At 51.1% G+C, this 1,093,236-nt stretch overlaps 57 protein-coding genes and 8 long non-coding RNA genes across 149 annotated transcripts; 37 read left to right on the top strand and 28 right to left on the bottom strand.

Annotated features, from left to right (window-relative positions):
• The first annotated feature begins 1,137 nt into the window (after nt 1-1,137).
• GAL3ST4 (galactose-3-O-sulfotransferase 4) lies at nt 1,138-10,075 on the top strand. The gene is made up of 4 exons (XM_083472415.1): nt 1,138-1,398; nt 3,936-4,105; nt 4,298-4,619; nt 7,258-10,075. The coding sequence occupies exons 2-4, from the start codon at nt 3,993-3,995 to the stop codon at nt 8,074-8,076; spliced, it is 1,254 nt and encodes a 417-aa protein (XP_083328541.1). The 5' UTR covers nt 1,138-1,398; nt 3,936-3,992; the 3' UTR covers nt 8,077-10,075.
• A 3,071-nt stretch (nt 10,076-13,146) lies between these two features.
• Nucleotides 13,147-26,724, top strand: TRAPPC14 (trafficking protein particle complex subunit 14). Its single transcript, XM_083471696.1, has 11 exons — nt 13,147-13,581; nt 13,688-13,783; nt 13,881-14,010; nt 14,174-14,260; nt 15,161-15,281; nt 16,284-16,434; nt 18,365-18,447; nt 23,348-23,511; nt 24,128-24,282; nt 25,224-25,417; nt 25,640-26,724. Exons 1-11 carry the CDS (start codon nt 13,186-13,188, stop codon nt 25,791-25,793), a joined length of 1,731 nt encoding a protein of 576 aa, XP_083327822.1. The 5' UTR covers nt 13,147-13,185; the 3' UTR covers nt 25,794-26,724.
• Nucleotides 26,725-36,617: 9,893 nt separating this feature from the next.
• On the top strand, nt 36,618-49,194 carry LOC310692006 (uncharacterized protein). The gene is made up of 6 exons (XM_083472356.1): nt 36,618-36,707; nt 42,527-43,018; nt 43,217-43,292; nt 43,529-43,611; nt 45,156-45,282; nt 46,699-49,194. Exons 2-6 carry the CDS (start codon nt 42,566-42,568, stop codon nt 48,948-48,950), a joined length of 2,991 nt encoding a protein of 996 aa, XP_083328482.1. The 5' UTR covers nt 36,618-36,707; nt 42,527-42,565; the 3' UTR covers nt 48,951-49,194.
• Nucleotides 49,195-54,783: 5,589 nt separating this feature from the next.
• Nucleotides 54,784-60,760, top strand: LOC310692036 (uncharacterized protein). Of its 2 annotated transcripts, XM_083472423.1 has the most exons (5): nt 54,802-55,201; nt 55,798-55,875; nt 57,971-58,097; nt 58,667-59,833; nt 59,884-60,760. In XM_083472423.1, exons 3-4 carry the CDS (start codon nt 58,064-58,066, stop codon nt 59,257-59,259), a joined length of 627 nt encoding a protein of 208 aa, XP_083328549.1. In that variant the 5' UTR covers nt 54,802-55,201; nt 55,798-55,875; nt 57,971-58,063; the 3' UTR covers nt 59,260-59,833; nt 59,884-60,760. The 2 variants fall into 2 exon arrangements, with proteins under 2 accessions (XP_083328548.1, XP_083328549.1); XM_083472422.1 differs by lacking the exon at nt 55,798-55,875 and having other exon boundaries at nt 54,784-55,201.
• A 6,212-nt stretch (nt 60,761-66,972) lies between these two features.
• On the top strand, nt 66,973-74,579 carry LOC310692012 (uncharacterized protein). The gene is made up of 6 exons (XM_083472371.1): nt 66,973-67,073; nt 68,836-69,248; nt 69,402-69,483; nt 69,690-69,772; nt 71,292-71,418; nt 72,489-74,579. The coding sequence occupies exons 1-6, from the start codon at nt 67,043-67,045 to the stop codon at nt 73,892-73,894; spliced, it is 2,142 nt and encodes a 713-aa protein (XP_083328497.1). The 5' UTR covers nt 66,973-67,042; the 3' UTR covers nt 73,895-74,579.
• Nucleotides 74,580-76,945: 2,366 nt separating this feature from the next.
• LOC310692007 (uncharacterized protein) lies at nt 76,946-86,548 on the top strand. Of its 3 annotated transcripts, none has more exons than XM_083472357.1 (7): nt 76,946-77,064; nt 80,114-80,547; nt 80,688-80,769; nt 80,973-81,055; nt 82,236-82,362; nt 83,249-84,824; nt 84,909-86,548. In XM_083472357.1, the coding sequence occupies exons 1-7, from the start codon at nt 77,034-77,036 to the stop codon at nt 84,979-84,981; spliced, it is 2,406 nt and encodes an 801-aa protein (XP_083328483.1). In that variant the 5' UTR covers nt 76,946-77,033; the 3' UTR covers nt 84,982-86,548. The 3 variants fall into 3 exon arrangements, with proteins under 3 accessions (XP_083328483.1, XP_083328485.1, XP_083328484.1); XM_083472359.1 differs by having other exon boundaries at nt 80,114-80,532; XM_083472358.1 differs by having other exon boundaries at nt 76,948-77,064; nt 80,114-80,541; nt 80,685-80,769.
• LOC310692011 (uncharacterized protein) lies at nt 77,552-113,576 on the top strand. 9 transcript variants are annotated; one of them, XR_014518640.1, is made up of 7 exons: nt 89,639-89,703; nt 99,406-99,839; nt 100,042-100,123; nt 100,334-100,416; nt 102,234-102,360; nt 109,623-113,074; nt 113,287-113,576. XR_014518640.1 is itself a non-coding variant. In XM_083472368.1 (6 exons), exons 2-6 carry the CDS (start codon nt 99,423-99,425, stop codon nt 111,014-111,016), a joined length of 2,103 nt encoding a protein of 700 aa, XP_083328494.1. In that variant the 5' UTR covers nt 77,552-77,668; nt 99,406-99,422; the 3' UTR covers nt 111,017-113,576. The 9 variants fall into 9 exon arrangements, 6 of the variants coding, with proteins under 6 accessions (XP_083328494.1, XP_083328492.1, XP_083328496.1 ...); XR_014518641.1 differs by lacking the exon at nt 89,639-89,703 and adding an exon at nt 97,091-97,722; XR_014518642.1 differs by lacking the exon at nt 89,639-89,703 and adding an exon at nt 98,197-98,462.
• LOC310692016 (uncharacterized protein) lies at nt 89,636-95,650 on the top strand. The gene is made up of 6 exons (XM_083472375.1): nt 89,636-90,231; nt 91,004-91,430; nt 91,634-91,715; nt 91,924-92,006; nt 93,527-93,653; nt 93,738-95,650. Exons 1-6 carry the CDS (start codon nt 90,161-90,163, stop codon nt 94,850-94,852), a joined length of 1,905 nt encoding a protein of 634 aa, XP_083328501.1. The 5' UTR covers nt 89,636-90,160; the 3' UTR covers nt 94,853-95,650.
• A 10,463-nt stretch (nt 113,577-124,039) lies between the features above and the next one.
• LOC310691914 (ceramide-1-phosphate transfer protein-like) lies at nt 124,040-130,216 on the bottom strand. 2 transcript variants are annotated; one of them, XM_083472182.1, is made up of 4 exons: nt 129,580-130,216; nt 128,146-128,237; nt 127,039-127,229; nt 124,040-125,106 (listed from the first exon to the last, which is right to left on the bottom strand). In XM_083472182.1, the coding sequence occupies exons 1-4, from the start codon at nt 129,680-129,682 to the stop codon at nt 124,575-124,577; spliced, it is 918 nt and encodes a 305-aa protein (XP_083328308.1). In that variant the 5' UTR covers nt 129,683-130,216; the 3' UTR covers nt 124,040-124,574. The 2 variants fall into 2 exon arrangements, with proteins under 2 accessions (XP_083328308.1, XP_083328309.1); XM_083472183.1 differs by having other exon boundaries at nt 128,146-128,234; nt 129,580-129,865.
• A 3,862-nt stretch (nt 130,217-134,078) lies between these two features.
• LOC310692034 (transmembrane protein 176B-like) lies at nt 134,079-146,032 on the bottom strand. 2 transcript variants are annotated; one of them, XM_083472419.1, is made up of 7 exons: nt 144,642-146,032; nt 142,854-143,134; nt 139,345-139,452; nt 138,506-138,559; nt 137,945-138,154; nt 137,682-137,792; nt 134,079-134,375 (listed from the first exon to the last, which is right to left on the bottom strand). In XM_083472419.1, exons 2-7 carry the CDS (start codon nt 143,091-143,093, stop codon nt 134,289-134,291), a joined length of 810 nt encoding a protein of 269 aa, XP_083328545.1. In that variant the 5' UTR covers nt 143,094-143,134; nt 144,642-146,032; the 3' UTR covers nt 134,079-134,288. The 2 variants fall into 2 exon arrangements, with proteins under 2 accessions (XP_083328545.1, XP_083328546.1); XM_083472420.1 differs by lacking the exon at nt 139,345-139,452 and having other exon boundaries at nt 144,642-144,805.
• Nucleotides 146,033-150,897: 4,865 nt separating this feature from the next.
• On the top strand, nt 150,898-154,973 carry VMO1 (vitelline membrane outer layer 1 homolog). Its single transcript, XM_083472424.1, has 3 exons — nt 150,898-151,889; nt 153,481-153,602; nt 154,261-154,973. Exons 1-3 carry the CDS (start codon nt 151,707-151,709, stop codon nt 154,562-154,564), a joined length of 609 nt encoding a protein of 202 aa, XP_083328550.1. The 5' UTR covers nt 150,898-151,706; the 3' UTR covers nt 154,565-154,973.
• A 1,012-nt stretch (nt 154,974-155,985) lies between these two features.
• Nucleotides 155,986-162,066, bottom strand: LOC310692038 (transmembrane 4 L6 family member 5-like). The gene is made up of 5 exons (XM_083472425.1): nt 161,787-162,066; nt 159,292-159,372; nt 157,666-157,805; nt 156,334-156,526; nt 155,986-156,135 (listed from the first exon to the last, which is right to left on the bottom strand). The coding sequence occupies exons 1-5, from the start codon at nt 161,958-161,960 to the stop codon at nt 156,118-156,120; spliced, it is 606 nt and encodes a 201-aa protein (XP_083328551.1). The 5' UTR covers nt 161,961-162,066; the 3' UTR covers nt 155,986-156,117.
• Nucleotides 162,067-164,980: 2,914 nt separating this feature from the next.
• LOC310692018 (uncharacterized protein) lies at nt 164,981-176,405 on the top strand. The gene is made up of 6 exons (XM_083472379.1): nt 164,981-165,052; nt 166,666-167,172; nt 167,340-167,421; nt 169,532-169,614; nt 170,335-170,461; nt 173,322-176,405. The coding sequence occupies exons 2-6, from the start codon at nt 166,759-166,761 to the stop codon at nt 174,398-174,400; spliced, it is 1,785 nt and encodes a 594-aa protein (XP_083328505.1). The 5' UTR covers nt 164,981-165,052; nt 166,666-166,758; the 3' UTR covers nt 174,401-176,405.
• A 4,010-nt stretch (nt 176,406-180,415) lies between these two features.
• Nucleotides 180,416-192,153, top strand: LOC310692024 (uncharacterized protein). Of its 3 annotated transcripts, XM_083472391.1 has the most exons (6): nt 182,460-182,491; nt 183,881-184,364; nt 184,571-184,652; nt 189,102-189,184; nt 189,610-189,736; nt 190,395-192,153. In XM_083472391.1, exons 2-6 carry the CDS (start codon nt 183,948-183,950, stop codon nt 191,315-191,317), a joined length of 1,632 nt encoding a protein of 543 aa, XP_083328517.1. In that variant the 5' UTR covers nt 182,460-182,491; nt 183,881-183,947; the 3' UTR covers nt 191,318-192,153. The 3 variants fall into 3 exon arrangements, with proteins under 3 accessions (XP_083328518.1, XP_083328517.1, XP_083328516.1); XM_083472392.1 differs by lacking the exons at nt 182,460-182,491; nt 183,881-184,364 and adding an exon at nt 180,416-180,874; XM_083472390.1 differs by having other exon boundaries at nt 182,466-184,364.
• Nucleotides 192,154-192,353: 200 nt separating this feature from the next.
• On the bottom strand, nt 192,354-207,073 carry ZMYND15 (zinc finger MYND-type containing 15). 2 transcript variants are annotated; one of them, XR_014518643.1, is made up of 14 exons: nt 206,983-207,073; nt 205,414-205,752; nt 203,609-203,837; nt 202,936-203,091; nt 201,889-202,049; nt 201,599-201,754; nt 200,701-200,787; nt 200,132-200,248; nt 197,699-197,787; nt 196,994-197,095; nt 195,632-195,761; nt 195,375-195,433; nt 193,181-194,207; nt 192,354-193,051 (listed from the first exon to the last, which is right to left on the bottom strand). XR_014518643.1 is itself a non-coding variant. In XM_083472373.1 (14 exons), exons 2-14 carry the CDS (start codon nt 205,748-205,750, stop codon nt 192,418-192,420), a joined length of 1,968 nt encoding a protein of 655 aa, XP_083328499.1. In that variant the 5' UTR covers nt 205,751-205,752; nt 206,983-207,071; the 3' UTR covers nt 192,354-192,417. The 2 variants fall into 2 exon arrangements, 1 of the variants encoding a protein (XP_083328499.1); XM_083472373.1 differs by having other exon boundaries at nt 192,354-192,601; nt 194,047-194,207; nt 206,983-207,071.
• Nucleotides 207,074-212,751: 5,678 nt separating this feature from the next.
• On the bottom strand, nt 212,752-216,542 carry LOC310692032 (serine protease 55-like). Its single transcript, XM_083472417.1, has 5 exons — nt 216,360-216,542; nt 215,485-215,683; nt 214,578-214,831; nt 213,374-213,513; nt 212,752-213,159 (listed from the first exon to the last, which is right to left on the bottom strand). Exons 1-5 carry the CDS (start codon nt 216,421-216,423, stop codon nt 212,773-212,775), a joined length of 1,044 nt encoding a protein of 347 aa, XP_083328543.1. The 5' UTR covers nt 216,424-216,542; the 3' UTR covers nt 212,752-212,772.
• A 9,650-nt stretch (nt 216,543-226,192) lies between these two features.
• LOC310692035 (uncharacterized protein) lies at nt 226,193-234,064 on the bottom strand. Its single transcript, XM_083472421.1, has 6 exons — nt 233,921-234,064; nt 228,591-228,717; nt 228,355-228,440; nt 227,355-227,582; nt 227,073-227,252; nt 226,193-226,935 (listed from the first exon to the last, which is right to left on the bottom strand). The coding sequence occupies exons 1-6, from the start codon at nt 233,967-233,969 to the stop codon at nt 226,895-226,897; spliced, it is 711 nt and encodes a 236-aa protein (XP_083328547.1). The 5' UTR covers nt 233,970-234,064; the 3' UTR covers nt 226,193-226,894.
• Nucleotides 234,065-236,473: 2,409 nt separating this feature from the next.
• LOC310692008 (uncharacterized protein) lies at nt 236,474-243,660 on the bottom strand. The gene is made up of 6 exons (XM_083472360.1): nt 243,604-243,660; nt 242,163-242,647; nt 241,940-242,021; nt 241,628-241,713; nt 240,209-240,335; nt 236,474-239,056 (listed from the first exon to the last, which is right to left on the bottom strand). Exons 2-6 carry the CDS (start codon nt 242,595-242,597, stop codon nt 237,390-237,392), a joined length of 2,397 nt encoding a protein of 798 aa, XP_083328486.1. The 5' UTR covers nt 242,598-242,647; nt 243,604-243,660; the 3' UTR covers nt 236,474-237,389.
• A 14,111-nt stretch (nt 243,661-257,771) lies between these two features.
• Nucleotides 257,772-264,071, bottom strand: LOC310692005 (uncharacterized protein). 3 transcript variants are annotated; one of them, XM_083472354.1, is made up of 6 exons: nt 263,849-264,071; nt 262,180-262,646; nt 261,923-262,004; nt 261,616-261,698; nt 261,036-261,162; nt 257,772-259,973 (listed from the first exon to the last, which is right to left on the bottom strand). In XM_083472354.1, the coding sequence occupies exons 2-6, from the start codon at nt 262,594-262,596 to the stop codon at nt 258,139-258,141; spliced, it is 2,544 nt and encodes an 847-aa protein (XP_083328480.1). In that variant the 5' UTR covers nt 262,597-262,646; nt 263,849-264,071; the 3' UTR covers nt 257,772-258,138. The 3 variants fall into 3 exon arrangements, with proteins under 3 accessions (XP_083328480.1, XP_083328481.1, XP_083328479.1); XM_083472355.1 differs by lacking the exon at nt 263,849-264,071 and having other exon boundaries at nt 262,195-263,791; XM_083472353.1 differs by lacking the exon at nt 263,849-264,071 and having other exon boundaries at nt 262,180-263,791.
• Nucleotides 264,072-268,132: 4,061 nt separating this feature from the next.
• On the bottom strand, nt 268,133-280,204 carry LOC310692015 (uncharacterized protein). Its single transcript, XM_083472374.1, has 6 exons — nt 280,159-280,204; nt 274,188-274,657; nt 273,915-273,996; nt 273,622-273,704; nt 273,047-273,173; nt 268,133-271,974 (listed from the first exon to the last, which is right to left on the bottom strand). Exons 2-6 carry the CDS (start codon nt 274,608-274,610, stop codon nt 270,728-270,730), a joined length of 1,962 nt encoding a protein of 653 aa, XP_083328500.1. The 5' UTR covers nt 274,611-274,657; nt 280,159-280,204; the 3' UTR covers nt 268,133-270,727.
• A 3,761-nt stretch (nt 280,205-283,965) lies between these two features.
• On the bottom strand, nt 283,966-291,016 carry LOC310692023 (uncharacterized protein). Its single transcript, XM_083472389.1, has 5 exons — nt 289,761-291,016; nt 287,783-288,268; nt 287,439-287,594; nt 287,090-287,216; nt 283,966-286,523 (listed from the first exon to the last, which is right to left on the bottom strand). The coding sequence occupies exons 2-5, from the start codon at nt 288,182-288,184 to the stop codon at nt 285,538-285,540; spliced, it is 1,671 nt and encodes a 556-aa protein (XP_083328515.1). The 5' UTR covers nt 288,185-288,268; nt 289,761-291,016; the 3' UTR covers nt 283,966-285,537.
• Nucleotides 291,017-292,315: 1,299 nt separating this feature from the next.
• On the bottom strand, nt 292,316-447,480 carry LOC310692010 (uncharacterized protein). 3 transcript variants are annotated; one of them, XM_083472363.1, is made up of 6 exons: nt 447,215-447,480; nt 298,562-299,024; nt 298,292-298,373; nt 298,013-298,095; nt 297,299-297,425; nt 292,316-295,519 (listed from the first exon to the last, which is right to left on the bottom strand). In XM_083472363.1, exons 2-6 carry the CDS (start codon nt 298,931-298,933, stop codon nt 293,856-293,858), a joined length of 2,328 nt encoding a protein of 775 aa, XP_083328489.1. In that variant the 5' UTR covers nt 298,934-299,024; nt 447,215-447,480; the 3' UTR covers nt 292,316-293,855. The 3 variants fall into 3 exon arrangements, with proteins under 3 accessions (XP_083328489.1, XP_083328488.1, XP_083328490.1); XM_083472362.1 differs by lacking the exon at nt 447,215-447,480 and adding an exon at nt 300,605-300,691; XM_083472364.1 differs by lacking the exon at nt 447,215-447,480 and adding an exon at nt 299,938-299,959.
• MED11 (mediator complex subunit 11) lies at nt 303,867-306,217 on the bottom strand. Its single transcript, XM_083472242.1, has 3 exons — nt 306,040-306,217; nt 305,692-305,822; nt 303,867-304,305 (listed from the first exon to the last, which is right to left on the bottom strand). Exons 1-3 carry the CDS (start codon nt 306,185-306,187, stop codon nt 304,168-304,170), a joined length of 417 nt encoding a protein of 138 aa, XP_083328368.1. The 5' UTR covers nt 306,188-306,217; the 3' UTR covers nt 303,867-304,167.
• LOC310691294 (uncharacterized protein) lies at nt 306,306-313,938 on the top strand. 5 transcript variants are annotated; one of them, XM_083471019.1, is made up of 9 exons: nt 306,306-306,437; nt 308,161-308,254; nt 308,664-308,803; nt 309,001-309,074; nt 309,332-309,562; nt 310,680-310,742; nt 312,115-312,270; nt 313,260-313,332; nt 313,420-313,938. In XM_083471019.1, the coding sequence occupies exons 2-9, from the start codon at nt 308,161-308,163 to the stop codon at nt 313,912-313,914; spliced, it is 1,326 nt and encodes a 441-aa protein (XP_083327145.1). In that variant the 5' UTR covers nt 306,306-306,437; the 3' UTR covers nt 313,915-313,938. The 5 variants fall into 5 exon arrangements, with proteins under 5 accessions (XP_083327145.1, XP_083327144.1, XP_083327146.1 ...); XM_083471018.1 differs by having other exon boundaries at nt 306,312-306,437; nt 308,728-308,803; XM_083471020.1 differs by lacking the exon at nt 306,306-306,437 and adding an exon at nt 306,957-307,261.
• On the bottom strand, nt 313,931-332,016 carry ARRB2 (arrestin beta 2). Of its 2 annotated transcripts, none has more exons than XM_083471022.1 (15): nt 331,862-332,016; nt 329,383-329,413; nt 327,047-327,107; nt 326,219-326,263; nt 322,193-322,389; nt 321,710-321,769; nt 321,455-321,522; nt 320,651-320,786; nt 319,269-319,353; nt 319,009-319,081; nt 318,176-318,313; nt 316,984-317,067; nt 316,133-316,215; nt 315,946-316,000; nt 313,931-314,936 (listed from the first exon to the last, which is right to left on the bottom strand). In XM_083471022.1, exons 1-15 carry the CDS (start codon nt 331,882-331,884, stop codon nt 314,840-314,842), a joined length of 1,236 nt encoding a protein of 411 aa, XP_083327148.1. In that variant the 5' UTR covers nt 331,885-332,016; the 3' UTR covers nt 313,931-314,839. The 2 variants fall into 2 exon arrangements, with proteins under 2 accessions (XP_083327148.1, XP_083327149.1); XM_083471023.1 differs by lacking the exon at nt 331,862-332,016 and adding an exon at nt 329,558-329,642.
• Nucleotides 332,397-349,985, top strand: PELP1 (proline, glutamate and leucine rich protein 1). The gene is made up of 18 exons (XM_083472352.1): nt 332,397-332,528; nt 332,757-332,821; nt 333,307-333,412; nt 333,618-333,767; nt 334,698-334,769; nt 334,865-334,924; nt 335,227-335,377; nt 338,086-338,215; nt 338,316-338,403; nt 340,084-340,172; nt 340,279-340,395; nt 340,860-341,010; nt 341,570-341,711; nt 341,835-341,890; nt 342,596-342,802; nt 344,928-345,728; nt 346,849-347,553; nt 349,668-349,985. Exons 4-18 carry the CDS (start codon nt 333,639-333,641, stop codon nt 349,758-349,760), a joined length of 2,991 nt encoding a protein of 996 aa, XP_083328478.1. The 5' UTR covers nt 332,397-332,528; nt 332,757-332,821; nt 333,307-333,412; nt 333,618-333,638; the 3' UTR covers nt 349,761-349,985.
• On the top strand, nt 351,457-402,809 carry LOC310692013 (uncharacterized protein). The gene is made up of 10 exons (XM_083472372.1): nt 351,457-351,525; nt 356,510-356,979; nt 357,163-357,244; nt 357,488-357,579; nt 358,142-358,268; nt 363,203-363,390; nt 380,067-380,148; nt 399,191-399,273; nt 399,622-399,748; nt 400,693-402,809. The coding sequence occupies exons 2-10, from the start codon at nt 356,560-356,562 to the stop codon at nt 401,595-401,597; spliced, it is 2,106 nt and encodes a 701-aa protein (XP_083328498.1). The 5' UTR covers nt 351,457-351,525; nt 356,510-356,559; the 3' UTR covers nt 401,598-402,809.
• On the top strand, nt 369,192-376,060 carry LOC310692019 (zinc finger protein 213-like). Of its 2 annotated transcripts, none has more exons than XM_083472380.1 (6): nt 369,192-369,316; nt 370,619-371,126; nt 371,300-371,381; nt 371,608-371,690; nt 372,046-372,172; nt 374,561-376,060. In XM_083472380.1, the coding sequence occupies exons 2-6, from the start codon at nt 370,710-370,712 to the stop codon at nt 375,598-375,600; spliced, it is 1,749 nt and encodes a 582-aa protein (XP_083328506.1). In that variant the 5' UTR covers nt 369,192-369,316; nt 370,619-370,709; the 3' UTR covers nt 375,601-376,060. The 2 variants fall into 2 exon arrangements, with proteins under 2 accessions (XP_083328506.1, XP_083328507.1); XM_083472381.1 differs by having other exon boundaries at nt 370,619-371,111.
• Nucleotides 384,794-399,184, top strand: LOC310692039 (zinc finger protein 165-like). The gene is made up of 3 exons (XM_083472426.1): nt 384,794-384,892; nt 398,208-398,700; nt 398,883-399,184. Exons 2-3 carry the CDS (start codon nt 398,299-398,301, stop codon nt 399,018-399,020), a joined length of 540 nt encoding a protein of 179 aa, XP_083328552.1. The 5' UTR covers nt 384,794-384,892; nt 398,208-398,298; the 3' UTR covers nt 399,021-399,184.
• LOC310692026 (zinc finger protein with KRAB and SCAN domains 3-like) lies at nt 425,213-432,673 on the top strand. Of its 2 annotated transcripts, XM_083472395.1 has the most exons (6): nt 425,213-425,585; nt 426,585-427,082; nt 427,253-427,334; nt 427,561-427,643; nt 427,944-428,070; nt 431,208-432,673. In XM_083472395.1, the coding sequence occupies exons 2-6, from the start codon at nt 426,666-426,668 to the stop codon at nt 431,933-431,935; spliced, it is 1,437 nt and encodes a 478-aa protein (XP_083328521.1). In that variant the 5' UTR covers nt 425,213-425,585; nt 426,585-426,665; the 3' UTR covers nt 431,936-432,673. The 2 variants fall into 2 exon arrangements, with proteins under 2 accessions (XP_083328521.1, XP_083328520.1); XM_083472394.1 differs by lacking the exon at nt 425,213-425,585 and having other exon boundaries at nt 426,256-427,082.
• Nucleotides 434,671-439,894, top strand: LOC310692020 (uncharacterized protein). 4 transcript variants are annotated; one of them, XM_083472382.1, is made up of 6 exons: nt 434,671-434,808; nt 435,682-436,166; nt 436,350-436,431; nt 436,653-436,735; nt 437,640-437,766; nt 438,423-439,894. In XM_083472382.1, exons 2-6 carry the CDS (start codon nt 435,750-435,752, stop codon nt 439,460-439,462), a joined length of 1,749 nt encoding a protein of 582 aa, XP_083328508.1. In that variant the 5' UTR covers nt 434,671-434,808; nt 435,682-435,749; the 3' UTR covers nt 439,463-439,894. The 4 variants fall into 4 exon arrangements, with proteins under 4 accessions (XP_083328508.1, XP_083328509.1, XP_083328510.1 ...); XM_083472383.1 differs by lacking the exon at nt 434,671-434,808 and adding an exon at nt 434,816-434,834; XM_083472384.1 differs by lacking the exon at nt 434,671-434,808 and having other exon boundaries at nt 435,277-436,160; nt 436,347-436,431.
• Nucleotides 440,973-490,288, top strand: LOC310692028 (uncharacterized protein). 7 transcript variants are annotated; one of them, XR_014518647.1, is made up of 5 exons: nt 440,973-441,257; nt 442,364-442,446; nt 442,968-443,094; nt 444,303-445,621; nt 489,365-490,288. XR_014518647.1 is itself a non-coding variant. In XM_083472410.1 (4 exons), the coding sequence occupies exons 1-4, from the start codon at nt 440,981-440,983 to the stop codon at nt 471,738-471,740; spliced, it is 1,323 nt and encodes a 440-aa protein (XP_083328536.1). In that variant the 5' UTR covers nt 440,973-440,980; the 3' UTR covers nt 471,741-473,127. The 7 variants fall into 7 exon arrangements, 3 of the variants coding, with proteins under 3 accessions (XP_083328536.1, XP_083328538.1, XP_083328537.1); XR_014518648.1 differs by lacking the exon at nt 489,365-490,288 and adding an exon at nt 482,389-482,629 and having other exon boundaries at nt 444,303-445,564; XR_014518649.1 differs by lacking the exon at nt 489,365-490,288 and adding an exon at nt 472,197-473,127.
• LOC310692027 (uncharacterized protein) lies at nt 441,255-546,860 on the top strand. Of its 17 annotated transcripts, XM_083472409.1 has the most exons (5): nt 441,255-441,399; nt 465,862-465,879; nt 501,465-501,541; nt 517,457-517,581; nt 528,382-530,000. In XM_083472409.1, exons 4-5 carry the CDS (start codon nt 517,569-517,571, stop codon nt 529,713-529,715), a joined length of 1,347 nt encoding a protein of 448 aa, XP_083328535.1. In that variant the 5' UTR covers nt 441,255-441,399; nt 465,862-465,879; nt 501,465-501,541; nt 517,457-517,568; the 3' UTR covers nt 529,716-530,000. The 17 variants fall into 17 exon arrangements, 14 of the variants coding, with proteins under 14 accessions (XP_083328535.1, XP_083328526.1, XP_083328533.1 ...); XM_083472400.1 differs by lacking the exons at nt 441,255-441,399; nt 465,862-465,879; nt 517,457-517,581; nt 528,382-530,000 and adding exons at nt 465,670-465,720; nt 502,386-502,512; nt 510,948-513,717; XR_014518644.1 differs by lacking the exons at nt 441,255-441,399; nt 465,862-465,879; nt 501,465-501,541; nt 517,457-517,581; nt 528,382-530,000 and adding exons at nt 467,859-468,702; nt 502,386-502,512; nt 510,948-512,913; nt 545,616-546,860.
• On the top strand, nt 455,193-462,561 carry LOC310692021 (uncharacterized protein). Its single transcript, XM_083472386.1, has 6 exons — nt 455,193-455,230; nt 456,242-456,702; nt 456,873-456,954; nt 457,210-457,292; nt 457,817-457,943; nt 461,284-462,561. Exons 2-6 carry the CDS (start codon nt 456,271-456,273, stop codon nt 462,267-462,269), a joined length of 1,710 nt encoding a protein of 569 aa, XP_083328512.1. The 5' UTR covers nt 455,193-455,230; nt 456,242-456,270; the 3' UTR covers nt 462,270-462,561.
• On the top strand, nt 470,766-488,927 carry LOC310692033 (uncharacterized protein). The gene is made up of 2 exons (XM_083472418.1): nt 470,766-470,784; nt 488,076-488,927. Exon 2 carries the CDS (start codon nt 488,093-488,095, stop codon nt 488,909-488,911), a length of 819 nt encoding a protein of 272 aa, XP_083328544.1. The 5' UTR covers nt 470,766-470,784; nt 488,076-488,092; the 3' UTR covers nt 488,912-488,927.
• LOC310692022 (uncharacterized protein) lies at nt 474,310-481,702 on the top strand. 2 transcript variants are annotated; one of them, XM_083472387.1, is made up of 6 exons: nt 474,310-474,369; nt 475,362-475,844; nt 476,015-476,096; nt 476,352-476,434; nt 476,959-477,085; nt 480,426-481,702. In XM_083472387.1, the coding sequence occupies exons 2-6, from the start codon at nt 475,443-475,445 to the stop codon at nt 481,409-481,411; spliced, it is 1,680 nt and encodes a 559-aa protein (XP_083328513.1). In that variant the 5' UTR covers nt 474,310-474,369; nt 475,362-475,442; the 3' UTR covers nt 481,412-481,702. The 2 variants fall into 2 exon arrangements, with proteins under 2 accessions (XP_083328513.1, XP_083328514.1); XM_083472388.1 differs by lacking the exon at nt 474,310-474,369 and adding an exon at nt 474,725-474,882.
• Nucleotides 491,492-499,237, top strand: LOC310692025 (zinc finger protein 213-like). Its single transcript, XM_083472393.1, has 6 exons — nt 491,492-491,509; nt 493,966-494,457; nt 494,630-494,711; nt 494,938-495,020; nt 496,786-496,912; nt 498,194-499,237. The coding sequence occupies exons 2-6, from the start codon at nt 494,047-494,049 to the stop codon at nt 499,000-499,002; spliced, it is 1,512 nt and encodes a 503-aa protein (XP_083328519.1). The 5' UTR covers nt 491,492-491,509; nt 493,966-494,046; the 3' UTR covers nt 499,003-499,237.
• Nucleotides 499,730-501,540, bottom strand: LOC310692040. Its single transcript, XR_014518651.1, has 2 exons — nt 501,450-501,540; nt 499,730-500,438 (listed from the first exon to the last, which is right to left on the bottom strand). It is a non-coding gene; the product is annotated as an uncharacterized lncRNA (long non-coding RNA).
• On the top strand, nt 534,148-546,860 carry LOC310692031 (uncharacterized protein). The gene is made up of 5 exons (XM_083472416.1): nt 534,148-534,459; nt 535,601-535,683; nt 541,622-541,739; nt 542,407-544,371; nt 545,576-546,860. The coding sequence occupies exons 3-4, from the start codon at nt 541,727-541,729 to the stop codon at nt 543,567-543,569; spliced, it is 1,176 nt and encodes a 391-aa protein (XP_083328542.1). The 5' UTR covers nt 534,148-534,459; nt 535,601-535,683; nt 541,622-541,726; the 3' UTR covers nt 543,570-544,371; nt 545,576-546,860.
• A 1,444-nt stretch (nt 546,861-548,304) lies between these two features.
• Nucleotides 548,305-557,402, top strand: LOC310692009 (uncharacterized protein). The gene is made up of 6 exons (XM_083472361.1): nt 548,305-548,577; nt 551,680-552,172; nt 552,334-552,415; nt 553,026-553,108; nt 553,710-553,836; nt 555,486-557,402. The coding sequence occupies exons 2-6, from the start codon at nt 551,771-551,773 to the stop codon at nt 557,126-557,128; spliced, it is 2,337 nt and encodes a 778-aa protein (XP_083328487.1). The 5' UTR covers nt 548,305-548,577; nt 551,680-551,770; the 3' UTR covers nt 557,129-557,402.
• Nucleotides 557,403-565,744: 8,342 nt separating this feature from the next.
• Nucleotides 565,745-569,272, top strand: RNASEK (ribonuclease K). Its single transcript, XM_083472427.1, has 3 exons — nt 565,745-565,929; nt 567,711-567,787; nt 568,084-569,272. The coding sequence occupies exons 1-3, from the start codon at nt 565,852-565,854 to the stop codon at nt 568,223-568,225; spliced, it is 297 nt and encodes a 98-aa protein (XP_083328553.1). The 5' UTR covers nt 565,745-565,851; the 3' UTR covers nt 568,226-569,272.
• A 1,716-nt stretch (nt 569,273-570,988) lies between these two features.
• Nucleotides 570,989-574,989, top strand: BACC1 (BPTF associated chromatin complex component 1). Of its 3 annotated transcripts, none has more exons than XM_083471297.1 (6): nt 570,989-571,103; nt 572,249-572,343; nt 573,426-573,527; nt 573,799-573,977; nt 574,107-574,211; nt 574,465-574,989. In XM_083471297.1, the coding sequence occupies exons 1-6, from the start codon at nt 571,083-571,085 to the stop codon at nt 574,530-574,532; spliced, it is 570 nt and encodes a 189-aa protein (XP_083327423.1). In that variant the 5' UTR covers nt 570,989-571,082; the 3' UTR covers nt 574,533-574,989. The 3 variants fall into 3 exon arrangements, with proteins under 3 accessions (XP_083327423.1, XP_083327424.1, XP_083327425.1); XM_083471298.1 differs by having other exon boundaries at nt 571,021-571,103; nt 574,469-574,989; XM_083471299.1 differs by lacking the exon at nt 573,426-573,527 and having other exon boundaries at nt 571,021-571,103.
• A 4,899-nt stretch (nt 574,990-579,888) lies between these two features.
• Nucleotides 579,889-581,679, bottom strand: LOC310691494 (uncharacterized protein). 2 transcript variants are annotated; one of them, XM_083471289.1, is made up of 7 exons: nt 581,537-581,679; nt 581,360-581,438; nt 581,195-581,247; nt 581,060-581,114; nt 580,922-580,971; nt 580,751-580,803; nt 579,889-580,565 (listed from the first exon to the last, which is right to left on the bottom strand). In XM_083471289.1, exons 1-7 carry the CDS (start codon nt 581,623-581,625, stop codon nt 580,492-580,494), a joined length of 453 nt encoding a protein of 150 aa, XP_083327415.1. In that variant the 5' UTR covers nt 581,626-581,679; the 3' UTR covers nt 579,889-580,491. The 2 variants fall into 2 exon arrangements, with proteins under 2 accessions (XP_083327415.1, XP_083327414.1); XM_083471288.1 differs by lacking the exons at nt 580,751-580,803; nt 580,922-580,971; nt 581,060-581,114.
• Nucleotides 581,680-586,774: 5,095 nt separating this feature from the next.
• Nucleotides 586,775-733,732, bottom strand: ACHE (acetylcholinesterase (Yt blood group)). 9 transcript variants are annotated; one of them, XM_083472664.1, is made up of 5 exons: nt 607,272-607,390; nt 596,039-596,148; nt 594,146-595,668; nt 592,326-592,492; nt 590,756-591,852 (listed from the first exon to the last, which is right to left on the bottom strand). In XM_083472664.1, the coding sequence occupies exons 3-5, from the start codon at nt 595,642-595,644 to the stop codon at nt 591,740-591,742; spliced, it is 1,779 nt and encodes a 592-aa protein (XP_083328790.1). In that variant the 5' UTR covers nt 595,645-595,668; nt 596,039-596,148; nt 607,272-607,390; the 3' UTR covers nt 590,756-591,739. The 9 variants fall into 9 exon arrangements, with proteins under 9 accessions (XP_083328784.1, XP_083328785.1, XP_083328782.1 ...); XM_083472658.1 differs by lacking the exons at nt 590,756-591,852; nt 596,039-596,148; nt 607,272-607,390 and adding exons at nt 586,775-588,064; nt 733,703-733,732; XM_083472659.1 differs by lacking the exons at nt 590,756-591,852; nt 596,039-596,148; nt 607,272-607,390 and adding exons at nt 586,775-588,064; nt 615,993-616,121.
• On the top strand, nt 647,306-656,194 carry LOC310692131 (mucin-12-like). Its single transcript, XM_083472729.1, has 11 exons — nt 647,306-647,894; nt 648,512-648,637; nt 649,135-649,253; nt 650,071-650,129; nt 650,335-650,465; nt 651,437-651,496; nt 652,062-652,239; nt 652,939-653,112; nt 653,592-653,683; nt 654,604-654,674; nt 655,421-656,194. Exons 1-11 carry the CDS (start codon nt 647,549-647,551, stop codon nt 655,454-655,456), a joined length of 1,392 nt encoding a protein of 463 aa, XP_083328855.1. The 5' UTR covers nt 647,306-647,548; the 3' UTR covers nt 655,457-656,194.
• LOC310692253 lies at nt 669,047-674,875 on the bottom strand. 2 transcript variants are annotated; one of them, XR_014518681.1, is made up of 2 exons: nt 670,916-674,875; nt 669,047-669,363 (listed from the first exon to the last, which is right to left on the bottom strand). It is a non-coding gene; the product is annotated as an uncharacterized lncRNA (long non-coding RNA). The 2 variants fall into 2 exon arrangements; XR_014518682.1 differs by having other exon boundaries at nt 669,047-669,622.
• LOC310692059 (uncharacterized protein) lies at nt 693,248-731,336 on the top strand (the record flags this gene model as incomplete). The annotated part of the gene is made up of 25 exons (XM_083472499.1): nt 693,248-693,617; nt 694,184-694,309; nt 704,819-704,937; nt 705,794-705,852; nt 706,069-706,199; nt 706,975-707,034; nt 707,498-707,675; nt 707,824-708,167; nt 718,597-718,722; nt 719,326-719,444; nt 720,300-720,358; nt 720,831-720,961; nt 721,738-721,797; nt 721,984-722,161; nt 722,313-722,524; nt 723,065-723,190; nt 725,558-725,676; nt 726,215-726,273; nt 726,490-726,620; nt 727,522-727,578; nt 727,917-728,094; nt 728,456-728,629; nt 728,792-728,913; nt 729,577-729,674; nt 730,292-731,336. 25 exons carry the CDS (start codon nt 693,248-693,250, stop codon nt 730,325-730,327), a joined length of 3,372 nt encoding a protein of 1,123 aa, XP_083328625.1. The 3' UTR covers nt 730,328-731,336.
• Nucleotides 733,733-741,541: 7,809 nt separating the features above from the next.
• On the top strand, nt 741,542-761,997 carry LOC310692091 (E3 ubiquitin-protein ligase TRIM56-like). Of its 4 annotated transcripts, none has more exons than XR_014518658.1 (3): nt 741,564-741,672; nt 743,118-746,047; nt 746,112-746,707. XR_014518658.1 is itself a non-coding variant. In XM_083472615.1 (2 exons), the coding sequence occupies exon 2, from the start codon at nt 743,149-743,151 to the stop codon at nt 745,258-745,260; it is 2,112 nt and encodes a 703-aa protein (XP_083328741.1). In that variant the 5' UTR covers nt 741,542-741,672; nt 743,118-743,148; the 3' UTR covers nt 745,261-746,707. The 4 variants fall into 4 exon arrangements, 1 of the variants encoding a protein (XP_083328741.1); XR_014518659.1 differs by lacking the exon at nt 746,112-746,707 and adding an exon at nt 761,850-761,997 and having other exon boundaries at nt 741,569-741,672; nt 743,118-745,358; XR_014518660.1 differs by having other exon boundaries at nt 741,569-741,672; nt 743,118-745,773; nt 746,588-746,707.
• On the top strand, nt 757,934-761,997 carry LOC310692087 (E3 ubiquitin-protein ligase TRIM56-like). Of its 2 annotated transcripts, XM_083472609.1 has the most exons (3): nt 757,934-758,060; nt 759,510-760,761; nt 760,816-761,997. In XM_083472609.1, the coding sequence occupies exons 2-3, from the start codon at nt 759,541-759,543 to the stop codon at nt 761,758-761,760; spliced, it is 2,166 nt and encodes a 721-aa protein (XP_083328735.1). In that variant the 5' UTR covers nt 757,934-758,060; nt 759,510-759,540; the 3' UTR covers nt 761,761-761,997. The 2 variants fall into 2 exon arrangements, with proteins under 2 accessions (XP_083328735.1, XP_083328734.1); XM_083472608.1 differs by having other exon boundaries at nt 759,510-761,997.
• A 4,350-nt stretch (nt 761,998-766,347) lies between these two features.
• LOC310692088 (E3 ubiquitin-protein ligase TRIM56-like) lies at nt 766,348-771,615 on the bottom strand. Of its 2 annotated transcripts, XR_014518657.1 has the most exons (3): nt 771,487-771,615; nt 766,552-770,132; nt 766,348-766,487 (listed from the first exon to the last, which is right to left on the bottom strand). XR_014518657.1 is itself a non-coding variant. In XM_083472610.1 (2 exons), exon 2 carries the CDS (start codon nt 770,099-770,101, stop codon nt 767,885-767,887), a length of 2,217 nt encoding a protein of 738 aa, XP_083328736.1. In that variant the 5' UTR covers nt 770,102-770,132; nt 771,487-771,615; the 3' UTR covers nt 766,348-767,884. The 2 variants fall into 2 exon arrangements, 1 of the variants encoding a protein (XP_083328736.1); XM_083472610.1 differs by having other exon boundaries at nt 766,348-770,132.
• A 26,322-nt stretch (nt 771,616-797,937) lies between these two features.
• On the top strand, nt 797,938-811,418 carry SERPINE1 (serpin family E member 1). The gene is made up of 9 exons (XM_083472857.1): nt 797,938-798,093; nt 798,452-798,759; nt 802,622-802,855; nt 803,662-803,856; nt 804,726-804,924; nt 805,756-805,856; nt 806,680-806,766; nt 807,679-807,762; nt 809,406-811,418. The coding sequence occupies exons 2-9, from the start codon at nt 798,453-798,455 to the stop codon at nt 809,441-809,443; spliced, it is 1,245 nt and encodes a 414-aa protein (XP_083328983.1). The 5' UTR covers nt 797,938-798,093; nt 798,452; the 3' UTR covers nt 809,444-811,418.
• Nucleotides 811,419-813,036: 1,618 nt separating this feature from the next.
• AP1S1 (adaptor related protein complex 1 subunit sigma 1) lies at nt 813,037-820,878 on the top strand. Of its 2 annotated transcripts, none has more exons than XM_083472184.1 (5): nt 813,037-813,157; nt 815,417-815,595; nt 817,085-817,193; nt 819,268-819,411; nt 820,080-820,878. In XM_083472184.1, the coding sequence occupies exons 1-5, from the start codon at nt 813,155-813,157 to the stop codon at nt 820,125-820,127; spliced, it is 483 nt and encodes a 160-aa protein (XP_083328310.1). In that variant the 5' UTR covers nt 813,037-813,154; the 3' UTR covers nt 820,128-820,878. The 2 variants fall into 2 exon arrangements, with proteins under 2 accessions (XP_083328310.1, XP_083328311.1); XM_083472185.1 differs by having other exon boundaries at nt 819,268-819,405.
• A 4,680-nt stretch (nt 820,879-825,558) lies between these two features.
• Nucleotides 825,559-828,500, top strand: LOC310692262. Its single transcript, XR_014518692.1, has 3 exons — nt 825,559-825,675; nt 826,176-826,435; nt 828,396-828,500. It is a non-coding gene; the product is annotated as an uncharacterized lncRNA (long non-coding RNA).
• Nucleotides 828,252-835,019, bottom strand: VGF (VGF nerve growth factor inducible). Of its 2 annotated transcripts, none has more exons than XM_083472695.1 (2): nt 834,929-835,019; nt 828,252-832,387 (listed from the first exon to the last, which is right to left on the bottom strand). In XM_083472695.1, the coding sequence occupies exon 2, from the start codon at nt 832,364-832,366 to the stop codon at nt 830,660-830,662; it is 1,707 nt and encodes a 568-aa protein (XP_083328821.1). In that variant the 5' UTR covers nt 832,367-832,387; nt 834,929-835,019; the 3' UTR covers nt 828,252-830,659. The 2 variants fall into 2 exon arrangements, with proteins under 2 accessions (XP_083328821.1, XP_083328822.1); XM_083472696.1 differs by lacking the exon at nt 834,929-835,019 and adding an exon at nt 833,996-834,127.
• A 48,400-nt stretch (nt 835,020-883,419) lies between these two features.
• NAT16 (N-acetyltransferase 16 (putative)) lies at nt 883,420-900,117 on the bottom strand. 3 transcript variants are annotated; one of them, XM_083472817.1, is made up of 5 exons: nt 899,967-900,116; nt 894,627-894,766; nt 890,622-890,840; nt 887,451-887,675; nt 884,466-885,091 (listed from the first exon to the last, which is right to left on the bottom strand). In XM_083472817.1, the coding sequence occupies exons 3-5, from the start codon at nt 890,808-890,810 to the stop codon at nt 884,534-884,536; spliced, it is 972 nt and encodes a 323-aa protein (XP_083328943.1). In that variant the 5' UTR covers nt 890,811-890,840; nt 894,627-894,766; nt 899,967-900,116; the 3' UTR covers nt 884,466-884,533. The 3 variants fall into 3 exon arrangements, with proteins under 3 accessions (XP_083328945.1, XP_083328944.1, XP_083328943.1); XM_083472819.1 differs by lacking the exons at nt 894,627-894,766; nt 899,967-900,116 and adding an exon at nt 888,100-888,294 and having other exon boundaries at nt 883,420-885,091; nt 890,622-890,758; XM_083472818.1 differs by lacking the exon at nt 894,627-894,766 and having other exon boundaries at nt 884,465-885,091; nt 899,967-900,117.
• An 11,839-nt stretch (nt 900,118-911,956) lies between these two features.
• LOC310692171 (2-acylglycerol O-acyltransferase 3-like) lies at nt 911,957-916,985 on the bottom strand. Its single transcript, XM_083472815.1, has 7 exons — nt 916,911-916,985; nt 916,494-916,601; nt 915,335-915,405; nt 914,850-915,054; nt 914,022-914,193; nt 912,814-913,016; nt 911,957-912,240 (listed from the first exon to the last, which is right to left on the bottom strand). Exons 1-7 carry the CDS (start codon nt 916,975-916,977, stop codon nt 912,086-912,088), a joined length of 981 nt encoding a protein of 326 aa, XP_083328941.1. The 5' UTR covers nt 916,978-916,985; the 3' UTR covers nt 911,957-912,085.
• Nucleotides 916,986-922,466: 5,481 nt separating this feature from the next.
• LOC310692147 (2-acylglycerol O-acyltransferase 3-like) lies at nt 922,467-976,266 on the bottom strand. 5 transcript variants are annotated; one of them, XM_083472759.1, is made up of 9 exons: nt 976,020-976,236; nt 975,730-975,825; nt 942,546-942,653; nt 933,565-933,635; nt 932,993-933,197; nt 931,337-931,508; nt 927,537-927,739; nt 926,808-927,007; nt 922,467-922,635 (listed from the first exon to the last, which is right to left on the bottom strand). In XM_083472759.1, the coding sequence occupies exons 1-8, from the start codon at nt 976,183-976,185 to the stop codon at nt 926,853-926,855; spliced, it is 1,176 nt and encodes a 391-aa protein (XP_083328885.1). In that variant the 5' UTR covers nt 976,186-976,236; the 3' UTR covers nt 922,467-922,635; nt 926,808-926,852. The 5 variants fall into 5 exon arrangements, with proteins under 5 accessions (XP_083328885.1, XP_083328887.1, XP_083328886.1 ...); XM_083472761.1 differs by lacking the exons at nt 922,467-922,635; nt 927,537-927,739; nt 931,337-931,508; ... (1 more) ...; nt 933,565-933,635; nt 942,546-942,653 and adding exons at nt 966,293-966,493; nt 967,028-967,230; nt 970,086-970,257; ... (1 more) ...; nt 972,148-972,218; nt 974,334-974,441 and having other exon boundaries at nt 926,311-926,810; nt 976,020-976,266; XM_083472760.1 differs by lacking the exons at nt 922,467-922,635; nt 942,546-942,653 and adding an exon at nt 974,334-974,441 and having other exon boundaries at nt 926,311-927,007; nt 976,020-976,239.
• On the bottom strand, nt 965,744-966,277 carry LOC310692261. The gene is made up of 2 exons (XR_014518691.1): nt 966,157-966,277; nt 965,744-965,814 (listed from the first exon to the last, which is right to left on the bottom strand). It is a non-coding gene; the product is annotated as an uncharacterized lncRNA (long non-coding RNA).
• Nucleotides 976,267-979,281: 3,015 nt separating the features above from the next.
• Nucleotides 979,282-983,122, bottom strand: LOC310692259. Its single transcript, XR_014518689.1, has 3 exons — nt 982,254-983,122; nt 979,562-980,610; nt 979,282-979,320 (listed from the first exon to the last, which is right to left on the bottom strand). It is a non-coding gene; the product is annotated as an uncharacterized lncRNA (long non-coding RNA).
• A 19,735-nt stretch (nt 983,123-1,002,857) lies between these two features.
• LOC310692148 (2-acylglycerol O-acyltransferase 3-like) lies at nt 1,002,858-1,012,825 on the bottom strand. Of its 2 annotated transcripts, none has more exons than XM_083472763.1 (8): nt 1,012,610-1,012,825; nt 1,012,320-1,012,415; nt 1,010,965-1,011,072; nt 1,008,793-1,008,863; nt 1,008,398-1,008,602; nt 1,006,733-1,006,904; nt 1,003,679-1,003,881; nt 1,002,858-1,003,148 (listed from the first exon to the last, which is right to left on the bottom strand). In XM_083472763.1, the coding sequence occupies exons 1-8, from the start codon at nt 1,012,770-1,012,772 to the stop codon at nt 1,002,994-1,002,996; spliced, it is 1,173 nt and encodes a 390-aa protein (XP_083328889.1). In that variant the 5' UTR covers nt 1,012,773-1,012,825; the 3' UTR covers nt 1,002,858-1,002,993. The 2 variants fall into 2 exon arrangements, with proteins under 2 accessions (XP_083328889.1, XP_083328890.1); XM_083472764.1 differs by having other exon boundaries at nt 1,012,524-1,012,748.
• LOC310692264 lies at nt 1,009,440-1,011,073 on the top strand. The gene is made up of 3 exons (XR_014518694.1): nt 1,009,440-1,009,540; nt 1,009,638-1,009,752; nt 1,010,119-1,011,073. It is a non-coding gene; the product is annotated as an uncharacterized lncRNA (long non-coding RNA).
• A 27,235-nt stretch (nt 1,012,826-1,040,060) lies between the features above and the next one.
• On the top strand, nt 1,040,061-1,044,711 carry LOC310692255. Of its 2 annotated transcripts, none has more exons than XR_014518684.1 (2): nt 1,040,061-1,040,756; nt 1,042,265-1,044,711. It is a non-coding gene; the product is annotated as an uncharacterized lncRNA (long non-coding RNA). The 2 variants fall into 2 exon arrangements; XR_014518685.1 differs by having other exon boundaries at nt 1,040,061-1,040,445.
• On the bottom strand, nt 1,040,867-1,046,445 carry LOC310692260. Its single transcript, XR_014518690.1, has 2 exons — nt 1,045,040-1,046,445; nt 1,040,867-1,045,003 (listed from the first exon to the last, which is right to left on the bottom strand). It is a non-coding gene; the product is annotated as an uncharacterized lncRNA (long non-coding RNA).
• Nucleotides 1,046,446-1,051,200: 4,755 nt separating this feature from the next.
• On the bottom strand, nt 1,051,201-1,060,727 carry LOC310692166 (2-acylglycerol O-acyltransferase 2-like). The gene is made up of 6 exons (XM_083472800.1): nt 1,060,560-1,060,727; nt 1,059,206-1,059,384; nt 1,055,992-1,056,196; nt 1,054,861-1,055,035; nt 1,053,027-1,053,226; nt 1,051,201-1,051,779 (listed from the first exon to the last, which is right to left on the bottom strand). The coding sequence occupies exons 1-6, from the start codon at nt 1,060,651-1,060,653 to the stop codon at nt 1,051,625-1,051,627; spliced, it is 1,008 nt and encodes a 335-aa protein (XP_083328926.1). The 5' UTR covers nt 1,060,654-1,060,727; the 3' UTR covers nt 1,051,201-1,051,624.
• A 1,037-nt stretch (nt 1,060,728-1,061,764) lies between these two features.
• LOC310692126 (uncharacterized protein) lies at nt 1,061,765-1,089,005 on the bottom strand. 5 transcript variants are annotated; one of them, XM_083472717.1, is made up of 8 exons: nt 1,084,936-1,085,529; nt 1,083,101-1,083,487; nt 1,070,734-1,070,850; nt 1,067,234-1,067,620; nt 1,065,384-1,065,497; nt 1,065,090-1,065,117; nt 1,063,757-1,063,821; nt 1,061,765-1,062,864 (listed from the first exon to the last, which is right to left on the bottom strand). In XM_083472717.1, exons 1-8 carry the CDS (start codon nt 1,085,147-1,085,149, stop codon nt 1,062,683-1,062,685), a joined length of 1,494 nt encoding a protein of 497 aa, XP_083328843.1. In that variant the 5' UTR covers nt 1,085,150-1,085,529; the 3' UTR covers nt 1,061,765-1,062,682. The 5 variants fall into 5 exon arrangements, with proteins under 5 accessions (XP_083328843.1, XP_083328847.1, XP_083328846.1 ...); XM_083472721.1 differs by lacking the exons at nt 1,083,101-1,083,487; nt 1,084,936-1,085,529 and adding an exon at nt 1,088,815-1,089,005; XM_083472720.1 differs by lacking the exons at nt 1,067,234-1,067,620; nt 1,070,734-1,070,850; nt 1,083,101-1,083,487; nt 1,084,936-1,085,529 and adding exons at nt 1,086,111-1,086,497; nt 1,087,943-1,088,059; nt 1,088,815-1,089,005.
• Nucleotides 1,089,006-1,093,236: the final 4,231 nt, after the last annotated feature.

The following is a 1,093,236-nucleotide window of genomic DNA, read 5'->3' on the forward strand; positions in this document are numbered from 1 at the left end:
TGGGGGAGTGGAGAGGGGGTGGGGGTAAAAGAGAGGCCTGGGGCAGGCAGTGGGTGGGGGTGGCCTTGCCTCTTGAGCTCAGGCCCAGCTGCCTGAGGGGGGAGGCCAAGAGGGTGCTCCCTCCAGACTTCCCCTGGGGTCCATCCCACTTGCCCTGACTGGCAACAGCAGCTCCTCAGGGTTTATGAGGCCACAGGGGAGGGTGCTGCTCTTGCACCCAGGTCCTGCCTGTGGACCCCCCACTGAGGCACCTGGGTGGCAGCTGGACTCAAGGGGCCACGGCCATGAGGCAGCTGCAGGCTCTTCTGACTTGCTGTGTTAACCCTGACATGAGATGCTGGGGGGGGGGTGGACTTGAGACCTCCGGTTGCAAGACGGAAGCCCAACCTCTTCCCTCGGAGTGGGTCTCCCTCTGTGTGCCCCTCCCCAGAGCAGGCCCTATGGAGGGGAAAGAAAGACAGTTGCAGGATCGTAGTGTTGGAAGGGGTACCCAAGGGTCCTCTAGTCTGACCCCTCCGCCATGCAGGAATCTTCTGCCTCTGGGGTGGGGACACTTTTGCCCCTCACCTTGCAGGCCATGGAGCCTCCAAACATTGAGGGCCCAAAGAGCAGCTGATAGAATCATAGAAGGGACCCCGAGGGTCACCTGCCCAAGCCCCTGCAATCCAGGAATCTTTTTGCCCCACGTGGGGCTGGAACCCATGACCATGAGATTAAAAATCCTAAAATATCCTGGGGGGAGGTCAGGGAGGGGGCGTCTGGGCTGCTGAAGTTGGAGGAGAAGGCACTGAGCCGGGAAGAACGCGAACCCACGCACCGCAGGATTCAGCCCCGAAATCCAGCAAGAGAGAGAGAGACTCCAGAGCATGTGCAGAGTGCGCTTCCTGCCCCCTGAGGATCCGCAGGAGACTGGCTCTGGGAGCAGCGTGCCCAAGGAAGAGGAGGAGACGCGGGACGGCGGCGGCGTTTCGCTGCTCTTTTCGAAGCGGCGGGGGAGAATCGTGCGCAGCTCCGTCTCCCCCCGCCATTCGGCCGCCGGCCGGGGAGAGGGGCCGGAAAGGGGCTGGGGCGGCGCAGACAAAAGACGGCCGGCGGGGCGGCGGCGGCGGGGGAGGGGAGAGAAAAGTTGGGAAGGCAGAAGGGGGCGGAGAGAAGGAGGGAAGGAAAAAGTTCGGGAGGAGAAAGAGGAGAAGGACAGCGCAGGGAGGGAAGGAGAGAGGTGGCGGAGCTCCGCCACGCCAGTCTGCCCCCCACCCTCGGAACGAGGGGTTCCCCCGAAGAGGCTCAGATCGGGCTCTCTTCTCCCCAGCCCCCCCCCCCAGGATGGAATTGAGGCGCCCGGGCAGCCGCGGGGGGCGGCTCTGAGCGACACCCCCAAACACACACTGCCCTTCCCAGGTGAGGCGGGGGCAGCTGCACTTCGGGAGGGGGTGGATGGGTCTGATTCATTGCAGGGGAGGGCAAGGCGGAGGAAGGAGGGACCCCCCCCCCACGCATCTCCGGTGGTTGGAACTCCCCTCCCGGCTGGTTACCCTCCCCGCAATAATCTCATGCATTTTCCGCTAGTCTGCATGGACAGATGATGCCCCCACCGGAAAAAAAAGTCCGGGGCAGCAGAAGCGAAGCCGGAGCTGGGGGGGGGGGCTGGTGAGCAGAGCCAACTTCTGCAGCTGGGTCCAGACCCAGGGGCGGGGGCAGTTTACAGCGCAGAGAGGGAGAAGGCGCTCTGCACGTGCCCAGAAGCCGCTGTGTTTCGCCTTCTTCCGGAGGGAAGCCTCGGCTCGGAGTTACTGGTGGACGCGGGAGGGCGGGGCGCCAGGCCCCCGGGCAGGGCGTGTGTCCCCGGGACAGCTGGCCGGCAGCTGCTCCGCTGCGGGTGCCAAGGGAGCCACGTGGGGGAAGCCGGCCCTCGCCCCCGGGGCGCTCCGGGAGGGGTTGCGGGGGGAGAGGGAGGGCGCAGGGCGAGGAGGCGACAGCGCAGAGTCACACAACTGTGGCACTGGGCGGGACCCCCAGGGGTCTTCTCCGGCAGCGCAGGAGTCACCGCTAAGGCATCCCTGAACGCGGGCCAGTCGACCTCTGCTCAAAAACCACCCGAGAAGGCGAGTCCGCAACCTCCCGAGGGATCTTACCGTCGGGTGTTGAGTCGGAATCCCCTTTCTTGTCGTTTGAATCCGTTGCTTTGGGTCCTCTCCTCCGGAGCAGGAGAAAAAGAAGCTTGCTGCCTCTTCCATGTGGCAGCCCTTGGGATGTTTGAAGATGGCTATCTCGTATCTCCTCTCAGTCTCCTCTTCTCCGGGCCAAACACCCCCAACTCCCTCAAGCCTTCCTCGCTCTGCTCGGTTTCTAGATCTCCTGGACACTTTATCAGTCTCCCCACAAGCAGACCCTCCTTTACCCCACTGGAGACCCGGACAGGGGGCAGACAATTGCTCCAGACAGGGCTGGTTTGGGGAGCCCTGGAAGGACTGAAGACATTCAGAAGGGCCTTTCAGGAAACCTGCAAGCAGGATCTGAGCCAAACCACCCTGGCTACTAGCCCTCCCTTGGAAAGCCAGGCAGGTCGTGGCTATTGTTTCCTCCTGCAGGAGGGAGTTCCCCAGTTTAACTAAGAAGGGTTTTCTCTTGCCTGCCCTGAATCTTCCCACATGGGGCTTCGCTGGCTGCCCGCCAGGGAGGAAACTGCTTCTCTGCCCATTCTTTCCATGCCAGGGCCCTCAAAGACACTCAGGTGCCACAAGGACCAAGGAGCAGCCTTGGGAGGGGAGGGTGGAGGATGCGATCCCCTCTCACTTTCCTTGCAGCAGCAGGGCCCATTGGGCTGCCCCAGTCCCAACCCACAGAGGCCCCTTCCTCCCCTGGTGCCGCCTAAGCCTCCTCCGCAGGGCTGCTGCCATCTGCCAGGCTGCTCCAGGCCTTCTAATCCTCCTAGTCCTTAATGAGGAGTGGCAGGCGGAAGGCACAGGGCAAGCGCCAAAGAGGAGGCAGCAGCAGCAGCAATGGGGTGGCTGAGGGGCCGGGAGGCTCTCCCAGGCGCCCTTCCCCAGGGACATGGAGCCCCTGACCCAGTGGAGCCTCTCCTGCCCAGTGGAATGCCAGCCTACCCATCTACCTGGTTTGTCTGGGGCTGGGACGTTTGTTCTTTTGAGGGAGGGGCTTCCTTCCTGCCGCAAGCACAGCCTGGCTGCTTCCTCGTCCTTCCAGACAGCGCAGCAGCAGCAGCTGGGTTGGGCCGAGATGTGTACAGAGTGGGGGGGGGGAGGCCAGGTGTGGGGCGGGGAGGGCCAGGACCAGTGTTGGCACTGACCAGGTGTTGCTCCTGCACACCCCAGAGATGGCTGCCTCTTCTGTGCTGGGCTCCAGGATGCAATGGGGAGTGTGACACAGGTGTGGGGTGAGGAAGGCCAGAAGCAGCTCTGGGGAGGAGCCCCATGACCCTCCTCTGACTGCCCCCCACAGGACAGGCACCTCCAGGAACTGAGCGCAGAATCTGCCTCTTGCAGCCCTGGGTGGTCCTCAGGCGAGCTCTCCCTGTGGGTGAGGCTGAGCAGAGGTTGCTGCCCATGCCTGGGAGGGAGGGAGCAAGCTTCTTTTCCAATGCTCTGAACCAATGGATTTGTAGCATGATAGAGTTGGAAGGGATCCTGAGGGTCATCTAGTCCAACCCTCTGCACTGCAGGATTCAGATGACAAGGAAGAAAGGGACAAATGGCAGAGGAACAAGCTCCCTCAGAAGGTGGTGGACTCTCCTTCCTTGGGTTTTTTTTAAAGCAGAGACCACTTGCTTGAGCTGAGATTCCTGCATTGCAGAGGGCTGGGCTGGATGACCCCCAGGGGTCCCTTTCAGCTCTCCAGTTCTATGAACTTGAGACAAATGAGGGGCATGATTTGAGGGTCTGTTTTCTTCCATTTACAAACCTCCTCCTCCCCTCCAGGGTTGTGGCGTCCTGGCCTGCCCCTCTCTCGCCCTGCCCCCCAGAGGCCAGAGGACCATGAGGGTTCTCTATGGGCACTGCTGCCGCTTCCAGGTGCTGTGGGCCGCCCTGGCTGTCTCCATGACCATCGGCTTCACCATCCAGCTCTTCGGGGTCTCCTTTCAGAAGAGGTAACTGTTCCACCTTCCTGGCCTTCAGGACCACCCAATGCTCAGCAGTGCCCCCGGTGGCCACTCAAAGCAATGCCATAGAATCCTAGAATTGGAAAGTCAGACGAGAGACCCAGAGGTCATCCAGCCCAACCCCCTGTGACACTGAGGCTGGCCAGTGAGGGCTTCTCTGATCTCCTCTTCCTCCTCCAGGGCTTCCTTGTCCCAGCTGCCTCCAACCCCCTGGGCTCCCCCTCTGCCCAAAGCGGAGCAGGAGGAGGCGGAGGGGCGGCCAGGACACCGCTGCCAGCCGAGACGCCACCTGGTCTTCCTGAAGAGCCACAAGACGGGCAGCAGCACCATCATCAACCTCCTGCACCGCTTTGGGGACGCCCGGGGTCTGCGCTTTGCCCTCCCCGCCCGCTACCAGTTCAGCTACCCTAACCTCTTCCAGGCACGGCGGGTCAAAGGGTGGCATCCCGGAGGGCGCCCCTTCGACATCCTCTGCCACCACATGCGCTTCAACTTGCCAGAGGTGAGACTAGGTGGGGCTCAAAGAGTGGGGCTGGGGGGCATGTGGAACACTCTGTCACAAGAGGCTAGGGCCCTGCGGGACTTGACATCTTTCCACAGGGCCTGCAAGATGGAGCTGTTCCGCCAGGCCTCTGGCCAAGGCACAGTCTGACCCCTTCTCTCCTTCTGTAATCCTCATAGAACTCTAGCCCAATGGTTAACATTAATTTGATTCTGAATTGATTTTGGAATGTATTTTAATTAATTGACTGTGTGGTTTTATGTACACTGTACTATTTTTACTTATTGTTAGCTGCTCTGAGCCCAGCTTTGGCCAGGGCGGGCGGGATACAAATAACATTTGATGATGATGATGTGGAGGCTGGTGTCTGAACCAGTGCCTCTGTAATGCACCCTCTCAAACTTGTGGGCATCTAAGGAGAGTGAATGCTGGGAGATTCGGGGCAGATGAAAGGCAAGGCCTTCTTTGTTAAACTGTGGAACTCCCTCCCACAGGAGGCAGCAGTGGCCACCAATTTGGGCGGCTTTAAAGGAGGATCAGACACACCCATTGGGGAGGAGAAGGGCTATTGATGGCTACTAGTCAGTCGGAGTTGAGGCTCCAAGACTTTGGCCACCTCCTGAGAAGAGAAGACTCCCTGGAAAAGACCCTGATGTTAGGAAAGATGGAGGGCACAAGGAGAAGGGGACGACAGAGGACGAGATGGTGGGACAGTGTTCTCGAAGCTACAAACATGAGCCTGACCAAACTGCGGGAGGCAGTGGAAGACAGGAGTGCCTGGCGTGCTCTGGTCCAGGGGGTCACGAAGAGTCGGACACGACTAAACGACTAAACAGCAACAACAGTCAGTCGGAGGCAGTCATGCTTCTGAATCCCACTCTTCTGCTCAGACCTGGCTTGCAGCTTTCCCATAATGGACATCTGGTTGGCCACTGTGAGAAAAGGAGGCTGGACTAGATGGGCTTCCATTGCTCTGATCCAGCTGGATCCCCCAGGGCCAGATAGTCCAGCCCCTGCAAGGCAGGATTCCCCAGAAAACTGGTGGCTATCCATGAGTAGGTGCAGGCGAAGAGGGTTCCCAGCCTTAGCCCCGTGCAGGAGTGGAAACTTGGGTTTCAGATTTGGGGGACTGCATGAGTAATGGCTTGACATCCACCTAGAAGTGGGCTGTTCCAATGGCAGTTTTAAAAGTCTTTCAGACCCTGTGATGCAGCAGCAAAAGAAATAAAGGCGTTTCTAGGCTGCCTCACCAGAAATCGAGCGTCCAAGGGAGTCCATTGCACTGTTGAATGGCTCTTCCTGTTCAGCTCCCTCTACCATTCCGCATAGGGCTTGGTTCCCAGACTCTTCGTCATCTTGGTCACCCTCCTCTGCACACCTTCCAGCTTGTCAACATCCTTCTTAAATTGCGGTGCCCAGAATTGGACACAGTATTCCAGGCATGGTCTCACCAAGGCAGAATACAGGAGTACTATGACTTCCCTCGATCAGGACACTAGACTTCTGCTGGTACAGCATTGGTTTATTTCTTTTCTAGATCCTTTTCACATACACAGTCATACCTCGGAAGTACGAACAGAATCCTTTCCAGAAGTCTGTTCTACTTCCAAAACATTCAGAAACCAAGTGCCGCTTCCAATGGGCTGCAGGAAGCTCCCCCATCAGGCATTCAGGTTCCAAAGAATGTTTGCAAACCAGAACACTCACTTCCGGGTTTGCAGCATTCATGAGCAAAAACGTTCAACTTACAAGGCGTTCGGGATCCATGTGTTAGTTTCTGTTTGCCACTGAGCAGCTGCTTAGAGTCACAGGACTCTGTTTACATTCCAGAGACCTTCCAGACTGTTGGAAGTCTCACGGGAGACAGATGTGACATTACTGGTTTCCTGTTCCTTTGTTCCTTTGTTTCAGTTGCTCTCATAGAGAGAGAGTTGTGCTCATAGAGAGAGGATGTATATTTCTTTGCTGTCTGCGTAGTAAGAAATTAAGCATAGCGATGTAGCCATAAATCTCATCACTTCCGCGTGCTGCTTTGATTCTCTGCTGAATCAGAACGTGCCTGGAAGCCTCATCAAAGGCTCAGGTCGTTAATTATTCGTTGGAGGGCGATTCCGAAGGACTCAGCCAGAAGATGAGCTTTATCAGCTTGGCAGAGTGGAAATTCTGACACCAAGGTACAACTGTAGTGGTACCTCAGTTTAAGAACAGTTCAGTTTAAGAATAATTTGGTTTACAAACTCTGCAAAACTGGAAATAGTGTATTGGTTTGAGAACTTTACCTCTCTCTAAGAATGGAATCTGGATGGTGGAAGGGCACCGGCGGTGGGAGGCCTCATTAGAGAAAGCACACCTCGGTTTAAGAATTGTTTTGGTTTAAGAATGGACTTCCGGAACGGATTAAGTTCGTAAACCGAGGTACCACTATATTGGCAAATGCAGCTTGTCTTTCTACCCAAGTGCAAAACTGGACATTTCAAAGACTCATAGAACTGCAGACATGTGTCTCTGAGCAAGTGCCGAGAGCCTGTCCGTTGCCAAAGGGCAAATTGGGCCTCAGACACACATGAGGCTGGGGGATTTGGAGGACCGGACTCTGCCCCACATACTCCCTCCAACATGTCTCCTTCTCCTTCCTCAGGTCCAGAAAGTCATGCCCCCGGACAGCTTCTACTTCTCCATCGTGAGGCACCCCGTCTCCCTGGCCGAGTCGGCCTTCTCCTACTACCGGAGCGTTGTCCCTGCCTTCCGCCGCGCCGGCACCTTGCCCCAGTTCCTGGCCTCGCCACAGCGCTTCTACCGCCCCAGCGAGAGGGGCAACCACTACGCCCGCAACCTGCTGTGGTTCGACTTTGGCCTGGACCCACCAGCAGCCCCAGGCCTGGCCCCAATCCAGGCTGCCCTGGCCACGCTGGAGCGCACCTTCCACCTGGTCCTGCTGACGGAGCACATGGACGAGTCGCTGGTGCTCCTGCGCGATGCCCTCTGCTGGGGAGAGGAGGACATCCTGGCCTTCCGCCACAACTTCCGCAGCCCTGAGTCCGTCCGCCCACTGGCGCCCGCGGAGGCTGCCCGACTCCAGGCCTGGAACAACCTGGACTGGCACCTCTACACTCACTTTAACCGCAGCTTCTGGGAGCGTGCAGAGCGCTTTGGCCGTGGGCGCCTGGCCCGGGAGGTGGATGCCCTGCGGCAGCGGCGAGCAGAGCGGATGCAGCAGTGCCTGTGGGGAGGGGGGCCTCTGGAGGCGGGGAAGATTGCGGACGAGCGCATCCGCCCCTTCCAGTTTGGGCAGGCCCCCATCCTGGGCTATGTCCTGAGGCCCAGCCTGGACCCCGAATGGCAGGCGCTGTGCCAGCGCATGGTGACTCCCGAGCTCCAGTACAAGGACCTTCTGGATGCCAAACAGTTTCCTCCGCCCCCCCAGGGCAACGGCTCTCAAGCCGGCGGGGTGAGGTAGCAGTGGCAAGCGGAAGGGGGTGCAAGAAGGCCAACTGGCCCCCAACAGGCTTGGCATGGGCTGGGTGCTGAAGGCACAGAGGACCTGAGCTGCCACCCAAAATCTCATTCTGCCCACATTTCTGGGATTCCCAGAAGAAGCTCCCTCTGGATGTTGGGAGATTCAGGTGGAAGGAAGGGCTTCTTTGTAGAACTATAGTGTTGGAAGGGTCATCCAGTCCAACCCCTGCAATGCAGGAATCACCACTAAAGCATCCGTGGCAGATGACCATCCGACCTCTACGCAGAAACCGCCAAAGGAGAGGAGGGACTTTATGCAGCCCATCAATGGCAGAAAATAAAATAAATAAAATAAAATAATTCCTTCCAGTAGCACCTTAGAGACCAACTAAGTTAGTTATTGATATGAGCTTTCGTGTGTATGCACACTTCTTCAGATACGAAAGCTCATACCAATAACTAACTTAGTTGGTCTCTAAGGTGCTACTGGAAGGAAGTGTTTTATTATTTTATTTTATTATTTTATTTTGTTTTGTTTTGTTTTGACTATGGCAGACCAACACAGCTCCCTACCTGTAACTACATCAATGGCATAGCATGGGTTGCCAGCGCCCAGGGCAAGGCAAGTATTTTGCACCTGGGGCAGTTGCCCCGGTAGCACCCCCACATGCTATGCCACTACAGCCCATAGTTAAATGTGGCCACTGCTGGGTCATCAGCTTCAAGAGGCCTTTCTGTCAGTGAGGACGGAATGAAAAGTGGACCCGACAATGTCTTTTCAGGCACAACTCAAGAGCAGCCGCTGGATCCTGCCGTGTGAATCAGCTCGGCCTCCTCAGGCAGGCCTGACTTTGCACAAGAGAGTGGGGTCCTGCATCGGGGGGGGGACCCCACACCTCTTGACCTGGGACTCAGCCACAGCGGGCCTGAGTCACTCTTGGCAGGGGCAGCCTGCTGGCATGGGAGCCTCAAAGTCCCGGGTTCATTTTGTTGCTTTGGCCGCAGACTCGTGATGGGGAAGGAGATGGGGTCTCTCTCTCCCCCCTCCCCACCCACAATCTGCAATGGAAGACTAATGGTACTGCCCCACCCACCTTGTAGGGCTGTTGTGTGGAGCACTGAAGCAACTCACATGGAGGGCTTTAAACCCTTGTGGGGTGTGTGGAGGGAAGCAGCTTAAACTGGTGCTGGTTAGAGGGCAGAGCCAGGCATGCTCTGGCCATGGGGGCTGAGGCTGGTCCTGCAGGTGGGGTGGGGGAGGGCAGAAGTGTTCATGGGCCCCAGCATGCCCCAAGGGGCTGGTGACAGATGCCCACCTGGTCCTATATGCCAAGGCAGGAGTGCCAACCTGGCCCTGCGACCGTGGGTGCCATGCAGCATGCAGGGCCCTGGCACCAAAATTGGTGGGTGCCCAGCCCCTTCGTGGGGAATTTTGTGGGTGCTTGGGCACCCAGGCCCCAGGGAGTTGGCACCTATGTCCCAAGACATCCTTTGGAGGCGAGAGGCTGCACATCAGCAGGTATTCTTTTGGCCTTTTAGGCTCCAGCTGCCATCAGCCCCAGCCTTCCTCCAGGCAGTGACCTCAAGACACGTTGGACTACAGCTCCCATGATGAGAGTTATAGTTCACAATGTCTGGAAGGCACCAGACTGGCCAAGGCTGCTCCCTTCTCTCCATGGCCAAGGAGGCCACATACAAAGAGCTGCTAGCTGGGCTGGAGGGAGAGGAAGACCCCCAGTCCAACCTCCCCTCCCCCACCCAGCCACCATTGATCAGTTTCCATTGGGGACTGTGGAGCTTCTTCCCACCAGCGGTGGGCGCTGTTGGGCTCTTATGACACGGCTGGGTCCACAGATCCCACCACAAGGCAGTTTAGGGCTTGGTGTTTTTTGTTTTCTTTTTCAATGATGTTACTCTTAACCATTTTTTTTAAAAGGGGGAAATCCTTTTTTGTTTCTTTTTGGTCCTTTTTCAATAGATTGAAATGCTATTGGCTACTTGGTGTGCTCCACGTTTCATCTTCTTTCCGTCCTTCCCGCCTCCATTTCTGGAGTTGCTCAGCAGGGACCTGGAGTTTGTTTGCTTATTATTACTTACTGCACCTGTATTCCTAGAATCAGAGTTGGAAGGGACCCCAAGGGTCATCTAGCCCCACCCTTTGCAATGCAGGAATCTCATCTCAGGCATCCCTGACAGGTGGCCACTCCAAGGAGCCCAAGGGGATGGACAGCCCCCCTGGGAGGGAGGCTAGGCCGAAAGGCCGGGACACACAGGGAGCGGCATCATGGCTAGGCTGGCCCATTCCTGACAGGTCGTCCTGGTTTCCGGGTGCAAAAATGGTGTTGGGGGGAATTTTGCTGAATTGGCAAAATGTCAGGGAAAACACAGGTGTGTGGGCAGGTGATGGTAAAAGCAGCAGAAGCTCTAAAAGTTAAATCCAGACAAGTGGGACTATGGGGTGCGGTGCTCATCTCACTTCAGGCCGAGGGACGAGACTGGTGGTTGTTGTTCTTTAGTCCTTTAGTCGTGTCCGACTCTTCGTGACCCCCTGGACCAGAGCGCGCCAGGCACTTCTGTCCTCCACTGCCTCCCGCAACTCATGCTGGTAGCTTCAAGAACACCACCCAACCATCTCGTCCTCCGTCGTCCCCTTCTCCTTGTGCCCTCCATCTTTCCCAACATCAGGGTCTGCTCATGAGGTGGCCAAAGTATTGGAGCCTCAGCTTCACGATCTGTCCTTCCAGTGAGCGGGACGAGACTGGCACTGGTCTAAACCACTGAGCCTCTAGGGCTTGCCGATCGGAAGGTCCGAAAAGTCCGCAGTTCGAATCCACATGACAGGGTGCGCTCCCGTCGCTTTGTCCCAGCAGCTCATGCACTGTATGTATTGCATCAGGAGCGCATTTGCACACTTAAAGCCAGCGGGGCACCTGCCCCGGGTCCTTGAGATGCCCGACTGGGCCACAGCAGCACTTGCCTTAGTTGCCTCAGACACGTCAGCTGCAGCCAGACTGCTGACCAGGGCTGGTTACTGGGCTGCCACAGTCCCAATGGCCACTGGTCTACAGTTTTTCCAGGCACTAGTCAAAGTGCTGCTTTTGACCTAAATAGACCCTATTCCCCATGGGAAGCTGCCCTGGTTTTGAGATCTTCCAGGAAGACCCTTTTCCTGCTCCTGCCACCCTCAAGGTACCCTTGGTGGGGACGTGGCAGGTGGCTTTGTGGTGGTGGCTGCTGCCAGACAACTTTGGGACTCCCTCCCTAGAGAAGCCAGACTGGCTCCCTCCTTGTCCTTCTGCTGGCAGGTGAAGACCTTGTTCCAACAGGCTTTGGGGAAATGGCTGCTTTTAATGAAACAGCTGGTGCTATGCAGTTCTCATTGAGATTGTATGTTGTTAATAAACGTGTGTGTGTGGTACAGACATGCACAGACACGCACATGAAAAGGCGGGGCACAAATATTTTATCCTTTACCTTTATTTCATCCTCATCATAAGGGATAAGTTTATTCTGACTTTAGAAGACATCCGCAGAAGCCCTTTGACCTCTAATTGAGGATGACAAAGTGTCCATTCCTTGGACTTTTTGTGGCTGCTCTGCACACTCATATATTTTTGTTCCCTCGCAAGTGAATGTGCATCTATGAATCTGTAAGCAACCCTAGAAAGACGAAGAGCGTTAAGACGCAGAGCAGCTCAGGTCATGAGAGCAGCAGCGCTTGAATGTAGGAGAGATGCAGTTTCCCTGCAAAGGCCTGGGACTATCCAAAAGGCCTTTGGTGGATCCTGGAAAGATGCCTGAGTGGGTGCCGGGTGGAGCACCCTGGGAAGAGCACCCCACAATTTGGGTGGGGGTCACCCCAGAATGCCAACCCCACATGAGTGAGGGCTGGATAAGGACACCTGAGGAAGCCCCATTGGACTAGGGCAACAGGAGAAGAGCCCTACAACACCTGGATGCGACCCCCAGGATGCATTGAAGCCCACCAGCAGGCCATGAGTGCGAAAGCTGCCTCCAGGCAGGTGTCTTGCCAGCTCAAGTCAGGAAGAGCCTCTAGGCTCACTATTGCACCCCCAGGATCTCTGCCTCTGAAAGTTGCCCCTCTGGGACCCCCCCAACGCCCCGCTCAAATCCTGGAGTTTTTATGCGGCAAATATTCTGGCATTCTGCCCCACCCCCCACCCCGCAGATGACCCTCCAGGGGGCAGAAGGGGTCCAGGAGCCTATGGAAGCGGAAGGAGGCCTGGACCGCCCGCTAGGAATCCACCGCGAAGGCGAGATCTCCTTTCTTGCCTTGCTTGCCGTTGTTTTGACCTTCACGATCATATCAACCGCAGAGGAACGCAATTATTAATACCTGCGTGGATGCGACGTTGAGGCCAAATGCGTCTCTCCATTAAAATGCACCAGAAGAATACAGGAATGAGCTACGGTCGCAAAAAAGGGGATGTTGCAGAGACACCCGGGAAACCAGTCGCACCCGGGGCCGCGCTCGCCCTCCCGCCTCCGGGGAGTCCCTGGCACCTGCTCAGAGACTCCAGCCCCGAGGCCGAGGGTCCCCGGAGGGAGCTGCATTGTCGTGGGGCAGGGGCCGACAGAGCCAACGAGGAGGAGGAGGGGAGCGCATCCCCTCTCCCCCTCCCTCCTCCTCCTTCCTCTTTCTTTCATTCTCTCCCTTCCTCCTTCCTTCTTTCCTGGCTCGCTCCGCCCCGCCGCGCCGCACAGCCCGGCCTGGCCCGGCCTCCCCCCGCCCCCCCACACCGCACCGCACCGGCGCCTCCCTCCCTCCCTCCCTCTCTCGCTCTTCCTTCTTGATCTTTGCCCCCCCCCCCGCGCGCCGCCGGGAATCTGCCCCCTTTTCCTCATCTCTGCTCCGCATCTCTTCCACCTCCCTCGGAGGCGGATCCCCCCGCCCCTCCGAGCGCAACCCCCCTCCCTTCCTTCTCTCTCCCTCCCTCCCTCCCTCTTGCTTGCTGATCTCTCCCCCACCCCCCGCCGCCGGGAATCCGCCCCCCGCCCCGCATCTGTGGGGCTCCCTCTCCTCCGCCCCCCTCGAATGTGGACGCCCCCGCTACTCCGAGAGTGAAGCACACCCCCCCCCGCACCTGCTATGGAGTCCCAGTGCGACTACTTCATGTATTTCCCGGCCGTGCCCTTCCCGGCGCGGGAGGTGCTGCTGGGCGAGCCCGGGCGCTACCGGGCGCTGCCGCGGCGCAACCACCTTTACCTGGGCGAGACGGTCCGCTTCCTGCTGGTGCTTCGCTGCCGGCCGGGGGGCGCCGGTGGGGAGGGCGGCGGGAGGGCGCCCTGGGGGGAGCTGGCCGGGTCCCTCTCTGCCCTGGCCAGCGTTAGCCCCGGGGCCAGCCTGGGCGGCGAGGCGACGCTGGGCGGAGAGCCCGAGCCGACCCGCGAAGACGACGAGGACACGGCCCCCGGGAGCCTCTTCCGCGACTGCCGGGCGCTGCTGACCCACGGCCAGGGGACCCCCGGGAGACCCGCCGCAGGAGTAAGGCCCGGAGCGGACGCGGGTGGCGGGGCGGTGAGGCGGAGTGCCTTGCGGGAGGGAGGAATCTGGATCCGGCCCGCTGACGCTTCCCTCCCGGCCCGCGCAGGTGCCCATGGAAGAGCCCATCGTGTCCACGGACGAGGTCATCTTCCCCCTGACCATCTGCCTGGACAAGCTGCCCCCCACCACCGTCAAGGCCAAGGTGAGACCCGGGCAGGTACGGTGGGGAGGAGGCTCACCTGGGTGGACACCCCACCCCCACCCCACGAAACACCCACGGATCGTTTTTGCGCCCCCAGATCGTGGTGACGGTTTGGAAGCGGGACCAGGAGAAGGCGGAGGTGCGGGAGCGCGGCTACCTCAGCATCCTGCAGGATCGGGCCCCCTCGCAGACATTCCGGGAAGAGCAGGGGGCTTTCAAGGCGCAAGGTGGGCGCTCAAGACCCAGAGCCCACTCCCCGCAGCACCTCGGAATTGAGAGGAGCGTGGGGGTCTCCGCCAAACACCCCCTCGCTCCACCCGCCTTCCCAAAAATTCCTCTTAGGTGCCTGGGGCGGGTGCCACCCTCTGACCTTTGACCCCCTCCCTGCAGTGAGCACCATGCTGACCGTCCTGCCCCCTCCGGAGCTGAAGTGCCAACCCCTGAATGTGTCGGGGAAACACCTGACGGTACTAAAAGGTGCGTGGATGGAGGGAGCAGGGGGAGAGCCAACATGGGGGCATTTGGGGGAAATGTGGGGAGCAGCTGGGGCAGGGGCATGAGGGGGGCAGGGGGCCTCGCCATCTTCCAGGGACCTGCCAATGGCCATGCTCTGCCATTTCCTGTGGGTGGTGCCCCCCCCCACATGTGTAAGCAGGGCTGGGGGACCGACATCCTCTCCCCCCACCAACTGGAGGGTCTCTAAGTGAAGGCTGGGTGCAGAAGAACCTCAGGAGAGCGGAGCACCTGCAGGCTCAGGCGCAAGGTCTGGCACCCCACCTGGAGTCCAGCCTCCTTTTCTCAACCAGGCGTCTAATATGGGGAAGAGTGAAAGGAGGGCCCCATTCTAGGTTCCTCCTCACAAGATCATAATGAGAGCCATGCTGAATCGGGTCCAGGGGGGCTCACCTAGGCCAGCACCCTGTCCTCACAGTGGCCAAATGCCCCTTGGAACCAGGAAATCCAGATAGACTGTCTCTGGACCTGCCTGGAGGTTCCATTGGATCATCGGAAGAAGCTGCTTGATCAAGCACACAGGTGTCCTGGAAAGTCCAGCGGATCACGGTCTCTCTCTCTCTCTCCACCCCCAACATTCCTGCTGTGATGATGGGGGCGGCCAGGCTGATGATCCAGGGACTCCCTTGGAGGAGTTGAACTCCTGATTAGAAGCCACCAGTAGCCCTCTCCTCCTCCATGAATGTGTCCAGTCCTTGTCTAAAGCCATCCAGGTGGGCGGCCATTGCTGCCTCCTGTGGAAGGCAGTTCCATAGATTAATGACGCACGCCATCCTTTGCAAGAGCCCCTGTCTCTTTGGATCCCAGGACCTTTCCCCTGCCTTTAATCTTTTGCACACCCACCCTCTTTCCCCCCACCTCCAGTTTTGAACGCAGCCTCGCAGGAGGAGCTCTCTGTGTGGGATGTGCGGATCCTGCCCAATTTCAACACCAGTTACCTTCCTATGATGCCAGATGGGTCCGTCTTGCTCGTTGATGATGTCTGGTAAGAGAACAGTTTATGGGTGGGCAGTCAGCTGGAGCTGGTGACCCCCAATCTGCCATTGTGGCCTGGAAAGGCCTCCACTTCATTCTGGGGCTTTTGACCTTTGGTCCCCACCCTGCACTCAGAGTGTCTTCGACTGGCCAGCTAAGACAGCTGAGGTTGCTAATGGGTCTCAAACCCCCAGAGAGTTAGGGGCTTCCCCTGTGTGTGGTCAGGCTCTGGTGGATTGAGCAGATGGGATCAAGAAGGGGTTCAGCAGTCAAGAAGACAGTTTCTGCTCCTGCTGTGGATGAAGAAAGTGAGGGGCAGGTGGGGCTTCTCCGTCTGGGAAGGGAGCCCCTCTAAGGGAAGGAAAACTCTGATCCTAAACCTCTGCTGCCTTGCAGGATCTTTGAGGGGGAAGAAATGGCTAAGGAGTAAACCCTATGCAAATCCAGAGTAGAGTCCCTAAGATGCTTGGGTGGCGCCTTGCACTGGCGGAGGAAAAGGGGTGCAGGGGGATCGAACCGACCCTGGCGGCACGATCCCCGTGGAGTGCCATCGTGGCTGCCCCTCCCTCCACGCGCTGGGTGCCACGTCCCCGCAGGCAGCACACCACATCCCTGGGACGCACGCCATGTCCCTGCAGGCAGCGTTCCCCACCCCCAGGACCACTGGCGCTTTGCAGGCCTCCTTCTGGCAACTCCTGCAGCCCAGCTGGTGGCAAACATCTTGCGCTGCTTTCCTTTGGAGCCCATCAGCCAGGCCAAGAAGGGGGTCTTGTTGTCTGGGAAGCCCAGGACCTCCAGACACACAGCCTTGGGGAGGTCACTTCAGTGCTGCTGACGCAGCTTACTCAGGATTGCAGGGGGTTGGGCTGGATGACCCTTGGGGACCCCTCCAAATTCTTCAGTCCTACGATTCTACAGGGACGGGGCAGTCGGAGGGATGGAGGCAGGAGTCTTGGGAGGTGGGGGCCTCTTTCCTCCCCATTTACCCCTCTTTCTCCCCCTTTCTCTCCAGCCACCAGTCGGGTGAGGTGTCCATGGCCTCCTTCTCCCGGGTGCCCTCGGCCACAGCTTCCTGCCCCTGCTCCCTGAGGGCCCTGGAGGAGCAGAACTTCCTCTTCCAGCTGCAGGCCCCCGAGCAGCCCCCGCCAGACAGCGCCAAGGAGGTGAGGGTCTGCCCACCCGGCTGGGACCCACCCCACTGGCACCCGGTGGAGGGGGGGTCGGGGGGGTCCGCCTTGCTGCTAGGATTGCTGCCACCTCCTCAAGGCAGACACGGGGGGTGGGGCTAGAGCAGGGCTTCTCCAAGAAGCACTTCACATTTCAGGGCAGGATAGGATAGTCTTGTATGAAGAAAAGACGGGGCTCTTTGGTCCAGTGCTACCTTCTTATTAAGCTTTGTAGGCATTACACAAGCAATATGTTTACTGATGCCTTATCTATTCAGCTCTCCTCTCCACAAGTTCTGGTGTTGGGGGTGGAATAAAAGTATCTTCTGTCTCATTTATAAAGGAAAAGAAAGGAAGCAAAGTTTGCCGAAAGCAGGTCTCCCTGCAGCGCGTTTTGTTCCCCTTCTGGGATGAGTGAGGCATTCTGATACAGCCCCATTCCAAATATTATTTAGCCAGACTTCAAGGGGGAATTCCATAAATTGTTACCAGTATCAGGCTAGTGTTAATTGCACTGCTGATTTAAAAAAACAACCAATTTCTGCATTGACAGTTATTGTTTAAATTTGAGCCTAATGATAACAAGGCAAGGCCTGAATTGGAAAACATTTATTTATTTATTTATTTATTTATTTATTTATTTATTTGCAGAATATAGATAGGTATATTTTCAAAACGAGAGCAAGAGTAAGGCTTCTTTGTGTTGAGGAGATGAAAGTTTGTCCACCTTAAATTAGACCTCATATAAATGAGAAACATGGACAGCTTCTCTGTTGCCAAAACATGAGAAATGCAACACAGGAGCGTGCCTCTGGGCTCTGGGGATATACGACCAGAAACAGTATCCCAGCCTCTCTTCCAGAGCACGGGCTGTTCTTCAACTCTGACAAATATGAAAGATCCGAGAAGAGAAAGGCTTCTTTGTGTCAAGGAGGAGAGGAGGGCTTCTTTGTCTCAAATTAGGCCTAATATAAATGAGATTGCCCGGCAAAGGCTGGCTCACGCCTCTCACTGACTGTGTAGACCTCCTGGAGGTACAGATGGAGGAGACTCATTTATAAATATATTTTGGGAAGGATGCATGTATTTTCTCTAGCTCCGTTGCTTTATGCTTTCTGGGTGTCCCGTGATCATACTATAAAGTAGTTGCCTGGAGTTGCTTCTTTTTGCATTTCTTATCCATAAAAAAATCAGTGCAGTGCAAGAACATTTTTGTTCTGAACGTCTGACCCAGAGAAAGAAGTCTGAGAGCCATTGGACTAGATGTCCCTTGGGGATCCCTTCCTTCTGGGATTCTATGAGGGAGGGGCCATGGGGGGAAGAGGCGGGATATACTGCATGGGGTGGGTGGGGCCAGCATGTCTGCCAATCATTTCCTGCCTGCAATAATTTTAAGGGGTGAAACTTAATTTTTGCAGCGAGGGGTCTTAAATATATATTTAGGTGCGAGGAATCCATATCTGCTATTATTTTTGTGATTGGGCAACAGTTAGCTTGGTAAGTCTATATTTGACTAAGAAGCACATAAACTGTTCTCAGAAAACCAAATAATTTTAATTTTGCCTTCTGAAAGGTAGGCAACAGGTAATATAAAATATGCAATGCATATTATATAAATAAAAGTAATAATTTTAGTATATAATATAACTGCAAGTACTTGACACTCATTTTTAATTATCTCTAGGGCATTTTACATGTTTTACTAACCAAGCAGAACTAAATTGCTTTAATTTAACCCAAATATCTCTTGAATTCCTAAGTCCTGTCACAACTTTTTAGCGCCCCTCAATTTTTGGAAGTTGCAAGTTGAAAAATGCAGCGTGCCATCCTGATTTGGTTGAGATTCCTGCCTTGCAGGGGTTGGACTGGATGACCCTTGGGGTCCCTTCCAACCTGACCATCCTATGGCTCTCTGGTTTAATCGCAGGGCCTGGAAGTCCCTCTCATCGCCGTGGTCCAGTGGTCAACCCCAAAGCTGCCTTTCACCGCCAGCATCTACACCCACTACAGGTAAGGGAACTGGGAAAGAGGATCAGACATGATATCAAAGCAGAAAAGAAAGTCAAATATTTGGGAGTGTGGTTCGACCCAGAAACTTGAAGCTATTTCAAGTTAAGTATGTAGAGACTGGGGTTGAAATTTTAAAAAGACCTCGAAAAGTTTTCCTCACCGCTCCCTGATTTATTAAATAATAATAAATAAATAAAAAGACCTTGAGAAATGGAACCGAATGAAGCTTTCGTTTCTAGGGAGAATATCTGCGATCAAAATGAACTTTCTCTCCAAGATGCTTTTTCTGTTTCAAGCCTTCTAGTATTTAGTGGCACTCACTGCTTAAAGAAACGGAAAAAGGACGTAGCTAATTTAATCTGGCAGGGGGGGAAGCCCTGGACTAAATATGAAATTTTAATTGACATAAAGAATAAGGGGTGTGGATTTGGGCTGCCTGACATTGAAAATGTATTATGAAGAGGCTTGTTTATGTTGGATGAAAGAGTGGGTAGAGTTGAAAAACACAAATGTTCTGGACCTAGAAGGATTTGACTGATGTATGGATGGCACACGTGCCTGTGCTATGACAAAGCCAAAGTTCATAAGAGAATTCATATTTGTGTGACAAGGAATAATCTATATAAAATGTGGGTGAGATATAAAGACCTCCTAGAAAGGAAGACCCCCCCCCCTCGGTGGATCTCCCCTATCGAGATAGTTGCTGTTAAGAAACTAAAGCTGAGTAAGAATTGGGGTACATACAGGGACCTCCTTGAAATCAAAGAGGACTCTATAGGACTTTAAAAAAAAGAAGAGGAGCAAAGCTGGATTCCAAACTGGTTTCAGTACTTTCAAATGCACTAGGTCTTTAGGAAAGATAAAGACAAAGGTTTTTTTGGAAGGGAAAGAATTCGGGAAAGCGGGATTGGGAAATAATAAAAAAACTAATATCTAGACTTTATCAAATTTTACTGGAATGGGAGATCAAAGACGAGATGGTCAAGGAAGTAATGATACACTGGGCTATTGATATTGGACACAACATTGAAATTTCAGCCTGGGAGAAGCTGTGGAACAAAACTATTAATATTTCGGCCTGATAAAAGAAAATATACAAAGAATGCTGTACAGGTGGTACCTGACCCCCAATAATCTTGCTAAGAATTACAGATGAGGGTCCAACCTCTGCTGGAAATACTCAGAGGTTGAGGGATCCTTTGTCCATATATGAGGGCAGTGTAAACTTGCCCCAAAGTTCTGAGGAATGGTCTATGACCAGCTTAGAAAACTTTTCCGGATCACATTTCCAAAAAACCCGGAAGCTTTTCTACTAGTGATGATTGAAGATGAGATCCCTACAAAGATTCATAACCTATTCCTCTATGTGACGGCTGCAGCCAGACTAGAATATGCCAGAAGTTGGAAAGGAAAAGAAATTCCAGCTAAAGAACAATGGCTGCAGAAACTAATAGAATTTGCGGAACTCGCAAATCTCACAGCCAAAATAAAAAACCGAGATGGGGGGAAACAAAGGGATGGGACAGCTTTGGGAAATATTTTAAAAAATATGATGCTAAAATCATTCTACAAGTAGGGGTGTATAAACAATATAACGAAGGACTACAAGGAGAAAACTAGAGTGCAGCAAAAACTAGGTTTATTAAGAATGCCACGGAAGGGAAGGTTGGGAAGTCTGCACAAAACCTCCATATGATGGTTAAAAAAAGAGGATCAGGCATAGCCCTGCAAGAAGAGAGGGAAATACAGGGCTACTGGACTTGGTCAAGTCACAGAGTGACCACAGCAAAGGGGAGCTAGGCCCACCCGCAACTGGCTGGACCTCCACCCACTTCGTCCAAAAGGTGTTTCTCTCAGTCATGAAGAAATCTTGAGCTGCAATTCCTGCCCTGCCGGGGGTGGGTGGGCTAGATGGCCCTTGGCGGTCCCTCTCAACTCCATGAGGACGATGGACGCTGCCTCCCCGCTGCTGGGTGCCCATCTTGCTGCCACATCTTTACTTTCCCACTCACGTTCCCAGGGACGAAGGGGTCAACCCCCCCCCCCGTGGGCTGCGGTGGGGCAGGACCCTGACTGCCCCCTTCCTGGGCCTCCCTGCCCTGACACTCAGCACAGCTTCCCTTCCTCCCCTAAGCTGCTAAATGCTTTGAATGTTTGACGCTTTCTTATGTTTTTATATGTGCTGGAAGCCCAGCCAGATGGGGCGGTATTCTTCTTCTTCTTCTTCTTCTTCTTCTTCTTCTTCTTCTTCTTCTTCTTCTATAAGATATTTATTAAAGTTTCAAAAAAAAGTTACAATAATAAAAAGAAAAAAGAACAAAAAAAGAAAAAAGAGAATACAAAATACAAAGAAGTAAAAACAATTAAAAACAAATCAATCTTTCCATATCTTGTCTTTCATTCACTTGTTTCCCTGACCTCCTCACACCTCCCCTTTTTGTATTCCAGTTCAGTAAGTTAATTCAGCAAATCCTTTCCCTCTTTGTTTTTATCTTAGTCCTTTGTCTTAATATGTAATAACTGTATATTCTCATCTGTTAGCAGTCCATTTTTACATACTCCTTATAACATTGCTACTAAAAACCCCTTAGCTTCATTCCGACGTCATTCTAACATTCATTAATTTTACAGTATTTCTGTAAATAGTCTTTAAATTTCTTCCAATCTTCTTCCACTGACTCTTCTCCCTGGTCTCGGATTCTGCCAGTCATTTCCACCAGTTCCATATAGTCCATCACCTTCATCTGCCACTCTTCCAGGGTGGGTAGATCTTGTGTCTTCCAGTACTTTGCAATAAGTATTCTTGCTGCTGTTGTAGCATACATAAAGAAAGTTCTATCCTTCTTTGGCACCAATTGGCCGACTATGCCCAGGAGAAAGGCCTCTGGCTTCTTCAGGAAGGTATATTTGAATACCTTTTTCATTTCATTATAGATCATCTCCCAGAAAGCCTTAATCCTTGGGCACGTCCACCAAAGGTGAAAGAATGTACCTTCAGTTTCTTTACATTTCCAACATTTATTATCGGGCAAATGATAGATTTTGGCAAGCTTGACTGGTGTCATGTACCACCTGTATATCATTTTCATAATATTCTCTCTTAAGAAGAGTAGAAGAAGAGTTTGGATTTGATATCCCGCCTTTCACTCCCTTTAAGGAGTCTCAAAGCGGCTAACCTTCTCCTTTCCCTTCCTCCCCCACAACAAACACTCTGTGAGGTGAGTGGGGCTGCATTACATGCCTTGAACTTCATACCTGTGGTCCATAACTGTTCCCAGTCAGCCATCATAATGTTATGTCCAACATCTTTTTTCTTTTTTTTGCAAATATTTTTTATTACATTTTCTATAAAAACTTCCATCTTTCCATTTTCCACATCACGTATTTTAGTTTGTTGAACCTCCCTCCACTCCTCTGACAGTCATCCATAATAATTCTCCTATTTACACATTTCTTAATATATAGTATCACCTTTAAGTAATTTCTTTATATCCTTATTTACATTTTTGCGATGTTCCTCACTTTTCACAAAGCCTCTTTAAAACACACTAGCGTTGTATTCTCCTCACATATAGTTTTCAAATACTCTCTAAATTTTCCCCAATCCTCCAAAAACTTATGGTCTCTTTGAAGTCTAATTTTCCCCGTTAGTTTGTCTAATTCCGCATAATCAATTAGTTTATTTCTCCATTCGTCCAGAGTCGGTACTTGTTCTTGTTTCCACCTTTGAGCTGTCAGCGTCCTCACGGCAGTTATTGCATATTGGAAAAGTTTGAAATCCTTCCTTTTAATTTCCCTTCTGGTTATCCCTAGTAGAAAGGTCTCTGGTTTCTTAACAAAGCTAAATTGTAGCATTTTCCTTACTTCATCATATATTTTTCCCCAGAAACCCTTCATTTTCTCGCATTCCCACCACATATGCATAAACGTGCCCTCTTTCTCTCTACACCTCCAGCATTTATTACAGATCTTATACATTTTGGCCAATTTAACCGGTGTTAAGTACCATCTATATACCATCTTCATGGCATTTTCTTTTAGTGTTATGCATGCTGTGAATTTCAGATTTTGATTCCATATCTTTTGCCACTCTTCCAGCTCTATACTGTACCCTAGATCTCTGGCCCAGTGGATCATTACCTCTTTCACCTCCTCATCATTCGTATGCCATTCTAGTAGGATTTTATACATTTTTGATATGGTTTTACGATCATTATTAACAATTTCTGTTTGGAACTTCGAATCCTTTTCCTCATACCCTTTTTCTTTCACCTCCTTTTTAAACATATTACTTATCTGCCAATAGTGCAACCAGTCCCGTACATGTTCTTTCACTTGTTCATATGGTTTAACTGTCCATTTGTCCCCTTCTTTGAATACCAGGTCTCCATATGTGACCCAGTTACTTCTCATATTGAGTTGCTTAATTCCCATCATCTCTAAAGGGGATAACCAATGTGGTACCCCCCTTTCTAATATATTTTTATATCTGATCCATACTTCGATTAGCGATTTCCGGAATATATGATTTCCAAAAGATTGATGACCTTTTTTACCCTCCTGCCATAAATAAGCGTGCCACCCAAACCTATTGTCGAATCCCTCGTTATGTCCAACATCTTGTGCCCATTTAATCATAACAGATTTCACTGTTTCATCTTGAGTATTCCATTTCAACAGCAAGTTATACATTCTGGACAAATTCTTAACTTTAGAATCTAACAGTTCTGTTTCCAGTTTTGATTTTTCCACCTGGAAGCCAATTTTCTTGTCCAAATTGTATGCCTCCATTATTTGATAATAATGAAGCCAATCTCGCACTTTGTTTTTTAGTTTTTCAAAGCTCTGCAATTTCAATTTATCTCCTTCTTCTTCTTCTTCTTCTTCTTCTTCTTCTCAGGCTCCCCAGCATCCGCCTTGCCCGCCCCCGATTCGTCATGACAGCCGAGTGCGAGTCTCCGGTCGCCCTTCACCGCCGCTTCACCGTCACCTACACCCTCATCAACAACCTGCAGGACTTCCTGGCCGTGCGCCTGGTGTGGACTCCGGAGAGTGCGGCTGCTGGTGAGAGCATGGTGGGCTGGGCTGGATGACCTTTGGTGGCCCCTGCCCAGCCCAGCCATTCCATAATTCTGTGGCGGTCTCTTCTTCCTTGGAGGATCGCCATCTGTCAGGCATTCTTTTGTGACCCTTGGGGTCTATGGTTCCATGATTCTTCCCTCCTGTTTTGGGGAGCAGGGAAGGAGGGCAATGGAGGAGGCAGGCTGACGGGGTGGGTGAGAGAGGCAGGGCTTCTCTGCCATCCCTAGGTGACCCTGGGTTTCCATGATTCTATGAGTCCTGCCTGGAAATACTGTCTGGGAAGGTCTTTAGGGAGATGCTGGGGGCCATTTCTCAGGGATTCTTGAGCTTTGGACTAGATGACCAGTGGGGATCCCTTCCAACTCTACGATTCTGTGGGGGGAGCCTTGCCGCTCTTGGTCTGGGGGGTGGGGGGGCTGGAGCATGAGGAAGTGAGTGACAAAGAGCTCCTGGGTCCGGCTCACAGGGAGCAGAGCCTCCAAGCTCAGGGGCAGTCTCCCCGCAAAAGCCGGAGCTGGTGGTTCTCGCTCGTGGGCTTCTCTGGGGCACCTCAGGTGGGACAAGGCTGCTGCCCTTTCCTTTTCCTGACACCCCCCAGGCAAGAAGCTGTCCTGCGAGGAACGGCGCGCCATCCAGGACGCCCAGGACGCCATCGTCTGCCACACGCCGCTCAACAACTTGGGGTTCTCCCGGAAGGGCAGCGCCCGGACTTTCTGCGTCACCTTTCAGGCGCTGCGCGCCGGGTTGTACGAGGTAAGACGCTCCTGTGTGCCAGCACATGCTTCCCTCCGGGCTCTGGGGCTCCTTTCTGCCGGGGGGGGGCTGGGCTGCATGGCCCTTGGGGAATTCTTGACAATGCTGTGGTTGAATGTGGGCAGATTTGGGAAAGGTAAAAGAAAGACTTTCTCCGCACAGCACAGTTAACCTGTGGAACTCCCTCCCACAAGAGGGATGGCATTAAGAGAGGATCGGACCCTGCAGGAAGATGGATTTTCCTTCATCTGTCCCAAATCTTCCCAGGGGCTGGTAGCTGTCACAGCCCCCTCCATGAACCTGCCCAATCCTCTTTTAAAGCCATCCAAGTGGATGGCCAGCTCTGCTTCCCGTGGCAGTGAGTTCCAGAGTTCAACTCTTGCAAGGTGGCCCCAGTTGCTGGAAACCACAGGCGGGGAGGGAGTGGCTATTGCGCTTGGATTTTGCTTGCAGGAATCTCACAGTGGGCATCAGGTTGGCCACTGGGAGAAGACGCTGCCTGGTCATCTCTCATGGCTGCTTGAGCTGAGATTCCTGCATTGCAGGGGGTTGGACTAGATGACCCCAGGGTCCCTTTCAGCCCTAGAACACTATGGTTCTAAGGGTCTGTGACTGGATGGGCCCCTCTGGCCCAGGAGGCCCTTCTGGCAGAGGGGAGATGGGATTGTGGGGCTCTGCAGAGGACCTTGCTGGTGTCTGTGCTCAGGGTGGTGCTGATGGGCAGCCAAGCCCTTCCTTCTGGACCTGCTGAGTTGCAGGGGGCTGGACTGGATGACCCTCAGAGCTCCCTCCCAACTCTACAGTCCACTGCTATTTGGAAGCAGCAGCAGCTGCTGCCCTCCTGGGCTCCCGCTCTGTTTGGCACTGCCCAGCTGCAGAAGGCATGGACCTCTTTCTCTTTCTCTTTCTCTTTCTCTTCCTCCTTCTTTGCTCCCTGGAAGCTCTCCCAGCACATGAAGCTGAAGCTGCAGTTCACCGCCAGCGTCTCGAACCCGCCTCCCGAGGCCCGGCCCGTCTCCCGCAAGAGCAGCCCAGGCAGCCCGGCTGTCCGGGAGCTGGTGGAGCGTCACCAGGCCAGCCTGGGCCGCTCGCAGAGCTTCTCCCACCAGCAGCCGGCCAGGGGCCACCTCATGAGGTGGGTGCAGGGGGTCCGGCTAGATGGCCCTGTGGGGTCCCTTCCAAGTCTACAATCCATGATTCTCACTCTTTCAGGGAACAGGAAGGGAGGGAATGGAGGACGAGGGTGGGCTGAAGGGGGCAGACAAGAGAGGCAGGGCTCCTGGGTTCTCCTGGGGGTCAGCCAAGGCCCCCCACTTGCCCCCCACTGAGGCCTCTCTTTCTCTCCCCCCCCCCACAGGTCAGGCAGTGTCATGGAGCGCCGAGCAATCACTCCCCCCGTGGGCTCCCCCGTGGGGCGCCCCCTCTACCTGCCCCCCGACAAGGCTGCTCTTTCCCTGGACAAGATTGCCAAGCGGGAGTGCAAGGTGCTGGTGGTGGCCCCCGTCACGTGAGGTGGGGGGCAGAGACCCCACCCCCTTTCCCTGCCCTCCTCCAAAAGGGAGATGCTGCCTCCTGCCTTGCAAGGGAACAAACCTCCTGCCTCCCCTGCCCCCAAACCTGCAAACGCCCCAGTGCTGCCCCCCATGGAATAAAAGCCGCGCATGTGATCCCACCCCAGGAAAAATCTCAGCACACCCAATAAATGTGGGGGAGCCTTCCAATTCTCTCTGCTGTTCCCTTTCCCTTGCGGGGGCTCAGAGCTCCAGCCCCCCCCCAATGAGACACCCCCCTCACTGTGCCATCTCCCACTCTCCTTCTGGGGGTTTTGGCTGCTCCCCCTCCCCACATTTGCTCCTTCAAAATGGGGGGCACATACCCCCAACCTCATTGACGTCGTCCTCCATGGTGTGTGCAAATGAGGCCAAGAATCTTGGGGGGCAGCTCCCCCAATTGCCCCAGGCTGAGGATCAGGAATCAGCTGCTGCTGCTGCTGCTGCTAAACCTTGGAGCTTGACGGTACACCCACTGGACAGCTGCATTGCAGAGGGTTGGACTAGATGACCCTCGGGGTCCCTCCCAACGCTACAGGTCTATGGTTATGGGACGAATCTGTGCTGCCCCCTGCTGGTGGAGGGGTACCTTTGCTGCTGCGGATCTTCTGGATCACACTGGATTGTGCCACTTCTGAGGACTGGGAAGGGGGCAGATTTCTCTTACCCCCCCCCCCGCCCCATTTCACACTGGCAGCTGCTACACCCGCGGGAGAGGGGTGGGCAGGCCTCCACCCCAGCCCCTCCTGCCATCTCAGGCCAAAGGGCCCCATTCCATTGCACTTTATTTAATTTTTATGTTATTTATATATTTTGTATTATTATTTGCCTCCAAAGCATCTCCGACTCCACGTTGTGTGTTTTGCAAATAAACTGCGCTGGCTGGGGGAAAGTGTTGGTGTGTTTTTGGGGGTGTTCCAGGAGGGGGGGGAGACATTCCTCCAAGGATGAGTCAGGACAGATTAGAAAAAGCCCTTCTTCACGCCGCAGAGCCAAACTGCGGAACTCCCTCCTGCAGGAGGCCATGACCACCTCCAGCTTGGACGGCTTTAAAAGAGGAGGAAAGAAATTTGGGCAGGAGGAGGGAGCCAGCGGGGGGTCCTGGCCAGGGTGCTCGGCCTCCACAGGCTGCCGAAGGGCCGTTGCGGGAGAGGCCTCTTGGGCGCCGGGCTGGAAGCTGCCAGCTCCGCCCACTGAGGCGCGCTGCCCTTCCCCTCTGTTACGGAAAAATCTGGGTGCAGTGTTACTCTGCCACCCAGCTCATCGGACTAAGTCCGTGGGTCCCTGCGGAAGAAAATGAGCTCAGCCGGACGCAGGAGCAAACTGCAGAAGATCCAAGTTTATTGCGCAACAGGTTCAAGGCGAGATTGAACCCCGAGAAAGGGGTGACATGAACTTTTGAAATTTCCCTCCATATCCCAGAATACAGTGCATGAAACGTCATGAATACATTATGGGAAGGTTGGGTTTCACAAGTTACATCATGAATATACTTTACACGTCATGAATACATTATGAAAAGGTGGGATTGCATTAATTAGCATTTTCGGATGAGGGAGGGGGGATATGCGGAGCGGGAAATATACATAGATACACATTTATTGAGTACCGGTGGTGGCAAGACAATGGGTCAGAGATATGCATCGTCTGCCACCTAATATTGCCTAGAGGGAAGGTTTGGCAAATTAAGAAGTTCCTGCGTACGTGACCTGCCGCTTCGGGGATTATGGAAGTAGGGATAGCATCATGGAGTCCACGGGGAACTGAGTTGAATGACACTGAGAGCGAAGAAATTGGAGTTACGGTTGATTTTATATCAATTTTTAAAGATTTCAATGATTTCAAACCCATTCTGTACTATAGGGAATGGATACATTGTAACAGGAGGTCTGTGATTGGCTAAAGCGGGGCCATAGGAATAAGCGGGGCCTCGGATGTTCCTAGAAGGAAGGGGGAAAGGAGCCCCCCCCTTCCGTTCCGTATCAGTCCCCCATTCGGAGATAGATTTGCATTAAAGTTCTGTAAGAACTTGCAAATCTTTTCTCCGCACCCTAAATCTCGGTGAATGGGATGTGTGGCTTTATGCAAACCTGAAAGGGACTTGCAAGCCATGCCTCTTACGGTCATTTGCAAGTATAGCAGTGCAGGTAGCTGCATATAGGGTATTATATAAAGAACACCTCTTGTATTTTGTTGCTAAATTAGTTGTGGCATTCTCAATAGTGTTTTATGCTTTACACCTAGCAGGAAGGTCTAATTGACTGAAAAATGCAGTTGGCTTCCCCCCCGCCATTTGTGTGTTCTCAGGTGTCAAGGTAGCTCTTCTGTGGTCTCACACTGACATAGTGCTACAGCAACACATCCTGTCTGTTGAATCCCCTCAGGGCTTTCATTTAACCATGTCGCCTGGCATTCACCATAGCTGGCACAGGTTTGGGCATCTCGTGAGGGAGAGGTCTTCGCCTTGGCCTTTAGCTATGGGATTCTATTATAGGCTGTGGTTTTGCACGCATGGGGGTTGCTCACTTGCACTTAAAGGACCAAAAGGCTAATTGCAGCCTGGATACACTTGCCCAATTCAAACTGAGTCCAATTTGAATTTATCTTGCCCCATGGTTCTCAACTCTTCAAACCAATCTGTTAAAAGAAAACCATTCTTAACAAGGGCAGTTGTCCAAATAAGTCAATTTAACTCTATAAGGGATCATTCCTGCTAAACCAAAGCATACGCACCTTCATGTACCTGGTGTTTTATGGATCCAGAAGCTTGTCCTTGGCAAAACGAGGTTTAACACATTTTAAAATGGATAGGGAAAGTTGGCGGTGGAACAATTAAATGTGGTTACAAGTTGATCTAAACATTGGACTACACAATAGTGTGAGCTATTAGAAAGTATAAAATGCATGAGAATTCTCCATTGGTGTGTAAGCAATAAGACATTAAACATAAAAACAATTACACACAAAAATTGCCCCCCTTTGTGGAAATCATACTGTCAGACACATTTCAACATTCTTACATAATAACACATAATACAAAACAAACTAATTAAATATCAGTTACATATCTTGACACAATTGTGATCTTTTATGCATGTATCTTTTGAATCCTGGAGCACAGTCTTAAGGTTCAAAAGTGAGAAAATGTCCTTGCAATTCAACTCCTCCCCTTAGCCATGAGGGGTTGTTGCTGCTTTTCATCATTGCACATCTGTAGAAGTGATATCCTGTAAGGGGCAGGGTTTTGGGGCTTAAAGACAGTTAGAAAAGGGAGGGGGCAAAAGGCGAAAAGGATGTGATGTCCTTCGGTTTCTGTTGGAAGTTGCAAATAATAAAATCTTAGCGAATTAAGCGTTTCATTCATTCCAATATTATTATCACATTTTCCTATAACTACTGTTATTATCTGCTAAGTTTGTTTGCTTTTCTTCACTTAGTTTTTGTTGTTGTTGTTCTTTTCATATTATAAAATAAAAAATTACTCCACATGTATAGAAAGAGAACTGTAAAAATACAAAGGTTAAAAAATAAAAAGGAAGCAAAAAAAATTAGATTACCAGTTAGATGAAAATGGACTTGACACAAAGACATCAGATTCAGAAAATAACTATTATTAAATAGTACAAAGATATTATCAAAATCACACATATTACTACTGGACTGAAAAAAAGGGAAAACAATGGGGAAAACTTAAAATTCACCATGTGCTATCCAATAAAAGAACTTCATGAGACTGGCTTTCAACATGTGATGAACATGTCCCCAAAGTAAAACACAAACACACAAAATGAGCTATGAGGAACCAAAAATAAATAAATGCTAAGACACACAATTAATAAGTAATCTGTTTTGGCATTCTAACATCCCAAATGAAAATAAAAATGTTTCTTGATGTGACATCATCAGCTGTGATGTTAATACTGGGAAATGAGTTAATACCAAGAAAAAATGAATGGCAATTTAAAGTTGTGTAAGTACCTTGCACTAGCCAAAATGACAGAATTAATAAGAGATGCTCAGGCCGAAGGTAAACAAGTACCATTCCACAAACAATGTTTGGTTGTGCTTCGATTAACTTCATAGACATCATGGAGAAACGGATTAAATAAATGAAAACAGATTATTTGTAAGTTAAAAAAAAAAGTGTCAAGGCCACAAAGAGATTGGAGTTACTAATATAGCAGGGATTCAGACTTGTTTCACAGAACAGAAAGAAAGTTGCTGTGGGAGGAAAAAGGGACAAACACTTTGTTATCGGGGTTCACATATCCTGTTAAAAGGGAAAATTATTTCATGTGAGAAGCTTGTCAGGAAATGCTGTTCCTAAAATTCCCATTGAGGGGGGGAATGCTTTGATATTTACCTGTGAAAAGAATTTGGCATGTTAAGATTTGGAACCTGGAAAGCTCTTGACTTTCGATGGGCTAGTTTTTTTTTTGGTGTTTTTTTTTTCTATTGTGGTTTTTTTTTGTTTTTTTTTTTTGTTTTTTTGTTTTTTTTGTTTTTAGCCTTTTGTCTTGTAGCCCCTGGAGCAAAGACAGATTAAGGGTGATTTCCCTCAATGGTTCCTCAATGGTTTCAAGTTTTCTTTTCTTCCTTTTTTTTTTTTTTTTTTTTGGAAGAAACCTCCTCTCCCCCCTTACAGTTCCCCCCTTCCTCTCTCTCTCTTCTTTAGCTGATCTAGCCTCTGTGCATGTGCAGAGTTCATGTCTCAGCAAACCTTTTATACTATTGAAAATGTTGCATCCTTTGGCTAAATTACCATTTGAATAAGGGAAAGGAAGGGTAAGGAGTAGATTTTGAAAACAGGGTTTGATTTTAAACAAAAAAAAAGAAACTCAGCAATTTAAGTATTCACCAAAGCTAGCAATTTCAGCCCAAGCAAACTGAGACTGCTTCCTTTATGTACAGGAAAGGGCTAATATCCCTCTGGCCATTCGCGGAACAATCAACCGCTCTCTTATTTATGAGTAAAAAATGGCCAGAGTTAGAATTCATAGGATTTTTTTTTTTTTTTTAACTTCTCAGCCATTTCAGCCTTACCATTTGCAGACAAAAAAATATTATTATTATTATTAATATTATTATTATTTCCTGCCCTTTATTTACAGGAATGGTCAAGGCTAATTCTACTTGATTATTCATTTGTATGTGCTTAAACTTTGAGTAGACTTTTAAGTCTGATTTTTAAATAGTAGACAAAATGATAAACACAGTAATCACTCAAATGCTTGGTATTACCAGTTGGGCTTCACCTCTCACCTTTTAAAACTAAAGAGCAAAGCTAGGCTGAATTTCAACTCCATTACCACACCAGAATTTAAGAATTACCCTCCAATGCTTGCAGACACATGGTCTTCCACACAGCCACAAATTGGGAGAGTTGAAAGGGACCCTGGGGTCATCTAGTCCAACCCTCCAAAATATAGGGTTCACAGCAAGATTTCACAGCAAGATTTGTACTACCAAAGAGGCATACACATTTAAGTACAGATTTACAGCTGGGAAAGGAAACATCTATACTCCTGAGAGGATCTCTTATAAAGCACAGTTAAAGCAGCCCTAGATTTGATTTTTTTAAAGGGAATACACAAGTGTTGCCCCCTCCCCTCTTTGCAGTTTCCTTTAAAGGAAGCTTACTCGGGAGTAAATTTACCTAGCACAGAAGTAAGAAGGGAGAAACCAACTGAAAGAGGCAGAGTGAAACAAGGGGGAGGGGGGGGCATTTTCTAACAAAAGAGGCCATGAAGTCTTATAGAGACTGATATCAGGAGCCTTACAATAACTCTTCTGTCCAACCAAATCAAAGTTGAAACTGGACTCAAATATTTTTTCTTAGAATGAACACCATACTTTTATAGGCATACGCTTAATGAAATACATACACTGCATTTTAGCTTGAGCGAGCAGTTGTGCTCAACTAGGCTTTTGCAGCAGAAACATTAGGTTATCATCACCTTCCAAAATAAGACTGTAGACTCACAATCTCAAAAGTTGGGGCAAAGCAAGAGGTGGGGTAAACATTTGCACACTTCATTCTCATCTTGTCTTATTTAGGACTGCTAAGATCCAGCATGGCTTCCTTAGATTTAAATTTTGAAGCAAGCTTGCAGTTTAAACTATGCACACTTAAGAAAAGCAGTCTGCCAGAGACAGAAGGAACAGACAACACACATAACAGACAACATGTAAACATACATATTCTCATATATGTATTAACAGACAACACACATAACAGACAACATGTAACATATAAACAGATATATTCTCATCCTTTAGTTGGTTATTGCAAGGAGTTGGGCCACTACCTCTGGCTTCATTAAGTGAAATTAGTAGGAAGGTCCCACATGGTTTTATGAGCCTCCTTGCCTCTTCAAACACACCACCAGTTAATCAAACTGGTAGGGCTCATAACGCTTGGTCGACTGGGTACCCCTTTATAGATGCATGCGTTGCTGTTGTTGCTTTTTTGCTTTTTGCTTTTTTTGGGGGGGGTGTGTGTCTGGGATAGAGAAGGGGGAAAGAGAGGGGTTGATTAGGATTGGTATGTCTAGGGGTTTGGTATGCTTAGTACAGGGACGTATAGTAAAGAGGAGAAGGGGCTTCTAGTTGCCTGGCAACTTCCTTAGTGGGTTTTAGAGAGCTCTAGCTATCCGGTTCCTTGCGTTCCCTTTCCTATTTCCTTATTTCCTATTTCCTTATTTCCTATAACCTGGGGTCTCTTTCCACTCTGCCGGTCCTGCCCAATTCCTCATGGGCTATCCCTCCTGGCAACCTCCTACCTATCGTCACATCTCAGGAAAAGGGGCCCTACTGGACGCCCGCGCCATGCGGTGCCAGATCGGGTGATCCCTGGATAGAATTTCGAACTGAAAATCCCCCTTGCTTTTGGAAGCGGGCTCACGCACGATACACATGTTACCGACCAGTGCGGCTGGGATTGGGATAGAAAGCAAGACCACTTCCTGCCCCCTAGCAAGGACGCTCGGGAAGTTCGGAAAGAGAACTCCAACCCCTTGCTTTCAACTGAGATGCCCGTTGCGGAGAGTCGGCTGTCTTTCCAAGCCGGGTCTCACCGTCTTACTTTCGGGCTCCCAATTGGTGCGGCTGGCTGGAGATTTTAAGGAAAAGAGATAGAGCTCAGAACCCCCCTTCGGGTTGAGCAGCGGTCCACGGTCTCTCTCACTAACCGGACCAAGAGAAAGGCAAGAAGGAGCGATAGAGAGGAGGGCAGAGAATTCAGTTGCCAGGAGATTCCACCCCCTTCCCACCAGTGCACTGGATTTTCCTTTTTCCTTATACTCACGCGTCTTCTATGATGATCCCGGGATCGATGAATAAGCCGGCTGGATCCCTCTTTTGCTCCCCGGCTGAACTCCTAGGGCTTTCGATTACCGCCCAGAAGATGGCTGGGGGTCCAAAAGGATCTTCCCAGGCAAAATGGCCCGGAGCCGGCTGAAGATTTCGGGGCCCCCAGTCAGCAGCTTGGGAGAACCGCAAGCCCCACGTTGGGCGCCAACTGTTACGGAAAAATCTGGGTGCAGTGTTACTCTGCCACCCAGCTCATCGGACTAAGTCCGTGGGTCCCTGCGGAAGAAAATGAGCTCAGCCGGACGCAGGAGCAAACTGCAGAAGATCCAAGTTTATTGCGCAACAGGTTCAAGGCGAGATTGAACCCCGAGAAAGGGGTGACATGAACTTTTGAAATTTCCCTCCATATCCCAGAATACAGTGCATGAAACGTCATGAATACATTATGGGAAGGTTGGGTTTCACAAGTTACATCATGAATATACTTTACACGTCATGAATACATTATGAAAAGGTGGGATTACATTAATTAGCATTTTCGGATGAGGGAGGGGGGATATGCGGAGCGGGAAATATACATAGATACACATTTATTGAGTACCGGTGGTGGCAAGACAATGGGTCAGAGATATGCATCGTCTGCCACCTAATATTGCCTAGAGGGAAGGTTTGGCAAATTAAGAAGTTCCTGCGTACGTGACCTGCCGCTTCGGGGATTATGGAAGTAGGGATAGCATCATGGAGTCCACGGGGAACTGAGTTGAATGACACTGAGAGCGAAGAAATTGGAGTTACGGTTGATTTTATATCAATTTTTAAAGATTTCAATGATTTCAAACCCATTCTGTACTATAGGGAATGGATACATTGTAACAGGAGGTCTGTGATTGGCTAAAGCGGGGCCATAGGAATAAGCGGGGCCTCGGATGTTCCTAGAAGGAAGGGGGAAAGGAGCCCCCCCCCTTCCGTTCCGTATCACCTCGGACTGAGCGAGAAAGCGGGCCCTTGGGGGGGGGGCCTGGAAAGACCTCCTGCCCCTCGCAGCTCAGCGTCGCCGGGAGGGCGAGGGGGGTCCGGGGGGGTTGGGGGCCAGCTCCCCAGGAGGGAGCCCCCCCCCCGGCGTCCGCTTCCCCCAGCAAAGCCTCTTCCGCCCAAACGCGGAAGCGACCTGCCAGTCGTGCTCTGTCCCTTAGCTAGCGGGCGAGAGGGAAGTGCCACTCCGTCCTCCGAGGCGTCTCTATGGCCGGGGGCGGGGCTCCGCAGCGCGCCTTTCCCCTTGAGTGGGCGGGGCGCCCGAGGGAGAGGAAAGGCGGGCGGGGCCGGGAAGGGAAGGAAGAGAGAGAAATGGCCTCTGGAGCCACAACGAGGAAGAATTCAGTCCCTTTATGTGCCGCGGAAGAAGAAGCAGGCGAGGGAGCGAGCGAGGCGAAGGTGGAGGAGCGGAGGGGCTTCTCGTCTTCCAGATGGAGAGGCCGGGCAGGAAGGGAGCCGCCCCGTTGTCCTCGGTGCGAAGGCCGAGGGAGAGGAGTTGGGGGCCGGGAGGGGAGGCAGCCCTGGGGGAAGAGGCGGGAGGCGGGCGAGGCAAGGGGCCCGAGTCTGCCGCCCCACCAAGTGCAGCAAAGCTGTGGAAGCCCGGAGTCTTCCACTCGGGACCTCCAAGCCAGACTGAAGACATGGGTGGTGCCTGCCTGGAGCAGATGGAAAAGCATTTCAGAGAGAGAGAAAGTTCTTCCAGATGAATCTCCTGTCACACAATCCTAGTGTTGGAAGGGATCCCAAGGGTCATCTAGTCTAAGCTGAATCCACTGGTTTGGTTCCTGAGCCCTTGAGATCCTTGAAGAGGGCTCTCCTCTCTCCTCTCCGTCTCCTCTTTCCCAGGCTAAACTCCCCCAGCTCCTTCAGCCATTCCTCATCAGGCCTGCTTTCCATCTGGGCTGCCCTGCTCTGCACATGTTTCGGCTTGTCAACATCCTTGAGCTTGATCTGGACACTAGACTCTGATGATGCAGCCTGAAAGAGCAGTAGCTTTTTTAATGCTCCTGCATCGCACTGCCAAGAGCAGGGGTCAGCAAACTTTTCCAGCAGGGGGCCGGTCCACTGTCCCTCAGGCCCTGTGGGGGGCCAGACTATATTTTATTGGGGGGGGTGAACAAATTCCTATGCCCCACAAATAACCCAGAGAGGCATTTTAAATAAAAGCACACATTCTACTCATGTAAAAACACACTGATTCCCAGAATGTCCACGGGCCAGATTTAGAAGGCAACTGGGCCGGATCCGGCCCACGGGCCTTAGTTTGCCTACCCATGGCCAAGAGAGTCCCCCCAAATAAAGCACCTCTGAGTGTGTGCAGAGTGCCTGAGGTTCCTCCTTGACTCCTGCTTTGGAGAGAAGATGCCGAGTGGGAAGAGAGGGTGAGCTTTTTGTAAAAAGAAGACAGCTGCATGCCTAGAGAGGATAGGAAATGAAGGCAGTGGGGTGGAACAAGGTCCTCCGGAGCAAAAGTCCCTTCCTCGCCCTGTTCAAGTGCTGTATCAGTGATGCCTCCAGGGACCTGGGGAGTCTATCTTCTTCTGACCCAGTGCTGAAGGGGAGGGTGCAGGGGACCTGTTCAGCTAATCCATGGAGGGACCCCCTACAACCCCCAAATCAGGGAGCAGAGGTTCCTCCCTGTCTGCTGTTCCTTTGGATCCATGTACGGCTTGCCACTTTATGGAGGGGTCTTTGGGTTGGGAAGAAGAGGGCATGCAAACAAACCCCCATTTAGATGTCACATTTATTAACAGAGCCAGGCAGAAATATTTGGACATAAAATATACACGTAATATAAAAACGTCAATCTGACCTCTGCAGGAAATCAAGAAAGACTGTTGGAAGATTGAGGGCGGGGGGGGGTGTCCTTCTGCATGCGGTGCACTGTGGAGACTATGGAACTCCTTCCCACAGGAGGCAGGGATGGTCACCAACCGAGATGGCTTTCAAAAGGGGATGAGGCCAATTCATGCAGGAGACAGAGGTCGGCCTAGGCTCCTTTGTCCCCTTGTCAGCCCTGACAGCGGCGCCTGGATGTCTGTCTGCCCAGAAGGGAAAGGGGCCTCCGGCCACAGAAGCTCCTGCCCTCCGCCCTAGTCCCACACCAGCCTCCCCTCCCCCCACCTGACGCTGACCAGGAGCTTGGACTACGACTCTCGCCTGCCCACTGCATTTTGGACCAGTTCCCCAGTCATCATAGGATCATAATATTATTGCATAGAATAAATCATTATTGTTATTATTTTCAATTACCCACCTAAAGTTCACAGGGCAGATGACAACAGAGAAGCACAAGATTAAAGAACAGTTCAAAACAGCCTACAATCGTGGGGAAATGGTGGGGAGAAGGGTGAATGGGGTGTGCTCGGCTAGCCAAGGGTTAAAAGAAATGGGCGCTGCCTTCCTAGAGAGGACAGGTATTAAAAGGGGGGGGGTGTCAGGTCCTCCAGAGAAAAAGCCCCTCCCTCCCAAGTCTTTTCGTGCAAGTGGAGGGAGGCGCTGCTGTCTCGGCTCGGCATCTTCGGGGATCTGGTGAGTCCCAAGGCTGCCGGGGAGGGGGCGGGGGGGGGACACCCTCAAATCCAGCGCCGGGTTAAACCTCCAGGGTCCCTCGCAAATCATGTCGAAGCTCCTGCCTGGGGTTGATGGTCATGTTCTTTCAAGATCAAACCAATGTTCTTTGGATCCATTGTCGTGGGGCCCCTAAAAGGCGTGGGGCCCCGAGACCGGGGCCTGCGCTGCCTGGTTGGCAAATTCGGCGCTCCTGCCCCATCCCTCTCTGCAAGCCGCGGAGGGGCAGCTCCCAGGAGGCTGCAACTGTATCCTTTGGGGAGAGGAAAAGAGCAGGTCTAAAAACCCCGCTCAGGCTGAGGATCGACAGAGGTTGAAGCCGGACACAAATATACGCCCGAGATAAAAACAAAAGCCTGACGTAAGGAATAAAGAAAGAGTGACCTTCCCTCTGTCCTTGGTTGAGCTGGGGAACTCCCTCCTGCAGGAGGAAGGCTGGGCCGCCTGCCCGGGTGGCTTTAAAGGAGGGAGAGGCCAACCCGAGGACTGCTGGGAGGTCCACCTACGTTTCCTGCTCCCTTTTTTCTTGCCATTCTGCAGTAGCTGTTAATAATAATAGTAATAATTTATTATTTGTACCCCGGCCATCTGGCTGGGTTTCCCCAGCCACTCTGGGCGGCTTCCAACAAAGATGAAAAATACACTAAAATGTCACATATTAAAAACTTCCCTGAACAGGGCTGCCTTCAGATGTCTTCTGAATGTCAGGTAGTTGTTTTTCTCTTTGACATGTGATGGGAGGGTGTTCCACAGGGCGGGCGCCACCACCGAGAAGGCCCTCTGCCTGGTTCCCTGTAGCTTTGCTTCTCGCAATGAGGGAACCGCCAGAAGGCCCTCGGAGCTGGACCTCAGTGTCCGGGCAGAACGATAGGGGTGGAGACGCTCCTTCAGATATACTGGACCGAGGCCGTTTAGGGCTCACAGCACCAACACTTTGAATTGTGCTCGGAAACGTACTGGGAGCCAATGTAGGTCTTTCAAGACCAGTGTTATATGGTCTCGGCGGCCGCCCCCAGTCACCAGTCTAGCTGCCGCATTCTGGATTAGTTGTAGTTTCCAAATCACCTTCAAAGGTAGCCCCACGTAGAGTGCATTGCAGTAGTCCAAGCGGGAGATAACCAGAGCATGCACCACTCTGGCCAGACAGTCCGCAGGCAGATAGGGTCTCAGCCTACGTACCAGATGGAGCTGGTAAACAGCTGCCCTGGACACAGATTTGACCTGTGCCTCCATGGACAGCTGTGAGTCCAAAATGACTCCCAGGCGGCACACCTGGTCCTTCAGGGGCACAGTTACCCCATTCAGGACCAGGGAATCCTCCACACCTGCCCGCCTCCTGTCCCCCAAAAACAGTACTTCTGTCTTGTCAGGATTCAACCTCAATCTGTTAGCCGCCATCCATCCTCCAACCACCTCCAGACACTCACACAGGACCTTCACTGCCTTCACTGGTTCTGATTTAAAAGAGAGGTAGAGCTGGGTATCATCCGCATACTGATGAACACCCAGCCCAAACCTCCTGATGATCTCTCCCAGCGGCCGCATGTAGATGTTGAAAAGCATGGGGGAGAGGACAGAACCCTGAGGCACCCCACAAGTGAGAGCCCAGGGGTCTGAATACTCATCCCCCCCCCACCACTTTCTGAACACGGCCCAGGAGGAAGGAGCGGAACCACTGTATAACAGTGCCCCCAGCTCCCAGCCCCTCAAGACGCTCCTTCAGAAGGATGTTATGGTTGATGGTATCAAACGCCGCTGAGAGATCCAGCAGAACTAGGAAACAGCTCTCACCTTTGTCCCTAGCCCGCCAGAGATCATCAACCAGTGCGACTAAGGCAGTTTCAGTCCCATGATGAGGCCTGAATCCCGACTGGAAGGGATCCAAATGGTCCGCTTCTTCCAGGCGTGCCTGGAGCTGTTCAGCAACCACTCGCTCAATCACCTTGCCCAAGAATGGAAGATTTGAGACTGGGCGATAATTGGCCATCGTGGCCGCATCTAAAGATGGTTTTTTATGAAGCGGTTTAATAGCCGCCTCTTTCAGCAGGTCTGGGAAGGCTCCCTCACGGAGGGAAGCATTCACCACCCCATGAAGCCCATCGCCCAGCCCTTCCCGGCTAGCTTTTATAAGCCAGGATGGGCAAGGATCCAGGAGACAGGTGGTTGGCTTCACTCGTCCAAGCAGCCTGTCCACATCCTCGGAGGTAACAGATTGGAATTGATCCCATGCAACTTGACTAGACAGGACTCTAACACTCTCCCGCCCTGGTCCTGCTCCCACGGTGGAGTCTACTTCTTCCCGAATCTGAGCGATTTTATCTGCAAAAAACTTTGCAAAGTCATTGCAGGAGATCATGTGGCCCGTACTGGGCCCTGATGTCGCAGGTGGTTCCGCTAAATTGTGAACCACCTGAAAAAGTCTCCTGCTGCTGTTTTCTGCAGATGCAATAGAGGCGGCGAAGAAAGTCTTCTTCGCCGTCGCTATCGCCACTTGGTAGGCTCGACGTTGAGCTCTAACCTGTGTCCGGTCAGATTCGGAATGAGTTATCCGCCACCGGCGCTCTAGCCGTCTCAACGATTGTTTCATTGCCCTCAGATCCATGGAAAACCACGGGGCTGTCCGGGCTCCATGCAATCGGAGAGGGCGCTTCGGAGCCAAACAGTCAATAGCCCTGGTTAACTCCACATTCCAGCGGGCCACCAGGGAATCGGCTGAAAGGCCATCAACATGGGATAAAGCATCCCCTACCACTCTCTGGAAACCATTTGGATCCATTAAGTGGCGGGGGCGGACCATCCGAATTGGTCCCACCTCCCTGCAGAGGGGATGGGTCACAGAGAAGTCCAGTTGCACCAGGAAGTGATCTGACCATGGCACTTCTTTCGTTTCGCTTTTACTTAGTGTCAGATCACCAACATCCATAGAGGTAAACACCAGGTCCAAGGCATGTCCACGGCTATGGGTTGGGCCAGACTTATTCAGGGACAGCCCCATGGAGGCCATGCTTTCCACGAAGTCCCGAGCGGCCCCTTGTAAGGTCGTGTCGGCATGGATGTTAAAATCCCCTAGGACGACCAAGCTAGGTGTCTCCAGGAGAACATCCGCCACGACCTGAAGCAGCTCGGGCAGGGAATCCTTGGTGCAGCGGGGAGGTCAGTACACCAAAAGGAATCCTGTACTGCCCCTATTGCCCAACTTCCAGAACATGCACTCGGAAAACTGGGTCTTCCCAATAGGACGCCTGGTGCAAACTAATGACTTCCTAAAAATCGCTGCAACCCCCCCCCTCCCCGCCCACATGACCTGGGTTGCTGTGCATAAGAGAAACCTGGTGGACAAGCAGCGGCAAGGACAGGCCCATCTGCTTCAGCCAACCAAGTCTCTTGTCACACATGCCAGGTCAAGTCCTCCATCCATGATCAAGTCATGGATGGCAGTGGTCTTATGAATCATTGACCTGGCATTGCACAGCAGCACCTTCAGGTCATGTGGGTATCCCTTGCTGATTCTAGTATCCATCCGGTCAGGACCAGACCCGGAGGCAGGAATAGTCCTCAGACAACGACTAAACCTGCCTCCTCTGTAATGACATGGTCTAGCCTTAGCGTAACTCCTCCTCCTACCCGTGATCACTGAGATCGGTTGTCCCAGTGCATCCCCCCCTGTGGAACATGCCCCAGCCATTTTGTGGGCTGGGACCCACTCCCCGGCAGCCCTGACCCCTCCCCCTAAGAACAAAAGAACACTTCCATGTCCACTGGGATATTCGGATATGGAGATAGGAGAGCAGACACTCTGCACATGCTCAGAGGCACAGTGGAGGTGAATTGGGGGGGGAGGACCACTCGTGCGCTTCCTTTACATCCTCCTTCCATCCGGTTTTGGGAGAGAACAAAGCACATTCCAAACAGACATAAGCATAAGGTCTGTCTCTTGCTACAGCCTCCATTTTCTCTGGAGCCGTTTTCTCTCACTTCAGGAGAGTCAGAGAAAACAAAAGACTCAGTCACCACCCTGCCAAGATGGCGAATTTGCTATTCAGTAGCCTCCCATGGGATCTAAGGTCACTCCCTGGCTGCTAGAGAACAACAACCAGTTAATTATCAACTAGTTCAAGCTCAAGAGACCGCTCTTCTTGCTTGTCTGAAGTCAATGGAATCTTCCAGTTAAACCCTTTCACCAATATATTATTATTATTATTATTATTATTATTATTATTATTATTATTATTATTTCTTTTATCAAAAGATCTCAGGGTGCTGTACAACATTAAAAAATCATGACAGAACATCAATGATAAAAACATAATAAGAACTTAGTAAAAAGCATACTGACAAATAGCCTAATAATAAAATAGTCATCATCGTAAGAGTTCTCTCCCCCATACTTTTATAGGCCATAGATTATTTAATAGCCAAAGGTCTGGGTAAAGAGGAATGTTTTTGCCTGGCACCTGAAGATATGTAATGAGGGTGCCAGACAAACCTCTCTGGGGAGAGCATTCCACAGTTGGGAGCCACCACAGAAAAGGCTTGTTCTCTTCTTGGCAGTGCACAGACATTCCCATTTCAGTGTGAATTAAACCAGTTATGCTTAACATCACCCTCCAAGGCAGGAGAGGCCCTGCTAGAAAGGAAGCCCACGTGGGGGTGTGGAAAGCAGTGGCGCAGTGGAGGGGGCCGGGGGGCCATGGTCCCAATCTGGAGAGGGGGGGGAACCAGGCCTTCCCCAACCAAGGAATTGGCATTGGGATGCCCTCTTGGCCCCACGTGGAGCCCCCAGAGGGAAGCCATTAAGGCTCCCAGCCTGTCTCTCTGTGTGTTCAAATGCACGTGGGGTGTGTGGCAAACTGGCTGTTTGACCTGGGTGAAATAAAACCTAGTTTTGCTCCTGTCTTGAAGAAAAAGCAGGCATGGGAATGCTATGAATAGAGAGCGAAGCAAGCCCATTATCTGGCTGCTGCATTTTGAACCAGTTTCCAAGTTGTCCAAGAGCAGCTCCACCCAGAGGGCATTGCAACGATCCCTTAGCATAGGAGTATCCCAAGCATATATGGTTGGGGGGGGGTTAAAGTCTGTTGTTGTTGTTGTTGTTGTTGTTGTTGTTGTTGTTGTTGTTGTTGTTAGCCTGCCTTTCACTCTAAGTTCCCAGGGCAGGTAACAACATTAAAACACAACATTAAAAACAGGTTTAAAACAGCTTAACAATCACAGAAAGAAGGTGAGTCCTGCTCTGCTTGCTTTTAAATGCTGTGCTTTGGCTTCACCCACTTGGCCCTCAAGGAGTTGGGCAGATCAGGACCTGGCCCTCAGAATAAAGGAAGGGGGACCCCATCCCAGGAGTCTTTCTTGAGAAGGTTGGAGGTTCCAAGTGCTAGAAAATGAGACGCAAGCAGGGAAACACATGCCCTGAAGTCAGAGTGGGAGGGAGAGCAACTCTTGAAAATCCCTGGGTTAGCACCCCCACAAATGGCTTGCTCATCACTCATAGTTCTGACTTCCTTCCTTGAGTGAAAACATGGCAAGGTAGAAGCAATCAGGCCGTTTCAACTCCCAGAAATCCATTCTATTGCCTGCACATTTTTTATGGTCATTTCCCTTACAGGAGGGCTAGAGGATTACTTTTCCTTCCTTTCTTTATTAAAGAAAGCTCAGAGCCTGGACTGTGGTGCAATCCAGTCCTGGTTCCTAGCAAAACTCATCCACGCTTGCTCAGGAAACCTTTCTCTTCTCCTAACTGTGTGACAATTTTATAATGGAACAATATATTTGCTTTTTAGAAGTTGCTGGCAGCTCTAATTCAGACCGTCAGACAGAACATGACGAAAGGAAAAACAGATTCCTTGAGATCTCTGGAGGACTTCCTGGGAGCAGATAAGCAAAATTCAGCTGGTCCTGAAGCAGGAGGAGCCCATGCCATTGGCACGGAGAGAAGTGGGGGATTCTGGGAAAACTCTGTGCAGCAGATCCTGAGAGAAGAGGACACCCTCCGCTCAGATGTGCAGAGCCAGCAGTTCAGGCAGTTCTGCTACCAGGAGGCTGAAGGACCACGAGAGGTTTGCAGCTGGTTCTACCACCTTGACCATCAATGGCTGGAGCCAGAAAGGCACACGAAAGCTGAGATGCTGGACCTGGTGATCTTGGAGCAGTTCCTGGCTGTCCTTCCATCAGAGATAGAAAGCTGGGTGAGGGAATGCGGAGCAGAAACCAGTTCCCAGGCAGTGGCCCTGGCCGAAGGTTTCCTCCTGAGTCAGGCAGAGGAGAGGAAGCAGGTGAGAGAGACTTTCCTCTGGATGCTCCCAAGGGGCTCCAGACAGGAGGGAGAGTCTCCTAAAATCATCTACTAATGGCCCATCCTTTTTTGGAAAGCATCCAAGGAAGAATATATGATACCCCCAGATTTTATCTCTGCCATTCGCTTTCTGATCTTTCTCCCCATTCTCTGTTTGGAATCCCTGTTTTTCTTTCAGGGAAAAGATCTGTTTGCAGAAATGGGCCCTGATTTGGCAGAGATGACTCCGTTGGACACCAGAGAGAGGCTGCTGGGTAAGGAGGAAGGAGTCACATGCTGTGGATTTAGAAACTAATCTGTAAATTCTTTTCATATTTTGGGGTAAGACACTTGGAGGTCAGATGTTTCTTTGCACAATGAAAATATGAGATGGGTACAAACATCAGCAGGGGATAATTTCTCTAAGGCCGATCTGTAGGTAGATAAGCACTGCTTCACCCCTGAGAGCATTGTGCACTCATGGATTCTGACTTAACTTTGTCTCTTGCAGGTGACAAAATGATGCCGGCAAGACCTCCTCATCCATCCTTTCATGATGGTGGAGGGGAATCAGTGGCTGTGGAACCAGATCAGGTAGGGGGTAGGAGGCTGAGGAGTGGGGTAGCCAGGGTGTCTCTGGTTCCAAACAAGTGTCTCTCCTCTAGGCTTGTGTCAACAAAGTTGCATTACTGGGAAATGAGGGAGGAAGTGATCATGTCCTCCTGGATTTCATGATTCAGAGGCAACTGAAAATGGAGTATATTCAGACATGCACTCTGGCCAATTTCAAAAAGCTTAAGGAGCTTCTGGGTGAGATCCCATGGTCACAAATAGTCAAAGAAAAGGGTTTCCCAGGTTGCTGGGAGTTTCTTAAAGGTGAGGTGTTGAAGGCACAAATACAGGCAAGTCCAACAACAAAAAAGTGGGAGGCATCTAGATAAATTGATGTGGTTACATAAGGAGCTTACAGGTGAGCTGAAAAGTAAGAAGGGCACAAAGGAGGAGTAGACAAGAGGAGGCAACAGTTGTGGGGAGAAGGTCTGGTGGGGCAAAGATCAGAATGAAGCTCAGGTTTTCAAGAGAGGTTCAAAATAATTTTTAAAAGTTTTATTTGGCTATGTTTGAAGCAAGGGGAAGAAAAAGAAAATAGTAGTTCCCATGCATAGAGAATAGGGAAAAATGCTTTTGGATGACAGACAAAAGGCAGAACTGCAGCAAAATCAGCTAATGCTATTCTAGGCTGTGTTAACAAAAGTTTAGTGTCCTGATCATGAGAAGTAATAGTCCCACTCTATTCTGCCTTGCTCAGACCACACCTGGAATACTGTCTGCAGTTTGGGGCACCAAAGTTTAAGAGAGATGTTGACAAGCTGGAATGTGTACAGAGGAGGGCAACCAAGATGATCAGGGGCCTGGAAACCAAGCCTTATGAGGAATGGTTGAAGGAGCTGGGTATGTTTAGCCTCAAGGAGACTGAGAGGAGATAACATAGTAAAAAAGGCTTCTACAAAGGAGATTCCAACTAAACATCAGGAGGAAGTTTCTGACAGTAAGATGTTTGACAGTTGAACTGACCCCCCTTGGAAGTTGTGAACTCTCCTTCATTGCAGCTCTTTAAGCAGAGGTTGGATGGTCCTTTGTCAGGGATACTTTAGTTGAGATTCCTGCATTGCAGGATTTGGATTATCTGACTCTCAGGGTCTCTTCCAATTCTTCCAGTTCAAGAATTCTATTATTTTATCAGTCATTTCTTCGGTGATCAGGATTAACCTAACCAGCCCCATCAGCTGTGCAATAGGGCTTTCTCCCACTGTTTCTACCCCCTGAAAGTCTCCCCTAACCTCATTCCCAATAGCAGACAGAGAGAGAAGGGAATGGACTCTTCCATCTGGCAAATGGAAAGCTTGAGCAGACAATAGTGGAGTTCCATCCATTTGCACAAAGATTGATAACTAGCATTAAAATACACAATAAAAGAATTCCATTAAGATGTTAAGATAAGTATCCATAATTAAAATGCAAACAATCCCATTAAACAATCCCATGAAAACAACAGGGCAATTAACAGGCAGAAAACAACAGCACAATGTGTAGTACTTCGTTTTATACTGTCTAAGAGGAGGACCTTTTCCTTTCAGGGTTCATTGTGCTTTGAAGATGTCGCTATTCATTTCACAGACGAGGAATGGGCATTGCTAGACCCTGACCAGAGAGCTCTGCATCAGGAAGTCATGGAGGAGAATCGTGGGATCATGGCCTCTCTCGGTAAGGTTCTCTGTTGGATCATCATAATAATAATTTATTATTTATACCCTGCCCATCTGGCTGGGTTTCCCCAGCCACTCTGGGCGGCTTCCAACAAAACACTAAAATACAATAACCTATTCCAACATTAAAAGCTTCCCTAAACAGGGCTGCCTTCAGATGTCTTCTAAAAGTTTGGTAGTTATTTTTCTCTTTGACATCTGGTGGGAGGGCATTCCACAGGACGGGTGCCACCACCGAGAAGGCCCTCTGCCTGGTTCCCTGTAACTTGGCTTCTTGCAGGGAGGGAACTGCCAGAAGGCCCTCGGAGCTGGACCTCAGTGTCTGGGCAGAATGAAAGGGGTGGAGGCGCTCCTTCAGGTGTACTGGGCCGAGGCCATTTAGGGCTTTAAAGGTCAGCACCAACACTTTGAATTGTGCTCAGAAATGGGCTGGGTGCTCAAGACCGGTGTTATGTGGTCTCAGTGGCCGCCCCCAGTCACCAGTCCAGCTGCTACATTCTGGATTAGTTGTAGTTTCTGGGTCACCTTCCAAGGTAGCCCCACATAGAGCGCATTGCAGTAGTCCAAGCGAGAGATAACTAGAGCATGCACCACTCTGGTGAGACAGTCCGTGGGCAGGGAGGGTCTCAGCCTGCGTACCAAATAGAGGAGATAGACAGCTGCCCGGGACACAGACTTGACCTGCGCCTCCATGGACAGCTGTGAGTCCAGAATGACTCCCAGGCTGCGCACCCGGTCCTTCAGGGGCACAGTTACCCCATTCAGGACCAGGGAATCCTCCACATCCGCCCGCCTTCTGTCCCCCAGAAACAGTACTTCTGTCTTGTCAGAATTCAACCTCAATCTGTTAGCTGCCATCCATCCTGTTTTGAAATTCCATATGTAATGAACTCCCAAGATTTTGATTAACTGCACTACCTACAGCATCTAAAGTCTTACACCCCCACAAGCCACCTTGAATGTAGGATTATTGACTGTTTTGTCTGTGAAGATTCTTTGACCAGTTATGCCTTTCTTAAGAATGATCTGGCTGTCCTGAACTGCCCTGGCCCTTTTAAATGCTGACTTCAGAGTGGTTAGGGAAGTTGAGGGAGCTTCTGTCAGGCATTGTGCTTGTCCTTCTGCTGTGGTCAATTTTTCGTCGACCAAAGAGACAACTGACCTTGGAGATGGAGGGGATTCCATGACTGGGCCAAACAAAATCCATTCCAGAGGAAAGCCAGGCTCTTCAAATCTCAGGTTCCCATAAATACATCCATGAATGCACATCAACAAAGGATATGAATCCTGTAGTAGGATCTCCCATGTAAGATCTTTTAGTTCTTCCTCTGTCACAAGCATTAATCAACATTGTTCAATAATTTGGAGCTACATTTCTTCCCGATGCTCTAATCTGTTTCTCTTTTCATTGCAGGTGGTGATGAATTGGAAATGAAGAACAAGGGAGACCACAACAAAATCCGCAGAGTGGAGAAACCACAGAAATATTTGGAGTGTGGTGAGAGCTTCAATCAGAACAGCAATCTCACTTCTTATCAAGGAATTCACACAAATAAGAAACCTTATCAGTGCTTGGAATGTGGGAAGAGCTTCAATCAAAAGGGCAATCTCACTTTCCATCAAAGAATTCATACAGGGGGGAAACCCTACAAGTGCTTGGAATGTGGAAAGAGCTTCAAACATAGCTCCCATCTCACTTCCCATCAGAGAATTCATGCAATGGAGAAACCCTATCAATGCTTAGAATGTGGAAAGAGCTTCAATCAAAAAGGCAATCTCACATCCCATCAAAGAATCCATACAGGGGAGAAACCCTATCAATGCTTGGAATGTGGAAACAGCTTCCGTCAGAGAACTGATCTCACTTCCCATCAAAGGATTCATACAGGGGAGAAACCCTATCAATGCTTAGAATGTGGGAAGAGCTTCAGGCACAGGGTTAATCTCACTTCCCATCAAAGAATTCATACAAGGGAGAAACCATATCAATGCTTGGAATGTGGGAAGAGCTTCAGTCAAAAGGGCAGTCTCAATCTCCATCAAAAAACTCATACAGGTGAGAAACTACATCAGTGCTTGGAATGTGGAAAGAGCTTCATTCGGAAGGAAACACTCACTTTCCATCAAAGAATTCATACAGGGGAGAAACCATATCAGTGTACGGAATGTGGAAAGAGATTCAGTCAGAGTGGTCTTCTGACTTCTCATCGAAGGGTTCATACTGGGGAGAAACCTTATAAATGCTTAGAATGTGGAAAGAGATTCAGTCAAAAAGTCAATCTCACTTCCCATCATAGAATTCATACAGGGGAGAAACCGTATCAGTGTACGGAATGTGGAAAGAGCTTTAGTCAGAGTGGTCTTCTGACTTCCCATCAAAGAATTCATACAGGGGAGAAGCCCTATCAATGCTTGGAATGTGGAAAGAGCTTCAGTCAGAAAGGAAATCTCACTTTCCATCAAAGAATCCATACAGGGGAGAAACCATACCAATGCTTGGAATGTGGAAAGAGTTTCAGTCAGAGTGGCCTTCTTGATTCCCATCAAAGAAGTCATACAGGGGAGAAACCCTATCAGTGCTTGGAATGTGGAAAGAGCTTCAGTCAGAAAGGAAATCTCACTTTCCATCAAAGAATTCATACAGGGGAGAAACTCCACCAATGCTTGGAATGTGGGAAGAGCTTCATTCGGAAGGAAAATCTCACTTCCCATCAAAGAATTCATACAGGGGAGAAACCATATCAGTGCCTGGAATGTGGGAAAAGCTTCACACAGAAGGTCAATCTTACCTTCCATGAAATAATTCATACCGGGGAGAAACCATATCAGTGTTTAGAATGTGGGAAGAGTTTCAGTCAGAGGAACAGTCTTATTTATCATCAAAGAGTTCATGGAAGCGGAAAACTCTATCAGTGCTTGAAATGTGGGAAGAGCTTCAGTCAGAGGAACAGTCTCACTTCCCATCAAAGAGTTCATACAGGAGAAAAACCCTACCAATGCTTAGAATGTGGGAAGAGCTTCAGTCACAGCGCCACTCTCACGTCACATCACAGAATTCATACAGGGGAGAAACCATATCAGTGTATGGAATGCGGGAAGAGCTTCACTCAGAGGGGCCACCTCACTTTCCATCAAAGAATTCATACAGGGGAGAAACCATATCAGTGTACGGAATGTGGGAAGAGCTTTAGGGACAGCCGCGCTCTTACTTCCCATCACAGAATTCATACAGGGGAGAAACCATATCCGTGCTTGGAATGTGGAAAGAGCTTTAACGAGAGTGCCATTCTCATCTCTCATCAAACAATTCATACAGGAGAAAAAGCATTTCAGTGCTTTGAATGTGGAAAGAACTTCAGTAAGAAGAGTAATCTTACTACTCATCAAAGAATTCATACAGGGGAGAAACCATATCAGTGCTTGGAATGTGGAAAGAGCTTCAGTCAGAATGGATCTCTCACTTCCCATCAAAGAATTCATAAAGGGGAGAAACCATATCAGTGCTTGGAATGTGGAAAGAGCTTCAGTCAAAAGGGAAGTCTCACTTCCCATCAAAGAATTCACACAAGAGAGAAACCATATCTGTGCTTGGAATTTGGAAAGGACTTAAGACAGAGTTCCCATTTCAATTCCCATCAAAGCGCTGACAGTGGGGAGAAACCATAGAGTCACAGAATCATAGTGTTGGAATGGACCTATGACAGATGGCCATCCAACCTCTGCTTTAAATGTCTTGAGCAGTTCATGCTGCTGTCAAACAACTCTTATCATCAGAAAGTTATTCCTGACGTTTTGTCAAAATCTCCCAAAATCTTGTTTCTTAAAACTTGTAGCCACTGGTTTGAGTTCTACCTGTTGTAGCTGCAAACAAACAAATAAAGAGTGGTCTCTGGCCACTATTCTCCATTCATTGTGAGGTGGAATTAATGTTAGAACCATTCTTAGTGAAGCCAATGGTCACATATGCAAGAATAAAACCTGACCACAAGACTGGCAAGAACCAGTTGAAGAGGAACCTTGTGGTGAATTGCCCAGTGAAAAACACTAAGGAGGGTTCTGCCACATACAGCGTAAGCTGTTTATCATGGACTGAGGTTAAATAAGGGCTGGGGAAGGGTTGTTTTGCCAGAAGGTGCTTGGGTGGAGGATGAATAGCTAATAAGACATCCATTTGCTAATAATAATAATTATTATTATTATTTATTTATACCCCACCCATCTGGCTGGGTTTCCCCAGCCACTCTGGGCGGCTTCCAACAGAACACTAAAATACAATAACCTATTAAACATTAAAATCCCCAGTGGAAATGCTCTTGCATTTTTGAATAAAGTCTGGCTGGTGGAGAATCTGGTGTGAGCTTCTCTACTTGAACCTCCCAAGGGGAATCTCCCCCCCCCATGGAAAAATGCCCCATTGTTCGTTAGAACATGAGAAGAGTTCTGCAGCTGGATCAGGCCAAAGGCCCACCTAGTGCATCATCCTGTCTTTGGATCCAGATGCCCATTGAGGAAGCCCAGAAACACACCTGAGAGCAACAACACTCCCCCCGCCACCTGTGATTCCAGGCAACAGATATAATAATTAACTTTAATGTAAACATTTTAATTGATTGGTTGGTTAATTAATTAATTAATTAATTATACTTACTGTTTTGTACCCTACCCATATGACTGGGTTACCCTAGTTACTCTGGGCAGCTTCCAACATAATATATACAAACACAACAACACAACAGAACAGAACATCACACATGAAAAGTGTCCCGATACAGGATTGCCTTCAGATGTCTACAAAAGATGGCATACAGTAATTATTTATCTCTTTGGCATCTGATAGGAGGGTGTTCCACAGGATGGGCATGACTAGCAAGAAGGCCTCTGGTTCCCTGTAACCTCATGTCTGGCAATGAGGGACAGCTGTGAGTCCAAAATGACTCCCAGGCCACACACACACCTGGTCCTTCAAGGGCACTGTTACCCCGTTCAGGACCAGGGAGCCCCCACACTCAGACGTCCCATTTCCAAGAAACAGTACTTATATCTTGTTGGGATTCAACCTTAATCTGTTGACCACTATCCATCCTCCAGACACTCACACAGGACATTACTGCCTTCTCTAGTTCTCATTTAAATGAGAGGTAGAGCTGGGTGTCGTCTACATACTGGTGAACACCCAGTTCAATTCCCCTGATGATCTCTTCCAGTGGCTTCATATACTGTAGATGTTAAAAAGTGTCAGGGAGAGGACAGAATCCTGAGGCACCCCACAAGTGAGTGCCCAGGGGTCCAAACACTCATCCTCCCACACCACTTTCTGGACAGTTCAGGAGGAAGGAGCAGAGCCACTGCATAACAGTGCCCCCAACTCCCAACCCCCTTAAGTGGTCCCAAAGGATACAATGGTTGATGGTATCAAAAGCCGCCAAGAGATCCAGCAGAACCAGGAAACTGCTTTCACCTTTGTCCCTAGCCTGTTTGAGAACATTGACGAGTGCAACCAAAGCAGTTTCTGTTCCATGATATGGCCTGAATCCCGACTGGAGGGGATCAAAATGGTCCACATCCTCCAGACATGCCTGGAGTTGTTCAGCAATCACCTGCTCAATCACCTTGCCTAGAGGTATGGAAGACTTGAGATTGGGTGATAGTTGGTCATAATGGCCAGGTCCAAATATATATTTTTAAGACGCTTCTTTAAGTGAGTCCATGAAGACCTTCCTCACAGAGGGAAGCATTCACCACCACACAGAGCCCATTGCCCAGCCCTGTCTAGCTTCCTTTCATGAGCCGGAATGGCTAAGGATCAAGGAGATTGGTCAGTTTCACTCATCCAAGCAGTCTGTCCACATCCTTGGATATAACAGGTTGAAACTGATCCCATACAACCTGACTAGACAGAGCTCTGGCACTTTCTCACCCTAGCCCTGCTGCCATGGTGGAGTCTCCCTCTTTCCAAATGTGAGCACTTCTATCTGGAAAAAGCTTTGCAAAGTCATTGCAGGAGATCTTGGAGTCCTTACCCTGATAGCAAAGGTGTGTATCAACTTGTAAAGGCATTGGAGATTTGCCAAAGACCACCCCAAAAACATCATACAGGTGTGGTCTACAACAGAAGTTTGACAGTATGACTTGTCTCCTGTCTGTCAAGATACCTGATAATAGCTTCAAACTGGGGGTCATAGGTATCCCCCCAGAAACCCAGCATTGTCTGATTCACTCCCAACCTGTGCCCATTTTTTTTGTCCTTTTGTGCAGCAAAAGCCCCATGTTTGGCAGTGCTACCCAAAAGGCACAGTAACTGATACGTCAAGGAAGGGGCAAAGCGCAGTGCAAGGCACTCTTTTCCTTTTTGTCCCGCTTCTGAAGGCATTTGGGGCGCAGGGTTGCCCCCTTCCTTGCATCAGGAGGTTTGCCTTGTGCAAAGGGAGGGGGCGAAGTGCTGAGAGCCGCTAGGCCATACAGTGAAATGGAGGAGCAACTGAGGCACACCGCTCCCCACTGCGGGGAAAAGGTTCCTGCACCTTTTTCCTTAGAAAAAAAGCACTGGTCCTAGAACAGATAATTCGGCAGTCAGTCTGTGAGCACTCAGAAAAAGATGCTGTGATTAATAAGCGCCTGCATGGGTTTCTTAAAAACAAGCCATGCCAGAAGGATCTCATTTCTTTTTCTGGAAGGAATTACTAGCTTGGTGGAGTGGGAATGCTGTGGACACAGTGTATCTTGATTCCTGTAAGACTTTTGACCAAGTCCCTCATGATATTCTTGCAAGGAAGCTGGTGAATTTGATTTGAATGAGGTAACCGTTAGGTGGATCTGTAGCTGGTTGACTCACCGAGCCCAGAGAGTACTGCTCAATGGTTCCTCGTCATCCTGGGGGAAAGTAACAAGTGGGGTGCTGCAGGGTTCTGTCCTGGGCCCATTGCTCGATAACTTTATAAAGTACTTGGATGAAGGAATTGAGGGGATGCTCATCAAATCTGCAGATGACTGCAAATGCCACAGAAGATTGAATCAGGATTCAAGATGACCTTAACAGTTTGGAGAACTGGGTGCAAGCGAACGAAATGAATTTCAATAGGAAAAATGTCAGGTTCTGCACTTAGGCAGGAGGAACCAGATGCCCAAAAAAGGATGGGGGACACCTGGCTGAAAGGTAAAGGTCCAGCCGTGGACGACTCTGGGGTTGCGGAGCGCATCTCACTTTACTGGCCGAGGGAGCCTGCATACTCTAGCAGGTAAAATATAGTAGTTAAACTGATACAGTACATACTTGCAGATACATGGATACAATGTAAAGATTGGACACTTTGGACACAGTATAAAGTAAAAGATACAGGAATGTAATAAAAGATACAAGAATACAGTGATACAGTATAAGAACACAGATACAATGATACGAAATGATACAATGGAAACAAGAGGACCTAGAGACTTTATAAATCATATAACGGTCATTTAAATTTCTTGTAGCAATGGCCTCGCCCATCCAATGCAATTCTACTTATCAGCAGGTGCCTGAGGTTTCTGCCGGGACTCTTCGGGCGCTGAGTGTCGGGCGCGCCCGCGAGGGGAGCCGCGGCTGGGTGGGCTGCCTGCCTCCCTGCCATCTTCTGGCCCGGGGAGGAGGGGGGAGGATGTGTGTGGGTGCACGGGCGCTCTGCGTGCGCTCAGAGAGCCTGGGGAATATTAGCTCAGGAGACTCGTGGCCCCCCGCCCCCCGGTCAGACTGTGTGGCGGGGCTTGGAGCGATGAAGAAGCCCACCACCTGCCCCCGTCGCCGCCTCCTCCTCCTCCTCCCGGGGGCTCCCGGGGTGCCTGCCCTTCGCGTCTCCTCTTTGGAGAGCGCCAGCTCCCGCTTCGCGCACGCACTCGGCGGCAGTGGCAACCTGGGGCGGGGGCCGCTCCGCCTGCCTGTCTCTCTCCTGGCCAAAATAAAAAATTCCTTCCAGTAGCACCTTAAAGACCAACTAAGTTAGTTCTTGGTATGAGCTTTCGTGTGCATGCACACTTCTTCAGATACACACTTCAGATACACACTTTTCGTGTGCATGCACACTTCTTCAGATCTCTCCTGGCCGTCACTCCCTTGGGGGGGGGGCGAGATATTGAGGTCTGTCTGGGGCAGTCTTTTAATTTCGTGACTGCTGTCACCATCTGCCGTGATCATGGAGCCCAAGAAGGTAAAATCTGTCACTGCCTCCATTTCTTCCCCTTCTGTTTGCCAGGAGGTGATGGGACCAGTGGCCATGATTTTAATTATTATTATTTTTTTATGTTGAGCTTCAGACCATATTTTGCCAAGGATTGCCAAGGTTTAAAAGGAGATGAGCTGGATTCCTGGAGAGGACCAGAGGTTCAGCTTCCAAAAGAACGTTCGAAAACCAGAACACTCACGTCCAGTTTTTGGATGTTTGGGAGCCAAAATGTACGATTCCCAAGGTGTTCGGGAGCCGAGGTGTGACTGTGCTAAAAAACAGACTGGGCTGAGTGATATCTGGTTTTCAGCATTGTGGTGTATCAGCAGCTAAACATCATGGTATTCCAATATATCAGAATGTCTGAAACTGGACCCCGGAACTGGTCTGTGACCGTAATAATAAAATTCTGATTCTGAAGCTGGAGATCAGGCGTGGGGCTGAGAGAATGGAGCTGCCAACAATCGGGGTTTGACTGTAGTAATAATTTTATCTTTTACAGTTCCAATTTCAGTTTTGCAATTTTTGCCATTATTATGAGGTGCTTTGTAGCACAAATCCTGTTTTCGAAACATTTGGCAGCGCCGCAAAAACTGACCTCCACAAATTCCAGGAGTGTAGAGGTGCGATGAGTGAATGAAAACAGAATAGACGGGGGATGGAAGCTTTATTTCCACAGATTCCATATTTTAAAAGCCCAGGGGACTTTTTGGGGTTTCCATTGCATGACATCAATTTTAGGGAGTGCTGCCAAATATGGGATTTTCACTGGAAACCCCCACAATATGACGACAGAGTGAAAGGGACTATGTTGGGCCTTGAGAGGATTCCTAGGACCTGTTTGAGGACCCATTATTCATGGGGGGGGGGGCTACAAAACGAATACAAAGGACTTGGAAAGGACTTGTTCTGTGCAGGTGTTACTGGCAAAAGTGATATTTCACCAAGAAGGTGTTTTTCATCGGGATAACGGAGCTAAGTGAAAGCATCCTCTGTAAATAGGTGCCTCTGGATACTTCGTTTCCATTTAACGGAGTCCCGTGATGCAGTCCCACTCCGGATTAACCTGTTGGGCTGCTCTTCGGCTTCCATGGAAATCTCTGGCCATGCTTCCCCGGTACAATACAGGAATAGTGTAGAATAACTTCCATAGCAGAGTACCTTAAGCCCTTGTGCTTAAAAGCGCGTGCCTGGGGCTATTGCCGGGGCTCGTCGGGAGGGTGAGTGGCTGGGAAAGGAGCCGGGGGAGGGGGGGGCTGCCTGCCTTCCTCCTCCTCTCCTCGCGATCCTCTGGACTAAGAGGAGGAGGAGGATGGGCGCGGGTGCAGGCGCGCTCTGGGTATGCTCGCAAATCGTGGAGGATTCTCGTATTCTGCGATGGGCTTTCCTGCTTCCTGCAGAGCCTTCACCCCCCCCCCAAGCTGCTCCTCCTGTTTCTGTTTCCAAGGTAGGGAGAAGCTCAGCACGTCTGCCAAGAGCCCCCCCCCCTTAAACCCTCTCTGGGGGTGCGGAATGCACACGGCTCCTGCCGGGCTCCTGTTTGGAAAGGGAGAGAGGCGTGAGCTGGGTGCAATCGGCTTGCCAAGGGTTAAACGGAACAGAGCTGGGTTCCTAGAGAGGACAGGCAATAAAAGAGCGGGGGGGGGGATCAGGTCCTCCAGAACCAAAGCTCCCCCCTGCGTCCCTTCCTGCCAGAGGAGAGAGGCTGCATTCTGGGATGCGGTGAGTCTCGTCTCTTCAGTCTTAGGGCGCGCTGGGGAGAAGGGGGGGGGTCCCGGGGCTGCATGGGAGGATGCAGGGGGTCCTGCTCAGCTCGTGCATGGGGGCGACCCCCAAGAGAGGGAGCAAAGGGACCTCCCCCTTCCTCTCTGCTAAGCCACGTAGGTTCGTGGGTGGTCTGCAATTGTGTCCTCTTTTGGACGCTCCCTTTCGGGAGAGAAAAAAGAGGAATGCCAATAAACCCCATTCAGACTGAGGAACGAGTCCCATTTATTAACAGAGATCGTAGCCGTACAAAGCAATTGGACCTAAAATAAAAACGAAACCCTGGCTTACGCAGGAAATGCAGAGTGCGTTGAAAGGGGGGGCAGAGAAAAAAGCGTGCTTTTTCCTGCAGTGCAGAGAGAAAACTCCGGAACTCCCTCCCGCAGGAGGCAAGCAGGCCGCCAGCCTTTAACGGGAGAATGAGGCCAAAGCACAGAGGAGGAGAGGGTGATGCGTGGATCCTGTGCTCTGACCCCACCGTTGGAGGAGTAAGACGGTTTAAGCATTTAACACCAATCCTGGCCTGACTTCACCGGCTGCCAGTTACTTTCCAGGCCCAGTTCAAAGTGCTGGTTTCATCTTCCCGTGAAGGACGGCGCTGTATACAAATTTAACTTGTTTCCCATCTTCTGGTAAGTGCAGGTGCAGAGAGGGGCTCTTGCGCCCCAGTCCTGCTGGGGGGCTTCCCGTTGATGCCCCTGTGAGAACGGGAGAGGGGGGAGAGACTCCAGAGGAGGCCCCACTGGCCTGATCCTGCAGGGCTCTTCTCCTGCTCTGGTGCTGAGCTCCTCCAGATGCACAGACTCCTCAGCTGTCTTTCACTTGGAAGTAAAGCACCCCCCCCCCCGCCGCCGCCCCATATGAATCAGACAAGGTTGCTATTCAGACTCCTGGCTGATAAACCTGCTCCAATTCAGGCATGCAAGCCTTCAGACAGGAGTCAGCAAACTTTTTCAGCAGAGGGCCGGTCCACAGTCCCTCAGACCTTGTGGGGGGCCAAACTATGTTTTTTTGGGGGGGAATGAACGAATTCCTATGCCCCACAAATAACCCAGAGATGCATTTTAAATAAATGTTATCTGGGGAACCGGGTTTGCGTCTCCGCTCCTCCACATGCAGCTGCTGGGTGACCTTGGGCCAGTCACACTTCTGTGAAGTCTCTCAGCCCCACTCACCTTTTTGGTCCATGAATTGGTTTAAAGAGAAAAGGGGGGAGCAGGATAGAGCAGAGTAAACAGAGAACAGCCAACACCGCAGAGCCGAGTCAGCAGCCCTTGTGGTTGTGCAATGGTTATTTTTCCTCTTATGTCACCTATGAAACCATATAAAGTATTGGTCTATTGATGACCGTGGGAGTCAGCAAATTTAGATCAACCAGACTGAGCCAAATGCTGACGGTGTGTGTGTGTTCTGGGCGCTTCATTTCTTCAACAGCCCCCCCCCCCCAGCTTTCCTCAGGTTCTTTTGTTGGGGGACCTAAGTGAAGACTTCCTTGAACTGGGCCCAGAAATGAAGAGACAACCAATGCAGCTGTTTTGAAACAGGAATTAAATTTGTTCTCAAGGGTCGTTGTGGGGATTCAGTGAGGAGGGGTAGACCCACGGATGCCACCTTGAGCTCCCTGGAGAAAGGGGGGGGGGTAGAAATGCCATAAGTAAAGAGAGAGAATCCAGCCCATAACATGGCCGTTGCATTTTGCACCACTTTCTAAGTCAAATTCAAGGGTAGCTCCACACAGAGGGCATTGCAATAATCCCATAGGAGTAGCCGCAAGGAGATATGGCTGTGTGAGGGTTAAACAATGTCACATTATTATTGCTATTGTTATTGTTATTTACCTGCCTTCACCCTAAGTTCCCAGGACAGATGACATAAAAACACAACATTAAAAACATCTTTTAAAAACTAACAATCACAAAAGAAGGTGAGTCCTGCTTACTTTTGACAGCTGTCTTTTGAGCCTACCCACATGAACTTTGGCCCCTCCCACTTGGCCCTACAGCTGGGGAGGGGGGTTGGGATCAGGATCTGGCCCTCAGAACAAATAAAAAGTGTCCCACCTCAGGGGTATGGATTGAGAGCGCTGGAGATTCCAAGTGCTAGAAAATGAGGCAAACGTGCCCTGAAGTTGGGTTGGCAGGAGAGCAGCTCTTGAAGACCCAGGAGGAGGAACCCAGCTGTAGCCAAGAGCCACTGTCTAAAGCGCTTACACATGGAGGACGAAGCGGGCTTGTTTTCTCTTGCTTTCAGTGGGAGGATCCAGACTAATGGCTTCAAGTTCTTGGCTGCAAGAAGGGAGAGTCTGAATCGTGGAGATTGTTCTGATGCTAAGAACTGATTGACAGTGGAAGGGACTCCCTCAGAATGTGGTGGACTTTCCTTCATTGGTGGTTCCTAAGCAGAGGCTGGGTGGCCATCTGTCACAGATGAGACTCCTATATTGCAGGGACTTGGGCCAGATGACACTCAGGGCCCCTTCCAACTCGACAATTCTATGATTCTTTAAATCAGTCATTGCATTTTTATTTCTATGTTTATTGTTGAAGACTAAAATAGGCTTCATTAAAATACACAGTAAAAGAATTCCATTAAGATGTTAAGCATCCATAATTAAAATGTCCAGCAAAACAGCCCATTAAAGGGACACAGCAATTAATAGGTAGAAAAGAAAAGAACAATGTGTTTTCAGTAATATTATCTAAGAGGACCTTTCCCATTTTCTTTCAGGGTAAAGTGTGCTTTGAAGCTGTAGCTGTGCGTTTCATAGATTAGGAGTGAGCGTTGCTGGATCCTGACCAGAGAGCTCTGCATAAAGACGTCATGGAGGAGAATCATGCGATCATGGACTCTCTTGGTAAGGCTCCCTGTGGGATCATAATATACGTATTGAAATTCCATAATACTGTATCTCTATGTGACAAATGTCCCAGATTTCGATGGTGCTCAACAGCGCCACCTAGAGCACCTGGGATTCTAACACCCCTAAAGCTCACCTTGAATCAAGCGGTATTGACTCTTTGGTCTGTGAAGATTCTTCCTCCAGTTATGCCTTTGTAAACCATGATCAGGCTGGTCTGAAGTTCCCAGGCCTTCTTAAATGTAGTCTTCAGAGTTGTTAGGGAAGCGGATGTAGATTCTGTCAGGTTTTGTGTTTTTGTTTCTGCTTCTGTCTGTTTTTGGTTGACCAAGGAGGTGACTGACCAAGGTGGAGCAGATACAATGATTGGCCCAAACAATATTCATCCCAGAACAGAGCCAGTTTTTTTGGATCTCATGTTCCCATAAATATGTCTGTGAAGGTGGGAAGTGCTCACATTTAACTCCCCTTAGTTCATCCTCTATCACAAGTGGTCTTTAGCATTGTTCAATAATTGGTGGTCCATTTCTTCCTGAGGTGCTAATCTGCTTCGGTCTTTGTTTCAGGTGGTGATGAATTAGAAGAACAAGGGAGACCACAGCAAAATCCACACATTGAAGAAGCCATATCAGTTCATACAGGGGACAAACCATATCAGTGCCTTGAATGTGGCAAGAGCTTCAGTGAGAGAGCCCATCTCCGGGCCCATCAAAGAATTCACACAGAGGATAAACCATATAAGTGCCTGGAATGTGGCAAGAGCTTTAGACAGAGCATCCATCTCACGTCCCACCAAAGAATTCATACAGGGGAGAAACCATATCTGTGCTTGGAATGTGGGAAGAGCTTCCGTCACAGTGCCAACCTCACTTCCCACCAAAGAATTCACACAGGGGAGAAACCCTATCAATGCTTGGAATGTGGAAAGAACTTCAGTCAGAGGGCCAGTCTCATTTCCCATCAAATAATTCACACAGGGGATAAACCATATCAGTGCCTCGAATGTGGCAAAAACTTCAGTTGGAAAAAAAGTCTCACTTACCATCAAAGAATTCATAGAGGGGAGAAACCCTTTCAGTGCTTGGAGTGTGGAAAGAGCTTCAGATGGAGCGCCCATCTCACTTCCCATCAAAGAATTCATACAGGGGAGAAACCATAGAAGCATAAAATTGTAGAGTTGAAAGGGGCACTGAGGGGCATCTAGCTGAACCCTGTGCAGTGCAGGAATCGTAGCTAAAGCATCCATGACAGATGACTATCCAACCTCTGCTTAAAACCTCCAATGAAGCAAAGTCCCACCATCTTCTGATGGAGTCCATCCCACTGTTGAACAGCTCGTTCCACCAGAAAGTTCTGCCTGATGTTTGAATTTCCTTTCTTTCTCTGTGCCTCTGGAATACAGTGGGAAGGTGGTGCCAGGATGGTGCCAGAGCACCTCTCAGAGAAGGCGGTGGCGGCAGAACATTGGGAAACAAACTAGACCTCTGCATAGGGCATTCTGAAGCATTCAAAGCTCTTCATAAAGACATTCTTACAGTATCCCTATAAGGTGGACCAGCAGCATTTCCCCAGTATTGCAGGAAGTTGAGAGAAGGGATGGAGAGTGGAGAGGGATTCGACTCACAGACTCTGTTCTCTGCAAGTTGCACACACAAAATCCACTCTGAATTGTGTTGCTTATTGACATCTGTATTGGGCACACACACACAACCAGCACTGGCGGAACCAGTTTTGTTGTTGTTATTTAGTCGTGTCCGATTCTTCTTGACTCCCTGGACCAGAGCGGGTTTCATAATTATTGCTTTCTTAAATTGTGATTTCAAAGTGGGGGTGTTTTGGAAGGGGCATTGAGCTATGTATGCTGCCTTGAGCTGGAATGTGGCTGTGACTTTGCTCTAAGTCTGGAGCAGAGGAAAGGGAGTTGCCATGAAGAATGGGCAGGCAGACCTCTCCCAGCACACAGCCTAGGGCCCAAGTCTGTAGCCCTGAATATCCCGGGTGTGTCCCAGGTTCTTTTCGTTTGGTTTTTAGGGAGGGCTTTTCATGAGTCCATTCTTGGCCCCCCCCACACACACACTTCAAAATCAGGGATGTGGGCTGGAGACACATTTCTTATATTTTTATGGTTCTTTAGCTGCATTGCAGTTATACCTATTCCACTTCTCCTGCAAGGTGCTCAAAGAAGTATTCATGGGTCTCCTTTTACCAGTGTTGATCTCAAGCCTTGGGTGTCATGGACCAGTCCTGTGGAACCCCCTGCCACTAGAGATTCAGGGGGCGCCTTCTGTGCCAGCTTTTAAACGCCTGCAGGCCATTAAGACAACATCCCTCACAAGGGTCTATTGATGCTTGTGTTTTAGATATTTCCTTTTGCTTTTAACCTGTTGTTAAGTTTTAATGATGTTTTTGTTTGGTTTTATGTTTTTATATTGCTGTAAACCACTGGCATATTTTTCTGATGCAGATGTCCATAAATATTAACATACAAACAAGCAATCCTGTGAGGTACTTTAGGCTGAGAGACAAGGACTTTCTGCTCCAAGATCGCACAGTGAGCTTTGTGGCTGAGTGGTGACACACTCTTTCCCCCCTCTCAGCTCCCTCTCTGCTTAATATGACCCATAATCACATAATCTTTAAAATAAATGCATCAATACAAATGATGGTTTATGCCGCAAAACTAACAATCGCAAGGATTCCTTTTTGCAATGGCCACGGTTGCATTTGAATGCAAGACCAAACTAGAGCACAGACTTCAAAACAACCACATGAAATCAAAATGAAATGTTTCAGAATTTCCTGCAAGGATGGAGCATTGCTCCAAAGACAGTGGCGAGGGGGCCGGGTTCTCCTGCTTCCAGAGAGGAGTCCCTGAACCTGAACTAAGACACCCAGCTTCGAAACTGCAATGAAACAACTGGTCACAGAAATCCTGTCCTGCTTAGATATGGGCATTCCAGTTCTTTAGCTCAAGAAATCTGAGGCTGGGGAACCTGGAGAGGCCATGAGGCTTTGTCCACCATACATTTAAAGCACCTTTCTTCCCCTCCCCCCCACCCCGTACTTGAATTTACTTTGAAGTTGTTGACATTAAAAAAATGTTCCATTGCAGCAACATGAGTTTTGGGGTTTTCTATATAAGTACTTAGGTATCAGGACATAATACGTACATTTTGAGGTGTCATGTTAGTGTTAGGGATTGTTTGTGTTCAAGGGGAAAATAAACAACAAAACTTGTGAGCCCCAGCGAGAGGGGTTCCCCAACTTCAAGAGGTCTGGCTCTGCGGGTCCCAAACCAGTCGTGTTCAGGCAAGGGACCACAGCCGAGAAGAACAGCGGCAGCCACGCCAAATCGTTGATTTTGTTGCCACAAAGTTTCTAACTTTAAGCAAAGCAAAGAAGAACCAAGATCAAAGGTTACCTCCGTTTTTTTTAATTTTAATTTACCTCCGGCCCTTGGAGGGCGAGCGAGGTGCAGAGTCTTGAGGGCGGCTCCTGGCAGACTTTGACGGAGGCGACTCAGCCTTTTCTTCGGCCTGCCTCCCATTTCTCCCTATAGGGGCTGCGGATTCGCAAGCGGGATGAAGGTTCCGAGGTCTGTTCTGCAGGCGGTGATTGGTCAGCTGTTCAACAGGGCGGCTCCTGGTCGGCCAGATCAAGAAAAGGCGCTCTTTCCCTCCTGCTCCCCAAAGTTGACGCTGGCTCTTGTGCCTGCGCAAGTCTTGTTCTGTGCCTTTTCGCCTCGGCCTTTGCGCGCTGCCGGTCAGGCTGATCCGATCAGGGGGCGGACGAGCCCCCTCCGCTTTGCCCCCCGTAACAGTAGGAAAGGAACTGAGCATCACATTTCCAGCACCAGAATGGCCTTCTACGGATCGAGGGGGCGACCACGCCGGGAATCCTCGGTCCACTTCTGGCCCCCTCGCCTCGGAGCAGAAAGGGCCGCCCGAATGATCCAGGCCGGGGGGGGGGGGGAGAGACTTCCCTCTGAAGAAAGGCTGCCTCTTTCTCGTTTAGAGGAAAGCCAAGGGAGACGCACCTTGAGCCGGGGGCGTCGCCTTGCAAAGGTGAAAGGGAACAGAGCGGCATTCCGAGAGAGGCCAGGGGAGGGGGAGTCCTTCCTCCGAAGCTCCTTCCCGCAAAGGCAAGGGGGGCTTTCGTCTCCCTTCTCTCTTCTCTGCACCAGCTGCCTTGCGGGCGCCTTCTGGAATCCGGTGGGCCTCCTTTCTCTGATAGCGCATTGGGGAGAAGGCAGGGCGTCCCAAGGCTGCAGGGAAGGGTGCATGCGCGGGGGGGGGGCGGGGGCGAGGTGCATGCGGGGACCCCCAAGTCAGGCAATCCCCGCCCTTTGCCTGCGCAGGAGATCTGCAACTTCATTTGGATCCATTCGCTGCTTGACACTTTGGGGAGGGGTCTTTGGCTTAGAGGGGGGATTATGTACAGTATTGGTATAGTATTAAATTAATATATTATATTATATTATATTAATTTATATAATAATATATTATTATATACTTAATATATTATAAATATAAACGGTGCACAGGAAATGGCAGCAACAACAATGTAAACAAATACACATTTCAAAAAGACACAGTTGCGTATAAAAATGTTACATTGATACAAAGTTCTCTCTCTCAGTAGATACATTTATTAACAGGGGCTGTAGCCCAACAGAAACATTTGGACTTAAAATAAATGCAAGAAATAAAAAGGAAAACCTGACCTATGCAAGAAAGAAAGAAAGTCTGTGGGAAGAGGGGAGGGGGCAGAGAAAAGAAAGCGTTTCTTGGTGCGGTGCAGAGTCCAGCCTGCGGAACTCCCCGCCCCAGGAGGCCAGGCTGGGACCAGGGCAGGGAGGAGGAGAAGAGGCTCCTGGTGGCTTCATCCTCGAGGACTGAGCTCTTGTCTCCCCAGAGATGCTGCTGAATCCCAGTTGCTGGAAGGGAGCGCAGGGGGGGGAGGGGGGCTCTTGCACCCCAGTCCTGCTGGGGGGCTTCCCATTGAGGCCCCAGTGGGAACGGAGGTGGGGAGACTCCAGAGGGGCCCAATGGCCTCATCCTGCAGGGCTCCTCTCCTGCTCTGATGCTGAGCTCCTCCAGATGCAAGTCCTCTGTTGCCCTTCAGTTAGAAGTAAAGCTTTCCCAGTTCCCTGGATTCTTTGGAGGAAGCCATGGCTCTTTAAAGTGGTCTGATCCTGCACTGAAGATGCTCGGCTTCCTTGAGGCTCTGTGTGTATCTTGAGGCTTAATTTTCCACCCTCAGGCTTGAGGCTTTATGTTGTTGTTGTTCTGGTTGTTATTCTCTTTACTCTTATTACTGCTACCCGTTTATGGAATGCCCTCCCCAGGGAGCCCCACCTGGCGCCTTTGTTACAAATCTTCAGGCAACATTTGCCTGATCCACATCAAATGGCCTTTTAGATGTGTCTGTGGGAAGGCGGGTTATTGGTTTGGTTTTGCTTTTGTTTTGCATTTTATGTTTTCATTCTGTTTTTTATGTTGTGAACTACCCTGTGATCTTCGGATGAAGGGCGGAATACAAATTAAATAAATAATAACATTAATGACAATACATTTATTACCCAGAGCAGGTTACAAGCATTTTAACATTCCATATTAAAAGGAGTTAGAACGAAGGACAGCCATAGGAAGGTGGGTCCTGAAAAGGCAAGAGTCAGAGGCCTTGGACAAGAGGGGAAGGGGCCAGGCGCCCCTCTGTGGGGAGGGAATGCCCCAACTGAAGGACTGGCCCCAGGATAGCCCCTCTAGGGCCACCCCAAACTGCCAAGAGTGCCCCTTCTGTCAACCTTAACCCCCAAGAGGGTCTGTGGGGAAGGAGGCGGTTGTTCAGATATTGGGAGGCCTAAGTGGACGTCTCCTGTGAGCCCCTTGAATTGGGCCCAGAAATGAATGGACACCCGTGGCAGCTGTTTTAAGAGAGGAATTAGATATGTTCTCGAGGGTTTGGGGAATTCAATGAGGAGGGAGAGACACATGGATGCCACCGGGAGCTCTTTGGAGAAAAGGGGGAGATAGAAATGCCATGAATCAAGAGAGGGAACCCAACCCATGATCTGGCTGCTGCATTTTGGGACGGTTCCTGAGTTGTCTTCAAGGGCAGCTCCATGCAGAGGGCATTGCAATGGTCCCATCCGATCCAGAGCATGGAATGCCATGGTCAAGTACTCTCTGTCCCAAATGGACTGTGTCAGGGACTGGACATCAGAGGAGGAATGGTGGTGACCACCCTCCCCCTTCTCCTGAACCTTCCCGAGAAGAGGAGGACAGAATAGATGTACAACAGTGGTTTGCAGAAGGTCATGACTCTGAGACAGAAGAGGGACAAAGCTGGGAGATAATGGGAGAAGGGGGGGAGCAGCAGAGCCAGAGCAGCTGGCTGGCATGTTATCATTAGAAAGCATTCCAGACCCCCCTTCCCCTAGGACCCAGAGAGCAGTGAAAGTGGGAGAGCAGAACGGGAATAGGCAAGGGGCCTTATGCAGCCACTGTGAAAGGGTGGCGCTGCTGACAACTGAGAGGAAAGTGGGGGAGGGAGGAGATTACGCAGAGCAACGCCATTCTCCAAGAAACGGCATCCTGCATCTCTCTCTGTGAGCATTGCATAAAAGACTTTGGTAAGAGCTTCTTGTTTTTCCATTACTGGCAGCCTGCTGTGAGGGAGGGGGATTCCCTGAAGCCTGACAAACTGGCTGGCAAACTACCTGAGCTGGAAATGGGCACTCCTAGTCACTGAGGCCACCTGAGCCTCAAATGACCATGAAATGAGATTCGTCCGGCATGACTTGTTCTTCGGAAACCCATGCTGGGTCTTAGTAGTCCCACCATCCTTTTCTAACTCCTCACAGACCGACTGTTGAATTATCTGTTCTAGGATCTTCCCTGGTATCAATGTCAAGCTCACCAGTTGGTACATATCTGGGTCTTATTCCCCTCCCCCCCTTCTTGAGAACGCTGGTCTGCAGGATGTCGTCACCTGTTCTCCAAGATTTCTCAGAGATCATAGAAAGAAACTCTGAAGTTACATAAGCAAGCTCCTTTACTACCCTTGGATGCAGCTCCTCAGGGCCTGGAGATTTGAATTCATTTAAAATAGCTAGGAGTTCCCTTACTCAGAGGTGTAGCAAGGCCATGTGGTACCCAGGTGCGGTATCTCACACACACACACACACACACCCCAAGTTGGGAGTCACGGACATCTTGCAGTCCATGGGACTTTTTGCTTTTCTCCTATTTTCATTGGAGAAATGTTGTTGGGTATGGAGTTATCTGACCCCCGAGCTGTCTGAAGGCAATCAGATGGCACAACGAAGTATTTTTTAATGTTTAATGTTTTATTATGTTTTTATATATGTTGGAAGCAACCCAGAGTGGTTGGGACAACTCAGTAAGATGTATAGGTTATAAACACTAAAATTTATCGGCGAAATTTTGGAGAGTATGAGTCACTGGTCTGATGAACCTTTCCCCCTGCAAGCTGCTCCTCTTTCTGTTTCCAATGGAAGGAGCAGCTTGGCACGTCAGCCAAGATTTCAGCAAGGCATTTGACAAGGTGCCCCATGATATTCTTGTAAAGAAGCTGGTAAAATGCGGTCTTGACTATGCTACCCCTCAGTGGATTTGTAACTGGCTGACTGACCGAACCCAAAGGGTGCTCATCAATGGTTCCTCTTCATCCTGGAGAAGAGTGACTAGTGGGGTGCCACAGGGTTCTGTCTTGGGCCCGGTCTTATTCAACATCTTTATCAACGACTTGGATGATGGACTCAAGGGCATCCTGATCAAATTTGCAGATGACACCAAACTGGGAGGGGTGGCTAACACCCCAGAGGACAGGATCACACTTCAAAATGACCTTGACAGATTAGAGAACTGGGCCAAAACAAACAAGATGAATTTTAACAGGGAGAAATGTAAAGTATTGCACTTGGGCAAAAAAAATGAGAGGCACAAATACAAGATGGGTGACACCTGGCTTGAGAGCAGTACATGTGAAAAGGATCTAGGAGTCTTGGTTGACCACAAACTTGACATGAGCCAACAGTGTGACGCGGCAGCTAAAAAAGCCAATGCAATTCTGGGCCTCATCAATAGGAGTATAGCATCTAGATCAAGGGAAGTAATAGTGCCACTGTATTCTGCTCTGGTCAGACCTCACCTGGAGTACTGTGTCCAGTTCTGGGCACCACAGTTCAAGAAGGACACTGACAAACTGGAACGTGTCCAGAGGAGGGCAACCAAAATGGTCAAAGGCCTGGAAAAGATGCCTTATGAGGAACGGCTAAGGGAGCTGGGCATGTTTAGCCTGGAGAAGAGGAGGTTAAGGGGTGATATGACAGCCATGTTCAAATATATAAAAGGATGTCACATAGAGGAGGGAGAAAGGTTGTTTTCTGCTGCTCCAGAGAAGCGGACACGGAGCAATGGATCCAAACTACAAGAAAGAAGATTCCACCTAAACATTAGGAAGAACTTCCTGACAGTAAGAGCTGTTTGACAGTGGAATTTGCTGCCAAGGAGTGTGGTGGAGTCTCCTACTTTGGAGGTCTTTAAGCAGAGGCTTGACAACCATATGTCAGGAGTGCTCTGGTGGTGTTTCCTGCTTGGCAGGGGGTTGGACTCGATGGCCCTTGTGGTCTCTTCCAACTCTAGGATTCTGTGATTCTATGAAGAGGGTCCCCACCCGTCGCCCAAGATAACTTCTCTGACTGCGCAACGCACACGGCGTCTCCTGGTCTCCTGCTCTGGAGGCGAAAACGCAGAGAGGGAGAGAAGTGTGAGCTGGGTGCACACGGCTTGCGAAGGGTTAAAAGGAGCTGGATTCCTAGAGAGGACAGGAAATAAAAGTGTCGCGGGGGGGGGGCAGGTCCTCCCTTCCCCCTCCCTTCCTGCAAGAGGGGGAGGGGGCTCTCGTCTCCTTTGCAAATGCTGCCTCGGCGGTGCCTTCTGCGCGCTGGTGAGTCTCCTCTCTCTTCCTCCTCTCTCTTCATTGGGGAGAAGAGGGATCCCTTGCCCACCCCCACCGAACCCCAAATCAGGGAGCCCAGGGTCCTCCCCCTCCATCTCTGCAAAGCCAGGGCGGGGGCTCCTTCCCAGGAGGTGTGCAGCCATAGACCCATGGATGCCCCCTTGAGCTCATTGGAGAAATAAAGGGGGAGTATAACTATGCCATAAAGGGATCCCAGCCCATAATGTGGCCGCGGGATTGTGGGCCCGTTTCCAGCTCGTCTTCAAGGGCATCTCCACAGAGGGGGCAATGCAAGGATCCCCTCGGGTGCAGAGCCGGGGAGCTGAGCCCCCCCCCCCCCCGGAGGACGCCGTCTTCAGCTGATCCATCTGGGCAACCCCTCCCCCCACGGAGCGGACTTTCTTTCCTCTACCTGCTGCAAAATCAAGCGCAGCTTGGCCTGGATGTTGGCAGCAGCAGTGCTGGTTTATTGGGGGGGGGGGCGCTTCCCGAAATGGATTCAGGGCACTCACCAGATGAAAAGATCATAGCCGAGTTTCTGAAGCAGGAACAGAATCTTGGAAGGTAGCTGAAAGTAGAAATTGTGAGTTTTTCCTGAACTGTTTGGTCCCTGAATGTGCTGCTTGTAAATACTCCTAGGTTGCTTTACATAAGGAATAGAGGTCTAGAAATTCAAGTTGTTGTTCTTATAGGCCCAGGGTCTTTTGCCTTGCCATCCCCACTACCGACTCCCTGTTGCTACTCTGCTTCAAATAATAATAATAATAATAATAATGGTCCCCGGATTCATTGAAAAAATCTGGTGAACATAGTGTAGGGTGGTATACAGATATAATAAATAATAATAATAATTGAAATATTTCTAAATGAAATGAATAAAAAAAGAAAGAAAAACTGGTGAAATACTGAAACAAGGAGCTCACAAATGTGTGGTATGGACCCTCCTCCGTATATAGAAATAGTCTACCAGACATCAGATGCCACAAATAAAAGTTACTTTGTTTTAAATTACATTATTAAATTATGCTTAAATAAGGAAAAAGATGTTTTCATCAGAAACCCAGGATATATGCACATATGCACTCAGTATATTATAAAACAATCCAGTATATTATGAAAACAATGCTGTTGTGGTGGTTATAATATTTGTACCGCACCCACCTGACTGAGTGGCCCCAACCACTCTGGGCGCCTCCCAACACAATAGTATCAACACAATAAAACAGCAGCCATTGAAAACTTCCCGATACAGGGCTGCCTTCAGATATCTTCTAAAAGTTGTGTAGTTCTTTATCTCCTTGACATCTGCTGGGAAGGAAGTTCCCCAGGCAGGGTGCCACTACCAAGAAGGCCCTCCGCCTGCTTCCGGGGGCATTTTGGGGCATCTCAGCCTCCCACCCATGCGAGCAGAGTTGCCTTTGCGGCAGAGTCCAAAAACAAAACAAAACTCCACAACCAGGTCGAGCACAGGCAATCTGGATCCCATCCTGACTGAAAGCAAGGTCAGAAAATAATGCAAGCGTAATTCCACTGGGGGTTCACACTAAGTACAACACAGCAAGACGGGGGGAGTAATATCAGGAACATGGAGCCAGAAAGCTCTGCTATTTCCATATAATCTCATACATTATGGCCTTCCAGACCACAAACTAGCCTTAGTCGTCGTCATCAGAGGAGTTTCAAGGACTGCATACTCATGTGTAGACCCCTTGCTCCTGAGCTGTAGAAGCTGTCTTCTGATCTCTTGCAGGCTTCCTGAGAGCACAGACGGATGAGCAAGACCCAGCTGGCCCTGAAGCAGGAAGAGGCCAGGCCATGGAAACTGGAAGCCGTGGGGGATTCTGGGAAAACTCAGTGCAGTTGGGTGAGGTGGACACTCTTTGCTCAGATGTGCAGAGCCAGCAGTTGAGACAGTTCTGCTACCAGGAGGCCAAAGGACCCCGAGAGGTTTGCAGCCGGTTCTACCACTTTGACCATCAGTGGCTGAAGCCAGAAAGGCACACGAAAGCTGAGATGCTGGACCTGGTGATCTTGGAGCAGTTCCTGGCTGTCCTTCCAGTGGAGATGGAGAGCTGGGTGAGGGAATGCGGAGCGGAGACCAGCTCCCAGGCAGTGGCCCTGGCCGAAGGTTTCCTCCTGAGTCAGGCGGAGGAGAGGAAGCAGGTGAGAGATACTTTCCTCTTAATTCTCCCAGGGAACTCTGAACAGGAGGGAGAAGATCCTAAAATACTCTACTAATTGCTCATCCTTTTTAGGAAGCATCCAAGGCAGGACCCATAAAATATTTGCCTCTACCATTCTTTGTTGCTCTTTCAGGAAAAGGATCTGGTTGCGGAAATGGACTCCAATTACTCTGAGGCAGAGAGGACTCCATTGGACACCAGAGAGAGTTCACTAGGTAAGGAGGAAAGGAGTTTCTTCCCCGTTTGGTCATTCTGTTACTTTTGAAAGTAGTCTCTGAGTTCTTTCAATTGGGGGGGGGGGAGAGATTTGGGACCAAGGGCACAGAAGAACACAACAAAGCTATGAAATTTGTATGACCACCGAAATGTACATTTCAGAGAAGCATGCACTCCTGGCTTCCAACTAACCTTTGTCTCTCAGGTGAAAGAAGAATGTCAACAAGACCTCCTCAGCCCTCTTTTCCTGGTGGTGGAGAGGAATCAGCAGCTCCAGAAGCAGATCAGGTAGGAGGAAGGAGCCTTGTGGGGAAAGAGGCTCAGGAGTGGGGCAGCCAGGGCTCCTCTGGGAATGAAGAAATCCCTCTCTTCCTCTTTGCTTTCATCAAAGCTGTTCCAAACAAAGGCTGAAAGTGCCATTCAAGGAGGTCTATCTGCTGAAAATCAGGAACAGCCTTCCCTCCTTAACTAGCCTTCTGTATGTCCGTAGTGTTATTTATCAGCATTTGCAGTTATATTAATAAATTTATGATTGAGTGCTCTGCTGGGCTTCTAAGCAGTTGACCTAATACAATGCAGCATCCCCAAAAATGAAGCAGGCGCAGCAGATTCATCCAGTATTATTTGCTGAAGGCCATGAGCATAACAGTTCACAAATCCAACTTTCTGTCAGGGACCATGCTGAGATGGGCTGCCCTGAGGAGGAATGGTGGGAGCCTCCCCCTCCCCCTCTCCCTGCTCCTGATCAGGATCCTGAATCTTCCCAGGAGCAGAGGGACAGTACAGATTTGGAACAGTGGTTTGCAGAGGGACATAGTTCAGAAGAGCAGATAAAGTGGCAGCGCAGAGAGCACAGTGGTTAGGAGATCAGGTTAGAAGATGTGGTAGTGACGTGGGTGACTAGGGCGGATGTGGGTGAAACCCTGAATTGGGAGCACCTTCATTCCTAGGAAATGGATTTTTTGTTCTAACTGGTAGGAAGTCTCCTTTCCATGTATTCTGCTTATCTGCTGCCAAAGGGGGGAGGAAGCTGATTTCCTGAAGCCCGACACTCTTCAGGACTGGCATAGTTCTTAAGAATCCAGCTGCAGTAAAAAAACAAAAATAAAAAACTTGAAGACTAAGAACTAAACAATTTGACATACTATGTACAGATCACCCCACCAGAAATGGAGAGCGAGAGAAAGTGAAAATCAGGTTTCCTCTGGCCTCTGTTTATAGGCAGCATGGCCTTGGGATAGAAAAATAACAGGGCCAGCTTCAACCAGCTGTACTCAGCTTCTCTGAAGGAATAACCCAAACATCAGGAACCTTCTGCTCATTTCCAGGCAGAATGGAAAAATTGATGAACAGCTAGTCACTTGCCGCTTGCAGCTTGTAGTAGCTTCTAGCCTGTGAGACCCAGACAAGTTTCCAGAACCTTCTTAAATCAATAGAATAGGAAAGATCTCTGCATATTAGACAAATACTTTCTATACCAAAAATGGCAAGCCATGTCAGAAATACCACCTCCCTCTTACCTATCCACAAGCCTTGAATTCTACCCCAGATCCTTTTTGGCTGGTCCAAGATTTCAGACTTGTCTACCAGTTTGTGGTCCAAAAACACTTAGTGGTGCCCAACCCTCAGAGCGCCATCCCTGCCGGGACCAAGTGGTACAGCCTAGTGGACCTTTGCTGAGCATTTTTTAGTATCCCCATTGCAATTAACACAACACAGCAATGAACAGGCAGGAAACCACACCGCAAAGTTTAGTAGATAATCTTTAGGCTGCCTTAGAGGAGGATCCTTGTCTTTTTCCTTTTAGGGTCCTCTGTGCTTTGAAGATGTAGCTGTGCATTTCACGGAGGAGGAGTGGGCGTTGTTGGATCCTGACCAGAGATCTTTGCATAAGGAAGTCATGGAGGAGAATCGTGGGATCATGGCCTCCCTCGGTAAGGCTCCCAGTTGGATGATAATATCTGCTTTGAAATTCCATAGATAGATGATATATAGATAGATAGATATAGACATATATCGTATTTTTCGCTTTATAAGACGCACCAGACCACAAGACGCACCTAGTTTTTGGAGGAGGAAAACAAGAAGAAAAAAATCTGAATCTCAGAAGCCAGAACAGCAAGCGGGATCGCTACGCAGCGAAAGCAGCAACCCCTTTTGCTGTTCTGGCTTCTGGGATAGCTGCACAGCCTGCATTCACTCCATAAAACGCACAAACATTTCCCCTTACTTTTTAGAAGGGAAAAGGTGAGTCTTATAGAGCAAAAAATACAGTGTGTGTGTATATATATGTGTGTGTGTGTGTGTGTGTGTGTGTGTGTGTGTGTGTGTGTATATATATATATATATATATATATATATATATATATATATATATTTTTTGGTGTCCTCGGGTGTCTTCCCGTGTAAAAGTTGGGGTGTCTAGGCGACGTTTCGACGAGGTCTCACTCGTCATCTTCAGGCTGGTGCTTTCGGCTAAAAAAGCACCAGCCGAAAGCACCAGCCTGAAGATGACGAGTGAGACCTCGTCGAAACGTCGCCTAGACACCCCAACTTTTACACGGGAAGACACCCGAGGACACCAAAACCTGCATTCCTGTACCCGTGAAAATCTACGAAAACAAATATATATATATATATATATATATATATATATATATATATATATATGATAAACCTGCCATATGTGGATGGAGCTCAACAGAACCACCTACTGCACCTGGTATCCGAACAGGGCACAAGGAACCTTAAATGGAGGGGTATGGAAAATTCCATGATTCGGCCAAACAAAATCCATTCAAGAAAAGAGCCAGGCTTTGCATATCTCAGGTTCCCACAAATCAGTCCATGAATACCAGTCAACACAGGCAGTGAACCCTGTAGTAAGACCTCATGCCTAACCCTCTTTCGTTCTTCCACTATCACAAGAGTTAATTTTCATTGTCCAATCATTTGGGGCTCAATTTATTTCGGAGGTTCTAATCCATTTCTCTCCCCATTGCAGGTGAGGTTGAATTGGCAATGAAGAACAAGGGAGACCATGACAAAATCCACACAGTAGAGAAACCACATGAATATTTGGAGTGTGGAGAGAGCTCCATCTCCCTTTCCACTTCCTATCAAATAAATACTATTGGGATGAAACCATATCAGTGTTTGGAATGTGGAAAGTGTTTCACCCGGAAGGAAAGTCTCACTGCCCATCAGAGAATTCATACACTGGAGAAACCATTTCACTGTCAAGAGTGTGGAAAGAGCTTCAGATGGAAGTCAAATCTCACTTCCCATCAAAGAATTCATATGGGGGAGAAACCATTTCAATGTTTGGATTGTAGAAAGAGCTTTACCCACAAGAAAATTCTCATTTCCCATCTAAGAGTACATACAGGGGAGAAACCCTATCAGTGTTTGGAATGTGGAAATAGCTTTAGTCACAGCGCCTCTCTCAATTTACATCGAAGAATTCATACAGGGCAGAAGCCATATCAGTGCTTAAAATGTGGAAAGAGATTCGGTCGGAGTTCCACACTCGCCAACCATCAAATAACTCATACAGGGGAGAAACCTTATCAGTGCTTGAAATGTGGAAAGAGCTTCACCCAGAAGGAAAGTCTCACTGCTCATCAGAGAATTCATACACTGGAGAAACCATTTCAATGTAAAGAGTGTGGAAGGAACTTCAGTTGGAAGGCAAGTCTCACTGCCCATGAAAGAATTCATACAGGGGAGAAACCATATCAATGTTTGGAATGTGGAAAGAACTTCAGTCATAGCTCCCATCTCGCTTCCCACCAAAGAATTCATACAGGGGAGAAACCATATCAATGTTTGGAATGTGGAAAGAGCTTCAGTCAGAGCTCCCAACTAACTTCCCATCAAAGAATCCATGCAGCGGAGAAACCATATCAGTGCTTGGAATGTGGAAAGAGCTTCAGTCGAAAGGACAATCTCACTTCCCATCAAAGAATCCATACTGGGGAGAAAATGTATCAGTGCTTGGAATGTGGAAAGAGCTTCAGTCACAGCAACCATCTCACTTCCCATCAAAGAATTCATACAGGGGAGAAACCCTATCAATGTCTTGAATGTGGAAAGAGCTTCAGAAAAAGCGTTCATCTCACTTTCCATCAAAGAATTCATACAGGACAGAAACCATATCAGTGCATGGAATGTGGAAAGAGCTTCAGTAGAAAGGACCATCTCACTTGCCATCAAAAAATTCATACAACGGAGAAACCATATCAATGCTTGGAATGTGGAAAGAGCTTCATTAGAAAGGACCATCTCATTTTCCATGAAAGAATTCATACAGGGCAAAAATCCTATCAGTGCTTAGATTGTGGAAAGAGCTTCAGTAGAAAGGACCATCTCACTTCCCATCAAAGAACTCATACAGGGGAGAAACCATAACAGCGCTTGGAATGTGGAAAGAGCTTCAGACACAGCAAGACTCTCACTTCCCATCCAAGAACTCACAGCAGGGAGAATAGTTGAATTGTAGAATCATAGTGTTGGAAGGGACTCTGAGGATACGTTCACATCTATGCGGGTGCAGAAGGACCCACACGCACGCACATGCCAATCCCAGACAGCACTGACAGCGATCCAGCCAGACCTTTCCCCTCCAGGGGGGGACTTGTGAGTGCCTTCAATGCTGTATGGGGGGATCCTGTGCCCTGTGGGTGGGTGTGTCAGCTTGCATTTTTTAGTGCAGAAAGTATTGATCTGATATGCAGAGATCTCTCCTTTTCTTTCCTATTCTACTTAATTTTAGAGGGTTCTGGAAGCTTCTAGAAGGTTCGTGATGTTTGAGTTATACCTTCTGAGAAGCTGAGTACAGCTGGTTTAAACCATTTCTCTTATCTCTTTCTGTCAAGGTCATGCTGACTAAAAAAGGAAGGCCAGAAGGAGCCTGAGTTTCACTTTCTCTTTCTCTCCCTTCTGGTGTGGTGTTCTGTATATTGTGTTAAAGTATAGTCTTCTTGTTTTATTGAAGCTTAAGTTAAGTGTGCTGTAACTGGATTTCTGAATGTATTGGATTTGTGACCATTATGCTCATTTGCCTTCAGTAGCAGTAAAGCTCTGTTGAATGAAATATTAATTGCCTCTGGTCAATTTTTTGGAATTTTGCAACATTTAAGTTTTTACTCTGCTACCTATACATTGGAATCTACTCTGGATCACTATTGTTTAGCATTTCAATGGCAGGTTGTAGCTGCACTACCTTTTTGCAAGAAGCGTTGGACCAGGCAGAGGGAACCCAGAGGGGCTCCTGCTCACCTGAGCCCAAGGCTGCCACGTGTGTGTGGAGGGTGTTGCAGGGGAACCTTTGATCTAGGGCATCCTTCAGGAAGGGCAGGAAGTCCAGTACCTGTCCTGCTAGGGGATCTGCCTTCTTTCTACCTGCCCACCTGAGGGAGGCTCGCCAGGTGAATTTGTGGATGCTCTGGGTGGGCTGTCTGTGGGAATATCGGGGGGCAGGTGGACGGTCAGTCAGTCCTAATTCCCTTAGGACCCAGGAGTCTGGAGGTTGGAACTCTCCCTGTGGCAGCAGGTCCCTCTCGTAGGGCAGAGGTCAAGGGTCTGCCCCAGATAGGGCCATGAGTTTTGCAGACCCTCCTTGGCCAGAGTGGAGCTGCTACAATGATCTCTCCCCAGAGTGAATCTCCTTGCAGTTCCCAGAAGATTATGCTTCGCCTATAGAGTTCATTGCTTTTCTCCTATCCTTCTGCTTTAGCTATTTCACGCATTAATCGTTTCATATATGTGTCTCTTCACTTTCATTCTCTTGTTTTCCGCTCATGCCAGAGCCAGGCTGCTGGATTCGGCCCATTGCCCATGTAGTCCAGCATCCTCTTCTCACATGGACTGACCACATGCCTGTGGGGAAGAACACTAGGAGGACCCAAGCGCAAGAGTCCTCTCTTCTCCCGCAGCTTCCGTAAACTCATTCAGAAGCATCACTGCCTTCAACCGAGGAGGTTGAGGATTGCGTGTAGAGCATTTTTCTGGATTTGTTTGCACAAAGCTTGCAAGGGAGTCACCAGACCCTCCAAGTGCCCCTCTTTTCCAGGGACGTCCCCGATTTAGAGAAGCCATCATGGTTTCTGATTTGATTCTGGAATATCCCGCTTTCCCTTAGGGTGTCCCTATTTTCATTGGATAAATGTTGGAGGGTATGGAGTTATCCTACCCCTGAGCCACGTGAAGGCAATCAGACGGCATAGGGAAGTGGTTTTTTATGTTTAACATTTTATTATGTTTTAAGCAGCCCGTAGTGGCAGGGGCAACCCACTTAGATGTGTGGGGTATAAATAGCAAAATTATCATTATGGAATGTGACGTCCCTATTTTCACCGGATAAATGTTGGCGGGTATGAGTCACTGGTCTTTCCCCCTGCAAGCTGCTCCTCCTGTTTCTGTTTCCAAACGGGTGTGAGGATACTCAGCAGCCCAGCTTGTCGGGGTGCAAGTCCCCCGCAGGTCTCTGCGGTCAGCAAAAGAAGGAAGTTCCAGCCAAGGAATGGAGCAAAACAGCGATCAGTAGACCACGGCCTTCATTGTTGCTCAACAGGTCCCCACAAGGAGTAAGAACCCCAAACATAGGTTACACGCTCTTATAAGACCTTTCCTGCCTACCCAGAATACATTTCCAGAAGCATTGTTGAGTTGTGTATGTGACCTCTCACTTAGCGGATTATGGAGGAAGGTGATATCAAAGTCCGCCTGCCCTTTTGGAGCAAAATGTAATTGAAATGGGGAGAATTGGTTAAGGCATGGATTTTATATGCTTTTTCAAAGCACTGTTAAATACAAAGAGATACAATTTGACACTTTCTAGCAACAATGTAAGAGGTTTTGGCAATCGAAAACAGAAGAGATACAATTTACCAGCTTTCTCCATTATCTACACAGAAGACCCTGCAAAGGCCGAGCTGTTGAGCTGAAGGTTTTGCCGCCTTCCCCGCTGCTGACCTTCTTTCCACCCTAGGGGTGACTGTTTGATAATACCCGATTGGCTAGCTTTCAGATTTTAGAGCTCCTCACTGTTTGATCTTCGGTAATTCACAAATATGCAGTTCATTCATATAACGCAGGGTTCATTCATAAAGCAGTAACATAATTTCAATATTATATATTGAGCGTATATTTGATCGCTTGAACGTACAGGTTTATGGCCAAGGTGTAATGTGGTGCTTCTGCGACTATGGACAAAGGTGGGCTCATCGTCCAGGGGTTTGGAAAGGAAAACTGATATCTAAGATGTGCCCCTCTTTCATTTCCGTAACACAAGGGAGGGAGCAGCTTAGCACGTCAGCCAAGAGCCCCCCCCGAAAACTTCTCTGACTGTGCGCAACGCACGTGCCTCCTGCTGGGCTCCTGCTCTGGAGAGAAGGGTGAGCTGGGTGCGCACGGCTTGCCAAGGGTTAAAAGGAGCTGAGCTGGATTCCTAGAGAGGACAGGATATAAATGTGTCGCGGGGGGGGCAGGTCCTCCCTTCCCCCTCCCTTCCTGCAAGAGGGGGAGGGGGCTCTCGTCTCCTTTGCAAATGCTGCCTCGGCGGCGCCTTCTGCGCTCTGGTGAGTCTCCTCTCTCTTCCTCCTCTCTCTTCATTGGGGAGAAGAGGGGTCCCCTGCCCACCCCCACCGACCCCCAAATCAGGGAGCCCAGGGTCCTCCCCCTCCATCTCTGCAAAGCCAGGGCGGGGGCTCCTTCCCAGGAGGTGTGCAGCTACAGACCCATGGATGCCCCCTTGAGCTCATTGGAGAAATAAAGGGGGAGTATAACTATGCCATGGCTCAAGAGAGGCATCCCAGCCCATAATGTGGCCGCGGGAAGGTGGGCCCGTTTCTAGCCCGTCTTCCAGGGCTTCTCCGCAGAGAGGGCATTGCAAGGATCCCCTCGGGTCCAGAGCCGGGGAGCTGAGACCCCCCCACCCCACGGGAGGGCGCCGTGTTCAGCTGATCCATCTGGGCGCCCCCCCCCCCCGGAGCAGACTTTCTTTCCTCTACCTGTTCCCAAAATCAAGCGCAGCTGCGTTTCTTGGCTGGACTTTGGCATCCGCAGTGCTGGTTTATTGGGGGGGGGGGGCTTCCCGAAATGGATTAACTGAATGGATTCTAGGCCCCGACCGGATGAAAAAATCATAGCCGAGTTTCTGACACAGGAACAGAATTTTGGAAGGTAGCTGAATGTAGAAAGTGTCCGTTTTTCTCTTGTGGGAAAATGTTTGTAATAAGAAAGGAAAATATTATTATTATTACTGTAGCAGGAACCCCCCCACCCCAATCATTCTGTTTGCACAAACTTCACACACACTCACACTCACACACTACATACGTCCCATTTCTGTTATAAATTCATAGAAAATCAACCATACATCGGATTTGCACTGTTCCATTTTTATTTTACTCCATATGACAAAGACTATCAAAGGGGGGGGTGGCTTTGTTCTGGTCGGCCATAATCCCTTCACCATCCCAGCACATCCACAGGAGCCCTGCCCAGTTGCTATGTCAACCCTGATAATCCCAGACAGAAGACAATCAAAATCACAAAGAACAGTGGATTCACCACAGACTGAAACAAAGGACAATGATCAGATCTTCCCTCTGGGGGCAGGAAACTGCAAACTCCCCATTGTCACCTGGAAGGTACTCATGGGGAGGGGGAAAGGAGGAACCAGCTGGGTGACAGGACACTCAGGTTACCACCACAACTCCTCCCTCAACCCCTCCTTTCTGTAATGTATGCATGATGTCAACCCTTTCTGTAACGTATGCATGATGTCAACCCCTCCTTTCTGTAATGTATGCATGATGTTTCTGGGGGTGGGCTTGAGCTAGAGGAGGGGAATTTCAAAAGTTTTTATAAGGTCTTGCAGCCCATTGTTCTGGGTCTTTCCTCTCTCTTGCTAGTGAGGGGAACACCCTGTTGCAACAGTTCAATAAAGGCCAAGCCTACAGGCTGCTGTTTTGCTCCATGTTATCCTGGTTGGTGTCTTTGTTTTGTCCAAGAGAGCCCTCAGATTTTTCCGTTAACATTACTGCTGCTGCTGCTGCTGCTGCTGCTGCTGCTACTACTCCTACTCCTGATCCAGGCGTCTGCCTGAACTGTTTGGTCCCTGAATGTGTTGCTTGTGACTACACATGGTTGTAGTCCACTCCTAGGTTGCTTTACATAATGAATATAGGTATAGAAATTCAAGATGTTGTTATAGCGGTGATGAATGTTTTAACTTGGGAGGGTTCTGTTTTATTTGGGGGTGGGTTTGTTTTCAATTGTTTTTGAATGTTGGGTGTTAATTTGGATTCTTAGATTTCTTTTCTATTAGTGGCTTTTGTTGGGGAGTGTATTTTCCCCCCAGTTTGTATACATTAGTTTTTAAAATTATTTTTAATTTGTATTTTGTGCCTTCTATATTGTAACTGTGTGTTGTGAACCGCCCTAAGACCTACAGGTGTAGGGTGGTATACAGATATAATAAATAATAATAATAGAAATATTTCTAAATGAAATGAAGAAAAAGAAAAACTGGTGAAAAATTGGAACAAGGAGATCACAAATGTGTGGTATGGACCCTCCTCCGTATATAGAAATAGTCTACCAGACATCAGATGCCACAAATAAATGTTACTTTGTTTTAAATTACATTATTAAATTATGCTTAAATAAGGGAAAAGATGTTTTCATCAGAAACCCAGGATATATGCACATATGCACTCAGTATATTAATAAAACAATCCAGTATATTATTAAAACAATGCGGTTGTGGTGGTTATAATATTTGTACCGCACCCACCTGACTGAGCTGCCCCAACCACTCTGGGTGCCTCCCAACACAATATTATAAACACAATAAAACAGCAGCCATTGAAAACTTCCCGATACAGGGCTGCCTTCAGATATCTTCTAAAAGTTGTGTAGTTCTTTATCTCCTTGACATCTGCTGGGAAGGAAGTTCCCCAGGCAGGGTGCCACTACCAAGAAGGCCCTCCGCCTGCTTCCGTGGGCATTTGGGGGCATCTCAGCCTCCCACCCATGCGAGCAGAGTTGCCTTTGCAGCAGAGTCCAAAACAAAACAAAACTCCACAACCAGGTCAAGCACAGGCAATCTGGATCCCATCCTGACTGAAAGCAAGGTCAGAACATAATGCCAGTGTAATTCCACTGGGGGTTCACGCTAAGTACAACACAGCAAGACGGGGGGAGTAATATCAGGAACATGGAGCCAGAAAGCTCTGCTATTTCCATATAATGTCATACATTATGGCCTTCCAGACCACAAACTAGCCAAAGTCGTCATCATCAGAGGAGTTTCAAGAACTGCATACACATGAGTAGACCCCTTGCTCCTGATCTGCTGAAGGACTCTGGAGCCTGTAGCCAAGGGCTATGTTGTCATTCTGGGACCTGGAGATTGTGGTGCTGACAACCTGGGCTGTGGTACAGTCCAGCCCTGGTTCCTAACAAGACTCATCCACACTTGCTCAGAGAACATTTCTCTTCTCCTTACAATGTGTCAATTTTATAGCGATAAAGTGTGTTTGCTTTGTAGGATTTGCTAGCACCTTTAATTCGAACCTACAGAAAATGGCAGAAAAAAAGGTTCCTTCCGATCTCTTGCAGGATTCCTGAGAGCACAGATGGATGAGCAAGACTCAACAGGCCCTGAAGCAGGAAGAGGCCATGCTATGGAAACTGGAAGCCGTGGGGGATTCTGGGGAAACTCTGTGCAGAAGCTCTTGCATGAGGTGGACACTCTTCGCTCAGATGGGCAGAGCCGGCAGTTCAGACATCTCTGCAACCTGGAGGTGAAAGGACCCCGAGAGGTTTGCAGCCTGTTCTACCACTTTGACCATCAGTGGCTGAAGCCAGAAAGGCACACGAAAACTGAGATGCTGGACCTGGTGATCTTGGAGCAGTTCCTGGCTGTCCTTCCACTGGAGATGGAGAGCTGGGTGAGGGAATGCGGAGCAGAGACCAGTTCCCAGGCAGTGGCCCTGGCCGAAGGTTTCCTCCTGAGTCAGGCAGAGGAGAGGAAGCAGGTGGAGAAGAAGCAGGTGAGAGAGACTTTCCTCTTAATTCTCCCAGGGAACTCTGAACAGGAGGGAGAAGATCCTAAAATACTGTACGAATTGATCATCCTTTTTTAGGAAGTATCCAAGGCATTTTGCCTCTACCATTTTTGTTGTTCTTTCAGGAAAAGGATCTGGTTGCAGAAATGGGCTCCAATTACTCTGAGGCAGAGAGGACTCCGTTGGACACCAGAGAGAGTTCACTAGGTAAGGAGGAAAGGAGTTTCTTCCCCGTTTGGTCATTTGGTTACTTTTGAAAGTAATCTGTGAGTTCTTTCAATTTGGGGGAGGAAAACATTTGGGCCCAAGGGCACAGAAGAGCACAATAAAACAATGATTGGTACAACCATCAAAATGTACATCTCAGAGAAGCATGCACTCCTGGCTTCCAACTAACCTTTGTCTCTCAGGTGAAAGAAGAATGTCAACAAGACCTCCTCACCCGTCTTTTCCTGGTGGTGGAGAGGAAGCAGCAGCTCCAGAAGCAGATCAGGTAGGAGGAAGGAGCCTTGTGGGGAAAGAGGCTCAGGAGTGGGGCAGCCAGGGTGTCTCTGGGAATGAAGAAATATCTCTCTTCCTCTTTGCTTTTGTCAAAGCTGTCCCAAACAAAGGCTGAAAGTGCCATTTGATGAGGTCTATCTGCTGAAAATAAGGAAACAGCCTCCTTACCTTAAGTAATCTTCTCAATGTTGCTTTTATTATTTATCAGTATTTGCAGTTTTATTGATATATTTATAATTAAGTGCAACAATGGGCTTCTAAGCAATTGACATACCATAAAAACAGTGCCCAAGATTCCCCAATGCACCCCCCAAAAAAAAGCAGACGGGGTGCGGAGAGAGGAGATCCTTCCATTTGTGACCCTTCCATACCGATCCAGACTAGACTTCAACGAATTGTTGGCAGATTAAACACAATGCAGGATCCCCAAAAATAGACCAGGCGCAGGAGCTTCATCCAGTATTATTTACTGAAGGGAAATGAGCATAACTATTCACGAATTCACCTCTTTGGGATTTGCATTGTACTTAACAATCCACTTGCAAAATATATAAAAAAAACTCACATCCATGATGGAGGAATTATGGCCTCTGTTTATAGGCAGCATGGCCTTGGGATAGAAAAATAACAGGGCTGGCTTCAACCAGCTGTACTCAGCTTCTCTGAAGGAGTAACCCAAACATCAGGAACCTTCTGCTCATTTTCAGGCAGAATGGAAAAATTGCTGACCAGCTAGTCACTTGCCTCTTGCAGCTTTTAGTAGCTTCTAGCCTGTGAGACCCAGACAAGTTTCCAGAACCTTCTTGAATCAATAGAATAGGAAAGATCTCGGCATATTAGACCGATACTTTCTATACCAAAAACTGCAAGCCATGTCAGTAATACCTATTCACAAGCCTTGAATTCTACCCCAGATCCTTTTTGGCTGGTCCAAGATTTCAGACTTGTCTACCAGTTTGTGGTCCAAAAACACTTAGTGGTGCTCAACCCTCAGAGCGCCATCCCTGCCGGGACCAAGTGGTACAGCCTAGTGGACCTTTGCTCAGCATTTTTGAGTATCCCCATTGCAATTAACACAACACAGCAATGAACAGGCAGGAAACAACACCGCAAAGTGTAGTAGATACTCTTTAGACTGCCTTAGAGAAGAACCCTTGTCTTTTTCCTTTCAGGGTCCTCTGTGCTTTGAAGATGTAGCTGTGCATTTCACGGAGGAGGAGTGGGCGTTGTTGGATCCTGACCAGAGAGCTTTGCATAAGGAAGTCATGGAGGAGAATTGTGGGATCATGGCCTCTCTCGGTAAGGCTCCAAGTTGGATGATAATATCTGCTTTGAAATTCCAGAGAGAGAGAGAGAGAGAGAGATAGCAAACTGAAAAGTCTGCCAGATTTGGATGATGCTCAACAGAACCACCTACTGCACCTGGTATCCTACCAGAGCACAGGTCACCTTAAATGGAAGGGTATGGATTGTTTCATCTGTGAAAATTCCTCTTCCAATTATGCTTTTTAAAACAATGATCAGGCTGCATTAAAACCAACTGCCCAGGCCTTTATAAATGTATGGTACCTTGGGTTACAGACACTTCAGGTTACATACGCTTCAGGTTACAGACTCCGCTAACCCAGAAATAGTATCTCGGGTTAAGAACTTTCCTTCAGGATGAGAACAGAAATCGTTCTTCGGCGGCGCGGCGGCAGCGGGAGGCCCATTAGCTAAAGTGGTGCTTCAGGTTAAGAACAGTTTCAGGTTAAGAACGGACCTCCGGAACGAGTTAGGTACTTAACCCGAGGTACCACTGTAGTTTCAGAATTTTTAGGAAAGTGAAAGTAGATTCTGTCAGGATTTGAGTTTTTGCTTTTGCTTCTGTCTGTTTTTGGTTGACCAAAGAGACTATGGGCCTTGGAAATGGAGCAACAAACAGGTGACTGACAATAGAGATGCAGAAAATTCCATGACTGGGCCCAACAAAATCCATTCAAGAAAAGAGCCAGGTTTTGCACATCTCAGGTTCCCACAAATACGTCCATGAATACCAGTCAAGAAAGGCAGTGAACCCTGTAGTAAGACCTCATGCCTAACCCTCTTCCGTTCTTCCACTATCACAAGAGTAAATTAGCATTGTCCAATCATTTGGGGTTCCAATTATTTCTGAAGTTCTAACCCATTTCTCCCTTCATCGCAGGTGGTGATCAATTGGAAATGAAGAACTGGGGAGACCACGACAAAATCCACACAGTGGAGAAACCATATAATAATTTGGAGTATGGAGACAGCTCCATCTCCCGTTCCACTTCCTATCAAACAAATCTTATTGGGATGAAACCATATCAGTGTTTAGAATGTAGAAAGAGATTCACCCGGAAGGAAAGTCTCACTGTCCATCAGAGAATTCATACATTAGAGAAACCGTATCAGTGCTTGGAATGTGGAAAGTGCTTCAACAGGAAGTATAGTCTCACTTCCCACCAAAGAATTCATACTGGGGAGAAACGATATCAGTGCTTGGAATGCGGAAAGAGGTTCACCCAGAAGGAAAGCCTCACAACCCATCAGAGTATTCACACAGGGGAGAAACCATTTCAGTGTCAAGAGTGTGGAAAGAGCTTCAGTTGGAAGGAAAGTCTCACTTCCCATCAAAGAATTCATACAGGGGAGAAACCATATCAGTGCTTGGAATGTGGAAGGAGGTTTAGTGAAAAGGACACACTTAGAGCCCATCAAAGAATTCATACAGGGGAGAAACCACATCAGTGCTTAGAATGTGGAAAAAGCTTCACTCAGAGGGGCCATCTCACTTCCCATCAAAGAATCCATACAGGAGAGAAACCATATCAGTGCTTGAAATGTGGAAAGAGCTTCAACCGGAAGGGAAGTCTCACTGCCCATCAGAGAATTCATACACTGGAGAAACCATTTCAATGTCAAGAGTGTGGAAAGAGCTTCAGTTGGAAGACAAATCTCACTTCCCATCAAAGAATACATACAGGGGAGAAACCACATCAGTGCTTGGAATGTGGAAAGAACTTCTCCCGCAAGGAAAGTCTCATTTTCCATCTAATAATTCATACGGGGGAGAAACCCTATCCATGTTTGGAATGTGGAAAGAGCTTCAGTCAAAGGGGCAATCTCATGTTCCATCAAAGAATCCATACAGTGGAGAAACCCTATGAATGTTTGGAATGTGGCAAGAGCTTCACCCACAAGCAAAGTCTCAATTCCCATCAAAGTATTCATACAGGGCACAAGCCGTATCAGTGCCTAGAATGTGGAAAGAGATTCGGTCGGAGATCCTACCTTGCTTCCCATCAAATAATTCATACAGGGGACAAACCATATCAGTGCCTGGAATGTGGAAAGAGCTTCATTCACAAAGCCAGTCTCACTTCCCATCAAAGAATTCATACAGGGGAGAAACCTTTTCAATGCTTCAAATGTGGAAAGAGCTTCATCCACAAGGCCAGTCTCACTTCCCATCAAATAATCCATACAGGGGAGAAACCATATCAATGCTTGGAATGTGGAAAGAGCTTCAATCAGAGCTCTGGACTCACATCCCATCAAAGAAGTCATACAGGGAATAAACCATATCAATGTGTGGATTGTGGAAAGAGCTTTAATCAGAGCTCCGGTCTCACTTCCCATCAAAGAATTCATACAGGGGAGAAATCCTATCAATGCTCCAAATGTGGAAAGAGCTTCAGTAGAAAGGACCATCTCATTTCCCATCAAAGAATTCATACAGGGGAGAAACCCTATCAGTGCTTCAAATGTGGAAAAAGCTTCAGACACAGCAAGACTCTCACTTCCCATCAAAGAATCCATATGGGGAGAAACCATAACAGCGCTTGGAATGTGGAAAGCGCTTCAGAGGACCAAGCCCACTTTCCATCCAAGAACTCACAGCAGGGAGAATAGTTGAATTGCAGAATCATAGTGTTGGAAGGGACTCTGAGGGTCATCTAACTCCCTGCAATGCAGGAAGCTCAATTAAGAGTTTTTTTGAACTGGAGCTCACCAGAGCAAGGGAGAAGTTCATGCTGTGTTCTGGCACTTTTTTTCTAGAAAAATAGCACTGTGTATGACAGGTGGCCATTCAGCCTCTGCTGAAAAACCTCCAACCAATAACAGTCCAGCACTTTCTGGTGGAGTATGTGCTACAGTGATATCGCTCTTACTGATAGAAAGTTATGCCTATTGTTTAGCTGGAATCTCCTTTCCTGTAACTTGAAGTCAATTGCTTCAGTCCTTGTTAGGGAGGGGGCCTTTCTTCTGGTGGCAGACAACCACGAGACCATGAGACCAGTGTAAAACACTCAAACAAAGGTTTTATTACAGCTATACAAAAACGAACAAACACAAAGCATGTGGCTGTTCTCTCTCCGCAGGTAAAATTCAAACTGTGACTCCTTTTTTTATATACACATCACCAGCTGTGTCTAATCAGCCTAAAAACCCAAACCCAGAACTCACAGAAAAGGTTCTTAAAGCTACAATCATCTTTTCTGTTTCTTTCGAGAATGACTTCAAACAGTCCTAACATCTGCGGCAGGAAAAAATCATCTTGCTCCATCTTCCATGGCATAGCCCTTTAGCTATTAGAAGATGGCTCTCGTATCTCCTCTTAGTCTCCTTTTCCATGATAAATGCCTCCAACTCCTTCAACTTTTCCTCATAAGGCTTGGCTTCAAGACCCTTGATCGTCTTGCTCACCCTTCTCTGCACGCCTTCCAGCTTCTCAATATCCTCCTTAAATTGTGGTGCCCATGAATGAACACAGAACTCCAGGTGTGGTCTGATGAAGGCAGAATAGAGGGGTAATGTGACTTTACCCGGACACCATACTTCTGTTCATGTCCCCCAGCTTTTACTGGTGCATTTGTTTCTTCCTGCCTAAGTGCAGAACCTCACATTTGTCCCTATTGCAATTCATTTTTGGTTTGGGACCAGTTCTCCAGTCTGTTACGGTCATTTTGAATTCTGATTCTGTCTTCTGCGGCATTAACTACCCATCCCATTTGGTCAGCATCCCCCCTCAATTCCTCTGCCCAAGTCATGTATAAAGATGCTGAACAACAGCAGACCCCGGACAGTACACGGTGCCCCCCCCATGTGTCCCTTTTTGCAGGATGACAGGGAACCAGGAATGAATACTCTTCGGGTTGTTCAGTCCATCCACCTGAGAGTTTCCTTGTTCAGACTCCATTTTACCAGCTTTTCTGCAAGAATATCACATTGGACATGGCCAAAGGCCTTACTGAAGTCTGGGTACATAGCATTCCCCTGATCCACCAAACTTGTAACTCCATTAAAAAAAAAGAAATGAATTTTGTCTAGCATGACTTGTTCTTCAGAAACCCATGCTGGGTCTTAATAGTCACACCATCCTTTTCTAACAGCTCACAAACCGACTGTTGAATTATCTGCTCTAGGACCTTCCCTGGTATCGATGTCAAGCTCACTGGCTGGTAGTTCCCAGGGTCTTCTTTTTGAGAACGGGGACATTAGCCCACCTCTGGTCTGCAGGACCTCACCTGTTCTCCAAGAATTCTCAAAGATCATAGACAGAAACTCTGACATTATATCAGGAAGCTCCTTTACTATTCTTGGATGCAGCCCCTCAGGCCCTGGAATTCATTTAAAATAGCTAGGAGTTCCCTTCCCCCCTCTTTTCCTCTCTTGGGCTGCAGCTCCTCCTTGCATTGTTTACTCTGTCATCACCAGGCTGGGAATCACTTTCCTTTTGGGTGAAGACAGAGGCAAAGTAGGTGTTGAGTCGTTCTGCCTTTTCTCTGTCACCCAAGAGCTTTTCTCTGTTTTCTCCACCCAGAGGACCTACTACTTGCTTGTTCTTCCTCTTACTTTGGACATTTTTTTAACTTCTCTTGCAAGCTGAGCTCATCCTGAGCTTTAGTCCACCTGACATTCACCCTGCTAGCTACCTGTACGTCCTTTCTTCCATTTCTTATAAATGCCCTTCTTCAATCTGAGCTCATCTGTCAGCTTCTTCTGCAGCCACACTGGTTTCCTTCGATGCCTCCCTCCTTTCTTTCTTTCTTGCTGGAATTGTCTGCATTTGGGCCTTCAATTTGGGCCCAAATGCAGACAATTCCAGCAAGAAAGAAAGAAAAGAGGGAGGCAGAAGAAGCTTCAATAAACTCCCCTCCATCTTGGACTTCCTTCTTTTTCAGCATTCCTGACCATGGGATCTCTCCCGTACTTATTCCTCTTTGAAATTGGCCTCCTTAAAGTCCAGACTACACTCAGATTTCTCTTTCCTCTGAATCATGAAACCCAGGAGAACATGCTCACTTCCTCCCAAGTGTCCGAATACTTCCACTTTGTTGATCAATTCCTCCCTGTTGGTGAGAGCCGGGTCAAGACAGAGTATACGTCTTTAGGTGCCAGGCAAAAACATTCCTTTTTAACCAGGCCTTTGGTTGATCTTATTGACATCCTATACCCTTTTAGAATGTGGCTCTTTTGGGGTTTTTTTGTTTGTTTGTTGGGTTGTGGTTTTTTGTTGTTGTTTAGTTGTTTAGTCGTGTCTGACTCTTCATGACCCCCTGGACCAGAGCATGCCAGGCACTCCTGTCTTCCACTGCCTCCCGCAGTTTGGTCAAACTCATGCTGGTTCCTTCGAGACGCTGTGGTTTTTAATTTGATTTTATATATTGTGATCTTGTTTATGAACTGCCCTGAGACCTCTGAACGTAGGGTGCTATTTAAATTCAATAAACAAGAAATATTAATAAATAATAGATGGTCCCCTTGTTGCTTCTTCCACCTTCTGGGAACTGAAATCATCAGCAAGACATGGAGGAAAATGTCGCACATTACATTCTTGGCAGAGTTTGTTTTCCAACGGATATTAGGGTAGCCGAAGTCTGTTCATGGGTCCATCTTCACCCGTGTATGTGTGAATGCATTTATCTTTGATCATTTATTCATCACACACTTGAGGTGGATCCTGAGGGCTTGCGCCCTTCTAGAGTGAGCCCTTCATCCTCCATCTCTGATTTGGCTTAGAGAAAAGGAGGGAGGACCACCACCTGAGCCCTGTGGAAGATGTGGTGAAGGTGTTACGATATTGAAGCAATGCAGCTGCGAGCTGCTGGTAGCTTGAAAACATCACATGGTGGAATGTTGGGACTGTTCTGTGGGAAACAGAGGGACAGTCAATTCACAGTGCGAAGCACCGGAATTAGCTCAGAGTGTAATATGAGCTCTTCCTTTTGCTCTTGTACAGGAAGTACATGAAGTGTTTGTCTCTCGACTGCTGGAGTTTGAAGAGAGCAGTCATGTTTTTTGTAACGCTGCAAAGACAGAAATAAAAGCATGTAGATACATTTCTGTCTATCTCTTTCCCCTGCCGGGGGGGGGGCAGGAAAGAGGGGGGATGTTCTTCTCACGCTGAGAAGGATCGCCTATCGCGATCTTGCTGGGAAAGCAGACAGGGAGGTCACCAGGAGACCCAGCCGGGTGCCTGGGAGAGTTGCCAGTTTCTCCTGATAAAGGCTTGATTTCTGACAGAAGGTGGTGTCTCATCACAGCATGACAGGATCCCTCTGAATGATACCCAACTCCTTGCAGGTTAATGGTCACCCATGAAAGAGCCTTCCAGCTCAGAAGCTTCAGGGGTCCTTCTGGAGGGGCTCCAAGGGGGGACCTGTGGGCACCTTCAGTACTGTGCCGAGGGAAACCTGTGCCCTGTGGGCGGTTTAGTTGTGCTGCCTCCTTGCAAGAAGCGTTGGACCAGGCAGTGGGAACCCAGAGGGACTCCTGCTCACCTGAGCCCAAGGCTGCCACGTGTGTGTGGAGGGTGTTGCAGGGGAGCCTTTGATCCAGGGCATCCTTCAGGAAGGGCAGGAAGTCCAGTACCTGTCCTGCTAGGGGATCTGCCTTCTTTCTACCTGCCCACCTGAGGGAGGCTCACCAGGTGAATTTGTGGGTGCTCTGGGTGGGCTGTCTGTGGGAATATCGGGGGGGGGGCAGGTGGACGGTCAGTCAGTTCTAATTCCCTTAGGACCCAGGAGTCTGGAGGTTGGAACTCTCCCTGTGGCAGCAGGTCCCTCCCGTAGGGCAGAGGTTGAGGGTCTGCCCACTAGTCGATATTTGGTAATTCCCAAAATATGGATCCATTCATAAAACACAGGGTTCATACATAACCAGTAACATAATTTCAAAGTTATATATTGAGCGTATATTTGATCGCTTGAACGTACGGGTTTATGGCCAAGGTGTAATGTGGTGCTTCTGCGACTATGGACAAAGGTGGGCTCATCGTCCAGGGGTTTGGAAAGGAAAACTGATATCTAAGATGTGCCCCTCTTTCATTTCCGTAACACAAGGGAGGGAGCAGCTTAGCACGTCAGCCAAGAGCCCCCCCCCCCCGAAAACTTCTCTGACTGTGCGCAACGCACGTGCCTTCTGCTGGGCTCCTGCGCTGGAGAGAAGGGTGAGCTGGGTGGCACGGCTTGCCAAGGGTTAAAAGGAGCTGAGCTGTATTCCTAGAGAGGACAGGATATAAAAGTGTCGCGGGGGGGGCAGGTCCTCCCTTCCCCCTCCCTTCCTGCAAGAGGGGGAGGGGGCTGTCGTCTCCTTTGCAAATGCTGCCTCGGCGGCGCCTTCTGCGCTCTGGTGAGTCTCCTCTCTCTTCCCCCGGAGGGGGCATTGGGGAGAAGAGGGGTCCCCTGCCCACCCCCACCGACCCCCAAATGAGGGAGCCCAGGGTCCTCCCCCTCCATCTCTGCAAAGCCAGGGCGGGGGCTCCTTCCCAGGAGGTGTGCAGCCATAGACCCATGGATGCCCCCTTGAGCTCACTGGAGAAATAAAGGGGGAGTATAACTATGCCGTGACTCAAGAGAGGGATCCCAGCCCATAATGTGGTCGCGGGGTGGTGGGCCCGTTTCCAGGGCATCTTCACAGAGGGGGCATTGCAAGGTTCCCCTCGTTTTCCAGAGTCGGGAAGCTGAGCCCCCCCCCCCCTCCACGAAGCCGACTTTCTTTCCTCTACCTGCTCCTTAAATCAAGCGCAGCTTGGCCTGGACGTTGGCAGCAGCAGTGCTGGTTTATTGGGGGGGGGGCGCTTCCCGAAATGGATTCAGGGCACTCACCAGATGAAAAGATCATAGCCGAGTTTCTGAAGCAGGAACAGAATCTTGGAAGGTAGCTGAAAGTAGAAATTGTGTGGTTTTTCTCTGGTAGGAAAATACATTGGTACCTCAGGTTACATACGCTTCAGGTTACAGACTCCGCTAACCCAGAAATAATACCTCAGGCTAAGAACTTTGCTTCAGGGTGAGAACAGAAATCGTGCTCCAGTGGCGCAACAGCAGCCCCCATTTGCTAAAGTGGTGCTTCAGGTTAAGAACAGTTTCAGGTTAAGAAAGGACCTCCAGAATGAAATGGGAAAGAAGTTTAACAGGGAGGGTGGCACTATCGAGAAGGCCCTCTGTCTGGTTCCCTCTGATTTCACTACTTGCAGGTGGGGGGGGGAGCCAAAAAAGGCCCTCCTGTGTTTCCATAGGGAATATCAGGAACATGGAGCCAGAGACCTGTGCTATTTCCAAATAATCTCATACAATACGGCCTTCCAGACCATAAACTAGCCATAGCTGCCATCATCAGAGGAGTATCAAGGACTGCATACTCATGAGTAAACCCCTTGCTCCTGAGCTGTAGAAGGAGCCTGGAGCCAAGCGCTATGTTGTCATTCTGGAACCTGGACCTTGTGGTACTCACAGCCTGGGTTCTGGTACAGTCCAGCCCCGGTTCCTAGCAAGACTCATCCACAATTGCTCAGAGAACATTTCTCTTCTCCTGACAGTGTGTCAGTTTTATAGCAAAAAAATGTATTTGCTTTGTATTTGCCAGCACCTCTAATTTGGATGGATAGAAAATGGCAGAAAAAAGAGAATTTTCTTCTGATCTCTTGCAGACTTCCTGAGATGGCTGAGCAAGGCTCAGCTGGCCCTGAAGCAGGAAGAGGCCAGGCCATGGAAATTGGGAGTACTGGGGTATTCTGGGAAAACTCAGTGCAGAAGATCCTGGGTGAGGAGGACACCCCTTGCTCAGAGGTGCAGAGCCAGCAGTTCAGGCAGTTCTGCTCCCAGGAGGCCAAAGAACCCCGAGAACTTTGCAGCCAACTCTACCACTTTTGCCACCAGTGGCTGAAGCCAGAAAGGCACACGAAAGCTGAGATGCTGGACCTGGTGATCTTGGAGCAGTTCCTGGCTGTCCTTCCAGCGGAGATGGAGAGCTGGGTGAGGGAATGCGGAGCGGAGACCAGTTCCCAGGCAGTGGCCCTGGCCGAAGGTTTCCTCCTGAGTCAGGCGGAGGAGAGGAAGCAGGCAGAGAAGAAGCAGGTGAGAGAGACTTTCCTCTTAATTCTCCCAAAGAGCTCCAAACAGGACGGAGAACATCCCCAGATGCTCTACTAATGGCCCATCCTTTTTTGGAAAGTATCCAAGGAAAGATATCTGATACCCCTAAAGATTTTGCCTCTCCCGTTCCTTCTCCAGCCTTTCTCTCCATTCTCTCCAGTTTTGAATTCTTGTTGCTCTTTCAGGAAAAGGATCTGGCTGCAGAAATGGGCTCCAATTACTCTGAGGCAGAGAGGACTCGGTTGGACACCAGAGAGAATTCACTAGGTAAGGAGGAAGGAGTTTCTTCTCCGTTTGGTCTTTCTGTTGCTTTTGAAAGTAATCTCTGAGTTCTTTCAATTTTTTTTGGGGGGGACGGGACATTTGGGCCCAAAAAACCAGAAGAGCACAATAAAACAATGATTGGTACAACCGTCAAAATGTACATCTCAGAGAAGCATGCACTCCTGGCTTCCAACTAACCTTTGTCTCTCAGGTGAAAGAAGAATGCCAACAAGATCTCCTCACCCATCTTTTCCTGGTGGTGGAGAGGAAGCAGCAGCTCCAGAAGCAGATCAGGTAGGAGGAAGGAGCCTAGTGGGGAAAGAGGCTCAGGAGTGGGGCAGCCAGGGTTCCCCTGGGAATGAAGAAATCCCTCTCTTCCTCTTTGCTTTTGTCAAAGCTGTTCCCAACAAAGGCTGAAAATGCCATTTAAGGCGGTCTATCTGCTGAAAATAAGGAAACAGCCTCCTTACCTTAAGTGATCTTCTGCATGAATTGGCCTTAGTAAACATCTTCCAAGACAATAATGCCCACTTACACCACAAAGAACTTATAACCCACCCCTCCCCCCAAAAAACATAGCAGATGGGGTGAGGAGAGAGGAGATCCTTCCATTTGTGACCCTTCCAGTCACCTTGTAATTGTCTAGGATGTGCCCCATCAAGATCCAGACTAGACTTCAACAAATTGTTGGCAGAGTAAACACAATGCAGGGTCCCAAAAAACAGACCAGGCGCAGGAGCTTCATCTAGTATTAATTACTGAAGGGAAATGAGCATAACTATTCACGAATTCAACTCTTTGGGATTTGCATAGTACTTAAGAATCCAGACGCAATATAAAAAAAATATATCTTAAATTTAAAATAAGACTAAGAACTTAGCACTCAGACATACTATGTACAGATCACCCCACCAGGAAGAAAGATAGAGAAAAATGAAGCCTAGGTTTCTTCTGGGCTCTGTTTATAGGCAGCATGGCCTTGGGATAGAAAAATAACAGGGCCACCTTCAACCAGCTGTACTCAGCTTCTCTGAAGGAGTAACCCAAACATCAGGAACCTTCTGCTTGTTTCCAGGGAGAATGGAAAAATTGCAGGCAAGCTAGTCACTTGAAGTTGAGGCTCCAATACTTTGGCCACCTCATGAGAAGAGAAGACTCCCTGGAAAAGACCCTGATGTTGGGAAAGATGGAGGGCACAAGGAGAAGGGGACGACAGAGGACGAGATGGCTGGATAGTGTTTGCGAAGCTACAAACATGAGCCTGACCAAACTGCGGGTGGCAGTGGAAGACAGGAGTGCCTGGCGTGCTCTGGTCCAGGGGATCACGAAGAGGCGGACACGACTAAATGACTAAACAACAACAGTCACTTGCCACTTGCAGCTTTTAGTAGCTTCTAGCCTGTGAGACCCAGACAAGTTTCCAGAACCTTCTTGAATCAATAGAATAGGAAAGATCTCTGCATATTAGACCGATACTTTCTATACCAAAAATTGCAAGCCATGCCAGTAATACCACCTCCCTCTTACCTATTTACAAGCCTTGAATTGTACCCCAGCTCCTTTTTGTCTGGTCCAAGATTTAAGACTTGTTTACCAGTTCGTCATTCAAAAACACTTAGTGGTGCCCAACCCTCAGAGCACCATCCCTGCAGGGACCAAGTGGTACAGCATAGTGGACCTTTGCTCAGCATATTTTAGTATCTCCATTGCAATTAACACAACACAGCAATGAACAGGCAGGAAACACCACCGCAAAGTGTAGTAGATACTCTTTAGGCTGCCTTAGAGGAGGACCCTTGTCTTTTTCCTTTCAGGGTCCTCTGTGCTTTGAAGATGTAGCTGTGCATTTCACGGAGGAGGAGTGGGCGTTGCTGGATCCTGACCAGAGAGCTTTGCATAAGGAAGTCATGGAGGAGAATCGTGGAATCATGGCCTCCCTCAGTAAGGCTCCAAGTTGGATGATAATATCTGCTTTGAAATTCTATTTATTTCTGAGGTTCTAATCCATTTGTCTCTTCATCGCAGGTGGTGATGAATTGGGAATGAATAACAGGGGAGACCACGAAAAAATCAACACAGTGCAGAAACCACATAAATATGCGGAGTGTGGAGAGAGCTCTCACACGCTTTCCACTCCTCATCAAATAATGCATATAGGGGAGAAGCCTTATCAGTGCTTGAAATGTGGAAAGAGCTTCAACCAGAAGGGAAGTCTCAATGCCCATCAGAGAATTCATACACAGGAGAAACCATTTCAATGTCAAGAGTGTGGAAAGAGCTTCAGTTGGAAGACAAATCTCACTTCCCATCAAAGAATACATACAGGGGAGAAACCACATCAGTGCTTGGAATGTGGAAAGAACTTCTCCCGCAAGGAAAGTCTCATTTTCCATCTAATAATTCATACAGGGGAGAAACCCTATCCATGTTTGGAATGTGGAAAGAGCTTCAGTCAAAAAGGCAATCTCATGTTCCATCAAAGAATCCATACAGGGGAGAAACCCTATGAATGTTTGGAATGTGGCAAGAGCTTCACCCACAAGCAAAATCTCAATTCCCATCAAAGTATTCATACAGGGCACAAGCCGTATCAGTGCCTAGAATGTGGAAAGCGATTCGGTCGGAGATCCTACCTCACTTCCCATCAAAGACTTCATACAGGGGAGAAACCATATCAATGCTTGGAATGTGGAAAGAGCTTCAATCAGAGCTCTGGTCTCACATCCCATCAAAGAATTCATACAGGGGAGAAATGTTTTCAATGCTTCAAATGTGGAAAGAGCTTCATTCACAAGGCCAGTCTCACTTCCCATCAAAGAATTCATACAGGGGAGAAACCATATCAATGCTTCGAATGTGGAAAGAACTTCAGAAAAGGTGTCCATCTGACTTTCCATAAAAGAATTCATACAGGGGAAAAACCATATCACTGTTTGGATTGTGGAAAGAGCTTCAGCAGAAAGGACCATCTCACTTCCCATCAAAGAATCCATCCAGGGGAGAAATTGTATCAGTGCTTGGATTGTGGAAAGAGCTTCAGAGGACCAAGCCCACTTTCCATCCAAGAACTCTCAGCAGGGAGAATAGTTGAATTGCAGAATCATAGTGTTGGAAGGGACTCTGAGGGCCATCTAGATTAACTCCCTGCAATGCAGGAAGCTCAACTAAAGGTGTTTGGGTTTTTTCAACTGGAGTTTGCTCTGGCACCTCTCAGGTGGGTTGCCATTGCCGTTCTCAAAGAACAAGGGACAGTTCGTGGTGTGTTCTGGCACCATTTTTCTAGAAAAATAGCACTGTCTGTGACAGATGGCCATTCAGCCTCTGCTGAAAAACCTCCAATCAAGAACAGTCCAGCAACTTCTGGTGAAGTCTGTTCTGTAGTGAATTAGCTCTTACTGATAGAAAGTTATGCCTACTGTTTAGCTGAAATCTCCTTTCCTGTTACTTGAATCAATGGCCTCAGTCCTAACCTCTGCAGCAGGAGAAATCCAGCTTGCTCCATTTCCCATGGCACAACCCTTTTCTCCTACAAGCTGCTCCTCCTGTTTCTGTTTACAAATGTTAGGGGAAATTCCGGGGTGCGAGGATACTCAGCAGACCAGCTTGTTGGGGTGCAAGTCCCCCACAGGTCTCTGCGGTCAGCAAAAGAAGGAAGTTCTAGCCAAGTAACAAAGAAATACAGCAGTCCGTAGACCACGACCTTTATTGTTGCGCAATAGGTCCCCACAAGGAGTAAGAACCCCGAACATAGGTTACACACTACCCAGAATGCATTTCCAGAAGCATCATTCATACATCACTGATACAACAACATCATCATCATAATTTATTTATACCCCCCCCAAAAAAAATCTGGCTGGTTTTCCCCAGCCACTCTGGGCAGCTTCCAACAAAAGATTAAAAATACATTAAACATCATCATTAAAAACTTCCCTAAACAGGGCTGCCTCTATATGTCTTCTAAAGGTCAGATGGTTGTTTATTTCTTTAACATCTGGTGGGAGGGCGTTCCACAGGGCGGGTGCCACTACCGAGAAGGCCCTCTGCCTGGTTCCCTGTAACCTGGCTTCTTGCAGGGAGGGAACTGCCAGAAGGCCCTCGGAGCTGGACCTCAGTGTCCGGGCTGAACGATGGGGGTGGCGATGCTCCTTCAGGTATACATGGCTCCTTAAGGTATCCTTCAGGTATACTGGTATACAAGGAGGGAGGAGAGTTGTGAGGATACCCAAGTTTGTTAAGTTGGCCCGCTTATCAGATTAAGTTCCAGACACCAGATTAAGTTCCAGACACCTTAAGTAAAGGTAAAGGGACCCCTGACCATTAGGTCCAGTTGTGACCGACTCTGGGGTTGCGGCGCTCATCTCATTTTATTGGCCGAGGGAGCCAGGGTACAGCTTCCGGGTCATGTGGCCAGCATGACTAAGCCGCTTCTGGCGAACCAGAGCAGCGCACGGAAACACCGTTTACCTTCCCGCCAGAGCGGTACCTGTTCATCTACTTGCACTTTGATGTGCTTTCAAACTGCTAGGTTGGCAGGAGCAGGGACCAAACAACAGGAGCTCAACCCACCGTGGGAATTCGAACCTCTGACCTTCTGATCAGCAAGTCCTAGGCTCTGTGGTTTAACCCACAGCGCCACCCACGTCCCTACTGACACCTTAAGTAGCCGCCGCCTAAAGAACAATAAAACTATCATTGCATATCCTTGTCTTCTGGCCTTCTCAAGGATTGGAGGATGGGCTTTGGGAACACATGGCTTGAACAAACCCATCAGAAGATGTCCATTGTTTCCCTCAAGGGAGGGGTGCTGTGTACATGACTGTTTGCCTCAGGGATTAGGGGGTGTCCAAATCTGCCTTCCCTTTTGAAGCAAAATGTCATTGAAATGGGGAGAATTGGTTAAGGCATTGATTTTATATGCTTTTTCAAAGGTTAGTACTCCATCAGCACTGTCAAAGACAAAGGAATACCGTATTTTTCGCCCCTAGGACGCATCAAGTTTTTTGGGGGGAAATAAAGGAAAAACATTTTATTTCCCCCCCCCCAGGCGCTTGTGGGGCTGGCAGCGGGGAGAAACGCTCTTCTCCCTGCCGCCCGCCTTCAGATCAGGTCCGGGGACAGCAGGGAGACGCGCTGTGCCTCCCAGCTGTCCCCGGAGCTTGCGGGGCTGGCGGCAGGGTCTCCTCGCCGTCAGCCTCCAAACCACTTCGGGAGACAGCGGGATGGCGGCGTTCCACCTCCCTCTGTCCCCCGACCTTGTGGGGCTGGCGCTGGGGCTCTCCTGAAGCCTGCATTCGCCCCATAGGATGCACACACATTTCCCCTTCATTTTTGGAGGGGGAAAGGTGCGTCCTATAGGGCAAAAAATACGGTACAATTTGACGCTTTCTTGCAACAATGTAAGAGGTTCTGGCAATCGAAACCCGAAGAGATACAATTTACCAGCTTTCTCCATTATCTGCACAGAAGCTGGTGCTCAGTCAACCGCGCAAAGGCTGATCTGCTGGGCTGAAGGGTTCGCGCCATTCCCTGCTGCTCACCTACTTCGCACAATAGGGGGCGCTGTTTGGTAATACCCGATTGGTTAGCTGTCAGAATTCAGAGCTCCCCGCTGGTCGATCTTTGGTAATCCTCAAAATACAGAGTCCCTTCATAAAACACAGGGTTCATTCATCAAGCAGTAACATAAGTTCAGTGTTATATATTTGTGGGATGTGAAAGACATAGCAGTCAAGCACAACATTCCTAGAGTGGACATGCAAGGGGATGTTTTGTACAAACTTCTTCTGCATGTGACTAGAGATGGGCGTGGCCTTACCTGGCCAGGTAACAAAAGAGCAAGGCAGGGAACACACTTCCTCTCTTGGACTGTCTTCTCCATCTTGCTTTTATCGAAGAAGCAACAGCTCTTCAGCTATTTCCTTCCAGCCCACAGAGCACCCCGTATGGGATAGATCCTCTTGTATATATATGTCTGCCTTAAGGGATGGGATTGTGCACTGATGATACTGTGAGTAAACTTGTTTTTGCTGACTTTAAATAAGATTGTCGTGTCTATAAAGAGGGACAAAAGCGAATTACGAGAAATCCTATATTTAGAAGCTCAAACGAGCTGGCAACAAGTTAACCGCTGTGCCTTTAAAGGGGGAATGTTTAAACTCTGCTAAGTTATTGAACTTGCTAAGGCAAGTTAGGAAGGATATTATTAAACAATATATCCTCTCCTGCCTCCCGGAACATTCCGACAATATTGATCGATTGAACGTGCTGGTTACCGCCATGGTTAATGCAGTGCTTCTGCGACTAGGAAGGAAGGTGGGATGTTGGCAGGGGGGTGGACTCGATGGCCCCTGTGGTCTCTTCCAACTCTAGGATTCCATGAAGGTGGCTGGGCTCATCGTCCAGGGGTTTGGGAAGGAGGCGGAAAACTGCTCTCTAAAATGCCCCCCCCCTCATTTCCGTAACACAAGGGAGGGAGCAGATTAGAACCGCCCCCCAGAAAACTTCTCTGACTGGCTTCTCCTGGTCTCCTGCTCCGGAGGCGAAAAGGCAGAGAGGGAGAGAAGGGTGAGCTGGGTGCACACGGGTTGCCAAGGGTTAAAAGGAGCTGAGCTGTATTCCTAGAGAGGACAGGATATAAATGTGTCGCGGGGGGGGCAGGTCCTCCCTTCCCCCTCCCTTCCTGCAAGAGGAGGAGGGGGCTGTCGTCTCCTTTGCAAATGCTGCCTCGGCGGCGCCTTCTGCGCTCTGGTGAGTCTCCTCTCTCTTCCCCCGGAGGGGGCATTGGGGAGAAGAGGGGGCCCCTGCCCACCCCCACCGAACCCCAAATGAGGGAGCCCAGGGTCCTCCCCCTCCATCTCTGCAAAGCCAGGGCGGGGGCTCCTTCCCAGGAGGTGTGCAGCCATAGACCCATGGATGCCCCCTTGAGCTCACTGGAGAAATAAAGGGGGAGTATAACTATGCCATGACTCAAGAGAGGCATCCCAGCCCATAATGTGGCCGCGGTGTGGGGGCCCGTTTCCAGCCCGTCTCCCAGGGCTTCTCCGCAGAGAGGGCATTGCAAGGATCCCCTCAGGTCCAGAGCCGGGGAGCTGAGCCCCCCCCCCCACGGGAGGGCACCGTGTTCAGCTGATCCATCTGGGCGCGCACCCCCCCCCCAGCAGACTTTCTTTCCTCTACCTGTTCCCAAAATCAAGCGCAGCTGCGTTTCTTGGCCTGGACGTTGGCAGCAGCAGTGCTGGTTTATTGGGGGGGGGGGCTTCCCGAAATGGAATAACTGAATGGATTCTAGGCCCCGACCGGATGAAAAGATCATAGCCGAGTTTCTGACGCAGGAACAGAATATTGGAAGGTAGCTGAAAGTAGAAAGTGTCCGTTTTTCTCTGGTGGGAAAATATTTGTAATGGGAAATGATAATATTATTGTTATTATGATGATTCCTACTCCTGCTTCAGGCATCTGGCTGAACTGTTTGGCCCCTGAATGTGTATTTTGTAAATGCACATGGTTTTAGTCCACTCATACGTTGCTTTATATAATGAATAGGTGCCTAGAAATTCCAGTTATTGTTGTAGCAGTGATGGAGTTTTAACTCGGGTGGGTGCTGTTTTATTTGGGAGAGGGTTTATTTTAAATTGCTTTTGAATGTTGGATGTTAATTTGGATTTTTGGTTTTCTTTTGTCTCTCTTGCAGGCTTCCTGAGAGGTCAGATGGATGAGAGAGACTCAACTGGCCCTGAAGGAGGAAGAGGCCAGGCCATGGAAACTGGGAGCAGTGGGGGATTATGGGAAAACTCAGTGCAGAAGATCCTGGGAGAGGAGGACACCCTCCGCTCAGAGGTGCAGAGCCAGCAGTTCAAGCAGTTCTGCTCCCAGGAGGCCAAAGGACCCCGAGAGGTTTGCAGCCGACTCCATCACCTTTGCCGTCAATGGCTGAAGCCAGAAAGGCACACGAAAGCTGAGATGCTGGACCTGGTGATCTTGGAGCAGTTCCTGGCTGTCCTTCCAGCGGAGATGGAGAGCTGGGTGAGGGAATGCGGAGCAGAGACCAGTTCCCAGGCAGTGGCCCTGGCCGAAGGTTTCCTCCTGAGTCAGGCAGAGGAGAGGAAGCAGGTGGAGAAGAAGCAGGTGAGAGAGACTTTCCTCTGGATGCTCCCAAGGGGCTCCAAACAGGAGGGAGCACATCCTAAAAACCTATACTAATTGCTCATCCTTTGGGGGGGGCATCCAATAAATGACATGAGATACCCCTAAAGATGTTGCTTCTCCCGTTCCTTCTCTAGCCTTTCTCTCCATTCTCTCCAGTTTTGAATTCTTGTTGCTCTTTCAGGAAAAGGATCTGGCTGCAGAAACGGGCTCCAATTACTCTGAGGCAGAGAGGACTCCGTTGGACACCAGAGAGAGTTCACTAGGTAAGGAGGAAGGAGTTTCTTCTCCGTTTGGTCTTTCTGTTGCTTTTGAAAGTAATCTGTGAGTTCTTTCAAAAAAAATTAGGGGGGGGGAGACATTTGGGCCCAAGAGCCCAGAAGAGCACAACAAAGCTATGAAATTGGTACAACCGTCAAAATGTACATCTCAGAGAAGCATGCACTCCTGGCTTCCAACTAATCTTTGTCTCTCAGGTGAAAGAAGAATGCCAACAAGATCTCCTCACCCATCTTTTCCTGGTGGTGGAGAGGAAGCAGCAGCTGTAGAAGCAGATCAGGTAGGAGGAAGGAGCCTAGTGGGGAAAGAGGCTCAGGAGTGGGGCAGCCAGGGTGTCTCTGGGAATGAAGAAATCCCTCTCTTCCTCTTTGGTTTCGTCAAAGCTGTTCCAAACAAAGGCTGAAAGTGCCATTCAGTAAGGTCTATCTGCTGAAAATCAGGAACAGCCTCCCCTCCTTAACTAGCCTTCTGTATGTTGCTAGTATTATTTATCAATACTTGCAGTTTTATTTATATATTTATGACTGAGTGCTCCGATGGGCTTCTAAGCAGTTGACATATCATAGAAACAGTGGCCAAGATTCCCCAACACCCCGTCCCCCCAAAAAAACAGACCATGGGGTGAAGAGAGAGGACGTCCTTTCATTTTTGCCTCCATATGACCCGTTAAGTTGACTTTTGGTCATTGTGAGGTTCCCCCACCCCAAAACAGAGCATGGGGAAAGTACAGAGTGGATCCTCATCCCCAGCCTTTCCCCACCTTTAAACCAGGCCAAAACAGGGTCCCAGTGCCATTTCGGAGACAGGGACCTTGACTTACCTCCATTTTGTCAATGGGGAACCCCATAGCCAACAAGCCCAACTGGGGCCATAACACTGATCATGGATCCTAGTGCCTGAAGATTTTTAAGGCAACCATCCTAGATGCCATCACACCTGCCAGTCAGCAAACAGTGTAATGTCGTAAACCGTCATACAAGGACTACACAGATGAACATCCATCTGAATGCTACGTCCGTCTGGTAGCCGCCATAAAACATAGGCAGGGATTTATCTGGAAAACCTCCCAACATGAAGGGTGTTATAAATGGGTTCTTTAAGGACAAATCCATGTTTGACATCAGGAATGCCCTAACCCTGCATATTGGTTATGATGGGGAAAGCATTAGCAAGTTATTTTCAATAGCCAAATCAGTGTTCAACGCCTTAGATGAGAGAAGTCAAAGGAGACCCCAGGCAGATCCAGGCAAGTATTAGCCCATAATTATTAAATGCTTAAGTTTGAAGGGATAGTGCAGGAGGCTAAGCAGGAAAGAGAGTTTAGAGGCCTCCCCCTTGAGCTGAAGAACGATACACCCCCTTGGTTGTGGGGGCTGGAATCTAACCCTGTGCAACTCTTGAATCTGCCACAGCAGTCAAATTAAAATAGTGCAAAGACCTGCCCTTTCCTTGTACCAAACAGTATCCTCTTCCAAAGGAAGCCATAATTGGACTCACATCCACGACAGAGGAATTATGGCCTATGTTTATAGGCAGCATGGCCTTGGGATAGAAAATTAACAGGGCCAGCTTCAACCAGCTGTACTCCGCTTCTCTGAAGGAGTAACCCAAACAGCAGGAACCTTCGGCTTGTTTCCAGGCAGAATGGAAAAAATTGCTGATCATCTAGAGACTAGACGCTTGCAGCTTGTAGCAGCTTGTAGCTTGTGAGACCCAGACAAGTTTCCAGAACCTTCTTGAATCAATATAATAGGAAAGATCTCTGCATATTAGACAAATACTTTCTAGAACAAAAACTACAAGCCATGTCAGTAATACCTATCCACAAGCCTTGAATTCTACCCCAGATCCTTTTTCCTGCCTGTTCATCCAGTATTTAAGACTTGTTTACCATTTTGTGGTCCAAAAACACTTAGTGGTGCCCAACCCTCAGAGCGCCATCCCTGCCGGGACCTAGTGGACCTTTGCTCAGCATTTTTAGTCTTCTCATTGCAATAAACACAACACAGCAATGAACAGGCAGGAAACACCACCGCAAAGTGTAGTAGATACTCTTTAGACTGCCTTAGAGAAGAACCCTTGTCTTTTTCCTTTCAGGGTCCTCTGTGCTTTGAAGATGTAGCTGTGCATTTCACGGAGGAGGAGTGGGCGTTGCTGGATCCTGACCAGAGAGCTTTGCATAAGGAAGTCATGGAGGAGAATCATGGGATCATGGCCTCCCTTGGTAAGCTCCCAGTTGGATGATGTCAGGGCTGCCGCCCAGTCCCAGCTCACATAGGACCAAGTCAGCCAGCGTTCAGTTTCAAAGAGTCTTTATTGGATTACAGGTTCCATTTCCAAACTGCAACGTGCAGCCCTACTTCTTCTAGGTCAGAACGACGAAGACCCGTCTGAGTCTCCGCCTCTAGCGCACCAGCTTAATACCCTAGCCTTGCTCCACCTCCTGCGCCTTTCCTTCCGTCTCTGGGTCCTCCTGCCCCCCTGGGTCTCTCCCTTCCTACTCTCTTCTGACGCGGACCCCCCTGACCCTTCCGCCTCCTTGCGGCGGGCTTTGGGACCCGGTTCACTCTCTGGGCTGCTGACTGCGCCAGCTTCCGTTACATTTGAACTTGGCGCGCGCGCCCAACTCTCCACTTTCCTCTTGATTGTTTCCTCGCTCCCCGAGGTGGGCGTGACTACTCCTGACTCATGCCCTCCCTCCTTCTGAAAGTCTCCGGAGCCCGATATCTGGTCCCCTTTCTCCCCGCTGCTCCCGGCTGGGAACGTGGGTCCCGATCTCCAACTGCTGCTTTCTGATCCCTCTCTGGACCCTTCTTCCTGGGGTGTCCCCCTGCTCTCCCCCCTTGCTCTGGCTGCTGGCGCTCCCTTCTGGGAATCCTCGGACTCGCTAGACAGGCTCGGTGATCTCGGGTCGTCATCCCCACTCATCCTTCCTTCGTATTCCTCCCCCTCGCTCTCTGTCTCCTCCCTTCTCTGCGTCTCTGCTCCTGAACCCCTGACATCCATCCCCCCCTCGAAGCCCCCCCTTCCCCCCTCCCCGCTTTCAAGGGTGGTTGGTGGGTGCTCCGTCATCACGGGAGTGAATGTCGGATACAGTTCGCTCCCCGTTGCTGGCCGCCAACTGAAGACCTCCGAGTCTTCCTCCCCGCGTTCGTCAACGGTGGTCTCCTCCGCCTCCATTTCGGTGCCGCCGTGCTCGAAACCAAGGTCCTCCCCGCAAACGTCCATGTCTGTCTCTGCGTCTGTCGCTGGACCTGGTGTCTCCTGCCACTTCCGGCGCCACTGCTCCTCTGGCCGATCGTCCCACCAATACGAGTTGTCGGACGCCGAACCCTCCGGTGACCCCTCTGGGGAACGTGTGCGCGGTGCGGGTTCCCCTTCCGAGTCGAAGCCATGGAACGTGCTGGAGGAAAGCGTGGGCGTGAACAACCAGTCGTCGAAGAAGCCCGCTGGCATAGGTCTGTGTGGGAAAAGGGCATGAAACTCATCCTTGAGCAGGGGTTCCTCCAAGGCGTAGTCCGGCACCCAGCTATTAGTACTGGCCCGGGTGCCCTCCCTTGCTAGTAGATATTCTACTCCGTCTTCCCCCCATCTGGAGTCCAAAATCTCCGTGACTTCGTTGATGGGGTCCTGCTGTGGCAATCTCCCCACCTCCGTCCGCTCCGGAGACTGACTCGGTGCCGTTCCTGGTTCCTGGAACCTGTGCGGTGCCCTGTAGGGAGTGAGCACCGACCTGTGGAACACCGGATGCATCCTGGAACCCTCTGGTAGCACCAGCCGGAAAGCCACCGGGTTGATCTGCGCTTCGACTCGGTATGGACCGAGTTGCTTGTGCCCTAGCTTCCTCTTGGCTAACGATCGGGTCGGCACCGCGTGGGCTGCCAACCAGACCCAGTCTCCCACTCGGATCTCCTCGCCAACTCGCCTGTGCTTGTCAGCTTGGACCTTGTATGCGTGCTTCGCCAGCTCCAGCTGCCGTCTGAGTTGATCGTGGACCTCTTGCAACTCAGATGCAAAAGCGTCCGCCGTCTGTGGTTCCCCTTCCCCCACTCTGTCCAGTCCCGGGAAGGTTCTGGGATTCCTCCCATTGTTGGCGAAGAACGGCGTCACCCCTGTGGATACGTGTTTCGTGTTGTTGTAGGCGAATTCGGCGAGCGGCAGGTAATCCACCCACGTCGCAGGCTGTTGATTGGCATAGCATCTCAGGTACTGCTGCATGATGGCATTGACCCTCTCCGCTTGCCCGTTGGTCTGCGGGTGCCTTGCCGATGTCAGGTTGATCTTGACGTTCAGGAAGCCCATAAGCTTTTGCCAGAAATTCGAGATGAACTGGCGTCCGCGGTCGGACAGTATAGACCGCGGCAGCCCGTGCACTTTGAACACGTGATCTATGAACAATTTGGCTGTTTGCTCTGCCGTGGCCACCTTCGCACACGGTATGAAATGTGCCATCTTGGTGAACAAGTCCACCACCACTAGTACAGCTGTCTTGCCTCTCGAGCTGGGGAGATCCGTGACAAAGTCCAGGGCCACTCTCTCCCATGGTTCAAACGGCGTTTGCAGCGGTTCCAGCAGTCCCGCCGGTGGTTTGTGCACCGGCTTGGCCCTCTGGCAGGTGTCGCACCTCGCGACGTAGTTCGCGACTTCCCCCCTCAGTCTGGGCCACCAAAAGTCTCTTGCGACCAATTCCACCGTTTTTTCTGTGCCAAAGTGCCCGGCCGTGGGTGCGTCGTGCAGCTGCTGCAGTACCCGGGCGCGAAGTTCGTCTCCCGGCACGTAGACGGCCCCTTTACGTAAGAGCAAGCCGTCTCGTATCTGGAACTCGTCGCCCTTCGCCGTGCCCTTGTGCACCTCTGCCATCTTCGCCTGCGCGAATGAGTCGTCCGTCAACGCCCGTCGCACCGCATCCAGGTCTACTGTGGCTGAAGCGCACGCCCACGCTGTTGGCGCGAAGATGGGCATGGCCGCCGCTGGCGTCGCCTCTTCGAGGTACTGCGGTTTTCGGGACAGGGCATCCGCCATGATGTTGGTGTCGCCCGGGACGTACTCAATTCGGAAATTGAAGTCAGCAAAGAACTCCGCCCAACGGATCTGCCTCTGGTTCAGGAACCGAGCCGTGCGCCAGTGCTCCAGATTCTTGTGGTCCGTGCAGACCTGCACCGTGTGCTTGGCGCCGATCAGGAAGTGCCTCCACGCCTTGAAAGCTGCATGAATGGCAAGCAGCTCCCTATCCCAGATGGTGTAGTTCTGCTCCGACTTGCTGAGCTTTCTGGAGTAGAACGCCCCCGGCCTCCAGACCCCCTGCGGGTCCTTCTGCAGCAGTACCGCTCCCACTGCTCTATCGGACGCGTCTGTCTCCACCCTCAGCGGTCTGCCGGGGTCGATATGCAGCAGTTGCTCTTCCGACGCGAAGAGACGCTTGAGTGTCTGAAAGGACCGCTCCGCCTGCTCTGTCCAGATGAATTTCTTTTTCTTGGAGCTTAGCGTGTCCGTAATAGCTGCCGTCTGCATCGCGAACCCCTTGATAAACTTGCGATAGAAATTGGCGAATCCGACAAACCTCTGGACCTCTTTCCGGTTGCGCGGGCTCTTCCAATCCAACACCGCACGAACCTTGGCGCTGTCCATGGCTAGCCCCTTGTCCGACAGCTTGTAACCCAAGAAATCCACCTCCGTCGTGTCGAACTGGCACTTCTCCAGTTTGGCGTACAGTCTATGCTGCTGCAGCCTCTTCAGCACCTCCCGAACGTCCTGGTCGTGTGCTTGCTGCGAGTCAGAGAATATCAGGATGTCATCCAGAAAGCAGACGCACTTCTTGTAGAGGAGTCCCACCAACACGTGATGCATAAAAGCTTGAAAACAGTGAGAACCGTTTTGCAAACCAAACGGCATCACTCTGTATTCGTAGGTGCCCAGAGGCGTGAACATGGCTGTCTTCCACTCATCGCCCTCCCTCATGCGGATGAGATTGTACGCTCCTCGCAGGTCCAACTTGGTGAACACGCGTCCCTTGCGCACCGTCGCCAGCAGGTCGTCAATCCTGGGCATAGGGAAATCGGAGGGCTTGGTCATTCTGTTTAAGAGGCGGTAATCCACGACCAATCTTTTTTGGGGCGTGTCCTTTTTCTTCACGAAGAAAACAGGACTGCCCCCTACTGCGCTGGACTCCCGGATGAAACCGCGCTGCAAATTGTGATCGATGAACTGTTTGAGTTCCTGTAGTTCGTCCTCAGACATGGAATATAGCTTCCCCTTCGGCAGCGTCGCCCCTGGCAGGAGGTCAATCTTGCAGTCATATTGCCTGTGCGGTGGTAGCTTGTCTGCCTCTTTCTCGCAGAAGACCTCCAGAAAGTCCGCGTATTTGTGGGGAACTGCTTGCAACGTTCCCAACTGCAGTTGTGAGTCCTCCTCCTCCCCCTCCTGCCTGGGCAGGATGCAGTGTTCTGCGCAGTAAGAGGAGCCGAAGATCAGCTGTCTCTGGTACCAAGCCAGCGTTGGACTGTGCCTGTCCAGCCAACTCATGCCCAACACAATGGGCGTGTCCGACAGTCGGGTGACATTAAAACTGATGACTTCCCTGTGGTTACCAAGTTGCATCACCATTGGTGGCGTCTGCTTCACCACCTGCCCCCCTAGCAACTCTCTGCCATCCACTGTGACGACTTGCAGGGGCAGAGTGGCAGGCAGCAGCTTTATAGCGTGCTGCTCCACAAAATCCTGTGCTATAAAGTCTGCGTTGCTTCCAGAATCCACAGAAAGCGGCACTTCGATGGTGACTCCATTGGGTAGCTGGAGAGACGCTGTGAGTTGCACTACTGGTTTGGGTGGGAGGGGGTCCGTGGGTTGCAATATCGCTGGGGACTGCTTCACTGATGCGTCTGGCTGGGCCCCAGTGCCTCTGTCTCCAGCCAGACATCGTCGTTTCCCTGCTGAGCTTCGCTGCATTGCGTGGCCACTTTCACCGTTGCGGAGGCTGCAGTGTGCTTGGAGCTCCTCTGGGGACACTCTTTCGCCAAGTGTTGAGGGCTCTCGCATAAGTAACACTTCCTGGTCCCTCTAGGAGGTTTAGTCTTGACTGCTGTCGGTGCAGAGGCTCTGCTAGCTGACTGAGCCCTGGCGCCTCCCACTTCCATAGGTTCCACTCCCCCTCCTGGCGGAGGTGTGGATTGCGCACGCGCTGCTTCCCTTGGAACGAAAGAGAAACTTCTCGCTGCTTCGCGCCCTCCACGTCCTTCATCTCTGCACCATGGACGTTCTTCCAGCCTCACCCCCACAGTCAGCGCCCTTTGGACCACCTCCTGCGTGCTTCGGGGCCTCTCCCCCCTCGCAATTTCATCCTTCACAGCAGAGCTGAGACCCTCCCAGAACAGGTCCCTGACTGGGGGCGAGTCCCGGTCCCATTCCAATGCACTGACCAGCGCAAAAAAGCGGGCGTGGTACTGCCGGACGCTCGCCCTCCCTTGTTTCAGTCCATGAATCTCCCGTCGGGCAAGATCCACATCAATGGTAGACAAAAAACATGCATCCATCGCTTTGATAAAGGCATCTGCACTCTGAAGCGCCGGATCTTTATCCCTCCACAAATTGCGCAGCCACGCTTTCGCATCCCCATGCAAATGGGACAGTATAAACCCCACTTTCTCTTGCTCATCTCTAAAGTCTTTTGCCAGCAGTTGCAGTGCGCACATCACATCTGCTCGAAAGTTGGGGTACTGTTGTAAATTCCCATTGAAGTGAGCCACCAGCCCTCCTGCTCTCCGTGCCAACCCAACCCCCTCCGGTCTGGGTCCTGGCTGCCCATGCTTAACCCATGCTTCAAACCTGGCGTGGAGATCTCGGTAGGCGGCTGCCGCATCCTCCTCCCTTTTCTTGGATGCCAGTACCTCCGCATTCAATTGGGTAACTGCCTGTTGCAGCGCTGAAACTTTCTCTGCTTCCGTCATCTTTGCCAACCGTCGTGAGCTTGCTCCCACACACCGATCCCCTCCTCCAGCTGCTTCTGTCTCCGCTGCGAGGTATCAGGTGTCAGAAGCTTGAGAGACGGGTCTTACTGTCAGGGCTGCCGCCCAGTCCCAGCTCACATAGGACCAAGTCAGCCAGCGTTCAGTTTCAAAGAGTCTTTATTGGATTACAGGTTCCATTTCCAAACTGCAACGTGCAGCCCTACTTCTTCTAGGTCAGAACGACGAAGACCCGTCTGAGTCTCCGCCTCTAGCGCACCAGCTTAATACCCTAGCCTTGCTCCACCTCCTGCGCCTTTCCTTCCGTCTCTGGGTCCTCCTGCCCCCCTGGGTCTCTCCCTTCCTACTCTCTTCTGACGCGGACCCCCCTGACCCTTCCGCCTCCTTGCGGCGGGCTTTGGGACCCGGTTCACTCTCTGGGCTGCTGACTGCGCCAGCTTCCGTTACATTTGAACTTGGCGCGCGCGCCCAACTCTCCACTTTCCTCTTGATCGTTTCCTCGCTCCCCGAGGTGGGCGTGACTACTCCTGACTCATGCCCTCCCTCCTTCTGAAAGTCTCCGGAGCCCGATATCTGGTCCCCTTTCTCCCCGCTGCTCCCGGCTGGGAACGTGGGTCCCGATCTCCAACTGCTGCTTTCTGATCCCTCTCTGGACCCTTCTTCCTGGGGTGTCCCCCTGCTCTCCCCCCTTGCTCTGGCTGCTGGCGCTCCCTTCTGGGAATCCTCGGACTCGCTAGACAGGCTCGGTGATCTCGGGTCGTCATCCCCACTCATCCTTCCTTCGTATTCCTCCCCCTCGCTCTCTGTCTCCTCCCTTCTCTGCGTCTCTGCTCCTGAACCCCTGACAGATGATAATATCTGCTTTGAAATTCCATAGATCTATGTATCATCTATCTATTTATATCTGTCTGTCTATCTATCTATCTATCTATCTATCTGTCTATCTATCTCAAAATGAGAAACCTGCCAGATGTTTTTGGAGCTCAACAGCACCACCTAGAGTACCTGGGATTCTAACACTTCACAGGTCACCATAACTGGAGGGGTATGGGTTGTTTCATCTGTGAAAATTCCTCCTCCAGTTACGACTTTTAAAAATCCTGATCAGCCTGCTTTGAAGTGCCCAGGCCATCATAAATTTAGTTTTCAGAATTTTTAGGAAAGTGAAAGTAGATTCTGTCAGGATTTGAGTTTTTGTTTTTGCTTCTGTCTGTTTTTGGTTGACCAAAGAGACTATGGACCTTGGAAATGGAGCAACAAACAGGTGAGTGACAATAGAGATGCAGAAAATTCCATGATTCGGCCAAACAAAATCCATTCAAGAAAAGAGCCAGGTTTTGCACATCTCAGGTTCCCACAAATACGTCCATGAATACCAGTCAGCACAGGCAGTGAACCCTGTAGTAACACTTCATGTCTAACCCTCTTCCGTTCTTCCACTATCACAAGAGTTAGGTTTCATTGTGCAGTCATTTGGGGGTCCATTTATTTCTGAGGTTCTAATCCATTTCTTTCTTCATCACAGGTGGTGTTGAATTGGAAATGAAGAACAAGGGAGAACATGACAAAATCCACACAGTGGAGAAGCCATATGAATATTTGGAGTGTGGAGAGAACTCCATGTCCCTTTCCACTCCCTATCAAATAAATCCTATTGGGATGAAACCATATCAGTGTTTGGAATGTGGAAAGAAATTCAGTCAGAGCTCCAATCTCACTTCCCACCAAAGAATTCATACCGGGGAGAAACCATATCAGTGTTTGGAATGTGGAAAGAGATTCAGTCAGAGCTCCAATCTCACTTCCCACCAAAGAATTCATACCGGGGACAAACCCTATCAATGTTTGGAATGTGGAAAGAGATTCAGTCAGAGCTCCAATCTCACTTCCCATCAAAGAATTCATACCGGGGAGAAGCCCTATCAGTGTCTGGAATGTGGAAAGAGCTTCAGTCAAAGCTCCAGTCTCACTTCCCACCAAAGAATTCATACAGGGGAGAAACCCTATCAGTGCTTCGAATGTGGAAAGAGCTTTAGTCACATGGCCATACTCACTTCCCATCAAAGAATTCATACAGGGGAGAAACCTTATCAATGCTTCGAATGTGGAAATAGCTTCAGAAAAAGCATCCATCTCACGGTCCATCTAAGAATTCATTCAGGGCAGAAACCATATCAGTGCTTGGAATGTGGAAAGAGCTTCGGTACAAAGAATCATCTGACTATCCATCAAAGAATTCATACAGGGGAGAAACCCTATCAATGCTTTGAATGTGGAAAGAGCTTCATTCACAAGGTCAGTCTCACTTCCCATCAAAGAATCCATACAGGGGAGAAACCCTATCAGTGTCTGGAATGTGGAAAGATCTTCAGTCACAGTGGCTCTCTCAGTTTACATCAAAGAATTCATACAGGGCAAAAGCCATATCTGTGCTTAAAATGTGGAAAGAGATTCGATCGGAGCTCCACTCTCACCAACCATCAAATAACTCATACAGGGGAGAAATCATATCAGTGCTTGGAATGTGGAAAGAGCTTCACCCAGAAGCAAAGTCTCACTGCCCATCAGAGAATTCATACACTGGAGAAACCATTTCAATGTCAAGAGTGTGGAAAGAGCTTCAGTTGGAAGGAAAGTCTCAATTCCCATCAAAGAATTCATACAGGGGAGAAACCATATCAATGTTTGGAATGTGGAAAGAACTTCAATCATAGCTCCAATCTCACCTCCCATCAAAGAATCCATGCAGGGGAGAAACCCTATAAGTGTCTGGAATGTGGAAAGTGCTTCAGTCGGAAGGACAATCTCATTTCCCATCAAAGAATCCATATGGGGAGAAACCATAACAGCGCTTGGAATGCAGAAAGAGCTTCAGAGGACCAAGCCCACTTTCCATCCAAGAACTCACCAGGAGAATAGTTGAATTGTAGGATCATAGTGTTGGAAGACGGAGACAGCATCTTAAAAAGCAGAGACATCACCTTACCGACAAAGGTCCGTAAAGTTAAAGCTATGGTTTTCCCAGTAGTGATGTATAGAAGTGAGAGCTGGACCATCAAGAAGGTTGATCGCCAAAGAATGGATGCTTTTGAATTCTGGTGCTGGAGGAGACTCTTGAGAGTCCCATGGACTGCAAGAAGATCAAACGTATCCATTCTTAAGGAAATCAGCCCTGGGTGCTCACTGGAAGGACAGATCCTGAAGCTGAGACTCCAAGACTTTGGCCACCTCATGAGAAGAGAAGACTCCCTGGAAAAGACATGTTGGGAAAGATGGAGGGCACAAGGAGAAGGGGACGACAGAGGACGAGATGGTGGGACAGTGTTCTCGAAGCTACCAGCATGAGTTTGAGCAAACTATGGGAGGCAGTGGAAGACAGGAGGGCCTGGCGTGCTCTGGTCCATGGGGTTACATAGAGGCGGACACCACTAAACAACCAAAACAGTGTTGGAAGGGACTCTGAGGGTCATCTAATCTAACCCCATGCATTGCAGGAAGCTCAACTAAAGCATCCATGACCAGGGCTGATATTTTTCAGCTGGAGCTCACCAGAGCTCTGCTCTGGCTCCTCTCAGGTGGGTGCCATTGCCATTCTAGGAAAACAAGGGAGAAGTTCATGGTGTGTTCTGGCACCTCTTTTTCTAGAAAAATAGCATTGTCTGTGACAGATCGTCATTCAGCCTCTCCAATCAAGGACAGTCCAGCACTTTCTGCTGAAGTCTGTTCTACAGTGATATCACTCTTTCTGTTAGAAAGTTATGCCTGCTATTTAGCTGGAATCTCCTTTCCTGTAACTTGAAGTCAATGGCCTCAGTCCTAACCTCTGTGGCAGGAGAAAACCATTTTGCTCCATCTTCCATGGCACAGCCCTTTAGTTATTAGAAGATGCCTCTCAAGGCTTCCTGTTTCTGGCGGTGGGAAATGGCGGACTCCCACAAGATCGGACCCCAGCCGTTCCAATAATTCAGGGCTGATATGGGGGTAATTAGCCCTGGCAGCCTCCGCAGGGTAGGGGAGGACTGTCTCAAAGACCCGCGGATTGTCCGAGATTGCCTGCGTGCACTAAAGTGCAGCTGGCAGGACACTGGGTCAACGAGCACAGAACGAATGGCACTCCTTCGATGTCATTCTCATAGCCGGGAGCACCTGTTTGGGACTATTAATAGATTTTGACGATGAACAGACACAGCTGGATTGAAAGAGTGTGAGGAAAAACCCTGCAGAAGTGTACAGTTCCTGGGGGTTAAGTTCTGACTTCAAAGAGATTCTCATCAAGGTGTTTGGATCACGTTTGGTATGTTTTTTTCCTCTCTACACTCTATACTCAACAATTATAATTGGTCTTTTATGCCAAGCCTCATTAAGAATTTAAACTTTAAAAAAATGAGTACAGATGGACTTTTATTGATAATTAGGCATTTAACCGCTCAGCTTCATTTCGGATTTGAGAGATCTGACAGAGATGCAGGAAGAGATACGATGGTTTCCACTAGTTTCTACTAGCGACACAGCATGAAATTCTATATCTCTTCCTTTCTTTGAGACAAGAGGAGCTGTGTGCTGACTGACTTTGTGATGAATCAAGATAACTACTTGGAACAATATACAGCGCAGCTGTTTGCAGAAGCTTTTTATATTCATTATGAGTGAAAGAAAAGGCTAAGGGATGTCTAGCAGCCCACCCCCCAGGCCCAGAGTGGGGAGAGTGCGGTTTCCAAAGGCCGATCGATCGCCAAATGACTGATACTGTGGAACACAGTTTAATATTGCAAACAGTTTTGCCTAATAACTTAATTTGGAAGGTACTGGTTTAACAAAGTTCAAAAGGAAGGTTGGACAATTAAGGAGTTGCTGCCCCATCAAAGATAACAGACTTGGACAACATCCTGGAATTGGAACGGAATCAGACGAAGCTGAGCTGAGAAAAAGGCAGTTGGAAAAATTTTATATTAACAAAGTTTTATTTGGATGATGAAAGTACAGTGGTACCTCGGGTTAAGTACTTAATTCATTCCGGAGGTCCGTACTTAACCTGAAACTGTTCTTAACCTGAAGCACCACTTTAGCTAATGGGGCCTCCTGCTGCTGCCAGGGCACGATTTCTGTTCTCATCCTGAAGCAAAGTTCTTAACCCGAGGTACTATTTCTGGGTTAGCAAAGTCTGTAACCTGAAGCGTATGTAACCCGAGGTACCACTGTATATGGTGTTTGACATGAATGAGAATCCTGGGCCCAGGAACAAAAAAATACCAAGCGTTAATATCGAGATGTGGAAAATATGGAAACAAGAAGGAGAAGCAGGACAAAGATCTGCTCCAGAGATCCAGACCACGGGGAGCCCCAAGAAATTAATAAATACAGTTTGGACTATAATTTGATCTTTTTATTTTAGTTTTTTAGTTTTTAATTGAAGTATTATGATCAGATGTTTATTTGGATGTTTTCTATTGGAAAATAAATAAAAAATGATTTAAAAAAAGAATAAGATGGCTCTCGTAGCTCCTCTTAGTCTCCTTTTCCATGATAAACACCCCATCTGGCTGGGTTTCCCAGCCACTCTGGGCGGCTTCCAACAAAATATTAAAATACAATAATACAATAATTCCAGACCCTTGATCCCCTTGGTCGCCCTCCTCTGCACAGCCTTCAGATTCTCAATATCCTCCTTAAACTGTGGTGCCCATCAATGAACACAGAACTTGAGATGTGGTCTGATGAAGGCAGAATAGAGGGGTATTGTGACTTCCCTTGACCTGGACACTACACTTCTGTTGATTAAGCCTAGGATAGCATTAGCTTGATTTTTTGCTGCTGCTGTATCACACTGTTGACTAATATTAAGCTTTTGGTCTACTAAAGACCCCTAGATCCTTTTCACATGTGCTACTAATAAGCAAGGTGCCCCCCATCTCATACTGATGCATCTGGTTCTTCCTGCCTAAGTGCAGAACCTCACATTTGTCCCTACTGCAATTCATTTGCTTAGTTTGGGTCCAGTTCTCGGATCTGTTAAGGTTATCGTGAATTCTGACCCTGAGGGTGTGCACCCCTCTAGAGAGTGCCCTTCTTCCTCCATCTCTGACTTTGGCTTAGAGAAAAGGAGGGAGGAGCACCTCCTGAGCCCTGTGGAAGATGGAATTATCCTTCAGGGTGAAGATGGGGTCTCATCACAGCATGGCAGGATCCCTCTGAATGATACCCAACTCCTTGCAGGTTAATGGTCACCCATGAAAGAGCCTTCCAGCTCAGAAGCTTCAGGAGTCCTTCTGGAGGGGCTCCAAGGGGGGACCTGTGGGCACCTTCACTACTGTGTGGAGGGAAACCTGTGCCCTGTGGGTGGTTTTAGTTGTGCTGCCTCCTTGCAAGAAGCGTTGGACCAGGCAGTGGGAACCCAGAGGGGCTCCTGCTCACCTGAGCCCAAGGCTGCCACGTGTGTGTGGAGGGTGTTGCAGGGGAGCCTTTGATCCAGGGCATCCTTCAGGAAGTCCAGTACCTGTCCTGCTAGGGGATCTGCCTTCTTTCTACCTGCCCACCTGAGGGAGGCTCGCCAGGTGAATTTGTGGGTGCTCTGGGTGGGCTGTCTGTGGGAATATCGGGGGGGGCAGGTGGATGGTCAGTCAGTCCTAATTCCCTTAGGACCCAGAAGTTTGAAGGTTGGAACTCTCCCTGTGGGGTAGAGGTTGAGGGTCTGCCCTGATATGGCCATGAGTTCTGTAGACCCTCTTTGGCCAGAGTGGAGTTGATACAATGATCTCTCCCCAGAGTAGATCTCCTTGCAGTTCACAGAAGATTATGTTTCGCCCATAGAATTCATTGCTTCTCTCCTATCACCTTCCGCTTTAGCTATTTCATGCATCAGTCATTTTATATATGTGTCTCTTTGTTTTAATTCTCTTCTCTTTTGCTCATGCAAGAGCTTGGCTGCTGGATCCGACCAGAGGCCCATCTAGTCCACCATTGTCTTCTCACAGGGACAGAACAGATGCCTGTGGGAAGCTGTTACAGAAACATTCTGGGTGCTGGTTTACTTCATTGCCCAGCTCATTGGATTGCCACTTCCTGTGGGTCTCCTGGTCAGCAAAAATAGGAATTTCCAGCCAAGTAAGGAAGCAAATCAGCAGTCACTAGAGCTGATCTTTATTGTTGCAACAAGGTTCAAATACACATGGAGTAGGAACCATGAGCATGGGGTTACATGGACTTTAAAGACACCCCCCCCCCAATCCTCATGCTACATTTCCAGATACATCACCAATGTTTCACCAGGAAGGAGGGGATCGTGCACAGTAACATGAGTCAATCATTCATCCCTGTTATATTGAGTTCCAGTTACAGGTAGGTAGCCGTGTTGGTCTGCCGTAGTCGAAACAAAATAAAAAAAATCCTTCCAGTAGCACCTTAGAGACCAACTCAGTTAGTTATTGGTATGAGCTTCCGTATCTGAAGAAGTGTGCATGCGCATGAAGCTCATACCATTAACTAACTGAGTTGGTCTCTAAGGTGCTACTGGAAGGAAATTTTTTATATTCAGTTCCAGACACCTTCTAAGTACGCACCACCAAGAGAACAATAAAACTATTTACACCTATCCTTGCCCTCTGGGCTTTCCTGAAGATGGGCTTTGTGAACACCTGGCTTCTGCAAACTCCATCAAGGGATATCTGTCTGGTCCATTGTTATCTTTTCCCTTGGGAGGTGTAAGTGACTTGATGCCTTATGCAGCCTGGGGGATTCCTGAATCCTCCTCTTCCAGAGGAGTCATTTGCCATTGGAACCAAGGAAATGGGACAAACCGTTGAATTTTGGTGATTATTTGATTCCATACTGGATAGTCAGGATACTCAACAGCCCAGGTGGTTGGGGTGCAAGTCCCCCGCAGGTCTCTGCTGTCAGCAAAAGAAGGAAGTTCCAGCCAAGGAATGGAGCAAAACAGCAATCAGTAGACCACGACCTTCATTGTTGCGCAAGAGATCCCCACAAGGAGTAAGAACCCTGAACATAGGCTACACGCTACCCAGAATACATTTCCAGCAGCATTATGGATACATTACTGATACATCATCCACATGTCACAGAGAGGGAGGGGGGGTCATGAGGTTACCCAAGTTTGTCAAGTTCCTCCGCTTCTCAGATTAAAGATTCAGGTGGGTAGCCGTATTGGTCTGACGCACTCGAAATAAATAAATAAAAATTGTGCAGTAGCACCTTAGAGACCAACTAAGTTTTGTTCTGGGTATAAGCTTTCTTATCTGAAGAAGTGTGCATGCACACGAAAGCTTATACAGTGATACCTCGGGTTAAGTACTTAATTCTTTCCAGAGGTCTGTTCTTAACCTGAAACTGTTCTTAACCTGAAGCACCACTTTAGCTAATGGGGCCTCCTGCTGCCCCTGCACCACGGGAGCACGATTTCTGTTCTCATCCTGAAGCAAAGTTCCTAACCCAAGGTAGTATTTCTGGGTTAGTGGAGTCTGTAACCTGAAGCATCTGTAACCCAAGGTACCACTTGTACCCAGAACAAACTTAGTTGGTCTCTAAGGTGCTACTGGACATTTTTTTAATTTTTTAATTTTATTTTATCAGATTAAGTTCCAGACACCTTAAGTACCCACCACCTAGAACAATCAAACTATCTATGCATATCCTTGCCTTCTGGCCTTCCTGGGGCTGTATGTTCATCTGGCCTCATCAAACCCATCAACAGATGTTGAACGTACGGGTTTATGGCAATGGTGTAATACAGACAAACTAATACCAGTGTACTGGATGAAGCAAAGATCACCAGTCTTGAATCAATGATTCTTCAACATCAACTTCGTTGGAATGGTCATGTTGTGCGGATGCCTAATGATTGTCTTCCAAAGCAACAATATTCCTAACAAAAATGGAAAGCGTAATGTTGGTGGTCAGCAAAAGAGGTTTAAAGACTGTCTCAAGGCAAATCTTTAAAAATGTAGTATAAACACTGACAACTGGGGAACACTGGCCTGCGAGCGCTCCAGTTGGAGAACAGCCTTGACCAAAGGTGTCCTGGGCTTGGAAGACACTCAAATTCAGCACGCAAGGGAGAAACGCGCTAAGAGGAAGGCACGCTTGGCAAATCCACACTGTGATCAACTCCCACCCAGAAACCAATGTCCCCACTGTGGAAGGACGTGTGGATCCAGAACTGGCCTCCACAGTCACATATGGACTTACTGTTAAAACCGATTACAGATAGGTAGCCATGTTGGTCTGCCATAGTCAAAATAAAAAAGTTCCTTCCAGAAGCACCTTAAAGACCAACTAAGTTAGTTCTTGGTATGAGCTTTCGTGTGCATGCACACTTCTTCAGATACACTGAAACAGAAGTTGCCAGATCCTTCTATATAGTGAGAAGGTGGGGAGGGGTATTACTCAGAAGGGTGGTGGGAGTGGGTGATTGGCAGATAGCTGAGATGAGCCTGTTGACGACTCTTAACGACTGCAATGGGTCTTGCAGGAAAAGGCAAGGGGTGAGAAGGTGAAAAATGGCTTAGTCATGTATAATGAGATAAGAATCCAATGTCTTTGTTCAGACCAGGTCTCTCCGTGGTTTTAAGTTTGGTAATGAGTTGCAATTCAGCAGCTTCTCTTTCCAGTCTATTTCTGAAATTCCTTTGTAGTAAAGCAGCTACTTTGAGATCTTGTATAGAATGTCCTGGGAGACTGAAGTGTTCTCCTACTGGTTTCTCTGTTTTGTGATTCTTGATGTCAGATTTATGTCCGTTTATTCTTTGGCGTAAGGTTTGGCCTGTTTGTCCAATATAGAGAGCTGAAGGACACTGTTGGCATTTGATGGCATACACAATGTTAGACGATGAGCAATTAAATAGTCCCGAGATGGTATGTGTGATGTTGTTGGGGCCAGTAATGGTGTTGTCCGGGTGTATGTGGCAGCAAAGTTGGCATCTGGGTTTATTGCAGGCTCTGGTGCCAGTGTCCGTGTTCAGTCTGGTTGTAGTATTATTGTGGGTTAGGAGTTGTTTAAGATTGGGTGGCTGTCTGTAGGCAATGAAAGGTCTTCCTCCCAGAGCTTGAGAAAGAGAACTGTCATTGTCCAGGAGAGGTTGTAGATCTCTGATGATGCGTTGTACTGTTTTAACTTGGGAGCTGTATGTGATCACTAGAGGTGTTCTGTTATTTTCTTTTTTGGGTCTGTCTTGCAGCAAGTTCTCTCTGGGTATCAGTCTGGCTTTGTTGATCTGTTGTCTAACTTCATCTGCTGGGTATTTTAGTTCTAAAAAGGTTTGCTGTAGATCTCTTAGGTGAGAGTCTCTGTCTGTAGAATTGGAACAGATGCGGCTGTAACGTAGTGCCTGGCTATATACAATGGACTGTTTGGTATGTTTGGGATGGTAGCTAGAGGCATGTAGATATGTTTGTCGGTCAGTTGGTTTACGGTATAAGGTGGTGTCTATGCGCCCATCCTGTATTTTTATAGTAGTGTCCAAAAAATGTATTTCTTGCATAGACTGATTCATTGTTAGGTTGATTGTGGGGTGAAAATCATTAAATTAAAAATACAGGATGGGCGCAGCCTCATCTGTTCCAATTCTACTGATACCCAGAGAGAACTTGCCAGACTGAAACCTTTGGTGGACGTGCCCAAAGGTTAAGGCTTTCTGGGAAATGATCTATAATGAGCTAAAAAAGGTATTCAAATATACCTTCCCTAAGAAACCAGAGGCCTTCCTTTTGGGCATTGTCGGCCAAATGGTGCCAAAGAAGGACCGAACTTTTTTTATGTATGTGACAACAGCAGTAAGAATACTCATCGCAAAGTACTGGAAGACTCAAGATTTGCCCACTCTGGAAGAATGGCAGATGCAACTGATAGACTACATGGAACTGGCAGAAATGACTGGCAGAATCCAAGACCTGGGAGAAGAGACAGTGGAAGAGGACTGGAAGAAATTCAAGGACTATTTGCAAAAGTATTGTAAATTGTATGAATGCTAGAATGATGCAGGATATAAAGACAACATGGCATTAGTAACCTAGTGGAAAGGAGTATGAAAATAACTGAACTATAAGAACAAAGATGAAATTTGAAATAATATTATGTCAAGCTTAAATATTTAAATACTTGATAACAAAGGGTAAAATTGGAGACATAATAGTTGAAATGTACAATTTAAAACAAATTTTGAGAGAAGGTGAAGTATTGCTGAACATGATTTTGTAAACAGGAACACAGAAAAGGGAGGTGCGAGGGAGTCATGAAAGAGGGTTATGGAAATAATATTTAAGAAATTGAACCATTTTCTTTTTTATGTCTTTTTATGTCTTTTTTGTTTGTTTTTTCTGTATGCTTTGTATGTCTTTCTTGTCTTTTTTTGGCTTATGGTGTTTTTCTTTTTTTTGGATTGTGAATGGGAAGTTTGTTGTATTGTTTAAATTGTTTAAAACCCTTAATAAATATTTTATTTAAAAAAAAGGAAAGACTCATTTCCCATCAAAGAATTCATACAGGGAAGAAAGCATATCAGTGTTTGGAATGTGGAAAGAAATTCAGTTGGAGCTAGAGTCTCACTTCCCATCATAGAATTCATACAGGGGAGAAACCATATCAGTGCTTGGAGTGTGGAAAGAGCTTCAGTCAAAAGGACAATCTCACTTCCCATCAAAGAATCCATACAGGGGAGAAACCATAACCATTTTCTCTCACATCCGTGGAGCGCACCCTCAATGCCCAGTATTTATTTAAACGACATACCCACCTCTGGAGATGCAAGTCTTTGGCCAAGGTGTTGAATCACCTTCCTCACCTCACATCTGGGGAGAGTTAACAAGGATTTGGGCAACACTGAGGACCTTGCCATCAACGCTGAGCTTTCTTTTGAAGATGTTGACAAGCTTGTCACATACTTCCACTTCAAGTGCATCGAAGCTGCAAATCTGTGGTGCTCCTGAACACTACTGCCATTCTCAGGATAGTGCACACGCACTGGATATCTGCCAGAAAAGCCACAAGTTTCAGTCCTTCCTCTGGGAGAAGGTGAGGCGGAGGAGTCCCTGGCTTCTGTCCTCCCTCGATCACAAGCACATTCCAGAGCAAAGAACGGTATTCACGAGGGTTCTCTGCTCATCCTACCTCAAAGTTGGTTGGGATCCTGACCCAGCACAGTTTGTCTACTTCAGCCAACTCCAGTTCTCATTGTCAGACATCCAAAACATGGAAGAAGGCTTAGATTGAGCTGAGACTCCAAACAACACAGCTCACCCCGCGGCGGCAGCTGAGACTCTTTTCCACGCCAGGTGGACAGAGCGCCAGATCTTGACCAGTGGGACATTTTTGTCAGTGCCTTGCATATATTCCTCAAGCAGGTGACCCTGCTCTACTTCCTCCCCAGTGTTAACTGAGACTCTGCTGGATGAGGGATTTTTGAGACCACGCTGGGTGCCCATGTCTCCAGCCCAGGCCTTGCAACCCTCTTCACACGAGGCCTTGTGCCCCACAGGTTGTCAGGTATCACGTCCCCAATAAGTCTTGCTCTTCTTTTCAGGATTTGGAAACCATTTTGTCCAGAGTGTGACACTTGTTTATGTGTATCCTGCAGCCCTTCCCCTCAGCTATTACTGAATACAAATGTCTCTGTATTAAAACATATTGCAAAATCCATTGAAGGTTCTGGTTCTATATCATGTTTGTGTATTAAGGTGGGAAGCTGTCCAGCCACCCCACCTCTCCCAAGCATCCTCCAAAGGATGAGGCCTCCAGAGACACTGGCTGAGCCTGATCTCAGAGTTCCCCTTCTTGTCAGGATAGGACCATGTCTGAACCAATATCCCTCTCCACCTCATGACTTGAGACAGGCCCCTTGGCTTCATTCGTTTTGGTGCCTGCTTAAAATACGGTTGTTCAGGTAAGCCTTTTCAGATGCAGAGATATTGATGTGCTTTAATCTTATGCTGTTATTCTTTCAATCTCTTTACTGTTTAATTTTTGATTTTGCTGCTCGATTGTGGTGTTTTAAATGGTTTGCTACTGTTTTTAATTGACCATATTAACATTTCTAGTAAACGGCTTAGATGTTTTGTTACCATCAAGTGACATTTTACTCAGTGGAAATAAATATATTCCACACCCACCCACCCTTGTGGGGCTTTTGAAACCTACGGGACTTTTTTGCAGAATGCTTGCAATTGTGACTTTTTGCCAAGCCAAAGTATGTTAAAAAATAAGGGCTGCTTTCTATGCCTGTGTGTGCCTGTCCCCTGCCATAAGCACAGCAACTCATTGCAACCTCTTCCTTGGATCCTGTCTTGTTTGGGGGTTGCCCTAAGCAGTGAAGCATGCTGGGATCAGCCTCTTCTTTTCACCCTGCCTCTTGTTTCTGGACATGAATTCAAAGGCCAAACTTCCTGACTCCCAAGTTGAAATGAAGCAAGAATGGATCATCACTGGCAGTACAGAGGCTGACCACGTGAAGATCCCTGAGCCCATAACTGCCCCTCTTTTTTTACATGCATTTCAGATTTGTTCAATAGCCAACTTCTGTTGCAATGCCAGGCCAACCCCCTGCAATGCATTACTCTCAACTAAAGCATCCATGATAGATGGCCGCCCAACCTCTGCTTTAAAACCCCCAAGGAAGGAGAGTCCACCACCTTTCATGGGAGCCATTTCCTTTGCCAAACAACTCCTACTGTCAGAATCTTCTTCCTGATGTTTAGTCAGAACCTCATTTCTTGTCATTTGAAGACCTTGGTCCAAGTCCTACCCTCTGGAGCAGGAGAAAACAAGCTTTCTCCATCCTCCATGTGGCAGCTCTTGAGATATTTGGAAATGGCCTTATCTCCTCTCAGTCTCCTCTTTTCCAGGCTTAACATACCCAGCTCCCTTCCAGATGTTTTGGACCACAACTCCTCCCAGCCCCCCAAGCATCATCTGGCCATATTAGCTGGAGCTGGTGAGGCTGGCAGTCATAGAATCGTAGATTTGGGAGGGACCACAAGGACCATCTAGCCTGACCCCCTGCAAAGCAGGAAGCTCTTTGTCCAGTGTGGGGCTCAAACCCAGGACCCTGAGATTAAGAGTCTTGCACACTACCAAAATACCCAGAGGGCAGCTGCTTGGGGAAAGCAGTTCATTCCCAGAGTGATGCTCCCTTTCTTGGCTCTCCACCTGCAGCTGCTGGGTGACCTTGGGCTAGTCACACTTCTCTGAAGTCTCTCAGCCCCACTTACCTCACAGAGTGTTTTTTTGTGGGGAGGAAGGGAAAGGAGAATGTTAGCCGCTTTGAGACTCCTGAAGGGGAGTGGAAGGTGGGATATCAAATCCAAACACCACCACCACCTCCTCCTCCTCCTCCTCTTCTTCTTCTTCTTCTCTTCATGGGGCAGGGATTCCCAAAGTGATCCATACTGAGTCCCAAATCCCAGAAGACCCTTAATATGGATTGCTGGTAAATCAGTTGGTACAGCATGAGACCAGGGCCAGACTGAGGTTTGATGCGGCCCTCAGCTCCTGAAGGTCAAGGGGTCCTTTATATGTCCAGCTGTCCTTAACAACAAATTGTCGTTGCTTTTTGTGTTGAATATATGCTACTGTATATGGACCTAATAGGTATCTAAAGCCATTTGCACGTAACAAAATATGTACTGGTATTTCATCAAAGTAATTGTTGAACTGAAATACAATTAAGAAGTTTATCTTATATTTTGGAAATGTACATCCAGGTTTTTTTCCTTTAATTTTTTTGCTCCCCCCCCCCCCCCGAGAGTGGTGCCCTAAGCTATAACTTGTTTAGCTTATAAGTAAATCTGGCACTGCATGAGACTCTTAATCTCAGGATTGTGGGTTTGAGCCTCACATTGAGCAAAAGATTCCTGCATTGCAGGGGGCTGGACTAGATGACCCTGGGGGGGTCCAATCCGACTCTATGATATCCAAGGGTTTGGGAAACTCTTGAAAAGATATCCCATAAATTAAATATATATAAAGGGCAGAGCTTGAATGACATATATCTATCTAGCAATATATATAGCATTATTTTATTTCTTATGCAAATATCAAGGCAGAGTCACACAGTGGCACCAGTCTCACCGTGTGTGTGTGTGTGTGTGTGTGTGTGCACGCGCGCACACGCGCACACACACACACAGTATGTCTAGCTCATTTGAGGCTATTTAGCACCTTTATGAATTATGAATTAACCTTTTTGAGTTCTGGTGCTGGAGGAGACTCTTGAGAGTCCCATGGACTGCAAGAAGATCAAACGTATCCATTCTTAAGGAAATCAGCCCTGAGTGCTCCCTGGAAGGACAGATCCTGAAGCTGAGGCTCCAAGACTTTGGCCACCTCATGAGAAGAGAAGACTCCCTGGAAAAGACCCTGATGTTGGGAAAGATGGAGGGCACAAGGAGAAGGGGATGGCAGAGGACGAGATGGTTGGACAGTGTTCTTGAAGCTACCAGCATGAGTTTGACCAAACTGCGGGAGGCAGTGGAAGACAGGAGGGCCTGGCGTGCTCTGGTCCAGAGGGTCACAAAGAGTCGGACACGACTAAACGACTAAACAACAGCAACTTTATGAAGTGATGCGGGTGGCACTGTGGTCTAAACCACTGAGCCTCTGGGGCTTGCTGATCGGAAGGTCAGCAGTTCGAATCTCCCATTGCTCTGTCCCAGCTCCTGCCAAACTAGCAGTTCAAAATCACACCAGTGCAAGTAGATAAATAGGTACTGCTCCGGCGGGAAGGTAAACGACGTTTTCGTGCGCTGCTCTGGTTTCACCAGAAGCGGCTTAGTCCTGCTGGCCACATGACCCGGAAAAACTGTCTGCAGACAAACGCCGGCTCCCCTGGCCAGTAAAGCGAGATGAGTGCCGCAACCCCAGAGTCGTTTGCGCCTGGACTTAACTGTCAGGGGTCCTTTACCTTTTTAGCACCTTTATATTCAGCAACGATGGAGCCCACAGGTGAGGAATACTTTTATTTTTTATCAGTCTTCCGTATTTGCCCCTAAAACCTGGGCTTCTAGGCGGCGGAAGCGGAGCTTGCAGGTACCGAGCTCCGAGCAGCCAGCAGAGGGAGCCACGAGCCCCTCATTCCCCCTCTAAGATCGCTTCCTTCGGCTCCCTGGTCAACAGCTGCATTGGGGGACCGAGCAGGGGCTGCGATGCTGGCGCTTCCCGCCAACCCCTCTCCCCCAGGCGTCCACCGAATAATCCTGGCACCGCAGAGTCGGGAGGGACCCCCAGGGGCCATCTAGTCCCACCCCCTGCAGTGCAGGCATCGCAGCTGAAGCATTCCTGGCCGGTGGCCCCCCAAGCTCTGCTCGAAACCTCCCAAGGAACCCCCGGGGTCAGCCTGGCAACGCAGCGCCGCCTCGCCTGGCGCCACCAGCCTTGGTGCCCCTGGGACTGGGCGCAGAGGCGCTGCCAGGGAAGGGACCCGCTGCTGCTGCCCCCCCCCTTTGGGCCCCTCCTCTGGCGGCGCCGTCCGCCGAGGCCTCAGGGCAGCGCCAGCATCCCGTGCGCGGCATACAGCTGCTGGGTGGCGTTGTAGACGCGGGCGATGCTGCGGACGGTGTCCAGGAGCCTGCGGGTGCCCCTGCCCTCCTCGCCCCCTCCGGCGCTGAGGATGCGGTAGAGCTCGCGGCGGGAGGGCATGGCCAGGAAAGCCAGGGCGGCCGCCTGGCGCACCCACCAGCTGTGGTAGGGCGCCAGGGCTTCCTGGTAGGCGTCGGCGCACAGGCGGGAAGGGTCCGCGTCCTCCGGGCTGGTCCCCAGCTTGCGCAGAAAGAGCTCCAGCCACTTCAAGGCCCGGTGGAGGCGCAGGAAGGTCCGGCAGCCGGAGGGGGGCCGGCCGGCCGGCAGGGACTGGAAGCCCACCAGCCCCCGCGCCAGCTCGAAGCGCACCATGGACTGGAGGGAGCGGTAGTGGGCTCCGTGGGGGCCGCGCTGGCTCTCCTGCAGGATGGCGATCTTGGTGCGCGTCTCGCCGGAGATCAGGCCGAAGGCGGCGCCCAGCGAGTCCATGAGCCTGCGAGGAAGGAGAGAGCGGGCCGGAGTCTCACAGGAAAGAGGCGGCGGAAATTGGGGGCTCCCACCCGCTTGTCTCAGGAGACAGCGGAGGACTGAGCCTTGGGGAGGGGGGGCTCGCAGCGCCTGCCGTGGAGATGCTGCTGCCTCTGGCGTTGTTGCACCAAAGTGACCTCCCCGGGGGCGCAAGTCTGGGCAGAGTTTGGAGGTTCTTGCTGCATTTGCAGCCCAAAGTGACCTCCCCGGGGGCGCAAGTCGGGGCAGAGTTTGGAGGTCCTGGGAGCTCCAGAGGACAAGATCCTCCTCTCCTCCGCCTCGCTCAAGTGGTCCGAAGGAAAACAGAGTAAGATGTTGGGCATCAGCTGGGCTGCAGGAGTTGCAGGAAAGAGGCGGACGAGGCGCCACCCAACCGCCTCAGGGACTCCGCTTCGGATTTGTGGAGGGTTCGCTCTGTAGCCTTTTCTACTCCCGAAAATATCCTGCCTGCCAATACCATAACGCCTTAATACCAAACCAGGGTGCCAGGGGGCCTTAGGAACTGAGGAACTGAGTTTTAACCACTCAGTGGTTTAAAATGAAAACTATTTTTTTAAAAATTGGCAAAAAAAGAAAACAGGAAAGGGGCTGAGAATAAAACAGCCAATGTCATAATGCCATTGTACAAATCTGTGGTGCGACCACATTTGGAGTACTGCGGGTGGCACTGTGGGTTAAACCACAGAGCCTAGGGCTTGCTGATCAGAAGGTCGACGGTTCGAATCCCCGCGACGGGGTGAGCTCCCGTTGCTCAGTCCCTGCTCCTGCCAACCTAGCAGTTCGAAAGCATGTCAAAGTGCAAGTAGATAAATAGGTACCACTCCGTCAGGAAGGTAAACGGCGTTTCCGTGCGCTGCTCTGGTTCGCCAGAAGCGGCTTAGTCCTGCTGGCCACATGACCCGGAAGCTGTACGCCGGCTCCCTCGGCCAGTAAAGCAAGATGAGCGCCACAACCCCAGAGTCGGTCACAACTGGACCTAATGATCAGGGGTCCCTTTACCTTAACCTGTGTCTAGTTCTGGTCGACTCATCTCAAAAGGGATATTGCAGTTTTGGAAAAGGTTCAGAAACGAGCAACTGAAATGCTCAAGGGGTTCCTCTATGAAGAAAGGTTGTGAAACTTGGGAGTTTTTAGTTTAGAGAGAAAAAGCAAGTAAATACTCAGGCTTCCCTTTCCCCCATGACTTCTAGTCAGGGGTCCAATAGGGGTTGGTTGGTTGGTGTGTTTGTCCTGCTGCTTTTCCTGGGGAAACGCTCTGTTTATTACTGAGGGCTCCACACACAGAGAGAGGGAAAACTCAGTAGGTGCAAATAGCAATTCTGTTTTTTTCCCCTGTGGATTGCTGTTTGTTCTGATTTAGCACTAAAGAGCAGCCTTTCCCTGGGAAAGGAGCAGGGCAAGGGGGAAACTACTTGAACCCATACTGGTGGCTCCTAGCCACAATGGCCACGCTCTGCCCTGTGCAGTTGGAGGCAGGCAATGCTTCTGAATAGTATTTGCCGGAGAGGGCTGCTCTTTTCTTCACGTCCTGCTTGTAGGTTTCCCATTTGGAACACCTGGCTGCCCCCTATGAGAAGAGGATGCTGGGCTAGACGGGCCCCTTTTGGCCTCATCCAGCAGCCAGGCTCTTCTGGTGCTCTTAAGGAACCTCCAGGCCCAGGCCCAGTCTATCTGGATTCCTCGCTTCCTGACTCCCTTCCAGCTCTAGGATTCTGTGCTGCTGCTGCTTCATCGGTTTCTGTTTCCTGTGGGACCTGGAAACCTCCTCGCTGCCTTTGCCAAGCCTCTCCCAGGAGCTTAGTATCTGGGCCAGAACCTCTCACCTGGGAAATGTGGCTCCTGCGTCTACGGAGCCCCCCCTGGCTTTTTTTTGGGGGGGGACGCAGCTCTTACTCACTTGATCAGCTCTTTCCAGCCGCTGAGGTATTCCCGGATGAGGATTTGCCCACTGGGCGTGAGGCTGGCAGCGAAGGCCCTCTGCAGACGCACGATTCGGAAGCCCTCCCCCAGGTCCTGGGGCTCGGACGGGGTCTGCAGGAGGAGGGCGGCCCCAGTGGCAGCGGAAGGGGGCGAGGCGGAAGGAGGGGGCTGTGAGCAGAGCAGAAGGGCGGAGTCACTGGGGTGGGTGAACTGGTGGGACTGGGGTGCCTTGGGGGCAGAAAAAGAAACCCTCAGACTCTCATGCTTCTCCCACCCCCCAAATCATCACTCCAAATGTAACAAAGAAGTGTTCACTTTGGGGGGGGCACAGCTGCATAATTTAGCCTCTGGCAACTTAGAATCTAGAAAGGGCCCCCAGGGGCCATCTAGTCCAACCCCATGCAATGCAGGGATTGCAGCTAAAGCATCGCTTACAGGTGGCCACCCAGGGCTTGCTTAAAAACCTCCAATAGCAAGCAGGGAGGCTTAATTGCTTCCGTTAAGATCCCTGCATTACAACTCTGCCACCTACAGTTCTAGGATTCTCTCCAGCTGGATCCTGGTGTGGGAATGTTGTGGGTAACAGGAGAGGAAATACGGATTAATATTATCCTTCCAAACTTGCGTTAGCAAGTTGCTTCACTTAGCAGAGTGTATTCCCCTATCACACAGCAGGAAGCTGGTTGCAGACTCCTTAGAATCTCTTAAGACAACAAGCAATTCAGTCTGGCTTGCCCAGATAGAGACATGTTCTATTATTCCTGATAAGACCCCTTGAGTCCCTCCTACAAGAATAAAGACACCACAGTCCTATTCATAAGTAACAAAAAGTAGTTTTGCTCACAATCAGGGAGAGCACAGTGTGATCCCTGAAGGCAGGTTTTAGGGTTAAAGTTACAAACATGTACAAATAGGTTTACCCCATATGGGAGATTCGCCAGGGACTGGTGGCTGAGAGCCAGCAGTGCAGTCCAGGGGAATCCAAAAGCAGGCAGGGTGGAAAAGAAGGGAGGTGGCTCAGGGATTTGACCTTCTACCAGGTCTGGAAAGGTCTCCCTGAGTTGGGGGCGTTCCGGGGTCTCACCTTCCTCTCTGCATCCTCCTTGCTGGGCGGCGTCCCCCCAAACCAGCGGCACGGACGGACCCCCCAAACGCAGGGGGAGTTCGGCAGCTCTGCTGCGGCACCGAGAGCAGGCAATGCGAGACCCACAAGGGCAGGGAGGCAGAGAAAAGACACGGATTTGTTAGGTGAAGATTCAAACCCAGAACAAAGCAATTGCAGGGGGACAGCGGAAGGTCAGAAATGAGACCCCTGTTAGGGTGGGGGGCTCCCCAGAGGCCTGTTTGCAATATTGACCTTCCTCACCCCTGGCAGCCTGGAAGAGCCCCAGTTTTATAGAATCCTAGAATCCTAGAGTTGGAAGAGACCACAAGGGCCATCGAGTCCAACCCCCTGCCAAGCAGTAAACACCATCAGAGCACTCCTGACATATGGTTGTCAAGCCTCTGCTTAAAGACCTCCAAAGTAGGAGACTCCACCACACTCCTTGGCAGCAAATTCCACTGTCAAACAGCTCTTACTGTCAGGAAGTTCTTCCTAAGGTTTAGGTGGAATCTTCTTTCTTGTAGTTTGGATCCATTGCTCCGTGTCCGCTTCTCTGGAGCAGCAGAAAACAACCTCCCTCCTCTATGTGACATCCTTTTCTATATTTGAACATGGCTATCATATCACCCTTTAACCTCCTCTTCTCCAGGCTAAACATGCCCAGCTCCCTTAGCCGTTCCTCATAAGGCATCGTTTCCAGGCCTTTGACCATTTTGGTTGCCCTCCTCTGGACACGTTCCAGTTTGTCAGTGTCCTTCTTGAATTGTGGTGCCCAGAACTGGACACAGTACTCCAGGTGAGGTCTGACCAGAGCAGAATACAGTGGCACGATTACTTCCCTTGATCTAGATGCTATACTCCTATTGATGCAGCCCAGAATTGCATTGGCTTTTTTAGCTGCCGCGTCACACTGTTGGCTCATGTCAAGTTTGTGGTCAACCAAGACTCCTAGATCCTTTTCACATGTACTGCTCTCAAGCCAGGTGTCACCCATCTTGTATTTGTGCCTCTCATTTTTTTTGCCCAAGTGCAATACTTTACATTTCTCCCTGTTAAAATTCATCTTGTTTGTTTTTGCCCAGTTCTCTAATCTGTCAAGGTCGTTTTGAAGTGTGATCCTGTCCTCTGGGGTGTTAGCCACCCCTCCCAGTTTGGTGTCATCTGCAAATTTGATCAGGATGCCCTTGAGTCCATCATCCAAGTCATTGATAAAGATGTTGAATAAGACCGGGCCCAAGACAGAACCCTGTGGCACCCCACTAGTCACTCTTTTCGTAGGAAAGCTTTTGTCTGCGCCCCCTTTAAATAACAATTGCAAATGGCTGCAAAACGAATCTGAGAATTGGAAAAGGAGATTCCAGGAGAAGCGAAAGGCCACAGCACGCCCCCCCCGACCCCCGACCCTCGACTTACGGAGGCGGAGGCTGGAGAAGCAGAGGAGGAGGAGGAGAAAGAAGACCCCCACGGTGCAGGCCAGGCGGCAGAGACGGGTGCGAGTCCACCCCGTGGCCCCCATGCCCGGCACCCTGGCGCTCCTGCCGCGGCCGCGTCCTTCCCCGGCCTCCCTTTGCACCCTGACCGGGGCTGTCTGCTCAGGTGGGGAGATAAGACTTCCTTATCAGTCGGGGACGAGAGGAGGGTGGAGGCCGCGGGTGGGGAGGGGGCGGCGACCTCTGCCCGGCCCCCGTCTCCAGGGACACCCGGCAGCACCCTGCCTTGGGGCTGACTCTGAGCTTTGGCAAGGGCGCTTTGACATCTCCGCCGGGATGGGACTGGGCTGCCAAGCTCAGGATGTGGCGCGGATCCGTCTCGGGAGACACGTGGCAGCCGCCCCCGGAATGGAGCCAGGAGGGTACGATCCGGCGTTCCTGAATACAGCGGAAGAAGCACCGCTTTCAGGGCCAGCCTGGCGAACCTTGAACGGGACCCGATCATCATCAGATCCCGCTGATATCCTTTGTTGGACTTTTGCCCACGTGCAGCCGGGCTCATCCTACGGGACTTGTTTCAAAGTGTTCGTTTCTCGCCTTTAGATCTGTTGCTTTCTCTGTTCTCTCTACAGATAGGTAGCCGTGTTGGTCTGCCATAGTCAAAATAAAAAAATTCCTTCCAGTAGCACCTTAAAGACCAACTAAGTTAGTTCTTGGTAAGAAGTGTGCATGCACACGAAAGCTCATACCAAGAACTAACATAGTTGGTCTTTAAGGTGCTACTGGAAGGAATTTTTTTATTCTGTTCTCTCTGTTTTATATACGTTACAAAAGGAAGTCTTTGCACACGCGCCGCCACCACCGAAACAAAGGACACAGGCAGCAATAATTGGGAAGGTTTAATATTTTGCTATGTTTTTTTATATGCTGGAAGCCGCTTAGAATGGTTGGGGCAACCCAGTCAATGGGCAGAGTACAAATAATAAAGTAGTAGTATTATTATTCTTGTTGCTGTTGTTGCTCCTGAGCATGTCCGGAGTGCTTTTCCTTCCACACTGAGCAATAGCCACCAGCTTCTGCATTTGTCAGGGTTAGTGGAAGAAGATGCAAGGTTTGTGTCATTCCCTGACGTCACTCCCTCCGGCTGGCTGCATTCTGTCTTCTCGCTTTCCATTTCCCGTCGCATGTGTTTGATTTTTACTCGTTAGCCACCCACACAATCTTCGCCATTAGGTGGCATATAAATATTGGAAATGAAGCGACCTGAAATCAATTTGCCGTGTGCCTCCCTCCCTCCACAGGTGCGCCTCGTTCCCTTTGGGGTTTACCTTGCAAACAGGCAGCCTGTGGGGTTGGGGTTAATGATTGACGTGCTTGGAGACCTTTGCTCCAGCGGAAAGCAAACAGGTCCCGGACCGAGTATGGTCTCCCTGAATGGGGCAACTGTGCCCCTGAAGGACCAGGTGTTCAGGAGTCATTTTGGACTCGCAGCTCTCCATGGAGGCGCAGGTCAATTCTGTGTCCAGGGCAGCTGTCTCCCAGCTCCACCTGGTACGCAGGATGAGACCCTCCCTGCCCACAGACTGTCTCACCAGAGTGGTGCATGCTCTGGTTATCTCCAATGTGCTCTACCTGGGGCTACCTTTGAAGGTGACCAGGAAACTACAACTAATCCAGAATGAGGCAGCTAGACTGGGGACTGGGAGCGGCTGCTGAGACCACATCATAGCTGTCAATGTTTTCCCTTTTTAAAGGGAAATTCCCTTATTCCAAATAGGATTCCTTGCAAGAAAAGGGAAAAGTTGACAGCTATGGACCACATAACACCGGTTTTGAAAGATCTACATTGGCTCCCAGTATGTTTCCTAGCACAATTCAAAGTGTTGGTGCTGACCTTTAAAGCCCTAAACAGCCTCGGCCCTGTATACCTGAAGGAGCGTCTCCACCCCCATCGTTCTGCCCGGACACTGAGGTCCAGCGCCGAGGGCCTTCTGGTGGTTCCCTCATTGCGAGAAGCCAAGTTACAGGGAACCAGGCAGAGGGCCTTCTCGGTAGTGGCACCCGCCCTGTGGAATGCCCGCCTACCAGGGGGGGCCACTAGGGGGCGCATCGGAAGATGGCTGACAATAACATCTCTCCGACCCACACGAGGTAATTTGGAGGCTATGATGGGGGTAATTAGCCTCCTTACCCCCCCGGATGGTGGGGGGGGACTGCCCTTGCCTGCTGTGCCCTACACCACCCCCGAATTTGTGGGGTTGGGGGCACTAGGCACAAAGCCCTCCTGTGGGATTCCGGCACTCCTGGACGCCGTCCCTGATCCGCGCCACTAGCTGCAAGAACTTCAAAAGAAACAATTTGGATGAAGCTAATTGCACATATTTCAAGGAAGAAGGGGGAGTAAAAGACTGCTAACAGAAGAGATCTCTGATAAAAGAATACAAGAATAAATCATGAGAAGATACGCCAAGATACGGTATGGCAAATGACTGATGGGGGAGGGGGAAAAAACCTTCCTTTCTTTCCTTATGTGATTAAACAAGAATCCCCTCCCCTCACGAGTCAGAAACGTTGTTTTAAGGACTTAAGCTGTGGATTTAGGACTGTGTGGAGATAAACTTTCGAACCAAAGCATGTTTTAAGAAGAGCGTGGAATGTATAAGAGCTCTGGAATGACGCAGTTAAAATTGCCATCACCATATTGGGAAGTTCTGTCGGAGGTCTTGAGTCTGGGAGGAGAAATAGAGCTGCTTTTATATTGTGGGTGAAACTCCTCAGAGGGACTTAAGAGCGACAGTTTTGCGAGATAATGATGGAAAGAGCGATGTTATCTATGAAGGTGATGATATATGAAAACCATCTCAATTTGAGGATTGGAAGAACGGAAAAATTCACACAGGATTAATATTGGTGTTTATCAGCTTAAGGAGACTATCAGAAAAGATCATAAAGAAAAAAGAGAAAATATATGAACAAGATGTGATGTGGAAACAGGCAGATAAGACTGGATAGAATTATGAACTCTGTTTGGACTGATTTGGTCTGATTTGGACATTAATGCAGTAGCAAGAAGATGATCAGAATCCCCCTTCGGATCTTGAAATATGGGTCCCCCCAACAAAATTTAAAATTCGGCTTTGTAATTCAGAACTTATGTGATGTGATTTAATTTGATTTGATTGGCCGGTTAATAATTTTTATTTTTTTTTAAAAGCAATGCCCGCCTACCAAATGTCAAAGAGAAGAACAACTACCAGACTTTTAGAAGATATCTGAAGGCAGCCCTGTTTAGGGAAGCTTTTAATGTTTAACAGAACACTGTATTTTAATATTTTGCTGGAAGCTGCCCAGAGTGGCTGAGGAAGAAATAAATTATTATTATTATTATTATTATTATTATTATTATTATATATTGGGACTATGGTTGCCCTTGTTGCCCATGTGTCTGGCATGGATCCCGTCTTATCCAACCCTTTGCTGATTAGCCAGAGAGGGTTTAATTTGAGTTCTTTGGAACCTATCGCATCTGGGCCAGGTGCTTTCCCTTGATTTGGCTGGCCTATAAGTCCTTTTATTTCATCAGGTGACACTCAGTATAGGAGACCATGCCTTGCTTGAGGATTTCAACGCTTTTTTTTACTCTGTTGTTTATGAGGCCACATGGTCTGTGCCTTTCCTGGCTGTGTTGGAGACTGTGGCATGTAGGGAGGGTGCTGTGGGGGGCAGCCTCTCCCCTCCCCACTGCACTGAAATTGCGCTTCCTTATCCTGTTAGCAATTGGGAAAGGTGGCCAAGCCTCTTCCTCACCATGACCACGAGGACCCAGGTTTTCCATGTCCCCAGGAAGTGTGGGATGTGCTACATAAATAGCAGTCAAGTACAACATTCCCTGTTTTCCTAGACTGGGCATGCAAGAGAATGTTTGGTTCAGCCACTAGAAAACTTCCTGTTTCCTCCTGGCTGGGGCTTATTTCCTTTTGCATGTGACTAGAGGTGTGTGTGACCTTACCTGTCCAGGTAACAAAAGGGACAGGGCATGAAGCCCCCCCCCTTTTGACTTCCTCCGTCGTTGGAGCAGCTTTTAGCTAGAAATGCTCTGTTGGCTTTTAGCCAACAGAGGACACGGGAACTGTCTCCATATGGGATAGATCTACAGGTATATCCTATGTAACTAAGTCTGCCTTCAGGGATCCAACTGTGAACTGAATGAGTGAGTAAACTACTTTTATATACTTTACACAAGATTGGGGTGTGTTTGTTCTTTTAAGAGGAATATAAGGGAACTTACCAGGAACCTAATAGTGAGAGGCTGACACGAGCCTGCAACCAGCTATCCGCTATGCATTTAAAAGGGGAATGTAAAAGTTATAGAACTTGCTATCGGAAGTTAGGAAGCATATTAATAAACAAGATTTCCTCTCCTGCCTCCCTGAACATTCCAACAGGAAGTCGATGGAGAAAACCAACCACCCTCAAACAGAATTACAACTTCGCTGCTTTAATAGGTTGAGATGCAGGAGGAGCTTTTAACACACACCCCCCCCACACACTCCCCAGGAGAAAGGTCTTAGCAAGCACTGGGTCACAATCCGCTGGGCTAAGTCGGGTGAAGCAGAAGGCAAGCATAGTGTGACATTCCCCTTGAAGGCTGCAGCACAGCTCCTTGGCCCTGAAGGGCCAGCACCACCCCACTCAGGCTATGTTCTCAATAATGGCCTCATCCTGATCAAGAGGGGCCACATCCAGGTCCCCGACCGCACCAGAGTCTGCACTGCTTGCCTGCAACGCAAGGGGGAGAGGAGAAAGAAGTGTGAGGGGGCAGTTTGGGGAAAGGAGAGAAAAGTCCCGTGGCTGAGAGAATGAAACTCCCAACTCTCCAAATCCACCTCCCTCCTCCATTCCACAGCAACAGGTGAGGCACCACTAGCAGGAAGGCTGCCCCCTCCCTAACAGGTCTGTCCCCCCTTCTCCTTTCGCTTTCCTGGGGCGTTTGAAGGTGCCAGGAGCCCAAACCCCCAGAGGCGTCTTTGCCCATGAGTCACATCCCAGGCATCAAAGCTCTGCCCCCTCTGCAGGTGGGCCCAGGCCCAGGCCAGAAGGGAATCCCAGAAGGGACCACCAGGGGTCATCTAGTCTGAGGGAATCCATTCAAGTGTTGAGCAGCTCTTCCCGTCAGAAAGTTCTTCCCGATGCTTCATCAGAATCTCCTTCTTTGCCATTTGAATCCGTTGGGCAGAAAACAAGCCTGCCCCATCTCTCATGCGACGGCTCTTTCAACCAAGCATTCAAGGTTGGAGCTCACTCTTCGTTATTGTTCCACAAGATGTGAATTTTTTTAAGGGCCAGAGCAAGTAACCTGACCTAGTTTTACAGCTGTGAATCAGTATAGCAGGTGCTGTTAAGTTGTGGTAATTAAGCTGTTGGGTATAGTATATAAAGAGCAGCACCTGGCTCTCTCGGGACCCTGGTGGATGGGTCGTGCTTATGGATATATTGTAAAAGGAGTTTTTCTTTTTGTTATTAAAACCTAGCAAAAGTTATTTTTGCATTCCTTGTAATGTGTGGTCTCCCCAGCGTGCCTTCGGAAGCGCAACTAATCTGAAAATGCCCAGCAGGTCTTGCCCCAAGAATCAGTTGCTGAGAATGAACGCTCCCAGCTCCCCACAGCCCCCCCCCTTTCCTCCTCTCCAGGGCTTTCTCAAAGCAATCCGAGACTGCACTTGGCCTGCCGCTGCTTTGCCCATTTCAGCTCTCTTCTCACTCCCCCCAATTACCCAAGGTTATAAAACAACAATAGGCAAGGTTATTCCCTAGCTCTACTGAACATCACAGGTGATGCTAAATTCTGGAAGGAAGTGTGAGGTGCTTTTTGCAGACTATTTCATTTAGGTTTCTGAGAGTGCAAACTGTTCTGCTTCTTTTTAAAAGGTAGCTATGCTATTGGCATCTCCCAGTCTCTATTCCTATTCCGCCCCCTTTCCTGCATCAAATCTGGTCTTTGCTAGCACCCATTTTTGCCCTTGTTATGGAGTAGGGAGAGAGATGGATTCAGAACTCGGGGTTTGGGACTTCGTTTGCTCGAAGGAGGAGACATGAGAGTCTTCTTCAGATATCTGAAGGGCTCTTCTGTGGAAGATGGAGCAAGATAGTTTTCGGCTGCTCCCAGAGGTTTGGACCTCAATCAGTGGATTCAAGTACAGTGGTGCCCCGCAAGACGAACGCCTCACGAGACGAAAAACTCGCAAGACGAAAGGTTTTTTCGTTTTCGAGTTGCTTCGCAAGACGAATTTCCCTATGGGCTTGCTTCGCAAAACGAAGCTTGCCCCCGCACCCCGGACCTCTTTTGAAGCAAGGGGTGGCGGGGAGAAGATCGCTTCTCCCCGTTGCCAGCCCCGCAATCTCCGGGGGCAGAGGGGAAGGCACGCACGTGCCTTCCCCTCTGTCCCCGGACCCCTTTTGAACCAAGGGGCGGCAACGGGGAGAAGCGATTCTCCCCGCTGCCCCTTCCCTTGCTTTAAAACAGGTCCGGGGACAGAGGGGAAGGCGTGCGGCGCTTCCCCTCTGTCTTCGGACGGTCTCCCTAGGAACGCATTGATTGATTTTCAATGCATTCCTATGGAAAACCGTGCTTTGCAAGACGAAAATCTTGCAAGACGAAAAAACTTGTGGAACGAATTAATTTCGTCTTGCGAGGCACCACTGTAACAAGAAAGGAGATTCCAGCTAAACATCAGGAAGAACTTTGTGACAGTTGTGGGATGTGAAACACAAGAGCAGTCAAGTACAACATTCCTAGAGTGAACATGCTTACACATAGGGAGGAATGTTTGTCCAGCCAGCAGGTAAACTTCCTGTTTCCTTCTGGGCTGGGACAGACTTCCTCTGCATGTGGGCGTGGCCTCACCTGTGCAGGTAACAACAAAAGCACAGGGCAGGGCAGCCATCTCTCTCTCTTAGACCAGTGTTTCCCAACCGGTGTTCCGCGGCACACTAGTGTGCCGTGAGATGTTGCCTGGTGTGCCGCGAGATGTTGCCTGGAGGGAGGCGGGCGAGGGCGTTTGCTTCCCGGAGGACTTGTGGGAAGCCGCCCCTTCCCTGGGCGACGCGCCGCCTCGCGACTCCGGAGTCAGTCCGGAGCGACGGCGCGGCGGCTCCGGGGCGCGCTCAGCCGGGCCGCCGCGCGCCCCCGCTGCAGCTGCCCGGCGTGGAGCGCGACGCGGAGCCGGCCGGGCTTGGAGGCGCCCAGGTAGGGCCGAGCCAGGTGGGGGCGGGGAGGTCTCGGTCTGCTGCGGGCGCAGGAGGGCGAGCGGGAGAGGGGGAGCCGTCGGGTCTCCTGGAAGGAAGCGAGGCGGCGGCTGAGGGGGATGCAGCCCCGTCCCCAGCAACAGGCGCTCCTCGAAGTGAGGCCACAAGTCGGGGCTCGGACAGGGCCTGGAAGCAGCGGCTCCGGCTCTTGGGAGCGGAGAAGGGGACTTCGAAAGCGGCCTGGAGGAGAAAAGCCCCGATGCAGCGAGAGCGGGGAGCGTGCTGCCTTGTCCAGGCCTCCTCGCTTTGTGCCGTCCGCTGCCGGGAGCAGGACACGGGGGCTCCTCGTTCGCATGCTTTCCCGGGTGATCGGTGAGGGTTAGGGTTAGGGTCCCTCAGTCCCTTGCTTTGCTGCCTCCTCCCCCCCCCACCCCCAAAGCTTGGAGGTTCCCCGGCAAGGGGGAGGGAAAAAAAGTGAAAACTTTCACTTTCGTGCGTCCCTTCCGGCGTGACGCTGCGCGCTGACGTCACGGGGCTGTAATGGTGGTGTGCCGCGAGATTTTTTTCATCAAACAAGTGTGCCTTTGCCCAAAAAAGGTTGGGAAACACTGTCTTAGACTACATGCATCGAAGAAGCAACATCTGCTTTGCCAAATATGCTCTCTTGGCTGGAGGACAAAGGGACTGTCTTTTTATGAGATAGTTGGAAAGGCTATAATCAGACAACATATCCTCTCCTGCATCCTTGAACATTCCCACAACAATAAGAGCTGTTCAACAGTGGAATGGACTCCCTTGGGGTGGGGGACACCCTCCAGCCCCCCAGTCCCTTCCAGCTACCTTCCGGGTGCAGCAGAGAATGCGGAGGCTGTATGCAAGGCAGAAGAGAGCAATCGCCAGGGCAGCAACGGAGAAAATGAGCAGCAAGACCCTCACAGCAAAGGCGACGCCCTGGGGAGGAAAGGAGAAACAGAGGAAAATACCACATTCAGGCCGTTGTTCCAAACTGTGGGAGGGCGCAGCAAGTTTAGGGAAGGCTGCTGCTCTGGCCCCCCAATCTTGTAACAGGGCAAGCGCCTGATCCACAATGGGACTCTGCTCACCATGAGATCCCATAAGACTCGCTCGCAGTCTCTCTGTCTCCAGTCATAGCCTGGGCTGGGCCTGGTTGTAGAAGGTCCCCATCTGGTCTGGCACACACCCTTTCTCCAGGAGAAGGTCTGGTCAAGGTTTGGAATCCAGGCGATGCCTTTCGTCAGAGCCACAATTCCGGCCACAACACTGGCCAAATGGAAGATGGTGGCCACATGGACCTGGTTCCAGAAAATGTCAGGTGAGCTGCCTGGAGTCCAGCCGACAACCTTGGGTAGGGCTGGGGCAGGGGGCAAAGCTGCTCAGGCGTTCAGCTTTTGGGGGACTGGAGGTGGGGGAGAGGCTGAGCCTCCATTTCTCAGCATAGGTCTACCAGTCACTTCCCTTTTTCCCTTACACGTAAGCTGAAACCTCGTATAATCACAGAACTGTAGAGTTGGAAGGGGTTCCAAGGGTCATCTAGTCCAACCCCCTGAAATGCAGGAATCACGCAGCTAAAGAATGCCTGACCCAGGGATCTTTGAGATCAAAAGCAGGCAACGCAGGTTTTTCCTGGAACCTGCCACACTTACCCAGAAGCCAGCACGTCTCTCGCCCATGATGGACAAGGCGCCAGAGAGCATAACCTGTGAAGGAGAAAAGGTCAGAGTGAATGAAGGGGCAGAGGGTAGGGAGATGCCCAACTCCTGCTGCTCCTGGAACCACCAGAAGTGGCCTGCCCCACTTCTGAGTGGATCTTCCTCAGCTGCTTCAGTGGCCAGGGCACTGAGTCACAGAACTGTAGAGCTGGAAGGGACCTCAAGGGTCATCTAGCTCCACCCCCTGCAATGCTGGAATCTCAGCTCAAGGATCCTTGAAGGACAGCCACCTGTGGAGGACTGGGAGGTGTCTGGGGCTGCTGCAGGTGCCACTGGACTCCTAACTCCCAGCAGCCAGCATGCCCAGTGGTCAAGAATCCAGGCTTATTTCTGCTCCTGCCCACCCACCACCTGCCATATCATAATGGCCCCTGCTCTTCTGAGCTTCCCAGTAGATGGTGACCTTCTGTCGTCAGGGGAGGCATAACTGCATGTGCTCAGATCGGTCATTTCTCCCTCCCTCCTTCCTGTCGATTTCTCTTTCTCACCCCCCCCCTCGCCTTACGCTGTTTTCACTATTGGATGTTTTAGACTGTAATCTCCTTGGGGCAGGGACCTGCCTGTTTGGTGCCTATATAGCTGACTTGTGCCCTGCTTGCTCATGGCAAGGCGTTGGTTCTCATCAGCCACAATCCTCAGGGAGCCAGCTGCAGTACAGGAAGAAGAATCCTGACCTGATGAATCCCTAAAGTGTGCAAAGTACCCCTGAACATGTATGAAGTGCTTCATAAACTGAAATTCACTTCCAAGCATGGCAGCTGCCCAGGACTCACCAGACCTCCCATCCAGTAAGGTGCTCCTGACCGAATGTAGAATAAATGTCCATAGTCATTCACCAGCCCAAGACTGATGACCACAATTCCCAGCAGGATCTGGGCCCCCTGAAAGGCAAATCCACCAAGGTTAAGGTTTTCTCACAAAGGAAGCAAGATGCATGTTTCATAGAACTGCGGCATGGCAGAGTTGGAAGGGACTCCCAGGGGTCATCTAGCCCACCCCTGCAATGCTGGAATCTCAAGCATCCATGACAAATAGCCACCTAACCTCTGCTTAGAAACCTCCAATGAAAGAGAGCTCACATCCTCCAGCTCTTACTGTCAGGAAGGACTTTCTGATGTTTAGTCAGGATCTCTTTTTTTTGCAAACTGAAGCCGTTGGGTTGAGTCCTTCCCCCCCCCCGGCCCCCCGAGCAGCAGAAAACAACCTTGTTCCATCTTGCATGTGACAACCCGTGAGATATCCGGAGATGGCCATCATGTCATCTCTCAGTGACACATACAAGACACAGTAAGTGGCTCTGTCGACTTGGACTACTGCCATGCGCTCTATGTGGGGCTACCTTTGAAGGTGACCCGGAAACTGCAATTAATCCAGAACACGGCAGCTAGACTGGGGACTGTGAGTGGCCGCCGGGACCGCATAACACCGGTCCAGAGAGATCTGCATTGGCTCCCAGTACGTTTCTGAACACAATTCAAAGTGTTGGTGTTGACCTTGAAAGCCCTAAACAGCCTCGGCCCAGTAGACCTGAAGAAGCGTCTCCACCTCCATCATTCTATACGGACACTGAGGTCCAGCTCCGAGGGCCTTCTGGTGGTTCCCTCCCTGCGAGAAGCCAAGTTACAGAGAACCAGGCAGAGGGCCTTCTCGGTGGTGGCACCCGCCCTGTGGAACGCCCTCCCACCAGATATCAAAGAGATAAACAACTATCTGACATTTAGAAGACATTTGAAGGCAGCCCTGTTTAGGGAAGTTTTTAATGTCTGACATTTTGGTGTATTTTTAATCCTTGTTGGAAGCCGCCCAGAGTGGCTAGTGTGGTTAGTATAAATCACATGAGATGTCTGAGAAGAGTGTGGGAACGAAAGACTGTTCTATCTCTTCAGTCTGAGAGTGTTATTAGACTATACTTTCGCTTTTGCTGTATGCTTTCTGTTTTCTGCCAGAGTTTGGAGGGCAGACGTGATTATGGATTCTCTGTATATATGGTGAATAAAACGTAGTTTAAAGCTACGGATGTCTCTATCTTCTTGCTGCGTGATGCCAGAAGACTGGTGTGCACTTTTCGTATGAGAAGTGTTGCAGAGGGGCACTCGGGAGTGAAGGGACATGCCATTCCAGAGACGTGCCCACTGGGAGACGCTGGGAGGTACTGGGGGTCTGCCATGCCCCCCAGGAGCGTTTGCCAGGCTTTAGTTTGGTTTTCCGTGTGTGTGTGTTAGTTCCATAGTTTAACTCAGTGGTTTTCAATCAGTGTGCCATGGCACCCTGGGGTGCCTTGAAGGATGGTCCGGAGTGCCGCGGGCAACACTGGCCTCTGGCCTCCTTCCCTTCCTCTGATGTCTCTGCCTCCCAAAAGTTTGCACAGCTGTTTGCTGCAGCAGAGGCTGCCAGAAGGAGTCCCAAGAAGACCTGAGAGGAGGCTGAGGAATGTTCAAAAGGCAGGGTGTTCAAAAATGGTGAGAGGCTGCAGGCAAGGGGGGACACAACCCCTGAGCCCCATAGGGGTGCCACAGAAAGAATGTACTTGGTCAAGGGAGGTGTGGACTCAAAAAAGTTGAACTATATTCTGCATGTTCTGAAAGAAAAGACTTCTGTCGTGTCACCTCTTGCTCTTTGTGAGCCTGTACAATTTATAGGCCTGGGGACTCCACTTTTGGGAGTTCCTCAGCGACCAACTACTGCTGTTCAACAAAGTAAAGCTGTCTCAAACATTACAATGTTGTTGTTACAGATAGGTAGCCGTGTTGGTCTGCCATAGTCAAAACAAAAAAATTCCTTCCAGTAGCACCTTAAAGATGTGTGCTTGCACACGAAAGCTCATACCAAGAACTAACTTAGTTGGTCTTTAAGGTGCTACTGGAAGGAATTTTTTTTTTATTACAATGTTGTGTTGATGGAAGAAATCCACCACACACACACCCCCATGGCTCCACCCCTATCTCAGCACACCTGGGATGAAGGAAAAGGGGGGAAACTGCAGTGCTCAAGATGTCATTGGTAGGTTTTTTTTCACTCCCACCTCCTCCTGCAAACCCACTTATGTAGGAGAATCTCCCCATTTTATTCCATCTCTGAATCCATTTTGCACAGTTAGAGCTTTGCAGTCTGAAATCTGTGTATACACTTTCCTGATAGAAGAGGCAGAAGTGTGTGCAAGCCTTGCTCTCTTACAGTTCTTAGAGCAATGAAAAGCGAGTAGATGTGGAGATGGAGAGCGAAGCACTGGGCAATCAGCCAAGCATCGTGATTGCACTAAGTCTCAGGTCAAGAAGGGAACAAAAGTATGGACAGAGAGAACTGAAAGCAAACATTGGGAGATGACTAATATGAGGAGCAATTGCTCAGAAGACAATGAGGAAAGACACTCGAAGGTGGCTGTGTCTTTGTAGATGTTATTACAGTGAGGAGGTTGGGGTGGGCCAGTCAGAAGAAACAAAGGGTCTCTGAGTGGTTTAAGAATGACAACATGTTGTAACTGTGCAGCCGCGATGGGAAGGCATTGCTGCAGTTGTCTGGTCAGGTCTTCATTGACTGTGTAGTTGGACAGGCATCATCAAAGGTAGCCTCTCTGATATTCTGGGAAGCTGATCCTACATAGGTAAAGGTAAAGGGACCCCTGACCATTAGGTCCAGTTGTGACCGACTCTGGGGTTGCGTTGCTCATCTCACTTTATTGGCCGAGGGAGCTGGCGTACAGCTTCCAGGTCATGTGGCCAGCATGACTAAGCTGCTTCTGGCGAACCAGAGCAGCACACGGAAATGCCGTTTACCTTCCCACTAGAGTGGTACCTATTTATCTACTTGCACTTTGACGTGCTTTCGAACTGCTAGGTTGGCAGGAGCAGGGACCAAGCAATGGGGAGCTCACCCCGTCGTGGGGATTCGAACCGCCGACCTTCTGATCGGCAAGTCCTAGGCTCTGTGGTTTAACCCACAGTGCCACCTGCGTCCCTTAAAAGCCTAATTCCTCACTTAAAGCCTGTGTCTATTGGCGCTCCTTCAGGGAACTCAGCTTAAGGCAAACCCTTTAAACTTTCTCCAACCTTTACATTCTGCAAACACAATTGCTTGTTCTGAATTCTGTTCTTGTGGGATTGGCCTTCAGGGCATGTGGCCCAATCCTGCACATGCTTCCTTGGAAGTGAGCCCCTTCATTTAATGGCCCTGCTCCCTAGTGAGTGTCCATCAGATTGTGTAGCCAGTTAGTACACACACAGACACACACACAGACACAGACACACACACACACACACACACACACACACACACACACACTTACCCCCAAAACTTTCTGCTCCCCACTGCAATGGAGCGAGAAATGGCGGGCTGTTGTGGGGGCAGAGGCTGGAGACTGCTGGGTCTTCTGTGTGGGCTCTTGCTGCCTTGCCCAGCACTGCCCCACAGCCTTGAACAGGTAAGAGAGAGAAGACTCCTGGTTGATGGTGATGTTGATGACATTCTTGTCTGAGATCTCCGCAGGGACCTTTTGCTCGTTCAGCGTGAGCAAGCCAGTCGACATCTTGGCCTCTTCCAGTCAGTACAGGTGACAGCAAGATGCACCTGGAGGGACACGCAGAGCAATGTGTTACTTTGTATATTGCAACATTTATTGGTAACTCTGGCTGCACGCCACTCCAATCTCCGTGTGCTGTGAGACTCCATGGGTTCTGGTGCTTAGCCAGGGTTCATGTTTCCTTTGGAAATGAGGCGCAGCGGAGACTGTGGTGTCTTTATGATATATGGTTTACTTACACATATATACAGCCTGAAGGGGCAGATGGGGCTTAACCACCTGGTTAGGTGTGCCATCTGGGAGAAGGAAAACTGATCTTAAACCTCTGCTGCCTTGAGGGATATCTCTGGGAGAAGACAGGGCTAAGGAGCAAATCCTCCACAAATCCCGATGGAGTCCCCAAGATGGTTGGATAGTGCCCCAAATGCCTCCTTCTGGCAACTCCTGCAGCCAAGCTGGTGCCAAACGTCTTGCTCTGCTTTCCTTTGGAGCCCATCGGTGAGGCTGAGAGGGGGGTCTTGACATCTGGGCAGCCCAGGAGCTCCAGACACGCTGCCCAGGCTTGTGCCCCGGGGAGGTCCCTTCAGGGCTGCTAATGCACTGGTTGTATTTCGCCCCCAGAGGTGCACTCTGTTGTCTCTTGAGACAGACAGATGTCAACAACAAACAACCTGAGCCTATGATGGAGGGGCTCATAGCACCCCCCCCTTTTAAAAAAGGTCTTTTCCTCCAAAGCCACAGCTGTGGATTCCAACAGAAATCCAACATTTCTCTCAATTGTTGCTTGCTGCTTGACCTCTAGGTCACATCACTTCCACCTTCAACCCTGATCGATCCTTCTTACTACCTTGTGAGTGGAGGGAGGGGCCTTATATTTCAACACTTGCTGGATCCAAAGGGTAGAAGGAGCTCACAAACAGCCTACTTCTGTCCCAAACGCATAACACTATTTTAAGACTGTTTCCACAAACATTTGAAACTCGTGGTGAGGTATGTGAGGCTGATGGGCAATAACTGGCCTAAGATTACACCCAGTGAGCTTCACGGCTGAGAGAGAATTCGAACCAAAGTCTCACCCGGGTCCTATGCCAAAGCTTTAACCACTGCAGCCCACTGGCTCTGGGAAGTGAGCTTATGAGAATTCAGCCGAATGATTCCCTGCAAGATACATCAGGCTGGCACTGCCTAAACTGCCTTGCTCTCCATCACACACAAGGGATTTGCTTGCTGGCTCAGTGCTCACAATGGCAAACACAAGCTAAAACCTCAGCTTTAAAAAAAATGCCCTGAAGAAGCCACCGCTTCTTATCAGCCCAATATGTATGGTGTGACTCTGCCCTATAGGCAGGGTCAAGAGGATAATATTGTGGGAGCCAAGAATTGTGGACTTGCAAGGAACCCCAAGACCCACCTAGCCCTTAGCCAGGGCTATGGCTCCATGGCATTCTGTGGGCACCGTTGTGATGCCTGAGGTACGATGAGCCACATTTCCTGTTTGGATCCACCGTCATTCTGGTGGGATTCTCAGAGAACCAAACCCCAGGGGACACTCACCCTCAGCAGAAATGCGGACACACGCTGGGCTGGCTGCAGGCGGTGGCCCAGAGAGACTCCTGGGTGTTGGCGATGCCAGCGGCTGAGGCTGCGCTGCTCCGAGGTGCTCCTCTTCTGCGCAGATGCTGTGGGAGGAAGCAGCCAGCAAAACCAGTAAATAAGCCTCTTCCTGTAACAATTGCCTCAGAGGGAATTTCCAGCCTTGAAAGCGCTGGAGCTGAGCGTGCGAGGAAAGCGTTTGTCCTCCTGCTGAACCCAAGAGAACAAGGCCTGCCAGACCCCTCCTTGGGGCCCTGGGAGGGTGTCAACAAGCCACTACTCTGGACATTGAAATGGAGAAGGGCATTTGTAACAGCAAGAGTCAGGCCTCTGGAGACCAGCTGCTGGTGGGGAAAGCGGTGCTCCTGCACCCGGGTCCGGCTTGTGGGCTCTCTCCCATTGGGGCACCAGAAGGAGAAGATGCTGGACCACTTGGCCTGATCCAGCTGCTGCAGAGCTCTGCTTAGCTTCTTATGGCTCCTAAACGGTCCCTCAAGACCTCGTTGGGCTGCTGCTCCCACTGTCCCCAGTCACCGTATCTGCAGTGTCCACAGAGCACCAGGTGGGCTTCCTCCACAGGATCAAGGAGTCATTCCTCTGACTTACTGCGTTCCCAGTTCGTCTCCTTGCTCAGAAAGCTTGCCACCCTTGGGCTCCCTAGCAGCAGATAGAGTTTGGAAAATGTGGCGGAGAAGAGGTCTGTCCACTAGCAGAATCCCAGAGAGCAGAGCTGAGCCTCCAAGTCCAGAGGTTTTCTACCTGTGAGCAAAGCAGCTGTCCAGAAAGAGCCCCCGGAAAGTTCCCGCCAGGGGGATCCGATCGGCCAGCAGGGAGCTTCCCTGGGATCAAGGAGGCATTGAGGGGACGGGGGATGTTTCGTTTTGAAAGCTCCTGAGCCCCAGCGCTGCTCAGCTCCACCTGAACCCCCCCCTCTCTCTCCCCCACCCCAATACCTCAGAAAGGTGTACTGGTCACTTACACCTCTGATCCTAAACTCCCAGTAGCCCAAATGTCATGCATGGGCCCTAAAACCCAGAGACTGGCAACCAAACACACTTCAGCAGTCAAATTAAGGAGTTTTATTGGGAATAAAAGGGGAAGCAGGCAGAAGCAGGCAAAAGCTGCGTGGGAAACAAGCCTGAGTGCTGTGGCTCCACAACTAAGGACATCAGGAGAACCTGCTGGATCAGGCCAGCATCCTGTTCCCACAGGGGCCAAACAACTCTAACAATGATGACGGTTTTATTCTTTATAAGCTGCCCATCTGACCAGGTTTCCCCAGCCCTTCTGGGCGCCTCCCAACGAAATATCAAAGACACAATGAAACATCAACCATTAAAAGCTCCCCTGTACAGGGCTGCCTCAGTGACGTAGCGTGGGGGGTGTAGGGGGGCCCGGCCGCACCGGGTGCAACTTCTGGGGGTTAGGGTTAGGGGGTGCAAATTACTTGCCTTGCCCCGGGTGCTGACAACCCACGCTACGCCACTGGGCTGCCTTCAGATGTCTTCCTAAAGTCAGGTACAGTGGTACCTCGGGTTACATGCGCTTCAGGTTACATGCGCTTCAGGTTACAGACTCTGCTAACCCAGAAATAGTACCTCAGGTTAAGAACTTTGCTTCAGGATGAGAACAGAAATCGTGCAGCAGTGGGGTGGCAACAGTGGGAGGCCCCATTAGCTAAAGTGGGGCTTCAGGTTAAGATCAGTTTCAGCTTGAGAAAGGACCTCCGGAACGAAGTAAGTACTTAACCCGAGGTACCACTGTAGTTATCTCTCTGTCTTATGGTGGGGCATTCCACAGGAGCAGAGGTAGAGTGGTCTGCCCCAAGGAGGTTCCATAAGAAGACCCTGATGGGCCAGGCCAGTGGCCCACCTAGTCCCGCCTCCTGGCCTGGCAGTGGCCAACCAGATGCCCCTTATGGGAAACCAGCAAGCTGCACCTGAGCACAAGAACAACTCTCCCTTCCTGCAGCTTCCAGGAACTGGGATTCAGGAGCATTTGCTGCCTCCAGCTGCGCAGAGCAGGGCTCATAGCTTTCTCCTCCATGAATATGACTTCTTGTGGGCAGAAGTCTTTTGTCTGGCAGCCTAAAGGGAGGCCATTGGGAGGTGTGTGTTTTAAAGTCCAGGGTCTCGGGTTTCCATCCATCCCCAGTTGCCGTCCTCTTTGTGGTCAGGATAGGTGCCGGGGGAGTCACAAAGCAGGATTCACAAAAGACCCGGGACCCAGCAGGCCCAGACTCCGGGAGCAGGCGGTGCAAAGACGCTGGGCGGTGCAGCAAGAATTGTGTCTGCCAAATTCTGGGCAAAACAACAAACTCCAGCCCTGGAAGAGACGGGAACAGGCTGTTAGGCAGACGACTTCACCTTATGAGAAAACAATGAGGGGGAACATGAGACAAGCAAAAAGGCTGCCTTAAAACCCTGCAAGTTTCGCATACAGACTCCTGGTGTCTGAACGGAAGCAGCTGCTGACCCAGTGTTTGGGGGAGGGGCGAGAAAGGCACCTCCCATTCTAAAGGGTCATTGGGAAAATCAAACTGCTGTGATACAAATCTGTGGTGTGACTGTACTTGGGATGCTGTGGACATCTCTGGTCACCTCACCTAAAAAGGACACTTGTATAGCTGGGGAAGGTTCCCTTAGGCTGCCTGGCGGCATTTTCCAGCTCTCTTCCTCCCTCTTATCCCTGCCACCAAAATGACCCAGGAGGTGGAGCGACTCCTGTCAGGAACAGCTGAAGGGTTTGGGAAAAGCGAGTGAGAGGCGCCACGATGGAAGTTTGTAAAATGATGCCTGGCAGGACACAAGTGGTTAGCAAATATGCGCAGCTTGCAGACTTGACATATAGAATTAGAGAACAAGAAGAACATACGTTTAGAGAAAATTGGAAAATGTTTATTGAATATACGGGGGGAATTGCGTGCACTTGAAAATGTTGGCAGCATTAAGATAAATTCATCAGTGTAAAGAAGTTTTGATGGATGTAATAATAGAACACAGAATGGTTTAGTTTACCTAAAATATGCAGGCATTTACAATATGCAAAATGAACCATGGAAAGAGAGGAAGGGAAGACTTTAATATTTTAAAGGTAAAGGTAAAGGGACCCCTAACTGTTAAGTCCAGTCGCGGTTGACTCTGGGGTTGCGGTCATAATCTCACTTTATTGGCCAAGGGAGCCAGCGTTTGTCCGCAGACAGCTTCCAGGTCATGCGGCCAGCAAGATTAAGAAGCTGCTTCTGGCAAAACCAGAGCAGCGCACAGAAACGCCGTTTACCTTCCTGCCACAATGGTACCTATTTATCTACTTGCACTTTGACCTGGTTTCGAACTGCTACGATGGCAGGAGCAGGTACCGAACAACGGGAACTCATCCCGTCGCAGGGATTCGAACCGCCAACCTTCTCTTCTGATCGGCAAGCCCTAGGCTCTGTGGTTTAGACCACAGCGCCACCCGCGTCCCATATATATATGTGTGTGTGTGTGTGTGTGTGTTTGTTTGTTTTTTAAATATATTTTAAGGATGTTTAAACGAGTATTGTAAATTGTAAAACAGATAGATGATAGCTAGCTCTAGAGATGATAGATAGATAGATAGATAGATAGATAGATAGATAGATAGATGATAGATAGATGATAGAGATGACAGATAGATAGATAGATAGATAGATAGATAGATAGATGATAGAGATAGAGATAGATGATAGAGATAGATAGATGATAGATAGATGATAGATAGATAGATAGATAGATAGATAGATAGATAGATAGATAGATGATAGAGATGATAGATAGATAGATAGATATGAGAAATTAGTTAGCGAAAAGTTTTCCTCCCTCTCTCATAACACCAGAACTTATGAACAGCCCATGAAGCTGAAGGTTAGAAGATTCAGGACAGATGAAAGAAAGTGCTTCATAGTTAAACTGTGGAACTCCCTCCCACAGGACCTGCCTGGCTTTTTAAGAAGGATTGGACAAATTCGTGGAGGAGGAGGAGGGTATCAATGGCTACTAGCCAGGATGGCTCTGTTCTGCCCTCCCCAGTCGGAGGCAGGAAATGCTTCTGAATCCCAGTTGCCGGAAACCAAGGAGTGGAGAGTTCCTCCTGTGCTCAGATCCTGCATTATACCTCATCCGGAATGAAGGCTGAAAGAGCCCAGCAAGGGCCTTCCCCACCGGGCTGGGATAAGAGGGAGGAAGTGAGCTGAAAAATGCCGCCAGGCAGCCTAAGGATTATCCCTTGATAAGGGGAAATGTGCAGGCTGTTGACTCAGGGAGCCCAGAGGAAGTAAAGGGCTGGGGGATTTCAGCAGCTGAGATGGCCAGGCTACCCAGAAAAGGCAATTGATAAGGCATGGTCAGGTATCCTGGCAGACAGGAGAGCAGCAACACGCTCAAATTTCTGCTGGGGACCACCTCTTTCTGTGATGTATGGATGATGTTTTGGGGGGTGGTCTTGAGCTACAGGGGAGGCAATCTCCAAAGTCTATATAAGAGCTTGCACACCATTGTTCGGGGTCCCTCCTGCGTGTGGCTGTGAGGGCCCTGTGGCAACAGTTTAATAAAGATCAGGCTTACTAGCTGCTTTGCTTCTCAATATTCTCTGCTTGGCCTCTGTTATTTTCTCCTACCGATAGAGAACCTACATAAGGACTCTGTACGGGCTCTTGGATAAGGGGGAAAGGAGCTGCTTTTCCTTACAACAGAATGAAGCTGAATGTTGGAAGATTCAGGACAGATAAAAGGAGGCGGGTCATAGTTAAGCTGTGGAACTCCCTCCCACAGGAAGCAGCAATGGTTGCCCACCTGTGGGGCCTTTAAAGGGGGTTGTGCATGTTCCTGGCGGAGGAGAGGGCTGTGGGTTTCCGTTTGGATCGTTTGCCTGTTTTACGTGCACAGAAAACAGCAGATCTAGCCGAGATCTGTGCTGAACGTTGCAGCGCGTCCCTGGCGATTATTTCTGTGCAATTATAAGATTACTGGGTAATCTTAGACGGTTGCATAACACTGGAAGGGGCATGGCTGTGCCTCTCTCGCCAAGGGATCCTGCCCTTCGAAGTCTCCCCCCTTCACCTCCATGCTGGGTAACTGAATACATTGGTTTGGGAGGTGAGACAAAGCTCTCAGGGTGAAGAGTTCAATTTCAGGGCCCTTCTTTCGTGGCATGGTCCCAATCCAGCTCAGCTAAGAGCCAGGCTGGGTAGCCTACCATGCTGGGACAAATCTCCGCTCAGCCAGTTGCGATCTATTAACTTCCCCTCCCTTGCAGGGCTGTTGTTGCAAGGATTGGATGAAAAGTGGGAAGAGCGTAAGATAGACAAAACTTCATTTGCATTAGCCTATGGCCCTGGCAACATAAAACATGCAATATATGCAAATAAAAAGACAGCAATGGGTGAAAAGGGCAGTCAAATGACCAAGATTAACGTTCAGATAGTGGCTCTTAATCTCACTGAACCCTTGATACACCCAGCAACCTTTTCTGTTGTCTGATCATTTTGATCTAATAAAAGAAAGACCAATGTGGCCTCAAATGGGCGGCCTGGGATGGTAAGTAAGAGTGGGGTGATGAGCTCATTCCTCAGGTCTTTATAAAGGGGAGAGGACAGGAGAACGTGAGAGCGTAAGAACATCAGAACAGCTTGCTGGATGAGGCCTGGCCAGGACATGAGAAGAGCTCTGCAGGATCAGTCCAGCATCGTGTTCTCACGGTGGCCAACCAGAGGCCCCTTATGCGAAGCCTGCAAGAAGGATCCGAGAACAAGAGCAACGCTCTCCCCTCCAGTGGCTGCTTGTGAAGCCCTGCAGCTTCTGACTGGGGAGGCAGAGCAGAGCCGTCCTGGCCAGCAGCCACCAAAGGCCCTCTCCTCCTCCATGAAATGGGCTGGCCCTCTTCTGAAGCCATCCAAGTTGGTGGCCATGATTGCCTCCTGTGGGAGGGAGTTCCACAGATTAACTCTGCCGCATGAAGGAGGACAGTAAGAGCTGTTCGACAGTGGAATTTGCTGCCAAGGAGTGTGGTGGAGTCTTCTTCTTTGGAGGTCTTTAAGCAGAGGCTTGACAACCATATGTCAGGAGTGCTCTGATGGTGTTTCCTGCTTGGCAGGGGGTTGGACTCGATGGCCCTTGGGGTCTCTTCCAACTCTAGGATTCTATGATTCTATGACTTTAGTTTATCTGCCCTGAATCTTCCAGCATTCAGCTTCGCTCCTGAGTTCTAGTGTCAGGAGAAAGGGAGGAAAACTTCTCTCCATCCACTTTCTCCATGCCAAGCGCAATCTTACAGTATTCTATCATCCTCTCACCATTCTTCCTCTAAACTAAAAAGTCCTAAATGCTGCATGACTTTCCTCCTGGGTGACCCCCCCCCCATTCCCTGGATCATTGCACTGGCTCTTTTCTGAACCTTCTCCAGCTCTGCAATATCCTTTTCCAGATGAGGCGACCAGAATGTCACACAGTATTCAAAGCGTGGTTGTGCCACAGATTTGTATAATGGCATTACGATATGGACAGTTTTGTTTCCAACGCCTTCCCTCACGATCACTGGCACGAAATCCGCATTTCTTTGCCGCCGCCACATCCCAGCTCAGCCAGTTAGTTGCACTTCCTTCCCCTCCCTCACAGGGTTGTTGTTGCGAGGATAAAATGGAAGGAATTTGGTGGCCACTTTGAGCCTCTCAGAGGACGAAACCGGAATCAAAGGCCAACAGTAAAAACGGAGGAGGAGAGAGGGGCTCAGAAAGGAGGCCGCAGATTGCCCTTTCTCAGGTGGCTTCCTTCCGGGCAGAGTTCTGGTTTCCCCTTTTGTCCTGAGATAATCCGAACTGGATGGACCGGTCCTCCTGCTGCGGCAGCACCCGTGGGTGCCTCGGAACAAGCTGTCGCCACCCGGCCTGCGCCCTCCACCCCCCGGAGGGAGCCAATCCCTGGGCAAGGAGGAGGCCCACCCCACCGCCACATCCCAGGGGATAAAATCCCAAGGGGCACATCCACCCACAGGCACCTCCTGAGCTTTGCGATGTGGCCAGTGGGGCACACAGGCCTGGTGGCCGTCTTGCTGGCCGCAGCCGTGGCGACGGAGGCCAAAGAGGTCCTGGAATTCAAGCCTGAAATTGGGGTGTCCAACGGAGGCCTCTGGGGCGCCTGGGCCTGGCAGGAGATGTGCCCGGAGGAGACCTACGCCACGGGGTTCAGCCTCAAGGTAATACCCCCTCCCCACCCAAAGTAAAAGCCCCACCCCTCCTTTGTGCCTGGTCTGGCTCTCCCAAACAGGGGGCCATCCCAGCTGAGCCCAGAGGTGCATGAAGGAGCAGGGGGGGACCTACATTGGGGGCCCCTGAAGCCTGAACTGCCATGAGGGCCCCTTCACAACCAGCAACGAGGTCTGGGTCCCCCCGCCATCATCTTGAAGGGGGCTGTTTACAGCCTTCACAGCATCTGGGCTACTGACTCTCAGACTTGGAGATTGTTGAAATATATGAACAAACAGTAATCAATTTGAGTCACGCAGCTCCAATTGGGTCTACTAGACCCATTTCTTTTCAGCAATGTGAAATGAGGTCACTTCTGGGGCTCCTCTGGGATTGGGGCCCTGAAGATGGAGCTTTGTTAGTTTCATAGTAGATCCACCCCTATGGAGGAGTGGAATTTGGGCAGTGCTCCTGAACATGTGCAAAGTGCCTTTCTTCTTGACAGCCTCCCGTGCTCCCCTGGTGACCAAACAGCAAAAATGGAATGAATTCATTTCCCCCCTCCATTTATTAACACTTTTATACAGCTTGATAAGGGGGGAAGAACCCCCCTCCATTTCCAAGATGTTTTGTGATGATGCTCCTTGGAGAGGGAGCGATGACTCTCCCAGTGGGAAGCCAGCAAGCAGGATTCGCACACAAGACTCCCTCCCCTCCTTCAGCTTGCAGCTGCTGCTTCTTCTTTGGAGATTAGTGGAGTAAGATTGTCCTGCATATCAAAGAGTGGCTTCCAGCATCTGGTGTTCAGAGAGGCAGAGAATGACTGTCGTCATGGCTAGTTGCCATCGATATCCCCCTCTTCCTCTGTGAATTTGTCCCCTCTAGGTTGGTGGCCCTCACTGTCTCCTGTGGCAGGGAGTTCCACAGTTTAACTGCGACGCCCTTCCTTTCACCTGCCCTGAATCTCCCAACATTCGTGTTTCCCTGGATGCCCTCCAGTTCCCCTGTGTCCTGAGAGAGGGGGTGACTTTTCTCTAGATGTTTTCTCCAGGTCATAATGATTTTATACATTCATAATAATATAATAATAATTTATTACTTATACCCCGCCCACCTGTCTGGGTTTCCCCAGGCACTCTGGGCGGCTCCCAGGAGAATATCAGAAGCACGAGAAAACATCAGATGTTAATAACTTCCCTAAGCACCACGTTTGTTACAGCACGTTGCGCTGCCTGCGTAATTCCAGAGTGGAGTCCCGGAGATGCGTGGATGGCGCCTCGTCCGCCTCCTTCCGGCAGCTCCTGCAGCCAAGCCGGTGCCAAACGTCTTGCTCTGCTTTCCTTCAGCGAGGCTGGGAGGGGGGTCTGGTCGTCTGGGAAGCCCCGGACCTCCAGGCACACGGCCTAGACTTGCGCCCTGGCGAGGTCCGAGGTGCGCTCCCTTGTCTCTCTCCGGACAGAGGCGGGTGCCCGTCGCTCCTTCGCCTTTTCTCTAACTTGAAAAGCCCCGCACGCCGAAACCTTGCCCCCCATTGTGTGTGTGTGTGTGGGGGGGTCCTCCATCTCCTTTGGCCGACCACCCTTCTTCCTCCCCCCGCCCCAGGTGGAAGCCTACCGGGGCCCGATGGAGGACGACACGGCGCTGAACGGGATCCGGCTCTTCTGCACTCGGGGCGGCCGGGGCGACAAGCACGAGGCGCACACCGTGGAGTCCCAGAGCGGCCCGTGAGTGGCTCCCTCTCCTTCTGCCTGGCCCCTGCGCCCCACACCCCCGCCCCCAAGCTCGACCCAGAGGATTGCGCAGCTGCCCCGGTCCTCAGGGCGCTTTGCTGGGCTAGGATCTGGGTTCGAATCCCCGCACTCGGTCTTGAAGCTCTTCCTGGGCGACCGGGGGGCAGTCGCTGCCTTCTCTCATCCTGGCCTGCCTCGCAGGGGTGTGGTGGCGGCCCTTGGTGAGCTTCGTGACCGAGGGGGGATTCGAACTCTGGCCTCGCCAAGGTCCTAGTCCTCATTTAATCCCTGCGACATGAAAGGGGCGGACTCTCCTTCCTTGGATGGCCACCGGCCGGAGAGGCTTCAGCCGAGATTCCTGCGTTGCCGAGGGTTGGGCTGGATGACCCCTGGGGGTCCCTCCCAACTCTGACCTGCATCTCCCACCCGCCCCAGAGAGCACAACCATTTGTGACCTCACGGCGTGCCTTGCGGGGGCTGGACTAGATGGCCCTCGAGGGCCCTCCCAAGGCCGCAATTCTAGGATCTAACACCCCTGCGAGGCATTCACGCGGCGAGAGGGGATTCGAAGCCTGGTCTCCGCCCGGTCCTGGTCCGGCGCTCCACCCACTGCGCCGCCCTGCCTGGCCTGACTCTCTCTCTCTCTCCCCAGGTGGGGCCAGTGGTCGCCGCCCAGCTGGTGCCCCGAGGGCACTTACCTGACGAGGTTCTCGCTGCGGGTGGAGCAGACCCGGCGCGGGATCCGCGACGACATGGGCGCCACCAACGCGCGCTTCGCCTGCTCCGGGGGCGCCCACCTGGAGGGGCGCGGCCTGAGCTGGGGGGAGTACGGCGAGTGGAGCCCGCCCTGCCGGAAGGGCCTGTGCGGCATCCAGACCAAGCAGGACCCGGTGCGCGGAGCCCTCCGGGACGACACCGCCCTCAACGACGTGCGCTTCCTCTGCTGCGGCCGCTGAGCAGGGGCCACAAAACCTGCCCCCCGCCCCGCCGCCCCACACATCCCGGAGGGGCCTGGGGCAAAAGACCCCGGGGGAGTCTTCAAGGGGGCTTTCTGGGGGGCAGGGGGTCGGGCTCGAGGGCCCGGCCGGGGGTGCCTTGTTTTTTTATCTGTGGTTCCTGATTTGCAGGGAGTTGGAATGGGTGACCTCGAGGTGGTCCTCTGTCCTGGATGCTTTAGTCGAGATTCCGGCATTGGAGGGGGCTGGACTAGATGGCCCCGGGGGTCCCTTCCAACTCTACAAGTCTATGATACTTCCCTCTCCCGCACCTGTCCCGCCAGGTCTCCAGCAGCAACTGACACGCCCCCTCCTTCTGAACCCAGGCTTTCTCCCAGAATGCATTAGCAATAAAGATTGCCTCTGAGTACGTGCAAAGTGCTTGCTTGTTTGCTTTGACAGTCCACCTTCTTCTCCCCAAGGAGCTCAAGGGGGCGCAAATGGTTCACTCTTCCTCATTCCATTCCTGCGAGGTAGGATAGGCAGCGAGAGGCAGCCACCAGCCCCTCAAGGGAGCCCAGGGGGGTGGGATTTGTACCCTGGTCTCCCAGGTCATGGTCTGACCCTACCCACTACTCCACATGGCTCACTCATCTCCTGCCCCCTCCCCGCTGGCTGTTCACCAGGTATATGAGCAGAGTGCCTCTGAGCCTACAAGGAGTGCCTTTTGAAGGCGCTGTCCATCCTTTGCCACCACCTCCAGTCCACCCTGACCACTGCTCCTCTTCCTCCCCCTCTTATGACCGCAGAATTTGGAGATGCCAAGCGATGCTCCGGCCCTTGTGGCTGAATGGAACCTCCCTTCTCAGAGGCACTCTATCCCCAAAGGCCACTTGCTGAGGATCTCATAAGGACGCAAGACGAGCCCCGCCGGATGAGGGCAAAGCGAGACCACCGAGTCCTCAAGGGAGCCAGATACCCCGATGGACCTGGGACTCTAAATGGACTGCCTCTGCACCTGGAGGCTCCACAAGGACACCAGCAGAGTCTGCTGAGCCGCCCAGAGCCCTTGCCTTCTCCGTAGGTCTGTCTAGCCCTCTTTCGAAGCCACCGCTCTTTCCTGTGGGAGGGAGTTCCGCAGTTTAACGGGCGCTGCAGCCCCAAAGTGTAGGAGAATCTTCTCCCCTTGCAGCCCCCCCCCAGCGCAGCAGATCCCAATCCCTCTCTCCAGGGTCCCCCGCCCAGTGGCGTAGCGTGGGGGGTGCAGGGGGGGTCGGCTGCACCGGGCGCAACATCTGGGGATTAGGGTTAGGGGGTGCAAATTACTTGCCTTGCCCCGGGTGCTGACAACCCACGCTACGTCACTGCCCCCGCCCAGCCCCTCCCTCCCAAAATATATCCCCCCCCCCGCACAGCAGCCCTGCAGAGCCGGACTCAACAACGGGGGGAGAGCTGGTTTATTCCAACTTTTGCAAACCGTAGAGATGAGAAGTGGGTGGGGGTGGGCTGCGGTTGGGGGGGCGCTTGGACGGAGTGTGCGCGTTGTGGGTGGGGGTCCAGCCAAGCCGGGTCCCTCAAAGGCCCCCGTCGCCCTGCGAGAAAAAGAGAGAGAGAAATTGGCCAGTGAAGCGGCGGGCTCGCAGCGGCCTGGACTTGGCGCCCGATCGGGGGGGGGGCCAAGAGAGGCTGCGACCCCCGGGGGTGAGCCTGCTTTGCCGGGCGGGGGGCACTGACCCTCCTTCCCGCCGCCCCCCCTCCCCACGCTCCCCCCATTTCTCAGGCCCCCTTACCGCCCGGTCCTCGGCTTTGCGGCAGTCTCCGCACACGGTGCCCACCAGCCCGTTGACCACCTGAAGTCCGCACAGCGCCAGCTCCACCAGCCCCAGGCCCAGCAGGATGGCGAAGAGGACCACGTGCCACATCACCACATTGGGGGGGTTCAGGCACTCCTCCCACAGCGTCCGGTTGCCCAGGTAGCTCTCACTGCGGGGGAGACAGGTGCCATCAGTGGGGGGGGGCGCTGGGGGGGGTCCTTGGTGGGGGAGGGGGCGCTACTTATTTCATGTCATTGACCGCCCTCTTCTCCAAGGAGCTCGGGGAAGATGGCCAGCCTGGGTCTCTTCCAACTTCTTCGGAGGTTTTTAAGCAGAGGTTGGGTGGTCCTCTGCCAGGGACGCTTCAGTTGTGGTTCCTGCGTTGCAGGGGGTTGGGCTGGATGACCCCAGGGGGCCCCTCCAAAGCCCAGCGAGGTATCCTAGGCTGAGAGACGGTCATACCCACAGACAGGGCCGGATTGAGGTTTGATGAGGCCCTCAGCTCCTGAAGGTCATGGGACCCTTTCTATGTCCAGCTGTCCTTTGCCAACAAGAAATTGCCGCTGCTTTTTGTGTTGAATATATGCTATATGGCAATTTACAGACCTAATAGGTATTTAAAGCCCTTTGCACATAACATAATGTGTATTTTATCAAAGTAACTGTTGAACTGAAATACAGTGGTACCTCGGGTTAAGTACTTAATTTGTTCCGGAGGTCCATTCTTAACCTGAAACTGTTCTTAACCTGAGGTACCACTTTAGCTAATGGGGCCTCCCGCTGCCGCCACACGATTTCTGTTCTCATCCTGAAGCAAAGTTCTTCACCCGAGGTACTACTTCCGGGTTAGCGGAGTCTGTAACCTGAAGTGTATGTAACCTGAAGCATCTGTAACCCAAGGTACCACTGTATTATTAAGAAGTATGTTAATAGTGAAATACAATTAAGAAGAAGTATATTAATAGTGAAATACAATTAAGAAGAAGTATATTAATAGTGAAATACAATTGAGAAGAAGTATATTCATAATGAAATACAATTAAGAAGAAGTATATTTGGGGGGGGCGCCCAAGAGAGTGGGGCCCTAAGCTATAGCTTGTTTAGCTTATACGTAAATCCGACCGACCACAGAGCTTCCTGGCCAAGGCAGGTCTCTCCAACCCTGGATCTGTCCCACCCACGGCCAGGATCCGAGCGCAGGAGTGCTTCCTGAGGTTTCCAGCAACTGGGATTCAGAAGCATTTGTCTCCCAGGGGGTGGGGGGGCTGTCCCTCCCTCTCTACTGCAGCCCCCCCCCCGGCTCCTCACCTGAGGTCCTTGAAGGGCGACCCCCACGTCCCGTCCTTCACCTCGCACCAGGGTCCCTCGGCCAGCGCAGTGGACGACACCACCAGGCAGTAGAAGCCCCCCAGCCCCCCAAAGATGGAGCAGAAGACGGAGCGCAGCATCTGTGGGGGAGGAGAAGGTGAGGGGGGGCTGGTGCCGCCCAACACACGCCCCACTTGCTCAGCCCCTCTTCCGATCTCAGGACTCCAGCCCACAGCCCTCTTGGCACAGACTCCATAGGAACCCCCCCCCCTTCTCTCCCCTCGGTGGGACAAGGTGGGAGCTCCCAGTCTCCCTCCCTAGAAACAGGACTCTGCGCCCCCAAACCTCTGCCAAACCCCCAGGCTCTGTCTGCGAAAACATCAAGGGGGGCACGTGCAGAGGGTCTCCGTGTTGCTGCTTCCGGGCCGGGCAACGCATATGCCTCTGTGCCTGGGCAGAGTGCCTTTGCCTCACTCCTGGGCCGGGGGGGGGAGAGGAACCCGAAAGTGTGGGGGGGGGGGAGTCCTCCAGGGCAGACAAAATAAGCAACAGTTTGTGACCTGCTAGATTCCCCCTCCTTTGCCAGAGCTGAAAATAGGAATAAAGGGTTCAGGGTGCAAGGTGCCCATTTTCACAAAGGAGCAGCTCGTTGGTCCTAGGCCTGGATCAGATTACTAGGGTTTTTTTAAAAGGGGGGAATGTTTGGGACTGAGGGCCAAGAATGAAAACACTCTCCAGCCCCCAGCCTCAGCTGGGCATGTCTAGCCTGGAGAAGAGGAGGTTAAGGGGTGATATGATAGCCATGTTCAAATATATAAAAGGATGTCACATAGAGGAGGGAGAAAGGTTGTTTTCTGCTGCTCCAGAGAAGCGGACACGGAGCAATGGATCCAAACTACAAGAAAGAAGATTCCACCTAAACATTAGGAAGAACTTCCTGACAGTAAGAGCTGTTTGACAGTGGAATTTGCTGCCAAGGAGTGTGGTGGAGTCTCCTCCTTTGGAGGTCTTTAAGCAGAGGCTTGACAGCCATATGTCAGGAGTGCTCTGATGGTGTTTCCTGCTTGGCAGGGGGTTGGACTCGATGGCCCTGGTGGTCTCTTCCAATTCTAGGATTCTAGGATTCTATTCTATCATTCTCACTTTCACACACACACACACACACACACAGAGAGAGAGAGAGAGAGAGAGAGAGAGAGAGCAGAGAAACATGCCCCTGTTTAGAATATGAGAACTGCAGAGTTGGAAGGGATTCCTTCCACACACACCCTGCCAACCTGGAGTCCTCCAGAGTTTTCCATAGAATCACAGGAATGTTGAGTTGGAAGGGACCCCCAGGGGTCATCCATCCCAACCTGCTTCAATGCAGGAATCTTTTGCTCAAACCCACAATCCTGTCTCATGCTCTACCGACTGAGTGATCACCAATTATTATTGGGGGGGGGCACTACAGTTCCCACTAGCCCCTAGCAGGATGTGCTGGCTGTCTGGGAATTGTAGTTCCAGAGACCTGGCTGCCTCTAGCAGGCGCCTTGCAGGTGGCGGCTCAAGGGGCCGAGAGAGTGCTGGGCCCCCTGGCAGACGAGGCAGAGGAAGAGACGGGGAGGAGGGCCCAAGGATCCGTACCTGGCACCTGTTCCCGCAGCATCCGTATCCGCAGCAGCCTTTCCCTCCGGCCCTCACGGCAGAGCACCCGGTGCAGAGGACCTGGGGGAGGTGGAAAGGGAGAAGGGGGAGGTCAGAGAGTTGCTGGATCAGACCCAAGGAAGACCCCCCACACACACACACAGACTCCCGGATTCAGCCTCCTGTCCTCACAGCAGCCAAGTGCCCCAGAGAACCTAGGAAGACAGATAGACTGCCTCTGGCTCAGGAAGCTCCACAAGGACGTAAGAAGAGTCCAGATGCTGGATGAGGCCGCCTTGCCCAGAATCCTGCTCCCGCCGTGGCTGAAAGGGGAAACCCAGCAAACAGGAACTTGCCCAACCCTCTTTTCAAGAGATCCAAGCGGGTGGCGGCCACTCATTCCTGCGGCAGTGAGTTCCAGAGGTTAACTCCTCCACGGTGGCCCCTGGATTGGCCTGACTGCCCACACCATTAATAACAACGACAAGAATTTGATGGCTTATATGCTGCTCCTCTGGATGGGTTTCCCCAGCAGATCTGGGTGGCTTCCAACAGATATAAAAACAGAATGGAACATCAGACATTTAAAACTTCCCTAAACAGGGCTGCCTTCTGTTGTCTTCTAAAAGTCAGATACAGTGGTACCTCGGGTTAAGAACTGAATTTGTTCCGGAGGTCCGTTTTTAACCTGAAACTGTTCTTAACCTGAAGCACCACTTTAGCTATTGGGGCCTCCTGCTGCCGGAGCACAATTTCTGTTCTCATCCTGAAGCAAAGTTCTTAACCCGAGGTACTATTTCTGGGTTAGCAGAGTCTGAAGTGTATGTAACCTGAAGTGTCTGTAACCCGAGGTACCACTGTAGTTGTTTATTTCCTTGACATCTGATGGGAGGGCGTTCCACAGGGCGGGGGCCACCACCGAGTAGGCCCTCTGCCTGGTTCCCTGTAACCTCACTTCTTGTCACTGCCCCCCCCGGCCCTCCCCACCTGATGCCACTGGGCTGGGCTTCTCGAACTCAGGACCTGCCTTTACCTGAGCAGCTCTCAGGCTGCAGGATGGCAGAAGCGCACACCTGTCATTTGACAGAAAAGGCAGGTGGATCTGAAGGTGCCCCCCCCCTGAAACATGGGCAGTGGCACACACCCCCGGCAAGAGCGGTGACCCCCCCCATCAGGTCCCTCCAGCAAACCTTTGCCACTCCTGCCTTCTCCCCTGATGCGCCTCATTTCCCCTTTCGGGGGGCAGAGATCACCTTGTTTTATTGACCCCCCCCCCCATGCCAAGCCAGCTGTCTCCCTTGCAGATAAGGCCCTGTTATCTCCCACAGAGTGTGCGTCAGGGGGAACTTTGCACAAAGTTCACCATGAGAGAAACTGAGGCTGCCTGTGGGAAGAAAGTGCTATGGTGGGGGGCCAGACCGGGCGATGGGGTTCCTCTGGGTTCTCCAATGGCACCCCCAGTCCCTTGGGGAATGTGCTTGGCACCCCGTTGCCAGGAGAGACAGCCGGGGTCCTGCTGTGGGTCAGGGCTGTCAACCTCCCCAGACCAGTCCCGGATTTACATATAAGCTAAACATGCAATAGCTTAGGGCCCCATTTTCTTGGGGGCCCCCAAAAAAATTAAAGGAAAAAGAAACTGGATGTACATTTCTCAAATATAACATAAAAAACAAATAAAATACAGTGGTACTTTGGGTTAAGAACTTAATTCGTTCTGGAGGTCTGTTCTTAACCTGAAATTGTTCTTAACCTGAAGCACCACTTTAGCTGATGGGGCCTCCTGCTGCCGCTGCGCCGCCAGAGCATAATTTCTGTTCTCATCCTGAAGCAAAGTTCTTAACCCGAGGTACTATTTCTGGGTTAGCGGAGTCTGTAACCTGAAGCGTATGTAACCCGAGGTACCACTGTAAAACCTACATACAGCAGCAGTGTTTTAGATACGTAATTAGGTCTATAAATTGCCCTATAGCATATATTCAACACAAAAAGCAGCGGCAATTTGTTGTTGACAAAGGACAGCTGGACATATAAAGGGCCCCATGACCTTCAGCAGCTGAGGGCCTCATCAAACCTCAATCCGGCCCTGCCAGAGTCGCTCTGCTCCTGAGCATCCAATGCAATCAGGCCATGCTGGGGGGGGGGGGGACTGTGGTTGGTACCAGAGATGTCCCTGGGCAGACAACTCGAGGAAGTGAGTCAGGCTGCAGAAGGCAGGGGGAAGCAGCGTCTCTCTCACCACTGACATGTCCCCAAGCCATGAAGGGGGGGCTCTTCCCGGCTGCAAGTCCTGGGAATCACAGGGATGGAGGGCACCCTCAGGGTCATCTAGCCCAACCCCCGGCAATGCAGGAATCTCAGCTAATGAACCCCTGGCAGGCAGCCACCCAAGCCCTGCTTAAACGCCTCCAGTGGAGGAGAACCCACCCCTCCCTTGGAATCACAGAACTGGGCCCCCGAGGGTCATCCAGCCCCACCCACCAGCCCTGGGCACTCACCATCAGCCCCCCGCCGACGAGGCCCCCCATGAGCCACACTTGGGTGGTGATGTTCTGGGGGGTCCAGTCCCGCTGCATGTTGGGGAACATCAGGAGGATGTTGGCCACCATGCAGGCCAGGCCGGCGGTCACCAGGCTGAGGCCCACCAGGCGGGCGCACTTGCCGGTGCACATGGTGGGAGACGAGGCCCCGGGGGGAGACGGGCGCAGGTGCGGCCGGACGGCGGAAGCGGAGGAGGAGGCTGCTGCTGCTGCTGCCGTGCGGAGCAGCCAGAGCAGGAAACTGTTTGCTCGCAGATAAGGAGGGCAAAGGGCTGGCCAGAGGAGAGGGAAAACATCTCCCAGCCTGGCATCCCTGCCTCCTCCTCCTCCTCCTCTTCTCTGCTGCACAGAAACTCCCTCCTTGGGGGGGGGGCATCTATCATGGATTGCAGGGGGTTGGACTAGATGACCCTTGGGGTCGCTCCCAGCTCTGCAGTTCTAGAATTCGATTGATTGATTGATTGATTGAATTCATAAACTTCCCCATCCCTGGAGGCCTCAAGCCGGTTCACAGAACAAAATCAGAATATGAAACCACAAAATATATCATCAAAATAGAAACAACAACCCCTCCCCCAAAAAGAACCACATTTTAAAAAGGCAAAGGATGACAACCAAAGCAACCAATGTTTTTGTCTGGCGCTTCAAGGTGCATAATGAAGGTGCTAGGCGAATTTCCTTGGGGAGAGCAGATGGGGAGCCACTGCAGAGAAGGCCCGTTTCTTTTTTGGACGCCAAATGTCCAGGCATAAATCCCATGTAGATTTTGCCAAAAAAAAAAAGCAGCTCAACAACAACTTTGGGCAAAAAAATAATAATAATTAAGCTCAACAACTGTGCCCCCCCAAAAAAAGCTCAACAATCCTAGTTTCAGAGACATATAATCATATTCTGGACATATAATCATATTCTGTAGTTGGAAGGAGCTCCCAAGAGTAATCTAGACTGCAGCGAAGGAATCCCAGCTCAAGAATTCCCAGGAGACGGCCAGCCAACCTCTGCTTGAAAACCTTTGGCGAAGGAGAGTCCACTACCTTACAAGGGATTGCAGAGTTGGAAGGGACCCCGGGAGTAATCTAGTCCAACCCCCTGCAATGCAGGAATCTCAGCCCGAGCATCCCTGGCAGGTGGCCAGCCAGCCTCTGCAAGAAGGGGAGTCTAGTACCTCCACTGCCAAACTGCTGGGAGGAGCCCAGAGAGAAGAAACGCCCTGGTGCACCTGTAGCAGCCCAACCAAACGCCTTCCTCTGCCCCGGCTGCAACAAAACATGTCTCTCCTGCATCGGTCTCTGCAGCCACAGCAGGCGCTGCAACCTCCCCACTGCTTGGCCTCACCCCCAAAGGGATGCTCCTCCAGGGTCTCCCGAGGCTAAAAGGGGCTGAAATGGCGGAGGTGGAGGCAGGGGTCAAGGAGATGCTAAAAGAAGGGGGGAAAGAAGGAAATCCCAGGAGCGAGAGGGAAAGTGAGGTGGAAAGTGGGGGTCCCTGAAGTGGAGGGTCACTGAAGGCAAAGAGTTGCACACACTTCAGTTTATGATATGGAAAATTCAGGGCATGTGGCACCTGTGGCCCAGCTGGACTGAGAGCTTGGACCGCCCTGAGACACATAGATGGATACAAAACGGCTACCTACCTGTAAATAGATGGATACAGGTTGTTTTTTTTTCTAGGGGGTACGCAGGGGTACATATACATACCCCTAAAGATTTTGTGAATTTTTGTACTTTTGTCAACTTACTGTACTTATTTTCCCCAATTTGAACTATAAAATGGTGGTTTTCTTGAGTCGAAATGAGAGTACCCCTAAACATTTTTTTATATAAAAATGCACTGGATAGAGATTGATTGATTGATTGATAGATAGATAGATAGATAGATAGATAGATAGATAGATATGAGAGAGAGAGAGAGAGAGAGAGAGAGAGAGAGAGAGAGAGAGAGCGCTTTTTTTGTACTATGCTTTCCCCATTCTCACACATTTTTTTCCTGTGTTTATCAGCTGCCACCATTTGTAGGCAGTGATGCCCATAAGTATCTTGCATTTATTTTACTTGTGACATTGAATCATTTTCTGGTTTTGCACTCCTTCTTTTCCAGGACTGAACCCAGAAACGAGTCTTTCAGAACTTATCGCCTTTGTCATGTTCTCTGCTAATTGTATTTTTATAGCTTGTTTTATATCTTACACCTCGTATTATATCATACTCCACAGGATACAAACTGTAATGCAATACAGTAGGGGAAAGAAGGGCAGGAACTCAAATGCCATTAAAAATCACTAGGAATATTTCCTGGGATGGATCTGCCGTCTCCTCTCTTCAGTCCCAGAAAAGGCAGGAACCAGGCGCCTCCTCACTCATCCCTCATCTCTCAGATGGGGGAAGTTGGTTTTCTCCTGCTCAGGAGGGGAGAACGGGAACCAAAGGATTAGATTCCAGGCAAACACCAGGGAGAAAAACATTAGGATGGGAAGAAGGTGGTGGACTCTCCTTCCCTGGAGGTTTTTAAGCCGAGGTTGGACGGCCGTCCCTCGTGGATGCTTGAGTGGAGAATCCTGAATTGCAGCGGGTTGGACTGGATGACCCTTAGGAGCCCCTTCCAAACCTACAATTCTAGGATTCCAGGATGGGGTTTCCTGCTTCTTGCAGGGCCTTTTCTCCTGCTTGCTGCTCCTCCTCCAGTTTCTGGCTAAGGGAGGAAACAGCTCAGAAACCTGCCAGCCAAGAGGCCACCCCGATGGAGGGAGGTGGGGCAGCTGCCCCTCCCACAAATAAATAATAATAATAATACTCACCCAAAACTACAAATCGTAGAAAAAAATTTCTGAGCACTTGGGGTCAAAAGAAAGTAATTTGAAGCAACTGTTGCTGACCCACGTCATTCCGAATCTGCTGGACAGAGCCAGACAGAGGATGGGGACAGGTGGGAGACCTGCCCCCCCCTAAAAAACCATAAATCCTGGTTACTCTCATGGCTCCCCCAAATGAAGCAGCTCTGGGTGCTCAACACACGTGTCTCCTGCTCTGCAGGGGGGGGGGGCTGAGTGTGCCTGGCTTTGCCAGGGTTAAAAGGAGCAGAGCTGGATTCCTAGAGAGAAAAGGCTATGAAGGTGGGGGGGGCAGTCCTCCAGATGAGAAGCCCCTCCTCCCTGCCACTGACGTCCCTTCCTGCAAGAGAGGGGGAGGGAAGTTGCTGTCTTTCTGCTTTGCAGCTCCTGCAACCTGGTGAGTCTCCCTTGTTTTCCGCCATGGGGTGCATTGGGGAGAAGCGGGGGGGGGGGGGATGCATCAGGGAGTCCTGTCCAGCTCATGCAGGCGGGGAGCCCCCAACCAGCCCCATCCACACCCCAAGACACAACCACCCAATTGGCTCTGCAAAGGAACTGACAGGCAATGCAGCTGCTTTAAAAGAGGAATTAATGGTGTTCTCAAGGGCTGCTGTGGGGATCAAAGGACAGCAGGGAGACCCCTGGATGCCCCCTTGAGCCCCTGGGAGAGAAGGGTGGGTGGAAATGCCATGAATGAGGAGAGGGAGCCCAGCCCATCATCTGGCTGCGGGATTTGGGAGCTGATTCTGATTCATCGTCAAGGTCAGCTCCACATACGTAGCAGGCATTGCAATAATCCCGGAGCATGGAGTGCCCTGTCCACGTCATCTCCATCCCAAAGGGACTGGGGCTAGCAGCCTAGGCGAGATGGAAATGGGGTGGTAGAGAAGGGGCAGTATCTGCGGTGGGGAAATGACGGGCTCCTTCTGGCTAGTTCCTCCACCTTTGTTCTCACATGTGGTTCCTAAAAGCTGGCAGTATGGGTCAGTGGCTGCACCCTGGGAGCAGAACCAGATGAAGGTGGCCAATGGGTCTCAAGCCCTCAGTGAGTTAGGGACTCCCTCTGCATGCAAAGACAGGCTCTGGTGGATTGAGAGGACGAGACCCACAGTGGGTTCAACAGTTAAGAAGGGAATTTCTGCAGGTCTTGTCATCTGGTCAGTCCAGGACTTCCAGACACACAGACACACTGCCCCGGCTTGCGCCCCAGGGCAGTGACTTTGGGGCTGCAAATGCAGCCAAAACTATGTGAGAGGCAGCAGTTATTAGTCACTGACACGACCTGAGCCTCCAGTGACCATGTTGGATCCAGGAGTATTCCCAACATTTTTGATCCGTGTGGGAGTAGTTGTTGCTGTTGCTGCTCCTGCTGTTAATTACCTGCCCTTTCCCCTAAGTTCCCACAGTAGATGGCAGCAGTAAAGTACAATATTAAAGATGTTTAAAACCAGTACAAGCATAGAAAGATTTACTTGCTTTTTTGCACTGTCCTTTGAACCCACCCAAATCAACTTTGGTCTTGCCCATTTGACCCTCGGGGGGGGTGGCGGCCAGATAACGATTTGGGCCCTCAGAAAAAAGAAAAAAGTGCCCTACCCCGGTAATTTGCCTTGAGAAGCTTGGAGCTTCCAAGTGCTAGAAAACAAGACAGAAGCAGGGAAGAAATTTGTCCTGAAGTGGGGGTGGGGGAGAGCAACTCTTGAGAACCCTGGAATTAGGACCCCCACTGTTAGCCTAGTGTGTACATTACATTTGGTATAACTGACACACTTGTCAGTCACAGGTCTGACTTAGTTCCTTGTCTGCAAACACTGAAAGACAGGCTCAACCAGGCTGATTCATCTCACAGTTTGGTATGGTTACTTTCCTTCTAGGAGGGCTGGAGGCTTACCTTTTCTTAAAGAAAGCTGAAAATCTGGCTTGTGGTGCAGTCCAATCCTGCTTCCTAGCAGGACTCATCCAACAAATTGACTGTCAGTTTAATAACGGAACAATGCATTTGCTTTGTAGATTTTGCTAGCACCTCTTTTTGGACACACAGAACTGGACAAGAGGGAGGAAAAGGATTCCTTCCGATCTCTAAGAGGCTTCCTGAGAGCACAGATGGATGAACAAGACTCAGCTGACCCTGAAGCAGGAAGAGGCCATGGCATTGACACAGGGAGCAGTGGGGGATTCTGGGAAAACTCCATACAAAAGATCCTGGGTGAGGAGGACACCCTTTGCTCAAATGTGCAGAGCCAGCAGTTCAGGCAGTTCTGCTCCCAGGAGGCCAAAGAACCCCGAGAAGTTTGCAGCCGGTTCTACTGCCTTGACCTTCAATGGCTGAAGCCAGAAAGGCACACGAAAGCTGAGATGCTGGACCTGGTGATCTTGGAGCAGTTCCTGGCTGTCCTTCCGCCGGAGATGGAGAGCTGGGTGAGGGAATGCGGAGCAGAGACCAGTTCCCAGGCAGTGGCCCTGGCCGAAGGTTTCCTCCTGAGTCAGGCGGAGGAGAGGAAGCAGGTGGAGAAACAGGTGAGAGAGAGACTTTCCTCTGGATGCTCCCAAGGGGCTCCAACAGGAGGGTGAACAAACCCAAATGCTCTACTTATGGCCTATTAGTGGAGCATTTTCGGATATTATAAAATTGTTGCCTCTCATTCCTTTTTCTACAATTCTGTGAATTCTTTTCGTTCTTTCAGGGAGAGGATCTGTTTGCAGCAATTGGCCCAGATTACTCTGAGGAAGAGAGGACTCCGCTGGACACAAAAGAGAGGTCACTGGGTCAGGAGGAAGGAGTCTTTTGTCCCTTTGATCCCATTCTGTTGGTTTTGAAACTAATCTTTTCATCTTTTTGTGGAAGACATTTGGGACCAAGAGCCTCAAGGAGGGGAGATGCATTTTTGCGCTGCTGAAATAGGCAACGGGTACAAATGCTAAAATGCACTCAGCATGTGAGGCTTGTTATAAGTAGATTCATTTCAATCAGGGTTTAGGCCCGGTTTTGGCTCAGAAACTGATTTGATCACCCTGTGTAATGACCTTTGCCGAGAGAGAGATGGGGAAAGATGCCCCTGTTGATTCTGCTCGACCTCTCAGCGGCTTTTGGTACCATCCATCACGCTCTCCTTCTGGAGCAGCTGGCTGAGTTGGGAGTAGGTGGCACAGCTTTGCAGTGGTTCTGGTCCTCCTTGGGTGGTGGTTCCCAGAGGGTGATGCTTGGGGGGTGCTTTTTAGCCCCGTAGAGCCTTAAGCGAGGAATTCCTCAGGGCTCTGTTTTATCCCATATGCTACTTAACATCTACATCAGTGTTTCCCAACCACTGTTCCGCGGCACACTAGTGTGCCGTGAGATGTTGCCTGGTGTGCCGCGGGAAAAATTAAAAAATTCGAAAGATTTTTTTTTTTAAAAGTCAAATTTTCGATTGGGGCGCCGTCACTAGATGACCCCTGGGGTTCCCTCCCTCCCTCCCGCTCTGCGCCTCCCTCCTCCTCCTCCTCCTCCGGGGAGGCCCTTCCTGGCTCTCGGCCAAGGCTTGGCGGCTGCCACTCACTCACTCGCTCGTCCACCCGTCCCTCCATCCCTGCACCCGGCCTCTCCCCCTCCGTCCCCGGTGCGGGGGCTGCCGGGATCCGTAGTCCCCTCGCCCTTGGGCTCCGCGAACTACGTTTCCCAGCGTGGCCTGGCGGGCCGGGCGTTTTGTTTGAAGCGCTCTTCTCCCGGCCATGGAATGAGCGCAGCGGCGGCGGCCGGGCGGGCAGGGGCTCTTCCCCGCAGACCCTGCGCAGCCTGCCTGCGCCCTCGCGGAGATCGGGCGGCAGGATGGAGCCCGGGGATCCCCGCGGAGGCGGAGGCTGCCCCCCAGGTAGGGCTGCGTCGGCGGGGTGTTATTTTTGCAATGCTGCATCTGCGCCGGAGGGGACGCATCGGACCACGGGGAGACCCCTTGGCGGGCGTGCAAGGCAATGCATGCGTGCAGGCGTGGCATGGAGTGCAGTGCAATGCAATGGCAACGCGGCGCCCTGCATGCATGCATGCAACTTCCACCGACGCTCCGGACTTGGCAGGTGAGGGGGGTCCCCAGTGGGCGGCAGAGAGAGCCGGGAGGGCAAAGGGGAGCCGGGGGGGAGCAGCGCTGCTCCCCGAGCTGAGCCCGGGGGGAAACTTCGGCGTCGTTGCGCCGGGTGTTGGAAGCGGAGGCTGGCGGGGGCCCCTCACCTGCAAAACCTGGTCGCCTCTCATATATTTCGTGCATTGCATTCATCACCCGCTTTCTCCTCCAAGGAGCTCCCGGGGGCGCGCGTGGTTCTCCCCGTGTAATCCTTGCAACAACAGCCCTGCGAGGTGGGTCAGGCGAGTGGCCCAAGGGAGCACCCAGGGATTGTCCTGGCCAGGTGGGGTGATTTGAACCCTGCTCTCTGCCCGGTCTTCGTCCTCATTTAGCCCCCACATGTGCATGACTGTGCATGACTGAGGTTTCCCCCCCTCGTCTTGGCTATGGTGTGAGTCTGTGCTGTTAATTAATGGGGTTCTGCCTTCGGAGAAGATGAGCCAGTCCTCAAGGAGGTGATTATGTAATTTGCTAGCAATTCATGTCCCTCCCGGCGTGACGCTGCGCGCTGACGTCACGGGGCTGTAATGGTGGTGTGCCTCGAGATTTTTTTCATGAAACAAGTGTGCCTTTGCCCAAAAAATTTTGGGAAACACTGATCTACATGAAACCGCAGAGTAGGAACATCCAGAGTTTGGGAGGACATTGCCAGCAATATACTGATGACACACAATTCTACTTCTCTGTTATATCCGCAGGTGAAGCAGTGGATGTGGAGGCACTGCTTCACCTCTGAGAGAGGCAGGCACTCCTGTCTCCCCACTTACCTTTGTCTCTTGCAGGTGACAGAATGATGCCAGCAAAACCTCCCAATCCCTCTTTTCTTGGTGGCGGAGGGGAAACAATGGCTGTGGAATCAGATCAGGTAGGGGGAAGGAGCCTTGTGGGGAAAGAGGCGGAGGGGTGGGGCAGCCAGGGCGTCTCTGGGCGCAAATGAATCTCTCTCCTGTTCCTCTTTGCTTCTGTCAAAGCTGCCCTTTATGAACACTGAAAATGCCATTGGAGAAGGCTTGTCTGCTGAGAGTAATGAACAACCACCTCACCTTAACTCTCCTCCTGAATGTTGCTAGTGTTATTTAGCAGTTGTTTCAGCCAGTTTCTACAGTATGTTTATTGGTCAATGCTAAAATATAAGGAACTTTTAAAAAACCAGTGGTGAGAATTTGCCTGCCCAGCCCCTCCAGTTGAGGGCTCCCCCCTCTTCGCCACCTCCCCAAGCCCCCATGCAGCCCTTGGAGTTGGCTTTAGGAAATGAGGAGAGTTGTCTCTCTGCACCCTCCCAAAATACCACATAGGGAGAGGAGAGAGGGGAGCCTTCCATTTCACAAGCTAAAATGCTTGTGCAGACATACGGATTTGAAGAGCACCATGTGGAGTTTCACCCCTTTGTACAAAGATTAGTTACCCAGTTTTAAAAATACAGAATAAAATAATTCCATTAAGATGCTTAGATATGCATCCATCATTAAAATGTGCAGTGAAACATTCCCCTGAAAACCACTCAGCAACTAACAGACAGGAAACAACAGAACAATGTGTGCTAGATAATCTTTATGCTTTCTGAAAGGAAGACCTTTTCTTTCAGAGCCTAGTGTGCTTTGAAGATGTAGCTGTGCATTTCACGGAGGAGGAGTGGGCGTTGCTGGATCCTGACCAGAGAGCTCTGCATCAGGAAGTCATGGAGGAGAATCGTGCGATCATGGCCTCTCTCGGTAAGGCTCCCTGTTGGATCATATCTGTCCTGAAATTCTTTACATTAATCTATGTGACGAACCTCTCAGATTTTGATGGAGCTCAGCAGCGCCACCTACAGCGTCTGGGATTCTAACACACACACCCTCAGCTCACCTTGAATAGAGGGCTATCAACTGTTTTGTTTGTGTGAACATTTCTTTCTCTGGTTATGCCTTTTGATTAGGCTGTCAGTTTTTTGTTCTTGATTCTGTCAGATTCTGGTTGACCAAAAAGATGACTGACATTAGAGATGGAGCAGATTCTATGATTGGGCCAAACAAAACCGCAGAAACGGCTGAAACACAGCAGGAGGGGCCCCTTCTCAGGAGGAGAGTCCTTTTTCTGGGAAATAGATCTCTTGGCTGACTCCTCAGAGGAATCTGTGGGAACCCAAGGGGCCTTCTTGAATTTAGCAGCAGTCCAGGCCAAGAAGGTTTTGGTTGACTTGCAAAGGCCTGATCCAGCACGTCCAGAAGGTCTGGAAAGCCAGGAAAGGGGGGTAGGGGGACCACCCTTGCCTCCCCCACCCTCTGAGAGGCCTCCATTTGCCCTTGAGTGGGTCACCTGGCTAGGACAGGCTCTAGGCCTTCCCACAGCCCTGTTCAGCCAGGGGCAGCAGCAGGGAGGGGGCCTTAGGAAAGCACCCATGGTTCTGGTTCAAGCAGGGCTAGGAACCAGCACGATGGCCAGGATGCCAGGGAGGATGAGAAGGAGAGCTGATCCCTTCCTTCCCCCTCAGAGCATTCCTCATCTTGGAGCAGCCTCTTGTCCCCTCACAGGGGACGGGCTCAGAGGCAGGGGACCCAGCACAGGAGGCGCCGGGTGCTGCTGAGCAGGGGAGGAAGGGGCTCTGGCAGAAGGGCTTCCAGAAGAGCTGAGCCTTCCCTTTCCCCATGGGCAGCCAGCTCAGAGGATGCCTCAGGCTCTCACACCCCCTTCCTCAACATCCAGGCCTGCCCCACCTCCTCAGACTGGGAGGACGGTGAGCTTTTTCCAGGTGAGGAGGAACGGCAGGAGGACAAGGGGGAGCTTTCCCCAGACTCTTTATGAGCCTAGACATCGAGCAGCTCCTGGGAAAGGCTGTGAGGACAGTCCATGTCCCTGAGCAGGCCCAGGCAGCAGGCAATGCCTCCATGGCCTTTCCCAAGAGCAAGGCCTGCAAGAGGGTTTCCCGTTATCCAGAAGAGTTTAAGGAGACCACCTTGCAGAAATGGTGGATTCCTGGGGCTGCTAAGGCAGCTACCTTCCCCATAAGGCAGCTAAATCCATTTGATAAGCCTGCAATGGGATTTCTTAGTGTTCCTCCCGTAGATGCCCCCATATGTTCCCTCACTCATGGATCCATGGTTTCCAGAGATGGGCAGGATCACCCCAGGAACCATGAAGACAAAAGGGCCGAGGTTTTGTTGCTCAGATCACATGAAGCTTGTGCACAAGCCATTGAGGTCTCGGCTGCAGCTTCTTTCATGGCCAGGGCAACCTACATCTGAGCCCAGGCCCTTCTGGCAGAGGTTGGACCAGGGTTTGTCCACATCCAGCAAGGAATAGCAAAGCAAGCTAGGCCTCTGCCCATGTGGCTGATGCCTCGTTGGATGCTTGTTCAATTCGCAGCTGGAGCCAGGGCAGCAGATGTGGCAGTGCGCAGGCAGCTCTGGCTTAAACAGTGGCAGGTGGACACCAAAGCCAAGACCAGCCTGGCCAGCGACCCCTTCAAGGGGGGCCAGCTATTTGCAGAGGGGCCGGAAGATGCCCTGGTAGAGACCAGAGACAAGAAGACGGCTCTGCCTCATAAGAAGACAGAGAGAAAGAGTCAGAAAGGAAATGATTCTTCCTTTCATCTCCACAGGGGCTCATTCATGGAGACCTTAAGGCAACAAACCCTCCAGGGGAGGAGGGCAGAAGGAATGGATGTGCGCAGGGCCATCAGGGTTTACCTCAGGATCACAGAGGAGTTCCGCATTACAGGGGCTCTGTTTGCTTCTTTCCAGTCTAGAACCAAGGGGCACAAGGTTTCTCCAGCATCATTGGCAGGCTGGATCCGGGGGTGGGGTGGGGTGCCCTTGGGAATCACTTCCCATTCCACCAGGAGCACCGTCACCTCGGCATCCTTTGGGACGTGAGCTCCCCTGGGTGATATACACTTGGTCCTCTCCCTCCACCTTCATGAAACACTATAAGTTAGACACCTTCGTCTCAACAGAGGCCTCCTTTGAGAGAAGAGTGCTTCAACAGGTGGTTAACAATGAGGAGCTAGGGCCTACAACAGCTGCCATCCGATCTGGACACTGCTGAGATACTTCCCACATCATGGATCCCAGTTTTCCCCTACAGTGAACATTGATACTTACCGTGATAGGTTTCTTCTCTGTACAGAGAATTGGGATCCAGCCCTCTCAGGTACCTCTGTGTGCGTGGGGGAGGCTATCAAACAATGGATTTCGGAGGGTGGCCTAGAAGGACATGGGACACCTTCCCCCAAGGTCCAGGGGGCTCTCCTATCTTTCCATCCCAGCCTTCTTGCTCTTCAGCACATATCAGAGTTCCCCCTCCTTCACCTGTGCTAGTTACTGGGGTCAGTAGGAATTGTCATTCAGTGAAGAGAGCAGCATGCCCCACTGAAATCACTGTTCTGTTCCTATTCTTTAGTTGTTATGTTGTGACTATACAGTTACTTGCTTAAGCATGAGTTGAATTGGAGATAGGGGGTTGTCCTGTCCCTGATGTATTCCTCAAAGCTTTAACTTCTTTTCAATGGTGAGATGGGCAGAGTCCAATTTTCCCTAGAGAGAAGGAACTTATCTCATTAAGTACCAACGTTTGCTTCTCTCTTCATTGCAGGTGATGAATTGGAAATGAAGAAAATGGGAGACCACGACAAAGTCAAAACAGAGGAGAAGCCATATCAATATTCGGAATGCAGAGAGAGCTTGAGCCAGAGCTCCAGTTCCACTTCCTATCAAAGAAATTCCACTGGAAAGAAACGCTATCAGTGCTTTGAATGCGGAAAGAGTTTCGCTTGGCACGACTCTCTCAATTTCCATCAAAGAATTCATACAGGCAAGAAACCATATCAGTGCTTGGAATGTGGAAAGATCTTCAGTTACAAGAACAATCTCGTTTCCCATCAAAGAATTCATACAGGGGAGAAGCCATATCACTGCTTGGAATGTGGGAAGAGTTTCAGTTACAGAGCCAGTCTCACTTCCCATCAAAGAATTCATACAGGGGAGAAACCATACAATTGCTTGGCATGTGGGAAGACCTTCCGTCATAGCTGTCATCTCAAGTCCCATCTCAGAATTCATACAGGGGAGAAACCCTATCAGTGCATGGAATGTGGAAAAAGCTTCAGTAAGAGTTCTGTTCTCACTTCCCATCAAAGAATTCATACAGGGGAGAAACCATATCAGTGCTTGGAATGTGGAAAGATCTTCAGTTATAAGAACAATCTTACTTCTCATCAACGAATTCATACAGGGGAGAAGCCATATCAGTGTTTGGAATGTGGAGAGAATTTCAGTTACAGAGCCAGTCTCACTTTCCATCAAAGAATTCATACAGGGGAGAAACCATATAATTGCCTGGCATGTGGGAAGAGCTTCCGTCACAGTTGCCATCTCAAGTCCCATCTTAGAATTCATACAGGGGAGAAACCATATGAGTGCATGGAATGTGGAAAGAGCTTCAGTCAGAGGTCCAATCTCACTTCCCATCAAAGAATTCATACAGGGGAGAAACCATTTCAGTGTCTGGAATGTGGAAAGAGCTTCAGTCAGAGTTCTGCTCTCACTTCCCATCAACGAATTCATACAGGGGAGAAGCCATATGAATGCTTGGAATGTGGGAAGAGCTTCAGTCAGAAGGGCAATCTCACTTTCCATCAAAAAATCCACAGTGAGGAGAATGGGAGAATCTAGTCCAACCCACTGCAGTGCAGAAATCTCAACTGAAACATGCATGACAGATGGCCACCAAGCCCATGCTTGAGGTCTTCCAAGAAAGGACAGTCCACCACCTTCCAAGGGACTTGATTCCACTGTTGTACAGCTGTGAACATTAGAAAGGTCTTCCTGATGTTTAATTGGAATCATCTTTCTTGTAACTTGAAGCCATTGGTTCAGACCAGGAAGAAACCAGCTTGCTCCCTCCCCCATGGGACAGCCTTTAGAGGTCACTATCCTATCTCCTCTAAGTCTACAAACACCCCCAGTTTCCTCAGCTGTTCCTCCTAAGTCTTGATTTCCAGAGCCTTGATCATTTTGGTCACCCGCCTCTGCACACGTTCCAACTTGTCAATATCCTTCTTGAAATGTGGTGCCTAGAACTGGACACAAGACTCCAGGTGTGCTCTGACCAAGGAAGAATAGAGCAGTGGTATGACTTCCCTTGATCTGGACTGTGTGGAGATTCATTTGCCCCTTTTGAGATTACTTTGCAGCCTTGAGATTCCTTTTGCCCTACCCACAGCCACAGTTTGCTTGGCCCCTCACCCAGCTCACAGTTGTGCCAGTGAGGAAACTGAGGCACATTTTGCCCATTCCTGTTAATTATTCCACGTTGCCCTCTCTCTCCTGTGCTCCCACCTCCCGTCACTTGCACCGCCGCCACTGCCTGGATCTGCCTCTTCTCCTTGCACCAGCTCCAGACTGCTTCCAGGGGGTCAGCATTCCTAGTGAGCAGCAGGGGCTACGGCGGAGGGGAGGGGTCTGCTGGTGGTTTCTGGCCAGGGACGCTTTGTAGATGGGGTGGAAGATGAAGGCGTTGGGAGCTCCAGATGGGGAGAGGGGGGCAGGTGGGTAAGTGGGAGAACTCCTAATATTCCCCCTGCCCCTAAAATCTGTGTGTCTTGAGCCAGCATGATTACTTGTTAATACTGTGGTACCTTGGTTCTCAAGCGCCTTGGTACTCAAACAGCTTGGAACCCAAACACTGCAAACCCAGAAGTAAGTGTTCTGGTTTGCGAACTTTTTTCATAAGCCGAATGTGCTCCATTTTGAGTGCCGCACTCCCTTTTTAAGTGTTACGCTGAGGTCTGTCTGTTTTTGCTATTTATTTTGCGTTTTTGTTTCTGCAGCTTTTTTGTTTTGTTTTGGTAACTGTGTGGAACCCAGTTCAGCTACTGATTGACTGATTGCGTGACTGCAGTATATTGTTTATTGCTTTCATTTTATGGATCAATGGTCTCGTTAGATAGCAAAATTCATGTTAAATTGCTGTTTTAGGGGTTTTTTTAAATGTCTAGAACGGAGTAATCCATTTTGCATTACTTTCTATGGGAAAGCGTACCTTGGTTTTGGAACGCTTTGGTTTTGGAACGGACTTCCAGAATGGATTAAGTCTGAGAACCAAGGTAAAAGGTAAAGGTACCCCTGCCCGTACGGGCCAGTCTTGCCAGACTCTAGGGTTGTGCGCTCATCTCATCTTAGAGGCTGGGAGCCAGCGCTGTCTGCAGACACTTCCGGGTCACGTGGCCAACGTGACGAAGCTGCTCTGGCGAACCAGCGCAGCACACGGAACGCCATATACCTTCCCGCTGGTAAGCGGTCCCTATTTATCTACTTGCACTTTGATGTGCTTTCAAACTGCTAGGTTGGCAGGCGCTGGGACCGAACGACGGGAGCGCACCCCACCGCAGGGATTCGAACCACCGACCATGCGATCGGCAAGTCCTAGGCGCTGAGGTTTAACCCACAGCGCCACCCGCATTAGCACTAAGAATAAAAAGCTTCAAAGGCTTCCAATCAACACGCTATGCTGATTGTAAATAATGTGCTAACAGAAAAATGTAATATAACAAAGGGGACAAGACAGGGTTGTCCCTTGTCACCATTATTGTTTATACTAGTATTAGAGGTTTTGGCTAGCAGAATCAGATTGGATGTCAAGATTGAAGGGATAACAGTGGGACACAGGACATATAAACGTAAGGCATTTGCTGATGATGTGGTGATATTGGTAGAGGAGCCTCTGATCAGGGTTCCAAAGGCTCTGGAACAGATTCATAAATTTGGAGAGGTAGCAGGCTTCAAACTTAATCGGTGAAAAAAAATAATATGAGAAACGACTGGGTAACTTACAAAGAACTATTCAAAGAGGTAGATCAAGGCTTAAAATTAAAGGGTTATGAAGAAGTAAGATGACTAATAACCAATTGGTTGCAATATCACCAGCTTAATGAAGTTGGATAAAAAGAAAGGTTTTTCTCATAAAACCTCCCAATTTGAAAGAGTTGCTGGAAAATAAAAACTAAATGTACAGTGGTGCCTCGCAAGACGAAAATAATCCATTCCGCGAGTCTCTTCGTCTAGCGGTTTTTTCGTCTTGCGAAGCAACCCTATTAGCGGATTAGCGCTATTAGCGGATTAGCGGGATTAGCGGCTATTAAAGGCTTAGCGGATTAGCGGCTAAAAGGCTATTAGCGTCTTAGCGTCTTAGAAAAAGGGGGGGGAGCGGAAAAAAATCGGAACACTTGCAAGACGTTTTCGTCTTGCGAAGCAAGCCCATAGGGAAATTTGTCTTGCGAAGCAGCTCAAAAACGGAAAACCCTTTCGTCTAGCGGGTTTTCCGTCTTGCGAGGCATTCGTCTTGCGGGGCACCACTGTATAAACTTTTATCAGATTGGTAAACAAAAGATGGAACAGTTCAAAGCAGTGGTGATACACTGAGCAAGGGATTTTGGTTATAATATTGAGTTAGCAGCATGGGAGAAATTATTGATTACCGATCTGAAATTTACAGTATGTTATACTTTGAAAGAAAACTATATGAAAATGATGTCCCATTGGTACTTAATTAGCTAAAATGTATAAATCAATTTCTAACCTGCTGGAAATGTAAAGAGAAAGAGTGCATCTTTTATCATATGTGGTAGTTGTGTAAAAAAAAAGGCTTTATGGGAAATGATATATAATGAGTTTTTTAAAATGGTGAAAATAATGTTTACTAAGCAACCAGAAACTTTTCTTTTAGGAATTTTAGGTGCAGAGATCCTGAAGGACCAGAAGAAATTGTTCATGTATGCAACCACAGTTGCCCGTACGTTGCTGGCCCAGGGATGGCAAGAAAATACCGTTCCAAACAAGGAAGAGCGGCTGTTAAAATTAATGAACTGTGCTGGATTGGCAAAACTTACAGGAAGAATCAGGAGGCAGAAAGAATCAAATTTTAATAAAGAATGGGGGAAGTACCTGTATTTGAAAAATTACTGTAAACAATTACATTCATTAGTAGACATTCATTGACAGAAAACTTGTAAAAATCTGAACCATGGATTGATTAAGGATTTACAATAATTGGAGTTGGCGATGAGATGCAGAATGAAAATGAAAATATAAGGATCCACAAAGGGGGGGGGGGAGAGTTAAATGGGATATGATGTCTGAACTTTGTTTCGTTTTTGTTGTTATGGTTTGTAAAATGGAAAATGCAAAAATACAATGGAAAAGCTTCAAAGGCTTCCTATCTGGACTTGCCTGTCTTTCTTGGGCTACAGCTCAGTCGGAGAGCACACAACTCTCAATCTCGGGGTCATGGCTTTGAGCCCCACGCTGGGGAGAAGATTCCTGCAGTGCAGGGGGCTGGACTAGATGACCCTCATGGTCCCTCCCAACTCTACAATTCCATGATCCTTTGAGTCTAGGAATCAGTGCTAGGCTGCTATGATTGCTGCCTATTGAGAAGAGGGTCCATTGAGCTTTTGATGAGCAGATGCCCGGGGGGAAAGGTTGTGGATTCGGGGGGTGCAGAAACAGGGGGTGCAGTCTTTGGAAAGGAGGAGGAGGAACCCCAAGGGTCCTCTAGCCCAATGCCTGGCAATGCAGGAAGGGTGAGGCAGAAAGACAAAGGTGGTTGGGAAACCTTTCCCATGATGGAGAAAAACTGACCAGGCTGGGGGTCAGCTGGACACTGGTCAGAAGTCAACAGGTCATCCCCTCAGGGATGTCATAAGACAGTGATGGCCAAACGTGGCCCTCCAACTGTTTGGGGAATACAACTCCCATCATCCCTAGCTAACAGGACCAGTGGTCAGGGATGATGGGAATTGTAGTTCCAAAACAGCTGGAGGGCTGAGTTTGGCCATCACTGCCATAAGAGTCCTCTATAGTCTGTGGGTGGGGGCCATCCAAAGTTAGCTATTGGGGGGCAGAGTGGAGGTTTCTGAGAGTGGGGGAGGTCACCCTATAATGGTCCATGACAGGGGTCAGCAAACGTTTTCAGCAGGGGGCCGGTCCACTGTTCCTCAGACCTTGGGGGGGGGGGCTGGACTATATTTGGGGGGGGAGGACAATGAATGAATTCCTATGCCCCACAAATAACCCAGAGATGCATTTTAAATGAAAGGATACATTCTACTCATGTAAAAACACGCTTATTCCCGGACTGTCCACGGGCCGGATTGAGAAGGCGATTGGGCCGGATCTGGCCCCCCGGCCTTAGATTGCCTACCCATGGTCTATGATTAAGCCTTTCTGCTAATTTTTCTGCTCATTTCTTGGCAGGGGGTAATGTTCTGAATCTCAGGATGCCAGAAACCCAGAGATCCTGGGACCAAGAGGTGCTAGAATTTAGTTAACGTTTGGGGCATCAGAGTCATGAGTCTCTATGATAGAACCAAGTAAGACGTTCCCAAACCCTCTGAAATTAGTGTGATCAGGGCTGATTAGGGCAGGCTGGTGCTAATTAACATGGACTCATTTCCTTTGAGGTATTAAGCACCAGGTCAGGCTGCCATGCATCCGGGGTTTCCTGGACGTATCCGGGATTCGTCTGATGCTAATAGCATCCAAGGGGAAGTTTGGGCAAGAGTGGAAATGTCCAGGATAACGTGGCAACCCATTCCAGAAGTGCTGATTTTTCATTTTTTTAAAAAAAGCTGGAAAACATCAGATTTCTTGGCAATTGTGCAAAAAAAAAAAAAAGTTCAACAACAGCAAAGACAACAAAGAAAGACAAACAACTAAACAACTCTTATTTTTTCCTTTTTGAAATATGGCAGCCCTGGCACCAGGCAAAACCATTCCTCATATGCAGCCCTTTGGCCATTAAATAATCTTTGCAGTGTTAAAGGGGGGGAGGGGGGGCAATTGTTATTAGGATTGTCTTTATTCTTATGCTGTCAATCACTATGCTCTGTTTTATGCTTTCATTGTCATGCCCTGTAAAATATGTTATTAGTGTGACACACTGCTCTTTGGATAATGGGTGGTGCGTAAGTCAAAGAAGTACCGGTAAGAATAACCAAAATGCCCCGAGAGTTCATTGCTGCTTTGCTTATCAGCTTTCCCTTTATCTATTCCACACATATATTTTTTTACCTTTACCTTTATATTTTTTTACCTTTACCTTTATTCCATGTATCCATCCTTTTATATGTGTTGCAGTTTCTCTTCCGTTCTCTTCATATTCCACCTTTATACAGACAGAGAGAGACGCACTCAGCATCCGGCCCTCGTGGCCCCTTCCAGCGGCCCTCCGGAGCCCTATTCCCGGAGACAGGGCTCGGCGGGGGCAAAACCCCCCATTGAAAAATGTCCCGTCAAGTTAACTGAAATGAACACGGTTGCCGCCTGAGATTTGGCGGGAAGGAAGATGCTGAGGTAAAAAGTGGAGGAGAGAGAGAGGAAGGAAGGAAGGAAGGAAGGAAGGAAGGAAGGAAGGAAGGAAGGAGAGGAAGACGCCTGAGATTTGGCAGGAAAGGAGAAGCCGAGGTTAGGAAGGCCCAGCAGAGACTCCATTTCCTCAGGGTCTTGCAAAAGAACAAGGTTCAAAGACCAATTGGTGACCTCCTTCTCCCAGTCCCGTGTGGTGTGTTGGCTTGTCAGCCATGGACGGAAAGTCTCTACGGAGGGTGGGGAACACAGCACCGGATATCATGGCTGCCCCTGAGCCCCCAGATGTTGCCTTAGGAGAGCGAGAAGAATTCTCAGGCCAGCGCCTCTTTCGTCTTCCAGCCTCAGGCAGGAGATGGAGAGGGAGCATCAGTCATACCAACAGGCCCAAAAAACAGCTTCTATCCATGGGCTCTTAGGCTGCTGAAGGGAAAAGAATACAGTGGTACCTCAGGTTAAGAACTTAATTCGTTCCAGAGGTCCGTTCTTAACCTGGAACTGTTCTTAACCTGAGGTACCACTTTAGCTAATAGGCCTTCTGCTGCCACCGGAGCCCAATTTCTGTTCTCATCCTGAAGCAAAGTTCTTAACCTGAAGCACTGTATCTGGGTTAGTGGAGTCTGTAACCTGAAGCGTCTGTAACCAGAGGTACTACTGTATCGTGTGACTGACTTTCAGGGTTGGTGTGTTGTGCGAAAAGCACAGAGTGCAGTGAGACTGAGTGTTTTGGGGGGGGAGGCTCGGTTAATTTCATTGTACACAGGTTGTACATTGACAATAAAGGTATTATTAATATTATTATTATTAAAAAGTGGAGGAAAGAAAGAAAGAAGGAGGGTGGGAGAGGGAGACGCCTGAGATTTGGTAGGAAAGGAGAGGCTGAGGTAAAAAGTGGAGGAGAGAGAGAGAGAGAGAGAGAGGAAGGCAAGAAGAAAGGGAGCGAGAGCGAGAGATGCCTGAGATTTGGCGGGAAAGGAGGAGCTGAGGAGAAAGAGAGCGGGAAATAGAACTATGAACGGGGCCCATCAACAAGGGCGAAGGCTGAGGAGAAAGAAGAGGAGGGAGGAGGGAGCCCAGAGATGAGGAAAAGGGGCTGAAATGGCGGAGTCTGAGGGAAAGAGAAGCGCCTGAAGAAGAGAAGAAATGGCGGGGGGGGGGGCTAAAAGAAAGGGAAAAGAGACAGAAATCCCCGGAGCGAGAGGGCGAGGGAGGTGGGAAGGGGAGGCGAAGCCCAGAGGCGTCTCTTGTCCTCACAGGAAAAGGCGTCGGCCATGAAACAGGCTCTCGCCATCCCAGCTTCTTACTTCCTTTTAAATCCGAGGTGTCCCTTGATAGTTTTGCGCTTTCTCTCTGGAAGCAGTTCATACTCATTCCTTCGTTGCGTGTTTGATTATATGTACTGCACACCCAATTAAATGTATTCTTTGTGTACATTAGGTAGTCTCAGCTCTACTACTGCGGCCCACACTTCAATGTACTTCGGGTTCAAGGGCAGCTTCTGTGTCCCGGGGCTCCTGTGGCCCCACATGGACCGCCCTGGGGGGGAGAGGGGCTTTGCTTCGATGCTTCCCCTTCCTCGCCCCTTTTTGTGGGGCATCAGGGGCAAGTGCCAGGTGAGGATGCTGGCCCAGGTGGGCCACTGGACTCTTTAGGGAAGTTTTCCCTCTTTGAGGTTTTATTGTATTTTAATATTTTGCTGGAAGCCACCCAGAGTGGCTGGGGGAACCCAGCCAGATGGGTGGGGTATTATTATTATTATTATTATTATTATTATTATTATCCAGCAGCTGGGCTCTCCCAAGGCTTTAGGTCTGGCTAAGATTCCCGTCCTCAAGGTGCTGCAGAGGGCTGGTTTCAGCAAAAAGAGGCCTTCTTCCAGACTGGGGCACAGGAGGGGGGCAACGACCCCACCCTCAGTCAAGGAGGTAAATAAAAGCACTTAACTAAAAGTAGAAATTGTAGAAAGATTTCGAAATATTTTTCTGAGCACTTGGGGTCAAACGAAAGGAATTTAAAACAATGGTTGCTGTCACATTTCATTTTGAATCTGCTAGACAGAGCTAGAGAGAGGACTTCAGAGCATGGGAAGTCGCCCAAAGATAGATAATTCAGCATTGAATATTTGGCTTTTTTGATTGCATCATCATTTGGAGTGTTTTAATGTCTTTATAGGACGGTTAAAATGGAAAATGTAATAAATATTAATTTTTTTAAAAACAGAGAGAGGATGGGGACAGGTGGGTGTCCTGCCCCCCCCCCGAAAACCATAAATCCAGGGTTAAAAGGAGCTGAGCTGGATTCCTAGAGAGGAAAGACAATGAAGGTGGGGGGGGCAGTCCTCCAGATGAGAAGCCCCTCCTCCCTGCCACTGTCTTTCTGCTTTGCACCTCCTGCAACCTGGTGAGTCTCCCTTGTCTTCCGCCATGGGGTGCATTGGGGAGAAGCGGGGGGGGGATGCATCAGGGGGTCCTGTTCAGCTCATGCAGGCGGGGAGCCCCCAACCAGCCCCATCCACACCCCAAGACACAACCACCCAATTGGCTCTGGAAAGGAACTGACAGGCAATGCAGCTGCTTTAAAACAGGAATGAATGGTGTTCTCAAGGGCTGCTGTGGGAATCAAAGGACAGCAGGGAGACCCCTGGATGCCCCCTTGAGCCCCTGGGAGAGAAGGGTGGGTGGAAATGCCATGAATGAGGAGAGGGAGCCCAGCCCATCATCTGGCTGCGGGATTTGGGAGCTGATTCTGATTCATCGTCAAGGTCAGCTCCACATACGTAGCAGGCATTGCAATAATCCCGGAGCATGGAGTGCCCTGTCCACGTCATCTCCATCCCAAAGGGTCTAGGGCTAGCAGCCTAGGCGAGATGGAAATGGGGTGGTAGAGAAGGGGCAGTATCTGCGGTGGGGAAATGACGGGCTCCTTCTGGCTAGTTCCTCCACCTTTGTTCTCAGATGTGGTTCCTAAAAGCTGTCAGCATTTGGCAGTGGCCGCACCCCGAGAATGGCTTTCTCTAGCCAGCTACACCAGGTGATGATAGCCCTAGGTGAGTTCTGTTGCATGTGAAGACTGCCTCTAGTGGATTGAGTGAATGAGACCCATCCGTGGCTTCAACAGTTAAGAAGGCAATTTCTTCAGATACTGTAGAGGGAGACCAGCAGCAGATTGGGCTCATCCATTGGGCAAGGTAGCCTGTCAAAGGAAAACTCTGAATCCAAACCTCTGTTGCCTTGAGGGACATTTTCTGGAGAGTAAAAGGCTAAGGAGTAAACCCTACAAAAATCTGGAGTGGATCTGGCCCCTCAGAACAAAGAAAAAGGGACCTCACCCCCGTAATCTACCTTGAGAACATTGGAGCTTCCAAGTGCTAGAAAACGGGACAGAAGCAGGAAAGTAATGTGTCCTGACGGAGGGGTGGGAAGGAGAGCAAGCCCTGAGGATCACTCTAGCCTGGCATCCATATTAAACTTGGTACAAATGACTCACTTATATTTCCTGTTCTGAATTCATTCCTTGACTGAAAGGCAGGGTCAGCCAGGCTGATTCATGTCACAGAAACCCCTTCAGTTGCCTCCACTTTTGGCCTGGTCACTTTCCTTCTAAGACAGCAAGAGGCTTACTTCTCCTTTTTTTTTTTCTTAGAGAAAGCTCTGTGGTCCAGTCCAATCCTGGTTCCTACCAAGACTCATATACGTTTACTCAGAAAACCTTTTTCTTCTCCTGATACTGTGTCAGATTTATGGGGGGCGGAATGCATTTGCTTTAGGATTTCCTAGTACCTCTTTTCAGACACACAGAACATGGCAGAAGAAAAAAAGATCCCTTCCAATCTCTTGGAGGCTTCCTGAGAACACAGATGGATGAGCAAGGCTCAGCTGACCCTGAATCAGGAAGAGGCCATGCTATGGAAACTGGGAGCAGTGGGGGATTCTGGGAAAGCTCTGGGCAGAAGATCCTGGGAGAGGAGGACACCCTTTGCTCAGAGGCGCAGAGCCAGCAGTTCAGGCAGTCCTGTCACCAGGAGGCTGAAGGACCACGGAAGGTTTGCAGCCAACTCTACCGCTTTGACCATCAATGGCTGAAGCCAGAAAGGCACACGAAAGCTGAGATGCTGGACCTGGTGATCTTGGAGCAGTTCCTGGCTGTCCTTCCAGCGGAGATGGAGAGCTGGGTGAGGGAATGCGGAGCAGAGACCAGTTCCCAGGCAGTGGCCCTGGCCGAAGGTTTCCTCCTGAGTCAGGCGGAGGAGAGGAAGCAGGCGGAGAAGAAGCAGGTGAGAGAGACTTTCCTCTGGATGCTCCCAAGGGGCTCCAACAGGAGGGAGAACAAACCCAAATGCTCTAGTAATGGCCCCTCTTTTTTGGAAAACATCCAGATAATGATATGGGCTACTTCTAAAGTTTTTGCCTCTGTCATTCCTTTTCTATGACTCTAACACTTCTCCCCATTCTCTGTTTGGAATCATTTTTGTTCTTTAAGAGAAAGAATCTGCTTGCAGGAATGGGCCCAGATTACCCTGAGGAAGAAAGGACTCCGCTCAGCGCAAGAGAGAGGCCATTGGGTAAGGAGAAAGGAGTGCTTTGTCCGTTTGGTCCCATTGTGTTGGTTTTCAAATTAATCCATGGTTTCTTTTCATCCTTTTGTGGAAGACATTTGGGACCAAGAGCCCCAAGGAGGGGAGATGTCTTTTTGCACTAGTAAAATAATCATTGGGTTAAAATGCCAAAATGCACCCAGCATGTGATGCTTATTATAGGTCCATCTGTAGATTCATTTCAATCAGGGTTTAGGCCTGGTTTAGGCACAGAAAATGATTTGGTTGCCCTGTGTGATGACCTTTGCCGAGAGGCAGACAGGGGGAATGTGCCCCCGTTAATTCTCTTTGACCTCCCTGCAGCTTTCGATACCATCGACCAAGAGCCCCAAGGAGGGAAGATGTACTTTTCCATTATTAAAATATGCATTAGCTACAAATGACAAAATGCACTCGGCTCGTGAGGTAATGGCCTGGATGAGAGCCAACAAACTGAAGCTCAGTCCAGATAAGACTAAGGCACTGTTGGGGGGGGGTCCTCAGACTGGCTTGGGGTTGCCTGCTCTCTATGGGGTAACATTCCCTCTGAAGAAGCAGGTATGTAGTTTGGGAATACTTCTGGATCCGCTGCTGTCACTTGAGGCTCAGGTGGCCTCTGTGTCTTGGAGCATCAGCTTCGGCTGGTGGCCTGGCTGTGCCTCTGTCTGGACAGGGACAGCTAACTTATTTTGTCTAACTGTAGTTTAGATTACTGCAACACATTCTACGTAGGGCTGCCTCTGAAATCGGTTTGGAAGCTTCAGCTGGTGCAACATTCGGCACCCAGCTCACTCACTGGGACAAGACTGATTGGGCATAAGAACTGATCCTGGCCTGACAGCACTAACTCCAAATTAGCTTCTGGGCCCAATCCAAAGTGCTGGTGCTGACCTAAAATGCCTTAAACGGCTCTTGACTTCAATATTTCAAGGACCACTTTTCCCCATATAAGCCACCCCAGACCTGAGCCATGCTTCATGTGCTCCCGCCATGTGAGGTCTGGAGCACGGCAACACGAGAACGGGCCTTTTCTGTACTGGTTCCCCATTTTATGGAATGCGCTTCCCAGGGAGGTTTCCCTGGTAGCTTCATGATACATATTTAGGCATTAGGCGAAAACGTTCCTCTTCAACCAGGCCTTGGGCTGATTAATATTCTATGTAGAGCCTTTTAGATTGCTCTTTCAGAGCTCTGCCATCACCGGCAATCTCCGGCATTGAATGTGTTGGTCTCGTGTGGGGCACCAAGGAGAGCTTGGCTGTCTGGCTGGTGTACCGACCACCCAGCACACCTGCAGCCACCCTGTCAGATCTGCTGGAGGTGGTGGCGGGCTGGGCCTTGGAGTTCCCAAACCTACTGGTTTTGGGAGACTTCAACGTCCATGCCGATACCACTCCCTCCTCACAGGCTCTGGACCTAGTGACTTCCATGGCAACACTAGGGCTCTCCCAGTTTGTTTTGGGCCCCACTCATCAAGCAGGCCACACGCTGGATCTGATCTTTGGGGCTGGCATAGATGTGATCATGCTCCCCGCTGTGAAAGTGCCATGGTCTGATCACTACGCTTTAAAAGCCAAGATTGACTTCCCGCTACTCCCCGGCTCAGGTGGCGAACCTATTTGGGCTCGTCCGCGAAAACTGATGGATCCTGTTAGATTCCGACAAGCCTTGCGGAACCCTGCTCCTCCTGGCGACTCATTAGATGACCTTGTTGAGGACTGGAATAACCGGCTCTTGGCAGCCATTGATGAGATTGCGCCTAAGCGCCCTCTGCGACCCCGTCGAAACCGGGCCCCTTGGTTTACTGAGGAGCTCCGGAAAATGAAGCGGGATCTCAGACGGCTAGAGCGAGTATGGCGACGGACTCGTGACGGAGCCTCAAGAACATCTTATAGGACGCTTATGAAAGCCTATGAGATGGCTATGAAAGCTGCTAAGAAATCTTACTTTGCAGCTTCCATTGCATCCGCTAGCTCTCGCCCGGCACAACTTTTTAGAATAATTAGGTCAATAACGTCCTTAGGAGGACAACCAAATTTAAGCACAAATTCGACCCACAGCTGTGAGGCATTCGCGAGCTTTTTTGCGGAGAAAGTCCTGTTGCTCCGCTGTGACCTCCCTGCCAATTTAGATACAGTGACTGAACTGGAGGCCCCTCGACTGACTTCAGGTCCAGTGTTGGACCATTTCGATCGGATACTCCCTACTGATGTGGATAGATTCCTCCAAGTTGGTAGGCCCACCACCTGCCTCCTTGATCCGTGCCCGTCTTGGCTGATTAGGGAGTGTCCAGATGTTGCGCGGACCCCCCTGGTTGAAATTATCAATTTGTCCCTTGACACGGGGACATTCCCAGGGGAACTGAAGGAAGCAGTGGTGCGTCCACTCTTAAAGAAAACTTCATTAGATCCCTTAGACCTATCCAATTACCGCCCAGTTTCAAATCTTCCATACCTGGGTAAGGTAATTGAGAGAGCGGTTGCTGAACAGCTTGGTAGGTTTCTGGAGGAAACATCGGCATTAGATCCATTTCAGTCCGGTTTCCGTCCTGGTTTTGGGACGGAGACGGCTCTGGTTGCCCTAACAGATGATATCCGTAGACAACTGGATCGAGGCGGGTCAGGACTGCTGATCCTTTTAGATTTGTCAGCAGCCTTTGACATGGTCGATCATGATCTTCTGGACCATCGCCTTGCAGACGTGGGGATACAGGGCATAGCCCGTAACTGGTTGTGCTCTTTTATCTCTGGTCGGGGACAGAGGGTGGCACTGGGGAGGGAAATGTCGTCACGCCACTCCTTGGTGTGTGGAGTGCCGCAGGGCGCAATTCTCTCCCCAATGCTTTTTAACATCTTTATGCGCCCCCTTGCCCAGATTATCCGGAGCTTTGGGCTGGGCTGTCATCAATATGCTGATGACACTCAGCTCTATCTGCTGATGGATGGCCACACCAACTCGGCCCCTTACACACTGACCAGATGCTTGGAAGCTGTGGCTGGATGGTTTCGTGGGAGCCGATTGAAACTAAATCCTTCGAAGACAGAGGTACTATGGCTGGGTCGGGATGGCATGGGGATGAGGGACCAACTCCCTTCTCTTGCGGGGGCCCAATTAGTGCCATTGCCTTCCGTTAAGAGTTTGGGTGTAATCCTTGACGCCTCCCTTTCCATGGAGGCCCAAGTCACAGCAACAGCCAAGGCGACATTTTTCCACCTTCGCCGCATCAAGCAGTTGGTCCCTTACCTTTCCCGCCCCGACCTGGCCACAGTGATCCATGCGACAGTCATTTCCAGGCTTGACTACTGTAATTCGCTCTACGCGGGGCTGCCCTTGAAGCTGTCCCAGAAACTCCAGCGGGTACAGAATGCTGCAGCGAGGCTCCTCACAGGGTCTCTGCCATGGGAGCATATTCATCCAGTGCTTTTCAAGCTGCACTGGCTCCCGGTGGAGTACAGGGTCAGATTTAAGGTGCTGCTTTTGACCTTTAAAGCCCTTCACGGCCTAGGACCCTCGTACCTACGGGACCGCCTCGCTTGGTATGCCCCACGTAGAGCCTCAAGGTCCATAAATAACAACACCCTAGTGGTCCCAGGCCCTAAGGAAGTTAGATTGGCTTCAACCAGAGCCAGGGCCTTTTCAGTACTGGCCCCAACTTGGTGGAACGCTCTGTCTCATGAGACCAGGGCCCTGCAGGATCTGATTTCTTTCCGCAGGGCCTGTAAGACAGAGTTGTTCCGCCTGGCCTTTGGATTGGAGCCAATTTGATTCCCTCCCCCCCTTTTTTCTTTTTTCTTTTCCTTCTCCTGCAATGAGGCTTCATTTTAATATTTTAATGTTCCATTATTTTAATGTTGTATTTTATTTTTGTTTTTAAGTTGTAATCACTCATCTTGTTTTTATTATTGCTTGTAAGCCGCTCTGAGCCCGGCCTTGGCTGGGGAGGGCGGGGTATAAATAAAAAATTATTATTATTATTATTATTATTATTATTTTAATTTGTGACTGCAGGAAGAGGGGGTATTGCTTCACTCTTTGGTTTTACAGTGGTACCTCAGGTTACAGACGCTTCAGGTTACAGACTCCGCTAACCCAGAAATAGTGCTTCAGGTTAAGAACTTTGCTTCAGGATGAGAACAGAAATCATGCGGCAGCAGCGGGAGGCCCCATTAGCTAAAGTGATACTTCAGGTTAAGAACAGTTTCAGGTTAAGAACGGACCTCCGGAACAAATTTAGTTCTTAGCCTGAGGTACCACAGTAATTATTTATTGTATTTTTATCTTGTGTTTTATTCTGTGAACTGCCCTAAGACCTTATGATGAAGAGCTGAATATAAATTTAATAAATAAATAATAATAAGTCTGGTGCTGGAGAAGCAGTGCTTCACCTCTGAGAGAGGCAGGCACTCCTGTCTCCCCACTTACCTTTGTCTCTTGCAGGTGACAGAATGATGCCAGAAAAACCTCCCAATCCATCTTTTCTTGGTGGCAGAGGGGAAACAATGGCTGTGGAATCAGATCAGGTAGGGGGAAGGAGCCTTGTGGGGAAAGAGGCGGAGGGGTGGGGCAGCCAGGGCATCTCTGGGCGCAAATGAATCTCTTCCTCTTTGCTTCCGTCAAATCTGCCCTTAAGAAAGGCTGAAAATGCCTTTCCATCATGTTTATCTGCTGAGAGTAATGAACAGCCACCTCACCTTAACTCTCCTCCTGAATGTCGCTAGCGTTATTTATCAGTTGTTGCAGTTCTATTTCTATGGTTATTGGTCAATGCTAAAATAGGCTTTAAATCAGCTAAGAAACTTTAAAAACTAGTGGTGAGAATTTGCCTGCCCAGCCCCTCCAATTGAGGGCTCCCCCCCTCTTCTCCACCTCCCCAAGCCCCCGTGCAACAGAACAAGGTGTGATAGATAATCTTTATGCTTTCTGAAAGGAAGACCTTTTCTTTCAGAGCCTAGTATGCTTTGAAGATGTAGCTGTGCATTTCACGGCGGAGGAGTGGGCGTTGCTGGATCCTGACCAGAGAGCTCTGCATCAGGAAGTCATGGAGGAGAATCGTGCAATCATGGCCTCTCTCGGTAAGGCTCCCTGTTGGATCATAATATCTGTTTGAAATTCTTTACATTAATCTGTGTGCCAAATCTCCCAGATTCTGATGGAGCTTAACAGCGCCACCTACAGCATCTGGGATTCTAACAGCCCCACAGCTCACATTGAATCAGGTGCTCTGCCTTGCGCCTGCAATTGCACTTTGCGGGTTGTGCTGATGTGTCATATGGGGCCATCGCAGAACTTTGGAGGGGCCCAGACCCTTCATTGAAAATTGAGGGAAGCCTTGACCACCATGGCCCCACATAGATGGCACACCTGCCTTGAGTGGAGGGCTATCTACTGTTTTGTCTGCAGACATTTTTCTCTGGTTATACCTTTTTAAACTATGATCAGGCTGTCAGCATTTTTCTTCTTGATTCTGTTGCAATTTCATTGAGCAGAAATATGACTGGCATTTGAGGTGGAGTGGATTCTGTGATTGGGCCAAACAAAATCACAGGTTCTCATAAATATGTTTGTGAACACTAGTCAACAAAGGCAGTGTACACTGTAGGAAGACTTCACACTTAACTCCCTTCCATTCTTCCACTATCAATGTTACTATCAGTGTTGATTAGAATTGTTCAATCATTTGGGTCTCCCATTTCTTCCTGAGGCTCTAATCCAATTCTCTCTCCATTGTAGGAGATGAATTTGAAATGAAGAACGAGGGAGCCCATGACAATATCCACATACTGGAGAAGTCATATAGATATTCAGAGTCCAGAGAGGACCTGAGCCAGAGCTCCCATTCCACTTTCCATCAAAGGAATAATTCCATTGGGAAGAAAGCATATCAGTGCTTGAAATGTGGAACAAGTTTCAGTAAGAAGGCTCATTTCACTTACCATCAAATAATTCATACAGGGGCGAAACCCTATCAGTGCTTGGAATGCGGAAAGAGCTTCAATCGTAAAGATCATCTCACTTCCCATCAAAGAATTCATAAAAGGGAGAAACCACACCATTGCTGGGAATGTGGAAAGAGCTTCAGTCATAGCTCCGATCTCACTTCCCATCAAAGAATTCACAAAGGCGAGAAACCCTACCAGTGCTTGGAATGCGGAAAGAGTTTCAATCGGAAAGATTATCTCACTTCCCATCAAAGAATTCACACAGGCGAGAAACCCTATCAGTGCTTGGAATGTGGAAAGAGCTTCATTTACAGGGCAAGTCTCATTCACCATCAAAGAACTCATAGTGGGGAGAAGCTATATCAGTGCTTGGAATGTGGAAAGAGCTTCATTCACAGGACAAGTCTCACTCCCCATAAAAGAATTCATACAGGGGAGAAGCCATATCAGTGTTTGGAATGTGGAAAGAGTTTCAGCTACAGAGTCAGTCTCACTTCACATCAAAGAACTCATAGTGGGGAGAAACCATATAATTGCTTGGTGTGCGGGAAGACCTTCCGTGACAGCTGCCATCTCACGTCCCATCATAGAATTCATACAGGGGAGAAACCATATCAGTGCCTGGAATGTGGAAAGAGCTTCAGGCAGAGGTCCAGTCTCATTTCCCATCAAAGAACTCATAGCTGGGAGAAACCATATCAGTGCTTGAAATGAGGAAAGGGCTTCAGTCCGAACTCCCCGAACTCCCTTTCAAAGAGCTAGCTGGGAGAATTGTAGAATCTAGTCCAGCCACTTGCATTGCAAAAATCTCAGCTGAAACCCATGACACATGACCACCTGCTTCAGATCTTCCAAGGAAGGGGAGTCCACTACCTTTCTAGGCAGTCCTTTCCGCAGCTGAACTGTTCCTACCATTAGAAAGTTCTTCCAGATGCTCAATTGGAATCAACTTTCTTCTAACTTTCTTCTAACTTGAAGCTTGCTCCATGCTCCATGTGAACATACTCGAAGATCACTATCCTATCTCCTCTAAGTCAAAGATTTTGCAGTCTAAACATTTCCAACTCCCCCCACTGCTGCTCCTAAGTCTTGCTTTCCAGACCTTTGATCATCTTGGTCACCTCCTCTGCTCACATTCCACCTTGTCAACATCCTTCTCGATTGATGGTGCCCAGAACTAGACACAAGACTCCAGACAATGTCTGGCCAAGGCAGAATAATGTGGGACTATTACTTATACTTATTTGGATGCTATACTTTTGTTGATGCAACCTAGCTAGCAGCAACTATCTCTTTTTTTTTTTGCTGCTGCTGCATCACACTGTGGACTCACGTTAAGCATGTGTTCACGAGACCCCTAAATCCTTTTCACATGTACTGCTAGTAAGCCAGGTGTCCCCACCCTACATTGGTGCATCTGGTTCATCCTGCCTAAGTGCAAAATTTCACATCTGCCCCTATTGAAATTCATTTCTCCCTTCTGAAATTCCTTTGCCCGTTTGAGAATCATTTGCCTCTATTCTTAGCCACATTAAAGGAACCGGAAGGAGCTCGGGGGCTCTTGCAAAACTGATTCAAAACCTTGGAAGACGCAGCACGTGCAGGGATCATGGCCTCCCCCCCCCCCAATGGCAGCCGTGCTGCTTTTGAAGCACAGAGGGAGGTGACCCACAGATCTCTCAAAGGCGCCACCCTTTCTGCGGGCCCCTCACCCAGAGGGCAGTTGTGCCAGAGAAGAAACGGAAGCCCGTTTGCCCATTCCTGTTTATTATTTTGCCCGCCTTGCCCTCTCCCTTCTCTGCTCCACACCCCTATCACTTGCGCCGCCGCCCTGCTGCCCGGATCTGCCTCTTCTCCTTGCGCCTACTCCGGGCTGCCTCGGGGGGGTCAGCATTCCCGCTGGGTGGCAGGGCCTGGGGCAGAGGGGCGGGGGTCTGCCGGTGGTTGCTGGCTGAGGATGCCTTGTAGATCAGGTGGAAGATGAAGGCGTTGGAGTACCTGGCGGCGAGAGGCGGCAGAGGGGGTGAATGGGAGAGCAGGGCCCTCTTGGTGGCGGCCACACATTTCTTGGAGCAGGACTTGCACTGCTTTGGGAGAGGATTAGGCAATTTCATGGACTGGAGGAAGCGGCTATCAACCATTATGAGCCACACTGGTCTCTGCCAGAGGTTAACATAGAATTTATCACCCAGTTGGGATGGACTCTGAAGATCACCCAGTCCAGCCCCCTGCAGTGCAGGAATAGGCAGCTGTCCCTTGTGGGAATTGAACCGGCAACCCTTGGCATTATCAGCCCTACGCTCAAGAATGAGCTAGCCAGTTTTGTTGGGAACTGTCAGGAAAGCAGAGAGCTGTTGCGCTCAAATCCCGCTTGTGGGCTTCTTCCCTTTGGGGCGCCTTCTTGGCCACTATGGGGACAGAATGCTGGGCAGGGCAGGTCCCCTGGGCCTGAGGCCAGTGGCGTAGCGTGGGGGGTGCAGGGGGGGCGGTCACACTGGGCGCAACATATGGGGGTTAGGGTTAGGGGGCGCAAATTACTTGCCTTGCCCCGGGTCCTGACAACCCACGCTACGCCACTGCCTGAGGCAACAGTCCTCCTGGAACCTCCAGGCACAGAGACAGTCTATCTGGATTCCTCAGTTCCTGAGGGTATTTGGCCACTGCAAGGACAGGCTGGCCTGGCCCAGGTGGGCCCCCTTGGGCCTGATCCTGACCTTCTTCCTCCCCCTTGAAATCTGTGTGGCTTGAGCCAGCATGATTACTTGTTAATACTAATATGAATTAGCACTAAGCATAAAAAAGCTTCAGAGGCTTCCTTATCGGGAACTGCGTGTCTTTCTTGGGTTACAGCTCAGTCAGAAACCAGGGTCAGGGGCTTGGGGCCCACGTTGGGAAAAGATTCCTACATTGCAGGGGGCTGGACTAGATGACCCTCCCGGCCCCTTCCAACTCTACGGTTCCAGGATTCTGTGAGTCTAGGAATCCCTGCTGTTCATTTCAAAAGGTGCTGTTGGACCGGGGATTTCTAGTCTGCTACCCTAGAGGGTCCGGGGAACTTTCGATGAATGGATGGATGTCGGCAAAGGGTGCAAATTTAGGGGAGTTGCAGAACCAGAGAGTGCAGTTCCTGGAAAGGAGGAGAGAGAACCATAGTTGGAAGGGTCCCCCAAGGGTCATCTAGCCCAACCCCCAGCATTGCTGGAGGTGGGGGGGGGTGCCATAAAGATGGAGGCAGAAAGACAAAGGTGGTTGGGAAGCTTTTCCCATGATGGAGAAAAACTGACCAGGCCAGGAGTCAGCGGGACATTGGTCAGAGGTTAAGAGGTTGCCCCTTTTCATCGCTTTATGGACTGGGGTCAGGGGCATCCAAAATTACTTTCTGGGGCAGAGGGGGGGAGGTCAGAAGTGACGGGCTTTGCCAGAACTGCAGCTGGGATACCCACCAGGGCATGGCGTTGTCGATTCCGGCCTGGCGGAAAGGCGAGCGGAAAGGGTTGATCTGGGCAGGGCTGGCGCTGCCCCCCGTCGCCATGGAGACAGCGGCCTCATCCATGGCACAACTGTACTCGCTGCATTCAGTGAAGTAGGCCGGCACCCGAAGGGACTGCAAGGTGGAAGAAGAAGAAGAGTTTGGATTTGATATCCCGCTTTATCACTACCCGAAGGAGTCTCAAAGCGGCTGACATTCTCCTTTCCCTTCCTCCCCCACAACAAACCCTCTGTGAGGTGAGTGGGGCTGAGAGACTTCAGAGAAGTGTGACTGGCCCAAGGTCACCCAGCAGCTGCAGGTGGAGGAGCAGAGACGCGAACCCGGCTCACCAGATTACGAGTCTATCGCTCTTCACCACTACACAACCACTGGAGAGAGGGAGGAAGAGAGAAGTGAGGGGACGGGGACCCAGCAGCTCCATCGCTCCAGAGGGGGGTCTCCCTTGCCTATATAATGGCCTGTACTTGGTGCATTTATGTACTTGCTGCATTTACAGCCTGGCTCTCCCTCCGAGGGGCTGAGGGTGGCATGGTTCTCCTGCCCTGTGAGGTCGGCTAGGCTAACAGGTGGCGCCTCGAGGTCACACCCAGGGAGCTTCATGGGGGGATTTGAACGCTGGTTTCCGCCTGCAGTCTAACCAGTACACCCTGCTGCCTCTGCCATGGCTTCTGCTGCCCCAGGAGCTATTTTGTACAGAGCTGTTATGTCCCAGAAACCATGAATGTTCTATTCTGAGACCAGGAGCTCTCAGACTTCAGTTTTGAAAAGGAATAGGGTGTTTTTGTATGTGTGTCTTCCGTTTCCCAAATAACTCTGCTAATAATCAGCCAGAGCTGACCATTTACTACTCTTTTCTCTGAATCTTCTAAATTCAGCTGTATTCCTAATTTGGAATTCTGCAAGATTTTCAATGCCTACATTTCTAGAATCAAAATTCAGCCTGGAAGACAAATGCCTGTGAATTGCCGCCAACCCCGGGGCAGTTATTTCACCAGCTCTGAGGCGGTTACTTGGTGTCAGTTGGTCACAGCATCATAGCAAAGGCCTGATGACATCACAACTGGAGAATTGGGCTCGGGAGACAGGAGACGCTGTCACTTCAGAAGCAGAGCAAAGGCATGTCTGACGTCACAACGCTGTACGCTGAGCCAAAGTACTGTATCCAGCAGCCGTGATGTCAAGAGATGATGTCACAGCGATGTCATTCCACAGGATGGAGGGAGGAGTTTTGAGGGGGAGACCCCTTTTCTAAGTACTGCGTGATGAGTGGGCTTGGCTTACCTGAAGTCGCGGCAGAGAACTCCGCCAAGTCTCCTTGAGGGCAAATCCAGAGTTGAACCCTGGACAAAAGGGGTGTGTTAACATGGGGAACTCTCCGCATCAGATAGAGACAGCCTCCTCACCCCATTCTTCAGCTGGATTCTTTCTCCCCCCCCCCCCCGCCATTGCTTCATTCTCTGGCCCAGCGGCCCAGCCCATCCCTGCACCCCCTTCCCACTTTCCCGTCCTCTCCTGGCCCCTTCCCCCTTTACTCTCACCAATGACCAAGTCCGGCTTGGGCGCCTGCAGGAGGTGGTAGGGGCGGGCGCTGAACCCAAACTGCAGTTCACGCCGCCCCCCTTTGCATCTGGGGGCCAGGCCAGGCCGGACAGAGACGCCTTGCTCCTCCTGGAAGGGGGGAAGAGAAGGAGGGGATTCACAAAGTGCTTCTGTCAGATTGAGGGAGCCCCTAATTCAGTGCAGAGTTAGCCATGGGAACCACAGGAGGCAGCGGTGGCCACCAACTGGGATGGTTTTCATTAGGAAAAGGGATGCTAACAACAACCAGGAGGAGAAGTTTCCTGCCCTCTCTGGTGACATGGGAATCTGTGGACACCCAATGAAGCTGCATGTTGGAAGATTTAGAGAAGATTAAAGAAAGACCTTATCTATTGGAGCTTTTGATACGGGATGGCAAATATGACACCTAGCTACTTTAAATGAATTCAAATCTCCAGGACCTGAAGAGCTGCATTTAAGGGTAATAAAGGAGCTCAAGGGTGTAATTTCAGAGCCTTTGTCTATGATCTTTGAGAATTCTTGGAGAACAGGTGAGGTTCCTACAGACTGGAGGTGGGCAAATGTTGCCCCCATCTTCTAAAGGGGGGGATAAGTCCCAGGTAACTACCAACCAGTGAACTTGACATAGAACAGATAATTCAACAGTGTGTGAACACTTAGGAAACAATGCTGTGATTACTAAGGCCCAGCATGGGTTTCTCAAAAACAAGTCAGGCCTGTGAGAAGCGAAGTTACAGGGAACCAGGCAGAGGGCCTTCTCGGTAGTGGCGCCTGCCCACCAGATGTCAAAGGAAAAAACAACTACCAGACTTTTAGAAGACGTCTGAAGGCAGCCCTGTTTAGGGAAGCTTTTAATATCTGAAAGACTATTGTATTTTAATATTTTGTTGGAAGCTGCCCAGAGTGGCTGGGGAAACCCAGCCAGATGGGCAGGGTATAAATAATAATAATAAATTATTTTTATTTTATTTATTTGTTTGTTTGTTTGTTTTTAATGGAGTTACAAGCCTGTTTGATCAGGGGAATACTGTGGGGATGTTCCATGACAGATCCTCACATAAAATAAACTACTACACCTACGATTTGGATTAAAATTGCTGTAATGGATTATCTCACATGTCCAAAGTCCCTGGTGTGAATAAAAAATTCCTCTGCCTTACCGTTTTTGATTTGTGCGACTCAAATATGGACTACTAGACCTAAAAAATTTAAGCAATGTGGTCTAAAGTTACTTTGGGAGGGGATCAGGGTCCCTGAAGCTGAAGCCTCATTGGTTGCATAGTAGATCTGCCCCTGGCTGTTCCTCCCTCCCTCCCTCCCTCTCCCTGAGGCAGACTCACATCCCTCTGAAGAAGAAACTGCTGGCCGTCCAACTGGGGGGGCAGGGCGTCCCCCACAAACAGAAGCTCCAGAGAGACATGGGGCAGCAGCACTGACAACTCCTGCAGGGGGGAAGGGGGGTCAGAAGTGAAAAAATGAATGGATGTTAGCAACTTTCCTGTAATTCCTGTTACATATAATTGGTTTAATTCACACTGAAATGGGAATGTCTGTGTATTGAGGAAATAGGAATGTCTGTGGATCTTCCATGAAGCTTTAGAAAAGCAGGAAGAGCTCTCTGAGCTTTTTGCTGGCTGATTGTTCTTTACTCTAAACCAGTGATGGCCAAACTTGCAGAAAGTCTATGAGAGGCTTCCAATATTTAGTAAATGTTGGCAATGATTTTTCTCAGATTAAACTTGCCAATTTTGCCCTCTCGGCTAAGTTAATAACCGTTCCTCCAGTCTTGGCAACGGTGAGTCTTTCCACCTTTGTGCATATTAAAAGTCTTGATGCCGTAATCATATATTAGAACAAAGATGCATGATGTTTTTTTTCCAATTGTGTATCCGTAAGTTTCAATAAGAAATAGATAGAAAGGAATTCCTGCCCAGAGAACCCTTGGTCTTCAAAACCAGTGGTACCCGTTTGCCCAGCTCTCCCTCGACACCCCCTCCCTCACACCCAGTTGCACCTCTGCCCCACTGGGGAGACCCTCCACGTACCCAGAAGACCATCAGAACCCCAAATTCTTTGCCTGCCTCCACCACGTGGATCTTGAGAGACTGCTTGTTCAGGATGTTCAGCTCAGGAACTGGAGGGAGAAGAAAAGGCGGGGAGAGACCAGGAGTCATAAAGGACCTTTGGAAAGTGTTTCTTGACTCGAAGAACATCAGGAGAACCTGCTCCATAAGGCCTGTGGCCCATCACCCTCCTCTCACAGGGACCAAACGCCCCTGAGAAATAGAGGACTCTCAACAGGGCCCATTATGGGAAGACCAGGAGCAGGATCTGAACTCGAGAGCAGCTCCCCCTTACAACTGGGATTCAGAAGCATCGCTGCCTCTGACCTTGTAGGCAGGCCAGAGCCATCCTGGCTAGGAGCCACCGACAACCCTCTCTTCCTCCATGAATTTGCCCCGCCCTCTTTTACAGCCATCCCTGCCTCCTGTGGGAGGGAGTTCCACAGGTTAACTCTGAGCTGCACAAAGAAGGTTAGGCTGAGAGAGGCAGTGGCTGGCCCCCAGGTTCACCCAGTGAAATTCATGGCCAGGTGGGGATTTTGACCACGAGGATAAGTATTACGAAAGAAACGATGGTTTGCTGTCCAAAATTAATGCTACTGAACATTTTTGATGATGTCGATGTTGGTATAAAGTCAAAAGAATTGGCCTTATCTACAGTCTTGGCAGAACAAATAGCAATTGCAAGTCAATGGGGAACAGCGTGCGAATCTTACAGCTTAGTCGCCGGAACAGAGGTACCATGGAGAGAATCAAACGTACCGTATTTTTTGCACCATAACACTCGCTTTTTTTCTCCCAGAAAGAAAGGGGAAATGTCTGTGCGTGTTATGGAGGGAATGCCTACAGGTGGCGGGGGGGATCTGCTGCAGTCGTGAGCAGAGGATCCATGGTTCCCCTTCCTTCCCTCCTCCGTGGCTCGCTTTGAAACAGTAAAGCGGGAGAAGAGCCGCTGAGTGGGGAGGAGAGAGGGACAGAGAGCCTGCTTCTTTAAAGGAGCAAAGCGGGAGAGGAGAGGAGCCGCTTACACAAGTGTAAGCAGCTCCTGTCCGGTTGATTCCTTTAAAGCAAGCAGGCTCTCTGTCCCTCTCTCCTCCCCACTCAGCTCGCTACATAGCAGCAAAGTTTTTCAGCTCGCTAAGCCGGGGATGAGCGGGGAGGAGGAAGAAAAGCAGAGCCGGCTTCAGGGACGCGGACTTGTAAAAAATATTGGGGGGGCCCGGGAAAGCTCATGAATAATAAATAAGCTCATGAATATTCAAATAAAGTGGCTCCGGCCCTAAATAGGGCAAGCCACGCCCCCCCGCCAGCCGATTGGCTGGCTGGGAGGTGTGGCCAGTCGGGATTCCCCTGTTCTCGCGGGATTTCCGGCAGTGCCTTGGCAGTCGAAGCAGCGAGGCAGAAGCCCCCGCCATTAGGGCGCGCGGCTGGCTGGCTGGCTGGCTGGCGAAGGAGGAGGCGGGGGACGGCGGCGGCGCTCTGTTGGAAGGGCGCCCGAGATTATTGGGGGGGCTGAGCCCCCCAAAAAATTTTTTTGAAGGGGCTCCAGCCCCCTCAAGCCCCATGGAGTCGGCGCCTATGGCCGGCTTGCTTTAAAGGAGCAAAGTGGGAGAGGAGAGGAGCCTTCTCCCCTTATACCCCTCTTCTTCATTATTAGCAGCATCCTTCTCCACCCACCCCACGCGTGCTCCTGGTCCCTTGAGTGCTTTTCCTCCCCCCCCCCCACTTAAAATGTGGTTACAAAGCACAGATCCACATGGATCCTCAGGATTTTTGCACTGGGTCACCCCAAATTCACCATCAGATCACATAGCATGTCCATGGCTACATCTTGCACCAAAAAAATCACGCACCCACTGTTGCCTGGGGCCGCAGTGGTGCAAAAACATGGTTACAAAGCACGGATCCACATGGATCCTCAGGATTTTTCCAGTGGGCTACTCCAAACTCACTGTCAGATCACATGTCTGTGGCCACAGCATGAACCACAAAAATCATACATCCACTGTTTCGTTTAGAATATTTTTTTTCTTGTTTTCCTCCTCTAAAAACTATGTGCGTGTTATGGTCGGGTGCATGTTATAGAGCGAAAAATACAGTAATTTGGGATATCGATGAGGAGTAGAACCGGCAGACCCCTTTTGTATGACCTGGAATTCCCTTTACAGCATATATGACAGAACTGCCCTTTTCAAGACAAGCCTGGAAGACCTGGAAACAGACCTGATAACGCTGATAATTCTCTTTACTTGTTCCTTTGACTCCTGTGCAGACGCGCTTATTCCATGCGCCCATTTTACAGCTTTACTTTTCGTCTTTTAATTCCTGCCTCTTCTTAGGCCCATTCTCTCTCTGTTTCATGTATGTTACAAACCCTGCAGGGGGCTGGGGGCCTCCCCCCCCCCCGATACTCACAGTGCTGAGGGGCCAGCTGGGTGATGATGTAGTAGGCAGTGAGGGGGTAGCTGAGGAGGACGGCCAGAGGGGCTCCGAGGGGCAGCCCCCGCCACTGGTAATACTCCTTCCAGGACCCTGTGGGGAGGGGAGGCAGCAGCGAGTCAGAGAAGTGGGCCCGTCCCCTTTCCCCGGGTAGTAGGATGGCTATTAATCAGATTTAGCCATTGCTTCTTTGTCAGGGCGATTCAAAGCAAGTTGCATTATTTTAAGCAAAAAACAGGCACATTTGGATGTTAAGAGTGGCATATAAATCTAAAAGACAATCTTCTTCTTTTAGAAAACCTAGCTTCAATCATTTCACCCAGGCAAAAAGGCCATTGGTGATTAAAAGCTGAATGCCTGATTTAAAAGGATTCCCCCCCCCCACACACACACCCCAGTGCCTATAGATGTGTAATTATGGCATCTGGCAAGCCTCCCCGGAGAAAGCTTGCCGCAAGTGGGGAGCCACCATCGAAAAGGCCTTGTTGTAAATCAGTTGCAAGATGCAAGCTCTGACTCCCCCCCCCCCCAGCCCCCTGTCTCACCAAAGAATGTCCGGGGCATGGGAGGCTCTGGGGGGGCTGGCGGAAGAGCCGTCCCTCCTTCCGGCCGTAGCGCCTCAAAGGGGTTCCCTAGGGGGGTGAGAAAAAGGCTGGTCAGGGAGGGGAATGTCAAGGTTGTAGGGCAATGGAGCTGCCCCAGCCTTAGGCAGAGGGAGCCGGGAGATGGCAGAGAAGAGATGGGGGCAGTAGTGGCACCCCCCAATCATTTGCCTCTGTTCGAGAGAACTGTGGGTGCCATACAGCTGGTTGTGCACCCCACAAGCATGTGGAAACCCCTCAGCCCCACTCCAGGGGGACAGGAGCTGCTGCCCCATTGCCCCGCAGAAGGGAGTTTCGACTGCCAGTCCAGGCAGCTTCTGTGCAAGGAACTGGGAGGAGGAGGAGGGGGACAAGGAGAGGCGCCATCTTCTCCTCTGCCCCAGACGGCCCAGACATCTTGGACTGATCCTGAAGAGCCATTGGCCCACCTAGTTCAGCCTCCAGTTCTTGCAGTGGATAAATACCCCCTATGAATCTAGGAACACAGATAGACTGCTTCTGGGCATGGAAGCTCCACGGGGCCAAAAGAAGCACCCTGCTGGATCAGGCCAATGGCCCACCTAGTGCAATGGGGAAACCACAAGCAGGATCCAAGCACAAGAGACGCTCCCCCTCCCTGCGGTTTCCAGCAGCAGGCATCTGGAAGCAAGACTGCCTCCGGTGGGAGGGAGTCCCACAGTTTCCCTCGCAAGGATTTCACCCAGCTGCTTCGATGCCCCCCAGTCCTGCTGTGAAGGAGGTGGGGCAGAGGCTCCGGGCCCCCCTTCTGTCCACACCCCCTGGACTCCGTGGGTCTGCACCACACACACACACACACCCAACAGGCCCGCTGCCCCCTCACCGCTTTGCAGGAAGGGCACGGGCTTCTCGGGACCCCCCTGGAGCCCCACGCCGTAGTCGGGCGCTCTGACCAGCATGCTCTCTCCAGCCCAGTAGCCGCGGGTCAGACCCCTGGCAGAGAGGAAGCCCTCTTTGTTGAAGTTCTCGCTGGTCACCTCTGCAAGGGAAACAAGCGGGGAAGATGAGGTGGGGGGCTCAGCCTCTCAGGACCCCAGACTCTGCCTCCCCCCAGCGCCCGACCCCCTGACCCCAGGCTGTGCCATGAAGGGGCCGCTCGCCCCAGCTGCCCACCTGCTGTGAAGGTGAAAGGAAGGTTGGCTAGCTCCCGGGCGCGACTCATGTACCCAGCCATGCGCTGGCACCAGAACTGGTGCCCGATGTCCTCGGGGCTGTGGTTCCAGTCCAGTTTGCGGCAGCGCTCGGAGCAATACAGGACGGCCTTGCAGTGCTGGCTGTGGGGACAGAGAGGGGCTGCTCAGGCCGGGAAGGGGCTGGGGGAGCAGAGAGAGAGAGTCGGAAGGGACGCCCCAGGGTCATGCAGACCAACCCCCGGAGGAGGATATATTGTCTGATTATAGCCTTTCCAACTTGTGTTAACAAGTTCCACAATTTAGCAGAGTAACATTCCCCCTTTTAAACTCACAGTGGATGCGTTTGCTCAGGCTCGCTAAAGCCTCTAGAATAACTGCTCTGGTATTTTCCCCTTATTCCCTCATAAAAGATAAGACATGGCACAGTCTTCTATAAAAGTATAAAAAGGTTTACTCACACACCATTCTGTTCACAATCGGATCCCAGGAGGCAGACTTAGCTTAGAAAAGTAACACATACCTAGAAATAATCTCATAAGAAGACAGTCCCTTTGTCCTCTCTTGGATACAAGCCAAGAGGGCATCTTAGGCTAAGCTTCTTCAATGCATGTAGTCAAAGAGAGAGAGATGGCTGCCCTGCCCTCTGCTTTTGTCGTTACCTGCACAGGTGAGGCCACACCCACCTCTAGTCACATGCAGAGGAAATCTGTCCCAGCCCAGAAGGAAACAGGAAGTTTACCTGCTGGCTGGACAGACGCTCCTCCCCATGTGTAAGCATGTTCACTCTAGGAATGTTGTACTTGACTGCTCTTGTGTTTCACATCCCACACCCCGGCCATGCTGGAATTCCAGCAAAGGGCAACTCGGTACCAACTTCTGCCATGCACCCGCTGGGCTCCCTCTGCTTTGCAAAGGTGTGGCAGAGCAAGGGTTGGGGTTTTGCACAAGCGTCTTTGGTGTGTGGCGACGGGCGTGCCTGGATGGAGAGCGGGGGTGGGCAGGGAACCTTCTCTGGGGTGCTGCTCACCACGCCGTGACTTGTCCCTCGAAGCTGTACCTCTTGCAGACGTGGCAGGCCCGCACACGGGTGGTGGGGAACGTGAAGGCCGGCTTGGGGCCCCAGCCGCGCATCGGGCCCTTGCTCATCTTCACCCCCAGCCTCGAGAGCAGCGGCTCCAGGGACCTAGACAGGAGGACACCGGCTGGATCAGGCCCAAGGGGGACCAGCGCCCAGTGGCCAAATGCCCCATGGGACCCAGGGCCTGGAGGTTCCACAAGAGCACCTCTTCTCCCAGATGCCCCCATTGGAAGCCTGGGGGCAGGAGGACCTGTGGGCAACAGCAGCAGAACCAGCTGCCCTCCCCCAGCTATGGGTCACCCCCTTCCCTCTCCGGGGTGGATCTGGCTAACTCTAGCTGGCCCAGGTGCCTCAAGGAGGTTCCAAGGCAGGGCGAAGCGCAGGTAGCCCCATGTTGGCAGGCTATTTGGGCCTTGGAGGTACACTGCCCCTGAACATGGGGTCTCTGTTGTCAGCTCCTCTCTTGCTGCTTCTTTTAAAAAGGGTGGGGGCAAATGTACTGCACAACCTCTTTTAAAATGTGCTTTTTCTCCTCTTTGTGCCCCCCCCCCGCCCTGCCACCAAAGGAGGAGCCCCTGGGAAGCTGCGTCATGCGCTGCAACCAAGTGGCGCAGCCTCTCACTTGTGCAAGGCCGCGTCTCCCACGGTGAGCAGCTTGGGCCTGCGGGGCTCCCCTGCGCCCAGAGGGCAGATCATGCTGTGGCACAGGAGGGCGACGGCGCGGGGCTCCAGCGGCTGCTCGGCCCCCATGGCCCCTGCCCAGGACCCCCCCAGCTGGAAGTCAAAGCCCAGGATGCTGCCGTGCTCGTCCGTCACCAGCAGGAGGTGGTCTATGCGCCAGAGCGGCTGGCCTGCAGGAGAACGAAAGGATTATAATCATTATAATAATCATTATAATTAATACCCCACCCATCTGGCTGAGGTTCCCCAGCCACTCTGGGCAGCTCCCAACAGAATATTAAAAAAAAGAATAAAACATCAAACATTTTTTTAAAAAAATTCCCCAAACAGGGCTACCTTCAGATGTCTTCTAAAAGTCAGGTAGTTCTTTATTTCCTTGACATCTGATGGGAGGGAGTTCCACAGGGTGGGCGCCACCACCGAGAAGGCCCTCTGCCTGGTTCCCTGTAGCCTCACTTCTTGCAGGGAGGGAACTGCCAGAAGGCCCTCGGAGCTGGACCTCTGTGTGAGGAGAGCCATTGGCTGGATCCAGCCAACGACCCGCAGAGTCCAACCTCCTGTCCTCCCAGTAGCCAAATGCCCCTAAGGACCGAGGGTTCGGGATAGACTGTTCCTGGGCCTGGAGGCTCCATGGGAATGTGAGAAGAGCCCTGGATCAGGCCAGTGGCCCGCCTGGTCCAACCTCCTGATCTCCCCGTTGCCTGTAGGAAACAGGCAAGCAGGATCCACCCACGAGAGCAGCCCCCCCCCCTCATGTGGCTTCCGGCCACGGGCATTCAGAAGCGCTGATTCCCCCTCCCTCTGCGGAGGCAAGTGTGGGAATGTTCCGGGTGGCAGGAGAGGATATCTTGCTTGTTAATATCCTTCCTAACTTGTGCTAGCAAGTCCCTTTCCTTAGCAGAGTGAATTCCCCTTTACAGAGCTGCTTGCAGGCTTGCTTAAGCCTCTCATTATCACACAATTCGGTATTGAATTGTATGTTCCTGGTATGGGAAAGGTTGTGGAATGAAAGGATAAAATTTACAGCTTGTAATGCTTTGAAAGAGAATATTATGAAAATGATGTATAAATTGATATATTACACCAGTGAAATTAGCTAAAATGTATAAGACAAATAATAAATGTTGGAAATGTAAAGAAAAAGAAGGAACATTTTATCACATGTGGTAGGAATGTAAGAAAGTAAAGAACTTCTGGGAAATGATATATAATGAGATGGAAAAGATGTTGAAATATACATTCTTTAAAAAACCAGAAACATTTTTACTTGGTATCATAGGCCAAGACATTAATAGACAAGATGTCAAGCTGTTCTTATATGCACCAACAGCGACAAGAGTATTGTTGGCCCAGAAATGGAAACAAGAAGAAATTCCGATGAAGGAAGAATGGCAGGCGAAATTAATGGACTATGCAGAATTGGACAAAATGACAGGAAGGATTCGAAACCTCCGTTAGCTAAAAGCTGCTCCAACGATGGAGGAAGTCGAAGAGAGAGAGAGTGCTGCATGCCCTGTCCTTTTGTGTTACCTGGACAGGTAAGGTCACGCCCACCTCTAGTCACACGCAAAGGAAGGATAGCCCAGCGAGGAGGAAACAGGAAGCTTTGACTGGCTGGACCAAACATCCCCTTGCATGTCCACTCTAGGAAAACAAGGAATGTTGTACTTGACTGCTACTTAGGTATCACATCCCACACAGAGCAGACTACCTGCCCCAAGCCCTGCCGCCTCCAGCGCCCCTCACCTGTCTCAGGTGTGGCCTCCTCGTCATCCTCCTCGCCGGCGCCCACAAAGGTGATGAAGCGCTCCAGGTCCCCCAGGGCCAGCGCCTCCTCGCTGTAGAAACGGCCGGCCACCTGCTGCCCCGGGTCGGCCACGGTGAAGGCCAGCGCCCGGTTGGGCAAGGCGTGCAGCACCCAGAGGGCCGGATCCGGGGGCAGGCGCCGGATGGAGCCCTCCTGGCGCTTGCGGCGCTCGCTGCCTCGCCGGCAGGCCGAGTCCAACAGGAAGCGCCGGTACCAGCTGAAGAGCAGCTCGGCAAAGTCCAGGATCTCGGCCCGGTAGCCAGTGACAAACTCCATGCCTGTGAGGAGAGCAGTGGGGCCAGGCCTCCATCAGCCACGCAGGGAAAACCCCCAAAGCCCCCCCCCCAGGACACCGAGGGAGCCTCTGAGCATGTGCAGAGTGTGTCTCCCTCAACCCCTGACAAATTCCCATGCATCTACCTGCCTTGCAGCAGGTTGGGATGGATGGCCTTTTGGAGTCCCACCCAAATCGACAGTTCTAGGTTTCTATGAAACAGGTGGTTCCTGGGTGTCTGGGGGTTGGACTAGATGACCCACGGACCCCTTCCAACTCTCAATACTATGATTCCTTGGAGATTTCTAAGGAGAGGTTAATTCCTGCAGGGTGTGTCATTTTAGGGGTGAAACTTAATTTTTGCACTTTTCCTTAAAAACGTTTTGGGGTGTGAGGAATTTAAATCTACTATTTTTGTGACTGGACAACATTTAGCTTGGTAGGTTTGATAAAGAAGCAAATAAACTACTCTCAGAAAACCAAAGAAAATTAATTTGAAATTGACTGGTCATATAAGATATGTATAATATATTAATATGAATACATAGTATATAACTGCAAGTATCTGCCAGTCATTTCCCGTGATTTCTACACAGATTTACACACATTTTATTTACCAAGCAAAACTAAAGTATATTATAGTATTCTAACCAAAATATCTTTGGGCTTCCCTCATTTTTGGAATTTGAAAGGTGAAAATCCGACAGGTTGGGCCTGCGAATACTCGAAATAAGATAAAAGTGTAATGAAATTTGGATCCCATTTATACAAAATATAATGGGGGTTTTGTGTGTGCGTATTTGGGTAATAATCATATCTATATATTAGATAACTTTATATGGAATTGTAATTCTTAATTTTTGTATTCATATATTATACCTTCCTTTCTGTGTTCTCACTTGTAATGTTTATTCTATATTGTTTATTTTCAGCGGTTTAAAATTATTATTATTATTATTAAATAAATACATGCAATGAAAGTGCTTCCCCCGCCTCCCTCTGTCCCCCGTTTCCCTCACCCACAAAGGGGGTCGTCTTTGGGGGGAAAGTGGCCTCCATTCAGTGGCCTCCATTCAGGTGAGTCCCAACTGCCACCAACAGTCAGGTGAGTCCTGCCCCCCCCGGTCATAGAGAGGGGCTCCCTAGAGGGCAGCTGTGCCCCCATCAGCCCTGCCCACCCCCTGGCATGGGGTCCTGCCCCCCACCTAGGGCCCACCTAGGCCTCCCCACCTACCTGACCGCTTTGGAGGTCAGTCGTTGGATGGGGGTCCCTCTGTTCCGCTGCGACATCAGAGGAATCTGGAATCCTGGCCAGGCCAACGGACGGAGGGGCGGCCAGAGCCTCCTCCTCTGATGCCCCCTCGGACACCTGGGTCCCATCGCCGCCGTGGGCAGCGGAAAGGGAGCTCCCTGCAGAAGGCCATCGCTGTGGTCCAGACCCTGAAGGTCACGAAAAGATGTCAGGCTGTAAAAAGAGGCAGCGGCGGTGTAGTGGTTAGAGTGCCAGGCCAGGACCCAGGAGAGACCAGGGTTCAAATGCCCCCAGCCAGCCATGAAGGTTGCTGGGTGGGAGCTCAAGGCAGGGTCTGCCTCCTTCTGTCGGCTGTTGTGGGGATTCCATGAGGACTAGGAGCAAGACCAGGGTTTGAATCCCCACTTGGACAAAAGGGCACGGGGTGACTTTGTGGGGCAGGCACTGCCACTCCGCCTAACCGACCTCACAGGGTTGTTGTGGGGCTTCAATGAGGACTGGGATCTGGGAGAGACGGGGATTCGAATCCCCCACCCAGTGGCTGCAAAGCTTGCTGAAGATGACCTGGGGGGGGGGGCGGTCACTGCCTTCTCTTGGCCTGACCTTCCTCACAAGGTGGTTGTTGTGGGGATTCCATGAGGAGGAGGGAGGAGAACCATGTGCCCCACCTTGAGGTTCCTGGAGGGAAAGCTGGGCTGCAAATGCAGAAAATAAATAAATTACATTCCAAGTGGGCCAAATCCCACTTTTTGAACTCTCGGGCCGGGGGGAGCCTACATGCTTCCTCTGCAGACCCCTTTGTCTCCCCTCCCCAAATAATCAGCCATTTTTAGTCACATCCCCCCCCCTCTGGTTAGCCCCTCCTCCAGTCTCTCTTATTTCAGTTGTTTTTTCCCTCTTTCAAAAAGGGGGAGGGAGCAATAAGGATCCAGGGTGGTTTATGAAAACAAAAAAGATGTGACAAAGCTTAGGGAGAAACGCACAAAATAAATCCTAAATAAACCCCATATTGTCGAGCCTTCACTACTAGAGCATGTGGGGCAAGAACCCAACGCGCTGGCATGGAGGGGGCACCTCATTCTGCCTGCCCCCCCAAAGGCCACCCGGGTGCAGAGGGGTCTTCAAAGGGCCTTCAAAGGGGTCTTCAAAGGGCCAAGGGAGGAGTGTCGGTGGTTGCCCACCTTGCTTTGAGCAAAGAAGCAAATCCATTGGAGCAGTCAAGTACAATATTCCTGGTTTCCCTAGAGTGGACACAGGCAGGGAGATGTCACTCCAACCAGTATAACTGTGGGAATGTTCAGGGTGGCAGGAGAGGATATATTGTTTATTAATATCCTTCCTAATTGTGCTAGCAAGTTCCTTTATGTAGCAGAGTTCCATTCCCCCTTCTTGCATGCATAGCAGATAGCTGGTTGCAGGCTCGTGTGAGCCTCTCACTATTATACAGTTCAGTCTGTCTCAGATTGAATTGTATGTTCCTGGTAAGTTCCCTTGAATCCCTCTTAAAAGAATCAAAATGCGACAATCTTATTCAAAGTCAGTAAAAGAAGTTTACTCACATCAGTTCACAGTTGACAGCTGGATTCCTGAAGGCAGACTTAGTTACAAATATGTACATGTGGATCTATCCCATATGGGGGAATAACCCGGTGCAGTCCTAGCTAAAAGCTGGTCAAATGGAGAAGGAAGTCAAAAAGAGGGAGAGTGCTGCGTGACTCGTCCTTTTGTTACCTGGACAGGTGAGGTCACGCCCACCTCTAGTCACATGCAAAGGAAGGATGCTCCAGCCAGGAGGAACAGGAGGTTTTGACTGGCTGGACCAAACATTCCCCCACATGTCTTCTCCTTCTACAAGGAATGTTGTACTTGACTGCCTCTCATGGATCACATCCCACAATAACTTCCTGTTCCACCTGGTCTGGAGCATCCTCCCCCTCCATGTGACCAGATAGGTGGGCATGAAGCTTGCAGACCCAACAAAAGGTCCAGTCACACAGCCATCTTTTTCATCTTCTGTTTTTCTTCTCTTGGACTGCACTGCTGGCTCTCAGCCAGCAGCACATGGGATGAATCCCAACCTCTCTCTGTAACTGCAACTACAAGCCAAAGCCTGCCTTCAGGGATCGTACTGTGAACTGAATGTAAGTAAAATTCTTGTTACTTTTAAGGAAAGACTGCTGTGTCTTTATTCTTTTGAGAGGGATCAAAGGGGACTTACCAGGAATAAATCCAATCTGGGCAAGCCAGACTGGATTGCTTAACGAAAGAGATTCACACAAATCTGCAAACTGGTTTCCTTCTAAGGGGGACGTGTTCTGCTACTTGGCTCACTAGCGAGAGTGAGGAAGGATCAAGATATCAAGATATCCTCTCCTACTATTCACAACATTCTCTTTTTAAAAAAAAAAAAAATTATTAAGTTTCCATTTACCAAATCAAACATATCATACCAATTAATCCAAATGATTACAATACAAATAATAAAATCCAAATATTTTCCAAATTATAAATTTTTGTGGGGGGTACCCATGCTTCAAGATCGGTAGGAGTCCAATCATCTATATTTCTGCTGCTTTGGCCTTTACAATGATATTCTCAGTCCCATCTTCTCATCTCCTTCTCGTTACTCATTTTCCTTTTCGGTCACCTCTGAGTTGTCTCCGCAAGTGGATTGAAAGAAACAGTCTTGTTTCTATTTCTGCGTGGACTTTGTACTGCTCTCTCGTAAATCACTCCATAAATCCAATAGTTCAGGAATTCCGTTCGAGCAGCCATCACCATCTTGTTCCATTCCGATGAAATACAGTCTAAATGTCCGCTCATTAAGTTTTCCCAGACCCGCTGCATTGTAAATTAAAACGGCCTCGGTCCTGTATACCTGAAGGAGCATCTCCACCCCCATCATTCAGCCCGGACACTGAGATCCAGCGCCGAGGGCCTTCTGGTGGTTCCCTCATTGCGAGAAGTGAGGCTACAGGGAACCAGACAGAGGGCCTTCTTGGTAGTGGTGCCCGTCCTGTGGAATGCCCTCCCATCAGATGTCAAAAAGATAAATAATTACCTGACATTCAGAAGACATCTTAAGGCAGCCCTGTTCAGGGAAGTTTTTAATATGTAACGCTGTACTGTTTTTAACACTGATTGGAAGCTGCCCAGAGTGGCTGGGGAAACAGCCAGATGGGCAGGGTATAAATAATAAATTATTATTATTATTATTATTATTATTATTATTATTATTATTATTTAGTCTCTCCAGGAGGGTTATTTATTGCCCTTTCCAATTTACGATCTCATCCTGATAACACCCTCCCTAAGACCATATATCATGCAACAAAGGTCTGCCTGTCCATGTCAGATCACATTTCTAACTGCGTCACAGAGAGAGCCTCTCTTCTTTCCAAATCTTTCACAGAATAAAACCTTTAATTCATATTATTTTTCCCCACACAGTTTATTTTTAGTCCCACTTGCAATTGGTCCTTGTGACGGTTCTTCTAAGGGGGAGGGTTGTTAGGTAAATCATGTTAAAAAAGTAGAAAGTTCTCCCCCCTTTCCGTTCCGTTGCACATACCAACATGTCTGCGATTCTTTGATGTTATCTCTGTTCCTTCCGTCCTTCATCATCTCAGTGGTAAAATTATTAGCAGATAAAACACTCCTGACCTCTCTTGAAGCATGTGCGTTTACTTCTCCCAATTTTTTCCTTCTTTTTAAGCAATGCAACCAGTTTCGCTCATGGAAGTAAGTAGCTTCCGGGAGTTCCAAAGCCTGCCCGAGGGCTATGCGCCCAGTGCCTCCCACCCCCTCCTTCATCCAAACTCGGGGGTGATTTATGGCAACCGCGGGTGAGGACAGCATCTTCCCCCCCTGGGAAGACGAGGGAGACTGATTTACTCCCCATCATCAGCCTCTAACTGCCTCGTGCGAGCTGGAGAGATGGTATTGTCGGCCATCTGCCAAGGCGCCCCTAGCGGCCCCCATTCACAACCAGAGGGAACAGGATCCCACAGAGGGGAGGAAGGAGCCGATATGGTAAAATGTTTAAATGCTGCGATTGAAGCTTAAAAGAAATGAAACGATGTAATCTTTTCTGTTTATAGCAGCTGCAGCTTTTCACCCCTTTCTATGCATTTGAGCGATCTTTTTTCCATTAATATGCAAAGAATGTATTTTTTATAATTTTTAAAAAGGTGAAAATAAGGAGATCTGCCCATGTTGACAGGCCTTCAATGTTGTTAACATCCCCCAAGACCTTCAGGTTCAGCTGATATTTTTCCAGGTTGTGGGGACAGTCTGGATGGCCCCTGGGGGACCCCTTCCTAGCCTGTAATCCTGCGTATGGATGGAATCTGGAAGCTGCTGAACTAGTCTAAGAAAAATGGAAATGACTTAATGGATCTCTTTTGTGGTGGCTGCTGCCTTTCATCCCCTTTGATGGGAAACCCGATCAGATGGGCGGGATACAAATAATAAAATTATTATTATTATTATTATTATTATTATTATTATTATTATTATTATTATTATTTGATGTATCTGATCCATGCAGTGATCCAAGGCTTGGTTATGGGAGTAGAAAGCCCCTCTTGAGGTGCTGATGCTGTGAGCCCCTCCGTAATAGGCTCAGGTTGTATATATGGGCAAATAAACCCATATCACCCAAAGACCCCCGTCTCCTGTGAGCCTCAAAGGAAACACGAATGCTGCCTTCAGTGCTTGGGACCCCTGGAAAGTCACCCCCCCTTTTATCTGCATTTTTATCCGTAAGCCGTCCCAAATCCCTGTCCGGCTAAGAGGCGGGATATAAACGAACATAAAATAACAATTTTAGCACCACTAAAAAGAAAACACAAACATACGGAAAGTTAAAAGGGCGATAAAAGAGACTCGTTGTTTTGTTTATTTCCTCCCCTGCCTTTTTCCGACGCAGCTTACAGATAAAAAGGAGAACAGGCAAAAAATAAAATAAAATAAAATATGGGCAGGGGGTGTGGAAAAGGTAAGGACTCCTCCTCTGTTGCCGAGGGTTGGACTCAAGTCCCTCAGGTTCCCTTCCAACTATGCTGTGCTAGGATTCCACCACCCAGAAGCATTTCCACGCCGTCGGAAGCCAGCAGAACTGCTCGCGAGTAGAAGACGGAGGCCGACTCCCGCCGATCTCCTGCGCATCCCGAGGAAGCGAGCCAAGCCTCCTCCACGCGCACAGGCGCCGGGAGAAAACTTTCCTCTAAAGCAGGGGCAGGCAAACTAAGGCCCGGGGCCGGATCCGGCCCAATCGCCTTCTAAATCCGGCCCGCGGACGGTCCCGGAATCAGCGTGTTTTTACATGCATCTCTGGGCTATTTCTGGGGCCAGCCTGGTGTTTTTACATGAGTAGAATGTGCCCTTTTATTTAAAATGCATCTCTGGGTTATTTGTGGGGCATAGGAATCCGTTCATCCCCCCCCCCCTTCAAAACCTTCACAGGTAGCTCAGTTGGTTAGAGCACTGTGGTGATAACACCAAGGTTGCAGGTTCAAATAAAACATATAGTCCGCGCCCCCCCCCCACAAGGTCTGAGGGACAGTGGACCGGCCCCCTGCTGAAAAAGTTTGCTGACCCCTAAAGCCTTCGGCCGGTGAGCATCCCATGACCTTGAAAATGTTTGTGGGGTCTTTGGGTTCGCTTTTGTTTCATCTTGCATTTTGCGCCCTCCCTGTGCTCGCCCTGCGACCTTCGGGAGAAAGGCGGCGTACAGATTTCATAAGTAAATACAAATAAATAAATTAGCATTTATTCCATCTCTTCTGCCCAGCGCAGGGCCCAGCAGGCGGCCCCCAGGAGCCACGCGAGGGCCGGGCGATGCCCGGGGACGGCTCTGGCGGCGATGGCCGCCTCCACTCCGGCCCACATGTCCAGCTCCTGCCTGGTCACATGCGCCGCCTCGGCGTTGGGGGAGGCGGTGTGGCCCTCCGCGGTCTGCGGCACGTGGAAAGGGTGGCTTTCGTGGGCCGAGGTCATCTCCAGCCACGCGTGGAAGTTGGCCACCCTGGTGTAGACGCCGGGGCTGTGGCGGGCCGCGCAGCTGCGCCCCCAGCTCACCACGCCGACCGCGTACCAGCGCTGGTGGGGTCCTCCGCGGCCCGGGGGGCGGCACATGAGGGGTCCTCCGCTGTCCCCCTGGAAAGGCGGGAGGGTGGGAGTTGTAGTCCGAAGCCCCCGGGGAGCCCCAGCTGGGTGCTGAGGCTGAGGCTGAGCCGACGTCTGCAAGCCTTCCCCTCCCTCCTCTTCACCGCCCCACCCTGCGCCCTCCTCGCCCACCCGGAGCGCCCTGCGCCCCCTTCCACGCCCAGAAGGAAGACGGGGGGCAGGAGGCGAGGGGGGGGTCTCCCACCTGGCAGGCGTCGCGGCCGCCCTCCTCAAAGCCGGCGCAGATCATGTTTTTGGTGAGGGAGCGCAGCCAGCGGAGGCACAGCATCCAGTCGACCATTCCCACCTGCACGTCCAGCAAACTGTAGGATCCCTGGCCGCTTCCTGGGCGGAGAGACGAGGAGGAAGGGAGACAAGCCGCGCGGGCTGGCTGGAGGCGCGCAAGCCCCAAGACCCATTTCCCCATGGAAACGCTCCCCAGAGCACCCCACGAGGTGCCCCAAGACCCCCTGGAATTGGGCCAGGTCCACCAGCAGGTCCATTCCGTTCCACTACCTCTTTCCCGCAGAGGTAGACTGCGCCTGACCTGCGCCGCCTCTTCTCCCTGCATCTGCCCCGTCCCATTTCTCTGCCCTGGGGCCACGTCTTGAGGCAGAGGGGGCTCCTGCCTGTAGGACGTGGGCTTCTTTCCTCCCCCCGCCCCCAATCCATCCCACACCGCTGCCCAATTACGCAGGCATGGTTCGAGTCGGGCATCCGTAACTATCTTCCCATTTTACAGGGAAACACAGTTGGAGAGCAGCCTTGTCCAAAGGTGTCAGGGGCTGTGAAGACACTCGAACTCAGGACGGAAGGGAGAAACGTGCTAAGAGGAAGGCACGCTTGGCAAAGCCACTCAGTGATCAACTCCCGCCCGGAAACCAATGTCCCAACTGTGGAAGAACATGTGGATCCAGAATTGGCCTCCACAGTCACTTACGGACTCACTGTTAAAACCGTGTTCATGGAAGACACTCTTACTCGGATACAAGTGATGCCAAAGAGAAGAGAGATTTTACAGGTGGAAGAACTGAGGAAGGGAGGTAGGGGGGGGCAAACCCTGAGTTAGCATGGGGCCTGTCCCCCCCCCCCTCTTTCTTGCCACCCAGGTAAACCCCCTCTGTTCAAACCGGGGTCCACATGCGCAAGGGCCCGGCTCATGGGTGCCAACTCCCTGGGGCCCTGGGTGCCCAGGCACCCACAAAATTCCCCAGGAAGGGTCCGGCCACCCACAGATTTCGGTGCCAGGGTCATGCACGCTGCGTGGCACCCACAGTCGCGAGCCCAAGCCGGCACTCCTGGTCTCCGCTCTCCCAGTCCCTAAGCCCCGGGTCTCTTTTTGGGAGGGACGGGGGATTTCGCCAAGGGAAAGGAGGCGCAGAGGACGCAGCGACGCCTTGGGGGCTCACCGGCCTTCGTGAGCCCCCACCCAGCCACGGTGCAGCTCTCCCACATGTTGTCGTCGGGGACGATGCTGTGGTCGGGGAGGCAGAGGGGGCTGTGGTAGAAGCTGTAGGGAATGGGCTTGTCCAGCAGCAGGAGCGCCAGGTCGTTGTCGTAGGTGCGGGTGCTGTACTCGGGGTGCAGGTGGATCTTGCGCACCCAGCGGGTGACGTTGTGCCTCCCCAGGAGGTTGCTCCCCGCGGCCACCCTGACCTTGTCGCTGAAGGAGAGAGAGAGAGGGGGGGGACTCTGGGTTCAGGTAGAATCCACACACAATTCCCCCTCCAAACAGCGTCTCCCTGAAATCACAGAGCTGTAGAGTTGGGCGGGGGTCCCCCAAAGGCCATCTAGTCCAACCCGCTGCGATGCAGGAATCCAGGCTCGGATTATTTACTTATTCAATTTCATTATTTGAATTTATATTTCGCCCTTCGCCACAAGCTCTCAGGGCGGCTCACAAGATAAAAATACAGCATAAAAGCACAAAATAGGAAACAATAACCCCCTTCCCACAAACACATTTGAAAGGCTGTAGAGCATTTATTCGAAGTTTCCGCCTGGTGCCTAAACAGACATAATGAAGGCGCCAGGCGAGACTCCCCGGGGATAGAAGTCCACAAACGGGGCGCCACCACAGAGAAGGCTGGTTCTCCAGGTCACATTAAGCAGCCGAATCAAAATCAGGGAAGCAGAGATCAAGAAAGCAGTCTTTGTTTGCAAGAGAAGAGTCTGGTTGTAAACGGGCGCTTAACCCGTGTCCGCATGCCGGTTCAGACACCCGCGGCTGCACCCAGAGCCAGCCTCCCCCGGAGGAGGTTCCTGGCAGCCAGGCAGGACCCCCGCCTGAAGAAGGTCCCCCCCTCCCCTCCTCACCTTCTCTCTGCGAAGCAGTGGGCGGCGGAGAGCACCCACCACGGGTGCACGATGGACCCCCCGCAGAAGTGGTAGGTGCTGGTCTGTATGCTGACCACCCAGGGCCACTTCCCGGGGAGGGACTTCGAGCCCCCCACGATGCGCGCGCCGGCCACGGGGGAGGCGTGGGGCCCGTCGAACTCTGGCCGGAAGCCGCAGCCTGGAGGAGAGGGGCGGGCGGGCGGAGGCAAGCGCACGTCAGAAGGGCCCCGGGCCCCTGCCCTAGTGCCCCCAAGAACCCAGGAGCCGGGCCATGGAGGCTCCCCAAGGACATAAAAAGAGTCTGGGTGCAGGATCAGGCCCACTGGGAAACCTGCAGCCAGGGCCAGACTGCAAGAGCACTCTCGGGTTGTCCTTCCCCAAACCTCTGATATTCAGGGGTAGACTGCCCCCAGCCATGGCACAAGAGCCCTGCTGGATCAGGCCCGTTGCTCCCCCAGTCCTGTGTCCTCTTCTCACAGCGGCCAAAGGGAAACCTGGGGGCAGGATTCGAGCCCAAGAGCCACTCTCCCCTTCTGTGGTTTCCAGAAACTGCTGCCTCCAGCCATGGAGACACAGCATGGGCATTGGGGCTGGTCACCAGGAGGAGATGAGGCCCCAAACCACCTCGGCCTCATCACTCTTCCCACTCCAAGAGGTGATGATGTCACATCATTCCTGTGATGTCACAGGAAACGGAGCAGCCGGGGGGAGGGGTTCTCGGAAGATTGGCCATCCGAAGGTGGGGTGGTTATTTTTTGAGTCTGCCAAGGGCACCCGACTGAAGGAGCCATAGCGCCTCCAGCTCTGCCTTCGCCCCATGGCAGCACCCACTCCCCTTTCCTTGCACCCGGTACCTTGTCCCCAAATGGCCCGTCCCTGAAGCATCAACAGCAAGCCCCACGCCAACAGATGGTCCATAGGTTCTTCCCAGAAGTCACTGGCTTCCAGTCTTGAGTGGGGGAGGGGGTCTCAGGCTGCGCCCTGTGATGTCATAGAAGGCCAGCTAATGATGTCACAGGTGCAGAACCGAGGCCCCTCCTCCTGGTCCTTAGCTCCACCTCCCCCAGCCTGGCCCTGAACTGGAGCAGGCATGGCTCTCTTGGAGCGACCAGTGTTCTGTGAGGCGCTGAGGTCACTTGGGAGTCATTTTGGACTCACAGCTGTCCATGGAGGCACAGGTCAAATCTGTGTCCAGGGCAGCTGTTTGCCAGCTCCATCTGGTACGCAGGCTGAGACCCTATCTGCCTGCGGACTGTCTTGGCAGAGTGGTGCATGCTCTGGTTATCTCCCGCTTGGACTACTGCAATGCGCTCTACGTGGGGCTACCTTTGAAGGTGACCCAGAAACTACAACTAATCCAGAATGCGGCAGCCAGACTGGTGACTGGGAGCAACTGCCGAGACCATATAACACTGGTCTTGAAAGACCTACATTGGCTCCCAGTACGTTTCCGAGCACAATTCAAAGTGTTGGTGCTGACCTTTAAAGCCCTAAACAGCCTTGGTCCATGAAATATACTCAGAGTCGCAAAGTGATTTCATGCTCTTTATTCAGCTCATAGTGGTGAGGAGGAATGAATGAAAGTCCCCTCAAAGTATCTGCTTTATATACATTATTTACACAATGGGCTGCACATGATTGGCTAATTCTGGAATTCTACTGTAAGCCAATCAGGATGTGGATTCACTTATATCTGGAGCATGATTGGGTGGTTCCTGCCAACCAATCATACTGCTGCATTGTTCTAGGACCAATCAGACTGCTGCATTCTGAATCCTATTGTTCTAGGACCAATCAGACTGCTGCAATTTGGATCCTATTGTTCTAGGACCAATCAGACTGCTTCAGTTTGGATCCTATTCAACTCAGTACATAACACCCCTCCCCTCTAAGTTCCAGTCCTGCCCGGGAGGTCGCATTCATAGTCCTCAAGGTATGCCGGCGGCCTACGTGTGCGTTGCGGCCTGGGGTGTTCCCTGGTCTGGGCTCCAGGTTCTGGCTCGTGTTCCAAGGATGCTGGCTGTGATGGGCCTGTTTGGTCTGGCGCAACCGGCTCGCTCAATCGTGGTTCTGGTTCCGGTGTCCTTTCGGCCTCACGGGTCCTCTCTGTATTTACTGATTCTGCCTCTCCTGCTGGCCCCTGCTGCTCTATGGGCCTCACTGCCCCGCTGTTCCCTTGGGACTCCTCTGACCTGTCCTCCTCCTGGTTTTCTCCTGGGAATCGTCGCCGTATCTGGTCACAGTGGCGGCGCCAGCATTGCCCCCCATCCGTTAGCACCTCGTACGACACGGGGCCAGTGACCCTGGTGACTGTGGCGGGTACCCATGCTGGGCCTGCCCCAAAATTCTTTGCGTACACTGGGTCCTGGGCCTTGAAGGTCCGGGGGTTCCTGCCTTCCCCCACCACTACCTCATCCTGAGCTCTATCGGGGTGAAGGCGGTCCAATCTGATTGCAAGGCGCCGACCCATTAGTAGTTCAGCGGGGCTCCGGCCAGTCATTGAGCTGGGGGTGCTGTGCTGTGCTAGAAGGAATGTGGCAAGGCGGTACTCCTAGTCCCCTTGCGTCATGCGACGAAGGGTGTCCTTGGTGGTCCGCACCATGCGTTCTGCTTGGCCATTGGTGGCAGGGTGGAACGGCGCCGAACGGAGGTGGCGGATGGCGTTCTGCGCTGTGAAGGTTTGGAATTCTCCTGACGTAAATGCAGTCCCATTGCCTGAGACGAGAGTGTCAGGGAGCCCGTGGGTTGCAAACAGCCTGCGTAGTACCCGGATGGCTGCGGATGTGGAAGTGGACGGTACCAGTGCGACTTCCAGCCATTTGGTGTAGGAGTCCACCACTATGAAGAATGTTTTCCCCTGAAAGGGGCCAGTGAAATCCACATGCAGGCGTGACCATGGTGCTCGGGCAGACTCCCAGGACTGGACTGGGGCCCTTGGGGGATCTGGGCGGGATTCTTGGCAGGCCTGGCAGTGTTTGACCCAGGCCTCTATCTCTCCATCGATCCCCGGCCACCACACATAACTCCTGGCAAGGGCCTTCATTCTTACTACCCCTGGATGTGTCTCGTGTAGGGCTGTGAGGACCCTTTTGCGGAGGGGCTGGGGAACAACGACTCTGCTTCCCCATAACAGGCACCCCTTGTGGGCCGACAGTTCATGTTCAGTGTGAGCACCCATCTCACTTCCCATCCATACAGGGGAGAAACCATATAAATGCTTAGAATGTGGAAAGAGCTTCAGTAAGAGTGCCTATCTCACAACTCATCAAAGAATTCATACAGGGGAGAAACCCTATCAGTGCTTAGAATGTGGTAAGAGCTTCAGTCAAAAGGGGAGTCTCACTTCCCATAAAAAAATCCATAGCAGGAAGAATAATGGAATCAGAGATCAGGAAGGAATCTTGAGGGTCACCTAATGCCATGCCCTGCGATACAAAACAGGAATCTCAGCTAAAGCTTCTATTATACATGTCCACACAACCTTTGCTTAAAAACCTCCAATGAAGAAGAGTCCACAACATACCAAGGGAGTCCATTACACTGTCAAACAGCCTTTTCCATCAGCAAGTTATTCCAGATGTTTAAGCAGAATCTCATTTATTGTAACTTGAATCCAATGGTTTGGGTCCTTCCCTCCAGAGCAGGAGAAAACAAGTTTTCTTCATCTTGCAAATGACAGCCCTTGAGATATTTGGACAGCTCTTCATATACACCCTTGTGCAAATTAATTGAAACAAAACATGTTTTCTATGCAACATTGATCAGTCTGTCAAGCACCCAGAAAAGTAGATGTTTTGGGGATGCTTCAGTTATTATGGTGTCGGAAGCCTGCAACCAATAGAAAGAATGATGCGCTCGCCACAATACATTGAGGTTCTATGAAAGAGAGTTATTCAAGGACTGGAAAAGAAGTATCCTGACAGTACTGGGATATTGCAGCAGGACCTAGCTCCCTCTCACACACTGAAAGTGGTGAGGAAATTCATGACAGAGCAGCCAATACACATACTTGATTGGCCAGGGAATTCCTCGGATGTAAATCCCACTGAGAATTTGTGGGCTAGAAATACACCACCGAGAGATGACATTGTGTTTTAGGGGTCTCCCGGAACATCAGGATGAGATCATCAAAGAAAATATTGTAAAAGAACTGGCAAATTGGCTAGGACTACAAGAGGATGACATTGCACTAGACATTGATAAAGCATTTAGGCTTAAATCAATGAGAGCCAAGGCCAACAAATGGACAGGAGATTGCTTGGTATTCTTCAATTCCAGACTACTTAAGGGCAAGATTCTGCAAAAAAAAAAAGTAACCAAGAAAAATTGAGAATAGAAGAAAAGAATATAATTATCCTCAAGGAAATACCAGCAAGATTGTTGTTAAAGAAAAGAAATAATTCTAAAGTCCTAGCAAACGCATTGAGAAACAACTCCAAAGCATATAGATGGGAATTCCCCGAGGAGCTATCTTTCACATATAAAGAAAGAAGAAAGAGGATTAGAGGAGCTGGATAAGCTGGATAAACAAGCTCCTCTGATGTTCATAGGCACCGAAAAGGCGTTTGACAACGTCTCGTGGAAATTTATGGAAAGAACAATGGAAACACTGGGAGTAGGGAAAATACAGTGGTACCTCGGGTTAAGGACTGAATTCGTTCTGGTGGTCCATTCTTACATGAAACTGTTCTTAACCTGAAGCACAACTTTAGCTAATAGGGCCTCCCGCTGCCACCGCCATGCGATTTCTGTTCTCATCCTGAAGCAAAGTTCTTAACCCAAGGTACTATTTCTGGGTTAGCAGAGTCTGTAACCTGAAGCGTCTGTAACCCGAGGTACCAGTGTAACAGGAAACTAAAATATTATCTTAAAGATTTCAAAATAAAACATTACAACTACAGAATACATATTAAACACAGAGTTATTTACATGGTTGAATTTATCTTAAGGCTACCAGCGTTTTCAAATGTACACAATTTTCACCCATATATTCAATAAACATTTTCTAATCTTCTTTAAACGTGTGTTCTTCTTGTTCTCTTATTCCATATGTTAAATCTGCAAGCTGTATATATATTCCATCTGCTTCAGTTGCCACTCTTCTTTGGTTGGGACCTCGCTCATTTTCCATTTTGGGGCTAACAAAACATTAGCTGCAGTAGTGGAATACATAAATAACCCTTTTTGACACCTGGAAATTTCCACCTGATGGCCAAAATCTTAAGCGTTTGTTCCCAGGTCTCCTTTGTATTCAGATCAGGCCTCAGCACAATAATGTAGCACTTGGGGAGGAAGATGCAGCCCAGGAGCCCAGCACTGGAGGCCAACATAGAGAAGATCTGCACGGCCACCATGTACTTGCCCTTGGTGCTCAGGTAGGTGGGCACAAAGGACACCCAAACACTGCAGAAGACCAGCATGCTGAAGGTGATCAGCTTGGCTTCGTTGAAGGAGCCAGGCAGCTTCCTGGCTAGGAAAGCCACCGTGAAGCAGATGGCAGCCAGGAAGCCCAGGTAGCCGAGGGCAACATAAAACATGGCCACAGAGCCTTCGTTGCATTGCAAGATGATCTCTTCCGCCTGGGAGTGCATGTCGGACTCTGGGAATGGGGGAGAAGAGCCCAGCCAGATGGTGCAGATGAGAACTTGCACACCAGAACAGGAGATGACAATGGAGGTGGCCAGACTCTTGCCCAGCCATCTCCTCACCCTGTTCCCTGGCTTTGGGGCCAGGAAGGCCAGCACCACAACAATGGTCTTTGCCAAGAGAGAAGAAATGGCCACTGAGAAGATGATGCTGAAGGCCATTTGTCGGAGAAGGCAAGTCGCTATTCTTAGCCGCCCAATGAAGAGGACAAGAAGGAGAGCAGAAGGGAGGCGAGGAGGATGTAGGAGAGGTCCCGGTTGTTGGCTTTGACTAGTGGGGTGTCTTTGTATTTAATGAAGATTCCCAACACAACTCCTGCTGTTATGAACAAGAGCAGAGCAATGGAAGCTAATAGGAACCCCCAAAGTTCTTCATAAGACAGAAAGGTGGTCATCGTGGGGACACACTGATCTCTGTCCTCATTTGCATGCTCATCGTCCGGGTATTTGGTGAACTTCTTGGCATCTGAGGAAGAGAAAAGTGTGGCTTCAGCATCACCTACATGACCTTCTGTGCTCTGCGCCATTTTGAAAATCTCAGCTGTTGTGGGGGAGGTTACAAAAGGAGAATGTGTAAATAGGTCACGAGAGGCAAAAAATAGTGTATTTGTTTTTTTAAAAAATGTTCACACTTGTAGCCTGCCTTTCCATTGTGGAGTTAGAGGAGTCCCCGCCCCCCCAAAAAAAGTTTAATCATCCAAGCAGCCTTGTGATCTAGGATTCGGTCAGAGGAAATGACAGCTCCACATCTGTAAACTGCATTGTAACCTTTTTGCCTAATTAATATTTCCTTTGACCTGTGCCAATTCCTTTATTCTTCTATTATTATTTATTGGCTGCATTTGCATAGCCCTCGTCACCAGGGAGGCTCAGGCTTTTGTGTGTGTGTGTGTGTGTGTGTGTGTGTGTGTGTGTGTGTGTGTGGTTTCCCCTTTTGTTCCCACACCAACCTCCTGGCTTCCTGCAAGTAACAATGTGCTGAAAACAGAGAAGCGAATAAAGGACCCACGTTAAAAATGTCTTTATACCCTTCTCAAAGAGTGTATCTGGGGCAGTCTATACCTTATTTCTATTCCCCCCCCCCCCGCAGAAATGCCCTCTTCCTTGGAGTCACCCGCCTTTCTGGGTGAAGATGGTCCCTTCCACACATGGAACAGAAGCATAGCAGCAAGCGGGATTTCCTGGTATCACCTTCTGGACATATCCAGGTCAACATCTTTCATTACACTGGAGAGCCAGTGTGGTGTAGTGGTTAAGAGTGGTAGTCTCGTAATCTGGGGAACCGGGTTCGCTTCCCCGCTCCTCCACATGCAGCTGCTGGGTGACCTTGGGCCAGTCACACTTCTCTGAAGTCTCTCAGCCCCACTCACCTCACAGAGTGTTTGTTGGGGGGGGGAGGAAGGGAGAGGAGAATGTTAGCCGCTTTGAGACTCCTTAAAGGGAGTGAAAGGCGGGATATCAAATCCAAACTCTTCTTCTTCTTCTTCTACACCTGGAACGAGGGACGGCCTAAGCATACAGGGGGAAATGTTAGGAGTATTGTTGACTATGGACTTCACTCATAGAGTTTGGAAATGACCCAATGGGGGAGTCTCTCGTCGCACTGTCCCTGTCTGCTTTGGCAGAGAAACCTCCTTTGTGGGTCTGTTAGCTAGTCTCCCCTTCATTCTTTCATCTTTCCTTATAAAGATGTGCTCATGGCAGAGGACAAGACATACACAAATGATATAGGACACAGGAAGAAGAAAACAGCAGAGATAGAAAAAAGTGGTGAAGATTATGCTTGAGCATCCTGTCACCTGAAGACTAATGGAAAAAAGGAGGTTATTATTGGAAGGAGTTTTGGGTGCTGGGAAAGAAGGGGAGAGATTAATCTCTTTTGGGAGAGTCTGCTCTATAGTGGGATGCGGGTGGTGCTGTGGGTTAAACCACAGAGCCTAGGACTTGCCGATCAGAAGGTTGGAGGTTCGAATCCCCGCGACGGGATGAGCTCCCATTGCTCAGTCCCTGCTCCTGCCAACCTGGCAGTTCGAAAGCACGTCAAAGTGCAAGTAGATAAATAGGTACCGCTCTGGCGGGAAGGAGGGGGACGCGGGTGGCGCTGTGGGTAAAACCTCAGCGCCTAGGACTTGCCGATCGCATGGTCGGCGGTTCGAATCCCCGCGGCGGGGTGAGCTCCCATCGTTCGGTCCCAGCTCCTGCCCACCTAGCAGTTTAAAAGCACCCCTAAGTGCAAGTAGATAAATAGGTACCGCTTTATAGCGGGAAGGTAAACAGTGTTTCCGTGAGCTGCTCTGGTGCCGGTTCGCCAGAGCAGCTTCGTCACGCTGGCCACGCGACCCGGAAGTGTCTGCGGACAGCGCTGGCTCCCGGCCTCTTAAGTGAGATGGGCACACAACCCTAGAGTCGGACACGACTGGCCCGTACGGGCAGGGGTACCTTTACCGGCGGGAAGGTAAACGGCGTTTCTGTGCACTGCTCTGGTTTGCCAGACATGGCTTAGTCCTGCTGGCCACATGACCCGGAAGCTGTATGCCGGCTCCCTCGGCCAATAAAGCGAGATGAGCGCCGCAACCCGAGTCGGCCACGACTGGACCTAATGGTCAGGGGTCCCTTTACCTTACCTGCTCTCTAGTAGAGAAGTCTCCCCTCTGGCAGCCATCCCCCTCATCATCCTCACCCCCTGACCCATCTCAAGGTGGCTTCCCTGGCATTCCTTCCTCCCTTTTGTTGCTGCCACAACCCTGCTGGGTTTGCAAAGCAGAGGATGGTCAAGGCCATATTAGCGGGTTCCGGGAGTGAGGAGGCCTCCTGAGCTGCTGGGGCCAACCCTTCACTCAGGACCTGCTGTGAACCAAAATCTCCCGCCGTCCATTGCGCGAGGGGACCCTCCAGGGAGCTATGATGTATCCCACTTTATGCAATTACTATACCAAGGGGAAATCCCGGGGGCTTCCAGGCCCAGCCCCAAACTCTACTCGGTCGCAGCCCTTCCTCCCCCGTATCTGGGCACAGGATCGCAGCCAAAGTCCCGAAGGAAAAGGGCGGGTGAGCTCCACCTGCCTCACAAAGGGGTGCAAAGCAAGAAAAGGGGGAAAGAGAGCCCGCCCCCAATTAGGTGGGCATCAGGTGAGAAGTGACAGCGGCAGCTGGATCCGGCCCATCAGTGGCGTACGGAGGCGGGGACGGCACGCTCCGGGTGCCATCCTGACGGGGGTGACATCGCCGTGCCACCCCCGGATGCTCGCCGCGGGCAGCTAGCCCCGTCCCTGGGGGCTGCGGGATGTGGGACTGGCTGGCTGGCTGCGCCTGGACCGACTGCCGGCTCCCTCGCCGCTTGCTTCCCGGCGCCTGCTAAAACCGTTTCCGTTTAGGCGAAGCCTGTCCAAAGCTGACGCAAGCTGTAATCCATTTTTAGCCTCTTGCTTGCTTAAACTTTTGCACAGTCTAAAATCCACCTTGTACTTTTTTCATCCTCGTTTGGGGATTGTTTTGTTTTGCTTTTTCAGAGTTGGCCGGTGGCATAAAGTTTACGGGGTCTCTCTCCTCTCGAGGCGTCCAGAAAGGTTTCCTGCCTCCGACTGCGGAGGACAGAGCTGAGCCCTCCTGGCTAGGAGCCCCCCATAGCCCCCCTCCCAGAATCTGCCCGACCCTCATTTAAAGCCCCCCGGCTGCCTCTCCTGGGAGGGAGCTCCGCACTTTAACCCTGCGCTTTCTGCTTCGCCCTCTCAGTTTGGGCAGCTGGAGTTGGCGGGTCTCCTGCAGCTGCAGGCGGCGCCACCGCGAGTGAGGCTGGACGCCACGGCTGCCAACAACCTCCGGGTGGAGAGGGAGTCTGGCGAGGGGCTGCAGGTGCCCTGGGGGGCTGGGGGGGCTCGTGGAGCAGCCCCTGCCCCACCTGCGGCCTCCAGACGAGAGCGCAGCCCCCGGCCGGCCTGAAGGAGGACACGGCCCTCAAGGACGTCCACCTCTGCTGCTGCTGCTGCTGCTTGGGGGCCTGCGGGGGTGGGGGGCACGCGGGGAGGTGGAAATGGGACTGCAACTCTTGCGTTAAAAAGTTGCTTCTCTGTTTCATCTCACAGAGTTTATTGAAAGGTCTGGGGGGGACACCCCACAATTAAACAGCTGATGATTCCTTCCTTGCTGGGAGCTGGACTGGATGACCTCTGGAGTGCCCTTTCCATATCTCTACATTTCTTGGATTCTGTGACGTGGGAAGGTGGTGGCCTCACCTTCACTGGAGGTTTGTGAATAGGTTGGATGGCCCTCTGTCAGGGATTCTCCAGCTGTGATTTCTGCATTGCAGGGGGTTGGACTAGATGACCCTCGGGGGGCCCTTCCAACTCTACTGTTCTGTGATGCATTGGGGATTTTAAAACAGTGCCTGGGTGGCCGCCTGTCACGCTGACTGGAGATTCCTGCACTGCGGGGGGGGGGGCTAGACACCCCCAGGGTCCTTTCCCCACCTCTACAAGTCTAAAGGTCCTAAATTTCCTCAAGGTCATGTCGCAACCTGCACGGCCCCCACAGAACCGCAGTCCCAGCCCAGATTGCGCAAGCCAGGCGCCTGAAATGCCAAACCCGGTTCCTATTTACTTTCCCCTTATCTCTGCACGGAGAGTTTGGCTTCCGCCCAGCAGCCCTTTCTTTCCCTGGGCAGAAATTTCATTGGTGCGGCCCCTTCAAAAGGCATTGTGGTGTGTTTAGGGACAGATATAGCTGCTGGGAAATGTGGGGGCGGCCTGGGGGGCACCATCCTTCCCCCTGGGTGAGGCAGTGCAGCACCTGTGGGCGACACGACACCCTCGCCCATCCTTGAAAATTTCCTTCTTGAGAAAACAGTGGGCGGAAAGCCCCATGAGGTCATGGAGGAGGAAGCGAGAGGAGGAGGAGGGGGGGGGCAGCTGGATTCCCCAGACCTGACTCACGAGGAAGCTTTGCAAACCGAGAAGTGAAAGCAGACCGTGGCCTTCCGGGTTCTGCTTTCGACTTCAAAGTGAGGACGCAGAGAGCAAGCAAAGATCATGAGGGCAGAATCCTCCTTTGTGCAAAATTATTTATTTTTTTAACCATTTCTATTTACATATTCTTATGACATATCATTTGGTCTTCTGGCCCTCGGAAGGTCGAGGCTGAGAGGAGACAGGGAAGGTGGAGCAAGCTGGTTTTCTCCTGCTCTGGATGGTAGGACTCGAACTCATGGTTTCAAGTTGCAAGAAAGGAGATTCCCACTAAACCTCAGGAAGAACTTTCTGACAGCAAGAGCTGTTCAACAGAGGAACGGTCGCCCTCGGGAGATGGTGAAGACTCCCTCCTCAGAGGCTTCTAGCCAGAGGTCGGGTGGACATCTGTCATGGATACTGTAGCGAAGATTCTTGAATTGCAGGGGGTTGGACTAGATGACCCCCAGGGTCCCTCCCAACTCTACAGTTTCTGTGCTTCTGTACAAAAATAAGGGGGCAGAGGGAAAGGCACACGGGTAAAGTGCAAACGAGGGGGGGGGGCTTTGGGGGTTTGGCTGCCAGACACGCCCCCTCAAAAGCCTTTTGAGAACAGGGGGTATATTTTCAAGGGACCCCTTTTGCATACAACGGGATTCCAGTATCTACATTTCCCACTCTCCCCCCTTGGCTCAAAGTCCTTTCATGCCCCCCCCAACTCTTGGAACAAAGTGATGCAGCAGACTTGCTGGAAATTCTGGCAAAATCTGGCCCCTGTTTACTCCAGCGGCCACCAGGCTGGCTTCAGGTCTTCTCGCGATGACGCGGCAGGTGTATTTGCTCCTCTGCGGAAAGGGGAAAGAGGGATTCGTTAGGACAATTCGAGTTGCAGTCCACAACCTCTGGAGAGCGCCAGGTTGCCAAAGGCTGTTCTGTGGGGGGGGAGCAGAGGAGACTTCCCACCGCCCCCCTCCTTGCCCACCTGGGTCTCCGAGAGGAATGAGGGTCGCCTGCCGCTGCCGGCGTCTCCTCCGGCACACCACAGTGGTGGCAATGGCCACGGCAACCAGGGTGACAGCCAGCAAAGAAAGCACGACTGCTGGTGAGACCCCCCTTTCTGCCGTCTGGGGGGCCTGGCTGGCGGGCCCGGCTGCCAGGGGATCTGCAAGGCAAACAAAGAATTTCGAAGCACAGTCGAGGGGCTTTAAAGAGGGTGGGAAGTCCCTTTCCAGGGGCCCCAGTCCTCCCAGCCCCACACACTCACCGTGGCCGAGTGGCCTAGGGCTTCCAGTTGACGTGGGGGGCTGTGTTGCGTCCTTGGGGACCTCTGGAGCTGGGTGCACGGCAGGGGTCTCGTTGAGGACCCTCAGCGAGACCGTGGGGGGCTGAGCTGAGGAGGAGGCTCGGGAGGTGGAGGTGGAGGGCTTGGGTGCAGAGGTGAGACCTGGCTTGGCAGGTGCATGGCTTGGACTCAGCATCACAGCACCCTTTTCTGTGGGAGAGAGAAATGCACACTGAGACTGCTGGGGGGGCAGGAAAACAGGCCATTCACAGGCTCATAGGACTGAGGGTCCTCTACCCCAGCCTCCTGCAATAAGAAGACAGTTGTACCCTGGAATTTGAACGGAATCCGTTCCGGAAGTCCATTTGACTCCCAAAATGTTCCAAAACCAAAGCACGGCTTCTGATTGGCTGCAGGAAGGTCCTGCAGCCAATCGGAAGTCCCGTCGGACGTTTGGCTTCCAAAAGAATGTTCATAAACCAGAACAGTCACTTCCGGGGGTGCAGCGTTCGGGAGCCAAAGCGTTCGAGAACTAAGCTGTTCCAAAACCAAGGTACGACTGTAATGGTAATTTTATTATTTATGTGTCGCTCATCTGAGCGGGTTTCCCCAGCCACTCTGGGCGGCTCCCAACAAAATATTAAAGCATGAAAGCCTTGAAACATTAAAAACCTCCCATTAGAGGAACAGGTTTTTAATGCTTCCAGGTGTCTTCTAGTGGAGGGATTGTGGCCGAAGGTTCCCTGATGGGGGGCTGTGCAAATTCTGTCTGAAAGCCTCCAGAGTCCAGTTGGCTGTTGCCCTCAGAAAGCTCAGCCAGAATCCCTGTGAGGGAGGCTGGGCTGAGAGAGGCAGGGACCGGGCACCACCCTGCGAGCTTCGTGGCTGCTCTCCCAGGTCCCCGCCTGACCACTAGGCCCCTTCACTTCTCACCAGCCAGAGCACCCCCAAACCTTTTCCCCCCCCCCTCTTTTTCACTCACCTTTTTCAGGGAATTCTTTCATCAGCGCTTGGACCCAGTCGCTGCTCTTTAGGCCGAGGTAACAGTCTCCTTGGGGGAACGTGAACCTGCCAAGGAAAAGGACGGAATGGAGCGGAGGGATGGAGGTGGAGAGCCAGGGGGCTGGCAGAGACGTAACGGAGCCGCCGAAGGATGGCAGGCAGGGAAAAGTCCCTTGTTCCAGGCTGGCGAGGGTGTTGGGAGGGTGGCCTACTTACTTGACTAAGTCCATGCAGGTTTCCCAGTTTTTCATCCGCCCAGGGTATTTGCTTAATTTCCCCTGCTTTCTGGAGTGTTTCTGGCAAGAGCCACAAGTCCCAGCAGCTGCTCCCTCGTTCCCTAGAGCTGTGGAAAGAGAAGAGCAGAGCTTCAGGAAAGAGTGGAGAGCGGAGAGGGCCGTTTTGGCCCACAATGAATGAGGAAGAGGAGGAGGAGAAGCAGGCAAGGGCCGAGTTCTCTTTGCCCTGGGCCCAGCAAAGGGGGCTTGCTTTTGGGGTGGGGTTAGGCTTAATTCCTAAAGGGAACGAGGTTTGGTCAGCGTAGAACACCTTTGCAGTGGCTGACCATTTGCAACCGGGCCGTTCAAGGTGTTGCTGTTAGCATAAAGGTAAAGGGACCCCTGACTGTTAGGTCCAGTTGTGGCCGACTCTGGGGTTGCGGTGCTCATCTCGCTTTAGTGGCCGAGGGAGCCGGCGTACAGCTTCCGGGTCATGTGGCCAGCAGGACTAAGCCGCTTCTGGTGAACCAGAGCAGCTCACAGAAACGCCCTTTAAAATTTGGGACCAGTTTACCCATGAGAACACTTTGCCCCTTCAATTAGAGGAACTGGCACTGCTGCAGATGCCACACAAGGCCTGTTCCACATTTACAAGAACCTGATATTTTAGTATAGCCTGCCCTTTGGAACTCCCAGCCACTTGATATAAAACAGGCGCCTTCCCTGTGTTCTTTTTGGCACCTGCTGAAAGTATTCTTGTTTATGCAAGCCTAACCCAGATGCTCAGAAAGCTGATGTAATTTTGACGATGGTTATGTTAAAACGTCTGCAGGATTTGAAGTGCAGCAACAGAGGAGAAATTGTAGTTTAATAATTTAGAATTAATGCATATAATGGATAAAATATAAGTAATATAGCAGCTTTATAAGTTAACAAAAGGATCCCATGGGTGACCAGTCAAAGGATATGAGAGATTTGTTCAGATTGTACTGTAAAGGAATCGGTAAAATTTGAAATAATAATAATAATAATAAATATTATTAAAAGAAGAAAGTCGAGGTAATTCTGATTTGTTTTAGTATTTTAACTTTTGTATGCATTAAAGGTGATGACAAATCTAGACAAGCAGAGACATCACCTTGCTGACAAAGGTCCGTATAGTTCAAGCCATGGTTTTCCCAGTAGGGATGTATGGAAGTGAGAGCTGGACCATCAAGAAGGCTGATCGCCGAAGAATGGATGCTTTTGAATTCTGGTGCTGGAGGAGACTCTTGAGAGTCCCATGGACTGCAAGAAGATCAAACCTCTCCGTTCTGAAGGAAATCAGCCCTGAGTGCTCCCTGGAAGGACAGATCCTGAAGCTGAGGCTCCAGTACTTTGGCCACCTCCTGAGAAGAGAAGACTCCCTGGAAAAGACCCTGATGTTGGGAAAGATGGAGGGTACAAGGAGAAGGGGACGACAGAGGACGAGATGGTGGGACAGTCTTCTCGAAGCTACAAACATGAGCCTGACCAAACTGCGGGAGGCAGTGGAAGACAGGAGTGCCTGGCGTGCTCTGGTCCAGGGGGTCACGAAGAGGCAAACACGACTAAACAACTCAACAACAACATGTTTTAAAGGAGGGTTGTGATCTTTTTTTGTTAACCACTTTGAGGTTTTCCATAATCATTTCATACATTGTATGAAATAATAATAATAATAACGCTGCACAATCCTGTGTTCAGTATCAGTTGTCCCTGCAAAAGCTTCAGGGCAAATAGATGCAGGGCTTTTTTCCACCCAGAACTCTCTGGAACTCAGTTTCAGGCCCTCTCAGATGGCGCCATTATCCATTATAAGAGAACAAGGGAGGTGTTAATGGTGAGTTTTGGCACCTCTTTTCCTACAAAAACAGCACTGGATAGATTGCTCCATTTCCACTTTCAAAAGACTGTAATTTGTCATTCCAAAACTGGGGAGAACTTTCCTCCCTGTTTTTGCGCAGGAGCACAAGGGGCCCCCCCACCCCAAGATGGCACTAAAGCAGGAACATTGAGGGAGGGGCACACAATGGCCCACAAAGTGAAATGACTCGTGTGAACCCACCACCAATACACTGAGATGGCATTGATGGTGTGTTGCCTAGTTAACCGGTGGAACTCCCTTCCACAAGAGGCAGCAACGACCGCCAACCCAGATGACTTTGAAAGAGGATTAGACAAATTCATGGCCCCAAAGGGGACCCATCTCACCGAGCATCCTGTCCCCTGAGTATCCAATTGCCCCCCCCAAAAAAAACACCTTAGGAATCTAGATAGACTGCTTCTGGGCCTGGAGGTTCCTTAAGTACACGAGAAGAGCCTGACGGCTGGATCCAGCCCAGCCTCCTCTTCCTCCAGTGGCCAACCAACCATACCTAAATCATTTTAGTTCTCTGTCTCCTTTCCACAGTTCAATCCACGCTCAAGGCGGCTTCCAACATGAAAGAAACCGTCACAAATGGAGCCATGAATGAGAAATCAAACGTTTAAAAAATGCAAAACCAAACTGAGCAACTTCCACATAAATCACAGCAAAGTCTCACACAAAGACACAACACAAAGAGAGTCCTTCTGACTATCAGTAACAGCAACGATCGCTGCCCCCACAGAAACCTCCAAAGCAAGACCCCGGCCTCAGCTTTTGTAGCTGGAGTCAGTCCATTAAGGACGGGAAAGCCCAGAAACTGGCAGGCCTCCTCTTTCGCTCTCTTTGGATTCTGTTGCAGCAAAAGTAGCAAAGGCTTGAGGAATGTGGAAGCGTTGATGTTTCCCCAGAGGCAGGAGAATACAGTAAAGCAGAAACGCTGGCATGGGTTTTAATTTGTTGACTTTCTGTGTGCCTTAAGGCGCTGTATTTTTCTCTCTCGATTTTATTGTTTCATTTCCCCCCCCCCCCTTTTTCAACAATCAAGCTGTGCACACATTTTATGAAACAAAAATAAACAGAAGAACGCCGTTTCCGCATGCCTTGAAATCACTGAGTGGAAAGTATAGGTTTTTAATTCTAGACTCTAAGTTTTTAATTCTAGACTCTGTTTTTAGACTCTTTTGACTTGGCTTTTGTTTTCAGTTTTTAAGGGTGAGGCTTGCGGGACGGCATGAAAAGAACCCGCTGGATCAATGGCCACGAGCCTAGATGGATTCAGAATATTAGACAAATTCATGGGGGAACGGGCCTGATCCACCAAACTCTTATTATGTTCTTATGAGAGGGGGGAGGGGGGGCCAGCCTGGAGAAGCCCAGAGAACATGAAAAGCAGCGTTAGAAACTCAGGTGTATAAGCTAATCACCAGGTGGCACCTTAAACCGAGGTTACAGTCGCCGCACCAAAGTATGCCTAGGTGCCAGTATTATTATTATTATTAATATTATTATTATTATTATTATTATTATTATTATTATTATTATTATTAATTTTATTTCTATACTGCTTTATATTTCATTGAAAAAATCTCAAAGTGATTTCCAACACATTAAATCATTAAATTAAACAAATTAGAATAAAATTTGGCCAAGGCACAGCCTGACCCCCTCCTTTGGTAATCCTCTAGCCCAATGGTTGCCATTAATTTTTTAATTGATTTTAAAATGAATTGATTTTAGAATGCTGCTTTACTTTTTTTGTTGCTAGCTGCTCTGAGCCCGGCTTTGGCTGGGGAGGGTGGGATATAAATAAAATTAGTAGTAGTAGTAGTAGTAGTAGTAGTAGTAGTAAAATAAATTCAAGCTTCCAGGAAAATATTTCAGATCCTTCTCTAAAGGGCATTTTACTTTCCCCATATTTATTTACCTATTCAGTTTTTAGAGCTGCCTCCTAGCCAAAGGACCCTAGGAAGCCAGTGTGGGGGGGCGGTGAGAGTGGCAGGTGAGGACCTGGGAGATCAAGGTTCAAACCCGCACTCAGCCCTGGGTGGAGTCAGGCACAGCCTCCTCACCTCCCTCGCAGGGTCGTTGTAGAGATTAACTGGGGGGGGGGGGAGTGAACTGTCTCTTCCTTGGAGGAAAAGGAGGGGTATAAATGCAGTGGATGAGCTCTTTTGCTGACCTGCTTAAGACAGCTGGAGGGGCCAGCCAGGCGGAGATGTCCACTGCCCACCTGGCGTCCAGAGATCTGTCTCCATGTGGTCACAGATGGACCCACAACAGTCGCAAGATGTGCCTGGCGCCTGGCTGATTCCTAACACAGGTGAGAAGAGTCTGGCTGCTGGATCAGGCCAAAGGTCCACTCAGCCCAACATCATCCTGGACTGACCAGACACCCCAAAGCGGAGCCCACAGGAAGGCTCCAAGCACGACAGGAACATTATACAGTACTTGGGCAATTTTGAATTTGCCTTTAGTAACCCTTTGCGTATTTTGCATTTGTAGTGTCACTGTTTTGTATTTTGCAATTGCACCAGACATTAACCAAAAAGGGTCACTCTCCCCACCGGTGGGCCCCAGAAACTGGTCTGAGGAAGCCTCTGTCCGTGGGGGCAGAGCAGGGCCACCACTGACCACGCGGGTCCAGACGCCTGATGCTACGGACGCCGCCGTGCAGAGGGAGGGAAGCAGGATAGAAACCTGGTAAGTAACTAAACACATCACAGCCTTTTCTGGTGTGAAGTTGTGATCCAAAACATCTGGTGGGTTGTGTTTTTCTTTTTTGGGGGTGGGCAGGAGGCTGCCCTAAACGAGCAACAGATTTATTGTAGCCGAAACCCCCATGGGGCTGAGAGCCTGGCAAAGTGGGGGGGGGGTCTTGCCCCAAGGACCATCCCTCAGATCACGTGGTGGGCCAGACCATATTTTTTTTGGGGGGGGGAATGAACAAATTCCTCTGCCCCACAAATAACCCAGAGATGCATTTTAAATAAAAGCACACATTCTGCTCATGTAAAAACACACTGGTTCTCGGACCACCCACGGGCCGGATTGAGAAGGCCATTGGGCCACATCCGGCCCCCGGGCCTTAGGTTGCCTACCCCTGCCTTAGAACCAAGGAATCCAGGTAGACTGCCCCTGGACACGAAGGCTCCGTCAGAAGAGCCGGCTGGATGCGGCAAATGGTTCCTGCAGTCCAGCCCGCTCTTCTCCCAGGGGCCACTTCTCTCCCCCCCCCCCAGCTCCGGTTTCCAGAGACTGGCATTCAGACGCAGGAGGCAGAGCAGCCCTCGGTAGCCCCCCCCCTCCTCCCTGGATTTGCCCAGCCCTGCCTCCCGCGGCAGGGAGTTCCGCAGTTCAGCTCGGCGCTGCCTGAATCCGGGGTTCCTCTTCCCGCCCCCCGGCTCCCCCCTCCAGTCCTCCTTCCCCGGCTCCAGCCCCCTTACCTGGCCCCGCCAGGAGCAGCGCCAGCAAGACGGGCAGCCGCCGCCCCATGCTTCTCCTTCTGCCGCCGAAAACGAAAGGGGCCCGGCGGTGGGGCGGCGCACTGGGACTTCCCGGTGCCAGGGGGCGGAGGCGGCAGCGGGAAACTCCCCGGGAAGAGGGAGCGGGACGCCGCCGGTAGACCGCCCCCGATGCTGGCGGGGCCGGGGGGTGGGGGGTTCATCTCCCACATTTGGGATCCCTTTGAGTGCCCCTCGATTTACCCCCCCCCCCGTCTAGGATGAGGAGAGAAGCGGGGAGAGGTGCTCTCCATCCCCACCGGGCGAACATGGATAAGCGTCCATCTCTGTCATGTGCCCCCCCGCGCCCCCCTTCCTTCCTATTCATCTTGCAGCGACAGATACGTAGCCGTGTTGGTCTGCCATAGTCAAAATAAAAAAATTCCTTCCAGTAGCACCTTAAAGACCAACTAAGTTAGTTCTTGGTATGAGCTTTCGTGTGCATGCACGAAATCTGAAGAAGTGTATCTGAAGAAGTGTGCATGCACACGAAAGCTCATACCAAGAACTAACTTAGTTGGTCTTTAAGGTGCTACTGGAAGGAATTTTTTTATTTTGATCTTGCAGCGAGAGACTCGAGGATCTCCAAACCCAGTCCTCTCGCCTCTCGGAAGATGCTTCAGTGCTGCCATCGCCGGGCTGACATCCGACGAGAACATCGGGAGAGTCCTGCAGCCGCTGGATCGGGCCCCCCAGGGGTCATCCCTCACTCCCCTCCTCCACGAATGTCTCTCATCCTCTTTTATGGCTATCACGGCCTCCTGCGCAGCAGCCAACTCCTAGGGGCCACGGTCCCTCTGCGCCACCCAGAAAATATTTGGGGGGCCAGGCTGGATTGAGCTCCCCTTTGTTGGGTCTGGAAGATTTGCTCCCTGCCTTGCAGGCCTTTCCCACAGGGAGGGCAGGGAGGGCAGGGCCCAGACTGACTCCGGGGAGGTTTGGAGCTGCTGCTGCTGCTGCTGTTGTTCTGCATCTTTTTTTAAGTTGTTGCAATTTAAGTCAACATTGTTTTGTTTGCTTGAGTATTTTTAAATGTTTCATTTATTGGTTATGACTACCATCCAACATTTAGTTTATTAAATCTGTATACTGCTTTAATCTGAAAACCTCAGGACGGTTCCCCCCATTAAAATGCAAAAGAAAAACACAAAATACATAAAAGGAAAAAGGAATCAAACCAGTGATCTGCCTCCCACAAACACATTTAAAAGGTTAGGGAAAGTTTAGTAAGCCAAAGGCCTGATGGTTATGTTGTACTTACTCAAACACCCTTCCGAATTCACAGCCAATCACCCCTCACCCCCAGAATTTGAAACTTCCCCCTCCCCCAGCTAACATTGCCTTAAATCTATTATAATACTGTACTTACTATTATTACATAAATGACTTTGCTAGAGGAATACACAGCTTTAAATACAAACACCAGAATATGGCACCCAAATTTTAAGCAAACATGCATGGACAATTTCTAAGAGTCTCATGGGAGAGCCAGTGTAGTACATTGCCAGAGTATTTGACTACACCCTGGGAGACCTGGGTTCAAATCCCTCCTTGGCCAAGAAGCTCACTGGGCGGCCTTGGGGAGCCTAACCTAACTCACAGTTGTTATGAATGGCATGTTTTGAATGAGCCGCAAGATGGCTGAAGACCACCACACATTTTAGGCTGAAGAACACCTCACAAAATGGATGCTGTTATGAATGAAGTGTGTTATTAATGAACTGCGCTGATCAAAAGAAGCGAATGGAATGTTCATGTTCTGGCAAAAAGTCCTGTGCCTACAATGAAGCATAAAGACTACGCCATGCAATGCTAGCCCCAAACAGTGAGTGTTGTACCGTGCCAGAAGACCGGGTACAAACATTAAGAGTTGTGATATGCCTAGAACATGCTAAAGATGAAGGACTGCCAAGAACATGCTAAGAACTGCCAGGAACATGTCACTCAGGAACATGAGACTTAGATGCACAATGAGAAGAGCGTATAAGATTACAGTGGTGCCCCGCAAGACGAACGCCTCGCAAGACGGAAAACCCGCTAGACGAAAGGGTTTTCCGTTTTGGAGGCGCTTCGCAAAACGAATTTCCCTATGGGCTTCCTTCGCAAGACGAAAGCCCATAGGGAAATCTCCGGGACAGCGGGGAAGCGCAGCGCGTCTTCCCCACTGTCCTCGGACCTCCTCCGAAGGCTGGCGGCGGGAGGAGGGCTCTCCGCCCCACCGCCAGGCTTCGGAGCAGCCTTCCGAAGGCTGGCGGTGGGGCAGAGAGCCCTCCTCCCGCCGCCAGCCTTCGGGGCAGCCTTCCGAAGGCTGGCGGTGGGGCAGAGAGCCCTCCTCCCGCCGCCAGCCTTCGGGGCAGCCTTCCGAAGGCTGGCGGTGGGGCAGAGAGCCCTCCTCCCGCCGCCAGCCTTCGGAGCAGCCTTCCGAAGGCTGGCGGTGGGGCGGAGAGCTCTCTGCCCCACTGCCAGCCTTCGGAAGGCTGCTCCGAAGGCTGGCGGTGGGGCGGAGAGAGCTTCTCCCCGCGCCAGCCTTCAGATGGCTGTGCTGAAGACTTGCGGTGGGAGGAGGGTTTTCCTTCCCACCGCCAACATTCAGAATGCTGTTCTGAATGTTGGCGGTGGGGAGGAAAAACCCTCCTCCCACCGCAAGCCCCGGGAACAGAGGAGAAGCGCTGCGCCCCTTCCCCTCTGTTCCCGTACCTGTCCTGAAGGCTTGCAGTGGGGAGAAAAGCCCTTCTCCGCACCACCAGCCTGGCAAGCGGTTTCCATAGGAACGCATTAATTGATTTTCAATGCATTCCTATGGGAAACCGTGCTTCGCAAGACGAAAAACTCGCAAGAAGAAAAAACTTGCGGAACGAATTAATTTCGTCTTGCGAGGCACCACTGTAGTCTCTTTCGGACTGGGGTGTGAGTCAGACACAGTTGAGATCCAGCTGCCTGCCAGCCACCCTCTAGGTCTGGCCAACCCAGAGAAGGTGTGTGTGTGTGACTGCGTGTGTGTCTGAGTGCATGTTCCCTTGTCTTGTTATGTGTTAAGTTTGTTAATCAATAAAGCAATGTTGTATAGAAATTCCAATGCGCATTGGTTGTCTGATTGCTTATTTGTGTTCTCTCTCTGGGGTGCACTATGTCTCATTCAAGCTAAACATCTAAACAGATAAGGACCCTGATTATTCTGTACAGGGTTATTCTCACGATTGTAAAGGAGGTGAAGAACCATGTAACCCCACAAGAACATAACAAGAAAGAAGATTCTGACTAATCATCAAGATGCATTGCACTGGTTAGACTAGATGACCCTCAAGATTCCTCCTAAAGCTACTATTCTATAATTCCAGGATTTTCCCCACTGTGAGTTTTTCATGGGAAGTGAGATTTCCTTCCAGCTGAAGCTCTTTCCGCATTCCAAGCCCTATTCAGGTTTATCCGTCGTATGCATTCTTTGGTGGGAAGTAAGGTGGTCTCTCCGACCAAAGCTCTTCCCACATTCCAAGCACTCATATGGCTTCTCCCCTGTATGAATTCTTTGGTGGGAAGTGAAATGGGCGCTCCATCTGAAGCTCTTTCCACACTCTTGGCATTCAAATGGTTTCTCCCCAGTGTGAATTCTCTGATGTCGATGGAACCCATGTCGTGTAGTAAAGCAATTTGTGCACTCCAAACAGTGATATAGTTTCTCCCCTGTATGAATTTTTTGGTGGGAAGTAAGACTGTCCGTCCTGGAGAAGCTCTTTCCACATTCAACACACTGGTATGGTTTCTCACCTGTATGAATTCTTTGGTGGGAAGTGAGATGGTACCTGTCACTAAAGCTCTTTCCACACTCTTGGCATTCAAATGGTTTCTCTCCCTTATGAATTCTCTTATGTCGATGGAACCCATATCGTGTAGTAAAGCACTTATCACATTCCAGGCACTGAAATGGTTTCTCCCCTGTATGAATTCTTTGGTGAGAAGTGAGACTCTCCTTCCTGAAGAAAGTCTTCCCACATTCCACACACTGGTATGGTTTCTCTCCGCTGTGAATACTCTGGTGTCGACGGAAGTATTTGCTTGTAGGAAAGGACTCCCCACATTCCAAGCACTTATATGGTTTCTCCCCAGTATGAATTCTTTGATGGGAAGTGAGACATGAGCTCCGCCTGAAGCTCTTCCCACACTCTAAGCACTGATATGGTTTCTCTCCAGTGTGAATTCTTTTGTGTTGATGCAAGTCTCTTCTTGTAGTAAAGAACTTCTCGCATTCCACACACTGAAATGGTTTCTCCCCTGTATGAATTCTTTGATGGGAAGTTAGATAGGTCCACTTCCTAAAGCTTTTCCCACATTCCAAGCACTGGTATGGTTTCTCCCCACTGTGAATTCTCTTATGTTGATGTAAGTTTCTTCTTGTACTAAATAACTTCTCACATTCCGGGCACTGAAATGGTTTCTCCCCTGTATGAATTCTTTGATGGGAAGTGAGACTTCCCTTTTGACTGAAGCTCTTCCCACATTCCAAGCACAGAAATGGCTTCTCCCCACTATGAATTCTCTTATGTTGATGCAAATCTCTTCTTGTACTAAAGAACTTCTCACATTCAAGACACTGAAATGGTTTCTCCCCTGTATGAATTCTTTGATGGGAAGTGAGATAGGTCCTCTTCCTGAAGCTCTTCCCACAATCCAAGCACAGAAATGGTTTCTCCCCTGTATGAATTATTTGATGGGAAGTAAGCCTATGCTTCCAACTGAAGCTTTTTCCACATTCCAGGCACTGATATGGTTTCTCCCCAGTGTGAATTCTCTTATGTTTCCATAGCTTTTTTCTTGCAGCAAAGCACTTTGTGCATTCCAAGCACTGATATGGTTTCTCCCCTGTATGAATATTTAGATGGGAAGTAAGACTATTCTTCCGACTGAAGCCCTTTCCACATTCCAGGCACTGAAAGGGTTTCTTCCCAATAGTATTTCTTTGATGGGAAGTGGAATGGGAGCTCTGACTGAAGTTCTCTCCATGTTCCAAATCTTGATATGGCTTCTCCACTGTGTGGATTTTGTCCTGTTGTCCCTTGTTCTTAATTTCTAATTCATCACCATCTGCAATGAAGAGAGGAACAGGTCAGAGCCTAAGAAAGAAATGGAGTTCCCAGTTTTTGAATAATGCTAATGAACATTTGTGATCAAGGAAGATCTGAAGGGAGTTACGTAGATGGGAAGTCTTACTGGAGAGTTCACTGCCTTTGCTGACTGACATTCACTGTCATATTTATGGGAAATTCAGATTCAAAAAGCCTGTTCTTGTTTGGGATGAAATTTCTTTGGCTCAGTCATGGAACCAACTCCATCTGCAAGGTCAGAACTCTATTTGAATATGAATTGGAATCTCTGTCTACCAATTACCTAGCGCCCAGGGGAGAAATAAAATACTGAGTAATGACAGAATTCTAAATGTGTCTTGAAAATATATCAAAAAGCTCAAAACTAACTACTGGTGATTTCAAAATATTAACATGAACATATAGTTCTGAAACTTTGCCTTCATTAACTTCTAAGCTACACTGTTTGTAAATGTCCCATCTGTGTTTTTCCTATGCAGAATGGACTGAAAACCATTTTCAGTAGCCTTTTATAAGTGCAGAGACGCAGAGAAGATCAAAGAAGGAGAACTAAATAATCATAATTAGTAAATCATAGAAAAGATAACAATGAATGCATTTTGATTTTTGATACAGCAGTAGATGAAGAAAAGTCCACAGCTTTGCAACTGTATGGAGCGAAGAAAGAAAGAAAGAAAGAAAGAAAGAAAGAAAGAAAGAAAGAAAGAAAGAAAGAAAGAAAGAAACTGTTCTGAAGCCAGAAGAGATTTATGGACGATTAGAGGTAGCAAAGACTGATCTGTAAATTAAACAGAGGCAGAAAAAGCCTCTCATCCATTGGAAATCAATTTGGAGAAAGACTTTTTGCTCCACCAAAAAATCCACAAAAATCAAAAGCTGGCAGAACCAACTTCCCTGAACACTCAGAAGGCCTATCCACATCCTGATCCTTGGGCAAAAAGACAGAAGCGGAGGAACAATATTCACAGACAAAACAGTCCCCAGCCCTCCATGCCAGGTGAGCTGTGGGGGTGTGAGAATCCCAGGTGCTCTAGGTGGCAACGTTGGGATCCATCCAAATATGGGAGGTTTGTCCCAGAGAAATATCTATTGAATTCCAAAACAGATATGATGACCCAAGAGGGAACTTTACCCAGAGAGATCATGGTCCTACAAGTCTCCTCCATGACTTCCTTATGCAGAGCTCTCTGGGCAGGATCCAGCAACGCCCACTCCTCAGCCGTGAAACAAACAGCTACATCTTCAAAAGAAACTGAGCTCTGAAAGAAAAATATCCTTCTCTTAGGCAGCATAAAGATTATCTCCTGCATGTTGCTCTTTTGCTTCCTGCCTGGGTTGTTCTAATCGGATTGGTCTGCTGTGCATTTTGATTATTGATGCTTATTTTAATGCTTTAATGGAATTCTTTAATAGTGTATTTTAATGATGGGTATGACTTGGTGAAAATGGGTGGAACTCCACGTTGTTTTATTCAGATCAATATGTCTACGCAAGTGTCAGAGCTGCTCCCAGATCCTAGCTCACAGAGGATCACGCTAGCCAGCGTTCACTTTATAAAAGTCTTTATTGAGTTACAGTTTCCATTTCCAAGCTGCCGCGTGCAGCTCTACGTCTTATAAGCTAGACCGGCGAAGCTCCGTCTGAGTCTCCGCCCCTTGTACACCAACTTAATACCCTAGCCTTACTCCACCTTTTCCGCCTGACCGTTCTTCTCTGGGTCCCTCTGCCCCCCGTGGTCTCTTCCTTCCTGGACTCTTCTGACGCTGACCCCCCGGACCCTTCTGTCTCCTTGCGTCGGGCTTTAGGACCTGGCTCCCTTTCCGGGCTGCTTACTGCGCCGCCTTCCTGTGCATTTGAACTTGGCGCGCGCGCCCAACCTTCCACTTTCCGCTTGACCGTTTCTTCGCTCCCCGATGGAGGTGTGGCCACTCCTGACTCATGCCCTCCCCCCTGCGGCGAGCTGCCGGAGCTCGATACCTGGCGCCCTTCCTCTCCACTGCGCTCTGTTGGGGATGCTGGCCCCGATTTCCAACTGCTGCCCTCTGAACCCCCTCTGGACCCTTCTTCCTGGGGTGTCCCCCTAGGCTCCCCCCTTGCTCTGGCCACTGGCGCTCCTTTCTGTGAATCTTCTGATTCACTGGAAAGACTCGGAGATCTCGGGTCGTCGTCATCACTCATCTTTTCTTCGGACTCCTCCCCCTCGCTCTCTGTTTCCTCCCTTGCCCTCGCCTCTGCTCCTGAACCCCTGACAGCAAGCATTCCAGTTTGCCAAATGGAAGAATCCCTCTCTCCTCTCCCTGCGTGTTGTTCTGGGATGGAAAGACTCCCCAGATGTTCCAAAGACAATTTATCATGAATAATACTAGCGACATTCAGAGTTAAGGTGAAGGGGTTGCTCTTTATCCTCAGTGCCTAAACCTTCATTAATGGCATTTTCAGCCTTTGTTAAGGGCAGCTTTGACAGAAGTCAAGAGGGGATTCATTTGTCCCCAGAAACACCCTGTCTCCCCCCCCCCCTCAGCCTCTTTCCCCCCAGGCTCCTTCCCCCTACCTGATCCGGTTCCTCAGCCGCTGCTTCCCCTCCACCAGGATGAAGAGATGGAGGAGGAGGAGGTCTTGCCGGCATCCTTCTTTCACCTGCGAGAGACAAAGGGAAGTGGGGAGACCGGAGTGCAGGATGCTTCTCTCAGAGGTACTTTCTGGCCTTTGTACCCATTTCATATTTTAGTTTTGTTTAAATACATCTTCTCTCCTTGGGGCTCTTGGCCCCGAGTGACTTTCCCAAAACACTGAAAGAACCCACAGATGAGTTTGAGAATCGCCAGAATGTGACCACACGGAGGAAAAACTCCTTCCTACTTACCCAGCGGCCTCTCTCTGGTGTCTAATGGAGTCCTCCCTGCCCCAAAGGAATCAGGACCCATTTCTGCAGACAGATCCTTTTCCTGAAAGAGAAACAAGGATTCAAAAAAGAGAATGGGGAGAAGGGTTAGAAAAGGAAAAAGGATGAGCAATTTGGAGAGTTTTTTAGGATCTTCTCCCTCCGTGGAGCCCCTTGGGAGCATCCAGAGAAATGTCTCTCTCACCTGCTTCTTCTCCACCTGCTTCCACTCCTCCGCCTGACTCAGGAGGAAACCTTCGGCCAGGGCCACTGCCTGGGAACTGGTCTCTGCTCCGCATTCCCTCACCCAGCTCTCCATCTCCGCTGGAAGGACAGCCAGGAACTGCTCCAAGATCACCAGGTCCAGCATCTCAGCTTTCGTGTGCCTTTCTGGCTTCAGCCATTGATGGTCAAAGCGGTAGAGTTGGCTGCAAACCTCTCGGGGTCCTTCAGCCTCCTGGTGACAGGACTGCCTCAACTGCCGGCTCTGCGCCTCTGAGCGAAGGGTGTCCTCCTCTCCCAGGATCTTCTGCATGGAGCTTTCCCAGAATCCCTCACTGCTCCCAGTTTCCATAGCATGGCCTCTTCCTGCTCCAGGGCCATCTGAGTCTTCCTCATCCATCTTTAGGAAGGAATCCATCTTTTCTTTGACCAAGTTCTGCCTGTCTGATTTAGAGGTGCTGGCAAATGCTGCAAAGGAAATATGTTGTTCTGTTATGAAATTGACACACGGTCAGCAGAAGAAAAAGGTCCCCTGAGCAAGTGTGGATGAGTCTTGCTAGGAACCAGGGCTGGACTGCACCACACGCCAGACTCTGAGCTTTCTGTAAGAAAAAAAGGAAGGAGGAAGAAGAAGAAATCCTCTTGCCAGGCCAAAAGTGGAGGCAATGGAAGCGGTTTCTGTGAGATGAATCAGCCTCGTGGCTCCTGCCTTTCAGTGCTTTCAGTCGAGGAATGAAATCAGCACTTTGCATCTCTACATCTCCAGACAGACTGATGGGGTGGGATCCCTTTTTCTCTGCTCTGCGGGCCAAATCCTGATCTGGCCAAGCCCCTGAGGGCCAAATGGGCGAGGCCAAAGTTATTATTGTGTTTTAAAGTTATCGGCTGCTCTGGGAGCTTACGGTGAAGAGTGGGTAATGAATAATAATAAAAATAAAAATATTGTGTTGTAGCTTAGCCCCCCCCCCAGCTTGCTTTGTCTGGGGATTCTCCTGGATCCAACATACTCACTGGGGGGCTCAGGTGGCCTCAGGGACTAGCAGGATCCCTTTCCAGCTCAGACAGAGAGGACGAGGCCAGGGTCCTCCACGCTCTGGACCCCAGGAGGCCAAGGCAGTGTCCTCTAGGCGGAGCTGCCCAAATGCAAAAGTGGCCGGGATCCCTCTCTTGATTCATTATATTTCCATCTCCCCCTTTTCTCCAAGAAGCTCCAGGTGGCATCCATGGGCCCCCCCTCCTCACTGAAGCCCCACAACCTAGCTTTCCTGGCCCAATTCAAGGGGCTCACATTTGGTACCCCAAATATCAGAACATCTGCAGGACTGGGGCGCAAGAGCCCCTCTCTCCCCTGCTCCCCCTTGCAGCAACTGGACCCCCCATGCATCCTAGGGACCCCCCCTCTTCTCCCCAGTGCAGAGACTCACCGGCTCCCCGGAGGCGGCATGGATGCAGCACGTGCAGAAGAGAGAGAGAAAGGCCCCTCCTCCCTTTTAGGGAGGGCGGGAGAGGGAGGGGCTTGGGCTCGGGAGTTTTGTTTCCCCCCCAACCCCCCCCCCCACCGCCTTGACTTCCTCTCCTCTCTAGGAATCCCACTCAATCCCCTTTAACCCTTGGCAAGCCAGCTCCCCCTCTCTCCCCCTCTCTCCGGTGTCCAGTGCCGGGGAGTTCCACAGGTGAACTCTGCCTTGCGTTTAATTTTATCTGTCCCGAATCTTCCAACATCCCGACTCCTTGGATGTCCCTGAGTTCCACTGTCAGGAGATGCAACTCTCCTTCCACTTTCTCTAGGCCAGGCTTGGCTTTTGAAAATTGGGGGGGGGGGCTCAGTAATTAGCTAATTGGGAACCCCGCTCTAAAGTCTAAAGACCCCCAAAGGCTGGAACCTTTCTTCATAGCCAAGTCTGCCTTGATCATTTTGGCAGCCCTTTTGTGAACCTTTTCCAACTCCCCAAACATCCTTCATGAGGAGAGGCGACTGCGCCCCCCATGAGGTTACGCCATAGATTTGGGATCAGGGGGGCTGCAGGGCTCTGTCCGGGGCCTGTTTTGCTCCATCTGTCGATCTTGGATGGAGGAGTTGAGGGGATGCTCGTCCAGTTTGCAGATGACACCAAACTGGGAGGGAAGGCACAAAGGACAGAATCGGGAATCAAGATTACCATTTACAGATGAATTTCCATAGGGACAAAGGTCAGATTCTGCACTTAGGCAGGAAGAACCAGATGCACAAATATAGAAGGGGGGACATAGCAGTGCATGCGAAAAAGATCGAGGGGTCTTGGTGGTCCCCAAGCTCCACCTGAGTTCACAGTGTGATGCAGCTGGCGGGGGGGGGGAGGCGGCGGTTCTGGGGCGTCCAGTTCCGCGCTGCGCCCCCCTCGGGCTCCGCCTGTCTCTCCCGCGAGGCTGCCTGCCTTTATTTCGCCCCCTTCTTCCCCACGGACCGGGACCCCATCTTCCCTCCCGAAGGCGCGCCGGCGGAGGGAAAGGCGAGGCGGGATGGCGAGCAAGGAAGGGGCCTGCCAGGCGCGCGCCCAGAGAAGCAGCCAGGGCCGGAGCCGGGGGGCGAAATCGGCTAGAAATATATCCACCAATCTCTCTCTAAACAAAAGTATCCATTATTGCCGGAGCGGCTGGTCCAGCTTCGAGGTGGGCGCGGCAGCAGCAGCAGCAGCAGCATCAATCTGGCTGGACGGAAAGGGAACTGGAGGAGGATGCGGGAAGAGCGCGCCCCCCCCCCCCGACACGTGAAAATGGGTTTGTGCGGAGAGGGAGGCTTCGCCAGAAAAGAAGCGGCTCTGGCCAGCAGAAGCCCGCCGGTCCTGCCCCCTCGGCAGAGGGCGCGCCTGTGTGTGCCCAGTGGACGGGTGGCGGAGGGAGCCAGCCCAGCCCCGGGCTCCAGCCCTCGGGGGTCACCTCCCACATCTGGGGGTCCCTTTGAGTGCCCTTCGATTTAGGACTCTCCCCCTCCCCGCACACCTCCTAGGATGAGGAGAGAAGCGGGGAGAGGTTCTCTCCATCCCCCCACCCCGCCCCTCCTTCCTTTATATTTATCCTGAGGCAAGAGAGGAGGAGCTTCAAATCCACACTAAACTCCAATGTGGCTGACATCTGAGGAGAACATCGGAAGAGTCCCACAGCCGCTGGATCCGCCCCACAGGCCCCACCTCCTGTCCTCACAGTGGCCAAGCAGATGCCCATTATGGCAAACCCACAAGAGAGGTCCCAAGACAAGAGCCCTCTTCTCCCCTCCTGGGGATTCCAGCAACTGAGGCTCAGAAGCGGGGCTGCCTCCAGCTGGGAAGGCAGAGTCCCCCCTGGCTAGAAGGGGCATCCATATCCCTCCCCTCCATGAATGTGTCTCATCCTCTTTGAAAGCCATCCTAGTTGACGGCTATCACGGTCTCCTGCACAGCAGCAAACTCCTAGAGGCCAAGGTCTGAAAAGCACTTGCCAAGCATCCCCTCTGGGAATGACCATCCAAGTAGGACCAGTTCGGACAGCCACTCCAGAAGGAGACAATGGTCAGTTGTATCGAAAGCCGCTGAGAGGTTGAGGGGAATTAACAGGGACATGTTCCCCTGTGTCTCTCTCTTGAGAGAAGTCATCATTCAGGGCCACCAAAGCAGTTTCTGTGCCAAAACTGGACCTAAACCCTGATTGAAATGGATGTAGAAAATCAGTTTCCTTCAAGAGCCCCTGGATCTGGTCCACAACCACCCGCTCCAGAACCTTGCCCAGGAAAGGGAGATGAGCAACCGGCCGGTAGCTAGTGTGGGAATGTTCAGGGATGCAGGAGAGGATATATTGTCTGATTATAGCCTTTCCAACTTGTGTTAACAAGTTCCACAATTTAGCAGAGTAACATTCCCCCTTTTTAAACTCACAGCACATGCGTTTGCTCAGGCTCGCTAAAGCCTCTATAATAAGTTTCATTTGTAATGTCCCCTTTAGTCCCTCATAAAAGATAAGACACAACACAGTCTTCTATAAAAGTATAAAAGAATTTACTCACTCACATTCTGTTCACAATTGGATCCCAGAAGGCAGACTTAGCTTAGAAAAGTAATGTACACCTGGAAACTATCCCATAAGGAGACAGTCCCTTCGTCCTCTCTTGGATACAAGCCAAGAAGGCATCTTAGGCTAAGCAGATGTTGCTTCTTTGATGAAAGTAGTCAGAGAGAGAGAGAGGTGGCTGACCAGTCCTGCTCTATGTTACCTGGGCAGGTGAGGTCACGCCCACCTCTAGTCACATGCAAACTGGGTGGGTGGGGATGCTTTGAGAGTGCAGGTGGAGGCCTTGAGATGGATGAAATGGCCCCAGCCCCACCAGATGCTTCATGGGACGTGAAATATTTATTCCAGGTGAAGCTCTTTCCACATTCCAAGCACTATTCGGGATTCTCCGTTGTATGAATTCTTTGGTGGAAAGTGAGATGAGACCTGCGACTGAAGCTCTTTCCACACTCTTGGCATTGAAATGATTTCTCCCCAGTGTGAATTTTCTCATGTCGACGGAATTGTGTGCTTGTAGTAAACCTCTTCTTGCATTCTAAGCACTGATATGGTTTCTCCCCACTGTGAATTCTTTGATGGGAGGTGAGACTTGAGCTCCGATTGAAGTTCTTCCCACATTCCAGACACTGAAATGGTTTCTCCCCTGTATGAGTCATTTGATGGGAAGTGAGATGGTTGTTCCGCCTGAAGCTCTTCCCACATTCCACACACTGATATGGTTTCTCCCCCGTATGAACCCTTTGATGGGAACGGAGATTGGGCCTCTGACTGAAGCTCTTCCCACACTCTAAGCACTGATATGGTTTCTCCCCAGTGTGAATTCTTTTGTGTTGATGCAAGTCTCCTCCTGTAGTAAAGCACTTCTCACATTCCAAGCACTGATACGGCTTCTCCCCTGTATGAATTCTGAGGTGAGAAGTGAGACTGTGCTTCCAGAAGAAAGTCTTCCCACATTCCATGCACTGGTATGGTTTCTCTCCACTGTGAATACTCTGATGTCGACGGAAGTATTTGCTTGTAGGAAAAGACTTCCCACATTCCAAGCACTTATATGGTTTCTCCCCTGTATGAATTCTTTGATGGGAAGTGAGACATGACCTCCGACTGAAGTTCTTCCCACATTCCAGACACTGAAACGGTTTCTCCCCTGTATGAGTCATTTGATGGGAAGTGAGATGGTCGTTCCGCCTGAAGCTCTTTCCACATTCCAAGCACTGATAGGGTTTCTCGCCACTGTGAATTCTCTTATGTTGTTGCAAGTCTCTTCTTGTAGTAAAGAACTTCTCACATTCCAGGCACTGAAATAGTTTCTCCCCTGTATGAATTCTTTGGTGGGAAGTGAAATGGGCTCTCCATCTGAAGCTCTTTCCACACTCTTGGCATTGAAATGGTTTCTCCCCAGTGTGAATTCTCTGATGTTGATGAAATAAATTTTGTGTAGTAAAGCACTTTGTGCATTCCAAGCACTGAAATGGTTTCTCCCCTGTATGAATTCTCTGATGGGAAGTGAGACTGTCCTTCCTGGAAAAGCTCTTCCCACATTCCATGCACTGGTATGGTTTCTCTTCGCTGTGAATCCTCTGATGTCGATGGAAGCATTTGCTTGTAGGAAAAGACTTCCCACACTTCAAGCACTGATATGGTTTCTCCCCGGAATGAATTCTTTGATGGTCTTTGAAATGTGAGCTGTGATTGAAGCTCTTTCCACATTCCAAACACTGAAACGGTTTCTTCCCAATAGGATTTATTTGATGGGAAGTGGCATGGGAGCCCTGACTGAAGTTCTCCCCACACTCCAAATCTTGATATGGCTTCTCCACTGTGAGGATTTTGTCCTGTTGTCCCTTGTTCTTAATTTCTGATTCATCATCAACTGCAATGAAGAGAGGAACAAATCAGAGCCTAAGAAAGAAATGGAGTTCCCAGTTTTTGAATAATGCTAATGAACATTTGTGATAAAGGAAGATCTGAAGGGAGTTAGATGGGAAGTCTTACTGCAGAATTCACTGCCTTTGCTGACTAACATTCACTGATATATTTATGGGAAATACAGATTCAAAAAGCCTGTTCTTTTCAGGGATGAAATTTATTTGGCTCAATCATTGAACCAACTCCATCTGCAAGGTCAGAACTCTATTTGAATATGAATTGGAATCTCTGTCTACCAATTACCTAGCGTCCAGGGGAGAATTAAACTGCTGGGTAATGACATAATTCTAAATGGGTCTGGAAAATATATCAAAAAAAGCTCAAAACTAAGTACTGGTGATTTCAAAATATTAAAATGAATATATAGTTCTGAGACTTTGCCTTTAACTTCAAAGCTTCACAATTGGTAAATCTCCTTTCTCTGTTTTTCCTATGCGGAACGGACTGAAAACCGACGGGAACTTTTTATAAGTGCAGAGATGCGGAGACGATCAAGGGAGAAAAACTAATAAATCATAGTTAGTAAATCATAGCAAAAATAACACGGGATGCCTTTTGATTTTGGATATGCCATAACCTACAGCTAAGAGATGAAAGGTGCAGAATGGCTGGAGAGGTTTGAGAGAGACTGCAGGTGAGAGAATGGACAGAATCTGTTGGGGGAAAAACCTGAGACAGCAGTAGATGAAGAAAAGTGCACAGCTTTACAAATGTAAAAAGAGAAGAAAGAAAGAAAGAAAGAAAGAAAGAAAGAAAGAAAGAAAGAAAGAAAGAAAGAAAGAAGGAAGGAAGGAAGGAAGGAAGGAAGGAAGGAAGGAAGGAAGGAAGCTGTTCCTAAGCCAGAAGCTACAGTTTAGAACTGGATATGGAACAACTGATTGGTTCAAAACACTCAGAAAGCCTCTCCACATCCTGATCTTTGTGCAAAAAGGCAGAAGCGGAGGAGCAATATCCACAGACAAAACAGTCCCCAGCCCTCCATTCAAGGTGAGCTGTGGGGGTGTGAGAATCCCTGGCACTCTCGGTGGCAACGTTGGGATCCATCCAAATATGGGAGGTTTGTCCCAGAGAAATATCTATTGAATTCCAAAGCAGATATGATGACCCAAGAGGGAACTTTACCCAGAGAGATCATGGTCCTACAAGTCTCCTCCATGACTTCCTTATGCAGAGCTCTCTGGGCAGGATCCAGCAACGCCCACTCCTCAGCCGTGAACCGAACAGCGACATCTTCAAAAGAAACTGAGCTCTGAAAGAAAAACATCCTTCTCTTAGGCAGCATAAAGATTATCTCCTGCATGTTGCTCTTTTGCTTCCTGCCTGGATTGTTCTAATCGGATTGGTCTGCCGCACATTGTGATTATTGGTGCTTATTTTAATGAACTCCATGTTGTTTTATTCAGATCAATATGTCTGTGCAAGCGTTCCAGTTTGCCAAATGGAAGAATCCCTCTCTCCTCTCACCTAAGTTTTGTTCCGGAATGAAAAGACTATCCAGATGTCCTAAAAACAATTTATAATAATACTAGTGACATTTAGAGTTAAGGTGAAGGGGTTACTCTTTATCCTCAGTGCATAAATCTTCATTAATGGCATTTTCAGCCTTTGTTAAGGGCAGCTTTGACAGAAGCAATGAGGAGGGGAGAGATTTGTTCTGTCTCAGAAATGTCCTCTCCCCCTCCCCCCTCAGCCTCTTCCCCCCCAAGGCTCCTTCACCCTACGTGGGGCAGGGGCGCCAACTTATAAAAAATATTGGGGGGGCCCATACCGGGGTCCTGCCGCTGGTTCGCTCGGGTAGCCGGGAGAACGCAGTTCGAGGTGGCGGTGTTGGGGAGAGACCCTCGCTCAGGGCATCACTAGACTTGGCGGCCGGCGGCCTATCTGGGGGGTTCTGGAGCGTATTTCGGCGGAGCGATTGGGGAGGAGGGGGCTTGTTGCCGGATTCTTCAGCTGAGCCGGAGATCCGCTGCTGGGGGTCCCTGGGCCGAGTTGTGAGCACGGCCTGCTGAAGGGAGATCCAGCCGATTGCGCGACGGGGACGGCCGGGGCTCTCCGGCTAGGGCGCGCGGCTGGCTGGCGAGGGAGCAGGTGGGGAGGAGGCGGGGGTCCTCACTCTCTTAGGAAACGCACCCGCGCGCCCGATTGCCACGAAGTCCGAAGGGTGCGTGTGTGGAATTAAAAAGCAAAAACGAGATACGGGCAGGGTAGGCAAAGAGTTTTCTGCAAGAGGATGGAGGGCAGGTTGAAGAGAAAATCACTCAGGATGAGACAGTCAAATCAGCCATGATAAAATGGGCTCAGGATATTGGGTATAACATCATGTTTGAGGATTGGGAAAGGTTATGGACCACCGGAATGAAATTCACGGCATGTAATGCCTTGAAGGAAAATATTATGAAAATGATTTATAGGTGGTACATGACCCCAGTCAAGCTTGCAAAAATATATCACCTGTCTGATAATAAATGTTGGAAATGTAAGGAGGCTGAAGGGACATTCTTTCACCTCTGGTGGACTTGTCCAAAAGTGAAGGCCTTCTGGGAAATGATCTATAATGAGTTAAAAAAGGTATTTAAGTATACCTTTCCCAAGAAACCAGAGGCCTTCCTCTTGGGCATTGTTGGCCAGAAAGTGTTAAAGAAGGATAGAACTTTCTTTATGTATGCAACTACAGCAGCAAGAATACTTATCGCAAAATATTGGAAGACACAAGATTTGCCCACACTGGAAGAGTGGCAGACGCAATTCATGGACTACATGGAACTTGCTGAAATGACGGGCAGAATCCGAGATTTGGGAGAAGAAACAACGGAAGAGGACTGGAAAAAATTTAAGGACTATTTACAAAAACAATATAAGTTGTATGAATGTTAAAAATTTACACGATTCGGAAACTATAGCTTCAGCAATTAGATTTGGGAAACAGGAAATTATATTTTAAGTAAGAAAAGGTCAAAATCTAAGGTAATACTATGTTTAATTTAAGATATAAGTAACTGATGAAAAGTATGTTAAATTTAGAGGTATAGTATTTGAAAAGTACAAAATAAGGTACGAAACAAGGTAATAATTTGCTGATATCTTTATTATAAAGAATGCAGGGTAAGGGAGATGCGAGGAAGTCCAGTTAGTTATATAAAAAATGTGTTGAATGGTTGGTTTTCTTTTCTTCTTTTTCTTTTTTTCCTTTTTCTTGTTCTTTTACTTTTTTCTTCAGTGTATGTTTCTAACTTTGTATTTGAAAACTTAATAAAATATTTATTAAAAAAAAAGAAGAGAAAATCCTTTCGCTTTTCTGGGGCGCAGGGAAGTCTCAGAGCCGGAGGTTGGGGAAGGGACCCCCTTTGCTCTGCCCTCTTCTCCCGTCTTAGATTTGCATGGGGGTCCCCGCCCGAGCTTGCCTGGCCACCGGGCCACACAAGGGCCGCGCTCTACGCGGCGCACCTTGCTAGCCGCGCAGCTGTCCTCCGCGGCCGCGGAGCGGCCCTGCGCCGGTGCCCAGCCCCTCTGGGCGCCCGCTGCGCTGCCAATGACAAGCGGGCGACGTCGCGGGCGGGGAAGGCGTCGCTTTCTTTCCCGATCCTTCATCCTCCCAGTCTTCCAGCCCTTTTTTGGGTTGGAAGCTCGTCTCGTTCGCCCTTCTCCTTTCTTCACCCTGCGCGCAATTTTCCTCCCTCGTCTCCCTCCCCATTTCTCCTTCCTTCCTTCCTGACTGACTGACTGACTGACTGACGGGCTCTGGCTCGGGCTTTGGCTCGGGCTCGGGCTCGGGCTCGGGCAGCCACAGCGTCGGCGGTGTTGGCGATCGGCGGCGCGGGGGGATGGCCCTCCCGGGGGAGCCGGCGCTGCTCAATGGGGTTGCCAAGGAGACAGGCCGGCCGCCCCCCTCCCCCGGCCCGGCGCCCCCCGCCGCGCCGGTGCCCGTTATCGAGCTGGTGCGCGCCGGGCGTCCTATGAAAGCCGCGGACGCGCCCACCGCCGCCCGAGATTATTGGGGGGGCTGAGCCCCCCCAAACGAATTTTTGAGGGGGCTCGAGCCCCCTCAGGCCCCATGGAGTCGGCGCCTATGACGTGGGGCTACCTTTGAAGGTGACCTGGAAACTACAACTAATCCAGAATGCAGCAGCTAGACTGGTGACTGGGAGCGGCCGCTGATCTTGAAAGACCAACATTGGCTCCCAGTACGTTTCCGAGCACAATTCAAAGGGTTGGTGCTGACCTTTAAAGCCTTAAACGCCCTCGGCCCAGTAGACCTGAAGGAGCATCTCCACCCCCATCATTCTACCCGGACACTGAAGTCCAGCGCCGAGGGCCTTCTGGCGGTTCCCTCACTGCGAGAAGCCAACTTACAGGGAACCAGGCAGAGGGCCTTCTCGGTAGTGGCGCCCTCCCTGTGGAACGCCCTCCCACCAGATGTCAAAGAGAAAAATAGCTACCAGACTTTTAGAAGAAGGGAAGCTTTTAATGTTTGATGTATTACAGTATTTTGATATTTTTTGGAAGCCGCCCAGAGTGGCTGGGGAAGCCCAGCCAGATGGGCGGGGTATAAATAAAAAATTATTATTATTATACCTGATCCGGTTCCTCAGCCGCTGCTTCCCCTCCACCAGGATGAAGAGATGGAGGAGGAGGTCTTGCCGGCATCCTTCTTTCACCTGCAAGAGACAAAGGGAAGTGGGGAGACAGGAGTGCAGGATGCTTCTCTCAGAGGTGCATTTGGGAGTTTGCCCCCATTTCATAATTTAGTTGTGTTAAAGTAGGTACATCTCTCCTTTGGGTTCTTGGCCCAAGTGTCTTCCTCAAAACACTAAAAGAACAGAGGAAGATGGAATGGAATTGCTGAAATAATTAACAGAAGTGGAATACAAAAAGGGAGATGTGAGGAGGTCATGGAAATAAGTGAATGAAAGATGGGATAATGAAATTGTTTGATTTATTTTATTGTTTTTGTTTCGTTTTGTTAGTTTAATGTATTGTATTGTATTGTATTGTATTGTATTGTATTGTATTGTATTGTATTGTATTGTATTGTATTGTATTGTATTGTCTTTTTAGTGTTTACATTTTTGGAAAAGTAATAAATATTATAAAACAAAAACAAAAACAAAACACTAAAAGAACCCACAGAGTAGTTTGAGAATCTCCAGAATGTGACCCAACTGAGAAGAAAGTCCTTCCTCCTTACCCAGCGGCCTCTCTCTGGTGTCCAACGGAGTCCTCTCTCCCTCAGAGGAATCAGGACTCGTTTCTGCAGAAAGATCCTTTTCCTGAAACAGCAACAAGAATTTGTAATAGAGAATGTGGAGAATGGTTAAAAAAGGAATGGCTGGGGCAAAAACTTGAGGGGTGTCCAAAGTCATTCCAAAAAAAGGATGGGATTTAGGGATCTTCTCCCTCCTTGGAGCCCCTTGGGAGAATTAAGAGGAAAGTCTCTCTCACCTGCTTCCTCTCCTCCGCCTGACTCAGGAGGAAACCTTCGGCCAGGGCCACTGCCTGGGAACTGGTCTCTGCTCCGCATTCCCTCACCCAGCTCTCCATCTCCGCTGGAAGGACAGCCAGGAACTGCTCCAAGATCACCAGGTCCAGCATCTCAGCTTTCGTGTGCCTTTCTGGCTTCAGCCACTGGTGGCAAAGGTGGTAGAGTTGGCTGCAAACCTCACGGGGTCCTTTGGCCTCCTGGGAGCAGAATTGCCTCAACTGCGCCTCTGAGCGAAGGGTGTCCACCTCACCCAACTGCACTGAGTTTTCCCAGAATCCCCCACGGCTTCCAGTTTCCATGGCAGGGCCTCTTCCTGCTCCAGGGTCAGCTAAGTCTTGTTCATCCATCTTTAGGAAGGAATCCATCATTTCTTTGGCCAAGTTCTGTCTGTCTGAATTAGAGGTGCTGGCAAACTCTACAAAGGAAATATATTGTTCTGTTATAAAATTGACCCGCTGTCAGGAGAATGGAAAGGTTCTTTGAGCAAGTGTGGATGAGTCTTGCTAGGAACCAGAGTATGATTACATTACAGGCCAGACTCTGAGCTTTATTTAAGAAGGAAAGGAAGAAGAAAGGAGAAGAAATAATCCTCTCGCCCTCCTGGAAGGAAAGTGACCAGGCCAGAAGTGGAGGCAAACAAAGCGGTTTCTGTGAGATGAATAAGCCTGGTGGCTCCTGCCTCTCAGTGTTTTCAGCCCAGGAATGAAGTCAGAACAATGATTCCTTTGTTCCGAGTGTAATGTGGGCACTAGGCCAGAGTGGGGCTCCTCAAGAGTTGCTCTCCCTCCCACCCCCATTTCAGGACACTCTCCTTTTCTGCTTCTGACTCGTTTTCTAGCACTCTGCATCTCCAACGTCCTCCAGACACACTGCTGGGGTGGGATCCCTTTTTATCTGTTCTGAGGGTCAGATCCTGATCTGGCCAAGCCCTTGAGGGCCAAATGGGTGAGGCCAAAGTTCATGTGGGACAGCACTAAGAAGCAAGTGCAATATTGTGTTTCAATCTTGTGTTTTAATGTTGGCAGCTTAAGGAGAAAGGCAGGTAATGATTAATCATAAAAATAAAAATACTGTGACGTAGCTTAGCCCCCCCCCCCACAGCCAGCATGTCTGGGGCTTCTCCTGGATCCAACGCACTCACTGGGGGCTCAGGCGGCCTCAGTGACTAGCAGGATCCCTTTCCAGCTCAGACAGAGAGGACGAGGCCAGGGTCCTCCACGCTCTGGACCCCAGGAGGCCGTGGCAGTGCCTCTAGGCGGAGCTGCCCAAATGCAAAAGTGGCCGGGATCCCTCTCTTGATTCATTATATTTCCATCTCCCCCTTTTCTCCAAGGAGCTCCAGGTGGCATCCATGGGCCCCCCCTCCTCACTGAAGCCCCACAACCTAGCTTTCCTGGCCCAATTCAAGGGGCTCACATTTGGTACCCCAAATATCAGAACACCTGCAGGACTGGGGCGCAAGAGCCCCTCTCTCCCCCTGCGCTTCCTTCCAGCAGCTGGACCCCCCTGCATCCTAGGGACCCCCCTCTTCTCCCCATTGCACCCTTTGCAAGAAGAGCAAAGACTCACCGGCTCCCCGGAGGCGGCATGGATGCAGCACCTGCAGAAGAGAGAGACAAAGGCAGGCGGGAGAGGGTGGGGCTTGGGCTCGGGAGTTTTGTTTTCCCCCCAACCCCCCCACCGCCTTGACTTCCTCTCCTCTATAGGAATCCCGCTCAATCCCTTTTAACCCTTGGCAAGCCAGTTCTCCCTCTCCCTCCTGTGGCGGGGAGTTCCACAGGTGAACTCTGCTTTGCGTTTAATTTTATCTGTCCTGAATCTTCCAACATCCCAACTCCTTGGATGTCCCTGAGTTCCACTGTCAGGAGATGCAACTCTCCTTCCACTTTCTCTAGGCCAGGCTTGGCTTTTGAAAATTAGCGGGGGGGGGGCTCAGTAATTAGCTAATTGGGAACCCCTGCTCTAAAGTCTAAAGAGCCCCAGAGGCTGGAACCTTTCTTCATAGCCAAGTCTGCCTTGATCATTTTGGCAGCACTTTTGTGAACCTTTTCCAACTCCCCAAACATCCTTCATGAGAAGAGGCGACTGTGCCCCCCATGAGGTTACACCATAGATTGGTGACCAGGGGGGGCTCCAGGGCTCTGTCCGGGGCCTGTTGTTGCTCAATCTGTCGATCTTGGATGGAGGAATTGAGGGGATGCTCGTCCAGTTTGCAGATGACACCAAACTGGGAGGGAAGGCACAAAGGACAGAATCGGGAATCAAGATTACCATTTACAGATGAATTTCCATAGGGACAAAGGTCAGATTCTGCACTTAGGCAGGAAGAACCAGATGCACAAATATAGAAGGGGGGACATAGCAGTGCATGTGAAAAAGATCGAGGGGGTCTTTGTGGACCCCAAGCTCCCCCTGACTTCACAGTGTGATGCAGCTGGCGGGGGGGGGGAGGCGGCGGTTCTGGGGCGTCCAGTTCCGCGCTGCTGGGACTCAGGCCAGTGTCCCCTGGGGCTCCGCCTGTCTCTTCTTCCCAGGAAGGCTCCTCCCGCCCGCCTTTCTTTCGCCCTCCGTCCTTTCCCCTCTTCCCCATCTTCCCTCCCTCCCGCCCTCCATTCGCCTCCCGCCCGGGCGAAGGCGCGCCGGAGGATTAGCGAGGGCAAGGCGCCCCCTGGAGAAGCAGGCAGGGCCGCAGCTGGGGGGTGGCGAGGTGGGTCCCTGCCAGGGGTCCATAGATATCTCTCTAAACAAAAGGATCCATTATTGCCGGAGCGGCTGGTCCAGCTTCGAGGTGGGCGCGGCGGCGGCGGCAGCAGCATCAATAGAGCCGCCCGGAGCCTGGCTGGACGGAAAAGGAACCGGAGGAGGATGCGCCCCCCCCCCCGACACGTGAAAATGGGTTTGTGGGGAGACGGAGGCTCCGCCAGAAAAGAAGCGGCTCTGGCCAGCAGAAGCCCGCCGGTCCTGCCCCCTCGGCAGAGGGCGCGCCTGTGTGCGCCAAGTGGACGGATGGCGGAGGGAGCCAGCCCAGCCCCGGGCTCCAGCCCTCGGGGGTCACCTCCCACATCTGGGGGTCCCTTTGAGTGCCCTTCGATTGAGGACTCTCCCCCTCCCCGCACACCTCCTAGGATGAGGAGAGAAGCGGGGGAAAGGTTCTCTCCATCCCCCCACCCCGCCCCTCTTTCCTTTATATTTATCCTGAGGCAAGAGAGGAGGAGCTTCAAATCCACATTAAACTCCAATGTGGCTGACATCTGAGGAGAACATCGGAAGAGTCCCACAGCCGCTGGATCCGCCCCACAGGCCCCACCTCCTGTCCTCACAGTGGCCAAGCAGATGCCCATTATGGCAAACCCACAAGAGAGGTCCCAAGACAAGAGCCCTCTTCTCCCCTCCTGGGGATTCCAGCAACTGAGGCTCAGAAGCGGGGCTGCCTCCAGCTGGGAAGGCAGAGTCCCCCCTGGCTAGAAGGGGCCTCCATATCCCTCCCCTCCATGAATGTGTCTCATCCTCTTTGAAAGCCATCCTAGTTGAGGGCTATCACGGTCTCCTGCACAGCAGCAAACTCCTAGAGGCCAAGGTCTGAAAAGCACTTGCCAAGCATCCCCTCTGGGAATGACCATCCAAGTAGGACCAGTTCGGACAGCCACTCCAGAAGGAGACAATGGTCAGTTGTATCGAAAGCCGCTGAGAGGTTGAGGGGAATTAACAGGGACATGTTCCCCTGTGTCTCTCTCTTGAGAGAAGTCATCATTCAGGGCCACCAAAGCAGTTTCTGTGCCAAAACTGGACCTAAACCCTGATTGAAATGGATGTAGAAAATCAGTTTCCTCCAAGAGCCCCTGGATCTGGTCCACAACCACCCGCTCCAGAACCTTGCCCAGGAAAGGGAGATGAGCAACCGGCCGGTAGTTAGTGTGGGAATGTTCAGGGATGCAGGAGAGGATATATTGTCTGATTATAGCCTTTCCAACTTGTGTTAACAAGTTCCACAATTTAGCAGAGTAACATTCCCCCTTTTTAAACTCACAGCAGATGCGTTTGCTCAGGCTCGCTAAAGCCTCTATAATAAGTTTCATTTGTAATGTCCCCTTTAGTCCCTCATAAAAGATAAGACACAACACAGTCTTCTGTAAAAGTATAAAGAGTTTACTCATTCACATTCTGTTCACAATTGGATCCCAGAAGGCAGACTTAGCTTAGAAAAGTAATGTACACCTGGAAACTATCCCATAAGGAGACAGTCCCTTTGTCCTCTCTTGGATACAAGCCAAGAGGGCATCTTAGGCTAAGCAGATGTTGCTTCTTTGATGAAAGTAGTCAGAGAGAGAGACTGGCTGACCAGTCCTGCTCTTTGTTACCTGGGCAGGTGAGGTCACGCCCACCTCTAGTCACATGCAAACTGGGTGGGTGGGGATGCTTTGAGAGTGCAGGTGGAGGCCTTGAGATGGATGAAATGGCCCCAACCCCCACCAGATGCTTCATGGGACGTGAAATATTTATTCCAGGTGAAGCTCTTTCCACATTCCAAGCACTATTCGGGATTCTCCGTTGTATGAATTCTTTGGTGGAAAGTGAGATGAGATCTGCGACTGAAGCTCTTTCCACACTCTTGGCATTGAAATGGTTTCTCCCCAGTGTGAATTTTCTGATGTCGACGGACGTGTGTGCTTGTAGTAAACCTCTTCTTGCATTCCAAGCACTGATATGGTTTCTCCCCACTGTGAATTCTTTGATGGGAGGTGAGACCTGAGCTCCGACTGAAGCTCTTCCCACATTCCACGCACTGATATGGTTTCTCCCCCGTATGAACCCTTTGATGGGAACGGAGATTGGCCCTCTGACTGAAGCTCTTCCCACACTCTAAGCACTGATATGGTTTCTCCCCAGTGTGAATTCTCTTATGTTGATGAAAGTCACTCCTTGCAGCAAAGCACTTTGTGCATTCCAAGCACTGATACGGCTTCTCCCCTGTATGAATTCTGAGGTGAGAAGTGAGACTGTCCTTCCTGAAGAAAGTCTTCCCACATTCCACACACTGGTACGGTTTCTCTCCACTGTGAATACTCTGATGTCGACGGAAGTATTTGCATGTAGGAAAGGACTCCCCACATTCCAAGCACTTATATGGTTTCTCCCCAGTATGAATTCTTTGATGGGAAGTGAGACATGACCTCCGATTGAAGCTCTTTCCACATTCCAGACACTGAAATGGTTTCTCCCCTGTATGAATTATTTGATGGGAAGTGAGATGGTCGTTCCGCCTGAAGCTTCTCCCACACTCTAAGCACTGATATGGTTTCTCCCCACTGTGAATTCTCTTATGTTGTTGCAAGTCTCTTCTTGTAGTAAAGAACTTCTCACATTCCAGGCACTGAAATAGTTTCTCCCCCGTATGAATTCTTTGGTGGGAAGTGAAATGGGATCTCCATCTATAGCTCTTTCCACACTCTTGGCATTGAAATGGTTTCTCCCCAGTGTGAATTCTCTGATGTTGATGAAATAAATTTCGTGTAGTAAAGCATTTTGTGCATTCCAAGCACTGAAATGGTTTCTCCCCTGTATGAATTCTGAGGTGATAAGTGAGATTGTCCCTCCTGGAGAAGCTCTTCCCACATTCCACACACTGGTATGGTTTCTCTCTGCTGTGAATAATCTGATGTCGATGGAAGTATTTGCTTGTAGGAAAAGACTCCCCACATTCCAAGCACTTATATCGTTTCTCCCCTCTATGAATTATTTCATGGGAAGAGAGATAGGACCTCCGACCGAAGCTCTTTCCACATTGCAAGCACTTATATGGCTTCTCCCCTTTATGAATTGTTTGATGAGAAATGAGACTTGCCCTCTGACTGAAGCTCTTTCCACATTCCAAGCACTGATATGTTTTCTCCCTACTGTGAATTCTCTTGTGTTTATGTAAGTTTCCTCTTGTAGTAAAGAACTTCTCACATTCCAGGCACTGATACGGCTTCTCCCCTGTATGAATTCTTTGATGGGAAGTGAGACTCTCCTTCCTGGAGAAGCTCTTCCCACATTCCAAACACTGAAAGGGTTTCTCCCCGCTGTGAATCCTCTGATGTCGAAGGAAGCATTTGCTTGTAGGAAAAGACTTCCCACACTTCAAGCACTGATATGGTTTCTCCCCGGAATGAATTCTTTGATGGTCTTTGAGATGTGAGCTGTGATTGAAGCTCTTTCCACATTCCAAACACTGAAAGGGTTTCTTCCCAATAGGATTTATTTGATAGGAAGTGGCATGGGAGCTCTGACTGAAGTTCTCTCCATGTTCCAAATCTGGATGTGGCTTCTCCACTGTGAGGATTTTGTCGTGTTGTCCCTTGTTCTTAACTTCTAATTCATCACCATCTGCAATGAAGAGAGGAACAGATCAGAGCCCAAGAAAGAAACGAGTTCCCAGTTTTTGAATAATGCAAATGAACATTTGTGATAAGGGAAGATCTGAAGGGAGTTAGATGGGAAGTCTTACTGCAGAGTTCACTGCCTTTGCTGACTGACATTCACTGACATTTTTATGGGAAATTCAGATTCAAAAAGCCTGTTCTTTTCAGGGATGAAATTTCTTTGGTTCAATCATTGAACCAACTCCATCTGCAAGGTCAGAAATCTATTTGAATATGAATTGGATTCTCTGTCTACCAATTACCTAGCGTCCAGGGGAGAATTAAATTGCTGTGTAATGACAGAATTCTAAATGGGTTTGGAAAATAGATCAAAAAAGTTCAAAACTAACAATTGGTGATTTCAAAAGATTAAAATGAATATATAGTTCTGAGACTCTGCCTTTAACTTCAAAGCTACACTGTTGATAAATATCCTTTCTCCGTTTGTTTTTCCTATGCAGAACAGACTGAAAACTGACGGTAACTTTTTATAAGTGCAGAGAAGCGGAGATGGTCAAGGGAGAAAAACTAATAAATCATAATTAGTAAATCATAGCAAAAATAACAATGAATGCCTTTTGATTTTTGATGTGCCATAACCAGCAGCTAAGAGATGAAATGTGCAGAATGGCTGGAGAGGTTTGAGAGAGACTGCAGATTAGAGAATGGACAGAATCTGTTGGGGGGAAAACCTGAGACAGCAATAGATGAAGAAAAGTCCACAGATTTACAAATGTAAATAGGGAAGAAAGAAAGAAAGAAAGAAGCTGTTCCTAAGCCAGAAGCTACAGTTTAGAACTGGATAGGGAACAACTGATTGGTTCAAAGGTTCAAAACACTCAGAAAGCCTATCCACATCCTGATCTTTGTGCAAAAAGGCAGAAGCAGAGGAACAATATCCACAGACAAAACAGTCCCCAGCCCTCCATGCCAGGTGAGCTGTGGGGGTGTGAGAATCCCAGGTTTGTCCCAGAGAAATATCTATTGAATTCCAAAACAGATATGATGACTCAAGAGGGAACTTTACCCAGAGAGATCATGGTCCTACAAGTCTCTTCCATGACTTCCTTATGCAGAGCTCTCTGGGCAGGATCCAGCAACGCCCACTCCTCAGCCATGAAACAAACAGCAACATCTTCAAAAGAAACTGAGCTCTGAAAGAAAAATATCCTTCTCTTAGGCAGCATAAAGATTATTTCCTGCACGTTGCTCTTTTGCCTCCTGCCTGGATTGTTTTAATTGGATTGGTCTGCCGCACATTCTGATTATTGGTGCTTATTTTAATGAACTCCACGTTGTTTTATTCAGATCAATTTGTCTGTTTGCCAAATGGAAGAATCCCTCTCTCCTCTCCCTGTGTGTTGTTCTGGGATGGAAAGACTCCCCAGATGTTCCAAAGACAATTTATAATGAATAATATTAGCGACATTCAGAGTTAAGGTGAAGGGGTTGCTCTTTATCCTCAGTGCCTAAACCTTCATTAATGGCATTTTCAGCCTTTGCTAAGGGCAGCTCTGACAGAAGTCAAGAGGGGATTCATTTGACCCCAGAAACTCCCTGTCTCCCCCCCCCTCAGCCTCTTTCCCCTCAAGGCTCCTTCCTCCTACCTGATCCGGTTCCTCAGCCGCTGCTTCCCCTCCACCAGGAGGAAGAGATGGGGGAGGAGGTCTTGCCGGAATCCTTCTTTCACCTGCAAGAGACAAAGGGAAGTGGGGAGACAGGAGTGCAGGATGCTTCTCTCAGAGGTGCATTTGGGAGTTTGCCCCCATTTCATATTTTAGTTATGCTGAAATATATCTGATCTTCTTTGGCCTCTTGGCCCAAGTGTCATCCCCAAAACACTGACAGAACCCACAGATTAGTTTCAGAATCAACCGAATGGAATCAAAAGAAGAAAGCTTCCTTCCTCCTTACCCAGCGGCCCCTTTCTGGTATCCAGCAAAGTCCTCTCTGCCTCAGAGGAATCTGGTCCCGTTTCTGCCAACAGATCCTTTCCCTGAAATAGGAACAAGAATTTGTAATAGAGAATGTGGAGATGGGTGAGAAAAGGAATGGCTGGGACAAAAACCTGAGCAGTATCCAATGTCATTCCCAAAAAAGGATGGGATTTAGTGATCTTCTCCCTCCTGTTTGGATCCCCTTGGGAGCATCCAGAGGAAAGTCTCTCTCACCTGCTTCTTCTCCACCTGCTTCCTCTCCTCTGCCTGACTCAGGAGGAAACCTTCGGCCAGGGCCACTGCCTGGGAACTGGTCTCTGCTCCGCATTCCCTGACCCAGCTCTCCATCTCCGCTGGAAGGACAGCCAGGAACTGCTCCAAGATCACCAGGTCCAGCATCTCAGCTTTCGTGTGCCTTTCTGGCTTCAGCCATTGATGGTCAAAGCGGTAGAGTTGGCTGCAAACCTTCCGTGGTCCTTCAGCCTCCTGGTGACAGGACTGCCTCAACTGCTGGCTCTGCGCCTCTGAGCAAAGGGTGTCCTCCTCTCCCAGGATCTTCTGCCCAGAGCTTTCCCAGAATCCCCCACTGCTCCCAGTTTCCATAGCATGGCCTCTTCCTACTCCAGAGCCAGCTGAGTCTTCCTCATCCATCTTTTCTTTGACCAAGTTCTGTCTGTCTGATTTAGAGGTGCTGCTAAATACTGCAAAGCAAACACATTGCTTTTAGGAAATTGGTACACGGTCAGAAGAAGAAGGTCTCCTGAGCTATTGTGGATAAGTCTTGCTAGGAACCAGGGCTGGACTGCACCCCAGGCCAGACTCTGAGCTTTCTTGAAGAAGGAGAGGAAGAAGTAAGAAGAAGAAATCATCTTGCCCTCCTGGAAGGAAAGTGACCAGGCCAGAAGTGGAGGCAAATGAAGGGGCTTCTGTGAGATGAATCAGCCTGGTGGCTCCTGCCTCTCAGTGTTTTCAGCCCAGGAATGAAGTCACAACCATGATTCCTTTGTTCCGAGTGTAATGTGGGCACTAGGCCAGAGTGGGGCTCCTCAAGAGTTGCTCTCCCTCCCACCCCCATTTCAGGGCACTCTCCTTTTCTGCTTCTGACTCGTTTTCTAGCACTGTGCATCTCCAACGTCCTCCAGACAGACTCCTGGGGTGGGATCCCTTTTTATCAGTTCTGAGGGTCAGATCCTGATCTGGCCAAGCCCATGAGGATGAAATGGGCGAAGCCAAAGTTCATGTGGGATGGACCAAAGGACAGCACTAAGAAGCAAGTGCAATATTGAATTTTATTACTGAATTTTAATTAGCATTTTAATGTTGTCAACTGCTGTGGGGGCTTACGGTGAAGGGCGGGTAATGAATAATGATAATGATAATGATAATCATAACCATAATAATAATAATACTGTGATGTAGTTAAGCTCCCCACAGCCAGCTTTGTCTGGGGATTCTCCTGGATCCAACACACTCACTGTGTGGCCTCAGTGACTAGCAGGATCCCTTTCCAGCCAGGGTCCTCCACGCTCTGGACCCCAGGAGGCCATGGCAGGGCACTCTAGGCAGAGCTGCCCAAATGCAGCGGGCAGGACCCCTCTCTTGATTCCTTGTCTTTCTCTCTCCCCCTTTTCTTCAAGGAGCTCCAGGGGGCATCCATGGGGGGGGGCTCCACACTGAAGCCCCACCACCTTGAGAACACATCTAATTCCCCTCTCAAACAGCAGCTTTGGTGGCCAGTTCATTTCCTGGCCCAATTCAAGGGGCTCACATTTGGTACCCCAAATATCAGAACATCTGCAGGACTGGGGCGCAAGAGCCCCTCTCTCCCCCTGCGCTTCCTTCCAGCAACTGGACCCCCCTGCATCCCAGGGACCCCCCTCTTCTCCCCAATGCAGAGACTCACCGGCTCCCCGGAGACGCCATGGATGCAGCACGTGCAGAAGAGAGAGACAAAGGCCCCTCCTCCTTTTTTGGCTAGGCGGAGAGGGAGGGGCTTGGGCTCCGGAGTTTATCCCCCCCAACCCCCCCAACGCCTTTATTTTCTCTCCTCTCTAGGAATCCAGCTCAATCCCTTTTAACACTTGGCAAGCCAGCTCCCCCCTCTCCCTCTCCCTCCTGTGCCGGGGAGTTCCACAGGTGAACTCTGCCTTGCGTTTAATTTTATCTGTCCCGAATCTTCCAGCATCCCGACTCCTTGGGTGTCCCTGAGTTCCACTGTCAGGAGATGCAACTCTCCCTCCACTTTCTCTAGGCCAGGCTTGGCTTTTGAAAATTAGGGGGGGGGTCAGTAATTAGCTAATTGGGAACCCCTGCTCTAAAGTCTAAAGAGCCCCAAAGGCTGCAACCTTTCTTCATAGCCAAGTCTGCCTTGATCATTTTGGCAGCCCTTTTCTGAACCTTTTCCAACTCCCCAAACATCCTTCATGAGGAGAGGCGACTGCATCCCCCATGAGGTTACGCCAGTGGCGTAGCCTGGGGGGGTGCAGGGGGGGCCGGCCACACCGGGGTGCGGAGAGAGAGCGAGGGACTATCTGGGGGAGGGACAGTGCAGCGGCCGCCCAGCGCAGTGCTGAGCACGGGAGAGAACCACACCAGACCAGACCAGGCAGCAGCAAGAAGAAGCTGGCAGCGGCGGCAGGTTAGGGGTTAGGGGGCGCAAATTACTTGCCTTGCCCCGAGTGCTGACAACCCATGCTACGCCGCTGGGTTACGCCATGGATTTGTGACGGGGGGGCTGCATGGCTCTGTCCGGGGCCTGTTGTGGATCCATCTGTCGATCTTGAATGGAGGAGTTGAGGGGATGCTAATCCAGTTTACAGATGACACCAAACTGAGAGGGGCAGCTAATGGCACAGAAGACAGAATCGGGATTCAGGATGACCATTACAGATTGGAGAACTGGGGGCAAGCTAACAAAATGAATTTCCATAGGCATGAACCAGATGCACAAATATAGGATGGGGGACACCTGCCTTACTAGTAGTGCATGTGAAAAAGATCGAGGGGTCTTGGTGGACCCCAAGCTCCACCTGAGTTCACAGTGTGATGCAGCTGAGAAGAAGCGAATGCTATTCTAGGCAGCGTCCACAGAAGTCCAGTGTCCAGATCAAGGGAAGACATAGTACTGCACCATTATGACTTGGTCAGACTACACCTGGAATACTGTGTCCAATTCTGGGCAAAACAATTTAAGAAAGATGTTGACCAGCTGGAAATTGGTCAAATTTTAAGCAGACACAACTTCCCAGAGTCTCGTTGAGGGCAAGACCTGGATGATGCTGGTCAACACCGTGTCCAGGGCAGCTGTCTACCAGCTCCATCTGGTACACAGGCTGAGACCCTCCCTGTCCGCAGACTGTCTCACCAGAGAGGTGCATGCTCTAGTTATCTCCTGCTTGGACTACTGCCATGTGCTCTATAGCTAGACTGATGACTGGGAGTGGGCATCGGGACCATATAACTCTGGTCCTAAAGGATCTTCATTGGCTCCCAGTATGTTCCCGAGCACCATTCAAAATGTTGGTGCTGACCTTTAAAGCCCTAAACAATCTTGGCCCAGTATACCTGAAGGAGCGTCTCCACCCCCATCATCCAGCCCAGACACTGAGGTCCAGCTCCAAAGGTCTTCTGCTGCTTCCCTCACTGCGAGAAGTGAGGTTATAGGGAACCAGGCAGAGGGCCTTCTCAGCAGTGGCATCTGCCCTGTGGAACACCCTCCCTTCAGATGTCAAGGAGATAAAGATCTACACAGTTTTTAGAAGAAATCTGAAGGCAGTCCTGTATCAGGAAGTTTTTAGTTTTTGATGTTTTATAATTTTTTATATGTACTGTACTGTATATGTACTGTAAGGGACGCGGGTGGCGCTGTGGGTAAAACCTCAGCGCCTAGGGCTTGCCGATCGCATGGTCGGCGGTTCGAATCCCCACAGCGGGGTGAGCTCCCGTCTTTCGGGATCTACTTGCACGTCCAAGTGCAAGTAGATCAATAGGGACCGCTTCATAGCGGGAAGGTAAATGGCGTTTCCGTGTGTTGCGCTGGTGCTGGCTCGCCAGATGCCGCTTAGTCACGCTGGCCACGTGACCTGGAAGTGTCTCCGGAGAGCGCTGGCTCCCGGCCTCTAGAGTGAGATGAGCGCACAACCCTAGAGTCGGACACGACTGGCCCATACGGGCAGGGGTACCTTTACCTTTACCTTTAAGGCTCCCAGAGTGGCTCAGGAAACCCAGACAGATGGGTGGGGTATAAATTTAACAACAACAACACAATTATTATTAGTAGTAGTAGTAGGTGGCGGGTGGCGCTGTGGTCTAAACCACTGAGCATCTTGCACTTGCTGATCAGAAGGTCAGCAGTTCAAATCCCTGCAATGGGGTGAGCTCCCTTCACTCTGTCCCAGCTCCTGCCAACCTAGCAGTTTGAAAGCATGCCAGTGCAAGTAGATAAATAGGTACCGTTGTGGCGGGAAGTTAAATGGCATTTCCGTGCACTCTGGTTTCCGCCACGGTGTTCCATTGTGCCAGAAGCAGTTTAGTCATCCTGGCTATCTGTGGACAAACGCCGGCTCCCTCAGCCTGAAAGCGAGATGAGCGCCACAAGCCCATAGTCAACTGACTTAACTGCCATGGGGTTCTTTACCTTTACCTTAGTAGTAGTATTAAAATCCATTCTCTTTTTTATAAGTATTTTTTATTAGGTTTTACAAATAAAATGTCTTTGGTCTTCTCATATAAATATGCATGCAATCCAAATCTATTCCAAATCTATTATTGTGACCTTCCAGGTCTAAAATATCTGTACTTTTCAATGTTATCCATTCCTTTAGCCAGCAGAGATAGTACGCCTCATAATATAATTTTAAATCTGGCTTCCCTTCTCAGCCATGAAGATCACTGGGCAACCTTGAGGACCAGGCACTACATCACAACATTGCCAGGGATTGGATTAGATGATCCTCAGCATCCCTTCCAATACTACAATCTTATAATTCTATTACATTCCCTGCTGCAAGTTATTTGATGGGAAGTGAAACTTTCATTCCAGGTGAAGCTTTTTCCACATTTCAAGCACTATTAGGGTTTCTCCGTCATATGAATTCTTTGATAGGAAGTGAGTGTTTGCTTCAAGGTGAAGCTCTTTCTGCACTCTTGGCATTGAAATGGTTTTCCCCCATTGTGAATTCTCTGATGTCACAGAAGCACTCTTCTTGCAGTAAAGCCCATCGTGCATTCTAAGGATAGTTTCTGCCCTTTATTAATTATTTGGTGGGAAGTGAGACTTTCCTTGTGGGTGAAGCTCTTTCCACATTCCAGGCACTTAAATGGTTTCATCCCAAAGGGATTTCTTTTATCAGAAGTAGAATGGGAGCTCTGAGTGAAGTTCGCTCCACTCTCTGAATATTCATATGGCTTCCTCATGTAGATTTTTTCATGGTTTCCTTTGCTCTCAATTTCCAATTTATCACCAGCTGCAATGAAATGAGAGATGAATCAGAGCGTCAGGAAGATATGAAGCTGCCAATTATTGAAAAATGCTCATTAACGCTTGTGAGAGGAAGAACTGAGAGGAGTTAGATCAGAGGGTGTTACTTCAGGGTTCATTGCCTTTGTTGACAGGCATTCAGGGACATCTTTATGGCAACCTGAGATTTGAAAAACCTATTTTCTGGGATGGATTTTGTTTGGCCCAGCTATGAAATTTGCTCCACCTCTTATGCCAGCCATCTTTTTGGGTCAACCAGAAACACACAGCCAAAATAAAAAAATCTGCCAGAAGCTACTTCCATTTCCCTAACCACTCTGAAGCCCACATCTTAAAAAGGACTGGGCAGTTTGGACCAGCCTGATCCTTGTTTAAAAAGGCATAACTGGAGGAAGCATATTCACAACAAATCAGTAGATGGCCCTCCATGCAAAGTGAGTCCGTTTGGTTTATTGTGTTTAGCAAACAGCCTTTACAAACATCCATGCAAAGTGTGCTGTGGGGGGATTTGAATCCCTGGGGCCGAAGGTGTGCTGTTGAGCTCTATCAAAATCTGGGAGCTTCATCACATAGAGATTTATGTATGGAATTTCAAAATGTATATTATGATCGAACAGGGTATTAGAGGTTACTGACTATAACTGCTTCCCAAAGCTCTAGCAGAGTTTCCCTGGCGGCAGACGACAGAACTGCAGGCACACTCAAATGCACAGTGAAGAATTACTTTATGCAAACATTTTCAGCTACTACAAACATGTTAGTTGCTACTATTTACAAAACTATTTACAGTTCTTCTCCTTCATTGGCATGGTATACTTTTAATCTTATGATAAACAATCCTGCCTCAAATTGCAAACTCACAGCTTCTCCTTTTAACTGCATCTCCAGCTGACTCCAGTGAAGCTGGCACTGCCACACATTGAAGAAACTGCTGTAATGCTTTTTTAACTTAAAGGAACCTTATCTGTTTCTTTAAAGAATGTATTCCTAACACCCCTTCTCATTCGAACAGAAACAGATACAGGATTATGAAACATATACAAACATATTCACATATCATGTAATACAATTCCCAGCATTGTGACCAGTTCTGCGTGTTTTTCGGACGTGACAGGTTTTGTAAAAAATGTCTGCAGTGTTTTGCTTACTTGCACAATACTTCAACATTATCAGGTTTTCTTTCACATTTTATTTTACATTCTGATATTTAATTTCAATATGTTTTGTTTTGCCTTTAAACTGCTCAGAACCCACCAATGAGATTACTACTTAATTACCCTCCCCCACGTGTACTGGATAATTATATTTCACACCTAAGTCATTGAGGATCTGTACATAATATTTCATTTTGTTACATAGTTCTACTAATGCACAGTACTCAGCTTCTGTTGAGGACGTAACCACAATTCCCTGTTTTCTGGCAAAGTGGGAAGGGAGCTGCTTACACCCGTAAAGCATGTAAGCAGGTGGAAGCAGCTCCTCTCCAACTTTCCTGCTTCAAAGCAACCACGGAGGAGGGAAGTGGCTGCAGCGGATTCCCTCCTCCCGGGCTCCCGTGGTGGCCTCAGACAATCCTTTGGCTGCAAGGGGAATCCCTCCCTCCCTTAATTCAGGATGCTACAGTCTACAGATGCTGTGGCTGCCTGCCCTTTTCCCTGAGCTGTAAAAGCACCTTCAAGAGGGTGGTGGGAGGTGACACAGTTGTCTTCCAGATGGGCAAAGAACCATCCTCCCCACACTAAACATGACAGCAAGCCTCACACTCAGATTTGAAGCAAAAATGGGAACCTAGGAAGCTGCCTTATAAGGAGTCGGACCCACTACTCCATCTAGCTTAGTAATGGCAACACTGACTGGCAGACGTTTGCCAGGGTTTCAGGCCTGGAGAAGCCGGGGATTGAACGTGTGGTGTTCTGTATGCAAAGCCACTGAGGTTACAGCTGTTCCCTTTTTTAAAAAACTAAGATTGTAGTCCTCATGGTTCTGAAGAAAAGGCTAATTTAAACAGGAACAGAGGGACCTTCCCTGTACCACGTCAGGACCCCTGAGCCCACTGAGCTCAGTTTTGTCTTCACTGATGGGCAGAGGCTCACCTGGGCTTCAGGATACCCACCCTCAGCCCTACCCAGAGAAGCTTTCAAGGACTGAACTTGGGATCTTCTCCATGCTCTCCCCATTGAGCTATGATGGCTCCCTCCCCTGCTCCTCTGCAGGAGGCCTATCTCGGCCTGTCATTATAATGTATATATGTCAAGGGCTTTGAGATGCATATAAAGTCAGGCTCAGCATTATTAACTGGACTTAGATAAGCCATGGTTCCCCTTCCTTCCCTCCTCTGAGGCTCGCTTTAAAGGAGCAAAGCGGACAGGAGCCGCCCGCTTTGCTGCTTTAAATAGTTTAGTACAACATTTGATTCAAAATATTTTTTTTCGTGTTTTCCTCCTCTAAAAACTAGGTGCGCCTTATGGAGCGAAAAATATGGTACATAATAAAAACAAAAACGAAACATACCAATATTCTCCTCCCACAAAGAGACTTAAAAGGATAACATTTAATTGGCCAAAGGCCTGATTGTTAAGTTGTACTTACTTAAACACACTTCCAAACTCTCAGCCAATCAACTGCCCCTCCCCCCAGCTAATATTACCTTAAATCTATTATAATATATTAGTTGATTTACTTTTATTACATAAATTACTTTGCTAGAGGAGTATACAACTTTAAATACAAACACCAGACATGCACAAACAATTTCTAAGAGTCTCATGGGAGAGCCAGTGTAGTATATTGCCTAGAGCAGGGATGTCCAACAGGTCGATCGCGAGGTTTTGGTAGATCGTTGTTGATCGCTACCTTGCCCTGCCCCGATGTCATCCTTCGGTGAGCTACTGTTCCTCTTTGACCCCAAAATAATGTAAAAATGTTGCACCCCCTCCCCCAAAAAAGCTAACCAACCCCCCTAAAAATGGGGCTTTGACCTGAACCCCTAAAAATGGGGGTAGATCACTGCCAGTTTTTAAATCTGTGAGTAGATCGCAGTCTCTTGGAAGTTGGCCACCCCTGGCCTACAGGATTCGACTACACCCTGGGAGACCTGGGTTCAAATCCCTCCTTGGCCATGAAGCTCACTGGGAGACCTTGGGGAGCCTAACCTAACTCTCAGTTATTCTCATGATTGAAAAGGAGGTGAAGAACCATGTGACCCCACAAGAACAGAACAAGAAAGGAGATTCTGACTAAACATCAAGAAGATGTGTTGCAGTTGGTTAGACTAGATGACCCTCAAGATTCCTCCCAAAGCTACTATTCTATAATTCCAGGATTTCCCCCGCTGTGAGTTCTTTCATGGGAAGTGAGATTTCCTTCCAGCTCTTTCCACATTCCAAGCACTGATATGGTTTCTCCCTGTGTGAATTCTTTGATGGGAAGTGAGAGTTCGCTTGAAGGTGAATCTCTTTCCGCACTCTTGGCATTGAAATGGTTTCCCCCAGTGTGAATTCTCTTATGTCGCCATAACTCTTTTCTTGCAGCAAAGCACTTTGTGCATTCCAAGCACTGATACGGCTTCTCCCCTGTATGAATTCTTTGATGAGAAGTGAGACTGTCCTTCCTGGAAAAGCTCTTTCCACATTCCACACACTGGTATGGTTTCTCTCCGCTGTGAATACTCCGATGTCGATGGAAGTATCTGCTTGTAGTGAAGAACTTTCCACATTCCAAGCACTGATATGGTTTTTCACCACTGTGAATCCTCTGATGTAGACGGAAGTATCTGCTTGTAGTGAAATATTTTCCACATTCCAAGCACTGATATGGTTTCTCCCATCTATGAATTATTCGATGGGAAGTGAGATAAGAGCTGCGACTGAAGCTCTTCCCACATTCCAAACAATGGTATGGTTTCTCCCCTGTATGAATTCTTTGATGGGACGTAAGATTGGCCCTCTGACTGAAGCTCTTCCCACATTCCAAGCACTGATATGGTTTCTCCCCACTGTGAATTCTCTTATGTTGATGAAAGTCACTTCTTGTAGTAAAGCACTTCTCACATTCCAAGCACTGATATGGTTTCTCTCCTGTATGAGTTCTTTGATGGGAAGTAAGACTATTCTTCCTACTGAAACTCTTTCCACACTCCAAACATTGATATGGTTTCTCCCCTGTATGAATTCTTAAATGAGAAGTGAGAGGGCTGCTCTGACTGAAGCTCTTCCCACATTCCAAGCACTGATATGGCTTCTCTCCCGTATGAATTCTTTTATGGGCTTTGAGATGTGAGCTGTGATTGAAGCTCTTTCCACATAACAAGCACTGAAATGGTTTCTCCCCTGTATGAATTCTTTGATGGGAAGCGAGATTGCTGCTGTCACTGAAGCTTTTTCCACACTCCAAACACGGATAGGGTTTCTTCCCAATAGGATTTCTTTGATGGGAAGTGGCATGGGAGCTCTGACTGAAGTTTTCCCCACACTCCAAATCTTGATATGGCTTCTCCACTGTGTGGATTTTGTTGTGTTGTCCCTTGTTCTTAATTTCTGATTCATCATCAACTGCAATGAAGAGAGGAACAAATCAGAGCCTAAGAAAGAAATATTTATGGGAAATTCAGATTCAAAAAGCTTGTTCTTGTTTGGGATGAAATTTCTTTGACTCAATCATCAAACCAACTCCATCTGCAAGGTCAGAAGTCTTTTTGAATATGAATTGGATTCTCTACCAATTACCTAGGGTGCAGGGGAGAATTAAACTACTGGGTAATGACAGAATTCTAAATGGGTCTGGAAAATATCTCAAAAAAGCTCAAAACTAAGTACTGCTGATTTCAAAAGATTAAAATGAATATATAGTTCTGAAACTTTGCCTTTAGCTTCAAAGCTACACTGTTTGTAAATCTCTGTTCTCGGTTTGTTTTTTCTATGTGAAATAAAGTGCAGAGAAGCAGAGACAGTCAAGGGAGGAGAACTAATAGATCATAATTAGTAAATCATAGCAAAAATAACAATGAATGCCTTTTGATTTTTTATATGTCATAACCAACAGCTAAGAGACGAAATGTGCAGAATGGTTGGAGAGGTTTGAGAGACTGCAGATGAGAGAATGGACAGAATCTGTTGGGGAAAAACCTGAGTCAGCAGTAGATGAAGAAAAGTCCATAGCTTTACAACTGTATGAAGGGAAGAAAGAAAGAAAGAAAGAAAGAAAGAAAGAAAGAAAGGAAGGAAGGAAGGAAGGAAGGAAGGAAGGAAGGAAGGAAGGAAGGAAGGAAGGAAGGAAGGAAAGAAAGAAAGAAAGAAAGAAAGAAAGAAAGAAAGAAAGAAAGAAAGAAAGCTGTTCCTAAGCCAGAAGCTACAGTTTAGAACTGGATATGGAACAACTGATTGTTTCAAAACAATCAGAAAGCCTGTCCACATCCTGATCCTTGTGCAAAAAGAGAGAAGCAGAGGAACAATATCCACAGACAAAACAGTCCCCAGGCCTCCATTCAAGGTGAGCTGTGGGGGTGTGAGAATCCCAGGTGCTCTAGGTGGCAACGTTGGGATCCATCCAAATATGGGAGGTTTGTCCCAGAGAAATATCTATTGAATTCCAAAGCAGATATGATGACCCAAGAGGGAACTTTACCCAGAGAGATCATGGTCCTACAAGTCTCCTCCATGACTTCCTTATGCAGAGCTCTCTGGGCAGGATCCAGCAACGCCCACTCCTCAGCCGTGAAACAAACAGCAACATCTTCAAAAGAAACTGAGCTCTGAAAGAAAAATATCCTTCTCTTAGGCAGCATAAAAATCATTTCCTGCACGTTGCTCTTTTGCTTCCTGCCTGGGTTGTTCTAATCGGATTGGTCTGCCGCACATTCTGATTATTGGTGCTTATTTTATTGAACTCCATGTTGTTTTATTCAGATCAATATGTCTGTGTTCCAGTTTGCCAAATGGAAGAATCCCTCTCTCCTCTCCCTAAGTTTTGTTCTGGAATGAAAAGACTATCCAGATGTCCTAAAAACAATTTGTAAGAAATAATACTAACGACATTCAGCGTTAAGGTGAATTGGCAACTCATTATCCTCAGAGCATAACCCTTCATTAATGGCATTTTCAGCCTTTGTTAAGGGCAGCTTTGACAGAAGCAATGCGGAGGGGAGAGATTTGTTCTGTCTCACCCCTCATCCTTCCTCCCCCCCGGCTCCTTCCCCGCACCTGATCCGGTTCCTCAGCCGCTGCTTCCCCTCCACCAGGAGGAAGAGATGGAGGAGGAGGTCTTGCCGGCATCCTTCTTTCACCTGCGAGAGACAAAGGGAAGTGGGGAGACCGGAGTGCAGGATGCTTCTCTCAGAGGTGCATTTGGGAGTTTGTCCCCATTTCATATTTTAGTTATGTTCAAATAGATCTCATCTCCTTTGGGTTCTTGGCCCCAAGTGGCTTCTCCCAAAAGATTAGTTTCAGAATCAACAGAATGGAATCAAAAGAAGAAAAACTTCCTTTCTCCTTACCCAGCGGCTTCTCTCTGGTGTCCAACGAAGTCCTCTCTGCCTCAGAGGAATCTGGTCCCGTTTCTGCCAAGAGATCCCTTTCCTGAAAGAGCAACAAGAATTTGTAATAGAGAATGTAGAGAATGGTTAAAAAAGGGAAAAGGATGAGCAATTAGAGAATCTGGAGATGGGTTTGAGAAGGAATGGCTGGGGCAAAAAAAAAGGATGGGATTTAGGGATCTTCTCCCTCCTGTTGGAGCCCCTTGGGAGCATCCAGAGGAACGTCTCTCTCACCTGCTTCCTCTCCTCCGCCTGACTCAGGAGGAAACCTTCGGCCAGGGCCACTGCCTGGGAACTGGTCTCTGCTCCGCATTCCCTCACCCAGCTCCCCATCTCCGGCGGAAGGACAGCCAGGAACTGCTCCAAGATCACCAGGTCCAGCATCTCAGCTTTCGTGTGCCTTTCTGGCTTCAGCCACAGGTGGCAAAGGTGGTAGAGTTGGCTGCAAAGTTCTCGGGGTCCTTTGGCCTCCTGGGAGCAGAACTGCCTGAACTGCTGGCTCTGCACCTCTGAGCGAAGGGTGTCCTCCTCTCCCAGGATCTTCTGCCCAGAGCTTTCCCAGAATCCCCCACTGCTCCCAGTTTCCATAGCATGGCCTCTTCCTGCTCCAGAGCCAGCTGAGTCTTGTTCATCCATCTTTAGGAAGGAATCCATCATTTCTTTGGCCAAGTTCTGCCTGTCTCAATTAGAGGTGCTGGCAAACTCTACAAAGGAAATATATTGTTCTGTTATAAAATTGACGCGCTGTCAGGAGAATAGAAAGGTTCTCTGAGCAAGTGTGGATGAGTCTTGCTAGGAACCAGAGTATGACTACATCACAGGCCAGACTCTGAGCTTTATTTAAGAAGGAAAGGAAGAAGAAAGGAGAAGAAGAAGAAATCCTCTTGCCCTCCTGGAAGGAAAGTGACCAGGCCAAATGTGGAGGCAACGGAAGAGATTTTTGGCAGACGAATGAGCCTGGTGGCTCCTGCCTCTCGGTGTTTTCAGCCCAGGGATAGAAGCAGAACAGTGATGGAGAAGGGAATCATTTGTTCCAAGTGTGGACACTCGTCTCTCTTGAGGGTCCTCATCCTGGGCTCCTCAAGAGTTGCTCTCCCTCCCAGGGCACATTTCTGCTTCTAGCACTTTGCATCTCCAACATCTCCAGACAGACTCCTGGGGTGGGATCCCTTTTTCTTGTTCTGAGGGCCAGATCCTGATCTGGCCAAGCCCCTGAGGGCCACATGCATGAGACTAGGGTCCTGTGGGCGGGAAAGTGCTAAAAAGCAAATAAAGCACAACTCAGTTTCTTTCTGTCACTGCAACTTGTTTTAAATGGCTTTTAAAATTGTATTTTAATGGTGTCCTCTTCCCTGGGAACTTAAGGGAAAGCATGGGTTATAAATTATTATTATTACTATTAATAGTAGTAGTAGTAGTTACACAGCTTAACCTTTGCAGAGCCAGATATGCGCTGCTATTTGGACACCCCTGAGGAGTGGGATTGCCAAGAGAGAGGAGAAGTGAGGGAAAGGGAGCCCCCGTTTTCCGCAGAGAAGGAAGCTGTGCTGCGTCCAAAGGATTTCCCTCATAACTGAGGAAAGGAATGAGAGGGAGGAAAGAGGAACCGAGGGAAGCATTTCACCTCCTCTTCTAGGAACCTGAAAAGAAAAGCTGTGCATTTACTTCTTTGTTTTAAGGCCTGCAAGCTCTTTAGGTTTCGTGTCATGAAGAAGTTCACTGTTTCCTGAAAGGACACAACTCCTGACCCTTCTTTGTTTTACCAACTTGGTTTTGTAAATCAAACCTTTCTTATCCATTCAACGTCTCCCTGAGTCTCCAAGCATCTAAGCTTTCCCTCACACAAAACCCAAGAGAGAACCTGTGGTGGTTAAATATATATCTATATCTCTAGGAGTCATAGAGAGTTGGAGGGTTTGCCTCAACTGGTGGAAGAGTCGTGACAGGAAGTCTAACTCAGGAGGAGAATGAATTACTGCAGAAAGTGGTCTCTTTTTCACCTCTGGTGGACCTGCCCTAGGGTTAAGGCCTTCTGGGAAATGATATATAATGAATTGAAAAAGGTATTTAAGTATACCTTCTCTAAGAAACCAGAGGCCTTCCTTTTGGGTATTGTTGGTCAGAGGGTGTTAAAGAAGGATCGAACATTTTTTATGTATGCGACAACAGCAGCAAGAATACTCATCGCAAAACACTGGAAGACCCAAGATTTGCCCACCGTGGAAGAATGGCAGACGCAACTGATAGACTACATGGAACTGGCTGAAATGACTGACAGAGTCCGAGACCTGGGAGAAGAGGCAGTGGAAGAGGACTGGAAGAAGTTTAAAGACTATTTACAAAAACATTGTAAATTGTATGAATGCTAAGAAGGATGCAGGACTGAAATCAACATGGCACCAGCAACTTAGTTGAAAGAAATATGAGAATAAGTAAGATCTGAGATATAAGATAAACTTTGGAATAACATTATGTCTAAATTAAGTATTTAACTATTTGATAATAATGCTTAAAGTCGGGGACATAATATTTGAAAACTACAAAATAAGTGTTGAAATAAGGTGATAAATTGCTGTTCATAATTCTACAATTGGGAACACAGAAATGGGAGATGTGAGGAAGTCCAAAAGCTTAAGAAAAGATGGATGTAGAACATTTGATTTTGTGGTGTGTTTGTTTTCATATGTTACCTTTGTTGTTTCTTTTCTGTTGTTTTTTTGTGTTTTGTATTGTGTTATATGTGAATTTAATGTTTAAAATCCTTAATAAATATTAAAAAAAGAAAGAAAGTGGTCTCTTTTTTTGTGAGGGAAAGAGAGTTCTGTGAGGAGAAGGCCCCGCCGTGAGCCAGGACTCCTGAAGGGAAGCAGAAACGGAGGGAGAAACCTCTGAGGGAATTTCAGTCAGGAGACAAAATGGAGGAAAGCCAAACCTGACAGAGAAGCTCAGGCTTGGAAGGAAAGAGATTCAGTTGGCGGGAAAAAGGGGGACCAGGAAAAAGAGAAGAGAAAACGTCCAAGATTGTGAGGCAACACTCCTGCGGAAGATGCAGAAAGTGAGACCTAAAAAGAAATGTCCCTCCGCCCGGAGATGAAGGCAGAGAAGGGAGAAATGGATTCCCTCAGGGGGGAAAAGGGGGAATTCCCAGAGACCAGGCGGGAAAAGGCAGGCAAGAAGAAGAAGAAGAAGAAGAAGAAGAAGAAGAAGAAGAAGAAGCCTTTCTCTTTGGTCTTGAAAGGACTTGGAAAGGGGAGAAAAGGGAAATCACTTCAGAGACGCTGGTCAAGCGGAGCAGAGCCGGCCGGGGAGAGAGAGAGTTATGGGGAGGACTATAAATGCAATTAATAATAATAATAATAATAATAAATAATAATAATGGCAGCCCAGGAGGGGCTGAGGGGATTGAGGGATCTGAGGGGACTTGAATCCAGGCCAAGATGGTGCAAAGAGAGGCCAGAATCTGGCAGGGAAATGGCGGCCTGGAGGCTGAGGCGAAGGAGGCAGGAACTATTATTATTATTTAATTATTCATTTAATTGATTTTCATTTTATGAAATGACAGGAATTAGGGTGCCTTTGGGCTGTTTATCTATTCCCACTTGTGTCTGCCTGAACCCACATTCACACAAGTGAATACAGATGCCTTTAATCTGATAATTCTTACATTTGGAAGCTGCCTAGCAGAGATCAGAAACTCTGGTGCGGTTTTTTTAAATGTCGGCGCAGATTTTGTTTAAGAGGACAGTTCCATCAAGGATGCAAAGACAAGTTATACTTAATTTTTCTATCTGCCACCAGAGAAACCAGTTTCTTAGCTGGTGAACTTCGGATTTTAAAATAATAATAATACTATGCAGATTAGTCCTCTAGTGCCTTTATTTGTTTTCATTCATAGCTGCAGGGACAACTTACAAACACATAAATAAAAATATGTAGGATTATGATGAGGCTCAATTCAACACTTTGCTGATCAAATTAATTTGTTTAATTTGTATACCATCCTATACCCACAGGTCTCAGGGTGCTCACAACATAAAATCACAATATTAAAAACACAAAATATATAATAAAAACAACAAAAACCAATAACCCCCCAAGAGGAGTCTGGGAAGAGATAGATGGGCAAATACTTTTAGGTAATGACTTAGCCCAGCAGAAGAAGTCGCCCAGAGTGGCTGGGGAAACCGACTCAGACAGGTGGGGTATAATTATTATTATTATTATTATTATTATTATTATTATTATTATTATTATTAAATGCAGGAACCAGGAGTAGGCCTTAAATTCCCCAGCCACAGGCATGAGTATCTGAGCCACAGGCCCCTCAGCCGAGCACAGAGAACATAATGCGGAGGGGGAGGGGGAAGTCCAGGGGTCAAGAACCTCCAAAATATATTGTTTTGTTATATTGGTATGAATGCAAACAAAAAATCTTTAAAAGAAAATATTAAAAAAGAAAAAATGATGCAGTGGAATTATTATTATTATTATTATTATTATTATTATTGAAGAATTATCATCACCACCACCATTTCCAGGCTGCAAAGTACTGTATTTTTCGCTCTATAAGACGCACCAGACCACAAGATGCACCAAGTTTTTGGAGGAGGAAAACAAGAAAAAAATAATTCTGAATCTCAGAAGCCAGAACAGCAAGAGGGATCACTGCACAGTGAAAGCAGCAATCCCTCTTGCTGTTCTGGCTTCTGGGATAGCCGCGCAGCCTGCATTCGCTCCATAAGACGCACACACATTTCCCCTTACTTTTTAGGAGGGAAAAAGTGAGTCTTGTAGAGCAAAAAATACGGTACTTAGCAGAGCAAAGGCAGGATGACTTTTAATAACGCGAAAAGATTGTTCAAAGTCCAGATGTTTCAAAAGAAGATTGACTGCCTACCCTCCAACATTTCTCTAATGAATATAGGACCCTCCTATTCCATTATTATGATTATTCTACTATTTATACCCCACCCATTTGAGTGGGTTCCCCCAGCCACTCTGGGAGACTTCCAACATATAAATAAACATCTCAAAACTTCCATCCTCCAATGGCTCTGGGGTCAGAGAGCTGTAGGTTTGGAAGGGGCTCCTGAGGGTCATCCAGCCCAACCCGCTGCGATGCAGGGATCTCAACTCAAGCATCCCTGAGAGAGTCTTCCCAGGGGATCCTGCTCCTCTTTCCAGCAGGGCCTCTCCTGCCGCAGTTTCCTTGGCTGGGGAGACCTCCAGGGCTTCTCAGCAGGGCTCTCTGTTCAGTCCTAAAGATCCCCTGAACACCTGAGCGGCTGCATGTCTGAATGGGCACATGAGTGTCAGCCTGGAGTCCCGATGACTCCCTTGTCTGATTCACAAGTGGTGGTAAGGAAGCTTCACTCCAACTGAGGAGCTCAGCATCGGAGCAGGAGAGGAGGCCTGCAGGATGAGGCCATTGGGCCCCTCTGGACTCCCCCCCCCTTCCCACTGGGGCCTGAATGGGAAGCCCCCCCCAGCAACTGGGACTCAGCAGCATCTCTGGGGAGACAAGAGCTCAGCCCTCGAGGATGAAGCCCCCAGGAGCCTCTCCTCCTCCTCCTCCCTGCCCTGGTCCCAGCCTCGCCTCCTGGGGCGGGGAGTTCCGCAGGCTCGACTCTGCACCGCACCAAGAAGCGCTTGCTCTTCTCTGCCCTCCATCTTCCCACAAACTTTCTTTCTTTCTTGCATAGGTCAGGTTTTCCTATATATTTTTTGCGTACATTGTAATGTTTCTGCTGGGCGACAACCCCCCCCAGATGATCCATGCTTTGAACTGGGTTTCTTTGCAGCCCCCCCCCCCCCGCCAAAGGGCCAAGGAAGAAGAGCCGCAGGCGTCCAGCGAGCTCGCCCCCCCGGGCTTTGCAGAGAGGAAGGGGCAGGAGCCTCCTTGCCCCCCCCCGGACTTGGGGACCCCCCTGCTGCATGAACTGAGCGGCCCTCCCTCTGCCCCCCTTCTCCCCATTGCACCCTTTGCAAGAAGAGAGGAGAGACTCACCAGAGGCCAGAAGGGGCAGGGAGACAGCTGCCCCCCCCTTGCAGAAGGAGCCCCCCAGGAGAGAAGGAAGGGGGCAGGACCCTCTGCTCCCTGCCCCCCCCGTGCATGGGCTGAGAAGGCCCTCCCTGCCCCCCTGCAGCCCTGGGACCCGCCCCCCTTCCCCCCATTGCACCCTAGGCAAGAAGAGCAGAGACCCACCGGAGTCCCAAGAGACCCCCGATGCACGTGCGGAGAAGCACAGTGGCGTAGCGTGGGGGGTGCAGGGGGGGCGGCCGGACCGGGCGCAACACCTGGGGGTTAGGGTTAGGGGGCGCAAATCCACGGGTTAGGGGGCGCAAATTACTTGCCTTGCCCCGGGTGCTGATAACCCACGCTACGCCACGGGAGAAGCCCTTGGCCGGGAGGGGCTTCGGCTCAGGAGCCCACCCCCCCCCCGCCTGGATCTCCTCTCTCCTTTCTAGGAATCCAGCTTAGTGCCTTTTAACCCTTTGCAAGCCAGCGCAGCCCCGCTAGGCGACAGGGAGAAAAGCTGCTCTCTCTCTCTCTCTCTCTCTCTCTCTCTCTCTCTCTCTCTCTCTCTCTGCGCCGTCTCCAGGCCAGGCGGAATTCTGTCAATCAAGTTGCCTCTCACCCGCCTTTCCTCCAAACCAGACATCCCCAAACGCCACATAGGAAAGCCGGCCACCCCCTTGGTCATTTCGGCGGCCCTTTGCTGAAACTTTTCCCAACTCTACAAATATCCTTTTTGAGGAGAGGCGACCAAAACTGGAGACTGTGCCCCAAATGCAGTCGCACCATAGATTTCTATTTGCAGTTTTATTTTCCACTCCTTTCCTAACGATCCCTGGTGTGAAGTTTGTCTTTTTTCACAGCCCCCCCACACTGGGTCTACGGCTTCACTGAGCTGCCTGCTACAGCCCCCAAGGTCTCACTCCTGGTCCATCTCCACCAGTCCAGATTCCAGGAGTGAGTATGTGAAGTTAAGAGTTTTGCATAATGGGTCCTTGTCATCCTAGAAAAAGTGACAAGTGGGGTGCCGCAGGACCCGTTGTTGTTCAAAGTGTTTATAAATGACATGGATGAAAGAATTTAGGGATGCTCAACAAATTTGCAGATGACACCAAACTGGGAGGGACAGCTCATGCCATAGAAAACAGAATCAGAATTCAAAACGATCATAGCAGACTGGAGAACTGGGCCCAATCTAACAAAATGAATCTCAATAGGGACAAATGTCTGGTTCTTCACTTAAGCAGGATGGAGGGCTTAATATAGGATGGAGGACCCTTGGCTTTACATGTGAAAGGGATTTATGGGTCTCAGTGAACCACAAGCTGAACAGGAGTCAGCAAGGGAAGTCATAGTCCCACTCTATTCTGCCCTGGTCAGGCCACACCTGGAATACTGGGCACCACAATTTAAGAAGGATGCTGACAAGCTGGAACATGGGCCGAGGAGGGCAACCAAGATGATCAAGGGTCTGGAAATAAAGGCTTCTGGAAAAGAGGAGACGGAGAGAAGCCATCTTCAAGTATCTCAAGGGATGTCCAGGGGAACAGTCTCCCTCAGGAGGTTGTGGACTCTCTTTCACTGGAGGCTTTTAAACAAAGGTTGGATGACCATCTGCCAGGGATTCTTTAGTTGAGATTCCTGCATTGCAGGGGATTGGACTAGATGGCCCCTTAGGTCCCTTCCAACTCTTAGATCTTAGATCCAGAGTGAATGCAACAGCCAAGATCTTGACTATTGTCAGTCATCATGTTATTATTTCCGAAAGCAACTTGCTGACAGAAAGGCATTCAGTTTGCCATGTTTCTCCCCTGCAAGTCCCAATTAAGAGAGAATCATGCCCTGTACGCCCCACAATTGAATTGCAACATTCCCAGTGTGTCCACCTTGGATAGGAAAGGTTTCCCTATACAATTCTGAATGGGGAAATGGCAAGCGGCCAACGATGGCCAGGTGTATGCAGCAGCACATTGGATTAACAGTCTACGAGGCAAATCTTTCAGAGCCCCAGACTGGGAACGTGGCACACACAAGCGCACAAACCCTTTGTCGTCTTGGTCGCCCTGCTCTGCAAACGTTTCAGCTTGTCAAGGATGAAGCAGATCCAGAACTCTGGCACAGAAGGTTTGGCCACAGAGACATCAAAGTCACTGCGGAGTTGCAATGCAAGCAGCTTGCTGCAGGGACGAAGGCAAGCCAAAAGGCACCAGCCACAACCAGTGGCGTCAGTTGCATCACTGAGAAGAGTTGTTAAAGCTTCTTTTGCTTCATGTATAACAGAAAAGCACCAGAGTGTAGTGTACGCAGATATGTGTGGCACACTTAGGGAAGAATAAAGATAGTCTAATTTTTCTGGATGTTTTCTCAAGGTGCTTCTAAAAGAGAAAAGTGAAGCAGTGGAGACGTTCAGAAAATACCTTGCCATGCTGAGCAGCAAGTTTCAGAGGAAACTCACAACTCTGGTCAGCGACAGTGGAGGTGAGTTTACCTGGAGCCACATGAGAACCCTCCTGGAAGAGGAAGGGGAGGTGCGAGAGCCACACCATGCAACAAAACTCAATCATGAAGGAATGTTTCAGTCTCTTATGGAGATGACTAGGTGCATGCTGAGGGGCTCTGGACTCAGCAGGACATCTAATGGTGTTTGTCTTATCCATTGTCTCTAGACACACGCCTTCAACATTCAAACATATTACTCAACCAGTGTGCCGTGGCACTTTGGGGTGCCTTGAGTGATGGTCAGGGGTGCCGCGGGCATCTCCGGCCTCTGTCCTTCTTTCCTTCCCTCCCTTCCTCCTCTGATGCCCTCTCAGGTCTCTGCCTCCCAAAGGCTGGCATGGCTGTTTGCTGCAGAAGCCTTGGTCACAAGCTCCCCTGGTGAATGGTGCCTCTGGGGCAGACCAGGGGGTGCTGGTTAGCAGGAGCTGAAGCAGCTTCGGAGGAAGCAAGCAAGCGGGTGAGGGAGCCCAGCCAGCCCTTGCTGGTAGGAATGGACAGACAAGTCCCAGGCCCTGTGGGGCAGTGTGGGGAGGCACCTCTCTTTGGGGCAGCTCAGAGACCAGGGCAGCAGCAAAGGCTGTCCAGAGGACTCCCAAGGAGGAGAGGAGGCTGAGGGGACACTGCACAAGGGAGGGTGTTCGAAAAAGGGCGAGGGGCTGCCAGCTCTGCAGGCAAGAGGGGTGACTTAACGGGGCTCCTGAGCCCCACAGGGGTGCCACAGAAAGAAGGGAGCCGTGGACTCAAAAAGGCTGGAAACTTCTGGCTTAGCGTAACCACTAAGAATATTGAGCGGTTGATACAACAAAGTCTTGATTTTGGTCATTAACATAGTTAAAGAAAGAGATCCATGCGTCTTGGAAGGTGTCTCTATTCGTTATGCCTTTAATTGCCTTCCTGTGTCTGGCAAGACGCTCAGACATTGCTGTCTAGCTAGGTTTGCTTTTATGAAGAGCTCTAGATGAGCTCTGCTCATGCAGAGGTCTAGTTCGTCTCCCTGTGTTGGGCTGCCACCGCCTTCGCTCAGAGGGGCTCTGGCAGCGCCCACCCCCTCCTGCGCCCCCTCCCCACTGCATTCAAGGGGCACAGCTGGGAGCTGGGTCTTCCACCAAACGCCCCAGAGAACTCTTCCCTGAACACTTCACCCCTAAAGGAGTGAAGAATGAAGTGCGTGTTGGAACACAACTGATTTATTAAAAATTAGGTTTCAAGATAACTTTGTATACATAAGCGCATGATTTCGAATGTTTCATAGGGAGTTGTACCTGTGTGGCTAGTTTGCGGCTTCTTCTTTTTTTAGCTCTTGCGATTTATGTGGAAATTGTTCAGTTTGGTTTTGCATTTTTAAATGTTTTATTTATTGCTTATGATTACTTTTTGTATTTAATTCATTAAATTTGTATACTGCCTTCATCCAGAGACCTCAGGATGCTTCACAGCATAAAATGAAACAAACCAATCACCGCCCTCCCACAAACACATTTAAGACAATATGCAAAGTTTAATAAGCCACAGGCCTGATTGTATGTTTTATTCAAAATCCTTTTCAAACTCTCAGCCAATCACCTCTTACCCCCTAAACATCCCAAACTCACACTTTCCCCCTCACTAGCTAACAGTACCTTAAATCTACTATTATACTGTGCTTATTATATGAATTACTTTGTTACACATGCGTACAAACACCAGAGCACCACAAGTGAACTTTAAGCGCACACAGATGCATGCACAATTTCTAAGAGTCTCATTAGAGAGTCAGGGTAGTATACTGGATCTTGAAAGCCCTAAACGGCCTCAGCCCAGTAGACCTGAAGGAGTGTCTCCACCCCCACTGTTCTGCCCGGACACTGAGGTCCAGCTCTGAGGGCCTTCTGGCGGTTCCCTCCCTGTGAGAAGCCAAGTTACAGGGAACCAGGTAGTGGCACCCGCCCTGTGGAACGCCCTCCCATCACATGTCAAAGAGAACAACAACTACCAGACTTTAGAAGACATCTGAAGGCAGCCCTGTTTAGGGAAGCTTTTAATGTTTGACCGACTACTGTATTTTAATATTTTGTTGGAAGCCACCCAGAGTGGCTGGGGAAACCCAGTGAGATGGGCGGGGTATAAATAATAAATTATTATTATTATTATTATTATTATTATTATTAAGCGGAAAGCTACTAGTTTTATTGGGATGCGGGTGGTGCTGTGGGTTAAACCACAGAGCCTAGGACTTGCCGATCAGAAGGTTGGCGGTTCGAATCCCCGCGATGGGGTGAGCTCCCGTTGCTCGGTCCCTGCTCCTGCCAACCTAGCAGTTTGAAAGCACGTCAAAGTGCAAGTAGATTAATAGGTACCGCTCCGGCGGGAAGGTAAACGGCATTTCTGTGCACTGCTCTGGTTTGCCAGAGGCGGCTTAGTCATGCTGGCCACATGACCCAGAAGCTGTACGCCGGCTCCCTCGGCCAGTAAAGCGAGATGAGCGCCGCAACCCCAGAGTCGGACACGACTGGACCTAATGGTCAGGGGTCCCTTTACCTTACTAGCTTTATTGAATTGGAATATAATTGTTGATTAACAAATGTAACTTTCTATATGGAAAATAATATCACAAAAAGGGAAGTCTTGAATACTGAGACTTATGAGGAATGCTTGAGGGAGCTGAGGATGTTTATCACAGAGAAGAGTGCATGGAGATATGATAGGCATCTTCAAATATCTAAAGGGATGTCACATGGAAGATGTGATTTCTCCTGCTCCACAGGATAGAACTCCAACCAATGGCTCCAAAGTTACAAGAAAGGAGATTCTGACTAAACATCAGGCAGAACTTCTGAAGGTAAGATCTATCTGACTGAGGAACAGATTCCATCAGGTGGTGGTGAAAAGTGGAAAGTTTAAGCAGAGGTTGGATGCTCATCTGTCATGGATGTTTAGTTGAGATTCCTGCTTTGCACAGGGTTCAGCTAGATAACCATCAGAATCCCTTCCAATTCTATGACTCCATGATCCTATGATTCTTCCCGCTGTGACTTCTTAGATGGGGAGTGAACTTGATCCTTCAAAGGTCTTTCCACATTCCAAGGACAGCTAGAGTTTCTCCCTTGTGAATTCTTTGTGGGAAGTGAGAGAGATTCTGTGACTGAAGCTCTTTCCATATTCCAAGCACTGATATGGTTTCTCACCTGCATGAGTTCTCCGATGTGAAGTGAGGTGGGCCTTCTGACTGAACTTCTTCCCGCATTCCAGACACTGATATGGTTTCTCCCCCGTATGGATTCTTTGATGGGAAGTGAGAAAAGTACTCTTACGGAAGCTCTTCCCACATTCCACACACTGATACGGTTTCTCCCCTGTATGGAGTCTTTCATGGGAAATTAGATTCGTTTTCTCATTGAACCTCTTCCCACATTCCAAACAATGATATGGTTTCTCCCCCGTATGGAGTCTTTGATGGTTAGTGAGAACGGAACTCTTACGGAAGCTCTTCCCACATTCCGTACACTGATATGGTTTCTCCCCTGTATGAATTCTTTCATGGATAGTGAGGTGGGCCCTTTGACTGAAGCCCTTTCCACATTCCAAGCACTGGTATGGTTTCTCCCCTGTATGGATTCTTCGATGCGAACTGAGGTGGGTCCTTTGGCTGAACTTCTTCCCACATTCTAGGCACTCATACGGTTTCTCCCCTGTATGAATTTTTTGATGGGAAGTGAGATGGGCTCTCTGGTTGAACCTCTTCCCACATTCCAAGCACGGATATGGTTTCTCCCCTCTATGAATTCTTTGATGGGAAGTCAAACTTATCTTCCAGACAAAGCCCTTTCCACATTCCAAGCACTGATATGGTTTCTCCCCACTGTGAATTCTCTGATGTCGACAGACGCTTGTGCTTATATGAAAGCCCTTAACAGACTCCAAGCACTGACGGGGTTCGTTCCCACTGGGATTTCTTTCATGGGAAACTGAATGGGAGCTCTGACTGAAGTTCTCTCCAGACTCCGAATATTGATATGGCTTCTCCATGGGGATTTTGTCGTGGTCTCCCTTGTTCTTAATTTCCAGTCCATCTCCACCTGCAATGAAGAGAGAAATGGGTTAAAGCCTCAGAAAGAACAAAGCTCATTGATGCTTCTGAGAGAGGAGGAACTGAAGGGAGTTAGATGGGAGGACGTACTTCAGGGTTCACTGCCTTTGTTGACTGGCATTCAGGGACATATTTAGGGAAACTTAAGATTTGACAAGACTGGCTCTCTTCTGGGACAGATTTTGTTTGACTCAAACATGGAATCTGGGCCATCTCTAGTCTGTCATCTCTTTGGTCAACAAAAAACAGACCAGAGCAAAAGCAAAGGGTTGGGCTAGATGACTCTATGATTCCCTAACCACTCTGAAGTCTATATTTAAAAAGTCCATGGTAGTTCAAACCAGCCAGATCATGGTTTAAAAAGGAATCAATGGAGAAATAATATTCACAGACAAAAGAGTCCATAGCCACCCATTCAAGGTGAGCTGTGAGGGTGTTATAATCACAGGTGCTCTAGGTGGTGCTGTTGAGCTCAGTCAAAATCTGGGAGGCTTCACACATAGATATATTTATGGAATTTCCAAACAAATATTATGATTCAAGAGGGAACCTTACCTAGAGAAGCCAAGATCCTATGATTCTCCTCCATGACTTCCTGATGCAGAGCTCTCTGGGCAGGATCCAGCAACGCCCACTCCTCAGCCATGAAACAAACAGTGACATCTTCCAAACACACTGGACCCTGAAAGAAGAAAAAGGTCATCCCTTTAGACAGCATAAATATTATCTACTACACATTGTTCTATTGTTTTCTGCTGTTTGTTGTTGTGCTGTTTTAATGGCTTTGTTTCACTGCACATTTTAACTATGGGTGCTTATTTTAATGTCTAAACTGAATTTTTAAAATTGTGCATTCCAATGCCCCCCACCTCAGCCTCTTTCCCCCCAGGCTCCTTCCCCCTACCTGATCCGGTTCCTCAGCCGCTGCTTCCCCTCCACCAGGATGAAGAGATGGAGGAGGAGGTCTTGCCGGCATCCTTTTTTCACCTGCGAGAGACAAAGGGAAAGTCCTCTCTGCCTCAGAGGAATCAGGACCCGTTTCTCCCAACAGATCCTTTTCCTGAAAGAGCAACAAGAATTTGTAATAGAGAATGTGGAGATGGGTTAGAAAAGGAATGGCTGGGACAAAAACTGGAGGGGTATCCAATGTCATTCCCCAAAAAAGGATGGGATTTAGGGATCTTCTCCCTCCTTGGAGCCCCTTGGGAGTATCCGGAGGAAAGTCTCTCTCACCTGCTTCTTCTCCACCTGCTTCGTCTCCTCTGCCTGACTCAGGAGGAAACCTTCGGCCAGGGCCACTGCCTGGGAACTGGTCTCTGCTCCGCATTCCCTCACCCAGCTCTCCATCTCCGCTGGAAGGACAGCCAGGAACTGCTCCAAGACCACCAGGTCCAGCATCTCCGCTTTCGTGTGCCTTTCTGGCTTCAGCCATTGACGGCAAAGGTGGTAGAGTTGGCTGCAAAGTTCTCGGGGTTCTTTGGCCTCCTGGGAGCAGAACTGCCTGAACTGCTGGCTCTGCGCCTCTGAGTGAAGGGTGTCCTCCTCTCCCAGGATCTTCTGCCCAGAGCCTTCCCAGAATCCCCCACTGCTCCCATTGTCAATGCCATGACCTCTTCCTGCTCCAGGGCCAGCTGAGTCTTGCTCATCCATCTGTGCTCTCGGGAAGCCTCCAAGAAAATGTAAGGGATCCCCCTTTTCACCTGTCAAATTCTGAATGAGAGGTGCTGGCAAATTCTACAAAGCAAATACATTGTTCTGTTATTAAATTTGCACACTGTCAGGAGAAGAAAAAGGTTCTGTATTAAGTGAGGATGTGGATGTGTCTCTGCCCTCCATACTCTAACAGTGTTTATTCATTTTTTGCATAGGTCAGGTTTTCTTTTTTTTAGTGTGTTTATATTTTAAGTCCCAGCGTTTCCACCTGGTTAATAAATGGGGTTTATTAATTTCACTGATTTACATTATTTATCTATCTATATGAATAACTTTGTATCAATGTAACATTTTTATCTGCAACTGTGTATTTTTGCAATATTTTTGTTTACGTAGTCTGTGCTGGCTTTTGTTTTTTGTGCACTGCTTAGAGATATTTCTAATATATGAAAAGGTATAGAAATTAAATAATCCATAAACTCATCACTTTCCCCCCTGATCCAGAGACCCCCTCCCTAAAGTGGCAATAAGTGTATGGGTCCAAGTAAATAATACAGTTGCAGACCTCCTGAGAACTTGCCTCCCGCTCTGGCTTTACTGAGCCTCTTGAGCTTTCTGATCATAAGGTTGGCAGTTAAAATCTCCATAATGGAGTGAGCTCCCGTTGCTGTGTCCCAGCTCCTGCCAACCTAGCAGTTTGAAAGGACACCAGTGCAAGTAGATAAATAGGTACTGCTGCAGCGGGAAGGTAAACAGCATTTCTGGGCGCTCTGGATTCCATCATGGTGTCCCATTGTGCCAGAAGCCCCAGAAGAAGCGTCTCCATCCCCATCGTTCAGCCTGGACACTGCGATCCTCCTCCGAGGGCCTTTTGGCGGTTCCCTCCCTGTGAGAAGTGAGGTTACAGAGAACCAGGCAGAGGGCCTTCTCGGTGGTGGCGCCTGCCCTGTGGAACACCCTCCCACCAGATGTCAATGAGATACAGAACTATCTGACTTTCAAAAGACATCTGAAGGCAGGCCTGTTTAGGGAAGTTTTTAATGTTTGATGTTTGATTGTGTTTTTAATATTCTGTTGGGAATCGCCCAGAATGTCTGGGGAGGCCCAGCCAGATGGGCGGGGTCTAAGTAATAAATTAGTATTATTATCAATGCCTTTTTTCCTTAAAAAATGTTTAGGGGTACTCTCATTTTCCTACTCATATTGAAATACTGCCCTCAGTGAGGCCAAACTTAGATTCAGAAAATGTTTAGGGGTATGCGTCCCCCTGTGTCCCCCCAGAAAAAAGCACTCTTTATTATTATTTAGTCCTGCTGGCCACATGACCCAGAAACTCTGTGGACAAACGCCTGCTCCCTTGGCCTGAAAAGCGAGGTGAGCGCTGCACCCCAGTTGTCTTTGACTGGACTTCACCTTCCAGGGGTCCTTGACCTCTTAGCAAGAGGAGGACCCTCTGCTCCCTGACTTGGGGATCTGCCCCTGCATGAGCCGAACAGCCCCCCAGCCCCCCATGCACCCTCCCCTGCAGCTCCTGCCCCAATGCGCCCCATGCAAGAAGAGAGAAGAGGCTCACCAAATCCCAGAAGAGGCAGAGCAGAGGCAACAGCCCCCTTCTCCTTGCAGAGGAGACCAAAACCACCCGGTTGCAGGAAAGGGCATGGAGGCTTCTGCTTGGGAGGACCTGCTCCCCCCTGCATTTATTTCTGGTCCTCTCTAGGAATGTAACACGCACTTCATTTTAACCCTTGGAAGGAGGTACCTTTGCTCTGGAGAACTGGATTCTATTATAACAGCATTCTAATGGCACTATCCTAATAACAGGAATAATGAGAACCACAAAAGCATAAAGCCCATAAATTCCCATTTATTAAGCAGATGAAAGCATTTGGACATAAAATATGAACAAAGAATAGAAGTGAAAACCTGACCTACGCTATAAAGAGACACAGATTGTTGGAAGATGGGGAGCCAAGAGGGTGAGGGCAACGCATGGAGGAAGAGAGGTCCAGGGGTGGTTTGTGGTTTGTCTCCAGTCGAAGGCAGCCTTGCTTCTGAATCCCAGTTTTTGGGAAGGAGGAAGCGCAGGTGGAGAGAGGGGCTCCCCCCCCACCCCACCCCCAGTCCTGCTGGTGGGCTTTCCAGAAGAACAGGAGGCTGGACTCAATATGGGGACCCCACTGGCCTGATCCTGCAGGGCTCCTCAGATGCTGAGATCAAGATGCAAGCAAGTCCTCTATTGTCCTTCCGTTGGAAGTAAAGCTCTCCCCACCACCCACCCATCAGACTCCCGATGGACATGTGATTGCCCATTCAGACGTGAGGCCGCTCAGGTGTTCAGGGGATCTTTAGAGACGGAACAGAAGCCCTGGAGGTCTCCCCATCCAAGGAATCCGAGGCAGGAGAGGCCCTGCTGGAAAGAGGAAGGGACTCTCCTTCCTTGGAAGGTTCTAAGAAGAGGTCGGGCAGCCACCTGCCAGGGATGCTGTAGATGAGACTCTGGCATTGCAGTGGGCTGGACTAGATGATCCTCGAGGGCCCTTCCAAATCTACAATTCAAGGATTATAGGAGACAAGTCTAGGGTGGGGCTGAAAGAGACAGCCCCCCCAAGTGGTTAGAGTTGTGGGGAGACCCTCCCCCACCAGCGCCTTCCACTTGCGCTACAATTCCCAGAGCTCCCTGGCCAGAAGGACAGATCATTAGACTACTCTTGTCCCCTCTGATTCCTGGGCAGAAACTCCTGGCTTTGATCCAGCTTTGAATATGTTCTAACCGCTACAAATGCCAACAGGCTCCCCCACCCCCCAAAAAATGTTTTTTGGGGGCGCCATGTGTATCTTGAGGGGGGAGCCTGTTATGTATTCACTGGTCTGTGTTTGCCCGAGTCTGGACTAAGGATTCTGAGCTCCTGTGTTCTGATTCGATACATGATGTCCAATCACAGAACATTTCAGGACTTGGGCCTCTGCCATTGGCCCTTGAACTCAGAGTCGTGATTCGCAGCTTGGAAGTTTAGACAGCCAATCACGTTGGGACTGGGAGTGGCCCAGGCTTTCAGGAATGTATATAAGCAGCTGCCTTTGCCGCTGTTTCCCAGTTATGTAGCTCAATAAAGGGACTGGGGAGGGAGGGCCTTTTGCTCTGGAGGACCTGCCCCTCCCCCACTGTTATTTCCTGTCCTCTCTAGGAATCCAGCTCAGTTCCTTTTAACCCTTGGTAAGCCAAGCACACCATGTAACCCTTCTTTCCCTCTCCAAAGCAGAAGCCCAGCAGGAGCCTCATGCGTCAACCCCCCTGCCCCACCCCACCCCCGTTTATTTGGGGAGCTTCTTGGCCAATGTGCTGAGCTGCCTTTTCATTCCAAGGTTCATTTCTTCACTGGGCAAGGACCAGCAGCCTAGCAGCAAACTCTTACCACAGCTGGGAGTCCAGGAAGACCAGCTCCATGCCTTGCAACCTCCCCCCCCCCCGGAGTGATTGACTGATGGGCCCATGGACTCCAGCTAGAAAGGCTGAGGCTGCTGAACAAACTATAGGTTTTAACAGGTTTTTCGGGGGTTGTGGCTGTTGTGGTGACCCAATGCAAAAATCCTGAGGATCCATGGGCTTTTACCTCCCCCCTCCCAGGCAGCCTCCACTAGCTTCCCTAATCTCTCTTCCGATCCCACCGATCAGCTGCTTCCTTTCAACACTCCCTTCCCTCTTCTTTGCCTTAATGTCTTTTCCTTAGCTGGAGCAGTTTTTTGCTCCTCCTTTTCTTCTAATTTCTCTCCTTATAGCTTTAGTCTTCCTGTTTCCCCCCTTTGCAAGTTTGCTGTCTTTACCTCCCCCTCCCAGGCAGCCTCCTTTATCTCTAGCCTCCCTTATCTCTCTCCCCGATCCGGCAAACGATCAGCTGCTTTGTTTCAACACCCACTTCCCTCTTTCAAAATAAAGAAAAGATCTGCTTTTTGCCCCTGGGCAATTCGGCTCCAGGGACCATGTATTCACTCCATAAGACGCACAGACAGTTCCCCTTACTTTTTAGGAAGAAAAAAGTGTCTTATGGAGCAAAAAAATACGGTATATACCATGTTAATGGAGAAATTGGAGGGCTATCTTGGACAAAAAACAAGGACACCAGCCAGGAATACCAGAGCAAAACAGCAGCCAGTCGGCTTGGTCTTTATTGAAGACTGTCGCGACAGGACTCCCACCTGCCACCAGGTGGAACAAGATGGAAGCCCTAAACAAAAAAGCCCCCAAACTTACAATCCCCATGTTACATCCCCCCCAAACTACATCACTAATACATCACGGTTACATTATGAAAGGGGAGGTCTGGTGGCAGTAAGCTGAGCATCCTGGACCCTGCCCCATGGTTCCCATTATCTGTCCCATGGGATGGGGACGGGCTGATGGGGTGGTAATTATGTGGCAAAGATCTGTCTCCTTTCTTGAAAATTGGAACAATTATGTTCATCTTCCAGCTGGGAGGAATTTGGGCTGTGTTATCTATCTGTGTAAATAGCCTGGCCAAAATAGGTAACCACCATTCCCAGTGAGTCTTGATGAGCTCTGGAGGCATCGTGTCTTCCTGGGGTTTTGTTTGGTTTTAAGCCTTCAGTGAGATGTTTTGTGTCATTTGGGGACACCTCTCACCATTTAAGTAAATTTGACGGGTTGGTGTTCATACCGGCCTTATTTGGGAGCCTTGAATGATCACTAAAAAGCTTGCTGTAGTATTCAACCCTTTCCAGGCTGGGATGATGGTATCATGTGTTAATTTCACATATTTCATTCCACAGGACACCAATTCCCAAAATTTGTCCTCCCTCCAGTCAGCTGCTTCTTGAGCCAAGTCTTGCCACAGCTGTCTTCCCAAGCCTATGCTTTGCTTTTTTAAAATGTTCTTATATGCTATCCTGTCTTTATTGAGTGTCCCAAAAGTTAAGAGTATTTTGAAAGAACCCCGGTGCTCTAATAGATCCAGGCAGCCTTTTCCTTGCATTTCTGCACTCTTGTGTCAAACCAGTATCACTGTTCTACAAGATAATTTTTAGGTTCTTTGGTGTTGATCAAGAAGGGTTTGATTTCTGCTGTTATTTGTTGGTAAATCTCCAGCGGGTTGGACGAGTTTCTTTCAAGGAATTTGCATAGACACATCCGATATTCAGAGACCAGGGTCTTTAGGATGCTGTCACTTAAGTCTCAATGACCATTTCAGCTTTTTTGCACCCACAAGCTCTCCGGAAATATCTGTTGGCTGGGGGGGGGGGGGAGAGAGAGAGATTCTAACAGGGGGTAGATTTTAACTAATAATGGGAAATGGTTGCTTTCTGCTCTCTTGAGCACCTCAAAAGAATTCACTGAGTGGAAAAGAGATGGTGACACTATGATGTAGTCAATCACACTTCCCCTCCTTTTATGTAACAATCTGATCTGTCCATATAAAACATTGACAGGACTCCCATGCAGGATATAAAGATCATGTGAGTAAACCCACTCTAGCCGTTTCTTCCCTTGTGGGTTGATTTTCTTGTCCATGGAATAGTGAGGAAAGAGAAGACATCTTCCAAATCTATTCCCGCAGGGAATAAGATTCCGTCTGTTTGATAGCCAATATGTTGTCATCCATCTGATTGGAAGCTAGCTTGGCCCTCCTAAGTTATTTCCACACTCCAAGCATAGCTATAGTTTCTTCCCTGAATGTACTCTTTGATGGGTGGTGAGAGCAGAACTCTGACTGAAGCTCTTTCCACATTGCAAGCATTTATATGGTTTCTCCCCTGTATGAATTCTTTGGTGGGATGTGAGAGCAGAACTCTGACTGAAGCTCTTTCCACATTCCAAGCACTTATATGGTTTCTCCCCTGTATGAATTCTTTGGTGGGAAGTGACATGGGCCCTCTGATTGAATCTCTTTCCACATTCCAAGCACTGATAGGGTTTCTCCCCCGTATGAAGTCTTTGATGGATAGTGAGCTTGTCCCTCTCACTAAATCTCTTTCCACATTCCGCACACTGATGTGGTTTCTCCCCTGTATGAGTTCTTCGATGGGAAGAGAGATGGGAACTGTCACTGAATCTCTTCCCGCATTGCAAGCACTGATATGGTTTCTCCCCTGTATGAATTCTTTGATGGCAGGAGAGACTTTTCTTACGAGTGAAGCTCTCTCCACATTCCACACATTGATATGGTTTCTCTTTTCCATGAATTACTCTATGGGAAGTGAGACTTTCCTTCCAGGTGAAGCTCTTCCCACAGTCTAAGCACTGATGTGGTTTCTCCCCTGTATGAATTCTGTGGTGAGAAGTGAGGTAGGCCCTATTACTGAATCTCTTCCCACATTCCATGCACTGATACGGTTTCTCCCCTGTATGAGTTCTTTGATGGGAAGTGAATATGTCCCTCAAGGCAAAGCTCTTCCCACATTCCAAGCACTTATATGGTTTCTCCCCCGTATGAATTCTTTGATGGGCTATGAGCTTGCCCCTCTGACTGAATCTCTTCCCACATTCCAAGCACAAATATTTCTTCTCCGCTGTATGAATTACTTGATGGGAAGTGAGACCTCCCTTCTGAGTGAAACTCTTTCCACATTCCAAGCACTGAAAAGGTTTCTCACCTGTGTGAATACTTTGATGGGAAATGAGAGTAGAACTCTTAAAGAAGCTCTCCCCACATTGCAAGCACCGATATGGTCTATGCCCCGTATGAATTCTTTGATGAGCCATGAGCTTGTCTCTTTGACTGAAGTTCTTCCCACATTCCATACACGGATATGGTTTCTCGTCCGTATGAATTGCCTGGTGGGATGAGAGATGGGCCTTCCTCCGGAAGCTCTTTCCACATTCTAAGCACTGATATGGTTTCTCCCCTGTATGAATTCTTTGATGTGAGATGAGTGTGGAATTCTGACTGAAGCTCTTTCCACATTCAAAGCACTGATAGGGTTTCTGCCTTGTATGGATTTTTTGATGAGAACTGAGACCAGAGCTCTGACTGAAGCATTTTCCACATTCCAAGCACTGATATGGTTTCTCCCCTGTATGAATTCTTTCATGAGAACTGAGACTGGAGCTCTGGCTGAAGCGCTTTCCACATTCCAAGCACCGATATGGTTTCTCCCCTGTATGAATTCTTTGATGGTAAGTGAGAAGGGACCTGTGACTGAAGCTCTTCCCACATTCCAGGCACTGATAGGGTTTCATCCCAAAGGGATTTCTTTGATGGGAAGTGGAATGGGAGGTCTGATTTAAGTTCTCTCCACATTCCAAATATTGATATGGCTTCTCCACTGTGCAGATTTTGTCAAGGCTTCCCTTGTTCTTCATTTCCAATTTAACACCATCTGCAGGAAATAGAGAAATGGATTATGTCCCTTTAATTTCAGGAAGAAATGGGGTTCCTGTAGTAGCAAAGAAATGGGGACTACGAAGTGCTACTGCTTTTCATGTAGCTTCTAATAGATATATCTGCTGCAGCATTAGATTTGGCTCTGACTGAAGAATCTGCACAATACAAACACAACATGTAGGCTAATAGTAGAAAATATATAATAGAATAATGATATCATTCAAATTATAGGAGTAAGCCAATCAAAGTTCATATATATAACAGAGTAGTAGCGAGGACTGTCAAGCTGTGTGTTCCAAACAGATGTCTAAGGACAGTCTCACAATAGTCTTTCAAAAGTTTCAACAGAAGACATCTCAAAAGTTTCAAAAGTCAAGTCTCTCAATAGTGCTCTGCTGATCCTTAGCGTGAATCTTACTTACATATTCTGTTGAAAAATATCGACTGATAAAGACTATTACAAAAAAGTAGTATCATTCCGGAGACACTGTCCTTTTGAGACGTCTTCCGTTGAAACTTTTGAAAAACCATTGAGGGACTTTACTTAGCAGGAGGGAGCCAGGAGGCTTCAAGGCTCTCCTATGCTGAAGCAGAGCCCCAGCACCGCACAGGGAGCTCAGGGACAGACGGAGAGCCTATGCCTGTGCCTTTGGCACAGGAAAGGAGAGGGTTAAAGCACAGGGATGAGAGACGTCCCATGAGGCTTCCCCGCCTCTTCTGTTGGAGGAGAAGCAGGTGAAGACCACTCCTCGAATCTGAACTGGACGATTCGGATGCATAAGTTGTACAGTGCCGCTTGTACATATGTAAAATAAAGAACTGTAAATATCTCTCTGAGTGAGCAGAGGGTGCTTATTGCAAAGAGCATACACAAACCTTCACAGTGTTTGTATTGCAATAAATCTTCAAGCTAATTACCACTTGTGTGCTGTGTTATCAAGACAGCAGCTTGGCTCCTGACAGGCAGAGTATAAAAATAACAACAACCACCTCTTTCTGATATTTTAACTGTTTGGTGTGGCCTCTTTCTGGTATTTTAACCCATGTGTGCTATGTTATTTTGTATGCTATTCACTTTAGATTGTACAGCAGTTATTGTTTTGTAGTGAGTGTGGGATGTGGATGTTATTTTGCTTGCTTCATCCATCAGTTGAATAAAGCTTGCTTCTGACACCCAATAGTCTGTCTGCTCTCCATTCATTGAGACCCAAAGAACCACCCCTGGCCAAAAGAGTACCCGTTACTGAACAATGTTCATTAACGCTTCTGATAGAGGAAGAACTGAAGGGAGTCACATGGGAAATCTTAATACAGGGTTCACTGCCTTTGGGGATTTGCAATCACAGACATCTTTATGGGAACCTGAGATTCGAAAAGCCTGGCTTTTTTCTGGGGTGGATGTTATTTGACTCAATCGTGAAATCTGCTCCATCTTTAATGTCAGTTGTCTCTTTGGTCAGCCTAAAATGGACAGAAGCAAAAACAAAAAACCTGACAGAGGCTTCTTCAACTTCCCACCACACCCTGAAGCATACATTCAGAAATGTGTGAATAGTTCAGATCAGCATAATCCTTGTTTAAAAAGAAATAGCTAGAGGAAGAATGTTCACAGACAAAACAGTCCATTCAAGGTGAGCTGTGGGTTAGAATCCCAGATGCTGTAGGTGGCATTGCTGAGCCACATCCAAACCTGGGAGGTGCGTCACATAGATATGTATATATACATATGTACGGCATTTCAAAACAGATATTGTGATCCAATGGGGAGCCTTACCAAGAGAGTCTATGAGCCTACGATTCTCCTTCATGATTTCCTTATGCAGAGCTCTCTGGTCAGGATCCAGCAACGCCCACTCCTCCTCCGTGAAACGAACAGCTACATCTTCAAAGCACACTTGACCCTAAAAGGAAAAGGAACAGTTCCTCCTCTTAGACAGCATGAATATTATACACATTGCATTGCTCTTTTGTTTCCCGCCAGTTAATTGCTGTGTTGCTTTTATGGGATAATCTTGCCGCATATTTTAAGCACAGATGCTCCTTTAGCGTCTTGATGGGATTTTTTATTGTGTCTTTTATTGTATGCATTGTTCTGTGTAGGAAGGAAACCCTCCCAAGGCCCTATGGCACTGGGGGCACAAGGAGGAGAGTGTGGGGAAAGCCCTGGGCTACAGATGGGACTGGTTAGATGAATCCTGGCTACAATTTTTTATGGTACGTTAATTCCTTAGGAGCCTATTCCAGCATTTCACAATAAATAGGCAAATAAAAAAGCAACTACTCATAGATACTAGCAACATACAGAAGGCTAGTTAAGGTGAGGTGTCTGTTCCTTATTCGCAGCACAGAAACCTTATTGAGTAGCATTGTCAGTCTTTGTTAAAGGCAGTTCTGACAGAGACCAAGAGGAGAGATTCATTCTGACTCCAGAGGAACCATGGCTGCCCCACCCTTCAGCCTCTTTCTTCACAAGGCTCCTTCCCGTTACCTGATCTGGTTCCACAGCCACTGCTTCCTCTTCACTCCCACGAAAAGACGGATGAGGAGGTCTTGCTGGCATCCTTCTGCCACCTGCAAGAGACAAGGGCGAGTAGGGAGCCAGGAGTGCAGGATGCTTCTCTCAGAGGTGAAGCAGTGCATCTCTCGCTCCAGGTGGGCCTTAGAAGAAGTCTCCCCTACTGAGTGCATTTTTGCATTTGTACCCCATGGGTTAATTTCCAAGTCTACAGAATGTGACCCAAATGAGAAGAAATTCCTTCCTCCTTACCCAGCGGCTTCTCTCTGGTGTCCAACGAAGTCCTCTCTGCCTCAGAGGAATCTGGTCCCGTTTCTGCCAACAGATCCTTTTCCTGAAAGAGAAACAAGAATTTGGAATAGAGAATGTAGAGAATGGTTAAAAAAGGGAAAAGGATGAGCAATTAGAGAATGTGGAGATGGGTTTGAAAAGGAATGGCTGAGACAAAAAAAAGGATGAGATTTAGGGTCCTGCTGCCTCCTTGGAGCCCCTTGGGAGCATCCAGAGGAAAGTCTCTCTCACCTGCTTCCTCTCCTCTGCCTGACTCAGGAGGAAACCTTCGGCCAGGGCCACTGCCTGGGAACTGCTCTCTGCTCCGCATTCCCTCACCCAGCTCTCCATCTCCGCTGGAAGGACAGCCAGGAACTGCTCCAAGATCACCAGGTCCAGCATCTCAGCTTTCGTGTGCCTTTCTGGCTTCAGCCACTGACAGTCAAGGTGGAGGAACCGGTGGCAAACCTCACGGGGTCCTTTGGCCTCCTGGGAGCAGAACTGCCCGAACTTCTGGCTCTGCACATCTGAGTGAAGGGTGTCCTCCTCTCCCAGGAGCTTCTGCACAGAGCTTTCCCAGAATCCCCCACTGCTCTCATTGCCAGCTGAGTCTTGCTCATCCATCTGGGCTCCTAGGAAGCTTCCACGAGATCAGAAGGAATCCCTTGGTCCTCTGCCAAGTGCCGTCTGTCCTAATTAGAGATGGTGGCAAATCCTGCAAAGCAAATACATTGTTCTGTTATTAGATTGGAACACAATCAGAAGGAGAAAAATGTTCCCTGGGCAAGTGTGGATGGGTCTTGCTAGGAAGCAGGATTGGACTTCACCACAGGCCAAACTCTGAGCTTTATATTAAGAGGTATGGAAATTAAACAATCCATCACTTCTCCCTTCAGAGGTCAAGGAGAATTTTTTCCCCACAACTTTTAAAAGACATCTGAAGGCAGCCCTGGGGAGACTTTTAATGCTTGATGTTTTTATATCTGCTGTAAGCTGCCCAGAGTGGCTGGGGAGGCCCAGCCAGATGGGCGGGCATTAATGATAATAATAATGATGATGATGATAATGATAATAATCATATCCATCCCTTTTTCCTGTAACCCAAAAACCCCTCCGGAAAGTGGCAAGCAGTGTGTGGGTCCAAATGAAAAAATACACTTGCAGACTCCCTGTGACGCCTCCTGGGCTTTGCAGAGAGATGATGGGAGGACCCTCTGCTCCCTGACTTGGGGGTCCCCTGCGGCATGAGCAGAGAAGACCCACCCCTGCATTTCCCCCCCCCACTCCCCACATCCCAGGAGGCGCCACCTAGGCAGCGCCTGCAGGAGAGACAAAGCCCCCACCCCCTTGCAGAAGGGCACGAGAGGGAGGGGCTTTTGCTCAGGAGCACATCTCAACTGCTTGATTTTCTCTCTCTCTCTCTCCTTCGCTAGAAACCCTTTTCCTTATCCCCTTTTTCCAGGCCAGGATTGAAATTCCGTCCAGGTGCCTCTCGCTCGGCTCTCCTCCGCCTTTGCAGAGAGGAAGAGGGAGGACCCTCTGCTCCCTGACTTGGGGGTCCCCCTTCATGAGATGAGCACCCCCAGCACCATGCATCTTTCTCTGCAACCCCCTTCTCCCCAATGCACCTTCTGCAAGAAGAGAGGCGCCTCACCAGATCCCAGGGGAGAGCCCTGCTCCGCTTGCAGGGGGGACAAAAGCCACGCCCCTTTGCAGGAAAGGATGTGCAGGGCGGGGCTGCGACTTGGGAGGAACTCCCTCCCCCGCGCGCCTTTCTTTCCGGTCCTCTCTAGGAATCCGCCCCCAGTTCATTTTAACCCTTGGCAAGCCCAGCTCAGGAGAAGATTTTGTATCCTTCATTACTCCCCTGCAGTGGCGTAGCGTGGGGGGTGCAGGGGGGGCCGGCCGGACCGGGCGCAACACCTGGGGGTTAGGGTTAGGGGGCGCAAATCCACGGGTTAGGGGGCGCAAATTACTTGCCTTGCCCTGGGTGCTGTTAACCCACGCTACGCCACTGCTCCCCTGATCCTTGTTTCTAACCCGCCCGGCCTTGGCTGGGGAGAGCCGGGTATAAATTATTATTATTATTATTATTATCATCATCATCATCAAAAGAAGTTGCGAAAAGAGAAGGAAAAGACAGCACACACGCAGGTACCATATGCACTGCAAGATCGGAGCACTTTAAAGTACTGGAAGGGTTCCCCCCCCCCGGGGGTCATCTAGTCCCGCCCCCCGCAAGGCAGCAGGAATCTCAGCTTCTCCCGCCCCCTTTCCCTCTGTTTCGCTTCCTACCTTTCTTTCCCCTGGGCGGCAGGGCGGTTGCACAGGAACAAAGGACTAAACTGCCCAGGAGAAGGCGCGCGCGGGGGGGGGGGGTCTGGACTCCCCGGGGGCGGCCGCAGTTCGCGCCTGCGCTGTGGATGAGTGAGCGCCGGATCCCGCTTCGCGCATGCGCCGGGGGGCTCAGCTGCAGGGGCGCCAGTTTGAAGAGAATAACAGAATGGCTGCAGGCAGACTAATTGGATGGGGGGGTCTCGGCCCCCTCGAATATTCTATTGGGGGCGCTGAAGCCCCCTTGGCCGCCCCCAGGAGTTGCCCCTATGACTTGGGGGGGGGCAGGACCCAAGGCCAGAGCTGCCATATTTCCCAAAGTTCCCATGTTGGTTTCGCCCCTTCCCTCCCTCAGGCGCTTCTCCCTCAGTTTGGTCCCAGCCAAGGAAGAGCAGATGAAGGCCAAACGGGAAGGAGGAGGAATCCAGAAAAAAGATTTCCATAAAGAACAGGGGAATTATGGGGCTTCCCTTAAAAATGAATGTAAACTACTAAATGCAACAGCAGGATTAATTTAAATACAAGCAAGGTTAAAAGGTTAATTTATAAGAAAATTAAGAGAGTAATTTAAGGAAAAGGTGTAAAGTGGGAGTAGAGTTTTGGAAGCAATTTTATAAGAAACCACGGAAGGGTGGAGGGAGGTCAAAATGGATGTTTTATGTGTGATTATAGTTAAACTGAAAATAAAAAATGGAAAAAATATTTTTTAAAAAGAAAAACCAGAAGTCTTTCCCTCAGTTTGTGCTTCCTCTCGCTTCTCCTCACATGAAATTCCTCCTCACAAAATATAGAAATTACTGTGGTCATTTGTTCTCCTTGTGGGTTTTATTTTGGATCATGACACAACCATCAACGATGGAGCAGATCCCACCACTAACCAAATTCATTTGTAGGGGACTCATCCCACTAACTACCCCTGGGAAATATAGGGCACCCAGCAAACGTTATGGCAATTAAATGAATCTCTACCATTTGCCCCAGGCAGTCTTGTGTGAGGGAAACTGATTCAGGGAGTCTCGGGCAAGAATTAATCAAACGAGAAAAGTTTTATTTTCAAAAAGAAGAGGTTTGTGAAACAAAATTGGGTTGGGAGATGAGTTCTTTCAGGTAGAAGTTAGCTTATTAAACTAAATATGGGGATGTCACAGGCTTAAACACAGCAGCATAGGCACAGCTTTCCTTAAACTTCACTTGCTCAAATGAGCTGTTGCACTTCAGGTAAATAGATGTTCCGGTTTCTAGACAAGGTGGGAAAATGATCAGTTTCTGGTACTTTGCTCTTGCTCCTTTCCTAGTTATGGAGGTGCAGCAGTTCAATCCTTTTCACCAGCCCAGGTTGCTTTTCCTCAGCCTCCCTCTCTCCTCTCAGCAATGCCCCTCCTGAGGCGCACAGACCCAGGGGATCCCTCGGCCCCCTTCTTCCTCTCAGACCCCCAGAGACTCCGCCTGGCTTTCCCCCCTCTTCCCCTCCAGCCCCTCTTCCTCGCTCAGCTGCCAGGCTCCTTCTTCTGGCCCCAGAGATTCTCCTCAGGGAGGATCTTCCCCCCAGACCAGAGCCACTGCTCCACTGCTCCCTCAGACTCAGCCTCTCAGTCGTCATCATCATCATAATAATAATAATAATAAATTTTATTTATATCCCGCCCTCCCCAGCCGAAGCCGGGCTCAGGGCGGCTAACAACACTAAAATAGTGCAACATTATAAAACATCATAAGAATTAATTAAAATCAAAATTAATTAAAATCAAAATTGATGGCAACCATAAACTAAAGTATTGTAAAGATTGCCAAAGGAGGGAGTCAGGCTGTGCCCTAACCAAAGGCCTGGTGGAACAGCTCTGTCTTGCAGGCCCTGCGGAAAGATGTCAAGTCCCGCAGGGCCCTGGTCTCTTGTGACAGAGTGTTCCACCAGATCGGAGCCACAGCCAAAAAAGCCCCGGCTCTAGTTGAGGCCAGCCTAACCTCTCTGTGGCCTGGGACCTTCAAGATGTTTTTATTTGAGGACCGTAAGTTCCTCTGTGGGGCATACCAGGAGAGGCGGTCCCGTAGGTACGAGGGTCCTAGGCCGTGTAGGGCTTTGAAGGTTAAAACCAGCACCTTAAACCTGATCCTGTACTCCACCGGGAGCCAGTGCAGCTGGAAAAGCACCGGATGAATGTGATCCCGCAGCGAAGACCCCGCTTATTATTATTATTATTCCTTCCTCCCGCCTCAGCTCCAGCCTCCAAACTGCCTCCGAAAAGGCGCCTCTCATCTTCCCGCCCAAAGGGCTGGCTCCGCCCCCGCCTCTCTGGGGAGCCAATCAGAGAGAGAAGTTCCAGCCCCCTGGTGGCGTCTCTGAGGGACTGCAGCTCCATCACAGCAGGGCTTCCTGTTCAGTCTCTAAGGATCCTCTGGACATCGAAGTGGTTGCCTGTCTTCCCTATAGCCTCTTGTCTGAATTACACCTGGAAGAAACGACTCACTTGTCAATCACCATTCTGACTTCCTTCCTGGGCTGCAACCAGGCTGCTACATTGCACATAAACCCCTCCAGTTGCCTGCACATTTTGTATGGTCGCTTTCCTCCTAGGAGGGCTGGAGGCTTCCTTCTCCTTTCCTGAAAGAAAGCTCAGTCTGGACTAGGGTGGAGTCCAGCCCTGACTCCTAGCCAGACTTATCTACGCTTGCTCAGTGAACCTTTCTGTTCTCCTGACGGCGGATCAATTCCTGCCTCAAGTCTCCCATCAAAGCCATCCGTTGAGGTGGTGCTGATGGCCTGGAAAAACCAGGGGAAGTTCCTGGTCTAGTTGATCCTTGGGGTCCCAACTCTGCTATGACTCCATTATTCTTGGGGTCTAGCCCTCCTAGAGGTATAGTTTGAATATTCCACACACTTCCCCCCAATTTTCCTGGGGAAAAACAGCTTTGGATAAAAACAGAAAAAAAATCTGGTTTCCCTCCCCATTTTTTCTCCAGGTCTTCCGGTCTCTAAGCCCTCCCCAAGTCTTCAACTTTGGAGTTGGATCAGTGTCTGGGCTGAAAGACAGGAGGGGAGAATCAGAGAATTGGAGAGTCGGAAGGGACCCCAAGGGTCATCCAAACCAACCCTCTGCAACGCAGGAATCACAACGAAAGAAACCCAGGCAGACGGCCACTCAACCTCTGCTTACAAACCTCCCAAAGGGAGGAGAGTCCAGAGGCTGCATGCGGGATGCCAACACTGAACTGAGCCCACACCGAATGCCCTTCTGGCCGATCTCATTTAATGGAAATGTGCATACCGCGAATCTGTCGAAAAATTAACAAACGTTTTGTAAAAACAAATTGTGGAAATATCACAGGTTTGTTCCAGGAAAGAAGCCAAAGAGGAGGAAGTAAAGCTATGGAAAAGGCGACTGAGACGTTGCTGTTCCTCTTCTGCCCCGCAGGGCTGCTCCAGTCTGCTCCGCAGGCAGGCTGCTCAGAGCCCTTTGTCCACAAAGAGCAGCCTGGCGAGTGCTGGCGGCCAGGAGGGGCCACCCAGGAGAGGCCTCCCCTCGGCCTCACTGCTCCAGCATCTGCTCGCAGGTCCGGGAGACTTCTCCCAGCTTGACCCGGGCGTAGTCGATCCTCTTGAGGGCCATCTGGCAGTCCTTGCGGGCCGAGTAGCTGGAGCCTTCGTGGGGCTGCCCTGTGGCCACCTGGAGGGAAGAGGAGAGCAGGCCAGGTGAGAGGGCAGCCGGCGGCTCAGAGGAAGGGCCTGCCCCCTTGCCGCTGCGGCGTAATGGGCAGAGTGTCGGACTAGGAAGTGGGAGGCGCGGGTTCAAATCCCCCCCCATGGGGAGCTGGCACCAGGCCCATCGACAGAGCAACTCTGCGCTACAAAGACGTCTGCAAACGTGGCACGACAGCTGGCAACACCAGCCATGTGGGAATGCCTTGCAGAGGACGGCCGTGCCTGGAGACAGGCAGGTTGCGCATCCCTAGCAGTGACCAGGGGAGGAAGGGCCGCTTTGGGGAGCGCAGAGAGAAGGAACGCCAGGGGGCAGCGGCAGCAGCAGCACAACCAGGCGCCTTCCTGGCCCCGGCTGCAGCCAGGATTCAAAATTAGCCAGGCACTTTTTGCTACTGTCCAGACTGCGTGGAGATTTCTGGGAAGCCCAGTTGAAAAGCCTCTGCCTTAGTCCAGAGTGAACACCATTTCCGTTTCCACTGTGTGTGTTGGAAGAGCAAGCGAAGGTCAGACAAAACAATGGAGATAATACAATAAAAGAATCATAGCACCGGGAGGGACCCCGAGGGTCATCTAGTCCATCCTCAGGCCAACAGACATTCCCTTGTGGTGACTGAACTCAGGCTGAAGGGAGCATTTGGTCCCCTGCAAACCTGTTTCCCTCAAACTGTGCACAATGTCTCCTTTACAAAGAACCGTAGAGCGAGAAGGGATCTCAAGGGCCATCTAGTCCTGCCCCCTGCAAGGCAGGAATCTTAAAATGCCGTCCCCCATCATCCCATCTGAAACCACACGGGGTCTGGCTTAGCTTTGCAAGTCAGTTTTAGATCATCAGAATAGTCTTGCAGCCGCCGCCGCCCCTGGAGGAGAGCAAAGGGGGACCTTCCAGCCCAGTCTCAAGTTCTCACACTGGCCCACAAGGTCAGGATCCGAGCCCAAGAGCAGCAATTCCCTCCTGCGGTGAGTTCCCAGCCACTGCTGCCTCTGGCTGTGGAAGCAGAGCATGGCCGGCAGCCACAGACAGCCTTTCTCGCCCCCATGAATTGGCTTCCTCCCCTTTTAGAGCCACCCCACTTGGTGGCCACGGCAGCCGCCAGCCCAGGAGCCTCAAGCAAGTCCTGCGTGTGACAGAGCTCTGAGCATCCCTCTCCAGATGTGGCAGGCGGCCATGATCTGCACCTTCCAGAAAGAACGGGGGACTTTTTCCCAGCCGGGTAGGCGGACGGCTGGACCGCCCATTTCGACATCTTGCCGCCTCTGCCTCCTAGTCTTGTTCCTGCGGCTTCTGGGGTGCTGGATGGGGGTGGGCTCCCTGACAGGCGCCCCCCCCCCAGTGCCAGCCCCGCCCACCCACCTGCGTCAGGTAGCGGATCTGGGCGGAGAGCTCCGACTCCACCTTCTGGACGGAGCCCATGAACTGGGAGGTCTGGCGCTCCAGCAGGCTCCAGTTGGGCTTCTCCTTCGACAGCTCCAGGATCACCGTGCCTGCGGGGGGGGGGGAGAGAGAAGGGGGTGACGTCAGTGGTGGGCGGGGCAAGCAGGTGGCACCCTCAGGCCAGGGGGGGCTTTGCACCCAGCTCCGCCCATGGGCCCGCCTGGCCCCGCCTGCTCCCCGTAGCCCCGCCCACCTGCGTCCCAAATGGAAGCTGAAGCCCCGCCCCCGAGGCCTCTAAGCCCCGCCCCTTTCCCCGGCCCCGCCCACCCGCGCTCTGCATGGCGGCGCCGATCTCTCGCTCCAGCTCCTCCAGCAGCCGCAGCCGCTCGTTGGCCAAGCCCAGCCCGTAGGCGCCCGAGCCCGACGCGGAGCCCCCCGCCGCCGCCGCCGCCGCCGCCGAGGAGCCCGCCGCCATCGCGCTCCTGCCCGCCTCCCGCCCTCGCCTGCGCATGCGCCCGGCAATCCAGAACTACGTCTCCCGGCGTGCGCGGCGCTCTCTGGGGCGGGCGGGGCCGCGCAGCCCTTTCTTCCGTCTCCCGTCGTCCTCTTCGTGACGCGGCGAGGGGGCGGGGCCATGCCGGGCGCGGGCTGGCGGCGGCACGTGCGCGCGGAGCTGCAGCGGCGGGAGCGGCGCGCGCGGGGCCTGCGGCTGCTCCTGGAGCGACGTGAGGGGGCCCGGGGAACTCCCCGCCACCGGGCTGGCTTCTTCCCTGCGGGGAGGGGGGGCTCGGCTGGGGTGGCCCTGGGCAGCGGGCGGGGGCCACCTTCCCCTCCGGGCAGCCTTCCGGGGGCCACCAGGCCAGCTGGGAGCTCCGCCCAGCCCTCTCCTCCATTTCTTATTATTACAGTATTATTAGTATTATTTATACCCCGCCCATCCCCAGCCACTCTGGGCAGCTCCCAACCGAGTGTTAAAAGCAAGACAGCGTTAAATGTTAAAAACTGCCTCCAGGTGTTTTTAAAGATAGGATAGCTACTTATTTCCTTCCCATCTGGTGGGAGGGAGTTCCACAGGGCGGGCGCCACCACCGAGAAGGCCCTCTGCCGCCTTTGAATTGTGCTCGGAAACGTCCTGGGAGCCACTGCAGATCTCTCAGGACCGGTGTTATGTGGTCCCGGCGGCTGCTCCCAGTCCCCAGTCTGGCTGCCGCATTCTGGATAATCCATCTCAGCCCTCGCCGCCTCTTGTGGCCGCACCCTTTTAGACGCTGCAGGAGAGCGCATCTCCCGCCCTTCAGCCTCCTTGGCTGCCCCCGAGTTCTGCCAGGACCAAAGGGGGAGAAAAGCTTTCCTCTCTCCACTTTCTCCATGACAGTAATAGTTTTATCAGCTTCCACCATCATGCTGCCTCTGCCTCACCTTTTCTCTTGACAAATAAGTCCGTCCCCCCCCCCCCCGTGACCCTCACATGAAGGGCAGCATAGAACGCTAGTAAATAATAAGAGTAACTTTGGTGGCCCTTTTCCAACTTGGCAATATCCTTTTTCAGGTGAGATAACCAGAACTGCACAGAGTTATTCCAAATACAGACACATTGATTTGCATAACGTCCATAATTATGCCAAGGATCCCTGGTGTGGGGGTTGGCCTTTTTCGCGGCTGCCACCCCCTGGGTCCACACCTTTCGGAGTCTGAAGATGTTTTCTGGTTAGAGAGAAACTCCGGGAGGCTATAAAGCCTGGCAGGAGTTTCAAGGGCCAGGGAGAAAGGGCTGGAGGGCCGCTTCCCTGCCATAGAGTCAGAATAGGATCTTCTTGGCTCTCTGCCTGGTGCAGAATCCTGCCACTGCTACAGCAGCCCTCGCCTCCCTGGCGCCTTCCAGAGGTTGTGGGACTACAACTCCCAGCAGCCACCAAGTGGGTGGAGGCCGAACCACAGCACCCACTGGCTTGCATGTTTCCTTTGCTGTGATTCCTCCACCGCAGTGGGTTGGGCTGGATGACCCCTAGGGCCCCTTCTGCTGGCAACCATTGCCTTGAACATCAGAACCAAAGCGGGGCCCCCAGCCCAGCGTCCTGATCTCACAGCAGCCAGCCAGACGCCTCTGATGGGAAGCCACCTGGCAGGATACGAAGACAAGTGTAGCTCTCCCCACCATTTCCAGCAAAGGGCCTTCATCCTCACTGATAGGCCTGTCCTCCGCTGTGAAACTGCCCAATTCTCTTTTAAAGCTGTTCAAGTTGGTGGCCATTTGCTACCTCCTGTGGGAGGGAGTTCCGCAGGTTAACGGCATGCTGGATGAAGAAGTTGCTTTCTCTCCCCAGCCTTTTGAGAGGCAAGCGAGGCAGTGGAGGCCTAGGGTGGGGCTGCCCTTTCTAAAAGCCCCTTTCCCCAGAGACCCCCTTCCTTCCCAGCCCCCTCCTGAGACGCTCCTTCTTGCTCTTCCAGATGAAAAGCTGTACGGCCGCCTGGAAGCTCTGCAGACCCTGCTGGCAGCGGCGGAGGAGGAGGGGCAGTGGCCAGGGCCAGTGGGGTCCTGCCGGTGAGTGCAGAGGGTGGGGTGCTGGTGTGGAGGGGGGGGAGGATGGGCATTTGCTGAACGGGGGGGGGGGCAGTCCTCTTCTGGCTTTTTCCTTTTTTATACATTTTTATTGATTTCTTAACATATCCATTCTTAACATATCCATCCAACATATCTTTTCATCTTACACAATTCTTTAGACTTCCGTTAACACCTCTGATGATTTTCCATTCTTTATCACTTATTCTGCATTTCTTAATTCCTATATTGCATTTAGTTATCCTTAACTAATAACTCTTTTCATAGTCTTTCTTGTAATATTTCAAATAATCCACTTTACAAAACTACTAGCGCAATCTGTTTATCACAATTACGTTTCAAATAGTTCATATAATTTACTCCAGTCCTCTGAGAATCTCTGATCCCGCAGGTTTCGAATCCTTCCTGTTAGTTTATCTAATTCTGCCTAGTCCCCCTCTTCTGGCTTTTTCCAGCCCCCCCCAGGAAGTGGCCTCCATCCGGGTGCAGCAGGAGATGGAGCTGATCGAACTCCGGAAAGAGAGAGAGGAGGTGAGTGGAGGCTCCGCGAGGGCCTGGATTGGGGCCAGCTCCTGTGGCTCCGTCGGATTATGGAATTGTTTGAGTGGGAGGGGCTCCCCAGGGGTCATCTAGTCCAACCCCCTGCAGGGCTGGAATCTCAAGGCTGGCATCTCTGATCGGGGTGCAATTCAGGAGAGAAATAAATAAGTGCTGCGCTTGCTTTGCAGTTGTGCCAGCGTGTCGCTCTCTTGACGGACATCCTGAGGGAGGCGGAGGCAGAGAACAAGGAACAGCGGGCAAAGTAGGAGTCTTGGTCTCTCTGGCCCCCCAGGTGGGGGAGGGGGGGCTCGGCCTTTTAAAGAAGTTGGGTGCAGCTGGTTCGCCGGCGTTGCGCCCCGGCAGCTTTCCTTCCTCCGTTCCCCCTGTCTTTGCTGCAAAATTCACCAGGAGGCCCACAAAACGTTAGAAAATGAAATCTTGCATTGCCGGGGGTTGGTCTGGATGACCCTGGGGTGTCCCTGCCGGCTCTGGAATCCGGTGCTTTCTGCCCCTCCGCAGGACGAGGTGCCTGGCCCAGGATCTGGCTGCCCTGACCCGCCGGCACGAGGAGGCGCAGTGCCAGGCCTGGGCGCTTTCCCAGGAGGCCGAGGGGCTGCGCCGGGAGCTGGCCGAGGCGCAGGGACTCATGCAGGAGGCGCAGCGGAAAAGGGAGGAGCTGGAGGCGCGCTGGGTGCGCGAGAAGGCGCTGGAGGCCGGCCGGCTGAACCAGGCCAACGAGCAGCATGACCGGTGAGCAGAGGGGCTCTGTCTGGAAAGATGCTCAGGCGGGGGGTTGGGGAGCTGCAGTCGCACCACGGAAGCCAAACGGAAGTCCATTCGACTTCCAAAACATTTGGGAACCAAGGCCCGGCTTCCGATTGGCTGCAGCAAGCTCAATATGATACGATGATCTTTATTGTCATTGTCCCATACAGAACAACGAAATTGAAAAATCTACATAAGACATTCCAAACCCAACAAGCCTGCTATCCCAACCTGGCTAGCCCCCCAAAAACTCTGGTACAGTGGTGCCTCGCAAGACGAAAATAATCCGTTCCGCGAGACTCTTCGTCTAGCGGTTTTTTCGTCTTGCGAAGCAAGCCCGTTAGCAGATTAGCGCTATTAGCAGTTTAGCGGCTATTAAAGGCTTAGCAGCTTAGAAAAGGGGGGGGGGAGCGAAAAAAATCGCAAGACGTTTTCGTCTTGCAAAGCAAGCCCATAGGGAAATTCGTCTTGCGAAGCGCATTGAAAAACGGAAAACCCTTTTGTCTAGCGGGTTTTCCGTCTTGCGAGGCATTCGTCTTGTGGGGCACCACTGTACCCCATTTTAAAATACAATATACTCCCATACAGACTCCTTCCAATGCGTTTGGAGCCCCGTCGGATGTCCGGGTTCCTTTGAACATTTGCAAACCAGAACACTCACTTCTGGGTTTGCGGCTTTCAGGAGCCAAAACGTTTGAGTGCCAAGACATTTGGGTGAGAATTCATATCCTGCCCTTTGAATTCAGGTGTTTGGGCAGATCACAGACTAAAACACAAGATAATAACACAAAACGAAACTGCAAGGCAATAGACACAGGGTGCTAGTTAGCCAAGGGCCGGGGGGAAGAGGAAAGCTTCTGGCTGGTGCCTAAAAATGTGTACTGGGGGGAGGCTTTTTTTGGAAACATCTCCCCCCCCCCACAAAAATGAATACATTTTTAGGCCCAAATTGGAAATAGGCCAGGCGCCATTCAGAGAGCCCAATTTCCGGATGTGTCCCACCCACTCCCGTTGACATTGCACTCTGTTTGCACGAGGCTTTTCTTCCCTGAAATCCACTGCAGCCCCGACCCCTTCTCTCTCTCTCTCCCCCCCCCCCCAGGTATCAGCGGAGAGTCCGGCGCCTCCAAGAGAAGCTGCAGGCGGCCAGGGAAGCAGCCGGCATGTGAGTCCGTCTCCTTTTCCTGAGGGAGGGCAAGGGGGTGTCCCTCTCTAGGGGGGCTGCCATCCCCGCTCGGCCTTGAAGCTCCCTGGGCCACTCTGACACACAGCGCGGAGTTGAACTGCGGAACTCCCTCCCACAGGAGGCAGCCGTGAAAGGGGGAGACGAGGCAGATTCATGGGCCATCGGTGGGTCTGCTCCGTCTCCACAATTGCAGGCGGCTCTGCTTCTGAATCCCAGTTGCCGAAGCCACAGGAGGGGAGAGTTGCTCTTGGCGCGGATCCTGCTTGCAGGTTCCCATGATAGGCGCCTGGTTGGCCACTGCAAGGCCAGGAGGCGGAACTAGGTGCCCCCCCCCGTTGCCCTGATGTCCCTGGGGAACCTCCAGCTCCAGAGGCAGTCTACCTCCATTCCTCACTTCTTGGGGGCATTGGGCCCCTGGGAGAACAGGAGGAGGGGCTCCCCTTGGGGCCTTCCATGGGGGTTATCAGTCCTGGCACAAGGTGTTGGGGTGCCTTGCTCTCCCCTTTCTTTGTGGTGAAGGGGGCAGCTGCTTCAAGGCCTGCCTTAGAGGGAGGGGCCATTCCCAGCCCCAGGAAGGTTTGGGGTTGGGGTGCTTTGAGAAGGGAGGGGGGCATTCTGCACCTCGCCCTTCATCATGGCACCTGGGGGGTCCTGGGGGGCACCCGGCTTTCCCCCAACCATCTCTGGGCCCTGAGCACCTGTGATTTTCAGTGGGGAAACCAATGGCGGCCCCTGAAGCTTCCCGGCCCTTCTCTATGGACCAGGCCCTTAAAATTAGTAGTAGTAGTAGTAGTAATAATAATAGAATTATTCTGTGTCAGTCACACTGGGATCCTGCATCTTGGCTGACCACTGTGTGTGTTGACCCCGGGTCTGGTCCTTATGTCTTAAAAAATAAAAGAGAGCAGCAGGATAAAAATGCAATTAATAAATCACAGAATTGAAAGGCTGGAAGGACGGCGAGGGTCTTCTGCTGCAGCCCCTTCAGTGCAGGAATTGCAGCTGAAACATTCATGGCAGACGGCCGCCAAACCTTTGAAGTATTGTAAAAAAAATTAAACTTATTAGTGTTTTTTGCAACACTTTTAAGTTTCCTGGTTTTTGTAGACTGCTTAGAGATGTTTTTAAAATATTAAGCGGTATTGAAATCACTCAATTGACTCCGCTTAAAAACCTCCAAGGGAGGAGAGTCCTAGATGGAACGTTTTGTTTTTCACGGTTTTAAATGTTTTTAATTTCCCTCTGGGGGAAAGCAGGGTGTCGTTTTCTAAGAAGAGCCACTTTGCAGAGGCTGGCCCTGCCTTCTGAGCAGCAGCTGCCTTTGCTCTGAAAGACCCCCACTTTTTCTTAGGAAAGTGGGGCACCCCACTGCCTGCCCCCAACACGGTCTGCCCCTCTCTCTTGACGCAGGATTCCCAGGCCGGCAGCTGCAGAATCGTCCCCCAGCGACAGCACCTTCAGCACGTCTTGCGAGGAAACCAGCGCAGAAGGTGGGAGCAGCCCAAAGGTGGGTGTGGCGGGGGGCATATTTAGTCAAGTAATGTGCACCCCACCTCTCAGGCGAGAGATTCTTCCAGGGCGGAAGGTTTCTAGGAAAGCATCAAACTGCATTCTCGTGCCATTTGATAACAGTTTGTTGCGATCTTGGAAACAACCAAGGGGACTTGGTAGATCATGAGCCAATGGTGTGACGCAGCAGCAAAAACGGTGAATACTATCCCAGCTGCACCAACAGGAGTGTCCAGATCAAGGGAAGGAATAATACTGCTTTATTCTGCCTTGGTCAGGCCCTCCCTGGAGCCCTGTGTCTGGGCATCACAATTTAAGAAGGATGTTGCAGAGCAGGGCAGCCAAGATGGAAACCAGGCCTGATGAGGAATGGTTGAAGGAGCTGGGGGAGTTTAGCCTGGGAAAGAGAAGACTGAGAGGAGAAAGGAGAGCCCTCTTCAAATATCTGGAGGGCTGCCCCATGGAAGAGGGAGCAAGCTGGTTTTCTCCTGCTCCATAATAATTATTATTATTATTATTATTATTATTTATACCCCGCCCATCTGGCTGGGCTTCCCCAGCCACTCTGGGCAGCTTCCAACAAAATATTAAAATACAGTAATGCATCAAACATTAAAAGCTTCCCTTCAAATGTCTTCTAAAAGTCTGGTAGTTGTTCTTCTCTTTGACATCTGATGGGAGGGCGTTCCACAGGGCGGGAGCCACCACTGAGAAGGCCCTCTGCCTGGTTCCCTGTAACTTGGCTTCTCGCAGGGAGGGAACCGCCAGAAGGCCCTCGGAGCTGGACCTCCAGAGGACTTGAGGCAATGGCTTCAAGTTACAAGGAGATTCCAACTCATATCAGGAAGATACTTACTTTCAAGCAGTTTGGGTGGCCGCCTTTCAGGCTGTGATCCCTGCATTGCGGGAGGTTAGACTAGAGGACCTCGGGGGTCCCTCCCCACTCCTCAGTCCCGCGGTTCCTAGCGCTCCTTCCCCTCCTTCTAGGTTTCAGAAGCAGGACCAGCAGAGCCCAGCCCCCCTCGGGCCTCATCCCCTCTGGGTCAGCGCGCAGCTGCAGGTAGCCTTGTCCCTCCTTCCCGGGGAGTCTGGGGGGCAGTGAACTTCCTCCAGGTCCTTAACGTGGCCCCTCTCTTTCTCGCCACAGGTCCGATTCCCGAGGCTGCCCCCGCCCCGTGAATGCAGCCTGGCCCTTTCCAAGAACATCTGCACGGCCAGCGGTGGGCTTGCTCAGTGGTCACAGCAGGCTTGCAATGGCACCCTGGTTCTTTATCTGGACCTCATGTCACTGAGAGTGTGCTGGTTGTGTGAATTGCTCAGGAAAAGGGGGCTAAGCCACACCCCACAACCCTGGGGTCTACAAGTTGTTGGGGGTCAGGGGCAGCGTGGCCCCAAGGCTCCCCCCCCCCCAGGGTTGGGCGGCTACCGCAAGCCCCACATGGCTCTTCTTCTGTGGGTGAGGGTCTTACTTCTTGCAAAACCTGGGGGTCAGGGAGCGTCTGGCCCCCCAGCGGTGCAGCAAAAGTGGGGAGTCCTTGCTGCAGATCTGAGAATCTCTGGCAGGGGGGCTGCTATTTTCACAGGAGCCCCCGTTCCACTTCTCCCACACCCCCTCCCTGTTTTTAATGCTCAAACCACTTAATAAAAACTTCCAGACATCTGTTAACCGTTTTTTAATTTTCATTTGTTGCTCTCTGCTCAGACAATGTAGGAAACAATAATGGCCTTTTTAAAATTTCTTTTTACACGCATTGCCTGCCCTGCACCTGTTTGTACAGGGGGGGCAGGCCTGCAAAGTGAGGGGGGGCAGGACTGGGCACAAAGCACAGAGACGTTGGCACACACCTGCCCCCTTCGGCATTTGGGGGCAGGCGGAGGGGTCCCCAATCCCAGGCAGACGGACTCAGCTCACACCCCCACGGACAGCAGAGGCACATCTCGGGGGGGGGGGGGCTTTGTTGAAAAAGAGAAGGGGGGGGAGACAGACAGAAGAGGCCTCCCAGCCCCCACTGATTTTTTTAAAAGGGAAAGAGGAGAGAGTTCAACTGACCAATTGTTTTCCCTAACCAGTTAAAACAGCATTTAAAAATAAGACATTTATATAAAGAGCAGGTGGGGAGAGGGGGGGGTCGCCCAGAGAGATTAGACACACACAACGTGGTGCTTTGGGGGGGGGGGGGGAATACGACAGTCAGACGATAATGCCCAATAAATGTTCCAGTGCGTTAGACAAAAATTTGGGAGGGGGGGGCGGACGAAGACGGTGGCGTTAAAATCCATCTGTGGAGAAGATACGCAGCAGCAGATAAAGATTAAAAGCTGGGGGGGGCAGAGGAGGTGGCGGCCCTCCCCCCTCCATTTTTAGTCACATTAAAAGCCCCCCCCCCCAATACAGCATGAAGACACAAGGCGGGGGTGGTGATGGCTCCTATAAGGAAGGAGGGGGGAGTAGAGGATGAGGCGACATTCGTATGGGGTGGGGGCCATTTCTCGGCTCTTTCCCCTCTCTCCGCCCCCCCCAACTTGGCTGGACCTGTGGTGGCGAGGGGGGGGGTGTTCCTCCCTTCCTAGCAAAAATGGTCGTCGTCTTCCTTGTCGTCCTTCAGCCCCTTCAGGCGCAGGCGGGCAAAGTCTTCAAACACAATGTCGTCGTCCTGCCCGTAGCTGTTGGGGGGGGAGAAAAAGGAAAGGAGAAAACGGGGGGGGGGGCAGAGTCAGGCTGCTTTGGATATGCACAAAAACGGTGGCTTTTCTTTCCCCTTTGCACCCGTAAAAGATCTGCTTGTTTCCCTGCATTCCTACATCCCATAATTTCCTCGCTCCGCTTTTCTGCAGCAACAACCCTGGCAGGTGGGCTGGGGCTGAAAGGGAGAAACCAGACCCCCAGCCAAGCAGAGATTTGAACCCAGGGGCTCTGACCACTGCACCACACTGCCACTGGCAGCTCTCTGCGCAAGACCCAAAGGTCCAGTTCCTTTCCTGGGGGCCTGGACACAGGGGGCTGAATTGGAGGGGGCCCTTGCAGCTGTCCCCTCCTCCTTGTGGGTTCTCCTTTCCGTTCCTCAAATGCTGACCCAGATTCTCCACTTTTAAACCCCCCACCCCTAAAGTGTTAGATGGGCAATGCAGACACCCCGTAGAAGTCCTCAAAGGGGGTTTGTGGGCTCCCCCCATATTATCCCTGCCCTATATTAAAAAAACCCCCAAAAACAACCATTCCAACTTGCAGAATAGAAAATAGAAATGTTAGGGTGTTTTAAGTTCTAGACTAGGACCGGGGAGCCCACTGGGTGACTGGGGCCCCCAAACCTCCCTCGCAGGGTAGTCGTTGGGGGGGGGATAAAAAGGGGAGGGAGAGAACAAGTCACATCTCCTTGAACAACTTGGGAGGAAAGGCGGGGTAGAAATGCAATAATAAATTATATTATTTGCTTTGTTTTTATTGCGCGTTTTGGGTTTCCATCTTGTGTTCTTATGCTGGGAACTGCCCTGAGTTCTACAGATGAAGAGCAGTATGAAAATAAGTAATAACTGGGTCAATATATGGGAAATAACTAGGCAGAGAGAGAGAGACACTCTGGGCCCAGCCTGGCTCCGCCCCCCCCTCCCCGAGAGCGGGGCCTTGTGGGTGCTGGCCTCTGAGCCCCCAGGGAAAGGGCCAGACTTGTCTTACTTGGTTTCGAACTCGATGAGGTTGGTGTCGACGGGGGCGTCCGTCTCGGGGGCGGCTGGAAGGGAAACGGGAGGCGTGAGGCTCCTCTTCCCACCCTGTGAAACTTCTCCCGCCCCCCCCCCTTCCATCAAGCGCAGCTGCCTCTGGGGTGGGAGGAGAGGGCCTGCACCCCGACTCAGAGACTTACCTGGCTGAGGCTGCAAGGTGGGCGAGGGCTGGTCGGGCGGCTTGGGGTGCATGAGGACGAACGGCAGCTCCACGGAAACATCCCTGGGGGGCAAGAGAAGATCAGGAGAAGAGCCTGCGGCTGGATCAGGCCCAAGGGGGCCCAGCTGGCCCGGCAGCCTGGCCTCAAAGGGCCAAATGCCCCATAGAACCCGGGAATGGAGGTAGACTGCCTCTGGACCTGGAAGCTCCATACGGACATACGAAATGGATGAGGCTGGTCCAGCGTCCTGCCCTCGCAGGGGCTGAACAGGTGCTATATATATATATGTATATGTATTCATATTTAGTTATTTAATCATTTTGCATTTTGCTCATTGCATCTATACAACTCTTGATCTTACACAGACTTCCCGACTTATCTTCCACTGGCATCCTCCTCCAAATCCTTGGTCTGCTATAACTCCTTGGGGAGATTTTGCAGCCTGCATCTTTGCGAACCCCAAATATTGCACAATCCTTTTCGTTCTCTTCTTTTTAGGTTGATTGGAAACACACACACACCATTTATTTTTTACTGTTGCGACTTGTCGACTGTAACTTCTGAAAGAACCCCAAAATATCCACTTATCTGCAATGCCAAGTGCCTGTGATTTATTCTAGCCTTGGTATTTGTTTGAAAGTGGGCAAGAGCCAATGCAAAATGTAACCAAATTTAAAATGTGCTTGGAGTGATCGCCCTTGTGCTTAACTCTGCTACTAGAGAGCAGGAATCTCTCTCCCAAACATATCTTTGGAACAGAGTTGGGGTTTGGGGGGTGGGGCGTGGGACAATGAGAGCAGAAGAGCAACCAACCCGATCTTCATACTTACCCTCCCCGGGACACCACCAGCTTGACCTTGACCCGGTAGGAGACCAGGATGCCCAGGACCTCCTTGTTGGCACCCTCCTTCACACTGCAATGCCAAGGGAAAAGAAACAGGGGGGTCGCTCTGGCCTGGAAAGGCCTCCCCTTTTCCCCACACTCACATTTCTTACCCCTTCTCACCATCCATGCATTCCTCCTGTGCCACGTAACAAACCAGTGTTCTCCAAACTGTTGGGGGTCCCTTCGGCCCCCTCAGTGCCATGAACTCACCCCCAGTGGCCCCTCCCCTCCCAAAAGCATTGTTCAGAACAGCAGTTTTTTGCATGAGCCCCTAAAGGAGATTCGGAGCAGGTAATGGCCAAATGTTCAAAATCCAACTGAAACTTAACTCTGTATTTTACTTCATAAAACTTATATACCGCTTGCTTGTAAGAGGAAATGCCACAGAGAGGTTTACAAAAAGGATCAAACAATATGTCACTAAAATTACAAAACCACACCACAAGCACAATTTAAAACCACAGCGGAATAGATTGAAACTTGTGCAAACGCGTCTCAACAGGCGCCAAAAAGAAGACAGTGAAGGCAACTGTGCGAGAGGATATCAGCTGGTGCTGCCACTATTTATTATTAACAAAAATTATTAATATTATTTATTTATGCCCCACCTTTTCCCCTGAAAGGACTTAAGGGCGGTCAAGCAATCTCGCAGAGAAGCTGGTCCCAAGCTGTTAGAATCACAGCCTCGTCAAACTGGCAGGGACGCCAGCGGTCATCTAGTCCAACCCCCTTTTAAGGGCTTTATATACTAAGAGTAACTCCTGGAACTCGGCCCGGGAGCAAATGGGCAGCCAGCGCAAATCTCCGAGAAGCACAGGTGTTGTGTGCCGACTGGGTCTCCCCTCCTGTCAGCAACCGTGCTGCAGCATCCTGCCCCCTGGGCAGCCCCACGGAGAGCCCCTTGCAGTAGTGAGCGCAAGCAACCCAGGGTGAGCAGCTCTGCAATTTCCGATATTCCCCGCCCCCTTGCCTCTTAACACGCCCCCCAGGACCCTCCTGCCCTCTCCCCCCCCCCGGGGGGCTGCAACCCGTTTGGTCCCTCTGCAGTCCTAAGATCCTTTAGCCGTGATTCCTGCACAGCGGGGGGTTGGACTGGATGACCCCTGGGGGTCCCGGCGTTGAATTGCTGGACTCACATGGTGGAGGAGGCCAGGTTGGTGTCTTCGTGCTTGAGCTTCCCGTCCAGCGCCAGGCCCCGCTTCTCCCGGTTGTTGCTCAGCAGCGGCGTCAGGGTATAGACCTTGCAGAAGGTGGAGCTGGGCGCCACTTGGTCGCTGGCGGAGGAAGCCAGAGAGAGAGGCGTCAAGGTCCCTGCCGGCCCAGCGCGGCCCGCCTGGCAGGAACGGCGCAAGCTGCTTTCTACTGAGTCAGGCTGTTCGCCAGCCCACGTCATGCAGGATTCTCTGTGCTGTCCAGCAGGACCCTCTTGGGGCTCGAACCTGGGAACAGCCTGCAAAGCAGCTGCTCTAACCACTGAGCGCCCATTGCAAGCAGGGCTGCAGGGGACAGCGTCAGGCCAGGGCCAAAATAATCATTATTATTTATTATTTATACCCTGCCCATCTGGCTGAGCCCCCCAGCCACTCTGGGCGGCTCCCAATCGAGTGTTAAAAACAAGACAGCATTAAATATTAAAAACTTCCCTAAACAGGGCCGCCTTCAGATGTCTCTTAAAGATAAGATAGCTGCTTATTTCCTTCACATCTGGTGGGAGGGCGTTCCACAGGGTGGGCACCACCACCGAGAAGGCTCCGGCATTGCAGAGGGTTGGGCTGGATGACCCTTGGGGATCCAACCCAGTTGTGGGATCCGATCTGCAGGAGTCTCCTCCACTGGAGTCTTTAAGGAGAGAAGGGCGTCCCCGAACATTTCGACGCTTGGGGAGACGACGAATGCAAGGCTGAGTTTTCCGAAATCACCCACCCCGCGTCCCCCCGCCCCAATCCCGGTTCCGAGGCTGGAGACTTACTCCTGTTCGATTTGGGCCACGGGGCACTTGTACTGGGCTGTGCTGAAGAGGCAGATGTCCGCATATTGCCGCACTGCAGGGTCGGGAGGAAGGAAAAGCGTCAGGGGACGTCCGGAGGAAGCCAGCTCCAGGGAGTGCCAAATGGGGGGGTCAGGGGGTGGCCCTCAGCTGGCTGCTGGTCCCCCATACACCCCCTTTTTTCCAAACCAGCAGAACCCCCCAAAGCGCTCCCCCCGGCTCCACAGACCCCCCTTTCCTACCGGACACCTTGACTTTCTTGACACTTTTGCTGGAGTTGTTTGTGACGTGAACGTTGACGCTGATGGGCTCCCCGTGATAATAAAGCTGGAGGGGGAGAGAGAGAAGGGGGGGTCAGGCTACAGGGCCAAGGGCGGGCCCCCAAAGGGAAGACCCTCTGGGACCTGGTGCCTCTCTCTTGCAACCCCCCCCCAGGGGCACCGTCCCCCCAAATCATAGTGGGGAGCATCCACCGTGAAGCTGGTGACCCCAGAAGGACAGGGAACCTGCAACCATTGCTGCCAAGAGTCCCACATTCGCAAAAGATCCGTCTTTGGAACTCACTGCCTCTTGACGCCTTTTTTCAGAGCCCCCTAAAAGCTAAAATGCTCAGGGGAAAATATTCTCTTGAACTGCTAGACAGCTATTGTATGGAACTTGACAGTCGGACAACAGATACTTTGTTTGGATACGTATAGTGATATTTGGAATGAGTTTGCAAAGAATGTCTTACTAGGTTTTGAACAGCTACACTTGTACAGTGAGGGGGGGGGAATATTTGATCCCCTGCTAAATTTGCTCGTTTGCCCCCTGACGAAGAATTGACCAGCCCATAATTTTAATGGTAGGTTTAATGGGAGGGTGTTCATCAATCTCTGACTTTTGTCTTCTGGGTTTCTGGGGGTTTTCCTGTTGTCATTCTGTCTCTCACAGCTACAATAAACCTACCATTACAACTATGAACTGGTCATTTCTTTGTTGGAGGGCAAACGGTCAAATTTAGCAGGGGGATCAAATACTCCCCCCCCCCACCGTATCAGGGATACAACATCATTTATTTCAATGTATGGAAATGTACTGATTTCATTTCCGCATCTTCTTTCTCACGTATTTCATTTTTCTCTGCATCTTCTTTCTCACATATTTTCTTTTTCTTTTATAAATAAAATTGCTCTAAAATAATAGTAATAATAATATATTATTTCTATGCCGCTCTGGGTGGCTTCCAGCAAATTTAAATAATCAAAATTATCAACTATGTTGAAAAGCAGTGATTTGCTCTGACCAGCCTGACGATACTGCTGTGTGTTTTAATCTGCCTTAAGGGCCTTTCCCCTCATTGCAGCAACTTGCAGGTGGGGCACGGGGGGGGGGGGGCAGATATTGCTCGGGGCAGGGGGGAGATTGGGACTAGACAGGGGGCTGCTTTTAAGAAGGCCGGGCGCCAAGGGATTCTTGAGCTACGGTTCACACCTTGCAGGGCGTTGAGCTACGACTCCCGGATTCCTGACTGGTGACGGGGGTCTGCGGGGGTCTGCGGGGGTCTGAGTCAGAAGCACGTTTCACACCCGCCCACCCCTCAAATGCACCTATGTGCATCACAACGCCCCCCCCCAATAAATACCTCCTTGTCGAGCGAAGCCTCGAGGTGCAAGGAGCGGTCGGACATCAGGAAGTGGCGGGTGGTCTCGGCCATGGGCTGGGGGCCGGGCTTCTCCGGGGCATATTGCACTTTCCGGATGACCAGGCGGACGGAATTCCTGTGGGTCGGGGGGGGGGCAGGAAGGGAGAACGGTTGAAAGAGGAGGGGGCTGCGGCCCAGGACGCCTGGGTTCTCCTCAAGGCAAGTGAGGAGGGGGCAGTTCAAAGCCCGATTAATCCGTTGCATGAACAGAAGCCCCCCTTTAGGAATCTCAAGGTGGCTCTCTTCCCCACTGCAACCCCACAACAACCCTGTGAGGTGGGCAAGTCTGAGAAAAGGGGGCCAGGATAATGGGCAGTATATATATCGAGCAAAGAAATAAATAGCAAAGAATTAAATACAGGGTCGGGCCAAACGCTTCTCCCTAAAGAAAGGTATTTTCTGGCCTGAACTGGACGTGCTGCCAGGGATCCAAACCCAGAGCCCGCCATGGGCAAAGCAGGCGGAAAAGGGGGCAAGGGGCTTCACAGGAAATGACACAGCCTTGGCCTCCTGCCCCACAGCCTCCCCTGATCAACCGCAGTTCCTGCATAGCGGGGGTTAGGCTGGATGACCCCTGGGGGTCCCCTTGAAAGTCTTCCATACTAGGAAACTCCCAGAGGTTGGGCAGGGAAGACTGAGCTACGTAACACCCAAAATAACAATAAATCTGTGGGGGTTTTTTTGCAGTTTCTCAGCCAAAGGACTTGTCTGCCCGTGAAGAGCAGCCCTGCAAAGCTGGCTCACCTTTTGTGAATCTTCTCATCTTGAATTTTGGCACAAAAAGCCCGGATCTCAAAATCGACGCCGCAAGCCTGGAGGAGGGGGGAAACGGGGGGGTCCCTTAGTAACACTGCCGGTCCTGTCCTGCCCCCCCCCAGCTGCCCCATAAGCAGCCTCCGCCCCATATGCTGCTTCCAGGGCAGAAGCCACACAGTCCCATCCTTTTCTTTCCCCCGAACCCCCAAAATCTGCCCCCCACCCCTTCAGAAACCCCCCTACCTTTCCTGTGTCCTCTGGACCCGGCTGCAGCGTCACAGAGCAGGGCAGGTTCTGTGGGATCTGTGGGGCGCAGAAAGAAAAAGAGCAGTGCCAAAGTTCCCCCCCTCGACTCCAGCTTTGGGGTCACCCACATGGCCCCCACCCCAAGGACTTCTCCTCTGAGTCCCTGCCCCCCTCCCCCGCTTTCCTCCCTTGCCACTTTCTCCACCCCATGCGCAGAGACCAGAAACCGAGGTAACAGCCCTGCGGAACTCCCTGCCACTGGAAATGCAGCAGGCGCCTTCCACGCCAACTTTCCAAGCCGGGGGTTGGGCTAGATGTCCTTTGGGTTCCCCTCTAACCTGACAGCCCTTTGATTCTGTGACAGGGGAGGGAAAGGAAACCATAGAGCCACGGAACTGCAGAGAGTTGGAAGGGGGGACCCCCCAAAGGGCATCTAGCCCACCCCCCTGCAATGCTGAGTGGGCTTGGTCCCTCTCTTACTATGAAGCTGAAGGGGTGGGCGTTGGCCCCCAGTTTCCGCAGCAGCCGCTCCTGCAGGCGGGTGAGGGGCTCGGCGGTCTCCTCGGGGGGCGGGAAGGCCTGCCAGGAGGCCAGGAAGAGGTCCTTGCGGAAGGAGAGGCCCAGGACGTCCAGGTCCTCGCGGCCGTAGCGGAAGGCGCAGGTCAGCGTCACAAAGACTGCGGGGGAAGAAGGGGGACAGGGTCAGGCCCCCCAAGTCCCACAGCGCAGGAGCCAAAGGGAAGGGCAAGCGCAGAAAAGGGGAACGGGAAACAGGAAACTGTTCTCTCCCCCCCCCCCCCAAGATGCAACCCTGGCATTTAGGATTTTGCGGTTCTGCAGAAAGCAAGGGCTTCGCCACTTCTGCTCGGTGACGGAAATCGGGGAGCGATTCCGCCGTGACCAACATAACATCTGCAAGCTCCCCGACACGTAATGTTTTGGTTTCTTCCAAGCTCGTGTTTTTTTGAACTCCAGCGGACCTCTTTGCGTGCAGACGGACTTCTCTGCAAAGATTACTAAGAAGCTGTCGTTTAATTGCTTTTCTTGCAATTAAAAGGTGTGTTTGACAAGGTGTGACTGTGACAAAGGTTCTGCAACCTCAAGAATTGACCTGTGACTTGGATAATGGTTTTCTCTAAGAGATTGATTGATTGATTGATTGATTTTTGCCACCATATGTTCCAAACTTCCTGAGAGGTATCAGATGCCTGACGCTGATAGCATGGTCCAGATTGCAGGTCTAACGCTTATTAAATTCTCAGGGAAGGAATTATGACGGTCCTAAAAGGAGGTTTCAATTGACACACCCTCTTCTGAGTTGTCTGCTGTGATGTTACGTTGGTCACAAGAAATGCTGAAGGTACGAAACCTTTCAGGTAACATCTCACCCCGTTACCTTAATGCTAAGAACCTCAAAGAAGAGGGGGAAACCATACCTTTTCCTTTGCTATGGGGAGGGGGAGGTGTGCGTGACCAATGTAACATGCTCAAGGAACGCAATGTTCCTTGCCCTCCAGTCATCTGATCTCTGCCCCTAACATGGCACTTCTTCTTTTTTTTTTAAGTAATGTTTATTAAGATTTTGGAAGATTACAGAATTGGCACTTCTTATCAGTTCCCCCGAGGAGGAAGCAAAACTATCAGTACAGTCCAGGGTCATTAACCTACTGTCTGTTTTCTCTGGCGAAGTCTTGAGTGGAAATTAGAGAATTAGAGAAATTCTGAGTCATCTTCCTTTCACACTCCCGGCTGCTCTAATCTTGCGCAGAATGACTGATAATCAAACTGTGAACTGAATTATCTTCCTGACGGTGTAGAGAACGTGTTGACCACTTGTGAACAGGAAAAATGGGTTTGTAGGTTGACCGTTTTTTCACAGAATTACCCAGATAAGTTTCCTCTGCTCCCCCCCCCCCCCCGCTCTTCAAATGATCAGACAATGAGCAATTTGGAGCATCTTAAGGACTGGAGGCCTTCTCGGTAGTGGCACCCTTCAAATGTCAAGGAAATAAACAACTGTCTGACTTTTAGAAGACATCTGAAGGCAGCCCTGTTTAGGGAAGTTTTTAATGTCTGATGTTTTATTGCATTATTATTATTATTATTATTATTATTATTATTATTACTATCACTAATTCTGTTGGGAGCCACCTGGAGTGGCTGGGGAAACCCAGCCAGATGGGCGGGTATAAATAATAAATTATTATTATATATTATTATTATAAAAAGAGAGAGAGAGAGAGAGAGAGACACTCGTTTCCAGGCATAAATGTAAAGTTTACACCTGCTTTTCCTTCCTGGATTAGCCCTGCTGGGCTCCCATCAAGCCCTAAACAGCTGCCAACTTCACTGGCGTCAGGAGCAGGGAAAATCTCTTTTCTGAGAGCGGGAGAACAATACTTCTGTTCTCCAGGCTGCGGGTTTTAATTTTTTCTCTCTGAAAAGGCTTCCCTGAGCTTGGCGGGGAGTGTGGGAATTAGACAGAACAAATCTTCACCCATTTGAATACCATCTTCAGACGGCACAATTGGGATTTTGGGAATTCAAAGGGCTTTGCTTGCACAAATGACTTAAAATGGCACAGAGATGGGTCTCCCGCAACTCTCTCTCTGTAGAAATTAATGTGGCAGAACTCTGGAACTGCCTGCCTATTGATATTGGCCTCAGCTGAACACTTTTTGTTTAGAAAGTCGACGCAAGTTTTAACCTGCATCCAGACTTTTGCCATTTCAACCTTTCGAACGTTTTAAATTATTGCTGTTAATTTTTCCCATCGATAATTTCTATTCAGAGAATAATATTCTCCTGAACAACATACCTACTATATGAGATTTGGCAACGCGATTAGATTTTCTGTGCCCTTACTAGGGCCGAAAGACGGATCTTGATGCATTGCGAAAATGTAAGCCGGCCAGATGGGCAAGGTATGAATAATAAAATTATGATCATTATCATTAATGTATGGCTCCAATTAATCAATAGATTGAAGATCTGACCGTCCCTGCCGTCAATGAGCAGATTGCTTAGAGATGAGATTTGGAACTCTTTTGTAAAAATACAGTAGGTTAAAAAGTGTATTAGAAATAACTTTTTGGATAACATCTCTATTAGGTAAGTATATACGTAAAAGTTAACTGACAGAGTGATCTACCGCACCCTGAAATAAATAATAACAAGTTATTTTCCACATTTATTTTTGTAAACCGCTTTGAGTTTCTTTTTCCTCACACAAGCAGGTCCCAGAGTGCAGCAGTTAGAGCGTTGGGACCGGGAGCTGGGAGAGAGGTGGGTTCAAATCCTCCTGCTTGGTCACGAAGGAGGCTCCCTGGGCGTGAGCTGGGAGAGGCGGCAGGGGCTGCCTCGGAGCCTGGCCTCCCTCGCGGGGCTGGTGTAGGACCTGGGAGGAACCAGGCTTCAAATCCCCACTCGGCTTGCTGGCTGTGACTTTCATAAATAATAATAGCTTTTTATTTGTATCCCTCCCTCCCTCCCTGGCCAAAGCTGGGCTCAGAGCGGCTAACAAGTAAAAATGAGGATTGGTTTGAGAAGATATTGAATTCTTTGGGTAGGTCTGAACAATTTGGGCCATTTAAAATGTTGAAAGTTAAATAGACCTTGTGGAGGAAGGAGTGTTAAGGTACATATGGCTGATTTGAATATGTTATTATTGAATATTACTGAATATGTATATTATTGAATATGTATATTATTGAATATTGTATACCCAATGTATCAGCTGCCTGGGGGGTTTCACTGCGTTTTGGTGGTTGGTAAAAAATAAAATATTTTTAAAAAACAAGTAAAAACAGCACAGTGTACATAAAACCACACAGTCAATTAATTACAATACATTCTAAAATCAGTTCAGAATCAAATGAATGTTAACCATTGGGCTAGAGTTCTATGAGGATTATCGAAGGAGAGAGGGGGTCAGACTGTGCCTTGGCCAAAGGCCAGGCGGAACAGCTCTGTCTTGCAGGCCCTGCGGAAAGATGTCAAGTCCCACAGGGCCCTGGTCTCTTGGGACAGAGCGTTCCACCAAGTCGGGGCCAGTGCTGAAAAGGCCCTGGCCCTAGCTGAGACCAATCTAACCACCTTGCGACCTGGGACCTCCAAAGTGTTGAGGCTCTCCGTGGGGCAGACCAAGAGAGGCGGTCCCGTAGGTACGAGGGTCCTAAGCTGCATAGGGCTTTAAAGGTCAAAACCAGCCCCTTGCACCTGACCCTGTCCTCCACCGGGAGCCAGTGGAGACCTAGCCTCCCTTTCAAGGTTGTTGTGAGGACTGGATGGGGGGGGGGGAGAGACAGAACTACGCAAGTCACCTTGAGCTCCTTGGAGGAAAAGGTGAGATTCCTGCCCTGAAGGGGGTTGGAGTAGATGACCCCTGGGGGGCCCTTCCAATTCTATGACTCTACAAAATGCACAATAAATAAATAAAGGCAAACAAGTAGAAATCAGTGTCCCCCAAATTCAAGCACCGGCCCCCCTCCTTGCCCCCCTGCTTACCCTTCCGGTCCTTGAGGTATTCAGGGTCCACCAGAACGACACCATCTAAGGGGGGGGCAGAAAAGAAACGGGGGGGGTGAGGGGGGAGTGCAAACCTCCATGCGCAGAGTATTAAGTCGTTCCTGTTATTCTTCTTCCTTATTGATAAGTTTATTGTTTATATTGGGGGGGTGTTTTAAAAATAAATAAAAATAAAGCAGTGTATAAATTTCATGGAATAAACAAAACGAAACCAATAAGTTAAGATACAAAAAGCTAAAAGCTGATTAAGACCCTGGGGGGGCATAGTTTTGTTTCTGTATTCGTTTCAATGCGCATTTGGGGTTTTGGTCTTGTAATTTTGTGCTGTGAACTGCGCTAAGATCTACAGCTGAAGGGCGGCATCCGAATTTATTAAGGTGTACCTCTATAATCGACTACCACTGTCGAAAAATCTAATCAAACTCTAACAGAACTGCAAGAATATTTGAAAGCCATGCCTATTAAAATATGGTTACGTGTAATTAGAAACAACTGCAGCACAGCGCTATTAAAGCCCTTTGCTTTAAAAAAGACCCGGGTTCAAATGCTCCGACTTGGAAGCCGTGAACCCCCCCCCGGGGGGGGGGTGACCTCAGGGACCAGGCGCTGCCTTCCTGCAGTCTTAGCCACCTTGAGCTCCTGGCAGGAAAATGAGGTGGTCTAAAGGTGCAGTTTTTAAAATGGCAATTTCCCCTGAATGGAGCCGGGGGGGGGGACTTTGATGCACCCCAGATAAATTGGAAGGGCCCACCCCATAACTCACTTTCCTCTTCTCCCCCCTTGCACCCCCAGCTGCCCCCCACTCACCTACGGGGTCCACTCTGTCCAGGTGGTCCACAAAGTCCCTCTTGCCCAGGTAGACGGTGAGCTGGGGGGAGGAGAGGCAGACCCTTGTGAGGTGGAGATGAGAGGGGACACCCCCTCCAGGGGGGCATCTCTAGGGAAACAACCCTCCCCCCAATCCAACATGGCAGGGGGTGGGCTAGATGGCCCTCGGGAGACCCTCTGACTCTACAATTCTGGATTCCCTGGGGATTTGTAGGCAGACGTCGGGGGGGGGGGCGTCTGTCAGGGATTCTTAGTTGCGGCTCCTGCACACCAGGGCGTTGCGTCGTCACTCCTGGGGGGCCCTTCCAAAGCTACGGCTCTCCGATTCTGTATCGGTGGCACAGACAAGGGTAATAAAACACTGGAAATACCCCAAATCTTGTGAAATCAAGTGTCTGCCCCCCCCCCACACAGCCAAGGCCCCCCCGTCTTCTCCTCACTGCCCCCCAGACCTGGAACTGCCCCCCTTAAGCTCACTTCCAGCCCCACCCTCCTCCCCCCAGACCAAAATCCATAACCTGCAAGTGCCTTTTGGGGGGAGGAAGCTGCAAGGAAGGACGCCCCCCCCATCGCCATCCGCCAAAGACCCCCACCTGGCTGCTGAGCTGCTTCCGATAAACCCGCACCCCCCGAGGTGGCACCTCGCACCGGATCCAGTCCAGCTCCAGGGGCTCCATCCTGCCCTCCCCACGTCCTCCGTTGGTCCCACTTAGCCCCCCCCCAGCCCCAAACGCTGTTTGGCCTGCAGCGCTTTCTGGCTGCCCTACCCTGTCTGCGTTGTGGGTTGCCCCCCAGGGAGGGAGGGAGGGGGGGAGGCAGCATCACCACGGAGACGCCGGGAGTCCACAAAGCGCGTTGGAGGCTTGGGAGGGACCCCAGGGGACATCTAGCCCAACCCCCTGAAACGCTGCAAGAACAGCCAGAGGATCCCTGGCAGAGGGGCAGCCGGGCCTCTGCTTAAGAACCTCCAAGGAAGGGACCCCCAGCGGTCATCTAGCCCAACCCCCTAATAAACCAGGAGAGAGAAGGGGGGCAATAAGGGGGGGGAGTGGGAGAGAGAGAGAGAGAGAGAGAGAGAGAGAGAACACATGTGGTTGCCTGCCTCCATCCTTGCCTCTCAGCTGCCTTGCCCAAGATGAGGATTCCAGCCAGGTGTTTAGAAAGCAGGGCTGGCAGCCCCACACACCAGGTTCCTCGCTGCCCCCACCCCAAACAAAAGCCTCCCCCTGCACCCAACAGTGGTTTTCTCAACCCCTCAAGACCACACACCCCCCCCCCCCCCGCAACCAGCTCAAAAATTGAATTTTCCAGTTCATCACCTCCGCACCCTCCCTGCAAAGTGCGGGGAGCCCAACTCTCCTCCTGTAAAGCCAGCCCCCCCATTTGCACCTCTCCCCCCCATCCTAAACCCCATCAGCAAAAAGAGAGATCTTTGAGGTGGGGGGATGTTCTTGTGCAACTAAGTTTGTAAAATCAATTTATAAAGAAAGGAATGAAGAAACTGGGCAGAGAAAAGTTCCCGCTTATGACCTGCAAGGAAGCTGAATCTTGGAAGACGCAGGAGAGAGAAAAGTCCTTCTTCATTCAGAGTTGAACTGCGGAACTCCCTGCCACAGGAGGCAGCAATGACCCACCAGCCTGGATGAATTTTAAAAATCATGGAGGAGGGTAGCGGATGGACATTAAACACGATGGAATAGGCAAAAGCTCTGCCTCCGGAGGCAGCAAACTGGAAACTCCCTGAGGGGAGAAGCTGCTCCTGAGTTCGAATCCTGGATGTGTGTGTGTTTTGCATCTGGTTGGCCACTGCGAGAAGAGGCTGCTGGGCTGGGTGGGCCTGATCCACCAGCCAGACCCTAACGCAAGAGATCCTTTTTGCTGGATGTGGTGGGGAGAGGGGGAGCGCCACCCGCAAAGAACGGGGGGGGGGGGTGTTTATCGGGCGACTGAGAGGTGGGGGGGGGGGAGAAGCGCAGAGCAAGGAGAAAGAGAGAGGCAGGCAGGACTCAGTTCCTGGTTTGAGAGACGCGCTTGCCTGTTGGGGAGGAAGGAAGCTGGGAGGGGGAGGGCGGCTGACAGGAAACCCACAAAGAGAGAGATGGCGAGGGGGGGGGAGAGAGGAGGCCACATGAATAAACCGTTAAACGTGCCTTTTTGGCCCAGGCACCAAGCTCAGAGCAGAGGATTTGGGCTTGGCTGGATTTTGCAGGAAGTACTACTGCTGACGTTATTATTATTATTATTATTTGTACAGCACCCATCCGACTGGGAAGGGGGTGTTTGAAGGAGAAGCCGGGTGAAAGGGGGTCACTTACTTTGCAGTTGGGGCTGGACTTCTTGAAAACCCTGTTTTCAACAGCAGAGAGGGAGAAAGAGGACAAGGCAGTTAGAATAAGTGGGGCCCGTGCAGCATCTCCCCCCCCACACAAGTGGGACACCCCCCCCCAAATAAACACCGTCCCTCCCACCACCCCCTTATCCTCTCCCCACCGTTAAATTATCCAATGCTCCAATGCTCAGGCCGGCTCCCTCTCTCCCCCAGGAACAGAAATCCACCACCAGCAGGGCTTAGTACAATGTGTTGCCGTGGGAACCGCATCAGGACCAGGTGCCTGAGGGTTGCCGCAGCAACGGGAGCAGCTGTCACCCTGTTGTCAAGGGGTTGGGTGGGGAGGGCAAAGTACGCTGGGGAACCTCTTTTCCAGCCTGGGCATGGCGGGGGGCGGGGGGGGCCAGCCCAGCAGAGACAGAGGCTGTCGCTGGGGGTCCTGCCAGCTCTGTGGTGCCCACACGGGCTGGCAGCTGCTGCTCTCTGGACGGACCCGGGCCAGGAGTCTCCCCCAGCCTGGAAATGCCATCTGCAGGATTTGAACCTGGAGCAGGTGCCACTGAGCTCACAAATCGCAGCCCCCATGAGCCCCATCTGAAAAAGTAATAATAATAAACCAGCCATCTCTTTCCTTGCCCCCCCCCCCATCCAAACTTTTGGCACAAGCGCTCTGAGACCTTAAAAGGAACTGGATGGGGATGCAGGAGAATTTCAGAACACGCTGCACTTCTTCCAAATATCCTGTTCTCCTGGGGGGGGCTCTTGCCCCAAAGGGGGAGAGGAAAGGGGTGGGGGACAGGCTCTCAGGACCCCTCCCCAGAACCGTCTCCTCAGAAAAGGCCCGTGTTTCTACCTGGGAATCTAGACTTGGAAGGGACCCTGTGGGGTCATCCAGCCTCACCCCGTGCAACCCCTTGCCCAACGAGAGACTCAAACTCGTAACCCGGAGAACAAGAGCTCTACTGCCTGGGCTCTCCTTCACTGGAGGGTTGTAAGCAGAGGTGGGGGCCAGCTGCCTGCCACAGATCCCTGCACTGCAAGGCGTCGGGGGGCCTTCCAGCTCTGCAGCTACAGGGCTCCCCCGCATAAAGCCCCCCCCCCTCACGCCTCCCTGCCTGCACGATGGAAGCCCAAGGGAGGATTCATCAGGGCAGGAAAAGCGGGGAGGCAGAGAGACCCTCCTTTCTCAGAAGTTCAAGGGGGGCTGGCCATCACCGCAGGGAGCGGCGTTGCATCCTATTGCATGTTGGTGCAGAAACCTCTGGGGGGGGGGCCTGGCAGAGCGGAAGAAGAGCTGTCCAGAGGGACGGCGGGGGCAGAGCAGAAAAAGTTATTTACACCCTCTTCCAAATGTCACCCTGCTGATGACTTCCTGTTTTTGTGCCGAGATGGGGAGGCCAGAAACCGCTTCCTTATAAATGGGCCTTTTTCGTTCCCCCCCCCCCAGTGCAAAGCGCTCTCTCCCTCAGCGCAGCGCTGGATAATCATCCCCTGGGGGGCTTTGTGTCTAGAAGAGAGTTGAGGAAAGCAGGCCTAGTGGGTAGAGTTCAGACTTGGGTTCGATTACCGCCCACCCCCCCAAGGAGCCTGGGGTGCTGCCCCCGCCTTGCAGGGCTGCCGTGGGGGTGGAATGGGGGTGAGGGCCCTGGAGGGAGAAGGGTTCGAGTCCTCCCACTTGGCCATCACAAAGGGGGCAGCCAGTGTCTGCCTCTGGGCCTCGCAGGGCTGTTGTGAGCGTTGAAGAAGCACCTTCAGCTCCCAGCGCAGGGTAGAGATGCACCTAATCAACGGGAATAACCGCCCTGGCCGGGTCCGGCCCCCTCTCAGCTCCGGGTCCAGAGGCCAGAGCGTGTGTGTGTGTGTGTGTGTTGTGTGTGTACACACAGGCGGACGTGGCCGGCCCTCCCTCTCCCCCCACAACATCTGGGGCTCCGGTGCCAACTCCCGCCTGGCTCCGGGAAGAGGTTAATAGCCAACTAATAAAAGTAAATAACGGAGAGGAGAGAGAGAGAGAAGGAACTTCTCTTTTCTGCCCCACCCAAGGCAAAGAGGGGGGGGGAGGAAGGACACCCCCTCAAGAAGCATTGGGAAGAGACATGCCAGCTGGCAGGAGTCGGGGGGGGGAGGGGGTTCCCCCCCAGGGGAAAGGGCAGGAAAGCCTTTGGGGGCTGGGGGGCTGCCAACCCCCCCCCGCCTGGCTCAGGCACGGCAGCCCCCCAGGAGGACCGCGGGGTCAGGGGCCCCCTCTTTGCAGCCACCCAAAAAAGGACCCCCCCCCGCCCTCCTGCGCAATCGGGGACCCGGACGCCTGGGTCCTCGGGGGGAGCAGGGGCTCCAGCCAGCGGCCAGGACACCTGGGTCCCCCAGAGGGGGGGCGCTTTGGTCAGGGGAGGGAGGGGGGAGTCCGGGACCAGGGGCTCCTCCTCCTCCTCGGGGGGCGCCCGGACGCCTGGGTCCCTTCCTACCTGGTGCCCGCCTTCTCCCCCATCCCGCCGCCGCTCGCCTTCCTCCTCCTCCTCCTCCTCCTCCTCTAGCGCTCCGGCCCCGAGTCCGGGCTGCAGGGCGGAGCGGACCCCAGTGAAGCCATGGCTGGCCTCCGGGCCGCGGTCACGTGGGCGCCCCGGCAGCCAATCCCAGGGCCGGGCCGGGAGGCGGGGTGGGGGGCGACGTCAGCGGGGGGGGGAGGCGGGGCGGGAGCGCGCCCCGAGCATGTGCAGAGCGCCGCCCGCCCCCCCTCCGCCCCCCCGCCCCGCCCTCTGCACGCGCCCCGAGGCCCGGGCGGCGGTTTCGCGGAGCCCCTCCCTCCCTCCCGCGGGCGTTTCCAGGCCCCCCCCCCGGCGCTTCTTCCCGGCATGCCTCGCGCTCCCGCCCGCGCCTGCGCCCTGGGCCCGAGGGGGGAGCGCGATGGCGGCGGCGGCGGCGGCCTTGTCGGCGGCGTTGGGGTCCTGCTCGTCCTCCTGCCCCTCGCCGGGGGGTCCCGGGGGGGCGGCGCCGGGGGGGCGGCTGGTGCTGGAGACCCTGGCCGGGCTGCTGCGGGGGGGCGCGCAGGCGGGGACCCCCCCGGAGACGCCGCCAGGGCTGGCCGGGCTGCTGCGCTGCGCCAGGGAGGCCGGCGGGGGCGGGGGCGCCCAGGTGAGAGAGAGAGAGAGAGACCCCCCCGGACGGGTCCCAGAAGGGCCTCTTCCCCCGGGGGGGCCCTGCGCCCTCCAATACTGCCTTGGACCTGGTTCCCAGGGACCCCAAGGGGTGGTTGGGGGGGGAGCCGCCCCTTCTCAGGGTGGGGGTCCTGAGCATGAGCAGAGTGCCCCCCCTGCCCTGCCCGGCGCTGCTCTCTGAGCGGGTCCCTTTGTCTCCCTCCAGGCGTCGCCCACCCTGGGGGGGCTGGTGTCCCTCAGCAACGCCCGCCTGGCCTCCATCAAAACCCGGTGAGTAGCTGCCTCACTCCCCCCCCCAATGCCCCCCCACAGGCCTCTGGACTACAACTCCCAGCATCCCCTCCTCGGAGGTTTCTGGGCAGTCCTGGGTCCTGGATTCCAGAGCTGCCATTCCTGCCTGGCAAGGGGTTGGGATAGATGACCCTGGGGGTCTCTTCTCACTCTACCAATTTCCCAGCACCCGCCTTTCCCAATTTCTTGCGGCACCACTCCAAAACCAGCGCAGCGCTGTCACCCATGGGCCACACTCCCTGTGGGTGGGGGGCTTGGAGGCCAGCGCCCTCGGGGGGACCCACAGGTGTCTCAGAATGGGGACCCAAGGGGGCATCTAGTCCAACCCCACCCCCCGCAGGCTACCGGGACTTTTTCTCTTGACACATCATCGTCTGGCCGGGGGTTCGTTTGGATGACCCTTGGGGGACCCTTCTAGCCCTCCAGTGCTCTGATTCTGCCCTGCTGCTTCTTCCCCCTCAAAGGTTTGAGGGCCTCTGCCTCCTCTCCCTGCTGGTGACAGAGAGCTCCACCGAAGCCTTCAGCCAGAACTGCCTGGGATGGCTGCGCAGCCTGCAGCACCTCATTCAGGTGAGGGGGGGCCAGTGCCCCCCACCCACTTTGCCTCCCCCCCCCCAAGAGCTCCACCCACCAGTAGAAGCTCCCCTTTCTGGGCCCAGGAAGGCTGGGTGGGCCAGATGTTTTGAGTGCCTTAACGCTCCTTTTGGGTGGGAGGTGTTAGATGAGGACGGCTGCCCCCCCCCACTAACCTCATTTCTTCTCCCCCCCCCCCAAGTCTCAGGATCCGCCCCCCACGATGGAGCTGGCCGTCCTCATCCTCCGTGACCTGCTGGAGTATTCCTGCCAGATCCCTGAGCTGGCACGAGACATCGGCACCAACCACATCCCAGGGCTGCTCACCTCCTTGCTGGCTCTCAAACCCGAGGTGAGACCCCCAACCCGCCCTAGTTGGGGAGCTGGGGGGGGCCTGCATCCCCCCCCCCCATGTACATGTCTGAAGGCATAAAGCAAAACCCACAAATTGAATGGATGAATATTTTTTAGTATGGCAAAACAGCCAGCTTGGTAAAACCAGAAATTCAGCATAATTTTTGCATAAATATTAAAACAGTTAAAATGGAAGTTAACAATCAATGAGCTAATTAAATAGATGCAACCCCCATAATGTGACCCCCCCCTTACGTAAGAAGGTCAGAGCCTGGCCTCTTTGCACCGAGGGGTCGAAGTAGACTGCCTCTGCAACTGGAGGCTCCATGAGGACAGAAGAGCCCGGCTGCTGGGTCAAGCATAGGCCACAACCAAGTGCTCATTATGGGAAACCCGGACTCAGCTGAATTAACAATTTGAACTGGAATACAGTAAAGGAAGGCGTGAGGAGGTCCGGGAAATAAGCAAATGAAAAATATGTGATGGAAAGACTGAATTGTTTTTTAACTGTTTTTATTTTTTATTTTTATTTTTGTAATTTCTTGAAAATCTCAATAAATATCTTATTAAAAAAAAAAAAAAAGGAAACCCGGACTCAGGATTCGAGTGCGAGAGCAGCTCCCCTTCCTGTGTGTTCCAGTATCTGGTGTTTAGAAGCATTTATTGGCCGTGGAGGCAGAGCACAGCCACCAGCAGCCCTGTTCTCCTCCATAAATTTGACCAGTTCTCTTCTATTGGGGGGGGCCATCTCTGCCTCTTGTGGCAGGGAGTTCCGCAGTTCAACGAAGAAGGCCTTCATCCCTCCTGGATCTCCCTGCATCTGGCTTCTCTGGCTGTCTCCCACTGGCTCTGGTGTTACAAGAGAGGAAACTTTTATCTGACCCTTTTTTCTGACCCCCCCCTTGCCTCCCCCCGGGACTCTTCCTAGTGCCAGATTTCCACCCTGGAAGGAAGCAAGGCCTGCATGATGTTTTACCCCAGGGCATGTGGCTCTTTGCGGGTAAGTCTTCTGTTTTGGGGGGCAGAGGAGCAGCACTGGGTTGCAGAATCCCCACTGACCTCTCCCCCCATCCTTTTTTTCCTGCCCCCCCCCAGGGCAAACTGGCGGCCTATTTCCTGGCCCGCGTGGATGCAGAGACTCCCCACCTGCAACAGGTAAAAACCAACCTCTCTTGCCTTCCCTTCCGCTGCGCAGGGACCCCTGCCTTGTGTTTTAAACTGGGAAAGTCCCCTGGGGGCAGAGGGGTGTTTGTGGGACCTAGAAAGAGCCCCAGAGCAGTTGGATCAGGCCAGAGGGGCCCACCTGGCCAACCAGGTGTGTGTGGGGGGGTGTTGAACCCGGGTCTCCCAGGCCCTAGACCTCATTGAATCCCCAGAAGAACTCTTGTGAGGTGGGGATTTGAACCCAGGACTCTTTTTGGTCTGGCCCACTGACGCTCTGCCTCCTCCTCCCCCAGCTGGCCTGCGACTGCTACGCCCTCCTGCCCTCCCTGGGCGCCGGCTTCACGCAGGGGCTCAAGTACACCGAGTGCTGGGGGCAGCAGGCCCACTGCCTCCTGGCCACGCTCCACAGCCTGCTGGGGACGCTCTACGAGGGCGCAGAGACAGGTGCGTCTCCTCATGCTTTTAACGTTGATATTGCTCTTACTTTGGGGGGGGGGTGTTAGCAGGGCTCGGAATTTGCCAGCGCATTTTGCACCTGGCTGTCGGCTACTTGCGACGATGCTGCCCTGACATCTCCACCCTTGGGGGATCCTTGGAGCCGGGCTGTTTTCACACACTATGACACACGCCCAGCCTGTAGAATTCTCTCCATTCGGAACAGATTTCAGGAACCAAAGTGCTTTTTCTGTGCAGCCTGAGCAGGAGCCGCAAACAACTAGTTAATTGTTAATTGTTGTCATAGTTGTCATAGTTAATTGTTGTCGATGGTGTTTAGCGGTTCTTATTTTTATCTGTAAAATAAGGGAGGAAGGTGGGATATAAATATTACTATTATTATTTTATTACGTTTATGTACCACTCTTCATCGTAAGATCTCAGGGCAGTTCATAGAATAAAATGCAGGATAAAAACTAGTCAATAAGTAAAACAAAACAGCAAACAGTAACCTCCCCCTTCCCACAGACTCATTTAAAAAGCTGTAGAATATTAATCTGCCAAAGGCCTGGCTTAAGAGGAATGTTTTCGCCTGGCGAATAAAAATTAATAATTATGATTATAGGAGTGCTCTGATGGTGTTTCCTGCTTGGCAGGGGGTTGGACTCGATGGCCCTTGTGGTCTCTTCCAACTCTATGATTCTATGTACCCCGCCCATCCGGCTGGGTTTCCCCGGCCACTCTGGGTAGCTTCCAACAAAGATTAAAAATACATTAAAATGTCACACATTTAAAACTTCCCTGAATTTATTTAGTTATTAATAAAACAAAACAAAAAATGCAGGTCAACTGGTCCCAGATTTCTAAGGCTTTCCTGTACCAAGAGCAACACCTTGAACTCGGTTCAGTTGCAAATTTGCAGGCAGTGCAGTTGTTCTCTGCCGATCAGACCTCCCTCCCGTCAGCAATCGTGCTGCAGCACCCTGCACCGACAGCAGCTTCCGGATCAAGTGCGAGGGAAGCCCCACATGGGGGGGGCACAAACCAAGCCCCAGCCCCAGCCAGGAGGCTCTTGTTTTGCAGCGGCCATATTCCCAGCAGACCTGCTCACGTCATGCTCCCCGCCGGCTAATTTGAGGCTGGGGCGTCTCCTGCCCTTGGGGGAGCAATTAAGATAAGTGCTTTGTTGACGAGCCGATTGGACGTGTTGTGCGGAGCCCACGTGACGGAAACAGGACCAGTGATGGATGTTGACAGCAGAGGAGACGGGCAAAATCCCAGACCGCCGTCCTGTTGCGTGATCATTGCTTTTCAGCCCCCAAATTCCCTTTTCCTGGCCGCCTGGCTGCAGCCGGAAGCAGTGGCCTCCCCTGGGAAGCCCAAAGGAACTCCTTCCCCAGAGGAAGAGCGAGCAAAAGTCTGGGCGTAGCCCTGCCTTCCTGCGTTGCGGGGGTTGGACTAGATGACCCCTGGCATCCCTTCCAAGTCCTCCATTCTGTGATTCTATATAAACAAGAGTCCTTAAGTTTCCACTCAGCGTGGTATAAGTTTTTCTCCCATGAACAGCCCACTAAACCCGCTACTCCACAGATAAATATGTGGACAGATTTTATTGAGAACTGAATTGACTCCCCCTCCCTCTTTTTTCCTTTTCTTTTCATTTTTGATAGTTGAGTGCAGTATTGTATTCTCAGTTGATTTCTGGGTCTCCCTCCCCTTTGTGTCTCCATTTTATTTAATTTATTTCTATTTGCTTTTTTTTATCTGCTGCCCTTATGACTTTTACTGTATTATCTATGAGCTTGTATTAATAAAATTAAAAAATTAAAATACTGTCCTTGTGGTCCAGTATTTTAAAAGAGCTTGCAGTGGCTCTCTGTATTTTGCCTACCGTATTTTGTGGGGGGGGGGCATCTTTTAATTGCAAGAAGCACCCTCTTACCTCAGTCTAATAGGGCCGAGCAATATATCCATATATCATCCAAAACTGGTTTGAAGCCTATATCGAAATATAGGTTTCGTAATTTTTGACCTGGTAATATATCACAAATCATGGTGTGTGTTATTCAAAAATCACAACGAAGGAGAAACCGTGAAGCCATGTAAGTGTCAAAGATCGTGGTGCATCAGTATATTGCAATGTTTAGCTGGGGGTGTCCTGCGATGTTGAAAACCAGATATCGCCCAGCCCTCAAGCTCTTACTTGAGATCAAAGATTTTTTGTGCAACATGTTCTTAATTTTTGTTCCTTATCCGCACTTTAAATGAGCATCTTAGACCAAGGCAGTCCGTCCTGTCAGATCACAGAACCCGCGAGCCACACGCTGAATTAAATTTCCGTACTGTGAATGGAAAGGCCTGCCATATATTTAACATATGCGATTCATATACTTAATTAAATATATATCACTAAATAGAGTTCGAAGATTTAATGTATTTAATTATTAAACTGAACTAATACACAGATGTGTTTGGCTATAGGTCGGAATACAGATTTAATAAGTAAATATGCACAAAAAACAACTGTTTAAGTGCTTTAATATGTTTCTTCTTGAATGCTGCCAAGTGCTGCACACTGGACCACCTCGCAGGCCACTCTAGAGCTGTCCTTTGTTCTGCAGGTTGGGATAGATGACCTTTGGGGGTTCCTCTTCCAGCTCTGCAATGACCTGATGGGTTCTCTCCCCCCCCCCCCGTTCCCCCTGCTTCTCCTCCAGATCCCCTGCACTACGAAGGGCCTGGCGTGGAGATCCTGCTCCCGACCCCCGAAGATGGAGAGGTGAACTTCATCCTCCACCTGAAGCACCGCTTCTCCGGACTGGCCAAATGCCTCTGCCAGATGCTCAGGTCGGGAGCCACTCCTCCCCCCCCCCCCCGCCTTTCCAGCCTTGCCACTGTGCTTGCGACCCCCCCCCCTTTAAACCCAGCGCTTCGTTTGCCGTTCCAGTAACGACTTTGTGGCTCCCGTCTCCGTCCCAGTTCAAGACATCCTGGACCTCGTTTGCCGCGCCCTCAACATCTCCACGAAGAACATCGTGAGTAGCCATGGCGTCAGGGTGGGGCAGGTTCCCGAGCCGAGGGGGCACACAGCGGAGAAGATTCACTCATCTGGGGGCGCCCAGTGTTGGCCTCACTCAGGGCACCATCGTACCAAAGATGACCAGAGTCAGTCCCTGCAAGAGACTGGCAGTGCCTTTCTCAGCAAAGCCCCTCTCGGCTGCTCCTGTGCTTCTTTTGGCCCCAGAATCATCAGGATAATTATTATTATTTAGACCCCGCCCATCTGGCTGGGCCTCCCCAGCCACTCTGGGCGGCCTCCAACGGAATATTAAAATACAATAACCTATTAAAGATTAAAAGCTTCCCTAAACAGGGCTGCCTTCAGATGTCTTCTAAATGTTAGATAGTTGTTTATTTCCTTGACATCTGATGGGAGGGCGTCCCACAAGGCAGGCGCCACCACCGAGAAGGCCCTCTGCCTGGTTCCCTGTAACCTCCCTTCTCACAGGGAGGGAACCACCAGAAGGCCCTCAGGAGGGGGACCGCAGTGTCCGGGGTGGAGACGCTCCTTCAGGTCTACTGGGCCTTTGAGGCCATTTAGGGCTTTCAAGGTCAGCACCAACACTTGGAATTGTGTTCAGAAGAGTTTTGCAGCTGGGAGGGCCCCCCAGGGCTCATCTACCCCAACCCCCGCAGTGCAGGAACCTCAGCTAAAGCATCCAAGACAATGGGCCTCCCGCCTCTTCTGGGGGAGCCCCCCCTCCCCTCTCAAACTGCTCCTTCCGTCAGGAAGTGCTTAGTAGGGACCTCCTTCCTTGCAACCTGGGCCAAAGAGGTGCTGGAGGAGAGGGCATCGGGATGAAAAGTGGGGCTTGCTTGGTATTGGAAGGTGGAATTCCAGGGCAAGGGGAACTGTAGTTTTAATTCCTCTAATGTGACCTCCTGTGGCCAGTGCAGTAGCAAACGGGTGTGATACTTAATTTGCCGTTTTGTGCATGGATTCACACTTTATTTATTTATGCCAAAAAAAGGTAAATGACTTACAAGCTTACATTTAAGGATAACAAAGTATAGCAGAATTATAATTATATGTTGCTGTAATACGTTAATGTCATAATGCATATGTGAACGTAAAACCTACATATATACATGTTACATCGTCAAAATTATTACTATGAGAATTGTTTCTTTTGTAATGGCTTTATTTTTTGCAATGGGTTTTATATATATATATTTGTGTGTGTGTGCGCATATATATATGTGTGTGTGTGTATATATATATATATATATATGTGTGTGTATATATATATATGTGTGTGTGTGTGTGTGTGTATATATATATATCACTTGAAACCTTATCCCTTAAGGCAGTGATGGCCAAACTTGGCCCTCCAGCTGTTTTGGGACAACAGTTCCCATCATCCCTGACCACTGGTCCTGTTAGCTAGGGATGACGTAGGCCAAAAGCAGCTGGAGGGCCAGGTTTGGCCAGCACTGCCTTAAAGAATAATGAAGCTTAGTAGAATTGTTGTTTACTGCTATGCCTATGGCTGTTGCTATTATTATTACTGCGTACAATAATGCTAGAAATAGTAATGCACCCTGGTAGACAGATTCATCCAGTGACCTTGGCCACTTCATAATGGGGGGTGGGAATTGGGGGCTTTGCTTGCAGGGCTCCCTTCCGCCCCTGACCCCCCTCCCCTCCCTTCCAGAGCTGGTTTGGCGACGGCCCCCTGCGGATGCTCCTCCTGCCCTCCGTCCACCTGGAGGCGCTGGACCTCCTTTCGGCGCTCATCTTGGCGTAAGTCCCGGGGAGGGCAGAGGGCGTTGGGAACCCCCTCCCGGCCTCCACACTCCCCCGACTGCCCCTTCTCTGACGCCCCCCTCCTCTCGCTTTCCCTTTGCAGGTGCGGCCCCCGCCTGGTGCGCTTTGGGGCCACCTTCTGCCGCCTCTTCCCCCAAGTCCTGACCACCTGGAGCAGCGGCCGAGACCTCTTCCCCCCCGGGCAGGAGCGCCCCTACAGGTGCGTGGGGAGCCGAGGAAGGGGGGGCCTTGCTGCTCTGGGCGGGGACCTAGAGAAGTCGGGAGCAAGGCGGCGGGTTCATGGTTCTCCCCACAACAGCCCTTGAGGTCTCCCAGTGCGCTTCACAGCCAAGTTGGGGGACATTCCTCATGGCGACGCCACCCTGTCTCTCCAGAAAGCTGCCTCCCCCCAGCATCACCAGCTGCCGCCTCCCCTGCTTAGTCCAGCCTTAGCGACGCCCCTGCAGGGTTGCCCCTCTCTCTTTCTCTCTGGGAGGTTTTCAAGCAGAGGTCGAGTGCCCTCCTGTCTGGGTTTCTCTAGCTGCGATTCCCGCGTTCCAGGGGGTTGGGCTGGATGACCTCTGGGGGCCCCTTCTAATTCTGCATTGCCATGAAACCAGCCCCGGGTGAGGTGTGGGGCCTGCAAGGTGCCCCCTCCTCCAGCTCCTCTTCCTTCCTCCTCAGTGCGGTGCGGACTCGGCTCTACGAAGTCCTGGATCTGTGGGTCCAGACGGCTGGGGCAGCCTGTGGGATCCTGCAGGGACCCAGGACCCAGAGCGAGGCCCTGCTGGGTCACCTGATCAGCGACATCAGCCCCCCGGCCGACACCCTCAAGGTGAGCCCCCCCCCCCATGAAGAAAGAAGTAGTGGAAAGGGAAAAGAAAATGAAGGACCACGAGACACTGCAGGAAATATTGTTGAACAGAGAGTGGAGCTGATAGTTTGTTGTACTGACTTGACTGGTGTTTTTAAATAATTATATTTTCATCTAGTGCAGAGGGAAAATATTCCCTCTTTTGTAATTTTTGCTAATATTTCTCCCTTTCTTTCTTTCTTTCTTTCTTTCTTTCTTTTTTCTTTCCTCTCTCTTTCTCTTTTCCTCTCCCTTTATCTCTTATTTTCTTCTGTTTCTTTTCCTAGTCTTTCATCTTAGGTAGCTGCAATCTGGTTGTATTAGGGGAAAATCTTGAATTGAAATTTGATGCGAATGAAGTATTGAAGCTGCTCTGATGAATTCTCCCCCCTCCTGGCCTCCGGTTTAAGGCCTCTCGCCCTCTTTTTAAAAGAATAACAACAATAATTACTATTTTGTCATTCGCGGCCTCCAGCAACTATAAAAGCATAATCAACCACCCCAAACTTCCCCCTCCCCTTCTCTCTCTGCCCCCGTCCAGATGCGGGACAGCCGGCCGGCCTCGGACCTGAAGCCCAGCGCCCCCAAAAAGCCCAAGTTGTCTGACCTGGGCCCTCTGGGGTCCCTGCACCCCAAACACGACTCCCAGGCCAACAGCAGCACCTGCCTGGCCGCCTTGCGAGGTAAGGAGACCTGTAGCTGAGCAGCGGGGTGGAGAGGGGGCGGGGCCTGGGGCTCTGCTTCCTCCAGTCCCACTCACCCCAAACTCAACACCCCCCAGACTCAACTCTTCTCCCCCCCCCCAGGCCTGAGCCGCGCCGTCCTCCTGACGGGAAGCCTGATGAAGGAGCAGGTCCACAAGGTATGGGGCGGGGTGGGCTTCCTCCGAGGGGGAGGGGGCTGTGGGGCAGCCAGGCAAGGGGGCAGGGTGGAGTGCCAGTCCTGGCGGCCGAGCCCAGCTCTTGGTTTCCGGAGAGAGCCTTCCCCTTGCAGCCCTGTGGTGGTTGGCCGGTGGCGTCTCTGCCCCAAGGAGCTTTCAGTGCGGAAAATGAGACAGAGAAGTTTGATGGAAGACGAGGGGAAGGAGGAGGAGAACTTCAAAGGAGATCTGGGAGCATTATTACCACGTTCGAATCTGATTGTTGTTGCAAATAGTTCCTTAAATCAATGGCTATTTTATTCTCTTTGTGAAGCTGCTTCAAGGTTGACTTGTTTACAGTCAGGGGGGTGTAAATTTTATGAAATGAAATAAATAAGCTGACCAGCCGCTTTGTTGTGGGGGGGGCAGGGTCACAACAACCTGAAGCGGCTTTTTTATTTGTTAAATTTATATCCCTCCCTCTGTTGGAGAGGCGAGAGGGCAGCTTCCAACATAAAACACAAGATACAGGATAGAACAATAGTTCAAGCAGGGCAGGGAGTCTGTCAGTTGACCGTCTGCCTCCTCTTCCTCATGGTGGGGGCTAGGGAATCCCCATTCCGCCACGAGGGTCAGGAGGATCCCCCAAACCGTCTTGCGTGTCCCCCCCCCAAAAGCAACTTCTCTTGACCTTCTTCCTCCCCACAGAGGCTGCAGGAGCTGGTGGTCCCTCTTCTCATCCGCCTGGGTCAGGCCGAGACCCCCCCGGGCTCCCCCTACGCCAGCGCCCCCTGCCGCAGGGAGCTGCACCGCCTCCTGCTGGCGCTGGTCCTGGCCCCCCCGCCCTCCTGGCCGCCCCCTTTCCACTGCGCCCTCCGCTTGTTCAGCCAGGGGCGCGCCGACCCCAACCTCCAGGTGAGTCTCTCTCTCTTTCCCCCAACTCCCACGTGGGGTTTGGCCCAAAGGGGAGCAGGGCAGGAAGGGAAGAGACCCCTCCCCACATTGGGCATCTCTCCCCCCCCCCCCCCCGGAGGGCCTAGGCTCTGCACAGCAGGTAGACTGCCTCTCAGCCTGGAGGTTCCTCCTTCGCCGTCCATCCTCCTTTCCTCCTTTGCCAGTCCTGGAGGCGGGAAGTCAACCCCCTGGCTGGGCCCTGTTCAATGTTTCCTAAAAGAATTGCTTTACTTTCTTCATAAATAATATGGTTTTGAGTTTTTAACGTGTTAATATTTTGTTGAAAGCCGCCCAGGAGTGGCTGGGGCTACGCAGTCAAATGGGCTGCATATACGTAATACAGGTGAAACTCAGAAAATTAGAGTATATTAGAAAAGTTCATTTATTTCAGTAAGTCAACTTAAAAGGTGAAAGTAACTAATACAGTGGTGCCTCGCAAGACAAAATTAATTCGTTCCGCGAGTTTTGTCATCTTGCGATTTTTTTTGTCTTGCGAAGCACGGTGTCGGGAAAGTTTTGGAAAAGCTTCAAAAATCACCAAAGTCTTCAAAAACCTCAAAAAAGGCTACTATGTACACTGCGTTCTATGAGTTGCTCCTCGAAGTCAAGTCGCAACTGTATTAACGGTTTTAAGAAAAAGGAAACAAACTTGCAAGACGTTTCCGTCTTTCGAAGCAAGCCCATAGGGAAAATCGTCTTGCGAAGCAGCTCAAAAAACAAAAAACCCTTTCGTCTAGCGAGTTTTCCGTCTTGCGAGGCACCACTGTATATGAGATCGACTCACGACATGCGAAGCAAGATGTGCTTCTACCTCTCTGGGGTCCAGCCTTCCTCGATTTGCAATCCTTGTTTTGCTGAAGTCCTTGAATATTCTAGTTTTCTGCGATTGTTAATTTGGGGTTTTCATCAGCTGTACGCCATGATCATCACAATGATAACAAATCAAGGCTTGACATGTCTCGCTTTGCATGTCACAAGTCTATCTCATATATTAGTTTCACCTTTCAAGTTGAATTACAGAAATCAAGGAACTTTTCCACGGTATTCTGATTTTTCGAGTTTCACCTGTAATAATATAATTATTGGAAAATTCAGCTAGGGTAGGAAATGGCCTTTTCTCCCATTTGGAACCATTTATATGTTAGCTGCAGCAGTGAGGTTGAGCATTATTTCTCGTTCCTTTTCTGGAATAATAATAATAATAATTTATTATTTATACCTCGCCCATCTGGCTGGGCTTCCCCAGCCACTCTGGGCGGCTTCCAAAAAAATACTAAAATACCGTAATACATCAAACATATTTTGGATAGCAAGGTGGAAACATCACAGGTCCTGAGGGTGTAAGATACCCCGGCATGTCAGATATATTGGCCTGCAGTGATTTCTGGAATATTTCTCTTTGGGAACAATTCCGAAAGACGTGTGCGTCCTCTGCTTTATTTAATCTGGGACTCCAGCATTTGTCTGCTCTTGAGTTCAGGCATATTGAGTTCAGTCTATACAGTGCTCAAATACCATTCGTAGGCAGTTTTGAAATAGTTCTCCTTTAGCCCCAGCTCCCGGAATTTCCAGGTTGTCCTCTGACCAGAATCTCACCCCCCCCCCATTTTCTCCTCTCTGTGTCCTGGTTCTGATCTAGGCTCAACCCAAAGCTCATCCTTTTATGCAGATGGGAGATAGATTTCCCCTTTGTCCTCTCCCTCCATTTCCCCATATTTGTGCATCATAAAGGAGGAGGCGGCACCGCTAATTGTGCTGTAATTATTTGCATGGTTTTAATGGGTGGGCGTATAGTTTTAATTCTGTGGATGTTTAATCATTTTTTAATTATTGTTTCTCCCCCGCCCCCTTAAGTTTTCAGCCTGCTCTTACCTTACATAATATAAATAACTGTATCATGTATAAATAAGGACATAACGTAATCTGTGTTTTGTGCTTTTGTCTTGTATTTTTATGTTGTGGACGGCCCTGAGATCAATGGATGAAAGGCAGTTTCCAAATTAAAAATTATTACAGTAATAAGAAAAATGTAAGAATGAAAATAATGAAAAACAACTTGGCATTTATTTTCCTCCTCCCTCCGCAGGTCTCTTCCTTCTGCACAGAGGCCCTGGCTGTCTGCAACGCCCTCCTGCACCCCCGGGTGCCCTCCCTGCAGCTCCCTCTGGCCACCCCCCCGGGGGGCCCCCAGGCCCCCCCTCCGGGCCCCTCGGAGCTCTCCCCCGCCCTGGCCTCGCCCTTCCGCCCGGCCCCCCCGGCCCCCTTCTCGGCCCCCCGCCTCCTCCTCCCTCCCCCCGCCTCCTCGGCAGCCAACCCCCTGGGGCTGCCCCCCCCAGGCCTGGCGTCCCCCGCCCAGCTGCCCCCCCGCCTTGCCCCCGAGGAGCCCTCCCTGCCCACGTCCCCCGGGGCGGCCGAGGCGGCTCTGGGCGCCAAGCTGCGCCGCTCGGTCTTCGTCCACTACGACAAGGAGGAGGAGGAGGATGTGGAGATCTCCCTGGAGAGCGACTCGGACGACTCCGTGGTCATTGTGCCCAAGGGGCAGCTGGGCAAGGGCCCGGGGAGCGCCATGGTAGTGGCAGCCGCCGTAGCCCAGGTCCCCACCCCACCCGCTGCCCCGCCAGCCCCCCCTTCCCCCCCGCCAGCCTCTGAGGAGACCCCTCCGGAGCCGCCGGCCCCGCCCCTCTCCCTGGGTGTCCCTCTGCCCCCTGCCCCCACCGCTGTCCTGGCGCTGCCCGCCTCCCTTTCCCCCGCAGCCATGGACCCCCCGTTCCCCGCTTTGGTGGAGGAAGACCCCACCGTCATCAACATCAACAGCAGCGAGGAGGAAGAGGACGATGAAGACGACTACCCGGAGGACGAGGAATACTTTGAAGAGGACGAGGAAGAGGTGCGCTGGGAAGGAAGGGGCCGGTCAGACGGGCAGCATGTTAATTCTTATTTTTTATTGTCATTGCCAGGCAGCGAAGAGGCAGGGCTTGTGGGGCGGGAGGTGCTGTGACCCTGTGGGTCAAATTCATCTCTGCTTCCCCCCCTGGGGTAAGAACTTCACTACCACCAGGACATTACCCAGGTGAAGGGAACACCTTTACGTAAAACATGGAACCAAGGAAAGAAGTCCAGCAGCCCCGTTAGGGACCCAGTTTATTATCTACTCTTGCAGTAGGACAGAGCTCAACTTAACATGGCTTAAATAGTAGCTGCAAACAGATCGCATGCAAAGAGCTATAAAACATCAGACATTTTTCTGCGTACGTTGAGAAGGGTTACAGGTCATGGGGTGTATAACACGCATGGCTCCATACCGGTCTCTGCTTCCCCCAAGTGCTCAGGCCGTTGGGGTCTCAGTTGTCGCCCTTAGCAGGCCTTGGCCAGCCCCACTCTCACTTCTCTCGTCCCTGGGAAACTCTCCCTGGGAAGCTTCAAGAAGATGCTTGATTGCCAGCTTGAAACAGACTTAGGGAAACATCACCATTGGCTGTTTCTGCCACTTTGGGGGTTAAATAGCAATTTTGCTTTATGGCCTAGAGAGCACAAGGGTTGTAAAATGCCAGCACACAGGAGCCTCACAGAAGTCATTCCCTGATGGATTTCATCTTGAGGTTAAACGGCGTTCATATTGAAATATTGTTTTCAAAATCAAAAACAGACACCTTTGGTCTCTAATGTTGACATCACCCCCAAGCCTCAGATGTCAGCCCCACACCTGGCAGGTGAAGACGGGGCTTGCTCTGGGCCCCGATTAGGGGTTGCGGGATTAGGGGCGAGCGGTCGCAAGGGGCCTCTTGGCAGCCATGCTTCTTTTCGCCCTGGGTGGCAAGGGGTTGGGCTGCACGACCTCACAAGGTAGCAGGCTGCCCTTTGCTGGCGTTGGGTTGCTCCCCTTGGCTGGGTGCCTCTCAGGCTGTGGTTCCTGCGCAGCGGGGTCAGGCTGGGTGGCCTTTGGGTGGCCCTCTCCCAACGCTGCAGTCCTGATTCTCTCCCACCCACCCTTTTCTTTTGCTGGCCAGGAGGAAGAGTACGATGAGGAGGACGAGGAGTTTGGGGAGGATCTGGAGGAGGAGGAGGACGAGGAGTTTGACGAGGAGGAAGGCCTGACGGAGGAGGAAGAGGACGAGGAGGAAGGCCTGACAGAAGAGGAGGAGGAGGAGGAAGAAGGGGAGGAGGAGGAGCGGAGGGTGCTGCCCTCACTGCCGCCCCCACTGCCGCCCCACCGGAGTGACGAGGAGCCGCCGGAGCTCTTGCCCATCAAGGACGAGCCCCCCAAGTTGGAGGAGGAGGAAGAGGAAGACAACGAAGATGAAGAGGCGGCTGCCGGACTCCTGATGGAGGTGGACGAGGAAGCCTTCCACCCCCCAGAGGAAATGGCAGAGGAGGAAGAGGAAGGAGGCCGGCTGGAGCAGGACCTGGGGAAGGCAGAAGGCCAGGCGTCTCCTCTGCGGACGGCCGAAGGGCAGGCCCCCCTCCCCAGCACGGCCGCCCTGCCCTCCGTGAAGCTGGAGGAGGAGCAGGGCGAGAAGCAGCCCCCCCAGGAGGAGCAGGAGGGCCCCGCGGCTGCCCCACGGACCACGACTCCGCAGGGGCAGGAGGACGAAGAGGAGGAGGAGGAAGTGGTGGTGCACGAAGGGGGCCGGAGAGAGCCAGGAGGGGCGGCCCCTGAGGCTGCAGCGCTGCGGGGAGAGGCGGAGAAGCAGGAGCCGCTGCCTGGCGAGGAGGTGGGCATGAGGGGCAGGGCAGGGAGAGGGGGCAGGGCTGCTTCCCCCCTACACATGTGGGGAAGAATATTCCCTCGTTATCTGAACTCTGCACGGTGCATCTTCCACTCTGGGGCAATAGTGGAGCTCAGGGGGTGGCGTTGAAGTTCCAGGCGGAAAGGAACCTGGGACGGCTCAGTCGGTAGAGCAGGAAGGGTCGTGGGTTCGAGCCCCACGTCAGGCCAAAGATTCCTGCGCTGCAGGGGGTGGGACTTGGTGCCCCCCCCCAGTTCTGTGACTCGATCCTTCCAAGTAGGAAGGCATTACAAGCGGAGGGTTTTCTTTTGTTTGGTAAATTTGTAGACCCATAGATCCCAGGGCTTTTGCGGTGTAAAATTACAATCTAATAAATGCAAAAAGCATAATAAAATAAGAACAGTGATCCCTTGGGATCCCCTTCCAGATACTCACAGTTCTCTGGTTCTGTCCTCTGTCCCGGGTCTGACCTCTCTCCCCCCCCCTCCAAGAAAGGGCAAAAGAGGGAGTGAAATTATATCAGTTTAAAGTTGGCTCTTCTCCTTCCAAATTAAGCTCTTTGATTGACTTCTACACAGTGCTGCTTTCTATTTATTCGTTTGTTTTGCTTCACAAAATCTCTTCGCTGATCGATTGTAGAGGGAAAAGCCTCGAAGCCGGAAAGGTTTTCTCAGTGAAACCACATAAAGATTTTATGAAGCAAATAAGTAAACCTCAAAGTGGTTTGCAAAAGGATGATGATGATGATGATGATGATGATGATGAATTGTCAATCAGAAAAGTTTGCCGCAACAACATTTAGGCTTCTGAACAGTTAACACAGCAAAAACCCGAAAACAGATCAGGAACACGCATGCACTTCGTAATGTGGGCTGTTGTCTGATAGCAGTTTACCTGTGAGATCGCTTTGCCCCACGTGCTCCCACTTGGCCGGTTCAGCTGGCGGATCTGGCCCTGCTGCAGGCGCCGCACGGCACCCGTTCCGCTTTTGTAAGAACTCTGGCAGCCCCTGCCCTTTGGAACTCCCCGCCTCTGGAGATCAGGCAGGCGCCTTTGCTGTACTCTTCATCAGCAACCACTAAAACCATTCTGGTTGGGGAAGCCCACCCACAGAAGCCTTAAGCAGGAGGAGGATGCAACCAGGCCGCCGTGCCGTCGAATATTTTGACAGCGTCTTGTTTTTTAAGAGCACAAATTGTCATTAAGAACAATCCAAATAATCCTGACTACACTTTGGGTGGCAGGAAAAGTCTTCTCTGGGGCGGCGGAGAGTCTGGAGGGAGAGCGAGTCTAGGGCAGGTTCCTGAGTCTGGAGCTGGGATGGTTTATTGCGTGGGGGGGGAGGCGTTGGGTGTTCTGCAGTCTCTCCAGCTTTGGAGGGAGCAGCGAGGGGACTTCCAGTGGTAGCTGGGAACAATGGTCAGACCCCACCTGGGTCCAGTTTTGGGCACCCCACTCCCAGAAGGATATTGGTGAGAAGCTGGAAGGTGCGCAGAAGAGGGTGAGCAGGATTTTGAAGGCTCTGGAAACCAAGCCTTATTTAAGAGGAGCAGCTGGGGGGAGATGGAGATGTTTAACCTGGAAAAGAGGAGACGTGAGAGCAGACTTCCAGTATCTGAAGGGTTGTTGCAAGGAGCAAGCTTGTTATCTCCTGCTCTGGAGGGCAGCATCCGAACCCATGGTTTCAAATTCCAATAAAGGAGATACTCAACGTTTAAGCTTTCCTGAGGGTAAGAGCCCATCAGCGGCAGAGTGACTCCCACGGAAGGTTTTTGGATAGGTTGGACGGCCGTCTGTCAGCGATGCTTCAGCTGTGATTCCTGCATTTTGGGGGGTTGGACTAGATGGCCCTTGGGAAGGCTACGATTCTGTGATTCCCTAAGGCATTCTGCATTCTGGGTTTGCTGTGTGTGTGTACGTCTTTTTTTAGATTGAGTGCCGAAATGCTGTCTTTTCCACCAGTCTTCAAAACTTTGTTCGGCTGAGCACCCTAATATATTGGCGCTTTTGGGGGAGATACTTCCGGTGGGTGGTGGGGTGAGTTGTCATGCCAACTGCAATGAAGTAACACCCCCCCCCCGAATTCTCTTCCCCTGCAGGGCACAGAAGTGGATGAAACGGAAGCCATGTTGGCGGACTTTGTGGACTGTCCCCCAGATGAGGAGAAGCTGCCGTCCGAACCCAGTTCCTGAGGGGGCGCTGGAACCGCCGTGGTCAACGGTGGTGGGCGAAGTGGGGGCTGAGAAGAGGGGCGCTGTGATCCCTGAAACAGACGTTCCCCGCTGGCGCATCACTGCCTTCTGGACTTAGGAGCCTCCATATTCTATTTTTTATGTGTTTGTGTTTTGAGGGGAGGAAGGTTTTGGGTTTGTTTTTTTTAATACAAAAGACATTCAATAAAATTTCTTTATACTGCATGTTCACTTTGGTTTGTGGTGCAACGGAGGCAAAGGCAGCAGGGCGAATCGGGCCCCTGGGGGGGCTCAAGGTGGAAGATTTATGCTTCTCCGGAGGGCAGCATCTGAACAAACGAGAAAGGAGAGTCCAACTGAACCTTGGGAAGAACTTTCTTGACAGGAAGAGACTCCCTTGGAAGGTGATGGACTCTCCTTCCGTGGAGGTTTTTAAGCAGAGGTTGGCTGGATGGCTGTCTGTCATGGATGCTTCCGTTGAGATTCCTGCATTGCAGGGGGTTGGACTAGATGACCTTTGGGAGTCAGGCTTTCCTGTGTGATCCAACACCTGCACACGTGATCAGAAGGCAGAGCCTTTTTGATATTGTCGCTCTGTGAGGTAAGAGCAGTTGAGCTTGCTGAATGAAGGAGCAGTTTCAGGTTCGGCAGCCAGCCGTCTCTCGCAGCCTGCCAGACAACCTCCCATTAAATGCTGCATTCGGGTTGTTTGTCAGTGTGAAGGGCACAAACCAACCAGATCAGTTTCGGACCAAGCTTGACCTCTGCCCAATGCATGGCACACACACCCATAACAGCAGTGGAATCGCCTCCAGTGACCTAGAGGGGCTTGTCAATGTGTGTGTGTGTGATTGTAATACAAAATTGAATGTAAAATATGTCTAGCTCATACCTAATAATATAGATAACTGAATACTTGGCAGTCATTTTTATTTGCACTTACACATTCTTTAGGCAATTCTACACACATTTCCCCCACCCAAAAAAATGTCAAGTGTCCCTATTGAGATTAATTTTGTCAACTTGCCCCCAGTTCTCCAATCTGTAATGGTAATTCTGTGCCATTAGCTGCCCCTCCCAGTTTGGCGTCATCTGCAAACTGGATGAGCATCCCCTCAACTCCTCCATCCAAGATCGACAGATGGAGGAACAACAGGCCCCGGACAGAGCCCTGCAGCCCCCCCCCCTGTCACCAATCTATGGCGTAACCTCATGGGGGGCACAGTCGCCTCTCCTCACGAAGGATGTTTGGGGAGTTGGAAAAGGTTCAGAAAAGGGCTGCCAAAATGATCACGAGGGTGGCAGACTTGGCTATGAAGAAAGGTTCCAGCCTTTGGGGCTTTTAGTTTAGACTTTAGGGCAGTGGTTCCCAATTAGCTAATTACTGAGCCCCCCCCCCCGCTAATTTTCAAAAGCCAAGCCTGGCCTAGAGAAAGTGGAAGGAGAGTTGCATCTCCTGACAGTGGAACTCAAAGACATCCAAGGAGTCGGGATGTTGGAAGATTCAGGACAGATAAAATTAAACGCAAGGCAGAGTTCACCTGTGGAACTCCCCGGCACTGGAGGGAGAGGGAGAGAGGGGGAGCTGGCTTGCCAAGGGTTAAAAGGGATTGAGTGGGATTCCTAGAGAGGGGAGAAAATAAAGGCGTTGGGGGGAGAATTTCCCGAGCCCAAGCCCCTCCCTCTCCCGCCTGCCTAAAAAGGAGGAGGGGCCTTTGTCTCTCTCTTCTGCACGTGCTGCATCCAGGGCGCCTCCGGGGAGCCGGTGAGTCTCTGCATTGGGGAGAAGAGGGGGGTCCCCGGGATGCAGGGGGGAGCGGGGGGACCCCCAAGTCAAGGGGCAGGGGCTCCTGCCCCCGCTCTCTGCAAAGCCGTTTGGGGAGGGAAGAAAAGGGCCTGGAAATAAACCCCCCTCAAAATGAGGAATCAGTCCCATTTATCAGCAGAGGTTGTAGGGGGACGGAAATATTAGGACATAAAATGCACCGGAGAAATCAAAAGGAAAGCCTGAGTGTTGGAAGAGGGGAGGGGGCAGAGAAGAGCAAGCGCTTCTTGGTGCGGTGCAGAGTCCAGCCTGCGGAACTCCCTGCCACTTTAGGCCAGGCTGGGACCAGGGCAGGGAGGAGGAAGAGGAGAGGCTCTGCTTGGCTTCATCCTCGAGGGCTGAGCTCTTGTCTCCCCAGAGATGCTGCTGAATCCCAGTTGCTGGAAGGAAGCGCAGGGGGGGAGAGGGGGGGCTCTTGCGCCCCAGTCCTGCTGGGGGGCTTCCCATTCAGGCCCCTGTGGGAACGGGGGGGGGGGAGACTCCAGAGGGGCCCAATGGCCTCATCCTGCAGGGCTCCTCTCCTGCTCTGATGCTGAGCTCCTCAGTTGGAGCTCTCCTTTGAAGGGAAACCTGTTTTAATTACTCTGCCAACATTTTTAAAAATCAATTTAATAATAATAATAATAATAATAATAATAATAATAATAATAATTCCTGCTGTTGCAGGAACCCCCCCCCAATCATTCAGTTTGTACAAACGTCACACACACTACATAGCTACGCTTCTGTTATAAATTCATAGAAAATCAACCATACATCGGATTTGCACTGTTCCACTTTCGTTTTACTCCATGAAGGAAGGACTACAAAATGGGGAAGGTTTGATACAGGGCAGCCATAATCCCTTCACCATCCCAGCACATCCACAGGAGCCCTGCCCAGTTGCTATGCCAACCCTGATGGTCCTAGACAGAAGACCATCAGGATCACAAAGAACTTGCCTATGGGAGTGAATTCACCACAGGCTGAAACAAAGGACAATGATCAGATCTTCCCTCTGGGGGCAGGAAACTGCCAACTCCCCTTTGTCTCCTGGAAGTGACTCATGGGGAGGGGGAAAGGGGGAAGCAGCCAGGTGACAGGACACTCAGGTTACCACCACCACCCCTCCCTCAACCCCTCCTCTCTGTGATGTATGCATGATGTTTCTGGGGGTGGGCTTGACCTAGAGGAGGGGAATTTCAAAAGTCTTTATAAGGTCTTGCACACCATCTTTCTGGGTCTTTCCTCTCTCCTGCAAGTGAGGGGAGCACCCTGTTGCAACAGTTCAATAAAGGCCAAGCCTACAGGCTGCTGTTTTGCTCCAAGTTATCCTGGTTGGTCATAGAATCATAGAGTTGGAAGAGACCCCAAGGGCCATCGAGTCCAACCCCCTGCCAAGCAGGAAACACCATCAGAGCACTCCTGACATATGGTTGTCAAGCCTCTGCTTAAAGACCTCCAAAGTAGGAGACTCCACCACACTCCTTGGCAGCAAATTCCACTGTCAAACAGCTCTTACTGTCAGGAAGTTCTTCCTAATGTTTAGGTGGAATCTTCTTTCTTGTAGTTTGGATCCATTGCTCCGTGTCCGCTTCTCTGGAGCAGCAGAAAACAACCTTTCTCCCTCCTCTATGTGACATCCTTTTATATATTTGAACATGGCTATCATATCACCCCTTAACCTCCTCTTCTCCAGGCTAAACATGCCCAGCTCCCTTAGCCGTTCCTCATAAGGCATCGTTTCCAGGCCTTTGACCATTTTGGTTGCCCTCCTCTGGACACGTTCCAGTTTGTCAGTGTCCTTCTTGAACTGTGGTGCCCAGAACTGGACACAGTACTCCAGGTGAGGTCTGACCAGAGCAGAATACAGTGGCACTATTACTTCCCTTGATCTAGATGCTATACTCCTATTGATGAGGCCCAGAATTGCATTGGCTTTTTTAGCTGCCGCGTCACACTGTTGGCTCATGTCAAGTTTGTGGTCAACCAAGACTCCTAGATCCTTTTCACATGTACTGCTCTCAAGCCAGGTGTCACCCATCTTGTATTTGTGCCTCTCATTTTTTTTTTGCCCAAGTGCAATACTTTACATTTCTCCCTGTTAAAATTCATCTTGTTTGTTTTGGCCCAGTTCTCTAATCTGTCAAGGTCATTTTGAAGTGTGATCCTGTCCTCTGGGGTGTTAGCCACCCCTCCCAGTTTGGTGTCATCTGCAAATTTGATCAGGATGCCCTTGGTGTCTTTGTTTTTGTCCAAGGGAGCCCTCGGATTTTCCCATTAACAATATAAATGCATAGCCAACTGAGGTTCTGCCCCCCCCCCCGAATCAGACAAGGGAGATATCGGGACTCCAGGCTTCGCATCCTTGGCAGAAGGGAAATCTCTCTTAATTACTCCGCCAACATTTTTAAGAAACCGCACCAGAGTTTCTGAGCTCCTCTAGGCAGCTTCCAAATGCAAGAATTATCAGATTTAAGGCGTCTCTATTCATGTCTGTGAATGTGGGTTCCGGCTGACACAAGAGGGAATAGTTCCTGGCATTTCAAAAAATGAAATTCAATTAAATGAATAAAATAATAATAATAGTTCCTGCCTCCTTTGCCTCAACCTCCGGGCCGCCATTTCCCTGCCAGATTCTGGCCTCTCTTTGCACCATCTTGGCCCTCAGATCCCTCAATCCCCTCAGCTCCTCCTCCTGGGCTGCCATTATTATTATTATTATTATTATTATTATTATTATTATTAATTGCATTTATAGTCCTCCCCATAACTCTCTCTCTGGACGGCTCTGCTCCGCTTGACCAGCGTCTCTGAAGCGATTTCCCTTTTCTCCCCTTTCTAAGTCCTTTCAAGACCAAAGAGAAAGGCCTCTTCTTCTTCTTCTTCTTCTTCTTCTTCTTCTTCTTCTTCTTCTTCTTCTTCTTCTTCTTGCCTGCCTTTTCCCGCCTGGTCTCTGGGAATTCCCCCTTTTCCCCCTGAGGGAATCCATTTCTCCCTTCTCTGCCTTCATCTCCAGGCGGAGGGACATTTCTTTTGGGGCCTCTTTCTGCATCTTCCGCCTGAGTTTTGGCTCACAATATTTGACGTTTTCTCTTCTCTTTTTCCTGGTCCCCCTTTTTCCCGCCAACTGAATCTCTTTCCTTCCAAGCCTGAGCTTCTCTGTCAGGTTTGGCTTTCCTCCATTTTGTCTCCTGACTGAAATTCCCTCAGAGGTTTCTCCCTCCGTTTCTGCTTCCCTTCAGGAGTCCTGGGTCACGGCGGGGCCTTCTCCTCACAGAACTCTCTTTCCCTCACAAAAAAGAGACCACTTTCTGCAGTAATTCATTCTCCTCCTGAGTTAGACTTCCTGTCATGACTCTTCCACCAGTTGAGGCAAACCCTCCAACTCTCAATGGCTCCTAGAGATATAGATATATATTTAACCACCACAGGTTCTCTCTTGGGTTTTGTGTGAGGGAAAGCTTAGATGCTTGGAGACTCAGGGAGACGTTGAACGCATAAGAAAGGTTTGATTTACAAAACCAAGTTGGTAAAACAAAGAAGGGTCAGGAGTTGTGTCCTTTCAGGAAACAGTGAACTTCTTCATGACACGAAACCTAAAGAGCTTGCAGGCCTTAAAACAAAGAAGTACCGGTAAATGCACAGCTTCTCTTTTCAGGTTCCTCGAAGAGGAGGTGAAATGCTTCCCTCGGTTTCTCTTTCCTCCCTCTCATTCCTTTCCTCAGTTATGAGGGAAATCCTTTGGACGCAGCACAGCTTCCTTCTCTGCGGAAAACTGGGGCTCCCTTTCCGTCTCTTCCCCTCTCTCTTGGCAATCCCACTCCTCAGGGGTTCCCAAATAGCAAGGCGTATACGGCTCCGCGGGGGTTAAGCTGTGTAACACTATTATTATTATTATTATTATTATTATTATTATTATTATTATTAAATGATATTTATTAGAAGTTTACAAACATCAAAACATCAAAAGGCCACAAAGTTATAAATAGAAAATAAAAAAGAATAACAATAATAAAAAAGATACAAAAATACAAAGACAAAATACATAAAAAGTAAAAAGAAAGTTGAGGAAAAAAAGAATCAATATTTTCATGTTTTATATTTCAGTTACTTGTTTCCTGACCTCCTCACACACCCCTTTTTGTATTCCAGTTCAAATAGTTAATTTAACACTTATTATTATTATTATTATTAATATTATTAATTTATAACCCATGCTTTCCCTTAAGTTCCCTGGGGAAGAGGACACCATTAAAACACAATTTTAAAAACCATTTAAAACAAGTTACAATGACAGAAAGAAACTGAGTTGTTCTTTTCCTGGCTTTTTAGCACTTTCCTACCCACAGGAACTTTGGCCCTCAGGGGCTTGGCCAGAAGAAGAAAAAGGGACGTTGCAAAGGGGTAGAAAACGAGACAGAAGCAGAAAGGAAATGTGCCCTGAAGTGGGGTTGGGACGGAGAGCAACTCTTGAGGAGCCCAGGATGAGGACCCTCAATAGAGACGAGTGTCTCTATATTATTTATACCCCACCCATCTGGCTGCGCATCCCCAGCCACTCTGGGCGGCTTCCAGCAAAATATTACAATACAATAATTCATCAAATATTCCACACTTGGAACAAATGATTCACTTCTCCATCACTGTTCTGCTTCTATCCCTGGGCTGAAAACACTGAGAGGCAGGAGCCACCAGGCTGATTCATCTCACAGAAACCGCTTCATTTGCCTCCACTTTTGGCCTGGTCACTTTCCCCCTAGGAGGGCGAGAGGGTTTCTTCTTCTTCATTCTTCCTTTTTTTCTTAGAGAAAGTTCGGAGTCTGGCATGTGGTGCAGTCCAGCCCTGGTTCCTAGCAAGACTCATCCACACTTGCTCAGGGGACCTCCTTCTTCTGCTGACCGTGTGCCAATTTCATAACAGAACAATATATTTCCTTTGCAGTATTTGCCAGCACCTCTAAATCAGACAGGCAGAACTTGGTCAAAGAAAAGATGGATTCCTTCCTAAAGATGGATGAGGAAGACTCAGATGGCCCTGGAGCAGGAAGAGGCCATGCTATGGAAACTGGGAGCAGTGGGGGATTCTGGGAAAGCTCCAGGCAGAAGATCCTGGGAGAGGAGGACACCCTTCGCTCAGAGGCGCAGAGCCAGCAGTTCAGGTGGTTCTTCTCCCAGGAGGCTGAAGGACCCCGTGAGGTTTGCAGCCAACTCTACCGCTTTGACCATCAATGGCTGAAGCCAGAAAGGCACACGAAAGCTGAGATGCTGGACCTGGTGATCTTGGAGCAGTTCCTGGCTGTCCTTCCAGCGGAGATGGAGAGCTGGGTGAGGGAATGCGGAGCAGAGACCAGTTCCCAGGCGGTGGCCCTGGCCGAAGGTTTCCTCCTGAGTCAGGCGGAGGAGAGGAAGCAGGTGAGAGAGACTTTCCTCGGGATGCTCCCAAGGGGATCCAAACAGGAGGGAGAAGATTCCTAAATCCCATCCTTTTTGGAAAGTATCAAAGGCGCTATATTGGACATCCCTAAAGATTTTGCCCCTGCCATTCCTTTTCTAATAGTTCTCATTATTTGTTTGGAATCCTTGTTTCTCTTTCAGGAAAATGATCTGTTTGCGGAAGTGAGTCCTGATTCCTCTGAGGGAGAGAGGACTCCGTTGGACACCAGAGAGAGTTCACTAGGTAAGGAGGAAGGAGTTTCTTCTCAGTTGGGTCACATTCTGTGGGTTTTGAAGTGATTCCATGGGTTCTTTTCATCATTTTGGGGGAAGACACTTAGGTCCAGGAGTCGAGAGGAGGGGAGGTGTAATTTTGCACAACTAAACTATGAAATGGGTACAAACACTGAAATGCACTCATCAGGTGAGGCTTTTTCTCCAAGAGAAGCATGCTCTCATGGTTCCCACTTACCTTTGTCTCTCACAGGTGACGGAATTATACTGGCAGAACTGGCAAGACCTCCTCTTCCATCTTTTCTGGGTGATGGAGGGGAAGCAGCGACTGTGGAACCAGATCAGGTAGGGGGAAGGAGCCTTTGGGGGAAAGGGGCTGAGGGGGGGGGCAACTGGGTGTCTCTGGGGGCTAAACAAATCTGTCCTCTTCTTTGCTCCAGTTGTAGCTGCCCTTAAGAAAGAGAACGCTTATCTGCTGAGTATAATGAACCACCAGCTCACCTTAACTCGCCTTCTGAATGTCACTAGTATTTATCAGTAGCTGCTATTTTATTTGTCAATTTATTGTGAAATGCTAAAATTTGATTCTATGGAATCAAGAAACAATAAAAAACTGCAGCCAGGATTCACCTAATGAGCCCCATCCACTGCAGAAAGGGGCTTTCTCCTCACTGTGGCCCCCATGCACCCCTTGAAGTTGGCGTCAGGAGGGGCCCCCCCAATCACAGTGAAATACACAATAAAACAATTCCATTAAGACATTAAAAGGAGCATCTCTACTTAAAATCTGCAGCAAAATATTCCCATGAAATCAACAGAGCAATTAACAGGCAGGAAACAACAGAGCAATGTGTAGTAGATAATCTTTATGCAGTCTAAGAGGAGGAACTTTCCCTTTTGCTTTCAGGGTCCAGTGTGCTTTGAAGATGTCTCTATTTGTTTCAAAGAGGAGGAGTGGGCGTTGCTGGATCCTGCCCAGAGAGCTCTGCATAAGGAAGTCATGGAGGAGAATCGTGGGACCATAGATTCTCTTGGTATAGCTCATATTATTCCAACATCTGTTTCAAAATTCCATGCATATATCTCTGTGTGATGAAGCTCCCAGATTTTGATGGAGCTGAACAGCGCCACCTACAGCATCTGGGATTCTCGCACCCACACAATTTACCTTGAATGGAAGCTATTGTCTGTTTTGCCTGTGCATATTCTTCCACCACCTAAGCCTTTTAAAACAAGGATCAGGCTGGTCTGAGCTGCCCAGGCCTTTTAAAATTGTAGGCTTCCTGAATATTTAGGAAAGTGGAAGTAGCTTCTGTCAGGTTTTGTGTTTTTCTTTTTACTTCTGTCAGTTCTTGGTTTTGCAAAAATTCTTCTGACGCTGGAGATGGAGCAGATTCCATGATTGAGCCAAAGAGAATTCATTGCAGAAAGTAACAGGCTTTTTGAATTTCAGTTTCCCATAAGTACCGTATTTTTCCCACCATAACACTCAGTTTTCCCCCCCTAAAAGGTAAAGGGAAATGTGTGTGCGCGTTATGGAGCGAATGCAGGCGGGAAGAGCTGCTCTTGCTGGCTTTTTGGCGAGGTGGGAGAAGGGAGGCGGGAGGCAGCCTCTTTTCCTCCGGCTCAGAAGCCGGCAAGAGCTGCGCGCAGCGTGTAAAAGCCAAGGTGGGAGAAGGGAGGCAGCCTCTCTTCCTCCGTGTCTGCCTGCTCTATGGCTTTTTGGCAAGGTGACTTTATAGTCTGATGGGCTGACTGTAATGTAAGCGGCTCTTACTCTGCTTTCTTTACAATGAGCCGGAAGGAGGGACAAAGAGGGCATCCCCTTCCGTCCCTCCCCCAGCACCTCACCGGTAAATTCAAACAAAGCGGCTTACAAGGCTCGTGTCCCTGAGTCTCCTCCTCCTCTTTTTGCTCCGGTTCGAGGCAAGGCAGCTGCACAAATGTGACCTCCCCCTCTCTCTTCCTTCCCTCCTTCCCTCTTCCAACTTCAAAAAATATTGGGGGGCGGCCAGGTAAGCCCCACCTCACATACCACAATGGGGGGTGGGGGATGACTCCCTCAAATATTTAATGGGGGGGTGAAGGGACCTAGGCCTATAGGAGTTGGCTGCTTTGCCTGGGACAAATGTGAGCTCCCCCCCTTCCTTCATCACTGTATTGGAGATACCATACATTACTGACAGTTCCTTCATCATTTTCTTGCAGAAAACTGTATTTTCTTGCAGAAAACCTCCCCCGTCCTGATAAGGATGCTAAAGCAGAGAAGAGTAGCATATAAGATTCCTTTTAAACTAAAGGTAGTAAAATATGCTAAGGAGCATGGAAACAGAGCAGCAGAGAGACATTTTGGACCACCTCCAACTGAAAAAATGATAAGAGGTTGGAGGAAACAGGAGGATCAGCTGCAAAAAGCAGATAAAAGCAAGCACACTTTTCGTGGACATGCTGCAAAGTGGCCACAGATGGACATTGCCATGAAAGAATGGATCACACATCACCGGAATAAGGGCTTTACAGTCTCTACAAAAATGATAATATATGAAGCCAAACGCATTGCTTTAGAGAAAGGCATTCACGATTTTACTGGCTCACCATCATGGTGCTACAGATTTATGAAGCGATGTGGCCTTGCTATGCGCACCAAAACTAGAATTGCATAAAAAATGCCAGAAGAATATGAATCTAAGATTCTGTCTTTTCATAAATTTGTAATTGATGCTAGGAAGAGAAATGGATTTAAAATTGGCCAGATTGCGAATATGGATGAAGTCCCGCTAACCTTTGATGTGCCATCTAATAGGACTGTTGATCTGAAAGGTGCCAAAACTATTGCTGTGAAAACCTCCGGACATGAGAAAACCCATTACACGGTTGTGTTGTCTTGCTGTGCAGACGGCACCAAATTGCCACCCATGTTAATTTTCAAAAGGGAAACATTTCCAAAAGAAGTGATTCCATGAGGAATTGTTGTACATGTTCATGAGAAAGGATGGATGGACGAAAATGGAATGAGAGTATGGGTTGAAAAAGTGTGGTCCAAACGTCCTGGAGGGCTTTTGAAAAAACCTGCCTTATTAGTACTGGACCAGTTTAGAGCACATATTAGCGAAACTACAAAAAAGTGCTTTAAAGAAGCGAAGACTCATCTAGCTGTAATTCCTGGAGGTCTTACCAGCCAGTTGCAACCTCAACGTTTCCATCAACAAGCCATTTAAGGTCTTTATGCGAGAAGAGTGGAACAAATGGATGGCTGCTGGTAATCATGATCTGAAACCTACTGGACGAATGAAGAGGCCCACTATCACTCAGGTTTGTGAATGGGTGAAAACATCATGGCACTTGGTGAAGGAGGAAATTGTTGTCCAGTCATTCAAAAAATGTGGCATTAGCAATGCTTTGGATGGAAGTGAAGGTGGTATTTTATATGAAGATAGTGAAGAAAGTGATGTCAGTGATTGTGAGCAACTGAGCTCTACAAATTCTGACTCTAGCAGTGATGAGTTCTTGGGGGTTCACAGAAGACTAGAAGAGTACTCAAACCTTAAAGTCTCTCTTCATTTGTTAATGACAGTGATGATGGTTCTTAATGCCACTGTTGACTGCTGTTCACTTTACATGGTTGTAATATGATTCTGATATACCGGTTGTTTATTAAATAGTTTAGTACAACATTTGATTCAGAATATTTTTTTTTCTTGTTTTCCTCCTCTAAAAACTATGTGTGTGTTATGGTCAGGTACGTGTTATAAAGCGAAAAATACGGTGTGTCAGTCAACAAAGGCAGTGAATTCTGTAGTAAGAAATCTAACTTCAGTTCTTCCTTTCTCACAGGTGTTCATTAGCGTTATTCAATAATTGGCAACTCCATTTTTTCCTCTTTGCATAATAATTTTTATTCAGTTTAGAAAACTTTAACAAATTAACTTCAAATTCAATATATGCTTCTTTTACCAAAAAACAACAACAGTGAGGTGACATCTTCCCTCATTTCTGTGGTGCTTTCATTCCCATTTTTTCCTGCTGCTGATATATATCAAACTATATCTAATACATATTTCATCCATTACATTTATTATCATTTCCAATCCGCTGCTCATAATTCCAATCCTGCCCATCATTTCATTTGACTAAAATTCTTTCTCAGATATTCCAAAAAGGGTTTCTACTCTTCAGTAAAAAGTTTGGTCTCTCACTCTTGCTCTCAACTTTGCCAATTTTGCATACTCCAGTGTTTTTACAAGCCATTCCTCTTTGTTACTTCTTTCCAGCTCTGTGCATATAAAGTGTTGCTGCGTACAAAAATAGTTTAATCATATTCTTCAGGACATTTGTCCCCAATATCCCTAAAAGAAAAGCTTCAGGTTTTTGAAAATTGCCAATTCTTACATCTTCTTCATTTCATGATACATCATTACAGTGGTACCTCGGGTTAAGAACTTAATTCGTTCCAGAGGTCCGTTCTTAACCTGAAACTGTTCTTAACCTGAAGCACCACTTTCGCTAATGGGGCCTCCCACTGCCGCTGCTCGATTTCTGTTCTCATCCCGAAGCCAAGTTCTTAACCCAAGGTACTATTTCTGGGTTAGCAGAGTCTGTAACCTGAAGCATCTGTAACCTGAGGTTCCACTATATAATCCTTTGTCCATCTATTGGAAGTGGGTTTGAAGAATTCTATCCTTGATTTTTCTTGAGCAGAACTGAACCAAACAAACTCCTGGTAGTTTCTTTGTGCTTGCAAAGGCTGACTTTATATAGAAAACTTAGATTATCTCCTCCGCTTCCATCTCAAGGAATTCCACCAACTGCTTCACCAGTTTCTCTTGGATTTAATCACCTAGTTCCAGGATCCCATGGAATATCAAAAAGGACTCCTTTTGTCGCATTTCCAAAACTTCCACTTGATCTGACAGCAGCTCTCCTTGTTGCTTTATTTCTGTCACTTCCCCTACATTGTCTCTGCTTGCTTCTTGGTTTCACGATTCCCATAAGAAAGCTTATTAACAGTCTCTCCCACTGAATCAGTTCTTTTAGTTAAATCCTGGATGTTACAAGAAAGTTGGGATATTGCATTGGAATTTGCCTCCAGTGCCAACTTGATTGCTATCCATGTTTCATTTAAATCCATTGCTGCCTTGTCAATTCTGCTGTTACAGATGTTGCCCTCTGTGAGGCTGGCTGGTTCAGGGTTTTTTCTTTGGTTCTGGTCGTCATAGTACTGTAATTCACTTCTATAATCCATGCTTAAACAACAGTCCTTCTGGGGCAAGTTTTGTTCTGCAGATCTCTCTCATTCAGACATGACATTTCAGCCTGCTCCATCCCACCGTGCACCTCCACTCTGCTGGCAATATTCCAAGCGCTCTCTCTCTTAGCTCTCTCTTTATATGGCAAAGTCAAATTGTACCCAGTCCCCTTTTGGATTCTAGTGCTCTTTATTCCATTAGGCACGAGGATTGGGTAGTATTCTCCCAAGGAATTTGTAGCTTTGTATCAACATTCTCCCTTCCCTCTCCTCTCCCTTCTCCTTTGTGGCAGCAATGTTTGTTTGTTTTTACTTTCACTCTTTTCTTCACACACCAGCAGCCAGAATTTTCCCCTGCAGCTGCTGCCCACCCTTTATGGTAAAGTGTCTTTAAATTTAAGTCAAGTCCAATTTATAAGGAAGTCAGCCACTTACATGATTGCCTCTGAGCCTTCTCAGTAATTGAGTCAGAAATATTTTTGCCAGTGCCTTGCCTCTCAACCAGCCTGGAACAGGGTCCTCCAACTTCCTCCAAGCAGGGAGCGGCAGAGAAACGGGCTTGTCACCCTGCTACACTCAGGGTCTTAAGGAATGTTTGCCTTCGCTACCCCAATTTCTGCATCTGAGACTTCCCCAAGCTCAGAGAAGCTGCTCTTGTGATCATGGCTGACCTGGAAGTACAATTCTTCCTGAGGCTCTAATCCATTTCTCTGTTCATTGCAGGTGGTGATGAATTAGAAATTCAGAACAAGGGAGACCAAGACAAAGTTCACACAGTGGAGAAACCCTATACATATCTGGAGTCTGGCAAGAGCTTCAGTCAGAGTTCCTATTCCACTTCCCATCAAAGAACTCATACAGGGGAGAGACCACATCAGTGCTTGGAGTGTGGAAAGAGCTTTAGTAAGCAGGTGAGTCTCACCACCCATCTACAAATTCATACAGGGAAGAAATCATATCAGTGCTTGGACTGTGCAAGGAACTTCAGAACAAAGCAAAATTTCACTTCCCATCAAAGAACTCATAGTGGGGAGAAACCACATCAGTGCTTGGAGTGTGGAAAGAGCTTCAATAGAAAGGACCATCTCACTTCCCATCTAAGAATTTATATGGGCCAGAAACCATATCAATGCTTGGAATGTGGAAAGAGCTTCAGCTGGAAAAAGAGTCTTACTTCCCATCAAAGAATTCATACAGGTGAGGAACCATATCAGTGCTTAGACTGTGGAAGAAACTTCAAAACAAAGCAACATCTCACTTACCATCAAAGAACTCATAGTGGGGAGAAGCCATATCAGTGTGTGGAATGTGGAAAGAGCTTCAGTCAGCACTCCAGTCTCAGTTCTCATGAAAGAATTCATACAGGGGAGAAACCATATCAGTGCCTGGAATGCGGAAAGAGCTTCATTTGGAAAGATAGTCTCACTTCTCATGAAAGAATTCATGCAGGGGAGAAGCCATATCAATGCATAGAATGTGGAAAGAGCTTCAGTCACAGATCTCATCTCACTTCCCATCAAAGAATTCATACAGGGGAGAAACCACATCAGTGCTTGGAGTGTGGAAAGAGCTTCAGTCACAGATCTCATCTCACTATCCATCAAAGAATTCATACAGGGGAGAAACCACACCAGTGCTTAGTGTGTGGAAAGAGCTTCAGTCAGAAGGTGAGTCTCACCACCCATCTAAATATTCATACAGGGGAGAAGCCATATCAGTGCTCAGACTGTGGAAGGAACTTCAGAACAAAGCAAGAGCTCGCTTACCATCAAATAACTCATAGTGGGGAGAAGCCATATCAGTGCGCGGAATGTGGAAAGAGCTTCATTCGGAAGTACCGTCTCACTTCCCATCAAAGAATTCATGCAGGGGAGAAACCATATCAGTGCTTGGAATGTGCAAGGAACTTCACCTCAAAGGCAGGTTTCACTTCCCATCAAAGAATTCATACAGGGGAGAAACCATATCAGTGCTTGGACTGTGCAAGGAACTTCACCTCAAAAGCAAGTCTCTCTTACCATCGAATAACTCACAGTGAGGACAAACCACATCAGTGCTCAGACTGTGGAAGGAACTTCAGAACAAAGCAACATCTCACTTACCATCAAAGAACTCATAGTGGGGAGAAGCCATATCAGTGCGTGGAATGTGGAAAGAGCTTCCCTCGGCGGGATACTCTCACTTCTCATGAAAGAATTCATACAGGGGAGAAGCCACATCAGTGCTTGGAATGTGGAAAAAGCTTCATACAAAAGACCAGTCTCACTTCCCATCGAAGAATTCATACAGGGGAGAAACCACATCAGTGCTTGGAATGTGGAAAGAGCTTCAGGCAGAGAGTCAGTCTTATTGCCCATCAAAGAATTCATACAGGGGAGAAAGCACATTAGTGCTTGGAATGTGGAAAGAGCTTCACCTGTAAGGAAAGTCTCATTTCCCATCAAAGATCACACAGCAGGGAAAATAGCAGAATAATAGCGTTGTAGTGTTGGAAGGGGCTGTGTTAGTCATCTAGTACAGGAATCTCAGCTAAAGCATCCACGACATATAACCATCTAATCTCTTATTAAGAACCTCCAAGGAAGGAGATGACACCTCTCATAGGAATCTGTTCCACTGCTGAGCAGCTTATACCACCAGAAGCTTCCTCCTGATATTGAGTCGGAATCTCATTTTTGGTAACTTGAATGCATTGGTTCAGGTCTTACCCTCCAGAACAGGAGAAAACAAGCTTGCTGCATCTTGCCTGGGACAGTCCTCTAGATATTTGAAGACTGCTATTCTGTTTTCTCCCAGTCTCCTCTTTTCCAGGCTAAACATATCCATTCCCTCAACTGTTCCACTTAAGGCTTTGTTTCCAGGCCCTTGGTCATGCTTCCAGCTTGTCAGTATCCTACTCAAATTGTGACACCCAAAACAAGACACAGCACTCCAGACGTGGTCTGACCAAGGAAGAAGATAACAGTACTGTGGCTTCCCTTTATCTGGACACTCGACTTCTGTTGATGCGCCCTTGGATAGCATTTGCTTTCTTTGCTGCTACGTCACACTTTTGACTCCTGGACCGTTTTCACATGTACTACTGGGAAGCCAGATGTCCCCCATCTTATATATTTGCTGATGATACCTGCCTGTATGCAGAACCTGACATTTGTCCTTACTGGAATTCCTTTATGGCGTTTAAAGGCCACCTTTTTCTCCAGAGAGCTCCCAGTGGTGTCACCTGGCTCTTGCCCTCCTGATTTAACACGGACAATAATCCTGTGAGGTTGGTTAGGCTGTGCTGCAGTGCCTGGTCCCCAGGGTCACCCAGCTAAGTAGGGATTTGAATCCAGGCCTCCCAGATCTGAGCCTTTAACCACTATGCCACACTTGTTCTCTAGTGAGACTCTCAGAAACTGCATGTGCATGTGTGTTTCCTTAAAGCTCAGTTGTGATGTTCTGGTGTTTGAATTCAAAGTTGTATACACCTATAGCAAAATAATTAACGTAACAGAAGTAAGTACAGTATACTAGAAGATTTATGGTAAAGTTGGCTAGGGAGGGGGAGTTTGGAATGCTGGGGGTGAGAAGTGATTGGCTGGGAGTTTGAAAGGGGTTTGAATGACGACAACAGAACAATCATGACTTTGGCTAATTAAACATTCTGTGTCCTTTTAAATGTGCTTGTGGGAAGCGGGGATTTTGTTTTGTTTTTATTCTTGTTTTTATTTTGTTCTTGTTTTTATTCTGTATTTTCTGTTTTTGTTCTGTAGTTTTGTGCTGTGAACGGCCCGATATCTTCAGATGAAGGGTCATATACAAATTTATTAAATAAATACTAAAAAGTAGTCATAAGCAATAAAACATAAAAAAGACCAACCATGCTGAACCATTTCCACATAGATCCCAAGGAGCTAAAAAACAGAGATGCAAAAAACCCAACAGCTACGAACCCCTATGGCACATTCACCCCTGGGTGGGCCACACACATCCCCGGAGATTAAATCTAGCACCCTGGTACTTCTCTTTTCAGTGCGTGGCGGGAAAAGAGGTTTACTCAGTAATGCAACTTACACACTTGGTTGTCCCCAAGCGCAGAGTTCTGGGTCTGCTTCGTCCTTCTGGCTTTTGTGTGCCACATCTGCAGTCTGGCTTTCTGAGAGATTAGAATCATAGAATCCTAGAGTTGGAAGAGACCACAAGGGCCATCGAGTCCAACCCCCTGCCAAGCAGGAAACACCATCAGAGCACCCCTGACATATGGATGTCAAGCCTCTGCTTAAAGACCTCCAAAGGAGGAGACTCCACCACACTCCTTGGCAGCAAATTCCACTGCCGAACAGCTCTTACTGTCAGGAAGTTCTTCCTAATGTTTAGGTGGAATCTTCTTTCTTGTAGTTTGGATCCATTGCTCCGTGTCCGCTTCTCTAGAGCAGCAGAAAACAACCTTTCTCCCTCCTCTATGTGACATCCTTTTATATATTTGAACATGGCTATCATATCACCCCTTAACCTCCTATTCTCCAGGCTAAACATGCCCAGCTCCCTTAGCCGTTCCTCATAAGGCATCGTTTCCAGGCCTTTGACCATTTTGGTTGCCCTCCTCTGGACACGTTCCAGTTTGTCAGTGTCCTTCTTGAACTGTGGTGCCCAGAACTGGACACAGTACTCCAGGTGAGGTCTGACTAGAGCAGAATACAGTGGCGCTATTACTTCCCTTGATCTAGATGCTATACTCCTATTGATGCTATACTCCTATTAGTCCCATAGGCCGTCTTCATCAAATCACTTCTGCACACACCTGGCCATCTTTGGTCACTGGCCAGGTTGCAATTCAATCTTCAGTTCAGACAATTAGTACATAGTCTAAGAGGTGCCAGTGGTTTGATAGAGGGTGCCTCCAAGATGTTTTGAATTTATTTTGTCGAAAGAGTGTGTTGGTAATAACAAGGTAGTGTGCTGCACATATCGTCAAAAGTAAGATTCCGTTCTGGTTGCTGTTGCCAATTCCTCCTTTCCCAATATTCCCAGGCCCCAGATCAAAATCTCACCCAACTCTTGCATTAAAATCACCCAGGAGGATAATTTGATCCTCCTCAGGCGTCTGTGATAGGATGGTATCCAGCTGAGAATAAAAATGTTCTTTAATGTCTTCATCAGCACCCAGTGTTGGTGCATAAGTGCTTAGAATAGTAGCCTGTTGGTTTCTGGTGAGTTTTATTCAAAGTGTGAGACATACACATGACACTCTCCACATGGTTATCTCTTCATTGACTGTTTGGCTTTCAGTTTTGGGTCCCTGAACATGTACTGTATCTCTTTATGGCTTCTCCATTTGCAATTGGAATATGGCCATCCCCACTGACAGCTTAAGATTGTCCAGGCTGCCAAGTAAATCTTCATCCTAACACATATATGAAGAACATCCATAATCGAGCAACCATTGGTTTGAGTTCTTTCTTTTTCTTTCGCATCTGTTTACAGCTAGACGCTTCTGTTGCAAAAGAAGATTGCTTTCTTGATCTCTGCTTCTCTGATTTTGATTTGGTTGCTAAAATGAAGGGGATTTTGTTGGTTTGGAGCTTCACAAAATCGGGATATGTGTCCCTCTTTGTTATACCTGAAGCAAATGACTCTTTGGGATGGAGCCATGGCTCTCTTCTGAGACTGTGACATGTATTTTGAATCACTGGAATTTCCATTCCTGGCTGGAGTGATTGCTCTTTTCTCCACAAACTTTTCTCAGATGGCCAATGACATCAGCGAGCCTGAACTTTGGTTTGCCATCTATGAGAGTGGCAAATGTCATTCTTAACAAAATCCATCAGTGTGGACCATTTGACTGTCTGAAATACTATTCAGAATAATAGACACTGCTGTTCCCATCTCCTTATTAAAGCTGCACCTCCTCTGGCTTTTTCTTCCCGGATAGAATTCCTGGTGTTATGTCTTGAAGTTCTCAGCCTGGCCACCAGGGGTATCATAATGTGTACATAGTTTTCACTCAGGTCCACCTCAGTTAATTTAGGCAGGAAACCCTGGGTTGTTGTTAGCTGGTTGACAGCTGGCTGCCTATAAAACTGTTTTCAGTTTAGTCCAGTTCCGGCTTACTTATAAAGAACTACAGTGGTACCTCGGGTTACATACGCTTCAGGTTACAGACTCCGCTAACCCAGAAATAGTACCTTGGGTTAAGAACTTTGCTTCAGGATGAGAACAGAAACCGCACGGCAGTGGCAGCGGGAGGCCCCATTAGCTAAAGTGGTGCTTCAGGTTAAGAACAGTTCCAGGTTAAGTACAGACCTCCGGAACGAATTAAGTACTTAACCCGAGGTACCACTGTACTTGGAGAAATCCCTGTGTCGTCTGCTATATCCACCCACTCTTCCATTCCTCCCTCTCTCAGCCTGGATTCCATTCCTCTCTACAGAATTGAACTACTCTGGGTGAGGCAATGGGCTTCTGGCTACCCATAGGAATAAGGTATTCCTAAACCATAAAAGCTTCTCGAAGCCACGACGTGAGTCCGAGGCAGCGGAAGACAGGAGGGCCTGGCCTGCTCTGCTCCAGGGAGGCACCAAGAGGCGGACACGCCTCAACAACAACAGTCCCTAAAAGAAAGTCTTCCCCGTCCCAAGGGTTAAAAGCAAGTGACCTGCCTTCCTAGAGCGGACGGAAATCCTGCGGGAGGGGCGGGTCCTCCAGAGCAAGGAGGGAGAACTGGGGTGCTCGGCATTCCAAGGGTTAAGAGGAACTGAGCCGGGTTCCTAGAGGGGACAGGAAGCAGTGGGCGAGGGGGCGGGACCTCCGGAGCCAAAGAGGGGCCTCTGGTCGCCTGTGCAGCTTCTGCCTGGGGTGAGTCTCCTCTGTCTCCCCCCCAGAGGGCGCAGTGGGGAGAAGGGGGTCCCCAAGTCGGGAGCAGGGGACCAGGGCATGTCCTCGGCATCCCTGGCTTGGGGGAGGGAAGGCAAAGAAGCCCCTTCAGACCCCGGAATCCAGGCGCCGCAGTGGGAAAGAAAGATTTGTACGCCAAATAGATGCAAATAATAATAATAAGAGGGAAGCGTGAGCCATGCAATCAATTGAGACTGTTGGAAGAGGGGAGGGGGCAGAGAAGAGCAAGCGCTTCTTGGTGCGGTGCAGAGTCCAGCCTGCGGAACTCCCCGCCCCAGGAGGCGAGGCTGGGACCAGGGCAGGGAGGAGGAGGAGAGGCTCCTGGGGGCTTCATCCTCGAGGGCTGAGCTCTTGTCTCCCCAGAGATGCTGCTGGATCCCAGTTGCTGGAAGGAAGCGCAGGGGGGGAGAGGGGGGGGAATCTTGGGCCCCAGTCCGGCTGGGGGGCTTCCCCAGGAGGAACCGCCACCAGGCTGCCCTCTCTTTGGCCACCCAAAGCTCTTGAGTGCGGGGAAACCACCAAGAGGGCCCCTTTGCCCCCCCAAGCCCCCAAGGGGGGGGTGTAGCGAAGGAGGCCTTTCTTCAGATATTTGGATCCTGTGAGGACCTTGAACTGAGCCCAGAAGTGAATGAAATTAATAAAGAGAAGGAGCCCAGCCCAGAATCCGAGGACTGCATTTTGCAGCTGTTTCTGAGTTGTCTTCAAGGGCAGCTGCACATGGGGGGGGGGGCATTGCAATGATCCCATTGGATCCAGAGCATGGAATACCATGGCCTCCTCCTCTCGTCCCAAAGAGACTGGGGCTGGCAAACTAGCCAGGGGCAATGCTAGTTACTGAGAACCTCTAGCAGATGTGGTAGGGGGGCTTATGCTATGCCACATTATTGTTACTTTAATTATTATAATAATTAATTACCCATCCTTATGATTTTAGGGCAGATTTCAACATTACAACAGTATAACAAAAACAGTTTAAAACCACTTACAATCAGAGAAATAAGGTGAATCCTACTGTACTTTCTTTTTGGCCCTGCCCACATGAACTTTGGGCTCACCCACTTGACCCTCAAGGTGTTGCCAGATAAATCACGTTCCTTGTAGGGGGACTAGATTATTTCTTCTTCTTCCTTCTTCCTTTTTTTCTTAAAGAAAGCTCAGAGTCAGGGTCTTGGTTCCTTCCAAGACTCATCTACGCTTACTCAGGGAACCACCTTCTCCTTCCCGTCTATCAGTTTTATAACAGAACAATGTCTTTCTTTGTAGAATTTGCCAGCACCTCACTTTCGGACGGACAGAACTTGGCAGAGGACCAAGGGGTTCCTTCTGATCTTTTGGAGATTTCCTGAGAGCGAAGATGGATGAGCAAGACTCAGCTGGCCCTGGAGCCAGGAGAGGTCATGGCATTGACAATGGGAGCAGTGGGGGATTCTGGGAAAGCTCTGTGCAGAGGATCCTGGGTGAGGAACACACCCTTCGCTCAGAGGCACAGAGCCGGCAGTTCAGCTGGTTCTGCTATCTGCAAGTCAAAGGACCCCGTGAGGTTTGCAGCCGACTCCACCACTTCTGCCACCAGTGGCTGAAGCCAGAAAGGCACACGAAAGCTGAGATGCTGGACCTGGTGATCTTGGAGCAGTTCCTGGCTGTCCTTCCAGCGGAGATGGAGAGCTGGGTGAGGGAATGCGGAGCAGAGACCAGTTCCCAGGCAGTGGCCCTGGCCGAAGGTTTCCTCCTGAGTCAGGCGGAGGAGAGGAAGCAGGCAGAGAAGAAGCAGGTGAGAGAGACTTTCCTCCGGATGCTCCCAAGGGGTTTTTAGGAGGGAGAAGATCCCTAAATCCCATCAATTTTTTTGGAGTGACATTGGATACCCCTCCAGTTTTTGTCCCAGCCATTCCTTTTCTAACCCATCTCCACATTCTCTATTACAAATTCTTGTTGCTCTTTCAGGAAAGGGATCTGTCTTCAGAAACGGGTCCTGATTCCTCTGAGGCAGAGAGGACTTCGTTGGACACCAGAAAGGGGCCACTGGGTAAGTAGGAAGGAGTTTTTCCTCCGTGTGGTCACATTCTGGCGATTCTCAAAATAATCTGTGGGTTCTTTCAGTGTTTTGGATATGACACTTGGGGCCAAGAGGCCAAAGGAGAGGAGATATATTTGAACATAAGTAAAGTATGAAATGGGGACAAAGGCCAGAAAGTACCCCTGAGAGAAGCATCCTGCACTCCTGTCTCCCCACTTCCCTTTGTCTCTCGCAGGTGAAAGAAGGATGCCGGCAAGACCTCCTCCTCCATCTCTTCCTCCTGGTGGAGGGGAAGCAGCGGCTGAGGAACCGGATCAGGTGCGGGGAAGGAGCCGGGGGGGGGGGGAGGATGGGGGGGGCAGCCAGGGCATTTCTGGGAGCAAATGAATCTCTCTTTTGCTCTTTTTTCTTCTGTCAAATCTGGAAAACTAGCGTGCTTGCACAGACAGAATGATTTGAAGAAATAAATATACAGTTCCATCTATTTTCACTAAGATTCATACCCATCATTAAAAATAGTATGAAAAGTATGGAAAATCCCCCAAACATTGAATTATGCACCCACAGTCAAAATGTGCAGCAAACAAATCTGATTAATGCAATGCAGGCAGAAAGAGGAATGTGCAGTAAATAATCTTTATGTTGTGTAAGAGAAGGACCTTTTTTCTTTTAGGGTCCAGTTTGTTTTGAAGATGTCGCTGTTTGTTTCACGGCTGAGGAGTGGGCGTTGCTGGATCCTGCCCAGAGAGCTCTGCATAAGGAAGTCATGGAGGAGACTTGGAGGATCATGAACTCTCCCGGTAAGGTTCCCTGTTTGGTTATAATAGTTGTTTTGAAATTCAGTCAATATTTTTAGATCACAAACCTCCCAGATTTTGACGGATCTCAACTTTGCCGCCTAGAGTGTCAGGAGATGTGTGTTAATCTGAATTCATGATATGGTTTATCTCTGTATGAGATTGACAGAACTCTAATACGACACGAAAGCCCCCATGGTGTCTGCATCCTGAAAGGCATTCAGGAATATCCTGAGTTCACACACATCAGGCATTATCAATACATGCAAATATAGGGTTGCTCATTGCAGGATTCTCAGCTCCCCAGTGGGATCCACCCACCCCATGGCAAGGGGGTGCAAAGGCAGGTTGGAGACAGAGATGTCTAGGTTGGACTCGATGGCCCTTGTGGTCTCTTCCAACTGTATGATTCTATGATTCTAGGTTCAGATCATTGCTCACGATCGCAAGTCTTTCACCTTGTTGTTAAACGGAAACAGGATGACCAAAGATGGGCAAGGTGAGAAAGAGGCAGGAAGATCTTGATGGAATTATAGAAATTGTAGGAATCACTGCCCCCTCTTCCTATTGTCAGGGGCTGGACTGAGGAGGAATGGTGGGGGCTGCCCCCCTGCTCCTGAACCTTCCCGTGGGCAAGAGGGCAGTATAGATTTAGCACCGTGGTTTGCAGACGGTCATAGTTCAGAGGCTGCAGAGGGAAGGAGCGGGGAAATATTGGAAGAGGAACAGCAGGAAGAAGAAACACTAGGGAGGGACAGCTGACAGACTCTGTGTCTTTGGAAAGCATTCTTGACCCCCTTGTCCCGGGACCAGGCGAGCATTGAGGGCAGGAGAACAAGCATTGGTTTGCAAGCATTGAGTATTGTATCGGTAATGTCTTTATCTCTTGTAGTATGTCTTTATTTCCCACTTTTGTAAAGAAATCTTTCTCTTTCTTTATTAGCTTGTTAGATGTATCCAGTTTCTTCCCTTCCCTTACTTTCCTCTGATACACACTTTGCTGAATAAAATAGCCTCTTAAACCTATAAAAAGTGGAGGGTGGCGGGTTGGCTCTGTATTGCCAGCATAGTCCAGTCAAACACTAGAGCTTCCCCGCTTTCCCCTTCCTTTCAAATCACACACAATCTCTGTTGCTGTTTGTTAATCTTAATGTTGCTCCAACTTATTCCATCCTCACTTGTATATATTTCTTAAACCTGCATTCTGAGAGGGTTGCCATATCATAAAAGTAAAGCGAAAAACTCAAAATAAACAACCATGGGATTCTCTCCCCCAACCATCTCTCGCACACAATGATATCTTATCTCAGTTCAAACCTTAAATCCATGCAGCTGAATATACCGCAGAGTGTAGTTGCATCTCCTCCAGTCCATGCCTTTACTTTAATTGCCAATTAACATCCAATTCGTAGGATGACCTCTGCTTCCAGAAACGGGGTGTTGGGGGGGGGTTTGCAGCAGACAAAGTGCTCCTGCCCCCAGTGCCTGCCTTCCATGGGGAAGCGAATGCCAGGCCACAGGTCCCGCTCCTCCCCTGCCCTGAGAGGAATCCAGAGAATGCTTTAACCCCCACCATCCTCTTTATCTGCATTTCCCTGTGATGTCGAAGGAGTCATCCATTCCTGGCGCAGACCCGAAACAGAAGCCCAATGCAGTTAAAGATGTTTACTGGGGTGGATGTACCGTCTCCCATCTTGAATCTGTCACCTTCTTGACATTAGACATCACTTATCTGGGATGTGGCAGAATGGGAGGTAACATTGGGAGATTTCCCAGTATTGAGGGGGCTCTCCCATGGAAGGTGGAGCAACCTTGTTTTCTGCTGCTGCTCTGGAGGACCCAAGCCCAGTGGCTTCATGTTACAAGAAACGAGATTCTCAGTCCTTGGAAGATGCAGGACTCTCCTTCATTGGAGGACTTCAAGCAGAGCTTGGATAACTCTTCTGCCTCTGCAGAAGGAATCAATGGAGTTTTGCAAGCAGAGGTTGGGTGTGTAAGCTGAGATTCCTGCATTTCAGAGGATAGGACTAGATCACCCCGGGAGTTCGCTTGCAACTCTCTCCTTCTCAGAAAGGGTTTCCTGCTTCCAGAGCCTTTTTCACACGAAGCTGTTCCTCCTGCTTCTGTATCTAAGGGAAGAAGCAGCTCAGCATGTCAGCCAAAAGGTTTTCCCAAAGAAAGCCCCTCTGGGGTGCCTGACACACGCAGCTGGTCTGGGGCTCCTGCTCTGGAGAAAGAAAACTCAGAGAGGGAGGGAAGGGTGCGCTGCTTACGCTCATCATCTAAATCCTTTCAGTTCTTCCTTGATCACAAGCGCTAAAGAGCATTGTTCAATAATTGGGTGTCCTCATATCATCCTGACGCTCTAATTCATCTCTCTCTTCATTTCAGGTGTTGAGGAATTAGAAATGAAGAGCAAGGGAAACCATGAGAAAATTCACACAGTGCAGAAGCCATGTCAGTCTTTGGAATGTGGAGATAACCTCACTAACAGCTCTGATTCAATGTCTCATCAAAATCCCATTTGGAATAAACCGTATCAGTGCTCAGACTGTGGAAGGAACTTCAGAACAAAGCAACATCTCACTGACCATCAAAGAACTCATAGTGGGGAGAAACCCTATCAGTGCTTGGAATGTGGAAAGAGCTTCAATAATAGCCGCTCCCTAGGGTCCCATCAAGGTATTCATACAGGTGAGAAACCCTATCAGTGCTTGGAATGTGGAAAGAGCTTCAATAATAGCCGCTCCCTTGGGTCCCATCAAAGAATTCATATAGGGGAGAAACCCTATCAGTGCTTGGAATGTGGAAAGAGATTCAGTGAAAGCATCAAACTCAGTGCCCATCAAATAACTCATAAAGGGGAGAAACCATTTCAGTGCTTGGAATGTGGAAAGAGCTTTAGTCGACGCGACTCTTTCACTTTCCATCAAAGAACTCATACAGGGGAGAAACCCTATCAGTGCTTGGAATGTGGGAAGAGCTTCATTCACAGAGTCAGTCTCACTTCCCATCAAAGAATCCATACAGGGGAGAAACCCTATCAGTGCTTGGAATGTGGAAAGAGCTTCAGTATGAAGACCTATCTCACTTCCCATCAAAGAATTCATATAGGGGAGAAGCCATATCAATGCTTGGAATGTGGAAAGAGCTTCAGTATGAAGGCCTATCTCACTTCCCATCAAAGAGTTCATACAGGGGAGAAACCATATCAGTGTGTGAAATGTGGAAAGAGCTTCAATCACCGCTCCACTCTCAGTTCTCATGAAAGAACTCATACAGGGGAGAAACCCTATCAGTGCTTAGAATGTGGAAAGAGCTTCAGCAGGAAAGACCATCTCACTTCCCACGAAATAATTCATGCAGCGAAGAAACTGTATCAGTCCTTAGAATGCACATTGGGCCTTCCTGCAAGAAGAGCGCTTCTGTGACATCAGAGAATTCACAGTGGGGAGAAACCATTTCAATGCCAAGAGTGCGGAAAGAGCTTCACCTTGAAGCAAACACTCACTTCCCATCAGAGAATTCATGTGACGGAGAAACCCTAATAGTGCTTGAAATGTGGAAAAAGCTTCACCTGGAATGAAAGTTTCACTTCCCATCAAATAACTTATAAGATTGTAGTGTTTGAAGGGACGCTGAGGGTCATCTAGTCCAACCCCCTGGCAATGTTGTGATGTAGTGCCTGCTCCTCAAGGTCAGCCAGTGATATTCATGGCTGAGAGGGATTTTAGTAGTAGTAGTAGTAGTAGTATTAGTAGTAGTAATTGTTGTAGTTGCTATATTTATACCCCACCCATCTGGCTGGGTTTCCTGAGCCACTATGGGCGGCTTCCAACAAATATATATATAAATAATAATAATAAATCAAACATTAAAAACCTCCCTAAACAGGGCTGCCTTCAGTTTTCTTCTAAAAGTTGTGTAGTTCTTCATCTCCTTGACATCTAATGGGAGGGGCGTTCCACAGGGCGGGCACCACTACCGAGAAGGCCCTCTGCCTGGTTCCCTGTAACTATGCTTCTCGCAGTGAGGGAACTTCTAGAAAGCCCTCGGAGCCGGACCTCAGTGTCCAGACTGAATGATGGGGGTGGAGACGCTCCTTCAGGTCTACTGGGCCGAGGCCATTTAGGGCTTTCAAGGTCAGCACCAACACTTTGAATTGTGCTCGGAAATGTACCAGGAGCCAATGTAGGTCATTCAGGTCTGGTGTTATGTGGTCTCGGCAGTTGCTCCCAGTCACCCGTCTAGCTGCTGCATTCTGGATTAGTTGTAATTTCTGGGTCACCTTCAAAGGTAGCGCCACATAGAGCGCATTTCAGTAGTCCAAGCGGGAGATAACCAGAGCATGCACCACTCTGGCCAGACAGTCTGCGGGCAGGGAGGGTCTCAGCCTGTGTACTAGCTGGAGCTGCCCTGGACACAGACTTGACCTGCACCTCCATGGACAAAATGACTCCCAGGCTGCGCACCTGGTCCTTCAGGGGCACAGTTGCCCCATTCAGGACCAGGGAATCCTCCACACCATCCTGCCCTGTCTCCCAAAAACAGTACTTCTGTCTTGTCAGGGTTCAACCTCAATCCGTTAGCCGTCACCTGTCCTCCAACTGCCTCCACTCACACAGGACCTTCACCGCCTTCACTGGTTCTGATTTAAAAGAGAGGTAGAGCTGGGTATCATCCGCATACTGATGAACACCCAGCCCAACCCCTGGATGATGTCTCCCAGTGGCTTCATGTAGATATTACAAAGCATGCGGGGAGGACAGAGCCCTGGGGTAGCCCACAAGTGAGAGCCCAGGAGTCTGAACACTTATCCCCCACCACCACTTTCCTGACACGGCCCAGGAGGAAGGAGCGGAACTCCTGCTGGGATTTATGATGCTCTGGGGTTGACCCCTAAGTCTCCCTGACCTTTCCGGGCATCCTCCCAGTAAGCACAACTTTGGAATGGCGCGTCCCCTCATTCCAGTGTGCCCTTCAGCGACAAAAACCAGCTTGATTTATGCACACCAATCTTCTGTCATTGCACAGCAAGAAGAATGAACCATCTGTAGATCTAAACTACGTATTAATTTACACTGTATTACACTGGACTTCTGTGGACGCTGCCTAGAGTAGCATTCGCTTCTTCTCAGCTGCATCACACTGTGAACTCAGGTGGAGCTTGGGGTCCACCAAGACCCCTCGATCTTTTTCACATGCACTGCTATGTCCCCCCTTCTATATTTGTGCATCTGGTTCTTCCTGCCTAAGTGCAGCACCTGACCTTTGTCCCTATGGAAATTCATTTTGTCAACTTGCCCCCAGTTCTCCAATCTGTAATGGTAATTCTGTGCCATTAGCTGCCCCTCCCAGTTTGGCGTCATCTGCAAACTGGATGAGCATCCCCTCAATTCCTCCATCCAAGTCGTTTATCGACAGATTGAGCAACAACAGGCCCCGGACAGAGCCCTGCAGCCCCCCTGATCCCAAATCCATGGCGTAACCTCATGGGGGGCACAGTCGCCTCTCCTCATGATGTTTGGGGAGTTGGAAAAGGTTCAGAAAAGGGCTGCCAAAATGATCAAGGCAGACTTGGCTATGAAGAAAGGTTGCAGCCTTTGGGGCTCTTTAGTTTAGACTTTAGAGCAGGGGTTCCCAATTAGCTAATTACTGAGCCCCCGCTAATTTTCAAAAGCCAAGCCTGGCCTAGAGAAAGTGGAAGGAGAGTTGCATCTCCTGACAGTGGAACTCAAAGACATCCAAGGAGTCGGGATGCTGGAAGATTCAGGACAGGTAAAATTACACGCAAGGCAGAGTTCACCTGTGGAACTCCCCGGCACAGGAGGGAGAGGGGGAGAGGGGGAGCTGGCTTGCCAAGGGCTAACAGGGACTAAGCGGGATTCCTAGAGAGGGGAGAAAATAAAGGTGTTGGGGGGGGTTGGGGGGAGAATTTCCCGAGCCCAAGCCCCTCCCTCTCCACCCTGCCTAAAAAGGAGGCGGGGCCTTTGTCTCTCTCTTCTGCACGTGCTGCATCCATGCCGCCTCCGGGGAGCCGGTGAGTCTCTGCATTGGGGAGAAGAGGGGGGGTCCCCGGGATGCAGTGGGAGCGGGGGGACCCCCAAGTCAAGGGGCAGAGGCTCCTGCCCCCCTCTCTGCAAAGCCGTTTGGGAAGGGAAGGGCCTGAAAATAAACCCCCCTCAAAATGAGGAATCAGTCCCATTTATTAGCAGAGGTTGTAGGGGGACGGAAATATTAGGACATAAAATGCACCGGAGAAATAAAAAGGAAGCCTGAGTGATGGAAGAGGGGAGGGGGCAGAGAAGAGAAAGCGCTTCTTGGTGCGGGGCAGAGTCGAGCCTGCGGAACTCCCCGCCCCAGGAGGCCAGGCTGGGACCAGGGCAGGGAGGAGGAGGAGGAGAGGCTCCTGGGGGCTTCATCCTCGAGGGCTGAGCTCTTCTCTCCCCAGAGATGCTGCTGAGTCCCAGTTGCTGGAAGGAGCGCAGGGGGAGAGAGGGGGGGGCTCTTGCACCCCAGTCCGGCTGGTGTTCTGATATTTGGGGTACCAAATGTGAGCCCCTTGAATTGGGCCAGGAAATGAACTGGCCACCAAAGCAGCTGTTTGAGAGGGGAATTAGATGTGTTCTCAAGGTGGTGGGGCTTCAGTAAGGGGGGGGGCATGGGTGCAGTATTGCACTTGCTTCTTAGTGCTGTCCTTTGGTCCGGCCCACATGAACTTTGGCCTCGCCCATTTGGCCCTCAAGGGCTTGGCCAGATCAGGATCTGACCCTCAGAACAGATAAAAAGGGATCCCACCCCAGGAGTCTGCCTGGAGGACGTTGGAGATGCACAGCGCTAGAAAACGAGGCAGAAGCAGAAAAGGAGAGTGCCCTGAAATGGGGGTGGGAGGGAGAGCAACTCTTGAGGAGCCCCACTCTGGCCTAGTGCCCACATTACACTCGGAACAAAGGAATCATTGTTCTAACTTCATTCCTGGGCTGAAAACACCGAGAGGCAGGAGCCACCAGGTTTATTCATCTCACAAAAACCGCTTGATTTGCCTCCACTTCTGGCCTGGTCACTTTCCTTCCAGGAGGGCAAGAGGATTTCTTCTTCTCCTTTCTTCTTCCTTTCCTTCTTCCAGAAAGCTCAGAGTCTGGCCTGTGATGTAGTCATACTCTGGTTCCTAGCAAGACTCATCCACACTTGCTCAGGAGACCTTCTTCTTCTGACCGTGTACCAATTTCCTAAAAGCAATGTGTTTGCTTTGCAGTATGTAGCAGCACCTCTAAATTAGACAGACAGAACTTGGTCAAAGAAAAGATGGACTTCTTCCTCAAGATGGATGAGGAAGACTCAGCTGGCTCTGGAGTAGGAAGAGGCCATGCTATGGAAACTGGGAGCAGTGGGGGATTCTGGGAAAGCTCCATGCAGAAGATCCTGGGAGAGGAGGACACCCTTCGCTCAGAGGCGCAGAGCCAGCAGTTCAGGTGGTTCTTCTCCCAGGAGGCTGAAGGACCCCGAGAGGTTTGCAGCCAACTCTACCGCTTTGACCATCAATGGCTGAAGCCAGAAAGGCACACGAAAGCTGAGATGCTGGACCTGGTGATCTTGGAGCAGTTCCTGGCTGTCCTTCCAGCAGAGATGGAGAGCTGGGTCAGGGAATGCGGAGCAGAGACCAGTTCCCAGGCAGTGGCCCTGGCCGAAGGTTTCCTCCTGAGTCAGGCGGAGGACAGGAAGCAGGTGAGAGAGACTTTCCTCTGGATGCTCCCAAGGGACTCCAAGGAGGGAGCAGGACCCTAAATCTCATCCTTTTTTGGGAATGACATTGGATACCCCTCCAGTTTTTGTCCCAGCCATTCCTTTTCTCACCCATCTCCACATTTTCTATTACAAATTCTTGTTCCTATTTCAGGGAAAGGATCTGTTGGCAGAAACGGGACCAGATTCCTCTGAGGCAGAGAGGACTTTGCTGGACACCAGAGAGAAGCCGCTGGGTAAGGAGGAAGGAAGTTTTCTTCTTTTGATTCCATTTGGTTGATTCTGAAACTAATCTGTGGGTTCTGTCAGTGTTTTGGGGAAGACACTTGGGGCCAAGAGGCCAAAGAAGATCAGATATATTTCAGCATAACTAAATTATGAAATGGGGGCAAACTCCCAAATGCACCTCTGAGAGAAGCATCCTGCACTCCGGTCTCCCCACTTCCCTTTGTCTCTCGCAGGTGAAAGAAGGATGCCAGCAAGACCTCCTCCTCCATCTCTTCCTCCTGGTGGAGGGGAAGCAGCGGCTGAGGAACCGGATCAGGTAGGGGGAAGGAGCCTTGGGGGGAAAGAGGCTGAGGGGTGGGGGAGACAGGGGATTCTGAGACTTGCATAGACATATTGATCTGAATAAAACAAGGTGGAGTTCCACCCATTTTCACTAAGAGTCATACCCATCATTAAAATACACGATGAAATAACTCCATTAAAGCATTAAAATAAGCGCCAATAATCAGAATGTGCAGCAGAACAATCCAATTAAAACAACCCAGGCAGGAAGCAAAAGAGCAACGTGCAGGAAATGATTTTTATGGTGCCTAAGAGAAGGATATTTTTCTTTCAGAGCTCAGTTTCTTTTGAAGATGTCGCTGTTTGTTTCATGGCTGAGGAGTAGGCGTTGCTGGATCCTGCCCAGAGAGCTCTGCATAAGGAAGTCATGGAGGAGACTTGTAGGACCATGATCTCTCTGGGTAAAGTTCCCGCTTGGGTCATAATATCTGTTTTGTAATTCAGTAGATATTTCACCGTGACAAACCTCCCATATTTGGATGGATCCCAACGTTGCCACCGAGAGTGCCAGGGATTCTCACACCCACAGCTCACCTTGCATGGAGGGCTGGGGACTGTTTTGTCTGTGGATATTGTTCCTCTGCTTCTCTCTTTTTGCACAAGGATCAGGATGTGGATAGGCTTTCTGAGTGTTGCTTCTGTCAGGTTTTTGTTTCTGTCCATTTTTGGTTGAGCAAAGGGACTTTTTATTTTAAGAAATTGATTTTTATTGAAAGTTTTCCAATTAAAATAGAATAGAAATTAGAGTATGTTAAGCCCAAGCTCTTTGTATCCTTATTCCAGACACAGAAGAGCGAACCCTCCCAGCTCCCACCTGGGAGCCTTGTCCCCTTTCCTCAGCCCTTCATCTGCTCTCCATCACCTTCCTGTGTGTATCCTCCCTTATCCAAGATAGGAAAATTCAAAAAAGACTTCCCATCTTCAGATCACAAATGTTCATTAGCATTATTCAAAAACTGGGAACTCCATTTCTTTCTTAGGCTCTGATCTGTTCCTCTCTTCGTTGCAGGTGGTGATGAATTAGAAATTAAGAACAAGGGACAACAGGACAAAATCCACACAGTGGAGAAGCCATATCAAGGTTTGGAGTGTGGAGAGAACTTCAGTCAGAGCTCCCATGCCACTTCCCATCAAAGAAATCCTATTGGGAAGAAACCCTTTCAGTGCCTGGAATGTGGAAAGAGCTTCAGTTGGAAGGATAGTCTTACTTCCCATCAAAGAATTCATTCAGGGGAGAAACTATATCAGTGTTTAGAATGTGATAAGTTATTTACTACAAGAAGAGACTTCCATCGACATAAGAGAATTCAGTGGGGAGAAACCATATCAGTGCCTGGAATGTGGGAAGAGCTTCAATCACAGCTCACATTTCAAAACCCATCAAAGAATTCATACGGGAGAGAAGCCCTATCACTGCTTGGAGTGTGGAAAGAGCTTCAGTCAGAGCTCCGGTCTCACTTCTCATCGAAGAATTCATACACGGGAGAAACCATGTCAATGCTGGGAGTGTGGAAAGAGTTTCAATTGGAATAATAGTCTTACTTACCATCAAATAATTCATATAGGTGGAAAACCATTTCAGTCCCTGGAATGTGAGAAGTGCTTTACTACAAGAAGAGACTTCCATCAACATAAGAGAATTCACAGTGGGGAGAAACCATATCAGTGCTTAGAGTGTGGGAAGAGCTTCAGTTGGAAGGATAGTCTTACTTCCCATCAAAGAATTCATACAAGGGAGAAACTATATCAGTGCTTAGAATGTGATAAGTTTTTTACTATAAGAAGAGACTTCCATTGACATAAAAGAATTCACAGTGGGGAGAAACCATATCAGTGCCTGGAATGTGGGAAGAGCTTCAATCACAGCTCACATTTCAAAACCCATCAAAGAATTCATACAAGGGAGAAACCATTTAATTGCTTGGAGTGTCGAAAGAGCTTCAGTCGGAAGGCTAGTCTCACTTCCCACCAAAGAATTCATACGACGGAGAAACCCGAATAGTGCTTAAAATATGGAAAGAGCTTCAGCTGGAAGGAAATCTCACTTCCCATGAAAGAACTCACAGCGGGGGAAATCCTGGAATTATACAATAGTAGCTTTGGGAGGAATCTTGAGGGTCATCTAGTCTAACCAACTGCAACGCATCTTCTTGATGTTTAGTCAGAATCTCCTTTCTTGTTCTGTTCTTGTGGGGTCACATGGTTCTTCACCTCCTTTTCAATCATGAGAATAACTGAGTATTAGGTTAGGCTCCCCAAGGTCTCCCAGTGAGCTTCATGGCCAAGGAGGGATTTGAACCCAGGTCTCCCAGGGTGTAGTCAAATACTCTAGGGAATATACTACACTGGCTCTCCCATGAGACTCTTAGAAATTGTTCATGCATTTGTGTCTGCTTAAAATTTGGGTGCCATATTCTGGTGTTTGTATTTAAAGCTGTGTATTCCTCTAGCAAAGTCATTTATGTAATAAAAGTAAGTCAGGTTCAGTATTATAATAGATTTAAGGCAATGTCATCTGGGGGAGGGGCTGTTGATTGGCTGAGAGTTTGGAAGGGTGTTTAAGAAAGTACAACATAACCATCAGGCCTTTGGCTAATGAAACTTTATCATTTTCAGCGTCTTTGTGGGAGACGGAAATATTGGTGTGTTTCACTTTTGTTTTTATTATGTAATTGATGTTTTTATTTTGAATGTTAATGCTGCGTAATGCCCTGATATCTTCCAATGAAGGCAGTATACAAATTTTAATAAATGAAAAATAAGGTCATAAATCATAAAGGAAAATATAAAAATACTCTGGAATGAAGGGGCTGTTTGGTGAAAGACCCAGGCAAGACCCAGCTCACAGCTCTGCCCCTTGAGTCCCCTGGGAAGGGCCCCCCTAGCTCAGGGCCTGGGGACAGCTGCTGGGCATGCAGAAGGGCCCTGGCCGCGTCTCTGAGAAGGAACGAGAGCATCCCTTGCGGAAAGAGACCTGCCAAGGAGGCTGGGCTGCAGCTCCCATCATCCCTCACCATGGACCCCGCTGGCTGGGGCTGATGGGAGTTGTAGTCCAGCCACCCCTGGAGGTTGGCCAAGGGCAGTGCAGACGGCGTGGAGCTGCTGGGGTTAGAAGGGCAGGAGCAGGAGACCTGCTTGGCCTGCAGAAGGGCCCAGGCTCCACACTCTCAGCAGCATCTCTATCAGCCAGGGACCCTCCCCCTGGTCCTCCCCGTCGCAAGGGTTAAAAGCAGCCGAGCCTCCTTCCTAGAGGGGACGGGGAATCCTGGCGGGGGGCGCGGGTCCTCCAGAGCGAGGGTCCCTCTAGGAAATCTCTCGGGATTGGAGGGAGAGATGGGGCGCCCGGCATTCCAAGGGTCAAGAGGAGCGGAGCTGGGTTCCTAGAGGGGACAGGAAATAGTGGAAGGGGCAGGTCCTTCGGCGCCCAAGCCCCTCCCTCCCTCCCCCGGAAGTGGGGCTCTGGTCGCTCTTGCCCAGGCTGCCTCGCTGGGTGAGTCTCCTCTCTCTTCCGTCAGGGGGCGCCCCCCAGGCAAGGCCCCCCCCCCGGCTCTGGAAGCCCCTTCCTTCCTTCCCTCCTCTCTCAGCATCCCTCATGCAGGGGGTTGGAGGGAAAGTCTCTCGCCCCCCAGGAACTTCCGCGGGGGGAGGGAGGGGGAGGAGATCCAGGTTTGCTGAGGGTCCAGAGGCGAGGAATTGGGGGCAAGGGGGGCAGGCTGCCCCCCTCTGGAAACACCAAGGCCTCAGAGCAGCTCCTTGTTCTTGGTCCGGGGGGAGGAGGGGAAAGGGGACACCTCTTTCTCTCTCCCCCCCCCCGTTTCCTTGGGCAGGAGATCCAGCGAGGGGAAGGAAACCCCGCCCCCAACCGAGACCCCCGGAAACTCTTATTCTTAGGGAGGGGGCAAAGGAGGAGCAGGATCGCTCCCCAAAGATCTCTTCCCAAGGCCCGCCTTGTGCCTCGTCATTCTGACTCTTTGCCACTCCATTTGTCTAACTTAAACATTCCGAAATAGAGGCACGCTTTTACTCTCGCGAGGTCGAATATACTGCCTTTGGCAGAAGACATATGAAGCCAGCCCTGCTTAGGGAAGCTTCTAGTGCTTGATGTATTACAGTACTTTAATATTTGTTTTGGAAGCCGCCCAGAGTGGCTGGGGAAGCCCAGCCAGGCGGACGGGGTATAAATAATAAATTATTATTATTATTATTATTGCCTGCCCTCTAGGGGCGATTCTCAAAAATCCCACTGGAAACACGGTGATGTCCCAGTGGAGATGGCAGTATGGAATCAGTGGCTCATGTCTCTCTTTACAAGGTTTGAGGAGGGAGGTTGTTACCCCTCTATTATTGTCTATTCCGGGTCGCCCAACCATTGTTGCAGTCTCCATTCTCTTGGCAGATCAAGAGGTACAGGTGACAGCAAAAGGTGCAAGGGTTTTAACCGGGTCAGTCAGAATAAGAACCATCATTTGACTATTGATCCTCACCCCCAAAATGTATTTTATGTAATCAACTTTTTACCTTTATCCTCTGTAAGCTGCATTTTATGTTATTGCTATGGCTGGCGGCTGATGCACGTATTTATTCATTCGCTCAACACCCACCTTGCCCCACTCTCTTGTGGCCCCACTTCTCAACCCCTTCCTTGCCACCCTGTACCTCACTGACTGCCCAAGCGCAGCCCTCGGGGACATATCATGGACATACAGCCCCTTCAGGGGGCCTTACCTGAAGCTATGACCCTGGTGTGTGTGCTCAGCTCATGCATGGAGGGACCCCCAAGTCCAGGGAGACAGAGGCTCCTGCCCCCTTACTCTCTACAATGCATGGAAGAGGGGGACCAGGGCACAGGATGTCTGCGACTCTTTCCTTCCTTTGCATCCATAGCTTTGGGGAGGGAAGGAAAGCGAGACCCATGCAATCAGTTGAGACTGTTGGAAGAGGGGAGGGGGCAGAGAAGAGAAAGCACTTCTTCCTGCGGGGCAGAAACAAGCCTGCGGAACTCCCCGCCCCAGGAGGCAAGGCTGGGACCAGGGCAGGGAGGAGGAGGAGGAGAGGCTCCTGGGGGCTTCATCCTCGAGGGCTGGGCTCTTGTCTCCCCAGAGATGCTGCTGAGTCCCAGTTGCTGGAAGGAGCTGTTACGGAAAAAATCCCGGGCGTGGAGTTCCAAGCCACCCGGTGCGTCGGACTGAGTCCGCGGGTCCTAGCGGAGAAAATAAGCTCAGCCGGAAAAGGAGCAAGATGCGGAGATCCGAGTTTATTGCGCAACAGGTTCAAGACGAGATTGAACCCCGAGAATGGGGTGACATAAACTTTTAAAAGTTCCCTCCAAGTCCCAGAATACAGTGCACGAAACGTCATGAATACATTATGGGAAGGTTGGGTTTCATGGATTACATCATGAATATTTTACACACGTCATGAATATATTTACAGAGAGGTGGGGTTACACTGATTAGCATTTGAGACAAGGGAGGGGGGAATGTGCAGAGTGAGGGATATACATAAGTAAACATTTCTTGAGTACCGGTGGTGGCTAGACAAAGGGACAGTGATATGCATCGTCTGCCACCTGGTATTGCCCGGAGGAAGGGTTAGGCAGGACGATCTGACAGGATTAAGAAGTTCCTGTGTACGTGCCCTGCCGCTTGAGGGATTATGGAGGTCAGGGTGTCATCATGGAGTCCAAAGGGAGCTGGGTTGAATGACGCTGAAAGCAAGGAATTCGGAGCTATGGTTGATTTTATATGATTTTCGGAAGGTTCTGAAGGTTCCCAACCTGTTCCGTAGCCTCGGTCAAAGTTGGATACATTGTAACAAGGTTTTGACAGGTTTACGAGCAAAACGGATACATTGTAGCAAGGTCCTGATTGGATTAGGAGGTCGGAAGTTTCGGTTCGATTGTTCTCGCTGTGGGGGGCCGTCAGTAGCTTGTCAGCAGCTTTAATGAGGCGTGCAAGAGCTCGCTGAGCTGCCTGAGCCAGTTCTTGCAGGATGGATGCATGGCTGTGATTGGCTAAGGCGCAGCTCAGTATTTTGAATGGGGACGTAGTATGATACGGTCAACTCGCTTTTGGAATAGGGCAAGAGGGAGGCATAGGAAGGGATTGAGACAGGAAAGAGCCTTTTATTTGTAAGGCAGGGGTATAGTGTGGTGCTTGTGCAACGATGTGGGGGCTGAGGGTACCAGGAAGGATTGGGCACTGTAGAGGTCATCGCCTCGGGCCCGTTCAGGTAGCGATGGAGGGAAATGGTTGGCCCCCCCCCTTCCTCCTTCCGTATCAGTCCCCCATTCGGAGATAGATTTGCATTAAAGTTCTGTTAGAACTTGCAAATCCTTTCTCCGCACCCTATACCCCTGTGATCTCATACTCGCCTTCCCCCAGGTGTCTCATTTGTACGTATTCGGGGAAGACCGGAGCGTTATGGGAGCGGGAATAGGCTCGAAAGGGAAGAGGAGCAGATTGAGTCGGGAGGCGGAGGAGAGAGCAGCAAGGGGAGACACAATGTATGGCACAGCAAAGGACAGAAATGCAAAAGGCAACCGTAAGAGTTGTGAGTAATATGACCTTAATCAATTGTCGGAGCCACCCCAGCTTTGGTAGCCATCCCCACAAGTCAACGTCAGACAGTCCCTCGTGTTGTATGTCATGTAACCTCCCTGCTAACTCATGGATGTTATTCAAGTGTCCTGTAATGTTTAGAGACTGGTCAGTTACGTAGGTGCAACACTCGGTACCTATTAAAGCGCAGGTTCCTCCTTGACTGGACAGTAGAAAGTCCGTAGCGATCCTCGTCTGTAAGCTGAGCTGTCTCACCTCAGACAGTTCCGACATCAGGGAGTCCGTGATCTCGGTTGCCTCCTGCATGAACTTGAGGAGGATATCGGTGAGCCGGAGGATGTCGACATGGTTGGATCCTGCCCCGTAGGCAGGAAAGAGTGCTCGACCCACGGTCTCTCCGTTGGCAGCAACATCGGATAAGTCAGACAGTTGTTTTTCCTCCCGTTTATTCCTCTGCCTCCCAGGGGGCAGGTGTGGTACTATCCTTATGCCGGGAATGATGTACCCGACGAAACAGGACCCGGACATATGGGGGCTCACCCAGGTATATGCACGATGACCGCATACCCAGAACAAACCACTGAGGTATGACTCCATTCTTCCTGAGGCGAAGGCTTGCAGTAACATGGCGTCGGTGGGTTGGGGCTGCCAGGTTGGAGGGTGGTCGATGACCGTGGCCCAAGCAAGGGTAAGGTTTGGAAAGGTCCGGGATCCCGTCATGTCCGTGATGGTGACATGGCCGGTGGACAAAAGCTCTAAATTGGACGTACAGGTGCTGGAGCCGATGAAGGTGCCTTCCCCGGTGAAGGTGCGGCAAAGCGGACCCTTTGTCGGGCCGGTGAGGTAAAGGTATTGGTGGGTCAAGTTCAACGCAGTTAGATTCCAGGAGGCGACGTCCCCTGACCGGAACTGTTGTATGGTGACCGGGACCGGAACAAGGGGAAGGCTCTGTTGGAGGTGGCTGGGAGCATGGGCGCAGATCCAGCATTCAGGGTAGGGTGCCTCCTTGGCCACCTGGCCGAGGAGTTTAATGTAAGAGTTCTGTTCCCAGGAGGAAAGGAGATCCTCTCCTGGGGAGGAAGGGTCCGCGCCGAGTTTTCGTGGTGCTGTGCCGAGGGGATGAAGGGGGTCGGTGGTATTTAAGAGGCGCCTGTCTTTGGCTATGCCCCCACATCGTAAAGGTCCCACGTTATCCCACGTGGGGGAGCGTGAGGGATGTGCTGGATGGTACCAGCCCTCAAGGTATTCTGCTCCTCTCCAATCGTGGGTAATTCCGAGGTTCCAAAGGCAGCAGAAATTCCTTAGACAAAGTCCTTGTAGTTGCGGCTTTCGGAGCTCCGGGGTCATGAGGAGACATTGGAACCCGAAAATCAGGTTGTCGGAGGGGCTCGTTGCGTCAGTGTAGGCTGGTGCGGCCCCCCCTTTCTCGATTTCGGTCCAATTTGGGCTCCTCAAGAGTTCCCCGTTGCCGAATAGGAAATGGGTCCCGTTCTTGCAGGTGAGGCGGTAGTAGGAGTGGTCGAGGGTGACTGCGGCTGACCCAATTCGGTGTAGGGTTTGGTCTCGGATGAAAAGTTCCCAATACTCGTTGTCAGTCAGCTGGGGTACGAGGGAATGTCGTAGTAATGTCCGGGACTCGGGGAGGCAAAAGTCAAAGTCCCCCATTCGGTTGGGGTTCGACTTCCCACCCGTCTCAAGTCGGTGATAGTCCAGGAAGTGGTAATCCGTGGGTAAGCCGGTGCAGTGATCAGTTGGCATGGCTGAGGAGTAGGTCAAAGTCTGGTAGGCAAGGAAAATGAAGAAGTTCATGGTTAGGGTCCGGGAAAGGCAAAGCATTGGAGAATGAGGAGGTCGGAAGGCTGTGGGAATGAGCTGTTAGAAGAACTGTCAAAGAAGCTGTCAAAGCGCGCTGTCAGTGGAGCTGTCAAAGAAGCTGTCAAAGCGCGCTGTCAGTGGAGCTGTTAGAGGAGCTGTCAAAGCGCGCTGTCAGTGGAGCTGTCAAAGAAGCTGTCAAAGCGCGCTCAGAGGAGCTGTCAAAGCGCGCTGTCAGTGGAGCTGTCAAAGAAGCTGTCAAAGCGCGCTGTCAGTGGAGCTGTCAGAGGAGCTGTCAAAGCGCGCTGTCAGTGGAGCTGTCAAAGAAGCTGTCAAAGCGCGCTGTCAGTGCGTTTCAAGCGTATTCGGATGGTATTGGGATCGGGGACGATCTCGGATGTCCAATTGGTTGAGGTGGGCTCCGGTCCGGTCTGTTGGGCCCGATTCTGACCCCGATCTGGTCCGGTCTGTTGGGCCCGATTCTGACCCCGATCTGGTCCGGTCTGTTGGGCCCGATTCTGACCCCGATCTGGTCCGGTCTGTTGGGCCCGATTCTGACCCCGATCTGGTCCGGTCTGTTGGGCCCGATTCTGACCCCGATCTGGTCCGGTCTGTTGGTCGTCGTCGTCGTCAATGTACGAAGTTGGTGGGGTGGGTGGAGTTGAAAAAGTGAAGTCCTCCCCGATGTTTTCCTCGGCTTCTTGAGGGGGGGGTGAGGACTTACACCTCGTGTGATGGATCCACGAATTCTTCTCACCCAACTTTACGGCGGTTGGTGACGTCAGGAGTATCTGGTAGGGGCCTTCCCACGCGGGTTGGAGGGGTTCCTTCTGATAGACTTTGACGAGGATCCAGTCGCCTGGGTTGAAGGAGTGGGCTTGCACGTCGATGGGTAGACTTTGTCCTTCGACGGCCGCGTACTGGTGGAGTCGTTGTAGCTGTGTCTGGAGCTGAATGACATAGTTAGTAAGTTCCGCTTCTCCCAGTTCAAGTTCTGAGAGTGGGAACTGAGTGTTATAGACGGGGGGAGGTCTCCCAAATAAAAGTTCGTAGGGGGACAACTTCAATGGTCCAGTCGGTGCGCTCCGTATATTATGAAGGACCAACGGGAGTGCATTCACCCATTTCAGTCCAGTGAGTCTACAGAGTTTTCCTAATTGGGTTTTAATTTCTTGATTCATTCGTTCTACCTGGCCTGAAGATTGTGGGTGGTAGGGAGTATGGAGATCCCATTTTATTCGTAAGGCTTTGGCCACTAATTGTACTATTTGAGCTGTGAAGTGTGTTCCTCTGTCGCTATCTAGGCGACGGGGCACTCCGAACCGAGGGATAATGTCCTGTAGGAGGGCTCTGGCCACTACAGAGGCAGTGGGTTTTCTACAAGGGAATCCTTCTACCCAGGAGGAGAGTTTATCCACTATGATCAGCGCATGTTTAAACCCTTGGCAGAGCGGTAGGTCGATAAAGTCCAGCTGTAGGCTCTCGAATGGAACAAATGCCCACAGTCTAGCCCCTGGTGGCGTTCTGGGTTGTCGTTTGGGGTTATAAGAGTTGCAGGTAACGCAGTTCTTCGATGCTGTTGTGGCTGCGACCGCAAGTCCAGGAGCGTACCAGGATCTTTTTACGTGTTCTATCAGTCTCCCTTTTCCCCAGTGTGTTTGTTGATGAAGGACCCTCACCAATTTTGGAACCCATGCCTTTGGAAGGACGGTTCTGCCATCTGGGAGAACCCAAACGTTATTGTGTTGGACTGCGCCCACAGATCGCCAGAGGGTCTTTTCTTCCTCGGGTGCTTCCTCGTAAATTTGTGTAGTGTCTATGTTAAGCGGGATTTGTGGAGCTTGAAATTCCGAATCGTTGTTTGGGGGGCGGAGTGCGGCTGACTGGGCTGCTTTATCTGCTCGTCTATTCCCCTTTGAAATTGGATCTCTACCGCGAGTGTGAGCCTTACAGTGGACGACTGCGATCGCGGTAGGTAGGTGAATGGCCGTCAAGAGTCTCTCTACTAAGGCAGCGTGTGAAATTTTTGAACCAGCCGCTGTTAGGAAGCCTCTTTGTAACCAAATTTGGCCGGTGGTATGCACCAATCCAAAACAGTACTTGCTATCCGTGTAGATTGTAACTCGTTTGTTTTCACATATCTCACAGGCACGTATAAGCGCTATTAACTCTGCAGCCTGGGCGCTGTATTGCGGGTTTATTGGATTGGCTTCTACGACTTCAAAATCAGTGACCACAGCGTACCCTGTTTTCCTTTCCCCTTCGACAACCTTAGAGCTGCCGTCTGTGTAGAGTATTATATCTGGGTTGTCTAAAGGTAGGTGGTCCAGGTCTTCCCTGGGCTTTTCGGCTTGCCGGACTATGGTGGCGCAGTCATGGTGCGGGGTCCCGTCATTAGGGAGGGGAAGAAGGGTGGCTGGGTTGAGGGAGTTAACTCGCTTGATGGTGACATTTGAAGGTGTTAGCAGGACGGCCTCGTACCTATTTAGTCTGGAGTTGGAAAAGTGATGGCACCCCTTTAATGTTAATAGGGTAGAGACGGAATGGGGCACATGGATAGTGATTTCGTGCCCCAGAACTGTCTCTTGAGCCTTCTCCAGGAGGATTGCTGCGGCGGCTATAGCTCGTAGACAGCTTACCGCCCCCTTTGCGGTTGTGTCTAGTTGAAGACTGTAGTATGCCACAGGTCTCTCCTGGTCTCGGAAAGGCTGAGTTAACACCCCCGAAGCCACCCCCATTTGCTCATGGACGAACAAGTTGAAAGGAATTCTGTAGTCAGGTAAGCCTAGGGCGGGGGCAGATCTCAGTTCTTGTTTCAGTCGTTCAAAGGACTTGTATGCCTCTTCCTCCCAAACTAGAGTGTCTGGGTGGTCTTGGCGGGTCATAGCCGACAGGGGCTTAGTGATCTCGCTGTAACCCGCAATCCATGCTCTGCAGAAGCCAGCCATTCCTAAGAATCCCCGTAATTGTCTCTTAGTCTTGGGGAGGGGGATTTTAGTGACTGCCTCTATCCTGTCTGTTGCCAAACTTCGGGTGCCTATTCCTAGGATGTGCCCGAGGTATTTAACTTCTTGTTTGCAATACTGTAGTTTCTTTGGCGACACCTTATGTCCCTTTCTAGCCAGTTCTGTTAAGAGATGCTTAGTGTCCGTTTTACATGCTTCCTCGCTAATGGAGCAGAGGAGAAGGTCATCTACGTAGAGTAAAAGGGCGGAGCCAGCTGGGAGATTTATGTCTTGTAAATCTTGGTGTAGGATGGCCGAAAAGATGGCGGGCGATTCTACGTAACCCTGGGGCAATCTAGTCCAGGTGAGCTGACTAGGTCCCCAGGTGAAGGCGAAGAGAAATTGGCTGTCCGGGTCTAGGGGTATGCTAAAGAAGGCGGAACAGAGGTCCGCCGCGGTGTACCACTTAGTCTCTGCGGGTATGGCGTTCAGTAAAGAATTCGGGTTGCCCACTACTGGATGTCGAGGTATGACAAATTGGTTCACGAGTCTCAAGTCTTGCACAAAACGATATCTAACTGGTGCCCCCTCTGCCGATGGCTTCTTTACTGGGAGCACTGGGGTGTTGCATGGGGATGCGCAAGGGACTAGGATTCCCTTCTCGAGGAAGTCTTCGATCATAGGAGTTAACCCCTCGATAGCTTCTTTGGGTAAGGGATATTGTTTTGTGCAGGGAAAGGGTAAGTCAGTCCTGTAGGTAATTTTCACTGGGGTCGCTGATAATAAGAGACCCACTGAGGTCGATTCGGTGCCCCATAAAGAGGAGGGCAAATCTCGTTCCAATTCCGGGGGTAGGTTTGGGAATTGTCTGTCTGTCTTTTCCTCCTCAACTATTCCTTGGAAGGATGGGATGGATTCTTCGGGCATGTGTAGGTAGATGCCTTCCTTGGTGCACTTAATGGTAGCGTTCAGTTTGCAAAGTAGGTCCCTTCCCAAAAGGTTTACCGGGCTGCTAGTTAGAAGGAAGGTATGCTCGGCCAGTAGCGGTCCGAGGGTAACCTTGGAAGGACGTGATAGTGGGCAAGTGCGGGGTATCCCATCCAGACCCATAACTTTTCTGGTCTCCGGACCCGGTTTCAGGTGGCTATCGGTTAAAGTAGAGTATGTGGCTCCTGTGTCCAGTAGGCATTGATACGGATGGCCATCGATCTCTATCGTGCAAAATGGGTCTTCAGAGGATAACGTAAGGACTGGACAGATGGTCAGGGTTTGGTTGGGATCCCCTCCTAATTGTCAATAGGTTTCTTGGTCATCAGGAAAGGGTTGGTTAGGTGGGTGCAAGGGAGGTGCCGTGGCGTTAGTCCACGGGTGGGTGGACGGCGTTATAGCGGGCATCTGGGTCCTTGGTCCTGGTGGAGGTCTTTGGTTTTGGGTAGATGCACTCGGAGGCGGTTGGGGTTGATATGTGGCCGTGGCTGGTGGAGGGTTATGAAGGATGGGTGGTTGGTTCCCGTATCCGTAAGTTGGATTTGGATGCGGCGCTGCATAAGTTATATTATTGAGGTAGGGGCAGAATCTTCTTATGTGTCCCTCTTCCTGACAGTAATAACAGGCTCCGGTGGCTGGTCCCCATGGTCTAAGGGAATGGGGAGGTCCTCCTCCTCGAATTCCCTTTCCTCGGCTAAAACCCCTGCCCCTTCCGGAGTTTAAGTCCATACTCAGGGCAAGGATCTGTTCGGTTTCGGGTTTGGGGTCCCTTTTCTTCCTCTCATCCCGTGAATTATATACAGATTTGGCGATTGAGAGAATTTCACTGATACTTTTGCCATCATACCCTATTTGTAAGTTCAGGGCCTTCCTTATATCGGGGCAGGCTTGGTCTTTAAAGAAGCCTTTGACTATGACTTCGTGTTGGGGTTTTTCGGGGTCGATTCCCCCCCATGTTTTGATGGCTGAGACTAGCCGGGTATAGTAATCAGATGGGTGTTCGTTTGCCCCTTGCAAAACGGACTGGACCTTCGTCCAGTTGACAGTACGTTGTCCAGCGGCCTTAATGCCGTCTAGGATTGCCCGTTTGAATAAGTCCAGATACCAGATGCCGTCGGCAGTATTGTAATCCCACGTCGGCTCGGTGCGTAAGCATTGAGCTGTGAGCGGCTCTAAGCCTTCTCGGCGACCTGCCTGGTAGTTGGGGAGTTCGATTGCCTCTCCTGCCTTTGCCAGAATATCTGCCTTCTCGGCCTCGTTGAAGAGGGTGTTTAAGAGAACGTGAATGTCTGGCCAGGTCGGTTTATGGGTCGAAAAAATGGCGCTGACCTGACGGTGGCATTTATCCGGATCGTCTCTTAATGATGGCATTTGATTTGACCAATTTACCAGGTCAGCCGTATAGAAAGGCTGGTGGGTATACACCATTCGAGGGGGTCCATCTGGTCGTAGGGGTGGGATCGGCAGGGCCCTTAAGGGCATCTGGACTGCTGCGGAGTCTGCCTGATTTGAATCCGCTTGCTTGGATGTTTCTGGGACCTCTTGAGATTTTTCGGGGTTCTCTTTAGATTTTTCAAGGAGGCTAGGGTGTCCTGAAGTGGCCTCTAGTATTTCTTTGGCTCGCTGCCTCAAGGACAGGAGATTAGAGCTCTCTAAGGTGGCGCTTTGTATTACTCTGGCTCGCTGCCTCGTTAACCGCGGGCTCGCAACCCCACGCGCCCCTTGGTCTTCTACATTCTCATCGCTGTCTGAGTCCTCTCTAGGGGTGGGTTGAATAGTTGGCCCATAGTAGAATGGAATGAGCGTTTGTTCCATGGAGTCATCCCCTGGGTGTCCTTCGTATGGAGGGGGCGGAGGCGACCTTCCATGATTTAAGATAGGTAGTTGGTAGGTCGTGGCTCTTTTAGTGGCTTGGAGCAGTCCTCTGACCGTCTCAAATGTGGCTAGGTATTCTAATTGGCGGGGTTTTTCTTCCATCAGGTACTTCTTAAGGTATTGTAGGCGCTCTTCGTTAAAGGAGCCCCCCTTTGGCCACTGTAACTCTGGTTTTGCGGAGGCAGTTCCAGTGGGCCAGGTGCGTGTACAGAGATCTTCTAATTTTTGTCTCGATAACAATTTGTGCCCGGGAACTGATTTCCAGTAAGAGATGACGAACTCAAGAGGGGAGTCGGGGTCTCTCTGGGACTCGGATGGCTTCCTAGAAGCCTTCCTCCCGGAGCGAGCCCTCTCGTGTTTGGAGGCTTGGGTACCCATTTTATTCACGCGTGTCTAGGTAAAGAGAGGGGAAAAGGGGTCGTTAGGGGTGTGGGCTTAGGGAAGGTTTTGCTGCTTAGCAACTTCTTAGCGGGTTTTTAGAGAGCTCTTCTTGCCTATTCTCTATTCCTTCTTTTCCTACTCTTCAACTTCTCAGGGGTTCCTCTCCACTCTGCCAAGTTCCACCCAACTCTTCTCGGGTTCCCCTCCTGGCAACCTCCTACCTATCGTTAAATCTCGGAAGAGGGACCCTACTGAACGCCCGCGCCGTGCGGTGCCAGATCGGGTGATCCCTTGATAGAGTTTCGGACGGAAAATCCCCCTTGCTATCGGAAGCGGGTTCACGCACGATACACGTGTTACGTGGCCCGACCGGTGCGGCTGGGATTAATTGATAGGAAAGCAAGACCCCTTCCTGCCCCCTCCGTAAGGGCGCTCGGGAAGTTCGGAAGAAGAACTCCAATCCCTTGCTTTCAACCGAGATGCCCGTTGCAGGGAGTCGGCTGTCCTTTCAAGCCGGGTCTCTCCGTCTTATTTTCGGACTCTCGATTGGTGCGGCTGACTGGAGAATTTGAGAGAAAGAGATAGAGCTCAGAGCCCCCCTTTCGGGCCGAGCGGCAGTCCACGGTCTCTCTCAGCACTTGGACCAAGGGACAGGCGAGAAAGAGCGATAGAGAGGAAGGCAGAGAATTCAGTTGCCAGGAGACTTCCACCCCCCTTTCCACCAGTGCACTGGGTTTCCTATACTCACGCGTCTTCCTTGTAGATCCCGGGATCGTAGAAGCCGGCTGGATGTCCCTTTGCTCCCCGGCTGAACTCCTGGGACGTTCGATTACCGCCCGGAGGATGGCCGGAGGTCCAGAGGGTCTTCTCGGGCAAACTGGCCCGGAGCCGGCAGAAGATTCGGGGCCCCCGGTCAGCAACACGGGAGAACCGCTCGTCCCTGCTCGGGCGCCAAATGTTACGGAAAAAATCCCGGGCGTGGAGTTCCAAGCCACCCGGTGCGTCGGACTGAGTCCGCGGGTCCTAGCGGAGAAAATAAGCTCAGCCGGAAAAGGAGCAAGATGCGGAGATCCGAGTTTATTGCGCAACAGGTTCAAGACGAGATTGAACCCCGAGAATGGGGTGACATAAACTTTTAAAAGTTCCCTCCAAGTCCCAGAATACAGTGCACGAAACGTCATGAATACATTATGGGAAGGTTGGGTTTCATGGATTACATCATGAATATTTTACACACGTCATGAATATATTTACAGAGAGGTGGGGTTACACTGATTAGCATTTGAGACAAGGGAGGGGGGAATGTGCAGAGTGAGGGATATACATAAGTAAACATTTCTTGAGTACCGGTGGTGGCTAGACAAAGGGACAGTGATATGCATCGTCTGCCACCTGGTATTGCCCGGAGGAAGGGTTAGGCAGGACGATCTGACAGGATTAAGAAGTTCCTGTGTACGTGCCCTGCCGCTTGAGGGATTATGGAGGTCAGGGTGTCATCATGGAGTCCAAAGGGAGCTGGGTTGAATGACGCTGAAAGCAAGGAATTCGGAGCTATGGTTGATTTTATATGATTTTCGGAAGGTTCTGAAGGTTCCCAACCTGTTCCGTAGCCTCGGTCAAAGTTGGATACATTGTAACAAGGTTTTGACAGGTTTACGAGCAAAACGGATACATTGTAGCAAGGTCCTGATTGGATTAGGAGGTCGGAAGTTTCGGTTCGATTGTTCTCGCTGTGGGGGGCCGTCAGTAGCTTGTCAGCAGCTTTAATGAGGCGTGCAAGAGCTCGCTGAGCTGCCTGAGCCAGTTCTTGCAGGATGGATGCATGGCTGTGATTGGCTAAGGCGCAGCTCAGTATTTTGAATGGGGACGTAGTATGATACGGTCAACTCGCTTTTGGAATAGGGCAAGAGGGAGGCATAGGAAGGGATTGAGACAGGAAAGAGCCTTTTATTTGTAAGGCAGGGGTATAGTGTGGTGCTTGTGCAACGATGTGGGGGCTGAGGGTACCAGGAAGGATTGGGCACTGTAGAGGTCATCGCCTCGGGCCCGTTCAGGTAGCGATGGAGGGAAATGGTTGGCCCCCCCCCTTCCTCCTTCCGTATCAGAGCGCAGGGGGAGAGAGGGGCTTTTGCGCCCCAGCCCTACTGGGGGGCTTCCCATTCAGGCCCCTGTGAGAATTATAGGAACATGGAATGGTAGAGCTGGAAGGGAGCCGGAGGGTCATCTAATCCAACCCCCTGCAAAGCAGGAATCTCTGCTTCCCTGAAGGTTTCTAAGCAGAGTTTGGATGTCCATCTCTCAAGGATGTGTGAGTTGAGATTCCTCCATTGCGGGGAGTTGGGTCACATGACCCCCAGGGCCCCTTCCAGCTCTGCAGTTCTGGGGTTCAGTGAAAGAAGCTTGGGGTGTGGGGCAGGCATCCGAGAGCTCAGTCAAGAGGGGAAGGGGCCAGGAAATTCCCCAGGAGGAACCGCCACCAGGCTGCCCTCTCTTTGGCCACCCAAAGCTCTGGAGTGGGGAAACCACCAAGAGGGCCCCCCTGAGCCCCCAAGGGGGGGGTATAGCGAAGGAGGCCTTTCTTCAGATATTTGGATCCTGTGAGTCCCACGAACTGGGCCCAGAAGTGAATGAAATTAATAAAGAGAAGGAGCCCAGCCCATAATCTGAGGACTGCATTTTGCAGCTGTTTCTGAGTTGTCTTCAAGGGCAGCTGCACATGGGGGGCATTGCAATGATCCCATTGGATCCAGAGCATGGAATACCATGGCCTCCTCCTCTCGTCCCAAAGAGACTGGGGCTGGCAAACTAGCCAGAGGCACTGCTAGTCACTGAGGCCACCTGGGAACCTCTAAGCAGATGTGGTGGGGGGGGTTATGCTATGCTACATTATTGTTATTTTAATTATTATAATAATTAATTAGGCATCCTATTATTTAAATGCGCTTCACCTCATGATTCCAGGGCAGATTTCAACATTAAAACACTATAAGAAAAATAGTTTAAAACTAGGACTAGTAGATTTCTCCTTCTTCCTTTTTTTCCTTAAAGAAAGCTCAGAGTCTGGGCTGGGGTGCAGTCCAGTCTTGGTTCCTTCCAAGACTCATCTACGCTTACGCAGGGAACAACCTTCTTCCCGTTATAACAGACCAAGGTCTTTGTTTGTAGAATTTGCCAGCATCTCTCGTTCAGACGGACAGAACTTTGCAGAGGCCCAAGGGGCTCCTTCTGATCTTTTGGGGACTTCCTGGGAGTGAAGATGCATAAGCAAGACTCAGCTGGCCCTGGAGCAGGAAGAGGTCATGCTATGGAAACTGGGAGCAGTGGGGGATTCTGGGAAAGCTCTGGGCAGAAGATCCTGGGAGAGGAGGACACCCTTCGCTCAGAGATGCAGAGCCAGCAGTTCAGGCAGTTCTGCTCCCAGGAGGCCAAAGGACCCCAAGAGGTTTGCAGCCAATTCTACCACTTTTGCCACCAGTGGCTGAAGCCAGAAAGGCACACAAAAGCTGAGATGCTGGACCTGGTGATCTTGGAGCAGTTCCTGGCTGTCCTTCCAGCGGAGATGGAGAGCTGGGTGAGGGAATGCGGAGCAGAGACCAGTTCCCAGGCAGTGGCCCTGGCCGAAGGTTTCCTCCTGAGTCAGGCGGAGGAGAGGAAGCAGGTGAGAGAGACTTTCCTCTTAATTCTCCCAAGGGGCTCCAAACAGGAGGGAGAAGATCCCCAAATCCCATCCTTTTTTGAAAGTATCCAAGGTGCTATATTGGACATCCCTAAATATTTTGCTCCTGCCATTCCTTTTTTAATAGTTCTCATTCTTTGTTTGAATCCTTGTTGCTCTTACAGGGAAAGGATCTTTTTGCAAAAATGGGTCCTGATTCCTCTGAGGCAGAGAGGACTTCGTTGGACACCAGAGAGGGGCCGCTGGGTAAGGAGGAAGGAATTTCTTCTCAGTCTGGCCACAACCTGTTATTCTCAAAATAATCTGTGGTTTCTGTCAGTATTTTTTGGTATGACACTTGGGTCCAAGAAGCCAAAGGAGATGAGATATATTTGAACATAAGTGAAATATGAAATGGGGGCAAACTCCCAAATGCACCTCTGAGAGAAGCATCCTGCACTCCTGTCTCCCCACTTCCCTTTGTCTCTCACAGGTGAAAGAAGGATGCCGGCAAGACCTCCTCCTCCATCTCTTCCTCCTGGTGGAGGGGAAGCAGCGGCTGAGGAACCGGATCAGGTGCGGGGAAGGAGCCGGGGGGGGGGAGGAAGGATGGGGGGGGCAGCCAGTGCGTTTCTGGGGGCAAATGAATCTCTCTCCTGCTCTTTTTTCTTCTGTCAAATCTGGAAAACTCTCATTCTTGCACAGACAGAATGATTTGAAGAAATAAACATACAGTTCCATCCATTTTCACTAAGATTCATACCCATCATTAAAAACAGCATGAAAGATTCCCAAAACATTAAATTATGCAACCACAGTCAAAATGTGCAGCAAACAAATCTGATTAATGCAATGCAGGCAGAAAGAGGAATGTGCAGGAAATAATCTTTATGTTGTGTAAGAAATGGACCTTTTTTCTTTCAGGGTTCAGTTTCTTTTGAAGATGTCGCTGTTTGTTTCACGGCTGAGGAGTGGGCGTTGCTGGATCCTGCCCAGAGAGCTCTGCATAAGGAAGTCATGGAGGAGACTTGGAGGATCATGAACTCTCCCGGTAAGGTTCCCTGTTTGGTCATAATACTTGTTTAGAAATTCAGTCAATATTTTTAGATCAAAAACCTCCCAGATTTTGATGGATCTCAACTTTGCCGCCTAGAGTGTCAGGAGATATGTGTTAATCTGAATTCATGATATGGTTTATCTCTGTATGAGATTGACATAACTCTAATACGACACGAAAGCCCCCATGGTGTCTGCATCCTGAAAGGCATTCAGGAATATCCTGAGTTCACACACATCAGGCATTATCAATACATGCAAATATAGGGTTGCTCATTGCAGGATTCTCAGCTCCCCAGTGGGATCCACCCACCCCATGGCAAGGGGGTGTAAAGGCAGGTTGGAGACAGAGATGTCTAGATTCAGATCATTGCTCACGATCACAAGTCTTTCGCCTTGTTGTTAAACGGAAACAGGATGACCAAAGATGGGCAAGGTGAGAAAGAGGCAGGAAGATCCTGACAGAATTATGCAAATTGTAGGAATCACTGCCCCCTCTCCTCTTGTCAGGGGCTGGACTGAGGAGGAATGGTGGGGGCTGCCCCCCTGCTCCTGAACCTTCCCGTGGGCAAGAGGACAGTATAGATTTAGAACCGTGGTTTGCAGACGGTCATAGTTCAGAGGCGGCAGAGGGGAGAGCCTTTTTCACGCGAAGCTGTTCCTCCTGCTTCTGTATCTAAGGGAAGAAGCAGCTCAGCATGTCGGCCAAGAAGGTTCCCCAAGGAAAGCACCTCTGGGGTGCCTGACACGCGCAGCTGGTCCTGGGCTCCTGCTCTGGAGAAAGAAAACTCAAGAGAGGGAGGGAAGGGTGCGCTGCTTACGCTCATCATCTAAATCCTTTCAGTTCTTCCTCGATCACAAGTGCTAATGAGCATTATTCAATAATTGGGTGTCCTCATATCATCCTGACACTCTAATTCATCTCTCTCTTCGTTTTAGGTGCTGAGGAATTAGAAATGAATAACAAGGGAAACCATGAGAAAATCCACACAGTGCATAAGCCATGTCAGTCTTTGGAATGTGGAGATAACTTCACTAACAGCTCCGATTCCATGTCTCATCAAAATCCCATTGGGAAGAAACCATATCACTGCTTGGATTGTGGAAAGAGCTTCAGTAGAAAGGACAATCTCACTTGCCATCAAAGAATCCATACAGGGCAGAAACCGTATCAGTGCTTGGATTGTGGAAAGAGCTTCAGGAGAAAGGACAATCTCACTTGCCATCAAAGAATCCATACAGGGCAGAAACCGTATCAGTGCTTAGATTGTGGAAAGAGCTTCAGTCAGGGCTCCTCTCTCACTTCCCATCAAACAATTCATACAGGGCAGAAACCCTATCAGTGCTTGCATTGTGGAAAGAGCTTTGACAGGAAGGACCGTCTCACTTCCCATCAAAGAATTCATAAAGGAGAGAAACCCTATCAGTGCTTGGAATGTGGAAAGGGCTTCAGTTGCAGTTCCTATCTCACTTCCCATCAAACCATTCATACAGGGCAGAAACCCTATCAGTGCTTGCATTGTGGAAAGAGCTTCGACAGGAAGGACCGTCTTACTTCCCATCAAAGAATTCATACAGGAGAAAAGCCCTATCAGTGCTTGGAATGTGGAAAGAGTTTCAGTTGCAGCTCCAGTCTCACTTGCCATCTAATAATTCATACAAAGCAGAAACCCTATCAGTGTTTGGAATGTGGAAACAGCTTCGATCGGAATATTGATCTCATTTCCCATCAAAGAATTCATACAGGAGAGAAACCATATCAGTGTTTGGAATGTGGAAAGAGCTTCAGTTGGAAGATATATTTGTCTTACCATCAAAGAATTCATAGAGGGAAGAAACCCTAATAATGCTTGGAATGTGGAAAGATCTTCACCCTCAAGAAATGTCTCACTTCCCACCAAATAAGTCATACAGGACAGAAACTACATCAGTCCTTAGAATGCACATTGGGCCTTCCTGCAAGAAGAGCGCTTCTGTGACATCAGAGAATTCACAGTAGGGGAAAACCATTTCAATGCCAAGAGTGCGGAAAGAGCTTCACCTTGAAGCAAACACTCTCTTCCCATCAAAGAATTCATATGACAGAGAAACCCTAATAGTGCTTGAAATGTGGAAAAAGCTTCATCTTGATTGAAATCTTCACTTCCCATCAAATAACTTGCAGAGGGAATATAATAGAATTATAAGACTATAGTGTTGGAAGGGACGCCGAGGGTCATTGCTAGGGAGGGGGGGCAGTTTGGAATGCTGGGGGTGAGAGGTGATTGGCGGGGAATTTGAAAGGATGGCCTTAGACTGATTTAATATTCAATGTCCTTTTAAATGCAATTGTTGTTGTTGTTGAGTTGTTTGGTGGTGTCTGCCTCTTCGTGACCCCCTGGACCAGAGCACGCCAGGCACTCCTGTCTTCCACTGCCTTCCATAGTTTGGTCAGACTCAAGTTTGTAGCTTTGAGAACACTGTCCCACCATCTTGTCCTCCTTCGTTCCCTTCTCCTTGCGCCCTCCATCTTTCCCAACATCAGGGTCTTTTCCAGGGAGTCTTCTCTTCTCATGAGGCGGCCAAAGTATTGGAGCCTCAGCTTCAGGATCTGTCCTTCCAGTGAGCACTCAGGGCTGATTTCCTTCAGAATGGAGAGGTTGGATCTTCTTGCAGTCCATGGGACTCTCAAAAGTCTCCTCCAGCACCAGAATTCAAAAGCATCCATTCTTTGGCGATAAGCCTTCTTTATGGTCCAGCTCTCACTTCCATACATCACTACTGGGAAAACTATGGCTTTAACTATACGGATCTTTGTTGGCAAGGTGATGTCTCTGCTTTTCAAGATGCTGTCTAGGTTTGTCATTGCTTTTCTCCCAAGGAGCAGGCGTCTTTTAATTTCGTGACTGCTGTTACAATCTGCAGTGATCATGGAGCCCAAGAAAATAAAATCTCTCACTGCCTCCAGAAAGGGTGAGTTTGGGGTGCTGCAGCTGAGAACTGGGAAGCACGGTTGTGTAACAACAACATCAAAACCAGAGCTTTGCTTAATTAAACCCATGTCCTTTCTAATTAAATCTATGTCCTTGTAAATGTGTTTGTGGGAAGGGGTTATTCTTTCTTTTATTATGTATTTTGTGTTTTTATTTTGCATCTTTATGTTGTGAAACACTCAGATCTTCGGCTTAAAGGTAAAGGTACCCCTGCCCGTACGGGCCAGTCGTGTCCGACTCTAGGGTTGTGCGCTCATCTCACTCTAGAGGCTGGGGGCCAGCGCTGTCCGGAGACACTTCTGGGTCACGTGGCCAGCGTGACAAGCTGCATCTGGCGAGCCAGCGCAGCAAACGGAACGCCATTTACCTTCCCGCTGGTAAGCGGTCCCTATTTATCTACTTGCACCGGGGGTGCTTTTGAACTGCAAGGTTGGCAGGAGCTGGGACCGAGCAATGGGGGCGCACCCCGCCGTGGGGATTCGAACCGCCGACCTGACGATCAGCAAGTCCTAGGCGCTGAGGTTTTTACCCACAGCGTCTTACAAATGTAATAAATAAATAGCAGAGTAGTCATAAGCAATAAATAAAATATTAAATACACAACCACACTGAAGAATAGCCACATAAATCATGAGAAGATCGAAAATAAAGAAAGAAAAACCTGTAGCAACACCAAACCTGCTAAGCCCAAGAGTTTATTCAGCGGCCCCAGCTTTTGTAGCTGGAGTCAGTCTGGACTTTCCTAGGCCACATGGGAAAAGGCCTGCAAGGCAGGAGAAGGTCTTAGAGGACTCACAGCCAGGATGGTCTCTGTCCTCTTCCACGGTCTCAGCTTTTGTAGCTGGAGTCCATCTGCTCATCACCTTGGACCGGCCCCCTCAGGCCGGTGGAAAATGCCTGCAAGGAAACAGTTGGAGGTTGAACTCACTAGTAGAGGAATAGCCTTGTAATGCCCATTGTTACAGTAGTAATAAAGTGACAAAAGAAAGAAAAGAAAAAACTGGAAGATTTGAAACCATACACTTAATGTTAGGATTGCCTTATTTCAAATAGTAAAAAACCAGGACACCCCGAAAGCTGTTGAGCATTTTTTTTAGGAAGACCCCAACACTATTGTGCTTTTTTAGGACCGCCCCCCCCCATTATATGACAATGCCAAGATCCAGGAAAATCTGGACTTCTGGCAGCCCTAACTTATCTACACCAAGTTATCTTGAAATGAGTGTTTGTTTTTAATAAATCAGTTGTGCTCCACCTCAGACCTCATTCTTCGCTAGGTTGGGGGTGAAGTGTTCAGGTCAGAGTTCTGGGGTGGCAGTGGGAATAAGGGGGTGTTTGCTGAAAAGCCCATCTGTGCCCCCTGAATGCAGAGGGAAGGTGGAGCAGGAGGGGGTGGGCGCAACGTGGGGAGAGAAACAACCTCCGTGTGGTACATTCTGAAGCATTTATGAAAGTGCTTCATATAAAAAAACTTTTAAAACATTCCTATAAGGTAGACCAGTAGCATAGGCACACCTTTCCTTAATCTTCACTTGCTCAAATGAGCTGTTCCACTTCAGATACATTGATGTTCCGGTTTCTAGACTGGGTGGGGAAAAGCTCAAATCGGTCTCTCGCTCCTTTCCTTAGTTATGGAGGTGGAGCAGTTCAATCCTTTTCACCAGCCCAGGTTCCTTTCCCTCAGCCTCCCTCTCTCCTCTCAGCAATGCCCCTCCTGAGGCCAGACCCAGGGGATCCCTCGGCCCCCTTCTTTCTCTCAGACCCCCAGAGCCTGTCTCTCTCTCCCCTCCCCGACTCAGCCTCCCTTTCCCCCCTCTTCCCCTCCAGCCCCTCTTCCTCGCTCAGCTGCCAGGCTCCTTCTTCTGGCCCCAGAGCTTCTCCTCAGGGAGGATCTTCCACCCAGACCAGAGCCACTTCCCCACTTCTCCCCCCGACTCAGCCCCTCTTCCCCTCTCCTTCTTCTGGCCCCCGAGATTCTCCTCAGGCCAGAGCCCCTTCTACCTCAGACTCAGCCCCTCTTCCCCTCTCCTTCTTCTGGCCCCTGAGATTCTCCTCAGGCCAGAGCCACTTCCCCCCCCCCCGACTCAGCCCCTCTTCCCCTCTCCTTCTTCTGGCCCCCAAGATTCTCCTCAGGCCAGAGCCACTTCTTCCTCAGACTCAGCCCCTCTTCCCCTCTCCTTCTTCTGGCCCCCAAGATTCTCCTCAGGCCAGAGCCACTTCTCCCCCCGGCTCTGCTCCTCTTCCCCTCTCCTTCTTCTGGCCCCCGAGATTCTCCTCAGGCCAGAGCCACTTCTTCCTCAGACTCAGCCCCTCTTCCCCTCTCCTTCTTCTGGCCCCCGAGATTCTCCTCAGGCCAGAGCCACTTCTCCCTCAGACTCAGCCCCTCTTCCCCTCTCCTTCTTCTGGCCCCCGAGATTCTCCTCAGGCCAGAGCCACTTCTCCCCCCGACTCAGCCCCTCTTCCCCTCTCCTTCTTCTGGCCCCCGAGATTCTCCTCAGGCCAGAGCCACTTCTCCCTCAGACTCAGCCCCTCTTCCCCTCTCCTCCTTCTTCTGGCCCCCGAGATTCTCCTCAGGCCAGAGCCACTTCTCCCTCAGACTCAGCCCCTCTTCCCCTCTCCTTCTTCTGTCCCCCAAGATTCTCCTCAGGCCAGAACCACTTCTCCCCCCGACTCAGCCCCTCTTCCCCTCTCCTTCTTCTGGCCCCCGAGATTCTCCTTAGGCCAGAGCCACTTCTCCCCCCGACTCAGCCCCTCTCCCCCTCTCCTTCCTCTGGCCCCCGAGATTCTCCTCAGGCCAGAGCCACTTCTCCCTCAGACTCAGCCCCTCTCCCCCTCCTGGCCCCCGAGATTCTCCTCAGGCCAGAGCCACTTCTCCCTCAGACTCAGCCCCTCTTCCCCTCTCCTTCTTCTGGCCCCCGAGATTCTCCTTAGGCCAGAGCCACTTCTCCCCCCGACTCAGCCCCTCTCCCCCTCTCCTTCCTCTGGCCCCCGAGATTCTCCTCAGGCCAGAGCCACTTCTCCCTCAGACTCAGCCCCTCTCCCCCTCCTGGCCCCCGAGATTCTCCTCAGGCCAGAGCCACTTCTCCCTCAGACTCAGCCCCTCTTCCCCTCTCCTTCTTCTGGCCCCCGAGATTCTCCTCAGGCCAGAGCCACTTCTCCCTCAGACTCAGCCCCTCTTCCCCTCTCCTCCTTCTGGCCCCCGAGATTCTCCTCAGGCCAGAGCCACTTCTCCCTCAGACTCAGCCCCTCTTCCCCTCTCCTTCTTCTGGCCCCCGAGATTCTCCTCAGGCCAGAGCCACTTCTCCCTCAGACTCAGCCCCTCTCCCCCTCTCCTTCTTCTCCTCAGGCCAGAGCCACTTCTCCCCCCGACCCAGCCCCTCTTCCCCTCTCCTTCTTCTGGCCCCCGAGATTCTCCTCAGGCCAGAGCCACTTCTCCCTCAGACTCAGCCCCTCTTCCCCTCTCCTTCTTCTGGCCCCCGAGATTCTCCTCAGGCCAGAGCCACTTCTCCCTCAGACTCAGCCCCTCTTCCCCTCTCCTTCTTCTGGCCCCGAGATTCTCCTCAGGCCAGAGCCACTTCTCCCTCAGACTCAGCCCCTCTTCCCCTCTCCTTCTTCTGGCCCCCGAGATTCTCCTCAGGCCAGAGCCACTTCTCCCTCAGACTCAGCCCCTCTTCCCCTCTCCTTCTTCTGGCCCCCGAGATTCTCCTCAGGCCAGAGCCACTTCTCCCCCCGACTCAGCCCCTCTTCCCCTCTCCTTCTTCTGGCCCCCGAGATTCTCCTCAGGCCAGAGCCACTTCTCCCTCAGACTCAGCCCCTCTTCCCCTCTCCTTCTTCTGGCCCCCGAGATTCTCCTCAGGCCAGAGCCACTTCTCCCCCCGACTCAGCCCCTTTTCCCCTCTCCTCCTCCTGGCCCCCGAGATTCTCCTCAGGCCAGAGCCACTTCTCCCTCAGACTCAGCCCCTCTCCCCCTCTCCTTCCTCTGGCCCCCGAGATTCTCCTCAGGCCAGAGCCACTTCTCCCTCAGACTCAGCCCCTCTTCCCCTCTCCTTCCTCTGGCCCCCGAGATTCTCCTCAGGCCAGAGCCACTTCTCCCTCAGACTCAGCCCCTCTTCCCCTCTCCTTCTTCTGGCCCCCGAGATTCTCCTCAGGCCAGAGCCACTTCTCCCCCCAACTCAGCCCCTTTTCCCCTCTCCTCCTCCTGGCCCCCGAGATTCTCCTCAGGCCAGAGCCACTTCTCCCTCAGACTCAGCCCCTCTCCCCCTCTCCTTCCTCTGGCCCCCGAGATTCTCCTCAGGCCAGAGCCACTTCTCCCTCAGACTCAGCCCCTCTTCCCCTCTCCTTCTTCTGGCCCCCGAGATTCTCCTCAGGCCAGGGCCACTTCTCCCCCCGACTCAGCCCCTCTTCCCCTCTCCTTCTTCTAGCCCCCGAGATTCTCCTCAGGCCAGAGCCACTTCTCCCTCAGACTCAGCCCCTCTTCCCCTCTCCTTCTTCTGGCCCCCGAGATTCTCCTCAGGCCAGAGCCACTTCTCCCTCAGACTCAGCCCCTCTTCCCCTCTCCTTCCTCTGGCCCCCGAGATTCTCCTCAGGCCAGAGCCACTTCTCCCTCAGACTCAGCCCCTCTTCCCCTCTCCTTCTTCTGGCCCCCGAGATTCTCCTCAGGCCAGAGCCACTTCTCCCCCCGACTCAGCCCCTCTTCCCCTCTCCTTCTTCTGGCCCCCGAGATTCTCCTCAGGCCAGAGCCACTTCTCCCCCCGACTCAGCCCCTCTTCCCCTCTCCTTCTTCTGGCCCCCGAGATTCTCCTCAGGCCAGAGCCACGTCTCCCCCCGACTCAGCCCCTCTCCCCCTCTCCTTCCTCTGCCCCCCGAGATTCTCCTCAGGCCAGAGCCACTTCTCCCTCAGACTCAGCCCCTCTTCCCCTCTCCTTCTTCTGGCCCCCGAGATTCTCCTCAGGCCAGAGCCACTTCTCCCTCAGACTCAGCCCCTCTCCCCCTCTCCTTCTTCTGGCCCCCGAGATTCTCCTCAGGCCAGAGCCACTTCTCCCTCAGACTCAGCCCCTCTTCCCCTCTCCTTCTTCTGGCCCCCGAGATTCTCCTCAGGCCAGAGCCACTTCTCCCTCAGACTCAGCCCCTCTTCCCCTCTCCTTCTTCTGGCCCCCGAGATTCTCCTCAGGCCAGAGCCACTTCTCCCTCAGACTCAGCCCCTCTTCCCCTCTCCTTCTTCTGGCCCCCGAGATTCTCCTCAGGCCAGAGCCACTTCTCCCTCAGACTCAGCCCCTCTTCCCCTCTCCTTCCTCTGGCCCCCGAGATTCTCCTCAGGCCAGAGCCACTTCTCCCTCAGACTCAGCCCCTCTTCCCCTCTCCTTCTTCTGTCCCCCAAGATTCTCCTCAGGCCAGAACCACTTCTCCCCCCGACTCAGCCCCTCTTCCCCTCTCCTTCTTCTGGCCCCCGAGATTCTCCTCAGGCCAGAGCCACTTCTCCCTCAGACTCGGCCCCTCTTCCCCTCTCCTTCTTCTGGCCCCCGAGATTCTCCTCAGCCCAGAGCCACTTCTCCCTCAGACTCAGCCCCTCTCCCCCTCTCCTTCTTCTGGCCCCGAGATTCTCCTCCGGCCAGAGCCACTTCTCCCCCCGACTCAGCCCCTCTTCCCCTCTCCTTCTTCTGGCCCCCGAGATTCTCCTCAGGCCAGAGCCACTTCTCCCTCAGATTCAGCCCCTCTTCCCCTCTCCTTCTTCTGGCCCCCGAGATTCTCCTCAGGCCAGAGCCACTTCTCCCCCCGACTCAGCCCCTCTTCTCCTTCTTCTGCCCCCCGAGATTCTCCTCAGGCCAGAGCCACTTCTCCCCCCGACTCAGCCCCTCTTCCCCTCTCCTTCTTCTGGCCCCCAAGATTCTCCTCAGGCCAGAGCCACTTCTCCCCCCGGCTCTGCTCCTCTTCCCCTCTCCTTCTTCTGGCCCCCGAGATTCTCCTCAGGCCAGAGCCACTTCTCCCTCAGACTCAGCCCCTCTTCCCCTCTCCTTCTTCTGGCCCCCGAGATTCTCCTCAGGCCAGAGCCACTTCTCCCTCAGACTCAGCCCCACTTCCCCTCTCCTTCTTCTGGCCCCCGAGATTCTCCTCAGGCCAGAGCCACTTCTCCCTCAGACTCAGCCCCACTTCCCCTCTCCTTCTTCTGGCCCCCGAGATTCTCCTCAGGCCAGAGCCACTTCTCCCTCAGACTCAGCCCCTCTTCCCCTCTCCTTCTTCTGGCCCCCGAGATTCTCCTCAGGCCAGAGCCACGTCTCCCCCCGACTCAGCCCCTCTTCCCCTCTCCTTCTTCTGGCCCCCGAGATTCTCCTCAGGCCAGAGCCACTTCTCCCCCCGACTCAGCCCCTCTTCCCCTCTCCTTCTTCTGGCCCCCGAGATTCTCCTCAGGCCAGAGCCACGTCTCCCCCCGACTCAGCCCCTCTTCCCCTCTCCTTCTTCTGGCCCCCGAGATTCTCCTCAGGCCAGAGCCACTTCTTCCTCAGACTCAGCCCCTCTTCCCCTCTCCTTCTTCTGGCCCCCGAGATTCTCCTCAGGCCAGAGCCACTTCTCCCTCAGACTCAGCCCCACTTCCCCTCTCCTTCTTCTGGCCCCCGAGATTCTCCTCAGGCCAGAGCCACTTCTCCCTCAGACTCAGCCCCTCTTCCCCTCTCCTCCTCCTGGCCCCCGAGATTCTCCTCAGGCCAGAGCCACTTCTCCCCCCGACTCAGCCCCTCTCCCCCTCTCCTTCTTCTAGCCCCCGAGATTCTCCTCAGGCCAGAGCCACTTCTCCCTCAGACTCAGCCCCTCTTCCCCTCTCCTTCTTCTGGCCCCCGAGATTCTCCTCAGGCCAGAGCCACTTCTCCCTCAGACTCAGCCCCTCTTCCCCTCTCCTTCTTCTGGCCCCCGAGATTCTCCTCAGGCCAGAGCCACTTCTCCCTCAGACTCAGCCCCTCTTCCCCTCTCCTTCTTCTGGCCCCCGAGATTCTCCTCAGGCCAGAGCCACTTCTCCCTCAGACTCAGCCCCTCTTCCCCTCTCCTTCTTCTGGCCCCCGAGATTCTCCTCAGGCCAGGGCCACTTCTCCCCCCGACTCAGCCCCTCTTCCCCTCTCCTTCTTCTAGCCCCCGAGATTCTCCTCAGGCCAGAGCCACTTCTCCCTCCGACTCAGCCCCTCTTCCCCTCTCCTTCTTCTGGCCCCCGAGATTCTCCTCAGGCCAGAGCCACTTCTCCCCCCGACTCAGCCCCTCTTCCCCTCTCCTTCTTCTGGCCCCCGAGATTCTCCTCAGGCCAGACCCACTTCTCCCTCAGACTCAGCCCCTCTTCCCCTCTCCTTCTTCTGGCCCCCGAGATTCTCCTCAGGCCAGAGCCACTTCTCCCTCAGACTCAGCCCCACTTCCCCTCTCCTTCTTCTGGCCCCCGAGATTCTCCTCAGGCCAGAGCCACTTCTCCCTCAGACTCAGCCCCTCTCCCCCTCTCCTTCTTCTAGCCCCCGAGATTCTCCTCAGGCCAGAGCCACTTCTCCCTCAGACTCAGCCCCTCTTCCCCTCTCCTTCTTCTGGCCCCCGAGATTCTCCTCAGGCCAGAGCCACTTCTCCCCCCGACTCAGCCCCTCTTCCCCTCTCCTTCCTCTGGCCCCTGAGATTCTCCTCAGGCCAGAGCCACTTCTCCCTCAGACTCAGCCCCTCTTCCCCTCTCCTTCTTCTGGCCCCCGAGATTCTCCTCAGGCCAGAGCCACTTCTCCCCCCGACTCAGCCCCTCTTCCCCTCTCCTTCTTCTGGCCCCCGAGATTCTCCTCAGGCCAGAGCCACTTCTCCCTCAGACTCAGCCCCTCTTCCCCTCTCCTTCTTCTGGCCCCCGAGATTCTCCTCAGGCCAGAGCCACTTCTCCCTCAGACTCAGCCCCTCTTCCCCTCTCCTCCTTCTTCTGGCCCCCGAGATTCTCCTCAGGCCAGAGCCACTTCTCCCTCAGACTCAGCCCCTCTTCCCCTCTCCTTCCTCTGGCCCCCGAGATTCTCCTCAGGCCAGGGCCACTTCTCCCCCCGACTCAGCCCCTCTTCCCCTCTCCTTCTTCTAGCCCCCGAGATTCTCCTCAGGCCAGAGCCACTTCTCCCTCAGACTCAGCCCCTCTTCCCCTCTCCTTCTTCTGGCCCCCGAGATTCTCCTCAGGCCAGAGCCACTTCTCCCCCCGACTCAGCCCCTCTTCCCCTCTCCTTCTTCTGGCCCCCGAGATTCTCCTCAGGCCAGAGCCACTTCTCCCCCCGACTCAGCCCCTCTTCCCCTCTCCCCCTTCTGGCCCCCGAGATTCTCCTCAGGCCAGAGCCACTTCTCCCTCAGACTCAGCCCCTCTTCCCCTCTCCTTCTTCTGGCCCCCGAGATTCTCCTCAGGCCAGAGCCACTTCTCCCCCCGACTCAGCCCCTCTTCCCCTCTCCTTCTTCTGGCCCCCGAGATTCTCCTCAGGCCAGAGCCACTTCTCCCTCAGACTCAGCCCCTCTTCCCCTCTCCTTCTTCTGGCCCCCGAGATTCTCCTCAGGCCAGAGCCACTTCTCCCTCAGACTCAGCCCCTCTTCCCCTCTCCTTCTTCTGGCCCCGATTTTCTCCTCAGGCCAGAGCCACTTCTCCCTCAGACTCAGCCCCTCTTCCCCTCTCCTTCTTCTGGCCCCCGAGATTCTCCTCAGGCCAGAGCCACTTCTCCCTCAGACTCAGCCCCTCTTCCCCTCTCCTCCTTCTGGCCCCCGAGATTCTCCTCAGGCCAGAGCCACTTCTCCCCCCGACTCAGCCCCTCTTCCCCTCTCCTTCTTCTGGCCCCCGAGATTCTCCTCAGGCCAGAGCCACTTCTCCCCCCGACTCAGCCCCTCTTCCCCTCTCCTTCTTCTAGCCCCCGAGATTCTCCTCAGGCCAGAGCCACTTATCCCCCCGACTCAGCCCCTCTCCCCCTCTTCTGGCCCCCGAGATTCTCCTCAGGCCAGAGCCACTTCTCCCCCCGACTCAGCCCCTCTTCCCCTCTCCTTCCTCTGGCCCCTGAGATTCTCCTCAGGCCAGAGCCACTTCTCCCTCAGACTCAGCCCCTCTTCCCCTCTCCTTCTTCTGGCCCCCGAGATTCTCCTCAGGCCAGAGCCACTTCTCCCCCCGACTCAGCCCCTCTTCCCCTCTCCTTCTTCTGGCCCCCGAGATTCTCCTCAGGCCAGAGCCACTTCTCCCCCCGACTCAGCCCCTCTTCCCCTCTCCTTCTTCTGGCCCCCGAGATTCTCCTCAGGCCAGAGCCACTTCTCCCTCAGACTCAGCCCCTCTTCCCCTCTCCTTCTTCTGGCCCCCGAGATTCTCCTCAGGCCAGAGCCACTTCTCCCTCAGACTCAGCCCCTCTCCCCCTCTCCTTCTTCTGGCCCCCGAGATTCTCCTCAGGCCAGAGCCACTTCTCCCCCCGACCCAGCCCCTCTTCCCCTCTCCTTCTTCTGGCCCCCGAGATTCTCCTCAGGCCAGAGCCACTTCTCCCTCAGACTCAGCCCCTCTTCCCCTCTCCTTCTTCTGGCCCCCGAGATTCTCCTCAGGCCAGAGCCACTTCTCCCCCTGACCCAGCCCCTCTTCCCCTCTCCTTCTTCTGGCCCCCGAGATTCTCCTCAGGCCAGAGCCACTTCTCCCTCAGACTCAGCCCCTCTCCCCCTCTCCTTCTTCTGGCCCCCGAGATTCTCCTCAGGCCAGAGCCACTTCTCCCTCAGACTCAGCCCCTCTTCCCCTCTCCTTCTTCTGGCCCCGAGATTCTCCTCAGGCCAGAGCCACTTCTCCCTCAGACTCAGCCCCTCTTCCCCTCTCCTTCTTCTGGCCCCCGAGATTCTCCTCAGGCCAGAGCCACTTCTCCCTCAGACTCAGCCCCTCTTCCCCTCTCCTTCTTCTGGCCCCCGAGATTCTCCTCAGGCCAGAGCCACTTCTCCCCCTGACTCAGCCCCTCTTCCCCTCTCCTTCTTCTGGCCCCCGAGATTCTCCTCAGGCCAGAGCCACTTCTCCCTCAGACTCAGCCCCTCTTCCCCTCTCCTTCTTCTGGCCCCTGAGATTCTCCTCAGGCCAGAGCCGCTTCTCCCTCAGACTCAGCCCCTCTTCCCCTCTCCTTCTTCTGGCCCCCGAGATTCTCCTCAGGCCAGAGCCACTTCTCCCTCACTCAGCCCCTCTTCCCCTCTCCTTCTTCTGGCCCCCGAGATTCTCCTCAGGCCAGAGCCACTTCTCCCCCCGACTCAGCCCCTCTTCTCCTTCTTCTGCCCCCCGAGATTCTCCTCAGGCCAGAGCCACTTCTCCCTCAGACTCAGCCCCTCTCCCCCTCTCCTTCTTCTGGCCCCCGAGATTCTCCTCAGGCCAGAGCCACTTCTCCCTCAGACTCAGCCCCTCTTCCCCTCTCCTTCTTCTGGCCCCGAGATTCTCCTCAGGCCAGAGCCACTTCTCCCTCAGACTCAGCCCCTCTTCCCCTCTCCTTCTTCTGGCCCCCGAGATTCTCCTCAGGCCAGAGCCACTTCTCCCCCCGACTCAGCCCCTCTTCCCCTCTCCTTCCTCTGGCCCCCGAGATTCTCCTCAGGCCAGAGCCACTTCTCCCTCAGACTCAGCCCCTCTTCCCCTCTCCTTCTTCTGGCCCCCGAGATTCTCCTCAGGCCAGAGCCACTTCTCCCTCAGACTCAGCCCCTCTTCCCCTCTCCTTCTTCTGGCCCCCGAGATTCTCCTCAGGCCAGAGCCACTTCTACCTCAGACTCAGCCCCTCTTCCCCTCTCCTTCCTCTGGCCCCCGAGATTCTCCTCAGGCCAGAGCCACTTCTCCCTCAGACTCAGCCCCTCTTCCCCTCTCCTTCTTCTGGCCCCCGAGATTCTCCTCAGGCCAGAGCCACTTCTCCCTCAGACTCAGCCCCTCTTCCCCTCTCCTTCTTCTGGCCCCCGAGATTCTCCTCAGGCCAGAGCCACTTCTCCCTCAGACTCAGCCCCTCTCCCCCTCTCCTTCCTCTGGCCCCCGAGATTCTCCTCAGGCCAGAGCCACTTCTCCCTCAGACTCAGCCCCTCTCCCCCTCTCCTTCCTCTGGCCCCCGAGATTCTCCTCAGGCCAGAGCCACTTCTCCCTCAGACTCAGCCCCTCTTCCCCTCTCCTTCTTCTGGCCCCCGAGATTCTCCTCAGGCCAGAGCCACTTCTCCCCCCAACTCAGCCCCTTTTCCCCTCTCCTCCTCCTGGCCCCCGAGATTCTCCTCAGGCCAGAGCCACTTCTCCCTCAGACTCAGCCCCTCTCCCCCTCTCCTTCCTCTGGCCCCCGAGATTCTCCTCAGGCCAGAGCCACTTCTCCCTCAGACTCAGCCCCTCTTCCCCTCTCCTTCTTCTGGCCCCCGAGATTCTCCTCAGGCCAGGGCCACTTCTCCCCCCGACTCAGCCCCTCTTCCCCTCTCCTTCTTCTAGCCCCCGAGATTCTCCTCAGGCCAGAGCCACTTCTTCCTCAGACTCAGCCCCTCTTCCCCTCTCCTTCTTCTGGCCCCCAAGATTCTCCTCAGGCCAGAGCCACTTCTCCCCCCGGCTCTGCCCCTCTTCCCCTCTCCTTCTTCTGGCCCCCGAGATTCTCCTCAGGCCAGAGCCACTTCTCCCCCCGACTCAGCCCCTCTTCCCCTCTCCTTCTTCTGGCCCCTGAGATTCTCCTCAGGCCAGAGCCACTTCTCCCTCAGACTCAGCCCCTCTTCCCCTCTCCTTCTTCTGGCCCCCGAGATTCTCCTCAGGCCAGAGCCACTTCTCCCCCCGACTCAGCCCCTCTTCCCCTCTCCTTCCTCTGGCCCCCGAGATTCTCCTCAGGCCAGAGCCACTTCTCCCTCAGACTCAGCCCCTCTTCCCCTCTCCTTCTTCTGGCCCCCGAGATTCTCCTCAGGCCAGGGCCACTTCTCCCCCCGACTCAGCCCCTCTTCCCCTCTCCTTCTTCTAGCCCCCGAGATTCTCCTCAGGCCAGAGCCACTTCTCCCTCAGACTCAGCCCCTCTTCCCCTCTCCTTCTTCTGGCCCCCGAGATTCTCCTCAGGCCAGAGCCACTTCTCCCCCCGACTCAGCCCCTCTTCCCCTCTCCTTCCTCTGGCCCCTGAGATTCTCCTCAGGCCAGAGCCACTTCTCCCTCAGACTCAGCCCCTCTTCCCCTCTCCTTCTTCTGGCCCCCGAGATTCTCCTCAGGCCAGAGCCACTTCTCCCCCCGACTCAGCCCCTCTTCCCCTCTCCTTCTTCTGGCCCCCGAGATTCTCCTCAGGCCAGAGCCACTTCTCCCTCAGACTCAGCCCCTCTTCCCCTCTCCTCCTTCTTCTGGCCCCCGAGATTCTCCTCAGGCCAGAGCCACTTCTCCCTCAGACTCGGCCCCTCTTCCCCTCTCCTTCTTCTGGCCCCCGAGATTCTCCTCAGGCCAGAGCCACTTCTCCCTCAGACTCAGCCCCTCTTCCCCTCTCCTTCTTCTGGCCCCCGAGATTCTCCTCAGGCCAGAGCCACTTCTCCCTCAGACTCAGCCCCTCTCCCCCTCTCCTTCTTCTGGCCCCGAGATTCTCCTCCGGCCAGAGCCACTTCTCCCCCCGACTCAGCCCCTCTTCCCCTCTCCTCCTTCTGGCCCCCGAGATTCTCCTCAGGCCAGAGCCACTTCTCCCTCAGACTCAGCCCCTCTTCCCCTCTCCTTCTTCTGGCCCCCGAGATTCTCCTCAGGCCAGAGCCACTTCTCCCTCAGACTCAGCCCCTCTTCCCCTCTCCTTCTTCTGGCCCCCGAGATTCTCCTCAGGCCAGAGCCACGTCTCCCCCCGACTCAGCCCCTCTTCCCCTCTCCTTCTTCTGGCCCCCAAGATTCTCCTCAGGCCAGAGCCACTTCTCCCCCCGGCTCTGCCCCTCTTCCCCTCTCCTTCTTCTGGCCCCCGAGATTCTCCTCAGGCCAGAGCCACTTCTCCCTCAGACTCAGCCCCTCTTCCCCTCTCCTTCTTCTGGCCCCCGAGATTCTCCTCAGGCCAGAGCCACTTCTCCCCCCGACTCAGCCCCTCTTCCCCTCTCCTTCTTCTGGCCCCCGAGATTCTCCTCAGGCCAGAGCCACTTCTCCCCCCGACTCAGCCCCTCTTCCCCTCTCCTTCTTCTGGCCCCCAAGATTCTCCTCAGGCCAGAGCCACTTCTCCCTCAGACTCAGCCCCTCTTCCCCTCTCCTTCTTCTGGCCCCCGAGATTCTCCTCAGGCCAGAGCCACTTCTCCCCCCGACTCAGCCCCTCTTCCCCTCTCCTTCTTCTGGCCCCCGAGATTCTCCTCAGGCCAGAGCCACTTCTCCCCCCGACTCAGCCCCTCTTCCCCTCTCCTTCTTCTGGCCCCCGAGATTCTCCTCAGGCCAGAGCCACGTCTCCCCCCGACTCAGCCCCTCTTCCCCTCTCCTTCTTCTGGCCCCCGAGATTCTCCTCAGGCCAGAGCCACGTCTCCCCCCGACTCAGCCCCTCTTCCCCTCTCCTTCTTCTGGCCCCCGAGATTCTCCTCAGGCCAGAGCCACGTCTCCCCCCGACTCAGCCCCTCTCCCCCTCTCCTTCTTCTGGCCCCCGAGATTCTCCTCAGGCCAGAGCCACTTCTCCCTCAGACTCAGCCCCTCTTCCCCTCTCCTTCTTCTGGCCCCCGAGATTCTCCTCAGGCCAGAGCCACTTCTCCCCCCGACTCAGCCCTTCTTCCCCTCTCCTTCTTCTGGCCCCCAAGATTCTCCTCAGGCCAGAGCCACGTCTCCCCCCGACTCAGCCCCTCTTCCCCTCTCCTTCTTCTGCCCCCGAGATTCTCCTCAGGCCAGAGCCACGTCTCCCCCCGACTCAGCCCCTCTTCCCCTCTCCTTCTTCTGGCCCCCGAGATTCTCCTCAGGCCAGAGCCACGTCTCCCCCCGACTCAGCCCCTCTCCCCCTCTCCTTCTTCTGGCCCCCGAGATTCTCCTCAGGCCAGAGCCACTTCTCCCTCAGACTCAGCCCCTCTTCCCCTCTCCTTCTTCTGGCCCCCAAGATTCTCCTCAGGCCAGAGCCACTTCTCCCTCAGACTCAGCCCCTCTTCCCCTCTCCTTCTTCTGGCCCCCGAGATTCTCCTCAGGCCAGAGCCACTTCTCCCCCCGACTCAGCCCCTCTTCCCCTCTCCTTCTTCTGGCCCCCGAGATTCTCCTCAGGCCAGAGCCACTTCTCCCTCAGACTCAGCCCCTCTCCCCCTCTCCTTCCTCTGGCCCCCGAGATTCTCCTCAGGCCAGAGCCACTTCTCCCTCAGACTCAGCCCCTCTTCCCCTCTCCTTCTTCTGGCCCCCGAGATTCTCCTCAGGCCAGGGCCACTTCTCCCCCCGACTCAGCCCCTCTTCCCCTCTCCTTCTTCTAGCCCCCGAGATTCTCCTCAGGCCAGAGCCACTTCTCCCCCCGACTCAGCCCCTCTCCCCCTCTCCTTCTTCTGGCCCCCGAGATTCTCCTCAGGCCAGAGCCACTTCTCCCCCCGACTCAGCCCCTCTTCCCCTCTCCTTCCTCTGGCCCCTGAGATTCTCCTCAGGCCAGAGCCACTTCTCCCTCAGACTCAGCCCCTCTTCCCCTCTCCTTCTTCTGGCCCCCGAGATTCTCCTCAGGCCAGAGCCACTTCTCCCCCCGACTCAGCCCCTCTTCCCCTCTCCTTCTTCTGGCCCCCGAGATTCTCCTCAGGCCAGAGCCACTTCTCCCCCCGACTCAGCCCCTCTTCCCCTCTCCTTCTTCTGGCCCCCGAGATTCTCCTCAGGCCAGAGCCACTTCTCCCTCAGACTCAGCCCCTCTTCCCCTCTCCTTCTTCTGGCCCCCGAGATTCTCCTCAGGCCAGAGCCACTTCTCCCTCAGACTCAGCCCCTCTCCCCCTCCTGGCCCCCGAGATTCTCCTCAGGCCAGAGCCACTTCTCCCTCAGACTCAGCCCCTCTTCCCCTCTCCTTCTTCTGGCCCCCGAGATTCTCCTCAGGCCAGAGCCACTTCTCCCCCCGACTCAGCCCTTCTTCCCCTCTCCTTCTTCTGGCCCCCAAGATTCTCCTCAGGCCAGAGCCACGTCTCCCCCCGACTCAGCCCCTCTTCCCCTCTCCTTCTTCTGCCCCCGAGATTCTCCTCAGGCCAGAGCCACGTCTCCCCCCGACTCAGCCCCTCTTCCCCTCTCCTTCTTCTGGCCCCCGAGATTCTCCTCAGGCCAGAGCCACGTCTCCCCCCGACTCAGCCCCTCTCCCCCTCTCCTTCTTCTGGCCCCCGAGATTCTCCTCAGGCCAGAGCCACTTCTCCCTCAGACTCAGCCCCTCTTCCCCTCTCTTCCTCTGGCCCCCGAGATTCTCCTCAGGCCAGAGCCACTTCTCCCTCAGACTCAGCCCCTCTTCCCCTCTCCTTCTTCTGGCCCCCAAGATTCTCCTCAGGCCAGAGCCACTTCTCCCTCAGACTCAGCCCCTCTTCCCCTCTCCTTCTTCTGGCCCCCGAGATTCTCCTCAGGCCAGAGCCACTTCTCCCCCCGACTCAGCCCCTCTTCCCCTCTCCTTCTTCTGGCCCCCGAGATTCTCCTCAGGCCAGAGCCACTTCTCCCTCAGACTCAGCCCCTCTCCCCCTCTCCTTCCTCTGGCCCCCGAGATTCTCCTCAGGCCAGAGCCACTTCTCCCCCCGACTCAGCCCCTCTTCCCCTCTCCTTCTTCTAGCCCCCGAGATTCTCCTCAGGCCAGAGCCACTTCTCCCCCCGACTCAGCCCCTCTCCCCCTCTCCTTCTTCTGGCCCCCGAGATTCTCCTCAGGCCAGAGCCACTTCTCCCCCCGACTCAGCCCCTCTTCCCCTCTCCTTCCTCTGGCCCCTGAGATTCTCCTCAGGCCAGAGCCACTTCTCCCTCAGACTCAGCCCCTCTTCCCCTCTCCTTCTTCTGGCCCCCGAGATTCTCCTCAGGCCAGAGCCACTTCTCCCCCCGACTCAGCCCCTCTTCCCCTCTCCTTCTTCTGGCCCCCGAGATTCTCCTCAGGCCAGAGCCACTTCTCCCCCCGACTCAGCCCCTCTTCCCCTCTCCTTCTTCTGGCCCCCGAGATTCTCCTCAGGCCAGAGCCACTTCTCCCTCAGACTCAGCCCCTCTTCCCCTCTCCTTCTTCTGGCCCCCGAGATTCTCCTCAGGCCAGAGCCACTTCTCCCCCCGACTCAGCCCCTCTTCCCCTCTCCTTCTTCTGGCCCCCGAGATTCTCCTCAGGCCAGAGCCACTTCTCCCCCCGACTCAGCCCCTCTCCCCCTCTGGCCCCCGAGATTCTCCTCAGGCCAGAGCCACTTCTCCCTCAGACTCAGCCCCTCTTCCCCTCTCCTTCTTCTGGCCCCCGAGATTCTCCTCAGGCCAGAGCCACTTCTCCCCCCGACTCAGCCCTTCTTCCCCTCTCCTTCTTCTGGCCCCCAAGATTCTCCTCAGGCCAGAGCCACGTCTCCCCCCGACTCAGCCCCTCTTCCCCTCTCCTTCTTCTGGCCCCCGAGATTCTCCTCAGGCCAGAGCCACGTCTCCCCCCGGCTCTGCCCCTCTTCCCCTCTCCTTCTTCTGGCCCCCGAGATTCTCCTCAGGCCAGAGCCACTTCTCCCCCCGGCTCTGCCCCTCTTCCCCTCTCCTTCTTCTGGCCCCCGAGATTCTCCTCAGGCCAGAGCCACTTCTCCCTCAGACACAGCCCCTCTTCCCCTATCCTTCTTCTGGCCCCTGAGATTCTCCTCAGGCCAGAGCCACTTCTCCCTCAGACTCAGCTCCTCTTCCCCTCTCCTTCTTCTGGCCCCCGAGATTCTCCTCAGGCCAGAGCCACGTCTCCCCCCGACTCAGCCCCTCTTCCCCTCTCCTTCTTCTGGCCCCCGAGATTCTCCTCAGGCCAGAGCCACTTCTCCCTCAGACTCAGCCCCTCTTCCCCTCTCCTTCCTCTGGCCCCCGAGATTCTCCTCAGGCCAGAGCCACTTCTCCCTCAGACTCAGCCCCTCTTCCCCTATCCTTCTTCTGGCCCCCGAGATTCTCCTCAGGCCAGAGCCACTTCTCCCTCAGACTCAGCCCCTCTTCCCCTCTCCTTCCTCTGGCCCCCGAGATTCTCCTCAGGCCAGAGCCACTTCTCCCCCCGACTCAGCCCCTCTTCCCCTCTCCTTCTTCTGGCCCCCGAGATTCTCCTCAGGCCAGAGCCACTTCTCCCCCCGGCTCTGCCCCTCTTCCCCTCTCCTTCTTCTGGCCCACGAGATTCTCCTCAGGCCAGAACCACTTCTCCCCCCGACTCAGCCCCTCTTCCCCTCTCCTTCTTCTGGCCCCCGAGATTCTCCTCAGGCCAGAGCCACTTCTCCCCCCGACTCAGCCCCTCTTCCCCTCTCCTTCTTCTGGCCCCCGAGATTCTCCTCAGGCCAGAGCCACTTCTCCCCCCGACTCAGCCCCTCTCCCCCTCTGGCCCCCGAGATTCTCCTCAGGCCAGAGCCACTTCTCCCTCAGACTCAGCCCCTCTTCCCCTCTCCTTCTTCTGGCCCCCGAGATTCTCCTCAGGCCAGAGCCACTTCTCCCCCCGACTCAGCCCTTCTTCCCCTCTCCTTCTTCTGGCCCCCGAGATTCTCCTCAGGCCAGAGCCACGTCTCCCCCCGACTCAGCCCCTCTCCCCCTCTCCTTCCTCTGGCCCCCGAGATTCTCCTCAGGCCAGAGCCACTTCTCCCTCAGACTCAGCCCCTCTTCCCCTCTCCTTCTTCTGGCCCCGATTTTCTCCTCAGGCCAGAGCCACTTCTCCCTCAGACTCAGCCCCTCTTCCCCTCTCCTTCTTCTGGCCCCCAAGATTCTCCTCAGGCCAGAGCCACTTCTCCCTCAGACTCAGCCCCTCTTCCCCTCTCCTTCTTCTGGCCCCCGAGATTCTCCTCAGGCCAGAGCCACTTCTCCCCCCGACTCAGCCCCTCTTCCCCTCTCCTTCTTCTGGCCCCCGAGATTCTCCTCAGGCCAGAGCCACTTCTCCCTCAGACTCAGCCCCTCTCCCCCTCTCCTTCCTCTGGCCCCCGAGATTCTCCTCAGGCCAGAGCCACTTCTCCCTCAGACTCAGCCCCTCTTCCCCTCTCCTTCTTCTGGCCCCCGAGATTCTCCTCAGGCCAGGGCCACTTCTCCCCCCGACTCAGCCCCTCTTCCCCTCTCCTTCTTCTAGCCCCCGAGATTCTCCTCAGGCCAGAGCCACTTCTCCCCCCGACTCAGCCCCTCTCCCCCTCTCCTTCTTCTGGCCCCCGAGATTCTCCTCAGGCCAGAGCCACTTCTCCCCCCGACTCAGCCCCTCTTCCCCTCTCCTTCCTCTGGCCCCTGAGATTCTCCTCAGGCCAGAGCCACTTCTCCCTCAGACTCAGCCCCTCTTCCCCTCTCCTTCTTCTGGCCCCCGAGATTCTCCTCAGGCCAGAGCCACTTCTCCCCCCGACTCAGCCCCTCTTCCCCTCTCCTTCTTCTGGCCCCCGAGATTCTCCTCAGGCCAGAGCCACTTCTCCCCCCGACTCAGCCCCTCTTCCCCTCTCCTTCTTCTGGCCCCCGAGATTCTCCTCAGGCCAGAGCCACTTCTCCCTCAGACTCAGCCCCTCTTCCCCTCTCCTTCTTCTGGCCCCCGAGATTCTCCTCAGGCCAGAGCCACTTCTCCCTCAGACTCAGCCCCTCTCCCCCTCCTGGCCCCCGAGATTCTCCTCAGGCCAGAGCCACTTCTCCCTCAGACTCAGCCCCTCTTCCCCTCTCCTTCTTCTGGCCCCCGAGATTCTCCTCAGGCCAGAGCCACTTCTCCCCCCGACTCAGCCCCTCTTCCCCTCTCCTTCCTCTGGCCCCCGAGATTCTCCTCAGGCCAGAGCCACTTCTCCCTCAGACTCAGCCCCTCTTCCCCTCTCCTTCTTCTGGCCCCCAAGATTCTCCTCAGGCCAGAGCCACTTCTCCCCCCGGCTCTGCCCCTCTTCCCCTATCCTTCTTCTGGCCCCCGAGATTCTCCTCAGGCCAGAGCCACTTCTCCCCCCGGCTCTGCCCCTCTTCCCCTCTCCTTCTTCTGGCCCCCGAGATTCTCCTCAGGCCAGAGCCACTTCTCCCTCAGACACAGCCCCTCTTCCCCTATCCTTCTTCTGGCCCCCGAGATTCTCCTCAGGCCAGAGCCACTTCTCCCTCAGACTCAGCTCCTCTTCCCCTCTCCTTCTTCTGGCCCCCGAGATTCTCCTCAGGCCAGAGCCACGTCTCCCCCCGACTCAGCCCCTCTTCCCCTCTCCTTCTTCTGGCCCCCGAGATTCTCCTCAGGCCAGAGCCACTTCTCCCTCAGACTCAGCCCCTCTTCCCCTCTCCTTCCTCTGGCCCCCGAGATTCTCCTCAGGCCAGAGCCACTTCTCCCTCAGACTCAGCCCCTCTTCCCCTATCCTTCTTCTGGCCCCCGAGATTCTCCTCAGGCCAGAACCACTTCTCCCCCCGACTCAGCCCCTCTTCCCCTCTCCTTCTTCTGGCCCCCGAGATTCTCCTCAGGCCAGAGCCACTTCTCCCTCAGACTCAGCCCCTCTTCCCCTCTCCTTCTTCTGGCCCCCGAGATTCTCCTCAGGCCAGAGCCACTTCTCCCCCCGACTCAGCCCCTCTTCCCCTCTCCTTCTTCTGGCCCCCGAGATTCTCCTCAGGCCAGAGCCACTTCTCCCCCCGACTCAGCCCCTCTCCCCCTCTGGCCCCCGAGATTCTCCTCAGGCCAGAGCCACTTCTCCCTCAGACTCAGCCCCTCTTCCCCTCTCCTTCTTCTGGCCCCCGAGATTCTCCTCAGGCCAGAGCCACTTCTCCCTCAGACTCAGCCCCTCTTCCCCTCTCCCCCTCTGGCCCCCGAGATTCTCCTCAGGCCAGAGCCACTTCTCCCCCCGACTCAGCCCCTCTCCCCCTCTCCTTCCTCTGGCCCCCGAGATTCTCCTCAGGCCAGAGCCACTTCTCCCTCAGACTCAGCCCCTCTTCCCCTCTCCTTCTTCTGGCCCCGATTTTCTCCTCAGGCCAGAGCCACTTCTCCCTCAGACTCAGCCCCTCTTCCCCTCTCCTTCTTCTGGCCCCGATTTTCTCCTCAGGCCAGAGCCACTTCTCCCCCCGACTCAGCCCCTCTCCCCCTCTCCTTCCTCTGGCCCCCGAGATTCTCCTCAGGCCAGAGCCACTTCTCCCTCAGACTCAGCCCCTCTTCCCCTCTCCTTCTTCTGGCCCCGATTTTCTCCTCAGGCCAGAGCCACTTCTCCCTCAGACTCAGCCCCTCTTCCCCTCTCCTTCTTCTGGCCCCGATTTTCTCCTCAGGCCAGAGCCACTTCTCCCTCAGACTCAGCCCCTCTTCCCCTCTCCTTCTTCTGGCCCCCGAGATTCTCCTCAGGCCAGAGCCACTTCTCCCTCAGACTCAGCCCCTCTTCCCCTATCCTTCTTCTGGCCCCCGAGATTCTCCTCAGGCCAGAGCCACTTCTCCCTCAGACTCAGCCCCTCTTCCCCTCTCCTTCTTCTGGCCCCCGAGATTCTCCTCAGGCCAGAGCCACTTCTCCCTCAGACTCAGCCCCTCTTCCCCTCTCCTTCTTCTGGCCCCCGAGATTCTCCTCAGGCCAGAGCCACTTCTCCCTCAGACTCAGCCCCTCTTCCCCTCTCCTTCTTCTGGCCCCCGAGATTCTCCTCAGGCCAGAGCCACTTCTCCCTCAGACTCAGCCCCTCTTCCCCTCTCCTTCTTCTGGCCCCCGAGATTCTCCTCAGGCCAGAGCCACTTCTCCCTCAGACTCAGCCCCTCTTCCCCTCTCCTTCTTCTGGCCCCCGAGATTCTCCTCAGGCCAGAGCCACTTCTCCCCCCGACTCAGCCCCTCTTCCCCTCTCCTTCCTCTGGCCCCCGAGATTCTCCTCAGGCCAGAGCCACTTCTCCCTCAGACTCAGCCCCTCTTCCCCTCTCCTTCTTCTGGCCCCCGAGATTCTCCTCAGGCCAGAGCCACTTCTCCCTCAGACTCAGCCCCTCTTCCCCTCTCCTTCTTCTGGCCCCCGAGATTCTCCTCAGGCCAGAGCCACTTCTCCCTCAGACTCAGCCCCTCTTCCCCTCTCCTTCTTCTGGCCCCCGAGATTCTCCTCAGGCCAGAGCCACTTCTCCCCCCGACTCAGCCCCTCTTCCCCTCTCCTTCTTCTGGCCCCCGAGATTCTCCTCAGGCCAGAGCCACTTCTCCCTCAGACTCAGCCCCTCTTCCCCTCTCCTTCTTCTGGCCCCCGAGATTCTCCTCAGGCCAGAGCCACTTCTCCCTCAGACTCAGCCCCTCTTCCCCTCTCCCCCTCTGGCCCCCGAGATTCTCCTCAGGCCAGAGCCACTTCTCCCCCCGACTCAGCCCCTCTCCCCCTCTCCTTCCTCTGGCCCCCGAGATTCTCCTCAGGCCAGAGCCACTTCTCCCTCAGACTCAGCCCCTCTTCCCCTCTCCTTCTTCTGGCCCCGATTTTCTCCTCAGGCCAGAGCCACTTCTCCCTCAGACTCAGCCCCTCTTCCCCTCTCCTTCTTCTGGCCCCGATTTTCTCCTCAGGCCAGAGCCACTTCTCCCCCCGACTCAGCCCCTCTCCCCCTCTCCTTCCTCTGGCCCCCGAGATTCTCCTCAGGCCAGAGCCACTTCTCCCTCAGACTCAGCCCCTCTTCCCCTCTCCTTCTTCTGGCCCCGATTTTCTCCTCAGGCCAGAGCCACTTCTCCCTCAGACTCAGCCCCTCTTCCCCTCTCCTTCTTCTGGCCCCGATTTTCTCCTCAGGCCAGAGCCACTTCTCCCTCAGACTCAGCCCCTCTTCCCCTCTCCTTCTTCTGGCCCCCGAGATTCTCCTCAGGCCAGAGCCACTTCTCCCTCAGACTCAGCCCCTCTTCCCCTATCCTTCTTCTGGCCCCCGAGATTCTCCTCAGGCCAGAGCCACTTCTCCCTCAGACTCAGCCCCTCTTCCCCTCTCCTTCTTCTGGCCCCCGAGATTCTCCTCAGGCCAGAGCCACTTCTCCCTCAGACTCAGCCCCTCTTCCCCTCTCCTTCTTCTGGCCCCCGAGATTCTCCTCAGGCCAGAGCCACTTCTCCCTCAGACTCAGCCCCTCTTCCCCTCTCCTTCTTCTGGCCCCCGAGATTCTCCTCAGGCCAGAGCCACTTCTCCCTCAGACTCAGCCCCTCTTCCCCTCTCCTTCTTCTGGCCCCCGAGATTCTCCTCAGGCCAGAGCCACTTCTCCCTCAGACTCAGCCCCTCTTCCCCTCTCCTTCTTCTGGCCCCCGAGATTCTCCTCAGGCCAGAGCCACTTCTCCCCCCGACTCAGCCCCTCTTCCCCTCTCCTTCTTCTGGCCCCAGAGATTCTCCTCAGGGAGGATCTTCCACCCAGACCAGAGCCGCTTCTCCACTGCTCCCTCAGACTCAGCCTCTCAGTCATCATCATCATCATCTTATTATTATTATTATTATTATTATTATTATTATTATTATTACTCCTTCCTCCCGCCTCAGCTCCAGCCTCCAAACTGCCTCCGAAAAGGCGCCTCTCATCTTCCCGCCCAAAGGGCTGGCTCCGCCCCCTCTCTCTGGGGAGCCAATCAGAGAGAGAGCTCCAGTCTCGGCCCGGGCTCGGCTGTCCATCTCTTTCTCTCCCGCCCCCCTTAGTCTTGCCTCCTTTCTGGAACTGCGCCTTGCAAGTGGGGCTGCTCTCAGGGGGGCTGAGCTCTGTCTCCCCTCATTGCTGGGGCAGAAGGAGGGGGCAGGCAGAGAGGAGAGGAGAGGAACGAGGAAACGGCCCCCTAAAATGCTGCCGCGAGATTGGTTCCCGCGAGATCTGGTCCTCTGGTTCTTTCAGCCGGGTTAAGAGGCACTGAGCTGGATTCCTAGAGAGGACCAGAAATGCAGGCGGGGGCGGGTCCTCCAGAGCCCAAGCCCCGCCCCCCCAGCCCCTTCCTGTCAGAGGAGGCGCCTCCTGCGTCGAGTGAGTCTCCCTCTCTTCTCGCTTGGGGGGGGGAAGGGGGAAGGGGGACCCCCCCAAAAAAATCAGGGAGCAGAGGGTCCAGGGGGTGGGGAGGGAACCACGAGAGTCCTCTAGGCCAAAGAGGAGCAGTGCAGGAATCTCCCCTCCAATGCTGGCCAGACCCATGGCTGCTGCCTTTGGGAGCCCAGGGGGGGAAAGGCCATGAGGGAAGCCAGCCCGCCACTTGCTCCCTGCTTTCCATCGCTTTCCGAGTCATCTTCAAGCGCAGCTCCGCATGGAGGGCAGGGCAAATATCCCCCCAGAAGCAGAGCATGGAGTCCCCTGGCCAGAAAGGGACTGAGGCTGGCACACGAGTGGGATGTTGAGGCGGACACTCAAGGGGGTGGGATCCAGAAGTACCCCACGCAGGTGTGGGGGGTCGGCTGTGTCACATTCTTAATTACACAGCCACCCTCCTGAATTCCCAGGGCAAATTCCCGGATTAAAACACAACCTTGAAAACAGTTGCAATCACAGAAAGGTAGGTCCTACTTTACCTGCTTTTGAGTTCTGTCCTTTGGCCTCACCCACTTGGCCCTCAGGGCGTTTCCCAGATGAGGATCTGGCCCTCAGAACAAGGGGAAAAGGACCCCATCTCAGTAGTTTGTCTTGAGGAGGTGGGAACTCCTCACTATAGCCTGGTTTCCACGTTACACTTGGTATGAATGACTCACTTGTCACTCACTGTTCTGACTTTATTCCTTGACTGCAAACACGGAAAGGCAGGATCAACCAGGCTGATTCATTTCACAGAAATCCCTTCACTTTCCTGCACATCTGGGACGGTCACTTTCCTTCTCCTTTCTCTTCTTAAGCAAAGCTCAAAGTCCGGCCAGTGCTGCAGCCCAGCCTTGGTTCCTAGCGAGACTCATCCTCGCTTGCTCAGAGAACATTTTTCTCCTCTTCTCCGTGTTGTGATTTTATAACAGAACAATGGTTTTTCTTTGTTGGATTTTCTAGCGCCTCTAATTTGGACGAACAGAACTTGGCAGAGGGCCAAGGGGATCCTTCCTGTCTCTTGGAGGCTTCCTTCGAACACACATGGAAGAGCAAGACTCAGCTGGCCCTGAAGCAGGAAGAGGCCCGGCCATGGAAACGGGAAGCAGTGCAGGATTCTGGGAAAGCTCTGGGCAGAAGATCCTGGGAGAGGAGGACACCCTCCGCTCAGAGGTGCAGAGCCAGCCGTTCAGCTGGTTCCGTTACCAGGAGGCTGAAGGACCCAGAGAGGTTTGCAGCCGACTCCACCACCTTTGCCACCAGTGGCTGAAGCCAGAAAGGCACACGAAAGCTGAGATGCTGGACCTGGTGATCTTGGAGCAGTTCCTGGCTGTCCTTCCAGCGGAGATGGAGAGCTGGGTGAGGGAATGCGGAGCGGAGACCAGTTCCCAGGCAGTGGCCCTGGCCGAAGGTTTCCTCCTGAGTCAGGCAGAGGAGAGGAAGCAGGTGGAGAAGAAGCAGGTGAGAGAGACTTTCCTCTGGATGCTCCCAAGGGGCTCCAAGGAGGGAGCAGGACCCTAAATCTCATCCTTTTTCGGAAGGCTACCAGATGCTGCTAAAATTTTTGTCTCTGTCATTCCTATTCTGATTCTTTTCCCCGTCTCTGTTTTGAATCCTTGTTGCTGCTTCAGGGAAAGGATCCGTTTGCTGAATTGTGTCCTGATTCCTCTGAAGTAGAGAAGTCTCTGTTGGACACCAGAGAGAGGCCGTTGGGTAAGGAGGAAGGAGTTTTTCCTCTGTGTGGTCACATTTTGGTGATTCTCAAACTAATCTGCTGGTTCATTCAATATTTTGGGGATGACACTTGGGGCCAAGAGGCCAAAGGAGATCAGATATATTTCAGCATAACTAAAATATGAAATGGGGGCAAACTCCCAAATGCACCTCTGAGAGAAGCATCCTGCACTCCGGTCTCCCCACTTCCCTTTGTCTCTCGCAGGTGAAAGAAGGATGCCGGCAAGACCTCCTCCTCCATCTCTTCATCCTGGTGGAGGGGAAGCAGCGGCTGAGGAACCGGATCAGGTAGGGGGAAGGAGCCTGGGGGGGAAAGAGGCTGAGGGGGGGGGGAGAGAGGGGATTCTGAGACTTGCATAGAAATATTGATCTGAATAAAACAAGGTGGAGTTAAACCCATTTTCACTAAGATTCCTACCCATCATTAAAATACACGATGAAATAACTCCATAAAAGCATTAAAATAAGCATCAATAATCAAAATGCGCAGCAGACCAATGCAATTAAAACAATCCAGGCAGGAAGCAAAAGAGCAACGTGCAGGAAATAATCTTTATGCTGCCTAAGAGAAGGATATTTTTCTTTCAGAGCTCAGTTTCTTTTGAAGATGTCACTGTTTGTTTCACGGTTGAGGAGTGGGCGTTGCTGGATCCTGCCCAGAGAGCTCTGCATAAGGAGGTTACAGAGGAGAATCGTGGTATCCTGGCCTCTCTCAGTAAGGCTCCTAGTTGGATCATGAGATCTGTTCTGAAATTCCATACATGTATCTCTATTGTGATGGAGCTCAATAGCGCTGCCTTCAGCAGCTGGGCTTCCAACACCTCCACAAGTCACCTTGAATGGAGGACTGTTTGGTCTGGGAATGTACTTCCTCCAATTATGCCTTTCGAAACAGAGATCTTAATTGTCAGGGGTCCCTTTACCCTAAACAGAGATCAGGCTGGTCTGAACTGCCCAAACCTTTTGAAATGAGGCTTCATTCTTATAAAAGGTAAATGAAGCCTTTTTTACTTGCAGTTGTCTTTTGTTGGTACTGCTTTTTCTTTCCGTCTTTGGGCGTATACCAGTCAGGCAGCTGTGGTAGCATACATATACAGGTTTTTCCCCTCATCTTTGGGTACCTTTCCCCTCATTATACCTGAAAGGGAAGCTTCCGGTTTTTTAACAAAGATTATTTTCAGCATTTTTTTCAACTCATTATAAATCATTTCCCCGAAGACCTTTACTATCTTACACGAACACAACATGTGAAAAATGTACCTTCCTTCACTTGACATTCCCAGCAGGCATTTGATTTGGTCTTGTACATTTTAGCTAAGTTATAGGAGTCAAATGCCATCTATACATCATTTTCCTATAGTGTTCTTTTAACTCATAACATGCTGTAAATTTCAATTTTCCATTCCACAATCTTTCCCAAGCTGCCATTTCAATGTTATATCATATATCTTTTTTTTTAATAAATTTTTTATTAGGATTTTCTCAATTTTTTTTAAACAAACACAAAAAACATAGACATACAAATAACACATATAATTTTTAAAACCTTATTTTCTTAACCACTGTCCCGGACTTCCCCCACCTCCCCTTCTTGCATCCCAATTTCAAAATTTAGCTCAGCAAGTTCTTTGTACCCCAATTATCCCTTATTAATATTTTACTTAATTCATCTTAATTGGCTAATTTTAAACTTCTAAACCTCCTTTTAGAATTCACCCTTTTTCTCAGGTCGACCCAAATTCCCTTTCACGAAGTTCCCAATTATTAAAATAATTACAAGACAACCTATCAAGTAAAACATATAATTATACCCCTTTGGATTCCACAGCTTTCCCCCCCTCCCCCAGTTTCGATCCCCAAAAATTGTCCATTAGTCTATCAGCTCTCAGCCTGGATCTACCATGTCCAAGGCTCTTAAATCTCTCTCAGTCCCTTTCAGCCAGTTTTGTTGACAGTCCTTTGTGTTGAACATCAGGTCTCGGAGCATCTTTGACCCACTAGGGTCTATATTTTTTCCAACCAGCCCACCATATTCGAAAAAAGAGTCCAGGTCCTGCTTCTTACTCTTTCTAAGTCCAAGTGTCCCAAATGTCCCAAACATTCCAGTTTTCACCTTAATCAAATTTGTAATCCATAGATCTTCCGGACTCCCTATAGGGAAAAATCCCCAGTCCTCATCCTCCATTTCAAACCAGATTTTCTTCATCCAAACCTTGCTTTCCTTACATTCCAATTCAACAGGCCTCTGGTTGTTCTTTTCCACTTGTAGCGTTTCAGCTCCTCCTTCGCCTTCTTCCAAAACAGCACATGTATTTTCCTTTCCAGCTGCAGATTTTTCTTGCGTCAAATCCTTTTCAACAGAATTGTTTACTTTAAGATTCAAGGTTATGAGATTTACCGCCATAACATCACTCTGCTCTTGCAGCTTTCCCAGGAAATCAAACACCCTATCCAGTTCTGCCTGTAATTTTCCATCTGTAGCCATTGTAATATCTCAGAACCCCCTCTAGAGGGATTCTGGTTACTAAGTATTCTTTCTCCAACAATCAGGTTATTTTGTTCTTATTTTCTCTCCTTTTGCAAAAGCTCACAGTCCAATGTAGCAAAAATAACCAGCCAAAGTAGCAACAAATAGAATTTCCTGACTTTGACAGCTCATTTGACAGCTGTCAAACTCTATAGGTATCTTCTGCAGGCTCTCTCGTGGATCGCTCCCGGTTCCGGGGGGCGGTTACACTTCAACTCTGTCTTTCAGTTCTGATCCTCCAGTAATAAATTGTATATCCAAGTCGTGAAAGTAAAGATTTTTATCTCGAAGAGAGGAAAACAGTCTCTCAACCTTAGTTATCTAATTCTTGCTTTGAATTGTCTGCAAAGGGGGGGGAGACGGACTTCCTCCCCCTGTCGTTCCGAATTCAATTAAAAAAGATTTTTAATTACAATTTCCGTATTACTCACGGGTTGTTACTTTTTGTAGTCCAAAAGATCAAGGAAAGAAGTCAGCGCTCTCCAGCCATGGCTTGCGGCTTCACTCCGTGGAAGAAGCGGTCTACTCACAGCACCACGCTGCTCTCTGCCACCCGCTCCGAAGCCTTTAAAAAGGCTTCTTTGCAAGTCGGAGGGGGCGCAAATGGTGCCCGCCGAGTCACCAGGTCCACAGGCATCCGCGCCTGTGGTTTCTGAGGGTCCCCGTGTCGCCGCTGCGGCAGGACCCCTCTTCCACTGAGCCGATTCCCTCCGGAGCTCGGAGGGAATCCGCCATTAGCTGATCGCGCCAACCCGGAAGTATATCCATTGCTGAATGTATCATCAGAGATTTGACCTGTTTGTCTTTCTGGGTCACCTTCAATGGTAGCCCCACATAGAGCGCATGGCAGTAGTCTAAGCGAGAGATAACTAGAGCATGAACCGCTTTGGTGAGAATATCAGCGGGCAGGTAGGGTCTCAGCCTGCATACCAGATGGAGCTGATAAACAGCTGCCTTGGAAACAGAACTGACCTGCACCTCCATGGAAAGCTGAGAGTCCAAAATGACTCCCAGGCTGTGCACCTGGTCCTTCAGGGGCACAGTTAGCCCATTCAGGACCAGAGAGTCCTCCACACCCTCCCTGTCCCCCCAAAACAGTACTTCTGTCTTGTTAGGATTCAACCTCAATCAGTTAGCCGCCATCCATCCTCCAACAGCCTCCAGACACTCATACAGGACCTTCACCACCTTCACTGGTTCTGATTTGAAAGAGAGGTAGAGCTGGGTATCATCTGCATACTGATGAACACCCAGCCCAACCCCTGGATGATGTCTCCCAGTGGCTGCTTGTAGATGTTGAAAATCCATATCTCTCTTTGTTGCAGGTGGTGATGAATTAGAAGTTAAGAACCAGCGAATCCATGACAAAATCCACACAGTGGAGAAGCCCTATCAATATGTGGAGTATGGAGAGAGCTCTCATTCCTTATCCCACCCAAGAATTCCCACTGGGAAGAAAAAGCATCAGTGCTTGGAATGTGGGAAGAGCTTCAGTTGCAGGTCTTATCTCACGGTCCATCAAAGATTTCATAAAGGAGAGAAACCTTATCAGTGCTTGGAATGTGGGAAGAGCTTCAGTACAAAGGCCAATGCCACTTCCCATCAAATAATTCATACAAGGGAGAAACCCTACCAGTGCTTGCAGTGTGGGAAGAGCTTCAATCAGAAGTCCCATCTCACTACCCATGAGAGAATTCATACAAGAGAGAAACCATATCAGTGCTTGGAATGTGGAAAGCGCTTCAGTCAGAGGTCCCATCTCACTACCCATCAAATAATTCATACAGGGGAGAAACCGTTTCAGTGCTTGGAATGTGGAAAGAGCTTCAGTTCAAAGGCCTATCTCACTTCCCATAAAAAAATCCATACAAAGCAGAAACCCTATCAGTGTTTGGAATGTGGAAAGAGCTTCGATCGGAATATTGATCTCACTTCCCATCAAAGAATTCATACAGGGGAGAAACCATATCAGTGTTTGGAATGTGGACAGAGCTTCAGTTGGAAGATATATTTGTCTTACCATCAAAGAATTCATAGAGGAAAGAAACCCTAATAGTACTTGAAATGTGGGAATATCTTCATCTTGATTGAAAGTTTCACTTCCCATCAAATAACTTGCAGCGGGGAATATAATAGAATTATAAGACTGTAGTGTTGGAAGGGACGCTAGGGAGGGGGGCAGTTTGGAATGCTGGGGGTGAGAGGTGATTGGCGGGGAATTCGAAAGGATGGCCTTACACTGATTTAATATTCAATGTCCTTTTAAATGCAATTATGGGAGTGAATTATTGGTTTGCTTCATTTTTTCTGGTTTCTATTCTTTATTCTGTGTTTTATTTTGTATTTTAATGCTGGAAACCGTCCTGAGATTTCCGGTTTAATAGATCATATAATAGATCATATATAAGAAAGTGGTTGTATACAAGAAATGAAACATCAAAAAATACACCACCAAACCCAGCAATTTCCACACAAATCACAGCAGCAACTTAAAACAGATCCAAACAACCCCAGCTGCCCATCCCTGTGGTCAGATGGGAAAAGCCCTGCAAGGCAGGGAGCAGGTCTTCCGGGACTCAAAGCAGCCAAGGTGGTCTCTGCCTCTTCAGGAGAGACCCTGGAGGTGGAGAGCGAGAGGGAATTGTCAGCCAAGGAGGAGAGGAGCAGCCTAAGAATGCCCATTGTTACAGTAGTAATAAAGGAATGGGAAAAGGAACAGGAACACTTGAAATGATATGTGCACAAACTTAGCCTGAACTTGTTTATTTTCTAATAAATTGATTGCATTCCACCAAACGCCTCATTCTTTGCTACGTTTTGTCTTTTTTTTAATCGAAGTTCTGTTAAGCAATTGGTGAATCTGCAAAGTAACTGCTAGGCTAAGCTGACTATTCTCTGGACAAAGGCCAGCTCCCCCGGCCTGAAAGCGAGATGAGCGCCACTCCCCAAAGTCGCCTTTGGACTTAACCGCCCAGGGGTCCGTTACTTAAAAAAAATAGTGTTAGAAATTAGCCAGGTGCCAGGCGCATTTTGCTGCTGGCACAGGTCCAACTGTGACTACATGGAGATTTCTGGGCTCTGCCTTGGTCCATAGTTAATACAATTTCCATTTCCACTGTGTGTGTTTCTCCTTCTTGCATACTGGGAGAAGTGAACTGTTGTAAGAGCAAACTAAAATCCAGCAACGCAGCTGAGATAATAGAATCGTAGAATTGAAGCGTTGGAAGGGACCCCGTTATGGTGACCAACTTAGGCTGAAAGTGCCCCTTGGCACCTAGCTGATATCTCTGAGTTTCTTACGCTGCATTAAAAGCGCTTCATGAAAACTAACCCGGCTGTCCTTAACACCCCATAATCTGAACAAGGCTACAAAGATCACTGGAAGGGCACCTGCTTGGCATGTGGAAGGGTCCAGGCTTAACCCCCCCCCCCCGCCTGGCCCCCTGGAGGGTCAAGGCTGCCAGTCAGTGCTGGCAACCCATAGCAGCAGCTTCTTCCTCTTGTCTCCTGCGTCCTTCCTGAGCATAAATGAGCGCCCTCTCGCTCAGCAGCAACACCCCATCCTCCATCTCTTGCTGCAGGTTGCATGCCCCCTCCCACTTGCATGCCCCCCCCTCAAATATTCACGTATTCCTGCACTTGTAACTTGAATCCATTGGTTCTGGTCCTCCCCTCCAGAGCAGGAAAACAACAAGATTGCTCCATCTTTCATGGAACAGCCCTTAAGATATCTGAAGATGGCTCTCCTCTCTCCTCTCAGTCTCCTCTTTTCCAGGATAAAGATACCCTGGTCCTTCAACCGTTCCTCATCAGGCTTGGTTTCCAGACCCTTGATCATCTTGGCTGCCCTCCTCTGCACAGCTGCCAGCAGGTCAACATCCTTTTTAAATTGTTTTGCCCAGAATTGGACACAGTATTCCAGGTGTGGCTTGACCAAGGTGGGACTATGACGTCCCTTGATCTGGACACTGGACTTCTGTGGACGCTGCCTAGAGTAGCATTCGCTTCTTCTCAGCTGCATCACACTGTGAACTCAGGTGGAGCTTGGGGTCCACCAAGACCCCTCAATCTATTTCACATGCACTGCTATGTCCCCCATCCTATATTTGTGCATCTGGTTCTTCCTGCCTAAGTGCAGAATCTGACCTTTGTCCCTATGGAAATTCATTTTGTCAGCTTGCCCCCAGTTCTCCAATCTGTAAATGGTAATTCTGTGCCATTAGCTGCCCCTCCCAGTTTGGCGTCATCTGCAAACTGGACGAGCATCCCCTCAACTCCTCCATCCAAGATCGACAGATTGAGCAACAACAGGCCCCGGACAGAGCCCTGCAGCCCCCCTGATCCCAAATCCATGGCGTAACCTCATGGGGGGCACAGTCGCCTCTCCTCACGAAGGATGTTTGGGGAGTTGGAAAAGGTTCAGAAAAGGGCTGCCAAAATGATCAAGGCAGACTTGGCTATGAAGAAAGGTTGCAGCCTTTGGGGCTCTTTAGTTTAGACTTTAGAGCAGGGGTTCCCAATTAGCTAATTACTGAGCCCCCGCTAATTTTCTAAAGCCAAGCCTGGCCTAGAGAAAGTGGAGGGAGAGTTGCATCTCCTGACAGTGGAACTCAAAGACATCCAAGGAGTCGGGATGTTGGAAGATTCAGGACAGATAAAATTAAACGCAAGGCAGAGTTCACCTGTGGAACTCCCCGGCACTGGACACCAGAGGGAGAGGGAGAGAGGGGGAACTGGCTTGCCAAGGGTTAAAGGGGATTGATCTGGATTCCTAGAGAGGAGAGGAAGTCAAGGCGGTGGGGGGGAGTTGGGGGGGGTGAAACTCCCGAGCCCAAGCCCCTCCCTCTCCGCCCTGCCTAAAAAGGAGGAGGGGCCTTTGTCTCTCTCTTCTGCACGTGCTGCATCCATGCCGCCTCCGGGGAGCCGGTGAGTCTCTTCTCATCTTGCAAAGGGTGCAATGGGGAGAAGGGGGGGGTCCCGGGATGCAGGGGGGAGCGGGGGGACCCCCAAGTCAAGGAGAAGAGGCTCCTGCCCCCGCTCTCTGCAAAGCCGTTTGGGGAGGGAAGAAAAGGGCCTGCAAAGAAGCCCCCTTCGGACCGAGGAATCCAGACGTTGTTGTGGGAAACAAAGATTTGTACGCAAAATAGATGCAAAATAAAAAAGGAGAGCGTGAGCCATGCAATCAATTGAGACTTTGGGAAGAGGGGAGAGGGCAAAGAAAAGAAAGCGCTTCTTCCTGCGGGGCAGAAACAAGCCTGTGGAACTCCCTGCCCCAGGAGGCGAGGCTGGGACCAGGGCAGGGAGGAGGAGGAGAGGCTCCTGGTGGCTTCATCCTCGAGGGCTGAGCTCTTGTCTCCCAGAGATGCTGCTGAGTCGCAGTTGCTGGAAGGGGAGAGAGGGGCTCTTGCGCCCCAGTCCAGCTGGGGGGCTTCCCATTCAGGCCCCTGGGTGGCCCTTGTGAGAATCGTAGGAACATGGAATCGTAGAATTGGAAGGGAGCCTGAGGGTCATCTAGTCCAATGCAGGGAGGAGAAGCTCCTCGTGCCCACTAGGCTGATTCATCTCACAGAAACCGCTTCCACTGCCTCCACTTTTGGCCTGGTCACTTTCCCCCTAGGAGGGCGAGAGGGTTTCTTCTTCTTCATTCTTCCTTTTTTTCTTACAGAAAGCTCAGAGTCTGGCGTGTGGTGCAGTCCAGCCCTGGTTCCTAGCAAGACTCATCCACACTTGCTCAGGAGACCTCCTTCTTCTGCTGACCGTGTGCCAATTTCATAACAGAACAATATATTTCCTTTGCAGTATTTGCCAGCACCTCTAAATGAGACAAGCAGAACTTGGTCAAAGAAAAAGGGGATTCCCTCCTAAAGATGGATGAGGAAGACTCAGATGGCCCTGGAGCAGGAAGAGGCCATGCTATGGAAACTGGGAGCAGTGGGGGATTCTGGGAAAGCTCTGGGCAGAAGATCCTGGGAGAGGAGGACACCCTTCGCTCAGAGGCGCAGAGCCAGCAGTTCAGCTGGTTCCGTTACCAGGAGGCTGAAGGACCCCGTGAGGTTTGCAGCCGACTCCACCACCTTTGCCACCAGTGGCTGAAGCCAGAAAGGCACACGAAAGCTGAGATGCTGGACCTGGTGATCTTGGAGCAGTTCCTGGCTGTCCTTCCAGCGGAGATGGAGAGCTGGGTCAGGGAATGCGGAGCAGAGACCAGTTCCCAGGCAGTGGCCCTGGCCGAAGGTTTCCTCCTGAGTCAGGCAGAGGAGAGGAAGCAGGTGGAGAAGAAGCAGGTGAGAGAGACTTTCCTCTGGATGCTCCCAAGGGGCTCCAAACAGGAGGGAGAAGATCCCTAAATCCCATCCTTTTTGGAAAGTATCAAAGGCGCTATATTGGACATCCCTAAAGATTTTGCCCCTGCCATTCCTTTTCTAATAGTTCTCATTATTTGTTTTGAATCCTTGTTTCTTTTTCAGGAAAATGATCTGTCTGCAGAAATGGTTCCTGATTCCTCTGAGGCAGAGAGGACTTTGTTGGACACCAGAGAGAGGCCGTTGGGTAAGGAGGAAGGAATTTTTCCTCTGTGTGGTCACATTTTGGTGATTCTCAAACTAATCTGCTGGTTCATTCAATATTTTGGGGATGACACTTGGGGCCAAGAGGCCAAAGGAGATCAGATATATTTCAGCATAACTAAAATATGAAATGGGAACAAATTTCACACCCCTGAGAGAAGCATCCTGCACTCCTGTCTCCCCACTTCCCTTTGTCTCTCACAGGTGAAAGAAGGATTCCGGCAAGACCTCCTCCCCCATCTCTTCCTCCTGGTGGAGGGGAAGCAGCGGCTGAGGAACCGGATCAGGTAGGGGGAAGGAGCCTGGGGGGAAAGAGGCTGGGGGGGGGGGAGAGACAGGGCGTTTCTGGGGACAAATGAATCCCCTCTTGCTCTCTGTCAAAGCTGCCCTTAACAAAGGCTGAAAATGCCATTAATGAAGGTTTTTGTGCTGAGGATAACGAGTAGCCACTTCATCTTAACTCTGAATGTCACTAGTATTCAGTTACAGATAGGTAGCCGTGTTGGTCTGCCATAGTCAAAATAAAAAAATTCCTTCCAGTAGCACCTTAAAGACCAACTAAGTTAGTTCTTGGTATGAGCTTTCGTGTGCATGCACACTTCTTCAGATACACTGATGGACTTCCATTTCATGCGGCTCAATGTGGTGCCTTCCATGGTTCCAGTTACAGATAGGTAGCCGTGTTGGTCTGCCATAGTCAAAATAAAAAAAATCCTTCCAGTAGCACCTTAAAGACCAACTCTGAAGGGGTGTATCTGAAGAAGTGTGCATGCACACGAAAGCTCATACCAAGAACTAACTTAGTTGGTCTTTAAGGTGCTACTGGAAGGAATTTTTTTATTGTCACTAGTATTATTCATTATAAATTGTCTTTAGGACATCTGGGGAGTCTTTCCATCCCAGAACAACACACAGGGAGAGGAGAGAGGGATTCTTCCATTTGGCAAACTGGAATGCTTGCGCAGATGTATTAATCTGAATAAAACAAGGTGGAGTTCCACCCATTTTCACCGAGTCATACCTATCATTAAAATACACTATTAAAGAATTCCATTAAAGCATTAAAATAAGCACCAACAATCAGAATGTGCAGCAGACCAATCCGATTAAAACAACCCAGGCAGGAAGCAAAAGAGCAACATGCAGGAGATAATCTTTATGCTGCCTAAGAGAAGGATCTTTTTCTTTCAGAGCTCAGTTTCTTTTGAAGATGTCGCTGTTTGTTTCACGGCTGAGGAGTGGGCATTGCTGGATCCTGCCCAGAGAGCTCTGCATAAGGAAGTCATGGAGGAGACTTGTAGGACCATGATCTCTCTGGGTAAAGTTCCCTCTTGGGTCATCATATCTGCTTTGGAATTCAATAGATATTTCTCTGGGACAAACCTCCCATATTTGGATGGATCCCAACGTTGCCACCTAGAGCAATTGGGATTCTCACACCCCCACAGCTCACCTGGCATGGAGGGCTGGGGACTGTTTTGTCTGTGGATATTGTTCCTTGCCTTCTGTCTTTTTCCACAGGGATCAGGATGTGGATAGGCTTTCTGAGTGTCTAAGGAAGTGGACGTCACTTAATCTTTTGAAATCACCAATAGTTAGTTTAGAGCTTTTTGATCTATTTTCCAAACCCATTTAGAATTCTGTCATTACACAGCGATTTAATTCTCCCCTGGACGCTAGGTATTTGGTAGACAGAGAATCCAATTCATATTCAAATAGAGTTCTGACCTTGCAGATGGAGTTGGTTCAATGATTGAGCCAAATAAATTTCACCCCTGAAAAGAAAAGGCTTTTTGGATATGAATTTCCCATAAATATGTCAGTGAAGGTCAGTCAGGCAGTGAACTCTGCAGTAAGACTTCCCATCTAACACCCTTCAGATCTTCCTTTATCACAAATGTTCATGAGCATTATTCAAAAAATGGGAACTCCATTTCTTTCTTAGGCTCTGGTCTGCTCCTCTCTTCATTGCAGATGGTGATGAATTAGAAATTAAGAACAAGGGACAACAGGACAAAATCCACACAGTGGAGAAGCCATATCAAGATTTGGAGTGTGGAGAGAACTTCAGTCAGGGCTCCCATGCCACTTCCCATCAAAGAAATCCTATTGGGAAGAAACCCTTTCAGTGTTTGGAATGTGGAAAGAGCTTCAGTCACAGCTCACATCTCAAACACCATCAAAGAATTCATTCAGGGGAGAAACCATATCAGTGTTTGCAATGTGGAAAGTTCTTTACTACAAGCAGATACTTACGTCGACATCAGAGGATTCACAGTGGGGAGAAACCATATCAGTGCTTGGAATGTGGGAAGAGCTTCTCCAGGAAGGACAATCTCACTTCCCATCAGAGAATCCATACAGGGGAGAAACCATATCAGTGCCTCAAATGTGAGAAGTGCTTTACTACAAGAATAGACTTTGATCAACATAAGCGAATTCACAGTGGGGAGAAACCATATCAGTGCTTGGAATGTGGGAAGAGCTTCAGTCGGAAGAATAGTCTTACTTCCCATCTAAGAATTCATACAGGGGAGAAGCCCTATCAGTGTTTGGAGTGTGGAAAGAGCTTCACTCGGAAAAATAGTCTTACGTTCCATCAAAGAATTCATACAGGGGAGAAGCCATATCAGTGCTTGGAATGCACAAAGTATTTTGCTTCAACAAAAAAGTTATGGCAACATAAGAGAATTCACACTGGGGAGAAACCATTTCAATGCCAAGAGTGTGGAAAGAGATTCACCTTCAAGGAAAATCTCACTTCCCATCAAAAAATTCATACAGGGAAGAAACCATTTCAGTGCTTGGAATGTGGGAAGAGCTTCATTTGGAATAATAGACTTACTTCCCATCAAAGAATTCACACTGGGGAGAAACCATTTCAATGCCAAGAGTGCGGAAAGAGATTCACATTCAAGCAAAATCTCACTTCCCATCAAAGAATTCACACAGGGAGAAACCATATCAGTGCTTGGAATGTGGAAAGAGCTGGAAGGAAATCTCACTTCCCATGAAAGAACTCACAGCGGGGGAAATCCTGGAATTATAGAATAGTAGCTTTGGGAGGAATCTTGAGGGTCATCTAGTCTGACCAACTGCAACGCATCTTCTTGATGTTTAGTCAGAATCTTCTTTCTTCTTCTGTTCTTGTGGGGTCACGTGGTTCTTCACCTCCTTTTCAATCATGAGAATAACTGAGAGTTAGGTTAGGCTCCCCAAGGTCTCCCAGTGAGCTTCATGGCCAAGGAGGGATTTGAACCCAGGTCTCCCAGGGTCTTGTTGAATACTCTAGGGAATATACTACACTGGCTCTCCCATGAGACTCTTAGAAATTGTTCATGCATTTGTGTCTGCTTAAAATTTGGGTGCCATATTCTGGTGTTTGTATTTAAAGCTGTGTATTCCTCTAGCAAAGTCATTTATGTAATAAAAGTAAGTCAAGTTCAGTATTATAATAGGTTTAAGGCAATGTCATCTGGGGAGGGGCTGTTGATTGGCTGAGAGTTTGGAAGGGTGTTTAAGAAAGTACAACATAACCATCAGGCCTTTGGCTAATGAAACTTTATCATTTTCAGCGTCTTTGTGGGAGACGGAAATATTGGTGCGTTTCACTTTTGTTTTTATTATGTAACTGGTGTTTTTATTTTGAATGTTAATGCCGCGTAATGCCCTGATATCTTCCAATGAAGGCAGAATACGAATTTTAATAAATGAAAAATAAGGTCATAAATCATAAAGGAAAATATAAAAATACTCTGGGGTGGCAGCTGGAATGAAGGGGCTGTTTGGTGAAAGACCCAGGCAAGACCCAGCTCACAGCTCTGCCCCTTGAGTCCTCTGGGAAGGGCCTGGGGACACCGGCTTGGCATGCGGAAGGGAACAGGCTCCATCTCCCCTGCAAGCATCTCAAGGTCAGGCTCCATCTCCCTTGCAAGCATCTCTTGAATCCTGGAGGGTCACGGCTGCCAGTCAGGGCTGGGAACCTGGAGCAGCTGGAGGGACCCCAGGATCTGTCCTGGCAGAAGGCACCAACTTCTTCCTGTCCCCCTTCCGAGGAGGCAGCAGCACCTGGGGGTCTTCTGGGGAGCAGGTGCATTCACCCTGCTGGGGGTGGGCATGCAGAGGGGCCCCCTGTCGCCTGGGGACCATGACCCCATTAAAGCCTGTGGAGGCCCCCAGCCGTTGAAATCTCTGGGTCCCCTCACAAATGATCTCTGAACCCCTTTCTGATTTTACCAACCAGCAATTGCAATAAACCCAATCAATATTCTGTTGATCCGTTGTCGTGGGGCCCCTAGGAGGCGCAGGGCCCAGAGTCTGGTGCCAGCTCTGCCTGCTTGGCCCTCCTGCCCTGCTGGGGCGACTCCTCAGAGGAGAGGGCAGGGCTGAAGGCAGCATCCTCTGGGCTGGGAGAGGAGTTGGAGCCCCTGGTGTCTCCCAGCCCCACCCTCTTTGCCCCCATCTCCAGGGTCTCCCGGCTCTTGCCCCCCATTTCCTGGGTGGGGGAGACGGACGGGTCCCCCAACCCCCCGATGGGGTTTCCTCCTTCCAGCTGCCCCTCCTGCTGCTGTTTCCAAGGGAGGGAGCAGCTCAGCTCACCAGCCAAGAGGGGCCCCCAAATCCTCCTGCTTTGGAGAGGGAGAGAAGGGGTGCACGGCAGGCCAAGGGTTAAGAGGAGCGGAGCTGCATTCCTAGAGCGGACAGGAAAAGAAGGGGAAGCCGGCTGGTCCTCCCAAGCCCAAGCCCCTCCCTCCGCAGCGCCTGCCTTCCTCGAGAGGAAGGGATCTGCCCGCTCTCTTCTGGGATCTGGTGAGCCTCCTCTCCCTTCCCCAGAGGGTGCATTGGGGCGAAGGGGAGGGGGCAGAGGGGGTCTTCCAAATCCATGCAGCGTGGGACCCCCAAGTGAGGGAGCAGAGGGTCCTGGCCCCTTCTTTTCTGCAAACCAGAGCGGGTGGCGAGTTCGCCGCAGGTATGAAACTGTGTTCCTTATTGTGCCAACTCCCTGGGGCACCCACAAAATTCCGCATGAAGGAGCCAGACAAGGTGAGGTACAGGTGGGTAAAGGACCCCTGGACGGTTAGGTCCAGTCGAATTCAGCTTTGAGGTGTGGCTCTCATCGCTGATTTCAGCCTGAGGGAGCCGGCGTTGGTCCAGTCAGGATTCAGGGTCAGGTGGCCAGCAGGACTAGACCGCTTCTGGCGCCACAGGACACTGCGATGAGTGCCAGAGCGCATGGAAACACCATTTCCTTTCCTGCTGCAGTGGTACCTATTTATCTACTTGCTTTCAACCCTGCTAGGTTGGCAGGAGCTGGGACGGAGCAATGGGAGCTCAGCCTGTCTCCCAGATTCGAACCTCTGAGCTTACAATCAGCACGCTCAAGAGGCTCTGTGGTTTAGACTAAAGCGCCACCCCATCCACGACAGCCCAAAACCCCCCCAAATCAGAGAGCACTCAGCAAATGAGACTTTCATAGAATTATAGTGAGAAGGGACCCTGGCAGTCATCTAGTCCAACTCCCTGCATTACAAGAATCGCCACTAAAGCATCCATGTCGCTTTTAAAATCTCCATGGAAGGAGAGTCCACCAGCCTTTGCAGGGAGGCTGTTCTATTGTTGAACATCCCTTACCCTCAGAGACAGAAGCTCCTTGAAGCCACGAGCCAATTCCCCTCCTGTCAGGTTCCTCTTTCCCCATCTCAACCATTCCTCATACGGCTTGGCTTCCAGACCCTTGATCATCTTGCCTACCACCCTCTGCACATGTTCCAGCTGGTCAACATCCTTCCTAAATTGTTGTCCATGTGTGGCTAAAGTATTCCATCTGTGGTCTGACCAAGCAGTATAGAATGCTGCTATTACTTCCCTGAATCTGGACACTAGACTGGCTTCCCACTTACCTTTGTCTCTTGCAGGTGATATAAGGTTGCTGGCAAGACCTTCTCATCCATCTTTTCTTGGTGGCGGAGGGGAAGCAGGGACTGTGGAACCAGCTCAGGTAGGGGAAGGCGGCCTTGTGGGGGAAGAGGTGGAGGGGTGGGGCAGGCAGGGGTCCTCTGGAATTTCTCGCCTCTTCCTCTTGGCTTCTGTCAAAACTGCCCCTTGAAGTTGTTTTTAGGGCATTGGGTGAGTCCTCCACCTACACAGAACAATGCACAGAACAAAACACAAAATGAAATACCGTATTTTTTGCACCATAACACTCACTTTTTTCCTCCTAGAAAGTAAGGGGAAATGTCTGTGCGTGTTATGGAGGAAATGCCTACGGGTGGCATGCCTACGGATTTTCCTCCTCTAAAAACTACGTGCGTGTTATGGTCGGGTGCGTGTTATAGAGCGAAAAATACGGTAATTCCATTAAGACGTTAAAAGAAGCATCCATACTTAGAATGTATGGGAAACAAAACAATCCCATTAAAAAAGGCACAGCACTTAACGGGCAGGAAACAGCAAAACAATTTGTGGTAATATAATCATTATACTGGCTAAGAGGAGGACCTTTCTCTCTCTCTTTTAAAGAGTTCACTGTCCTTTGAAGACGTCGCTGTTCCTTTCCCAGGTGAAGAGTGGGTGTGGCTGGATCCTGACCAGAGAGCTCTGCATACGGAAGTCATAAAGGAGAATTGTGGGATCATGGCCGCCCTTGGTAAGGCTCCCTGTTGGATCTTAATATCTTTTTTGAAATTCCGTACTAATCTGTCTATGTCAGAAGCATCCCAGATTTCCATGGTTCTGAACAACGCCACCTACAGCATCTGGGATTCTCACACCCCACACCTCACCTTGAATGGAGGGTTATCCAGCTGTATTGCAAGAAGATACCCAGCTATTCCTCATTCTGCTAGGTGGTGTTTTCAAGTTCATTCATTTTCCTTTGCATCCAGAAACTCCAATTCTTATTCTCACTCACTATCAAGAAAATTGTTCCTCTGGTCCAGTACAATGAGTGTTCTTTATTAGGATAATAATCTATAATTCTTTATTTATTATATGTTCATTAATTTGCACCCTATCCCATCTCCTGTTGGGCATGATGTCCCACCTTAATTTAGGAAGAAAAGTCCTTCCAATTACTCTCCTCCCCCCCCCCCCAGATGAGTCACTAGCTGCTTGTTGGCTCCACCCCCCCCCCGAGTTTACTTCAGCTTGAACGAAAGATCCTTTTTCTCCCAGCTCTCTCTCTGCCATCACAGAATGTTTCTTACTGTTTCAGTCCATGGCTCCTCCATTCCTCTGCTCCAGAATAATAGTGAAGATACAGCCTCGTTAGAGGGCTTTGTGTTTTTCTTTTCTTTTTCTTCTTCAACATCTTCTATTTATCCAATTTACTTTCTTTTCCTACTTAGCCACTCTGTTTTATTTTTATCTAGTTTGACTTTCATTGTATTCTATGCTGATATCCCCTGAAAACAGAGCATGCGAGGTTCACCCCAGTTCATCTCCCTGTCTTCAAAGACAGAGTGTGATACTGGTGTCTTTGCCCTGGCTATCATAAATCATCACATAAAAATCTCTGCTGGCAGAGCGGCAACAGCCAAGAACTAGCCAGCCTCCCCCACCTTGGAAGTCACCGCTTCTGTCCCTTTTGCTTGACCAAAGAGATGACTGACATTAGAGATGGAACGGATTTGGTGATCGCCCAGACAAAATCCATTCCAGAAAAGAGCCAGGCTTTTGGAATCTCAGCTTCCCATATCCCTGAATGCCAGTAAACAAAGCCAGTGAACCCTGAAGTAAGATCTCATCTATCTCCTTTCTGTTCTTCCTCTCTCACAAGCATTAATGAGCATTTATCAATAATTAGGGTTCTCCATTTCTTGCTGAGGCTCTAATCCATTTCACTTTTCTCTGCAGGTGATGATGATTTGGAAATGAAGAATATGGAAGACCATGATGAAATTGACACAGAGGAGAAACCATATAAAAATTTGGAGTGTGCAAAGAGCTTCAGTCAAAGCTCCCATTCAACTTCCCATCAGAAGAATCCCATTGGGAAGAAACCTCATCGGTGCGTGGAGTGTGGAAAGAGCTTTGGTTGGAGGGCTCACCTCACTGTCCATGAAAGAATTCACACAGGAGAGAAACCATATCAGTGCTTGGAATGTGGCAAGAGCTTCAATCAGCAGGCCAATCTCACTACCCATCAGAGAATTCACACAGGGGAGAAACCTTACCAGTGCTTGGAATGTGGAAAGAGCTTCAAGGAAAGGGCCAAGCTCACTTCCCATCAAGTAATTCACACAGGGGAGAATCCTTATCATTGCTTGGAGTGTGGAAAGAGCTTCAACTGGAAATATAATCTCATTTCCCATCAAAGAACCCATACAGGGGAGAAACCGTTTCAGTGCTCGGAGTGTGGAATGAGATTCAGTCACAAGGGAAGTCTCACTTCCCATGAAAGAACTCATACCTGGGAGAGTCCACACAAATGCTTGGAATGTGGAAGGAGTTTTAGTCAGGACTCCCATCTCATTTCCCATCAAATAATTCATACAATGGAGAGACCATATAAATGCTTGGAATGCGGAGAGTGTTTTAGTCAGGAGTCCTTTCTCACTTCCCATCAAAGAACTCACAGTGGGGAAAATCACAGTCTCCCAGAATCATTGAATTGTTGCATTGGATTGGATGGTGAGAGTCATCTTCTCCAACCCCCTGCAATGAAGGATATTCAACAAAAGAATTCATGACAGATGGCCACCCAACCTTTGCTTGAAAACCTTCCAATTCAGGAGTGTCCCACACCACCTGAACTACTTTCTTCCACAGTCGAACAGTTCTTGCTGCTAGGAAGTTCTTCCTGATGTTTAGTCAGAATCTCCTTCCTTCTATCTGAAATCCATTGGTTTGGGTCCTCCTTCCACCAGAGTAGGAGAAACCAAGTTTGCTCCATCTTCCATGGCACGGCCCTTCGCATATTGAAAGATGTGAAGCAGTGCCTGGTCCCCCAGTGAGCATCATGGCTAAGTAGGGACTTGAACCCAGGTCTGCCAAGTTGAATTCTGACACTCTAACCACTATACCACACTAGCTCTGTCAGGAGACTCTTGGAAAGTGTGCATGCATGTGCGTCTCTTTAAGTTTAGGCACAGTGTTCTGGTGCTTGTATTTAAATTGTGTACACATGGGATCAAAATAATAATAGTGCATTTAAATTACTGTTAGCTAAGGAGGCAGATTCGAATCCCCACGGCGGGGTGAGCTCCCGTTGCTCTGTCCCTGCTCCTGCCAACCTAGCAGCTTGAAAGCACGTCAAAGTGCAAGTAGATAAATAGGTACCGCTCTGGCGGGAAGGTAAACGGCGTTTCCGTGCGCTGCTCTGGTTCGCCAGAAGCCGCTTACTCCTGCTGGCCACATGACCCAGAAGCTGTACACCGGCTCCCTTGGCCAATAAAGTGGGATGAGCGCCGCAAGCCCAGAGTCAGTCACGACTGGACCTAATGGTCAGGGGTCCCTTGACCTTTAAGGAGGCAGAAAGGGTGAGTTTGGGGTGCTGCAGCTGAGAATTGGGAAGCACGCTTGTGTAACAACACCATCAAAACCAGAGCTTTGCTTAATTAAACCTATGTCCTTTCTAATTAAATCTATGTCCTTGCAAATGTGTTTGGGGGGAGGGGTTATTCTTTCTTTTATTACATATTTTGTGTTTTTACTTTGCATCTTTATTTTGCGAAACACACTGAGATCTTCGGATGAAAGACGTCATACAAATGTAATAGATTAAATAAATAAATAGCAAAATGGTCATAAGCAATAAATAAAACATTAAAATACACAATCACACTGAAAAATAGCCACATAAATCATGAGAAGATCTAAAATAAAGATAGAAAAACCTGTAGCAACAACAAACCTGCTAAGCCCAAGAGTTTATTCAGCGGCCCCAGCTTTTGTAGCTGGAGTCAGTCTGGACTTTCCTAGGCCACATGGGAAAAGGCCTGCACGGCAGGAGAAGGTCTTAGAGGACTCACAGCCAGGATGGTCTCTGTCCTCTTCCACGGTCTTAGCTTTTGTAGCTGGAGTCCATCTGCTCATCACCTTGGACCCGGCCCCCCCAGGCCGGTGGAGAAAGCCTGCAAGGAAACAGTTGGAGGTTGAACTCAGTACTAGAGGAATAGCCTTGTAATACCCATTGTTACAGTAGTAATAAAGTAATGAAGAGTGAACAGAAAAAACTGGAAGACTTGAAACCATACACTTATTAGTGTATTTTTGGTCTTTGTTGGGATCCGCCCAGAGTGGCTGGGGAAACCCACCCGGATGTGTGGGGTACAAATAATAAATTATTATTATTATTATTATTCAAAAAGTAAAAACCAGGACACCCCAAAAGCTGCTGAGCATTTTTTAGGGAGACCCCAACATTGTTGTGCTTTTTTAGGACCCCCCCATTATATGACAATGCCAAGATCCAGGAAAATCTGGACTTATGGCAGCCCTAACTTATCCACACCAAGTTATCTTGAAATTAGTGTTTGTTTTTAATAAATCAGTTGTACTCCACCTCACACCTCATTCTTTGCTAGGTTGGGGGTGAAGTGTTCAGGTCAGAGTTCTGGGGTGGCAGTGGGAATAAGGGGGGGGGGTTGGTGAAAAGCCCATCTGTGCCCCCTGAATGCAGAGGGAAGGTGGAGCAGGAGGGGGTGGGCGCAACGTGGGGAGAGAAACAGCCTCCGTGTGGTACATTCTGAAGCGTTTATCAAAGTGCTCCATAAAAACAAACTTTTATAACATTCCTATAAGGTAGACCAGTAGCATAGGCACACCTTTCCTTAAACTTCAGTTGCTCAAATGAGCTGTTACACTTCAGATACATTGATGATCCGGTTTCTAGACAAGGTGGGAAAATGCTCAGATCAGTTTCTGTTACTTCCCTCTCGCTCCTTTCCTAGTTATGGAGGTGTAGCAGTTCAATCCTTTTAACCAGACCAGGTTCCTTTTCCTCAGCCTCCCTCTCTCCTCTCAGCAATGCCCCTCCTGAGGGGTTTTCTTTTGAGCGCCAGACCCAGGGAATCCTTCGGCCCCCTTCTTTCTCTCCCCCCGACTCAGCCCCTCTCCCCCTCTCCTTCCTCTGGCCCCCGAGATTCTCCTCAGGCCAGAGCCACTTCTCTCCCCGACTCAGCCCCTCTTCCCCTCTCCTTCTTCTGGCCCCCGAGATTCTCCTCAGGCCACAGCCACTTCTCCCTCAGCCTCAGCCCCTCTTCCCCTCTCCTTCTTCTGGCCCCCGAGATTCTCCTCAGGCCACAGCCACTTCTCCCTCAGCCTCAGCCCCTCTTCCCCTCTCCTTCTTCTGGCCCCCGAGATTCTCCTCAGGCCAGAGCCACTTCTCCCTCAGGCTCAGCCCCTCTCCCCCTCTCCTTCTTCTGGCCCCGAGATTCTCCTCAGGCCAGAGCCACTTCTCCCTCAGACTCAGCCCCTCTTCCCCTCTCCTTCTTCTGGCCCCCGAGATTCTCCTCAGGCCAGAGCCACTTCTCCCTCAGCCTCAGCCCCTCTTCCCCTCTCCTTCTTCTGGCCCCCGAGATTCTCCTCAGGCCAGAGCCACTTCTCCCTCAGACTCAGCCCCTCTTCCCCTCTCCTTCTTCTGGCCCCCGAGATTCTCCTCAGGCCAGAGCCACTTCTCCCTCAGACTCAGCCCCTCTTCCCCTCTCCTTCTTCTGGCCCCCGAGATTCTCCTCAGGCCAGAGCCACTTCTCCCTCAGACTCAGCCCCTCTTCCCCTCTCCTTCTTCTGGCCCCCGAGATTCTCCTCAGGCCAGAGCCACTTCTCCCTCAGACTCAGCCCCTCTTCCCCTCTCCTTCTTCTGGCCCCCGAGATTCTCCTCAGGCCAGAGCCACTTCTCCCCCCGACTCAGCCCCTCTCCTCCTTCTGGCCCCCGAGATTCTCCTCAGGCCAGAGCCACTTCTCCCCCCGACTCAGCCCCTCTCCTCCTTCTGGCCCCCGAGATTCTCCTCAGGCCAGAGCCACTTCTCCCTCAGACTCAGCCCCTCTTCCCCTCTCCTTCCTCTGGCCCCCGAGATTCTCCTCAGGCCAGAGCCACTTCTCTCCCCGACTCAGCCCCTCTTCCCCTCTCCTTCTTCTGGCCCCCGAGATTCTCCTCAGGCCAGAGCCACTTCTCCCTCAGACTCAGCCCCTCTTCCCCTCTCCTTCTTCTGGCCCCCGAGATTCTCCTCAGGCCAGAGCCACTTCTCCCTCCGACTCAGCCCCTCTTCCCCTCTCCTTCTTCTGGCCCCCGAGATTCTCCTCAGGCCAGAGCCACTTCTCCCCCCGACTCAGCCCTTCTTCCCCTCTCCTTCTTCTGGCCCCCGAGATTCTCCTCAGCCCAGAGCCACTTCTCCCTCAGACTCAGCCCCTCTTCCCCTCTCCTTCTTCTGGCCCCCGAGATTCTCCTCAGGCCAGAGCCACTTCTCCCTCAGACTCAGCCCCTCTTCCCCTCTCCTTCTTCTGGCCCCCGAGATTCTCCTCAGGCCAGAGCCACTTCTCCCTCAGACTCAGCCCCTCTTCCCCTCTCCTTCTTCTGGCCCCCGAGATTCTCCTCAGGCCAGAGCCACTTCTCCCCCCGACTCAGCCCCTCTTCCCTTCTCCTTCTTCTGGCCCCCGAGATTCTCCTCAGGCCAGAGCCACTTCTCCCCCCGACTCAGCCCCTCTTCCCTTCTCCTTCTTCTGGCCCCCGAGATTCTCCTCAGGCCAGCGCCCCTCTTCCCCTCTCCTTCTTCTGGCCCCCGAGATTCTCCTCAGGCCAGCGCCCCTCTTCCCCTCTCCTTCTTCTGGCCCCCGAGATTCTCCTCAGGCCAGAGCCACTTCTCCCTCAGACTCAGCCCCTCTCCCCCTCTCCTTCCTCTGGCCCCCGAGATTCTCCTCAGGCCAGAGCCACTTCTCCCTCAGACTCAGCCCCTCTTCCCCTCTCCTTCTTCTGGCCCCCGAGATTCTCCTCAGGCCAGAGCCACTTCTCCCTCAGACTCAGCCCCTCTTCCCCTCTCTTCCTCTGGCCCCCGAGATTCTCCTCAGGCCAGAGCCACTTCTCCCTCAGACTCAGCCCCTCTTCCCCTCTCCTTCTTCTAGCCCCCGAGATTCTCCTCAGGCCAGAGCCACTTCTCCCTCAGACTCAGCCCCTCTTCCCCTCTCCTTCTTCTGGCCCCCGAGATTCTCCTCAGGCCAGAGCCACTTCTCCACCCGACTCAGCCCCTCTTCCCCTCTCCTTCTTCTGGCCCCCGAGATTCTCCTCAGGCCAGAGCCACTTCTCCCTCAGACTCAGCCCCTCTTCCCCTCTCCTTCTTCTGGCCCCCGAGATTCTCCTCAGGCCAGAGCCACTTCTCCCCCCCCCCACTCAGCCCCTCTTCCCCTCTCCTTCTTCTGGCCCCCGAGATTCTCCTCAGGCCAGAGCCACTTCTCCCCCCGACTCAGCCCCTCTTCCCTTCTCCTTCTTCTGGCCCCTGAGATTCTCCTCAGGCCAGAGCCACTTCTCCCCCCCACTCAGCCCCTCTTCCCCTCTCCTTCTTCTGGCCCCCGAGATTCTCCTCAGGCCAGAGCCACTTCTCCCCCCCACTCAGCCCTTCTTCCCCTCTCCTTCTTCTGGCCCCCGAGATTCTCCTCAGGCCAGAGCCACTTCTCCCTCAGACTCAGCCCCTCTTCCCCTCTCCTTCTGGCCCCAGAGATTCTCCTCAGGCCAGAGCCACTTCTCCCCCCCACTCAGCCCCTCTTCCCCTCTCCTTCTTCTGGCCCCCGAGATTCTCCTCAGGCCAGAGCCACTTCTCCCTCAGCCTCAGCCCCTCTTCCCCTCTCCTTCTTCTGGCCCCCGAGATTCTCCTCAGGCCAGAGCCACTTCTCCCTCAGACTCAGCCCCTCTTCCCCTCTCCTTCTTCTGGCCCCCGAGATTCTCCTCAGGCCAGAGCCACTTCTCCCTCAGACTCAGCCCCTCTTCCCCTCTCCTTCTTCTGGCCCCCGAGATTCTCCTCAGGCCAGAGCCACTTCTCCCTCAGACTCAGCCCCTCTTCCCCTCTCCTTCTTCTGGCCCCCGAGATTCTCCTCAGGCCAGAGCCACTTCTCCCTCAGACTCAGCCCCTCTTCCCCTCTCCTTCTTCTGGCCCCCGAGATTCTCCTCAGGCCAGAGCCACTTCTCCCCCCGACTCAGCCCCTCTCCTCCTTCTGGCCCCCGAGATTCTCCTCAGGCCAGAGCCACTTCTCCCCCCGACTCAGCCCCTCTCCTCCTTCTGGCCCCCGAGATTCTCCTCAGGCCAGAGCCACTTCTCCCTCAGACTCAGCCCCTCTTCCCCTCTCCTTCCTCTGGCCCCCGAGATTCTCCTCAGGCCAGAGCCACTTCTCTCCCCGACTCAGCCCCTCTTCCCCTCTCCTTCTTCTGGCCCCCGAGATTCTCCTCAGGCCAGAGCCACTTCTCCCTCAGACTCAGCCCCTCTTCCCCTCTCCTTCTTCTGGCCCCCGAGATTCTCCTCAGGCCAGAGCCACTTCTCCCTCAGACTCAGCCCCTCTTCCCCTCTCCTTCTTCTGGCCCCCGAGATTCTCCTCAGGCCAGAGCCACTTCTCCCCCCGACTCAGCCCCTCTTCCCCTCTCCTTCTTCTGGCCCCCGAGATTCTCCTCAGCCCAGAGCCACTTCTCCCTCAGACTCAGCCCCTCTTCCCCTCTCCTTCTTCTGGCCCCCGAGATTCTCCTCAGGCCAGAGCCACTTCTCCCTCAGACTCAGCCCCTCTTCCCCTCTCCTTCTTCTGGCCCCCGAGATTCTCCTCAGGCCAGAGCCACTTCTCCCCCCGACTCAGCCCCTCTTCCCTTCTCCTTCTTCTGGCCCCCGAGATTCTCCTCAGGCCAGAGCCACTTCTCCCCCCGACTCAGCCCCTCTTCCCTTCTCCTTCTTCTGGCCCCCGAGATTCTCCTCAGGCCAGCGCCCCTCTTCCCCTCTCCTTCTTCTGGCCCCCGAGATTCTCCTCAGGCCAGCGCCCCTCTTCCCCTCTCCTTCTTCTGGCCCCCGAGATTCTCCTCAGGCCAGAGCCACTTCTCCCTCAGACTCAGCCCCTCTCCCCCTCTCCTTCCTCTGGCCCCCGAGATTCTCCTCAGGCCAGAGCCACTTCTCCCTCAGACTCAGCCCCTCTTCCCCTCTCCTTCTTCTGGCCCCCGAGATTCTCCTCAGGCCAGAGCCACTTCTCCCTCAGACTCAGCCCCTCTTCCCCTCTCTTCCTCTGGCCCCCGAGATTCTCCTCAGGCCAGAGCCACTTCTCCCTCAGACTCAGCCCCTCTTCCCCTCTCCTTCTTCTAGCCCCCGAGATTCTCCTCAGGCCAGAGCCACTTCTCCCTCAGACTCAGCCCCTCTTCCCCTCTCCTTCTTCTGGCCCCCGAGATTCTCCTCAGGCCAGAGCCACTTCTCCACCCGACTCAGCCCCTCTTCCCCTCTCCTTCTTCTGGCCCCCGAGATTCTCCTCAGGCCAGAGCCACTTCTCCCTCAGACTCAGCCCCTCTTCCCCTCTCCTTCTTCTGGCCCCCGAGATTCTCCTCAGGCCAGAGCCACTTCTCCCCCCCCCCCACTCAGCCCCTCTTCCCCTCTCCTTCTTCTGGCCCCCGAGATTCTCCTCAGGCCAGAGCCACTTCTCCCCCCGACTCAGCCCCTCTTCCCTTCTCCTTCTTCTGGCCCCTGAGATTCTCCTCAGGCCAGAGCCACTTCTCCCCCCCACTCAGCCCCTCTTCCCCTCTCCTTCTTCTGGCCCCCGAGATTCTCCTCAGGCCAGAGCCACTTCTCCCCCCCACTCAGCCCTTCTTCCCCTCTCCTTCTTCTGGCCCCCGAGATTCTCCTCAGGCCAGAGCCACTTCTCCCTCAGACTCAGCCCCTCTTCCCCTCTCCTTCTGGCCCCAGAGATTCTCCTCAGGCCAGAGCCACTTCTCCCCCCCACTCAGCCCCTCTTCCCCTCTCCTTCTTCTGGCCCCCGAGATTCTCCTCAGGCCAGAGCCACTTCTCCCTCAGACTCAGCCCCTCTTCCCCTCTCCTTCTTCTGGCCCCCGAGATTCTCCTCAGGCCAGAGCCACTTCTCCCCCCGACTCAGCCCCTCTTCCCCTCTCCTTCTTCTGGCCCCCGAGATTCTCCTCAGGCCAGAGCCACTTCTCCCCCCGACTCAGCCCCTCTCCCCCTTCTGGCCCCCGAGATTCTCCTCAGGCCAGAGCCACTTCTCCCCCCGACTCAGCCCCTCTTCCCCTCTCCTTCTTCTGGCCCCCGAGATTCTCCTCAGGCCAGAGCCACTTCTCCCTCAGACTCAGCCCCTCTTCCCCTCTCCTTCTTCTGGCCCCCGAGATTCTCCTCAGGCCAGAGCCACTTCTCCCTCAGACTCAGCCCCTCTTCCCCTCTCCTTCTTCTGGCCCCCGAGATTCTCCTCAGGCCAGAGCCACTTCTCCCCCCGACTCAGCCCCTCTTCCCCTCTCCTTCTTCTGGCCCCCGAGATTCTCCTCAGGCCAGAGCCACTTCTCCCTCAGACTCAGCCCCTCTTCCCCTCTCCTTCTTCTGGCCCCCGAGATTCTCCTCAGGCCAGAGCCACTTCTCCCTCAGACTCAGCCCCTCTTCCCCTCTCCTTCTTTTGGCCCCCGAGATTCTCCTCAGGCCAGAGCCACTTCTCCCCCCGACTCAGCCCCTCTTCCCCTCTCCTTCTTCTGGCCCCCGAGATTCTCCTCAGGCCAGAGCCACTTCTCCCTCAGACTCAGCCCCTCTTCCCCTCTCCTTCTTCTGGCCCCCGAGATTCTCCTCAGGCCAGCGCCCCTCTTCCCCTCTCCTTCTTCTGCCCCCGAGATTCTCCTCAGCCCAGAGCCACTTCTCCCTCAGACTCAGCCCCTCTTCCCCTCTCCTTCTTCTGGCCCCCGAGATTCTCCTCAGGCCAGAGCCACTTCTCCCCCCGACTCAGCCCCTCTTCCCCTCTCCTTCTTCTGGCCCCCGAGATTCTCCTCAGGCCAGAGCCACTTCTCCCTCAGACTCAGCCCCTCTTCCCCTCTCCTTCTTCTGGCCCCCGAGATTCTCCTCAGGCCAGAGCCACTTCTCCCTCAGACTCAGCCCCTCTTCCCCTCTCCTTCTTCTGGCCCCCGAGATTCTCCTCAGGCCAGAGCCACTTCTCCCTCAGACTCAGCCCCTCTTCCCCTCTCCTTCTTCTGGCCCCCGAGATTCTCCTCAGGCCAGAGCCACTTCTCCCTCAGACTCAGCCCCTCTTCCCCTCTCCTTCTTCTGGCCCCCGAGATTCTCCTCAGGCCAGAGCCACTTCTCCCCCCCCCGACTCAGCCCCTCTTCCCCTCTCCTTCTTCTGGCCCCCGAGATTCTCCTCAGGCCAGAGCCACTTCTCCCCCCGACTCAGCCCCTCTTCCCCTCTCCTTCTTCTGGCCCCCGAGATTCTCCTCAGGCCAGAGCCACTTCTCCCCCCGACTCAGCCCCTCTTCCCCTCTCCTTCTTCTGGCCCCCGAGATTCTCCTCAGGCCAGCGCCCCTCTTCCCCTCTCCTTCTTCTGGCCCCCGAGATTCTCCTCAGGCCAGCGCCCCTCTTCCCCTCTCCTTCTTCTGCCCCCAAGATTCTCCTCAGCCCAGAGCCACTTCTCCCCCCGACTCAGCCCCTCTTCCCCTCTCCTTCTTCTGGCCCCCGAGATTCTCCTCAGGCCAGCGCCCCTCTTCCCCTCTCCTTCTTCTGCCCCCGAGATTCTCCTCAGCCCAGAGCCACTTCTCCCTCAGACTCAGCCCCTCTTCCCCTCTCCTTCTTCTGGCCCCCGAGATTCTCCTCAGGCCAGAGCCACTTCTCCCCCCGACTCAGCCCCTCTCCCCCTTCTGGCCCCCGAGATTCTCCTCAGGCCAGAGCCACTTCTCCCCCCGACTCAGCCCCTCTTCCCCTCTCCTTCTTCTGCCCCCGAGATTCTCCTCAGCCCAGAGCCACTTCTCCCTCAGACTCAGCCCCTCTTCCCCTCTCCTTCCTCTGGCCCCCGAGATTCTCCTCAGGCCAGAGCCACTTCTCCCCCCGACTCAGCCCCTCTTCCCTTCTCCTTCTTCTGGCCCCCGAGATTCTCCTCAGGCCAGAGCCACTTCTCCCCCCGACTCAGCCCCTCTTCCCCTCTCCTTCTTCTGGCCCCCGAGATTCTCCTCAGGCCAGAGCCACTTCTCCCCCCGACTCAGCCCCTCTTCCCCTCTCCTTCTTCTGGCCCCCGAGATTCTCCTCAGGCCAGAGCCACTTCTCCCCCCGACTCAGCCCCTCTTCCCCTCTCCTTCTTCTGGCCCCCGAGATTCTCCTCAGGCCAGAGCCACTTCTCCCTCAGACTCAGCCTCTCCTCCTCCTCCCTTCCTCCCGCCTCAGCTCCAGCCTCCAAACTGCCTCCGAAAAGGCGCCTCTCCTCTTCCCGCCCAAAGGGCTGGCTCCGCCCCCGCCTCTCTGGGGAGCCAATCAGAGAGAGAGGCTCCAGCCCCCTGCAGCTCCAGACTCGGCCCGGGCTCCGCTGTCCATCTCTTTCTCTCCCTCCCCCCCCCCTTAGTCTTGCCTCCTTGCTCCTTTCTGGAGCTGCCTTGCAAGTGGGGCTGCTCTGAGGGGGCCTGAGCTCTCCTTGCTGGGGCAGAAGGAGGGGGCAGGCAGAGAGGAGGGGAAATGGCTCGTCAAATGCTGCCGCGAGATTGGTTCCAGCGAGATGTCATCTGGTTCTTTCAACTGAGCTGGATTCCTAGAGAGGACCAGAAATGCAGGCGGGGGCGGGTCCTCCAGAGCCCAAGCCCCGCCCCCCAGCCCCTTCCTGTCAAGAGGCAGCTGTTCTCTCCTCGGAGGCGCCTCCTGCATCGAGTGAGTCTCCCTCTCTTCTCGCTTAGGGGAGGGGGAAGGGGGACCCCCCAAATGTGGGAGCAGAGGGTCCAGGAGGGGGGGAAGGAACCACGAGAGTCCTCTAGGCCAAACAGGAGCAGTGCAGGAATCTCCCCTCCAATGCTGGCCAGACCCATGGCTGCTGCCTTTGGGAGCCCAGGGGGGGAAAGGCCATGAGGGAAGCCAGCCCGTCACTTGCTCCCTGCTTTCCATCGCTTTCCGAGTCATCTTCAAGCGCAGCTCCGCATGGAGGGCATGGCAAATATCCCCCCAGAAGCAGAGCATGGAGTCCCCTGGCCACAAAGGGACTGAGGCTGGCACACGAGTGGGATGTGGAGGCGGACACTCAAGGGGGTGGGATCCAGAAGTACCCCACGCAGATGTGGGGGGTCGGCTGTGTCACATTCTTAATTACACAGCCACCCTCCTGACTTCCCAGGGCATATTTCAGGATTAAAACACAACCTTGAAAACTGTTGCAATCACAGAAAGGTAGGTCCTACTTTACCTGCTTTTGAGTTCTGTCCTTTGGCCTCACCCACTTGGCCCTCAGGGCGTTTCCCAGATGAGGATCTGGCCCTCAGAACAAGGGGAAAAGGACCCCATCTCAGTAGTTTGTCTTGAGGAGGTGGGAACTCCTCGCTATAGCCTGGTTTCCACGTTACACTTGGTATGAATGACTCACTTGTCACTCACTGTTCTGACTTTATTCCTTGACTGCAAACACGGAAAGGCAGGATCAACCAGGCTGATTCATTTCACAGAAATCCCTTCACTTTCCTGCACATCTGGGACGGTCACTTTCCTTTTCCTTTCTCTTCTTAAGCAAAGCTCAAAGTCCGGCCAGTGCTGCAGTCCAGCCTTGGTTCCTAGCGAGACTCATCCTCACTTGCTCAGAGAACATTTTTTCCCTCTTCTCCGTGTTGTGATTTTATAACAGAACAATGGTTTTTCTTTGTTGGATTTTCTAGTGCCTCTAATCTGGACGAACAGAACTTGGCAGAAGGCCAAGGGGATCCTTCATGTCTCTTGGAGGCTTCCTTAGAACACACATGGAAGAGCAAGACTCAGCTGGCCTTGAAGCAGGAAGAGGCCCGGCCATGGAAACGGGAAGCAGTGCAGGATTCTGGGAAGGCTCTGGGCAGAAGATCCTGGGAGAGGAGGACACCCTCCGCTCAGAGGTGCAGAGCCAGCAGTTCAGCTGGTTCCGTTACCAGGAGGCTGAAGGACCCCGAGAAGTTTGCAGCCGACTCCACCACCTTTGCCACCAGTGGCTGAAGCCAGAAAGGCACACGAAAGCTGAGATGCTGGACCTGGTGATCTTGGAGCAGTTCCTGGCTGTCCTTCCAGCGGAGATGGAGAGCTGGGTGAGGGAATGCGGAGCAGAGACCAGTTCCCAGGCAGTGGCCCTGGCCGAAGGTTTCCTCCTGAGTCAGGCACAGGAGAGGAAGCAGGTGAGAGAGACTTTCCTCTGGATGCTCCCAAGGGGCTCCAAGGAGGGAGGAAGACCCTAAATCTCATCCTTTTTCGGAAGGCTACCAGATGCTACTAAAATTTTTGCCTCTGCCATTCCTATTCTGATTCTTTTCCCCGTCTCTGTTTTGAATCCTTGTTGCTGTTTCAGGGAAAGGATCCGTTTGCTGAATTGTGTCCTGATTCCTCTGAAGTAGAGAAGTCTCTGTTGGACACCAGAGATAAAGCACTGGGTAAGAAGGAAGGAAAATTTTCTCAGTTTGGTCCCATTCTGTTGGTGTTGAAAGTAATCTAGTGGTTCTTTTGATCTTTTTGGGGAAGACACTTGAGGCCCAGAGCCCAGAGGAGCCTGATATATAATTTTGCACAATTAAATCTGAAATAGGTATAGGGGAGTATTTCTTAATCTGTAGTTAGAGACGCACTGCTTCACCTCTGAGAGAAGCATCCTGCACTCCGGTCTCCCCACTTCCCTTTGTCTCTCGCAGGTGAAAGAAGGATGCCGGCAAGACCTCCTCCTCCATCTCTTCATCCTGGTGGAGGGGAAGCAGCGGCTGAGGAACCGGATCAGGTGGGGGGAAGGAGCCTTGGGGGGAAAGAGGCTGAGTAGACAGGGCGTTTCTGGGGACAAATGAATCCCTTCTTGACTTCTATCAAAGCTGCCCTTAGCAAAGGCTGAAAATGCCATTAATGAAGGTTTATGCACTGAGGATAAAGAGTAACCCCTTCACCTTAACTCTGAATGTCACTAGTATTATTCATTATAAATTGTCTTTGGGACATCTGGGGAGTCTTTCCATCCCAGAACAACACACAGGGAGAGGAGAGAGGGATTCTTCCATTTGGCAAACTGGAATGCTTGCATAGACATATTGATCTGAATAAAACAAGGTGGAGTTCCACCCATTTTCACTAAGATTCCTACCCATCATTAAAATACACTATGAAAGAACTCCATTAAAGCATTAAAATAAGCATCAATAATCCAAATGCGCAGCAGACCAATGCAATTAAAACAATCCAGGCAGGAAGCAAAAGAGCAACGTGCAGGAAATAATCTTTATGCTGCCTAAGAGAAGGATATTTTTCTTTCAGAGCTCAGTTTCTTTTGAAGATGTCACTGTTTGTTTCACGGCTGAGGAGTGGGCGTTGCTGGATCCTGCCCAGAGAGCTCTGCATAAGGAGGTTACAGAGGAGAATCGTGGTATCCTGGCCTCTCTCAGTAAGGATCCTAGTTGGATCATGAGATCTGTTCTGAAATTCCATACATGTATCTCTATTTTGATGGAGCTCAATAGCGCTGCCTTCAGCAGCTGGGCTTCCAACACCTCCACAAGTCACCTTGAATGGAGGACTGTTTGGTCTGGGAATGTACTTCCTCCAATTATGCCTTTCTAAACAGAGATCTTAATTGTCAGGGGTCCCTTTAGAATCAAAGAATCATAGAGTTGGAAGAGACCACAAGGGCCATCAAGTCCAACCCCCTGCCAAGCAGGAAACACCATCAGAGCACTCCTGACATATGGTTGTCAAGCCTCTGCTTAAAGACCTCCAAAGAAGGAGACTCCACCACACTCCTTGGCAGCAAATTCCACTGTCAAACAGCTCTTACTGTCAGGAAGTTCTTCCTAATGTTTAGGTGGAATCTTCTTTCTTGTAGTTTGGATCCATTGCTCCGTGTCCGCTTCTCTGGAGCAGCAGAAAACAACCTTTCTCCCTCCTCTATGTGACATCCTTTTATATACCTTTACCTTAAACAGAGATCAGGCTGCTCTGAACTGCCCGAACCTTTTAAAATGAGGCTTCCTTTTTAAAAGGTAAAGGACCCCTGACCCTTAAGTCCAGTCGCAGATGACTCTGGGGTTGCAGCGCTCATCTCGCTTTACTGGCCAAGGGAGCTGGTGTTTGTCCGCAGACAGCTTCCAGGTCATGTGGCCAGCATGACTAAGCCGCTTCTGGCGAAACCAGAGCAGCGCACGGAAATGCCGTTTACCTTCCCACCAGAGCAGTACCTATTTATCTACTTGCACTTTGACATGCTTTCGAACTGGTAGGTTGGCAGGAGCAGGGACCGAGCAACGGGAGCTCACCCTGTCGCGGGGATTCGAACCGCCGACCTTCTGATCGGCAAGCCCTGGGCTCAGTGGTTTAGACCAGTGTTTTTCAACCTTTTTTGGGCAAAGGCACACTTGTTTCATGAAAAAAATCACGAGGCACACCACCATTAGAAAATGTTAAAAAATTTAACTCTGTGCCTATATTGACTATATATAAAGTAATTCTCTTGAATAGGAATCAAATAAACACAAAGAAAGTATTTTATAATTACTTAATTATGAAATAGTAAGTAAACAGAAATTTGAAAAATTATAAAATACTTTATTCAGTGCGCAACCTGGGCCTGTTTGGCTGAACACAAAGCTGATATTCTGGCTGGAATCGAAGAAAGACACACACGTAGCTCTTCGTCAACAGCTCTCAGTCTCTCTCTGTATTTAGTTTTTATAGCACTCATGCTTGAAAAGCTCATCTCACACAGATATGTAGTGGAAAATGGGAGCAATGTCAAAATAGCTTTGTTTGCCAGAAGGGGGAACTCCTTGGCACTATCCAACCAAAAACTGTCCAAAGGTAGATCAGCAAATCTTAGCTTGAAACCACAATTTTGTCTCAGTTCAGTTAGTTCCTCCTGCTCCTGTGAAGTCATGTCCTTTCCACCAACTGATGCTGAGCTATAAGGGTCCCTAACCCAGTCAAGGCATTCAGTGGAGACTGAAGAGAAATAAAATGACAACTTCTCCAGTTCTCCTGGTAACTCGAGTCGCGACGTCTTCTTCTCTCCGCTGCTGCGCATACTGTGCTCGGGCGGGAAGGAAGTCGGAAGATGATGTCCTACTGTGATAGGTCCAGGCTGGAGTCTGGACCAATCACAGCCCGGACATCAGAAAAGTGGAGGGTGTCCCCCTGAGGAGTGCCAATCGGCGCCCCTGCTGGCCGAGGGTGGGGTCAAAAACCCCACCCCCCCATACCCAGGACACAGTCCGGCGCCCGCCTAGTGGGCGAAAATTTGAAATTTTTTTTAAAAAAATCTTTCGAATTTTTCAATTTTTCCCACGGCACACCAGGCAACATCTCGCGGCACACTAGTGTGCCGCGGAACAGTGGTTGAAAAACACTGGTTTAGACCACAGCACCACCCGCATCCCTTCATTCATATGTGTGTGTGTGTGTGTGTGTGTGTGTGTGTGTATTCATTTTTACATTCTACAATGTTTCAACAACATTTAAATCTAAACAAATTTAGCCTACATTTTCTGCCACTTCCCTCCCACCCCCAACTCTGGGGTTCCTTATTTGATATTCTATCCTTACTGCATAATCAATTCAAATCTATTTGCAAATGTATCCTTATACTTCCTTTAACTTACTTCTAATTGCTCATATTTATGTCAATCCTGCTAACATTTTCAATTGTTTTCAATTTGTCTTTATATATTCAGCAAAATTTCCCCATTCTGTTAAAAATAAGTATCTCACGTTGATCTCTTAATCTTCTGGCAAGTTTGGCAATCTCAGCATGTTACGGCAGTTTTACTTGCCAGTCGTCTTTTGCCAGTCGTCTTTTGCCAGTCGTCTTTTGTTGGTACTTTTTCTTTCCATCTTTGGGCGTATACCATTCAGGCAGCTGTGGTAGCATACATATACAGGTTTTTTCCTGATATTTGGGTACCTTCCTCCCATTACACCTGAAAGGGAAGTTTCCGGTTTTTAAACAAAGATTATTTTCAGCATTTTTTTCAACTCGTTATAAATCATTTCCCCGAAGACTTTTACTATCTTACAGGAACACAATATGTGAAAAAGGTACCTTCCTTCACTTGACATTCCCAGCAGGCATTTGATTTGGTCTTGTACATTTTAGCTAAGTTACTAGGAGTCAAATACCATCTATACATCATTTTCTTTTAACTCATAGCATGCTGTAAATTTCAAATCTCCATTCCACAATCTTTCCCATGCTGCCATTTCAATGTTATATCATCTATCCACTGCTCAATGTATCATCAGTGATTTGACCTGTTCATGTTTTGTCTACCATTCTAATAATATTTTGCCATTATGGTTTCTATTTCCCAGCAAGTTTTTACATTTATCCCAAACTATATATAAGTTTTTCCTAATAACATGATTCATGAAAGCTTTATGCCTTTCAGTTTTTCCATACCACAAATATGCGTACCAGCCCAATTTATGATCATGCCCTTCTAACTACAAAATCTGAAGAGTTCTCAATGTTAACCACTACTTTAACCAGTAAAGGCATAATAAACAGTGGTAACTTGGTTTTCAAATGGCTTAGTTGCCAAACAAATCAGCTACCAAACGCTGCAAACCCGGAAGTGTTCCAGTTTGCGAACATTTTTCAGAAGCCAAACGTCCGACGTGGCTTCCGCTTGAGTGCAGAAAGCTCCTGCAGCCAATCGGAAGCTGAACCTTGGTTTTCGAACACTGGGAACTCCATTTCTTTCTTAGGCTCTGATCTGTTCCTCTCTTTGTTGCAGGTGGTGATGAATTAGAAACTAAGAACCAGCGAATCCGTGACAAAATCCACACAGTGGAGAACCCATGTCAAAATGAGGAGTGTGGAGAGAGCTCTCATTCCTCATCCCATCCAAGAAATCCCATTGGGAAGAAAACGTATCAGTGCTTGGAATGTGGGAAGAGCTTCCATCAGAGGTCCCATCTCACGGCCCATCAAAGAATTCACACAGGGGAGAAACCCTATCAGTGCTTGGAATGTGGAAAGAGCTTCAACATGAAGCAAAATCTCACTACCCATCAAAGAATTCATAAAGGAGAGAAACCTTATCAGTGCTTGGAATGTGGGAAGAGCTTCAGTACAAAGGCCTATGTCACTTCCCATCAAAAAATCCATACAAGGGAGAAACCATATAAGTGCTGGGAATGTGGAAAAAGCTTTGACTGGAAATATAATCTCACCTCCCATCAAAGAATTCATACAAAACCTTTTCAGTGCTTGGAATGTGGAAAGAGCTTCAGTGAAAGCATCAAACTCACTGCCCATCAGATAATTCATACAGGGGAGAAACCATTCCAGTGCTTGGAATGTGGAAAGAGGTTCTCTCGGAGTGACTCTTTCACTTTCCACCAAAGAACTCATACAGGGGAGAAACCCTATCAGTGTTTGGAGTGTGGAATGAGATTCACTCAGAAAGGAAGTCTCACTTCCCATCAAAGAACTCATACCTGGGTGAGCCCACATAAATGCTTGGAATGTGGAAGGACTTTTAGTCAGGACTCCTATCTCATTTCCCATCAAATAATTCATACAATGGAGAGACCATATAAATGCTTGGAATGTGGAGAGTGTTTTAGTCAGGAGTCCTTTCTCACTTCTCATCAAAGATCTCACAGCAGGGAGAATCAGATTCCCCAAGAATCATTGAATTGTTGCATTGGATTGGACGGTGAGAGTCATCTTCTCCAAGCCCCTGCAATGAAGGATATTCAACAAAAGAATTCATAACAGATGGCCATCAAACCTTTGCTTAAAATCCTTCAATTCAAGAAGAGTCCACCACCACCTGAACTTCTTTGTTCTACAGTCAAACAGTTCTTGCTGTCAGAAAGTTCTTCCTGATGTTTCATCAGATTCCCTTACTTGTATCTTGAATGCATTGGTGTGTCCTTCCACCGGAAGAGAAAAAAGCAAGTTTCCTCACTCTTCCATGGCACAGCCCTTTCGATGTTGGAAGATGTCTATCACATCTCCTTCTCCATCTCCTCCATCTCCATAATAAACATCCCAGCTCCCTCAACCGTTTCTCCGAAGTCTTGGTTTCCAGAGCCTTGATCCCCCTGGTCTCCCTCCTCTGCACCATTCCAGCTTGTCAGGGATGAAGCCGATCCAGAACTCTGGTGCAAAAGGTTTGGCCCCAGAAGCATCAAAGCCATTGTGGAGACAGAATGTGTGCAACACAACATTCCTGCATTGCAGGGCTTGGACTGGAAGACCCTTGGGGTTCCTGCAAACTGCATGATTCTATGTTGATGCAGCCTAGAATAGCATTAGCTGCTGCACCTCACTGTGGAGTCACAACAAGCTTGTGGCCTACGAAGAGCCCTTGATCCTTTTCCAATACAGTGGTACCTCGGGTTAAGAACTTAATTCGTTCTAGAGGTCTGTTCTTAACCTGAAACTGTTCTTAACCTGAGGTACCACTTTAGCTAATGGGGCCTCCCGCTGCTGCCGCTGCACGATTTCTGTTCTCATCCTGAAGCAAAGTTCTTAACTCAAGGTACTATTTCTGGGTAAGCGGAGTCTGTAACCTGAAGCGTCTGTAACTCAAGGTACCACTGTATATGCATGTTATTCCTGCCTGTGTGCAGAACCTGATATTTGTCCCTACTGAAATTCATTTCTTGCATTCAAATACCCCCTTTCTCCCCAAGGTTCTCCCCCTCTTCTTTTAATCCTGACAATAACCCTGTGAGGTTGGTCAGGATGTGAAGCAGTGCCTGGCCCCCAAGGACACCTGGTGAGCCTCAGGGCTGAGTAGGAATTTGAACCCAGGTCTGCCAAGTCATACTCTGACACTAACCACTATACCACACTAGCTCTGTCATGAGACTCTCAGAAATTGTGCCTTTGTGCGCTTCTGCTTCACGTTTAGGCGCAGTGTTCCGGTCCTTGTTTTTAAAGTTGTGTACACATGTATCAAAACAATAATATAATAGTGCATTTAAGGTACTGCTAGCTAGGGGGGCAGAAAGGGTGAGTAACCATCTACCTTGGTTCTCGAACTTTATCCGCTCTGGAAGTCCATTCCCAAACCAAAGCGTTCCAAAACCAAGATGCGCTTTCCCATAGAAAGTAATGCAAAATGGATTAATCCATTTCAGACTTTTAAAAACAACCCCTAAAACACACACAAAAAAAGAGCCGCAAAAATAAATAGCAAAAAAAAAGACAGACCTCAGCATGACACTCAAAACAAAAGTGGGGCACTCAAAATGGAAGTGGGGCACTCGAAACAGAGCATGTTTGGCTTCCGAAAAATGTTCACAAACCGGAACACTTCCTTTCTTGTGGGTTTCAAGTTGTTTGAAGACCAAGGCGTTTGAGAACCAAGGTACTACTGTATGTCTTTACAAATGTGTTTGTGGGAAGATTGTTATTCTTTTGTATTGATTCTTGCTTTTATTATGTATCTTGTCTTTTTATTTTGTATTTTTATGCTGTGAAGCACTCTGAGATCTTCTGGTGAAAGTCATTATACAAATGTAATAAATGGCAAAGTAAAAGGGTAAAGGTACCCCTGCCCGTACGGGCCAGTCTTGCCAGACTCTAGGGTTGTGCGCACATCTCACTCTATAGGCCGGGAGCCAGCGCTGTCCGCAGACACTTCCGGGTCACGTGGCCAGCGTGACAAGCTGCATCTGGCAAGCCAGCGCAGCACACGGAACGCCGTTTACCTCCCCGCTGGTAAGCGGTCCCTATTTATCTACTTGCACCCGGAGGTGCTTTCGAACTGCTAGGTTGGCAGGCGCTGGGACTGAACGACGGGAGCGCACCCCGCCGCAGGAATTCGAACCGCCGACCTGACGATCGGCAAGTAGTCATAAACAATAAATAAAACTTTAGAATACAAAACCAGACTGAAGAATACCGCATAAATCATGAGAAGTTCTCAAATATACAAAAACCTACAGCTACAACTCCCCCCCAACCTGCTAAACCCAAGTCTCTGTTCAGCAGCCTCAGCTCTTGTAGCTGGAGTCAGTCTGGACTCTTTTAGGCTACATGAGAAAAGGCCTGCAAGGATGGAGGTTTTGGAGACTTACAGCCAGGGTGGTCTCTGTCCTCTTCATCAGCCTCAGCCTTTGTAGCACTGGGTCCTTCTGTCCTAGGCCATGTGGAAAAAGACCTGCAGAGAGACGGACTTCTAGGCTTGCAGCCAAGGTGGTTTCTGGCCTCTTCAGGAGAGACAGTTGGAGGTCGGAGTGGGGTGGGAGAGTGGTGGGAGTTGTGAAGGAGGGTTGGTTAGATCAGTAGAAGAGGAACAGCATAATAAAGCCTCTTTTTACAGTTTTAATAAAATAAAAGTAACAGGCATATCTGAAAGCACATGATGTACACAAAGTTACCTTGAACTTCCTGTTTATGTTTTAATAAAATGGTTATACTGCGCCAGAGACGTCATTCCTTGCTATGTTGGGGGAGAAGTGTTCAGATAGGAGTTCTGTGGGGTGGCACCAGGAATCAAGGGGGTGTTTGGTGAAAGGCCCCTTGAATAAAAGTGGGAAGGTGGCGCAGGGAGGTGTGGGCACTGCCAGAGTACCTCTGAGTGATGGCAAAGGGGGCATAACATGGGGAGATAAACTAGACCTCTTCATGGGACATTCCGAAGTGTTCAAAGCGCTTCATGAAAACAAACATCCATATAAAGTGGACCAGTAAAATTTCTCCAATGCAGGCGGTTTGAGAAAATGGATGGAGAATCTTCCTTGCCCACCCAAAAATCCCAGTCTGATTTTAGCTGCCTATTACACCTGTTTGGTGTCAATCCCAGGCATTTGCTGAACTGTCTTATGTGCTGGTTTTTTAGTATTGGATAGTTGTGGTTTTTTAAAAATGTGATTTTAAAGTGGGGGTGTCTTTGGAGGAGCGTTGAGCTATGTCTGCCAGCTTGAGCTGGAAAAGTGCCTGTGACTCACAGCCAGGATGGTCACTGTCCTCACCCACAGCCTCAGCTTTTGTAGCTGGAGTCCATCTGTACATCCATCACCCTGGACCAAAGGATTAAAAGAACAAAAAAGATTGGCTGGCCAAGGGTTAAGAGGAGCGGAGCTGCATTCCTAGACTGGACAGGAAAAGGAAGGTGAAGCTGGCAGATCCTACAGAACCAAAGCCCCTCCCTCCGCTACGCCTTCCTTCCTAGAGAGGAAGGGATCTGCCCGCTCTCTTCTGGGATCTGGTGAGCCTCCTCTCCCTTCCCCAGAGGGTGCATTGGGGCGAAGGGGAGGGGCAGAGGGTGTCTTCCAAATCCATGCAGCGTGGGACCCCCAAGTGAGGGAGCAGAGGGTCCTGACCCTTTCTTTTCTGCAAACCAGAGTAGGAGGCGAGTTCGCCGCAGGTATAGATAGATAGATAGATAGATAGATTCTTTATTGTCATTACACTAGTGCAACATTGCACCAGTGCAACGAAATTGGATGCCATCCCTTAAAAACAAAAGCAAAACAACAGCAACAACCAAACAAACCACCTTCCAACCACACCCACACCCACACCCATCAAACTCCCAGGTCTCACTATCGAGTTACAGCATTCAACAAGGCCACAGCTCTTGGATAGAAACTATTTTTCAGTCTATTTGTCCTTGACTTGATGTTTCTATACCTCCTGCCAGAAGGCAGTAGTGCAAACAGACTGTATCCCGGGTGAGATGGATCCTGCAGGATGTTGTTTGCTTTCCTAAGGCAACGGGAACCGTACAGTTCTTCCAAAGGTGGAAGAGGGTGCCCAATAATCCTTTGGGCTGTGGTTATGACCTTCTGGAGCACCTTCCTCTCCCTAGCTGTACAACTGGAGAACCAAGCACAAATACAGTATGTAAGTATGCTCTCTATGGAGCCTCGGTAGAAGGACACCAGCAGTCTCTCACTCAGATTGTTCTTTTTTAAAAGTCTGAGGAAATAAATTCTCTGCTGGGCCTTCTTCACCAGAGCAGTGGTATTTGCGCTCCAAGTCATGCCCTGATCCATAATCACTCCCAAAAACCTGAATTCCGCCACCCTCTCCACCCGTTCCCCGTTGATATACAAGGGCTGAATGTCCGCCTTTTTTTTCCTGTAATCCACCACCAATTCCTTGGTCTTAGCCGTATTAAGAACCAGATTGTTCTCTCCACACCAAACACAGAGCCGCTCCACCTCGTCCCGATAGGCGGACTCATCCCCTCCTGAAATGAGCCCCACCACCGTAGTATCATCAGCAAACTTGATGATTTTGTTGCTGGAGTAGATGGCTGAACAGTCATACGTATAGAGAGCATAGAGCAGGGGACTCAACACGCAACCCTGTGGTGAGCCGGTGCTAAGGCTAAGGGCTGTGGACACATGTGACCCTACTCTAACCCTCTGAGAACGTTCTGACAAAAAATCCAAAACCCAGAGACAGGTGGAGTTGGGGAGTCCAATCGTCTCTAGCTTGGACACCAGTCTATGGGGGAGGATAGTGTTAAAAGCAGAGCTAAAATCCACAAACAGCAGCCTCACATAATTCCCCGGCTGCTCCAGATGGGACAGAGCAGCATGGAGAGTGGTGGTGATAGCGTCTTCTGTGGATCTATTTGCCCTGTATGCAAACTGGTAGTTGTCAAAAGTTGATGGAAGACAGGAAATAATATGACGACGCACCAGTTTCTCAAAACACTTCATGATGATTGGAGTCAGTGCAACTGGTCTGTAGTCATTCAAACTACTGATTGTGGATTTTTTAGGCAGAGGGACAATAGTTGACGACTTCAGGCAGGGTGGGACAATAGACTGGTGTAAGGACTTGTTGAAGATCTTAGTAAAGACCCTCGCCAGCTGATCCGCACAGCCCTTCAACACCTTTCCGGTGATGCCATCAGGTCCAGCCGCCTTCCTCGGATTCACCATCCTCAATACTTGTCTCACCTCATGCTCCTCTACAGTGAATGAGGGGCCCCTATGGGCTGGTGGCTGTAATACCGGCGTCTCAGGTGGCTCCTTCTCGAAGCGAGCAAAGAAGAGGTTAAGCTCCTCCGCCAGCAAAGGGTCACCGTCGACAGCGCCAAGGTTAGGTTTGTAGTTGGTAATATGCTGAATCCCCTGCCACATCTGTCTTATGTTGTTGCTCCTTAAATTATCCTCAATCCTCTGCCTATGAAACTGTGTTCCTTATTGTGCCAACTCCCTGGGGCACCCACAAAATTCCGCATGAAGGAGCCAGACAAGGTGAGGTACAGGTGGGTAAAGGATCCCTGGACGGTTAGGTCCAGTCGAATTCAGCTTTGAAGTGTGGCTCTCATCGCTGACTTCAGCCTGAGGGAGCTGGTGTTAGTCCACAGACAGGATTCAGGGTCAGGTGGCCAGCAGAACTAGACCGCTTCTGGCGCCACAGGACACCGTGATGAGTGCCAGAGCGCATGGAAACGCCATTTCCCTTCCTGCTGCAGTGGTACCTATTTATCTACTCGCTTTCAACCCTGCTAGGTTGGCAGGAGCTGGGATAGAGCAATGGGAGCTCAGCCTGTCTCCCAGATTCGAACCTCCGACCTTACAATCAGCAAGCTCAAGAGGCTCTGTGGTTTAGACTACAGCGCCACCCCATCCACGACAGCCCAACACCCCCCCAAATCAGAGGGCACTCAGCAAATGAGACTTTCATAGAATCACAGAATTGTAGAGTGGGAAGGGACCCTGGCAGTCATCTAGTCCACCTCCCTGCATTACGAGAATCGCCACTAAAGCATCCATGACGCTTTTAAAATCTCCATGGAAGGAGAGTCCACCAGCCTTTGGAGGGAGGCTGTTCCATTGTTGAACACCCCTTACCCTCAGAGACTTAGACAGAAGCTCCTTGAAGCCACTGAGTCAATTCCCCTCCTGTCAGGTTCCTCTTTCTCCATCTCAACCATTCCTCATACGGCTTGGCTTCCAGACCCTTGATCATCTTGGCTACCCTCCTCTGCACATGTTCCAGCTGGTCAACATCCTTCCTAAATTGTTGTCCATGTGTGGCTAAAGTATTCCATCTGTGGTCTGACCAAGCAGTATAGAATGCTGCTATTACTTCCCTGAATCCGGACACTAGACTGGCTTCCCACTTACCTTTGTCTCTTGCAGGTGATATAAGGTTGCTGGCAAGACCTTCTCATCCATCTTTTCTTGGTGGTGGAGAGGAAGCAGGGACTGTGGAACCAGCTCAGGTAGGGGAAGGCGGCCTTGTGGGGGAAGAGGTGGAGGGGTGGGGCAGGCAGGGGTCCTCTGGAATTTCTCGCCTCCTCCTCTTGTCTTCTGTCGAAACTGCCCCTTGAAGTTGTTTTTAGGGCATTGGGTGAGTCCTCCACCTACACAGAACAATGCACAGAACAAAAGACAAAATAAAATACCGTATTTTTCGCTCTATAACACGCACCCGACCATAACATGCACGTAGTTTTTAGAGGAGGAAAATCCATAGGCATGCCACCCATAGGCATTTCCTCCATAACACGCACAGACATTTCCCCTTACTTTCTAGGAGGAAAAAAGTGAGTGTTATGGTGCAAAAAATACGGTAATTCCATTAAGACGTTAAAAGAAGCATCCATACTTAGAATGTATGGGAAACAAAACAATCCCATTAAAAAAGGCACAGCACTTAACAGGCAGGAAACAGCAAAACAATTTGTGGTAATATAATCATTATACTGGCTAAGAGGAGGACCTTTCTCTCTCTCTTTTAAAGAGTTCACTGTCCTTTGAAGACGTCGCTGTTCCTGAGGAATGGGTGTTGCTGGATCCTGACCGGAGAGCTCTGCATACGGAAGTCATAAAGGAGAATTGTGGGATCATGGCCGCTCTTGGTAAGGCTCCCTGTTGGATCTTAATATCTTTTTTGAAATTCCGTACTAATCTGTCTATGTAAGAAACATCCCAGATTTTGATGGTTCTGAACAGCGCCACCTACAGCATCTGGGATTCTCACACCCCACAGCTCACCTTGAATGGAGGGTTATCCAGCTGTATTGCAAGACGATACCCAGCTATTCCTCATTCTGCTAGGTGGTGTTTTCAAGTTCATTCATTTTCCTTTGCATCCAGAAACTCCAATTCTTATTCTCACTCACTATCAAGAAAATTCTTCCTCCGGTCCAGTACAATGAGTGTTCCTTATTAGGATAATAATCTATAATCCTTTATTTATTGTATGTTCATTAATTTGTACCCAATCCCATTTCCTGTTGGTCATGATGTCCCACCTTAATTTAGGAAGGAAAGTCCTTCCAATTACTTTCCTTCCATCTTTCCCCCAGATGAGTCACCAGTTGCTTGGTGGTTTCCCCCCGGAGTTTACTTCAGCCATCACAGAATGTTTCTTACTGTTTCAGTCCATGGCTCCTCCATTCCTCCAGAATAATAGTTAAGAAACAGCCTCGTTAGAGGGCTTTGTGTTTTTCTTTTCTTTTTCTTCTTCAACATCTTCTATTTATCCAATTTACTTTCTTTTCCTACTTATCCACTCTGTTTTATTTTTATTTAGTTTGACTTTCATTGTATTCTATGCTGAAATCCCCTGAAAACAGAGCAAGTGAGGTTCATCTCCCTATCTTCAAAGGGAGAGTGTGATACTGCTATCTTTGCCCTGTGTCAGGGAACTGCCATCGGAGGAACAGGTGGTGGAGGGGCTCAGGGAGGCTGGGAGAGACTCAACAGCTGAAGCAGGAACCAGCAGGGGGAGGAGTGGATCTCTGAGGGAATGCGAGCAGGAGGGAGGGCTCAGAGACACTTCCAGCGAGAACAGTGGGGAGGTATCTGAAGCTCCCATAGGGAGACCCACGCCTCGCCGGAAACTGTCACGCCGTGAGTCCAGAAGACGTGTTTCCGTTAAGGAGCTTTTATGCTGGAAACGATTCCGAAAACAGCCACTGTCGGAATCTGCAAGTGACTAGAGCAGCCATGCCTGAGGGGCTCCGTCACAGACAGAGGTTTGTGAACGTGCACAGACTCTGAGGGACTACGCTTTTACGCACAAGCAGCTCATCATCCCATCACACCCTGGCTATCATAAATCATCACATAAGAATCTCTGCTGGCAGAGCGGCAACAGCCAAGAACTAGCCAGCCTCCCCCACCTTGGAAGTCACCGCTTCTGTCCATTATGCTTGACCAAAGAGATGAGTGACATTAGAGATGGAACGGATTTGGTGATTGCCCAGACAAAATCCATTCCAGAAAAGAGCCAGGCTTTTGGAATCTCAGGTTCCCATATCCCTGAATGCCAGTAAACAAAGCCAGTGAACCCTGAAGTAAGATCTCATCTATCTCCTTTCTGTTCTTCCTCTCCCACAAGCATTAATGAGCATTGTTCAATAATTGCAGGCTCCATTTCTTGCTGAGGCTCTAACCCATTTCTCTTTTCTCTGCAGGTGGTGATGAATTGGAAATGAAGAATATGGAAGACCATGATGAAATTGACACAGAGGAGAAACCATATAAAAATTTGGAGTGTGCAAAGAGCTTCAGTCAAAGCTCCCATTCAACTTCCCATCAGAAGAATTCCATTGGGAAGAAACCTTATCAGTGCTTGGAGTGTGGAAAGAGCTTTGGTTGGAGGGCTCATCTCACTGTCCATGAAAGAATTCACACAGGAGAGAAACCATATCAGTGCTTGGAATGTGGCAAGAGCTTCAATCAGCAGGCCAATCTCACTACCCATCAGAGAATTCATACAGGGGAGAAACCTTACCAGTGCTTGGAATGTGGAAAGAGCTTCAAGGAAAGGGCCAAGCTCACTTCCCATCAAGTAATTCACACAGGGGAGAATCCTTATCATTGCTTGGAGTGTGGAAAGAGCTTCAACTGGAAATATAATCTCATTTCCCATCAAAGAACCCATACAGGGGAGAAACCGTTTCAGTGCTTGGAGTGTGGAATAAGATTCAGTCACAAGGGAAGTCTCACTTCCCATGAAAGAACTCATACGTGGGAGAGTCCACACAAATGCTTGGAATGTGGAAGGACTTTTAGTCAGGACTCCCATCTCATTTCCCATCAAATAATCCATACAATGGAGAGACCATATAAATGCTTGGAATGTGGAGAGTGTTTTAGTCAGGAGTCCTTTCTCACTTCCCATCAAAGAACTCACAGTGGGGAGAATCACAGTCTCCCAGAATCATTGAATTGTTGCATTGGATTGGATGGTGAGAGTCATCTTCTCCAACCCCCTGCAATGAAGGATATTCAACAAAAGAATTCATGACAGATGGCCGCCCAACCTTTGCTTGAAAACTTTCCAATTCAGGAGTGTCCCACACCACCTGAACTACTTTCTTTCACAATCAAACAGTTCTTGCTGCTAGAAAGTTCTTCCCAATGTTTAGTCAGAATCTCCTTCCTTCTATCTGAAATCCATTGGTTTGGGTCCTCCTTCCACCAGAGTAGGAGAGACCAAGTTTGCTCCATCTTCCATGGCACGGCCCTTCGCATATTGAAAGATGTGAAGCAGTGCCTGGTCCCCCAGTGAGCATCATGGCTAAGGAGGGACTTGAACCCAGGACTGCCAAGTCGTATTCTGACACTCTAACCACTATACCACACTAGCTCTGTCAGGCGACTCTTGGAAAGTGTGCATGCAAGTGTTCTGGTGCTTGTATTTAACGTGTACACGTTGGCTCAAAATAATAATAGTGCATTTAAATTACTGTTAGCTAAGGAGGCAGAAAAGGCGAGTTTCGGGGTGATGTAGCTGAGAACTGGGAATCATGCTTGTGTAACAACAACATCAAAACCAGAGCTTTGCTTAATTAAACCTATGTCCTTTCTAATTAAAATCTATGTCCTTTCAAATGTGTTTGTGGAAAGGGGTTATTCTTTCTTTTATTGCATATTTTGTGTTTTTATTTTGCATCTTTATGTTGTGAAACACACTGAGATCTTTGGATGAAAGACGTCATACAAATGTAATAGATTAAATAAATAAATAGCAAAATTGTCATAAGCAATAAATAAAACATTAAAATACACAATCATACTGAAAAATAGCCACATAAATCATGAGAAGATCTAAAATAAAGATAGAAAAACCTGTAGCAACAACAAACCTGCTAAGCCCAAGAGTTTATTCAGCGGCCCCAGCTTTTTTAGACGGAGTCAGTCTGGACTTTGCTAGGCCGCATGGGAAAAGGCCTGCAAGGCAGGAGAAGGTCTTAAGAGGACTCACAGCCAGGATGAGGGGGCCGGGCCTCAGGCCGGTGGAGAAAGCCTGCAAGGAAACAGTTGGAGGTTGAAATCAGTACTATAGGAATAGCCTTGTAATACCCATTGTTACAATAGTAATAAAGTAAGAAAAGAAAGAAAAGAAAAACTGGAAGATTTGAAACCATACACTTATGTTGGAGTTGCCATATTTCAAAAAGTAAAAACCAGGACACTCTGAAAGCTGTTGAGCATTTTTTAGGAAGACCCTAATATAGTTGTACTTTTTATAGGGACCCCCCCCCCCCATTTTATGAGAATGCCAAAATAACAAGATTTTTTTATTGATTTATCTAAGATCCAGGAAAATCTGGACTTATGGCAGCCCTAACTTATCTACACCAAGTTATCTTGAAATGAGTGTTTGTTTTTAATAAATCAGTTGTGCTCCACCTCAGACCTCATTCTTCGCTAGGTTGGGGGTGAAGTGTTCAGGTCAGAGTTCTGGGGTGGCAGTGGGAATAAGGGGGTGTTTGGTGAAAGGCCCATCTGTGCCCCCTGAATGCAGAGGGAAGGTGGAGCAGGAGGGGTGGGCGCAACGTGGGGAGAGAAACAACCTCAGTGTGGTGCATTCAGAAGCGTTTATCCAAGTGCTTCATATAAAAAAACTTTTAAAACATTCCTATAAGGTAGACCAGTAGCATAGGCACAGCTTTTCTTAAACTTCAGTTGGTAAAATGAGCTGTTACACTTCAGGCAAATAGATGTTCCGGTTTCTAGACTGGGTGGGGAAAGCTCAAATCCGTCTCTCGCTCCTTTCCTTAGTTATGGCAGGTGTAGCAGTTCAATCCTTTTGACCCAGCCCAGGTTCCTTTCCCTCAGCCTCCCTCTCTCCTCCCCTCCTGAGGCGTTTTATTTTGTGCGCCAGACCCCGGGGATCCCTCGGCCCCCTTCTTTCTCTCAGACCCCCAGAGACTCAGCCTGGCTTCCCCCCCCCCAGCCCCTCCAGCCCCTCTTCCTCGCTCAGCTGCCAGGCTCCTTCTTCTGGCCCCAGAGATTCTCCTCAGGGAGGATCTTCCACCCAGACCAGAGCCACTGCTCCACTGCTCCCTCAGACTCAGCCTCTCAGTCATCATCATCATCATCTTATTATTATTATTATTATTATTATTATTATTCCTTCCTCCCGCCTCAGCTCCAGCCTCCAAACTCCCTCCGAAAAGGCGCCTCTCATCTTCCCGCCCAAAGGGCTGGCTCCGCCCCCGCCTCTCTGGGGAGCCAATCAGAGAGAGAGGTTCCCGCCCCCTGGTGGCGTCTCTGAGGGACTGCAGCTCCAGACTCGGCCCGGGCTCAGCTGCCCCCCCCTTAGTCTTGCCTCCTTGCTCCTTTCTGGAACTGCCTTGCAAGTGGGGCTGCTCTGAGGGGGCTGAGCTCTCCTTGCTGGGCCAGAAGGAAGGGGCAGGCAGAGAGGAGAGGAGAGAAACGAGGAAATGGCTCGTCAAATGCTGCCGCGAGATTTGCTCCAGCGAGACGTCATCGTGTTCTCTCAGCCGGGTTAAGAGGCACTGAGCTGGATTCCTAGAGAGGACCAGAAATGCAGGCGGGGGCGGGTCCTCCAGAGCCCAAGCCCCGCCCCCCAGCCCCTTCCTGTCAAGAGGCAGCTGTTCTCCCCTCGGAGGCGCCTCCTGCGTCGAGTGAGTCTCCCTCTCTTCTCGCTTAGGGGAGGGGGAAGGGGGACCCCCCAAATCTGGGAGCAGAGGGTCCAGGGGGTGGGGAGGGAACCACGAGAGTCCTCTAGGCCGAACAGGAGCAGTGCAGGAATCTCCCCTCCAATGCTGGCCAGACCCATGGCTGCTGCCTTTGGGAGCCCAGGGGGGGAAAGGCCATGAGGGAAGCCAGCCCGCCACTTGCTCCCTGCTTTCCATCGCTTTCCGAGTCATCTTCAAGCGCAGCTCCGCATGGAGGGCAGGGCAAATATCCCCCCAGAAGCAGAGCATGGAGTCCCCTGGCCACAAAGGGACTGAGGCTGGCACACGAGTGGGATGTGGAGGCGGACACTCAAGGGGGTGGGATCCAGAAGTACCCCACGCAGGTGTGGGGGTTCGGCTGTGTCACATTCTTAATTACACAGCCACCCTCCTGAATTCCCAGGGCAAATTCCCGGATTAAAACACAACCTTGAAAACAGTTGCAATCACAGAAAGAAGGTAGGTCCTACTTTACCTGCTTTTGAGTTCTGTCCTTTGGCCTCACCCACTTGGCCCTCAGGGCGTTTCCCAGATGAGGATCTGGCCCTCAGAACAAGGGGAAAAGGACCCCATCTCAGTAGTTTGTCTTGAGGAGGTGGGAACTCCTCACTATAGCCTGGTTTCCACGTTACACTTGGTATGAATGACTCACTTGTCACTCACTGTTCTGACTTTATTCCTTGACTGCAAACACGGAAAGGCAGGATCAACCAGGCTGATTCATTTCACAGAAATCCCTTCACTTTCCTGCACATCTGGGACGGTCACTTTCCTTCTCCTTTCTCTTCTTAAGCAAAGCTCAAAGTCCGGCCAGTGCTGCAGCCCAGCCTTTGTTCCTAGCGAGACTCATCCTCGCTTGCTCAGAGAACATTTCTCTCCTCTTCTCCGTGTTGTGATTTTATAACAGAACAATGGTTTGTCTTTGTTGGATTTTCTAGCGCCTCTAATCTGGACGAACAGAACTTGGCAGAGGGCCAAGGGGATCCTTCCTGTCTCTTGGAGGCTTCCTTAGAACACACATGGATGTGCAAGACTCAGCTGGCCCTGAAGCAGGAAGAGGCCCGGCCATGGAAACGGGAAGCAGTGCAGGATTCTGGGAAGGCTCTGGGCAGAAGATCCTGGGAGAGGAGGGCACCCTCCGCTCAGAGGTGCAGAGCCAGAAGTTCAGCTGGCTCCGTTACCAGGAGGCTGAAGGACCCCGAGAGGTTTGCAGCCAACTCTACCACCTTTGCCACCAGTGGCTGAAGCCAGAAAGGCACACGAAAGCTGAGATGCTGGACCTGGTGATCTTGGAGCAGTTCCTGGCTGTCCTTCCTCTGGAGATGGAGAGCTGGGTGAGGGAATGCGGAGCAGAGACCAGTTCCCAGGCAGTGGCCCTGGCCGAAGGTTTCCTCCTGAGTCAGGCACAGGAGAGGAAGCAGGTGAGAGAGACTTTCCTCTGGATGCTCCCAAGGGGCTCCAAGGAGGGAGCAAGACCCTAAATCTCATCCTTTTTCGGAAGGCTACCAGATGCTACTAAAATTTTTGCCTCTGCCATTCCTATTCTGATTCTTTTCCCCGTCTCTGTTTTGAATCCTTGTTGCTGTTTCAGGGAAAGGATCCGTTTGCTGAATTGTGTCCTGATTCCTCTGAAGTAGAGAAGTCTCTGTTGGACACCAGAGATAAAGCACTGGGTAAGAAGGAAGGAAAATTTTCTCAGTTTGGTCCCATTCTGTTGGTGTTGAAAGTAATCTAGTGGTTCTTTTGATCTTTTTGGGGAAGACACTTGAGGCCCAGAGCCCAGAGGAGCCTGATATATAATTTTGCACAATTAAATCTGAAATAGGTATAGGGGAGTATTTCTTAATCTGTAGTTAGAGACGCACTGCTTCACCTCTGAGAGAAGCATCCTGCACTCCGGTCTCCCCACTTCCCTTTGTCTCTCGCAGGTGAAAGAAGGATGCCGGCAAGACCTCCTCCTCCATCTCTTCATCCTGGTGGAGGGGAAGCAGCGGCTGAGGAACCGGATCAGGTGGGGGGAAGGAGCCTTGGGGGGAAAGAGGCTGAGTAGACAGGGCGTTTCTGGGGACAAATGAATCCCTTCTTGACTTCTATCAAAGCTGCCCTTAGCAAAGGCTGAAAATGCCATTAATGAAGGTTTATGCACTGAGGATAAAGAGTAACCCCTTCACCTTAACTCTGAATGTCACTAGTATTATTCATTATAAATTGTCTTTGGGACATCTGGGGAGTCTTTCCATCCCAGAACAACACACAGGGAGAGGAGAGAGGGATTCTTCCATTTGGCAAACTGGAATGCTTGCATAGACATATTGATCTGAATAAAACAAGGTGGAGTTCCACCCATTTTCACTAAGATTCCTACCCATCATTAAAATACACTATGAAAGAACTCCATTAAAGCATTAAAATAAGCATCAATAATCCAAATGCGCAGCAGACCAATGCAATTAAAACAATCCAGGCAGGAAGCAAAAGAGCAACGTGCAGGAAATAATCTTTATGCTGCCTAAGAGAAGGATATTTTTCTTTCAGAGCTCAGTTTCTTTTGAAGATGTCACTGTTTGTTTCACGGCTGAGGAGTGGGCGTTGCTGGATCCTGCCCAGAGAGCTCTGCATAAGGAGGTTACAGAGGAGAATCGTGGTATCCTGGCCTCTCTCAGTAAGGATCCTAGTTGGATCATGAGATCTGTTCTGAAATTCCATACATGTATCTCTATTTTGATGGAGCTCAATAGCGCTGCCTTCAGCAGCTGGGCTTCCAACACCTCCACAAGTCACCTTGAATGGAGGACTGTTTGGTCTGGGAATGTACTTCCTCCAATTATGCCTTTCTAAACAGAGATCTTAATTGTCAGGGGTCCCTTTAGAATCAAAGAATCATAGAGTTGGAAGAGACCACAAGGGCCATCAAGTCCAACCCCCTGCCAAGCAGGAAACACCATCAGAGCACTCCTGACATATGGTTGTCAAGCCTCTGCTTAAAGACCTCCAAAGAAGGAGACTCCACCACACTCCTTGGCAGCAAATTCCACTGTCAAACAGCTCTTACTGTCAGGAAGTTCTTCCTAATGTTTAGGTGGAATCTTCTTTCTTGTAGTTTGGATCCATTGCTCCGTGTCCGCTTCTCTGGAGCAGCAGAAAACAACCTTTCTCCCTCCTCTATGTGACATCCTTTTATATACCTTTACCTTAAACAGAGATCAGGCTGCTCTGAACTGCCCGAACCTTTTAAAATGAGGCTTCCTTTTTAAAAGGTAAAGGACCCCTGACCCTTAAGTCCAGTCGCAGATGACTCTGGGGTTGCAGCGCTCATCTCGCTTTACTGGCCAAGGGAGCTGGTGTTTGTCCGCAGACAGCTTCCAGGTCATGTGGCCAGCATGACTAAGCCGCTTCTGGCGAAACCAGAGCAGCGCACGGAAATGCCGTTTACCTTCCCACCAGAGCAGTACCTATTTATCTACTTGCACTTTGACATGCTTTCGAACTGGTAGGTTGGCAGGAGCAGGGACCGAGCAACGGGAGCTCACCCTGTCGCGGGGATTCGAACCGCCGACCTTCTGATCGGCAAGCCCTGGGCTCAGTGGTTTAGACCAGTGTTTTTCAACCTTTTTTGGGCAAAGGCACACTTGTTTCATGAAAAAAATCACGAGGCACACCACCATTAGAAAATGTTAAAAAATTTAACTCTGTGCCTATATTGACTATATATAAAGTAATTCTCTTGAATAGGAATCAAATAAACACAAAGAAAGTATTTTATAATTACTTAATTATGAAATAGTAAGTAAACAGAAATTTGAAAAATTATAAAATACTTTATTCAGTGCGCAACCTGGGCCTGTTTGGCTGAACACAAAGCTGATATTCTGGCTGGAATCGAAGAAAGACACACACGTAGCTCTTCGTCAACAGCTCTCAGTCTCTCTCTGTATTTAGTTTTTATAGCACTCATGCTTGAAAAGCTCATCTCACACAGATATGTAGTGGAAAATGGGAGCAATGTCAAAATAGCTTTGTTTGCCAGAAGGGGGAACTCCTTGGCACTATCCAACCAAAAACTGTCCAAAGGTAGATCAGCAAATCTTAGCTTGAAACCACAATTTTGTCTCAGTTCAGTTAGTTCCTCCTGCTCCTGTGAAGTCATGTCCTTTCCACCAACTGATGCTGAGCTATAAGGGTCCCTAACCCAGTCAAGGCATTCAGTGGAGACTGAAGAGAAATAAAATGACAACTTCTCCAGTTCTCCTGGTAACTCGAGTCGCGACGTCTTCTTCTCTCCGCTGCTGCGCATACTGTGCTCGGGCGGGAAGGAAGTCGGAAGATGATGTCCTACTGTGATAGGTCCAGGCTGGAGTCTGGACCAATCACAGCCCGGACATCAGAAAAGTGGAGGGTGTCCCCCTGAGGAGTGCCAATCGGCGCCCCTGCTGGCCGAGGGTGGGGTCAAAAACCCCACCCCCCCATACCCAGGACACAGTCCGGCGCCCGCCTAGTGGGCGAAAATTTGAAATTTTTTTTTAAAAAATCTTTCGAATTTTTCAATTTTTCCCACGGCACACCAGGCAACATCTCGCGGCACACTAGTGTGCCGCGGAACAGTGGTTGAAAAACACTGGTTTAGACCACAGCACCACCCGCATCCCTTCATTCATATGTGTGTGTGTGTGTGTGTGTGTGTGTGTGTGTATTCATTTTTACATTCTACAATGTTTCAACAACATTTAAATCTAAACAAATTTAGCCTACATTTTCTGCCACTTCCCTCCCACCCCCAACTCTGGGGTTCCTTATTTGATATTCTATCCTTACTGCATAATCAATTCAAATCTATTTGCAAATGTATCCTTATACTTCCTTTAACTTACTTCTAATTGCTCATATTTATGTCAATCCTGCTAACATTTTCAATTGTTTTCAATTTGTCTTTATATATTCAGCAAAATTTCCCCATTCTGTTAAAAATAAGTATCTCACGTTGATCTCTTAATCTTCTGGCAAGTTTGGCAATCTCAGCATGTTACGGCAGTTTTACTTGCCAGTCGTCTTTTGCCAGTCGTCTTTTGCCAGTCGTCTTTTGTTGGTACTTTTTCTTTCCATCTTTGGGCGTATACCATTCAGGCAGCTGTGGTAGCATACATATACAGGTTTTTTCCTGATATTTGGGTACCTTCCTCCCATTACACCTGAAAGGGAAGTTTCCGGTTTTTAAACAAAGATTATTTTCAGCATTTTTTTCAACTCGTTATAAATCATTTCCCCGAAGACTTTTACTATCTTACAGGAACACAATATGTGAAAAAGGTACCTTCCTTCACTTGACATTCCCAGCAGGCATTTGATTTGGTCTTGTACATTTTAGCTAAGTTACTAGGAGTCAAATACCATCTATACATCATTTTCTTTTAACTCATAGCATGCTGTAAATTTCAAATCTCCATTCCACAATCTTTCCCATGCTGCCATTTCAATGTTATATCATCTATCCACTGCTCAATGTATCATCAGTGATTTGACCTGTTCATGTTTTGTCTACCATTCTAATAATATTTTGCCATTATGGTTTCTATTTCCCAGCAAGTTTTTACATTTATCCCAAACTATATATAAGTTTTTCCTAATAACATGATTCATGAAAGCTTTATGCCTTTCAGTTTTTCCATACCACAAATATGCGTACCAGCCCAATTTATGATCATGCCCTTCTAACTACAAAATCTGAAGAGTTCTCAATGTTAACCACTACTTTAACCAGTAAAGGCATAATAAACAGTGGTAACTTGGTTTTCAAATGGCTTAGTTGCCAAACAAATCAGCTACCAAACGCTGCAAACCCGGAAGTGTTCCAGTTTGCGAACATTTTTCAGAAGCCAAACGTCCGACGTGGCTTCCGCTTGAGTGCAGAAAGCTCCTGCAGCCAATCGGAAGCTGAACCTTGGTTTTCGAACACTGGGAACTCCATTTCTTTCTTAGGCTCTGATCTGTTCCTCTCTTTGTTGCAGGTGGTGATGAATTAGAAACTAAGAACCAGCGAATCCGTGACAAAATCCACACAGTGGAGAACCCATGTCAAAATGAGGAGTGTGGAGAGAGCTCTCATTCCTCATCCCATCCAAGAAATCCCATTGGGAAGAAAACGTATCAGTGCTTGGAATGTGGGAAGAGCTTCCATCAGAGGTCCCATCTCACGGCCCATCAAAGAATTCACACAGGGGAGAAACCCTATCAGTGCTTGGAATGTGGAAAGAGCTTCAACATGAAGCAAAATCTCACTACCCATCAAAGAATTCATAAAGGAGAGAAACCTTATCAGTGCTTGGAATGTGGGAAGAGCTTCAGTACAAAGGCCTATGTCACTTCCCATCAAAAAATCCATACAAGGGAGAAACCATATAAGTGCTGGGAATGTGGAAAAAGCTTTGACTGGAAATATAATCTCACCTCCCATCAAAGAATTCATACAAAACCTTTTCAGTGCTTGGAATGTGGAAAGAGCTTCAGTGAAAGCATCAAACTCACTGCCCATCAGATAATTCATACAGGGGAGAAACCATTCCAGTGCTTGGAATGTGGAAAGAGGTTCTCTCGGAGTGACTCTTTCACTTTCCACCAAAGAACTCATACAGGGGAGAAACCCTATCAGTGTTTGGAGTGTGGAATGAGATTCACTCAGAAAGGAAGTCTCACTTCCCATCAAAGAACTCATACCTGGGTGAGCCCACATAAATGCTTGGAATGTGGAAGGACTTTTAGTCAGGACTCCTATCTCATTTCCCATCAAATAATTCATACAATGGAGAGACCATATAAATGCTTGGAATGTGGAGAGTGTTTTAGTCAGGAGTCCTTTCTCACTTCTCATCAAAGATCTCACAGCAGGGAGAATCAGATTCCCCAAGAATCATTGAATTGTTGCATTGGATTGGACGGTGAGAGTCATCTTCTCCAAGCCCCTGCAATGAAGGATATTCAACAAAAGAATTCATAACAGATGGCCATCAAACCTTTGCTTAAAATCCTTCAATTCAAGAAGAGTCCACCACCACCTGAACTTCTTTGTTCTACAGTCAAACAGTTCTTGCTGTCAGAAAGTTCTTCCTGATGTTTCATCAGATTCCCTTACTTGTATCTTGAATGCATTGGTGTGTCCTTCCACCGGAAGAGAAAAAAGCAAGTTTCCTCACTCTTCCATGGCACAGAACTTTCGATGTTGGAAGACGTCTATCACATCTCCTTCTCCGTCTCCTTTTCTCCATAATAAACATCCCAGCTCCCTCAACCGTTTCTCCAAAGTCTTGGTTTCCAGAGCCATGATCCCCTTGGTCTCCCTCCTCTGCACCATCCCAGCTTGTCAGGGATGAAGCCGATCCAGAACTCTGGTTCAAAAGGTTTGGCCCCAGAAGCATCAAAGCCATTGTAGAGACAGAATGTGTGCAACACAACATTCCTGCATCGCAGGGCTTGGAGTGGAAGACCCTTGGGGTTCCTTCCAACTGCATGATTCTATGATTCTATGTTGATGCAGCCTAGAATAGCATTAGCTGGGGTTTTTTTGCAGCTGCACCTCACTGTTGACTCACTACAAGCTTGTGGTCTACTAAGAGGCCTTGATCCTTTTCCAATATATGCATGTTATTCCTGCCTATGTGCAGAACCTGATATTTGTCCCTACTGAAATTCATTTCTTGCATTCAAATACCCCCTTTCCCCCCAAGGTTCTCCCCCTCTTCTTTTAATCCTGACAATAACCCTGTGAGGTTGGTCAGGATGTGAAGCAGTGCCTGGCCCCCAAGGACACCTGGTGAGCCTCATGGCCGAGTAGGAATTTGAACCCAGGTCTGCCAAGTCATACTCTGACACTAACCACTATACCACACTAGCTCTGTCATGAGACTCTCAGAAATTGTGCCTTTGTGCGCTTCTGCTTCACGTTTAGGCGCAGTATTCTGGTCCTTGTTTTTAAAGTTGTGTACACATGTATCAAAACAATAATATAATAGTGCATTTAAGGTACTGTTAGCTAGGGGGGCAGAAAGGGTGAGTAACCATCTACCTTGGTTCTCGAACTTTATCCGCTCTGGAAGTCCATTCCCAAACCAAAGCGTTCCAAAACCAAGATGCGCTTTCCCATAGAAAGTAATGCAAAATGGATTAATCCACTTCAGACTTTTAAAAACAACCCCTAAAACACACACAAAAAAAGAGCCGCAAAAATAAATAGCAAAAAAAAAGACAGACCTCAGCATGACACTCAAAACAAAAGTGGGGCACTCAAAATGGAAGTGGGGCACTCGAAACAGAGCATGTTTGGCTTCCGAAAAATGTTCACAAACCGGAACACTTCCTTTCTTGTGGGTTTCAAGTTGTTTGAAGACCAAGGCGTTTGAGAACCAAGGTACTACTGTATGTCTTTACAAATGTGTTTGTAGGAAGATTGTTATTCTTTTGTATTAATTCTTGCTTTTATTATGTCTTTTGTGTTTTTATTTTGTATTTTTATGCTGTGAAGCACTCTGAGATCTTCTGGTGAAAGTCATTATACAAATGTAATAAATGGCAAAGTAAAAAGGTAAAGGTACCCCTGCCCGTACGGGCCAGTCTTGCCAGACTCTAGGGTTGTGCGCTCATCTCACCCTATAGGCCGGGAGCCAGCGCTGTCCGCAGACACTTCCGGGTCACGTGGCCAGCGTGACAAGCTGCATCTGGCGAGCCAGCGCAGCACACGGAATGCCGTTTACCTTCCCGCTGGTAAGCGGTCCCTATTTATCTACTTGCACCCGGGGGTGCTTTCGAACTGCTAGGTTGGCAGGCGCTGGGACTGAACGACGGGAGCGCACCCCGCCACAGGAATTCGAACCGCCGACCTGACAATCGGCAAGTAGTCATAAACAATAAATAAAACTTTAGAATACACAACCAGACTGAAGAATACCACATAAATCATGAGAAGTTCTCAAATATACAAAAACCTACAGCTACAACTCCCCCCCCAACCTGCTAAACCCAAGAGTCTGTTTAGCAGCCTCAGCTCTTGTAGCTGGAGTCAGTCTGGACTCTTTTAGGCTACATGAGAAAAGGCCTGCAAGGATGGAGGTTTTGGAGACTTACAGCCAGGGTGGTCTCTGTCCTCTTCATCAGCCTCAGCCTTTGTAGCACTGGGTCCTTCTGTCCTAGGCCATGTGGAAAAAGACCTGCAGAGAGACAGACTTCTAGGCTTGCAGCCAAGGTGGTTTCTGGCCTCTTCAGGAGAGACCGTTGGAGGTCGGAGTGGGGTGGGAGAGTGGTGGGAGTTGTGAAGGAGGGTTGGTTAGATCAGTAGAAGAGGAACAGCATAATAAAGCCTCCTTTTACAGTTTTAATAAAATAAAAGTAACAGGCATATCTGAAAGCACATGATGTACACAAAGTTACCTTGAACTTCCTGTTTATGTTTTAATAAAACGGTTATACTGCACAAGACATGTCATTCCTTGCTATGTTGGGGGAGAAGTGTTCAGATAGGAGTTCTGTGGGGTGGCACCAGGAATCAAGGGGGTGTTTGGTGAAAGGCCCCTTGAATAAAAGTGGGAAGGTGGCACAGGGAGGTGTGGGCACTGCCAGAGCACCTCTGAGTGATGGCTAAGGGGGCATAACATGGGGAGATAAACTAGACCTCTTCATGGGACATTCCGAAGTGTTCAAAGTGCTTCATGAAAACAAACATCCATATAAAGGGGACCAGTAAAATTTCTCCAATGCAGGTGGTTTGAGAAAATGGATGGAGAACCTTCCTTGCCCACCCAAAAATCCCAGTCTGATTTTAGCTGCCTATTGACACCTGTTTGGTGTCAATCCCAGGCATTTGCTGAACTGTCTTATGTGCTGGTTTATTAGTATTGGATAGTTGTGGTTTTTAAAAAATGTGATTTTAAAGTGGGGGTGTCTTTGGAGGAGCGTTGAGCTATGTCTGCCAGCTTGAGCTGGAAAAGTGCCTGTGACTCACAGCCAGGATGGTCACTGTCCTCATCCGCAGCCTCAGCTTTTGTAGCTGGAGTCCATCTGTACATCCATCACCCTGCACCAAAGGATTAAAAGAACAAAAAAGATTGGCTGGCCAAGGGTTAAGAGGAGCGGAGCTGTATTCCTAGACTGGACAGGAAAAGGAAGGTGAAGCTGGCAGGTCCTCCAGAACCAAAGCCCCTCCCTCCGCAGCGCCTACCTCCCTCGAGAGGAAGGGATCTGCCGAGCCTCCTCTCCCTTCCCCAGAGGGTGCATTGGGGTGAAGGGGAGGGGCAGAGGGGGTCTTCTAAATCCATGCAGCGTGGGACCCCCAAGTGAGGGAGCAGAGGGTCCTGACCCTTTCTTTTCTGCAAACCAGAGTAGGAGGCGAGTTCGCTGCAGGTATGAAACTGTGTTCCTTATTGTGCCAACTCCCTGGGGCACCCACAAAATTCTGCATGAAGGAGCCAGACAAGGTGAGGTACAGGTGGGTAAAGGACCCCTGGACGGTTAGGTCCAGTCGAATTCAACTTTGAGGTGTGGCTCTCATCGCTGATTTCAGCCTGAGTGAGCCAGCGTTTGACCAGGCAGGATTCAGGGTCAGGTGGCCAGCAGGACTAGACCGCTTCTGGTGCAAGAGGACACTGTGATGAGTGCCAGAGCGCATGGAAACGCCATTTCCCTTCCTGCTGCAGTGGTACCTATTTATCTACTTGCTTTCAACCCTGCTAGGTTGGCAGGAGCTGGGATAGAGCAATGGGAGCTCAGCCTGTCTCCCAGATTCGAACCTCCGACCTTACAATCAGCAATCTCAAGAGGCTCTGTGGTTTAGACTACACCCCCCCCCCCAAATCAGAGAGCACTCAGCAAATGAGACTTTCATAGAATTGTAGAGTGAGAAGGGACCCTGGCAGTCATCTAGTCCACCTCCCTGCATTACAGGAATCAGCACTAAAGCATCCATGACGCTTTTAAAATCTCCATGGAAGGAGAGTCCACCAGCCTTTGCAGGGAGGCTGTTCCATTCTTGAACACCCCTTACCCTCAGAGACTTAGAAGCTCCTTGTATCCACTGAGTCAATTCCCCTCCTGTCAGGTTCCTCTTTCTCCATCTCAACCATTCCTCATACGGCTTGGCTTCCAGACCCTTGATCATCTTGGCTACCCTCCTCTGCACATGTTCCAGCTGGTCAACATCCTTCCTAAATTGTTGTCCATGTGTGGCTAAAGTATTCCATCTGTGGTCTGATCAAGCAGTATAAAGGCAAAGGGACCCCTGACCATTAGGTCCCGTCGTGGCTGACTCTGGGGTTGCGGCGCTCATCTCGCTTTACTGGCCGAGGGAGCCGGCGCACAGCTTCCGGGTCATGTGGCCACCATGACAAGCCGCTTCTGGTGAACCAGAGCAGCACACGGAAACGCCGTTTACCTTCCCGCCGGAGCGGTACCTATTTACCTACTTTCACTTGACGTGCTTTCGAACTGCTAGGTTGGCAGGAGCAGGGACCGAACAACGGGAGCTCACCCTGTCGTGGGGATTCGAACCGCCGACCTTCTGATCGGCAAGCCCTAGGCTCTGTGGTTTAACCCAGAGTGCCACCTGCATCCCAAGCAGTATAGAATGCTATTACTTCCCTGAATCCGGACACTAGACTGGCTTCCCACTTACCTTTGTCTCTTGCAGGTGATATAAGGTTGCTGGCAAGACCTTCTCATCCATCTTTTCTTGGTGGCGGAGGGGAAGCAGGGACTGTGGAACCAGCTCAGGTAGGGGAAGGCGGCTTTGTGGGGGAAGAGGCGGAGGGGTGGGGCAGCCAGGGGTCCTCTGGAGTCCCAGGAATTTCTCAACTCTTCCTCTTGGCTTCTGTCAAATCAGCCCTTAACAAAGACTGACAATGTTATTGAAGAAGGTTTATGTGCTGAGAATAAGGAACTTATTCACCTTAATTCTTCTTCTGAATGTTGTTACCATCATTTATTTATTGTTGCTGTTTTATTTGTCTGCTTATCATGAAATACTAAAATATGCTCCTCACTAGTTTACAAACCATTAAAAAATGTAACCAGGATTCACCTAACCAGCCCCATCTGTTGCACAACTGGGCTTTCCTCCTTCTGCACCCATGTGCCCCTTGAACTTGTTTTTAGGGCATTGGGTTAGTCCTCCACCTACACAGAACAATGCACAGAACAAAACACAAAATAAAATAATTCCATTAAGACGTTAAAAGAAGCATCCATACTTAGAATGTATGGGAAACAAAACAATCCCATTAAAAAAGGCACAGCACTTAACAGGCTGGAAACAGCAAAACAATTTGTGGTAATGTAATCATAATACTGGCTAAGAGGAGGACCTTTCACTGTCCTTTGAAGACGTCGCTGTTCCTTTCCCAGGTGAAGAGTGGGTGTGGTTGGATCCTGACCGGAGAGCTCTGCATACGGAAGTCATAACGGAGAATTGTGGGATCATGGCTGCTCTTGGTAAGGCTTCCTGTTGGATCTTAATATCTTTTTTGAAATTCCGTACTAATCTGTCTATGTGAGAAACATCCCAGATTTTGATGGTTCTGAACAGCGCCACCTACAGCATCTGGGATTCTCACACCTCACAGCTCACCTTGAATGGAGGGTTATCCAGCTGTATTGCAAGACAATACCCAGCTATTCCTCATTCTGCTAGGTGGTGTTTTCCCAGACAACTCAAGTTCGTTCATTTTCCTTTGCATGCAAAAACTCCAATTCTTATTCTCACTCGCTATCAGGAAAATTCTTCCTCCGGTCCAGTACAATGAGTGTTCCTTATTAGGATAATAATCTATAATCCTTTATTTATTGTATGTTCATTAATTTGTACCCAATCCCATTTCCTGTTGGTCATGATGTCCCACCTTAATTTAGGAAGGAAAGTCCTTCCAATTACATTCCTTCCATCTTTCCCCCAGATGAGTCACCAGTTGCTTGGTGGTTCCCCCCGGAGTTTACTTCAGCCATCACAGAATGTTTCTTACTGTTTCAGTCCATGGCTCCTCCATTCCTCCAGAATAATAGTTAAGAAACAGCCTTGTTAGAGGGCTTTGTGTTTTTCTTTTCTTTTTCTTCTTCAACATCTTCTATTTATCCAATTTACTTTCTTTTCCTACTTATCCACTCTGTTTTATTTTTATTTAGTTTGACTTTCATTGTATTCTATGCTGATATCCCCTGAAAGCAGAGCATGCGAGGTTCACCCCAGTTCATCTCCCTGTCTTCAAAGACAGAGTGTGATACTGGTGTCTTTGCCCTGGCTATCATAAATCATCACATAAGAATCTCTGCTGGCAGAGCGGCAACTGCCAAGAACTAGCCAGCCTCCCCCACCTTGGAAGTCACCGCTTCTGTCCCTTTTGCTTCACCAAAGAGATGAGTGACATTAGAGATGCAACAGATTCCATGATTGGACGAAACAAAATCCATCCCAAAATCCATGCCAGAAAAGAGCCAGGCTTTTGGAATCTCAGCTTCCCATAAAGATGTCCCTGAATGCCAGTCAACCAATTCCATGAACCCTAAAGTAAGTCCTCTCATCTATCTCCCTTCTGTTCTTCCTCTCTTACAAGCGTTAATAAGCGTTGTTCAATAATTGCGGGCTCCATTTCTTGCTGACCCTCTATTCATCTCTCTCTTTGTTGCAGGTGGTGATGAACTGGAAATGGAGAACAAGGGAGACCATGATGAAATTGACACAGAGGAGAAACCATATCAAAATTTGGAGTGTGCAAAGAGCTTCAGTCAAAGCTCCCATTCAACTTCCCATCAGAAGAATCCCATTGGGAAGAAAGCTTATCAGTGCTTGGAGTGTGGAAAGAGCTTTGGTTGGAGGGCTCATCTCACTGTCCATGAAAGAATTCACACAGGAGAGAAACCATATCAGTGCTTGGAATGTGGCAAGAGCTTCAATCAGCAGGCCAATCTCACTACCCATCAGAGAATTCATACAGGGGAGAAACCTTACCAGTGCTTGGAATGTGGAAAGAGCTTCAAGGAAAGGGCCAAGCTCACTTCCCATCAAGTAATTCACACAGGGGAGAATCCTTATCATTGCTCGGAATGTGGAAAGAGCTTCAACTGGAAATATAATCTCATTTCCCATCAAAGAACCCATACAGGGGAGAGACCGTTTCAGTGCTTGGAGTGTGGAATGAGATTCAGTCACAAGGGAAGTCTCACTTCCCATGAAAGAACTCATTCCTGGGAGAGTCCACATAAATGCTTGGAATGTGGAAGGAGTTTTAGTCAGGACTCCCATCTCATTTCCCATCAAATAATTCATACAATGGAGAGACCATATAAATGCTTGGAATGCGGAGAGTGTTTTAGTCAGGAGTCCTTTCTCACTTCCCATCAAAGAACTCACAGCGGGGAGAATCACAGTCTCCCAGAATCATTGAATTGTTGCATTGGATTGGATGGTGAGAGTCATCTTCTCCAAGCCCCTGCAATGAAGGATATTCAACAAAAGAATTCATGACAGATGGCCGCCCAACCTTTGCTTGAAAACCTTCCAATTCAGGAGTGTCCCACACCACCTGTACTTTCTTCCACAGTCGAACAGTTCTTGCTGCTAGAAAGTTCTTCCCGATGTTTAGTCAGAATCTCCTTCCTTCTATCTGAAATCCATTGGTTTGGGTCCTCCTTCCACCAGAGTAGGAGAAACCAAGTTTGCTCCATCTTCCATGGCACGGCCCTTCGCATATTGAAAGATGTGAAGCAGTGCCTGGTCCCCCAGTGAGCATCATGGCTAAGGAGGGACTTGAACCCAGGACTGCCGAGTCGTATTCTGACACTCTAACCACTATACCACACTAGCTCTGTCAGGAGACTCTTGGAAAGTGTGCATGCAAGTGTTCTGGTGCTTGTATTTAACGTGTACACATTGGCTCAAAATAATAATAGTGCATTTAAATTACTGTTAGATAAGGAGGCAGAAAAGGTGAGTTTTGGGGTGATGTAGCTGAGAACTGGGAAGCACGCTTGTGTAACAACATCATCAAAACCAGAGCTTTGCTTAATTAAACCTATTTCCTTTCTAATTAAATCTATGTCCTTTCAAATGTGTTTGTGGGAAGGGGTTATTCTTTCTTTTATTGCATATTTTGTGTTTTTATTTTGCATCTTTATGTTGTGAAACACACTGAGATCTTTGGATGAAAGACGTCATACAAATGTAATAGATTAAATAAATAAATAGCAAAATGGTCATAAGCAATAAATAAAACATTAAAGTACACAATCACACTGAAAAATAGCCACATAAATCATGAGAAGATCTAAAATAAAGATAGAAAAACCTGTAGCAACAACAAACCTGCTAAGCCCAAGAGTTTATTCAGCGGCCCCAGCTTTTGTAGCTGGAGTCAGTCTGGACTTTCCTAGGCCACATGGGAAAAGGCCTGCAAGGCAGGAGAAGCTCTTAGAGGACTCACAGCCAGGATGAGGGGGCCGGGCCTCAGGCCGGTGGAGAAAGCCTGCAAGGAAACAGTTGGAGGTTGAAATCAGTACTATGGGAATAGCCTTGTAACACCCATTGTTACAATAGTAATAAAGTAAGAAAAGAAAGAAAAGAAAAACTGGAAGATTTGAAACCATACACTTATGTTAGAGTTGCCATATTTCAAAAAGTAAAAACCAGGACACTCTGAAAGCTGTTGAGCAGTTTTAGGAAGACCCTAACATAGTTGTGCTTTTTATAGGACCCCCCCCCATTTTATGACAATGCCAAAATAACAAGATTTTTTTATTGATTTATCTAAGATCCAGGAAAATCTGGACTTATGGCAGCCCTAACTTATCTACACCAAGTTATCTTGAAATTAGTGTTTGTTTTTAATAAATCAGTTGTACTCCACCTCACACCTCATTCTTTGCTAGGTTGGGGGTGAGGTGTTCAGGTCAGAGTTCTGGGGTGGCAGTGGGAATAAGGGGGGGGGGTTGGTGAAAGGCCCATCTTTGCCCCCTGAATGCAGAGGGAAGGTGGAGCAGGAGGGGTGGGCGCAACGTGGGAGAGAAACAACCCCCGTGTGGTACATTCTGAAGCGTTTATCAAAGTGCTCCATAAAAACAAACTTTTATAACATTCCTATAAGGTAGACCAGTAGCATAGGCACACCTTTCCTTAATCTTCAGTTGCTCAAATGAGCTGTTACACTTCAGGTAAATAGATGTTCCGGTTTCTAGACTGGGGGGGGGGGGGAGCTCAAATCCGTCTCTCGTTCCTTTCCTTAGTTATGGCAGGTGTAGCAGTTCAATCCTTTTAACCAGCCCAGGTTCCTTTCCCTCAGCCTCCCTCTCTCCTCTCAGCAATGCCCCTCCTGAGGCCAGACCCCGGGGATCCCTCGGCCCCCTTCTTTCTCTCAGACCCCCAGAGACTCAGCCTGGCTTCCCCCCCCCCAGCCCCTCCAGCCCCTCTTCCTCGCTCAGCTGCCAGGCTCCTTCTTCTGGCCCCAGAGATTCTCCTCAGGGAGGATCTTCCACCCAGACCAGAGCCACTGCTCCACTGCTCCCTCAGACTCAGCCTCTCAGTCATCATCATCATCATCTTATTATTATTATTATTATTATTATTATTATTCCTTCCTCCCGCCTCAGCTCCAGCCTCCAAACTCCCTCCGAAAAGGCGCCTCTCATCTTCCCGCCCAAAGGGCTGGCTCCGCCCCCGCCTCTCTGGGGAGCCAATCAGAGAGAGAGGTTCCCGCCCCCTGGTGGCGTCTCTGAGGGACTGCAGCTCCAGACTCGGCCCGGGCTCAGCTGCCCCCCCCTTAGTCTTGCCTCCTTGCTCCTTTCTGGAACTGCCTTGCAAGTGGGGCTGCTCTGAGGGGGCTGAGCTCTCCTTGCTGGGCCAGAAGGAAGGGGCAGGCAGAGAGGAGAGGAGAGAAACGAGGAAATGGCTCGTCAAATGCTGCCGCGAGATTTGCTCCAGCGAGACGTCATCGTGTTCTCTCAGCCGGGTTAAGAGGCACTGAGCTGGATTCCTAGAGAGGACCAGAAATGCAGGCGGGGGCGGGTCCTCCAGAGCCCAAGCCCCGCCCCCCCAGCCCCTTCCTGTCAGAGGAGGCGCCTCCTGCGTCGAGTGAGTCTCCCTCTCTTCTCGCTTGGGGGGGGGAAGGGGGAAGGGGGACCCCCCCAAAAAAATCAGGGAGCAGAGGGTCCAGGGGGTGGGGAGGGAACCACGAGAGTCCTCTAGGCCAAAGAGGAGCAGTGCAGGAATCTCCCCTCCAATGCTGGCCAGACCCATGGCTGCTGCCTTTGGGAGCCCAGGGGGGGAAATGCCATGAGGGAAGCCAGCCCGCCACTTGCTCCCTGCTTTCCATCGCTTTCCGAGTCATCTTCAAGCGCAGCTCCGCATGGAGGGCAGGGCAAATATCCCCCCAGAAGCAGAGCATGGAGTCCCCTGGCCAGAAAGGGACTGAGGCTGGCACACGAGTGGGATGTTGAGGCGGACACTCAAGGGGGTGGGATCCAGAAGTACCCCACGCAGGTGTGGGGGGTCGGCTGTGTCACATTCTTAATTACACAGCCACCCTCCTGAATTCCCAGGGCAAATTCCCGGATTAAAACACAACCTTTGCAATCACAGAAAGAAGGTTGTTGTTTAATCATTTAGTCGTGTCCGACTCTTCGTGACCCCCTGGACTAGAGCACGCCAGGCCCTCCTGTCTTCCACTGCCTCCCGCAGTTTGATCAAACTCATGCTGGTCGCTTCAAGAACACTGTCCCACCATCTCGTCCTCTGTCGTCCCCTTCTCCTTGTGCCCTCCATCTTTCCCAACATCAGGGTCTTTTCCAGGGAGTCTTCTCTTCTCATGAGGGGGCCAAAGTCTTGGAGCCTCAGCTTCAGTATCTGTCCTTCCAGTGAGCACTCAGGGCTGATTTCCTTCAGAATGGAGAGGTTTGATCTTCTTGCAGTCCATGGGACTCTCAAGAGTCTCCTCCAGCACCAGAATTCAAAAGCATCCATTCTTCGGCCATCAGCCTTCTTTATAGTCCAGCTTTCACTTCCATACATCACTCCTGGGAAAACCATGGCTTTTACTATACGGACCTTTGTTGGCAAGGTGATGTCTCTGCTTTTTAAGATGCTGTCTAGGTTTGTCATTGCTTTTCTCCCAAGGAGCAGGCGTCTTTTAATTTCGTGGCTGCTGTCACCATCTGCAGTGATCATGGAGCCCAGGAAAGTAAAATCTCTCACTGCCTCCATTTGTTTCCCTTCTATTTGCCAGGAGGTGATGGGACCAGTGGCCATGATCTTCGTTTTTTTTGATGTTGAGCTTCAACCCATATTTTGCGCTCTCCTCTTTCACCCTCAATAAAATGTTCTTTAATTCCGGCCTGGGATTCATCCAGCCCAGCCTTTCACATGATGAATTCTGCATAGAAGTTAAATAAGCAGGGAGACAATATACAGCCTTGCCGTACTGCTTTCCCAATTTTGAACCAATCAGTTGTTCCATATCCAGTTCTAACTGTAGCTTCTTGTCCCACATAGAGATTTCTCAGGAGACAGATGAGGTGATCAGGCACTCCCATTTCTTTAAGAACTTGCCATAGTTTGCTGTGGTTGACACAGTCAAAGGCTTTTGCATAGTCAATGAAGCAGAAGTAGATGTCTTTCTGGAACTCTCTAGCTTTCTCCATAATCCAGCGCATGTTTGCAATTTGGTCTCTGGTTCCTCTGCCTCTTCTAAATCCAGCTTGCACTTCTGGGAGTTCTCGGTCCACATACTGCTTAAGCCTACCTTGTAGAATTGTAAGCATAACCTTGCTAGCATGTGAAATGAGTGCAATTGTGCGGTAGTTGGAGCATTCTTTGGCACTGCCCTTCTTTGGGATTGGGATGTAGACTGATCTTCTCCAATCCTCTGGCTGCTGCTGAGTTTTCCAAATTTGCTGGCATATTGAGTGTAGCACCTTAACAGCATCATCTTTTAAAATTTTAAATAAAGAAGGTAAGTCCTACTTTACCTGCTTCTGAATTCTGTCCTTTGGCCTCACCCACTCAAGGGACTATGTTGGATCCAGAAGTACCCCACGCAGGTGTGGGGGTTCTGCTGTGTCACATTATTAATTACACAGCCACCCTCCTGAATTCCCAGGGCATATTTCAGGATTAAAACACAACATTTAAAACAGTTTAAAACAACTTACAATCACAGAAAGAAGGTAGGTCCTACTTTACCTGCTTTTGAGTTCTGTCCTTTGGCCTCACCCACCTGGCCCTCAGGGCGTTTCCCAGATGAGGATCTGGCCCTCAGAACAAGGGAAAAAGCACCCCATCTCAGTAGTTTGTCTTGAGGAGGTGGGAACTCCTCACTATAGCCTGGTTTCCACGTTACACTTGGTATGAATGACTCACTTGTCACTCACCGTTCTGACTTTATTCCTTGACTGCAAACACGGAAAGGCAGGATCAACCAGGCTGATTCATTTCTCAGAAATCCCTTCACTGGCCTGCACATCTGGGATGGTCATTCTTCTTCTAGGAGGGCAAGAGCATTACTTCTCTTTTTTCTTTGTTGGATTTTCTAGCGCCTCTAATTTGGACAAACAGAACTTGGCAGAGGGCCAAGGGGATCCTTCCTGTCTCTTGGAGGCTTCCTTCGAACACACATGGATGAGCAAGACTCAGCTGGTCCTGAAGCAGGAAGAGGCCCGGAAATGGGGAGCAGTGGGGGATTCTGGGAAAGCTCTGTGCAGAAGATCCTGGGTGAGGAACACACCCTTCGCTCAGAGGCGCAGAGCCGGCAGTTCAGCTGGTTCTGCTATCTGCAAGTCAAAGGACCCCGTGAGGTTTGCAGCCGACTCCACCACTTCTGCCACCAGTGGCTGAAGCCAGAAAGGCACACGAAAGCTCAGATGCTGGACCTGGTGATCTTGGAGCAGTTCCTGGCTGTCCTTCCAGCGGAGATGGAGAGCTGGGTGAGGGAATGCGGAGCAGAGACCAGTTCCCAGGCAGTGGCCCTGGCCGAAGGTTTCCTCCTGAGTCAGGCAGAGGAGAGGAAGCAGGCGGAGAAGAAGCAGGTGAGAGAGACTTTGCTCTTAATTCTCCCAAGGGGCTCCAAGGAGGGAGAAGATCCCTAAATCCCATCTTTTTTAAGGAATGACATTGGATACCGCTCAGGTTTTTGTCCCAGCCATTCCTTTTCTCACCCATCTCCACATTCTCTATTACAAATTCTTGTTGCTCTTTCAGGAAAGGGATCTGTCTTCAGAAACGGGTCCTGATTCCTCTGAGGCAGAGAGGACTTTGTTGGACACCAGAGAGAGGCCACTGGGTAAGGAGGAAGGAGTTTTTCCTCTGTGTGGTCACATTCTGGCAATTCTCAAACTACTCTGTGGGTTCTTTCAGTGTTTTGGGGATGACACTTGGGGCCAAGAATCCAAAGGAGAGGAGATATATTTTAACACAACTAAAATATGAAATGAGGACAAACTCCCAAATGCACCTCTGAGAGAAGCATCCTGCACTCCTGTCTCCCCACTTCCCTTTGTCTCTCGCAGGTGAAAGAAGGATGCCGGCAAGACCTCCTCCTCCATCTCTTCATCCTGGTGGAGGGGAAGCAGCGGCTGAGGAACCGGATCAGGTCGGGGGAAGGAGCCTGGGGGGAAAGAGGTTGAGGGGGGGAGGGACAGGGCATTTCTGAGACAGAACAAGTCTCTCCCCTCCTCATTGCTTCTGTCACAGCAGCTCTTCAGAAAATGCCATCCCATAATGTTTTATCTGCCGAGAATAAGGAACAGTTACCTCACCTTGGCTAACCTTCTGAATGACACTCATGTTATTTCTCAGTTCTTGCAGTTTTATTTCTATATTTACCACTGGACACTAAAACTGGCTTCTCAGCAGTTAGCAAGCCATCTAATACGGTGGCGCTGATCCACTGCTTAAAGGCCTGACTGCGTCTGTTCTGAATGCAGGGCAGCAGGGAACCAAGGACCTGAGGCAAGTCAGGACCCTTGGGAACAACAACAACAATGCGAGGGATAACGCATCAAAGAACTCGGACTTATCCGATGTTTTGCATGGGATCCCCTCCAACCCTGGGCTGAAGTCAGTGGACAAGTGAGGGGAGCCCAGCTGTGAACTTGGGTGGCCAGACAGAACATGACTCCCTCGCTCCAATAAGGAGAGGTGCTGCTGTGGCAGCGGGGGGGATGGATCTCAGCGTCCACAGGTTGACACAGAAATAATTTTTGAGGCCTCAAATTTCAAAGTTCATCATGCACAATTGGCCAAATGCTTGCTCTGACCTTGAGGGACTCTAATAACAAACACTTCAAGCAGCGTGATTGTGCCCTGGTTTTACAACGGGACCCAAGTTGTGATGGATGTGTCTCCATTTAGCTCCTTAAGGGAGCTCTATCTGTAGGGCTATGTAGGCTCTTAGCCACGAGATTAAGCAAGAATAGAAATATAGCAATTATAACTGGTATTAAAAGCAAAGCAGGAGAAAGCTGTACCCCCAATAAACAAATCAAATACTTTTCCTCTTGTTTGTACAAAATCCTCCCCTTCAGAAATAAGAATAAAAAATTAAGCACAGCCAGAATACCAACTGTATAAGAAACCGGGGCAAAATTTATGAAAGGGGCAATTACAGAGCAAAAAAGAAGAATAAATAATTGAAAAAATGGACAAAAGTGCCATATAAACCTAGATCAGCAACAACCAGCGAAAGAGCCCTTAAAATTGGGCACGGTTGGTACTTCACACCTAGATGCCGAGCCTATATAAACCCAAAAAGTTTTCCCATGTGTTGGAGAGGGGGTACCAGTATAACATACTGACACCCTTTTTTGAGTGGGAGCTTGCTGGAACTGAGTTATGGAACCTTTCAGGTGGGCACCTCTGCCATTATAAGAGCGCGCTCTGGCACTCGTCACGATGTTCCGTTGCGCCAGAAGCGGTTTAGTCATGCTGGCCACATGTCCCGGAAAGCTGTCTGGGGACAAACACCAGCTCCCTCGGCCTGAAAAGTGAGATGAGTGCTACAACCCCACAATCGCCTTTGCCTGGACTTAAACGTCCAGGGGTCATTTGCCTTTTTTACCTTTATAAGATAACAAAGGAGATGTTCCTGTTAAGTTCTGACACCTCCTTTCCTGAAAAATAGCACTGCCGACACATATGGTGGGTGTGTCCAGAAATAGATGAGTTCTGGGGAAAGGTTTTTGCAAAGATCTCTTTGATCACAAGACAGACAGAACCTGTGACCCCAGGACTGGCTCTGCCTAACCTGTACAGTCCGGAAACAAAGAATTTATAACTCATCTGGTAACCATGGCAAGAATGACCATTGCCTGAACATGGAATACACTGCAAATATGGACCTTTTTATTTCCTTTTAGGGTCTAGTGTGCTTCGAAGATGTCACTGTTTGTTTCACGGAGGAGGAGTGGTCGTTGCTGGATCCTGCCCAGAGAGCTCTGCATAAGGAGGTTACAGAGGAGAATCGTGGTATCCTGGCCTCTCTCAGTAAGGCTCCTAGTTGGATCATGAGATCTGTTCTGATATTCCATACCTGTATCTCTATTTTGATGGAGCTCAATAGCGCTGCCTTCAGCAGCTGGGCTTCCAACACCTCCACAAGTCACCTTGAATGGAGGACTGTTTGGTCTGGGAATGTACTTCCTCCAATTATGCCTTTCTAAACAGAGATTTTAATTGTCAGGCGTCACTTTACCCTAAACAGAGATCAGGCTGGTCTGAACTGCCCAAACCTTTTGAAATGAGGCTTCATTCTTATAAAAGGTAAAGGGAGCCTTTTTTACTTGCCAGTCGTCTTTTGTTGGTACTGCTTTTTCTTTCCGTCTTTGGGCGTATACCATTCAGGCAGCTGTGGTAGCATACATATACAGGTTTTCCCCCTCATCTTTGGGTACCTTTCCCCCCATTATACCTGAAAGGGAAGCTTCCGGTTTTTTAACAAAGATTATCTTCAGCATTTTTTTCAACTCATTATAAATCATTTCCCCGAAGACCTTTACTATCTTGCAGGAACACAACATGTGAAAAATGTACCTTCCTTCACCTGACATTCCCAGCAGGCATTTGATTTGGTCTTCTACATTTTAGCTAAGTTACTAAGAATCAAATGCCATCTATACATCATTTTCCTATAGTGTTCTTTTAACTCATAACATGCTGTAAATTTCAATTTTCCATTCCACAATCTTTCCCAAGCTGCCATATATCCATTGCTGAATGTATCATCAGAGATTTGACCTGTTTGTCTTTCTGGGTCACCTTCAATGGTAGCCCCACATAGAGCGCATGGCAGTAGTCTAAGCGAGAGATAACTAGAGCATGAACCGCTTTGGTGAGAATATCAGCGGGCAGGTAGGGTCTCAGTCTGTGTGCCAGATGGAGCTGATAAACAGCTGCCCTGGAAACAGAACTGACCTGCACCTCCATGGAAAGCTGAGAGTCCAAAATGACTCCCAGGCTGTGCACCTGGTCCTTCAGGGGCACAGTTGGCCCATTCAGGACCAGAGAGTCCTCCACACCCTCCCTGTCCCCCCAAAACAGTACTTCTGTCTTGTCAGAATTCAACCTCAATCAGTTAGCCGCCATCCATCCTCCAACAGCCTCCAGACACTCATACAGGACCTTCACCACCTTCACTGGTTCTGATTTGAAAGAGAGGTAGAGCTGGGTATCATCTGCATACTGATGAACACCCAGCCCAAACCCCCTGGTGATCTCTCCCAGTGGCTGCTTGTAGATGTTGAAAATCCATCTCTCTCTTTGTTGCAGGTGGTGATAAATTAGAAATTAAGAACCAGCGAGTCCATGACAAAATCCACACAGTGGAGAACCCCTATCAATATGTGGAGTATGGAGAGAGCTCTCATTCCTTATCCCACCCAAGAATTCCCACTGGGAAGAAAAAGCATCAGTGCTTGGAATGTGGGAAGAGCTTCCGTCAGAGGGCCCATCTCACTGCCCATCAAATGAGTCATAAAGGAGAGAAACCTTATCAGTGCTTGGAATGTGGGAAGAGCTTCAGTAAGAAGGCCTATGTCACTTCCCATCAAAGAATTCATACAAGGGAGAAACCTTACCAGTGCTTGCAGTGTGGGAAGAGCTTCAATCAGAGGTCCCATCTCACTATCCATGAGAGAATTCATACAAGGGAGAAACCATATCAGTGTTTGGAATGTGGAAAGCGCTTCAGTCAGAGGTCCCATCTCACTACCCATCAAATAATTCATACAGGGGAGAAACCTTATCAGTGCTTGGAATGTGGGAAGAGCTTCAGTTCAAAGGCCTATGTCACGTCCCATCAAAAAATCCATGCAAGGGAGAAACCCTATCAGTGCTTGCATTGTGGAAAGATTCACTCAGAAAGGAAGTCTCACTTCCCATCAAAGAACTCATACCTGGGAGAGAGTCCACATAAATGCTTGGAATGCGGAGAGAGTTTTAGTCAGGAGTCACTTCTCACTTACCATCAAAGAACTCACAGCAGGGAGAATCAGAATCCCCAAGAATCATTGAATTGTATGGTGAGTCATCTTCTCCAAGCCCCTGCAATGAAGGATATTCAACAAAAGAATTCATAACAGATGGCCATCAAACCTTTGCTTAAAATCCTTCAATTCAAGAAGAGTCCACCACAACCTGAACTTCTTTGTTCTACAGTCAAACAGTTCTTGCTGTCAGAAAGTTCTTCCTGATGTTTCATCAGATTCCCTTACTTGTATCTTGAATGCATTGGTGTGTCCTTCCACCGGAAGAGAAAAAAGCAAGTTTCCTCACTCTTCCATGGCACAGAACTTTCGATGTTGGAAGATGTCTATCACATCTCCTTCTCCATCTCCCCAAGGTTCTCCCCCTCTTCTTTTAATCCTGACAATAACCCTGTGAGGTTGGTCAGGATGTGAAGCAGTGCCTGACCCCTAAGGACACCTGGTGAGCCTCATGGCCGAGTAGGAATTTGAACCCAGGTCTGCCAAGTCATACTCTGACACTAACCACTATACCACACTAGCTCTGTCATGAGACTCTCAGAAATTGTGCCTTTGTGAGCTTCTGCTTCACGTTTAGGCGCAGTATTCCGGTCCTTGTTTTTAAGGTTGTGTACACATGTATCAAAACAATAATATAATAGTGCATTTAAGGTACTGTTAGCTAGGGGGGCAGAAAGGGTGAGTAACCATCTACAGTGGTACCTTGGTTCTCAAACTTTATCCATTCTGGAAGTCCGTTCCCAAACCAAAGCGTTCCAAAACCAAGATGTGCTTTCCCATAGAAAGTAATGCAAAGTGGATTAATCTGTTGCAGACTTAAAAAACAACAACCCCAAAACAGCAATTTAACATGAATTTTCCTACTAGCGAGACCATTGATCCATAAAATGAAAGCAATAAATCATGTACTGCAGCCACACAATCAATCAGTAACTGAACTGGGTTCCACACAGTCACACACACACAAAAGAGCTGCAAAAAAAAGACAGACCTCAGCATAACACTCAAAATGAAACTGGGGAACTCAAAATGGAAGTGGGGCACTCAAATCAGAAGCGTAATGCTCGAAACAGAGCATGTTTGGCTTCCAAAAAATGTTCACAAACCGGAACACTTCCTTTCTTGTGGGTTTCAAGTTGTTTGAAGACCAAGGCGTTTGAGAACCAAGGTACTACTGTATGTCTTTACAAATGTTTTTGTGGGAAGGTGGTTATTCTTTTGTATTGATTCTTGCTTTTATTATGTATTTTGTGTTTTTATTTTGTGTTTTTATGCTATGAGGCACTGAAATCTTCTGGTGAAAGTCATTATACGAATGGAATAAATTAAATGGCAAAGTAGTCATAAGCAATAAATAAAACTTTAGAATACACAACCAGACTGAAGAATACCCACATAAATCATGAGAAGCTCTCAAATACTGTATACAAAAACATACAGCTTCAACCCCACCCCCAACCTGCTAAACCCAAGTCTCTGTTCAGCAGCCTCAGCTTTTGTAGCTGGAGTCCGTCTCTACATCCATCACCCTGGACCAAAGGATTAAAAGGACAGAAAAGGAGATTCCACGAAATACTGGGACTCCCTGGGAAGCTGGCGGACTCTCCTTCCTTGCAGGTCTTGAAACAGATGGCCATCCCTCGTGGATGCTGCAGCTGAGATTCCTGCATCGCAGGAGGAGGTGCGACTAGATGACCCTGGGGGTCCCCCCAACCCCACCCCCCCGATTCCCCGCTGGGGTTTCCCCCTTCCAGCTCCCCTCCTGCTGCTGTTTCCAAGGGAGGGAGCAGCTCAGCTCGCCAGCCAAGAGGGCCCCCCAAACCCTCCTGCTTGGGAGAGGGAGAGAAGGCGGCAGGCCAAGGGTTAAGAGGAGCAGAGGAGCGGAGCTGCATTCCTAGAGCAGACAGGAAAAGAAGGGGAAGCAGGCCGGTCCTCCAGAGCCCAAGCCCCTCCCTCACCTGCGCCTGCCTTGCTCGAGAGGAAGGGATCTGCCCGCTCTCCTCGGGGATCTGGTGAGCCTCCTCTCCCTTCCCCAGAGGGTGCATTGGGGGTCTTCCAGATCCATGCAGCGTGGGACCCCCGCCCCCGTAAAAGGTGGGACCCTTCAGGGCGGGGGAAGGTTCCTCCTCCATCTTGTCTTGGGGGGGAGGAGAAGCAGCTCAGGTTGGGGGCAGGAGCCTTGTGGGGGAAGAGGCGGAGGGGTGGGGCAGCCAGATCACCCGGGCCGCCCTCCTCTGCCCACCTCCCAGCTTGCCAACATCCTTCCTCAATTGTGGTGCCCCCAACTCCAGGAGGGGCAGAAGAGAGTGGTGCTGCCAATTCCCATGATCTGGACTCTAGACCTCTGGGGATGCAGCCTACGAACACCCCTAGGCTCTCCATCTGACACTTGGGTAGCTGGTTCTCCCTTCCTAAGTGAAGAGCCTTACATTTGTCCCTCTGGAAATTCCTGAGTGACACCTGTACTTTCTCTAAGGTCCATCAATAGTTAGAAAGGCAATGAATCACGTCTTGAGAGAAGCGTCATGCACTCCACTTACCTTTCTCTCTTGCAGGTGATATAAGGTTGCTGGCAAGACCTTCTCATCCATCTTTTCTTGGTGGCGGAGCAGCGACTGTGGAACCAGCTCAGGTAGGGGAAGGCGGCCTTGTGGGGGAAGAGGTGGAGGGGTGGGGCAGGCAGGGGTCCTCTGGAGTCCCAGGAATTTCTCGCCTCTTCCTCTTGGCTTCTGTCAAAACAGCCCTTAACAAAGACTGACAATGTTATTGAAGAAGGTTTACGTGCTAAGAATAAGAACCCTCCACCTCACCTTAATTCTCCTTCTGAATGTTGTTACCGTTATTTATCAATCGTTGCAGCCTTATTTGTCTATTTATTGTGAAATCCTAAAATACGCTTCTCAACAGTTTACCAACCATTAAAAAACCCCACAGTAACCAGGACTAAGGCTGGGCAATAACTGCTTTTCAACATCTCAGGTATCGCCAGCTAAACACCACACTAGGGCGATATATCACAATATTGGAAAGGAGCCCATTTCAAAGCAGCAATGGGTGAGGCAGGCGGGCGAACTCTCACCCACTGCCTTAAGACAGGCAAGGGGGACTGGTGAGGCTCAGCTGGGGGGCAGGAGGGCTTCTTTGGGTCTTCTCCCTCCCCAGATGAGCAAGCCCCATGTCCCACTGGTGCGCGTCCAGGCCGAACCAGGATTCGCCTAACCAGCCCCATCTGTTTCCCCATGTGCTCCTTGAAGTTCACCTTGGGGCATTGGGAGAACAATGCACACAACAAAACAAACAATAAAATAATTCCATTAAGATGTTAAAAGAAGCGTCCATACTTAAAATGTGCGGCAAAACAATCCCATTAAAACAGTGCGGTACTTAACAGGCAGGAAACGAAAAACCCCCACAATTCATAGAGGATAATCTTCATACTGGCTAAGAGGAAGACCTTTCTCTCTCTCTTTTTTAAGAGTTCACTGTCCTTTGAAGACATAGCTGTTCGTTTCCGGCGTGAGCAGTGGGCGTTGCTGGATCCTGACTAGAGAGCTCTGCAAAGGGAAGCTATCGTCGAGAATTGTGGGATCATGGCCTCTCTGGGTAAGGCTGCCTGATGAAGCAATATCTATTCTGAAATTCCATACATATATGTGGTGAACCTCCCAGATTTTGATGGAGCTGAACAGCGCCACCTACAGCATCTGGGATTCTTGCATCCACACAATTTACCTTGAATGGAGGCTACTGAATGTTTTGCCTGCCAATATTCTTCCACCACTTATGCCTTTTTAAACAAGGATCAGGCTGGTGTGAACTGCCCAGGCCTTTTTTTAAAGCAGGCTTCAGAGTGGTTATGGAAGTGGATGTAGCTTCAGTCCTTTTTATTATTATTATTATTATTGAAAGTTTTCAACATACAATGCAACAAAAACCAAGCTAATGTAAATATAGAGAAGAAAACAACAGAATTGAAAAAGAGGAAAAAGTTAAGTATTATAAAAACGGAGAAGGAAAAGATGGAACCAGGTAATGCCTTCTTAAGAGGCATTAACGCTTTATATGAGGAACAATGGACAAAGATTATAATAAACAATGTTGTCTCAGCGAAATGTAACATTAGGAAAGGAAAAAACCAGTGGTGCCCACTCTCTCTGTTATTATTTATCCTTACCTTAGAAATTTTGCTGTAAATATTAGGAATAATGACAAAAATAGGGGAATAAAAGTCGGCAAACAAAATTATAAAACAAAAGATGATATTGTCTTAACCCTGGAAGAACCTCTAGAAGGTATATTAGAGTTATTAAAGGAGATAATTAAATTTGGAAAATTGGCGGGTTTTAAAATAAATAAAGATAAAACCAAAATGTTACTTAAAAACATGGATAACCAAGCTAAAATGAATTTAGGGGAAATTATTGGCTGGGAAATAGAGAAAAAAGAGAAGTGTTTAGGAATGTGGGTGTCAGAGCTGCTTGAAGATCCTAGCTCACAGAGGATCACGCTAGCCAGCGATCATTAAGTAAAGGTCTTTATTGAATTACAGTTTCCATTCTCACGCTGCTGCGCGCAACTCTACGTCTAGTAGCTAGATCGGCGAAGCTCCGTCTGAGTCTCCGCCCCGTGTGCACCAACTTAATATCCTAGCCTTGCTCCACCTTTTCCTCCTGACTGTCCTCCTCTGGGTCCCTCTACCCCCCGGGGCTTCTTCCTTCCGGGATTCTTCTGACGCTGACCCGGACCCTCCTGCCTCCTTGCGCCGGGCTTTAGGACCTGGTTCCCTTTCGGGGCTGCTTACTGCGCCGCCTTCCTCTGCATTTGAACTTGGCGCGCGCACCCAACCTTCCACTTTCCGCTTAACCGTTTCTTCGCTCCCCGATGGAGGTGTGGCCACTCCTGACTCATGCCCTCCCTCCTGTGGTGAGCTGCCAGCGCTTCCCCCCTGGCTCCCTTCCTCTTCCCTGCTTCCTGGCGGTGACGCTGGTCCCGATTTCCAGCTGCTCCCCCCTGAGTCCCCTCTGGCTCTATCTTCCTGGGGTGCCCCCCTAGACTCCCCCCTTGCCCTGGCCACTGGTGCTCCTTTCTGTGAATCCTCTGATTCACTGGAAAGACTAGGAGATCTCGGGTCGTCGTCATCACTCATCTTTTCTTCTGCCTCCTCCCCTTCGCTCTCTGTTTCCTCCCTTGCCCGTGCCTCTGCTCCTAAACCCCTGACATCCATCCCCCCCCCGAAGCCCCCCATTCCCCCCTCCCCTCCTTCCGGTGCTGGAGCTGGGGGCTGCTGTTGCAAAGGGACGAACGTCGGATATCGGTCGCTTCCCGTGGCGGGCCTCCATCTGAAGTCTCGCGGGTCTTCCTCCCTGCTCTCGTCGACAACAGTCACCTCCGCTTCCATCTCTGTGCCGCCGTGCTCGAAACCAGGGTCGTCCCCGAAAACGTCCATGTCCGTCTCTCCCTCACTTCCTCCTGGCGGTGTTGCTCGTCCTGGGCCTTCCAGCCACCGTCTGCGGAACTGCTCCTCTGGTCTATCGTCCCACCAATACGAGGGTTCTGATGCAGATCCCGAGGGTGACCCCTCCGGGGAACGGACGTCTTGTGTCGGGTCCTCGTCCGAGTCGAAGCCCCGGAAAGTGCTGGCCGAAAGCGTGGGCGTGAAAAGCCAGTCGTCGAAAAAGTCTGCTGGCATAGGTCTATGGGGGAAGAGGGCATGAAACTCGTCTTTGAGGAGAGGTTCGTCCAAGGCGTAGCCCGGCACCCAGCTGTTCGCACTGGCCGGGGTGCCCTCCTTGGCGAGAAAGTATTCTACCCCCTCTTCCCCCCATCTGGAGTCCAAAATCTCCGTGACTTCGTTGATGCGCTCCTTCTGTGCCACTCCCGCGTGCCCTGTTCTGTCTCTGACCGGACTCGGCGCCGTTCCGGGTTCCTGGAACCTGTGCGGTGCCTTGTAGGGAGTGAGCACCGATCTGTGGAATACCGGATGCATTCTGGAACCCTCCGGAAGTGCCAGTCTGAAAGCTACCGGGTTGACCTGCTCTTCGACTTGGTAGGGCCCCAGTTGTTTATGCCCTAGTTTCTTCTTGGCCAACGACCTGGCTGGCACTGCGTGGGCTGCTAACCAAACCCAGTCTCCCACGTGGAGCTCTTCGCCAACCCTTCTGTGCTTGTCCGCTTGTACCTTGTATGCGTGCTTGGCCAGCTCCAGGTGGCGCCTCAGCTGATCGTGGACTTCCTGCAGCTCCGACGCGAACGCATCTGCTTTCTGCGGCTCCCCCTCCCCCATTCTTTCCAGTCCCGGGAAGGTTCTGGGGTGCCTCCCGTTGTTGGCGAAGAACGGCGTGACCCCCGTGGACACGTGCTTCGTGGTGTTGTAGGCGAACTCGGCAAGCGGCAGGTAATCCACCCACGTCGCAGGCTGTTGATTTGCATAACATCTCAGGTACTGCTGCATGATGGCATTGACCCGCTCCGCTTGCCCGTTGGTCTGCGGGTGTCTCGCCGACGCCAGGTTGATCTTGACGTTCAGGAAGCCCATCAGCTTCTGCCAGAAATTCGAGATGAACTGCCGCCCCCGGTCGGACAGAATAGACCGTGGCAGACCGTGAACCTTGAACACGTGGTCTATGAACAGTTTGGCGGTTTGCTCCGCCGTGGCCACCTTAGCACACGGAATGAAATGCGCCATCTTGGAAAACAGGTCCACCACCACCAGCACTGCCGTCTTGCCCCTCGAGCTGGGCAGATCCGTGACAAAGTCCAGGGCCACCCTTTCCCAAGGTTCGACCGGAGTTTGCAGCGGTTCCAACAGTCCGGCCGGTGGTCTGTGCACTGGCTTGGCCCTCTGGCAGGTGTCACACCTCGCCACGTAGTCTGCGACCTCCCCTCTCATTCCAGGCCACCAGAAATCCCTGGCTACTAATTCCACCGTCTTCTCCTTGCCAAAGTGCCCGGCCGTGGGCGCGTCGTGCAGCTGCTGCAGCACCTTGGCGCGAAGGTCGTCTCCCGGCACGTAGATGGCCCCTTTACGGATGAGCAATCCATCTCGTAGCTGGAAACCGTCGGCCGCAGCCGTGCCCCTTTGCACCTCTGCCATCTTTGCTTGCGCGAAGGAGTCATCCTGCAACGCTCGTCGCACCGCCTCCAGGTCCACGGTGGCCGCGGCGCACGCCCATACTGTTGGTGCGAAGATGTGCATGGCGGCCGCTGGCGTTGCGTCCTCCAGATACTGTGGCTTACGGGAGAGGGCGTCCGCCATGATGTTAGTGTCCCCCGGGACATACTCTATGCGGAAGTCGAAGTTCGCAAAAAACTCAGCCCAACGTATCTGCCTCTGGTTTAGGAACTGTGCCGTGCGCCAGTGCTCCAGATTCTTGTGGTCCGTGCAAACCTGCACCGTGTGCTTGGCGCCGATCAGGAAGTGCCTCCACGCTTTGAACGCTGCATGAATGGCCAGCAACTCCCTGTCCCAGATGGTGTAGTTCTGCTCGGACTTGCTGAGCTTCCTGGAGTAAAACGCTGCCGGTCGCCACACCCCCTGCTGGTCCTTTTGCAGCAGGACCGCCCCCACGGCTCTGTCCGAGGCGTCTGTCTCCACCCTCATCGGCCTGCTGGGGTTGACGTGAAGCAGCTGCTCTTCCGACGCGAAGAGACGCTTGAGTGCCTGAAAGGACTGCTCCGCCTCCTCTGTCCAAACGAACTTCTTTTTCTTGGAGCTAAGCGTGTCTGTGATGGCCGCTGTCTGCATAGCGAAGCCCTTGATAAACTTGCGATAGAAGTTCGCAAAGCCGACAAACCTCTGGACCTCCTTCCGGTTGCGTGGACTCTTCCAATCCAATACCGCGCGAACCTTGGCGCTGTCCATGGCGAGCCCCTTGTCAGACAACTTGTAGCCCAGAAAATCCACCTCCGTCACGTCAAATTGGCACTTCTCCAGCTTGGCGTAGAGCCTATGTTGCTTTAGTCTGGTCAGCACTTCCTTGACGTGTCTGTCATGCTCCTGCTGCGATTCCGAAAAGATCAGGATGTCATCTAAGAAACAGACGCACGTCTTGTAGAGAAGTCCCGCCAACACGTGATGCATGAAAGCTTGAAAAACGTGGGAGCCATTTTGCAATCCAAAGGGCATAACTCTGTATTCGTAGGTACCCAGTGGCGTGAACATGGCCGTCTTCCACTCATCTCCCTCCCGCATACGAATGAGGTTGTACGCCCCTCGCAGGTCTAACTTGGTGAACACTTTCCCCTTCCGCACCTTCGCCAGGAGGTCGTCGATTCGGGGCATGGGGAAGTCCGACGGCTTGGTCCCATTGTTTAAAATGCGATAGTCCACGACCAGTCTTTTTTGGGGCGTGTCTCGCTTTTTAACAAAGAATACTGGACTGCCCCCCGCTGCCTTGGACTCTCGGATGAAACCGCGCTCCAAATTATGATCTATGAACTGTTTGAGTTCCTGCAGCTCGTCCTCTGACATGGAATACAGTTTCCCCTTAGGCAGCGCCACCCCCGGCAGCAGGTCAATCTTGCAGTCATATGGTCTGTGAGGGGGTAGCCTGTCTGCCTCCTTCTCGCAGAAAACTTCCAAAAATTCTGCGTACTTGTGGGGAATCGCTTGCAGCGTGCCTAGCAGCAGCTGTGACTCCTCTTCCTCTCCTTCCTGCCGGGGCACGATGCAGTGTTCAGCACAAAAGGAAGAGCCGAAGATCAGCTGCCTCTGGTACCAAGCCAGCGTTGGGCTGTGCTTGTCTAGCCAACTCATTCCCAATACAATGGGCGTATCCGATAGTTGAGTGACATTGAAGCTGATGATTTCTTTGTGATTTCCAAGTCGCATCGCCATGGGCGGCGTCTGCTTCACCACTTGCCCCCCTAGCAACTCCCTGCCATCCACCGTGACAACCTGCAGGGGCAGTGTGGCCGGCAGCAACTGTATAGCGTGCTTGTCGACAAAGTCCTGCCCTATAAAGTCCGCGTTGCTGCCCGAGTCAACTGTGATGGGCACGTCAGTGGTGATTCCATTGGGCAGCTGGAGAGATGCGGTGAGCCTCACCACTGGTTTGGGCGGGAGGGGGTTCACGGGCTGTAAAACCTCTGGGGACTGCGTCACTAACACGTCTGGCTGGGCCCCAGGGCCTCTTCCTCCAGCCAGACTGCGTCGTTTCCCTGCTGTGGTCCCCCTTGCTGCGTTGCTGCAGTCACCATTGCCGAGGCTGCAGTAAGCTTGTGGAGCCTCTGGGGACACTCTTTTGCCATATGCCCTGGCTCCTCACAGACGTAACACTTCCTGTTCCCTCTAGGAGGCTTCGCTTTCACTGCTGCCGGTGCTAGGGCTCTGGTTGCTGACTGAGCCCTTGCACCTCCAACCTCCATAGGTTCGGCTCCTCCTCCTGGCGGAGGCGTGGATTGCGCCCGCGCTGCTTCTCTGGGAAGGAAGGAGGGGCCCCTGGCTGGTTCGCGCCCTCCACGCCCTTCGTCCCTGCTCCACGGACGTTCTTCCAGCCTCACCCCCACTGCCAGTGCCCTCTGAACGACCTCCTGGGTAGTTCGGGGTCTCTCCCCCCTCGCGATCTCATCTTTAATCGAGTTATGCAGCCCCTCCCAAAAGAGGTCTCTTACAGGAGCCGAATCTCTGTCCCATTCCAGGGCACTGACCAAGGCGAAAAAGCGGGCATGATACTGCCTGACGCTGGCCCTCCCTTGTCTCAGCCCATGCACCTCCTTCCGTGCAAGATCCACGTCGATACTTGATAAAAAACACCCATCCATCGCTTTAATAAAGGCATCTGCATTCTGGAGCGCCGGATCCTTATCTCTCCATAAATTGCGTAGCCATGCTCTAGCATCCCCATGCAAATGGGACATAATGAATCCCACTCTCTCTTGCTCATCTCTAAAGTCTTTATGCAGCAGTTGCAGTGCGCACAGTACGTCGGCTCTAAAGTTGGGATACTGTTGCAGGTTCCCATCGAAGTGAGAGACCAGCCCGCCTGTCCGTCTCGCCAACCCAATTCCCTCCTGCCTGGGTGTCTGCTTTGTCAGCACGTCTAACCTGACCTGGAGATCCCTGCAGGCGGCAGCTGCCTCCTCCTCTCTCTTCCTGGATGCGAGAGCCTCGGCATTCAGTTGTGCCACTGCTTTTCTGAGTTCCTCTATCTGCTGCTCAGCCGTCATGTCGTCTGCCGTTCGTGAGCTCGCTAGTAGGCACCTGTTTCTCTCCCCTCCTCGAGGCTGTAGATGCCCACAATCGTGAGACGGAGCTTACTGTCAGAGCTGCTTGAAGATCCTAGCTCACAGAGGATCACGCTAGCCAGCGATCATTAAGTAAAGGTCTTTATTGAATTACAGTTTCCATTCTCACGCTGCTGCGCGCAACTCTACGTCTAGTAGCTAGATCGGCGAAGCTCCGTCTGAGTCTCCGCCCCGTGTGCACCAACTTAATATCCTAGCCTTGCTCCACCTTTTCCGCCTGACTGTCCTCCTCTGGGTCCCTCTACCCCCCGGGGCTTCTTCCTTCCGGGATTCTTCTGACGCTGACCCGGACCCTCCTGCCTCCTTGCGCCGGGCTTTAGGACCTGGTTCCCTTTCGGGGCTGCTTACTGCGCCGCCTTCCTCTGCATTTGAACTTGGCGCGCGCGCCCAACCTTCCACTTTCCTCTTAACCGTTTCTTCGCTCCCCGATGGAGGTGTGGCCACTCCTGACTCATGCCCTCCCTCCTGTGGTGAGCTGCCAGCGCTTCCCCCCTGGCTCCCTTCCTCTTCCCTGCTTCCTGGCGGTGACGCTGGTCCCGATTTCCAGCTGCTCCCCCCTGAGTCCCCTCTGGCTCTATCTTCCTGGGGTGCCCCCCTAGACTCCCCCCTTGCCCTGGCCACTGGTGCTCCTTTCTGTGAATCCTCTGATTCACTGGAAAGACTAGGAGATCTCGGGTCGTCGTCATCACTCATCTTTTCTTCTGCCTCCTCCCCTTCGCTCTCTGTTTCCTCCCTTGCCCGTGCCTCTGCTCCTAAACCCCTGACAGTGGGTATCGACAAAAGATCATAATGTCTATAATGATAACTATGTGAAAACTGTTAGGAGCGTCCTACTCTTGTGTAGGACTCTGGCAGAGACACATGCCTGACTGGCATGTTCTCTCCCTCCTGGTCGATCACTCGGGAGCTTCAAAAGCTTTCTTCGGCCCGAACATCACAGCAACTAGTGCCAAAAGGCATCAGCACACTTAGGGATCCGCAGAGTATTCGCAGTTTGCGTAACAGAACCAGTAGCACAGCGTTTTGCCCAATCTACTTTATTGACATATAATACACTCGGAGCATTCTGACTTAGCTCCATCCTCTTTCTCATCACACAGCAGAGAGAGAAAACAAAGGACAATAGTCCCACTTCACGGAACACAGTAGCACAAATATCCTGTCTCCGTCACTTCCCACATTGTGGAATGCAAAACATACACCGTCATGTGATAGACAACAATCCCATGACTGCAGACACGGGAAATGAATCTCCAACAAAAACTTGGGGAAATTTTTAAAAAAGATTTAGATACACGGGACAGAATGCAATGGGGAGAATTGTGGCAATAAAAATGAATATTCTCCCAAAAATTCTATTTTTATTCCAAACAATCCCAATACTTAATGACACACGATGCCTAAAAGATTGACAAAAAAGACCTGTTTAAGTTTATTCAGAGGGGCAATAAACCTAGGATAAAACATAAGATTCTCATTGATATAAAAGACAGAGGAGGGTCTGCACTCCCATATTTGGAATTGTATTTTGAAGCTGCCTGCCTGTGTTGGATAAAAGACTGGATACTGCTGGAAAACACACAGCTCCTAGACTTGGAGGGTCATGATGTCCAACACAGCTGGCATGCTTGAATCTGGTATGGCAAAGTGGGAAGACGAAAAAGCTTCACCAACCATGTTATTAGAAAAAACTTAATTTAGGGCGTGGAAAAAATACAAAAAAGAAAACACTTTAAGGAATTGGGGGCTCCATTTCTTGCTGAGGCTCTAATCCATTTCTCTCTTTGCTGCAGATGGTGATGAAATAGAAATGAAGAACAAGGGAGACCATGATGAAATTCCCACAGAGGAGAAACCAAGTAAATATCTGGAATGTGGAAAGAGCTTTAGTCAAAGCCCCCATTCAGGTTCCCAAAAAAGGACTCCCACTGGGAAGAAACCCTACCAGTGCTTGGACTGTGGGAAGAGCTTCAATCAGAGGGGTCACCTCACTATCCATGAAAGAATTCATACAGGGGAGAAACCGTATAAGTGCTTGGAATGTGGGAAGAGCTTTAGTTACAGGTGCAGCCTCAGTTCCCATCAAAGAATTCACACAGGGGAGAAACCTTATCAGTGCATGGAATGTGGGAAGAGGTTTATTCGGGGGGAACAACTCATGGTCCACCAAAGAATTCACACAGGGGAGAAACCTTTTCAGTGCCTGGAATGTGGAAAGAGCTTTAGTCAAAGTGCCACTCTGACTTCCCATCAAAGAATTCATACAAGAGAAAAACCTTATCAGTGTTTGGAATGTGGGCAGAGCTTCAACTGGAAATATAATCTCACTTCCCATCAAAGAATTCATAGAAGAGAAAAACCTTATCAGTGCTTAGAATGTGGGCAGAGCTTCAGGGAAAGCGCCAAGCTCACTTCCCATGAAAGAATTCATACAGAGGAGAAACCCTATCAGTGCTTGGAGTGTGGGAAGAGCTTTAAACAGAAGGGAGGTCTAACTTCCCATCAAATAATTCATACAGGGGAGAAACCATTTCAGTGCAGGGAATGTGGGAGGAGATTCACTCATAGTGGCAATCTCACTTCCCATGAAAGAACTCATACCTGGGAGAGCCCATATAAGTGCTTGGAATGTGGAAGAAGTTTCAGTCAGGACTCCTATCTCATTTCCCATCAAATTATTCATACAGGAGCAAGACCATATAAATGCTTGGAATGTGGAAAGAGTTTTAGTCAGGAGTCCTATCTCACCTCCCATAAAAGAACTCATAGTGGGGAGAATCACAGTCTCCCAGAATCTTTGAGCTGTTGCATTGGATTGGATGGTGAGGGTCGTCTTCTCCAACCCCCTGCAATGCAGGATATTCAACAAAAGCAGTCATGACAGATGGCCATCCAACCTTTGCTTGAAAACCTTCAATTCAAGAAGAGTCCACCACGTGAACTAGTTTGTTCCAAAGTCAAACACTTCTTACTGTCAAAAAATTCTGCCTGATGTTTAATCAGACTCTCCTTACTTGTATCTTGAACGCATTGGTGTGGATCCTTCCCACGAAAAAGCAAGTTTGCTTGGTTTGGGTCCTTCCACCGGAGTAGGAGAAAGCAAGCTTGCTCCCTCTTCCATGGCCCAGCTCTTTAGATATTGGAAGACGGCTTTCACATCTCCTTCTCAGTCTTCTCTTCTCCATGATAAACATCCCCATCTCCCTCAACTGTTCCTCATTAGGCTTTGTCTCCAGACCCTTGATCACCTTGGTCTCCCTCCTCTGCACCCATTCCAGCTCCTCAGGGATGAAGCTCATTCAGAATCTGGCACAAAAGGTTTGGTCCCATCAAAGCCATTGTGGAGATACAAAGGAAGCAGCTTGCAAAAGGGATGGAGGTAACCCAAAATGCCTCATCCGTAGTGAAGTGCATAAACTGCGTTACTGAGAGGAAGCTGAAACCTCCTTTCCCGCCATGTTGGCAAGATATCTTTCCTGCATTTCAAGGGGTTTGACTAAAGGACCCTCAGTGCTCCTTCCAACTCTACAGTGCTAGGATTCTCTTCTCCTGTCTTGATGCAGCTTAGAATAGCATTAGCCTTTCTTTCTTGGTGCTTCACTCTGTTGACATAAGAGCCCTGGATGCTTTTTAGATGTACTACTGGCTAGCTAGTTGTCCCTCATCTTATATTTGTGCAGCTGGTTGTGCCTGCCTAAATGCACATCCTGACATATTGAAATTCATTAATTGCATTCCTATAACACCCTATCCTTGAAGGTGGTGTTACAGGGTTCTTCCCTATCTCATTTAATGCTGACTATATAATCCTGTGAGGTAAGTTTGGCTGTGAAGCAGTTCCTGGCCTCCAAGTTCACACAGCGAGCTTCATGGCTTAGTGGGGATTTGAACCCAGGTCTGCCAGGTCATAGTCCAGCACTCTAACCACTATATCACACTAGCTCTATAATGAAACTCTCAGAAAGTGTGCATGCATTTTTTATTTTTATATTGTATTTTTACACCATGAATCGCCCTGAGAACTTTGAATGAAGGGTGGTATAATATTCTACAAACAGACAAATAAATAGATAAAATTAAAGTCGTTAGAAATAATTCATAAAAAATACACAACCAAACTGAAGAATAGCCACATAAATCACAAGAAGATGTAAAATAAAGATACAAATACCAAGCTCAGAACGCCCGACCATACCTCCTAAGTCCAAGGGTTTATTCAGCAGCTTCAGCTTTCGTAGCTGGAGTCAGTCCGTCCACCAGTCACTCTAGGGCCTACTCTTCCAGGCCGCTTGTGAAAAGGCCTACTAGGCAGGGAGCAGGTCTTCCAGGACTCACGGCCAAGATGGTATCTGGCCTTTTCAGTAGAGACAGTTGGAGTGGGGAGTGAGGGGGTAGGAGCAGGGTTGGTTAGAGCAGTAGAATAGGAACAGCATAATAATGCCCCTTGTTTCAGTTTTAATAAAGTAAAAAAAAAAGGAACAGGAACATCTGAAAGCACATGCTTATGTACACAAAGTTACCTTGAACTTCTTTTTGATTATTTAATAAATCAGTTATACTCCAGACGCATCATTCCTTGGTATGCTGGTTGTGAGTGTTCAGATAAGAGTCATCGGGGTGGCAGTGGGAAGAAAGGGGGTTATTGGTGAAAGACCCAGTAAAGACTGAGCTCACAGCTGGGCCCCTTGAATACAGTGGGAAGGTGGCGCAGGAGGGTGTGGGCACTGGCAGAGGCACAACATGGGGAGATAAACTCAGCCTCTACCTGGTACATTCTGAAGTGTTCAAAATGCTTCATAAAAAGAAACTCTTACAACATACCGTATTTTTCGCCCTATAGGATGCACTTTCCCCCCTACAAAAATGAAGGGGAAATGTGTGTGCGACCTATGGGGCAAATGCAGGCTTCAGGAAGCTATCCGCAAGCCGTGGGAGGAAGCTCTACCACGGCTTGTGGGGAGCTGCCTGCACCCCGAAGCCTGGGGGTGCTGAGCTCAGTGCCCCCCAGGCTTCGCGCAGCTCTCTGCAAGCCTTGTGGATAGCAGCCTGTTCTAGGGGCTGGGGTTGGGGGAAGATCGGGCTTCCCCCACCCCAGCCCCGCGCCTGGGGGTGAAATAATGTTTTTTCTTTATTTCCCCCCCCAAAAAAACTAGGTGCGCCCTATGGGCCGGTGTGCCCTATGGGGCGAAAAATACGGTACCTGTGAGGTGAACCAGTAGCATTACCCCAATAATGCTACTGTGGCTTCACTGTCTTTCTCCTAGTTATGACAGGTGTTGCAGTTAAATACTTTTGAAAAAGCCCCACTCTTAGAGGAAGGGGGGTGCGGTGGGGGTGGGCTGCCCCGAGTGTCATCCCTGGGGGGTGACATAGCCCCCCTGGACACTTGCCGCAGGTAGCGCCCCTGTGGGTGGCCATCCCTGCCCCCAGGTGCACAGCTTGTGTGCTGCTCCAGGTGCCAGAGCAGCGAGCTCTGCCTCTGCATGGCCCAGGTTCCTTCACTGCCTAATACTTTCCCTCAGCCTCCCTCTCTCCTCTCAGCAAGGCCCCTCCTGAGGCGCACAGACCCAGGGGATCCCTCGGCCCCCTTCTTCCTCTCAGACCCCCAGAGACTCAGCCTGGCTTTCCCCCCTCTTCCCCTCCAGCCCCTCTTCCTCCCTCAGCTGCCAGGCTCCTTCTTCTGGCCCCCGAGATTCTCCTCAGGGAGGATCTTCCACCCAGACCAGAGCCGCTTCTCCACTGCTCCCTCAGACACAGCCTCTCAGTCGTCGTCGTCATCATCATCATCATCATATTCTTCTTCTTCTTCTTCTTCTTCTTCTTCTTCTTCTTCTTCTTATTATTATTATTATTATTATTATTATTATTATTATTATTATTATTCCTTCCTCCCGCCTCAGCTCCAGCCTCAAAACTCCCTCCGAAAAGGCGCCTCTCCTCTTCCCGCCCAAAGGGCTGGCTCCGCCCCCGCCTCTCTGGGGAGCCAATCAGAGAGAAGTTCCAGCCCCCTGGTGGCGTCTCTATACACACACACACACACACACAAAACTGTTGCCTTGAAAGTGGGGCTGCTCAGTCTGGGACTTGGCCCTCATTGCTGGGGCAGAAGGAAGGGGCAGCCAACCCCCCGATTCCCCGCTGGGGTTTCCCCCTTCCAGCTGCTGCTGTTTCCAAGGGAGGGAGCAGCTCAGCTCGCCAGCCAAGAGGAGCCTCCAAACCCTCCTGCTTTGGAGAGGGAGAGAAGGGGTGCACGGCAGGCCAAGGGTTAAGAGGAGCGGAGCTGCCTTCCTAGAGCGGACAGGAAAAGAAGGTGAAGCCGGCTGGTCCTCCCAAGCCCAAGCCCCTCCCTCCGCAGCGCCTGCCTTGCTCGAGAGGAAGGGATCTGCCCGCTCTCTTCCGGGATCTGGTGAGCCTCCTCTCCCTTCGCCAGAGGGTGCATCGGGGGTCTTCCAGATCCATGCAGCCTGGGACCCCGCCCCCCGCCCCCTCCCCGGGAAAAGGGGAAGGACCCAGCGAAGTCCCGTCCCAGGGGATTCTGGGGTGCGGCTCCCATCCTGATTTGGGGGAGCCGGCCTTGGTCAGGTGAGCAGCAGGACTAGCCCGCTTCGGGCGCAGCGGGACACCGGGATGAGTCACAGCAGCACCTATTTATCTACTCGCTTTCAACCCTGCTAGGTTGGCGGGAGCTCCCCCCGGCTTGCAAATTTGAACTCCTAACCTCCTGATCAACAAGCTCAAGAGACCCCAGGACAGTCCTCTAGTCCCACCCTGTGCAGTGCAGGCATCTCCAATAAAATGCCACCTGGATGTCCTTGGAGAAAAAGAGGGGATAGAAATGTCATAAATACAGAGTGGGACCTCAGCCAGTAATTAGTTTATAATTTGGCTACTGCATTTGGCTCCAGTTTCCAAGGCAGCTCCATGCACTCAGCAAATGAGACTTCAGTAGAATCTTAGAATTGTAGAGTTGGAAGGGACCCTGATGGTCATCTAGTCCAACCCCCTGCAATGCAAGAATGTCAAAGCATCCATGACACTTAAAAACTATCCATGGAAGGAGAGTCCACCACCTTACAAGGGCACCTGTTCCACTGTCAAACACCTCTTACCCTCAGATGTTTAGACAGAAGCTCCTTGGATACATTGAGTCAATTCCCCTCCTCTCAGGTTCCTCTTTCCCCATCTCCTTCAACCATTCCCCATAAGGCATGGCTTCCAGACCTTTGATCATCCTAGTTGACCTCCTCTGCACACCTTTCAGCTTGCCAATATACTTCTTGAATTGCAGTGTCCAGAACCAGACATGGAGCTCCAGGTGGGGTCTGCCCAAGGCAGAATAGAGTGGCGCTGTAACTTCCCTTTATCTGAAAACTAGACTTCTGTGGGTGCAGCTTAGAACTGCATTAGCCTTTTTTGCTGCTGAATCAGACTGTTGACTCATGTTCAGCTTTTGGTCTATGAAAACCCCTATGTTCTCCATCTTATACTTGTGTAGCTGGTTCTTCCTGCCTAAGTGAAGAACCTTACATTTGTCCCTCTGGAAATTCCTGAGTGACACCTGTACTTTCTCTAAGGTCCACCTTTAGTTAGAAAGGCAATGAATCACGTCTTGAGAGAAGCGTCATGCACTCCTGGCTTCCCACTTACCTTTGTCTCTTGCAGGTGACAGGAGATTGCCAGCAAGACCTCTTCATCCATCTTTTCTTGGTGGCGGAGAGGAAGCAGTGACTGTGGAACCAGATCAGGTAGGGGAAAGCAGCCTTGTGGGGAAAGAGGCGGAGGGGGTGGGGCAGCCAGGGGTCCTCTGAAGGAATCTCTCACCTCTTCCTCTTGGCTTCTGTCAAAACAGCCCTTAACAAAGACTGACAATGTTATTGAAGAAGATTTATGTACTGAGATTAAGGAACATCCACCTCACCTTAATTCTTCTTCTGAATGTTGTTACCATTATTTAGTGATCATTGCAGTTTTATTTGTCTACTTATTGTGAAATACTAAAATACATTTCTCATCAGTTTGCCAACCATAAAAAACAGTAACTGTGATTCACCTAACCAGCCCCATCTATTGCACAGTGGGGCTTTCGCACCCCCTCTACGTTGGCCTAATGCACACAATGAAACACACAAAAATAATTCCATTAAGACGGTAAAAGCAGCATCCATACTTAAACAGTGTGGTAAAAGAATCCCATTAAAACTGTGCAGTACTTTACAGGCAGGAAACAACAAAACAATTCATAGCAGATAATCGTTATTCTGGCTAAGAGGAGGACCTCTCTCTCTCTCTCTCTTTTTAACAGTTCACTGTTCTCTGAAGACGTCGCTGTTTGTTTCACGGGTGAGCAGTGGGCATTACTGGATCCTGACCAGAGAGCTCTGCATACAGAAGTTATAAAGGAGAATTGTGGGATCATGGCCTTTCTCGGTAAGGTTCCCTGTTGGAACTTTGTTTTGATATTCCGTATATATACCTATGTGGTGAACCTCCTAGACTTAGATGGAGCTGAACCGCACCACCTACAGCATCTGGGATTCTCAAACCCACACAATTTACCTTGAATGGTGCACTGTTGACTGTTTTGCCTGTGAATATTCTTACTCCATTTATGCCTTTTTAAACAAGGATCAGGCTGGTGTGAACTGCCCAGACCTTTTTAAATGTAGACTTCAGAGTGGTTAGTGAAACGGATATGGCTTCTGTCAGGTTTTATTTTTTAATTGAAAGTATTCAACATAGAATAAATACCAAGCTAATCTAAATAAACATAGAGAAGAAAATAAAAACAAAAAAAGAGAGAAACCAATATCTCTGCTATTCTTTGAAACTTCCTGCATTGCCAGTCACTGGAGCTGGTTGGAATAATTCGGGATTCAATGTGGTTAGCTGGACTGTCAGATTTTCTGTTTCTGCTTGTCAGTTTTGGATGACCAAAGAAACTACTGACCTTGGAGATGGTGCGGTTTCCATGATAAGGCCAAAAAAACCCATCGTCCCAGAAAACAGCCAGGCCTTTTGAGTCAGGTTGCCATCAATATCTCAGTGAATGCCAGTCCAGAAAGGCAGTGATTCCTTTGCTAAGACCTCACATCTAATTCCCCATAGGGCTTCCTACAATAGAAGCAGTGATGTACTTTATTCAATAATTGTGGACTCTCCTTCCTCCTGATGCTCAAATCCATATCTCTCTTTCTTGCAGGTGGTGATGAATCAGAAACTAAGAACCAGCGAATCCGTGACAAAATCCACACAGTGGAGAACCCACGTCAAAATGAGGAGTGTGGAGAGAGCTCTCATTCCTCATCTCATCCAAGAAATCCCATTGGGAAGAAAACATATCAGTGCTTGGAATGTGGGAAGAGCTTCCATCAGAGGTTCCATCTCACGGCCCATCAAAGAATTCATACAGGGGAGAAACCCTATCAGTGCTTGGAATGTGGAAAGAGCTTCAACATGAAGCAAAATCTCACTACCCATCAAAGAATTCATAAAGGAGAGAAACCTTATCAATGCTTGGAATGCGGGAAGAGCTTCAGTACAAAGGCCTATGTCACTTCCCATCAAAAAATCCATACAAGGGAGAAACCATATAAGTGCTGGGAATGTGGAAAAAGCTTTGACTGGAAATATAATCTCACCTCCCATCAAAGAATTCATACAAAACCTTTTCAGTGCTTGGAATGTGGAAAGAGCTTCAGGGAAAGCATCAAACTCACTGCCCATCAGATAATTCATACAGGGGAGAAACCATTCCAGTGCTTGGAATGTGGAAAGAGCTTCTCTCGGAGTGACTCTTTCACTTTCCACCAAAGAACTCACACAGGGGAGAAACCCTATCAGTGCTTGGAGTGTGGAATGAGATTCACTCAGAAAGGAAGTCTCACTTCCCATCAAAGAACTCATACCTGGGTGAGCCCACATAAATGCTTGGAATGTGGAAGGACTTTTAGTCAGGACTCCTATCTCATTTCCCATCAAATAATTCATACAATGGAGAGACCATATAAATGCTTGGAATGTGGAGAGTGTTTTAGTCAGGAGTCCTTTCTCACGTCTCATCAAAGAACTCACAGCAGGGAGAATCAGATTCCCCAAGAATCATTGAATTGTTGCATTGGATTGGATGGTGAGAGTCATCTTCTCCAAGCCCCTGCAATGAAGGATATTCAACAAAAGAATTCATGACAGATGGCCACCCAACCTTTGAGACCTTTGGGTGAAAGCCATCATACAAATGTAATAAATCAAATAAAAAGCAAAGCAGTCGTAAACAATAAAACAGTAGAATACACAACCGAATTGAAGAATAACCACACAAATCACAACAAGATCTAAAATAAATATTCAAAACCCTACAACAACCCCCCCCCCAATATCCTAAGCCAAAGAGTCTGTTCAGCAGCCCAGCTTTTGTAGCTGGAGTCTCTCCTTCCATCCATCTCACTGGGCCCTTCTCTCCCAATCTAGGTGGGAAAATGCCTGCGAGGCAGGGAGGTGGTATTCCAGGACTCGCAACCAAGATGGTTTTGGGCCTCTTCAGGATAGACTGATGGAGGATGGAGTGAAGAGAGAGAGGGGGTGGTAGTTGTGAAGGAGGGCTGGTTAGATCAGTAGTAGAGGAGTAGAGGAACAGCATAAAGATGCACATTGTTACCATTGTAATTAAGTAAAAAAGAAACAGGAACATTTGAAACCACATGCTTATGTACACAAACATGAATTTATTTTTCATTTTTCAATAAAACGGGTATACTACACCAGATTTGTAATTCCTTTCTACATTAGGGGTGAAGTTTTCAGATAGGAGTTCTTTGGGGTGGCAGTGTGAATAAGAGTGTGTTTGGTGAAAGGTAGGGACGCGGTTGGCGCTGTGAGTAAAACCTCAGCGCCTAGGACTTGCCAATCGCATGGTCGGCAGTTCGAATCCCCGCGATGGGGTGAGCTCCCGCCATTCGGTCCCAGCTCCTGCCCATGTAGCAGTTTGAAAGCACCCCTAAGTGCAAGTAGATAAATAGGTACTGCTTTATAGCGGGAAGGTAAACGGCGTTTCCGTGTGCTGCGCTGGTTCGCCAGAGCAGCTTCGTCACACTGGCCACGTGACCCGGAAGTATATCTTCCTCTTAAGTGAGATGGGCGCACAACCCTAGAGTCGGACATGACTTGCCCGTACGGGCAGGGGTACCTTTACCTTTAGGGTTGCCAGTCAAGTAGGATTCCTGACACCCGCAAAGTTGTTGAAGAAACCCAAATTGTTGACTTTCTTGTGGAAATCTCTCCCCCCCAATAGTGATGTTTAACTTTTTGAGCTGTTTCCACTGCTTTTTCCACCACATTGCCATACATCTGGTTTTTCCCTGACATTGTGCCAATTTGGCAAAAACCCCAACACCAATTTTACACCCGGAAACTAAGACGTCAGGAATTTTCCTGATGTATAGCAAGCCTAGAAAGGCCCAATAAAGTTCCACCTTCTAGCTGTGCTCCCTGAATGCTTTGGGAATGTGGCACAGGAGTGTGTGGGCACTGCCAGAACAAAGGGGGTGGTGGCACAACACAAAGAGAAAAACTTTGCATTCTGAAATGTTTAAATGTGCTTCAGAAAAACAAAGTCTTGCAACATCCCTAAAAGATGGGCCAGTAGTGTTACCCAAATAATGCAGGAGGTTGAAGAGAAGGAGAGGGGTGTGAATCAGATACTGTTCCCTGCAAGTTGCACACTGTAGCGGATTCACTCTGCTAAGTGCCCCCAGTGAAATTTAGCACACCCGCCGCATGGTACGCCAATTAAATGAATTTCTGCAATTTTTGTGGGGGTCTTGTGTGGGGGAAACTTCAACTAAGGGAGTCTCTGACAGAATAAGAAAAGTTTGATTTACAAAACAGAGGTTGGTGAAACAGTTGGGTAAGGAGGTGCATACTTTCAGGTATGGCGTCACGAAGAGTCGGACACGACTAAACAACAACAACTTTCAGGTAGAAGTTAGCTTATTACTTAAATATAAGGATGTCACAGGCTTAAACACAGTAGCATATGAACAACTTTTCTTAAACTTCAGTTGCTAAAGATCAGTTTGTACCCTTCAAGTAGATGTTCCTGTTTCTAGACGAGGTGGGAAAATGCTCAAATGCGTTTCTGTTACTTCCCTCTCGCTCCTTGCCTTAGTTATGACAGGTGTGGCAGTTCAATCCTTTTGACCAGCCCAGGTTCCTTCACAGCCTAATACTTTGGCTCACTTTCCCTCAGCCTCCCTCTCTCCTCTCAGGCGCCTTCTTTTGCGCGCCAGACCCAGGGGATCCCTCGGCCCCTTGACTGGCTGGGGATCCTTCTTTCCGCCAGACTCGGCTCTCGGTCACACACACAATCCATTCTGGTATTTGCTGCCTCCTGACGCCTCTTTGGGGCCCTCAGGCGCCTCCTGAACCTGTTGAGGTGCTGATCTCCTAGTATTGTCTAGTTGTGGCTTTTTCAAACTGTGCTTTTAAAGTGGAGGAGCGTCGCGCCCTGTCTGCCTCCTTGAGCTGGAAAAGTGCCTGTGACTTTGCCCTATGACTGGGGCAGAAGGAAGGGAATTGCTAGGCAGGATGGGGGGGAGAGAAGAGAAAAGAACCCGCGGAGGAAGGGGGTCCCCCCAACCCCCCCCCCCGATTCCCCGCTGGGGTTTCCCCCTTCCAGCTGCTGCTGTTTCCAAGGGAGGGAGCAGCTCAGCTCGCCAGCCAAGAGGGCCCCCCAAATCCTCCTGCTTTGGAGAGGGAGAGAAGGGGGGGCACGGCAGGCCAAGGGTTAAGAGGAGCGGAGCTGCCTTCCTAGAGCGGACAGGAAAAGAAGGGGAAGCCGGCTGGTCCTCCCGCGCCCAAGCCCCTCCCTCCGCTACGCCTTCCTTCCTAGAGAGGAAGGGATCTGCCCGCTCTCTTCCGGGATCTGGTGAGCCTCCTCTCCCTTCCCCAGAGGGGGCATTGGGGCGAAGGGGAGGGGGCAGAGGGGGTCTTCCAGATCCATGCAGCCTGGGACCCCGCCCCCCGCCCCCTCCCCGGGAAAAGAGGAAGGACCCCGTTAAGTCCCGTCCCAGGGGATTCTGGGGTGCGGCTCCCAGCCTGATTTGGGGGAGCCGGCCTTGGTCAGGTGACCAGCAGGACTAGCCCGCTTCGGGCGCAGCGGGACACCGTGCAGAGGGCCGGAGCGCACGCTGTTTCCCTTCCCGCCGGAGCGGTACCTCTGGATCTATTGCGCTGGCCTGCTTTCGAGCTGCTAGCTTGGCAGGAGCAGGGAGCTCACTCCCTTGTGCCGTTTCAAACCACCGACCTCACGATCAGCAACCAGAAGAGGCTCAGTGGCTTAGACCACAAGGGTCTTCCAGTCCAACCCTGTGCAAGGCCGAAATTTCCACTAAAATGTTGGGCGAAATGGGTAGGGGGGTAGACCCAGGGCCGCCTGAAGCATATCTGGCGCAGGGGTGCAAAGATCCCTCCGGCACCCCCCAGACCTTTTATAAGGGGGGGACCCCAAAGTTGTTGACATTTTTTAGGAAAGGCTGCTCCCACCCTCGCACACAGCCGGACGCCGGCTGCCGTGGTGAGGTCGTGGTGTGGGGCTGGGCAGCCAGGCGCAATGGGGGCGGCACGGGAGGCAGGCAGGGGTCTCGTTCGGGCAGGGACAGGCGAAGCAAGCCAGGCCGCAGTCTCACCATCCTCGCTCGCTCAGCCACAGTCTCACCATCCTTGCTTGGGGAGGAACGGGGGGGGGGGAGCATGACACAGTTCATGTGAAGGAGTGCCAAGGTGGTGGGGGCAGCGGGAGGAGGGAGGGGTGCTAGGGGCAACAGTTGCCGCATGTAGCCTTGAGCCCAGGGGTCTCTGTCGGAGTGGACGGGGAAATGGTGGCAGAGTCAAGTTTATTATGTGCAGAGCTTGGGATGTAAGCAGCCGAGGAGGTGGCGTGTTGCGGAGCCAGCAGAGAGAGCTCTGGCCTGTGCAAAGGCATCCGGAGCCTTCCTGCCTCCGACAGGTGCTGGAGGCGCGCAAGCACTAAGCCCCCGCTCCGCCTCGCATACCTCCCCGCTCTCCCCTCCCCGGACACTCTGCCTGGCGCCCTCCACTGCTTGGTGCCCTGGCTCGCCCCACCACTACGCCCAGTAGAAAAGACATCCCTGGATAGACCCATGGATGCCCCCTGGATCTCCTTGGAGAAAAGGGGGGGGGATAGAGATGCCATAAATAAAGTGCGGGAGCTCAGCCCGTAATCGGACTGCTACATTTTGGACCGGTCTCCCAGTCCTCTTCAAAGGCAGCTCCACGTAGAGTTAAGGTTACCAGATTTTTTTCAATTACTCCAGGAACACTTTTCAACTTCAATGGATTTTGTATGGGGACTGATTTGTAAATCTGGGGACTGTCCCCGGGAAACAGGGACGTCTGGTAACCTGGCAACGCACTCAGCAAAGGAGACTTTAATAGAATTGTGGGGTTGGAAGGGACCCTGAGGGACATCTAGTCAAAACCACGGTAATATAGCCATTTCAATTATAGCATCCATGACGCTTTAAAAACCTCCATGGCAGGAGAGTCCACCACCTTCTGAGGGAGGGTGTTCCATTGCTGAGAATAAGGAACAGCCCCCTCCCCTTATTGTTCCTTCTGAACATCGCTAGCATTATTTAACAGTAGTTTCTGTTTTATTTTTCTAAATAGTAGAAATGCTAAAATATGCTTCCCACCAGTTTCCAGTTCATGAAAAACCGTGGCCAGGATACACCTAACCACATGGGTAGGCAAACTGAGGCCGGGGGCCGGATCCGGCCCAATTGCCTTCTCAGTCCAGCCCATGGACAGTCTGGGAATCAGCGTGTTTTTACATGAGTAGAATGTGTGCTTTTATTTAAAATGCATCTCTGGGTTATTTGTGGGGCTTAGGAATTTGTTCATATTTCCCCTTCAAAATATAGTCCAGCCCCCCACAAGGTCTGAGGGACAGTGGACCGGCCCACGGCTGAAAAAGGTTGCTGACCTCTCCTAACCAGCTCCATCTGTTGCAATACTGGGCTTTCCCCACCCTCTCCACCTTGGGTCCCCATATGCCTCTTGAAGTTGGCCTAATGTACACAACAAAACACAAAATAATTCCAGTAAGATGTTAAAAGGAGCATCCATACTTACAATGTGCAGCAAGACAATCCCATTAAAACAGCACAGGTGGGAAACAACAAATCAGTTCATAGTAGATAATCTTTATACTGGCTATGAGGAGCACCTTTCTCTCTCTTTTTCTTCTTAGAGTTCACTGGGCTTTGAAGGCGTCATTGTTCGATTCCTGGGTGAGGAGTGGGCGTTGCTGGACCCTGACCAGAAAGCTCTGCATACAGAAGCCATAGAGGAGAATAATAGCTGATAATTGTGGAATCATGGCCTCTCTTGGTAAGGCTCCCCGCTGGATCAATATGTTTTGAAATTCCATACATATATATGTGACGAACCTCCCAGATTTGGTGGATTTTGACAGCCCCACTTACAGCCTTTTTAAACAAGGATCAGGCTGGTCTGAACTGCCCAGTCCCTTTTAAATGTAGGTTTCAGAGTGGTTAGGGAAAGTGAAGTAGCTTGTTGTTGTTGTTGTAAGTTTTCAATAGAATTAAAAACCAACTAATCTATATAAACATAGAGAAGAAAAGAACAGTAACAAAGAGAGAAAGAAAAAACAGAAAACGGGAAAGAGAGTGAGCGAGAAGAAAAATAAAATACAGTGCCCTCTACCAGTGGTAGATCTTAACCCTTATCGACGCTTCCAGCTCTCACCAGGGAACTTCCCTTTCTTCTCCCAACCTCTTTCCCTGGGAGATGACCCCTTCCCTGCCTCTCCCGCAGAGTCCTTCATCAGCAATACAGCAGCTTTCTGTGAATATCCTCATCAGACCAGCGTAGAGAACTTCAAAATACGAAATAAAACAAGGACAAAAAGAGAACTAACAAAAAAAAAAGGAGTAAAGCTACAGTAAGTATCATTGAAAAAGGAAAACAGAAATAAAGGAAATAAATAGAGAAGACTTCCCATTCTCCCTCTGCCCATTATGTAATGTATATTCGGATGGTTCAAAGTATTCAAAGCATTCACTCCAGGATAATATCCAGCTGCATTGCAAGACAGTGCCCAGCTGTTCCTCCATCTGCTAGGCGGTCTTTTCTCAATCATCAATCCCAGGCACCTCAAGTTCGTTCATTTTGCTTTCCACGCAAAAAGTCCAGTTGTTATTATCACTAGCTATCAAGAAAATTCTTCCTCCAGTCCAGTATAACAAATGTTTCTTATCTGGATAATAATCAATAATCCTTTACTTATTATATGTTCATTAATTTGTACCCAATCCTATCTCCTGTTGGCCATGATGTCCCACCTTGATTTAAGAAGAAAACTCCTTCCATTTCCACTTCTTTCATTTATTTTTTCTTGTTCTTCCAAATTGCTGCAAATCAATTGCAAACCAATTAATTCAGTTTCATATAATTTTCCCAAACCGGCTTTCCATTCCACGTATAAGATATGTCCAAGATGAACCCCTATTGCTGTTTATTGTTCTCAGTTAATATCTAGATAACATCCTCTAAAGGTAAAGGGACCCCTGACCATTAGGTCCAGTTGCAGACGACTCTGTGGTTGCGGCACTCATCTAGCTTTATTGGCTGAGGGAGCTGGCGTACAGCTTCTGGGTCATGTGGCCAGCATGACGAAGCCGCTTCTGGCAAACCAGAGCAGCGCACGGAAACGCCGTTCACCTTCCCGCCAGAGCGGGACCTATTTATCTACTTGCACTTTGACGTGCTTTCGAACTGCTAGGTTGGCAGCAGCAGGGACTGAGCAACGGGAGCTCACTCCGTCGCGGGGATTCGAACCGCCGACCTTCTGATCGGCAAGTCCTGGGCTCTGTGGTTTAGACCACAATGCCACCCGCGTCCCTAGTATTAACCAAAATCATTATACATCAGCTGCTCCTTTACATCCCTGCATACAGAAAAAGTGAACCTTAATAAGACTCAGCCTGTATATATATTCAATGACAACAGGTGTGGTTATTATTCCCTTTAAACATTGGCTTGAATTTTAATAAGTTCCATTTTTCAGAGTTCATTCTTGTCTTCCAACTTGTACCTCCGCATTTTCCTTGTTCAGATCCAGTTTTTTTGCTGCTTAACTGCAGCTCTTATGTTCCTTCTCATGCTGCCCAAGGTCACTTCAGATATTCCTCCACAGAGATTACAACCGCAGATAAATCTGGCTCTCAAACAGGATAATTTATTGAACAGCCCAGCCATTAGAGTCTCTGTCCCTCTCCAACACACAGCAGGCACATCCAGTCCAGTACCTCCAGGTCACCTGTTTCACCTCTATGCCAAGCCGCGCCACACTCCTCTCAACCTCTTCATGGCCTGAGTTCCTTCCATATTAACAGAGTAGACTGCATTCTTGCTAGTCTGAAGAGTCGTAAATTGCAATTCCTGCGTTTCTCCCTCCAGAAACAGCAAACAATGCACAGAGATGATTGTAAACACAAATCGAATGACCAATCAGTCAGTCCTTAGTCAGAGGAGGGCAGGCATAGTAAGACTTTTTCAAATTCCCAGTAAAACATAAAAACATCTGCCCTCCTCTTTCCTCAGCCAAAAGTCCCACATTCTCGACACTTGCTTCTTCTTTTCATTAATCAGGAGAGGGCAGGGAAAGCACAGGGGGAAATAGTGTAACATAAAACAGTCTGCCCCCCTCCTTCTCTGTTCAAGTCTGTTGCAGGGGTTTTCCCATGTTAAAATTCCATTTAAATATCTTCAGAAATTCCAGTTCCTACACGACAGCTGGTTAAGTCGCAGCCTGCGTTGCATATCTTGTCCAGAGAGGGCTCTTAGTTTCATCCAATTAGCCAAATTGAAGGAGGACTCTTTCCACGCTTCATAAAAAGGCTCTGGAGGCTGGTTCTTTGGCAGAGAACTCACTCCCAGCGTCCCCTTCATTTCTTCTTCCATGGAGGCAGTCATGGGGTCAACCAACATCTAGATGCACCTTAGTCTCTGATTCTTCCCAGAGACGTCCGGGAGAGGACATGCCTTGTTCTCTCCCTCCCTCTGCCTGAACTTATTCACAATCCCCAGAGGGGTTCTAAAGAACTGCCACCCTTGAATGTGGGTGTTGACCAGAAGCGTAAAAGTCCTTCCATTCCACTTCTTCCATTTTTTTCTCTCCAGACAAGTTTACCAGCTGCTTGGTGGCTTTCCCCCCTGAGTTTACCTCAGTTTGAACAAAAGATCATTTCTCTCCCAGTTCTTTCTCTGCCATCACAGAATGTTTCTTAGTGTTTCTGTCCATGGCTCCATTCCTCTGCTCCAGAATAACGGTTAAGATACAACCTTGATAGAGGGCTTCTTTCTTTTTCTCTTCTTCTGTTATTTGTTTGTTTCTTTTTCCATTTATTCTCTCTGTTTTATTTTTATTTAGTTTGGCTTTCATTGTGTTTAATGTTGAAAATCCCTGAAAAGAAACTTCTTATCTCAGTGTGAAAAGTGGTGCCTTCAGAGCATGTTAGGTTCATCCCAGTTCATCTCCCAATCTTCAAAGGGAGAGCGTGATACTGGTATCTTCACCCTGGCTGTCATAAATCATCACATAATCTCTACCAGTGTGGTGTAGTGGTTAAGAGCGGTAGTCACGTAATCTGGGAAACCGGGTTCGTGTCTCCGCTCCTCCACATGCAGCTGCTGGGTGACCTTGGGCCAGTCACACTTCTGTGAAGTCTCTCAGCCCCACTCATCTCACAGAGTGTTTGTTGTGGGGGAGGAAGGGAAAGGAGAATGTTAGCCGCTTTGAGACTCCTGAAGGGGAGTGAAAGGTGGGGTATCAAATCCAAACTCTTCTTCTTCTTCTACTGGCAGGGTATTGACAGCCCAAAACTAGCCAGCCTCCCCCAGCCTGGAGTCATCACTTCTGTCAAAGACAACTGATATTAGAGATGGAACAGATTCCATGATTGGGCCAAGCAAAATCCATCCCAGAAAAGAGCCAGGGTTTTGGGATCTCAGGTTCCCATAAAGATGTCTCTGAATGCCAGTCAACAAAGGCAGTGAACCCTAAAATAAGTCCTCCATCTATCTCGCTCCAGTTCTTCCTCTCTCACAAGCATTAAAGAGCAATGTTCAATCATTGCGGGCTCCATTTCTTGCTGAGCCTCTAATTCATCTCTCTCTTTGTTGCAGGGGATGATGAATTGGAAATGGAGGACAAGGGAGATCATGACGAAATCCACACAGAGGAGAAACCAAGAAAATATTTGGAATGTGGAAAGAGCTTCAGTCAAAGCTCCCATTCAACTTCCCCTCGAAGAAATCCCACTGGGAAGAAACACTACCAGTGCTTGGAATGTGGAAAGAGCTTCTGTCGGAGGGGTCATCTCATTATTCATGAAAGAATTCATACTGGGGAGAAACCATATCAGTGTGAGGAATGTCAAAAGTTCTTTAGTCACAGGTCCAGCCTCACTACCCATCAAAGACTTCATACAGGGGAGAAGCCTTATCAGTGCTTGGAATGTGGAAAGAGCTTCAGTCAAAAGTTCCAGCTCATTTCCCATCAACGAATTCATACACGGGAGAAACCTTTTCAGTGCCTGGAATGTGGAAAGAGCTTCAGTCACAGGTCCAGCCTCATTTTCCACCAAAGAATTCATACAGGGGAGAAACCTTTTCCATACTTGGATTGTGGAAAGAGCTTCAATCAAAGCTCCCATTCAACTTCCCATCAAAGAAATCCCATTGGGAAGAAACCCTATCAGTGCTTGGAATGTGGAAAGAGTTTCACTCGGAGTGGTCATCTCATTATTCATGAAAGAATTCATACAGGGGAGAAACCATATCAGTGTGAGGAATGTCAAAAGTGCTTCAGTCACAGGTGCAGCTTCATTTCACATCAAAGAATTCATACAGGAGAAAAACCTTATCGGTGCTTGGAATGTGGAAAGAGTTTCAGTCGGAGTGACCTACTCACGGTCCATCAAAGAATTCATACAGGGGAAAAACCTTTTCAGTGCTCGGAATGCGGAAAGAGTTTCAATCAGAGTGCCACCCTTGCTGCCCATCAAAGAATTCATAAAAAACCTTATCAGTGCTCAGAATGTGGAAAGAGCTTCAATGAGAGCACTAAACTCACTTCCCATCAGATTATTCATAGAGGGGAGAGACCATTTCAGTGCTTGGAATGTGGAAAGAGATTCACACAGAAGGCAGGTCTCACTTCCCATCAAAGAACTCATACCTGGGTGAGCCCATATAAATGCTTGGAATGTGGAAGGAGTTTTAGTCAGGACTCCCATCTCATTTCCCATCAAATAATTCATACAATGGAGAGACCGTATAAATGCTTGGAATGTGGAGAGTGTTTTAGTCAGGAGTCCTTTCTCACTTCCCATCAAAGAACTCACAGCAGGGAGAATCAGATTCCCCAAGAATCATTGAATTGTTGCATTGGATTGGACGGTGAGTCCCATCTGCTTGAACCCCCTGCAATGCAGGATTTTCAACAAAAGCATTCATGACAGATGGTCATCCAACCTTTGCTTTAAAACGTTCAATTCAAGAAGAGTCCACCCCCACCTGTACTTGTTTGTTCCAGAGTCAAACAGTTCTTGCTGTCAGAAAGTTCTGCCTGATGTTTCATCAGATTTTCCTTACTTTTATCTTGAATACATTGGTTTGGGTCCTCCTTCCACCAGAGTAGGAGAAACCAAGTTTACTCACTCTTCATGGCACAACCCTTTAGATATGTCTATCACATCTTCTCCATCTCCTTTTCTCCATAATAAACATCCCGGCTCCCTCAACCGTTTCTCCGAAGTCTTGGTTTCCAGAGCCATGTTCCCCTTGGTCTCCCTCCTCTGCACCATTCCAGCTTGTCAGGGGTGAAGCCGATCCAGAACTCTGGTTCAAAAGGTTTGGCCCCAGAAGCATCAAAGGCATTGTGGAGACAGAATGTGTGCAACACAACATTCCTGCATTGCAGGGCTTGGAGTGGAAGACCCTTGGGGTTCCTGCAAACTGCATGATTCTATGATGATGCAGCCTAGAATGGCAGCAGCTTTTTATCTTGCTGCTGCACCTCACTGTTGACTCACAACAAGCTTGTGGTCTACTAAGAGGCCTTGATCCTTTTCACATAGATGTGTTGCTGATTATTCCTGCCTACTTGCAGAACCTGATATTTGTCCCTGCTGAAATTCATTTCTTGCATTCAAATACCCCCTTTTCCTCCAAGCTGCTGCTTCATGGTTCTCCCCCTCCTCTTTTAATCCTTTGTTTCTGTTTTCTGTTGTTACTGTATGTCAGGGGTTTAGGAGCAGAAGCACGGGCAAGGGAGGAAACAGAGAGCGAAGGGGAGGAGGCAGAAGAAAAGATGAGTGACGACGACGACCCGAGATCTCCTAGTCTTTCCAGTGAATCAGAGGATTCACAGAAAGGAGCACCAGTGGCGAGGGCAAGGGGGGAGTCTAGGGGGGCACCCCAGGAAGACAGAGCCAGAGAGGACTCAGGGGGGAGCAGCTGGAAATCGGGACCAGCGTCACCGCCAGGAAGCAGGGAAGAGGAAGGGAGCCAGGGGGGAAGCGCTGGTAGCTCACCACAGGAGGGAGGACATGAGTCAGGAGTGGCCACACCTCCACAGGAGGGAGGACATGAGTCGGGGATGGCCACACCTCCATCGGGGAGCGAAGAAACGGTTGAGAGGAAAGTGGAAGGTTGGGCGCGCGCGCCAAGTTCAAATGCAGAGGAAGGCGGCGCAGTAAGCAGCCCCGAAAGAGAGCCAGGTCCTAAAGCCCGGCGCAAGGAGGCAGGAGGGTCTGGGTCAGCGTCAGAAGAATCCCGGAAGGAAGAAGCCCCGGGGGGTAGAGGGACCCAGAGGAGGACAGTCAGGAGGAAAAGGTGGAGCAAGGCTAGGATATTAAGTTGGTGCACACAGGGCGGAGACTCAGACGGAGCTTCGCCGACCTAGCTACTAGGCGTAGAGTTGCGCGCAGCAGCGTGAGAATGGAAACTGTAATTCAATAAAGACTTTTACTTAATGACCGCTGGCTAGCGTGATCCTCTGTGAGCTAGGATCTTCAAGCAGCTCTGACACTATTTCACCAGATCTTAACCTGTTACAATATTTGTAAGAATGGAATCCCGTCCTCTTTTAATCCTGACAATAACCCTGTGAGTTTGGTCAGGATGTGAAGCAGTGCCTGGCCCCCAAGGACACCTGGTGAGCATCAGGGCCAAGTAGGAATTTGAACCCAGGTCTGCCAAGTCATACTCTGACACTAACCACTATACCACTCTAGCTCTGTCATGAGACTCTCAGAAATCGTGCCTTTGTGTGCTTCTGCTTCACGTTTAGGCGCAGTGTTCCGGTCCTTGTTTTTAAAGTTGTGTACACCTGTATCAAAAGAATAGTATAATAGTGCATTTCAGTGCTTTGGGGGGGGGGCGCAGGGTACACATACCCCTAAACATTTTGTGAATCCTTGTACTTTTGTCCATTTACTGTATTTATTTTTCCTGATTTGAACTATAAAATTTCCTTGAGTCAAAATGATTTTCTTGAGTCAACATGAGAGCACACCTAAACCTTCTTTTAAGTAAAAAAAACACTGGTGCATTTAAGGTACTGTTAGCTAGAGAGGCAGAAAGGGAAAGTTTGGGCTGCTGCGTCTGAGTGTTGATTGACTGAGAGTCAGAAAGGGGGGTTGAGTTACTACAGCATAATAACCAGGGCTTTGTTTAATTAAACCATCTATGTCCTTTCAGATGTGTTTGTGGGGAGATGGTTATTCTTGTCTTTTGATTCATGTTTTTGTTATGTCTTTTGTGTTTTTATTTTGTATTTTTATGCTGTGAAGCACTCTGAGATCTTCAGGTGAAAGTCATCATACAAATGTAAAAAATTAAATAAATAAATTGCAAAGTAGTAGTAAACAATAAACAGAACATTAAAATACACAACCACACTGAAAAATAGCCACATAAATCACGACAAGATCTAAAATACAGATAGAAAAACCTATAGCAACAACAAACTTGCTAAGCCCAAGAATTTGTTCAGCAGCCCCAGCTTTTGTAGCTGGAGTCCATCTGCTCATCACCTTGGACCCGGCCCCCCCAGGCCGGTGGAGAAAGCCTGCAAGGAAACAGTTGGAGGTTGAACTCACTAGTAGAGGAACATCCTTGTAATACTCATTGTTACAGTAGTAATAAAGTAATGAAGAATGAACAGAAAAAACTGGAAGATTTGAAACCATACACTTAATGTTAGGGTTGCCTTATTTCAAAAAGTAAAAACCAGGACATCCCGAAAGCTGTTGAGCATTTTTTAAGGAACCCCCCTCAAAAAGTTTTATGAAAATGCCAAATTTCCAATTGATTGGCCTAAGAGCTAGGACAAAGCGCTGCATTCCAGAAATTCCCCCCAGACGTCAGTTCCACTTTTAAAATCCTGGTAATGTCTGGGAAAATCTGGACCTACGGAAGCCCTAACTTATCTTTAAATTAGTGTTTATTTTTAATAAATCAGTTGTGCTCCACCTCACACCTCATTCTTTGCTAGGTTGGGGGTGAAATGTTCAGGTCAGAGTTCTGGGGTGGCAGTGGGAATAAGGGGGGGTTTGGTGAAAAGCCCATCTGTGCCCCCTGAATGCAGAGGGAAGGTGGAGCAGGAGGGGGTGGGCGCAACGTGGGGAGAGAAACAACCTCCGTGTGGTACATTCTGAAGCGTTTATCAAAGTGCTTCATGAAAACAAACTTTTAAAACATTCCTATAAGGTAGACCAGTAGCATAGGCACACCTTTCCTTAAACTTCACTTGCTCAAATGAGCTGTTACACTTCAGATACATTGATGTTCCGGTTTCTAGACTGGGTGGGAAAATGATCAGTTTCTGGTACTTTGCTCTCGTTCCTTTCCCTAGTTCTGGAGGTGTAGCTGTTCAATCCTTTTGACCAGCCCAGGTTAAATACTGCCTAATACTTTTCCTCAGCCTCCCTCTCTCCTCTCAGCAATGCCCCTCCTGAGGCGTTTTAGTTTGAGCGCCAGACCCAGGGGATTCCTCGGCCCCCTTCTTTCTCTCAGACCCCCAGAGACTCCGCCTGGCTTTCCCCCCTCTTCCCCTCCAGCCCCTCTTCCTCGCTCAGCTGCCAGGCTCCTTCTTCTGGCCCCCGAGATTCTCCTCAGGGAGGATCTTCCCCCCAGACCAGAGCCACTGCTCCACTGCTCCCTCAGACACAGCCTCTCAGTCGTCGTCGTCATCATCATCATCATCATATTCTTCTTCTTCTTCTTCTTCTTCTTCTTCTTCTTCTTCTTCTTCTTCTTCTTCTTCTTCTTCTTCCTTCCTCCCGCCTCCTCAGCTCCCGCCTCCAAACTCCCTCCGAAAAGGCGCCTCTCATCTTCCCGCCCAAAGGGCTGGCTCCGCCCCCTCCTCTCTGGGGAGCCAATCAGAGAGAGAGGTTCCCGCCCCCTGCAGCTCCGGACTCGGCCCGGGCTCGGCTGTCCATCTCTCTCTCTCCCTCGCCCCCCCCTTAGTCTTGCCCCCTTTCTGGAGCTGCCTTGCAAGTGGGGCTGCTCTCAGGGGGGCTGAGCTCTCCTTGCTGGGCCAGAAGGAAGGGGCAAGGAAAAGAGGAGAGGAGAGAAAGGAGGAAAGGGCTCGTCAAATGCTGCCGCCAGATTTGTTCCCGCGAGATGTCATCTGGTTCTTTCAGCAGGAACTTTTCATGTTTCAAAAGATTTTATCAGGAGCTTATTATCTTGTAAAAACTATGATCCCTGTCTCAAGCACAGAAGAGAAAAAAGAGAAAACAACCCATTGAGGAAATGCCTTACGAATGAATACAATGAAATGTGTTCCAACGAAAATTTGTATAGTTCTGTAAACAGTACATGCTACAAAACCCCCTTCCCTTTTAATATAACTTTTTCACGGGAACGTATTATCATGCAAAACTATGATCCATGTCTCAAGAGCAGAATAGATTTAGGTTTCATCTGGAACACAAAATAATGGATCCAAACTAAAGGATTAAAAGGAGAAGAAAGGAGATTGCAAGGAAATACTGGGGGTCCCTCCATGGGCGGGGCAAAGAGGAGGGCCCCCAAATGAGGGCGCGCTCGGCAGGCCAAGAGTTAAGAGGAGCGGAGCTGGATTCCCAGAGAGGACCGGAAATAGACTCGAAGGAGGGAGGGACCTCCGGAGGCAAAGCCCCTCCCTCCCCGGAAGAGGGGGCTCTGGTGGCCTTTGCCGAGCTTCTCCGCTGGGTGAGTCTCCTCTCTCTTCCCCAGAGGGGGCCGTGGGGAGAAGGGGGGGTCCCAGGGCTGGGGCAGGGCAGGGTGCATGGGGGGCTCCCCCCACAACCCGCAAAGGGGGGAGCAGAGGGTCCTCCCCCGCAGCTGCCCCCCTTTGCTACGCCCATGCCCCCTCCCTCTCTGCAAACCCAGGGAGGGGCCAGATCGCAGGAACTTGGCAGCTCTGGAATCTCAGAATCGGAGACTTGGAAGGGACCCACGAGGGTCCAACCCTGTGCAATGCAGGAATCTCCACTCAAATGCTGGGCAATGGGGAGAAAAAGCGGGGGGGGGGCGCGTGCGTAGAAATGCCATAAATCAAGGGAGGGGGCTCAGTCCATAATCTGGGTGCCGCATTTGGCACCAGTTTCCGATTCCTCCTCAAAGGCAGCTCCATGTAGAGGGAAATGCACTCAGCGCAGGAGACTCCTAGAATCGTAGAGTTGGAAGGGATCCTGACGGTCATCTAGCTGAACCCCGTAAAATGCAAGAAGGTCAACTAAAGCATCCAGGACAGTTTTAAAACCTTCATGGAAGGAGAGTCCACCAGCCTTTGGAGGGAGGCTGTTCCATTGTTGAACACCCCTTACCCTCAGAGACTTAGACAGAAGCTCCTTGAAGCCATTGAGTCAATTCCCGTCCTCTCAGGTTCCTCTTTTCTCATCTCCCTCAACCATTCCTCATAAGGCTTGGCTTCCAGACCCTCAATCACCCTGGTCGCCCTCCTCTGCCCACCTCCCAGCTTCCCACTATCCTTCCAAAATGTTGGTGCCCATAACTCCAGGAGGGGTCTGCTCAAGGCAGTATAGAGTGGTGCTATTACTTCATTAATCTGGACTCTAGACCTCTGTGGATACAATCACATTAGCCTTTTTTGCTGCTGAATCAGACTGTTGGCTCATGTTCAGCTTTTGGTCTATGAAAACCCCTACGTTCTCCATCTTACACTTGTGTAGCTGGTTCTTCCTGCCTAAGTGAAGAACCTTACATTTGTCCCTCTGGAAATTCTTGAGTGACATCTGTACTTTCTCTAAGGTCCACCTTTAGTTAGAAAGGCAATGAATCACGTCTTGAGAGAAGCGTCATGCACTCCACTTACCTTGGTCTCTTGCAGGTGATATAAGGTTGCTGGCAAGACCTCCTCATCCATCTTTTCTTGGTGGCGGAGGGGAAGCAGGGACTGTGGAACCAGCTCAGGTAGGGGAAGGCAGCCTTGTGGGGGAAGAGGCGGAGGGGTGGGGCAGCCAGGGGGCCTCTGAAGGAATCTCTCACCTCTTCCTCTTGGCTTCTGTCAAAACAGCCCTTAACAAAGACTGAAAATGTTATTGAAGAAAGTTTATGTGCTGAGAATGAGGAACATCCACCTCACCTTAATTCTCCTTCTGAATGTCCCTATCGCTAGTTGCAGTTTTATTTGTCTATTTATCATGAATACTAAAACATGCTTCTCATCAGTTTTGTTGCTGTTGTTTAGTCGTGGCCGACTCTTCGTGACTCCATGGACCAGAACACATCAGAGGCACTCCTGTCTTCCGCTGCCTCTCATCAGTTTACAAACCATAAAGAGCAGTAGCCATGATTCACCTAACCAGCCCCATCTGCTGCAGAATGGGACTTTCCCCACCCTCCCTACCTTGTGCCCCATGTGCCCTTGGAGTTTTCTTAATGCACACTGCAAAACACACATAAAAATAATTCCATTAAAATGTTAAAATAAGCATCCATACTTAAATTGTGCAGCAAAACAATCCCATGAAGACAATGCAGAAAACAACAAAACAATTCGTAGTAGATCATTGTTATACTCTCTCTCTCATTTAAAGAGTTCACTGTCCTCTGAAGACATCGGGTGAGCAGTGGGAATTGCTGGATCCTGACCAGAGAACAGAAGTCATAGAGGAGAATTGTGGAATCATGGCCTCTCCTGGTAACCTTGACACAGGGCTTTATTTTTTCCTTTTCTTGTGCTTCTTCTTCAACTTTTATTTATCCAATTTACTTTCTTTTTCTATTTATTCTCTGTGTTTCATTTTTATTTAGTTTGCCTTTCATTGTATCCTAAGTGGAAAACCTTTAGTAAAAATTGATATTGAAACCCCTGAAAACAAACTTCTTATTTCAGTATGAAAAGCAGCTCCTTCAGGGCATGTGAGGTTCACCCCAATTCATCTCCCTATCTTCAAAGGAAGAGTGTGATACTGGTGTCTTTGCCCTGGCTATCATAAATCATCACATAAGAATCTCTGCTGGCAGAGCGGCAACAGCCAAGAACTAGCCAGCCTCCCCCACCTTGGAAGTCACCGCTTCTGTCCCTTTTGCTTCACCAAAGAGATGACTGACATTAGAGATGGAACCGAGTTGGGCCAGACAAAATCCATTCCATAAAAGAGCTAGGTTTTTGGAATCTTAGGTTCCCATAAAGATTTCCCTGAATGCCAGTCAACCAATTCAATGAAACCTCAAGTAAGACGTCCCATCTATCTCCCTTCAGTTCTTTTCCTGTCACAAGCGTTAATGAGCATTGTTGAATAATTAGGGTTCTCCATTTCTTGCTGAGGCTCTAATCCATTTCTCTTTTCTCTGCAGGTGATGATGAATTGGAAATGAAGAGCAAGGGAGACCATGATGAAATTCACACGGGGGAGAAACCATATAAAAATTTGGAGTGTGCAAACAGCTTCAGTCAAAGCTCCCATTCAACTTCCCATCAAAGAAATCCCAATGGGAAGAAACCTTATCAGTGCTTGGAATGTGGAAAGAGCTTTGGTTGGCGGGCTCACCTCACTGTCCATGAAAGAATTCACACAGGAGAGAAACCATATAAGTGTGTGCAATGTGGAAAGAGCTTCAGTCAGCGGGCCAATCTCACTACCCATCAAAGACTTCATACAGGGGAGAAACCTTACCAGTGCTTGGAATGTGGAAAGAGCTTCAATGAAAAGGCCAAGCTCACTTCCCACCAAATAATTCATACAGGAGACAATCCTTATCATTGCTTGGAATGTGGAAAGAGCTTCTCTCGGAGTGACTCTTTCACTTTCCATCAAAGAATTCATACAGGGGAGAAACCCTATCAGTGCTTGGAATGTGGAAGGAGATTCAGTCAGAAGGGAAGTCTCAATTCCCATGAAAGAACTCATTCCTGGGAGAGTCCACACAAATGCTTGGAATGTGGAAGGAGTTTTAGTCAGGACTCCCATCTCATTTCCCATCAAATAATCCATACAATGGAGAGACCATATAAATGCTTGGAATGTGGAGAGTGTTTTAGTCAGGAGTCCTTTCTCACTTCTCATCAAAGATCTCACAGCAGGGAGAATCAGATTCCCCAAGAATCATTGAATTGTTGCATTGGATTGGATGGTGAGAGTCGTCTTCTCCAACCCCCTGCAATGAAGGATATTCAGCAAAAGAATTCATGACAGATGGCCACCCAACCTTTGATTAAAATCCTTCAATTCAAGAAGAGTCCACCACCACCTGAACTTACTATTTCCACAAGCAAACAGTTCTTACTGTCGGAAATTATTCCCCATGTTTACTCAGAATCTCCTTTCTTCAATACACCAGAGCAGGAGAAAGCAAGCTTGCTCCCTCTTCCATGGCACAGCTCTTTAGATATTGGAAGATGTCTATAACATCTCCTTCTCCATCTCCTTTTCTCCATAATAAACATCCCCCACTCCAATCAACCGTTCCTCATAAGGCTTGGTTTCGAGACCCTTGATCACCTTGGCTGCTCTCTGCAGCCTTAACTTGTAGCTGGAGTCTCTCTTTCCATCCATCTCACTTGGCCCTTCTGTCCCAGGCCATGTGGAAATAGGTCTGCATGGCAGAGAGACGGACTTCTAGGCTTGCAGCCAAGGTGGTTTCTGGCCTCTTCAGGAGAGACAGTTGGAGGTCGGAGTGGGGTGGGAGAGCGGTGGGAGTTGTGAAGGAGGGTTGGTTAGATCAGTAGAAGAGGAACAGCATAATAAAGCCTCCTTTTGCAGTTTTAATAAAATAAAAGCAACAGGCACATCTGAAAGCACATGATGTACACAAAGTTACCTTGAACTTCCTGTTTATGTTTTAATAAAACGGTTATACTGCACAAGACATGTCATTCCTTGCTATGTTGGGGGAGAAGTGTTCAGATAGGAGTTCTGTGGGGTGGCACCAGGAATCAAGGGGGTGTTTGGTGAAAGGCCCCTTGAATAAAAGTGGGAAGGTGGCGCAGGGAGGTGTGGGCACTGCCAGAGCACCTCTGAGTGATGGCTAAGGGGGCATAACGTGGGGAGATAAACTAGACCTCTTCATGGGACATTCCAGTGTCCAAAGCGCTTCATGAAAACAAACATCCATATAAAGCATATAAAGTGGACCAGTAAAATTTCTCCAGTACTGCAGTATGCTAAAGAAAATGGATGGAGAAGGGTGTGAACTGGGACACTCTTCCTTGCCTCCGCCCAAAGAGTCTGATTTTTTCTATCTATTGACACCTGTTTGGTGCTGAACTGTGTTAGGTGCTGATTTTTTAGCCTTTGTTCATTGTTGCTTTCTTAAGCAGGCTTTAAAGTGGGGCTGTTCTGGAGGGGGCACTGAGCTATGTCTGCTGCCTTCAGCTGGAAAGGTGCCTGTGACTTTGCCCTCACTGCTGGGGCAGAAGGAAGGGCATTGCTGTGAGGGATGGGTAGTCAGAAGAGAAGAAGAGAGAAAACAACCCACGGAGGAAATGGCTTATAAATTGCTGCAATGAGATTTGCTCCAACAGAATTTCATCTTGTTCTTTCAGCAGGAGCTTTTCCTGTTGTTCCCTTGTCCATTAATTTAACTTTCCCCCAAGAGCTTATTATCATGCAAAACTATAGACCAAGTCTCAAAAATAGAAGGGATTGAGGTTTCATCTGGGACTCTCTTGATGATCCAAAATAATGGATACAGGTTAATAATAATAATTTATTATTTATACCCCGCCCATCTCGCTGGGTTCCCCCAGCCACTCTGGGCGGCTTCCATCAAAATACTAAAATACTGTGGTCTGTTAAACATTAAAAGCTTCCCTAAACAGGGCTGACTCCAGATGTCTTCTAAAAGTCTGGTAGTTGTGTTTCTCTTTGACATCTGGTGGGAGGGCGTTCCACAGGGCGGGAGCCACCACTGAGAAGGCCCTCTGCCTGGTTCCCTGTAACCTCCCTTCTCACAGGGAGGGAACCGCCAGAAGGCCCTCGGAGCTGGACCTCAGTGTCCGGGCAGAACGATGGGGGTGGAGATGCTCCTTCAGGTCTACTGGACTGAGGCCGTTTAGGGCTTTCAAGGTCAGCACTAACAGGAGAAGAAAGGAGATTGCAAGGAAATACTGGGGGTCCCTCCATGGGCGTAGCAAAGAGGGGGCAGGGAGGGGCTACTGCCCCCCAAATCAATAACAATCCATCTAAATGCATAGCTAACTGAGGTCCCTCCCCCACAAAAATCCTGGCCCCGCCCTTGGCTCCTTCAGAAGATGAGGTTTCCAAGCTTGGCGAGCCCCTGTCGTGGCTGCTTCTGCTGAGATGCCCCAGGCTGGGGCTCCCTGCTTCGGGCAGAGCCCACAGGGTCCCCCAAATGCCCTCTCTGGGGGGCGGAAGGCACGCGCCTCCTGCTCGGAAGAGGGAGGAAGGGGTGCTATGGGTGCGCTCGGCAGGCCAAGAGTTAAGAGGAGCGGAGCTGGATTCCCAGAGAGGACCGGAAATAGAATCGAAGGAGGGAGGGACCTCCGGAGGCAAAGCCCCTCCTTCCCCGGAAGAGTGGGGGTCTTGTCGCCTTTGCAGAGCTTCTCCGCTGGGTAAGTCTCCTCTCTCTTCCCCCAGAGGGGGCCGTGGGGAGAAGGGGGGGGGTCTCAGGGCTGCAGGGCAGGGTGCATGGGGGGCTCCCCCCACAACCCGCAAAGGGGGGAAGCAGAGGGTCCTCCCCTGCAGCTGCCCCCCCCCCTTTGCTACGCCCCTGCCCCCTCCCCCTCTGCAAACCCAGGGAGGGGCGAGATCGCGGGAGCTTGGCAGCTCTGGAATCTCGGAATCAGAGACTTGGAAGGGACCCACGAGGGTCCAACCCTGTGCGATGCAGAAATCTCCGCTCAAATGCTGGGCAATGTGGAGAAAAAGGGGGGGGGGCGCGTAGAAATGCCATAAATAAAGGGAGGGAGCTCAGTCCATAATCTGGGTGCCGCATTTGGCACCAGTTTCCGATTCCTCCTGAAAGGCAGCTCCATGTAGAGGGCAATGCACTAGAATCGTAGAGTTGGAAGGGATCCTTACGGTCATCTAGCTGAACCCCGTAAAATGCAAGAATGTCAACTAAAGCATCCAGGACAGTTTTAAAGCCTTCATGGAAGGAGAGTCCACCAGCCTTCACAGGGAGGCTGTTCCATTGTTGAACACCCCTTACCCTCAGAGACTTAGACAGAAGCTCCTTGAAGCCATTGAGTCAATTCCCGTCCTCTCAGGTTCCTCTTTTCTCATCGCCCTCAACCATTCCTCATAAGACTTGGCTTCCAGACCCTCAATCACCCTGGTCGCCCTCCTCTGCCCACCTCCCAGCTTCCCACTATCCTTCCAAAATTGTGGTGCCCATAACTCCAGGAGGGGTCTTTTGGCTTCTGTCAAAATGGGCCTTAACAAAGACTGACAATGTTATGGAAGAAAGTTTTTGTGCTGAGAATAAGGAACATCCACCACCTTAATTCTCCTTCTGAATGTCCCTATAACTAGTTGTCCCTATAACTAGTTTATCATGAATACTAAAACATGCTTCTCATCAGTTTTGTTGCTGTTGTTTAGTCGTGTCTGACTCTTCGTGACACCATGGACCAGAACACAACAGAGGCACTCCTGTCTTCCACTGCCGCTCATCAGTTTACAAACTATAAAGAGCGGTAGCCATGATTCACCTAACCAGCCCCATCTGTTGCACAATGGGACTTTCCTCACTCTCCCTTCTTTGTGCCCCATGTCCCTTGGAGCTTCCTTAATGCAAACAGCAAAACACACATAAAAATAATTCCATTAAGATGTTAAAAGAAACATGGGATTGTGCAGCAAAACAATCCCATGAAGACAATGCAGAAAACAACAAAACAAATCGTAGTAGATAATTGTTATACTCTCTCTCTCATTTAAAGAGTTCACTGTCCTCTGAGGACATCACTGTTCGTTTCACGGGTGAGCAGTGGGCATTGCTGGATCCTGACCAGAGAACAGAAGTCATAGAGGAGAATTGTGGAATCATGGCCTCTCCTGGTAACCTTGACACAGGGCTTTATTTTTTCCTTTTCTTTTGCTTCATCATCATCTTTTATTTATCCAATTTACTTTCTTTTTCTATTTATCCTCTGTGTTTCACTTTTATTTAGTTTGCCTTTCATTGTATCCTAAGTGGAAAACCTTTAGTAAAAATTGATATTGAAACCCCTGAAAACAAACTTCTTATCTCAGTATAAAAAGCGGCTCCTTAAGAGCATGTGAGGTTCACCCCCAATTCATCTCCATAACTTCAAAGGGAGAGTGTGATACTGGTGTCTTTGCCCTGGCTATCATAAATCATCACATAAGAATCTCTGCTGGCAGAGCGGCAACAGCCAAGAACTAGCTAGCCTCCCCCACCTTGGAAGTCACCGCTTCTGTCCATTTTGCTTCACCAAAGAGATGACTGACATTAGAGATGGAACCGAGTTGGTGATTGGGCCAGACAAAATCCATTCCAGAAAAGAGCTAGGTTTTTGGAATCTTAGGTTCCCATAAAGATGTCCCTGAATGCCAGTCAACCAATTCAATGAAACCTCAAGTAAGACCTCCCATCTGTCTCCCTTCAGTTCTTTTCCTGTCACAAGCATTAATGAGCATTTTTCAATAATTAGGGTTCTCCATTTCTTGCTGAGGCTCTAACCCATTTCTCTTTTCTCTGCAGGTGGTGATGAATTGGAAATGAAGATCAAGGGAGACCATGATGAGATTCACACAGGGGAAGAACCAAATGAATATTTGGAATGTGGGAAGAACTTTAGTCAGAGTTCCCATTCGACTTCCCATCAAAGAAATCCAACTGAGAAGAAAAACTACCAGTGCTGGGAATGTGGAAAGAGCTTCAGTCGGAGGGGTCACCTCATTATCCATGAAAGGATCCATACAGGGGAGAAACCATATCAGTGTCTGGAATGTGGAAAGAGCTTCAGTCACAGGTCCAGCCTGACTTCCCATCAACGAATTCATACAGGGGAGAAACCTTTTCCGTGCTTCGAATGTGGAAAGAGCTTCACTCGCAGCGACTCTTTCATTTCCCATCAACGAATTCATACAGGGGAAAAGCCTTTTCGGTGCTTGGAATGTGGGAAGAGCTTCAGTGAGAAGTCCAATCTCATTTCCCATCAAAGAATTCATTCAAAAGAGAAATCATTTCAGTGCTCGGAGTGTGGAAAGAGTTTCAATGTAAGAGCCAGTCTCACTTTTCATCAAAGAAATCATACAGGGGAGAAACCTTATCAGTGTGTTGAATGTGGAAAGAGATTCACTCAGAAAAAATGTCTCACTTCCCATGAAAGAATTCATACAGGGGAGAAACCATATCAGTGCTTAGATTGTGGAAAGAGATTCACATGGAGCAACTCTCTCACTTCCCATCAAAGAATTCATACAGGGGAGAAACCATTTCAGTGTGAGGAATGTGGGAAAAGCTTCGGTAAGAAGGGTGATCTCACTTCCCATCAAAGAATTCATACGGGAGAGAAACCATTTCAGTGTGAGGAATGTGGCAAGTGCTTTGCTCGTAAGGAATGTCTCACTTCCCATGAAAGAACTCATTCCTGGGAGAGCCCATATAAATGCTTGGAATGTGGAAGGAGTTTTAGTCAGGACTCCTATCTCATTTCCCATCAAATAATTCATACAATGGAGAGACCATATAAATGCTTGGAATGTGGAAAGAATTTTAGTCAGTATTCCTATCTCACTTCCCATCAAAGAACTCATAGCTCGGAGAATCACAGTGTCCCAGAATCATTGAATTCTTGCATTGGATTGGATGGTGAGAGTCATCTTCTCCAACCCCCTGATATTCAACAAAAGAATTCATGACAGGCGGCCATCCAACCTTTGCTTAGAATCCTTCAATTCAAGAAGAGTCCACCACCACCTGAACTTCTTTGTTCTACAGTCAAACAGTTCTTACTGTCTGAAAGTTCTGCCTGATGTTTAGTCAGATTCTCCTTTCTTGTAACTTGAATGGATTTGTTTGGGTCCTTTCACCGGAGCAGGAGAAAGCAAGCTTGCTCCCTCTTCCATGGCCCAGCTCTTTAGATACTGGAAGACGGCTTTCACATCTCCTTCTCAATCTTCTCTTCTCCATGATAAACGTCCCCATCTCCCTCAACTGTTCCTCATTAGGCTTCGTTTCCAGACCCTTGATCACCTTGGTCTCCCTCCTCTGCACCCATTCCAGCTCATCAGGGATGAAGCTCATTCAGAATCTGGCACAAAAGGTTTGGTCCCATCAAAGCCATTGTGGAGATACAAAGGAAGCAGCTTGCAAAAGGGATGGAGGTAACCCAAAATGCCTCATCCGTAGTGAAGTGCATAAGCTGCGTTACTGAGAGGAAGCTGAAACCTCCTTTCCCGCCATGTTGGCAACATATCTTTCCTGCATTTCAAGGGGTTTGACTAAAGGACCCTCTGTGCTCCTTCCAACTCTACAGTGCTATGATTCTCTTCTCCTGTCTTGCTGCAGCTTAGAATAGCATTAGCCTTTCTTTGTTGGTGCTTCACTCTGTTGACATAAGAGCCCTGGGTGCTTTTTATATGTACTACTGGCTAGCTAGTTGTCCCTCATCTTATATTTGTGCAGCTGGTTGTGCCTGCCTAAATGCACATCCTGACATTTGTCCTTATTGGAATTCATAGAATCATAGAGTTGGAAGAGACCACAAGGGCCATCGAGTCCAACCCCCTGCCAAGCAGGAAACATCATCAGAGCACTCCTGACATATGGTTGTCAAGCCTCTGCTTAAAGACCTCCAAAAAAGGAGACTCCACCACACTCCTTGGCAGCAAATTCCACTGTCGAACAGCTCTTACTGTCAGGAAGTTCTTCCTAATGTTTAGGTGGAATCTTCTTTCTTGTAGTTTGGCTCCATTGCTCCGTGTCCGCTTCTCTGGAGCAGCAGAAAACAACCTTTCTCCCTCCTCTATGTGACATCCTTTTATATATTTGAACATGGCTATCATATCACCCCTTAACCTCCTCTTCTCCAGGCTAAACATGCCCAGCTCCCTTAGCCGTTCCTCATAAGGCATCGTTTCCAGGCCTTTGACCATTTTGGTTGCCCTCCTCTGGACACGTTCCAGTTTGTCAGTGTCCTTCTTGAACTGTGGTGCCCAGAACTGGACACAGTACTCCAGGTGAGGTCTGACCAGAGCAGAATACAGTGGCACTATTACTTCCCTTGATCTAGATGCTATACTCCTATTGATGAGGCCCAGAATTGCATTGGCTTTTTTAGCTGCCGCGTCACACTGTTGGCTCATGTCAAGTTTGTGGTCAACCAAGACTCCTAGATCCTTTTCACATGTACTGCTCTCAAGCCAGGTGTCCCCCATCTTGTATTTGTGCCTCTCATCTTTTTTGCCCAAGTGCAATACTTTACATTTCTCCCTGTTAAAATTCATCTTGTTTGTTTTTGCTCAGTTCTCTAATCTGTCAAGGTCGTTTTGAAGTGTGATCCTGTACTCTGGGGTGTTAGCCACCCCTCCCAATTTGGTGTCATCTGCAAATTTGATCAGGATGCCCTTGAGTCCATCATCCAAGTCGTTGATAAAGATGTTGAATAAGACCGGGCCCAAGAGAGAACCCTGTGGCACCCCACTAGTCACTCTTCTCCAGGATGAAGAGGAACCATTGATGAGCACCCTTTGGGTTCGGTCAGTCAGCCAGTTACAAATCCACTGAGTGGTAGCATAGTCAAGACCGCATTTTACCAGCTTCTTTACAAGAATATCATGGGGCACCTTGTCAAATGCCTTGCTGAAATCAAGGTAGGCTACATCCACTGCGTTCCCTTCATCTACCAGGCTTGTAATTCTGTCAGAATTCATTTTCTGCATTCCTATAACTCCCTTTCCTTGAAGGTGGTGTTACAGTTCTCCCCCTACTCATCTAATGCTGACAATAATTATACCACGTTTTCCTCCAAGGTGGTGTTACAGGGTTCTCCACATTTTCATTTAAGGCTGACAATAACCCTATGAAGTAAACTAGGCTCTGAAGCAGCGCCTGGCCTCCAAGGTCACCCAATTAGCTTCATGGCCGAGTGGTGATTTGAACCCAGGTCTCTCAGGTCATAGTCTGGCACATAACCACTATATCACACTAGCTCCGTTTTGAAACTCAGAAGGTGTGCATGCATGTGCCTCTGCTTAACATTAAGTGCAATATTCTGGTCTTTATATTCAAAGTTTTATGCACATGTACCAAAACAATTGTGGTGAGGATAGTATAATCGTAGATTTAGGGTAATGTTAGCTAGGGAGTGGGAGAGAGGTGAGTGTTGATTGGCTGAGAGTTGGAAACGGGTTGGAGTAATTCAACAATATATGTGATTGTAAATTGTTTTGGCAAGGGGGAGTTATTGGTTTGCTTTGTTCTTGTTCCAATTTTTAATATGCATTTTGTATTTCTATTTTGTGTTTTTATGCCATGAATTGCCCTGAGATCTTTGGATGAAACGTGGTATAAAATATAATTAACAAAGAAACAGATACAATTAAAATAGTCATATTCAAAGTTAGTACCTTCTGGACTTCCTGGTTTTCCTGTCATTATAGTCCCTGTACTCTTCAGCAGCCTCAGCTTTTGTAGCTGGAGTCAGTCTGGACTCTCCTAGGCCACATGGGAAAAGGCCGGCAAAGCAGAAGGTCTTCCAGGACTCACAGCCAAGATGGCCTCTGGCCTCTTCAGTAAAAGTTAGAAGTTGAACTCAGAACTATAGGAACAGCCTTCCAATACCCATTGTTACAGTACAAATAAAGTGACAAAAGAAAAGCAAACTGAAGATTTGAAACCACACAGCTATTAAGAAGAGTTTGGATTTGATATCCCGCCTTTCACTCCCCTTCAGGAGCCTCAAAGCGGCTCACAATCTCCTTTCCCTTCCTCCCCCACAACAAACACTCTGTGAGGTGAGTGGGGCTGAGAGACTTCAGAGAAGTGTGACTGGCCCAAGGTCACCCAGCAGCTGTATGTGGAGGAGCGGAGATACGAACCCGGTTCCCCAGATTACAAGACTACCGCTCTTAACCACTACACCACACTGGCTCCCTATTGCACACTGTTACCTTGAACTTCTCGTTTTTAAATAAATCAGTTGTACTCCACCTCACACTTCATTCTTTGCTACGTTGGGGGTGAAGTGTTCAGGTCAGAGTTCTGGGGTGGCAGTGGGAATAAAGGGGGGTTTGGTGAAAGGCCCATCTGTGCCCCCTGAATGCAGAGGGAAGGTGGAGCAGGAGGGGGTGGGCGCAACATGGGGAGAGAAACAACCTCCGTGTGGTACATTCTGAAGCGTTTGTCAAAGTGCTTCATATAAAAAAACTTTTATAACATTCCTATAAGGTAGACCAGTAGCATAGGCACACCTTTCCTTAAACTTCACTTGCTCAAATGAGCTGTAACACTTCAGGTAAATAGATGTTCCTCTTTTTTAGACGAGGTGGGAAAATGCTCAAATTGGTTTCTGTTACTTCCCTCTTGCTCCACTGTTAACGGGAAAATCCGAGAGCTCCCTTGGACAAAAACAAAGACACCAACCAGGATAGCTTGGAGCCAAACAGCAGCCTGTAGGCTTGGCCTTTATTGAACTCTTGCAACAGGGTATTCCCCTCACTTGCAAGAGAGAGGAAAGACCCAGAAAGATGGTCTGCAAGACCTTATAAAAACTTTTGAAATTCCCATCCTCCAGGTCAAGCCCACCCCCAGAAACATCATGCATACATTACAGAAAGGAGGGGTTGAGGGAGGGGTGGTGGAGGTAACCTGAGTGTCCTGTCACCTGGCTGGTTCCTCCTTTCCCCCTCCCCATGAGTCACTTCCAGGAGACAAAGGGGAGTTTGCAGTTTCCTGCCCCCAGAGGGGAGATCTGATTATTGTCCTTTGTTCCAGTCCGGGCTGAATCCACTCCCATAGGCAAGTTCTTTGTGATCTTGATGGTCTTCTGTCTAGGACCATCAGGGTTGGCATAGCAACTGGGCAGGGCTCCTGTGGATGTGCTGGGATGCTGAAGGGATTATGGCTGCCCTGTATCAAACCTTCCCCATTTTGTAGTCCTTCCTTTAGGGAGTCAAAGAAAAGTGGAACAGTGCAAATCCAATGTATGGTTGATTTTCCATGTATTTATAACAGAAGTGCAGCGTATGTAGTGTGTGTGAAGTTTGTACAAACTGAATGATGGGGGGGGGTGGGTTTCCTGCTACAAGCCCCTGGTGTCTCCCAGCCCCACCCTCTTCGCCCCCATCTCCTGGGTCTCCCGGTTCTTGCCCTGGAGCCACCACGACCAAGACCCTGCGAGCCTCCCATTTCCTCAGGAAGGGGAGGATGACGGGACCCCCCATGTCTCACGAAAGCAACAACAGGGGACGCAGAGGGAGCGGAGCTTTTCCCGTCTCTCCGGGATGCTTGGGATGCCAGCCTTGCAGGGGGCTGGACTGGATGGCCCCTGGGGGTCCCCTTGCAACTCTCTCCTCCGACAGGGTTCCCTGCTTCTGTCTCCAAGGGGAGAAGCACCTGAGCATGTCTGCCAAGAGGGTCCCCCAAAGAAATCCTCTCTGGTGCGGGTGCACAAGGCGCGAGCCCCCCCCCCGGGCTCGTGCGGCTGAGCTGGGTGCGCTCGGCTTGCCAAGGGTTAAAGGAACTGAGCTGCATTCCTAGAGGGAAGGAGAGATGGAAGGGGGGAGCCGGGTCCTCCAGAGCCAGAGCCCCTCCCTCCCTCGCTGCCCGGTCCTTCCTGCAAGGCTTTTGTCTCCTCTGCAAGCCCAGCCTGGGGGGCTCCTTCTGCAAGGGGGGGGGCAGCTGTCTCCCTGCCCCTTCTGGGCTCGGGTGAGTCTCTCCTCTCTTCTTGCAAAGGGTGCAGTGGGGAGAAGGGGGGTGCCAGGGATGAAGGGGGCCTGGGGAGACCCCCAAATCACACCCGAGGTTCCTGCCACCCTCCTCTTTGCAGAGACCGAGTTGGGGCCGAGGTCACAGGCTTGCAACCCGAGTCTTCCTTGGATTTCTGCGCGGATTTCCTCTCGGGGGACTATCAGGTCCATTGGCTAGCAGAGGTGGTAGCCGGACGGAAATAATTTTACGTAAAATGTAAGCAAAAAATAAAAAGCAAAACCTGACCTATGCAAGAAAGAAAGAAAGTCTGTGGAAAGATGGGGGGCAGAGAAGAGCAAGCGCTTCTTGGTGCGGTGCAGAGTCGAGCCTGCGGAACTCCCCGCCCCAGGAGGCCAGGCTGGGACCAGGGCAGGGAGGAGGAGGAGAGGCTCTGCTTGGCTTCATCCTCGGGGGCTGAGCTCTTGTCTCCCCAGAGATGCTGCTGGATCCCAGTTGCTGGAAGGAAGCGCAGGGGGGGGAGAGGGGGGGCTCTTGCGCCCCAGTCCTGCTGGGGGGCTTCCCATTCAGGCCCCAGGGGGAACAGGAGGGGGGAGTCCAGAAGGGCCCAATGGCCTCATCCTGCAGGGCTCCTCTCCTGCTCTGATGCTGAGCTCCTCAGGTGTCCTGGAAGTAAAGCTTTCCCCCAACACAACCCATGAATCAGACAGGGGTGTTATCCGGAATCCATGGTGACACTCGTGTCCCCATTCAGACATGCAACCACTTCGATGTCCAGAGGATCCTTAGAGACTGAACAGAAAGCCCTGCTGTGATGGACAGCGGAGCCCGGGCCGAGTCTGGAGCTGCAGTCCCTCAGAGGCGCCACCAGGGGGCTGGAACTTCTCTCTCTGATTGGCTCCCCAGAGAGGCGGGGGCGGAGCCAGCCCTTTGGGCGGGAAGATGAGAGGCGCCTTTTCGGAGGCAGTTTGGAGGCTGGAGCTGAGGCGGGAGGAAGGGAGGAGGAGGAGAGGCTGAGTCTGAGGGAGAAGTGGAGCAGTGGCTCTGGTCTGGGGGGAAGATCCTCCCTGAGGAGAATCTCTGGGGCCAGAAGAAGGAGCCTGGCAGCTGAGCGAGGAAGAGGGGCTGGAGGGGAAGAGGGGGGAAAGCCAGGCGGAGTCTCTGGGGGTCTGAGAGGAAGAAGGGGGCCGAGGGATCCCCGGGGTCTGTGCGCCTCAGGAGGGGCATTGCTGAGAGGAGAGAGGGAGGCTGAGGGAAAGGAACCTGGGCTGGTCAAAAGGATTGAACTGCTCCACCTCCATAACTAAGGAAAGGAGTGAGAGACGGATTTGAGCTTTTTCCCACCCAGTCTAGAAACCGGAACATCTATTTGCCTGAAGTGTAACAGCTCATTTGAGCAGGTGAAGTTTAAGGAAAGGTGTGCCTATGCTGCTGTGTTTAAGCCTCTGACATTCCCATATTTAGTTTAATAAGCTAACTTCTACCTGAAAAAACTCATCTCCCAACCCAATTTTGTTTCATAAACCTCTTTTTTGTAAATAAAACTTGTTTGTTCCGCTTCTGCCTAAGACTTAAGTTTTCCCTCACGAAGACACCCCCCCCACACACACAAGATAGCTTGTGGTAAATTGTAGGAATTTCTGTAACTGGGTCCACTATATTCAATTGGGGTTACTTGGGGGGTGAGTCCACCACATTTTAATTGGGGTCTGCTACACCTGCTGAGAGGTACGGGAGGTCTCACCGTCCAAGGCAGGAAAGGTCCCTGTGGAAAGAGGAAAGGACTCCCTCAGAAAGAGGCGGATTCTCCTGCCTTGGAGGTTTCTAAACAGAACTTGCATGGCCGCCTGTCAAGGGTGATTGAGTTGTGATTTCTGCATTGCAGGGGGTTGGGCTAGATGACCCTTGGGGTCCCATCTAACTCCACAATGCTCTGTTTCTACTGAAAGGAAACAAACCCGTGGTGTGGGGAGGGGTGAAATAGGCCACCCCCAAGTGCTGAGAGCGCTTGGGAGACCCTCTCCCACCAGCCCAAAAGAGCATCTTTAGCAAACTACACATCCCAGGATGCTTTGGAGGAAGCCATGGCTCTTTAAAGTGGACTGATCCTGCTTCGAAGATGCCCTCTTTGCTTTCTTGAGGTTCCATATGTATGCTGAAGCTTAATTTTCCACCCCCAGACTTGAGGCTTTATGGTCCTGTTCTTCTGGTTGTTAGTCTTATTGCTCTTACCGCTGCTACCAAGGAGCTACTGCTGCTACCCCAAGGAGATTCGCCGGGCGCCTTCATTGCAAATCTTTAGGAAACAGGAGAAACCTTTTCCACCAGGCATTTGGCTGATCAACATTATATGGCGGTTTAAATGTGTCAGTGGAAAGGGCGGGGGTTATTGGTTTGCTTTGATTTTGTTTGGCCTTTATTATGTATTTTGCATTTTCATTCTGTATTTTTATGTTGTGAACTGCCCTATGGCCTTCAGATGAAGGGCAGTAAACAAAAAAAATAAGATGATGATAATAATAATAATAATAATAATAATAATAATAATAATAATAATAATACATTTATTACCCAGGGCAGGTTACAACCATTTTAAAATTCATTCTTAAAAAGTTAGAACAAATGACAGTCACAAGAATAGGGTGGGTCCTGAAAACAAGTTTTGAATGGTGCCTCTGTGGGGAGGGAATTCCCCAACCAAGGAACTGCCCCCAGGATGCCCCCTCTTGAGCCATTTTTCACCCAAACCATGGAGGGTGGTGAAACTAGCAAGGGGGCTCCCTCCGCCAACATCAGCCTGAGAACCCAGGAGGGCCTGTAGGGAAGGAAGCGGTTCTCCAGATATTTGGAGGCCAAAGTAAACTCCTCATGTGAACATCTTGATTTGGGCCCAGAAAGGAACTGACCAACAAGGCAGCTGTTTTGAAATAGGAATTAAATGTGTTCTCAAGAGTTGTTGTGGGGATTTGGTGGGGAGGGGTAGACCCATGGATGCCACCTGGATCTCCTTGGAGAAAAAAGCAGGATAGAAATGCCATTAATAAATTTAATTCTCCTGACAGTGTTTAAATTTTACAACAGAATAATGTATTTGCTTTGTAGGATTTGCCAGCACTTCTCGTTTGGATGGACAGAACTTGACAGAGGACCAAGCAATTCCTTCTGATCTTTTGGAGACTTCCCGAGAGCACAGATGGATGAGCAAGACTCAGCTGGCCCTGGAGCAGAAAGAGGCCGTGGCACTGGCACTGGGAGCAGTGGGGGATTCTGGGAAAGCTCCATGCAGAAGATCCTGGGAGAGGAGGACACCCTTCGCTCAGAGGCGCAGAGCCAGCAGTTGAGGCAGTCCTGTCACCAGGAGGCCGAAGGACCCCGAGAAGTTTGCAGCCGGTTCTACCACCTTGACCATCAGTGGCTGAAGCCAGAAAGGCACACGAAAGCTGAGATGCTGGACCTGGTGATCTTGGAGCAGTTCCTGGCTGTCCTTCCTCTGGAGATGGAGAGCTGGGTGAGGGAATGTGGAGCGGTAACCAGTTCCCAGGCAGTGGCTCTGGCTGAAGGTTTCCTCCTGAGTCAGGCAGAGGAGAGGAAGGAGGTGAGAGAGACTTTCCTCTGGATGCTCCCAAGGGGCTCCAAGGAGGGAGAAGATCCCTAAATCCCATCCTTTTTGGAAAGTATCCAAGGAAAGATATCTGATACCCCTAAAGATTTTGCCTCTGCAAAACTCTCTGTTTGAAATCTTTGTTGCTCTTTCAGGGAAAGGATCTGTTTGCAGAAATGGGTCCTGATTCATCTGAGGCAGAGAGGATTCCATTGGTCGCCAGGAAGTGGCCGCTGGGTAAGGAAGGGCCTTTGATTCTGTTTGCTGCATTCTATGGATTTTGAATCTAACCTGCGGATTCTTTTCAACTTTTAGTGGAAGGCACTTGGGGCCCAGAGAAGGGGAGATGTATTTTTTACACAACTAGAATAGGAAATAGGTTGGGACATTGAAGTGGACTCAGCTGGCGAGACATTCATAGAACCCTAAAATTGTAGAGTTGGAAGAGTGACCCCAAGGGACATCTAGTCCAACCATCTGCAATGCCATCGTTCTCAACTAAAGTATCCACAACCAATGAAAACCCTTTGTTGAAAACCTCCGAGAAAGGAGAGTCCACCACCTTCCAAGCGATAAATGAGTTTTTTCTCGGTTTTTTCACATTCTGTGGATTTTGAAACTAATCTGTGGGTTCTTTTCATCTTTGCCAGAAAGATATCTCAGGCCAAGACCCCAGAGGAGGGAACATGTATTCTTGCACTACTAAAATATGAATTGGATAGAAATGCTAAAATGCACTCAGCAGGGGAGACTTTTCTAAGGCCCACCTGCAGTGAGAGATGCTCTGCTTCACCTCTGAGAGAAGCATCCTGCACTCCTGGCTCCCACTTACCTTTGTCTCTTGCAGGTGACAGAAGGGTGCCAGCAAGACCTTCTCATCCTTCTTTCCATGGTGGCAAAGTGCAAGTAGCGGCTGTGGAGCCAGATCAGGTAGGGGGAAATAGTCTTGTGGGCAAAGAGGCTGAGAGGTGGGGCAGCCAGGGGGCCTCTGGACCCAAACGAATCTCTCTCCTCCTCTTTGCTTCTGTCACAACTGCCCTTAAAAAGTCCGAAAATGCCATTTGAGGTTTATCTGCTGAAACTAATGAACGGCCACCTCACTTTAACTTTCCTTTTGAATGTTGCTAATTTATCAGTTGTTGCAGTTTTAGTTGTCTATTTTTTTGTGAAATACTAAAATACACTTATCACCAGTTTACAGACCGTCAAGAACAGGAACCAGGATTAACCTTTACCAGCCCCATCTGTTGCAAAATAGGGCTTTCCCCACCCTCTCCTCCTTGTGACCCTATGTACCTCTTGAAGTTGGCCTTAGGGCATTGGGAGGGTCCCCCCCAAACAATGCACACAATAAAATACACAATAAGACAATTCCATTAAGATATTCAAAGGAGCATCTATACTTAAAATATGTGGGGAAACAATTCCATGAAAACAACAGAGCAATTAATACGCAGGAAACAAAAGTGCAATGTGAAGTAGATGATCTTTATGCTGTCTAAGTGGAGGAACTTTTTTTTCTTTCTTTTAGGGTTCATTGTGCTTTGAAGATGTCGCTGTTCATTTCACGGAGGAGGAGTGGGCATTGCTGGATCCTGACCAGAGAGCTCTGCATAAGGACGTCATGGGGGAGAATCGTGGGATTATAGACTCTCTTGGTAAGGCTCCCTGTTGGATCATAATTTCTGTTTTGAAATTCTCCATGAGATGAACCTCCAATATTTTGATATTCAAGAGTGCTACCGGCCACATCTGGGATTCTAACACCCCTACAGCACACCTTGAATGGAGGGCTATCAAGTGTTTTGTCTGTGAATACTCTTCCTCGGGTGGTGCTGTGGGTTAAAACCACAGAGCCTAGGACTTGCCGATCAGAAGGTCGGTGGTTCGAATTCCCGCGACGGGATGAGCTCCCATTGCTCAGTCCCTGCTCCTGCCAACCTGGCAGTTCGAAAGCACGTCCAAGTGCAAGTAGATAAATAGGTACCGCTCCGGCGGGAAAGTAAACGGTGTTTCCGTGCGCTGCTCTGGTTCACCAGAAGCGGCTTAGTCATGCTGGCCACATGACCTGGAAGCTGTACGCCGGCTCCCTTGGCCAATAAAGTGAGATGAGCGCCGCAACCCCAGAGTCGGCCACGACTGGACCTAATGGTCAGGGGTCCCTTTCCCTTTTACCTTTACTCTTCCTCCAATTCTGCCTTTTTAAGCATGCTTCAGGCTGGTCTGAACTGGCCAGGCCTTTTAAATGTAGGCTTCAGGGTGGTTAGGGAAACTGAAGTAGCTTCTGTCAGGTATTTTTATTTAATAAAATCCTAGAACTGTTAGTTTGCTTCTGTCCGTTTTTGGTTGACCAAACAGATGACTGACATTGGAGATGGAGTGGATTCCATGACTGAGCCAAACAAAGTTTGTCCCAGAAAACAGCCAGGCTTTTCAAATCTCAGCTTCCCATAAATATGTCTGTGAATCTAACCCTCTTCCTGTATCACCACTGTGTCCAACCAGTCCATGGCAAACCACCTACAGCGCATCCATGACAGTTGGCTATCCTACCTCTGCTTGAAAACCACCCATGAAGGAGAGCCTACCACTTCCCACTGAAGACGTTCCACAGTCGAAAAGCTCTTAATGTCAGAAAGTTCTTCCTAATGTTTAGTCGGAGTCTCCTTTCTTTAATTCATTGGCTTGGATTCTACTCTCTGGAGCAGGAGAAAACAAGCTTGCTTCATCTTTCATATGACAACCCTTTAGATATTTGAAGATGGCTATCATATCTTCTTTCAGTTTTCTCTTTTCCAGGCTAAACATACCTAATCCCCTCAACCATTCCTCACAAAGCTTGGTTTCCAGACTGATCACCTTCTACACACGTTCCAGCTTGTCAACATCCTTCTTAAATTGTGGTGCCAAGAACTGGTGTGGTCTGACCAAGGCAGAATAGAGTGGGTCCATTCCTTCCCTTGATCTGAACACTTGATGCAGCCTAGAATAGCATTAGCATTTTTTGCTACTGCATCACACTTATGCCACGTGGTAAGCTTGTGGTCTGCTAAGAGCCCTAGCACCTTTTCCCATGTACCACTTGCGAGCCAGGTGTTCCCCATCTTGTTTCTGCAGCTCTTATTCCTGCCTAACCAAAGGCACAAATATAAGCTGGCAGTCAAAAAAAGGCACTGAACCCTGTAGTAAGTCTTCACTTCTAACTCTCTTCAGTTCTCCCTCTACTACAAGTGTTGATTAGCCTTGTTCTGTAATTTGGGATTCTACCTCTTCCTGAGGATCTAATCTGTTCCTATCTTTCTTGTAGGTGGTGATAATTTGGAGATTAAGAACAAAGGGGACAACGCCAAAATCCAGAAAGTGGAAAAGCCACATACATATTTGGAGTTGGCTGAGAGCTCCCATTCCACTTCCCGTAAAAGAAACCCAGTGGGGAAGAAGCCATTTCAGTGCTTGGAATGTGCAAAGAGTTTCAGTCAGAAGGCCAAGCTCACTTCCCATCAAAGAATTCACACAGGGGAGAAACCCTATCAGTGCTTGGAATGTGGAAAGAGGTTCAGCCGGAAGGATAGTCTCACTTCCCATCAAAGGATTCATACAGGGGAAGAACCGTATCAGTGCTTGGAATGTGGGAAGAGCTTCAGTCAGAGAGCCCATCTCACCGCCCATCAAAGAATTCATACAGGGGAGAAACCCTATCAGTGTCTGGAATGTGGAAAGAGCTTCACCTGGAAGGTAAATCTCACAGCCCATCAAATAATTCATACAGGGGAGAAACCATATCAGTGCTCAGAATGTGGAAAAAGCTTCAGTGGGAGGACCAATTTTGTTGCTCATCAAAGAATTCATACAGGAGAGAAACCATATCAGTGCTTGGAATGTGGAAAGAGCTTCATCTGGAAGAAAAATTTCACTTACCATCAGAGAATTCATACAGGAGAGAAACCATATCAGTGCTCTGAATGTGGAAAGAGCTTCAGTGTGGGGGCCAATCTCATAGCCCATCAAAGAATTCATACAGGAGAGAAACCATATCAGTGCTTAGAATGTGGAAAGAGGTTCAGTGCAAGGACTAATCTCATGGCCCATCAAAGAATTCATACGGGAGAGAATCCATACCAGTGCTTGGAATGTGGAAAGAAGTTCAGTCGGAAGGAAAGTCTCAGTTCCCATGAAATAATTCATACAGGGAAGAAACCATATCAGTGCTCTGAATGTGGAAAGAGCTTCACTCAGAAGAAAAGTTTCACTTCCCATCAAAGAATTCATACAGGGGAGAAAGTAAATCAGTGCTTGGAATGTGGAAAGAGCTTCACTGAGAAGCAAAGTCTCACCTTACACCTAAGAATTCATATTGGTGAGAAACCATATCAATGCTTGGAATGTGGAAAGAGGTTCACTCAGAAGGGAAGTCTAACTTTACATCAAAGAATTCATACAGGGGAGAAACCATATAAATGCTTGGAATGTGGAAAGAGTTTCACTCAGAAAGGAGGTCTCACTTCCCATCAAAGAATTCATACAGGGGAGAAACCATATCAGTGCTTGGAATGTGGAGAGGGCTTCACTTACAAGGAAAGTCTTACTTCCCATCAAAGAATTCACACAGGGAAGAAACCATATCAGTGTTTGGAATGTAGAAAGAGCTTCAGTCAAATCTCCTCTCTCAATTCCCATCAAAGAATTCATACGGGGAAGAAACCATATCAGTGCTTTGAATGTGGAAAGAACTTCAATACGAGGGGCCACCTCAGTTCCCATCAAAGAATTCATACAGGGGAGAAACCGTATCAGTGCTTGGACTGTGGAAAGAGCTTTACTTGGAAGAGTAATCTCACTTCCCATCAAAGAATTCATACAGGAGAGAAACCGTATCAGTGCTTGGACTGTGGAAAGAGCTTTACCCACAAGGAAAGTCTCACCTCCCATCAAAGAATTCATACAGGGTAGAAACCATATCTGTGCATCAAATGTGGAAAGAAATTCAGCGGTAGCTGTCATCTCACGTCCCATCAGATGACTCATACAGGGAAGAAACCGTATCAGTGCTTCGAAAGTGGAAAGGAATTACCTGGAAGAAAAGTTTCATTTCCTATCAAAGAATTCATATAGAAAGTTTTGATGGAGAAAATAGTGTTTCAAATTGAATGAAAAGTTAAATACTTGGGTATTACTATGACAAAGAGATTCATCAAAGCTTTTATGTCAAGGGAAAAAACCATGAGTCACTGGGAGCCAGTGTGGTGTAGTGGTTAAGAGCAGTAGTCTCGTAATCTGGGGAACGGGGTTCGCGTCTCCGCTCCTCCACATGCAGCTGCTGGGTGACCTTGGGCCAGTCACACTTCTCTGAAGTCTCTCAGCCCCACTCACCCCACAGAGTGTTTGTTGTGGGGGAGGAAGGAAAAGGAGAATGTGAGCCGCTTTGAGACTCCTTAAAGGGAGTGAAAGGCGGGATATCAAATCCAAACTCTTCTTCTTCTTCAAAATGAAAATATTGCAAGATGAGAATGAAAGGGGAGGATTGGGTTTAGCTGATATGAAATTGGCCTTTGCAGCCCGTTGTTTAGTGTGGATGAAGAAGAGAGTGACATTGAGAAATAAGAGACTTCTGGAATTAGAAGGTCATGATTTAAAAGCATGGATATTTGTGGTATGATAAGGTCAAAGTTAATGTGGATTTCAAAAACTATTTATTGAGACATACCATATTGAGAATTTGCAATAGATATAAACCTAAGTTATATGTGAAGATACCTTTATGGATTTCAGTGCAAGAAGTGTTCATAGAAAAAAGGCAATAGGCAAAGAGAAATGGTTAACTTACCAGGAGTTCAATAACCACTCTAAGAGTCAAGAAGACTGTAAAATTAAAACAAGGGAACAACAAACAAGGGAAGTTTATAGATTCTAGTGGTTTTCTTATTACAACGAACAAAGATTTAAGTTGGATAAAAAGACTTTGGGTACAGAAAAAAGACAGGTTTTGAAATATAGTTGTGTACAGACAAATATGTTATTGTGAAAACATTTGTTGTGGTTTAGTCGTGTCCGCCACTTCGTGACCCCCTGGACCAGAGCACGCCAGGCACTCCTGTCTTCCACTGCCTCCCGCAGTTTGGTCAAACTCATGTTCGTAGCTTCGAGAACACTGTCCCACCATCTTGTCCTCCATCGTCCCCTTCGCCTTGTGCCCTCCATCTTTCCCAATATCATGGAGTCTTCTCTTCTCATGAGGTGGCCAAAGTATTGGAGCCTCAGTTTCAGGATCTGTCCCTCCAGTGAGCACTCAGGGCTGAGATCCTTCAGAATGGATAGGTTTGATCTTCTTGCAGTCCATGGGACTCTCAAGAGTGTTCTCCAGCACCATAAGCTTTTATTTAAATTTGAAATGCAAGAAGAACAAATTAAAGAATATATCTGAAATAAATAAATAAAAAGTTCAGTAGCACCTTAGAGACCAACTAAGATTGTTCTGGGTATAAGCTTTTGTGTGCATGCACACTTCTTCAGATACACTGAAACAGAAGTCACCAGACCCTGATATATAGTGGGAGCGTGGGGTGGGGATTTTCCTCAGAAGGGTAGTAGGAGATGGGTGATTGACTGATTGATGGGTATGGTAAACCGGTTGATGACTGCAATTAGTCCTACAGCAGAAGAATTTCAGAAATAGACTTGGAAGAGAAGTTGCTGAATTACCTCCTTGCCAATTTGGATACAATAAAGGAACTGGAGGCCCCTCGACTGTCCTCGGGTCCAGTATTGGACCACTTTGACCGGATATCTCCAGCCGATGTGGACAGATTCCTCCAAGCTGGAAAGCCCACCACCTGTCCTCTTGACCCGTGCCCGTCATGGCTGATTAGAGCGTGTCCAGACGAGGTGCGGGCCCCCCTGGGGGATATCATCAATTTGTCCCTTGGCACCGGGATATTCCCAGGGGAACTGAAGGAGGCGGTGGTGCGTCCGCTCTTAAAGAAAACATCGTTAGATCCCTTAGATCTATCCAATTACCGCCCGGTCTCGAATCTTCCATTCCTGGGTAAGGTGATTGAGAGAGCGGTTGCTGAACAGCTTGGTAGGTTTCTGGATGAAACATCTGTTTTGGATCCATTCCAGTCCGGCTTCCGTGCTGGTCATGGGACCGAGACGGCTCTGGTCGCCCTAACAGATGATCTCCGCAGGCAGCTGGATCGAGGCGGGTCGGGGCTGCTGATTCTTCTAGATCTGTCAGCAGCCTTTGACATGGTGGATCACGAACTCCTGGACCACCGCCTTGCCGACGTGGGGATCCAGGGCACAGTCCTTCAATGGCTGCGCTCGTTTCTCTCTGATCGGGGACAGAGGGTGGCGCTTGGGGGGGAATTGTCATCGCGTCACTCCTTGGTGTGTGGAGTGCCTCAGGGTGCGATTCTCTCCCCGATGCTTTTTAACATCTTTATGCGCCCCCTCGCCCAGCTTGTCCGGAGTTTTGGGCTGGGTTGCCATCAGTATGCTGATGACACCCAACTCTATCTGTTGATGGATGGCCATCCTAACTCGGCCCCAGACACACTGACCAGATGTCTGGAAGCTGTGGCTGGATGGTTTCGTGGGAGCCGGTTGAAGTTAAATCCTTCGAAGACAGAGGTCCTCTGGCTGGGGCGGGACGATATGGGATCGAGGGGGCAACTCCCATCTCTTGCGGGGGTGCAATTAGTGCCAGCACCGTCCGTTAAGAGTTTGGGTGTAATCTTCGATACCTCCCTTTCTATGGAGGCGCAGATTACAGCTATAACAAAGGCGGCATTTTTCCATCTCCGCCAAGCTAAGCAGTTGGCCCCTTATCTCTCTCGCCCTGACCTAGCCACTGTGATCCATGCGACGGTCACCTCCAGACTGGATTATTGTAACTCGCTTTACGTGGGGCTGCCCTTGAGACTGACCCAGAAACTCCAGCGGGTGCAGAATGCCGCAGCGAGACTCCTTACGGGGTCTTCACTGCGGGATCACATTCATCCGGTGCTATACCAGCTGCACTGGCTCCCGGTGGAGTACAGGATCAGGTTTAAGGTGCTGGTTTTAACCTTTAAAGCCCTATACGGCCTAGGACCCTCGTACCTACGGGACCGCCTCTCCTGGTATGCCCCACAGAGAAACCTACGGTCTACAAATAATAACACCCTCAAGGTCCCAGGCCTCAGAGAGGTTAGGCTGGCCTCAACTAGAGCCAGGGCCTTCTCAGCTGCAGCTCCAACCTGGTGGAATGCTCTGTCACAAGAGACTAGGGCCCTGCGGGATCTGACATCTTTCCGCAGGGCCTGCAAGACAGAGTTGTTCCGCCAAGCTTTTGGTCAGGGCGCAGCCTGACTCCCTCCTCTGGCAACCTGCACAGAATTTTGTTTAATCGGTTGCCATCAATTTGATTTTAACTAATCTTTATAATGAAATATTTTTAGAATGTGTTATTATTTGATTGTTATTTGACTGTTGTTAGCCGCCCTGAGCCCAGCTCGGCTGGGGAGGGCGGGATATAAATAAAATTTATTATTATTATTATTATTATTATTACTAAACTGTAGGGACGTTGGTGGCGCTGTGGGTTAAACCACTGAGCCTAGGGCTTGCCGATCAGAAGGTCGGCGGTTCGAATCCCTGCAACGGGGTGAGGTCCCGTTGCTTGGTCCCAGCTCCTGCCAACCTAGCGGTTCAAAAGCACGTCAAAGTGCATGTAGATAAATACCGTGTTTTTCACTCTATAGGACGCACTGGACCATAGGAGGGGGAGAACAGGGGGGGGGGGGGAAATCTCCCCCAATAAAGCAAGATGAGCACCGCAACTCCAGAGTCATCAGCGACTGGACCTAATGTTCAGGGGGTTCCTTTACCCTTTACATTTTACTAAACTGAAAACTATGGAGAGACCTGGTCTGAATAGAGATATTGGATTCTTGTCTCATTACACGTGCTAAAGCTATTTTGGGTCATCTGCATACTATCCCTTGCTTTTTCCTATACCCATTGAATCAATCACCCAACTCCTACTACCCTTCTGAGAAATACCCCACCCCACCCTCCCACTATATATAAGGGTCTGGTGACTTCTGTTTCAGTGTATATGAAGAAGTGTGCATGCACACGAAAGCTCATACCAAGAACAAAGGTGGTCTCTAAGGTGCTACTGGACAATTTTTTTATTTATTTCGACTGCGTTAGACCAACACAGCTACCGACCTGAATCTTAAAGAATACATGATTACATTTGTGGGGGAAATTGGGTTATATACAGAGGGAACAGTGGGAACATATGTGGACCAAAGAATTACAATATACATTTTCGTGTGCATGCACACTTCTTCAGATAGTGTGTATCTGAAGAAGTGTGCATGCACACGAAAGCTCATACCAAGAACTAACTTAGTTGGTCTTTAAGGTGCTACTGGAAGAATTTTTTTTATTTTGACTATTGCAGACCAACACGGCTACCTATCTGTAATATACATTTTGTTATGATTTAAAAGAGAATGTGTACAAAATGATGTATCCTTGGCACTTAACACCTTTGAGGTTATTTAAAATGTAAAAAAAATGTTCCAAATAATTGTTGCAGGTGTAAAGAACATGAAGGGACATTTCATCATGCTTGGTGGACATGTATAAAAAGCTTTAAAATGATTCAGAGAATTCTGAAGATATTTTCAACTGAAACCAGACTTTCACTATATGATTACTGCTGTGAGACTTTTATATGTAAAAAGATGGGAAGACTCATTACCTACAACGGAGGAGTGGTTGTTAAAATTACTGGATTTAGCTGAGATGTCAAAAGTTGACATGTTTAATCAGAGAAAAGTCATTGTCAACGTTTACTAAATATTGGAAACTGCAGACTTCTTGCATGATAAAGAAAATGAACTCGTGATATTTTGGTTTGAGGAATCACCCTTCTTGTAACTTGAAGCCATGAGTTTGGGTCCTAGCCTCCAGAGCAGAAGAAAACAAGTTTACATGGGACAACCCTTGAGATTTTTGAAGTTGGCTATCCTATCTCCTCTCCGTCTCCTCTTTCCCAGGCTAAACATTCCCAGCTCCTTCAACTGTTCCTCATCAGGCTTGGTTTCCAGATCCTTGATGATCTTGGTCACCCTCTTCTGGATACATTCCAGCGTGTCAATATTCTTCTTAAATTGTGGAGCCCAGAACTGGAGACAGTACTTCAGGTGTGGTCCGACAAAGGCAAAACAGAAAGAACTTATTTCCTTTAATCTGGAAATTCTATTTCTGTTGATGCAGCCTAGGATAGCATCACACTGTTGACTCATATTAAGCTTGTGGTCTACCAAGATCCTTTTCCCATGTACTACTGGCAAGCCAGGTGCTCTTCATCTAATATTTGTGCATCTTTTCTTTGGTTATTCATATGCCAGGAAACCCCTGACATGCCTTTCATTTGTCCTTTTGGAAATTCATCTTGTAAGTTTTGGCCCAGTTCTCCAATCTGTTAAGGTCAACTTGAATCCTGATTCTGTTTTCTGCGGCATTAGCTGCCCTCCCACTTTGGTATCATCTGCACATTGGATGAGCATCCCCTCAATCTCTTCATGCAAGTCATTTATAAAGACATTGAACAACAACAATTCTTAGCAGAGTTGGGAGTCCCAACAGATATGGTGGTAGTCAAAGTCACCCATGACTCTCTCCTGTTTGAAGCTCTGGTAGTCTGCTCTAGGAAGGCATCACCCAAGTCTTCAGTCTGGCTTGGAGATCCCTGTGTTGAACCAAAGTGAAATGTCCTGGAAGGGCCTGCAAGCACCATCTTGATAGTCAGTATGGTGTAGTGGTTAAGAGCGGTAGTCTCGTTATCTGGGGAACCTGGTTCGCGTCTCCGCTCCTTCACATGCAGCTGCTGGGTGACCTTGGGCCAGTCACACTTCTCTGAAGTCTCTCAGCCCCACTCACCTCACAGAGTGTTTGTTGTGGGGGAGGAAGGGAAAGGAGAATGTTAGCCGCTTTGAGACTCCTTAAAGGGAGTGAAAGGCGGGGTATCAAATCCAAACTCTTCTTCAAGATAACCCTAAAAATATTTGGTAATTGTGAGAATGAGCTCATATGTTTTCTTGCTTGTATACATGCTAATTGGCTTGCTTTGATGCTGCCTTTATTGGTAGGCCTTGGGGTGCTGGGCTCTCAGCCCGGAGAGGGGAAATCCTTTGGACAGCTGCCACCAGATGTGACAGGAGGTGCTGGGCAAACTGACCTGTGCTGCTTAGTGCATAAAGTGTGCATAAACATTTGATTGAGAGCAGACATGTTATGGCGACCTCTCACTGACGTGGTGTCCGTTCTGCGTCTGTAGTGGCAGTGAGACCTAGCAGGCTGATTTACTGTAAGCTTACCCTGTCTTACAATAAAGCACTAGAACCAAGCACTCTGGTGTTTTTGACATCCTCCTTTGGCATACCTGCAGCAAACCACTCCCATGAACCCACCTTTGGGCCAGTCGACAAGGAGACACCCACAGTAAGGCCACTGTTGTTTCCCTCTCCTACAATTTTTACCCAGATACTGTCAGTCTGCCTTCCATGCTCCGTGTCACAGATCTCTTCACAAGTATACACATCCTTTACGTATAATGCCCCTACTCCTCCCTCCCCATTTGGTCTATTCCTTTTGAACAGGTTATACCCCCCCCCCCAGTTGATACATTCCAGTCATTCATGAGTCTCATCCCGCCAGGTTTCAGAAGGAAGGGGTTGTGGTCCGTGGCTTTTAGAAGACTTGGCAATTTCTCTGTCACGTCGTGATGTTTTGCTCCTGGAAGACAGCACACCTCCCAGGACATCCTGTTACCTCTGCACCCTGTGGCCTCTGTGCCCCTCAGTAGGGAGTCGCCTATCACCACCATACATCCCTTCCTCCTCTGGGGAGTGGCAGGAATCGTTCTGTACGCTGTCTCTTTCACAGCCACCTTGGGGTGAGGTTGGCAGCTGCTGTACTAGCTTCTCTGGCCCAGAATCGGTGTCTGAGGTGAGGGCATGGAATCGATTTTGCCGCTTCAGTGACGGAGCCTGGCTCCTGACAGTTCTACTTCTGTGTTTCACATTTCTCCAGGGGTTCGTCCCATTTGCAATAGGCGACCTTCCTCTTCCCTAGGGGCACCCCACCTGTGGTGCTGTTCCAGCACAGTCCACTCTGCTCCATTGAGAAATTCCTCATCTTGCCAGGTAGATGAAATGTGGATAGGAAGGCCTCACGTTCCTGTGCCTCCTCTTCCAGCGAGGCAACCGGCTTGCACTTGGCTGCAGCTGCAGTTTTGAACATTCTTGGGCAGGAAGACAAACATGGCACAGGTGTTGTGGGTCACTTATCAGCCCCCTTGCCATCGGTGTTTCTTGGTCTCCTAAGGACACAGCCTGTCCCTCAAACTCCCCTGGACATGAGCTCCTGGTCACAAGCTCCCAGAGGCTGCAGTCAGCCAAGTAGGACTTCTGCTAGCTACCAACTTTCTCCTTCAGCCTGGCTTCCTCTTGGCAGTAGCTCCTCTTCCTCTGATCATGTGCTGTAGCAGAACACACAGCCACACCTGCAAACAGAGAAACAATAATAGAATTGTGGAACTGTACTCCACAGAGGAAGCCTGCCTACAGCGACTCCTCAACCGTCTTGCCCAAGCCTGCAGGGAGTTTGGCTTGAAGAAGACCAACATCTCTGATCAGGACATCGCCATCAGCATTGGTGACCACACGCCGGTTCCACCATAACCAGCAGCCTCTTCCATCCATGCTGAGCTGGACAAGCGCATTGGCAAGGCAGCCACAGCTACGACTCACCTCTCCGAAAGGGTACGGGAGAATGTGATGCTAAAGTCCAACACCAAGACGAAGGTCTACCAGGCTTGCGTGCTGAGCATTTATGGAAGTGAGTCGTGTGCAACTTACACCTGCCAGGAGTGACGTCTCCACACACCTCCATATGTGCTGCGTCAGGAGGATTTTGGGTCTCACATGGCAAGACGGAGTCTCCAAGATGTGCTCTCCCAAGCAGCCGACATTCCCAGCATGTTCACCGCTGGGAGGAGCGCAGATTGAAGAAACACCCTGGCGCATCTGCCGCAGCACAACCGGCCGCCTTCCTCTGTCCCGGCTGCAACAAAACATGTCTCTCCTGCATCAGTCTCTGCAGCCACGGCAGGCGCTGCGACTCTCCAAGGGTTTGACTTCACCCCCCAAATGCGCCCTCTCCCATTGTCTCCCTAGACGGAATTGTAGAAATGGAAGGGGTTCCCCAGGTTCATCTAGCCCAGCCTCCCTCCAAAAGAGCTGCTTCTATTTTTATTTCAGTATAGAAAGCTTTTGCTTGGTCGGAAGGGTCCTCCTCTTCTTGGCTGCGTCCAGAACCCCCCCCCCCCGCTCTTGCAATGGGACGCGCCAAGCCCAGCCAAGGCGCGCCTGCGCCGAGCGCCGGCCCCGCCCCCGGCCTCTTCCACTGCTCGGCTCAGCGGGAGGGGGAGGCGGCAGCAAGCCCCTCCTCCTCTGGCGCGATTGGTGGCGCCCGGCAGCTGACCCGCCAAGGGCGTCGGGAGGGGCGGGCTCAGTCTGCTGCGTCGGCTCGGCCAGGCAGCAGCTCCAAGCCGGGGGCTCCTCGCTCGCTCGCTCTCTCGCTCTCCGTCCCTCCGCCGGGCTTTTCACGGGGCCATGGTCTCCCTCCTCTGCTGCGGGCCGAAGATGGCCGCCTGCGGGATCGTGCTCAGCGCCTGGGGCGTCATCATGCTGGTGAGGAGCGAGGCGTGTGTGTGCGAACGCCCAGATGCGTGTCGGGGCCGGGGGGGGGCTGGCAGCCTTGGTGCTTCTTCTCCCCTCCATTAACCCATCCGAGTCTGGGCCCCGTCCCTTGATCCGGGGCTGCTGCACCCAGAGCGGCTGATTCAGACGTGCAACAGGAGCAGCAAGCGGAACTGCTTTCGGGGAGGGTGCAATGAAGGGAAGATGGATTTGGGGGGCAAATTTTTGGGAGCAAGGGCAGAATGTGGGGGGAAGTGATGGGGAGAGGTGCCCCCTCCCACGAATGTAGTAATTCAGCTTATTTTCGGGCGGGGGTGTCTCCCTTGGCCACTGACAGTCTCCCCCCCCCCCACTTCCTCCTCCAGCTTCCCCATGAGAGGCTTGGAAAGGGTGACTGTGGCTCAGGCGGGTGTCAGTCACTGGGCGAGGGGGGCCACCAGGGCGAATCCAGGGAAAAACCAGGCCTGTCTAAATAGAGGCATGTTGGGTAAACAGCAGAGGAGGAGGAGGGGTGGCGGAGCATGTGCAGAGAGCAGCAGGTAACTGGCCAGAGGGCAGGAATACCTTCAGGGGACACACCTGAGTGGCTTTTTAGGGGTGGGACTCCTCTCAGGTAGGGTTCCTTCTGGGGGTTCAGAGTTTCCTTCATGTGCAGTTGGAAGAACTGGGCGATCTTTTTGGGGGGATGGCAGGTGGCAAAGGAGACCCGAGCAAGCAGCTGGCATGTAGTTTGGGGTCTGTTTTTGGAGGGGCTTGCCACCCCACTGCAGAGAGTTCTGGGTTCCTCAGGCTTAGATTGTGCCTGCTGCAAAAGGAGATCTGGGCTGGTTTCTCCTCTCAATTCTGTGGCTTGCTCTTTGTCCCCCTTTTGGGGGACGGTGGGTCTGGGGCGCTCCCTCGTCCTGAATGGGGCAGCTGTGCCCCTGAAAGACCAGGTGCGCAGCCTGGGAGTCGTTTTGGACTCACAGCTGTCCATGGAGGTGCAGGTCCATTCTGTGTCCAGGGCAGCTGTTTATCAGCTCCACCTGGTACGCAGGATGAGACCCTCCCTGCCTGCCTGTGTACTGTCTGGCCAGAGTGGTGCATGCTCTAGCTGTCTCCCGCTTGGACTACTGCAATGTGCTCTACCTGGGGCTACCTTTGAAGGTGACCCAGAAACTACAACTAATCCAGAATATGGCAGCTGGACTGGGGACTGGGAGCGGCCGCCCAGACCATATAACCCCGGTCTTGAAAGACCTGCATTGGCTCCCAGTCCATTTCCAAGCACAATTCGAAGGATTGGTGTTGACCTTGAAAGCCCCAAATGGCCTCAAAGGCCCAGTAGACCTGAAGGAGTGTCTCCACCCCCATCCTTCAGCCTGGATGCTGAGGTCCAGCTCCAAGGGCCTTCTGGCGGTTCCCTCCCTGCGAGAAGCGAGGTTACAGCGAACCAGGCAGAGGGCCTTCTTGGTGGTGGCGCCCGTCCTGTGGAACGCCCTCCCATCAGATGTCAAGGAAATAAAGAACTACCTGACTTCTAGGAGACATCTGAAGGCAGCCCTGTTTAGGGAAGTTTTTAATGTTTGAAGTTTTATCGTGTTTTTAATATTCTGTTGGGAGCTGCCCAGAGTGGCTGGGGGAACCCAGCCAGATGAGTGGGGCATAAATGAATGAATGTATGTAATAAGAATTACTAGTACTACAACTACTGTAGGGGGGGTGGCCACTGCGGCTCCCCCTGCCCTCCACTCCCCGGAGAGACCACCCCTGTTTCTCCTCTGCTTTTTTAGGTGTTGCTGGGCATCTTCTTCAATGTCCACTCAGCGGTCCTTATTGAGGACGTTCCCACCACCGAAGATGACTTCACGTGAGTAGGGCAGGGTGGGGTCCTTCTTTTCCTGTGGGGTGGTGGGCTGGCAAGGGGGGAGGATCAGCCAGGAAGGAGGGAAGGAGAACTTGTTCCCATCTCCCACCCACCTACCCACACCTGGTGGGTGCCAAACATTCCCCCCCCCCCGCCACTGCCTTGGGTTAGCTGCTGCTCCAGGAGGGAAAGGGGGTTGTGAAGTGGGCTTCTGGAGGAACTGTGGGGCAGGGCTGGGTGTGTGTGTCCTGTGAGAGCTGGGAACCTGACCACGCTCTTCCTCTCTCTCTGCCCCCCAGAGGTGGTCCAGACAAGATTTACGCCCTGTATGAGCAAGTCAGCTACAACTGCTTCATCGCGGCCGGCCTCTACGTCCTCCTGGGGGGCTTCTCCTTCTGCCAAGTGCGCCTCAACAAACGGAAGGAGTACATGGTCCGCTAATGGCGCCCCCCACGCCCAGCCCCCAGGCTCCAGCCTCCTGCCGGTGGGGACGGCCCACCCTCTCCTTCTGCCTCTGATATTTATTCCCTCTTTGGACATTGGGGCCCTGCTTTGGGGTTCCTCAGCCCTCGTTCTCCACGCAACGGATCCTCTGGTCGCCCCAAGTCCAGGGTCTGGCGGCTGGGGAAGGGGGCTGGTGGGTGGGGAGAGAGGGGGGAATATTTCCTTTTAAATCATATATATATCCATGTGTGTTTGTGCGGGTAAAGTGCAGTTTCCCAACTTGGTCTGGAGCACCTAGTTTACGAAAGGGACATATCCAGGGCTGCTCTTGGCTGCTGCACCTTCTCTCTTCCCCCCCTGCCCCCCCCCAGTGCATCACATGGCCCAGTTCTGCCTGCCAACGCCCTCCCTGCGATGGCCTCTGCTCGCCATCAAAGACCAGCAAGGGCTGGTTTCGGCTGGCAGAACCTCTGTGCTGGGGTTGTTGTGTAAATAGCACAAGGCGCACCCCCCCCCCGCAGTATGTGTACAGTGAAAGCAGCCCCCACCTCTTCTTTTCCAAGTCTCTGTTGTCTCTTTAACCGGGGAGGTTAGCTTGAAAGAGCCAGCCCATTCCAGTCCCAGTCCCGTTTGTGTCTCGATCCTAGAACTTGGGTGTTTGTTGTGCAGACGTTGACTCTCTTCTTGTAGGACCAAGGCGTGGCCAGGCAACTTGCCCTAGTCTCTACCCCTGTTGCCAACAGCCCCCCCCCCCAGCTGGCGCATGGGGCTGCAAGCTCAGTTGCCCCATCACACTTGACTTGCAGACTTGGCCTGGAAGTGGCTGCTCAGAGCTGCAGATTTGAGAGTGGAATGCTTGTTGCTATACGACGGGGTGTCCCCTGAGCAACTCCCTCGATCAGGATGTGGTGTTGGGAGGGAGGGGCTCTGAGTTGGGGGTGCAGTGGGGGGGTCTGGTTGTGCACCCAGGGGACTAACGTGTTGAAAGCTGTCCTCCTCTCTCTCCGTTTGGTCACCTGTGCAATAAACAGCATTTGATCTGTGTGGGCTGCTTTGCTTTTCTGTTCCTCTTCCTCGACTCCCTCCCTCGCCCCGCCCCATTCTCTGCACTTGGCTTTCAGGGAGAGAGGGAAGCCTGGGATGGTCCTGGCTGCTGGGTCAGGCCAACGGGGACCTATTGACCTCACAGTGGCCCAATACCCCAAAGGTCTTGGGAATGAAGATAGACTGTCTCTGGACCTGGAGGTTCCATAAGGACACCAGAAGATCCTGGCTCCCGGATGAGGCCGAAGGGGCCCGTCTGGTCCAGCATCTTGTCCTCACAGTGGACAGCCAGGTGCCCCAGAGGCAATAAGCCCACAGGGAGGCATCTGAGTGCAACAGCAACTCACCCCACACGTTCCCCAGGAACTTGTACTCAGAGGCATTCACTGCCCACATAGTGGAGGCAGAACATGGCTATCGTGGATGTTCACCATGTATTGCCGCCTTCTGCCTCAGTTTGTTTGACGTTGCTGGTTGCTTCCACACAGAAGCAAGTTTGTGCTTTGTTGTGAATCTAGCAAAATGTTGGGGCAGGAAAGGCTCACAGGAGGCTCCAGCTAATAAGAAGCTGTCAAAAATACAATGACCCATCAATCCCAATTTAAACCATTCATGTGGGGCCCTCTAGGTCCACGCAAGGCAGGAGGATGCCAAGGCTCAAATGCAGAAAGGGCAGGAAGCTCTCTGGACCCCACTGAGTCATGGGGGGGGGGAAGAGTTTGTGCCCACCACACACCTCACAGTCTCCAATCTCCGTTGGTGCTGCCCACCTGTAAATGTTTCTGGCAGCCTTCTGTCCCGGGAGGCGATGGAGGAGTGGGCCTCTGGGGTGGTGAAGTGAAGGAAGCCCTGCCTTCTGGGACACATGTGCAGCCTGTATTTTCCCTTCCTGTCACACTCTGGGATTGGTCCAGCAGTAGAGCATGAGACTCATTTGTATATAGATATAATTTTTCATTGAAACTTTTCAGTGTAGGATACAATAAAAACCAATCTAACATAAAAACAAAACATAGAGGGGGGAAAAGAAAAAGAAAGTGGGAAGAAAGAAGAAACCGCAGAGGCCTTAACCCTCTGTGGATCTTCGCCCTTCTCTCGCTCGCACCAAAGGGGCTGCACCCTCGCAGCTCTCACCGGGCAGCCTCCCCTTCTTCTCCCCCCGGAAGATGTTCCCTTCCCTGCCTCCGGCGAAGGCTCCTTCCTCAGCCTCCCATCGCCTTCCTCGCCAGCATCGAAAGAGGAAATAAAACACGACACTCGGTCTCAGACTTGGGGGCTCCAACCCCGTGTGGGGCTAGGAGACCCTGGGGGTCCCGTCCCCCCGCCAACTCTGCGCCTCTGGCTCCCGGGGCTGGACCTCGCAGCTGGACTGCCTCTGGGCCTGGAGGCTCGGCGGAGCCCAGGCGACCCCCTCCCCTCCTGAAGGCCTGTCTCGGGGCAGGGAGTTCCGCAGGCGGGGGAGAAACAGTCACAAGGGCTTTTCTGGGGGCGGGTGTCACGTGCCTCCATGACCAGGGAGAGGCCGGGCAGCGGCGCCCATAGAGCCTCGGGTCCTCCTCGGGCTAGAGGGGCCTATGTTTCCCGCCAGAACGAGGCCGAAGTCCCGCCCCTTCCTCCGAGGCCTTGCTCCCCATTGGCAGCGCCAGGAGGGGGGAGGAGCGTCCGCGGCATAGAGGAGCGCGAGGGCTAGAAGGGCGGAGAGGAAGCGCGGTCGCCATGGAGACGGGCGAGGGCGGGACCATAGAGGGGAGGCAGCAGAGCGGCCGGGTCTCCTTCCCGGAGCAGCGGAGGCGGCGGCGGCGGGGGCGCCATGACGTCCGCCTCCACCAAGGTACCGGCGGAGGGGGGGGGGAGCGCCGCCGCCAAGGATTCTGGGAGGGGGGAGGGTGCCTCTGAGCATGGGCCGAGTGCCGCGCGGCGGGAGGAGGAGGAGGAGGAGGGCAGAGCTCGCTCCCTCCCTCCCGGGGCTGCTTCGCCCTCCTTCGGCTTGGGGCCTTTTCCGCCGCCCCCTGTAGCCCAACGGGGACCGAGACCCCGAGGGAGACGGGGGGGGAGCGACGGGGGGCCACGTCCCCCGCACCTTCGGCTCAAGGGATGGGGAGCCCCACTTCCCGCACTGCGGCGGGTTGGGCTGGATGACCCCTGGGGGTCCCACGCAGCTCCGTGCGGTTCGGGAAGAGGGCAGAATTCAGGGCCCAGGTCGCAGGAGGGTCGGCCTGGGACCCCCATCCTGGCTCCCCATTCAAAGTGCTGGGTTTGAGCTAGGAAGCCTTAAACAGGTCGGGACCCCCAAGGGCCGCCTCTCTCCCTCCCCGGACCCTGAGACCCTCCTCCTCCTCGCCTTCCTCTCCCCTGAGAGAGCCAGAACGGGGCCTTTTCTGCAGTGGCTCCCCGTTGGCGGAAGACTTGCCTGCCTGCCGCCTCCTTGATCTACCTTTCAGCACCAGGAAGAAAGCCTTCCTCTTCTCACAGGCCTTTGGCCTTCTGAAAGGGTTTGGGGTTATCTGCAGTTTTTGTAGAAAAAGAGGCCCCAGAGCTCACGGCAAGCTTCTCCCTTGTTCTCTTAGCAGGACAATGGAGAGGGGCCTGATCTGAGATCCAGCCAGAAAAAAGTCCTTGGTTATTGTTTTGTTTTCCCTAAAGCTATTTATTTTGTGTTTTGATGTTGCAAACAGCCCTGCGATCTACAGACAAAGGGCAGTATACAAATTAAATAAATGAATGAACAAACAAACAAATAAATAAATAACATACTCTGTGCATGCTCAGAGGCACCCAAAGAAGCAGGTGTGGTGGGTTGTGTGGGGGGTGTTGTGCATGCCTCCCCCTCTCTCCTCCCCCCCCTTATTTCCACAAGCAAAAATACCTTTGGTGGAGGGCAAGAGGGCCCTCAGCAAGGGGGCTTGGCAGCTGCCCACCCCCTGCCCACCCTTCCTCCCCTCTGCCTTCTTCAACCAACTTCTCTCCCCTCCACAGGTGGGCGAGATCTTCTCTGCCGCTGGCGCCGCCTTCACCAAGCTGGGCGAGCTGACCATGCAGTTGCACCCCGTGGCCGACTCCTCGCCAGCCGGGTGAGCCCCAAGGAGGGAGGGAGGGAGGGAGGGAGGTCCCCCCACCTAGGCTTCAGTCCGGGGGCTGCCCATCTCTTCCAAGGGGCGGGGGCAAGATGGGATGCATGCTCCACCAGGCTGCGCCCAGAGGTGTCCCTCGGCTCCCTTGCACCTTGGCAAGGAAATGCGCCCTCACCATGGACTGGAAACTCAGAAAGGCTGTGTTTTGTCAGCTTTTGTGCTCTTCATAGCGGGCAGGTGAGCTGGTGGGTTCCTAGCCACTCTGAGCCACAGCGGAGAGCAGTGGTTTTTAATAATAATAAATAGGGCGGCTAACACCAGTAAAATTACAGTAAAAACATAATAGGGGGAAAAAACCAATTTAAAATACAGGTTAAAATGCAATTTAAAATGCAGTCTCATTTAAAAAGTAGCCCATAGATCAAGACCATAAGGGTCAGACTGAGTCCAAACCAAAGGCCAGGCAGAACAGCTCCATCTTGCAGGCCTTGCGGAAAGATGTCAAGTCCCACAGGGCCCTGGTCTCTTGGGAAAGAGCGGGGCCAGTACTGAAAAGGCCCTGGCCCTAGTTTTTGCACTAACCCCTAGGTGTGCCCCCCTCTGAGCACTAAAATCATCACATAGCTGGGGACGACCTTTTTCCATGTGCCCAACTGACGTGCTTCTGCACGGGCCTGCAATTCTATCTATACTATATGCATAAATTGCAAGTTGCCATATAAAGGGCTCTGGAGATAGATCGAGGTGTGTGTAGTATAGAACAGTATTAAATATATCTTATATATTGTATTAAGAACATGCAGATAACTGCATGGCCCAGCACCAGTTCAGAGGTCCCAAGTGCCATGGAAACGCAGTTGGGCCCCTCTGCGGACCCCGCCCAGCACCCAAACCCTCCCACCCCTAGGCTCTCCCGCTGCGGGGGGGGGGGGGTCAAGAGAGTGCATGCCCTTTTTTGCATTTTGGGGGTGGGAATGTTGCTTGAAGGGCATCCCTGGCAGCAGAAGGGGCGGGAGGAGGAGGAGGAGCAGGTAGCAGCAGTGCAAGAATCCTGACCCCCCCACTCCCCACTGTCCCCCCAGGGCCAAATGGACCGATGCGGAGATCTCCCTGCTCCGGGCCTCCGTCCAGCGCTTTGGAGACGACCTTAACCGCATCAGTGCTCTCATCAAAGACCGGACTGTGTAAGGGCCGTTGGGGGGCGGGGTGGGGGGGTCCTTGCACAGCTCTAGAGAGGCCGCTCCACAGGGCAGCGTAGGAAGCAGGTGCTGGACGCATCAAGCTTCTTTCTTTCCGTTCTGCATCCTGCTCCTGCTCTCCTCACAGCAGCCCTGTGAGGTGGGCCAGGCCCAGAAGCCCAGGCTTTGGAACGGGGGTGTCTGGCTCTCTAACCACTGCACCGCGCTCCTGTTGAGGGAATCTGACCTCTTCTCCCTCCTCTCCCCCGACTCCCAGGGCCCAGCTGAAAGGGGCGGCCAAGCGGAAGGTCTATGAGGACAGCGGGCTGCCCCTCCCCTCGGAGTCCCCCAAGAAGGGGGCCCGCAAGGGGCAGCCACAAGGCCCCCCCTCCACCCAGGGGGCGGGCAGCCACCCCGACCCTTCGGCTCCCCCTGCGAAGAAGCAGAAGGCGTCTGGTGAGTGGGACTCGGGGAGGGGGCTTTCTCTCTCTCTCTGTCTTGGGGGGGGGGTCTCTCTCTGTACCAGGAGCAGGGGTCTGCATGCTCACCCCCCCATTAAGCAGGGTCTCCCCCCCCTTCCGACAGACGTGACCCTCAGCGCTTTGAACGACTCTGACGCCCACAGCGACCTGGTGGACATTGAAGGCTTGGGAGACGCCCCCCCTGCCAAGAAGCTGAACTTCGACCAGGGTAAAGACTCGGGGGTCCCGAGTGGGTGCTGGGGGGCCCTTCCCTCCCTCTCTTTCTCTTTCTCTCCCCCCCCCACTTTGTGGGGTTTGGTTGGTGGGCTGGGTGAGACGGGCTGGGTGCGAAATGTCCCTGGGTTAGGGGGCTGGGCTCCCCCCGCTGGGTGGGGCAGGGGCCTTATGGGTGGATTGGACTGTGGCACCCCCCCGTTCCCCCCTCCCTCCAGCTCCCTGGTCCTTTCTCTCTCTCTTTCTAGACAGCCTGAATCTGGACTCTGGACTCCTCATGACCCCTGGCACAGACTTGCCCCTCCTCTCCCGCTGACGGACCGCTTGCCCCTGCCCTCCGGTGGGGGGCTCTCTCCCCCCCCCCGATCTCGTGGCCCCCCATGCAAGCACTGCCACTCCAGGCCAAGGACTGGTCCTCCTCCTCTGGTCCTGCCTCTGGGAAGGGGGGGTATCAATCTCAGCTGCTCAACCTCCTCCTGGATCTTTGCCCCCCCCCCCAGTGGGGAGAGGAGAGGTTGAGGAGTTGGGGGGCTGCCCCCTTCTTCCCCACCTGGGCGTTCTCACGCTCCACTCCTCACCTGTCTGCCATGATGGATGCGGCTGCCCTCATTCCCTGCTGACCCACGGAGGCCCCCTTGACTCCCTCGCTGCGCCCCATGGGGCAGGACTCCTCTGCAAACGGGGGGGGGGGCTCTCCTTAGCTTCACCCCCCCAGTGTGGTTTTGTCCTTTTGTATGATGATGATGGTAGCAATAAAAGCCTCCTGCCTCCCTCCTGGGTCTCCTGTCTCTTTGAGCATCCCGTCTTGCGCCCGAGGCCTCTGGAGACAGCAGCACCAGGGATTGGGGGGGCACTGATGACACACAGACCTCCCCCCCCCCCAGCAATTTGGGACCCAGGGGCTGAGAGGGGGCGGCCTGGCAGGTGGAGGGAGAGTCCTCTGGTGGGAGAATGTCATTGTTCTGTATGGGACAATAAAGATACTGTATTGTATTGAGAAGGTGAGCAGAGCAGGACGTCTCCGCCCCCCCTCGCCATTTCCTCTCCCCAGCCTCTTTTTTACGTGCCCCCCATCTCCTCACCCCACATTTCCAGCCCCCCCCAGTGTGTGTGCCAGGCCCACGGGAGCAGCGCAAGCAATACTGGCTGGACAAGGCAGTGCCAATATTTCTGTGCTGCTACGGCGGGACGAGCCTCAGTGTGGAGGGGGGGGGCGCGGTCCGCTGCGGGTGTGTCCAGAGGGGGCATCTGCTTTCCATCATGTGGGGGGGCTGGAGAGCCCCCCCACTCTCTTCCCCCCTCGAAGCCCTGTCTGCACTCGCGTCAACACCACAAGACGGTTTGTGGATTCCCAGACCACCAAACAAACCATGTTGTGCTGCTTGGGCGGAAGCAGGATCCGGTCCAGAACTGTTGGGGGGGCGGGGGGGGGGAGTCAGTGCTGGGGGCTCCGGAGCATTGCTTGTTCTGCCCCCCCCCGACACGCTCACCATGCAAGTTCAGTCCTGCCGACCTCAGCGCCTTCGGTTTCGCTTGTGCCATTTCCCACTCCTGGGGGGTGGAGAGAAAAGGGGTGGGAAGAAGGGGGCCTGTATCTTGGGGGGGGGGGGTCAGGAAGGAGCTTGTGAAACTGGGATAAAATCACAGTGTGTGTGTTTGTTGGTAGGTAGGGGGGCTCTCTTATCTTCATCATCATAACGAATAATAATTTTATTATTTGAACCCCTGCCACCTGGCCAGTCTTGAACCCGTGCTTGCACTGCGGAGGGTTGGACTAGATGACCCCCGGGACCCGGCCTGGCTCGGCAGTTCTGTGCAAGGTCTGCATTTCGGGAAACGCGTCCCTGTGTCCCCCCACCCCAAACCCCTTCCCGAAGTAGCTGGTGGGCTCGCCACCCACCACCCCACGAGGAACACGGAGCAGCCAGGGTGCCCCCCCAAGGAGGAGGCCTTGCAGCCCCCCAAGGGCAGTGGCATAGCAGGAGGAAATGGACCGGGCGGAGGGCAAGGCCCAGCACCCCCTTCCTGGCTGCTCAAGGGGCAGCACACCCCCCCACCCCGCCACAATTTGCACACAAGCAATTCATGCCAGGGGACTGGGTGGCGGTGGGGGGTCATGCAATTGTGCACACATCCGGCTGCACCCTCAAAAGGCCCTGGGTCCGGGGGGGGGGCAATTGTCCTCTGCAAAAGAGCCCGTCCCACACTATGGGGGGGGGTAGGAAACATATTTGATAGATGGGGCAGGCCGACGCCTAAGAACTTGGGACCCCCCCCCCTTTGTGGAGAGCCGGTGGGTCTGTGTGCAGTTGGGACAAAGCCCTGCCTTCCCCATTATTCCCGAAATCTCTTTTGCAGACCTTATTTCAATAAATAAAATAGCATTTTTGTCCTGTAAAACTACCACCACCCTCCCAACATGCTGGGCAGCCCAGTTTAGGGAAGTTTTTAATGCTTGATGTATTTTTTTTTTTTTTAATATTCTGTTGGGAGCTGCCCAGAGTGGCTGGGGAGGCCTGGCCAGATGGGTGAGGTATAAGTAATAAATTAGTATAAATAATAATAATAATAATAATAATAATAATAATAAAATAAAAATAATATATATATATATATAAACTGCTCTCCCCCCCCCCCTGTTTCGCCATGTTCCATTTTAACTGGAAAGGCAGTGTTCACTTTGATTCCATTTTCTTTGTTTTTTTGCAGGGGTATCTAATTCTCCCACTCCCTCAAAAAAGTGACCCCCAAACTCTTTTTAAGTGAATTCACCGCGTCCATTTTCCGTCTCTCCACCCTCCCCACCTATTTTCTCCAACGTTGCAAATGGCCGAAGAGGAGTTTTGAGGCGCCTGGAGCCTTCGCCTGGCTGGCCGCCTCCTTAAGAGCCAAAGGGTGTGATTTGCTCAAAAGGAAAACCGGGGAAATGAGAGGAATTGGAGAGGGGTGTCCCTGGAGGGCTGGCGGTGTGGGGTTTTGTGGTTTTTTTCAGAGTGGGGGGTGCTCATTTGTGGGCGATGAGTTGAAAGGACACCCACAAAATGCTGTTTTTGGGGTATAGGGGCTGGCAGTGGGGCGGATGGCAGTCAAATCATTGATGGGCCCAAGCCTTGCTCTCAATATTTCCCTGTTTTTAGGGTTAGAGGCTCTGAGAGCTTATAGACATATTTTGTGGGGTGGGGGATCAAAATATTTTTTGGGGGGCTTGATTTATTTATTTTATTGTGGAGGAGGGAGAGTAAAAAGGAACCTGTTTTGCTTCAGAGTGTCCAGCTGCTGTTTTTTTTGTGGTGGGTGCCCTTAAATTTCAGGATTCTCGGGTGGGGGGTGGCGTGATCCCCCCCACCACTGGAAAACAACAACCCCACCCCTTTGTTTTGCAGTGAGACACCCAAGAGGTGTCCGGGGCCCGATCCTTCCTCTGGGAGGAAGAGGCGACGCCTTTGAGGGCAGGATGTGGTGTGTTCTGTAAATGACGGGTTTCTTCTTCAAGGAGGGGGTCCGCAGGGGGGGGCGGGCTCCTCTCTTTTAATGGTGGGGTGTCTTGCGGTCTAATTCTGGGGTTCCCGGGGGCTTCACCCCCGCAAGATCCGAGCCTTTGTTGTCCTGGGAGCCTCTTTTTGCTGTTTTCCAGCCACACAGGGTGTGCTTTGGGGCTATTTTGGTGAGGTGAGGTTTCACCCTTCTCTGTTGCAGGATCGGACCCCCACCCCCCTTTTTTGGCCTACGAAGCCAATTTCGGGGTGTCCTCTGGGGGCTGCCCCCCTCCTGGATTTTCTGGATCCTGCCTGGGGCCTGCCAGGCCTCTCAGCTGCCTGCACCACACTCTGCCCAGCTTGCAGCCGTGGAAAGGAACACACCCTGCTCCTCCCGGGGCAAGGACAGCCCTGAGCCGGCCCCGATCCCCACGCCACCTCCCTGGGCACCTCCAACTTACCTCCTCTGCTGCCCCATGGCCCCCATCCGGGCGCTGGGGGGGCGAGTTTTCCAGAAGCCCTTAAAAAGCACTTTTACACCCACGGAGAGATAGCAAGAGGGGGCCCTGATGCCTTTGCCACCCAGTCCTGGCACGATGCCCGCTCTGGATCCGCGTGGGGTTTGTGTGCGTGTGGCCCCCCTCCTGCAAAAGGGAGGAAAAACTGGCCCCCCGCTTTTTGTTCAGGTCCCAGAATCGGGGGACCCCCTTCCAGCTCGCCCCACTCTTAGATTTTTCCAGGGAGTCCAGATTCGGAGGGTGTGGGGGGCAAAAGGAAATAAAAGAAAATAAGAGGGGCCCCCTCCCAAAGCAGGCCCCCCCAGGAGCTGCCAGCCCTTTTCCGTGCGATTGTGGAGGCAACGAGAGAGGGAGAGAGAGAAAAAAAGAGCAGGGGTGAACGGAGAAAAGCCTGGTCCTTTTTCCCCCTACGCAAGTTTCTACACTTGAAAAAGCCCCTTTGGGGCGCTTGGAAAAATCTGCAAAAAATTCAGGGGGGAGCCTTGGTGCCCCACTGGCGGCGTGCGGAGTTTGGGGCGGATCCGGGCAGGCGCTCCCCGGGGGAAAAATAGCTTTTGAGCGGCTCCGTCTCCCGCCAGCTTCAACGTCCCCAGCTGACTTTGACACGGTGCCAACTTGCAAGGCTGGCTTGGCAGCCGCTCAGCTTTTCAAACGGCCACTCTGGCTCCCTCCACCCCCCCCCCGGACGGAGGGTGCCCCACGGCACGGGGCCAGGCTTCGGCCTTGCAGCCCCCCCAGATCCCCCCCCGTGTGAGTGTGCTTTTCTCCACAAGCCAGGCCAGTGTGTTTCTGTGTGTGTGTGTTGTGTGCCTCTCGCTTTCCTGCCACCGAGGCTGTTGAATCTGCCGATGCAAAACGCCAGCCGGCTTTACCGGGCAGCGCCAAAGCCCCCCCCCTGCCCAAAACGGGGCCTTGGCAAGGCAGGCCGGCCTCCCCTGGCACAGGGCATGTGCCCCCTCCCAGGCAGGGGCTGGGGGGCACCCCTTGACCCCCCTCCCCCTGCAGGCCCCCTCCCCATGTGCAAGCAGCCTCCCTCCCCGCCTTCATCTCAGAGCGGCCCCCCCCAAAAGCTGCTTGGCCGCCCCTAGCAGGAGAGGTCAAAGGGGCAACGGCCTCCGTTTGACCTCTGCAGAAGCCAGGCCTGGCCCAGGGCGGGGGAGGGGCAGCAGGTTCCCGGGAGGAAGTGTCAATCAACCTGCGGGCAGCAAAGGTCAAAGGGCGGCGGGGGGCTTGTTTCCTCCAAGGCAGGGAGCCCCAATAGTCGTAGGAATTGATCGCTGGGGGTCCTGCCTTTCATGGAATTGTAGCGTGGGGACCCCAAGGGACATCTAGTCCAGCCCCCTTTTGCTTGTGGATCTGGGCCCACCAATTGCATATGATTTCTTTGCTGGGGGGGGGGACAGCTGGTTGGTTGCTAGGGCAGCAGTGGCATTCTTCATTTTTTTTGAGGGGGGCAGCTGTATGTGTTGGGAGACGATTCTTTTCCAGGAAAGGAATTTTTTTGCGAGATGGCACACCCCCCCCCCAAGCTGGCAGGGCCTCTTCCTCCTCTTCCGCTGGGCTTTCATTTCCTGTAATTCGCCCCCCCACCAAACCACCTTGTGGGGCACATTCTTCTTGCCTGCAGGCATTTTTAATCTCCCCCCCCCCCTCCAAAAATGCAAAGCCAAGAAGGAGCCAGTGGGGTCCTTGCTTCAAGGTCCTTTTATTACAGAATTGCAAAATGCACAGCAGATCCACCAGGAGTGGCAAGGGGGGGGGTGCCCTGTTTCAAGCAATGCCCCCCCAACCCCAGGGCAACCCCCTCCCTGATTCCCTAACAGAAAAATATATATTATATATTTATAGAAGATATGTACAAATTATATATATATATACATAGAATAGAAAAATAATCCTGCAAATGCCCCCCCCCAAAACATGGTTTATACAGTACATGATTCGGTAGCAGAAGGGTGGGGGTGTGATAAGAGACCCCTTTCAGTCCATCTTGGTACACAGTTCTTGCTGGGGGGGGGCATCCTTGTCCCAGTGAAGTCAGGGAATAACACTTTTGGGCCCCCCCAATGCAAAGTCACTCCTGGGCTTCCCCAAGGGTGCCCCCCCACTTTGTGTGGGGATGTTGGGGGGAAGTTTAAAGAAGACGACTCCCTTATTTCCTGCTGGAGGGTATTTCCCCCCCCCCCAACGAAGACCAGCTCCGAGCACAGCCTGATGTGAACCCCCCCAACACAAGGAATGGAGCTGGAGTGCCCTTTGCCGTCGCCTGGGGGGGGGTCAGCTATGGGGCTGGGGGCGTGAGGGGGACCCCCGCCACAAAGAGCTTTTTCGGGGGGGAGTCGATGTCCAGTCCTCCTGCAATGAGAAGCAGAGATGGGGGTGAGGGGTAGAGAATCAGTATTGTGCCCCCCTAACAGCCCCCTCCCAGGAACCCCCCCATTTTGCTCACGCTCTTGGAGCCCCCCACAAATGAGACTGGGCCCCCCCACCGACAATTCTCATGTTCTTCCAAATAATTACACCCCCCTTTCTTTTTCTACCTTTCCTCTTCAGGGTTTCCAGCGTTGGGGGGGTCCTTGGGGAGGAGGGGAGCCTGGAAGAGGGGAGCAGATGGGGGGGGGGTGAGGTCATGTCAGTTCACCTGCTATAGCAGAGGTGGGACCCCCAGGGTCATCCATCCCACCCCCTGCAATCCTCCCCCTCCGACCCACCTCTGGAGATGCCAGGAGTGGGGGGTCACAGCACTGGGGGGGCTGGAAAACTGGGGGGAGAGAGAGGGAAACAATTAGGGGGGGCCTGCCCCTGAGACCCCCCTCCCTCCCCGGCTCTCCTCTGCGCCCCACACTCACCCCATAGCTGGTCCCCGGGCCGGGGCTGCCGCCGTGGAGGCCGCCGGGGGGCGCCCTGCAAAAGCAGGACAAGCTGAAGCTGGAGCTGCGGGGCCAGGCCCCCCCCATTTTGCACCCCTAAAAGAAAAGCCTCACCTGCTGCTGGGCCCCCCCCATGCTCTGGGGGGCGTCTCGCTCATGGCCTCAACCTGGCAAGAGAAAAAGGGGAAAGGGCAATGAGCGTGTAGAGCGGGGGCTTTCATTTTGGGGGGGGGCACATGCAGAGCCCCCCTTGCAATGCGGCTATGGGGGGGCGCTCACCCCCAGCCCGCTGTCCAGGCAGACGCTGCTGCGGCGGCTCCGGGGGGGCCCGGCCGGCTCCTCCTTCCGCGGGGGGGTCCTGCAAGGAAGGAAGGAAAGGCGGGGGGGGTGAGTTGCGTCACGGGCTGCCCCGGGACCCCCCTCCTGCCCCCCCGGCCGCGGACCCCCCTCTCCTACCCGCAGGACCCCGGCAGGAGGGGGGCGCTGTTGGATCTCCGCAGGGCCCCCCCCGCCCCCCCGCTGGGCTCCACTTCCATGCGCTCCATGGGGGGCCCCCCAGCCCGACGCCTCGCATCCCAGCCCCCCCCGCAGGAAGAGGCGGCGAGGGGGGGGCTCTTCTGGCGGCTCCGTGCAAATACTTCCTCGCGGGGGGGGGCAGGCCGGGAGGGGGAGCCGCCCCTAGGGGAGCCCCGCCCCCGAGAAGACTCCGCCCCCTCCTCCCCCCGTGGTCGCGGGAAGGAAGTGCACGGGAGGAGGGGGCAGAATACACGCGCGCACGCATGCACACCTGCACGTGAAAAGGAGCCCGGGCGGGGCGGGGGTCGGGCGCCCCCTGCTGGCGCGCGGGAGAAAGGTCCCTCGGCAAAGACAGCCCCCCCCCCGCGTGGGACCCCCAACCCTGCGAGACCCCCCCCGGGAGGCATCCTCTGAAGGCCGCCCTTCCTGCCTTGCAAGGAGAGCTGCAGGGGCGCCCTTGGCACTTGCCCAACACGGGGAACGGGCACAGACCCTGTGGAACTCCCTGCCACTGGAGATGGCCTCCACTTCCAAACACCTGCGGGTTAGGTTTCTATTCCGACAAGCCCAGGCGGGCAAGACTTCGCTCCACAAAGCTTAGCTGATTTCTGAGTTTAGCTTTTTATATGGTTTTTATTGTTTGCATGTATTATTATAAAGAGCAGCACCCCACACATATAATTGCACAGCAGCATACAACTAAAGAAAAAAGGATAAAATGGATACTGTAGAGTTGGAAAAGCTTCAGAAACAGATGACAGAGGCAATGGAGGGAATGGAGAAATCCTGCTAGGAGGAAAGGCTGCAAAATTGGGGTTCCACACAGTCACAAGAACAAATTAAACTAAAAAGACTTAAAAAAAAAAAAGAAAAATAAATAGGAAAAACAAAAGCGCCAAACTTAATCTGTTCTGGAAGTCCATTTGACTTCCAAAAGGTTCAAAAACCAAGGTTTAGCTTCTGATTGGTGCAGGTGCCCTGGAAACAATAGCTGACAGCCGCATCGGATGTTCGGCTTCCGAAAAATGTTCAAAAACCGGAACACTTACTTTGGAGTTTGAGAACCAAAGCGTTTGAGAACCAAGGTACCACTGTACTTTGCTGGAAATTCCTTCTTTTGCTGACAAGACCTGTGGGAAGTGGCAGCCCAGCGAACGGAGCAGCGGAGTAAACCGGCACCCAGAATTTTTCCGTAACAGACTTCCTTGGGGTGTTACCAATGTGGAGAGAAACGACACATCCAATGGAATTGGCCCCAGTTATCTCCTGACACGGGTGGCGCTGCGGGTTAAACCACAGAGCCTAGGACTTGCTGATCAGAAGGTCGGTGGTTCGAATCTCCCGACGGAGTGAGCTCCCGTTGCTCGGTCCCTGCTCCTGCCAACCTAGCAGTTTAAAAGCAGGTCAAAGTGCAAGTAGATTAATAGGTACCACTCTGGCGGGAAGGTAAACGGCGCTTCCGTGCGCTGCTCTGGTTCGCCAGAAGCGGCTTAGTCCTGCTGGCCACATGACCCGGAAGCTGTACGCCGGCTCCCTCGGCCAATAAAGCGAGATGAGCGCCGCAACCCCAGAGTCGGCCACGACTGGACCTAATGGCCAGGGGTCCCTTTCCCTTTACCTCATGAGTAGGGCCAGGTGAGACCAGCTTTCCAACGTCGCGATGTGTCAGCAGCTAAATATTCTGAAAGAACGATACATTGCAATGTTGAAAAGGAAGGCACAAACCATTGAGTTTTGGCAATTATTTGATTCTCTATTGGATAGTCAGGGGGAAGAGTACAATACATGGTATTCACTTATTGCTACGGTTTTCTTTTCTGAGCTTTTTTCCTCTTATGTGTGTCTGGTGCCTGTGTCAATGGTCCTTGTCCTGGCCTTAGTTAGAGGCTGTGGTGGGGACTTGGGACTTTGGGGGAGTCGTTTAACTGCCCACCCCCTGTTCCTGGTTTCAACAAGTCCATGACCAGCGGAGGCTGCTGTTGCCACTCCTCCTCCTCTTGTGAAAACTGCGGCTGCTGCCTCCTCCTCCTCCCCGTCCTCCTTAATCTCCTCCTTTTCCCTCACATCTCTGCTGTTGAAGATGGACTTTGCTTTGGAAAGATCAGCTTCCTCTCATAGCCTGGCTGGATACTCCCAACCTTTTCAGTGTCAGGGGCTGATTGATCTTTAAAGAAAACTTTATGGGTGAGCTGGCTGTCTGCCTTCTCAGGGTCTTGTCCTCCCCAAATCTTTATCGCTGAGCACAAACGGGTATAATATTTGGACGGACGCTTGTTGGGTTTTCATATGACTGCTTGAATGTTAGTCTGATTGATGGATTGCTGCCCTGCAGGCAGGGGTGTATGAAGTGGGGGGGCGGAGGGGGTGGGCCGCCCTGGGTGCCACTCTGGGGGGGGGTGTCACAAGATGGCCCCTGCTCCCCCCAGCTGCAGAGCGGCTGAGGGTGCATGCAGTCTGTACGGACGCCGCGCTGCCGCTCTCAGGTGCCGTCCGTAAGGGCTGCCACTCGCACAGTGACCGTACAGGCTGCCACTCTCGCGTGCCATCCATATGGGCGTCCGTACGGGCTGCCTCTTGCACGGCAACTGTACGGGCTGCTGCGTGGGCATACTCTGTACAGGATGCCGCAGATGCGCAGCCTGTACGGACATTGTGCGTGTGTCACCGGGCAGTTTGCCCCGCACTGGATGCCGGGGAGGATTCCTCCATCGCTGCCTGCAGGTTTAATTCGGTCTCATACTTCTTTTTAAAACTCCAGCACCCTTCAAGGGTGTTATAGGAAAATCCTTGGGCTCACTTGGATTACCAAAGACACCGGCCAGGAATAGAGGAGCAAAGCGGCAGCCAGTAGGCCTGGTCTTTATTCAAACGACTGTTGCAACAGGGCTTCCACCTAACACATTGGAGAAGCAGGAAGAAGGGAGCTGGGCATGTTTAGCCTGGAGAAGAGGAGGTTAAGGGGTGATATGATAGCCATGTTCAAATATATAAAAGGATGTCACATAGAGGAGGGAGAAAGGTTGTTTTCTGCTGCTCCAGAGAAGCGGACACGGAGCAATGGATCCAAACTACAAGAAAGAAGATTCCACCTAAACATTAGGAAGAACTTCCTGACAGTAAGAGCTGTTTGACAGTGGAATTTGCTGCCAAGGAGTGTGGTGGAGTCTCCTACTTTGGAGGTCTTTAAGCAGAGGCTTGACAACCATATGTCAGGAGTGCTCTGATGGTGTTTCCTGCTTGGCAGGGGGTTGGACTCGATGGCCCTTGGGGTCTCTTCCAACTCTAGGATTCTATGATTCTATGATTCTATGTTGCAACAGGGCTTCCACATTGGAGAAGCAGGAAGAAGCCCAGAACAAAGGATGGCTCCCACTTTTATCAGTTTTACAAAGATACCCACAACACCCCTAAAATTACATCACAAATTGGGAGGGTCTGGTAACAGAAACCTGAGCATGAGGGTTGTCCCCACCCTCCTCTTGACCTCCACGTCACACCCATCAAGGAAGACAAAAGAAATATTTACAAGTTCCTGGTCCCCCCCCCCCAGTTAATCCCACCTCTTTGTCCCGACCAAGAACCTAACCCATTCCTGGATGGTTTGCTGTTGTCCACAGGGTGGCTACCTGCCTGGCACCCATTTGCCAGGATGCCAGGGATTGTCTCTTGTGCAAGAGGCTGCTGTGTACCCGATCTCAAGTTTCAGGATTACGGCTGCCCCACATCCCAGGCTCCCCCCCCCCCTTGGTAGCCATTCCTTTCCTGAACAGAACAAAGTTGGAAAGATGCAAATCCAATACTGGAGCGATTTTTAATGACTTTCTAAAAATCAGGATGTAAATACATTTATCAGTGCATTGTTACATTTGGTAATGTGCAGCTGAGGCCCTTTTGAATAGAGAGAGGAAAAAATGATGAAGTGTTTTGTGGGGACATTTGCAGGAGTGATTGTGTTGCATTTGGTAGTTGGTGTGTGTATGATATCTGCTGGAAGGGCAACCCCCCCTTTACATAAATTCCTGCAACAAGGGTCTTGTGATTCGACTGTGGTTCGTCCTGAGATTTGCCTGGTGGGCATTTTGGCTGCCTTTGAGCCTCTCCTGCTGTAGTCATAATTTCGCCTCTTTCTGCTTTGTTAAGTCGGGCGCTGAGGAGCATCCGTACATCTGCCCACCACAGGTGGGGAAGGTGGGGTACTTATTTGTCTGAGGCACCTATCTTGGTCGTCATGCAGGGATGGCATTTTATCCGCGTTCCTCTTGCGTCAGCTGGGGGAGAGGGGGCAGCCTCTCCAAAGGCGCAAGCTGGGCACCTCCAAAACAGGTGGACCGAAAGTCCTTTCGTGGTCGCCAAAGCAGTTATAAAAAAAACAGGGATCACCGTTTCAGCTCAAACCCAATCAAAATGATCTAGTACTTTGTAGTGGTCATGTGGGATTGCTATGAGGAATTATGAAAAACGAAGCGAGCCATTGTGTCAGCGGTGAAAGCGTCACTTTGACTGGGTTTGGGTCATTGACATGATTTCTGACCGATCCCACAAGCCTCTGCATCTCTGCCCCATTTTCTCTCTGCCTGACGGTCACGTGTAAAGCATTCTGACACAGACCAGTTGCTTACCAGGCATCCTGGGTGCATAAAGATAAGGAGGAAGCTTTGATTCAGCTTTTGTTAATCTTTAGGTAGATCTCAGGGCCAGGAACAGGGTTCACATGGAGGTGGTAAAATGCCTGTCTTTCCTATGGGTTTACTAAATGCATTCCTTCTTGGTTCTTGTTTATTTAGCCTGAACATGTGTGCATGCTCAAATGGCAAATAGTTCTTTGTGGTTAAGAGGCTTCCTCTGATCTGACTTTGCCTCCACATGGGGATTTTTTGAAATGCTCAGAGGAAATCTGATTCGTTCTTACAAACGCTGTGTTAAACGACCTGGGCCAGGGAGTGGGATGCGCACTTTCTCCCAGAGTCTTGCTGGTCAAGCCTCGTGCCCATTGTATGAATCAGGGTCCAGTCCTTCCTTTGCCTTCAGAACGCAACAGTACTTTCTCGAAGTCAAACAGAGGTTGGCTGGTTTCCCGCTTGCTGAGCATTGCTGCCTCATGTTGCCTGCCCCCCCCAGCGCCCCCGGCCCACTTTGCCCTCCCCTCCCCGCCCATCACAGACACACACAAACGCCGCACCAGGTTAACTCTTTTTATTGGGTTTTGCAGGAGTTCACACACAGGTCGGATTTCCACAGGTGCTGGCCGTGCAGGCGGAAGAGGTGGGAGGCTGGGGGCGGGGAGGGGGGGCAAACTGACTTGGCGGGGGACCCAGCTCTCCAGGGGTCTGCGAGTGGGTCTGTCTCTCTCTCTGTTTCCGAAGGGGCCCTTGAGTCACGGGGCTTGACCAGAGGTCGGGGCTGGTAACAGGGACAGCAGGTCAGCGGGGCTTTTGGGGTGTCAGGGGGGGTGTGGATTTGGGAGAGCAGTTGCTTTGAGGGGAGGGGGCTAGGCCCTGGAGCTGGCCAAGACTCTACGGTAATAAGTATTTGGGGGTGGGCTCTGAGGATGGCTTGGGGGGTGGATTCCCTTGGGGTCCCTCGTGACATGTCTGGGGAAATCAGAGTGAATGATGGGGGGGGGGGGCGGGGAGTGTTGCCTGTAGCTCCGGTCGCTATACAGTCCAAATATAGATATATATTTATATTTATATTTATATATATGTGTGTGTATTTATTTATTTTATCTATCACATTCCCCACCTTTAAATAAACATTATATACAAATCACAGCAAAGAGTCAGGAGATGGGCGGGGGTCCCAAACAGCAAAGGGAGGAACCACAGGGGGTGGTGGGTTCAATGAGTTTGGGGTGCTACGTTGGGGGGTGGCAGTTGGTGGGGGGGGGTCTGGGAACTGGTGACCGCGGGATCATGGAGGGGCCTCGGGAAGGCCGGGCGCTGTGTCCCCCACCCCAGTACGGAAGCAGTAGATCAACTTGCTGCCCGGTTCCTTTTTCTGGGGGTGGTGGGGATTTGGGGTGGGGGTGTTGGCAGGCTGGGCCAGCTAGATTGATGGGGGCACCCGGAGGCTGGAGAAGCTGCTTGGATTGGTTGGCTTGCGTTGATGGGCACAACTCTTGGCTTTGGGTGGCTGGACGGGTGGTCAGGGGAGAGGGAAGTTGAACGGGGGGGGGGGTCCATTAGGGACGCTCAGATCGGCTGGGATCTAGCTGCAGTGGAAGGTGTTTGGGTTGGGGTGGGGGGAGAGTTGGGGTGAGTGTCACCAGAGGGGCTGATGGGGGTTTCCTTGAGCTGCTTGACGGAGTTGGGGCTGAGGGGCCATTCCCTCGCCTCCCCCCTCTGTGTCACAGCTCTGAGCACCGGTCCTGTTTGCTGTAGTGGTCGAACTGGCTTTTCCAGTGCATCATGTAGGCGCTCCAGAGGTGGAACTCCAGCTTCCACTGGCGCTCGGCCTCCTCGATGTTGTCTGGGGGGGGGGGGCAGGCGCGGAGGGGAAGCAAGAAGGGCGGAAGGGAAGGAGAGAGAAAAGAGGAGAAAGGAAATAGAGTTAAGCGGCAGGAAGAGCTGCCAAGAGGCCAAAGCGCATTTGCGGGGCGGGGCGGGGGGGGTGCAGACTCACCAGGCTCCAAAGCCCCCTCCCCACTGCAGAGCCCCGGACTCCACACCTGGGGTCAGACGGAGCCATCTTCCTCCATCTCTCTTCTCCCTCTGTCTGTGGGGAGTTTTGAGGGGGGGCCTGCGCGGCCAGGGGGAGATGGTGCCCCCCCCAGCTTCTCTCCTGACCTCATCCTCTCGCCATGACTTTCCCTCCAATGCGAGGCTGATACCTCTCAGGGATTCTGGCCTCTGTTTCCTCCTTCCCTCGTCCTCTACCTTCCAGAGGAGGGGACATTTGTGTCTCTCCTGCTGCGATGGAAGAGGTGGCCTGGCTCACATGATGATTTCCAGTGATAAAAGTAGCTTTTTCAGGGGGTTGGGCTAGATGACCCTTTGGGTCCCTTCCAGCTCTACAATTCCATGAAACCCAGAGTCTCGGTGTACAAATTGGACAGGGGAAAGTGGGTTCCTCCGGCAGAGATGTCACTGCGAAGTTCACCTTTTTTAGCTTTTCTCCAAAGCAGCCTGCATGGCTCTGTCCGCCCCCAATTCTATCCTCACAAAGACAAAGTTGGCCTGAGACGTAGTAACTGCCCCAAAGTCACCCTGGTGGGCTTCATGGCTAGGAATGCAATGCAGGACCCCCAACTCAAGAATCCCTGACAGATGGCCAGCCAAGCTCTGCTTAAAAACCTCCAATGAATCCTGGAATTGTAGAGTTGGAAGGGACCCCGAGGGTCATCCAGCCCACCCCACTGCAAGGCAGGAATCCCAGCTGAAGAATCCCCGAGAGGCGGCTACCCAACCTCTGCTCAAAAGCCTCCAACAAAGGAGAGTCCATGAAGGGGCGGTATACAAATTTCATAAATAAAATAAAATAAAAATAATAATCCAGTGCTGTAACCACTGCACCTCTCTCACTGGCAGGCGGCAGCTTCCCTTCCATCATGCAGCTGCTGCTAGCCTGTGGAATGCATTGCCACTGGGTGGGAAGCCTCTTGGGGTGGCTTCCCAGAAGGGTCTGAAAGGGGGGCAGTTTGATGTTGACTCAGAGCTCTGGGGCTGGGAGGGGAGTCTTTGGGTGGACCAGGCAGAAGATTTATTGAGGGTGGGGGAGACAAACTGAGGACACCCAGGTGTAAGAAAGAGGTGGTTAGCATTAGCAAGCCAAAGACAGCTGCGGCAGCATTGCGGTTAAGAGCATGATCTGCGGGCCAGGAGCTCGGAGGTTCATCACTCAGCTCCATTTATTTTCTGGGCTGGAGGATGGACATGTCTCTATCTATCCCTACCTACCTACCTACCTACCATATTTTCCGGCGTATAAGACGACTGGGCGTATAAGATGACCCCCAACTTTTCCAGTTAAAATATAGAGTTTGGGATATACTCGCCGTATAAGACTACCCCCACCTGTTTCTGGTCTTCCTCGTGGGGTGGGGGCGGAGAGGAAGGGGTGGGGACTGGCTGGCTGCCGCCGCCACCCCACACGACGCCGGGGCTGGTGGTGCCCCCAGCGGGCTCCCTGCGCACTCCCTGTCCCTCTTGGCATGTTTGTGGTTTGGGACGAGGTGGTGAGTCCGTGCACCAAGAAAAGCCGTGCGCCCTCGAGGCCTGCCGCAGACCACAGACAGCGCGGGCCCCGAGCTCTGGCTCCGGACGCCGCTTTGCTCGCCACTCCTTGGAGTGAGGGAGACGGGCCCAGAGCTGCCAGACCCTTGGCAAGGCGAGGAGCAGGCACAGGCCGGAGCCCCCCAGCCTAAAGCCCCCCAAGCGCCGCCAGGGGCAGAGCGCGCACCCCTCCGCTTCCGCTGCCTCTGCCGTCGCAGCAGCAGCAGCAGCCCGAGGCGAGGTGAGCGAGCCCCAATCGGCCATCCAGCAAAGCGGCGGGCTGCGCTCACCGGCTCCCTCTCCTCCTTCCCAACAGGTGGCTCTGCGTCGCCACAACCATACCCGCCCTATAAGACGACCCCCAACTTTGGAGAAGATTTTCCTGGGTTAAAAAGTTGTCTTATAGGCCAGAACATACGGTATCTATCTATCTATCTATCTATCTATCTATCTATCTATCTATCTATCTATCTATGTGCCTTACCTCCGAACCCCATCTTACAGCCCTGACCGCTTGGCTAAACGAAGGGTGACCCCAAACTTCACATCTAACACACTCCCCACAACCAAGGCTGCAGCCATCTCTGCAAATGGCAATTGGCATTCAGGTGGCCCCCAAGAAGGCCCTGTGAAAAGGGGTCTGGGGCCACAGCCAGGCTGAGAAAGGGATCACCCACCATGGAATGCAGCCCCCCCCCAATATCTGTGTGCCTATAAGTCCAGCAGAACATGGAGCATGCTTCCTCCTGCAGCCTCTCCCTTCACCCCAAAAGGCCTTCCTTGAACCCCCCTTTGCAGACACATTATACACCCCCCATGCACCCTCCTCTTCACCCCCCACCTCTGTTTCCCCCTCTGGTCATGCAGTTGGAGAGCTGATGGAAAGAGTGGATCTCCCACTTGCTGCGTGCCTCGCCTCCCCCCAAATTGCAAAGCGCCAAAGACTGTGTGTGCTTGAAATGATTGGTTCTTATTGCAATTCCCCCAAACAGGGACCTCAGGAACACACAACCCACAAAGTTTCAAGCATGTGAACATGAAACGAGAACAACCAAACACCAGACAAGAGCAGAACCATAAAACCATTGAAAACGAGCTACATAAGACACACACAGAGACCCTGACTCACCCCGACACTGTGCCTGAACCAGACATTTGCCGCAAGGTGGGTGGGAGGTCTGGTTTGGGGCGCCTGGGCAGGGGGGGCTGAGCCCCCTCAGACAATGGCTCAGCTCCCTGCCACTCCCCCCCCGGCTTTTCCCAAAGGCAGACACTGGTGCTGAGAGGGGGGTGGACTGGGAAGAGGTGAGAAGGGGCTCAGTGTCTCCCACTCTGCCTGCTTTGCCCTTAAAACCAGAGACGCCCTCCACTCCATCCGGCTGCAACTGGGTGGAAACCCTTCACTCAGCTGCCGAAATCTGAATTTGTGTTCGTGTGTCCCGCTCCCGAAATCCAACTGTTCTACCCCAAGCCCAAAGGGGAAGCACTGCTGGGCTCTCAGGGGTCCAGGTGCTGGTTCTGGGACAAGCAGGATTGTCACGGAAGAACTGCGGGGCTCAGTTGCCTAGACGGCGCATTCCGGTTTGCAGCACGCCTCAAAATCCATGCTGGATCACTCACAGGTCTTTGTCTCCCTAAGTCCATCTGCCACAGTGCCAAAGGACAGCCTGTCTTTGCTGCCTGCGGGCTCCTGTGGGGCTGCGTGCCCAGTGAGTCCCTGCCTCCTGCCCACCCCTCTGCCCTTCTGCTCCCACGACACCCCTGGGCATAGGCCCCTCTTGACCTCCCGGTCCATGCATAGCAGCAGCAGCAACAGCGGCAGCAGCTGGGCTGAGCCCCCCTCCCCCCTTCGCCACGGCCCAGCCCTCCGCCAGTCTGCGGCAGGCAGCAGCGGCTTCCACCTGCTCTTCTCTCAGTGTGATCCGTGGGGTGCTCAGGACAGGAGGTGCCATGGGGGGAAGAGGAGGAGGAGGAGGAAGAGGACCACCAGTGGGGCGGAGGGCCCCCCGGGCCCCCAGCTGGACTCAGCACAGTGCCTGGAAGACTCTACAAGGGAGAAGAGAATGAGGAGTTAAACCCTTGGGCAAAGGGGAGAGAGGGGTGTGTGGGGTGCAAGGCCCGTCTCGACACTCATTGGAAAAGTTGCCCCAGATTGCAATGGCGGCAGGGAGGGAGGAGGCAGCCACGGGCTGCCCGCAAACACATCACCTTCTGCTGTGGTAGTGAGAGGTCAGTTTGGTCAAGACAGAGATAGAGATAGAGAGGAGTCTGGAGAAGCAGGTCATTCTTGGTGGAAAGGGGTGGGAAGTAAAAGATCGGATTTGGGGAGACTTGGTGGGTGGGGGGCGGTCAAGGGGCCGGCTGAAAAAGACCTGGGGAGGGGGCTGGATTTTCTTCATCTGTTTCGATGGAGCGGCCCAATTCCTGGGCTGGGTTGTGTTTTTCCTGTTTCTCCCCCCCCCCTTGCCATGCCCCTGCCCACTCTCAGGAGACTCCCCCCGCCAGGGGCCCTGACCCACCAGTCACGTTGAGGAGCTTGGGGAGGAAGTGGTTCCAGAAGGCGCAGATCTGGGCCCGGAGGCTGCGGTCGGTGCTGAGCGGCTGCGTGTTGAGCTTGACGTACTGCTGATCGGACAGGTTGTAGACGGGCCAGGACTCCTCCTTGTCCGAGGGGTCTGTGGGGTTCCTGCGTGGGGAAGGTGGGGGGAGAGAGAGTGAGAGGTCAGTTTCTGGACCAGCCCCCCCCCCCCGGAATTCTTGCACCGGCCTCTGTGCTTGGGTCAACCTGGCAGCAGACGCTGCATTTGGGGTCTTTTTATCTTGTGTTTTTATGCAGTTAACTGCCCTGAGATCCATGGATGGAGGGCGGTATACAATACAACAACAACAACAACAACAACAACAACAACAACAACAACAACAACAACAGTAGTAGTACAGGGCCAGGACTAGCCCAGTATTCTGGCTCGGGGCTTCATTGTTCTTTTAAGTCATGGCTCTCCTCCTTTCCCCTGCTGTGGGTTTGAGGTATAATGGGGGGTTGGGGGGTCAGTCTGGCTGATGCCTCGAGTCCCTGCCAAGCCTTGGGGTCCAGGACCCAGGGAGGGTTAGAATTTCATGGCAGATTCTGTTGCTGAACCGGTCAGACAAGTTTCTTTGTAGGACAATGACCTCAGCTGGCCGCTCAAGTGTCCTCCTCAACATCCCAAAAGAACCAGCCAGGTTGCAAGAGCTGCAACTAAGTGTGGGGGCCCTCCAGGCTGATGGGGGTGGGGGCTTCCCTCTAGTCCCCTCACCTAGGAGGAGCCAGAGAAGGTGTGTGAGCCGAGCTGGAAGACACAGAGACCTGCTTGCTCTGTGTAGGACGCAGAGCTGCGACTAACCGAGAAGCAAGATCCCTTGAGGTCTTAATATTGTGATCCCCTCCATCATATTCTAAAGCCATGTCTGCTGTTCCTCATTCCAAGGAAACTGAGCCCTGGGGAAGCGGCTGGAGTCCCTTGCTGCTCAGAGACTGATTTGTATTAATCCCTTCTCTTCCTGCTGTTTGCCCAAACAAACTCACACAGACTCAAGACACACCTGGGCAGAAATCAAAAGTGGTGGGTCTGTATATTTTAAATTTCAAACCCAGGTTTTTCTCATCATGGTCAAGGGCCAACATTTTGAAACTTGAATATCTATATTGAGGGACAGAATAGCCTGGTTGCTACATATAAAGCAAAACTAAGGAAATATTGCCAATTCCTGATTGACCCCAATCAGGAATTCTCACTTAAAACCGGCCAGACAATCAAATACCATCCATAACTAGGAACATTTTTCATCTTTCTAGTTGTGCGCAAGGGGGATATAAATAAATCTAACCAAGTCCTCAAACAAACCTGAATTCTGATAATCTTCCAAAATTCATTCCCCCAATTGACCTATGCCCAGGGCCCTGTTTGCGACCCCACTGGCAGCTTTTTCAAACATTTAATTAATTAACTCATTAATGAAATACCTGCCCTGGTCGCAGGGCAGATTTCAGCATTAAAACACAAGATTAAAAACAGTTCAAGAAAGCAGCTGTAAAATAAGGTGGGGCCTAAAAACATGCGCCTCAAGTGCCAAAAGGCAAAGAGGTGCTTCTCCGGCATCCTCCGGAAGCTGTGCAATGAAGGGGCCAGGTGTGCCTCTGTGGGGAGGGAGTCCTGCAGCTCAGGGGCCGCCACAGAGAAGGCCCTCCCCTGCATCCCCCCCCTGAGTGGGGAGGAACTTTGCCCCCTTTCCTCCCTCCCTTGGAGGGCAGCTGCCTCCCTTCTCTGCCCCCGCCTGCCCCCTCCGCCAGCCTCGTTACCCTGTGCGGGCAAAGTTGACCCAGTAGCGCATCATCCTGCGGCTGAGCTCCTTCTCCTCGGGGGTGTAGTTGAGGCTGTCGTTGAGCGGCAGCCCAAAGACGAACTCGATCTCGTAGCCGTGCGGGACGCCCATCCAGAGCGGCCACATGAGGTTGGAGGCGCGGTGGTCGAAGAAGTAGGCGTAGACCTTGTTGCCGTGCTCGGCGTAGCGCCGGGCAAAGTGCATGGCGGGGCAGATGACGTTGTGGTCGCCCACGATGTCGTCCATGGCCTCCCGGTTCTTCTCGCGGTTGTCCTCGTCCTCCCAGTCGGTGTACTGCAGCACCACGGCCTCGGCGGCGATGTCGTTGGCGTGCGGCACCCCGATGCGCACGCCGTCCAGGAAGTCCTCTCGGCTGATGAGGCTCTCGTTGTCCTTGCTGAAGCCGGGCGCCCCGTAGATGAGGAAGTAGGTGCCCTCGTCCTTCACCACGCCCAGCAGCACCTGCGTCTCCTTGAAGTTGCCTGTGCTGAGCATGGCCTCGGGGGTGTCCGGGAAGAAGTCCCCGTCGATGACGGGCACGAAGGAGAAGCGGAAGATGCTCTTGTAGGGCAGCACCGACCACTCCTCGTCCACCAGCTCTTGCGGGTGCTTCGTGCGCAGGCAGCTCACCAGCTCGGAGTCGTTGGTGAAGTGGCAGCCCACCCGCTTGCCCAGCAGCGTGGCACGGCGGCGGCTCTCTGCCGGGGTGATGGTGGCCCACGGAGCGTTGGCCGTCCCGCTTTGCAGGATGGCCCGTTGGAAGAGGGGCCGGCTCTGGGCCGAGAGGAGGTGCATGCTGACCGAAGCACCGCCGGCACTCTCCCCAAAGATGGTGACAGCCTTGGGGTTGCCCCCAAAGAACTGGATGTTGCTCTGGACCCACTGCAGCGCCAGGCGCTGGTCCAGCAAGCCCATGTTGCCCGGGGCCTCCTGGCTGCCCAGCAGGGCCAGGAAGCCGAAGGCGCCCACCCGGTAAGTGATGGAGACCAGGACCACCTTCTGAGTGTAGGTGAGGAAGCGCCCGTCGTAGACGTCCAGCGAGGACGAGCCGCTGTAGAAGCCGCCTCCGTAGATCCAGACCAGGACGGTGGCGTTTTTGGGGCGGGGAGAGGGCACCCAGACGTTGAGGTAGAGGCAGTCCTCGCTCATGTTGTGGTTGGGGTTCCACATCTCCGTCCCGTGGAAGCCAGGGTAAGTGTTGTCCACCGCCTGGTAGCAGGCGTGCCGGTAGGACGAGGCGTCCAGCTCATGGCTCCAGGGCTTGACCGGCTCCGGGCGCAGGAAGCGGCGTGGGCCCACGGGGGGCTCTGCAAAGGGAATGCCCAGGAAGGCCGAGACCTGGCCATCCAGCACCCTCACACGGATGCCACGCACCCGCCCGGTCTGGGTGACCACCAGGAGCTCATCCGCCTGGGCCAAGCCGACGAGGAAGGCCAGGAGGAGGGGGAAGAGGGGCTGCAGCCGCGAGGCGGGCATCGTGCCAGCCTGCCTGGGGGGCACCTGTGGGAGAAAGGGGAGAGGGTTAGAAGAGGCCTCTGCCTAGCCGCCTGCAGTTGCCAGAGTCAGGGCCCGGCCTGCCCAGCCCGTCTTCTGCTGTCTGATAAAGGGAGCGCAGGCTGATATCAGCGCAGGCCAGGCCACAGGGGGAGGAAGCGGGGAGAAGAGCAGGCTCCTTCTCTGCCTCCGATTCAGGGGCTGAAGGAGAAGGGTGAGGCCCTGGGTTCAAGCGGAGGAGCGGGCCCAGAGCCTCCAGCTCAGGCAGGGAGCCTGACACTCAGCTGTGCGGATAGCTCAGTTGGTTAGAGCATGGTGCTGATAATGCCAAGATTGCAGGTTCAATCCTCACAGGGGACAGCTGCATGTTTCCTACCTCACAGGATTGTGGTAAAGAACAAATGTGTGAAGGAAGGGATCAAATACAACACCTTCCACAGATAAATGGAACGAAAGGAAATTTTAGCAGTAAGCTGCCTTGAGTCCCTGTCAGGGAAAGAGACAGGATGTAACAACAACAACAACATGAGAATGATCAATAACATACCAGAGAATAAATCCTATTTAACTCAGTGGGACTTATTTCTGAGTAAAAATGTCTAGGATTGCATTGGAAGGCTGCCCAATCTGGACCCAGTTACCTGGGAGTAAGCTCCACTGAATACAGTGGGACTTACTTCTGAGTAGACAGTGTAAGGCTCCATTTACAATAAAGGAATGAACACTCCACATGTTTCCTAAGAAATGGCTGGCTGGGGAAGCCTTGCAATTAAAGAACTTAAAGCAGATTGGTGACCTTCTCCTTCAAAGCCATAGGAAGGGTTTCACATGCCAGCGACACTATTTCCTTCATTTGATGCAGCGATTTTATTGTCAGTTCAAACTGGACTTTTGCACCAACACTATTTTTAATTTTTTCCCAAAAATAAGGAGGGTTGAAAAAAGGAAAAGTGGGACATTCTGGGAGCAAATCAGAAACCGAGACACTTGGAGGTTATGCCAACGTGGGAGTCAAAAGACTCGCTTTTGCCCTAAAAGAAGCCAGAAACCCCCACTCTCAGGTGCCTCAGTGCCCCCATCTGAGAGGCCCCCTTCCCCTCCTTCAGCCCCCCCCCGTCTCCTGGGAGGGTGGGGGTTTGACTCAAGCTCTTTCTAGGGGGTGGAGGAAGGAATCCAGACCCTCGGTGCCACCCGGGGTGGGTGAGGGCGCCACAGAGGAGGGGGGGCACATGCCTGGGTCTGTGGCCTCTGACACCCAAGACTTGTGCTTTTGTGGTCCCACCCTCCTCTTGTGGATGTAATAGGTTTCTGGCCTGGGGAGTCCCCCCCCCCTTTCTCGCTAGCCTTTCAGAGTCCTCTGTTGACAAGCCTTTGTGTATTTAGACATTCAGAAAGCTTTCTTTGCTTAAGTGCCTCTCCAAAGGTTCGCAGTCGTGGGAGGAGAGGAGAGGCCTGCCACGGATCAGTGACTAGCTAAGAAACAGGAAGCAGAAAATAGGAATAAATAGGGCAGTTCTCCACAGAGCGTGGAGTCCCCCAGGATTTGATATCGGGATGAATCATAGAATTGCAGAATTGTAGGGTTGGAAGAGACCCCCAGCGGTCATCTAGTCCAGGAATCTTAGCTAACCTCAACAGATGGCCAACCAACTCTCTGCTTAAAATCCTCCGCTGGGGGTTTGCTCATAAGCCACATAGAGAGCGAAGCCACCAGGTTTGCTGGTGATACCAAATTGCTTAAGGACTGCTCAAATAATGGGGGGCAAGATGGCAAATGCAATTCAATGTACCTGTATTTCTCGCCCCATAAGACGCACCTGACCATAAGACGCACCCAGTTTTTGAGAAGGAAAACAAGAAAAAACAATATTCTGAACGAAACAGTGGATGTATGATTTTTTTGGGTGCAGGCTGTAGCCATGGACATGCTATGTGATCTGGTGGTGAATTTGGGGTGACCCAGTGCAAAAATCCAGAGGATCCATGGGCTTTTACCTCCCCACTCACAGGCAGCCTCCTTTATCGCTAGCCTCCCTTATCTCTCTCTTCTGATCCCACCAATCAGCTGCTTCCTTTCAACACCCCCTTCCCTTTTGTTTGCCTTAGTGTCTTTTCCTTAGCTGCAACAGTTTTTTTGCTCCTCCTTTTCTTCTAATTTCTCTCTCATTGCTTTAGTCTTCCTGTCTCCTCTCCTTGCAAGTTTGCCGTCTTTACCTCCCTCCTCCCAGGCAGCCTCCTTTATCTCTAGTGTCCCTTATCTCTCTCCCCGATCGGCAAACAGTCAGTGGCTTTGTTTCAACACCCACTTCCCTCTTCTTCTTTTTTTAAAAAAAAGCACGATCTGCTTTTTGCTCCTGGGCAATTTGGCTCATATGCTCCATAAGACGCACAGACATTTTTAGGAAGAAAAAAGTGCGTCTTATGGAGCAAAAATACAGTAAGCAAGCATGAGTGATGCAGATCACGGCAAAAATATATTCCACGTATATGCTCCCGGGATCAGGAATGAGAGGGGATTGCTCGTAGGCAGCTGCATTGTACAGAGCCAGACCACGGATCTATCAGGCAGTGGGATCCATCCAGGCCTACCTGGAGAGCAAGTGCTTTAACAAATTAGAGATGAGCTTGCAGTATCTCCAAATCTGGGAGAGCTGTGTACAGCTATTAACCAAATGAAAAACAACAAAGCCAGCGGACCTGATGGGATTCCTGCCGAAGTCTTCAAAGTGGGTGGAATTGAACTTACACAACAACTTCACAAGCTCATCGAAGAAATCTGGGAGGAGATCCCAGCAGATTTAGAGATGCCAAAATTATCAAAATCTTTAGAAAAGCTGATAGAACAGATGGAAACTATCGAGGCTTCTCTTTATTCTCTACGGATGGCAAAATTCTTGCAAGGATCTTAGCAAACTGTCTCCAAACTATATCTGAGGACACCTTTCCTGAATCCCAAAATGGCTTTCAACCTTCTAGGGGGACAGTGGATACGATTTTCACTGCTCAAACAGCTTCAAGAAAAATACAGAGAGCAAAACCAGCCCCTGTATATGGCGTTTCTTGACCTGACTAAGGCCTTCGACACTGTCAATCATACTGCCCTGTGAACTGTCCTTTTAAAAATTGGCTGCCCAGATAAATTTGTGAATATCATTCGGCTCCTCCATGATAATATGACAGGAACAATCATGGATAACAATGGCTCTCAAAGTGAAAATTCACAGTGGGATTGGGTGTTAAACAGGGATCTGTTATCGCCTCAACTCTATTCATTTTTTTTCATTGCCATGATCCTACACTTCGTTGAAGGGAAACTCCACAACAGGGTAGAAATTATATATCGAACAGATGGAAAGCAGGCTGAAAGCAAAGAGTAAGGTTACCGTAACTTCCGTCACAGAGCTTCACTATGCGCTGACAATGTAGTGTGCGCACGCTCAGAGGATGACCTCCAAACCATCCTAAATATTTTCGCAAAAGCTTGGCCTGTAATTCAACATCCAAAAACCCAAAGTGCTGCACCAACAAGAACAAAACAACCCCTCTGCAGCGCCACAAATTCAACTCGGTGGTGCAGCGTTGGAAAATGTCAACCACTTCTACCTGGGCAGTTATCTTTCCACAAGGGCTGACACTGATGCCGAAATCCAGCATCGCCTGAGCTCTGTGAGTGCGGCTTTCTTCCGATTGAGGACTGGGACGTTCGCAGGGAAACCAAAATGCTTGTTTACAAAGCTATTGAACTACCAACCTTACTGTATGCACGTGAAACATGGACCACTTATAAATGCCATTTCCAATTCCTGGAAAGATTCCATCAACGGTGTCTCCTGAAAATTTTACACATCACTTGGGAAGACAGGCAAACTAATGCCAGTGTACTGGAAGAAGCAAAGATCACCTGTGTCGAAGCAATGATTCTTCAACATCAACTTCGTTGGACTGGCCATGTTGTGCGGATGCCTGATGATCGTCTTCCAAAGCAACTACTCTATTCCGAACTTAAAAATGGAAAGCGTAATGCTGGTGGTCAACAAAAGAGGTTCAAAGACTCTCTCAAGGCAAATCTTTAAAAATGTAGTATAAACACAGACAACTGGGAAACACTGGCCTGTGAGTGCTCCAGTTGGAGAACAGCCTTGACCAAAGGTGTCCTGGGCTTGGAAGACACTCGAACTCAGGACGCAAGGGAGAAATGTGCTAAGAGGAAGCCATGCTTGCCAAATCCGGAGGGGAACCCCAAGGCATCCTCTGGCCAGGGACCCCCTAAAACTGTTAGGATATTTCCGTTCCACCTTAAAGGGAGCAGGCTTTGTGAGTAACAGAGTCTGCGCATGTCCTAGTCACAGGATGTTTATGTTCTTGCTGAGATTCCTTTCGTTTTCTCAGTTGGCCGAAGATGCTGACACAGAACGGTCACGTTTTCTTTTGTTCTGTTAAACGCTAATAAAGTCTGAAAATTATGCTCTTCTGCGGTGCAAGCTTTTGGCTGTGTTTCTGCTGATAAACAGTGTACACCCAGCCCTGGAATGTGGCTAGGAATTTCCAGAGGCTTCGTGTCGCTAACTGCTGGATCTGCCTGTCTACGGGAGGCCGATGGATCGTCCAGAACGCCGGCTTGGGGGCTCATGATGGACACTATCTCCCTGGCAGTTTCCCAACAACAAGGTTTCGGGCCCAGATTCACGGCACCTACAGGAGAGTAAAGCTGCAACAGACTGCGTTAAAGAGGTATGGTGGGAAAAGCGAAAGAAAAAAAGGGAGGTTTTTGGCTTTTCTGTTTTACCTCGTCTTTGATCTCCGGCAAGGCAGATTAATTGGCCTGGGAGCCGAGCCAAAGAGTTCGTGATTAATGGGCTGCCAAGATAAGGGGTCTTTGAAGGCATAAGACTCACGGCTAATGCCAAAAGCTGGAATGGAATTTTTCCAAGCTTCTGAAACTGCTCCGTGTCCTAAGTTGGATGGGCAGAATTATGAACCCTGGGCAAACTGGTGTGAGAGTTTACTGCGTCAGTTTGGGGTGTGGCATGTTGTTTGTGAAGCCCCCCCAGTTCCTCTGACAGAGAAATGGAGATCAGCTGATTCGAGGGCGATTGACATAATAGTCCTATCCGTATCTCTTGAGGAAATTAAGACGCTTGCTGGCAACACCACTTCACGTGCAATGTGGTCTGCTTTAAAAAAAGCTCACAAAGCAAAAATCCCAGCCCAGAGTTTGACTGCATCGGAGGTCCTAGCTGTTTCCCAGAATGCGAATGAGTGCAGGGATGCTGAGGGCACCGGTTGCAAGCTGCAGGGGGAGCTGACCGTCACGTCATCCCAGGCAGCATTCCAGCCTCCAGGGGGAGCCAAGGAGTCGGCAGCTGAGAGCTCTGTTTCTCGTGAGAACCAAGGCCATCGCCTTTGCAGAGGCCGGAAAGGCAAAGGTAAACAGAGCCACAGGCAGACACCTGCAGATGGCCAGGAGCAGAGGGAGGGTGAAGAGCCCGAGCCAGGGAAAAACAAAGCGATGTTTGCTGGCACAGCTTCACCAAAGGCTAAAAGCAAGTCTGGTGGCCAGGAGCAGCGGGGGGGCAAGCTGCAAAAGCCCAAACCGCTGGAAAACAAGGGTTTGCTTGCTGTAAAGACTGCTCCAACAGCCAAAGGAAGGTTTATTGTGGACTCAGGTGCCAGCCGCCACGTTTCCAAGGACAGGCATCTCTTTATCTCCTTCAAGCCTCAGGAGGGTGAGATCCACCTGGCTGATGGAAGGACGTTGCAAATTGCTGGAGAAGGGACTGTGAGACTTGCAAGTTTGCACACAACCATCAGCGGTGTACTATATGTTCCAGGCGCTGCGAGCAACTTGTTGAGCGTCCCACAGCTTACTGGGCGTGGTTTTCAGATTTCCTTCAAAAGGAGCGTCTGTGTCATCAGTAAAGGCAAAGAGGACTATTTGCATGCAAAGTTTATGGATGGTTTGTTCCATATAACTTATGATGACACTGTTGTTGTCTCTAATGCTGATTCTTGTTGTGTTGCACAAACTAACAAAGTTCTTCATGCAGGTTGCATTCATGATGCGCATCGAAGGTTTTGTCACCTCTCTTGGAAGGCACTGGCCAAAATGCCAGAGGTGGTTGAAGGTTTGAACATCAAACCTTGTAAATTTCACATGAAATGTGTATCTTGTGCAGAGAACAAGGTGAAGGTTGCTCCAAAAGGCAAGGAGTCTAGCAGGCAGGCTTCCAAGCCCTACCAGCTAGTGCATGCGGACCTGGTTGGTCCACTAGCGCCCTCTATAGGAGGAGCAAGGTACTTCATGATTCTGATTGATTCTTTTTCTAGGTACATTCATGTGTATTTGCTCGAACAGAAATCGCAAGCATTTCCGAAGTTTAAGGAATTCTGTGCTTGGTTGGAGAATGTGCACAGTAAACGTATTTCTTGTTTATTTACTGATCGGGGCGGGGAGTTTACTTCTCAGCAGTTTGAAGCTTTCCTGACTGAGAAGGGAATCCAGCATGACATGTCAACGCCCAGATCGCCATGGATGAATGGGCTTGCGGAGAGAGCAAATCAAACATTGCTGCAAGGAATCAAAACCTTGTTGCATGATGCCAATCTCCCTGATAAGTTTTGGGGGGAGGCTTTGGGGAATTTTGTTTATTCTTTTAATCGCAGATTGTCATCACCCATTGGTTGTACCCCCTATGAGAAGATGTTTGGCAAGAAACCCAACACCAAACACATGAGAATTTTTGGTTCGGACATGTGGGTACGCACACAACAAACCAACAAGCTTGGGAAGCGTGGGGCACATGGTTTGTTCATGGGGTACGAAAAAGGTGCATACAGGGTATGGATGACTGACTCTAAGTCCATTAAGTTCACAAGGAGTGTTGAGTACAATCCTAAGTGGGGGGAAAATGTGGGAATTTTCCAATGTTACCCAGAAGAGGATGAAGGTGATGTCAAGCAAGCAGCTAAAGCTGAGGAAGCTGCTGCTGATGAGGAGGATGATGATGATGATGATCAGAGTTCGGATTCCAGTTCAGTGGGCGGCGCTGCTGCTGATGTCAGTGAGAGTGATGACACAGCAGACTACCAGAGCGCAAAGGCCTCAGTCAGACCATCTGATGCGTCTGACAATGAACTGGAAGAACCACTGTTCACCATTGGTCACTTTTCTCCTAAGAAAGAGGAGATGAGTCCAGAAGACTTGCGTCTAGTACGCAGATCTGAAAGGGCGACCAAGGGCAGACCTCCAAAGAGGTATGCTGATGAGTTTGCTAAGACAGCAACTGCTGTTCTTAGTAGCTCAGAGAAGGTATGGGAACCTTCAAGCTTCAAAGAGGTTCAGGAGTTAACCTCTAAAGATGCTGAGCCTTGGCTTAAAGCCATGAAGGCTGAAGTTGATTCCTTGAACAGGAACCAAACTTGGGAATTGGTACCGGTAGTCCCAGGAATGAGACTGGTTGGCAGCAAATGGGTCTTCAAGGCCAAGACAGACCAGAATGGCAAGGTAGTCAGACACAAAGCCAGATTGGTTGCCAGAGGTTTTTCACAGGTACCAGGACAGGATTACCACGAGACCTACTCTCCCACAGTCAAATATGAGAGCATTCGGCTGATGCTCAAGGTCGCTGCGGAGGAGAAACTGCATGTTTCCCACCACGACATTAATACAGCTTTTTTGTACGGGATTTTGAACGAGGAGCTGTTCATGCTTCCACCTGATGGGATGGAGATACAGAAGGGAATGGTCTGTAAACTGCGGAAATCCTTATATGGTCTTAAGCAGAGTGCCAGGTGTTGGAACACAAAACTCACTGAGACATTGTTTTCTCTAGGTTTTCACCAGGGCAAAGCTGATCCATGTGTGTTTGTCAAGGAGGAGGGGCAAAACAAACTGTATTGTTTATGTTTTGTTGATGATCTTCTGATGTTTTGGAAGAATCAGGCTTTTTATCAAAGCACCCTAGCTCAACTGAAGGAGCACTTTGACATGAAGGATCTTGGTGAGGTATCCAACTATCTTTCTCTGCAGGTGGAGAGAGACCAAGCAGGTAATTTTCTGGTACACCAAACACAGAAAATTGCTGATGTGTTAACCAGGTTGAATTTGGTTGATGCAAACCCAGCAGACACACCGATGGTGACAGGTTACCAGGTAGACAGTACTGCTGAAGCGTTTTCTGACACAACGCTGTACAGATGCATTCTAGGCAAGCTGAATTTCATTGCCAGATGTTCAAGACCTGACATAGCTGTAAGCTGTAATCTGCTTAGCAGACATGCCAACAATCCTACAGTTCAGGATTGGAAAGCTCTGAAGCGCATAGCCCGCTATTTGAAAGGGACTATGCACTACAGGCTGAGGTTCACCAGTCAGAAGACTGGAGGTCTTGAAATCTTTGCAGATGCAAGTTTTGGAAGTGACACCACGGATGGTACAAGCACTTCTGGAGTATGCTACATGTACAACCACTGCCTGTTTGACTGGTTGTGCAAGAAGCAGACAACAGTGAGCCTAAGTTCCTGTGAAGCAGAACTCAATGCTCTGTCATTTTCACTCATGGATTGTGAATGGTTGATGCAACTGTTTAAGGACATCAGGGTGTCTGTGAAATGTCCTGTACAAGTGTATCAAGACAATAGATCGTGTTTGGCTTTGCTGAACTCCGAGAGTTGCAAGCAGAGAACCAAGTACTTGCAGATTAAGTTACATCGTGCAAGAGAGTGTATCCAGAAAGGACTGATTCAGGTGTCCTACATGGCAGGAAATGAAATTCCTGCTGATCTGTTGTCTAAGGTTGTTAACAAAGAACAACATAAGGTTTATGTACAAAGGTTGCAATTGAGTGAACCACAGGTACAACAGGTTACACGGAAAGGGGGAGGATGTTAGGATATTTCCGTTCCACCTTAAAGGGAGCAGGCTTTGTGAGTAACAGAGTCTGCGCATGTCCTAGTCACAGGATGTTTATGTTCTTGCTGAGATTCCTTTCGTTTTCTCAGTTGGCCGAAGATGCTGACACAGAACGGTCACGTTTTCTTTTGTTCTGTTAAACGCTAATAAAGTCTGAAAATTATGCTCTTCTGCGGTGCAAGCTTTTGGCTGTGTTTCTGCTGATAAACAGTGTACACCCAGCCCTGGAATGTGGCTAGGAATTTCCAGAGGCTTCGTGTCGCTAACTGCTGGATCTGCCTGTCTACGGGAGGCCGATGGATCGTCCAGAACTCCGGCTTGGGGGCTCATGATGGACACTATCTCCCTGGCAGTTTCCCAACAAAAACTCCTCATGGGCACCTGAGGGAATTACCGTACTTTTCCGTGTATAAGACTGGGGTTTTTTTTACTTTAAAATAAGGTTCAAAATCTGGGGGCGTCTTATACACGGAAAGTGCCTATGCCCATTTTCTAAATGTGGGGTCCCCAAACGTAGGGGGTGTCTTATTCACGGAAAAATACAGTACATGAATTAATGGATTTCAAACTGTGGCTGTTTGGGAGGCCTCCGGATATGAGCATAGCTGTCAAGCGTCCCTTATTTGGTGGGACAGTCCCTTATCCCAGCGCCATGTCCCTTATTGATGATGTCTCTTAAATAAGCTCCTGAAGGGAACAGGAAGGAATCTCTGAGCAACCCCTCGGTGTATTAGGATTTTGATTATTATTCTATATTTATTGTAAAGCCTGCTTTCCCCTCTGGTGGTCAACAAAAGAGGATTAAAGATTCTCTCAAGGCAAATGTAAAAAAATGCAGTATAAACACCGACAACTGGGAAACAGTGGCCTGCGAGGGCTCCAGTTGGAGAGCAGCCTTGACCAAAGGTGTTGTGGGCGTTGAAGACACTCGAACTCAGGACGCAAAGGAGAAATGAGTGATCGCCAAAGAAGACGAAAGACAGCCCAGGAATGTGAGGGGATTTCTCATAGGCATTGTACAGAGTCAGAGCATGGATCCCTGCGGCAATGGGTCTCTCCCAGGCCTGACCACAGAGCCAAGCCCCTTTCCCCTCAACGAAGAGGTTGACTTTGTGTGTGGAGAAAAAGGCGAATTCCATGCTAGGGATCATTAGGAAATGAGCTGGAAATATAACTGCTGATATCGCAATGTTAATGCAGATCTGTGTGAGGACTCGAACCCACAGCTTCAAGTTACAAGAAAGGAGACTCAACTTCAGGAAGAGCTTTCTGGCGGCAAGAGAAATGGGCTCCCTCAGGAGGTGGCAGACTCTCCTTCTTTGGAGGTCTTCAAGCAGAGCTTGCCTTGCAGGGGTTGGGCTGGATGACCCTCAGGGTCCCCTTCCAACTCACTGGAAGTCCCTCTTCTCCCCTGTGGACCTTAGAGGTGGGGTCACCGTTCCGTGTGGGGCCAGGGAAGGAGTGTAACGGAGACCCCAAGTGTGCATTATGTGGGGTGGGATTCGGGTGTCCGGTTTCTATTCTGGGATGTCCTCCCAGCAGCTGCTCAGCTATTAAAAGAACCCGGGTCAAAAATAAACCAGCTGGCTGTGTGTGATATGGGGAGACCGGGGGGGGGGAGTGTGTACGTGGGGGGGGGGGTGGAATCATTTGCTCTGACCCATTAGGTATCCTGATGCGCTGGCAGGTGGGGCGAGGGCATATGTGCGCCCCCTTTCGTGGAGGGCAGAATCAGCCCTTCTGTGGCTGCTGGGGAGGCAACGCTGGTCTGGTTCCTAGAGGTTTTTTTGGGGGGGGCATTGCACATAAAATGGACACTTCTTTCCCCTTCTCCCAGCAGGGGCACGAGGGGGGGGGGGGAACACAGAGCAAAATACCCCTGTATTCCTACCAGGATGAAGCCAGGTTTGCAATGACAGCCTTTTTTGCATTTGGGTGTTGATCTGCTGCAGCAGAATGTCTCTGTCGTGGCTTTTGACGGGGGGGGGGGGACGACGACAGGAGATGGGAGGGGGGTCAGTCTCCCTGACAGTGCCATCTGCATCACTCGTCATGCGCCTGTCAGGAAACCTTCCGGCCGGAACTAATGCATCCCCTGCCCAAGGATTAGCAAGTGGAAACTGAAACCCCGTCATCCGAGTGCCAGGGCTCACGCTGGCAGTCACCCCCCCCCAGTCGCTCCTGCAGTTCAGCAGGGAAGGAGACACTTCCCTCCCTCCCCTCCTGTGACTCCCACCCCAAAGTCGAAATAGGAGCTGGAATCAGGGGCAGTTGGAGGCCCCTCACCCTGTCTGTGCCCCAGAGAGAGCTCCCCGCCTGCTTTTCGGAGAAAGGTGCCTCCTGTCTCGGCTGCCAGTCAGACATTGAATAATTGAACGGCAGCATTGAAAGGGACCCCAAGGGTCATCTAGCCCAACCCGCTGCTTCCATCTTTCTCTTCCTCCCCATTTCCCTGCCTCTTTTGAGTAGGGGGTGCTGCTCCTTGCCCCCTGTCCGTAACACTTTCTTGAGGACTGCAGCCTTGACCTCTGCCATCCTCAAGCCTTCCAGGTGCTATGGATTATGACCCCCCCCCAAAAAAGTGTCCCCAGGCTGTCACAGCCGGCAGCCAGGGATAGTGGGAGTTGCGGCCCCCCAGCAGCATCGGGAGGGTGCCACCCCAAAGGAATTTGGCAGAAGTCGCTTCTGCCCCTCTCACCTGCCTTGTCTCTCCTGGCTCTGCTGCTTCTGTTTGTCTTCCCCAACCTCATTGTCACACCTCTCTGTCCTGCTCTCCTTTGTTGCTTCTCTCATCACGTTGCCTCCTCCTAATCCCGTCCTCCAGAAGTGCAGGCAGCCCCTCCCTGTTTTGTGTCATCTGCAGACTTGATAAGTAAATAAACAGCAGAAGTGGGGGAGGGGGGCAACCAAGATTACCACCCAGGTCTTGGGCCCCTTGCCAAAGAGAGAAGATGGGCCTTCTCACTGAGTGGCAATAGCACATGCCTTGCGGGCTGAAGGTCTCTGGCGCAACCCCTGGAGCTGGCTGGGCCCGGGGGTGGGAGGCCCACTGCCTCCCAGGAACCCGCACTTGGAGGCTGCATGGCAAGGACGTGGGGCACGCAGAAACGGGTGCATTTCCATAGTTCTGTAATCCTGGGCTGGGGAACCTGCGTCTTGTGGGCTCCATTCACCCTTCAGCCCAATGCCACGTGTAGCCCGCAGGGATGGGGTGGCAGAGAGACAGACAGGCGGGTGGTGGTCCTTAGAGCAGGCGCTGGGCAACTCTGCAAGATCCACCAGCTGCCACTTGCAGGGGTCTCAGCTGGCTTCCCCTGAGCCTTTGCTAAGAATATAATAAAATGCTCCCGGGGACTAGAGGAGCTGCTTCTGAAACGTGTCATTCTCACCTCCCAATAGTCATGGCTTAAAAATGTCAGGTTTTAAGGCATGGGTAGGCAAACTAAAGCACGGGGGCTGGATCTGGCCCAATCGCCTTCTCAATCTGGCCTGGGAATCAGCGTGTTTTTACATGAGTAGAATGTGTCCTTTTATTTAAAATGCATCTCTGGATTATTTATGGGGCATAGGAATTTGTTAATTTTCCCACCCCCCAAATATAGTCCAGCCCCCCACAAGGTCTGAGGGACAGTGGACTGGCCCCTTGCTGAAAAATTTGCTGACCCCGGTTTTAGGGTCACTGCTCCCTCTCGATACCCCCACAACTCCCTTCGTGTACCTTATCCAGCTCTGCCCACCAAAAGGAAGCGAGCCAAAGAGGTGATATTTGTGGTTTGCTCTTGGAAGCCTTTCCTAGAGGCTTTTCCTTGGCTGGGCTCAAGAAGAGCATTTTCCTGCATGCAGAGCTCTCCGAGTCTTTGCAAAGGAGCCCCTCTCGACTTCCCTGGCTAGCAAAAGCTGAGCACGTGGTTCAGAATTTGGAGCCTGGCTTCTCGCCTGCAACTCTGCTTCTGGCCTACACATTACTGCAGATGATACAAAAGCAGGAGGGACTGCAAACTCTGGGGAGGACAGGATGAGATCAGGAGCAGCAGGGGAAGACAAGGTGCTCATGGCACCTTCAGAAATAAGGGCCAGAATTCTGCTGGTCTTGGCAGAGCTCTGGGCACATGGCCCTCGCTGATGCGCTCCCTGCACTGTGAGACGTGGTTGCATGTTGGGGGCCTCCAGTGGAAAGAGAGTCAACTGTTGACCGTCAGCAATTCTATGAGTCAGTGATAATGATTTCATGTATTTGTATCCAGCTTTTCTTACAAGGTGGGATTCAAGGCGGCTCTCATAATTACTGTTTGAGGTTCGTTTTTTAAGGGGTGCTTTTTCATTTATACAACCTCCTTTGGTGACTGCTTTCATGGCGTCCCAGAGGAGGAGGGTTGTTATGTTGTCTATGTCATTGTCTTTAAAGTAGTTTTGGAGGGTTTTCGAGAGACTCTTGATAATTGGTTTGTGGTCAGTATGGGGCTAAAGGGCCACAATGGGGTGGGTGGGTGTGTTTCCTCTCCTAGTTTGAAAGAAACTGGGTCTGTGATCCCGATACAGTCAAACCTCAGTTGTCGAATGTAATCCATTCTGGAAGACCGTTCGACTTCCGAAACATTTGACAACCAAGGATCAAAGGGTGATTGGCAAAGCCAATAGAGGGAAAAGGGGGGGGACTCCCAGAAGCCATTTGGCTTTCAAAAACCGGAGCAGTTCCTTCTGGGTTTTCAGTGTTCGGGAGCTGAAGCGTTCCAAAGCAGAGGTGTTCAGTAGCTGAGGTTTGACTGTATTGCCAATGTTTTCTTTATTTTCCAAATGGGGGATCAAAGTTGTGAAAACAAGGTACCGTATTTTTTGCTCCATAAGACACACTTTTTTCTTCCTAAAAAGTAAGGGGAAACGTCTGTGCGTTTTTATGGAGCAAATGCGTGGTCCCTGGAGCCGAATTGCCCAGGGGCGAAAAGCAGATCATGCTTTTTTTTTGAAAGAAAAAAGCTTTATTGAAAAAAAGCTGCTAATTGGCAAGCGATTGGGGGGGGGGGAGATAAGTGATGCTAGAGATAAAGGAGGCTGCCTGGGAGGGGGAGGTAAAGACAGCGAACTTGCAAGGAGAGGAGACAGGAAGACTAAAGCAATAGGAATTAAAAATAGGAATTAAAATACATCAAAGCACATTTAGAACCAGCAATTAACAGTGCAGTGCACCTTAGTTTCCAAAGAAAATGAAGGAGGGAGCCAGTCTGGTCTTTCTTAGGAGGGAATGCCGCAATCTGGGAGCAGACAGAAAAGGCTCTTCCTGTCTCCTTCCACCACTGGCCGTGACTCTGATGTTGGTGGGACCCACAGAAGGTGTTCCCTGAGGGTCTTAGCATCCAGGGCAGGTTCATAAAGGGAGAGAGGATCTTCCTAGCCACCTGGCTCCAAGGAGTGTGTTGCTTTCATTTGATTCTCACAACAGGAAAGCACAAACATTACACGGGAATTGCCGGGCAAACGCCTCCTTGTCCCTCGTGGCTGTTCTCTGATGGGTTCCATTTTGGCCACACGCCACCTCTGAGCCACATTAAGGACACCCGGTGTTCAGGATGAGGCCTTCTTGGGCGCTGTCTCAAACGTCTGCAGCTCCTCCCTCGCTGGGACCTCACCAAAGCCCCAGCATCAAAAGGCAACAGGGGGAAAATGATCCGACTTTGGAGCATGGATGTGTGTTTGTGAAACGTGGGAAGGGAGCTGGGATGTGAATGCTCAAGGCTTGCCTTCCCTTCATTCCTTTAGTTTCATAAGTGTTTGCTGGCATTCTTGACGAGGCTGGAATTTTTAGAATTGGGTGCGTGAAAGAGGCCCTTTCATGTGTGGGTTGGACGGAATCTGGGAGATGGAGGACAGATCAAAGGAAGGGCCTTCTCTCTGAAGCATGTCGTGAAAATGATGGAATTCCAGAAGATCAGAGGACTGCAGGGTTGGAAGGGACCCCGGGAGTCATCTAGCCCAACCCCCTGCAATGCAGGAATCCCAGCTAAACAATTTCCGATCAACGGCCATCTGACCTTTGCTTAAGAACTTCTGATGAAGGAGAAAGTCCAGCACCTTCCCAAGGCGTCTGTTCCGCCATCAAATTGCTCTTGCTGTCGGAAAGTTCTTCCTAATAGAGTGTTGTCTGCCAATTTAAGAGCGGATGGGGGAAATTCATGGAGGGAAGGGCTATTAGCCATCATGGCTATGTACTGCCTCCCGTATTGGGGGCACCATGCCCCAAATGTCACTCGCTATGGGGCCCCAGCTCCTGTGTTGTCTTGGGACATCTCCTTCAGCCACTGCGAGGACCGAACGCTGGACTCGATGGGTCCCTTTTGGCCTGATCCAGCAGGCACTTCTTATGTTCCTGTGGAAGCTCCAGGTCCAGAGGCAGTTTGTCTAGATTCCCACTGTTTGTCTAGATTCCTACCTCCTTTGGCCTGATCCAGCTCTGCTTACGGTCTTTCTTACAACCAAGGCAGTGTTTCAGTTACTTTGAGATTGACAGAAAGCCACCCACCCACTTGTCTTCCAGAGAATACCCTAACTAGGTGGATCCTCTTATATTAGCTCGCTCCAGTCAGTGAACTCCTACAGAGTTTAGCTTTGGAAACTTAACCTGCCTACAGTCCAGAAGAGCATGGAGTGGGGGCTGGCTCCTGTTCCTTGAGGGCAAAGTGCTCTGCACATGCCCAGAGGCAGCCTGGCATTGCTATACATATTCCAGACATTGAGATTCTGGACCGCATCCCTGGAGCGTCTCCATCTCCGCCCTGGCTAAGAGTGGAAGAGGAAGGGCTTTCTGTAAACACAGCGGGGAAATCCTCTCTCTCCGGGGGTGGGGGCAAACAGGAAAGAGACTCTGCCTGTCCCTGCGGAAGTTGTGCTGCTGCAAGAGGGGTCAAGCTCAAGGATGGGAGGTGTTTACTTCCTGCGCAAGGCACAGGATCACATACCCTCCAAGTTTCCTGACTTTCCAGGAAGAGTCCCAGAATGACAGAAGTCATCCCGGTTACGGATTTGGTCCTGGAATGTCCCTTTTCCCCTCCCCTCCTCATCTCAGAGGACAATTGGAAGTGGTGTGTAGATGCAAAAACAGAGTCCTGTTTGAACTGAAAATAAAATTCCTGCACCAGATTAAAAAAATAGTGAAGCTGGCATATGAAGCCTTTCCTATAATTTTGAAGGAAAATGTTGCCAACCTGCCTTAAATTCTTTAATTGTGATGCTTTGGCAGACAGCCCCTTCTTATGTTCTTTTAGAAGAGATGAATTGTATGGTTTTCTTTCCGACATGAAAAGAGAATTGTTTGATCAGGTAAAAGAAGACGTTCATAAGGCAGCTGCTCAAATTTGTAAAAACAATAACTTACTTGCAGAGGCTGTGAGACAATTAAAAGAGGCGAATACACAAACCACCAAGGTGGAAATGGCGAGACGAGGTTCGAGGAAAATACAAGGAAAAGTAAGAGTACAAGACAAAAATGGTATTATATGTGAAAAGATTTGGGCGGCTTTGACCGTGATAGACAAGAAGCAGGAAGGGAGGACAAAATGCACAAGAGGTTACTATTTCTGGTGGCAAAGAATAATTTTTTTAAAAGGCCTTGGAAAAGACGTATAAAGATTTGAAGAGTATGTGGGAAATGATTAATGTTTTTAAAAAATCAAAGTGATGATATTGAGATGTACAGGACTCAATGGACTCATTGAGCTTAAGACTTTGTTCCTGCATTTGAGAATCCCAGTTCCTACCTAAGGAAGAACCCACGCCAAAGAAGATGAAGATGTACTACTGAATAAACTATTGAACCATGCAGGGCAATTTAGTTAATCTGAAGCCAAAGAAAGAAGGACTTTGAGTTTTAAAAAGGGGCAAATGTTCAAAGAATATCTATTCAGCCTGTGTTTAGACACTGACATTAGCATAACTTTTAAAAATAACTTGTAATAAAATGAAGGTGGTTTTAAAATTGGATTCTTAAGAATATAAGGTTCCACGGATGTGTATAGATAAGCTTAATGCAATGGAACCAAGAAGTGGAGGGGAGGGAAGTCTGCTAAAAAGAATATGGTTTTTAAAACTTGCATATGATCTTTTTTCTTTGTGTTTTGTATCGTTTTTATTTGTGTTATTTTTGGAAAACTAATCAAATCTTACTAGAAAAAAAGAAAAAAGCAACCAGCCACTTCTTAGGAAACACAGGCATTGTTTATTCCATTATTGTAAATTGAGCCTGATGCTGCAATCCTCAGCATTTTTACTTAGAAGTAAGTCCCACTGAGTTCATTAGGATTTACTGTCTGGTATGTTTATTACTGGGAGAAAAGTGATGACAAACCTAGACAGCATCGTAAAAAGCAGAGACATCATCTTGCTGACAAAGGTCCATAAAGTTCAAGCTATGGTTTTCCCAGTAGTGATGTATGGAAGTGAGAGCTGGACCATAAAGAAGGCTGATCGCCAAAGAATGGATGCTTTTGAATTCTGGTGCTGGAGGAGACTCTGGAGGAGTCCCATGGACTGCAAGAAGATCAAACGTCTCCATTCTGAAGGAAATCAGCCCTGAGTGCTCACTGGAAGGACAGATCCTGAAGCTGAGGCTCCAAGACTTTGGCCACCTCATGAGAAGAGAAGACTCCCTGGAAAAGACCCTGATGTTGGGAAAGATGGAGGGCCCAAGGAGAAGGGGACGACGGAGGGCGAGATGGTGGGACAGTGTTCTCGAAGCTACCAGCATGAGGGAGGCAGTGGAAGACAGGAGTGCCTGGCGTGCTCTGGTCCAGGGGGTCACGAAGAGGCGGACATGACTAAACAACGTTTATTACTATTACTAAAAAAATGTCCAGTAGCATCTTAGAGACCAACTAAGTTTGTTCTGGTATGAGCTTTCATGTGCATGCACACTTCTTCAGAAACACTGAAACAGAAGTCACCAAGTGAGAGGGTGGGGTGGGGTTTTCCTCAGAAGGGTAGTCGGAGATGGGTGATTGATTCAATGGGTATGGTAAACCTGTTGAGGACTGTTAACGACTGCAATTAGTCCTACAGGAAAAAGCAAGGGATGGTATGTTTTTGTTGTTTAGTCCTGTCCGCCTCTTCATGACCCCCTGGACCAGACCACGCCAGGCACTTCTGTCTTCCACTGCCTCCCACAGTTTGATCAAATTCATGCTGGTAGCTTCGAGAACACTGTCCCACCATCTCCTCCTCTGCTGTCCCCTTCTCCTTGTGCCCTCAATCTTCTGAGTCTTTTCCAGGGAGTCTTCCCTTCTCATGAGGTGGCCAAAGTATTGGAGCCTCAGCTTCAGGATCTGTCCTTCCAGGGAGCACTCAGGGCTGATTTCCTTAACAATGGATACGTTTATCTTCAAGGGATGGTATGCATATGACCAAAAATAGCTTTAGCATATGGAAAGAGACAAAAATTCAATATCTCTATTCAGACCAGGTCTCTCCATGGTTTTCTGTTTAGTAATATGTTGCAATTCAGCAACTTCTTTTTCAAGTCTATTTTACTACTTCAGTGGTACCTCGGGTTACATACGCTTCAGGTTACATAAGCTTCAGGTTACAGACTCCGCTAACCCAGAAATAGTGTTTCAGGTTAAGAACTTTGCTTCAGGATAAGAACAGAAATTTTGCTCCTGCAGCGCAGCAGCAGCAGGAGGCCCCATTAGCTAAAGTGGTGCTGCAGGTTAAGAACAGTTTCAGGTGTTTCAGGTTAAGAACAGTTTCAGGTTAAGTAAGGACCTCCGGAATGAATTAAGTACTTAACCTGAGGTACCACTGTACTACCAATATTATTTCACCTTTTTCCCTGACAGGAACTCAAGGCAGCTTTCCGCCAACATTTTATTTCTTTCCATCTATCTGTGGAAAGTGTTGCACACAATCCCTTCCCCTCACACATTTTCCCCCTACAACGATCCTGCGAGGTAGGTGAGGTGGAGAGGTTGCACTTGGCTCAAGGTGACCGACGTCTGTGTGCGCATGACATCTATGTGTGCAATGAGATCAAACGCAGGAGAAGCTTCCGGATGTGGAATAGGATGTCCGTATTTTCATGGGGGGGGGAATGTTGGAGGGGGTGGGATCAGGCCACCGCTGGGGGGTGGGAGGCTGAGTCTGCATGTCTGGCTGGGGGTGGCAAGTCTGGGGAGTGTTTAGATGCTCCTGGGTGGGGGAGCACATGCCTCCCCCTCCCCACCCCTGTGGCTCCTTCCAAGCATTTAGGAGAGGGGCAGATTTAGCCTGGATGCTTCTGGGACACCCAGCGCCCCCCCCCCCAGCCTCGCCAGGCTTTTAATAGCTCTCCCCTCCCCCTCCTCCCTCCCTTTGATTCCTGCAGCTGCTCTGTTTGCAAACAAGGGGGAGGTGGCCATAGAGACAGCCTTGATGTGACCTGGGGGGGGGGGATGCGCCCGGCCGGACCCCCTCACCTCTTGTAGCAGCCAAGTGCAGCTGAGCGCATTAAGGGCCGCATCTGGCTCCGGATGAGCGCCTGGCTGGATTGCGACCCACCCGCTGCTCCTCACAGCGCCCCCCCCCCGCGTGGATGCGCAGGCGCAGAGGCAGAGGACTCCCTCTCTTTGCACCAACGGAGGTTCCCAGGCCCCCACCTCCGCCGGATCTCCCGACAGCCTCACCCCACCTGGGAGAAGCCAGGATTCCGCCCCCCCCCCAGCTAATGATTTTCCATCAGAAGATGCCCCTCCCCTGCATATCCAGCTCCGCGCTCTACATCTTTGTAGGGCTGCGCACTCTTCACACGCTCAGAGGTGTTTCCTCCAAGCATGAGCCCCCCCCCCCACGAACGAAACATTCTGGCCTTGCTCAGCCCCCCGCCTCCTCGGTTGGGAAAACCCCCAGGCAGGACGTCCTCGATAGCCCCCCCCCAACACAGGCCAGGTGGTGAGGAAGGGGAGCCGGCAAGGGGCGATGGAGAAAGGGGGGTAGAGAACTGGGGGGCGGCGCTGGATGGGCAGACGAGGAACAGGGAAGTGGCGGCGGGGTCGGGGCAGGAGATGACTCGGGAAAGATGGGGCTGGAGCCGGAGGGGGCTGCGCGTTCGAGGACGGCGTGGGGGGGGGGACTTTGGAAAACAGCGGCCCGGGAGGGAGAGTCAGAACCTCGTCCCCCCCCCGGCACGCTCCAGCCTGTCACGGGCGCCCCGACCTCCACCTGGGGGGGAGGGGGTGCGGTAATTTCCCAGGCCTGCCCCCCCCTCCATCCATTTTCCAGCCCCAGCCTTTTTTGCGGAAGAGAGAGATGACCAGATTTGGGGAAACACGATTTGTGGGGGTGGAGAAGGGATGCTGGGGCGTCTGCGTCAGAGGCGCCCAGGCCGAGGAGGGAGCCCTTTGGGGGTGTCCTTCGCCCCACTGACCCCCTCCCTCCGGCGGGGGGAGCAGCTGCCCCTTACCTGGGCCGAAGAGGAGGAGGAGGAGGAGGACGAGGGCGCCGCTGTTTCTGGCTCCGCTGCCTCTGCCGACTCCGGGCTGGCGGGGGCGAGAGGAGCAGCAGCAGCAGCAGCAGAGGCGCCCCCCAGCCCCGCCCGGCTGGCCCAGCCTCCCCACCCCGCCGGGCGGCGGCCAGAGGCGGCAGATCTCGCGAGCCTCACCCCCCCCCCCCGCCGCCAGCCCAGGGCTCCCCGTGGAGCAGGAGGGGGCAGCGGCTAAGCCGGGCGCTCCCGCGCTGGGGAAGGGGCAGAAGCCCGGGGGCCCCTTGGAGACGCCCCCTCCAGCCAAGCAGGCGGGCCTGGGCGGGGCTTCGGGCCCCTCCCCGCCTGGCACGTGGCGGGCAAGTTGCGGGTCCCCCCCGTCGGGGATCGGAGTGCGGCGCTTCCGACGGGAGACCCCCGGCCGGCCAGCGCCCGAAAGGTGCGCAGCGCCAGCCTTCTGGAGCTTCGCCCGAGGCCCCCAGGCCCCCCCCCCAAATCCTCCTCTTCTGTAGGTCTCAGAATTGGGACCACCCGTTTAGCCTCGGGTTCCTTGGAGGGGGCGGGTTGCAAAGGACGCCTCGCGGTGGTTTTGTTTTGTTTTACAAAGACGGCACGTGCGAACCCCCAGGACCCCGACGGCGAACCCCGAGAACCCGGGACTCGTCGGCCTCTTGGGGAAGCGAATTCCGAGTGCGCCACAAGCCCCGAGGGTCCGGTCCGGAGGGGAGGGGGCGGACGGTTCCTCGCAGGGATGGGGCCCGATTTTTATCCCCGACAGTCGGGGCACTCCGAATTCCGCCCAGCCCCGCACCCCAATTCTCCTTCTAACGACCTCCTACACCCCCTCGGCCCCCTCCCTCGCGCCAGCTCCAGGGGAGGAGGAAGAGCGTGCCCCTGAGCGCGTGCAAAGCGCCTTTCGGCCACCGGCCTGGAGCCCCGCATCCAGAGATCTCCCGCCCGCCCCCCCCCCCCGATCTACTCAGGAGTTCCGGCTCTCTCTCTCCAGCACCTCCGCCGGGTGGACAGCGCTGCGCTGACGTCACTCCCCTCCCCCTCGCAAGCCGGGCCTGGCCCGGGCCTGGCCGGGATCCCCTGCGCGGCGACGCCCGGAGAGGAGCGCTGCTGGCCGCGGGGGCCGAGGGGGGGCCCGCCAAGGGCCGGGAGGCGGCAGAGATGGACCCCCCGGGGGTATTTTTGGCCGGCGATGCCTGGAATCCGGCAGGAGGGAGGGGAGGGAGAAAGATCCGGTTATGGGGAGGCGCGGGGCTTGCAGAGCGGGCTCGCGCGGCCGGCACGTGCACGCGCGCAAACAACCACCACGTCTCTCTCCCCCCCCCGCCCCCATCCAGCCAGTTCACACGTCCCAGGGGACTGAATCTGCAAACAGTACCCCTGACGGCCAGCAGGGGGCAGCAGCGCGTCGGTTCCCCCCGGGGCGCCGGCAGCGTCCACACGAGCAGAGAAGGAGGTGACGCTAAGGCCGAGTTCACACGATGCCTCTGAAGCACATACTCCCGCCCCAAGGAATTATGGGCACTGGGGTTTCCCCTCACAGGGTTACAATCCCCAGCAACTCTTCAAATCATTGAATTGAAGGGAGACCCAATGGGGTCATCTAGTCCAACCAGCTGCGAACTGTTGGCAAACTACCGTGCCCAGAATTCTTTGGTGTGCGCGCGCTTTGCATGTGCTTTAAAAGTACCACACATACACATCCAAGGCTGCCTCCTCCTCTTCCCGTTACAGATAGGTAGCCGTGTTGGTCTGCCATAGTCAAAATTAAAAAATTCCTTCCAGTAGCACCTTAAAGACCAACTAAGTTAGTTCTTGGTATGAGCTTTCGTGTGCATGCACACTTCTTCAGATACACTGAAACAGAAGTTGCCAGATCCTTCTATATAGTGAGAAGGTGGGGAGGGGTGTTACTGAGAAGGGTGGTGGGAATGGGAGATAGGCAGATAGCTGAGATGAGCCTGTTGACGACTCTTAACGACTGCAATAGGTCTTGCAGGAAAAGGCAAGGGGTGAGAAGGTGAGAAATGGCTTAGTCATGTATAATGAGATAAGAATCCAATGTCTCTGTTCAGACCAGGTTTCTCCATGGTTTTAAGTTTGGTAATGAGTTGCAATTCAGCAGCTTCTCTTCCCATTATCATAGAATTGCAGAATTGTAGAGTTGGAAGGGACTCAAAGGGTCATCCAGTCCAACCCCCTGCAATGCGCCTGAAGACTTTGCCTCCGTGTGGCGCTGTGACTCCGGCCGCATTCACAGCTGAGGCGTGTAAGAAGCAGAGTTCTGCAGCTCCATTTCAGGGTGAACTCTCTGGCCAGATCTGGGGGCGCTGGTCCACCGGGGGCTCCCTAGCGCAGGCGGTCAATGCCCCCTTTGAGATGTGAAAGTGGCCTGTCTGGATCCCACCAAGAAGAGGGAGAGGAGGAGGCCGGATCAGTACCCGCTGCAAAAATGAGGAGGGGGTCTTGAGTGGGCTGCACACTTTGCGCATCACCTTGGCCCAGGGCGGAGGGACATCTCCTGGTCTTCAGCTGGGACACTCCCACTCCCAGCTCACGCAAGAGTCAGGGAAATAAAAAAGTACAAAGTAATCACAGAGCCGCCAATTGTTTGTGGGTGTCTTTGGCGCCCCCCCCCAAGTCCCTCTTGCAGGTTTGTCTGAGCATCTTTGCAAAGGCCTTTGGGGCAGGGAGGGGAATGTGGCTTTGTCTTGCTTTGAGAGCTCAGGGGAAATAAGGCAAAGGCTGTTTGCGCCCCCCCCCCATTTTGGAGTCAGGGAGGGGGCCCTTTTCCCGACTGGGCAACACTGGGTGAAGCTCAGGAGCAGCTGAATGTGGGGATTTAATGCAGAGTATCTCTGGAAGTCTTAAGGCAGCCAGAAGGATTCAGCCCATGCGCAGAGGTCGGAAGTGGCAACGAGGAATTTCTAGGCTGCGAAAACACTTGTTCAGGCTTGTTTTAGAAGAGAAGCCTTTGTTGCTTCCTTGCTTACAGAATCATAGAATTGCAGAGTCGGACGGGAGCCAGAGGTCATCTAGCCCAACCCTCTTGGTGATTGGACCCCAAGGCTGTGTACTCACAGTGCATTTAAGGCGCATTCTTTCTCTCCTCAAATAATTCCGGGCCCTGTGCTTTCCCCCATGACAATTCCCACAGCTGCCTACAGCACCCAGAACTCTCTGATGGGGGGAGAGAAATGTGCTTTAAGAAAAGCATAGTGTTCACACACTGTTCCTGAGACCATGCGCAGAGTGCACCAACACAAGTCACCAGGAAGAGTCTCTCCCACTGAGATTGGGGGGCAGGGAGGCTGCTGAGCCCCAGCACCCACCTGGAAGTGAAGCAAGGGTTGTGTGCCTCAGTTTCCCCAGGTGGCCACAGGGGGATTATTCTCACCTCCTTCCTTTCTTGCCTTGAGAAGGAAGTAAAGCACTTCCTATTTGCCTTGGCTGTGTGCAAAGCCGTGAGGGAGCAGCACATCTCTCAGATGCAACTCTCAGTGTTTACCTCACATATTTTGGCGCTGAGGCACGGCCCGCAAGTTAAGCCTCAGCTCAAAGGTAGCCCCTCTCTGGCTAGCGCAAGCCAATTCTGATCAACACAGCGCAGCATTGTGCGATAGGTTTCTCCAGAAAGAGGAAACGGGAAGCTTTTAAATCTGAATTTCGGTGGCAAATATTTGTGACGTGGGAGGAGAGGGCCTCGCTGAGAGCCGAGAAGAAGTGAAGCGGGGCAGAGACAAAGAGACCCAGGCCAAGCCAGGATTAGCTGGGAATGAGGAGTGGCTGCCGCAAGGAGGGAGATGGCAAACCTGGAGGGTTGAAGTTTTGCATGAGAGTGCACTAAAATTGTCTGCTGTTAGGTTTGCAACAGCCCCCCAGCGGGCTTAATTTAAAATTTGCACACCGCTAGGGATAGTTTAAAAAGCCTCAAAGTGGTTTACACAAAAGATAAAGCAATCAAATCGACGGTTCCAGAAGTTGAAAAGGCAAGAGACTAAACACAGATTAAGATTCACACCAGATTTCTAAACCTCTGGACAGGCTTGTCTAAACAGTAATGTTTTTAGCAGGTGCCAAAAAGAGTGCAGGGAAGGTGTCTGCCTGGTGCCATGAGGCAGGGAGTTCCAAAGGCATTCTTACAAATGCAGAAAACAAGCATTCTGTGGCACCTGCAGCAGTGCCCATTTCTCCACCAATTTAAGGAGCAACACAAAACCCCAGGACTTGACACCTGGAGCATGCAGGGGCACACATTCAACGGTTGTTTGGAGAGGTCACTCCCTGGTTCGCATGGAGAAGCCGTTTTCAACACACAGCTGCATTGATGCAGCACCCACTGCTGAAATTTTGTGCCCCTAACAATTTTGCGCCCCAGGCAACCACCCATCGCCACCACAACGCTATGCCACTGTTCTGTTGTGTAAACCACCCCATTATTACTTCCATCAAAACTTATTTCCAGTGTTGAATTTATCTTAATGCTGCCGTACACAATCCCCCCCCCCATATATTCAATAAACATTTCCCAATCTTCTTTAAACGAATGTTCTTCTTCTTCTCTTATTCTATATGTTAGGTCCGCAAGCTGCGCATATTCAATCAGCTTATTTTGCCATTCTTCTTTGATTGGGACCTCGCTTGTTTTCCATTTTTGGGCGAACGGAACACGGGCTGCCACAGTGGCATACATAAATAATCTTTTTTCACACCTTTCCATCTGAATTATCCCCATCTGGTTTTTAAAGAAAAGTACTTTAAAACATTTTTTCCAATTCATTATAAATTATTTCCCAGTACTCTTTTACCTTTTTACAGGTCCACCACCTATGAAAGAACATGCCCTCAACCTCTTTGCATCTCCAGCACTTAAATGATTCAGTCTTATACCTCTTAGCATGTCTAATCGCAGTTAAATCCCACCTATAAATAATTTTCAAGTAGTTCTCCTTCAGGAAATAACATGCTGTAAACTTTAGATCACTCCTCCAGAGTTTTCGCCAGAGGTTAAAATCTAGATCGTTGCATTTTTCTGTCTATAAGACGCCCCCATGTATAAGATGTTCTCTATTTTGGGGGACTCACATCTATCTGTGTATAAGACGCCCCCTAATTTTTGACTTTATTTTTTAGGGGGGAAACCTAGTCTTATACACGGAAAAGTACGGTATGTCCTCTATCTATTGCCCAGTGTGTCATAGAGGCTTTGACAAGCTTGTCTTTGGTTTCCCAATCTAATTACAAATTTAGGCACCAGGGGGGCCAAAGCTGCTCCCTGCCCCCCACTGCCCCTTGCCAGCTTCCCAGCCCCACAAGAGCCCAGGTGAGGGCCATCCAGTTCTTTCTGCCAGTCATGCCATGTCAGCAGCAGGAGGCAGAGGAGGCAAACGCATATGCCCACACTCTCCCCCTGGGCGTGCCAGTTGCTACTGGCTCAAAGGGAAAGGGCCAGACCTGGAGGTCACAGGATGACTCAGCGGCACCGTTAGGAAGCCAAAGTGCTGACCTCACTCACTCAGTGCCACTCCCTGCCATCAAATTCCTTGAGAACCCAGGAGTCCTGGCTGGCACCCTGCCCTGTGAGGCCTGAGGCCCACTGCCAAGCCTGCCCTGCCCTCCACCTCTTCCCTGATTGCCCCCCCTCCTAGCTCAATCACCCCATTGCGGCTCCCAGGGACCCAGGAGTCCTGTCCCCTTTCCAAACACCTGAATGCCACCCCTCCCTTACTTTAACAATGGAGAAAGAGTCTCCTTTGCGCCCTAACTCACAACCTGGATCAATTTAAGGGCAGGTCCCTTCCCGACTCTGGCTGCTGTTCACCCCAAATGTCCTGCCCTGGGGAGGGGGTGGACCGGCCTGCTGTGTGTCCCCTCCACTCTTCCTGGAGGACTCAGGCTGCCCCATCCCCATCTTTGTGACCCCCTCCCCTTCTCCAGGCCAATACATACCCTCCAAAACCCCACTGGTCAAAATTGGGTTGCTTGTTTTTTTGGTCCTGATCTCTCTTGGTAACCAGCTGATTTGCATGAAAGCACGGCATCCATAAACGAGCATCCTTTGGTCGGCGCTCTGGCGTGAGTCAGCTTTCTTGCGCCAGAGCACCAAACCAAAAAATGGGACATTCTAGGATCCAATCAAAAGCTGGGGTGGCTTCTGCAATTCTGTCCCACTCAAATCGGGACGGTTGAAGGTTATGCCGCGTGGCCAGCTGGGTCTTCCTCTGGGGGGAGAGTGGCCTCAGAGGAAGAGTGTGAGCATGGGAGGACGAGGCGTCTGCATTTCCGCTCATGCACAGAGGTGAGTGCAGGTGGTGATATCTCAGATAAAATGGCATTCCTGCTGGGCAAAAAGGCCCACATATTGGATTGGTGGAAAGCAAGCAGTTTCATGCCTGCTGAGACCGCTGTGGCCACGATTGGGCCTTGCAAGGAGTCCCCCTTGCCGCGCCCTGTGCAACCGATCATGGCCCATCAATGGAATCTTAAATAAACAATTTGGAGCTGAAGAAAACCTGCTTAGAGTCTTATCTAGGGACTGGGGAAGGAACTGCAGAACAGTGCTGTGCTCATATACCCAGCAGGCCTCCTGCCACCCCAAAAGGGGATCTCAGACTTCCTGTGAAGGATCTGGGCAGAAGACCTGCGCTTTCTCTCCTCTGTTATTAACCCCACCACCAACACGTCTGGTTTGGGTTGAATTTGCCCCATGGCTGAATCAAGTTTTGGCTGAATTTGCCCCGTGGCAGATTTGCCCTGCAGGTAACCTTCTGCCATGCGCTGGGTCCTTGCACTTGGCACCCCTTGGGTTGTGTTGACCTCAACAAGGAGTGCTATTTATAGCCCTTGTTTTGCGGCTGCTCCTCTTAGATAAACAGCTCCTTGGGGAGGTTGGTGCTCAGAGCCCTTTCACCTGGGCAGGTAACACACCCCACCTCAGAGTAGGCAGGCAGCCAAATGGGCACTGCCTGACGACAACCTGAATTTATCAGGAAGCGATACAGCGGAGACAAAGACACACTTGCTCCTGGTACAAGGGGAACCAACACCTGGGGGTCATGCCCCAGAGCTCCAAACCCCACAGATGAGTTTTGCTTTCGTTCCAGTGCAAACAGGGCACTAGAGAGATATTTGCAATAACACCTGGACTCAAACAGAGATTGCTTTCTTTTCCTGGGGCTCCAGAAACATAATCAGATAGGATTGTGGGAGTGTAAGAGCCTGCTGGATCAGGCCAGCAGCATATCTGGTCCAGCATCCTGTTCACACAGTGGGCCTCCAGATGCCTCAGTGGGAACCCTTCAAGCAGGATTTGAGCAGGAGCCCTCTCCCCTCCTGTGGTTTCCAGCAACCGTGGAAGGCAGAGCAGGGCCATCACATTCACCCGGTGCTCTACCAGCTGCACTGGCTCCCAGTGGAGTACAGAGTCAGGTTCAAGGTGCTGGTTTTAACCTTTAAAGCCCATGTACCTGCAGACCGCCTCTCCTGGTATGTCCCACAGAGGACCTTACGGTCTTCAAACAAAAACATCTTCGAGGTCCTGGGCCACAGGGAGGTTAGGCTGGCCTCAACCAGAGCCAGGGCCTTTTCGGCCGTGGCCCCGATCTGGTGGAACGCTCTGTCACAAGAGACTAGGGCCCTGCAGGACTTGACATCTTTCCGCAGGGCCTGCAAGATGGAGCTGTTCCACCTGGTCTTTGGCCAAGGCACAGTCTGACCCCCTCTCTCCTTCTGTAATCCTCTCAGAACTCTAACCCAACGGTTGCCATTAATGTGACTCTGAACTGATTTTAGAATGAATTGATTTTAGAATGTATTTCAATTAATTGATTGTGATTTTATGTAAACTGTGTTACTTTTACTATTGTTAGTTGCTCTGAGCCCAGCTTCGGGATATAAATTATTATTATTATTATTATTATTATTATTATTATTATTATTATTATTATGGCTAGATTTTAAGGTGAAGCAACCAGATTTGTACACAGTATTCTAAATACAATCACATCATAGATGTGTAGAATGGCTTTATTATATGAGCAGTTTTATTTTCAGTTCCTTTCCCAGTGATCCCAAGTGGAAATTGCCCTTTTCACGCTGGGTTGACGTCTTCATCAAGCAATCTGTTATGACTATCACCTCCAGTTCAGACCCTGTGCGCGTATATGTGAAAGGAAGATTTCTTGCATCACCAGACATCACTTTATACTTAGAATCATAGATTCATAGAGTTGGAAGGGACCCTGAGGACATCTAGTCCAACCCCTGCAATGCTTTGGTTTGAATTGAATTGCATTTGCCATTTTGCTGCCCACTCATCCAGTTTGGAAAGGTCCTTTGGAGGCTCTTGGCAATCTCTTTTTGTTTTAGCGGTACTGAACTATTTATTATCATCAGCAAACGTGGCCACCTCACAGCTCCCAATACGGATCCTTGGGGGACTCGACTTTCTACAGAGCTGTCCGCTTATTTCTGCTCTCCACTTCCTGCTACTTAACCAATTCCTGACCCATAAGAGGTCCCCTAAACATCCTTGGCCCTGTATACCTGAAAGAGCGTCTCCACCCCCATTGCTCAGCCTGGACACTGAGGTCCAGCTCCGAGGGCCTTCTGGCGGTTCCCTCACTGCGAGAAGCCAAGTTACAGGGAACAGGCAGAGGGCCTTCTTGGTGGTGGTGCCCGCCCTGTGGAACGCCCTCCCACCAGATGACAACGAAATGAATAACTATCTGACTTTTAGAAGACATCTGAAGACATCTCTGTTTCGGGAAGTTTTTTTATGACTCATGTTTTAATGTATTTTTAATCACCTGTTGGAAGCCGCCCAAAGTGGCTGGGGAAACCCAGCCAGATGGGCAGGGTATAAGTAATAAATTATTATTATTACTGTTATTATCTTACTCCATGTCAGCTAAGTTTACTCAACAGTCTTTGGTGCGGTACCTTATCAAAAGCTTTTTGGGAAGCCCAGGTGTACTATGTCAACTGGATCAGCTCTGTCAAGATGCTTGTTGACACACTCATGGAACCCTAATAGGTTCATGAGACAGGACTTGTCCTTGCAGAAGCCACGCTGGCTTTACTTCGGAATGGGCTTATCCACACTTATCTTTTGTCCCCTTTCTGAGCACAGGTCAATGCTTCCAAGTGCCCTTTTACCTGCTCCTGAGCTTTCTCCGCACTTAAAGCAAAGTGCAATAAAGGACAATTCAGGTTTCCTGCAGATTGCAGTTTGCCCTGCTTCAGCTGGGACACAGAGCTTTAAAGCACGGACAGCACCTAGAAAGCCCGGAGTAAAGGGAAGTGTGGACAAACCCTTATTTTGTGCCGCATTTCTAGGCACAGGTCTGGGATTTCCAGGTCTGTCTCTGAGAGGGTTCTTTCCTCTCGAGATTTTACCACTGAATTGGAGGAAATGGCAATTGGGATTCCCAAAGATTGCTGTTTGCTCTGATCCAGCAGTAAAATGCAGGTGTTCCCAGGTAAAGCGTGAGAGTAAAAGTAATAATAAAATCACACACATACACATGGACCTGGAAATCCTGGGGCTGTGCTAGAAAGCAGGGCAGGAAATGAAGGGTGGGTGAGCCCTAAGTCTTGTTCTTCTACCTGCCTGGTTATATTATCTTTAACAATACTTCCCACCAGGATTGCCCTTGGAAACACCTTTTCAAAAATTGGTGTTACGCAGGATACTTTCCCGTCCCCAGGTGTGGAGGCAGAGCTGAGGAACAAGTGACATAATTTTTGTTTGTTTGTTTATAAAAACATTTCTATACCACTGTATCATAAAAAAATATACCACAGTGGTTTACAACAATATAAAAACATAAAACCAAACTAAAAAATCATAAAATGTTAAAAATGTTTGAAAAACATAAATTAAAAACAAACATTTATAGGGCGTTGTGGGGGATGTATCCTTGATTGCCTGCTTGGGCCTTGCGGAATATAAAAGTTTTCAGCAGACGCTTAAAAGTTGGCACAGAAGGCCGTCTGGATCAGGCATCCCAATCCGGTGATTTGTCAGTTTTTATTTTGCCTATCGGGCCTAGAAACTCAGCTCTCAACACCACTATCTGGCCCAGTTCCTCCTGCAAAAGTTAGTTCAGGTACTGAGCTCTGCTCTAGATCTTCCACGGCCAATAATTCATTCAGCTTATCTGCCACATCTCCTCAACCTCCTGGAGCACACCTTGTCACTGACGGGTCCAACCACCTCCCTAGGCTGTTTCCTGCTCCTCATATATTTAAAGAAGACAGAGGGAGAGAGGCGTGAGCCCACGGTTGGAACCACGTTTCACCCACTCACCCACAGGTTTCCCCAGCCATTCTGGGCGGCTTCCAACATAAGAGTAAAAATACATTAAAACATCAATCATTAATAACTTCCCTAAACAGTGCTGCCTTCAGAAGTCTGTCTCTCTTTCAGCCTCTCTCTCATGCAGAGACACACACCTCAAGGGCCAAGTGGCGGGTTCTGGGGCTCAGATTGTTCTCCTCAAGCTTTCCATGGGGCAACTTTCCTAGGGCAACTTTCCTAGGCGCCTTGGAGGATGACAAACCACAGTAACATTGGATCTGGCCTCAGCAGCAAGGTCTCTCATTGGAACTGGCTCATGCTCACAAGTCCAGTTGTGAGCAGATACCGAAGCATCACTTGCACGGTGATTGTGGAAGGTGAACACGGAGGCCACAGGAGGTCTTGCAGACCAGAGGAGCATCAGAGCTGCAGCGAGGACCAGACTGGTCTGAGATGGAAGGCCAGATATCCTCAGCCTCCTGAAGCCAGGGAGGCCAAAGTGGGTCACCCAAAATTCATTGCTGGATTTTTGTGGCCTCTGCATCACTGCTGCTGTTCTCTGCCTCTAATCTCCCCACACCCTAAACCTTTTATTTCTCCTCAGACTCCCCAGGCCTTCTTTCCTTTTCCTCATTCTCTCTTTCTGCCTGGATGCCTCTCCCTGAATGTGACTTGTCCTTGCCCTTATCAGAAGCATCTTGAAGGGTGGTGTGGCTAGACACCCCTTCCTCCTCCTCCTCCCTCTAAAAGCTCTCTCTCTGGAGCTTTGAGCCTCAATCCAGCTTTGGTGCTGATCAGAGGAAGGTGCGCTCCTTGACCTCTGCCTGGAAAACCCTCTGGCACCTGCCCTCCCCTTTGCCAGCGGCCCCTGGTGCCTCAACCCATGAGACCCAATGGCTGGAGAATGGGGGTGAGCCTCTTTGCTCTCTGCCTCTGGACGGGGCTGACCATGGCCTCCTCCACAGAGGGTAAGTATTTGGGAATGCAGGAGCCTTCGGGATGCAGAGGGTGTGGCGGGGTGGGAACTCTGCCGCTTGGGCAACCAGCTGCGTGGTGGGTGCATCTGGGGAAGGGTGGAGTCACAGGAGAGTCGCCAGCCCCCTTGCCAGGGCTCAACACATGCCAAGGCTCCTGGCAGCCCAAGCCCAGAAGCTGTCGCTCATCCACGAAATACCTAAATTATTTTTTTAAAAAAGAGACTTCCCTGGAGCATGTGCAGAGTCCCATTCCCTCCTCACAGAGAAACTCAGTCAGACAAGGAACGTCAGGGGAGCCAGATTGCACTTGGGTCGGACCAAAGTTCTCTCTAGTCCAGCATCCCATTCCCCACAGTGGCTGACTAGATAGCCCAGTGAGAAGCCCACAAGCCAGGACAGGAAAGCAGCAGCCCTCTCCTGCTGATTTCCCCCCCACTGATGATGAGCGTCCTGTGGCAGACTGCCTCTCATCCTCATACATGGCCATCACCATTAGTATCCTCCCTCATGAAACTATTTAATTCTCCTTAAAAGCCGTCTACATTGGAGGCCATCACTGCCTCCTGTGGGAGTGAGTTCCACAAGCACTGCATGAAGCTCAGTTGGCTAGAGTGTGGTGCTGATAACGCCAAGGTTGCACGTTCGCTCCCCTGTAAGGGACAGCTGTATACAGTGGTACTTCACAAGACGAATGCCTCGCAAGACAAAAAACTCGCTAGACGAAAGGGTTTTTGGTTTTTTGAGCTGCTTCGCAAGATGAATTTCCTTATGGGCTTGCTTCGCAAGATGGAAACATCTTGCAAGTTTGTTTCCTTTTTCTTAACACCGTTAATACAGTTGCGACTTGACTTCGAGGAGCAACTCATAGAACGCGGTGTGGTAGCCTTTTTTTGAGGTTTTTGCTGATTTTTGAAGCTTTTCCAAAACTTTCCCGACACCGTGCTTCTCAAGACGAAAAAAAATCGCAAGACGACAAAACTCGCGGAACGAATTAATTTCGTCTTGCGAGGCACCACTGTATTCCTGCAGACTGGACAATTCTCAGGTTTCCTTCCAACTCTATGATTCTGATTGTTTCTCTGTTTTGAGTGTCTCACTCTTCAGCTTATTTGACAGCCCTGTTTGGGTTCTGGGCAGCTTGCAGTCAGAATGGAAGGCTGAACTCTTCAGGAGGGTCTTTTTCCACCTACAAAACTCTGCCATGTTCCTCCTTGATGTGTGTCTAGCAGCTGGAGCAGCCGGAAAGCCATTGACTGCTGTGATCACTTCCTGTACCATGCGCACGTTGTCATGGCAAGATGCTTCTGGTGGTGCGGCTCTCCTCTGGCTGGGCTGCCCCTCTCAGGCACATCTCGCAATTCCCACATCTCATTATTTCCTCTGCTCTCTTTCCCCTTCGCTTTCTATCCTCCTCCTATTGCCAAGTTTGGGGAATGAATTTGCAGCTTTCAAAACGGATTCCGCTTCTCATATTTTGTGGAGTGGATTCCCATTTCCATGTTGTTTTTGCTGCCAGCTCTGGGTTTTGATCAGCTCAGATTGGTTCGCCGCCTCCTTGGCTTTGTGAAGGGCTAAGTGAACTTGCTGTTAGCTGCACTGGGCCAGGAAGCCCTTGGTTTAGAATCCCAGGCTGCTTTCTGCTGAGTCAGGCCACTGGTCCATTGGCCTCTGCGTCCTCTACACTGACCAGTAGTGGCTCTCCAGACTTCCCAAGACAGGGCTGCATTGGGAATTTATACAATTAAGCCTCTTTTTTCATAATTTCCCCATGATTTTTTGTATTTTAAGCTTGTATTTGTGAACTAGTACAGTAGTACGTCGGGTTAAGAACTTACTGTATTTTTCGCTCCATAAGACGCACTTTTTTCCTCCTAAAAAGTAAGGGGAAATGTCTGTGTGTTTTATGGAGTGAATGTGTGGTTCCTGGAGCCGAATTGCCCAGGGGCAAAAAACAGATTGTGCTTTTTTTTTTTTTTTGAAAGAGGGAAGGGGGTGTTGAAACAAAGCCGCTGAGCAGCTGATTGGCTGATTGGCAAGCAATTGGGAAGGGAGATAAGGGGTTCTAGAGATAAAGGAGGCTGCCTGGGAGGAGGGAGGTAAAAGCCCATGGATCCCCAGGATTTTTGCGTTGGGTCACCCCAAATTCACCATCAGATCACATAGCATGTCCATGGCTACAGCCTGTACAAAAAAAATCACGCACCCACTGTTTCGTGGGGCCGCAATGGCACAAAAACGTGGTTACAAAGCATGGATCCACATGGATTCTCAAGATTTTTGCATTGGGCTACCCCAAACTCACCGTCAAATCACATGTCTGTGGCCACAGCATGAACCACAAAAATCAAATATCCACTGTTTCGTTCAGAATATATTTTTTTCTTGCTTTCCTCCTCTAAAAAGTAGGTGTGGCTTATGGTCAGGTGCGTCTTATGGAGTGAAAAATACAGTAATTTGTTCTGGAGGTCCGTTCTTAACTTGATATTTCTGGGTTAGCGGAGTCTGTAACCTGAAGGGTCTGTAACCTGAGGTACCACTGTACATGTATAGCCAGAGACTTGTGTGCGTAAATGTCAGAGCTGCTTGAAGATCCTAGCTCACAGAGGATCACGCTAGCCAGCGATCATTAAGTAAAAGTCTTTATTGAATTACAGTTTCCATTCTCACGGTGCTGCGCGCAACTCTACGTCTAGTAGCTAGATCGGCGAAGCTCCGTCTGAGTCTCCGCCCCGTGTGCACCAACTTAATATCCTAGCCTTGCTCCACCTTTTCCGCCTGACTGTCCTCCTCTGGGTCCCTCTACCCCCCGGGGCTTCTTCCTTCCGGGATTCTTCTGACGCTGACCCGGACCCTCCTGCCTCCTTGCGCCGGGCTTTAGGACCTGGCTCCCTTTCGGGGCTGCTTACTGCGCCGCCTTCCTCTGCATTTGAACTTGGCGCGCGCGCCCAACCTTCCACTTTCCTCTTAACCGTTTCTTCGCTCCCCGATGGAGGTGTGGCCACTCCTGACTCATGTCCTCCCTCCTGTGGTGAGCTGCCAGCGCTTCCCCCCTGGCTCCCTTCCTCTTCCCTGCTTCCTGGCGGTGACGCTGGTCCCGATTTCCAGCTGCTCCCCCCTGAGTCCCCTCTGGCTCTATCTTCCTGGGGTGCCCCCCTAGACTCCCCCCTTGCCCTGGCCACTGGTGCTCCTTTCTGTGAATCCTCTGATTCACTGGAAAGACTAGGAGATCTCGGGTCGTCGTCATCACTCATCTTTTCTTCTGCCTCCTCCCCTTCGCTCTCTGTTTCCTCCCTTGCCCGTGCCTCTGCTCCTAAACCCCTGACATCCATCCCCCCCTCGAAGCCCCCCATTCCCCCCTCCCCTCCTTCCGGTGCCGGAGCTGGGGGCTGCTGTTGCAAAGGGACGAACGTCGGATATCGGTCGCTTCCCGTGGCGGGCCTCCATCTGAAGTCTCGCGGGTCTTCCTCCCTGCTCTCGTCGACAACGGTCACCTCCGCTTCCATCTCTGTGCCGCCGTGCTCGAAACCAGGGTCGTCCCCGAAAACGTCCATGTCCGTCTCTCCCTCACTTCCTCCTGGCGGTGTTGCTCGTCCTGGGCCTTCCAGCCACCGTCTGCGGAACTGCTCCTCTGGTCTATCGTCCCACCAATACGAGGGTTCTGATGCAGATCCCGAGGGTGACCCCTCCGGGGAACGGACGTCTTGTGTCGGGTCCTCGTCCGAGTCGAACCCCCGGAAAGTGCTGGCCGAAAGCGTGGGCGTGAAAAGCCAGTCGTCGAAAAAGTCTGCTGGCATAGGTCTATGGGGAAAGAGGGCATGAAACTCGTCTTTGAGGAGAGGTTCGTCCAAGGCGTAGCCCGGCACCCAGCTGTTCGCACTGGCCGGGGTGCCCTCCTTGGCGAGAAAGTATTCTACCCCCTCTTCCCCCCATCTGGAGTCCAAAATCTCCGTGACTTCGTTGATGCGCTCCTTCTGTGCCACTCCCGCGTGCCCTGTTCTGTCTCTGACCGGACTCGGCGCTGTTCCGGGTTCCTGGAACCTGTGCGGTGCCTTGTAGGGAGTGAGCACCAATCTGTGGAATACCGGATGCATTCTGGAACCCTCCGGAAGTGCCAGTCTGAAAGCTACCGGGTTGACCTGCTCTTCGACTTGGTAGGGCCCCAGTTGTTTATGCCCTAGTTTCTTCTTGGCCAACGACCTGGCCGGCACTGCGTGGGCTGCTAACCAAACCCAGTCTCCCACGTGGAGCTCTTCGCCAACCCTTCTGTGCTTGTCCGCTTGTACCTTGTATGCGTGTTTGGCCAGCTCCAGGTGGCGCCTCAGCTGATCGTGGACTTCCTGCAGCTCCGACGTGAACGCATCTGCTGTCTGCGGCTCCCCCTCCCCCATTCTTTCCAGTCCCGGGAAGGTTCTGGGGTGCCTCCCGTTGTTGGCGAAGAACGGCGTGACCCCCGTGGACACGTGCTTCGTGTTGTTGTAGGCGAACTCGGCAAGCGGCAGGTAATCCACCCACGTCGCAGGCTGTTGATTTGCATAACATCTCAGGTACTGCTGCATGATGGCATTGACCCGCTCTGCTTGCCCGTTGGTCTGCGGGTGTCTCGCCGACGCCAGGTTGATCTTGACGTTCAGGAAGCCCATCAGCTTCTGCCAGAAATTCGAGATGAACTGCCGCCCCCGGTCGGACAGAATAGACCGTGGCAGACCGTGAACCTTGAACACGTGGTCTATGAACAGTTTGGCGGTTTGCTCCGCCGTGGCCACCTTAGCACACGGAATGAAATGCGCCATCTTGGAAAACAGGTCCACCACCACCAGCACTGCCGTCTTGCCCCTCGAGCTGGGCAGATCCGTGACAAAGTCCAGGGCCACCCTTTCCCAAGGTTCGACCGGAGTTTGCAGCGGTTCCAACAGTCCGGCCGGCGGTTTGTGCACTGGTTTGGCCCTCTGGCAGGTGTCACACCTCGCCACGTAGTCTGCGACCTCCCCTCTCATTCCAGGCCACCAGAAATCCCTGGCTACTAATTCCACCGTCTTCTCCTTGCCAAAGTGCCCGGCCGTGGGCGCGTCGTGCAGCTGCTGCAGCACCTTGGCGCGAAGGTCGTCTCCCGGCACGTAGATGGCCCCCTTACGGATGAGCAAACCATCTCGTAGCTGGAAACCGTCGGCCGCAGCCGTGCCCCTTTGCACCTCTGCCATCTTTGCTTGCGCGAAGGAGTCATCCTGCAACGCTCGTCGCACCGCCTCCAGGTCCACAGTGGCCGCGGCGCACGCCCATACTGTTGGTGCGAAGATGTGCATGGCGGCCGCTGGCGTTGCGTCCTCCAGATACTGTGGCTTACGGGAGAGGGCGTCCGCCATGATGTTAGTGTCCCCCGGGACATACTCTATGCGGAAGTCGAAGTTCGCAAAAAACTCAGCCCAACGTATCTGCCTCTGGTTTAGGAACTGTGCCGTGCGCCAGTGCTCCAGATTCTTGTGGTCCGTGCAAACCTGCACCGTGTGCTTGGCGCCGATCAGGAAGTGCCTCCACGCTTTGAACGCTGCATGAATGGCCAGCAACTCCCTGTCCCAGATGGTGTAGTTCTGCTCGGACTTGCTGAGCTTCCTGGAGTAAAACGCTGCCGGTCGCCACACCCCCTGCTGGTCCTTTTGCAGCAGGACCGCCCCCACGGCTCTGTCCGAGGCGTCTGTCTCCACCCTCATCGGCCTGCTGGGGTTGACGTGAAGCAGCTGCTCTTCCGACGCGAAGAGACGCTTGAGTGCCTGAAAGGACTGCTCCGCCTCCTCTGTCCAAACGAACTTCTTTTTCTTGGAGCTAAGCGTGTCTGTGATGGCCGCTGTCTGCATCGCGAAGCCCTTGATAAACTTGCGATAGAAGTTCGCAAAGCCGACAAACCTCTGGACCTCCTTCCGGTTGCGTGGACTCTTCCAATCCAATACCGCACGAACCTTGGCGCTGTCCATGGCGAGCCCCTTGTCAGACAACTTGTAGCCCAGAAAATCCACCTCCGTCACGTCAAATTGGCACTTCTCCAGCTTGGCGTAGAGCCTATGTTGCTTTAGTCTGGTCAGCACTTCCTTGACGTGTCTGTCATGCTCCTGCTGCGATTCCGAAAAGATCAGGATGTCATCTAAGAAACAGACGCACGTCTTGTAGAGAAGTCCCGCCAACACGTGATGCATGAAAGCTTGAAAAACGTGGGAGCCATTTTGCAATCCAAAGGGCATAACTCTGTATTCGTAGGTACCCAGTGGCGTGAACATGGCCGTCTTCCACTCATCTCCCTCCCGCATACGAATGAGGTTGTACGCCCCTCGCAGGTCTAACTTGGTGAACACTTTTCCCTTCCGCACCTTCGCCAGGAGGTCGTCGATTCGGGGCATGGGGAAGTCCGACGGCTTGGTCCCATTGTTTAAAATGCGATAGTCCACGACCAGTCTTTTTTGGGGCGTGTCTCGCTTCTTAACAAAGAATACTGGACTGCCCCCCGCTGCCTTGGACTCTCGGATGAAACCGCGCTCCAAATTATGATCTATGAACTGTTTGAGTTCCTGCAGCTCGTCCTCTGACATGGAATACAGTTTCCCCTTAGGCAGCGCCACCCCCGGCAGCAGGTCAATCTTGCAGTCATATGGTCTGTGAGGGGGCAGCCTGTCCGCCTCCTTCTCGCAGAAAACTTCCAAAAATTCTGCGTACTTGTGGGGAATCGCTTGCAGCGTGCCTAGCAGCAGCTGTGACTCCTCTTCCTCTCCTTCCTGCCGGGGCACGATGCAGTGTTCAGCACAAAAGGAAGAGCCGAAGATCAGCTGCCTCTGGTACCAAGCCAGCGTTGGGCTGTGCTTGTCCAGCCAACTCATTCCCAATACAATGGGCGTATCCGATAGTTGAGTGACATTGAAGCTGATGATTTCTTTGTGATTTCCAAGTCGCATCGCCATGGGCGGCGTCTGCTTCACCACTTGCCCCCCTAGCAACTCCCTGCCATCCACCGTGACAACCTGCAGGGGCAGTGTGGCCGGCAGCAACTGTATAGCGTGCTTGTCGACAAAGTCCTGCCCTATAAAGTCCGCGTTGCTGCCCGAGTCAACTGTGATGGGCACGTCAGTGGTGATTCCATTGGGCAGCTGGAGAGATGCGGTGAGCCTCACCACTGGTTTGGGCGGGAGGGGGTTCACGGGCTGTAAAACCTCTGGGGACTGCGTCACTAACACGTCTGGCTGGGCCCCAGGGCCTCTTCCTCCAGCCAGACTGCGTCGTTTCCCTGCTGTGGTCCTCCTTGCTGCGTTGCTGCAGTCACCATTGCTGAGGCTGCAGTGAGCTTGTGGAGCCTCTGGGGACACTCTTTTGCCATATGCCCTGGCTCCTCACAGACGTAACACTTCCTGTTCCCTCTAGGAGGCTTCGCTTTCACTGCTGCCGGTGCTAGGGCTCTGGTTGCTGACTGAGCCCTTGCACCTCCAACCTCCATAGGTTCGGCTCCTCCTCCTGGCGGAGGCGTGGATTGCGCCCGCGCTGCTTCTCTGGGAAGGAAGGAGGGGCCCCTGGCTGGTTCGCGCCCTCCACGCCCTTCGTCCCTGCTCCACGGACGTTCTTCCAGCCTCACCCCCACTGCCAGTGCCCTCTGAACGACCTCCTGGGTGGTTCGGGGTCTCTCCCCCCTCGCGATCTCATCTTTAATCGAGTTGTGCAGCCCCTCCCAAAAGAGGTCTCTTACAGGAGCCGAATCTCTGTCCCATTCCAGGGCACTGACCAAGGCGAAAAAGCGGGCATGATACTGCCTGACGCTGGCCCTCCCTTGTCTCAGCCCATGCACCTCCTTCCGTGCAAGATCCACGTCAATACTTGATAAGAAACACCCATCCATCGCTTTAATAAAGGCATCTGCATTCTGGAGCGCCGGATCCTTATCTCTCCATAAATTGCGTAGCCATGCTTTCGCATCCCCATGCAAATGGGACATGATGAACCCCACTCTCTCTTGTTCATCTCTAAAGTCTTTATGCAGCAGTTGCAGTGCGCACAGTACGTCGGCTCTAAAGTTGGGATACTGTTGCAGGTTCCCATCGAAGTGAGAGACCAGCCCGCCTGTCCGTCTCGCCAACCCAATTCCCTCCTGCCGGGGTGTCTGCTTTGTCAGCACGTCTAACCTGACCTGGAGATCCCTGCAGGCGGCAGCTGCCTCCTCCTCTCTCTTCCTGGATGCGAGAGCCTCGGCATTCAGTTGTGCCACTGCTTTTCTGAGTTCCTCTATCTGCTGCTCAGCCGTCATGTCGTCTGCCGTTCGTGAGCTCGCTAGTAGGCACCTGTTTCTCTCCCCTCCTCGAGGCTGTAGATGCCCACAATCGTGAGACGGAGCTTACTGTCAGAGCTGCTTGAAGATCCTAGCTCACAGAGGATCACGCTAGCCAGCGATCATTAAGTAAAAGTCTTTATTGAATTACAGTTTCCATTCTCACGCTGCTGCGCGCAACTCTACGTCTAGTAGCTAGATCGGCGAAGCTCCGTCTGAGTCTCCGCCCCGTGTGCACCAACTTAATATCCTAGCCTTGCTCCACCTTTTCCGCCTGACTGTCCTCCTCTGGGTCCCTCTACCCCCCGGGGCTTCTTCCTTCCGGGATTCTTCTGACGCTGACCCGGACCCTCCTGCCTCCTTGCGCCGGGCTTTAGGACCTGGCTCCCTTTCGGGGCTGCTTACTGCGCCGCCTTCCTCTGCATTTGAACTTGGCGCGCGCGCCCAACCTTCCACTTTCCTCTTAACCGTTTCTTCGCTCCCCGATGGAGGTGTGGCCACTCCTGACTCATGTCCTCCCTCCTGTGGTGAGCTGCCAGCGCTTCCCCCCTGGCTCCCTTCCTCTTCCCTGCTTCCTGGCGGTGACGCTGGTCCCGATTTCCAGCTGCTCCCCCCTGAGTCCCCTCTGGCTCTATCTTCCTGGGGTGCCCCCCTAGACTCCCCCCTTGCCCTGGCCACTGGTGCTCCTTTCTGTGAATCCTCTGATTCACTGGAAAGACTAGGAGATCTCGGGTCGTCGTCATCACTCATCTTTTCTTCTGCCTCCTCCCCTTCGCTCTCTGTTTCCTCCCTTGCCCGTGCCTCTGCTCCTAAACCCCTGACAGTAAAATATTTATGTTCTACTATTTCTGGGGTGTTCTTGGATTCTGCATAAAAGGGGACTCCATGCCCTTTTAAACATCTTCAGAGAGACAGGGGTGAAAAAGAGCATGTTTCCACTAAAGACACCGGGAATTCTTACTTCTGGGGGGAAATTACTCAACATATGCCACAATCCTAATTACAAAAAAAAAAAAAGTTAACCTGTAAAATCCAAGAACGCCCGCATGTTGAAGAGCATTAAAGGAGAAATTAATATACAGTGGTACCTTGGGGTACAGACGCTTCAGGTTACAGACGCTTCAGGTTACAGACTCTTCAGGTTACAGACTCCGCTAACCCAGAAATAGTACCTCAAGTTAAGAACTTTGCTTCAGGATGAGAACAGAAATTGTGCTCCGGCGGCGCAGCGGCAGCAGGAGGCCCCATTAGCTAAAGTGGTGCTTCAGGTCAAGAACAGTTTCAGGTTAAGAACAGACCTCCGGAACGAATTAAGTACCTAACCCGAGGTACCACTGTAACTGTTTCAGTGCTGGCACAGGCTGTACTGATATCCTTGCCCTATTTAATGTGCTGGATTTTTACTAATGCAGAGTAAATACATAATATGCACACTTGTCAATGAAACCAGAAAGAAGTTTCTGGTTTGTTTCAGATTGTTCTGATGCATCTGAAAGGATATCCACCTATACATTGTGACCCTTTTCAGAGAGAGACTCCAAACCAAGAAGGCCTTAAAGAAGGCCAGGTAGACAATGCATTTAGAAGACACCTGAAAGCAGCCCTGTTCAGGGAAGTTTTTACTGTCTGATATTTTCATGTATTTTTAATCTTTTGTTGGAAGCCGCCCAGCCAGATGGGTGGGGTAGAAATAATAAATTATTATATTATAATATTATTATGACTTTCAATTCTCATCCATGCCAGTGTAGTGGTCAGAGTTTTGGGCAAGGAGCTGGGACACAAGAGTTCCATTCCACGCTCAGCGATGAACTTCACGGGGTGACCATTCGCTGCCTCTCAGACAAACCGACCTCGCAGGATTGTTGTGAGGTGGAAAGGGGGAGAGAACCAAGTATACCATCTTGAGCTCCTTGGAGAAAACAGTGATATATAGATACAGGAGAAAATAATAAGAGAAGAGAGACTCACCTTCCCAACCACTGGTGTAAAGGTCAAGGGACCCCTGACCGTTAGGTCCAGTTGTGGCCGACTCTGGGGTTGCGGCGCTCATCTCGCTTTATTGGCCGAGGGAGCCGGCGTACAGCTTCTGGGTCATGTGGCCAGCATGACTAAGCCGCTTCTGGCGAACCAGAGCAGCGCATGGAAACGCCGTTTACCTTCCCGCTGGAGCACTACCTATTTATCTACTTGCACTTTGACATGCTTTCGAACTGCTAGGTTGGCAGGAGCAGGGACCGAGAAACGGGAGCTCACCCCGTGGCGGGGATTTGAACTGCCGACCTTCTGATCAGCAAGTCCTAGGCGCTGTAGCTTCAGGTCCATTTGACGATAGTACCTCCTTGAGGTGCTCTCAACTGTTTTAATGCCAGAACATTAAGCACAAGCCAAAGAAAAATAGCCAGCCTGTTTAAATGCTAAAGGTGGTGTGTTGAATGATCAAAATGCTTCCCCTTAAAGTTTGCGTTGTTGAAGCAGCAGCAGCTGAAGCTTCAGAACTGAATCTGAAGATGTATGTGACCCAAAGAGGAGCCGCCCGGCTCAGAATCACCTGGATCTAGAAAGGTTAAAGATGGCCAGCAAGGGAAAGCTGGCAAAGTAAAAATGGCTCACGGGTGTTTTATATATATATATTATCTTTAAAGCAGTCATAAAATGCTTGCTGTTTCTAAATCTCTAACTAGAAGAAAAGAGCACAAAACTGCATGCTATGAAAAATAATACTTATGATGATATTGTGTTTATGAAAAAATATATTGTTTATAGATTCATTGCTTGTTCTTTCTGTAACCGATTTGAATGTTTTGAAATTGCAGTCAAATCAACAGAAGCAAGCCCAACTACTATGACTACTTCTTCCACTGCAACTGAACCCTCACCTCAGAGTACAGCAGGAGACACTAGTACTACACAGGCAGGGACCTCGGCTTCTCCCACCTCTGAGCAACCATCCACCACAGGGACATCTTCTCTGTCAACGTTGGGGACCTCTTCCAGTGTGACCACTGCAACTGAACCCTCACCTCAGAGTACAGCAGGAGACACTACTACAAAACAGACAGTGACCTCGGCTTCTCCCACCTCTGAGCAACCATCCACCACAGGGACATCTTCTCTGTCAACGTTGGGGACCTCTTCCAGTGTGACCACTGCAACTGAACCCTCACCTCAGAGTACAGCAGAAGACACTAGTACTACACAGGCAGGGACCTCGGCTTCTCCCACCTCTGAGCAACCATCCACCACAGGGACATCTTCTCTGTCAACGTTGGGGACCTCTTCCAGTGTGACCACTGCAACTGAACCCTCACCTCAGAGTACAGCAGGAGACACTAGTACTACGCAGGCAGGGACCTCGGCTTCTCCCACCTCTGAGCAACCATCCACCACAGGGACATCGTCTCTGTCAACGTTGGGGACCTCTTCCAGTGTGACCACTGCAACTGAACCCTCACCTCAGAGTACAGCAGGAGACACTAGTACTACGCAGGCAGGGACCTCGGCTTCTCCCACCTCTGAGCAACCATCCACCACAGGGACATCGTCTCTGTCAACGTTGGGGACCTCTTCCAGTGTGACCACTGCAACTGAACCCTCACCTCAGAGTACAGCAGGAGACACTAGTACAAAAGAGACAGGGACCTCGGCTTCTACCACCTCTGAGCAACCATCCACCACAGGGACATCTTCTCTGTCAACGTTGGGGACCTCTTCCAGTGTGACCACTGCAACTGAACCCTCACCTCAGAGTACAGCAGGAGACACTAGTACTACACAGGCAGGGACCTCGGCTTCTCCCACCTCTGAGCAACCATCCACCACAGGGACATCTTCTCTGTCAACGTTGGGGACCTCTTCCAGTGTGACCACTGCAACTGAACCCTCACCTCAGAGTACAGCAGAAGACACTAGTACTACACAGGCAGGGACATCGGCTTCTCCCACCTCTGAGCAACCATCCACCACAGGGACATCTTCTCTGTCAACGTTGGGGACCTCTTCCAGTGTGACCACTGCAACTGAACCCTCACCTCAGAGTACAGCAGAAGACACTAGTACTACACAGGCAGGGACCTCGGCTTCTCCCACCTCTGAGCAACCATCCACCACAGGGACATCGTCTCTGTCAACGTTGGGGACCTCTTCCAGTGTGACCACTGCAACTGAACCCTCACCTGAGAGTACAGCAGGAGACACTAGTACTACGCAGGCAGGGACCTCGGCTTCTCCCACCTCTGAGCAACCATCCACCACAGGGACATCGTCTCTGTCAACGTTGGGGACCTCTTCCAGTGTGACCACTGCAACTGAACCCTCACCTGAGAGTACAGCAGGAGACACTAGTACTACGCAGGCAGGGACCTCGGCTTCTCCCACCTCTGAGCAACCATCCACCACAGGGACATCGTCTCTGTCAACGTTGGGGACCTCTTCCAGTATGACCACTGCAACTGAACCCTCACCTCAGAGTACAGCAGGAGACACTAGTACTACACAGGCAGGGACCTCGGCTTCTCCCACCTCTGAGCAACCATCCACCACAGGGACATCGTCTCTGTCAACGTTGGGGACCTCTTCCAGTGTGACCACTGCAACTGAACCCTCACCTCAGAGTACAGCAGGAGACACTAGTACAAAAGAGACAGGGACCTCGGCTTCTCCCACCTCTGAACAACCATCCACCACAGGGACATCTTCTCTGTCAACGTTGGGGACCTCTTCCAGTGTGACCACTGCAACTGAACCCTCACCTCAGAGTACAGGAGGAGACACTAGTACTACACAGGCAGGGACCTCCGCTTCTCCCACCTCTGAGCAACCATCCACCACAGGGACATCTTCTCTGTCAACGTTGGGGCCCTCTTCCAGTGTGACCACTGCAACTGAACCCTCACCTCAGAGTACAGCAGGAGACACTACTACAAAACAGACAGGGACCTCCACTTCTCCCACCTCTGAGCGACCATCCACCACAGGGACATCTTCTCTGTCAACGTTGGGGACCTCTTCCAGTGGGACCACTGCAACTGAAACCTCACCTCAGAGTACAGCAGGAGACACTAGTACTACACAGGCAGGGACCTCCGCTTCTCCCACCTCTGAGCAACCATCCACCACAGGGACATCGTCTCTGTCAACGTTGGGGACCTCTTCCAGTGTGACCACTGCAACTGAAACCTCACCTCAGAGTACAGCAGGAGACACTACTACAAAACAGACAGGGACCTCGGCTTCTCCCACCTCTGAGCAACCATCCACCACAGGGACATCTTCTCTGCCAACGTTGGGGACCTCTTCCAGTGTGACCACTGCAACTGAACCCTCACCTCAGAGTACAGCAGAAGAAACCAGTACTACACAGGCAGGGACCTCCGCTTCTCCCACCTCTGAGCAACCATCCACCACAGGGACATCTTCTCTGTCAACGTTGGGGACCTCTTCCAGTGTGACCACTGCAACTGAACCCTCACCTCAGAGTACAGCAGGAGACACTAGTACAAAAGAGACAGGGACCTCGGCTTCTACCACCTCTGAGCAACCATCCACCACAGGGACATCTTCTCTGTCAACGTTGGGGACCTCTTCCAGTGTGACCACTGCAACTGAACCCTCACCTCAGAGTACAGCAGGAGACACTAGTACTACACAGGCAGGGACCTCCGCTTCTCCCACCTCTGAGCAACCATCCACCACAGGGACATCTTCTCTGTCAACGTTGGGGACCTCTTCCAGTGTGACCACTGCAACTGAACCCTCACCTCAGAGTACAGCAGGAGACACTACTACAAAACAGACAGGGACCTCCGCTTCTCCCACCTCTGAGCGACCATCCACCACAGGGACATCATCTCTGTCAACGTTGGGGACCACTTCCAGTGTGACCACTGCAACTGAACCCTCAATGCAGAGTACAGCAGAAGACACTACTACAAAACAGACAGGGACCTCCGCTTCTCCCACCTCTGAGCGACCATCCACCTCAGGGACATCTTCTCTGTCAACGTTGGGGACCTCTTCCAGTGTGACCACTGCAACTGAACCCTCACCTCAGAGTACAGCAGGAGACACTAGTACAAAAGAGACAGGGACCTCCGCTTCTCCCACCTCTGAGCAACTATCCACCACAGGGACATCTTCTCTGTCAACGTTGGGGACCTCTTCCAGTGTGACCACTGCAACTGAACCCTCACCTCAGAGTACAGGAGGAGACACTAGTACTACACAGGCAGGGACCTCCGCTTCTCCCACCTCTGAGCAACCATCCACCACAGGGACATCTTCTCTGTCAACGTTGGGGACCTCTTCCAGTGTGACCACTGCAACTGAACCCTCACCTCAGAGTACAGCAGGAGACACTAGTACTACACAGGCAGGGTCCTCCGCTTCTCCCACCTCTGAGCAACCATCCACCACAGGGACATCTTTTCTGTCAACGTTGGGGACCTCTTCCAGTGTGACCACTGCAACTGAACCCTCACCTCAGAGTACAGCAGGAGACACTAGTACTACACAGGCAGGGACCTCCGCTTCTCCCACCTCTGAGCAACCATCCACCACAGGGACATCTTCTCTGTCAACGTTGGGGACCTCTTCCAGTGTGACCACTGCAACTGAACCCTCACCTCAGAGTACAGCAGGAGACACTAGTACAAAAGAGACAGGAACCTCCGCTTCTCCCACCTCGGAGCAACCATCCACCACAGGGACATCTTTTCTGTCAACGTTGGGGACCTCTTCCAGTGTGACCACTGCAACTGAACCCTCACCTCAGAGTACAGCAGGAGACACTAGTACTACACAGGCAGGGACCTCCGCTTCTCCCACCTCTGAGCAACCATCCACCACAGGGACATCATCTCTGTCAACGTTGGGGACCTCTTCCAGTGTGACCACTGCAACTGAACCCTCACCTCAGAGTGCAGCAGGAGACACTAGTACAAAACAGACATGGACCTCCGCTTCTCCCACCTCTGAGCAACCATCCACCACAGGGACATCTTTTCTGTCAACGTTGGGGTCCTCTTCCAGTGTGACCACTGCAACTGAACCCTCACCTCAGAGTACAGCAGGAGACACTAGTACTACGCAGGCAGTGACCTCGGCTTCTACCACCTCTGAGCAACCATCCACCACAGGGACATCTTCTCTGTCAACGTTGGGGACCTCTTCCAGTGTGACCACTGCAACTGAACCCTCACCTCAGAGTACAGCAGGAGACACTACTACAAAACAGACAGTGACCTCGGCTTCTCCCACCTCTGAGCAACCATCCACCACAGGGACATCTTCTCTGTCAACGTTGGGGACCTCTTCCAGTGTGACCACTGCAACTGAACCCTCACCTGAGAGTACAGCAGGAGACACTAGTACTACGCAGGCAGGGACCTCGGCTTCTCCCACCTCTGAGCAACCATCCACCACAGGGACATCTTCTCTGCCAACGTTGGGGACCTCTTCCAGTGTGACCACTGCAACTGAACCCTCACCTCAGAGTACAGCAGAAGAAACCAGTACTACACAGGCAGGGACCTCCGCTTCTCCCACCTCTGAGCAACCATCCACCACAGGGACATCTTCTCTGTCAACGTTGGGGACCTCTTCCAGTGTGACCACTGCAACTGAACCCTCACCTCAGAGTACAGCAGGAGACACTAGTACAAAAGAGACAGGGACCTCGGCTTCTACCACCTCTGAGCAACCATCCACCACAGGGACATCTTCTCTGTCAACGTTGGGGACCTCTCCCAGTGTGACCACTGCAACTGAACCCTCACCTCAGAGTACAGCAGGAGACACTAGTACTACACAGGCAGGGACCTCCGCTTCTCCCACCTCTGAGGAACCATCCACCACAGGGACATCTTCTCTGTCAACGTTGGGGACCTCTTCCAGTGTGACCACTGCAACTGAACCCTCAATTCAGAGTACAGCAGGAGACACTACTACAAAACAGACAGGGACCTCCGCTTCTCCCACCTCTGAGCGACCATCCACCACAGGGACATCATCTCTGTCAACGTTGGGGACCTCTTCCAGTGTGACCACTGCAACTGAACCCTCAATGCAGAGTACAGCAGAAGACACTACTACAAAACAGACAGGGACCTCCGCTTCTCCCACCTCTGAGCGACCATCCACCTCAGGGACATCTTCTCTGTCAACGTTGGGGACCTCTTCCAGTGTGACCACTGCAACTGAACCCTCACCTCAGAGTACAGCAGGAGACACTAGTACTACACAGGCAGGGACCTCCGCTTCTCCCACCTCTGAGCAACCATCCACCACAGGGACATCTTCTCTGTCAACGTTGGGGACCTCTTCCAGTGTGACCACTGCAACTGAACCCTCACCTCAGAGTACAGCAGGAGACACTAGTACTACACAGGCAGGGACCTCCGCTTCTCCCACCTCTGAGCAACCATCCACCACAGGGACATCTTTTCTGTCAACGTTGGGGACCTCTTCCAGTGTGACCACTGCAAGTGAACCCTCACCTCAGAGTACAGCAGGAGACACTACTACAAAACAGACAGGGACCTCGGCTTCTCCCACCTCTGAGCAACCATCCACCACAGGGACATCTTCTCTGTCAACGTTGGGGACCTCTTCCAGTGTGACTACTGCAACTGAACCCTCACCTGAGAGTACAGCAGAAGACACTAGTACTACACAGGCAGGGACCTCGGCTTCTCCCACCTCTGAGCAACCATCCACCACAGGGACATCTTTTCTGTCAACGTTGGGGACCTCTTCCAGTGTGACCACTGCAACTGAACCCTCACCTCAGAGTGCAGCAGGAGACACTAGTACAAAACACACATGGACCTCGGCTTCTCCCACCTCTGAGCAACCATCCACCACAGGGACATCTTCTCTGTCAACGTTGGGGACCTCTTCCAGTGTGACCACTGCAACTGAACCCTCACCTGAGAGTACAGCAGGAGACACTAGTACTACACAGGCAGGGACCTCCACTTCTCCCACCTCTGAGCAACCATCCACCACAGGGACATCTTCTCTGTCAACGTTGGGGACCTCTTCCAGTGTGACCACTGCAACTGAACCCTCACCTCAGAGTACAGCAGGAGACACTAGTACAAAAGAGACAGGAACCTCCGCTTCTCCCACCTCTGAGCAACCATCCACCACAGGGACATCTTTTCTGTCAACGTTGGGGACCTCTTCCAGTGTGACCACTGCAACTGAACCCTCACCTCAGAGTACAGCAGGAGACACTAGTACAAAACAGGCAGGGACCTCCGCTTCTCCCACCTCTGAGGAACCATCCACCACAGGGACATCTTCTCTGTCAACGTTGCGGACCTCTTCCAGTGTGACCACTGCAACTGAACCCTCAACTCAGAGTACAGCAGGAGACACTAGTACTACACAGGCAGGGACCTCGGCTTCTCCCACCTCTGAGCAACCATCCACCACAGGGACATCTTCTCTGTCAACGTTGCGGACCTCTTCCAGTGTGACCACTGCAACTGAACCCTCACCTCAGAGTACAGCAGAAGACACTAGTACTACACAGGCAGAGACCTCGGCTTCTCCCACCTCTGAGCAACCATCCACCACAGGGACATCTTCTCTGTCAACGTTGGGGACCTCTTCCAGTGTGACCACTGCAACTGAACCCTCAATTCAGAGTACAGCAGAAGACACTAGTACTACACAGGCAGGGACCTCGGCTTCTCCCACCTCTGAGCGACCATCCACCACAGGGACATCTTCTCTGCCAACGTTGGGGTCCTCTTCCAGTGTGACCACTGCAACTGAACCCTCACCTCAGAGTACAGCAGGAAACACTAGTACAAAACAGACAGTGACCTCCGCTCCTTCCACTTCGGAGCAACCATCCACCACAGGGACATCTTCTCTGTCAACGTTGGGGAACTCTTCCAGTGGGACCACTGCAACTGAACCCTCACCTCAGAGTACAGCAGGAGACACTAGTACTACACAGGCAGGGACCTCCGCTTCTCCCACCTCTGAGCAACCTTCCACCACAGGGACATCTTTTCTGTCAACGTTGGGGACCTCTTCCAGTGTGACCACTGCAACTGAACCGTCACCTCAGAGTACAGCAGGAGACACTAGTACAAAAGAGACAGGGACCTCCGCTTCTCCCACCTCTGAGCAACCATCCACCACAGGGACATCTTCTCTGTCAACGTTGGGGACCTCTTCCAGTGTGACCACTGCAACTGAACCCTCAATTCAGAGTACAGCAGAAGACACTAGTACTACACAGGCAGGGACCTCGGCTTCTCCCACCTCTGAGCGACCATCCACCACAAGGACATCTTCTCTGTCAACGTTGGGGAACTCTTCCAGTGTGACCACTGCAACTGAACCCTCACCTCAGAGTACAGCAGGAGACACTAGTACAAAAGAGACAGGGACCTCGGCTTCTACCACCTCTGAGCAACCATCCACCACAGGGACATCTTCTCTGTCAACGTTGGGGACCTCTTCCAGTGTGACCACTGCAACTGAACCCTCACCTCAGAGTACAGCAGGAGACACTAGTACTACACAGGCAGGGACCTCGGCTTCTCCCACCTCTGAGCAACCATCCACCACAGGGACATCTTTTCTGTCAACGTTGGGGACCTCTTCCAGTGTGACCCCTGCAACTGAACCCTCACCTCAGAGTACAGCAGGGGACACTAGTACAAAACAGACAGTGACCTCCGCTCCTTCCACTTCGGAGCAACCATCCACCACAGGGACATCTTCTCTGCCAACGTTGGGGACCTCTTCCAGTGTGACCACTGCAACTCAACCCTCACCTCAGAGTACAGCAGGAGACATTAGTACTACACAGGCAGGGACCTCGGCTCCTTCCACTTCGGAGCAACCATCCACCACAGGGACATCTTCTCTGTCAACGTTGGGGACCTCTTCCAGTGTGACCACTGCAACTCAACCCTCAATTCAGAGTACAGCAGAAGACACTAGTACTACACAGGCAGGGACCTCGGCTTCTCCCACCTCTGAGAGACCATCCACCACAGGGACATCTTCTCTGCCAACGTTGGGGACCTCTTCCAGTGTGACTACTGCAACTGAACCCTCACCTCAGAGTACAGCAGGAGACACTAGTACAAAACAGGCAGGGATCTCCGCTTCTCCCACCTCTGAGCAACCATCCACCACAGGGACATCTTCTCTGTCAACGTTGGGGACCTCTTCCAGTGGGACCACTGCAACTGAACCCTCACCTCAGAGTACAGCAGGAGACACTAGTACTACACTGGCAGGGACCTCCGCTCCTTCCACTTCGGAGCAACCATCCACCACAGGGACATCTTCTCTGCCAACGTTGGGGACCTCTTCCAGTGTGACCACTGCAACTGAACCCTCACCTCAGAGTACAGCAGGAGACATTAGTACTACACAGGCAGGGACCTCGGCTCCTTCCACTTCGGAGCAACCATCCACCACAGGGACATCTTCTCTGTCAACGTTGGGGACCTCTTCCAGTGTGACCACTGCAACTCAACCCTCAATTCAGAGTACAGCAGAAGACACTAGTACTACACAGGCAGGGACCTCGGCTTCTCCCACCTCTGAGCGACCATCCACCACAGGGACATCTTCTCTGCCAACGTTGGGGACCTCTTCCAGTGTGACTACTGCAACTGAACCCTCACCTCAGAGTACAGCAGGAGACACTAGTACAAAACAGACAGGGACCTCCGCTTCTCCCACCTCTGAGCAACCATCCACCACAGGGACATCTTCTCTGTCAACATTGCCTGCCGCTCCCAGTGTGACCACTGCAACTGAACCCTCAACTCAGAGTACTGCAGGAGGCACTACTTCTCCTCAGGAAGTGACCTCCATTTCTTCCACATCATCGGAACCATCCACTCCAGGGTCAACGTTTCCGGCCTCTTCCAGCGATGGTACTACAGCGATCCTACGTGCAACTAGTGTGACTGAAATGGTCAGTTCACCTACCACCTCTTCCAGTTCCACCGAACAGCGTTCTGAAACAATTACATCTATCTTATCCCCAAGCACCACCACTGCAGATGGACCCTCAACTCAGAGTACAGCAGGAGACACTACTATTACGCTTGCAGTGACTTCCGCTTCTTCCCCCTCGGAGGAACCATCCACTACAGGGACACCTTCACTGTCAACGTTCCCTGCCTCTTCCATTGAGGGTACTACAGCGATCCTAAGTACAACTAGTGTGACTGATAAGCTGAGTCCATCTACCACCTCCTCCAGTTCCACAGAACAGCGTCCTGAAACAAGCACATCAAAGGCATCTACGTCTACCGGTATGAAAATATCCACCATTGGGGTCCCCTTCCCTTCCACCATTACCCATTCACACACATTGACTCCTTCTGAACTTAAAAGTTCCTCTGTTAGGGGTCTATATTTTCATTTGGAAATGATGTTTATCTCCTAGCACATGACTGCAGGGCTTAATGGTTTGCACTTGTTGCAATCATGCTTCTTGGCGCATTACAAAGTTCTTGAATCAGTTTACATGGCCCTTAATAAATATACTTGAGTCCCGAATGTCTTCAATACCTATTAATGTGTTATATCCCTGTTTGATCAGTGCTCTCTTTGTGGGAGTTGTTCTACGTGGTCCCTCACGAGTCAAGGCACACAACGTATAGCCACCGTGTAACTCCTTCCTGGCTGAGATCCTTTCTTTATTGAACTCCAGGCCCTTGGCTTTCTTGATTTCAGCAAGCAGCTAAAGTTCTGATTAATTCTAATTGATTTTATGTATTGCTCTTTCAGCCTCACTATACACTTAGAAATAATAGCATTAGGCTGTACAATATATAAATTATTATTGTCATCATCATAATATATGAGGGCTCTTTTGTTGGCTTGTTCTTAAATATCGTTAATGTTCTGTTCTCTTCCTCTTGCTCAGCTTCTTCCACCACAGCTGTCCCTCTCGGGTGCCTTAATGGAGGAGTCCTTGTCGGGGGTCGTTGTCACTGCCCATCTCCCTATACTGGGCGACGTTGCGAAGAGGCAAAGAATGAAATCCAAGTGGGTAAGTCTTAGTACAAATTATTAGTACAATCCTCCCGCCCTCTGGCTCTTCCTTTGAAAAGAAAAGCTCAGGAATGTCCGGGTATGTGTAGTAATTTTCTAGGTGGGCAATGTTTGTGGTCCTGCGGCCAACTTGCTTGATTCAAAATGGCGTGTTGGTTCTGTGGCATCACCCTGACACCTGCAGTTTATAAAGCTTCTGATAGCAGCAGGAGCAGCAGCAGCTGGACCAGAATGCCACCTGCCTCAGGATCTGGAGAGTTCCTGTCAGCAAGAGTAGACTATACTGAGCTGATACGCACACATTCCAGTGTATTTCACACCCTGCACCAGCGCCCTTTCTCTGCACACTTGGTGTGGATCCATAGGTGATTCATGTTGTTACCATGATCACTGCAATTCTCCTGTGACTCAATGGACACCTGAAGTGCTTATCCTCACATCTGAAACTGTGGCTGTACCTTCATGTTTAATGACTCCTGTGCTTTCTGATCACAGTGACTATTGTGGCCATAATCCATGTCTCTGTAACAGTGAAGAATCGGGACTTTAGACCAGAGATGGCGATTTACGGCTCACGTGACTTCAAGAGATTTGTGAATGTCTTTGAGCAACAGGTGAGGGGGGGCTGGGAGTGCATAGAGGACGCCCACTCAGGAAAATGATCACTTCCAGGCAGACCTATTGTTACTTTTGAGTCTGGGTCCCGTTAACGTGCCATTCCTTTGTGGTAAACTTCATTAACAGAGATTTGTCCGCTTAGCACATCTGGAAACAGTCAGATTTCCATCGTTTGGAACACCTAGATATCCAGATGTGGAAATGTAGCCATCAGATGAGTATAGAAAGCTGTTTCTGTAATTTGTAGCTCAGAACTGATGGTTCAAACCCTAATACACACACCAAGAACCGTCTTCCTAGTTGTCACTTTTGAAAGATCAATGTTAAAGTGACAAAGGTCATCTTCCAGCCTTTATAATCATCCCATGCCTTTGGCCAGTCTGCCTGCTGGGAACTGGAGTCCAAGAACAACTGGGGGAGGGCCACTGACTAGCCATGCCCAGCACAGGAGATACCCCAAAGGTGTGTTGGAAGGGTGGAGGAGTTCAAGGAGCACAGCAGGATAGAGAGGTCCTACTCAGGACACAGGAGGGACCCAGAATCTGCTGGGATGGGGGGTTTAGTATTTCTCAGATCAACAAACTAGTATCTTGTACATGTAGAGTATTTTGTTGTTTCTGATTTTTGCTATTCCTTTTTTGGTACATTGTAAACATCAGCAGTATTGCTGACATGCACACCTTCTGAGCTGTTGATGCTGCCAACTGGCAGTAACTCCTCTGCTCTTGGTCAGACCTGCTTCTGGCCAGACCTGCTCCTCACATTCCGTTGTCACTGCAGCGGAGCTCAGATTTTCTCTCTCTCTCTGTGCAGATGAACATCTTCTATTCGGGCGTTTTTGGGTACCAGGGCGTACATGTGATTAATCTGAGGTGAGGCACAGATAGATAAGTTTGGCGACCAAGCATTGGAGAGAGTGTGGTTTAGGGTTCCACCAAATTCCTTGGCGCCCAATGTAAAACACCACACTCCCTTGAACACAGAAGCCTGAACAGGCCATGTCGACCCCCCTCACAACAGGACAACTGGGGGCACCTTCACAGCTGGGGCTAAATGATTTATCCTTCTTGCTTCCAGGCGAGGCAGTGTCATTGTGGACCACGAGGTGCGCCTGCGTGAGCCGTTCTCGAACTTCAGTGGTTCTTATGAGGCATCCATCGAGGACGTCATCCAGGTCCTGCAAAATAATTGCACTTTCAACCAAACAGGTGAGTCAGCAGCTGTCAATGGCTGGCTGGCAGCTTCATGAGTGAAAAGGCTTCCTTTGCTTGCAGCCACGGGGCACCTCTTGCCGCTACATTCCTGCCCCGTATCTGGCTTGTGGAGTGCGAGGAAAAGGTTCCTTATAAGACGTCTCCAGATCAGATGCCACAAGGAAGCAGGGGCCATCCAAGGGCAGCAATCCTGCCCCTTTTTATTTGGGAGTGCCGTATTTTTCGCTGTATAAGACACACTTTTCCCCTCCTAAAAAGTAAAGGGAAATGTGTGTGCGTCTTATGGAGCGAATGCAGGCTGCGCAGCTCTCCCAGAAGCCAGAACAGCAAGAGGGATTGCTGCTTTCGCTGCGCAGCGATCCCTCTTGCTGTTCTGGCTTCTGGGATTCAGAATATTTTTTTCCTTGTTTTCCTCCTCCAAAAACTAGGTGCGTCTTGTGGTCTGGTGCGTCTTATAGAGCAAAAAATACGATAAGTCCTGCCGGCATCAGTGGCACTTAAGAGCTTGTCCACTTCTCTACTTGTCAATCGGAGCAGTGAGACAGCCCACTGTGACCCACCTCTCTACAGAATCTGAGCAGCTTCACTGAGCCCACCCCCATCCCCCGCTCCCCTGATCCAAACAATCATGCTGTTTCTCTAGGAACAGAAAACGTAGTCTTCCTAGTGTGCCCATTTCACAGGCAGCAAGCTTCATCTATGCCAGATCTGAGGCCAGCTAGTGTTATCCATGCAAGCTGAGGGGATACCCAGTGACAGACCCCTTTCATATCAACAACCCCAGCAGAGACGGATGTCAGGGTGTTAGCTGAACATAGGAGGGATGGCAGAGGAAGTGTGTTTCCTTCAACTGGCAGGGAGACCTGGGGAGTGGGTGGGGGAAGAGGTCCCTCCCCTTGGATGCTCCCCCCCCTGTGATTTCTTCCCTTCAGAAGCCTCACCTTTGCTTTCCCCCTCTCCTTTAGATCAGCTCTGCTTTACTGAAGGAGCGTCTCGTGTGACTCCAGTGCCCCTGAGCCCTGAAGGTGAGGACTGGGGTGTGAGAGGGGGTCACTGTGTGCTTAACACACTCCTGATGTTGAAGAGTTGCAGTGGGCTGTCTGGATGGGGGCGGTGGAGCCGTATGAGGAAGAAAACATGGCCACCACATGCAAACAAATGCATTGCTGGTGTGGACACTGCAGATGTTGCCAGGATTCTGCAAGTGCAGGCACAACTGAGATGCACAGAGGCTAATCCTTGTCCCACCAAGTGCAATGAACCTGTGGGATTCTCTGACACAAGTCTGGATGTCTTCAAAGGAGGATGAGAGGAAAGGGTTTTATGGCATTGTGGCTGTAGACTACCTCCATATTCAGGGTCAGTCTAACTCTAAGTTGCTGGGAGAAGCAGAGTCAGAGAGTGTTTCTGCTGGTGCCTTTCCCGGAGACAAGTGGCTGAGCATTCTGGGATGCTGAACCCTCGGGGCCTTGGACCCAATCCGGCAGCAGGCTCCTCTTCTGATCTCCTGGTCTCAAGCATGCGGTGGTTTTCTAAGAGGCACTTGCGTTCTCCCGTTTCTGACTCTGCTTCCTTCCTTTCCCTTTCCAGATCTGTCAAATGAATGCAAGAACACCTCTGTGGTGGCAAAAAACATCCAGCAATTTTACGTGGCACGAAACATCAGTGGCAACCTTCAGTGTGTCTCTAACTGCAGCGTTTGGCACCCCGACCCCTTCAGATGTGTGAACGGAAACTGCTATATCACCCCTGAGGGGCCCAGTTGCTAGTGAGTAGCATGCCAGGGGGTGAAGTGGGTGGTGCCCATAGGCTGTTCCTACCAGCTGTGCTAGTTGTTGTTGTTGAGTTGTTTAGTCGTGTCCGCCTCTTCGTGACCCCCTGGACCAGAGCAGGCCAGGCCCTCCTGTCTTCCACTGCCTCCCGCAGTTTGGTCAGACTCTTGCTGGTAGCTTCGAGAACACTGTCCAACCATCTCGTCCTCTGTCGTCCCCTTCTCCTTGCGCCCTCCATCTTTCCCAACATCAGGGTCTTTTCCAGGGAGTCTTCTCTTCTCATGAGGTGGCCAAAGTACTGGAGCCTCAGCTTCAGGATCTGTCCTTCCAGTGAGCACTCAGGGCTGATTTCCTTCAGAATGGATTGGTTTGATCTTCTTGCAGTCCATGGGACTCTCAAGAGTCTCCTCCAGCACCAGAATTCAAAAGCAGCTGTGCTAGTAGGAACCATTTAAATGTCATTTTTAAGAAAACAGTGTCATTCATGTGCATGTTGTCTTTTTCTGCAATTCCCCGTGGGCACCAGTCACCACCGCTCCTGCCTTGGATTAGGGCCCTGGATGCCACTCAGCCCCCCCCCCCCGAATTGCAGCATCAGAAACACCCCCTGCTCCCCACCCCGTAAAGAACCCAGGCATCCTGGGCCCCATTACCTGCCTCCTTGCCGGTTTTTGACGCTGCCTTTCCTCCCACAGCTGTGAGCAGTCGGACTCCTACTGGTTCGTGGGCCGGCGCTGTGAGCAGGGCATCAGCAAGGTGGGGGTGGCCGTGGGGGTGGCCCTGGGCCTGGCGGTGCTGCTGCTGATCATCCTGGTCTTGGTCGTGCTTCTCTGCTGGAGGCGCTGTTGCCCGAGGGAGAAAGGACACAGGTAGGAGGAGGGCTGGGCACTCAAAGTCCGGTCAGCTCGGTCTGCTCTGCGTCCCGGTCAGTCTCTGCTTTGCATCTTCTCTCAATGACCACCTTGGGGGGAAAGTTCACTGGGATTGGAAAGGCATTCTCTGTGAATTGCCCTGGGAACTACGGATGAAGGGCATTATACTACTACTACTACTACTACTACTACTACTAATAATAATAATAATAATAACCACATTGCAGAAAGGCTATCCAAGCTGCTTGTGTCTGGATGGAGCCCCTCGGAGGCCCTGCTCCTTCCTGTCTCATTCTCTGCCCTATTTCCAGCTGCTGGCGGGGGGGGGGCTGCAGGTGCCTGGTTCGGTCACCCCCCTCACCCGCCATAGGTCAGTCTCTGCTGTTTTAACTGGCGCTGACTCTGGAAGCTGTCCTTGAAATGGGCTGAAGGAGAGGCCTTTGCCCTGATGTCCTCTGTTGGTCTCCCACTTCCAGGCTGACACATTTGCCTCCTGATGAAGAGAAGCGGTATGAAAATGAGCCCGAGTGGGTGTTCCATCCCGAACGCCCTGCAACTGCCACAGGAGGTATGTGGGGCAAGGTCTAGGCCAGGAAGGGGAGGCCATGGTGGGGGTGGCATGCCTTGCTGTCCATGTCAACTGCTGGCCCCCAAAGTATGCTTCTTCCCTTGCCCTGCAGGTTAATGCATGAAAGAAAATACGTCAGTGGAACTGTAGATGGTCTGGGGTTGCAGAAGGGGTTCAAGTTGCACAGAAACATTCCACCCCACATGCAGAAATAAGGAAATAAGAAAGGGGAGGGGAGAGCAAGAGGGGAGGTCAAACACAGCCACGTCCCCACACTGCAATCAGGCGGAAGGGCTTTCCATGCCCTGCCACCCCACCCTGCCCTGATCCAGGAGAAGGAGGGGGGGAAATAGAAAGAAAGAAATGAGATGTGGGGGTTCTCATGTACTCTGTGCTCTGGGGAGGGAGCGCTAGGCACCTGAGGGGGAGGATGAGCGTCAGCCCTGATTACGGGCTGCATTATCACACCAGGGAAGACCACTTTGCTTGCCAGAGCTTAGAAAATGCATTTTGTAAAAATAATGCAAGTTCTAGCTGTGCTTTGTAGGCCTCTCCCTTCTCGGAAGAGGTTTGGGAGCCAGTGTGGTGTAGTGGTTAAGAGCAGTGGACTCGTAATCTGGGGAACCGGGTTCGCGTCTCCGCTCCTCCACATGCAGCTGCTGGGTGACCTTGGGCCAGTCACACTTCCTTGAAGTCTCTCAGCCCCACTCACCTCACAGAGTGTTTGTTGTGGGGGAGGAAGGGAAAGGAGAATGTGAGCCGCTTTGAGACTCCTTAAAGGGAGTGAAAGGCGGGATATCAAATCCAAACTCTTCTTCTTGTTCTTGGGTGGGCAAGTGGAGAGGCTGGACAGGGGAGAAGGGAAGCCCAAATCTAAAAAATGACTGACATGCCCCCCTCCTACTTCGCCCTTTGCACAGAAGACCCTTTCGCTGGTGACAGAGACAGCTCCTTCCGACCACGGCTGGACACGGTGGATACAACCTTGCCGGTACAAGAAACGAGGGCATTTGGGGTTCGGTGTGTGTGTCACAGCTGAGAGACAGCAGGCAGGGATTAGAAGTGGGGCAGAAAAGCACAGCCAGAACAATCCGGGCGCAGAGCCAAGCCCTTTCCCAAAAAGGACAGGGACTTTCCGAATACAAAAAAAAGAGGACATGATCGGTTTATAGCATTATGGGTGGTAAGCAGACAGTGGACAAGAGGAGGGTTATCTCTCATGATACGAGGTCATTCCACAAAGCCAAAGGGCAGGAGGTTCAGAATGGGGGGAAAGTCTTTCTTCACACTGGTGCCATAATTGACATATGGAACGCCCTGCCACAAGATGTGGCAGAGGCTGCTACCTCTTGGAGAGCTTTAAAGGCGTGTGGTTGTGTGTGTGTGTGTGTGTGTGTGTGTGGCATGGGAGGTGGATCAAATTCCTGGCAGACCTGAAGTCCATCAGTTAAAAGCTACCATTTAGAATAGTGAAATGGAGCCTCCAGGATCAGAACCAGTCTACCATTATTTGCCAGTTGCTCAGGGAGATAGTAGGAGATCCGCGTCAGCAGCAAGGGAGGGCTGTTGGCTCCATTTCCTGATGTGGGCTTTTCTTCTGGGCATCTGGCCAGAATCCGGGTGCTGCTGCAGGTGGACTTAGCTCTGAGTAGTGGGGCACTTTCTGAAAGGTGCTTGTCATTTCCGCTGACCCTGCCTCACCCTCCTGCTTTCTCCTTCTCTCCCTGCGCACTGAAGACACAGATTGCTCGGCCCCACTTGGCCCGGCTGTGAAGAAGCCCCGGGGCAACGGGAAGGACGCTGGGTCTGGATTTGCACAGAACATGCCGTGATGCCTTCCTGCTTCCTCTCGCACTTCAGGAGTGGGGTGCTGCTGCCCCCTTGAATACCGGTGCCTCTTCGTGGTGATGCTGGAAGGGGGACGTGGGGGAGGAACAGGGCCCCATGGGGGTATTTGGGCTCCTGCCCCCGAGGATTCGCGTTGCCCACAGAGGCAGAACTTGCACAATCAGCTCCCTCAGCGAGGGGCCTTTGACCACTGCCTGGATGCCAAGGCCAGCTGGTGCAAGAGGAGGCTGCCTTGCAAGGGTCTCGCGTCGTCTCTGCAGGTCGGGGGCCACGGCTAGCACTTTTGGAGAAATCGCTTTCTCCCTTTCTGTCCCAACCTATTTATTTCCCCTTTGCCTCTCTCCAGTTTGGCTCTGGATTCCTCCCTCCAGCCCCAACCTGCTCCCACTTGGCTTTTCCTTCTCTTGGTGCAAACTTACCCATCCCCTTCCATCCCAGCCCCAGATACACCTGTAACATCACTGATGACCCACAATGCCACACACCTGTGCCCACAGCATTGCTGATCCTGAGATGGATCACAGGTTGGATGCACAGTGCAATTGGTGGGTTGATTTCCAAAGGGATGCCCCCCCAATGCACAGATGAGGGGTTTACACCCCTTAATTCACCATGTAATTTGCACAGGATAAGTTATTTGGCAGCGTAGGCAAAGTCAAAAGGGGGGAAAAAGAACCTTTAGCACTTGTAGAATTCCCCATGCAATATAAAGCTCACCACAGCCGGGACGGACTTCCTTTATTCATCCCGCCTTCAACGCCAATTTTAGTCCAAATACAAATTTCTGATAGTTCCTTTTTTATATATTTTATGGAAAATTTGCTGCTTTATCCACTCGAAGCTTGAGGCTTCTCTTCCGAGGGAATCAAATAGATCCCAGCGCTCGCGACTCGATCCCACCTCTCCTCCGCTCTTTGCAGCGCAGTTTGGACTGGGAGAGTCTGCTGACAAGTGCAGCCAGATCCAGGTGATCAAAATAGCCTTTTGAGCCTTTTACAGGGGTACATAGCGCCCTTGTGTTTCCCCGGCCCATACCCTTCAGAAGATCGGGCCTTTCCTGGAGGACTGTATCCGTGCTACAATGCGGTCCGCGGCAAACCGGAAGTCATGAAATTTATTCTCAGTTCAGCAAGTGAGAAACCAAAACTATCAGAATAAAGTGTCCTTAACCTGTTAACTGAAGTTTAGATTATTATCTCTTGTTTGCGAGACTATTGCAGGGAAATAGGGACATTCTGGAATCACATCAGAAGCTGGGATGGGTTTCGTAATTCTGGGACTGTCCCTGGAAAATTGGGACACTTGGAGAGTGTGTGTCCATTTGTAGAATTAGAGGTGCTGGTTTGTTTAGATGCCTGTGGTGGTCATCTAAGGTAATAAAGGCTTTCTGGGAAATGATATATAATGCACTGAAAAAATGTTTAAAATAACTTTTGTAAAAAACCCCAGAAGCCTTTCTATTAGGAATTATAGATACCGACATTCTGAAGGAACAGAAAAGACTCTTTATGTACATGACAATAGCATCATGGATGCTACTAGCCCAGAGATGGAAAGAAGAAAGAGCCCCAGAGAGGAATGGCAAACCAAGCTGTTAGACTTACACCGGAATGGCAAAATTGACCCGAAAACTAGAGACCAAGAAGACAAGAAATTCAAGAAAGAATGGGGAAAGTTTATAATTTATTTAGGAGACCACTGTAAGAAGATGAAAACATTAGCAGGATTTTAATATCACTTGTAATGTAACAAATACTATGGACAATATGGATAGATATAAAATAGAGATTACGAAATAATATGCAGTTGGAAATGTTGACAAGAGGACACATGGGAGGGAGGGGGGGGGGAGACCTGAGATTCAGAGTGATCTCTCTACATGGATGTGCATTTGGCATGGTTATAAATTCATATTTGTAAAATCAAATAAAAATGATTTGTGCTGTTTGTTTAGATGCCTGTTGACTTTCCCTGTTTTGTACTTCATGGTTCCTCAACCCCACACTTCCAATTTATTTACTTTTTAAAATGCAATGATAAGATTCAAGGGCCCCTGAGCAAGTGCAGAGTGCACTTCTCTCAGCACCCCTGAGAAGCCACAGCAAGAACCGGAGCTGGGGAAGAGCTTGCAGAAGAGATAGCTTTGCGTGAGCAGAATTGGGTCCCAGCTGCTCTTTTTTCCAGAAATGAGGCCTGAGAGGTTCTGCAATGCGCTGCCCCCCAAGGAGATTGCTTTGCTAATTAGCAGCACCAATCTGGAGGAAGGCTGAGGAAGGGCACTTAAGTTCCCATTTGCAAGTACTTTCCTCAACCTTAATCCCTCTTCCCCCAAAGGAAAAAAAAAGACAGAGACTTTTTAACTGTTTGGCCCCCTTGCAGAATTGGGGGGGGGGGGGATTTGGATCAGGAAAAGGACTTTGGAGGAAAGAGCAAAAACTTCTGTGTCTTCAAGGATGCTGCGCTGTGTGTGTGGAGCTGCTGGTCAGCAAAGCAAAATGGTGGACGAATGGCCCTGACCAGGGTCTCACCTGGCCCCCGGGGAGGTAACTTGGGTGCTGCTAACGCAGCGGTTTGGCTTCACCCCCAGAGGCACACTCCATTGTCCCTTGAGACAGACGGATTCCAACAACAACATTTCCCACTAAGGTTGTGAACTTTCAACCAGAAACTGCGCAAGGTATGCCTTCGAGTGGCTCTGTACCTGCTCTTTTGGCTTTGGAGGCGGTTACGTAGGGATCCTGCTCAGACGTGTGTGTACTTTGTGATTTGCTGCCAGCTTATATTGCAATTTTGCGGTTTCAGCCAGCAGCCATGTACTCCATCACTTTTATTTCAAGTTGTAAACCAATCTTCCTTTATTGCACTTGTCTGGGAACTTATTGTGGGCACAAAGCCAAGGGTAGGTACACACAGCCATGACAGATGCAGCTTTGAGCTCCAGTAGAAGAACCTGAAACTCTGGGGAGCGCACAGAGGGACACTCATGGCTGGTGTGTGTGTGCGGGTGGGTTCAGACGACACCTCGCAACACCAGAGAATCACAAATGGTGTGGATTTTGCTTTCTAGTTGGAACTGATCCACCAGATGGTAACTCAGTACCACAATATGGTTACTAGCAAAGGCAGATTTAGAGGAGCACGACCGGTTCACCCGCACTGGGCACCAATCCGAGGGGATGACACAACAGTAATGCAGAATGGAAGGTGGGAGACAGGTGGGGGTGTGTGATTAACACACACAGGGGTCTACTGAAATTTGAAAGTCCCCCACTGGGCACCAGGATCTGTGCGATGTTTGCCACTCATTGTGCCCTTGCCATCAGGGTCCTTTGTATTTGCTGCTTTTGGGTTGGAAGTGTAATCCCAGCCATGGGGAGTCCAGATAAGCCACCATATTGAGTTTGGAAGTGTTTGGTACCAGACTCCTAATCTTGCTCTTCTCGAACTCAGTTTTAGATCTGAACAAGAGCTTCACTCATAGCATCCATTTCCTATCCTTGGTGGGCATTGACATGCCTGCAGCATAAATCCATTTGTTTGTTGGGCGTGATGTTCTGCAATCCTTGTGCGTACATTGAGGAGGAAACAGTATGCTTCCTATGAGATCCAGGACTCCTTTAACAAACACAAATGCCATGGATGCTTAACTATGTTTCCTTTATGAAAACGGCCATAAAGATGTTGGCGTTCCTGTACCGAAAACTGATGGCAACTGGCCTCACCACAAGAATCGCCTCCAGGCGTTGAGGAGGAGGAGGAGGAGGAGATGCAGATTTCAGCAGAATCCCTGCTCTGCCCATCCCCCCTGCCCACATTGTGCCAGATATGTGGTCAGGGGGAAAGAGCCAGACCCAAAGCCCTGCCTCAGTGCAGCTTGGCAAGTACTGCAGTGCAAGGCCCTTACATTTCTTTGTCACATGTGGATGGAAAACACCACAGGTCCTCCAACTGCAACAAGGAAAGCTGACGACGAACGCACACTGAAGACTTCAGGTACGCTTTATGATGTGCCCGTTCAGTGAACAAGCAAGACTACAAGCAGCAAAGGCGGTACGTCCGCCACCAGCGAATATTGTCATGGGAGGGGTGTTTCCAGCTACCCCACCCTTTGACCTCAGAAGCCTTGGAAGTGGTTGCAGGAGAGGGACTGTGAGCAACATCCTGGAAGGAGTGTTTCCAGGAATACGGTGAAACTGTGAAGCTCCCGTGTTATTGTTGCTCTTGGTTGCTGCATAGCGTTCAGGTAATCTTGTTATATCTCTAATACTGGAATGGTTGGGGTTTTTTTTGGTATGTTGCTATATTTGCTATTGTTTTCCTATGTTATTATGAAATGGCTTTTGTAGCGTTTGTTGGAAAGGCACCCCTGTTTCTTTGCTGTAAGCCACTTTGAGCATGACTTTGTGTGTGTGGAAAAGCAGCATGCAAATGAAATGAGTGAAATGAAATGATCAGTCGGGAATCAAACACAATCCATAATTGTTGTTCCAATGCAAACAACACCTGCTGAGGACGTCTCCAAGTATCACAGCACAACAGCAGGAAGGAGTGTGTTCCACACGTCAGCGTGAGCGATTCATCGAGCATTTCATCCACCAGGAATGTAGCCTTCAAACATCAGGTGAACTTGTTTCCTGATGCACCTCGTAAAAGCCAAGCCCTAAGTTCTCCTTTCAATGTAAGGACTTTCAGCTGATGGAACGTAGATGGAAGCTGCACCTTTTTCTTGCCAATTGCAGTGCAACAAGTCCCGCTCCAGGAAAAAAATAGGAATGAGGAGCTTGAAATAAATCCAGGAAGAACTCTTTGTTTGGTTCTCTTTGACATCGGATAATCACTCAGTATAGAGACCGATTGAAATGTCTCGTCTCCAACACCTGCGTGGCTACGATATCCCAGTCATGCCATGCAGTGCTGCTGCCTGCCTGAGTAGAAATGCATCCCGGTTTCCAATATGACCGTATAACCCCGGTCCTGAAAGACCTATATTGGCTCCCAGTACGTTTCTGAGCACAATTCAAAGTGTTGGTGCTGACCTTGAAAGCCCTCAATGGCTTTGGCCCAGTAGACCTGAAGGAGCGTCTCCACCCCCATCATCCATCCCGGACACTGAGGTCCAGCTCCGAGGGCCTTCTGGCGGTTCCCTCCCTGCGAGAAGCCAAGTTACAGAGAACCAGGCGGTGGGCCTTCTTGGTAGTGGCCTTCTCGGTAGAATGCCCTCCCATGAGATGTCAAGGAAATAAACAACTATCTGACTTTTAGAAGACATCTGAAGGCAGCCCTGTTTAGGGAAGTTTTTAATGTTTGATGTTCTATTGTGCTTTTAATTCTGTTGGGAGCAGCCCAGAGTGGCTGGGGAAACCCAGCCAGATGGGTGGGATATAAATAAATTATTATTATTATTATTATTATTATTATTATTATTATTATTATTATGTGTACAGTGGCCAAGGACACATCATTCAGCTAACATTCCTCCAGATCAAGGGAAATCGAGTCTCCACTCTGTACTGCCTTAGCCAGACCCCACCTGGAGTCCCATGTCCATTTCTGGGCACCTTAGTTCGAGAAGGATATTGACAAGCTGGACAGTGTGCAGAGGAGATGGTCAAGGGTCTGGTGACCAATCCTTATTGAGGTTGAGAGAGCCAAGCATGTTTCGCCTGGCTCCAGCTCCATCAGGTATTACACTTTATCATGCTGCCAGTTATTATAGTGCAAGCTACTAGACCTCTAGGGAGTTTTGAACCCCTGTTTAAATCCTATTCTGCAAGGGTGTGAAAGAAGACTACCTCTTTCAATTACTTCGTGGACTATTTTTAAAAAAATACTATAGTCAAATGAAATCACAGGCAGGATTCAAGATAAAAGCAGCAGAAGGAAAAAATGATAAGGGAACAGGAAAGAAAGAAACGTTTTGTAATAGATAAAGATATAATGCAGTAGAAAAGTTTTGAGTAAAAACACTGTGGAGGTGGAGGAGGGAAGTCAATTTATGAAACAATATAATTATTTGATATGATATGATAATGTCTGAAAATTTTAATTAAAAATATATTGCAAAAAACCCCCAAAGTCAAATATTGTTGGCATCTTGCATAGGATAAATAAGACACTCTCTACAATGTGTTGGAGACGGTGTGGGGTGCGAAGTAATTTTTTCACATGTGCTGGCTGTGCCCAAAAATTGTCTTATTCTGGGTAGAGGTTTTTCAGGAAATTGATAAAATCACTTGTCAACCCTTTGAACAACAGCCCCAAACGTTTTGTCTTGTGGCCTGCCTTATTGTAGCTGTAACACTTGCAATTACAAAGAATTGCAATTACAAAAGTTTCTTCCGGTTGGTACAATGAGGCTTGGGATCTCACACTAATGAAAAAACCAACCCATAAACTGAAAGCTTTAAGCAAAAGCAAAAGTCAGACTTATTGCGGGACCCAGTTATGACACCAGCAAAGAAGCGAATGCCTGCAACCCACTGGCTAAACATGAACGGCTTTGGCTGAGCACTCTGAGCTGATACCTCAACTAGTGACTTTTATTAGTTCCTTTCCTTTTTTTAAAAAACAACACCCTTGGACCTGTGTGGAAAGCTTGGGGAAAACACTGTCTGTTCTCAACAATGAACATGTATTCCTCCACTCCCCATTCAAAATGCATGCATTCTTTTTGAAGAGCCAGAAACCAAAGATGGACGATGACCCGTGGCTGCATGGAGGCACGCAAGCCCTGGTTTCAGTTGTCCCTTCGACTACCATAGCTGTCAACGTTTCCCTTTTTTTAAGGGGAAATTCCCTTATTCCGAATAGGACTCCTCGCAAGAAAAGGGTAAAGTTGACAGCTATGTCGACTACTGGATAGGGAATGTTAGCTCAGCAGCAGTAGGAGTGGCTTTGTTGAGAAGTTAAATCGCATGGCGCAGATGCATAGCTTGCCTCTCACCCAACAGTGAAGTACAGTTACTATATATACTGTAAGGGGCACCGGGCTTTCCATAATATGGCTTAGAATCGTAGAATCATAAGGGATCCCAAGGGGCATCTAGCCTAGACCCCTGCAATGCAGGAAGCACAGCTGAAAAATCCCCCAGAGATGCCCATCCAACCTCCATTCAAAACCCTCCAGCGAAAGAGAGTCGACCACCTGAGGCTGCCAGTTCCACGGCTGAACAGCTCCTCAGAAAGTTCTTCCTAATGTTTAGTCAGAATCTCCTTCCTTGCCATTTGAATCCGTTGCTCCGAGTCCTCCCCTCCAGAGCAGCAGAAAGCAAGCTCACCCCATCTTCCCTGTGGTGGCACTTCAGATATTTGAAGACGGCTATCTTGTGCTCTCTCAATCTTCTCTCCTCCAGGCTAAGCATCCTGGAATATACTTGGAGTCGAGTGTGGATTTCATGCTCTTTATTCAGCTCATAGTGGTGAGGAGGAATGGAAGTTTCTGAGAAATATCTGCTTTATATACCGGTACATTATTTACACGATGGGCCCCACATGATTGGCTAATTCCGGGATTCTCCTGTAGGCCAATCAGGTTGCGGATTCACATCCACCTGGAGTTGGATTGGGTGGCTCCTGCGGACCAATCAGACTGCTGCATTCTGGATCCTCTTGTTCTAGGACCAATCAGACTGCTGCATTCTGGATCCTCTTGTTCTAGGACCAATCAGACTGCTGCAATTTGGATCCTATTCAACTCAGTACATAACACATCCCAAACTTCCTCAAATGTTCCTCCTAAGGCTTAGTTTCCAGAACCTTGATCCCCTGAGTCACCTTTGTCAGCACCATTTCAGGCTTGCCAGCATCCTTCTTAAACTGGGGTCCCCAGAACTGGACACGGCAGGACGCTGCTTGCTGTTTTCTGCCCCTTTCCCTTTTTGAGCTGAGCACAGCTCAGGGTGTGGCAAGAACAAAGGCTCAGTGCATAGCAGGAGGCTACGTGCAGGGAATTTGCTTGGATGCCATGGGGCAAATTTGGCCAATATTTGATAAAAGACCCAGCGGGGTGGGGTTATTAATAACAAAGGAGGAGAGAGAGGGGAAGGCTTCTGGCCAGACCAATCACAGGAATCTTGAGATACCCATTTGGACACCATGGGAGGAAGCTTTTGGAGTGAGGAGCAGGAAAAGGACACTGGGTCTCTGAAGGGCTCCTCCTGTGAAGTGATTTAGTCATGTAGGTGGCCAGGGCAGGCTTGGCAGTGGGCCCCAGGCCTCACAAGGCAGGGTGCCAGCCAGGACTCCTGGGTTCCCAAGGAATTTGGTGGGGCAGGGTGGCTTACAGAGAGGGAGGGCCAGGCCAGCAGTCAGTCCTTCCCTGGGCAGGGAGTGGCACTGAAGTGAGTGGCGTCAGCACCTTGGCTTCCTAACGGTGCGGCTGAGTCATCCTGTGACCTCCGGATCGGGCCCTTTCCCTCTGAGCACCTAGCAACTGGCACACACAGAGGGCAGCGGTGTCGGAGAACCCCTTTAAAAAGAAGACGGGGAGCTCAGGACCCCTCAGGAGACTGGATAACCCCCACTTGGGTTTGGCATACAGATAGTTTGTGGCCCCCACCCTTTCCCTGCCCAGCTGTGGCACCCAACCCTCCTTTATTTATTCAGCGCAATTACTTGTTTATGGTCCCGCAACCTCGAGGATGGGAAGTAATAAATGCCAGCCTTCTCCTCTGGCTGGGAAGGATCCTCTGCAGTGCTTGGCACTGTCTGTCCCACAATATGTAAGGGCCTTCGTGGGGTGCTAGATCCCCCTGGGCAGAAGCTTCAGGTGGGTTCTGTGTTGCAAGCCGGGGGAGGGGGTGCATGTTGCGACGGCAACTTCTGCTGGGTGGGGGAGTCTCGGGGTGTGTGTGTCTGTGTAATAACAGTAATAATAATAATAATTTATACCCCGCCCATCTGACTGGGTCTCCCCAGCCACTCTGGGTTCCAACCAAATATCAAAAACAATACAGAAGAAGAAGAGTTTGGATTTGATATCCCGCCTTTCACTCCCCTTCAGGAGTCTCAAAGCGGCTAACATTCTCCTTTCCCTTCCTCGCCCACAACAAACACTCTGTGAGGTGAGTGGGGCTGAGAGACTTCAGAGAAGTGTGACTGGCCCAAGGTCACCCAGCAGCTGCAGGTGGAGGAGCGGGGAAGCGAACCCGGTTCCCCAGATTACGAGTCCACTGCTCTTAACCACTACACCACACTGGCTCCAGACATTACAGCATCAGACATTAAAAACTTCCCTAAACAGGGCCACCTTCAGGTGTCTTTTAAAAGTAAAATAGTTCTTTATTTCCTTGACATCTGGTGGGAGGCCGTTCCACAAGGCGGGCGCCACCACCAAGAAGGCCCTCTGCCTGGTTCCCTGTAGCCTCACTTCTCGCAATGAGGGAACCGCCAGAAGGCCCTCGGCGCTGGACCTCAGTGTCCTGGCTGAACAATGGGGGTAGAGACGCTCCTTCAGATATACTGGACCGAGGTTGTTTAGGGCTTTAAAGGTCAGCACCAACACTTTGAATTGTGCTCGGAAACGTACTGGGAGCCAATGAAGATCTCTCAGGACTGGTGTTATGTGGTCCCAGCGGCCGCTCCCAGTGACCAGTCTAGCTGCCGCATTCTGGATTAATTGCAGTTTCCAAGTCACCTTCAAAGGTAGCCCCACGTAGAGTGCATTGCAGTAGTCCAAGTGGGAGATAACCAGAGCATGCACCACTCTGGCGAGGCAGTCCGCAGGCAGGGAGGGTCTCATCCTGCGTCCCAGATGGAGCTGGTAAACAGCTGCCCTGGACACAGAACTGACCTGTGCCTCCATGGACAACTGTGAGTCCAGAATGACTCCCAGGCTGCGCACCTGGTCCTTCAGGGGCACAGTTGCCCCATTCAGGATCAGGGAGTCCTCCACACCAGCCCGCCCCCTGTCCCCCAAGAACAGTACTTCTGTCTTGTCAGGATTCAAACTCAATCCATTAGCTGCCATCCATCCTCCAACCGCCTCCAGGCACTCACCAGCCTGTTGCCAGCCTGTGACGGAGCCCCTGGGCCCTTAGTGGGTCATGAGCCATGGTGAGTCTGCAAGCCTTCAGGTCAAATCCCACTCCCACCAGAAACTTAGTAGGGGTCCTGAGACACCCCACGCCCCCTCCCAACCTCAGTCGCCCTGTCTGCAGAGTGGGGATAATTCCACCAGCCTACAATATGGGATTGTTGTAAACATTAACTTTCTTTCTAAATTCCGATGCTAAACTCTTGTCAGTGATAATAACAAGAACAGGAAGCACAGCTGGGTTTTCCTCTGGGGGAAAAGTGGCTCCAGCAGAAGAGTGTGAGTGTGGCAGGGCAAGGTGTCTCTGCTCATGCACAGAGGGAGGTGGAGGTGGGGAGGGGCTTTCCCGTCTCCCCGTAATCTCAGATATTCTGGCATTCCTACATGGCACAAAAGGCCCTCGGATTGGACTGGTGCAAAGCCATTTCAGGCCTCCAGTGCCCCCCCCCCAGACTGGTGTTTCCATGGTCGGGCCTTGCAAAGAGGCCCCCCCTCACCATACTCCATGCAACTGACCATAACTGCTCAAGATAGCCTTAAATAAACAATTTGGAGTCCAGTAAAACCTGTTCAGAATCTTATCTTGGGGGAGGAAGGAACTGCGCAATAGTGCTGCGTTCAGATTTCTAACTGCCCTCTGCATCCTCCTAAGTGGCAGTGATAGTAAAAAAAAGATCTCAACCTTTCTATGTATTTGGTGGAGAAATAAACAAGCAAACCCCAATCACCCGTCTGCAGCCTTCTTTGACTCAGTCTCCAGAGAGAGACTGTGTGGCATGAACGTGAGGCCTCAATGGTGAATCGAAGTTTAAGGGGTAAGCTCCATGGAAGCACCAGCCCATAAATCAGGAGTAATCCGCTGGATCTTCTCTGCGACTCAGTGCACTGGGTGTTTAGATGTGACGCTAAACCAAACTGTGTCTTAACTCCCGGCTGCACGGCAAGAGCTGGGGCAGAGCAAAATCGCCTTGAGTCCTGTAAGGGGAAAAGGCAGGATATAAACTGATTAACAGTGGCGTAGCGTGGGTTCTCAGCACCCGGGGCAAGGCAAGTAATTTGTGCCCCCTAACCCGGGGCAAGGCAAGTAATTTGCGCCCCCTAACCCGTGGATTTTAGCACTTGAGTCTCTTCCGCACCCCCCCCCAGATGCTGCGCCAGGTGCAGCAGGCCCCCCTGCACCCCCCACGCTAAGCCACTGCTCCCACCACAAGTCTTCAGGACAGCCATCCGAAGGCTGGTGCGGGGAGAAGGTCTCTCCGCGCCACCGCCAGGCTTCAGAGGAGGTCCGAGGACAGTGGGGTTCCTGCTTCCTCGAGGAGAGCCGGCCAAATGCGCCCCCCAAATGTTGCGCCCGGTGCGGCCAGCACCCCTGGCACCCCCCACGCTACGCCACTGCTGATTAATCAATTGATAATAAAGCAGCCGCATATTTCTCACTGTGCCCCCAAGCACACGTGCTCATTCTCGCTAATTCATAGTTTGCCTGAGCATTACATGCAAATGAGACCAGTGTGGCCACGAAGATCACTAGGGATCACTAGGGAAGGGAAACTGCCACTATTGTAAGGCCTTTATGCAAATCTGTTGTGTAACCGCACTTGATCTACTGTGTACAGTTCTGGTTGCCAGGCCTCCGAAAGGAGTGCTTTGGAGCTTGGACAGGTTCAGAAAAGACAGGATACACCACTAGGGGCTTCCTTTTGCTTTGGGGGAGAAAAGATGAGTAAGGGGAGATGTGACCGAGGTATGCAGAATTATGCAAGTCATCGATAAAGGGGACGGAGAGAAGCTTTCCTCTCTCATATCGCTAGAACCCATCTGGGATCATCTTATGAAGCTGAATGGCAAAGGAGACTCAGGGCAGACTTTTCGGTGTAAGTTACAATAACGATTACAAAAACCGTAAGTGACACAAAGATGCCTTAGTGAAATCACAATACTAACGCAATATTCAACAGGATCCATTGCCCTTGAAGAGGAAGGAGGTGCTTGTCCCCCAATGCCACCACACTCCTAGGGAGCGGGGACTGCGGAAGCCCCCAAGTCCTGGCATCCTGCCAGCACCACTGATCTGACCCCCACCTTTCAGTTTCTGTACTTTCAAGACTACAGCTTTGGAGCCCCCCCCCCCGAACTCCAAGTTGGGCAAAGGTTGTGGAGCTGCTCTGATGGAGGAGGAGGAGAGGTGGCCTAGGTGGAGTCTTGGCCAGGAGGTGTCTATTTGGGGCATTACTAAGAGGCAGTCAAGTGACAAGGCAGAAACCCAAGGGGTGCTATTTATAGCCCTTGTTCTGTGGCTGCTCCTATTAGATAAACAGCTTCTTGGGTATGGTTGGTGCTCAGAGCCCTTTCACCTGGGCAGGTAGCACGTCCCACTTCAAGGCAGGCAAATGAGCCCAAATGGGCCCTGCCTGACGTCAATCTGGATTTATCAGAAAGCGATACAGCCGAGATAAACACATGCTTGCTCCTGGTGCAAAGGCAAGCCGACACCCGGGGTCGTGCCCCAGAGCTTTGTACCCCACACAAGTCTTGTTTTCCCTCCATCGTTAACAGGGCACATATTTGCAACAACAACGTCTGGACTCACACGCAGCCTTCTTTCATTCTCTTTTCCCAGGACTACATAAATGTTATCAGATAGGATTGTGACGCTGCCGAGATGCAGGCAACGGGCACCATTATTTTCATGCTTCACCCAACTACATTCTCACCGTTGAACAACCTCAGGAGGGGAGAGAGGGAGAGAGAAGTAAGCCCATGGAACCACGTTTTACCCACCCACCCACAGCATTCTCACAGAACATGTACAGAGATAGGCAGTCTCTCTGTCTCTCTCTCATGCAAAGACACATACTTCAAGGGCCAAGTGGCGGGTTCTGGGGCTCAGATTGTTCTCCTCAAGCTTTCCATGGGGCAACTTTCCTAGGGCGACTTTCCTAGGCGCCTTGGAGGATGACAAACCACAGTAACATTGGATCTGGCCTCAGCAGCAAGGTCTCTCACTGGAACTGGCTCATGCTCACAAGTCCAGTTGTGAGCAGATACTGAAGCATCACTTGCACGGTGATTGTGGAAGGTGAACACGGAGACCACAGGAGGTCTTGCAGACCAGAGGAGCATCAGAGCTGCAGCGAGGACCAGACTGGTCTGAGATGGAAGGCCAGATATCCTCAACCTCCTGAAGCCAGGGAGGCCAAAGTGGGTCACCCAAACTTCATTGCTGGATTTCTCTGTCCATTGCATCAGCACAACTCAGGACTGCCTTTGTCATTTTCATTTAGCTTCTAGAATATGTCCACACACACACACACACACACACACACACACACACACCTTTTGCTGTAATATTTGCCACCTTGGACAGTTTGAATTTTAAACCCTTAGCAGCCCTTTTGCAAATTGTTAGATATTTCTTGCAAAGTAAACTTGCAGGGGGTGGAGTGGGGAGCACTTTTCCCAAGCAGTGTGCTACAAAATAATGATGATGATGGTTTTTATTGTTTTATAAGTAAAATTTACAGTTGTTAGGATTATCATAAACCTAAATGTCATCTCAAAGCTCTCCCCCGAAACTACCCCTCCCCCTTTGGCCCTGGTACAGCCTTAGTATGTTAAAGGATGTTTAAAAGTTCTCAAAATTCAACAGACTTATTAAAAAGATTATCAAGGTTATCAGTGGTTTTTTTTCTGGAAAAATGGGTGCTGGTACTCAGCATGAAGTTGCTCCAGTAAGTGCCACACTTTTTAACAACAAGAAGAAGAGGGGGTGCCAGCGCTGCGTACCCTTGAGGACCCCCTGAAAAAAAGCACGGAGAGTTGTCAAAATTGATCAAAAGTATAAAAAAATACCGGGGAGGTATTATGAAGTATTTCGTGCATTCCACATGACACCATATTGGGGTGTGGGGTGGTAATACCACCCTGGACGTTTAACTGTGATTCTTGCATCGCAGGGGGGTTGCCTAGATGACTCCCTTGGGATTCCTTCCAGTCTATGATTCCATGCTGTTGGACAACGGAACGGACTCCCCTGGAATATGGTGGACTCTCCGTCCCTGGAGGTTTTTAAGCAGAGGTTGGCTGGCCATTCACCAGGGATGCTTCAGCTGAGATTTGTGGGTTGCACTAGATGACCCTTGGGGTCCCTTCCAAATCAGCTCCCCCCTCCCCCTTTCTCTCCTCCGCAGTCTCGCCATTGCCCTTTTTGCCTTTCCCTCATTCAATCCCTTCCTTACCTGCTCTAGGGAGGGGCCGGCCTGGCTCACAGCTTCCCCCCTGCAAATATTTGCCCAAGGTCCTTTGTCAAAGTCGCTATTTACACTGGGCGGGCTGAGCACCACACTTGGAACATACCTGCCAAGAAGGACTGCCCTCCCTCCTTACCAGTGCCCTTTCCTTGCGAGCGGGTCAAATCCCCCCCCCCATGCCCAACTGACCCACCACTTCCCAGGGTGTTTCCTCCATGAGACAACTCCTGCTGGACGCCTCTCCCTGAAGGTGACACATCCCTGCCCTTATCAGAAGAAATTTGAGGGATGGTGTGGCCAGCCACCTCCTCCTCCTCTTCCTCTTCCTCCTCCTCCCCTCCCCGCTAGAAATCTCTCTCTGGAGCTTTGAGCCTCAATCCAGCTTTGGTGCTGATCGCAGGAAGGTGCGCTCCTTGACCTCTGCCTGGAAAACCCTCTGGCACCTGCCCTCCCCTTTGCCAGCGGCCCCTGGTGCCTCAACCCATGAGACCCAATGACTGGAGAATGGGGGTGAGCCTCTTTGCTCTCTGCCTCTGGACGGGGCTGACCATGGCCTCCTCCGCAGAGGGTAAGTATTTGGGAACGCAGGAGGGTGTGGCGGGGTGGGAACTCTGCCGCTTGGGCAACCAGCTGCGTGGTGGGTGCATCTGGGGAAGGGGTGGAGTCACAGGAGAGTCGCCAGCCCCCTTGCCAGGGCTCATCACATGCCAAGGCTCCTGGCAGCCCAAGCCCAGAAGCTGTCGCTCATCCACGAAATACCTAAATTATTATTTTTTTAAAAAGAGACTTCCCTGGAGCATGTGCAGAGTCCCATTCCCTCCTCACAGAGAAAGTCAGTCAGACAAGGAACGTCAGGGGAGCCAGATGGCTCTTGGGTCGGACCAAAGTTCTCTCTAGTCCAGCATCCCATTCGCCACAGTGGCTGACTAGATGCCCCCGTGAGAAGCCCACAAGCCAAGGCGGCCGCCCTCTCCTGCTGATTTTCTCCCCACTGATGATGAGCGTCCTGTGGCAGACTGCCTCTCATCCTCATACACGACCATTAGGACTACTAGCTACGGAAAGCCATGATTTGTCCAACCCTCTTCCAAAGCCACCCACCCTCGTGGCTGCCACTACATCTTGTGGGAAGGAGTCCCGTGGTTCAACCATGTGCTGTGTGAAGAAGGACTTTCTTTTCTTTCTCTCGCTCCTCAGCTTCATTTGATGCCCCCCGGTTGGGTTCCAGGCAGCTTTCTGCCGATGGGTTTATGGAGCATTTCCCCTGATTTGTTTGCAGGGAGATTAGAAGGTGTTGGCTTTCTAAGGATTATAAAACAAGCGTTATCACCCCAGACTGTCCAGGGCATTTTCCTGCCACTTTCTTTTTCCTTTTTCTAAAAAATAAATAATTGTTTATTTCATTTTAAAAAGTTTACCATCAACAATATGTTTAATTTATCAGTTGATGCCCCACCCCCCTCCATGATGTTCAATGTTTATCCTTTAATGCTGCATATTTTAACTTATAACCACTCCATTTATACATCCCAAATTATTAGCCTTAATGTATTTCCACTGTTGCTCATATTTCAAATCCTGCCCATGTTTCCATGCAATTTATAATAGTTCTTTAGATATTCTACAAAAGGTTTCCAATCCTCAAAGAATGTTTGGTCACCTTTGTTCCCTGCCACTTTCCTCATTGCAAACATTCCCATCTGCCGGGGAAGAAGGTTTTCTGCACAGGAGCTATCAATGAACTGTAAAGACGCAAACTTGACTTGCTGGTGGACAGCTGAGGGATCGTCCGCACTTCCGCTTCCCCCACCACTCCCACCCACCCCCAACCAGGGAAAACTTGCTCTTTACTGCTCAGTTGGAACAAACGTCCATTGGGTTTTCCTCAGATTGACGTTTGTGCCGATTCAGCAGTAAGGAGAAGGAAATGGAAAACTGCTCAGACTCGTTCCTAGAAAACACGAAAGAAGCAGAAAACCTCTCGGACCCGTGCTTTGTAGGCATGGGGCAAGTGTGGGCAAGCCCTGAATTCTGCCTGAATGTGTGTGTGGGGGGGGGGGAGGTCCCTGTGGGCCAAATTTGTGGGGGTGGCTGACAGTGCTGTGAGAGTGGGTGGGTGGAAGCTAAGGTTCTCCCTACCTGAGTCCATCCAGCCACAGCCACTGTCCTTCTGTTCTGCAAATGCCAATTTCCACCTGGTGGAACTTCAAGTCCCGGAGTAACCACAGGAAAGAACAAGAACTTTATTTGTTTATTTAAAGGCGGTTTCAGGTGATAAAAGACACGGGCGGCAGGGGACTCACGTTGCGGCGTCCATGCCCCCTCCCCCCGCCTTTATAGGCAACTGGCAGGACCCAGATTGGGTGTTGTCACAAGTCACACCTAGTTTTATCCTCCACATATCTGACATTGAGGCAGAAAGAACGGCTGCAGGAGGCTGAAGGCTCAGGACCTCTCAGCCGGTGGCGGTGGAGGCGGTCAGGAAGCCGGGCTAGGGCCTGGGAGAGACCAGGATTCAAATCCCCCCTCAGCCTTGTAGCCCCCTGGGCGATCTTGGGCCAGCCACGTTCCCTCACAGCCTAACCTGCGTCAGAGTGTGTCTGTAAGGCCAAAAGGAGAGGAGGGAGGTGTGGGGTCATCACCTTGAGCTTCTTAGAGAAAAGACAGGGTGTAAAGGCAATAATAACATGGGCTGTTGCCCACCCCACTCTCCCTCCTCCCTGTCCCCCTTGTACCTTTGTCTGGGGCCTCCTCCTCCTCCTCCTCTGTCTTGGAAGAAGCTGTGCCCGCCAGCACAGCCTCCTCCACCAGCACCACAAATATGCCGCGAGTGGAGACGTGCAGGTCAAGGAAGTTTTCCTTCTGTTTTTTGGCCCCGTTCTCTGGTGCGGCCAGAGCACAGGAGCCAAAACAAGACACCCAGGACTGGAATTGGAAGCCAGTGAGGCTCCTGTCAGCCTGGGATGCCCCGCTTAATACGGGACACTTGCGCGATATGAATTTGGGTTTTTCATGGATTGCTGTCCGTTCCGATTTAGAGCTAAAGAGTGGGTTTTCTCTGGGAAAGGAGCGGGGCCTGTGCTTGTTCTTAACGAGGTCTTTAATTATTGGATTTGTATCTGGCACTTCCTCTGGAAAGAGGCCAGGGTGGCAAGAGACAGAGATCAAGCAGAGCGAAAGCTCCAGGATCTGGAGGCACATTCTCAGAAACAGGCAGACAAGGCCATCGCTTTCCACATTTGGTCTCCACAGGATATGTGACCAGAGTGTTCAGTTTCCCCCGACAGACTTTAAACAGTAGCTGTAAAATGTCCATAGCTTCTTTTAGCTTGACAGTTGGAATAACAGAATTTTAGGATTGGAAGAGATCTAGGAGGTCAGCTAGTGAAACCCTACAGTGGGAGACCTGCCATTCATGTGTCCTGCAGCTGTCGCTTGTCCCTGACAAGCCCCTTCTTTGCTTGATACCCCTCCAGTGACTGGGAGCCCACCATCACCACCTGAGGCACTCGATATTCCCCTGCCAAGCAGCTCATGCCATTGGGAAGCTCCTGCTCTTGCTCATCCAGAATCTGCCATTTCCCTGCCAATTCCACCCACTGGTACTAGTCCTGCTCTTCTGGAATGGCAGAAAACATGAGTCTGCGCCATCTTTTACATGGCACCCCTGTAAGCATTACGAGACTGCTGTCACCATGAGTCCCTTTCCCCTTCCCTTTGCCAGGGGCCAACCTAACCAGTTCTTTCAGTCAATCCCTGTAGAATCATAAATTCATAGGGTTGGAAGGGATCCTGAGGGTCATCCAGTCCACCCCCTGCGATGCAGGAATCCTTTGCCCAACGTGGGGCTCGAACCCATAACCCTGAGATGAAGAGTCTCATGCTCTACCGACTGAGCCATGGTCTTTGTTTCCATCCTGGTCACCTTCAACTTTGTCCTTCTTAAAAGGTGGCACCCAGAACCAGACACAGCCTGACAAGCATAGAATAGAGTGGATCTATTGCTTCTTGCGGTCTGGACTTGTTATGATATTGTGTGCGCCTGTTTATGTCGCCTTTGATTGTGTTAGTTTTTTATGCAGCTGCTTCACATTGCTGGCTTAGAGTTAGCTTGTGAGAAGCCAATGAGACACCTCGATCCCTTTCACCTGTTCTGCCGCCAAGCCAGGTCCACCCTCCATCCCATACTTGTGTCCTTGATTCAGAAGCGTTAGTGCTTCTGTATGTGGAGGCAGAACCAAGCCATCTTGGCTAGCAGCCATTGATAACCCTCTCCTTCATGAATTTGCCCTGTCCTCTTTTAAAGCCATCCAAGTGGGCGGCCATCCCAGCCTCCTGTGGGAGGGAGTTCCACAGTTTAACTCCGTGCTGTGTAAATAGAAATAAAAAAATTTATCTGTGTTAAATCTTCCAACATTCAGCTTCTTTTGATGTCCCCAGGTTCAAGCATTAAGAGAGGTGGAGAAAAACTTTCCTCTGTCCAATTTCTCCATGCCACGCATGATTCATACAAACTTCTATTATGTTGCCTCTTACTCAACTTTTCTAAACTAAAAAGTCCCTTTCTTCATAGGGACTTTTCACTCCATCCCTTTTATTGTTTCAGTCGCCTTTGTCTGAACCTTTTCCAAATCTACCATATCACATTTGAGGTGATAAGAACTGTACACAGTAATCCAAAAGGGGTCAAATAATGAAAGAATTGGAGACTTGGATGGGACCCCGGGACTCGTTTAGTCCAACCGTCTGCAGGGCAGGAATCACAATGAAAGCGTCCATGACAGATGGCCATCCAACCTCTGCTTAAAAGCCTCTGAAGAAGGGGAGTCCACACCTCCCAATGGAGCCCGTTCCACAGCTGATGAGCTCTTACCAACAGATAGTTCTTCCTAATGCTTGATTGTAATCTCATTTTTTGTAACTTTAATCCATTGATTTGGGTCCTCCCCTCTGCAGCAGAAAATGAGCTGTAGGTATTTGAAGATGGCTATCATATCTGCTCCCAATCTCCTCTTTTCCAGACTAAACATTCACAACTCGCCTCCTCCTTCTGTAGGGAGTAGCAGGCTGCTTGGAGTGTCCTGGGGTCTGCTTCTGTTCTTCTTGAGTCTTCTCCTCTTATTTATTGGAGCTTATTTTGAAATTGCTGGGATAAGTTACAAAGGCCGGAAACTTATGGTTTGAGTACTTCCTACTCCTTCCTCCCAGCTTGTCATCTCTAGGCTGCAAATCCCTTTCTCTACTGTCATCTCCACGGAAGGTAGCAAGGGCATTAGCATACTCATCCACGGTCAGTAGCCTTGGATCTGATGGGGTTAGATTAAGAATGGAAAAAGACTCCTTCAAATCCATCTCCTCCTGTCTCTTTCTCCTCTGGGGGATGACAATAATCGTTCTGCACACTGTAGCTTTCACAGCCACCTTCGTGTCTTCTGAGGTTGGCAATTGCTGTCCTAGCTCCTCTGGCCCAGAATCAGTGTCCAAGGTGAGCGCATAGAGGCAATTTTGCAACTCTAAGACCAAGTGTGGTTTGTGACTGTCCTACTTCTGTGCATCACATTCCTCCAGGGGTTAGACTCTTGCAATGGACAATCTTTTCCCACTTGGGGACACTGCATCTCTCTTGGTGCTCAATCTCAGTCAACTCAGATCTATCAAGTAACTCTGCATGTTGTCCTGTCGCTTGAGGTGTGGCTGGGCAGGCCTCAAGTTGCTGCAACTTCTCTTCCTGCAAGACAACCAGCTTGCACTTGCTACAAGTGTACTGTTGCTTGTTCTCTGGCAGAATGGCAAACATGGCACAGGTGTAACAGGTCACTGCAGCAGCTCCCTCGTCCTCCATATCTCTGGTCCTCTGTACATCAAGAGACAGAATGCTGGGCCTCCCCCTTAAACTCCCCTGCCAAATGCCCTTGCAAACACCCCTGTTTGAGAGGTCTGGTCCCAAGCTCTGGTCCCAAGCTCCTAGGATCTGCACTGGGCTAACTTTGACTGCTGCTGGTCGTTAACTCCTACCTCAGCCTCCCTCCCTCGAGGCATAGTACACAAGAAGAGACCTCAAAGGAGCCCACAGAGACATCTAGCTCTTCCACCAGTGAGCAGGCATCCACAAATAAGATGTCTTCTCAGTCAACATTGTCTGTCCCTTCCAGTAAGCTCACTACAGAGACTCCAAACACAACTGTAGAGACTGTGGGAAATTGCAGTTAAATATATCAAGCAAGCCTGGCCTACCTAATATTTAATACGACCATGGAATTGTATCCTTAGACTCGTTTGGGTCATGCCCCATTACCTCCAGAGAAGGAGGATATGAAGCTTCTTTCTTCACTCGGTCAACTATGTGAGCTCAGGAACAAATGGAGGTCTGGCCTGGTGCTCCAGGCTCACACTGCGTCCTTATAAACATTTTTCTACGTGTGTAACTCAAGATGTTCTACCTGTGTTTACTTGTTGCTCCTTGGCTGAAGGCGTGAAGATGACCTTTGAAGTATTTCTAGGAAAGCTGTTTTAAACTTACTGTGGTCTGTTTATTACAAAAGGGGTAGAAATGGCGTAGTGCTATAAGCAAACTAAATGAGATACTGAAGTGGTATAGAAGCCTATATTCCGCTGCATGATTCTATGTTTTAAACTATCCTGGGGGCTATCTCTTACTGGGGAGTGTGTTGAGGCCTGCACGTTGGATATACTGATTTAGGCAATTCATTTATTAATTAATCCACAAAGAGAAGTCATTGATGGAAATATTTTTCATCCACAGAGACAAGTTCTATATCTACGACTCCTTTTACGACTCATCAGTCTTCTGACACAACTACACCGACCCTATCCTCAATTACCAACACACCCACTGACCATTTCTCGCATGCTACACCAAAAGATACTTCAACTGAGTCCACATTGATGCCTAGTTCTTCCACCATTGAGCAACCATCCACAAAGGAGTTTTCACAGTCAAGCATGTCAGTCTCCTCCAGTGACTTGAAGACAGAAACTTCAAAAACAACAAATAATACGACAACGGATTCTTCACCTACGACTTCTATTACATCCATTCATCAGCCTTCTCTAACAACTACACCCACCCTATCCTCAAGTAACAACATACACACTGACCATTTCTCGCATACTAAACTAATTGAGACTTCAATTGAGCCAACAGTGAAGTCTAGTTCTTCCACCACTGAACAATCATCCACAACAGAGGTGTCTTCTCAGTCGACATTCACTACCTCCTCCAGGGAGCATAGTACTGAAACGACAGTTACAACAAGTGAGATTACAACACCTACTCCCTCCAACACCGCTTCTACACCCAGTCCTGAGCCTACTGAGACAACTGCACCCAGCCTAAACACAAGAACAAACACACCCGCTGAACACCTGAAGCCGACTACACCACACGGGACCTCATCTGAGTACACAGTGAAGTCTAGTTCTTCCACCACTGAACAACCATCCACAACAGAGGTGTCTTCTCAGTCCACATTCACTACCTCCTCCAGGGAGCATAGTACAGAAACTACAGTTACAACAAGTGAGATTACAACACCTACTCCCTCCCAGAACCCTTCTACACCCAGTCCTGAGCCTACTGAGACAACTGCAACCAGCCTATCCACACCCGCTGAACACCTGAAGCAGACTACACCACACGGGACCTCATCTGAGTACACAGTGAAGTCTAGTTCTTCCACCACTGAACAACCATCCACAACAGAGGTGTCTTCTCAGTCCACATTCACTACCTCCTCCAGGGAGCATAGTACTGAAACTACAGTTACAACAAGTGAGATTACAACACCTACTGCCTCCCAGAACCCTTCTACACCCAGTCCTGAGCCTACTGAGACAACTGCAACCAGCCTATCCACACCCGCTGAGCACCTGAAGCCGACTACACCACACGGGACCTCATCTGAGTACACAGTGAAGTCTAGTTCTTCCACCACTGAACAACCATCCACAACAGAGGTGTCTTCTCAGTCCACATTCACTACCTCCTCCAGGGAGCATAGTACTGAAACTACAGTTACAGCAAGTGAGATTACAACACCTACTCCCTCCCAGACCCCTTCTACACCCAGTCCTGAGCCTACTGAGACAACTGCACCCAGCCTATCAACAAGCATAAACACACCCGCTGAACACCTGAAGCCGACTACACCACACGGGACCTCATCTGAGTACACAGTGATGCCTAGTTCTTCCACCACTGAACAACCATCCACAACAGAGGTGTCTTCTCAGTCCACATTCACTACCTCCTCCAGGGAGCATAGTACTGAAACTACAGTTACAACAAGTGAGATTACAACACCTACTGCCTCCCAGAACCCTTCTACACCCAGTCCTGAGCCTACTGAGAGAACTGCAACCAGCCTATCCACACCCGCTGAGCACCTGAAGCCGACTACACCACACGGGACCTCATCTGAGTACACAGTGAAGTCTAGTTCTTCCACCACTGAACAACCATCCACAACAGAGGTGTCTTCTCAGTCCACATTCACTACCTCCTCCAGGGAGCATAGTACTGAAACTACAGTTACAACAAGTGAGATTACAACACCTACTGCCTCCCAGAACCCTTCTACACCCAGTCCTGAGCCTACTGAGACAACTGCAACCAGCCTATCCACACCCGCTGAGCACCTGAAGCCGACTACACCACACGGGACCTCATCTGAGTACACAGTGAAGTCTAGTTCTTCCACCACTGAACAACCATCCACAACAGAGGTGTCTTCTCAGTCCACATTCACTACCTCCTCCAGGGAGCATAGTACAGAAACTACAGTTACAGCAAGTGAGATTACAACACCTACTCCCTCCCAGACCCCTTCTACACCCAGTCCTGAGCCTACTGAGACAACTGCACCCAGCCTATCAACAAGCATAAACACACCCGCTGAACACCTGAAGCCGACTACACCACACGGGACCTCATCTGAGTACACAGTGATGCCTAGTTCTTCCACCACTGAACAACCATCCACAACAGAGGTGTCTTCTCAGTCCACATTCACTACCTCCTCCAGGGAGCATAGTACTGAAACTACAGTTACAACAAGTGAGATTACAACACCTACTGCCTCCCAGAACCCTTCTACACCCAGTCCTGAGCCTACTGAGACAACTGCAACCAGCCTATCCACACCCGCTGAGCACCTGAAGCCGACTACACCACACGGGACCTCATCTGAGTACACAGTGAAGTCTAGTTCTTCCACCACTGAACAACCATCCACAACAGAAGTGTCTTCTCAGTCCACATTCACTACCTCCTCCAGGGAGCATAGTACTGAAACTACAGTTACAACAAGTGAGATTACAACACCTACTGCCTCCCAGAACCCTTCTACACCCAGTCCTGAGCCTACTGAGACAACTGCAACCAGCCTATCCACACCCGCTGAGCACCTGAAGCCGACTACACCACACGGGACCTCATCTGAGTACACAGTGAAGTCTAGTTCTTCCACCACTGAACAACCATCCACAACAGAGGTGTCTTCTCAGTCCACATTCACTACCTCCTCCAGGGAGCATAGTACAGAAACTACAGTTACAGCAAGTGAGATTACAACACCTACTCCCTCCCAGACCCCTTCTACACCCAGTCCTGAGCCTACTGAGACAACTGCACCCAGCCTATCAACAAGCATAAACACACCCGCTGAACACCTGAAGCCGACTACACCACACGGGACCTCATCTGAGTACACAGTGATGCCTAGTTCTTCCACCACTGAACAACCATCCACAACAGAGGTGTCTTCTCAGTCCACATTCACTACCTCCTCCAGGGAGCATAGTACTGAACCTCCAGTAACAACTAGTGAGACTACAACACCAACCCCATCCAAGACTGTTTCTACACCCAATCCTGAGCCTACTGAGACAACAGCACCTAGCCTATCCACAAGAAGAAATACACCCGCTGAGCACCTGAAGCCGACTACACCACACGGGACCTCATCTGAGTACACAGTGAAGTCTAGTTCTTTCACCACTGAACAACCATCCACAACAGAGGTGTCTTCTCAGTCCACATTCACTACCTCCTCCAGGGAGCATAGTACAGAAACTACAGTTACAACAAGTGAGATTACATCACCTACTCCCTCCCAGACCCCTTCTACACCCAGTCCTGAGCATACTGAGACAACTGCACCAAGCCTATCAACAAGCATAAACACACCCGCAGAACACCTGAAGCCGACTACACCACACGGGACCTCATCTGAGTACACAGTGAAGTCTAGTTCTTCCACCACTGAACAACCATCCACAACAGAGGTGTCTTCTCAGTCCACATTCACTACCTCCTCCAGGGAGCATAGTACTGAAGCTCCAGTAACAACTAGTGAGACTACAACACCAACCCCATCCAAGACCCCTTCTACACCCAGTCCAGAGCCTACTGAGACAACAGCACCCAGCCTATCAACAAGAACAAACACCGCCGCTGAACACGTGAAGCCGACTACACCACACGGGACCTCATCTGAGTACACAGTGAAGTCTAGTTCTTCCACCACTGAAGAACCATCCACAGCAGAGGTGTCTTCTCAGTCCACATTCACTACCTCCTCCAGGGAGCATAGTACTGAAACTCCAGTAACAACAAGTGAGATTACAACACCTACTCCCTCCCAGAACCCTTCTACACCCAGTCCTGAGTCTACTGAGACAACTGCACCCAGCCTATCCACAAGAACAAACACACCCGCTGAGCACCTGAAGCCGACTACACCACAAGGGACCTCATCTGAGTACACAGTGATGTCTAGTTCTTCCACCACTGAACAACCATCCACAGCAGAGGTGTCTTCTCAGTCCACATTCACTACCTCCTCCAGGGAGCATAGTACTGAAACTACAGTTACAACAAGTGAGATTACAACACCTATTCCCTCCAAGACCGCTTCTACACCCAGTCCTGAGCCTACTGAGACAACTTCACACAGCCTATCAACAAGAACAAACACACCCGCTGAACACCTGAAGCCGACTACACCACACGGGACCTCATCTGAGTACACAGTGATGCCTAGTTCTTCCACCACTGAACAACCATCCACAACAGAGGTGTCTTCTCAGTCCACATTCACTACCTCCTCCAGGGAGCATAGTACTGAAACTCCAGTAACAACAAGTGAGATTACAACACCTACTCCCTCCAACACCGCTTCTACACCCAGTCCTGAGCCTACTGAGACAACTGCACCCAGCCTATCAACAAGAACAAACACACCCGCTGAGCACCTGAAGCAGACTACACCACAAGGGACCTCATCTGAGTACACAGTGAAGTCTAGTTCTTCCACCACTGAACAACCATCCACAACAGAGGTGTCTTCTCAGTCCACATTCACTACCTCCTCCAGGGAGCATAGTACTGAAGCTCCAGTAACAACTAGTGAGACTACAACACCAACCCCACCCAAGACCCCTTCTACACCCAGTCCTGAGCCTACTGAGACAACTGCACCCAGCCTATCAACAAGCATAAACACACCCGCTGAACACCTGAAGCCGACGACACCACACGGGACCTCATCTGAGTACACAGTGATGTCCAGTTCTTCCACCACTGAACAACCATCCACAACAGAGGTGTCTTCTCAGTCCACATTCACTACCTCCTCCAGGGAGCATAGTACTGAAGCTCCAGTAACAACTAGTGAGATTACAACACCAACCCCATCCAAGACCCCTTCTACACCCAGTCCAGAGCCTACTGAGACAACAGCACCCAGCCTATCAACAAGAACAAACACCGCCGCTGAACACCTGAAGCAGACTACACCACAAGGGACCTCATCTGAGTACACAGTGAAGTCTAGTTCTTCCACCACTGAACAACCATCCACAACAGAGGTGTCTTCTCAGTCCACATTCAGTACCTCCTCCAGGGAGCATAGTACTGAAGCTCCAGTAACAACAAGTGAGATTAGAACACCTACTCCCTCCCAGACGCCTTCTACACCCAGTCCTGAGCCTACTGAGACAACTGCACCCAGCCTATCCACACCCGCTGAGCACCTGAAGCAGGCTACACCACACGGGACCTCATCTGAGTACACAGTGAAGTCTAGTTCTTCCACCACTGAACAACCATCCACAACAGAGGTGTCTTCTCAGTCCACATTCACTACCTCCTCCAGGGAGCATAGTACTGAAGCTCCAGTAACAACTAGTGAGACTACAACACCAACCCCACCCAAGACCCCTTCTACACCCAGTCCTGAGCCTACTGAGACAACTGCACCCAGCCTATCAACAAGCATAAACACACCCGCTGAACACCTGAAGCCAACGACACCACACGGGACCTCATCTGAGTACACAGTGATGTCTAGTTCTTCCACCACTGAACAACCATCCACAACAGAGGTGTCTTCTCAGTCCACATTCACTACCTCCTCCAGGGAGCATAGTACTGAAGCTCCAGTAACAACTAGTGAGATTACAACACCTACTCCCTCCCAGAACCCTTCTACACCCAGTCCTGAGCCTACTGGGACAACTGCAACCAGCCTATCCACACCCGCTGAACACCTGAAGCAGACTACACCACACGGGACCTCATCTGAGTACACAGTGAAGTCTAGTTCTTCCACCACTGAACAACCATCCACAACAGAGGTGTCTTCTCAGTCCACATTCACTACCTCCTCCAGGGAGCATAGTGCTGAAACTACAGTTACAACAAGTGAGATTACAACACCTATTCCCTCCAAGACCGCTTCTACACCCAGTCCTGAGCCTACTGAGACAACTGCACCCAGCCTATCCACAAGAACAAACACACCCGCTGAACACCTGAAGCCGACTACACCACACGGGACCTCATCTGAGTACACAGTGAAGTCTAGTTCTTCCACCACTGAACAACCATCCACAACAGAGGTGTCTTCTCAGTCCACATTCACTACCTCCTCCAGGGAGCATAGTACTGAAGCTCCAGTAACAACTAGTGAGACTACAACACCAACCCCACCCAAGACCCCTTCTACACCCAGTCCTGAGCCTACTGAGACAACTGCACCCAGCCTATCAACAAGCATAAACACACCCGCTGAACACCTGAAGCCGACGACACCACACGGGACCTCATCTGAGTACACAGTGATGTCCAGTTCTTCCACCACTGAACAACCATCCACAACAGAGGTGTCTTCTCAGTCCACATTCACTACCTCCTCCAGGGAGCATAGTACTGAAGCTCCAGTAACAACTAGTGAGATTAAAACACCTACTCCCTCCCAGACGCCTTCTACACCCAGTCCTGAGCCTACTGAGACAACTGCACCCAGCCTATCAACAAGCATAAACACACCCGCTGAACACCTGAAGCCGACTACACCACACGGGACCTCATCTGAGTACACAGTGAAGTCTAGTTCTTCCACCACTGAACAACCATCCACAACAGAGGTGTCTTCTCAGTCCACATTCACTACCTCCCCCAGGGAGCATAGTACTGAAGCTCCAGTAACAACTAGTGAGACTACAACACCAACCCCACCCAAGACCCCTTCTACACCCAGTCCTGAGCCTACTGAGACAACTGCACCCAGCCTATCAACAAGCATAAACACACCCGCTGAACACCTGAAGCCGACGACACCACACGGGACCTCATCTGAGTACACAGTGATGTCTAGTTCTTCCACCACTGAACAACCATCCACAGCAGAGGTGTCTTCTCAGTCCACATTCACTACCTCCTCCAGGGAGCATAGTACTGAAGCTCCAGTAACAACTAGTGAGACTACAACACCAAACCCATCCAAGACCCCTTCTACACCCAGTCCTGAGCCTACTGAGACAACTGCACCCAGCCTATCAACAAGCATAAACACACCCGCTGAACACCTGAAGCCGACTACACCACACGGGACCTCATCTGAGTACACAGTGATGTCTAGTTCTTCCACCACTGAACAACCATCCACAACAGAGGTGTCTTCTCAGTCCACATTCACTACCTCCTCCAGGGAGCATAGTACTGAAACTACAGTTACAACAAGTGAGATTACAACACCTACTCCCTCCCAGACCCCTTCTACACCCAGTCCCGAGCCTACTGAGATAACTGCACCCAGCCTATCCACAAGAACAAACACACCCGCTGAGCACCTGAAGCCGACTACACCACACGGGACCTCATCTGAGTACACAGTGATGCCTAGTTCTTCCACCACTGAACAACCATCCACAACAGAGGTGTCTTCTCAGTCCACATTCACTACCTCCTCCAGGGAGCATAGTACTGAAACTACAGTTACAGCAAGTGAGATTACAACACCTACTCCCTCCCAGACCCCTTCTACACCCAGTCCTGAGCCTACTGAGACAACAGCACCCAGCCTATCAACAAGAACAAACACACCCACTGAACACCTGAAGCAGACTACACCACACGGGACCTCATCTGAGTACACAGTGAAGTCTAGTTCTTCCACCACTGAACAACCATCCACAGCAGAGGTGTCTTCTCAGTCCACATTCACTACCTCCTCCAGGGAGCATAGTACTGAAACTACAGTTACAACAAGTGAGATTACAACACCTACTCCCTCCCAGACCCCTTCTACACCCAGTCCCGAGCCTACTGAGACAACTGCACCCAGCCTATCCACAAGAACAAACACACCCGCTGAGCACCTGAAGCCGACTACACCACACGGGACCTCATCTGAGTACACAGTGATGCCTAGTTCTTCCACCACTGAACAACCATCCACAACAGAGGTGTCTTCTCAGTCCACATTCACTACCTCCTCCAGGGAGCATAGTACTGAAACTACAGTTACAGCAAGTGAGATTACAACACCTACTCCCTCCCAGACCCCTTCTACACCCAGTCCTGAGCCTACTGAGACAACAGCACCCAGCCTATCAACAAGCATAAACACACCCGCTGAACACCTGAAGCCGACTACACCACACGGGACCTCATCTGAGTACACAGTGATGTCTAGTTCTTCCACCACTGAACAACCATCCACAACAGAGGTGTCTTCTCAGTCCACATTCACTACCTCCTCCAGGGAGCATAGTACTGAAACTACAGTTACAACAAGTGAGATTACAACACCTACTCCCTCCCAGACCCCTTCTACACCCAGTCCCGAGCCTACTGAGACAACTGCACCCAGCCTATCCACAAGAACAAACACACCCGCTGAGCACCTGAAGCCGACTACACCACACGGGACCTCATCTGAGTACACAGTGATGCCTAGTTCTTCCACCACTGAACAACCATCCACAACAGAGGTGTCTTCTCAGTCCACATTCACTACCTCCTCCAGGGAGCATAGTACTGAAACTACAGTTACAGCAAGTGAGATTACAACACCTACTCCCTCCCAGACCCCTTCTACACCCAGTCCCGAGCCTACTGAGACAACTGCACCCAGCCTATCCACAAGAACAAACACACCCGCTGAGCACCTGAAGCCGACTACACCACACGGGACCTCATCTGAGTACACAGTGATGCCTAGTTCTTCCACCACTGAACAACCATCCACAGCAGAGGTGTCTTCTCAGTCCACATTCACTACCTCCTCCAGGGAGCATAGTACTGAAGCTCCAGTAACAACTAGTGAGACTACAACACCAACCCCACCCAAGACCCCTTCTACACCCAGTCCTGAGCCTACTGAGACAACTGCACCCAGCCTATCAACAAGCATAAACACACCCGCTGAACACCTGAAGCCGACTACACCACACGGGACCTCATCTGAGTACACAGTGATGCCTAGTTCTTCCACCACTGAACAACCATCCACAACAGAGGTGTCTTCTCAGTCCACATTCACTACCTCCTCCAGGGAGCATAGTACTGAAGCTCCAGTAACAACTAGTGAGACTACAACACCAACCCCATCCAAGACCGTTTCTACACCCAATCCTGAGCCTACTGAGACAACAGCACCTAGCCTATCCACAAGAACAAACACACCCGCTGAGCACCTGAAGCCGACTACACCACACGGGACCTCATCTGAGTACACAGTGAAGTCTAGTTCTTCCACCACTGAACAACCATCCACAACAGAGGTGTCTTCTCAGTCCACATTCACTACCTCCTCCAGGGAGCATAGTACAGAAACTACAGTTACAACAAGTGAGATTACAAAACCTACTCCCTCCCAGAACCCTTCTACACCCAGTCCTGAGCATACTGAGACAACTGCACCAAGCCTATCAACAAGCATAAACACACCCGCTGAACACCTGAAGCCGACTACACCACACGGGACCTCATCTGAGTACACAGTGATGTCTAGTTCTTCCACCACTGAACAACCACACACAACAGAGGTGTCTTCTCAGTCCACATTCACTACCTCCTCCAGGGAGCATAGTACTGAAACTACAGTTACAACAAGTGAGATTACAACACCTACTCCCTCCCAGACCCCTTCTACACCCAGTCCTGAGCCTACTGAGACAACTGCACCCAGCCTATCCACAAGAACAAACACACCCGCTGAGCACCTGAAGCCGACTACACCACACGGGACCTCATCTGAGTACACAGTGATGCCTAGTTCTTCCACCACTGAACAACCATCCACAACAGAGGTGTCTTCTCAGTCCACATTCACTACCTCCTCCAGGGAGCATAGTACTGAAACTACAGTTACAGCAAGTGAGATTACAACACCTACTCCCTCCCAGACCCCTTCTACACCCAGTCCTGAGCCTACTGAGACAACAGCACCCAGCCTATCAACAAGAACAAACACACCCACTGAACACCTGAAGCAGACTACACCACACGGGACCTCATCTGAGTACACAGTGAAGTCTAGTTCTTCCACCACTGAACAACCATCCACAGCAGAGGTGTCTTCTCAGTCCACATTCACTACCTCCTCCAGGGAGCATAGTACTGAAGCTCCAGTAACAACTAGTGAGACTACAACACCAACCCCACCCAAGACCCCTTCTACACCCAGTCCTGAGCCTACTGAGACAACTGCACCCAGCCTATCAACAAGCATAAACACACCCGCTGAACACCTGAAGCCGACTACACCACACGGGACCTCATCTGAGTACACAGTGATGCCTAGTTCTTCCACCACTGAACAACCATCCACAACAGAGGTGTCTTCTCAGTCCACATTCACTACCTCCTCCAGGGAGCATAGTACTGAAACTACAGTTACAACAAGTGAGATTACAACACCTATTCCCTCCAAGACCGCTTCTACACCCAGTCCTGAGCCTACTGAGACAACTGCACCCAGCCTATCCACAAGAACAAACACACCCGCTGAGCACCTGAAGCCGACTACACCACACGGGACCTCATCTGAGTACACAGTGAAGTCTAGTTCTTCCACCACTGAACAACCATCCACAACAGAGGTGTCTTCTCAGTCCACATTCACTACCTCCTCCAGGGAGCATAGTACTGAAACTACAGTTACAACAAGTGAGATTACAACACCTACTCCCTCCCAGAACCCTTCTACACCCAGTCCTGAGCCTACTGAGACAACTGCACCCAGCCTATCCACACCCGCTGAACACCTGAAGCAGACTACACCACACGGGACCTCATCTGAGTACACAGTGAAGTCTAGTTCTTCCACCACTGAACAACCATCCACAGCAGAGGTGTCTTCTCAGTCCACATTCACTACCTCCTCCAGGGAGCATAGTACTGAAGCTCCAGTAACAACTAGTGAGACTACAACACCAACCCCACCCAAGACCCCTTCTACACCCAGTCCTGAGCCTACTGAGACAACTGCACCCAGCCTATCAACAAGCATAAACACACCCGCTGAACACCTGAAGCCGACTACACCACACGGGACCTCATCTGAGTACACAGTGATGCCTAGTTCTTCCACCACTGAACAACCATCCACAACAGAGGTGTCTTCTCAGTCCACATTCACTACCTCCTCCAGGGAGCATAGTACTGAAGCTCCAGTAACAACTAGTGAGACTACAACACCAACCCCATCCAAGACCGTTTCTACACCCAATCCTGAGCCTACTGAGACAACAGCACCTAGCCTATCCACAAGAACAAACACACCCGCTGAGCACCTGAAGCCGACTACACCACACGGGACCTCATCTGAGTACACAGTGAAGTCTAGTTCTTCCACCACTGAACAACCATCCACAACAGAGGTGTCTTCTCAGTCCACATTCACTACCTCCTCCAGGGAGCATAGTACAGAAACTACAGTTACAACAAGTGAGATTACAAAACCTACTCCCTCCCAGAACCCTTCTACACCCAGTCCCGAGCATACTGAGACAACTGCACCAAGCCTATCAACAAGCATAAACACACCCGCTGAACACCTGAAGCCGACTACACCACACGGGACCTCATCTGAGTACACAGTGATGTCTAGTTCTTCCACCACTGAACAACCACACACAACAGAGGTGTCTTCTCAGTCCACATTCACTACCTCCTCCAGGGAGCATAGTACTGAAACTACAGTTACAACAAGTGAGATTACAACACCTACTCCCTCCCAGACCCCTTCTACACCCAGTCCTGAGCCTACTGAGACAAGAGCACCCAGCCCATCAACAAGCATAAACACACCCGCTGAGCACCTGAAGCCGACTACACCACACGGGACCTCATCTGAGTACACAGTGATGCCTAGTTCTTCCACCACTGAACAACCATCCACAACAGAGGTGTCTTCTCAGTCCACATTCACTGCCTCCTCCAGGGAGCATAGTACTGAAACTACAGTTACAACAAGTGAGATTACAACACCTACTCCCTCCCAGACCCCTTCTACACCCAGTCCTGAGCCTACTGAGACAACTGCACCCAGCCTATCCACAAGAACAAACACACCCGCTGAGCACCTGAAGCCGACTACACCACAGGGGACCTCATCTGAGTACACAGTGAAGTCTAGTTCTTCCACCACTGAACAACCATCCACAACAGAGGTGTCTTCTCAGTCCACATTCACTACCTCCTCCAGGGAGCATAGTACAGAAACTACAGTTACAACAAGTGAGATTACAAAACCTACTCCCTCCCAGAACCCTTCTACACCCAGTCCTGAGCATACTGAGACAACTGCACCAAGCCTATCAACAAGCATAAACACACCCGCTGAACACCTGAAGCCGACTACACCACACGGGACCTCATCTGAGTACACAGTGATGTCTAGTTCTTCCACCACTGAACAACCACACACAACAGAGGTGTCTTCTCAGTCCACATTCACTACCTCCTCCAGGGAGCATAGTACTGAAACTACAGTTACAACAAGTGAGATTACAACACCTACTCCCTCCCAGACCCCTTCTACACCCAGTCCTGAGCCTACTGAGACAACTGCACCCAGCCTATCCACAAGAACAAACACACCCGCTGAGCACCTGAAGCCGGCTACACCACACGGGACCTCATCTGAGTACACAGTGATGCCTAGTTCTTCCACCACTGAACAACCATCCACAACAGAGGTGTCTTCTCAGTCCACATTCACTACCTCCTCCAGGGAGCATAGTACTGAAACTACAGTTACAGCAAGTGAGATTACAACACCTACTCCCTCCCAGACCCCTTCTACACCCAGTCCTGAGCCTACTGAGACAACAGCACCCAGCCTATCAACAAGAACAAACACACCCACTGAACACCTGAAGCAGACTACACCACACGGGACCTCATCTGAGTACACAGTGAAGTCTAGTTCTTCCACCACTGAACAACCATCCACAGCAGAGGTGTCTTCTCAGTCCACATTCACTACCTCCTCCAGGGAGCATAGTACTGAAGCTCCAGTAACAACTAGTGAGACTACAACACCAACCCCACCCAAGACCCCTTCTACACCCAGTCCTGAGCCTACTGAGACAACTGCACCCAGCCTATCAACAAGCATAAACACACCCGCTGAACACCTGAAGCCGACTACACCACACGGGACCTCATCTGAGTACACAGTGATGCCTAGTTCTTCCACCACTGAACAACCATCCACAACAGAGGTGTCTTCTCAGTCCACATTCACTACCTCCTCCAGGGAGCATAGTACTGAAACTACAGTTACAACAAGTGAGATTACAACACCTATTCCCTCCAAGACCGCTTCTACACCCAGTCCTGAGCCTACTGAGACAACTGCACCCAGCCTATCCACAAGAACAAACACACCCGCTGAGCACCTGAAGCCGACTACACCACACGGGACCTCATCTGAGTACACAGTGAAGTCTAGTTCTTCCACCACTGAACAACCATCCACAACAGAGGTGTCTTCTCAGTCCACATTCACTACCTCCTCCAGGGAGCATAGTACTGAAACTACGGTTACAACAAGTGAGATTACAACACCTACTCCCTCCCAGAACCCTTCTACACCCAGTCCTGAGCCTACTGAGACAACTGCACCCAGCCTATCCACACCCGCTGAACACCTGAAGCAGACTACACCACACGGGACCTCATCTGAGTACACAGTGAAGTCTAGTTCTTCCACCACTGAACAACCATCCACAGCAGAGGTGTCTTCTCAGTCCACATTAACTACCTCCTCCAGGGAGCATAGTACTGAAGCTCCAGTAACAACTAGTGAGACTACAACACCAACCCCACCCAAGACCCCTTCTACACCCAGTCCTGAGCCTACTGAGACAACTGCACCCAGCCTATCAACAAGCATAAACACACCCGCTGAACACCTGAAGCCGACTACACCACACGGGACCTCATCTGAGTACACAGTGATGCCTAGTTCTTCCACCACTGAACAACCATCCACAACAGAGGTGTCTTCTCAGTCCACATTCACTACCTCCTCCAGGGAGCATAGTACTGAAGCTCCAGTAACAACTAGTGAGACTACAACACCAACCCCATCCAAGACCGTTTCTACACCCAATCCTGAGCCTACTGAGACAACAGCACCTAGCCTATCCACAAGAACAAACACACCCGCTGAGCACCTGAAGCCGACTACACCACACGGGACCTCATCTGAGTACACAGTGAAGTCTAGTTCTTCCACCACTGAACAACCATCCACAACAGAGGTGTCTTCTCAGTCCACATTCACTACCTCCTCCAGGGAGCATAGTACAGAAACTACAGTTACAACAAATGAGATTACAACACCTACTCCCTCCCAGACCCCTTCTACACCCAGTCCTGAGCCTACTGAGACAAGAGCACCCAGCCCATCAACAAGCATAAACACACCCGCTGAGCACCTGAAGCCGACTACACCACACGGGACCTCATCTGAGTACACAGTGATGCCTAGTTCTTCCACCACTGAACAACCATCCACAACAGAGGTGTCTTCTCAGTCCACATTCACTGCCTCCTCCAGGGAGCATAGTACTGAAACTACAGTTACAACAAGTGAGATTACAACACCTACTCCCTCCCAGACCCCTTCTACACCCAGTCCTGAGCCTACTGAGACAACTGCACCCAGCCTATCCACAAGAACAAACACACCCGCTGAGCACCTGAAGCCGACTACACCACACGGGACCTCATCTGAGTACACAGTGATGCCTAGTTCTTCCACCACTGAACAACCATCCACAACAGAGGTGTCTTCTCAGTCCACATTCACTACCTCCTCCAGGGAGCATAGTACTGAAACTACAGTTACAGCAAGTGAGATTACAACACCTACTCCCTCCCAGACCCCTTCTACACCCAGTCCTGAGCCTACTGAGACAACAGCACCCAGCCTATCAACAAGAACAAACACACCCACTGAACACCTGAAGCAGACTACACCACATGGGACCTCATCTGAGTACACAGTGAAGTCTAGTTCTTCCACCACTGAACAACCATCCACAGCAGAGGTGTCTTCTCAGTCCACATTCACTACCTCCTCCAGGGAGCATAGTACTGAAGCTCCAGTAACAACTAGTGAGACTACAACACCAACCCCACCCAAGACCCCTTCTACACCCAGTCCTGAGCCTACTGAGACAACTGCACCCAGCCTATCAACAAGCATAAACACACCCGCTGAACACCTGAAGCCGACTACACCACACGGGACCTCATCTGAGTACACAGTGATGCCTAGTTCTTCCACCACTGAACAACCATCCACAACAGAGGTGTCTTCTCAGTCCACATTCACTACCTCCTCCAGGGAGCATAGTACTGAAACTACAGTTACAACAAGTGAGATTACAACACCTATTCCCTCCAAGACCGCTTCTACACCCAGTCCTGAGCCTACTGAGACAACTGCACCCAGCCTATCAACAAGAACAAACACACCCGCTGAGCACCTGAAGCCGACTACACCACACGGGACCTCATCTGAGTACACAGTGATGCCTAGTTCTTCCACCACTGAACAACCATCCACAACAGAGGTGTCTTCTCAGTCCACATTCACTACCTCCTCCAGGGAGCATAGTACTGAAACTACAGTTACAACAAGTGAGATTACAACACCTACTCCCTCCCAGAACCCTTCTACACCCAATCCTGAGCCTACTGAGACAACTGCAACCAGCCTATCCACACCCGCTGAACACCTGAAGCAGACTACACCACACGGTACCTCATCTGAGTACACAGTGAAGTCTAGTTCTTCCACCACTGAACAACCATCCACAACAGAGGTGTCTTCTCAGTCCACATTCACTACCTCCTCCAGGGAGCATAGTACTGAAACTACAGTTACAACAAGTGAGATTACAACACCTATTCCCTCCCAGACCGCTTCTACACCCAGTCCTGAGCCTACTGAGACAACTGCACCCAGCCTATCCACAAGAACAAACACACCCGCTGAACACCTGAAGCAGACTACACCACAAGGGACCTCATCTGAGTACACAGTGATGCCTAGTTCTTCCACCACTGAACAACCATCCACAACAGAGGTGTCTTCTCAGTCCACATTCACTACCTCCTCCAGGGAGCATAGTACTGAAACTACAGTTACAACAAGTGAGATTACAACACCTACTCCCTCCCAGAACCCTTCTACACCCAGTCCTGAGCCTACTGAGACAACTGCAACCAGCCTATCCACACCCGCTGAACACCTGAAGCAGACTACACCACACGGTACCTCATCTGAGTACACAGTGAAGTCTAGTTCTTCCACCACTGAACAACCATCCACAACAGAGGTGTCTTCTCAGTCCACATTCACTACCTCCTCCAGGGAGCATAGTACTGAAACTACAGTTACAACAAGTGAGATTACAACACCTATTCCCTCCCAGACCGCTTCTACACCCAGTCCTGAGCCTACTGAGACAACTGCACCCAGCCTATCCACAAGAACAAACACACCCGCTGAACACCTGAAGCAGACTACAGCACAAGGGACTTCATCTGACTATACAGTGGTTTCTAATTCTTCCACCACTGAACACCCATCCACAACAGAGATGTCTTCTCAGATAACCTTCTTTCCCTCCTCCAGTGAGGTGTTTTCTGAATCTCCAATCACAACTAGTGAGGCTACAACACCTACTCCCTCCAACACCCCTTCTATACCCAGTCCTGAGCCTACTGAGACAACTGCACCCAGCATATCCACAAGCACTGTCACACCCACTGAGCACCTGAAGCGGACTTCACCACAAGTAACCTCATCTGAGTACACAGTGGTGGCTAGTTCTTCCACAACTGAACAACCATCCACAAAGCACCTGTCTTCTCAGTCAACACTGTCATTTTCCACCAGCAAGGCATCTTCCCCTTCCACCACTACTCATGTACACACACCGACTAATTCACAGCTTACAAGTTTGTCTGGTAGGTATCTGTGTATTCATTTGGAAATGATGTTTATCTCACAGTACAGTATTCCAGTGCTTAACAGTTTACATATGCTGCCCATACTGGGCCAACTCCAAAGTTATTGTATTTATTTACAAGGCCTTTAACAACTTGAGTCTAGGATTTCTTCAATACTGTTTGATGCGTTATATTCCTGTTAGATCACTCCCGTCTTTGTGGCAGTGGCTCTTTCTGGTGCCCCATGACTCTGGGATACAGGTCACCCCCCAATGAGCTGTGTATTCAGAATTGTGGCCCAATTCTGTGGAACTCCCTCTTGGCTGAGACCTCTTCCTGACTGAACTTCACGCACCCATAGAGGCTTTGTTGTTTTCAGCAAGCAGTTTAGGCAACACTTTTTGGTTTTCTGATGAAATCTAATTGATTCTATCATTTGTATTTCTCTTGAACCCTCACTGGACACTTCTTAGAAATCACCGCTTTACAGCATATATATTGTTGGATCCTGATATGAGGGCTCTTTTATCGGCTTGTTCTTAAATATTGTTAATGTTCTGTTCTGTTCTCTTCCTCTTCCTCAGCCTCTTCCACCACAGTTGTCCCTCTCGGGTGCCTTAATGGTGGAGTGCTTGTTGAGGGTTTTTGTCACTGCCCATCTCCCTATACTGGGCACAGTTGTGAAGAGGCAAAGAATGAAATCCAAGTGGGTAAGTCTGAGCATTATTAGTACAAGGCTCCTGCCCTCTGGTTCTTCCTTTGAAAACCAAAGCTCAAGAATGTCTGGATATGTGTAGCAATTTTCTAGGTGGGCAACATTTGTGGTCCTGCTGATTCAAAGTGTGTGTTTCACATTGCTGGGAGTAATCTTTCTTCTTTGATGACCTGCGTGTTTCTCCGTTGAAGTCTTGAGACACGAGTGCCCAAGCCAGCCTTCCCTAACATTGTGCTCTCCAGACATGGCTGTCGTCCCATCTGCCTCAGTTAGCGTGGCCAATGGCCAGGGAGGATTTGAAGTTTTGGCCCATCAAGGCCTGAAGGGGACCAAGTTGGGGGACTCCTCTGACCTCTACTTGCTTGCACTGTCACTCTTGTGAAGGGTAGTTGGCCCATGAAGAGACTGAAAGTGTCTCTGAATACTGAGAAAGAAGTGAAAAATTCCAGCCACCCATGGACATGGTTTGATATAGAATGTTACTTTTTCTGGATGCAGATGACTTCGATACCAACCGTGTATAAAACTGGTTGTATCTTTAGGAGGTGTATATACAATCTACTCAGGCTTGTCCACATGCCTAGGAAGTCTGGGTCTGTGGGGTTGTCTGCTTGTCCTGTGCTTTTTTTTTTTAATGATATTTATTAAGTTTTCAAAGGAAAAAAAGTACATAAATAAAAAGATTAGAAAAAAACACAAAAAGAAAAATAAAAGAAAAAAGAAAAATACAAAATACAGAAAAAGATAAAAATCATTTTTTTAAAAAACACCATCAATCTTTCCATATCATATATTCATATCCTTGCTTCCCTGACCTCCTCACACCTCCCTTTTTTGTATTCCAGTTCAGTTAGTTAATTAATTCAGCAATTTCTTTCCCTCTTTGTTTTTATCTTAATCCTTTAACTTAATGTAATATAACTTTGAGTTCTCACCTGTTAATAATCCATTTTTCATACACCTTTAAAACATTGCTGCTTAAACCACTTAACTTCATTCTGACATCATTCTAACATTCATTAATTTTGCAATATTTCTGTAAATAGTCTTTAAATTTCTTCCAATCTTCTTTCACCGACTCTTCTCCCTGGTCCCGGATTCTGCCAGTCATTTCCGCCAATTCCATATAATCCATCAGTTTCATCTGCCATTCTTCCAGAGTGGGTAGATCTTGTGTCTTCCAATACTTTGCAATAAGTATTCTTGCTGCTGTTGTGGCATACATAAAGAAAGTTCTGTCCTTCTTTGGCACCAATTGGCCGACTATGCCCAGGAGAAAGGCCTCTGGTTTCTTCAGGAAGGTATATTTAAATACCTTTTTCAGTTCATTATATATCATTTCCCAGAAAGCCTTAATCTTTGGGCACGTCCACCAAAGGTGAAAGAATGTACCTTCAGTTTCCTTACATTTCCAACATTTATTATCGGGCAAATGGTAGATTTTTGCAAGCTTGACTGGGGTCATGTACCACCTGTATATCATTTTCATAATATTCTCTCTTAAGGCATTGCATGCCGTAAACTTCATACCTGTGGTCCATAACTGTTCCCAGTCAGCCATCATTATGTTATGTCCGACATCTTGTGCCCATTTAATCATAGCAGATTTCACCGTTTCATCCTGTGTATTCCATTTCAACAGCAAGTTATACATCTTTGACAAAATCTTAGTTTTGGGTTCTAGCAATTCTGTTTCTAATTTCGATTTTTCCACCTGGAAGCCAATTTTCTTGTCCAAATTATATGCCTCCATTATCTGATAAAAATGAAGCCAGTCTCGCACTTTGTTTTTTAATTTCTCAAAACTCTGCAATTTCAGTCTATCTCCCTCTTGTTCCAAAATTTCCCAATATTTCGGCCATTTGACCTCCATATTGAGCTTTTTCTGAGCTTTCGCTTCCATCGGTGACAGCCACCTTGGGGTTTTATTTTCCAATAAGTCCTTATATCTTATCCAGACATTAAACAATGCTTTCCTGACAATATGGTTTTTTAATGCTTTATGTGCTTTGACCTTGTCGTACCACAAATATGCATGCCATCCAAATACATTATTAAAACCTTCTAAATCCAAAATGTCTGTTTTCAAGAAGCAGCCATTCCTTCAGCCAGCAAAAAGCTGCTGATTCATAATAAAGTTTAAGGTCTGGCAGGGCAAATCCACCTCTTTCCTTTGCATCCGTTAATATTTTAAATTTTATTCTAGGCTTCTTGCCCTGCCAGACAAATCTAGAGATATCTCTCTGCCACTTCTTGAAACAGTCCATTTTGTCCAAAATTTGCAAAGTTTGAAACAGAAACAACATTCTAGGCAATACATTCATTTTTATCGCAGCAATACGGCCTAGCAGTTAAAGCTTCAAATTTGACCAAATTTCTAAATCTTTTTTCACTTCAGCCCAACGTTTTTCGTAATTGTCTTTGAATAAGTTCCCATTTTTTGCTGTCATGTTAATCCCCAGGTATTTCACTTTCTTAACCACTGTTAAACCTGTCTCATTCTGAAACCTCTCTCTCTCAATCAGTGTTAGATTTTTCTCTAAAACCTTAGTTTTTAACTTATTCAGTTTAAATCCTGCAGCCTGACCAAATTCTTGAATCAGTTCCAAAACCCTTTTAGTACTAGATTCTGGCTCCTGTAATGTCAATACTAAATCATCTGCAAATGCTCTCAATTTGTACTGTTTAGCTCCGACTTGTACACCTTTAACCAATTGGTCCCTTCTAATCATATTCAGCAGAACCTCCAGGACCAATATAAAAAGCAATGGGGAGATTGGGCAACCTTGTTGTGTCCCTTTTTCTATCTTAAATTCTTCCGTCACCACGTTATTTACAATTAGTTTGGGCTTTTGTTCTGAATAAATTGTACTTATACCGTTTTCAAAGCCTTGGCCTACCCCCATCTCCTGTAGGTTCTTCTTCATAAAACTCCAAGAAATATTGTCAAAGGCTTTCTCCACGTCCACAAATATCAAAACTGCCTTAGTATTTATGTTCACTTGTAATTTTTCTAAAATGTTGATTATATTTCTCACATTGTCAGACAAATGTCTACCCGGGAGAAAGCCTGCTTGGTCTTTATGGATCTCTTCCATTAACACCTTTTTTCGTCTTTTAGCCAAAATATCTGCAAAGATTTTGTAATCCACATTAAGTAACGATATAGGGCGGTAGTTCTTAAGCTGAGTCTTTTCAGTCTCTGTTTTCGGTATAAGTGTAATATACGCTTCTTTCCACGACTCTAGTGCCCTTTTCCCACCCATTATTTTGTTACAGACTTCCTTCGAAGGTTGTACTAACCATTCTTTTAAGGATCTGTAATATTTAGAGGTCAGTCCATCCGGTCCTGGAGATTTGCCTAGTTGCATTTTCTGAATGGCACCTTCTATCTCCTGTTCGGTTATTTTATAGTTCAGCATTAATTTATTTTCCTGGGAGATTTTTTGTAATCCATTTGTTTTCAAAAATCGATCTAAATCAATTTCTTTCTGTGGCCCTTGTGTATATAATTGTTTAAAGTACCTCTGGAAACAGTTTCTAATCTCAGCTGGGTTCTGTATGTTCCTTCCTTCCACTTCTAAGTTAGTAACCGTATTTAATTTTTGTCTTTTTTTCATTTGCCAAGCCAACAATTTCCCACATTTATTAGCCGACTCAAATGTCTTTTGTCTCATTTGTTTGGTTTTCCATTCTATCTCCTGATTCATCATTTTCATGTATTGTACTTGGTGTAACTTTATTTCTCTCAAAATCTCTTGTGACTTTGGTTTTGCTCTCGATTTCTTTTCACTTTCTTTTATTTTCTCCAATATCTTATCCTTCTTCTCATTTTGGATTCTCTTCTTTAATACGTTCTGTTGTATCAAGGACCCTCTCATAACAGCTTTGCTTGCGTCCCAGATTACTCTTTTTTCCACATTGGTATTCATATTTGTCAGAGCTGCTTCCAGATCCTAGCTCACAGAGGATCATGCTAGCCAGCGGTCACTTGTAAAAGTCTTTTATTGAGTTACAGTTTCCATTCTCAAGCAGCTGCGCGCAGCTCTACGTCTTAAGGGTTAGACCGGCGAAGCTCCGTCTGAGTCTCCGCCCCCTGTACACCAACTTAATACCCTAGCCTTACTCCACCTTTTCCGCCTGACTGTTCTTCTCTGGGTCCCTCTGCCCCCCGGGGTCTCCTCCTTCCGGGATTCTTCTGACGCTGACCCCCCGGACCCTCCTGTCTCCTTGCGCCGGGCTTTAGGACCTGGCTCCCTTTCCGGGCTGCTTACTGCGCCACCTTCCTGTGCATTTAAACTTGGCGCGCGCGCCCAACCTTCCACTTTCCGTCTGACCGTTTCTTCGCTCCCCGATGGAGGTGTGGCCACTCCTGACTCGTGCCCTCCCTCCTGTTGTGAGCTTCCAGCGCTTGATACCTGGCGCCCTTCCTCTCCCCTGCTCTCTGTTGGTGACGCTGGTCCCGATTTCCAACTGCTCCCCTCTGAGCCCCCTCTGGCCCTTTCTTCCTGGGGTGTCCCCCTAGGCTCCCCCCTTGCCCTGGCCACTGGTGCTCCTTTCTGTGAATCTTCTGATTCACTGGAAAGACTCGGAGATCTCGGGTCGTCGTCATCACTCATCTTTTCTTCTGCCTCCTCCCCCTCGCTCTCTGTTTCCTCCCTTGCCCTTGCCTCTGCTCCTGAACCCCTGACAATATTTATCTCAAAATAATCTCTCAAGGTTTTTTGGGCCTTCTTAATCACTTCTTCATCTCTGAGTAAGGTACAGTGGTGCCTCGCAAGACAAAAGAATCCTTTCTGTGATTCTCTTCGTCTAGCGGTTTTTTCGTCTTGCGAAGCAAGCCCATTGACGGATTAGCGGATTAGCGCTATTAGCGGCTTTTAGCGGCTTATCGGATCAGCTGATAAGCGGCTTAGCGGCTTAGAAAAGGGGGGGGAGGAAAAAAACCCCGCAGGAACTCGCAAGACATTTTCGTCTTGCGAAGCAAGCCCATAGGAGATTCGTTTTGTGAAGCACCTCCAAAACGGAAAACTCTTTCGTCTAGCGAGTTTTCCGTCCTGCGAGGCATTCGTCTTGCGGGGCACCACTGTATCATTCATCCATCTGAAGGAGCCAGTTGGTGTTAGTTTCATCTCCATCTTCACAGCATTATGGTCGGAGCAAGTTTTTGGGCAAATTTCCACTTTTCTTGTCTTTGGAGCCATTCCTCTAGTACAGTGTTTCCCAAACGTTTTTGGGCAACGGCACACCTGTTTACCGGAAAAAAATCTCGCGGCACACCACCATTAAAGCCCCGCCCCGTGACGTCAGCGCACAGCGTCACGCCGGGGGGGGACGCACAAAAGTGAGCGTTTTTTCCCTTCCCCTTGCCGGGGTGGGAGGAGGCAGCAGAGCGAGGGACTGAGGGACAGCGGCAGCTGAGGCGGCGGCGGCTGTTGTGGTGGTGGCGGCGATAGCGGGCGGAGGAGGAGCCGTCGCCGGGAGTTGCTGCTGCTGCTGTTGCTGCTGCTGCCCGGACATGCCGGCCTCCTCCTCCTCCGCTGTCTCGCGCTCCTCCCTTTTGCGCGCGCTGCCCCGCCGCTCGGCACCACCACCGCGGAGCCGCCCCCGGCTCGACGTGGATCCTCGCCGCCGCCGCCTCTCGCCGCCCGACTCGCCCGCCTCCCTCCCACGGCACACCAGCCGGTGTCTCACGGCACAGTAGTGTGCCGCGGCACACCGGTTGGGAAACACTGCTCTAGTAACCCATATTTGGTCAATTCTTGTCCATGTCAATTTGGCTTCAGAGAAGAAGGTTCCCTCTCTGGCCAAGGGATTCTTTGTTCTCCATATATCAACTAAGTCCAAGTTGTCTGTCATCTCAAAAAAGGTTTTTGGTAGTCTGCCATCTTTAGTGACTACCTGTCTTTGTGCCTTGTCCATATGTGTAGATACCACTCCGTTCATGTCTCCCATCAAAATCACATTATAATCCAAATAGTCCATCAAAGTCTCATGCAACTTTTTAAAGAATTCAGATTTCCCCTCATTTGGTGCATAAACTCCTACTATCAAAAATTTCTCTCCTTGTGTTTGAATTTCAGTTGCCACATATCTTCCTTGGTCATTGTGATGAATATGGGTTGCTCATGCGTAAGTTACCGCCACTCCTGGCTAAGTTGGCTTGTTAAACCTTTCCTGTCTGGACAGCCCTTCACTTCGTGGCTGCCTCAGTCACTAGCAGAATCCGTCAGTGGGCGTTTCTTAAACCTTTTCCAGCATAAAAGCTGTTTGACGCCAAGTCTCCTCCTACTCTCCCTGCGCAGAAGTCTTCTGCGCAGGGAGCGTGTGGGTAGTGGAGGACCCGTGCTCTCCCCGCTGGTGTCCAGTGAAGAGTCCTGGAGCCCTCTCGCCGATTCCCCCATCTACCCCCCTTTATCCCTGGTGTTGCGCTGATTTCCTTCCCCAGCTGAGCTGCCTCTCTCCCTGCTGGGTCCCTCTCCAGCATCACTTGAGAGCCTTCCCTCTGCCTCTGGCTCCGATGTCAGTTCCCTGACAGTCATCTTTGAAGATAAATTTCGGTAATAGTCTCTCCTTTGCATAAATCACTACCCCTCTTTTTTTAACCTTGTCCGAAGAAATAAACTCCTGGTCCAGTCTTTTATTGATCAATACTTTCCTGTGTAGCCTTGTTACATGTGTTTCCTGTAAACAAATCAAGTCCAATTGTTGCTTTTTTAATAAGTGAAACACAGTTTTCCTTTTATGAGGGGAGTTCAGACCATTACAGTTCCAGCTTAATAGTTGCAGAGCCATGATGTAGTTACTTTACTTCTCCTCCAACTGCACCAAGTGCCTGTTCCTGTTCTATCGGTGGTATCACCTTCTCCAGGCAGTCTTTTAATTCAGGAGGTAGTCTTGGTATGTCTAAAATTCCTCCTCTTTCTAGTGCTCTTAACTCTTCTCCAACTTCTTTCTGCAGGTCTTCTCCGTGGTCTCTCAAAAATCTTTCTTTGTCGTCCTCTGATCTTATTTTTATCTTTCTCCCTTTGTAACTGAAGGATAGGCCTTGGGGGAATTCCCACCTAAAAATGATTCTGTTGCTTCTCAACAGGGCGACCAAATCTCGATAATTGGATCTAAGGTCCAGAAGATATTTCAGAATGTCCTTAAATATCTCCACTTTTGACTGATGTATTTCCAAAGTCTTCTGGAAGTGCAGACTCAAGATTTTATCTCTCTCCTCTTTTGTTCGGAGGGTGATCAAACCAGTGGCGTAGCGTGGGGGTGCCAGGGGTGCCAGCCGCACCGGGCACAACATTTTGGGGGGCGCGTTTGGCCGGCCCCCCTCAAGGAAGCGGGAACCTCTCCAAGGCACAGCGCGCCGTTGGTAGAGGAAAAAAGCTGCGCAGCAGCAGCAGCAAGGCACAGTGTGCCGTCGGTAGAGGAAAAAAGCCGAGCTGCAGCAGCAGCAAAGTCGGGAGGAGGAGGAGGTGGAGCGAGCCTGCTAATTCCTTGCAAAGTCGGGAGGAGGAGGAGGTGGAGCGAGCCTGCTAATTCCTTGCAAAGTCGGGAGGAGGAGGAGGTGGAGCGAGCCTGCTAAGAATTCCTCGCAGCTGGCCATCCAACCTCCAGCGAAGGAGGGCCCCGCTCCACCTTCCGAGGGAGCCTGCTAGGACCCCCGGCTCCCTGCAGGTGGCTCACAACCCCCGCTAGCCCGGCCGGGGCTCGGGGAGGATGGGAGCCGCCTGCTGGGCTGGCACAGCTGCGTGTGAAGGCGCGGAGGGAGGCGCTCCCAGGGCTGCTGGCGGCCTTTCCCCGCACACGAAGGAGCAAGGGCGGCGGCGGCGGCGAGGCTGCGCAACAGCCGCTGCGTGAGAACGAGCCCTTGCCCAGCCCGGGGGACGATCCGGAGGCCCTCTCCGAGCGCATCGCGTGTAGCCAGCCTGCCAGCCTGCCTGCCAGGGTGGAGCAAAGCGGTGGAGTGGGGAGAGGTTGCCCTTCTTCGCACGCAACCCCCCCCCCGCGTCACGCCTTAAATCCACCCTCCCACAAACTAGGAGCGAGCAGCTGAGAGGGAACAGCTGAGAGCCACGAGCAGCTTTTTCTGAAAATGCCCTTTAAAAAAAAAAAATCCTAAAATTTATAAACCGCTTGACAGCTACAAAAGCGGTTTGCCAAGAGAATAAAACTGCCAGGAAGCAGTGGTGTAGCGTGGGGGGTGCAGGGGGGCCGGCCGCACCGGGCGCAACATCTGGGGGTTAGGGTTAGGGGGCGCAAATCCACGGGTTAGGGGGCGCAAATTACTTGCCTTGCCCCGGGTGCTGACAAGCCACGCTACGCCACTGGATCAAACAGTCTCTCACCCTGTTCTTCTTCCCTCCTCTTCCAAGCCTAAAAGCACTCACTATCTTAAAGTTTCCCTTCTCCAAATCTGGGTTCCAAAAGTCTGAAAATTCCTGCGTAAGAAAGTCAGTAAGATTGTCTTTTTCAATTTCGGGTATGGCCCTGATCCTCAAATTTGTTTGTTTCTCCTTCAATTCAATCATAGACAATATTGACCTGTGGTCTTCAAGTTGTTTATGTATTGGTGGTATCTTCTCTTTTACAGCAGTTGCTATTTCCTTTGCTTCTTCAGCTATCTTTCGGGTCGAGGTAGATTCCTGTAGTAATTTCTCAATAGATTCTGTATTAGTATTTACCTTCTGTCCCAAATTGTTAATACTTGTGGTATTTTGATCAATTTTACCTGATGCTTCAGCTACTTGTTTACTTATTCTTTCCAAAGATTCATTAATTTTACCTAATGCCTGAGCGAAAACATCTTCGGATGCCATTCCTTTGGGTTTAGATTGTACCAATGCAGCTCCTGTTGGTAATCCAGGAGGACCAGATGTTGATGCTCTTCGCTGCAGCCCAACATCTGGACGAAATGATCTACCAGACCTTGTCGTTTTTTCCTGAAGCAAATCTATTTTCTCCTTTCCATCTGCCATAACACTCTAAATAAGGCCCAAGGTCAACCCCACGATCAGAATTTGTTTTGAAGTGGAAACTTCCCCTGGCCCAGCTGTTATTGTAACAATTTCAAACTTCCTCTAGGGGGACACAGTAGCAGTCAAAAGTTGTTGCCTTAAAATAATTAACCTTTTTTCTTTTAATCCCCCAATTCACAAAAAAGACGACAGTTTCAATTTCAGTTGTTTTCCAGTTACTTTAAGACCAGGAGAAGCCAGCCAGAAATATTGTATCTCACTTGTATCTCACTTGCAGAGTTAGCTGTCAAAGAGTACTTTCACCAACAGCACATTCACAGTACGGCATTTACTGTTCACTGGCAACCCGTTCCCAGGTTTCAAGTGGTGGATTTTAGCTTCCCTTTCTCTCTTTTTGCAGGGAAATACAGTTCAGACCTTTCCCCCCTCCTCTCCTGCAATTATGGAGGGGGGGGGGATTCGCTTGTTTGATGTTAGAATTATAGTTCTTTTCAAACGTCTTTCAAGGTTTTCGCTTACAAGTTCATTGCTTTACTCTATTTACAAAGAACGGAAGGCAGACTTCCGGTTTATGCCTCTCTGCTTCGGTATCAAATTACTTCTTTAATCCTTTGTTTTCCAAATTAGCCTACTCACGGATAGTTGTTTTGTAGCCAAATTGTCACCCGAAAAAGGCAGCGCTCTCCGGTAACGGCTGTGCGGCTTCGCTCCACGGAAGAAGCAATTGACTCACAGCACCGCGCCGCTTCCCCGCTCCGCTCCGGAACCCGTAATCGGGCTCCTTTGCAAGTTGGGGGGGCGCAAAAGGTGCCCGCTGAGTCCCACGGTCACAGGCTTCACCCGCCTGTTATTTTTTCGAGGGTCCCCGCTTCGCCGCAGCAGAACAGACCCGATTCCCGCAGAGCTGGTCCCTCCGGATCAGAGGGAGTCCGCCATTACCGATGGTGCCACCTCCGGATGTCCGCTTGTCCTGTGCTTACTAGGCATGCTTACTAGGTCTGAGCAGTTCTGCCTTTGCTACACTGTTTTCCCCTGGGAAACCTGCTCTTTGTGGAAAAACCAATTGCCATTTCTTCCTATTCAGCATAAAACACTTTCCCCAGGAAAGTGCAGAGGCAAATGGAAATGTGGATGAGCCCTCAACTGGTTCTCAAGGAAAGATGGCCAACTTGCTTGATTCAAAGTGGTGTGTTAGTTCTGTGGCATCACCCTGCCACCTGCAGTTTAAAAAGCTTCTGATACCACCACCACCACCAGCAGCAGCAGCTGGACCAGAATGCCACCTGCCTCAGGATCTGGAGAGTTCCTGTCAGCAAGAGTAGACTACACTGAGCTGATACGCGCACATTCCCATGTATTTCACACCCTGTACCAGTGCCCTTTCTCTGCACACTTGGTGTGGATCCATAGGTGATTCATGTTGTTTCCATGATCACTGTAACTCAATGGACACCTGAAGTGCTTATCCTCACATCTGAAACTGTGGCTGTACCTTCATGTTTAATGACTCCTGTGCTTTCTGATCACAGTGACTGTTGTGGCCACAATCAATGTCTCTGTAACAGTGAAGAATTGGAAGTTCAGCCCAGAGATGGCGAATTCCAGCTCTTCTGACTTCCAGACATTCGTGAAGATCTTTGAGGAACAGGTGAGGGGTGGCTGGGAGTGCACAGAGCGATGACACCCCCCAAAATTCTCACACCCAAACCCTATGGCGACTTCTGAGTCCAGGCGCCATTCATATTCCATTCCTCATCGGTGAAGTTCATTCAGATCTAGACTGGAAACACAGTCAGGTTTCCCTCATTTGGAATACCTGGATATCCAGCTTCAGAAATGAAGCCATCAGATGAGTATAGAAAGCTGTTTCTGTAATATGTAGCTCAGAGCTGATGGTTCAAACCCTAATACACACACCAAGAACCGTCTTCCTAGTTGTCACTTTTGAAAGATCAATGTTAAAGTGACAAAGGTCATCTTCCAGCCTTTATAATCATCCCATCCCTTTGGCCAGGCTGTCTGCTGGGAACTGGAGTCCAAGAACAGCTGGGGGAGGGCCACTGACTATCCATGCCCAGCACAGGAGATACCCCAAAGGTGTGTTGGAAGGGTAGAGGAGTTAAAGGAGCACAGCAGGATAGAGAGGCCCTACTCAGCAGACAGGAGGGACCAAGAATCTGCTGGGATGGGAGGTTTAGTATTTCTCAGATCAACAAACTAGTATCTTGTACATGTAGAGTTTTTTGTTGCTTCTTCTGCCATGGAAATTCCTGCATTGCAGGATTTGGACCCAATAACCCTCAAGTCCCTTCCAACTCTACAGTTCTATGATTCTAGGACTGCTCACACACACCTCAAAGCCACGCTCTGTCTGAGTAGATACAGAGGACTGGTGATGCTTGCAGACAGCAGCTGCTCTGCTGCCTCTGTGCAGACCCTGCTGTTGGTTGGTGCTTCCGACTGTTGCTGTCTATGCAGCTGAGATGAGACCTCTCTCTTTGCAGATGAACATCTTCTATGCGGACATTCCTGGGTACACGGGTGTAAAGGTGATTCGGCTGAGGTGAGTCACAGAAGAGATACAGCTGGGGACCAAGTATGGGAGGGAGGGTGCTGCTTGGTGCCACACAATCTCCTAGGCCTCCTGCTGTGAGTGGCCACGTCCCTTTAAGCAACAGCCCCCACTACCATCGTTGACCTCACATCAGGCTCGCTGAGGGCACCTTTGGGGTTGTGGCTAAGTGATTTCTCTCTCTTCCTTCCTCCTGCCTCTTCTCAGCAATGGTAGTATTATCGTGGACCACGAGGTGCTCCTGCAGCTTCACTTCTCAGACTTCAATGCTTCTTACAATGCTTCCATGAAGAACCTCACACAGACCTTGCAAAAGAATTGCACTTCCAATGACAAAGGTGAGGGGGCGCCTGCCACTTCTCATGGAAAGGTCTGGCAGTCATGAGGAAGCAGAAGTCATCCAAGGGTTGTGATTCTGTCCCTCCTTATTTGGGAGTAAATTGCACCAGCATCACAACTGCATGTACTTCTGAGTCAACATGCATAGGATGGGGCTCCCAAGGTGGCAGCCAGGAGTTAAGCCTGGGGTTGTCAGTCACACTGGGAGCCCAAAGGGAGGCTGTGAGGCGGCCGGTGATCCACCTCTCTGCAGAACCTGAGCAGCTCCACTGAGTCCAAATCACCCCGACTCCCCTGGTTCAAAACAATTACGTTGTTTTACTAGGAACAGAGGCATCCCTTTGAAACTGAGCAAGACGAAACAGTACGAAAGCCTATTGTCCAAAATGGTATGAAATCAAGGTCTTCCCAGCATGCCAATTTCACTCCAGAGAAAAACAGGAATCAAGAATAAGAATGCACCTCAGTTAGGCCGTATCTGAGGCCACCTAGTGTTATCTATCCATGCTGAGAAGTGGGGGTGCAAACCCTTCTCTGATACCCCAGCAGCTGTGCTGAAACATCAGCCAACCCCAGTTGATTTCCCCATGCCCACCTAAATATGGATATCCGGTTGCTTCCTGTCAGAAGAGGTGTGCTTCCTTCAAGCTTGGTGGCAGGGCGTCATGACAAGTGGGGGCGGGAGTAGAAGAAGAGGTCCCTCCCCATGGATGCCCCCCCCCCGTGATTTCTTCCTTTCAGAAGCCTCACCTTTGCTTTCTCCCTCTCCTTTAGATAAGCTCTGCTTTACTGAAGGAGCATCTGATGTGACTGCAGTGCCCCTGAGTCCTAAAGGTGAGGATTGGCGTGTTAGAGGGGATTGGTGTGTGGGGTATAAATGTATAATGATGATGATGATGATGATCCAGCAGCCAAGCTCCCCTTTTGTTCTCCTAGTCCAGGGGTCAGCAAACCTTTTTCAGCAGGGGGCCGGTCGACTGTCTCTCAGACCTTGTGGGGGGCTGGACTATATTTTGGGAAAAAATAATGAATTTCTATATCCTCAAAATAACCCAGAGATGCATTTTATATAAAAACACATATTCTACTCATGTAAAAAAAACGCTGATTCCTGGACCATCTGTGGGCCGGATTTAGAAGGCGATTGGGCCGGATTTAGAAGGTGATTGGGCCGGATTTGGCCCCTGGGCCTTAGTTTGCCTACCCATGTCCTAGTCCCATGTGCATGTGCATGTGGTGTTGTGAGACATCTGCATTCTTCCTTTGCTGACCCTACTCTCTCCTTTTCCATTCCCAGATCTGTCAGATGAATGCAAGAATGCCTCAGTGGTGGCGCACAACCTCCAGCCATATTATGTGGCGCGGGTCATCAACAACACACTTCATTGCGTCTCTAATTGCAGTGCTTGGAACCCCCACCCATTCCACTGTGTGAGTGGAACGTGCCATATCACCTCTGAGGGGCCCAAATGCCGGTGAGTAGCATGCCAGGGGGTGAAGGAGGGAGTGGAGATGTGGGGTCAACTCTTCCCCCTAGGTGGGTCCAATAAGCACTATCAGTGGTGAATAGTTATATGCATTTTTCTAAAATAGTCCAATACAATTGTTGCCTATCCGTTCTAGGGAGACTCCAAGCACAACAAGTGAAACATCCATTTCAACAAATTTGAACACAACACCTTCTGCTTATACTACTACGAAAATATCCACTACTTCTGAAACTACAACCACAACTAGTGAGACTACAGCACCTACTCCCTCCAAGACCCCTTTTAAATCCAGTCCTGAGCCTTCTGAGACAACTTCACCTACCGTGTCTTCAAGCACAAACACACCAACTGAGCATGTGGAACAGACTACACCACATGGAACCTCATCTGAGTACACAGTGATGTCTAGTTCTTCCACCACTGAGCAATCATCCACAAAACAGCTGTCTTCTCAGTCAACATTGTCTGTCTCCTCCAGTGAGTTGACATCTGAAACTACAAGCCCTACTAGTGAGAGTACAATGCCTACTCCTTCCATGACTCCTTTAACTTTTAGTTCTGAGCCTTCTGAGACAACTTTACCTACCGTGTCTTCAAGCACAAACACCCCCAGTGAGCACTTGAGGCAGACTACACCACAAGGAACCTCATCTGAGTACACAGTGATGTCTAGTTCTTCCACCACTGAGCAACCATCCACAAAACAGCTATCTTCTCAGTCCACATTCATTACCTCCTCCAGTGAGTTGACCTCTGAAACTACAAGCACTACTAGTGAGAGTACAACATCTACTCCCTCCAAGACCCCTTTCACCTCCAGTCCTGAGCCTTCTGAGAACACTGCACCCAGCCTATCATCAAGCGCAAACACACCCACTGAGCAGACTACCTCAGAAGGGACCTCATCTGAGTACACAGTGATGTCTAGTTCTTCCTCCACTGAACAGCCATCCACGAAACAGCTGTCTTCTCAGTCCACATTCACTACCTCCTCCAGGGAGCATAGTACTGAAACTACAGTTACAACTAGTGAGACTACAACACATACTCCATCCATGACCCCTTTTACATCCAGTCCTGAGCCCTCTGAGACAACTGCAGCCTTCCTATCTTCAAGCAAAAACACACACACTGAGCACGTGGAGCAGACTACCTCAGAAGGGACCTCATCTGAGTACACAGTGATGTCTAGTTCTTCCACCACTGAGCAACCATCCACAAAACAGCCATCTTCTCAGTCCACATTCATTACCTCCTCCAGTGAGTTGACCTCTGAAACTACAAGCACTACTAGTGAGAGTACAATGCCTACTCCTTCCATGACCCCTTTAACTTCTAGTTCTGAGCCTTCTGACACAACTGCACCTACCCTGTCTTCAAGCACAAACACCCCCAGTGAGCACTTGAGGCAGACTACACCACAAGGAACCTCATCTGAGTACACAGTGATGTCTAATTCTTCCACCAATGAACCACCGTCCACAATAGAGATGTCTTCTCAGGTAACGTTCTCTGCCTCCTCCATTGAGGTGACTTCTGAAACTCCAACCACAACTCATGAGACTACAACACTTACTCCATCCATTATTCCTTTTACATCCAGTTCTGGGCCTTCTGGGACAACTGCGCCCACCCTTTCTTCCAGCATAAACACACCCACTGAGCAGGTGAAGCAGACTACACCACAAGGGACCTCAGATGAGTACACAGTGATGTCTGGTTCTTCCACCATTGAGCAACCATCCACAAAACAGCTGTCTTCTCAGTCTACATTGTCAGTCCCCTCTAGTGAGGTGACCTCTGAAATTCCAACCACAACTAGTGAGACTACAACACCTACTCCTTCCATGACTCCTTTTACTTCCAGTTCTGAGCCTTCTGAGACAACTGCGCCCACCCTTTCTTCCAGCACAAACACACCCACTGAGCAGGTGAAGCAAACTACACCACAAGGAACCTCATCTGAGTACACAGTGATGTCTAGTTCTTCCATCACTGAACAACCATCCATAACAGAGGTGTCTTCTCAGATAACATTGTCAGTCCCCTCTGGTGAGGTGACCTCTGAAACTCCAACCACAACTAGTGAGACTACAACATCTACTCCCTCGAAGACCCCTTTCACCTCCAGTCCTGAGCTTTCTGAGACAACAGCACCCAACCTATCCTCAAGCGCAAACACACCCACTGAGCACGTGAAGCAGACTACCTCAGAAGGGACCTCATCTGAGTACACACTGATGACTAGTTTTTCCACTACTGAGCAACCATCCACAAAACAGCTGTCTTCTCAGTCAACATTGTCTGTCTCCTCCAGTGAGGTGACATCTGAAACTACTAGCACTACAAGTGAGAGTACAATGCCTACTCCTTCCATGACCCCTTTAACTTCTAGTTCTGAGCCTTCTGAGACAACTGCACCTACCCTGTCTTCAAGCACAAACACACCCACTGAGCATATGGAGCAGACTACATCCCAAGGAACCTCATCTGAGTACACAGTGATGTCTAGTTCTTTCACCTCTGAGCAACCATCCACAAAACAGCTTTCTTCTCAGTCAACATTGTCTGTCTCCTCCAGTGAGTTGACCTCTGAAATTACAAGCACTACAAGTGAGAGTACAATGCCTACTCATTCCATGACTCCTTTAACTTCTCGTTCTGAGGCTTCTGAGACAACGGCACCTACCCTGTCTTCAAACACCCACCCACCCACTGAGCACGTGAAGCAGACTACCTCAGAAGGGACCTCATCTGAGTACACAGTGATGACTAGTTCTTCCACCACTGAGCAACCATCCACAAAACAGCTGTCTTCTCAGTCTACATTTTCCGTCACCTCCATTGAGGTGACTTCTGAAACTACAGCCACAACTAGTGAGACCACAACACCTACTTCATCCATCTTCCCTTTTACTTCCAGTTCTGAGCCTTCTGAGACAACTACAGCCATCCTATCTGCTAGCACCAACACCACCCGTACACCAGAACAGAGCTCACCACTGCTTACAACTTCCACAGCCTATCATGGATCTGCTAGCACAGAAATTGCCACTAGTGGAACATCTCATTCATCGACATCCCTTGAAACAAGTGGAGAGACTTTCACCACTATTGTAGCTCAAAGCACTTCCAACACAACATTATCATCTGCATCCATCGCTGAGTCCATAACCACACACTCTACTACTAGCATATCAGAAATGACCCCAACACTGTTGCCCACTACATTAACGCCTTTTGCTTATACCACTATGAAAATATCCACCGCTGAGGCATCTTCACCTTCCACCACTACTCATGGACGCACATCGACTAATTCACAGCTTACAACTTCATCTGGTAGGTATCTGTGTAATCATATGTAAACGATGTTTATCTCACAGTACAGTATTCCAGTGTTTAACAGTTTACATATGCTGCTGTCAAGGGGAATTGGGGTTGCTTGTGTGTGAACCTCTAGCTGTTCCAAACTGCTTAGGGGCGGTTGTGTCTTTCCCTGACTGAGCAGCCTTGCCGCTGCTGCTCAGTCGCTAGCAGAATCCGTGAGTGGGCGTCTCCTAAATTTCCTCCAGCATAAGAATTCCTTAACGGACAACCTTCGCCTCGCCTCTCTGCGCGGAAGCCTTCTGCGCAGAGTGGGCGTGCCTAGTGGTGGTCCCCCATCCTCCTCACTGACTTCACTGGAAGAGTCTCGGAGCCTCACCTCCGAGATGCTCTCTGCCTCTCCCTTCTTCCTGGTGTCACCTGGACTTCCTTCCCCAGATGACGTTCTCTCTCTTCCCTTACTCGTTCCCTCTCCGGCAGAATCTGGGAGCCTCGCCTCCCCCCTCTGCTCTGATGTCAGTTCCCTGACAGCTGCCCATACTGGGCCAACTACAAAGTTATTGTATTAATTTCCAAGGCCTTTAACAACTTGAGTCTCAGATATCTTCAATACTGTTTGATGTGTTATATCCCTGTTAGATCACTCCCATTGTTGTGGGAGTGGCTCTTAGTGGTCCCTCATGGCTCGGGCACAAAGCTCACCCCCCCCCCATGAGCTGTGTGTTCAAAATTGTGGCCCAATTCTGTGGAACTCCCTCTTGGCTGAGACCTCTTCCTGACTGAACGTCAGGCACCCATAGAGGCTTTGTTGTTTTCAGCAAGCAGTTTAGGCAACACTTTTTGGTTTTCTGATGAAATCTAATTGATTCTATCATTTGTATTTCTCTTGAACCCTCACTGGACACTTCTTAGAAATCACCGCTGTCAGAGCTGCTTGAAGATCCTAGCTCACAGAGGATCACGCTAGCCAGCGATCATTAAGTAAAAGTCTTTATTGAGTTACAGTTTCCATTCTCAAGCTGCTGCGTGCAACTCTACGTCTAGTAGCTAGATCGGCGAAGCTCCGTCTGAGTCTCCGCCCCGTGTGCACCAACTTAATATCCTAGCCCGGCTCCACCTTTTCCGCCTGACTGTCCTCCTCTGGGTCCCTCTACCCCCCGGGGTCTCTTCCTTCCGGGATTCTTCTGACGCTGACCCCCCGGACCCTCCTGTCTCCTTGCGCCGGGCTTTAGGACCTGGCTCCCTTTCCGGGCTGCTTACTGCGCCGCCTTCCTCTGCATTTGAACTTGGCGCGCGCGCCCAACCTTCCACTTTCCGCTTAACCGTTTCTTCGCTCCCCGATGGAGGTGTGGCCACTCCTGACTCGTGCCCTCCCTCCTGTGGTGAGCTGCCAGCGCTTGCCCCCTGGCTCCCTTCCTCTTCCCTGCTCCCTGGCGGTGACGCTGGTCCCGATTTCCAACTGCTCTCCTCTGAGTCCCCTCTGGCTCTATCTTCCTGGGGTGCCCCCCTAGACTCCCCCCTTGCCCTGGCCACTGGTGCTCCTTTCTGTGAATCCTCTGATTCACTGGAAAGACTCGGAGATCTCGGGTCGTCGTCATCACTCATCTTTTCTTCTGCCTCCTCCCCTTCGCTCTCTGTTTCCTCCCTTGCCCTTGCCTCTGCTCCTAAACCCCTGACATCCATCCCCCCCTCGAAGCCCCCCATTCCCCCCTCCCCTCCTTCCGGTGCTGGAGCTGGGTGCTGCTGTTGCAAAGGGACGAACGTCGGATATCGTTCGCTTCCCGTGGCGGGCCTCCATCTGAAGTCTCCCGGGTCTTCCTCCCTGCTCTCGTCGACGACGGTCACCTCCGCTTCCATCTCTGTGCCGCCGTGCTCGAAACCAGGGTCGTCCCCGAAAACGTCCATGTCCGTCTCTCCCTCACTTCCTCCTGGCGGCGTTGCTCGTCCTGGGCATTCCAGCCACTTTCTGCGGAACTGCTCCTCTGGTCTATCGTCCCACCAATACGAGGGTTCTGATGCAGATCCCGAGGGTGACCCCTCCGGGGAACGGACGTCTCGTGTCGGGTCCTCGTCCGAGTCGAACCCCCGGAACGTGCTGGCCGAAAGCGTGGGCGTGAAAAGCCAGTCGTCGAAAAAGTCTGCTGGCATAGGTCTATGTGGGAAGAGGGCATGAAACTCGTCTTTGAGCAGAGGTTCGTCCAAGGCGTAGCCTGGCACCCAGCTGTTCGCACTGGCCGGGGTGCCCTCCTTGGCGAGAAAGTATTCTACCCCCTCTTCCCCCCATCTGGAGTCCAAAATCTCCGTGACTTCGTTGATGCGCTCCTTCTGTGCCACTCCCGCGTGCCCTGTTCTGTCTCTGACCGGACTCGGCGCCGTTCCGGGTTCCTGGAACCTGTGCGGTGCCTTGTAGGGAGTGAGCACCGATCTGTGGAACACCGGATGCATTCTGGAACCCTCCGGAAGTGCCAGTCTGAAAGCTACCGGGTTGACCTGCTCTTCGACTTGGTAGGGCCCCAGTTGCTTATGCCCTAGTTTCTTCTTGGCCAACGACCTGGCCGGCACTGCGTGGGCTGCTAACCAGACCCAGTCTCCCACGTGGAGCTCTTCGCCAACCCTTCTGTGTTTGTCCGCTTGTACCTTGTATGCGTGCTTGGCCAGCTCCAGGTGGCGCCTCAGCTGATCGTGGACTTCCTGCAGCTCCGACGCGAACGCATCTGCTGTCTGCGGCTCCCCCTCCCCCATTCTTTCCAGTCCCGGGAAGGTTCTGGGGTGCCTCCCGTTGTTGGCGAAGAACGGCGTGACCCCCGTGGACACGTGCTTCGTGTTGTTGTAGGCGAACTCGGCAAGCGGCAGGTAATCCACCCACGTCGCAGGCTGTTGATTTGCATAACATCTCAGGTACTGCTGCATGATGGCATTGACCCGCTCCGCTTGCCCGTTGGTCTGCGGGTGTCTCGCCGACGCCAGGTTGATCTTGACGTTCAGGAAGCCCATCAGCTTCTGCCAGAAATTCGAGATGAACTGCCGCCCCCGGTCGGACAGAATAGACCGTGGCAGACCGTGAACCTTGAACACGTGGTCTATGAACAGTTTGGCGGTTTGCTCCGCCGTGGCCACCTTAGCACACGAAATGAAATGTGCCATCTTGGAAAACAGGTCCACCACCACCAGCACTGCCGTCTTGCCCCTCGAGCTGGGCAGATCCGTGACAAAGTCCAGAGCCACCCTTTCCCAAGGTTCGACCGGAGTTTGCAGCGGTTCCAACAGTCCGGCCGGCGGTCTGTGCACTGGCTTGGCCCTCTGGCAGGTGTCACACCTCGCCACGTAGTCTGCGACCTCCCCTCTCATTCCAGGCCACCAGAAATCCCTGGCTACTAATTCCACCGTCTTCTCCTTGCCAAAGTGCCCGGCCGTGGGCGCGTCGTGCAGCTGCTGCAGCACCTTGGCGCGAAGGTCGTCTCCCGGCACGTAGATGGCCCCTTTACGGATGAGCAATCCATCTCGTAGCTGGAAACCGTCGGCCGCTGCCTTGCCCCTTTGCACCTCTGCCATCTTTGCTTGCGCGAAGGAGTCATCCTGCAACGCTCGTCGCACCGCCTCCAGGTCCACGGTTGCCGCGGCGCACGCCCACACTGTTGGTGCGAAGATGTGCATGGCGGCCGCTGGCGTTGCGTCCTCCAGATACTGTGGCTTACGGGAGAGAGCGTCCGCCATGATGTTAGTGTCCCCCGGGACATACTCTATGCGGAAGTCGAAGTTCGCAAAGAACTCAGCCCAACGTATCTGCCTCTGGTTTAGGAACTGTGCCGTGCGCCAGTGCTCCAGATTCTTGTGGTCCGTGCAAACCTGCACCGTGTGCTTGGCGCCGATCAGGAAGTGCCTCCACGCTTTGAACGCTGCATGAATGGCCAGCAACTCCCTGTCCCAGATGGTGTAGTTCTGCTCGGACTTGCTGAGCTTCCTGGAGTAAAACGCTCCCGGTCGCCACACCCCCTGCGGGTCCTTCTGCAGCAGGACCGCCCCCACGGCTCTGTCCGAGGCGTCTGTCTCCACCCTCATCGGCCTGCTGGGGTTGACATGAAGCAGCTGCTCTTCCGACGCGAAGAGACGCTTTAGTGCCTGAAAGGACTGCTCCGCCTGCTCTGTCCAGATGAACTTCTTTTTCTTGGAGCTAAGCGTGTCTGTGATGGCCGCTGTCTGCATAGCGAAGCCCTTGATAAACTTGCGATAGAAGTTCGCAAAGCCGACAAACCGTTGGACCTCCTTCTGGTTGCGTGGACTCTTCCAATCCAACACCGCTCCAACCTTGGCGCTGTCCATGGCGAGCCCCTTGTCAGACAGCTTGTAGCCCAGAAAATCCACCTCCGTCACGTCAAATTGGCACTTCTCCAGCTTGGCGTAGAGCCTATGTTGCTTTAGCCTGCTCAGCACTTCCTTGACGTGTCCGTCATGCTCCTGCTGCGATTCCGAAAAGATCAGGATGTCATCTAAGAAACAGACGCACGTCTTGTAGAGAAGTCCCGCCAACACGTGATGCATGAAAGCTTGAAAAACGTGGGAGCCATTTTGCAATCCAAAAGGCATAACTCTATATTCGTAGGTCCCCAGTGGCGTGAACATGGCCGTCTTCCACTCATCTCCTTCCCGCATGCGAATGAGGTTGTACGCCCCTCGCAGGTCTAACTTGGTGAACACTTTTCCCTTCCGCACCTTCGCTAGGAGGTCGTCGATTCGGGGCATGGGGAAGTCCGATGGCTTGGTCCCATTGTTTAAAATGCGATAGTCCACTACCAGTCTTTTTTGGGGCGTGTCTCGCTTTTTAACAAAGAATACAGGACTGCCCCCCGCTGCCTTGGACTCTCGGATGAAACCGCGCTCCAAATTATGATCTATGAACTCTTTGAGTTCTTGCAGTTCGTCCTCTGACATGGAATACAGTTTCCCTTTAGGCAGCGCCGCCCCCGGCAGCAGGTCAATTTTGCAGTCATATGGTCTGTGAGGGGGTAGCCTGTCTGCCTCCTTCTCGCAGAAAACTTCCAAAAATTCCGCGTACTTGTGGGGAATCGCTTGCAGCGTGCCTAGCAGCAGCTGTGACTCCTCTTCCTCTCCTTCCTGCCGGGGCACGATGCAGTGTTCAGCACAAAAGGAAGAGCCGAAGATCAGCTGCCTCTGGTACCAAGCCAGCGTTGGGCTGTGCTTGTCCAGCCAACTCATTCCCAATACAATGGGCGTATCCGATAGTTGAGTGACGTTGAAGCTGATGATTTCCTTGTGATTCCCAAGTCGCATCACCATCGGTGGCGTCTGCTTCACCACTTGCCCCCCGAGCAGCTCCCTGCCATCCACCGTGACAACCTGCAGGGGCAGTGTGGCCGGCAGCAACTGTATAGCGTGTTTGTCGACAAAGTCCTGCCCTATAAAGTCCGCATTGCTGCCCGAGTCAACGGTGATTGGCACGTCCATGGTGATTCCATTGGGCAGCTGGAGAGATGCGGTGAGCCTCACTACTGGTTTGGGCGGGAGGGGGTTCACGGGCTGTAAAATCTCTGGGGACTGCGTCACTAACACGTCTGGCTGGGCCCCAGGGCCTCTTCCTCCAGCCAGACTGCGTCGTTTCCCTGCTGTGGTCCTTCTTGCTGCGTTGCTGCAGTCACCATTGCTGAGGCTGCAGTGAGCTTGTGGAGCCTCTGGGGACACTCTTTCGCCATATGCCCTGGCTCCTCACAGACGTAACACTTCCTGTTCCCTCTAGGAGGCTTCGCTTTCACTGCTGCCGGTGCTAGGGCTCTGGTTGCTGACTGAGCCCTTGCACCTCCAACCTCCATAGGTTCCGCTCCTCCTCCTGGCGGAGGCGTGGATTGCACACGCGCTGCTTCTCTGGGAAGGAAGGAGGAGCCCCTGGCTGGTTCGCGCCCTCCACGCCCTTCGTCCCTGCTCCACGGACGTTCTTCCAGCCGCACCCCCACTGCCAGTGCCCTCTGAACGACCTCCTTGGTGGTCCGGGGTCTCTCCCCCCTCGCGATCTCATCTTTAATCGAGCTGTGCAACCCCTCCCAAAAGAGGTCTCTTACAGGGGCCGAATCTCTGTCCCATTCCAGGGCACTGACCAAAGCGAAAAAGCGGGCATGGTACTGCCTCACGCTGGCCCTCCCTTGCCTTAGTCCATGCACCTCCTTCCGGGCAAGATCCACGTCAATGCTTGATAAAAAACACCCATCCATCGCTTTAATAAAGGCATCCGCATTTTGGAGCGCCGGATCCTTATCTCTCCATAAATTGCGCAGCCATGCTTTAGCATCCCCATGCAAATGGGACATGATGAATCCCACTTTCTCTTGCTCATCTCTAAAGTCTTTATTCAGCAGTTGCAGTGCGCACAGTACGTCTGCTCTAAAGTTGGGATACTGTTGCAGGTTCCCATCGAAGTGAGAGACCAGACCGCCTGTTCGTCTCGCCAACCCAATTCCCTCCTGCCTGGGTGTCTGCTTTGTAAGCACGTCTAACCTGACCTGGAGATCCCTGCAGGCGGCAGCTGCCTCCTCCTCTCTCTTCCTGGATGCGAGAGCCGCTGCATTCAGTTGTGACACTGCTTCTCTGAGTTCCGCTATCTGCTGCTCAGCTGTCATGTCGTCTGCCGTTCGTGAGCTCGCTGGTAGGCACCTGCTTCTCTCCCCTCCTCGAGGCTGTAGATGCCCACAATTGGGAGACGGAGCTTACTGTCAGAGCTGCTTGAAGATCCTAGCTCACAGAGGATCACGCTAGCCAGCGATCATTAAGTAAAAGTCTTTATTGAGTTACAGTTTCCATTCTCAAGCTGCTGCGTGCAACTCTACGTCTAGTAGCTAGATCGGCGAAGCTCCGTCTGAGTCTCCGCCCCGTGTGCACCAACTTAATATCCTAGCCCGGCTCCACCTTTTCCGCCTGACTGTCCTCCTCTGGGTCCCTCTACCCCCCGGGGTCTCTTCCTTCCGGGATTCTTCTGACGCTGACCCCCCGGACCCTCCTGTCTCCTTGCGCCGGGCTTTAGGACCTGGCTCCCTTTCCGGGCTGCTTACTGCGCCGCCTTCCTCTGCATTTGAACTTGGCGCGCGCGCCCAACCTTCCACTTTCCGCTTAACCGTTTCTTCGCTCCCCGATGGAGGTGTGGCCACTCCTGACTCGTGCCCTCCCTCCTGTGGTGAGCTGCCAGCGCTTGCCCCCTGGCTCCCTTCCTCTTCCCTGCTCCCTGGCGGTGACGCTGGTCCCGATTTCCAACTGCTCTCCTCTGAGTCCCCTCTGGCTCTATCTTCCTGGGGTGCCCCCCTAGACTCCCCCCTTGCCCTGGCCACTGGTGCTCCTTTCTGTGAATCCTCTGATTCACTGGAAAGACTCGGAGATCTCGGGTCGTCGTCATCACTCATCTTTTCTTCTGCCTCCTCCCCTTCGCTCTCTGTTTCCTCCCTTGCCCTTGCCTCTGCTCCTAAACCCCTGACAACCGCTTTACAGCATATATATTGTTGGATCCTGATATGAGGGCTCTTTTATCGGCTTGTTCTTAAATATCGTTAATGTTCTGTTCTGTTCTCTTCCTCTTGCTCAGCTTCTTCCACCACAGTTGTCCCTCTCGGGTGCCTTAATGGTGGAGTGCTTGTTGAGGGTTTTTGTCACTGCCCATCTCCCTATACTGGGCAGCGATGTGAAGAGGCAAAGAATGAAATCCAAGTGGGTAAGTCTGAGCATTATTAGTACAAGCCTCCTGCCCTCTGGCTCTTCCTTTGAAAACAAAAGCTCAGGAATGTCTGGGTATGTGTAATAATTTTCTAGGTGGGCAACATTTTTGGTCCTGTGACTTCAAACTTTGTGTTTCGCATTGCTGGGAGTGGTTTTGCTTCTTTGATGACCTGCATGTTTCTCTGTTGAAGTCTTGAGACACGGGTGCCCAAGCCAGCCTTCCCTAACATTGTGCTCTCCAGACATGGCTGTCCTCCCATCTGACTCAGTGAGCGTGGTCAGTGGCCAGGGAGGACTTGTAATTGCAGCCCAACGACACCTGAAGGCCACCAAGTTGGGGGACCCCTCTGACCTCAAGAATGTCACCTGCCTCAGGACCTGGAGAGTTCCTGTCAGCAAGAGTAGACTACACTGACGCACACATTCCAGTGTATTTCACACCAGCGCCCTTTCTCTGCACACTTGGTGTGGATCCATAGGTGATTCATGTTGTTTCCATGATCACTGTAACTCAATGGACACCTGAAGAGCTCATCTTCACATCTGAAACTGCAGCTGTACCTTCATGTTTAATGACTCCTGTGCTTTCTGATCACAGTGACTGTTGTGGCCACAATCAATGTCTCTGTAACAGTGAAGAATTGGAAGTTCAGCCCAGAGATGGCGAATTCCAGCTCTTCTGACTTCCAGACATTCGTGAAGATCTTTGAGGAACAGGTGAGGGGTGGTTGGTTGTGCACAGAGAGATGACACCCCGCAAAATACTCACACCCAAACCCAAACCCTTTGGCGACTTCTGAGTCCAGGCGCCATTCATATTCCATTCCTCATCGGTGAAGTTCATTCAGATCTAGACTGGAAACACAGTCAAGTTTCCCTCATTTGAAATACCTGGATATCCAGCTTCAGAAATTGAGCCATCAGATGAGTATAGAAAGCTGTTTCTGTAATTTGTAGCTCAGAACTGATGGTTCAAACCCTAATACACACACCAAGAACCGTCTTCCTAGTTGTCACTTTTGAAAGATCAATGTTAAAGTGACAAAGGTCATCTTCCAGCCTTTATAATCATCCCATGCCTTTGGCCAGTCTGCCTGCTGGGAACTGGAGTCCAAGAACAACTGGGGGAGGGCCACCGACTAGCCATGCCCAGCACAGGAGATACCCCAAAGGTGTGTTGGAAGGGTGGAGGAGTTAAGGGAGCATAGCAGGATAGAGAGGCCCTACTCAGCACACAGGAGGGACCCAGAATCTGCTGGGATGGGGGGTTTAGTATTTCTCAGATCAACAAACTAGTTTACATGTAGAGTATTTTGTTGCTTCTTCTGCCGTGGAAATTCCTGCATTGCAGGGATTGGACCCAATAACACTCAGGTCCCTTCCAACTCTACAGTTCTATGATTCTAGGACTGCTGACCTACACCTCAAAGACAGACCCTGTCTGATATGGGGGTGGCAGTGATGCTTGCAGACAACAGCTGCTCTGCTGCCTCTGTGCAGACCCTGCTGTTGGTTGGTGCTTCCGACTGTTGCTGTCTATGCAGCTGAGATGAGACCTCTCTCTCTTTGCAGATGAACATCTTCTATGCAGACATTCCTGGGTACACGGGTGTAAAGGTGATTCGGCTGAGGTGAGTCACAGAAGAGATACAGCTGGGGACCAAGTATGGGAGGGAGGGTGCTGCTTGGTGCCACACAATCTCCTGGGCCCCCTGCTGTGAGTGGCCACACCCTTTAAGCGACAACCCCCACTACTATCATTGGAGTTTGGATTTGATATCCCGCTTTATCACTACCCAAAGGAGTCTCAAAGCGGCTAACATTCTCCTTTCCCTTCCTCCCCCACAACAAACATTCTGTGAGGTGAGTGAGGCTGAGAGACTTCAGAGAAGTGTGAGTAGCCCAAGGTCACCCAGCAGCTGCATGTGAAGGAACAGGGAATCGAACCCGGTTCACCAGATTATGAATCTACCACTCTTAACCACTACACCACACTGGCTCTACACCACACTGGATCACTGACTCACATCAGGCTGGCTGAGGGCACCTTTGGGGTTGTGGCTAAGTGATTTCTCCCTCTTCCTTCCTCCTGCCTCTTCTCAGCAATGGTAGTGTTATCGTGGACCACGAGGTGCTCCTGCAGCTTCACTTCTCAGACTTCAATGCTTCTTACAATGCTTCCATGAAGAACCTCACACAGACCTTGAAAAAGAATTGCACTTCCAATGACAAAGGTGAGGAGGCCACTGACACTTCTCGTGGGAAGGTCTGGCAGTCATGAGGAAGCAGAAGTCATCCAATGGTTGTGATTCTGTCCCTCCTTATTTGGGAGCAAATTGCACCAGCATCACAAGTGCATGTACTTCTGAGTCAACATGCATAGGATGGGGATCCCAAGGTGGTAGTCAGGAGTTAAGCCTGGGGTTGTCAGTCACACTGGGAGCCCAAAGGGAGGCTGTGAGGCGGCCGGTGATCCACCTCTCTGCAGAACCTGAGCAGCTCCACTGAGTCCAAATCACCCCGACTCCCCTGGTTCAAAACAATTACATTGTTTTACTAGGAACAGAGGCATCCCTTTGAAACTGAGCAAGACGAAACAGTACGAAAGCTTATTGTCCAAAATGGAATGAAATCAAGGTCTTCCCAGCCTGCCAATTTCACTCCAGAGAAAAACAGGAATCAAGAATAGAATGAGCCCCAGTTAGGCCATATCTGAGGCCACCTATGTTATCTATCCATGCTGAGAAGTGGGGGTGCAAACCCTTCTCTCTTACCCCAGCAGCTCTCCTGCAACATCAGCCAACCCCAGCTGATTTTCCCATGCCCACATGGAGATGAATATCAGGTTGCTTCCTGTCAGAAGAGGTGTGCTTCCTTCAACCTTGGTGGCAGGGAGTCATGACAAGTGAGGGCGGGAGTAGAAGAAGACGTCCCTCCCCATGGATGCCCCCCCTCCCCTGTGATTTCTTCCTTTCAGAAGCCTCACCTTTGCTTTCTCCCTCTCCTTTAGATAAACTCTGCTTTACTGAAGGAGCATCTCGTGTGACCGCAGTGCCCCTGAGTCCTAAAGGTGAGGACTGGCGTGTGAGAGGGGATTGGTGTGTGGGATATAAATAGATGATGATGATGATGTTCATGATCCAGCATGATCCAGCAGCCAAGCTCCTCTTTTGTTCTCCTAGTCCCATGCATGTGGTGTTGTGAGACATTTGCGTTCTTCCTTTGCTGACCCTATTCTCTCCTTTTCTATTCCCAGATCTGTCGGACGAATGCAAGAATGCCTCAGTGGTGGCACAAAACCTCCAGCCATATTATGTGGCGCAGGTCATCAACAACACACTTCATTGTGTCTCTAATTGCAGTGCTTGGAACCCCCACCCATTCCACTGTGCGAGTGGAAAGTGCCATATCACCTCTGAGGGGCCCAAATGCCAGTGAGTAGCATGCCAGGGGGTGAAGGAGGGAGTGGAGATGTGGGGTCAACTCTTCCCCGTAGGCGGGTCCAGTAAGCACTATCAGTGGTGAATAGTTACATGCATTAAAAAAAAAAATATTCCAAGAAAATTTGTTGCCTATCCTTTCTAGGGAGACGCCAAGCACAACAAGCGAAACATCCATTTCTACAAATTTGAAAACAACACCATCTACTTATGCAACTTCAACACCTTCTGCTAATGCAACTACAACACCTTCTGCTTATACTAGTACGAAAATAACCACCACAAAGACATCTTCCCCTTCCACCACTACTCGTGGTGGACACACATCGACTCATTCACAGATTACAAGCTCCTCTGGTAGGTATCTATATATCCATATGGAAATGATGTTTCTCTCCCAGCACAGTATTCCAGGGCTTAACAGTTTACATGTGCTGTGCATACGTTTCGGTGCCTTAACGCGAGTCCAGGATTTCTTCGATACCGCTTGATGCGTTGTTATATCACTCCCGTCTTTGTAGGAGTGGCTCTAAGTGGTCCCCCATGACTCAGGCACACAGCTCACCCCTCCCCCAGGAGCTGCGTGTTCAGAATTGTGGCCCAATTCTGTGGAACTCCATCTTGGCTGACACCTCTTCTTTAGTGAACTTCAGGCACCCGTGAAGGCTTTGTTGTTTTCAGCAAGCAGTTTAAGCAACACTTTTTGATTTTCTGATGAAATCTAATTGATCATTTGTATCGCTCTTGAACCCTCACTGGACACTTCTTAGAAATAATACCATTAAGCAGTACAGCATATAAACGGTTGGATCATCAACATCGTCGCCATATATGAGGGCTCCTTTGTAAACTCGTACTTAAATTTTGGTTATGCTCTGTTGTCTTCCTCTTGCTCAGCTCCTTCCACCACAGCTGTCCCTCTTAAGTGCCTTAATGGAGGAGTGCTTGTCGGGGGTCGTTGTCACTGCCCATCTCCCTATACTGGGCGACGTTGCGAAGAGGCAGCGAATGAAGTCCAAGTGGGTAAGTCTGAGCATTATTAGTACAAGACTCCCTGCTCACAGGATTTTCCTTTGAAAAGAGTGGGCAGTATCTATGGCTCTGAAGCTGTAGACTTGGTTTTGTATTGTTGGACGACTCAGTATCGTGCAGTGAAATTTTTCATAGGGCAACAGTTAGGGCCAGAGGCCCTAGTTTGTGAGGGGTGGGGGGTTGATGTAACACATGTGACATCCTGACACTGCGGATGTGAACATCACACCTCCCTCCCTAAGCCAGGCAGAATCTTCCCAGGCTTTGCCAAGGAGGTGCCAGGGCTCTGACAGGACACTGGAGCCTCTTGCCTCCTTCCAAAAGCCAGATGGGCTTTGGGAAGATGACAGGACAGGTCTTGGACCCATCGGAGCCTTGCACCTCCCTCCCTAAGCCGGGCAGAAGCTTCCTGGGCTTTGCAAAGGAGGCTCCAGGGGACCATTTAGGGTAGCCCCCTTAGTCCAATGACCACCTGCCACTCTTGGGAGTGATCTTGCTTCTCTGTCATGCTGACCATTTTTCCATGGAAGCCTAGGGCCAGGACAGCCTTCTGTAGCCTGGTGCCCTCCAGATGTTCTTCTCTTGGGCTTCCAGCTCCCCCAGCAAACATGGCCAATGGCAGGGGAGGATGAGTAGTTGTGGCCCAACATCTGGAGGACCCTGCCTGCACTCTCACTTTGCAAAGGGAATTCTGTCCATGGTGAGATTTAAACTTTCTTTCAACACTGAGAAAGGAGGGAAAGGTTTGCAGCCCCCATGGATGTGGGAAGAGATAGAATGGCGGCTTTTCTGGATGCTGCTGTTTTGTGGGAGATCTTTGGAAGAAGAAAAGGCTAAGGAGTAAACCGTACACAAACCCAGAGCAGAGTCCTTAAGAGGGTTGGATGGTGCCTCATACGCCTCCTCCTGGCAACTCCTGCAACCAAGCTATTGCAAAGCGTCTTGCTCTGCTTTCCTTTGGACTACATCAGGGAGGCTGGGGGGGGGGGCTCTTGTCTTCTGGCCAACCCAGAGCCTCCATACTTTGGTGCTGCTAATGCACAGTTAAACTTCACCCCAGAGGCACTTGCCATTGTCTATGGAGACAAACAGAGGCCAACAAGCAGCAGCCAATAAGCAAGAGCCTCGTTTGCCTCAGGCCCTGGAGAGTAATTGCCACTCAGAGTAGACTACACTGAGTTGAGGTGCGGGCAGGTTCCAGTGCATTTCACACCTGTGTTAGCACCCTTTCTCTGAACTCTTTGATGTGGATCCAAAGGCAATCCATGTTGTTCCCATTACCACTGCAAATTATCCTGCAACTGCACAGACATCTGACAGGTTCATCCTCACAAGGTGTCTTTTCACCCCAAAGAGACAGGAGGTGTCAATGGGAAGACACTTCCCAAGTGCTACCTGAGGTGGCAAACCTGTGTAAACTTAACTGGGAGAAGCATCCAACTTGCAGGACTGGGGAGAAGAGAAAAAAAAATACTCTTGTGGATGGGTTTCTTGATGGGCTACCTAAGTGCCGCAACCCCTTTTGACAAGATCATGATGGGGGGCAGGAGACAGATAAAGGGCATGGCAGCATTGTGCTCCCTTCACCATGCAACTGGGCTGTTGTGTAGTCGTGATTGTGAAAAATGCCTGATTTGAAAATTCCAGCCACCCATGGACATGCTTTGATTTAGAACGTTACCTTTTCTGGATGCAGATGACTTCCATACCAACCGTGTATAAAACTGGTTGTATCTTTAGGAGGTGTATATACAATCTACTCAGGCTTGTGCACATGCCTAGGAAGTCGGGGTCTGTGGGGTTTTCCGCTTGTCCTGTGCTTACTAGGCATGCTTACTAGGTCTGAGCAGTTCTGCCTTTGCTACACTGTTTCCCCCTGGGAAACCTGCTCTTTGTGGAAAAACCAATTGCCATTTCTTCCTATTCAGCATAAAACACTTTCCCAAGGAAAGTGCAGAGGCAAATGGAAGTGTGGATGAGCCCTCAACTGGTTCTCAAGGAAAGATGGCCAACTTGCTTGCTTCAAAATGGTGTGTTGCTTCTGTGGCATCACCCTGACACCTGCAGTTTAAAAAGCTTCTGATAGCAGCAGCAGCTGGACAAGAATGTCACCTGCCTCAGGACCTGGAGGGTTCCTGTCAGCAAGAGTAGACTACACTGAGCTGATACACGCACGTTACCATGTATTTCATAACCTGTACCAATGCCCTTTCTCTGCACACTTGGTGTAGATCCATAGGTGATTCATGTTGTTTCCATGATCACTGTGACTCAATGGACACCTGAAGTGCTTATCCTCACATCTGAAACTGTGGCTGTACCTTCATGTTTAATGACTCCTGTGCTTTCTGATCATAGTGACTGTTGTGGCCACAATCAATGTCTCTGTAACAGTGAAGAATTGGAAGTTCAGCCCAGAGATGGCGATTTACAACTCGTCTGCCTTCAATTCATTCGTGAAGATCTTTGTGGAACAGGTGAGGGGTGGTTGGGAGTGCATAGAGGATGCCCACTCAGGAAAATGATCACTTCCAGGCAGACCTATTGTTACTTTTGAGTCTGGGTCCCGTTAACGTGCCATTCCTTTGTGGTAAACTTCATTAACAGAGATTTGTCCGCTTAGCACATCTGGAAACAGTCCGATTTCCTTTCTTTGGAACACCTAAATATCCGGATGTGGAAATGTAGCTATCAGATGAGTATATGCAATATGTAGCTTAGATCTGATGGTTCATACCCTACACAGAATTTCTTCTTGTTTCTGCTGCTGTGGAAATGCGTCTATGACAGGGATTGGACCAAATGACCTTCAGGTCCTTTCCAACTCTACAATTCTATGATTCTAGGACTGCTCACACACACCTCAAAGCCACGCTCTGTCTGAGTAGATACAGAGGGCTGGTGATGCTTGCAGACAGCAGCTGCTCTGCTGCCTCTGTGCAGGCCCTGCTGTTGATTGGTGCTTCCGACTGTTGCTGTCTATGCAGCTGAGATGAGACCTCTCTCTCTTTGCAGATGAACATCTTCTATGCGGACATTCCTGGGTACAATGGTGTAAAGGTGTTTCGGCTGAGGTGAGTCGCAGAAGTGATACAGCTGGGGGCCAAGTATGGGAGGGAGGGTGCTGCTTGGGGCCACACAATTTCCTGGGCCTCCTGCTGTGAGTGGCCACACCCCTTTAAGCGACAGCCCCTACTACCATCATTGACCTCACATCAGGCTGGCTGAGAGCACCTTTGGGGTTGTGGCTAAGTGATTTCTCCCTCTTCCTTCCTGCCTCCTCTTCTCAGCAATGGTAGTATTATCGTGGACCACGAGGTGCTCCTGCAGCTTCACTTCTCAGACTTCAATGCTTCCTACAATGAATCTGTGAAGGACCTCAAACAGACCCTGGAAAAAAATTACACTTCCAATGACAACGGTGAGGAGACAACTGACACTTCTCATGGGAAGCTCTGGCTGGCAGCTGAAGGAGCCAAAAGATGGCACCAATGTTGCAGACTTTAACGCTACATTCCCATCCATCTAATGGAGTAGGAGGAAAGGCTTCTTATTAAACGTCTTCAGATCAGCTGTCATGAGGAAGCAGAAGTCATCCAAGGGTTGTGATTCTGTCCTTCCTTATTTGGAGTAAATTGCACCAGCATCACAACTGCATGTACTCCTGAGTCAACATGCATCGGATTGGGCTCCCAAGGTGGTAACCCAAAAACAGGCTGTGAGATGGCCGGTGAGCCACCTCTCTGCATAAGTTGAGTGGCTCCACTGAGTCCAAGCCCACGCCCAATCTCCTGAACCAAACAATTACCATATGCTGTTTTACTAGGGACAGAGCTACCCCTTTGAAATCACCCAGAGAAAAACAGGCATCAAGAATAGAATGTACTTCATCTGCGCCATATCTGAGGCCACCTACCGGGTTTGTCCTGTATGGTGTGGAACAGAGGAACATTTTCCAAAAGGGAGCCAGTCAATGTCTCCCTAGTCTTCCCATTTCACTGCCATATGGAACAGATCAATTTATTTATGCCTGATCAGAGGCAACCTGGTGTTATCCATCCATGCTGTGGGGTGAGGGTTCAGACCCATCTCTCTGTTACCAGCAGCTGCCCCAACTGCTTCACCCTTGCCCACGCAGAGATGAGTGTCAGGTTGCTGGTTGGACATAGGAGGGATGGCAGAGGAAGTGTGTTTCCTTCAACTCTGGTGGCAGGGAGACATGGCTGGTGGGTGGGGGAAGAGGTCCCTCCCCTTGGATGCTCCCCCTCCCCATGATTTCTCCCTTACATAAGCCTCACCTTTACTTTCCCCCTCTCCTTCAGATTCACTTTGGTTTACTGGAGAGCGTTATGTGACAGAAGTGCCCCTGAGCCCTGAAGGTGAGGACTGGGGTGTGAGAGGGGGTCACTGTGTGCTTAACACACTCCTAATGTTGAAGAGTTGCAGTGGGCTGTCTGGATGGGGGCGGTGGAGCCGTATGAGGAAGAAAACATGACCACCACATGCAAACAAATGCTATGAACCCCCGTACACCTTGTGGCACCGCTGGATGGTACAGATGTTGCCAGGAGTCTGCATGTGCAGTCACATATGAGATGCACAGAGGCTAATCCTAGGGCCATCAGTCGCCATCATAGTTGGTGGGGAAGAAAGTAGGATAAGGAACAAGAAGGGAGGTATTCAGGGCGCCCAATGAGTCCTTCCTTTCCCTTTCCAGATCTGTCAACTGAATGCAAGAACACCTCCGTGGTGGCGAAAAACATCCAGCAATTTTACGTGGCACGAAACATCAGTGGCAGCCTCCAGTGTGTCTCTAACTGCAGCATTTGGCACCCCGACCCCTTCAGCTGTGTGAACGGAAACTGCTATGTCACCCCTGAGGGGCCCAGTTGCTAGTGAGTAGCATGCCAGGGGGTGAAGTGGGTGGTGGGAAAGGATCTGGGCCTGTGGCACAGGGGTGCGAAATCATGCCCATAGGCTGTTCCTACCAGATGTGCTAGTAGGAACCATTTAAATGTCATTTTTAAGAAAACAGTGTCATCCATGTGCATGTTGTCTTTTTCTGCAATTCCCCGTGGGCACCAGTCACCACTGCTCCTGCCTTGGATTAGGGCCCTGGATGCCACTCAGCCCCCCCCCCCCCCGAATTGCAGCATCAGAAACACCCCCTGCTCCCCACCCCGTAAAGAACCCAGGCATCCTGGGCCCCATTACCTGCCTCCTTGCCGGTTTTTGACGCTGCCTTTCCTCCCACAGCTGTGAGCAGTCGGACTCCTACTGGTTTGTGGGCCGGCGCTGTGAGCAGGGCATCAGCAAGGTGGGGGTGGCCGTGGGGGTGGCCCTGGGCCTGGCGGTGCTGCTGCTGATCATCCTGGTCTTGGTCGTGCTTCTCTGCTGGAGGCGCTGTTGCCCGAGGGAGAAAGGACACAGGTAGGAGGAGGGCTGGGCACTCAAAGTCCAGTCAGCTCGGTCTGCTCTGCGTCCCGGTCAGTCTCTGCTGTTTTAACTGGCGCTGACTCTGGAAGCTGTCCTTGAAATGGGCTGAAGGACAGATCTTTGCCCTGATGGCCTCTGTTGGTCTCCCACTTCCAGGCTGACGCATTTGCCTCCCGATGAAGAGAGGTGGTACGAAAATGAGCCCGAGTGGGTGGCCCGTCCTGAAGGCCTCGATCCGAGTGCCCCAGCAATGGAAAGCAGCAGCGCTGCAGCAGGTGGTATGTGGCAGAAGGCCTGGGTCAGGAAGGGGAGGTCTTGGTGGTGGTGGTGGTGTTAAGCCCGGGTTTCCATGGCAGCTGCCAGACTCCATCCCGGAGGGTGCGCCTTGCCTTGCCCTGGAAGGAAGCACCACGTTAATTGGATTACAGGTGGTCTGGGGTTACAGGAGGGGTTCAAGTTGCACAGAAACATTCCACCCCACATGCAGAAATAAGGAAATAAGAAAGGGGAGGGGAGAGCAAGAGGGGAGGTCAAACACAGCCACGTCCCCACACTGCAATCAGGCGGAAGGGCTTTCCATGCCCTGCCACCCCACCCTGCCCTGATCCAGGAGAAGGAAATAGAAATAAATAAATGAGATGTGGGGTTCTCATGTACTCTGTGCTCTGAGAGGGAGCGCTAGGCACCTGAGGGGGAGGATGAGCGTCAGCCCTGATTACGGGCTGCATTATCACACCAGGGAAGACCACTTTGCTTGCCAGAGCTTAGAAAATGCATTTTGTAAAAATAATGCAAGTTCTAGCTGGCTCTGTCGGTCCCTCCCTTCTTGGAAGAGGTCTGGGTGGGCAAGTGGAGAGGCTGGACAGGGGCAAGAGGACAGGGGCACCAAATCTTTAAAAATGACTGACATGCTCCCTCCCCCTCCTTCGCCCTTTGCACAGAAGACCCTTACAGCAGCATGAGCAGCGAGCAAGACAGCTCCACCGCAGACCAGGGCTCCTTCCAGCCCCGCCTGGACAAAGTGGACACGTCCCTGCCGGTACAAGGAAAGAGGGTGATTGGGGTGGGGTGCAAGAAAGCACAGCCAGAACAATCTGGGGGCTGCAAGGCCTGTTCCAAGCAAGGACACATAACAAGATTGTGTGCCTTTCAGATTAGGGGGAGAAGCAACAGGCAGGGGGTTCCAGTGGGCACAGGATAGGTTTCTGGGTGGCGTGGGGAAATGGGGTGCGAGAGGTATGCATCTCGTGATATAGGGTCATTCCACAAACCGAAAAGGCGGGAGGTTCAGAATAGAAGACAGGAAGTCTGCCTTCACAGTGGTGGCAAAATCAGTGTATGGAACTCCCTGCCACAAGAGGTGGTGGAGGCCGCTGGCTTAGAGGCACAGGTGGGTTCGCCAAATTCCTGGCACTGCAAATATCTGTCACTACTTTGGGTAGTGAAATGTGGCCTCCAGGGTCAGAAGCAGTCTACCGTTGGATGGCAGCTGCTCAGGGCTTTTCTTCTGGGCATCTGGCTGGAATCCGGATGCTGCTGCAGGTGGACTTAGCTCTGATCCAGAGCACGGCTGTTCCCAAAAAGTGCTTGTCGTTTGCACTGACCCTGCCTCACTCTTCCGCTTTCTCCTTCTCTCCCTGCGTACTGCGGCTGCAGAGACGGATCGCTCGGCCCCAGTTGAAGCGGCCATGAAGAAGCCTGGAAACAGGGCCACAGGAAGGACGCTGCACGCTGGATTTGCACAAGATGTGTCCCCAGGGGCCCAGATCCAGGAAGAGGCAGTGGAGCTGCAGTGACTTGCAGGGGGGCTGCAGTGCTGCCTTCTTCTTGCTTACTCTTGCACTTTAGGACTGGGGTGCTGCCGCCCCCTCGAACACCAGCGCCTCCCCTTGGTGACATTGATAGGAGGACGTGGAGGAGGAACAGGGCCCCATGGGGGTATTTGGGCTTCTGCCCCCGAGGACTCGCGTTGCCCACAGAGGCAGAACTTGCAGGAGCACATCCCTCAGCAAGGAGCCTTTGACCACTGTCTGGATGCCAAGGCCAGCTGGTGCAAGAGGAGGCTGCCTTGCAAGGTTCTTGCGTCGTCTCTGCAGGTCGGGGCCACGGCTAGCACTTTTGGAGAAATCGCTTTCTCCCTTTCCGCACCAGCCCACAACCTGATCTCCAGCTCAGTCGGTAGAGCATGAGACTCTTAATCTCGGGGCCAGGGGTTTGAGCCCCACGTTGGGCGAAAGATTCCTGCATTGCAGAGGGTTCGGCTAGATGACCCTTGTGGTCCCGTCCAACTTTGTGGTTCTGTTTGCCCCTCTCTACAGACTGGCTGTGCTCCCCCCCCCCTTACAGGCACACCTGTAGCAACACTGATTCCCCACAATGCCATGCATCTGAACCCACAGCAATGCACCCTGGGCGCAAGCGACAGGAAACTGCCCCCCGTTTTTCCTTCCCTTGGGTCACTCTGGCCCCACAGCCATGGTCTGCCCACGGGGAACTCTTTGGTCACTCGCATCCCCCTTCTCCCATCCAGCCTTTTACTTGATCAGATTTTCAGTGCAATATGGAAGGAAGCACAGCGACCGGTCAGTTGCCAGAGAAATGATATAGGAAGAGGAGGAGGAGGATGGATGACGAAGCGGTCAACATTGTGAACGATTCGCTGGGGTGGGAGAGAGAAAATAAAGCAACTGAGGAAAGCGTCCTCCTCCTTCTTTTGTGGTGTCAATCAATGGGGCTTGGGGAAAAAAGGATGGTGGGGGGAAGAGTTGTTCCCCCTGGACAATGGTCTCCCTCCACCCCACATAAGAAGGGCCTGCTGGATCAACTCCCTTCTCTTGCGGGGGCCCAATTAGTGCCATTGCCTTCCGTTAAGAGTTTGGGTGTAATCCTTGACGCCTCCCTTTCCTTGGAGGCGCAAGTTACAGCAACAGCCAAGGCGACATTTTTCCACCTTCGCCGCCTCAAGCAGTTGGTCCCTTACCTTTCCCGCCCCGACCTGGCCACAGTGATCCATGTGACGGTCACCTCCAGGCTTGACTACTGTAATTAGCTCTATGTGGGGCTGCCCTTGAAGCTGTCCCAGAAACTCCAGCAGGTGCAGAAGGCTCCTCACGGGGTCTCTGCCATGGGAGCATATTCACCCAGTGCTCTACCAGCTGCACTGGCTCCCGGTAGAGTACAGGGTCAGATTTAAGGTGCTGGTTTTGACCTTTAAAGCCCTTCACGGCCTAGGACCCTCGTACCTACGGGACCGCCTCTTCTGGTATGCCCCACGGAGAGCCTCAAGGTACATAAATGGCAACACCCTAGTGGTCCCAGGCCCTAAGGAAGTTAGATTGGCTTCAACCAGAGCCAAGGCCTTTTCAGCACTGGCCCCAACTTGGTGGAACGCTCTGTCTCATGAGACCAGGGCCCTGCAGGATCTGATTTCTTTCCGCAGGGCCTGTAAGGCATTGTTGTTCCGCCTGGCCTTTGGCTTGGAATCAACTTGATTCCCTCCCCCCCTTTCTTTTTTCCTTTCTCCTCCTATGATGAGGCTGCATTTTAATGTTTTAATGTTGTATTTTAATCTTGTTTTTAAAGTTGTATTTCAATCAATTTCTTTTATTATTGGTTGTTAGCCGCCCTGAGCCCGGTCTTGGCTGGGGAGGGCGGGGTATAAATAAAATGTATTTATTATATATTATTATTGGATCGGGGCAGAGGGGGGCCCATCCAGCCCAGCCTCCTGCCCTCCAAGTGGCCAAATACCCCAAATAACTGAGCAATCGAGATAGACTGCCCCTGGACCTGGAGGTTCCATCAGAAGATAAGAAGGACCAAAGCCCAGCAAGCTCTTCTCACAGTGGCCAACAGGATGCCTCTATTGGGAAACCCTCAGGCAGGATCCGAGCAAAATATTTCGTAATCTTTTACGAAATGAAATATATTATAGTGGACTACCAGAAAGCTCAGGCTGCCGTTCCTCTCCATTGAGCAAGGCCTCCTCCATCCTATTAAAGTCGTGTTCAAAACTTTCCAGGGGAGCTCTCTGCCAAAGAACAAAATGAAGAAATTTTTATTATACTGTACATTTAAAGCTACATTTATTTAACAGCAAACTGCCAAGATGTAGGCAGGGAAAAGCAGGTCGTATCTCCCCGCGCCTACAAGCCACAGCCCAGTGACACATACGGGTGGCCACCTGTCATGGCTGCTTTATCTGAGATTCCTGCATTGCAGGGGTTGGGCTGGATGACCTTCGGGGGTCCCTTCCGACTCTGGTTACATGAGATTGTACAGAAGATTGAACTCTAAGGGGCTCCTTCGGCCCATGAAGTGGGAAACTGAGGGAACAGAGAGGCAAATGTGATGTTTTCCAAGCTGAGGGAAACCAGAAGAAGCCCCTGATCTTTCTGTTTGAGTCCGGAGGGGAACCCCAAGGCACCCTCTGGCCAGGGACCCCCTAAAACTCCTCATGGGCACCTGAGGGAATTAGTGTCCTTTTCTGTGTATAAGACTAGGGTTTTTTTTACTTTAAAATAAGGTTACAAATCTGGGGGCGTCTTATACATGGATAGTGCCTATGTCCATTTTCTAAATTTGGGGTCCCCAAAAGTAGGGGGTGTCTTATACATGGCAAAATCCAGTACATGAATTAATGGATTTCAAACTGTGGCTGTTTGGGAGGCCTCCGGATATGAGCATAGCTGTCAAGCGTCCCTTATTTGGCGGGACAGTCCCTTGTCCCAGCGCCATGTCCCTTGTTGATGATGTCTCTTAAAGAAGCTCCTGAAGGGAACGGGGCCCTTTCTAGGTCCTTTTTTGTGTTGAATATATGCTATATGGTAATTGATGGACCTCATAGGCATCTAAAGCCATTTGCATGCAACAAAATATGTATTTTATCAAAGTAATTGTTGATCCCTTATTTTGGCTGCTGACCCCTTATTTTCAAATCTGTAAGTTGACATATGGAGATGAGGGCCTGGCCTCCTTGTTCCCAAACTGCCACACAAACACACACACCTCACAATCAAGAGCATAGAAATGTCATGAAGTAAGTAAGTTGCCCCTGAGGAAGAGAACCTTTTGAATCCTCATAAAGAACCTTTGGAATCCCCCTGAAGGAAAGAAAGGCCTCCTGAGGGAGCAAGAGATGGTCGCCTCCCTTGCCTGAGGAGAGAGGGGGAGGGGCCGCTCTTCCGGCACTTTCTGAGGGGAAGAAAAAGGCGGGAAAAGGCCTCAGGCGGAGGGAGGAGGGAGGGAGGCCTGCTGCTCCTCCTTGGCCTCTGCTCCGTCTCCTCATATGGGCGGGGTATAAATGGGCGGGGTATAAATAATAAATTATTATTATTATTATTATTATTATTATTATTATTATTATTATTATATCCCGGCCTCTTCTGAGGAGAAAAAGGCTCCCCGTTTTCTGAGGAAAGAGTCTCAGTTCTGGGGAGGAAAAGCATCTCCTCAGGAACAGCCCCTTCCTTTTATTCATTTATACTTACACGCCGCTTGATTGCAAAAAATAACAGGAACCCTCGAAGGAGTTTACAAAGGAGAAAGCAGTAAAACAGAGAGAGATTCTCAAGTGTTCTTCGGAAGATACAAAAGTTGAAATGCTGAAATAGATTAAGGTTTCCTCAGCTTCCAGTCCTGGCACTCCTTGGGTTTACTCTTACTCAATTGTTTTGAGGACGGGTTATAATAACGTACAAAAGTCATAGCATAAATTGGTAATTGTACGGGGAGAAAGGATGAGTGGATTTCGAAACCAAAGTTGGAAAAGTTATTGTACTGAGAGCAGCGAAGAGGGAAGGAAAACAGAGGGAACGTCTGAGGGGTGGGAAGTCAGCTTTTAAGTCAGCAAAATAATAATAATAATAATAATAATAATAATAATAATAATAATAATAATAATAATAATTTGTACCCCGCCCACCTGACTGGGTTGCCCCAACCACTCTGGGCGGCTTCCAGCATATATAAAAACATAGTAAAACATTGACCCTTAAACAGCTTCCCTCTACAGGGCTGCCTTCAGACGTTTCCTAAATGTTATACAATTGCTCATCTCCTTAAGGTCTGGTGGAAGGGAAGGGCGCCACTACCGAGAAGGCCCTCTGCCAATCCATTTGTATTCATTTGGTGAAAAATGGTTACAAATAATGGGAAATCAATTTTTAAAAATTGGCCAAAAAGAACTTAAGGGGAGGGGAATGGTAATTTTTTAAAAAACAGTTAAACATTGTGTGACTTTCTAGGGAAAGCAAAGAACCACCAGGTGATGCCATTGAGCAACTTCCTTGCCTAGTCAGGGCTTTGTGTGATTATGTGATTATGTCTTCCTGTCTTTCTCTCTTTTTCAATGACACTCTTGGCACAGGCTTCCCCGACAGGAAGACCTCAGCCTACCTTTATCCAGGTGGCCTTGAAAAATGATCCGATGCCTTGAAAAGTGATCTGTGGGGAACAGGGCTTTATTTACCATTTATTTTACTTTCCCCATACACAGCCTCCCCACCCCAGGAGCTCAAGGTGGCCCACATATAATAATTGGTTGGCATCTGTCTGTCTTGTGAGGAGGAAAGCACCCCTGGGAGTCGGCTCCTCTGCCATCAAGGGGTGAAGTCAAACTGCCGGAAGGTTGCAGCACCTATATCTGTGGCTAGGGAGACTGACGCGGGAGACATGTTTTATTGCAGCTGGGGAAGAGGAAGGTGCCCAGTTGATGTAGGAGTGCAAATATCCAGAGTGTGGGGATCAGGTGGGATTACTATGAGGAATTATAAAACATGCATCAAGCCGTTGTGTCCGCGATGAAAGCATGGCGTTGACTGGGTTCCATTCATGGACAATCATTTCCGATCAAATCCCACAAGCCTCTGCATTTCTCTCTGCTTGACAAGTCACGTACACAGCCCAGCTGCCAGTTGCTTCATCAGGCATCCAGAGCCATAAAAGATAGTAGGTAGCTTCTTTGATGTACCGTATTTTTTGCTCTATGAGACTCACCTTTTCCCTCCTAAAAAGTAAGGGGAAATGTGTGTGCGTCTTATGGAGCGAATGCAGGCTGCGCAGCTATCCCAGAAGCCAGAACAGCAAGAGGGATCGCTGCTTTCACTGCCCAGCGATCCCTCTTGCTGTTCTGGCTTCTGAGATTCAGAATATTTTTTTTCTTGTTTTCCTCCTCCAAAAACTAGGTGCGTCTTGTGGTCTGGTCCGTCTTATAGAGCGAAAAATACGGTAGTTTGTTAATCTTTAGATAGTTCTTAAGGGCCAGGAAGAGTGTTCACAAAGAGATGGTAAATACATCCCATCCTTCATTCCTTTACTGCTGTTTATGACCTCCGGAGTTTCCTTTTATTTACTCTGAATTACATATGCATGCTCAAGTAGGAAATTAGCTCTTTGTAGTTTGAATCTTTAACTTTGTCCCACGTGGGGTTTTTGAAATGCTCAGAGGAAATCTGATTGGTTCTTACAAACACTGTGTAAAAAGCTCTTTTGTGAATAAAATGACCTGGATCGAGGGGTGGACAGGAATTATTATTATACGCACCCCGCCCAGAATCTTGCTGGTCAAGCCTTTGTGTATATTCTATTAAGGTAAAGGTAAAGGGACCCCTGACCATTAGGTCCAGTCGCGGAGGACTCTGGGGTTGTGGCGCTCATCTTGCTTTACCAGCCGAGGGAGCCGACATACAGCTTCCGGGTCATGTGGCCAGCAGGACTAAGCAGCTTCTGGCGAACCAGAGCAGTGCACGGAAACACCGTTTACCTTCCTGCCAGAGCGGTACCTATTTATCTACTTGCACTTTGACGTGCGTTTGAACTGCTAGGATGGCAGGAGCAGGGACCGAGCAATGGGAGCTCACCCCGTCGCGGGGATTCGAACCGCCGACCTTCTGATCGGCAAGTCCTAGGCTCTGTGGTTCAACCCACAGCGCCACCCGCATCCCGTGTATTCTATTAATCAGAATCTAATCCTTCCTTTGCTTTGGGAATGCCACAGTTGAGCTGCTGCAGATGCACCATGCCATTTCTTCTCTCTGCGCTCCTCCCGGTGGTCATTTCTTCTCTAGTCATTGCTATGGACTTGGCTGCCCGTCTCCAGGCACTGCGATCTTCTGAAAAGGATTCCCACACGGCGGGGTTGATGTCGCCAGTCTTCATGTCACGTTTGCAGACATCTTTGTAATGCAGAGTTGGGCTTCCAGTGACGCCTGATGCTGGCACCCAGCTCACCATGGAGCACATCCTGGGAGATCCTGCCATCTTCCATTCTGTGGTCCAAGCCAGCATGGATGTTGCTGAGACAGGAGTGCAAACTAATAAGACAATGCACGGTTCTCCCCCCTCTCCTCAATTACTGTATTTTTTGCTCTATAAGACTCACTTTTTCCCTCCTAAAAAGTAAGGGGAAATGTGTGTGCGTCTTATGGAGCGAATGCAGGCTGCGCAGCTATCCCAGGAGCCAGAATAGCAAGAGGGATTGCTGCTTACACTGCGCAGCGATCCCTCTTGCTGTTCTGGCTTCTGGGATTCAGAATATTTTTTTCTTGTTTTCCTCCTCCAAAAACTAGCTGCGTCTTATGGTCTGGTGCGTCTTATAGAGCGAAAAATACGGTAACCCCCGCAAGGACCCTGTGAGGGTAGGCTGAGAGGCAACGATCAGCCCCCAAGGTCACCCAGTGAGTTTATTGTATCAGGAGGGAATTAGCTTACTAAAGGTAGTGCAGTGGTACCTTGGTTCTCAAACTTAATCCATTCTGGAAGTCTGTTCCAAAACTAAAGTGTTCCAAAACCAAGGCGCTCTTTCCCATAGAAAGTAATGCAATACGGATTAATCCATTCCAGGCTTTTAAAAACAAGCCCTAAAACAGAAATTTAACATGAATTTTACTATCTAACGAGACCATTTATCCATAAAATGAAAGTAATATCAATGTACTGCAGTCACACAATCAGTCAGTATCTGAACTGGGTTCCACATAGTCATAAAAAAAGAGCCACAAAAACGCAAAATAAATAGCAGAAAAGACCTCAGCGCAACATTCAAAATGGAGCATGTTCGGCTTCCGGAAAAAGTTCACAAATTGGGACACTTACTTCTGGGTTTGCAGTGTTTGGGTTCCAAGTTGTTTGAGTACCAAGGCATTTGAAAACCAAGGGACCACTGTAAATAGAGAGTTTAAACAGGGAGAAGAGTGAAAAGCCGTGGCTGAGCCCCAGCACCTGGACTCAGCTATGTGGAGCTTGTGGCCGTGTGGTGAAGAACGATGCACCTCTGAGCCCACACCGCACACCAGGAATATGCTCTCCTCCAGGCCGTGCTTCAGCTCCAGATTTCAGCCTTAGGGCAGGTGATGCAGCAGCAGAGAATGCCTCTGAGCATACCTAGAATGCCTTTCCCTCTGCCTTGCCCAGTGTGGCATGCTTGGTATACTTTGAGGCTTGCAGGTTCCTTCTCTGGGTTTCACTTCCGCCTTCGAAGGTGACAGCTCTCTTGCAAGGCAGGAGTGGTGCTCTGAATGTTTGGGTGTGGACATTTCCAGCTCTGCCGGCCTGGCTGTGTGCACTGCCTGGGCGTGCGGCAAGGGAGGGGAGGCCTGTGGGTGCTCCTTGCATTTTCAAGTGGGGATGGAGGGTCCCAATCCCAAAGGGTGAAGGCCAGGAGCCTCTCTTGTCACTGCTGCATTATCTCACACGTGATGAAGTGGCCCCTGGGCCACGAAACCTCCCCCTGCAAAAACAAACATGTTAAGTGGCCACCGCGATGCTCCCGTCTCTTTCTCCTGGAGCAGGATAACCCGGAAGTTGCTCCTCCTGAAATTATTAAACAAGTGGAACTGGCTGCAGGCAAGATATATCCTCTGCTGGATATTGCTCAAGGCAGCCTTTCCAGTTTGCAAAACGCTCCACGCCATCTATTGACCCTGCAGGCCATTGTTTTACGGATATGTGGAAATTTCAGCTCAAAGAACATAGAACTGCTACACAGGGGGAACGAACTAATCAGCTGAGAGTCCTTAGGGGCCAAAGCTCCAAAGGGGATGATTTAATACCTGTTTGGTCTTTTTTTCCTTCCCATTTGTAAGCAAGAAGGAACACAGTCGAGGACCACCCCCCTTCAACCTATGAACAAATCTGGCTTTGGGCATTTGGATACTTTTACCGTGGTACCTTGGGTTAAGAACTTAATTTGTTCTAGAGGTCTGTTCTTAACCTGAAACTGTTCTTAACCTGAAGCACCACTTTAGCTAACAGGGTCTCCCACTGCCGCTGCTCCGCCGCTGCACGATTTCTGTTCTCATCCTGAAGCAAATTTCTTAACCTGGGATAGCAGAGTCTGTAACCTGAAGCGCATGTAACCCAAGGTACCACTGTATTGCCATTCCCTTGGTATAACAGGCTACCTTGCCTTGTAACCATGTCTTGTTTAATCATTATGCCTATGCTATACATAGTTCCAGTCGCTACTTTCCACACAATCACACGCCTGTGGTTTATTCCCCCCCCCCCATTTTATTTCATGCCTGCTTTTGCAGATGTGGGAAGCTGATTTTGGGCACCCATCTGTCTCGGGGACAATGGAGGAGTGCGCCTTCACCGGGGATGAAGCCAAACTGTTGGAAGGTTGCAGCATCTGCTGGGGCTGTAGACACTGATACATGAGACAAGTTTTGATTGCAGCAGGGGCAGATGCGGGCGTCCAGTTACGCTGCTGCAGAGGGACCACCGCATTTCTTCTCTCTGAGCTCCCCTTAAGTCGTCATTTCCACTCCCCACCCCCAAAATATCGAGGCTAAAATGCCTTTTTATTTAAGCTTTGCGCATATATTTAAAAAAGCAGAGACATCACCTTGCCAACAAAGGTCCGTATAGGAAAAGCTCTGGTTTTCCCAGTACTGATGTATGGAAGTGAGAGCTGGACCATAAAGAAGGCTGATCGCCGAAGAATTGATGCTTTTGAATTCTGGTGCTGGAGGAGACTCTTGAGAGTCCCATGGACTGCAAGGAGATCAAACCTCTCCATTCTGAAGGAAATCAGCCCTGAGTGCTCCCTGGAAGGACAGATCCTGAAGCTGAGGCTCCAGTACTTTGGCCACCTCCTGAGAAGAGAAGACTCCCTGGAAAAGACCCTGATGTTGGGAAAGATGGAGGGCACAAGGAGAAGGGGACGACAGAGGACGAGATGGTGGGACACTGTTCTCGAAGGAACCAGCATGAGTCTGACCAAACTGCGGGAGGCAGTGGAAGACAGGAGGGCCTGGCGTGCTCTGGTCCAGGGGGTCACGAAGAGTCGGACCCGTCTAAACGACTCAACAACACATATATATTTATATACATGCAGGAGCAAATAAGACTGTTGGTGCGCATTTTTTTTAAAAAAAAAGTTAACTGCCTCCCCATACGGCAAGCCACCTTGAGCATTGTTTTAACTGTGGAAAGGCGCATACAAATAAAATGATGATGCTAAAATGGTGCCCACCAGAAAAAAGTGCTGCTGTGCCAAAGTGAAGAACCCAGCCATGTTGCCTGAAACATCCCTGCGTGCAGGTCAGGATTAGGCCTCCAAGGCCTTGTGTGACACACACCTGCGGAGGTCGTCTCTTGGTTGGCACACAGTCACGCGCTGGACAAGAACCATAGAATTGCAGTAACCTAAGCAAGACCACCTACCTCTCACCTTCCTTCGAGCTTCAGCAAGACTAACGCCATCTTGTTGCTGGCCAACACCATGGTCACATGCTATTCTCACAGTAATTGTGCTGAAACGCAGGCTGAAAAGGGGACAGAGAAAGAGCAAACCACAAAGGGGTGTGTAAAGGGAAGTTTTGTGAGCATGCAAGGGCACAGAATAAACAAAGGGGAAGCAAGAGGAAATGCCCAGGTTAGCTGAAGTGTGCAAACATCCGCCTTTGCGGTTAAAGCTGGTGGTAGGACTGTATCCCGGGTGGTTAGCTGGTGTGTCTAAACGATACGATAGCTATAAAAACGGTGTACAACAAAGATCGGGGTTCAGCCTCCGACTGCTTTCTTGGTCGCTTGCTGTAACCTTTCCTGCTCCTGCAAGAAATAAAACTTTGCGTTTTATTCTTTGGTGCTGTTCTTCGGAGCTGCTGAGTAAAGGACTAGGCTGTGCAGGGGACCTTAAGGTAAAGGTAAAGGGACCCCTGACCATTAGGTCCAGTCATGGCCACTCTGGGGTTTCGGTGCTCATCTCGCTTTACTGGCCGAGGGAGCCGGCGTACAGCTTCCGGGTCATGTGGCCAGCAGGACTAAGCCGCTTCTGGTGAACCAGAGCAGCACACGGAAACGCCACTTACCTTCCCGCCGGAGTGGTACCTATTTATCTACTTGCACTTTGACGTGCTTTCAAACTGCTAGGTTGGCAGGAGCAGGGACCGAGCAACGGGAGCTCACCCCGTCACAGCGATTCGAACCGCCAACCTTCCGATCAACAAGTCCAAGAAGCTCAGTGGTTTAACCCACAGCGCCACCCGCGTCCCTGCAGGGGACCTTAGGGGAGTCAAAAGGGAACCCGCGGGTCATCTAGTCCAACCCCTGCAATGCATGAATCACAGCTGGACGGGTCCCTCTTTTGGCCTGACCCAGCTGCTGTCCTCGGTTCTTGCGTCCACGAAGGAAACAGAGAGCTCTCCAACAGGGGGGCGGGAAGCGGGGCGGCCCCAGGAGGGCACACTTTGCCAAGACCCGCTTGCGCTAACTCCTCGGGGGGTGGTCCAGCCTGGATGCCCCAAGAGGAGACGGGCTGCGAGGCTCAAAGGGAGCGAGGAGAGCCGAGGGGAGCAGGCGGGCCAGATGCCCCCTCTCCGCGCCCGAGTGGAGCCATCCCCGAGCCCCCCCCCCCGCCACCCCCTTGTCGCAACCTCCCAGACCCGCGACGCCTCGCCTTGCGGGAATCCTCCGCCCCCTGGGGGCCGGGCCAGGCGTCAGATTCGCTTTCGCTTTCGTGCAGTGACGCTCCCCGCCCCACATCTCGGGGGCGACCTCCCGGGGAGGACCCCCAGCCCAGCTGCCGCTCCGAGGTAGGGGCTCCTTCGTGGGCGGACGGGCAAGCTGCCAGCCAGTCGGGAGTCGCCCCCCAGATAGGGGGTTCGGGGGTGAACTTTGGCCCGGAGACCTTCGGGGACCTTAGGGTCCGCCGGGGTGGGTCGGGGGGCGGTCCTTCTCTCCCTGGATCCCGGGGAAGGGGAGGTCATGCTGGTCGCAAGGGCCTCGATGAGAGCTGGGCAAGGGCGCCCCCGCCGGCGCCAGGAGTCTCCTGGGAACCCAGGAGTCCTGCCCCCTAACCCCCACTCCCGTTGGACGTGTTGTAAAAACCAGGGGTCGCCTGTGAGGCTCAACACACGGAGAGTGGCGCTTTCAACCCCGTGTGTGGGTTTCCCCGTGTTTGTGGCTGTGCGCTCCTGTGCGCGCCTTCCTACCTAGCGCACTAACGGACGTGCGCTTCTTGTACAGAGCCTCGCTTTCCTTACATCAGGCGCAAGGGCTCCTTCTCCTGCCTCCCGGGGACACCCCGATCCGGGGAGCCCCCTCTCACCCCAGCCTCCTAGCGGGAGGAAAGGGGGGAGCCCCAGCAGGGCTCTCCAGGTGTTGCTGGACTCCCGCTCCCTCCCTGGAGAACACTGGCCTTGCAGGGAGTTCAAAAGACCAGCCATATCTGGTGTTTGCAGAACTTTTGTCCCGAGAGGACTGGACAAAGTCAGGGAGAAGGGAGGGTGCCCTTGGCTCCGAGCCACAATACAGACTCTGCTGTGCCTTAGGGAATGGTGATTCACTAAGACGTGATCCAGATCCAGAAACCGAGTAGAAACTGCTCCTACTGTCAGAAAGTTCTTCCTGATGTTTACGCTGCAATGTCCTTTCTTGTAACTGAACTCAGGCTTGCTTCATTTCCCATGTGGCAGCCCTTGAGATCTTTGAAGATAGCTACCATATCTCCTCTCAGTCTCCTCTTCTCCCGGCTAAACATAGCCAGGTCCATCAACTGCTCCTCATCAGGCTTAGTTTCCAGACCTTTGATCATCTTGGCAGCCCTTCTCTGCATACCTTCCAGCTTGTCAATACAGTTGTACCTCGGGTTACAGACGCTTCAGGTTACGCACTCCGCTAACCCAGAACTAGCACCTTGGGTTAAGAACTTTGCTTCAGGATGAGAACAGAAATTGTGCTCTGGTGGCACAGCTGCAGTGGGAGGCCCCATTAGCTAAAGTGGTGCTTCAGGTTAAGAACAGTTTCAGGTTAAGAACGGACCTGCAGAATGATTTAAGTATTTAACCCGAGGTACCACTGTATCCTCCTTAAATTGTGCTGCCCTGGACTTCTGATGATGCCGCCTGGAATCACATTCGTCTTTTTTTGCTGCTGCATCACAGCGTTGACTCATATTGTGGTTTACTAAAACCGCTGGATCCTTTTCACAGTGCTCTCTCTCTCTCTCTCTCTCCCCCCCTCTCTCTCTCCCTTCAAGGCAACCTCCCTGCAGCAGGGACCACCCCACCATGGCGGCCAAGGCCCCGTCCCTCTCCGAAGCCCTCACCAGCGGCTTCCTGACCTGCACCATCTGCCTGGAGCGCCTCCGCCGCCCCAAGATCCTGCCCTGCCTGCACAGCTACTGCCAGGAGTGCCTGCGGAAGTTGGCAGGAGGCCGGAAGGAGCTGCAGTGCCCCGAGTGCCGTGAGCGGGTGGCCCTCCCACAGGGGGGCGTGGGTGCTCTCCGGACCAACTTCTTCATCAACGGCCTGCTGGACCTGGTCCGCCCCACGGGGGAGGCAGAGCCCACCTGCAGCCTCTGCCCGCTCATCGGCCAGGAGACCGGCCGGCTGGCCGTCTCCCGCTGCCTGGACTGCGCTGACGACATGTGCCGGGACTGCGCCAGCGGGCACCGCTGCTCCCGCCTCACCCACCTCCACCGCGTGGTGGCCATGGAGGACTACCTCTCAGGGGAGCACGACGAGGAGATCCGGAAGCGCCAGGCGCTGCAGTGCAAGGAGCACACGGGCGAGGAGCTGCGCTTCTTCTGCACGCCTTGCGCCATCGTCCTCTGCCGGGAGTGCCGGCTGGGGGCCCACCTCCAGCACCCTTGCCTGCCCCTGGCTGAGGCGGCCCAGGCCCGTCGGCCGGTCATCGTGGAGCTCCTGGCCGGGGTGGAGGGGACGGTGCGGGTCATCCGGGCGGGGAGGGCCAGCCTGGAGAGGGAGGCTGCGCAGCTGCAGGTGCGCGAGGCTAGCATCCGGGATGCGGTGGAGCAGGCGTGCTCGCGGGCGGTGCAGCGGCTGCTGGCGCAGCAGGAGGAGGTCCTGGCCCAGCTGGCGGACTACGTGAGGGAGCGGCAGAAGGCCTGCCAGGCCCTCTGCTCCGATCTGGAGTTCCAAGAGCAGGTGGCCTCCAGCACCGTGGCCTTTGCCCAGAAGGTGCTGAGTCTGGGGAGGGAGGTGGAGATCGTCTCCCTGGAGCAGGTCATCTGTGAGCGTCTCAGGCATCTGCAGGGCTTCTCCTGGGAGCCGCTGGCCACCCGCCTGCCTTGCCTGGAGGTCGACACTGAGATCGAGGGCAGCGGCCCTTGCCTGTTCCACCTGGAGTTCCGGGAGGAGAGCCCCACTGGAGTGCCGGAGGGCCCCAAGGAGGAGACCACAAAAGGGGCAAAGAAAGAGACCCGCCTGCCCTGCCTGGAGGTCAACGCTGAGATCCCCACGAGAGTGCCTGAGGGCCCCCAAGAGGCAGCCACAAAAGGGGCAAAGAAGAAGAGGAGGAAGCAACAGCAGCAAGAGCAGCCTGCCAAGGAGGAATCCCCTGTGCCTCCTCCCAAGGTCCCAGAAGCCCCCCTTATGACACCCAAGCCTCTCTTCTCGTGTAGCTTCTGGGTCAAGACCCCCAGTGACAAGAAGCGTCCTCAGGTCACAGGGCTCTGCCCCTCTGGCTCTGGAGAGCTGCTGGTGGCCGATGAGCAAAACCAGAAGCTGAAGCGCTTCTCCCTACAAGGGGAGTTCAAGGGCACTGTCCCCGTCCCCAGTGGCGTGGCCCCGGTCAGCGTGGCCACCGTGGGCAGCAAGGTGGCCTTCACAGCCGGCTCCTGCCTCTACCTCCTGAACGGTGAAGGAGGCCTGGTGTGGCAGAAGGCCCTGCGAAGGGGGCAGGCCAGCCATGCCGTGGTGGGTCTGGGGGTAGACCGTATGGCAGTGTGTGTGGCTGGGCAGTTGGAGGTGTACGACCTGGAGGGGCGGCTGCTGGAGAAGATTGTGCCCGAGGGAAGTGGGGAGAGGTGCCTCGTCTTCCTGGCCAACCACAAGGACGGCTTTGTAGGCTCCGACTGGTACCGCCGCAGCGTGATCCTGTTCACCAGGACGGGGCAGCTGGTGGCCGAGTGCTCTGAGGAGCAGCTGGGCGAGTGCCAGCCGGGGGCCGTTTGTGCCGATGCCACGGGCATCATCTACGTGGTCTTGAGGGAGCTGAACAAGGTGGTGGCCTTCTCCCCCAGGGGGAAGGAGTTGGGGGCGTTCCTCACTGCTGAGAACAGCATCGACCGACCGCGAGTGGTCACGGTGGCTAGGGAGGGGCGCTTTGTCGTGGCTCTGAGCAACGGCACCATCCACATCTTCCGGATCAGGTATTAGGGCATGTGAAACAGAGGAAGGGCAGGGTGTGTGTGCGTGTGTGTGTTGAAAGCTGTATGTCCCAGAGTTAATGACCCAAGGCAGACTGGTGTGCCATGGTAGCACAAGGTGAGCAATGGTGTGTGTAGGAGAGTAAAAGCAGCAGTTCCTCCCGCCTGCCCTCCTGTCTGGATTGGGTCGGCTCCCAGAGTTGTGCTTTACTTACCTGGGGTTGTTGTTCCCAAGGGCAGCCACTAGAGGGCAATGTGGAAATGATAGAACCTGGCATAGATCATCAAACTGCCAAAGTTTATGTTCTCCCGCGTAAATCAGGGCATGAAAATGTCCAGAGGATGTGAGGAATGATAATGCTGCTTTTTTCACAAAAAATACAGCTAGATATCGGCAACAGCTAGATATCGGCAGGCAGCAGCAGAGACCTGCTTACACTTATATTTAGACCAGCTTGCGGTCAGGATGCTCTTAAATGGGACGGCTTGCGGCTGGAATACGGTTTTTTGTATACTTCAGCAGGTATAGAACTTGTTTACACCTGTTAGTAGTCAGGATGTGGCTTTATCTCTTGAGTCAATGTGTGAAAGCATAGAAGTAAAGGTAAAGGGACCCCTGACCATTAGGTCCAGTCGTGGCCGACTCTGGGGTTGTGGCGCTCATCTCGCTTTATTGGTGGTTTAACCCACAGCGCCACCCGTGTCCCCAAAAGCATAGAAAGCATGGACCAATTAAGGAGAAAGGTAAACAGGAGGGGTGGTCCTCGAAATCAGAGTGATGGGAGATGTCAACAAAGGCAGGAAATTAGTAGGGAAATTAGGTGGTCGTGATGGGCTGTAAACCTTGCAGTACCCAGCCAGTGGGGAGACGAGGGAGGGAACCTGCGCTTCAGGAATAGGGAAGATAAGCTTATGCTTTGTCAGTTTTGGGTGTGCCTGCTTTGGACAACTGCTCTTGCAAGGACATATTGTATTCAACAAACTCTCTGCTTTTTCACCAATTTTATTCAGATTAAGGGATGAAGGGTCTTAGGAGCCACTTTTTAAAAACGTCTGACAGAGGAGGACCCCTCTGACAAGATGGTGGGCACCATAACCTTTCCAAAGTGCCTTTTCTGCTCTCAGGAGGAAACTCGGGTCTTGGCCAGGTGTTCTGCAAAAGGGTGGCAGAATCCGTTACGCAGGAGGGCTCTCGGATTTGGCCTGCTGGTGTGGCCAGCTTCCAGCTGCTAAATGGGGCATAACACAGCACAACAGAGTGTGTGTAATTGGAGCGCGAATCTGAGAGTGTGGGGCAGGATATTAAGCCTGAACGTTATATTCACTTGGACCCCAAGGAGACCATCACTGAGTGGGGATCCCGTCTGTGCCTTCCGGAACAATCTGACAGAAGAACATGCTTTGTGATCACCATCCATCTCTGTTTTTCTATGAATATCATTCAATAATAAAACAAACGTGTATATTTGCATCTTTGCAAGAGAGGACAATTGTATATGAGCTGAAATAAAGAGTCTGGATAAAAAACTTCCTGCAGTTCTGAGATTTTTGTCCTGGGATGCTTTCAGATGGGAACTTAATATGTAAAAGGGCCACAGAAACATCCTGTATGAGAGACATAAACTCCACAGCAAACAGCTGCCTGGGAAAACCCCCCCCCCCATTTTTGAACATGCAGAGACTCCACTGGGAGCAGCCAGAGAGTCTGGGAGCAGGAGCTCACCTGTTCAGAAATGGGGAGGAATCTCTCCATACAACATATTGGAAACAACAATGAGCAGATATTTGTTTCATTCATTAATTTAGCACCCCAAAGTAATTTACAATGTATTATAACAACTAAATGAATTGCAAATATGGAAACTCTTCATATATATATATGTGTGTGTGTGTGTGTGTGTGTGTGTGTGTGTGTGTGTGTGAACAGTTTCAAACAACAATGTCTAAAATCAGTCTGATTCCACTGCTGATACCAGCTGGAATTGTTGCAGGAATTTATGTATAGGTTGGGGTGGGGGTTGCCCCTCCAGCAGATATCATGCACTATCAAAATCAGCACAATCACTTTTGTGACTTGTCCCCACAAAACACTTCATCAAAGTTTCTTTCTGCAGGAATCGTAGCCAGGATCCTGGAGGAGACTGCGGCCCCTGAAAGAAATATTCTGCCCCAACCCAAGTGGGAGTCTGTAAGCCGCCCCCAGGAGACTCTGGGCTGCTGTTGCTTCGATACAGCCTGAGGAGAAGGCTGTTGATGGTTCCTAGTGTTGCAGGAATTTATGTATAGGTTGGGGGGGGGGGTTGCCCCTCCAGCAGATATCCTGCACCTGCAGCCCACTACCAAAACCAGCACAATCACTTTTGTGATTTGTCCCCACAAAAGACTTCATCACAGTTTCTTCCTATCTATTCAAAGGGCCTTTGCTGCACGATACCAAATGTAAGAATTCACTGATCAATGCATCTGTGTACTGGCTCACTGGGAAAACTTCAGAAATTCCTATAGACAGGTGAGCTCAGCTCCTCAGCAGCCCCTCTGCCTGAGTGATAACCCCTGGCCTCCTGATACCTGAATGCCAGACAGGTAGCCATTCCAGAAATAACAAACCCAGATGAAGACAAAAGGGTGGGATGAACTGGGAAACAGAGAAATGTGAATATCTCTTTTCTTACACTTGATGGGTGTTTGGTAGAGGGCAAGGGGAACCATGGGGCAGGGTCCAGGATGCTCAGATTACGGCCACCAGACCTCCCCTTTCATGATGTAACCGTGATGTATGAGTGATGTATTAGTATGTTTCCAAGCACAATTCAAAGTGTTGGTGTTGACCTTTAAAGCCCTAAATGGCCCAGTATACCTGAAGGAGCTTCTCCACCCACATCGTTCTGCTCGGACACTGAGGTCCAGGGCCGAGGGCCTTCTGGTGGTTCCCTCATTGTGAGAAGCCAAGCTACAGGGAAGCAGGCAGAGGGCCTTCTCAGTAGTGGCGCCTGCTCTGTGGAACACCCTCCCACCAGATGCCAAAGAGATAAATAACTGCCAAACTTTTAGAAGACATCTGAAAGCAGCCCTGTTTAGGGAAGCGTTTAATGTTTAATAGGTTATTGTATTCCCAGGGGAACTGAAGGAGGCGGTGGTGCATCCGCTCTTAAAGAAAACATCATTAGATCCCTTAGATCTGTCCAATTACCACCCGGTTTCGAATCTTCCATTCCTGGGTAAGGTGATTGAGAGAGTGGTTGCTGAACAGCTTGGTAGGTTTCTGGATGAAACATCGGCTCTGGATCCATTCCAGTCTGGCTTCCGCGCTGGTCATGGGACCGAGACGGCTCTGGTCGCCCTAACAGATGATCTCCGCAGGCAGCTGAATCGAGGCGGGTCGGGGCTGCTGATTCTTCTAGATCTGTCAGCAACTTTCGACATGGTCGATCACGAACTTCTGGACCACCGCCTTGCTGACGTGGGGATCCAGGGCACAGTCCTTCAATGGCTGCGCTCGTTTCTCTCTGGTCGGGGACAGAGGGTAGCGCTTGGGGGGGTATTGTCATTGCGCCACTCCTTGGTGTGTGGAGTGCCTCAGGGTGCGATTCTCTCCCCGATGCTTTTTAACATCTTTATGTGCCCCCTCACCCAGCTTGTCCGGAGTTTTGGGCTGGGCTGCCATCAGTATGCTGATGACACCTGTCAGAGCTGCTTGAAGATCCTAGCTCACAGAGGATCACGCTAGCCAGCGGTCATTAAGTAAAAGTCTTTATTGAATTACAGTTTCCATTCTCACGCTGCTGCGCGCAACTCTACGCCTAGTAGCTAGGTCGGCGAAGCTCCGTCTGAGTCTCCGCCCTGTGTGCACCAACTTAATATCCTAGCCTTGCTCCACCTTTTCCTCCTGACTGTCCTCCTCTGGGTCCCTCTACCCCCCGGGGCTTCTTCCTTCCGGGATTCTTCTGACGCTGACCCAGACCCTCCTGCCTCCTTGCGCCGGGCTTTAGGACCTGGCTCTCTTTCGGGGCTGCTTACTGCGCCGCCTTCCTCTGCATTTGAACTTGGCGCGCGCGCCCAACCTTCCACTTTCCTCTCAACCGTTTCTTCGCTCCCCGATGGAGGTGTGGCCATCCCCGACTCATGTCCTCCCTCCTGTGGAGGTGTGGCCACTCCTGACTCATGTCCTCCCTCCTGTGGTGAGCTGCCAGCGCTTCCCCCCTGGCTCCCTTCCTCTTCCCTGCTTCCTGGCGGTGACGCTGGTCCCGATTTCCAGCTGCTCCCCCCTGAGTCCTCTCTGGCTCTGTCTTCCTGGGGTGCCCCCCTAGACTCCCCCCTTGCCCTCGCCACTGGTGCTCCTTTCTGTGAATCCTCTGATTCACTGGAAAGACTAGGAGATCTCGGGTCGTCGTCGTCACTCATCTTTTCTTCTGCCTCCTCCCCTTCGCTCTCTGTTTCCTCCCTTGCCCGTGCTTCTGCTCCTAAACCCCTGACATCCATCCCCCCCTCGAAGCCCCCCATTCCCCCCTCCCCTCCTTCCGGTGCTGGAGCTGGGGGCTGCTGTTGCAAAGGGACGAACGTCGGGTATCGGTCGCTTCCCGTGGCAGGCCTCCATCTGAAGTCTCCCGGGTCTTCCTCCCCGCTCTCGTCGACGACAGTCACCTCCGCTTCCATCTCTGTGCCGCCGTGCTCGAAACCAGGGTCGTCCCCGAAAACGTCCATGTCCGTCTCTCCCTCACTTCCTCCTGTCGGTGTTGCTCGTCCTGGGCCTTCCAGCCACCGTCTGCGCCACTGCTCCTCTGGCCTATCGTCCCACCAATACGAGGGTTCTGATGCAGATCCCGAGGGTGACCCCTCCGGGGAACGGACGTCTTGTGTCGGGTCCTCGTCCGAGTCGAACCCCCGGAAAGTGCTGGCCGAAAGTGTGGGCGTGAAAAGCCAGTCGTCAAAATATTCTGCTGGCATAGGTCTATGGGGAAAGAGGGCATGAAACTCGTCTTTGAGGAGAGGTTCGTCCAAGGCGTAGCCCGGCACCCAGCTGTTCGCACTGGCCGGGGTGCCCTCCTTGGCGAGAAAGTATTCTACCCCCTCTTCCCCCCATCTGGAGTCCAAAATCTCAGTGACTTCGTTGATGCGCTCCTTCTGTGCCACTTCCGCGTGCCCTGTTCTGTCTCTGACCGGACTCGGCGCTGTTCCGGGTTCCTGGAACCTGTGCGGTGCCTTGTAGGGAGTGAGCACCGATCTGTGGAATACCGGATGCATTCTGGAACCCTCCGGAAGTGCCAGTCTGAAAGCTACCGGGTTGACCTGCTCTTCGACTTGGTAGGGCCCCAGTTGCTTATGCCCTAGTTTCTTCTTGGCCAACGACCTGGCCGGCACTGCGTGGGCTGCTAACCAAACCCAGTCTCCCACGTGGAGCTCTTCTCCAACCCTTCTGTGCTTGTCTGCTTGTACCTTGTATGCGTGCTTGGCCAGCTCCAGGTGGCGCCTCAGCTGATCGTGGACCTCCTGCAGCTCCGACGCGAACGCATCTGCTGTCTGCGGCTCCCCCTCCCCCATTCTTTCCAGTCCCGGGAAGGTTCTGGGGTGCCTCCCGTTGTTGGCGAAGAACGGCGTGACCCCCGTGGACACGTGCTTCGTGTTGTTGTAGGCGAACTCGGCAAGCGGTAGGTAATCCACCCACGTCGCAGGCTGTTGATTTGCATAACATCTCAGGTACTGCTGCATGATGGCATTGACCCGCTCCGCTTGCCCGTTGGTCTGCGGGTGTCTCGCCGACGCCAGGTTGATCTTGACGTTCAGGAAGCCCATCAGCTTCTGCCAGAAATTCGAGATGAACTGCCGCCCCCGGTCGGACAGAATAGACCGTGGCAGACCGTGAACCTTGAACACGTGGTCTATGAACAGTTTGGCGGTTTGCTCCGCCGTGGCCACCTTCGCACACGGAATGAAATGCGCCATCTTGGAAAACAGGTCCACCACCACCAGCACTGCCGTCTTGCCCCTTGAGCTGGGCAGATCCGTGACAAAGTCCAGGGCCACTCTCTCCCATGGTTCGAACGGGGTTTGCAGCGGTTCCAACAGTCCGGCCGGCTGTTTGTGCACTGGTTTGGCCCTCTGGCAGGTGTCGCACCTCGCCACGTAGTCTGCGACCTCCCCTCTCATTCCAGGCCACCAGAAATCCCTGGCTACTAATTCCACCGTCTTCTCCTTGCCAAAGTGCCCGGCCGTGGGCGCGTCGTGCAGCTGCTGCAGCACCTTGGCTCGAAGTTCGTCTCCCGGCACGTAGATGGCCCCTTTTCGGATGAGCAATCCATCTCGTAGCCGGAAACCGTCGGCCGCTGCCTTGCCCCTTTGCACCTCTGCCATCTTTGCTTGTGCGAAGGAGTCCTCCTGCAACGCACGTCGCACCGCCTCTAGGTCCACGGTCGCCGCGGCGCACGCCCACACTGCTGGTGCGAAGATGTGCATGGCGGCCGCTGGTGTTGCGTCCTCCAGATACTGTGGCTTACGGGAGAGAGCGTCTGCCATGATGTTGGTGTCCCCCGGGACATACTCTATTTGGAAGTCGAAGTTTGCAAAGAACTCAGCCCAACGTATCTGCCTCTGGTTCAGGAACTGTGCCGTGCGCCAGTGCTCTAGATTCTTGTGGTCCGTGCAAACCTGCACCGTGTGCTTGGCGCCGATCAGAAAGTGCCTCCACGCCTTGAACGCTGCGTGAATGGCCAGCAACTCCCTGTCCCAGATGGTGTAGTTCTGTTCGGACTTGCTGAGCTTCCTGGAGTAAAACGCTCCCGGTCGCCACACCCCCTGCGGGTCTTTCTGCAACAGGACCGCCCCCACGGCTCTGTCCGAGGCGTCTGTCTCCACCCTCATCGGCTTGCTGGGGTTGACATGAAGCAGCTGCTCTTCCGACGCGAAGAGACGCTTGAGTGCCTGAAAGGACTGCTCCGCCTGCGCTGTCCAAACGAACTTCTTCTTCTTGGAGCTAAGCGTGTCAGTGATGGCCGCTGTCTGCATCGCGAAGCCCTTGATAAACTTGCGATAGAAGTTCGCAAAGCCGACAAACCGTTGGACCTCCTTCCGGTTGCGCGGACTCTTCCAATCCAACACCGCTCGAACCTTGGCGCTGTCCATGGCGAGCCCCTTGTCAGACAGCTTGTAGCCCAGAAAATCCACCTCCGGCACGTCAAATTGGCACTTCTCCAGCTTGGCGTGGAGCCTATGTTGCTTTAGCCTGCTCAGCACTTCCTTGACGTGTCCGTCATGCTCCTGCTGCGACTCCGAAAAGATCAGGATGTCATCTAAGAAACAGACGCACGTCTTGTAGAGAAGTCCCGCCAACACGTGATGCATAAACGCTTGAAAAACGTGGGAGCCATTTTGCAATCCAAAAGGCATAACTCTATATTCGTAGGTCCCCAGTGGCGTGAACATGGCTGTCTTCCACTCATCTCCTTCCCGCATGCGAATGAGGTTGTACGCCCCCCGCAGGTCCAACTTGGTGAACACTCTGCCCTTCCGTACCTTTGCGAGGAGGTCGTCAATACGGGGCATGGGGAAGTCCGATGGCCTAGTCAGACTGTTCAAAATCCTGTAATCCACTACCAGTCTTTTCTGGGGCGTGTCCCGCTTCTTAACAAAGAATACGGGACTGCCCCCCACTGCCCTGGACTCCCGGATGAAGCCGCGTTGCAAATTATGGTCAATGAACTCTTTGAGTTCCTGCAGTTCGTCCTCTGACATGGAATACAGTTTCCCTTTAGGCAGCGCCGCCCCCGGCAGCAGGTCAATTTTGCAGTCATATGGTCTGTGAGGGGGTAGCCTGTCTGCCTCCTTCTCGCAGAAAACTTCCAAAAATTCAGCGTACTTGTGTGGAATCGCTTGCAGCGTGCCTAGCAGCAGCTGTGACTCCTCTTCCTCTCCTTCCTGCCTGGGCACGATGCAGTGTTCAGCACAAAAGGAAGAGCCGAAGGTCAGCTGCCTCTGGTACCAAGCCATCGCTGGGCTGTGCTTGTCCAGCCAACTCATGCCCAATACAATGGGCGTGTCAGATAGTCGAGTGACGTTGAAGCTGATGATTTCTCTGTGATTCCCAAGTCGCATCACCATTGGTGGCGTCTGCTTCACCACTTGCCCCCCGAGCAGCTCCCTGCCATCCACCGTGACAACCTGCAGGGGCAGTGTGGCCGGCAGCAACTGCACAGCGTGCCTGTCGACAAAGTCCTGCCCTATAAAGTCCGCATTGCTGCCTGAGTCAATGGTGATTGGCACGTCCATGGTGATTCCATTGGGCAGTTGGAGAGACGCTGTGAGCCTCACTACTGGTTTGGGCGGGAGGGGGTTCACGGGCTGTAAAATCGCTGGGGACTGCGTCACTAACACGTCTGGCTGGGCCCCAGTGCCTCTTCCTCCAGCCAGACAGCCTCGTTTCCCTGCTGTGGTCCTCCTTGCTGTGTTGCTGCAGTCACCATTGCTGAGGCTGCAGTGAGCTTGTGGGGCCTCTGGGGACACTCTTTCGCCATATGCCCTGGCTCCTCACAGACGTAACACTTCCTGTTCCCTCTAGGAGGCTTCGCTTTCACTGCTGCTGGTGCTAGGGCTCTGGTTGCTGACTGAGCCCTTGCACCTCCCACCTCCATAGGTTCGGCTCCTCCTCCTGGCGAAGGCGTGGATTGCGCCCGCGCTGCTTCCCTGGGAAAGAAGGAGGGGCTCCCGGCTGGTTCGCGCCCTCCACGCCCTTCGTCCCTGTTCCACGGACGTCCTTCCAGCCTCACCCCCACTGCCAGTGCCCTCTGAACGACCTCCTGGGTGGTTCGGGGTCTCTCCCCCCTGGCGATCTCATCTTTAATCGAGTTATGCAGCCCCTCCCAAAAGAGGTCTCTTACAGGAGCCGAATCTCTGTCCCATTCCAGGGCACTGACCAAGGCGAAAAAGCGGGCATGGTACTGCCTGACGCTGGCCCTCCCTTGTCTCAGCCCATGCACCTCCTTCCGTGCAAGATCCACGTCAATACTTGATAAAAAACACCCATCCATCGCTTTAATAAAGGCATCTGCATTCTGTAGCGCCGGATCCTTATCTCTCCATAAATTGCGTAGCCATGCTCTCGCATCCCCATGCAGATGGGACATGATGAACCCCACTCTCTCTTGTTCATCTCTAAAGTCTTTATGCAGCAGTTGCAGTGCGCACAGTACGTCGGCTCTAAAGTTGGGATACTGTTGCAGGTTCCCATCGAAGTGAGAGACCAGCCCGCCTGTCCGTCTCGCCAACCCAATGCCCTCCTGCCGGGGTGTCTGCTTTGTCAGCACGTCTAACCTGACCTGGAGATCCCTGCAGGCTGCGGCTGCTTCCTCCTCCCTCTTCCTGGATGCTAGAGCCTCGGCGTTCAGTTGTGCCACCGCGTTTCTGAGTTCCTCTATCTGCTGCTCAGCCGTCATGTCGTCTGCCGTTCGTGAGCTTGCTAGTAGGCACCTGTGTCTCTCCCCTCCTCGAGGCTGTAGATGCCCACAAACTGAGACGGAGCTTACTGTCAGAGCTGCTTGAAGATCCTAGCTCACAGAGGATCACGCTAGCCAGCGGTCATTAAGTAAAAGTCTTTATTGAATTACAGTTTCCATTCTCACGCTGCTGCGCGCAACTCTACGCCTAGTAGCTAGGTCGGCGAAGCTCCGTCTGAGTCTCCGCCCTGTGTGCACCAACTTAATATCCTAGCCTTGCTCCACCTTTTCCTCCTGACTGTCCTCCTCTGGGTCCCTCTACCCCCCGGGGCTTCTTCCTTCCGGGATTCTTCTGACGCTGACCCAGACCCTCCTGCCTCCTTGCGCCGGGCTTTAGGACCTGGCTCTCTTTCGGGGCTGCTTACTGCGCCGCCTTCCTCTGCATTTGAACTTGGCGCGCGCGCCCAACCTTCCACTTTCCTCTCAACCGTTTCTTCGCTCCCCGATGGAGGTGTGGCCATCCCCGACTCATGTCCTCCCTCCTGTGGAGGTGTGGCCACTCCTGACTCATGTCCTCCCTCCTGTGGTGAGCTGCCAGCGCTTCCCCCCTGGCTCCCTTCCTCTTCCCTGCTTCCTGGCGGTGACGCTGGTCCCGATTTCCAGCTGCTCCCCCCTGAGTCCTCTCTGGCTCTGTCTTCCTGGGGTGCCCCCCTAGACTCCCCCCTTGCCCTCGCCACTGGTGCTCCTTTCTGTGAATCCTCTGATTCACTGGAAAGACTAGGAGATCTCGGGTCGTCGTCGTCACTCATCTTTTCTTCTGCCTCCTCCCCTTCGCTCTCTGTTTCCTCCCTTGCCCGTGCTTCTGCTCCTAAACCCCTGACAACACCCAACTCTATCTGTTGATGGATGGCCATCCTGACTCGGCCCCAGACACACTGACCAGATGTTTGGAAGCTGTGGCTGGATGGTTACGTGGGAGCCGGTTCAAGTTAAATCCTTCGAAGACAGAGGTCCTCCAGCTGGGGCGGGACGATATGGGATTGAGGGGGCAACTCCCATCTCTCGCGGGGGTGCAATTAGTGCCAGCACCGTCCGTTAAGAGTTTGGGTGTAATCTTCGATACCTCCCTCTCTATGGAGGCGCAGTTTACAGCTATAACAAAGGCGGCATTTTTTCATCTCCGCCAAGCTAAGCAGTTGGCCCCTTATCTCTCTCGCCCTGACCTAGCCACTGTGATCCACGCGACGGTCACCTCCAGACTGGATTATTGTAACTCGCTCTACGTGGGGCTGCCCTTGAGACTGACCCAGAAACTCCAGCAGGTGCAGAATGCCACGGCGAGACTCCTTATGGGGTCTTCGTTGTGAGATCACATTCATCTGGTGCTTTTCCAGCTGCACTGGCTCCCAGTGGAGTACAGGATCAGGTTTAAGGTGCTGGTTTTAACCTTTAAAGCCCTATACGGCCTAGGACCCTCATACCTACGGGACAGCCTCTCCTGGTATGCCCCACAGAGGAACCTACGGTCTGCAAATAAAAACATCCTGAAGGTCCCAGGCCACAGAGAGGTTAGGCTGGCCTCAACTAGAGCCAGGGCCTTCTCGGCCGCGGCTCCAATCTGGTGGAACGTTCTGTCACAAGAGACTAGGGCCCTGCGGGACTTGACATCTTTCCGCAGGGCCTGCAAGACAGAGCTGTTCCACCAGGCCTTTGGTCAGGGCGCAGCCTGACCCCCTCCTCTGGCAATCTGCACAGAATTTTGCTTAATGGTTGCCATCAATTTGATTTTAATTAATTTTTATAATGAAAGGTTTTTAGAATGTTGGATTATTTTAATTGTTGTTAGCCGCCCTGAGCCCAGCTTCGGCTGGGGAGGGCGGGATATAAATAAATTTTATTATTATTATTATTATTATTATTATTATTATTATTAATTCATTTGTAAGCAAGAAGGGACACAGTCGAGGACCCCCCCCCCTTCAACCTAGGAACAAATCTGGCTTTGGGCATTTTATTGCCATTCCCTTGGTATAACAGGCTACCTTGCCTTGTAACCACGTCTTGTTTAATCATTATGCCTATGCTATACATAGTTCCAGTCGCTACTTTCCACACAATCACATGCCTGTGGTTTATTCCCCCCCCCCATTTTATTTCATGCCTGCTTTTGCAGATGTGGGAAGCTGATTTTGGGCACCCATCTCTCTCGGGAGATAATGGAGGAGTGCGCCTTCAGGGGTGAAGCCAAACTGTCAGAAGGTTGCAGCATCTGCTGGGGCTGTAGACACTGATACATGAGATGAGTTTTGATTGCAGCAGGGGCAGATGAGGGCGTCCAGTTACACTGATGCAGATGGACCACCGCATTTCTTCTCTCTGCGCTCCCCTTAAGTCGTCATTTCCACTCCCCACCCCCAAAATATTGAGGCTAAAATGCCTTTTTATTTATGCTTTGCGCATATATATTTATATACAGGCAGGGGCAAATAAGACTGTTGGTGTACATTACAAAAATAATAATTGGTAACTGCCTCCCCATACGGTTAGCCGCCTTGAGCATTGTTTTAAGTCTTCATTTCCACTCCACCACCCCAAAAAATATTGTGGCTAAAATGTCTTTTTATTTAAGCTGTGCACATATATATATAAAAAGCAGAGACATCACCTTGCCAACAAAGGTCCGTATAGTTCAAGCTCTGGTTTTCCCAGTAGTGATGTATGGAAGTGAGAGCTGGACCATAAAGAAGGCTGATGGCCGAAGAATGGATGCTTTTGAATTCTGGTGCTGGAGGAGACTCTTGAGAGTCCCATGGACTGCAAGAAGATCAAACCTTAAGGAAATCAGCCCTGAGTGCTCACTGGAAGGAGATAACTTAGATAACTCCTCGGGGGGTGGTCCAGCTTGGATGCCCCAAGAGGAGACGGGCTGCGAGGCTCAAAGGGAGCGAGGAGAGCCGAGACCTTCCATTGCGGAACCAGCTCGGAGCCCCCCGCGACCCCCTTGTCGCAACCTCCCAGCCCCGCTGCGCCTTGCGCAGAGGTGCCCAAACTTTTCTCAAAGAGAGCCAGATTTGATGAAGTGAACATGCGTGAGGGCCGACCAAAGCTTTCTTTACGGTTTTACCCCAATGTTGTTGAACTTTTTTGTTGATTCAAGTTGTTGAGCTTTTAGGCGGGGTTTTACCCCAGTAAATAAACTAGGTGCCGTATTAAACCTTTGGACTTTGAACATACCTGCCCTTGCGGAATCCTCCGCCCCCTGGGAACCGAACCTAGCACCAGATTCGCTTTCGCTTTCGTGCAGTGCCGCTCCCCGCCCCACGTCTCGGGGGCGACCTCCGGGGGAAGGGCAAGCGGGGAGGACCCCCAGCCCAGCTGCCGCTCCGAGGTAGGGGCTCCTTCGCGGGTGGGCGGACAAGCTGCCAGCCAGTCGGGAGTCGCCCCCCAGATATGGGGTTCGGGCGGCGGCCTTTGGCCCGGAGACCTTCGGAGGGTTAGGGTACGCCGGGGTGGGTCGGGGGGCGGTCCTTCTCTCCCTGGATCCCGGGGAAGGGGAGGTCATGCTGGTCGCAAGGGCCTCGATGAGAGCTGGGCAAGGGCGCCCCCGCCGGGGCCAGGAGTCTCCTGGAAACACAGGAGTCCTGCCCCCTAACCCCCACTCCCGTTGGACGTGTTGTAAAAACCAGGGGTCGCCTGTGAGGCTCAACCCCCGGAGAGTGGCGCTTTCAACCCCGTGTGTGGGTTTCCCCGTGTTTGTGGCTGTGCGCTCCTGTGCGCGCCTTCCTACCTAGCGCACTTACAGACGTGCGTTTCTTGTACAGAGCCTCGGCTTCCTTACATCAGGCGCAAGGGCTCCTTCTCCTGCCTCCCGGGGACACCCCGATCCGGGGAGCCCCCTCTCACCCCAGCCTCCTAGCGGGAGGAAAGGGGGGAGCCCCAGCAGGGCTCTCCAGGTGTTGCTGGACTCCCGCTCCCTCCCTGGAGAACACTGGCCTTGCAGGGAGTTCAAACATCCAGCCATATCTGGTGTTTGCAGAACTTTTGTCCCAAGAGGACTGGACAAAGTCAGGGAGGAGGGAAGGTGTCCTTGGCTCCGAGCCACAATACAGACTCTGCTGTGCCTTAGGGAATGGTGATCCGCTCCACTGTCAAACTGCTCCTACTGTCAGAAAGTTCTTCCTGATGTTTACGCTGCAATGTCCTTTCTTGTAACTGAACTCCTTTGTAACTGAACTCAGGCTTGCTTCATTTCCCATGTGGCAGCCCTTGAGATATTTGAAGATAGCTACCATATCTCCGCTCAGTCTCCTCTTTTCCATGTCCCTCAACCGCTTCTCATCAGGCTTGGTTTCTAGACCTTTGATCATCTTGGCAGCCCTTCTCTGCATACCTCCCAGCTTGTCAATACAGTTGTACCTCGGGTTACAGACGCTTCAGGTTACGCACTCCGCTAACCCAGAAATAGCACCTTGGGTTAAGAACTTTGCTTCAGGATGAGAACAGAAATTGTGCTCTGGTGGCACAGCAGCAGTGGGAGGCCCCATTAGCTAAAGTGGTGCTTCAGGTTAAGAACAGTTTCAGGTTAAGAACGGACCTGCAGAACGATTTAAGTATTTAACCCGAGGTACCACTGTATCCTCCTTAAATTGTGCTGCCCTGGACTTCTGATGATGCCGCCTAAAATCACATTCGTCTTTTTTTGCTGCTGCATCACAGCGTTGACTCATATTGTGGTTTACTAAAACCCCTGGATCCTTTTCACAGTGCGCTCTCTCTCTGTCTCTCTCTCTCTCTCTCTCTCTCTCTCTCTCTCTCTCTCTCTCTCCCTCCCTTCAAGGCAACCTCCCTGCAGCAGGGACCACCCCACCATGGCTGCCAAGGCCCCGTCCCTCTCCGAAGCCCTCACCAGCGGCTTCCTGACCTGCAACATCTGCCTGGAGCGCCTCCGCCGCCCCAAGATCCTGCCCTGCCTGCACAGCTACTGCCAGGAGTGCCTGCGGAAGTTGGCAGGAGGCCGGAAGGAGATTCAGTGCCCCGAGTGCCGTGAGCGGGTGGCCCTCCCAGAGGGGGGCGTGGGTGCTCTCCGGACCAACTTCTTCATCAACGGCCTGCTGGACCTGGTCCGCCCCACGGGGGAGGCAGAGCCCACCTGCAGCCTCTGCCCGCTCATTGGCCAGGAGACCGGCCGGCCGGCCGTCTCCCGCTGCCTGGACTGCGCTGACGACATGTGCCGGGACTGCGCCAGCGGGCACCGCTGCTCCCGCCTCACCCACCTCCACCGCGTGGTGGCCATGGAGGACTACCTCTCCGGGGAGCACGACGAGGAGATCCGGAAGCGCCAGGCGCTGCAGTGCAAGGAGCACACGGGCGAGGAGCTGCGCTTCTTCTGCACGCCTTGCGCCGCCGTCCTCTGCCGGGAGTGCCGGCTGGGGGCCCACCTCCAGCACCCTTGCCTGCCCCTGGCTGCGGCGGCCCAGGCCCGCCGGCCGGTCATCGTGGAGCTCCTGGCCGGGGTGGAGGAGACGGTGCAGGTCATCCGGGCGGGGAGGGCCAGCCTGGAGAGGGAGGCTGCGCAGCTGCAGGGGCGCGAGGCTAGCATCCGGGATGCGGTGGAGCAGGCGTGCTCGCGGGCGGTGCAGCGGCTGCTGGCGCAGCAGGAGGAGGTCCTGGCCCAGCTGGCGGACTACGTGAGGGAGCGGCAGAAGGCCTGCCAGGCCCTCTGCTCCGATCTGGAGTTCCAAGAGCAGGTGGCCTCCAGCACCGTGGCCTTTGCCCAGAAGGTGCTGAGTCTGGGGAGGGAGGTGGAGATCATCTCCCTGGAGCAGGTCATCTGTGAGCGTCTCAGGCATCTGCAGGGCTTCTCCTGGGAGCCGCTGGCCACCCGCCTGCCCTGCCTGGAGGTCAACGCTGAGATTGAGGGCAGCAGCCCCCGCCTGTTCCACCTGGAGTTCCGGGAGGAGAGCCCCACTGGAGTGCCGGAGGGCCCCAAGGAGGAGGCCACAAAAGGGGCCAAGAAGAAGACCCACCTGCCCTGCCTGGAGGTCAACGCTGAGATCCCCACTGGAGTGCCGGAGGGCCCCAAGGAGGAGGCCACAAATGGGGCCAAGAAGAAGACCCACCTGCCAGAGGGCCCCAAGGAGGAGGCCACAAAAGGGGCGAAGAAGAAGAGGAGGAAGCAACAGCAGCAAGTGCCGCCTGCCAAGGCGGGATCCCAGATAACCACCCTCATCCTCAGGGGCTGCCAGCAAGCCGTAGCCCCTGTGCCTCCTCCCAAGGTCCCAGGAACCCCCCTTCTGACACCCAAGCCTCTCTTCTCGTGTAGCTTCTGCGTCAAGATCCCCAGCGACCAGAAGTGCCCCCTGGTCACAGGTCTCTGCCCCTTTGGCTCTGGAGAGCTGCTGGTGGCCGACAATCAAAACCAGAATCTGAAGCGCTTCTCCCTGAAGGGGGAGTTCAAGGGCACTGTCCCCGTCCCCAGTGGCGTGGCCCCAGTCAGCTTGGCCACCGTGGGCAGCAAGGTGGCCTTCACGGCTGGCTCCTGCCTCTACCTCCTGAACGGTGAAGGTGGCCTGGTATGGCAGAAGGCCCTGGGGCAGGGGCAGGCCAACCATGCAGTGGCAGCACTGGGGGGAGACCGTGTGGCAGTGTGCGTGGCTGGGCAGTTGGAGGTGTACGACCTGGAGGGGCGGCTGCTGGAGAAGATTGTGCCTGAGGACAGTGCAGAGAGGTGCCTTGTCTTCCTGGCCAACCACAAGGACGGCTTTGTAGGCTCCGACTGGTACCACCGCAGCGTGGTCCTGTTCACCAGGACGGGGCAGCTGGTGGCCGAGTGCTCTGAGGAGCAGCTGGGCGAGTGCCAGCCGGGGGCCGTTTGTGCCGACATCATGGGCATCATTTACGTGGTCTTGCGGGAGCTGAACGAGGTGGTGGCCTTCTCCCCCAGTGGGAAGAAGTTGGGGGCGTTCCTCACTGCTGAGAACAGCATCGACCGACCGCGGGTGGTCACAGTGGCTAGGGAGGGGCGCTTTGCCGTGGCTCTGAGCAACGGCACCATCCACATCTTCCGGATCAGGTATCAGGGCAAATGAGCCAGAGGAAGGGCAAGGGAGGGGGGTTAAAAGCTGTATGTCCCAGAGTTAATGACCCAAGGCAGACTGGTGTTGCCATGGTCACACAGGGTGAGCAATGGTGTGTGTAGGAGACTAAAAGCATGGCTTTACTTTGTATCTCTTTTGTGATCACCATTCCTCTCTTTCCCCCCTATAAATATCATTCAATAATAACACAAACGTGTATATTTGCATCTTTGCAAGAGAGGACAATTGTATATGAGCTGAAATAAAGAGTCTGGATAAAAAACTTCCAGCAGTTCTGATATTTTTGTCCTGGGATGCTTTCAGGTGGGAACTTAATATGTAAAAGAGCCAGTGTGGTGTAGTGGTTAAGAGCGGTAGTTTCGTAATCTGGGGAACCGGGTTCGCGTCTCCGCTCCTCCACATGCAGCTGCTGGGTGACCTTGGGCCAGTCACACTTCTCTGAAGTCTCTCAGCCCCACTCACCTCACAGAGTGTTTGTTGTGGGGGAGGAAGGGAAAGGAGAATGTTAGCCGCTTTGAGACTCCTTTGGGTAGTGATAAAGCGGGATATCAAATCCAAACTCTTCTTCTTCTTCTTCTAAAAGGGCCACAGAAACATCCTGTATGAGAAGCATAAACTCCACAGCAAACAGCTGCCTGGGAACCCCCTCCCCCCATTTCTGAACATGCAGAAACTCCACTGGGAGCAGCCAGAGAGTCTGGGAGCAGGAGCTCACCTGTTCAGAAATGGGGCGGAATCTCACCATACAGCATATTGGAAACAACAATGAGCAGATATTTGTTTCATTCATTCATTTGGCACCCCAAAGCGATTTACAATATATTATAACAACTAAATGAATTGCAAATATGGAAACTCTTCTTATATATATGAGAACAGCTTCAAACAACAATGCGTAAAATCAGTCGGATTCCAATGCTGATACTGGCTGGAATTGTTGCAGGAATATATGGATAGGTGGTGGGGGGGTTGCCCCTCCAGCAGATATCCTGGGGTCAGCCTCTTTTCTTTTTGGCCTTAGGCCGGCCCCCGGCCATTGTTCTCCCTGGCTGAGGGCGGGTCAAAGGCCAGCTGAAACAGGTGGGTGGCACCCGCCCAGGTGAGCCTTGCTCGGTGCCACAAACCGGGCCCACCTGTGGGGAAGGGAGGGCGGATATTGCGGACACATGCGCTAAACCCTGTCTGTGGTGCCTATCCCTTTCCCCAAATGATGAGACAAGAGACCAGAGTATGGGTTCAAATTGGCCACAACTATATTGAACTTCAGAAATGGGAAACTTGGCACAGGCCTTGGCAGGTAACCCTCTCAGCCCGCCTGGCTGAGGATATGCAGGCAGATGAGGCCCAGTGAGAGGGGACTGCAAAGCGCAAACGTACACAGCATGCCCTTCCACTGACCTTGTCCAGGGAGTTTGACCTACATGCCACCGCTCTAGGGCCAGGGACTCCCGGTTTTTGCCCTTCAATGGGCCCTGCACGCGCCGCCGCATGGGGAGGGAGCATGAATGCATCCCCCCAACTTGATGTTAGACTAAAGGCTACCTTGCCAAGGCCTAAAACCGCCACTCAAGGCCCTAAGGGGCCTCGCCGCCAAGTCCCACAACCGAGGACCAATCAAACCCCGCAATCTAGCCGGTCCCAAAGGGCTCGTCACAAGTCGTGGAGCCAGAAGTCATTGCCCAGTGGGGTCAGTGCACCCCGTCCCCCCGGAATAGGTCAACTCTATCTGCTGTGATGGTGGGATGTGGGATAGAGAACCCACCAATTTGACGCATGGTGTTGCGCATGGCCCTGCTAATTTTACTCACTGCATAATTGAGGCGAGAGGGATTGGAAGCCCCCCTCCAGCGAAGATGGGGTAGGAGATTGGACCAGCCGATGGTCATTGACAGGTACAAGGCATGCAGGCTTTTTAAATCTGCCCTTGCAGCAAGGGCAAGGGCAATGCCTTTTTGCTCCACTAGATCGTTCTCCCTTGCATGTATAATCAAGACCCTTGGAGGGCCATGGGTCGCTGCGGCACTACGCAGCATGGGCATCAAGCTCCGCCAACGCATGCCCCGCTGGGCCATCCAACAAAAGCGTACCTTGGGGTGGATGTTATGGTTATGGCCATGATTTTGAGACCATGCATAATCTGCTGCCCAATGGACAATGCTGTGGCCTATCACCCATATCTTCATGGTGGGCAAACCTGTACGACAATTAAATTGCAAGTGATAAGGAGGAGGAGCCGGGACAAATGTAGCTTTTGTAGGCTGCCAAGTGCCAGCTCCCCAGTGTCTTGATGTGTGCGGGATCCCAACCCTGTATCGCCACTGAAGTGGCAGCCCTGATACGGAAGGAGTGCCCGTAATATTCCTGGGGACTAACACCGCAAGCAGATAAGGCTTTGTGTAAGACCGCTGTGAATTGTGATCGTGTCAACGGGTGCGTGTTTGAATGAATGAAGAAAGGGCCCTTGCACTGGGGCCACTCCCCAATGCACATGGCACCCAAAAAGGCTAGGGAGAATGCTGTCCAAAAGAGACAAGTTTCAAAATTTGACCAGCAGATCTCTGGTAGTTTTTTCCAAATTAGATAAAGTATATCTATGGTGATAGGCTTCCTGCCACTCACCCAGCCAGCAACTTCTTGACATGGAAGCTGTCACAGGGGTCTGGCCAATGACGGAATTTACAAAAGAAAGAAATACCCGCCATGTAAAGCATTTAAGTTTTTATGGCAAGGCCCTTGCGCTTTAGGAGCTCCAAGAACTGAAGCACCTCCTCCTCGGATGCGCGCCGTGTTGCAGAGCCACGAAAACGCCCAAGGGCATCCCAGGCCCTGGAATAAGAACGTCTAGTGGAGGGTGCTATTGCTGCCAATGCTCCCTGGTTTACTTCTCGCTTCCAATCTCCCACAGATCGTCTGGGAAGGCGTCCGGGGACTGGGCTGCTTCTGGTGCCATCGTGCGGAAACGCTCCATCTGGAAACGAGACAGGGCATCAGCAATGTTATTGATAAGGCCAGGTATGAAGCGGACACAAACAGGCGCAGGACCCTTATGACCCTCTGGGACTTTGCTGACTGCCTAGATATAACTCTTACCACCGCTTGATTGTCAGACCAGAAACAGACCCTGGAATTTGAGAAGAGGGTTCCCTAGATGCGAATGGCAACTAGAATAGAAAAGAACTCCAGAAAGGTTAAATCCCGAATAATGCCTGCTGCGTGACAAGAAGATGGCCACGGCTGGGCGCACCAATGTCCAATTCAATACCCAAGTAGGAAAGGATAGTTGAAGGGCCCTCGGTCTTGTCAGTAGCCAGAGGTATACCAAAGTCAGCTGCAAGGCGCATGAATGTAGCTAGGGATAGAGCGCAGTCAGGGGAGTCTGTGGCCGCCATAATAAGAAAGTCATCTAAGTAATGGATGATGAAAGGGGAACCAGATGTGGTTTTGAAGGCCCATGCAATGAATGTGCTGAAGGTTTCAAAGGTCGCGCAGGCCACAAAGCAGCCCATGGGCATAGCCTTCTCAAAAGGCCAGCTATCCCTGAATTTGAGTCCTAGAAGCCAAAAATCTTCAGGATGAACCGGGAGCAGCCGGAAGGCTGACTCAATGTCGCAATTTGCCATTGATCCTGGAAGGAAGAACAGCAAAAGAGGCTTGAGCCGAGGGGTCAGCCTCTTTTCTCTTGGCCTTAGGCCCACCCCTGGCCGTCCGTCCATTGTACTCACTGGCCAAGGGCGGGTCAAAGGCCAGCTTAAGCAGGTGGGTGGCACCCGCCCAGGTAAGCCCCACCCGGTGCCTCAAACCCCGCCCACCTGTGGGGAAGGGAGGACAGATATTATCTCTTTGACATCTGCTGGGAGGGTGTTCCACAGGGCAGGCGCCGCTACTGAGAAGGCCCTCTGCCTGATTCCCTGTAGCTTTGTTTCTCGCAATGAGGGAACCGCCAGAAGGCCCTCAGCGCTGGACCTCGGAGTCCTGGCAGAATGATGGGGGTGGAGACATCCCAGGAAAGCACCCCAGGAAAAAAATATCAGAACTGCAGGAAGTTTTTTATCCAGACTCTTTATTTCAGCTCATATACAATTGTCCTCTCTTGCAAAGATGCAAATATACATGTTTGTTTTATTATTAAATGATATTTATAGGGAAGAGAGGAATGTTGATCACAACAGAGTTTACAAAGCATGTTCTTCTGTCAGATTGTTCCAGAAGGCACAGACGGGATCCACACTCAGTGATGGTGTCCTTGGGGTGCAGATGAATATAATGTTCAGGCTTAATATCCTGCCCCACACTCTCAGATTTGCGCTCCAATTACACACACTCTGTTGTGTTGTGTTATGCCCCATTTAGCAGCTGGAAGCTGGCCACACCAGCAGGCCAAATCCGAGAGCCCTCCTGCGTAACGGATTCTGCCACCCTTTTGCAGAACACCTGGCCAAGCCCTGAGTTTCCTCCTGAGAGCAGAAAATGCACTTTGGAAAGGTTATGATGCCCACCATCTTTTCAGAGGGGTCCTCCTCTGTCAGAAGTTTTTAAAAAGTGGCTCCTAAGACCCTTAATCCCATAATCTGAATAAAATTGGTGAAAACGCAGAGAGTTTGTTGAATACAATACGTCCTTGCAAGAGAGGGTGTCGAAAGCAGGCACACCCAAAACTGACAAAGTATAAGCTTATATTCGCTATACCTGAAGCGCAGGTTCCCTCCCTCGTCTCCCCACTGGCTGGGTACTGCAAGGTTTACAGCCCATCACAACCGCCTAATTTCCCTACTAATTTCCCGCCTTTGTCGACATCTCCCATCACTCTGATTTCAAGGACCACTCCTGTTTACCTTTCTCCTTATTTGGTCCATGCTTTCTATGTTTTTGGGGACACGGGTGGCGCTGTGGGTTAAACCACCAATAAAGCGAGATGAGCGCCGCAACCCCAGAGTCGGCCACGACTGGATCTAATGGTCAGGAGTCCCTTTACCTTTACTTCTATGCTTTCACACATTGACTCAAGAGACAAACCCACATCCTGACCACTAACAGGTGTAAACAAGTTCTATACCTGTTGAAGTATTGTGATAGGAATTTTGAGGTCTTGGGTATATGTTAAATGTTCATAAGTGTACCAACCAAGCACGTACATAGATCAGCCCAGGAAGACCGACCTGAAACCATTTTGATTCCCAAACTGAGCAAATGATTTCTCTGCAAGGTCAAAGTGGGAAACTTCCCCATTGTCTTTTCCTTCACAAATCCTGTCTTAAGGGTATTTCTATGTATGAATAGGGTGTGAGCCTGTGACCTGGCTCAGGAACTAAGTATTTATCATTACAAAAGACTGGCCAGGCTCTCCAGGCAATCCAATCAAGTGACCATTAAACAGGTAACCTGGCAGACAGGAGGTGAACAACGCACTCAGATTTCTGCTGTAGACCGCTCTTTCTGTGATGTAGGTATGATGTTTCTGGGGGTGGTCTTGATCTACAGGGTGGCAATTTCAAAAGTCTTTATAAGGCCTTGCACGACATTGTTCTGGGTTCCTCCTCCTTTCCTGTGTGTGATGGGGGCACCCTGTTGCAACAGTTCAATAAAGATCAGGCTTACTAGCTGCCTTGCTTCTCAATATTCTCTGGTTGGCCTCTGTTATTCTCTCCTACCAATAGGGAACCTATGTAAGGACTCTGTATGGGCTCTTGGATTCCCCATAAAGGAAAAGGGCAGATTTTTTTGTATACAAACAAACCGTCCCATTTACGAGCATCCTGACCGCAAGCTGGTCTAAATATAAGAGTAAGCAGGTCTATCCAGCTGTTGCAGCCTTTTGGATTTTTGGTGAAAAAAGCAGCATTATCATTCCTCATATCCTCTGGACTTTTTCATGCCCTGATTTACGCGGGAGAACAAAAGGAATGTAAACTTTGGCAGTTAGGCGATCTATGCCAGGTTCTATCATTTCCACATTGCCCTCTGGTGGCCGCCCTTGGGAACAACAACCCCAGGTAAGTAAAGCACAACTCTGGGAGCCGACCCAATCCAGACAGGAGGGCAGGCGGGAGGAACTGCTGCTTTTACTCTCCTACACACACCATAGCTCACCTTGGGCACACCAGTCTGCCTTGGGTCCTTAACTCTGGGACATACAGCTTTTTACCCCCCTCCCTTGCCCTTTCTCTGTCTCCTTGCCCTGATACCTGATCCGGAAGATGTGGATGGTGCCGTTGCTGAGAGCCACGGCAAAGCGCCGCTTCCCAGCCACCGTGATCACCCGCGGTCGGTCGATGCTGTTCTTGGCAGTGAGGAACGCCCCCAACTTCTTCCCACTGGGGGAGAAGGCCACCACCTTGTTCAGCTGCCGCAAGACCACGTAAATGATGCCCGTGGCATCGGCACAAACGGCCCCCGGCTGGCACTCGCCCAGCTGCTCCTCAGAGCACTCGGCCACCAGCTGCCCTGTCCTGGTGAACAGGACCACGCTGCGGTGGTACCAGTCGGAGCCTACAAAGCCGTCCTTGTGGTTGGCCAGGAAGACGAGGCACCTCTCTTCACTGTCCTCAGGCACAATCTTCTCCAGCAGCCGCCCCTCCAGGTCGTACACCTCCAACTGCCCAGCCACACACACTGCCATACGGTCTCCCCCCAGCCCCACCACGGCATGGCTGGCCTGCCCCTGCCCCAGAGCCTTCTGCCACACCAGGTCACCCTCACCATTCAGGAGGTAGAGGCAGGAGCCGGCCGTGAAGGCCACCTTGCTGCCCACAACGGCCACGCTGACTGGGGCCACGCCACTGGGGACAGGGAAAGTGCCCTTGAACTCCCCCTGCAGGGAGAAGCGCTTCAGATTCTGGTTTTGCTTGTCGGCCACAAGAAGCTCTCCAGAGCCAAAGGGGCAGAGCCCTGTGACCAGGGGGCACTTCTGGTCGCTGGGGATCTTGACGCAGAAGCTACACCAGAAGGACGGTTTGGGTGTCAGAAAGGGGGTTCGTGGGACCTTGGGAGGAGGCACAGGGGCTACGGCTTGCTGGCAGCCCCTGAGGATGAGGGTGGTCATGTGGAATCCCTCCTTGGCAGGCAGCACTTGCTGCTGTTGCTTCCTCCTCTTCTTCTTGGCCCCTTTTGTGGCTGCCTCCTTGGGGCCCTCCGGCACTCCAGTGGGGATCTCAGCGTTGACCTCCAAGCAGGGCAGGTGGGTCTTCTTCTTTGCCCCTTTTGTGGCCTCCTCCTTGGGGCCCTCCGGCACTCCAGTGGGGCTCTCCTCCCGGAACTCCAGGTGGAACAGGCGGGGGCCGCTGCCCTCGATCTCAGCGTTGACCTCCAGGCAGGGCTGGCGGGTGGCCAGCGGCTCCCAGGAGAAGCCCTGCAGATGCCTGAGACGCTCACAGATGACCTGCTCCAGGGAGACGATCTCCACCTCCCTCCCCAGACTCAGCACCTTCTGGGCAAAGGCCACGGTGCTGGAGGCCACCTGCTCTTGGAACTCCAGATCGGAGCAGAGGGCCTGGCAGGCCTTCTGCCGCTCCCTCACGTAGTCCGCCAGCTGGGCCAGGACCTCCTCCTGCTGCGCCAGCAGCCGCTGCACCGCCCGCGAGCACGCCTGCTCCACCGCATCCCGGATGCTAGCCTCGCGCCCCTGCAGCTGCGCAGCCTCCCTCTCCAGGCTGGCCCTCCCCGCCCGGATGACCTGCACCGTCTCCTCCACCCCGGCCAGGAGCTCCACGATGACCGGCCGGCGGGCCTGGGCCGCCGCAGCCAGGGGCAGGCAAGGGTGCTGGAGGTGGGCCCCCAGCCGGCACTCCCGGCAGAGGACGGCGGCACAAGGCGTGCAGAAGAAGCGCAGCTCCTCGCCGGCGTGCTCCTTGCACTGCAGCGCCTGGCGCTTCCGGATCTCCTCGTCGTGCTCCCCGGAGAGGTAGTCCTCCATGGCCACCACGCGGTGGAGGTGGGTGAGGCGGGAGCAGCGGTGCCCGCTGGCGCAGTCCCGGCACATGTCGTCAGCGCAGTCCAGGCAGCGGGAGACGGCCGGCCGGCCGGTCTCCTGGCCAATGAGCGGGCAGAGGCTGCAGGTGGGCTCTGCCTCCCCCGTGGGGCGGACCAGGTCCAGCAGGCCGTTGATGAAGAAGTTGGTCCGGAGAGCACCCACGCCCCCCTCTGGGAGGGCCACCCGCTCACGGCACTCGGGGCACTGAATCTCCTTCCGGCCTCCTGCCAACTTCCGCAGGCACTCCTGGCAGTAGCTGTGCAGGCAGGGCAGGATCTTGGGGCGGCGGAGGCGCTCCAGGCAGATGTTGCAGGTCAGGAAGCCGCTGGTGAGGGCTTCGGAGAGGGACGGGGCCTTGGCCGCCATGGTGGGGTGGTCCCTGCTGCAGGGAGGTTGCCTTGAAGGGAGGGAGAGAGGAGAGAGAGAGAGAGAGAGAGAGAAGACTAATGTGATTCTAGGCGGCATCATCAGAAGTCCAGGGCAGCACAATTTAAGGAGGATACAGTGGTACCTCGGGTTAAATACTTAAATCGTTCTGGAGGTCCGTTCTTAACCTGAAACTGTTCTTAACCTGAAGCACCACTTTAGCTAATGGGGCCTCCCACTGCAGCTGTGCCACCAGAGCACAATTTCTGTTCTCATCCTGAAGCAAAGTTCTTAACCCAAGGTGCTATTTCTGGGTAACCCGAGGTACAACTGTATTGACAAGCTGGAAGGTATGCAGAGAAGGGCTGTCAAGATGATCAAAGGTCTAGAAACCAAGCCTGATGAGAACGGGAAAAGAGGAGACTGAGAGGAGATATGGTAGCTATCTTCAAACATCTCAAGGGCTGCCACATGGGAAATGAAGCAAGCCTGAGTTCAGTTACAAGAAAGGACATTGCAGCGTAAACATCAGGAAGAAATTTCTGACAGTAGGAGCAGTTTCTACTCGGTTTCTGGATCTGGATCACGTCTTAGTGAATCACCATTCACTAAGGCACAGCAGAGTCTATTGTGGCTCGGAGCCAAGGACACCCTCCCTCCTCCCTGACTTTGTCCAGTCCTCTTGGGACAAAAGTTCTGCAAACACCAGATATGGCTGGACTTTTCAATTCCCTGCAAGGCCAGTGTTCTCCAGGGAGGGAGCGGGAGTCCAGCAACACCTGGAGAGCCCTGCTGGGGCTCCCCCCTTTCCTCCCGCTAGGAGCCTGGGGTGAGAGGGGGCTCCCCGGATCGGGGTGTCCCCGGGAGGCAGGAGAAGGAGCCCTTGCGCCTGATGTAAGGAAACCGAGGCTCTGTACAATAAGCGCACGTCCGTAAGTGCGCTAGGTAGGAAGGCGCGCACAGGAGCGCACAGCCACAAACACGGGGAAACCCACACACGGGGTTGAAAGCGCCACTCTCCGTGGGTTGAGCCTCACAGGCGACCCCTGGTTTTTACAACACGTCCAGAAGCGATGGATGCGAGTCAGTAGTGGGGGGGGGGCTCTTTCCAACGGGAGTGGGGGTTAGGGGGCAGGACTTCTGGGTCCCCAGGAGACTCCTGGCACCGGCAGGGGACCCTTGCCCAGCTCTCATCGAGGCCCTTATGACCAGCATGACCTCCCCTTCCCCGGGATCCAGGGAGAGAAGGACCGCCCCCAACCCACCCCGGCGGACCCTAACCCTCCGAAGGTCTCCATGCCAAAGTTCACCCCCGAACCCCATATCTGGGGGGCGACTACCAACTGGCTGGCAGCTTGCCCACCTGCCTGCGAAGGAGCCCCTACCTCGGAGCAGCAGCTGGGCTGGGGGTCCTCTCCACTTGCCCTCCCCCGGGAGGTCGCCCCCGAGATGTGGGGCTGGAAGTGTCACCGTGCGGAAGCGAAAGCGAATTTGACTCTCACAGGGGGCGGAGGATTCCGCCAGGGCAGGTATGTTCAAAGTCCAAAGGTTTAATCTGGCGCCTAGTTTATTTACTGGGGTAACCCCCTCCAAAAAAGCTCAACAACTTGAATCAACAAAGAGTTCAACAACATTGGGGCAAAATCGTATAGAAAGCTTTGGTCGGCCCTCACGCATGTGCACTTCATCAAATCTGGCTTTCTTTGAAAAAACGTTTGGGCGGGAGTGGAAGGTTGCAACCACGGGGTGGCGGGGGGGCAGTTGTTTGCGGGCACACATGCTAAACCCTGTCTATGGTGCCTACCCCTTTTCCCAAATGATAAGACAAGAGACCAGAGTATGGGTTCAAATTGGCCACAACTTTATTGAATTTCAGAAATGGGAAACTTGGCACAGGCCTTGGCAGGTAACCTTTTGTAGGCTGCTGAACGCCAGCGCCCCAATGTCTTGATGTGTGTGGGGTCCCAACCCTGTATTGCCACTGAAGTGGCAGCCCCGATATGGAAGCAGTGCCCGGAATATTCCTGTGGACTAACACGACAAGCCGATAAGGCTTTGTGTAAGACCGCTGTGAATTGTGATCGTGTCAACGGGCGCGTGTTTGAATGAATGAAGAAAGGGCCCTTGCACTGGGGCCGGACCCTGAAGAAGCAGCGTGTGTCATGATATGGGCAGGGAACCGCCTGTTCCGTTGAGGGCAGCGCAAGCGTGACCCCTTTCCGCAATTGGTCAGTTTTTGAGGACCGAATCTTGACATTCAACATATGCCCAGAGAACTTGATGTCGTTGTCTGCCAACCCTGATTGCAGGGGCCCAGCCAAACACTCCCCAATGTGCATGGCACCAAAAAAGGCTAGGGAGAATGCTGCCCGAAAGATTTCAAAATTTGACCATCAGATCTCTGGCCGGGGGTGGGCCTAAGGCCAAGAGAAAAGAGGATGACCCCTTGGCTCAGGCCTCTTTTGCTGTTCTTCCTTCCAGGATCAATGGCAAAATGCGACATTGACTCAGCCTTCCGCCTGCTCCCGGTTCATCCTGAAGATTTTTGGTTTCTAGGACTCAAATTCAGGGATAGCTGGTATTTTGACAAGGCTATGCCCATGGGCTGCTCTGTGGCCTGCGCAGCCTTTGAAGCCTTCAGCACATTCATTGCATGGGCCTTCAAATCCACATCTGGTTCCCTTTTCATCACCCATTACTTAGATGACTTTCTTATTATTGCGGCCACAGACTCCCCTGACTGCGCTCTATCCCTAGCTACATTCATACGCCTTGCAGCTGACTTTGGCATACCTCTGGCTACTGACAAGACCGAGGGCCCTTCGACTCTCCTTTCCTACTTGGGTATTGAATTGGACACAATTCGACAGTCATCGCGCCTCCCACAGACCAAGCTGGAATCCTTGAAAGTGTTTCTGGAGGCAATGCTTGGGGTTCAAAAGACCACCCTTTGCCAGGTGCAATCCCTATTGGTCATCTTAATTTTGCATGTAGAGTAGTGGCGCCAGGCCGTGCCTTTTGTGCCCGTCTGGCTCGGCTCATGGCCGGGGGTGGGTAGCCCCCCACCATCACATCAGGGTGACAAAGCAGATAAAGGGCGATCTGAGGGTTTGGCTTCCATTCCTGCAGGATTATAACGGGGTTTCACTTTGGCAGAAGAGCCTTAATCCTGGGGTGGAATTCCAGGTTCATTCTGATGCTTCTGGCCGCTTTGGCGTATTCTTCAGTGGACATTGGTGCGCCCAGCCATGGCCATCTTCTTGGCACACAGCAGGCATTACTCGGGATTTAACCTTTCTGGAGTTCTTTTCTATTCTAGTTGCCATTTGCATCTGGGGAACCCTCTTCTCGAATTCCAGGGTCTGTTTCTGGTCCGACAATCAAGCGGTGGTAAGTTATATCTAGGCAGTCAGCAAAGTCCCAGAGGGTCATAAGGGTCCTGCGCCTGTTTGTGCCCGCTTCATACCTGGCCTTATCATTAACATTGCTGACGCACTGTCTCGTTTCCAGATGGAGCATTTCCGCGCGATGGCACCAGAAGCAGCCCAGTCCCCGGACGCCTTCCCAGACGATCTGTGGGAGATTGGAAGCGAGAAGTAAACCAGGGAGCATTGGCAGCAATAGCACCCTCCACTGGGCGTTCTTATTCCAGGGCCTGGGATGCCTTTGGGCGCTTTCGTGGCTCTGTAACATGGTGCGCATCTGAGGAGGTGGTGCTTCAATTCTTGAAGCTCCTAAAGCGCAAGGGCCTTGCCATAAAAACTTTAATGCTTTACAGGGCGGCTATTTCTTTCTTTTGTAAATTCCGTCATTGGCCAGATCCCAGTGACAGCTTCCATGTCAAGAAGTTGCTGGCTGGGTGGCAGCGAGTCATTCCCCCTACGTCAGGATGGCAGGAAGCCTATCACCATAGACATACTTTATCTAATTTGGAAAAAACTACCAGAGATCTGCTGGTCAAATTTTGAAACTTGTCTCTTTCGGGCAGCATTTTCCCTAGCCTTTTTGGGTGCCATGTGCATTGGGGAGTGTTTGGCTGGGCCCCTGCAATCAGGGTTGGCAGACAACGACATCAAGTTCTCTGCACATACATTGAATGTCAAGATTCGGTCCTCAAAAACTGACCAATTGCGGAAAGGGGTCACGCTTGCGCTGCCCTCAACGGAACAGGCGGTTCCCTGCCCATATCACGACACACGCTGCTTCTTCAGGATCCGGCCCCAGTGCAAGGGCCTTTTCTTCATTCACTCAAACACGCGCCCGTTGACGCGATCACAATTCACAGCGGTTTTACGCAAAGCCTTATCTGCTTGCGGTGTTAGTCCCCAGGAATATTCCGGGCACACGTTCCATATCAGGGAACGATACAGCGGCGATGGAGGGTTGGGACCCCGCACACATCAAGACACTGGGGCGCTGGCGTTCGGCAGCCTACAAAAGCTACATTTGTCCCGGCTCCTCCTCCTTATCACTTGCAATTTAATTGTCTTACAGGTTTGCCCACCATGAAGACCTGGGTGACAGGCCACAGCATAGTCCATTGGGCAGTGGATTATGCACAGTCTCAAAATCGTGGCCATAACCTTAACATACACCCCAAGGTACGCTTTTATTGGTGGCCCAGCAGGGCATGCGTTGGCAGAGCTTGATGCCCATGCTGTGTAGTGCCGCAGCGACCAATGGCCCTCCAAGGATTTTGATTATACATGCAAGGGAGAACGATCTAGTGGAGCAAAAAGGCATTGCCACAGACAGGGTTTAGCGCATGTGCCCGCAAATAACCACCTAACATTTAGAAGACATCTGAAGGCAGCCCTGTTCAGGGAAGTTTTTCATGTGTGACATTTTAATGTATTTTTCATCTTTGTTGGAAGCTGCCCAGAGTGGCTGGGGAAACCCAGCCTGATGGGCGGGGTACAATTAAATTGTTGTTGTTGTTGTTGTTGTTGTTGTTGTTGTTTTGGGGGGGTGTAGCATGGGGATTAGCAGCTAATCAAAGTTTGGGTTCTCTTTTGTTTGGGGCTTCCATCTTGTTCCACCTGGTGGCAGGTGGGAGTCCTGTGGCGACAGTCTTCAATCAAGACTAACCCGACTGGCTGCTGTTTTGCTCTGGTATTCCTGGCTGGGGTCCTTGTTTTTTGTCCAATTTCTCCATTAACACTAGACAGGACGGCTTTGCTCTGCCTCCAAAGTTGGAGTAATAATAATAAGTTGGAGGCAGCGATGCTTCTGAATACCAGTAGGTGGAAACAGGAAAGTTTCACCTGTTTGGCCACTGTGAGGACAGAATGCTGGAAGTCTATAATTTGGTGTAAAAATTAAAATCACAATGCATTAACCTAACTGGAGCAAATCGTCTTAGCTGCCAGAGCAAATCTGGCTGCCTGGTGTGTAATTTTTAGGTATTTATCGGCTAAGAGGTCAACTATCATTTCCTGGAAGGATCAATCCAAGAACCAGAAGTGGAGTTAAAAAATTTTCTCTGGGCACCTTATTTAAATTGCAAATCAACTATTAGTAGTACAGTGGTACCTCGGGTTACATATGCTTCAGGTTACAGACTCCGCTAACCCAGAAATAGTACCTCGGGGTAAGAACTTTGCTTTAGGATGAGAACAGAAATCGTGCTCTGGCAGCAGCAGGAGGCCCCATTAGCTAAAGTGGTGCTTCAGGTTAAGAACGGACCTCCAGAATGAATTAAGTACCAGTACTTAACCCGAGGTACCACAGTAGTAGTAGTAGTAGTAGTAGTAGTAGTATACGAACCCTACACCTGTAGATCTCAGGGAAGTTCACAACCTAAAATCACAACATAAAAACAAAAACACAAAGTACCGTATTTTTCGCTCTATAACACGCACCCGACCATAACACGCACATAGTTTTTAGAGGAGGAAAATCCGTAGGCATGCCACCCGTAGGCATTCCCTCCATAACACACCCAGACATTTCCCCTTACTTTTTAGGAGGAAAAAAGTGAGTGTTATGGTGCAAAAAATACGGTATTCCACAAATGGAGATTGCCGAAAAGGCCTGTTCTGGTGCTGCCCCCCCCCCCCCCGGACCTCTCACGGAGGAGGCACCAATAGTGAATGATATCCTCACCCCGACTACATAAGTGCATTTCTGTTCCATGTGTGCCATTCCAAGATTTCTCCCCTCTGAGCACCTATTGAAATCCAAGTTCAACCAAGGCCCTGCGTAATTGTGGAAGTCGGCATCTCAAGGCAGTGAGGCTCTGAATGGATGTCCTTAATTTGAGGGTACCAAACAGAACAATGAGCAGCGATAAAGGATGGCCCTGCCTTGGCTGGCTTCGTTTTCGAAGATCCAGTTTCTAAGATCTTGCGAACTCAGAGATAAATGTTTCTCATTTTGGAGAGTCTGACACTTTGGGGCACCAGCCTCCTGCCCGTAGCTGCTCCAACCAGCAGAGCTTGGTGAAAATATGGTCCTCAAAGGCATTTAGTATCTGAGATGAGCTAAATCAGTTCTGGCTGCTATCGAGGGGAGACCCAACTCAGCTCTAAGATGAGCCCATGGAGTTCCAGCAGAAAGCCCACCGGCCCAACATCTGGAGAACATCTGGTTGGCTGGACTAGGCAGGCTTGAAGAGGAGGACTGAGCTACAAGACACGCTAGCTAAGTGAAACCTCCCTATTCAGAGGCAGTCTACCTCCAAATGCCAGTTGCTGGGGTGGGGCACTGCCCTTTCTGCCCTGCTCATGGCCCTCCGCCCAGCCAGGGTGGCAGAGCCGATGCCAGTGAACTTGGCGGTTTCTGCTCAGTGTGGCCCTCCTTCAATTCTTCTCCTCCAAGCTCTGAACTTGAACTCAAGACGGTGAAACCTTTCCTTTTTAATCCTCTTAATCAGCAAGATCTCCTGAAACCAAAGCAGGCTGCCCCAGCTGCATCTAGCCTCTTTCCATGACACACACGCGCAAGCAGGGGTGCGCACAGTCAGCCGACCGCAAGTTACGCAACCCCTGTTGCATAACCTTGAATTCCTACATGCCAAAGGACGGCCCAAAAGCGAGAGGGGAGGAGGCTCCCTCGGAAGCCCAGTGACATGAAGAAACCTCTGGGCTCGCCCCTCTCGCATTCCTCTTGTCACAACAGTCACAGAAGTCGCCAGCTGTGCCACTGGGCCACATTCTTGGGTGGGGGGTGCTGGCCCGCAGCTTCTTTCCCCAAAGAGGAGCCCTGCAAGGTTGCCCTGTGGAGGCCCAGGGATGAGGCTGGCTGGAGGCCGGTTCAGACATGCAGCCACACGGCTGGATCCGTGGGCGATGGGGCGAAGGTGGCGCATGATGCATCAGCAGCCTCCGTGGGGAGGGTGGGACGTTGCCCCAGGGGTGTGGGGTTGATGCTCTGCAGGAGGAGGCTGAGTTGGGTATATTTATTCAACATTCGTAGGCCACACTTTCATGAAAATACAGCAAAGTACAGCATACCGTGCAAGAACGGGCGTCCACACATGCGAGAAGCCCCACATTTGTGTCTCCAGGCCACGGAACCACAGAGTCCTATAATTGCAGAGTTGGAAGGGAACCCTGAGGGTCATCTAACCCAACCCCCTGCAATGGGGAAGGAAAGGGGGGGTCTGAACAGGCCTGCAGGTGAATCTGCTGTGGCGACTGCTTGTCTGAACACTCAGGCAGATTACAAAAGTTCTGGAGGATTCATAAACACACAATGCGCCCACTTAGAGCTCCAGCCAAAGGTTCTGTTATTTTTTTTTGGGGGGGTAGCATCCTGTGGCAACAGCAGAGGGGTGTGAAAGGAGGGTGTGGGCCTGTAGCAGGAGTTGCTGCTGCATCACCCTGGCAGACTTGTGGAGGGTCAGGCTAGATGACCGCTGGGAACCGTTTCCAACTCTACGATCTTATGAGGTTTGCCCTGGTGGATTGGGCCCCTTGTTCATTAGGTAGAGAAGAGGAGCTGAGGGTGGGGGAACCCTTTGGATCTCCTTTGGATCTGGGAAATCATAGAACTGTAGAGTTGGGAGGGGTCCCCAGGGTCATCTAGTCCAGCCCCCCTGCTGCAGGAATCTTTGCCCAATGTGGAAGACACAAGATTTACCCACTCTGGAAGAATGGCAGATGAAAGTGATGGACTATATGGAATTGGCTGAGATGACTGGCAGAATCCGGGACCAAGGAGAAGAGTTGGTGGAAGAAGATTGGAAAAAATTTAAAGTATATCTTCAAAAATATTGCAATATTAAAGACTGTTAGAAAGATGTTGGAAAAAGAAAATTAGGCAGTTTTGGTAGATATGATATAAAGGATTAAGTAAAAATGAGTTGATGAAACTGATGAAAGAGAGGATGTTAAATTATAATATTTTAAATTAAACTACTTAAATGAAAATAAGGTTGGAAGGATTTGCTGAAAAAACGATCTGAACTAGAATACAAAATTGGGAGGTGTGAGGAGGTCAAGGAAATAAGTAAAGGAAGAAAGTTTATGTAAAGGTTTAATCTGTTCTTTTTCTATTTTAATAGAATGTATTTGTATACTTTTTTCTTTTTTCTTTTTTCTTTCTCTGTTATTGTTATATTCATTTTTTGTATTTTGTATTGTTCTTTTTTCTTTTTGTAACTTTAAACTTTGAATAAATATTATTATTTTTTTAAAAAAAGGAATCTTTGCCCAATGTGGTGCCCAGGGAATATGCAGAGATAAGATACCATTTTTTTTTTGCACCATAACACTCACTTTTTTCCTCCTAGAAAGTAAGGGGAAATATCTGTGCGTGTTATGGAGGGAATGCCTACGGGTGGCATGCCTACGGATTTTCCCCTCTAAAAACTACGTGCATTTTATGGTCGGGTGCGTGTTATAGAGCGAAAAATACGGTACATCTAGCTGTGCTTCAGTTACCCAAATATATGGGGCCGGCTTTTACTACCTGTTGCAAATGTTTCAATCTACAGCGTGCATCTCTCACGCCAACCCCAGAGAGCCACTGGTGTGTTAAAACCAGGAATTGGGGGGGGGGCAGTTAAACAACTCCCCCCAAACCCCAAGTCCCCACCACAGCCTCGAACTAAGGCCAGGACAAATGACCGTTTACGCAAGCACCATAAACGCACCTCAGCAAAAAGGCTCAGATAAGCAGTCTATGAAATTGTAGCAATAAGCAGATACCATGAATGGTGCTGGTTCCAAAATAGAATCAAATAATCGCCAAAATTCAACGGTTTGTCGGATTTCCTTGCTTCCGGCGGCTAATGACTCCTCTGGAAGAGGGGAATCCATAATCCCTTAAGCACAAGGTCACATACTCCTTCCCCCTCCACAAGGCAGGAGGCGATCAAGGGCAGCCCATACCCCAGACAGACATCCATCGGGATAGGGGATTGAATCCTCGTGCTTTGGAAGGAGAAGCGCAGGAAAGCCCCGCAGCCGGAGGGATGTGTAAATACTTTTTATTGTTCTTTGGGGAAGAGGGTAGTTAAAAGGTGTCGGGAACGGGGGCTGTTGAAAGGGATGGGTGACAGGCTCATGTTTCTAAAGCGAAAACACTCCTACTTATTCATGTTTTTATACCGTATTTTATGCTGCTTTTATAATTGTTTTAAATTTGTTGTTAGCCGCCCTGAGCCCGGTTTTTGAACCGGGAAGGGCGGGGTATAAATAAAAAATTATAATTATAATTATTTTTATTACTTTGTGACATATTTGTGATGTATGGGGATGCTGCTGGATAAATATATTATAGGAAATAGGGAGAGGTCTTAAAAGTTCACGCAGCCCGAGAATTGGGGGGTTCCCCACTCTTTGTGTGTTTGAACCTTGCTGCAACAAATAAAGATCAGGTCTACGGACCGCTGTTTGCTTCTTCAGCTTGGCTGGAGACTCCTTCCTTTGCTGACCAGAGAGAGGGGCGACCCAAGGAGCTGGGCAGCGGAGTAAAGCCGCACCCCAGATTTTTTTCTTTATCAGGTGGTAGGATCCTGGCAGGCCTCCCCCCTATACACACTCCCCCCTATACACGAAGCGTTTTGGTGCTGGTGAGAAAACTCCTGCCCTGTCACTCAGAGAGCCCCCCCCGCCCGCCCGCCCCTGCCCGCCTCTCCGCGATCTTCGGATTCCTCAAGAGCCGGCTCTGCGCCTTCTTCCAAGACCAGAGACAGCAGTGACTCAGCTTGGCTGCTGCTCTGAGACCTGTGTGGGACCCGGCAGGGATCCTGGGCGTGCCTCCCCCCCCCGCCCCACCCATCTGTCACGTTGAACTCCTTGTGCTAAGCTGGGACTCGGTTCCTCTGTCATCCGAAGGAAAACTTTGCCCGGGGAATAGTTTCCAAAACCGTCAGCCCACAGAAAGCAGAGTCGTGGCTGCGTGGTAACCGCTTGTGTGCACGTGTGTGCAGTGGGGAGGGGGAGCTAAAGAAAGTCTCCGTGCGCGCACACACACAGGGCTGGCATTCCTCCGTGGCGCAGGGAGCAAGCGGGCACATGTCCCTCCATGTGGCCAAGCTCACCGCGTCTGTCTGCCGGCCAGCCGCGCCCACATCTCTTCTCTCCAGGGGCTCATAGCTCACAGCCCAGCCTCCCGCCCAGAACTCTCACCCAGACCTCTAAGCCTCCGGGGCTGTGGGGATGAGTCTGTGTCTGGGAGGGAGGGAGAGGGCAGGCGCCCCTTCCCCCTGGGGCAGGGGCTGAGCCCTCGCGTGGGGTGAGTGGGTTCTTCCTGATTCATCGCTGGGGAGAAAAGCCGGAGGAGGAATTGGCAGCCACCGCCAGGAACACTTCAAAGATGCTGGAAGCCTGGAGAAGACCCTAGAGTTTCGGATGATATCTTGCATGGTGTCTTGGACTGGCTGGAGGAAGGGGAGCGGTGGGCCCCCCCCCAAGGGAAACCCCAGAGGAGGAAGGCTCAGAGCCCTGGGATTGGTGGTGGGACCCTGAGGCCAGAGGGAGAAGATTGCGGGGAGGAGGTGATGCTGGATGCTGGAGGGGCAACAGGGTTTAGTGAGCAGGAAGAACCTGTGACAGGGAGCAGTTCAGACGCGGAGGATGAAGCAGAACATCTCTGGGAGCAGCTGACCTGCTCAGGGGGTACAGGACAGGCTATGGCAAGGGGCGTCCACTGCCCCCCTCCCTCTGCCTAAGTCCTTCTTTATGCAGCACAGAGTTAAACTGTGGAACTCCCTGCTGCAGGAGGCTTTGTCTCCACTGTCAGAGGCAGCGATGCTTCTGAACCCCAGTTGCTGAAAACGACAGAAGGGCAGAGGTCTCTTGGGCTTGGGTGCTTCTCACCTGGTAAGAAGGGGGTGTTGGACTCAGTGGGCCTGATCCAGCAGGCTCTTCACAGAATCTTGGAGGGGGCCACGAGGAGCATCTAGTCCAGCCCCCGCAATGCACCAACCACCAAAGGAACCATCGCAGCTCTTCCCTCTCTCTCTCCCTCTCTCTCTCTGTTCTTCCATCCTGACACCCACTTTCCCAGAAAGCCCAGTCATTCCTTGGGCTCCCCCCTTGGGGCTTTCCAAGCATCTGAGATGAGGATGAGACGCCCCCTCAGGAAGCATCTGGAGAAAGAGAGGAAACCCGAAGGCCTTTTCGGAGATGGAGCGACAGAGACAGGAAGGACGGAGGAAGGCTCCGGCGGCAGATAAAGGCTGGCGGGGAATTCTGGGCTGCACCGAACCCGGCGGCTCCACGGCAGCTGGGGGTGACTCAGCTATGGAGAACCTGGAGCTGGGGGCGTGGGGGGGGCATGTGTGTGATTGATGGGCCCTATTGAGGGGAGGGGGAGCCAGGGCCCAAGAAAAGGGGCCCATCAAGGCCAGCACCCACTCTTCACAGTGGCCAGCCAGATGCATTGCCCAGCTTTGTTGTTGTTTAGTCATTTAGTCGTGTCCGCCTCTTTGTGACCCGCTGGACCAGAGCACGCCAGGCCCTCCTGTCTTCCACTGCCTCCCGCAGTTTGGTCAGACTCATGCTGGTGGCTTTGAGAACACTGTCCCACCATCTCATCCTCTGTCGTCCCCTTCTCCTTGTGCCCTCCATCTTTCCCAACATCAGGGTCTTTTCCAGGGAGTCTTCTCTTCTCATGAGGTGGCCAAAGTATTGGAGCCTCAGCTTCAGGATCTGTCCTTCCAGTGAGCACTCAGGGCTGATTTCCTTCACAATGGAGAGGTTGGATCTTCTTGCAGTCCATGGGACTCTCCAGAGTCTCCTCCAGCACCAGAATTCAAAAGCATCCATTCTTCTGCGATCAGCCTTCTTGATGGTCCAGCTCTCACTTCCATACATCACTACTGGGAAAACCAGAGCTTTAACTATAAGGACCTTTGTTGGCAAGGTGATGTCTCTGCTGTTTAAGATGCTGTCTAGGTTTCCTCCCAAGAAGCAGGCGTCTTTTAATTTTATGGCTGCTGTCACCATCTGTAGTGATCATGGAGCCCAAGGAAGTCAAATCTCTCACTGCCTCCATTTCTTCCCCTTCTATTTGCCAGGAGGTGATGGGCCCAGTGGCCATGATCTTCCTTTTTTTGACGTTGAGTTTTTTTGATTGCCCAGCTTAAGAAAGCTAATAACAGCCCGGGACTCATAGCCAGGATGGGCCCCCTGTGAAACTGCCCTGCATGAACCAGCCCCTGGCAAGGAAATGGGTGGATCCCATCCAGAGGGTGCTGGGCTCTGGCTTCCTCCTCCTCCTCCTCACCCCATGCCGCCTTTGGCCCTGCTCTCTGCTGGGTCCCTCTGGGCGTTGGAGCCTTGAGAATGGCCCTCTGTAGTTAGCCACACACACCCTGACCTAGGCTGGTATTGTCCTCTCTGACTGGCAGCACTCCCCCCCGCCAAGGTTTCTCCACCTGGGCCTCCTGCCTGCAAGGCAGCCCCCACCCCATGGGCTATGGGTCTGCCCTCCCATAACCAGCGCCTCCACATCAAACCCTGCTCTGGGCTAGCGTCAAAGAGGAAACCTCCATGTTCAAAGGCCAGTGGCCACCAGATAATACTTTTTTAAACAATAATTTTATTATTTATACCCTGCCCATCTGGCTGGGTTGCTTTGCCCTGTGCCTGAGCCTGTTCCGGCAGAAGCAGCCAGTTGGTGCTGGGATTAACTCAAAGCCCTGAACAGACTCCAAAACCCACTATTTTTGCATTGTGTTCCTTCAACTAGACTGCCAGCATCCGTTTTCAGTTGCCAGAGCTCCATCCTGGCATACATGAATCGGCAGGCAATGAACAACGGAGCCTCTGAGCGTGCGGAGAGTGCCGCCCCAGCTAAGAAGTTAGAATCATAGGATCATAGTGTTGGAAGGGAACCCCCAAAAGTCACCCCCCTGCAGTACAGGAATCACAGCTAAGTCACCCTCTGTCATAGGAGCCAACACCTAGAAGCCCCTACAATAAAATATTTGAAAAGTCGATGGGCATTCCCATTCAGATGGTGTGTGTGCCCTGCGTCATGTGACCGATTCTGCAGGGCGGGGCTTACCTGGCCCCGCCTCCTGCAGTATTTTATTCAAGTTGGCACCCCTGCCCTCTGCCAGAAAAGGGCCTTTCCTGCCACATCAGAACCTGTGGGGTCCAGGAAGCTGTGAGCCCCAGCACCTCTCAGTTCAGGGCCGCCTTGGACCTCCTGGGCACAGCTTTTATCAGCACCGGGTGGTGATGCAGGACTGAGTCGAGTCTGCCTGGAGCAGGAGATTGCGGGGAAGAGGCTTCCATGAATCAAGGACAGCTCATGGGGCAAATGTCTGTGGGGAGGCGGCAGTGGGGGGGTGTCCCAGGACTCCCGCATTGATCTGGGACACAGGGGGGGGGGCAGGGGGCGATAGGGTTGTCTCTGGAGCCAGAGAGACAGCTCCTTCCTGGAAGATGTGAAGCTTAAATAATTAGTAATAGATTAGTATTAGCATTCTTAATTGCCCCGTCCTTCACCCTAAGGGCACAGTACAGCATCGAAAACATTTTGCGACCGGAAAAATAAGGTGGGTGCTGAAAACATACGCCTGAAGTGCCAAAAGCCATTCTCTCTCTCCCCCCCCACATATATTTTTTAAATTTTCATACAGTTTAACAATTTCAGTACAATATTCTCTTCTTGTTTTGACTCCCCATCCTTCCTTCCGCGATGTTTCTTCAGCATTCGCAGGAAGCAGTGCAATGACACCTCTGTGGGGAGGGGAGTCCTGCAGCTCAGGGGCCGCCACTGAGAAGACCCTCTCCTGAATCCTATTGTTCTAGGACCAATCAGACTGCTGCAATTTGGATCCTATTCAACTCAGTACATAACACCTTGTAAGAAAGCAACTGCTTCAGTAGTCGCTAGAGCCCTTTTACAGGACATCATTCCGCGATATGGGGTACCCCCTCAACTGGATAGTGACAGGGGAACACACTTTATTGCGGAAGTAATCCAACAGGCAGCTGGACTCCTTCTTTGTTCTGCATGGACCCACAAGCATCTAGATTTTTCCATAACAGAAATTAAAGGTCTTGAGTCCTGAAGGAGCCACAGAGGGCCTTCCTAGCTCAGCTCCTCCCCCCAGCAGCTGCTCTCCATATGGGGCTGGCACACCCACCTCCATCTCCAGCCGATAAATATTTGCCAGTCGGCTGGCTTGGGGTAATGGCAGCTCTCCAGCAGACATGGCAGGGAGCCAGGGGAAGGAGGGGCCCACGGAAGCCAAACAGAAGACAAAGGGGGAAAGATTAGCCGAAATGAGCTCAGCTGTCTGACCTGCGCTCCTTGGAAGTAAGGCAGGGGCCTCAATGGAGGAACCGGTTGCAGGGAGGAGCTCATTCGTTGCTCAGTAGTGGGGGTGGGTGACAAAAGAAGCCCCCTTTCTCCATTAGCCGAAAGGTAGATGAGGGATATGCAGATATGCAGATGACACAACCTTGATGGCAGAAAGGGAGGAGGAATTAAAGAACCTTTTATTGAGGGTGAAAGAGGAGAGCGCAAAATATGGTCTGAAGCTCAACATTAAAAAAAAAAAACGAAGATCATGGCCACTCGTCCCATCACCTCCTGGCAAATAGAAGGGGAAGAAATGGAGGCAGTGAGAGATTTACTTTCTTGGGCTCCATGATCACTGCAAATGGTCACAGCAACTGCGAAATTAAAAAACGCCTGCTTCTTGGGAGAAAACCTAGACAGCATCTTAAACAGCAGAGACATCACCTTGCCAACAAAGATCCGTATAGTTAAAGTTCTGGTTTTCCCAGTAGTGATGTATGGAAGTGAGAGCTGGACCATCAAGAAGGCTGATCGCCGAAGAATGGATGCTTTTGAATTCTGGTGCTGGAGGAGACTCTTGAGAGTCCCACGGACTGCAAGAAGATCAAACCTCTCTATTCAGAAGGAAATCAGCCCTGAGTGCTCACTGGAAGGACAGATCCTGAAGCTGAAGCTCCAAGACTTTGGCCACCTCAGGAGAAGAGAAGACTTCCTGGAAAAGACCCTGATGTTGGGAAAGATGGAGGACGCAAGGAGAAGGGGACGATGGAGGACGAGATGGTTGGTCGGTGTTCTTGAAGCTACCAGCAAGAGTCTGACCAAACTGCGGGAGGCAGTGGAAGACAGGAGGGCCTGGCGTGCTCTGGTCCAGGGGGTCATGAAGAGTCGGACACGACTAAACAACAACAACAGATGAAGGATGCTAAGACCACACGAGGAGACTCTTTAGGCTATGTTTGCAGCGAGAAGAATCACATGGAATAAGTCTGTCTTGCTTTCTGAGGAAGAAGACAAAAGTACTCTGCTTCTGTGTTACCTCGGTCTTCTCCCCGAATGGGAATTGTGTTCAGCCCCAGAGAAGCAGAACGAATAATATAACTAAAGTAAAAGAGGCCAGCGTCCATGCAGAAGAACACAAACCTGACATGGGAAATGGCAATACCCGAAAGCCAGCGGGGAGAGATTTCAGCCTCCCAGGATTCACCTAGAAATCTAGAGCTCAAATTGAAACAATCGGGGATTCTTCTTGTTATCATGCTGCGTGTGCCAATGGGCCTATCAATCTCCGGAAGCCAGCGATAGCAAGAGCAATGTCCACACAGTTTGTTGCGCAGCTGCCATTGTCTACGGACTTCATTCTCCTCTGACTTCACTGTTTACAATTCCTTCCCCTGCCAACTCTGCCAGGAACTCAGGATAAGGACTTGGGGTTTATCTGACAAAGCGGAGAGTCACCCATGAAAGCTTCTGTGCCGGAATATCACGAGACGCTGTTGTTGTTGTTCCTGCATAACGACAAAGGCGGGAAATAACACAGGGAGACACTCTTGCACCCCAGGAGAGTGAAATAATAATGATTATAGTTTGAAGACTCCTAAATGAGTTTGGGGCAAAGGGAATTCCATTCCAGGGTGCTGGAGGAACTCGGAGCTGCTGGTTCTCCTTGTAATCGTTCCGATGGCTTGGAGAATGGGAGAGGTGATGGAAGGGTGCAGGTGGGCAAATGGGGTCCCTAACATCAAAACAGGGGGAGGGGAGAGATGGGTCCAGGTAATGACAAGCTGGTCCACCCTGGCAAACGTCTAGCACTGGGTTGTTGTTGTTTAGTCGTTGAGTTGTGCCCGACTCTTCGTGACCCCTGGACCAGAGCACGCCAGGCCCTCCTGTCTTCCACTGCCTCCCGCAGTTTGGTCAAACTCGTGCTGGTAGCTTCAAGAATACTGTCCCACCATCTCGTCCTCCGTCGTCCCCTTCTCCTTGTGCCCTCCATCTTTCCCAGCATCAGGGTCTTTTCCAGGGAGTCTTCTCTTCTCAGGAGGTGGCCAAAGTCTTGGAGCCTCAGCTTCAGGATCTGTCCTTCCAGTGAGCACTCAGGGCTGATTTCCTTCAGAATGGAGAGGTTTGACCTTCTTGCAGTCCATGGGACTCTCAAGAGTCTCCTCCAGCACCAGAATTCAAAAGCATCCATTCTTCGGCAATCAGCCTTCTTTATGATCCAGCTCTCACTTCCATACATCACTACTGGGAAACCATGGCTTTAACTATATGGACCTAGCACTGGGTAGCTCCGTTGGTTAGAGCATGGTGCTGATAACGCCAAGGTTCCAGGTTCGATCCCTGTATGGGGCAGCTGCATATGCCTGCATCGCAGGGCGTTGGACTGCTAGATGATTGTCAGGGTCCCTTCCAATTCCACAATTCTATTGTTCTAGAACAGGGGTCTGCAACCCGCGGCTCCGGAGCCGCATGTGGCTCTTTTACACCTTTGCTGCGGCTCCGGGACGGATACTAGCGAGGGGAGGAGGCGCATTGTGAACCCTGACACTCCCCACTGTGGCGGGCGCTGTACTGGCTGTGACGTCGCATGGGGGCGGTGCATGCGTTAGTCACGCACCATCCCAACGTCACCTTCCCGCCCGCTGTCAGATCGCGGCTCCGGAGATATATTTGTTTTAAATGTCGCAGTGGTTTTGCGGCTCCCAGTTTTTTCCCCCTTCAGAAATGGGTCCAAGTGGCTCTTTTTGTCTTAAAGGTTGCAGACCCCTGTTCTAGAAAATGTAAGGACGTGAGAACATAAGCAGAGTTCTCTTGGATCAGGCCAAATTGCCCATCTAAGTCCAGCATCCTGTTCTCACAGTGGCCAGCCAGATGGGAAGCCCTCAGGCAGGATCCGAGTGCGAGAGCCGCTCTCCCCTCCTGTGTTTTCCAGCAACTGATACCCATAAGCACTGCTGGCTCCAACTGTGGAGACAGAGAACAGCCATTGTGTCCAGGAGCCACTGGTAGCCCTCTCTTCCTCTGTGAATTTGTCCGACCTCCTTTTAAAGGCATCTAAGTTGGTGGCCATTCCTGCCTCCAGTGGGAGAGAGTTCCATAGACCAACTATGCACTGCCTGCAGAAGGACTTCCTTTTTTTTGTATATAATTTTTATTAAGTTTTCTGTTTTACAATTTAAAATACTCATTTTACGTTTTCAGCTGTACACCATTTTTACCCATATATATTCAATAAACATTTTCCAATATTTTTAAAACGTGTGTTCTTCTTGTTCTCATATTCTATATGTTAAATCTGCAAGCTGTTTCAGTCGCCATTCTTCTTTGGTTGGGACCTTGCTCATTTTCCATTTTGGGGACTGACAAAACACATGCTGTAGTAGTACCATACATAAATAACCTTTTTTTGACACTTGGGAATTTTAGCCTGAATTATCCCCAACTGAAAGGACTCTGATTTTTTTGGGAAAGCATTTTTAAACATTATTTCCAATTCATTAAGGATCCTTTCCCAGTAGCCTTTTACAAGTCCCCCACATATCAGAAGGACTGTCCCAAATCTTCCAATACTCAACCTTCCTTGGATGTTCATGAGTTCTAGTGTTAGGAGAGTTAGAGAGGAGGAGAAGGTTTTTCTGTCCCCTCTCACCTTGCCTCTTCCTCGCTTTTTCTCCGAACTAAAAGACCCCCAAACGCTGCTGTGGCTTTTCCTCGTAGGGGAGTCATTGCGTCCCCTCAACTCAACCCTCGTCCAGAACAGTCAGACTGTGAGCTTGTAAGAAAAGAATTCACGGCTGCATTGCAGGGTCCAGCGGCGAGGGCAAAACTCACGCCAGAGAAGCCTTTTCCTTTTCAAAAAATGGGTGAGCCCAGGGTTGAGCAACGGTAGCCAGCAAGAACCTTGGCCAGTGGTCTCTCCTGGGGACCCCAAAGCCCCAGTGCCCTGTGACACGGCTCAATACGGCCTTGCCCAACCTGGTGCCCTCCAGGCGGAGTGGGCAGCCTGCTCTGACCCTGTGAAGGAGCCCCCATGGAAGAAACACACGTTTGGGGGGTCACAAGCCCGGCGCCTGGAAGCCACCGTTTGCAGGCTGCGGGCCTCCTCTTAAGCAACAAGGGTGGAACGGGCCTTAATAATAATAATAATAATAATAATAATAATAATAATAATAATAATAATAATAGTTTTTATTTATACCCTGCCTTTCCCAGCCAAGACCGGGCTCGGGGTGGCTAACATCAGATATAAAACAATTGATTGAAATACAACTTTAAAAACACAATTAAAACACAACATTAAAATGCAGGCTCGTTTCAGAAGACTCAAAAACTTTTTTGGGGATGAAAATGTCAAGTCTTCACCAAGGCTAACTTTCCAGACTGGTCCTACATGGGCCAGAAAAAAGCCAGGGAAATCCCCAAATAGGAGTTCCATCACAGAAGGAGAAAGGAAAAAGGAAAGAGGGGGAGGGGATCAAGTTGATTCCAAGCCAAAGGCCAGGCGGAACAACTCTGTCTTACAGGCATTGCGGAAAGAAATCAGAGACAGATCTCACGAGGCAGAGCGTTCCACCAGGCCGGGGCCAGTGCTGAAAAGGCCCTGGCTCTGGTTGAGGCTGATCTGACTTCCTTAGGGCCCGGGACCTCTAGGGTGTTGCTATTTATGGACCTTGAGGCTCTCCGTGGGGCATACCGGGAGAGGCGGTCCCGTAGGTACGAGGGTCCTAGGCCGTGAAGGGCAGCCTCATTTATTTCTCTCTCCTCCAGAGTCTGGGGGTTCCTGCTCTGTTCAGCAGAGCTGGGAAAGAAAGGATCCCTCCTTGCAGAGGAAAGAAATGTTGGGGGCCTGAGGGCTCAGGGACCAGCAGAAAAGGCCCTGAGGGAAGACAGAGAGGAGCTGCTTAAGGAAATGAAGTTTGCAGGCACCGAAGCAGCTGCGACTCCTGCGCTATTGCACCGGGTTGGGCTAGATGTCCCTTGGGGGTCCCTGCCTTCCAACACTGCAATTCTTCAATGGGAAGCCACAGTTTCAAGACCACCACGGGGTTTGTGTGTGTGTGTGTGTGTGTGTGTGTGAGGGGCTGCCTGGAGGCAGGGTCAGCCCAGGGGAGGCCTCCGCTGGTCAGCAGCCCAAGGCCCCGCTGTTCTGGTCCTCTCCCGGGCATCTCCTGACCAGGCCCAGAGGCTTCCCCCGCTTTTGTCTCTCTCCGGCTCCTCCCGTCCCTGGGAACGCTGAGCGGGCGGCCGACCGGCAGCCTATTGTTCAGCAAGAGCAGGACGGGAGCGGGTGATGGGGCAATGGAAAGTCGCTGCTGTCCCAGAGACCCCCGTTGCGTAACCCGCCCACCCCATTCCTCTGCGATGCGTGGGGACGGATCCAGACCTCCAGCCTGGCCCTTTATGGAGCGGAGTCCCGCTGGGCTGCCGCTCTGAGCAGCCGGCTCGGAATGTCCTTGCCCGAGGGCCACTCACTTGGCCCCTGGCCGGCCCCCTCCAGCCACAGGCCTGACTCAAGGCTCACACGAAGCAGCAGCAGCGGCGGAAGCTTAGCGGGAGGAGGGGGTCCGGGGATCCGGCCCTCTCCAGCCGCTGAGTGGGTGGACCACAAAAATTCACTCTCTCTCCTCTCTCCCAGTCCCGGCGCTGGGAAGGGAACCCGGGAGTCCCAGCGGCTGGGATGCCTGCAGAGTGAGTGTCCCCCTCGCCGGGGAGGAGAGATATTTTGGGCCTCGGAGGCGTGGAGAGCAGCCAGGACAGAAATAGCATCCCGGTGGGGTTAGCCTCTCATTCATGTTTTCCTTCGCACGTGGGTGGGGAGCGCAGGGGCCTCGCTGCTGCTGCTGCTGCTGCCCTCCTCCTCCTTCCACGCACGTGCAGACACACACACACACACACACACACAGCTCTCACCCTGGACCAGAATCAAGAGTGCTGCAAACCCACGTAGTTCACACACAGCTCCCTCCTCCTTTCCTCGCTGGACCTTCAAGGTTCAGGCAGAAGGCGAAGAGGAGAGAGCCTGTGTCAAATCTATTATTATTAATTGAGAGCTGAATGCAGGGACAAGGGGGGGGACCAAAGGTGGGCAAAATACACCCCCCCAAGAGACACTGCCTCTCCCCCAACACCCCACACACCCCTAGAAGCTGTTGGCATGTGACAGCAGCCACAGCCCAGGAACAGGCCGGGCAAAGCAGGTGAGGGGAGCTGGTGGGTCTCAAACTCTCACTCATTTAGGGGTTTCCCCTGTATGTGAAGGGGACGCAGGTGGCACTGTGGGTTAAACCACAGAGCCTAGGACTTGCCGATCAGAAGGTCAGAGGTTTGAATCCCCGTGACGGGGTGAGCTCCCGTTGCTCGGTCCCTGCTCCTGCCAACCTAGCAGTTCAAAAGCAGGTCAAAGTGCAAGTAGATACGGTAAATAGGTACCGCTCTGGTGGGAAGGTAAACGGTGTTTCCGTGCGCTGCTCTGGTTCGCTGGCCACATGACCCGGAAGCTGTGCGCTGGCTCCCTCAGCCAGTAAAGCGAGATGAGCACCGCAACCCCAGAGTCGGCCCCGACTGGACCTAATGGTCAGGGGTCCCTTTACCTGTATGTGAAGACAGGCTCTGGCCGATTGAATGGACAAGACCAAGAGGGGGTCCAACAGTCAAGAAGGCGGTTTCTGCATCTGCTGTAAAGGGAAGTGAGGGGCAGGTGGGGCTTCTAGGAGAAGGAAAACTCTGATCCTAAACCTCTGCTGCTTTGCAGGAAATATTTGGGAGGCCGAGAGGGGGGTCTTGTCGTCAGGGCAGCCCAGGACCTCCAGACACGCTGCCCAGGCTTGCACCCTGGGGAACTCACAGCAGTTTCACCTCACCCCTGGAGGTGCACTCCATTGCCTCTCGAGACAAACGGGTGCCAACACTATTGCCATTTGCATTTCTATCCTGTCTTTTTCCTCCAGGGAACTCAGGGTGGGGCATGCCTGGTTCTTCCCCCCGCCTCCTCTCTTAATCCCCACAACAACCCAGTGGGGTGGGCAAGGCTGAGAGAAGACAGCGGCTGCCCCCCAAGGTCTCCCAGTAGGCTTCATGGCCATGTGGGGGATTCGAACCCAGGTCTCTGACTTCCCGACACTCTAAGCAGTCCGCTACCACCGGCTCTCAGGTGTGGAGAATGAAAGAGAGGAAGTCGCTGCCTTGCGTGGAGTCTGACCCGGTGGAATTCACCTCTCTCAGCACCGCCCACACTGGCTGGCAGCAGGGCCTTTCCAGGGTTCCTACCTGGAAGTTGCCATTTGGGGACTGATCCAGGGACTTTCTGGATGCAAAGCAGGTGCGCCAGCCCTTCAGAGCAACCAGCCCTTACATGGCACAGCCATTCTGGTGCTGCTAAGGGTCTTGGGTCGTGAGGGTCTTGGGGGCAGGCACCTGCCTTTGCACTTCTGGCACCACGACGCGCCTTTGCACATGGATGGCACTACATGTGCACATTTGGCAAGGACAAGGCCTGGAAACGATGCCTTATGAGGAACGGCTAAGGGAGCTGGGCATGTTTAGCCTGGAGAAGAGGAGGTTAAGGGGTGATATGATAGCCATGTTCAAATATATAAAAGGATGTCACATAGAGGAGGGAGAAAGGTTGTTTTCTGCTGCTCCAGAGAAGCGGACATGGAGCAATGGATCCAAACTACAAGAAAGAAGATTCCACCTAAACATTAGGAAGAACGTCCTGACAGTAAGAGCTGTTTGACAGTGGAATTTGCTGCCAAGGCGTGTGGTGGAGTCTCCTTCTTTGGAGGTCTTTAAGCAGAGGCTTGACAACCATATGTCAGGAGTGCTCTGATGGTGTTTCCTGCTTGGCAGGGGGTTGGACTCGATGGCCCTTGTGGTCTATTCCAACTCTAGGATTCTATGATTCTATGATTCTATGATTCTATGCTCCTGGCTTAATTGGAGGTCACGCTGTCCTCCAGGGCTCAGCCCAGAAACCTTTCTTGAAACCAGGGTCCATCGAAGGTCCAGGCCCCTTGGAGCAGTCTGCACTCTGGGCATGCGCAGTGTGCCATCCTTAGGAGCCATGGTGGACCCAGGGATTCAGACTTGTGTGTGTGTGTGTGTGTGTGTGTGTGTGTGTGTGTGTGTGCAATCCTGGCCCAACTGCACTGGCTGCCCATTAGTTTCTGGGCCCAATTCAAAGGGCTGGTTTTTGAAGGCCCGAAATGGCTCAGGACCCTAATATCTCAAGGTCTACCTCTCTCCCCATAGGAACCGAACCGGACCTTGTGATCATTATCTAAGGCCCTTCTTTGTGTGCCCCACGGGAGGCCCAGAGGGTGGCAGCATGAGAACAACGGGGCTTTTCCCGTGGTGGCTCCCCACTTGTAGGGCACTCTCCCCAATGAGGCTCATCAAGCAGCATCATAGAATCACAGAATTGTAGAATTTGAAGGGACCCTGAGGGTCATCTAGTCCAACCTCCCTGCAACGCAGGACTATTTTGATGTAGGGGTGTGTGTTTTTTTTAAATGCTGGTTTTAATGTACAAAGGTCTGTATAGTAAAAGCTCTGGTTTTCCCAGCAGTGATGTATGGAAGTGAGAGCTGGACCATCAAGAAGGCTGATCACCGAAGAATGGATGCTTTTGAATTCTGGTGCTGGAGGAGACTCTTGAGAGTCCCATGGACTGCAAGAAGATCAAACCTCTCCATTCTGAAGGAAATCAGCCCTGAGTGCTCACTGGAAGGACAGATCCTGAAGCTGAGGCTCCAAGACTTTGGCCACCTCAGGAGAAGACTCCCTGGAAAAGACCCTGATGTTGGGAAGGATTGAGGGCCCAAGGAGAAGGGGACGACAGAGGGCGAGATGGTGGGACAGCGTTCTCCACGCTACCAGCATGAGTTTGACCAAACTGCGGGAGGCAGTGGAAGACAGGAGGGCCTGGCGTGCTCTGGTCCAGGGGGTCACAAAGAGTCGGACACCACTAAACGACTAAACAACAACAACAACATGTGTTTTTTGGCTTACAATATTGTAAGTTGCATTGCCGTTGTGGAAAAAAAGTGATGAATAACTTTATTAGTTATTGTTTTGTTCCTCTTCCAGTTCCTGTTACGTACTTTGTGGTTTTCCTCTGTACACTTATGCTGTGAACCACCCTGAGATCTTTGGATGGAGGTCAGTATACAAATTTAATAAATATTAATAACAACTCTGCTGCCCTCTTATGTACTTCCAGCCCCCTTCTCTCCCTTCCTTCCTCTCTGTCTCACATGTGGCTCCTTGGCCCCTAAAGAGGACCAGGGATTCCTCGCTTCCTTTCTGCTCTCTTGACCTTCCTGCCCAGGCCTCCTGTTGCCCCATACCCGGAGCAGCCTCGGCCGACATGTGTGGGGAGCGTGGCGGTTGCAGTGGGGCATTCCCAGACATTCAGGAACAGCTGCGGTCATCCTGTGGGTGTTTGGGGACACCGGGTTCATCTGTGTGTTGTCGTTTGTTCCCCCAGAGGAGAGAGTCACTGGAAAATCTTCCTCAGCAGCTCTCAGCATGGCCCTGGAACGTGACCTCCTCTGTCACGGGCCCCAGCTGCCTGGCAGCCAGGCAGGAATATGCTGAGTCAAGGCCCCAAAAGTGCAGCAGGGGCAGTTAGCAGCCATTCCCCTGAATCAGCAGGAGATAGGGCCAGGGTGCAAAACCTGACCCCTTCTGGCCCCAGAGCTCAGCCAGAATCACGGCGATGCACCCGCTCGGCCCAGACTCCTCGCCAAATGTGCAGTGAGCTGCAGGAAGCACATCACACCACTGACTGACCCTATGGCTGATTGGATGGCTAGATGCCTTTGAGAGCAAACTTGCGCCTCCAAACATGGGGCAAGATGAGGCAAATGCCTCAGGTGGCAGGACCCAAAGGCACAGCAGATCTGGCCTCCAAAGAACGCACTGGCGCAGTGTTGGTGCTGACCTTTAAAGCCCTAAATGACCTTGGCCCAGTATATTTGAAGGAGCATCTCCTCCCCCATCATTCTGCCCGGACGCTGAGGTCCAGCTCTGAGGGTCTTCTGGTGATTCCCTCCCTCCGAGAAGCCAAGTTACAGGGAACCAGGCAGAGGGCCTTCTCGGTGGTGGCGCCTGCCCTGTGGAACGCCCTCCCACCAGATGTCAAAGAGAAGAACAACTACCAGACTTTTAGAAGACATCTGAAGGCAGCCCTGTTTAGGGAAGCTTTTAATGTTTGACGCACTACTGTATTTTAATATTTTGTTGGAAGCCACCCAGAGTGGCTGGGGAAACCCAGCCAGATGGGCGGGGTATAAAGAATAAATTATTATTATTATTATTATTATTATTATTATTAGCCACTGCTGATGCTGCCGAAGCGGCTGTGGTGAAGAAGCAGCAGAAGAGTTTGGATTTGATATCCCGCTTTATAACTACCCAAAGGAGTCTCAAAGCGGCTCACAATCTCCCTTCCCTCCCTCCCTCCCCCACAACAAACACTCTGTGAGGTGAGTGGGGCTGAGAGACTTCAGAGAAGTGTGACTGGCCCAAGGTCACCCGGCAGCTGCAGGTGGAGGAGCGGGGAATCGAACCTGGTTCACCAGATTACGAAGTCCACCGCTTTTAGCCACTACACCACACTGGCTCTCACTCCTTCGAGGCCAAACCTGCCTCCTCATTGGCAGCCCCCCCCCAATGCAGCCTCAGCAATGGCCTCTTGATAAATAGGAGGTGCTGCTGGTCTCCTCCCACCCCCTCTACCTATATCTCAATGCCTCCCACATGCGCTGAGTTGGCAAGGTTTTGGGCATCACATGGCAGGACAGGGTCTCAAAGAGATCTCCCAAGCCCACATCCCCAGAATATGTCTCAGCGACGTCTACGCTGGTTTGGCCACGTCCACGGAATGGAAGAGGGCAGGATCCCCCAAGGGATCAGTAGCTTCCAGCACCAGACCAACTCTGCATGACAAAGATGTTTGCAAGCGTGACATGGAGGCTGTGACATCAACTCCACCGTGTGGGATTCCCTTGCAGACGACGACCGTGCCTGGAGACAGATTGGTTGCGCAGCCCTAGCAGTGACCAGAGGAGGAATGGCCGCTTTGGGGAGCGCAGAGAGAAGAAACACCCTGGCGCATCTGCAGCAGCACAACCGGATGCCTTCCTCTGCCCCGGCTGCAACAAAACATGTCTCTCCTGTATCGGTTTCTGCAGCCACAGCAGGCGCTGCAACCTTCCAAAAGTTTGACTTCACCTCCAAAGGAACAGTCCTCCATTGTTTCCTGAGACAGACGGACGCCAACAACAACAACAACAATGTTCTTTGGAAGAGAAGGGAGTTGTCCATTCAACATTTTTGTCGACTGAGGCTGTGTGGCCATCGGTCATGGATGTTTCAGCTGAGTTTCCTGCATTGCAGGGAGTCGGACGAGATGGGTCCCTTTCAGCTCTAGAATTCCCTGGTTATGCAATGCAGTTTCCCAATCGAGTAAGGAGCACAAAAATGTACAGACCATGGCAAAGAGAGCCTATGTGAAATAGCAGAGAAAAATGCTTTGGATGACGGAAACAGGTTTTGCAAAAATGTGCGTATGAAGTGAAATTGCATGCAAGGATGCGAATATTAGGATACAAGGGCGTTAAAATGCCGGTGGATTTTCATACAGACACCCCCACCCACAAACTGAGGTGCAAATGTGAACAACTGAAAGATGAGCAATAGAGAGAAACCAGAATTGATAGATCTGCCTATCTGTAGCCCAAGAGCATACTCCCTGAAAGGCTGAATGGAAAAAATAAGCCATGGAAATGGATACGGGTTTGTGGGTGTTCAGGGAAACCCCAGGGAGCATTAAAACGGTTAAGCAACCAGGAAACAGAGTGTAGGAATAAATGGACAACTCTCCAGACAGAGCCAGAGAGATGTAGAAAGTTGAGTCCCCCAAGAACCCCTACTGATTTTAACTTGATCATCGATAAAACGATTCAGAGTTAAGGGCAAGCAGTGAAGCGGCCGGGTTTGCTGATGAGACTAAATTGTTTGTGGCTGCAAAAAATATTAAGAGACTGTGAAGAGCTCCAAAAGGACCTCTCCAAACTGAGTGAGTGGGAGGCAAAACGGCAAATGAAAATGGCCAATGCAGTTCATGGAGGGAGAAGGAATCTTCATTCCACCTGTGCCCTCGTGGGGTCTGTGGGCCAGGAGGGAGACCTTGGGGGTCACAGTAGAGAGCGCTCCGAAGACGTTGACCCAGAGTGTGGCCCCTGTGGACAAGGCAGATTCCCACACTAAGGATCTTAAGGAATGGACAACAAAACCGGCAGTATCACAAGGCCAAAATACTAATCTGTGGTGTGGCCCTGTTTGGAGTGCTGTGTGTCCAGTTCAGGTCGCCTCACTGGGAAAAGGATATTGCAGAGTTGGGAAAGGTTCAAAGAAAAGCAACCGAAAAGATGGAGGGGATGAAGCGATTCCTCTTGGAGGGAAGGGTGCAGTGGGGGGGGGGGTAGTTTAGAGAAAAGGTAAGTAATATAAGACATGATAAAAGTTTATAAAATGCTACATGGCATGGAGAAGGTTGATGGAGGAAGGTTTTTCTCCTCTTGCAGCACTAGAATTCATGGCCATTCAAGGAAGTGGAATTTGGGAGATTCAGGATGGATAAAAGAAATGGTTAACTTGCGGAACTCCCTGCCACAGGAGGCAGGTTTGGCCACCAACCTTGGTGGCTTTAAAAGAGGGTTAGGCAAATTCATGGAGGAGGAGAGGGTTGTCAGTGGCTGTATGTTGTGGGAGGTGGCAATATTTCTGAAGCCACAGGAGAAGGAGGGAGCTCCAGTTCTGCAGCCAAGGGCTGAGATTCCTGCATTGCAGGGGGTCAGGCTAGACGATCCTTGAGGGTCCCGTGCAACTCTACAGTTCTGTCATTCTCTCTCTCCCCCCACTTCTGGAGGACTCCTGGTCCTGGGGCAGGGATGGGGTTGGGGGGCAGCAGGAGGGGCCACACCTGGGCAGCCAAGCCCCCTCCGCGCTCCGCCGCCGGGGCGTGACTCAGCCTCTCCGCGCCCCTCCGCCGCCCCACTCCCGCGACAAGGGCGCAGCGAGGCGGCGGGAGTTGTTTGCGGGCGTTGCTCATCGCGACGAGGGAGGGGAGCGGCGGGGCCGGCCGGTGACTTCATCGCGGCTTCCTGGCCCGCGGCTGGGCGGGCGCGCATAAAAGCAGACCTCGGCCGGCAGCCCCAGCCACAAAAGCTGCAGCGCCGAGCAGGAGTCGCTCCCGCCAGACAGAGAGAGAAAAGAAGCAGGTAGGAAAGGAACCCAAGCTGCTCGCTCGCTCGCTGGGCGCTGGGCAGTCCTGCGGGCTGCAACGCACGTCGGGAGAGGCGGACGCGTGTCCAAGCAGGGTCTCGTACCCGCCGCGCCTGCCTTCCCGCGTTGCAGGGGCTTCAGGCTTCCTCCGGAGGGGGATCGGGACCGGGAAGAGCCCCGAAAGCGGCCCTGGGGCGGGGGACGAGCTGCGCATCTGGACGAGGGCGCCCCCGGGGAAGGGAGACCCCTCTCCAAGCCTGGCTCTCGCCCTACCCCGATTCCCAGACGGCCGAGTCGTGCGCCTTCCTGTCGTCGGGGGTCTCCTCTCTCACCGCCTTCTCCTCCCCTTCCTAGGATGCCTCTGCCGTCGAGCACGATCCCCGGCGCCTCCCGGAGCCTGGTCTGGGCTGTCACCCTGGCGGGGCTGGTGGCCCTCTCTTGGGCGTCCCCGGCGCCCCTCGCCCGGCCGGGGGTCTCCCGCGTGGCCAGCCTCTCCACCGACTTCGGCGTGCGCGTCTTCCGCGAGGTGGCCGCCGCCTCCGGCGAGCGCAACGTGGTCTTCTCTCCCTACGGCGTCGCCTCCGTCCTGGCCATGCTGCAGATGGCCGCCGCCGGCGAGACGCGGAGACAGATCCAGGACAGCATGGCCTTCAGCCTCGACGGTGAGTCCGCAGCCCGAGTGGGGGGCTTGAGAGGGGGCTGAGGGGGCGCAGCGGCTCAGGGAAGCCTCCGACACTTTGTCCTGGCTTTGCTGCAACAAGGGAAACGTGAGGGGGGCAGCAAAGTTCCTCCTCGCCGGCATCCACTTGACGGCCGCTTGAGGTGCAGGATGCATCCCCTTAGGGGGCTGGAGAAGCCCGCAGGACAGACCCCACCACTAGCCGGAGCAAGCCAGCCCACCCAGGCAAGAAATATGTGGGGAGAACCCCCAGCTATTTCCCTGACACCCCAGCGGTGGCCAAGCTGGGTTGCGATGCTGTTCTCCAGGTCCCCGAACTGCCCCCCACCCCATGCAAGGAAGGCTGCTGCCTCCCCATCCCTGGTGTTGCAGTGATATTCAGGGGTCCGCCTTGCGGGGAGGAACTGAGGGGTGAGTGGGCCCCCTCTTTTCCTTGGCCCCCTTGAGCTCCCTGCCTCTTCCTAACAGAGCCAGAGTCTGTCATGGGCTGCTCTCCTCTCAGCTATCCCGTCAAAGCACCAAAATAAACCCCAAATCTTCGCTAGCTGAGCTGGTGATACAGGGGGAGTTACCCACTGTGTCAACATTCATGTTTTGTTTTGTTTTAATTGGGGAATTAGTTGTTGTTTTTAACTACCTCTTATGCAACTGGGGCGACTCATGCATTCAGACCATAGAATCGTAGAGTCATCTAGTCCAACCCCCTGCAATGCAGGGATCTCAGCTCAAGCAGCCAAGACTGATGGCCTTCCAACCTCTGCTTAAAAACCTCCAAGGAAGGAGAGCCCACCATCTCCCAAGGGAGTCCGAATCTCCTTCCTTGCAATATCAAGCCCTGGATTCGAGTCCTGCCCTTTGGAGAAGCAGGAAACATGCTTGCTCCATCTTTCACGTGGCAGCCCTGAAGATATCGGATGTTGGCCCTCATAGCGCCTCTTCTCCAGGCTAAACATGCCCAGCTCCTTCAACCATTCCTCATCAGGCTTAATTTCCAGATCCTTGGTGCTCTTGGTCAAACCTTCTCTGCACACCTTCCAGCTGGTCAATATCCTTTAAACTGCGGTGCTCAGAAATGGACACAGGACTCCAGTTGCAGTCTGACCAAGGCAAAATAGAGTGGGACTATTTCTTCCCTTGATCCAGACACTAGACTTCTGTGGATGCAGCCTAGAATAGCGTTAGCCTTTTTTGCTGCTGCATCACACTGCGGACTCCTGTTCAGCTTGTGGACCACTAAGACCCCTGATCTCTTTCACATGTACTACTAGTAAGCCAGGTGCCCCCCCCCCCATCTTACAATTATGTAGCTGGTTCTTCCTGCCTAAGTGTAGAACCTTACATTTGTCCCTTTAAAAAAAAAGATTTTCTTGGGTTACAAAAGTACAAACTTTTGTGCATTTTCAGATCATAAAGTCCTTTCTATAGATCAGTTATATTCAATGTGAGACTTTGATGCTGTATACAGCATAAGGTATGGGGCGCGGGTGGTGCTGTGGGTTAAACCACAGAGCCTAGGACTTGCCGATCAGAAGGTCGGCGGTTCGAATCCCCGCGACGGGGTGAGCTCCTGTTGCTCAGTCCCTGCTCCTGCCAACCTAGCAGTTCGAAAGCACGTCAAAGTGCAAGTAGATAAATAGGTACCACTCTGGCGGGAAGGTAAACAGCCTTTCCTGCACTGCTCTGGTTCGCCAGAAGCGGCTTAGTCATGCTGGCCACATGAGCCGGAAGCTGTACGCCGGCTCCCTCGGCCAATAAAGCGAGATGAGCGCCACAACCCCAGAGTTGGCCGCAACTGGACCTAATGGTCAGGGGTCCCTTTACCTTTACAGCATAAGGTTGGGGGAGAAGAGAGGTGGGAAGAGATGGGGGGTGTGGAGAGAGAGAGAGAGAGAGAAGCGGGGTAGAAAACTTTAATCCTTTAAGCTCCTACACCACTTTCCTTAGATGCCTCCCACTTTTCTTTCTTGTTGGCATTGTGTGCCTTTGGCCCTTCAGCATTTCTCCTTTTAGAAACTCCCTTCCATCTTGGACTCCCTTCTCTTTGAGTGTTTCTGACCATGGGATCTCACCTAGTAGCTCCTTCAGCTTTTCGAAATTGGCCTTCTTAAAGCCCAGAGTGCGTGTGTGTCTGACTACGCTCAGCTTTCCCTTACTTCTGTATCCTGAAACCCAGGAGAACACGATCACTTTCTGCCAAGTTTCCTGGTGCTTCCACTTCATCAATCAGTTCTTCCCTGTTGGTGAGGACCAGATCCAAGATAGATGGTCTCCTTGTTGCTTCTTCCACCTTCTGGGAAATGAAATGGCCAGCGAGCGACTGGGGAATTTTTGGACCGTATATTCTTAGCAAAGTTGGGAGTCCCAACAGATAATGGGGTCATCGAAGTCTCCCATGACTACTATATCTCTCCTTTTTGAATCTTGGGTAGTCTGCTCTAGGAAGGTATCACTCAGGTCTTCAGGCTTGGCAGTCTCTAGCAGACACCCACAGTAAGGTCCCTGTTGTTTTTCTCTCCTGAAATTTATACCCCTATACAGTGGTGCCTCGCAAGACGAAAAGAATCCGTTCTGTGATTCTCTTCGTCTAGCGTTTTTTTTCATCTTGCGAAGCAAGCCCATTGACGGATTAGCGCTATTAGCGGCTTTTAGCGGCTTATCTGCTGATCGGATCAGCTGATAAACGGCTTAGCGGCTTAGAAAAAGGGGGGGAGGGAAAAAACCAGCAGGAACTCGCAAGACATTGTCGTCTTGCGAAGCAAGCCCATAGGAAATTCGTTTTGCGAAGCACCTCCAAAACGGAAAACTCTTTTGTCTAGCGAGTTTTCCGTCTTGCAAGGCATTCGTCTTGCGGGGCACCACTGTACTCTCAACCTGCCTTCCATGCTCCCAGTCGTGGATTTCTCCACAAGTGTACACATCCTTTATATACACTGCTGCTGCTCCTCCCTTCCTGTTTGGTCTGTTCCTCTTGAACCAGTTATAACCTTCAGTTCTGACATTCCAGTCGTCAGCCTCACCCTGCCAAGTAATGCCTTCGAGGATCACCCTCCTTGTCATGTGAATCCATTGGTTTGGGTGGATGGTGCATTGAGAAACGAGCTGCAGTGGACAATGAAAAAGTGGAAGAAATGGAGAGAGAGAAAAGGGGGGAATGCTCGTATTTACGGGACCGCCTCTCCTGGTCTGCCCCGCAGAGGACCTTAAGGTCCATGAAGAACCATAGTTTAAGGATCCCGGGCCCTAAAGAAGTCAGACTATCCTCCACCAGGGCCAGGGCCTTCTCAGTGGTGGCTCCAACCTGGTGGAATGCTCTGTCCCAGGAGACCAGGACCCTGCAGGATTTAACCTCCTTCCGCAGGGCCTGTAAGACCGAGCTATTCCACCTGGCTTTCAATTTGAACTTAGCCTGATCTTTCATTCCCCTTCCTTCCCTTTTTATGAAGATTACCCGCTCTGAGACCCCACAGCTAATTCTCCCCTGGTCTCCTCGCTGGTCCAAATAGGACTAATTTAGCCAGCTAGCCCTGGTGATCATCTAATGTTTATTGGATGGATTTCCTCCCTAAATTGATTTTTGAATTCTGAGGCAGTGAAAGACAGGAGTGCCTGGCGTGCTCTGGTCCATGGGGTCACGAAGAGTCGGACACAACTAAACGACTAAACAACAACAACAACAACAACTGTATTTTATGCTGTTTTTTGTTGCATCAATTAAGTGTTTTAAATTTGTTGCTAGCTGCCCTGAGCCCAGTTTTCTGAACCGGGAAGAGCAGGGTATAAATAAATATTTATTATTATTTATGACTAATAATCTCCCGCCCTCGCTGGGAGCTTCCTCCCTGCAGAGTGGGGCACCCCCAGAGCCCTGCGCTGGTTGCAGAAGGCGCTGACGGACCCCAGGAACAAAGACGTAGTGGACACGGCTGATGCCCTCTTTGTGCAGAGAGACCTAGAGCTCAGCCCGGGGTTCATGCCTCACTTCCACCGGGTCTTCCGCCAGACGGTCAAGCAGGTGAACTTCACGGAGAGCGAGGAAGCGCGCAGGATCATCAACAGCTGGGTGCAGGACCACACGAAAGGTGAGTCTCTCCCTTGGCAGCACTGCAAGGCAAGGGGGGAACTGGGCCGCCCGACAGTCACGATGATTGACAGGTAGGCAGGCCCATGGGGGGGGGGGGACAACGCAGGATCCAGCCCACTTGCCAGAAAGGGTTATTTATTGATTATTTGAGGACACATTGTAAACCAAGTAAAACATTAGTGAGGTTGATATAAACATGCGCAGTAAGAGATAATAAAGGGAAGGATGAGGGAAAATTTATAAATGTATTTGAATGGGATATGCAATAATAAAAATATATGAACTGCAGAAGGGAGAGGGAGGAAAGTTGAGGGAAAGGTAAATTAGATTTGTAAAGTTTTTTCCCCCCTGACTAAAATATTTGTAAAAAATGAAAAATGAAATTAAAAAAGAATTTCCCACACAATGTTCGAGAGTATTGCAGGGAGCTGAAATAAATAAGGGAAGAAAAGAGGAAAAGTAATAAAAACAGAGGAAAGCAACAGGAACAAAATAACAACAACAAAAAAATATATAATCAAAGTTACAGAACTATATATATGTGGATAAATTTATTGTTTCCCTCCAGTATATGTTGATTCATGGGTCTCTATGGTTTCCATAAACATGTTCCAAAGGTCATTAAATGTGTCCCTGCACAATCTCTGCCTGCAAGGGATGCGTTCATGGGGTGCAAGAGATGCCTGCCATCTATCCAGTTATTATTTTCATTATGCACCTTGTGTCTTTTACGCTATGAACCGCCCTGAGCTTTGTGGGCGAAGGGCGGTGTGCAAATCTGACAGAATGCATGCCTTCCCCCAGGGATGATCCAGGACTTCCTGCCCGAGGGGACCCTCGACCACATGACCCGCCTGGTCCTGGTGAACGCCATCCACTTCAAGGGCCTCTGGAACCTGCCCTTCCCAGAGGCGGCCACCAGGGAGCGCCTCTTCCACAAGCTGGACGGCAGCACCCTCTCCGTCCCCATGATGGAGCAGACGGCAAAGTGCAACTACGGTGAGCAGGGGCTTGCCGAGAGGTGGGGTGGGAAGGGGTCTTCCTCTTCCTCCTCCTCCTGGAGAATGAGGTCATCAATGTGTCAGGAACGTGGGCCCCAAGAGCGCAGCCTCAGAAATTGAACTAAGCGAGCAAGGAGCTGAGTTTAGAGAGCACAGCCCGGCCCCCTCCCTCCCAGGGAAGAAGCTGTTAGCTCCCAAGGAGAGGGAGAGTTAGAAGTCGACAGGAGCGCTGCCAGGCAACTAGCAGATAAGCCTGAGGCTGTGTCTTCGGGGATTGGGGAGAAGACAGGCCAGCCGTTCAGTCCCCAAACTAGGAGACAGAGAAGCTCAGAGAACAAGGGAAGGGAAGGAGAAGAAAGGCGGGGTTTTGGCGTTCTTCCTGGTGGAAGAATGAGTCAGACTGAGCAACTACTGTTAATGAGAGCAGGCGGGAGGGACGTGCTCTGGACGCGTTTCTTCTTGTAATTAAACTTGTAAGCAACATAAAGCCGTTGCTGCTTCTCAGGCTGCTTGTTTGCCAGAGACCGTTATGCAACGGCTACTAGTCAGGATGGTGATGCTCTGCATCAGGGACGCTTCTGAATCCCAGCTGCTCAGGAGGGAAGACTTGCTCTTGTGCTCAGGTCCCGTTTGTTGGGTTTGCCACTGTGAGAACGGGAGGCAGGACTAGACAGGCCATGGGCTGATCCAGCAGCTGGGCTCCTCTCATGGAACCTCCAGGTCCAGGCGCAGTCTATCTAGAGTCCTAGATTTCTTAGGGGTATCTGGCCCCTGTGAGGACAGGGTGCTGGAGGAGGTGGCCCCCCTTTGGCCTGACCCAGCAGTCTCTCCTTCTGTTCTTACGCCCTCCTGTCCTGTCCTCTGCAGGCGAATTCTCCAGCCCCACAGGAGTGGAGTACGATGTCATCGAGCTGCCCTACCAGGGGGGTACTCTCAGCATGCTCATTGCCGCCCCCTTTGAGCTGGACACCCCGCTCTCTGCCCTGACCAACATCATCGACTCCCAGCTGGTGGCCGAATGGAAGAGGAACATGACAGAAGTGACAAGACTCCTGGTCCTACCCAAGTAGGTGCCTCAACACTTCACCTGAGGAGGGCAGGTGGGGATGTGGGGAGCCAAGACTCCCCTGGGTCCACGCCAGGCCCCCATCTCTTCTGTTGGATGGATTTAGATGAGCAGGGGTGGGTAGTTTATTAATTATCCTTCCTCTCCCTCACTAGAATGCAAGTATTTATTACAGCAGAGTAAAATCTCCACCCGTACGCAGCTTATCTGTAGAAGCTCTTGGGAGAAGTCTATCAAACCTCTTGGAACAATTATGATACCTAAGGATGCAAACTTGGATTATCTTCTCCCGTTTATGTTTCCCTCTTAACAAGGAAATCACTCTCCAGACTGTTTCAGTAAGCCAGAAAAACGTAGGGTTTACTCACATTAAAAGTCTTGCCAGTTTCAACAGTTACAGTGGTGAAAATCAAAGAGGCGGTAATACCTAAACATTACAAAACTCTACAGCCCAGTTCAAAATGGAGTGTGTTTTCTGGGAAACCCAGCCAGATGGGCGGGGTATAAATAATAAATTATTATTATTATTATTATTATTATTATTATTATTATTATTATTATTCTGGAGGGAAGCTTACAGACATCTTACCCCATTATAGGTAAGAAGTGTGTGCAGTGACAGGGAGAAGTAAAGATTAACTTTTTACTACAAACCACAAAAGTTTAGAGAATATGAAATTCTGGAATCCCCTGTCCGTGACTATCTAGCAATCAGGCAAGTTGTGATTTGGGTGCAGATCCTGCCACATCTCCCAGCCGTGGTGTGGAGCTGGTGGCTGCCTGGACTGTGACACACACACACCCTCACCTCTCGCCTTCCTTTTTCTGCAGATTCTCCTTGGAGAGCGAAGCTGACCTCCGGGGGCCCCTGGAGACCCTGGGGATGAGGGACATGTTTGATGCAAGAAAAGCCAACTTCAGCAGCCTGTCAGGTCAGTCCCTTCTGACGCCTGTGTGAAGACCCTTCTGGTCGTCTGCCCCCCAGGGTGCCTGGCTGTAGCTCCCCAACTGCAGTATGTGAGAACGTGTTTCAGAGTTAAGGCAGCGATGCTTCTGAATCCCAGATACTGCAAACCACAGGAAGGGAGAGCTGCTTTTGTGCTGGGAAATTCTCCTTTGGGAAGCTGGTTGGCCCCTGTGAGAGCAGGATGCCGAGCAAGCTCTTATTAAAGTAATAACAAAGAGGAAGGTGCTGTTGAGCATGTGCCGAGGGCCTTGGCCTGGCCGCAGCCCGCTCCCAAAAGACACAGGAAAGTCAAACAGCATTTTGGGGTGGGAAGGTTTTTAGGGGTGTGCTGCAGAAGCAGCCACCCGATCGGAGAGCTGTTTTCTCCTTCCACACTCCAAATAAAAATATATTGCACTGTTGCAGAGGACGCGGCGGGGGCTATATTGATGCCCCTCTTGCTTTTAGCATTGTAGAGTTTGAAAGGGTTCCGAAGGGCTGTCTAGTCCAACCCCAGCAGCAACACGGGAATCACAGCAACAGAATCCCTGGCAGATGTGCTTCCCACCTCTGCTTAGAAACCTCAAACGACTCATAGAATTGTAGGGTTGGATGGGCCCCCCAGTGGTCATCCAGCCCAACCCCACATGGGATGCAGGAACTGCAGCGAGAGAAGCCCTTGCAGGCGCCCATCTGACCTCTGTTTGAAAACTCTCAGACATCCTAGCTGAGAATGAGGCAGCCAATGGCCCTCCTGCCCCCTTTCTGTGGGCCCCTTTCCCTGCTCACTGCCTTGTCCCCCTTTGCAGACCAAGAATCCCTCTTCGTGGCTCAGGCCCTGCAGAAGGTGAAGATCGACGTGAATGAGAGCGGGACGGAGGCCTCCTCTGCCACAGGTGAGGGCCGCCGTTGCTGGGAATGGGTGACCCACTTCTCCTTCCTGAAGTTGTATTTTTTTGGGGGGGGAGTTTTGAACCTGCTTATCAGAGCTTTGATCAGCTTACGTCCCCTTCAGAAATGTTCTGAACTGCTTAATATAAAAACCGGTGAGCAATAAAATTCAGGTATGCAGTAATGCTGTCAGTGTGTCAGATAACATCGGGAAGTACCAAAAAGACAAGGTGACGGAACGCCAAGCAGGCCAGGCCCATCTTTAATGGCCGGGGAAAGCCTGGGGGGGGGAGGGTTGTATCCAAAAGACACCTGGAGCAGGTGACCAAAGATGGAACCTCATTTCTTGCATCATCCCAAATAGCTGTGGCAGAAAATGCCCTTGTTAACCTCTCCCCTTTCCCCAGAAGCAGAGCAGATGACCGTTGGCCCTATTGCTTAGGGGGTCTTTGGAGGTTTCATCCAGATACCCCCCCCCCACCACATCTCTTTCCTGGGGTGACCCCAAACAGACAGCTCAATTCCTGGGCTGTCCTCTGGGCCACCTCCAGTTCCTCTCATCAATGCAGCCCTCAAACGCCTCTTCCTTTCTAAAAATCTTATTATATTAATCCATTTACCTTCCCGCCGGAGTGGTACCTATTTATCTACTTGCACTTTGACATGCTTTTGAACTGCTAGGTTGGCAGGAGCAACGGGAGGTCACCCCGTCGTGGGGATTCGAACCGCCGACCTTCCGATCGGCAAGCCCAAGAGGCTCTGTGGTTTAGACCACAGCGCCACCTGCATCAACATACTATACAGTAAAATACAAACTAAGCTAAACAGAATAATAAAAAAGCAACATATCAATCAGAACGAAAACTAAAGAGAAAGAGAAAGTAAGATGCAATAAGAATCCTGTTTCCTTTCCTCAGCTGTCATCATCTACGCCCGAATGGCCCCCCTGGAGTTTGTGATGGACAGGCCCTTCCTCTTCCTTGTGCGACACAACCCAACCGGTAAGAGCGCTTTTCACAGAATTGTAGAGTTGGAAGGGACCCCTAAGGGTCATCTAGCCCAACCCCCGGCAAGGCAGAAATTGCAGCTCAAGAATCCCTGATTCTGATGGCCACCCAACCTCTCCTTAAAAGCCTCCAAGGAAGGAGAGCCCCACACCTTCCGAGGGCGTCCGTCCCACTGTAAAACGACTCTTGCCTTCAGGATGGTTTTCCTGATGTTGACTCGAAATCTCCTTCCTTGCAATTTGTGGTTTGGCTTCTGCAGAGAACAAATTTGCTCCACCTTCCGGGTGACAAACCCTGTAAACAGAGCAAGGCTGCGCTTGGGAACGGTGCAAGGCTGCCTCCTGGTGGCTGCCTCTGGGACCACGGAGCCTTATTTTATTTTTTTCCTCCAAGGCAGGAGTGACCTTTGAACCCAACTATATTATTTCGCCATCAATGCATTTTATATCCCACCTTTTCCTGCGCACCCACGGCCCTCCCTCTCTCCCTTTCTATCCTCAGCCTGTTCAGCTCAGTTGGTTAGAGTGTGGTGCTGATAACGCCAAGGTTGCGGGTTCGAATCCCGTCTGGCACAGCTGCCCATTCCTGCCTTGCGGGGGCTGGGCTGGATGACCCTCAGGGTCTCTTCCAACTCTATGATTCCAACAACCCTGTGAGGCGACTTAGGCTGAGAGGCAGGAGCTTCATTGCGGGAACTGAACCCGGATCTCTCCCAGGCCCTGTTCCAGAGGACAGCACAGAATCGTAGGATTGTGGAGCTGGAAGGGGACCCCAGGGCTCATCTAGTCCTACCCCCTGAAATTTGTGCATCCAGACAGCCCCTTGAAATTTGATCTATTTAGAAACCTGGTGCCTAATCCCTAACCGCATCCCTGCTTCTGTTAACGAAGAAATCTGAGGGCTCCCTTGGACAAAAAGCAAGGACCCCAGCCGGGAATCCCAGAGCAAAACAGCAGCCAGTTGGCTTGGTCTTGATTGAAGACTGTCGCCACAGGACTCCCACCTGCCACCAGGTGGAACAAGATGGAAGCCCCCCAAGAAAGAGAACCCAAACTTTTATTAGTTCTGATCCCCATATTACACCCCCCCCAAAACTACATCACTCATACATCATGAAAGGGGGGGAGGTCTGGTGGCAGGAATCTGAGCGTCCTGGACCCTGCCCCATGGTTCCCCCTGCCCTCCACCAAACACCCATCAAGTGGAACAAAAGAGATCTTTACATTTCCCTGTTTCCCAGCCAAATTAATCACACCCTTTTGTCTTCATCTGGGTTTGTTATTTCTGGAATGGCTACCTGTCTGGCACTCAGGTATCAGGATGCCAGGGATTATCACTCAGGCAGAGGGGCTGCTGAGGAGCTGAGCTCACAGGTCTAGATGAATTTCTGAAGTTTTTCCAGTGAGCCAGTACAGAGATCCATTGATCACTGAATTCTTACATTTGGTATTGTGCAGCAGAGGCCCTTTGAATAGACAGGAAGAAACTGTGACCAAGTGTTTTGTTGGGACAAGTCACCAAAGTGATTGTGCTGGTTTTGGTAGTGGGCTGCAGGTGCAGAATATCTGCTGGAGGGGCAACCCCCCCCCCAACCTATACATAAATTCCTGCAACACGTCTCTTTCTCTCCTTTCCAGGCACCATCCTGTTCATGGGGCAGGTGATGGAGCCCTGAGTGCCCCCTCCTCCTTCAGCCAGAATCTCTCAGGAGCCAGAAGAAGTTTTTCCTCCCTTTCTGTTCCCCTCCCTCTACATTCCCCCACCCCCAAAGAGAGTCCTGTCGTCAGCTGTGACCTCCCTCCACCCCGATGCTGAGTGGTAGCACCAGGCACAGTGCCCTCTCACCCCCCAGGGAAGAAGCCTCAGTTGGTCTTTCGGCTGGGAAGAGGCTGCCCCCTCTGCCCCCTGGGGCAGAAGAGATCCCCTCTTCAGAAAGACGAGGCTCCAGCCACGATGTCTGCACAACCGCTTCTGCCTCCACCAGAGTCTTCCTTGCTGGCGGGCAACTGAGCCCCCTTGCTCACCCTCGGATGGGGTGGGGCTGTGGCGCTGCCAAGAAATCCCCGGATGATGTGTGCCCCCTACCTCACACTGGACTGGAACCCTGCCCAGTCAGGGCTAGTGGCTTCCCTTGATGTTTACGTCGGAGTAGAGCAGGCATCTCTGCCTTCTCTCTTTATTATTACTATTATTAAGTATGTCTGTATGTGTTTGGAGTGGAGAGGGGATGAGGGTTGTGTGTCCTCCCCCCATCGGATGTGGATGGGTGGGGGCTGCAGATTAGCACTTTGAATACGTCCATTTTCCTTCTGCACTGCTGAGATGGACATTTGTCATGAAGTATGTTTTAACAGAGAGGCTTAATATATGTTTGGCTTACTGTTTGAGTTTAATGAAATACGTTGTTGGGGTGATGATGATGAGGGAGCTGTGGGCAGCCTTCCCCTCCTCCTCCTCTTGTGCCCCCCTGAGGAAGGGCAGCATCTCTCCCGTGGGGCAGGTGGGGCAAACCGCGCACTGCCGTTCCTTCTTGCTCTGGAAAGGGCTAAGAAAACTGCACACATCTCCAAGCGCTCCCAAAAGTAATCTCCAACTTTCTTTCAAACCCAAACACGCTTGGCCTTCGCACGGCCCAGTTTTCCTGACACGGAGACCTTTGAGATGCTACAGATTCTGCAATCTCTGGCACACAGAAGGAGCCCTTTTGGCCAGACCCCCAAGAGCCACGGGGGCTTCTCCAAGCAAAAAACAGAGGCCTCTCTTTCGGAAAATCTGCAAAGTTTTGAGGCAAGCTTGCCGTGACCCACACGGGCCCAGAAGCTGCTGTGAATGGCGCTCTGCCAGCAGCCTTTGCCAGCCTGAGGGTCCCCCCCCCTCCATTTCTGCTTAATGGCTCTCTGGCCCGAGTCCCCCCCCCCCGTCCTTGTGATTTCTCAGGACAGCTTCCAGTTAATCGTAAAAATGGCACTGGGATTGCTGAGCCCAGCAGACGCAATGTTTTGCCCAGAGGCCTTGGCTGCCCTCCAAGTGGATTATCCCCTCTGGATCTGCTGAGCCGGGCGGCTGCGGGGATCCCCAGCGAGGGCCCTTGAAGGCTGAGCTTGGTACAAATTGGGGGGGGGAGGTAGAGGGCACCCCCCACATAGGTGGGGAAGGACATCCCAAAGGAAAGGTGGTTTTGTGCAGCGTTGGCGCTGAAAGAGAGCAAACTGGAAGCGTTTTGGGAGCAAGTCAGTTCTGAGCGCCCCCCTCCTCAAGAAGTAAAAGTGCCAGCGTTTAGATATTTAATTGGGGCCTGGGAGTCACCTTGAGATTCAGGTGCCTGATGATTGTAGCTGAGTCAGGAGCATCCGTCTATTGTGAGAGGCTCCCCAGGGCGTCTGAGAAGGAGGATTGACCAATTGCCCCACGGCTATTCTCTGTGTTGCACTTAGAGGTCACGCCTGCCCCCTGCCCCCTTGCGCTGCCTCAAAAACCAGTATTTATACAGAGATATCGAATTCTATTCCTAGAGGTTATTTTTTCACTTTTCTGTACAGAAATCTGATTTATATTTGTATATATATAACTATTTCTATACGTGTGTGTTTGCGGGGAGAGTATTTTGCATTCTACTTTTGATAGGAAATAAAAACACTACGACCATCTTGGCAGCTGTCTCTGTCCTGAGTTTTCTCTTGAGCAAAATGAGTCCCGATTCTGGGCTTCTCCTACACCCCTGCAAGCCCATTCCCAAACCTACAGCAGCCTCTGGCACCCAGGGAAGAGAGACTCGGTTTATTGCCTAAAAGCGACTATAGGGCAGCCCCACAAGCTCCCTCTTGCAGACCTTCTTCCTTCTGCTTCGGTCAGAGCCCCACTTCCTCTGCCACCCCATAGAAAGGTTCTGGCCTGCCTGGCACCACAAATGGGGGGTGGGCCAGTGAGATACTTACGCAGCCCCCAAGCATTTTCCTGGACATTCTGAGGTTTTGCTGGCTGGGTGGTGAATTTGGGGGGGAAATTGATTTTTATTTTATTTTTTGACAGGGTTTTGATCTGGGTTGCTGTGTGGGATATTTATTCATTGCACTGGGACCCCCACCTGCTCTCCCCAAAGATCTCCAGGGGGCATCACAGGGTTCTCCCGCTTCCTCGTTTAATTCCCCAAACAACCCTGTGAGGTTGACGAGGCTGTGAGAGGCAGGGACTGGCTCCTCAGGGTCACCCAGGGATTCGAACCCAGGCCTCTCCCGGCTCTTAGTCCAGCAATCATAGAAACAGAGAATGGTAGAGTTGGCAGGGACCCCCAGGGGTCATCCAGCCCAACCCCTGCATGCAATGCAGGCATCTCCGCTGGTCTGCTTAAAAACCTCCAAGGGAGGAGAGCCCACCCCTCCCAAGGGAGACCCTTCCGCTGTAACCACTCCACTCCACCACCGCCTCTTATCAAAAAGAAATTAGGGGGAGGGGTGCGGGGAAAATGGGTTGAATGTGGCTTTGTAAGGGGGTAGAATAAGTGGGTTTGAAGTGACCTGCAGCTGGAAGGGACCCCCAGAGGTCATCCAGCCCAACCCCATGCAGTGCAGGAGCTGCAGATGGAACTCATGGGGACTTGAATGGTGAGGGTGGGGAGGTCAAGGAGGAGGAACTGAATGGGGGAGATGCGGGGGGGGGAGCAAGTGTTTATAGGATTGGAGAGCTGGAAGGGACCCCCAGGGGTCATCCAGCCCAACCCCCTACTTGCAATGCAGGAATCTCAGCTGGCAGAGGGGCCCCCAACCTCTGCTTAAAAACCTCCAAGGAACTGTAACCACTCCACTCCACCACCACCTCTTATCAAAAAGAAATTAGGGGGAGGGGAGAGGAAAAAATGGATTGCATGTGGCTTTGTCGGGGGGGGGGCAGAATAAGTGGGGCTGAAGTGACCTGCAGCTGGAAGGGACCCCCAGGGGTCATCCAGCCCCACCCCGTGCAGTGCAGGAATCCTGCCGGCAGCAGACCCTGGGTAGGGGGCTCATAAATCAGCAGATGCAAGTGGGGGGGTCTTCAGTTGCGCCCCCTTTCCCACGTGCCCAGAACTCCCTCCTCGCGCCCCCTTCCCTCCCGGATGACGTCACCGGAGGAGGCCCCTCCCTCCTCTCCTGCTCCTCTCCGGCTTCCCCGCCCCTCCCGCCGCCCGGGGAGACAGGCCCCGCCCCCGCCCGGTTGCCGTGGCGACGGGGAGCGAGAGGCGCCCCTCCCGGCCCGGAAGCGGGCGTCGCAGTGCGCAGGCGCGGCCGCGGGGCGGGGGGCGGGCGGGGGGCGGGTCCGGCCGGGAGGCACCTGGGCAGGTTCGGGCCGCGGAAGAGGAGCCGGAGGGCCGCAGGGGCCGCGCCGAACGGCCCGCCACGGAGCGACGCCCGACATGGTGAGCGGGGGGGGGGGCGCGGGGAGGGACCCCCAATCCGGCGCCCCGGGGGGAGGAGAGGGGGGGCTGGCTCCCACGTGGCAGGGCGGCCACTTCCGGCCCCGGGTGCAAGGGGGGCTGGATCCTTCCCCGGGAGAGGGGGGCCGCCCCCCGGAGCAGAGGGACCCCCTCTCCTCCTCCCTCCAGAGCAAGGGCGCCTCTGAGCATGGGCAGGCGGCGGGGAGAGCAGCGCCACGGGGGGCTTGGCAGGCGGAAGAGATCCCCCCCCCAAGGAAGACCCCACAGATCACAGGGCAGGGGGGTCCCCGGAGGGAGCGGGGTGACCCCCAGCAAGGCTTTGAGTTGCTAACCCCACCCCATAAAACCAGCCGGTCCCCTGGGTGGGGGTCCGCTGCGCCCCCCACCTCTCCCTCCTCGGGGGCTTGGCAGGCGGAAGAGATCCCCCCCAAGGAAGACCCCACAGATCCACGGCGGCCCCCACCGGGCAAGGGGGTCCCCGGCGGGAGGGGGAGGTGGTTTCCGCTGACCCCCAGCAAGGCTTGGAATTGCTCACCCCCCACAAATGCAGCCGGTCCCCTGGGTGGGGGTCCGCTGCGCCCCCCATCCCGCCCTCCCTCCCTCCTCGCAGCGCCCCGGGGGTCGAGGGGGTTTCCGGAGCCCCGATCCGCCCCGCCTGCCTCCCTCCCGCTGCTCCCCCGGCCTCTCCCTGGCGCCTCCGCCCCGTCGCCCCCCCCCGCCCCGCCCCACGGAAGAGGCCCGTCCTTGCCGGCTTGGCCTGCCAGCTCCTTCCCTCCTCCTTGGCCATTAGCGGAATTGGCTGGCGAGGCCTCTGGGGTGGGGAGAGACTGGGGCAAAGGCAGCACTTGTGGGGCAGGATTTCCGGCTGTGCTTCTCATCAAGGGCGGGGGGCGCTGATAAAGAAGCAAGGCTAGCTCAGTTCCTAAAGCAGGAGATTCTGGGTCTCAGGGCTGTGGGTTCGAGTGTCCTGCCTTGCAGCGGGTTGGACTAGATGACCCTCGGGGTCCCCTTCCAACCCAATGTGTGGATTCGGGGTCACCGCCTTTGCCAGGCGTTTTGGCCAGGCCCGGAGGGAAGTGGCGCCTAGTGGGTGTTGCAAAGCCCCTGCTTGCTCTCTCCCACTGCTCCAGAGGGCCGGGAGTGGCCGCCTCTTCCTACCTGAGCCGCCCCTCCTGGCTCACCTGTTGAGGCTTGTTGGTGACTCTCCCAGGGAGGATTGCTCAGCTGAGCGCAACCCGCCTTCCCTCCGACGCACGCAGCTGGCACCAGGAGCGCATAGTTGCCCTGCGGAACTCCCTGCCACAGGAGCCCAGCGAATTTGCTTTAAAAGGCAGATTCCTGGAGGAGGAGAGGGCTAGCTGTGGCCACGGTTGTAGATCCCAGTTTCAAGAAACCCCAGGAGTGGAGAGGGGTCCTATGGAGCTCAGCCCCTGCTTGCTGGTTTCCCGTAACTGGGGTAACTGGTCGGCCCCAGTGAGAGCAGGAAGCTGGACGAGAGATGAGCTGTTGGCCAGATCCTAAGAAGAGGAAAGAGATCCTTTTGCCAGATGGGCTATGGAAGTGGGGAACTGTTGTTGTTGTTGTTATTATTATTATTATTATTATTATTATTATTATTATTATTATTTTCTCTCCAGCAAAAAGGGGTGTCAGACAAGTCCGGAAAGGGAATGGGGCCCGGACTCCTGGGTTCTTTAGGAAGAGGAGGGGGAACCTGGGAATCTGTGGGAGGGGTCTTTGTGGATTGGTTTTTTTAATATATATATTGCATTTTTAAATTATTACTCATTTATTGCTTACTGGTTTTGTACGCCGCCGTAGATCTCAGGGCTGTCCGCAGCATAAAACCACGACATAAAAACCGCAAAATGCATAGTAAAAGTAAGAATAAGAAGAAACCAAGGACCGCTCCCCTAATTCCCCCAACCCTTTTTTAAAAAAAAAACCCTGAGATTTGCAAGGGAAGGACTGTGGGAAAATGTAATAAATGAATGAATTTTTGTTCTGCCTCTGGAGGGGAAAGTTCTGATCAGCCTCCCTTGGGCTGCTTTTCGGCAGGCTGCGTCTGTGTGCCCCCCCCCCCCCAAAAAAGAAACCTTGGAAGGGCCTCATTCTGTGCTTGCAGGGGAACCCCTTGCTTTGCAAGATATAATTTTCTTGGGGGTTTTTTTGGGGGGGGGTTGCTGCTTGCTGCCATAGGAGGCCCCCCCCTGACCTCCCCCCTCCTCTCTGCCCCCCCAGATGCGCTTCATGCTCCTCTTCAGCCGCCAGGGCAAACTGCGCCTCCAGAAGTGGTACTTGGCCACGTCCGACAAGGACAAGAAGAAGATGGTGAGGGAGCTCATGCAGGTGGTCCTGGCGCGGAAGCCCAAGATGTGCAGCTTCCTGGAGTGGAGGGACCTCAAGGTGGTCTACAAAAGGTGACTCTCGAACCCGCTCCCCACCCGCTGCGACTCCGGGTTGGGCTGGATGACCCCTGGGGGTCCCTTGCAACACTGCGGTTCTTGGAAGGGGGCGGCCTCTCCTCCACTGGAGGTCTGCCATCAGGGGCGCTTTGGCTGCGACTCCTGCGTTGCAGCGGGTTGGGATGGATGACCCCTGGGGGTCCCGTTCCGTCTTGCCCACAAGAGCATCAGGACAAGGTTTGGAGGCCGGAAACAAGCGGCAGCTGCTTGGAAAAGGCCAGGAGGAAGCAGAGGAGCCTCTGTCTGGCTCCGGGCAGCTCTGCCAGGGAAAAGTGTGTTGCGGGTGCGGTGCCTCCACCGAGAAGGCCCTGCCCTGCTCCTGTTGCAGGAGGTCCCTTGGCCCAGAGGGGCGCCACTTTCTCTGGGCACCCAGCCCCCACCTTGAAGGGGGTGACCTGGTTGTCGCTTTCTCCATAGCTGCCCTGGGGTGTGGATTGGAAAGTCCCCCCCCCCCAAGCTTTGCTCACCCTGAGTTGGTCCCTGTCCGTTCAGGGGGGGCAGGAATGGAGAATAAGCAGCCCCCCTCCCTGGGGAATGAGGGACTCTTAGACCCACAAATTGCTTTATCTCAGGCAGGAGTGGGGGAGCCCCAGACCCAGAGGCTGCGTGTGGCCCCCCATTCCCTTCTGTGTGGCCCTTGCCAGCTCTCCTTTGTGTTTCTTTGCCCGGCTGATTCCTTCGAACTCTGCTGGTGTCTCTTTCTTGGCTTCGCAGATGGAGAAGTCTCAGCAGGAACTACCCCATTGTACAATACTAAAATATACATTTTTAACAGCAACAGTTCCGCCCCCTTTTACCTCTGCCCCCGCCCCCTGGAGTGTGTGGCCCTCAGAGGCTTGCCCAGAAGCGGAAGGTGGCCCTCGGTGTCTCTGTGCTCTGAACGGCCTCGCAGGGCTGTGCTGAAGGGAGAAGCCTTCTGAGCCTAGCTGTCAACTTTCCCCTTTTCTTGCGAGGAATCCTATTCGGAATAAGGGAATTTCCCTTTGAAAAAAGGAAAACGTTGGCAGCTATGCTTCTGAGACTAATTATTGCCCCATCACTGCTGCTGTGGGGCAGAGGGTGGGGTGGGCAGGTGAACCCCAGGTGACGGCACCTTTCTACGGGTGCCTGCAGGGATAGCGTTGTCCTGCAGGGGGCACCCTCAGCTCACCTTGGCTCCTCTGTGGCCAAAGGTTGCCTCTGCAGGTGCGCACGGGGTTAATAAGGGCCCTGTGCCCCACACACCCCACATCTGGCCAGCATAGGCACCTGCTTTGCCCCCCACCCTCACCTGGAAATGGCTGGCCGGTCACCCCAGGGAGGGCAAGGCAGGCGTGGGTGGTGGTGGGCAGCTGGCGGCCTCTTCAAGAGGGCGCAGTGGGGAGGGGGAGGAGGCTGCCCCCCAGGTGAGCCAGGCAGCAGCAGAGCTGGATTCCTGACCCCCTTTTCTCGCCCTCCTGCCCAGGTACGCCAGCTTGTATTTCTGCTGCGCCATCGAGGGCCAAGACAACGAACTCATCACTTTGGAGCTCATCCACCGATACGTGGAGCTGCTGGACAAATACTTTGGCAGCGTGAGTTGTGGGGAGGGGCTTCTCCTGGGGGTTGGGCTAGATGACCCTCGGGGGTCCCAATTCTAGGATTCCGCGACTGCAGAGCGCTCTTTTCCTGCTTCTTTGTGGGTGTAAAAAGCACCAGTATTCCGCCCCCCTCTCTGTATGTGTGTGGGGGGGGTACTCTATCCCAACTCTCTCCTTTCAGTCCTGAACCCTAGAGCAGAGATGCCTGGAATAATAATAATAATAAATAATAATAATAATAATAATAATTAATAATAAATTTATTATTTATACCCCGCCCATCTGGCTGGGTTCCCCCAGCCGCTCTGGGTGGCTTTCAACAAAATATTAAAAATACAAGAAAACGTCAAACATCAAAAACTTCCCTAAACAGGGCTGCCTTCAGATGTTAAAAAATAAGTTTTATTAAAGTTTATTAAATATTACAAGAAAATAAAAAGAAATAGAAACAATACATAACAATACATAAAAAACATTTATCTTCACATTTTTTCAAAATGCAGACTGGAAAAGAAAAGAAACGAAAGATAGAAGAAAAGAAACAAGAAATAGAAAAAATACTTTCCTTAATCAATAATACCAAATTCATATTTCAAACCTTCAGATGTCTTCTAAAAGTCAGCTAGTAGTTTATTTCCTTAATAATAATAATAATAATTTATTATTTATACCCCACCCATCTGGCTGGGTTTCCCCAGCCACTCTGGGCGGCTTCCAACAAAATATTAAAATACAATAGTTTTAAACATTAAAAGCTTCCCTAAACAGGGCATCTGATGGGAAGGCGTTCCACAGGGCGGGTGCCACCACCGAGAAGGCCCTCTGCCTGGTTCCCTGTAGCTTTGCTTCTCGCAGGGAGGGAACCGCCAGAAGACCCTCGGAGCTGGACCTCAGTGTCCGGGCAGAACAGTGGGGGTGGAGATGCTCCTTCAGGTCTACTGGGCCTTTGAAGGAGCATTAGGACTTATAATAAGACGACCGTAGAGTTGGAAGGGACCCCCAGGGATCATCCAGTCCGGCCCCCTGCAGTGCAGGAATCTTTTGCCCCACCTGGGGCTTGAACCCACAACCCTGAGATCAAGAGTCTCGCGTTCTGAGCCATGAGACAAGCCCTGCTGGGTCAGGACAAAGGGGATCCCTATGTTAGCCCACGTCACAATGATGAACCAGGTGCCCCAATGGGGAACCAGCAGTAGTAATCACAATAATATTAATTTATTACTTCATAAATTGGGTCTGCCACTGTGGGCAGCTTCTAACAGAAGATTAAAAGCTGCATGAGACGTCAGACATTAAGCACGCGGGGTCCAAGCAGGAGAGCCCTGTGTTTTCCAGCAACTTGTACCCAGAAGCTTTGCTGTCTCCAATTGTCTTGTTCTCTTCTGAAGCCAACCAAGTTGTTGGGTGTCGCTGTCTCCAGTGGCAGGGAGTTCCGCAGTTCCACTATGCACCAGAAGTTTTCTCCATCCTGAACCTTCCAACGTTCAGCTCCGTTTAAGCTGAGGCAGTTGGGGGCACCGGCAGACCTGGGAGGGGGGTCCTAAGAGGTCCTGGGCTCCCTTCCCCCTTCCCCCCCCCAAGCCCCCGAAAGCAGAGTTTCCGACCCACGGGGAGGCAGGAGGGCAGAGGCCAAACCCCACCACTAATTACTCTTGCCATCATTTTGATTCCTTAATCCGCCCCCTCCACTTCCCTGCCCCATAGAAAGCCTCCCTCCAGCCTCCCTCTCCTAAGCCCGCTCTTAGACCCACAAAATCCAGCTAAGCATGGCTGCTAATTGGGCTTAACGAGGGCTTGGCAGCCGCCCCAGCTAATTCCTGCTGCTAATGCGCCACAGCCGCTTGGCGCCCCCCCCCCCCAGGAAACGCAGCCAGATTGGAGGGTCAGGATCCTGGGCATAGCTGTCAACTTTTACCTTTTCTTACGAGGAATCCTATTCGGAATAAGGGAATTTCCCTTTAAAGGGGGGGAAATTGACGGCTATGATCCTGGGAGCAGTGGGGGGGTTGGTGTGTTGGGGGCCCCTGCTTGGTTCTCACGCCCCCTTTCTCCCCCCCCCCCCGGACAGGTGTGTGAGCTGGACATCATCTTCAACTTTGAGAAGGCCTACTTCATCCTGGACGAGTTCCTGATGGGGGGAGAAGTGCAGGACACCTCCAAGAAAAGCGTCCTCAAAGCCATTGAGCAGGCGGACCTCTTGCAGGAGGTAGAGGTGGGCCCCTGCATGGGGGTCCTGCATGCCTGAACTGGGGGGGTGGCAAGGACTGGGGGGGCCCTTCTCCCTGCACCCCCAAAAACAAACCATACACTTCCCTCCAGCTGTGGGGCCAAGCAGCCTGTTGTTGCTGCCGCCCTGGACATGCCTGCTTTCTGTCTGCTTCCGCAGAGGAATTTTTTTTGGGGGGGTTGCTGCTGGAGGAGCCCCCCAAGATCGCTGCCTTCCTGGCTGCTGCGGTGGCTGCTTTCTGCATGCAATGAGTCACCGGCAGCCATCGCTCCCCCTCTCTGCAGTGGGCGTGAGCGACTCAGCCGCCTGCCGCTGGGGCCGAGTGCAAATCCTCAGGGTGGGGAGGGGGGAGACGCAGCAGCCTTGGCACCCTCAGCCACTGCCACCCCCCCCGAAGAAAACCCCCCTGCATGGTGGACGTTGGCACACCTGGAACCCACAAACCCTTAGAATGGAAAAAGGCCTTGTTAGTTGCTCTACGGGGCATCAAGTGCACCTCTGAGCAAGCGCAGAAAGCCTTCCCTCCCCCGGGAAGTGTCAGGGTAGTGGTTGGGCTGGGGGTCTTATGGGGAGGGGGGCTGGCTGTTTCCCTCCCCCACTTCCCGCTCCCCTCCTCTGAACCCGCCTCCCCTCTGCTTCTCTCCCTGATACAGGAAGACGAGTCGCCCCGGAGCGTTTTGGAGGAGATGGGCTTGGCGTAGACTTGGGATCGTGAGCCGGCTACCCCCCCTTGCCCCCGCCACTGCCCCTCGTGCCCCTTTGCCCCCCCCCCATGCAGTGGGGCTGAGAGCCTGTGGCGGCCAGGCAAGCTCTGCAGCCGGCCTCCTGGCCAAGGAACCTGCAAACCGCACGATGTAAATACCGAACCACCAGCCGAGGGTGGGGTGGGGGGTGCTCTGCGTTTGGGGGGGGGCAAGGAGGCATTTTGCCCCCGCCTGTTGGGGGGCAGAGAGAGAGAGAGAGTGCAGCGGGGAATTCAGGGGCACCAAATGATCTCCATTCTCCATCTTTTTTCCTGTGCCCCTCCAAACTCTCCTACTTCTCCTACCGCCCCCCAGCACCCCCAATCTGTTCACACCAGCAACGTGGCACTTCCTGCCGCCCCCAAACCTGTGACTCACCCGGGCAGCATGTGACGGATCCCAGAGGAGGGGGGGCAGCAGCAGCAGCGCCTCTGCCTTCTTCCCTCCCTTTCCCTCTTTCTCATTTTTTTTGTTGGGGGGGGAGGCGCCCCACATGCATGTGGGGCACGCGGATGCAGGTAGCCGGAGATTCGGAGGAGCCTGCCATTTGGAAGACCAGCAGCCCCCTCCCCCAGACTTTGGGTGCCTGTATTCCCTCCCCCCTCCGCTCTCACCCCCCCAGCCCCTTTCCAATAAGGCATGATCTTTCCGGACCCAAGGCGTGAGTGCGAGTGTCTTCTCTGTTTTGGAATAAAGCGTGTGAGGAAGACGGTGGCCTGGCTGTGGTTCTTGCCCCTCCAGCGCAGGCTGAGATGCTTCCAGCCCCAGCTCAGAAGGGGGGGGGGCAGAAAGAGCAGAGGGGGTCCAGCCTGGAGGTCGCTTGGCACGGCTGGCGGAGGTGCAGGTCAGTTGCCATCATACGGGAGGAGCACCTGAGCATAAACAGGGTTCATCTGCAACGCTCTTAGAATTGTGGAGTCGGAAGGGAACCCCAGGGGTCATCCAGTCCAACCCGCTGCGAATGCAGGAATCGCGGCGAAGGAATCCCTGGCAGGGGAGCCCTCCATCCGCTTTTCCGGGCTGGGAATGTTTTGCCTGGAAAAGAGGAGATGAAAGAACCGTTTCCAAGCACCTAAAGGGCTGGAGGATGGAGCAAGCTTCTTTTCTCCTGGTCTGGAGGGTAGGACTCGAACCCACGGCTTCAAGTTACAAGAAAGGCGATTCCGGCCAAACGCCAGGAATAACTTTTCTGACAATAAGAACTGTTTGACAGTGGAACAGATTCACTCAAGAGGCGGTGGGCTCTCCTTCCTTGGAGATCTTTAAGCAGAGATTGGATAGCCACCTGTCAGGGATGCTTGAACTGAGATTCCTGCATTGCAGAGGGGGTTGGGCTGGATGACCCTGGGGGTCCCTTTCGACTCTACAAGTCTGTGATTCTAAGGGAGATCGTTTCACCATCAAATGGCTCTTAGGCTCCTTTATTCAGAATCTCCTTTCTCGCAACTTGAAGCCACGGGTTCAGGTCCTGCCCTCCAGAGCGGGAGAAAATAAGTTTGCTCGACAAAGAAATTTGAAGCTGTCTACTGTATCACCTCTCATAGTCTCTCTTCCGGGCTAAACTTCCCCAGCTTCTTCAACCGTTCCTCATCAGGCTCGTTTCCCAGACCCCTGACAATCTCTCAGCCCACCTCCCGGCTTGCCATCTCCTTCCCAAACTGGGGTGCCCAGAACTCCAGCCGGGGGTCTGACCGAGGCAGCACCTGGGTGGGGGAGGGATCTGACTCCCCAAATCTTTCAGGAAGAGGAACCCTGGGAGCCAGAACTATTGAGGTGGGTATGCTTTGCAAGAGCGCAGCTGCCCATTGAGATGAGCTTTGCAAGAGGCCAGCTGCAAGCCCAGCTCTTCAGCCGTTCCTCATCAGGCTCGGTTTCCAGACCTTTGATCATCTCGGTCGGACCTCCTCTGCCAATCAACATTCCAGCTTGACAACGCCTTAAAATTTATCACCCGTCCTTTGCCTGATTCTAAAATTCGGAATTGAAAAAGGCTTTAAACAGGTTGCAGCCCCGGGAAGAGGGTGGGCCCTGAAAACAGACGTCTTGGGTGCCCAGGTTCACCAGAATGGAGGTGTTTGGGAGTTGTAGTTTGGGGGTTGCCAGAGGAGACCCACCTTCTGAGGATAGTCGAGTTGCCAGGAGGGCATCGAAATCACCTGGGGTTGAAGGCCTGCAAGGGAGGAGGCAGCCTCTCAGGTGTTTGGGGCTTAAGGCGGGCGATGATCACCTTGGGCCCCGCCAGGAGCAAACTGGCAACCCATGGGAGGTTTGTGGCTGCTATTTGGGACAGAGAGGGGAGAGGAGGGCCGGGAAGAGAGGGCCGGTTCACTCTTGTGGAGATCGCTTTGTGGGCCGGGTTGCGTCTCCATGGATGCGATTTTCGGCCCTGCGGAAGCGAGTCCCTGCTGTGTCGGTTTTGCACAGCGCGCAGGGACTCGCCAAGCAGGCAGCTCAGTTTGGGGGCTGCTCGTGGGCCATTTAAATGACCTCCATGGGCTGTTTGTGGCCCAGGGGCCACAGGTTGCTGACCCCTGCTCTACTCCCAGATCAAGTGGGCCGCAAAACTACTCCCACACTCCACCCCCGGGCTGCACACCACATTTGTCATGGGGGGCAGGAGCGAGTGCAAAATTTTTATGCCCCCTCTGGCCCTTGCACTGCCTTCCCCGTGTCAGATAAGTGAGGCAGGCACTGGGCTTTGGGAAGGAGGTGCTCAGGACAATGTGTGCTTGGGCACATTGGGGTTTTGGGACGAGCGTCGTGGGTGCCCCTCCCTGCCTCTAGTCCTTCCTCTCACACCCCAACCCCCCCCCAGCAGAAAGAAAGCTAGAGCACCTCACTTTGGTTTTCCAGGGGACCTGGTTGAAAGTCCGATCCAGCACACGGAGCTGAAATAGGACGGGGAGAAGAACGGCCCTCTTCCAACTTCCTCCTCCAGTTCACAAGGACTTTGTGGGTGCCAGGAATCACAGAATTAGAATTGTGAAGTTGGAAGGGACCCCAAGGGTCATCCAGTCCAACCCCCTGCAATGCAGGAATCTCAGCTTTATTATTATTATTATTATCATCATCATCATCACTGCCATTGTATAACGGAGTCCAGTCCCCTGGCACAATTCCCCCTGTGCCCTGCACAGCTTGGCCTCCTGGTCTTAGCAGGAAAGAGGTCATTCTAACAGCCACCTCAGGCCTGGCTTGTTGGAAAACCAACCCTGCTGGGAGTTGGGGGTGGGGAGGAAATTTGGGTGGGCTGGGGGTGAATGCAATGTGGGTCTCCTTGGGGCTAGAGGTGGGGAGGAGGAGAAGGGAAGGAGATACAAAAACCCAAGAGATGGTCCAAACTGAGCCCCCAAGCCAGGGGTCAGCAAACTTTTCCAGCAGGGGGCCGGTCCACTATCCCGCAGACCTTGTGGGGGGCCAGGCTATATTTTGGAGGGGAAAAAAGAACGAATTCCTATGCCCCACAAATAACCCAGAGATGCATTTTAAATAAAAGCACACATTCTACTCATGTAAAAACACGCTGATTCCCAGACCCTCCACGGGGAGGATTTAGATGGCGATTGGGCTGGATCCGGTCCCCGGGCCTTAGTTTGCCTACAGACGAGCCAACTCCTAAGGTCCCTTCAGCTCCCCAATAAAATATTTGAGGTGGGCAGGCGCCCCCAAAGTTGATGGGCGTTGCCATTCAAATGGTGTGTGTGTGTGTGTGCACGGCAGCTTGTATCGATTATGTCGGGTGGGGCTTACTCCCCCCCCCAATATTTTTTATTCAAGTTGGCACCATCGGTGGAGGGGACAGCCAGCCCACCGCGTTTCGCCCAATTTTTGCTAAAAGCCTTCAGAAGGGTTTAAAATGGGTGGGTGTGGGGAGGACCCAGCCTGCATAAACCTCGGTACCCCACAGTTAATGTATCTGGGAGGAGACACAGCCAAGATCTCTGCAGGCTGATCTCCCATGGAAACATTAACCGGGACCCCCGAGATCTCTGCAGTTCCCAATCCCGGCTGGGATTAAGCCCGATGAGAAAGACCGGGCGAAACGCGTCGGGCTCCTTCGAAAGTAAAATCCACGTTTTCCCAGCATCCTGAGACGGAAGCGGGGGAAGGAGGAAAAGGCGCCTCCCACCGGGACTGGTGTGTGCGCCCCCTCTCTCTTGCACCCCCCGTTTTCTATCAGCCGCCCCGCCCCCGCCCCGTGGGGTGCAACAGAGGCACAAGGTAATAATACTCCACATTTTAAAAACAAAAACCCGCGGTTGTTGTGAAATAATCCACAAGCTTCCTGGCTTTTTCTTTCGGAGCAAATCAGGAAATAAATAAGGGGGTTGTTTTTTTGGGGGGGGGGTAGTTTAGAGAAGGGGGAGGGAGATTTCTGCTCCTGAGGACCAGGCAGCCCCCGCGCAGAGAGAGGAAGATGCTTCAGACTTTCCCCCAGAGAGCAAGGCCCCCTGCCCCCTCTATCCCCCTCACAACAACCCTGTGAGGCTGACTCTCCCCCATCTCGAGTGGGGGCGTCCTGACCCACGCGGTGCCCAAGATGCCCCCCCCCCACCGCTCTCCTCGGCTCCCTCTGCGGGGAAACCTGGACACCGACCGGGTGGTCCGCTTCGTCGGGCGGGCTAGCGCTGCCCCGCGCCCCCCTCGGCCTGTGAGGCAAAGGGGCGGACCAGCTCCAATTGGTCCGGCCCTCCCTGGCACGCTGTTGACTCCGTGGTGGGGGGCCTGCATCTTCTTCCTCCCCCCCCCCAAAAAACAACCCCACCGCAAAGCTCTTTTGGGGAGAGCCCGTGTGGCGCAACGGCTAAGAGCGTTGGACGCAGCCTGGAAGCTCTTCGCGTCGCCCACCTCGCGGGGTTGCTGTGTGGACGCAGTGGGGAGGAGGCCTCCTGCTCCGCGCAATTGGGTGGGTGGGGGGCTTCCTCCCCCCTCCGTCTGCTCCCCACTTGGCTTGCTGCCCTGCCGCGCCCCAGGGGCGGGATTTGGCCATACAGATCCCAGGGGGCGCCCCGTGAGACGCCCAAACCCGCGCCATCTCCCTTCGCTCTGGGTCCTTGTTGCGCCCCCCTAAATCTGGGCGGTCGCGCTCCCCTAAATCGCCCGAGGAAAGCGGGGGCGCCGTCGGGGGCTTCTCTTGCAATGATGCCGAAGGACCCCCGACTTCGTCAAGGGGGCGGCACCGGCATCAGCAGGAGGAAGGAGCGCGCTCCGCTCTTTGGGACCCGATCCAGCTGCAGGGAGCCTCTTCTTGCCCCTTGAGGAAAGTGCCACGTGGTGTCGGTGGGGCTGGGAGGAGCTCCCGGTTTCCCCACTGGACGGCTGCCCAGGAGACCCTCCCGAGTCCCGCGCCGCAAGTCCCGCGAGACCCTCCCCTCCAGGCCGGCGTGTGGGGTGGGCGGCCGGGAAGGGGGCGGCCCCAGGGGCCAGAGGCGAGGCCCGAGCCGGGAGGCGCCTTTCTGTCCCGCTGCTGCGACGGGGCGGCTCTTCGGGGAGTTTTCCGGCGCGGGTGAGTGGCGGGAGGCGGTGGGGGCTAGTCGCTTCGTTTTGGCCTCCTCCGAACCCCCCAACTCCGCCTGCCTCGGGTCCGGGCTGTGGCCCTGCAAGGGGGCGGGCGAGGCGACCCTAGCGGGATGGGAAAGTGTGGGGTTCCCATCTGCTGCCTTGGAGAAGGCCTGATTTTTTGGAGGGGAGGACAGGGCACCAGGACTCCTCAGTCTTGAAAGTTGCGGAGGTTCGGCTCTTCCCCCCCCCCCCGCCCCGAGGTGCAAATCCGGGGCTGCCTCCTCCAGCTCCGCGCAGAGGGAGCTCAGAATATCCCGTGACTCAGTTTAGGGTCCCGAGGTGCAACGCAGCTCCTCCCCACCCGCCTGAAAGCGCAGCTGTTTCCGGGAGGGGGGCGCGGGCGGCTGGACCCCTTAGAACAGGAGTTCTCAAAACTTTTTTTCTCTGAGCCGCACTTTCACCCCAAAAAAATTGCTAGCACCACGCTGAACTTTTTCCTCGCAGAACGAAAGCACAGGACGCAAGTGCTTTATGATACGATCACAGACGGGACGTCCAGAAAGGATGAAATATTGCAGCCACACATGAATCTTTCCCAAAAGATCATATTGATGGTCCGCCGCTCTTGCCATTCTCTCCTGCCCCGCCCTTCCAGAACCGCTGCATTCAGGACTTGCAGCAAAAAAATAACCTGGCGATGCCTTGAGCCCCTTTGTTTCTGCACAGATTTTCACAGGTGCGCTAAGTGTTATCCTGAGTTACAGGTATGTATATTGTGTGTGTGTGTGTGTGTGTGTGTGTGTGTGTGTGTGTGTGTGTGTGTGTGTTGGGGAGTGTTTGTGTGTAAACAGGGAGGTCAGAGAGAATTCCGCCTTTCTTTTGCCTGTAACCTCACTGCTTACAATCCCTGCAACAAAATCCCTGTGTATATGTACCTATAATTCAGGATAACACTTCGCGGAGCTGATGGAAGTGGACTGGATAAGACAGGGCCATAGCATATTTCACTGTTCTTTCTCAAGTGTGTATGTGGGTAGGTTCAGCTACCACTCTGTACATGCTCAGAAGCTGATTCTGGAGCTAGGACCTGTTGACCACCTACCTCACCCAGCCCAGATCAAGACCCTTAGAAGAATCAGGAACTGCTCCTGCTCTCAGACAATTTTCTGGGGCTGCCTTTGCTTTTGGGGCAGGAACACAAATGCATCTTAGACTCTTCCAAAATGTTTTAAATTTGGGAAAGTTGCATCCCACCCGCCTGCCTCCCCAGCTTGAATAATCATTTGCCTTTTTCTTTGTGAGCTGCTTTGGAGGACTTTTCTAGCTGAAAGGCCGCACGGGAATAAACTTCAACATGGCTTAGCCTGCTTCCGAATGCCAGTTGCTGGAGGGGAGAGTCGCTTTGGCATTTCCTGGTTAGCCATAATGCAAGCAGAATGCTAGATGAGTTGAGCCCCTGGCCTGATCCTGCAGCATTTTGGGATAAGTTCATGCCTCTGTTGGGTATTGAGGTTACAAGGGGGATTTTTAGGGCTGGGTGATATATTGACATATTGTCCAAAACCGGTTTGAAGTCCGTATTGTGATACCAGTTTCATCATTGTTGACCTGGTAAAAGTATCACAAATCATGATGTGTGTCTGTGCTATGCAAAAATCACAATGTGGGGAAACCTGTGAAGCCAGCCAATGTTTCTCGGTTCCTTCAGCCCCGGTTAACTCTGCCGTCTCATATGTATTCTGTAGTTGACCTCCTTTGTAATGTTTTATTTTGAAATATTTAAGATAACATTTAAGTTTTCTGTTAATTATGTTGCTTTGACTGTATACGCGATTGTTTTATTGATGTTTTAAAATGCTGTAAACCACTTTGAGGTTTTTCTTAAAAATATAAAGCAGTATAGAAATGAAATTATTATTATTAATAATAATAATAATAATAATAATAAAACCTCTGCCGTCTCAGCTCCCCCTGCCTCATGCAGGGGGGCAGCGAATCACAAGGGCAGGCGCTGGCAAAAATCACAATGCGGGGAAAACTGTGAAGCCAGCCGATGCCACTTCACAGCACCATCCTTATTTCAGACATCGTGATATATCATGGCGTCATGATGTTTAGTTGATGATATATGGCGATGGGGTCACGAAGAGTCGGACACGACCAAACGACAACAACAATATTGCAATGTTGAAAACCAGACCTCACCCAGCCCTTATTGTTAATTTATTTCTAAATTGGGATTTCAAACCAGGCCTTCCCCATGTGCTCCCAAGCGTGGGTTATGCACAGTGCAATGCAAGGAAACTGTGTAATGCATAATCATTTCTAGGCTGTAAGTTAGGCTGCATCAGGAACAAATGAGAACAGTGGCAACGGCGGCTGCAACAGCAGGGACGTTTTTAATCTCATCCTGCACACACACACACACACACCAGTTACCTGTGCAGAAAGGTGCACCTTAACCTACCATTGAAATGTGGCCGGGTTCTCTTTGGAGGGGGGGGTCACACCACACCTTGGATGCCCCCCCTCCTGCGCCACCACTGACCCTCCAGATCTGCAAATAATGAGAGTAACTCGTAATAAAATAGTTGCTTTTATTTTATAGCAAAACTAGGAATTCCACATGCTATTTACAACAGGCCAAAGGTGTTTTATTTCAAGTACAACAAAATGGATCAGGACATCGAAACAACTCTTTTTATTATTAATATTATTTTACAGGACTGGACGCCACAAAGCGAAGAAACTCGCACACTCTAGGACTGATGCCGGCGGAAGGGGGTTCTTTTTTTGGACGCGTGCAGACTGCTTCCTTCGCCCCCATCCTACCCTTCCCCCCCCCCCGGCTTGCTCTCCGGAAACCCGCCCTGGTGGACCCTTTCAGGTACAGCTTTAGATGGTCATGGATTTACACAAGTAGGTATCGATACAGCATGCTCAAAGCCTCCCCCTCCCCAACTTGTTTCTGGGTGCCTGTGGAGATCAAGGTGCCCCACGCCTGGGTGCTGGAAGGAACGGCTTGGGGCGCGGGAAGAGTTTGTGGTAAGGCAGTTTGTGGTCAGGAACCTCTCTGTCTCTCTTCCTGCTGCCCTGTCCTCCTCCGTCTCAGCCAGGGAATCTTTTCGTTCTGGACAGAACTCCGTGGGGAGAGGGGGGCGGCGGAGGCAGCAGCAGCAGCAGAGAGCCTCTGGGCCCCCAGCGCTTGAGGGGGAGGAGTGTGGATTTTGTGGCAATTTTGCCTCTTCCACCTGATTTAAGGCGGTATAAACCTCAGCCAGGCTCTGGAGCCAAAAGTCTTCCCCAAGGGGCCGGAAACCCCCCCCCCGGCTCCTTTTAAACATTGGTTTCAAATTTTATTTAGCTTCCAGCCTGGTTCTTTAGATTCCCATGCCTACTAAGCAAAGGAAAGTTGGGTTTGAGCGGGAGTGTTTGTAAACTGAGCACAAATGAACTGGGTTAATTTAGGTCCATGAGAATAAGTCCTCCTCTCGGAGTTTTTGAGGGCAAATACTCCTCCATGTTTGTGGCTTCTCAGCAGCCCTGAATTTCCACACGCCTTTCTTTGAACGGGGTTGCAGCCAGGAAATTGGGGTGGGGGGGCACTTCTGTGTCACATCTCTTACCCCCTCTGCTTTTGGTAGGCTAAATATTGGATGAGCAAAGAAGGGCAAGGTTTTTAGCAGCTATGTTAGGTTTCCAAAACATGTCTGTGTTTTAAAGGGCGGGCTGGACTAGATGACCCTTGGGGTCCCTGCCAGCTCTGCAATTTTAGGATTCTGCTATTCTTCTTGTTGCAGATAAAAGGGGTGTTATCTCTGTATCCAGCTGTGTGAGGAGCTTTTGCGGTGCTCAGAGCCTCACTCTAGGCCAGGGATTCCCAAACATGGGTCTCCAGCTGTTTTTTGGACTACAATCCCTTCCACTAGTCTTGCTAGCTAGGTATGATGGGAATTGTAGTCCAAAACCAGCTGGAGACCCAAGTTTGGGAAACACCGGTCTAGGCTTTCGCTAGAGTAAACCACTCCCTGCTGCCTTGCTCAGGGTGCAGGATCAGGTCCTGTTGGGTCCTCGCTTTCAGTGCCACCTGGCGGACTTCATTATCACAAACACCTGGGGAGATGTGGCCACAATTATTCATTCCTCTCTCTCTCCCCTCTCCATTTTTTTTTTGGGGGGGGGCCTCCTCTCTTGAGTGTGCTGTAAAACTGTGCATGTGCGTAGCCATGGGGGGTGGGGCAGCTGCCCTCCCTAAATCAAGCAAATCAATAAAAATACTTAACTATCTGAGGTTCTGCCCCCCTAACATGAAACGTGCCCCCCCCCTAATAAAAATACTGGCTGTGCCCATGAAATTGTGCGGTTTTGGGGGTGGTGGAGGGGGCTGTTTCCAAAGGGGGCAGGAGGGAGATCCAGACAGAGGTCGTGGTTTCAACTGGAAACCCCTTAGGATTTGCAGCGTTACACCTGGAATGTTTGCTTCGAGGCTGCCCCCAAGGAAGGAGAGGCCAGGAAAGGGGGGGGGTCCTTGACAATTTTGCATTGACAGGGTGGCTGCCTGCTCTTTTGTACAGCTGGGACAGGCAGATGGGGGGGGGGTCCTGCCCCATGGCTGCATGGGGAGCTCCGACTTGACTCACTGCAGCGGAAAAAGAGTTGTCCCTCTGTCTGAACGCTCCTTGGCAGCTTTCATTCCGCTCTGGAAGCCAGATATTTGAGATGCGCACCTGATGAGGGTGTGGGCAGGGGGGGGCGGCTTGGTGTCCAGGGGGGGGGGTGAGGAGGCAACCAGGTAGCTGGCTGAGAGGAGGAGGAGGAGGAGGGTGGGGTCGCAACCGGGCTTCCTCCGCGTGGACCTTTCGCTCGGTGGGGGAGACTCTGTTCTCCAGACTCATGCAAGAACCTGAATTTCATGTCGGAAACACGGCGGATGGCAAAGTTTCTTTGGGCGGGGGGCGAGGAGAGGGGGGGGGACCCCCGGGCGGCTCTCACTGGAAAGCCTTGGGGCGCTTCATCAGCATCGTCTCGATGTAGTTCTGCAGCTCCTCGTCCTCGTCCTCGCCGCCGTCCTCCTCGCGGGTCTGGCCGTCCTCGTAGAACTCCTCCCGGGGCGCCACGGGGAGCGGGCCGCGGAAGCGCGCGTAGGGCGGAGGCTGGAAAGTCCGCGGGTTGATGTAGTTGGAGATCTTGTTGCTGCCCGCGTAGTTGCTGACGCTGCTGCTGCCTCCGCTGGGCCGGGCCGGGTACCATTTGGGCGCCGGGTACTCGTCCCCTTTCAGCACCTCGTTCCAGGCCGCCTCGTTCTGCTTGGGGAGGCGGCGGTGGTGGTAGGACTTATAGTCCGCCGGAGGGTAGTAGGGCTTCTGCGGGGGCCGCGGCTCCGGGCGGTAGACGGCGTAGGCGGGCGCCTTCTTGGGCTTGTTGCGCGCCGGCGGCGGCAGCGGAGGGGCCCCGGGCCCTTTGGCCTTGCTTCCCGCGGGGGCCACTTCGGGGACCTCCTCCTTCTTCTTCTTCTCCACGTTGTTGATGATGTCGATGACGTCGTCGGCGGGCAGGTGCAGTTTGCTGGACAGCTCGATCAGGCGGTCGATGGTGTTGGGGTCGATGTCGTCGTCGTCCTCCTCCTCCTCGACGGGCGCCTCGTTGGAGCGCTTGTCCTCGGCCACGTTGCCCTCTTCGTCCTCGAAGAGGAGCCCGCTGCCCTTGCGGCGGATCCCGCTCCGCTGCGGCGGCTCCTCCTCGTCGTCCTCGTCTTCCTCCTGCGCGTTGGCCCCCTGGCGCCCGTCCTCCTCCTCCTCGCCGTCCTTCAGCAGGTACTGGAGCAGCAGGTCGGAGGCCATGTCCGCCAGGCGCTCCTCCTCGGCCGCCGCCCTCCGCGCCTCCTCCGCCTGGCGCCGGCTCTCGGCCAGCTCCTCGTAGCGCCTCTGCAGGAGCTGGTGCTCCAGGTGTTGCTGCTGGCGCAGCTTGCGCGCCCCGTCCCAGGGCTCTCCTCCCGGGGGCGCCGGGCTGCGCTTGGCGTGCGCCCTCAGCCGCTCGTACTCCTCCAGCTCCTTGAGCACGTCGTCCCGCTCCTGGGGGGCCGGCGGGCCCTGGGGGGGCTCCGCCCTCTTGGCGGCCGAGCTGTAGCGTTGCAGCTCCTCCAGCATGGACTTGAGGGCGTCCAGCTCCTGCTGCCCGAAGCTTCTCTCGCCAGCCTCGCCCTCGCCCTCTTCCTCCAGCTCCTCTTGCTTTCGGCCTCCGTCTTCGCCCGCCTCCCAGCGCGGCCCCTGCGCCTTCTTTTCCGGCTGCTCCTGCGCGTCGGAGCTCTTGGTCTCGCTGCGCACCCGCTCCTCGTTGGCGCTGGGCTCTGGGTTCAGGCTCTGCCCGTCTCCGGGCTTGCCGGCCTCGGCCTGGAGCGCCTGCAGGAGGACCGCGGCCAAGGCCTTGGGGTCCACGTCTTGGAAGAGGTTGCCTTCGTCGGGGCCGCCCCGCTTCTGGTCTTCGGCGCCGAGGGGTCCCGGCAGGATCCCCCGTCCGGCTGGAGAGTTTTCAGGCTGGGGGGACTCGCGGTCGTTGTCGCCGCCGCCGCCTGGGCGGGCCTCCTCCTCCTGCCCCCTTCCAGTGGGGAGCGCAGCCGCGCGGAGGTGGGAGTGCGCCAGGAGGAGGCAGAGAGAGAGGAGCCAAGCAGCTCTGCGAAGGTGGGGAAGGCACGGCATCCTGCCACGCGGAGAGAGGTGCTGTGCAGGGGAGACAGACAAAGGCGAGGTCAGAGCGGCATGAAGTCGAGGAGACCCCCCCCTCCCCATTCTCTCTCTCTCTTTTCTACACAGCGGGAGACTCTTAATCTCAGGGTTCCAGCCATAGGGCGAAAGAGCGCTGCTTTGCAGCGGGTTGGACTGGATGACCCCTGGGGGTCCCTTTAGAAGTCTATGATTCACGCGCACAGATCGAGTGGTCTTGTGGAAGAGCAAAAACCCCACGTGCCATGGAATCCTAGGGTCGGAAGGGACCCTGAGGAGTCCAACCCGCTGCAATTCAGGAATAGGCAGCCGTCCCCTGCAGGGATCGAACCCGCCACCTTGACGTTTTCAGCACCCGGCTCTGACCAGCTGAGCAAGTTTGCCCGGGCCTTTGGCGAGACCCACAAACTTAACGAACTTGGCAAACGAAACGTCATCCCCTTGGCGGGAGGCGCCTCGACCCACAAGCTTTGAGGGGGGCTGGCCGGGCTAGGTGACACAGTTCTGTCACCGAGGAGGGGGTGGCGGGGTCCTCTGGCGAGCCGCTCTCACTTCCCCGAAGGAACAAGCCTCTCTTCCTGATTAGGACTTCCCCTTCTGTGGGGCTGAGCCCCCGCTTTTCCCTCGGAAAATGGTTTCTGCCCAGCCCCACACCAGGCGCAGCGCTCCAGCCCTGGTGTTAACGTGGTCCTCTCTCGTCCCCACATCTCTCCCCCCCCCCACACTCCCATTTTCTTAAGACCCGGCTGCAGCGTGGGGTTTTGTCTCCCCCCCCCCAAGCGCCTCCTGCCAGCTCGCTGCCTGAGCGGCGGAGAGGCACGTCGTGTACTCTACGCTCGTAATGGGTCTCTCATTGACAATTCCGTGCATCGCCGCCGGATTCCGGGATCCTGCTCGCCTCGTAGGGTTGCCTGCCTGCCTGCCTGCCAGCGGTGCGCGCGCGCACACACACCCGGGCAGCTCCTTCCGACAAAACGTCTCTCTCTGCGCGCACGTACAAAACACTACGCCATGCATCTCCCCCCCCCCCGCACACTTTCCCAACTCCGCCGGGGTTGCCAAGGGATGCCACGAGACGGAAGAGCCCGCTCATCGAGCTCAGCAGAGGGAGGGGGGCAGGAGGGTGCCGCCACCCCCGCTCCTCCGTCGCCAGGACCATCTTCTTGGCACCCGGCTACATTCCTGCATTCTCAGCCTAGGTGTGTTCAGTTGGGGGGGGGGGCGCTGCTGTTTATCGGAAGTGCATTTTGAGCTGGCAGTTTTATTACCCTCGTTTTTGCCTTTTCCACCAAGCCTAGATTTCCCCCATACTGTGAGGGGAACGAAGAGGCTCTTCCGTCTGAATCGTGCTGTGGAAGAGGGGAGTCTGCGGGGGTCCGCTTGCAGTTAGATCCGGGGTCCCCATAATTCTTTCCCTGCCTCCCACCCACCACCCACTTTCCTGGAGCTGCTCCTAACATCCTCATCTCATCGATTGGGGTGTTCTTTCCTACACCCCACTCTTCGGCTTTATATGGGGCCGATGGGATCTTTGTCTCCCTCCCTCCCTATATAAGAGTTATTCTAGAACAAAGAAGTCCTCTGCTCGCCCCCCCCCCAGCCCACCTTTTCTTCCTCAGTTATCTCTGAGCTGTGGGTCACTGGGCTGGCTGGTTCTGGGGCACCGAAAGCGTCGCCCCGTGCCTCCTCCGCCTCCCCACATCAGAGAGAGCTCGCGAAAGACCTGCTGGCTCGTCTCTCGCTCGCTCGCTCGCTCCCCCCCCCTCTCTGCAGTCCCCACACCCACCGCCCACACATGCAGGGGAGGAGATGACTGGCAGCCTCAGCGCTGCTGCCGCCGCCTCCCTCTGCCGGCTGAGACCCTCCGCTACCACCCCCCTCTTTCCCAACAGCCATTCACCTTTAGAAAGCTGACCCCCGCTCCAATGCCGTTGGAGCAGCCCCCGCCCCCCATTTTCAGCCCCTCTGCATAACTTAGCCCCACCCCAGTTTCAAGAGATCCTTCCCAACACCACCCCCGGATTCCTCGCCTTCTCCAACGTTCGCATAATTCCTTTCCAGGTCCCGATTATTTTCCCCACAAGCGTTTTTCCTCCCCCCCCCCCATCCTCAAGGGATAGAATCCCCTGCCCCACATCTGCGTCCGTCTACCTGCCATATCTCGAAGCGGCCGAGCCCCCCCCCCATCTCTCTCTCCCCCTCTACGACCGGCTTCCCCCTGTCGCTAGCGAATGGCGCCCGCCCCTCTTCGGGAACCGCTCCAAGGAGACCCCCCTGAGTCCCGCATCTTGGGGCAGCCCTTCTTTTGGGGGGGGGAGCAGACGCCCTACTCGCCAACCGGCGGTTCCCATCCTGGTGACGCACAGCCGCCGCCTCGCCTTAAACCACCGCTACCGAGCAGCGCTTCCTTCAGCGCCCCCCACCCTCTCCGACCATCCTTCCAGGGATGGGCGAGGCGGGCCGGGGGTTGTCCTCTAGGACCCCCCCCCCCTTCTCGCCGCCTGTGTCATGACTCTGCAAGGGAGGGGGACGTGTTACCGGCTCCGTGGCAGCTGGGCCGGCCGGGGTCTCGGGTCCGCCCCACCCTCTGGAGTCGCTGGGTCCGCCCGCCGGGCTCTGCCTTCCGCTCGCTCGCTCGCTCGCTCGCAGGGCTGCGCTGCCGCCGTTCAGCACCTTGGAGAGCGGCTGGGCTGGGCGGCCGCTTTTGTACTTCCAGCCGGGCCCACGTGGGGGGCCCCATTGACGTCAATGTTCATTCATAAAATTCGAGCACGATTGGAGGGGAGCCCCGCGCCTGCGCACAACCGGGGGGGTGGAGGAAGAAAAGGGAAAAAAGCCCAGCGAGCGAGCGAGCGAATGGAATGAATGAAGGGGATGAATGGGAAGAGAGTGGAGTGTTGGGTGAATGAATGACTGAAGAAGAATCGGGAGGAGGAGAGAGGGATTCGTGAATGGACCGGCGGGCTGGGAGACGGGGCCTGGGGGAGACACGGAGGAAGCCTCGGCTCCAGGGGCCTGGGGGAGGCTTCCCCGCCGCCGCCGCCTCCGGCCGGTGTGGGCGCTGGCGGGAGAAGACCCCTTTGTTCCCAGGCGCCGCTCCGAGAGAACCTCTCTCTCTCCCGCGCCCTTTACCTCGGGGCCCGTGCGCGGAGGGCGCCCTTTGCGGGAGGCGCCTGTGGACGCGCACGCAGGTAACCAGGCGAGGTGGGGCGCGCTAGGAGGACGCGTGTGCTCCGCGCGTGTGTTCAGACGGGCGCTCGCCCGGAGAGTCCACGTCGCCTTCCTGCCCCCCCCCCCCGCGCGCTAGTGCGGACCCGGGGCGCGCCTCCTCCTCCTCTCCGCGCTTTAACCGGCGGGTCTCCTTCTGCGCCCTCGCCTCTTGCGAGCGATTCGATGGGCAGATGCGCTCTGGCTGGCTGGCTCTCGGTCTCCCGACGGCCCGGGCGCTTCACTCCCGGCTCCCTCCCACCTGCGCGCTCTCGCGCCTCTCTCCTTCCAGTCCCCTCTCGCCGCGGTGCTCGCCCATTCATACAAAGAGCGACCCCCCCCCCCAGCGCCGCATTTTAATCCTGCCCTCCATCCCTGGACGGCGCTCCTCCTCTTAGTTCCCAGGTTAATCAGCTCCCGCCCCACACTTTTCGGTGGGGGTACGTGCCACCGGGTGCTTCCAGCCTCGGGGGGTGGCAGGTGGGGAGAAGGGCAGGGGCGATGAGTCACCCTCCGCACGCTCTGCAGTCCTCTGCGTCCTTCACGCCCCCTTCACGGTCCTGGGAGTGGGGGTTGGGGTGGGCGTTGCGGTGGCTGCTGCTGCTCCGGCTGCTGCAACAGCCCCATATGTGGGGAGAGGGGAGCTTAGGGCAGGGAGAGATGCTTACAGGTGGACCCCCCCCAACACACCTCTCCCTTTCTGACATTCCTCCAAAGATTCTGCTTCTCTCTCTGCCCCCTCCCCCAACACTGTCATTCGTGTTTTGCTGCAATGAATGAGGGGATTCAATTTGCGCGCCCCCCCCTGCTGCAGTGGAGGGATCTACGCTGCACAATGCTGGGGGTGGGCGGGAAGTTCATTGACATCCCCCCTCCTTAGCTGCAGTTGAGCAAGGTGGCTCCATCCCTGAAGCCCTCCATGTATGCACACAACACCAAAAGGGTCTGGGGGGGTCTTCCTGCCCCATTTCAGCAAACTCTGCCCCCTCACCCCCCACCCCAGATGCAGGGACTCCTCAGCAGCCCAGATTTAAAACTGAAAGGGACATTCACAAATACTTGGGACACAGCAACATCTCATTGCCTGAATGAAATTCCACCTTCTCCCCCCCCCCCCCAAGTGAAAGGTGTCTGCTTCTAGATTTTTGGACAACCTTCTAGACCCTTTTTGGGTTGGGTAGGTTTCAGCCATGATAAACCCTCAAAGCAGAGCAACTGTCTGCATGCAAGCTGTCAAATAACATCAAATACTGGAACGCGCTGAAGGTATGAAATATTCTGGATGCTAAACACAGCCCAAATTGTTGGTAGACGTGGCTGTCGAGCATTCAGCTCTAAGGAGAAGGTTTGCCAGCAGATTTCTCTCTCCTGAAATGCAGGGTTGAAACAACAGCTGTGTACATCTTGCCGTTGCCTCTGTCCTCCCTGCTCCCACTGCTGGTTTCTGAAGACGTATAGACATGACGTTAGCCACAATTCATACTCGCCCTGTAACTGTTTGTGTATTTTCATGCATTCTCCCCTCAAGCCAGCTCCAATCTGAATTGGAAACTGAAGACACACCAACATCCCCTTTTCAGCTCAGCTGAGATGTGGACATTTGAGCCAGCCATTGAACATATGCAGAGGGCGGCTTTGCAAACAGGAGTTCCAGGTGGGGGTGGATTGCAGGTGTGTGGGGAAGCAGTCAGGTAATGCGCGTCAGGTGACGATATCCCTGCTCCCCTTTCACCCCCTGGGGCAGACAGGCAGTGAGTCACTCAGTTGTACAGCACTGTGAAAATGCGACTTGGAACTTGGAAAAGAGGAAGAGCCTCAGTGCAGGCAGAAAAGCTCAGTTGCTGGAGTTTTAGATTTGATATCCCGCTTTATCACTACCCGAAGGAGTCTCAAAGCAGCTCACATTCTCCTTTCCCTTCCTCCCCCACAGCAAACACCCTGCGAGGTGAGTGGGGCTGAGAGACTTCAGAGAAGTGTGACTGGCCCAAGGTCACCCAGCAGCTGCATGTGGAGGAGTGGAGACGCGAACCCGGTTCCCCAGATTACAAGTCCACCGCTCTTAACCACTACACCACACTGGCTCTTGACTCTTGACTGGCTCTGGTTTGAGCCCCACATCAGGCAAAAGATTCCTGCATTGCAGGGGGTTGGACTAGATGACCCCTGAGGTCCCTTCCAACTCTACAATTGAGTGATTTTTGTCTTAAGCTGCTAAAGTATCCATAGGCTCATTTCTGCAGAGTGAAGGCTTCCTTGGAGAGAGACGCTAGCAGTCCACCATGTGGCTAGAATTATGAAACCAGAGTCCATACATGCACCAGAACCATGCATTGCCATCCTGTAAGAACATAAGAGCATAAGAGCGGCAGCTAAAAAAGCCAATGCAATTCTGGGCTGCATCAATAGGAGTATAGTATCTAGATCAAGGGAAGTAATAGTGCCACTGTATTCTGCTCTGGTCAGACCTCACCTGGAGTACTGTGTCCAGTTCTGGGCACCACAATTCAAGAAGGACACTGACAAACTGGAACGTGTCCAGAGGAGGGCAACCAAAATGGTCAAAGGCCTGGAAACGATGCCTTATGAGGAACGGCTAAGGGAGCTGGGCATGTTTAGCCTGGAGAAGAGGAGGTTAAGGGGTGATATGATAGCCATGTTCAAATATATAAAAGGATGTCACATAGAGGAGGGAGAAAGGTTGTTTTCTGCTGCTCCGGAGAAGCGGACACGGAGCAATGGATCCAAACTACAAGAAAGAAGATTCCACCTAAACATTAGGAAGAACTTCCTGACAGTAAGAGCTGTTTGACAGTGGAATTTGCTGCCAAGGAGTGTGGTGGAGTCTCCTCCTTTGGAGGTCTTTAAGCAGAGGCTTGACAACCATATGTCAGGAGTGCTCTGATGGTGTTTCCTGCTTGGCAGGGGGTTGGACTCGATGGCCCTTGTGGTCTCTTCCAACTCTATGATTCTATGATTCTATGATTCTATGATTCTATGAACATAAGACAAACTTGCAGCTGGATCAGGCCAGGACCCATTTCCTCTGGTTTTCAGCAACTGAGATTCAAAAGGAATTCTGCCTCCTCCTCCTTCTCCATGAATCCGCCCCATTCTCTTCTAAAGCCATCTAGCTTCTTGGTTGCAGAAGGGAGTTCTGCACCTTAACTCTTTCATTTATCTACCCTGAAGCTTCCAGCATTCAGCGTCATCAGATGTCCACAAATCCTGGTGTCACCGGAGACGGAGGGAAGCATTTATTCCTCCATGCCACGCATAATTGCATAAACTCCTGCCATGCCACCTCTTAGCCCCCCAATGCTGCAACCCCCTCCTCACAGGAACAGCCCTTTATCTGGAGCGGGGGGGGGGGGATCCACCTCCTGCTTTCCATGATGGCCAACCAGGATTTGAGGGCAACAACCTTTTCTCCCTCCCCCCTTGGTATCCATACTCTCCAGGCAGCCTTTCTGTGAGGTCAGAGAGCAGCACAAGAGTCTCACACCCTGGAATGCAGTCCTGGAGGTTTTCCCAAGGGTCAGGGTCCCTCCCCTTATTGCATCACTTCCTGTGCACAAGACTGGATCACCCTGCGTTGCACAGAGTTAAATGCAGTTACTTCCTGTGTGGCCCCGTTTAAATTCGACAGCTCCACCACAAGCAACAGGAGTGGAAGAAGTTTGCTGCAGTTGGATACAGCCCAGCACCCTGTTCTCTGTCAGGTGCACCAAAGGGGAGAGGCTCACAAGCAAGACCGCTCTCTCCTAGCCCAAGTGGAAATGTGTGGGTTTGAGACCTTCTTCATGCCAAGCAGGTGTTCTGCCCCTGAGCTCTGACTCTTCCGCTTCTTCTGGGAGGACCTGCAGCCCAGTCACAGGCAGGAGACTCCAGGATATCATATCCTCTGAACTTTTGTGGTGGGAAGGGGAACAATCGAAACTTTCCCTCTTGTTTCTTCCTCCCACTACTACGCACTCTTTTTCTTACCTGCGATGGAGGGAGGCGCTTCTTTGCTCTCCTCCAGAGAGCAGTCCCCCTTTTGAACTGGACTGCGGATATTTGTAATAATAATAAAAATAACATTTTATTTATATCCCGCCCTCCCTAGCAGAAGCCAGGCTCAGAGCGGCTAACAACAATAAAAGTAACACAGCATTCTAAAATCAATTCAAAATCAAATTCATGGCAACCACTGGGCTAGAGTTCTGAGAGGATTACCAAAGGAGGGGGTAAATAATAATAAAAATATTTATTATTTACCCCCCCTCCTTTGGTAAACATTTAAGGATAATTGCCTGCCTGATTTTCATCACTGTGTATCTCCCCCACTTCTCCCACCCACCACGGGCCAATGGAGACCCTCTGTTGGCACAAGCCACAACTCCTTATTCTGCCCCTCCACCATGGAGAAGAGAATTAGAAGAGTCTTCTGGATCAGGCCAAAGCCCAACACCCTGTCCTCACAGTGGCCCACCAGACGCCCTGTTGCAACACCAGCAACCAGGACCCAAACACAGGAGCCCTTTTCCCCCCTGGGGTTTCCAGCAACTGGGGTTCAGAAGCGTCGCTGCCCAGACCACAGAGGCAGAGCGGGGCCACTGTGGCTATTAGCCATCGATAGCCCCCTCCTCCATGAAACAGGGTTGTTAAGACCGCGGAGACCAGAGGAGGGGTTCCTTGTTGGTTGAGTTGCCCAGATGGTACTGTGGTCTAAACCACAGGTGCCGATCAGAAGGTCGGTGGTTCGAATCCCCACGACGGGGTGAGCTCCCGTTGCTCAGTCCCTGCTCCTGCCAACCTAGCAGTTCAAAAGCACGTCAAAGTGCAAGTAGATAAATAGGTACCGCTCCGGTGGGAAGGTAAACGGCGTTTCCGTGCGCTGCTCTGGTTCGCCAGAAGTGGCTTAGTCATGCTGGCCACATGACCCGGAAGCTGTACGCCGGCTCCCTCAGCCAGTAAAGCAAGATGAGCGCCGCAACCCCAGAGTCGGTCACGACTGGACCTAATGGTCAGGGGTCCCTTTACCTTTACCTTACTCCATAAAGGGCGAGGTGAGAAGCCATGGGTTTGGAGTGAGCAGTGAGGTCTAGAAGCTGTGAGCCTGCAGGTGGCACTAGGGAAGGGAGCCTGGGCTCAGAGGGTGGGGGTGTGTGAGCAGCCTCCCCATGTGTGACCCCTGGTCCCTTTCCATGCCAAGGGCTACCTGACACCCTCCTCCAACGCCCACATTGACTCACTCACACAATCACTCCTACCTCCGCCTCCTCCTCCTCGGCCATTTCCCATCCTTTCTCCTGGAAAATTAGCAGCTCCCTCCCGGGGCATAATGCCGTATTTCCGGGCTGTCAGAGCTTAGATTGATGCCTGGTGAGTGAGTCACTCTTGCAGCAGGAGCCTCTGATTGTGTGAATGAATCAAAGGGGCTGGATCCCTGCCTGGCTGGCGTAAAGCAGGGCTGCTCTCCCTGGGTCTCTGCCTCTCTTCCTCGACTGCAGCGGGAGGGGGCTGGCCCAGAGTGAGGAGCCGCAGGTTGAGGAATTATGGGGTGGGGGTGCTGGACCTGCGGAGCAGAGGGGGAGCCCAATTCAACAGAGGCTCCCGGATTCAATTTCATGCTTGGCCAGATCTAGTAGGTGGGTGGACAGATGGGAGAGGAGGGGAAGGGAATGAGTGATCTGCTTAGGACCACTTCGCTCGCTTTCTGGCTGCTCTGTCAGCTACACCCCCTTCCTCCTATGCGGCCCACTACTCCGCAATACCTCAGCGCCCGCCCCCCCCCAAAGAAACATCCACACGAAGTGAAAATCCCGTGCAAAAGGGATCCCACCAGCCATTCACCAGGGAATAAAATCTGGCAGGCTGTGGCCCCCCAATCCCTTACAGAGGTTGCAAGGGCCACACACCCAGACAATCTTCCTGAGAAGTTTGGCTGGGGGGCTTGGAGGTAAGACTGAGGGGGGAATGCTCCCTATGGCCTTGCTCCTCCCTTCAATGCCCCCCTGTGGGTGAGCCCCTTCCCCACCTGGGCTAAATTAGGTTTTGCTGGATCAGGCCAACGGCCTATCTAGTCCAGCGTCCTCTTCTCACAGTGGCCAAACAGATGCCTCTTTTCTGGGACACCCTCAAGGGGGACTTCAGCAGAAGAGCAAAATTATTCCAGCAGCTGGGATTCAGAAGCGTCACTGACTCCAGCTGTGAGGCAGAGCAGAACCTTCACAGCTAGTAGTCATTGACAGCCCTCTCCTCTGTGAATTTGTCCAGGTCTCCTGTGGCAGGGAGTTCCACATGTTAACCCTGCACTGCGTGAAGAAGGACTTTCTTCTATCTGCCCTGAATCTTCCAGTGTTCAGCTCCACTGGATGCCCACGAGTCTCTGTGATAGGAGAGAGGGAGCAAATTTTTCTCTTTCCACTTTCTTCATGCCATCCATAATTTTACAAACTTCTATCACTTTGCCTCTTACCCAGCTTTTCTCTAAGCTGGAACGTCCAAAACATTGCAGCCTTCATGATGGAGATGGACTGAGCTTTAAAGCTGTCAATTAAAATTTAAACCTCCTGTCCCATGTGTGTGGGAGAACTGTGAGAGTGAACAGGCTGTGAAACCCTTTTGGCAGAGTAAAAAACACGTGTGCTTTTGCAGCTTACCAGAAGCTAGGAATTAGGAAGCTACACTTTTTTATCCCTGTTTGAGGTCCGCTGACCTGCCCCTCTTTGTCCCTGTTGCCAAGAATGACCACACCTTTCAGCAAAAACAAAGAAGTTTACTTACAATTCAACGCAGACAGCAAATACATCAAAATAGTACTTCTTAGTTACAAAGTACAAAATTCCAAGAAGGTGTGACCCAGAACAATTAAGATATCCAAACATGTGCTATGCAGACTTGGATCACTCTTCTCTCTTCTGTTTCCCTTTAACACTCTCAGACTGTTTAAGTAAACAATAAAAATATAAAGCTTACTCACCTATAAGTCTTGCCAGGATTCAGCAGCTCCAGTGATGAAAATCAGACAGGCAGTAATCTTGAACAATTACCAAAGCGCATAGTCCAAAAATGGTGTGCATTCTCTTGAGGAGAGCTCACAGGCATTTCCCCCCCCCCATCACAGATAAGGAGAAGAGAGTGAGAGGAAGAAGAAGTTTTCTATCATTCCTCTTCCTGCCGCAAAAGTTTAGAGGATATGACATCATACAGTGACTCCCTAGCGGATCAATCCTCCAGCAGGCACGACATGAAGTGGGGGCTGCCTCCCCCCAGCCCCAGATGAAGAACACCTGCCTCCTTTTCCTCTCCATTATTCTGCTCTGGGGACACTCTTGCCTGCCTCCACCTAGGCACTTCCTGTTTCTGCCCATTCGTTCATCCATTCACCCCCTTTATCTTCCACCCGTTTATTCCTGTTTGTGATGTGCAAAATGACCTTTGGGTTCCCTTCCAATTCTACCATTCTAATAAACAGCTCTCCCTCTCAGAGGCCCTGCTTTCCCTCCCCTCACATCCCTCCATGTCTCATCCGCTCCCCCCACCCCCCATTCTGTCCTTCAACACAACCAGCTGCCCTGAATCCCGCCCCCCTATACACATCTTGACCTCTGCTTGCCTGCCTGCCTCCCTCTGAACCTTTGACCTCTTCTTCCCTTCCCCAAAGTGGATGGACTTGTGCGATGGGGGTGGCAGCAGATTTCCAGCCTCCCCAGAGCCCAAGAAATTTTTTCTTTTTTCTTTTCTTTCTTGGTAAACAAATAAGCTGTGATTTTTTGCACCCATCAAGAATAACAGACTCCTGCGAAGATTATTTATGGCACTAAACACTCTCTGCGAGAAATCAGAAGTCATGAGTCAGAGGCCTGGGGCGCTCCTCTGTTCGTTGAGCAGAGAGGAAAGAGAAGGCAGAGGCACAACCAGGGATTCAGTTTGCTGGTCCCCCAGCCCCCCAACCCAGTTTAGAGCAGGGGAGATGCTGGGGCTTCTGCCCCGCTTGCCCTGATCCCAGGTTTGGGGGTGATTCTCTGTTGCTGGGCAGCATAAGCAGAGGGTGGAGGGCGAGAGAGAGAGGCTGCAGGTCTGATTTGAAACAGGTTGCAGAGCCGAGTCCTGGGTGCAAGTGACGCCCCACTGACCCAATCGTGCGGCAATATTTTGGTCTGGTAATTTGCAGGGTGTGGGGGCACCTGCTTCTGATCCATCTCTACAAAGAGGCTCCATTCGGACTTTGAGCCTTGCCAGGTTGCCAGGGAGGGGGGAAGAGAGATGTGTGGGTCAGCTGCAAATCTGGGAACACTTCTCCCACCCACAGATGACTGAGGGGGCAGGTCTGGAGCAGGACCCCCTGCCCCACTGCAGCCTGCCATGTGCAGATGTTTGCATCGTCCTCAGAAGTGAGGTGGGGATGGCTTCTTGGTGTGTGGAGTGGCCATGGGTTCAGGGCAAGCCCCACTGCTCTTTGCCGGACGCAACTAAGGGAGTCGCCTTGCCAGACCAGAGACTGTCCGTCCACCTGGCCCTCTTGTGTTCCTGCATCTGGCCGGCAGCATCAATCCGGCTTCTCAAGGCCCAGAGGTCTCTTTCGCACTCTTGGGTGGATTTTGATGAGCAGGAGAGGATATTTTATTCATTTATTACCCTCCCTCTTTCTCACTTTGTGTGAAGAATGCAAATACCTATTTCAGCAGAGTGATATCACCATCTGTGCACAGCTCATCTCTAGAAGCTTTTAGGAGAAGGTGGTACAAGCTTCTGGAACAAATGATGATATCCAAGGATACATTAGGCAGGTCTGGATTACGTCCTCCCTTTATGTTTCCATCTTAACAAAGAAACCACTCTCAGACTGTTAAAGTAAACAAGAAAAAGATGCGGTTTACTCACATTAAAAGTCCTGCCATGTTTCAACAATGACAGTGATGAAAAGCAGGCAGGCGATAATCCTGAGAAGTTACAAAAGTCCATAGTCCAGCTCAAAATGCAGAGATGCTACCCAACTGTAGGTCAGAATAAGAGTGTGCGGTGGCAGAAAGAATATTAAGTTTTCTATTGTTCCCGCCACAAAAGTTTAGAGGCTGTGACCTCACAGAGTTCATGATTTGGCTGCAGATCCTCCCACACCCACCATGTGTAGAATCCTAGAATTGTGGCTTTGGAAGGGCCTCCCAAGGGTCATCTAGCCCAACCCCTGCAATGTATGTCGGGAACAGGCTAATGCACAGTGGTCCACCCAGTTCAGTACTGCCTGCACTGATTGGCAGCGCACGTCATGGTGAGAGGAGCCATCTCTGGCATGTGGAGCAAGTGGGCTCAGGAGGCTGGCTGCAGGTCAGGGCTGGCTCCTCAGGTAGGCATTGCTGGGCCAGGAGGCTCCAATTTAGCCCAGGCTTTTAGAGCTCTTGCTTTAACAACGTTGCCCCTGCTGCCTGTTAGTGCTGTGTGTATTGGAGGGGGGGGCTGGTACGGTGCTGCCGCCGCTTTTTCTACTTCTTCATGCAGCGCAGAGTTGAACTGAGGAACTCCCTGCCACTGGAGGCAGGCCCGGCCACCAGCCTGGATGGCTTTAAAAGACGATGGGGGCAAATCCATGGAGGAGACTATCAATGGTGGAGTCTCCTTCTTTGGAGGTTTTTAAGCAGAGGCTTGACAACCATATGTCAGGAGTGCTCTGATGGTGTTTCCTGCTTGGCAGGGGGTTGGACTCGATGGCCCTTGTGGTCTCTTCCAACTCTAGGATTCTAGGATTCTATGATTCTAATGGCCACTAGCCTGCTTTCCCTGTGGGGCACCTGACTGGCCACTGTAAAGACAGGATACTGGCCTCGATGGGTCCCCTTTGGCCTCATCCAGCAGCCAGGCCCTCCTGATGTTCTTGTGTTGCTGCTGCTTCTGGAGCCGCCGCCCCCCTCTCTCTCTCCGCGGGGCGGGAGGCTGAGCGTGTGAGTCACAGGCGGGCAGCAGCGGAGCCAAGCCATTGAGGAGGAGATGATGATGGCGGTGATGATGATGATGAGACATCCTTTCTGGTTAATTAGGCACAGTTTATAGCTCTGGGGTGGGAGGGGCAGGAGGGAGGCGGACCCCCCCCACTGCCTCGGCTCGGGGGGATTTGTAGGGAGGAGGAGGAAGGCAGCAGCCGGAGCTAGTTGTGTGTCTGCGTGTGTTGCGCGTGTTGTGAGTGCCTGCTGCTGCTGCTGCTGCCAACAGCGAAAAGAGCAAGGCGGCGCTGGGGGGGGGGGGGAGGCTGAGAGGGAGACTCATCCTCGGCTGGCGCTTCCCTCTCGCGTCGGGGGAGCTCCGTGGCGCGGGGCGGGGGGGCTTCGCCCTTGGCCCCAGCTCAGGAGAGAGAGGATGGGGCAGGAAAGGGATGGAAGGGATGTGAGGGCGTGGGCGTTGGGGGGCTTGGTGAAAAGAGATTGGGGGGAATCAGTGGAGCTTCTTCCCGGGTTGGACCAAAGCATGGGTAGGCAAGCTAAGGCCCGGGGGCCGGATCCGGCCCAACCGCCTTCTCAATCCGGCCTGCGGACGGTCCGGGAATCAGCGTGTTTTTACATGAGTAGAAGGTCCCCTTCTATTTAAAATGCATCTCTGGGTTATTTTTGGGGCGTAGGAATTCGTCCATTATTATCATTTTTTATTATTATGGTCCGGCCCCCACAAGGTCCGAGGGACAGTGGACCGGCCCCCTGTTGAAAAAGTTTGCTGACCCCTGGACTATAATGATCCCGGAGGCCCTTTCTAAGGGGAAGAGAGAGGGGGAGGCCGGATAGGAGCTCCGGGAAACTTCCTGTAAGAGGCAACTGACTTGACTGAGGAGGAGGCGCCTCCCCCAGGAAGAACAGGCTATGGCAGGGGTGGGGGGGTTTTATATATTAAGAAGCAGGAGAGGGAGTCCCCCCTCCACTCTCTTTTTTAGAGCCCCCAGACCACACAGGCTGCGATTTCGCGGTGGTTCCTGCACTGCAGAGGGGCTGGACTAGATGATCCCTGAGGATCCCTCCCAACTCTACCATTCTGGGATTCTGCAGGCTTCCCACTGGGACAGAGTGATTCGGATTCAGGGTGGGGCAAAGGAGGCGCCTGCTTCGTGCGCGCCAGGGTTTGGCTCACTGCCATCGGGCGAAGGGGGCTTTTAAAAAGGGACAGATCCATGTGGCGTGGGGTGGGGAGCTTTGTCCGGGGCTCAAGAGACCATGTTACAGGCGTGCGGGAGAGAGTGGCGCTCTTGCCTCCCCCCCCCCCGCCCCGCATCATGCCTTGTGAGTTTCACCAGAGTGCTGGCTGGGCGGTGTGAAAGGCTGTTGCGCACGGAAAGGGCAGCTCTTGCCAACTTGCCTCTCCCGTGGCAGAAATTCCAGGGGTGAGGAGGAGGAGGAGGAGGCCTCGAAATAAAGCGGCGAAGCACCTCCCCTCCCCCCCCGCCATCCTTGTCAAGGTGAGAGGCAAAAAGACCCCCCACACACACACACACGCTGCTGAAGAGTCACCCTGGCTGTTTCTCCTCCCCGTCACTCTCCTTCCAGCTGGTGGGGCACGTGATGGCAAAATAGGGATCTGGAAATAGCCCGAGATGGGGGGCCCAGCGCGGGCCGTGTGTGTGTGTGTGTGTGTGTGTGTGTCCCGGTGGGCGAGTGGGCGGCTGTGGCGCAGCACGTGCCAGCGGAGAGAGAGACGTGTCACGCTACACCGGCACTGCTGCAAGCCCACCAGGCAAAGCTCTTTCTCCGCCGCCTCTCGACGCTGCTGCTCCTGGGGCGCTTCGCTCCCCGTCGCTTCTGCGCCCCCCCCCTCCACGCTCTCCCCTGCTCTTTGCAACGGACCCACCCCGCTCCCACTCCAAGCGCAAGAGCCATTTCCGCCCTACAAAAGTCTCGCACTCAGTTCAGAGCCTGTTGCTGCAATATTTGCGCGCTCTCCTCTTATACGGCCGGTGTGCTTCAAATCTTATTGAAAGCGCAGAACCAAAGGGTTGGAGGGGGGACCCCCCAAGGTCATCGGGCACAACCTCCCTGCAATGCGGGAGTTACAGAGCCCCTGTCAGGTACCCCCCCCAATCTCTGTTTATAAAACTCCGAGGAAGGAGACCCGCCACCTTCCGAGGTCATCCGCCCCATTATCCCACAGCTCCGATGTGCCCCCCACCCCGCTTGAAAATCTGTCAGGATCTGAGCGCAGGGGGAAGAGCCGGCCGTCCAAATTCAAGGGGAGGGGGCGCTGATCTATCAGCACTTTTTAACGGCTGAGCTAGTGCCAAGCGCCTGCACGGGAGAGGTGCCAGTTTTGCTCCCTCCGGCAGGATCCAGCCTGTTTAGGATCACGTTTTCCTTGGGCCTGGGAACCACGGAGAGGTCCCGATCCTTTGAGCAGGGCTCTTTCCTCGATCCCATGAGCGGCGGCACATAAAGTGTTTTTCCGGGGTGTAAATGAGCTTTGCTAGAATGAGCCTGCCTGAGTTTTGCGCACTCTGGCATGGCGAGGGAGCCTGCGGGCGCACCCTCTCCGCAGCAGCCCGGTCGCTTGCTGCCCTTGGTAAATCTCTCTCTTCGCCGCGTGGCCGGCAGGGAACGAACCCGCGAGAAGCAGGCAGGGCGTGGGGCTCGGCCTCTCGGTCAGGCGGGCTGCGTTTACGGGGGAATCGGGGCCTAGGAAAACGGGGTCACCCGGCGCCTTTGCCGGCTTCTTGCTCCGGGGAGCGGCTTCCTTCAGCACCTCGGACAGCTGCCCCGGGCGCTTCTCCCTGGCCATTGCCGGCTTCCTCTCACGCGCTGGCGGGGCTCAAGAGCGGTGCTGTGGGGGCTCAAACATGGCTTGGAACCTGCCCCCTTTGGAAGCCCCAGCTGCTGCAGACAGCGGTGGAGGGGCTGGTTGCAGATCAATCAGTCAATCAATCAGCCTTTATTGGCATGCAAAGAAGTCAGAAATACGAAACACAGAATAAGGTTGTTCGCAGTTATTGCGGAAAAGTACTTTGCAGCTGCTCAGGGGCACTCGGGAAAGCGTGAAACAAGCCTCTGAATGGGTGGTGTGAATGAAACGAAGCGTGCCGGCGGTGGCGTTGCGTGGACGCGTGTATAGTGGATGGGGCGGGTGGGGGGGGGAGTTTGCGTGTGATCTGGAGAGCCGCGCTCTCTCCCTCGCTGCTGTTACGCTCCGATCTCCGTTTTGGGCTTTAGGAAGCGATGAATCACGCGGCCGCGCGCGCTCCGAAGTGTTATCAGCTGCTTGCCACTTCGCTTTCGTCCTGAGGCGGGGAGCGCGCGCGGGGGGGCAGGCAGGAGAAATGAATGCCATTACAGGATGGGGCGGGGGGGGGGCGGAAGGCGCACGCGAGCGAGCTCCAATCCCTGCAGAAGAGTCTTGGCCTCTTTCCACTCTCTCTCTCGTCCCCCCTCCCTCCCCACAAATATCCACATGCAAACAGGCTCACTGCAGGTATCTCGGGTGGGGTGGGGGCGAAGGCGGACGGATGAGTCACAGTTAATGAAGGTTTGCGACGGATGAACCGCTTTTCCGGTGTCGCCTCGGCCTTTCGCTGCCACCTTGGAGTGCGGGGCGGGCGGGGGGGGGGGAAGGAAGCGATTAATTTCTCAGAAGAGGTGCCGGGGGCCATTTCAGGAGCGCGAGGAGCAAACACTCCCCCCCCCGCCGTCAAAGGTTGAAAGAGCCGCGTGCCGATGTGGTCAGGATTAAATGGCAAAAAACGATCCCTCCTCGCTAACCTCGCCAGCATCGCTGTCGCTGCGTGGCGGAACCGGCGCGGACCAATCGACCCTTACCTCGCTGGGATGCGGCGGGGGGGGGGGGTACCGAGGGCCGGGTCCCGGTTCTTAGCACAGGGCACGTGGTTCTTAAGCCCCGCGACAACCCCCTGCACTTAGTGGGGGCGAGGGAAAGGGACTCTGCACATGCTCTAAGGAAAGGTGGAGGAGGCAACTCGCTCCTCCATGAATGGAGTAGGGGGGCAAAAGGCGGCAGTGTATTCCCTCCCCACTTCACAGAAAGAGGCGTGCAGCCCCGGGCACTCGGTTGTATTGGGAACTGGGCTCGGTGGGGCTGTGAGAATAGGTTTTCGACCGGGGACAGCAGAGGCTTCGGGGCTGCTCTCCGCATGGGGAGGCCTGGGGTGCACTCCGGGGGTGAGGGGTTTGCATCTGAAAGCTGCTCCCACCCGCCGGTCAGCACAGCCCCCCCCCCCAGCCTCCTCCTCTTCCTCCTCCCGCTCCGGTGACGCAGGAAGCGGCTGCAGAGAGTGAGTCACGCCGCTCCGAGAGCGCTTCAGAGACCAGCGGCAGCTAAATATAGGGCGACGGAGAGGAGGAAGGCTGGGGGGCTACGAAAGCCCCTCAACCCCACCCACCAGAGGCGCCCCATAGAGAAGGGCAGCTAGGAGGGGTGAGATCTGGCAAGGGTGGGAGAGGTCAGCAGTAGACCTCCCTCCCGTCTCCCAGCTGAGACTCTGAATCACTTGTGGGGAAGTGGGAGGGTCTTGGGAGCCTCCCCACCCCCCAGCACAGAACTTTAGAGAATCATCCAGGGCTTCCCTGGAAGGGGATGACGAGGTGGGAGCCTAACAGAGCTCTACCTCTGAGCAAGTGCAGAAAAAAAACCCCTTTCCATCTTTCTCAATAGCTACAGGCAACCCCTCACAGCGTCTGGGGGTGGGGGGAGCGGTGGGGGAGCCAAAATGGAGAAACTGTGAATGCAAGCTCTTTACCTTTCCTCCAAACAGGCCTGCGGGCTAGACCAGCAAGCAAACTGCAAACTGCTTTGCAACTTGATCTCCTGCTAGTTTTCACAACAACCCTGGAAGGATGGTCGTTGCTGTTCCCTGACAGAAAGGGCTGGGTGGCTGAGGCTGGGAGAGGGAGAGCTAACCACAACCTACCGGATCAGGCCCGGGGTCCCTCCTAGCCCAGCATCCTGTCCCCCCAGGGGCCAGCCAAATCACAGAATCTGGTTCCCTCCCTGCGAGAAGCGAAGTTACAGGGAACGAGGCAGAGGGCCTTCTCGGTGCTGGCCCCTGCCCTGTGGAACGCCCTCCCACCAGATGTCAAGGAGATAAATAACTATACAACTTTTAGAAGACATTTGAAGGCAGCCCTGTTTTGGGAAGTTCTTGATGTTTGATATTTTATTATGTTTTAATATATACTGTAAGCCACCCAGAATGGCTGGGGAAACCCAGCCAGATGGGCGGGGCATAAATATTATTATTAATCATGGAATGGTGGAGTTGGAAGGGATCCTAGAATCATAGAATCATAGAATCCTAGAGTTGGAAGAGACCACCAGGGCCATCGAGTCCAACCCCCTGCCAAGCAGGAAACCCCATCAGAGCACTCCTGACATATGGTTGTCAAGCCTCTGCTTAAAGACCTCCAAAGGAGGAGACTCCACCACACTCCTTGGCAGCAAATTCCACTGTCGAACAGCTCTGACTGTCAGGAAGTTCTTCCTAATGTTTAGGTGGAATCTTCTTTCTTGTAGTTTGGATCCATTGCTCCGTGTCCGCTTCTCTGGAGCAGCAGAAAACAACCTTTCTCCCTCCTCTATGTGACATCCTTTTATATATTTGAACATGGCTATCATATCACCCCTTATCATATCATGTGATCCCCTGGGGTCATCTAGTCCAACCCCCTGTGATGCAGGAATCTCAGCTGAAGCATCCCTGACAGACGGCCGCCCAACCTCTGCTTAAAAACCTCCAAAGAAGGAGAGCCCATCACCTTCCAATGTCAAACTGCTCTTACTATCAGAAAGTTCTTCCTGATGCTGAGTCGAAATCTCATTTCTCGTAACATGAAGCCATGGGTTCGAGTCGTCCCCTCCAAACGCCCCAAAGCATGGGTAGGCAAACTAAGGCCCGGGGGCCGGATCCAGCCCAATTACCTTCTAAATCTGGCCCACGGACGGTCCCGGAATCAGCGTGTTTCTACATGAGTAGAATGTGTCCTTTTATTTAAAATGCATCTCTGGGTTATTTGTGGGGCATAGGAATCTGTTCATATTTTTTCTTCAAAATATAGTCCGGCCCCCTACAAGGTCTGAGGGACAGTGGATCAGCCCCCTGCTGAAAAAGTTTGCTGACCCCTGCCCCAAAGGGAAAAAACCTACAAGCAGAAATCGGGTGCAAGAGCAACTCTCCCCTTTCTGTGCCCCCCCAGCAGTTGGGAGACTTGCACCCAGCTCCCCCAGTCGGGTGGGGTGGGTGTGGAGGGAGCAGGCGGGCACACGGGCCCCGAGCCATTTCGGCAGGCTGCCAGCAACCCATTGGGCAGATGCCTGGAGCTGACACACTCCAGCCTCCTTTAATGGATGGGCGGTTCTCGTCAGCAAGCAGGGCTGGCCTTCTGGGAAACGGGTTCCCCTGATGGAGCTCACGGGAAGATGGGGCAGGCGGGCAGAGGGCCACAAAGCCTCTGGGCAGGGGAAGACTTTGAGCTTTGAAATTTCAGTGGCACCAAAAATCGACACACACACACCTTCCGTTTGTCAGGGTCTGGCTGAGTGAGGAGGAGAGGCTAAGAGGCCTCTGGAGAAAGTGCAGGAGAGGACCGTTTGGACCCAGGTTCGTGGTGGAGGTAGACTGGATACGCTCCAGAGGAGAAGGAGAGCTGGGAAATACTGGAGTCTGGGAGGCTGGAGGGAGAGGAACGGGGGCAGATAAGCAAATGTCCCAGCCCTGAGCAAAGACTGGAGTCAGTCTTCATAGAGGGAACATCAGCACCAACTAACAGTGTGGCTGTTGAAAACCTGTCAGCTCCAGCTTCCATCCCTAAAAGAAGGGATTGTTAGTCACTGTAACAGAAAACCAGGCAGAAACAGAGAGGGTTCCTTGGGACTCACCATAGGCAGAGGGAGGGATCTGAGACTTAGAAAATAGACTGTGGGAATGTTCAGGGATGCAGGAGAGGATATATTGTCTGATTATCTCCGTTTCCAACTTGTGTTAACAAGTTCGCAATTTAGCAGAGTAACATTCCCCCTTTTTAAACTTGCAGCGGATGAATTTGCTCAGGCTCGCTAAAGCCTCTGTAATAACTGTTCTGGTATTTCCCCCTTATTCCCTCATAAAAGACAAGACACGACGCAGTCTTCTATAAAAGTATAAAAAGGTTTACTCACACATCATTCTGTTCACAATCAGATCCCAGAAGGCAGACTTAGTTTCCAGGTGTATGTAACTTTTCTAAGCTATCTCATAAGGAGACAGTCCCTTTGTCCAGAGCATCTTTGGCTAAGCAGATGTTGCTTCTTTGATGCATGTAGTCAAAAGGGGGAGGATAGCTGCCCTGCCCTGTGCTTTTGTCGTTACCTGCACAGGTGAGGCCACACCCACCTCTAGTCACACGCAGAGGAAGTCTGTCCCAGCCCAGAAGGAAACAGGAAGTTTACCTGCTGGCTGGACAAACATTCCTCCCCATGTGTAACCATGTTCAGTCTAGGAAGGTTGTACTTGACTGCTCTTGTGTTTCACATCCCACATAGACTAGATGCGAGGAGCAAGACACTCTGGGCAACAGTTCATGCTGAGGGTGTATATTTGATGAATCTCTGTTGACGCTGCTGGCTTCTTGCATCTTGTGGTTGCAATGCCCTCTTGGCTCAGCGCCCAGTGCAGGAGACCTGGTTGCACTCCCCTAAATCCGCCTCTGCTCTGGGCTCCACAGGGTGGTGGTTCGCCCTCTCAGCCTTTCAGGGTCGGACACTGACAGTAAGTTCTGCGGTGAAGGAGGCCACAGTGTGGCAGGAACCCCACTCCCCTGCAGCCTCCTTGCACACCCACAACCCAAATAGCCACATGGAGCATGCACTAGGCTGGTGTCAAGCTTCCAAACAAACACAACTGCCTGCTGGGATGGCTCTGTCAGTAGAGCATTAATCTCAGCGTTGTGGGTTCGAGCCCCACGTTGGGCAAAAGATTCCTGAATTGCAGGGGGTTGGACAAGATGGCCCACATCGTCCCTTCCAACTCTATGATTCGATAATTCGTCTACGGTCAGAGGCAGCGATACATTTGGATGCCACAGGTGGGGAGAGTTGCTGCTTACGGGTTTCGCATTTGGACATCTGTTTGGCCCCTGTTCTGTGGGAGATTAGACGCCAAACCTAACAAATGCATATTCTTGCTAGTTCGCATGAGAAAGGGTTAAGTCCTGTTACGGCTAAATTCACCATGTGCTATCCAATAAAAGAACTTCATGAGACTGACTTTTAACATGTGATGAACATGTCCCCCAAAGTAAAACACAAACACACAAAATGAGCTATGAGGAACCAAAAATAAATAAATGCTAAGACACACAATTAATAAGTAACCTGAAGTAATCTGTTTTGGCATTCTAACATCCCAAATGAAAATAAAAGTGTTTCTTGATGTGACATCAGCTGTAATGTTAATAGCGGAATACTGGGAAATGAGTTAATACCAATAAAAATGAATGGCAATTTAAAGTTGTGCAGGTACCTTGCACTAGCCAAAATGACAGAATTAGTAAGAAATGCTCAGGCCAAAGGTAAACAAGTACCATTCCACAAACAATGTTTGGTTGTGGTTCGATTAACTTCATAGACATCATGGAGAAACTGATTAAATAAATGAAAACAGATTATTTGTAACTTAAAAAAAATGTCAAAGGCACAAAGAGATAGAGGTCACTAATACAGCAGGGATTCAGACTTGTTTCACAGAACAGAAAGAAAGTTGCTGTTTGGCTTTAAGGGAAGAAGGAAGAAAAGAAATACAAATGCAATTACTTTTTATAGAGTATTTAAATCACTGTTTGCATCCCCTCATTATCATTTGTGCTGTGGGAGAAAAGAAAGGACACTCTGTTAAAAAAGGAAAATTATTTCATGTGAGAGGTATGTCAGGAAATGCTGTTCCTAAAATGTATAGGCAATGTATAGGCATATACACACACACCAAAAAAAAAACTGTTATAAAATTTAAATCCCATGGGGAGGGGGAGAAACTACTCAAGAGAGGAACTCACAGTGGGAGTGCTTTGATATTTACCTGTGAAAAAAAATTGGCATGTCCAGTACTTAACTCTTGTCTTAAGTAGCCCCTGGAGCAAAACACATTAAGGATGATTTCCCTCAATGGTTTCAAGTTTTACATAAGGAAATTTGGAAAGATTTCTCCCTGCAGCACACTGCTCTCCAAACCTTCTCTCTCCCCCCTCCTTTCTCTCTCTCTCTCTCTCTCTCTCTCTTTTTAAGCTGATCTAGCCTCTGTGCATGTGCAGAGTTCATGTCTCAGCAAACCTTTCATACCATTGAAAATGTTGCATCTTTTGGCTCAATTTGAATAAGGAAGGGAAAGGTAAGGGGTAGATTTTAAAAGTAGAGTTAGATTTTAAAACACAAAAAAGAGAAACTCAGTAATTCAAGTACAGTATTCACCTTCCTTTATGTACAGGAAAGGGCTATCATTATTGGTCATTTTATCTGGTCATTCGCAGAACAATCAACCACTCTCTTATTTATGAGTAAAATGGCCAGTCATTGGTCAAGGCTAATTCTACTTGATTATATGAATTTTTATGTGCTTAAACTTTGAATAGACTTTTAAGTCTGATTTTTGTAAATAATAGACAAAAAGATAAACACTGTAATCACTTAAATGCCTGATATCACCAGTTCTGCTTCAAACATCATGGCTTCACCTCACACCTTTAAAAAAACAAAGAGCAAATCTGGGCTGAATTACAACACATCACCTCACAGCCACAAATTGGGAGAGTTGAAAGGGACCCTGGGGTCATCTAGTCCAACCCTAAAATACAGGGTTCATAGCAAGATTTGTACTACCAGAGAGGCATACACATTTAAGTACAGATTTACAGCTGGGAAAGGAAACATCTATGCTCATATCATGTACTAAGGAAGAGGAAAATAAAAGTACATAACTTTACACAGAACCCTTTTTGCAGATCTTGAGATAGTTTGAGTGAGTTTGAAATGATATTTAAGGAAGAAGTGAACAGTTTTCGTAAGATAGGGAGAGGATCTCTTATAAAGCACAGTTAAAGCAGCCCTAGATTTGATTTTTAAAGGGAATACACAAGTGTTGCCCCCTCCCCTCTTTGCAGTTTCCTTTAAAGGAAGCTTACTCGGGAGTAAATTTACCTGGCACAGAAGTAAGAAGGGAGAAAACAACTGAAAGAGGCAGAGTGAAACAAGGGGAAGGGGGGGCATTTTCTAACAAAAGAGGCCATGAAGTCTTATAGAGACTGATATCAGGGGCCTTACAATAACTCTTCTGTCCAACCAAATCAAAGTTAAAACTGGACTCAAATATTTTTCTTAGAATGAACACCATACTTTTATAGGCATACACTTAATGAAATACATACACTGCATTTTAGCTTGAGAGAGCAGTTGTGCTCAACTAGGCTTTTGCAGCAGAAACATTAGGTTATCAGCACCTTCCAAAATAAGACTGTAGACTCACAATCTCAAAAGTTGGGGCAAAGCAAGAGGTGGGGTAAACATTTGCACACTTCATTCTCATCTTCTCTTATTTAGGACTGCTAAGATCCAGCATGGCTTCCTTAGATTTAAATTTTGAAGCAAGCTTGCAGTTTAAACTATGCACACTTAAGAAAAGCAGTCTGCCAGAGACAGAAGGAACAGACAACACACATAACAGACAACATGTAAACATACATATTCTCATATATGTATTAACAGACAACACACATAACAGACAACATGTAAACATGTAAACATATATATTCTCATCCTTTAGTTGGTTATTGCAAGGAGTTGGGCCACTACCTTTGGCTTCATTAAGTGAAATTAGTAGGAAGGTCCCACATGGTTTTATGAGCCTCCTTGCCTCTTCAAACACACCACCAGTTAATCAAACTGGTAGGGCTCACAACGCTTGGTTGACTGGGTACCCCTTTATAGATGCATGCGTTGCTGTTGTTGCTTTTTTTTGCTTTTTCCTTTTTGGGGGGGTGTCTGGGATAGAGAAGGGGGAAAGAGAGGGGCTGATTAGGATTGGTATGTCTAGGGGTTTGGTATGCTTAGTACAGGGACGTATAGTAAAGAGGAGAAGGGGCTTCTAGTTGCCTGGCAACTTCCTTAGTGGGTTTTAGAGAGCTCTAGCTATCCGGTTCCTTGCGTTCCATTTCCTATTTCCTTATTTCCTTATTTCCTTATTTCCTTATTTCCTTATTTCCTATAACCTGGGGTCTCTTTCCACTCTGCCGGTCCTGCCCAATTCCTCATGGGCTATCCCTCCTGGCAACCTCCTACCTATCGTCACATCTCAGGAAAAGGGGCCCTACTGGACGCCCGCGCCATGCGGTGCCAGATCGGGTGGTCCCTGGATAGAATTTCGGGTCGAAAATCCCCCTTGCTTTCGGAAGCGAGCTTACAGTACACGTGGTATGTAGCTCGACCGGTGCGGCTGGGATTGGGATAGAAAGCAAGACCACTTCCTGCCCCCTAGCAAGGACGCTCGGGAAGTTCGGAAAGAGAGCTCCAATCCCTTGCTTTCAACTGGGATGCCCGTTGCAGAGAGTCGGCTATCTTTCAAGTCGGGTCTCTCTGTCTTACTTTCGGGCTCCCAATTGGTGCGGCTGGCTGGAGATTTTAAGGAAAAGGGATAGAGCTCAGAACCCCCCTTTCGGGTTGAGCAGCGGTCCACGGTCTCTCTCACTAACCGGACCAAGAGAAAGGCAAGAAGGAGCGATAGAGAGGAGGGCAGAGAATTCAGTTGCCAGGAGACTTCCACCCCCTTCCCACCAGTGCACTGGATTTTCCTTTTTCTTATACTCACGCGTCTTCTATGATGATCCCGGGATCGATGAATAAGCCGGCTGGATCCCTCTTTTGCTCCCCGGCTGAACTCCTAGGGCTTTCGATTACCGCCCAGAAGATGGCTGGGGGTCCAAAAGGATCTTCCCAGGCAAAATGGCCTGGAGCCGGCTGAAGATTTCGGGGCCCCCAGTCAGCAGCTCGGGAGAACCGCAAGCCCCACGTTGGGCGCCAACTGTTACGGCTAAAATCTGGGTGCGGGGTTACTCTGCCACCCAGCTCATCGGACTAAGTCCGTGGGTCCCTGAGGAAGAAAATGAGCTCAGCCGGACACAGGAGCAAACTGCAGAAGGTCCAAGTTTATTGCGCAACAGGTTCAAGGCGAGATTGAACCCAGAGAAAGGGGTGACATGAACTTTTGAAATTTCCCTCCATATCCCAGAATACAGTGCAAAATACATCCCAGTTACATCATGAATACATTAAGAAGAGGTTGGGTTACACAGATTAACATATGGAGGAGGGAGGGGTGAATATGCAGAGAGCTGGCGATATGCACAGATAAGCACATCCTGAGAAGGCAATGGTCCATGTTTGCATAGTCTGTCACCTGGCATCGCCTGGAGGAAGGGTTTGGCAGAGTGATTTTGACTGGATTACTTGAGAGATTATGGAGGACAGGGGAGGGGTGATGGAGGAGGGGTGATGGAGTCCTAGAGAAATTGAGCAAATATATTGTAGTGAAGAAGACATGCCCCCCCCCTTCCGTAACAGTCCACAGAGCTGTATTGCAGATGGGCGGATACTCAGACCATAGAAATACAATTGGTAGAGAGGGCTCCTTGTGATGTCATTTCCCCTCGTCTCCTAGAGAGGAAGGAGCATGTTGTACTTCCTGTTCCTCTCTCTCTTCCTTCGTTTGACCAGCATTGCTAATCGCACTTTGCACATGCGCAGAAGCACAGGATCGCAACCCGCTCATGCGCAGAAGCACCACTGTGGGTTGTGAACGCTGCGGGTTGTGAACGTGCACCCCGCACCTGAGTGTCCACTGTACAATCCTGAAGCTGGTTATGCTGTAAATGTGTTTTGCCTGCATAGTTTTTTCAGCTACTGTTGCTGTGAACCAGAGCATGATTGTGAAGAAAGTCAACCTTACTTTTAAACTTACTTTATTAAATTGTTACCTGATTCTTTGTTAAGTGGGGTAAAGGGGGGGGGGAGCTTCATAGCCGAAGTTGCTCAAAAGTAGCCTTTGCAGCCCAATTCCCATGCTTTTAATTTTTACTGACAAGGGTGGGATTTTGAAACTCTGTTCAATCCGCACAATTGCAATTAGTCCTACCCATTAAAAGCTGTCCCACAGAATCCTCCAGCATTCAGCTGAGCTGGATGTCCATGGGTTTTTGTGTTGTGTGAGGCGGAGAAAAACTTCTCTCGAGATGCAGGAATCACAGCTAACATTTCCATGACAGATGGCCATCCAACCTCTGCATAAAAACTTCCAAGGAAGGAGAGTTAACAGACTATGAAGCCCTTGTAGCAGAGTAAGGACACTTATGCCCTTTTGCAGCTTACTGGAAGCTAGAAATTACACATTTTATCCCCATTTATTTGTGGTCCTCTTTGTCCTTGTTGCTACAAATGAAGGACACATTTTTGTAAGTTAAACAAAGGTTTTACTTACATTTCAGTGCAGGCAGCAAATGCATGAAAGTAGTATGTTGGTGAAAAAAGTTACAAAAGACAAAATTAGTTTCCAAAATGGAGTCTGGGCCCTGGGTAGAACCCAGGCATGTGCGTCTGCTCACATGGCTGGCTTGAAAGAAGAGAGAGAGAGTTCAGGCAGGAAGGAAGTACATAAAATTATCTCCTTTGTTAGACATTCCCGCCAAAGCATTAAGGAAGTGGCCTCACACAGTCTTTCTATATTGATTCAGGAACTCTATGAGCGTCAGCTCCTCGTGTGCCTGCCTGGCGATCGTGCATTTGTGAGTTTGACGGGAAATCCCACAGAACAAGCGCATGACCAGGCTTGACTGGCAACGCCCAAGATGAGAAAGCACCGCTGTCTCTAATGGCTTTGTGGCAGGGGAAGCATTGATGCTGCTTTGGCCGTGTGGGGAGATGGCAAAAAACCCCTCTCCTTCCATGGCGGTGAGAGAATTGCAAGCGAAATGGGGAGTCCGGTGGATTCAGCGAAGGCCCTCAGCCCCTGTGGCCTATTTAATTTTCTTATTGCATGCATATTTCACCTTTCTCTCCAAGGAGCTCAATGCAGCCCACATGGTCCCCCCCCTCCTCATTTAATCCCCACAACCACCCTGTGAGGTAGGTAGGGCTGAGAGGCAGTGAGTGGCCCAAGGTGAGCTCCATGGCTGAACGGAGATTCGAACCCTGGTCCTAGTCCAACCCTCTAACCACAGAGCCACACTGCCTCTCGTGAGCAGCCTAGTGAGCAGGCAAGCAGAAGACTCACCTGTGGCCCTTGCTGCTCTGGGACAGGGCCCCCAGGGCTTAACCCCAAGAGCGACAGGGGCTGGGAAATGACTTGGCTTGGATTCCATCCCAGGTCGTGTGGCCTAGAAAAGGCCAATTTGTGGGAACAGGCAACTTGGCCAACCCTGCCTTAGAGCACAAAGACCATGGCTGGGGGGAGTGGGGAGTTGGAGGCTCCAGTGCCCGGTTGGTCGCTGTGTGGTTTGCTTGCATGTGTGAGGATGTTGGCTCCCAGTACAGTTCCGAGCACAATTCAAAGTGTTGGCACTGACCTTGAAAGCCCTAAACGGCCTCAAAGGGCCAGTAGATCTGAAGGAGCGTCTCCAACCCCATCGTTTTGCCCGGACACTGAGGTCCAGCGCCGAGGGCCTTCTGGCGGTTCCCTCATTGCAAGAAGTGAGGTTACAGGGAACCAGGCAGAGGGCCTTCTTGGTGGTGGCGCCCGCCCTGTGGAACGCCCTCCCACCAGATGTCAAAGAGATAAACCACTACCTGACATTTAGAAGACATCTGAAGGAAGTTTTTGTGTGACATATTAATGTATTTTTAATCTTTGTTGGAAGCCGCCCAGAGTGGCTGGGGAAACCCATCCAGATGGGCAGGGTACAAATAATAAATTATATTGTTGTTGTTGTTGTTTGGTCAGATTAGCCATGTTGATTTGCATGCTGTTGAGGGGGCCCGCTAGGTCATTGTCCTGTTGTGCTGTGTATGCGATAAAGGGGAACCATGCAAATAGCCTCTGTTGATAGAGCATGAGACGCTTAATCCCAGGGTCATGAGTTCGAGCACTACAGGGGGTTGGACTAGATGACCGTTGGACTCCTTCCAGCTCTACAATTCTATGGTTCTTTGGTTCCTTTGCTGGTCCCTGTAAGGTTGGTCAGCTTTTCTGGCAATGCAGTTTCCCTGCACATTTGGGTACCACTTGGCTGTGTCCACTCCTGATAGGTCCTTCCTGTGCCTAGTTTTCATGCTCCCGGCTGCTGAGAGTAGCTGGCTTGTCAGCTCCTACTGTGCGCTGCTGTCATTAAAAACAAATGACCGTATAAATGAGGACCTGGCCCACAAGTCACCGACACGAAAACCCTGCACAAACACTATGTGACAGAGTGAAAATATCATTACCCCTCCCCCCTCCCCCCCTCTCTTCCGCACCAATGTCTATGACAATAGTGTCTCGTTAACTGAAAGTGGAGGTGCTGCAGGTACTTTTTCTTATTTATTTATTTATTTATTTGGATTGTGTTCTGGGATGGCTCATGAGGTTCTTAATCTCAGGGCTGTGGGTTCAAGCCCCACACTGGGCAAAAGGTTGGCCATTGCAGGGGGTTGGACTAGATGACCCTCGTGGTCCCTCTATGATTCTATGATCACCAAAAAAAATCTTTAATGAAAACTAATTTGTTAAGAAAGGAAAGAGACCGTGGCTTTCAAAGCCTGCTCCCAGCAACACCAGTCAGAGGCCTCCTGGAAGGAGTTTCTGAGCACACCAGTCTTCCTCCTGCTCCTTGTATGAGACATCGCTATCAATGGTTGTTGTTGAGTCCTGTCCGCCTCTTCGTGACCCCCTGGACCAGAGCACGCCAGTCACTCCTGTCTTCCACTGCCTCCTGCAGTTTGGTCAGACTCATGCTGGTAGCTTCGAGAACACTGTCCCACCATCTCGTCCTCCGTCGTCCCCTTCTCCTTGTGCCCTCCATCTTTCCCAACATCAGGGTCTTTTCCAGGGAGTCTTCTCTTCTCATGAAGTGGCCAAAGTCTTGGAGCCTCAGCTTCAGGATCTGTCCTTCCAGTGAGCACTCAGGGCTGATTTCCTTCAGAATGGAGAGGTTTGATCTTCTTGCAGTCCATGGGACTCTCAAGAGTCTCCTCCAGCACCAGAATTCAAAAGCATCCATTCTTCAGCGATCAACCTTCTTTATGGTCCAGCTCTCACTTCCATACATCACTACTGGGAAAACCAGAGCTTTAACTATATGGACCTTTGTCAATGCCTAGCAACCATTAATTGCCCATTCATAGCCCTGCCCTGCTCTCTGCATTTGTCTAACCCCCTTGCAAAGCCACCTGGTTGCCCACCTGCCTCCTGCCGAAGGGAGTTCCAGAGATTAACTTTGCGCTGCCTGACTTCCTCTCTTGCCTGTCCTGAATCCGGGCGACCCTAGCTGGGTCCAGCCTGCTGCATTAGCCCCCCCCCCCCGGGAAACACCCACCCACCTAGTCCAGTATCCTGTAGATTAAGGTTACCAGATTTTTGTCAATGAATCCAGGACATCAGCTTCAATGGATTTTGTATGGGGACTGATTTGTAAATCCGGGAAACGGGGACGTCTGGTAACCTTACTGTAGATGCCACAAATGGGGAGACCCTGGGGCAGGATCCGAGCGCAAGAGCCTTTTTTCCTCCCTTCCTGCGGCTTCTAGCAACTGGTCCCTAGAAGCATCGCTGCAGAGACATCTTGTCTCCTCCTCCTTTAGCTAAGAGACTTTGCTGGGGTCCTTCTGCTGTCCTCTGGGTGCCCCCTGCTCTCAGCAGCAGAGGCAGCGACGGATCTTTCTCTCCCCCCCCCCCTTCTTTCTCTCTGCCTCCCTCTGGGCTGTCATGCTGAGCTCATCCCGGGGCTTTGATTGGCAATTAATCTCCCTGCCCTTCATGACGCCATCGCAGGCACCTTTCGCGAAAGCCTCTCCGCGCGTGTCCCCCCCTCCCGACTCGGAGGAGTCTCTTCAAAGCGCGGGGGGGGGGGGCAGCGCGGTGCCCCGTTGCTCCTGCGCAGATGCCGCCCCCCCCCCGGCCCTCGCTTCATCCTCTCGCCTCCCAGCGCCTCGTTCAAAGGGACACGCCGTCAGACGCGGCGGTTTTCGCTCCGTGACGAATAACTTCTTATCACTCCCGCGCTGCCTTTGCAGGATCCTTCTTCGTGCGAGGCGGGGGCGTCCTTCGCAGGGGCCTGTTGTGCTCGGACCATGTTTGCTTGTTTATTTTAAAAACGCTGGGGGGCGGGGGGAGGGAAATGGGAAATACGCTGAGAAGAGACAGCAGGATGGAAGCAGCCCCGGTGGGGCAGGCGGGCTCCACCCGTGGGTCACTCAGGTCAAAGGACGTGGAGAGTTTGAAGGGACACCTCCAAGGGTCATCTAATCCAGCCCCCCAAGAAATGCAGGAATCGCAGCTTAATAATAATAATAATAATAATAACAATAATAATAATAATAACAATAATATCCCGCCCTCCCCAGCCGAAGCCGGCTCAGAGCGGCTAACAACAATAAAAGTAACAGCATTCTAGAATCAATTCATTCTAAAATCAATTCAAATCAAATTAATGGCAACCATTGGGCTGGAGTTCTGTGAGGATCTTACCTGGCAGGTGGCTTGGAAATCTCCAGTGAAGGCGTGCCCATCGCCTTCCGGGGGCTTGGAAATGGGGGAGGCCGGTGCTGCCTGGAATCCCAGGAGAGGAAGGTTTTCGAGCATGGCTCCCTTCTGACCTTGTTTCCTTCCTGTGGCCCCCCATGGGTGTGGACAGGGGGGGCAGCTGCCCCCCGGAATAAGTAAAAATCAACACAGATATGAGGTTCCCCCTCTCCTGGCAAAAACCTGCTCCCTAACCAGACAAACGCAATCAGCTAGGCCCTGCGCCCCTCGACAACATCCGAAGGCCCTGATCCACTAGGCGCTGGGGTGGGTTGCAGAGTCAGGCCAGGCGGCCACCGGGCCCAGCACTGGCGGCAGCAACAAGCAGCTCCAGCTCTACCCATTGCCACCCACCACCACATTTACCTGATCTGGGGGTCCCGGATCACGGGCTCCACTGGTTGAAACGGGAGCCTCAGCGATCACCCTCTCCCAGGGGACACAAACCAAGACTGCTCCAGGAAAACACATGTGGCAAAAAGGAGCGTTAGGCCCCCTTATCCACTGGGCATTGGCCAAGCAGAGAGCCAGACTTTCAGGGGTTTTCCTTCTTCACTTCTCATTTCCCTCACCTCGTTCTGTGGCCCCCCATTTACACAATTTTCACATGTGGTCCCCTTGGAATATCCAGTTTGGCCCCAGTTTGGGGAACCCTGGTCTAGATGACCTGAGGGTCCTCTCGCCCAACCATCTCCAACGCAAGAATCTCAGCTAAACAGATGCCCACCAAACCTCTGCTCAAAAACCTCAAAGGAAAAGAATCCTGTACCTCCCAAAGGTCCTTTCCACCATCAAACAACTCTTGGCATCAGAATGTTCTTCCTGGTTCCTCCTCATTTAATCCCCACAAGACCCCTGCGGTGTAGAGGTTAGGCTGCAATGCCGGGGGCCAGCCCCCCAAAGTCACCCAGTCAGCTTCATGGCTCAGTGGGGATTCAAACCCTGGTCCTTCCCAGGTTGTAGTCCGGAGTTCTAACCACTACACCACCATTGGTCCAGCCACACCGCTTGCTGAGAAGGGGTTGTTGTTGTGGTTTAGTTGTTTAGTCGTGTTTGCCTCTTCGTGACCCCCTGGACCAGAGCATGCCAGGCCCTCCTGTCTTCCACTGCCTCCCGCAGTTGGGTCAGACTCTTGCTGGTAGCTTCGAGAACACTGGCCAACCATCTTGTCCTCTGTCGTCCCCTTCTCCTTGAGCCCTCCATCTTTCCCAACATCAGGGTCTTTTCCAGGGAGTCTTCTCTTCTCCTGAGGTGGCCAAAGTCTTGGAGCCTCAGCTTCAGGATCTGTCCTTCCAGTGAGCACTCAGGGCTGATTTCCTTCAGAATGGATCGGTTTGATCTTCTTGCAGTCCATGGGACTCTCCAGAGTCTCCTCCAGCACCACAATTCAAAAGCATCCATTCTTCGGCCATCAGCCTTCTTTGTGGTCCAGCTTTCACTTCCATACATCACTACTGGGGAAACCAGAGCTTTAACATGGGGTTATTTCCCCCTGTTTTGGTGACAGAATCAGAGAACTGTAGAGTTGGAAGGGGTCCCATGGGGTCATCTAGTCCAGCCCGCTGCAGTGCAGGAATCTTTTGCCCAAAAAGTGGGACTCAAGCCCACGACCCTGAAATTAATAAGAGACTCCTGTTCTACCAACCTGTTGTTGTCATTGTTGATGTTATTATTTTCGTGTTCTCTTTTTTTATAGCTGATTCATTTGCAACTGGAAAGTAACAAAACAACAACAACAACAACTAGACAGAGGTTTGAACATCCAAACTCTGCCCCCCCACCTTTTTACTGTGCTGCTATTTGATCACTTACGCACCCCCCCCCCCAAACTTTGCATATCAGTCAACAGGTTCTGGAGCTGCGAACACGAGATTGGAAAAGGCTTTGCACAAAAGGCAGAGATTAGGGAAAGTCAGAGCCCAGGAAACAATGGCAGCAAAACGGCTGAGACGATGAGTCAGCTACCGGAGGCTGAATTATCCTTTCTGGCCGGCCCAGATGCCAGGCTCCCTCCGCCAAAGGAGGAATCTTCCTGAGATAATTTCCCAAGACAAAGAGATTATCCTCCATATTGCAGTAACCTTTAAGCTGCTCTCCTGTGACTCAGGACCAGCGAAATGGGAGCAGTTTGTAGGAGGAAACCAGTGGTGCCTGTAAAAACGTCTAGTTCCCAACAACTCCCAGCTTTAAAAATGAAATAGATACATCGCCTAGTAGAAGATCGGATTGTTGTTGTAAGTCGCCTTGCCTATGGTAATGCAGAAAGACGGTATGCAAATGTTATAGGGAAAAACCTGTTCCTTTGTCCCTTATGGGGTACCCAAGAACCCGTATAGAGTCCTTAAGTGGGTTCCCCACCGGTAGGAGAAATTAACAGAGGCCAACCTGAGAATATTGAGAAGCAAAGCGGTTGGTAAGCCTGATCTTTATTAAACTGTTGCAACAGGGTGTTCCCCTCACATGCAGGAGGATGGAGGGGGACCCAGAACAATCATGCGCAAGCCCCTATTTTGAAATTGCCCACCCTGTAACCCAAGACCACCTCCCAAAACATCATACATACATCACAGAAGGCGGGCACCTACAGCAGAAATCCTGTCTGCCAGGATACTGGCCACTGATTGCTTTACCTGGGCAGCCCGGCCATTCTTTTGTGATGGTAAATGCTTTAGTCCCTGAATCCAGGTCACAGGCTCACCCTATTCACACACAAATACGCCCTTAAGACAGATAAGCAAAAGACAAGGGAGGAGCTTTCCCAGTTCCTTCCTCCTTGCAGAGAAATATTTGAGGTCAATTTGGGAGAGTCAAAATGGCTTCAGGATTGCTCTCCTGTACTATTTCAGACACCTGGTTTATATACTTATGTAGGTGTTTGCCTTGTAGGTTTATGAGCATTTATTTTATATTTGAGACCTTAGAATTCTTATAACACAAATTAAAAGTGAAATGAAACGAAGATCGTGTGAGTAAGCTTCTGAGTCTGGCCCAAGCAGGAAAGAAGACTTTCTCAGAAGGTGGCAGGACTCTCCTACTTTGAAGGTTTTTAAGCAGAGGCTAGATGGCCACCTGCCCAGAATTATTTAGCTGTTGCAGAGGGTTGGCCTAGATGATCTCTAGGGGTCCCTCCAGACTCTAGAATTCTATGGAACTGGATAGCCACATTATATGGGAGACAGACTGAGGGTTAAATCTGTAGGCTAACATTTAAACCTCCTACCGCATGTGTGTGGGAGAAATACAAAAGTCAGGCTGTGAAGCCTTTCTAGCAGAGTAAAAACACATAGAGTGGTAGCTCAGTTTACAAACTTAATCCGTTCCTGAAGTCTGTTCTTAAAATGAATCCATTCTTAAACCAAGGCACGCTTTCCCTAATGAGGCCTCCCGCCACCAGTGCCCTTCCACCATTCGGATTCCATTCTTAGACCGAGGCAATGTTCTCAAACCAGGACACTACTTCCAGTTTTGCAGAGTTCGTAAACCAAATTGTTCGTAAACAGGACTGTTCTTAAACCGAGCTACCACTGTATGTGGTTTGCAGGAGTTCAGCCTAGATTTGAGTAGGACCCTGGCAGAGGGAACATGCCGGCCGGGCAACACAGATCATGACTTGGGGGAGGATGTTAGAATTCCTGCTCCGTGATTGCAGTCATGGGATTGTTGTTTATCACATGATGGTATATGTTTTGACTCCACCGAGTGAGAAGTGATGAAGACAGGATGTTTGTGTTACTGTGTTCTGTTAAGTGGGACTATTGTCCTTTGTTCTTTTTCTCTTTGCTGTCTGATGCTAGAGAGAGAGGGAGCCATGTTGCAGTGCTCCGTGTGGGTTTATATGTAAATAAAGTAGATTAGCCAAAATGCTGAGTTGCTGAGGTCTGTTATGCGAAATGCACAAACTCTGCGGATCCCTGAGTGTGCCGATATCTGTTGGCATTGGTTGCTGTGATGTTCAGGCAGATGAAAGCTTTTGAAGCTCCCGAACGATCGACCAGGAGGGAGGGAACATGCCAGTCGGGCACGTGTCTCTGCCAGGGTCCTACTCGAGTGTAGGCTGAACTCCTGACACCATCGACAGCCCTCTCCTCCTCCATGAATTTGCCCAATCCTCTTTTAAAGCCATCCAAGTTGGTGGCCATCATTGCCTCCTCCTGTGGCGGGGAGTTCCACAGATTAACTGGCTGTTGTGTGAAGAAGCCCTTCCTTTTATCTCTCCCAAAGCTTCCATCACTCAGCCCACGAGTTCCAGTGCTATGAGAGAGGGAGGAAAACTTTCCTCTCTCCACTTTCTCCATGACAGTAATAATTTTAGAAACTTCTGTCGTCGTGCCTCTCACTCACCTTTTTTCTAAACTAACAATCCCCGAATGCTGCAACCTTTCCTCCCAGGGAAGTCTCTCCCTCCCCTTGGTCGTTTTGGTGGCACTTTCATGGACCTTTTCCAACTCTACAATATCCTTTTTGATGTGAGGCGACCAGAACAGGACACAGTATTCCAAATGAGGCCACAACATATATTTGTGGCATTATGATACAGGCGCTTTTATTTTCAATTCCTTTCCAGAGGATGCAAGTAATTTAAGGAGGCTGGTCCAGAAGTACTTTTATTCTTGACTCTGGTGCCAACTCACGCATGTCCCACCCAGCAAAGAATTACTTATAGTTTTAAGGCTGATTCCATGATTTTAGAAGAAAGGTCTCCTCCTCAAGTTGAAGAGGATCTGGAATTGTGGCTTGTGCGACACCTAGTGGCGATGGAAGGGTAATGCCGCACATGATTGTTTAGTCGTTTAGTCGTGTCCGACTCTTCGTGACCCCCTGGACCAGAGCACGCCAGGCCCTCCTGTCTTCCACTGCCTCCTGCAGTTTGGTCAAACTCATGCTGGTAGCTTCGAGAACACTGTCCCACCATCTCGTCCTCTGTCGTCCCCTTCTCCTTGCGCCCTCCATCTTTCCCAACACCAGGGTCTTTTCCAGGGAGTCTTCTCTTCTCAGGAGGGGGCCAAAGTCTTGGAGCCTCAGCTTCAGGATCTGTCCTTCCAGTGAGCACTCAGGGCTGATTTCCCTAAGAATGGAGAGGTTTGATCTTCTTGCAGTCCATGGGACTCTCAAGAGTCTCCTCCAGCACCAGAATTCAAAAGCATCCATTCTTCGGTGATCAGCCTTCTTTATGGTCCAGCTCTCACTTCCATACATCACTGCTGGGAAAACCAGAGCTTGAACTATACGGACCTTTGTTGGCAAGGTGATGTCTCTGCTGTTTAAGATGCTGTCTAGGTTTGTCATTGCTTTTCTCCCAAAAAGCAGTGATCCTTCATGGATCACTGCCTTGCTGTGGCAAAGGGGCTTGAATAACTCAGAGAAGCTATGAGCTATACTGTGCAGGGCCACCCAAGATGGACAGGTCATAGTGGAGAGTTTTGACCAAACTTGATCCACCTGGAGCAGGAACCGGTGAGCCACTCCAGTATCCCTGCCAAGAAAACTCCATGGACAAAGACAACAGCACATGATACAGTATACATTTGCCCCGATTTGCAAATGACCTTTTGTGTGTCCCCAGAGTGATTGGAGAAGGATGGGGAGTTAATTTTAAGGGGGGAATGGAGGTAGGAAGGCTTCCTGGTCACGAAAAATAATGTGGAAACAAACAGAATGGAATGTGGGTGCTGGATTGCAAGGATGAAGCAGCTGATGTTGTGAAGAGTTTTTCCTCCAATCAAACACCCAGCTTCCTCAGCCTTCCCTCCATATTAAACACTAGGCAAGTCTTTCCATCTTTGTCTGCTCAAGAGTCTCCCCGCTGTGAATGTATATTGAGAAATTACCCCATAGTTCCTTTCTTGTTATGTATTCATTAATTTGCACCCCAGTTCCGTATCGTCCGATCCAATTTCCTGTTGTATTTGCAGTGGTTTTTCACCCTAGTTTTTTAAAAAGAATTTCTGCTTCCGTTTACGCTTCTTCCATTCTTTTTGCGAGAAAAGCGCCAGAGGTGGGATGGCTTTTCCCCTCTGGATTCACCCCAAATTGTACGCACAGTCCTTTCTCTCTCACCTCTATTCCTTCACCTCCCCATCCATGGCTTCATTCCACTCCTCCAACATCACAGCTCTGCCATTTGGCTGTTTCGTTCCTCTAAACATCTGAGTGCAGGATTTATCCCATGGGTAGGCAAACTAAGGCACGGGGGCAGGATCTGGCCCAATCGCCTTCTCAATCTGGCCTGGGAATCAGCGTGTTTTTACATGAGTAGAATGTGTCCTTTTATTTAAAATGCATCTCTGGGTTATTTGTGGGGCAAAGGAATTTGTTCATTTTTTTTTTTTTCAAAATATAGTCCAGCCCCCCACAAGGTCTGAGGGACAGTGGACCGGACCACAGCTGGAAAAGTTTGCTGACCCCTGATTTGTCCATTTCACCCTCTGTTGATTCCAACTCTTATCATGTCACCCTCCTCTTCTGGCAATCCTTCACCCATATTGTTCTCCAAAGTCTCTGTGTCCTCTAGTTCCACTTTCCACCCTTCTCTGGTCTGCTTTCATTCCCCATTTCATCAAATCTTAAATCTAATCCACTGTGTTTGCTCATCAAACATCTGGAGAAGAATGCCAACAGTGAGTGGAATGTCCAATGATATATTTGCCATACTTTAAGATCTTCGCAGCATTACCTCTTATCAAAACACATTCCTTTTCCACACTTTTGTCGAGAAAACGCTTTGGGTTTTTTAAGGAAACAAAAATTCTTAGCACTCAGAACTCCCTTGATAATTTAAAACTTTCTTGACTCAAGCAATTCCGGCACGCTTCCAGCTGAGGAATGCAGTGGACTGAAGGTCTTTTGCTTGCAGGTTGCCAACAGAGGCAATTATCATGGAATCATAGAATTGCTGAGGTGGGAGGGACCCTGAGGATCATCTAGACCAACCCCCTGCAGTGTAGGAATATGCAGCTGCCCCATACAGGAATTGAACCTCCAGCCTTGGCGTTATCAGCACCGCGCTCTAACCAACTGAGCTATCTGGTATTTGTGGTGATTGGTGATAGCCAGGCATAAATCTCGGCTATCAGATTTACTCTGGAGATATGGAGTTAACCTTGGATGCTCTGAAAAAGCCACTTTCTACATCTGGAGACTGAGAAGCTGTCAGCTGCTGGGAACCCAGATGGGGGTGAGTGACTTATGAGGGGGGGGGGACACTTTGCCCAAAAGCCATGTAAGAGCCCTGCAGGGCACTGGGTCTGCAAAAGCCACCTTTTCTTAATTATATCTGAGACGGTTGTAATCTATGACTGAGAGAAGTTTCTTTGTCTGCCGGTGTGAATTTACATCTGGTGTGTCAGAGCTGCTTTCTGGATTTAAGAAGAGTTGGTTGTTAAAGGGCTGAAGGCAGGATTCCTGCTGTGATTCCTGCATTGTCTCGCTAGAGTGGTGCATGCTCTAGTTATCTCCCGCTTGGACTACTGCAATGCGCTCTATGTGGGGCTACCTTTGAAGGTAACCCAGAAACTACAACTAATCCAGAATGTGGCAGCCAGACTGGTGACTTGGAGACCACATAACACCAGTATTGAAAGACCTACATTGGCTCCCAGTACATTTCCGAGCACAATTCAGAGTGTTGGTGCTGACCTTGAAAGCTCTAAACGGCCTCAAAGGACCAGTATATCTGAAGGAGCGTCTCCACCCCCCATCGTTCTACCCAGACACTGAGGTCCAGCTCCGAGGGTCTTCTGGTGGTTCCCTCCTTGTGAGAAGTAAGGTTGCAGGGAACCAGGCAGAGGGCCTTCTCGGTGGTGGCGCCTGCGCCCTGTGGAATGCCCTCCTGTCAGATGTCAAGGAAATAAACAACTATCTGACTTTTAGAAGACATCTGAAGGGAGCACTGTTCAGGGAAGCTTTTAATGTTTTATCGTGTTTTTAATATTCTGGTGGTAGCCACCCAGAGTGGCTAGGAAAACCCGGCCAGATGGACGGGGTATAAATAACGAATTATTATTATTATAATATTATTTTTACCCTTGGGGTCCCCTTCAACTCTACACCTCTGCGATTCTCCATGCAGCAGAAGGTCCCAGGTTCAGCCCCAAGGTGGCCTCTCCAGGCAGGACTGCGAAATGTCATGTCCCTGAAACCTTGGAAGGTCACTGCTGCCAGCCAGTGCGGACAATACTGAGCTATAGGTGACCCCCAAAAGTTCCCAAGCGAGGTGTGTGTCTCATGCAGGGAGGGCTCTTCCACCGCTTCAGAGTAGCCTCCCCCACCCTGGTCAGGGCTGGAGTCAGCAATAAAGGAAGCAGGTCTCTCTTATCAGTGAAGTTACCATATTTTTTGCTCCATAAGACGCACCTAGTTTTTAAAGGAGGAAATCAAGGAAAAATATATTCTGAACAAAACAGTGGATGTATTATTTTTGTGGTTCATGCTGTGGCCACAAACATGTGATTTGACAGTGACTTTGGGGTGACCCAATGCAAAAATCGTGAGGATCCATGTGGATCCATGCTTTGTAACCATGTTTTTGCACCATTGCGGCCCCACAAAACAGTGGGTGTGTGGTTTTTTTGGTGCAGGCTGTAGCCATGGACATGCTTTGTGACCTGATGGTGAATTTGGGGGTGACCCAATGCAAAAATCCTGAGGATCCATGGGCTTTTACCTCCCCCCTCCCAGGCAGCCTCCTTTATCTCTAGCGTCCCTTATCTCCCTTCCAGTCGCTTATCGATCAGCTGCTTCCTTTCAACACCCCCTTCCCTTTTGTTTGCCTTAGTATCTTTTCCTTAGCTGGAACAGTTTTTTGCTCCTCCTTTTCTTCTAATTTCTCTCCTCATTGCTTTAGTTTTCCCGTCTCCTCTCCTTGCAAGTTCGCTCTTTACCTCCCCCTCCCAGGCAGCCTCCTTTATCTCTAGCGTCCCTTATCTCACTCCCAATCGGCAATTGATCAGCGGCTTTGTTTCAACACCCACTTCCCTCTTTCAAAAAACTCCCACCATGATCTGCTTTTTGCTCCTGGGCAATTCGGCTCCAGGGACCATGCATTCGCTCCGTAAGACACACAGACATTTCCCCTTACTTTTTAGGAAGAAAAAAGTTTGTCTTATGGAGCAAAAAATACGGTAACTCTTTATTCAGGGAAGCCAACATACATCCCGGCCTGGTGGTCTTGCCAGCCCTTCCCAGCAGGTCTCGCCCCCAATGGAGCAGTTGCCAGGAGTGAAGTTCCCTGCCTTCCACTCCTCCTAAAGGTCCTTCTCTCCCAGATGTTTGAGACAAGCAATCCCTCTCTTGCTAAACGCAAGCAGCTCTTTTAATGAGATTCAGAAGTAATACAAAACACAAGTGGGTGAGAAGATTAAAGATTCTGTTCTAAACGGCAAGCAATATATACATCACCAAGCAAGCACTTTGATCTGCCACTGGGAAGCCCTCAAGAAGTGGCAAAGTGACACCCCCCCCAGGGCCCTGTAGCCATCAGTTTGTACATGAGTGTCTCAAAAACTATGCCCAACACCATCCGATTCATAGATAGCTAACCTGTGTGGTTTGCCTGACTGCCAAAGCGCTACTAGCTGCGTACAGATTATTCATTAGCCCCACAACTCCCAATGTCTCACTTCAAAGGAGGAAGGTACCCAGCCCTATCACTTCCTTCCACAGATTAGGACATTAAAAGGTTGTTCTCAGCCATCAAAAAGCAGAACAAGAGATAGAGAAGGGGAAGTTAACAGAGGTAGGGAGAAATGAGCATGCTAGATCACGAAACAACTCGAGATGCAATTATCATTTTTGGAGATGGGGGAGGAGGAGGGAAAGGGAGACTCCTGAGATTCTCCAGCAGCCTCTTGAGCCCCCTCCTCTGCTTCATCCTCGGAGTCGGAACAGCTCCCTGTCACAGGCTCTTCCTGCTCACTAAACCCCGTTGCCCCTTCAGCATCCATCACCTCCTCCCAATCTCCTCCCTCTGACCTCAGTGTTGTTAACGGAGAAATCTGAGGGCTCCCTTGGACAAAAAACAAGGACACCAGCCAGGAATATCAGAGCAAAACAGCAGCTAGCAGGCTTGGTCTTTATTGAAGACGGTCGCGACGAGACTCCCATCTGCCTCAAGGTGGAACAAGATGGAAGCCCCGAACAAAAGAGCCCCCAAACTTTTATTAGCTGCTAATCCCCTATGGTTTTCCCAGTAATGATGTATGGAAGTGAGAGCTGGACCATAAAGAAGGGTGATCGCCGAAGAATTGATGCTTTTGAGTTATGGTGCTGGAGGAGACACTTGAGAGTCCCATGGACTGCAAGAAGATCCAACCTCTCCATTCTGAAGGTAATCAGCCCTGAGTGCTCACTGGAAGGACAGATCCTGAAGCTGAGGCTCCAAGACTTTGACCACCTCATGAGAAGAGAAGACTCCTGGAAAAGACCCTGATGTTGGGAAAGATGGAGGGCCCAAGAAGGGGACGACAGAGGACGAGATGGTTGGATGGTGTTCTTGAAGCTACCAGCATGAGTTTGACCAAACTACGGGAGGCAGTGGAAGACAGGAGAGCCTGGTGTGCTCTGGTCCAGGGGGTCACAAAGAGGCGGACACGACTAAACAACTAAACAACAACAATCCCCATGTTACACCCCCCCAAACTACATCACTCATGCATCACAGTGATACGGAAGGGGGGGCATGTCTTCTTCACCTTCTTCTTCGCTACAATATATCCATTTATTTCCAATTGTCAATGTCAAAAGGGACTAAAATCTATAAAATTCATAGAAAATCAATGTGCCAATTTGCTCAATTTCTCTAGGACCCCATGACACCTCCCCTGTCCTCCATAATCCCTCAAGCAAGACCCTAATCCGGTCAAATCGCTCTGCCAAGCCCTTCCTCCGGGCGATGCCAGGTGACAGACTATGCATACATGGACCATTGTCTTCTCAGGATGTGCTTATCTGCGCATATCTCCAGCTCTCTGCATATTCCACCCTCCCTCCCAGATTTTAGCCATAACAACAGTTACATCATCAAAGGGGAGGTCTGGTGGCCGTAATCTGAGCATCCTGGACCCTGCCCCATGGTTCTCCTTGCCCTCCACCAAACACCCATCAAGTGTAAGAAAAGAGATCTTTACATTTCCCTGTTTCCCAGCCAAGTTAATCACACCCATTTGTCTTCATCTGGGTTTGTTCTTTCTGGAATGGCTACCTGTCTGGCACTCAGGTATCAGGATGCTCACATGTCTATAGGAATTTCTGAAGTTTTCCCAGTGAGCCAGTACATAGATACATTGATCAGTGAATTCTTACATTTGGTATTGTGCAGCAAAGGCCCTTTGAATAGATAGGAAGAAACTGTGATGAAGTGTTTTGTGGGGACAAGTCACCAAAGTGATTGTGCTGGTTTTGGTAGTGGGCTGCATGTGCATGAGATCTGCTGGAGGGGCAACCCCCCCCCCAAATCTGTACATGAATTCCTGCAACAGTGTCCCACCACCAATCCCTGAGCTCTGAGCCTTCCTCCTCCTCCTCTTCGTCCAGCCAGGCCCTGACAGCTAGTATATCTCCTCTCGTTCTCATCTCATCCAGGCTAAACACCGCCACTGCCTCAACTGTTCCTCATAAGGCCTCGTTTCCAGACTGTTTATCATCTCGCAGACCCTCAACGGGTCGCGATTTTCCAGGGACAGTCCCAGAATTGCAGAAGCCGTTCTATTTTCTGAGTTGATCTTGGAAGGTGCTGCTTTTGGATGTGTCGATTTTCACTGGTGAAATATTGGGGGGGGGGGGCATGGTATAGGACACCCCTCTTTTCACTGGAGAAATGTTGGAGGAGATTGTAATGGGGTGTCCCTATTTTCACCTGAGAAGTGTTGGGGGAGTATGATCTTGGTTGCCTACCTCTGTACACCTTCCAGCTTGTCCATACTCATCTTAAACGCAGGTGCCCCAAACTGGTGATATAAGTAACAAAACTGCTCCTTTTCCCTTATGGGGTATCCAAGAGCCCATAGAGAGTCCTTTTGTAGGTCCTCTATTGGTAGGAGAAAATAACAGAGGACAGCCAGAGAATATTGAGAAGCAAAGCAGCTAGTAAGCCTGATCTTTATTGAACTGTTGCAATAGTTCAATTCCCTTCACACGCAGGAAAGGAGGAGGACCCAGAACCAAGACGTGCCCGCCCTTATATAGACATTTTAAATTGCCCACCCTGGAGTCCAATATCACCCCCAGAAACATCATACCTACATCACAAAAAATGTGGTCTACAACAGAAATCTGAGTGCGTGGAAGGTTACCTGTTAATGGTCACTTGACTGGATTACCTGGGGGAGCCTGGCCATTCTTTTGTAATGATAATACATAATTCCTGAGCCAGGTTACAGGCTCGCCCTATTCACACCTTAAATGTGCCCTTAAGGCCGGATTTGTGAGGACAGAGACAATGGGGAGGTTTCCTTCGACCTCATAGAGGCAACTGAAAGAGTCAAAATGGCTTTAGGACTTTTCCTGTGGGTTTTGGACATGTTGTTTATTACATTTATATATGTGTTTGCTTGGTACATTTATGAACATTATATAGCTTTATATATATTATATATAGCTTTATATATATAACATTATATATATATATAGCACCTACAAATTCTTATAACAATTGACACCTTATTTGGGGTGGGGTCTGACCAAGGAATAAGTCCTGTGTCCAGTTCTGGACTCTATAGTTGGAGACCAGCTCCCATCAGTCCCATTTGGGGGGGGGGCTTTGTTGACCAAATTGCAAACATGTGCTGGATTATGAAGAAAGCTAGAGAGTTCCAGAAAGACATCTTCTTCTGCTTCATTGACTATGCAAAAGCCTTTTACTGTGTCGACCACAGCAAACTATGGCAAGTTCTTAAAGAAATGGGAGTGCCTGATCACCTCATCCATCTAAACAACAACAACATGGGCTTTGTTAAAGCTATGGTTTTCCCAGTGGTAATATATGGAAGTGAGAGCTGGACCATAAAGAAGGCTGATCGCTGAAGAATTGATGCTTTTGAATTCTGGTGCTGGAGGAGACTCTTGAGAGTCCCATGGACTGCAAGAAGATCAAACTGATCCATTCTTAAGGAAATCAGCCCCGAGTGCTCACTGGAAGGACAGATCCTGAAGCTGAGGCTCCAAGACTTTGGCCACCTCATGAGAAGAGGAGACTCCCTGGAAAAGACCCTGAGGTTGGGAAAGATGGAGGGCACAAGGAGAAGGGGACGACATGGATGAGATGGTTGGACAGTGTTCTCGAAGCTACAAGCATGAGTTTGACCAAACTGAGGGAGGCAGTGGAAGACAGGAGTGCCTGGCGTGCTCTGGTCCAGGGGGTCACAAAGAGTCAGACACGACTAAATGACTCAACAACTTACCAGGACATAGGTTGTGTGTCCAGTTCTGGACTCTGTAGTTGGAGACCAGCTCCCATTGGCCCCATTTGGGGGGGAGGCTATGGGCTTTGTTTTTAAAAAAATGGAGGTGCCAGGCCTGTACCCTGCCAGGAAGGCCCATTGCTGAAAAGGCATTCTGCCACATGCTCAGAGGCACTCTAGCCCACTCCCATCTTACTAGGAAGGCAGGGCAGCACTTTTGATGCTGGGCCAGACCCAGGGAAGCTTTGCCTACCCTGACTGGCAGCCTACCAGCAGCGGCTCCCCGGATCCAGCCCAGAGAAATGTCTTTCCTTACGTGAGATCCCTCCCTCGGAGGGGGTTGTGCTAGATGACCCCTGGAGGTCCCTTCCAAATCTTCAGTTCTGTGTCTCTATCCACTTAATAATAATGCCCAATTGCTTTGTGTTTCCAACTCAAGACCCATTGAAGAACATCTCCTCCAGTTCAATCTTTGAAAAACAGCTTTGGAAAACTTTTTCATATTCTCCAGTCTGCTACTCTTGCCATTGTGGTGGCACGGGGTTGCCGTTCTGCGATTGGACTTGTTGAACGGTTCATTCATCCAGTCTGTATAACGTTTATTGCACATGTAACTTGTTAAGATACAGTTGTGCATTTATCCACTCCATGTTTACAGTATCTCCAGGCTTTGTCTTGCACATGGCGCCTTAATATGTTTGTTGCTTGAATGGTTATGAGTCTATCTCTATTCTCATTATTATTCTGGTAAATTTGGCTTTATACTTATAAGCCAGTTTGTGGTGTTGTTGTTTTGTTGCTCTCTCCACTTCCCGCCCAGCCCTGATTTTGTCTGGGGGTTCTGCCAGGGATCGATCCTGGCACTCCCTCCCTGTGTGGAAACCCAATGCCCTCCTCCGCTGCTGATCTGCGGTTTCCTCCCCTGGCAGGCCCTGGGCTAAATCAGATGGGAAGGTGCCCAGGTGTCTCTGTTGCACAGGCTTCCTTTCTTACACAGGTGGGACGGAGCTCAGGTTGAATCTCCAGGTGCAACAGGACGCAAGGGGGTGAGTCGTACAGGACATCGGAGGAGAGGGCAGCTATTCTGCTGGCATCTGGGTCCCCAGCAGATTCCCAGAGATCCATGTGAAACAAGGGCTCTGCTCCCCACCCACTTTTCCTCTGATCTCTGTTAAGGCGATGAGGAATTCAGAGAACTCAGCACTTTGTTGCCTGGTTTTTTTCCCAGAGGGTGGAGATCAAGGAACAGCCCTGTGGGGGATGCGGGAGGAACCCGGAGGGTGTAAATCTTAAGAATGGCTGAGATGGTTCTGTGGGAGAGGAATCACACACAGAGAGAGACACACACACACACAGACACGCCTGAAGTCTGAGCACTCCTGGATGCTTTAGGCCAGGGTTCAGCAACCTTTTTCAGCAGGGGGCCGGTCCACCGTCCTTCAGACCATGTGGGGGGCCGGACTATATTTTGAAAAAAGAATATGAACGAATTCCTCTGCCCCACAAATAACCCAGAGATGCATTTTAAATAAAAGGACACATTCTACTCATGTAAAAACACCCTGATTCCCAGACCGTCCGAGGGCCGGATTGAGAAGGCGATTGGGCTGGATCCGGCCCCCGGGACTTAGGTTGCCTACCCCTGCTTTAGAGAGAAACTTCCACGAGATGCAAGCCCTGAACTGCCGCTGTTTCAGGCCAGGCTTTTATTACAGGGGTAGGAGGAGGGAAAGAGGGGCGAGAGTTTGTGTTAAATTAATTGCTAATAGCTGGAGGTTTGGTGCTGCTTTATTTATTTTTTTTAAAGTACGATGTTGCAGTGAAATGATACCTTAACATCCTATGTCCTTTTAAAACGTGTTTGTGGTTTCTGTTGCTCTTGTTTTCATTACTTATTTTGTGTTCTTATCCTGATTTCTGCTTGGGAACCACCCCAAGAAGAGCATGATGCAAGTTTAATAAGCAACAATAATAATATACTTTTTGTCATGCATAGATACAGAGCTTCTATTTTTAGGATGTTGTATTTCTTTATGTTAACCGCCCCATGCGCTTGCGGAAAATGTAATGTATAAATAAATTTGCCCCATGATGACTCGTGATGGAGAGCTCAGTCGATAGAGCACGAGACTCTTCATCTCAGGGTTGATGGTTTGAGCCCCACGTTGGGCAAAAGATTCCTGCATTGTAGGGGGTTGGACTAGATGACCCCTGAGGTCCCTTCCGACTCTCCAGTTCTATGATTCTATGAATGTATGTGAGAGAGCGAGTGAGAATTCCCTCCTAAAGAACCTGCTAATCATTATTCCTAATGGGGCGGAACAGCCAAGCAAAGGCATTTAGTAGGGGCAGGTGGTTAGAGGACGGTCTCCCAACAGAATAAGGTTAAAAATCTGGGAGCGTCTTATACATGGATAATGCATTTGCCTATTTTCTAAATTTGGGGTCCCCAAAAGTAGGGGCCGTCTTATACATGGGGGCATCTTATACACGGAAAAATACAGTAATTTTATTATTTATACCAGGGTTCAGCAAACTTTTTCATCAGGGGGCCGGTCCACTGTCCCTCAAACCTTGCGGGGGGCCAGACTATATTTTGAAAAAAAAATGAACAAATTCCTATGCCCCACAAATAATCTAGAGATGTATTATTATTATTTTTTAAGGACACATTCTACTCATGTAAAAACACGGTGATTCCTGGACCGTCCGCGGGCCAGATTGAGAAGGCAATTGAGCTGGATCCAGGCCCCGGGCCTTAGTTTGCCTACCCATTATTTATGCCCTGCACATCTGGCTGGGTTTTCCCAGCTGCTATGAGCAGCTTAAAGTACATCTAAGTGCAGCTAAGCCCACCTGCAAGGCAGAATAGCAGCCACCTGTCTCTCTCACACACAGAGAGCAGGATACCAGTTTCCCACAAACCAGAGGAAAGGCAGGCAGGTGTGTGGTTTTTTTGGGGGGGGTGTTGTGTGTGTTCTGGGGTCACCCGTCGGCTCTGACCCCCGAGGGATCCGGCAGGCAGGCCGCCACGCGCAGCGCAAGAAAGCTCCCCACACATTTTGCACACCATAGATTTATAAATATATCTCCATTTACAAGAATCTAATATTGCACGTTAGTCAGTCTGAAAGCGGCGCTAGGGGGAAAGGGGTGGGGGGCTGGGGGGAGTGCAAGGCAAGATCACGGGGAGGGGGCAGGGGGGGGTCCGCCAAGCCCCGCAAGGTCCCTTCTGCAGGGGCCGGGGAGGTCGCGACGACCTTGCTGCCTTCCGCCATCAGTCATCACATCACCGGCCTCCATCGCCACGTCAACCGTTGCCAGGCGCCGCCCCGTGCGTCAGCCTCGTTGCTAGGCTCCCTCAGCCGCTGCCATGTCAACCGTTGCAAGGGGGGGCTCCTCCTCCGTCACCATGTCAGCTGTTGCTAAGCGCCTGGCTGGGGGGGGGAGGAAGGGGGCGGACGGGGGGGCTGCACAAGTGAAAGGGGCTATTGCTGTGCGACTATCGCTGCCACCCACCCGAAAACACACACTAAAGTCTGGGAGGAGCCAGTGGCTCTCTGGTGGTCCCAGGACCTCATAAGGGCTTCCCTTAAAAGTGTCTGCTGCACCACAACGGCCAGGCGAACTAATGCCAGTGTCCTGGAAGAAGCAAAGATCACCAGTGTTGAAGCAATGATTCTTCAACACCAACTTCGTTGGACTGGTCATGTTGTGCGGATGCCTGATGATCGTCTTCCAAAGCAACTACTCTATTCCAAACTTAAAAATGGAAAGCGTAATGCTGGTGGTCAACAAAAGAGGTTTAAAGCCTCTCTCAGGGCAACCCCCCCAAAAAAGTAGTATGAAAACTGACAACTGGGAAACACTGGCCTGCAAGTGCCCCAACTGGAGAACAGCCAAAGGTGTCATGGGCTTTGAAGACACTCAAACTCAGGGCACAAGGGAGAAATGAGCTAAGAGGAAGGCACACTTGGCAAATCCACACCGTGATCAACTCTTGCCCAGAAACCCATGTCCCCACTGTGGAAGGATGTGTGGATCCAGAACTGGGCTCCACAGTCACTTACGGACTCCCTGTTAAAACCGTAGTCACTTGACCACGAGTGATTGCCAAATAAGCCGTCATGGACCTAGAGATGAGCTTGCAAAGATGGGATCCATAACAGGTGAAATCTCAGCATCCAAACCTTGCAGCTCATCATCAGCAAAGCCGGGGGCTTTCACAATAGGCCCAGTTGAATATGCTTGAAACAATTAGGTCCAAAGTACCTGTGTATCTGAAGAAGTGTGCATGCACACGAAAGCTTATACCAAGAACAAACTTAGTTGGTCTCTAAGGTGCTACTGGACAATTTATCCGACCCCATGCCTTAGGTTGCCTTTGTTGTGGTTTAGTCCTTTAGTCACGTCCGCCTCTTCGTGGCCCCCTCGGACCAGAGCATGCCAGGCCCTCCTGTCTTCCACTGCCTCCCGCAGTTTGGTCAAACTCATGCTGGTCGCTTTGAGAACACTGTCCCACCATCTCGTCCTCTGTCGTCCCCTTCTCCTTGTGCCCTCCATCTTTCCCAACATCAGGGTCTTTTCCAGGGAGTCTTCTCTTCTCATGAGGTGGCTAAAGTCTTGGAGCCTCAGCTTCAGGATCTGTCCTTCCAGTGAACACTCAGGGCTGATTTCCTTCAGAATGGAGAGGTTTGATCTTCTTGCAGTCCATGGGACTCTCCAGAGTCTCCTCCAGCACCAGAATTCAAAAGCATCCATTCTTCGTTGATCAGCCTTCTTGATGGTCCAGCTCTCACTTCCATACATCACTACTGGGAAAACCAGAGCTTGAACTATACGGACCTTTGTCGGCAAGGTGATTTTTTCTCTGCTTTTTTGGTTGCCTACCCCTGTCCTATTCCATCATCGCCGTCATCATCATCATCATCAGTGTACTCCCATCTAACTGTGTTCCCCCAGCCACTCTGGGCCCCTTCAAACATATATAAAAACCATCAAACATCTTAAAACTTCCCTATACAGAGCTTTAAAGGTGTCTTCTAAATGCATGATGGTTAAAAAGATATACAGTCCAAGCAGTATGGTGATCAAAGGAGCAAAGCTCTTGGGGGGAGGGAAGTGGGGTGCCATTCGTGCTTCAGCCATTTCCTCCACTCTTCCCCCCCCGACCCCCAGCAATTTCTTTGCTGGTTCTTCAGTCTGCTAAGATTTCAGGACAAAGAAACACACAAATAAGGAGGGGTTCCCCCCCCCTGACCTTCCATGAGAGCTGTGTATTTTCACTTACACTCAAGTATTCTGTGTAGAGGTACATGGGGCTCAGGTGCAAATCCTGAGCGGGGTCCCTAAGGTAGTTGGACGGCGCGTTGTCTGCCTCCTTCCAGCAACTCTGGCAGCCAAACTGGATTGCTCTGCTTTCCTTTGGCCCGCCTCAGCTAGGGGGGGAGACTTGTCATCTCCAGGCACACAGGCCAGGCTTGCACTCCAGAGAGGCCACTTCGATGCTGCTAATGCCTTGGTCTAGTTTCACTCCTCTAGGAACACGTTGTCGTCTCTGGAGACAAATGGATGCCCAGAACAGCTCAAAAGCGTCAGGACATCAAGAAGAGCTTGCAGAAGCAGGCCCAGGGCCCACCAAGCCCAGCCTTCCGTTCTCTCAGGGGCCTCTCATACCACAGCAACAATACCATAGTCTCTAATTTCTTCTCTTGCTCATAATTCAATTCCTGGGCCAACCAGATGCCCATTATGGGTAACTCACGAGCAGGATCGGGGCCCAAGAGCAACTCTCCCCTCCTGTGGCCGCCAGAGCTGAACACACTATTCCAAAGGCGGATGCAAGATATACTGTCCTGTATCTTCCAAAGGCGTTTCAAATGAAACCGCAGATCTTAAGCGGAAAAACCGGGGGCAAACGTGTATACTTTTTGTAATGTATAGATATAGAGCGTCTATCTTTAGGCTGTTGTGTTTCTTTATGTTAACCGCCCCATGCGCAAGGAGTTTGCGGAAAATGCAGTGTATAAATAAATATGTCTCGTTATGGAGAGGTCAATCGACAGACAAGGCGACTCTGGAATTCTGGGTCGGGGGTTCGAGTCCCACGTTGGGCAAAAGATTCCTGCATTGCAGGGGGTTGGGCTAGATGACCCTGGGGGTCCCTTTCCAGTTCTATGATTCTGTGAATGTGCGTGAGAGAGACAGTGAAAATTCCCTTCTGAAGAATCCTCTAATCATTATTTCTAATGGGGCAGAACAGCCAAGCAAAGGCGTTTAGTAGGGGCAGGTGGTTAGAGGAGGGTCTCCCACCAGGAGTGACTGGCTAGCTGATAATCATCATCATCATCATCATCATCATCATCATCATCATCATCTAAGCCCACCAGCAAGGCAGAATAGAAGCCCCCCCTCCACTGTGTCTCTACTCAAAATTTGGCATCACCTCCAGATATGTCACACACAGAGAGCAGGATCCCAGTTTCCCACAAACCGGAGGAAATCCAGGCAGGTGTGTATTTGGGGTGTGTGTGTGTTGTGTGTGTTCTGGGATCCCCGACAGCTCTGACCCCCGAGGGATCTGGCAGGCAGGCCGCCACGCGCAGCGCAAGAAAGCTCCCCACACATTTTGCACACCATAGATTTATAAATATATCTCCATTTACAAGAATCTAATATTGCACGTTGGTCAGTCTGAAAGCGGCGCTAGGGAAAAAGGGGTGGGGGGCTGGGGGGAGTGCAAGGCAAGATCACGGGGAGGGGGCAGGGGGGGGCCCGCCAAGCCCCACAAGGTCCCTTCTGCAGGGGCCGGGGAGGTCGCGACGACCTTGCTGCCTTCTGCCATCAGTCATCACATCACCGGCCTCCATCGCCACGTCAACCGTTGCCAGGCGCCGCCCCGTGCGTCAGCCTCATTGCTAGGCTCCCTCAGCCGCTGCCATGTCAACCGTTGCAAGGGGGGCTCCTCCTCCGTCACCATGTCAGCTGTTGCTAAGCGCCTGGCTGGAGGGGGAGGAAGGGGGCGGACGGGGGGCTGCACAAGTGAAAGGGGCTATTGCTGTGCGACTATCGCTGCCCCCCCACCCGAAAACACACACTAAAGTCTGGGAGGAGCCAGTGGCTCTCTGGTGGTCCCAGGACCTCATATGGGCTTCCCTTAAAAGTGTCTGCTGCACCACAACGTCCAGGAGAACCCCAGCCTGCGTTTTAAAGACAGCCAGGTTTCTAGCCCTCATGGACCTAGAGATGAGCTTGCAGTGATGGGATCTGTTCCAGGTGGAATCTCAGCGGCTCATGATCATCAGAGCCGAGGGCTGCAAAGAGCAAATGGAATCTAGGCCAAACTCTTCTTGGTTTCCCCACAGCGCTAAGACCTGGATTGCTTGATTATTTATCTCAAAACAGAGGCAGCCGCGGAGGCCCCCTGCTCTCTCTCTCACCCATGGGTGCCCGCTGCTCAGGGTGGGGGGTGGGCAAGGCTTTGGCAAGGACCAGCCAGCCTCTCCGGCGAGAACCTCCTCCAAGCCCCCCGCCCCCATTTTCTCTGCTGCTGCCCCATCCATCTCCCCGGACCGAAGCACCCACCTTGCTAACTGCTGCCCAGGGAAGGGAGGGAGAACTGGGGTTTCATCGTCTACGTCATGGTTGGAGGTGGGGGGGCACTGGGTTTGGGTCGGGGTAACCAAGTATTTCCAGGATAAAATGTTAAAAGGCTCAGAAAGTGCTGCGTTGCAGGGGAGTTGGGGGTGGAGGAGGGGGGGAGGGAGGGGAGAGGGAGGGGAGGAGGGGGCCCCGCCGCTCCTCCCTCTCCCCCCCACCCCTGAGCTCCCCGCCGCTGCCCCCTCGGCCTCCCCCAACCCCTCAGATGTCGGACTCCAGCAGGTACTGTTCGGTGTAGTCCTTGGCCAGCTCCAGACCCAGGGCCGATTGGCAGAAGGTGGCCATGTCTAACCACAGGGCCGGCTCCAGGAAGAGCTGGCACATGACCTTCCCCTGCTGGGCGGCCGGCACCTGGAGGCGCAGGTGGTGGAGCAGCTGGCTCTTGACGTGCGCCAGGTCGCGCCCGAAGGCGTCGATGTTGAGGTAGAACCAGTCCTCTCCCAGCGGGATGGGGAAGGGCCGGGTGCTGAGCGTGGCCACGGTGGGGCGGGCCTTCTGGTCAACCACCCAGCAGAGGTCCTTCTTCATCAGCAGGCCCAGGTTGCCGGCGGTGGCCTTGAAGGGTTGCCAGTCTTGGATGATGGTCTGGTTGGGCAGAACCTCCCGCCGGAAGGACTCCTGCAGAACCACCTCGGGGACCTCGCTCTCCAGGAGGAGCTCGGACGGCTCCGGGCAGAAGCCAGCCTCAGCCAGCGCCAGCACCACAGCGTCAAGGCGGGAGAGGAGCTCTTGGGCATCGAAGCGCACCAGCAGGATCCCCTGGAGAGAAGAAGGAAGAGGAAGAGGAGGAAGAAGAGGAGGAGAAGGAGAAGAATTCAGAGCAGCAGAAGGAGAAGTTCCACCAGGTTGTGATGGAGGAGAAGGCAGTCTCCTCACCTGGAAAGGTCCTGAGATGGAATCAGAGAGTTCTTTCTCGGGATCTGAGCACAAGCAACCCGGGACCATAGGTCAACTGAAGGCAGCTCTACCTGCAGAGACAGAGACAGCCCCACCCCACAGCTCTCTCTTTGCAGTCTCCCCACCACTTGGAGCCTGACCTCAGTCCTGAAACACGCATGGGAAGAGGGGGCACGGCTGTTTTGCCCAAACCGGGTTCTTAAGCTGACAGGCTGCCACAACAAAGGGCTCTCACGATGGAAGGCGAGATGTGCCAAAATGTGGCACCACTGAAATTTGAGAGCCCAGAGTCACCCACTTGGGATGGGGGGCAGCCGGCAGCTGCTCCCCAGAACCTATTTGACACAGGTTCAAGGACCCGGAAGGCCGTCTGAGCCTCTTCACAAAGCACCACCCCTCTCTCCACTCTGGGACAGGCCCCTGGAGTGATAGAACTGCAGGATAGCTGTGTGGGTTAGAGCCTGGTGCCAATAATGCCAAGGCTGTGGGTTCAATCCCCATATTGGCCAGCTGCATTGCAGGGGGTTGGACTAGATAATCCTGGGGGGTCCCTTCCTGTGGGATATTGAAATAGAAACACTTTACTGTCACTTGTACAACTTGTATGCAGTGAGATTACACAAGAACCCCCCCACTCAGCTCTCTTAGTCTTAATTCCCCTCGTTTACTCACACACACACACCAAACCCAAAAGTCAGTTGCCCTGTTGTTATCTTTTTATTCCATGGATAGAAGCTGTTCTTTACCCTGTTGGCGCGACTAATCATGCTTCTATATATCTTCTGCCCGAGGGCAAGAGATCAAGAAAGTGCCGGCCAGGGTGTGAATAATCATCCCTGAGAATTTCCCTCACTCTCCTGAGGCAACGATCGCCTGCTATTTCATCCAGCAGATTCACGGGACAGCCCATAATATCTCATGCTGTATTCACCACCCTCTGTAGGCACTTCCTATTAGGTGATGTCAAACCAGCGTCCCACACCGTGATGCAGTAGGAAAGGACACAATGCCATGCAGTCAAAACTAAGATTTGGGTTTGTTAGACGGGCACATGGTGGGCGCTGAAACTCACAGAGTTTTCCTGTAAGTTTGGTAGAGAGGACTCTGTGAGAGACACCCCCTCTGTGCCCTGACCGGGGGGGGGGGCATAGACAGGTATCTCCTCCCACCTGCCTGGGAATATCCTCTTTCTTCTCTTTTTCCATCACTCTTCCCAACAAGCCAACATGTAAGAACATCTGCAAGTCTGAGCTCCAAAGCTTAGACATTGCTTTAAGCTAGACTGAAGGATGTCTTGGAAGCTGAATTAGCATTTTAAGCCGGCCTGAACAAAGCTGCTGTATCAGTTACTCCTCAACAAGAGGACAGTCGTACCTTGCTTCTCAAACGGAATCCATTTGAACATCTGGAAAATGTTTGAAAACCAAGGTGTGGCTTCAAATTGTCTGGAGGAGCTTCTTGCACTCAATCGGAAGCCATGGAAGCCGCGTCAAAGACGTTCGGCTTCTAAAAAACGTTTGGAAACCGGAACACTCACTTCCAGGTTTGTGGCGTTCGGTAGCCAAAACAGATGAGTACCAAGGCGTTTGAGAACCAAGGTACGACTGTAAATGCTCTTATTACAAGATTGTTTGTGTACAATTATTATTTTAAGGGGAGAAAAGGGACAAATACCAGGAAAAACCAGTCTGCCTTAAAGCGATCCTGGATCGCTTAAACCAAAAGCCTAAAACATGGGTAGGCAAACTAAGGCCTGGGGGCCGGATCTGGCCCAATCACCTTCTAAATCCGGCCTGCAGATGGTTTGGGAATCAGCGTGTTTTTACATGAGTAGAATGCGTCCTTTTATTTAAAATGCATCACCGGGTTATTTGTGGGGCATATTTCCCCCCCCAAAATATAGTCCGGCCCCCACAAGGTCTGAGGGACAGTGGACCGGCCCCCTGCTGAAAAGCTTTGCTGACCCCTGGCCTAAAACTTGCCTCTCTAAGTTGCAAAGGGATGCTTTCTGCTGAACTCACAAGGAAGGAAGGATCTGTAAGGCTCTCTCAGCATCTATTCACATCCCCACAATTCCAACTTTACAAGTCTACGATCTCTTAAAGTTGGGTCCCCCGGTTCAAGCCCTGGGAGCTCCCCTGCCAGCCAGGCTTGATCCCCAGTGTCTCTGTGCATGCGCAGAGTTCCTCCCTCCCTGTGCTCTGTCCTGAGGCTCCCTCACCTGTTTCGCGATGACACGGTACTTCTTGAAGTCTTTGGGTCCCAGCTTGTCGTCCCGGGTCAAGCGCGACACCTTGACCTCGGGGTGCTTCTCCTTGACCATCTCCGAGCAGAAGCGCTGCAGGACGCCGGCCACCCCTTTCCCTCGCTCCCAGGGGGCCACGCGGAGCCCCTCCACCAAAGCCGTCTCCCCAGCGTCAATGATGTAGACCGACTGGAGCCCAATCTGGTTGTTGGGTTGGGGGGGGGGACGGGAGGGGAGGGGGAGATATAGGGTGGGGGGAGGAGGAGGGGAAGGGGAGAGAGCAGAGAGTTTAACCCTGAGTGCGCTGCACCAAGTCACCTACAATCTTGAAAAAATCTGTAATTGGAAAAAAATGGTGGCGTTAATTAAACAAAGTTAGGTGAGGGAGGGGGGGCAGGTGGGGGTGGGCGGGTGAGGGGGGTTGGGCGAGGAGGGAGGCAGAGAGAGAGGTCTGGGGTGGGGGGGGGACCACTGTTCAAATGCCAAGCGTTGGCATACATTTTTAAGCAATTACACGAAAAGAGAACAACAAAAAATATATATACAGGCATATAGAGGGGTTTATATATATAGATATATATTTATATATAGGGAAGATCACAGAGTAAGCTGATCATACTAGTACCATTGGACGGGGCCCTTTACGCTACGGGGGTCTCAAGAGCAGAGACACAGAAAGAGGGAGACATTTATTTTGGAAACTTGGGTCCTGAGGCCGAACTGTAAGGATTTAGGATCCGCGCTGCAGCAGCCCCTCCACGGTTCCTCCGAGGGAAGCCCCCGCCACCTTCCTGGACGGGGGGCCTGATCCCCCACACACCTACGTGAATAAAATCCAGCGAAAATCATTCGGTTTTTATCCATTGCTTTTTTTTTCTTTTTATTAAAATTATTTTAAAAAATAGAGAGAAAGAGAGAAAGAGATAGGGAGGCAGAGAGAGAGAGAGAGAGAGAGAGAGAGAGAGGAAAAGTCCAGAATGAAGCTGGAAACAAGAATCCCATTAAATCATCAGTAGACGGGAGAGAGAGAGAGAGAAAGAGAGAGAAAAAGAGGGTGAGGAACGCCCAGGCACCGGAACTGGAGGAATTGCAGTCAGGAGGGGTCCCCCAAAGGTCATCTAGCCCAGCCCGGGAGTCACCGTTAAGCGGCCTGCGGGTTTGGGCCGAGGGAGGGGCGATGGAAGGCGTGCCAAGCTCTTTCCATCTGCAGGTGACCCCAGCAAGTGAGGGCTTTAATGCCCAACCCTTGCCTTGGAGGGATACAGCCTCCTCAGGACATCATCATCATCATCATCATCATCATCATCACCATAGGACCATGTAACGGCCCACAGAGAGAAAGGCTATAAGCCTACAGTTCTCCCCCAAACAGTCCAGACTAAGATTTTATGCAGGATATGTGTTTGAGATTTGCAGATTTTGGGAAACATCCCATAATTTGGGGGGTGCCCCCCACCACACACACACACTGTCCTTACCAAATGCAATTAAGGCTAGGGGGGTCCAATCGCATCCATCCTGTAGGATTTAGGCTCCCACTTAAATTGGCAGAATCGGCTGGTAGCAGATTTTGAATGGAGTTTGGCTCCATTTCTCAACCATTCCTCCCCCCTTTCCTGGAACCCCCCCCCCCGGAGACGAGGAGGGGGCGAGTGCGAAAACCACGTCCAGTTGCGGTGCCAGCGTTACACACGCGTGTGCAACAGACTTACCCATAAGCTCCAGGCTCCCCCAACTTCCCCACCCCAAACCCGCCATGTGTGAAGAGTGAGATCTGGGGGGTGGGCCACAAAGGACCCCTTTTCTCTGCCCCCCCTGAAGCTGGCACCAGGGGCACAGAAGTGGGAGGGGGCGCCAGGAGGTCTCGGGCTGCTCAGGACCCTGCTATGGAGCAAAAGGCACGGAAGATCGCGGGAGCAAGCGCTTCCTCGGAAGATCTGCCTGGATCGGGGCCGTGGAAATGCAGTTTGCCTCCCCCAGGTGCAAGGAGGCCAGGAGACCCCTGAGGAAGCTGGATGAGGCCAGTGGGGGCCCGACTAGCTCCAGCATCCAGGGGCCAAACAGGTGCCACAAAAGGAAACCCACAATCAGGATTCGAACCCAGGTTCCGAATGCCCTCCTGCAGATTCCAGTAACTGGGATCCAGAAGGCATGAATTTCTTTTAAAGCCATCCAAGTTGGAGGCTTTATCTGTGCCCTGTATGAAAAACGGCTTTCTTCTCTCTGCCCTGAATCGCCAGCACCAGATCCCCTGGGTGATCACGAGTTCCTGCGCTGGGAGAGAGGGAGGAAAGCCTTTTTCGCTCCACTTTTTTCCTCGCCCTGCATAATTTCACAAACTCCCTCACCTGCTCTCTAAAGTCCCAAACACAGCAACCTTCCCTCTACAGGGGAGTCGCTCCATCTCCCTCAGTTGCTTTGGCTGCTCTCTTCTGAACCTTCTCCAACTCAGCGATATCCATTTCGGGATGAGGCAGCCAGAACGCCACACCGTATTATTTCAAATGTGGTTGCGCAGTGGCTCTTTTCCTATTGATCCCGAGCTTGCGAGAGATACTATATCATTTGAATCGCCTCCATGGTGGTTTTGTGGTTATAGATCACCTTTTTCCTTTTTTTTTTTTTTTTTGCAGAATCGCAGAGTTGAGAGGGACCCCTAAAGGTCATCCAGCCCAACCCTGGCAGTGCAGGAGCTGAAGCACCTGGCCTCTCCTTAAAAACCTGCAATGAATCGTGGGAACTGAAGAATTGGAAGGGACCCCCAAAGGTCATCTAGCTCAACCCCACCCTGCAACACAGGAGCCACAGCTAAATTTCATTTGCAGGCTCTGAGGGTTTTCGCTTCTGCTTACTGCCGTTCCTATTCCCTTGCAGGAAAACAACAACGGTAGGGCTAGAACCGTAACAAGTTGCAAGGGGACCCCATGTGGTCATCCAGCCCAACCCGCTGTCAGGCAGCGACTTGACTGGGCCCTCCTTAGTCCGAGTTGCTCCATAGCAGCACCCACCAAGACGACCCCCCCCCGTCCATTTCAGCCCCCCAGGTGGCAGAGGTCCTCTCCCCCCAGCCTCCCAGGGACCACCGTGGGGGCCCTGGGAGGGGGGAGAGGATGCACCTGGCCGGCCCGGCCCCCCCACCGCTCTCACCACAGCTCCGTTCTTCTTGGCCAGCACGACGGTGCGGTTGGGCTCCCGGATCCAGGCATGGTAGCGGCTGGGGAGGTAGTCCAGCCCCCCGTAGATGCCCTTCGACATGGCCAGGATCTCCTCGAACTCCTTCTCGGTGGCCACCACAAACTCCAGCTGCGAGTCGGCACTGGGGCTCTCCAGCTTCATGTCTACACGCGAGGCTACAGACTTGTGCGGCTGCAGGGAGATAAACCTCCATGAAAACCACCCTGGGGGGGGTCTCTGCGCTGGCCGGGGGTCCCCAAGCGCCAGGGGCCTCTGAAAACAAGCCGGTTAGACAGACACAGAAGGGCAAGGAAGGGGGGGCACCCCAGGCGCTTTGCCGCCTGGGGAGGGAGGGGCAGGCGTGCCCCCCACCCACCGCAACCCACAAGTCCCAAATCCAAAAGGGGACCGGCCTGGCAGTGGCCTGGAGGGGGTTGGGATGGATGACCCTCGGGTCCCTTCCGCCTCCACAGTTCTGAGATCCCTGCTGGATCAGGCGAACGGCCCATCTAGAATTGGAGAGTCGGAAGGGACCCCGAGGGTCATCCAGCGCAACCCCCTGCAAGGCAGGAATTGTCCAGCCTCCTGTTCTCTCGGGTGCCTGTTATGGGATCCGAGTGCGAGAGCTGAGCTCGCCCCTCTCCAGAGACTGGCATTTGCTGCCTCTGACTGTGGAGGGAGACCGCTGAGCCCATGGCGGGCTTCTCCTCCTCCTCCTCTATGAATTTGTCTGATCCTCTTTCCAAGTTGGTGGCTCTTGTGGGAGGGAGTTCCATAGTCAAATTAGTGCTGCGTGAGGAATCTTCCTGGTATCTGTCCTAAATCTGCCCCCTTGGGAGATCAAGCGGGGGGAATGTGGGGCAGGCCATGTTTAGCACTGCACCCATCCCAGGCTCTGGGCTTCTGCCCCCCCCCACTGCCTGGGGTTGGTCAGTCGGTCAGTCAGTCTGTCCGTCTGTCTCTCACACACACTGCAAAAATATTTCTTGTGCACAGCAGGGCTTTGGGAGGTGATGGGGAGGGTTAGCTTCTAGACTATGTTTCCTCCCCATCCACCCAAAAAAATCTTGTTTTCTCTGCCCTGCTTACAGTTCCTCTCTGTGGCTCTGCTCTTCTTTCTACCTGGTTGTTTTGAGACGTGCCCCCCCCCCTCCACAGAGCCACACCTTAAGATGCCATTCCGGACCGGAATGTTTTTTAGGGTGCATACAAAATACAAACAAGCAGACGTCTTATTATGGGCTGCCTTTGTTCCTTAAGGCCGGTGTGTCAAAGCCAAACCCTCCGCTGTTGCCGCTTCATCCAAATCATGTTTGCAGGAAAAACAAACGTTTCAAAGGCAAAAAAGTAAAGTGAAAGGAAAGGGGGGAAAGTGTGTTTTTCCGAAAGGTGAGGTCAGCAAAGGTGAGGTCTCTTCACGGAGGTATAATGTTCATCCATTGACACCCACCCACTCCAGAAACTGGGATTACTGGGGAAACTAAGATGGGACACCACATGTTTCTGGTTTTCCAACTCTGTGCAGAATAGCGAGAGACTCAAACCGTGTGAAGAGGACTCAGCTGGGATACGGAGATGTGCTCTTCCTGGTCCTCCTCACCCTCCCCACAAACTCTCCCTGCCAATTGTCCCGTCAGGTGAAAAATCCAGGTAACCCTGGAAGCACCGCCAGGGCAACAAGATCCATTTTACCTGAAGTGTCACAACAGAAAACCCTCCCCTCCCCAATCAGGTGTGCTGAGCCTGTGTCCCACATGGAGCCCCCCCCCAATAACCTGGGGGCCACTCTCCTGATCTAACCAGTGCAGAACTAGCCTCTCTGCGTTCCTGCAAGCTTCTCACCCCCAGGGAGAGGCAGGGAAGGGTACCTTCAGAAGAAGCTCAGCACAACCTGCTGGATCAGGCCCAAAGCTGCCCATCTAGTCTGGCATCCTGCCCTCACAGGGGACAACTCAATGCCTCAACTGGGAAGCCCCCAAGCCAGGACCCGAGTGCAAGAGCCGCACTCTCCGCCCCTCCCAAGGTGGTTTTCAGCCACTGGTATTCAGAATCATTTACCGCCTCCGACTGTGGAGACAGGAAACAGCCTTTCCTCCTCCGTAAATTTGCTTCCTCCTCTTTCGCAGCCATCCAAGTTGGTGGTGCCCATTGCCTCTTGTGGCAGGGAGTTCCACAGTTGCGTGGAGAAGGGCTTGCTTTTCTCTGTCCTGAATCATCCAACATTGGACGTCCACAATAATAATAATATTTTATTATTTATACCCCGTCCATCTGGCTGGGTTTCCCAGGCCACTCTGGGCGGCTTCCAACAAAACACTAAAATACAATAGCCTATTAAACATTAAAAGCTTCCCTGAAGAGGGCTGCCTTCAGATGTCTTCTAAAAGTCTGGTAGTTGTTGTTCTCTTTGACATCTGGTGGGAGGGCGTTCCACAGGGTGGGCGCCACCACCAAGAAGGCCCTCTGCCTGGTTCCCTGTAACTTGGCTTCTTGCAGGGAGGGAACTGCCAGAAGGCCCTCGGAGCTGGACCTCAGTGTCCAGGCAGAACGATGGGGGTGGAGATGCTCCTTCAGGAAACTGGGCCTTTGAGGCCGTTTTGGGCTTTCAAGGTCAGCACCAACCCTTTGAATTATGCTCAGAAACTTACTGGGAGCCACAAGTTCTAAATGACAACACTTTCTCTTCCGTTGGCCTGTCAGCTATGCCGAAATATAGTTTGGCTACGTGCTGCTTGAACCTTTTCCCCGCTCTGAATCTTCTAATGTTCTCACACACCGGCTGGTTAAGTGGGCAGCTGTAACTGCAGCCAGACCAGAGGAAGCGAGAATGTCGTAATCTGAAGGGTTCTGTGTTATTTGAAAGGGGGCGAAGGCTGCAGAGGCCAGAGGTGGGTGGGCAGAGTGAGTTTTCGGACTGTCCTGAGTGGGTGTGGGAGGGAGAAAAGACCCAGCTTGTTGATTTAGGCAGCCTTCCCCCTTGTTTGGGGAGTTGAAGCAGTGGCCCCCAGCCCTTGTTGCACCACAAAATGAGCATCGATCCACAGGAAAAAATCGGGGGAGCCTTTTCTCATCCAGGAAAGGACTAGCCTGCTCTGCACCCCAATTTTCTGGTGGAAGCAGTATTAAGTCAAGGGAACAAACAGCTCCTATCCTATCGTGTCCCGGCCACAGCCCGACCCCCCCCCCTTGCTTAACTCCAGTGGGTTTACTCAGAAGTAGGTGCGTTGTCAGCTGCAGCTTAGGAACTTGCTCCCCCAACCCCACCCCACATTTGCCAAGCGTGGGAACTTAAGAGAAATTGAAAAATGCCTTCAGAGCCCTCCAGCCCCCCATCAAAGAAGTGCTTAGGACTATAGCACACCCACAAAACTTTGGTGCCACCCGAAGCCGGGTTCTGAGGCTGTGGGGCGTATGACATCATGATCCCCATAACCTGGGGACCAAGTCGGAGCTCCTGCACTTAGGCGAGGGTCCCCCACCCCATTTATTCCAGACAGTACCCGAGTCCTGTCAAACCACCCATTTTGCAGCTGGCACCTCAAAAATGAAGGTGCCCAGTGGGCCAAATCCATGATAACTGCCAGGGGATGGTTCCATTCCTTGTTGTGCATTAAGAAAGTGGGGTGCCCCCAGGCTTCCCTTTTCCCAGAAGGGGCTTACAAGTAGACAGTTTGCCCCCCAGGTATGTTATTAGGAAGCAAAACATGCAGTCAGGGGAAATGTGTCCCCCCCCCACAGGGGAGACTCTTCTTCAAGGCACAGCTAATTACAATCCTGACTCTTGCAGAAAAAAGCCCCATTGATGTGGCCCTAGTGCTGTTCGCTGTCCCTCCCCCAAAATCCAGAACTGGCCCCCCTGCCCCTCCCCACAGCCCCCCCTCCCAGAGTCAGCCGCAGTGCCTTGAACCCCTGTTCCCGCCGCTGCTACAGCCACTTGTGAGAAGTTCGACACCAGATGGAAACAAAAACAAAGGAAACCTCTGCTTTACGGGTCGTTGTTACTTGGCTGATATCTGCTCCCAGGGACGCTCTCACTGGTGGGGAACTGGTGGTACTGGTTGTACTGGTGGTGGTGGTGGTGCTCCTGGCTCTGGCAGCCTCTGGCCTCAACCCAGGCGCTTTGGAGACAAAATCAGGACAACGAGGGAAGGGATTTTGATTCAGTCTGCCTTGGGGTGAGCGGGTTGTGGAGCAAACAGTGCTCCCAGCTGACTTTAAAAACACAAAAAAGGTCTGTGCTTCCATAAGACCAATCTCTCTCTCTCTCTCTCTCTCTCTCTCTCTCTCTCTCTCACACACACACACACACACACACACACACAATTTCAGCACTCTGCCATGGGATGCTGCCTTGGGGGCATGTAAGCTCCCCACACCCCTCATATAGTTGATTGTACAGTTGGGCCACCCCAAGGGTCATCTAGTCCAACCCCCACACAATGCAGAAATCCTCACCAAAGAATCCCTCCCAGCTGGCCCTCCAACCTCTGCTTAAAAACTTCCAAGGAAGGAGTGTCCACCACCTTCCAAGGGAGACCGTTCCACTGTCAAAACGGGTCTTAATGTCTTCCAAGTTCTTCCAGATGTTGAGTCAGAATCACCTTTCTTGTAACACTGAAGCCCTACAGTCCAGAGCAGGAGAAAGCAAGCTGGCTCCTTTTTCCATGTGCCATCCCTTCAGATGACCTCTCTGTGGGAATGTTCAGGGATGCAGGAGAGGATATATTGTCTGATTATAGCCTTTCCAACTTGTGTAAACAAGTTCGCAATTTAGCAGAGTAACATTCCCCTTTTTAAACTCACAGCAGATGCGTTTGCTCAGGCTCACTAAAGCCTCTGTAATAACTGTTCTGGTATTTCCCCCTTATTCCCTCATAAAAGATAAGACACGGCACTGTCTTCTATAAAAGTATAAAAAGAGTTTACTCACTCACATTCTGTTCACAATCGGATCCCAGAAGGCAGACTTATCTTAGAAAAGTAACACACACCTGGAAACTATTTCATAAGGAGACAGTCCCTTTGTCCTCTCTTGGCTGGAGGCCAAGAGAGCATCTTTGGCCAAGCAGATGTTGCTTCTTGGATGGCTACCCTGCCCTGTGCTTTTGTCGTTACCTGCACAGGTGAGGCCATGGCCACCTTTAGTCACATGCAGAGGAAGTCTGTCCCAGTCCAGAAGGAAACAGGAAGTTGACCTGCTGGCTGGACAAACATTGCTCCCCATGTGTAAACATGTTCACTCTAGGAACGTAGTACTTGACTGCTCTTGTGTTTCACATCCCACACTCTCCGTCTTCTCTTCTCCAAGTTAAACACCCCCAGCTCCTTCAACCATTCCTCACAAAGCTTGGTTTCCAGACCTTCCATCGTCTTGCTTGTCCTTTTCTGCGCTCCTTCCAGCTTGTCAACATCCTTCAACTGGGGTGCCCAGGACCAGACACAAGACTCCAGGTGGGGTCTGGCCGAGGCAGAAGAGAGCAGCACTATGACTTCCCTTACTGATGGACACCATCCTCTCTCTGCCAGAGGAACTCAGAGAATCTCCCACGCCTGAAGAGGAACGGTTGAGGGAGTTGGGTCTGTTTAGGCTGGAGAAGAGAAGACTAAGAGATGAAATGAGAGCCATCCTCAATCATCTGAAGGACTTTCTCGTGGAAGATGGAGCAAGCTTGTTTGCTGCTGCTTCAGGAACCCCCGAACCAAGGGGTTCAAACTATAAGAAGGCAGATTCCGACTAAACATCAGGAAGAACTTTCTGATGGTAAGAACCACCCAACAATCAAATGGACTGCCTTGGAAGATGGTGGACTCTCCTTCCTTGGAGGTTTGGAAGCAGAGAGGTTGGGGGGGCACCTGTCATAGACCCTTCCAGCTTTACAATTCGTCATTCTAATAAGAACTGCAGCTTCGCTGTCTCCTCAAATTGTGACCTCTGGGGCTAGCAGGGGGGTGGTGAGTGAAGAGGTCAAGGAGGAAGCCACCAGGACCTCAGCAAGCAGAAGAGGGGCTGATTTTGTGGGGTTGTGGCAAGGACAGACACACACCCTGTGACCACAAGGTCCACAAGGTTTGGAAACCCAAGCTCAGCCTTGGCTTGCAGGACCTGAGCTCCGGAAGCCCTTGACCCAGGTAAGGACTCGCACCTGAGACGCCGGGATCGCGTTTCCTCAGCAACTGATCATGAATATTCCATGCTGCGGAACTCGAGGCCTCTTCAGCCGGGAGACGAAAGAGGCCCCGGGAGAAACGAGGCCTGGAATATAAAACCAGGCGGAAAGACTCGAAAGACCGATATTTTCCATCTCCCTGCAGGTGGGTCAGAGGGATCCGTTTGCTCCTGCAGCAGGAGGGGCTTCACGTGAGGGAGATCTCAGGTTCTCTCTCCCCCCCCCCCAATGCTCTCATCTCCAACACCACCAGCCAAAGAACCGCGTTCATTGCCAGGTCTTGGCCTTGGAAGGAATCATGTGACACACGGCAAGAAGGAAGGATTTCTGTTCACCTGCAAAGGGCACACAAAGGAGGTGCCTCTCTGCAATTCTGGGCATCAGGGGCAAAGCTGTCTGCTTTGGGAATGGGCTACTTATAGGGGCACTTGCACCCATGCAAGCCTGCCCCCACCGCACCCCTGGAGAGCTGCATCACAGGCCTGCTTAAGTGCCCCCCGCCAGTGAAGGAGATTCAGCAGACAGGCCAGCCTCGCAGCAGGGCCTTCTCAGCAATGGCCCCACAGGGACTAATAATAAGCTAAGCAAACGAATTCGGTTCCTGAGGAGGAGCCTGTCTCCCTCTTCTCCCCTGAGCCCCACGGGGACACCTCCACTGCCAGACTCTGAGGTCCACAGAGGCTCCTTTGCGCTGATAAGATCGAGAGAGCGCTGAGAGTGGCATCTCCACAGCTGGGAACCCCTTTGCCCCTAAGGAGACAACGGCTGCCAAAGGTGGACCTGGCCTTTTAACTGCCAGGAGGCAGTCAATGAATGTCCAGGCCTCAGCCAGTCTCTCTGCAGAATCTTCTGAGGGATCTTGGCCGTTTGCCCTCTGCTGGTGGTCCTGAACCCACACAGAGACCACCCCTTTGTTGCTGACCCTGGCCTGGCCTGAGTCATCACCCCCTCCTCAGTGGCACAACACTGGGGCTTGGATTTTGACCATTGTCGGCACCCGTCTGTCTGGAGAGACAATGGAGTTTGCCTCCAGGGGTGAAGTCAAACAGCTGCATTAGCAGCCCCAAAATGACCTCTCTGGGGCAAAAGGTGTGTCGTGTGTCTGGGGGTCCTGGGCTGCCCAGATGACAAGACCCCCCTCTCAGCCTCACTGGTCCAAAGGAAAGCAGACCAAGACATTGGGCACCGATTTGGCCGCAGGGGCTGCTAGGAGGCGAACAAGGGAACATTCCAACCATCACTGTGGATTTGTCCAGGGTTTACTCCTGAGTAGTTTCTTCTCCTGAAGATATCCCACAAGGCAGCGGAGGTTGAGGATCAGAGTTTTCCTCCTTGGATCAGGCCCACTGGCTCCTCACTTCCCTCTGCAGCAGATCCAGAAACCACCTTCTTGACCGCTGGTCTCATGGACCGAAGGTGGACAAACTACCCCCAGAATGATGTCCCTCAGCAGAGGCCTTTCCTCTGGCCTAACACCCCACACGCCCCACTTTGATTATATGTGTGCGCACACAGCTATAGACCCACTTTGTGGCACTCTGTCCTCAAAAGGCGTCTAGGAGATCCGCTTTCCATAAACCAATAAATAAATAGAGCTTCGCCGCTGGACTGGCCAAAGGGCTCCCGCCTGGCCCAGCAGCATCCTCTCCTCAGGATGGCCAACTACCCGCCCCCTCCGGCGCTCTCCCCCCACCCCCTTGCGGTTCCTAGAAACTGCCCTGGCGCAGACACTTTCGCTGCGTTATCTGATTCCGGCAACAGAGGGAGAAGCAGGAAACACGCCGCCTCTTCCCTGAATTCGCCTGGTCCTCTTTCGCAGCCGGCGAGGGCGCTTCCTGCCGGAGGGAGTTCCGCAGTTTATCTGAAGAACTGCCGCCTTTTGTGCGTCCTGGCCATTGGGTGACTCTGTGGGGTTACGCTGCGATGGGGCAGAGATATGTGTGGGGAGAGGGGGAGCTGCGCCCCCCATACCCTTGGCGTGACCTCTGGCGCCGCGCTCCCCAACCCCCCACAATCAATCCCCATCGATCTTCACGGGGATTAATCAGGAACTGCCAAGACTGACGGGAATGGAAATTAACCAGGGGGGCCAATTAAAACGATCACCTCACCAGACTCCGCCCCCGCCCCCGATTCCCCAGCATTGAACCAGTTCCATATAAAGCAGATGGTGCTGGAAGGGGGGGGGGCGCGGGGAGGGAGCAAGGAGCTTTGCAGCAACGCAGAGAGATCCTCATCGCCCTCCCCACCCCCCAAAGATCTGACGTGGGGTGGGGGGGTAGCAATGAGGCCCCGCTCCTCCTCCTCCTCCTCCTTCATCATTCCTGGCCACCCTCCCTCCATCTCCCATCCCTCCCTCCCTCCCTCGCCCCCCCTCTGGGCTCCATCTGTGCCGATGACGCCCCCCCTTCCCCGTCACATGCCCAGCCCTATAAATAGCAGGCACGAAGAAAGGAAATGTAACACCACCCCTCCCCTGGAAGTGGGGCGGGAGGGGGGGAAGCGGAGCGGGAGGGGGGCACCTGAGAATTCAATGGGCATCCACGCCGCCGCCAAGCATCCCTGGGCGAGCCGGCTGTTCGCCGCCCCCCCCCCACCCCTCACAGGACGAACCACAGGCCCCCTGCGGGGAGGGGCTTCTCTCTGAGGAGCTGGGAGGCGGTGGCCGGAAATGGACCCCCTCTTATCTCGGACCATTCCCGGGAGGGGCATTAATTGGCAGAAGAGGGGCGGGGGGGCATAGCCAGGAGCGGCTCCCCAAGAGATTTTGCAGTGGGGAAGTGATGGGGGCGTCTGACGCGTCTCCCTCCCAGCTCACTTCGACCGGGGGGGTGGGAACTCCCATCGGCAGCCGGGAAGAAGACAATGCCGGGAGGGTCCTGCAAGACTGGGGGTGGGGGAGAGAAATATGGAAGGAAGTCCTCGCTCAGCCCCCCCCCTCAAAGATCAGGGCGGCTCCCAGGCCCCCTCCCATCTATTCTCCCCAGGCGACCCCTTTCGCGCACCTTCCCGAAAATCCTCCCTGAGGCCGATCTCCGTAAAAATGGGTGGCCCCATAGAAACTCCTTCCCCCTCCCGGAATGAAAAAGGACGCGGAGATTCTGGGCTGGTGGAGGTGAGCTGCGCCCCCCCCCAACCCAATCCGCAGTACCTGCTGCGCGCAAGGAGAGAAGGAGAGCCGGGCGGACGCCGGGAGCCGAGGCTGGGTCGGTGGGTCTTCCTCCTCCTCTTCCTCCTCCTCCTCTTCTTCCTCGGTCCCTTTTCGCCCAGGCTGCGCGCGGAGAATCCGCCTCCCCCTATAAAGATGGAGAGAAGCCCCGCCCACCGCCGGGAAGCCCCGCCCTCTCCTGGCCTCCGGGGCGGCGGGGGGTTCATCACTCCGGCGCGGTGGGGGGGGGGCTCTCTCCCTCCTCTCCCGACGTCAGAGACGAGGATGGAGGAGGCGAAAGTGGGGAGAGAGGGCATTTGGGGACAAGGGCGCAGGGCGGGGGGAGGACCCAGAAAGGAGACGGTGCTCACGACCCTCTTTCCCCCCATGCTCCCGCGCAGGCTTCGCTGGAAGGACGGCGCCCCCACCCCACCCGAATTAGCGCCGGAGACAGAAGACCCCCCCATGGCACCTGTTATGCGCCCCCCCTCCAGAGCGCACCTGGCAGGTCGCGCAAAAGAGGAGTCCCCCAACAGCAACAAGCAGGCGCGCAGCCAGGCTCACGAGCTGCGACGGAATCGCGGGACTGTAGCGTTGGAAGGTACCCCCAGGGGTCATCCAGACCAACCCGCTGCAAAGGACCCGCTGCTGGAGGGAGAGGCCGCTTTGGACTGGCCACCCAGCGAGGGCGTCGCCTTCAGAAGCTTCTCCTGAGCCTCTCAGACCCCGCAGCTGAAAACTCGCTCTGCTCCCTGTCCGCTCTGGGTGCGGATTTTTTCCTCGCCTCTGCTTTTTCTTTTAAATTAAAAGTGAGGTTCATTGTACAACCTTTAGGCGCCAGGCGGAGAAGTTCCTCTTCTTCCAAGCCTTTGACATCCCTTTTAAATGATGGAGAGGGGTTTTGAAGGGGGGGGGATATTGCATTTTGTGTGGGTTTTTCATCTTGCATTCTTATGTTGTAAACCGCCCTGAGATCTGCGGAGGGAGGGCGGTATACAAATTGAATAAATTAAATTTTTCAAACCGTTAGTCTTTTACAAACTCGCGGGAGGTGCAGGACTTGAAACCCGCAGATCCGAAGGGAGCCCAGCGCGTTCCCAGGTGACTTGTAGGTTCACACGCGCGCGCGCGCACCCTCTCTTGCAAGACCTGCGCTGCCTCTGGGTCAGGCCAGGACTGGCGCGGCGCGGTGGCCGAAGGCATCACCCCGAAGCACTCCTGCTAGCAACTTCCAGACCAGCCTCCAGGGGCGCCCCTTTCCCGACTCCCCCACGATCCCAAGTGGGGCAGCATGGAGGTGGGCCCTTCTCCAGCCAGCACCACAAGGGACCCCCGGGTGACGGGGGATTCCTAGACCTCCTTTCTGCTTCCTCTTCCACTCCTCTGCCCTCCGCTTCTGCCTTTCCTCATCTGCTTGAGCCTGATTCCGCCCTCACCTGGCGTATCATTCCTCTACGGGCTCTTATTTCCTCTCTTTTTTCCTGCTCTTCCTTCCTCGCTCGGTGACTTTGGCCCTTTGTCGTGCCGGCCGTGTGCTCTTCCTTTCTCCCTCCCTCCCTCCCTCCCTCCCTCCCTTCCTTTACTTCCTTCCTTCCTTCCCTTCCCTTTCCTTCCTTCCTTCCATCCACGTTCCCTCTCCCCTCTCCTGTTCCCCCCACGGTCCGCGAGCAGGTACCTGTTCCGGGAAGCCCCTGAGCAAAACCTCGTTCTCCTCTTTATCTACTCAGTGAAAGCAGATTTTAGCGTGGATAAAAAGATTGTTTATAAATATGCAACCTTTAATAGCGATATAAAAGTATGGAATTAATAAACACACAGAGCATTCACAGGGGAATCACAGCTATATTATAATCCTACCCTATATTCAAAGTTCTTTCGAGCTCTTTTGGATGCAGACTTATCAATTATTTCATTAAATTCAGTTTATCATTTTCTATGCAGAGAAGGCTTAGATCAGAAAACTGATCTTGATGAGGCCGCAGATCATTTTTTTTTATCCTTTTTTAGTCTGCTACAAAACAGTCTGTCACCAGCACACAGGAACAATATGTCAATTCCACATTTGGAAACGCCACCCGAATTTTCTCCAGGAATATTATGGGATACACCTCTTGGTGGCTGAAATTTTCTTTCTCAAGGTGAGCTTGTTTGACGCGCAGGCGGAAGTGCAAAAGTTCATCGACTAGACTAAAGTCAACAGCCTTTGGATATTCTTGCATTAACGTCTTGACGCCATTGTGAATCCGACCCTTGGTTGCTCGCAGGTTCACCAAAAATGAAAAATTGCCAGCTTCCCTCCTCCACACCGTTGCACGTCTGTCTCGGTTGGACACAAGAGCATCTATGACAGGGATAAATGGATTTACCCTAAACTTGCCTCTTGCAGAAAGTTCGCCTGAGGCTTCAAAGCTTGTCTCAGCTTTCTTTTGATTTTATTTCGTACTCTCTGCCTTCTTTTGACAGTTTTTGTATTCTGCATCCGGTAGAGTAAATGTCGCTTGCTGTTCAACTTCATCAAAATTAGCCTGTCTGATACGAACTGCAAGAGTGAGCTGTAAATATTTGCACATGTGCTCCGTGAAATTTGCAAAATGGGCCTTGCTAACTTTATGAAATCTGAAGCATGGAAATGAATTCAAATTCTCCCATTTTTTTGCAATTGCAGAGTTGGCTTGAACCTCCCATCTTGTGTCTGATTAAATGTTTAGGAACTTATAGCTCAACAAGCAAATTTTTTCCCCAGCTGAGAAAAAAAACAATAAAGCTCATGTATTGTTGCAAATCAATCAATCAATCAATCAATCAATCACTGCACCCAGGCATGGGTCAACTGCGGTTGGTCCAACTAGATCTAGGGGGATTGTCCAGAACATGGAATAAACTTTGCAAGCTTGTTCCTTCCCAGATTTTTGTTGTTGAATGCCCTTATATTTTCCAATCAAAATATTGTACTCTACATTTACTGAAATCTATTTCAAGTTCACGGAAGTCGTGTTAGCTGCTCAGCCATACTCTCACTGGTGTGATCTTCCAGCTCGATGAAACTCAGAAAGCATTCAACTGGTAATCCATCATCGCGAGGAGAAACAGATCTAACAATGACAGGAAGTTGATCGATATTGGAAACATATCAGGGGTTGAATCGACTGATAAACTAAAACAGTCTGCCTGTCGGATACATCCCTCTGGAAGGATCGTTTTGCCTTGGCCAGATTTAGAGTCCTGTGTCCTGTTCTGGGTTCCACATTTTAAGAAGGATATTGACAAGCTGGGAGGGGGGCAAACAAGGTGATCCAGGGTCTGGAAACCAAGCCTGATGAGGAACGGTTGAAGGAGCTGGGGATGTTTAGCCCGAGAAAGAGGAGACTGAGAGGAGAGATAAGAGCCATCTTCAGATATCTAAAGGGAGCAAACTCGTTTTTTTCCTGCTGGGGGAGGACCAGAACCAATGGAGTCAAAGTACAAGGAATGAGACGTGAGAGCTGTTCGACGGTGGAACAGACTGCCACAAGAGGCGCTGACTCACCTTCCTTGGAGGTTGGATGGCATCTAGTTGAGATTCCTGCATTGGAAGGGGGCTGGACTAGATGACCCTCGGGGTCCCTTCCAACTCCGCAGTTCTCTTCTTCTCTCTGCCTCTTGCCGCCTCAAGGAAGGAGAGTCCAGCTCCGGAGGAGGAGGAGGAGGAGAGAGGCTGGGAAGAGAAGCGCCGCCGCCTTGCAAGGGCCTGCCCGGAGCGCTTGGCACGGCCGACCTCGTGGCGCAACGGTAGCGCGTCTGACTCCAGATCAGAAGGCTGCGTGTTCGAATCACGTCGGGGTCAAGAGCAGCGGGAGCCTAGCGGGGGCTCCTTTTGCGCGGCTGGGCGGCGGGGGGGGGGGGGGACACGCGGCCGAGGCGCTGCTCCTTTTCAGCCCGGGAGCGCCGCCTGCCTCGAAGCCTTTGCGCGAGAGAGGAGGACGTCTCTGCACATGGTCAGAGGCTCTGCTTCTCTGCTGGGAGCTGAGAAGGAAACACAAGAGGAAGCGTCCGGCGCCCTTTGCAGTGGCCTCCAAGCCTATGCATGGAAAGGGAGCACTCTGCACATGGTCAGAGGCGCTCCTTCTCTGCTGGGAGCTGAGAAGGAAACGCAGGAGTTCGGCGCCCTTCGCAGCTGCCTCGAAGCCTATGCATGGAAAGGGAGCACTCTGCACATGGTCAGAGGCGCTCCTTCTCCTCTCGAAGCCTATGCATGGAAAGGGAGCACTCTGCACGTGGTCAGAGGCGCCCCTTCTCCTCTCGAAGCCTATGCATGGAAAGGGAGCACTCTGCACGTGGTCAGAGGCGCCCCTTCTCCTCTCGAAGCCTATGCGTGGAAAGGGAGCACTCTGCACGTGGTCAGAGGCGCCCCTTCTCCTCTCGAAGCCTATGCGTGGAAAGGGAGCACTCTGCACGTGGTCAGAGGCGCTCCTTCTCCTCTCGAAGCCTGTGCGTGGGAAGGGAGCACTCTGCACGTGGTCAGAGGCGCTCTCGCTCTCTCCTTTGCAGCTTGCAACCTTGCGGAGCTGAGAAGGAACAGAACCGCAAGAGATCTTCCACCCCGCAGCTTCCTTCGGGGCTTGGACTCCCAGACCCCCCCCCCTTGGAGGATGGCGACCGACTGGAGTTTGGGTGCTGGCAGCCGGCGCGCCCCCCACCCCGCGCCCTGTGGGTGGCCCCTTAACTAACCCTTGGCAGGCGATGGCAGGCAGGTCATTAGCGGAGGGGGGGGGCAAGAGCAGCCAGGAACATTCCTCTCCCCCCCCACTCTCCCCCCTGCGCGCACACAAAGCATCCCTCCACGACAAGCGCCCCATTGCGTCACCCCGTGTGGCCTGGCAGGGGGCCTCCCGCTCGTTAAAATGATGCAACGGAGTGGAAGGAGGAGGACGGGGCTGGGGGGCTGCGCGGGAGTGGGGGGGAGGAGAGGGGAAGAAGGGGGCGTCAATTAACCCAGCGGGCAGCATCCCCCCCCGCCTCGCAGCCCCGCGGCGAATCGCAGAAGGGACCCCCAAAGGTCATCCAGCCCAACCCCCGGCAGGAGAGGGGGCGCAGCTAAAGGATCCCTTTGAGATTGCTCCACTTTGAGATTGCTCCCTTTGAGATTGCAAAAGGCAGGCCGGGGAGTATGGGGGGGAGTTCTGGCATTTCCCCTGCATTCCCTCCGTTGCCCCCAATATTCCGATTGCAGCCTCATCGGGGCAGGCACTCCTTTTGACATCTCATCTATTGCTTATAATGTTTGATGTATTACAGTATTTTAATATTTTTTTGGAAGCCGCCCAGAGTGGCTGGGGAAGCCCAGCCAGATGGGCGGGGTATAAATAATAAATTATTATTATTATTATTATTATTATTATTATTATTATTATTATTATTATTATTATTATTATTATGGAGCTGGACTTGGAGCCGGGGGTGGGGTTCCTCTCGCCTCTGCCCCACCCCTCCCGCCACCCCGCCTCTTCTTTCGTTGTTGAACCCCCGGTATTGATCCTCTCTCTCTCTCTCTCTCTCTCTCTCTCTCACTGGCGCTTCTGCGCAAAACAGAACAGCAAGAAAGGACTCCAGTCCGAGATTTCGTTCTCCCGCCTTCCGTTCCGCCCGGATGCGACCCGCGCCGGGTCTTGCGGCTCTCCCTCCGCCCTTGCCATGAACAGCTCCGGCCGCCGAGGGGGAAGGCAGCGCGCGGCGCCGTGGCTTAGTTGGTTAAAGCGCCTGTCTAGTAAACAGGAGATCCTGGGTTCGAATCCCAGCGGTGCCTGATGCTGCCGTCGAGCGAGAGGAAGCGTCCCACCTTTTCCACCCGGAGCGAAGCAGCCTCGCCTCTTTTAACCGCATCGTCTCGCTTTTGCACGCCGGAGAAGGAAGGAAGGAAGGAAGGCGGCTCTCGCATCCTAACCCTCCAGAAATCCTGCGCAGGGGCTGAGCGCCTCCTGCAAAGGCGGCCGAGAGCGCGTGGATGTGCGCAGCTGTACAATGCAGCTCACCACCACAATACACGTGTCTCCCCGTTCACACACACTCTAGACCCATATGGCGTCCTCTGCTGCCTTATGCATGTGGGGCGGTTAGGGGCTCCACGTGGGTCTCGTTCTAGCCACGGAACCAAAGCAATTGTTCAGGCAAGAGTTTGGGAGTAACCTTCGACGCCTCCCTTTCCATGGAGGCGCAGGGTGCAGCCACAGCCAAGGTGGCATTTTTCCATCTCCGCCATATTAAGCAGTTGGTCCCTTTCCTTTCTCACCCTGATCTGACCACAGTGATCCATGCAATGGTCACCTCCAGGCTTGACTACTGTAATTCGCTCTACGTGGGGCTGCCCTTGAAGCTGTCCCAGAAACTCCAGCGGGTGCAGAAGGCTCCTCATGGGGTCTCTGCCATGGGAGCATATTCACCCAGTGCTTTTCAAGCTGCACTGGCTCCCGGTGGAGTACAGGGTCAGATTTAAGGTGCTGGTTTTGACCTTTAAAGCCCTTCACGGCCTAGGACCCTCGTACCTACAGGACCGCCTCTCCTGGTCTGCCCCGCGGAGGACCTTAAGGTCCACAAATGACAACATTTTGGAGGTCTCAAGTCACAAGGTGGTTAGATTGGTCTCAACTAGGGCCAGGGCCTTTTCGGCCATGGCCCCGATTGGTGGAAGGCTCTGTCCCAAGAGACCAGGGCCCTGCGGGACTTGACATCTTTCCGCAGGGCCTGCAAGAGGGAGCTGTTCCACCAGGCCTTTGGCCAAGGCACAGTCTGACCCTTCTGTTTTCCCTCCCCTTAGGGACGCGGGTGGCGCTGTGGGTAAAAGCCTCAGCGCCTAGGGCTTGCCGATCGAAAGGTCGGCGGTTCGAATCCCCGTGGCGGGGTGCACTCCCGCTGCTCGGTCCCAGCGCCTGCCAACCTAGCAGTTCGAAAGCACCCCCGGGTGCAAGTAGATAAATAGGTACCGCTTACCAGCGGGAAGGTAAACGGCGTTCCGTGTGCTGCGCTGGCTCGCCAGATGCAGCTTTGTCACGCTGGCCACGTGACCCGGAAGTGTCTCCGGACAGCGCTGGCCCCCGGCCTATAGATGTGAGATGGGCGCACAAACCCCAGAGTCTGTCAAGACTGGCCCGTTCGGGCAGGGGTACCTTTACCTTTACCTTTATGGTTTTGATCTATGAGCTGCTTTTAAAATGAGACTGCATTTTAAATTGCATTTTAACCTGTGTTTTAAATTGGTTTCCCCCACCCTGTTATGTTTTTACTGTAATTTTACTGGTGTTAGCCGCTCTGGCTGGGGAGTGTGGGGTATAAATAAAATTTTTTGTTGTTGTTGTTGTTGTTGTTGTTGTTGTTGTTGTTAAGGTGCAAGCTCAAGCTCAGACGGTGATTGCTTTGGGGCATGCAGAGAGGGCACACGACGTGCACGGATGGGCAAAATGCTGAACCACAGACCAGCTCCCCCATGCCCTTTCGGCTAGAGGCTCCTGGCACACCCCTCACCCCGGTTGCCCACCCATATTTACGTCCCCACCAACGCAGAGCTTTTTCCCTTGCAAGACTTGACCTCACGCCACCTGCAACCCTGCAAGGAATATTCCCGCAAACTCCACACCCGGAAAGGCTTCGTTTTAGTTGTGGCACAAAGGCAGGTGGAAACCAGGGTTCCACGTGCTTTATTACCCTGCGCCTTTCACACGGCAAATATCTAAACCCCGTGCAGAAAGGAAAAGGTCAAATTGCTCTGACTTCTCCGGGGTTCCCTTTCTATGGAACAGCCTTAGGCTAAAGTATAAAGGTAGCAGAATTCCTGAGAGATGCTATGAAACTACGTCGCTATAAAGGAGAGACACTTTTTAACCTTATTGCCTTGTGGTTGTTGTTGTTGTTTAGTCGTTTAGTGTGTCCGACTCTTCGTGACCCCCTGGACCAGAGCACGCCAGGCCCTCCTGTCTTCCACTGCCTCCCGCAGTTTGGTCAAACTCATGCTGGTAGCTTCAAGAACACTGTCCCACCATCTCGTCCTCCGTCGTCCCCTTCTCCTTGTGCCCTCCATCTTTCCCAACTTCAGGGTCTTTTCCAGGGAGTCTTCTCTTCTCATGAGGTGGCCAAAGTCTTGGAGCCTCAGCTTCAGGATCTGTCCTTCCAGTGAGCACTCAGGGCTGATCTCCTTCAGAATGGAGAGGTTGGATCTTCTTGCAGTCCATGGGACTCTCAAGAGTCTCCTCCAGCACCAGAATTCAAAAGCATCCATTCTTCGGCGATCAGCCTTCTTGATGGTCCAGCTCTCACTTCCATACATCGCTACTGGGAAAACCAGAGCTTGAACTATAAGGACCTTTGTCGGCAAGGTGATGTCTATCGTTGCCTTAGTTTTATCTTAAAGAATATCGTTTTATAAGCAGCCCCCTATTTTATGCTTTGACTTATATACTTTTGTGGACTCTCTGCATGCCAGTTAAGTAGATTGATTGATTATTGGAAACTGTGTGTACAGACAGGGATGGGGGGAACAAAGACTCCCGCGTGTCTCCCCCCATCACAACCCTGTGTCCCCTGATGCTGCTTCGGGTCAAGTCTGGGTCCCTCTAGGTGACGAGGAGCTGCTGGGAGGCCGGGAGGCCGCAGGATTCTTTATGGGTGTCAAAGAGCTCCTTCAGGGCCTCAACGTAGAGAGCGTGGAAGCTGTTCACCTCGTCCTGGGTGGGGCGCGGGCGGCGCGGGACCGGGATAGGCTCCCCCACTGCAGGAAGGAGAGGAAGCATGGACAGTTGGGGGGTCTGCTCTGCCCCTCGCCCCCACCCCATGGCAGCCAGGGCCTCCCCACCCCAGCAGCTTTGCACTCTGGCCTTGGGTTTCAGGGGTGGCTTAGGTGCAGGAATGGAGGGGACCCCAAGGGTCATCCAGCCCAACCCTCTGCAATGCAGGAATTCTTGATTAGTGACCAACCAACCTTTGCTTAGAAACCTCCAAGGAAGGGGAGAAGGAAGACGGGGTGTGCGCGCGCGCACAGGGCCTTGCAGAGCCAGGCAGAGGCCCGGGCCAGGTAGATAATGTGCCCTCCCCCCCATTTTTTTTTACCCTGGGGATAACTGAAGTCTTTTAAATAAGTAAGTATATAAATAATTTTCACAAAAGCTATGCTGACAAATAATTTTATTTCAAGGCTTGAACCGTATCTGCATATAAAGACAAAATGGAAACTATAGATATACAATAGTGCTTTTTAAAAATACATAGGGAAAAAGATTATTTTAAGTATTTACATTTAAAAATGCTTTCCTAGCGATTGTGAATACGCTGACCGAGGCCCCCTTTGGAATCGGAGGCCCGGGCCCATATGCCCCCCCCCCCGTCTGGGCCTGTGTGGGGGTGCAATCGCAGCTCCCTCCATAGCAAGCCCCATAAAACGAGGCGGCTCGTTTGATTCCTGCCTCGCAGGGGGGTTGGGCTAGATGACCCTGGGGGGGCCCTTCCAACTCCACGGGTCTCCCGCTCAGTTGCAGGGGGCTTGGCGCAGGCAGCGCGCGAGAGAGAGGCGCGCCAGAAGGTGCCGCTTTGCCCGAGGCTGGAGAGTTCACGGCTCTGCAAGCCGGTGGGTGAGTCAGGGCGGCAGACGGGAGGCCGAGGAAGGGATGGGCAGCCTGGCGGGTCCTTGCCCAGCACCGTGATGGGGCCGACATGGGCCACGATCCACCAGCAGTAGCTGGAGAAGATGAAGCGGACCTGGCGGCTGCGGACGAAGCTGCCGTCGTGGAAGCGGAGACACGGGTAAGTGTCGTTCTCCCCGAAGGTGTAAACGGGCGCCAGGTCAGCCCTGCGCGGAGGGAAAGGGAGAAGGAAACTGCGTCGCTTATCGCAAGTGAAAATGTTGTCCTGCCTGGGGCTGGGGCTGCCTCTGCCGCCTCCCTCCCTGACCAGCCTCCTGGGATGGGGGGAGTTGGGGGGGCAGCAGGGTCTTTGCAACGGGGCTCCAGCCAAGAGCTGCACCTGCAGGTGTGTCCAGCACAAGTGACCTCTGACCTGCGCCCCAAAGCCCACCTGCTCCCCTTCAGCCCATCCCTCCTGGGGAGGGAAGCAGCAGTTGGGGTGACTTGTAGCAATAATAATAATAATTATTATTATATATATATATATATATATATATATGCAGGTTTTGGTGTCTTCGGGTGTCTTCCCGTGTAAGAGTTGGGGTGTCTAGGCCTAGACACCCCAACTCTTACACGGGAAGACACCCGAAGACACCAAAACCTGCATTCCTGTACCCGTGAAAATCTACGAAAGCATATATATATATATATATATATATATATACATACCCCGCCCATCTGGCTGGGTTTCCCCGGCCGCTCTGGGCGGCTTCCATCAGAATATTAAAATACAATAACCTATTAAACATTAAAAGCTGAACAAAAATGTTGTCCTGCCAGCGGCTCCAGCGCAGATGTCTCCTTCTGCTGCCTGCACTTTGGTCCCCAGGTGAGTCTGCGATAAGGAGGCTGCTGTCAGGCAGGTGAGGCTTTCTGAGCTCTCCTTTCTGTCTGAGCTCTCCTCCGAAAGGAGACAAGGCGTGTTATTTCATTCCCGGTCTCTTTCCACCCTGGCTCTCCTCCGGGGAGCTTAAGAAGGTCAAAGTTAGCATCTCCCCGCCTTGCCCTACAGAATAGCATCTTTCATTAAGTCGGAGTGTGTGACCCACTAAGGAAGACAACAGTCTGATAAAATTCAGAACAGCAGAAATTAATTGCACGACTATCCAAAACCATTGTGCTGACCCATTGCCCTCTGCCAACCTTGCCCCAGCCTTTGTGGCTCCCACAGTTTCTGTTGCCAGTGCCAGTCCAGGGCGCTGATGGGAGTTGTAGTCCAAAAATTCCGGAGGGCGCCAGCTTGGGGAACACTGTGGTCTCTGTAACCTGCCAGAGCACATGTCTGGCTTCTGCCTCGCGGGGCGCACTGCAACCAGGGATGCCCAGATTTCAAGTCACCTTGGCAACCATGAAAGGACGATCGGGCTGAATAGCTGCTTTTTGCTTGTATTTATTTCTCCGACCGGCAGGAGGACCTCTGGGGATAACTTGCTCACTGCAACCAGCAATACCCAGATTTCCATTCCTCGAGGAACCAAAGCTATTCTTCACGACAATAGGGTGCAAGCTGGGGGTTGCCTCAGGGCATGCACAGAAGGCACACAATGAGTGTACGTCTACGGGTGGGCAAAGGGGACCCTCTCTCCCCTCCCCCTTTGGCCTGAGACTCCTGGCACACCCACCCCTGCCTCCACCCGACCCGACCCAGGCATGTCCTGAGTTGCTCCTGCAGTCAGAGAAGGGTCCTCTCGGGCAAGCAGATCCCCAAGCCCAGCTCCCCCTCCTTCTTTTTCCTGGCCCATAAGAGCAGGGCGAGGAGACTCTTGAGAGTCCCATGGACGGCAAGAAGATCCAACCTCTCCATTCTGAAGGAAATCAGCCCTGAGTGCTCACTGGAAGGACAGATCCTGAAGCTGAGGCTCCAAGACTTTGGCCACCTCATGAGAAGAGAAGACTCCCTGGAAAAGACCCTGATGCTGGGAAAGATGGAGGGCACAAGGAGAAGGGGACTGATGGAGGACGAGATGGTGGGACAGTGTTCTCGAAGCTACCAGCATGAGGGAGGCAGCGGAAGACAGGAGGGCCTGGCGTGCTCTGGTCCAGGGGGTCACGAAGAGGCGGACACAACTAAACGACTCAACAACAACAACAAGAGCAGGGTCCCCGTTTTCCAAGTAAGAATTTGGCCTGCATGTCCGAATGATCTTTTCTCTTGCAGGCAGGCAAGCTGCTGGTCGCTCACCCGGAGGGCTTGTGAGCAGCCCCCTCAAGCCAGCGCCAAGGCCTGCTTCTCTGGCTGCCGGGCTCTGCCAACCTCACCTTAATAATGCACGTGTGAATGAGACAACCAGCCTTGGGCTCCGCAGGCGGGCACAAAAGGGGGTTCGGGCACCAAGGACCCAAAATCAGACATCAGGCACGGCGCCTTTTATTGGAAACGGTGTGTACAGATGGGGATGGGGGAACAAAGACTCCCGCGTGTCTCCCCCCAACCGCAACCTTGTGTCCCCTGATGCTGCTTCGGGTCAAGTCTGGGTCCCTCTAGGTGACAAGAAGCTGCTGGGAGGCCGGGAGTCCGCAAGATTCTTTATGGGCGTCAAAGAGCTCCTTCAGGGCCTCGACGTAGAGAGCGTGGAAGCTGTTCACCTCGTCCTCGGTGGGGCGCGGGCGGCGCGGGACCGGGATAGGCTTCCCCACTGCAGGAAGGAGAAGAAGCATGGACAGTTGGGGGGTCTGCTCTGCCCCTCTCCCCCCACCCATGGCAGCCAGGGCCTCCCCACCCCAGCAGCTTTGCACCCTGGCTTGGGATTCAGGGGTGGCTTGAGTGCAGGAATGGAGGGGACCCTAAGGGTCATTTAGCCCAACCCCTTGATTAATGGCCAACCAACCCCTGCTTAGAAATCTCCAAGGATGAGGAGAAGGAAGTCTCTCTCTCTCTCTCTCTCTCTCTCTCTCTCTCTCTCTCTCTCTCTCTCTGTGTGTGTGTGTGTGTGCAATCTCAGCTCCCTCCATAGCAAGCCCCATAAAACGAGCCTGCTCATTGGATTCCTGCAGAGGGGTTGGGCTAGATGACCCTTGGGGGTCCCATTCAACTCCACAGGTCTCCGATTCAGTTCTAGGAGGGGGCGAAAGGGAGATGACCAGAACCTGCTGTTTTGTACGATACTGAAGAGTTTATGGCTCTTTGCAAGCAAGTTGGTGAGTCGGGGGTGTTTGTGGGGCAGGAGGCGGAGGCTAAGGAAGGAATGGGGAGCCTAGTGGGTCCTTACCCACCACCGTGAGGGGGGCAGCCATGGGCTGGATCCCCCAGGAGGTGCTGGAGAAGAGGCCCCTCCCGCTGAAGAGGCAAGGGGCGAAGCCGATCAGCTGCTTGAAACCGAGCTGGAAGCGGCGAACGAAGCTGCCCTCGGGGAACCGGATCTGTCGGTAAATGTCGTTCTCCCCGAAGGTGTAAACAGGCACCAGGTCAGCCCTGCGAGGAGGAAGAGGAGGAAGAAGGAATGTCGGGTCAGGGAGAGCCTTTAACCCAACCAAGAACCTTGCGAGGGAGGCTAGGCTGGGGGAAGGGAGGGACCTTAGCATATGGAATTCACGGTCTGTTATACATTAAGAGAAAACTATCTTAAAATGTTGTACAGGTGGTATTTAATGCCAAATAAACTGGCCAAGATTTATAAAAATGTGTCAAGTAAATGCTAGAAATAGATAGATGGGTCTTTCTTCCATATGTGGTGGAGACCTAGGAAAGCGAAAGGCTTTTGGGGAAAGATATATAATGAAATGGAGAAAATGTTTAAGTGGTCTATTCCCAAAAGACCAGGAGCTTTTCTTATGGGCATAATAGGGAGAGGTGTAGGATAGAAGATGACTAAACTATTTATTTTTGTGACAATAGCAGCTAGAATATTATATTCACAGAATTATATTAAATTACAATATTTGTTATAATATAATAAATAATAATAATTGGGGAGAAAGCGAAGGTCCCAGCGAAGGAGGAGTGGCTTTTGAAGGAAATGGACTAGGCAGAAATGGAAAAGCTCACAGCAAAATTAAGAGATCAGAATGATGAACTTTCTACAGAAGGATGGAGGCCGTTTGTGGATTACTTAAAAAATATTACAGTCAAATGAAATCGCGAAAACGATTCAAGATAAAAGCAGAAGAAGAAAAATGACAACATAATTGTAATTTTTTTTGTAATAGATAAAGATACAACGCAGTAGAAAAGGTTTGAGTAAAAACACAGTGGGGTGGAGAGTCCACTTATGGAACAGTGGAATTATTTGTTAGGAAGGTTATTGTGAAAATGTATGAAAAATTATACGGCAAGGAAGGGCAGGGACCTTCAGTCCTCGCAATTGCTTCATTGGGGCAAACTCCACCAGGAAGCACTGCCATGCTCACTAGGCCGAGATATTGCTGACCGGCACCCAATGCCCCCCCCGACACCCCCCTGCCCCCTCGGTGCCCATACCCGTGTTGCAGCGCCAGGCGCACGAAGCCCTTCCTCCCTTGAAGGCGGACGCGCTGCTCTCCAGGGGCGCTGTCCAGGGACTCGGAGGCGCCCCCCACCACGATGGCCACCGCGTGCCCGGGAGGGCCACTCAGGAGGAAGTCCAGGGACCTTTTGTTGACCGGGACACCCCCTGGAAGTGGGAGGAAGCAAAGGTTCCTTGCTTTTCAGGGGGTTGGACTAGAGGACCCTCGCAATTCTCCTCCAACTCTGAGTATTAAAGGGCAGAAGGGTCGCTGGCAAAGGATCAGCGCGTCTGGAAGCGGTTGAAGGGTGGATGGCAGCTAACAGATTGAGGATGAATCCTGACCAGACAGAAGTACTGTTTTTGGGGGACAGGGGGCGGGCAGGTGTGGGGGACTCCCTGGTCCTGAATGGGGTAACTGTGCCCCCGAAGGACCAGGTGCGCAGCCTGGGAGTCATTCTGGACTCACCGCTGTCCATGGAGGCGCAGGTCAATTCTGTGTATTATTTGCGCAACCGAACAGCCCTTTTCTTTTGCACAGGAGCAAAGAATGGGAGGAAAAACAGGCATTCTTGCTGGGGAATTATATTCCCAGGGGCTCTGGGAAGGCATTCCTGAGACTGAGACTGGGGTGGTTCCTCCCATTGGATGGGCCAGGCAGGTTCTTGAAGGTGGTCCTTAGGGGAGGGGCCACCCCACTTCCCCACCCCGACCGGCTAGAAGCACAAGAGGACGTCTCAGCCGCCTGTGGACTCCATGGGTCATGTTCCCAAGGACTTCCCTTGCCCCCCTTCCTTCTCCATTCCTCGCCCCGTTGGCCTCACCTAAGCTCATCAGGTAGTCCCGGTAGACGGGAATGCGGAACAGCCCTGCGAGGGCGGCCAGGCTGGGGCGGAGGCCGGGGAAGGCGCGGGGGAAGCCCGTGGCCTCGGTGCAGAAGGCGGAAAAGGCCCCCGCGCAGATGATCCCGTGGGGGTGGGAGCCCAGGACGTAGTTCCGCGTCGGGGGCAGCTCGGCCGTCTTCACCAGCTGCAAGGCAAGAGGGGCAAGTCCTTTGGCATTTGGACCCCCACCTGAATGTCAGTGCGCAGATTCCATGGCCAGCAGCCTCCGTCGCCCTGCCAGCCCCCTTCTCACACCTGAATGTCACATTCAGAGGAGTGCCTCGCTTTCCATTGGTGGGCATGCGCAGATTCCATGGCCAGCAGCCTTTGACAGCCACCACCTCCTCCTTCTCCGTGATCTGGTCTCCAGGGGTTCCAGAGACCCTGGGCATCCTTCAGGAGCCCTGCCAGCCCCCTTCTCATACCTTGATGGGGAAATAATCCCGATGGAGCTCCCAGACTCTCCAGCGCCTCATCCAGTCACAGCGGCGCCCACCTGCGAAGACAAGGGTTCAGGCAAGGGATGGAGTCAGAGAACTGTGGGGTTGGAAGGGGACCCCCAGGGGTCATCCAGCCCAACCCCCTGCAACGCAGGAATCGCAGCTGAGGAATCCCTGGCAGGTGACCACCCGACCTCTGCTTAAAAACCTCCCAAGAAGGAGAGCCTGCTGCCTTCCGAGGGAGTCCGACCCACTGAGGAACAGCCCTAACCCTCAAAAACTACTTCCTGACGTGGAGTCGGAATCTCCTTTCTTGCCATGTGAAGTCATGGGTTCAGATCCTGCCCTCTGGAGCCGCAGGAGACCTGCTAGCTCCACCTTCCACCTGACAGCCCTTTGGTGGTCCGGTTTGTACACCGCTTGGTCACGGAGACATTTTTGTATTTCAAATACTTGATATATTATTATTAATTAATTCATTAATAATGAGGAGCAAGATGCTCCTTGGGGTCCCTTCCAACTCTGATTCTATGTTATATTTTGGGGAGGGTTCTTTTGATTCGTGTCAGTTACAGGATTCTGTGTGTTTTTTATAGTAAAATTTAATAAATAATTATAAATACAGTGGTACCTTGGGTTAAGAACTTAATTCGTTCCAGAGGTCCGTTCTTAACCTGAAACTGTTCTTAACCTGAAGCACCACTTTAGCTAATGGGGCCTCCTGCTGTTCTCATCCTGAAGCAAAGTTCTTAACCTAACGTACTAATTTCTGGGTTAGCGGAGTCTGGGTTAGCGGAGTCTGTAACCTGAAGCGTCTGTAACCCGAGGTACCACTGTACATAAGTAAATGCAGCTGATTTTTCTGCCCTCCATAGAGAGAGAGAGAGTTGAAATGCCTTCTGCCATTGTGTCATTTATTGGAAACTGTCTTGGAAAATAGATAACAGTAAATAGCAGTGAGGAAAACAGGTTTGGGATGGTCGCAAGCTGCCCCAGGGGAAGGGGGTGAGCTGGAGGAGGAGGGGCAGGGCGAGGCAGCAGCTCCAGCTGTGTGGGTCTGGGTGTGGGGCTCAGCACCCTTCTCAGACAAGGAGAGGCGCCTTTCACCTGGCCTCCAGGTAGGGTTGGGGGGAATCGAACTCACCTCTCTCTGTTGTATCCCAGTCATAGATCCACCAGGCGAAATACAGGACGCTGATAGACCAGTAGGAGGTGAAGAGCAGGTAGACCAGGAGAATGGAGAAGAAGGCACCTGGGGGGGAGGCCAGAGGCAGGTGAGGGGCAGGCCGGCCCTCCAGGCTGAAAGCTCCCTGGGTGGTGGGGAGGTGTCTGAAGGGGTCCATCTAGGGCAGGCTTCCTCAACCTCGGCCCTCCAGGCCCCAGGAGGAGGGGGAGGCATAGCTGCCAACGTTTCCCTTTTTTAAAGGGAAATTCCCTTATTCCGAAAAGGATTCCTCGCAAGAAAAGGGAAAAGTTGACAGCTGTGGGAGGAAGCCAAGCTGCCCCTCTTCCCTGAGCACCCCCTGCCCCTCCCTCCCTCCCACCCCAGCTCCCAACTTACCAAAGAAGAGGTAGCTGAGGACCCACTGGAAGACGCTAAGGGCCTCCAGGTGTTTCTGCAGCGCCATCTTCTGACCCTGGGGGGGGGAATCCGGGGGGGGGGTTGTGGGGGGGATCTGCAGCAGGACTCCAGCCAGGAGGAGCCCCTGCCTTGGCAGGAGGGAGAGCGTGAAGACGCAGGTGTGTTCAGCACACGTGGCCTCTGACCTGCATCCCAAAGCCCAGCTGCTCCCCTTCAGCCGTGCCCTCAGGAAGGGGGCAGCATGTGGGGCAGGAGGAGGAGGAGGAAAGAGGCTCACTTGTCCAGGAGAAGACGTTTTCTTGCCCGTGGCTGCAATTCACAAGTCACTCTCTGCCGCCTGCACTTTGGTCCCCAGGTGAGTTGGCAATAAGGACGCTGCTGTCACCCAGGTGAGGCAAAGGGGACCTGGCTGAGCTCTCCTCCTCCGGGCTCCAGGAAACTTAAGAAGTCAAGCCCAGCGGCTCCCAAACTCTGTGTGCCCAGAGGCACCCTCAGATTCATTTATTTTGACCCCCAGCCAGGGCACTAGAGCCAGTCGCTCCATCCCCAACAACCAGTAGCTGCCTTGCTGGCCCTTGGCTCCTTCCCCTTGGCCCTCGTCCCAGTTCTGCCCCGCCCTCTTGGCCCATGAGACAAAGGCTGGGGTGCCAGGATCGATTGGCCTGTCTACCCGCCTCTCTTCTCCAAGCTGCCTCAGACGGAGACCTTTGCCCATCCACCTTGTGCCTGGCAGCGGCACCAGTGCCTCTCCAGAAGCATGAATTCCCTGCCCCGCCGGGAGATGCTGCCCTGGGGGCTTGGCAGCTGGGCCCTTCTGTGTGCCAGGTAGGTGCCCCTACCTGCTACGGTCCTTCAGTAGCTGTGAGCCCAGGGGGAAGGCTGGCTGGGCAGATTTATGGGCCCCTAGGTGACAGTAGGATGCGGGTGGCGCTGTGGGTTAAACCACAGAGCCTAGGACTTCCCAATCAGAAGGTCGGTGGTTTGAATCCCCGCGACGGGGTGAGCTCCCGTTGCTCGGTCCCTGCTCCTGCCCACCTAGCAGTTCGAAAGCACCTCAAAGTGCAAGTAGATAAATAGGTACCACTCCGGCGGGAAGGTAAACGGCGTTTCCGTGCGCTGCTCTGGTTCGCCAGAAGCAGCTCAGTCATGCTGGCCACATGACCCGGAAGCTGTACGCCGGCTCCCTCGGCCAATAAAGCGAGATGAGCGCCACAACCCCAGAGTCAGTCACGACTGGACCTAATGGTCAGGGGTCCCTTAATAATAATAATAATAATAATAATAATAATAATAATAATAATAATAATAATAATTTATTATTTATACCCCGCCCATCTGACTGGGTTTCCCCAGCCACTCTGGGCGGCTTCCAAAAGAATATTAAAATACTATGATACATCAAACATTAAAAGCTTCCCTAAACAGGACTGCCTTCAGATGTCTTGTAAAAGTCTGGTAGTTGTTGTGCTCTTTGACATCTGGTGGGAGGGCGTTCCACAGGGAGGGCGCCACTACCGAGAAGGCCCTCTGCCTGGTTCCCTGTAACTTGGCTTCTCGCAGTGAGGGAACCGCCAGAAGGCCCTTGGGGCTGGATCTCATTGTCTGGGCAGAACGACTGGGGTGGAGATGCTCCTTCAGGTATACTGGACTGAGGCCGTTTAGGGCTTTAAAGGTCAGCACCAACACTTTGAATTGTGCTTGGAAACGTACTGGGAGCCAATGTAGGTCTTTCAAGACCGGTGTTATATGGTCTCGGCGGCCGTTCCCAGTCACCAGTCTGGCTGCTGCATTCTGGATTAGTTGTAGTTTCCAGGTCACCTTCAAAGGTAGCCCCACGTAGAGTGCATTGCAGTAGTCCAAGCGGGAGATAACCAGAGCATGCACCACTCTGGCGAGGCAGTCCGCGGGCAGATAGGGTCTCAGCCTACGTACCAGATGGAGCTGGTACACAGCTGCCCTGGACACGGATTTAACCTGTGCCTCCATGGACAGCTGTGAGTCCAAAATGACTCCCAGGCTGCGCACCTGGTCCTTCAGGGGCACGGTTACTGTCTTGTCAGGATTCAATCTCAATCTGTTTGCCACCATCCATCCTCCAACCGCCTCCAGACACTCACACAGGACCTTCACTGCCTTCACTGGTTCTGATTTAAAAGAGAGGTAGAGCTGGGTATCATCCGCATACTGATGAACACTCAGCCCAAACCCCCTGATGATCTCTCCCAGCGGCTGCATGTAGATGTTGAAAAGCATGGGGGAGAGGACAGAACCCTGAGGCACCCCACAAGTGAGAGCCCAGGGGTCTGAACACTCATCCCCCCCCCACCACTTTCTGAACACGGCCCAGGAGGAAGGAGCGGAACCACTGTATGACAGTGCCCCCAGCTCCCAGCCCCTCAAGACGGTCCAGAAGGATGTTATGGTCGATGGTATCAAACGCCGCTGAGAGATCCAGCAGAACTAGGAAACAGCTCTCACCTTTGTCCCTAGCCCACCGGAGATCATCAACCAGTGCGACCAAGGCAGTTTCAGTCCCGTGATGAGGCCTGAATCCCGATTGGAATACCTTTACCTAGGTCACAGTGGGGCTGGAGAACCTTTGAGGGTCCATTCCAACTCTGCAATTATGTTGTTCTATTATTCGTTCTGTCAGTGCAAGCATTTCTGTGTGCCCACCGGAAGAATCTCCCCTCCCCTCCTCCTGCGTGTTATTCTGGGGGTTCCTCTGATGTCCTGGAGTGGATTGGGGGGGATCCCATTATGCCAGGAGGAGTCCCTGCACTGGCTTCTGCTAGCACTCCAGATTATAACACTGGTCCTGAGAGATCTCCATTGGCTCCCAGTACATTTCCGAGTACAATTCAAAGTGTTGGTGCTGACCTTGAAAGCCCTAAACAGCCTCAAAGGTCCAGTAGACCTGAAGGAGCGTCGCCACCCCCATCATTCTGACCGGACACTGAGGTCCAGCTCCGAGGGCATTCTGGTGGTAACCTCGCTGCGAGAAGCCAAGTTACAGGGAACCGGGCAGAGGGCCTTCTCGGTGGTGGCACCCGTCCTGTGGAATGCCCTCCCACCAGATGTCAAAGAGAAAAACAACTACCAGACTTTTAGAAGACATCTGAAGGCAGCCCTCTGTATGGAAGCTTTTAATGTTTAATAGGTTATTGTATTTTAGTGTTCTGTTGGAAGCCGCCCAGAGTGGCTGGGGAAACCCTGCCACATGGGAAGGGTATAAATAAATTATTATTATTATTATTATTATTATTATTATTATTATTATTATTATTATCCAGGTTGGCACCTGTCTGTCTCGGGAGACAATAGAGGAGGACACCTTTGAGAGTTAGGTCAAACTCTAGGAAGTTCACAGCACCTGCTGTGGCTTTAGAGACCGATGCAGGAGAGAGATGTTTTGTTGCAGCCGGGGCAGGTGAAGGCGTCTGGTTGTGCTGCGCTTCTATGCTCTGCTCCCCAAAGCAGTCATTCCTTCTCTGTCTCCAGGCCCCAAAGCTGCCAGCAAGGGACTTGCACCCGCCAGGGTTGAGATGACTGCCAGCCGTCATGGTCACGTTAGCGGACATCTTTGTAATTCAGAGTTGGCCCCGTTCCATCATGATAATGATTAATAAATTAATCTCCTTCCATGCACATGGTTCAAGGAGATGCACAAAATGCAGTAAAAAGCAGCTCAGAACCATTTTAGAAACAGGTGATTTTTTAAAACACTACAATGTCGACAGAGCACAGAGTGGCAGAGACCATGACGCTCACTGTAGAGTCATAAAACAGAAGAGTTGGAAGGGACCCAAAGGGCCCCCTTTGGTTGGCATCTGTCTGCCTGGAGAGACAATGGAGTGTGCTTCCCGGGGTGAAGTGAAACAACTGTGTTAGCAGCACCAAAGTGGCCTCTCTGGGGCACAATCCTGGGAAGTGTGACTGGAGATTCAAGACCCCCCCCCTTTCAGCCTTGCTGAAATGCAGTTAATGCAGCTTTGGTGGCACTGTAGCTCTAGGGAAGAAAGAGTGCCTCTGAGCAGGTGAAGAGTGCTCTGAGGATCCGCAGCTGCAGCTGCCTCCCTTTCAAAGGGATCAAGCGCAGCTCTTCCTGATGGCCTTTAGGTGCCCCTGGAAGAAAGACACCAAGGTTTCGGAAGCACCCTGTGGGTGGGGGTGTTGGGTGCTGTTCAAAGGTTGCCCCCTCCTCCGTCTCCTGCCAGGCAGGGCAGTGAGGTCCAAGCTGACCTGACCCAGGAGAGGGCAAAGGTAGAAATTAAGCAAACCTTTTTCTGGCAATGACATTGCTTCCTGCCTCAGGGCAGGGCAGCCTCTCCCTATTTTGGGGGGAGGGGTTGTGCCCTCCATGGAGCCTGGAAGGGGCTCGCTACCCAGCCTTGCTCCTTTCAGCCAGATCTCAGTGGAAGGCCCTCCCTCCACATGGAATTGTAAATTTATAGAGTTAGGAGGGAGCCCTAGGGAGATCTAGTCCAGCCCCGCTCCCCTCCCCAAACCAGGTGCACACGAACATAAGTTCAACCCCCTATACACAGACAGGTGCATTCACAACATGCCAAAATAAGGCGAGAAACCTCCATTTCCCTTGTAACCTGAAAACTGACCAATCAGGCGCCACTTTGTTTGACAGCCGCCCAATCAGAAACAGCGTTGGCAGCCCCTTAAACTTTAAATCACCTTAATGGACAATGGCTTTCATAAGAAGAGCTGCGTAAATAGCAGGCAAACGCTGCAGCGCTCAGAAAAACCCTCTGCAAAGAGCAGGTCAACACCCATCAAACAGCAGGGCTTAAAACAGAACCATAAAATTATAGAATTGCAGAGCTGGAAGGGACCACGAGGGTCATCTAGTCCAACCCGGTGTAACATGGGAATCTCTTGCTTTACAAAAAAGCTCAAGATACAGGTTGATCTGCCCACACTTAGTTGTTATCTCTGAGAAACGTAGAAAATGATAGGATATATTTACACGAATTCTTCAAACTTAGGCGACCCTTTAAAAATTAGCTGATGAAGGTGAATACATCGAAACAGGGCCCTGTCCTGGTTTCTGATCCATAATTGTCTTCTGACTTCTGCTCAGTGATTGAAACTAAGATCTTCATGTCAAATCTGACTATGGACTAATGTGAACTTTTCTCTACTCATGAACTCTTATCTCTAATACTGTAACGAATTATTGTATTATACATATCCTTATGAGTTTGTTATGAGTTTGTAATCTTTGTTCCAGTTCGTAATCTCTATTTGAGTTTGTAATCCTTGTCAGAATACTTACTTTTGAATGGATTAGTTTTTCTTACAACTGACTGTTGACTTGTGAGTAGGGACCCCTCCCACTACTGAAACTTATATTGGCCAGAGAGCTTGGTGCGCTTTTTTCTTGGTGTATTTAATAACAAGAACTCCAACTTATTTAACGTCGTTCTCTACCGACTGAGCTTTCCGAGGTTTGTGGAAATCGTCAATTAAGTCAATAAAACCCTGTTGTATGAATGGAAAGCAATGGAAAAACACTGTAACTATCCAAACAAACTGTTTTATTTTGTACAGGAGGGTAAAACAAGAAATACAAAAGCATAAATAAAGTGTTTCTGAGCCGCAGTGCTGGGCAGAGCAGGGGTGGCCATGATCCCAGAAGCAGAAGAGCACCAACTCGGACCTTTTCCTCTCAGCTGTCAGTGGGCAACACCTGATAAAGGGAAAGACAGAAAAGACAGAAAATAAAGGGAAAGACAGAAAAGACCTGATAAAGGGAAAGACAGAAAATCATACTGTATACTCACAAGATTGGCACAAGAGACTGGATGAGCAGAACTGAGCTGACATAACTGTAATTCCAAAGGGAACGTAAAATATTTGCTCCGAGAGGAAAAGGCAGGCAATACACTGACACCTTGACTGACAGGTGACAGGTCATGGACTCAAAGGTCTGTCTGTCGCTTCACCTGTTTTATGGCAGGGCATGAAGTTTGAATGAAGCTTCTCTGAAATGAATTGTAGGGGGGAAATGTAACTTCTAAAAGGAGTTACATGCCTTTGCTTGGGGCTTACTCTTTCCTGGCTTAGAGGTTGAAATCTTATCGCAACAATAAAGACAAGGCTTAATAGCTGCTTCCTGCTTTCCTATACCTGGCTGTGGTCTCTTGATTTATCCTGATTGGTGAAAGGACCTCGCGGGGCGAGCTGCAACCAGGGATACCCAGATTTCAAGTCACCTTGGCAACCACGAAAGGACGATCGGGCTGAATAGCCGCTTTTTGCTGGCATTTATTTCTCTGACCTGCATGAGGACCTCAGGGGATAACAGTACCCAGATTTCCACTCAAAACCAGGGTGCAAACTGGGAGTTGCCTTGGGGCATGCACAGAGTGCACACGATGGGTGGGCAAAGGGGAATGCTGAACCGCGGCCCCTCTCTCCCATCCCCCTTTGGCCTGAGACTCCTGGCACACACACCCCGCCCTTCCTCCACCTGACCCGGTCATGTCCTGAGTTGCTCCTGCAGTCAGAGAAGGGTCCTTGAGCCCCTTGGGCAAACAGATCCCCAAGCCCAGCTTAAAGGTAAAGGGACCCCTGACCATTAGGTCCAGTCGTGGCCGACTCTGGGGTTGCGGCGCTCATCTCGCTTATTGGCCAAGGGATCCGGCGTTTGTCTGCAGACAGTTTTTCCGGGTCATGTGGCCAGCATGACTAAACCGCTTTTGGCGAACCAGAGCAGTGCACAGAAACGCCGTTTACCTTCCCGCCAGAGTGGTACCTATTTATCTACTTGCACTTTGACGTGCTTTCAAACTGCTAGGTTGGCAGTAAGCCCAGCTTACCCTCCCTCTTTTTCCTGGCCAAAGAGCAGGGCCCCTGTTAAGGAAAAATCTGGGTGCGAGGCTGCTCAGTCCCCCAGCCCATCAGGCAGAGCCCGCGGGTCCCTGCGGAATAAAGGAAGGAGTCCAGCCACCAACCGGAGCAAATAGCTGTAGACCAAAGTTTATTGCACAGTAGTTTCAAAGAGCAAATTTTGAACCCTGAGGATGGGGTGACAAAGACTTTTAACACTTTCCCACCACATCCCAGAATACAGTTTGTACACCATCACTGACATGTCACAAAAGGGGAGGGGTTAACCTTGGCAAACATGTCCAGACAAGTCCTTGGTACAAGATTAGCATAAGGGCAAGACTCAGGTATAAGACTAGCATAGACAAATATGTCTTAAGTACCCACCACCCAAAAGTACAATAGAAGTTCCTTTGCATGTCTGGAGCCTGAGGCGAGTCAGGGGATGAGATTTGGCTTCCCTTGGCTAACAATGAGCCCAGCAATTGTCACCTCTGAGAACTTCCTGGAGTCCTTTTGCCAGGGGAAAATAGCTTTGGAATGGGGGGAACTGGGAAAGGAGATGATTTTATATTATTTTAAAGCTAGGTAACTTCCCTGACGGGACGCGGGCGGCGCTGTGGGTAAAACCTCAGCACCTAGGACTTGCTGATCGCATGGTCGGCGGTTCGAATCCCCGCGGCAGGGTGCGCTCCCGTCGTTCGGTCCCAGCGCCTGCCAACCTAGCAGTTCGAAAGCACCTCTGGGTGCGAGTAGATAAATAGGGACCGCTTACCAGCGGGAAAGTAAACGGCGTTCCGTGTGCTGCGCTGGCTCGCCAGATGCAGCTTGTCACACTGGCCATGTGACCCGGAAGTGTCTGCAGACAGCGCTGGCTCCCGGCCTATAGAGTGAGATGAGCGCACAACCCTAGAGTCTGGCAAGTCTGGTCCGTACGGGCAGGGGTACCTTTACCTTTACTTAACTTCCCTGAGCTGTCAAGTTGAAAGGATACATTCAGGCATAATATTTGTAATATTTAACTTTAAAGATGTGCCCCCCCCCGTAATTTCCGTAACAGCCCCCATTTTCCGAGTAAGAGCTAGGCCTGCATGTCCAAATGATCTTTTCTCTTGCAGACAGGCAAGCTCCTAGCTGCTCACCCGGAGGGCGTGTGGGCAGCCCCCTCAAGCCAGTGCCATGGATCCAGGGCCTGTCAGGAGCTCGGCCTACACCCGAGTAGGACCCTGGCAGAGAAACATGCCCGACTGGTATGTTCTCTCCCTCCTGATCGATCGTTCGGGAGCTTCAAAAGCTTTCTTCAGCCTGGACTGATGCCAACCGACACCAGCACACTTAGGGATCCGCAGAGTATGCGCATCATGCGTAACAGAACTCAGCATTTTGGCTAATCTACTTTATTTACATATAAACACACAGAGAGCACTGCAACATGGCTCCCTCTCTTTCTAGCATCAGGCAGCAAAGAGGAAGAACAAAGGACATTAGTCCCATTTCACGGAACACAAACATCCTTTCTCCGTCACTTCCCACTCTGTGGAGTCAAAACATACACCGTCATGTAAAAGACAACAATCCCATGACTGCAATCATGGGTCAGGTATTCTAACAGGGGCCACGACCTGCTTCTCTGGCTGCCGAGCCCTGCAGACCTTGCCTTCATAATGCATGTGTGAATGAGACAACCAGCCTTGGGCTCCGCAGGTGGGCACAAAAAGGGAGTTCGGGCACCAAGGACCCAAAATTAGACATCAGGCACGGCGCCTTTTATTGGAAATGGTGTTCTTACGGTAAAATCTGGGTGCGGGGCTGCTCTGCCACCCAGCTCGTCAGACTAAGTTCTCAGGTCCCTGAGGAGGAAAATAAGCTCAGCGGGAGACAGGAGCAAGCTGCAGAAGATCCAAGTTTATTGCGCAACAGGTTCAAGGCGAGATTGCACAGCGAGAAAGGGGTGACATGAACTTTTAAAACTTCCCTCCATGTCCCAGAATACAGTGCAAAATACATCAGTTACATCATGAATACATAAAGAAGAGGTTGGGTTACACAGATTACATCATGAATACATTAAGAAGAGGTTGGGTTACACAGATTACATCATGAATACATTAAGAAGAGGTTGGGTTACACAGATTACATCATGAATACATTAAGAAGAGGTTGGGTCACACAGGATTAACATATGGAGGAGGGAGGAGGCAATATGCAGAGCTGGAGATATGCGCAGATAAGCACTTCCTGAGTGCCGGTGATGGGAAGAGAATGGTCCATATATGCACAGTCACCTGGCATCTCCCGGAGGAAGGGCTTGGCAGAGCGATTTGACCGGATTAGGGTCTTCCTGAGTACGTGACGCCTCGCTCGGGGGATCATGGAGGCAGGGGAGGTGTCATGGAGTCCCGAGGAGACTGAGCCAACTGACACCAAAAGCAAGGAAATCGGAGTTGTGGTTGATTTTATACGAATTTCTAAAGATTTTAGTCCATTCGATATTGGTGATTGAAGTCGGAAACAAAATAGATACATTGTAGCAAGATTTGACACTTTTATGAGTTCACAAGTTTCGATTCCATTGTTCTCCCAGCGGGGAGCCGTCAGCAGCTTGTCAAGAGGTTAAATGAGGCGCGCAGGAGCTCGCTGAGCTAGCTCTGCAAGACGAACGCATGGTTCTGATTGGGTAGAACGCACCCATTCAAAAGATAGGAAATACAACTTTATACGGTCTACCCATAGTAAAAATAGAGCGGGAGGCGAGGCATAAGACGTTTGGGCTTATTTCGCCCGTAATAGCGGATCAGTGTAGGAAAGGGGGGAAAGGCACTTTATTTATGGGGCTTGGGGTAAAGTGTGGTGCTTGTGCAACGGTGTGGGGGCTGAGGGGTACATGTGGGGCTGGGTGCCCTTGAGGTCATCGCCTCGGACCGTCTGGTGACCGGCGGAAGGGTGAAGGAAGGCATGCCCCCCTTCCGTATCAGTGTGTACAGATGGGGATGGGAGGGACAAAGTCTCCCACGTGTCTCCCCCCATCACAACCTTGCGTCCCCTGATGCTGCTTCGGGTCAAGTCTGGGTCCCTCTAGGTGACAAGAAGCTGCTGGGAGGCCGGGAGTCCGCAAGATTCTTTATGGGCGTCAAAGAGCTCCTTCAGGGCCTCGACGTAGAGAGCGTGGAAGCTGCTCACCTCGTCCTCGGTGGGGCGCGGGCGGACCGGGACCGGGATAGGCTCCCCCACTGCAGGAAGGAGAGGAAGCATGGACAGTTGGGGGGTCTGCTCTGCCCCTCGCCCCCACCCCATGGCAGCCAGGGCCTCCCCACCCCAGCAGCTTTGCACTCTGGCCTTGGGTTTCAGGGGTGGGTTAAGTTCAGGAACCCAAGGGACCCCTGAGGGTCATTTAGCCCAACTCCTTGATTTGTGGCCACCCAACCTCTGCTTAGAAACCTCCAAGGAAGGGGAGAAGTCGGTCTGTGTGTGCACACACACACGCAATCGCAGCTCCCTCCATAGCAAGCCCCATAAAACGAGCCTGCTCATTGGATTCCTGCAGAGGGGTTGGGCTAGATGACCCTTGGGGGTCCTATTCAATTCCACAGGTCTCCGATTCAGTTCGAAGAGAGGGCGAAAGGGAGATGACCAGAACCTGCTGTTTTGTACGACTCTGAAGAGTTTATGGCTCTTTGCAAGCAAGTTGGTGAGTTGGAGGCGATTTTAGGGTGCAAGGCGAAGGCTAAGGAAGGAACGAGGAGCCTTGTGGGTCCTTACCCACCACCGTGAGGGGGGCAGCCATGGGCTGGATCCCCCAAGAGGTGCTGGAGAAGAGGCCCCTCCCGCTGAAGAGGCAAGGGGCGATGCCGATCAGCTGCTTGAAACCGAGCTGGAGGCGGCGAGCGAAGCTGCCCTCAGGGAAGCGGATCTGTCGGTAAATGTCGTTCTCCCCGAAGGTGTAAACAGGCACCAGGTCAGCCCTGCGAGGAGGAAGAGGAGGAAGAATTTACTTTCTGTTTTGAGAGAGGGAGAGACAGCATGTTGGTGCGCTCTCCCGGGTTGTTGATTTATTTTGCTGCTGTACAATAAATCGCTTCTTAGAAGAAGAAGAAGAGTTTGGATTTGATATCCCGCCTTTCACTCCCTTTAAGGAGTCTCAAAGCGGCTAACATTCTCCTTTCCCTTCCTCCCCCACAACAAACACTCTGTGAGGTGAGTGGGGCTAAGAGGTCACCCAGCAGTTCCACCTAATCTGGTTGCCCAGGGCAATGGCCTTGGTCCAACCACATCATTTGGCGGTTTCCATGGCAACGGTGAAGGACAGTGACCAGAGCAATGTACAGCGCTGGGTGATCGACAGCGGAAACAGTCATCATCTGCTGCCATCTGGTGGCCAAATGCGGAACTGCAGAGCTGTTTCTGAAGGAAAAACAGTCACGCTTGCCGATGGTTCCAAGAGACAGCTGACAACTGTTGGCTCTGTTTTTGTTCCTTTTTTGCAGGCTGAACTGGAAGCATTTGTGGTCCGAGGGATGTAATGCTGTCTATTGTCTGTGTCTTCTTTAGTTAGAGATGGGTTTAAGGTTTGCTTTGAGAATAATGCATGCTCTATTTCCAGGGGCGGGACTGGAACACTGAACAGCATTCAGTGTTGAATGTCAGAACAGGCTATTCTGGAAACGTCTCAAGCAGGTAAGGGTAACACTGGGTCAGCACAGGCACAGTGTGCAAATGTTCCCACTCACTATATGTGTCATCATTTGTGGCACAGGAGGATGTCCCCCTGCAATTGGGGATATGTGAGAAAAATACCAGGGTGCATTGAGGGGTGCAAAATGAAGTCATGTGCCAAGTTCCTAGATTGCAGAGCATGCAAGAAGGCAAAGGTAAAAACGAGCAGTTATCCTAGGTCTGACAGCGTAACCAAGAAACCTTTTGAGTTGGTTCATGCAGATATTTTGGCCTTACGCCTTTTTGCAAGTTTGGGTGGGGCTAAATATGTTTTAACCTTGACAGATGATTACTCCAGAAACAGCTGGGTGATACCTCTGAAGGACAAGGGTGAAGCTGCCACCATGCTGAGGGAGTGGGTCACTGCAGTGGAACTCCAATTCTCACTGAGGGTTTCCAGTTTCCAATCAGACCGCGGTGGGGAGTTCACTGCGTTGCAGAATTACTTTCGCCAGAAAGGGATACGTCACAGGTTGACGGTTCTGCACTCACCACAGGAAAACGGGATGGCAGAAAGGCGGAACAGAACGCTCCAGGAAGCGGTGGAAGCGATGCTTTTCGACTCAGGCTTACCACAACGCTTCTGGGCGGAAGCTTGGGAAATGGCAAATTTCACTCTGAATCGTTCCTACAACTGTTTCCTACACCAGTGTTTCCCAACCACTGTTCCGCGGCACACTAGTGTGCCGCGAGATGTTGCCTGGTGTGCCGTGGGAAAAATTAAAAAATTCGAAAGATTTTTTTTAAAAAAAGTCAAATTTTCAATTGGGGCGCCGTCACTAGATGACCCCTGGGGTTCCCTCCCTCCCTCCCGCTCTGCGCCTCCCTCCTCCTCCTCCTCCGGGGAGGCCCTTCCTGGCTCTCGGCCAAGGCTTGGCGGCTGCCACTCACTCACTCACTCGCCCACCCGTCCCTCCATCCCTGCACCCGGCCTCTCCCCCTCCGTCCCCGGCGCGGGGGCTGCCAAGATCCGTAGTCCCCTCGCCCTTGGGCTCCGCGCCCGCGCGGGGTGCGCGAACTACGTTTCCCAGCGTGGCCTGGCGGGCCGGGCGTTTTGTTTGAAGCGCTCTTCTCCCGGCCATGGAATGAGCGCAGCGGCGACGGCCGGGCGGGCAGGGGCTCTTCCGCGCAGACCCCGCGCAGCCTGCCTGCACCCCTGCGGAGATCGGGCGGCAGGATGGAGCCCGGGGATCCCCGCGGAGGCGGAGCGGTGGAGGCGGAGGCTGCCCCCCAGGTAGGGCTGCGTCGGGGGGGGTTTATTTTTGCAATGCTGCATCCGCGCCGGAGGGGACGCATTGGACCGCGGGGAGACCCCTTGGCGGGCGTGCAAGGCAATGCATGCGTGCAGGCGTTGCATGGAGTGCAGTGCAATGCAATGGCAACGCGGCGCCCTGCATGCATGCATGCAACTTCCACCGGCGCTCCGGACTTGGCAGGTGAGGGGGGTCCCCAGTGGGCGGCAGAGAGAGCCAGGAGGGCGAAGGGGAGCCGGGGGGGAGTAGCGCTGCTCCCCGAGCCGAGCCCGCTGGGAAACTTCGGCGTCGTTGTGCCGGGTGTTGGAAGCGGAGGCTGGCGGGGGCCCCTCACCTGCAAAACCTGGTCGCCTCTCATATATTTCATGCATTGCATTCATCGCCCGCTTTCTCCTCCAAGGAGCTCCCGGGGGCGCGCGTGGTTCTCCCCGTGTTATCCTCGCAACAACAGCCCTGCGAGGTGGGTCAGGCGAGTGGCCCAAGGGAGCACCCAGGGATTGTCCTGGCCAGGTGGGGTGATTTGAACCCTGCTCTCTGCCCGGTCTCCGTCCTCATTTAGCCCCCACATGTGCATGACTGTGGTTTTCCCCCCTCGTCTTGGCTATAGTGTGAGTCTGTGCTGTTAATTAATGGGGTTCTGCCTTCGGAGAAGATGAGCCAGCCCTCAAGGAGGTGATTATGTAATTTGCTAGCAATTCATGTCCCTCCCGGCGTGACGCTGCGTGCTGACATCACGGGGCTGTAATGGTGGTGTGCCTCGATATTTTTTTCATGAAACAATTGTGCCTTTGCCCAAAAAAGGTTGGGAAACACTGTCCTACACACTATCTGTTATACTCTGCTGAAGCCGGGAGGAGCAGAGTTGCGCATCAGAAGAGTGCTGGATGCCAAAGCACTCAGCTGTTCACAGTCAAAATAGATGTTCAGCAGAACAGGTTATGGCTCATAACTCACAGATGGAATGTCAGGTCAGGGAGAGCATGTAATCCAACCAAGAACCTTGCGAGGGAGGCTAGGCTGTGGGAAGTCAGGGACCTTAGCATATGGAATCCACGGCCTGTTATACATTAAGAGAAAACTTAATTGGGGAAAAGAGAAGGTCCCAACGAAGGAGGAGTGGCTTTTGAAAGACATGGACTAGGCAGAAATAGCAAAGCTCACAGCAAAATTAAGAGATCAGAATGATGAACTTCTTACAGAAGGGTGGAGGCCGTTTGTGGATTACAGTCAAATGAAATCACGGACAGGATTCAAGATAAAAGCAGCAGAAGAAAAATGACAAAATAATTGTAGTAATCTTTTTGTAATAGATGATGATACAGCACAGTAGGAAAGCTTTGAGTAAAAACACTGTAGGTGGAAAGTCCACTTATGGAACAGTGGAATTATTTGTTGGGAAGGTTACTGTGAAAATGTATGAAAAATGTAATGAGAAATTATAGAGCAAGGAAGGGCAGGGACCTTCCGTTCTCGCAATTGCTTCATTGGGGCAAAATCCACTGGGAAGCACTGCCATGCTCACGAGGCCCGAGATATTGCTGACCTGCACCCAACCCCCCCCCCGACATCCCCTTGCCCCCTTGGTGCCCCTACCCGTGTTGCAGCGCCAGGCGCACGAAGCCCTTCCTCCCCTGAAGGCGGACGCGCTGCTCTCCGGGGGCGCTGTCCAGCGACTCGGACGTGCCCCCCACCACAATGACCACCGCGTGCCCGGGGGGGGCACTCAGGAGGAAGTCCAGGGACCTTTTGTTGACCGGGACCATCCCTGGAAGTGGGAGAAAGCAAACATTCTTGTGGGTGTGAAACATTTCCTGGGGTTCCCTGCTTTGCAGAGGGTTGGACTAGAGGACCCTCGCGATTCTCCTCCAACTCTGAAATTATGCGAGTCTATTAAAGCACAAAAGGGTTGCTGGCAAAGGATCAACGTGTCTAGAAGTGGTTGGAGGAGAGACGGTGGCTATCAGATTGAGGTTGAATCCTGACAAGACAGAAGTTTTGGGGGGCAAAGGCGGCGGACAGGTGTGGAGGACTCCCTGGTCCTGAATGGGACAACTGTGGCCCTGAAGGACCAGGTACGCAGCCTGGGAGTTGTTTTGGACTCACAGCTGTCCATGGAGGCGCAGGTCAGTTCTGGGTCCAGGGCAGCTGTCTCCCAGCTCCATCTGGTACGCAGGATGAGACCCTATCTGCCCACAGACTGTCTCGCCAGAGTGGTGCATGCTCTAGTTATCTCCCGCTTGGACTACTGCAATGCGCTCTACGTGGGGCTACCTTTGAAGGTGACTCGGAAACTACAACTAATCCAGAATGCGGCAGCCAGACTGGTGACTGGGGGCGGCCGCCGAGACCACATAACACCGGTCTTGAAAGACCTACATTGGCTCCCAGTACATTTCTGAGCACAATTCAAAGTGTTGGTGCTGACCTTTAAAGCCCTAAACGGCCTCGGTCCAGTATACCTGAAGGAGCATCTCCACCCCCATCGTTCTGCCCGGACACTGAGGTCCAGGTCCGAGGGCCTTCTGGCGGTTCCCTCACTGTGAGAGGCCAAGTTACAGGGAACCACGCAGGGGGCCTTCTCGGTAGTGGCGCCTGCCCTGTGGAACGATCTCCCATCAGATGTCAAGGAGAAAAACAATTACCGTAGATTACGGCGTATTAGGGAACTGGGCGTATAAGATGACCCCCTAAAATTGGCCACTCCACACCGGGAGGAAGCCGCCCAGCAAAATCGGCTTAGCGTCGCTGGGCAGCTTCCTCCCGGCACAGAGTCCGCTGCCCACTGCCCAGCGAACCCATACCCAGCGTATAAGATGACCTCTGACATTTTAGAGAATTTTCCGATGTTAAAAAGTCGTCTTATATGCCAGAATCTGCAGTATCTGACTTTTAGGAGACATCTGAAGGTTTAGGGAAGTTTTTAATGTTTGGTGTTTTATCGTGTCTTTAATATTCTGTTGGAAGCCACCAAGAGTGGCTGGGAAAACACAGCCAGATGGGCGGGGTATGAATAATAATAATTATCATCATCATTATTTGCACAAACAAATGCCCCTTTTCATTTGCACAGGAGCCAAGAATGGACATTCTTGCTGGGGAATTCTATTCCGAGGGGCTCTGGGAGGGCATTCCTGAGACTGGGGTGGTTCCTCCCATTGGATGGGCCAGGCAGGGTTCTTGAAGATGGTCCTTAGGGGAGGGGCCACCCCACTTCCCCACCCCAAACATTCCTCTCTCTGTTGGCCTCACCTGAGCTCATCATGTACTCCCGGTAGACGGGCATGTGGAAGAGCCCTGCGAGGAGGGCCAGGCTGGGGCGGAGGCCGGGGAAGGCGCGGGAAAACCCCGTGGCCTCGGTGCAGAAGGTGGAAAAGGCCCCCGTGCACATTATCCCGTGGGGGTGGGAGCCCAGGACGTAGTTCCGCGTCGGGGGCAGCTCGGCCGTCTTCACCAGCTGCAAGGCAAGAGGGGCAAGTCCTTTGGCATTTGGACCCCCACCTGAATGTCAGTGCACAGATTCCATGGCCAGCAGCCTTTGACGGCCGCCACCTCCTCCTTCTCTGTGATCTGGTCTCCAGGGGTTCCAGAGACCCTGGACATCCTTCGGAGGAAGGCAGACCGTCTGTTGCCCTGCCAGCCCCCTTCTCACACCTGAATGTCACATTCAGAGGCGTGCCCTGCTTTCCATTGGTGGGCATGCACAGATTCCATGGCCAGCAGCTTTTGACAGCCACCACATCCTCCTTCTCCGTGATCTGGTCTCCAGGGGTTCCAGAGACCCCGGGCATCCTTCAGGAGCCCTGCCAGCCCCCTCTTCATACCTTGATGGGGAAATAATCCCGGTGGAGCTCCCAGACTCTCCAGCGCCTCACCCAGTCGCTGCGGCGCCCACCTGCGAAGACAAGGGTTCAGGCAGGGGATGGAGTCAGAATTGTGGGGTTGGAAGAGGACCCCCAGGGGTCATCCATCCCAACCTCCTGCAACGCAGGAATCGCAGCTGAGGAATCCCTGGCAGGTGACCACCCGATCTCTGCTTAAAAATTCATTTAATTATGACGTGCTGATGTTCAATTTTAGTGTTTATTATTGGATTCCAATGGATTATTGCATATTGCTTTACTTGGTATAAATTATTTTAAAATTATTGTGACTTTTTATTTAGGATCTGATTGTTACTATTAATACTAGATATTTTATTATTATTGTGTGTGTGTGTTGGAAGCCGCCCAGAGTGGCTGGGGCAGCCCAGCCAGATGGGCAGGGTATAAATAAAATTATAATCAATCAATCAATCAATCAATCAATAACGAGGAGCAAGATGATGTTTGGGGTCCCTTCCAACTCTGATTCTATGCTCCTGAAGGTAGGAGTCTATCAATTGATGAAGATGATCATCCAAATGTCATAGACCAAATGGAGCAAACAGCATGCAGACCTAGTGGTGGGAGGAAAAAATCCTTAAATAAGAGACACGAGGGAATGATTAATGGACTTCAATGTCTGTACACTAATGCGCAAAGCATGGGAAATATGTGGAGAGAATCAGAACCTACAGGGTCAAGAGGTTCTGTGTGACGTCTTACATTCTGAGGCGTGGTTGAGTATACTGAGGGGAGTGTTTCCTGTGTTCAGTTCTGTTTCGCTTTTGCGGAGAGAGGAAGCACGATGTGTGCGTTGTCGCCAGGAAAGATTTAAGAGCTGTTTTTCTACACGAATAAAGACTTTTAGAAGATAAGGAAGACACCGTGCGTGCAGCCTGATTTATTTTACACACACGCACAGCAACAGTTTCTCGCTGCATGCACTCTGCTCCCTGCCTGGGTCAGCTTCAAGCTTCCGAGCCGAGCTGCGCAGGGGAAGCGCTGGCTGGATGGCAGGGCAATTTGCCAAGAGGTTATGGATGGTCAGCAAACGCTTTGAAGCTGTTGCCAGACGTGCCGGTGTGTGTGTGGGAGCCAGCTGAGGAGAGGCTGCAGAGAGCTTGGAGCTGTGCCTAGCGTTTGAAGGCAAGCTGACGACGCTGAAGCCAGCTTTGAGTCCTGCCTGAAGTTGAGAGAGGCAGACGAACTCAGCTGGGAGGAGCTGACCTGCTGGACCGGGAGCTGGAGAGCTGCTGTTTGTATACGTGAGTAAGCTGGGCCCCAGGGGAGAAGATGGCAGACAGCCATGAATCATTTGCGGTTCCATTTGAAAAATTGGACGGAAAAAACTGGGAGGAGTGGAGTAGGAAGCTGAAGGCCTGGCTGGTAGCCAAGGGTTTGTGGGGAGCGGTCCAACAGCTTCCACTACCCCCACCAGCGGCCGGTGCAGCGGCAGCAGACATTGCAGAGGCACACGCATCGCAGAGAAAGAATCAAAAGGCCCTGGGAGCTATTGTGCTCAGTTTGGATGGTTCCCAGCTACCTTTGGTAGAGGGGCTTGATACTGCTTATGAGGCCTACCGTGCACTGGAAAGAGTGCACCACAGAACAACAGCTGGGGCAAAGATACACACCACCAGACGCTTGTTTGAGATGAAGCTGCGTCCTGGGGATAGCATCAGGAAGCATGTGACTGAGATGCTTTCTGTGTTCAACCAGCTGAGATTGTTGCAAGTTAACTTTTCTGAGGAACTGAAAGTTTATATCTTGCTCAGCTCTTTGGACAAGAGTTATGACAATCTGTGTCTAACTCTGGAGTCTATGAATCCGCAACAGCTGACACTGGCTTATGTGACAGGCCGTTTGGGGGATGAAGAAGAACGGCGTATCAGAGAGGGCAAAGCTGGCTCGGGAGGCTCCTCAGGTTGCAGAGGGGCCAGGCCAGCGGAATGCTCTGTTCAGGCTTTTTCCACTCATCGCTGCTACGTTTGCAATTCTCCTGACCATCTGCGTCGCAACTGCCCCCAGAGAGCAAGGGAGACAGGGCAGGATGTCTCCAAGGTTGTTTCCCATGGGAATCAGCCGGGTTTCCATGGCAACCAGTCCAGCAGAGGGGGCAGGCGTGGGAAGTCGCAGAGAGTACGTGGCTCAGAGGAGGAAGACGGCGCTTATCAGCTAACTGCATCCATGGCGGTTGTAGAGGACACCTGCAAAGGCCCCAAGGACGGGGGCAGCGGGACGTTTGTTGCTATGGCAGCTTTGAAGGACAGCTGCAGTGAGAGCAACGTGATACGTTGGATTATTGACAGTACTGTCAACAGACATCTGATAGCTGAGACACCTGGTGCTGAGATGTGGAACTGCAAACCTGTTTTGGTTGGGAAGACAGTGTGTTTTGCAGACGATTTACAAAAGCCATTGTCTAAAGTTGGACATGTTTATGTTTCTGTTTTGCAGGCGCAGCTGCGAGTCTACGTGGCGCCGGGGATACAGCATTGTCTTTTATCTGTACCTTGTCTCTTACAGGAGGGGTATAAGATTTGCTTTGAGAAGGATGTCTGCACAATTTCCAGAGGGGGGAAAGTCTTGATCAGTGTTCCAAAAGGGCACAACGGCTTTTTTGTTCTTGAAACACCTCTGGAGGGTGAAGGGTGTACTGAGAAAGTACAGGCACAGTCTGCAAATGTTCATGCTCATGTTTCATGTGCTTGCGTGTGGCACAAGAAAATGTCACATAGTTCCTGTGAGGATATCCAGATGCTATCGGAGTGCACTAAAGGGTGCGAAATAAGGGAATGTGGTAGACCCTTAAAGTGCAGGGCTTGCAGAAAAGCCAATGTAAAAGGGTGTGGTTTTCCCAGAGTGGAGAGGGTGGCCACAAAGGCTTTTGAGCTTGTGCACACAGACCTTTTTGGGCCCATGCAAAAGCAGAGTCTGGGCGGGGCCAGGTTTGGGCTGACGCTGCAGGATGATTTTAGCCAGGTTGGCTGGTTTTATCCTCTGAAACGGAAAGAGGATGCAACGCAACTGATCAAAGATTGGATTGCGGAGGTGGAACTAAGGTTCTCCACCAAGGTGCAGGGGTTCCAGAGTGACCGAGGGTCAGAGGTCACTGGGTCTGCTCTGCAGAAATTCTTTCGCCAGAAAGGGATACGTCACAAGGTGACTTCTCCTCAGGAGAAGGGAGTGGCAGAGCTTAGGAGCAAAGCTCTGCTTCAAGCAACAGAGATTCTACTGAATGACTCTGGTTTGCCTCAAAGCTTTTGGGGGGAAGGAATTAAATTTGTAAATTTCACGAAGAATAGGTCCTACAATTCAGTAGTAGGTGACACCCCGCATTTTATGCTTTACGGAGAGAAGCCGAACCTGCATTTCCTCCGTGTATTTGGTTCGAAAGCTATGGTGTTGGTACCAAAGTTTCTGCAAGAGCAGGGTGGTCCAAAGGTCCAGGAAATGATCTTCTGTGGGTATGATCCTGCAACAAATGGGTGGAAGTTTGCATACCCAGAGGGTGATCAGACCAAGCTGCTGGTCAGCAAGCATGCTGAGTTCTGTGAGCAGGGTGGTTGGTCACGGCCTAGGGATGGTCCTGACGTTCACTCAGATTGTCTATCTGAATCTGAGGAGGAAGGAGAGCTAGAGGCTGAACCTGAAAATGAGGACCAGGTCCAGGATCAAGGTCCGGAACAGGTTTGGGCATCTCCACGGGTTGTTAAAGGAGTGTCCAAAAGTGAGCCTTCATCTCCTGTTAGCGTAATGGAGAAAGCTCACAGATGGGTCAAGTCAGAGGGGGGGTCGTCTGATGAAGAAGACGCACTTGCTGGCCCCAGTGGGTCAGAAGAAGCACCCCAGTTTGTGCCCAGGCGTTCATCTCGGGCAACAAAGGGAATTCCACCTGAAAGGTATGAAGCCACTAGTGTTTGGGTTGGTGTGGCTAGGTGCGAATCTGAGATTTGTGAGGAGGTTCAACAGGTGCCTGACAAAGACGCCAGGAAGAGGCGAAAGGCAATGGGGAAGGTGTTGAACTCTCAAGGGTCTGTAAATATGTGTGTCCACAACTTCTCTCAGATTGTAAGGCGAGAGGGGGTGTGGAGAGAATCAGAACCTACAGGGTCAAGAGGTTCTGTGTGACGTCTTACATTCTGAGGCGTGGTTGAGTATACTGAGGGGAGTGTTTCCTGTGTTCAGTTCTGTTTCGCTTTTGCGGAGAGAGGAAGCACGATGTGTGCGTTGTCGCCAGGAAAGATTTAAGAGCTGTTTTTCTACACGAATAAAGACTTTTAGAAGATAAAGAAGACACCGTGCGTGCAGCCTGATTTATTTTACACACACGCACAGCAACAGTTTCTCGCTGCGTGCACTCTGCTCCCTGCCTGGGCCAGCTTCAAGCTTCCGAGCCGAGCTGCGCAGGGGAAGCGCTGGCTGGACGGCAGGGCAATTTGCCAAGAAAATAAACAAGATGAGCTTGAGCTCTTGGTACAGCAAACTAAATATGACATAATAGGCATCACTGAAACCTGGTGGGATAAGTCCCACGATTGGAATGTAATAATCTATTTCAGAGAAACAGACCAGACAAGAAAGGAGGAGGAGTGGCGTTATATGTCAGGGATGTGTATACCTGTGAAGAGATCCAAGATTTAGAACCTCAAAGTCAAAGTGAGAGCATTTGGGTCAAAATTAAGGGAGAGAAGAATAACAGAGACCTCATTGTGGGAGTTTACTATAGATCCCCAAGCCAAACGGAGGACATAGATGATGCCTTCCTGGAACAGATGGCCAAGCATGCAAAAGGAAGGGAGATAGTAGTAATGGGGGACTTCAATTACCCGGATATTTGTTGGATGTCAAACTCAGCCAAGAGCATAAGGTCAAACAGATTCCTCACTGGCCTTGCAGACAACTTCATTGTCCAGAAAGTGGGAGAAGCAACAAGAGGAACAGCCATTTTAGATCTGGTCCTAACCAATGTTAATGACCTGGTTAGTGGGGTAGATGTGGAAGGATCATTAGGCGCGAGTGATCATGCTCTTCTGAAGTTTACTATACAGCGGAAAGGAGCAGCCAAGCATACTAGGACTCAATTTCTTGACTTTAAGAAAGCCGACTTCATAAAACTTAGGGAAGTGCTGGGTGAGATCCCATGGACAGTAATACTAAAAGGAAAGGGAGTTCATGATGGCTGGGAGTTTGTTAAGAGGGAGATAGTAAAAGCACAACTTCAGGCAATACCAATGAGACAGAAACATGGAAGGTGCCTAAAGAAGCCAGGGTGGCTATCTAAAGAACTTGTCCATTAAACTTTAATTAGTTTAATGTTAAGTAAACGTCCAGTGCGCTTCCAACGCCATAAATCTTATCTCAGCAGAGAATTTCGTGCAGCGGTTGAAGAAGGCAGGAGAGTCAGTACCTTTCAATGAAGAATCCTGGAGCAAGCACTTTGGAACTCAGGAAAAAAAACTTTATTTACAAAAGAAAAACCCTGTCGATAAAGCACACATGCTTTTATCTCCGGCATAAAGAAAACTTTACTCTAAACTTAACTCATATTAGCAAACACGCCCACGGCCACAAACTGAGTCTGCGAGTCAGGTCAAGGGGGGGGGGAGGAGAGAGAGAAAACATACGGGTGAACTGACTATTTATACAAACTAACTCACATTCCTGGATGCTTAATGACTTCCAGCTGCTCAGTGATTAGAGCGACTTGTTACCTCTTAACCCTTTAGTACCAACAGAACTTTTAACTGAGTTAAGATTAAAAAAGGATGTGTACAAAAAATGGAAAAGGGGGGAAACCACCAAAGAGGAATTCAAACAAATAGCCAGCACGTGTAGACACAAAGTCAGAAAAGCTAAAGCACAGAATGAACTCAGGCTTGCTAGAGAGGTTAAAAGCAACAAAAAAGGCTTTTATGGGTATGTTCGTAGCAAAAGGAAGAACAAAGAAACAGTGGGGTCACTCAGAGGAGAAGATGGTGAAATGCAAACAGGGGACACAGAAAGGGCTGAACTCCTCAATGCCTTTTTTGCCTCAGTCTTCTCCCATAAAGAAAACAATGCCCGACCTGAAGAATTTGGAGCAAATGATTCAGCAAAGGAAACACAGCCCAGAATAACTAAGGAGATAGTACAAGAATACTTGGCCAGTTTAGATGTATTCAAGTCTCCAGGGCCAGATGAACTGCATCCAAGAGTATTAAAAGAACTGGCAGATGTGATCTCAGAACCACTGGCAGTCATCTTTGAGAATTCCTGGAGAACAGGCGAAGTCCCGGCAGACTGGAGGAGGGCAAATGTTGTCCCTATTTTCAAAAAGGGGAAAAGAGAGGACCCAAATAATTACCGCCCAGTCAGTCTGACATCAATAGCAGGGAAGATTCTGGAGCAGATCATTAAGCAAACAGTCTGTGAGCGCCTAGAAAGGAATGCTGTGATCACCAATAGTCAGCATGGATTTCTGAAAAATAAGTCATGTCAGACTAACCTGATCTCGTTTTTTGACAGAATTACAAGCCTGGTAGATGAAGGGAACGCAGTGGATGTAGCCTACCTTGATTTCAGCAAGGCATTTGACAAGGTGCCCCATGATATTCTTGTAAAGAAGCTGGTAAAATGCGGTCTTGACTATGCTACCACTCAGTGGATTTGTAACTGGCTGGCTGACCGAACCCAAAGGGTGCTCATCAATGGTTCCTCTTCATCCTGGAGAAGAGTGACTAGTGGGGTGCCACAGGGTTCTGTCTTGGGCCCGCTCTTATTCAACATCTTTATCAACGACTTGGATGATGGACTCAAGGGCATCCTGATCAAATTTGCAGATGACACCAAACTGGGAGGGGTGGCTAACACCCCAGAGGACAGGATCACACTTCAAAACGACCTTGACAGATTAGAGAACTGGGCCAAAACAAACAAGATGAACTTTAACAGGGAGAAATGTAAAGTATTGCACTTGGGCAAAAAAAAAAAGGAGAGGCACAAATACAAGATGGGGGACACCTGGCTTGAGAGCAGTACATGTGAAAAGGATCTAGGAGTCTTGGTTGACCACAAACTTGACATGAGCCAACAGTGCGACGCGGCAGCTAAAAAAGCCAATGCAATTCTGGGCTGCATCAATAGGAGTATAGCATCTAGATCAAGGGAAGTAATAGTGCCACTGTATTCTGCTCTGGTCAGACCTCACCTGGAGTACTGTGTCCAGTTCTGGGCACCACAGTTCAAGAAGGACACTGACAAACTGGAACGTGTCCAGAGGAGGGCAACCAAAATGGTCAAAGGTCTGGAAACGATGCCTTATGAGGAACGGCTAAGGGAGCTGGGCATGTTTAGCCTGGAGAAGAGGAGGTTAAGGGGTGATATGATAGCCATGTTCAAATATATAAAAGGATGTCACATAGAGGAGGGAGAAAGGTTGTTTTCTGCTGCTCCAGAGAAGCGGACACGGAGCAATGGATCCAAACTACAAGAAAGAAGATTCCACCTAAACATTAGGAAGAACTTCCTGACAGTAAGAGCTGTTTGACAGTGGAATTTGCTGCCAAGGAGTATGGTGGAGTCTCCTACTTTGGAGGTCTTTAAGCAGAGGCTTGACAGCCATATGTCAGGAGTGCTCTGATGGTGTTTCCTGCTTGGCAGGGGGTTGGACTCGATGGCCCTTGGGGTCTCTTCCAACTCTAGGATTCTATGATTCTATGTTATATTTTGGGGAGGGTTCTTTTGATTCCTGTCAATTACAGGATTTCGTGTGTGTTTTTATAGCAAAATTTAGTAATAATGATAAATACATAAATAAATGCAGCTGATTTTTCTGCCCTGCATACAGAGAGAGAGAGAGAGAGAGAGAGAGAGAGAGAGAGAGAGAGAAATGAAATGCCTTCTGCCATTGTGTTGTGTTCCATTTTATTGGAGGCTGTCTTGGAAAATAGATAACAGTAAATAGCAGTGAGGAAAACAGGTTTGGGATGGTCGCAAGCTGCCCCAGGGGAAGGGGGTGAGTTGGAGGAAGAGGGGCAGGGCGAGGCAGCAGCTCCAGCTGTGTGGGTCTGGGTGTGGGGCTCAGCACCCTTCTCAGACAAGGAGAGGCGCCTTTCACCTGCCCTCCGGGTAGGGTTGGGGGCAGTGCCAGATCTACCTATAAGCTAAACAGGCTATAGTTTAGGGCCCCAGTCGCTTGGGGGCCCCCCAAAAAATTAAAGGAAAAAACCCTGGATGCACATATCCGAAATATAAGATAAAAAACAAATAAAATAAAACCTACCTACATCAACATTGTTTTGTGTTGTGTAGGCTCCTGTGATGTAAGTCATGGGCCCCGCCTGCTAGCCTGTTCCCTAAAATATCCCTGGTTTGCTCATTTCTATATATAGTATACCTACGATCTGCATCTGGGACGCGGGTGGCGCTGGGGGTTAAACCACAGAGCCCAGGACTTGCCGATCAGAAGGTCACGGTTCAAATCCCTGTGACGGGGTGAGCTCCCGTTGCTTGGTCCCTGCTCCTGCCAACCCAGCAGTTCGAAAGCACCTCAAAGTGCAAGTAGATAAATAGGTACCGCTCCGGCGGGAAGGTAAACGGCGTTTCCATGCGCTGCTCTGGTTCGCCAGAAGCGGCTTAGTCCTGCTGGCCACATGACCCGGAAGCTGAACGCCGGCTCCCTCGGCCACTAAAGCGAGATGAGTTCCGCAACCCCAGAGTCAGCCACGACTGGACCTAACGGTCAGGGGTCCCTTTACCTTATGATCTGCATGGACTGCTTGCATGGCTTGAGATGCCTATGAGGTCCATCAATTACCATATAGCATATATTCAACTCAAAAAACAGTGACAATTTGTTGTGGACAACGGACAGCTGGACATATAAAGGGCCTCATCACCTTCAGTAGCTTAGGGCCTCATCAAACCCCAATCTGGCCCTGGTTGGGGAGAATCGAACTCACCTCTCTGTGGTGTATCCCAGTCGAAGATCCACCAGGCGAAATACAGGACGCTGATAGGCCAGAAGGAGGTGAAGAGCAGGTAGACCAGAAGAACGGAGAAGAAGGCACCTGGGAGGAGGAGAGGGAAGGAGATTCTGTGGAATCTTGTTTTTATGTTGTATGCTGCATATGTGATTGCAAAATTCTGATTTGAAAAACCAAATAAATAAATTAAAAAAAAATGAAACCAATATCACAATGTGGACTTCAAACTTGTGGTGGATGATATATCAATATATCGCCCAACACTACCCACAAGCAGCGCTGGGATTCAGAGGCCCTGCCTGGGACCACAACCCCGATTTCACGGGACCCCCCGAGGATGTGATCTGAAGTCCCCCTAAACCCAGAAGAACTTTTTAGGTTGGAAGGGGCACCCCAGGGTCATCTAGCCCAACCCCCTGCGGTGCTGACTCCCTAGCCCTGGAACCATTTTGGCTCCCAAATTGACCAAACGATTTCTCTGCAAGGTCAAAGGAAAATGGAAAAGCCTCCCCATTGTCTTTTCCTTCACAAATCCTGTCTTAAGGGTATGTCTGTGTATGAACAGGGTGAGCCTGTGACCTGGCTCAGGAACTAAGTATTTATCATTACAAAAGACTGGCCAGGCTCCCCAGGGTATCCAGTTAAGTGAGCATTATTAGGTAACCTGCCAGACAGGAGGTAAACAATGCACTCAGATTTCTGCTGTAGACCACCCTTTCTGTGATGTAGGTGTGATGTTTCTGGGGGTGGTCTTGGACTCCAGGGCTGGCAATTTAAAATGTCTATATGAGGGCGGGCACATCTGGGTTCTGGGTCCTCCTGCTGCATGTGAAGGGGGCACCCTGTTGCAACAGTTCAATAAAGATCAGACTAGCTGCTTTGCTTCTCAATATTCTCTGCTTGGCCTCTGTTCTTTTCTCCGACTGATGGAGAGCCTGCAAAGGACTCTATAAGGGCTCTTGTGTCCCCCATAAGGGAATACGGGCAGATTTACGTTTCTTACAGGGGCCTGGCCTGCCAGAGGACCTCCCAAGGGCCATGGCCCCGGGAAGAGGAGGAGGCCAAGCTGCCCCTCTTCCCTGAGGACCCCCTGCCCCTCTTCCCTGAGGACCCCCGGCCCCTCTTCCCTGAGCACCCCCGGCCCCTCTTTCCCACCCACCCCAGCTCCCAACTTACCAAAGAAGAGGAAGGTGAGGACCAACTGGAAGACGCTAAGAGCCTCCAGGTGTTTCTTCAGAGCCATCTTCTGACCCTGGGTCTCAGGGGGGTCACAGGGGGGGAGTTGTGGGGGGGGATGTGCAGCAGATCTCCAACCAGGAGGGGCCCCTGCCTTGGCAGAAGGGAGAGCGTGAAGATGCAGGTGTGTTCAGCACAGGTGGCCTCTGACCTGCATCCCAAAGCCCAGCTGCTCCCCTTCAGCCGTACCCTTGGGAAGGGGGCAGCATGTGGGGCAGGAGGAGGAGGAGGAGGAGGAAAGAGGCTCACTTGTCCAGGAGAAGACGTTGTCTTGCCCACGGCTGCAATTCACAAGTCTCTCTCTGCCACCTGCACTTTGGTCCCCAGGTAGGCCTGCAATAAGGACGCTGCTGTCACCCAGGTGAGGCAAAGGGGACCTGGCTGAGCTCTCCTCCTCCGAAAGGAGACAAGGTGTGTCATTTCATTCCTGACCTTAAAAAGGTCAAGCCCAGTGGCTCCCAAACTGGGCGTGCCCAGAGGACCTTCAGATTCTTTTCTTTTGACTCCCAGCCCTGCCTGGCCCTCGGCTCCCTCCCCTTGGCCCTCATCCCAGGGCCGCCCCGCCCTCTTGGCCCACAAGACAAAGGTTGGGGTGCCAAGATTGATTGCCCCATCTGCCTGCCTCCCTTCTCCAAACCACAGAGGAAGCTGCGCTTTAGGAGATCATCATCATCAAATTTTATTTATATCCCCCCCTCCCCAGCCAAAGCCGGCGTCAGAGCAGCATAAAACGCCATAAAAAGCAGGGAAGAACCGTTTTCAAAACAACAGACGCATTTCAAAAACAGTGGGACTTCTGGTAGAACCATAAAGCGGTATAGTTGGAAGGGACCCCCAGGGGTCATCCAGCCCAACCCCTTGCAAGGCAGGAATCGCAGCTTTGGTGGCACTGTAGCTCTAGGGAAGAAAGAGTGCCTCTGAGCAGGTGAAGAGTGCTCTGAGGATCCGCAGTTGCAGCTGCCTCCCTTTCAAAGGGATCAAGCGCAGCTCCTCCTGATGGCCTTTAGGTGCCCCTGGAAGAAAGACAGGGTGAGAAATCACTGGGATTTCTGAAGCACCCTGTGGGTGGGGGTGCTGGGTGCTGTTCAAAGGTTGCCCCCTCCTCCTCCTCCATCTCCTGCCAGGCAGGGCAGTGAGGTCCAGTGGCGTAGCGTGGGGGGTGCAGGGGGGGGCCGGCTACACCGGGCGCAACATCTGGGGGTTAGGGTTAGGGGGCACAAATCCACGGGTTAGGGGGCGCAAATCCACGGGTTGGGGGGCGCAAAGTACTTGCCTTGCCCCGGGTGCTGACAACCCACGCTACGCCACTGGTGAGGTCCAAGCTGACCTGAGCCTGGCGCGGGCAGAGGTAGAAATTACGCAAACCTTTTTCTGGCAAGGACATTGCTTCCTGCCTCAGGGCAGCGCAGCCTCTCTACAAATTAGCATTTATATATCCCAATACTTTCCTCCAGAAATCTGTAAGCATCAGACATTGCATAAGGAGACGCTTCAAAGAGGCTTATTCTCGTTTTGGCACCTCCAGCAAAGATCATCCCTTGTAGATCATGTTTTTCTATACTGATGTATCGGAGCCCAGTATTATTTCTGGTTGTATAAGACGTAGTTTACAATCTAATGGCACATTAGCCACAGAAGGTAAAACACTGGTTTACAAAAAATATATATAATAATAATAATAATAATAATAATAATAATAATAATAAAAATAATAATAATAATAATAATAATAATAAATTTTATTTATATCCCGCCCTCCCCAGCCGAAGCTGGGCTCAGGGCGGCTAACAACAATAAAACAGTATAAAAGTATAACATAAACAACACTCTAAAATCATTCATTGTAAAATTAATTAATTCAGGCCACTGGCAACCATTGGGCCAGAGCTCCGCGAAGATTGCCAAGGGAGGGAGTCAAGGAATCAAAACAATCCAATGAAAACATGAACACCCACAATTAAAATCCACAAATAAACATCAGAAGCCTGGAGGGCCTTCGGAATTCTGGGACTGTCCCTGGAAAATCAAGACACTTGGAGGGTGTGGCAGGAAACTCTTAATCTCAAGGTCGTGGGTTCGAGCCCATGCTGGGCCAAAGGTTCCTCTCTTTCATTTTCAATTTTACAAAGAATCAAAATACAAACATCATATTTCCTTTGACTCCCCCCCCCCCTTTGTGGACCCTTAGGTTACAATTTTTGTCCTGCATCTCCTCCCTGACTTCAGTTATTATAAGTCCTTACTCCAATCCATGATTCGAATTTTTACTACACATTTTCTGTCAAACCTACAAAGGATTGTAGTTGTTTAAAATAATTTTTTTCAAATGCATTTTAAACTCTCCCCATTCTTTATTGAAATTTGATTCTTCCTGGCTCCCGATTCTTCCGACGAATCCTGCATTGTGGGTGTGTGTGGACTAGATGACCCCCCGGGTTCCCTTCCAGCTCTGCAATCCTATCAGTGTTCATAAGTTGCCCATATATACAATAATAGAATAGCAGAGCTGGAAGGGGGGGGGGTCATTAGTCTACACCCCCCATCCAATGCAGGAATATTTGGCCCAGCGTGGGGCCGAACCCATAACCCAGGAATGGGGAGGTGGGTTGGCTGGGGGTGGGGAGTGAGAGGAAAGAGACCCCAGCCAGAAAGAGCAGGGTTTTTAAGGAGGGGGGGAGGAGAGGGGGAAGACTGATTTCTACCTACCGTATTTTTCGCTCCATAAGACGCACTTTTTTCTTCCTAAAAAGTAAGGGGAAATGTCTGTGCATCTTACGGAGCAAATGTGTGGTCCCTGGAGCCGAATTGCCCAGGGGAGAAAAGCAGATCATGCTTCTTTTTTTGAAAGAGGGAAGGGGGTGTTGAAACAAGTCCTCTGATCGGCAAGCGATCGGGAGCGAGATAAGGGAGGCTAGAGGTAAAGGAGGCTGCCTGGGAGGGGGGGAGGTAAAAGCCCATGGATCCTCAGGATTTTAGCATTGGGTCACCCCAAATTCACCATCAGATCACATAGCATGTCCGTGACTACAGCCTGCACCAAAAATATCAGGCACCCACTGTTTTGTGGGGCCACAATGGGGCAATAACGTGGTTACAAAGCACAGATCCACATGGATCCTCAGGATTTTTGCATTGGGTTGTAGCCTTTCAGGCCTTTGCCACGGGTGGGGTGTGCATTGCTCCTGTCAGCGAGCCAAGGAAGTTGCGAGAAGGCTTATCAGCTGGATGCACTGCTGGCGGCTAGGTCATCTTTTCCTGAGAAGAGGAGAAATCTTTGTTCCTTTCAGCTACTTTGTGTTATACAGCAGAGCTAATGCATTTTAGGTTTGCATCCACAAAGAAAGAATTTGGGAAGTCTTGAGGCCTAGGGAAGTCTTGAGGCCTAGTTGGGGTGACTACACACTAATTGGGGTGACCACACAGTCAGGATTTGGGTATCCTGTCCCTTCATCCCCCCCCCCTTTTATTTTGGACATCCTTCCGTCCCAAGGAGGCACTGGCTGATATTCTCGGGCTAGTGCTATAATCTGGGGCCGAACCATTCGTGACACCATTTTATGCATCATATTTTGCAAGCATTGCAAGAAGCAAGGTACACTGGAGCAGAAAAGAAGCAAAATTATCATTGGGCCTAGAAACATCATTAAAAGTCCTCTAGGTTCGGAAGTCAATCAGTCCACCAGGACATGTCCCATCCGTTCCAAGTAGGGACAGGGACATGGGCCACTTTTTCAATTTCTGCTGCCAAATTTCGAAAAGCTTCAGCACGGTCAGAGATGTTAAAGCAACAGGCCCCTCCTGTCAAATTTAACGCAACACAAAATCCGCCCTGTCGCGCCAGGAGAAAATCCATCCCTAAGCGGAGCTGAAGGACTGCTGTGTGCGTCTCATCTAATTGGGTGGCGATTAACCGGAGGGCTGTGGCTGTGGCATTGGCGACAATCTCTACTACCGCTTGGAGTCTTATTATGCAGTTTAAATTATAAATTGGCCCCCTTGCCCCTGTGATTTTTTCTCCCCGATTCCATGAGGCCGGATCGTAATGGGCCACTATCCTTTCTGGAGGCCACTGATCCTTGCCCCAATTTTGGGAGCTGCCTCCTGCAACTGCTACTAGGTCAACCGAGCGTCTCCTCCGACGGGGTGAGGTGGCAATCGGCTCATAAATCCACATGGGAGGAATTAAAGAGGCTGGGAAGCACACTCCATACCATCCCTTTGGCAGGGCATAGAATCAGGTGAAAGGCGCCTCTCCTTGTCTGAGAAGGGTGCTGAGCCCCACACCCAGACCCACAAAGCTAGAGCTGCTGCCTCGCCATGCCACTCCTCCTCCAACTCACCCCCTTCCCCTGGGGCAGCTTGCAACCATCCCAAACCTGTTTTCCTCACTGCTATTTACTGTTATCTATTTTCCAAGACAGCCTCCAATATATGACACAATGGCAGAAGGCATTTCAACTCTCTCTCTCTCTCTCTCTCTCTCTCTCTCTGTATGCAGGGCAGAAAAATCAGCTGCATTTATTTATGTATTTATCATTATTACTAAATTTTGCTATAAAAACACACACAAAATCCTGTAATTGACACAAATCAAAAGAACCCTCCCCAAAATATAACATAGAATCATAGAATCATAGAGTTGGAAGAGACCCCAAGGGCCACCGAGTCCAACCCCCTGCCAAGCAGGAAACACCATCAGAGCACTCCTGACATATGGTTGTCAAGCCTCTGCTTAAAGACCTCCAAAGAAGGAGACTCCACCACACTCCTGGGCAGCAAATTCCACTGTCGAACAGCTCTTACTGTCAGGAAGTTCTTCCTAATGTTTAGGTGGAATCTTCTTTCTTGTAGTTTGGATCCATTGCTCCGTGTCCGCTTCTCTGGAGCAGCAGAAAACAACCTTTCTCCCTCCTCTATGTGACATCCTTTTATATATTTGAACATGGCTATCATATCACCCCTTAACCTCCTCTTCTCCAGGCTAAACATGCCCAGCTCCCTTAGCCGTTCCTCATAAGGCACTGTTTCCAGGCCTTTGACCATTTTGGTTGCCCTCCTCTGGACACGTTCCAGTTTGTCAGTGTCCTTCTTGAACTGTGGTGCCCAGAACTGGACACAGTACTCCAGGTGAGGCCTGACCAGAGCAGAATACAGTGACACTATTACTTCCCTTGATCTAGATGCTATACTCCTATTGATGCAGCCCAGAATTGCATTGGCTTTTTTAGCTGCCGCGTCACACTGTTGGCTCATGTCAAGTTTGTGGTCAACCAAGACTCCTAGATCCTTTTCACATGTACTGCTCTCAAGCCAGGTGTCACCCATCTTGTATTTGTGCCTCTCATTTTTTTTGCCCAAGTGCAATACTTTACATTTCTCCCTGTTAAAGTTCATCTTGTTTGCTTTTGCCCAGTTCTCTAATCTGTCAAGGTCGTTTTGAAGTGTGATCCTGTCCTCTGGGGTGTTAGCCACCCCTCCCAGTTTGGTGTCATCTGCAAATTTGATCAGGATGCCCTTGAGTCCATCATCCAAGTCGTTGATAAAGATGTTGAATAAGACCGGGCCCAAGACAGAACCCTGTGGCACCCCACTAGTCACTCTTCTCCAGGATGAAGAGGAACCATTGATGAGCACCCTTTGGGTTCGGTCAGTCAGCCAGTTACAAATCCACTGAGTCGTAGCATAGTCAAGACCGCATTTTACCAGCTTCTTTACAAGAATATCATGGGGCACCTTGTCAAATGCCTTGCTGAAATCAAGGTAGGCTACATCCACTGCGTTCCCTTCATCTACCAGGCTTGTAATTCTGTCAAAAAACGAGATCAGGTTAGTCTGACATGACTTATTTTTCAGAAATCCATGCTGACTATTGGTGATCACAGCATTCCTTTCTAGGTGCTCACAGATGGTTTGCTTAATGATCTGCTTCAGAATCTTCCCTGGTATTGATGTCAGACTGACTGTGCGGTAATTATTTGGGTCCTCTCTTTTCCCCTTTTTGAAAATAGGGACAACATTTGCTCTCCTCCAGTCTGCCGGGACTTCGCCTGTTCTCCAGGAATTCTCAAAGATGACTGCCAGTGGTTCTGAGATCACATCTGCCAGTTCTTTTAATACTCTTGGATGCAGTTCATCTGGCCCTGGAGACTTGAATACATCTAAACTAGCCAAGTATTCTTGTACTATCTCCTTAGTTATTCTGGGCTGTGTTTCCTTTGCTGAATCATTTGCTCCAAATTCTTCAGGTCAGGCATTGTTTTCTTTATCGGAGAAGACTGAGGCAAAGAAGGCATTGAGGACTTCAGCCCTTTCTGTGTCCCGTTTGCATTTCACCATCTTCTCTGAGTGACCCCACTGTTTCTTTTTTCTTCCTTTCGCTACGGACATACCCATAAAAGCCTTTTTTGTTGCTTTTAACCTCTCTAGCAAGCCCGCGTTCATTCTGTGCTTTAGCTTTTCTGACTTTGTGTCTACACGTGCTGGCTATTTGTTTGAATTCCTCTTTGGTGGTTTCCCCCCTTTTCCATTTTTTGCACACATCCTTTTTTAATCTTAATTCAGTTAAAAGTTCTTTAGATAGCCACCCTGGTTTCTTTAGGCACCTTCCATGTTTCCGTCTCATTGGTATTGCCTGACGTTGTGCTTTTACTATCTCCCTCTTAACAAACTCCCAGCCATCATGAACTCCCTTTCCTTTTAGTATTACTGTCCATGGGATCTCACCCAGCACTTCCCTAAGTTTTATGAAGTCGGCTTTCTTAAAGTCAAGAAATTGAGTCCTAGTATGCTTGGCTGCTCCTTTCCGCTGTATAGTAAACTTCAGAAGAGCATGATCACTCGCGCCTAATGATCCTTCCACTTCTACCCCACTAACCAGGTCATCAACATTGGTTAGGACCAGATCTAAAATGGCTGTTCCTCTTGTTGCTTCTCCCACTTTCTGGACAATGAAGTTGTCTGCAAGGCCAGTGAGGAATCTGTTTGACCTTATGCTCTTGGCTGAGTTTGACATCCAACAAATATCCGGGTAATTGAAGTCCCCCATTACTACTATCTCCCTTCCTTTTGCATGCTTTGCCATCTGTTCCAGGAAGGCATCATCTATGATATGATAATCCAGCTTTCCACACACCCAATACACATCATGTTCTTGAGCAGAGATACCACCTCCCCCTTCTGAAGCCCTTGCCAAGTGCGTCAGGCACGTAGTTAGATTACAGCCAGAAAGAGTTCCTAGTGCGGACTCACTCACGGTTGTCTGGGCTGGGAAGGTGCGATTACAACACTTCCAGAGTGAAACATCAGCTGGGGAAAAAAACTTTGACAAAGTTCCCAGAAAACTTCCACTTGCTTTTAAGAAGTTACTCTTGAGGTCCTTGCTTAGAGCATGGGGTGGGTAAACTTTGGCCTTCTGGGTTTATGTTGTGGGACTGTAGCTCCTAATTAGCTCCAGGCAGTATGACCAGCAGTTCAGGATGATGACATAGCGGCCAAGAGATAAGCGTGCAAAACTGATGTCCTACTACTTGCATGAATCTGTACTGCCTTTAGACCCAAGCCGTGCTGTGCTGTTGCTGCAACAGCCTTTAGCAAGAACAGATGAGATTGAATCATTTTTCGAAACCTTATTCCGTATGCTGAACAACCATTTTTGGATCAGGGCCATAGTCTTCCCACACAAAATGATTACTTGAGACAAAGTATTGCCAACCATTCATCAAAGGATTATCCAGTTTATGGGACAGTGGCGGGGGCACTGTGTTTGTTTGTTAACGAAGGGGAAAGCAAAGAAGAATCTGGAACCAGACCCCTTCTGCCGCTAGGCGTGGGATGGGATACTGTCTAGCAGCTACGGGATTAGCAGATGGTCATGGGGGGTATATTTCTAGCCATGCCCGGGGGGTTATCTTCAGCCCATACCTCAAGATTCATGAGGCGCCAGTGTTCCCTGTTGCAATGTTGACCTCATGGGAACCTGTTTTTGTTGGGCCCGGTCTATCCTAGCAAGTCTCTTCCTCCCCTCTCAGGGTCATTGCCCCATATGCTCCCGGCTGGTGAGGTGGGGTCCAGGCAGGTCCCCCGGGGGTGGGGGGGTGCCATGGGTGCCGGTCACAAAATGGCTGCCATGGAGGGGGGGCGTTGTAGGAGAGGCTGAGCGGGGGGGGGCAAACAGCCTCCTGCCCCTTTTAGGGTTTCAAGGCGAGGGTATTCTTGTAAGAATTCTAAGGTCTCAAATATAAATTAAATGCTCATAAACGTACAAGGCAAAGACATGTTGTTGTTGTTTAGTCCTTTAGTCGTGTCCGACTCTTCATGACCCCCTGGACCAGAGCACGCCAGGCACTCCTGTCTTCCACTGCCTCCCGCAGTTGGTCAAACTCATGTTAGTAGCTTTGAGAACACTGTCCAACCATCTCGTCCTCCCTCGTCCCCTTCTCCTTGTGCCCTCCATCTTTCCCAGCATCAGGGTCTTTTCCAGGGAGTCTTCTCTTCTCCTGAGGTGGCCAAAGTCTTGGAGCCTCAGCTTCAGGATCTGTCCTTCCAGTGAGCACTCAGGGCTGATTTCAGGCAAACACCTACCTAAGTATATAAACCAGGTGTCTGAAATAGTACAGGGGAGCAATCCTGAAGCCATTTCGACTCTCCCAAATTGACCTCGAATAGTCTTCTGCAGTAAGGGAGGCAAATGGGGAAAGCCCAAGGGGAATATCTTGTATGTGTGCTCTGTTTAACCAAAGTCAGCCAAACAGGCTTATTTTTCACATCCAACATGCTTTCTCTATTTTCTTCCTGCACCTTAGTAAGAAGAATGATACACTGAATAGCGACAGCTGTCTGGTTGTGTTTCCTAAACATAAAACAAGCATTTCATTAATAAATGAAGTGGTCTGTTGTGAATTGCTCATACCAAAACGTAGCTTAGAGCATCTAATATAGGAATTCAGTCAGTGGACTCCCTTTATGGAGTTTTGCTGGCAAGCTCTGCATTTCGCTGGGGAAAGAGAAGGGCCTTGAGCAAAATGCTCTCTGCATGTATTAAAAAGTTTTTAAAAGCAGAGTACCTCTCAGCACGCCCAGAGGCCTTTGCCACACACCCTGAAATGAGCGAAGTCAAAGACCTAAAGCCAAACTGACCCCGTTTATGTGTAATCGGGCTTGTTCCCAAGGACCAGCTTCATCTGGGACGCAGGATCAGGCCCTCCCTGCCCGCAGACTGTCTTGGCAGAGTGGTGCAAGCTCTGGTTATCTCCCGTTTGGACTACTGCAATGCGCTCTATGTGGGGCTGCCTTTGAAGGTGAGCTGGAATCTACAACTGATCCAACACCGGTCCTGAAAGACCTCCATTGGCTCCCAGTACATTTCCAAGCACAATTCAAAGTGTTGGTGCTGACCTTGAAAGCCCTAAACGCCCTCAAAGGCCCAGTATAACTGAAGGAGTGTCTCCACCCTCATCCTTCAGCCCTGAGACTGAGGTCCAGTGCCAAAGTCCTTCTGGTGGTTCCCTCCCTGCGAGAAGCCAAGTTACAGGGAACCAGGCAGAGGGCCTTCTCAGCAGTGGCACCCGCCCTGTCAAACGCCCTCCCTTCAGATGTCAACATCTGACATTTATAAGACATCTGAAGGCAGCCCTGTTCAGGGAAGTTTTAAATGTGTGACATTTTAATGTATTTTTAATCTTTCCTGGAAGCCGCCCAGAATGGCTGGGGAAACACAGCCAGATGGGCAAGGTACAAATAATAAATTATTATTATTATTATTACAAGAGAGCCAGTGTAACTAGTACCGTATTTTTTGCTTTATAGGACACACTTTTTCCCCTCCAAAAATGAAGGGGAAGTGTGTGTGTGTCCTATGGAGTGAATGCAGGCTTCAGGAAGCTATCCACAAGCCTGCGGAGCCCAGCGGCAACTCCTGTTGGGCTCCGCAGGCTTGTGGATAGCTGCCTGCAGCCCGAAGCCCGGGGAGCGTGGCGCAGCCTGCAGCCCGAAGCTGCTCTAGCTTCGGGATGGCTGCACAAAGCCAAAACAGTGAGATGGGGCGCTGTGCAGCCCTCCGTCTCGCTGTTCTAGCTTTGGGATGGCTGCGCAAAGCCTCCGCAGGGCAGTGGGGTGCGCTTCAAAGGCTTCAGCGATCTTTGAGGTTGGCGGTGGGGGAAAACAGAGCTTCCCCCCACCGCCAGCCCCACAAGCTCGGGGGGCACGCAGCCTTTGCGCTGTTCCCCGACCTGCTCTTGAACGCACCTTGTTTTTGAGGGGGAGAACAAGGAAAAAAAATATCCCCCCCCCCCCGTTCTCCCCCTCCTATGGTCCGGTGCGTCCTATAGAGTGAACAATAATATCAGATAGCAACTTGTTTGTCTAGTCTATACCTAAGCTATTTCGTTTTCTTGATTTAGGACGGTGGATGGCCAAGAAAGGCAACAGCGCTGCAGAAACTCAAGGCACCGTTCGGTGGGTTTCCTGACCCAACGTTACGCGGCATATTAAGATAAAACAGAGCCTGCACATCTGCAGGAACTGAAGCCTTTCATCCTCTGTGGCCCAGGCAGGGAATCTGCTGAAATCACCAAATAAGCAGAAAATGACAACATGTGATCATTCACCCTTCCAGGTGTGGTGCAGCCTCAAGGTCCAGGATCGAACCCGCAGCATCTCCACGTGCATCTTGCTGCGCTCCTCTGCCCTGCTAGCTCTAGGGTCCAGCAAGCGCCAAGAGGGAGGAGGGGGGAGAGAAGCACAGTTGGTACAGTCCACGTCCTCCTGTTTCGACAAGGGACCCGAGTGCGCCTTCGGTCTCTATGCCAGGCCTTTGAAGCCTGTCTGGGCTACGGAGGGTTCCTGAAGAAATCAAGGAATGGCGCGGTCTGGCCTGGTCTTCTCTGCCTCTCTCCCCCCGCTCCAGCAAGCAATGGTTCGGCCCGGAGCGGAGGCCTATAAGAAGCGGCCGGACGTCCCTTTTTCCCGCGCGCGAGGGAAGTGGCGGTTGAGGGAGACGCTGAGGGCAGAAAAGCGCGGGAAGAGCGGCGGCGGCTGGAGCGAACCAAGTGAGTCAGGCTGGGGGGGGGAGAGAGATGGGGCTGATATGTGTGGCGGTTGGCGGGGGAGGCGGGAAGCAGAAGGGCGAGGCGAGGCGCGGGCCTGGAGGGGGAGCGAAGGGAGCCGGATTCCCACAGCCTCCGCCGGCTCGTCTCTCCCTCGGAAGAATCCCGGGCCCCCCCCCTCCGCGGAGATGGTATGTCCCGGCTTTTAAAGGCGCCGCAGCGCCGCTGAGGGGGAAGAAAGCGCTTCCTTCGAAGGCCTCTGGCGGCGGAGGCTCAATAACGCCGCGGGACTAGAAATAGAGAAGCCCGGCGGTGAGAAGTCAAGGCCCCGCTGCGCGCCCCGTTTCCCTTCCCCTGCCGGCCCCTGAGGGAGCTCCTCCTCTCGCGAGAACGGGCCTCTTCGCGCGTGGTCTTAGTGGGGGGGGCGCAGAGGCCGGCAATGGCCGCGTAGCCTCGCGAGGAGGCGGTGTTGGTTGGCCTTGAGGGGGGCAGGTAAGCAACGGCCACCCCGTCACTTTTCGACAGGGAGCGGGGATGTTTTGCAAAGGCACACGGTGCGCAGGAGCTCTTCTCCCTTTTTTTTCCCTAGAGAAGAAAGCGTGGAGGTAAATAATAATAATTTTAATAATAATTTATACCCCGCCCATCTGGCTGGGTTTCCCCAGCCACTCTGCGTGGCTCCCAACAGAATATGAAAATACAATAACCTATTAAACATTAAAAGCTTCCCTAAGCAGGGCTGCCTTCAGATGTCTTCTAAAAGTCTGGTAGTTGTTTTTCTCTTTGACATCTGGTGGGAGGCCGTTCCACAGGGCGGGAGCCACCATCGAGAAGGCCCTCTGCCTGGGTCCCTGTAACTTGGCCCTCAGCAGTACCTCAGGTTAAGTACTTAATTCATTCCAGAAGTCCATTCTTAACCTGAAACTGTTCTTATCCTGATGCACCACTTTAGCTAATGGGGCCTCCCGCTGGAGCATGATTTCTGTTCTCATCCTGAAGCAAAGTTCTTAACCCGAGGTACCATTTCTGGGTTAGCAGAGTCTGTAACCTGAAGCGTCTGTAACCCAAGGTACCACTGTACAGGATGAGGTTTGGTGAGAAAGAAGCCATAGAGCAGGCCCTTTACAAACAGCCAGGCTTATTAAAATGCAGTATGCTGAGCTGCAGGAAATGCTAGTTCCTCTGGGGTCTGGGTAAAAGGCGGGTCTACACAGATCCTCATGGATCCTCCACTTTTTTATAAATAACTCCAACAAATGCAGTGTCAAATCACACCTGGAAGGCACGCCTACAAACTGGACTATAAAAAACGTGGATCCAACACTTTGCCACGTTGCAGCACCACAAAAACATGGATCTGAGGCATGGATCCTCATGAATTCATATGATTTTTATATTGAAACAAAGTAAAAACACCATGATACTGTAGACCACTTCTTAGTCTGTAGGCAGAACCAACAAAATCACGCATCCTCATGAATTTTGCACTAGATCAGCCCAAAGTCACCACTAGATCAAATATCATGGCCATGGGCACAGCATCCACCACAAAAATCACAGATCCATGGCTTCCTGGCGACACTGTGGCCCAAAAACATGGTTTTGAAGCACGGGTCCTCACCCTTTTTGCATTGGGCCAACCCAAACTCACCGTCAAATCACACATCATAGCCAGGGGCACAGCCTACACCACAAAAAACTCAGATCCACGCCTGCCTGGCCATACCGTGGCCCAAAAACATGGTTCCGAAGCATGGATCCTCATGATTTTTGAACTAGATCAGCCCAAAGTCAATATCAGATCAAACATCATGGCCATGAGCACAGCATCCACCACAAAAATCACGGATCCACGGCTTTCTGGCGACACTGTGGCCCAAAAACCTGGTTCCGAAGCATGGATCCTCATGATTTTTGCACTAGATCAGCCCAAAGTCACCATCAGATCAAACATCATGGCCATGAGCACAGCATGCAACACAAAAATCACGCATTCCTGGCAACACCGTAGCCAAAAAACGTGGTTTTGAAGCACAGATCCTCATGGATCCTCACGCTTTTTGCATTGGGCCACCCCTAAATCACCGTCAAATCACACGTCATGGCCAGGGGCACAGCTTGCACCGCAAAAAACTCAGATCCACGGCTCCCTGGTCATACCGTGGCCCAAAGACGTGGTTTCGAAGCATGGATCCTCACGCATTTTCCATTGAGCTACTCCAAACTGACCGTCAAATCACACATCATGTCCATGGGCACAGCCTGCACCACGAAGAACTCGGATCCATGGCTTCCTGACCACTCCATGGCTCAAAAACGTGGTTTTGAATCATGGATCCTCATGCTTTTTGCATTGGGCCACACCCAAATCACCATCAAATCACACATCATGTCCAAGGGCACAGCCTGCACCACAGAAAACTTGGATCCACGGTTATCTGGCCATGCCATGGACCAAAAACGTGGTTCCGAACCACAGATCCTCATGGATCCTCACACTTTTTGTATTTGGCCAACCCAAACTTGCCGTCAAATCACACATGGCGAGGGGCACAGCCTGCACCACAAAAAACTTGGATCCATGGCTTCCTGGCCACTTCCTGGCCCAAAAACGTGGTTTTGAACCACGGATCCTCATGGATCTTCATGCTTTTTGCATTGGGCCAACCCAAACTCAACATCAAATCACACGTCATGTCCATGGGCACAGCCTGCGCCACAAAAAACTAGGATCCACAGCTTCCTGGCAACGTCATGGCCCCAAAACGTGGTTTTGAAGCACGGATCCTCATGGATCATCACACTTTTTGCATTGGGGAACCCCAATTTCACCCTTTATTCAAATATCTTGTACATAACCACAGATCTGACCACAAACATCATGGATCTACTGCTTCATGGCCCTGGCCAGATGCTACCCTGGATATATTGGCCAATTTTTAGGTGGGTGTGCTGGGATGGAGGAAATGGAGTCGGCTGAATATCCATTAAAGATGGGCATCCAGTGGCTGGGCCAGAATGATTTTGGTTTGGTTTGCCAGCTCCCAGCTCTTCATGGGGCACGATAGTCACCTGTAGCCGCCATCAGGAGTCCCGGTGTGATCCTGGATGCTTATATCTCTAAGGAGGCATTGGTCACAAATGTAACCAAATTGGCATTTTTTAATCTATGTCAGGTTAGGTGATCAGTACCATACCTGTCCCTTTCCAACCTAGCCGTGGTGATCCATGCAGTAGTCACCTGCAGACTAGACTACTTTAACTTGCTGTACACCTGAGCCGGGGAATGCAGGGTATAAATGAGAGAGAGAGAGAGAGAGAGAGATATGCAGGGCTACCCTTGAGACTGCTCCAGAAACTCCAAATGGTCTAAAATGCAGATGCATGAGTTCTTACTTGGACTTTGTGGAGAGCCCACATTCAGTTGGTTGTTCATCAGCTGGATTGGCTCCAGGTGGAGTATCGAATCGGATTCAATGTTTTGGTCTAATCTTTAAAGCCCTAAACAGTCTGTGACCTTTCTTATCTGTGGGAATTATCTTCCAATACACCCCCCATGAGTGTGACGCTCATCTGACAGCAACCTACTGGTGGTCCCTGGCCCAAAACCTATCCAGCTGTCCTCAACCAGAGCCAGAGCCTTTTTGGGGGAACGCTTTGTCTAATGAGACCAGGGCTCAGTGCAATCTATCTCAGTTCTCTCACTTGTCATGGTGAGTGGGCTTGCACATTCCTATGACCCTTGTGAGCGAAGCCGTTGGGAATCCCGTACTCCCAGCAGGGTCTCCCAAGTTGGTAAGGTCAAAGAAAATTAAATATGCTCAGAGTCCTGTAGTGATTTCATGCTCTTTATTGCAGCTTGTAAAACAGTGACTGAATTTTACCCCAAACCTCAGGCTTTATATACATTATTTACACAATGAGTCCCGTCTGATTGGCTGATTCTGCTTCCCTCCTGGAGCCTGATTGGTCTTTTCCTGCAAGCCAATCAGTTCTTGCATTCTAGGATCCTACTTGCCTATTGTTCTAGGATCCAAGCTTAGTACATAACAGGGAAGGAGCTAGACAAAGAATGATCCAAGAAGTCCTCAACGGCAGAACAAGCGGATGATAACAAGCGATATGTTACAACGCGGGTGAAGGCTGTAGCAGATAGGAATCCACCGATTTGTCGTGGCTACTCCATGCCATCAGAACAGAGCCCTACTGCGAAGGCTGTGCAATGGTCAGCGCGCACTGATCTACACACATAAAACAAATTCACGCACAGGCATCTTCCAAAAACCCAACCCAACCCCCCAAAACCCTCCCCCCATGGCGATCACTAAATGGCTAAGGGGGCAGGAATGTGAAGTGGAGTGGAGGTCATTTGAGGCTGAGTGCTTTCCAGGTGTCTCATAGTCAGTTGGTGATCTTAAGGAGTCAAACCCCTCAGCAGCCTGCACTGAATCAGCTGCTGGAGCTACTGTTATCTTTTCCTGCAGTCTGGGGAACTTTCTTCCCGATCTACTCTTCTGTCTTTTATTTTGCTTCAACTGTGTGAGCTCCAACTGGCAAGGCTGTTGGTTGATTGATTGATTGATTTCTCCATCCAGCCACACTTCCTTTGCGTGCGCTCTGCTAAGCACGGCCCCGGGAGAAAAACAAGCAGCAGATATGCAACGTCTTTCGTGTGAGAGCAGAGGGAGTTCTAAATCAGTCCAGGCAACGTCTTCTATTCTAAGAAGCTTTTATTTACAGCAAGAAGCACTCCATTCCATCAGAACTCAATTCCATCTTGTCTGTCTCCTTTCGCGCTCGGAGCAGAAGAAGAAGTGAAACCAACACAGAGAAACAAAGAAACCTGTGACGTACAGTGTAGCCTCGGTCAAACGCTCCTCCTTCCAGGGCAGAACACAAAGGAGGTTAACTCTTTAATCACCAGGCTCTACAAAGGCTTCCCTGGTTCTGGTGGCATGCCGATAGATTTTGCAGCGGCTATAATATGGTAACAAGTCCTGGATGATGGGCACGCACACAATGTCCTGTACGGACTGTGCATGCATGGCAGACCGTATGGACGTCACACATGCGGCAGCCCGTATGATCGCCAGCAGAGCAGCTTACTGTACGGCCTGTACGGCCATCGCGAGAGGGGCTGCTTGTATGGACGCTACGCGAGCAGCAGCCTGTACAGTCGCCGCAGGAGCAGCTGCCCGTACGGCCCATACGGTCGCTGCGAGAAGGGCTGCCTGTACAGTTGCTGCAAGAGCGGCAGCCCACACGGACGCCGCACAAGCGGCAGCCAGTACAGCGACCGTACTGTCACCCTCCCCCCAGCATGGCACCCCTGGGCACCACCACCCCGCTGCCCCTTCGTATGCCCCTGCAGCCAATCAAATGTACTATGAACAATCTGAAGTCATGCTGGGCACAATTCACCACTAATCCTGTTCTTTTTCTAAAAACACGTGGTGGACTCCAGGAAAGCTGTCAGCAGGCACCATGATGCCCATGGGCACCACGTTGGAGACCCCCTATTTCAAAGTTTGCACTGACAAACTCTGTTGGCAAGAAAACTTTACATTCACAGGTAAGATCATCACAATCTCTGCCTTGGATATTCTTGAAGTTTAGCAGCGTCAAAAATTTCCAGGTGCAGTTCGTCACAGTGGAAGCTATGGATATGAATGTCATTTTAATACAATGTTCTTGCTAATGCAGAACCATTTCAGATAGAGTTTTTATTTCGGTCATTCCATGGACATTGGTGTGATCTTACAATGTAATTTGGTGGAGCCCATTTAACAATCATGACGATCCATGAGGATTAAAGTATTTAATATAGTGTTTGTTCCCTGACTGTGCTCTGTGGTTTTTGTGGTCATTCTGTGGTCATATACATCAGGTGTGATTTGATAGTGATTTCAGGGTGACCAAACATAAAAAACCTAAGGATCCATGGGGATCTGTGCTTCATGAGAATCTTTTTACAGCATGGCAGTGCCCCAATGTGATCTGGCCATGAGCAGCATAGGCGGTTGGGTAATGAATATGGGGCTACCCAGAAAACTGTGGAGCCGTAATTTTTTTAAAAATATATATATTCAGTTTTATAAGGATAGGGAAGTACAGAAAAGGAAAAGGGGGAGGGGATAGATAGATAAGAAATTTAAAAGACCTGTAAAGATTATCAAATCCTACAAAGTACTGATAATAAAATAATAATAATAATAATAATAATAATAATAATAATAATAATAATAATAAAAAATAATAATATATTTGTACCCTGCCCATCTGGTTTCCCCAGCCACTATGGGTGGCTTCCAAAAAAAATGAAATAAAAAAAATTAAAAAGCCACACATTAAAAACGTCCCTAAACATGGCTGTCTTCAGATGACTTCTAAACGTCAGGTAGTTGTTTATCTCTTTGACATCTAATGGGAGGACATTCCACAGGGTGGGCGCCACTATCGAGAAAGCCCTCTGCTGGGTTCCCTGTCACTTTGCTTCTCGCAGTGAGGAACCACCAGAAGCCCCTTGGTGCTGGACATCAGTGTCTGGGCAGAACGATGGGGGTGGAGACGCTCCTTCAGATATACTGGGCCTTTGAGGCCCTTTAGGGCTTTCAAGGTCAGCACCAACACTTTGAATTGTGCTTGGAAACGTACTGAGAGCCAATATAGGTCTTTCAGGACATGTGTTATATGGTTTCGGTGGCCACTCCTAGTCACCAGACTAGCTGCCGCATTCTGGATTAGTTGTAGTTTCCAGGTCACCTTCCAAGGTAGCCCCACGTAGAGTGCATGGCAGTAGTCCAAGCGGGAGATGACTAGAGCATGCACCACTCTGGCGAGAAAGTCCACGGGCAGGAAGGGTCTCAGCCTGTGTACTAGATGGAGCTGACAGACATCTGCCCTGGATACAGAATTGACCTGTGCCTCCATGGACAGCTGTGAGTCCAAAATGACTCCCAGGCTGCACACCTGGTCCTTCAGGGGCACAGTTACGCTATTCAGGACCAGGGAGTCCTTCACCCCAGCCCACCCCCTGTCCCCTGAGAACAGAACTTCCATATTGTCAGGATTCAACCTCAATCCATTAGCTGCCATCCATCCTCCAACCGCCTCCAAGCACTCACACAGGACCTTCACCGCCTTCACTGGTTCTGAGTTGAAAGACAGGTAGAGCTGGGTATCATCCGCATATTGATGGACACCAAGCCCAAACCCCCTGATGATCTCTCCCAGCAGCTTCATGTAGGTGTTAAAAAGTATGGAGGGGAGGACGGAACCCCGAGGCACCCCACAAGTAAGGGCCATGGGGTCTGAACACTCATCCCCCACCACCACTTTCTGGACACAGCCCAGGAGGAAGGGCCATGGAGTGTCCAGGAAGCTGTGGATCCGAGTTTTACGTGGTCCAAGCTGTGATCCTGGCTATGACGCGTGATCTGACGTTGAGTTTGGATTGGCCCAATGAGAAAAGCATGAGGATCCGTGTTTCAAAACCATGGTTTTTTACCACGGTATGGCCAGGAAGCCATGGATCCGAGTTTTCTGTGGTGCAGGCTGTGCCCCTGGAAATAATGTGTGATTTGATGGCGATTTAGGTCTTGCCCAATGCAAAAAGTGTGAGGCTCCATGAGGATCTGTGCTTCAAAACCACGTTTTTGGGCCACAGTTTCACCAGGAAGCCGTGGATCCGTGATTTTTGTGTTGCATGCTGTGCCCCTGGAAATAATGTGTGATTTGATGGTGAGTTAGGGGTGGCCCAATGCAAAAAGCGTTAGGATTCATGAGGATCCGTGCTTCGAAATAACGTTTTTGGTCCATGGTGTTGCCAGATAACCATGGATCCAAGTTTTCAGTGGTTCAGGCTGTGCAAAAAGCGTGAGGTTCCATGGGGATCCGTGCTTCAAAACCAGGAGCAGAACCACTGTATAACAGTGCCCTCAGCTCCCAATTACTCTAGACGGTCCAGAAGGATGTTATGATTGATTGTATCAAAGGCCGCTGAGAGCTCCAGCAGAACTAGGAAACAGCTCTCACCTTTGTCCCTAGCCCGCCTCCGGAGATCATCAACCAGCGCGACCAAGGCAGTTTCAATCCCATGATGAGGCCTGAATCCCGACTGGAAGGGATCCAAATGGTCCACATCCTTCCAGGTGTGCCTGGAGTTGTTCAGCAACCACCCGCTCAATCACCTTGCCCAAGAATGGAAGATTTGAGACTGGGCGATAGTTGGCCCTACTGGCCGGGTCTAAAGATGTTTTTTTAAGAAGCGGTTTAATGACCACCTCTTACAGCAGGTCTGCGAATGCCCCCTCACAGAGGGAAGCATTCACCACCCCGCAGAGCCCATCGCCCAGCCCTTCCCGGTTTGCTTTTATTAGCCAGGATGGGCAAGGATCAAGGAGAAGTGGTTGGTTTCACGTATCCAAGCAGCCTGTCCACATTCTCGGGGGTAACGGATTGAAATTGATTCCATGCAACTTGACCAGACAGAGCTCTAGCACTCTCCCGCCCCAGCCCTGCTCCCACAGTGGTGTCTTCCGAATATGAGCAACTCTACAAAAAAAATTGCAAAAGCATTGCAGGAGATCTTGGGGTCTTTACAAGGCCCTGGTGGTACAGGTGGTTCCGTTAAATTGCAGACCACCTGAAAGAGTCTCCTGCTACTATTTTCTGCAGATGCAATAGAGGCAGTGAAGAAAGTCTTCTTCGCCGTTGCTATCGCCACTTGGTAGGCTCGACGTTGAGCTCTAACCTGTGTCCGGTCAGATTCGGAGTGAGTTTTCTGCCACCAACGCTCTAGCCGTCTCAGCGATTGTTTCATCGCCCTCAGCTCCGAAGAAAAACACGGGGCTGTCCGGGCTCCATGCAATCGGAGAGGGCGCTTCGGAGCCAGATAGTCGATAGCCCTGGTTAACTCTGCATTCCAGCGGGCCACCAGGGAATCGGCTGAAAGGCCATCAACATGGGATAAAGCATCCCCTACCATTTGGATCCATTAAGTGGCGGGGGCGGACCATCCGAATTGGTCCCACCTCCCTGCAGAGAAGAAGGGTCACGGAGAAGTCCAGTTGCACCAGGAAGTGATCTGACCATGGCACTTCTTTTGTTTCACTTTTACTTAGTGTCAGATCACCCACGTTACTAGAGGTGAACACCAGGTCTAAGGCATGTCCGTGACTATGAGTTGGGCCAAACTTATTCAGGGACAGCCCCATGGAGGCCATGCTTTCCACGAAGTCCCAAGCAGCCCTTGTAAGGTGTTGGCATGGATGTTAAAATCCCCTAGGACAACCAAAATAGGTGTCTCCAGGAGAACATCCGCCATGACCTGAAGCAGCTCAGGGAATCCTTGGTGCAGCGGGGAGGTCAGTACACCAAAAGGAATCCTGTACTGCCCCTATTGCCCAACTTCCAGAACATGCACTCAGAAAACTGGGTCTTCCCAATAGGACGCCTGATGCAGGCTAGTGACTTCCTAAAAATCACTGCAAACCCCCCGCCCCATGACCTGGGTTGCTGTGTGTAAGAGAAACCTGGTGGACAAGCAGCAGCTAGGACAGGACCATCTGCTTCATCCAACCAAGTCTCAGCTACACATGCCAGGTCAAGTCCTCCATCCACGACAGGCGTGGATCTGAGTTTTTTGTGGTGCAGGCTGTGCCCCTGGCCATGATGTGTAATTTGACGGTGAGTTTGGGCTGATCTAGTGCAAAAATCATGAGGATCTGTGTTTTTTAACCATGTTTTTGCACCATTGCGGCACCACGAAACAGTGGATGCGTGATTTTTTTGGTTCTGCCTACAGACTAAGAAGTGGTCTACAGTATCATGGTGTTTTATTTTGTTTCGATATAAAAAGCATATGAATTCATGAGGATCCGTGCCTCGGATCCATGTTTTTGTGGTGCTGCAGTGCGGCAAAGTATTGGATCCACCTTTTTTATAGTCCAGTTTGTAGGCGTGCCTTCCAGGTGTGATTTGTCACTGCATTTGTGGAGTTATTTATAAAAAAGTGGAGGATCCATGAGGATACCCGTGTAGATCTGCCTTTTACCCAGACCCGATTGGTCTCAACTAGGGCCAGGGCCTTTTCAGTCCTGGCCCCGATCTGGTGGAACGTTCTGTCACAAGAGACTAGGGCCCTGAGGGACTTGACATCTTTCCGCAGGGCCTGCAAGAGGGAGCTGTTCCACCAGGCCTTTGGCCAAGGCACAGTCTGACCCTTCTGTTTTCCCTCCCCTTATGGTTTTGATCTATGAGCTGCTTTTAAAATGAGACTGCATTTTAAATTGCATTTTAACCTGTGTTTTAAATTGGTTTCCCCCACCCTGTTATATTTTTACTGTAATTTTACTGGTGTTAGCCGCCCTGAGCCCGGCTCTGGCAGGGGAGGGTGGGGTATAAATAAAATTTATTATTATTATTATCAAGGTGCAAGCTCAGACGGTGATTGCTTTGGGGCATGCAGAGAGGGCACACGACGTGCACGGATGGGCAAAATGCTGAACCACAGACCAGCTCCCCCATGCCCTTTCGGCTAGAGGCTCCTGGCACACCCCTCACCCCGTTGCCCACCCATATTTACGTCCCCACCAACGCAGAGCTTTTTCCCTTACAAGACTTGACCTCACGCCACCTGCAACCCTGCAAGGAATATTCCCGCAAACTCTACACCCGGAAAGGCTTCGTTTTAGTTGTGGCACAAAGGCAGGTGGAAACCAGGGTTCCACGTGCTTTATTACCCTGCACCTTTCACACGGCAAATATCTAAACCCCATGCAGAAAGGAAAAGGTCAAATTGCTCTGACTTCTCCAGGGTTCCCTTTCTATGGAACAGCCTTAGGCGAAAGTATAAAAGTAGCAGAATTTCTAAGAGATGCTATGAAACTACGTGGCTATAAAGACAGTGTTTAACCTTATTGCCTTAGAATATCGTTTTATAAGCAGACTCCAATTTTATGCCTTGACTTACAGTGGTGCCTCGCAAGACGGAAAACCCGCTAGACGAAAGGGTTTTCCGTTTTTGAGCTGCTTCGCAAGACGATTTCCCCTATGGGCTTGCTTTGCAAGACGAAAATGTCTTGCAAGTGTTCCGATTTTTTTCCGCTTTCCCTCCCTTTTTCTAAGCCGCTAAGCCGCTAATAGCCTTTTAGCCGCTAATCCGCTAATCCTTTAATAGCCGCTAAGCCTTTAATAGCCGCTAAACCGCTAATAGCGCTAAGCCGCTAATAGGGTTGCTTCACAAGGCGAAAAAACTGCTATACAAAGAGACTCGCGGAACGGATTAATTTTGTCTTGCGAGGCACCACTGTATATACTTTTGTGGACTCTCTGCGTGCCAGTTAAGTTGATTGATTGATTGATTGATTGATTAATGGAAATGGTGTGTACAGACAGGGATGGGGGGAACAAAGACTCCCGCGTGTCTCCCCCCCCAACCGCAACCTTGTGTCCCCTGATGCTGCTTTGGGTCAAGTCTGGGTCCCTCAGTCTAGGTGATGAGAAGCTGCTGGGAGGCCGGGAGGCCGCAAGATTCTTTATGGGCGTCAAAGAGCTCCTTCAGGGCCTCGACGTAGAGAGCATGGAAGCTGTTCACCTCGTCCTCGGTGGGGTGCGAGCGGCGCGGGACCGGGATAGGCTTCCCCACTGCAGGAGGGAGAGAAAGAGGGGTGGTTTGGAGGGGTCTGCTCTGCCCCTCGCCCCCACCCCATGGCAGCCAGGGCCTCCGCACCCCGGCAGCTTTGCACCCTGGCTTGGGATTCAGGGGTGGCTTAAGTGCAGGAATGGAAGGGACCCCAAGGGTCATCCAGCCCAACCCTCTGTAATGCAGGAATCCCTGAATGGTGGCCAACCAACCTCTGCTTAGTAACCTCCAAGGATGAGGAGAAGGAAGTGTGTGTGTGTGTGCGTGCGTGCAATCTCCACTCCCTCCATAGCAAGCCTCATAAAACGAGCCTGCTCATTTGATTCCTGCAGAGGGGTTGGGCTCGATGACCCTTGGGGCTCCCATCCAACTCCACAGGTCTCTGGTTCAGTTCTAGGAGGGGGCGAAAGCACCACAACCTGCTGTTTGTACGATGCAGAAGAGTTTGTGGCTCTTTGCAAGCAGGTTGGTGGGTTGGGATTTTGGGGTGCAGGGAGAAAGCTAAGGAAGGGATGGGGAGCCTGCTGGGTCCTTACCCACCACCGTGAGGGGGACAGCCATGGGCAGGAGCCCCCAAGAGCGGCTGGAGAAGAGACCCCTCCCGCTGAAGAGGCAAGGGGCCAAGCGGGTCAGCTGCTTGAAACCAAGCTGGAAGCGGCGAGCAAAGCTGCCCTCGGGGAAGCGGATCTGTCGGAAAATGTCGTTCTCCCCAAAGGTGTAAACAGGCACCAGGTCAGCCCTGCAAGGAGGAAGAGGAGGAAGAAGGTGTGAGGAGACCCAGAGCTTATAGGGTTAATAGTGTGGGAAGTTAAGTCCTATCACTGGAGGGGGGGTGTTCAAATCCGGGGTTTACACTTTGTTATGTGAGCTGATTTACTTTCTGTTTTGAAAGAGGGAGAGACAGCATGTCACCGTGCTCTCCTGGGTCGTTGATTTATTTTGCTGCTGTACAATAAATCGCTTCTTAGATTAGAAGGAGCTTCGTACAAGGGTTTCTCTGCATGGCTCAGATTCCTACACACACACACACACACACACACACACACACACTATCTGTTATGCTCTGCTGAATCCAAGAGGAGCAGAGCGGCGCATCAGAAGAGTCCTCGACACCAAAGCACTTCAGCTGTTCATAGTCGAAACAGAAGTTCAACAAAACAGGTTATGGCTCATAACTCACAGGTTATGGAGTCAGCCACCCAGGCGATGTGGCAAACTCTTGAGAGGGTCCATCACAGAACCACAGCAGGAGCCAAGATCCATTTCACCAGAAGTTTGTTTGAGCTGAGGCTACGTCCAGGGGACAGCATCAGAGAACATGTGACACAAATGGTGGCTGTGTTTAACCGACTGAGACAGTTAAACGTGAATTTTCCAGAAGATTTGAAAGTTCACATTCTTCTGAGCTCACTAGACAAGAGTTATGACAATTTGTGCCTAACTCTAGAAGCCATGCCCCCTGCCGACCTAACGTTGCAGTTTGTCTCGGGTCGCCTATGTGATGAGGAGGAACATCGGCAGAGAGAGGGGCACGTTGGCCCAGGCAGTCCTGCTTCCAAGAGTGGGGGATAGTGAAAGAGGACAGCGTGAAGGCTTTTGCTACGAGATGTTATCGTTGTGGCTCAGAGACCCACCTGCGTAAACAGTCCCAAGGAAGCTGCACAGAATGCGTCCAAGACCGTTGCCCCAGGCAACCAGATTAGGGGAACGGACCGGTGTGGGAACGTAAGGAAAGGTCCCAGGGGAACGGACAGAGACGCAACGTCACATCATTTGGCGGTTTCCATGGGAACGGTGGGTGATCGACAGCGGAGCCAGTCATCATCTGCTGCCATCTGGTGGCCAAATGCGGAACTGCAGAGCTGTTTCTGAAGGAAAAACAGTCACGCTTGCCGATGGTTCCAAGAGACAGCTGACAACTGTTGGCTCTGTTTTTGTTCCTTTTTTGCAAGCTGAACTGGAAGCATTTGTGGTCCTAGGGATGTAATGCTGTCTATTGTCTGTGTCTTCTTTAGTTAGAGATGGGTTTAAGGTTTGCTTTGAGAATAATGCAGGACTGGAACACTGAACAACATTCAGTGTTGAATGTCAGAACAGGCTATTCTGGAAACATCTCAAGCAGCTAAGGGTAACACTGGGTAAGCACAGGCACAGTGTGCAAATGTTCCCACTCACTATATGTGTCATCATTTGTGGCACAGGAGGATGTCCCACTGCAATTGGGGATATGTGAGAAAAATATCAGGGTGCACTGAGGGATGCAAAATGAAGTCATGTGCCAAGTTCCTAGATTGCAGAGCATGCAAGGAGGCAAAGGTAAAAACGAGCAGTTATCCTAGGTCTGACAGGGTAACCAAGAAACCTTTTGAGATCGTTCATGCAGATATTTTGGCCTTATGCCTTTTTGCAAGTCTGGGTGCAGCTAAATATGTTTTAACCTTGACAGATGACTACTCCAGAAACAGCTGGGTGATACCTCTGAAGGACAAGGGTGAAGCTGCCACCATGCTGAGGGAGTGGGTCACTGCAGTGGAACTCCAATTCTCATTGAGGGTTTGCAGTTTCCAATCAGCGGGGAGTTCACTGGGTCTGCGTTGCAGAATTACTTTCGCCAGAAAGGGATACGTCACAGGTTGACGGTTCCGCATTCACCACAGGAAAAAGGGATGGCAGAAAGGCGGAACAGAACGCTCCAGGAAGCGGTGGAAGCGATGCTTTTTGACTCAGGCTTACCACAACGCTTCTGGGCGGAAGCTTGGGAAATGGCGAATTTCACTCTGAATCGTTCCTATAACTGTTTCCTACACACACACTATCTGTTATACTCTGCTGAAGCCGGGAGGAGCAGAGTTGCGCATCAGAAGAGTGCTGGATGCCAAAGCACTCAGCTGTTCACAGTCGAAATAGATGTTCAGCAGAACAGGTTATGGCTCATAACTCACAGATGGAATGTTGGGTCAGGGAGAGCATGTAATCCAACCAAGAACCTTGCGAGGTAGGCTAGGCTGTGGGAAGTCAGGGACTTTAGCATATGGAATTCACGGCCTGTTATACATTAAGAGAAAACTTAATTGGGGAAAAGAGAAGGTCCCAACAAAGGAGGAGTGGCTTTTGAAAGACGTGGACTAGGCAGAAATAGCAAAGCTCACAGCAAAATTAAGAGATCAGAATGATGAACTTCTTACAGAAGGGTGGAGCCCATTTGTGGATTACTTAAAAAATATTACAGTCAAATGAAATCGCAGACAGGATTCAAGATAAAAGCAGAAGAAGAAAAAAGACAAAATAATTGTACTTATCTTTTTGTAATAGATTAAGATACAGCACAGTAGAAAAGGTTTGAGTAAAAACACTGTAGGTGGAAAGTCCACTTATGGAACAGCGGAAATATTTGTTAGGAAGGTTATTGTGAAAACGTAAGAAAAATGTAATGAGAAATTATAGAGCAAGGAAGGGCAGGGACCTTCCATTCTCGCAATTGCTTCATTGGGGCAGAATCCACCAGGAAGCACTGCCATGCTCATGAGGCCCGAGATATTGCTGACCTGTGCCTAACCCCCCCGGACCCCCCCCTTGCCCCCTCGGTGCCCCTACCCGTGTTGCAGCGCCAAGCGCACAAAGCCCTTCCTCCCCTGAAGGTGGACGCGCTGCTCGCCGGGGACACTGTCCAGCATCTCGGACGCGCCCCCCACCACAATGACCACCGCGTGCCCGGGGGGGCCACTCAGGAGGAAGTCCAGGGACCTTTTGTTGACTGGGACCATCCCTGGAAGTGGGAGAAAGCAAACATTCTTGTGGGTGTGAAACATTTCCTGGGGTTCCCTGCTTTGCAGAGGGTTGGACTAGAGGACCCTCGCGATTCTCCTATAGCTCTGAAAGTCTGTGAGTCTATTAAAGCACAAAGGGGTTGCTGGCAAAGGATCAGCGTGTCTAGAAGTGGTTGGAGGAGAGACGGTGGCTATCAGATTGAGGTTGAATCCTGACAAGACAGAAGTATTGTTTGGGGGGGCAAAGGGGGCGGGCAGGTGTGGGGGACTCCTTGGTCCTGAATGGGACAACTGTGGCCCTGGAGGACAAGGTGCGCAGCCTGGGAGTCATTTTGGACTCACAGCTGCCCATGGAGGCGCAGGTCAATTCTGTGTCCAGGGCGGCTTTCTACCAGCTCCATCTGGGACGCAGGATGAGACCCTCCCTGCCCCTGGACTGTCTGACCAGAGTGGTGCATGCTCTGGTTATCTCCCGCTTGGACTACTGCAATGCACTCTACGTGGGGCTACCGTTGAAGTTGATCCGGAAACTACAACTAATCCAGAATGTGGCAGCTAGACTGGTGACTGGGAACGGCCACCGAGACCATATAACACATGTACTGAAAGACTTACATTGGCTCCCAGTACATTTCTGAGCACAATTCAAAGTGTTGGTGCTGACCTTGAAAGCCCTAAACGGCCTCAGCCCAGTAGACCTGAAGGAGCTTCTCCACCCCCATCGATCAGCCTGGATACTGAGGTCCAGCACCAAGTGCCTTCTGGCAGTTCCCACCCTGCGAGAAGTGAAGCTGCAGGGCAGAGGGCCTTCTCAGTAGTGGCGCCCACCCTGTGGAACGACCTCCCATCAGATGTCAAAGAGAAAAACAATTACTGAATATTACGGCGTATTAGGGTACTGGGCGTATAAGATGACCCCCTAAATTGGCCACTCCACACCGGGAGGAAGCCACCCAGCAAAACCAGCTTAGCATCGCTGGGCAGCTTCCTTCCGGCGCAGAGCCCACTGCCGCTGCCCAGCGAACCCATACCCAGCGTATAAGACGACCTCTGACATTTTAGAGAATTTTCCGGTGTTAAAAAGTCGTCTTATGTGCCAGAATCTGCAGTATCTGACTTTTAGGAGATATCTGAAGGTTTAGGGAAGGTTTTAATGTTTGGTGTTTTATCGTGTCTTTAATATTCTGTTGGAAGCCACCCAGAGTGGCTGGGAAAACTCAGCCAGATGGGCGGGGTATAAATAATAATCATTTTTATCATCATCATCATTTGCACAAAAAAATGCCCCTTTTCATTTGCACAGGAGCGAAGAATGGAAGGGAAAACAGGCATTCTTGCTGGGGAATTCTATTCCGAGGGGCACTGGGAGGGCATTCCTGAGACTGGGGTGGTTCCTCCCATTGGATGGGCCAGGCAGGGTTCTTGAAGATGGTCCTTAGGGGAGGGGCCACCCCACTTCCCCGCCCCCACCATTCCTCGCCCCGTTGGCCTCACCTGAGCTCATCAGGTACTCCCGGTAGACGGGTATGCGGAACTGCCGTGCAAGGAGGGCCAGGCTGGGGCGGAGGCCGGGGAAGGTGCGGGAGAAGCCCGTGGCCTCGGTGCAGAAGACAGAAAAAGCTCCTGCGCAGATGATCCCGTGGGGGTGGGAGCCCAGGACGTAGTTCCGCGTTGGGGGCAGCTCGGCCGTCTTCACCAGCTGCAAGGCAAGAGGGGCAAGTCATTTGGCATTTGGACCCCCACCTGAATGTCACATTCGTGGGCATGCGCAGATTCCATGGCCAGCGGCCTTTGACAACCACCACATCCTCCTTCTCCGTGATCTGGTCTCCAGGGGTTCCAGAGACCCTGGGCATCCTTCAGGAGCCCTGCCAGCCCCCTTCTAATACCTTGATGGGGAAATAATCCCGATGGAGCTCCCAGACTCTCCAGCGCCTCATCCAGTCACAGCAGCGCCCACCTGTGAAGACAAGGGTTCAGGCAGGGGATGGAGTCAGAGAACTGTGGGGTTGGAAGGGGACCCCCAGGGGTCATCCAGCCCAACCCCCTGCAATTCAGGAATCACAGCCGAGGAATCCTTGGCAGGTGACCACCCGACCTCTGCTTAAAAACCTCCACAGTAGGAGATCCTGAGGGTGAGAAATGGCTTAGTCATGTATAATGAGATAAGAATCCAATGTCTTTGTTCAAACCAGGTCTCTCCATGGTACCATGGAGACCTTCTCACCCCTTGCCTTTTCCTGTAAGACCTATTACAGTCATTAAGAGTCGTCAACAGGCTCATCTCAGCTATCTGCCAATCTCCCATCTCCACCACCCTTCTGAGTAATATCCCTCCCCACCTTCTCACTATATAGAAGGGTCCGGCAACTTCTGTTTCAGTGTATCTGAAGAAGTGTGCATGCACACGAAAGCTCATACCAAGAACTAACTTAGTTGGTCTTTAAGGTGCTACTGGAAGGAATTTTTTTATATTCCCTTTTTAAGTTCGCAACGGTAACGTGTGCTCAGGTTCGCTAGAACCTCTATAATCACTCTGGTATTTTCCCCTTTGTTCCCTCTTAAAATACAAGACACGACACAGTCTTTCATAAAAGTATAAAAAGAGTTTACTCACATTCTGTTCACAGTCAGATCCCAGAAGGCAGACAGGCTTAATCTGAAGAAGTGTGCATGCACACGAAAGCTTATACCAAGAACTAACTTAGTTGGTCTTTAAGGTGCTACAGGAAGGAATTTTTTTATTTAGGCTTAATAAAGTAATATACATTTAGAATCTATCTTATAAGAAGACAGTCCCTTTCTCCTCTCTTGGCTGGGAGCCAAGAGGGCATCTTTAGCAGATGTTACTAGAGCGGTCGCAGGTGGCGCTGTGGGTAAAAGCCTCAGTGCCTAGGGCTTGCCGATCGAAAGGTCGGCGGTTCGAATCCCTGCGGTGGGGTGCGCTCCCGTCGTTCGGTCCCAGCGCCTGCCAACCTAGGAGTTCGAAAGCACCTCCGGGTGCAAGTAGATAAATAGGGACCGCTTACCAGCGGGAAGGTAAACAGTGTTTCCGTGTGCGGCTCTGGCTCGCCAGAGCAGCGATGTCACGCTGGCCACGTGACCCGGAAGTGTCTTCGGACAGCGCTGGCCCACGGCCTCTTGAGTGAGATGGGCGCACAACCCTAGAGTCTGGCAAGACTGGCCCGTACGGGCAGGGGTACCTTTACCTTTACTAGAGCGGTGGAAGAGAGGCAAGAGAGAGATGGCTGGTCTGCCCTGTGCTTTTATCATTACCTGCACAGGTGAGGCCACACCCACCTCTGGTCACATGCGGAGGAAGTATGTCCCAGGAAGTTTACCTGCTGACTGGACAAACATCCCTCCCCATGCCTAAACATGTACACTCTAGGAATGTTGTAATTGACTGCTCCTGTGTTTTACATCCCACAAGAGATAAAGAGAAAAGCTTTCTGCCATTGTGTCTTTTATTGGGTATTTTTATTTGTTCATTTCTATATATAGGGTACCTACGATCTACATCTGGGACGCGGGTGGCGCTGTGGATTGAACCACAGAGCCTAGGACTTGCTGATCAGAAGGTTGGTGGTTCGAATCCCTGTGACGGGGTAAGCTCCTGTTGCTCGGTCCCTGCTCCTGCCAACCTAGCAGTTCAAAAGCACACCAAAGTGCAAGTAGATAAATAGGTACCTCTCCAGTGAGAAGGTAAACGGCGTTTCCGTGAGCTGCTCTTGTTCGCCAGACACGGCTTAGTCATGCTGGCGACATGACCCGGAAGCTGTATTCCGGCTCCCTTGGCCAATAAAGCGAGATGAGCACCGCAACCCCAGAGTCATCTGCGACTGGACCTAATAGTCAGGGGTCCCTTTACCTTACGATCTGCATGGACTGCTTGCATGGCTTGAGATGCCTATGAGGTCCATCAATTACCATATAGCATGTATTCAACTCAAAAAACAGCAACAATTTGTTGTGGACAAAGGACAGCTGGACATATAAAGGGCCCCATCACCTTCAGTAGCTTAGGGCCTCGTCAAAGCCCAATCCCGCCCTGGTTGGGGGGAACCGAACTCACCTCTCTCTGGCGTGTCCCAGTCGAAGATCCACCAGGCGAAATACAGAACGCTGATAGGCCAGTAGGAGGTGAAGAGCAGGTAGACCAGGAGAACGGAGAAGAAGGAACCTGGGGGGAGGAGAGGGAAGGAGATTCTGTGGAATCTTGTTTTTATGTTGTATGCTGCATATGTGATTGCAAAATTCTGATTCAAAAACCAAATAAATTTATTTTTTTTAAAAAAACCAATATCACAATGTGGACTTCAAACCAGTTTTGGATCATATATCGATATATCTTCCAACTCTGAGTGCAAGAGCAGCGCTCCCCCCTCACTGGGATTCAGAGGCCCTGCCTGGGACCACAACCCCAATTTCACGGGACCCCCGAGGATGTGATCTGAAGCCTCCCTTAACCCAGAAGAACATTTTAGGTTGGAAGGGGCAACCCAGGGTCATCTAGCCCAACCCCCTGCGGTGCTGACTCCCTAGTCCAGGCACACCTGGCGGAAAGGTGCTTTGAAAAGAAGAGGGGGTTTGGCCTTTGGGGGAGGGGGTGAAATAAAAAAATTAAGGTTATATATATATATATATATGTATATGTGTATATATATATATATATATATATATATATATATATATATATATAAAATAAATGTACCAAGTAAACACGTACATAAATATATAAACCACATGTCTGAAACCCCACAGGAAAACAGCCTGGAAACCCATTTTGGCTCCCAAACTGACCAAACGATTTCTCTGCAAGGTTGAAGGAAAATGGAAAAGCCTCCCCATTGTCTTTTCCTTCACAAATCCTGTCTTAAGGGTATGTCTGTGTATGAACAGGGTGAGCCTGTGACCTGGCCCAGGAACTAAGTAGATATCATTAGAAAAGACTGGCCAGGCTCCCCCAGGGTATCCAATCAAGTGAGCATTAACAGGTAACCTGCCAGACAGGAGGTAAGCAACGCACTCAGATTTCTGTTCTGGACCACACTTTCTGTGATGTAGGTGTGATGTTTCTGGGGGTGGTCTTGGACTCCAGCGCTGGCAATTTAAAATGTCTACATGAGGGCGGGCACATCTGGGTTCTGGGTCCTCCTCCTTTCCTGCGTGTGAAGGGGGCACCCTGTTGCAACAGTTCAATAAAGATCAGACTAGCTGCTTTGCTTCTCAATATTCTCTGCTTGGCCTCTGTTCTTTTCTCCGACCGATGGAGAGCCTGCAAAGGACTCTATAAGGGCTCTTGTGTCCCCCATAAGGAAATACGGGCAGATTTTTGTTTCTTACAGGGGCCTGGCCTGCCAGAGGACCTCCCAAGGGCCATGGCCCCAGGAAGAGGAGGAGGCCAAGCTGCCCCTCTTCCCTGAGCACCCCCTGCCCCTCCCTCCCTCCCACCCCAGCTCCCAACTTACCAAAGAAGAGGAAGGTGAGGACCAACTGGAAGACGCTAAGAACCTCCAGGTGTTTCTTCAGATCCATCTTCTGGCTCTGGGTCTCAGGAAGAGATCCTGGGGGGGAAATCCACGGGAGTGGGGGCTGCAGCCAGGAGGGGCCCCTGCCTTGGCAGGAGGGAGAGCGTGAAGACACAGGTGTGTTCAGCACAGGTGGCCTCTGACCTGCATCCCAAAGCCCACCTGCTCCCCTTCAGCCGTGCCCTCAGGAAGGGGGCAGCATGTGGAGGAGGAGGGGGAAAGAGGCTCACTTGTCCAGGAGAAGACGTTGTCTTGCCCGCGGCTGCAATTCACAAGTCTCTCTCTGCCACCTGCACTTTGGTAGCCAGGTGAGTTGGCAGTAAGGATGCTGCTGGCACCCAGGTGAGGAAAAGGGGACCTGGCTGAGCTCTCCTCCTCTGAAAGGAGACAAGGCATGTCAGATTCTTTTCTTTTGACTCGCAGCCCTGCCTGGCACCTGTCTTGCTGGCCCTCTGCTCCCTCCCCTTGGCCCTCATTCCAGGGCCGCCCCACCCTCTTGGCCCACGAGACAAAGGTTGGGGTGCCAGGATTGATTGCCCCATCTGCCTGCCTCCCTTCTCCAAACCACGGAGAAAGCTGTGCTCTAGGAGATCATCATTATCATCATCAAATTTTATTTATATCCCCCCCTCCCCAGCCAAAGCCAGCGTCAGACCAGCATAAAATGCCATAAAAAGCAGGGAAGAACCATTTTCAAAACAACAGATTTATTTCAAAAACAGTGGGACTTCTGGTAGAACCATAAAGCGGTATAGTTGGAAGGGACCCCCAGGGGTCATCCAGCCCAACCCCTTGCAAGGCAGGAATCACAGCTTTGGTGGTACTGTAGCTCTAGGGAAGAAAGAGTGCCTCTGAGCAGGTGAAGAGTACTCTGAGGATCCACAGCTGCAGCTGCCTCCCTTTCAAAGGGATCAAGCGCAGCTCCTCCTGATGGCCTTTAGGTGCCCCTGGAAGAAAGACAGGGTGAGAAATCACTGGGATTTCTGAAGCACCCTGTGGGTGGGGGTGTTGGGGGCAGTTCAAAGGTTGCCCCCTCCTCCATCTCCTGCCAGGCAGGGCAGTGAGGTCCAGTGGCGTAGCGTGGGGGGTGCAGGGGGGGCCGGCTGCACCGGGCGCAACATCTGGGGGTTAGGGTTAGGGGGCGCAAATCCACGGGTTAGGGGGCACAAATCCACGGGTTGGGGGGCGCAAAGTACTTGCCTTGCCCCGGGTGCTGACAACCCACGCTACGCCACTGGTGAGGTCCAAGCTGACCTGAGCCTGGCGGGGGCAGAGGTAGAAATTACGCAAACCTTTTTCTGGCAAGGACATTGCTTCCTGCCTCAGGGCAGCGCAGCCTCTCTACAAATTAGCATTTATATATCCCAGTACTTTCCTCCAGAAATCTGTAAGCATCAGACATTGCATAAGCATACACTTCAAAGAGGCATTCTCATTTTGTTTTTTTATAGAATATTTATTAAGAGATTTTAAACAATTTAAACAACACAACAATCTTCCCATTCACAATCCGTAAAAAAGAAAAACACCATAAACCAAATAAAGACAAGAAAAACATACAAAGCATACAGAAAAAACAAGCAAAAAAGACATAAAAAGACAAAAAAAGAAAATGATTCAATTTCTTAAATATTATTTCCATAACCCTCTTTCATGACTCTCTCACGTCTCCCTTTTCTGTGTTCCTGTTTATAAAATCTTATTCAGCAATACTTCACCTTCTTTCAAATCTTATTTTATATTATACATTTCAGCTATTACATCTCTAATTTTTCCCTTTTCTTATCAGTTATTTGAGCTTAACATAATATTATTCAAATTTCACCTTTGTTCTTATAAACCAATTTTTACATACGCCTCTCAAATTTGTCACTAATGCCACATTATCTTTATATCCTGCATCGTTCTAACATTCATACAATTTACAATGCTTTTGCAAATAAACCTTAAATTTCTTCCAGTCCTCTTCCACTATCTCTTCTCCCAGGTCTCGGATTCTGCCAGTCATTTCTGCCAGTTCCATGTAGTCTATCAGTTGCATCTGCCATTCTTCCAGAGTGGGCAAATCTTGAGTCTTCCAGTACTTTGCGATGAGTATTCTTGCTGCTGTTGTCGCATACATAAAAAAAGTTCGATCCTTCTTTGGCACCATTTGGCCGACAATGCCCAAAAGGAAGGCCTCTGGTTTCTTCAAGAAGGTATATTTGAATAGCTTTTTTAGCTCATTATAGATCATTTCCCAGAAAGCCTTAACCCTTGGGCACGTTCACCAAAGGTGGAAGAATGTTCCTTCAGTTTCTTTACATTTCCAACACTTATTGTCTGGCAAGTGGTATATTTTTGCAAGCTTGACTGGGGTCATGTACCACCTATATATCATTTTCATAATATTTTCTTTCAAGGCATTACATGCCGTGAATTTCACACCGGTGGTCCATAACCGTTCCCAGTCAGCAAACATAATATTGTAGCCAATGTCTTGCGCCCATTTTATCATAGCTGATTTAACCGTTTCATCCTGAGTGTTCCATTTTAACAGCAAGTTATACATTTTTGAAAGTACCTTAATTTTTGGTTCTAACAGTTCTGTTTCTAGTTTCGATTTTTCCACCTGGAAGCCTGTTTTTTTTGTCCATATTAAAGGCCTCTCTGATCTGAGCATAATGTAACCAGTCTCGCACTTTATCCTTTAATTTCTCAAAACTCTGCAGTCTCCATGTGTCTCCATCTTTTTCTACTATTTCCCAAGAGGCATTCTCATTTTGGCACCTCCAGCAAGACGTCCTTGTAGATCATCCCTTTCTATACTGATGTATCGGAGACCAGTATTATTTCTGGTTGTATAAGACGTAGTTTACAATCTAATGGCACATTAGCCACAGAAGGTAAAACACTGGTTTACAAAAAATATATATAATAATAATAATAATAATAAATTTTATTTATATCCCGCCCTCCCCAGCCGAAGCCGGGCTCAGGGCGGCTAACAACAATAAAACAGTATAAAAGTATAACATAAACAACACTCTAAAATCATTCATTGTAAAATTAATTAATTCAGGCCACTGGCAACCATTGGACCAGAGCTCCGCGAAGATTGCCAAGGGAGGGAGTCAAGGAATCAAAACAATCCAATGAAAACATGAACACCCACAATTAAAATTCACAAATAAACATCAGAAGCCTGGAGGGCCTTCGGAATTCTGGGACTGTCCCTGGAAAATCAAGACACTTGGAGGGTGTGGCAGGGAACTCTTCATCTCAAGGTCGTGGGTTCGAGCCCATGCTGGGCCAAAGGCTCCTCTTTTTCATTTTCAATGTTACAAAGAATCAAAATACAAACATCATATTTCCTTTGACTCCCCCCCCCCCTTTGTGGACCCTTAGGTTACAATTTTTGTCCTGCATCTCCTCCCTGACTCCAGTTATTATAAGTCCTTACTCCAATCCATGATTCAAATTTTTACTACACGTTTTCTGTCAAACCAAGAAAGCCAAGAAAGTTGCGAGAAGGCTGATCAGCTGGATGCGCTGATGGCGGCTAGAAGAAGAAGAAGAGTTTGGATTTGATATTCCGCTTTCTCACTCCCCTTCAGGAGTCTCAAAGCAGCTAACATTCTCCTTTCCCACAACAAACACTCTGTGAGGTGAGTGGGGCTGAGAGACTTCAGAGAAGTGTGACTGGCCCAAGGTCACCCAGCAGCTGCATGTGGAGGAGCGGAGACGCGAACCCGGTTCCCCAGATTACGTGACTACCGCTCTTAACCACTACACCACACTGGCTAGGTCAACTTTTCCTGAGAAGAGGAGAAAGCTTTGTTCCTTTCAGCTACTTTGTGTTATACAGCAGAGCTAATGCATTTTAGGTTTGCATCCTCAAAGAAAGAATTTGGGAAGTCTTGAGACCTAGTTGGGGTGACTACACACTAATTGGGGTGACCACACAGTCAGGATTTGGGTATCCTGTCCCTTCATTCCCCCCCCCCTTTTTATTTTGGACAGCCTTCCGTCCCAAGGAGGCACTGGCTGATATTCTCGGGCTAGTGCTATAATCTGGGGCCGAACCATTCGTGACACCGTTTTATGCATCATATTTTGCAAGCATTGCAAGAAGCAAGGTACATAGGAGCAGAAAAGAAGCAAAATTATCATTGGGCCTAGTAACATCATTAAAAGTCCTCTAGGTTTGGAAGTCAATCAGTCCACCAGGACATGTCCCATCCGTTCCAAGCAGGGACAGGGACATGGGCCACTTTTTCAATTTCTGCTGCCAAATTTCGAATAGCTTCAGCACGGTCAGAGATGTTAAAGCAACAGGCCCCTCCTGTCAAATTTAACGCAACACAAAATCCGCCCTGTCGTGCCAGGAGAAAGTCCATCCCTAAGCGGAGCTGAAGGACTGCTGTGTGCGTCTCATCTAATTGGGTGGCGATTAACCGGAGGGCTGTGGCTGTGGCATTGGCGACAATCTCTACTACTGCTTGAAGTCTTATCATGCAGTTTAAATTATAAATTGGCCCCCTTGCCCCTGTGATTTTTTCTCCCCGATTCCATGAGGCCGGATCGTAATGGGCCACTATCCTTTCTGGAGGCCACTGATCCTTGCCCCAATTTTGGGAGCTGCCTCCTGCAACTGCTACTAGGTCAACCGAGCGTCTCCTCCGACGGGGTGCAGTGGCAATCGGCTCATAAATCCACATGGGAGGAATTAAAGAGGCTGGAAGCACACTCCATACCATCCCTTTGGCAGGATATGAGAAGCCAGCTTTCCACACACCCAATACACATCATTTTATCGAGCAGAGATACCATCTCCCCCTTCTGAAGCCCTTGCCAAGTGCGTCAGGCATGTACCGTATTTTTCGCTCTATAACACGCACCTGACCATAACACGCACGTAGTTTTCAGAGGAGGAAAACAAGAAAAAAATATTCTAAACAAAACAGTGGATGTATGATTTTTGTGGTTCATGCTGTGGCCACAGACATGTGATCTGACGGTGAGTTTGGGGTAGCCCAATGCAAAAATCCTGAGCATCCATGTGGGTCCATGCTTTGTAACCACGTTTTTGCGCCATTGCGGCCCCATGAAACAGTGGGTGCGTGTGTGGTTTTTGTGCAGGCTGTAGCCATGGACATGCTATGTGATCTGATGGTGAATTTCGGGTGACCCAGTGCAAAAATCCTGAGGATCCATGTGGATCCGTGCTTTGAAACCACGTTTTAAGTGGGGAGGGAAGGAAAAGCACTCAAGGGACAAGGAGCACACGTGGGGGGGTGTGGAGAAGGATGCTGCTAATAATGCAGGAGAGGCTCCTCTCCGACTTTGCTCCTTTAGAACAAGCAGGCTCTGCGTCTCTCCCTCCTCCCCAGCAAGGAAACCACGATAGTAACCACTCTGAGACAAATCAAGAAAAAGTGTGACCAACACTCTCCCCCAACAAGCACAGTGAGGTCAAAAAACACACACACAGAGAGAGAGAGAACTGGCCCTAAAGTTGCAGGGCGCTGGAAGTCGCAGGGGCGCTGGGGGAGTGAATGGGAAGCAAGAGAAGGAGAACGATCCCTCACACACACACAGACACACGGAGTGTCAATTCTAAAGTCGCAGGGGCGCTGGGAGAGTGAAGGGGAAGCAAGAGGAAAAGGAGCCCTCACACACACAGAGACACACAGTGTGGATTCTAACGTCGCAGGGAGAGTGAAGGGGAAGCAAGAGGAGAAGGAGCCCTCACACACACACAGACACACAGAGTGTGGATTCTAATGTCGGAGGGAGAGTGAAGGGGAAGCAAGAGGAAAAGGAGCCCTCACACACACAGAGACACACAGTGTGGATTCTAACGTCGCAGGGAGAGTGAAGGGGAAGCAAGAGGAGAAGGAGCCCTCACACACACACAGACACACAGAGTGTGGATTCTAACGTCGGAGGGAGAGTGAAGGGGAAGCAAGAGGAAAAGGAGCCCTCACACACACACAGACACACAGAGTGTGGATTCTAACGTCGGAGGGAGAGTGAAGGGGAAGCAAGAGGAGAAGGAGCCCTCACACACACACACACAGACACACAGAGTGTCAATTCTAAAGTCGCAGGGGCGCAGGGAGAGTGAAGGGGAAGCAGGAGGAGGAGAACGATAGCTCAAGCACACACACACACACAGCCCCTACAGTGGCTAATCCAAAATCGGACAGCAAAAAACTGCAGGCAGGGACAGAGAGCAGGGGTTGTTTTAAAGCAGCCAACTCCCGCTCTGCTTCTCTCCCTCCTTCCCGGCTCCGCTAGCTGACAGGAGCCACTTACACCCGCTTTGCTGTTTCAAAGCGAGCCACGGACTGCTCACGACTGCAGCAGATTCCCCCGCCATCTGTAGGCATTCGCTCCATAACACGCACAGACATTTCCCCTTACTTTCTAGGAGGAAAAATCTGCGTGTTATGGAGCGAAATTTACGGTAGTTAGATTACAGCCAGAAAGAGTTCCTAGTGCGGACTCACTCACGGTTGTCTGGGCTGGGAAGGTGCAATTACAACACTTCCAGAGTGAAACAGCAGCTGAAAAAAAACTTTGACAAAGTTCCCAAAAAACTTTCACTTGCTTTTTTTAAAAAAGAAGTTACTCTTGAGGTCCTTGCTTAGAGCATGGGGTGGGTAAACTTTGGCCTTCAGGGTTTATGTTGTGGGACTGTAGCTCCTAATTAGCTCCAGGCAGTATGACCAGCAGTTCAGGATGATGACATAGCAGCCAAGAGATAAGCGTGCAAAACTGATGTCCTACTACTTGTACTGCCTTTAGATCCAAGCCATAATGTGCTGTTGCTGCAACAGCCTTTAGCAAGAACAGATGAGATTGAATCATTTGTCGAAACCTTATTCCGTATGCTGAACAACCACACAAAATTATTACTTGAGACAAAGTATTACCAACCATTCATCAAAGGATTATCCAGTTTATGGGACAGTGGCGGGGGCACTGTGTTTGTTTGTTAACGAAGGGGAACGCAAAGAAGAATCTGGAACCAGACCCCTTCTGCCGCTAGGCGTGGGATGGGATACTGTCTAGCAGCTATGGGATTAGCAGATGGTTTGGGCTTCGCGATGATGGGGGGTATATTTCTAGCCATGCCCGGGGGGTTATCTTCAGCCCATACCTCAAGATTCATGAGGCGCCAGTGTTCCCTGTTGCAATGTTGACCTCATGGGAACCTGTTTTTGTTGGGCCCGGTCTATCCTAGCAAGTCTCTTCCCCCCCCCCTCTCAGGGCCATTGCCCCATATGCTCCTGGCTGGTGAGGTGGGGTCCAGGCAGGTCCCCCGGGGGCTGGGGGTGTGCCATGGGTGCCGGTCACAAAATGGCTGCCATGGAGGGGGGGCAGTTGTAGGAGAGGCTGAGCGGGGGGGGGGGGCAAACAGCCTCCTGCCCCTTTTAGGGTTTCAAGGCGAGGGTATTCTTGTAAGAATTCTAAGGTCTCAAATATAAATTAAACTCTCAAGGCAAACACCTACATAAGTATATAAACCAGGTGTCTGAAATAGTACAGGAGAGCAATCCTGAAGCCATTTCGACTCTCCCAAATTGACCTCAAATATTCCTCCGCAAGGAGGAAGGAAATGGGGAAAGCCTAAAGGGAATATCTTGTGTGTGTGCTCTGTTTAACCAAAGTCAGCCAAACTGGCTTATTTTTCACATCCACTGACACCAACATGCTTTCTCTATTTTCTTCCTGCACCTTAGTAAGAAGATTGATACATTGAATAGCGACAGCTGTCTGGTTGTGTTTCCTAAGCATAAAACAAGCATTTCATTAATAAATGAAGTGGTCTGTTGTGAATTGCTCATACCAAAACGTAGCTTAGAGCATCTAATATAGGAATTCAGTCAGTGGGCTCCCTTTATGGAGTTTTGCTGGCAAGCTCTGCATTTCGCTGGGGAAAGAGAAGGGCCTTGAGCAAAACGCTCTCTGCATGTATTAAAAAGTTTTTAAAAGGAGAGTACCTCTCAGCACGCCCAGAGGCCTTTGCCACACACCCTGAAAGGAGCGAAATTAAAGACACTGTTACCGGAAAAATCCGAGGGCTCCCTTGGGCAGAAATCAAGACACCAACCAGAGCAATTTGGAGCAAATCAGCAGCCTGTAGGCTCGGTCTTTTTTTCTGTTTTGTTTTTTTTAAATAAATTTTTATTGGGTTTTCACATTTTATATTGACATCACAAACACATAATGACAAAGACAAACATGAATAGTTTCAAATCCTTGCTTTCTTAACCACAATCTCTGACTTCCCCGCACCACCCCTTCATACATCCTAATTCCAATAGTTGGCTCAGCAAGTTCTTACTTTCATCTTCAAAATATATTATAGTCCTCTTTTTTTTTAACTTAATTCTTCTTAATTAACCAATTTTAACTTATACATCAATTGTAATCTTAACATCTTTTCCTATGGTCAACCTAAGTTCCCTTCCACAAATTTCCCAATTTTAAGTATTAGGTACTAAACACACTAAAGTTAAATATCATAAAATTCTCCTCCTTTTGGATTCAAAAGCTCTCACCCCCCCCCTCTTTCCCGGTTTCGATCCCCAAAAGATGTCCACAATATCAGTCCTTAGCCTGGATTTCTCACGTCCGAGGCCTTCAAGTCCAAATCAGTCCCTCTCTGCCGATTTTGTTGGTAGTCCTTTATGTTGGTCATCGGGTCTCGAAGGAGCTCTTTCCCAATGGGATCCAAGTTTCTTACAACCAGTCCTCCTATTCATCTAGTATGGCTTTCTTAAAGATCTTTAAGCCCCATGCACCATCAGTAGTATTGTAGTCCCAGTCAGGGTCGTTAAGTAAAGTCTGGGCGGTCAGTGGGGCCATCGAGGCGGGTCGGTTCCGTTGGTAGTCTGCCCGAGCTAAAGCTTCCCCCGCCTTTGCCAGTATCTCCCTCTTTTCTGCTTCATTAAAAAGGACCCCAAGTAACATATGTACATCCGCCCACGTGGGGTTGTGGGTGGAGAAGATGGTGGCCACTTGGCGGTGGCATTTGTCAGGGTCGTCTCGAAGAGAGGGCATTTTGTCGGACCAGTTCATTAAATCCGAAGTAAGAAAGGGTTGGTGTGTGAAGACCATGCGAGGTGGGTCTCCTGCCCTGACCGGGGGTATAGGTAGTGCCCTTAGAGGAAAAGCGCCCTCTGCCTCTCCGTTTTGTAGGTTATCTCTATTCCGAGTTCTACTGGAGACTGGTCCGTCCCTTCCTTCGTTAAAAGGTTGCCCGTTGGGTAGGGCTCCTACATCCAAATCGAGTGGGTCTTCCCCTGTCTTGGGCGCACTCTGGGAAGGGTAGGGCGGCGATGTGATTGAAGGGCTTTGGGAAGGTGTAGTGGCAGGTGGATTTGTTATGTCTTCCCTGGGTCCCGCGCCTCCTCTACCGGCTCCTGCCCCGGACCCTGGTGGTTGGGGTGTTCTTGGTTCGGGATAATAGAAAGGGACAAGGGTTCTATCCAATTGCTCCTCTTGGGCTCTAATTTCATCGTATGGAGGAGGTCTGGCTGTTTTTAAAACGACCATTTGCCGAACAATTTGGGCTTGTTGCCGTTGGAACAATTCACGGGCTTCAACGAAGGCATTGAGATAGTAAAGCTGCCGGGGCTTTTCATCGGCTAAATAAGACTTAAGTGCCTGCATCTTCACGAGATTAAAGGAACCATGAGGTGGCCATTGAGAGGCCGGCTCCATATGGTGGGTGAAAGCAACCCACGAGATGTTGCAGAGGTCCCTTAGTTTAGACTTTGAGAGTCCCTTCCTCCCTCTCAGCTCTTTCCAATTTGAGAGAACGAATTGTAGAGGGGTATCGGAGTCCTCTCTAGGGCAGAAAGGCTTCATGGGAGCCTTGTCGCCTGGAGGAGTCCAGTCGGAATGTTTGGAAGCGTGGGCTCCCATTTCCTCTAATATATAGCAGGGTTTTCGTTAACGAAGTACACTAAGGGAAAGAAAGAATGGACAAACAAGGGAAAGGACAAAAGGAAGAGAGGGGCAGAGAAAGAATATTCTTTCAGTATTCAGGTTATCTGTGACCAACTCAATTCCTACCTATCAGTAAACTATAAATGACTTGTCTAAGACACCACAGGCAGAAGCCTGGAAACCCACGGGTCTCTTTACCCAGAAAACCACAGGTGCAAGCCTGGGGAAAAACCACGGGTCTCTTCACCCGGACAATAACCACAGATCCGGAATTCTACCTCAGCGCTGTTTACAAGACTAACCCTAGTGTGGGGCCCCAGTTCGTGAACCTCCCGTTCTACCATCCACGACAGCCTCCTGCCTAGCCTTTGAGACTAATTTCGGGGCTCCCTACTGAACGTTTGCGCAGTGCAGTGCCAGATCGGGGTTCGAGAAAACAAAGTTTTGAAAGGAAGCAAATGACCTTGTGTTCTCACATACACGGGTCATCCCCAACAAGGGTCGCCGAGCAGGAGGGGCGGCTTCATTTGCATAGACAGGGGGAGGGGGGGAGAGAGAGAGAGAGAGAGAGAGAGAGAGAGATAAGGGCGCCTCTGGACGACTCCGAGGGAAGATGTCAGAGAAACAACAAAGTTCCGCGTTTTCCCCGGTCCAACTCTGAGAGGGAAAATCGGGGGAAAGAAAAAGAAAGTTTAGGATGTTCCTGGTCGACTCCGAGGGGTAACGTCGGAAAACAACAAAAAGTTCCACGATTTCCCCGGTCCAACTCCGAGAGGGAAATCGGGGGAGAGAAAGAGAAAGTTTAGGACGTTCCTGGTCGACTCCAAGGGGTAACATCAGAGATAGATGAAAGAAAAGGTCCAGCTGTCGTGGGGACGTTGCTTTTCCACTCCGCTCCCAGTGTATTTACTTCAAACCATACTCGCGTTCGTAGATGTCCCTCGTGGATCCCGGGATCCTTTCTTTTTTAGCTGGCTCGACCTTGCCTTTGCTCCCCCTGGTTGGGCTTTCGGTGACGAATGATTACCGCCCGCAAAGGGGAGGCAGGGAAAGGGGGGAAAAGGATCCCCGGGCTAAGGTTGCCCGGTGGCGCCCGATCCCCTCTATCTCCCCTCTCACCTTTACAGGAGAACCAAGTGTCCCTGAGCACGGTCGCCAAAACTGTTACCAGAAAAATCCAAGGGCTCCCTTGGACAGAAATCAAGACACCAACCAGAGCAATTTGGAGCAAATCAGCAGCCTGTAGGCTCAGTCTTTATTGAAGAAAAAACTGTTGCGACAGGACTCCCACCGCCCACAAGGTGAAGCAAGATGGAAGTCCAAAACAAAAGAAGACCCCAACTTTTATTAGCTCCTAATCCCTTAAGTTACACCCCTAGAAATACATCATATTTACATCATGACTACATTAAAACAGCAGGAGTCAGGGGAGGGGTTGCACAGGTAATCTGAACATCCTGACACCTGGCCGGAGCCCCCTCCATTCCTCCCCATGAGTCATTCTCTAAAAAAAAAAAGGGAAAGGCGCAATTTCCTGCCCCCTGAGGGGAATCCGGTCACGGTCCCTTTGTCAAAGTCTGAGTTGAATATACTAGTGTATGCATTTTGTTGTGTCCTTGATAGTCTTCTGTCTGAGCCCATCAAGATGACTCTCAAGGTTGCCAGGTCAACTGGGAAGAGCTGCAGAGTACGTGCCTGCTCGGTCAAGGGATTATGGCTGACTGGTATCAGGACACCCCCCTTTGATAGTCCTTGTAATGTGAAGCAGAATAAAAGTGGTCCGGTGAAAATCCGATATACGGCTGATTTATGGTGAATTTATGAAGAATACTGTCCTTGAAGTTCAAAGCACTTTCGCCTTTCCGGAAGCGGTTTGCAACATTTTGATTAAATCAGTCACGGTCAATTGGACTCGGAAACTTTGTATTTGAGAACTGCCAAAGATAGAGAAGCGAGCGCCTGCTGCCTGTGTGGCCGCCACAAGGGGCGCTGTTCGGTAACGCTGATTGGCTGGAACGGCAGCCGATTGACCCTAAGTTCAGACAGTTGGTCTACCCATAATAAGGATAGGGCGAGGTAGAGTGTGACGGTCTATTAAGGGAAAATATACGAGAATAAAGGGGTTCCGTGCAGAGCTGTCAAACTAGCGCTTCCTTATTTACGGAAGGCTTTCAGGGGATGCCCCTCTAGAAGGGACATCTCCAGGCTCGGGGAGGTGGGGTGTGTGTGATGTGCTGCTTGTGCATTACGTTTTAATGAAGGGGGGGTCTCCTGCTACAACCTAAAGCCAAACTGACCCCCTTTAAGTGTAATCGGGCTTGTACTCAAGGACCAGCTCCATCTGGGATGCAGGATGAGACCCTCCCTGACCACAGACTGTCTGGCCAGAGACCACATAACACTGGTCTTGAAAGATCTTCATTGGCTCACAGTACGTTTCCCAGCACAATTCAAAGTGTTGGTGCTGACCTTGAAAGCCCTAAACGGCCTTGGTCCAGTATACCTGAAGGAGCGTCTCCACCCCCATCATCCATCCTGGACACTGAGGTCCAGCTCCGAGGGCCTTCTGGCGGTTCCCTCCTTGCGAGAAGTAACGCCTTCCCATCAGACGTCAAGGAAATAAACAGCTACCTGACATTTAGAAGACATCTGAAGGCAGCTCTGTTTAGGGAAGTTTTAAACGTGTGACATTTAAATGTATTTTAAATTTTTGTTGGAAGCTGCCCAGAGTGGCTGGGGAAACCCAGCCAGATGGGAAGGGTACAAATAATAAATTATTATTGTTATTATTATGGAAAGCCCTCCCACCAAATGTCAAAGAGGAAAAAAACTTCCCGACTTCTTCTTCTTCTTATTATTATTATTATTACACAAGATCCAGTGTAACCAGTAGTTCTATAATATCACATAGCAACTTGTTTGTCTTGTCAAACTTTTAGAAGACATCTGAAGGCAGCCCTGTTTAGGGAAGCTTTTAATGTTTAATAGGTTATTGTATTTTAGTGTTCTGTTGGAAGCCGCCCAGAGTGGCTGGGGAAACCCAGCCAGATGGGTGGGGTATAAATAAATTATTATTTATTATAATTATTATGGAACGCCCGCCCACCAGATGTCAAAGAGAAAAACAACTTCCCGACTTCTTATTATTTTTATTATTATTACACAAGATCCAGTGTAACCAGTAGTTCTATAATATCACATAGCAACTTGTTTGTCTTGTCTATACCTAAGCTATTTCGTTTTCTTGATTACCTCTCTCGCCCTGACCTAGCCACTGTGATCCACGCGACGGTCACCTCCAGACTGGATTATTGTAACTCGCTCTACGTGGGGCTGCCCTTGAGACTGACCCAGAAACTCCAGCGGGTGCAGAATGCTGCAGCGAGACTCCTTACGAGGTCTTCGCTGCGAGATCACATTCACCCGGTGCTACACCAGCTGCACTGGCTCCCGGTGGAGTACAGGATCAGGTTTAAGGTGCTGGTTATAATAATAATAATAATTTATTATTTATACCCCGCCCATCTGGCTGGGCCTCCCCAGCCACTCTGGGCGGCTTCCATAAAAACCAAAAATACAATAAAATATCACACGTTAAAAACTTCCCTGAACAGGGCTGCCTTAAGATGTCACCTGAATGTCAGGTAGTTGTTTATCGCCTTGGCATCTGCTGGAAGGGTGTTCCACAGGGCAGGCGCCACTACCGAGAAGGCCCTCTGCCTGGTTCCCTGTAGCTTTGCTTCTCGCAATGAGGGAACCGCCAGAAGGCCCTCGGCGATGGACCTCAGCGTCCGGGCAGAATGATGGGCGTGGAGACGCTCCTTCAGGTATACTGGACCGAGGCCGTTTAGGGCTTTAAAGGTCATCACCAACACTTTGAATTGTGCTCGGAAACGTACTGGGAGCCGATGCAGGTCTTTCAAGACCGGTGTTATATGGTCTCGGCGGCCGCTCCCAGTCACCAGTCTAGCTGCCGCATTCTGGATTAGTTGTAGTTTCCGAGTCACCTTCAAAGGTAGCCCCACGTAGAGTGCATTGCAGTAGTCCAAGCGGGAGATAACCAGAGCATGCACGACTCTGGCGAGACAGTCCGCAGGCAGATAGGGTCTCAGCCTACGTACCAGATGGAGCTAGTAAACAGCTGCCCTGGATACAGATTTGACCTGTGCCTTCATGGACAGCTGTGAGTCCAAAATGACTCCCAGGCTGCGCACTTGGTCCTTCAGGGGCACAGTTACCCCATTCAGGACCAGGGAATCCTCCACACCTGCCCGCCTTCTGTCCCCCAAAAACAGTACTTCTGTCTTGTCAGGATTCAACCTCAATCTGTTAGCCGCCATCCATCCTCCAACCACCTCCAGACACTCACACAGGACCTTCACTGCCTTCACGGGTTCTGATTTAAAAGAGAGGTACAGCTGGGTATCATCCGCATACTGATGAACGCCCAGCCCAAACCTCCTGATGATCTCTCCCAGCGGCCGCATGTAAATGTTGAAAAGCATGGGGGAGAGGAGGGAACCCTGAGGCACCCCACAAGTGAGAGCCCAGGGGTCTGAACACTCATCCCCCCCACCACTTTCTGAACACGGCCCAGGAGGAAGGAGCGGAACCACTGTATGACAGTGCCCCCAGCTCCCAACCCCTCAAGGCCGTCCAGAAGGATGTTATGGTCGATTGTATCAAAGGCCACGAGAGATCCAGCAGAACTAGGAAACAGCTCTCACCTTTGTCCCTAGCCCGCCGGAGATCATCAACCAGTGCGACCAAGGCAGTTTCAGTCCCATGATGATGCCTGAATCCTGACTGGAAGGGATCCAAATGGTCCGCTTCTTCCAGGCGTGCCTGGAGTTGTTCGGCAAAGGTTTTAACCTTTAAAGCCCTATACGGCCTAGGACCCTCGTACCTACGGGACCGCCTCTCCTGGTATGTCCCACAGAGGAACTTACGGTCTTCAAATAAAAACATCTTGGAGGTCCCAGGCCACAGGGAGGTTAGACTGGTCTCAACTAGGACCAGGGCCTTTTCAGTACTGGCCCCGACTTGGTGGAACGCTCTGTCCCAAGAGACTAGGGCCCTGTGGGACTTGACATCTTTCTGCAGGGCCTGCAAGACGGAGCTGTTCCACCAGGCCTTTGGCCAGGGCACAGCCTGACTCCCTCCCTCGGCAATCTTCGCGGAGCTCAGGCCCAATGGTTGCCAGTGGCCTGAATTAATTAATTTTACAATGAATGATTTTAGAGTGTTGTTTATGTTATACTTTTATACTGTTTTATTGTTGTTAGCCGCCCTGAGCCCGGCTTCGGCTGGGGAGGGCGGAATATAAATAAAATTTATTATTATTATTATTATTGATTTAGAACGGTCAATGGCCAAGAAAGGCAACAGCGCTGCAGAAACTCAAGGCACCGTTCGGTGTGTTTCCTGACCCAATGTTACGCGGCATATTAAGATAAAACAGAGCCTGCACATCTGCAGGAACTGAAGCCTTTCATCCTCTGTGGCCCAGGCAGGGAATCTGCTGAAATCACCAAATAAGCAGAAAATGACAAAAATGTGATCATTAACCCTTCCAGGTGTTAAAATAAAAAAATTCCTTCCAGTAGCACCTTAAAGACCAACTAGGTTAGTTCCTGGTATGAGCTTTCGTGTGCATGCACACTTCTTCCAGGTGTTGTGCAGCGGGGGAGAGGAATCGAACCCGCAGCATCTCCACGTGCCTCTTGCTGCGCTCCTCTGCCCTGCTAGCTCTAGGGTCCAGCAAGCGCCAAGAGGGAGGAGGGGGGGAGAAGCACAGTTGGTACATTCCACGTCCTCCTGTTTCGACAAGGGACCCGAGTGCGCCTTCGGTCTCTATGCCAGGCCTTGGAAGCCTGTCTGGGCTACGACGGGTCCCTGAAGAAATCAAGGAATGGCGCGGTCTGGCCTGGTCTTCTCTGCCTCTCTCCCCCCGCTCCAGCAAGCAATGGTTCGGCCCGGAGCGGAGACCTATAAGACGCGGCCGGAAGCGGAAGGGCGTCCCTTTGTCCCGCGCGCGAGGGAAGCGGCGGTTGAGGGAGACGCTGAGGGCAGAAAAGCGCGGGAAGAGGGGCTGGAGCGAACCAAGTGAGTCAGGCTGGGGGGGGAGAGCGATGGGGCTGATATGTGTGGCGGTTGGCCGGGGAGGCGGGAAGCAGGAGGGCGAGGCGAGGCGCGGGCCTGGAGGGGGAGCGAAGGGAGCCGGATTCCCACAGCCTCCGCCGGCTCGTCTCTCCCTCGGAAGAATCCCGGGCCCCCCACTCCGCGGAGATGGTATGTCCCGGCTTTGAAAGGCGCCGCAGCGCCGCTGAGGGGGAAGAAAGCGCCTCCTTCGAAGGCCTCTGGCGGCGGGAGGGGCGGAGGCTCCGCGCGGAGAAGCGCAGTAACGCCGAGGGACGAGAAATAGAGAAGCCCGGCGGTGAGAAGTCAAGGCCCCGCTGCGCGCCCCGTTTCCCTTCCGCTGCCGGCGGGCGCGTGAGAGGCCTCTCCGGCCCCTGAGGGAGCTCCTCCTCTCGCGAGAACGGGCCTCTTCGCGCGTGGTGTTGGGCTTGAGGGGGGCAGGTAAGCAACGGCCACCCCGTCACTTTTCGACAGGGAGCGGGGATGTTTTGCAAAGGCACACGGTGCGCAGGAGCTCTTCTCCCTTTTTTTTCCCTAGAGAAGAAAGCGTGGAGGTAAATAATAATAATAATAATAATAATGATAGTAATAATAATAATTAATTTATACCCCGCCCATCTGGCTGGGCTTCCCCAGCCACTCTGGGCGGCTTCCAGCACAATATTAAAATACTATAATACATCAAACATTAAAAGCGTCCCTAAACTGGGCTGCCTTCAGATGTCTTCTAAAAGTCAGATAGTTGTTTATTTCCTTGACATCTGGTGGGAGGGTGTTCCACAGGGAGGGTGCCACAACTGAGAAGGCCCTCTGTCTGGTTCCCTGTAACCTGGCTTCTTGCAGGGAGGGAACTGCCAGAAGGCCCTCAGCAGTACCTCAGGTTAAGTACTTAATTCATTCCAGAGGTCCGTTGTTAACCTGAAACTGTTCTTAACCTGAAGCACCACTTTAGCTAATGGGGCCTCCTGCTGGAGCATGATTTCTGTTCTCATCCTGAAGCAAAGTTCTTAACCCAAAGCACTATTCTGGGTTAAAGGAGTCTGTAACCTGAAGCATATGTAACCCAAGGTACCACTGTACAGGATGAGGTTTGGTGAGAAAGAAGCCATAGAGCAGGCCCTTTACAAACAGCCAGGCTTATTAAAATGCAGTATGCTGAGCTGCAGGAAATGCTAGTTCCTCTGGGGTCTGGGTAAAAAGCGGGTCTACACAGATCCTCATGGATCCTCCACTTTTTAATAAATAACTCCAACAAATGCAGTGTCAAATCACACCTGGAAGGCACGCCTACAAACTGGACTATAAAAAACGTGGATCCAACACTTTGCCGTGTTGCAGCACCACGAAAACATGGATCTGAGGCATGGATCCTCATGAATTCATATGATTTTTATATTGAAACAAAGTAAAAAACACCATGATACTGTAGACCACTTCTTAGTCTGTAGGCAGAACCAACAAAATCACGCATCCACTGTTTCGTGGTGCCGCAATGGCACAAAAACATGGTTAAAAAACACGGATCCTCATGAATTTTGCACTAGATCAGCCCAAAGTCACCACTAGATCAAATATCATGGCCATGGGCACAGCATCCACCACAAAAATCACGGATCCATGGCTTCCTGGCGACACTGTGGCCCAAAAACATGGTTTTGAAGCACGGATCCTCACCCTTTTTGCATTGGGCCAACCCAAACTCACCGTCAAATCACACATCATAGCCAGGGGCACAGCCTACACCACAAAAAACTCAGATCCACGCCTGCCTGGCCATACCGTGGCCCAAAAACATGGTTCCGAAGCATGGATCCTCATGATTTTTGAACTAGATCAGCCCAAAGTCAATATCAGATCAAACATCATGGCCATGGGCACAGCATCCACCACAAAAATCACGGATCCACGGCTTTCTGGCGACACTGTGGCCCAAAAACCTGGTTCCGAAGCATGGATCCTCATGATTTTTGCACTAGATCAGCCCAAAGTCACCATCAGATCAAACATCATGGCCATGAGCACAGCATGCAACACAAAAATCACGCATTCTTGGCAACACCGTAGCCAAAAAACGTGGTTTTGAAGCACAGATCCTCATGGATCCTCACGCTTTTTGCATTGGGCCACCCCTAAAACACCGTCAAATCACACGTCATGGCCAGGGGCACAGCTTGCACCGCAAAAAACTCAGATCCACGGCTTCCTGGTCATACCGTGGCCCAAAAACGTAGTTTCGAAGCATGGATCCTCACGCATTTTCCATTGAGCTACTCCAAACTGACCGTCAAATCACACATCATGTCCATGGGCACAGCCTGCACCACGAAGAACTCGGATCCATGGCTCAAAAACGTGGTTTTGAATCATGGATCCTCACGCTTTTTGCATTGGGCCACACCCAAATCACCATCAAATCACACATCATGTCCAAGGGCACAGCCTGCACCACAGAAAACTTGGATCCACGGTTATCTGGCCATGCCATGGACCAAAAACGTGGTTCTGAACCACAGATCCTCATGGATCCTCACACTTTTTGTATTTGGCCAACCCAAACTCGCCGTCAAATCACACATGGCGAGGGGCACAGCCTGCACCACAAAAAACTTGGATCCATGGCTTCCTGGCCACTCCATGGCCCAAAAACGTGGTTTTGAACCACGGATCCTCATGGATCTTCATGCTTTTTGCATTGGGCCAACCCAAACTCAACATCAAATCACACGTCATGTCCATGGGCACAGCCTGCACCACAAAAAACTAGGATCCACAGCTTCCTGGCAACGTCATGGCCCCAAAACGTGGTTTTGAAGCACGGATCCTCATGGATCATCACACTTTTTGCATTGGGGAACCCCAATTTCACCCTTTATTCAAATATCTTGTACATAACCACAGATCTGACCACAAACATCATGGATCTACTGCTTCATGGCCCTGGCCAGATGCTACCCTGGATATATTGGCCAATTTTTAGGTGGGTGTGCTGGGATGGAGGAAACGGAGTTGGCTGAATCTCTATCCATTAAAGATGGGCATCCAGTGGCTGGGCCAGAATGATTTTGGTTTGGTTTGCCAGCTCCCAGCTCTTCATGGGGCACGATAGTCACCTGTAGCCGCCACCAGGAGTCCCGGTGTGATCCTGGATGCTTATATCTCTAAGGAGGCATTGGTCACAAATGTAACCAAACTGGCATTTTTTAATCTATGTCAGATTAGGCGATCAGTACCATACCTGTCCCTTTCCAACCTAGCCATGGTGATCCATGCAGTAGTCACCTGCAGACTAGACTACTTTAACTTGCTGTACACCTGAGCCGGGGAGTGCAGGGTATAAATGTGATAGAGAGAGAGAGAGTGAGAGAGATAGATATGCAGGGCTACCCTTGAGACTGCTCCAGAAACTCCAAATGGTCTAAAATGCAGGTGCATGAGTTCTTACTTGGACTTTGTGGAGAGCCCACATTCAGTTGGTTGTTCATCAGCTGGATTGGCTCCAGGTGGAGTATCGAATCAGGTTCAATGTTTTGGTGCTAATCTTTAAAGCCCTAAACAGTCTGTGACCTTTCTTATCTGTGGGAATTCTCTTCCAATACACCCCCCATGAGTGTGACGCTCATCTGACAGCAACCTACTGGTGGTCCCTGGCCCAAAACATATCCAGCTGTCCTCAACCAGAGCCAGAGCCTTTTTGGTGGAACGCTTTGTCTAATGAGACCAGGGCTCAGTGCAATCTATCTCAGTTCTCTCACTTGTCATGGTGAGTGGGCTTGCACATTCCTATGACCCTTGTGAGCGAAGCCCTTGGGAATCTCGTACTCCCAGCAGGGTCACCCAAGTTGGTAAAGTCAAAGAAAATTAAATATGCTCAGAGTCCTGTAGTGATTTCATGCTCTTTATTGCAGCTTGTATAACAGTGACTGAATTTTACCCCAAACCTCAGGCTTTATATACATTATTTACACAATGAGTCCCGTCTGATTGGCTGATTCTGCTTCCCTCCTGGAGCCTGATTGGTCTTTTCCTGCAAGCCAATCAGTTCTTGCATTCTAGGATCCTACTTGCCTATTGTTCTAGGATCCAAGCTTAGTACATACCGTATTTTCCCCTCTATAACACGCAGATTTTTTCTCCTAAAAAGGAAGGGGAAATGTCTGGGCGTGTTATTGAGCGAATGTGTGGTCCCTGGAGCCGAAAAATCAGTCAAAAATCAAATCGCGCTTCACGGAGAAGGGAAACCTGAAAAGAGGAAGCGGCTGCTTTCCTGCATTCAGCCTCAGGGTCTTACTGCCCACCCGCCTCTGTTTCGTTGCTGTGTTTGCTGAAACGGAACAAAAAGCAGGGAAAGCCCCTCCCCTCCAGGCAAGCAGAGGGGAAAGCAGAGTGTCGTTCCTTCCTCTCTGTGCTCCGGTGCTGCTGGGGGAGAGGGGGGGGGAGGGAGAGAGAGAGAGAGGGGCGGGAGGGAGAGAGCGGGGGAGGGAGAGAGAGAGAGATGGCTGGCTTGGGTGGGGAGAAACTTTTGCCTTTCTTTCCTCCCTCCCGTTAAATCCCTCTCCTGCATTCTTAGCCAGATGAATCTCTGCACACCCCTCTCATGTCCCTTCTTTGTTTTTCCTTCGCTCCCCACTTAAAATGTGGTTACAAAGCATAGATCCATATGGATCCTCAGGATCTTTGCATTGGGTCACCCCAAATTCACCATCAGATCACATAGCATGTCCATGGCTACAGCCTGCACCAAAAAAATCACGCACCCACTGTTGCCTGGGGCTGCAATGGTGCAAAGATGTGGTTACAAAGCATGGATCCACAGGGATTCTCATGATCTTTGCATTGGGTCACCCCAAATTCACCATCAGATCACATAGCATGTCCATGGCTACAGCCTGCACCAAAAAAATCACGCACCCACTGTTGCCTGGGGCTGCAATGGTGCAAAAATGTGGTTACAAAGCATGGATCCACAGGGATTCTCAGGATCTTTGCATTGGTCACCCCAAATTCACCATCAGATCACATAGCATGTCCATGGCTACAGCCTGCACCAATTCACCACTAATCCTGTTCTTTTTCTAAAAACACGTGGTGGACTCCAGGAAAGCTGTCAGCAGGCACCATGATGCCCATGGGCACCACGTTGGAGACCCCCTATTTCAAAGTTTGCACTGACAAACTCTGTCGGCAAGAAAACTTTACATTCACAGGTAAGATCATCACAATCTCTGCCTTGGATATTCTTGAAGTTTAGCAGCGTCAAAAATTTCCAGGTGCAGTTCGTCACAGTGGAAGCTATGGATATGAATGTCATTTTAATACTATGTTCTTGCTAATGCAGAACCATTTCAGATAGAGTTTTTATTTCGGTCATTCCATGGACATTGGTGTGATCTTACAATGTAATTTGGTGGACCCCATTTAACAATCATGATGATCCATGAGGATTAAAGTATTTAATATAGTGTTTGTTCCCTGGCTGTGCTCTGTGGTTTTTGTGGTCATTCTGTGGTCATATACATCAGGTGTGATTTGATAGTGATTTCAGGGTGACCAAACATAAAAAACCTAAGGATCCATGGGGATCTGTGCTTCATGAGAATCTTTTTACAGCATGGCAGTGCCCCAATGTGATCTGGCCATGAGCAGCATAGGTGGATGGGTAATGAATATGGGGCTACCCAGAAAACTGTGGAGCCGTAATTTTTTAAAAAATATATATATTCAGTTTGATAAGGATAGGGAAGTACAGAAAGGGAAAAGGGGGAGGGGATAGATAGATAAGAAATTTAAAAGACCTGTAAAGATTATCAAATCCTACAAAGTACTGATAATAATAATAATAATAATAATAATAATAATAATAATAATAATAATAATAATATATTTGTACCCTGCCCATCTGGTTTCCCCAGCCACTCTGGGTGGCTTCCCAAAAAAATGAAATAAAAAATTTAAAAAGCCACACATTAAAAACGTCCCTAAACATGGCTGTCTTCAGATGTCTTCTAAACGTCAGGTAGTTGTTTATCTCTTTGACATCTAATGGGAGGACATTCCACAGGGCGGGTGCCACCACCGAGAAGGCCCTCTGCCTGGTTCCCTGTCACTTTGCTTCTCGCAGTGAGGGAACCACCAGAAGCCCCTTGGTGCTGGACATCAGTGTCTGGGCAGAACGATGGGGGTGGAGACGCTCCTTCAGGTATACTGGGCCTTTGAGGCCCTTTAGGGCTTTCAAGGTCAGCACCAACACTTTGAATTGTGCTTGGAAACGTACTGAGAGCCAATGTAGGTCTTTCAGGACATGTGTTATATGGTCTCGGTGGCCACTCCTAGTCACCAGACTAGCTGCCGCATTCTGGATTAGTTGTAGTTTCCAGGTCACCTTCAAAGGTAGCCTCATGTAGAGCACATTGCATTAGTCCAAGCGGGAGATAACTAGAGCATGCACCACTCTGGTGAAACAGTCTCTGGGCATGTAGGGTCTCAGCCTGTGTACTAGATGGAGCTGACAGACATCTGCCCTGGATACAGAATTGACCTGCGCCTCCATGGACAGCTGTGAGTCCAAAATGACTCCCAGGCTGCGCACCTGGTCCTTCAGGGGCACAGTTACGCCATTCAGGACCAGGGAGTCCTTCACACCAGCCCACCCCCTGTCCCTTAAGAACAGAACTTCCATATTGTCAGGATTCAACCTCAATCCATTAGCTGCCATCCATCCTCCAACCGCCTCCAAGCACTCACACAGGACCTTCACCGCCTTCACTGGTTCTGAGTTGAAAGAGAGGTAGAGCTGGGTATCATCCGCATATTGATGGACACCAAGCCCAAACCCCCTGATGATCTCTCCCAGCAGCTTCATGTAGGTGTTAAAAAGCATGGAGGGGAGGACGGAACCCCGAGGCACCCCACAAGTAAGGGCCCAGGGGTCTGAACACTCATCCCCCACCACCACTTTCTGGACACAGCCCAGGAGGAAGGGCCATGGAGTGTCCAGGAAGCTGTGGATCCGAGTTTTACGTGGTCCAAGCTGTGATCCTGGCTATGACGCGTGATCTGACGTTGAGTTTGGATTGGCCCAATGAGAAAAGCATGAGGATCCGTGTTTCAAAACCACGTTTTTTTACCACGGTATGGCCAGAAAGCCATGGATCCGAGTTTTCTGTGGTGCAGGCTGTGCCCCTGGAAATAATGTGTGATTTGATGGCGATTTAGGTCTTGCCCAATGCAAAAAGTGTGAGGCTCCATGAGGATCTGTGCTTCAAAACCACGTTTTTTGGGCCACAGTTTCACCAGGAAGCCGTGGATCCGTGATTTTTGTGTTGCATGCTGTGCCCCTGGAAATAATGTGTGATTTGATGGTGAGTTAGGGGTGGCCCAATGCAAAAAGCGTTAGGATTCATGAGGATCCGTGCTTCGAAATAACGTTTTTGGTCCATGGTGTTGCCAGATAACCATGGATCCAAGTTTTCTGTGGTTCAGGCTGTGCAAAAAGCGTGAGGTTCCATGGGGATCCGTGCTTCAAAACCAGGAGCAGAACCACTGTATAACAGTGCCCTCAGCTCCCAACTACTCTAGACGGTCCAGAAGGATGTTATGATTGATTGTATCAAAGGCCGCTGAGAGATCCAGCAGAACTAGGAAACAGCTCTCACCTTTGTCCCTAGCCCGCCTCCGGAGATCATCAACCAGCGCGACCAAGGCAGTTTCAATCCCATGATCAGGCCTGAATCCCGACTGGAAGGGATCCAAATGGTCCACATCCTTCCAGGTGTGCCTGGAGTTGTTCAGCAACCACCCGCTCAATCACCTTGCCCAAGAATGGAAGATTTGAGACTGGGCGATAGTTGGCCCTACTGGCCGGGTCTAAAGATGTTTTTTTAAGAAGCGGTTTAATGACCACCTCTTACAGCAGGTCTGCGAATGCCCCCTCACAGAGGGAAGCATTCACCACCCCGCAGAGCCCATCGCCCAGCCCTTCCCGGTTTGCTTTTATTAGCCAGGATGGGCAAGGATCAAGGAGAAGTGGTTGGTTTCACGCATCCAAGCAGCCTGTCCACATTCTCGGGGGTAACGGATTGAAATTGATTCCATGCAACTTGACCAGACAGAGCTCTAGCACTCTCCCGCCCCAGCCCTGCTCCCACAGTGGTGTCTTCCGAATATGAGCAACTCTACAAAAAAAATTGCAAAAGCATTGCAGGAGATCTTGGGGTCTTTACAAGGCCCTGGTGGTACAGGTGGTTCCGTTAAATTGCAGACCACCTGAAAGAGTCTCCTGCTACTATTTTCTGCAGATGCAATAGAGGCAGTGAAGAAAGTCTTCTTCGCCGTTGCTATCGCCACTTGGTAGGCTCGACGTTGAGCTCTAACCTGTGTCCGGTCAGATTCGGAGTGAGTTTTCTGCCACTGGCACTCGAGCCGTCTCAGCGATTGTTTCATCGCCCTCAGCTCCGAAGAAAAACACGGGGCTGTCCGGGCTCCATGCAATCGGAGAGGGCGCTTCGGAGCCAGATAGTCGATAGCCCTGGTTAACTCTGCATTCCAGCGGGCCACCAGGGAATCGGCTGAAAGGCCATCAACATGGGATAAAGCATCCCCTACCATTTGGATCCATTAAGTGGCGGGGGTGGACCATCCGAATTGGTCCCACCTCCCTGCAGAGAAGAAGGGTCACGGAGAAGTCCAGTTGCACCAGGAAGTGATCTGACCATGGCACTTCTTTTGTTTCACTTTTACTTAGTGTCAGATCACCCACGTCACTAGAGGTGAACACCAGGTCTAAGGCATTTCCGTGACTATGAGTTGGGCCAAACTTATTCAGGGACAGCCCCATGTTGGCCATGCTTTCCACGAAGTCCCAAGCAGCCCCTTGTAAGGTCATGTTGGCATGGATGTTAAAATCCCCTAGGACGACCAAGCTAGGTGTCTCCAGGAGAACATCTGCCATGACCTGAAGCAGCTCGGGCAGGGAATCCTTGGTGCAGCGGGGAGGTCAGTACACCAAAAGGAATCCTGTACTGCCCCTATTGCCCAACTTCCAGAACATGCACTCGGAAAACTGGGTCTTTCCAGTAGGACGCCTGGTGCAAACTAATGACTTCCTAAAAATCACTGCAAACCCCCCACCCCATGACCTGGGTTGCTGTGTGTAAGAGAAACCTGGTGGACAAGCAGCAGCAAGGACAGGCCCATCTGCTTCATCCAACCAAGTCTCTCTTACACATGCCAGGTCAAGTCCTCCATCCACGACAGGCGTGGATCTGAGTTTTTTGTGGTGCAGGCTGTGCCCCTGGCCATGATGTGTAATTTGACGGTGAGTTTGGGCTGATCTAGTGCAAAAATCATGAGGATCTGTGTTTTTTAACCATGTTTTTGCGCCATTGCGGCACCACGAAACAGTGGATGCGTGATTTTTTGGTTCTGCCTACAGACTAAGAAGTGGTCTACAGTATCATGGTGTTTTATTTTGTTTCGATATAAAAAGCATATGAATTCATGAGGATCCGTGCCTCGGATCCATGTTTTTGTGGTGCTGCAGCGCGGCAAAGTATTGGATCCACCTTTTTTATAGTCCAGTTTGTAGGCGTGCCTTCCAGGTGTGATTTGTCACTGCATTTGTGGAGTTATTTATAAAAAAGTGGAGGATCCATGAGGATACCCATGTTGATCTGCCTTTTACCCAGACCCGATTGGTCTCAACTAGGGCCAGGGCCTTTTCAGTACTGGCCCCGATCTGGTGGAACGCTCTGTCACAAGAGACTAGGGCCCTGCAGGACTTGACATCTTTCCGCAGGGCCTGCAAGAGGGAGCTGTTCCACCAGGCCTTTGGCCAAGGCACAGTCTGACCCTTATGTTTTCCCTCCCCTTATGGTTTTGATCTATGAGCTGCTTTTAAAATGAGACTGCATTTTAAATTGCATTTTAACCTGTGTTTTAAATTGGTTTCCCCCACCCTGTTATATTTTTACTGTAATTTTACTGGTGTTAGCCGCCCTGAGCCCGGCTCTGGCAGGGGAGGGTGGGGTATAAATAAAATTTATTATTATTATTATCATCAAGGTGCAAGCTCAGACGGTGATTGCTTTGGGGCATGCAGAGAGGGCACACGACGTGCACGGATGGGCAAAATGCTGAACCACAGACCAGCTCCCCCATGCCCTTTCGGCTAGAGGCTCCTGGCACACCCCTCACCCCGGTTGCCCACCCATATTTACGTCCCCACCAACGCAGAGCTTTTTCCCTTGCAAGACTTGACCTCACGCCACCTGCAACCCTGCAAGGAATATTCCCGCAAACTCCACACCCGGAAAGGCTTTGTTTTAGTTGTGGCACAAAGGTGGAAACCAGGGTTCCACGTGCTTTATTACCCTGCACCTTTCACACGGCAAATATCTAAACCCCGTGCAGAAAGGAAAAGGTCAAATTGCTCTGACTTCTCCAGGGTTCCCTTTCTATGGAACAGCCTTAGGCGAAAGTATAAAGGTAGCAGAATTTCTGAGAGATGCTATGAAACTACGTCGCTATAAAGACACTGTTTAACCGTATTGCCTTAGAATATCGTTTTGTAAGCAGACTCCAATTTTATGCCTTGACTTACAGTGGTGCCCCGCAAGACGAATGCCTCGCAAGACGGAAAACCCGCTAGACGAAAGGGTTTTCCGTTTTTGAGCTGCTTCGCAAGACGATTTCCCCTATGGGCTTGCTTTGCAAGACGAAAACGTCTTGCAAGTGTTCCGATTTTTTTTCGCTTTCCCACCCTTTTTCTAAGCCGCTAAGCCGCTAATAGCCTTTTAGCCGCTAATCCTTTAATAGCCGCTAAGCCTTTAATAGCCGCTAAACCGCTAATGGCGCTAAGCCGCTAATAGGGTTGCTTCACAAGACGAAAAAACCGCTAGACGAAGAGACTCGCGGAACGGATTAATTTTGTCTTGCGAGGCACCACTGTATATACTTTTGTGGACTCTCTGCGTGCCAGTTGATTGATTGATTGATTGATTGATTGATTAATGGAAATGGTGTGTACAGACAGGGATGGGGGGAACAAAGACTCCCGCGTGTCTCCCCCCAACCACAACCTTGTGTCCGCTGATGCTGCTTCGGGTCAAGTCTGGGTCCCTCAGTCTAGGTGACGAGAAGCTGCTGGGAGGCCGGGAGGCCGCAAGATTCTTTATGGGCATCAAAGAGCTCCTTCAGGGCCTCAACGTAGAGAGCGTGGAAGCTGTTCACCTCGTCCTCGGTGGGGCGCGGGCGGAGCGGGACCGGGATAGGCTTCCCCACTGCAGGAAGGAGAGGAAGCATGGACAGTTGGGGGGTCTGCTCTGCCCCTCGCCCCCACCCCATGGCAGCCAGGGCCTCCGCACCCCAGCAGCTTTGCACCCTGGCTTGGGATTCAGGGGTGGTTTAAGTGCAGGAACCCAAGGGACCCCTGAGGGTCATCCACCCCAACCCTCTATAATGCAGGAATCCCTGAATGGTGGCCAAACCAACCTCTGCTTAGTAACCTCCAAGGATGAGGAGAAGGAAGTGTGTGTGTGTGCGTGCAATCTCCACTCCCTCCATAGCAAGCCCCATAAAACGAGCCTGCTCATTTGATTCCTGCAGAGGGGTTGGGCTCGATGACCCTTGGGGGTCCCATTCAACTCCACAGGTCTCTGGTTCAGTTCTAGGAGGGGGCGAAAGCACCACAACCTGCCGTTTTGTACGATGCAGAAGAGTTTGTGGCTCTTTGCAAGCAGGTTGGTGGGTTGGGATTTTGGGGTGCAGGGAGAAGGCTAAGGAAGGGATGGGGAGCCTGCTGGGTCCTTACCCACCACCGTGAGGGGGACAGCCATGGGCAGGAGCCCCCAAGAGGTGCTGGAGAAGAGACCCCTCCCGCTGAAGAGGCAAGGGGCCAAGCGGGTCAGCTGCTTGAAACCAAGCTGGAAGCGGCGAGCAAAGCTGCCCTCGGGGAAGCGGATCTGTCGGAAAATGTCGTTCTCCCCAAAGGTGTAAACAGGCACCAGGTCAGCCCTGCAAGGAGGAAGAGGAGGAAGAAGGTGTGAGGAGACCCAGAGCTTATAGGGTTAATAGTGTGGGAAGTTAAGTCCTATCACTGGGGGGGGGGGTGTTCAAATCCGGGGTTTACACTTTGTTATGTGAGCTGATTTACTTTCTGTTTTGAGAGAGGGGGAGACAGCATGTCACCGTGCTCTCCCGGGTCGTTGATTTATTTTGCTGCTGTACAATAAATCGCTTCTTAGATTAGAAGGAGCTTCGTACAAGGGTTTCTCTGCATGACTCAGATCCCTACACACATACACACACTATCTGTTATGCTCTGCTGAAGCCAGGAGGAGCAGAGCGGCGCATCAGAAGAGTCCTGGACACCAAAGCACTTCAGCAGTTCACAGTCAAAACAGAAGTTCAACAAAACAGGTTATGGCTCATAACTCACAGGTTATGGAGTCAGCCACCCAGGCGATGCGGCAAGCTCTTGAGAGGGTCCATCACAGAACCACAGCAGGAGCTAAGATCCATTTCACCAGAAGTTTTTTTGAGCTGAGGCTACGTCCAGGGGACAGCATCAGAGAACATGTGGCAAAAATGGTGGCTGTGTTTAACCGACTGAGACAGTTAAACATGAATTTTCCAGATTTGAAAGTTTACATTCTTCTGAGCTCACTAGACAAGAGTTATGACAATTTGTGCCTAACTCTAGAAGCCATGCCCCTTGCCGACCTAACGTTGCAGTTTGTCTCGGATCGCCTATGTGATGAGGAGGAACATCGGCAGAGAGAGGGGCACACTGGCCCAGGCAGTCCTGCTTCCAAGAGTGGGGGGCAGTGAAAGAGGACACCGTGAAGGCTTTTGCTACAAGACGTTATCGTTGTGGCTCGGAAACCCACCTGCGTAAACAATGTCCCAAGGAAGCTGCACAGAATGCCTCCAAGGCCGTTGCCCCGAGCAACCAGATTAGGGGAACGGACCGGTGTGGGAACGTAAGGAAAGGTCCCAGGGGAACTGACAGAGACGCAACGTCACATCATTTGGCGGTTTCCATGGGAACGGTGGGTGATCGACAGTGGAGCCAGTCATCATCTGCTGCCATCTGGTGGCGAAATGCGGAACTGCAGAGCTGTTTCTGAAGGAAAAACAGTCACGCTTGCCGATGGTTGCAAGAGACAGCTGACAACTGTTGGCTCTGTTTTTGTTCCTTTTTTGCAAGCTGAACTGGAAGCATTTGTGGTCCTAGGGATGTAATGCTGTCTATTGTCTGTGTCTTCTTTAGTTAGAGATGGATTTAAGGTTTGCTTTGAGAATAATGCATGCTCTATTTCCAGGGGCGGGACTGGAACACTGAACAGCATTCAGTGTTGAATGTCAGAACAGGCTATTCTGGAAACGTCTCAAGCAGGTAAGGGTAACACTGGGTCAGCACAGGCACAGTGTGCAAATGTTCCCACTCACTATATGTGTCATCATTTGTGGCACAGGAGGATGTCCCACTGCAATTGGGGATATGTGAGGAAAATACCAGGGTGCACTGAGGGATGCAAAATGAAGTCATGTGCCAAGTTCCTGGATTGCAGAGCATGCAAGGAGGCAAAGGTAAAAACGAGCAGTTATCCTAGGTCTGACAGGGTAACCAAGAAACCTTTTGAGTTGGTTCATGCAGATATTTTGGCCTTATGCCTTTTTGCAAGTCTGGGTGGGGCTAAATAGGTTTTAACCTTGACAGATGATTACTCCAGAAACAGCTGGGTGATACCTCTGAAGGACAAGGGTGAAGCTGCCACCATGCTGAGGGAGTGGGTCACTGCAGTGGAACTCCAATTCTCACTGAGGGTTTGCAGTTTCCAATCAGACCGTGGTGGGGAGTTCACTGGGTCTGCGTTGCAGAATTACTTTCGCCAGAAAGGGATACATCACAGGTTGATGGTTCTGCATTCACCACAGGAAAACGGGATGACAGAAAGGCGGAACAGAACGCTCCAGGAAGCGGTGGAAGCGATGCTTTTTGACTCAGGCTTACCACAACGCTTCTGGGCGGAAGCTTGGGAAATGGCGAATTTCACTCTGAATCGTTCCTACAACCGTTTCCTACACACACACTATCTGTTATACTCTGCTGAAACCGGGAGGAGCAGAGTGGAACATCAGAAGAGTGCTGGATGCCAAAGCACTCAGCTGTTCACAGTCGAAATAGATGTTCAGCAGAACAGGTTATGGCTCATAACTCACAGATGGAATGTCAGGTCAGGGAGAGCATGTAATCCAACCAAGAACCTTGCGAGGGAGGCTAGGCTGTGGGAAGTCAGGGACTTTAGCATATGGAATTCACGGCCTGTTATACATTGAGAGAAAACTTAATTGGGGAAAAGAGAAGGTCCCAACGAAGGAGGAGTGGCTTTTGAAAGACGTGGACTAGGCAGAAATAGCAAAGCTCACAGCAAAATTAAGAGATCAGAATGATGAACTTCTTACAGAAGGGTGGAGGCCGTTTGTGGATTACAGTCAAATGAAATCACGGACAGAATTCAAGATAAAAGGAGCAGAAGAAAAATGATAAAACAATTGTACTAATCTTTTTGTAATACATGATGATACAGCACAGTAGAAAAGCTTTGAGTAAAAACACTGTAGGTGGAAAGTCCACTTATGGAACAGTGGAATTACTTGTTGGGAAGGCTACTGTGAAAATGTATGAAAAACGTAATGAGAAGTTATACAGCAAGGAAGGGCAGGGACCTTCCGTTCTCGCAATTGCTTTATTGGGGCAAAATCCACAAGGAAGCACTTCCATGCTCACGAGGCCCAAGATATTGCTGACCTGCACCCAATGCCCCCCCCGGACACCCCCTTGCCCCCTCGGTGCCCCTACCCGTGTTGCAGCGCCAAGCGCACGAAGCCCTTCCTCCCCTGAAGGTGGACGCGCTGCTCTCCGGGGACACTGTCCAGCATCTCGGACGCGCCCCCCACCACAATGACCACCGCGTGCCCGGGGGGGCCACTCAGGAGGAAGTCCAGGGACCTTTTGTTGACTGGGACCATCCCTGGAAGTGGGAGAAAGCAAAGGTGCTTGTGGGTGTGAAACATCTCCAGGGGTTCCCTGCTTTGCAGAGGGTTGGACTAGAGGACACTCGCAATTCTCCTCCAACTCTGAAATTATGTGAGTCTATTATAGCACAAAAGGGTCGCTGGCAAAGGATCAGCGTGTCTAGAAGTGGTTGGAGGAGAGACGGTGGCTATCAGATTGAGGTTGAATCCTGACAAGACAGAAGTATTGTTTGGGGGGGCAAAGGGGGCGGGCAGGTGTGGGGGACTCCTTGGTCCTGAATGGCACAACTGTGGCCCTGAAGGACCAGGTGCGCAGCCTGGGAGTCATTTTGGAATCACAGCTGCCCATGGAGGCGCAGGTCAATTCTGTGTCCAGGGCGGCTTTCTACCAGCTCCATCTGGGACACAGGATGAGACCCTATCTGCCCGCGGACTGTCTGGCCAGAGTGGTGCATGCTCTGGTTATCTCCCGCTTGGACTACTGCCATGCGCTCTACGTGGGGCTACCATTGAAGTTGATCCAGAAACTACAACTAATCCAGAATGTGGCAGCTAGACTGGTGACTGGGAGCGGCCGCCGAGACCACATAACACCGGTCTTGAAAGACCTACATTGGCTACCAGTACATTTCTGAGCACAACTCAAAGTGTTGGTGCTGACCTTGAAAGCCCTAAACGACCTCAGCCCAGTAGACCTGAAGGAGCTTCTCCACCCCCATCGATCAGCCTGGATACTGAGGTCCAGCACCAAGTGCCTTCTCGCAGTTCCCACCCTGCGAGAAGTGAAGCTACAGGGCAGAGGGCCTTCTCAGCAGTGGTGCCCGCCCTGTGTAATGATCTCCCATCAGATGTCAAAGAGAAAAACAATTAGGGTAGTTTACGGCGTATTAGGGAACTGGGCGTATAAGATGACCCCCTAAATTGGCCACTCCACACCGGGAGGAAGCCGCCCAGCAAAACCGGCTTAGCGTCGCTGTGCAGCTTCCTCCCGGTGCAGAGTCCACTGCCGCTGCCCAGCGAACCCATACCCAGCGTATAAGATGACCTCTGACATATTTGAGAATTTTCCGGTGTTAAAAAGTAGACTTATATGTCAGAATCTATGGTATCTGACTTTTAGGAGACATCTGAAGGTTTAGGGAAGTTTTTAATGTTTGGTCTTTTATCATGTTTTTAATTCTCTGTTGGAAGCCACCCAGAGTGGCTGGGAAAACTCAGCCAGATGGGCGGGGTATAAATAATAATAATTATGATCATCATCATTTGCACACAAAAAATGCCCCTTTTCATTTGCACAGGAGCGAAGAATGGAAGGGAAAACAGACATTCTTGCTGGGGAATTCTATTCCGAGGGGCTCTGGGAGGGCATTCCTGAGACTGGGGTTGTTCCTCCCATTGGATGGGCCAGGCAGGGTTCTTGAAGATGGTCCTTAGGGGAGGGGCCACCCCACTTCCCCACCCCCACCATTCCTTGCCCTGTTGGCCTCACCTGAGCTCATCATGTACTCCCGGTAGACGGGTATGCGGAACTGCCGTGCAAGGAGGGCCAGGCTGGGGCGGAGGCCGGGGAAGGCGCGGGAGAAGCCCGTGGCCTCGGTGCAGAAGACAGAAAAAGCTCCTGCGCAGATGATCCCGTGGGGGTGGGAGCCCAGGACGTAGTTCCGCGTTGGGGGCAGCTCGGCCGTCTTCACCAGCTGCAAGGAGAGAGGGGCAAGTCATTTGGCATTTGGACCCCCACCTGAATGTCACATTCGTGGGCATGCGCAGATTCCATGGCCAGCGGCCTTTGACAACCACCACCTCCTCCTCCTCCGTGATCTGGTCTCCAGGGGTTCCAGAGACCCTGGGCATCCTTCAGGAGCCCTGCCAGCCCCCTTCTCATACCTTGATGGGGAAATAATCCCGATGGAGCTCCCAGACTCTCCAGCGCCTCATCCAGTCACAGCGGCGCCCACCTGTGAAGACAAGGGTTCAGGCAGGGGATGGAGTCAGAGAACTGTGGGGTTGGAAGGGGACCCCCAGGGGTCATCCAGCCCAACCCCCTGCAATTCAGGAATCACAGCCGAGGAATCCCTGGCAGGTGACCACCCGACCTCTGCTTAAAAACCTCCACAGTAGGAGATCCTGAGGGTGAGAAATGGCTTAGTCATGTATAATGAGATAAGAATCCAATGTCTTTGCTCAAACCAGGTCTCTCCATGGTACCATGGAGACCTTCTCACCCCTTGCCTATTACAGTTGTTAAGAGTCGTCAACAGGCTCATCTCAGCTATCTCCCAATCTCCCATTCCCACCACCCTTCTGAGTAATATCCCTCCCCACCTTCTCACTATATAGAAGGGCCCGGCAACTTCTGTTTCAGTGTATCTGAAGAAGTGTGCATGCACACGAAAGCTCATACCAAGAACTAACTTAGTTGGTCTTTAAGGTGCTACTGGAAGGAATTTTTTTATATTCCCTTTTTAAGTTCGCAACGGTAACGTGTGCTCAGGTTCGCTAGAACCTCTATAATCACTCTGGTATTTTCCCCTTTGTTCCCTCTTAAAATACAAGACACGACACAGTCTTTCATAAAAGTATAAAAAGAGTTTACTCACATTCTGTTCACAATCAGATCCCAGAAGGCAGACAGGCTTAATCTGAAGAAGTGTGCATGCACACGAAAGCTTATACCAAGAACTAACTTAGTTGGTCTTTAAGGTGCTACAGGAAGGAATTTTTTTATTTAGGCTTAATAAAGTAATATACATTTAGAATCTATCTTATAAGAAGACAGTCCCTTTCTCCTCTCTTGGCTGGGAGCCAAGAGGGCATCTTTAGCAGATGTTACTAGAGCGGTCGCAGGTGGCGCTGTGGGTAAAAGCCTCAGTGCCTAGGGCTTGCCGATCGAAAGGTCGGCGGTTCGAATCCCTGCGGTGGGGTGCGCTCCCGTCGTTCGGTCCCAGCGCCTGCCAACCTAGGAGTTCGAAAGCACCTCCGGGTGCAAGTAGATAAAATAGGGACCGCTTACCAGCGGGAAGGTAAACGGTGTTTCCGTGTGCGGCTCTGGCTCGCCAGAGCAGCGATGTCACGCTGGCCACGTGACCCGGAAGTGTCTTCGGACAGCGCTGGCCCACGGCCTCTTGAGTGAGATGGGCGCACAACCCTAGAGTCTGGCAAGACTGGCCCGTACGGGCAGGGGTACCTTTACCTTTACTAGAGCGGTGGAAGAGAAGCAAGAGAGAGATGGCTGGTCTGCCCTGTGCTTTTATCATTACCTGCACAGGTGAGGCCACACCCACCTCTGGTCACTTGCGGAGGAAGTATGTCCCAGGAAGTTTACCTGCAGGCTGGACAAACATCCCTCCCCATGCCTAAACATGTACACTCTAGGAATGTTGTAATTGACTGCTCCTGTGTTTTACATCCCACAAGAGATAAAGAGAAAAGCTTTCTGCCATTGTGTCTTTTATTGGGTATTTTTATTTGTTCATTTCTATATATAGGGTACCTACGATCTACATCTGGGACGCGGGTGGCGCTGTGGATTGAACCACAGAGCCTAGGACTTGCTGATCAGAAGGTTGGTGGTTCGAATCCCTGTGACGGGGTAAGCTCCTGTTGCTCGGTCCCTGCTCCTGCCAACCTAGCAGTTCAAAAGCACACCAAAGTGCAAGTAGATAAATAGGTACCGCTCCAGTGGGAAGGTAAACGGCGTTTCCGTGAGCTGCTCTTGTTCGCCAGACACGGCTTAGTCATGCTGGCGACATGACCCGGAAGCTGTATTCCGGCTCCCTTGGCCAATAAAGCGAGATGAGCACCGCAACCCCAGAGTCATCTGCGACTGGACCTAATGGTCAGGGGTCCCTTTACCTTACGATCTGCATGGACTGCTTGCATGGCTTGAGATGCCTATGAGGTCCATCAATTACCATATAGCATGTATTCAACTCAAAAAACAGCAACAATTTGTTGTGGACAAAGGATAGCTGGACATATAAAGGGCCCCATCACCTTCAGTAGCTTAGGGCCTCGTCAAAGCCCAATCCGGCCCTGGTTGGGGGGAATCGAACTCACCTCTCTCTGGCGTGTCCCAGTCGAAGATCCACCAGGCGAAATACAGAACGCTGATAGGCCAGTAGGAGGTGAAGAGCAGGTAGACCAGGAGAACGGAGAAGAAGGAACCTGGGGGGAGGAGAGGGAAGGAGATTCTGTGGAATCTTGTTTTTATGTTGTATGCTGCATATGTGATTGCAAAATTCTGATTCAAAAACCAAATAAATTTATTTTTTTAAAAAAAAACCAATATCACAATGTGGACTTCAAACCAGTTTTGGATCATATATCGATATATCTTCCAACTCTGAGTGCAAGAGCAGCGCTCCCCCCTCACTGGGATTCAGAGGCCCTGCCTGGGACCACAACCCCAATTTCACGGGACCCCCGAGGATGTGATCTGAAGCCTCCCTTAACCCAGAAGAACATTTTAGGTTGGAAGGGGCAACCCAGGGTCATCTAGCCCAACCCCCTGCGGTGCTGACTCCCTAGTCCAGGCACACCTGGCGGAAAGGTGCTTTGAAAAGAAGAGGGGGTTTGGCCTTTGGGGGAGGGGGTGAAATAAAAAAATTAAGGTTATATATATATAGATATATATATATAGATATATATATATATATAATAAATGTACCAAGTAAACATGTACATAAATATATAAACCACATGTCTGAAACCCCACAGGAAAACAGCCCGGAAACCATTTTGGCTCCCAAACTGACCAAACGATTTCTCTGCAAGGTTGAAGGAAAATGGAAAAGCCTCCCCATTGTCTTTTCCTTCACAAATCCTGTCTGAAGGGTATGTCTGTGTATGAACAGGGTGAGCCTGTGACCTGGCTCAGGAACTAAGCATTTGTCACCACAAAAGACTGGCCAGGCTCCCCAGGGCATCCAATCAAGCGAGCATTAACAGGTAACCTGCCAGACAGGAGATAAGCAACGCACTCAGATTTCTGTTCTGGACCACACTTTCTGTGATGTAGGTGTGATGTTTCTGGGGGTGGTCTTGGACTCCAGCGCTGGCAATTTAAAATGTCTACATGAGGGCGGGCACATCTGGGTTCTGGGTCCTCCTCCTTCTCCTGCGTGTGAAGGGGGCACCCTGTTGCAACTGTTCAATAAAGATCAGACTAGCTGCTTTGCTTCTCAATATTCTCTGCTTGGCCTCTGTTCTTTTCTCCGACCGATGGAGAACCTGCAAAGGACTCTATAAGGGCTCTTGTGTCCCCCCATAAGGAAATACGGGCAGATTTACGTTTATTACAGGGGCCTGGCCTGCCAAGGGCCATGGCCCCGGGAAGAGGAGGAGGCCAAGCTGCCCCTCTTCCCTGAGCACCCCCTGCCCCTCCCTCCCTCCCACCCCAGCTCCCAACTTACCAAAGAAGAGGAAGGTAAGGACCAACTGGAAGACGCTAAGGGCCTCCAGGTGTTTCTTCAGATCCATCTTCTGGCTCTGGGTCTCAGGAAGAGATCCTGGGGGGAAAATCCACGGGAGTGGGGGCTGCAGCCAGGAGGGGCCCCTGCCTTGGCAGGAGGGAGAGCGTGAAGACACAGGTGTGTTCAGCACAGGTGGCCTCTGACCTGCATCCCAAAGCCCAGCTGCTCCCCTTCAGCCGTGCCCTCAGGAAGGGGGCAGCATGTGGAGGAGGAGGAGGAAAGAGGCTCACTTGTCCAGGAGAAGACGTCTTGCCCGCGGCTGCAATGCACAAGTCTCTCTCTGCCACCTGCACTTTGGTAGCCAGGTGAGTTGGCAGTAAGGATGCTGCTGGCACCCAGGTGAGGAAAAGGGGACCTGGCTGAGCTCTCCTCCTCTGAAAGGAGACAAGGCATGTCAGATTCTTTTCTTTTGACTCGCAGCCCTGCCTGGCACCTGTCTTGCTGGCCCTCTGCTCCCTCCCCTTGGCCCTCATTCCAGGGCCGCCCCGCCCTCTTGGCCCACAAGACAAAGGGTTGGGGTGCCAGGATTGATTGCCCCATCTGCCTGCCTATTTATATCCCCCCCTCCCCAGCCAAAGCCGGGGTCAGAGCAGCATAAAATGCCATAAAAAGCAGGGAAGAACCGTTTTCAAAACAACAGATTTATTTCAAAAACAGTGGGACTTCTGGTAGAACCATAAAGCGGTATAGTTGGAAGGGACCCCCAGGGGTCATCCAGCCCAACCCCTTGCAAGGCAGGAATCGCAGCTTTGGTGGTACTGTAGCTCTAGGGAAGAAAGACTGCCTCTGAGCAGGTGAAGAGTGCTCTGAGGATCCACAGCTGCAGCTGCCTCCCTTTCAAAGGGATCAAGCGCAGCTCCTCCTGATGGCCTTTAGGTGCCCCTGGAAGAAAGACAGGGTGAGAAATCACCGGGATTTCTGAAGCCCCCTGTGGGTGGGGGTGTTGGGGGCAGTTCAAAGGTTGCCCCCTCCTCCATCTCCTGCCAGGCAGGGCAGTGAGGTCCAGTGGCGTAGCATGGGGGGTGCAGGGGGGGCCGGCTGCACCGGGCGCAACATCTGGGGGTTAGGGTTAGGGGGCACAAATCCACGGGTTAGGGGGCGCAAATCCACGGGTTAGGGGGCGCAAAGTACTTGCCTTGCCCCGGGTGCTGACAACCCACGCTACGCCACTGGTGAGGTCCAAGCTGACCTGAGCCTGGCGCGGGCAGAGGTAGAAATTACGCAAACCTTTTTCTGGCAACGACATTGCTTCCTGCCTCAGGGCAGCGCAGCCTCTCTACAAATTAGCATTTATATATCCCAATACTTTCCTCCAGAAATCTGTAAGCATCAGACATTGCATAAGCATACACTTCAAAGAGGCATTCTCGTTTTGTTTTTTTGTTTTTTATAGAATATTTATTAAGAGATTTTAAACAATTTAAACAACACAACAATCTTCCCATTCACAATCCATAAAAAAGAAAAACACCATAAACCAAATAAAGACAAGAAAAACATACAAAGCATACAGAAAAAACAAGCAAAAAAGACATAAAAAGACAAAAAAAGAAAATGATTCAATTTCTTAAATATTATTTCCATAACCCTCTTTCATGACTCCCTCACGTCTCCCTTTTCTGTGTTCCTGTTTATAAAATCTTATTCAGCAATACTTCACCTTCTTTCAAATCTTATTTTATATTATAAATTTCAGCTATTACATCTCTAATTTTTCCCTTTTCTTATCAGTTATTTGAGCTTAACATAATATTATTCAAATTTCACCTTTGTTCTTATAAACCAATTTTTACATACGCCTCTCAAATTTGTCACTAATGCCACATTATCTTTATATCCTGCATCGTTCTAACATTCATACAATTTACAATGCTTTTGCAAATAAACCTTAAATTTCTTCCAGTCCTCTTCCACTATCTCTTCTCCCAGGTCTCGGATTCTGCCAGTCATTTCTGCCAGTTCCATGTAGTCTATCAGTTGCATCTGCCATTCTTCCAGAGTGGGCAAATCTTGAGTCTTCCGGTACTTTGCGATGAGTATTCTTGCTGCTGTTGTCGCATACATAAAAAAGTTCGATCCTTCTTTGGCACCATTTGGCCGACAATGCCCAAAAGGAAGGCCTCTGGTTTCTTAAGGAAGGTATATTTGAATACCTTTTTTAGCTCATTATAGATCATTTCCCAGAAAGCCTTAACCCTTGGGCACGTCCACCAAAGGTGGAAGAATGTTCCTTCAGTTTCTTTACATTTCCAACACTTATTGTCTGGCAAGTGGTATATTTTTGCAAGCTTGACTGGGGTCATGTACCACCTATATATCATTTTCATAATATTTTCTTTCAAGGCATTACATGCCGTGAATTTCACACCGGTGGTCCATAACCGTTCCCAGTCAGCAAACATAATATTGTAGCCAATGTCTTGCGCCCATTTTATCATAGCTGATTTAACCGTTTCATCCTGAGTGTTCCGTTTTAACAGCAAGTTATACATTTTTGAAAGTACCTTAATTTTTGGTTCTAACAGTTCTGTTTCTAGTTTCGATTTTTCCACCTGGAAGCCTGTTTTTTTGTCCATATTAAAGGCCTCTCTGATCTGAGCATAATGTAACCAGTCTCGCACTTTATCCTTTAATTTCTCAAAACTCTGCAGTCTCCATGTGTCTCCATCTTTTTCTACTATTTCCCAAGAGGCATTCTCATTTTGGCACCTCCAGCAAGACGTCCTTGTAGATCATCCCTTTCTATACTGATGTATCGGAGACCAGTATTATTTCTGGTTGTATAAGACGTAGTTTACAATCTAATGGCACATTAGCCACAGAAGGTAAAACACTGGTTTACAAAAAATATATATAATAATAATAATAATAATAAATTTTATTTATATCCCGCCCTCCCCAGCCGAAGCCGGGCTCAGGGCGGCTAACAACAATAAAACAGTATAAAAGTATAACATAAACAACACTCTAAAATCATTCATTGTAAAATTAATTAATTCAGGCCACTGGCAACCATTGGGCCAGAGCTCCGCGAAGATTGCCAAGGGAGGGAGTCAAGGAATCAAAACAATCCAATGAAAACATGAACACCCACAATTAAAATTCACAAATAAACATCAGAAGCCTGGAGGGCCTTCGGAATTCTGGGACTGTCCCTGGAAGATCAAGACACTTGGAGGGTATGGCAGGAAACTCTAAATCTCAAGGTCGTGGGTTCGAGCCCATGCTGGGCCAAAGGTTCCTCTCTTTCATTTTCAATTTTACAAAGAATCAAAATACAAACATCATATTTCCTTTGACTCCCCCCCCCCCTTTGGGACCCTCAGGTTACAATTTTTGTCCTGCATCTCCTCCCTGACTCCAGTTATTATAAGTCCTTACTCCAATCCATGATTCGAATATTTACTACATGTTTTCTGTCAAACCAAGAAAGCCAAGAAAGTTGCGAGAAGGCTGATCAGCTGGATGCGCTGATGGCGGCTAGAAGAAGAAGAAGAGTTTGGATTTGATATCCCGCCTTTCACTCCCCTTCAGGAGTCTCAAAGCAGCTAACATTCTCCTTTCCCTTCCTCCCCCACAACAAACACTCTGTGAGGTGAGTGAGGCTGAGAGACTTCACAGAAGTGTGACTGGCCCAAGGTCACCCAGCAGCTGCATGTGGAGGAGCGGAGACACGAACCCGGTTTCCCACATTACGTGACTACCGCTCTTAACCACTACACCACACTGGCTAGGTCAACTTTTCCTGAGAAGAGGAGAAAGCTTTGTTCTTTTCAGCTACTTTGTGTTATACAGCAGAGCTAATGCATTTTAGGTTTGCATCCTCAAAGAAAGAATTTGGGAAGTCTTGAGACCTAGTTGGGGTGACTACACACTAATTGGGGTGACCACACAGTCAGGATTTGGGTATCCTGTCCCTTCATTCCCCCCCCCCTTATATTTTGGACAGCCTTCCGTCCCAAGGAGGCACTGGCTGATATTCTCGGGCTAGTGCTATAATCTGGGGCCGAACCATTCGTGACACCATTTTATGCATCATATTTTGCAAGCATTGCAAGAAGCAAGGTACACTGGAGCAGAAAAGAAGCAAAATTATCAATGGGCCTAGAAACATCATTAAAAGTCCTCTAGATTTGGAAGTCAATCAGTCCACCAGGACATGTCCCATCCGTTCCAAGTAGGGACAGGGACATGGGCCACTTTTTCAATTTCTGCTGCCAAATTTCGAATAGCTTCAGCACGGTCAGAGATGTTAAAGCAACAGACCCCTCCTGTCAAATTTAACGCAACACAAAATCCGCCCTGTCGTGCCAGGAGAAAATCCATCCCTAAGCGGAGCTGAAGGACTGCTGTGTGCGTCTCATCTAATTGGGTGGCGATTAACCGGAGGGCTGTGGCATTGGCGACAATCTCTACTACCGCTTGAAGTCTTATCATGCAGTTTAAATTATAAATTGGCCCCCTTGCCCCTGTGATTTTTTCTCCCCGATTCCATGAGGCCGGATCGTAATGGGCCACTATCCTTTCTGGAGGCCACTGATCCTTGCCCCAATTTTGGGAGCTGCCTCCTCCAACTGCTACTAGGTCAACCGAGCGTCTCCTCCGACGGGGTGAGGTGGCAATCGGCTCATAAATCCACATGGGAGGAATTAAAGAGGCTGGGAAGCACACTCCATACCATCCCTTTGGCAGGATATGATAACTAGAGCCAGGGCCTTCTCGGCTGCGGCTCCAATCTGGTGGAATGCTCTGTCACAAGAGACTAGGGCCCTGAGGGACCTGACATCTTTCCGCAGGGCCTGCAAGACAGAGTTGTTCCGCCAGGCCTTTGGTCAGGGCGCAGCCTGACTCCCTCCTCTGGCAACCTGCACAGAATTTTGCTTAATTGGTTGCCTTCAATTTGATTTAATTATTTTTTATAATGAAATATTTTTAGATTGTGTAACTATTTTACTGTTTGATTATTTGATTGTTGTTAGCCGCCCTGAGCCCGGCTTCGGCTGGGGAGGGCGGGATATAAATAAAATTTATTATTATTATTATTATTATAATCCAGCTTTCCACACACCCAATACACATCATGTTATCGAGCAGAGATACCACCTCCCCCTTCTGAAGCCCTTGCCAAGTGCGTCAGGCATGTAGTTAGATTACAGCCAGAAAGAGTTCCTAGTGCGGACTCAGTCACGGTTGTCTGGGCTGGGAAGGTGCGATTACAACACTTCCAGAGTGAAACAGCACCTGAAAAAAAAAACTTTGACAAAGTTCCCAGAAAACTTCCACTTGCTTTTAAGAAGTTACTCTTGAGGTCCTTGCTTAGAGCATGGGGTGGGTAAACTTTGGCCTTCTGGGTTTATGTTGTGGGACTGTAGCTCCTAATTAGCTCCAGGCAGTATGACCAGCAGTTCAGGATGATGACATAGCAGCCAAGAGATAAGCGTGCAAAACTGATGTCCTACTACTTGTACTGCCTTTAGACCCAAGCCGTGCTGTGCTGTTGCTGCAACAGCCTTTAGCAAGAACAGATGAGATTGAATCATTTGTCGAAACCTTATTCCGTATGCTGAACAACCATTTTTGGATCAGGGCCGCAGTCTTCCCACACAAAATGATTACTTGAGACAAAGTATTACCAACCATTCATCAAAGGATTATCCAGTTTATGGGACAGTGGCGGGGGCACTGTGTTTGTTTCTTAACGAAGGGGAAAGCAAAGAAGAATCTGGAACCATATCCCTTCTGCCGCTAGGCGTGGGATGGGATACTGTCTAGCAGCTACGGGATTAGCAGACCTCACTACACCACACTGGATTAGCAGACCTCATGGGAACCTGTTTTTGTTGGGCCCGGTCTATCCTAGCAAGTCTCTTCCTCCACTCTCAGGGCCATTGCCCCATCTGCTCCCGGCTGGTGAAGGGGGGTCCAGGCAGGTCCCCCGGGGGGTGGGGGGTGCCATGGGTGCTGGTCACAAAATGGCTGCCATGGAGGGGGGGCGGTTGTAGGAGAGGCTGAGCGCGCGGGGGGGGGGCAAACAGCCTCCTGCCCCTTTTAGGGTTTCAAGGCGAGGGTATTCTTGTAAGAATTCTAAGGTCTCAAATATAAATTAAACTCTCAAGGCAAACACCTACATAAGTATATAAACCAGGTGTCTGAAATAGTACAGGAGAGCAATCCTGAAGCCATTTTGACTCTCCCAAATTGACCTCAAATATTCCTCCGCAAGGAGGAAGGAAATGGGGAAAGCCTAAAGGGAATATCTTGTGTGTGTGCTCTGTTTAACCAAAGTCAGCCAAACAGGCTTATTTTTCACATCCACTGACACCAACATGCTTTCTCTATTTTCTTCCTGCACCTTAGTAAGAAGAATGATACAGTACACTGAATAGCGACAGCTGTCTGGTTGTGTTTCCTAAGCATAAAACAAGCATTTCATTAATAAATGAAGTGGTCTGTTGTGAATTGCTCATACCAAAACGTAGCTTAGAGCATCTAATATAGGAATTCAGTCAGTGGACTCCCTTTATGGAGTCTTGCTGGCAAGCTCTGCATTTCGCTGGGGAAAGAGAAGGGCCTTGAGCAAAACGCTCTCTGCATGTATTAAAAAGTTTTTAAAAGCAGAGTACCTCTCAGCACGCCCAGAGGCCTTTGCCACACACCCTGAAATGAGCGAAATTAAAGACACTGTTACCGGAAAAATCCGAGGGCTCCCTTGGGCAGAAATCAAGACACCAACCAGAGCAATTTGGAGCAAATCAGCAGCCTGTAGGCTCGGTCTTTTTTCTGTTGTTTTTTTTTTTAAATAAATTTTTATTGGGTTTTCACATTTTATATTGACATCACAAACACATAATGACAAAGACAAACATGAATAGTTTCAAATCCTTGCTTTCTTAACCACAATCTCTGACTTCCCCGCGCCACCCCTTCATACATCCTAATTCCAATAGTTGGCTCAGCAAGTTCTTACTTTCATCTTCAAAATATTATTATAGTCCTCTTTTTTTTAACTTAATTCTTCTTAATTAACCAATTTTAACTTATACATCAATTGTAATCTTAACATCTTTTCCTAAGGTCAACCTAAGTTCCCTTCCACAAATTTCCCAATTTTAAGTATTAGGTACTAAACACACTAAAGTTAAATATCATAAAATTCTCCTCCTTTTGGATTCAAAAGCTCTCACCCCCCCTCTTTCCCGGTTTCGATCCCCAAAAGATGTCCACAATATCAGTCCTTAGCCTGGATTTCTCACGTCCGAGGCCTTCAAGTCCAAATCAGTCCCTCTCCGCCGATTTTGTTGGTAGTCCTTTATGTTGGTCATCGGGTCTCGAAGGAGCTCTTTCCCAATGGGATCCAAGTTTCTTACAACCAGTCCTCCATATTCATCTAGTATGGCTTTCTTAAAGATCTTTAAGCCCCATGCACCATCAGTAGTATTGTAGTCCCAGTCAGGGTCGTTAAGTAAAGTCTGGGCGGTCAGTGGGGCCATCGAGGCGGGTCGGTTCGGTTGGTAGTCTGCCCGAGCTAAAGCTTCCCCCGCCTTTGCCAGTATCTCCCTCTTTTCTGCTTCATTAAAAAGGACCCCAAGTAACATATGTACATCCGCCCACGTGGGGTTGTGGGTGGAGAAGATGGTGGCCACTTGGCGGTGGCATTTGTCAGGGTCGTCTCGAAGAGAGGGCATTTTGTCGGACCAGTTCATTAAATCCGAAGTAAGAAAGGGTTGGTGTGTGAAGACCATGCGAGGTGGGTCTCCTGCCCTGACCGGGGGTATAGGTAGTGCCCTTAGAGGAAAAGCGCCCTCTGCCTCTCCGTTTTGTAGGTTATCTCTATTCCGAGTTCTACTGGAGACTGGTCCGTTCCTTCCTTCGTTAAAAGGTTGCCCGTTGGGTAGGGCTCCTACATCCAAATCGAGTGGGTCTTCCCCTGTCTTGGGCGCACTCTGGGAAGGGTAGGGCGGCGATGTGATTGATAGGCTTTGGGAAGGTGTAGTGGCAGGTGGATTTGTTATGTCTTCCCTGGGTCCCGCGCCTCCTCTACCGGCTCCTGCCCCGGACCCTGGTGGTTGGGGTGTTCTTGGTTCGGGATAATAGAAAGGGACAAGGGTTCTATCCAATTGCTCCTCTTGGGCTCTAATTTCATCGTATGGAGGAGGTCTGGCTGTTTTTAAAACGGCCATTTGCCGAACAATTTGGGCTTGTTGCCGCTGGAACAATTCACGGGCTTCAACGAAGGCATTGAGATAGTAAAGCTGCCGGGGCTTTTCATCGGCTAAATAAGACTTAAGTGCCTGCATCTTCACGAGATTAAAGGAACCATGAGGTGGCCATTGAGAGGCCGGCTCCATATGGTGGGTGAAAGCAACCCACGAGATGTTGCAGAGGTCCCTTAGTTTAGACTTTGAGAGTCCCTTCCTCCCTCTCAGCTCTTTCCAATTTGAGAGAACGAATTGTAGAGGGGTATCGGAGTCCTCTCTAGGGCAGAAAGGCTTCATGGGAGCCTTGTCGCCTGGAGGAGTCCAGTCGGAATGTTTGGAAGCGTGGGCTCCCATTTCCTCTAATATATAGCAGGGTTTTCGTTAACGAAGTACACTAAGGGAAAGAAAGAATGGACAAACAAGGGAAAGGACAAAAGGAAGAGAGGGGCAGAGAAAGAATATTCTTTCAGTATTCAGGTTATCTGTGACCAACTCAATTCCTACCTATCAGTAAACTATAAATGACTTGTCTAAGACACCACAGGCAGAAGCCTGGAAACCCACGGGTCTCTTTACCCAGAAAACCACAGGCGCAAGCCTGGGAAAAATCCACGGGTCTCTTCACCCGGACAATAACCACAGATCCGGAATTCTACCTCAGCACTGTTTACAAGACTAACCCTAGTGTGGGGCCCCAGTTCGTGAACCTCCCGTTCTACCATCCACGACAGCCTCCTGCCTAGCCTTTGAGACTAATTTCGGGGCTCCCTACTGAACGTTTGCGCAGTGCAGTGCCAGATCGGGGTTCGAGAAAACAAAGTTTTGAAAGGAAGCAAATGACCTTGTGTTCTCACATACACGGGTCATCCCCAACAAGGGTCGCCGAGCAGGAGGGGCGGCTTCATTTGCATAGACAGGGGGAGGGGGAGAGAGAGAGAGAGAGAGAGAGAGAGAGAGAGAGAGATAAGGACGCCTCCGGACGACTCCGAGGGAAGACGTCAGAGAAACAACAAAGTTCCGCGTTTTCCCCGGTCCAACTCTGACAGGGAAAATCGGGGGAAAGAAAAAGAAAGTTTAGGATGTTCCTGGTCGACTCCGAGGGGTAACGTCGGAAAACAACAAAAAGTTCCACGATTTCCCCGGTCCAACTCCGAGAGGGAAATCGGGGGAGAGAAAGAGAAAGTTTAGGACGTTCCTGGTCGACTCCGAGGGGTAACGTCAGAGATAGATGAAAGAAAAGGTCCAGCTGTCGTGGGGACGTTGCTTTTCCACTCCGCTCCCAGTGTATTTATTTCAAACCTTACTCACGTTCGTAGATGTCCCTCGTGGATCCCGGGATCCTTTCTTTTTTAGCCGGCTCGACCTTGCCTTTGCTCCCCCTGGTTGGGCTTTCGGTGACGAATGATTACCGCCCGCAAAGGGGAGGCAGGGAAAGGGGGGGAAAGGATCCCCGGGCTAAGGTTGCCCGGTGGCGCCCGATCCCCTCTATCTCCCCTCTCACCTTTACAGGAGAACCAAGTGTCCCTGAGCACGGTCGCCAAAACTGTTACCAGAAAAATCCAAGGGCTCCCTTGGACAGAAATCAAGACACCAACCAGAGCAATTTGAGCAAATCAGCAGCCTGTAGGCTCAGTCTTTATTGAAGAAAAAACTGTTGCGACAGGACTCCCACCGCCCACAAGGTGAATCAAGATGGAAGTCCAGAACAAAAGAATACCCCAACTTTTATTAGCTCCTAATCCCTTAAGTTACACCCCTAGAAATACATCATATTTACATCATGACTACATTAAAACAGCAGGAGTCAGGGGAGGGGTTGCACAGGTAATCTGAACATCCTGACACCTGGCCGGAGCCCCCTCCATTCCTCCCCATGAGTCATTCTCTGAAAACAAAGGGAAAGGCGCAATTTTCTGCTCCCTGAGGGGAATCCGGTCACGGTCCCTTTGTCAAAGTCTGAGTTGAATACACTAGTGTATGCATTTTGTTGTGTCCTTGATAGTCTTCTGTCTGAGCCCATCAAGATGACTCTCAAGGTTGCCAGGTCAACTGGGAAGAGCTGCAGAGTACGTGCCTGCTCGGTCAAGGGATTATGGCTGACTGGTATCAGGACACCCCCCTTTGATAGTCCTTGTAATGTGAAGCAGAATAAAAGTGGTCCGGTGAAAATCCGATATACGGCTGATTTATGGTGAATTTATGAAGAATACTGTCCTTGAAGTTCAAAGCACTTTCGCCTTTCCGGAAACGGGTTGCAACATTTTGATTAAATCAGTCACGGTCAATTGGACTCGGAAACTTTGTATTTGAGAACTGTCAAAGACAGAGAAGCGGGCGCCTGCTGCCTGCAGTACGTGCGTGGCCGCCACAAGGGGCGCTATTCGGTAACACTGATTGGCTGGAACTGCAGCCAATTGACCCTAAGTTCAGACAGTTGGTCTACCCATAATAAGGAAAGGGCGAGGTAGAGTGTGACGGTCTATTAAGGGAAAATATACGAGAATAAAGGGGTTCCGTGCAGAGCTGTCAAACTAGCGCTTCCTTATTTACGGAAGGCTTTCAGGGGATGCCCCTCTAGAAGGGACATCTCCAGGCTCGGGGAGGTGGGGTGTGTGTGATGTGCTGCTTGTGAATTACGTTGTAATGAAGGGGGGGTCTCCTGCTACAACCTAAAGCCAAACTGACCCCCTTTAAGTGTAATCGGGCTTGTACTCAAGGACCAGCTCCATCTGGGATGCAGGATGAGACCCTCCCTGACCACAGACTGTCTGGCCAGAGTGGCGCATGCTTTAGTTATCTCCCACTTGGACTACTGCAATACGCTCTACGTGGGGCTACCTTTGAAGGTGACCCGGAAGCTACAACTAATCCAGAATGTGGCAGCCAGACTGGTGACTAGGAGTGGCCGCGGAGACCAGATAACACTGGTCTTGAAAGATCTTCATTGGCTCACAGTACGTTTCCCAGCACAATTCAAAGTGTTGGTGCTGACCTTGAAAGCCCTAAATGGCCTTGGTCCAGTATACCTGAAGGAGCGTCTCCACCCCCATCATCCATCCTGGACACTGAGGTCCAGCTCCGAGGGCCTTCTGGTGGTTCCCTCCTTGCGAGAAGTAACGCCTTCCCATCAGACGTCAAGGAAATAAACAGCTACCTGACATTTAGAAGACACCTGAAGGCAGCTCTGTTTAGGGAAGTTTTAAACGTGTGACATTTAAATGTATTTTAAATTTTTGTTGGAAGCTGCCCAGAGTGGCTGGGGAAACCCAGCCAGATGGGAAGGGTACAAATAATAAATTATTATTGTTATTATTATGGAAAGCCCTCCCACCAAATGTCAAAGAGAAAAAAAACTTCCCAACTTCTTCTTCTTATTATTATTATTATTATTACACAAGATCCAGTGTAACCAGTAGTTCTATAATATCACATAGCAACTTGTTTGTCTTGTCAAACTTTTAGAAGACATCTGAAGGCAGCCCTGTTTAGGGAAGCTTTTAATGTTTAATAGGTTATTGTATTTTAGTGTTCTGTTGGAAGCCGCCCAGAGTGGCTGGGGAAACCCAGCCAGATGGGTGGGGTATAAATAAATTATTATTTATTATAATTATTATGGAACGCCCGCCCACCAGATGTCAAAGAGAAAAACAACTTCCCGACTTCTTATTATTTTTATTATTATTACACAAGATCCAGTGTAACCAGTAGTTCTATAATATCACATAGCAACTTGTTTGTCTTGTCTATACCTAAGCTATTTCGTTTTCTTGATTACCTCTCTCGCCCTGACCTAGCCACTGTGATCCACGCGACGGTCACCTCCAGACTGGATTATTGTAACTCGCTCTACGTGGGGCTGCCCTTGAGACTGACCCAGAAACTCCAGCGGGTGCAGAATGCCGCGGCGAGACTCCTTACGAGGTCTTCGTTGCGAGATCACATTCACCCGGTGCTACACCAGCTGCACTGGCTCCCGGTGGAGTACAGGATCAGGTTTAAGGTGCTGGTTATTGTCAGAGCTGCTTGAAGATCCTAGCTCACAGAGGATCACGCTAGCCAGCGATCATTAAGTAAAAGTCTTTATTGAGTTACAGTTTCCATTCTCAAGCTGCTGCGTGCAACTCTACGTCTAGTAGCTAGATCGGCGAAGCTCCGTCTGAGTCTCCGCCCCGTGTGCACCAACTTAATATCCTAGCCCGGCTCCACCTTTTCCGCCTGACTGTCCTCCTCTGGGTCCCTGTGATGGCCTGGGATTCCGATTCGGAGGATGAAACAGAGGAATCCCAGCCTGCACAGGAGTCCCCGCCCCCAGGGCCGGCTGAACTGGGGCAAGGCCTAGAGGCTGAAGAGCTTGCACCTGTGGCAGTGCAGCAGGAGCTGGCCCCAGGTGAAGTCCTCCTGGCCCCAGAGGAGCCTGATGACTCAGTGGCCACAGGTGAGCCTCCTCCAGGGCCCAGTAACCCTTCGGCCTCTCCTGATCTGCAGAGGCTTAGGGCAGAGAGGCGAAGGGAACTAGTTGCCCCCAGGAGGAGTGCTCGCCTTAAGGCCAAGGTAGGCGGGGCTCCTGGGGGTTGGGACCGCCCCTGACCTTAGAAGAGGATAAAAGCCCACTCATCCCGGCCCCAGGTTGCGGGAGCAACGTCGTTGTTGGCTTCGGACCTTCCTGTGATCCTGATCCTTGCTCGGCCTCCTGTTCCTGACTAACCGGTACTCCTGATCCCTGCTCGGCTTCCTGTTCCTGACTATCCAGTACTCCTGTTCCCTGCTCGGCCTCCTGTTCCCGACCATCCGGTGTTCCTGTTACCTGCTCAGCCTTCTGTTCCAGCGTTCCTGTTCCCCGCCCGTCTCTCTGCATCGGACCTCGCCCCGCTTCGTGTGGACTCTGCTACATTCACGGTACCTTACCCCCGGGGCCAGCACAGTTTGCTCCCGCCACACCCGCACTCCCCCTTCGTAGGGGTGCGTTCGGGAAGAGCCAGAGGCCATGGAGGACCAGGCGGCTGCACTGGTGACTTTGGTCCAGGAGAACCAGGCCTTAACTCACACCGTGCAGCAGCTCAGTGACGCGGTCGTGGCACTTCAGCGACGCTTAGAAGCCCTACCGGCTCCTGGGGCCGACGCCCCGACTCCTGGCAAGCACCCAGTGGCTTTGCCTGAGAAATTTGATGGAGCCCCGGCCAGCTTTCCTATGTTCCTGGCCCAGGCCAAGCTATATATTCAGGGGCGAGCTCGGAACTTTCCTGACGACCGCACCAAGGTGCACTTTTTGATTAGTTTGTTAAAGGACCAGGCGGCCAAGTGGGCGTTGCCGCTACTCAGGCAAGACTCCCCCTTGCTGGCAGACTATACGGGGTTTTGCAATCGTTTGGAGGCCGCGTTCGGCAACCCCCAGAAAGGGAGTCAAGCCAACCGGGCGATTCGGCGGTTGAGACAGGGCAAGTCCACGGTGGCCGCATACACCACAGAATTCCGGCTGCTGGCACAGGACTTGACCTGGAACGACTCAGCTCTCCGGGACCAGTATCTCGAGGGGCTTTCAGATGAGATACTGGACCAGCTGGCCACGATGGAACGCCCCACCACGCTAGACACCCTTATCCAATGGAGTCTACAGATTGACGATCGGCTAGAGGACCGGCGTCAGGCTCGGGACCGCCGGCACCTCCAGTTCTTGGCCCCAGTGTCGACCAGCAGCCCCACGGGCCCAGCTAAGTCATTGGAGGAACCTATGCAGCTTGGGGCAGTGCGGCCACGCCTCTCCCCCGCAGAGAAGTCGCGGCGTCGGGAGGGGAATCTTTGTCTCTATTGTGGCGGAAGCGGACACTATGCAAGGTCCTGTCCTGAGAAACACCAGCCGCAGGGAAACCACCAAACCCCAGTAGCTGATGGCCCTGGCTACCGGGGGTCCCAAACAGCACAGAATGGGGCCGCACCAATTGAATTACAACACCTTATGGTTCCGGTACATCTATACCCTCCAGGAGGGCCATGGATTCTTACCCATGCGCTGGTGGATTCGGGCGCAACCCGCTCTTATATGGACGCTGCTTTTGCTGCCCAGCATCGGGTGCCACTGCGGAACAAGCCAGAACCGGTGCAGGTGGAGGCAATCGACGGACGGCCCCTGCGTTCGGGTGCCGTCACTCAGGAGACCCAGCCCCTGGTCCTGTGCCTCCAGCAGCACCGTGAGATGCGAACTCTGGATATTGCCTCCATGCCCCGGTTCCCCCTGGTGCTTGGGATGGACTGGCTGGAGGCTCACAATGTGCGGATTGACTGGGTCAAACGGACTGTACACTTCCCAGACCCCAGTTCTCCGGCTGAGACTGAGATGCTAGCAGCTGCGCCCACTGAGGAGGTTGCTGCAACGCTCCCCGCTGAATACCGGGACTATCACGACGTGTTTGAGGAACGGGGGGCAGACCAGCTACCGCCGCATCGGTCCTTTGACTGTGGCATAGACCTCCAGCCCGGAGCGCCTCTACCGGTGAGTCGCTTATACTCATTAACCGAGCCGGAGCGCGAGGCTTTACAGGACTTCTTGCGCAAGAACCTGGAGCGTGGGTTCATTAGGCCTTCTACCTCGCCCACTGCTGCGCCAGTGCTCTTTGTTAAAAAGAAATGTGGGGAGCTCCGCCTTTGCCATGATTACCGGGCCCTGAACAAAATCACCATCCCGGACCGGTACCCTTTGCCCCTTATTTCGGAGTTACTGGAGCGGGTGCAAGGGGCGCAGGTGTTCACCAAGCTAGACCTCCGGGGTGCCTACAATTTGATTCGGATCCGCGCCGGGGATGAGTGGAAGACCGCATTTGGGACCCGGTACGGACAGTTCGAATACCTGGTTATGCCCTTTGGTTTGTGCAACGCGCCTGCTGTGTTCCAACGGTACATCAACCACGTGTTCCAGGACTTGCTAGACAAGTATGTGGTGGTGTACTTGGATGACATTCTGGTTTACTCCCGTGACCCGGCGTGCCACGAAGGCCATGTCCGGACCGTGCTGCAGCGCTTGCGCGAGCATCGTCTGTATGCAAAGCTCAGCAAGTGCGAGTTTCATCAGCGGTCAGTGGACTTCCTGGGTCACCGACTCTCACCAGGTGGGGTGCAGATGGATCCTGGGAAGGTGGCAGCGGTTCGAGAATGGGCGGCACCTCGGAACCGCAAGGACCTACAGCGTTTCCTGGGGTTCGCCAACTATTACCGAACCTTCATTGCGGACTATGCTCACCGCACCACCCCGTTGACCCGACTACTGCGCCCCAAGACGCCGTTTTCCTGGGACAAGGAGGCGGAGGAGGCGTTTCAAGGGTTGAAGGCCTGTTTCCAGAGAGCGCCAATCTTGAAGCATCCAGATCCTTCTCGACCCTTTGTGGTAGAGAATGACGCCTCCAGTACGGCTCTCGGTGCCGTCTTGTCTCAGCAGCACGGACCGGAAGCGCCACTTTTACCCTGCGCCTTCTATTCCCGCCAGCTCCTCCCAGCGGAGCGTAACTATACTGTGTGGGAGCGGGAACTACTGGCTATCAAGGTAGCCTTCGAGGTCTGGCGCCACCATCTTGAGGGGGCACGACATCCGGTGGAGGTGAGAACCGACCACCGGAACCTGGAGTACCTCCAGACCACCCGCAAGCTGAACCAAAGACAGATCCGGTGGGCGTTGTTCTTTTCCCGGTTCCAGTTTCGGATCCGCTACATCCCTAGCTCTCAGAATCAGAAGGCGGATGCTCTGTCCCGGAAACCTGAAGACAACGCAGACACGGTACAGCAAGCAGAACCCACCACGATTCTACCTCCGGCTGCATTCCTGGCCACCCAGGAGGCGCAGCCACTGCAGGTTCGGGTGCGGGAACAGCAGCGGGTCGACGCTTGGGCCCAGGATCGTCTCCGGGAGCTGGCTGAAGGGTCCAGTCCACAATATCCGGGGCTGGTCCTGCATCAGGGCCTGCTGCTGCACCACGGTCGTCTGTACGTCCCGCCAGGGCCACTACGGCTGGAGGTTCTCCGGATGGCCCATGATGCCCCAGCAGCAGGGCACTTTGGACGGTATCGGACCACCCATTTGGTCAGTCGGGAGTTTTGGTGGCCCCGTCTGAAGGCTGACGTGGCTCGCTACGTTGCTGGTTGTGATGTCTGCCGTCGCGCCAAGGGTCCTACCGGGCGGCCCCCCGGCCTACTTCAGCCATTGCCAGTTCCACCGCGCCCTTGGCACACGGTTTCGTTGGACTTTATAGTGGAATTACCCTCGTCTCGTGGCTGTACATGCCTTCTGGTTTTCTCCGACCATTTCACCAAGATGGTACACTGCGCTCCCTGTCCATCTGTACCCACAGCCAAGGAAACTGCGCAGCTGTACCTTCAGCATGTCTTCCGCCTGCATGGACTACCTGAGCGCGTGGTGTCCGACCGGGGCGTTCAGTTCACATCCCGGTTCTGGCGAACATTACACCAGACCCTCGGGACAGAGGTCTGCCTCTCGTCAGCCTACCACCCACAGACCGATGGCCAGACGGAACGGGCGAACGCGGTGCTAGAGCAGTACCTCCGGTGTTACTGCAGCTACCAGCAGGATGACTGGGTCGACCACCTGGCATTGGCGGAGTTCGCCTATAACAACGCGGTGAATGCGTCCACCCAGCAGACCCCGTTCCAGGCCAGCTATGGTTATCATCCACGGCTGTTTCCAGAGGTGCTGCCGGCATCCGCGGTCCCGGCAGTGACGGAGTGGCTTCAAGAGCTCCAGTCCCAGCAACAGCTTTTGGTGGAGCAACTGCACCAGGCCAAGGAAGCGTACAAAGCCCAGGCCGACCGCCACCGCCAGGTGGGGCCGGAACTTCGCATCGGTGACCTGGTTTGGCTCTCTACTCGCCATCTCCACCCCTCTCGACCTTCGCGGAAGTTGGACGCCCGCTTCACCGGCCCGTTCCCTATCGTGGACCAAGTCTCTCCTGTGGCATTCCGTCTCCGGTTACCCGCAACCCTGAAGGTTCACCCGGTCTTCCACAGGTCCCTTTTGAGTCCTGTGGCCCCACCCGACGAGTTCCACCCGAACCGTCCCCAACCGCAGCCAGTGTTGGTTCGGGGAGAGCCTGAGTACGAGGTGGAACGCATCCTGGACTCCCGATACCGCAGGGGAAAGCTACAGTATCTCATTGACTGGAAGGGGTACGGACCGGAGGACCGTTCCTGGGAACCAGCGGCCAACGTCCACGCACCTGCCTGCCTCCGAGAGTTCCATGCGACGTACCCCGGCAAGCCGGGTCCGGACCCTCGGTTGAGGGGGGGGCCTGGGAGGGGGGATGGTGTGATGGCCTGGGATTCCGATTCGGAGGATGAAACAGAGGAATCCCAGCCTGCACAGGAGTCCCCGCCCCCAGGGCCGGCTGAACTGGGGCAAGGCCTAGAGGCTGAAGAGCTTGCACCTGTGGCAGTGCAGCAGGAGCTGGCCCCAGGTGAAGTCCTCCTGGCCCCAGAGGAGCCTGATGACTCAGTGGCCACAGGTGAGCCTCCTCCAGGGCCCAGTAACCCTTCGGCCTCTCCTGATCTGCAGAGGCTTAGGGCAGAGAGGCGAAGGGAACTAGTTGCCCCCAGGAGGAGTGCTCGCCTTAAGGCCAAGGTAGGCGGGGCTCCTGGGGGTCGGGACCGCCCCTGACCTTAGAAGAGGATAAAAGCCCACTCATCCCGGCCCCAGGTTGCGGGAGCAACGTCGTTGTTGGCTTCGGACCTTCCTGTGATCCTGATCCTTGCTCGGCCTCCTGTTCCTGACTAACCGGTACTCCTGATCCCTGCTCGGCTTCCTGTTCCTGACTATCCAGTACTCCTGTTCCCTGCTCGGCCTCCTGTTCCCGACCATCCGGTATTCCTGTTCCCTGCTCAGCCTTCTGTTCCAGCGTTCCTGTTCCCCGCCCGTCTCTCTGCATCGGACCTCGCCCCGCTTCGTGTGGACTCTGCTACATTCACGGTACCTTACCCCCGGGGCCAGCACAGTCCCTCTACCCCCCTGGGTCTCTTCCTTCCGGGATTCTTCTGACGCTGACCCCCCGGACCCTCCTGTCTCCTTGCGCCGGGCTTTAGGACCTGGCTCCCTTTCCGGGCTGCTTACTGCGCCGCCTTCCTGTGCATTTGAACTTGGCGTGCGCGCCCAACCTTCCACTTTCCGCTTAACCGTTTCTTCGCTCCCCGATGGAGGTGTGGCCACTCCTGACTCGCGCCCTCCCTCCTGTGGTGAGCTGCCGGCGCTTCCCCCCTGGCTCCCTTCCTCTTCCCTGCTCTCTGGCGGTGACGCTGGTCCCGATTTCCAACTGCTCTCCTCTGAGTCCCCTCTGGCTCTATCTTCCTGGGGTGCCCCCCTAGACTCCCCCCTTGCCCTGGCCACTGGTGCTCCTTTCTGTGAATCCTCTGATTCACTGGAAAGACTCGGAGATCTCGGGTCGTCGTCATCACTCATCTTTTCTTCTGCCTCCTCCCCTTCGCTCTCTGTTTCCTCCCTTGCCCTTGCCTCTGCTCCTAAACCCCTGACATCCATCCCCCCCTCGAAGCCCCCCATTCCCCCCTCCCCTCCTTCCGGTGCTGGAGCTGGGTGCTGCTGTGTCAAAGGGACGAACGTCGGATATCGTTCGCTTCCCGTGGCGGGCCTCCATCTGAAGTCTCCCGGGTCTTCCTCCCTGCTCTCGTCGACGACGGTCACCTCCGCTTCCATCTCTGTGCTGCCGTGCTCGAAACCAGGGTCGTCCCCGAAAACGTCCATGTCCGTCTCTCCCTCACTTCCTCCTGGCGGCGTTGCTCGTCCTGGGCATTCCAGCCACTTTCTGCGGAACTGCTCCTCTGGTCTATCGTCCCACCAATACGAGGGTTCTGAGGCAGATCCCGAGGGTGACCCCTCCGGGGAACGGACGTCTCGTGTCGGGTCCTCGTCCGAGTCGAACCCCCGGAACGTGCTGGCCGAAAGCGTGGGCGTGAAAAGCCAGTCGTCGAAAAAGTCTGCTGGCATTGGTCTATGTGGGAAGAGGGCATGAAACTCGTCTTTGAGCAGAGGTTCGTCCAAGGCGTAGCCCGGCACCCAGCTGTTCGCACTGGCCGGGGTGCCCTCCTTGGCGAGAAAGTATTCTACCCCCTCTTCCCCCCATCTGGAGTCCAAAATCTCCGTGACTTCGTTGATGCGCTCCTTCTGTGCCACTCCCGCGTGCCCTGTTCTGTCTCTGACCGGACTCGGCGCCGTTCCGGGTTCCTGGAACCTGTGCGGTGCCTTGTAGGGAGTGAGCACCGATCTGTGGAACACCGGATGCATTCTGGAACCCTCCGGAAGTGCCAGTCTGAAAGCTACCGGGTTGACCTGCTCTTCGACTTGGTAGGGCCCCAGTTGTTTATGCCCTAGTTTCTTCTTGGCCAACGACCTGGCCGGCACTGCGTGGGCTGCTAACCAGACCCAGTCTCCCACGTGGAGCTCTTCGCCAACCCTTCTGTGTTTGTCCGCTTGTACCTTGTATGCGTGCTTGGCCAGCTCCAGGTGGCGTCTCAGCTGATCGTGGACTTCCTGCAGCTCCGACGCGAACGCATCTGCTGTCTGCGGCTCCCCCTCCCCCATCCTTTCCAGTCCCGGGAAGGTTCTGGGGTGCCTCCCGTTGTTGGCGAAGAACGGCGTGACCCCCGTGGACACGTGCTTCGTGTTGTTGTAGGCGAACTCGGCAAGCGGCAGGTAATCCACCCACGTCGCAGGCTGTTGATTTGCATAACATCTCAGGTACTGCTGCATGATGGCATTGACCCGCTCCGCTTGCCCGTTGGTCTGCGGGTGTCTCGCCGACGCCAGGTTGATCTTGACGTTCAGGAAGCCCATCAGCTTCTGCCAGAAATTCGAGATGAACTGCCGCCCCCGGTCGGACAGAATAGACCGTGGCAGACCGTGAACCTTGAACACGTGGTCTATGAACAGTTTGGCGGTTTGCTCCGCCGTGGCCACCTTAGCACACGGAATGAAATGCGCCATCTTGGAAAACAGGTCCACCACCACCAGCACTGCCGTCTTGCCCCTCGAGCTGGGCAGATCCGTGACAAAGTCCAGGGCCACCCTTTCCCAAGGTTCGACCGGAGTTTGCAGCGGTTCCAACAGTCCGGCCGGCGGTCTGTGCACTGGCTTGGCCCTCTGGCAGGTGTCACACCTCGCCACGTAGTCTGCGACCTCCCCTCTCATTCCAGGCCACCAGAAATCCCTGGCGACTAATTCCACCGTCTTCTCCTTGCCAAAGTGCCCGGCAGTGGGCGTGTCGTGCAGCTGCTGCAGCACCTTGGCGCGAAGGTCGTCTCCCGGCACGTAGATGGCCCCTTTACGGATGAGCAATCCATCTCTTAGCTGGAAACCGTCGGCCGCTGCCATGCCCCTTTGCACCTCTGCCATCTTTGCTTGCGCGAAGGAGTCATCCTGCAACGCTCGTCGCACCGCCTCCAGGTCCACGGTTGCCGCGGCGCACGCCCACACTGTTGGTGCGAAGATGTGCATGGCGGCCGCTGGCGTTGCGTCCTCCAGATACTGTGGCTTACGGGAGAGAGCGTCCGCCATGATGTTAGTGTCCCCCGGGACATACTCTATGCGGAAGTCGAAGTTCGCAAAGAACTCAGCCCAACGTATCTGCCTCTGGTTTAGGAACTGTGCCGTGCGCCAGTGCTCCAGATTCTTGTGGTCCGTGCAAACCTGCACCGTGTGCTTGGCGCCGATCAGGAAGTGCCTCCACGCTTTGAACGCTGCATGAATGGCCAGCAACTCCCTGTCCCAGATGGTGTAGTTCTGCTCGGACTTGCTGAGCTTCCTGGAGTAAAACGCTCCCGGTCGCCACACCCCCTGCGGGTCCTTCTGCAGCAGGACCGCCCCCACGGCTCTGTCCGAGGCGTCTGTCTCCACCCTCATCGGCCTGCTGGGGTTGACATGAAGCAGCTGCTCTTCCGACGCGAAGAGACGCTTGAGTGCCTGAAAGGACTGCTCCGCCTGCTCTGTCCAAATGAACTTCTTTTTCTTGGAGCTAAGCGTGTCCGTGATGGCCGCTGTCTGCATAGCGAAGCCCTTGATAAACTTGCGATAGAAGTTCACAAAGCCGACAAACCGTTGGACCTCCTTCCGGTTGCGTGGGCTCTTCCAATCCAACACCGCTCGAACCTTGGCGCTGTCCATGGCGAGCCCCTTGTCAGACAGCTTGTAGCCCAGAAAATCCACCTCCGTCACGTCAAATTGGCACTTCTCCAGCTTGGCGTAGAGCCTATGTTGCTTTAGCCTGCTCAGCACTTCCTTGACGTGTCCGTCATGCTCCTGCTGCGATTCCGAAAAGATCAGGATGTCATCTAAGAAACAGACGCACGTCTTGTAGAGAAGTCCCGCCAACACATGATGCATGAAAGCTTGAAAAACGTGGGAGCCATTTTGCAATCCAAAAGGCATAACTCTATATTCGTAGGTACCCAGTGGCGTGAACATGGCTGTCTTCCACTCATCTCCTTCCCGCATACGAATGAGGTTGTACGCCCCTCGCAGGTCTAACTTGGTGAACACTTTTCCCTTCCGCACCTTCGCTAGGAGGTCGTCGATCCGGGGCATGGGGAAGTCCGATGGCTTGGTCCCATTGTTTAAAATGCGATAGTCCACTACCAGTCTTTTTTGGGGCGTGTCCCGCTTTTTAACAAAGAATACAGGACTGCCCCCCGCTGCCTTGGACTCTCGGATGAAACCGCGCTCCAAATTATGATCTATGAACTCTTTGAGTTCTTGCAGTTCGTCCTCTGACATGGAATACAGTTTCCCTTTAGGCAGCACCGCCCCCGGCAGCAGGTCAATTTTGCAGTCATATGGTCTGTGAGGGGGTAGCCTGTCTGCCTCCTTCTCGCAGAAAACTTCCAAAAATTCTGCGTACTTGTGGGGAATCGCTTGCAGCGTGCCTAGCAGCAGCTGTGACTCCTCTTCCTCTCCTTCCTGCCGGGGCACGATGCAGTGTTCAGCACAAAAGGAAGAGCCGAAGGTCAGCTGCCTCTGGTACCAAGCCAGCGTTGGGCTGTGCTTGTCCAGCCAACTCATTCCCAATACAATGGGCGTATCCGATAGTTGAGTGACATTGAAGCTGATGATTTCTTTGTGATTCCCAAGTCGCATCACCATTGGTGGCGTCTGCTTCACCACTTGCCCCCCGAGCAGCTCCCTGCCATCCACCATGACAACCTGCAGGGGCAGTGTGGCCGGCAGCAACTGTATAGCGTGTTTGTCGACAAAGTCCTGCCCTATAAAGTCCGCATTGCTGCCTGAGTCAATGGTGATTGGCACGTCCATGGTGATTCCATTGGGCAGCTGGAGAGATGCGGTGAGCCTCACTACTGGTTTGGGCGGGAGGGGGTTCACGGGCTGTAAAATCTCTGGGGACTGCGTCACTAACACGTCTGGCTGGGCCCCAGGGCCTCTTCCTCCAGCCAGACTGCGTCGTTTCCCTGCTGTGGTCCTCCTTGCTGCGTTGCTGCAGTCACCATTGCTGAGGCTGCAGTGAGCTTGTGGAGCCTCTGGGGACACTCTTTCGCCATATGCCCTGGCTCCTCACAGACGTAACACTTCCTGTTCCCTCTAGGAGGCTTCGCTTTCACTGCTGCCGGTGCTAGGGCTCTGGTTGCTGACTGAGCCCTTGCACCTCCAACCTCCATAGGTTCCGCTCCTCCTCCTGGCGGAGGCGTGGATTGCGCACGCGCTGCTTCTCTGGGAAGGAAGGAGGAGCCCCTGGCTGGTTCGCGCCCTCCACGCCCTTCGTCCCTGCTCCACGGACGTTCTTCCAGCCGCACCCCCACTGCCAGTGCCCTCTGAACGACCTCCTGGGTGGTCCGGGGTCTCTCCCCCCTCGCGATCTCATCTTTAATCGAGCTGTGCAACCCCTCCCAAAAGAGGTCTCTTACAGGGGCCGAATCTCTGTCCCATTCCAGGGCACTGACCAAAGCGAAAAAGCGGGCATGGTACTGCCTCACGCTGGCCCTCCCTTGCCTTAGTCCATGCACCTCCTTCCGGGCAAGATCCACGTCAATGCTTGATAAAAAACACCCATCCATCGCTTTAATAAAGGCATCCGCATTTTGGAGCGCCGGATCCTTATCTCTCCACAAATTGCGCAGCCATGCTTTAGCATCCCCATGCAAATGGGACATGATGAATCCCACTTTCTCTTGCTCATCTCTAAAGTCTTTATTCAGCAGTTGCAGCACGCACAGTACGTCTGCTCTAAAGTTGGGATACTGTTGCAGGTTCCCATCGAAGTGAGAGACCAGACCGCCTGTTCGTCTCGCCAACCCAATTCCCTCCTGCCTGGGTGTCAGTTGCCCTTGCTTTGTAAGCACGTCTAACCTGACCTGGAGATCCCTGCAGGCGGCAGCTGCCTCCTCCTCTCTCTTCCTGGATGTGAGAGCCGCTGCATTCAGTTGTGACACTGCTTCTCTGAGTTCCGCTATCTGCTGCTCAGCCGTCATGTCGGCTGCCGTTCGTGAGCTCGCTGGTAGGCACCTGCTTCTCTCCCCTCCTCGAGGCTGTAGATGCCCACAATTTAGAGACGGAGCTTACTGTCAGAGCTGCTTGAAGATCCTAGCTCACAGAGGATCACGCTAGCCAGCGATCATTAAGTAAAAGTCTTTATTGAGTTACAGTTTCCATTCTCAAGCTGCTGCGTGCAACTCTACGTCTAGTAGCTAGATCGGCGAAGCTCCGTCTGAGTCTCCGCCCCGTGTGCACCAACTTAATATCCTAGCCCGGCTCCACCTTTTCCGCCTGACTGTCCTCCACTGGGTCCCTCTACCCCCCTGGGTCTCTTCCTTCCGGGATTCTTCTGACGCTGACCCCCCGGACCCTCCTGTCTCCTTGCGCCGGGCTTTAGGACCTGGCTCCCTTTCCGGGCTGCTTACTGCGCCACCTTCCTGTGCATTTGAACTTGGCGCGCGCGCCCAACCTTCCACTTTCCACTTAACCGTTTCTTCGCTCCCCGATGGAGGTGTGGCCACTCCTGACTCGTGCCCTCCCTCCTGTGGTGAGCTGCCAGCGCTTGCCCCCTGGCTCCCTTCCTCTTCCCTGCTCTCTGGCGGTGACGCTGGTCCCGATTTCCAACTGCTCTCCTCTGAGTCCCCTCTGGCTCTATCTTCCTGGGGTGCCCCCCTAGACTCCCCCCTTGCCCTGGCCACTGGTGCTCCTTTCTGTGAATCCTCTGATTCACTGGAAAGACTCGGAGATCTCGGGTCGTCGTCATCACTCATCTTTTCTTCTGCCTCCTCCCCTTCGCTCTCTGTTTCCTCCCTTGCCCTTGCCTCTGCTCCTAAACCCCTGACAGTTATAATAATAATAATAATTTATTATTTATACCCCGCCCATCTGGCTGGGCCTCCCCAGCCACTCTGGGCGGCTTCCATAAAAACCAAAAATACAATAAAATATCACACGTTAAAAACTTCCCTGAACAGGGCTGCCTTAAGATGTCTCCTGAATGTCAGGTAGTTGTTTATCGCCTTGGCATCTGCTGGAAGGGTGTTCCACAGGGCGGGCACCACCACCGAGAAGGCCCTCTGCCTGGTTCCCTGTAGCTTTGCTTCTCGCAATGAGGGAACCGCCAGAAGGCCCTCGGCGCTGGACCTCAGTGTCTGGGCTGAATGCTGGGGGTGGAGACGCTCCTTCAGGTATACTGGACCGAGGCCGTTTAGGGCTTTAAAGGTCAGCACCAACACTTTGAATTGTGCTCGGAAACGTACTGGGAGCCGATGCAGGTCTTTCAAGACCGGTGTTATATGGTCTCGGCGGCCGCTCCCAGTCACCAGTCTAGCTGCCGCATTCTGGATTAGTTGTAGTTTCTGAGTCACCTTCAAAGGTAGCCCCACGTAGAGTGCATTGCAGTAGTCCAAGCGGGAGATAACCAGAGCATGCACCACTCTGGCGAGACAGTCTGTGGGCAGGGAGGGTCTCAGCCTACATACCAGATGGAGCTGGTAAACAGCTGCCCTGGACACAGATTTGACCTGTGCCTTCATGGACAGCTGTGAGTCCAAAATGACTCCCAGGCTGCGCACCTGGTCCTTCAGGGGCACAGTGACCCCATTCAGGACCAGGGAATCCTCCACACCTGCCCGCCTCCTGTCCCCCAAAAACAGTACTTCTGTCTTGTCAGGATTCAACCTCAATCTGTTAGCCGCCATCCATCCTCCAACAACCTCCAGGCACTCACACAGGACCTTCACCGCCTTCACTGGTTCTGATTTAAAAGAGAGGTAGAGCTGGGTATCATCTGCATACTGATGAACACCCAGCCCAAACCCCCTGATGATCTCTCCCAGCGGCTGCATGTAAATGTTGAAAAGCATGGGGGAGAGGACGGAACCCTGAGGCACCCCACAAGTGAGAGCCCAGGGGTCTGAACACTCACCCCCCTCCACCACTTTCTGAACACGGCCCAGGAGGAAGGAGCGGAACCACTGTATGATAGTGCCTCCAGCTCCCAGCCCCTCAAGACGGTCCAGAAGGATGCTATGGTCGATGGTATCAAACGCCGCTGAGAGATCCAGCAGAACTAGGAAACAGCTCTCACCTTTGTCCCTAGCCCACCGGAGATCATCAACCACTGCGACTAAGGCAGTTTCAGTCCCATGATGAGGCCTGAATCCCGACTGGAAGGGATCCAAATGGTCTGCTTCTTCCAGGCGTGCCTGGAGTTGTTCGGCAAAGGTTTTAACCTTCAAAACCCTATAAGGCCTAGGACCCTCGTACCTACGGGACCGCCTCTCCTGGTATGCCCCGCGGAGAAACTTACGGTCTTCAAATAAAAACATCTTGAAGGTCCCAGGCCTCAGAGAAGTTAGGCTGGCCTCAACCAGAGCCTGGGCATTTTCGGCCATGGCCCCGATCTGGTGGAACGCTCTGTCCCAAGAGACTAGGGCCCTGTGGGACTTGACATCTTTCCGCAGGACCTGCAAGACGGAGCTGTTCCACCAGGCCTTTGGCCAAGGCACAGTCTGACCCCCTCTCTCCTTCTGTAATCTTCATAGAACTCTAGCCCAATGGTTGCCAGTGGCCTGAATTAATTTTACAATGAATGATTTTAGAGTGTTGTTTATGTTATACTTTTATACTGTTTTATTGTTGTTAGCCGCCCTGAGCCCGGCTTCGGCTGGGGAGGGCGGAATATAAATAAAATTTATTATTATTATTATTATTATTATTATTATTATTGATTTAGGACGGTGGATGGCCAAGAAAGGCAACAGCGCTGCAGAAACTCAAGGCCCCGTTCAGTGTGTTTCCTGACCCAACGTTACACGGCATCTTAAAATAAAACAGAGCCTGCACATCTGCAGGAACTGAAGCCTTTCATCCTCTGTGGCCCAGGCAGGGAATCTGCTGAAATCACCAAATAAGCAGAAAATGACAACATGTGACCATGAACCCTTCCAGGTGTGGTGCAGCCTCAAGGTCCAGGATCGAACCCGCAGCATCTCCACGTGCCTCTTGCTGCGCTCCTCTGCCCTGCTAGCTCTAGGGTCCAGCAAGCGCCAAGAGGGAGGAGGGGGGAGAGAAGCACAGTTGGTACATTCCACGTCCCCCTGTTTCGACAAGGGACCCGAGTGCGCCTTCGGTCTCTATGCCAGGCCTTGGAAGCCTGTCTGGGCTACGACGGGTTTCTGAAGAAATCAAGGAATGGCGCGGTCTGGCCTGCTCTTCTCTGCCTCTCTCCCCCCGCTCCAGCAAGCAATGGTTAGGCCCGGGGCGGAGGCCTATAAGAAGCGGCCGGAAGTCCCTTTCTCCCGCGCGCGAGGGAAGCGGCGGTTGAGGGAGACGCTGAGGGCAGAAAAGCGCGGGAAGAGGGGCTGGAGCGAACCAAGTGAGTCAGGCGGGGGGGGGAGCGAAGGGAGCCGGATTCCCACAGCCTCCGCCGGCTCGTCTCTCCCTCGGAAGAATCCCGGGCCCCCCACTCCGCGGAGATGGTATGTCCCGGCTTTTAAAGGCGCCGCTGAGGGGGAAGAAAGCGCCTCCTTCGAAGGCCTCGGTCGGCGGAGAAGCGCAGTAACGCCGAGGGACGAGAAATACAGAAGCCCGGCGGTGAGAAGTCAAGGCCCCGCCGCGCGCCCCGTTTCCCTTCCCCTGAGGGAGCCCGTCCTCTCGCGAGAATGGGCCTCTTCGCGCGTGGTGTGGGGGGGGGCGCCTCGGGTTCGCGCCCGGCCGGCCTCGCGAGGAGGCGCTGTTGGTTGGGCTGGACGGGGCAGGCCAGCAACCACCACCCGTCACTCTTCCATAGGGAGCAGGGGTATTTTGCAAACGCAGCCATGGTTTTTTTCCCTAGAGAGGAAAGAGTGGAGGTAATTATTATTATTATTATTATTATTATTATTATTATTATTATTTATTATTATTATTTATACCCTGCCTATCTGGCTGGGCTTCCCCAGCCACTCTGGGCAGCTCCTAATCAAGTATTAAAAACAATACAGCGTTAAATATTAAGAACTTCCCTGAACAGGGCTGCCTTCAGATGTCTTTTAAAGATAGGATAGCTGCTTATTTCCTTCACATCTGGTGGGAGGGTGTTCCACAGGGAGGGAGCCACCACCGAAAAGGCCCTCTGCCTGGTTCCCTGTAACTTGGCTTCTTGCAGTGAGGGAACTGCCAGAAGGCCCTCGGAGCTGGACCTCAGCGTCCGGGCAGAACGATGGGGGTGGAGACGTTCCTTCAGGTATGCAGGATGAGGTTTTGTGAGAAAGAAGCCATAGCGCAGGCCCCTTACAAACAGCCAGGCTTATTAAAATGCAGTATGCTGAGCTGCAGGAAATGCTAGTTCCTGTGCACATTTCCTCCTTCCCCTGCGCATAATGTATCCAGCTCCCTAATGTAGGTAAGCTGTGTATATGCATGCAGGTTCAGGTCTTTCCCTGCTTGCTTGGTTCCGGTTCCTTTGAGTCATCTTGCCTTCAGTGTTGCCCGTTCATTTTGGTTGCTAATGAACGTGGTGTCAGAGAAGGCATAAATCAAATCCCCCCCCCCCCCTTGCAGCTTTTTCCTATGCTAGGAATGGTTCCTAGTGGGTTTGCTGTATGTGGGACATCTCTAGGTTTGTCTGCCTGTGGCTCCTTGAAAGTCGTTTGTGTAGCTTCTTACTGTGCATTTTACGTTTTTTGAAAGCTCCTTCCATGATTGCAGATTCAGGTAGGTAGCCGTGTTGGTCTGAAGCGGTGGAAGTAAAAACTAAAATAAAAAATTGTCCAGTAGCACCTTATACCAGAACAAACTTAGTTGGTCTATAAAGTGCTACTGAGCAATTTTTTATTTTAAAAGCTCCTGTCTGTATGAAGACTTAACGCTTCAGCTTACTGAAGGCACTATTTACACAATCTGGGTAACAAAGAGCAAAGGACCAAACGACATGATACAATTAACAATTGCCCGAATGCTTTTTTAAAAAAGTAAATTGGCGCAGACACCTGAGCAGTGGATAAGGGGGGGGGTCCCCCACAATGCAGGGGCATAATGTGTAGTTTGCTCCAAAGACTAATCTCATGCCAGTGCTTAGTTAAATCAGCCTCTTTTCAAACTTCAAAATTACTGGGTTGTTATCCCTGGCATATTCCATATGTTTACTTGGACACACTGTTGTACAGACAACACTTTCTCTGATTCAAGGAACGTGTGGGAAAGAACTGGTGTATTATATGCCCTTCCCTAGCAGTTTCACTCTTCCTTGCAACCACATGGGTTGGTGTACTGCAGGGGTCCTCAAACTATGACTGTGGGCCAGATCTGGCCCACCAGGATCCTGAACCCAGCCTGCCCAGCAATTGCAGAACCCACCGCTGTCTAACGGGTCTATGGCAAAAGGACGTACAGTGGTACCTCAGGTTACAGACGCTTCAGGTTACAGACTCCGCTAACCCAGAATTAGTACCTCGGGTTAAGAACTTTGCTTCAGGGTGAGAACAGAAATCGTGCTTTGGCAGCGCGGCAGCAGCTAGAGGCCCCATTAGCTAAAGTGGTGCTTCAGGTTAAGAACCGACCTGCGGAACGAATTAAATACTTAACCCGAGGTACCACTGTATGGCGTCCCGTGCGCGACCTCTGCATCTGGTGTCTATTGATACCACAAGTGGTTGGTTGGTTGCGGGGAGGGGGGGCGGTGCGCATGCAAGAGAGGGATGATGTGATCCTGTGCACATGCAGCAGGCAGGCCAGCACTTTTGCATTCTCTCTAGTCCATGGCTGAGAGTTCCTTCAGCTGCACTGCACGAGGTGAGCAACTCAGGTGAGGCAGCTGTGTGGGGAAGGTTGGCCGCCCCCCACTTTCCCTTTTCAGCCATTGCACTCTGAGGTGGAACAGGGAAGTGCCCATTTTGGACCTGGGGAGCCTCGTTCCGCCGCCCCTCAGGATTGAGATGGGCAGCAGCTGAGGCGTCTCTCCTCCAGCCTCCCTGGTTGGGGGTCAGCCATGACTAGGTTTTGAAATGGGCTCCCATGTATTTAATGTGCATTATCACTAACATTGCAAGATATGTTTGGAAATAGATCCATCACGTTTGAAATAATGAAAATACAGCATGAGCACTGACAATTTGCATTATTGCTCAGCGCTGACATTTTTTATTTTAGTCATTACTCCTGTTACATTGTTTTTGTAGCTCTATTTATTGGTTTGTTTACTAATAGCAATTTTCAATCCCCAGGAAATCATTATGTCAAAAAAAGAAGAACTGATTCTGAAATATTGAAACTGAAATATGGATTGACAACTCAGCAAAATACTTTTGTGAAGCAAGAGCAGCGAAATAAATCATCATTGCGAGCAAGTTTTTAAGTTGCCAAGCTCGTAGCATGCACTGGCAGACCCTTCGAAGAGGGAGAATTTGTTAAAGAATGCATTATTTTTGCTTCCAAAGAGATGCGTCCAGAGAAGACTGATTTATTTGGTACATTGAGTCTTTCAGGATGTATAGGTACATGTAGGATTGACGAAATGAGGGGAAATTTGCATCAACATTGGCAAAACTCAAAAAACCCTTTATTTTTCATTGGTACATGACGAAAGCACTGATGTTCATGATTCTGCACAACTAATTTTCATTTGTGGGACAAATGATAATTTTGAAGTCACAGAGGAGTTTGCTGCATTGCAAGGCATCAAGGGAACAACAGGAGAGGATATCTTTGAAAAAGTTTGCCAAACTGTGTGATTTGGAGCTGGACTGGGCTAAGCTTGCCAGTGTGACAACTGATGGTGCTCCTAGCATGATGGGGTTTATGAGAGGAGAGGTTGCACACATTAACCAAGAGATGGACAAACACAACTATTCACATGCAATAGCCATGCACTGCCTCATCCACCAACCAGCACTCTGTTGTAAAAAACCACTGAAGTTGGACTCTGTCATGAAAACTGTCGTCTCTTGTGTTAACTTCATGAGAGCTTATGCACTAAACCACAGTTAGTTTCAGGAATTTCTGTCTCAGTTAAATGTTGATCATGAAGATATTCCATACCACACAGAAGTCCTTTGGCTGAGTAAAGGGAGAGTTTTGAAACGCTTTTATTACTTGTTTCTGATTTTATGCTTATGAAAAACAAAGACGTACTAGAGCTCAAAGATAATAATAATAATAAATTTTATGTATACCCTGTAGGTACGAGGGTCCTAGGCCGTAGAGGGCTTTAAAGGTTAAAACCAGCACCATACACCTGGGTCTCTACTCCACCGGGAGCCAGTGCAGCTGGAAAAGCACTGGGTGAATGTGATCCTGCGGCAAGGACCCCGTAAGGAGCCTCACTGTGGCATTCTGCTCCCGCTGGAGTTTCTGGGTCAGCGCCAAGGGCAGCCTACCATAAAGCGAGTTACAATAATCAAGCCTGAATGTAACCGTCGCATGGATCACTGTGGTCAGATCAGGGTGAGAAAGGTAAGGGACCAACTGCTTAGCGCGGCAGAGATGGGAAAATGCCACCTTTCCTATGGCTGCAACCTGCGCCTCCATGGAAAGGGAGGCATTGAAGGTTACACCCAAGTTCTTGACAGAAGGCGCTGGCACTAATTGAGCCCCCGCAAGAGATGGGATTTGGCCCCCCAACCCCAAGTCACCCCGACTCAGCCGGAGGACTTCTGTCTTTGAAGGATTTAACTTCAACCGGTTCCCATGCAACCACCCAGCCACAGCTTCCAAGCATCTGGTCAGTGTGTCTGGGGCCGAGTCAGGGCAGCTGTCCATCAAGAGATAAAGCTGGGTGTCATCAGCATATTGATGACAACCCAGCCCAAAGCTCCGGACAATCTGGGCAAGGGGGTGCATAAAGATATTAAAAAGCATTGAGGAAAGGATTGCGCCCTGTTGGACTGCACACACCAAGGAGTGCTGCAGCAACAACTCCCTCCCTAGCGGCACCCTCTGTCCCCGACCTGAGAGAAAGGAGCGTAACCATTTTCGAACTGTGCCCTGAATCCCCATGTTGGCAGAATGGAAATGGCACCTTGCCTTTCTGACAGACATAACAGAGCTACTGAACAGTTTCCAGTGTTCAGCTTCAAGGAAAGGGGAATCTCATCTGTGATATGTTTTCACTTGTGAAAGCGTTTCAAGCAAAATTAGACCTCTTTAAACAAGTGAAGGAGGAAAACTTCTGCCATCTCCCCACGAAACGTGTGGATTTACTGGAAATGTTGCAAAAGGAGTTTCAAATTCGATTTAAAGAGCTTCACACCCATAAGCAGGGCATACAGCTTTCCCGGAACCCATTTTCTGTTGACTTTGAAACTGCTGATCCAATTTGCGAAATGGAATTGATCGAACTACAGAATTGTGACTCTCTGAAAGACGCATTCAAATCAAGCAGGCTCACTAATTTCTGTGCATCTCTCCCCTCTGAGACATATCTGACTCTCAGGAATCATGCACTCAAATTTACAACCATCTTTGGGCGCACCTATGTCTGTGAACAGACTTTTTCCCGAATGAAACATCTAAAATCCCCAACCGGACCCAGACTAACTGATGGACGCTTGCAGCACCTGCTATGACTAGCAGTGACAAAAATGGAACCGGACACTATCTCATTAGCCAAAAGCAGGCCCATAATTTCCATTGAAATATAAGTTTATGTTGATTAAAATTGTTCTTCATTTTATATTTTGTATTTTTCCTGTTTTTAGTGCACTACAAATAAGATATGTGCAGTGTGCATAGGAATTCGTTCATTTTTTAAAACTATAGTCTGGCCCTCAATAGTGTCTCAGGGACAGTGAACTGGCCCCCTGTTTAAAAAGTTTGAGGATCCCTGCTCTGTCTTTTGCTTACCTGTCTTAAGGGTGTATTTGTGTATAAATAGGGTGAGCCTGTGACCTGGTTTCAGGAATTGAAATTCCAAAAGGAAATGCAAATAGGCATCAAAATGCGAGAAGCACCCCGAGACATTGGCACTCAAAATGTCCTGATGGATAAGTTGCAAACCATACACTCAAATTTCTCCTTTTTCTATTACATTTCTCCCACTTTTTGTGGGGGTGGGGGTTTCGACAACGGCTGGGTGAAAAGTGTACTTTCTTCAGGGCAGTATAAGAAATTGAAGTCCCCAAAAATAAATGCAGGAACCTAAGTGCATTATCACACGTCCCCAAGCACCAAAACATGACATCCCCTTTAAAGTTTAAAATGACCATATTTTTCCTTTGCAAGAGCGGCCCCTAGGGGAGCTCCTGCTGCTACTGCAGCCTTACAAAATGCTGCTTGCTGACACCTTATCCGTCAGCCAGCAACGGGTCAATTATTACTCCATTTCCAGCTTGTGTCTAAATGAAGTGTTTGCTGAATCTAGAAGACCCTCTCTCTCTCCTGGGAGGCAGGAACTCCTCGATGGATCACCTGTCTGACAGGTGCTTGCCAAAAATAGAGCAGACTTGCAAAGCAGGAATGAATGGGGTGGCAATCATTCTCTGGGGCCACAGTACTTTTGCCATTCCTGAAGGATGTACTAGAAAGGACCATTATCAAGGATCCTAATGGACAGGTGGGAAGTCAGGCCCTTGAATTTTGCTGGCCAATTCCTCCCTCCTTGACATTTTGTTATGCTTTGGGGTGGCCTTTCTGCCAAATATGGGGGAGGGGTACTTTCTGAGGTTTTAAAAGGTGTTACACACCTTTGTGGGCAGGGAGACACTGCTACCAGACCAATAAAGATCAATAGTTTGTGTCCTTTTCAGGTTTATACATTTCCTTAATTTTACAATCATTTTAACATTTCAAAACTTGACTTCCTTCGTTGTAAATTATCTGTATTTGTATTTTAAACCAATAAAGATTTACCATGGGGTGGGGAATCAAAACTTCCCCCTCTTTCTGCAGTTCCTTAAAACTATTATTATTATATTATATCTTCTGCATATGCAAATTCATTTAATTTGCTCACCTATTTTAAATATATATACTCTTCTCAAACTGCTGGTCATTACAACAATCCTGCTAATGTATTTATCTGTTTGCAATTTATCTGTAAATATTCAATAAACCATTTCCATTCTTCTATAAAAAGTTTCTTATCTTGATTTCTTATTCTTTCATATTCCATAAGTTTTTGTATCCATTCTTCCTTTGTGGGGACTTCCATGTATGTCTGTCTCCGACCGACAGCTGACCTTGATGGACGCAAATTCCCTTGAATGGGGATATGGGTTGTAAAAGCCAGCCAGAAGTTTCTTACTACAGAGGGTCTCTCTTCTCTTGTCGCTGGAAGTAGGAACCCTGTTGCGGCACCTGGGAGACCCCCGCCCCATGGGAAGAAGGCTCAGAGCCCCCCAGGGAGTGGGATGGTGATGAGTGGCCAGAGGGGAAAGACAGGGAAGAGGAGGTGTTGGAAGCAGAAAGGGTGACGGGGCTTAGTGAGCAGGGGGAGTCTATGGCAGAAAATAATAATTTATTACTTATACCCCACCCATCTGCCTGCCCCCCCCCAGCAACTCTGGGCAGCTCCCAACAGAATATAAAAAACGCTAAAACGTCAAACATAAAAGACTTCCATAAAAAGGGCTGCCTTCAGATGTCTTTTAAAGAACTGAAGGAAGCAGTGGTGCGTCCACTCTTAAAGAAAACTTCATTAGATCCCTTAGACCTATCCAATTACCGCCCAGTTTCAAATCTTCCATACCTGGGTAAGGTAATTGAGAGAGCGGTTGCTGAACAGCTTGGTAGGTTTCTGGATGAAACATCGGCATTAGATCCATTTCAGTCCGGTTTCCGTCCTGGTTTTGGGACGGAGACGGCTCTGGTTGCCCTAACAGATGATATCCGTAGACAACTGGATCGAGGCGGGTCAGGGCTGCTGATCCTTTTAGATTTGTCAGCAGCCTTTGACATGGTCGATCATGATCTTCTGGACCATCGCCTCGCAGACGTGGGGATACAGGGCATAGCCCGTAACTGGTTGTGCTCTTTTATCTCTGGTCGGGGACAGAGGGTGGCACTAGGGAGGGAAATGTCGTCACGCCACTCCTTGGTGTGTGGAGTGCCACAGGGCGCAATTCTCTCCCCGATGCTTTTTAACATCTTTATGCGCCCCCTTGCCCAGATTATCCGGAGCTTTGGGCTGGGCTGTCACCAATATGCTGATGACACTCAGCTCTATATGCTGATGGATGGCCACACTGACTCGGCCCCGGACACACTGACCAGATGCTTGGAAGCTGTGGCTGGATGGTTTCGTGGGAACCGATTGAAACTAAATCCTTCGAAGACAGAGGTCCTATGGCTGGGTCGGGATGGTATGGGGATGAGGGACCAACTCCCTTCTCTTGAGGGGGCCCAGTTAGTGCCATTGCCTTCTGTTAAGAGTTTGGGTGTAATCCTTGACGCCTCCCTTTCCATGGAGGCGCAAGTTACAGCAACAGCCAAGGCGACATTTTTCCACCTTCGCCGCATCAAGCAGTTGGTCCCTTACCTTTCCCGCCCCGACCTGGCCACAGTGATCCATGCGACAGTCATCTCCAGGCTTGACTACTGTAATTCGCTCTATGCGGGGCTGCCCTTGAAGCTGTCCCAGAAACTCCAGCGGGTACAGAATGCTGCAGCGAGGCTCCTCACGGGGTCTCTGCCATGGGAGCATATTCATCCAGTGCTTTACAAGCTGCACTGGCTCCCGGTGGAGTACAGGGTCAGATTTAAGGTGCTGCTTTTGACCTTTAAAGCCCTTCACGGCCTAGGACCCTCGTACCTACGGGACCGCCTCGCCTGGTATGCCCCACGGAGAGCCTCAAGGTCCATAAATAACAACACCCTAGTGGTCCCAGGCCCTAAGGAAGTTAGATTGGCTTCAACCAGAGCCAGGGCCTTTTCAGCACTGGCCCCAACTTGGTGGAACGCTCTGTCTCATGAGACCAGGGCCCTGCAAGATCTGATTTCTTTTCGCAGGGCCTGTAAGACAGAGTTGTTCCGCCTGGCCTTTGGCTTGGAGCCAATTTGATTCCCTCCCCCCCATTTTCTTTTTTCTTTTCCTTCTCCTACAATGAGGCTACATTTTAATATTTTAATGTTCCATTATTTTAATGTTATATTTTATTTTTGTTTTTAAGTTGTAATCTTTCATCTTGTTTTTCTTATTGCTTGTAAGCCGCTCTGAGCCCGGCCTTGGCTGGGGAGGGCGGGGTATAAATAAAAAATTATTATTATTATTATTATTATTATTATTATTATAAAGAGAAGATAGCTGCTTATTTCCTTGACATCTGGTAGGAGGGTGGGCGCCACCACCGAAAAGGCCCTTTGCCTGGTTCCCTATAACCTCACTTCTCGCAGGGAGGGAATCGCCTGAAGGCCCTCTGAGCTGGACCTCTGTATCTGGGCAGAACGATGGGGGTGGAAATACACCTTCAGATCTACTGGGCCTTTGAGGCCGTTTAGGGCTTTCAAGGTCAGCACTAACACTTTGAATTGTGCTCGGAAACGTACTGGGAGCCAATGTAGGCCTTTCAGAACCAGTGTTTTGTAGTCTTGGCGGCCATTCCCGGTTCACCACTCTTGCTTACGCATTCTGGATTAATTGCAGTTTCTGGGTCACCTTCAAAGGTAGCCCCACATAGAGCGCATTGCAGGAGTCCAAGCGGGAGATAACCAGAGCATGCACCACTCTGGCGAGGCAGTCTGCGGGCAGGGAGGGTCTCATCCTGCATACCAAATGGAGCTGGTAGACAGCTGCCCTGGGCACAGAATTGACCTGCGCCTCCATGGACAGCTGTGAGTCCAAAATGGCTCCCCGGCTGCACACCTGCTCCTTCAGGGGCACAGTTGCCCCATTCAGGAGCAGGGAGTCCTCTAGAAGTGCAGAATCAGAGGCAGGAGAGGAAGAAGGCCAAGAGGCAGAGATGAGTCAGATGGCGAAAGGTCACAGGTGTCTCCTGCTGCTGCAACAAGCTCCCCTCTTTTCAGAGTCTCCCAGAACCATGAGACGCATGAAGAGGGCGTAGGAGAGGCGGGCTGTGTGCAGGCACAGTCTCCAACTGCTTGCAAAAAGAAAGCCCTGCAGAAGAGGGGACTTAGGCGGCTGTGGGGAGGCAAGGATTTTCAGTCTTGGCCACTGATCCATGGGGCAAGACCTGCTGGGGTTGAGGGGCTGTGCTCATGAGGTCTGACTCCTGACAAACTCGGTGCAAATAGTGGCTCTGCTCATAAAGAGTAAACTCCCATCTTTGACCGGTGTGATTTATTGCCTGGTCTTTGACCTCAGGCTAAGCATCCTCTTTGCGTTTACTTAACCTGGTGGCTGCCTCTGATCTTAATCTGAACGATGAGCGAACCTTGAGGCAGCACAAGTCTCTAGGGTGGGGCTGGGGGCATTTTTTTCTGCTCCCCACGGCAGACAGATCGTTTCATCACCAGCACCTGTTGGCTGGCTCTCAGGATGTGGAGGCAGATCTCTCTTTGCACAACTCTCTCCAATTCCGCCCTCCGGCAAGGAATCTTGGCAAAGGAAGAGGAATGTGTCCCCAATGAAGGTGGAAGGGAAGAGTCTCTGCTGCTGCTGCTCCATAATTCAACCGATCCAAATGCCAAGAAAGGGGAATCCAACTAAATATCAGGGAAAACTTTCTGGCAGCAAGAGCTGTTCCATGGTGGACCGGACTCCCTCAGGAAGTGGTGTACTCTCCTTCTCTGGAGGCTTTAAAACAGAGGCTAAGGGGTCACTTGCCAGAGGGTTCTTCACCTGCGATTCTGGCAGTGCAGGGGGTTGGACTAGATGACCCTCGGGGTCCCTTCCAACTCTACAATTTGATGGTTCTTGTTTGGTTCCGCTGAGGGTTCTAGCTGGGAGCTTTAAATCTCCTTTGGCAACATTTAAATCATGGTGGGGAGGAATCTAGTGTATTAAATCCACATTTGTCCAGTTGAAGCTGGGGGGTTGGGGAATGAAACACTCCCCCCCCATTCCAACTTGCACCCTGAAACGTATTTGCCAGCATCAAATAGCAAGGAGGAGGGAGGGTCTTCCCCCATCCCAAGCTGTTGGGCTTCACCCCTGAACCTATTTGACCACCTTTGCTCAGCGCATGCGATGCTTAGCCAAGAATGCCTCTGAGCATGCGCAGAGCAGCCTTCCTCCTCACCCGACAGAGTTGAAGAGCTGCAGCTGATGTGGCTGGCTGCACAGGGCAAGTGATAAGCCGCCTGCAGGGTGCCAGCTCTGGCTCAGCTCTCGGCTGCGATTCCTGCATTGCAGCGGGTTGGACTAGATGACTCCGGGGTCCCTTTCCAGCTCTACAGTTCCGTGACTCTGCATGCAGCCAATAATCATCTGCTTTAGGCCTCTCCACACCTCCCCAGCCAGCCAGCCCTTGGGCAAGAAAGGTTATTCTTAGCCTTAGAGGAGGCCGCCGCCACCACAGCCTCTACTGGGATCCATTTTCCGACATGGCCTTTGGAACAGCTGGATAGGTCAAGCGAGGCTCTGGAAGGGGGAGCAATGCCACTGTCACAAAGCACAGGAGGGGAAAGAGACAGAGGCAGGATGAGGCCAGGGGCCGATGATATGCCCCCAAAGAGAAGCCGGCAAGCAGGACTTGAGGGCAGCAGTCTTCTGCAACTGTGGCTCCCCCGTTTTCTGGTGTTCACAGGTAGACTGTTCCGGGGCATGGAGGGTCAGCTGCAAGAAAAGGCCTCCTCAAGAGGAGCCTGCTGAATCTGGCCAATGGCCCGCATAGCACAGCATCCTGCCCCCCCCCCCACAGTGGCTGAATCAGAAGGGACCTTGGCGGTCCTCTAGTCCAACCCCCTGCAAGGCAGGAATCTTTTGCCCAACATGGGGCTCAAACCCACGACCCTGAAATTAGGAATATTGTGCTCTGCCAGCTGAGAAACCCACAAATCTCCCCTCCTTGTGCTTCTCAGGCTCTGGAATTCAGACCAGAGCCGCCCTCCTGGCTAGGAGCCATTGACAGCTAAGGGAGTTCTGCAGTTTAACTCTGCGCTACCCGAATAATTATTTCAGCCTTGCAGCTTTCTCCATGCTGTGTGTATTTCTCGGGAATGGGGGGGGGCAGGAGAAGGAGGTGGCAGCCCATCTCTGAACCAGGTAAAGGGGGCAAGGAGGGCAGGCAACATTTTGTCTTTTGCACAAACCCTGCACCACACATCATTTTGAAAAGACAATTCTGCCCTTTATTCTGCAGAAGGAGAACGGGGGGGGGGCAACTGCTTAGAGGCTGAAGGAGCATTTCATACGGGGGGGGGGCAACCCACATCCCCCTTGGTTCAGGCAAGCACACAACAGGGAACTACCCCCCAGGAGGCAAGTATACAGCTTTCATAAAAGCAGCCATTATCCAGCTCTCCCCCATTTAAGTGCACGTCACCCCCCTCCACCTCCTTCCCTGGAATCCTTCAAGGGTCAAAAATCAGGGTGCCCCCCTCCTGAGACTGGGGGACCCCTCAGTATTGAAATGGTTCCTCATCAGTCTTCTTCTCCAGAAACCCCTTCATGCAGTCCAGGAAATAAGCTCCCCACAGGGGATCTCTTTCGGGGTAGGGGGTGTCCGTGGGTTTTGCTCCCCCGCCCTGCCCTACACAATTTCGAGGTGCCTGTCTTCGGGGAGGCCGTACGCGGCCTTGTTCTCCTCAAAGAGCTGGTTGAGCTTCTCCAGGTAAGTTTTGTGCAGCTCGTCGATGGCCTCGGATGACGGGTGGGGGGTCTTGGTCACGAGGATCGGGGCCCCCACTGTGGGTGGGAGACAGAGAGAGAGAGTTAGTGCTCAAACTCTGCACCAAGAAGTATTCCAGCTCCTTGGCTTGTCCCAGGTTGCAGGGGGTTGGTCTGGATGACCCCTGGGGGTCCCTTGCAATTCAGTTCCATTATTCTGACTCCTGGGGTTACCTCCCCCCACACTGGCGGCTTCTTTTAGGGTCACAACAAACTCCTCCACTGGCTAAGTGGTTAGAGCGGGCAAGGCCAGGATTCGGCCCTGAAGGATGCTAGTTGCACAGCCAAGTGCTTGACTCCCCCCCCCCATAAAATCTACATACACACACTCACACACACCCCAGGCTTAGGGGTGCTGGGACAAGGGATTCCTTCGCTACGACTCCAGCATTGTGAAAGGGGGCTGGACTAGAGGACCTTTAGGGGTCCCTCCCAATGCTACAGTTCTATGGTTCCAAGGCAAACTCACCAGCTCCCCCCCCCCCATAGCCTTTGGGTCGCAAATGTGGAAGCTTGCAGCAAAAAGTCTGGGCAGGGATTGGGAAAGGAAGGCAGCAAAGGGAGTGTTAGCCTTTCTCCATCAAGGGGGGGGGGGCGTGTCAAAGGGTCCGGTTTTTGGCCTCTGCAAAGAGAGACACACACCCCCCCCCCCGGGAGTTGCAGCACGCTGAGTCAGCCCGAAATCCCCCCCCCCCTTCTGCCAAGGCCAAAGTCCAGCGCGACAGCTCTGCTGCCAGGAAGGCCCAGAGGGGAGGGAGGGTTGCAAAAGGCAGAGATGGTACAGAAGTCAGCGTTGGGGGTGTGTATGTGTTGCATCAGCCCAGGAACAAAGTGGGGCAGAGACGAGAGGTGCCGTGGGGCAGGCAGAAGAGGCCCAGGTTGGGTGGTTAGGAGGGGAGGCCCCACCGGCCTCATCCAGAAATGGCTTTGCACAGAATTGTAGAGTCGGAAGGGGTTCCCTGGAGGTCATCCAGCCCAACCCTCTCAAATGCAGGGAGCGGCAGCCAAAGAATTCCTGATTGAAAGCCTCCCGTGAAGGAGAGCCCGCCGCCTTCCAAGGTCGCAGAAGCAAAGAACCGTACGCGGGTTGGGTGGGACACCCCAGAGGCCAACTAGCCCAACCCGCTGCAATGCAGAGATGGCGGCCAAAGAGTTCCAGGCAGGCGGATTGTCAGCTTTCCAAGGGAGTCCGCTCTGCTGGCAAACAGGTCAAGCCCACCTAGGAGACACACACACACACCCCGCTGCCCCCGCGCTCTACCCACCGACTGTATAGATGGGCCTCCGGAACGGCAGGAGCCCAACGTTGTACTGGAAGACCCCCCGGGCGTGGAAGAGGGGCAGCGCCAGCCCCATGGCCTTCTGGAGGCGATCCTGCGCTGCCCGGATGAAGGAGCCCTGGGGGTTGGAGACCTGGTTGAAGAGCTCGTTCTCCCCAAAGGAGAAGACGGGGACCAGGCCAGCTCTGGGAGGGAGGGAGAAGTGGGGGGCAGAGAGAGAGAGAGAGAGAGTGAGTGAGCAATGGGGCGCAAGATGGGGGCCTGGCCAGCAGGCTGCACCTTAAGGACGCTGCTGGATCAGGCCAAGGGGGGGGGCACCCAGTCCAGAAGCCTGTGGCCAAATACCCCTAAGAAATCTAGGAACCTGATAGACTGCTCTTGGAACAGGAGGTTCCATACAAAGAGCCCTGCTGGTATAATTCATAATCAGTTACAGCTATGGGTCTTTATCCACTGCTATAATAATAAATAATAATAATAATAAATATAATAATAATAATAATAATAATAATAATAATAATAATAATAATAATAAAATTATTTATACCCTGCCCTCCCTGGCCAGAGCCGGGCTCAGGGCGGCTAACACCAATAAAATTACAGTAAAAACATAATAGGAGGGGGGAAGCCAATTTAAAATACAGGTTAAAATGCAAATGCAGCCTCATTTTAAAAGCAGCCCATAGATTTATTTATTTTTGGGGGGGGTACGCATACGTCTAAATATTTTGTGAATCTTTGTACTTTTGTCCATTTACTTTATTTATTTTCCCTGATTTGAACTATAAAATGGTGATTTTCTTGAGTCAAAAATGCGAGCACTCCCCAAGCACTGTCTTTTTCTATAAACGCAGCAAAAAAACTCATGAGGAATAAAGAATGAGGAGTGAATATTTCTTTCTAAATCTGGCAGTGAAGTTGTGAGGTTGGGACTGGAGGAAGATGAAGGCTGACACTTACAAGAAATAATTTTTGACTTTTGGGTGGGAAGGAAAAGGAATTAACCTGTGGTGCCTGGATTTAAAATTGGGAAAGCGTCACCTAGCAGAGGGAGGAATATCTGGGCATTACTCGGGATTGAACATCAGATTATTAGGAGGAATTCTGCAGGAATAACTGATGGGCGGATACTTGCAAGTCATTTTTACAGGGGGGGGGGGATATTTGATTCCCTGTTAAATTCGCCTGTTTGCCCTCTGACGAAGAAATGACCCATCCATAATTTTAATGATAGGTTTATTGTAGCTGTGAGAGACAGAATAACAACAGGAAAAAACCCCAGAAACTGAGAAGACAAAGGTCAGAGATTGATGCGAGTTATAATGAGTGAAATAAGTATTTGTGAAGATACCAGGTAGTCCTGACATCGGGCTGGTTGATAGGGGATCAAATACTTATTTCACTCATTTATAATGCACACCAATCTCTGACTTTTGTCTTCTGGGTTTCTGGGGGGTTTTCCTGTTGTTATTCTGTCTTTCACAGCTACGATAAAACTACCATTAACATGATGGACAGGTCATTTCTTCGTCAAAAGGGCAAATTTAGCAGGGGATCAAATACTCCCCCCCCCCCCCGTTACTTCTCCCTCCCTCTCTCCTGTTCTTATTCCTTTCTCTCTTTCCTCTTGCTTTCTTCTTCGTTCTCTTTCCGAAATCTTTGTTTTGCTTCTGTTGTTTTGTTTTGTTTAATTGCATGTTGAAAAGCCTTAATAACATTATATTTAAAAAGAGCCCGGGCTTGATCAGGGCTAGGGGATTTCGCTACGGACAAGTCGCGAGGAACAACAGCAGAGGGTCCCCTGCGCCCCCAAACTCACCCGTGCTGCAGCGCCATCTTGATGAAGCCCTTGCGGTTGCGAAGCTGGAGGGTCAGAGCTCCGGGCCGGGCGTCAAGCGACTCGGGAGGCCCCCCAACAGCGATCACGGCCACCTGGCCCCCGCCTTCGTGGCCAAGGAGGTAGGCGGCGCTGCTCTTGTCCGAGGAAACCAGCCCTGCAGGGAGAGAAAGAGAGAAAGAGCTGCCTTCCAACTCTACAATTCTAAAGACAACAAACTTGGTAGCCATCCCTGCCTCCTGTGGCAGGGAGTTCCACAGTCTGTGCTACAAGAAGGACTTTCCTTTCTGTGTCCAGAACCTTCCCACATTCAGTGCTTTGAGAAAGGGAGGAAAACTTTCCTCTGTGATGTTTTTATTTGCTGTTAAACCCCCACAGAGTGGGTGGGACAACCCAGTCGGATGGGTGGCCTACAAACAATAAATTATAGTAGTAGTAGTAGTAGTAGTAGTAGTAGTAGTAGTAATAATAATAATAATAATAATAATAATAATAATAATAAATAACATTTTATTTATATCCCGCCCTCCCCAGCCGAAGCCGGGCTCAGAGCGGCTAACAACAATAAAAGTAACACAAGATTCTAAAATCAATTCATTTTAAAATCAATTCAATATTATTATTATTATTATTATTATTATTATTATTATTATAACCACCTTCTCCATGCCACACATGATTTCATAACCTCTTGCTTCTCTTTAAACTTAAAAGCCCCCCCTTTCCTCATAGGAGAGTCGCTCCATCATCTCCTTCTGAACCTCTCCCAACTCTTCGATATCCTTTTAAAGGAGAGGCGACCAGAACCATAGAATCCTAGAGTTGGAAGAGACCACAAGGGCCATTGAGTCCAACCCCCTGCCAAGCAGGAAACACCATCAGAGCACTCCTGACATATGGTTGTCAAGCCTCTGCTTAAAGACCTCCAAAGGAGGAGACTCCACCACACTCCTTGGCAGCAAATTCCACTGTCCAACAGCTCTTACTGTCAGGAAGTTCTTCCTAACCGTATGCAATATTCAGTTCGTATAATGGCACGTGGCGGTTCCTCTTGCCCCACACCCACCCACCCAAGCCCGGCAGCCCCCTGCCCGGGTCCCCCAAGCCTCTCACCGCCGCTCATGATGTAGTCTCGGAAGAAGGGCACCTTGAACCAGAAGGGCAGCATCAGCAGGTGTGGGGTGAGTCCCGGGAAGAGGGCAGAGAAGCCGGTGCCCTCCGTGCAGAAGTTCCCGAAGGCGCCAGCCACCAGCACTCCGTGGGGGTGGAAGCCGAAGAGGTAGTTGCGCGAGGGGTCCAGATCCACCGTCTTCACCAGCTGCCGTGGGGCGGGGAGAGAAAAAGGGGGGCAGGGTGAGGAAGCAGCCAGAAACATGGGGGGCAGGCAGCGCAAGGGGGCAAGAAGGCAGGCAGGGGAGATTCCACACACACACACACACACACCTCACTTTTCGGGCAGGGGAGGGCACCCAAAGGTGGTAAGGGGAGAGGACTATTTGGTGACCCTGCAATGAATTACCCTAGAGGGATATGGGTGTTTCCCGCAGATGTTGTCACTGCACTGCAGAGGGCTGGGCTGGATGACCTTTGGGGGTCCCACGCAACCCTACAATTCTGTGGCTCAAAGCCCTTCTCTGGTTCCCAGGGCCAAGCCCATTGAGGGAGCCCCACTTCTGAACCCAGATGGAAACCTGCAGCACACCTGTGGGGTTTTATTTATTGCACACACAGAGGGGGGGGGAACCTGAGAGCAATTGATGAATAATAATAAGTTTTATTTATACCCTGCCCTCCCCAGCCAAGACCAGGCTCAGGGCAGCTAACACCAGGTATAAAAAACAATTGATTAAAATACAGCATAAAAACCTGGATTAAAACACGTTAAAATGCAGCCTCATTTCAGTAGAAACTCAAAAACTTTTTGGAGGATGAAAACGTCAAATCTTCACCCAGGCCAACTAAACTGAAGAGAGTCTGTCAATAAAAGTACTGGTAAAAACAACTCTTCAGAACAATCGAAGAATAAAGCCAGCAATCAACTCAAAACATCAGCAATCAACTCAAAACAACTTAAGACATCGGCTTTCTAAACATCTGGACAGGCCCTGGAGTAACAGTTGGAGGGGAACCCAAAGATCATCTAGTCCAACCCCAGGAATAGGCAGCTATGCCACACGGGGATTGAACCTACAACCTTGGCGTTATCAGCACCACGGTCTAAATATCTGACCTCTCCTGAAGGTCTGGCTCTAAGCAGAAATGTTCTCAGCAAAAAGAGCCCTGCAAAAGCGCCTGGCTGACATCAATAAGCAGGGAGTTCCACAGTTTCCTTACAAATGCAAAGAGGGTATTAGGAGGCAGCTGCAGCAGCGCCGGCTCCACACTGTGGAAGGAAAGGCACTCTGCGCATGCTCCGTGTCTCAGCTCAGCCTTGCCGTTGCAGCCTCTGCCTCCCACACACCTCTCCAATATGGGGCAGACACTGACCCCATCCCATGGGGCTGAAGAGCTTTTATGGGTCTGCGAAGGACTCCAGGGAAGTCTTCTCTTTTCTACAGGACAGAAGGAATGTGGCTTTTCCTGAATGTTTGCTCCTGCTGTTCAAACAGAGGTGGAATTTGTACCCAGGTCAAGTGGGGCAGAGAGGAAGGTCCGGCGAGGGCATGGGGAGGCGGGCAGTGGCCAAAGGAGGATGTGGAGAAGCCAGAAGGATATATAGATTATATCTCTCTGCATATTCGGTTTTCATCACTTAAACCGATTAATTCTCAATTTGTTACACATTTCTCTTATTTGACGTTACATATAACAACTTTCTGTCTGCAAGAGGCGTTCAACTGACCCAGAAGCCAGGGGGCTCCCCTTCCTCAGAGGGTTTTTAACAGAGGTTGGCTGGCCATCCGGATCAGGGATTCGTTAGCTGCAATTCCTGCAAGGCAAGTGGGTTGGGCTAGATGTCCCTTGGGATCCCCCTTCCGACTCCGGCCTTTGGCATCTCTCTGTCTCCTGGGGCGAAGTCTAACCGCTGGGTTTGCAGCATCGAAGTGCACAGGCCTCGGCAGTGTGTCTGGAGGTCCTGGGATGCCCAGACGCCAAGACCCCTTGGCCTCCAAAGGAAAGTAGGGCAAGATGTCTGGTCCCAGCCGGGCTGCAATTCTCTGCACACCACCCTGCCAAGGAGGGCACAGGCCACGCCAGGCCCTGTTGCAGGAATTTATGCATAGGTTGGGGGGGTTGCCCCTCCAGCAGATATCATGCACATGCAGCCCACTACCAAAATCAGCACAAACACTTTTGTGATTTGTCCCCACAAAACACTTCATCACAGTTTCTTCCTATCTATTCAAAGGGCCTTTGCTGCACGATACCAAAGTTAAGAATTCACTGATCAATGGATCTATGTACTGGCTCACTGGGAAAACCTCAGAAATTCCTATAGACAGGTGAGCTCAGCTCCTCAGCAGCCCCTCTGCCTGAGTGATAATCCCTGGCATCCTGATACCTGAGTGCCAGACAGGTAGCCATTCCAGAAAGAACAAACCCAGATGAAGACAAAAGGGTGGGATTCACTTGGCTGGGAAACAGGGAAATGTGAATATCTCTTTTCTTACACTTGATGGGTGTTTGGCGGAGGGCAAGGGGAACCATGGGGCAGGGTCCAGGATACTCAGATTCCTGCCACCAGACCTCTCCTTTCATGATGTAACCGTGATGTATTAGTGATGTCGTTTGGGGGGGTGTAACATGGGGATTAAAGATAAAGGGACCCCTGACCATTAGGTCCAGTTGTGGCCGACACTGGGGTTGCGGCACTCGTCTCGCTGTATTGGCCGAGGGAGACGGCGTACAGCTTCCGGGTCATGTGGCCAGCATGACTAAGCCGCTTCTGGCGAACCAGAGCAGCGCACGGAAACGCCCTTTACCTTCCTGCCAGAGCGGTACCTATTTATCTAGTTGCACTTTGACGTGCTTTCGAACTGCTAGGTTGGCAGGAGCTGGGACCGAGGAACGGGAGCTCAGCCGGTTGCGGGGATTCGAACCGCCAACCTTCTGATTGGCAAGCCCTAGGCTCTGTGGTTTAACTCACAGTGCCACCCACGTCCCTCTGACATGGGGATTAGCAGCTAATAAAAGTTTGGGTTCTCTTTTGTTGGGGGCTTCCACCTTGTTCCACCTGGTGGCAGGTGGGAGTCTTCAATCAAGACCAAGCCGACTGGCTGCTGTTTTGCTCTGGGATTCCTGGCTGGGGTCCTTGTTTTTTGTCTAGGGAGCCCTCAGATTTCACAACCCCAAGAAACACACACACACAAACACATGCCCTGCTCACCGTCATGGGGAAGTAGTCTCGGAAGTAGCGCCACACAGCCCAGTTGCGGACCCAGTTGGAGCGGCGGCCCCCTCTGGCCGGGGTCTCCCAGTCCAGGTACAGCCAGGCGGCGTAGAGGACAGCCAGCACCCAGCCGTCTCCCAGGAGCAAGACGAGGAACAAGACCAGGCAGCATTGCGCTGGGAAGAGAGGCAGGCCTGGGTTCGGTTAGGTGCCCTCAAGAGGCTAGTCCTCAACGTTCGCCCCACCGGGGAAAACCAAGACACATACAATGCCTGCAAATCCCACACCACAAGCCCCTCCGAGAGGTTGGCTGCTGGGAAAGGGACCGGCCCCTGCTCCACCGCAGCCGATTCCTGCCTCAAAGGGGGTTGGGCTGGATGACCCCTTGGGGTCCCGTTCAAGGGAGGTTTAGCTTTCTCCTTCACAATACATAAAAATGTTTCTCTTGAACATGATGGTAATGATAATAATTTTACTATTCACACCCCACCCATCTGGCTGGTCTGCCCCGCACTGTGAAAGGAAAGGCACTCTGCACATGCTCCATGTCTCAGCTCAGCCTCTGCCTCTGGCTGGTTAACACCCAATACCTTTTGAAGTATATATTTCTCTGTATTTGCTCTTGTTTATTATTTCGTCTTATTATCCATTTTGCCTTTTTTTAACGTTGCATTATTAAGCTGCAAACCGTGCCTAGACGAAGGTTGGTATGCAAAGTTAAACTATACAAAGCAGAAAGCGGCAATGAATGTCTGCTCAAACAGCCAGCAAAAGGGACCTCTCTCTGCACATGCTCAGAGGCAATCTGCTGTGGCCGTGGCTCTGGAGCAGACGCTGATGGGACGCTGCAGAAAAGACCCCTCTCCAAGCCCCCTCCCGCCCTTCCCCAGCCTCCCACCCACCTGCGCAGCCGACCCAAAGCTCATTCCTTGCTTCCTCCCTCCAAATCGACGCCCTCTTAGCAGGGCGGATTCTGCACGCTGCTTTCAACCAAGCTGGCAGAGTCGCCCCCTTTCCTAGTGGGGAGCTAGGAGGAGGGACCCCCCGAAGCAAGGCACGTTCAGCCAAGCAAGGCAGCCCACAAACTCCTTGAGAGGCGCCAAACTCTCCCCGCCTCGACTTTTTTTTGTTAAAGAATCCCCGGAATTGCACCGCCCCCCAAAAAGCGAAAATGCTGCAGCGCCCCCTGAAATGGGCACAGGGAAGTCTCCTCTCCCCCCGCCCCGAAATGAATACCTGCCTCTTCGCCACCTGCGGGCAGCGCCCCCCGGAGCCAGCCCCTTCCCAAGGCGCCCCCTGGGTCCTTGCCCCATAGGAGGAGCCCCCCCCCACCCCTTTCCAGAGACCTCACCCAGCGCCAGGAAGGAAAAGACCCACTGCAGCACCGCGGCGGTCTGGAGGCGGCGTCGCAGCGGCAGGCGCAGCGGGGCGAACTGGACCAGCATCGCGAGCGCCGCGGGGCAGAGACCGGAGGCAGAAAACGCCGCCCGCGCCGGAGAGGAGGCTTATCAGGGGCAGAGTCCCGCCCCGCCTCGCCCCCCAGGCTCCCATTGGACGGGCAGCGGCCCCGCCCGCCTCCCAAATAGGCAGGCTTCACCTGGCAGGCCGTCATCCCACCGGGCAAAAGCTGCGCCGGTTGGATTTGCGCCTGCAAAAGCGCAGGGAGGATGGGTTGCGGCAAGGAAGGGCGAAGGGCTCGGAAGCTGAAACGCCGCTTTTATTCAGGGGCCTAAGGAAGCCTAGAATTGTGGAGCTGGGAGGGACCCCCAAAGGCCATCTAGTCCAGCCCCACCGCAGTGCAGCCGACGAATCCCTCGCAGGTGGCCTGGCACTCCGGCCTCTCTCTTAGAAACCTCCGCCACCTTCCCAGCAAGTTAAAGGGGACAGAGACCGAAAAGGGAAGCCACCCCAGGCACAGCCTCCAGGAAATCACTTTGCACGTGCTCAGGGGCACTCCTTTGCCATGATTTCACAGGACGCCCCCTGCCAGCCGACCTGTGTCCCCACTTGCCTCTGCACCAGAGGGAGGTGTGATGTCTTGAATGTAGGAAGAGAGCAGCAGCAGCAGCAGGATCCGGCCCAAGGTGCCCCCTGCCTCTCCCCCAGTGGCCAGGCAGGTGCCCCAGAATTCAGGACGCCCCTGCCCCCCCCTCCACCAGTCCATCCCATAATGCCACCCTATTGGGTCAGTCCTCACCTCTGCAAATATTTGGAATGGAGACACACAAACCGTTGGGACTTTATTATTATGCAAGTAGAAAGGTGCACAGGGAAGGTGTTTTGCCCCCAAAATCTCCCTTTTCCCTGGAGAGGGTGGAGGCCCTGCTCTCTGTTGGCCTCAAGAAAAGCCCCAGGGCTTCATCCTGCACTCACAGGAGGAGGAGCTGAGAGCAGCAGCAGCAACAAGAACAAGTCTCCTCACTGCTGATTTCCACAAACTGGAATTATTTATTATTATTTCCGAATCTGTTTATTATTATTATTAAAGTTTGAAAAACGGAAGAAAAAGCAACATACAGAAATCAACATCTAATAGCAAGCACTTTTTTTACAACAACAGCAAAAAGAGAGAAAATAAAGGAAAGGCAAAGACTTAAGGTTACCAGATTAAGGTTACCAGATTTTTTTCAATGAATGCAGGGACACTTTTCAACTTCAATGTATTTTGTATGGGGGCTGATTTGTAAATCCGGGGACTGTCCCCAGGAAAAGGGGACGTCTGGTAACCTTATTCTAACTATCAGCTTTAAAAACTGCAGACCTCTTACTCCATAACGACGTGCAAATTTCCTACTTTCCATAAACCAAACTTTTCAGTCGTCAAACCCGTCGTTCTTTTTCGCACAGGAAGTCCGTAAGGGGCTTCCAATCATTCATAAGCGCAACAATTTAATTTTTTTTCGAATTCAAAAAGTCCACTTGGCCATCTCTGCCAAATCCCTTAATTTCAGCAACCGTTCTTTCACAGGGGGATAGTAATAATAATAAGACATAGGTCATCGAATCGCTGCGTTGGAAGGGACCCTGAGGGTCATCTAGTCCTGCCCCTGCAGTGCTAGAATCTTCCGCCCCACTTGGGGCTCGAACCCACCACCTGGAGATCAAGGGTCTCCCGCTCGACTGACAGAGCTGTCTTTCCCGCTCTGCGCATCTCTTGCCGCTGTGATCACATATTGCAATAATTCGGGCATTATTCGGGGGCAGTGGGCTGGCAGCAGAGGGGGCAGCGTTTACAGTACGACACCCCCCCCCGTTTGTCTCAGGGCTCCTTACGACACCCCTGCAGAGCAGGCCGGCTCCAGCAACCTCCCCTTGCAGCCTGAAGGCCATCCACTCAGGGCCCCGATCCTGCAAGGGAGGTCGCTCGCTCCCACCTGGGAGAGGGAGAAGGAAGCAGAAGAGGAAGAGGCTGGGGGCAGAAGGGGGCTGGAGGCAGCCAAGGAAAGCGCCCCCCCCATCGTCCGTTGCCCCCTCTCAGTGGCGCAGGATGGCATAGGTGCTCTCTTCGCCCCTTCCTCCCTCGGGCATCTTCTTCTTGCCTCTGCCTCCGGCCAAGTTCAAGTCGGCGTAGAGGAGGCCGCCGGAGTCTTTGGGGGCAAGTGGCGGTGGGGCGCGAGGAGGAGGCTGGGGGGAGGCGGGAGGGGGGGCTTTTGGACCTGGAAGAGGAGGAGGGAAGGGGGACAACGCAGGTTAGAAAGAGGAACAGAATATCACCCTCCTCCTCCTCCTCCCTCCAGCGGCAGAGCAGTTCAGAAAGGCCCTGGGCGGAGGAGGAGACTGCTCAGAGGAAAAGCCCAGCACCCTGTCCTCACAGGGGCCCAATACCCCCAAGAACCTAGGAACCAAGGTAGACTGCCTCTGGGCATGGAGGTTCCACAAGAGCAGCAGAACAGCCTGGCTACCTGCATCAGGCCACAAGAGACCAGCCCATCTAGCCCAGCATCCAAAGGGAACCCTGCAAGCGGGGCCTGGCTACAAGAGCAACTCTCCCCTCCTGTGGCAGGGAGTTCCGTAGTTTAACTTCATGTTGCACAAAGGTGCAGCTTCCTTTTATCTGCCCTGAATTTTCTGCTTCACAGTATGTCCAGAGTTACAGCATTATGAGATTCAGGTAGGTAGCCGTGCTGGTCTGAGGCAGTCGAAATAAACTAAAGAATTAAAGAACGTCCAGTAGCACCTTAAAGGTAAAGGGGCCCCTGACCGTTAGGTCCAGTCATGGCCAACTCTGGGGTAACGGCGCTCATCTCGCTTTACTGGCCGAGGGAGCCGGTGTACAGCTTCCGGGTCATGTGGCCAGCAGGACTAAGCCGCTTCTGGCGAACCAGAGCAGCGCACGGAAACGCCGTTTACCTTCCCGCCGGAGCGGTACCTACTTATCTACTTCGCCAGAAGTGGCTTAATCATGCTGGCCACATGACCCAGAAACTGTACGCCGGCTCCCTCAGCCACTACAGAGAGATGAGCGTCGCAACTCCCAGAGTCGGCCACGACTGGACCTAATGGTCAGGGGCCCCTTTACCCTTTACCTGCTTTTCCACCCCAGCTCACCTTCAATGGGAAACTCCTCGTATTCTCTCTCCTCTGGCGTCTCCTTACTCTGCGGTGAAGCTCTCCTGCAAGAAAAGTTCTGGGTGGTCACATGGGTGCCCCCCCTCGAAGCACCCTGGGGCTGTAGGGGGTGCCTTGCAAGAAGAATTGAATTCAAAAGACTAACTGATGTAAAAGAAATAAGGTGGATTTTCACCACCAGGCTTAAAACGGTTTTTTGTGCCTGTAACTACAGCAGCTAGAATTCCTTATACCCAGAAATGGAAAGATGAACAAATTCCCACCTAAGAAGAACGAATAAATAATAAAGGAATGGGCTGCATTGAATCAGAAAACGAACAGCTTAAAATAAGAGAACCAAATTTAGAGAACTATTTAGAGAAATGTTATAGAATGAGGAATTTGCAAGCAGGATTCGAACTGTGAGCAACAGATGGAATGAGAGATTATTGCATTGCTGTTATGATATAAGAGAGGGAGGACAGGGCTGCTGCAGGAATTTATGTATAGGTTGGGGGGGTTGCCCCTCCAGCGTATATCCTGCACATGCAGCCCACTACCAAAATCAGGACAATCACTTTTGGGACTTGTCCCCACAAAACACTTCACCACAGTTTCTTCCTATCTATTCAAAGGGCCTCTGCTGCACCGTTACCAAATGTAAGAATTCACTGATCAATGGATCTCTGTACTGGCTCACTGGGAAAACTTCAGAAATTCCTATAGACCTGTGAGCTCAGCTGCTCAGCAGCCCCTCTGCCTGAGTGATAATCCCTGGCCTCCTGATACCTGAGTGTCAGACAGGTAGCCATTCCAGAAAGAACAAACCCAGATGAAGACACAAGGGTGTGATTAACTTGGCTGGGAAACAGGGAAATGTAAATATCTCTTTTGTTCCACTTGATGGGTGTTTGGCGGAGGGCAAGGGGAACCATGGGGCAGGGTCCAGGATGCTCAGATTCCTGCCACCAGACCTCCCATTTCATGATGTATGAGTGACATAGTTTTTTTGGGGGGGTAACATGGGGATTAGCAGCTAATAAAAGTTTGGGGGCTTTTTTGTTTGGGGCTTCCACCTTGTTGCACCTGGTGGCAGGTGGGAGTCCTGTCTGACAGTCTTAAAGAAAGACCAAGCCTACTGGCTGCTGTTTTGCTCTGGTCTTCCTGGCTGGGGTCCTTGTTTTTTGTCCAAGGGAGCCCTCCGATTTCTCCGTTAACAGTATTTCCTGCCCACAGGTCACCATCCATGGCAGAGCCAAACTAGGGCCACGGTCAGCCCCCCTCCCCCCCGCAGTTAGGAAGGAGACCAGCAGGAGGCAGGAAAGGCACTCACCTCCTTGGGACACACTTTGGGCAGCAACCTGGGGAGGAACAGAGAGGAGAAAATGGCCTTCAGAGAGAGCAGCTCCTGGGGGGGGGAGCCCTGGAGAATGGGGGGGGGGCAGTGGTTTGGTTCAGGCTGAGCCTCACAGGGCAGCAGGGCTGGGGTACCAGGTGCCTCCGCAGGTGAGATGAAGGAGCCATCACCACACTGGGAAGAAGCCACACCTGGAGGGCCAGGTCGGAGGGAGAGCCGGCCCCTGGCACAACCGCAGCCCTCTCCCTGCCCCCTCAACAGCCCCCGTACCTTTTCTCCAGGCGACGAACGCCAGCAGGCCCACAGCAACAGCGGCGGCAGCGGCTGCCCCTCCGGTCGCCAGACCCACGAGGTTGAAGCTGGGGGGGTTCGGCATTGGAGGACCTGGTTGTGGGGGGAGAGAAAGCAGGGGTTGAGGCAAAAGCAGGGGGCACCCACAAGCACCCTCCCCACTGCAGTGGCACAAGGGCGTTTCTTCTGAGGAGGGGGGCCCACACCTAGCAGCCCCCAGGTGGAGACAGTTCCCTGCGCCCTGAGTTGGGCGTCAGCGTTAGGCCGAGAGAGGCAGACGCCCGAGAAGAGGCAACATCTTGCAGAAACAGAGAATCATACGGTTGGAGGGGACCCCAAAGGTCATCCAGGCCAACCCGCTTCAGTGAAGGACTCGCAGCCAAAGGCCCTTTGACATGTGCTCATCTGACTTCAGTTTAAAAACCTCCAAGGAAGGCAGGGCTGAGGGCTTCTTTCTAGCAGATGGAAACCTTTAAGCACTGTACACCAACCGGATTGGGTGAAGGGCTGGATGTCCAAAGCTTTGGGAATGAAAGCTGATCATATTTTGCCTACAGTAGTAACTGGTTAAGGGATGCGGGTGGCGCTGTGGGTTAAACCACAGAGCCTAGGGCTTGCCGATCAGAAGGTCGGCGGTTCGAATCCCTGCAACGGGGTGAGCTCCCATTGCTAAGTCCCTGCTCCTGCCAACCTAGCAGTTCAAAAGCACATCATGTGCAAGTAGATAAATAGGTACCGCTCTGGTGGGAAGGTAAACGGCGTTTCCGTGCGCTGCTCTGGTTCGCCAGAAGCGGCTTAGTCCTACTGGCCACATGACCTGGAAGCTGTACGCCGGCTCCCTCGGCCAGTAAAGCGAGATGAGCGCCACAACCCCAGAGTCGGCCATGACTGGACCTAAAGGTCAAGGGTCCCTTTACCTTTAGTAACTGGTTGTGGGAGAGGATAATGTTAAGAAACCCGCCTGCGGTTTTTCTCACACAGGCACAGCTACTGGATTACAAACTTGCTTTTGGCTCTCATCTAACTGGCATGGAAGTACAGCAACTATAATCCATAGTCCTGGCGATGAAGTGTGGGGAGTCGTGGGGAGAATGGGTACTACCGATTTACCTTCTCTGGATAGACAAGAGGGAGTTGAAGAAGGTATTTACATCCCAATAGAAGTTACAGTCCAGACTCAAGAAGGGAAAATACTTAAGAGTTGTAGCTACCAAATGACAGACTATGTCTTGGGCCTTCCTTCTCCGCAGTATAAAAAGATCATTTCTATGGGTGCAAAGCAGAACGGTTTGCCAGTGGACTACCAAAAGAAATAATAAAGAAACATTTTAGAATAAAATAAATTTAAAAACCTCCAAGGAAGGACAGGGCCCATGAGTGAGTCTGTTCCACTGTCAAACTGCTCTTACTCTCAGGACGTTCTGCCTCATGTTTACTCCTGGATCGGGCCCTGTGCTCCAGAGCGGCACCAGGAAGCAGGCTTGCTCCACTTTCCACAGGGCAACCCTTCAGATGTTTGAAGGCGGCTATGCTATCAACCTCTTGTGTTATTTCTGCTTCCTGGGAGGAGCATCACTTGCGGAACTCCCTGCCACAGGTGCTGTAATACCTTTGGGTACCCTGCGGCCCCTCGGCTGGGGGAGGGTGGAGACCCATTTTCTGCTCTGCCTCAGGCACCACTGCCACCCACCCACCCCATACTCCTTTGAACCAAGCAGAAAGGAGGGCCAGCCCTGGGGAGAAGGGGGGTGCTGCAGAGAAAGGTGTGGGGCAGAGGGCCAAGAGAGATCCAGGCACAGAGGGGTCCTCCTGAGGATGGGGCAGCTCACCTGTGACCGTGAGGTTTGTCCCATTGATGTTTCGCCAACGCTGCACACCGTCGTGACGTGTCTGTACGGAGACGCCGCAGAAATATAGATTGGAGTCCGACTCCTGCAGATTCTCGATCTGGATTGACGCATCGAGCCCCTTTGACAGGTCCCCAACCAGAGACACACGCCCTGTGTAGCTTGGGAGGGTGTACCTGTGGGTGGGGTCGTGGGTGTGGTTGAAGAGGAACTCTCCGTGAAAGTTTCCTAAGCGCCAATACACCTGGGCCAGCTCTTGAGGCTCCCAGGTGTAGTTGAAGGTGCAAGGCAGGGTGACGGATCCGTTTGTCCTGGCCGTGAGATGGCAAGGTTGCCAGATGTGGTATTTCGGGAAGCAAGTGGTACAATCTGCGAAGGAAGCAGAACGAAGAGAGAGAAAGGAGAAAATACCATTTATTTTAGTATTTGGGTTAACGTACAAAAGGAAAATTATCTGGAGGCATAAATCCAAGTTGGGGAGCAAGTACTTTTTGATGAGAGAACCCCAGCAGAGATTTAATATCGCAAAACAGGCAGCAGCCGGATATAGGCTGTTTTACCTTTAAAATATCCCCATCTAAGCCCCTTAGCATAAAAAGGGACCACAGGTTTGGTAAGTTAAAAATGGTTTACTTACAAAGTCTTTAAAGGTCATTTTCATGTGTTTTCCCATACAGCAGCAAGAGAACACAGGCAGTGCAACTTTCAAAAAGGGCAATAGTTTCAAAATTATTTGTACAGGAACACAATGGTAAAAAGGGTAAAGGTAAAGGGCCCCTGGATGGTTAAGTCCAGTTAAAGGCGACTATGGTGTTGCTCATCTCGCTTTCAGGCCAAGGGAGCCGGTGTTTGTCCACAGTCAGCTTTCCAGGTCATGTGGCCAGCAGGACCAAACCGCTTCTGGCTCAATGGAACACTGCAATGGAAACCAGAGCGCATGGAAACGCTGTTTACCTTCCCGCTGGAGCAGTACCTATTTATCTACTTGCACCTTGACGTGCTTTCGAACTGCTAGGTTGGCAGGAGCTGGGACCGAGCAACGGGAGCTCACCTCATCGTGGGGATTCGAACCGCCGACCTTCTGATCAGCAAGCCCTAGGCTCTGTGGTTTAGACCACAGCGCCACCCGCGTCCCTAGAAACACAGATGGATGGCTAACTCCACAAAGTCTGAGCTCATGGCATCTAGCTCAAACATCCTTACTGTGAAGTTAAAATAGTGAAAAGAAGAGAAAGAAAGAAAGAACAAAGAGTTTGATAACTCTTCCTCCCAAGGTGAGGGCATGTGACCTAGCTAACCTGTCAGGACAGCTTAATCTATTATCTTAACCTCTTCATGCAGTAGAGCTAAAAATGGATTAAAGACTTTCTGATAGATCAGACACAAACAGGGAGGACTGGACATGTAACATCTAATTCCTTAAAAATCAGCACTGGCACCCCACAGGGATGTGTGCTAAGTCCCTACCTGTATTCATTGTATACATACGATTGTGTATCATCTGACCCGTCTACTGCAATTATTAAGTTTGCAGATGACACCACCATAATGAGTTTAATAACAGGTGGAGATGAATCAGCGTATAGAGGGGAGGTCCAAAAAATACCTCCATGGTGCCTAGGGAACAACTTGCACCTTAATATCAGCAAGACAAAGGAGACGGTGTTGGACTTTTGGAGGAAGAGAGGAGAACTAGCCCCTCTGTGTGGAGAGAGTCTCTTCCTTTAAATTCCTAGGAGTTTATCTCAGTGAAGACCTTACTTGGAAAATCAATACAACCCAGGTGGTTAATCACGGTGTGGGATGCTGGTTTGACATCAACTGATAGGAAGTGCCTACAGAGGGTGGTGAATACGGCACAAGGTATTATGGGCTGTTCCGTGAATCCGCTGGATAAAATAGTAGAAGAAGAGTGAGGGAAATTCTCAGGGATGATTCACACCCTGGCTGGCACTTTTTTGATCTCCTGCCCTCAGGCAGAAGTTATAGAAGCAGGATTAGTCGCACCAACAGAGTAAAGAACAGCTTCTCTCCGTGGGCTGTTAGGCTGCCAAATGAAAAGATAACAACAGGGCAACGGACTTTCGGGTTTGGTGGGTGTGCATCAGTAAACGATTAAGACTAAGAGAGCTGAGTGGGGGGTGCTCGTGTAATCTCACTGTATACAAGTTGTACAAGCGACAATAAAGTATTTCAATTTCAATTAATCAGGTTGGTTATATAAGGCTGGATTTATCCCACAAAAACAAGTAAAACAGAACATAGAAAAGCCCCAGGCAGTATGGAAGAGCAAAACCTGCTCCCACACTTATTCTCCAGTATTTTAAGATAGACATAGTTCTGCCCACAAAGGTCTGTAGAGTTCAAGCTCTGGTTTTCCCAGTAGTGATGTATGGAAGTGAGAGCTGGACCATAAAGAAGGCTGATTGCCGAAGAATGGATGCTTTTGAATTCTGGTGCTGGAGGAGACTCTGGAGAGTCCCATGGACTGCAAGAAGATCAAACCTCTCCATTCTTGAGGAAATCAGCCCTGAGTGCTCACTGGAAGGACAGATCCTGAAGCCGAGACTCCAAGACTTTGGCCACCTCAGGAGAAGAGAAGACTCCCTGGAAAAGACCCTGATGTTGGGAAAGATGGAGGGCACAAGGAGAAGGGGACGACGGAGGACGAGATGGTGGGACAGTGTTCTCGAAGCTACCAGCATGAGTTTTACCAAACTGCGGGAGGCGGTGAAAGACAGGAGTGCCTGGCGTGCTCTGGTCCAGGGGGTCACGAAGAGGAGGACACCACTAAACGACTAAACAACAACAGCTCTGCCCATGGAAGCTCCCTTTAGGAACCATAAGGAGCTAAGAAGAGCCTTGCAGCTGCTGGACCAAGCCAAAGGGACCCATCTGGTCTATCATCCCAACCTCAGAGTGGTCAAAGAGAAACCTATAAGCAGGATGTGAGCAGAAGAGCAACACTCTCCACACCTGGGATTCAGAAGCATCACTGCCCATCACATGAATTCACCCAGTCCTCTTTTCAAGCCATCCAAGCTGGTGGCCATTCCTGCCTCTTGTGGCAGGGAGTTCCATAGTCTTTGAAGAAAGGGCTTCATTTTATCTGTCTTGAATCTTGCAACATTCGTGGCTCATCTAACCCATCTCTTAGAAACAGGGCTGCCGTACGTCCGGGTTTTCCGGGAAAACCTGGACGTATGGTGAGTTGGGCTATTGTTATTTTAAAATTCTTGTTTCCATTTGCCCCTCTGCAACTCAGATGGGAAAGGGGTCCCAGGGGGTTGGAGGGGGTGGCATTAAAAGAGGATTTTGCAAATCTTTTGGAGAGAGCTATTCAGGGACACACGCCACAACGGTAGTTCTCTGCTTCCAGGTAGGCCCCCCTCTGGCCTGATCCTGCAGGCCCTCCTTCTGGTCCTTGGAGGAAGGCCCTGGTTCCCCCTCTGCCCTGGGGGGTTTCTGTGCCCCCTTCCAACCTTGCATTGCTCCGTTCCACTTCAAAGGGTCGGGTTCCAAGTGCTTGCATCTCTGAAACGCCCCATTGCTCTCGCCAGCTGCCGCCCCGTGCGGCGATTTGGATGAGTCCGTACTCCCTGCTGCGGGCAAATAAGAATAAGAATAATTCGAGAGGTGAAGCCACGGGTTCGAGTCCTGCCCTCCAGGGGCAAGAGAAAACAAGCCTGCACCCTCTTCCATGGGGAGATCTTGGGAGATGGCCAATAGCTCCGCCTCCTCTTTCCCAGGCTAAAGAGACCCAAAAAGGCAGAAGTTTGTGGGTTTCTGCTTTGAAAAGGAAGTAGCAAAAGCTCTTGGTGGCTTCAGGGAGAAGGAAATGGCATCACACGTCAGCCGGGGGGGGGGGGGCTCTGAGGGACACAACCGAAAGTGTCCTGTGACGGCAAGTCAGGGGACTAATTTATCATGAAAGAACCTAGACCAAGAGCCCTGCAGGCTCAGACCAGGGGCCCATGTGGTCCAGCCTCCTGGCCTCACAGGGGCCAAGCAGATGCCCCAATAAGAAACCCACAATCAGGATTCGAACACAAGAGCCGCTCTCCCCTCCTACAGTTTTCACCAACTGGCATTCAGAAGTGTCGCTGCCTCTGACAAATGGAGGCAGACCAGGGCCATGGATATGTCTCGTCTTGCTTTGAAGCCATCCAAGTCAGTGGCCATCCCTGCCTCCGGTGGGAGGGAGTTCCACAGTCTAACTACCCGTATTTTTCGCTCCATAAGACACACTTTTTTCTTCCGAAAAAGTAAGGGGAAATGTCTGTGCGCCTTATGGAGCGAATGTGTGGTCCCTGGAGCTGAATTGCCCAGGGGCAAAAAGCAGATCATGCCTTTTTTGTGAAAGAGGGAAGTGGGTGTTGAAATAAAGTCACTGATGGTTTCCCAATCGGGGAGAGAAGGGATGCTTGAGATAAAGGAGGCTGCCTGGGAGGGGGGAGGTAAAGACAGCAAACTTGCAAGGAGAGGAGACAGGAAGACTAAAGCAGTGAGGAGAGAAATTAGAAGAAAATGAGGAGCAAAAAACTGCTCCAGCTAAGGAAAAGACACTAAGGCAAACAAGAGGGAAGGGAGTGTTGAAAGGAAACAGCTGATCGGTGGGATCAGGAGAGAGATAAGGGAGGCTAGAGATAAAGGAGGCTGCCTGGGAGGGGGAGGTAAAAGCCCATGGATCCTCAGGATTTTTGTATTGGGTCACCCCAAATTCACCATCAGATCACACAGCATGTCCATGGCTACAGCCTGCACCAAAAAAACCACACACCCACTGTTTTGTGGGGCCACAATGGCACAAAAGCGTGGTTACAAAGCACGGATCCACATGGATCCTCGGGATTTTTGCCTTGGGTCACCCCAAACTCACCGTCAAATCACACGCCTGTGGCCACAGCATGAACCACAAAAATCATAAATCCACTGTTTCGTTCAGAATATTTTTTCCCTTGTTTTCCTCCTCTAAAAACAAGGTGCGTCTTATGGTGAGGTGAGTCTTATGGAGCGAAAAATATGGTGTGTGCTGTGTGAAGAAGGACTGGATGGACCTCAAAGGTCTAGACTCGGTCTAGGGGAGCGCCCTGCTTTCCTAGGAGCCTGCATGGCCAATGGTCAGGGATGATGATGATGATGGGAATTGGAAGAGCAGCAAGATTTGGACTAGGACTTGCGACTCCCTCCCAAGAAGCCAGCTTTGGAAATATGAGCCCCTAAAACCAACAAAGTCAAATTCAAATGGAAAAGCCTCCCCATTGTCTTTTCCTTCACAAATCCTGTCTTAAGGGTATGTCTGTGTATGAATAGGGTGAGCCTGTGACCTGGCCCAGGAACTAAGTATTTATCATTAGAAAAGACTGGCCAGGCTCCCCAGGGTATCCAGTCAAGTGACCATTAATAGGTAACCTGCCAGACAGGAGATAAGCAACGCACTCAGATTTCTGTTGTAGACCACCTTTTCTGTGATGTAGGTATGATGTTTCTGGGGGTGGTCTTGGACTCCAGGGCTGGCAATTTAAAATGTCTATATAACGGGGGCCACACCTGGGTTCTGCGTCCTCCTCCTTCTCCTGCCTGTGAGGGGAGCCCCCTGTTGCAACAGTTCAATAAAGATCAGGCTTACTAGCTGCTTTGCTTCTCAATATTCTCTGCTTGGCCTCTGTTATTTTCTCCAACTGATGGAGAACCTGCAAAGGACTTTATAAGGGCTCTTGTGTCCCCCATAAGGGAATAAGGGCAGATTTTCGTTTATTACACCTGCTTCCTTCAGCCACCGTGAGAACAGGATTCTGGACTAGGTGGACGACTTTGGCCTGATCCAGGAGGCCTCCCCTTCTGGTCCCCACCAGAGCTTCTTTCCTTCCTTCCTTCCTCTGCCTCGCCCTTTCACTCACCTCCACCCAGGACCAGCAGGAGGAGCAGCAGTCCCTGGCGGATCATATCCTTTGCTGGGGGGTGTTTCTCTGGTGGCTTCAGGGAGCAGGATCCAGATCTCCCTGGAAGCCCAGCTGCAGTCGCAGGAGCCACACACGGCCAAATCCAGCAAGCCTCTTCTCCCTTGAGCGCTGGAGATTCGGGTGGCGCAACAACAGAGCCCATCTGACAGGGAAGTCCTGTTGCCACAGTCAGCAGAGAGGCAACGGAGAAGGAGGAGGAAGTGGGGTGTTGCTCGCCTGAAAATCTGGGAGGCCTCTGAGCAAAGCCCCCCAAGCCCCCCAGCCCAGCAATGGATGAGGCCCCCACCTTCCTGGCTGCCCCACCAGGCGGGCTCCTACCTCCTTGGCCAAGGACATCCTCACGGGAGATATTTAAGCAGACGTCAGATGGTCACCTGCCTGGAATGCTTCCGCTGAGATTCCTGCAGGGTGGGGGTTCAGCTAGATGACCACTGGGGGTCCCTTTCGACTCTCCCGTTCTACGGTGCCCTGCAGAGCTGGCTCTCACACCACAACACTGACTGATGTTGTTGCCCAGTGAAAGTGCCCCCTTTGCCCTGAGTCTGCGCCTGTGGGCATTTGGATTTCTGCAGCTAATGCTGCTTCATTTGAAACCGGATATTTCATTTTTCTTCTTCTTCTTGGGCTTATTCCTTCATTTTTCTCTTAAAAGGTAAAGGTAAAGGGATCAGGTCCAGTCGTGGCCGACTCTGGGGTTGCAGCGCTCATCTCGCTTTACTGGCCAAGGGAGCCGGCGTACAGCTTCCGGGTCATGTGGCCGTACCCTCCAGATATTGTTCTCAGGACCCCTTGCAATGCTTGCTGATGCCATCAAAATGCCCATCAGCTTTTAAGTATTTGCAATGCTACAGATGATGTTTCCGCTTCCTCCTTTGCAATGACACAAGCAAAGTGCCGGGGGGGGGCAAGGAGGGGGCAGTCGAGGTGCCCCCAGTCGCCTGACTCACTGCCCCAGAACCAGCCTCCTTCCTTCCTTCCTCTGAGGCAATGGTGCAACTGGGGGGGGGGGAGTTGAAGAGGGGTGGGGTGGGGTGGGAGGCCCCATGGCTCAGGACTCCCAGCTGGCGGGGGAGGGGGGGTAGAGTGGAATTACAAAACCTTGCCTGGCACCTCGTGCCATAACAGTGGAACCTGCAGACGTTGAACGAAGCTGGATCTTGGAGGACTCAGGGCAGATGAAACAAAACGCTTCACGCAGGGCAGACTGTGGAACTCCCTTCCACCAGAAGCAGTGGTGGCCACCAGCTCAGATGGCTTTGAAAGAGGACTGGGCCAATTCATGGATCACATTCACCCGGTGCTATACCAGCTGCACTGGCTCCCGGTGGAGTACAGGGTCAGATTTAAGGTGCTGGTTTTAACCTTTAAAGCCCTACGCGGCCTAGGACCCTCGTACCTACGGGACCGCCTCTCCTGGTATGTCCCACAGAGGAACTTACGGTCTGCAAACACTCTGAAGATCCCGGGCCTCAGGGAAATTAGACTAGCCTTGACCAGGGCCAGGGCCTTTTTGGCCGTGGCCCCGATCTGGTGGAACGCTCTGTCCCAAGAGACTAGGGCCCTGCGGGACTTGACATCTTTCCACAGTGCCTGCAAGACAGAGCTGTTCCACCAGGCCTTTGGCCAAGGCACAGTCTGACCCCCTCTCTCCTTCTGTAATCCTCACAGAACTCTAGCCCAATGGTTGCCATTAATTTGATTTTGAATTGCTTTTAGAATGAAATGATTTGAGAATGCTGCGTTACTTTTTATTGTTGTTAGCCGCTCTGAGCCCGGCTTTGGCTGGGGAGGGCAGGATATTATTATTATTATTATTATTATTATTATTATTGAGTGGGAGGGGGCTATTGAGGGCTGCTAGCCAGGATGGCTCTGCTCTGCCACCACAGTCAGAGGCAGCAAAACTTCTGAATGCCACCTTCTGGAAACAGCAGGACAGGAGAGCTGGTCTTGTGCTCAGATGCTGCTTTCGTGGTTTTCCCATTGGGGCATCTGGGTGGCCACTGTGAGAACAGGATGCTGGCCTAGACGGGCTCCCCTGAGCAGTGGCGTGGCACGGGTTGCCAGTGCCCTGGGCAAGGCAAGCATTGCGTCAACTAAAAGCAGGAACATTGGATACCCACCAGCCCCGGAGGTGACTCCTGGGTTTGCCACACGCCTCCGTCCGAGGACCATCCCAAGTTGGGCTTATGAAAGCTCGCAGGAGAGCCCAAACCCTGTCCTTCGCTTTGCTCAGGAAGCCTGAGAGGTCTCCAGACGAGGGCAAGGGCTGCTGCCACCACCTCCACTTCAGAGTTCAACCCCCCCCAGCAGCATTTGTGGGAAGGTGGCCCCAAGGTGCCACCTTGCTCCCAAGCTGAGGAGTCAACCGACGCTCATCTCACTTTACTGGCCGAGGGAGCCGGCGTACAGCTTCTGGGTCATGTGGCAGCATGACTAAGCTGCTTCTGGCGAACCAGAGCAGCGCACGGAAACGCCGTTTACCTTCCCGCCAGAGCGGTACCTATTTATCTACTTGCACTGGTGTGCTTTCGAACTGCTAGGTTGGCAGGAGCAGGGACCGAGCAACGGGAGCTCACCCCGTTGCAGGAATCGAACCGCCGACCTTCTGATCGGCAAGTCCTGGGCTCTGTGGTTTAACCCACAGCTCCACCCTTCTAATCCCTCTTAAAAAGAATAAACACAAGAATCTGACTAATGTTGATATAAAAGTAGTTTACTGACAGATTCATTCAGGTTCACAGGAATATCCCTGAAGGCAGGCTTGGGTTACATAAGAACCAGAACTATTCCATAAAGAAGTGAGTCCCAAGTGACGGCGACTAAGCAGCCGCTTCTCCAAACACACAGCAACATCCAAAATGGAGAAGAGACACGGATCCCAACATGGAGGCCATGGGCTCCTCCATGCTAGAACAACAGGCCGCGTCCTCTTCAAGTCTGTCCCAGCTCAGGAGGAAACAGGAAGTCTTCTCCTGAGTGGTGCAAAACATCCCCTGACACGTCCACTGTGGGAATGTTGTGCTTGACTGCAGTTTTACATCCCACACTCCCTGCACCCCATTGCGCCGCTCAAGCCCGGGTCTGCCTACTTGAAAGGCAGAGTGGGCGCGACCTGGGAGCGTGTCCCTGCCATGGACGAGCCTCCGTCCCCGGCATTGTTTGTGACTTGTTCCTCCATAATTCGGACACTTGGCATGAATCAAGAGGCGCTCCTGGACCGACAGATGCGAAGGGGCTGCAATCAGTCAGCTGCCGAAAGGACTGGGCTTGGCTCCTTGAAGGTATCTGAATATTTTCCCCCCTGAAGCTTGAGAATCGTGACAACAGCCGGGGAAGGAAGGGGAGGACAAGGGGCTTGGTGCTTTCTTATGGGTTTCAAATTGTCTCTTTTCTTCGTTTCCTCCTCTGCAAAATGAAAGAGACGTGTGCAGCCGCTGTTGTGCTATTCTGATTGTTACTTCGGAAAAGGGGGAGAGGCTTTTGATTTATGCTCAGCAAGGAACTTAACAAGTCTTTACTATGCCCTCCCCCCCCCCAACCGAGGCTGAATGGACTTTATTTAAATTTATTCCTGGACTGGACTAGTGTGTGGATGGAGCAACGCAGTGAAAAAAGAATGAACTGCCGCCGAACAGATCTGGCAAAGAGGCTGAAATTGAGAAAAAAATCTTGTTTCTAACTGTGTGCCGAGGAAGAACTCCAGAGCGGAATTTTTATGGCGGAGACTGGAGATGCACTCTGTGAGTTATTTATGGCTGCAGCTCGTACGCTAGCCTGTAAACAGCGGAAGGAACAGAATGTGACCTTGTACCATCCAGATAAACACTGCAAAGAACTTGACAATGGAAGATAGTAATGAACTCTCCCAGCACACCAGGTCTGGAACAATAACAATGTATGTGAAGGACTACACACGTGAAAGGGATTACTTATTTTAAGATGTAACGGAGGTGCTGTTTGTAAGGTAGGAAAAGCAGCCAGCTGGAAGAATGTCTAACAGCAAGCGAAGGACGTCAACTGGACTCTAAATAAGAAATGATCAGCTAATGCAAGGAAATGATGATGATCATATGCTTGGAACCAGAGCGGGAAACCAGATTTTAAGGAATTGTATTAAATTGATTTGATTTGTAATAATTTGGAAAACTAATAAAAATCATTTGTGGGGGAAATTGCATCCCCTTGTCCTTGAACAGTTAAAGAAACTGTGATCCCCTTGCGCAACAGCGACCTGCTCGTCATCACCTTGTCCGTCAAACAGCAGGCAGTGAAGTGGAGACACGGGCTAAGTCCTGTTTTGTGAATGGAAATAGTTTAATGAATGGAATAGTTTGTGAATGGAACTCAAACCAAAGACCTCATGCACAGAGTGAACTGGAGTGGCTCTCTGAGCAACAGCAAGTGTCTTGGAATTTTGAAAGCCACCTCAGCAAAATAAATACCAGCCTTACTAGCTGCCCTGCTTTCTATATACCTGGCTGCAGTTTCTTGCTTTCCTCCTGACCCACAAGTGGACCTTGCAGGACTGCAAGACCCTCGAGTGAGGCCTGGGCTGCAGCGGCGACCCCTATTTTTCTTTAACCCTTGGCCATCAGGAGACAGCTATTATTAATAATAATAAAATATATTTGATTCATTAATAAATGTATTTATTTGTTATTGTTAATTAAATTTATATACAGCCCACTATGAAAAGACCTTGTAGGCACCTTGTGGTTATCCAAGAGATCGATTTCTGAGACATTTATTCACACACGCCGGCAGAAATGGGTCGGTTTCTTTTGAGCGACAATCATGGCTTTGTGACCGATGGAGCAGCTCTCTTGGCACAGGCTGGGAAAAACAACAACAGGAAAAGAATGAGTCAGATAAAATTGCTATAAATTGTTTTGATGATTCGGAGGTCTAATCTGAAATCAAGATAGATTTAGGTGTAGGGATGCATAGAGATGCGAGGAGAGGGTTGTAAATATCCCACAGTACGTCTGTTGCTGTGTCTGGCATCGTCTTTCTCTCTTAACTCACGGATGTTGGAAAATCTTAAAAAGGCGAAATATTGTTAGAATTGGAGCTGTCGGAGATGCAGAAGGGAAACTGCATTTTAATGATCAAGAACTCTGCAAAGTCAAGTTTTTATATTGTGGATTTTAAGATTATGGGTGGGTGTTCTGTATAATTTTATTAATACTCTTGCCGAATACAAATTTGACATGGCCTTTGGCTAGAACACTAAACCAGGGGTCAGCAAACTTTTTCAGCCGGGGGCCGGTCCACTGTCCCTCAGACCATGTGGTGGGCCAGACTATATTTTGAAAAAATAATAATGAACGAATTCAAGTCTGGCTGGCAGGGGAGCTCCCAGGGCTTGGACCAGGTGACACAACACTAAGAGACCGTAGAAGTGTAAAGTTGGGATTGTAGGGATGTGAATAGATGCCGAGAGCGCATTAGAGATTATCCGTCCTTCCTTGTAAGTTCTGCAGAGAGCATCCCTTTGCAGCTTAGAGAGGCAAGTTTTAGGCCAGGGGTCAGAAAACCTTTTTGGCAGGGGGCCGGTCCACTGTCCCTCAGACCTTGTGGGGGGCCGGACTATATTTTTTGGGGAAAATAATAATAATGAACAAATTCCTTTCTCCCCCAATAAATGTTTATTATTTTCTTTAAACATCCAGTTGTAATACACATATATCACATAATTACCTTAGCTCTGCCGAGCTTAAGACTTCCCTCTACCCCTTCAATGAGTATCTTATATTTTCTTATATTGCGTATTCTATTTATTTAACTTTATATCTGCCATACGTTGTAAGAGTTATTCCAGTCCTGCCAGTGTTTTTAAGGCTTTACAATGATCTTCTATGTACACCATAAGTTTACTCCAACTTTCTTGAAACTTCTGTTCATCCTGGTCTCGAATTCTTCCTGTCAATCTGGCTAGTTCTGCATTACGCAGAATAATGAACGAATTCCTATGCCCCACAAATAACCCAGAGATGCATTTTAAATAAAAGGGCACATTCTACTCATGTAAAAACATGCTCATTCCTGGACCGTCCGTGGGCCAGATTGAGAAGGCAATTGGGCCTGTTATGTACTGAAGTTCTCACCCTGGGCCAGCAGGGGGATACTGTAGATAGTTATGCAAATGAAGGAGTGAAAGTGACGTTCAGTGATTGGATAGTTTTAGAAAGTTGCTACAGTAACGTTGTACTGGAGCTCTATATAAGCAGGCTGGCTGAGCTCCTCAGTTCAGTTCTGTTCTGGCCTCTGAATAAACAAGAGCTGTTTGAAGAATCACTGTGTCGTCTGATATGTTCACCCACAACTTAACAGGGCCGGATCCAGCCCCTGGGCCTTAGTTTGCCTACCCCTGCACTAAACTTATGAACTGAATGTTGAAATACAATTCTCCTTGCCCCCACCTCCCTCCGCTCATCTTCCTCTGCCTCCCCTCTCCTCCCCAAGCCAACATCTGGTGCTGGGAGCTTTCGGAGGGAGAGACGGACCCTAGCGCAGTAACTGCCCCCTCCCTCCCTGCCCCACAACAGCCCCCCTACCTTTTCTCCAGACAAGGAACACCAGCAGCCCCAGAGGGAGGGCACCTACGAGGGTTCCCCTAATCACCAGACCTACAAGGCCGAAGTTGAAGCTGGGGGGGTCCGGCAGTGGAGGACCTGGGGGGCAGGAAGAAAGCAATACTCAGGCTGAGGCACAAGGCAGAGGCTGAGGACGGGCACACACTGCAGTGGCCTGGCACAAGGGCATTTCTTTCAAGGATGGGGGGGGCACCCACAGGAGCCCACAAGCCGTTTCATGCACCCTCAGGGGCCTCCTGATCTGGGCGCCTGCCATTTGCAATTGCACCTCCTCAGCATTGGGGAGAGAGCGGCGCCTCGTTGAAATATAAAACTGCATGTTTGGAAGGGACCTTCAAGGTCATCCAGCCCAACCCCCTGCCATACAGGAATCACAGCTGAAGACTCCTTGACAGGTGGCCATCCAAGGAAAAGGCTCCAAGGAAGGAGAGGCCGCCACCTTATGGGGAGGCCATTCCTCTGTGTTGTGGTTTTTTGAGACCGTTCCTCTGTTGAACAAGCTCTTACCCTGGTAAAATTCTTCCTAATGTTTAGTCAAAATCTCCTTTCTTGCAATGTGGATCCGTTGGTTCAGGTCCTGCCCTCTGGAGCAGCCGGAAGCAAGCTGGCTCCATCTTCTCTGTGGGAAGATGTAGCTAATGTGTTTTCTGTGGTGGGATATTTTTGCTGTCTAGGGTGGTGGTGGGGAAGCACTTGTGGGTCTACCTGCCTCGGGGTAGGTCACTTTGGGTCACTTTGGGTCATCCACAGCCCTTTGTCTGGGAGAGGGTGGATCCCCATTTTCTGCTCTGCTTCAGGCTCCACTGCCATTCCCCGGGGTCCCCTTTGAACCAAGCAGAATGCAGTGCCAACCCTGGGGAGAAGGGGGCTGCTGTGGAGAGAGATGTGGGCTGAGGGGCTGAGGCAGCGTTCAAAATTAGCCAGGCGCCAGGCACATTTTGTGACTGCGGATTGTCAGAATGTGAGCACTTTGAGATGTCTTGTCACCATGTATGGTGACTGAGGTTCAAGAATAACATTGCCACCACTGGGAAAAGGCCTTTGACAATGTCTCATGGACCTTTGCGACAAAGATCCTAGATTATATGGACATCGGATTGGCCTTTACAAATGGTGTTCAAGCAATTATATTATGAAGCAACCTGTCTAAGCTGGATGAAGGAGTGGGTCAAATTGAAGAATGCAAATGTACTGGGCTTAGAAGGAGCAGATTTGCTCTATGGATGGTAGGTGTACCTCTGGTATACGAAAACTAGGGTGTGGACTTGTGAAAAAATCAAGAACTTCTGGGAGCTCATTTAGAATGAACTAAAAAAAAATGTTTAAATATACTTTTGCTAAAAAACCTGAAAATTTTCTTCTGGGAATGATTGGCAATGAAATTAAGAAAGAGGACCAGACCTTATTCCAGTACACAACAACAACTGCTAGAATTTTAATTGCCCAAAATTGGAAATCAAGCAATATCCCAACAGTAAGAGATTGGCAAAGTAAATTATTTGAATATTCAGAATTGGCAAAATTAACACAAAAAATTAGAGACCAGAAAGAAACAAAGTTTATTAAAGAATGGAATAAATTCACAACCTATATTGAAGTAGATTTAAAAAATCCAAAGATCACAGTAGGCTTAATATAACCCTTCGACATACAAAAGTTTTAAAGACAGACTGTGGGGGGAAATGTATTACATAACCCAAAACTGAGGTGGAGGGAAGTCAATAATTTACATGTTTGTCTTTGTTTTTGTTTTTTTGTTTTGTTTTTTTCTTATAATTAAGTTATGTTGTTCTTGTTCTTTTTTCTGTGAAGAATTTATTTTTTGTACATATGCGTGTGTGTATGTGTGTATGAAAATTAATAAAGAGAATTTTTTTTTTAAAAAAAGGAAACTAGGGTGTGCAAGGGATTTTTGAATCACATGATTAGAAGGAGTCTATGGAAGGTTTAAGGTCCTTATAGTGAAAGCTCTGGTTTTCCCAGTAGTGATGTATGGAAGTGAGAGCTGGACCATAAAGAAGGCCGATTGCCGAAGAATGGATGCTTTTGAATTCTGGTGCTGGAGGAGACTCTTGAGAGTCCCATGGACTGCAAGAAGATCAAACCTCTCCATTCTGAAGGAAATCAGCCCTGAGTGCTGACTGGAAGGACAGATCCTGAAGCTGAGGCTCCAAGACTTTGGCCCCCTCATGAGAAGAGAAGACTCCCTGAGAAAGACCCTGATGTTGGGAAAGATGGAGGGCACAAGGAGAAGGGGACGACAGAGGGCGAGATGGTGGGACAGTGTTCTCGAAGCTACCAGCATGAGATTGACCAAAGTGCGGGTGCCTGTGGAAGACAGGAGTGCCTGGCGTGCTCTGGTCCAGGGGGTCACGAAGAGGCGGACACGACTAAACGACTAAACAACAACAACAACATGGAAGGTTTGGATGAGACATAAAGGTATTTTGGAAAGAAAGACTCCTGGTTGGATCTCACCGGTGGAAGTGGTTGCAGTGAAAAGGCTAGACGTGGACAGGATATGGGGAAAGTACAAAGATCTCCTTGGATACAAAGATGGCAACATAACATTAAAAGATAGGGAGGAGGTGTCTAATTGGATACACATCTTGTTTCAATACTTCCAGATAAAGGAGAAGCTTTAAAAAGACCAAGAGAGAGGATTTGTCCAAGAAGGATCAGAATTTGAAAGGGTGATTTTGGGGCCCAATAAAAAACTAATCTCTAAAATATATAAACTGCTGCTAGAGTGGGAGACTAAAGACAAACTCATTAAGGAGGCTATGATAAAATGGGCTATTGATATGGGGCGTAATATCAGAATTGATGAGTGGGGAAAATTATGGACAATGAATTTTTCGGCATGTTATCAAATAAGGGAAAATAGATATAAAATAGATATAAAATAAAAGGTGAACTTGGGAATGAATTACCAAAGAAAGCCCACAACCGATTTTTATATGCAACAACAGCAGGAAGGATAGAATATGCAAGAGAGTTGGAAACAGAGAGAATACCTAAGGGAATATTTGCAAAAAAATGGACCACAAATATAAATTCCAGGTGGGGAGGTACTTCGTGACCAACAGTTGTTACTATGAAAGATACTAGAGTGTAGAAAATAGGGCAAAGGAATAATTAATGTATTTGCAGCTAAGCAAGATGTAAAAAGAACAGTCATGGAACGCTGGCTGGGAAGTCAAACAGAACTATTGTATAAGAAGGGGATGGAAGTGTAATTGTAAAACTCAAAAATAAGCAACATTTTAAAAAATGTGCCAGCTCACCTGTGACCGTGAGGTTTGTCCCCTCGATGTTTCGCCAATGCTGCACACCTTCATGAAGTGTCAGTACGGAGACGGCGCAGAAATATAGATTGGAGTCCGACTCCCGCAGATTCTCGATCTGGATTGACGCATCGCGCCCCTTTGACAGGTCCCCGACCAGAGACACCCGCCCTGTGTAGTTTGGGTGGGTGTCCCTGTGGGTGGGGTCGTGGGTGTGGTTGAAGATGAACTCTCCAAAGAAGTTTCCTAAGCGCCAATACACCTGGGCCGTCTCTTGAGCCTCCCAGGTGTAGTTGAAGGTGCAAGGCAGGGTGACAGATCCGTTTGTCCTGGCCGTGAGATGGCAAGGTTGCCAGATGTGGTATTTCTGGTAGCAAGTGGTACAATCTGCCAAGGAAGCAGAACGGAGAGAGAGAGAAAGAAAAACAGAAGGAAAGACCGGTTATTTTAGTATTGGGGTTAACGGATAAATGGAAATTCTTCTGGAGGCATAAATCCAAGTTTGGGAGAAAGCACTTTTGGTGATAGAGCCACAGCAGAGATTTAAAATCACAAAACAGGCAATATACCCTGTTTTACCTTTAAAATATCTCCTTTTAAGTCACTTCCCAAAGTTTCCCACCTCCCTTGGCATAAAAGAGACTGCATGTTTGGTTAGTTGAAAATGGTTTACTTACAAAGTATTTCATGTGCTTTTCCATACAGCAGCAAGAGTACACAGACAGTATAATTTAGTTTCAAAAAGGGTAACAGCTTCAAACATTATTTGTATAAAAACACAAGGATGGCTTGATAACTCTACAAGGTCTACAGGGTGGATGCCACCACCGAGAAGGCCCTCTGCCTGATTCCCTGTAACCTCACTTCTTGCAGGGAGGGAACCGCCAGAAGGCCCTTGGGAGAGGGACCCCGGTGTCCGGGGTGGTGACGCTCCTTCAGGTCTACTGGGCCTTTGAGGCCGTTTAGGGCTTTCAAGGTCAGCACCAACACTTTGAATTGTGCTCGGAAACGTACTGGGAGCCAATGAAGATCTCTCTGGACCGGTGTTATGTCGTCTCCCAGTCACCCGTCTGGCTGCCACATTCTGGATTAATTGCAGTTTCCGAGTCACCTTCAGAGGTAGCCTCACATAGAGCACATGGCAGTAGTCCAAGCGGGAGAAAACTAGAGCATGCACCACTCTGGCCAGGCAGTCTGCAGGCAGGGAGGGTCTCATCCTGCGTACCAGATGGAGCTGGTAGACACCTGCCCTGGACACAGAACTGACCTGCGCCTCCATGGACAGTGGTGAGTCCAAAATGACTCCCAGGCTGCGCACCTTCAGGGGCACAGTTGCCCCATTCAGAACCAGGGAGTCCCCCACACCCACCCACCTCCTGTCCCCCAAGAACAGTACTTCTGTCTTGTCAGGATTCAACCTCAATCCATTAGCCGCCATCCATCCTCCAACCGCCTCCAGACACTCACACAGGACCTTCACCACCTTCACTGGTTCTGATTTGAAAGAGAGGTAGAGCTGGGTATCATCCGCATATTGATGGACACCCAGCCCAAACCTCCTGATGATCTCTCCCAGCAGCTGCATGTTGAAAAGCATGGGGGGAGGACGGAACCCCGAGGCACCCCACGTGAGAGCCCAGGGGTCTGAACACTCACCCCCCCACACACACTTTCTGGTTGGCCCCTGGGGGAAGAGAGTGCTGTGCCAGGTAGGCCCCCCTCTGGCCTGATCCTGCAGGCCCTCCTTCTGGTCCTAGGAGGAAGGCCCTGGTTCCCCCTCTGCCCTGGGGGGGGGGGTGAGAGTGCCCTGGGGGGTGAGAGTGCCCCCTTCCAACCTTGCATTGCTCCGTTCCACCTCGAAGGGTCGGGTTCCAAGCGCTGGCATCTCTGAAACGCCCCATTGCTCTCGCCAGCTGCCACCCCATGTGACATTCTGGATGAGTCCGTACTCCCTGTTGCGGGTAAATAAGAATAATTCGAGAGGTGAAGCCATGGGTTCGAGTCCTGCCCTCCAGGAGCAGGAGAAAACAAGGCTGCTCCCTCTTCCATGGGGAGGTATGGGGAGATGGCCAATATCTCCGCCTCCTCTTTCCCAGGCTAAAGAGACCCAAAAAGGCAGAAGTTTGTGGGTTTCTGCTTTGAAAAGGAAGCAGCAAAAGCTCTTGGTGGCTTCAGGCAGCTGCGACAAGAGCAGTTGTGTGCTGCGTTCTGGCAGGTGAGCAGTTTTCGGGATTCTTCCCCACAACAATCAAGCAGTCAATCGCTGCTTAAAAACTCGGGCTTAGAAGGAGCTGATTCGCTCTATGGATGGCATGTGTCCCTCTGGTATAAGAAAACCAGGGTGCGCAAGGGACTTTTGAATCACATGATTAGAAGGAGTCTATGGAAGGTTTGGATGAGACATAAATGTATTTTGGAAAGAAAGACTCCTGGTTGGAAGCTCAGTGATTCAGCTCTGCTCAGAGGGTGGCTGCATCTGGCTGTGCTCTGATGTCCATCGATCCCATCCTCGTCGCCAGGGTTAAGTTGTGGGCGAACATAGCAGACGACACAGCGATTCTTCCAAAGCAGCTCTTTATTTGTAAGCTGGAACAGAACTAACTGAGGAGCTCAGCCAGCCTGCTTATATAGAGCTCCAGAACAATGTAACTGTTGCAACTTTCTAAAACTATCCAATCACTGAACGTCACTTTTCGATCCTTCATTTGCATAACTATCTACAGTATCCCCCTGCTGGCCCAGGGTGAGAACTTCAGTACATAACAGATCTCACCGGTGGAAGCGGTTGCAGTGAAAAGGCTAGACGTGGACGGGATATGGGGAAAGTACAAAGATCTCCTTGGATACAAAGATGGCAACATAACATTAAAAGATAGGGAGGAGGTGTCTAATTGGATACACATCTAGTTTCACGTCAAACAGAACTATTGTATAAGAAGGGGACGGAAGTGTAATTGTAAAACTGAAACACTCAAAAATAAGCATCATTTTTAAAAATGTGCCAGCTCACCTGTGACCGTGAGGTGTGTCCCCTCGATGTTTCGCCAATACTTCACACCTTCATGAACTGTCAGTACGGAGACGGCGCAGAAATATAGATTGGAGTCCGACTCCCGCAGATTCTCGATCTGGATTGACGCATCGCGCCCCTTTGACAGGTCCCCGACCAGAGACACCCGCCCTGTGTAGTTTGGGTGGGTGTCCCTGTGGGTGGGGTTGTGGGTGTGGTTGAAGATGAACTCTCCAAAGAAGTTTCCTAAGCGCCAATACACCTGGGCCGTCTCTTGAGCCTCCCAGGTGTAGTTGAAGGTGCAGGGCAGGGTGACAGATCCGTTTGGCCTGGCCGTGAGATGGCAAGGTTGCCAGATGTGGAATTTCAGGAAGCAAGTGGTACAATCTGCCAAGGAAGCAGAACGGAGAGAGAAAGAAAGAAAAACAGAAGGAAAGACTGGTTATTTTCGTATTGGGGTTAACGGATAAATGGAAATTCTTCTGGAGGCATAAATCCAAGTTTGGGAGAAAGCACTTTTGGTGATAGAGCCACAGCAGAGATTTAAAATCACAAAACAGGCAATATACCCTGTTTTACCTTTAAAATATCTCCTTTTAAGTCACTTCCCAAAGTTTCCCACCTCCCTTGGCATAAAAGAGACTGCATGTTTGGTTAGTTGAAAATGGTTTACTTACAAAGTATTTCATGTGCTTTTCCATACAGCAGCAAGAGAACACAGATAGTATAACTTAGTTTCAAAAAGGGTAACAGCTTCAAACATTATTTGTATAAAAACACAAGGATGGCTTGATAACTCCACAAGGCCTACAGGGCGGGTGCCACCACCGAGAAGGCCCTCTGCCTGATTCCCTGTAACCTCACTTCTTGCAGGGGGGGAACTGCCAGAAGGCCCTCGGAGCTGGACCTCTGTATCCGGGCAGAACAATGGGGGTGGAGACGCTCCTTCAGATATACTGGACCGAGGCCATTTAGGGCTTTAAAGGTCAGCATCAGCACTTTGAATTGTGCTCGGAAATGTCCTGGGAGCCAATGTTGGTCTTTCAAGACCGGTGTTATGTGGTCTCCCAGTCACCAGTCTGGCTGCCACATTCTGGATTAATTGCAGTTTCCGGGTCACCTTCAAAGGTAGCCTCACGTAGAGCGCATGGCAGTAGTCCAAGCGGGAGATAACCAGAGCATGCACCACTCTGGCCAGACAGTCTGTGGGCAGGGAGGGTCTCATCCTGCGTACCAGATGGAGCTGGTAAACAGCTGCCCTGGACACAGAATGGACCTACGCCTCCATGGACAGCTGTGAGTCCAAAATGACTCCCAGGCTGCCCACCTGGTCCTTCAGGGGCACAGTTACCCCATTCAGGACCAGGGAATCCTCCACATCTGCCCGCCTCCTGTACTTCTGTCTTGTCAGGATTCAACCTCAATCTGTTAGCTGCCATCCATCCTCCAACCACCTCCAGACACTCACACAGGACCTTCACTGGTTCTGATTTGAAAGAGAGGTAGAGCTGGGTGTCATCCGCATACTGATGAACATCCAGCCCAAACCTCCTGATGATCTCTCCCAGCGGCTGCATGTAGATGTTGAAAAGCATGGGGGAGAGGACAGAACCCTGAGGCACCCCACAAGTGAGAGCCCAGGGGTCTGAACACTCATCCCCCACCACCACTTTTTGGTTGGCCCCTGGGGGAAGAGGATGCTGGGCCAGGTAGGCCCCCCTCTGGCCTGATCCTGCAGGCCCTCCTTCTGGTCCTTGGAGGAAGGCCCTGGTTCCCCCTCTGCCCTGGGGGGGGTGAGAGTGCCCTGGGGGGTGAGAGTGCCCCCTTCCAACCTTGCATTGCTCCGTTCCACCTCGAAGGGTCGGGTTCCAAGCTCTTGCATCTCTGAAACGCCCCATTGCTCTCGCCAGCTGCCGCCCCGTGTGACGTTCTGGATGAGTCCGTACTCCCTGTTGCGGGTAAATAAGAATAATAATTCGAGAGGTGTTTCTGCTTTGAAAAGGAAGTAGCACAAGCTCTTGGTGGTTTCAGGGAGAAGGAAATGTGATCACACGTCAGCGGGGGCGACTCTGAGGGACACAACCGAAAGTGTCCTGTGATGGCAAGTCAGGGGACTAATTTATCATGAAAGAACATAGACCAAGAGCCCTTCAGGCTCAGACCAGGAGCCCATGTGGTCCAGCCTCCTTGGCCTCACAGGGGCCAAGCCAGGCAGAGGCAAATGGATGATGGGAGTTGTAGTCCCCAAAACATCCGGAGGGCTGAGTTTGGGGGTGCCTGTGAGGACGGGAGGCTGCCCTAGATGGGCCCCTGGTCTAAGCCTGCAGGGCTCTTGGTATTTGGGTGGAGCCCAAATTCACCTTTCTTTAAGGGTCAAAATGGCATTGGAATGAGGAGAGGAGGTTAAAGTATGGATTTTCTACGAATTTTAAATATGTGGCCGCCCCCATGTCATTTCCGTAACACCATCGCTTTATTATTTATACCCCACCCATCACTGACTGGGCTGCATTATGGAACCTCCAGGGCCAGAGGAAGTCTACCTAGCTTCCTAGGTTCTGAGGGGTCTTTGGCCACCGTGGGAACAGGATTCTGGATTAGGTGGGCCACTTTGGCCTGATCCAGGAGGGCTCCCCTTCTGTCGTCCCCGTCCCCCCCGAGCTTCCTTCCTTCCTCCCTGCTGCTGCCTTGCCCTTTCACTCACCTCCACCCAGGACCAGCAGGAGCAGCAGCAGTCCCTGGCGGATCATATCCTCTGCTGCTGGGGTCTCTGGTGGCTTCAGGGATCAGAGCAAAGCCCGGCTGCAGCCACAAGAGCCACACAAGAGCAAGTCCAGGAAGCCTCTCTCCCCTGAGGGCTGGAGATTTGGGTGGAAGATTGCGCAATGGCGAAGCACATACCACAGCCACAGAAAGGAGGAGGAAGTGCGGCATCAGTCGTGTGAAAATTGTGCTGGCCTGGTCTGAGCACAGGCAGACTGAGACCCCCACCCCACCCCTGCCATGGAAGGCACCCACTTTTATAGGACTGGGAGTAAGCCGGCCCCACCAGGTGGGCTTCTGCCTCCTGGAGGAATTGTCTAAGGACCTCCCCCCATGGGAGTGGTCTTCCCAGCTGTAATAGAAAAAACCCTGCTCCTTTGTCCCTTATGGGGAACCCAAGAACCCGTATAAAGTCCTTATGTAGGTTCCCTCTGTAATAAATGAAAATCTGCCCTTATTCCCTTATGGGGGACACAAGAGCCCTTAGAGAGTCCTTTGCAGGTTCTCCATCGGTCGGAGAAAAGAACAGAGGCCAAGCAGAGAATATTGAGAAGCAAAGCAGCTCGTAAGCCTGATCTTTATTGAACTGTTGCAACAGGGTGCCCCCTTCACGCGCAGGAAAGGAGGAGGACCCTGAACCCAGATGTGCCCGCCCCTATATAGACATTTTAAATTGCCCGCCCTGGAGTTCAAGACCACCCCCAGAAACATCATACCTACATCACAGAAAAGGTGGTCTACAACAGAAATCTGAGTGCGTTGTTTACCTCCTGTCTGGCAGGTGACCTGTTAATGCTCACTTGATTGGATACCCTGGAGAGCCTGGCCAGTCTTTTGTAATGACAAATACTTCGTTCCTGAGTCAGGTCACAGGCTCACCCTATTGATACACAGACATACCCTCAGACAGGATTTGTGAAGGAAAAGACAATGGGGAGGCTTTTCCATTTTCCTGGGACCTTAAAATTATTATAATGCCAGCCGTAGCTGGGAAAATGTGCTCCTAGCCACAGAGGGTTCTTGAGCATGACAGAGAGGGGTCCAGGAAAACCTGCTCTTTCCGGGGGGTGACCCTGCCCCCAGCCAGCCACTCTCCAGCCCCCAGCCACAAAGCCAACATCCTCCCAGGTTCAAACTCTGTTAATGTTCTACTCTTTACACTGAGTAGTGCAGCTGAGTTTTTACAGATCCTGCTGGATTTAGAAGACTTTATTAAAGCAGAATATAAAATCTGAAGCACGGCACATTCACCAGTAGCATTTGAAAGCAGCAAAGAACTTCCAGAAGCTAAAAGCTTCACAGCTAAGTTCCTGGTGCCCAGCAAAGAGAGGTTTCGTTAATGTTTATAGCTTCCCTTTTCCGTTTGCGGCATCCGAGAGGAAAACGGTCTCCCTTGGAAGGTCCCGGGAACTAGACTTGACAATCAACAGCCTTTCCTTGGACCTCGTTGGGACAGAAATCCACGGCGAGAGTTTCCTTTCGTTTCCACCTGATACGGAACGGAAGGGGGGGGGCTCCTCTCCTCCCCCTCCTTTTAGGAACATCCGAGGCGATGACCTCGAGGGTGCCCACCACACACTCACCCTCAGCCCCCTCACCGTTGCATAAGCACCACACTTCTCCCAGACCCCCCCCTTTCCCTTCTTTCTACGAGCGAAATAAGCTCATGTATATGTCCCTATCTCTTGCTATGCCTGTTCGCGCTCCATACTTATAACGAGTAGACCGTGTGTTGCTGCATCCCCGCTTATTCCTATGGCCGCGCTTTAGCCAATCACAGCCATGCATTCGCCCTGCAGAAGCTAGCTCAGGGAGCTCCTGCACGCCTCATTTCACTCCTGACAAGCTGCTGACGGCCCCCCACTGCGAGAACAATGGATCCGAAACCAGGGACCTCGTAAAACTGTCAAAATCCTGTTACAATGTATCCATTCTGTTTCCGCTTGTCAAAATCTTGCTACAATGTATCCATTCTGTTTCTGCTTTTGCCCTACAGTACAGAATGGGTTAGAAATCATTGAAATCTTTAGAAATTAATATAAAATCAACCGTAACCCCGATTTCTTCGCTCTCGGTGTCATTCAACTCAGTTCCCCTTGGACTCCATGATGCTGTCCCTACTTCCATAATCCCTGAAGCGGCAGGTCACGTACGCAGGAACTTCCTAATCCTGCCAGATCGCTTCGTCAAACCTTTCCTCTAGGCAATATTAGGTGGCAGACGATGCATATCTCTGACCCATTGTCTTGCCACCACCGGTACTCAATAAATGTTTATCTATGTATATTTCTTGCTCTGCATATCTCCCCCTCCCTCATCCGAAATTTTAATGAATGTAATCCCACCCTTCCTTAATCTATTCATGACGTGTGAAATATATTCATGATGTAATTCGTGAAACATGACCTTCCCATAATGTATTCATGACGTTTCCTGCACTGTATTCTGGGTTATGGAGGGAACTTTTAAAAGCCTATGTCACCCCATTCTCGGGGTTCAATGCCATTTTGAACCTGTTGCGCAATAAACTTTGGGTCTCCGCAGTTTGCTCCTGTGTCCGGCTGAGCTTACTTTTTCCGCTAGGACCCGTGGACTTAGTCCGACGAGCTGGGTGGCAGGACAACTCCGCACCCGGAATTTTTCCGTAACACACCCGTGCGCAACCGGACTCGCCCCGTGTGCCTCTTTTCCCGTTTTGTTCCCCACCTTTCGCTTGTCTTCGGCTGATGCAACCGTCCTCTCCGTTTTACGTACATGTTATAAAGTGAAATTTCAAGAAACGTCTGCGGAAATTGTAGTGATCAGGTGGGATCACTGTGAGGAATTATAAAAAATATGGAGCAAGCCATTTGTGTCAGCAATGAAAGCGTTGACTGGGCTTGAGCCATTTTGATATGATTTCTGATCAATCCACGCCTCTGCGTCTCTGTCCTATTTCTCTGCCTGACAGGCACCTATCAGCATTCTAAACACAGGCCAGTTGCTTCATCAGGCGTCCTGGGTCATAAAGATAGTAGGTAACTTCTTTGATATACCCTTCCTTGGTTTTGTTAATCTTTAGCTAGATCTTAAGGGCCAGGAAGAGAGTTCACAAGGAAATGGTAAATACTGTTTATTGCTGTTTATGACCTCTGGATTTCCTAAAAGCATTCCTCCTTGCTTCCTATTTTATTTACTCTGAACTACTATGCATGCTCAAGTAGGGAATCGTTTCTGTAGTTACAAGGATTACTGTGATCTGACTTTGTCCCCACGTTTTTGAAATGCTCAGAGGAAATCTGATTGGTCCTTACAAACACTGTGTAAAAAGTTCTTTTGTGAATAAAATGACCTGGGCCAAGGGGTGGGCAGATTATTATTGGCCCCTCCTCCCAGAGTCTTGCTGGTCAAGCCTCGTGTGTATTCTATTAATCAGGGTCCAATCCTTCCTTGCTTTGGGAATGTGACAGAAATCAATGACAACAAGCAGCACGGCTTCTTCTTGTTAACGGAAATTCAAGGGTCCTCTTGGGCAAATGAAGACACCGACCAGAGCAAGTCAGAGCAAAACAGCAGCCAGTAGGCTCGGTCTTTATTTTGAAGGACTGTCGCGACAGGACTCCCACCGCCCACAAGGTGAAGCAAAATGGAAGCCCCGAACAATGGGAGACCCTAACTTTTATTGACCACTAATCCCCTTGACTACACCCCCAGAATTACATCATATATACATCATGATTTTATTAAAGGACAGGAGGAGTCAAGGAGGAGCTTCCCAGGTAATCCGAGTATCCTGACACCTGGCGGAGACCACCTCTCCCCCTCCCCACATGAGTCATTTCCGAAAACAAAGGAATGGGCGAAGTTTCCCTGCCCCCTGAGGGGGATCCGGTCGGGGTCCTTTGTTGGAGTCCGTATTGAATACACTACCGTATGCAGTTTATTGTGTTCTTGATAGCTTTTCGTCTGAGCCCTTCCCGATGGTTATCAAGGCAGCCCCGCCATCCGGAGAAGGGCCGCTGTGTACGTGACTGCACGGTTCAAGGCTTATGGCCGATCAATCCCAGCTCACCCCCCTTTGATAGTTCTTGTAATATGCAGTGAAATAAAAGTGGTCCGGTGAAAATCCATTGTACGGCTGATTTTTGGTGAATTTATAAAGAATATAGTCACTGAAGTTCAAAGTACTTTCCTCTTTCGGAAACAACTTGCAACATTTTGATTAGATCAGTCATGGTTCATTGAACTCGGAAACAATGAATCGGGAGCTGTCAAAGGTGAGGGAACAGACGCTCGCGGCCTGCAGTACCAGCGTGGCCGCCGCAAGGGGCACTGTCCGATAATGCTGATTGGCTGAGGCGGCCGCCGATTGACAGCAGATCTC

This window comes from Podarcis liolepis (genome assembly GCF_965112155.1).
Source record: "Podarcis liolepis genome assembly, chromosome: 13".
Lineage (NCBI taxonomy): Eukaryota > Metazoa > Chordata > Lepidosauria > Squamata > Lacertidae > Podarcis > Podarcis liolepis.

What these genes read in the sequence shown, in the direction of transcription:
- LOC310692088 (XM_083472610.1), bottom strand. Translation starts at nt 770,101, where the DNA reads ATGGCGGCCAAGGCCCCGTCCCTCTCCGAAGCCCTCACCAGCGGCTTC.
- LOC310692028 (XM_083472410.1), top strand. Translation starts at nt 440,981, where the DNA reads ATGGGGTTTCCTCCTTCCAGCTGCCCCTCCTGCTGCTGTTTCCAAGGG. An exon ending in CCGCTCTCTTCTGGGATCTG is followed by an intron (nt 441,258 to 442,363) that starts GTGAGCCTCCTC and finishes TGTCTCTTGCAG; the next exon opens with GTGATATAAGGTTGCTGGCA. An exon ending in GGACTGTGGAACCAGCTCAG is followed by an intron (nt 442,447 to 442,967) that starts GTAGGGGAAGGC and finishes TCTCTTTTAAAG; the next exon opens with AGTTCACTGTCCTTTGAAGA.
- LOC310692036 (XM_083472422.1), top strand. Translation starts at nt 58,064, where the DNA reads ATGGAGGAGAATCATGCGATCATGGACTCTCTTG. An exon ending in TGCGATCATGGACTCTCTTG is followed by an intron (nt 58,098 to 58,666) that starts GTAAGGCTCCCT and finishes TCTTTGTTTCAG; the next exon opens with GTGGTGATGAATTAGAAGAA.
- LOC310692011 (XM_083472366.1), top strand. Translation starts at nt 89,673, where the DNA reads ATGCTGCCTCGGCGGCGCCTTCTGCGCTCTG. An exon ending in CAGCTGTAGAAGCAGATCAG is followed by an intron (nt 100,417 to 102,233) that starts GTAGGAGGAAGG and finishes TTTTCCTTTCAG; the next exon opens with GGTCCTCTGTGCTTTGAAGA. An exon ending in TGGGATCATGGCCTCCCTTG is followed by an intron (nt 102,361 to 109,622) that starts GTAAGCTCCCAG and finishes TCTTCATCACAG; the next exon opens with GTGGTGTTGAATTGGAAATG.
- LOC310692021 (XM_083472386.1), top strand. Translation starts at nt 456,271, where the DNA reads ATGTCTCTTGGAGGCTTCCTTAGAACACACATGGAAGAGCAAGACTCA. An exon ending in CGGCTGAGGAACCGGATCAG is followed by an intron (nt 457,293 to 457,816) that starts GTGGGGGGAAGG and finishes TTTTTCTTTCAG; the next exon opens with AGCTCAGTTTCTTTTGAAGA. An exon ending in TGGTATCCTGGCCTCTCTCA is followed by an intron (nt 457,944 to 461,283) that starts GTAAGGATCCTA and finishes TCTTTGTTGCAG; the next exon opens with GTGGTGATGAATTAGAAACT.
- LOC310692091 (XM_083472615.1), top strand. Translation starts at nt 743,149, where the DNA reads ATGGCGGCCAAGGCCCCGTCCCTCTCCGAAGCCCTCACCAGCGGCTTC.
- LOC310692147 (XM_083472759.1), bottom strand. Translation starts at nt 976,185, where the DNA reads ATGCCTTGTCTCCTTTCAGAGGAGGAGAGCTCAGCCAGGTCCCCTTTT. An exon ending in CAACGTCTTCTCCTGGACAA is followed by an intron (nt 975,826 to 976,019) that starts GTGAGCCTCTTT and finishes TTTCCCCCCCAG; the next exon opens with GATCTCTTCCTGAGACCCAG. An exon ending in GGAGTACATGATGAGCTCAG is followed by an intron (nt 931,509 to 932,992) that starts GTGAGGCCAACA and finishes TCCCACTTCCAG; the next exon opens with GGATGGTCCCGGTCAACAAA.
- SERPINE1 (XM_083472857.1), top strand. Translation starts at nt 798,453, where the DNA reads ATGCCTCTGCCGTCGAGCACGATCCCCGGCGCCTCCCGGAGCCTGGTC. An exon ending in CAACTTCAGCAGCCTGTCAG is followed by an intron (nt 805,857 to 806,679) that starts GTCAGTCCCTTC and finishes CCCCCTTTGCAG; the next exon opens with ACCAAGAATCCCTCTTCGTG. An exon ending in GGAGGCCTCCTCTGCCACAG is followed by an intron (nt 806,767 to 807,678) that starts GTGAGGGCCGCC and finishes TCCTTTCCTCAG; the next exon opens with CTGTCATCATCTACGCCCGA.
- ACHE (XM_083472656.1), bottom strand. Translation starts at nt 607,323, where the DNA reads ATGAGGTTGGGGAAGACAAACAGAAGCAGCAGAGCCAGGAGAGACAAG. An exon ending in GCAGAGCCAGGAGAGACAAG is followed by an intron (nt 595,669 to 607,275) that starts GCAGGTGAGAGG and finishes TTTCTCCCACAG; the next exon opens with GTGCCCCCCAGGCAGGCTGG. An exon ending in GTCAACTTTGCCCGCACAGG is followed by an intron (nt 592,493 to 594,145) that starts GTAACGAGGCTG and finishes TTCCCCACGCAG; the next exon opens with GAACCCCACAGACCCCTCGG.
- LOC310692033 (XM_083472418.1), top strand. Translation starts at nt 488,093, where the DNA reads ATGGAGAACAAGGGAGACCATGATGAAATTGACACAGAGGAGAAACCA.
- LOC310692012 (XM_083472371.1), top strand. Translation starts at nt 67,043, where the DNA reads ATGCTGCCTCGGCGGTGCCTTCTGCGCGCTG. An exon ending in GCGGTGCCTTCTGCGCGCTG is followed by an intron (nt 67,074 to 68,835) that starts GTGAGTCTCCTC and finishes GATCTCTTGCAG; the next exon opens with GCTTCCTGAGAGCACAGACG. An exon ending in AGGCGGAGGAGAGGAAGCAG is followed by an intron (nt 69,249 to 69,401) that starts GTGAGAGATACT and finishes TTGCTCTTTCAG; the next exon opens with GAAAAGGATCTGGTTGCGGA.
- LOC310692171 (XM_083472815.1), bottom strand. Translation starts at nt 916,977, where the DNA reads ATGGCGCTGCAGAAACACCTGGAGGCCCTTAGCGTCTTCCAGTGGGTC. An exon ending in CTGGGATACAACAGAGAGAG is followed by an intron (nt 915,406 to 916,493) that starts GTGAGTTCGATT and finishes TTGTCTTCGCAG; the next exon opens with GTGGGCGCCGCTGTGACTGG. An exon ending in CGCCTGGCGCTGCAACACGG is followed by an intron (nt 913,017 to 914,021) that starts GTATGGGCACCG and finishes TCCTCCTCGCAG; the next exon opens with GGCTGACCTGGTGCCTGTTT.
- ZMYND15 (XM_083472373.1), bottom strand. Translation starts at nt 205,750, where the DNA reads ATGGAGTTTGTCACTGGCTACCGGGCCGAGATCCTGGACTTTGCCGAG. An exon ending in GGAGACGCGGCCTTGCACAA is followed by an intron (nt 203,092 to 203,608) that starts GTGAGAGGCTGC and finishes CCTCCTGTCTAG; the next exon opens with GTCCCTGGAGCCGCTGCTCT. An exon ending in GAGGGACAAGTCACGGCGTG is followed by an intron (nt 202,050 to 202,935) that starts GTGAGCAGCACC and finishes CTGTCCCCACAG; the next exon opens with CCAGCACTGCAAGGCCGTCC.
- LOC310692018 (XM_083472379.1), top strand. Translation starts at nt 166,759, where the DNA reads ATGGATGAACAAGACTCAGCTGACCCTGAAGCAGGAAGAGGCCATGGC. An exon ending in GGAAGCAGGTGGAGAAACAG is followed by an intron (nt 167,173 to 167,339) that starts GTGAGAGAGAGA and finishes TCGTTCTTTCAG; the next exon opens with GGAGAGGATCTGTTTGCAGC. An exon ending in TGCGATCATGGCCTCTCTCG is followed by an intron (nt 170,462 to 173,321) that starts GTAAGGCTCCCT and finishes TCTTCATTGCAG; the next exon opens with GTGATGAATTGGAAATGAAG.
- AP1S1 (XM_083472184.1), top strand. An exon ending in TGGACAAATACTTTGGCAGC is followed by an intron (nt 817,194 to 819,267) that starts GTGAGTTGTGGG and finishes CCCCCCGGACAG; the next exon opens with GTGTGTGAGCTGGACATCAT. An exon ending in ACCTCTTGCAGGAGGTAGAG is followed by an intron (nt 819,412 to 820,079) that starts GTGGGCCCCTGC and finishes TCCCTGATACAG; the next exon opens with GAAGACGAGTCGCCCCGGAG.
- LOC310692023 (XM_083472389.1), bottom strand. Translation starts at nt 288,184, where the DNA reads ATGGATGAGCAAGACTCAGCTGGCCCTGGAGCAGGAAGAGGTCATGGC. An exon ending in AGGCAGAGGAGACGAAGCAG is followed by an intron (nt 287,595 to 287,782) that starts GTGGAGAAGAAG and finishes TTGCTCTTTCAG; the next exon opens with GAAAAGGATCTGTTGGGAGA. An exon ending in CGGCTGAGGAACCGGATCAG is followed by an intron (nt 287,217 to 287,438) that starts GTAGGGGGAAGG and finishes TTCTTCTTTCAG; the next exon opens with GGTCCAGTGTGTTTGGAAGA.
- LOC310692013 (XM_083472372.1), top strand. Translation starts at nt 356,560, where the DNA reads ATGGATTCCTTCCTAAAGATGGATGAGGAAGACTCAGATGGCCCTGGA. An exon ending in TGGGACCATAGATTCTCTTG is followed by an intron (nt 358,269 to 363,202) that starts GTATAGCTCATA and finishes TGTTCATTGCAG; the next exon opens with GTGGTGATGAATTAGAAATT. An exon ending in CACCAGAGAGAAGCCGCTGG is followed by an intron (nt 380,149 to 399,190) that starts GTAAGGAGGAAG and finishes TGTCTCTCACAG; the next exon opens with GTGAAAGAAGGATGCCGGCA.
- LOC310692087 (XM_083472608.1), top strand. Translation starts at nt 759,541, where the DNA reads ATGGCTGCCAAGGCCCCGTCCCTCTCCGAAGCCCTCACCAGCGGCTTC.
- LOC310692010 (XM_083472363.1), bottom strand. Translation starts at nt 298,933, where the DNA reads ATGGATGAGCAAGACTCAGCTGGCAATGAGAGCAGTGGGGGATTCTGG. An exon ending in AGGCAGAGGAGAGGAAGCAG is followed by an intron (nt 298,374 to 298,561) that starts GTGAGAGAGACT and finishes TTTCTCTTTCAG; the next exon opens with GAAAAGGATCTGTTGGCAGA. An exon ending in TAGGCTCATAGACTCTCTTG is followed by an intron (nt 295,520 to 297,298) that starts GTAAGGCTCCCC and finishes TATTTCCTGCAG; the next exon opens with ATGGTGTTAAATTGGAAATG.
- LOC310692006 (XM_083472356.1), top strand. Translation starts at nt 42,566, where the DNA reads ATGACGAAAGGAAAAACAGATTCCTTGAGATCTCTGGAGGACTTCCTG. An exon ending in AGGCAGAGGAGAGGAAGCAG is followed by an intron (nt 43,019 to 43,216) that starts GTGAGAGAGACT and finishes TTTTTCTTTCAG; the next exon opens with GGAAAAGATCTGTTTGCAGA. An exon ending in CACCAGAGAGAGGCTGCTGG is followed by an intron (nt 43,293 to 43,528) that starts GTAAGGAGGAAG and finishes TGTCTCTTGCAG; the next exon opens with GTGACAAAATGATGCCGGCA.
- LOC310692008 (XM_083472360.1), bottom strand. Translation starts at nt 242,597, where the DNA reads ATGGATTCCTTCCTAAAGATGGATGAGGAAGACTCAGATGGCCCTGGA. An exon ending in AGCAGGTGGAGAAGAAGCAG is followed by an intron (nt 242,022 to 242,162) that starts GTGAGAGAGACA and finishes TTTCTCTTTCAG; the next exon opens with GAAAAGGATCTGTCTGCAGA. An exon ending in CGGCTGAGGAACCGGATCAG is followed by an intron (nt 240,336 to 241,627) that starts GTAGGGGGAAGG and finishes TTTTTCTTTCAG; the next exon opens with AGCTCAGTTTCTTTTGAAGA.
- LOC310692032 (XM_083472417.1), bottom strand. Translation starts at nt 216,423, where the DNA reads ATGGACCATCTGTTGGCGTGGGGCTTGCTGTTGATGCTTCAGGGACGG. An exon ending in ACGGGCCATTTGGGGACAAG is followed by an intron (nt 215,684 to 216,359) that starts GTACCGGGTGCA and finishes CCTCTCCTCCAG; the next exon opens with GCTGCGGCTTCCGGCCAGAG. An exon ending in CACTGCTTCGCAGAGAGAAG is followed by an intron (nt 214,832 to 215,484) that starts GTGAGGAGGGGA and finishes TCTCTCCTTCAG; the next exon opens with CGACAAGGTCAGGGTGGCCG.
- LOC310692019 (XM_083472380.1), top strand. Translation starts at nt 370,710, where the DNA reads ATGGATGAGCAAGACTCAGCTGGCCCTGGAGCCAGGAGAGGTCATGGC. An exon ending in AGCAGGCAGAGAAGAAGCAG is followed by an intron (nt 371,127 to 371,299) that starts GTGAGAGAGACT and finishes TTGCTCTTTCAG; the next exon opens with GAAAGGGATCTGTCTTCAGA. An exon ending in CGGCTGAGGAACCGGATCAG is followed by an intron (nt 371,691 to 372,045) that starts GTGCGGGGAAGG and finishes TTTTTCTTTTAG; the next exon opens with GGTCCAGTTTGTTTTGAAGA.
- LOC310692022 (XM_083472387.1), top strand. Translation starts at nt 475,443, where the DNA reads ATGGATGTGCAAGACTCAGCTGGCCCTGAAGCAGGAAGAGGCCCGGCC. An exon ending in CACCAGAGATAAAGCACTGG is followed by an intron (nt 476,097 to 476,351) that starts GTAAGAAGGAAG and finishes TGTCTCTCGCAG; the next exon opens with GTGAAAGAAGGATGCCGGCA. An exon ending in CGGCTGAGGAACCGGATCAG is followed by an intron (nt 476,435 to 476,958) that starts GTGGGGGGAAGG and finishes TTTTTCTTTCAG; the next exon opens with AGCTCAGTTTCTTTTGAAGA.
- GAL3ST4 (XM_083472415.1), top strand. Translation starts at nt 3,993, where the DNA reads ATGAGGGTTCTCTATGGGCACTGCTGCCGCTTCCAGGTGCTGTGGGCC. An exon ending in GGGGTCTCCTTTCAGAAGAG is followed by an intron (nt 4,106 to 4,297) that starts GTAACTGTTCCA and finishes TTCCTCCTCCAG; the next exon opens with GGCTTCCTTGTCCCAGCTGC. An exon ending in TGCGCTTCAACTTGCCAGAG is followed by an intron (nt 4,620 to 7,257) that starts GTGAGACTAGGT and finishes CTCCTTCCTCAG; the next exon opens with GTCCAGAAAGTCATGCCCCC.
- LOC310692015 (XM_083472374.1), bottom strand. Translation starts at nt 274,610, where the DNA reads ATGATGGATTCCTTCCTAAAGATGGATGAACAAGACTCAGCTGGCTCT. An exon ending in AGGCGGAGGAGAGGAAGCAG is followed by an intron (nt 273,997 to 274,187) that starts GTGAGAGAGACG and finishes TTGCTCTTTCAG; the next exon opens with GAAAGGGATCTCTTGGCAGA. An exon ending in CGGCTGAGGAACCGGATCAG is followed by an intron (nt 273,174 to 273,621) that starts GTGCGGGGAAGG and finishes TTTTTCTTTCAG; the next exon opens with AGCTCAGTTTCTTTTGAAGA.
- MED11 (XM_083472242.1), bottom strand. Translation starts at nt 306,187, where the DNA reads ATGGCGGCGGGCTCCTCGGCGGCGGCGGCGGCGGCGGCGGGGGGCTCC. An exon ending in CGCCGCCATGCAGAGCGCGG is followed by an intron (nt 305,823 to 306,039) that starts GTGGGCGGGGCC and finishes CCCCCCCCGCAG; the next exon opens with GCACGGTGATCCTGGAGCTG. An exon ending in AGATCCGCTACCTGACGCAG is followed by an intron (nt 304,306 to 305,691) that starts GTGGGTGGGCGG and finishes TCTTCCCTCCAG; the next exon opens with GTGGCCACAGGGCAGCCCCA.
- BACC1 (XM_083471297.1), top strand. Translation starts at nt 571,083, where the DNA reads ATGACGTCCGCCTCCACCAAG. An exon ending in CTCATCAAAGACCGGACTGT is followed by an intron (nt 573,528 to 573,798) that starts GTAAGGGCCGTT and finishes CCCGACTCCCAG; the next exon opens with GGCCCAGCTGAAAGGGGCGG. An exon ending in GAAGCTGAACTTCGACCAGG is followed by an intron (nt 574,212 to 574,464) that starts GTAAAGACTCGG and finishes CTCTCTTTCTAG; the next exon opens with ACAGCCTGAATCTGGACTCT.
- LOC310692020 (XM_083472382.1), top strand. Translation starts at nt 435,750, where the DNA reads ATGGATGAGGAAGACTCAGATGGCCCTGGAGCAGGAAGAGGCCATGCT. An exon ending in CGGCTGAGGAACCGGATCAG is followed by an intron (nt 436,736 to 437,639) that starts GTAGGGGGAAGG and finishes TTTTTCTTTCAG; the next exon opens with AGCTCAGTTTCTTTTGAAGA. An exon ending in TAGGACCATGATCTCTCTGG is followed by an intron (nt 437,767 to 438,422) that starts GTAAAGTTCCCT and finishes TCTTCATTGCAG; the next exon opens with ATGGTGATGAATTAGAAATT.
- LOC310692148 (XM_083472763.1), bottom strand. Translation starts at nt 1,012,772, where the DNA reads ATGCCTTGTCTCCTTTCAGAGGAGGAGAGCTCAGCCAGGTCCCCTTTT. An exon ending in AGACGTCTTCTCCTGGACAA is followed by an intron (nt 1,012,416 to 1,012,609) that starts GTGAGCCTCTTT and finishes TTTTCCCCCCAG; the next exon opens with GATCTCTTCCTGAGACCCAG. An exon ending in CTGGGACACGCCAGAGAGAG is followed by an intron (nt 1,008,864 to 1,010,964) that starts GTGAGTTCGATT and finishes TTGTCTTCACAG; the next exon opens with GTGGGCGCCGCTGTGACTGG.
- LOC310691914 (XM_083472182.1), bottom strand. Translation starts at nt 129,682, where the DNA reads ATGGGGGCCACGGGGTGGACTCGCACCCGTCTCTGCCGCCTGGCCTGC. An exon ending in AGGAGGATGCAGAGAGGAAG is followed by an intron (nt 127,230 to 128,145) that starts GTGAGACCCCGG and finishes CTCTGCTCACAG; the next exon opens with CCCCCTCCTTCCGCCTCGCC. An exon ending in GGCTGGAAAGAGCTGATCAA is followed by an intron (nt 125,107 to 127,038) that starts GTGAGTAAGAGC and finishes CCTTCCTCGCAG; the next exon opens with GCTCATGGACTCGCTGGGCG.
- VMO1 (XM_083472424.1), top strand. Translation starts at nt 151,707, where the DNA reads ATGTGGCCAGTGGGGCACACAGGCCTGGTGGCCGTCTTGCTGGCCGCA. An exon ending in CCACGGGGTTCAGCCTCAAG is followed by an intron (nt 151,890 to 153,480) that starts GTAATACCCCCT and finishes CCCCCGCCCCAG; the next exon opens with GTGGAAGCCTACCGGGGCCC. An exon ending in GTGGAGTCCCAGAGCGGCCC is followed by an intron (nt 153,603 to 154,260) that starts GTGAGTGGCTCC and finishes CTCTCTCCCCAG; the next exon opens with GTGGGGCCAGTGGTCGCCGC.
- LOC310692005 (XM_083472354.1), bottom strand. Translation starts at nt 262,596, where the DNA reads ATGGATGAGGAAGACTCAGCTGGCTCTGGAGTAGGAAGAGGCCATGCT. An exon ending in TACCAGAAAGGGGCCGCTGG is followed by an intron (nt 261,699 to 261,922) that starts GTAAGGAGGAAG and finishes TGTCTCTTGCAG; the next exon opens with GTGAAAGAAGGATTCCGGCA. An exon ending in TAGGACCATGATCTCTCTGG is followed by an intron (nt 259,974 to 261,035) that starts GTAAAGTTCCCT and finishes TCTTCATTGCAG; the next exon opens with ATGGTGATGAATTAGAAGTT.
- LOC310692007 (XM_083472357.1), top strand. Translation starts at nt 77,034, where the DNA reads ATGCTGCCTCGGCGGCGCCTTCTGCGCTCTG. An exon ending in GCGGCGCCTTCTGCGCTCTG is followed by an intron (nt 77,065 to 80,113) that starts GTGAGTCTCCTC and finishes GATCTCTTGCAG; the next exon opens with GATTCCTGAGAGCACAGATG. An exon ending in CACCAGAGAGAGTTCACTAG is followed by an intron (nt 80,770 to 80,972) that starts GTAAGGAGGAAA and finishes TTTGTCTCTCAG; the next exon opens with GTGAAAGAAGAATGTCAACA.
- TRAPPC14 (XM_083471696.1), top strand. Translation starts at nt 13,186, where the DNA reads ATGGAGTCCCAGTGCGACTACTTCATGTATTTCCCGGCCGTGCCCTTC. An exon ending in CCGGGAGACCCGCCGCAGGA is followed by an intron (nt 13,582 to 13,687) that starts GTAAGGCCCGGA and finishes CGGCCCGCGCAG; the next exon opens with GTGCCCATGGAAGAGCCCAT. An exon ending in AGCATCTACACCCACTACAG is followed by an intron (nt 18,448 to 23,347) that starts GTAAGGGAACTG and finishes TCTTCTTCTCAG; the next exon opens with GCTCCCCAGCATCCGCCTTG.
- LOC310692131 (XM_083472729.1), top strand. Translation starts at nt 647,549, where the DNA reads ATGGTCAGTTCACCTACCACCTCTTCCAGTTCCACCGAACAGCGTTCT. An exon ending in AAAGGCATCTACGTCTACCG is followed by an intron (nt 647,895 to 648,511) that starts GTATGAAAATAT and finishes CCTCTTGCTCAG; the next exon opens with CTTCTTCCACCACAGCTGTC. An exon ending in GTACATGTGATTAATCTGAG is followed by an intron (nt 650,130 to 650,334) that starts GTGAGGCACAGA and finishes TCTTGCTTCCAG; the next exon opens with GCGAGGCAGTGTCATTGTGG.
- LOC310692038 (XM_083472425.1), bottom strand. Translation starts at nt 161,960, where the DNA reads ATGTGCACCGGCAAGTGCGCCCGCCTGGTGGGCCTCAGCCTGGTGACC. An exon ending in TCGTCGGCGGGGGGCTGATG is followed by an intron (nt 159,373 to 161,786) that starts GTGAGTGCCCAG and finishes CACCTCCCCCAG; the next exon opens with GTCCTCTGCACCGGGTGCTC. An exon ending in GCTGCGGGAACAGGTGCCAG is followed by an intron (nt 157,806 to 159,291) that starts GTACGGATCCTT and finishes CCTCCCCCACAG; the next exon opens with ATGCTGCGCTCCGTCTTCTG.
- LOC310692034 (XM_083472419.1), bottom strand. Translation starts at nt 143,093, where the DNA reads ATGTCGACTGGCTTGCTCACGCTGAACGAGCAAAAGGTCCCTGCGGAG. An exon ending in GGGAGCAGAAAGTTTTGGGG is followed by an intron (nt 139,453 to 142,853) that starts GTAAGTGTGTGT and finishes TTTGCCTTTCAG; the next exon opens with GGGGCCCAGATCCTGCTGGG. An exon ending in CTTACTGGATGGGAGGTCTG is followed by an intron (nt 138,560 to 139,344) that starts GTGAGTCCTGGG and finishes TCTCCTTCACAG; the next exon opens with GTTATGCTCTCTGGCGCCTT.
- ARRB2 (XM_083471022.1), bottom strand. Translation starts at nt 331,884, where the DNA reads ATGGGGGAGAAGGCGGGCACCAG. An exon ending in GGACAGAGTGGACCCCGTAG is followed by an intron (nt 326,264 to 327,046) that starts GTGAGTGGGGGG and finishes CCCCCCCCTTAG; the next exon opens with ATGGTGTCGTTCTGGTGGAC. An exon ending in CAAGAAAGTCAAGGTGTCCG is followed by an intron (nt 319,082 to 319,268) that starts GTAGGAAAGGGG and finishes CCGACCCTGCAG; the next exon opens with TGCGGCAATATGCGGACATC.
- VGF (XM_083472695.1), bottom strand. Translation starts at nt 832,366, where the DNA reads ATGCCGTGCCTTCCCCACCTTCGCAGAGCTGCTTGGCTCCTCTCTCTC.
- PELP1 (XM_083472352.1), top strand. Translation starts at nt 333,639, where the DNA reads ATGGAGCTGGCCGTCCTCATCCTCCGTGACCTGCTGGAGTATTCCTGC. An exon ending in TGCCTCTGCCAGATGCTCAG is followed by an intron (nt 338,216 to 338,315) that starts GTCGGGAGCCAC and finishes TTGCCGTTCCAG; the next exon opens with TAACGACTTTGTGGCTCCCG. An exon ending in CTGCCTGGCCGCCTTGCGAG is followed by an intron (nt 341,712 to 341,834) that starts GTAAGGAGACCT and finishes CCCCCCCCCCAG; the next exon opens with GCCTGAGCCGCGCCGTCCTC.
- LOC310692016 (XM_083472375.1), top strand. Translation starts at nt 90,161, where the DNA reads ATGGATTCAGGGCACTCACCAGATGAAAAGATCATAGCCGAGTTTCTG. An exon ending in AGCAGGCAGAGAAGAAGCAG is followed by an intron (nt 91,431 to 91,633) that starts GTGAGAGAGACT and finishes TTGCTCTTTCAG; the next exon opens with GAAAAGGATCTGGCTGCAGA. An exon ending in CACCAGAGAGAATTCACTAG is followed by an intron (nt 91,716 to 91,923) that starts GTAAGGAGGAAG and finishes TTTGTCTCTCAG; the next exon opens with GTGAAAGAAGAATGCCAACA.
- LOC310692009 (XM_083472361.1), top strand. Translation starts at nt 551,771, where the DNA reads ATGGATGAGCAAGACTCAGCTGGCCCTGGAGCAGAAAGAGGCCGTGGC. An exon ending in AGGCAGAGGAGAGGAAGGAG is followed by an intron (nt 552,173 to 552,333) that starts GTGAGAGAGACT and finishes TTGCTCTTTCAG; the next exon opens with GGAAAGGATCTGTTTGCAGA. An exon ending in TGGGATTATAGACTCTCTTG is followed by an intron (nt 553,837 to 555,485) that starts GTAAGGCTCCCT and finishes TCTTTCTTGTAG; the next exon opens with GTGGTGATAATTTGGAGATT.
- LOC310692024 (XM_083472391.1), top strand. Translation starts at nt 183,948, where the DNA reads ATGGATGAGCAAGGCTCAGCTGACCCTGAATCAGGAAGAGGCCATGCT. An exon ending in AGCAGGCGGAGAAGAAGCAG is followed by an intron (nt 184,365 to 184,570) that starts GTGAGAGAGACT and finishes TTGTTCTTTAAG; the next exon opens with AGAAAGAATCTGCTTGCAGG. An exon ending in TGCAATCATGGCCTCTCTCG is followed by an intron (nt 189,737 to 190,394) that starts GTAAGGCTCCCT and finishes TCTCCATTGTAG; the next exon opens with GAGATGAATTTGAAATGAAG.
- LOC310691494 (XM_083471288.1), bottom strand. Translation starts at nt 581,625, where the DNA reads ATGGAGCGCATGGAAGTGGAGCCCAGCGGGGGGGCGGGGGGGGCCCTG. An exon ending in GCCTGGACAGCGGGCTGGGG is followed by an intron (nt 581,248 to 581,359) that starts GTGAGCGCCCCC and finishes TTCTCTTGCCAG; the next exon opens with GTTGAGGCCATGAGCGAGAC. An exon ending in TGGGGGGGGCCCAGCAGCAG is followed by an intron (nt 580,566 to 581,194) that starts GTGAGGCTTTTC and finishes TTCTCATTGCAG; the next exon opens with GAGGACTGGACATCGACTCC.
- LOC310692039 (XM_083472426.1), top strand. Translation starts at nt 398,299, where the DNA reads ATGCATAAGCAAGACTCAGCTGGCCCTGGAGCAGGAAGAGGTCATGCT. An exon ending in AGGCGGAGGAGAGGAAGCAG is followed by an intron (nt 398,701 to 398,882) that starts GTGAGAGAGACT and finishes TTGCTCTTACAG; the next exon opens with GGAAAGGATCTTTTTGCAAA.
- LOC310692025 (XM_083472393.1), top strand. Translation starts at nt 494,047, where the DNA reads ATGGATGAGCAAGACTCAGCTGGTCCTGAAGCAGGAAGAGGCCCGGAA. An exon ending in AGCAGGCGGAGAAGAAGCAG is followed by an intron (nt 494,458 to 494,629) that starts GTGAGAGAGACT and finishes TTGCTCTTTCAG; the next exon opens with GAAAGGGATCTGTCTTCAGA. An exon ending in TGGTATCCTGGCCTCTCTCA is followed by an intron (nt 496,913 to 498,193) that starts GTAAGGCTCCTA and finishes TCTTTGTTGCAG; the next exon opens with GTGGTGATAAATTAGAAATT.
- NAT16 (XM_083472818.1), bottom strand. Translation starts at nt 890,810, where the DNA reads ATGAAGCTGGAGAGCCCCAGTGCCGACTCGCAGCTGGAGTTTGTGGTG. An exon ending in CCAAGAAGAACGGAGCTGTG is followed by an intron (nt 887,676 to 890,621) that starts GTGAGAGCGGTG and finishes CCCAACAACCAG; the next exon opens with ATTGGGCTCCAGTCGGTCTA. An exon ending in ACCGTGTCATCGCGAAACAG is followed by an intron (nt 885,092 to 887,450) that starts GTGAGGGAGCCT and finishes TCTTCTCTCCAG; the next exon opens with GGGATCCTGCTGGTGCGCTT.
- LOC310692026 (XM_083472395.1), top strand. Translation starts at nt 426,666, where the DNA reads ATGGAAGAGCAAGACTCAGCTGGCCCTGAAGCAGGAAGAGGCCCGGCC. An exon ending in AGCAGGTGGAGAAGAAGCAG is followed by an intron (nt 427,083 to 427,252) that starts GTGAGAGAGACT and finishes TTGCTGCTTCAG; the next exon opens with GGAAAGGATCCGTTTGCTGA. An exon ending in CACCAGAGAGAGGCCGTTGG is followed by an intron (nt 427,335 to 427,560) that starts GTAAGGAGGAAG and finishes TGTCTCTCGCAG; the next exon opens with GTGAAAGAAGGATGCCGGCA.
- LOC310692035 (XM_083472421.1), bottom strand. Translation starts at nt 233,969, where the DNA reads ATGGGGCGGCGGCTGCCCGTCTTGCTGGCGCTGCTCCTGGCGGGGCCA. An exon ending in ACCTGCATGGACTTAGTCAA is followed by an intron (nt 228,441 to 228,590) that starts GTAAGTAGGCCA and finishes TTTCCTTGGCAG; the next exon opens with GTTCACGTTCCCCCAAGGAG. An exon ending in CCCTAGGCCACTCGGCCACG is followed by an intron (nt 227,253 to 227,354) that starts GTGAGTGTGTGG and finishes TTTGCCTTGCAG; the next exon opens with ATCCCCTGGCAGCCGGGCCC.
- LOC310691294 (XM_083471017.1), top strand. Translation starts at nt 308,004, where the DNA reads ATGCTGGATGAAGAAGTTGCTTTCTCTCCCCAGCCTTTTGAGAGGCAA. An exon ending in GCCAGGGAAGCAGCCGGCAT is followed by an intron (nt 310,743 to 312,114) that starts GTGAGTCCGTCT and finishes ACTTTTTCTTAG; the next exon opens with GAAAGTGGGGCACCCCACTG. An exon ending in AAGGTGGGAGCAGCCCAAAG is followed by an intron (nt 312,271 to 313,259) that starts GTGGGTGTGGCG and finishes CCCTCCTTCTAG; the next exon opens with GTTTCAGAAGCAGGACCAGC.
- RNASEK (XM_083472427.1), top strand. Translation starts at nt 565,852, where the DNA reads ATGGTCTCCCTCCTCTGCTGCGGGCCGAAGATGGCCGCCTGCGGGATC. An exon ending in CCTGGGGCGTCATCATGCTG is followed by an intron (nt 565,930 to 567,710) that starts GTGAGGAGCGAG and finishes CTGCTTTTTTAG; the next exon opens with GTGTTGCTGGGCATCTTCTT. An exon ending in ACCACCGAAGATGACTTCAC is followed by an intron (nt 567,788 to 568,083) that starts GTGAGTAGGGCA and finishes TCTGCCCCCCAG; the next exon opens with AGGTGGTCCAGACAAGATTT.
- LOC310692166 (XM_083472800.1), bottom strand. Translation starts at nt 1,060,653, where the DNA reads ATGCTGGTCCAGTTCGCCCCGCTGCGCCTGCCGCTGCGACGCCGCCTC. An exon ending in GAGACTACTTCCCCATGACG is followed by an intron (nt 1,056,197 to 1,059,205) that starts GTGAGCAGGGCA and finishes GCCCCACGGCAG; the next exon opens with CTGGTGAAGACGGTGGATCT. An exon ending in AGACTACATCATGAGCGGCG is followed by an intron (nt 1,055,036 to 1,055,991) that starts GTGAGAGGCTTG and finishes CTCTCCCTGCAG; the next exon opens with GGCTGGTTTCCTCGGACAAG.
- LOC310692126 (XM_083472717.1), bottom strand. Translation starts at nt 1,085,149, where the DNA reads ATGGAAGAGGGAGCAGCCTTGTTTTCTCCTGCTCCTGGAGGGCAGGAC. An exon ending in GTTCGTCGCCTGGAGAAAAG is followed by an intron (nt 1,065,118 to 1,065,383) that starts GTACGGGGGCTG and finishes GTTCCTCCCCAG; the next exon opens with GTTGCTGCCCAAAGTGTGTC. An exon ending in CGAGGAGTTTCCCATTGAAG is followed by an intron (nt 1,062,865 to 1,063,756) that starts GTGAGCTGGGGT and finishes CTCCTCTTCCAG; the next exon opens with GTCCAAAAGCCCCCCCTCCC.